The 1,153,433-nt window shown below is 41.1% G+C and overlaps 3 protein-coding genes, 1 long non-coding RNA gene and 1 pseudogene across 13 annotated transcripts; 3 read left to right on the forward strand and 2 right to left on the reverse strand.

The window, feature by feature from the left end:
- Positions 1 to 583: 583 nt before the first annotated feature.
- On the reverse strand, positions 584 to 70,772 carry thoc1 (THO complex 1). Of its 4 annotated transcripts, XM_063062815.1 has the most exons (23): positions 70,704 to 70,755; positions 66,987 to 67,100; positions 66,558 to 66,631; positions 66,133 to 66,193; positions 64,145 to 64,211; positions 57,246 to 57,364; positions 56,402 to 56,450; positions 50,578 to 50,673; positions 42,291 to 42,373; positions 42,119 to 42,201; positions 39,142 to 39,250; positions 30,452 to 30,586; positions 28,968 to 29,068; positions 21,058 to 21,124; positions 18,762 to 18,812; positions 17,101 to 17,171; positions 16,588 to 16,683; positions 14,080 to 14,145; positions 12,995 to 13,078; positions 12,741 to 12,888; positions 10,806 to 10,890; positions 8,826 to 8,911; positions 3,813 to 3,948 (listed from the first exon to the last, which is right to left on the reverse strand). In XM_063062815.1, exons 1-22 carry the CDS (start codon positions 70,749 to 70,751, stop codon positions 8,874 to 8,876), a joined length of 1,845 nt encoding a protein of 614 aa, XP_062918885.1. In that variant the 5' UTR covers positions 70,752 to 70,755; the 3' UTR covers positions 3,813 to 3,948; positions 8,826 to 8,873. The 4 variants fall into 4 exon arrangements, with proteins under 4 accessions (XP_062918873.1, XP_062918864.1, XP_062918879.1 ...); XM_063062803.1 differs by lacking the exon at positions 8,826 to 8,911 and having other exon boundaries at positions 584 to 3,948; positions 42,119 to 42,192; XM_063062794.1 differs by lacking the exon at positions 8,826 to 8,911 and having other exon boundaries at positions 588 to 3,948.
- A 43,829-nt stretch (positions 70,773 to 114,601) lies between these two features.
- Positions 114,602 to 863,892, forward strand: trappc9 (trafficking protein particle complex subunit 9). Of its 7 annotated transcripts, XM_063062835.1 has the most exons (25): positions 114,602 to 114,849; positions 116,248 to 116,336; positions 118,027 to 118,238; positions 121,098 to 121,698; positions 146,572 to 146,717; positions 160,362 to 160,490; positions 166,114 to 166,140; positions 180,327 to 180,448; positions 181,836 to 181,961; positions 182,567 to 182,783; positions 215,322 to 215,465; positions 218,865 to 218,991; positions 221,223 to 221,368; positions 224,610 to 224,695; positions 249,197 to 249,323; positions 260,057 to 260,189; positions 295,258 to 295,421; positions 315,371 to 315,523; positions 368,472 to 368,602; positions 450,497 to 450,639; positions 499,232 to 499,342; positions 524,296 to 524,452; positions 547,223 to 547,313; positions 843,400 to 843,623; positions 862,671 to 863,892. In XM_063062835.1, the coding sequence occupies exons 4-25, from the start codon at positions 121,115 to 121,117 to the stop codon at positions 862,848 to 862,850; spliced, it is 3,468 nt and encodes a 1,155-aa protein (XP_062918905.1). In that variant the 5' UTR covers positions 114,602 to 114,849; positions 116,248 to 116,336; positions 118,027 to 118,238; positions 121,098 to 121,114; the 3' UTR covers positions 862,851 to 863,892. The 7 variants fall into 7 exon arrangements, with proteins under 7 accessions (XP_062918905.1, XP_062918921.1, XP_062918914.1 ...); XM_063062851.1 differs by lacking the exon at positions 118,027 to 118,238; XM_063062844.1 differs by lacking the exon at positions 116,248 to 116,336.
- LOC134354109 (uncharacterized) lies at positions 271,892 to 312,431 on the reverse strand. Its single transcript, XR_010019726.1, has 3 exons — positions 312,272 to 312,431; positions 277,654 to 277,746; positions 271,892 to 272,560 (listed from the first exon to the last, which is right to left on the reverse strand). It is a non-coding gene; the product is annotated as an uncharacterized LOC134354109 (long non-coding RNA).
- Positions 614,469 to 616,849, forward strand: LOC134356684 (basic proline-rich protein-like; annotated as a pseudogene).
- A 39,555-nt stretch (positions 863,893 to 903,447) lies between the features above and the next one.
- kcnk9 (potassium channel, subfamily K, member 9) lies at positions 903,448 to 993,650 on the forward strand. Its single transcript, XM_063041540.1, has 2 exons — positions 903,448 to 904,066; positions 991,514 to 993,650. The coding sequence occupies exons 1-2, from the start codon at positions 903,517 to 903,519 to the stop codon at positions 992,353 to 992,355; spliced, it is 1,392 nt and encodes a 463-aa protein (XP_062897610.1). The 5' UTR covers positions 903,448 to 903,516; the 3' UTR covers positions 992,356 to 993,650.
- Positions 993,651 to 1,153,433: the final 159,783 nt, after the last annotated feature.

Consider the following 1,153,433-nt stretch of genomic DNA (forward strand, 5'->3'; position numbering starts at 1 on the left):
CGTCGACTGTACCTCTTCCTAGAGATGCTGCCTGGCCTGCTGCGTTCACCAGCAACTTTGATGTGTGTTGCTTGAATTTCCAGCATCTGCAGAATTCCTCGTGTTTCCATCGCATTTCTTTGTTTTGTGGCTGACTGTAATGAGATGAGTCTCAAGGTTGCATATAGTATACAAACTTTGATAATAAATGTACTTTGAACTTTGGGAAACATAAAAACCAATAGAAGGCAACTAAAAAGCTATGGGGGTGGGGGGTGGGAAAGGTTAAATATGAAGGTAAGCTACTCAATAAATATCAAAGAGGATACCAGAAGTTTTCTCAGATATTTCAAGAGTAAAAGAAAACTGGGAGTAGCCTATGGACCACTGGAAAACAATGCTGGAGAGGTAGTTACGAGGAACAAGGACAAACAGAACATGTATTTTGCATCAGTTGTCACTGTTGAAGACACTAGCAGTATACCAGAAGTTCAAGAATATCAGGGGGCAGAAGTGAACATAAATTCCTATTGCTAAGAAGAAAGTGCATAGGAAGCTGAAAGTAGATGAGTCACCCGGACCAGATGGACTACACCTCTGGTTCTGAAAGAGGGAGCTTAAGGCATTATGGAGACATTTGTATGGTTTGAGGATTGGAATATTTCATATCATTCCACTCTTCAAGAAGGGATAGAGGCAGGGAAAAAAAAACACGAACTATAGGCCTGCTGGCCTGACCTCAGTGTTTGGGAAGATGTTGAATGTGTTTGTTAAGGATGTGGCCTCAGGTTACTTGGAGGCACAAAGTAAGATAGGCCAAAGTCAGCAGGTTTCCTTGAAAAATCTTGCCTAACAAACCTGTTGAGAAATAACAAGGAGGATAGACAAAGGAGAAAAAGTTGATATTGTGTACTTGGATTTTCAGAAGGCCTTTGACAAACTGTTGCACATGAGGCTGGTTACAAGATAAGAGCTCATGGTATTACTGGAAAAATACCAGCATGGATAGACCATTGGCTGATTTGCAGGATGCAAGAGTGGAAATAAAGGGAGCCTTTTCTAATGGGCTGCCGGTGACTAGTGGTGTTCCACAAGGGTTGGCGTTGGGACTGCTTCTTTTTACATTGTATGTCAACTTGAATGACAGAGTTGACGGCTTTGTGGTTAGGTTTGTGGATGGTATGAAGTTGTGTGGAGGAAGCATAATGGCTGCAGAAGGACTTGGATTAGGGAAATGGGCAAAGAAGTGGCAGATGGAATACAGTGTTGGGGAGGCTATGGTCATGCACCTTGGTAGAAGGAATAGAATCGTAGCTTATTTTCATTAAGGGAGAAAATTCAAAAATTTAGGGTGCAAAGGGGCTGGAGTTCTCATGCAGGATACTCTAAAGGTTAATTTGCAGGTTGATTTGGTGGTGAGGAAGGCAAATGTAATGTTAGCATTCATTTTGAGAGGACTAGAATATGAATGCAATGATATAATAGCCTTCATAAGGCACTAGTGAGGCCTAACTTGGAGTATTGAGGACAGTTTTAGGTCCCTTATTTAATAAAGGAGCTTCATGAGAATGAAAGGCTTATGATGTGAGGAACAATTGATAGCTCTGTGCCTGTACTCGCTGGAATTTGTAAGAATGATGGGGAGTGTCACTGAAACCTATCAAATGTTGAAAGGACAAGAGTGGATGTTTCCAATGGTGGGGGAATCTAGGACCAGAGGTCACAGCCTCAGAATAGAGAGTCATCTATTTTAGACTGGAGATGTGGAGGGATTTCTTTAGCTGGAGTGGTGCATCTGTGGAATTCATTGTCACATGGAGATCAGATCAATGGATTCATTTAAGATAGGTTCTTGATGAATCAGTGTGTGAAAGGCTATGGGAAGAATGGGGTTGAGAGGGAAATGGATCAGCCATGATGAAATGGCAGAGCAGACTCGACAGGCCGAATAGCTTAATTCTGCTCCTATGTCTTAAGTCTTACCTTTGGGCAACATCTATCCTGCGTCCCCTATATTGCTCCAATAAATTCTAGCTGTTGCTGTCATCTCTGCTGGTGTTCCTTTTCAGGAAACTTTGATCAGCTTCTCTCTCATGCCTCTGAATTTCCCTTTATTCTACCGTAATATTGATGCATCTGACTTTGGCTTCTCCCTCTCAAACTGCAGAGTAAATTCTACCATTATGTTGGTTACTAAGGGTTCCTTTACCTTAAGCTCCCAATAAAATTTAGTCCATTACACAACACACAATCCAGAATTGCCTTTGAGCATAATTGTAATTATGCTAATTACAAAGGCCATGAAAACATTACAAATGCTTAACTTTACACGAGAATAGAAGGCTAACTCTAGCATTTTCAGAAAATTCAATATTATTGACCTGCACTTTCCCAGTGTTTCATCTCAGATTCTTGTTTTAAGTAGTATTCAGTAGTTTCCCGTTCCTGTAATTTTAAACAAAAGCAGATGTAGGCAACTGATCTGTATTGGTTTACTTTGCGCTAAATACGATGTTTTTATTTCAGACAAAAATGGAACAGCACTTTGAAATGTCTTTTTTGTAATGGCAATTGAGTAGCTACCTAAAATATTTTATCTCTACTGGTATAGCAGAGATTTGCTTCTGGGTTCATGGACCGGAAAGGCCTTGCTTGGAAGTGTAGATCACTGTGAAGCATGGGAAAAGGAATAATTGAGTCATATTGAAGAAGGTAAAATGAATGGTGGTATATGCAACCATAGAATAGCTGAGGTTAGCACAGTTGTATATGCACAACGTATATCTTGGAAAAAGCACGGTTTAACAAGGACAATTAAATGTAATTTGTCACCGAAGTATGTTAGAGCGGTGCACAGTTATGCCTTAGTAAATTTGTGATACAATTTAAAATTCTCATTTTATTCAAATCCGGTTGCAGAACTGCATTGTTTCATTTCTGGCTTCTTTGCACCCCCATTTCTTTTGCCCATCTCTGCTCAAAGGTGACTATGTCTTCAGCACAATGTCATGATAACTTGTATGTAAAGGACTTCAAACAGGTGGATACTAAAAGTTTGAGCACATCAACTGTCTACATTGTGCATTTTCATATTTTTTCATTGAAACAGTCATTAATGTTTCAGCAGTGTGTTCAGTGCTGGCACAGCATAGCAAAGCACGTTTTATATCTTCAAGCCACAGGAACCAGTTGATCTGTACATATTAAAATAAAACTGAGATTATTTGAATTATATCCTTTATCATCAGTATGTACCTCCAAGGGAGAATTCAACTAAATCAAATAACTTTTCATTTCTAAACTTCTAATCCCATTTCCCCACTATTAGAAAATATGAACTGATCATATTTATGTGCATACTTCCCTCAACTTGGAAGCTAAAAGTAATCAGTCACATCTATCCATTAATTCAAATAGAAAAGTGTGCTAAGAGGGTTAAGAATTACACAAGATGGCTGCAATTTTAATGAGGCAACAATTCCTTACCATTGCAAAAGTATGGAGAGTTTGGGTCAGGAACACAAAAATCAACGGAATCGGTGCAAGAAGAAATTGCTGTATTACAGAAAACGGTTTATATTAGAAAACTTGTAAAATTTACTGCCTCATTATTTGAAATAAAACAGTAAAAAAGAAAACAAGGTCAATTTATACACTTGTTTACTTCAGTTAATAACTAGCTGATGTTATCAGCCTCATTTGTCAAGATTTCTGCAAGTTCAGTTAAACCAGCATCAATCAACGCAGACAAAAAATTCTCCACTGTTGCTTGCAGTCCCTCCCGATCATGCCAAGCAACTAGCAGCAACCTAGCACGCATCTTCACATCCTCACTATCAGATTCGATTCCACAGATGTCAGACTCCTTCATTTCAAAGTGGGGTGCCAATACTTTCCACTGTTCTCCAAGCTTGTTGGCAAATATATCTATCTGTTCATCTGTTACAAGCTTAGTGTGCAAATCAGGACCTAAAAATAAAGAAAAAAATAATTTACTTATGATAATCCAATTTGTACCAAGTTAAACAAAAACTTTAAGCTAGATCAACTAATTAGTGGAGAATAAAACACTAAGGCAATAATATTCCCAAATAATTATTATAAACACTTGCTAGTTATCTTGTAGGAAAATGGTGAGTGAATTGCAGCCTCTCTTCCTTTCTTCAAATAAAAATGATTGTATATGACACAACATGCTTCAACTTGAATTGTTAGTACAGGGCTCTCTACCTTGAATTTGTCATCTTGGATACTTCTGCCAAAGTTCTATTTTCTAAAAAAGACTCGCTCTGCTCTTTCTTTATACTATTGTTTTTCTTGCAGCTAACATCATACATTCATTACTTGGCCAACATTTATTTAAAATAAATTCTCAACTCACTAAAAGGATCATAGACTTGTACATTTATATTTCTATACAGTGAAATTTTTGCTGTTAGTTCTAAGTGTTTGTAGTCTAGAGATAAAATGATTCTGCTGAAGCAAATGGTTGAAAATTTTCACTTTACAACAGTTGGAGCTTGCATTTGAGAAGTGCCTCATTGGGTACACAAGGAACAACCCCCTAACTTGGCAAGTGTAAAGGACTCTCTGTAAAGATTGACAATGATTAATTATGGAATATGGAGCTGCAACTACAATTTAAGAGTATCACAAGTCAGTAATTGAAGGTAAGAAAACCTGCAGATACTGGAAATCTGAAAAGGAACACAGCTGTTTTTCTGATTTTTACAGTAAAAGTGAATTCTGCAAGAAAAAAATCTGCTAAAGGATCTCCAAATATCAAGCAGCATCTGTGGAAACCCTGTATCGACCTGACCTGTCAACTATTCCCTTGCTTCCAGCTACTGCACGACTGCTGAGTTCCTCCAGCAGTTTGTTTTTAGCTCCAGACTTTGGCATCCGATTGTTCGGAAATCAGGTGGTTCAGGATCTGTCTTACTCATTAGTTCAGACTGCAAGTAAGGTATATCGCCAGAGCCGCAGGAGTGGGATTCCCAAGTCATACAGCACAGAAGCAGGCCCTTTGGCCCAGCTCTACTAATCTTATTTATTTAGTCTGTAGCCATGGTACCAAGTGCTTTTATATTTCCCATTCTGTTTAAACTCAACAGGTTAATTGGAAAACTTATTAAGCTACCATGCAACAGAAGTGTGAAACACATTATTGATTAAGAGTAAAATCCAATAACTAAGTAAGTTTTATAGTCTGGATCCAAAGTGCTAAGGATGCTGAATTTGAGTTTTATAATACAGTATAGTACTTAGTAGTACAATAAATTTTCCAGCGAAATCTGAATTTAAAGAGAACGGGCAATACATAGCTCCCCGATTACACATCAAGCCCACTGTCTCTGCGCTCTGCCATGCAACCTTCCGCATTCCAGACTGCTAGCTCACATTCTAAATGGGTGAATGAGCCAGGAGCAGGACCATCAGGATTTCTGAACAATTAATGCTAAAATATATGTATTTCGTAAGATCCTAATTTCTTTATTCCCTCTGTAAATATCATGGAGTCTGTTATTAGTAATGAAGTCTTTGAACCAGTGAACCTACAAAATAATGTCTACTACCAATAGTCTATTCATTCTTCTGTGATTTAAAAAACTCTATTTGAAGGACTTGCATTTGGACAACCTCAGGCTGCTTCCAACAACTTTACTGCCATTAAGATACCAGCAATGATACAGAACAAAGACAGAATCTTAATTTTACTCCAATAAATTCTACAAATTAAAGTAAATTGACCTCTCAGTCTGTATCAGTTATTCATCTATAATATTAGCTCAGCTTGACTAAGTCCTCCTACATTGCGCAACTCCCACATTGCTTTGTCTATGCGTACACCCTTGCATTCATTCATTGACCAGATGACCTTGTTTACAGCTTTTCCCCGTAGTCACCTTGGTTTTAATATGACATTCCCTCTACTCCCTAGAGTTTTACAAGCTTTTGTTTCCTTAGTTCTAATGAAAGGTCTCGGACTATTCTGTTTTTGCAGTTACAGCCTGACCTGCTTTCCTCCAACATTTTCTATTTTTTTTTAAGATGTCCAGCAACTGTAGAATTTTTTTAAATGTACATCTTTAAATACAAATTGTTCAAGGTGATGTCTTTGTTATTGACTGCCGAACCACAGCTCTGTTGCTTCTCAGTAACTGCTACCTAGCTTTATTATTCCCAGGTATAGTTTTCAATGTTCCTTCCTGACCCAAATTAAAGAACTGCTTGTGAACTAGATTCAAACCAAACACGAGAAAATCTGCTGGAATTTCAAGCAACACACATAGAAGTTGCTGGTGAATGCAGCAGGCCAGGCAGCATCTCTGGGAAGAGGTATAGTTGATGATTCGGGCTGAGACCCTTCATCCTGATGGAGTTTCAAAAGTTTATTTTATTCTGAGTTCATTCATCCTTGCCACATGACAGGTTATCTTCCCTTTATTCCAACATCATTGCTGCCTTTATTATCTTTCTCAGTGCCCACAAAATCATGAATCACATTTTCCTCATCAGAACAACTGAGGTTATGAATTATATCTTCTGTGTAGACCATTAAGTATTTGATCAGTTTACTATGCTACCTTCTTTACTGGAACCATTCAATAACTGGCATTGCTCTAACTCTATGGGACATAATAAATGACTGTGATTACTGATGGAACCCACGTAAGGAACATGTTGTCCCTTGCTCATTGCACCAATCTATTCATGGCAGATGCATCAGTGAAGGAGAGTAATGGCAGAGGTCAACGTTGCACAGTACATCTGAAATTTAAGTCCCCTTCTTTCCATCCAAGAACACCCTCAATTGTACTTGAAAATCATGTTAAGTTTGCCAATTCAAAACTGGCAGTCGTTCATCCCTGTGAACCATTAGAATAAATAATGTGTACCACCACAATCTGCATGCAATTCCCCTACTCTACATCTACCTTCAAGCAACTTGCCCTGGTTCAGAGAGTGCAGCATCAAGCAAACTTAGAACATAAAGCCCCAACTTGATGCTTCAACACAAAAGTCAGTGTGCAATTGTCAGCTAAGCAACCCAATACTGGAGCATCAGCTCAAGTCAATCCTGCCAGATCTGGCTGTGAATGTTGCAGAAGATTAACCAGCTAACAGAAGGAACATTAATTCCAGAGACACGGTGGAAAAGTGCTGGAAATGACAATTTTTAAAAACAGCCTAATCATCGTCTCTTCAATGGTTTCAATTTTGTTTTAAAATTTTTTTTTTTTTTTTTTTACTATGATTTCTGAACGTCTAATTGGGAATTTAACTTTGTCACCTATTTAAAATTTTGTTTGTGGCTTGGCTTGCTCCCCAACCCTACCCTGCCCAAGCCTCCCCTTCATCCCATGAGATGGCAATTAAATTGGCAAGACATTACCACTATGATTCAGCTTTTGAAAGGAAGGCTGGCAGGGAATTTACACAATTGAATCAGAGACAACACAATGCTTAGTACTGTCCAAAAATCCAGGCCCATGTTGTTAATAATCTGCTTGGATGATGTTCTTAAAAGTAACAGATTAAGTGACAGCCCTAATTTCTTCATCGACAAATGCAGGCAAGTGGCTCAAGCTTCACTCGAAATTCTAGTGTTCACCAATCCTCTAAGGACATTTCCACAGAAATGGCTCAGCTTTCCCAGGCATGCTTACACAATGGAACTCCTTTCAACAGCTTAAGCCTGGAAAACTGTTCATCTGAAACTAGGGCTGAAAAATGTCAATACATTCCTCTATTCATCATCACCACCAGTCCCAGCTAGAAACTCCACATCCTTCCTTCAGCTCTGTTCCCCAGTTCCTTATCTATTTTCATCACTTTCTCAGGGTTGGTTGTTAATAATCTTAGCATGCTATTAATCTCTAACAGAGTGGATTTGAAACTCATCATTGTAATATCCCCATCTCATTTTCTTATAGACATTATATTTCCTTGCAACTGCCTTCCCACCTTTGGCAACCAATTCAGTCCTAATCTCTGGTACTTCAGAAACCATGTGCTTGATTTCTCTCTTCACCTTTAAAATGATATCTAAAACCTACCTTTTATCACTCTATACTCATCAGTACTCCTCATACCAATTTGAAAAAGATGTTTCTTCATGAAAAAATATTGTTGCTTCTTTGAAGGAATTCAAGAAAGTACTCCAACAGCTTTAGAATAGGTTCTTCTACTTACTGTAGTATAACTAATCACCTGCATATTACATTGGAATGGATGCAGAAAGGATGAATCTATAATGACATCTTGCATGCTTCAACAAATGACTTACTGATATGAAAATGTATGATTTTAAGTTTAAACATTTTAAGGAAAACTCCAGAAACAGCATACTGCCAGTTCTGAAAACCCCAAACCTTTTGTAAAGAAATGTTAATTATAAATGCCCAATGTTCCTGTCACCTATACCTGGAGTCAGTTTTAGGAAATGAAAATCCTGATTACGTACATTATATGATATCTAGGGGATGCTTCTCCCTAAATGCACTCAATCTTGAAGGCCAGTGGATGCCAGATGACTGATTCCCTTTAGCACCCTAAAATATCGGTGTCAGTTCTGAATGTATCCGTAGCTATGCGCCTGGTGGGAAAGCGGACAAGGTGCAAGGTCAGCCATGAACTTCTCGAAAATCAGACAAACTCAAGGGGCTACATGGTCTATTCTTATTTTAGTTGGTCTTATTTCCTTTCAGTTTTAGTTTTTAAACTTCTAATAGGCCTGATGAGGTAGTATGGCACATGAAGGTCACAGATCTCAACAGGAGGAATGTTTCCCAGGACCCCATAAACAATATAAAAGTGCCTTCAAAATGGATTTTTCTACCTACCTGATTGCAACCATTAACTGCTGGGGAGAGGTCTTTAGCAGCCTTTTGTCACCAGACGATGATGTCAGGTAGCCTGCTGTTGTTGGCTGAAATACATGGGAAACTAGAAATGTCAATATTGGAGTTTGTTTTTTTAAAAAAATGATTTCATGAAATATTTTAAAATATTTTTTGAGAAGTGCATCTGTTTGTCACTTTTATGATTAACAAATGCATGTTCTGACTTTTTCCATTTACTGACTTGCAATTCCTAACTCTGAGTGATTTTCTAACTTTTATGATCCATACAACTGAAACTCTCTACCTCCAGGCTCATCATGTTTAATGATGCTCTGGTTAAGCACTGCTGGTTAATTAAGTATGAAATTTACACTGCAACCTATGTATGGTGAACAGATTGATCCTGGTCTTCTTAGTAGTAAAATGTCATTTGAAACCAGAACAGTGATCACATACCACAACAAAGTACCTTAATAATGGATTCCAACTGTAATAATTTTGAACAATGTCAAGATATATATTTAAAATCTAGCTTAATTTCACACAAAATAGTAGCATTCATACTTCTTAATTAAAAAGGGTCAGTCTGTCAAAGAAATTTTTACTATTGCTCAAATGATTTTTAAAAGAATACTCATAGAATCACAGCAGTCATTAATGCAAGGAAGTGCAATTATAAAAACTCCTCCTCAATTGGTTTGAGTGATGAATTACTGGAGCTATTCAAGAATTCCACCTAACTCAGCAGTAGCAACAACTTTCCTCAATGACCATCCATAAATATAATTTTTCTTGCCTCACTGATGTTGGGCTCAGCTATGATCAAAAGTCATGCTGAATCTGTGAGCTCCCACTACCATAATGAAAGCAGTTGATAGACACAGTATTTGAAAATGCAGGAGTTAGTGTGAATCGTCAGTGATGCTCTGCACCTCCTTTGGATGCTACTGTATTGTTTTTGCATCAATCTCCTGTTAATCACCAGAAATCAATGCAAGAATGAGAATTCAAGATAATCACTCATGCAAAAAAGACCATGTAAAATATTACTTTGTTGCAGAAGGTGAATAAGCTTTTAATTCCAAACAAGTCAAGAATTAAAATATAGCCTAATGCTAAAAGAGCCAATTATTCATGTATGGATTCTATTTTTATTTCAAAATACTGTACTTAATATGAAAACAACGTTTTGAAATGGATGACACACAGGAGACTAGTGCTTTGTTAAAGCTGCAGATTGTTTAGTATTTTGAAAATGTCGTCTTGTTGTGAATTCATTCTAATGCTTATTTTTGCTTTGTAAAATGCTTAAGTTACATTTACTTGCACATTTACTTCCATATTTGCCATCTAAGCTCATAATCACCTAAATGAAAGATTTTTGTTGCTGCTAACCTTTCTGTTGATATCACCTTTGCTAGATCCCAGATCTTCCCTTAATGACCAAAAGCTACCATCATTAAGAAAAGAAATCCATACCATGAAGATAAACAATGAAGATTATCAGATCTCTATGAGCAGATTTCTTTGAGATCAAGCACGGTGGTGTTAACTGCAAAATCCAGGCCCATATTTATAACATTCATGAATCTCCTAAATTTCCATGTATTTTTCAGCCAGCAACAGACTACCTTCCATTTTCATATGGTAACAACTAATTTTCTGGGAAATTAGTGGCTAATAATAAATCAGTGAAAGATTCACAATTAAATAGTATGTATATTCTCTTGGAACTAGCAAAACTTGTGGTAAAGTATGCTGTTTGAGTTTGGAGTTTTCCTTTAATGTTTCTCCTTTCCTTTTCATAAGTATTATTCATGCATTCCTTGGATTATTATCAATGCTACCAACTCTGGGGAGAGGGACTGGAGGAAAAACACTGAAGAATTAGTTATATTCACAGGTCCCACATCTGATATAAAAATGCTGAGTAGCATTGAACTTTTAATACATTTCATGGAATATCCGAATCTTACTTACTTTCATTGCTTTCTTTCAGCAATGCATCATCATTGTCTTCTTCCTCATCTTCATCTTCTGCTGTCTTTATTTCTTCAGATGGAGGCTGGAAGCAATCAGAAGCGTTATTTTTAGACAAGCAATTCAAATTTGAATGACTCCTTTATCCCTGGGAGTTTGCCATTAAATCTCTTCTATCATAAATTCTGCATGTCATTCATAATTAAGAACAACTTCTTTAATAAGCAAATGTGAAACTAGGACTTCTGTCACCAGCACTCATCATCTCATTTAGCCTTTTCTTCAATCACATTCACAAGGCTTCTATTTTTCATGCAGTGATTTCAAATTTCTTTCACCTTTTCTTCTCTATTTCAATAGCTATACTTACCTTTCATTTTCATTACAATCTCATGTTAATTCTTTTCATACTGCACTCCAATTACAACTATTTTAGTGTTTGCCAATTTGGCTGGAAATCGAACTTTTCTTCAGGCCTCTCCGATGCAATACCTATGCAGATACTGCTTTAAACCTTCAATTTACTCTGACCAAGATCTCTGCCCTCAGCCCCTAAATATTTAGTGAAGTGCTTTGTGTTCTTTTTGTTTGAAAGTATTACAAATGGAGATGGGACAGTCGTGTAGCAGTTAGCACCAGCAACTGAGTTTCAATTGCCGCTGCTGTCCCAGAGGAATTTGTACATTCTCTCCATAACTGTCCGGTGTTGGCCAGAGAAACTACAATCTACAAATCAGCTTATAGGAATGAGGTAAGGGCAGTGGAAATAGATAAAGCAAAGTTCTTTGTTCTTACCATGTGGTTGCAGGAATGGAAGTGGCCATTTTGATAACTGTTTAGTGAACAGGCTCTTGCCCAGGGATGACAACTGAATGTAGACACAAAGAGTTTCTGCTGATGATCTGCTAAACATGAGACCATTCTTAGATAATAAGCTGTCTATTATTTAAAGTGGGAGACATGCAGAAGGAACAGCCAGTGACCTGCTCGTCTGTGCCCAGTATTTGGCTGACCTTGTTTTAAACCAGTCTGAAATGGACAGAACAAAAGGCACTACCAAGGTCACAAGGATGGAAACAGCAATAAAGCAATACTGCCTGTAACCTTGGGCCACATCCAATGAGGAGCTAATGCAGGTCTGTCAGATATCCTTGTGCCAATGAAATTGAAATAGATTGATCTGACAAGGAAAGAAATATGAATGGAGGATTTTGGGAGCACAGACAGCAACAACTACGGAGATCAACAACTGCAGAAGTGGATCACCCCACATCAGAAATGTGTAGATTACATTGGGATCAACAAGAATGCCTAGCCAGTATAAACTCCTTTTCTTAGGTATTATGTTTCTTACTGTTCATTGAAGATCAGGGAAACAGAGTGGGTGTGTACACAGGTACTTAGTTTTGTAAATTCAGGTGTGTTTGTTAGCTGAGCCAATAAAGGTGCCTATCAGTAATTAGAGATCATTATTGAGGATTAATACTTGAAGTTAACACTCATCACACTGGGTTTCCTCTGGACGCTCTGATTTCCTCACATTCCAAAGACATACGGGCCAGTAGGTTAATTGGTCACATGGGTCGAATAGGTTGGCATGAGCTTGTTGGACTGGAAGGGCCTGTAACTGTGCAGTATCTCTAAATAAAAATAAAATACTTCACTAACTCAAATGATCGTAACATTGAGTAAAAGCAAGATTTTTTTTAAACTTTTGCCAAAACTTAAATCCAACTTAGATTCTGACTGTAGCAAGGGAAGCAGAAGGTGCTTGCAGACACTTGCTCAATGTTAAACTACTGATGGATTAGATGAATCAGAACATCAGATTCTAAATGAGTGTTATTGAGATGTCTTTTTTTCAATATATGGCAATAAGATATTATATATCCATACTGCATAATTAAATCATGAATATGAAGCTGACATACTCACAGGTAATTCCTTAGCCAATTTGATAACCATATTGTCTAGGTACTCAGGTAAGCTCTTGAACTGCTGATTGGTTGGCTGGAAAAAATGTGGACTTCTTCGAGCTAGCAGCCTTAATGCCCTCCAACCATAATTGGAATTATTTACCACCCTGTGTAATTAAATTAAACACTGTTGGAACGTGAACATATTTTGGATAATCATAATTTTAACTAGTTAAAAGAATTACACCTTTAAGTTTGTGAAATGTAACTTACTTATACTCTTCTTCAACCATGTTCTCAGGATCAGCTTGTTCAATAGCTTCTTCAAAAAACTCCTCTAAACTGGGCATAAACTCTCTGAAATTACAAACACTAAATTATTAGAAATAAATATATTCACACAAGTCACACAAAACTAAAGTGTAAAGATCAAAATATAAAAATGACTACCAATTATTATTTAAAATATTGTTTGCAGGAATGCAAATATACTTTTGTTCAGGAGATTATAAATTATAGTGCACACTATACACTCAATCACAACAGGAAATGGACCATATGTCAGAATTATTTACATTTATGAAGTCTTTATTAATGGGTGTAACTGCTGCCCCTTATTACTTCACATCCTTCATTTAGGACTTCAAAGTCATTAATCAAAAACTACAAAGCTGGAGCAGAGCCCATTGTCACAGCAGATCAATGCAGGATCACAGTCATTAATTCCAAATAGACCAAGTGAGGAGACAGAGGGAATGAAGTCGATGTGGTAGGGTGGAGACAGATTGTCCTGTGATGCAAATGTTGATGCTGTCAAAGATGGGATGATGGATCTTACTAATTACAGCTGATTTAGCTGAAGGAATGCAAAGTGAGGGCAAGAAAGCAGAAGTTACTCTCTGCACATGTAACTTGATCTGTTACGCATTAGAGTATTACCATTTTTGTTTTTGTTAAATGAAAGGTCTATTATTCTGATGCATTAACAAGGTTTCTCTCTCCACAGATGTCAAGTATCATCAGTATAACTCACCTTTATTAAAACTACAAACAACAGGAATTCTGCAGATGCTGGAAATTCAAGCAACACACATAAAAGTTGCTGGTGAACGCAGCAGGCCAGGCAGCAACTCTAGGAAGAGGTGCAGTCGACGTTTCAGGCCGAGACCCTTCCCCCTCCAACTTTCAAATCCCTTACTCACTCTTCCTTCAGTTAGTCCTGACGAAGGATCTCGGCCTGAAATGTCTACTGAACCTCTTCCTAGAGATGCTGCCTGGCCTGCTGCGTTCACCAGCAACTTTTATGTGTGTTTATTAAAACTAACTGCTTTATAAAAGGTAGTTAAACTATCTCTTACCTGCTCTCGGATTTACATGCCTCCATGTTATCAGGGCAGAGATTCCATAGCCGTGTCAGCTCTTCACTGTGGAATTAAAAAAATTACTATTTACTAGATATGAAGTACCACCTCATTTACAAAATTCAGAAGCTGATTTGAATACTATAAAATGAGAATAAGTCTTCAAATCGTGCAAAACCTCCAGTAGTAAACCAGAAAATCCGTAATAAAAATTGTGGTAGTAAGATGGCTGCAAAAAGTATTTACAATTCACTGCTGTTCCCCTCACGCAGGTCACCAAACTCTGCATAAGATTACCAGCCTTGCACTGGATTTTACTAAAAGGGATAGAATTCCTCTGGACCTCACTTACCACTCCATGAACCTCCACATTCAATACATCACTCTCTGCAACTTCCGCCATCTTCAATGGGACACTACCACACATCATATCATTACCTCCCTCATATCTCTGGTTTCCTCAGAGATTGCTCCCTCCATGATTCCTTGTCCATTTGTCCCTGCCCATTATCTCCCTCCTGTTACATATCCCTGCAAGCGACAGAAATACGACACCTGCCAATTCGCCTCTTCCATCACCTCTATTCAGAGCCACAAACAGTCCTTCCAGGTGAGGCCACACTTCACCTGTGAATCTATTGTGATTGTCCACTTATCCAGCGCTCCTGATGCGGCATCCTCTACTTCTGATCCTGATTCTGGTGGGACCCAAAGTAAATGGAGAGGGGGGCTGACTGTCGAGCACTTCTGCTCCATCTGCCAAAAGCATAATTTCCTGGTGGCCAAACATTTTAATTCTCATCTCCATTCCTGTTCTGACATCCCAGACAATGTCCTCATCTTTTGTCATGAGGAGGACCACTCTCAGGGTGGAGGCATGAACATAGATTTCTCCTTCCGATAATTTTTCCCCTCCCCCTTCTTCAATTCCCCACTCTGGCCACTTACCTCTTCCTCTCACCTCCCCCAGTGCCCCTCCTCCTTCCCTTTCTCCCATGGCCCACTCTCCTCTCCTATCACATTCCTTCTCTAGCCCTTTGCCTTATCCAATTATCACCTCCCAGCTTCCTCTTTCTTCCCCCTTCTCCCACCCACCTGGCTTCACCTATTAACTTCTAATTTGTCCTCTTGCCCCTTCCTCCCCCCTCCCACCTTCTTATTCTGGCATTTTCATCCTTCACTTCCAGTCCTGATGAAGGGCCTCAGCCTGAAAGTGGATTTCAGATGGCATTAGATTTTACAGCACTTTAGATTTTTTTTGTTAACCATAAGGTAATCTTTCAAGGCTCAAGGAAAAGATTTAAAGAACAGCTTTCTTGACATCATTTTAGAAACTACAGTAAGCACCTGGTTGTGTGGAGGATCAGAGAGACCTTAGGGTCTGAGTCCATAGGACACTCAAAGCTGCTAGGCAGGCTGACTCTATGCATTGGCCTTCATCAATCGTGGGATTGAGTTTAAGAGCTGAGAAGTAATGTTACAGCTATATAGGACCTTGGTCTGACCCCACTTGGAGTACTGTGCTCATTTCTGGTCACCTCCCTACAGGAAGGTTGTGGAAACTATAGAAAAGGTGCAAAGGAGATTTACGAGGATTAGCCTGGATTGGGGAGCATGCCTTATGAGAAGAGATTAAGTGAACTCAGCCTTTTCTCCTTGGAGCAACAGAGGATGAAAGGTGACCTACTAGACGTGTATAAGATGACGACAGCCATTGATCACGTGGATAGGCAGAGGCTTTTCCCCAGGGCTGAAATGGCCAACACGAGAGGGCACAGTTATAAGATGCTTGGAAGTAGGTACAGAGGAAATGTCAGGGATACGTTTTTTTTAAAAACGCAGAGAGTGGTGAGTGCGTAGAATAGGCTGCCAGCAACGGTTGTGGAGGCGAATACGATAGGGTCTTCTAAGAGACTCCTGGATAGGTACATGGAGCTTAGAAAAGTTGAGGGCTATGGGTAACCCTAGGTAATTTCTAAAGTAAGCACATGTTTGGCTCAACATCATGGGCCGAAGTGTCTTTATTGTGCTATAAGTTTTCTATGTTTCTAAATAACATTATCTTGGCTTTAAAAGCCAAATTTGATTTCTGCCTGGAAAGAATGACTAAATCTTTATGTGGAGAGTTACAAAATTCCTATGTTAAATGTGCTTTGACACTGGTAAATAGTTACTAATCTATGTGAGGCCAAAGCAGAAAGCTATGCTTATTTTAGCATCCATCAGCTTTCTCTTTCAGAGAAATTACTGGACTGTGTGGTGTGGAGGGATGCACACTTTACAATATTCAGCTAGAAAGGTTCATACTATGTGCATGTATATCTCACTTGAATGACAAAAATGGAAAACCAAGAGCACCCATCTCTGCTATCCTAATTTTAGTGGGCGTATAACTTTAATGATTTTAAGAGGAAACCAGGTATATTAGTGAAATGGTACAGCTTACCTAATAAACCAACTCAACCATGCTTGCTCTGTCTTAATCTCAATTTCTTATATACTTACTTTCCCATCAAGACCTTCTTATTTGGTCCCCTTCCAAAGAAATCTTCAGGAGCTGGTCTTTTTCTTGCAGGTTTTGGAATTTTGGAATCAGGTGGTCTTGAAAACCAAATATAACTAATGAGAATGAATCAATGATTTCTGATGTGTGCATACATTTTAATTAAGAGTCTTAAGGGAAATGAAACAGAACTTGCATACTCCATCAAGTTCATTCCTTATCTTTCTTAAGGTAGCACATGACATTCAAACTAAGGAAAAAGGGAACCTATCCACCCGATGCTGTTCAGTAATTACTTGGGAGACATTACTTGCTTGAAATCCATTTTAAAAAGAAAAGTTCATGACAAAGTTGCTAAAAGACCCTTGCTTTAATTTATAATTATAGAATGTTAATAGGAGAAAACAGTGGTAGATATACAGATCAAAATGCTAGTTTTCCATTTTGAAGTAGAAAGGGGACAAAAGAATGACAACAAAGATGTAGAAAGTATGATTAAATTGTGAAGAATATACCTTTCTTTAACAAAACTTGGACAGCCTTCATTTTTCCATGCAATCCAGTTCTCTTCACTATGTAATATATGCTGTAATCAAATACGAGTCAGATCAGATCAATTCTGTTGATGACATCACTGTTTTGGTCCGAAGCAAAGGTGGTGATGAATCAGCATACAGGAGGGAGATTGAAAATTTGGCATAACAATAACCTCTCACTCAATGTCATCAAGACCAAGGAACTAGTTACAGACCTCAGGAGAGGGAAACCAAAGGACCGTGATTCAGAGGATCAGAGGTGGAGAGGATTAGCACCTTTAAATTCCCGGGTGTTACTATTTCAAATGAATTGTCCTGGAACCAGCATGTGAGTGGCTTCTGAAGGAAGCACTGCAGCACCTCTTCTTCCTAAGGAGTCTGCAGAGATTTGGCATGACGTCAAAAACTTTCTATAAATGTGTAGTGTAGATTACATAGACTAGCTGCATCACAGCCTGGTATGGAAACACCAATGCCCTTCAATGGGAAATCCTACAAAAAGTAGTAGATTTGGCCCTGTGCATCATGGGTAAAGCCCTCCCAAACATTGAGTACATCTACATGAAACCTGTCACAAGAAAGCAGCATCCATCATCAAAGATCCCCACCACCCAGGTCATGCTCTCTTCTCATTGCAGTCAGGTAGAAGGCATAAGAGCACCAGGTTCAAGAACAGTTACCACCCCTCAACCATCAGGCTCTTAAATAAAAGGGGATAACTACATTACTTGCCCCATAACTGAGATGCTCCTCCAACCAATGATCTCACTTTAAGGACTCTTTATCCCATGTTCTCATTACCTATTGCTACTTATTTATATTTCCATTTGCACAGTTTGTTGTCTTCTGCCTTCTGATTGAACTTTCACTGATGATCCTATTATAGTTACTATTCTATAGATTTGCTGAGTATGCCCACAGGAAAATTAAACTCAAGGTTATACATGGTGACATACATGTACCTTGAGAATAAAATTTGCCTTTGAACTTTTTGAATTCTAGTGTGTAGATATTTAATTACCTAAACAGACTTGGAAGATCATCTCCAAGTTATAAACAATCAAAGTTGTGAAAATCTCTAACAAAAAAACCCCACCGAAGTGAGATATCCTAGGCAAGATCTCATGAGCTTAAAAATCACATTGAGTCAAAGTTCAACTGGTTCAAGAGCGCTGCTCTGCATTACTCATTTAGACCCTTCCCTTCCAGCTCTTCACGGCAGGCCGCCCAGCATCATCCAACAACCTCCGATTTAACCTAACCTCATCACAGGACGATTTACAATCATCGATTAACATACTAACTGGTACGTCTTTGGGTTGTGGGAGGAAACGGAAGTACCCAGAAAAAATCCCATACATTCCATGCTAAGGGTGTACAGACTCCCTGTGGAGGACACTGGGACTGAACTGCAAACTCCCGACACCCCAAGCTGTAACAGCATCATGTTAACTGCTAAGCTACCACGGCACCCACATCTGGCACATACAATAAGCAAGAAATAAATGAACAATGCTCTGCAGCATCTGTCCCATTTCACCAACTTGTGACAGCATGTAAGAAACAGCTTTATCATTAATTAACTACCTAGTATCAGAAAACCTAAATCAGAAATTCAAAACAAAAATAACTTATCATACCTCTACCATGCTAGAGAACTTTTCTCCATCAGGTGGTGTTTCTTTGAACAACTAGACAAAAAATAAAAATATTTTAGGGAGCATTTTTATCAAAAATCCTCATCTTTTTGGGATCAGCAAGAATATTTTCTATAGTTTTATAGACTCTTAATGCAAATGTTACTGCGTAAAAGTTTCAAATCAAAAGAGAAAAAATTCTATCTGCTGTATCTCCCCATCTACCTAAACCTGCAAATTTAGGAACAAAAAGACATTAACCATATCACTGAAAATACATGTCAGCACACTCAATATTGCACAAAATTTTACACTGGAGGACAAACAAATGATTGAGGTCAAATATAAACTCAAATATCAAAATGTGAAAGTAAACAATGATCTATAACTGTGCATCTGATCCCGTTTTATTGAATTAACTAAAAGAATTACCATACTTGCAGCTTCAATATGTAAGGCTGGTCAAATATCAACTACAATTCAGGGAAAAGGATAGGATCCCAGAACAATCTATGTTGAAAAGGAGAAGGACCTAGTTGATTTAGTGGGCTGAAGAGATGAATAACTTCTCAGGAGTCCAAGAGGGAGGATGCACTTGGAGAGGCAATGAGACTTTGTAAAGGGAAATTAAACTACTGAGATTATATCTTGGGAGGAGCTGGACATCAGTAGATTCTTTAAGAAATCTCGCATCCAAGCCCATCTCATGCAAAACAATTTGGTAAACCAGCTCCAAAACTGGCTTGGCAATAAAAGACAGGATGTGATGATGAAGTTGTTTTTACAAATGGAAATCTGACCAGTGATATAGCATGAGGATTTATGCTGAGACCTTTGCTGTTTGTTAATTACATTAATGACCTGATTGTGAATAAGTCAGATGTCACAAAAACTGGTGGCGTGATTGACCATGTGTTATACTTTACTTTGGGCAACAGATGACACCGATAAATTTGTAAGATGGGAGTAGAAATGACAAAATGAATCTTAATCTTGTAAATGTGAAGAGATACATTTTGGGTAGAGTAGTAAGGCTTGGATAAACACAGTGAATGGTAGGACCCTATGAAATACTGAGGAACAGAGGGAGCTTGATGTACATAACGACCCGTAAAGTCAGCAGTTAAGTAGATAAGGTGGTTGAGGCAGCACACTGAATTAAATTCTTGTTTCCATTAAATGAGATATAATGCAAGAGGAAAATTATGGTACAGTCATAAAAAAAAATTAGCTGGGCCATAGAGTACTTCGTGCAAATCCAAATTGACAGGGAGTTGCCTGGGAGTGTTTCAATTATGAGGAGAAACTGGATATCCTTGTAGGGGGAGAAGGCTGAGGAGGATTGTTTGAGAAATAAATATATAATGGGCATATATAGGAAATGTGTTGGCGCGTAGCCAAGTGGTTAAGGCATTGGTCTAGTGATCTGAAGGTCGCTAGTTCGAGCCTCAGCTGAGGCTGCAGGTTGTGTCCTGAGCAAGGCACTTAACCACACATTGCTCTGCGACAACACCAGTGCCAAGCTGCATCGGCCCTAGTACCCTTCCCTTGGACAACATCGATGGCGTGAAGAGGGGAGATTTGCAGCATGGGCAACTGCCGGTCCATACAACCTTGCCCAGGCCTGCCCCCTGGAAACATTCCAAGGCGCAAATCCATGGTCTCACGAGACTAATGGATGCCTATATATAGGAAAAACAGAACTTTATTTTTTTTTAAAACACACAGCAGAGGTCTTCAAAATCAGAAAGCATAGAGAGTTGGAGGGGATTTGAAAAGCATTATTTTTCACCCAGAGCAATCCACTGCCCAAAGGAATGGTGAAGACTGGCACTTTCACCACATTAATGTACTTAAATGAGTACTTGAAATACCATGACAGAGAGAAAGTTACAGTGCCAGAAAACAAGATTAGTTTGGGACCCGATGGTCAGCGTGAATAAAGTGAACCAAAGGGCCCGATTCCAGACTGGAAAGTACATTTGTAAACATCTTTACCCCAATGACATCAATATCCTTTAACAAATCAATGGAAAATAAAACGCTCCTTCTTGAAGAGACATAATTACAGGAGCAGGAACTACTCAGCACCAACTAAATGTAAGTGATTTACCAAGGCTGCAATAACAAGGGCTGCAAGATACAGGGAAATCACTTACAATTACTTGTCTGCATAACCATATAATGTGAAGATTAATGAAAAATAAAACAAATTCAGCACATTTATGTTTGAAATAAATACTATATTTGGGAAGGTTTAATTGTAATATAATTTGGTAATTAATTGATTTTAACCAACCTGATAAACTGCTTTGGTGGTATCTTCAATCCAAAGAGACTGTTCATCAGTTAATACACAATAGGAACTGTGAGAAAGAATTACACTGTGTCATACTCCATTTAATTGTGTTCTCATAGCTCCAGGTGGATAGATGTGTCTAAACATTACTCATTATTTGTGAGTTCTGTGGTTGTTGTTTGAACTTCCTACTAAAAATATACAGTAAACATCACACAACATAATTTACTATTCATCTGTTCCTTGCAGTTCGTCTCTAATCTTAAAATCTTCTTACCTTCACAGCTCCTAAAATACAAAGCAAATCCTGAGCTTTATCTTCGCATACAGCTTTGAAAACCATCTTCTACAAAATATCCTATAAATCACTACTGATGTGCATTGCTTCCAAAATAACTACTTAATGCTTCTGACACCTTCCTGACACAATTCTGAATAAGGAAATGGGAACATTAGGATTAGAGGTAGAAGTTACCATTCAAGAAGACAACAAACAATCTTCCACCTGACGAAGGGTCTCGGCCCAAAACGTCAACTGTACCCCTTCCTAGAGATGCTGCCTGGCCTGCTGCGTTCACCAGCAACTTTGATGTGTGTTGCTTCCACCTCAGTGCCACTTATCTGTACTAACCTTACAACCCTTTGAGCTATGGATCTATCTTAAGTATACTTGGCAACTGAGCCTCCGCAACCCAGTTTCACTACTCTAAAAGTATTAAGTTTTAATGCATATTGGAATAAAACTAACTAGACCAATCTTCACATTCAGCAATGAGGAAGATATAATAGAGACAAACAAAGTAGTAAAGAAAAATAAACTGGGAAACACTCCTTCAGGGTTGCCTGAGAGAGAAAGCAAAACCAGTGAAAGGTTATGCACGATGGAGATCATCTTAGCAGAAAGTTTTAATTAAATTGCACCGAGACTTCCGGTAGCGCTCATGGAGTGAAGTCGCGTTCTTGACTCGCTCCATTACCTCTGAGTTTTTTCTCTCTATGGTCAGCTATACTTTAATTAACTATTAAGGCATCAATTTTTACAATACTTTGAATTAAACTGAATTCTCTGACAATTGGATGATACTGAGATCGGCTATGTCTAAGAACGGGAAAGACGGCAAGGATGGTAAACCTCCGGTTAAACCGAAAGCTACGGATCTCCCCCCGACTGAATCACCGGTGACTTTGAAAGCGATATCGGAGTTAATTCAGAGGGAAATTTCAACCTCTGTTAGGGAGATGATTCGTACAGAAATTATGGGCTTTGTTAAAGACCTGATTCATACGGAAATCTCAACTAAGTTCCAGAAAATTGCCGATTTAATTGATAAGATGCAAACATGTATTGCGGAACATCAGTCGGCTATATCTGATCTTCAAAAATCCGCGCAACAAAGTGAGCTTGAGATGGGGAAAGTCGAAGAAACAATTAATGTAATGAAGAAGAAACTTGACTTTTTGACTTTTAAAAACTCTGACTTGGAATCTAGAATGCGACGGCAGAATTTACGAATGATTGGCGTCAGGGAAGCCGTGGAAGCTAACAACCCTATGAAATATTTCTCCCAACTTTTAAAAGATGCATTCCCTACTGTATTTCCTGACCAACCACCGCTACTGGATCGTGTTCACAGAATCCCATCATACTCGTCTAGGTCAGATAGACCTAGGCATGTTATTTTACGTTTTCATTACTTTCAAGACAAGGAGAGACTGTTTCGATTCGCTCGATCTAAAGGTTTCATTGATTTTTCGGATCTTAAGTTCCGATTCGTGGAAGATTTCAGTAAACCAATCTGGGACCAACGGGTCCGTTACAGATCCGTGATGTCGGAATTCTATAAGATGGATTTAAGACCAGCGCTGCTGTACCCTGCACGTCTAAGGATTCGCATGTTAGATGGAGCCCTTCGTTTTTTTGATTCTCCATCGGATGCCCAGAGTTATCTGGATCAACTTTCATCTTCAACATCTTAATTGCCTTTTTTTAATTTTCTCCGTTGATCGGAGGCTGTGAATTGGTTGGTTTTAACTTTTCTGTGCCCTATTTGGGCAGAAAAGTTTACTTTCGATTTCTTAATATGGCTGCTAAACTTTCTTTTTAACTGCGTCATTTCTTTCTTTTCCCAGGGGATTCTGGGTGGTTACTTCCCTTTTGTCATCTTACGTATTTCCTGTGCGGCCTTAAATTTTGTAGTTTTTTTTTAAATTTTATTCTGTTTTGCTTTTTATAATCATTTTATGTTAATAATCCTATTTTTTTTGTTGCTGTGTCTATTCATGAGTTTGAGGTTTATTGTGTTTTTTTTTTAATATATACTTTCCGGCTTTTGTTCTGTTCTGTGTGTATTTTAATTGAGCTAACTTTTTTTTACTTATTTTTTTACTGTTTTACAATTAGCTGATCCTTTTCATATTTATACCTTTTTTTTAGGGAGCGTATACCGGAAGTCATGGGGGTAGTTTTAGCGCTTGCTTCTTTCTGGCGGGTCTGCTTTAGATTTCGCCTTGGGGTCTTGGGGTGGGGGGTGGTGGGAGGGGCTTCACGTTTTAGTTTGTTTCTCTTTGGGCTATATACATTATTGAAGTATTGGTTGCGTCCTTTTCCCCGGTATCTTTTGTATGTTCTGTTTCCTCTCCGGGTTTGTGGGTCGCGCCTATTGTCAATCCTCCTTGTTATGGGTTGACTTTAGGATTTATGGAGTCTATTATTAATTTTGTCTCCTGGAATACTAATGGTCTTAATCATCCTATTAAAAGGAAAAAAGTTTTTAAAGTGTTCCGGAGACTTAAAGCACAAATTTTATTTTTACAAGAGACCCATGTACGGAGGGGGGACAGACTACGTTTTTTCAAATTCTGGAAGGGACAACAATTTCATTCGAACTCCAATGCTAAGATTCGAGGCGTCTCTATTTTTATAGACTCCTCAGTTACCTTTATACAACAGGATATTATCTCTGATCCGAATGGTAGATTTTTATTGGTTAGTGGTTTACTATTTAATAAAAAAGTAGTTTTGGTTAATGTTTATGCTCCTAATATGGATTGTCCGGAATTTTATAAATCATTGTTTGATCAGTTTCCGAATTTGAACGAGTTTTCATTGATTTGGGGCGGAGATCTTAATACCTGTTTATCTCCAGCTTTGGACCGTTCGGCTCCTTTACGGACTTTACCTAATAAATCTGCAAATTTGATTAATTTTTTCCTTTCTGATTCTGGGTCGACGGACATTTGGCGTTTTCTGCATCCTCAGGAAAAAGATTTTTCCTTCTTTTCACATGTTCATCATTCCTATTCAAGAATTGATTATTTTTTCATTGATTCTCGTCTCATTCCTTCAGTGATTAAATGTGATTATGATTCTATAACCATTTCGGATCATGCTCCACTTAAGCTTTCTATTAAAATTATGGCCAATATACCAAACAATAGACAATGGCGTTTTAATTCGCTGTTGCTTCAGGACTCGGACTTTGTTAATTTTATGAATGAACAGATTGAGCTTTTTTTTACAATTAACCATACAGAAGATATTTCGGTTAACACTCTTTGGGACACTTTTAAAGCCTATATTCGGGGTCAGATTATTTCGTATTCCGTTGCTTTGAGGAAGAAACAGAAGCAGGAGGAGATGGCAATTGTGGACAAGATTAAAGAAATTGATAAGAAATATGTTATGGCTCCTTCTGAGGAGCTATACAAACAAAGAACTGAACTTCAAATGGAACACAGTTTACTACTCTCGTCCTCGATTGTAAACCAATTAAAGAAAACAAGAAGTGATTTTTATGTTCACAGTGATAAAATTGGCAAGCTGCTGGCTAATCAATTGAAATCTAATTATGTTAAATCTCAAATCAATCAGATTTATAACCAAAATGATCGATTGATATTGGATCATGTGGGGATTAATCAAACCTTTTGTGATTTTTATTCTTCTTTATATCAATCAGAGTCTCCTCGAGATTCTAAATATATGAATGATTTTTTAGATAAGTTAGACTTCCCTCAGATTTCACAGGATATGTCTTCTTTATTAGATACTTCCATTACAATGGATGAGATTAAGAATGTTATTTTTTCTATGAATCTGGGGAAAGCTCCTGGCCCTGATGGGTTTACCGTTGAATTTTATAAATGTTTTGCTTCTTTATTGATTCCTTGGCTCTATAAGGTTTTTGAGGCTTCTTTGAAACTTGGTAAACTTCCGGAATCTTTTAATAGAGCATCAATTTCTTTAATACTAAAGAAGGATAAAGACCCTGCTCAATGTGCATCTTATAGACCAATATCTTTATTAAATGTTGATTCTAAAGTTTTTTCTAAGTTATTAGCAAATAGACTAGAAAAAGTACTTCCTTCTATTATTTCGGAAGACCAAACGGGTTTTATTAAAGGTCGTTACTCTTTTTATAATATTCGTACATTGTTAAATATCGTTTATACTCCCTCACAAAATGTTCCTGAGTGTGTTATTTCTTTAGATGCCGAGAAAGCTTTTGATAGAGTAGAATGGCCTTATTTATTTAAGGTGCTTGAAATGTTTAATTTTAGCTTGAAATTTATATCCTGGATTAAACTGTTATATCACTCCCCTGTAGCCTCGGTTCGTACTAACTCCTTAAACTCACCTTTTTTTCCTCTCTTTCGTGGTACTCGACAAGGCTGTCCTCTTAGTCCCCTATTATTTGATATTGCATTAGAACCTCTTGCAATTGCTATTCGAGAATCTTCAAATATTACTGGGATAACTCGGGGATTAAAGTCCCATAAATTATCACTCTATGCTGATGATTTACTTTTATATATTTCTAATCCTGAGAGATCCATTCCTGCTGTTTTAGAGTTATTAGCACAATTTGGTCTTTTCTCAGGTTATAAATTAAATCTTAGTAAGAGTGAACTTTTTCCGATTAATAAACATCTTCCCTTATATTATAAATTTTCATTTAAATTGATTAATAATTACTTTTCATATCTTGGGATTAAAATTACTTGTAAACATAAAGATTTATTTAAGACTAACTTTTTACCATTAATAGACCATATTACTCAACTTTCATCTAAATGGTTTCCCTTATATTTAACTTTGATTGGTCGTATTAATGCAGTTAAGATGTTTTTTTTGCCAAAATTTTTATATGTGTTTCAGGCATTACCAATTTTCGTTCCTAAATCTTTTTTTGATAAAGTTGACTCTAAAATTTCTTCATTTATTTGGCAGAATAAGAATCCGAGACTGGGTAAAATACATTTACAGAAAGCTAAGAGAGATGGAGGTTTAGCATTACCTAACTTTAGATTTTATTATTGGGCTATTAATATTCGACATATGAAATTTTGGTTACTTGACCGGGACATACTATCTATTCCTAAATGGGTAGCATTGGAATTACAATCTGTTCAGGGTTATACACTTGGTTCTATTTTAGGTTCCTCTCTTCCTTTTGATTCGAAACGCCTTAAGCAGGTCTCTAACCCGATAGTTAAATATGCTTTGCGCATTTGGTTTCAATTCAGAAAATTTTTTGATCTTAATCAATTCGGGTTAGCGATTCCTATTTTAGGTAACATATTTTTTCCTCCCTCTTTTACGGATCGCGCTTTTCAAACTTGGAAGACTAAGGGTATTTTACGGTTTTTGGATTTATTTTTAGATGGTTCCCTTATGTCTTTTGAACAATTATCTAATAAATATAACTTATCAAGAATACATTTTTTTAGATATTTACAAGTTAGAAATTTCCTAAGTACTATACTTTCTTCCTTTCCAATGCTTCCTCCTATATATATTTTAGATTCGATAATTAACCTTAATCCATGTCAGAAAGGTGCATCGGCTATGATTTATAATATTATTATGAAACTTAGGAAAGCTCCATTTGATAAGATTAGGGTAGATTGGGAACAGGAATTGGGGCTTACCATTTCTGTGGATGATTGGGGGCAGATTTTACAATTAGTTAATACTTCCTCTATTTGTGCTAAACATTCCCTAATTCAATTTAAAGTGGTTCATAGAGCACATATGTCCAAAGATAAGTTAGCGCGTTTTTACTCGCATATTAATCCTTTCTGTGATAGATGTTCGGGGCAGATAGCCTCTTTAACTCATATGTTTTGGTCTTGCCCTACTTTGGAAACTTTTTGGAGAGATATTTTCAATATTATTTCTAAGGTATTAAATATAGATATCTCTCCTCACCCTATTACTGCTATCTTTGGACTACCTAAAATTTCTAGTAATCTTTCCCCTTCAGCCCGTAGAATGATTGCATTTCTTACTTTAATGGCGAAAAGATGTATTTTACAACATTGGAAAGAGCTTAATGCTCCAACTACCTTTTTTTGGTTTTCTCAGACGATTTTATGTTTGAATCTGGAGAAAATTAGAAGTAACCTTTATGATTCTTCATTTAAATTTGAACAGATTTGGGGACCTTTTATTCGATATTTTCATTTAATGTAATATTTACCCTTCTTGTTTTTTTTTCACTGTTTTAATGGAGGTCGGGATTGAGGACGTGATTTTAAGTTTAACTCTGTTTGGTTTCAAGTTAGCCCATTGCTTTGCTTTGCTTTTAGTTAGTTGCACGGTGGGTTTTTTTTGGGGGGTTTTTTTTTCTTTTTTTTTCCATTGATATATATAAAATCTAGTATACTATTATGTTATCTTGGTTTCTTATGCTTAAATTACATTGTTTGTAGTATTTTCTTTTTGGTATTGTTATCTTTTGGAATTTTATTATACTTTAACATTGTATTAATGTTTATATGGCTTACCTTTTTTGTATACTTACTCAATAAAAAGATTTAAAAAGAAAGAAAGAAATTGCACCAATACTCCCCCAATGGCTCAGACAAATTCCTCATTATTCTTTTTATTTTGCATTGTGCACTTCCCTCTAGGTGTTTGATTTTTAACAACTTTTTTCAGTATTCAGATTAAAAATATGCTTCAATGTGATTCCTGGCTGACACTAAGAGTGATGATTTCAGCTGAGTAAAGTCCCTTGGATATTTAAGGGAAAAGCCAACAGGCTTCCCACACTTGACCATTATCTAGCAAAAGTGAAATAGTGTCTGAAGATGTCTGTCAGCTGGATAATATCAACTCCAATAACCGTGTAACACCACCAACATTCCCTCGGATAGTTCACAATGTTAACAATAATTTTGTTAAAGTGAAACCAATATCCTAAGGACACCAGCAGAACAATAATTTTGCAGAGAAAGGTAAAGACGTGATTAGCTAAGATTAATTGATGGGAAATCACAATGAAGAAAACCAAGTTTGTTAATGAATTGTTCTAGTTGCTACCATCCGGGAAACAGTGCCACAGTATAAAAGCCAGGACCAACAGGCTCTGGGATAGCTTCTTCCACCAGTCCATCAGACTGATTAATTCATGCTGACACAATTGTATTTCTATGTTATACTGACTGTCCTGTTGTACATACGATTTATTATAAATTACTATAAATTGCAAATTGCACATTTAGATGGAGATGTAACGTAGATGAAGACGATTTTTACTCCTCACATATATGAAAGATGTAAGTAATAAAGTCAATTCAATTCATTTCAAGACTTACTTTCATTTAATTAGCTTTAAGTAACTTTCCCTAATGAAAATAGCTAATTCAGGACACAATTGAGTGATGTGCTTACAAATGTGCTTCAAAATCAAGATGATCAAATGCCACCAACATTTCCTGCATAACAATTTCTGTCTCACTTGCCTTCCACTTCAGTTGGCACAATGACCTTCCTGGTTATTTTAAAATATACTTTTGAGTGCTTAATTTCATGATGCTAGAAGCATTTTCAACTAACAAAGAACTTAATGATACTTTAATGGAACATCCTTAAAACTACACACAGTAAATTCATATACAATTACCTTTTAAATTTGACTTGACCCTTCAGGTACTGAAACAATATCAAATATTGCAAAAGGATATGTCGTCTGAAGTTGCTGTCATTCAGTTGTAGGTCCATCAGCTAGTAGTAAAATAGGAAAAAGAATTACAGGTGAATTTTTGTGAACATATAAACATATGGGATTTTTGTTTTATTTCATTTTCAAAGCCCAGGAAATGAGTTTGGAAAAATAAGGATATTTGGGCATGGGGTGCTGTAGGAAGGCTAAATGGCATACAGACATCTGTTGGCACGTACTTCCTCAACTGCTCTGCTGCCATGAAAATGAATGGGAGGAGGATAAAAAAACATTTTCATTTGTGTTATGTATCTTACTGCTCTGGAAAAGATATCCAACTGAAGCAGAACACGAGGAAATCTGCAGATGCTGGAATTTCAAGCAACACACATAAAAATTGCTGGTGAACGCATCAGGCCAGGCAGCAATTTTTATGTGTTAACTAAAGCAGAAACCAGTTTCTTAAACAAATACCAAGTTTGAAATCAGTGGTGAGTCAGAAACAGGATGTACTAAATGACTTTTTAAAAAAATAAACTTCCTAGATGTTAATTCAATTGTACTTATCCATAGAAGTAACAAATATTTGGAAGACACCCACATTTAAACGAACTCCCTTCAAAGCATCTCTGCTTTAATCAGAGATAGAAGTTAAGTCGGAAGTCAAGCTTTTATACTTTTACATGCAAAAACTGTGAGCAGGCCTGTTCGGATTTTCAGCTGAGCTTGAAATCATTTGTATTAATAGGGAATTGGCAAAAGGTAAAAAAAAATGATAGTTTTAAGCAGAATGGCCACTATAGGATCGGCCAAAGTTAGAGTGGGGAACTGAAGCTTTGGCTCCAGAGGCTGAGGTTAGATTGAGGTTTCTGTCAAGTATGTTTCTTTTTATATCTGTGCCTAGCTGGAGCAGCGAAAATGGATCCCAGGACAATTCCTCTTGCAAGATGTAGGAGATCAAGGAGACACCCTTGTATTTTATATGTACTTATGTATATGCAATTGTTTCCTATATTTCCTAGTGGTTACAGTTCCTCTTTATTATTCTGGAAGTCTCTTGATGGCATTTGAAAGTATTACATTTGGAGAGGGTCTATCTAATTGGTTAACTCTCATCTACAAATTTGAATGGAATGCCTGTTATCAGCAACTGGTAAAGAAGAGCAGAACATGTAGGTTATCTCTCTCTCTCTCTCTCCCTTTCTGTTCTTTCTTGCCATTGCTTCTAGATTCTACTCCTGCTACCCTCTTTTCTTAATCTCTTTGTTCTCTTAGTATTTAACAAACGATCGTGTGCAACAGCCTCATTCTTGACTTCTGAAGAACCTAGGATCAAAATCATCAGAATCCAACAATGTTATAATCTGTCATGGAACAATTTTTTGACAGAAAGATGTTGGCAAATAGCCTATGGAATTTCATTAAAACTGCAAACAATAAAATACCTTCTCACTGGTCAAGAATTTAGCAAAGTAAACATGTTCTTCCCCTGGTGGTTTTAATTCTTCCTGCTTCTTCTTTGAAGCCTGCATATCATCCAACTTGTAGCTTCTGAAAACATCTAACACTTCATCTGAATGCTGTAACATAAGTTATGGCAGAGAAGGTCAAATTAAAGACATTATCAAAACTTTACAAGCACAAAGAGAAATCTTTAATCTCCTATACAAAAAACGTGGACTGTGCAATAAAAGAAAACAAACTGAAACAAACTAAATAATTACTTTAAAGTTATTGCAAAAACTTACTGAACGTTTGAAAGTAATAATACCCTGAATTTTTGGATTGTACTAAGTTTAGCACATCATTCAAGTCCAGCTAATTACTTCCCCATCTGGCTTGTTGATGGGAAGCAGAGGATTGTAGCGGAAGAACATTTTTCTGACTGGAAGCCTGTAACTAATAGCATACCACAGGGATCAGTGCAGAGAACCTCAGTGACTGGATGTCAATGAAGGAAATATGATTTGTAAATTTGTGGGTTACACAAAAGTTGGTGGCATTGTGGATACAAAGAAGGTTAAGGGTTAAAATAATCTTGTCTTTAAAACCTTTGCTATTGAGATCAGGATTCCTTAAGCAAGCACGACTTCTAAACCTGCTTCATCACCAAAGTTTGATGAAGCTCTCCATTCAGTTCTCTGTTCCTGCACTCCTATCAGATTTGCACCATTTGATCTACAGTATGTAGTCTCTCATTCTTTTATGCAATAGTTTCAACTGCATTTGTAATTTCAACCAATGTCTTCTTGAAGTCCCCTTGTTACTAACTTTGTTATAAGCAAACAATAAATATTTATACCATTAATACAAAGTGCATGATTCCATGATTCTCCAGTTTTATCTCCCCTTGTTCAATCCCTTCCTACTTCTGTTCGTGACACTTCTCACGCTCTTAAACTTTTCGATGATTTTAAGTTCCCTGGCCCCCACCGCTATATTTTCACCATGGATGTCCAGTCCCTATATACTTCCATCCCCCATCAGGAAGGTCTCAAAGCTCTCCGCTACTTTTTGGATTCCAGAGCTAATCAGTTCCCCTCTACCACCACTCTGCTCCATCTAGCGGAATTAGTCCTTACTCTTAATAATTTCTCCTTTGGCTCCTTCCACTTCCTCCAAACTAAAGGTGTAGCTATGGGCACCCGTATGGGTCCTAGCTATGCCTGTCTTTTTGTTGGCTTTGTGGAACAACCTATTCTGGTATCTGTCTCCCACCTTTCCTTCGCTACATCGACGACTGCATTGGCGCTGCTTCCTGCACACATGCTGAGCTCAATGACTTCATTAACTTTGCCTCCAACTTTCACCCTGCCCTCAAATTTACCTGGTCCATTTCCGACAACTCCCTCCACTTTCAAGATCTTTCTGTCTCTATCTCTGGAGACAGCTTATCTACTGATGTCTACTATAAGCCTACTGACTCTCACAGCTATCTGGACTATTCCTCTTCTCACCCTGTCTCTTGAACAAATGCCATCCCTTCTCGCAATTCCTCCGTCTCCGCCGCATCTGCTCTCAGGATGAGGCTTTTCATTCCAGAACAAGGGAGATGTCCTTTTTTAAAGAAAGGGGCTTCCCTTCCTCCACCATCAACTCTGCTCTCAAACGCATCTCCCCCATTTCACGCACATCTGCTCTCACTCCATCCTCCCGTTACCCCACTAGGAATACGGTTCCCCTGGTCCTCACCTACCACTCCACCAGTCTCAGGGTCCAACATATTATTCTCCGTAACTTCCGCCACCTCCAACGGGATCCCACCACTAAGCACTTCTTTACCTCCCCACCTCTCTCTGCTTTCCGCAGGATTCGCTCCCTACACGACTCCCTTGTCCATTCGTCCCCCCCATCCCTCCCCACTGATCTCCCTCCTGGCACTTATCCTTGTAAGCGGAACAAGTGCTACACATGCCCTTACACTTCCTCCCTTACCACCATGCAGGGCCCCAGAAAGTCCTTCCACGTGAGGCAGCACTTCACCTGTGAGTTGGCTGGCGTGATATACTGCATCCGGTACTCCCAATGTGGCCTTCTATATATTGGCGAGACCCGACGCAGACTGGGAGATTGTTTTGCTAAACACCTACGCTCTGTCCGCCACAGAAAGCAGGATCTCCCAGTGGCCACACATTTTAATTCCACATCCCATTCCCATTCTGACATGTCCATCCATGGCCTCCTCTACTGTAAAGATGAAGCCACACTCAGGTTGAAGGAACAACATCTTATATTCCGTCTGGGTAGCCTCCAACTTGATGGCATGAACAGTGACGTCTCTAACTTCTGCTAATGCCCCACCTCCCCCTCGTACCCCATCCGTTATTTATTTATATACACATATTCTTTCTCTCTCGCTCTCTCCTTTTTCTCCCTCTGTCCCTCTGACTATACCCCTTGCCCATCCTCTGGGTTTCTCCCCCCCATCCCCCTTTTCCTTCTCCCTGGGCCTCCTGTCCCATGATCCTCTCATATCCCTTTTGCCAATCACCTGTCCAGCTCTTGGCTCCATCCCTCCCCCTCCTGTCTTCCCCTATCATTTTGGATCTCCCCCTCCCCCTCCCACTTTCAAATTTCTTACTAGCTCTTCCTCCAGTTAGTCCTGATGAAGGGTCTTGGCCCGAAACGTCGACTGTACCTCTTCCTAGAGATGCTGCCTGGCCTGCTCCGTTCACCAGCAACTTTGATGTGTGTTGCTTGAATTTCCAGCATCTGCAGAATTCCTGTTGTTTGCACTTCTGCTGGAAGCCCTTTCCACACAGCTACTACTCTCTGAGTAAAGAAGTTCCCCCTCATGTTACCCCTAAACTTTTGCCCTTTAACTCTCAACTCATGTCCTCCTGTTTGAACCTCCCCCACTCTCAATGGAAAAAGCCTATCCACGTCAACTCTATCTATCCCCCGCATAATTTTAAATACCTCTATCAAGTCCCCCCTCAACCTTCTACGCTCCAAAGAATAAAGACCCAACTTGTTCAAACTTTCTCTGTAACTTAGGTGATGAAACCCAGGTAACACTCTAGTAAATCTTCTCTGCACTCTCTCTATTTTGTAGACATCTTTCCTATAATTCGGTGACCAGAACTGTACACAATACTCCAAATCTGGCCTTACCAATGCCTTATACAGTTTTAACATTACATCCCAACTCCTATACTCAATGCTCTGATTTATAAAGGCCAGCATACCAAAAGCTTTCTTCACCACCCTATCCACATGATATTCCACCTTCAGGGAACTATGCACCATTATCCCTAGATCCCTCTGTTCTACTGCATTCTTCAATGCCCTACCATTTACCATGTATGTCCTATTTTGATTAGTCCTACCAAAATGTAGCACCTCACATTTTTCAGCATTAAACTCCATCTGCCATCTTTCTAATTGGCCTAAATCTCTCTGCAAGCTTTGAAAACCTACTTCATTATCCACAACTCCACCTATCTCAGTATCATCTGCATACTTACTAATCCAATTTACCACCCCATCATCCAGACCATTAATATATTGGGTTCAGGTGTAATTTGTCCTTTCTGCACAGGTCATACCTTCCCTGGAAGAGATCCCAATGACGCAGAAATCTGAAGTCCTGCCCCCTGCACCATTTCATCTGCCAAGACATTCTATTCTAGCTCTCACTGCCATGTGGCACAGGCAACAATCCAGACATTACTATCCTTGAGGTATTAGTTTTCATTTTTCTACCCAACTTATAATATTCTCTCCTCATAGCCTCTTCCCTTTTCTTAATAATGCCATTGGTACTACTATGTACCATGACTTCTGGCTGCTCCTCCTTCACCTTTTGAATGCTGTGGAACTGATCTGAGACATTCCTGACCCTGGAACCTGGGAGGCAACCTTCTGGGTGTTTCTCTCCTTGTATCTACTCTTCTAACTCTAGAATCCCCCATCACTACTGCACTTCTCTCCTTCCCACTTCTCCTCTGAGTCACAGAGCCAGACTCAGTGCCACAGACCCCGTTGCTGCGGTTTCCTCCTAACAGTTGGTCATTCCTCCAACAGTTTCCAAAGCGGTATACTTTTTTTAAAAAATTGTTCAAAGATAATTTATCATCGAAGTACATATGCCACCATATACAACACAGATTCATTTCCTTGCAGGGATTCACAATAAATATAAAAAACATAATAGAATCAGTGAAAGACTGTACCCAACACGACGGACAAACAATGTGCAAAAGACAACAAACTGTGCAAATACAAAAAAAATTTAAACAAGCAATAAAATATCACAGGATGTGGGAATAGTTCAGTGATGGATGAGTGATCTCGAGTGAAGTTATCTATTCTGTTTCAAGAGCCTGATGGTTGAGGGTCACAGAGTTGAACGGTTACAGGGGTACTCTGCACTGGCTGCCTATTCCCTTTCCCCTCTCCTGACAGTCACCCAGATACCCGCCTCCTGCAACTTAGAGATGACTATCTCTCTGTAGCTCCTACCTATCACTTCCTCATCCTCCCGTTGAGCTGAAGGTCATCAAGCTGAAGCTCCAGTTCCTTAACACAGTCTTGAATAAGCTGCAGCTCAATGCACTTCGTGCAGATGTGGTTATCAGGGAAACTGGAGGTCTCCAGAGTTCCCACATCTCACACAAAAAAACACACCAATAACCCCTAGACACATTTTCACCACATACTAAAGAAAGAGGAAAGAAAAACTTACTAGAAACTTAGTTAGAACCTCCGCTTGTTCTCACTTAAGCCTGTTGAACCAAAGCCTGACCACTCTAATTTGTGAATCTCAAGGTAGTATATGACTATAAGATCATAAAATATTCTGCTCATCAAGTCCACTCCACCATTCCATAATGGCTGATTTATTATCCCTCTCAACCCCATTCTCTGGCCTTCTCCCTGTAACCTTTGATGTCCTGATTAATGAAGAACCTATCAACTTTTGCCTTAAATATCTCCAATGACATGACCTGCACAACCGTCTGTGGCAATGAATTCTGCAGATTCACCATCCCCTGGCTAAAGAAAATTTTCCTCACCTGTTCTAAATGGATGACCCTCAATTCTGAGGCTGTGCCCTCAGGTCCTAGACTCCCTCACTATTGGAAAACCACTCTCCACGTCCACTTTATCCAGATCTTTCAACATACGATAGGTTGCAATGAAATTGCAATGAAACCCCTCATCTCCGCCATTCTTCTTAACTCTGGTGAGTACAGGCCAAGACCATCAAACTTTCATTCCTGGGACCATTCTCATGAACCTCCTCTGGACCCTCTCCAATGCCAGTATATCTTTTATCACACAAGGGGCCCAAAACTGCTCACAATACTCCAAGGGCAGCCTGACCAATGCCTTATAAAGCCTCAGCATTACATCCTTGCTTTTACATTCTCGTCCTCTTGAAATGAATGCTACCATTGTATTTGCCTTCCTCACCACCGACTCAACCTGCAAGTTAACCTTTAGGGAATCCTACACAAGGACTCCCAAGTCCCTCTGCACCTCCTATTATTGAAATTTTCCTCATTTAGAAAATAGTCCACACCTTTATGCCTTATACCAAAGTGCATCACCATGCACTTCTGTACATTATATTCCATCTGCCGCTACTTTGCCCATTCCCCCAATCTATCCAAGTCCTTCTGCAGACACCCTGCTTCCTTAACACTACCTGCTCCTGCACCCTGTTCGTATCACCACAAATTTGGCCACAAACCCATCAATTCCAAGGGCTCTTATCTTATGTGCGGCACACTGCCAAAGGCCTTCTGAAAATAAACAACATCCACTGACTTTCCTTTGTCTATCCTGCCTGTTATTTCGTCAAAGAATTCCAAAAGATTTGTCAGACAAGAGTTCCCCTTTAGAAAAGCATGCTGACTTTGGCCTATTTTACCATGTGCCTTCAAGTACCACAAAACCTCATCCTTAATAATAGACAGCTACATACTGCCAACCACTGAAGTCAGGCTAACTGGCCTCTAATTTCCTTTCTTATGAGTCCCTCCCCTCTTAAGGAGTGGAGTAACATTTGCATTTTTCCTGTCAACTGGAACCATTCCAGAATCTAGTGATTCTTGAAAGATCATTACTAATACCTCTACAATCTCTTCAGCTACTTCTTTCAGAAACCTGGGGCATAGACCATCTGATTTACCTGCCTTCAGGCTTTTCAGCTTCTCAAGCATCTCCTTCTTACTAATAGCAGTTCACACACTTATGCACCCTGACACTCTTACATTTCTAGCATTCTGCTAGAGTCTTCTACAGTGAAGACTGACACAAAATACTGAATAAATTCCTCCACATTTCTTTGTTCCCCATTACTACCGCTCCAGTGTAATGTTTTTTGCATCCTCTTAACTTCGGAGTTCATCTTTTCTCTTTATGGGTTTTTTTAGTTGCCTTCTGTTGGTTTTTAAAAGCTTCCCAATCCTCTACCTTCCCATTAATTTTTCCTCTATTGTAAGACCTCTCTTTTGCTTTTATGCTGTCTTTGACTTCCCCTGTCATCTATGGTTGCCTCATCCTCCCCTTAGAATACTTCATCTTTGCGATGTATCTTTCCTGCACCTTCCAAATTTCCCCCCTAAACACCAGCTCTTGCTGCTCTGCCGTCATCCCTGCTAGTGTCACTTTCCAATCAACTTTGGCCAGCTCCTCACAAACAAGAGAAAATCTGCAGATGCTGGAAATCTGAGCAAAACACACAAAATGCTGATGTCGACTGTACTATTTTCCTAGATGCTGCCTGGTTTGCTGAGTTCCTCCAGCATTTTGTGTGTGTTACTTGGCCAGCTCCTCTTTCATAGCTGTGTAATTCCCAGTATTCCACTGTAATACCGATACATTCGATTTTATCTTCTCTTTTCCAAATGCCATGAATTCTATCACTGCCTCCTGAGGGTTCCTTTACCCTAAGCTTTCTAATCAATCCAGAATTGCCATTGCGGACTCAAGCACAAGGTGCTCTAAAAAGCCATCTCGTAAGTATTCTACAAATTCCCTCTCTTGGGATCCAGCACCAACCAGGCTTTTCCAATCTACCTGCATATTAAAATTCCCTATAATTATTGTAACATTGCCCTTTTCAGATGCCTTTTCTAACTCCCATTTTAATTTGTAGCCCACATCCTGATTACTGTTTGGAGGGCTGTACATAACTGCCATCAGGGTCTTTTTACCCTTACAGTTTCTTATCTCTACCCACAAGGATTCTACATCTTCTGATCATAAGTTACTCCTTTCCAAACATTTGATTTCATTTTTTACCTGAAGAGCCACCCACCCTGTCTGCCTACCTTCCTGTCCTGATACAACGTATAACCTTGGATGTTAAGCTTCCAACTATGATCTTTTTCCAACCACAACTCGCAGATGCCCATGCCATACTTACCAATCAATCTCTAATTGCGCCGCAAGATCATCTATCTTATTCTGTATATCACATTACATTAGATTTTTTTAGATTAAATTCAATTTTTTTGTCATTGTGCCGAGTCCAGATACAAAGCCAATGAAATGCAGTTAGCATCTAACCAGAAATGCAAAGAACAGTGTTATTTACAAAATAACTGCGAATAAAAAGTAAGTGCTACAGCACACAAATACAGAAGTACTGAGACAGTACAACGTGGATGCAATACTGCTTAGCGCTGTGATGACAGGTTCAGCAGGGTCACAGCCTCAGGGAAGAAGCTCTTCCTGTGCCTGCTGATGCGGGAGCAGAGGCTACTGGATGGGAGGAGAGTAAAAAAATCCATGGTTAGGGTGAGATGCGTCCTTGATAATGCTTTTCACCCTGCCCAGGCAGCGTTTATGGTAGACGTTCTCAACAGTGGGCAACTGGGTACCGATAATCCGCCAGGCAGTTTTCACCACACGCTGGAGTTCTTTGTGGTCTGATACAGGACAATTGCCATACCACACTGAGATGCAGTTATGCATTCAAATATAACAGCTTCAGTCCTGTATTCACCACCCTTTTTGATTTTGGCCACTATTGCACTTTAATTCATTTCACTGATTGCAACTTTGCCCTACCACCTGCCTGTCCTTCCTCACAGCCCCACTACTCAATGCACCAACTGTTCCAACCTCAGCCCTATCACTCTGGTTCCCATGTCCGTACCAAATTAGTTTATACTCTTTCCAACAGCCCCAGCAAGCCTGTCCACAAGGATATTGGTCGCCCTTGGGTTCAGGTGTCACTAATCCTTTTTGTACAGATCACATCCTCCCCAGAAGAGATCCCAATGATCCAAAAATCTGAAGCCCTGCCCCCTGCAACGATTTTCAGCATCGCATCCATCTGCCAAGTCATCCTTTTCTATTCCTCACTGGCACGTAGCATAGGCAGCAATCTGAGATTACTTCTCTGGAGATCCTGTTTTCAGCTGTCTGCCAAACTCCCTAAATTCTTTCTTCAGGACCTCCCTTTTCCTACCTTTGTTGTTGGTAACACATAATAGTTTGATAATAAATTTACTTAAGCACTCCATATGTGCTCTCATGCAGTTTGAAAATGTTGGCCTGCTTGCTTTCTTTTGATGGTACTCTGTCTCTTGATAGACAAGGAATTTTTAAAAATCTATAACTGCAACTTAAGGACTTCCAGACAAAAGAATGGTGTCGTGCAACAAACGAAATTTACCTTCAAAAATGTTTTCCAAGACATTTTGTCATAACACTGCACTGGATTTCTGAAAAAGTCCTGGAGTGACCAAAATTTCCGGTACAGGTTGTAATCAATTGGAACAGAGCTATTTACAGTACAAAAAGAAAGGAGAATTCAGAATAGTTTATTTTACTCATGACAAAACTGTAATGCTTCACAGGTTGTACACACCTTCATATTAGTGAAAAAACACACTTTATTCAACCAGGACAACCAAAGTGACCTATAAACAATATAAAGGTAACTACTAAAAAATGGAAGGCCTGTTCTGTACTAGCCTGTAATATAATGTACAGGAAGATTACATTCACTAATTCACATTTAAAAGTCATTTTTAAAATTTTAAGAGAAACAATTCAGTTGTTGTATCCTGGCCTTACACTGCAGCAGATTTTTATTGCAAGCATCTCCTTGACCTTTAGTAACATTCTGAACATACTTCAATTACAGAACATGGAACAGTTCAGTACAGGAACAGGCACTTCAACCCACAACGCTGTGCCAAACCAATTAAATAAATAATCAAATGGTCAACCCAACTATTCCCTTCTACCTACACAATGTCCTTATCCTTCCATTTTCCTCACATTCATGCGCCAATTTAAACACATCTTAAGAAGTCCCCAATGTATCATGCACTGCCACCCTAAGGCAGTGCATTCCAGGCACTCATCACTCTGATAAAAAAACACTGCCACTCACATCTCCTTTGAACTTACCCCTCTCACCTTAAATGCATGCCCTCTGGTATTAGACGTTTCAACACTGGGATGAAGATACTGTCGGCCTCCTCTATCTATGCCTGTCATAATGTAACAAATTAGATCTCCTCTCAGCCTCCGCTACTCCACCGAAAACAACCCAATTTTTCCCAACCTCACATTATAACATATGCCCTCTAATCCAGACAACATCCTGGTCAACCTCTTCTGCACCCTCTCCAAAGCGTCAACATAACTTCTTGTAATAGGCCGACCAGAACTATATGCAATACTACATATGTGGCCTAAATAGTTTTATAAAGCTACACCATGGATAGGCTTTTTCCATTGAGAGTGGGGGAGGTTCAAACAGGAGGACATGAGTTGAGAGTTAAAGGGCAAAAGTTTAGGGGTAACATGAGGGGGAACTTCTTTACTCAGAGAGTGGTAGCTGTGTGGAACGAGCTTCCAGCAGAAGTGGTTGAGGCAGGTTCAATGTTGTTGTTTAAAGTTAAATTGGACAGCTATATGGACAGGAAAGGAATGGAGGGTTATGGGCTGAGTGCAGGTCGGTGGGACTAGGTGAGAGTAAGAGTTTGGCATGGACTAGAAGGGCCGGGATGGTCTGTTTCCGTGCTGTAATTGTTATATGGTTATATAACTTCCCGGCCTTTGAACTCAGTGCCTTGACTAATGAAGGCAAGTATTTCAGCATATGCCTTCTTAACCACCCCATTAACTTGCATTGCCACTATCAGGGAGTTGTGAACTTGAACTTGAAAGATGCCTAGGCTCATCTTGGAGTGTCTGCCTCTTTACATTTGACCAACCAAGGTGCAACACTTTACAATTACCCAGGTTAGAATCCATCTGCCATTTCTCCACCTTGATCTGCAACTGGTCTAAATACTGTTGTATTCTTTGCCAATCTTCTATGCTATCCACACCACCACCAATCTTCGTATCACCTGCAAACTTACTAAATCATGCATCTGGGTTATCATCCTATCATCCAGGTCTTCTCTATACATCACAAACATCAGAGGTTCCAGTACAGATCCCTGTGGAATACCACTAATCAAAGATCTCTGGCTAGGTTAAGTGCCTTCAACCACTATCATCTGTCTTCCAAGGGCAAGCCAGTTTTGGATCCAAACGGCCAATTCATGATGGATCCCATGCATTTCAATCTTCTGGACAAGCTGGCCATGAGGGATCTTGTCAAGCACCTTATTTGTAAGCAACATCCAAGCTCTACCTTCATTAATCACCCTGGACATCTTATGAAAGATCTCAATCAAGTTAATAAGACACAACTTGCCCCATATAAAGCCATGCTGGCTTTTCCTAATTAGGCCATGTTTCCCCAAATGCTCATATATCCTATCCCTAAGAATTCTCTGCAGTAACTTCCCTACCACTGACATGAGATTCACCAGTCTATAGTTTCCAGGATTATCCCTAGTTTCCTTCTTGAATAATGAAACATTATGAACTAGCTTCCACTAAAGTAGTTAGAACAAAATAGCAATTAGAAAATTAAAATTAAAAAAAAGTGAATGAACTATCATTATTGTTTAATCATAGGGAAAGACTGATTACAAATATTTTACTATCTATTATTTCTGTTACTATCAAGATGTTTAACTGAAAAACAGAAATTCACTTGCACAAAATGCTGAACATGTGACAATTCAGGATAACAGTATGGTTATTGGCATATGATTACAAGGATCCAGCAGCAAGGAAAAAGGATTTTCAAGGATTATTCCAGAACTGAGAAGTTTCAACAAACAGGAAATAATGAACCAACTGTTGTTAATTTTTTTGGGAAATTGAAGCTGTAGAAGACAAAATAAAGGATTTCAAAATTACTAAGAGGTCTGATAATCAGGTGGTGTAGTAACATTTCCACTTATGGGATTGCCAAATTGTAAGTACAAATATGATAGTCACAAAAAATTCAGGAGAAGTTATTTAACCAAAGTGATTGGGATATGGAATTCATTATCACAGTTTAACATCTTTAATACTTATAAATGATACAGAAAATAGATGCAAGCAGTATTGGAAGTCATCTGCTGGGAAGAGACTTGTGTAAAGCCACACTACAAAGGAGGATTACCTGGGTCAATAATACGTTTTGTTTTTGATGCAAATTCTACATAACTGCATAAAAATATTTAAACACGTATTATTCAAGAAAGGCTCAAAAATTTCTGTGGTTAGTAAAAAGTTAAAATTATTCGTACCAAGTTGTAGGAGGTTCCTCGTCACCTGTCTCTCCCTCTTCAACTTCCATTCCATCTTCTCTGTCTTCTGTGTGCTGCAAATTCTCAAAATATAGCAAAGTTATTCAATAATCACACATAATTAAGATTATTCTGATAGTTCCATAACTTCCTCATCCAAGGTAACACTCACCTTCAGACCCAGGGTACTATCCTGTTCATTGGTATTAAACACAGTAACATTTTCAAGGTTAAACTGGCTTTGCAGATTGAGGCCTGAAATAAAACACAATCAAGAATCATGTCGCAATAAATGGTTCAGTGAAGCTTAATCTGTGACTCTTAGAAATGTTGTAACCTTATTTTTCTTCATAACATGCTACAAACTGTTGGATTCAGGTGTTTAAATCCAAGGTTCTTTTCGAAGTCAGGAACAAAGCACAAAACTTATTGCTTCATGATTGTTTTATTAAGAGTTGGTAGAACAAAGAGAACAGGAACAGAAGTGACATGGGTCTTACTACAGGAAGAGGACCTAAAGAAAAAAGGCACAGAATATCTACTTTTATACCATAGAAATAATAGAAAAATTCCGTTCTAATTTATAAATATTAATAATAAAATTTAAAAATGCTTAATTCAATACTGCAGTAAAATGTTAACCAATGAGAAAACTCTATCTACTTAATGAAAGACAAATAAAATTTAGAATTATACACTGACAGGCACACCAAACAGTTATATATACAAAGGCTACTTAAGCTAATAAGATAATAAACTCCAAGGTTACATGTTGTATTGGAGGGATAGAACGGTTGGCAGATGGGATGGCGTGGCTCTGCAGGCAAAGAATGGCATCAAATCAGTAGAAAGATGTGATGTAAGATCAGCAGATGTTGAATCCTTGTGGGTTGAGTTGAGAAACTGCAAGGGTAAAAGGACCCCGATGGCAGTTATATACAGGTCTCCCAACAGTAGCTGGGATGCGGACCACAGATTACAACAGGAAATAGAAAAGGTGTGTCAAAAGGGCAATGTTATGATAGTCATGGGAGATTTCAACATGCAGGCTGACTGATGAAAATCAGGTTGGAAATGGATCTCAAGAGGATGAATTTGTTGAATGCCTACAAGATGGCTTTTTAGAGCAGTTTGTCATTGAGCCTACTAGGGGATCAGCTATACTGGTATGGGTGTTATGTAATGAACCAGAGGTGATTAGGAAGCTTCAGGTAAAAGCACCATTAAGAATCAGTGATCACAATATGATTGCGTTCAACTTGAAATTTGATAGAGAGGAAGTAAAGTCTAATTTAACAGTATTTCAGCGGTATGAGAGAGGAGTTGGCCTAAGTAAAATGGAAGGAGATACTGGCAGGGATGACAGCAGAACAGGAATGGCATGAGTTTCTAGCAAAAATGAGAAGGTGCAAAATTTAGGTATTCCACAAACAAAGAAATACTAAAATGGCAAAATAGTATAACCATGGCTGGCAAGGGAAGTCAAAACTAATGTAAAAACAAAAGAGAAGGCACATAACAAAACAAAAATTAGTGGGAAGACAGAGGATTGGAAGCTTTTAAAACTCTGCAGAGAGCAACCAGAAGAATTATTAAGGAGGGAAAAGATGAAATATGAAAGCAAGCTAGCAAACAATATCACAGTGGATACTAAAATGTTTTTCAAGTATGTAAAAAAAATAGAAGAGAGATGAGAGTGGATATAGGACAACTAGAAAATGAGGCCAGAGAAATAACAACGGAGGCCAAGGAGATGGCAGATGAACTAAATGAGCATTTTGCATCAGTCTTCACTGTGGAAGACACTAGCAGTGTGCCAGATGTTGCAGGGTGTGAGGGAAGAGAAGCAAGTGCAGTTACAAGGGAGAAGGTGCTCAAAATGCTAAAAGACCCAAGGGTACATAAGTCACCCGAGCCAGATGAATTGCACCCGAGGGTTCCGAAAGATTGTGGAGGCACTAGTAATGATCTTTCAAAAATCATTGGACTCCAGCATGGTACCAGAGGACTGGAAAATTGCAAATGTCAATCCACTCTTTAAAAAAGGAGGAAGACAGCAGAAAGGAAATTATAGACCAGTTAGCCTGACCTCAGTGGTTGGGAAGGTGTTGTAATCAATTGTTAAGGATGAAGGTTGATGGAGGAGCAGGTAGTGTTGAGGAAACAGGATGGCTGCAGAAGAACTTAGACAGATTAGGAGAAGGGGCGTGAGACGAGCAAATGAAATACAATGTTGGAAAATGCATGGTCATGCACTTTGGTAGAAGAAATAAATGTGCAGACTATTTTCTAAACTGGGAGAAAATCCAGGGATCTGAGATGCAATGGAACTTGGGAGTCCTTGGGCAGAACACCCTGAAGGTTAATTTGTAAGTAGAGTCAGTGGTGAAGAAGGCAAATGCAATATCAGCATTCATTACAAGAGGTCTAGAATACAAGAGGAGGGATGTGATGCTGAGGTTTTATAAGACAATGGTGAGGCCTCACCGAATGTTTGGTGGCTCTGGTTCTGTACTCACTAGGATTTAGAAGGATGGGGGTGGGGAGGGGAGGGATCTCATTAAAACCTTTCGCACGTTGAAAGGCCGAGACAGAGTAGATGTGGAAAGGATGTTACCCATGGTGGGTGAGTGTAGGACAAGAGGGCACAGCCTCAGGACAGAGGGGCGTCCATTTAAAACAGAGATGTGGATAAATTTCCTTAGCCAGAAGGTGTTGAATTTGTAGAATTTCTTACCACATGCAGCTATGGAGGCCTGGTCATTAAGGCAGAGCTTGATCGGACACAGCATCAAAAGGTTACAGGGAGAAAGTCAGGGAGTGGGGCTGAGGAGAGGGAAAATGGATCAGCCATAATTTGAATGGCGAGCAGACTCAATGGGTTAATTCTGCTTCTATGCCTTTTGGTATTATAATTGATTTTTAAGCTGTAAAGAAAACGACAATTTAACAGCTGGATCAAACAACACTGATGATTTAAGTACAGCAAATGGGTTGGCTCGGGATGGAAGGAATAGACAATCCTATCAATTGTGTCCAGTCGTCATTCTTAGACATTAGATAGCAGAAACCTGTTTAGTTGAGGACTAACCAATCAGGAGCGATGGAGAATGGAAGTTGAGTATATGTACCACTGGACTAGACATGCTGAGGCATCATCCCCGATGAAGATGGTGGAGCTTGTCATCAAAATGTCAGTTAAAATCAATGCATGAACATGGCTGGAAGCCCGAGAACAGTTTATGCATCCATATACAATTTTTATGTACATTTGTACAATGGCTTTAAGTAGAAGACTCAGTACAAGATATTCAAGTTTACTGAGAAAATGAAGAGGAGGCAAATTGACAGGACAGAAAGAGAAACATGATAGAAGCATAAACACGAGGAAATCTGCAGATGCTGGAATTTCAAGCAACACACGTAAAAGTTGCTGGTGAACGCAGCAGGCCAGGCGGCATCTCTAGGAAGAGGTACAGTCGAAGTTTCGGGCCGAGACCCTTCGTCAGGACTAACTGAAAGAAGAGCGAGCAAGAGATTTGAAAGTAGGAGGGGGAGGGGGAGATCCGAGATGATAGGAGAAGACAGGAGGGGCAGGGATGGCACCAAGAACTGGACAGTTGATTGACAAAAGGGATATGAGAGGATCATGGGACTGGAGGCCTTCTGATATGTCTATCCACGGCCTCCTCTACTGTAAAGATGAAGCCACACTCAGGTTGCAGGAACAACATCTTATATTCTGTCTGGGTAGCCTCCAACCTGATGGCATGAACATTGACTTCTCTAACTTCCGCTAATGCCCCACCTCCCCCTCGTACTCCATCTGCTATTTATTTATATACATACACATTCTTATTCTCTCTCTCCTTTTTCTCCCTCTGTCCCTCTCACTATACCCCTTGCCCATCCTCTGGGTTTTCCCCCCTCCCCCTTTTCTTTCTCCCTGGGCCTCCTGTCCCATGATCCTCTCATATCCCTTTTGCCAATCAACTGTCCAGCTCTTGGCTCCATCCCTCCCCCTCCTGTCTTCTCCTATCATTTTGGATCTCCCCCTCCTCCTCCCACTTTTAAATCTCTTACTAGCTCTTCTTTCAGTTAGTCCTGACGAAGGGTCTCGGCCCGAAACATCGACTGTACCTCTTCCTAGAGATGCTGCCCGGCCTGCTGCGTTCACCAGCAACTTTTACATGATAGAAGCATGTTATGTCACTGAACAGTGAAGTGTTGATGAAGGGCAATGTGGAGAATTGTGAAATTATCCACTTTTTCCAGAATAATGAAAATCAGAATTTAAATTTGTGGCATATTAATAAATGGTGATAAAACAGTCAGATTTATGTACTAATATTTTTCTGGAAGAACAAGTACAGAAAACAAATGGGAAGGAATACACTGTCCTTGTTTTAAGAAAGTTTCAGATCAAGTGCAAGAAGACTTTCTAAGTTTACATAAAAGGTAGGGTTTCGTGCAGTGACTAAATACAGCACCAGTAGTCCACAGAGAGAGTTGAAATCCCCTCATGAAAGCTATGGAATTTCAATTCAATTATCCTGGAATTTAATTAAAAGAGCAGCTAGTTATTAATGCCTCATGTAAATGATCAAATTTTTATTAAGAAATCCATCTGGTTCATTAATGCCCATTGGTGCAGAAAATCCGTCATTCTTAAATGGTCTTGTCTATGTGCAACTCATTGCCATGTGCTTTAACTCTCAAGTCTTCTGAAATACTATGACTAGCCATTCTGTTTAGGGCGAGGAAGAATAGTCAGTAAATAAACACAAGGAATTCTGCAATGCTGGAAATCCAAAACAACACACACAAAATGCTAGAGGAACTCAGCAAGTCAGTCAGCACCTATGGAAATGAATAAACAGCCAACATTTCAGGCTGAGACTCTTCTTCAGTCCTGACTAAAGGACTGAAGGTGGCCCTCAGTCCAAAATGTCAACTGCTTATTCATTCCCATGGTCAATAAGTACTTTCTTTCTCAACAATACTCACAATCCAAAAATAAGTGCACTTACAAAACACATGACCGAGTGTGTATAATTTGGAACTTATTAATTTAGGAAGTATTATATGTATATATGTATGCGTGAAAGACAAATTCCCAAAATACAAATATTAAATAAACTGTACCCATAGATCTTGAGAGTCTAGAAGGAGAGAATCTCAGTGGCAAGCTCTCTATGCAGTTTACCTCCCCATGACCCTTCATATTCTCAAACATGGATTATCTTGTACCAAGTCCTCTTCTCGAACACATTAGTTCTTACAGAGTCAGAATCACAGAAGAGTACAGCACAGAAACAGACCCATCTAGTCTGTACTGAACCATTAAATTGCCTAAATTCATCGACTTGCATCTGGACCATAGCACTCCACACCCCTGCCCCATAACTATCCAAACTTCTCTTAAGCATTGAAATCGAGGTAACATATATCACTTGTGCTGGCAGATCGTTCTACACTCTCAGCACTTTGAGTGAATGAATCTTCCTGACCAACCTTGCATGCAGAAACTTGTCAATGCCTTACTAAGGTCCATGTAGACAACATCCACTACCTTGCTGTCATCAGCTTTCCTGGTAACTTGCTCAAAAAGCTCTACAGACTGGTTAAACATGACCTACCAAGCACAAAGCCATGCTGACTATTGCTGAAATGTCCCTGATAATCGAAATACTCAAATACCTGCTCCCTTAGAATACGTTCTAATAACTTTTACACTGTTGATGTCAGACTCACTGACCTATAATTTCCTGGTTAATATTTAAGACCTATCTTAAACTGCGGAACATCATCAGCTATCCTCCCATCCTTTGACACTTCACGTGTCACTAACGACGATTTAAATACCTCTGCTCAGGTTCCTGCAATTCCTACATGTGCCTCCCGTAGGGTCCGAGGGAACACCTTGCCAACCTCTGGGGATTTATCTACCCTAATTTGCCTCAAGACATCAAGCACCTCCTCCTCTGTAATCTGTACAAGGCCCATGATCTCACTGCTGTTTTGCCTCAACTTATAGATTCTGTGTCTGCCTCCCGAGTAAACAGAGATGCAAAAAATCCATTTAAGATCCTGCCCATCTCTTTTGGCTCCACACATAGAGATTACCATTCTGATCTTCCAGAGCACCAATTTTGTCCCTTGCAATACCTTTGCTCTTATCATTTCTGTAGAAGCTCTTAGGATTCTCCTTCACCTTGTCTGCTAGAGCAAATTCACACCTTCTTTTAGCCCTCCTGATTTCTTTTTTTTTAAGTATTGTCCTGCAATTTTTATACTCCACAATTACCTCAATTGCTCGACCTTCCTACACCTGCAATGCGCCTCTTTTTTTTCTTAACCAGGGTCTCAATATCTCTTGAAAACCAAGGTTCACTAAACCCGTTATCTTTGCCTCTTATTCCAATAGGCACAGACAAGCTTCGTACTCTCAAAATTTCACATTTGAAGGCCTCCTACTTACAAAGTGCACCTTTGCCTGAAAACAGCTTGTCCCAATCCACACTTGCCAGATCCTTTCTGATACCATCAAAATTGACCTTCCTCCAATTTAGAATCTCAACCCATGGACCAGATTTATCTTTTTCCATATTTATTTTGAAACTAATGGCATTATAATCACTAGGTGCAAAGTGTTCCCTTACAGAACCTTGTGTCACCTGCAATGCCTTATTCCTCAATAAGAGATAAAGTACTACACTCTCTCATTGGAACTTTTATATACTGATTTAGGAAACTTTCGTGAACACATTTGACAAACTCGATCCCATTTAGTCCTCTTACAGTATGGGCGTCCCAGTCAATACGTAGAGAATTAAAAATCACCTGCTATAACAACCTTATGTTTCTTACAACAGTCTGCAACCTCACTACAAATTTCTTCTTCTAAATCCAGCAGACTGTTGAGTGATCTACAGTATAGCCCCATTAATGTGGTTATACACATCTTATTCCTCAGTTCCACCCATAAAGCATCACTAGGCAAGTTCTCCAGTCTGTCCTGTCTGAGCACTGACGTGGCATTTTCCCTGACTAGTAACATCACTCCTCCCCCTTTAATCTCTCCCGCTCCATTGCATCAAAAAGAATGGAACGGAATACTGAGTTGCCCCTCCTGCAACCAAGACTCACTAATGGCTACAATATCACAATTCCAAGTGTTGATCCATGCCCTGAGCTCATCTGCCTTTTGTACAATATTTCTTGCATTGAACACAAGTCACATCATGCTCAACCTTAATATTCTGGGGTTTGGTTCGTTTTGTTTTGATGCAATAGAGCGGGAAGGATTAAAGGGGTAGGAGTGGTTTTACTAGTCATGGAAAATGCCACATTAGTGCTCCCCATTAGTGCTCAGTCACGACAGACTGGAGAACTCATCTAGTGAGGTTTTATGGGTGGAATAAGATACGTATGACTTCGTCTGAGGTCTTAACAACATCTGCCTCCAGAACCTCTCTACTCACTGGTCTGGCACTCTGGTTCCCATCCTTCTGCAATTCTAGTTTAAATCCCTCAGTGCAGTACTAGCAAACCTTCCTACTAGTACCTCCCCCCCAGTTCAGATGCAAACCGCCCCTTCTGCACAGGTCCCACATTCCCTGGAAAAGAGCCCAATGATCCAAAAATCTGATGCCCTTCCTCCTATTCCAGCTCTTAAGCCAAATGTTGAACTGTATGATCTTCATATTTTTGGTCTCACTAGCATGCAGCATGGGTAACAATCCTGAGATCACAATCCTGGAGGTCCTGTCCTTTAACTTGGCACCTAATTCCCTGAACTTACTTTGCAGAACTTCATCTCTCTCTCTCTTACCAATGTCATTGGTACCTACATGGATCACAACCTCTGGCAGCTCATCGTCCCATTTCAGAATGCAGGGGACTCAGTCCAAGATGTTCCAGACCCTGGCACCCAGGAGGCAACATACCATCCAGGAATCACAGTCTCATCCACAGAACCTCATTTCTGTTCCCATAACTAACACATCTCCTATCACTACAGCTTGCCTCTTCTCCCCGCTTTCCTACAAGGCAAACAGTTTGGCAAAGAGAAATGTGGGACACCTGGTACCATCTGTGAGAATAAAGAGACGAACATATATTGTACACTGAGCATATGAAATTTGGTGAGCATGAAGAATCAAAAACAATAAAGCAGAAAAGGAGTGTGATGTCTGAGGTCATCAGCACAATTAGAAAGAGAGGTATTAAGTGCTGGGAGCTTTCAGAAATCTCAGATTGAGCCATAACCCTCATATAAAGGAAGCTGGTGATGGAATCTGAATGACAAACAGATTTTGTAGAAGATTTCCAATTACTATTTTGCCTGTAACTTTCTGAATGGACAGTCAACATAAAAGTTCTATCCTACTATACAGCCATTATGAAGGTTCATAAAGATAAATGGAAATTCTTTTCTTGCAATTCTAATTTCGTACCTGACTTTTCTGATAATGGAAATAATCTTGCAAGGAATAGCTGGATTCTTCCACAGAAAACAGTGTTCTGTGACTTGGAAAGTCTTCTTAGGAGATCTGAAAAATTATTACAGATAAAATTTAAATAAGTACTTCAAAATTTAAAGTTCAAAGTAGATTTATTATCAAAGTACATGTCACCATATACAACCTTGAGTTTCATTTTCTTGCAGGCATACTTACAATAGCACAGTAGTACATGCAAGTAGGAGATTATGGGCTAGTAAAATGACATAGTTCCATGTTGCTTTGGTATTATAAAATAAAATTATGTAGCCAAATTAATTTTTTGTAGCAAATTGTTTTTGCTTGGTTACTTCATCAAATGACTACAATTGCACCTCAAGACAGGAGAATTTGGACGATAACATGCACTGATACACCAAATTGCAAAGCTCAACTTCAAAAACATGACACACTGGGATGAGGGTGCATGAGATCTTCACAAGATATAATGCAAGACAAATGTGTCACAAGGAGACCAGAATAAACGTGAATTTAACTAATCCAACAAAGTAAAATTACACAGAGAGTAATAGTCTGTTGAATGTAAATTAACACCAAGTTGTAACAGAATAATTACAAATTTTAATGGAGTTATCCTTGGTCTTGCATATTTCAGCCATTATTTTTAACATTCTCCAGCTAAATTTAGAAGCACACAATTCCAATAATAATTTTAACAACAATGATCCTCAGTATTTCATGGTGGTCAGTTTTAATTGTTCCGAGCCTTTCCCATTTTACACAAACCTTGTACCACAGAGCACAGTTGAGGACACAAGATTATGAAGGTCACCAATTAAGAGTACCAGTGTTACACTGGTTGCAGGCAGATAATCTGGGTCAGAACAAGTAAACTAAATTTATCAAGGTGCTAATAAAGTATTAAACAAGTAAATTAAGAGTAGAACACTGAGCTAGAGCATCGAGATAGTTTTGAAACACCAAGGGTCACATCTCCGAAGCAAGAAAATTTTATGACAGAATGCGCAATAAGAAATGATCCTCCCCAAACACCATTCAAGGAGCAACTCAGTCTGTAAGAAACCAAAGAATAATGACGACAGAAGACAGAAAAAAGAATTTTATTGATCCCTATTAGGAAAAAAATACAGTGCATTCCAGTTAATTGGGACATATCAGAGCCAGTACATTTTGGCCCAATTGAGCAGCTGCCAAAGTTTCATGGAAATGCTTAAAAAGGTCAAAAAAAGACAAACTGCTATTAAGCCGAGTTACAAATTATGTATTTATATAAAATACAGAACAAATTAGAACGCTACCAATCACAAACAAGAGAAAAATGTACAGATGCCTGAAATCCGAGCAACACACACAAAATGCTAGAGGAATTCAGAAGGCCAGGCAGCATCTAGGAAAAGAATAAAGTCAATGTTTCGACCCGAAATAATGGTAGAATGCTACCAATACCACTATAGCAGGGGTCTCCAACCTTTTCTGCACTGCGGACCGGTTTAATATTGACAACATTCTTGCGGACTGGCCGACCCGGTGGGGGGTAGGGTTGCCAACGGACAAGAGTAGCAGTCAAGTATGTTGTATTTACCCAGAGAAAGACTACAATGACCATGAAGCCTTGCGCGGGCACCAGTGCGCATGCATGTACCTGCCGAGATATTTTTTCCTCTGCAAATCGGTTTTGGCGACACTGTTCAGGGGGGGGAGTGTTAATCACGACCGGAAGATAGGTGATAAGTGGCTAATACACTCAATTTCATTTCTAAAAGGGTTTATCTAATGAATTTAACACACAGCGTATATTTTCCTCGCATGAATATAGCGATACGTCAATTATCAGGGGAGGATAGGGGACCTTGAAGAAAGTGTTGAACGAACTTCCAGTAGAAGTGGTAGAAGCAGGTTCGACATTATCATTTAAAGAAAAATTGGATAGGTATATGGACAAGAAAGGAATGGAGAGTTATGGGCTGAGTGCAGGTCGGTGGGACTAGGTGAGAGTAGCGTTCGGCACGGACTAGAAGGGCCGAGATGGTCTGTTTCCATGCTGTAACTGTTATATGGTTTTATAAGTCAATAGCATCGTAACATTTGGATATTAAACACACAGCACATATTTTCCCCGTATGAACATATAAAATCATTGCAACACACCAATATCGCTGAATCAGTGGGAGCCCTGGGCTTGTTTTCCTGAAACAAGACGGTCCTATCGAGGGGTGATGGGAGACAACGATACTTGAACGGGGTTCCTTATGTCCAGTCTATTCCGCAATTTAGTTTTCGTTGCATTCATTGCACAGATATGTTGGAAATGGAAGCAACGTTTTCAGTGCTTTCGTGGCTATCTCAAGATATTTAGCCTTGACTTTGATCCAGAATGCCGGCTGAGATGTTATGTCAAACATACTTCTCAGCCCACCATCACTTGCAAACTTAAGGAGTTGATCTCCTTCCCGCGCTGACATGGATGACACATGTGTAATAACTCAAGACAGTGTGACAGGGAATGAGGAAAGGTGCAGCTGACTCAAACTGCCAAATCATATTTTTTACTTGCGGCCCGGTAGCACATGCTTTGCGGCCCGGTGGTTGGGGACCACTGCACTATAGTACCATAAAACTATGTATTAGTTCCTAATAGTTATCCACTAAGGAATTTATCCAGTTTATGTTGTTGTATTCTTTTAAGTGTAAATGAACAAAATCAGCAGATACCTAGTGCAAACAATGGATAATCTTCATTTTCATTATAACATTCAAGATATTTGTTGATACTTTCTAAATCTCCGTAGTTCGTAATTTGCTAAGTGTGAAATTAACTCCAGTACAAGAAAGCAACAGCATTTCTCCAGGCAACACTGGACCCTTTTCAGTTTGCTCCTCATTTGAGTAGACTCATTGACAATGCCATAGCCTCTGCTTCGCACTCTGTCCTGTCCCATCTGGAAAATTGGGTCTATTATGCTAGGTTGCTGTTTATAGACTTCAGTTTGGCTTTTAACACCATCTTACCCCAGAAACTGGTGGGGAATCTGTCCTCACTGCGTCTCAAAGCCTCCCTCTGTAACTGGATCCTGCACTTCTTAACAGAAAGGGTACTATTAGCCCATGTGGGCAACAACGTCACTAGGGCTGTGTGCTCAGCCCACTGCTGATGCACGACTGCATCTCAGGATTCAGCCAAATGGTATCATTAAGTTTGTGGATGACAACAGTCGTCGGCCTCATCAACAATGACGAGTCAGAGTACAGAGGGGAAGCAGAGCAGCTGATGAACTGGTGGGAGAACAAACACCCAAGTCTGAATGAGGAGAAGACCAAGGAAATGATTGTAGACTTTAGGAAGGTGCAGATGAACCATTCCCCTCTGAGCATACACGGTTCCTACATAGAAGGATTAAAGAGCACTAAACTCTTGAGAGTTCACATCACAGAAAACCTCATCTGGTCCCTCAATATCACCTCCCTGAATAAGACACAGCAGCACCTCCACTTACTGAGAAGATTGAGGCAAACAATGATTCCTGCCCATCTTAACTGAATTTCACAGGAGCACCACCGACAGCTTCACAACAAGCTGCATCTCCATCTAGTATGGGAGCAGCAAAACATCCGACCAGAACTCTCTACAAAGGGCTGTGAGAACAGCCCTGAGGATCAGAGGGGTCCCCCTACCATCCATTTAGGACATTTATCCTGACATTTATCAGGAGTGCTGCATATGCAGTATTATCAAGGATCCCACCCATCCATCCAGCATCCTGACATTCCACCATCAGGCAGGACTCTCTGATGCATAAAGCCAAGAACAATCAGGATGGGAAACAGCTTCTTCCCTCAGGCTATTAAGCTTCTGCACTTCCTGCTGCAATGCATTCAAAGTGCCACTGGATAATTTGTACTGTACCCAACAATATTTATTGTATGCAATTTGCTTTATTTATCAATGCATAATACATTTGCAGATTTAATTCTTACTTTCCAAAGTATGGGTGTCGTGTGTACCACTGTGCCTTACAATATAGTCTGGAGAAACATCCCATTTGGCAGTATACATGTATGCACGTAGTTAAGTGACCATAAACTACTTGACTTGACGAACAGAGCTACTTGGAGAAAAACCAGCTGTAGTCAACAGAGCACAGCAGAAGGAAAACAGCTTCCAAGATCTTGAGTATAAATGAGATAAACAGCTTTGTTAAGTATTACACCAAACAAACTTCTACAGATACACTGTTCAACATATGCTGTCTGGGTGAATCATGGCCTGATATTACAATGCAAATACACAGGAACACAGGAAGCTGCACAGAGAAAAGAACTTTGCACAATGCATCGTGAGGTTGGCTCTTCACAACACTGGTAGAACTTACAAGAAGCACTATATCAAAAAGACAACATATATCATCCAAGAGCCCCACCATCAATGTTCCCTCTGAGGTACACGCGTATGCTTGCGCACACATCTTTTGCTACTAGCGCACCCTTTACCCTTTACCCCGCTGGCATGCTAGGTATACTTCACGATCATACACAATCACATTTCCTTTTCTGGTTTCTGATGCGGATGGTGTTGACAATGAGGAGTTTACAATGACTGGTCTGCAGATTTTAGAACTGGCTTATTTATACTGTTAATATTGAAGAAATTATTCAGTGAATACATGTCATTGTCACTGGGCAAAAAAAATGCAGAGCATGAGGTATTTGCACACAATGGTCATTACAAATTAGAGGGAACATTGCCCACCCTCCAGACCATGGCATCTTGTCACAGTTATTATCAGTCAGGAGGTATAGAAACCTGAAGTTCCAACACCTGGTTCACAGACAACTGTTGAACAACTGAATGGTTGAAACAAAGCAAATAGCAAAACCTAATCAATACAGTTCAGCACTACAATCACTTTGCACAAGAATGTACTTTTTTTTGGTTCTGTGTTCATTCTTTTAAAGATTATACCTGTGCAGATAACAAGAAACTTGACTCTGACTTGTTGGATTAAACTAAATCCTGTGTTTCTAACCAATGCCCATATTGATCTGTTATTTTCACAAGTGAGCCTTGCAAATGAACTAAACTGTATGGACTGGAGCATCTACCACATCCATCAGCATTCTATGCGCTTCTTTCAAGGGTTGTTTACTCACTGAATCTTTAGCTAAGAAAGGAGAGTGTGATAAACCAAGTTTCCTTGCCCACAAATAACCTGATGCCATAGGGCTTCATGGTTTCTAGATTCAACATTGAGGACTCCCAAAGCAGCTCTCTCCTGTGTGCATTAGAGTCATGCCCTCCCTGATGTGATAAGATATTCATGCATAATAATGGAGGTGTAAAACAAGTTGTCAATAAAATATGATTTTCAGAGTGCAAACATGAATTTCAAGTTAGGCTTGATTAGTCTGACAGCATTCCCAATTTAGATACCCAATAGTTTTGGCAAAGTACTTTGCAACCAACGATTTCTTCAGATTTGGCAGCAAAGTTGATAACTAGATGGTTTTATTTTACCCCCCAGTACAGAACAACTGAATGGCTTGCTGGGCCATTTCAGAGAGCTAGGTGCGAACTCTGTTGCTGCAGATCAGGAGTTACACAAGCCAGATTATGCAAGATGGCAGATCTCCACGTTTGAAAGGTGGCGAAACTAAATGTGTTCGGAACAACTATCCAATAATTTTGTGCCATTATTACTGATGCCTAGAAAGTTTAATTTAAATTAATCATGAAGAGCAACCCCATGTTGATCTAATTTGTAAGAGTCAGGAAAGGACCAGTTCATTTGAGTTCACTTACCATTGCACATTCTCAATAGGTAGTTTTTTCCAGCAGAGTAAAATGTTGCCTGAAAGCGAAATAACAATTGTTACCACAAAGTTGCCACACAATCCCACCCAACATATCTATTTCTCATACTCTGTTCCCATCATCTATGGAAAGAACTGAACAGTCAACATTTTGGGCTGAGACCCTTAATCAGGACCATCATTATCATCGATTTTATTCGATTTCTTCTACTTTCCAGTACAGATACTTCAAATTCCTCCACTTCTTTTCTGTTCTTCAATTTAAAAACTGTACCCTACATTTTGCTACTTCAGATAAAAGCTTGTTTTATTCAAAATATTAAATGTTTCACTCAGATACCAGCTGACCCGTATTTCAGATGACTTTGAAACCAAAACCTAGCATATTCACAACTGAGTCCCTTTTGAAAGAAATAGGTCATATTCCAAAGTGCCAATGAAATAAAGTCAGAAAGGAAGAACACAAAATATTGCAATGGGGAAATATGATAATTTTATTGCTAATAAAAAACAATTTCATCAAAAATAGAGGTTTCTGTATGATATCATTTCTATTGTGCATTTATTTCCCTTTCTTCACACTTCGTACAGTTCTTAACCAAAGTCATGAAAGCAAATAATCTCATCTGAGGTACTTGACATTCTGCAATGGCAATAATTTTTTTGTGAAGTGCCTCGCCATTGCTCCAGGCCTATAACTCCAAAGTTTACCCCAATTTATTTCACTCACTAAAACAAAGGCTGAGAAATCAATTTGTGAAATAAATTCACTGTGCTTGGTTCATTATAAAATTGTCAATTTCATTTAAACAATTAACTCAAGCATTACTTACAGATTTCCAAGTTCCAACATTTTTTTCTACGAAAGTGAATATTTTGTCACATTGATCAAGAGGAAGGCAATCAAGAACATCACCGAGCAGTAAGAAAGGTGTTGTTGCAGAGCAGATACCTACATGTGCACAAAATATGAGATTATTGCATGAAAGCATATGTATTAGGTTTAATAGTACACAATAAAATAATGTTGCAGTCACTTGTGTTTCCCACCAATAAACTAAATGCTTAATCTTAAATCTTTAGTTACGTCAATAAATTCAAAAAAAAGTTGTAAGCAATTATTAACGATTTGATAGATAAATGACTCTCCTCCCCTCTTAGTTATAGATTCATAGCACTACAGCACAGAATAGGCACTTTGGCCCATCTAGTCTATGCTGAACTATTAATTTGCCGAGTCCATTCAACTTCCACCCGGGCAGTATTCCTCCAAGTGGCCTTCCACCTACGCCGGGTCTCACCAATGCAGAGGAAGCCATGTTAGGAGTACAGGATATAGCAGATGACCTCAAAAGACTGGCAAGTGAAATCTTGCCTCACCAGGTAAGAGTATTTGGGGCCCTAAATGGAGGTGAGGGAGGTGGTGAATGGGCAAGTGTAACACTTCTTCTGCTTGCAAGGAGAAATGCCAGAAGGGAGATTAGTGGGGAGGGACAAATGGACAAGGGAATCACGGAGAGAGCGATACATGTGGAAAGCAGAGAGCGGTGGGGGTGGGTGGGGGGTTGGAAAGAGAAAGGTAAAGATGTGTTTAGTGGCAGGATTCACCACTGATGCTGCCCTCACACCCATCTCCTCCATTTCCCAGACATTCATACTCACCTCACCTTCCCCCCCACCCCACCTCCCGACTTAACAGGGATCGAGTTCCTCTTGTCCTCATCTACCACCCGATGTGCTTCCACATCCAGCACGTTATTCTCCACAATAACCGTCATCTTCAATGGGACACTACCACCAAACACACCTTTACCTTCCCCTCCCCACCCTGACCATTCACCTCTTCTATAAGATGGGGGACCACTTTGTTGAGCACCCCTTTGCTACACTCGCAAAAAAAAAAATGAGAATTTCCCAGTGGCCAGACATTTTAATTTCAATCCACATCCCCATTTCTACTCTTACATGTCAGTCCACGGCCTCCTCTACTGCCATAATGAACCCACTCTCAGGTTGGAAAAGAAATACTTCATATTCCATCAAGGTAGCCTCCCAACTGATAGCATAAGCAATGATTTCTCTACCTTCTAATTTCTCCCCCTTGCCCTCTTTTTCAATTCCTTACTCTGCCTCCCCCCCCTTACCTCTTCTCTTCTTCTTCCCTTTCTCCCATGGTCCCCTCTCCTATCAAATTCCTTCTTCTGCAGCCCTTTGCCTTTTCCACCCATCACCTCCCAGCTTCTTATTTCATGCCTTCCCCACCCCCCACCTTCCTGGCTTCACCTCTCTAGCTTGTACTTCTTCTCCTCCTCCCCACCATCTTATTCTGGCGTCTCCCCTTTCCTTTCCTAGTCCCAAGGAAGGGTCTCAGCTCAAAACATCAACTGTCTATTGATTTCCATGGATGCTGCCTAACCTGCTAAAGTAAAGGAGAAGGTAGTTTTGGGTCTCATAAAAAGCATTAAGGTGTACAAGTTCACAGGACCTGATGGAATATACCCAATATTATCGAGAGAGGCAAGAGACGAGATTGTTGTGGTCTTGACCAATATCGTTATGTCTTCTCTAGCCACAGGCGAGGTCACAAAGGAATGGTGAGGAACTAATGTTGTTCCATTTATCAAGAAGTGAACCAGGATTGATTTTGGAAACTATAGATCGGCAAGTCTCATGTCAGTGGTTGGGAAATTACTGGAGAGAATTCTTTGAGATAGGATTTATGAGCATTTGGAAAACCATGGCCTAATTAGTAAGAGCCAGCATGGCTTTGTGCAGGCAAGTCATGTCTTACTAAATTGATTGAGATTTTTGACAAGGTGTCAAGAGTGATTTATGAAGGTAGAGTTGGGAATATTGTTCACTTGGATTTTAGCAAGGTGTCTATCAAGATCCCTCATAGGAGGCCTGTCCAGACGATTAAGATGTATGGGATCCATCATGAATTGGCCATTTGGATTCAAAACTGCTTGCCCATGAAAGACAGAGGATAGTGGTCCGGCACATTAATTCCAGCTGCAGGTCTGTGATTAGGAGTTTTCTGTAGGGATCCGTACTAGAACCCCTGATGTTTGTGATGTACATAAAAAACCTGGATGAAAATGTAGACGGGTGGATTAGCAAAGAACACAGCAGGATTTAGATCAGTTGCAGATATGGACAGAGAGATAGCAGATGGATTTTAACTGGACAAACATAAAGTGTTCACCTTAGTAAGTCAAATGTAAGTAAACAGAACACTGTTAAGGGGAATACCCTGAAACTGGCAACACAGATTGATAAAGTGGTTAAGAAAGCAAATGGCAACATAACTTATTGACTTGAGAAATCAATGCCTCATGTTGTAGCTTTATAAAACTCTATTTCGGCCACATCTGGAATACTGCATACAGTTCTGGTTGCCCCATTATAGGAAGGACTTTGAGGCTTAGGAGAAGGTGCAGAAGAGGTTTACCAGAATACCACCTGGATTAGAAGGTAGGTATTATACCAAGAGGTTAGACAAATAAGGACTGTTTTCTCTAGAGTGGTGGAGATTGAGGGGAGGTCTGATAGAGGTTTACAGGATTATGAGAGGCAAACATAGAGTAGGCAGACAATTTTTGCAGAGGTTGAAATATTACACACCAGAGGGCATGCATTTAAAGTGAGAGGGGGCAAGTTCAAAGGAGATGTAAGGAACAATGTTTTTTTTAAAAAAAACAGAGTGGGTGGATCCCTGGAATGTGCTGCCTGGGGTGGTGGGAGAAGCAAGTACATTAGGGATTTTTAAGAGACATTTAGATACACATATGAATGTGAGGGAAATAGAAGGATATGGACACTGTGTAGGTAGAACGGATCAGTTTATTTGGCTATTTGATAACTAATTTAATTGATTCAGCACAACATTGTGGGCCAAAAGGTCCGTGTGCTGTACTGTTCCTTGCTGCCCTACCACTTACTGTGCAAGTCCTTACTGGCTCAGAAGGGTAGGGAAAGGAAGAAGGCAGCAGTAATAGGGGACCCTGTAGTTAGGGGGTCAGACAGGTGAATCTATGGACACAGGAAAGAAACATGGATAGCAGTTTGCCTCCCAGGTGCCAGGGTCCAGGAAGTTTCAGATCACGTCCACGATATCCTGAAGTAGGAAGGTGAACAGCCAGAGGTCATGGTACATATTAGTACCAATGACAAAGGCAGGGAAAAGGAGGAGGTCCTGAAAACAGATGACAGAGAGTTAGGAAGGAAGTTGAGAAGCAGGACCTCAAAGGTAGTAACCTTGGGATTACTGCCCATGCCACGCGACAGAGAGTATAGGGATAGAGTGAGGTGGAGGATGAATGCGTGGCTGAGGAATTGGAGCAGGGGCAGAGAATCAGATTTCTGGATCATTGGGACCTCTTTTGGGGCAGGCATGACCTGTACAAAAAGGACGGGTTGCACTTGAATCTGACGGGGACCAATATCCTGGCAGGGAGGGAGCTAAGGCTATTGGGGAGAATTTAAACAAGAATTGCTGGGGAATGGAAACCGAACTGAAGAGATGGAGGAAGGAGCTGTTGGCTCACAAATAGAGAAAGCTTGGAGACAGCGCGAGAGAGAGGATAGGCAGGTGATAGAGAAAGAATGCGCTCAGACTGATGATTTGAGATGTGTCTATTTTAATGCAAGAAGCATCATGAACAAAGCAGATGAGATTAGAGCGTGAATCGGAACTATGATGTTGTGGCCATTACAGAGACTTGGATGGCTCACGGACAGGAATGATAATTTAGAGTGCCAGGCTTCAGATGTTTCAGAAAGGACAGGGAAGGAGGCAGAAGAGCTGGGAACATGGCACAGCTGATCAGAGATAGCGTCATGGCTGCAGAAAAAGGAGGAAGTCATGGAGGGATTGTATACGAGTCTCTGTGAGTGGAAGTTAAAAACAGGAAGGGGTTAATAACTCTACCGGGTGTTTTTATAGACTACTCAATAGCAACAGGACCATCGAGGAGCAGATAGGGAGACAGTTTCTGGAAAGGTGTAATAACAACAGGGTTGTTGTGGTGGGAAATTTTAATTTCCCAAATATGGATTGGCATCTCCCTACAGCAAGGGGTTTAGATGGGGTGGAATTTGTTAGGTGTGTTCAGGAAGGTTTCCTGACACAATATGTAGATCAGCCTACAAGAGGAGAGGCTGTACTTGATCTGGTATTGGGAAATGAACCTGGTCAGGTGTTAGGTCTCTCATTGGGAGAGCATTTTGGAGATAGTGATCACAATTCTATCTCCTTTACCATAGCACTGGAAAGGGATAGTAACAAACAAGTTAGGAAAGCGTTTGATTGGAGTAAGGGGAAATATGAAGCCATCAGGCAGGAACTTGGAAGCATTAATTGGAAACAGATGTTCTCAGGCAAATGTACGGCAGAAATGCGGCAAATGTCCAGGGGATATTTGTGTGGCGTTCAGAATAGGTATGTTCTAATGAGACAGGGAAAGGATGATAGGGTACAGAAACCATGGTGTACAAAGGCTGTTGAAAATCTAGTCGAAAAGAAAAGCTTAGGAAAGGTTTAAAAAAACTAGGTAATGATAAAGATCTAGAAGATTATAAGGCTAGCAGGAAGGAGCTTAAGAATGAAATCAGGAAAGCCAAAAGGGGCCATGAGAAGGCCTTGGCGAGCAGGAATTAAAGAAAGCCCCAAGGCATTCTACAAGTATGTGAAGAGCAAGAGGATAAGACGTGAGAGAACAGGACTAATCAAGTGTAGCAGTGGGAAAGTGTGTAAGGAACCAGAGGAGATAACAGAGACTCTTAATGAATACTTTGTTTCAGTATTCACTACGGAAAAGGATCTTGGCGACTGTAGGGTTGACTTACAGTGGACTGAAAAGCTTGAGCATATAGACCTTAAGAAAGAGGATGTGTTGAAGCTTTTGGAAAGCATCAAGTTGGGTAAGTCTCCAGGACCAGATGAAATGTACCCCAGGCTACTGTGGGAGGTGAGGGAGGAGATTGCTGAGCTTCTGGTAATGATCTTTACATCATCAATGGGGATGGGAGAGGTTCTGGAGGATTGCAGATGCTGTTCCCTAATTCAAGAAAGGGAGTAGAGATAGCCCAGAAAACTATAGACCAGTGAGTTGATGGAAAAGATCCTGAGAGGCAGGATTTATGAACATTTGGAGAGGCATAATATGATTAGGAATAGTTAGTATGGCTTTGACTAAGGCAGGTCATACCTTACAAGCCTGATTGAATTTTCTGAGGATGTGACTAAGCACGTTGAAGGTAAAGAAGTAGATGTAGTGTATGTGGATTTCAGCAAGGCATTTGATAAGGTACCCCATGCCAGGCTTATTGAGAAAGTAAGGAGGCATGGGATCCAAGGGGACCTTGCTTTGTGGAGCCAGAATTGGCTTGCTCACAGAAGGCAAAGAGTGGTTATAGACGGGTCATATTCTGCCTGCAGGTCGGTGACCAGTGGTGATCTGTTCTGCGACCCCTTCTCATCATGGTTTTTATAAGTGACCTAAACGAGGAAGTGGAGGGATGGGTTAGTAAATTTGCTGATGACAAAAAGGTTGGGGGTGTTGTGGATAGTGTGGAGGGCTGTCAGAAGTTACAGTGGGACATTGATAGGATACAAAACTGGGCTGAGAAGTGGCAGATGGAGTTCAACCCAGATAAGTGTGAGGTGGTTCATTTTGGTAGGTCAAATATGATGGCAGAATATAGTATTAATGGCAAGACTCTTGGCAGAATGGAGGATCTTAGGGTCCGAGTCCATAGGACACTCAAAACTGCTGCGCAGGTTGACTGTGTGGTTAAGAGGGCATACGGTGCATTGGCCTTCATCATCCGTGGGATGAGTTTAAGAGCCGAGAGGTAATGTTACAGCGACATAGGACCCTGGTCAGACCCCACTTGGAGTACTGTGCTCAGTTCTGGTCACCTCACTACTGGAAGGATGTGGAAACTACAGAAAGGGTGCAGAGAAGACTTACAAGGATGTTGCCTGGATTGGGGAGCATGCCTTATGAAAATAGGTTGAGTGAACTCAAACTTTTCCCCTTGGAGTGGTGGAGGATGAGTGGTGACTTGACAGAGGTGTATAAGATGATGAGAGGCATTGATCGTGTGGATAGTCAGAGGCTTTTTCCCAGGGCTGAAATGGCTAACATGAGAGGGCACAGTTTTAAGGTGCTTGGAAGTAGGTGAAGAGGAGATGTCAGGGGCAAGTTGTTTTTTTTAAAAGATGCAGAGAGTGGCAAGTGCGTGGAATGGGCGGCCGGCAACAGTGGTGGAGGCAGATACAATAGGGTCTTTTAAGAGACTCCCAGATAGGTACATGGAGCTTAGAAAAATAGAAGGCAACTTCTAAAATAAGTACATGTTCGGCACAGCACTGTGGGCCGATGGGCCTCTTTTGTGCTGTAGGTTTTCTATGTTTCTAAAACCATTGTTTAATGAAAAATGCTAACTCGAAGTATGATGAACTCTGAAAATCTGACTATGTTCAAAGTAACAACATCTTGAGAATTAAATTAAATTTGAACAATTAGAGGTAACTCCATAATTATTCCACCGAATTACCTGATGTGTTAAGGGTATACTTAATTATCAGCTGATTATTGAAGGAAAATATTCATAATACCATCAGCTATACAACCTAAATATTTTTGATTCTAGGCCAAAATATATTAACGAACACTACGAAGCACAACAATGCTCATTTTGAATGTCATCTGGAATATACAATTACCTTCAATGACTCCATTAATGCTAAGAGAGATAATAGACAAGAAATCTTCACATTCGCCTTGGTCTAACTAAAACGAGAAAATAACTTTCAAAAACAGTTATAAAAAAGTCTGAGTGCTACACAATGGAAATTTATTTGTTTTTAAAGGTTTGATAATTCCCATTAACTGTATCTGAGAAATCAAATGCACAAAAACACTTTTATCCCTAGTAATAAAGGCATCCGTTATTCTTGCGAGACCATAGATCTGCGCCTGGAAAGTCTTCACTCTCCAGGGCGCAGGCCTGGGCAAGGTTGTATGGAAGACCAGCAGCTGCCCATGCTGCAAGTCTCCCCTCTCCACGACACCAATGTTGTCCAAGGGAAGGGCATTAGGACCCATACAGCTTGGCACCAGTGTCGTCGCAGAGCAATGTGTGATTAAGTGCACAACACATGTTGCCTCGGCTGGGGCTCGAACTCACGACCTTCAGGTCGCTAGTCCAATGCCTTAACCACTTGGCCACGTGCCCTAGTAATCAGGCCTAAATTTCTGTAAGCTGATTCAAATCTTGCCAAATACCCTGCAAGTCCTTAGTCCAGCAGAATTTTAAGAATTCAATTTAATAAATAAATGTAATTAATGACAAAAGGGGAGCCGTTACATAGGAAAAGGAAAAAGTGCCACAAGATAAACTGATGAATTTTCTGTGAGAGACCTCCTATCAATATATTTTAATTAAAAAGACAGATATTTGCCCATGACAATATATTAGGAAAGAAATTCACAAAAAAAATTCACTAAATTTGATATAATCTGGAATGTTTAACCCTGCATGGTTTGTATAACTTGATATAATCTGGAATGTTTAACCCTCCATGGGTTTCCTTTAGGTGCTCCAGTTTGCTCCCACATGCCAAAGACATACAGATGTGTTAATAGGTTATTGGTCACATGGGTGTAATTGGGCAGCACAGGCTCATTGGGCTGAAAGGGCCTGTTACTGTCTGTATCTCTAAATAAATAAATAATTCAAATAATTGAGACTGTGGGTAGTTGTCAAGCACCCAAGTGAGAAGCGATAAAGTAATTATAAATCTTGGACACAATATCAGATTTCCCGACAACTGAAAGTTCAATGAAGTGATAATAATAATGGAACTTATAATTGTTAGAAATATTCATCGTAAGAAACTTATTAATGAAAACTTAAACATCATTTACAAACAGCTGTAAATATCTTTATGAGATATTGATCTAGTAATGGAATCCAACAAACTAAAATGAGACACATTGAACAGACTTCCTTTCATTATTTTGTAAATGTTAAACCTTAATACACATCCACATTTCCATTTGAACTACCTCAAATCACAACATTAAATAGCTGGATTAAAACTTAATTAAAACTACAATTGAATAATGATACCAGTTCCAGTATTCATAAAGAGATCAAGTTCCATTTTTCTTCCACCCCTTCCGGATTTTTTTAAATTACTGTGATGCGTACTTAGGCTTGTCCAGCCTCAACAGATATGGGACCATAAATAATTTCTTATTCAGTCACCATCCTTCTAGGTTTCATGCAGTTAAATACTGCTACACAGTAAGGAATACAACAGTAATGGTAAGGTTAGCAAGCTTTCTAACCCCTCTACGGATCTAGGTTCGATCCTACTCTCTGTGTGGAGTTTACATATTCTACCCAGGTCTAAGGGGGTTTCCACAGGGTGCTCCAGTTTCCTTTGATATCCCATGAAATACTAAAGGGTACATTGGCTAGTGCACATATCCTTAGTGTAGGTAAGTGCCAAAGTGGAGTCTGCACAGCCCCCTGTGCTACGATATGCAAGCAATGCAAATTGTTATCATTACACATGCACGCATACCACGTTCACTCAACATAAATAATACATTTAAGATTGTTCAGCCTGATAACCTGGTATTTCCTAGCCAATGCGTAATTGCTCAAGTTGCTAAAAAAATTGCAAATTCAACAGCTACTTACAATTTTTTCTTCTAGTATACCTCTGAATGCCTGATCCAGTGTTGTTTTCTTTTCTGTTTCACTACAAATACAAACATAATTCTGAATAGGTCATTTCAAATAATCAAGGAAAAGCCACAGATACATCAGAATTTAAGTTGATGACTTAAATATAAAAACTGTTTTTTTATTACTCCTGCATCATAGAGGGGGTGTTGATCTAGAAAATGGCCTGTAACACCATTTTCCATAGAGGCATGTCATATGTGTATAGATTAAGAAACACTAGTTAAAAAAGGGCTAATTTACTTACTTCACATCCCCACATAGATTCTATGAGAGCAAACTTTATTCTGTTTCTCATATTGAGTTGTGATTTGTGAATTATTTAAGAGCAAATTTTTGCTGCTCGCATGGTTATACTGCAAAGGGTCACATCAACTTACCCTCCACTCAACTGGCTGAAGATTACAATCAGTGGTTTTATATTTTTGCTCTTCAATGCTTCTTTTGCACAAATCTAATCAAACAAAAGTAAACTTCAGTTAACAATTCTCCCAATGTATTACAAGCATAGTTTTCAATGTTGTCTAATAACTGCTTACATCTTCAAAAAAATTGTGTTTGTATCTACAAAAAACACAATCTTTCTATTGTGCATTTCCACATACCTGAAATTTGCTCTGGTTTCCTGCATGTTTAGGACTGATTCATGAACTCCAATTAAAATGAAGCAAACATGCAAACACTTGCGACAAACTTACCAGTTGTGCAAATACGGGGGGAGGGGGCGCAGTGGAGGGGTGATTGATAAGTACATGGCCTATGGTAGAAGGAGTCAATTTTAGAAAACCAAGCACATTTATTTTTCCTACATTTACACACTTAGTCCAACGGTTGTGGAGCATGCAGATCCCTTCTTTGTAGAAGTCGGCGTCTTGGACCTCCAGAAGTGGTCCACAGCATGGGGTGATTGATAAGTTCATGGCCTAAGGTAGAAGGAGATGAGTTATTAACTTCAAACTTTCTGTATTTTCACTCAAAGAGTTGAACCTCGCGTGCATGTAACGAGAGCTGTATAACTCATCTCCTTCTACCTTAGGCTACAATCTTATCAATCACCCCTGCTGTGGACCACCTGGAGGTCCAAGTCGCTCTCGTTACATGCACGTGCAGTACCTAATTTCCCTCGGGATCAATAAAATATGTCTATCTATCTATATCTACATAAGTGAACTTTCATTTCAGTGCCTTAAGTGGATAACAAATATAGAGCAAGTCAGTCACTAAAGATAGTAGAAAAACTGAACATCATCTGGTTTATTTTCTGCTTATCAACTATCTCCACGTATTCTCTGAGAACTTTCTTCCCTCTCGCAAGATTTCTGCATCTCTGATCAAGCCTAAAGTTCCATACAATAATTTTTCTACTGGCATTCTACAGTTTCAATCCAATTTGATATTTGTTTTCATATTTCTACTGATTACAAATGGGATGTACAATACCACTTTGAACAAGTTCGGTCACTCATCTCTTGGTGGATCCTGCTGTGTACATCTGGCTGCTGCACTCATATTTAATGTAAAATTTTATTTCCTCATTTGCAGGCTCCAGTCAAATCGGATTGTCAACATCTCCTCCACTGTCTCCATCAGTCTGTACAGATGCACCACAAGGCTTAGCCTCCTGCTCTACTCACATTACAATTATGCCTGTGTGCCAAAGCACAACTCTAATGCCATGTTCAAATTTGCTGACGACACCACTGTTGAAGGCTGAATCAAAGATAGTGGCAAATCAGCATATAGGAGGGAAATTGATAATCTGGCTAGTGGTGCCATAACAATAACCTCTTACTCAATGTCAGCAAGACCAAGGAGTTGATTATTGATTCAGGAGGAGGAAATCAGAGGTCCATGATCCAGTGCTTATCAGAGGATCAGAGGTGTTGAGAGTCAGCAACTTTAAAATTCTTCAGTATTATTATTTCAGAGAACTGTCCTGGACCCATCCCGCAAGTGTAGTTATGAAGAAAGTATGGCAGCACTCTACTTCTTTAGGAGTCTGCAAACATTTAGAATAACATCCAAAACTTTGACAAACTTCCAAAGACGTGTGATGGAGAGGATATTGACTGGCTGCATCACAGGCTGGTATGGAAACACCAATGTCTTTGAATGGAAACGCCTACAAAAGGTAGTGAATATGGTCCAGTCCATCACAGCTAAAGCCCTGCGCACCTTTGAGCACATCTACACAAAGCCTTGTTGCAGGAATGCAGCATCCATCACCAGGGTCCCCCACCACCCAGGACATGCTCTCTTCTCGCTGCTGCCATCAGGAAGAAGGTACAGGAGCTTCAGGACTCACACCATCAGCTTCAGGAATAGTTATTACCCCTCAACTATTAGGCTCTTGTACCAAAGGGGATAACTTCACTCAACTTCACTTTATTATTGAAATATTCTCACAACCTATGGACTCACTTTCAAGGAGTCTTGATCTCATGTCCTTAATATTTGTTGCTTATTTATTATTTTTTTCTTTTTGTATTTACACAGCTCATGTCTTTTGTACACAGGTTGAACACCCAAGTTGGAGTGGTCTTTCATTGATTCGATTATGAATTTATTGAGTAGGCCCACAAGAAAATGAACCTCAGGGTCATATATATATATATATAGAGAGAGTGGTAGCTGTGTGGAACGAGCTTCCAGCAGAAGTGGTTGAGGCAGGTTCAATGTTGTCATTTAAAGTTAAATTGGATAGCTATATGGACAGGAAAGGAATGGAGGGTTATGGGCTGAGTGCAGGTCATTTTCTTGTGGGCCTACTAGGTAAGAGTAAGAGTTCAGCACGGACTAGAAGGGCTGAGATGGCCTGTTTCCATGCTGTAATTGTTATATGGTTATATGGTGACAGCCATGTACTTTGATAATAAATTTACTTTGAACTTTGAAAATCTGACACAAATGGATTGCAGTTACAGTCAATGTCAGGGGTCTAAGCTACAGAAAGCTACGTGGAAATTATAGCATTGAAACAGGATCTACACATTTGATGAAGAGCTCAGTGTTAATATTTAAACTCCATACATCCCTTTTCAATCCATCATACCAGCTTTCCAGCATTTACCTTCTCATAGATTAATTTAGTTTTCTTTTGAAGACTTCTACCTGTTTTCTGCAAATAAGCATTCAGTGTTAAGAAGTTCCTCGCTTTAATGAGTATTTTGGTTTGCTTTTATCCTCTGCTATGTTTTAACTGTCATGTAGCTAAAGCGTCTGGATACTCCCCGCATTAACCCTGTCCATCCAACAATCCTTTACAAGACTAAGTGTTTTGCCTTTTCTAAGTTGGTCGATCAGTACTCACTAAAGTATTCTCCCAATTCTAGTTCTGTCCATGTAAATCTTTGTTTTAATAAAAAAATCTAGTTTTGCTTTGAGTGAACAGACCTGAACAGTGATTTGTGCTAGTTTTGAATTCCATACCTGTAATAAAAAACATATTCCAAGGACAATAGTATTTTTTCTTCCTTAGATCTACCATTCTAATTTCAATGATGATCCGCTTACTTCTATCCCCCGACACTTTTCAGCTGTTGTCTTTATTCAACTGATTGCTGCAACCCGAGTCTCTTCCTGAACCTTTCTAAATGCAGGCTTGCACTGTGCTCCAAGTAGAGGATGCTACATACCTCAGATTTCAAAAAGCTATCTGATGGGATTCTCTTCTTTCCTACTAATTATCTGCTAGATATTGGCTACTCACTAGAAAATCCTCTTAAATAAATAGCTAAGCAACATACACAAAATCCTGGAGGAACTCAGCAAATCAAGCAGTATCTATGGAAAGAAATAAACAGTTGGTGCTTCAAGCTGAGATTCTTTATTAAAACTGTTCATTATTGTGTTTATGTCCTTCCATAGATGCTGCCTGATTTGCTGAGCTCAAGATTTCTAACATTTGCAGAATCTCTTGTGTCTCCAAATAAATAAACAAGACTGCTTTAACACTCCAAACCATTGCAAGATTAACAGCGCTTCGGAAGATCTGAAGCCTCACTTAAAAATTAGTTAAACCTATTCTAACCATCGAGAAACGTCTAAAAAATCCATAATTTTTAGTGTAATACTGAGGAAGTATTGCACTCACAAAAACAACCTTTGTGTGAATAGAGGTTTAAAACTATATATCCTCTCGTTCACATAGTAGCTAATTATACTTTATTAACGAATAAGTGAGCTTTGCTCGTCATTTACCTGATATTCACTCGTCAACCTATCACCTAGCGCTCAACAAAGGGTCTCGCCTCGAACCCCACTGCCCCTTAAAACAAAGTACAACGAACCTATCTAATCAATAAACACGGATCTGACTGGGTCTCGATGCAATTTTGTTTTTAAAAAAACTTCATCGTTCTCACAATGTAAGAGTTATTGAAATTACTGCCGCGTCAGCTGCTTGGGGTCGGGATAACAACTTCCATCACGGGCCGAGAAATCCCCTTTATCTCCAACGTTCCCCAACCCAATCCCTTCACCGTTCAGCAACAACAATAAACAACACAACATTGATGAATTCTTACACTAAACTTCTGTCGCGCCTCGTTAAACTGGAACAGACTGGGCGACATTTTAGCCGGAAGCACCGCGCGATGCTGGCTGGGAAATCGGATATCGCTGCAAGAGCGCCCCTCTGCGCCGCTCGGGTCAGCGAGCGAACTACGCAGAGCTGAGCGGCGGAAATTTTGGCCTCAGCATCCAGCAAACTGTCCCCCAGCGTCTCGTGCAAATTCACCTTATATTATGATGCTCAACACGAAGCAATTTCCAGCCTCCCCAAGCGCGCAGAATGAGATAGAATTACGTACAGAACCCAATGTAACATAATAACCGAACATGGTGTAGGACTTCAGGCCTGTACGTTACAGTTGGAAACATGGGACAAATACCATCCTAAACCAGTGCGCAACATTAAAAGGTTCTTACAGTATGTAAAAAACACAGGAGAGTAATTGATGAACTTTGATTTCCCTGGATTGGTGAATTTGTAACAACTCCGGAAAAGACCAACACCATTCAGGTCGTTACTGGCCATCTTCTAGCCAAAACATTCCTACCAGAATTGCATTCAACCAAGGCACACTACAAGAAATCATCGTCTTCCAAACTTCTAAGATTCTGAGAAGTGAAGCAAGACACGCAGATGCCGGAATCTGGAGCAAATAATAAACTACTTGAAGAACTGAGTGGGTTAAGCAGCATCGAACAAGAAGCCAATGTTGCTCCTGGATTTAAGAAGGGGAGTAGAGACAAACAAGGAGAACATTAGCCTGTGAGCCTTACATCACTGGTAGCATCAGACTCATAAAACACTACAGCATAAGACTGGCTCAATTATTTCAAACCCAGCTACTAATCTACCTAGTCCCATCAACCTGGTCCATAGCCCTCCATACACTTCACATCCATGTACCTATCCAAATTTCATGTAATTGTTGAAATCAAACCCACATCCACCACTTCTACTTGCAGCTCATTCCACAATGTCATCTCCCTATAAGTGAAGAAGTTCCCTCTCCTTTCACCCTTAACTCATAAACTCTTGTTCCTGTCTCACCCAAGTTCAGTGGGAAAAGCTTGTATTTACCCTATCTACACCTTTCACAATTTTCTAAACCATTTTACAAAATGTCCCTCATTCTCCTACGCTCAAGGGAATAAGGTCCTAACCTATTGAACTTTTAACCAATAACTCAGGTCCTCAAGTCCTGGCAATTTCCTCAACAATCTTCTCTGCACTCTTTCAATTTCACTGATAGCCTTCTTGTAGGTAAGTGACCAAATTAGGTATTCCAAATTAGGCCTCACCAACATCTAATACAACTTCAACAATCATCCCAACTCCTGTAGTCAATATTTTGATTTAAGAAGGCCAATGTGCCAAAAGCTCTCTTTACAACCCTATCTACCAGTAACACCACTTTCAATAAATTATGGGCCCATATTCCTTTTTTTCTTCCACACTTATCAGTGCCCTACCATTCACTGTGTAAGACCTACCCTGGTTGTTGCTACCGAAGTGCAATACCTCATACTTATCTGTATTGAATTCCATTTGCCATTTTCAGCCTATTTTTCCACTTGGTGCAGTTTCTGTTGCAATCTCTGATAGTCTTCCTCGCTGTCCATTACACCCCGCAATCTTGGTGTCATCTACAAATTTGCTCATCCAGTTTACTACATTATCATTCAGATCATTGATATAGATGACAAACAACAATGAACCCAGCACCAGGCCCTGCAGCACACCACAAGGCACAGGCCTCTAGCCAGAGAGGCAACCATCTACTACCAATCTATGGCTCCTCCCATGAAGCCAATGTCTAATCCAGTTTACTACCACATCCTGAATGCCAAATGACTGAACCTTTTTGACAGGACTTCCATGTGGGACCTTGCAAAACGTCTTGCTAAAGTCCATGCAGACAACATCCACTGCATTGCTTTCATCAACCTCTCCGGTAGTTTAGAGTCATAGAAAAGTACTCCATAGAAACAGGCCCTTCAGTCCATCTCGTCTCTGCTGACCCATCGACTTGCACTAGGACCACAGCCCTCCATACCACTACCATCCATGAACCTATCCAAACTTTTCTTAAATGTTGAAATTGAGGTCACATGCACTACTGGTGCAAGCAGCTCATTCTGCACTCTCACAACCCTCAAGAAGAAGTTTCCCCTCAAGTTCCCCTTAAACTTTTCACCTTTTAGCCTTAATCCATGAACTCTGGTTGTTGTCCCACCCAACCTTAGTGGAAAAAGTCTACTTGGTTTACCCTATCTATACCCCTAATAATTTTGTATACCTCTATCAAATCTCTTCTCAATCTTCTATGTCCCAAGGAATGAAGTCCTAACCTATTAAATTTTTCCTTGTATATCAGGGCCTCCAGATTTGGCAACATACTTGTAAATTTTCTCTGTACTCTTTCAACTTTATTTACAAACCCCATTTCCAGAAAAGTTGGGGTTATTTTCCAAAATGCAATAAAAACAAAAATCTGTGATATGTTAATTCATGTGAACCTTTATTTAACTGACAAAAGTACAAAGAAAAGATTTTCAATAGTTTTACTGACCAACTTAATTGTACTTTGTAAATATACACAAATTTAGAATTTGATGGCTGCAACACACTCAACAAAAGTTGGGACAGAGTTAAAATAAGATTGTAAAGTGCACAGAATATTCAAGTAACACCGGTTTGGAAGACTCCACATTAAGCAGGCTAATTGGTAGCAGGTGAGGTATCATGACTGGGTATAAAAGGAGCGTCCATCAAAGGCTCAGTCTTTGCAAGCAAGGATGGGTTGTGGCTCACCCCTTTGTGCCAAAATTTGTGAGAGAATTGTTAGTCAGTTCAAAAGGAACATTTCTCAACGCAAGATTGCAGAGAATTTCGGTCTTTCAACATCTACAGTACATAATATTGTGAAAAGATTCAGAGAATTCAGAGACATCTGGTCAAGGGCAAGGTCGGAAACCACTGTTGAATGCACGTGATCTTTGAGCCCTCAGGCGGCACTGCCTAAGAAACTGTCATGCTACTGTGACAATTATAGCCACCTGGGCTCGGGAGTACTTGGGAAAACCATTGTCACTCAACACAGTCCGTCGCTGCATCCAGAAATGCAACTTGAAACTGTATTACGCAAGGAGGAAGCATACATCAACTCTAAGCAGAAACGCCGGCGAGTTCTCTGGGCCCGAACTCATCTCCGATGGACCGAAAGACCGTGGAACCATATGCTGTGGTCAGATGAGTCCACATTTCAGCTAGTTTTTGGAAAAAATGGGCGTCGAGTTCTCCGTGCCAAAGATGAAAACGACCATCCAGATTGTTATCAGCAAAAGGTGCAAAAGCCAGCATGTGTGATGGTATGGGGGTGCATCAGTGCCCACAGCATGGGTGAGTTGCATGTATGTGAAGGTACCATTGACTCTGAGGCGTATATTACGATTTTAGAGAGACATATATTGCCATCAAGGCGACGTCTCTTCCCGGGATGTTCATGCTTATTTCAGCAGGACAATGCCAGACCACATTCTGCACGGGCTACAACAGCGTGGTTTTGTAGACACAGAGTGTGTGTGCTTGACTGGTCTGCTGCCAGTCCAGATCTATCTCCTATTGAAAATGTATGGCACATCATGAAGAGGAGAATCAGACAATGGAGACCACAGACTGTTGAGCAGCTGAAGTCTTATATCAAGCAAGAATGAACAAAATTTCCAATTGCAAATCTACTACAATTAGTATCCTCAGTTCCAAAATGATTTAAAAGTGTTATTAAAAGGAAAGGTGATGTAACACAATAGTAAACATGACTCCGTCCCAACTTTTGTTGAGTGTGTTGCAGCCATCAAATTCTAAATTTGTGTATGTTTACAAAATACAATTAAGTTGGTCAGTAAAACTATTGAAAATCTTTTCTTTGTACTTTTGTCAGTTAAATAAAGGTTCACGTGAATTAACATATCACAGATTTTTGTTTTTATTGCATTTTGGAAAATATCCCAACTTTTCTGGAAATGGGGTTTGTACATTAGATGACCAAAACTGCACACGATACTCCAAATTAACCCTCACCAATGTCTAATACAACTTCAACATAACCATAAGACCACAAGACCATAAAATATAGGAGCAAAATTAAGGTTCATCAAGTCTGCTCTGCCATTTCATCATGGCTGATCCAATTTTCCCTCTCAGTCCCAATCTCCTGCATTCTCCCCATATCCCTTCATCTCCTGACTAATCAAGGATCTGTCAACCATTGCCTTAAATATCCCCAGTGATGGCTTCCACAGGCATCTATGCCAACAAATTCCACAGACTCACCACTCTCTGGCTAAAGAAATTCTTCATCAGCTCCTTTCTATTCTGAGGCTGTGTCCTCTGGTCTTAGATCACCCAGCCATAGGAAGCATCCTCTTCACATCCACTCTGTTGAGGCCTTTCAACATTCAATAGGTTTCAATGAGGTCACACCTCATTCTTATGAATTCCAGTGAGTAGGAGCCAGAGCCATTAAATGCTCCTCATATGTTGAGCCTTTCAATCTCAGAATCATTTTCATGAACCTCCTTTCAACCCTCTGCAATATCAGCACAACCTTTCTGATATAAAGGAGGACTTTCTTCAGCCAGGGATTGGTGAATCTGAGAAATTCATTGACACAGGTGGCTTTGGTGGCCAAGTCATTGGGTATATTTAAGGCAGTGGCTGCTAGATTCTTGATTAGTTGGGGCATGAAGTGATATGGGGTGAAGGCAGGAGATTGGGGCTCAGAGGGAAAACATCAGACACGATGAAATGGTGAAGCAGACTCGATGGGCCAAATGGCCTAAATCTGCTCCTACATCTTATGGCCTTATGATCTTTATAAGCGGCCCTAGACTGCTGACAATACTGCTGAGGCCTCACCAATGCTTTATAGAGCCTCAACATTACATCCTTGCTTTTATATTCTAGTCCTCTTGAAATGAATTCTAACATTGTATTTGCCTTCCTCTCCACTGACTCAACCTGCAAATTAACCTCTTAACAACCCTGCATGACTTCCAAGTCCCTTTGCAACTCAGATTTTTGAATTTTCTGTACATTTGGAAAATAGTCTTTGCTTTTATGTCTTCTGTCAAAGTGCATGACCATACACTTCCTGACACTGTAGTTATTTGCCACTTCTTTGCCCATTGTCTTAATCTGTCTAAGTCCTTCTGTAGCCTTTCTACTTCCTCAAAACTAACTGCCCCTTCACCCATCTTTGTATTGTGTGCAAACATTGCAACAAAAAGAACAATTCTGTCATCTAAGTAATTGACATATAACGTAAAAAGAAGCGGTCCCAAAACAGATCCCTATGAAACACCACCAGTCACAGACCGCCAACCAGAAAAGGCTCCCTTAATTCCTACTCTTTGCTTCCTGCTTTATCCATGCTCGTATCTTTCCTATAATACCATGGGCTCTGAACTTGTTTAGCAGCTCATGTGTGGCACCTTGTCAAAGGTATTCTAAAAATCCAAGTACACAACATCACTGATTTTCCATTGTCTATCCTGCTTGTTATTCAAAAAATTCTAACAGATTTGTCAGACAAGGTTTTCCCTTCTGGAAACCATGCTGACGATGGCCTATTTTATCATGTGCCTCCAAGTACTCCGAAACAACATCTTTAACTATCGACTCCAACATCTTCCCAGTCACTGAGATCAGATTAACAGGCCTATGTTTTACTTTCTTCTCCCTCTCTCTCTTCTTGAAGAATGGAGTGATATTTGCAATTTTCCATTCCTCCAGAACCATGCCAGAATCAACTGACTAATGCCGTCACAAACTCTTCAGCCACCTCTTTCAGAAACCTAGGGTGCATCCTATCTGCTCTAGTTGACTTGTTTACCTTCAAACCTTTCAGTTTCCCAAGAACCTTCTTCCCAGTAATGACAAGTTTATACACTTCTGCTCCCTGATACACTCGAACTTCTGGCATACTACTAGTGTCTTCCACAGAGCAGACTGATGCAAAATACTTATTCAGTTCATCTGTCACTTCTTGTTCCCTGTTACTACCTCTCCAGCATAATTTTCTAGTGGTTCGATATCTACTCTCACCTCTCTTTTATACCTGATATATTTGAAGAAACTTTGTATTCTCTTTTATATTATTGTCAAGCTCACCTTCATATTCCATATTTTCCTTCTTTATTATTTTTTCCAATTACCCTCAGTTTGTTTTTAAAAACTTCCAATCCTCTAACTTCCCACTAATTTTTGTTCCATTATATGCCCTCCTTTGGCTTTTATGTTGGTTTTGACTTGCCAGCCACAGTTGTGTCATCCTGCCTTTAGTATACCTCTCCTTCGTCTTTGGGATGTATATATTCTGTGCCTTCGGAATTGCTCCCAGAAATAACAGTCATTGCTACTCTGCTGTCATCCTTGCCTGTGTTCTTTTAGTTTAAACCTTTCTGAATAGCTTTCGTAAACCTGCACACAAAGATATTGGTCCCACTCAGGTTCAGGTGTAACCTGTCCCTGCTGTGCAGGTCATACCTTCCCCCAAACATATCCCAATGATCCAGAAATCTGAACCCCTGCTCCCTGCACCAGTTCCTTGGCCATGCATTCATCTGCCAAATCATCCAATTCTTACCCTCACTGGCACCCGACACGAGCAGCAATCCAGAGATTAATAGCCTGGAGGTTCTGTTTTTCAGCTTTCTACCCAGCTCCCAAAAATTTCTCTTCAGGGCCTCCTCACCTTTCCTACCAATATATATCAAGATTTCTGGTTGCTCACCCTCCCCGTTTAGAATGCTGAGGACCTGATCTGAGACATCCTTGATGCTAGTACCTTAGAGGCAACCTACCATCTTCTCCCTCTCTAGCCACCAGTTAGTCCTGACGAAGGGTCTCGGCCTGAAACGTCGACTGTACCTCTTCCTAGAGATGCTGCCTGGCCTGCAGCATTCACCAGGAACTTTGATGTGTGTTAACATCATTGGTGTCTCTATCGTACTCACAGAATCTCATCTCTGTTCCTCTGACAATGGAATCTCCTATCACCGGTCCTCTTCACCGCTTTTGAGTCACAGCACCAGACTCTTCTGAAGACTTGGTCACTGAGGCTCCCCTCCAGTTGGTCGTCCCCCACAAGAGTATCCAAAGTGGTATACTTACTATTATGAGGTATAGCTAAAAGGGTACTCTGCACTGGCTGTCCATTTCCCTTCCCATCCTATGTCCGATACTCAGTACTTTGATTTATGAAGGCCAACGTGCGAACAGCTTTCTTTGCAACCCTATCTACCAGTGACACCACTTTCAACAAATTACAGACCTGTATTCCCAGAACACTTTGTTCTACCACACTCCTCAGTGCCCTACAGATATATTAAGAGCAAAAGGATTGCAGGGGACAAAATTGGTCCTTCAGAAGGTCTGAATGGTAATCTATGTGTGGAGCTAAAAGTAATGGGGAAAGTCTTAAATGAATTTTTTTGCATCTGTATTTAATCAGGAGATGAACACAGAGTCTATTTACATAGAAACGTAGAAAACCTAAAGCACAATACAGACCCTTCCTCATTGTCCATTACACTCCCCCAATCTTGACGTCATCCACAAATTTGTAGATCCAGTGAACCATATTATAACCCAGATCATTAATATGGACCCAGGACTGATCCCTGTAGTACTTCACTAGTCTTAGGCCTCCAGTCAGAGAGGCAACCATCTTCTACCACTCTTTGGCTTCTCCCACAAAGCCAATATCTAATCCAGTTTACTATCTCATCTTGAGTACCAAGCTACTGAACCTTTTTACTCAACCTCCGAAGCAGAGCCTTATCAAATGCCCTGCTTTAAGTCCTTGTAGATAATATCCACCGCCTTGCGTTCATGCACTTTCCTAGTAATTTCCTTGAAAAACCTGATAACATTGGTTAGACACAACCTACCATGAAGAAAGCCATGCCAACTATCCCTGATCAGTCCATATCTATCCAAATATTTATATATCGGGATCCATAGAATACCTACCAATAACTTTTCCACAACTGACATTAGGCTTACCGGGCTATAATTTCCTGGTTTATTTTTAGAGCTTTTCTTAAAGAGCAGAACAACATTGGCTGGCCTCCAATCTTCTGGTACCTTACCTGTTGCTAAGGATGATTAAAAGATTTCTGCTGGGGCCCAGACAATTTCTGCACATGCCTCCTGCAGGGCTTGAGGGAATACATTGTCAAGCCCTGGGGATTTATTCACCCTAATTTACCTCAGGGCAGCAAACACCTCTTCCTCTGTATCTGTTTAGGGTCCATCAAGTTAAAGCTGCTTGGCTTTTCCCTCAAGGCTGAAATGGCTAACATGAGAGGGCACAGTTTTAAGCTGCTTGGAAGTAGGTACAGAAGAGATGTCTGGTGTAAGTTTTTTACATAGAGAGTGGTGAGTGCGTGAAATGGGCTGCTGGCGACGGTGGTGGAGGCGGATACAATGGGGTCTTTTAAGAGACTCTTGGATAGGTACATGGAGCTTAGAAAAATAGAGGGCTATGGGTAATCCTAGGTAATTTCTAAAGTAAGTGCATGTTCAGCACAGCTTCTGTGGCCATCTCCTGATTAAATACAGATGCAAAAAAAAAATCATTTCAGACTTCCCCAATCACTTTTGGCTCCACACATGATTACCACTCAGATCTTCTGGAGGACCAATTTTGTCCCTTGCAATTCCTTTGCTCTTGACATATCTGAAGAATCCTTACGGACACTCCCTCACCTTGTCTGCTATGGCAAACTCATGCCTTCGTTTACCCATCCTGACTTAGTTCTTATGTATTCTCTTGTATTTCTTAAACTCCAGAAGCACTTCATTTCTTCCTACCTGCCTATTCCTGCATTGCACCTTCTTTTCTTAACCAGGGCCTCAATATCTCTTGAAAACCAAGGTTCCCTACAGCTGTTAACACCTTTTATTCTGACAGGCACACACAAGATTTGTATTCTCTTAATTTCACTTTGAAGGCCTCCCACTTACAAAACACACCTTTGCCAGAAAACAGCCTGACGCAGTCGACACTTGCCAGATCCTTTCTGATACCATCAAAATTGGTCATTCTCCAATTTAGAATCTCAACCCGTGGTCCACACCTATCTTTTTCCATATTTAGTTTGAAACAAATGGCATTGTGATCTCAAGATGCAAGGTGTCCCCCTACACAATGTTTGGCACCTGCACTGTCTCATTCCCTAACAGCAGATCAAATATCCCACACTCTTTAGTTGGGAATTCTACATTCTGATTAAGGAAATTTTCCTGTAAACATTTGACAAATTCTTTCGCATCTAGTCCTTTTGCAGTATGCTAGTCCCAGTCAATATGTTGAAAGTTAACATCATCTACTAAAACAACCTCCACACACAAAATGCTAGAGGAACTCAGCAGACCAGGCAGTATCTATGGAAAAGAATACAGTCGATGTTTTCGTCCGAGACCCTTCATCAGGACTGGAAAAAAAGATGAGGGATCAGCTTATGAAAGTAAGGGGAGAGAAGGAAGAACCACAGGGTGATAGGTGAAACTGGGAGGGGTGAAGGGGTGAAGTAACGAGCTGCAAAATTGATTGGTGAAAGAAAATACAAGGCTGAAGAAGAGGGAATCTGATAGGAGAGTACTGAAGGCAATTGAAGAAAGAAAAGGGGGAGGAGCACCAGAAGGAGGTGATAGGCTGGTACTGAGATAAGGTGAGAGGGAAATGGGAACTATAATGACGTCATGTTTCTTGGAAAAGTCTACAATCTGTCTACAAACTTGTTTCTCTAAATCCCTCTGACAATCGGGTGGTCTGTAATATAGGCCCATTGGTGTGGCAATACCTTTCTAATTTTCAGCTCTACCACACCAGACGAATTCTCTAGTCTGTCCTGACTGAGCACTAATGTGACCTTTTCCCTGACTAATAACACCACCCTTCCTCCTTTAATCCCTCCTTCTCTGTAGTGCCGAAAACAACAGAACCCCAGAATACTGAGTTGGCAGACCTGCCCCTCCTGCAACCAAGTCTTACTAATGGCTACAATATCATAATTCCAGATATTGATCGATGCCCTGAGCCCACCTCCTATTCCTATGCTACTTCTTGCATTGAAGTATACACAGCTCAAGACTCTTGTTGCACCATGATCAACCTTTTGATTCCTGACTTTATTGAAAAACTCTTTAAGATTGGTTAGACACAACCTGCCACAGACAAAGTCATACTGACTATCCCTAATGAGTCCCTGTCAATTCAAATACTTAGATATCCAGTTCTTTAGAATACCTTCCAATAGATTACCTGCTACCAGTGTCAAGCTCACCAGCCTATAATTTCCTAGCTTAATTTTAGAACCTTTCTGAAACAATGGAACAACATTAGCTAGCATCCAATTCTCTGGCAGATCATCCATTGCAAAGGACATATTAAATATCTCTGCTAGACCTCCTGCAATTTCTGCACTAGCTACCTATAGGGTCTGAGGGTAGAACTTGTCAGGCTTTGGGATTTATTAACCATAATTTGCCTCAAGACAACAAATACATACTCCTCTGTAATCTGTTTATAGTCCATGACCTCATTGCTGTTTTACCTCACTTCTGTAGACTCTGCATCCATCTCCCACGTTAATGCAGAGGCAAAAGAAAAAATCATTTGAAATTTCCCCAATGTCTTTTGGCTCCATGCATAGATGAACACTCTGATCATGACGTGGACCAATTTTGTTCTGAGCTATCCTTTTGCTCTTCATACATCTGCAGAGCCCCTTGGGATTCTCCTTCACCTTGTCTGCTGGGCAACCTCATGCTTTCTTTTAACCCTCCTGATTTCCTTCCAAAGTCTATTCTTGATATTCTTATACTCCTCAAGTACCTCATTTGTTCCTTCCTGCCTATACCTGCTGTGCCCTTCCTTCCTCTTAACCAGGGCTTCAATACCTCTCAAAAACTAAGGTTTAAACCTGTTATTCTTGCCTTTTATTCTAACAGGAACATAAACATTCTGTGCTCTCAGAATTTCACTTTCATGTGGAATGTCAGAGGCTTTTTCCCAGGACTGAAATGGCTAGCACGAGAGGGCACAGTTTTAAGGTGCATGGAAGCAGGTACAGAGGAAATGTCAGGGGTAACTTCGCCATGTATTCAACATGAGCCTGAGGCTCCGGAGGGTTCCTGTACCGTGGAAGACGTCCTGCCTCGTCCCTGTGCCGAGGACGCCATGCCCTAGCGACCTCAATGATTAGAGACCGGTGGCTTGACCTCCCACATCATGAAGACCCTGGAGAGACTTGTACTGGAGCTGCTCCGGCCTATGGTCAGGCCACACTTAGATCCCCTCCAGTTCGCCTACCAGCCCCGACTAGGAGTTGAGGATGCCATCGTCTACCTGCTGAACCGTGTCTACGCCCACCTGGACAAGCCAGCGAGCACTGTGAGGGTCATGTTTTTTGACTTCTCCAGTACGTTCAACACCATCCGCCCTGCTCTGCTGGGGGAGAAGCTGACAGCAATGCAGGTGGATGCTTCCCTGGTATCATGGATTCTTGATTACCTGACTGGCAAACCACAGTACATGTGCTTGCAACACTGTGTGTCCGACAGAATGATCAGCAGCACTGGGGCTCCACAGGGGACTGTCTTGTCTCCCTTTCTCTTCACCATTTACACCTCGGACTTCAACTACTGCACAGAGTCTTGTCATCTTCAGAAGTTTTCGGATGATTCTGCCATAGTTGGATGCATCAGCAAGGGAGATGAGGATGAGTACAGGGCTACGGTAGGAAACTTTGTCACATGATGTGAGCAGAATTATCTGCAGCTTAATGTGAAAAAGACTAAGGAGCTGTTGGTAGACCTGAGGAGAGCTAAGGTACCGGTGACCCCTGTTTCCATTCAGGGGGTCAGTGTGGACATGGTGGAGGATTACAAATACCTGGGGATACGAATTGACAATAAACTGGACTGGTCTAAGAACACTGAGGCTGTCTACAAGAAGGGTCAAAGCCGTCTCTATTTCCTGAGGAGACTGTTTCCATCCAGGGGGTCAGTGTGGACATGGTGGAAGATTACAAATACCTGGGGATACGAATTGACAATAAATTGGACTGGTCTAAGAACACTGAGGCTGTCTACAAGAAGGGTCAGAGTCTTCTCTATTTCCTGAGGAGACTGAGGTCTTTTAACACCTGCTGGACGATGCTGAGGATGTTCTACGAGTCTGTGGTGGCCAGTGCTATCATGTTTGCTGTTGTGTGCTGGGGCAGCAGGCTGAGGGTGGCAGACACCAACAGAATCAACAAACTCATTTCTAAGGCCAGTGATGTTGTGGGGATGGAACTGGACTCTCTCACGGTGGTGTCTGAAAAGAGGATGCTGTCTAAGTTGCATGCCATCTTGGTCAATGTCTCCCATCCACTACATGATGTACTGGGTGGGCATAGGAGTACATTCAGCCAGAGACTTATTCCTCCGAGATGCAGCACTGAGCGTCATAAGAAGTCATTCCTGCCTGTGGCCATCAAACTTTACAACTCCTCCCTTGGAGGGTCAGACACTCTGAGCCGATAGGCTGGTCCTGGACTTATTTCATAATTTACTGGCATAATTTACATACTACTATTTAACTATTTATGGTTCTATTACTATCTATTATTTATGGTACAACTGTAACGAAAACCAATTTCCCCCGGGATCAATAAAGTATGACTACTACTACTACTACTAAGTTTTTTACACAGAGAATAGTGAGTGCATGGAATGGGCTGCCAGCGATGGTGGTGGAGGTGGATACGATAGGGTCTTTTAAGAGACTCCTGGATGGCTACATGGAGCTCAGAAAAATAGAGGGCTATGGATAACCCTAGGTAATCTCTAAGGTAAGGACATGTTCGGCACAGCTTTGTGGGCCTAAGGGCCTGTATTGTGCTGAAGGTTTTCTATGTTTCTAAGACCTCCCACTTGCCAAGCACGCCTTTGCCTGAAAACAACTGCTCCAATCCACACTTTGCAGATCATTTCTGATATCATCAAAATTGGTCTTTCTCCAATTTATAATCTCAACCCAAGGACCAGACCTATCCTTCTCCATAATTATCTTGAAACTAATGACATTATGATCACCTCTTGCAAAGTTTTCCCCTACACAAATTTCTGTCACCCATCCTATCTCATTCCCTAATCGGAGATCTAGTATTGCACTCTCTAAGCATAACATAGCAAAGATGAGCTGGAAGCCAGAGGATTGGGAAACTTTTAAAGAGCAACAGAGGATAACTGAAAAGGCAATACGGGGAGAAAAGATGTGGTACGAAGGCAAGCTAGCCAAGAATACAAAGGAGGATAGCAGAAGCTTCTTTAGTTATGTGAAGAGGAAAAAATTAGTTAAGACCAAAGTTGGGCCCTTGAAGAAAGAAATGGGTGAATTTATTATGGGGAACAAGGAAATGGCAGACGAGTTGAACAGGTACTTTGGATTTGCCTTCACTAGGGAGACACAAACAATCTCCCAGATGTAATAGTGGCCGGAGGACCTAGGGTAACGGAGGAACTGAAGGAGATTCACATTAGGCAGAAAATGGTATTGGATAGACTGATGGGACTGAAGGCTGATAAATCCCCAGGACCTGGTGGTCTGTACCCCAGGGTACTTAAGGAGGTGGCTCTAGAAATTGTGGATGCATTGGTAATTATTTTCCAATGTTCTATAGATTCAGGATCAGTTCCAGAGGGTATCTAATGTTATCCCACTTTTTAAGAAAGGAAGGAGAGAGAAAACAGGGAATTATAGAAACATAGAAAATAGGTGCAGGAGTAGGCCATTCGGCCCTTTAAGCCTGCACCGCCATTTATTATGATCATGGCTGATCATCCAACTCAGAACCCTGCACCAGCCTTCCCTCCATACCCCCTGATCCCCGTAGCCACAAGGGCCATATCTAACTCCCTCTTAAATATAGCCAATGAACTGGCCTCAACTGTTTCCTGTGGCAGAGAATTCCACAGATTCACCACTCTCTGTGTGAAGAAGTTTTTCCTAATCTCAGTCCTCAAACTGTGACCCCTCGTTCTGGACTTCCCCAACATCGGGAACAATCTTCCTGCATCTAGCCTGTCCAATCCCTTTAGGATTTTATACATTTCAATCAGATCCCCCTCAATCTTCTAAATTCCAACGAGTACAAGCCTAGTTCATCCAGTCTTTCTTCATATGAAAGTCCTGCCATCCCAGGAATCAATCTGGTGAACTTTCTTTGTACTCCCTCTATGGCAAGGATGTATTTCCTCAGATTAGGGGACCAAAACTGCACACAATACTCCAGGTGTGGTCTCACCAAGGCCTTGTACAACTGCAGTAGTACCTCCCTGCTCCTGTACTCGAATCCTTTCGCTATAAGTGCCAGCATACCATTTGCCTTTTTCACCGCCTGCTGTACCTGCATGCCCACTTTCAATGACTGGTGTATAATGACACCCAGGTCTCGTTGCACCTCCCCTTTTCCTAATCAGCCACCATTCAGATAATAATCTGTTTTCCTATTTTTGCCACCAAAGTGGATAACTTCACATTTATCCACATTAAATTGCATCTGCCATGAATTTGCCCACTCACCCAACCTATCCAAGTCACCCTGCATCCTCTTAGCATCCTCCTCACAGCTAACACTGCCGCTCAGCTTCGTGTCATCCGCAAACTTGGAGATGTTACATTTAATTCCCTCATCCAAGTCATTAATATATATTGTAAACAACTGGGGTCCCAGCACTGAGCCTTGCGGTACCCCACTAGTCACTGCCTGCCATTCTGAAAAGGTCCCGTTTATTCCCACTCTTTGCTTCCTGTCTGCTAACCAATTCTCTATCCACATCAATACCTTACCCCCAATACCGTGTGCTTTAAGTTTGCACACTAATCTCCTGTGTGGGACCTTGTCAAAAGCCTTTTGAAAATCCAAATATACCACATCCACTGGTTCTCCCCTATCCACTCTACTAGTTACATCCTCAAAAAATTCTATGAGGTTCGTCAGACATGATTTTCCTTTCACAAATCCATGCTGACTTTGTCCGATGATTTCACCGCTTTCCAAATGTGCTGTTATCACATCTTTGATAACTGACTCCAGCAGTTTCCCCACCACCGACGTTAGGCTAACCGGTCTATAATTCCCCGGTTTCTCTCTCCCTCCTTTTTTAAAAAGTGGAGTTACATTAGCCACCCTCCAATCCTCAGGAACTAGTCCAGAATCTAACGAGTTTTGAAAAATTATCACTAATGCATCCACTATTTCTTGGGCTACTTCCTTAAGCACTCTGGGATGCAGACCATCTGGCCCTGGGGATTTATCTGCCTTTAATCCCTTCAATTTACCTAACACCACTTCCCTACTAACGTGTATTTCGCTCAGTTCCTCCATCTCACTGGACCCTCTGTCCCCTACTATTTCTGGAAGATTATTTATGTCCTCCTTAGTGAAGACAGAACCAAAGTAATTATTCAATTGATCTGCCATGTCCTTGCTCCCCATAATCAATTCACCTGTTTCTGTCTGTAGGGGACCTACATTTGTCTTTACCAGTCTTTTCCTTTTTACATATCTATAAAAGCTTTTACAGTCAGTTTTTATGTTCCCTGCCAGTTTTCTCTCATAATCTTTTTTCCCCTTCCTAATTAAGCCCTTTGTCCTCCTCTGCTGAACTCTGAATTTCTCCCAGTTCTCAGGTGAGCCATTTTTTCTGGCTAATTTGTATGCTTCTTCTTTGGAATTGATACTATCCCTAATTTCTCTTGTCAGCCACGGTTGCACTACCTTCCTTGATTTATTCTTTTGCCAAACTGGGATGAACAATTGTTGTAGTTCATCCATGCAATCTTTAAACGCTTGCCATTGCATATCCACCGTCAATCCTTTAAGTGTCATTTGCCAGTCTATCTTAGCTAATTCACGTCTCATACCTTCAAAGTTACCCTTCTTTAAGTTCAGAACCTTTGTTTCTGAATTAACTATGTCACTCTCCATCTTAATGAAGAATTCCACCATATTATGGTCACTCTTACCCAAGGGGCCTCTCACGACAAGATTGCTAATTAACCCTTCCTCATTGCTCAAAACCCAGTCTAGAATAGCCTGCTCTCTAGTTGGTTCCTCGACATGTTGGTTCAAAAAACCATCCCGCACACATTCCAAGAAATCCTCTTCCTCAGCACCAATCCTCTTCCTCAGCACACGTAGATTGAAGTCACCCATTATAACTGCTGTTCCTTTATTGCACACATTTCTAATTTCCTGTTTAATACCATCTCCGACCTCACTACTACTGTTAGGTGGCCTGTACACAACTCCCACCAGCGTTTTCTGCCCCTTAGTGTTATGCAGCTCTACCCATATCGATTCCATATCTTCCCGGCTTATGTCCTTCCTTTCTATTGTGTTAATCTCATCTTTAACCAGCAACGCCACCCCACCTCCTTTTCTTTCATGTCTATCCCTCCTGAATATTGAATATCCCTGAACGTTGAGCTCCCATCCTTGGTCACCCTGGAGCCATGTCTCTGTGATCCCAACTATATCATAATCATTAATAACAATCTGCACTTTCAATTCATCCACCTTATTACGAATGCTCCTTGCACTGACACACAAAGCCTTCAGGCGCTCTTTTACAACTCTCTTAGCCCTTATACATTTATGTTGAAAGTGGCCCTTTTTGATGCTTGCCCTGGATTTGTCGGCCTGCCACTTTTACTTTTCTCCTTACTACTTTTTGCTTCTACCCTCACTTTACACCCCTCTGTCTCTCTGCACTGGTTCCCATCCCCCTGTTGTGAACTAACCTCCTCTCGCCTAGCCTCTTTAATTTGATTTCCACACCCCAACCATTCTAGTTTAAAGTCACCTCAGTAGCCCTTGCTAATCTCCCTGCCAGGATATTGGTCCCCCTAGGATTCAAGTGTAACCCGTCCTTTTTGTACAGGTCACGCCTGCGCCAAAAGAGGTCCCAGTGATCCAAAAACTTGAATCCCTGCCTCCTGCCCCAATCCCTCAGCCACGCATTTATCCTCCACCTCATCGCATTCCTACTCTCACTGTCGCGTGGCACAGGCAGTAATCCCGAGATTACTACCTTTGCAGTCCTTTTTCTCAACTCCCTTCCTAGCTCCCTATATTCTCCTTTCAGGACCTCTTCCCTTTTCCTACCTATGTCATTGGTACCTATATGTACCACGACCTCTGGCTCCTCACCCTCCCACTTCAGGATATCTTGAACACGATCAGAAATATCCCGGACCCTGGCACCAGGGAGGCAAACTACCATCCGGGTCTCTGGACTGCATCCACAGAATCGCCTATCTGACCCCCTTACTATCGAGTCCCCTATCACAACTGCCCTCCTCTTCCTTTCCCTACCCTTCTGAGCTACAGGGCCGGACTCTGTGCCAGAGGCACGGCCACTGTCGCTTCCCCCGGGTAAGCTGTCCCCCCCAACAGTACTCAAACAGGAGTACCTATTGTCAAGGGGCACAGCCACCGGAGTACTCTCTATTACCTGACTCTTCCCCTTCCCTCTCCTAACCGTGACCCACTTGTCTGCCTCCCGTGGCCCCGGTATGACCACCTGCCTGTAACTCCTCTCTATCAACTCCTCACTCTCCCTGACCAGACGAAGGTCATCGAGCTGCAGCTCCAGTTCCGTAACGCGGTCCCTTAGGAGCTGCATCTCGATGCACTTGGCACAGATGTAGACGTCCGGGAGGCTTGGAGACTCCAGGACCTCCCACATCCCACACCGAGAACAACAAACTGCCCTCACACTCATACTGCCCCTCTCCTCAAATAACAACAGAAAATGAATACCAAACCTTCCTCGCCTCGCCCATTTCCGCCTAAGCCCGTTGAGCCGAAGCCCTTAAGCTTTCACTCTGCACCCGACTCACTCCGCCGCCCGCAAACTACGCTGCCCGCTGTATGAGGCTCTGTTCCTTTTAAATCTGCCGCGCTGCACTGCCCGACATCACACGCCTGTGCAGTCCCGCCTCTCTGAACGCCGTTGGAGAAAAAAAAACCCGAAAATTTCAAAAATGTCTTCCTCCGCACTCCCGCTCCGACACTCAGACTTCCTTCTTCTTCTTATAGACCGGTTAGCCTGACAACAGTGGTGGGGAAGATGTTGGAGTCAATTATAAAGGATGAAATAGTGGCACATTTCGATAGCAGTAACAGGATCGGTCCAAGTCAGCATGGATTTACGATGGGGAAATCATGCTTGACTAATCTTCTGGAATTTTTTGAGGATGTAACTATGAAAATGGACAAGGGAGAACCAGTGGATGTAGTGTATCTGGACTTTCAGAAAGCCTTTGATAAGGTCCCACATAGGAGATTAGTGGGCAAAATTAGAGCACATGATATTGGGGGTAGGGTACTGACATGGATAGAAAGTTGGTTGGCAGAGATGAAACAAAGAGTAGGGATTAATGGGTCCCTTTCAGAATGGCAGGAGGTGACTAGTGGGGTACCACAAGGCTCGGTGCTGGGACCACAGCTATTTACAATATATATTAATGATTTAGATGAAGGGATTAAAAGTAACATCAGCAAATTTGCAGATGATGTGAAGCTGGGTGGCAGTGTGAAATGTGCAGAGGATGTTGAGATAATGCAGGATGATTTGGACAGGTTGGGTGAGGGGGCAGATGCATGGCAGATGCAGTTTAATGTGGATAAATGTGAGGTTATCCACTTTGGTGGCAAGAACAGGAAGGCAGATTACTATTTGAACGGCGTCAAGTTAGGAAAAGGGGAAGTACAACGAGATCTTGGTGTCCTTGTTCATCAGTCACTGAAAGTAAGCATGCAGGTACAGCAAGCAGTGAAGAAAGCTAATGGCATGTTGGCCTTCATAACAAAGGGAGTTGAGTATAGCAGCAAAGAGGTCCTTCTGCAGTTGTACAGGGCCATGGTGAGATCACACCTGGAGTATTGTGTACAGTTTTGATCTCCAAATTTGAGGAAGGACATTCTTGCTATTGAGGGAGTGCAGCGGAGGTTCACGAGGTTAATTCCCAGGGTGGTGGGACTGTCATATGTTGAAAGATTGAAGCAACTGGGCTTGTGTACACTGGAATTTAGAAGGATGAGAGGGGATCTGATTGAAACATATAAGATTATTAAGGGATAGGGCACGCTAGAGGCAGGAAACATGTTCCCGATGTTGGGGAAGTCCAGAACCAGAGGCCACAATTTGAGAATAAGGGGTAGGCCATTTAGAACGGAGTTGAGGGAAAACTTTTTCACCCAGAGAGTTGTGGATCTATGGAATGCTCTGCCTCAGAAGGCAGTGGAGGCCAATTCTCTGGATGCTTTCAGGAATTGCGGGGGCCCTGGCAGAAATATTTAAATAGTCGCTGTATATGGGTGAAGTGCAGGAGGATTGGAGAGTGGCTCATGTTGTTCCGTTGTTTAAAAAAGGATTGAAAAGTAATCCGGGAAATTATAGGCCAGTGAGTTTAACGTCAGTAGTAGGTAAGTTATTGGAGGGAGTACTAAGAGACAGAATCGACAAGCATTTGGATAGACGGGCTTATTAGGGAGAGTCAACATGGCTTTGTGCGTGGTAGGTCATGTTTGACCAATCTGTTGGAGTTTTTCGAGGAGGTTACCAGGAAGGTGGATGAAGGGAAGGCAGTGGATATTGTCTCCATGGACTTCAGTAAGGCCTTTGACAAGGTCCCGCATGGGAGGTTAGTTAGGAAAATTCAGTCGCTAGGTATACATGGAGAGGTGGTAAATTGGATTAGACATTGGCTCGATGGAAGAAGCCAGAGAGTGGTGGTAGAGAATTGCTTCTCTGAGTGGAAGCCTGTGACTAGTGGTGTGCCACAGGGATCAGTGCTGGGTCCATTGTTATTTGTCATCTATATCAATGATCTGGATGATAATGTGGTAAATTGGATCAGCAAGTTTGCTGATGATACAAAGATTGGAGGTGTAGTAGACAGTGAGGAAGGTTTTCAGAGCCTGCAGAGGGACTTGGACCATCTGGAAAAATGAGCTGAAAAATGGCAGATGGAGTTTAATACTGACAAGTGTGAGGTATTGCATGTGGAAGGACAAACCAAGGTAGAAGGTTAATGGTAAGGCACTGAGGAGTGCAGTGGAACAGAGGGATCTGGGAATACAGATACAAAATTCCCTAAAAGTGTCGTCACAGGTAGATAGGGTCGTAAAGAGAGCTTTTGGTACATTGGCCTTTATTAATCGAAGTATTGGGTGTAAGAGCTGGAATGTTATGATGAGGTTGTATAAGGCATTGGTGAGGCCGAATCTGGAGTATTGTGTTCAGTTTTGGTCACCAAATTACAGGAAGGATATAAATAAGGTTGAAAGAGTGCAGAGAAGGTTTACAAGGATGTTGCCGGGACTTGAGAAACTCAGTTACAGAGAAAGGTTGAATAGGTTAGGACTTTATTCCCTGGAGCGTAGAAGAATGAGGGGAGATTTGATAGAGGTATATAAAATTATGATGGGTATAGATAGAGTGAATGCAAGCAGGCTTTTTCCACTTAGGCAAGGGGAGAAAAAAACCAGAGGACATGGGTTAAGGGTGAGGGGGGAAAAGTTTAAAGGGAACACTAGGGGGAGCTTCTTCACACAGAGAGTGGTGGGAGTATGGAATGAGCTGCCAGACGAGGTGGTAAATGCGGGTTCTTTTTTAACATTTAAGAATAAATTGGACAGATACATGGATGGGAGGTGTATGGAGGGATAGGGTCCGTGTGCAGGTCAGTGGGACTAGGCAGAAAATGGTTCGGCACAGCCAAGAAGGGCCAAAAGGCCTGTTTCTGTGCTGTAGTTTCTATGGTTCTATCGTTCTAAAGAGTTAGATAGAGCTCTTAATGATAGCGGGGTCAAGGGATATGGGGAGAAGGCAAGAACGGGGTACTGATTGTGGATGATCAGCCATGAACACAGTGTATGGCGGTGCTGGCTCAAAGGGCCGAATGGCCTACTCCTGCACCTATTGTCTATTGTCTCTCTAGTTCAGAATTTTAGTTATTGATTAAGGAAACTTTCCTGATGACATTTGACAAGCTCACCCTCATCCACCACTTTTACAGTATGGAAGTCCCACTCAAAACCTGGAAGGTTAAAATCAACTACTCTCGCTACCTTATGTTTCTTGCAACAGTCTGTAATCTCTCTATGAATTTGCTCCTCTAAATCCCACTCATTATTGGGTGGGCTGTAATATAATCCCATTGATGCATCCCTTACTTATTCCTCAGTTCCACACATATAGTCTTAGACAAGCTCTCCAGTCTGTCCTGTCTGAATACTGCCACATTTTCCCGGACTAGTAATGATGCCCCTCCCCTTTATTTCCTCCCACTCTTTCACACCTTTAACAGAATCCCAGGATATTGATCTGACAGTTCTGTCCCTCCAGCAACCAAGTCTCATTGGTGGCTACAATGTTATAATTCCGCACGGTTATCTATGCCCTAAGCTCCTTTCTTACAATACTCTTTGCCTTTCCTACAATATTCCTTGCATTGAAATATACATAACTCATCATGCTCCACTTTTTGATTCCTGACTTTATGTGAAGTCTTATCAACATCCTTCTCCACAACCACTCCACAACCTGCTCTGGTGCTCTGGTTCATATCCTCCATCAACTCTTGTTGAAATCCCCTGTCCATCCACTCCCCCTTCCCCCGTGCAACACAAGCAAACCTTGCTACAAGGACAATAGTCCTCCTCCAGTTCAGGTGCAAACTATCCTGCCTGTACATGTCCCACGTTCCATGGAAGAGAGCCAATAATCCAGAATTATGAAGCCCTCCTTCCTGCACCATAAGACAAAGGAGCAGAAGTTGGCCATTCGGCCCATTGAGTCTGCTCCGCCATTCTATCATGAGCTGATCCAATCTCCCATATAGTCCCACTCCCCTGCCTTCTCACCATAGCCTTTGATGCTCTGGCTACTCAGATACCTATCAATCTCTGCCTTAAATACACCCAGTGATTTAGCCTCCAATGCCGCCTGTGGCAACAAATTCCACAGATTCACCACCCTCTAGCTGAAAACATTTCTTCGCATCTCTGTTCTGAATGGGCACCCTTCAATCCTTAAGTCATGCCCTCTGGTACTAGACTCCCCCACCATGGGAAACAACTTTGCCACATCCACTCTGTCCATGCCTTTCAACTTTCGAAATGTTTCTATGAAGTCCCCCCCATTTTTCTAAACTCCAAGGAGTACAGTCCAAGAGCAGTCAAACGTTCCTCATATGTTAACCCTCTCATTCCTGGAATCATTCTGGTGAATCTTCTCTGAACCCTCTCCAATGTCAGCACATCCTTTCTTAAATAAGGAGACCAAAACTGCCCACAGTACTCCACGTGAGGTCTTACCAGTGCCTTATAGAGCCTCAACATCACATCCCTGCTCCTGTACTCTATTCCTCTGGAAATGAATGCCAGCATTGCATTTGCCTTCTTCACCACTGACTCAACCTGGAGGTTAACCTTAAGGGTATCCTGCACGAGGACTCCCAAGTCTTGTTGCATCTCAGAACTTTGAATTCTCTCCCCATTTAAATATTTCTTCTGCCAAAGTGCATAACCATACACTTTCCAACATTGTATTTCATTTGCCACTTCTTTGCCCATTCTCCCAACCTATCCAAGTCTCTCTGAAGACTTTCTGTTTCCTCAGCACTACCGTCCCCTCCACCTATCTTTCTTATTGCACAGTTAGAGCAGTGGAGATGCTGAGTAGGATTGTGAAATCTCCTCTTGCAGGAGGCAGGGAGACCTCCACTTTCCCTGATGACTAATCCTGCTCGAAGTTCATCTAGCTCCAGCTTCTTACAGACCATGTTAAGGAAATAGACCAAGAACTGTATGAACTCTGGATCATTCAGGAAGCTGAGGGGTCAATTAACAAGCAGAGGTAGTTACATCCAAGATGCAGGACACAGGTAACTGAGTGACTGAATGGAGGGGAAAGGGGATAGCTAGCTAGTGTAGAGTATTTTGTGGCTGTTCCCCTTAATAACAGGTATACAGGGTTGGATTCAGATAGTGTTGGGGAGAGAGAACCTAGCAGAGGAAAGCTACAGTGGTCAGATCTCTGGCACTGAATCTGGCTCTGTGGCTCAGAAGGAAAGGGGGGACAAGGGATGATCTGTAGTTTTAGCGAATTCAATGATTAGAAGAATAGACAGGAGGTTTTGTGGACGTGAATGAAATTCCTGGATGGTATGTTGCCTCCTGGGTGCCAGAGCCAGGGACATCTCTGGTCAAATCCACAGCATTCAAAAATGGGAATCTGAGCAGCTGGAGGTTATAGTCCACATCCTTACCAGTGACGTGGGTAGGAAGAGTGATGAAGTCCTCTTCTGCACCTGCATCCTGTGGGTTCAGTGCTTACTAAAATCTGCAGATGCTGGAAATCCAAGCAGCACACACAAAATGCTGGAGGAACTCAGCAGGCCAGGCAGCATCATTGGAAAAGAGTACAGTTGACGTTTCAGGTCAACACCCTTCATCAGGATTGGAGAGAAAAACATGAGGAGTCAGAGTTAGAAGGTGGGGGGGGGGAGGGGAGGAAGACACTCAAGGTGATATGTGAAACCAAGAGAAGCGGAGGGATGAAGTAAAGAGATGGGAAGTTGATTGGTGAAAGAGATACAGGTTGAGCCTATGGTGAAATCCAATGCAGATTTGGAAACCGCTTTGCTGAGTACCTACACTCTGTCTACCAGAAAAAGCAGGATCTCCCAGAGGTCATCCATTTTAATTCCACTTCCCTTTCCCATTCCAACATGTCAATCCATGGCCTCCTCTACTGTCGCGATGAGGCCACATTCAGGTTGGAGGAGCAACACCTTATATTTCTTCTGGGTAGACTCCAACCTAATATATCAATTTCAAGTGTGGCTTGCCTGGCAAGTTGAAATTGTGATGCTTGCAGTACGAACTGATGCCAGGGATAATGTGGCCATCAACTGTCTATGAAGTGGCAATGTCCCATGTTGAGGCAATGGAACGGAAGATCAACAAGTATGTGAAGAAGTGGCTTGGAGTACCGAGCAGCCTCACCAATGTTGCAATCCACAGTAGCTAGACAAAGCTTACCATCCCAGTGCAATCCCTTGTTGAAGAGGTCAAGGTAGCCAAGGTAAGATCGTTCTTGATGCTTTGAGACTCAAAAGACCCTGTCATAAAGAACGCCCAGCCGGATGTGAGATCAGGCAGGAAGTGGTCAGGCCGTGTAGCAGTTGATGAGGCAGAGTCTAGATTGAAGCACAAGGAGATGGTTGGGGCTATCCAGCTAGGCCGCCAGGGACTTGGATGGACAACCGACAAGTTGTGGTCATCTTCTACAGGTAAGGAGCGCCATGAGCTTGTAACGCAAGAAATATCAGAGGTAGAAGAGGAGGAAAGGTTAGCTAAAACAGCTGGCCTGGCCAAACAAGAGGTTTGGACCTGGTGGGGAAGTGTTGAACAACGACATCTATCTTGGAATGTTCTGTGGCAGATGGAACCGCTCCACATTTCTTTTCTATGCAGAGCAGCGTATGATCTGCTCCCAACACCTGCCAACCTCAGCACCTGGTACGAAGATAAGACAGACAGGTGTGCTGCTTGTGGCGAGAAGGGAACACTTCAACATATTTTGAGTGCATGCAGAGTCAATCTTTCCAGCGGCATGTACACGTGGAGACATAACAACGTTCTCAAAGTTGTAACAGAAGCGATTGAGCAGAGAGTACTGCAGCACAGCTTATCTCATGCCCCATGCTACACAGAACATCGCATATCATTTGTGAAAGAAGGCTCCAAGTCAAGGGTGTACAGCGCAGGCTCATGATCAAGCATACTTTCTCCAGCCAATGATTGGTATGTTAAGGCCGACCTGGATGGGAAAGGCAGTTTCCCGGAGAAAATAGCTTTCACCACATTGCATCCAGATATGATTGTATGGTCTGACACCAGTAGAGAAGTGGTTATTGGTGAACTCACAGTCCCCTGTAAAGACAACATCGATGAAGCCCATGAGCGCAAGTTAACCAAGTATGCAGAATTAAGATCAGAGTGCAGAGACAGAGGGTGGAAGGTCTCATGCTATCCATTTGAAGTAGGCTGCCGTGGGTTTATTGCGTTCACTTTCCAGAAGTGGCTGCGTGACCCTGGCCTCACGAGAAGAGAGATCAAGTCAACCAGCAGGGCTGTAGCTGAGGCAGCAGAGAAAGGATCAGCATGAGTGTGGACCAAGTATGTCCAGAGGGGCAGATAGTCAGACAGTGTATACATATCTTGCAAACCCTTCAGTAGTTGCATGGTCACCTGAAGAGCAGACTATCGGTTGGATGGAAGTGACTGATAGAGGCAGATGCCAAGTTTTTAAGCTCACCAGTGGGAGGTGGTGCTTTAGCACTGCTGGCCCACCACCTCGAGGGAGTCTTGATCATAAGCAGGCTGAAACTCCTGAAAACAGGTGGCAGATCAACTGATGATCCCACTGGTGATAGCACAGGACAGTTAACATCTTAGTCCATGTGCATTTTTTAACTATAATTTTTAACTCTTGAACTTCCGGTAATGCCCCCCTCACCATTCCCTATTCCTCTTTCCCTCTCTCACCTTTTCTCCTTACCTGCCCATCACCTTCCTCTGTTGCTCCTCCCCCTTTTCCTTCATTCATGGCTTTTTGTCCTCTCCTCACAGATTTCCCCTTCTCCAGGTCCGTATCTCTTTCACCAATCGACTTCTCAGTTCTTTACTTCACCCTTCTCCTCCTCCCGGTTTCATCTATCATGTCCTGTTTCTTCTCCTCTTCCCTGCACTTCTAACTCTGACTCCTTATCTTTTTTTTCCTCCAGTCCTAAGGAAGGGTCTTGGCCCAAAACGTTGACTGGCCTGCTGAGTTCCTCCAGCATTTTGTGTGTGTTGCTTGAATCTCAATTATTCATAATTTCTACTGCTGGCTCATCATGCCCACAGACTGCACAATATATAAAATACCGTCTCTAATCTTGCTTGCTTATTTTCATTAGTCGAGGCAGTGAGCTCAAAAGTCAGGGGGTTATGTTGCAACTTTGTAAAATTCTGGTTAGGCCAAATCTGCAGTATTGTGTACAGTTCTGGTCACCACTCTATTGGAAGAGTGCCGAGGCACTGGAGAGGATACAGAAGAGGTTCACCAGGATGCTCAAGCAACACACATCAAAGCTGCTGGTGAACGCAGCAGGCCAGACAGCATCTCTAGGAAGAGGTACAGTCGACGTTTCGGGCCGAGACCCTTCGTCAGGACTCATCACCAGGATGCTATCTGGTTTGGAGGGCATGTGCTATCACGAGAGGCTGGACAAACTTGGGTTGTTTTCTCTGGAGTGTTGGAGGTTGAGGGAAGATCTGATCGTGTCATAGTCTGGTCCGTGAAGTCCATATTCCGGTTCACGGTCCGGTCCATCGACCCTTGCTCCAGGTTTTCCTTTCTACCCTGTTTCTGTCCTTATTGAACTAATTGAGGCAGCTGATGCTAATTGGGGCTGGCTGCATAAATACCTCCAGAGAGCAGGGCATAGTTGCTGGATTGTTTTTACTCCTTGGATCCCTTTCTCTGCCTTCTGTTTCCTCGCCTGAAGCCCTGCCCTGCCCTGCCCTGCCCTGCCCTGCCCTGCCCTGCCCTGCCCGTAACTCTTGCCTCACCTGAAGTTCTCGTCTGGCCTTTTCCCTGGCCGTCCTGTCCCACCTTGTAACTAGCTCCTTTCCTGTCCCTTGCCTCTGCCCAGGTAAGTCAGGCCTCTAGATTTCTACCTTGTCCTGCCTGCCAAGCCTCTTCCTTGCCTAGTTCTGGGGCCTGAGCCAGAGGCAAGACCCAGGTACTGGGTCCTTGTCTAGTCTCTGGCTCGGAGTCCAAGCCTGGGCTCCTAGCTCCCTTGCTCAGTCCTGTTCCTGGTTTTCCTGTCCATGTCCTTGCCATCGCCCTGTATCCTAGTCCTGTCCCTAGTACTTCAGTGTTTGTGTCTTACACTTGGGTCTGTTCCCAGCCACTACCCTTATGACAGATAGAGCTTTATAAGATGATGAGATACATAGATAGAGGGGACAGAGAATATCTGTTTTCCTGGGGTTGAAATGTCTAATACCAGAGGGCATGCATTGAAGGTGATAGGTTAAGGGGAATGTAGGGATAAGTTTTTTTATTCAGTGAGTTGTGGATGCCAGGAATGCTCTGCCTGGTATGGTAGAGGCAAATACATCAAAGGCTTCTAAGAGATGTTTGAATAGGCATATGGGAATAAGGAGAATGGAAGGATGTAGGTAGGTGGGAATTTTTGATTTTCTTTTTGGCTGATTCGACACATTGTAGGCCAAATGTCCTGTTGCTGTTCTATGTCTTATACAGCAGGATAGAAACTGTCCTTGAGCCTGGTGATATGTACTTTCTAGCTTTTGTATCTTCTGCTTGATGGCAGGGTGGAGAAGGGAGAATGTCTGGGGTCTTGATTACATTGGTTGCTTTACTGAGGCAGGAAAAAAAAGTGTAGACAGAGCTAATGGCAGGAACAGTCTCCCTAAATGATAAGATGGACTCATGATCTCACAGTCTACCTCATTATGGTCTTGTCCCTCACTGTCTGCCTGTACTGCACATTCTTTGTAACTAACACTTTATTCTGATCTGTTATTGCTTTCCACCTTAATATATTGATGTGATGAAATAATCTGTATGGATACCATGAAAAATTAACTTTTTCACTATACCTCAGTACATGTGACAGTAATAAACTAATTTACCAATTTAACCCGCTAACTCTACTGGAGCAAACAACCAACAAAGTTAAAAATGCAGCTCCTACAAATTCAGCTTCTTTATAATGTGAACATATTACACAGCTGGACTTTTACAATTAGGCAGCCAGTGATTGGTTGTCCAAGAAAACAAAGAAATAAATTGCATTTATTCTCATCCTGAGTTATCCCAAAATGTTAATATGGACATGAAGGTAATATTGATGTGTAGTCAGTGTAGTATTGTAACTTGTGATGTATTGGTTCCTGCTATACTGTTGAATGCTACATAACAAACCCAAGTCAGATACATTAAAGAAATTCAACTGAACTGAAACACAGTACATACACTGTTGCAGGATTAACCACATAATATGCAATTTCACCCATTTTAATTGCATTTAATGGTTAATATCCATAAGCCATAAACCAATTTGTAAACACTACTCTAATTCTCATTTGAACAGTAAAGAACAAGCACTGTATAAAGAGGTGAACACTTTTACATGAATAACTGTCATCACTTGTTGCATAAATACCATTTGGTATGCAATATTTACCTCTGGATTTGCTATGTACATTTTTTCCTGCATGTGATACATATAAGGATTAAGCTATCAAATTATTTTTTGTAATCTTACTTTTCTAAAATGCAAGTCATCCAATTTTATTGCAATTATAGCAAAGCATAATTTTAAACTGGACAAATCAAGACTTTGTGGCATCTATGCCATTCATAGCAGGGCTCCTTGCCCTTTGCAACAATGTAATTTGATTTCCTGCATTTGGGTCTTGCAGTTTGCTCATTTCACATCAAAACACCATACCTGGTCCTCATGTGGAGATATAATTATCACCACCAAGACTGCTTCTGTTACATCATGCAATGCTCTCATGTCTATGCCTTGAACTTCCTGGAATCTTTTTCACATTATTCAGTGCTATTTCCATCATTATGCCAATACTAACAGTTCTTTCAAAAATAAGGTTGAAATGTTAAAGAGTTTGGCCTGTATATCCATACTAATTAGCCCACACATTAATATGTCTCTCAATACTCAGTTTAAAAACATTCCAAGAATTCAATTCCTTTGACAACTGTTTTTTCAAAGACTTAATTATATCCACTGAACCGGAAGCTTTTCTGTACCTCAGTATAGTGTTGAGTAGAAGTGTTTCTTTAATTTTTCTAACTGTTGGAAAATGTATCAACTGTATTCAGGCTGAGTCGGTGGTGAAGAAGACAAATGCAATATTGGCATTCATTTCTAGAGATATAGGATATAAGAGCAGGGATGTGATGTTGAGGCTCTATAAGGCACTTGTGAGACCACACTAGGAGTATTGTGTGCAGTTTGGGGCTCCTTATTTTAGAAAGGATATACTGACATTGGAGACGGTTTAGAGAAGATTCACAAGAATGATTCCAGGGATGAAAGGGTTACCATATGAGGAATGTCTGGCAGCTCTTGAACTTCTCTGGAATTCAGGAGAATGAGGGGGGATCTCATAGACGCATTCCAAATGTTAAAAGGCCTGAACAGATTAGATATGGCAAAGTTATTTCCCATGGTAGGGAGTCTAGGACAAGAGGGCATGACTTCTGGATTAAAGGACATCCATTTAGAACAGAGATGCAGAGAAATTACTTTAGTCAAAGGCTGGTAAATCTGTGAAATTTGTTGCCATAAGCGGCTGTGGAGGCCAAGTCATTGGGTGTATTTAAGGCAGAGGTAGATAGATTCTTGATTAGCCAGGGCATCAAAGGGTATGGGGAGAAGGCAAGGGAGTGGGGATGACCGGAAGAATTGGATCAGCCCATGATTGAATGGCGGAGCAGACTTGATAGGCTGAATGGCCTACTTCTGCTCCTATATCTTATGGTCTTATAACTGCAGGGCATGTCTCTTTAAGTGCTGCAGCCCATTCTGCCAATAGTACTATATTCCTTCAGTCTACTTGTTTTGCATGTTTATGGAGCTTGGAATGAAGACTGGTTACTATGTAGACATCGGTTGAAAATCGGTTATCACATAAAAGACAGAGCTGGAATAAACGGTTATTTTTCAAGCTGGTAGGGGTCTTCTGTCGCTGTAGTCCATTCACTGAAAGTATCAATATTTGCATTCAGAAATACTCTTCTGCATACCACTGTTGTAATGTGTGGTTAGCTGATTTACCGTCACCCTCCTGTCAGCTTAAAATAGTCTGGCTATTCTTTTTATAAATAAAGCATTTTCACCCACAAAATTGGGACACTGAGGAGCAGATATAGAGGCAGAGTTTGGAAAGGTGCAAAAATAACAGGTTTGTTGTCAAGGGTGACTTCAAATACCCTGATTTATTGGCACCTCAGTGCAAAAGTCATAAATGGAATAGAATTTGTTAGGTGTGTCCAGCAAGGATTCCTGACACAGCACGTGTACAGGGTGTAGAGAGTAAATGCTACACTGGATATAGGAATGAACCTGGTCAGTGAGTTGATAGATGGGTGAGCATTTTGGAGGTAGTGACCACAACTCCCTGACCTTCAGCATACCATGGACAAGGACAGGAGCTGACATGATGGGAAATTATTTAATGGGAGAGAGCTACGTAATTATGATTATATTAGGCAAGAATTGGGACCGTAAATTGGGAACAGACATTCTCTGAGAAAATGCACAGGGGAAATGTGAAGGCTGTCTAGGGACCTTTTGCAAGGGATTCTAGATCAGTTTGTTCTACTGAGACTGGAAAAATATGGTAGAGTAAAAGAACCATGATTATCAGATGAAATGGAACATTTAGTAAAGAGAAAGAAGGAACCATGCTTAAAGTTTAGGAAACAAATATCAAGCAGGGTTCTTGAGGGTTCTAAAGTAGACAGAAGAAGCTTAAATGACTTAAGAGGGAAGATGAAAAGGCCTTGGCAAATAGGACTAAGGACATGCAGAACAGGAGGATGACTAGAGTGAGAGTAGGACCACTCAGGGTTAAGGGGGGGGGGGGGGAGAATGTGCCTGGAGGTGGAGAAAGTAGGAGAGGTCCTCAATTAATACTTTGTTTCAGTGTTCACCAGAAGGAGGGACTTAGAAAAATGTGAGATCAGCATAGGATAGGCTAATGTGCTGAAGCATGTTGTGGTTAAGAAAGAGACAATGTTGGAGCTTCCTGAAACCATTAGGATAGTCCCCAAGGCTGGATGAGATACAGTATATGCCAGGTTACTAGGGGAAACAAGGGAAGACTGCTTGGATGTTGAAGATGATCTTTGTGTCCTCCCTAGCCACAGGACTAGTACTGGAGAATTGAAGAATATTCCATTGTTCCAGAAAGGTAATAGGGATAATCCTGAGAGTTATAGATCAGTGAGATTTACATTAGTGGGAAAACTAATGAAGGGGATTCTCAAGGGCAGAATTTACAAACTGTAATGAGCTTTTCAGGCCTGTGCGGGGCACTAGAGAGTGTTGGGCTCCTTGGTTTTTAGAGCACCTGAATTGGTTAATTGTTGCTTAATGAAAGTCACTAATCATTTACAGTTCTTGTGGTTTTTTTTTCTTGAGCAACTTACCCTTTGCAATGCAGCCTCCTGGTTCTTACTGGTTAAGCTTGTTTATTAAGTTTGCTTTGATAGGTTTGGGGATTCTGCGTTACTTGCATTAATTAAGCAGACCCCTGATTAGTGCTAATTGCGGGGTCCTCATTTTGAGAATGTTACTTCTCGGAGTGTTGCTTGACTGAGCCACCAATGTTCTTTTGGGATTATTATGAATAATCTCTTGCCTATTTCTACATCAGAGTCTGTATTTCCTCTGTACTTGGGTTCTGATATTGCCAGTGCACGGCATGGCAAGCACTTGGAGACACATAGTCTTAGCAGGAATAGTCAGCATGTGAGAGGCAAATCATGCCTCATGAGCCTAAATAAGTTTTTTTGAGGCAGTGACAAAACAATTTGATGAAGATTGAGTAAAGGGTGAGCTGTATATGGATTTTAGTAAGGTGTTTCCAATGGTCGGCTCATCCAGAAAGTCATGAGGCTTGGAATCCATGGAAACTTGGTTTTCTCATAGAAGGCAGAAGGTGATAGTTAATGCAATATATTGTACCTGGAGGTCAGTAACTACTGGCATTCTTCATGGATTAGTTCTAGGACCCCTACTCATTGTTATTTTTATAAATGACTTGGATGAGGAAATGGAAGGGTGTGTTAGTATGTCTGAAGATTTAACAAAGGTTGGTGATGTTGTGGATAGTGTAGGTTGTAATAGGATAGAGACAGTGTAGAGCTGATCTGAGAAATGGTGGATGGATTTCAATCCAGAAAAGTGTGAAGTGATTATACTTTGGAAGATCAAACTTGAGGGCAAAATTAATAGCAGGAGTCTTAGCAGTGTGGAAGAATAGAGATGTCTTGGGATGGAAGTCCAGAGATCTGTCAAAGTTGGTGTGCAAGTTGATAGGATGGTTAAGAAGGCACATGGTATTGTGCTTTCATTAGTCAGGGGATTGAGTTCAAGAGCTGTGAGGTAATGTTGCAGCTCTTTCTAACTCTGGTTAGACCATGGGGGAAATAACAGGCAAGGTGGACAAAGGAGAGGCAGCAGATATCATTTATTTGGAATTTCAGAAGGCATTTGATAAGATGCCATACATGAGGCTGTTTAACAAGATAAAATTGTATGATTATTACAGGAAAGATACTAGCATGGATAGAGGAATGGCTGATGGGCAGAAGGCAGTGAGTGGGAGTAAAAGGGGCCTTTTCTGGTTGGCTACTAGTGACTAGTGGTGTTCCTCAGGAGTCAGCATTGGGACTGCTGTTTTTAAAATTGTTTGTCAATGATTTGGATAATAGAATTGGCTTTGTGGCACAGTTTGTGGATGTCACGAAGATAGGTGGAGGGGTAGGTAGTGCTGAGGAAGCAATGTGATTGCAGCATGACAATTAGAAGAATAGGCAAAAAGTGGCAGATGGAATATAGTGTTGGGAAATGTAGGTAATGCATTTTAGCAAAAGGAATAATAATGCAGACTAGTATCTAAATGAGGAGAAAATTCAAACATCAGAGGTGCAAAGAGACTTGGGAGACCTCATGCAGGACTCCCAGAAGATTAACTTACAGGTAGTCTGTGATAAAGAAGGCAAATGCAATGTTAGTATTTATTTCATGGGGAATGGAATATAATGCTGTGTGACAACGTCCTGAATTACCCCTATGAGCTGTGCTCGATTACCCTATGAACTGTTTTTTTAAAGAAAGAGAGAGGTATTTAACACTGACATCTTGTTTTTAAGAGAGAGAGGCAAAGACTGCTCACAGTATGTTTACATTTCCCAAGGACATTGCCTGCTTGTACATTCTTATACAGACAGAGAAGGGAGGAGTTATTTGAAAGACAGTTGGTACTCAGTTTGGTGAGATAAATAGAAGGTCAGATGATAGACCTGACACACATGGTTTTGGACACTGAATGAGCTTTGTTGTGCCCACAGAAAATGTGGGTTTTGGAGGATTGATCAGGCGGTTGATCAGTGGCTCTCGTAGTGTGGAGAAGGTGTGACTGGTGGGGAGTTATTTGTGTGCCCAACCCTTTGTTGTGGTCACAGTCGGTGATTTTTAAAGGATTTCGGAGGACAATGGGAAGATCGATGGTGTCAGCTCACCTGAAGACTCAAATCTCTCCCTTTCTCTCTCTCCATCACTACTCAACTCAATACCATGAACCGAACTGAACTTTACTCATTATCGTAAGACTATCTATTTACCACTAGACTTGAAGAAGCTTGGTTTTCATATATATTCCACACTTACTTATATATAATCATTGCTAACCTGTTTGATTTATCTGTATTTATATTACTGTATTGTGTAGTTACTAATATTATTAGTTAATAGCAATACCGGACTCCAAAGTGTTTTCCATCTCTGCTGGTTCTTTAACCCATCATGGGGTATGTAACACCTGAGGCTTTATAAGATACTGGTCAGGCTGCACTTGGAGTATTGTCAACAGTTTTGTGCCCCATATTTCACGAAGATGTGTTATCATTGGAGAAATTCCAGAGGATGTTCATGAGAATGATTCTGGGAATGAAGGGGTTAACATAGCATTTCACAGCTTTGGGCTTGTACTCACTGGAATTTAGAAGAATGCAGAGGGATCCCACTGAAACCTACTGAACGTTGAAAAGACTAGATAAATTGGATGTGGAGAGAATGTTTTCTATGGTGGAGGTATCCAGAGCTACAGAGCACAGCTTCCAAATTGAGTGGCAACATTTTAGAGGTAAGGAGGAATTTTTTTTAGCCAGAGAGTAGTGAATCTGTGGAATGCTCTGCCACAGCCTGCGGTGGAGGCCAAGTCCGTGGGTAGTTTCCTATTGGTCAGAGCATCAAAGGATATGGCGAGAGGGCAGGTGTATGGGGTTGAGTGGGATCCAGTATCAGGTATGATGGAATGGTGGAGCAGACTTGATGGGCTGAATAGCCTAATTCTGCTCCTGTGTCTTACAGTCTTATGCAGTCTTGTGCTTATGTCCCATTGCCTCATTATAGGAATGATGTGGAAGCTTTAGTGATGGTGCAGAGGAGATTTACCGGGATTAGAAGTTATAACAGGATTAAACATGTCTAATGAGGAATAGTTTGGTGAGTGCAGGATAGAGGTGACTTGACAGATGTATTAGATTATAGCAAGCATTGCTAGAGTGAACAGCTAGCATGTTTTTCCCAGGGTAACAATGACCAATACCAGAGAACATCAATTTCAGCTGAGTGAAGGAAATTTTTTTGGGGGGGGAATGTCAGACATAGGTTTTTTACTGGGAAGTGTTAGGTGCCCGGAATGTACAACAGAGACATTTAAGAGCCTCTTAGATGAGATATGGATGTAAGAAAAAAGAAAGTTTCTGGACTTTGTAGGAGGGAAAATTTAGATTGATCATGGAGGAGCTTTATATAGGTTGGCCCAATATCATTGCCAAAGAGCCTGTACTGTGCAGTAGTATTCTATGTTCTAAGCAAATACATAATAAGAATAGTAAATTGAGTTTGGGTGGGTTCAGAGCTTCATTTTCCTTGTGAACATCACCGATAACCTGTTCTGGTCCAATCATATTGATATCACAAACAAGAAAGTTCACCAACGCCTTTACTTCATTGGGAGGCTAAATAAATTTGGCACATCCCCATTGACTCTTACGGATTTTTATCGATGCATCGTAGAAAGCATTCTGTCTGGATGCATTATGGCTTGCTATGGCACCTGCTCTGAACATGACTGCAAGAAACTATAGAGGGCTGTGAATGCAGCTCAGCCCATCAGAGGAACCTGCTTTCCCTCTATGGACTCTCTATACTTCTCACTACCTCAGTAAAGCAGTGTCAATAATCAAAGACCCCACCCACACTGAACATTCTTTCTTCTCCTCTCACCCATCAGGCAGAAGATACAAAAGTCTGGAAGTACATACCATCAGGCTCAAGGACAGCTTCTATCCTGCTGTTCTCAGACTGTTGATCTATTGTATGAAAAGGTGGACTCCTGACCTTCCAAATGATCTTGTTATGACCCTGCCCTTCACTCTTTTGGTGGCTTTAAAATTTTATACTGCACTGTTTACCTTTCTAGCTCAACGCACTGTGTAATGATCAGAATCAGAATCAGGTTTAGTATCAGTGGGACACATGTTGGAAAATTTATTAACTTTACAGCAGCAGTATGATGAAATACATAACAAATAAATATAGAATAAAAAATTGAGTTACACTAAGTAGACATATAAACCAAAAACAAAAACCAATCCATTCGTTATGGCCAAGTTTTCCAGTGATCCCCATTTTCTCGATTTCTGTCGCCACATTTGTGTTGCTAGAATAATGAAATACAATTTTCATTTCTTTATTTTAATTTTATTTCTTATAGTTTCAACTTTTTTTAAACAATTTTAGTTTTTCATGACTTTAAACTATTTGAGCTGTTTTTCAATATGCCTGATGATGTGTCCCCACAAAACATTCAGTCTTTCCCACCAGAAGCCCTGGATGAATGAAGAGATCCGCAGTCTGCTGAGGGCTAGATATGTAGTGTTAAGGTCTGGTAACCAAGGAAAGTACAGAAGGTTCAGATCCAAACTTGAATCGCAAAAGGATGTACAACAGCTGTGGTATGGTTTGAATGTTATCACCTCTGACAAAGTAAATCCAAGTGACAAACGTGACGACAAGGTTTTGCTCCCAGATTGGATCAGAGGTGGACAGGGTCAGTAACTTTAAATTCATTGGAATTATAATTTCAAAGGTTCTGTCCTGGGTCTGGCACATAAGTGCTCTTACAAAAAGAGGCACTTCTTAGGAGTTTGTGAAGATTTGGTATGTCATCTAAAACTTTGACAGATTTCTACAGATGCATAGTGGAGAGTATACTGACTGGTTGCAACACGACCTGGTATGGAAACACAAATCCTCTTGAATGGAAATGTCCACAAAAGGTAGTGGACACAGCGCAGCTTGTCACAGGTAAAGCCCTTTCCACCATTGGGCATCGATTATCAAGGGTCTCTACCATTTCCAGGCCAAGCTCTCTTCTCGCTGCTGCCATCAGGAAGGTGGTAAGGGAGCTTTATGTCCCACATCATCAGGTTCAGGAACAATTATTATTCCTCAACCATCAGGCTCCTGATCCATGGTGGATAACTGCACTCACCCCAACACTAAGATCCCATCTGATTCTACAATGTACGGACTCACTTTCAAGGGCTCTGCAACTCCTGTTCTCAATATGTATTTATTACTTATTTATCTATGATCATTATTTTGTTTTTCTTTTTGTATGCACGTTTTATTGACTTTTGCATACTGGTTGTTTGACCATCTCTGTGTGTAGTTTTTCATTGATTCTATACAGAATGTATTTATTGCGAATGCTCACAAGAAAATGAACCTCAGGGTAGTATATGGTGACATATATGTACTTTGATAATAAATTTACTTTGAAGTTTGAATTTATAACTCTGATTGGGTATTTAAAAGTAGCCCAAAGGCTTTTGACAGCACAGATGTCTACAGACATTATGGCACTTGGGGTTGGGGAGTGACACACATCCTTTGTCAAGACACTACAACATTAATGTTCCTGACTAAAATTGAGTTACATGGAAGCTGCAACTGGGAAATATAAGTTTTGTTTTCACAGCAAACTTCCAGGAGGGAGAGAGTCCAGGTGGATCCAAGATAATTTCACTCTCCTGACACAATGCTTTATACTTCAGTATCAGAATCTGAATCAGGTTTAATATCACTGGCATCTGCCATGAAATTTGTTGTTTTGCAGCAGTAGTTTGCAATATATATTATAAATCAAGAAACTATAAATTTCAGTAAGATATATATACTGTTTATAGAGATTCATTGTCCATTCAGGAATCTAATGGCAGAGCGGAACAAGCTGTTCCTGAAACATTAACTGTGTGTATTAAGGCTCCTGTACCACCACCTTGATGGTAGCAATGAAAAGAGGGCATGTCCTGGGATACGGGGGTCCTTAATGATGGATGCTGTCTTTTTGAGGCATCACCTTTTGAAGGTATCCTGGATGCTGGGGAGGGTAATGCCCATGTTGGAGCTGGCTGAGTTTAATACTAAGACGACAAAAAATAAGTAACTGCAGGTTCGGTTATTACAATCACCTACTTAACTTTAACATTTGGAATATAGTCAGGTAAATTAACAGAATTACATACATCCCAACTAGCACAACCAGCTTTGAATATTCAATACCGCTGTCTGTTCCAAAAGCTTCTGAGTACAACTGCAGACACCTAAAATTTACGTCATTTGTTACAGTTTAAAGGATGACTCCATGAATATACAACCAACCAGAAGGTTAAGCATCGAAACAAATCTGTCCTGAACTGTGCTTTAAGTGGGAGACATCCTTAAAAAATTATAGCTTGTCTAATCGTAAGGAACATTCATCTATTGTCTTTTGCTGTGTAGTTTCAATGGGACAATGTCAGAATGTCCCACACCCAATGATTAGTTTCACTAGCCACAATGTATCAGATAGAAGTTAAATTGTGTGCAGGTTTTATTTCCTGAAGACTGTTTCTCATTTTAGTTAATGCATAATTATACTATCCATAATTTCATAGTCCCAGATTGATCGTTAACATACCAACCTCTTGGCTCCTGGACAGAGACCTGTCCCAGGAAGGCCAAACTTTAAGGAGGATCTGATTATGTAGGCAGCGAAATTGTACTTCGCTTACAATCTGCTCTCCAATTACTCACGACCATGTCACTGTGGAACTACAGTTACACCATCCATCATCGCTAACTGGCTATCTGTCAAAAGTAGCAGAGAAGGTAATAAAACATTCCAGGCATCCGATCACATCCTCTTCTTTGATACATTTGTACTGTTGATCGCAACCAACTTTTAAAATGCTTTTTTCTCATTCATAACACTTTGTGTGTTGCCTCCTTCCCTGCTAGCCACAGTGGCTAATATTACATCCTATTTTCACCCATTCAATTTTAGATAACTGAAACTACCAGACATGGCAGTTAGTAGTTACTCTGTGGGCAGGGGGCACCAGCAAGGTATAATAGCTTTGTTTCAGGTTCACAGGCAACAATTCACATTCCATGCTATGATAGGGAATTATCCATATTATTGATGGATTCAGTAGAAAATTCTTGATTACTCTATTTCCTTACTTTTTGAAGGCCCTGACGTGGAGTTACACTCTGACTTTGGTTTTTTGCAGGAATGGGACCTGCTCTCAGGGCCTCATGACCAGCCACTTTTTGATATCCCAAGGACATGGCCTGGAAGACGAGGGCACCTTCAAGGGTGCCAAATTTTCGTGGCTCTGGAGACCGGCTGATTCAAGGCCAGTGCCCATGACCGAATCATCGCGGGAGAACATGGAGCACCGGAAGCAGCAGGTTAGCTGCTGTAGGCTGTGTCCAGAGACCTGAGCCTTTCTGGGGCCGAATCTCTGGGTGTAGAGCTCAAAAAGCAATACAACAGATTTATAACATCATAAATCAGCAAGTTGTTTGTTATGTCTCCTCTCTTGCTCTGAAATGGGGACATCCCTTTTTCCCTTATTAGGGGGAGAGAGAGAGCCCGTGCTATGTTGAATTACCAGGTGAACAAGTAGTCTTTGGGGTATTGCAAGTCTGTGTCTTTATTGATGCTTTGCTGCACGCTTGAGTGCTTGGTGGGGGATGCGGATGCATTTTGCTGGCAGGGGAGGGGTAGTCATTGCCTTGCTGCTGCTTATGCCATGGGAGGGGAAAGCTGGAGGTGGGGTGGTTTGGGGTTCTAACGTTTAACTGGCATTAATTTTTTGGGGCACTTCTGTTTTTGTGAATGTTTATGACAAAACAAATTTCAGGGTGTATATTGTATACATTTCTTTGACATTAAAAGTACCTCTGAAACCAAGCTCAGAGACCCGCTCAGAGAATTAAGATGGGCACGTTGCTGTCTGGAGACATGCATAGAACGTAGGCCATTTAGAATAAAAAAGAGTTTTGAACTATAAAATATAAAAATAATTAATTGATAATTAGTTGGAGAAGGACACATTTTGTTAAGTTAAAAGAAATGCAACCCATTAACTTTAATAGTAATTTAAACATTGGAAGTATTTTAAACAGGAGATATCTTAATTACAGTGTAGAAACATTAACAGAAGAGAAGTTTATTGTTCTGGAAATAAAAGTGAATCAGGGAAATGAAGCTGCTGTCAAATGTGGGATTAAAATGGAGTGAAGAATTTAAACAAATACGTGATGAATTAGGTGCCAAGTAAGAGGCAACCAAGTCTTTTCAAATTAAAGCCCGACCTAAATTGTAAAATGGAGTGTGCTTGATTTGTGAACAAGGCATACTGAGTTTTGAAAAAATAATGATCCTTTGTTAATAGAGGAAATTTTAAAAAAACCATTGGGTTTATTCATTTCTCAGGGAAAATGTTTCCATAATCACTTATAATATTTAAAAACACATTTTGTATCTGTCAATAATGGAGTTGTTTTGTGCCTTGTGTTGAGAACCAGTGGCTGCCCTTCCTCATCCATTAGCCATCATTCTTCAGTAAGGACCGAATAATTAGTCAGGTGACATTTGAAACAGATGGCCCAAGATATCAGACTCCTTCTGTCTTTCTTATATCCAGGCTGAGGGAAGCACTACTGAACACATTGCCTCATCCATTTCAGGAGCATGTTTCACCAAGTGACCTACTGTCTCTTACCAATGGTGCCACATGACTTACCTAGATTACTGTGAACAATGAACATTTTGCTTGGTCTTAAAGTCAGTTATGAAACTGCATCTGTTGGAAATTGGAAATAAGAGCAGAGGAGCATTTCTTGCTTTAATGGTTACTTGGTATGCCAAGGGCATGGTCTAGAAGACTAGTGCTCCTTTATGGTGCCAGATTTTTGTGGCTCTGGGGGTGGGCCGATTCAAGGCTGGTGCCGCCGACTGATGCATTGCAGAACACAAGGGATCGGAAGCAGTGGGCTCCCTGCTAACTATGTGTCGGAAGCAGTGGGCTCCCTGCTAACTATGTGCCCAGAGATGTGAGCTCTTGGGGCAAAGGGCTTGGTAAAAGCGATGCACCAGACATTTAACGCCATAAATCAGCCAGTTGTTTTGTTATGTCTTCCCTCTCACTGTGAAACAGGGACACCTCTTTTCCTTTATTAGGGAGACAGAGCCTGTGGTATGTCGAATTACCATTGAATGAGTAGACTTTGGGGTATTGCAAGTCTGTGTCTTGATTGATGCTTTGCTGCATGCTTGAGTGCTTGGTGGGGGGGACGCCAAAGCTTTTTTGCTGGCAGGGGAGGGGGGGGTTCATTGTCTTGATGCTGCTTGTGCGTGGGAGGGGGGAGCTGGAGGGGGGCTTTGGAGTTCTAACATTTAACTGTCCATTCTTTGGTGCATTCCTTTGTTTTCATGGATGTTTGTGAAGAAAAAGAATTTCAGGATGTATATTGTATACATTTTCTCTGACATTAAATGTACCTATTGAAACCTAGAGACCTCGGCTCTTGGCTCCCAGTCAAACCCTACACAATCCCTTCTACACTTCCTGCTCTCTGTCTCTGCACTGACTCTTCCCTTTCCCACTGGCATTTGGAACAGAGAGAAAGTGCACATGAGGGTTGAAATAGTTACAAATGTCATCACATGTTAAAAAATAGAAGAAAGAGAGAATTCACTCAATCTCATTACTGAAATCAGAATTTTAATGTTATGATTACTAGAATAAAGAGAGGGCAGTGAGGACAATGCAAGAAGTCCTGTGTGCTTAACTGAGATGACACCTGGAACATTGGGTTTAGAATTGAACTCTCATCATCATGGCTCCGTCTGTCTAAGTAGACAATGGATGCACCCATCCAAGGCGCAGACCTGGGCAATGAATATGGAGATCCTGGGCTGCCCAGACATCAAGATCCCCCTCTCGGCCTTGCAGATGTGGTCCGAAGGAATGCGAAGCAGTACATTTGGCATCAGCTTGGCTGCAGGAGCTGCCGGGAGGTGATGTGATATGTCATCCAACTGCCTTAGGGGCTCCACTCCGGATTTGTGTAGGGTTTACTCCTTAGCCTTCTCTTCTCCCGAAGATACCCACAAGGCAGTGGGATCTGTAACCCTGGATTGGGGCCAGCTTGATAAGGTAGAAGGTTAAGATAAATATGGGTATAAACTAAGAACAATGATTTACTAATGATCAATTACCTTATGAGTACCTTATGTCACTGTTGGACAAGTGAGAAAGAAACCCTACCCAACAACAGGTGACGTACTAGACATTGTTCTCTGAAAATGCTAGATAAAGGTTCAAATAAGGAATTATTTTGAAGCACAACTAAATATGGGTATAGAATGATTGAAGGGACATCTTGAGGTATAACTAAATATGGGAAGGATGGCATAGGGAACAGAACGTTCTAGAGAAAGGGGAAGGTGTCCACATAAGGAACTGATGGGCCAGCTTCGGTAGAAAATAATTATAACTCACCAATGATGATTTTGTATCCAATAGTATCTTAGCATGTGATCGAAACTATTCTAAAACTGTCTTAACTTGTGTAATTGTAAGATTTCCTGTGTACGTGATGATCAATGTTATAAATTGTGAAGAATTGTGATTTGGGGGAGTGTAGTGTCCGGACCAGCTCTTTGGGAGATCAGTCTGGAACTTTCCCATAGCGTGCTATGAATAAAGAGTAAAGTTTAAGAAAGTATTGCTTGTTTTATTGTGTTTGTCGTACTTGCGTTCTTGCTTTGGGTCGATCCACGTTGACAAGCTGAGCCCTGGACTCGTGTAAGGCAGGGTTGTCACACCCTGTAGTAGTGACATATGGAGCCACTACCCACTACCCTTTAGAACTCTGCACTTCAGGAAGGAAGGTACCCACTTGAGTTTGTGAAAATGAAAGGCAACCTTAATGAAATGGATAAAATTCAGAGAACAAATGCTGAGAAAATGTCTCCATTGGTTATACTGTATAGAACCAAGGAGTATATGTGTTCAAAGGATAAATGTCAATTAATTAGAATAAAATGAGAAGAAATATTTTTTCCTTGAGAGTGTGAAAGCTGGGAATTTCTCATTCCAGAGCGTTGTGAATATTTCAGATATTGACCTGTATTTACATTTTTTGGTAATTAAGAAGTCAAGGGATTTCAGGATCAGAGAGGTCTTGAATTAAATAAGGCCATAAGATACAGAATTAGGCTGTTTGGCCCTTTGAACCTGCCCTGCCATTCAATCATAGCTGATCCTGTTCTCCCCTCCTCAGCTCCACTCCCTGGCCTTCTCCCCTAATTCATCCCCTCAAAATGCTCCCCTAATACAGCAATAGATAATCATTTATCTATTATTGTATTAGGGGAGCAGTTTGAGGGGATGAATGTCCTCTTTCCACTCCTATTTCTTGCATTTTTAAGTGCTTGAAGCTCAGTTGCAATAGGCATATAAAATTAGTTGGCAAAACATTGACAACTATTGTTTACTAGATAGGAGAAAATTTTGGTTTGCCTATTGTCTTTCATTTCCTCTGAAAGTGCTCACCACCACCTCAAGTAAAGCTTCTATCCCACTGTAATAAAAAAAATTGAATGGATCTCTTCTACGATGAGATTGGCTCTTGACCACACAATCTACCTTGTTGTGGCCTTGCACTTTATTGATTGCCTGCACTGCACTTTCTCTGTAACTGCAACACTGTATTCTGCAATGGTTTTGACTTTTCCCTTGTACTAATGTGATCTAGCAATTTGATGAAATGATTTGTGTGGATGTCATACTAAACGTTTTTCGCTGTACCTCACAACATGTGACAATGATAAACCAATTTACCAAATATATGATTACTTGCAGCACCCTGTATACCACATAAATACATACATGTGCTGTGCGTAGAATTCAAATCCTATCAAGTTTTGAATCGTATAGAAAATCAGGAGGCTTGAGAAGCATTAAGGGGAAGATCTGTGAAACTGAGAGATTAAATAATGAAAAGGGGGTGGTGCAATGCAACGGGGATGATAATGCGTCAAGAAATAACGCTTGGGAACAGTTGAATCATTATTTAAAAATTCTCCTCAATGTGCATAGATTTTCTCCTTTCCATCACAGTCCAAATCATATTTTAACCCAGAACACAAACGTCCTCATGGTCATTTTGCCCTTTTTTACGGTATTAGGAGCAAGTCAACGGTATTTTAGTAGGGTGTTTTCTGGTTAACTCAATGTAAAGCCAGAGGGACTGGAAAGGAAATGCATCTAATCCTCGAACAGCATCAAATCATTGCAACGTACAGTAAGTCCTCTATCAATATATATAGACTTTTCCCGCCTGGACTCAACATCTTTTTCTGTGATTTAAAGGAACGATTTTTGCAGTTGCCTTCCCTCCCCGTTACGTTGACAGCGGCGGCCGAGGGCCGCAGCTGATCACCCGAAGACGTCATCACTGCTTTGACATTGACGCGTTTCATGTGGGGCGGAGACAGAGAGAATCTGGCGAGCCCGCCGTGCGCGAGCTTGACCTACAACGTCAGCCTTTCTCCGAACCTTGCGGCTGAACGCGATATTGAACGACAGGTGTACGCGCGAGACTGGTCGAGCACGAGCCGGTGGAGTCCGAATGTGATGGCATGAGCCTGCGGACCAATTAAAATCATTCGCAACAAAAGGACAACGACTTCCTTACTCGCGCATCGGGTTACTTCCCAGTCAAACTTCTGGTAGCGGTTGCGTACCTCTCTCTCGTCGGCTTTCCCTGCTGCCGGAGGGTATTGTGTTTAATTCATGTACTGTGAAGCAATTAATGTGGAAAAGAACGGTGTACGTTAACGGGAGGCATCAGAGGATTATTCATGTTAGATATGCAACGTTACGCGACTGAGGTCGCGAAAATGTTGGAAATCTCAGAGGGTTTTTGTTACTGACGTGGATGGGAATATCTAGTTATACATGGACATTTAACACTGAAAAAGACGAGAGTTTATTGTATTTAACTCCTCTTAAACTGGTGTTACCTGTTGTTACATCAGTGATATGCCCAGAGTCGATTGGTTGAGTCTGCACGGCCAGTGGAGTGTTCCTACCTGGAGTGTATTGGTGCAGCTCGGGCCTTGTGTATTTCCTGGTTTCTCGGTTTTACTGCAAGGCGAACTTGGGTTACATTTTATTGCAGGAGTATTAATTATTTCGGGCTTTAAACAGGAAAGTGGGCTTTTCATGGTAAACATATAAAAATAACTCATTTTATGAATTGTGCGTCTAATTTTGCAAAGTGGAATTTTTCCAGCTTGGAGCAATGTTTGCTCATGCAGAGTAAAGTACTATCAATGCAGTAAAACTTCTGTTTGCAAAAAAATATAATATCAAATAAAGGTAACTTTCCATTGAAATCTGATTTTAAAATAAGCCGTTTTTCAACAAGAATGAAGTAATTTTAGGTTACAGATTTATATCACAAATTAGTGAGAAAATGTGAGTTGGGATATTTGCGATTTGCATGAAACATTTTTTTCTTTTTCTCACCTACTTTTATTTTCTGATGCTATCCTCAGTTCATGTAATTCAAACTTCTGATTCCTGGTAATCTTGCAAAGGTCAAGTTGGGCAGGAAAATGATTGGATGAAAAGATTACCTGAGCCTGTTGCTTTTTTTAAAGATCATTTTATCAAATGAGTTTGTTACTTATCAACACCAGTAGCATATCAACACGTGAAATTTACCAATGTTTCTAATCTGGTAGTTTAATAATTTAATATGTTTATCAAAAGACTCATTTACTATTAAATTAAAAAAAATAATTTTTAATTTATAGTTGACTTGATAGTTTTGCTTTTCATACTTCGAGTTCAGGGCTTTATACATCCTACTCTAGCTTGGACCATGCTATTTGGGTCAATGCAGTAAGGAAGAACTGTGCTGTGGGGAAGTGTTTTTTTTAGATAAAATATTAAACAAAGGTCTTAGTTGTTTCCTTTGGGGAGATGTGGAAGATTTTATGGCATCTTTTAAAGAAGTGTAGAAGTTTGGCCAGCAAATGTTAGTTGGTTAGTTTTCTAGTTAATAGTTTATCTCAATAAAAGTAATTAAAACAGTAGGTGGTTATATTTATCAAGGGATTCATTTACATCTAATTGCCTAAAAAGAATTTTCCCTTTTTTTTGACCAGAGCCTCTATTTCTAGCCATCTAGGGTTCCCTGAACTTGGTATCTGCACCCTTCACCCTAACAGGAGCATACTGCCTCTTGATTCTTGAGGTAATTCTTTTAAAAGCCTTTAACTTGTCAAATGTTCTTGGCCTTTAACTAGAATCATCTACTCAAACCCAGCGAGAATCTGCATAATGTCCTTAAAGTTGGCCCTGTTGCAGTTCAGGATATTTTAGCTGGGAATATTAAATGTCCATGTTTAAGTAGGGCTTTCATCCTGTACAATAGTTGATATAAGTAAAAGATAGGTCTGATCACTGATCATATGTCTGCCCCCTTTTGCCAACTTTGCACCTTCTTTTATCATTTAATTTTTCCTGCCTTCCCTAATATTGCAGATTTGTCCTTTCTCTTCTCTGCCCTTCTCTGTTCTCCACCCTCTGCTTCCCACCCCACTATTTAACCCTTTGCATAAGTTATGTACCTGCAAACACTTTTGCAGTTGTGTTACTTCAACCATTTGGTTCTGGAACGAACCAGCAAAACCCAAATAACTACAATTTGGCAGCACTATGACTACTTTACATTAAATTGGGCTGTTTATTTGTTCTAATTGTTTACTTGCAAAAATTGTTTATAATTTAATGTTTTTCTTGTAAATGCTTATCTCATTATGTGCCTGTGATGTTGCTACAAGTAATTTTTTTAAATGCACCTGGCCGTACATGCTTCTGACAGTAAATTCAACTTATATTTTTGAAAGCGCATCAATAGTGCAAGTTTTCCTTCAAATAGTACTGTATGATCGTTTACAACCCACCGATTGGGGAGACTGGACTGCATATTCTAAGTTTGTGTCATGTGCAGAAGTTCCTCAGTAATCATAATGCTTAAATGAATGAAATTTAAATCCATTATCTTCTGACTTGCAGCTGAACCAAGGCTTACATTGTTATTGTGGAAAATGTTTTGAATGTCTTAAAATATATTGCATGTAAGACTTGAACTTCAACTGCAGCTTCTAACCTGACAGTGTCTCAACTCTACACTTCCTGCTTTTATCTGTAGCCCAAGATCCACACACAGGATTGTCTTGGTGGACCCTTTGCCTCTAACTGTTCATGCTCTATTGAAGTTGTCCTGTCGTACCTTGACTCTATCCTGTTCCCTTGTCCAGAGATTTCCACTGACATCCTCAGATTTTGATAACTTCTGATTTCCTAGCCCCCACTACTGGTAAGCTTCATTTAGATGTCCATCCTCTGCTGGGAATATTACTGTAAATATTTCATTATTACCCTTGTTTATTTCCACCAGCTGCATCTCCTCCTTCCTACTTTTTCTGCCTTTTACAGGGTCATCCCTTCCATTCTCAGAATCACAACCAGGTTTAATATCATTGGTATGTCATGAAATTTGTTTTGCTCCGTGGTTCACTCATCTGACACCTGGCACTTTCTGCTGCAATTGCAGAAGGTGTAACACTTTTCCTTATACCTCCACACTCATCACTATCCAGGGAACGAAACAGCCCTTTCAGGTGAGGTAAGGATTCATGTGAACTGGCTCCAATCTCATCTATTGCATTTGGTGCTTCCAATGTGGTCACCTTTATATCCACAAGACACACAGGCTTTCCCCCTCCCGTATCTGGATCCAGTGCCATCTGTCATTCACTTCTCCCCTAATGGTTCCCATTCTCACATTTTTAATTTATCAGATTTTCGTACTGGCAGTCTTTTGCATACCTCCCATCAATTTCAACACAAAATTCTGACGTAGATGTTTCTCTCCATAGATGCTGGTTGTTGCTTTTAAAAATTGACCATCCTACTTGCTATCGAGGAAGGAACGAGATGTGAACTTCAACATTAGCAGAGGCCTCACGTTATTGTTATTAGAGCTTTATTGTCATTGCTCAGGATAATAAAATTGCAGTGCTGGTCCATTCAGTGCAAAACAGCAGACTGGCAATTCAATTACTAACAACACTGACTAAAGTTAAAATAAGTAAGTTATTTAGAATTACATGCAAGTCAAAACTGAATCTAAAAACAATTCTAAAATTAAAAGAAAGTGGCTGCCCCATTAAGTATTGCATATGCCTGTTATAAAATACAATGATTAAATATAAAATAACATTAAGAATTAAAGCTAAAAATTTCAAAAAAACAAAGAGCTCTGAAATCAAGGGAAGGTAGCAGCCCCATTTATACCCAAGTATTGCATATGACCATGTATTGCACTTAGAGATTATCTATAGTGCCTGTGGATTTTCGGTGGGTGGGGGGCATTGTTCAGTTACATGACAGCCCTGGGAAAAAGCTTGTTTTTCAGTTTGGATGTCTATATAGAGATGTTTCTGTATCTCCTGCCAGATGGTAGGAGGTTGAACAGATGATTACTGGGTTAGGATGAGTCTATCATGATAGACATGATAGAGGTGTACAGACACGATAGAAGTGTACAAGATAATAAGAGGAATAGATAGCGTGGATAGCCAGCGCCTCTTCCCCAGGGCACCACTGCTCAATACAAGAGGACATGGCTTTAAGGTAAGGGGTGGGAAGTTCAAGGGGGATATTAGAGGAAGGTTTTTTACTCAGAGAGTGGTTGGTGCGTGGAATGCACTGGCTGAGTCAGTGGTGGAGGCATATACACTAGTGAAGTTTAAGAGACTACTAGACAGGTATATGGAGGAATCTAAGGTGGGGGCTTATATGGGAGGCAGGGTTTGAGAGTCGGCACAACATTGTGGGCCGAAGGGCCTGTACTGTGCTGTACTATTCTATGTTCTATGATGTGAGCCTGCCGTAGACAACGTGAAGTTGTAATTTCCATATCTGGTAGTTGTTGTCCAAATGATGTTCTGTGCAGTCCTGATCACTTGCTGAAGTGCTTTTTGGTTGATCTTGTTGCAGATAGTGTACCGTACTGTCATGCAGCAGGTCAGTATGCTGTTAGTCACATATCGGTAGAAGTTTAACAGCAGCTTTTGGGGCAGATTTGCTCTCTTTAAACTCCTAAGATGGTGTAGGTGCTGTTGAGCCTTCCCTACTATCAAGGAGGTGTTGGTTCTCTAAGAGCTCCTCTGTGATGTTCACTCCTGAAAACTTAAAGCTGGAGACCCTTTACACAGCTTCACCAGTTATGAATAATGGAGTTTGTTTATACCACCTTGATTTCCTAAAGTGGATAATAATTTCTTTGTTTTTTTTTGATGTTGAGTGAAATGTTATGCTTATTACGCCTTTCAGATGTTTCTGCACCTCCTCACAATATGTGGTTTAGTTGTTAAGTGTAATCAATTTATTCACTGTGGCCTTGTTTGCATATTTGATGATGGAGTTGGTGACCTAGGCAGGGTACAGTCATTGGCTCAGTATACATACCTGTGGTGCACTAGTGTTCAGGGTCTGGGAGGATGATGTGTATTTGCCTAATCTCACTGTCTGGTTGTGAATGGTAAGAAAGTCCAGAATCTGGTTTTGAATTGATATATTGAGTCCCAGATTGTATAGTTTAACAGTCAACTTGTGGGGAAGTATGATGTTGAAAGCAGAACTATAGTCAATACAAAGCATCCTAGTCTAGGTGTCTTCATGTTCCTTGTGTTCTAGTATAATGTGGAGAGCGATGGAGATGGATCCTTGGCTGATCTGTTTGCCTTATTGGTGCTGGTCCAGAAGAGCAGGGATGGCATTCTTAATGTGGGAAATAAGCAGTCTCTCCAGGTACTTGCAGGCTATTGGGGTGAGTGCAATCGGGCTGTAGTCGTTGAGGCATGTTCCCGTTGATTGCTTTGATGGTTGATATTTTGAAGCATGCAGAGATCACAGAAAGGGACAGAGAGAGGTTATAGATTTCGGTTAAAAACCTCTGCTGGCCGGTCAGTGCAGTCTGAGGAACTGCCCAGGGATGCTGGCTGGTTCAGCTGCTCTGTGAGCACTGACGCTGTAGGGAGTATGTTATACCTTCGTGTGCTTAGTGTCCGTGCTGTGTCCTCATCACTGGTTCACTGTTGGCCCTGTCAAACTGAGCAAAGGAGTTGTTTAGCTTCTTGGCTAGTGTGGCTTCACTGTTTGCAGGGCAGGAGATCTTTTCTGTATTGTCAGTGATGGACCTGATGCCTTACCATATATGTCAGAGATTTGGTGATTTTATTGGAGTGTGTATCTGTTGTTTGTATCTGTACTTGGCGGGTTTAATGCCTCTTATGGTTTGACCTGTCCATATGCTGCAGCATCCCTAGATCTGCTAGCAACATCCTGAGCCCTGAGCAGATTCCGGACTTTGTTGTTCATCCGTGGCTTCTGATTCAGGAATGCATGGATGTTTTTGTTGCTGATGGCATTGTCTACACAGGATATGATATAGTAGTGCATGACCTTTGTGATGTATTCCTCCAAATCAACTCCCAAATAGGCATTGCTTGGCATACATACGGGTTCCAGTCTGTGCTCAAAGCACGACTGAAGCCATGAGACAGCTCCCTCAGGCCGCTTAAAATAGTGATATTTTTAAGATGTTGTTGGGTGGTAATGCTTTTAAATTTTTCATTCAGCTTTTTAAATGATGAGATAAAACTTGGTTATCTCTACCTGTTTTTCCAGGACATGGAAATTACTTTGCAGAGATTACAAAAAAATAATAGATAATTAAAGTTCTACAAATATAAAATTCAACTACTTTAACTTGAGTTAACTTCCTATAAGTGAGCAGTTGTGCAATTTGTTTTAACTCTTTGAAAAGAAATATTCCTCCTTGATTATCCAAATAGTTCACCATAAAAATGGATTTTTGTTTGTTGAAGATAGAAAGCCTCAAACATTGAAGAGCAATCATGAATTTTTGTTTTCATTTAACCAGATTTCATTTGATGGAGAATGAGTGTCCCTGACTACATGCAATGTGCGGAAGATCATCAGAGTCTTTTGGTTATTGTCCAGCCTGTGGGAATTGTACCAGAAGAACAGTTCTTCAAGATATACAAGAAAATTGCCACTGCCAATCAGATTAATCTTCAAGATTCTCAGAGAGTTTTGTACATTCGTTACAGGCACCATTATCCACCTGAAAACAATGAATGGGGAGACTTTCAGACTCATCGAAAAGTTGTGGGGTTGATAGCTGTTACTGAATGCAGTAACACAAAGGATTGGCCTCAGACTTCAGAGAAATTCCATTTACAGAAAGAAATTTATGGTTCTACATTATATGATTCACGTTTGTTTGTCTTTGGGCTGCAGGGAGAAATAGCTGAACAACCTCGCACTGATGTTTCTTTTTATCCTAATTATGAAGAGTGCGAAACTATAGAAAAGAAAGTGGAAGACTTCATTGAATCTTTATTTATTGTTTTGGAATCCAAACGACTCGACAGAGCAACAGATAAATCGGGAGATAAAGTTCAATTATTGTGTGTGCCATTTGAAAAGAAAGATTTTGTGGGCCTAGATACAGATAGTAGGTGAGTGATATATTTATATATATATATATATATATATATTTTGAAGTTAGTGCATTGTTGGCAAGGCTTGAGCTCTAATGTCCTTTCTACACATCAGGAAGCTTTTAATTCAGAAGCTTTTTAATTAAGTGCTTTTAATTCATTCATATCTTTCACATATGGCATCAGTCTTTTCCATTTTCAAAATGTTAAAATATTGAAAATGGAGAAAAAATTATTGTTAGTTTAATAAATAGAATTCTCTGCTGTTTTTGTCAGCAGACATGGAGGTGTGATTGATACTCTTGCAGTATTGATACCACAGTTACAAATTATTCTACATTATACTTGCATAACTTTTGTTTGTGTCAAAATGTTACTTTGGAGACAAATGGGTAATGTGGAAGTTTTGAATTAGTTTTGTGCAACTTGTTTGAAATGTTTTGCACACGAGTAGGAATAGCATGTTGAATCTGTTATGCCATTCATTGAGATCATGACTAATCTATCTTAGTGGCATTGTTTCCTACACTATTCACCAATCCTGTTATTTCTGTAACATTGCAGAAAACTACCAATCTCTGTTTTAAATGAATTCTGACTGAACTTCCACAGTCCATAAGACATATGGCGTAATTCTACTCCTTTGGCCCATCGAGTCTGTCTGCTATTTTCTCATGGTTGATCCATTTCCCTCTCAACCCCACTTTCTTCCCTTCTAACCTTTCACACCCTGACTAATCAAGGACCTATCAACCTCTGCCGTAAGTACACCCAATGACCTGGCCTTAACAGCCGCCTGTGCCAATTATAGAGTTATAGTCAAATTGGATTGCTAAAAGGCAGTTTGAGAAGGACATTGCTGATAATGTTAAGATTGACCCCCAAGAGATTTTTCTCAATACTTCAGGAAAAGTAAAGTCAAGAAGGAAGTTATGTGTATTAGGAATAATAGTGGGGTGATCAATTATGCAGAGGACATAGCAGATACCCTCAACTCGCATTTTGCTGAAGTATTCACTTGAGAAAATATTAGCAATATGCCAGTAAGTGTAGAGAAAAATGTTGTTTTTCTTTCTTACTTAACTTGGAGATCTTAGAAAGTGAGGTCCTGCTTCAGCTGAAAAGGCTGAAAGTTAAGAGGTCTGTGATTAGAGTTGAAAAATACACGTGGACTGAGATGTTAACTGTCCTGCGCTATCACCAGTGGGATCATCAGTTGATCTGCCACCTGTCTTCAGGAGTACAAACCTCTAACTGGCATTTTTTTCAAAAGTCATTGAAGTATGTTGATATCCCTAAAGATGAAATTGGCTAATGTTGTCCTGGTATGTAAGAAGGGTGACTGCATTCACCTTGGTAACTACAGACCAGTATGTTTAATGTGTATCATGGGTAAGATACTAGAAATATAGATACAGAAAGAGATGGACAAGCAGCTGATAAGAACAGGTGTGTTAGCAGAAAGCTGGCATGGGTTCAGAAAGGGCAAATCATGTTTTACTGATATGCTGGAGTTTTAGAAACATAGAAAATCTATGGCACAATACAGGCCCTTTGGCCCACAATACTGTACCAAACATGTACTTACTTTAGAAATTACCTAGGGTTACCCATAGCCCTATATTTTTTTCTAAGCTCCATGTACCTGTCCAGGAGTTTCTTAAAAGACCCTATCGTATCTGCATCCACCACTGTTGCCAGCAGCCCATTCCATGCACTAATTTAATGAAGAGGCAACTAAAATTTGTGATAACAATAGAGTGGTTGACTTTCAGAAGACCTTTGACAAGGTACTCCACAAGAGGTTAGTAATCAAATGACAGGAGGTAGGGATTCAGGGTAAGGCTGAATTGGCTCAAGAACAGAAAATGAGTTATGGTGAGAGGATCATTTTCACACAAGTTGCCAAGTGGGGTTCTGCAGGGATCAGTTTTGGGACTGCTGCTTTTTAAATTTGCATTAATGATTTGGGTAAGCACATAAATTAATAAACTTCGCAGATGACGCAAAATTAGTGGGATGAGCTGATGACATTCAGGTAGCTGAATCAATACAGTTAGATCTAAACAAAATCCAGATGTGGGCAGATAAATGGCAGATGAAAGTTAATGTAAGTAAATGTAAAATACTCCATGTAGGAAATAAAAATATTAGATAAATATGCAATATTGATTCTTGAGTTAGAAAGTGCACTGTATTTGGACATTCTGGTAGACTCATCACTATCAACAGCTAGACAATGCACAGAAGCAACTAGGAAGGCAAATAAAATGCTGGGCTGTATAATACACTCAGTGGAGTTCAAGTCTAGAGGTGTTCTGTTTAAGCTATAATGCCATGTGCGGCCACACCTTGAGTACTGTGTATGATATTGATCTCCATATTTTGAGGGATGTGAAGGACTGGAGAGAGTTCAGAGAAAGGCGACAGTACTCATTCCAGGTCTCCATTGTATGAGCTATGAAGAAAGACTGAAAGAATTAAACCTCCTTAACCTAAGTAGATATAGAATGAGAGGAGACATAATAGAAGTGTTCAGAATCATTTATGGTATAAGTAACGCAAACACAAGGAAATCTGCAGATGCTGGAATTTCAAGCAACACACATAAAAATTGCTGGTGAACGCAGCTGCTGCCTGGCCTGCTATAGGAAGAGGTACAGTCAGTGTTTCGGGCCAAGACCCTCACCACCATTCAGGGCCCCAGACAGTCCTCCCAGGAGAGGCAACACTTCACCTGTGAGTCGGCTGGGGTGATATACGGCGTCCGGTGCTCCCGATGCGGCCTTCTATATATTGGTGAGACCCGACGCAGGCTGGGAGACTATTTCGCTGAACACCTACGCTCTGTCCGCCAGAGAAAGCAGGATCTCCCAGTGGCCACATATTTTAATTCCACATCCCATTCCCATTCTGACATGTCTATCCACGGCCTCTTCTACTGTAAAGATGAAGCCACACTCAGGTTGGAGGAACAACACCTTATATTCTGTCTGGGTAGCCTCCAACCTGATGGCATGAACATTGACTTCTCTAACTTCCATTAATGCCCCACCTTCCCTTTGTACTCCATCCGTTATTTATTTATTTAATATATAAATTAAAAAAAAATTTTCTCTCTCTCCTTTTTCTCCCTCTGTCCCTCTCACTATACTCCTTGCCCAGCCTCTGGGCTCCCACCACCCCCCCACCTTTCTTTCTCCCTGGGCTTCCCGTCCCATGATCCTCTCATATCCTTTTTGCCAATCAACTTTCCAGCTCTTGGCTCCATCCCTCCCCCTCCTATCATTTTGGATCTCCCCCTCCCCTTCCCCACTTTCAAATCTCTTACCATCCCTTCTTTCAGTTAGTCCTGACGAAGGGTCTCGGCCGGAAATGTCGACTGTACCTCTTCCTATAGATGCTGCCTGGCCTGCTGCGTTCACCAACAATTTTTATGTGTGTTGTATGGTATGAGTAGGATGGATGCCAGCTGGTACTTCAAAATCAATTCATCAGGGAAGATATGGGCCCATAGGTTGAGACTGAAGGGAGATTTCAGACTAAAGAAGCATTTCTTTACACAGCAAGTTGTATTCACATGGAACAAACTACCTAGTTGTGTAGTTGAGAGTAGTATCTTTAGAGATTTTCAAATCTAAACTCAATAGTTATTTCAACACACTATGTGAATAGGAATTTGGCAAGCTTTGTTGAGCCAAGTGGCCTGTTTTTGTCAAAAGACTTTTGAATGTTCTGTTCTGAGTTTGTGCCTTCTGATCTTGGACTCCCCCCACCATAGGAAACATCCTTCGCATCCACTCTATCTAGGCCTGAAAATGTTCAATAGGTTTTAATAAATGCGCCCCCCACCCCCCACCATTCTTCTACATTCCAGTGATTAAAGGCTCTGAGCCATCAATTGCTCATGTGATAAGTCTTTCATTCCCGGAAACATTCTCGTGAACCTCCTCTCTAGTGCCTTATAAAGCCTCAACATCGTATACTTTCTTTTACATCTAGTCCTCTCAAAATGAATGCTAACATTTTATTTGCCTTCCTCACCACCATCTCAACCAGCAAGTGAACCTTTAGGGACTATTCCCCCAAGTATCTCAGTGCCTTTGCACCTTGAATTTTTGAATTTTCTCCCTTTTTTGAAAATAGTCTATGCTTTTATTCCTTCTAACAATGTGTATGACTGTACACTTCCTGACACTGTATTCCATCTGCCACTTCTTTTCCTATTCTCCTAATCTGCATATATCCCTCTGTAGCTTTTCTGCTTCCTTAACACTACCTGTTCCTCCACCTATCTTCGCATCAGCTACAATCTTGGGCATGAAGCTATTAATTCTGTCATCTAAATCATCGACCTGCAATGTAAAAAGAAGTGGTCCCTATACCAACCCCTGCAAAACACCACTAATCACTGGTCGTCAACCAGAAAAGGCCCCTTTGTTTCTACTCTTTGCTTCCTAGCCAGTTGTCCAGTCTTCTATCTATGCTTGTATCTTTCTTCTAATGCCACGGGCTCTTGTTAAGCAGCCTCATGCGGCATATTGTCAAAGGCCTTCTGAAAATCTAAGTACACAGCAACCACCGACTCTCCTTTGTCCATCCTTCTTGATATTTCCTCAAAGAATTCCAGAAGATTTATTAGGCAAGATTTTCCCTTGAGGAAACGTGCTGACTTTGGCCTCTTTTATCATGTGCCTCTAAGTACCCTAAAACCATATCTTTAACAATCAACTCCGACATCTTCCCAACCACTGAGGACAAGCTAACTGGGCTATGATTTCCTTTCTTCTGCCTCCCTCTGCTTCTTGAAGTGGCAATTGCAATTTTCCAGTCTTCCGGAACAATGCCAGAATACAATGCAATGCATAATAATGGAGGGAAATAGCTGTATTACAGTAAGTATATTATAGGTAAGTAATACAAAAATAAAAACGTAGTGAGATAGTGTTCATGGGTTCAATATCCATTCAGAAATTAATGGCAGGGGGAAAGAAACTTTTCCTGATTCATTGAGTGTGTGTCTTCAGGCTCCTGTACGTCCTTCCTGGTGGTAGCAATGTGAACAGAGCATGTCCTGAGTGATGGGGCCTTAACGATGGATGCTGCCTTTGAGGTATCGCTCCTTGAAGATGTCCTGGATACTATGGAGACTAGTGCCCATGATGGAGCTGACTGAATTTTCAATTCTTAACAGCTTATTTCAATCCTGTGCAGTAGCTCCACCGCCCCCCCCCATACCAGATGCTGATGCAGCCTTTCAGAATGCTCTCCATGGAATATCTGCAGAATGTGAGAGTGGCATTGGTGATGTACCAAATCTCTTCAAACTCCTAATAAAATATAGCTGTTGTCAGACTGCCTTTGTAGCTGTATCAATATATTGAGCCCAAGATGCATCCTCAAAGATGTTGACACCCAGGAACTTGCTCACTCATTCCTCTTCTGATCCCTCTGTGTGTTCCCTCGTCTTATACTTTCTGAAGTCCACAGTTGGCTCTTTGGTGTTACTGATGTTGAGGGCAAGGTTGTTGCTATGATACCACTCAACTAACTGATATATCTTGCTCCTGTATACCCTCATGTCACTATCTGAAATTTGGCCAACAATAGTTGTGTCATCACCAAACTTGTAGATGGTATTTGAGTTGTGCTTAGCCACATAGTTATGGGTGTAGTGAGAACAGAGCAGTGGGCTAAGCACACATGCATGAGGTGTGTCACTGAGATGGCGATGTTATTTCTTATCCGCATAAAATGTGGTCTTCCAGTTAGGAAACTGAGGAACCAGTTGCAGAGGGGGAGGTACAGAGCCCCAGGTTTTTGAGCTTTTTGATCAAAACTGTAGGAATAATTGTGTTAAACACTGAGCTGTAGTCAGTTCTGGCATAGTATTCTCCAAGTGATCCAAGGCCACATAAAGAGCCGATGAAATTGCATCCATCACAAAACTGTTGAGGCAATAGGCAAATTGTTGTGGTTCTAGGTCCTTGCTGAGACCAGAGTTAATTCTAGCCATAACTAACCTCTCAAAGCACTTCATCACCGTAGATGTGCGTGGATGATAGTTAAGGCTGTTCTGCCTGGGCGCTGGTATGCTTGTTGCCTTTTTCTGAAGTAGGGTGCTTCAAACTGTAGCAATCAGAGATTGAAAATGCCTCCACAATCTCCTTAGCTGCTACTTTCAGAGCCCTGTGTTATAGTCTGTTTGATGCAATTGAATTGTCTACCTTCAGAACTTTCAGTTTCCCAAACACTTTCTCCCTAGTAATAACAGCTGCACTCAATTTTGCCCCTGACACTCTTGAACTTCAGGCATACCGCTAAGTGTCTAACACAGTGAAGAATGATGCAGAACACTTACTCAGTTCGTCCGGCATTTCCTTGTCCCTCATTACTACCTGTCCAGGATTAATTTCAAGTGGTCCATTATCTGTTTTCACCTCTCTTCTTATTGTTCACCCTCCCCCTTCACAAGCTGTGGACCTGATCTGAGACTTCCCTGACCCTGGCACCTGGGAGGCAACATACCATTTAGGTGTCTCTATCGCATCAACAGAATCTCATGTCTGATCCTCCAACGATGGAATCTGCTATCGCTACCTCAGTCCTCTTCCTTTCTGAGCCACAATGCCAGACTGGGTGCCAGAGATCTATTTGCTGCAGTTCCCGCCCCCCCCCCCCCCCAGTAGGTTGTCCCCATCAATGGTATACAAAATGGTATACTTACTATTGAGGAGAATACCCACAGTGCTACACAGTTCCCTGTCCTGGCAGTCACCAAGTTACCTGCCTCCCACAACTCAGTCCTTGGGATAATTCCAAAGATTTATTGAAATCTCTCCTTACTGAGGATTAAAGGCCTTCTATGAATTCTATGTACAGCCTCTTGTCTGCTAATGTTTTTTTTAGGGTGATTTGAAATGGGGAGAAGTGCTAGTTCTGATTTTTTTTGTTTTAGTACCCATGTCTGGGTTCTAGTGTGCTGCTGGCTAAGTGTGATAAAGCACACTATAATTCAAGGCATAAGCTACTAATGAAGGAATTTGAGGATCAGTTTATGAAGATTGTAAAATATTCATTTCTGATCATCAATAGAAATTGTAGTCTCTGAGTAAGGTGGATGTTATGTGGGGACAACTGGATATTTTAAAAATCTGTTAAATAATGTAATGCTGGTTTCAGTTATGTGGCCTGTGACTGTCATTTAATAGAAATACTTCTGATTCATACGTACCCTTTACCAGTTGATAGTTGCATCCTTAATATGACCTATGTGTCTCTAAAGACCTGTAATAGTGTTTGTGAAAATACCAAGACATGCCACTCAGTTGGGAAATCACTTTTCCATCATTTTCAATTACCTCCTATTGGCAAGGCAGCTGTCCTGGAAAACATGAATTAGAAGAATTTTTTTTTTTCTCCTTCTATTCACCAGATTCTGCATGACTTAATTGGTTTAAAATCAAAATGTCAAGTCTCATTGGCTCTTCAGGTGGCCTTGAATCACTTTGACAATACTCATGCCTATGCCAGGATTGACTACAGGGACTAGGAAGACCACAGTTGCAGAGACTTAAAGTTAAGACTCAGAGGTGCGAGGAGTTGTCAGTCCACTTGCTGCAGATGCAATAATGTCATAGTATTGATAGGAGTGAGTACTGCTCAGTCATTGTGGAAACAATTCCATATTCATGCTATTAGCTCTTGTGTATGATAATGCAAAGTTAGTTAATCAAATCTAGCAGCTCAGTACAAGAAATTTGTGATTCACTGTGGAATGTCAATAGGGACAGAATTGTAATCCCTAGTTTTAGTGTTTCAACCTTGGTAGAATAAGTATGGAAGATTATACCAATAAAAGCACCAGATGCCCCTAACAATAGATCACTGAGCAATAGAGCATAAAAATATGTCCTCCAGTCTTCCATGTCTGCGAATGACCTTGATGCCAATCTAAGTAATCCATTCATTTAGAATGTAAGGCATTGGATCAAGGGAAACATGGCTGCTTGGATTCAAAATTGCCTTGCACAAAGAAGGCCGAAGTTGGTAGCAGATGGAGTATGTTCTGACTGGGGATCAGTGACTAGTGTTGTCCACGGGGATCTGTTCTATGACTCCTGCTCTTTTGTGATTCTTTTTTATATATAAATGGCTTGGGCAAGGAAGTGGAAAGGCAGATGACATGAAGGTTCATAATGTTGTGGTAATGTAGAAGGATGTTATTAGTTGCAATAGAATATTGGCAGGATGCAAAGCTGGGCTGAGAAGTTGCAAAACATTAGGATAGGTAGTCTCTGGGATATACCCCAGGTTACTATGAAAAACATGGGAAGAGATTGCTGCACCTTAGGCTATGATCTTTGAGCTGTCATTGGTCACTGGAATAGTACCAGATGATTGGAGAGCGACAGATGTTCTTGTTTTGAAAAATGGGAGTAGGGTAACACTGAGTGATTCTCAGTGGGGTGGGGGCAAATTATTGGAGAGATTTCTTAGATAGGATTTAAGAGTATTTGGAGAAGTCTTGTCTGATTAAGTATAATCAGCATGGCTTTGTGAAGGGCAAGTTGTGCCTCACAAGCCTAATTGAATTCTGAGTATGTGACAAAACACGTTGATGAAACGAGAACAATGGATATGGTGTGTATCTATTTTAATAAGGAGTTCAGTCAGTTTCTCCATGGTTGGGTCATTCAGAAAGTCGGGAGGCATGGGCTCCGCCTGGCTGGGTGGATACAGAATTGCCTGACCAACAGAAGGCAGAGGGTGGTAGTAGATGGAGAATGTTATGCCTGGTGAACAGTGATCACTGGTGTTCTACAGGGATCTGTTCTGGGACCCCTGCTCATTGTGAGTTTTATAAATGACTTGGATGAGTAAGTGGAAGTGTGGGTTAATAAGTTTGCAGATGACGCTTGCTTTGGTGGAGTTGTGGATAATGTGGAGGATTGTTGTCGATTATATCAGGACATTGACAAGATGCAGAGCTGGACTGAGAAGTGGCAGATGGAGTTAAGCCAGAAAAAGTGTGAAGAGGTTCATTTTCGAAGGTTGAACTTGAAGCCAGAATACACGGTTAATAGCTGGATTCTTAGCAGTCTTTTTTTTTGAAGGATTTACCCAGTTTATGTTTAGTGTCCACAGCTTTGGACTGGTTTTGGAGGACTCTGTGGTTTGTGTTGCATGTGTGTTTCTGGTTGCTCTTTTATTTTGCTATTTGTACGATTTGATTGGAGTACATCGGTGTGGACTGGTTCTGTGGCCTGCAGTCAACAAATGACAGAGCTAAGGTGAACTGAGCTAAACTGAATACTCCTAGGTTGTTTGATATTGTGTGTGTTATTTGCTCGCTTTATGCCGTTTGCACAATTTGTTCTTTTTTTCCCCTCAAATATTGGGTGTTTGATGTTTTCTTTTAAATGGGTTCCATTATGTTTTTGTTCCATGGCTGCCTGTGGGGTAACTAATCTGAACTGTATTCTGTATACATATGTTGAATCTTTGTCTTGAGGCACAGAGGGATCTTGGGATCCACGTTCATAGTTACTGTGCAAGTTGATAGGGTTGCTAAGAAGGTGTACGGTATGTTAGCCCACTTTAGTCAGGAGATTGAGTTCAAGATCCATGAGGTAATTAGGAGCATTTAAGAAAAATGGGGGGTTATGTTGGAGTGAAGGGTTAGATTAAGATTTGAGTAGGTTAAAAGGTCAGCACAACATCTTGGGCTGAAGGACCTGGACTGCACTGCAATTTTCTTTATTTGGAGATATAGCACTGAACAGGCCCTTCTAGCCATGCTGCTTAGCAACCCACTGATTCAACCTCGCTTAATCATGGGACAAGTTACAATGACCAACCAAACGTTATGTCCTTGGATTGTGAGAGGAAACTGGGGCACCTGGAGGAAACACACTCACACAGGAAGTTACGTAACAACCTTTTTTTTTAAACAGAGGATGCTGATATCGAGTACTGCCCTAACTTGTAATGGTGTTGTGCTAATCGCTTTGCTACCATGCCATCCTATTTCTATGTGTAATGCTTTGCTTAGGATTTCTACTGTTATGCTGTAAGTATTTCAATTTTGCAGCTTCTGCAAAAGCAGTGTGTCTTGCTGGTAGAACATTTTGGTTTCAGCTAAAGAAGGTAGATAAGTCTCCTGGTCCTGATGGGGTGCATCCCAGGGTGCTGAAGGAATTGGCAGAGGTTATAATAGACGTGTTGGTAATCATTTATCAAAACTCTGTAGACTCTGGGCAGGTCCCAGCGGACTAGAAGATAGCAAATGTCACGCCACTTTTTAAAAAAGGATGTCGGCAAAAGACGGGCAATTCTCGGCCAATTAGCTTAACATCTGTAGTTGGGAAAATGCTTGAAGTTGTCATTAAGGAAGAAATAGCGAAACATTTAGAAAGGAGTGGTTCCATTAGACAGACTCAGCATGGATTCAGAAAGGGTAGGTCCTGTTTGACAAACTTACTGGAGTTCTTTGAGGACATAATAAGTGCAGTGGATAGAGGGGGACAGGTGGATGTTGTATACTTGGATTTCCAGAAGGCATTTGATAAGGTGCCACACAAGAAACTTACAAATAAGATATGGATGCATGGAGTTGGAGGAAGTGTATTGGCATGGATAGTAGATTGGTTAATGAATAGGCAGAGAGTTGGTATAAATGGGTGTTTCTCTGTTTGGCAGTCGGTGGTGAGTGGAGTGCCTCAGGTCAGTGCTGGGCCTGCAGCTGTTTACCTTTTACATTGATGATTTGGAAGAGGGGACTGAGTGTAGTGTAGCAAAATTTGCTGATGACACTAAATTGAGTGGAAAAGCAAATTGTACAGAGGATGTGGAGAGTCTGCAGAGGGATATAGATAGGTTAACTAAGTGGACCAAGGTCTGGCAGATGGAATACAATGTTGTTAAATGCGAGATCATCCACTTTGGAAGGAATTATAGAAGAGCAGATTATTATTTAAATGGTGAAAGATTGCAGCATGCTGTTGTGCAGAGGGACTTCGGAGTGCTTGTTCATGAATCGCAAAAAGTTGGCTTGCAGGTACAACAGGTTATTAAGAAGGCAAACGGAATGTTGGCCTTCATTGCTAGAGGGATTGAATTCAAGAGCAGGGAGGTCATGCTGCAACTATACAGGGTATTGGTGAGGCCGCACCTGGAGTACTGTATGCAGTTCTGGTCTCCTTACTTGAGGCAGTACTCCATACTGGCTTTGGAGGCAGTGCAGAGGAGGTTCACTAGGTTGATTCCAGGTATGAAGGGGTTAACCTATCTCCTGTTCAGAACATTCTTGCATTGTAGTTGCTGGCCTCCTCGTTTTTGGGTACCACTGGACAGTTGGCCATACAAGGTGTCCTTGGGCAGTCTTCCGTCAGGCATTCTGACAACATGTCCTACCCAGAAGGAACAGATAGGTTTTTATATAGTAAGGGAATTACGGGTTATGGGGAAAAGGCAGGCATATGGAGCTGAGTTTATGGACAGATCAGCCATGATCTTATTGAATGGCAGGGCAGGCTCGATGGGCCGGATGGCCTACTCCTGCTCCTATTATGTTCTTATATTCTTATGATGTTCAACTTTGTGTCAGACAATCAGGGTTGTGGAATTGGTAACAGGTTTAAGAGAGTGCTGAACGGAAAGAGATTTGTGATGGACACTGGTGGGGTTTGTAGTCTTTTTGGTGGGAGCTGTGAAGAGGACAGGAGGGAAGATGGCTAAGAATGCCATGGGAAGAAGTGTCCCTGTTGCATGACGTGCTTTGTGCAAATGAATGGCTCCAAGGAGGAAGGGCCAATACTCCCGAGAGAGAGCCCTTTTGTCCAAAATGAATTTTGAGAGTAATTCGGAGTGTGCGTGCTTTCACGCAGACTATGGATCCAATGCATGAGTAAAAAGACAACTTAAGTTGAACTATAACTTTATGTGCACGTTGGATTGGGTTGACTGAAGTGGCCCCTTTTTTGCTTTTTCTTTTTCCTACTAACTGTTCAATAAAGCTGGAATTTGTGAAAGTACTTTCTTTATAATTTTATGTGGTGTACGATCTGTTATTTTTTTTGCCAACCGACAGTTCTGTATGGGCAGTATTTACACAACACTGGCTCAAATTGAGGTTTTTTTTAATTAGAAAACCACGACATTCCTGTTTGGCTGAACCCCAAATCATACCGACCTGAGAAGTATATTGTTAATGAAAGGTGGCCTTCTCACCGCTGAGTCCTTTGGCTGTTAGCAGAGCCGGCTAATGAGCCTGGTGAAGGGGTTATGTCTTTTAAGATTGAGAAGCATGAACAGTAGGTAGTCAATATCTTTTTCCGAGGGTTGATTGTCTAATACAAGAGGGCATGCATTTAAGGTAAGGAAGGGGTGGGAGAAGTTCAAGGAAGATGTATGCAGCAAGTTTTTTTTAAGAGTGGTGGGTACATGGGGTGGTGTAGGCAAGTATGATGGGTGTATGGAGGAAATGCAAGAATATAGATTTTGTGTAGGCAGACCCTTCTGTTCAATAGTTCAACTCGTTTGGCAAAACGTGGGCTGAAGTGTGTTCTATGTATATCTGTACAGTTGCAATACTACTATGACACTGTAATTTCCTTTGGCATCAATGAAGTATCTATCTACCTACTCCTTCTAAAATCCTTGCACCATTGTTGGTCTATATCAAGGGTTCCCAACCTGAGGTCCATGGACGCTTTACTTAATAGAAACATAGAAAACCTATAGCACAATAAAGGCCCTTTGGTCCACAATGCTGTGCCGAACATGTTCTTGCTTTAGAAATTACCTGGGGTTACCCATAGCCCTCTATTTTTCTAAGCTCCATGTACCTAGGCAGGAGTCTCTTAAAAGACCCTATCGTATCCGTCTTCACCACTGTCACCAGCAATCCCTTCCATGCACTCACCACTCACTGCGTTTTTTAAAAAAAACTTACCCCTGACTTCTCTGTATCTACTTCCAAGCACCTCAGAACTGTGCCCCCTTGTGTTAGCTATTTCAGCCCTGGGGAAAAAGCCTCCGACTCTCCACATGATCAGTGCCGCTCATCATCTTGTACACCTCTATCAGGTCACCTCTCATCCTCCATCACTCCAAGGAGAGAAGGCCATGTTCACTCAACCTATTCTCAGAAGGCATGCTCCCCAATCCAGGCAACGTCCTTGTAAATCTCCTCTGCATCCTTTCTATAGTTTCTTTTTTTTTTATTTTATTTTTATTTGGATAAGGAATTCACAATTATCATGTACTTTTTTCACACATATAACCTTTTCCATTTTTTTATATGTATAAAACTACAATTATTTATACATTCTTAAGTACACATTGAGATGATATAAAAGGAAAATAAACATTTAAATAGATAATTATGTACTGTGGTAAATCTAACCTATTAGGCTAAGTAATGAAATTAGTTGTTAAGAAAAATGGTAATAATAGTTTCCATACAACCCTTCTGGACCATTTCCACTGGTCCAAAATGTTGCATACAAGCCTATATACCAACCATTGTAGGTGTTTATATCCCAATTTGTTCGTGCTTGTTCCTGCCCGCAGACATAATTATCCAATCCCTATGTACCTATTTACTTAATTTTTTCATTTTTTTTATCCCTTTCCCAAATCTTTCCCTTTACTTGTGTTAATTCTCTATTTTCCAAAAAACAACAAACATTTAGACTAGGGGTGCTTACGTTAGCAATATTACTGTGTTGATGAGAAGAGCAATATAAATCATTAGGAGAGTCATCTAAAGTCTGCTCGCATTGGGGTTATATATTCAATCCATTTATTCCAGATTTGATAAAATGTTTCTTTTTGAGTTCTCAGGGAGTAAGTCAACTTTTCCATTTTAAATATTTCCAAGATAATTTCGTACCAATCTTCTAATGTAGGTGGTATTGGATTTAGCCATTTTCTAGTGATTGATTTCTTGCTTGCCGCTAAGAGGGCCTGCAGCAACTTTATATCTTCCTTCTGTTCAAGGAACAATACATGCCCCAAATAGAGCGTCTCAAAGTTCAGAGGTATCTGGGACCTAAGTACCTTAACTAATATTCCATGAATACCTTCCCAAAATAGACTTAATTTAGGGCAATCCCAGAAAATATGAAAATGATTTGCCTCCTTGGAGCCGCACCTTCTCCAACACATCACATTTGTATCTTTATATTTTTCCTGATATGGGGTCTTGAAGTATCTTATAATGTTTTTCCAACAATGTTCTCTCCAAGTCAAAGAATTAGTCGAGGACCATTGAAAGCTGCAGATTTTCCCCCACGCCTCCTCTGAAAGTACTAACCCCGCTTCTTTCTCCCACTTCTCTTTAATATACAGTGTATTTACATTTTTAGCATGGGAGAGTGCATTATATAGGCGAGAAACTGATTTACTAGGTATTGAACTGCAAGCCGAATTCAGAATCTTGAAAAATTCTAATTCTACTGTTGATAGGTCTGTATATCTACAACTCTGGTTAACATAGTTTCGTATTTGAAGGTACCTAAAAAAGTCATTATGTTCTAGGCCATGTTTGTCCTGCAGGATTTGGAAACTTATGTAATACTCTTTTATCTATAAATGAGAGGTAGGTTGTAAGACCTTTCTTTATCCATAGCTCAAATCTTTTATCTCCTCTGTTGGGAAGGAATTCGGTATCATATGCACAGCATCTAAAGAGTTTTAACATGTTATTAATTCCACATGAATTAACCACCTTCTGCCATACTTTTAATGTAAGATTTATCCAAGCATTATTAAATTTTTCCAACTGGGCCATCAATCCTTTGTCAGCTATTGAGGCCTGAAGAGGAAAACTGTCAACTAATCCAAATTCTATTTCCTTCCATCTAGCCTTATATTCCCTATTACACCAATATAACAGAGGGGTTATCTGTGAGGCATAAAAATAAGTTCTCAGGCAAGGAAGAACCATACCTCCTCCTTCCTTCCCTAACTGTAAGGTGTTATATCGAATTCTAGGTTTCCTTCCTTGCCAAATGAAGCGGGAAATCCATTTGTCCCATTCCCTGAATTAATTATCATCCACCTCCACTGGTAAAGTACGGAAAAGATATAATAACAGAGGAAGAATATTCATTTTTGTAGTATTTATCCTTGAATTTAAACTTAAAAAGGGGATAAGATTCCATCTATGCATATCTGCTTTTATCTCTGAGATTAATGGCCCATAATTTACCTGTGACAGTGTTGAAAGATCCTTCGGCAGGGTTATTCCTAAATATTTTAATGATTTAGCTTCCCACTTAAGATCGTATGTATCCTGCAATTTTTTGGATGGTGTATAATTTAGGGACATAACCTGCGTTTTCTTTACATTTATTTTATAACCTGATATTTTCCCAAAGTCATCCAACAGTGTAAACAATCCTATAAATGATTTTTCTGGTTCACTCAGATAGACCAAAACATCACCTGCGAATAACGCCACTTTCTGTTCAATCCCTGCCACCTTGATACCTTTTATGATTTTGCTCTGTCTTATTAGTTGGGCAAGTGGTTCAATATATTGCGCAAAAAGGAGAGGAGAAATTGGGCATCCCTGTCTAGTGCCTCTCTCTAAAATGAAGGAGTCAGAGAGGTCCCCATTTATCTTAATTCGGGCTGTAGGGCTGTCATATAGAGTCTGAATTACTTTAATAAACCTTTCTTGAAAGCCGAATCTTCCTAACACTCTGTATAGTAATGCCCAACTAACCGAATCAAAAGCTTTCTCAGCGTCCAATCCTACTACCATTGTCTCTGTCTCGTTCTTATTAACCTGTTCTAATATGTGCAGAGTTCTCCTTATGTTGTCCTGTGTTTGTCTTTGTTGAATAAATCCAGTCTGGTCTAAATGGATTAGGCCAGGTAAAAGCTTTTCCAATCTGCGCGCTAATATAGATGTAAATAGTTTGTAATCTAAATTAAGAACACTAATTGGCCGATAATTGCCACATTCTAGTTTATCTTTACCCTCTTTAGGAATAACTGAAATAATCGCTTCTCTCCAGGAAGGTGGAGTTTCTCCTCTCTGCAAGATCCAATTAAAGGTGTTAAGTAGTAATGGGGCTAACTGTGTCTTCAGGGACTTGTACCACTCTGAGGTAAACCCATCAGAACCCGGGGACTTTCCAGCCTTTAACCTAGAGATGGCCACGTTCAGTTCTTTGACAGTTACTGGTTCTAATAAACTTTCATTTTGTAAATCTGTAAGTTTAGGTAGATCTAAAAAATTCAATACACTGTCTATATAGGGCTCATTGGAGGCCCGGGGTTGGGAGTGCAGCTCTCGATAATATGTTTCAAAACTCTCTTGAATTTTCCCTATTGTACTCTCCACAAGCTTTGTCTTTGGATTCTTTATTTTATGAATTGTATTGTCTGCTTGTTGTTTTGGTAAGTCATATGCTAATAATCTAGCTGATTTACCTCCTACTTCATAATTCTTTTGTCTCGGGTAAAGAAAATTTCTTTGAGTTTCCAACGTATAAATATCATCAATTTCACTTTGCAATTTCCTAATTTCCTGTTTTCGATTTGAATTACTTTTGTTGCTATCTACAACTTGAAGTTGTTTTAATTTTCCTTGAAGGTCTGCTAATTTTTGTGCATTGATTTTTTTCATGTGAGTAGTAATGGAAATAATTTTCCCTCTCAGTACAGCTTTCAACGTATCCCATAAAATCACTGGTGATGTTTCTCCCGTGTCAGTAAGGTCTAGATATTCTTTGATTTCTCCCCTTAATCTCTCCATTACTTTCGGGTTACTGAGTATATGTGAGTTTAGCCTCCATAGTGTTTTCCTCATTTTCCTTTCCAGGATTAGAGACATAGAGACTGGGCTATGATCGGACAGATCAATTGTTGCAATATTACAGTTTTTTATCCTGAGTCTATCTGTATTAAAGATAAAGAAATAGTCTATCCTTGAATAGGCTGAATGAGGGAAAGAGTAATATGTATAATCTTTACCAGTAGGGTGTAATTCCCTCCAGACATCTATAATTCCCAACTCCTCCATCAATGAATTCACTTTCCGAGTCAGAGGTTTATTCTGAGTAACTATTCTTGAAGAATCTAATATAGGATTTAATCTAATATTAAGATCCCCTCCACAAATTACTACCCCTCGAGAACTGACCATTAGGTCAAAAATGTGTCTATAAAATGACCATTCACTACCTGGAGGAGCATAAACATTCAGCAATGTTATTTCTGTACCTTCTATTCTTCCTGTGGGTTTTACAAACTGTCCTTCTTTGTCTCTAGTCTCTGAAATATGTTCATAATTAAGAATACTTGATATTAAAGTAGCTACCCCTCTTTTGTGACTCAATTTATATGATGAATAAAATACATGCTTAAAGCCCATTCTTTTTAATTTTCCATGTTCAGATTGGCTCATATGTGTTTCCTGGAGAAAAGCTATTTGTGCCCTCTCTTTTTTCAATTTAGACATAATCTTATTTCTTTTAATTGGATTCAAAACCCCATTAACATTATAGGAAATTATTTTTACCAATTCAGTTTGCATTTTTCTCTAGTAGAAAAAAAACTCTCTCCTTTTCTAACCAAACAGTAAGCAATCCCTTCTCAACAGTAAACCAAGACATATAACCACACCCTAGACATTTCTGAACGTGTAACATTTGAAAATTTTTCCCGACTTCCCACAGTGAGGCCTGAGCACCGACCCGCCTCAGTTCAGAGGGATAACCTCTATCTTCACCCTGTGTTAGAGGGCCCTCAGCAGTTTGAATAATCATAGAGAATTTTCTCCTATTTATGTCTCGACCATATTGCTATCATTCAAGTTATTCCGCCTAGTTTATTTTCAGTTACCAGTTTTCATTTTACTTTTAAGTCCGATTTACTCTTTTCAGTCATTTCTCTTAATTCGTCTGTATTCTCTGTACATTCGCGTCTGAATATTTGCAGCTTTTCCTTGTAGTTTGACACTCTGGTTCGAGTGGAGCGTCCTCGCCCCACTAACTGCCACGACTTCTGCCGAATCCTCTCCAGTAGCGACTCCGGTTGGGTGATAACTTTAATAGGTAGTCCCCGGTCCGCCAGGTCCAATGTTGCCTCCTCCACCGTAGCGTAAGTTTTTGTCCCTTCGTCGTAAAAGACTCTCAGCCGAGCTGGATACAGGGTCTGGAATCTGATGTTGTTTTCCTTCAGGACTCTCCGTGTTTCCGTATATTCCTTCTGTCTGGCAAGAATCCCCGGTGCGTAGTCGTGGTCTAAACTGATTTTGCAGTTGTTCCACATGAAACCTTTCTTTTGCCATGCTCTTTTAAGCACCTCTTCCTTCGTTCTGTAACTGAGAAATCTGATCAGAATCGATCTGGGCTGGGCGCCTGCCGGAGGCTGTGGTGCCAACGCGCGGTGAGCCCTTTCTATCTGTAGGTCTTTTGCGGCTGGTATATCAAGGTTCTCTCTAAGCAGCTTCTCCACGAAGGGAATCATCAATCCGGGTTTACCTTCGGTTCCTTCGGGAACTCCGTAGATCCTCACATTTTCCCTTCTCGAGCGGCCTTCTTGATCTATTAGTTTCCACTGGAGCTGGTCTTGTAGCTTCAGCATTTCTGCTATCACTTCCTCGGCGTTTTGTAGCTTCTCTTCAATTCCAACAATCCTCGTTTCGGCTTCATCTATCCGCGAGCTAGTTTTTACTATTTCTTCTTTAATATCTTCCAGCTGTTTGCTGTTATCTTGTCGGAACTCGCGAATCTCTCCGAGAATCAAAGACAGAGTCACCGATTCCCCCTCATTATCTCCGTCCTGGCTTGCCATGGGGGAGCTAGGCCCGTCGCCTTGCTGCATCTCTTTATGTTTATCAGCCTTCGAAGCGGACTTTTTATTCTTGTTCTTAGACATCATCCTTGCTCCTTTTATTAATATAGTTATGCAATATTAAGTATTTGTCTAAATTCGATTTTGGGGCAGTTTACCTTCTTTTTGTCGAGAGACCTTTTCCTTACGCCGCCATTCCCTTGATGACCCGGAAGTCCGCCACCTTTCTATAGTTTCTACATCCTTCCTGTAGTGAGGTGGCCAGAACTGAGCACAGTACTCCAAGTGGGGTCTGACCAGAGTCCAAGATAGCTGTAACATTACCTCTTAGCTCCAAAACTCAATCTCACGGTTGATGAAGGCCAGTGTACTGCGTGCCTTCTTAACCACGCAGTCAATCTGTGCTGCAGCTTTGAGTGTCCTATGGACTCGGACCCCAAGATCCCTCTGATCCTCCACACTGCCAAGAGTCTTACCATTAATACTATATTCTGCCATCATATTTGACCTACCAAAATGAACCACCTCGGGCTTTTCTGGGTTGAACTTCATCTGCCACTTCTCAGCTCAGTTTTGCATCCTATCAATGTCCTGATGTAACCTGTGACAGCCCTCCACACTATCCACAACACCCCCAACCTTTGTGTCATCAGCAAATTTACTTACACATCCCTCCACTTCCTCATCCAGGTCATTTATAAAAATCATGAAGAGAAGGGGTCCCAGGACAGATCACCGAGGCACACCACTGATCACTGACCTCCATGCGGAGTATGACCTATCTGCAATGACTCTTTGCCTTCTATGGGCAAGCCAGTTCTGGATCCACAAAGCAAGGTCCCTTTGGATCCCCTGCCTCCTTACTTTCTCAATAAGGCTTGCACGGGGTACCTTATCAAATGACTTGCTGAAATCCATATACACTACATTTACTGCTCGACCTTCATCAACGTGTTTAGTCACATCCTCAAAAAATTCAATCAGGCTGGTAAGCATGACCTGCCTTTGACAAAGCCATGCTGACTATACCTAATCCTACGCCTCTCCAAATGTTTGTAAATCCTGCCTCTCAGGATCTTTTCCATCAACGAACCAACCACTGATGTAAGACTCACTGGTCTATAATTTCCTGGGCTATCTCTACTCCCTTTCTTGAAAAAGGGAACAACATCTGCAACCCTTCAATCCTCCGGAACCTCTCCCGTCCCCATTGATGCTGCAAAGATCATTGCCAGAGGCTCAGCAATCTCCTCCTTCGCCTCCCACAGTAGCCTGGGTATAGCTCGTCTGGACTTGGTGACTTGTCCAACTTGATACTTTTCAAAAGTTCCAGCACATCCTCTTTCTTAATGTCTATATGCTCAAGCTTTTCAGTCCGCTGTAAGTCATCTCTACAATTGCCAAGGTCCTTTTCCGTAGTGAAGACTGAAGTAAAGTATTCATTAAGTATCTCTGCGCTCTCCTCTGGTTCCAGACACACTTTTCCATTGTCACACTTGATTGGTCCTATGCTCTCATGTCTTATCCTCTTGCTCTTCACATACTTGCAGAATGTCTTGGGGTTTTCCTTAATCCTGCTCGCCAAGGCCTTCTCATGGCCCCGTCTGGCTCTCCTAATTTCATTTTTGAGCTCCTTCCTACTAGCCTTATAATTTTCTAGATCTATATCATGGTGTTGTCCAGAAGAAACTTCAGTATGATCAAAGACAGGGGAAGCAAACAAGCCAGTTGTCTTTGTTTTTTTGCCTCCCCATTTTGTGGACTCCGAACAGTTTCTTGCTCTTGGATAATCTAATCAGAGCAACTGAATGTGGACACAGGAAGCTTCAGGTAATGATCTGCTAAACCTGAGACCGGTCTCAAGCAAATAGTCATTTGTTATGTAAATTTGTTATGTAATAGCCATTTGTTATGTATTTGTTATGTACGAGTCCTGACGAAGGGTCTCGGCCTGAAACGTCGACTGTACCTCTTCCAAGAGATGCTGCCTGGCCTGCTGCGTTCACCAGCAACTTTGATGTGTGTTGCTTGAATTTCCAGCATCTGCAGAATTCCTGTTGTTATGTAAAGGGCCTAGACTCTGAACTGATTCTTACTCTGGGACAATCTAATCAGAGCGATATACCTGAGGCCATTCTCAGAGGAGTAGCTACTTGTTATGTAAAATGCCAGACCTGCAATCGGTAATCTCATTAGACTCTGTCTGGGTTGCCTCATTTAACTGGTTTGGACCAGTCAGTGTGTAAAGACACAAATACACAAAGCTGGGGTGGGTAGAGCCATGAAACAATGTTGGCTGTAGCCCCGTACAATGACTGGTAAGGAGGTGACCCAGGTAGGTTAGGTGACCTTGAGCCAATGGGATAGAGATCCAATGGCTTAATTGTTGAGGAACAGTATAAGACTCGAGCTCCAAATACGCAGGGGTGATAACTCTCCAGCAGCCAGAAACCAACCATCGCGGATAAGGAGGACCCCACGGACACGTGGAGATCGGGACCACGAGGAATGCCTGGCCAACGTAGACTCCTTTCCTGGGTAATAACCTTTTCTCTTCACTGACTGTTCATGGAGAGTCAGGGGTTCTAGAAGGGAGCACACAGGTAGATAAGAGTGTGAACCCACCTGCTTTTTTAGTTGAAATAATAAAAGTTACTTGTCGGTATATAGAGATTCTCTGTGCCTCACTGATCATTATTACAAGGGGTGATTCTTGTAAGAATGTTATTAATCCATGGCATTTAAAAAAAAAAAGGTTGGGAACACCTACTCTATATTGTCTTTTAAGTGTATCGCATTACTTTCAAAACTTTGACCTCCATTACCTAGAAAGGCAGTTGATAGTGAAATACGTTTATTCCCTGGTTCTGACGAAAGCTCTGCAATCTGAGCAATTGATTTTTTAGCAACACACATCAAAGTTGCTGGTGAACGCAGCAGGCCAGGCAGCATCTATAGGAAGAGGCACAGTCGACGTTTCAGGCTGAGACCTCACTTTCACTTATGTATTCATGCTTTGGTCACTGGTGGAATAATATCTAATTTTTGGATACTAACATAATCAGTAAAGAGCTTATTCTTCTTTTCTATTATATTATTAACCTGTTCAAAATATCAGGATTTGTAATGGACGTCATTTGTAATTTGTCATTGAAATAATGTCAAGAAAGCTGTAACCTGATTTTACATTAATTTGTGTTTACAGAATATTGATTTGCCAAATTGATTGCTGTACTTGTACATTGAATACATTTGGGATATTCTGAAACTTAAAAGTCTAATTGCAGTATTCTTGAATTGAATTGACTTTATTTCATACATCTTTCACATACATGAGTAAAAACCTTTACGTTACGTCTCTGTCTAAATGTGCAATGTGAAATCATAGTAATTTATAATAAATAGAACATAGAACGTAACATACAATGTAACATAGAAATACACTCAAATCAGCATGAGTTAATCAGTCTGTTGGCCTGGTGGAAGAAGCTATCCCCGGTCCTGTCGGTCCTGGCTTTTCTGCTGTGGTATCGTTTTATTGGATGGTAGCAGCTGGAATAGACCGTGGTTGGGGTGACTGGGGTCCCCAATGATTCTTCAGATCCATTGATGGTAATAGGGGTAGGCACATCTCCACTCCTCCAGTAATCTGCAACCAGCTCCTTTGTTTTTGTAACATTAGGTAGAATTCTTATTCCAGGCATAAGGTGTCAGCACTTTACATTTGGAGCTAACCAAAACTGCAAGTTGAGGAAATGAGCTCTTTCAACGCTACTCTAATAATAAGTTGGCCACAACTTCAAAAGAACATTTGTTTTCTTTGTGGGTGAACAGTCTAATTCCATTGTGAGAATGCCTGGCAATTGGCCAAAGCTGGTGAAAAATGAATGTAGACAGTTAAAATATTTTTGTGGTTAGGATATTTTCACGTGAAATATAGGAGAGTGGGAGAGGCCCAAGGCCAGTATGAGAAATGTTTGTTGTAGTCAGTCTCCCTGAGGATTTGGCTTTTTTTTGGTTTATCTTGAATCTTTTGGTTTGGCAATGCTTTAATTAAGCAAATGGAAAATGTCCTGAGAGCTTCCTAAAAGTTGATAGCTCTAAAATAGTAGAGTGGTTGACTGAACTTAGCATACAGAATCCTGATGATTTTTGTTTAACTGTTTGTATTTGTACAGCAGATTAATTTTTCAATACAAAATAGCTTTAAATCAAAATTGCAAGTTATTAAATTTAAAGATCTAATCTGAATTGCAAGTAAAATCAAGTTTTTTTTCAGTGTAGTGTTATTGGAAAGTTTAATGAGAAGAGTGCATTAAACAACCCAGGCTTGCAAGTGAGAATTTACAAATTATTTGAAATTATAATTGGAACCTCATGGTGAACTCGTAGTTTGGAATGTACGACGTGAAGATTGCACTGAGCTTTGAGTTTTAGTGAATACTAAAAAATTTGTAGATAAAATGAAAAATAAATGAAGTTAGCTGGATAAGGAAAAAGGAATGTGCAAGGAAAAAATTTAATCCATTGTTTCTCTTTTGTAGAGTTGCAGTCTCCCCTGTTCATAGGTCTACACATTTCTTGTGGGCCCTTGAAATATGCTATCAGTCATTATTTCTGAATTAATACTTTTGCTGGTATTAGAAACCATTGAACTTTAATGTTATTCAAAGTACATTTACTATCAAAATACATATGTCACTATATACAAGATTTGTTTTCTTGTGGGCATAGGTAATATATCCAAGAATCACAATAGAATCAATGAAGGACTGCCCCCAACAGGACAGACAGACAACCAATGTGCAAAAGACAACAAACTGCAAATACAAAAAGAAAAGAGATAATAAATAAGTAATAATAAATATCAAACTTGAGATACATAGTCCTTGAAAATGAGTCCATCGGTTGTTGGAGCATTTCAGTGATGGGCCAAATGAAGTTGAATGACGTTATGCTCTTTGGCTGAAGAGCCTGATGGGTGAGGGTTAATAACTTTTTCTGAACCTGGTTGTGAGTTCTGAGGCTCCTGTACCACCACCTTGATGGCAGCAGTAAGAACAGGGCATGTCCTGGGTGGTGGGGCTCCTTGATGATGGATGCTGCTTTCCTGTGACAGTGCTCTGTGTAGATATGCTCAATGGTGGGAAGTGTTTACCTGTGATGGACTGGGCCACATCCATAGGATTTTCCATCCAAGAGAATTGGTGTTTGCATACCAGGCTGTAATGCAACCGATTTTTTTGACTGGTACCTCATTTTAAGGGCCTGCTAGTGATGTGCAGGCCAATGAAGAGAGAAGGCTGTAACTCTACAAAAGAGAAACAATGGAATTAACTTTTTAATTCCTGATAAAGGGTCCTGGCCTGAAACGTCGACTGTACCTCTTCCTATAGATGCTACCTGGCCTGCTGCGTTCACCAGCATTTTTTATGTGCGTTGCTTGAATTTCCAGCATCTGCAGATTTCCTTGTGTCTGCAAATTAAATTTTTCCTTAGTTTCCGGTTAATCACATGATACATGATACAATTTTGTATAGATATTTTAAAAAAAGGTTAAATGTTTGTGAACTTTATTTAGAATGCTCATATGGCAAAAGTCATTTTGCATTTATAAATTTTCATTTAATTTTAATTTTTTGAATTGTGTTCCATTTAAATAAAAACTAAATTTCTTTAATTTAAATTTGGATGTTTATCATTGGGAACTATTTGAAGTAACTGCTGAAAATGGTGAAAACCAGCTGGTGGTACCTATTTAAATGTTTCATGAATTTTTAATGATGGAGATGAGAACTTAAAATGCATTGCACTCCTTGATCTTTTGAATTTGGGATTTTTATAATATGTTTACAGAAATCTCATTCATGAATTAGAATATCTTCATGAAGATGAAATTTCTCGCAAATTAGTTTACATTGCTGCATTTATTTTGTGTCAGTGTTCAAACAAAAACAAACTTAAATTGATTGAAGTTGCATTGAGTTACGAGTGAACACATGTTTGTCTTTCCCAGGGAATAATATTGGAAACATATCATTATAGCTGATTCTTGTATTAAATTTGTGCTTGTAGGCATTACAAGAAGCGTTGCCAGGGCAGAATGCGAAAACATGTTGGTGACCTTTGCTTGCAAGCAGGCATGTTACAGGATGCTCTTGTTCATTACCATATGGCTGTAGAACTACTTCGCTCTGTGAATGATTTTCTGTGGTTGGGAGGTAAGTTTCTTGTGCAAATGAACTGAATTGATGTAAGTTGCAAGTTCTACAATTGCTAGTTTCTCATTTTTGTGACCAACTAAAGGCTGATTTATACTTGTGCGTCAAATGTACGCCGTAGGTACGATGTAGCGGCACACCCTACGCCGTACTCTATGCAAACCCTACGCCGTAGCCTAACGTGCACCTCTCCCAAAATGTAACTGCGAGTCGCAGCGACGCAGTCCGCAACAACTGTAATTGGTCCGTTTGGTAGCATCACATTTCCTCCTACGCTGCAATAGCTTCCCATTGGGCGACTGAAGGGCAGGGAGGAAACTCTGGCTGCAATGCTTTCCATAAAGCTTTACAGACTGCTGAAATTATGAAGAACCCTGTGCTTGATGCCAGTTTGCATCTAGCTGCTACAGCCTGTTGACTTCCACCTGCAGCTAAAACTCGAATGGTGATTGCCAGTCTCTGGGTATACTGATGCGATATTAATTGTTGGAGATGATGAACCAAATCGTCAAATCTACTTGCCGACATCTGAAAATATTTGAAATGCATTTCCTCATCCATGTCTCTCAGTGGCAGGACAAGCACAGAAAATTCATCCTCCTTCAGTTTCAGTTGCCATTGTTTGAAGTTTGAGTTTCTTCGTGTTCAGTTTCAACACAAAGAAACTCAACACAGTGGCATAGAAACCCCACTGCCAACTAACGTTTCGGCGGTGAATTGCAGTGTGACGCAGACACACCAGCGCACAAGTATAATTGCTCACAACAGCCTAGCCCACTTGCGTAGGCTGCGACGTAAGCTAGTACACACAAGTCTAAATCAGCCTTTAGACTGTGATTTCCAGGTATAATAGTTGTGGCTTTTTGTTGTAAAAAGAAAGATTGGGGGATGCAGAATTAACTTCTTCTGAATGACATTGTAGTGCTTTCCAGCAGGAAAGTTGAAATAAAGGAAGACTTTGAAGACTTTTGCCATTGAAATGCAGTGAGAAAGAATCTGAAACATGGGAAACATTTCATTGGTTCTGCAAACTTAATGGAAGAACCATTCCAAAGTATATCACTTGATAATGAATTGGTTGATAATATTATGAAGTACTTTTTTTTCCACTGGATAGCGGACCCTTGAAAAATAGAAAAGACGGCCATCATTCCCCACCTGCAACCCAACTGTTGAGAATGATCAAGTTGTACAGCGCAGGGTCACAGTTAGCTCTAATGCTCTGGCTTCTACCTGCAGTTTTCATCATCACAATAACCAGTCTTCAACCAATCTGGTTAAATCCACCTGATTTTAGGAAATATCTGAGAACAATGGGTACAGCAAAGGTCACAAGAACAGATAATATGCCATCTCTACATCTCAAAGATTTGCTCTGTTTCAGTGCGGCTGTTAGGTGCTATGGTAGCGTTGTGCTTAGCACAACCTATTACAGCTTGTGGCATCAAATTTTTCAGTTCAATCCTGGCATCTTCTGCAAAGAGTCTGTAAGTCCTCCCTGTGGAATGTGTGGGTTTTCTTTCAGTGTTCCAGTTTCCTCCCACAGTCCAAAGACCTTCTAGTTAGTAGGTTAATTGGCTATTGTAAAACTGTCCCATGATCTAGTTAGTATTATATTGGGAGTTTCTGGGTGGGGCAGGCCAGAAGAATTTATTGCATGGTGTATCTCTAAATAAATAAATTTGACTTTCAGTGCTTAATAGCAAAAACATACCTTTTGAATTAAGCATCAAGGACCCTTGGTAAAGTTGTCGGATTTGTACTGTGTACAGAACCAAGACCCTGTGCTGTCCAACTGGTTCATTCTAAACAGTAGGATGGGAAGTGGGGAATGGTGGTTGGCCATTCACTTCAGCCTTGTGATATCAGTGTTGGACTTTGTGAGGAGGTTGTCCCAGGCCTAGCTGCCTTCCCTAGCATCATCAATGATCCTATGTTCATAATAAGGTCAGAATTGGAGATGTAGAATAATAAATGACTAATGTTCAATTCTATTCACTGCTTTTCAGCAATTAAGTAGTTTTTCACTTGTATGCAGATTGACCTAAGTAACATTCAGGCATGGTCTGATCAATGGCAAAAACGGAACAAAGAACAGTATAGCACGGGAACAGGCCTTTGGTCTTCCAGTGTTATTTCAGACTAATTAAATTAGTAATCAAAACCCTAACTAAACTAATACCTTTCTGTCCATATCCTTCCATTTTCTGCACATTCATGTGCCTACCTTAAGAGTTTCTTGAATGCCCCGATCAGATTTGTTTGCACTACATCAGGCAGCACGTATCAGGTACCCACCAAGATGAGAAAATCTGCAGATGCTGGAAATCCAAGCAATGCGCATAAAATGCTGGAGGAACTCAGCAGACTAGGCAGCATTGATAGAAAACTGAACAGTTTCAGGACTGGGTGGAAAAAAAAGTCAGATGAAGAAGGTGGGGGAGGGGCAGAAGTAGTACATGGTGAAAAGTGACAGGGTGATAAGTGAAGCTGGGAGAGAGGGGGTGAAGTAAAGAGCTGGGAAGTTGATGGGTGAAAGGGATAAAGGGCTGGAGAAGGGTGAGTGTGATAGAGGGTAGAAGACCAAGGAAGGGAGAGGAACATAGTCATAGTCATACTTTATTGATCCTGGGGGAAATTGGTTTTCGTTACAGTTGCACCACAAATAATAGTAATAGAACCGTAAATAGTTAAATAGTAATATGTAAATTATGCCAGTAAATTATGAAATAAGTCCAGGACCAGCCTGTTGGCTTAGGGTGTCTGACCCTCCAAGGGAGGAGTTGTAAAGTTTGATGGCCACAGGCAGGAATGACTTCCTATGACGCTCTGTGCTGCATCTCGGTGGAATGAGTCTCTGGCTAAATGTCCTCCTGTGCCCACCCAGTACATTATGCAGTGGATGGGAGACATTGACCAAGATGGCATGCAACTTAGACAGCATCCTCTTTTCAGACACCACTGTGAGAGAGTCCAGTTCCATCTCCACAACAGCACTGGCCTTACGAATGAGTTTGTTGATTCTGTTGGTGTCTGCTACTCTCAGCCTGCTGCCCCAGCACGCAACAGCAAACATGATAGCACTGGCCACCACAGACTTGCAGAACATCCTCAGCATCGTCCAGCAGATGTTAAAGGACCTCAGTCTCCTCAGGAAATAGAGACGGCTCTGACACTTCTTGTAGACAGCCTCAGTGTTCTTTGACCAGTCCAGTTTATTGTCAATTCGTATCCCCAAGTATTTGTAATCCTCCACCATGTCCACACTGACCCCCTGGATGGAAACAGGGGTCACCTGTACCTTAGCTCTCCTCAGGTCTACCACCAGCTCCTTGGTCTTTTTCACGTTAAGTTGCAGATAATTCTGCTCACATCATGTGACAAAGTTTCCTACCGTAGCCCTGTACTCATCCTCATCTCCCTTGCTGATGCATCCAACTATGGCAGAGTCATCAGAAAACTTCTGAAGATGACAAGACTTCTGTGCAGTAGTTGAAGTCCAAGGTGTAAATGATGAAGAGAAAGGGAGACAAGACAGTCCCCTGTGGAGCCCCAGTGCTGCTGATCACTCTGTCAGACACACAGTGTTGCAAGCACACGTACTGCGGTCTGCCAGTCAGGTAATCAAGAAACCATGATACCAGGGAAGCATCCACCTGCATCACTGTCAGCTTCTCCCCCAGCAGAGGAGGGTGGATGGAGTTGAATGCACTCGAGAAGTCAAAAAACATGACCCTCACAGTGCTCGCTGGCTTGTCCAGGTGGGCGTAGACATGATTCAGCAGGTGGACGATGGCATCCTCAACTCCTAGTCGGGGCTGGTAGGCGAACTGGAGGGGATCTAAGTGTGGCCTGACCATAGGCCGGAGCAGCTCCAGAACAAGTCTCTCCAGGGTCTTCGTGATGTGGGAGGTCAATGCCACTGGTCTGAAGTCATTAAGGCCGCTGGGGCCTGGCGTCTTCGGCACAGGGACGAGGCAGGACGTCTTCCACAGTGCAGGAACCCTCTGGAGCCTCAGGCTCGGGTTGAATACATGGTGAAGTACTCCATATAGCTGAGGGGCACAGGCTTTGAGCACCCTGGTACTGACACCATCCGGTCCTGCAGCCTTGCTTGTGTTGAGACGTTTTAGCTGTCTTCTCACCTGTTCAGCTGTGAAGCCCACCGTGGTGGTTTCGTGTGGGGAAGGGGTATAGTCATGACAGCAGGGTGGGGGACTGTGAGGAGGGGTAGGAGGGGAGAGTGGAATATGTGTTGGTTGGGGGCCGACAGCAGATGGCTCATGTGGGGGATGGGCAGGGGCCACAATGTCAAATCTGTTAAAGAACAGGTTAAGTTCATTGGCCCTGTCCACGCTGTCTTCAGCTCCTCTGTTGCTAGTTTGCTGGAACCCAGTGATGGCCCTCATACCCCTCCAGACCTCTCTCATATTGTTCTGCTGGAGTTTCCACTCAAGCTTCCTCCTGTACCTGTCTTTAGCCTCCCTGATCCTGGCTTTCAGGTCCTTCTGTATTGCCCTCAGCTCCTCCCTATTTCCATCTCTAAATGCCCTCTTTTTAGCATTCAGGATGTCCTTAATGTCCTTTGTCACCCATGGCTTGTTATTTGAATAACAAAGGACAGTTCTTGTCGGAACATTGCAGTCCACACAGAAGTTGATGTAATCAGTGAACACCAGAGGGAGATGATGGGCAGGTAAGGAGCAGTAACATGAAAGTGGATTGGGAAAACCAGGCCAGTACTGGACCTCAAGAGAGAATTTGTAAAATGTTTAAATGATGGCTTTTTAGAACAACTTGTTGTTGAGCCTACTAGGGGATTGCTGTGCTGGATTGGGTGTTGTGTAATGATCCGGAGGTGATAAGACAGCTTAAGGTTAAGAAACCCTTGGGGAAGAGTGATCACAATATGATCGAGTTCACTTTGAAATTTGAGGAGGAGAAATTAAATTCCAATGTGTTGGTATTTCAGTGGAATAAAGGAAATTAAAATGGCGTGAGAGGGGAACTGGCTGAAGTTGCCTGGAAAGGGACACTGGCAGGAAGGACAGCAGAGCAGAAATGGCTGGAGTTTCTGTGAACAATGAGGAAACTGCAAGAGAGATATATTCCAAATAAGAAATTTTTGAATGGAAGAAGGACACTACTGTGGCTGACAAGTGAAGTCGGAGTCAAAGTAAAAGCAAAACAGAGGACATACAAGGAAGCCAAAGCTAATGGGAAGATAGAGGATTGGGAAGCTTTAAAAAAACTTACAGAAGGAAACTAAGAAGGTCATTGGGAAGGAAAAGATGAATTATGAAAGGAAGTTGGCACCTAATATCAAAGAAGATACTAAAAGCTTTTTTAAGTATATAAAGGGTAAAAGAAAGTCAAGGGTAGATATAGGACCAATAGAAAATGACGCTGGAGATATTGTAATGAGAGATGCAGAGATGGCAGAGGAACTGAATGTGCATTTTGCATCAGTCTTCACAGTGGAAGACATCTGCAGTATACTGGACATTCAGGAGTACGTGCAGTGAAATTACGACTGAGAAGGTGCTCAGGACGCTTAATGGTCTGAGGGTGGATAAATCTCTTGGATCTGATGGATTGCACCCTCATGTTCTGAAGGAAGTAGCTGGAGACATTGCGGAGGCATTAACAATGATCTTTCAAGAATTGATAGATTCTGGCATTGTGTTGGATGACTGGAAAATTGCAAATGTTATTTTGCTATTTAAGAATAGTGGGAGGCAGCAGAAAGGAAACTATAGACCTGTTGCCTGACATCAGTTGTTGGGAAGTTGTTGGAATCGATTGTTAGGGATGAGATTACGGTGTACCTGGAAGCACATGACAAGATAGACCAAAGCCAGCATGGTTTCCTGAAAGGAAAATCCTGCCTGACTAACCTCCTGCAATTTTTTTGAGGGAGTTACAAGTATGGTAGACAAAGGAGATGCAGCGGATGTGGTGTACTTGGATTTTTCGGAAGGCTTTTGACAGTTGCTGCACATGAGGTTGTTTTGGAAGATAAGAGCCCATGAGATTACGGGGAGGTTACTAGCATGGGTGGAGCATTGACTGGTCGGCAGAAAACAGCGGGGGAATAAAGGGATCCTATTCTGGCTGGCTGCCGGTTACCAGTGGAGTTCCACAGGGGTCGGTGTTGGAACTGTTGTTTTTTTATGATGTATGTCAATGATTTGGACTATGGTGTTAATGGATTTGTGGCTGAATTTGCTGATGTTACAAAGATAGGTGGAGGAGTGGGTAGTGTTGAGGAAACAGAAAGCCTGCAGAGAGACTTAAATAGTTCAGGGGAATGATCAAAGAAGTGGGAAATGAAATGCAATGTTGGAAAGTGTATGGTCATGCACTTTGGAAGAAATAAACAGGCATACTGTTATTTAGATGGGGAGAGAATTCAAAATGTAGAGATGCAAAGGGACTTGGGAGTCCTTGTGCAGGATATCCTAAAGGTTAACCTTCAGGTTGAGTCCCTGGTGCAGAAGGTGAATGCAATGTTGACATTCATTTCTGGAGGTGTAGAATAAAAGAGCAGGGGTGTGATGTTGAGGCTGTATAAGACACACGTGAGACCACACTTGTAATATTGTGTGCAGTATTGGACTCCTTATTTTAGGAAGGATATACTGACATTGGAGAGGGTTCAGAGAAGATTCATGAGAATGATTCCAGGAATGAAAGGGTTACTGTATGAAAGGGTTCTGTATGAGGAATGTCTGGCAGCTTTTGGGCTGTATTCCCTGGAGTTCAGGAGAGTGAGGGGGGATCTCCTAGAAACATTCTGAATGTTAAAAGGTCTGACCAGATTAGATATAGCAAAGTTATTTCCCATAGTAGAGGAGTCTAGGACAAGACTGCATGACTTCAGGATTGAAGGACATCCATTTAGAACAGAGATGTGGAGAAATTACTTTAGTCAGAGGGTGGTAGATCTGTGGAATTTGTTACCATGAGCAGCTGTAGAGGCCAAGTTATTGGGTGCATTTCATGCAGAAATAGATAGGTTCTTGATTAGCCAGGGCATCAGAGGTTATGGGCAGAAGGTAGGGGAGTGGGGATGACTGGAAGAATTGGATCAGCCCATGATTGAATGGCAGAGCAGACTTGATGGGCTGAATGGCCTACTGCTCCTATATCTTAAGGTCTTAAATGTCAAGGATACATGGCCAAACACTCTTGTTGGAAATGGATATTGCCTTGCTCTTGTGTGAATATCACTTGACACATTAGAATGGTGTATCTGTCTTGCTGTACAACATTGGGGCTTTATTTTATCATGAGGTGTGAATGGAATCATACTGGCATCAATTTTGTTTTGAGAAAGAGAATGGATAGACTTGTGGAGCATTACATCATTTTGGGTAATAGAGCAAAGTTTTTGGCATTTTGATTTCTGCAGAGTTGGGTGATTTCCTTTTTATTGTGTTATGAGTCTCCTTTGGTTCTAAAACTACAATGAGCTTAGTGGGTGAATTGGAACATTGAAGCAACACACATCAAAGTTGCTGGTGAACGCAGCTGGCCAGGCAGCATCTGTAGGAAGAGGTGCAGTCGACGTTTCAGGCCAAGACCCTTAGTCAGGACTAACTGAAGGAAGAGTGAATAAGGGATTTGAAAGTTGGAGGGGGAGGGGGAGATCCAAAATGATAGGAGAAGACAGGAGGGGGAGGGATAGAGCCAAGAGCTGGACAGGTGATAGGCAAAAGGGGATACGAGAGGATCATGGAACAGGAGGTCCGGGAAGAAAGACAAGGGGGGGGGGGACCCAGAGGATGAGCAAGAGGTATATTCAGAGGGACAGAGGGAGAAAAAGGAGAGTGAGAGAAAGAATGTGTGCATAAAAATAAGTAACAGATGGGGTACGAGGGGGAGGTGGGGCCTTAGCGGAAGTTAGAGAAGTCGATGTTCATACCATCAGGTTGGAGGCTACCCAGACGGAATATAAGGTGTTGTTCCTCCAACCTGAGTGTGGCTTCATCTTTACAGTAGAGGAGGCCGTGGATAGACATGTCAGAATGGGAATGGGATGTGGAATTAAAATGTGTGGCCACTGGGAGATCCTGCTTTCTCTGGCGGACAGAGCGTAGATGTTCAGCAAAGCGGTCTCCCAGTCTGCGTCGGGTCTCGCCAATATATAAAAGGCCACATCGGGAGCACCGGACGCAGTATATCACCCCAGTCGACTCACAGGTGAAGTGTTGCCTCACCTGGAAGGACTGTTTGGGGCCCTGAATGGTGGTAAGGGAGGAAGTGTAAGGGCATGTGTAGCACTTGTTCCACTTACACGGATAAGTGCCAGGAGGGAGATCAGTGGGGAGGGATGGGGGGGACGAATGGACAAGGGAGTTGCGTAGGGAGCGATCCCTGCGGAATACAGGGGGGGGGGAGGGAAAGATGTGCTTAGTGGTGGGATCCCGTTGGAGGTGGCGGAAGTTACGGAGAATAATATGTTGGACCCGGAGGCTGGTGGGGTGGTAGGTGAGGACCAGGGGAACCCTATTCCTAGTGGGGTGGCGGGAGGATGGAGTGAGAGCAGATGTACGTGAAATGGGGGAGATGCGTTTAAGAGCAGAGTTGATAGTGGAGGAAGGGAAGCCCCTTTCTTTAAAAAAGGAAAACATCTCCCTCGTCCTAGAATGAAAAGCCTCATCCTGAGAGCAGATGCGGCGGAGACGGAGGAATTGTGAGAAGGGGATGGCGTTTTTGCAAGAGACAGGGTGAGAAGAGGAATAGTCCAGATAGCTGTGAGAGTCAGTAGGCTTATAGTAGACATCAGTGGATAAGCTGTCTCCAGAGACAGAGACAGAAAGATCTAGAAAGGGGAGGGAGGTGTCGGAAATGGACCAGGTAAACTTGAGGGCAGGGTGAAAGTTGGAGGCAAAGTTAATAAAGTCAACAAGTTCTGCATGCGTGCAGGAAGCAGCGCCAATGCAGTCGTCGATGTAGCGAAGGAAAAGTGGGTGACAGATACCAGAATAGGCATGGAACATAGATTGTTCCACAAACCCAACAAAAAGGCAGGCATAGCTCGGACCCATATGGGTGCCCATAGCTACACCTTTAGTTTGGAGGAAGTGGGAGGAGCCGAAGGAGAAATTATTAAGAGTAAGGACTAATTCCGCTAGACGGAGCAGAGTGGTGGTAGAGGGGAACTGATTAGGTCTGGAATCCAAAAAGAAGTGTAGAGCTTTGAGTAACTGATTAGGTCTGGAATCTTTGAGTTTTCTCAAAGCTCTACGCTTCTTTTTGGATTCCAGACCTAATCAGTTACTCAAAGCTCTATGCTTCTTTTTGGATTCCAGACCTAATCAGTTCCCCCCTTACCACCATTCAGGGCCCCAAACAGTCCTTCCAGGTGAGGCAACACTTCACCTATGAGTCGACTGGGGTGATATACTGCGTCCGGTGCTCCCGATGTGGCCTTTTCCCGGACCTCCTGTCCCATGATCCTCTCGTATCTCCTTTTGCCTATCACCTGTCCAGCTCTTGGCTCTATCCCTCCCCCTCCTGTCTTCTCCTATCATTTTGGATCTCCCCCTCCCCCTCCAACTTTCAAATCCCTTACTCACTCTTCCTTCAGTTAGTCCTGACTGAGGGTCTTGGCCTGAAACGTCGACTGCACCTCTTCCTACAGATGCTGCCTGGCCAGCTGCGTTCACCAGCAACTTTGATGTGTGTTGCTTGAATTTCCAGCATCTGCAGAATTCCTGTTTGAATTGGAACATTAATCTCTTGCCTTAAATGTTTTGTTGATGGGGGTCTTTTGGCTATCAAAATTATCTAATAAGATGTTTAGTAACCACCTGATTGTAGTTTTGTGTTTGTCCGTGGGGTTTGGTTGATTTCCTGTAAATTTCAAAGTTTATATAGAAATTCATAGGATAAGTTTCATATTTCACATACTTACATAGGAAATTTATGGTCCAAATGCTTGCTTCTTTGGATGACAGAAACTCGTATGTATTTGCTAAAGAAGCATTACAAGGGTAGGCAAATTGATGGGGTCAGTGGCGCATCCCAAGTTTGTATTAAACTTTCTTTCAAAGAAAGAAAATAGTGAACCACTTGAGATCTGGAACATGCATATAACCCATCATTATGATGCTAATATCGTTTCATTTTTGTGTTAATATTTCCATCGTTTATTATTTCAAGCTTCAAGCATTCTTAGCTTTCACTTTTCTGTAAAATTGCTGCCTCCTAAAACAACGTTGAACAAGTTCCAATGAGTAATAAGGCTAGAATTACTAGTAATAAGGTTAGTAGTAAGTGGTAACCTTAGTAATAAGGTTAGTATCATAAACAAGATGAATGAACTTAGAGCGTGGATCAATACGTGAAACCATTATGATGTTGTGGCCATTACAGAGACTTAGATGTCTCAGGAGCAGGAATACCTGTTGAGTGCAGGGCTTTAGATGTTTCAAAAAGGACAGGGAGGGAGGCAGAAGAGGTGGGAACTGGTGTTGCTAATCAGGGATAGTATCCTGGCTGCAGAAAAGGAGGAAGTAATGGAGGGATTGTCTGCTGAGTCATTGTGGGTGGAAGCCAGAAACAGGAAGGAGGCAAAGCTCTACTGGATGTTTTTTTTTTATATAGACCCCACTTCTCTCTCTTCCCCCCCCCCCACCCCAGTAGTAACAGAGACATCAAGGAGCAGATGGGGAGTCAAATTCTGGAACGGTACAATAGTGGTAGGGTTGTTGTAATGAGTGCTTTTAACTTTCCTAATTTTGACTAGCATCTCCTTAGAGCAAGGAGTTTAGAGGAGTGGAGTTTGGTAGGTATGTTCAGGAAGGTTTCCTGATGCAATATGTAGATAAGCCAACTGGAGGAGAGGCTGTACTTGATCTGGTATTGGGAAATGAAGTTGGTCAGGTGTCAGATCCCTTGGTGGGAGAGCATTTTGGAGGTAGTGATCATTACTCTATCTCCTTTACCCTAGCACTGGAGAGGGATAAGAGCGGACAATTTGGGAAAACATTTAATTGGGGAAGGGGGAAATGTGCTAATAGGCAGGAACTTGGGAGCATAAATTGGGAGTAGATGTTCTCAGGGAACTGCATGGCAGAAATGTGGCAAATATTCAGAGAATATTTGCATGGTGTTCTGCATAGGTATATTCCATTGAGGCAGGGAAAGTATGGTAGGGTAAAAGAACCATGGTGTACAAAAGATGTAGTAAATCGTGTTAAGAAAAGCTTACGAAAGGTTCAAGAAATTAGATTCTGTTAGAGCACTAGAAAAATTACACGGGTGCCAGGAAAGAGCTTAAGAAAGAAATTAGGAGAGTTAGAAGAGGGCATGAGAAGGTCTTGGTGAGCAGGATTATGGAAACTCCAAGGCATTTTACAAGTATGTGAAGAGAAGAAAATGAGCTGTGTAAGAAAAGGGCCAATCAGGTGTGATAGTGGAAATGTGCATGAAGCCAGAGGAGGCAATGGAGCTACTTAATACTTTGCTTCAGTATTCACCAGTGAAAAGACTTTGGCAATTGTGGGGATGATGCAGTGGACTGAAACGTTTGAGTGTGTAGACATTAAGAAAGGGGATGTGCTGGAACTTTTGAAAGGTATTAAGTAAGATAAGTCTTCAGGACCAGACGAGCTATACCCCAGGCTACTGTGGGAAGCGAGGGTGGAGATGACCATGCCTCTGGAGATGATCTTTGTATCATCATTAGGGATGGGAGAAGTACTGGAGGATTGGAGGGTTGCAAATGTTCCCTTGTTCAAGGAAGGGAGTAGAGATAACCCAGGAAATTATAGGCCAGTGAATCTTACTTCAGTGGTGGGCAAGATGTTGAAGATCCTGAGAGGCAGGATTTCTGAGCATTTGGAGAGACATAATCTGATAAGGGACAGTCAGCATGGCTTTATCAAGGGCAGGTCGTGCCTTATGAGCCTGATTTGAATTCTTTGAGGATGTATTGAAACACATTGATGAAGGTAGAGCAGTTGATGTAGTGTATATGGATTCAATAAAGGTATTTGATAAGGTTCTCCATGCAAGGCTCTTTCAGAAAATAAGGAGGCATGGGATCCAAGGAGATCTTGCTTTGTGGATCCAGAATTGGCTTTCCCACAGAAGACAGATTGGTTGGAGACAGGTCATATTCTGCATGGAGGTCGGTGACCAGTGGTGATCTGTTCTGGGACCCCTTCTCGTGATTTTTATAAATGACCTGGATGATGAAATGGAGGGATGGGTTAGTAAATTTGCTGATGACACAAATGTTGGGGGTGTTGTGGAGGGCTGTCAGAGGTTACAGTGGGACATTGATAGGATGCAGAACTGGGCTGAGAAGTGACAGATGGAGTTCAACCCAGTTAAGTGTGAAGTGGTTCATTTTGGTTGGTCAAATATGATGGCAGAATATAGTATTAATGGTAAGACTCTTGGCAGTTTGGAGGATCAGAGGGATCTTGGGGTCCAAGTGCATAGGATACTCAAAGCTGCTGCGCAGGTTGACTCTGTGGTTAAGAAGGCATACGGTGTATTGGTCTTCATCAACCGTGGGATTGAGTTCAAGAGCCGAGAGGTAATGTTATGGCTGTATAGGACCCTGGGCAGACCCCACTTGGAGTACTGTGCTCAGTTCTGGTCACCTCACTACGGGAAGGATGTGGATACAATAGAGAGAGCGCAGAGGAGATTTACAAGGCTGTTGCCTGGATTGGAGCGTGTGCCTTATGAGAAAAGGTTGAATAAACTTGGCTTTTTCTCCTTGGAGCGACGGAGGATGAGAGGTGACCTGATAGAGGTGTCTAAGATAATGGGCATAGGTCGTGTGGATAGCCAGAGGCTTTTTCCCAAGGCTGAAATGGCTAATATGAGGGGGCATAGTTTTGAGGTGCTTGGAAGTAGGTACAAGGGGGATGTCAGAAAGTTTTTCAGTGGTGGGTGTGTGGAATGTACCGCCAGCAGCGGTGGTCGAGGTGGATACAATGAGGTCTTTTAAGAGTCTCTTAAATAGTTACATGGAGCTGAGGAAAATAGAAGGCAGTTTCTAGAGTAGGTTACATAGTTGACAGAGCATTGTGGGCTGAAGGGCCTATAATGTTGTAGATTTCTTTGTTCATTGTAATTGCAGCAAGACCCATTTGAAGTCAGTGGAGATTGTCATATTCTCAAGTATGTATATATGTGGACTTGTAGCATCACAGGCACGTAGCATCAGATATTGTGAACCCTTTTGTTTTCAGTGCCTTAATTTTAAAATTCTCACCCTTGTTTTCAAACAACCTCATGATCTCTTGCTTCCCTATTGCTATAATCTCCTTCAGCATTTTAATCTTCAGAAATACTTAGTTCTTACAATTTGATCCTCCTTAAGTATTCCCATCCACTTAGTTTCAACTGTCAGGGCTCAAGCTCGAGAATTCCTTCTCTAAATCTTTGTCTCTTGCTCCTCAGTATCTACTGTTTTGATCCAGAATTGTATCATTTTCCCCAAAACTCTTGTATATGTTTTATAATTAAATTTTGATTTTATTAAGGCATTGATAAAGCACAATGATGTTACATGCATAGTCGTTTGTTAAAATCCCTGACGTTGGATATAAATAGCAGGAAATACTGTGTTGAATATGCTGTGATTTTTAAACAGAAAATGTTATCTTTGTTCAGCTGCACTTGAGGGTTTGTGCTCATCTTCTGTTATCTACCATTATCCAAATGGTACTGGGTCAAAACCTGCTGTGCACAGAGCTCATAGTATGGGTTTACCATCAGATGCTGGTCGGCGACATCGTCATGGTAAGTGAACCAGACTTTTTATTTTCAACTTTGTGAATCTATTTGTTTCTATTTATTTTGTTTATGATAGAATGTTAGCAAATTTATTATTCATGAACTTTGAATAGTTCTGATCTGTTCTATTTCTTTGCAATTAGTATTCATTTTTAATACTGTGTACGACTTTTAATATGTGAGCAAACTACCGGTGACTTTACTTTTGAATGTAATTTTGATTCCATATTACACCATTAGGTAAATAGTAATACTTTGTGTTATCAAAAATTTATTTAAATATATATTTGTATGTAAGTTGGATCTATGGAAAAGGAAGCACATTGCTTAAAATGAGCACCACTTAAAATGAGCACCACAGTAGCATAGAGGTTAGCGTGAGGCTGTTTCAGCTTGCGATGTTGGAGTTTGGAGTTAAATCGTAGTGTCCTTTATAAGGAGTTTGTCTGTTTTCCCCATGTTTAGGTTTTCTCCAGGTGCTCTGGTTTCCTGTCAGTCCAAAGGTGTACCTGGTAGGTTAATTGGTCATGGTAAATTGTTTTGTCATTAGGTCAGCGTTAAATTGGGGTTCGCAGGGTTTCTCTGTAGCGATGCTTGAAGAGTCAAAAGATCCTTTTCTGCGCTATCTTTTTTAAAAAAAAAATCACATTTTGAGAATACATACAGTTGCAAGAAAAAAAAATTATGAACCCTTTGCAGTTACCTGGTTTTCTACATTAGTTACTCATAAAATGGGATCTGATCTTCATCAAAGTCACATTAAAACAATCTGCCTAAATTCATAACACACAAGTAATTATACTTTTCATGCTTTTATTGAATATGTTGTTTAATCATTCACAGTCCAGCCTGGAAAAAGTATGTGAACTCTTGTATTTAATAATTGGTAGAACCTCCTTTAGCAGCAGTAACCTTCACCAAACATTTCCTGTGGCTGCTGAACAGACTTGCATAATGGCGAGGAGGAATTTTAGATCATTCCTCTTTACAAAACTGTTTCAGTTCATCAATATTTCTAGGATACCTTGTATGAACAGCCCTTTTCAGGTCATGCCCACAGCATCTCAATTGGGTTAAGGTCTGAACTTGACCTTGCCAACACTTGAATTTTCTTTTTAAACCATTCTGTTGTTGATTTTTCTCTTGTTTCAGATCATTGTCTTGTTGCATCATCCAACTTCTATTAAGTGTCAGGTGACGGAGAGCTACCCTGACATTCTCCTGTAAAATGTCTTGATACAATTTTGAATTCGTTATTCCCTCAATGACTGTAAGCTGTCCAGGCCCTGAGGCAGTAAAGCAGCCCTTAAACCATGATGTTCCTTCCACAATGCTTCAAATTGGTTGGGGTTTTGGTGTTGTCTGTTGTGCCCTTTTTCCTCCAAACATAGCAGTGTTCAACTTTTATCTCATCTGGTCACAGAACACTGTCCCAGAAGTGTTGTGGAACATCCAGGTGGTCTTTTGTAAATTTGAGATGTGTAGCAATGATTTTTTTTTGGGAGAGTAGTGATTTCCTCTTTGGTGTCCTTCCATGAACACCATTCTTGTTCAGTGCTTGTAGTGGACACATGAACGGAGACTTCAGTGAGTTCTGGAGATTTCTGCAGGTCTTTTGCTGTTACCCTTGGGTTCCTTTTCACCTCCTTCAGTGTTCATTGATTGGAATACTTGACTCCAGATAGCTTTTGTAGAAGGCATTACCCCCAGAGGTTCTCGGGCTTAGCTGAACCTAGACTGTGATTGTTTCAGTTGTGTACTCAGTATTGATGAGAAGTACCATTGTTTGTGTTATTAGTTTAGGCAGATTGTGTTTGTCCATTACTGTGACTTGAAGATCAGATCACATTTTATGGATAATTAATGCAGAAAACCAGGCAACTGCAAAGGGTTCACAAACTTTCTTGCGACTCTATTTACCAGGAAAACAATTTTACATTAATGGATTATGAATTCCAAGCTTAAAGCAGAAAATGGAATTTCTAATTTCAAGAAAACTTTAAAAAAAGTACAATAATAGAAGAGGTCGGGTAAACTTGTGAAACATCTGAGCTATTGTAATATGCGCTCTTGTGCAAACTCTATTCTGAGTTAGATCAGTCCAATGGTGGTGGTTAAATCGCTAAAAGCAGATCAGTCCCTCCTACAATAGCAGCTTCCAATCAAGTTTTCTACTTGACAGCTATCAAACAAGTAACTGAAATGTGTACTGTTGGATACCATAATCCTTTGTCATGATTAGACAATATTTTCAAATTAGGTAAAATAGCCACTTGGGTGAGAAACTGGAAGATTGGGGGTATCCATGGAAATGTAGTTCAAAGAAGGATCTCAACAGCATAAGGAAATATGAGCATTAAAAGTGATGAATTTTTAACCTTTTGCATTTGGGATGTTACCATAAGTAGGTTGTGCAATAATTTTTGTGTTGGCGAGCTATCACAAGATCATTTTCATTAAAAAGGATCCATAAAGTCAGTGGCACAGATAGAGAAGATGGTTGAGAAGGACATTTGAAGAAGGATCTCGACCTGGAATGTTGACTCTTTATTTCCCTGTATGATGCTGACTGGTGAACTGAGTTCCTCCAGCTGCTTGTTTTTTTAATTAACTCTTAAGTTTCAGCATTTGTAGTCTCTTGTCTCCAAGTTATTTGCCTTCACAGCCAGAGTGTATTTTATAAGACAATGCTGTAATTGTACTGCAATGCAAAGCATTAATTAGGCTGCCAGTGGAGTGTTGTATGCATTTCTGGTCATCCATGCCATAGAAAAAGTGCAGAGGTGTTTGTCCAGAATGTTGTTTGGGGATAGAGCATTTGACTGGGGTAAGATGATTTTGTTTTCTTTGGCGTTGAGAAGGTTAAAGTACACACAGCTGAGGGATGTAGCTAGGGTACATGGTCAGAAACTTTATCCCTTTGTGGAGGGATGAGTTTCATGGAAGTGATAGGAGATTTTGGGGAATTTGAAGATTTTTTTTTCTCTCCACCCAGAGAGTGTCTGGAACTTGGAATACACTGCCTAAAGTTTGGTGGAATCAGAGACTGTTGTAACATTCAGATCTATTTAGATGAGCACTTGAAAACCCATGGCATGGAAAGCTTTGGGCTGAGTGCTGGAAAATTATTATAGGTGACTACCCAATGTCTGGTATGCACATGGTAGGCTAAAGGACTGTGTCTTGTAATACAAGAGTGCTGAACATGAAGTACAGCTATTATCAGATGTAGCATTGTTTTTACTTGTCATAGTCCCAAAACTTAAAAAGAACTGCTTTCTCTATCTAACCATTGCTGTAAATATAAACAGTAGTACCCTTGGGTTATACAGCTTCTCCAGACTCCTATGTTGTTAATGCAAAGGACATCAAATTTATTTGCTTTTCTATTTATTGTATCTATGAAATACTGTACAGAAATACCTGTACCACTGCCTTTTCATCATTTGGACAACTGTTAGGTGTATTGAGTAATTTGCATTTTCTCTCATCAGCCCCTTGTCCCACTCACTCTTCTACACATGGTCTATGCTTCCGTTTTGAGTTGTCTTTTGATCACATTAAGTATGACACAAGATGAATGCAACCTTCTGCTGTAGAATTGTTTCTTGATCTGTAAGTTAAACAGATTTGTTTGGAATTTGCACGAAAGTAGTTGGTCAATCTTCTGCATTAATCTATTCCTGTTAGATAACAGGAAACAGGTTGGATCTGTGCTGTAAAGATAGAATATAATTTTCCTGGATTCCTGTTCAGCCAATTGGTATAATATGCCAAATGAAAAATGAAGCCTTCTCAAAAGTGCCTACTTGATACATCATTGTCTAATATTGATGTTGTTGACATAGGAAAACTGAGGTTACATTACCTTCTATGGATTTGTTGAAGGCATGAGAAGAAACGTTCAATAATGAACAAAACCCTGCTTTGTGGGGTAATCAGCCCAAGTTGCCAGTTAAAGCAATATGAGATTGTTCAACTTGAAATAAATTGAGCAACGTGTACAATTTTCAGACATCAAATTGCAATGTTTATTTACTGCTATTAATATATCTTGAAGTGCTTCAATTTGTTATGTTGAAAGCAGACCTATGATTTCTGGATAGATTTAGATTTTTCATTGCTTTTACGGTTATGTTAAATGTCTTTGTCATCTAATTATTTTGGCAAATAAACTGAAGAATGGAATGCCTCAGTAACAGACTTGGAAATTGATGAAAACTTTTTGGGCCTTATCCTTTGTAATTCATCATTTTTAGGTAACTGTAATTTGAATGGATTCTGCAGAGATTTTCTCAATTAGTTGCATCCTCAGGTTTTTTTTTCCAACAGGGATCAGGACTTTAAGATCTTTAATGTCAGCATCTGTATTTGACACAAAAATTTCCTTCAGTGGAGAAAGGAAGCCTGTCTGCCTGCTGGTGTAGTTAATTTTTCCATCAATATGATGTGCTTCACCCAGATCTGCCTGCTATTTTATTTCTTTATAACACTTTTTCCACTTTTACAGTTTGCTCGGCGTTCAGTTATTGCCGTTTATGTGCAGGTACAATTTGTAAATTTTAATGCTTTTGGCCCTTTTTCCCCCTGCGTGACCTCCTTCCTCATTGTTTTTTTTAATCCCTCTTTAGCATCTAAGCTCGGGCTTGCTGCCTTTGGTACTTGCTGCCTTTGGCTGCTTGTCTTGATCGCTGCTTGTCTGTTGCCTTGCTGTTTAACAGCAAGGCAGGCACCTGTTACCTGCATTCTTTCCTCCTCTTTCCCAGCTCCCCTATGATCTTTTCCAGTGAAATTATTTGAAGTATTTTTGCAAGATGCATTATTATTTTGCTTCAAAGTGGAGGAATAAAATGGCTTGAAGATGACTTTATTGGTCATTTTAATTGTGAGATGGCCTTTTCTGAACATTTTTGCTCATTGTCAGAAGCCACTATTTTTTTTAGCCAAGTCACTGTGGAAACATTATCCTACTTGCCCCTTCTGCAGGAACTGCAGATCAAAATGTAACATTGACTGAATATTTGTAAGTATGTATTTTGGGTAATATTAATTGTTTTACTTATCCATCCCTCATGCATTTAAAAATTCGGAGCTGAGTGAAATTTTCCTTGCAGTGAGCCAATGACCTGATATTTTAAAAAGAAAATATTGTACTTTATAATGTATTACAACAGGCATGTTTACACTTTTTCAGTGACAGAAGTTAGCAAGTAATATACAGTAGTTTAAACAGTAGAACTTCACTAGGAAATGATTTGGGATTTTTCAAATCATTTTACATGCACTGTCCAGGAAATTTCCATTCAGCCGTGATCTTAGTGCAAACTTCTGTGCAGTGTTTATATAATTAATGCGTTGGTGCTCAGTTAATATTTGAAACAAAATGCAATTCTGCTTTCCAGAAAGAAGTGTTCTTTATATATTAAAAAAAACTTGCATAGCATTCCAATCAGGTAATGAAGCACCAAGGAGTTAAAATTTACCTGGAGTATTCTAAGTGAGGTAACAAATGCAGGAAGCTAGGTAGTTCTAAGTTGTTACCTTTTGGTGCATTGAGCAGATGAAATGACTGTATTTTTATATACAAGTGTGCAAAGGGAGTGAAAGAGAATTGTTTGTTCACTTCTAGGGGCACAGGAAGTTCTCATTGATCCAGGTACCGTATGTCTTTGCTTTATTACCTTTCAAGTACTGTGTATTTTAAAAATTCTTGGTCTGCTTTTGTTTTTCTGTTAATGGTGAGAAACTTGCTTCTGAATGCTTTGCTGAACTTTTATCTCAGTCTCTATGAAGCAAACAACACAATCAGAAACATTAATATTTGGAAACAATACTTTGTGCATGATGTGTTGTGCTAATATGCTTGCACAATCTCAGAATTGGGGAATAATTAACAATGTATCAAGATTAGTTCAAGAGAAAACAATATGCGTACTTATAGACCTACCAGAAGCGAATATGTCAGACTTTGTGTTGACTGCATTTGAGGCTTTTTGGAAAATTTTGCAGAAAATCAAAATTCATAAGATGTACTGAATACAAATAAGGATGCTGGTTTTGATCATCTGTTCAAGAAAGAAAGAGAAACCTGAAACTTATTGCAAGGGGCACTGTGTTTAGATTTTAATGTGGTTGATAGTGCAAAATTACTTTGGAATTGGGGTAGTTAAAGCATAAGTGTTACCTGATCAGATAAGAGCAAACATGTGGCATCTGGAAACCTTATTTTGTTCCTAATTTCTTTTATGACTGCCTTCATTTGGGGGTGAAAATATTTAGCTCTTAAAGTTGATACACATTCCCTTTTTGATCAATCTATTTTCATTGTGAAAATGCAGATATTAGAGTGACCAGTGCTTCAGGTGATAATTATTGTAAGAAGAATCTTTGGTGCAAATGATATGTGAAAGGAATAACGAACATGATTAAAATGTATTAAACATTTATGTGTGTCATGAGAAAGAAGGGCAAATGCTCCTCACACTCAATTTCAGAGTGAGTATTTATGATAGAGTAGGAGATGGGAACTTGTGGGGATCAAGATTCATATTTATTTATCATGTGAATATCAAAGCATAGAGTGAAATGTCATTTGCATGAACGATCAACAGACCCAAAAATGTGCTGGAGGCAACCTGCAGGTGTTGCCACACATTCTGGAGCAAATATTACTTGGCAGAACAAGGTAGAACACGATAAAACCAAACATACCAAACAGCAAAACAAGCCCTGTTCTTCCCTGCCTCCCACCTATCCACCACATAAACATAGTCCTGCAATCCTCGGGCAAACTGTCTTTGGCTTCCAGCCTCTGGTGAGCTGACTTGGTCTTGCTTTGACTTCTCCAAAGGGCTAGCATATTCACAGATTTAGTGGATCTGGCCATCGGGCCTTGACTTCATGACTTCTGATCCACCCTTGGATCTCAGTCCTTGGCATCAGACCGAAGACTTGCTGATTACTGAACATGAAGCCTCAAATTTGGTACTTGCTGAATCGCATACCAGAGGATGATCTAAGCTTGTTCCTCCTGGTTGCATGGAACTAAGACTTAAGAACCTGTTGACAACTCTCTAACCCTGGTGGGAGCCCTTGTCCGTGCTGGTCAGTTGGCCTGATGTTGTACAAGGATGATCCTTGTCTCACATCTGCTTCACTCGCCTTTGAATGTAGAGCAGAGACATGGACACCTACCTCTGCCTTTCTGTTCCAAAAGCATAGCCTGACCTCCTAACTCCCTTGTTGCCCCCAAACCATCTCTATGAACTTAAAAATAACTATTTAAAAAAAAAAGCAAGTAAATCTGAGCTGCACTTTGACAGAGACTGCAGCTCAGCATCATCTTGAATGAGCTTGAACCAGGATGACCAAGGTTCCAGAACTAAACGAATGCAGGCTTGAAGGACATGTTGCAAAGCAAATAAAGAAATTAATAACTGGTAGTTGGGTATATCCCAGACTTGAACAGACAGGTTTAAGACTAGGACAAGGTGATTGACAGATATAGGCACATGTACTGTAGAACAAAATGGGATTCCACAGCATTATGTTAGGAAACCTCCATTTTCGATCTTGGGTTAACCATTTATGTGAGGATCAGTATTACCTTTCATTGAGTTGAATAGGTGTTTCCTATCCAGAAGATTGGGGAAGGGGATGGTGGGTGGCGGTAATTGGGCAGACAAGTTGTTTGTTTAGTGATTTCTTTATCTCTGGATTTTATTCTTTCTTTAAATTTTCGTAACTTTAATAGTTATGTCCTTGAATATCAGGCAACACACAAAATACTGGAGGAACTCAGCAGGTCAGGCAGCACCTATGCAAATGAATAATTAGTTGATGTTTCCAGCCATGTGCCTTCTTCGGTACTGGAAAGGATGGGGGAAGACGTCAGAATAAAAAGAGGGGGAAGGGGAAGGAGGACTAGCTCAAAGGTGAATAGGTGAAATCAGGTGTTGGAGAAAAGGGCTGGAGAAGAAGTGATATAATAGGAGAGGAGAGTGGACCATGGGAGAAAGGAAAGAAGGAGAGGCATCAGGAGGTGGTGACAGTTAGATGAGGAGAAGAGGTAAGAGGCCAGACTGGGGAATAAAAGGGAAGGGTGAGGTGAAAAAGAGGGAAATCTAACGTTTATGCCATCAGGTTGGAGGCTATTTGGACAGAATATGAAGTATTACTCCTCCACCCTGAGCATGGTATTTGTGGCAAAAGAGGAGGCTGTGAATTTGTTGGAGTGGGGATCGGAATGGTTGGGCACTGGGAAATTCTGCTTTTGGCAGATGGGGCAGAGGTGCTTGACAAAGCAGTTCCCCAAATTATGTTGGGCGTCAGGATGCATCAGGAGCATTGGTTACAATAAATAACCGCAACAGATTCACAGGTGAAATGTTGACTCACTTGGAGGTACAGTTTGTGGCCCTGAATGGAGGTAAGTTAGGTGAATGGGCATGTGTAGCATTTCTGTCACTTGCATGGATTTCTGCTAGGAGGGGGATTAGAGGGGATGGACGAATGGACAAGGGAATCATAGGGAGTGATTCCTGCAGAAGGTGGACAGTGGGGTGTGGGTGAAAGATAAATATATGTTTGGTGTTAGGATCCCGTTGACGATGCCAGAAGCTGGGTTGGATGTGGCCTCCTCAAGAGCTGGTCAAATTGTTCTTGTGGGTAGAACCTCAAGCATACTTAAAGCTCTTGAAGCTGCTGAGGCCACATTATTAGTTTTTGAATACTTGGGAATTGTGGGTCATATTGCTTGACACTCTGCATGAGTGCAATGTCATATACCCCGTGATGGGAATAAAGAACCAGCAGAGACGGAAAACACTTTGGAGTCCAATATATGTGTGTATGTGTGTGTGTCTATATATATATATATATATATATATATAGAGATGTGTGTGTGTATTTATTTATTTATATATCAGTATGTGTAGAAATATATGTATGAAAAACCAAGCCTTTTTAAGTCTAGGGGTAAAAAAGATACAGTCTTACGATGATGAGTAAAGTTCAGTTCAGTTCATGGTATTGAGCTGGTGATGGAGAGAGGGAGAGTTTTGAGTCTTCAGGTGAGCTGACGCCGTCGATCTCCTCGTTGTCCTTTGAAATCCTTTAAAAGTCACTGACTGTGACTTTAACAAAGGGGACTGGTTTCCCGTGGTGGAGCTGCCCCCCAGGTGAGGTTGGACACATGGACAACTCCCCACCAGTCAAGCCCTTTCCTCTTTCCACTGCAAGAGCAACTGATCGATCCTCCAAAACCCACTTTTCCTGCAGGCACAACAATGCTCATTCAGTGTCCAGAACATGTGTCTGAGGTCTATCATCTGACCACCTATTTTATCTTCTCATGCAGAGCATCAACTGTCATTCAAATAACTCCTCCTTCCTCTCTTTGTGAAGAAATGCAAGCAGGCAAAAGTCCTTGAGAAGTGTCAACAACCTGCCAAAAATCATAACAGTGTCCATTAAATAACGCCCTCGGTCACCATAGCAAGTTACGAGCTGCTCGATGCTGTCTCCAACTCAGCAGAAATCCAAAAGTTACTTCCAGTTCTTTCTCGTTCCTTAAAGTGACAGTCCACAGTTAGTCTTCGTCTCTCTCTCTCTCTCTCTCTCTGTCTTTTACGAACAAGTTGTTGGTGTTAAATAACTCTCTCTCTTTTCAAAAGTACAGTTAATGGGGGTCATCGAGCACAGTTCATAGGGGTAATTCAGGACCCCGTCACAGCAAGCAAAGTTTTGATAGGTAGTGTTCATTGAGGGGTTGTGGAACTGAAATAAATTGGAAATGGGGGAAGCAAGAGAATTATGAAGCCTTTCTTTGAACAGAGATCTGAGTTATGTTGCGAAATGTAGCATTTTGAATGTGTTTGAATTGATGCATGGAACCTGGGAGGCCAACTTAGAAAGAATAATTCTTTTTATGTGCCTGTTCAGACATCTTTCTAAACATGTAAAAGGATCTAGTGCCTTTCGGGGATCATCAGAAGATGACAGTTTGCCATCAAAACATCGATTATAACTGATACCTATACCTGACTTGAACCCGAGAAGAGTTTATTTGACCTTTTAAACATTGCTATCATCTCTACTCTCCCAACTCTTCTTTCTCTTTCCCACCTTGGGAATTTGTTTCTTCTGCATTCTTGTGTAATTCAAGTCTCCTTTTAATACTTGAACTCATTTCATAACTCTAATGATCTAGTCATTAACTTTAAAGATATTCTTCTATAATTGTTCATGTGAAGGGTTATGTAGTTAATTTTCTTTTTTTTATACCAAAAATGTTTGTCTTGTAAAACTACTGGTAGGCATAATTGCATAGGTTGTTCTCGTATTTCAAACATTTCTACTTCTAGTTCATTTTTGTATTCTGTGATTCATTTTACAGTATTAAATAACCAGTGTTTGGTCAAGTTTGTTTTTAAACTATTGTATAAAGGATGCTATTGGGTTGGAAGACTGAAGTTAGATCTTGTTAGGAGTTGTTGAATAACCTTAAGTTTTGAGGGGGAAAAAGCAAACTTCCATTATTCATGATTTTTGTAGATCCAAGGTGAATGTAGTGTTAACAGATAACTCTGACTTTCTCATCACATTGTTAAAGATATAGCTTACAAAGTGCATAAATAAGGAACTGGTATAGTTTCAAGCCAAAGAAAAGTGGGCATATGTATTTGACTCTTGGATTATTGGATGTGGGCCAGAAAGCTGCAGCTGGGATCGAAATAGGAATAGATGCCTCAAAGTTTTAAAACAGCTCTTTATTTTCAGCAGCAGTAATTTTGTATGAAGGCCTTGGAGAACAGTTCAATTCAAAACTTCTCATGTTTCAAGCAGCAGATATTATGTTTATTAGATGCATTCAACTAGATTTTATTGGAGTTGAGATTGACCTTTGCTGCATCACCCCTTTGCTAAAAATCTCCAGAATCGATTAACAGAAGGGTCAACTGTTTCAGTGAAGTCTGTTGTAAAATTCAGATGTATTATACATAAGCATTTTATATTTTTTTTCTTACTGCAAACATGGATAAATAGATGTTATGTGACCACTTCCTCACCTTAGCAAAAAGAATGTAAAGAGAATTTGCAAGTCTGGAAAAAATATTTTTAGCTCAAGAATAATTTCCAGTAAATTTATCACCTTCAGACTTGATCTACTTATTAAGGTAAATAAGGGCTGGGGTGTCATTCAGTTATATAGAATGAAAGTAATTCCAGAGATTTTTTTTTATTGTTCAGGTGCAAGAATATCCCAAAGGAATCTATGAAAAGAATTCTTGGGGTAGATGTGCATTGCTTGTTGGGGGTTGCAGCAGGCTGCAAAGTAAATGGGAAGCTTTACAAATAGATTGCATAAGAAAGGAAGTTGTATGAATTTTAAAAGACAATGTTTTGGTCATGAGCATTGTCCAGTCATATTTGTGGCATCATACTTTGGGGAGGGGGGCGGAAATGTAAAAGGCAGAGAAACTGTAAAAGATGGGTTGCTCTTGGAAAAGGAGGTTGTGATATCTTACAAAAGTATTTAAAATTGTGAAGGGTGTAAAAGACAGAAACAGGATCAAAAATTAGCGATGTGAATTATTGGTAATGGAACCAAAAAATACAGGAGAGAAAAGTTGTGAATGCAAATTGAGTAAGATTAGGAATGCATTGTCAGTGGGTGCAGATGTGAAGGCAGATTCAGTCGAAGAGAAATGAACAGAGAACAGTAGAGAACGTGGGAGTGGGTGGGGCCAACTGTATTGCTTCTTCATGAAGTTGACTGGAAAGAGGTCAGTTAGCCCATTGTGCTATATACTGTGTCTGCGAACACTTCGTAGATTGAAATTTTGTATGTGTAAGTACAGGTTTTCCCCCGCCATCCGAAGGTGGAGTGTTCCTATGAAACGGTTCGTAAGCCGAAATGTCATAAAGCAAAGAAGCAATTACCATTTATTTATATGGGAAAATTTTGTGAGCTTTCGCAGACCCAAAAATAACCTACCAAATCATGCCAAGTAACACATAACCTAAAATAACAGTAACATATAGTAAAAGCAGGAATGATATGATAAATACACAGCCTATATAAAGTAGAAATACTTCTCTACGATTGCCTGCACAGATCTCCGTAGTGAAAATCTCACGCAAGCGCTCTCGGCAGAAAATCTCACGCAAGCGCTGTTGGCATAAACGCGCTCTCCAGTAAACTTTAAATTATGAAGCTGCCAAATCTACCTAATAACACTTAAAAATACACAGCCTATATAAAGTAGAAATAATGTATGTACAGTGTAGTATCACGGGAATTGAGAAGACATCGAGCACACTGATGATGGTGTGTTAGACTGAGTCGTTGCAGGTTGGGGTGGTGCAGTGGCCCCCACCCTCCAGGCCGCGGACTGATACATTGCCGCGAAGCACGCAGGGGTAGCTGGGAGGCACACAGCACATCTTTAAGAAAAAAGCCGAAATAAATATGCTAATTAATTAGGTGTTGCCCGGCACGTAAATGTCGGCGCAGATCAGAGGCGATTGCCGATTGCATCGGCACTGATCTGGGCCGACGATTACGTGCTAGGCGGCACCTAATTAATTAGCATGTTTATTTCGGCTTTTTTCTTAAAGATGTGCTGTGTGCCTCCCGGCTACTGCTGCATTCTCCATGAATCGGTACAGTATCTGTCCGGGGCTCGGGGTTTGGGGTGGTGGGACACGGGGGTGTCATCTCATCGTCGATCAGGGCAGGCAGCTCATCTTCTCCTATGACTGCCTGCCTCGATGTCGAAGGTCGAGGTTTGTCGTCTGCTGTGGCTGATGTGGAAGGCTTGCTTGACTGCTGAGCCTCGAGCATTTTTCTATCACACAGTTCTTTGTAAGGACTCAAAACATCCTGCAAATATCCCCTAAACCAACGTACCCTTTCAAAATTAAAGTTGTACTTTATCATTGCCGTGAAAATCTCGCGCAGTTGCTTCACCTTCAGTTCATGGACGACTTCACTTTCGGTCTGCTCGCGACTGCATTCGGTTTTGATTGTTATCCTTTCCTCTTCCAATTGCATCAGCTCTTCATCTATCAGTTCTTGGTCATGGGATGCCAAAACCTCTTCAATATCATCTTCGTCAATTTCCACAAGCCCAACTCACTTTGTCCTTGCTTCATTCACCACGATCAAAATGCTTAATTATGCCTAATTTTACGCTAAGTGTAACACCCTTACGAGCTCTCTCAGGCTTTTCGGACACCTTAGAACTCATCTTGCAAACGGCTGCTCACAGGCTCGTGTTTAATCAATGCTGTTCCAAATCCGGGGGAGAGCGGCTGCTCAGGGTGCGCGCTGCCTTTTATCGCGCGCTGATTTTTTATCGTGCGCTGCCTTTCTTCGTAACAGCGAAAAAAAACCTTCTGAAAGCGAAAACGGTACTAATGTAGGTCTTTCATAACAGTGAGGTTTCGTAAAGTGAACGTTCGAAAAGCGGGGGACACCTGTAATGCCTTTTCTGGTTCTTCTACAAAACCCAAAAGTAGTTTTTAGTGTTTACCTGTCCTATGGTCCATGATGAAATTCTTAGAATTTTTCCACAATTGCCATTAAAGTCACTAATTTGTGTGATTTCTTTGCTTTTGACAAAACTTTTTTAAGCTTCTAAAATCTGACTGGTGCTCTACAGTATTTCAGCTCAGGACATTGGCGTTCAATTCCTGCAAGGATCCTCTCTTTTTGTCCTCCCTGTGAAATGTGTGGGTTTTCCCCAGGTACTCTGGATTCCTCCCACAGTTTAAAGACATATTGGCTAGGTTAATTGGTCACTTGAACATGGATTCCATATCATCATAGTATTGCTAGTGGATGAGAGCTCCTTTGTAGTTATTATATTGTTTGTTTAAACTGGTACACTAACTCAACATAACTGGGATTTTGTTTAAGTTCAGCAACCTGGATCAAAAATTGTAGAACGTACATCTTAGCAGTAGTATTCACTGTGGATTTCAGGGGAACAAAGCACAGAGCAAAGGTGTTGTTGGTTGCCATTGGCCATCTCTTTCAATGCTTTAAAAGCAGATCTGTTGTAAACAATCAGAGACGTTAAATTTCTACACAAGATTTATTGTTTCAGAATTGATATCCGTTCCTACCGGTAGTACTTTCTGCTTTGCAGCTTTATTAAAATGCATTTAATTGATTTTAATGTACAATATACTGACATGACAAACAGTACTGTCAGTTGGGGATGAAATTTTGAAGCTTGAAAATTGTTTTCTGTTTATTCAATGTGTAGTACATACTGTATCTCTGAAATGATTTACTTGTAGCTATGAAGTATTGTTTGCTGTTTGAGCAGAATTATCAGGTTGTAGACAAAGATTCAGAATGCCATATTTATTCCTGAAACAACTCTGGAATATGCACCTAGGCCCTAGATGCATACTATATAACTCAAGGATATTTGATTCTAGCTACCTAGTTATTGGAGATTTTGCTTATTTATTTTGAGACCATCTTTCATGATTGGACTGAGAGTCTGATGCTGTGAATCTCAGCTTGATATCTTGCATACAATGTGAGTTATTCTACCCAGGTTTTAGAGGTTTATGGTCTGAGTAGTCATGTGTTCCTGGTGCGATTGTTAAAAAGGCATGCAAACTGCATGCTTCACACATAAAAGTTGCTGGTGAATGCAGCAGGCCAGGCAGCATCTTTTGGAAGAGGTACAGTTGACGTTTTGGGACGAGACCCTTCATCAGGACTCAATGAAAGAAGAGCGAGTAAGAGATTTGAAAGTGGATCTCTTACCAGCTCTTCTTTCAGTTAGTCCTGACAAAGGGTCTCGGCCCGAAACGTCGACTGTTCCTCTTCCTAGAGATGCTGCCTGGCCTGCTGTGTTCACCAACAACTTTTATGTGTGTTGCTTGAAATTCCAGCATCTGCAGATTTCTTCGTGTTTGCGTTTTCAAACTGCATGCTTTATCATTTTCCCCTCTCTCTGCTCTTGTGGGCTTTGTGGATGACGACCTTAAAGTATCATTTCTTTCACAACAGTATTGTGATGCTGAATAGGATCTTTGTAGCTTGTGCATGTGTTAGGCTCTGAGTGTATGGTTGCAGGGTCTATTCGCATAAAGCAAATGGGGAACTGATAACATACCTGGTTGGGTACTGAGGGACTGTGCAGCCCAGTTAAGAGAAGTTCGAACAGACATCTTCAACACCTCTCTGGAACAGTCCACTTTCCCTGCAGGCTTCAATGTAGCCACCATCATCGCGGTGACCAAGAGGGTAACAGTAACCTGCCTTTACAACAAGCGTACACTGACACAGACCTCAACGATAATGAAGTGCTTTATGTGGCTGGTTATGGATCACATTGTCCCATTTTCTTGCTACATTGGACCTTTCCCAGTTTGCTTCTTGCTTAAGTTGGTCCACTGATAAAGCCATAGCCTGTGCCCTCCACTCTGCCCACATGGAAAATGGTAACTTGTGCGTCAGTATGCTGCTTATTGGCTTCAGCTCAACTGTCCTCGTTCGGTTTCACCACCTCTATAACTGGATCTTGGACTTCTTGACAGAAAAGCCATGGTCAGTCTGTGTTGGCAGAAACATCTCTTAATTCCATTATGCTGAGCACTGGCCCACCACGGGGCTGGGTGCTCAGCTTGCTGCTGTTTACACTGCTGAGGCATGGTTGAATTTCAAGATCCAGTTCAAACCAAATCATGAAGTTCACTGATAACACAACAGCACTTGTCCTTATCAACAGCAATGCGGTGGCATACAGAGAGGAGGCAGAGCAGCTGAAAGAACGGTGCGAGCATAACAACTTGAATGACAAGACTAAAGAGATTATTGTGGACTTTAGGAAGATGCAGACTGACCACTCCTCTGCACATAAAGAACTTTTCTGTGAAGAGAGAGTTGGGAGTACCAAGATTCTGGAAGTGCACATAACAGTTGATCTCACCTGGTCCCTCAACACCACCTTTTGCAATGGATGTTGTATATTTGGAATTTCAGAAGGGCTTTGACAAGGTGCCACACATGAGGCTACTTAACAAGATAAGAGCCCATGGAATTACGGGAAAGTTACATTCGTGGATAGAGCATTGGCTGATTGGCAGGAAACAGAGTGGGAATAAAGGGATCCTATTCTGGTTGGCTGCCAGTTACCAGTGGTGTTCCACAGGGGTCCGTGTTGGGGCCGCTTATTTTTACGTTGTATATCAACGATTTGGATTATTGGAATAGATGGCTTTGTAGCTAAGTTTGCTGATGATACAAAGATGGGTGGAGGGGCCGGTAATGCTGAGGAAGCAGAGAGTCTGCACAGAGACTTGGATGGATTGGGAGAATGGGCAATGAAGTGGCAAATGCAATACAATGTTGGAAAGTGTATTGTTATGCACTTTGGCAGAAGAAATAAACGGGCAGACTATTATTTAAATGGGGAGAGAATTCAAAGTTCTGAGATGCAACGGGACTTGGGAGTCCTTGTGCAGGATACCCTTAAGGTTAACCTCCAGGTTGAGTTGGTGGTGAAGAAGGCGAATGCAATGTTGGCATTCATTTCTAGAGGAATAGAGTATAGGAGCAGGGATGTGATGTTGAGGCTCTATAAGGCACTGGTAAGACCTCACTTGGAGTACTGTGTGCAGTTTTGGGCGCCTTATTTAAGAAAGGATGTGCTGACATTGGAGAGGGTACAGAGAAGATTCACTAGAATGTTTCTGGCAATGAGAGGGTTAACATAAGAGGAACGTTTGTCCGCTCTTGGACTGTGTTCCTTGAAGTTTAGAAGAATGAGGGGGGAACCTCATAGAAACATTTTGAATGTTGAAAGGCATGGACAGAGTGGATGTGGCAAAATTGTTTCTCATGGTGGGGGAGTCTCGTACAAGAGGGCATGACTTAAGGATTGAAGGGTGCCCATTCAGAACAGAGATCCGAAGAAATTTTTTTAGCCAGAGGGTGGTGAATCTGTGGAATTTGTTGCCACGGGCAGCAGTGGAGGCCAAGTCATTGGGTGTATTTAAGGCAGAGATTGATAGGTATCTGAGTAGCCAGGGCATCAAAGGTTATGGTGAGAAGGCAGGGGAGTGGGACTAAATGGGAGAATGGATCAGCTCATGATAAAATGGCAGAGCAGACTCGATGGGCGGAATGGTTGACTTGTGCTCCTTTGTCTTATGGTCTTTTAGTGAAGAAAGCACAGTAGCTCCTCCACTTCCGCAGGAGACTGAGGTGAGCAAGGTTTCCCCCCACCCACCACTCTAACTAGTTTTTACAGGAGCACCATGACAAGTGTCCTGAGCAGTTGCATTATTATCTGGTGCAGGAATTCAAAGGCATCAGACCACAAGACCTTACAAAGGATTGAGAGGACTGCTGAGGGGATTGTTGGGATTTCTCTCTCACTCACCCGAGATGTGTATCAGCAGCGCTATTTACGCAGGGCCCTTGACATTGTCAAGGAACCCTCCCATCCGTCTAGCAATCTCTCTGATCCCTTCTATCATTAGACAGGAGGTACTGCAGCATTAGGACAAGGACTGTTAAAATGGGAAATGGTTTCTTCCCTCAGGCGGTGGAACTACTGAACTCCGTACCACCACACATGAAGCACTAGTAGCATTACCTATATACTACTGAAACTCTCATGCTCTGTCTGTCTGTGACCTCCAATTAGCACAAACGGTGCATTACAGCGGCACTTTTTTTTGGCAAAATCAAATTAAAATGCGCTAACTTACAGAATACAGGCAAAGTTCAGGGTTATATGTTCGTATAAAATTGCTCATTTGCCAAAATAAACAGGTTCCATTTTAACCTGAGACCCCATCGGCCGTCATGGAAATCGGGATGCGACAGCTGGACTCGTGCACGGCCAGTCTCAGCAGCGGCACCTACCGGAGCAAAAGGGCAGGGCAGTTCTATTTCAAGGGGTCACATTCTGCTGATCAGCACTATCTGCATGTGCAGGATTGGGACAGATCTAACTGCCACCCATCAATAAGAGATAATTAAATCTTATTGTAATGACATACTTTGAGACACCCACAAAACCCTTTGCTGCAATCAAAAGACAGCAGTGACTATGTCACGTCCATTTCGGAGAGCGCCAACCACATCATCAAGAATAATCAGCATCCTTTGGTGTTACAGCTTCGTATCTTCTATCTAGCATTAAGGTAAAAAAAAATGGTCAGCCTAATTATGCTGCGTGGAAAGGGAAGGGGGACATTATGGTCAAGAGATACTTTACTGTCGCAAAACAATTGATACTAGAGCGTACAATCATCATAGCAATATTTGATTCTGTGCTTCGTGCTCCCTGGATTACAAATCAATAGTAAATTTTAAAAATTTAAATTATAAATCATAAATAGAAAATGGAAAAGGGAAAGTAAGGTAGTGCAAAAAAAAACCGTGAGTCAGGTCTGGATATTTGGAGGTTATGGCCCAGATCCCGGTCAGGATCCGTTCAGCAGTCTTATCACAGTTGGAAAGAAGCTGTTCCCATATCTTGCCGTATGAGTCTTTAAGCTCCTGAGCCTTCTCCCCGAGGGAAGATGGTTGAAAAGTGTGTTGGCTGGGCGGGTCGTGTCCTTGATTATTCTGGCAGCACTGCTCCGACAGCGTGCGGTGTAAAGTGAGTCCAAGGACGGAAGATTGGTTTGTGTGATGTGCTGGGCTGTGTTCATGATCTTCTGCAGCTTCTTCCAGTCTTGGACAGGACAACTTCCATACTAGGTTGTGATGCACCCGAGAAGAATGCTTTCTATGGTGCATCTATAAAAATTAGTGAGGATTTTAGGGGACAGGCCAAATTTCTTTGGCTTTCTGAGGAAGTAAAGGTGCTGGTGGGCCTTCTTGGCAGTGGACTCTGGTGGGACCAAGTCAGGTCATTTGTGATATTGACCCCGAGGAACTTAAAGCTTTTGACCTGTTCCACTTGTGCACCACCGATATAAATTGGTGACGCCAAACGTCGTCGGGAAGCGGCAAGGAGAGGGAGAGAACAAGAATTGGATGAGGCCAGGGCCGCACGACTCCAGGATCAGAGTCAGAACAAAAAAAGATGAGAGAAGAGATAGAGGAGGAGAGGCATGCATGTCTCCAGGATCAGAGACAAAGAACAAACAGCAGAAGAGATGAAGAGACGGGAGATGAAAGGGCTGCATGTCTCCAGAATGACAACGAGAGGCACAGGGGTGGCAGATAGACTAGAAATAATGCCATCAAAAGTGTCCTTCGTTAAACGAGGAGCAGGTATATTTGCTTTGCTACGCATCATTCTTCTTTAATAAACTGAGGTTTTCTACTTCAGTTTCCAAAGCAAAGCGATACCAGTAGCATTCAGGAAAATTTAATGTTCATTCTGGTCATATCAGATTGCACTACCCTTCTCTTAAAGTGTGCCCCAATGGGTCACCCCGTTGTCTAGTACTGTCTACTTTTTAACTTGCATTGTAAATCCACCTTATTACTTGTTAATTTATTTTTAGGGATATTACTTTATTAAGCCTGTGTTGGGCATTTTTGTCCGAGGAACATTGCTTCATTTGGCGATATATGTGTATTCAGTTGAATGACAATTGTCTTGAACTCTAACTTTTCACCAAAACATGAAGTTCAAGTTAATGAGCAAGTTTCCAAAGGAGAAGATACCCTCTGCTTAGTCTTTGTTTATGCATGTGAAAATGATTTATGAATTGTGTTGTCTATATAAGTATGTTTTGCTGCCCTTAGTTTGATAGTTTGATAATGTTTTATTTGTTGGATTGGGCAAATAATTTCAGATTTCTACATGCAACCTTTTATGTTAACCTGCTTTTCTAAACTTGTAGGTGCATTGACAACAAATGGCATCAGTGCAGACACTAGTGCAGAGATTGGAAGAGCGAAGAACTGTTTGAGTCCTGAGGAAATTATTGACAAATATAAGGAAGCTATTTCTTACTTTGGGAAGGTAATCCCAAAATAATCCATTCTAAATTTGAGATTTCTTTGATAGTTATTCTACATAGAAATTTGGTTTTACTTGAATGTTTCAGTGAAAACCTTGTAATTTTAGAGGAAAGGTTTGACTTAAGTGACACCTGAGAAATCCTGAATACAATATGACTTAATGTTGAAGCTACTGAATTATCCACACATATTTAGCAAAGCTAGATTTGTTTTAACAAAAAAAAATCAAAATACTTTTATAAAACTCTTATCAGAAAATTGATAAACTGTAACATGTTGTAGAATTTTGTTCAAAATGTAGTATTTTGGCATTAGAAAATAACTAATTAGATCATAAACTTTTAGGTATTTAAGAACTCTGAAATTTCTTTATCACTAGATGTTTTAAACACTATAAAAGCTCTTCATCTGCTCCAACAATCCTCTTGCTCGCACATTTAAATTGCCCAGGTCATAGGGATTATAGTGTTGCCTGCTACTTTAATTCTCCATCCCACTTCCCTTCTGAGGTATCTATCTGTGACTCCTATATTCCTATCATGATGCCCATGACATCTGTTCAAGCATGCTACAGTCTTGCAGACTGAATATCAGTTCTACAACTTCAGGTAATTCTTTTCCTCTGTCTGAACCAAAATTAGTAATTTCTGCTTTAAATCATCCATCTGTGATGCAGAAAAATAAAAATTTGAGCCAAAAACTGTAACCTGGTCCGAGGGCGAAATCTGCAGCCCTGCATTCTACATCTATATATGTTCTTATCACTATAATTTACCTGAGCTTGTGTTGCGATTTTCTTTTAACTGCCCCATTAACCCATCAACGAGATAATAATGCACCTTATCCCTGAAGCAACCCTGGTCTCATCTTTTCAGATATTTTTCTGTTTCCCTTTTCCTCTTTGTCTTGTCACTGTCCAAATTACAAATATCTTTTCTTTTTACCGTCCAGCCCCACAACCACCTTTCTCAGTTCTGTTGCAGGAGGTCATTGCCCTGAGACATGAACTGTTTATTTTCCCACTTGCTAGAAGTTTCTGGCATTTTTTTGTTTTTAGTTTACAGATTTCTAGCATGTGCAGAGTTTTTGATTGGTTTACCTTTCAGTCATGAAATCTTTTGGAATTGAGTGTTCTTTCTCTACAGATACCTTGGTTTATTATTAACTTGTATTTTGAAGATCCCATATAATGCTAACATGCTTTATGCACACTTAATTCAAAATGATCACTTTTGGTCATGTATTGCTTTGGATGGAATTATTGCTAAATCTGTTTTCTTGTATGATAATGCATGTTTGTTATTAATTGGCTTTCAGTGTTTGAATTAATGTTTCTTGGAGCAAGTGTATTGTACAATGCAAAAGTTTTGCTTAATTCTACTTTTCAGTACAAAAATGCAGGTGTGATTGAGCTAGAAGCTTGTGTGAAGGCAGTTAGGGTGCTGGCCATTCAGAAGAGAAGTATGGAAGCCTCTGAATTCCTTCAGAATGCCGTATACATCAATCTTGGCCAGGTATAGTTCCCAACAATTTCCTATTTTCATTGAATAGCCCTTTTGATTCTCTTGTATATCCTTCACAAAATAATCCTTATTATTGACTAATTTTGAATCGCTGATTAAAATGTGCTGTTTTTGACAATTGCAAATAAAACATCAACTTGCATTGTTTGAATATAGTAAGGGGAAAATATTTAGCAATAATATTTTTGGTGTGAGTATAAGAAAGCTCAGGATTCCCAGATAAGAGTAGGTCCTCAACCTTGCATGCCAAGCTCCATGTCATTTGCCAGTTGCACTCTGTTGCTGAATTTGATGTGGACCTCAAATATTCTGGAATGTCCAACTTGTAGATTCTTGTGTAGGAGCCTTGAGCACTTTCACTATAGCTATAAGGAAGGAAGATTTTAAATAAATTTTGCTTTTGTTATTTAGAACATGGTGAGATAAAATAAGTGCGTGGATTGGGCCAACAATTTGTTCCATTGGAACTTATTTAAAATTTTTGTTGCCATTGGTGCTTTATACACAATACTAAAAATTGTTTGTCATACTGAGTAAAATCATGCATGTGTTTAGTGTTTCCCATCTTTTGGTATATTATTTGTTGTATTTTGTAGCTTTCTGAAGAGGAAAAGATACAGCGATACAGTATCCTTTCTGAGCTGTATGATTTGATAGGATTTCATCGTAAAGCTGCCTTCTTCAAACGTGTAGCTGCAATGCAGTGTGTAACACCATCTATTGCTGACCCTGGATGGAGAGCTTGCTACAAGTTGTTGTTAGAAACATTACAAGGATATAGCCTGTCACTGGATCCTGAAGACTTCAGCAAAGGTAAAATCTTGTCAGATTTTTGATGGGACAGATGCAACCTATATGTCTATAACAACTGAGATGTTTTCAAACACATTTTGCAGCCTGTTTTTCTTGTTACTCAGACAAGCAAAGTCAAATCTTGAACACTTGATCTTGCAATCACCTTATTCTAAATTTGAATGGGGCACTCTTAATATTAAAAAAAAAACTAAAATGATATAAACCAGGAATATGTAAGTACATTGCGGTCTATAGCAGATAATAACCCTGTGATGACAACTAAGAATGTTGTATGAGACAGTTGTGTGATGGCCTTTTTGGTGTTTGTTGGTGGAAAGAATGATGCAGAGCTGAATTGGAGAAACATACCAAAGCTTCAGAACCAGAATTGGAATGGTCAGAGTGGATTGCATTGGCCCTTTTTGTCTCATAATAAAAGTTGATGCAATTGTTTTATCAATTTCAAGTGATTTTGATCTTGGATCACAAAAATGAAAGGCAGGATACTTTGAGTTTTATCCTAATTTTCTAATAGTATCCCAATTTTCAACTTAATATTATCTTCCATCTCTTCTGTCAGCTGCAGATTGTATGTCTTTTCATGAAATCCCTTATTTAGAGATCCAGCACAGTAACATCAATGAGCCTATGCCACCCAATTATACTCACGTGTCCTCACACTCCTCGCTTTATGTTGGTGGCACAGCAGAGGAAATTGCAAGCAGTTTCAAACTCCTGGGAATGCACATCATGCACAACCTCATGGTCCCAGAACACCACCTAAACCATCAAAAAAGCTCATCGAAGATTCAAATGTTCAGAGTACATTTATTTTCAAATTATCCATACAGTAAATAACCCTGAGAGTCATCTTCCCACAGCTAGCCACGAAACAAAAATAACCATGGAACCTGCTGAAAGCAAAATATCAAACTCCCAATGTGCAAACAGTGGGGGAAGGTGAAGATTGGAAAAACACAATATAAAAACACTAGCAACACACATCAAAGTTGCTGGTGAACGCAGCAGGCCAAGCAGCATCTGTAGGAAGAGGTGCAGTTGACGTTTCAGGCTGAGACCCTTCATCAGGACTAACTGAAGGAAGAGTGAGTAAGGGATTTGAAAGTTGGAGGGGGAGGGGGAGATCCAAAATGATAGGAGAAGACAGGAGGGGGAGGGATAGAGCCAAGAGCTGGACAGGTGATAGGCAAAAGGGGATACGAGAGGATCATGGGACAGGAGGTCCGGGAAGAAAGACAAGGGGGGGGGGAACCCAGAGGATGGGCAAGAGGTATATTCAGAGGGACAGAGGGAGAAAAAGGAGAGTGAGAGAAAGAATGTGTGCATAAAAATGAGTAACAGATGGGGTATGAGGGGGAGGTGGGGCCTAGCGGAAGTTAGAGAAGTCGATGTTCATGCCATCAGGTTGGAGGCTACCCAGACGGAATATAAGGTGTTGTTCCTCCAACCTGAGTGTGGCTTCATCTTTACAGTAGAGGAGGCCGTGGATAGACATGTCAGAATGGGAATGGGATGTGGAATTAAAATGTGTGGCCACTGGGAGATCCTGCTTTCTCTGGCGGACAGAGCGTAAATGTTCAGCAAAGTGGTCTCCCAGTCTGCGTCGGGTCTCGCCAATATATAAAAGGCCACATCGGGAGCACCAGACGCAGTATATCACCCCAGTCGACTCACAGGTGAAGTGTTGCCTCACCTGGAAGGACTGTTTGGGGCCCTGAATGGTGGTAAGGGAGGAAGTGTAAGGATATGTGTAGCACTTGTTCCGCTTACACGGATAAGTGCCAGGAGGGAGATCAGTAGGGAGGGATGGGGGGGACGAATGGACAAGGGAGTTGCATAGGGAGCGATCCCTGCGGAATGCAGAGAGAGGAGGGGAGGGAAAGATGTGCTTAGTGGTGGGATCCCGTTGGAGGTGGCGGAAGTTACGGAGAATAATATGTTGGACCCGGAGGCTGGTGGGGTGGTAGGTGAGGACCTGGGGAACCCTATTCCTAGTGGGGTGGTGGGAGGATGGAGTGAGAGCAGATGTATGTGAAATGGGGGAGATGCGTTTAAGAGCAGAGTTGATAGTGGATGAAGGGAAGCCCCTTCCTTTAAAAAAGGAAGACATCTCCCTCGTCCTAGAATGAAAAGCCTCATCCTGAGAGCAGATGCGGCGGAGACGGAGGAATTGCGAGAAGGGGATGGCGTTTTTGCAAGAGACAGGGTGAGAAGAGGAATAGTCCAGATAGCTGTGAGAGTCAGTAGGCTTATAGTAGACATCAGTGCATAAGCTGTCTCCAGAGACAAAGACAGAAAGATCTAGAAAGGGGAGGGAGGTGTCGGAAATGGACCAGGTAAACTTGAGGGCAGGGTGAAAGTTGGAGGCAAAGTTAATAAAGTCAACAAGTTCTGCATGCGTGCAGGAAGCAGCGCCAATGCAGTCGTCGATGTAGCGAAGGAAAAGTGGAGGACAGATACCAGAATAGGCACAGAACATAGATTGTTCCACAAACCCAACCAAAAGGCAGGCATAGCTAGGACCCATACGGGTGCCCATAGCTGCACCTTTAGTTTGGAGGAAGTGGGAGGAGCCGAAGGAGAAATTATTAAGAGTAAGGACTAATTCCGCTAGACGGAGCAGAGTGGTGGTAGAGGGGAACTGATTAGGTCTGGAATCCAAAAAGAAGCGTAGAGCTTTGAGACCTTCCTGATGGGGGATGGAAGTATATAAGGACTGGACATCCATGGTGAAAATAAAGCGGTGGGGGCCAGGGAACTTAAAATCATCGAAAAGTTTAAGAGCGTGAGAAGTGTCACGAACATAGGTTGGAAGGGATTGAACAAGGGGTGATAAAACAGTGTCGAGGTATGCAGAAATGAGTTCGGTGGGGCAGGAGCAAGCTGAGACAATAGGTCGGCCAGGACAGGCAGGTTTGTGGATCTTGGGTAGGAGGTAGAAACGGGAAGTGCGAGGTGTGGGAACTATAAGGTTGGTAGCAGTGGATGGGAGATCCCCTGAGCGGATAAAGTTGGTGATGGTGTGGGAGACAATGGCCTGGTGCTCCTCAGTGGGGTCACGATCGAGGGGTAAATAAGAGGAGGTATCCGCGAGTTGTCGCTGTGCCTCGGCAAGGTAGAGGTCAGTACGCCAGACTACAACAGCACCCCCCTTATCGGCAGGTTTAATAATAAGGTTAGGATTAGTGCGGAGGGAGTGGAGAGCAGAGCGTTCCAAAGGAATGAGGTTGGAATGGGGACAAGGTGCGGTAAAGTCGAGACGGTTGATGTCCCGTCGGCAGTTAGCAACAAAGAGATCCAGAGCAGGCAGAAGACCAGAGCGGGGTGTCCATGAAGAAGAGGAGGGTTGAAGACGGGAGAAGGGGTCATCGGTGGGGGTGGAAGAGTCCTTGCCGAAGAAGTAGGCTCGGAGACGGAGATGGCGGAAGAAAAGTTCCGTATCGTGGCGAACACGGAACTCGCTGAGGTGTGGGCGAAGGGGGACAAAGGTGAGGCCCTTACTGAGAACAGAGCGTTCTGCCTCTGACAGTTGAAGGTCGGAGGGGATGGTAAAGACCCGGCACGGATGAGAGCTGGGATCAGAGGGGGGAGGGGGGAGGCTGGGGGTGTCATTACACCAAATCACAAAGTCATTGAAAGAATCCAGGCATGCAGGTTTCCCCTGCCATCCGAAGGTAGAGCGTTCCTATGAAACGGTTCGTAAGCCGAAATGTCGTACAGCGAAGAAACAATTACCATTTATTTATATGGGAAAAATTTGAGAGTGTTCGCAGACCCAAAAATAACCTACCAAATCATGCCAAATAACACATAAAATCTAAAATAACAGTAACATATAGTAAAAGCAGGAATGATATGATAAATACACAGCCTATATAAAGTAGAAATGCTTTTCCACAATCATTACTGAACTGTTCTCCGTAGCGAAAATCTCGCACAAGCTCAAGCAAGCTCTGTTGGCAAAAACACGGCGCAAGCGCTCTCCAGTAACCTTTAAGCTGTGAAGCTGCCAAATCATACCAAATAACACGTAAAAATACACCGCTGATATAAAGTAGAAATAATGTATGTACAGTGTAGTATCACTTACCGGAATTGGTTCAGCGCTGAGCACACTGGTGATGGTGTGTTAGACTGAGTCGTCGCAGGTTGGGTGGTGCAGTGGCACCCACCCTCCAGGCCGCTGACAGATACTGAACCGCAAAGCACACGGGTCCAGCGGTAGCCGGGAGGCATCCAGCACATCTTTAAGAAAAAAGCCTAAATGAACATGCTAATTAATTACGTGTCAGGCGGCACCTAATTAATTAGCATGTTTATTTTGGCTTTTTTCTTCAAGATGTGCTGTGCGCCTCCCGGCTACTGCTGCATTCTCCGCGAATCGGTACAGTATCTGTCCGCGGCCTGGGTGTTGGGGTGGTGGGACACTGGGGTGTCATCTCATCGTCAGTTTCCATTAGAGCAGGCAGCTCATCTTCTCCTATGACTGCTTGCCTTGATGTCGAAGGTCGAGGTTCGTCGTCTGCTGTGGCTAATGTGGAAGGCTCGCTTGACTGCTGAGCCTCGCTCATTTTCTATCATACAGTTCTTTATAAGAACTCAAACCATCCTGCAAATATCCCCTAAACCTACGTACCCTTTCAAAATTAAAGTCGTACTTTATCATTGCAGCGAAAATGTCACGCAGCTGCTTTACGTTCAGTTCCTGGACGCTGCCTTTTATCGCGCGCTGATTTTCCCCGTGCTTTTTCTTTTCGTAACAGTGAAATCACCTTCTGAAAGCGAAAACGGGGTACTAATGTAGGTCTTTCGTAACAGTGAGGTTTGGTAAAGTGAATGTTTGAAAAGCGGGGGACACCTGTATTCAGTTCAGTTCAATCCAGCGCTGTCGTTCGTTATCTGCAGGTTGCAGAGCCAGCCTGCCCTGATCAAAATCACACAAAATGGCAACAAAGTAAAGTAACCTGAAACACATAACATGAACTACAGAGTCCAATCCACAAACCATCGTGATTTTTAAATCTTGTCCAAGACCCAGGACTCTGGCACCATCCTCCAGCAGTATCAAGTGAGAGTGGGAAGGGACAGTTTATCTTCAGATACCTTCCTTCGGGAGCAGTAGGTGAGTGGGAGAGAGTGATCGGTCACATGCAGGTAGAAGGCATGGAACACCTGCCCGCCTTTCACTCCAGTCCTTGTTGATTTCATTCTTCCTCTTTTCTTTAATCAGTGAGATCAGCAGAAATGAAGTCCATCATGGGGTCAAACCTTTTCTCCAGACCACATACTTTGCTCAAAACCATCTTGAACCCCCTTGGAGATTGCCAGAAAACACACCACCAAAATGCAGATCACAAGCTCTACCAGTAGCAGAACCACATTTGAAAGTAGTAGTGAAAGAAATAGCTTTGTGAACTGTCTTTGTCTTTTTTTTGTGTGCTGCATCATATCCTGAGTAATTTTTTCATTCACCTTTACACTTGTGTACTAGAAATGACATTAAACAATCTTAAATCTGACAAATTAATCTACTTGCCTGTAAGTCTTTGGAAAGCATACGGAAACCTGAGCACCCAGAGAAAACCCACGTGGTCATGGGGAGAGTATGCAAACTACTTAAAGATGGTGGCGGAATTGAGTCCAGTTCACTGGCAGTGTAATAAAGGTTTGTTTATTGTCATTGATGAAGCCCTTGCCACCATTAGTACTTTTTACGAGGTGGAGTTGCTCGCTCGACACTCAGCCCGGCACAGTTGGAAAGTGTGCCCGAGAGCGGCCCGACTGGATTTGAACTTGGGAGCCTTCGCTCCGGGGTCCAGCTCTGATGTCACTTCGCCACCAGCCGGCTCTTTGATGGTGTTGAGACTAGCGCATGATTTGGATTTAAGTGAGGGAGAGTTGCGCAGCGTCAGCCTCACTCTCTCTTCCCAATTCCCATCTGGAATTAGTGGCAAGATGAGTCGAGGCGGCTGGAGATGGGACTAGGCGCAGTGGATGACTAGGACGTCTTTTGTGTCTTTTCCTACTCTACACGTTCCACGATGCTTGCAGAGACCGCCTTCTTGACCGTTGGACCTTCCGTTGGTCTCGTCTGCTTAATCTGCCGGAGTTTGTTTTCACATGCTGGGACAGACAGCTCTCTATCTCACCGAGGGTTTGAGACCCATCGGCTACCCTCACCTGGTTTAGCCGGCTTGTCAAAGCCGTTGCCCGAGGTGTGGCTGCTGTAGCTTGCAAACGGCTACAAGGAGCCACAGGTGAGAGCTGAGGGCCAGGTGAGGACCAAAGGTGGACTAACTGCCTTGAAAAGGACGCGGCATGTTCCCCCACCAGAGGTGCTACCCCTCCCTGACACCCCATACACCCCGGCATTAACCACTATGCTCGTGAGGTAAACTCTCAAAATTGAGATTCTGCAGATGTTGGAAATCCAGAGCAATAGAGTGAATATTGAAGGAACTCAGAGGTTAGGCAGCATCTATGGAAGGGAATAAATAGTCAATGTTTTGGGTTGAGATCCTTCAGGATTCCTGTGAAACTCTTGCTGAGCTGTTCTTTAACTGCCTATGACTGTTTATTTTCCGACCTATCTTTTAAACATGTTTACTCAATCCAGCTTGGACAACTTTCTCATGCTATTTATGTTTGCCCTTACTTAATTCAAGGCACTGGCAATGGATCTGTGGTATTCATCCTTAAAATACAATTGGAATAATTAGTCATAGAGCATGAAAACAGACCATTCACCCAACTGGTGGACACCTTTCATTTTTCACCCAATGGCCAACACTTGGTCCATGGCCTTCTGTTTTTAAGTGAATTTCAAGTTTCATCTGGACACTTAATTGTTTTCAGTAACCCAGCTTCAACCGCATTCTGGGTCATTGCATTCCAGGTACTTGCCATTCTGAGTGAAGATGGTACCCTTTGTCTTTTTTAGGAATCTTTTCCCTCTTATCTTAAATTTCTGCTGTCTAGTTTCACAGTATCGACATATAGGGTAGGGGGAAATGTTTTCCCATTTTTTTTTAAATCCATAAAACATTTTTCTGTCTGGTTTTGTACGACATGCAAGCTTTCTCTCATTTCATTTTATCTCTTTGAGCCTTCTGCTGCTGGATAACTTCCCCACAGCTGTGGTCTACTATGAGCTTTGTCACTTTGTTTATCTTAGTTTTCAATTTTACATTGTTAACCAGGGATTGTGCCTGTTAAGGGAATCCCTCTTTTTGTTTGAGATGTGCTTTTTGTAAGCATAGTAGATCTTTGAATATTTTTGTACTTTGTCCCTGTTGGTACCCCTCATAGCTCTAAGAACCTCAGTTATGCCCCCATTAACTTTCTTTGCTCTGGGGAGAAAAGACTGAGCTTCTCTGGGCTCCCCTCATGACTAATCCAGATAACATCTTCATAAATTTCTTCTTTCTATGACATGAAGCTGGGTGGCAGTGTCAGCTGTGAGGAGGATGCTAAGAGGATGCAGAGTGACTTGGATAGGTTGGGTGAGTGGGCAAATTCATAGCAGATGCAATTTAATGTGGATAAATGTGAAATTATCCACTTTGGTGGCAAAAATAGGAAAACAGATTATTATCTGAATGGTGGCCGATTAGGAAAAGGGGAGGTGCAACGAGACCTGGGTGTCATTATAGAAACGTAGAAAATAGGTGCAGGAGTAGGCCATTCGGCCCTTCGAGCCTGCACCGCCATTTATTATGATCATGGCTGATCCTCCAACTCAGAACCCCGCCCCAGCCTTCCCTCCATACCCCCTGACCCCCGTAGCCACAAGGGCCATATCTAACTCCCTCTTAAATATAGCCAATGAACTGGCCTCAACTGTTTCCTGTGGCAGAGAATTCCACAGATTCACCACTCTCTGTGTGAAGAAGTTTTTCCTAATCTCGGTCCTAAAAGGCTTCCCCTCTATCCTCAAACTGGCCCCTCGTTCTGGACTTCCCCAACATCGGGAACAATCTTCCTGCATCTAGCCTGTCCAATCCCTTTAGGATCTTATACGTTTCAATCAGATCCCCCCTCAATCTTCTAAATTCCAACGAGTACAAGCCCAGTTCATCCAGTCTTTCTTCATATGAAAGTCCTGCCATCCCAGGAATCAATCTGGTGAACCTTCTTTGTACTCCCTCTATGGCAAGGATGTCTTTCCTCAGATTAGGGGACCAAAACTGCTCACAATACTCCAGGTGTGGTCTCACCAAGGCCTTGTACAGCTGCAGTAGTACCTCCCTGCTCCTGTACTCGAATCCTCTCGCTATAAATGCCAGCATACTATTCGCCTTTTTCACCGCCTGCTGTACCTGCGTGCCCACTTTCAATGACTGGTGTATAACGACACCCAGGTCTTGTTGCACCTCCCCTTTTCCTAATCAGCCACCATTCAGATAATAATCTGTTTTCCTATTTTTGCCACCAAAGTGGATAACCTTACATTTATCCACATTAATCTGCATCTGCCATGAATTTGCCCACTCACCTAACCTATCCAAGTCACCCTGCATCCTCTTAGCATCCTCCTCACAGCTAACACTGCCGCCCAGCTTCGTGTCATCCGCAAACTTGGAGATGCTGCATTTAATTCCCTCATCCAAGTCATTAATATATATTGTAAACAACTGGGGTCCCAGCACTGAGCCTTGCGGTACCCCACTAGTCACCGCCTGCCATTCTGAAAAGGTCCCGTTTATTCCCACTCTTTGCTTCCTGTCTGCTAACCAATTCTCCACCCACACCAATACCTTACCCCCAATACCGTGTGCTTTAAGTTTGCACACTAATCTCCTGTGTGGGACCTTGTCAAAAGCCTTTTGAAAATCTAAATATACCACATCCACTGGTTCTCCCCTATCCACTCAACTGGTTACATCCTCAAAAAATTCTATGAGATTCGTCAGACATGATTTTCCTTTCACAAATCCATGCTGACTTTGTCTGATCATTTCACCGCTTTCCAAATGTGCTGTTATCACACCCTTGATAACTGACTCCAGCAGTTTCCCCACCACCGACGTTAGGCTAACCGGTCTATAATTCCCCGGTTTCTCTCTCCCTCCTTTTTTAAAAAGTGGAGTTACATTAGCCACCCTCCAATCCTCAGGAACTAGTCCAGAATCTAACGAGTTTTGAAAAATTATCACTAATGCATCCACTATTTCTTGGGCTACTTCCTTAAGCACTCTGGGATGCAGACCATCTGGCCCTGGGGATTTATCTGCCTTCAATCCCTTCAATTTACCTAACACCACACATTATACACCAGTCATTGAAAGTGGGCATGCAGGTACAGCAGGCGGTGAAAAAGGCGAATGGTATGCTGGCATTTATAGCAAGAGGATTCGAGTACAGGAGCAGGGAGGTACTACTGTAGTTGTACAAGGCCTTGGTGAGACCACACCTGGAGTATTGTGTGCAGTTTTGGTCCCCTAATCTGAGGAAAGACATCCTTGCCATAGAGGGAGTACAAAGAAGGTTCACCAGATTGATTCCTGGGATGGCAGGACTTTCATATGAAGAAAGACTGGATGAACTGGGCTTGTACTCGTTGGAATTTAGAAGATTGAGGGGGGGATCTGATTGAAACGTATAAAATCCTAAAGGGATTGGACAGGCTAGATGCAGGAAGATTGTTCCCGATGTTGGGGAAGTCCAGAACAAGGGGTCACAGTTTGAGGATAAAAGGGAAGCCTTTTAGGACCGAGATTAGGAAAAACTTCTTCACACAGAGAGTGGTGAATCTGTGGAATTCTCTGCCACAGGAAACAGTTGAGGCCAGTTCATTGGCTATATTTAAGAGGGAGTTAGATATGGCCCTTGTGGCTACGGGGGTCAGGGGGTATGGAGGGAAGGCTGGGGCGGGGTTCTGAGTTGGATGATCAGCCATGATCATAATAAATGGCGGTGCAGGCTCAAAGGGCCGAATGGCCTACTCCTGCACCTATTTTCTATGTTTTTTCTATGTTTTCTATGTCTACATGTTTTCATTTACCATTGCATCCTTGCTGCCATTACTATAGCATTACCATTACATCCTTGCGATACCTTGGTGACCAAAACTTTATGCAGTACTCTAGTTGAGGTCTGGCAGAAGGTTATATAAAACTGGAGCATAATTTGTTTTGCAACTGTTTGGGGTGAATTGAGACAAGGATCCTTGCATCCTTCTCCATACCTTGTTAGCAAATCTACAATCTATAAAGAGGTGGGTGACTGTGTCTCTCTCTACCTTTGCTGTTCTAAGGGCTCCATGTGCTGGGGATGATATATTGACTGTACAGGAAAAGACGCCAGATTTCCTCGTGTTTCCGCCCACCTTTCCCATTCAGCCTTGATATTGAACATGCAGTCTTGGTCACTCAGCAACCACACTTCTGTATGACTTATTACATCATACTCATTAATTGCTGTCTATGCTATCAGTTTGTCTAACCTTTTATTTGAATGTATATTTTAGCTTTGATTGTTTTGCAGTTATTTACACTTCTAGATAAACTATGTTTTGCAGACTTTAGTTTTCATCTGCCCTCATCTATCATTTTCCCATCACTATGCTGTGCCACAGTTTTTCATTTGGCTTTTTAGAGCAGTTTGTCGCTGAGCTTACCAGAGGATCGGCTATACTGGGTTGGGTGTTATGTAATGAACCAGAGGTGATTAGGGAGCTTAAGGTAAAAGAACCCTGAGGAACTGGTGATCACAATATGATTGTGTTCAATTTGAAATTTGTTAGGGAGAAAGTAAAGTCTGATGTAGCAGTATTTCAGTGGGGTCAGGGAAATTACAGTGGTTTGAAAGAGGAGTTGACGAAAGTAAATTGGAAGGAGTTGCTGGCAGGGATGTCAGCAGAGCAGAAATGGCATGTGTTTCTGGGAAAATTGAGGGAGGTGCAGGACGTGTATTCCAAAAACGAAGAAATACTCAAATAGTAAGATAGTACAACCATGGCTGATGGGGAAGTCAAAGCTATTGTAAAAGCAAAAGAAAGGGCATACAACAAAGCAAAAATTAGTGGGAAGATAGAGGATTGGAAGTTCTTAAAAAAAAAGCCTACATAGAGCAACTAAAAAAAATCATTAGAAGGGAAAAGATGAAATGTGAAAGCAAGCTAGCAAATAATATCAAAATGGATGGAAATTTTTTTTCAAGTATGTTAAAAACAAAAATGAGAGTGGATATAGGACAGCTAGAAATTGAGGCAGGAGAAATAATAATGGGGGGACAAGGAGATAGCTGCTGAACTAAATGAGTATTTTGCGTCAGTCTTCACTGTGGAAGACATGAGTAGTATGCCTGATGTTGTAGTGTGTGAAGGAAGAGAAGTGTGTGCATTTACTGTTACAAGAGAGAAGGTGCTCAAAAAGCTGAAAGACCTAAAGGTACACAAGTCACCCGGACCAGAGGAACTGCACCCCAGGGTTCTGAAAGAGGAAGCATTAGAAATGATATTTCAAAAATCATTGGAGTCTGGCATGGAAAGTTGCAAGTGTTACTCCACTCTTTAAGAAAGGAGGAAGGCAGCAGAAAGGAGATTATAGACCAGTTAGCCCAACCTCAGTGTTTGGAAAGATGTTAGAGTCAATTGTTAAGGATGAGGTAATGGAGTACTTGGTGACACAGGTCAAGACAAAGTCAGCAATGTTTCCTTCAGGGAAAATCCTGCCTGGCAAACCTGTTGGAATTCTTTGAGGAGATTGTAAGTAAGATAGATAAAGGGGATGCAGTGGATATTGTATATTTGGACTTTCAGACAAAGTGCTACAGGAAAGGCTGCTTACCAAGTTAAGAGCCCATGGCATTACAGGGAAGTTACTGATATGCTTAGAGCATTGGCTGATTGGTAGGATGCAACGAGTGGGAATAAAGGATCCTTGTCTGATTGGCTGCCAGTGACTAGTGCTGTTCCGCAGGAGTTGGAGTTGGGACCACTTTTTATGCTGGAGATAAATGATTTAGATGATGAAATAGATGGCTTTGTTGCCAAGTTTGCAGATGATATGAAGATTGGTGGAGGGGCTGGTAGTGTTGAGGAAACTATTAGGATGCAGAAGGATTTGGACAGATGAGGAGAATGGGCAAGAAAGTGACAAATGAAATACAATTTTGGAAAATGCATGGTAGTAGAAATAAATGTGCAGACTATTTTCTAAACGGAGAAAATCCAGGGATCTGAGATGCAGGGATCTTGGGAGTCCTTGTGCAGAAGACCCTGTAGGTTAACTTGCGAGTTGAGTCTGTGAGAAAGGCAAGTGCCATGTTGGCATTCATTTCAAGAGGTCTGGAATACAAGAGGAAAGATGTGATGCTGAGGCTTTATCAGGCACTGGTGAGGCCTCACCTTGAATATTGTGAACAATTTTTGATCCCTCATCTTAGAAACGATGTGCTGACATTGGAGAGCGTCCAGAGGAAGTTCACAAGGATGATTCTAGGAATGAAAGGGTTATCATACGAGGAACGTTTGATGGCTCTGGATCTGTAATCACTGGAATTCTGCAGGATGAGGAGCGATCTCATTGAAATGTTTGTTACGTACCCCGTAACTGGGTTGCCAAATCAGCAGAAATGGATCACTCAGTTGGAGTCTGGATTACTAGAACTAAGAAAGTTTTATTAAAGAAACAAGCAACACAGTAATCGAAAGGATAATAAATGCAACAGTTCAGCAATGATAAACACGCATGTGCACAGAATTAAGATAACAGCATCAGTCAAGCCCTATCGTTGTCTAGGGGTAAATGACCAATTTCAAAGTGACACAAAGTTCAGTCCAATTTAGTTCAGTTCGCAGTAATCGTTGCCATGGCGATGGACAACGTGGGGGTAGGGAGAGAGAGAACGAGAACGACTGATCATTCAGAACGGCTTCCACTCACAGACCGGCGATATTGCTCACAAGCAGCTTTCGGGCAAGTCCTTTGTGATGTCACCTGAGGTCACCGACTGTGACCCCTCCTCCAGATGCGGTCGATCCTCTGCAGTGAACCCGGCACCCAAGCGAGGGTGGACACACACTGGGTTCCCGCTGATCGTACCTTTCCACCCTGTGCGTTTAAGGCTGATCCCCCGATCAGCCGTCGAAGAGCTTCCCACCGACTTGTGAGAGGCGCACCGCTTCCAGGGTCTCGTTACCTCGGGTGTCGTGTGTGTCCTGCCTTAGCGAACCTGTCCCTTTTTATCCCCCTGCTGGGGTATTGCCTGTCCATCACTTCAAACAGTTCAGGGTTCAAAGGGGGAGCTGCTCTGGACAGCTCTCTCTCCCGTCCCTTCATTACACATCTCCAGATCGCCTGTCCATCACTTCAAACAGTTCAGGGTTCAAAGGGGGAGCCGCTCTTGACAATACCCAGACTGATGGCTCCTTCATTAACACCTCCAAATGCTGCTTCATTGTGTGCCTTATCTCTCCCTCCGCTGAGGACAGGTGGCAGACCAACTGCTGATGCCACTGTTGCTAGCCCAGGCTAGCAAACATCTTAATTTATGTGTATTCTCGTCACATGTTCAAATGCTGAAAGGCTTAGACTGGGAGATGTGGAAAGGATGTTTCCTTTGGTGGGAGAGTCTAGGACAAGAGGGCACAGCCTCAGGATAGAAGGGTACACTTTCAAAACTGAGATGTAGAGAAATTTCTTTAGCCAAAGAGTGGTGAATTTGTGATATTTGTTGCCACGTGCAGCTTTGGAGCTCAGGTCGTTGGGTGTATTTGAGGCAGAGATTGATAGGTTCTTGATTGGACATCGCATCAAAGGTTACAGGGAGAAGGCTGGGAACTGGGGTTGAGGAGGAAATAGGAAAAAAAAGGATCAGCCATGATTGAATGGCTGAGCAAACTCAATGGGCCAGATGGCCTAATTCTGCTCCTATGTCTTATGGTCTTATTTCCTCTTGATTTATTAAGCCTTATTCTTGGAGCCCTCTCCCCTCCTAGATATTTTAAAACACTTTTTGTAACCCCAATTGTGTAGTCTTCAAGAATGCAATAATGAGTCAGAAGCTTAATGTCCAATAGTAAATGATTCTTCTGACTGGCACCCTCCAAGCACTTAATGTCATTAATAAAACATGAGGTGTATGCTGGATGAGCCTGTAAAGCTCTGTAATATCCAGGACAAACCAATCCATTTGGATGGCACCATATTCAGCATCTAAAGCATTTGTTTTCACTTCCAATGGTGCATTGTAGCTGTAGAATGCCTGGTCTTCAGTGTGTACTTCTGTTATTACCTTGTGCATTTAAAAGAAAAATAAATCTGCTTATGGTAAAGAATGAATGCACAGTTGATGATGGGGAGCAGCACCTGCAAGTTTTCTTCTAAGTTCATTCCCATCCTGGAAGTGTAAAGTATTATTGCTTTCTTGATCCCATTTGGGAATGTGGAGTAAATGTGAGCTATGCCAGGATACCTCCAACGACCCATCCACAACAATTAAGTGAAGAAGTGGAATGAGTATGGTCTTGACAATGCTATAAGAGTATGATAGTTTTGGTAGTAAAGAATGCTGAGTGATTCAAAACTGACTGTGGAAGATTCTGTAATGACGAGAGATTCAACAATTTAATTGAAACTCATTCAGTTCTTATGGGGTTTGATAAAGTGAGTTCCGCGGGTACGCTTTCCCTCTTTGGAGATGTAGCAGTTACTTGGGGAGGTGGGGGGAAGAAAAAGCCAAAACCACTCAGACACTAAGCACAAGGGGTTGACACTGTACACAATAATGAAGTTGTAAAGTCGAAGGAAGTATATTTGATCCTTTATTTACAAGCCAGCAAAGTCAACAATTTAAAAACCAATTAAACTCAAACTAGTGATGTGACAAAACAAATTATCTTGGTGTACTTAAACATATTTGAACCAAGTTTTCTTTAACATATGAGTATTGAAGCAATCAACAAAAAGATATCAACCCCGGCCCACTCCCTAGCTCTACCCAAACTAAAATGAACTAGAGACAAAGCATGAATATGTATCTGAACTCTTCGTTTCTAACATGCCCCAATCCACTTGACTATCCATAATAAACGTGCAACACAAAATGCAATACAACAGAAAACAGATATGTGGCTCCTAAATCCCAGCCCTTAAATTTTATACTCTAATAATTACAACTGCATACTACCCAAAAATAGGAGCCATGAAATCTTAACATTCATACGAATGTCCTCTTTCGTCTTTCTTCTTCCAGAGAAATCATGCAACGGTAATCTAGGCCAAAAGTTCTCAGCACTTAGCCCAGTATAGAATGATCTGTACCACTACACTCTGTCAAGTCAAAATCATGAAGCTTACAAAGCTGTAGCTCCTCAAACCACTGCCTCTCATAGAAGATATATCTTGGTTATAGGCAGCCAGACAGCTGTTTTTGGTCTTGATGTACACCTGCCGCACAAACCCTTGTGTGGAAAGACTTGAATGTCTCTTCCCATGATCCATTAGTTTAGAGAAATTGTGTAATTAGTTACAAGCACAGCATCTCTGGGAGGAAATTATGTCTTATTTCTGATGTTTCTGTAGCTGTGGTAAATAATTCTTGAACCACTGTTTCCAAAACGAGTTTGAGTATTTGACTTGTTTTTCCTTTTGAACTCCCCTAGTGGTAAGGAGATGATGAGTTCAGAAGCAACAGATGGTTGAACATAGAATAGTACAGCACATTACCTCTGGCCCACAATGTTGTGCTGACCCTCAAACCCTGCCTCCCATATAAGCCCCCACCTTAAATTCCTCCATATACCTGTTTAAGTAGACTCTTAAACTTCATTAGTGTATCTCCCTCCACCACTGACTCAGGCAGTGCATTCCACGCACCAACCACTCTCTGAGTAAAAATCCTTCCTCTAATATCCCCCTTGAACTTCCAACCGCTTACCTTAAAGCCATGTCCTCTTGTATTGAGCAGTGGTGCCCTGGGGAAAAGGCGCTGGGTATCCACTATCTATTCCTCTTATTATCTTGTATACCTCTATCATGTCTCCTCTCATCTTCCTTCTCTCCAAAGAGTAAAGCCCTAGCTCCCTTAATCTCTGGTCATAATGCATACTCTCTAAACCAGGCAGCATCCCCTGGTAATTTCTCTGTACCCTTTCCAATGCTTCCACATCCTTTCTATAGTGAGGCGACCAGAACTGGACACAGTACTCCAAGTGTGGCCTAACGAGTTTTATAGAGCTGCATCATTACATTGCGACTCTTAAACTCTATCCCTCAACTTATGAAAGCTAACACCCCATAAGCTTTCTTAACTACCCTAACTACCTGTGAGGCACCTTTCAGGGCTCTGTGGACATGTACCCCGAGATCCCTCTGCTCCTCCACACTACCATGTGTCCTGCCATTTACTTTGTACTCTGCCTTGGAGTTTGTCCTTCCAAAGTGTAGAAACTCACACTTCTCTGGGTTGAACTCCATCTGCCACTTCTCAGTCCACTTCTGCATCCTATCAATGTCTCTCTGCAATCTTCGACAATTCTCTACACTATCCACAACACCACCAACCTTTGTGTCGTCTGCAAACTTGCCAACCCACCCTTCTACTCCCACATCCAGGTCGTAAATAAAAATCACGAAAAGTAGAGGTCCCAGAACAAATCCTTGTGGGACACCACTCGTCACAATCCTCCAATCTGAATGTACTCCCTCCACCATGACCCTCTGCCTTCTGCAGGCAAGCCAATTCTGAATCCACCTGGCCAAACTTCCCTGGATCCCATGCCTTCTGACTTTCTGAATAAGCCTACCATGTGGAACCTTGTCAAATGCCTTACTAAAATCCATGTAGATCACATCCACTGCCCTACCCTCATCTATATGCCTGGTCACCTCCTCAAAGAACTGTATCAGGCTTGTTGGGTGTAAAGCTTCCAAATCATTAGGTTCAGATAATGCTTTAATATTCGGATGACCATTTATAATGGTCTGTGCTTCACAAGGAACTGTGTGGAAACTCTTTGTCAAGATTCTGTACCTTTATGGTAGAATTGAGAACCTTTCTTACACTTTCTCCCCTTTTGCAAACTTGAATTCATTTGGAAATCTTTCTTTGGCAAAAAGCCACAATCTCCATTTTACTTTTTCTGAGCTCCTCCACTTAAAGGCAATCTCAACCAATCTGACCTCTAAACTTCTCAATCTCTCTCTCCAGAAAGAATACCCTTGTTCTTCATTTGTCAGGCTGAGCAAGAATGATATTCAACTGTTTCCTCTTCCTATTAAGAAACAAATGCTGGTTCTTAAATTTAAGAATCCAGGCCACTGTCTTCCTCAAACAGATCCAAGACGAGAAGTGATGAATTACTATGTCCACCTCCTCTTCATTCTGCATGGCATTCATTGTGACAGTGTCTTGACTTCTGGATCATCCAGCAGAAGTTCTGCAGAAAAAAATCAAGATCCACAGGCTATTTGCTGAAGATACTGAGGCCCTGACACTTGTGTCTTGTTCTTCAGAAAAGCTTTCACCTTCAGTGCTCTTGAGGCCACATCTACAGAGTTATGTGAAGTGTTTACATACCTACATTGAGATGTTTGAGAGACGTTAAGAATTTTTGAAATTCTGTTAGCAACAAAGGTTCAGAACCTGGAAATTTCATTTTTCATTTACTTCACCACCGAAGTACTATCAGTCCAAAAAACTGAGCCTGAAGCTGCATTTGCAACTGCTTCCTTCACATACAGTTTGTCCATATAGCTTGCCATTGTTGCAGCAGTAGTTCCATATGGGGGATGGAACCCTAGATTTGGAGCTACCCTAGTTTTTCCATGATAAAAGCACTGTGCACCTGAGAAATGTCATGCAACAATAGGTAGTTCACTGCTCCATAGCCATCTTTGCGAGTCTCTGAAGTGCTGTAACTGTGCAGCAGTAACTTCTCCAAAGCTCAAGGGTTTCAAACATCTAGTAATCTTGAAGTCTTCCAACCAGTAGATTTCTTTCGGCCAGCTTGTCCACTCATGAGCAACTGATGTTGGTGTAGCGTCATTCCAGCCAAGCCCTTTCTTATGTAGATCTTGTAGGATCATTTTGGCAGATAACACCACGGGACTCGAGATTCATTTTCCCTTGTAACAGTAACTGCACTCACTTCCTCTTCCCGTACACCCTTGAACGTTTGGCACACTACTGGTGTCTTCCACAGTGAAGATGCAGTATTATTCAGCACTGTGCCTGATTTTTTTACGGCTTGTTTTGAATTTGCACCCTTTTCATCAGAGTGAATATGAAGTATGCTGGGTTGCTTGCCACTGCATACCTTGCAAGAAAAACACTTTCTGCAATTCTTGCTGATGTGTCCTATACACAAACAAAGCAGATGCCACTCTCCTTTAGGAAGACAATCTTCTCACTGAGCCTTTTTGTGTAGCTGAGGGCATGAATCCAATGTATGGCCACTCAGACAGAAGAGATAAACCATTTTGGTTTTCATTAGTTTGTCTTGGTGTTAGCTTTACTTTTCACAGTGGCCACAGTAGTGGCAAAGATGCTTCCCTCAACTTTGGAACAAATTTGTGTTTAATTTGTTCACACCTTTGCTTGTTGCAGGTGATGTAGTATCCTGTCTATTCCAAACTACCAGAGCTGTAGTCATCCTTGTTTTTCATTAAGATCAACGTCGGCGAGAGTAGTCTCATGGTTATGCCTATCCAGTAGTTCACCCCTCCTCATAGATCCCTAAGCCTATAGGACAACTTCTTTATAACAATGAACATATTGGCAGGCATGTCCAGTTCGTACATGTACTGAACAACACCATGGATTTGCAATAGACTCTTAGGTAAAGACTGTATTCTTGAAGAGCATTCATATCTTCAGATTTGATAGGTACCAAGAAAGAGCACGTAGGCTGATGCAATTTTCTGTTCATCACCCAAATGTTCCTGTAGTAAAGCCTTAGCTTTTAGATATTCTTCCTTCAGGTCAACTTCTGACAAGCACTCTCGGGCAACCTCCAGTTTACTGTTCGAGGAAATGGAGGTGGTCACCATAATTGTCTGTCTTGCCCTCACACTGTTCTTAAAAGTCCTCATGCATGATATTGCAATGAATCGCCATTGCAGGTTTGAATATCTCTTTTAGACAGGGATGCAGTGCATTGTTATACCAATATAATGTCGGAAAATGCATGGTCGTATACTTTGGTAGAAGAAATAAATGTGCAGACTATTTTCTAAATGGGAAGAAAATCCAAAAACCTGAGATGCAAAGGGACTTGGAAGTCCTTGTGTAGAACAACCTAAAGGTTAACTTGCAGATGGTGGTGAGGAAGGCAAATGCAGTGTTAGCATTCATTTCAAGAGGTCAAGAATACAAGAGCAGTGATGTGATGCTAAGGCTTTATAATGCACTAGAGAGGCCTCACCTTGAGTATTGTGAACAGTTTTGGGCTCCTCGTCTAGGAAAAAAAGTGCTGCATGGAGAGGGTCCAGAGGAGGTTTACGAGGAATGTTTGATAGCTCTGCGTCTGTACTCTCTGGAATTTAAAGGATGGTGGGTGTAGAATCTCATTGAAACCTTTCGAATGTTGAAAGGCCCAGACATAGTAGATGTGGAAAGAATTTTTCCCATGGTGGTGGAGTCTAGGACAAGAGGGCACAGCCTCAGGATAGAGGGACTCCTTTAAAAACAGATGTGGAGGAATTTATTTCGTCAGAAGGTGGTGAATTTGTGGAATATATTACCACAGGCAGCAGTGGAGGCCAGGTTGTTGATGTATTTAATGTGGAGCTTGGTAGGACATAGCAGCAAAGGTTACGGGGAGAAAGCCAGGGAGTGGGGGGGTGGGGGAAGAAAAGGATCAGCCATGATTGAATGGCAGAGCAGACTCAAAGGGCCAAATGGCCTAATTATGTTCTTGTATCTTATGGTTAATAAGGTTATTATTTCATTTTGCATTCTTAAGGCCTCCACAGTACTATTCAGATCTCAGTCATCTAAAACATGGGAGTTTCCGTACTGTAAGTTAATGTCATCACGAGCACCTTAAGCTGTAGGATATGACATGGCTTCAGTGTGTCTTTTTAATGCAGGCGAATGCAAGTGTGAATACCTTGAACAACCCCTTGGGGCCCTAACTCTTCTTTCTGACATTTGAGGAATGAATGAATCAAAATAGACATTGAGTGGTTTCCTTAGTGTCCTGTCAATATAGGAACTCACACTATAGGACTGTCCTGCACTCTTGGTATGCATGGCACTTGAATCCCTTAGCACTTTGGCCATTTGTGCTGCAATATTCTCCTGCAATTTAAGCCTCTCCTTTCGGGATTGCTCCTTTCCTCTCCAAAGCTGTTCTTCCATCTGTTCCTCTTGTACTTCCAGTGCATGTTTATCCTTCAATGTTTGTTGCAGTGTGAATAATGAAGCTAAATTGGCTTCTGTTTTAATGTGTGCCGAGGAGGTATTGATACACAAGACACTCTGCTTGCAACAGAACTTGGAGCATGCACACTTGACAAACTGTTGCTTAGGGTGTGTGTTATCCTGTGGATCCTTAGCATTATGTGTAGTTAAAACGTGCCTTGAAATCTGAGAAACATTTTTACTTGTTTCGGCAACTTGACCTCCAACATTGCTTGTTTGTTTCAGCCATTGTTCAGCATCTGCTGTGATTGTATTTAATAAGAGTTTCAATAATTTCAGAACTTTCAATTTGTTTATCTTGTTCTGGGTTAGAAATTAAGGACAACACGTAATGTTACTTAGCAATAGCTTAACAGAGACTTCAAGTTTCTAAGATGAGGCTTTTTCTGAATCTCACAAGACTTTTAATTGATATTAAATCTTTAATTTTGCTCACATTTTTCTTGTATTCCTTTTGAGAACTTTTGTTCTATTTGCTAAAACTCTCAGTTTAATTTCTCTTTTAGCCCTGACTTCAATGTCATTGACATTAGTTTCACTCATGTTACTTTCTCGCTGCGATCCCACCAGACCAAACAGTTTCAATTCAAGTGACGGCAACTGAAATATTTCAGCACTTCAGTAGAACAAAACAGAGAATCTTTGGGGAAACACCACACCATTGAGCATAGGGGCAGCTCTGATAATTCCAAACTGTGTTCAAATCACAAACGCACAACATGAATCAACAAAAGGTTATTCCCTGCCACAAGCTGCTCCTTGCATCTCGGTGTTGTGATTCCAATTTTTCCAATAGATCTGATGCTGTCCTTTGCTTTGGACTGATGTTTGTTTGCTATAATTATCGTATCTTTTTGTTGACACAATGTATCCATTATAGAAAACAAACCAAAACTGCTCTGAGGCTAAGCACAGGGGTTTGACACTCTATGACGTGCTACCCCAATAATGAAGTTGCAAAGTTGAGAAAAGTAGATTTGATCCTATATTAAGAAACAAGCAAAGGTAACCATCTTGAAAGGATAAAAACTAATGATACAAAAACTAATGATATAACAAAATGATCTTAACTTAAGTATATTTACATATGCTAAGTGTTCTTAAACTTATTTAAGCGGTCAACAAAAAGCTATCACCCCTGGTCCACTCCCTCGCTGTACCCAAACTAAACTGAACTAAAGACAAAGCATGAATATGTAACTAAACTCTTCGCTTCTACTGCACCCCAACCCATATGACTAACTACCATAATAAACACGCAACCCAATTTACAATACAGCAGAAATTTGATACGTCTCATACAGTGGAGATGAGAGCTATGGGTCACTATCTCAAAGTTCAAAGTAAATTTTATTGTCAGAGTACATGTATGTCATCCACATAGAACCCTGAGATTCATTTTCCTGTGGGAATGCACAGCAAATCTATAGAACAGTAACTATAACAGGGTCAATAACTGATCAAGTAAATTACAGAAGATGACAAATATAAATAGTAATAAATAATGAGAACATGAAATGAGAGTCCTTAAAGTGAGATAATTGGTTGTGGGAACATCTCAATGGATGGGCAAATGAGTGTCGTTATCCCCTTTTGTTTAAGAACCTGATGGTTGTGGAGTAGTAACTGTTCTGAAATCTGGTGGTGTGAGTCCTGAGGCTCTTACACCTTCTCCTTTATGGCAGTAGTGAGAAAAGGGCACGGCCTGGGTGGTGGGGTTATCTGATTATGGATGCTGCTTTCCTATGACATGCAGCAGATCTACATGAAACAATGACTGAGAAGGCTGTCCCTGTGATACACTGGGCTGAATCCAATACTTCCTGGAGGACTTTACATTCAAAGGCATTGGTGTTTCCATCCCAGGCTGTGATGTAGCTAATCAACACCTTCTCCACCACACTTCTACAGAAGTTTGTCGAAGTTTTTGATGTCACACCAAATTTCTACAGACTACTAAGGAAGTAGGGGTGCTGCTGTGCTTTCATCACAATTGCTTTTGTGTGCTGGTTCTAGGCCAGGTCCTCTCAAATAGTTACACCCAGGAATTTAAAGTTGCTAACCTTCTTCAACGCTGATCCTCCAATGAGGACTTGCTGATGGTTCTCTGGTTTCTCTCTCCTGAAGTCGATAATCAGTTCTTTGGTCTTGCTGACATTGAGAAGTTGCTCTGACACCACTCGGTCAAATTTCCAATCTCTCTCCTGTATGCTGATTCATTGCCACCTTTGATATGGCTCAGAACAGTGGTGTCATTAGCAACTTTGAATATTATATTGGAGCTGAGCTTAGTCACATAGTCATAGATGTAAGGTGAGTAGAGCAAGGGGCAAAGCACACATTCCTGTGGTGCACCCATTTTGATGGAGATCATGGAGATGATGTTGCCAAGCTGACCTGACTGGAGTCTAGAAGTGAGGAAATCTGGGATCCAATTGTACAAGAGGATATTGAGGCCCAGGTCTTGGAGCTTAATGATTAGTTTTGAGGGAACAATGGTGTTAAATGCCAAGCTGTAATCAATAAAGAACATCTGGATGTATGTATCTTCACTGTCCACTGAAGAACCAGTGACACCAATTATACTGGTATAATTGAAGCCTGCTTAAAGCAGGTGGGTATCACACTGCTGATGTGAGAGGTTAAATATATCAGTGAACACACCAACCAGTTGGTCAAGACGGATTTTTAGTACATGATCGGGTACTCCATCCAGTCCGGATGCTTTTTGTTGGATTCATTCACCTGAAGGCAGCCTGTATATCAGCATCAGATACTGAAATCAAAAGATCAGCAGGAGATGTGGGGGTTCATGATAGTTCCTCCATGTTCTGATGGTGAAATCAAGCATGGGCATTGAACTCACCTGGAAGTGAAGCCCTGCTGTCATCCCCTGTGTCGCTTGGTTTAACTTTGTGGGAGCTTATGGTATTCAAAACTTGGCACAACTATCGAGCATCCCTCGTTAATTCCACTTTGGAATCTCATGGTTCATCCAGGGTTTCTGCTTGGGGAAGACTGAAGGATTTAGACTCCAAATAAGAACTGAAATATGAGCAATATTTTTTTCCACACACAATCTGTGATTCTTTGGAGTTCTGTAGTCACAGTATACTGGCAACAAAGATCTTTAAATGTTAGCACACTAAGGAGTATAGAGAAGCCTGAGATGGGTGAGATTTGAGTTTAATTCATGTGTCCGGAGGCCAGTGTTTCTTTTCCCTGTTCCATCATAGCTAAAAGCCCTTGAATTTTACATTTTCCTGGGTGTGTGTGTGTGTGTGTTTTTTTTTTTGCCATCGGAAACTATTACAAGACTTTTTAAGCTATGGTTGCTGTTGCCCACAGGATTTCATAGAAACATAGAAAACCTACAGCACAATACAGGCCCTTTGGCCCACAAAGCTGTGCCGAGCATATCCTTACCTTAGAACTACCTAGGCTTACTCACAGTCCTCTATTTTTTCTAAGCTTTATGTACCTGTCCAGGAGTCTCTTGAAAGACCCTATTGTTTCCACCACCACCACTGCCGCCGGCAGCCCATTCCATGAACTCACTACAGTGTTTATATATTGTAAAAAAAAACAACTTACCCCTGCCATCTCCTTTGTACCTACTTCCAAGCACCTTAAAACTGTGCCCTCTTGTGCTAGCCATTTCAGCCCTGGGAAAAAAACCTCTGTCTATCCACATGATCAATGCCTCTCATCAGCTTATACACCTCTATCAGGTCACCTCTCATCCTCCGTCGCTCCAAGGAGAAAAGGCCGAGTTCACTCAACCTATTCTAATAAGGCATGCTCCCCAATCCAGGCAACATCCTTGTAACATACATCAAAGTTGCTGGTGAACGCAGCAGGCCAAGCAGCATCTATAGGAAGAGGCGCAGTCGACGTTTCAGGCCGAGACCCTTCGTCAGGACTCAGGGTCCTGACGAAGGGTCTCGGCCTGAAACGTCGACTGCGCCTCTTCCTATAGATGCTGCTTGGCCTGCTGCGTTCACCAGCAACTTTGATGTATGTTGCTTGAATTTCCAGCATCTGCAGAATTCCTGTTGTTTACGTTTAAATATCCTTGTAAATTTTCTTTCCACCCTTTCTATGGTTTCCACATCCTTCCTGTAGTGAGGAAGTGAGATCTGACCAGAGTCCTATATAGCTGTAACATTACCTCTCGGCTCTTAAACCCAATCCCACGGTTGATGAAGGCCAATGCACCGTATTCCTTCTTAACCACAGAGTCAACCTGCATAGCAGCTTTGAGTGTCCTATGGACTTGGACCCCACGGTCTCTCTGAACCTCCACACTGCCAAGAGTCTGACCATTATAGCTATATTCTGCCATCGTATATTTCATGCAGAATATACTTTTTTTTTGCATCTCTGTATTTCCAAATGTAACTCTTACTTCGGCTAGTGGCTTAATATAGGGGATGATAGCCTCCAGCCCGGCCAAACTTAAGAAATCTCGTTTGGGTGGACGCTGTGCGATGTGTCCCCTGTTACAAATCAGTATTCTGAAATAACAAACAGTACACAATATGCGATTAACTGATTAAGCTTTATAATTCTTACTTTGACTATATGGTTAGTAAAGAAAACAATAAAAAGAAAAAGGGCTCATTCTTATGAAACAGTCTATTGCACAATGTTGCACAAAATCCTTGGTACATTGCTGGGAACGTGTTTCCCCCAGAGTCACCAGGCCATTCCCTCACTGGGTCTCCTCTAGGTTTTCCCAGCAACTCTCATTGCCGAGGTACCCCGAGGCTCATTCTCCTTCTGGTGTGACACCTGCTGCCTGCAGTCCTCTGCATTGTTCGTCCTCTTGGGGGATCCACCCCTCCATCAGCTCCATCATCGGGGGGGGGGGTCATACCCCCTGATAACAGCCGACATATTTTTGTTCTCAACTCTGCCATAATCTCCTCTATTATGCCTCGGTGTAGACTATCTGCGGTCACTTCACCGCAGGGGACTACTACTGAGGACTGAACCCTGCTTATGGAGTCCTCCCGCGCCTCTGCCGCATTCTCTTCTTCCTGTACCTCAGCTCAACAAAAGATGTGGAGGGGGGTGGTGCATCTTGCAAGATAGTCGGAGACCCCAAGCAATCAGATCATGGGAGTGGGTGCCCCTGGCTATCTGGTCCATTCTTAACTGATGCACCTCAACCGCCTGAATGACCCCTCAGCGCTGCAAGCAATTTAGCTGCCTCTCTAGCCATAAAATAAAGCAGAAAGCTTCTCCCCCTTCTCTTGACACATGTTCTGAAACTCCACCATGAGCTCCATTGGGCTTCCAGTAGGGCCAAAAGCATTGTCCAGTGCTTGCATGTAACTGACAGCTGTCGCTACTGGGTATTTCAACCTGACGGCTCTCACGATGTCAGTGGCCCACCCATTCAAACTTACAACCAATCTCTGTCACTTTACATCATCAGAGCACTGCCACTCATCTAACAACTGCGAGGTTCGCTCCGCCCAAGTCTTGTACTCCTGCTCCTCCCCTAAAGGGGTGGGCGTTATTCCAGAGAATAGGCAGAGCCTGCCATAGCTGGGACTTTGAACCTGATTTTTCCATTTATTCGCCAGAGGTGGGTACTTACTCAGAATTCTCACTCTTCACCGGGGGACGTGGACTAATTAGACATTCCAAATCGGATCACTCTTTCCCCTCACTCCTCAGAAATGAGAGAACCCTGTCTTTGAAATCTCTGCCCCCAGTTACCGCTACCTCAGTGCTGGGCTGCATTAAAACGAGAGCTGCGCCTGCCATTTTATCAAACTTCTGCCCACAATTGCAACTTTAATGGTATTTAACAGTGGAATTAACAATTCATCCGGAGTACAAATATCTGCCCCACTGGTTCATTGCTCAGGGTAATCACACAGCATCCAACGGAATCAATCCCGGACAAGCCCCCGCAATTGTAACTGTCGCTTTGGCTAGCAGCTTTAAATTGGGGGTGATAGCCCTCGGCCCAGCCAAGCTTAAGAAATCTCGTTTGGGTGGATGCTGCACGATGTGTCGCCTGTTACAAATCAGTACCCCGAAATAACAAACAGTACACAATATGCGATTAAATGATAAGCTTTATATTTCTTAATTTGACAATATGGTTAGTAAAGAAAACAAAAAAAAGAAAAAGGGCCCATTCTTATGAAATAGTCTATTGCACAATGTTGGAGTTTACTGGTAAGCCGTTTGTCCACCATCGACCTCCTCGGATTGTCGCTGCCTTCGGACGCTTGATCTAAGTCCACTCCGTCCGGCAGTCTCCCAGCTCCCTCCATTCGCCTTTTCTCTCCTCATCTCTCCCCGGTAAAAGACCATGCAAGTCTCTCTTCCAGACTCACAAGAAAGAACAACAGCATTCCAAATCCCGTTATCTCTAGTCATAACCCAAACATTGATAATGTAATGGTTTCTTTGTAGCAGCAGTGAAACCTTACAGCATTTTACACTAATAAACATCCTTGTACACAAATTATAAAAATAAAGCTGTTTGACAATATGCTGACACTTTTAAAGCTGTTGCAAAGTTATCCAAGATGGAAAATTATATTTTCCATTTTGAAGCTTGGGATCGATGTAATGTATGTCTTGTGCAATAGACACCAATCAGCTGCAGAAATGATGAACAAAAAATGAGGATCAAAGGAATCTGATTTTGTTTTTTAAATTCCAGTGATTGAAGTGAAATGCATACTAAAGTTGACCAACAACTTTCCAGCACTTGGTTTCTGATCTTTACCAGATTAAAAGAGGTCACGCAATATTAATGGCAGGAATGAACTGTAGAAGCTTAAAAAGTATTATTAATTAAACAAATGCAAATTTGTTAATTACTGTCCTTACAAAGAATGTTGCTTCTCGGTTATCTTTTTAAACATTTCAACCAGGTAACATTGTTTCATGTGTTTTGATCTCTCCCCGTGTAATTTTTCTTGCATCAGATAAAATTAATTAACCCATGTTCTGTCATGAAGGTATGTTTCTTTATCCCTTTGATTAAATCACCCAACAACTCAATGAACTGACGAAGGGTCTCAGCCTGAAACGTCGACTGCACCTCTTCCTACAGATGCTGCCTGGCCTGCTGTGTTCACCAGCAACTTTGATGTATGTTGCTTGAATTTCCAGCATCTGCAGAATTCCTGTTGTTTGAACTCAATGAACTTACTTGTCAATAGTAAATCTTTCAGTTTCATCATCACTGCTATCTTCATTACTTGCAGTGTTTTTATCAGCATTCTGAGCACTGCCTATAATTTCTGAATCTGTAAATGATGCGCAAGTGTTTTGTCATCGACAATTATCCACTCACATAGATGTTCTTCATTAAGACTACTTGCTATATCTTTGAAAGCAGGTCCTGTGACACTTATTGCATATGCAAGCAAATCATGAACAACATGCTTTCTCCTTTGGTACACAAAATCCTGTAAAATCATCATCAAGCTTTATTTTAGGCACGTTATCAAACATTAAGGCAGGTCACAACTTATGCCAACCATTCTTTAGTGTTAAATGTTTTACCTTCTAAAAACCCTCAAGCAATGAACCAAAGAATAATTCTTTAATAAATGTCTGTACAGAATTGCCAACAGTCACCTCATTGAACAGATGTTTCATGAAAATCTTCTGAGGTGTATATATTTCAATGCTAGGAGTATTGCGGGGAAGGTGGACGAGTTGAGGGCGTGGATTGACACGTGGAATTATGATGTTATAGCAATTCGTGAAACTTGGCTACAGGAGGGGCAGGACTGGCAGCTTAATATTCCAGGGTTCCGATGTTTCAGATGTGATAGAGACAGAGGAATGAAGCGGGGGGTTAGCGCTTGTCAGGGAAAATATTACAGCAGTCCTCAGGCAGGACAGACAGAGGGCTTGTCTTACTGAGTCCTTATGGGTGGAGCTGAGAAACAGGAAAGGTATGGCCACATTAGTGGGGTTGTATTGTAGACCACCCAATAGTCAGTGAGAATTAGCTGAGCAAATCTGCAGAGATAGCAGGCAACTGCAGGAAACATAAAGTTGTGGTAGGGGATTTTAATTTTCCACATGTTGATTGGGACTCCCATACTGTTTAGGGGTCTAGATGGGTTAGAGTTTGTAAAATGTGTTCAGGAAAGTTTTCTAAATCAATACACAGAGGTACCAACTAGAGGGGATGCAATATTGGATCTCCTGTTAGGAAACGAGTTAGGACAAGTGACGGAAGTGTGTGTAGGGGAGCACTTTGGTTCCAGTGATCATAACACCATTAGTTTCAACTTGATCATGAATAAGGATAGATCTGGTCCGAGGGATGAGATTCTAAACTGGAAGAAGGCCAAATTTGAAGAAATGAGAAAGGATCTAAAAAGCGTGGATTGGGACAGGTTGTTCTCTGGCAAGGATGTGATCGGTAAGTGGGAAGCCTTCAAAGGAGAAATTTTGAGAGTGCAGAGCTTGTATGTTCCTGTCAGGATTAAAGGCAAAGTGAATAGGAATAAGGAAACTTGGTTCTCAAGGGATATTGCAACTCTGATAATGAAGACATGTATAACATGTATAGGAAACAGGGAGCAAATAAGGTGCTTGAAGAGTATAAAAAATGCAAGAAAATACTTAAGAAAGAGATCAGGAGGGCTAAAAGAAGACATGAGGTTGCCTTGGCAGTCAAAGTGAAGGATAATCCAAAGAGCTTTTACAGGTATATTAAGAGTAAAAGGATAGTAAGCGATAAAATTGGTCCTCTTGAAAATGAGAGTGGTCGGTTATGTGCGGAACCAAAAGAAATGGGGGGAGATCTTAAACGGGTTTTTTGCATCTGTATTTACTAAGGAAACTGGCATGAAGTCTATGGAATTAAGGGAAACAAGTAGTGAGATCATGGAAACTGTACAGATTTGAAAAGGAGGAGGTGCTTCCTATCTTGAGGCAAATTAAAGTGGATAAATCCCGAGGACCTGACAGGGTATTCCCTCGGACCTTGAAGGAGACTAGTGTTGAAATTGCAGGGGCCCTGGCAGATATATTTAAAATGTCGGTGTCTACGGGTGAGGTGCCGGAGGATTGTAGAGTAGCTCATGTTGTTCCGTTGTTTAAAAAAGGATCAAAAAGTAATCCGGGAAACTATAGGCCGGTAAGTTTGACGTCGGTAGTGGGTAAGTTATTGGAGGGAGTACTAAGAGACAGAATCTACAAGCATTTGGATAGACAGGGACTTATTAGGGAGAGTCAACATGGCTTTGTGCGTGGTAGGTCATGTTTGACCAATCTATTGGAGTTTTTCGAGGAGGTTACCAGGAAAGTGGATGAAGGGAAGGCAGTGGATGTTGTCTACATGGACTTCAGTAAGGCCTTTGACAAGGTCCCACATGGGAGGTTAGTTAGGAAAGTTCGGTCGCTTGGTATACATGGAGAGGTGGTAAATTGGATTAGACATTGGCTCAATGGAAGAAGCCAAAGAGTGGTAGTAGAGAATTGCATCTCAGACTAGAGGCCTGTGACTAGTGGTGTGCCACAGGGATCAGTGCTGGGTCCATTGTTATTTGTCATCTATATCAGTGATCTGGATGATAATGCGGTAAATTAGATCAGCAAATTTGCTGATGATACAAAGATTGGAGATGTAGTGGACAGTGAGGAAAGTTTTCAGAGCCTGCAGAGGGACTTGGACCAGCTGGAAAAATGGGCTGAAAAATGGCAGATGGAGCTTAATACAGACAAGTGTGAGGTATTGCACTTTGGAAGGACAAACCAAGGTAGAACATACAGGGTAAATGGTAAGGCACTGAGGAGTGCAGTAGAACAGAGAGATCTGGAAATACAGATACAAAATTCCCTAAAAGTGGCGTCACAGGTAGATAGGGTCGTAAAGAGAGCTTTTGGTACATTGGCCTTTATTAATCTAAGTATTGAGTATAAGAGCTGGAATGTTATGATGAGGTTGTATTCGGCATTGGTGAGGCTGAATCTGGAGTACTGTGTTCAGTTTTGGTCGCCAAATTACAGGAAGGATATTAATAAGGTTGAAAGAGTGCAGAAAAGGTTTACAAGGATGTTGCCAGGACTTGAGAAACTCAGTTGCAGAGAAAGGTTGAATAGGTTAGGACTTCATTCTCTGGAGCGCAGAGGAATGAGGGGAGATTTGATAGAGGTATATAAATTTTGATGGGTATAGATAGAGTGAGTGCAAGCAGGCTTTTTCCACTGAGGCAAGGTGAGGAAAAAAAACAGAGGACATGGGTTAAGGGTGAGGAGGGGGAAAGTTTAAAGGGAACATTAGTGGGGGCTTCTTCACACCGAGAGTGGTGGGAGTATGGAATGAGCTGCCAGACGAGGTGGTAAATGCGGGTTCTTTTTTAACATTTAAGAATAAATTGGACAGATACATGGGTGGGAGGTGTATGGAGGGATATGGTCCATGTGCAGGTCAGTGGGACTAGGCAGAAAATGGTTCGGCACAGCCAAGAAGGGCCAAAAGGCCTGTTTCTGTGCTGTAGTTTTTCTATGGTTTCTATGGTTTCTAAAACTGAGTGACACTTGGCTTCATAATTTCATCTGAATTAAAAGAGGTGCTGAACCATTAGGAAAATTGGTGGTCAACCTGTATTATGATCAGAAATGTCAGTATAAGCCAGTATTAATGAATGTACGTTTGTACTTTTATTAATGCTGCAATTAGAATGGGGCAATATAAATTGGTAAGAATAATATAATATATTGAATAGAATGGAATTGATGTTCTGGTGGCCAGATATGTTTCCAGAATTTGAATAATACTCGAGTTAATTTACATTACCTGGGACTACATTATTAAACTAGCTGTTATTATTAGCGCAAGCAACAAAATATTCAGTTTAAATAATTCTTCCAGGCTCAAATTAATCTTGATTTTTCTCCAACATTTAATTGATTAGTTTGCATTGTGGCGCTTTTATGTTCTAGCTTAAGAATAAACTTGAATCACATCACAGTCCAAAATTAGGCTTTAGTTTGTCATTCTTTGAGCTACTGCTTCTTATGATTATTGTTGGTGCATACCAGAATTCTTAACTTCACAAATATTTTATTCTTAATTCACTTCAGAACCAGGTTTATTATCACTGACATGAAATTTGTAGTAGGAGTACAGTACAAGACATTACTATAAATTACAAAAATAAATCGTGCGATAGGCAAATAATAAGATACTGTATGTGGACTGTTCAGAAATCTGATGGTAGAGAGGAAGAAGCTGGTTGTAAAAATATTGTGTGGGTTTTCAAGCTCCTGTGCCACCATATCAATGATAACAATGAGAAGAGGGCATTCCCAGATGGTGAGGGTCTTTATTGATGGCTGTTGCTTCCTTGAGGCACCTTCTTTTTAAGACCCTGCTGATGGGGAAGTTTGTGCATGTGATAAAGTTGGCTGAGTCTGCAACCTTCTGAAACTTTTGATCCCTGGATGTTGGAGCCTCCATACCAGGCTGTGATGCAACCAGTCAGAATGCTCTCCACCACACCTCTGGAAATTTGCAAGAGTCTTTGATACACCAAATCTCTTCAAACTTTTGACAAAGTAGAGCCACTGGCATTCCTCCTTCATGACTGCATCAATGCGCAGGGCCCAGGATGGATCCCCTGAGATCTATCGACACCCAAAAACTTGAAACTGCTCACCCTTTCCATCACTGACTTCTCAATGATGACTCTGTTCTCACAACTTCCCTTTCCTGAAATCCACAATAGGTTTCTTAGTCTTGCTGACTTTGGGTATGAGGTTTTTCTTGTGACACCACTCAATTAGCTGATCTATCTTGCTCCTGTACACCAGCTGGCTGCCATTTGCGATTCAGACAAAGTAGTGGTGTTATTGGCGAATTTTATAGATTGTGTTTGAGCAATGCACAGTGTGTGTAAAATCATGACTTTCAATTCTGAATTAATGTTCACTGACATGTCTTTGTACAATGATTTGTGTGCAATCATGAATTTTTATATGGCTGTATGTTTACTGCTATCTTTTATGTGCCATAATGTGCTTTGTGCTGTGTATGACTCTTGGTATTGTGTTTTGCACCTTGACCCCAGAGGAGCGTTATTTTGTTTGACTGTATTCATAGGTTTTCATGTTTTAGTTGAATGATAATTGAACTTGACTTTTAATTCTGAATTGATGTTGCAGGAGCTCACAAAGGTTGGCCAGCAGTACAAATGCGTTTGCTGCATGAACTTGTTTATGCTTCAAGGCGAATGGGCAATCCAGCTCTTGCAGTTCGTCACCTGTCTTTTCTTCTTCAAACCATGCTGGATTTCCTTTCAGATCAAGGTAGAGTATGGTAGTAGGTTTTGTGACTTTTCTGTAATGTTTAATTGTGAACTGGTGTTCCAGGTGAAATAGTATTGGAAAATTTGGTTACAGACACACTACTGTGGCTTTGTTCGTATTTGGCTGTTTTAATGCATTTGCTTAATTTTGCTCTTGAATTCTGTGAATTAAGGTTTGATGAAAGAGTTTTGAGGTACAATGAATTAAACATAGAAATTTGGTTTATTTTCTGATTTATGAGAACCTGAATTGCAGACCTTGGAGCTTTAAAATTTTCATACATCATTATGCATTTCACAGTTTAGCTGAGAATTTGTGCATGCAGATTTGCAGGTATTTGATCATTGCTACCTCATATGTAAATATGCATTAGGGATTTAGTTGCAGTGGGATATTATTCATGTTATCCTTGTGTGAGTAATTAATTGAGTACTGGAAAATCTTACAAGTATACTGCTTTTCTTGAGTTACAAAACTAAGAAGAAAAATAGCTGTTGAATGATCAGAATTTTTTTGCATTCATTTAGAAATTCCTTTTTGGTTAAAAATGAGCCTGTAATTAGACCATTATTAAATATTAATAACTTGGACAAAACTGACTATAATATTGGATGTAGTTAGGTGATGCCAAGTTAGTTTTGAGGGCCTTCAGATTGTAAGCATCCAGAATGACTGTAGGAGGAGTCAACTCCATACTCTGGAGAGATTATGGAAGAATGAATTTATGACTGAGTTGGGCTATGGGCCTGACTTTTTAAGCATATTGAAGAATGGAAGAGGAGAAATGTAATATAATATGGTGTATTTGCAGCTTGGAAAGACTGATGTGAAATAAGATGTTAAGAGATTATGAATGAAAATGTATTTTGTACTAAGCTAAAGGCCGTAGACATGGAATCAATCAAACGAACTTGGTCCCATGGTGCAATTTTGCCTAAAACCTTGAATTGGATCATGGAGAAGAGCAAGTAATCATTGAAGTTGGCTGATAGAAGCCAGCCAAGAAAGAGTAGCTTTGGAAGGTGCAAAAGAATTCTGAAATTTAAATATTAAAAAAACTTTGAAGTTTTTTATTTCTTGGATGACATGGAGATGTCCAAAACCGAAGTAAAACTGTTTCTCATACATATATGAATTGTATATTATCATCTGGCCATGTCATCAGCAAACAGCAAGGTGGTATTCTCACACTGAAATGCATACAACACTGCTTCAGTATAAAAGAATCATTATTGCTGCTAGAATAGAAAATGGTGTCATGCATGATAGCAGTTGTAAGCAGTTTTGGAAAAGATGTGCTAGCATTGCAGAGGGTCCAGAGGAGCTTCACAAGAATGATTCCAGTAATAAGAGTTAACATGAGCATTTAATGGCTCTCGGCTGTTCTTGCTAGGGTTTACAAGAATGAGGTGGTAATCTCATTGAAACGTACCAAATATTGAAAAGCCTAGATAGTGGATGTGGAAAGCATGTTTCCTATAGTGGGTAAATCCAGGACCAGAGGGCACCAGAATTGAGCGATGTCTGTTTAGAGCAGAGATGAGGAAACATCTCTTTAGCCAGAGGTTGGTGGATCTGTGGAATTATTTGCCACAGGCAGCTTTGCAGGCCAAGTGATTGGGTATATTTAAGGTGGAGGTTGATAGGTTCTTGATTAATCAAAGCGTCAAAGGTTATAGGAAAATGGGATTGAGAGGGATAATAAATCAGCCATGATAAAGCAGTGAAGAAGTCTCTATCGGCCAAAAGGTATAATTCTGCTCCTACGTCTTATGGTCATATGACTCAATGCATGTGATTGTGCAGCTGTGGGATAGTGAGAATAGAATCCCTTTTGGTTGTAGTACATCTTGCAACTGGCATGCAATGTGTGTTGTCAGTACTAATCAGCTCCTTGAATAAGCTTCCAGTCATCACAATGTACCTATTTATTGTACCTTCTTTCTGAAAGGAATAAATGAATTGTAGTCTGCCAAATTCCTCTGGACAGGGGCAGTAACTTCTTCCAATTATGGTTGGAAAAACTGAGATACCACAAGTTTGCAAGGAGGGCCAGATTTAAAATTTGGATCACTTTTGAGAGCATTCATAAAGTTTCATTTCAACCATTTCTCATCTGATACTTATTCTTTGTTATTCTTCTGTAAAGGTCTGGCTAGAAGAGTATGGAAGTCTTGCTGCAGCTATATTTGGCCTTGGTGAAATCCTGTGGGAAATTTTGTGTGCAGTTATTCTCTGTATCGATGGAATAACTAAACTGATTTGCTGGGATTGTGGGATTGATTTATAGGTTGAGATGTTCATTAGAGTTTAGAAGAATGATTCGGGTTAGGTGTCCCAGATGCTGGTAATGGTCTCACAATATAATTTAAGCCATTGTATTGAGTCATAGAATTGTACAGCGCAGAAGTGGGCCCTGTTGGCCCTTTTTGCCTACCTACACTCATCCTATTTGCCTGCATTAGGTTTGTATGCCTTTACACTTTGCATGTCAACCACCTGTGTAACTGACACTTAAATATAGTGATTTCACCACTTTAATAACAGGTGTGAAATGACCCTTTGTTCCATAATGTTGTAGTTTGTTTGCTCATTTCCCTGTAGTCTCTGCTTTTTTTTATATATATAGAGCTTGTGAGAATCTTGTATCTGTTATTCTACCTATTAGACAATTTGAAGATCATTCTCAGGATTTAACTTTTGGTTGGTCATTTCTGCCTTGCTCATTGTTACTCCCTTTAATTCTTGTTGATGCTGCCTTTAAACCTGGTAGTTTATGCAGAAATTGGCCAGTTTATTGTTCAGTTCCAATTTAACATTTCCGCTTGGGAATGTTCACTGATGCCTCTACTTTCTGAGAAGGCTAAAAAGAGCAGGATTATACACATCTATACTCGTGCCATTCTACAGATGCGCAGTAGAGTGCACCCTAACATGCTGCATCACTGCATGGTAAGGAAACTGCACTGTGGCGGGCAGGATGGTTCTACAATGGGTAGTTAAAACTGCCCAACACGTCACCAGCACCAGCCTACCCGCCATCAAAGGCATGTATGTAGAAGGGTGCTGTACTATTTCAAAAACTTACTTTTTCTTTTCATTTGTTGGCACTGGCAGCCTCTTTGCAGTCTGTGGTTTTTGCCGTGGACCACAGTACTGTAACTGCATGTTCAAGAATGATTTATTTTGAGTGTATAATACCATAGTTTTTGCAAGCAAGTTTGCTAGTGGACTGTTTAATGTAATTGACAATGAGGTACTTCTCTTGAGTTTACAGGTGCTTTATAACTCAGTTTATTTCTTGTTCCATGAATAGCCACTATCAAAGATTTCATAATTTGTATTTTTGTTAGGTAAATAGTCAAGTGATGAAATTCTATTTGTGGTGTTGTTTTGTAGAGAAGAAGGAAGTTTCTCAGAGTTTAGAGAGCTACACAGCAAAATGCCCTGGTACTATGGAGAATGTAACACTTCCTGATGATGTGAAATTGCCTCCAGTCCCCTTCACTAAGCTTCCTATTGTCAGGTAAGCATGGTTTGTAGTGTCAAGATTATAAACATGCTGTAAATCATGAGCGACACACAAGGTGCTGGAGGAACTCTGCAAGTCAGGCGGCATCTTTGGAGGGGAATAAACTGTCAGTGTTTCAGGACTAGACCTTTCAGAACTAGACAGGCAGGGGGAAGAAGCCAGAATAAGAAGGTGGGGGAGGGAAAGGAATACCAGCTGGTTGGTGCTAGGAGAAACCTGGTGAGGCAGAAGAAGGGTGGATGGGGGAAGGAGGTATGAAGAGGCTGGAACTTGATAGGTGGAAGAGGTGAAGGAATAAAGAAGTCTGATAGGAGGAGACAGTAGACTATTGAAGAGAGGCAAGAAGGGGCACCAGATGGAGGTGAGAGGGGACCAGAATGGGGAATGGAAAAAGGGAGAAGGGAATGGGGAGAAATTACCATAAGGTAGAGAAATTGATGTTCATGCCATCAGGTTGGAGGCTACCCAAATGGAATACAGGTATTGCTCCTCCAAAGGGTGGGATTTCCTGGAATCCCCATTTCAAGTCGGTTTCGCATTCCTGTTTTGATGTGTCAGTGCATGGCCACCTCTGTTGCCACAATGAGGCCAAACTCTAATGAGCAATATAACCATATAACAATTACAGCACGGAAACAGGCCAAATAATATGTCATATTCTTAAAAAAAATGCCTCACAGAGGAGAAGTGCTGCACTCTGAGGTGTCCTGGCAAAGGGAGAGTTTCAGCTGTGACTCAACCCAAGTGTCACAAGTCCTATTGCCCCTTTGTATTCAGTGACCAAAAATAACATTTATTTATTTTCCACTTCATGTTTATATATTCCCTCCTCCCCCACATAAATTCTATAAGAATGAATTTTATTTAACACTTCAAATTTTTGTGCAGTGATTTGTGAATTCTGTAAGGGTGAAATTCTGTTTCTGAACTGCTTTAATGCATGGTTTGTCTGTACTTGATATATGCAAACAGAAAACTTAAGCAAGTAGCCACTCCACATTGACATCTGCTAAATTGAGAATATTTACTCAGTGGCCACTTCTTTAGGTGCAACAATACACCTGATCATTAATGAAGTATATAATTAGCCAATCATGTGGCAGCATCCCAATGCATAAAAGCATGCAGATATGGTTCAGTTGTTCAGACCAAACATGAGAATCATCAACTTTGACTGTGGAATGATTGTTGGTGGCAGATGGAGTGGTTTGAGTATCTCAGAATCTGCTGATCTCCTGGGATTTTCCACACACCACAGAGTCTAGAGTTTACAGAGATTGGTGCAAGAAACAAAATAAAATATCCAGTGAGCAGTAGGTCTATTGACAAAAATGCCTTGTAAATGAGAGAGGTCAGAGACATGTCAGACTGGTTTACGCTGACAGGAAGCTGACAGTAACGCAGATAACCACGTGTTACAACAGTGGTGGGCAGAGGAGCATGTCTGAATGTGACAAATGTTGAATTTTGAAGCAATGGGCTACAGCAGCCGAAGACCACAATCATACGCAGTGGCCACATTATTAAGTACAGGAGGCCACTCTGTGTATAATTGAGCAAACTTTAAAAATAATGCAATTGGCAAACTGTAGAAGGATACAGATCTATTGATTATTTTAATATTGGGATATTATTTGCCCATCCCTACTTGCCTTTGATAAGGTTATGTTCAGCAGATAATATAATAAAGATATTTCCACAATACTGCTGGGTAATAAGTTTCAGGATTTCATAAAAAAGATATATATTTGCAAATCAGGATAATGTGTGACCTGTGAATGAACTCTCAGATATTGTTTCCATGCATTTGAGGCTTAATGGGAAAAGACTACAAGGGCCGAGATGGCCTGCTTCTGTGCTGTAATTGTTATATGGTTATTCATCTATATTTTGGGTTAATTATGTGAGCCATTTTCAAGCAGCAATTAGGCTAGAAACATGAATGTGTCAAATTAAATCACCGACGATACTGAGCTTATCAAAATATTAAAGGACAACCAAACAGCATGTTTGCCCCTCAAAATTAAGATGAATGATGCTTAACAATTCAGGTAATAAACATGAACTTTTCCATTAAGCTGTTTTCTGAACTGTTTGAGGAATGTAAAGCTATCTGGGAACTCTTGTGGTTATCCTTAATTCCTTTTTTTTGGAAGAAATGGTTTCCACAATCTGTTTTTAAAGTAAGCCATAAGTTTGTAACTTTTTCTCCTGTTCTAATATAGGTCTGTGAAGCTCTTGAATCTTCCACCAAATCTCCGTCCATTGAAAATAAGAAACGCACTTGGTCAGAATATATCCTCAAAGAGCCCTTTTATTTATTCACCGATTATGGCACACCATCGAGGTGAAGAAAGAAGCAAAAAGATAGGTAAAGGCATATCAGGTTATAACTATTGTGGTGACTTTGATAAACTCAGTTGTTGTAGAGGACCAAACTACACATAGTAGATCTGATGTCGAGTATCTGATTTTTTTGATGAAAAACCAAGCTCTGACTGCCATTGTAACCACAGAGAAATGAGAAATACAATAACCTTTAATCGAGAGGATTGGGTTATCTTGTCATGGCATTTCGTTCGTTAGGTCGCATCTGGAATTCCCAGTTGGCGGATGATTTCCCTCCACGCCGCTCTGACATATTGGGAAATCATATACTCGGCAGGTTACAGCAGTGATTTGCCTTTGCCTTCTGCCGGGTGAGTTTAAAGACTCTTGCAATGGATGACCAGGACGTCCAAGTGCCTTGTCGTGCTCTTAGCGCTCCATAAACGTCTGCTGGCCTGCCTTCTTGACCGTTGGACCATCAATCGGTCTCCTTCGCTCAATCTGCCAGTGCCAGACTTCACATGCTGGGATAGGCAGATCCCCTACCTCACCGAGGGTCAAAGACCCATCGGCTACCCTCACCTGGTTTGGCCCGTCTGCCAAGACGGTTTACCGGGGTGCGGCCGCTGTGTGTGTTACAGCTACTTGGAGCCACAGGTGAGAGCTGAGCGCCAGGTGGGGACCAAAGGTGGACAAGCTGCCCTGAAAAGGGCACGGCAGACCCCCCCTATCAGAAGTGCTACCCCTCCCTAGACACCCCATACACCCCCTTGTCATGGCAGTTGACTAAAATTTAAATAAACTTCAGTTTAATAATTGAGGTGCATAAATTGCTAAGTAGTACAAGGACGTTGTCAAATGTCAAGTTGAAATTTATTTATATTTGGATAGCTACAAAGTCCTATGTAGCAGATTTGGCTGGAACATAAAATTCCTAGTGCTGCATGTGAAACTGGCATGTAGAAGTAAAAATTGGCTGGATGAGTGAGAGCAAAGAATAATGGTCAAAGTAAGCATGGAAGTTTGGATGCAGTAGGGTTCTACCAGACTCTCCAGTAGTTCCCTTTTTGTGTACTACATGTTATTAAATTGGACTTGAATGTAGATAACAAAATAAAGGATTGTCAAGGTCAAGTTTTTGTTATTCAACCATATGCATGTTACTGCCAAACAAAACAATGTTCCTCTCTTCCAAGCTGCACACATGTAACGCACACCCAACACATTAAGTAATATTACCACAAGGAAATGAACAAATAATAAAATACATTGTAAAAGACTGACATTTAGCATAAGATGCATTGATGACACAAGTTTAAAAAGTAAACGGCAGAGTGCTGTTGGCACTTCATACTTGATGAGGCCTGGGTAGTGGCAGGGACTTCAGTAGACACATGGCCTAATGGAAGAAGCTGTTTCTCATCCTAGCATCCTTGTATCTCAGTACCTACTGCCTGAACGTAAGTGGTCCTGGGGAATGTGGGACAGATGGGAGGGATCCTTGACAATGCTAAGGACACCTCACTACAGGAAGGATGTGGATACTGTAGGAGATTTACAAGGATGTTGCCTGGATTGGAGGGCGTAATTTAGGAGAATAGGTTGAGTGAGCTTGGCCTTTTCTCCCTGGAGTGTTGGAGAATGAGAGGTGACCTGATAGAGATGTATAAGGTAGAGGGGCATTGATCATGTTGATAGCCAGAGGCTTTTTCCCAGGGCTGAAATGGCTAACAAGAGAGGGCATAAGTATGTTTCTCACGCAGAGAGAGGTGGGTGTGTGGAATGTACTGCTGGCGGCGGTGGTGGTGGAAGCAGATACAATAAGATCTTTTAAGAGCCTCTTAGATAGGTACATGGAGCTTAGAAAAGTAGAGGGCTGTGTGCTGGGAAATTTCTAGGCAGTTTTTAGTTTAGGTTGCATGGTTGGCACAATATTGTGGGCTAAAGGGCCTATAATGTGCTGTAGATTTCTGTGTTCTAAGGGCACTATGTACGCAGCACTTCTGATAAGTATCTTGGATAGGTGGAAGAGACACCCTGATGATCCTCTTGGCAGTCCTCATAGTCCTTTGGAGGGACTTGTGGTCAGAATTCTGTCTATTGTACCACAATTGTCCAGGTGGTTGATCTTAAGAAAAATTATACGTTGCAGTAAAGTGGCAAGGAAGTTGGCTGCTGAATTTAAAGTATGTATCTTTTTTTATATAACTCCATTGCTTTGCCTAGCCTTCTGAATCTTTTGGCACAACTGGAAAAGTTGAGAAAAAAATGTTCAGTTGCAGAAATGGTGAGATGGAGTTAGAAAGGGAAACATATATTCCAGAGGGTAGTGTTTCCATTAAACATCTATTTGATAGGTTATTGATGGTGTTCAAGAGGAGGGCAAACAAAGGGATCATTAAAGCATGACTTAAGTTGTCCAGCAAGTTGCATCATTGTAGCTAGAAAAAGACTCAGCTAGCTTTTACAAATGGATAATGTACAACCAACTGGCTGTAGATTATCCATATGCAATAGTGCAGAAACAGCAAGTTGCTAGAAGATATAGAAATTGATATTGACCCCAGAAGGCTATAATGTACCTGTATGGAAGGCAAGATTCTGTTTCTCACACTTGTATTGGGCTCTGCACTATACGGGTAAGAGGCCACAGATGGCTGGATCAGAGTTTGGATGGAAAATTAAGTTGGTAGGCAAACCAGAAAAATTGTGATTGTCCATGTGTTTGATCTTCGTAATTTATTTGGTTATCTAAATTCTCTTTTACTTTGGTTTGCAATTATTAATGTATCAAGTGCAGCATGTTGAGTTGGGAGGGATGGGAGGTGATTTGGTATTTTGGAAACGGGGAAGGAGGAGCAGAGATGTTAGACAACCAATTTTAAAAGCACTTAGTTATAGGCATGAAAACTTGAGCTTTGAGCAGAGTAAAATTTAATATTTTAAACATTAATAAAAATGCAGGAATGGTTTATTATACTTAATTTCCTTTTTAATTCAACAGTATAGCACTTATTGGCATTCCTACCTGAGCTGCTGCTTTTATTGTTGTAATGTGCCTTCGATTCCCAGATAAATATTAGTTTTGGATTTGAAGCATCGTAGATAAGTAAATTATTCAATTTTTAGCTTTTACTTTTAAATATTACTGCTTAAGTGTTGATTAGTGATTGTGGTAATATTTCTGCATGAACTTTTATCTTGGATTTTATTTGGTTAGTTATATTATAATGAAAGTGATGTCCTTCTGATGTTGATAACTGAACTTTGTTCCATTCCAACAGATTTCCAATGGGTGCAGGGAGATGTATGTGAAGTTCAGCTGATGGTCTATAATCCCATGCCTTTTGAACTGAGAGTAGAAAACATGGTTTGTATGCTTCTCCCATTTTTATTTTTTAGGCTTTCTGCAATGAAATAATTACTTGTTCTTCAATTTTCTGTTAGGAAAGAAGTGTGTGTGTGTGTGTGTGTATTAAATGTGCAGAGGTTAAGTGAAAATTATGTCAGGCTTGATTGTGCAAATTTCTTAGCTAATAGACTGTAGAAAAATTTTGAGGTTTTCATGTGGTGAATTAATGTGCTTTTGGAATCGCACCCAAAATTTGCCATGGTAGGAAAGTGGAAATATTGAAAAAATTGCCATGTACAATGAATTATCAGCAAATACAATATCCTTAAAATTGTGCGTAGTTCTAAAATGTTGCTGACTTATCCTTGGTGATATATTCATGTGGATGTTGATGAGGAAAGACAAGGAAATAAAATGTAATTTTTATACAGCTTTTTAGTGGAATGCAAAGAGAATTTGAAAATAGCACTTGACGTATTGTCAACAGTTTTGGGCCCCTTATCTCAGAAAGGATATATTGTTATTAGAGAGAGTTCAGAGGAGGTTTATGAGGATGATTTCGGATGAAGAGGTTAACATTTAAAGAGTGCTTGGCAGTTTTGGGCCTGTACTCACTGGAATTTAGAAGAATGCATGAGGATCTCATTGAAATCCCTTGAATGATGAAAGGACTAGATAGGGTGGATGTGGAGGGGATGTTTCCTCTGGTGGGGGTATCCAGAACTAGAAGGTACAGCCTTAAAATTCAAGGGTGACCTTTTAGAATGGAAGTAAGGAGTAATTTTTTTTAGCCAAGGAGTGGTGAATCTATGGATTGCTCTGCCACAGACTGCGGTGGAGATCAAGTCTGTGGGTATAGTCAAGTATCGGGGCATCAAGGGATATGGTAAGTGGGCAGTTGCATGGGGTTGAATGGGATCCGGGATCAGCCATGATGAAGAGGCGGAGTGCGCTCGATGGGCTGAATGGCCTAATTTTGCTCCTATGTCTTATGGTCTTGTGTACCATGACATTCTCTTATCTCATTTCTTCTATAACCCAGTTGTACTCCACTCTTTCACTTGATAATTGCTGCTTCTAAATGACTCCTTAGCCGTTTGTTCGTTCAACTTTGTGCATCTCATTATTGTGTTGCAGCTATATGGATATTAATTCCAGCTGTAAATGCAGGGTGTGTCTTCGTTAAAATGGTATGTGTTGGATTATTATCAGGCAGAAAGTCTTCCAATTGTCACGGATAATATGATTCCTCAGCAATTTAAAAAAAAATCTGTCACTTTATTTACAATCCAGTGTGAACTGATGGAAAAGCAATAAATCTCTTTACATTAAAAACAGGAAATACTTGGTAAACTTTGCAGTTTGGGCAGCGTCTGGAGAGCAAAGTTATCAATACTGTAGATTGATGGATTGATTTTTTTTCATCAGTAATATACCATGTTGGAGACCTCTTTTGTCAGCCTGGCACCAATATTGTTGCACCCATTAAAGTGTGACTGTTTAATAATTTAGTTGATGTTTCTGGAGGAGTGTGAGTCAACGGCAGATGAAGAAGATTGTAGGGGGTGATATGAAACATAGAACACAGCTGTTGCTGGAAATCTGAAATGCAAGAGAATGCTAGAAATCATAAGAAAATAAAAACATGAAAAAATGAATAAGAAAGAGTCCATGTGACCCGTCCAGCATACTCCACCATTTATCGATTGTATTTAGACTTTTCCTTCAATGCTATTTTCCTCTTGCCTCTTTATCCTTTGTTTAATTTAATATCCAGAAATCTATCAGTCTCTGATTTGAATGAATTCCATGAATGAGTTTTGCTTTATGGCTCACTAAGCTAAAAATTTCCTTTTGACAGAGGAAATTTTTACCTTAATTTAATTCAGCCACCTATTCCAGGATGTGAGCCTTTGGCGTGGTGAAATATTCTCCCCGTGTCCAGCTTGTTGAGCCTTCATGGAAGTTTTAAGTAAAGCAGATTTACTCAGTTTTTATGTCCTCTTGTGCTAAAGATCGAATTATCACTTGTCCTGGAGCTGAAGCTTTAACCTTCTCTTTCCATGGGAGTGGCCTGACCTGCTGAATATTTCCAGTGTTTCCTATTTTTATTTTAGGTTTCCTGCTTCTGCTTTTTAAAAAAATTTCATCTTCCATCCTGCATCTGCTTGTTGGCTTTGAGTGATTTGGCTTCCTTTTAATATTGAGTCAGTATTACCACAGTTATCACCATTTACTTTCATCAGAGTGGATAACCTTACACTTTCCCACATTTATATTTCAGCTCACAACACACTGGAGGAACTCAGCAGGTCGAGCAGCATCCAGTTTTCAGCTGGAACCTACCAGTCTTCTCCTTCTCACCCTCCCCCCACCTTCTTTATAGGGCCTCTGCCCCTTCCCTCTACAGTCCTGACGAAGGGTTCCAGCCGGAAACGTTGACTGATCGTTTCCACGGATGCTGCCCAACCTGCTGAGTTCCTCCAGCGTGTTGTGAGTGTTGCTTTGACCCCAGCATCTGCAGATTATTTTGTGTTTATATTTCAGCTGCAGTGTTCTTGTTCTTGGCATCGTATGCTTGTATTTCCATTCAGCCTGTTTTCATTCTCCTTGCCACTCACAATCCAGTTATATAACTTAGTTAATATCATCGGTAAATTTGGAAATATAATTTCTGGTACCGAGGCAGAAAATATTGATATAGGCAGTGAATAGTTGGTCCTGAGTTCTGATCACTATGATATTGTATTAGTTGGCAGGACTGTAGGCTTTTCCCAGGTGAGGGGGAAGGTAGGTGAACTCGTGTCTGCATACCTTGACTCCACTGAACTTGTGATCGTCTTGACTTTATTTTGTCCCTCTTGGTTCACAGCCACTTACCTTAACCCCTCACCTGGTCTCACCTATCACCTGTCAGTTTGTACCTCTCCTCATCCTCTTCCAGGAACATCGAATGTTTATTTCTTTCCATACATTGTGTATGTTGTTCAAGATTTCCAGCATCTGCACAATCTTGTGTGTGTCAGTAAGGGGCCCATTTTGAAACTTGTTGATCTTTTCCATTTAATTTTTTAAGGTACCCTTGCACCCTGTTTTAATGCATCTTGGCAGCTTGCTTCCATATTCTTTGTTGCTTTCTTTTATCAAATTCTTGGCTCACCTTGTCACCTTTTTCATGTAAATTTACAGGTGGATGACCTTGCATAAGAACTGGTTTGTTCTGACATGGACAAAATGTGCCAATTTTCTAAAATTATTCAGTATAGTTTTGCATCATGCACACGTAGAGGATTAAGTTCTATTTCTTAAGTTTATGTTGGGTTTTGTTAGGGCATGACCATTCATTAGGATTTCAGTGCCCCCTAGGGGAAGTGATGGCAATAATAACTATTCTGAGATGTCCTTTTGTAACTTAGCAGATGAATGATTAAATATGATTAGTTTCTCTGATTAAAACCAGGCTCCTTGTATAATAGGTATCTATGGAAGTATGTGATTTATTGTCCCCCAAACTGTTGGCTAGATGAAGCTTAAGTGTATGGGATAATGCAATTCTGAAAGTCTGCTACGAATAGTTATTTTGTAATAGCATAAACACCTATATAAGCCATATAACCATATAACAATTACAGCCCGGAAACAGGCCATCTCGGCCCTTCCAGTCCGTGCCGAACTCTTACTCTCACTTAGTCCCACAGACCTGCGCTCAGCCCATAACCCTCCATTCCTTTCCTGTCCATATAGCTGTCCAATTTAACTTTAAACAACATCAAACCTGCCTCAACCACTTCTGCTGGAAGCTCGTTCCACACAGCTAACACTCTCTGAGTAAAGAAGTTCCCCCTCAAGTTACCCCTGAACTTTTGCCTTTTAACTCTCAACTCATGTCCTCTTGTTTGAATCTCCCCTGCTCTCAATGGAAAAAACCTATCCACGTCAACTCTGTCTAACCCCCCATAATTTTAAATACCTCTATCAAGTCCCCCCTCAACCTTCTACGTTCCAAAGAATGAAGACCCAACTTGTTCAACCTCTCTCTGTAACTTAGGTGATGAAAGCCAGGTAACAATCTAGTAAATCTTCTCTGTACTCTCTCTATTTTATTGACATCTTTCCTATAATTCGGTGACCAAAACTGTACACAATACTCCAAATTTGGCCTCACCAATGCCTTGTACAATTTCAACATTACATCCCAACTCCTATACTCAATGCTCTGATGTATAAAGGCCAGCATACCAAAAGCTTTCTTTACCACCCTATCCACATGAGATTCCACCTTCAGGGAACTATGCACCATTATTCCTAGATCGCTCTGTTCCACTGCATTCTTCAATGCCCTAACATTTACCATGTATGTCCTGTTTTGATTAGTCCTACCAAAATGTAGCACCTTACATTTTTCAGCATTAAACTCCATCTGCCATCTTTCAGACCACTCTTTGAACTGGCCTAAATCTCTCTGCAAACTTTGAAAACCTGCTTCATTATCCACAACGCCACCTATCTTAGTATTATCTGCATACTTACTCATCCAATTTACCACCCCATCATCCAGATCATTAATGTATATGACAAATAACATTGGACCCAGCACAGATCCCTGAGGCACACCACTAGTCACCGGCCTCCAATCTGAAAAACAGTTATCCACCACTACTCTCTGGTGTCGCCCATCCAGCCACTGCTGAATCCATTTTACTACTTCAATATTAATACCTAATGATTGAACCAACCTTCCTAACCAACCTTCCGTGTGGGACCTTGTCAAAGGCCTTACTGAAGTCCATATAAACAACATCCACCACTTTACACTCGTCAACGTTCCTCTTCAAAAAATTCAATAAGATTTGTCAAACATGACCTTCCTTGCACAAATCCATGTTGATTGTTCCTAATCAGACCTTGTCTATCCAAATGATTATATATACCATCTCTAAGAATACTTTCCATCAATTTACCCACCACTGACGTCAAGCTCACAGGCCGATAATTGCTCGGCTTACTCTTAGACCCCTTTTTAAACAATGGAACAACACGAGCAATACGCCAATCCTCCGGCACCATCTCGGTTTCTAATGACATTTGAAATATTTCTGTCAGAGCCCCTGCTAATTCCACACCAATTTCCCTCAAGGTCCTAGGGAATATCCTGTCAGGACCCAGAGACCTATCCACTTTTATATAGACAATTGACAATAGATGCAGGAGTAGGCCATTTGACCCTTTGAGCCAGCACCGCCATTCACTGTGCTCATGGCTGATCATCCACTATCAGTATCCAGTTCCTGCCTTATCCCCATAACCTTTGATTCCGCTATCTTTAAGAGCTCTATCCATCTCTTTCTTGAAAACATCCAGAGACTTGGCCTCTGCAGCCTTCTGGTGCAGAGCATTCCATACATCCGCCACTCTGTGGGTGAAAAAGTTTTTCCCCAACTCCGTTCTAAATGGCCTACCCCTTATTCTTAAACTGTGGCCTTTGGTTCTGGACTCACCCATCAGCGGGAACATGCTTCCTGCCTCCAGCGTGTCCAATCCCTTAATAATCTTATATGTTTCAATAAGATCCCCTCTCAGCCTTCTAAATTCCAGAGTATACAAGCCCAGTCGCTCCAATCTTTCGACATATGACAGTCCCGCCATCCCGGGAATTAACCTTGTGAAACTACGTTGCACTCCCTCAATAGCAAGAATGTCCTTCCTCAAATTTGGAGACCAAAACTGCACACAATACTTCAGGTGTGGTCTCACCAGGGCCCTGTACAACTGCAGAAGGACCTCTTTGCTCTTATACACAATTCCCCTTGTTATGAAGGCCAACATGCCATTAGCTTTCCTCATAGCCTGCTGTACTTGCATGCTTACTTTCAGTGACTGATGTACAAGAACACCTAGATCTCATTGTACTTCCCTTTTTCCTAACTTGACTCCATTTAGATAATAATCTGCCTTCCTGTTCTTAGCACCAAAGTGGATAACCTCACACTTATCCACATTAAACTGCATCTGCCATGCATCTGCCCACTCACCCAGCCTGTCCAAGTTACCCTGCATTCTCGTAACATCCTCCTCACATTTCACAGTGCCACCCAGCTTTGTGTCATTCCTTAAAAGCTCCAGTACTTCCTCTTCTTTAATCATCATAGCTTCCATAACTTCCCTACCCGTTTCCCTTGTCTTACACAATTCAATATCCTTCTCCTTAGTGAATACCGAAGAAAAGAAATTGTTCAAGATCTCCCCCATCTGTTTGGCTCCATACATAGCTGTCCACTCTGATTCTCTAAGGGACCAATTTTATCCTTCACTATCCTTTTGCTATTAATATAACGGTAGAAACCCTTGGGATTTATTTTCACCTTACTTGCCAAAGCAACCTCGTATCTTCTTTTAGCTTTTCTAATTTCTTTCTTAAGATTCTTTTTACATTCTTCATATTCCTCGAGCACCTCATTTACTCCATGCTGCCTATATTTATTGTAGATATCTCTCTTTTTCCAAACCAAGTTTCCAATATCCCTTGAAAACCATGGTTCTCTCAAACTTTTAACCTTTCCTTTCAACCTAACAGCAACATAAAGATTCTGTGCTCTCAAAATTTTACCTTTAAATGACCTCCATTTCTCTATTACATTCTTCCCATAAAACAAATTGTCCCAATCCACTCCTCCTAAATCCTTTCGCTTCTCCTCAAAGTTAGCCTTTCTCCAATCAAAAATCTCAACCCTGGGTCCAGACCTATTGTTCTCCATTACTATATTGAAACTAACAGCATTGTGATCACTGGACTCAAAGTGCTCCCCAACATCAAACCTCCATCACCTGACCTATCTTATTCCCTAACAGGAGATCCAAGACTGCCCCTTCTCTCGTTGGTACCTCTATGTATTGCTGCAAAAAACTATCCTGCACACAATTTACAAACTCCAAACCATCCAGCCCTTTTACAGTATGGGCTTCCCAATCTATGTGTGAAAAATTAAAATCTCCCACAATCACAACCTTGTGCTTACTACCAATATCTGCTATCTCCCTACAAATTTGTTCCTCCAGTTCTCGCTCTCCATTTGGTGGTCTATAATACACCCCCATAAGAGTTACTACACCTTTCCCATTCCTCAATTTTTTTTTTATAATTTTTTTTATATTTATATCAATATGTGTAATAAGAATCAAACTATTAACCAAACTAAACAGTATATCAATAATAATAATTTTAAAAAAACTAAATGTTAAAGCTATTTTATTTGGAAAAAAAAGGAAAAAAGAACCCCTGCTAACTTAAACAAAAAAAACCCCAGCTAACAAACAAAAAAGAAACGAGAAAAAACACCGATTTGGGGCAGAAACCCGGAGCTATATGCCATACAAGCTTCTATAAGAAAAGACATCAATCCGCCAACCAAATCCATTTACCCAAGAATCAGAAGGGAACCATCTTAATTAACTCAAATCAAATGATAGTAGCAGGCAAAAGAGCCCCACCTTTTCTCAAAGTCAAATCGAGGATCAAAAGTTCGACTTCTGATTTTTTCCAAAGTAAGACATAACATCACCTGAGAGAACCATTGTATCGAAGTGGGAGCAGAAGCATCTTTCCATTTTAATAAAATAGTCCTTTTAGCCAATAATGTAAGAAATGCAATTACATATTGATCTGATAATGAAATACCATGAATATATTGAGGAGTTATACCAAACAAAACTGTCAATTTATTAGGTTGTAAATTAATTTTTAAAACTTTAGAAATTGTAGAAAAAATAGATTTCCAAAACTGTTTCAGTGCAGAACATGACTAAAGCATATGTGTCAATATAGCTATCTCAGTTTTACATCTATCACACTGACTATTAACATTAGGAAATATTTTAGACAGTCTCTCCTTTGTCAAATAATAACGATGTACAATTTTAAATTGAATCAAAGATTGGCGCAAATCGAAGAAGAGTTAACCAGCTTCAAAATTCGCAACCAATCCTCTGTTATCAAGGTCATGTTAAGCTCTCTTTCCCAATCTTGCTTAATCTTAAATAGAGGATAATTATCCTGTTGTAATAGTAAATTATAAATTTTCCCAATAAAACCTTTCACTAAAGGGTTGATTTTTAAAATAGTGTCTAACAGGTTAGAATCTTGTATATATGGAAAATTACTTAAATATTCATGTAAAAAAATGCCTGACCTGAAGATATTGCAAAAAGTATGAGTATGAAAGAGAGTATTTAGTTACTAATTTCTCAAAGGACATCAATTGGCCTTCCTGAAACAAATCCATAAAGGAAAAAATTCCTTTATTCCTCCAAAGAGAAAAGGTAGGATAACTAAGTGAAGGTTTAAATAAATAGTTTCGATAAATTAAACTAAGAAGGTTAAAATTTTTTAAGATTAAAAATCTTACGAAACTGGTACCAAATTCGTAATGACTGCTTAATCATATGATTAATATTTAAAATAGAAATTTTGGCTAGTTGTACGGGTTAAGAAGCTCCTAATAACGAATTTAAGTAAAATTGTTTCACAGCTTTCAATTCCAAGTCAACCCATGGTGGACGTTCATTTTTATCGGTCCAATATAACCAAGAACACGCATAGCGTATATTAACCGCCCAATAATACATTCTTAAATTAGGCAAAGCAAGACCTCCATCCTTTTTTAATTAAATGACGTTTTCCAATTCTTGGTCTTTTATTATTCCAAACAAAAGATGAAATAATAGAGTCAACCTGATCTAAAAACTTCTTGGTTAAAAAAAAAAGGAATATTTTGAAATACATATAAAAATTTTGGTGAGATTATCATTTTAACTGCATGAATTCGAACAACTAACGAAAAGTGTAAGAGGATTCCATCTGGAAAATAATTGTTTCATAAAATCCACTGAGGGAACTAAATTAGCTCTATAAAGGTCTCCATAATTTTTGGTGATGATAATACCTAAATATTTAAAAGAATCCGTAACTTTAAAAGGAATATCATCATATATAAAAGCAGAATCATTTAAATGAAATAATTCACTTTTATGCAGGTTTAATTTATATCCTGAAAACTTTCCAAATTCATTTAATAATTTCAATAAACTAGGAATAGATTCTTCAGGATTCGAAACATAAACTAAGAGATCATAAGCATAAAGGGAAATCTTTTAAATAATCCCATTTATGGAAATTCCTTGAATATCCTTAGCTTAATGAAGTGCAATGGCCAAAGGTTCCAGCACCAAATTGAATAACAAAGGACTTTACGGACATCCTTGTCTCGTACCCTGCAAAAGTCGAAAAAAGGGGGATGTACAGTTATTAGTAATCACAGTGGCAATACGGCTTTTATATATCATTCTAATCCACTTATTAAAATTAGTACCAAAGCCAAATTTCTCTAAAACGTTAAATAAGTATTTCCATTCAACTCTATCAAATGCCTTTTCAGCATCAAAAGAAACAACACATTGGGGAGTTTTCGAGGGGGATGAGTGTATAACATTTAACAGTCTCCAAGTATTAGAAAAAGAATAATGGCCTTTTATAAAACCTGTTTGGTCCTGAGAAATAATTTTAGCTAGTATATTCTCCAACCGATCCGCCATTATTTTTGAAAGAATTTTGGCATCTACATTTAAGAATGAGATAGGTCTATATGAAGCACAATCCGTAGGGTCTTTATCTTTCTTAAGAATTAAAGAAATAGAAGCTTCATAAAATGTAGAAGGTAACTCTCCTAACAAAAAAGAATCTTTAAACATTTCCAACATGTAAGGAATAAGCAAATCTTCAAATTTTTATAAAGTCCTACAGAAAAACCATCTAGTCCAGGAGCTTTACCAGATTGCGTTGAAAAAATAGCTTTCTGAATTTCTCTTTCAGTAAAAGGAGTATCAAGAATTTGTTGATCTTCAGCAGATACTCCAGGAAAATCAATCTTTTGTAAAAAGGCATTCATTTTAGAAGGATCAGCTGGAAACTGAGATTTATAAAGTTCACTGTAATGGTCTTGAAAAATTTTATTAATATCTTCATAGTTACAAGCTAAACTACCATCTCCCTTACGATTTTTAAAAATTTGTCTTTTAGCTCTAACTGCTTTTAGTTGGGATGCTAGTAGCTTATTACTTTTATCTCCAAACACATAAAATTGACTTTTTAATTTAAGCAAATTTCTTTCAATTGGATAAGTTAAGCTTAAAGGTGCATGATCTGAGACAGAATAGCATCATATTCACATTTCTGGACTTTGAACAAAAATCGGAAATCAGCTATAAAATAATCAATTCGTGAGTATTTTTTATAGACATGTGAATAAAAAGAATAATCTCTATCATTAGGATGTAGATTTCTCCAGATTTCTATCAATCCATAATCAATTAAAAAGGAATTAGTAAGTGATGCTGAACAACTCGGAAGCTGCTGATTGGTTGAACTCTTGTCAATCAAAGGGTTTAAACAACAGTTGAAGTCACCTCCCATCAGCAGCATATATTCATTTAAGTACATTTTTTAAAAAAGGATCATCTACATTAGGTCCATATAGATTAATCAAGACAATTTTTCTATCACAGATTGTTCTTTCGATAATTAAAAGTCTACCATTGATATCTGAGACGATATCTTCTTGGATAAATAAGATATTAGTTTTAATAAAAATAGATTCTCCCTTTGTTTTATTTTGATAAGTAGCATGATATTGAAGGCCCTTCCACGTTTTAAAAGATCTATTTTGATCGCCCATTCTGATATCTGTTTCTTGAACAAAAATTATATCGGGCTGGAATCGATTAATAACTTTAAAAGTCTTCTTTCGCTTAATAGGGTGATTCCAGCCATGTACGTTCCAACTAATAGGGTTTATCTGTTTAATAACCATAGAATATTGTTTTAAACACGAAAATACACGCATACTATCGTGAGCTAATCAAAAATGGCGGTGATGAATATAACCATATCGAAAACACGCATGCTCCAGAGCTCTATAATGGGGAAAAAACCTGAAAAAGAAATCCTATAATAAACCCCAAAATGAAAAAAAAACCCAAATCCTCCCCCCATCCCAAAAGGTAGAAATCCGGCAAAAAGGAAAGAAAAAGCCGGAATGCCTCCCCAAAGAAAAGAGAAAAGAAGAACTCTGCATGCGACTCCATATAAATAGTGATTTAAAACTTTTTCTCCCAATTCCCCCCCTCCCTTTTACAAAGAAATCACGTGACCCTAACATAAGAAAGCTCAGCAGAGAAACAGAAAAAAGATGTTTAAAGTTAATTATTGAAAATAAACTAGGAATGCAAAAACAGTCTCCTGAGGTGTCAAAACAACGCTATTAAACCTAATACATTCTCACACAAGAAAAAGACACCATTATTCCTTTAGCTTAACACTAAAGCTAATTATCTATTCTAAACACTCCAGTATATAAGAAAGAGTCTATATAAGCTATGAAAGCTATCACTTAATTAATAAAAGAAAAGAAAGAAGCAGATAATCAAGCCAGTTAATAATCTGTCCATTGTGTTAGTTCACTCCATATACCAAACAGACTTCAAAAAAGTCATTCGTTAGTCGAACCAAGAAGTTCACCTCTTCTTTAAATAGTTCAATGATCAAAGGAAATCTTCAGCATATCAAAAATCTTCAAAGCCTGCTTTCTTTCAGAAAATTATTCAGCAACCCAAATATTCTTCATGCGTCAGCCAACTCCACGACAGTTAACAAAGTCCAATGCTGCTTGGGAATCCGAACACACACAAGGTGTAGAATCTTTAGGAAATAATTTTAATCTTGCGGGGAAGCGAAGCAATGGAAAAAGTCCCTTTTCATAAGCAGTTTTCACCGCTGGGACAAATTTGATCTGCTGTTCCATAATTTCCCGTGGATAATCTTCGTAAAAACGGATCTCGGAACCGTTAAATTAAAAAAAACTCCGTTTCCTTTCATATTTTATGATATGGTCTTTAACTTTAAAGCGAAGAAAGTTGACCAAAATAGGGCGAGATTTACCTGAGGTCTGAGAATTTGATATGAAAATTCTGTGAGCTCTTTCAATATCAGGAAGTTGAGGAAGAATATCTGGAAACAAAGATTGAAACAAATTGGCAAAATAGTCCAATAAATTCCCACTCTCAGAACCTCCCTTGAGTCCGATAATTCGTATATTATTCCGACGAGACTTCGCCTCTAAATCGACAATTTTATGTTCAGCCTGTTCCAGGCAGGTTGAAATATCCACAATCTGACATTTCGATTCTTTAAACTCAGTATTCAAGGAAATAATGTTTTCCTCAATAGTCTGAAAACTCTGTTGGAATGACTTCAACTCAGAAGTGTTATTGTCTATTTTGTTGTCGAGAGCCATCAACGCATGTTCCAAACACTCAGCCCAGACAGGCATATCTTTCGATTTTTCTTTCAAAGTTTTTCCCTTTCCATTGCTGGATTCAAAAGGCAACTTTCCACTTCTTAAAGGATATGACATATTGATAACTATTTCCTTCTAAGATCCGAGAAATAAAAGTTAAAAATTCAAGGGTTAAACTGGGGAAGCGGAGGAATTAAATGCAGCTGCAAAATTTATGTATTGCTCCATCGAGCCGCAGGCGGAAGTCCCTCAATTCCACCCAAATATACTCCCTCGACGAGCCCTCTAATCTATCCTGCCAGAGCACCGCTGTACTATTTTCTCTGACAAGTAATGCAACACCTCCCCCTCTTGTCCCTCCGATTCTTTCTTTTTAAATATTTTTATTAATTATTACTGAAAATCAACAACAGAGAAAAATACATCAAAATAATCAAGACAACATATCCATATGTAGAATAAGAGTTAAACTATCAACCAAGCTGAACAGTATATCAATAATAATAAAAAAAAACAAGATGTTAAAGTTTTTTTTATGGAAAAAAGAAAGAAAAAAAGAACCTCTACTAACTAAAACAGAAAAAAAACCCTAATAACAAAAAAAAGGGGAGAAAAGTCCCATTTGGAGCACAAACCAGGAGCTATACGCCATACAAGCTTCAATTAGAAAAAAGACATCAATCCGCTAACGAAATCCACATACCCAAGCATCAGAAAAGGACCATCTTTATTAACTCAAATCAAATGATAATAACGGGCAAAAGAGCCCCACCTTTTCTCGAAGTCAAATCTGGGATCAAAAGTTTGACTTCTAATTTTTTCCAAACTAAGACATAACATCACCTGAGAGAACCATTGTATCAAAGTGGGAACAGAGGCATCTTTCCATTTTAATAAAATAGTCCTAGCCAATAATGTGACAAATGCAATTGCGTATTGGTCTGATATAGAAATACGGTGAATATATTGAGGAATTATACCGAACAAAACTGTCAATTTATTAGGTTGTAAATTGATTTTTAAAGCTTCAGAAATTGTAGAAAAAATAGATTTCCAAAATTGTTTCAATACAGAACACGACCAAAACATATGTGTCAATGTAGCTATCTTAGTTTTGCATCTGTCACACTGACTATTTACATTAGGAAATATTTTAGACAATCTCTCCTTTGTCAAATAATAACGATGTACAATTTTAAATTGAATTAGAGAATGACTGGCACAAATCGAAGAGTTAACCAGCTTCAAAATTTGCAACCAATCCTCTGTTATCAAAGTCATGTTAAACTCTCTTTCCCAATCTTGCTTAATCTTAAGTAAAGGATAGTTATCCTGTTGTAATAGTAAATTATAAATTTTCCCAATAAAACCTTTCACTAAAGGGTTCATTTTTAAAATAATGTCTAACAGGTCAGAGTCTTGTATATATGGAAAATTACTTAAATATTCTTGTAAGAAATGTCTGACCTGAAGATATTGCAAAAAATGTGAATATGCGAGAGAGTATTACTAATTTCTCAAAGGACATCACTCGGCCTTCTTGGAACAAGTCCATAAGGAAAAAATTCCTTTATTCCTCCAAAGAGAAAAGGTAGGATCACTAAGTGAAGGTTTAAATAAATAGTTTCGATAAATTAAACTAAAAAGGTTACATTTTTTAAGATTAAAAAACTTATGAAACTGGTACCAGATTCGTAATGATTGATTAATCATAGGATTTATAATTGTCCCTCCGATTCTATACACCTGAAGCAATTAAATCCAGGAATATTTAGTTGCCAATCACAACTCTCCTGTAACCATGTTTCACTAATAGCTACCACATCATACTTCCAGTTATCAATCCATGCTTTAAGCTCATCCACCTTTCTTATAATGCTCCTAGCATTAAGATAAATGCATTTAAGAATTTTTCCACCTCTTACTCTCTGTTTATCACTAACGGTGCAAACAACTTTACTATTTTCTTTTTCTTCCTTCTTCCCTACATCTGTTCCTACACTGTGGTTCCCCCCCCCCCGCCCCGTATCTAGTTTAAATCCACTGGAGCCTCTCTAGCAAAATGGATCCGAGATATCGCAGACCCTGGCACCAGGGAGGCAACAGACCATCTGGCATTCTTGATCTCTTCCACAGAACCTCCTATCTGTCCCCCTAACTATCAAGTCCCCTATCACTACTGCCCTCCTCTTTTCCCTCCTTCCCTTCTGAGTTGAGGGTCCCATCTCAGTGCCAGAGATGCAACCACTGCACGTTGTCCCTGGTAGGTCGTCCCCATCAACAGTATCCAAAACAATGTACTTATTATTGGTGGGAACGGCCATAGGGATGCTCTGCTCATTCTGTCTATTCCCCTTCCCTCTCCTGACAGTCACCCAGCTACCTGTCTCCTGACTCTTAGGGGTGACTATCTCCCTGTAACTCCTCTCTATTTCTGCCTCTGCTTCTCGAATGATCTGAAGTTCATCCAGCTCCAGTTCCAGTTCCCTATCTCGGGTTGTCAGGAGTTGCAGCTGGATGCACCTATCGCAGGTGCAGTAATCAGGGACGACTGTGCTCGCTCTGACTTCCCACATCCTGCAAACAGAGCACTCAACTGCCTTAACTGCTGCCTCCATTACCTACTCCTAAGGTAATTAGATTTATTAAAGGAACTTACCCAACCTTACCTCACTTGGAGTGAAGCTGTTCCTCAGCCTCTGCTCGCCGAAGCCTTAGGAGCCAAAGTCTTCCTACTCTGTCTTCCTCTACTCCGTCGCCCGCTGAGTTAATCTGCTGTCTTTTAAATACTCCCGCTGCCTCACGGGCCGACTTACATGTGCTTGCGCAGTCCTGCCCTGTTCAACTGCCGAAGAGAACCTAAGTAAACAACATGTACTAATGCAACAGGATGAGCAATATACTATTAAAATAGTATTATGCAATTTTGCACGTGTGAAAACAGAAAGAGACTGTTCGGAAAAAGGGTTAGGAATGTTATGGAAGTCAGAAACCAAAGGTGTACTAAAGGTTGATGGGTGGCAAGATGTAGAGGAAGTGTAGGAAGTGCAGGAAGTGCAGTAGTAGCAATTTTGTGCTGCTCTTAGTTTTGTTTCTCTCCCCCTAGTTTAAACTTCAAATTTAAAATTTTTATTTGCTGATTCTTGAGGGGGAACAATATGTCTATGTCTACGAGGAGTGGGAAGAACTTGTCTGATCCTAGTGACAAAGGTAATGGGAAAGGAAAGATGCAAAAGGAACGATCTGATGAAATGCCACCATGGGCTGAAGATATCATTCGGACACTGAATTCAATGAAAGATCAGAATGGGTCAATTAAAGACCAACTGGAAAAGAATAGTAATGAAGTGAAGTCATTTCTGGGAAAACTTAAAGACTTGGAAACTCAAGTTATTACACACGAAGAGGAATTGAAGATAACTAAGCAAAAATCATTTGAAGCTACAACTCGTTTGGAAAGATATCAAAATAAGATTATAGACCTGGAAACTAGGTCTCGCTGAAGGAATATACGAATTGTTGGACTGCAAGAAGGAGCTGAAGATGGAGATTTAACTGCTTACTTTGGTAAGCTTTTTCATACTTTATTTCCTACCATATTATCACAGCCGCCTACTATAGAAAGAGCACACAGAGCTTTTACTTCGAAATTTAAAGATCCAAATAAACCAAGATCTGTTTTGGTTTGTTTTCATCACTTTAAAATTCAAATAATACAAGCAAGAAAACAGGAAGTTTTTAGATTTAAGGAATCTGAGCTCCGTTTTCATGAGGATTATCCGAAGGAGGTAATGGAACAAAGATCAAGATTTGCTCTGCTAATGAAACAGGCATGTGATAAGAAACTGTTTCCTTCTTTGCGTTACCCGTCAAGAATTAAAGTTTTTCCTCCTAACTCTCCTTCTCGTACATTTTTTGATCCAAAAGCCGCACTGAAGTTCGTTCAAACTATACCTGCCGCTGCTACCAAATGAACTATCTGAAAGGTTGTTTGGTATTTGTATATTATTGGCATTTCTGAAAGAAGATTTATGAAGGTTACTTGGATATTTCATTGAGAGTCTACTAAAAGAAGATAAGGAGATTTGTTCATTATTGCATATTACTTTTTTTGGAAAGAAGATCTATGGTTCAAGTATGACTGTTTAAATAGTTACTGGGATATTCGACTGAGAAAAGAAGATAAAGGGACTTGTCTCTTTACCTAATATCTGGTTTGATGTTTTTTTTTGATTTCTTTCTTAATTAACTAACTGGTAATTTTTCCTACTAATGGGGCTTTTTATATATGTAGGGGAGGGTTCAATTACTTATGATACTATTAATTGGTATTTTTGAAAATTTACTTGGGTTAAATATGCTGTTAAATTTTTTTCTGCTTTATTATAGCGTCTTATAACCGAATTTAAAGTATTTTTTTAGGGATTTAATGTTAAATTTAAAAATGGCGCTGGTTTTTCTTTTTAAGAGATAACATTATTTGGTTCTTTCTTATCCAGCTAAGCTTAAAAAACAGACTAAAGCAGAATTAGATAAGATTTCAAAACAAATTAAAGACTTAGAAAATATTTATGCAATTTCCCCTATTATTGATTTATTCAAACAAAGGGTGGAACTTCAACACAATATAACCTATTATTAACTCATCCCATTGAAGGCTATTTGCTTAAGTTAAAGAGCAAGTTTTATATGTTTGGAGATAAAAATAATAAACTGCTTGCATCTCAATTAAAAATGGCTAGAGCCAAAAGGCAAATTTTGAAAATTCGTAGGAAAGATGGTGCCTTGGCTTGGGAATATGAAGAAATTAATAAGATTTTTCTAGATTTTTATACTGAGCTTTATAAATCTCAATGTCCAGTAGATTCTTCTGAAATGAATGCTTTTTTTTACGAAAGATTGCTTTTCCTAAAATTTCTGTTGAGGATCAAAAAACTCTTGATGCGCAAATTACTGAAGCCGAAATTCATAAAGCTGTTTTTTCAGTGCAATCTGGTAAGGCCCCTGGACTTGATGGCTATTCTGTAGAATTTTATTAAAAAAAAATTTGGAAAATTGCTTTCTCCGTATATGTTGAAAATGTTTAAGGATCCTTTTGTGAAAGGTGATTTACCCTCTACTTTCTATGAGGCTTCTATTTCTTTAATTCTTAAAAAGGATAAAGATCCTACTGACTGTGCCTCATATAGACCTATTTCATTATTGAATGTCGATGCTAAGATTCTGTCAAAGGTAATGATGAATCGGTTGGAGAATATTTTGGGTAAAATTATTTGTAAAGATCAAACAGGCTTTATAAAGGGTCGTTATTCTTTTTCAAATGTTCTGAGACTACTTAACATTATATATTTGTCCTCTTCTGGATGACGGCGACGAGTCGGAGGCCTTCCCAGTGACAAATGGCGTCAAACAAGGCTGCGTTCTTGCCCCAACTCTGTTCAGTATGGTATTCTCTGCTATGCTGACAGATGCCTTCTGTAACTAACGGCAGGTTGTTCAACCTTAGGTGCCTGCAGGCAGTTACAAAGGTGCGAGAGACTGTCATCAGAGACTTCTTGTTTGCTGATGACTGCGCACTCAACGCCAGCACAGAACAGGAGATGCAGCGTGAAATGGACTGCTTCTCACAAGCCTGCGACAACTTCGGTCTCACTATCAGCACCAAAAAGACTGAAGTTATGTACCAGCCTGCCCCAGGAAAGCCATACCAGGAGCCGCGCATCACAGTGAAGGGCCAGAACCTCCAGGCAGTCGACAACTTCACCTACCTGGGCAGCATACTCTCTCGCGCAGTGAACATAGACGCTGAGGACAACAACAGGATTGCCAAAGCCAGCGCCGCCTTTGGGAGACTCCGTGAGAACGTCTGGGAGCGGAAAGGACTCAGCCTTACCACCAAGCTGAAGGTCTACTGTGCAGAGGTCCTTACCACCCTCCTTTACGCCAGTGAGACCTGGACTGTCTACAGCAGACACGCCAAACAGCTCAACCACTTTCACCTGAGCTGTTTCCGCAGACTCCTCCACATCAGGTGGCAGAACAAAATCCCGGACACGGAAATTCTGGAACGAACTGGGCTCTGCAGCGTCTACACCCTCCTGCTGAAAGCCCAAGCCAGGTGGGCTGGACATGTGATCAGAATGCCAGACAGCCGATTGCCTAAGCAGCTGCGGTATGGAGAACTGTGTCAGGGCAAGCTCTCAGTCGGGGGGGCAGAAGAAATGTTACAAAGACTGCCTCAAAGCGTCCCTCAAAGGCCTGGGTGTCGACATCAACATGTGGGAGACGCTTGCCCTCGACTGTCCAGCTTGGTGCAGCAAGATCACCACAGGAGCCCGTGCAGCTGAAGTCAGGCGCATCATCAAGGCGCAACGAAAGCGTACTGTGCGCAAGGCCCGAGCAGCATCCACTGCCACGACAGCACCCACCCACTTGTGTCCCACATGTGGGCGAGCCTTCAGGGCCCGGTTTGGCCTCATCAGTCACCTCCGGACCCACAGCCACCAATCTCCCATTTGACTTTGAAGCCATGGTCATCTTCGACTACGAAGGACGAACAACAACAACATTCGTCCTCTTAAAACCCCACAATGCGTCGTCTCTTTGGATGCTGAAAAAGCGTCCGATCAAGTCGAATGGAAATATTTATTTAATGTTTTAGAGAAATTTGGCTTTGGTTTTAATTTTAATAATTGGATTAGAATGATATATAAAGCTCCTATTGCTACTTTTATTACTAACAACTGTAGGTCTCCTTTTTTTCAGCTTTCACAGGGGACAAGACAAGGTTGTCCATTAAGTTCTTTGTTATTTAATTTAATGTTAGAACCCCTTGCTATTGCTATTCGTGAAACTAAAAATATTTATGAGATTTTTGTGAGTGAGACCATTCATAAGATTTCTCTTTTTGCTGACGATTTATTAGTTTATATATCTAATCCTGAGGAATCTATTCCTGCCTTGCTAAAATTATTCAATGAATTTGGAGATTTTTCAGGATATAAAATAATTATTAGTAAAAGTGAGTTGTGTCCTTTAAATGAATCTGTCTCTATACATGATAATACTCCTTTCAAAGTCACGGATTCTCTTAGATATTTAGGTGTTATAATCACCAAAAAATATAAGGATCTTTATAAAGCCAGTTTTGTTCCCTTGGTAGACTCTGTGAAATATTTATTTAGTAGATGGAGTCCACTTACATTTTCACTTGTCAGTTGCATCCATATAGTGAAAATGATGATTTTACCAAAATTTTTAGACTTATTTCAGAATATACCTGTTTTTTTGATTAAGAAGCTTTTTGTTCGGATTGATTCTATTATTTTATCTTTTATTTGGAATAATAAAAGACCAAGAATTAGTAAATGTCACTTACAAAAGTTGAAAAAGGATGAGGTCTCACTTTGCCTAATTTAAGAATGTATTACTGGGCTGTAAATGTGCGATACATGTCCTTTTGGTTATATTGGGTTGATGAACGATCGGCCAATTTGGGTAGACCTGGAATTGAAAGCTGTGAAACATTTTTATTTAACCTTGTTATTGGGAGCTTCTTTACCTATACAATTAGCTAAAGTTGCTAATTTAAAGTTATTCCCTGTGATTAAGCATTCCTTACAAATTTGGCTCCAGTTCCACAATTTTTTTAATCTTAAAAAATTTAAACTTTGTAGATTAATTTATTGAAATTACTTTTTTAAGCCTTCTTTGAGTAATACAATTTTTTTTTACTTCAGAAAAATAGAAGTATTAATTCTTTTTTGGATTTATTTAAAGAAGATGGATTGATGTCTTTTGAACAATTAGTTGATAAATATTCTCTTTCATACTCACACTTTTTGCAATACCTTCAAGTTAGACATTTCTTACAAAAATAATTTGTCATTTTCCTTACATATTGGATGCTGACCTGTTAGATACTATTATGAGTATGGACCCTTCGATGAAGGGTTCTATTGGAAGAACTTCTAATTTACTATTAAAATGGGATAAGCGTCCTTTATTTAAGATTAAACAAGATTGGGAAAAGGAACTCAGTATGACTTTTAAGATGGAGGATTGGACGTGGATTCTGAAGCTGGTTAATTCTTCTTCAATCTGTGCTAGTCATTCACTGATTCAATTTAAAATTGTACATCGTTACCATTTGACGAAGGAGAGACGGTCTAAAATGTTTCCTAGTGTTGATAGTTATTGTGATAGATGTAAAACTGAGATAGCTACACTGACACACATGTTTTGGTCTTGTTCTATACTGGAACAGTTCTGGAAGTCAGTTTTTTCGACAATTTCTAAAGCACTTAAAATTAATTTACAACCTAATAAATTAACTTTTTTGGAATAATTCCTCAAAATATCCATGATATTGCTCTGTCTGACCAACATGTTATTGCATTTGTTACATTGATAGCCAGAAGAGCCATATTGTTGAAGTGGAAGGATACATCAGCACTCACTTTGTCACAATGGTTCTCTCAAGTGATGCTATGTCTTAGTTTGGAGAAAATTAGAAGTCAAACTTTTGAATCTATATTTGATTTTGAGAAAAGATAGGGTTCATTTGCTTGATATTATCAATTGAGTTAATTGATAGATTTCCTTCACGATCTAGTTGTAAATTTTTGGTACTTTTTTTTTCTTGCTGGCGGTTTGATGTTTATCTTTAGAAGCTTTTGTATGATGCATGGCTCCGGGGTTGAACACCTAATAGGGTTTTTTCCCGCACTTTTCCTTGCTTAGTAAGGTTTCTTTATTATCACTAAAATCTTTTCAGTCTTTAAAATGTTTTTTTTTCTTGAGACATTGTAAGTGTTGCTTACTTCGATGTACTCGTGTTAATTTTGGATAATAATAAAAAGATTTGAAAAGAAGTGTAGGAAAGCAAGCAATTTTAATCCACAAAGTTTATTTAATTTCTTTATCAGCAAAGGTACATGTATTCAAGCCCATGATCCTGCTTGAATTTGGCAGCTTTTATTTTCAGTTTACCAGATGTTAAGTTTGAACTTTGGTATGGTTTAGTCAGAAAATAAATCGGTCTTTAAAAAAGTCTTTGCTTACATAACGTAAGTAGATAGTTGGGTGAGTGAGTGGGAAGCTTTGCAGTGGGTGATTGCAGGAGGCAATTTAAAATGTTAACATATTACATGTCAGTTCTTGTGCATCATTGAAAAGTAAGGAAGAATAATGACTAATATGTTTAGGTTGTATTGCCTATTTGTCTGTGTAAATGTTCATAAAAATTAATAATGTGTAGTAATGTATTTGGGAGAAATGTACATAATTCGCAACCACTGACATTGAGTTGGGGTTTCACTTTGAGGCTGGTCTGATGTAATGTTATTACATAAAGGTTTTTAGCGTAAATTTGTGTTTGGATTTTGAAGTTCAATAAAATGTGTTATGGGTCTCATTAAACATAAAACACCTCACTTCATTTTATTTGCAAAAGCCTAAAATATGAAAAACATTGTGGTTCAACTAGTCTGTAGTATTATCCATCTGTACAGGCGTGTAGTTGTTACCACATTCACTATCTGCAGGAGTATGTTGTTCTGACTACATTTCCCATTCTGCCACTGTCTCCCTTCATTACTGTTTCTTAATTCATCCTTCAAGCTTAATCCTGAAAGTTTGTACTTTACGCTGCCATCATTAGCCCATGAATTATACAATATTTTTAATGGTCTTGCTGGAACAATTGAAGAAATATCTCTTGGTTTGATACATAAATTGAGTTTTGTATCCTTGTATTTTTGATGCCAATGGGGATTGTAAGGCAAAGATAATGAGAAACAAAGTAGTAAAGTTCACAACATACACAAAACGCTGGAGGAGCTCAGCAAGTTGAGCAGTGTCTCTGGAGGGGAAAAACAGTTTGCTTTGGTTTGAGACCCTTCTTCAGGACTGGAAGGGAAGGAAGCAGAGCCAGAGTAAGGTGGTGGGATGAGAGGAAGGTGTACAGCCTGGTAGATGGTGAAACCAGGTAAGAACGGGGGAATGAAGTAAGAAGCTGGGAGATGATAGCTGGAAGAGTTAAGGGGCTGGAGAAATCTGATAGGACAGGACAGTGGACTATGGGAGAAAGGGAAGGAGGAGTAGCATCAGATGGACAGGTGAGGTGAAGAGGAGGAGTGAGAGGGGAACCAGTACAGGGTATGGAAAAAGAGGGTAGGAGGTAGGGAGAAGAGAAATTACTAGAAGTTAGAGAAATTGATATTTAGGTAATCAGTTTGGAGGCTACCCTGATGTAATTTGAAACGTTGCTCCTCTAACCTGAGTATGGTGTCATCATAGCAGTAGAGGAATATATGGACCAACATTTGGGAATGGGAAGTCAAATTGAAATGGTGTCCATTGGGAAATCTTGCCCTTTGCAGTGGATGGAGCTAAGGTGCTTGATAGAGTGAGAGCAGAGAATGGGGAGGAGGCTGGTGGGGGGAGGCAAAGATGTGCTTAATGGGAGGATTCATTGTAGATGGGAAAGTTAATGAAAATGATGTGCTGGATATGGATGCTCATGGGTGGTAGGTAATGCAAGGGAATCCTTTCCCTGTTATGGTAGAAGGAGGATAGAGTGAGGGCAAATGCATGGGAAATGAAGGAAATGGTAGTGAGGGCCCCATCACTAATGGTTGATGCAGTGGAGACAGAGAAAATGGGAATGGGGGATATCATTTTTACAAGTGACAGAATGGGAAGAGGTATACTCAAGCTAGGGCCTATGCTTACATCTTGGGTTTGGAGAAAGTGGGGAAAGCTGAAAGGTAAATTGGTGAGAGTAGGAACCAGTTCTGCCAGGCAGAGGAGGGTTCTTGTTAGATTTGTTGTCCAGAAAGAAGCAGTGAGCTTAAGGCCATTGTAATATGGGATAGGAATGTATATGGAGTGAACATCCGTAGTGGAAATGAGGCTATCAGGGCCAGTAGAATTTAAAGTGATTGAAGTGATGGAGAGCATGTTAAGTGTCACAGATGTGAGTTGGAAGCGACTGAACCAAGGAGGACAAAATCAAATACAAATATGCGGACACAAATTCAGTGGGGAAGGAACAGACAGAAACAAAGGAACTACCGTGACATTTAGGTTTGTTGGTCTTGGAGTAAGAAGTAGAAACAAGCAGTATAGGGTATTGCAACTGAGGGCAGTGGTAGTAGATGGGAGATCTCCAGAGGTGATGAGCTTGATGATCATGTGGGAAACAATGGCCTGATGCTCCTTAGTGGGGGATCTGTTCGAAGGGTAAATAAGGTGTCTGAGAGTTGCTGTCTGGCCTCAGAAGGTAGAGGTTAGTCTGTCAGACTACAACAGCACCTCTCTTGGCATCAGGTTTGATGGTGAAGTTGGGATTGGTGCAGAGAGAGTTGAGGGCAATGAATTCAGAGGGGTGAGGTTTGAATAGGAAATATCAAAGTGAAATTATGCTTTTGAAATTAATTTGCTTTCCTTTTTAAAGCTTTTAATTTTTAAGTGTTTTACCAGTTAATTATTTTACATTTTTAAAATTCTAATTTGTTTATTTCTATTAGATTTAATATCTTTGAATATCCATGATACTGAAATATTAAAAACAATCAATCACAGCACTTCAAGCTGGCAAAACTGCTAGCTAATGGTCTATCAGGAGTGTTTCAAGCACTAAGCTTTCTCACTGCACCACCTGGGAGAATGTTCTTGATAAAAGCATCATGTCGGACTCTGGGATATAGAGAAGTGATTAATTTGTGTCTCTGCCTCTGGACAAGTTAAATATAGGGTGTGCATTCTTGGGTAGAGGATAGGGCCTGATCTGGTATAGTGAACTGTTGAATAGCATTTAGTGAGGAGTAAATTTGCTAATATCACTTAAAAGAAGTGCCTTTAGAGTGACTTCAATTTAACAATGATTTGATAATGTAAAGATGAACCTAAATGTGATCATTTTGTGCAATTTTGTCAATTGTAATAAGTTTTTTAACAAAATTGAAAGCTATTCCTGTCAGACCAGTCTAATTTTAGTTTCAGAAATATAATTTGGTTGGTGGAATATTTCAAAATCTATGCATAAAGTATTGACGTTCAGTGATGCCAATATATTGTAATGAAAATGTTTAAATTCAGAAATACTTACTCTAAATTAATCCTTCCACTTATTGAAGCTTTTCCATCCCTCTGATTTTTTTTTATATAGGGATTATTGGTATCTGGTGTTGAATTTGAATCTCTCCCAGCTGCCCTTTCTCTTCCTGCTGAATCTGGACTATACCCAGTGACACTAGTGGGTGTTCCTCGTACATCAGGACAGATAAATGTAAATGGTAAGCATTTGTCTAAAGAATGTTTAAAAGCAGCTAGAAGATGTAGCATAAAGATTGCAGTTACTTAATGTATTTGGCATGTATTAATGCTAAACGTAAATATTCCATTTCTTTTGTGTTTTGTAAGTTATGCTTTTAAATTTGTAAAGATGGGATTTGATTTCATGAGGATCATTGAACATAATTATTCCTAGTTTCATTTTTTAAAAAAGAATCCTAACACATGGGAATGGCTATTTTCCTTCAAGAAATAATAATTAAGCTAGTTGGTGAGAAACTTGTTGACGTATATTTGAAGAATTTAAGAGAAAAAGTTTAGGGAAAAGATGCTGGCATTATCAATGCATCTTCACTATTTATTGAGCTGCATTAAGCAATAAAAACAGTATTTTTTTTCCAGAGTAATGTCAAGATTGAAAGTTCTCTCAGGCCCATCAATACTTTATTTCTAATAATTTAAAAAAAGCAGTAAAGGGTTGTGGATGAAAATGCCAAAATCCCCCTGGTATGTATATTCTCTCCTCAAGGGTTCTGGCATTTTCTGAATTGCCTACAAGAAGTATTACACCAAGATAAGCTTTGATTAATTTAAATGTTATTGGCAAGTTAGAGTTCCTTTCTTAACATGAAATTGTAGCTCTCAGTGCCATCTGGTTACTAGAAACCAATTGTGTTGCATGGTAATGCAGTTTGAGACGAACCCAGAAGTTATTCCTTTCAGGGTGGTGATCATGTCAGAAAAGTTGTCCTGTGAGCACTTTGTTCAGGAGTCCAATCCCTTAAGGAGTAGGAGAAAAAGGGAATTTGCTCCTAGATCAGTTGACCTTTGTAAAGCCTTTCTGAGGCACTGGTAAGGCCTCACTTGGAGTGTTGTAAGAAGTTTTGGGCCCCTTACTTAAGAAAGGATGTGTTGACTTTGGAGAGGGTTCAAAGGAGGTTCATAAAAATGATTCTGGGATTGAAAGGCCTGTCATATGAGGAGTGTTTGATGCCTCTGGGCCTCTACTCACTGGAACTCACAAATGAAGTGGGATCTCATTGAAACCTATTGAATGTTGAAAGGCCGAGATAGAGTGGATGTGGAGAAGGTATAACGAAAAATGATGGAGTCTCAGACAAGAGGGCACAACCTCAGAATAGAGGGACATCTATTTAGAATGGAGGTGAGGAGTAATTTCTTTAGCCTGATGGTGGTGAGTCTGAAATTGTTTGCCACAGGTGGCAGTGGAGGCCAGGTCATTGGGTGTATTTAAGGTGGAGGTTGATAGGTTCTTGATTAGTCAGAGATGAAAGATTACAGGGAGAAGACAGAATGGGGCTGAGAGGGAAATAGATCAGCCTTGATGAAATGGCAAAGCAGACTTGATGGACCGAATAGCCTAATTCTGCTCCTATGTCTTATGATCTTCTTGCAAACATCTGTGGACTGGTGTCTGAATTGGGAGAACTGTCCAACAGGCCAGTTGAGCAACAGCCTGATGGTCTTGTATGTGAAATCATTCCTTCTGAGCATTTACCAGGCCCCTCATCACAATCTGTCACAACAGCAGAATAGATCCACCATTGGTGGTGGAACAATGTTATTTTGGAGAGAGGGAGTGGTCCTTAGAGCCCATGAATTCTCAGGGCATCAGGTCAAAATTTGCCTATTGTTAGTTATTGCCTCAAAAGGCCTCAAGCAGGCTTCAATTAAACCAGACCCTAAGAAAGACATGGTAACCTGCCTTGATGACCATCTTCCATTAGCACTTTCATCCACCGTGATGAAGTGCTTTGAGGGGTTAGTGTTGCAACACATCAACTCCTGCCTGAGAAGTAACTTGGGTCTGCTCCAATTTTCTCCTCTCGTCACAATAGGTCCACAGCGGATACCATTCCATTGGCTTTTCACACTCAATCCTGGAATATCTGGACAGTGAAGATGTACACAATAGCATGCTTTTCATTGACTACAGCTATGCATTCAGTACTATCATTGCTTCAAGACCTTGGACTCAATACCTCCTTGTGCAACTGGACCCTCATTTTCCTCACTTGCAGACTCCGGTCAGTTGGTATTGGCAACAATATTTCCTCCACAATCTGCATCAGCACAAGTGTACAACAAGGCTGTGAACTTAACCCTCTGCTTTTTCACTTTATACTTATGGATGTGAGACTAATCACAGCTTCAATGCCATATTTAACTTTGCTGATGACATCACTGTTGTTGGCAAAATCAAAGGTGGTGACGTCAGAATATAGGAGGCAGATGGATAATCTGGCTGAGTGGTGTCACAACAATAACCTCTTACTCAATGTCAGTAAGACCAAGGAGCTGATTATTGACTTCAGAAGGAGGAATTTGGAGGTCCATGAGTCAGTTCTCATCAGGGGACCAGAGGTGGAGAGACTTTAAATTCCTCAGTGTGATCATTTCAGGGGATCTGTTCTGGGTCCAGTATGTAATTGCCTTTACAGAGAAAGCATGGCATTGCTTCTACTTTTGTAGAAGTTTGCAAAGATTTGCATGTCCTCTATAATGTTGATATATTTCTATAGATGTGTAGTGGAGAATGTATTGACTGATTGCATCATGGCTTGGTATGGAAACACCAATGCCCTACTACGGAAAAACCAACAAAAAGGCAGTGATGTGACCAGTGTATCACAGGTAAAGCCCTTCTCCCCATTGAACAATATTCATTTCTTTATGGAAATATATATATTTTGAACTTCAAACTTTTCCTGAGTTTATTCCATAATCTCAGCGAACATCTGTAAGGTGCACCTCCTGGAGTATGATGGAATACTGCCTACTTACCTTCTTGAGTGCAGCACCAACAATTCTCAAGAAACAGAGCAACCCACTTGATTGACATCCATCAACAACTCTAAATGTTTATCTATTTCAACACAGTGGCTATAATGTGTATGATCCACAAAATACACTATAATTACTAATCCAGTTTATTCTGACAGTACCCTTCTGATCCTTTAATACTTATTCTAATTTGAGAAGAATGCTACCGTACAGCACTATAGGAATACCTTTGCTGGAATGATTGTAACAGTTCAAGAATGTGGCTGTCCTTCTCAAGGGGTACTAGTGATGGGAAATAAATGTTGGTCCTACCAAAATGCCAGATCATCAAAATAAATTGAGTAAAAACTTATCGTTTTGAGGAAGACCATTCCAAAGATGCATGATCCTTTTCAGAGAAATAATTTTACCTCATTTCCATATTAATTGGAGATTAATTTTAAAACCCCTTTGTCCAGATCTTTTCACAAAAAGAAGCATCTCCATATTCTCCATCTCTCACGGTCTTGTGTTTCAATAAATTCTTTCTCATTCTGTGACATCTACTAGCCTTTCCTGTCATACCTCAAGACAACTTGCTGTTCCAGGCATTGGTGTAGTTGACCTTCTCCGAAATGTTCCACTGCATGAACATCCAAGCTTAAAGTAGGGCACTGATATTGTACATGTATTCCAGATGTGGTCTCACCAATGTTTAATTGAATCATGACTTCCCTACTTCTCTATTCATTTCTTCTGGGAATAAATGATAATATTATTAACCATCCTAATTACTTGCTGCACTTGCATTCCAGATTTTAAGACTGATGTTCTTTCATCTTTCTCTATATGTTTCGATAATGTACATCATTTTTCAGCCAAAGTGGACAATTCCACATTATATTCTGAATTGCAGATCTGTATCCATTCACTTAACCTATGTATCTTTGTTTATTCCATATCATCTTCTCAGCTTGCATTTAAAAAAATAATCTGCTGTATCTTTTGTGTCTTCATCAAATTTTACAATTGTATCGTTAGTATTTCAGTCAGGTCATTTTTATAAAAATATAAAATGTTCACAGTGACACATCATTTACCGCATATTGCTTTTGAGGGAAAGGTACTTCTTTGCCTATTCTGTTTTCTGATAGCCAGCTAAACCATGCCAATATGTCAGTCATTATGTTACAATATATTACTTCCGCTCAAAATGACATCAAGCTGCGGTCTTCGTCGAGGTCATGACTTGGACTTGGTTGTCTTTTTAGTTGATTTTTAATTCATAGAAATGGATTAGGGACAGCATGGAGTTAAGAGTTCAGGTTATGGTTCAAGGACAGGCATGTGGGGAAATTAGAGGACAGGTTGGAGCCTAGGTCTCCACTCTGTGTTCAAAGGCCAACAATGTATATGTGGGACGAAGGACATCCGTGGGTGTATGTTGGGTGGGCAGACCAGCAAGGATATGTGTTGGTGTCTTCTCACCCCCACTCCACCGCACCCCCTAGCTCAGTGAGTTACTGGTGGATTCTATGTGGGCAAGAGGCATGAGGGCCTGTGGCCACTATCTGTGTGGGTCGGTGAGACTGGAGTTCTGGCTGAGGTTTGGGATCCTGTCTTTGGAGAGTCTGGCATTCGAGGCCTGGTACTTGGGGTTCTCATGGAGTGTCGTCATCATTGGCAAGTCCTGGAATCTGTATTAAAGACTGAAGCCCAAAGGTTGATCAGGCATTGAGGCCTGGTGGCCGGAGCTTTGAGTCTAATGTGAACCCAATGTCTGCGAAACTGTTATGTCCACTGGAGGCTGGAGATAGCCTGTCTTGGGGTTGGAGAACTGTGTATATGCATAAGTGGATGAGTGCAAGGAAAGAACAGGATCTGTGTTTCTGTTGTTTTGTTGCTTGTTGTGTTCTGTTTTGTATTGCTTTTCTGTGTTATATGTTGCTTTGAGCATTGTGGGCATGCTGTGTTGTTGCTGGAATGGGGGCGAAATTTGCGTGCTGCCCCCAGTATATCTTTAGGTTGTGTTGGTTGTTAATGCAAATGACACACTTCACACTGTTTCAATGTACATGCGATAATTAAAAATGGAACTGACTACCCACTGAACCATGAGCTTATGTTTTTACACCATGAACTTTTGTAACCACAAAGCCTATATTGATCAAATACAACTTACCTTCCATAAAGCAGTGAAGGAGCATTAAGTGCTCTGCTATAATGCTTTTAAAATGGCTTCTGGTATTTTCAGTATAGTAGCTAATAAACTAATTGCACTGTCGCTTCTGTGTTGTCTTTTTCACTATATTCCCAACAGTTACCTTTTGTATTTTCCAAACTAACTGGCACTTGCCATGAATTAGAATTAAACTATCAACAATGTATCAACTATCACATATGAAGACCACCAGGACCCATACAGTTGTCAACCCACAGCTCCAACAATTTGCCCAGTACAAGTGATTGATGCCTTCTATTTTTCCTGTTCTGTTCCCTTTTTATAGTTGTTTCATGATGTTACTTGTATCCTCAATAAAGAAGGACTCGCGTTTTTTTTGCAGTATTTGTTCCCAAGACTTATTTTGCTCACTTAGTTAACTTTTGAAAATGAGGAGGGGGTTTGATAAAGAACTGTAGAAACTCTTATTGTCTGTTTTACATTTCTCTCAAGCTTTATCTTGTAAAGTAATTCTCCCTTATTGATCTTTCAGTTACTTTAAAAAAAATCCTATCTGTGCAATTCTACCTTGATTTTTTTTTTTGCTTATGACTAGTGTTATCTCTCTATGGCATTTTCTTTTGTTGTGATGTATTCTTTATTTTGAAATACCTCCTTAAATCTCTGGTGTTTTACTTTGACTAATTGTCTCAACCTAATTTAGCAACTCATTTTAGCTAGCAATTCTTTCAAGCCTTCATAATTAAATTAATGATGATTGTGGTGGAACAGAGATTATTCTTCTCACTTGTTTTAATGCCATTATTCGCTTATCGTGCCACTTCAAAAATTGCTTTTTTTTTGTAATTCCTGGATGCATATCCCTTCACTATAAATGTCCCAAGCTGTGGTATCTTGCAGTTACCACAGATTGATAGACCATTCAACATTGATCTTGTCATTGCAATGGTTCTCAGGCTGATCTGCAGGTACTGTCATATAAATAGAAAAAGCTGCCCTATAGTCAAAATAAGTTTCAAAAAAGGATGACAGTTGTCTCATAAAATCATACCTTGCATATGGCATGCTAAATGCATGTGAGGCTATTTCTGTTCTTGAGAGTTTCCCGTTTGCCACAACACTTGTTACTCCACTATTTAAGAAGGGTGGGAGGCAGCGGAAGGGAAACCATAGACCTGTTAGCCTGACATCAGTGGTTGGGAAGTTGTTGGAATCAATTGTTAGGGATGAGATTACGGTGTACCTCGAGGCACATGACAAGATAGTACAAAGCCAGCATGGTTTCCAAAAGGAAAATCCTACCTGACAAACCTGCTGCAAATCTTTGAGGAAATTACAAGCAGGGTAGACAAAGGAGATGCAGTAGATGTGGTGTACTTGGATTTGCAGAAGGCCTTTGACAAGGTGCCGCACATGAGGCTGCTTAGTAAGGTAAGAGCCCATGAAATTACAGGGAAGTTAATAGCGTGGGTGGAGCATTGGCTGGTCGGCAGAAAACAGAGTGGGAATAAAGGGATCCTATTCTGGCTGGCTGCCGGTTACCAGTGGAGTTCCACAGGGGTCAGTGTTGGGATTGCGGCTTTTTACGATGTATGTCAATGATTTGGACTATGGTATTAATGGATTTGTGGCTAAGTTTGCTGATGATACAAAGATAGGTGGAAGAGTGGGTAGTGTTGAGGAAACAGAGAGCCTGCAGAGAGACTTGAATAGTTCAGGGGAATGGGCAAAGAAGTGGCAAATGAAATACAATGTTGGAAAGTGTACGGTCATGCGCTTTTGTGGAAGAAATAAATATGCAGATAATTATTTAGATGGGGAGAGAATTCAAAATGCAGAGATGCAAAGGGACTTGGGAGTCCTTGTGCAAGATGCACTAAAGGTTAACCTCCAGGTTGAGTTGGTTTGAAGAAGGTGAATGCAATGTTGGCATTAATTTCTAAACGTATAGAATAAAAGAGCAGGGATGTGATGTTGAGGCTCTATAAGGCACTCGTGAGACCACACTTGGAGTATTGTGTGCAGTTGTGGGCTCCTTATTTTAGAAAGGATATACTGACATTGGAGAGGGTTCAGAGAAGATTCACGAGAATGATTCCAGGAATGAAAGGGTTACCGTACGAAGAATGTCTGGCAGTTCTTGGGCTGTATTCCCTGCAGTTCAGGAGAATGAGGGGGTATCTCATAGAAACATTCTGAATGTTAAAAGGCCTGAACAGATTAGATATAGCAAAGTTATTTCCCCTGAGAAGGGATTCTAGGACAAGTGGGCACGACTTCAGGATTGAAGGACTTCCTTTTAGAACAGAGATGCGGAGAAATCATTAGGCATTAATATCGAAGTAGTAAAATGGATTCAGCAGTGGCTGGATGGGAGATGCCAGAGAGTTGTGGTGGATAACTGTGTGTCAGATTGGAGGACGGTGTGTAGCGGTGTGCCTCAGGGATCTGTACTGGGTCCAGTGTTGTTTGTCATATATATTAATGATCTGGATGATGGGGTGGTAAATTGGATTAGTAAGTATGCAGATGATACTAAGATAGGTGGCGTTGTGGATAATGAAGTCGGTTTTCAAAGCTTGCAGAGAGATTTAGGCCAGTTAGAAGAGTGGGCTGAAAGATGGCAGATGGAGTTTAATGCTGAAAAATGTGAGGTGCTGCATTTTGGTAGGACTGATCAAAATAGGACATGCATGGTAAATGGTAGGGCATTGAAGAATGCAGTAGAACAGAGGGATCTAGTTCCCTGAAGGTGGAATCTCATGTGGATAGGGTGGTGAAGAAAGCTTTTGGTATGCTGGCCTTTATAAATCAGACCATTGAGTATAGGAGTTGGGATGTAATGTTGAAATTGTATAAGGCATTGGTAAGGCCAAATTTGGAGTATTGTGTCCCGTTTTGGTCACCGAATTATTGGAAAGATGTCAATAAAATTGAGAGAGTACAGAGGAGGTTTACTAAAATGTTGCCTGGGTTTCATCTCCTAAGTTACAGAGAAAGGTTGAACAAGTTGGGTCTTTATTCTTCGGAGCATAGAAGGTTGAGAGGGGACTTGATAGAGGTATTTAAAATTATGAGGGGGATGGATAGAGTTGATGTGGATAGGCTTTTTCCACTGAGAGTGGGGGAGATTCAAACAAGAGGACATGAGTTGAGAGTTAAAGGGCAAAAGTTTAGGGGTAACATGAGGGGGAACTTCTTTACTCAGAGAGTGGTGGCTGTATGGAACGAGCTTCCAGCAGAAGTGGTTGATGCAGGTTTGATGTTGCCTGTGTCTTTTTCATTGGGCAGGGCTCCTCTGTAGCCCACACCTCCAATCTCATTTGTTTGATTGGAACACCTGACTCCAAATGGCTTTTATGGAAGGTATTACCCCAAGGTCTTCCAGCAAATGCATGTAATATTGGATCATTTTCTCAATAAATAAATGAACAAGTGTAATATTCTATGTTATGTAATTGGGTTCTTTTTATCTAGTGTTAGGAATTGTGTGAAGATCTGATCGCATTTTAGTCATATTTATGCAAAAATAGAGAACATTTCACAGGATTCACTTTCTAGTACCACTGTACTTGCATATTGAAGTCCCTCATGACCATTGTAACATTGCCCTCTTGGTACCCATTTTCTATCTCCCATTGTAATTTGTAGCCCGCATCCTTACTGCTGTTTCGCGGTCTGTATACAACTCCCATCAGGGTCTTTTTACTCTTGCAATTCCTCAGCTCACTTTACAATGACTCAACACCTTGCAACCATGCGTCATCTCTTTCCATTGATTCAATTTCATCTTTTTACCAACGGAGCAACACCATCCACCCCCTCCCCCCTTCTTCCTGTCTATCCTTTTGATACAGTGTGTATCCTTAGACATTGAGTTCCTTGCTATAATCTTTCAGCCATGATTCTGTGATGCTTAAGGTTGTTTCCTATTACGATATTATAGCAGTGAAAAGCTGATCACAACTATTAATGCATTTTTGCCTTATGGTCTTATATATGCACATTATATAGGTTTTTTTTTCATTTCTGGACCCCAGTGTTAGTCATGTGTATACATCTGCTGCTACTCATATAGCAGATGTAGCTCTGTTGTAGTCCAGGAAACAAACTATTTTGCTTTGGTCTTTGATTCCCAATACTTTCACCCTTGGACAGGTGGGCTTTCTGCAGTCTGTTACCTTTTGGGTAACTTGCCAGTTATCCATTCCTATTCTCAGAAGTTTACCTTGTTCACAAGCCTGCAGTTCTTGGTGCAAGAAAGCCTAATCTTGTGCATGAAAGACCTGTAGTAGAAGGATAAAAATGAGCTTTTCATTATATCTTCACATTAAATTACTAGGCTATCTTGTTCGTGTTGATCTAAAATGAATTTCTTAAGAATATCAAAATGGAGAAAACCATAGATTAGAATATTGTAAGCAATTTTTCTGCTTCTGAATATGTTCAGAGTCCAACATAACCGATTGCTCTGCTGTTCTATGATTTAATTTTTCTAACAGTCTGTGAGCTTATATCATATTGATAGACTTGAAGCCTCATGATATCTTGACTCAGAAATATAAGCTTAAAACAGTTGAATTTCATGAAGTATACACCAAAATGTTACAAATTTATTCATGTATGTTTCAATTCTTAGGTGTGGGTTGGGAATTTGTAATTGCCCTTTTGTTTAGGAATAGTTGTACTTTGCCATCATAAAATGAATTACCTTGTACCTTCAATTAAACAGAGGTCATTCTACAGTGTTTTGGTGTATTAATGGGGATAACATTCAACAGTCTGACACTACCAAAGTTTCTATGAACTTGTGTTTTGCGTGTTTTATTATATATTTTTTGTTTGTCCGAAGCTTAACTCATAGGATCCAACTAAAAATTCAAGTAACTTGTATACTAATAATTCATCTTTATTTTACACTCCAGGTTAAAAAGTTTTTCCTTTTTCTTATTCTTAAAGTATTTGTTGCTTTGTATCAGAACTAGAAATCAAAACTTAGCTTACGAAATAATGGGAAATTTATTTTTTGCCTTGTGTTGACTTAGCAGACTTGACTCAGTTATTTTGTAGCTTCCCTCCAGGTGAGTATGGAATCACTCTGTTCTCCTGCATATTGTAGGTTTACTGTTCAGTCTGTGGCAGTATGTTAGTGCAGTGGCTAGCATAATGCTTCACAACATCAGTGATGGGGGTTCAATTCCTGCTTGTCTGTCAGGAGTTCTTATGTTCTCCCCATGACCATGTGAGTTTTTCCTGATGCTCTGGTTTCTTCCCACATTTCAAAGGTGTGTGGATTAGTAAGAGTTAGTAAGTTTTATTAAGTTATGGGCATGCTATCTTGGTGCCGGAAGGCTAGCAATACTTGCAGGCTGCCCCCAGCACATCCTCAGACAATGATCATTGATGCAAATAATGTATTTTACTGCATGTTTCAATGTATGTGTTATAAATATTATCAAACACAATATTTAGCAGACTTCTAAAAGTAAACTGGTATGTTGTTATTGTAAATGGTTTCACGGATTTGGAAACAGATTGAATTTTGGGATTTGAGTAATTTTAATTTTACAAGTATTATGTCTCACAGGAATTAATGCAGTCATCTCAATATACACAAGTTAAATTTTACTTGGATATCTTTTTTGATAGCTTTTGACATATTTAAAAAGAAGCACTTGACCTTTAATATCCCAGTATGGTCATTACAATAAGGCATTTATGACAGTTTTCTGTGATTTTTTTTTAACTGATTGGTTGTGGTGTTTTTAGGTTACCAAACATCTGTTTTTGGTGTGTCTAGTGACTGCCTGTTAGAAAATTTGTCTGGAGTGAAAGTTAATGGCTGCACTGTGGAAGTTGTCCCTGCTTTACCACGACTACAAATTACTACCTCTTTGCCACGGTAGGAGATCTTAAATTGAAGCATTCATGCCCTTATAAATTTCACGTGCTTTTTCTGCACTTCTGTTTGTGCTTGGCACCATTGAATTGTTATGTTTTATTTATGCCTTTATGTAATTTAGTCTAGCATGGAAAATGATTTTTCAAGTAGTTTACTGATAAATAAAGTTGCAGATGAATTCATTGTTGCTGCTTCAGTTCAGTGCTACACTGCAAACTTGTTACAATATGTTTTACAAGTACAAGTTTTGTTATTTTAAAAGACTAACGTTATTGCAAGAGTACTGTATGTGAATGTTATTTGCACTCATGCATGCAATGAAGAGCACCCAGCCATTCAGTTATTGCAGCAGAACACAAATTGATTTATTCCTTGGGTAGAAATGGAGGTTTGCATCACTCACCTTTTCAATATAGGTGGATTTCGTTATTTTTTTCCCCATGATATAGAAATTACTTTGAATAGATGTGCAGGTTAATGGCTGTTTTCAGTTCACAGATGTGGGCAGAGCAGTTAGATTTGCGAACAATCATTGTAAATTATTTCTCAGTACAGGTTTCCCCTGCCATCTGAAGGTAGAGCGTTCCTATGAAACGGTTCATAAGCCAAAATGTCGTAAAGCAAAGAAGCAATTACCATTTATTTATATGGGAAAATTTTGTGAGCGTTCGCAGACGCAAAAATAACCTACCAAATCATGCCAAGTAATACATAAAACCTAAAATAACAGTAACATGTAGTAAAAGCAGGAATGATATGATTAATACACAGCCTATATAAAGTAGAAATACTTTTCCACAATCATTGCCGGCACTGTTCGCCGAAGTGAAAATCTTACGCAAGCACTGTTGGCAAAACACGGCGCAAGCACTCTCCAGTAACCTTTAAGCTATGAAGTTGCCAAATCATACCAAGTAACACGTGAAAATACACAGCTGATATAAAGTAGAAATAATGTATGTACAGTGTAGTATCACTTACCGTAATCGGGAAGACAGCTTGCTGAGCACACTGATGATGGTGTGTTGGACTGAGTCGTCGCAGGTTGGGTGGTGCAGTGGCCCCCACCCTCCAGGCCGCTGACCGATACATTGCCGCGAAGCATGCAGGGGTCCAGCGGTAGCCGGGAGGCACACAACACATGTTTAAGAAAAAAGCCGAAACAAACATGCTAATTAATTAGGTGCCTCACGGCACGTAATTGTAGGCCAAGATCAGTGCCGATTGCATCGCCTCCGATCTGGGCCGACATTTACATGTGGGGCGGCACCTAATGAATTAGAATGTTTATTTCGGCTTTTTTCTCAAAGATGTGCTGTGTGCCTCCTGGCTACTGCTGCATTCTCCGTGAATCGGTAACTGTCCGTGGCCCGGGAGTTGGGGTGGTGGGACACTGGGGTGTCATCTCATCGTCGTCTATTTCCATTAGAGCAGGCGGCTCATCTTCTCCTATGACTGCCCGCCTCGATGTCGAAGGTCGAGGTTCGTCGTCTGCTGTGGCTGATGTGGAAGGCTTGCTTGACTGCTGAGCCTCGCGCATTTTTCTATCATACAGTTCTTTGTAAGGACTCAAACCATCTTGCAAATATCCCCTAAACTGACGTACCCTTTCAAAATTAAAGTCGTACTTTATCATTGCAGCGAAAATCTCACGCAGTGGCTTCATGTTCATTTCGATTTCGGTTTCGATTGTTATCCTTTCCTCTTCCAATTGCGTCATAGTCATACTTTATTGATCCCGGGGGAAATAGGTTTTCGTTACAGTTGCACCATAAATAATAATAAAGCCATAAATAGTTAAATCGTAATATGTCAATTATGCCAGGAAATAAGTCCAGGACTAGCCTATTGGATCAGTGTGTCTGACCCTCCAAGGGAGGAGTTGAAAAGTTTGATGGCCACAGGCAGGAATGACTTCCTATGACGCTCTGTGTTGCATCTCGGTGGAATGAGTCTCTGGCTGAATGTACTCCTGTGCCCAACCAGTACAATATGTAGTGGATGGGAGACATTGTCCAAGATGGCATGCAACTTGGACAGCATCCTCTTTTCAGACACCACCGTCAGAGAGTCCAGTTCCATCCCAACAACATCACTGGCCTTACGAATGAGTTTGTTGATTCTGTTGGTGTCTGCTACCCTCAGCCTGCTGCCCCAGCACACAACAGCAAACATGATTGCACTGGCCACCACAGACTCGTAGAACATCCTCAGCATCGTCCGGCAGATCTTCATCAATCAGTTCTTGGTCATGGGATGCCAAAACCTCTTCAACATCATCTTCGTCAGCTTTCACAAGTCAATCTCACTTTATCCTTACTTCGTGCACCACGATCAAAACGCTTAATTGTGTCTAGTTTTATGCTAAGTGTAACACCCTTACGAGCTCTTTCAGGCTTTTCCAATACCTCAGAATTCATTTTGCAAATGGCTGCTCAATGCAACGTGTTTAAGCAATGCCGTTCCGAATCCGGGGGAGAGCAGCTGCTTGGGGCGCGTGCTGATTTTTTGCGCATCAGTGAAAACACCTTCTGTTAGCAAAAACAGGGTACTAATGTAGGTCTTTCGTAACGGTGAGGGTTCGAAAAGCGGGGGACCACCTGCATTGCGCATCTTCATCCCTCTCAAAAGCAGTGGCAAGGAAAGTTGTGTGTAAGCAGTCATGACTTTATTTAATACTATTACATGTCTGCAGGGTTACTGCTTTGTTCAGGGTGTCAGCTGTAGGAATCCTGGGAGACCGCCAGCCTTCCTGATGGCCACATCTGTGCCAGGTGCACCGAGATGCAGCTTCTCAGAGACCGTGTTAGGGATCTGGAGCTGCAGCTTGATGACCTACTGCTTATTAGGGAAAATGAAAAGGTGATAGACAGGAGCTACAGGGAGGTAGTCATCCCTAGGCTACAGGGATCAGAAAACTGGGTGACTGTCAGGAGAGGGAAGAAAAATGCCCGAATAGTGGAAAGCACCCCTGTGGCTGCCCCCCTCAGCAATAAGTATCTCGTTTTGGATGCTGTTGAGGGAGATGACTTGACAGGGGACGGCCACGGTGACCGGGTCTCTGGCACTGAGCCTGGCGCTGTTGTGCAGGAGGGAAGGAAGGAGAAGAAGAATGCGGTAATCATACGCGATTCCATAGTCAGGGGAACAGACAGGAGATTCTGTGAGCCTGATAGAGAGACCCGCATGGTGTGTTGCTTCCCAGGTGCCAGGGTACGGGATGTCTCAGATCAGGTCCAGAATATTCTGAAGGGAGAGGGCATGCAGCCAGTTGTCTTGGTTCATGTTGGTACCAATGACATAGATAGGAAAAAGGAGGAGGTCCTGAAGAGAGATTTCTGGGAGAATAGGAAGGAAGCTGAGAAGCAGGACCTCCAGGGTAGTAATTTTGGGATTGCTACCTGTGCCACGTGCTAGCGAGGGCAAGAATAGTAGGATCAGGCAGATGAATGCGTGGCTGAGAGACTGGTGCAGGGGGCAGGGCTTCAGATTCTTGGATCATTGGGATCTCTTCTGGGGGAAGTATGACCTGTTCAAAAAGGACAGGTTACACCTGAACCCGAAGGGGACCAATATCCTGGCGGGAAGGTTTAATAGAGCTGTTAGGGAGGGTTTAAACTAATTTGGCAAGGGGATGGGAACCGGAATGATAGAGTGGAGGAGAGGGAAAACAGAAATAAATCTAAGATAGTGAGCAGTAAAAATGTCAGGAAGGACGGGCAGGGGATGGGGCAAATTTGCAGCCATTGGGATGAGTTGCAGTGCAGTAAAGTTGCAGTACAATCAAAGCAAAAAGTACCAAATACTGGACTTAAGGTGTTATACTTAAATGCACACAGCATAAGGATTAAGGTGGATGATCTTGTCGTACAGCTACAGATTGGCAGGTATGATATTGTGGCCATCACTGAGACATGTCTAAAGGATGCATGTCTCTGGGAGCTGAACGTCCAAGGATACATGGTGTATTGGAAGGATAGGCAGGTAGGCAGAGGGGGTGGCGTGGCTTTATTGGTAAGAAATTATATTAAATCATTACAAAGAGGTGACATAGGATCGGAAGGTACAGAATCGTTATGGGTTGAGCTAAGAAGTCACAGGGGTAAAAGGACCCTGATGGCAGTTATATACAGGCCTCCTAACAGCTGCCATGATGAGGACTACAAATTACAACAGGAAGCAGAAAAGGCTTGTCAGAAGGGCAGTGTTATGATAATTGTGGGGGATTTTAACATGCGAGTGGATTGGGAAAATCAGGTCAGCACTGGATCTCAAGAGAGAGAATTTGTAGAACGTCTGCGAGATGGTTTTTTAGAACAGCTTGTTGTTGAGCCCAGTAGGGGATCGACTGTACTGGATTGGGTATTGTGTAATGAACCAGAGATGATTACAGAGATTGAGGTGAAGGAACCCTTAGGGGACAGTGATCATAACATGATTGAGTTCACTGGAAATCTGAGAATGAGAAGCCGAAATCCGATGTGTCGGTATTTCAGTGGAGTAAAGGAAATTACAGTGGCATGAGAGAGGAACTGGCCAAAGTTGACTGGAAAGGGACACTAGCTGGAAGGACGGCAGAGCATCAGTGACTGGAGTTTATTCGAGAAGTGAGGAAGATGCAAGACAGATATATTCCAAAAAAGAAGAAATTTTCTAATGGAAAAAGGATGCAACCGTGGCTGTCGAGAAGTCAAAGCCAATGTTAAAGCAAAGGAGAGGGCATACAAGGAAGTAAAAATTAGTGGGAAGACAGAGGATTGGGAAGTTTTTAAAAGCTTGCAAAAGGAAACTAAGAAGGTCATTAAGAGGGAAAAGATGAAATATGAAAGGAAGCTAGCAAATAATATCAAAGAGGATACTAAAAGCTTTTCCAAGTATGTAAAGAGTAAAAGACAGGTGAGAGTAGATATAGGACCGATAGAAAATGATGCTGGAGAAATGGTAATGGAGATAAGGAGATGGCAGAGGAACTGAACGAGTATTTTGCATTAGTCTTCACTGAGGAAGACATCAGCAGAATACCGGACACTCAAAGGTGTCAGGTAAGAGAAGTGTGTGCAGTCACAATTACGACAGAGAAAGTACTCAGGAAGCTGAATAGTCTAAGGGTAGATAAATCTCGCGGACCAGATGGAATGCACCCTCATGTTCTGAAGGAAGTAGCTGTGGAGATTGCGGAGGCATTAGCAATGATCTTTCAAAAGTCAATAGATTCTGGCATGGTTCCGGAGGACTGGAAGATTGCAAATGTCACTCTGCTATTTAAGAAGAGGGCAAGGAAGCAAAAAGGAAATTAGACCTGTTAGCTTGACATAGGTGGTTGGGAAGTTGTTGGAGTTAATTGTCAAGGTTGAGGTTACGGAGTACCTGGAAGCATATAACAAGATGGGCAGAACTCAGCATGGTTTCCTTAAAGGAGAATCCTGCTTGACAAACCTTTTGCAATTTTTTGAGGAAATTACAAGTAGGCTAGACAAGGGAGATGCAGTGGATGTTGTATATTTGGATTTTCAGAAGGCCTTTGACAAGATGCCACACATGCGGTTGCTAAACAAGATAAGAGCCCATGGAATTACGGGAAAGTTACTTATGTGGATAGAGCTTTGGCTGATTGGCAGGAAACAGAGAGTGGGAATAAAGGGATCCATTTCTGGTTGGCTGCCGGTTACCAGTGGTGTTCCACAGGGGTCAGTGTTGGGGCCGCTTCTTTTTACATTGTACATCAACGATTTGGATTATGGAATAGGTGGCTTTGTGGCTAAGTTTGCTGATGATACAAAGATAGGTGGAGGGGCCGGTAGTGCTGAGGAAACGGAGAGTCTGCAGAGAGACTTGGATAGATTGGGAGAATGGGCAAAGAAGTGGTAAATGAAGTACAATGCTGGAAAGTATATGATTATGCACTTTGGTAGAAGAAATAAATGGGCAGACTATTATTTAAATAGAGAGAGAATTCAAAGTTCTGAGATGCAACGGGACTTGGGAGTCCTTGTGCAGGATACCCTTAAGGTTAACCTCCAGGTTGAGTCGGTGATGAAGAAGGCGAATGCAATGTTGGCATTCATTTCTAGAGGAATAGAGTATAGGAGCAGGGATGTGATGTTGAGGCTCTATAAGGCACTGGTAAGACCTCACTTAGAGTATTGTGTGCAGTTTTGGGCTCCTTATTGAAGAAAGGATGTGCTGACGTTAGAGAGGGTACAAAGAAGATTCACTAGAATGATTCTGGGAATGAGAGGGTTAACATATGAGGAACGTTTGTCTGCTCTTGGACTGTATTCCTTGGAGTTTAGAAGAATGAGGGGAGACATCATAAAAACATTTTGAATGTTGAAAGGCATGGACAGAGTGGATGTGGCAAAGTTGTTTCCCATGGTGGGGGTATGTGCTACGAGAAGGCATGACTTAAGGATTGAAGAGTGCCCAGTCGGAACAGAGATACGAAGAAAGTTTTTCAGCCAGAAGGTGTTGAATCTGTGGAATTTGTTGCCAATAGCGGCATTGGAGGTCAGGTCACTGGGTGTATTTAAGACAGAGATTGATAGGTATCTGAGTGGCCAGGGCATCAAAGGTTATGGTGAGAAGGCGGGTGAGTGGGACTAAATGGGAGATTGGATCAGCTCATGATACAATGGCGGGGCAGACGAGATGGGCCAAATGGCTGGCTTCTGCTCCTTTGTCTTATGGTCTTATTGAGAACAAAGTACCCTTTCTCTTTCCATGGGGTGGGGGGGTGGTGGATGTGGTAGGGGAATAGATTATTCATATCTAGAAAATGTTGTGGAAATTAAATGCAATCACAAAATGACACAAATAATCTGGTTTTATGCCAAGCTAAGAGTCAAATGATTGATTATATTAATCGATATGCACTGTAAAGATGGGATTAGAGTTTACTCTTGCAGGAGAACAACTAGCCTTTATAAAATTAATTAGTAGCGCAACAGCTCTGCCATCTTAACCCTTCAAGGCAAAACTTTTCATACAGATCTTTAACAGTTGGAGTACGCGCCTGTTTTATAAAGCAAGTGGAGCCTCTGGGACTTGTCTACGGAGCGGGATATTGCTTGGGTCAATAATAACGAGTTAATTAGCAAGGGGCAAGAAAAATAAGTGGGGTTTGAGCAGAGCAGCTGTTTTTGGAGAAGACAGTGTTAGAGTGGTGAGGCTTTGGCTCAACAGGTTTGGGTGGGATCAGGCACAGATTGATACTTCAGTCTGAGAAGTTAGAGGCATAACATTCCTCAGGGGTTGGTGTTGGGACCACTTCCTTTTATGCTGTATATAAATGATTTAGATGATGGAATAGATAGCTTTGTTGCCAAGTTTGCAGATGATATGAAGATTGGTGGAGGGGCAGGTAGTGTTGAGGAAATGGGTAGGATGCAGAAGGACTTGGACAGATTAGGAGAATGGGCAAGAAAGTGGAAAATGAAATACAGTGTCGGAAAATGCATGGTCACGTGCTTCGGTAGTAGTAATAAATGTGCGGAGTATTTTCTAAATGGGGAGAAAATCCAGGAATCTGAGATGCAGAGGGACTTAGAAGTCCTTGTGCAGAACACCCTGAAGGTTACCTTGCAGGGTAAGTTGGTGGTGAGGAAGGCAAATGCCATGTTAGCATTCGTTTCGAGAGGTCTAGAATACAAGAGCAAGGATGTTATGCTGAGGCTTTATTAGGCACTGGTGAGGCCTCACCTTGAGTATTGTGAACAGTTTTGGGCCCCTCATCTTAGAAAAGATGTGCTGGCATTGGAGAGGGTCCTGAGGAGGTTCACAAGGATGATTCCAGGAATGAAAGGGTTATCATACGAGGAACATTTGATAGCTCTGTGTCTCTACTTGCTGGAATTTAGAAGGATAAGGTGGATCTCACTGAAACCTTTTCAATGTTGAAAGGCTTAGACAGAGTAAATGTGGAAAGGATGTTTCCCATGGTGGGAGAGTCTAGGACAAGAGGGCACAGCCTCAGGATAGAGTGGTGCCCTTTCAAAATAGAGATGCGGAGAAATTTCTTTTGCCAGAGGATGATGAATTTGTTGCTACAGGTAGCTCTGGAGGCCAGGTCATTGGATGTATTTAAGGCAGAGTATGATAGATTCTTGATTGGACATGGCATCAAAGGTTACAGGGAGAAGGTCAGGATATGGAGTTGATGAGGAGATAGAAAAAAGGATCAGCCATGATTGAATGGTGGAGCAGACTTGATGTGCCAGATGGTGTAATTCTGCTCCTATGTCTTATGGTCTAACAAGTGTAGGCAGGATTGTCTTCCAGGCATGGGCATGATCCTTCTGTGAGATGTGGGATTTCAAAGTGCCTTACATTCTCCCTGATGACTACATTTGCAGGAAGTCACACAACTTCAAATCTTGACTGACAAAATCAAGGAGCTGGAGCTTGATGCACTCAGGACCATCCGAAAGGCTGAAAACTTTATGGATGAGTTTTTTTTTACTGAGGTGGTCACATCCGGGGTGCAGACTTCAGATAATAGATAGGTGACCACCAGAAGAAATTCAGGGGAAGGATGACCTATCATGGCAGAGCAGCAGCAGCCAGGCCAGTGGCAGTATGGCTGGCTCTGAGGCTCAGCAGGGAAGGGTGAAGTCAGGCAGGGCAGTAGTGATGGGAGACTTAATAGTTAGGGGATGGACAGGAGATTGTGTGGTCGCAAATGAGTAGCCAGAATAGTCTATTGCCTCCCAGGTGCTGGGATCCAGGATGTCTTGGAACATTTGCAGAAGATTCTCAAGAGGGAGGAAGAGAAGTCAGAGGTTGTGGTGCACATCGCCACCAATGACAGAGGTAGAAGAGGGAAAGAGGTCCTACATGGTGAGAAGAGGGTGTTAAGGAAAAGGTTTGAAGAACAGAACCTCCAAGATGGTAATCTTTGGATTATTTCCAGTGCCACCTGCAGTAACAGGTTGATGGTACTGATGAATGAGTGGCTGAGGAAATAGTGTGGGAGTAGAGTTTTAAATTTCTGGATCATTAGGATCTCTCCTGGGGAAGATGAGCCCTGGATAAAATGGACAGATTATACTTGAATCTGAGGAGGATCAATATCCTTGCAAGCGGGTTTGCTGGACCTCTTGGTGAGGGTTTAACTAAGTTGGCAGGGGGATGGGAACTGTTGCGATAGTGCTGAGGGTAGGGCAGTTGGAATACAAGTCAATGCAGTGTGTAATAAGTCTTTGAAGGTGGACAGGCAGATGATGGAGCAAAATTGCAAACAATAGGATGAAGTGAAGTATAACATGGAGGCAAAATTGAAAAGGGTGAAAATACAGGGCTGAAGGTATTATATTTGAATGCATGCAGTGCAGAATAAAGTAGATGATGTTGCACAGTGAGAGATTGGCAGGTGTGATGTTGTAGGTATCATTGAGACGTGGCTGAAAGAAATCATAGTTGGGAGCTTAACGTCCAAGGATACACTGATTTGAAATGACAGGCAGGTAGGCAGAGGGGGTGGAATGGCTGTGTTTGTTAAAAAATGAAATCAAATCCTTAGAAAGAGCTGATGTAGGATCAGAAGTTATTAAATCCTTGTAAGTAGAGTTAACAAACTGCAAAATTAAAATGACCCCAATGGGAGTTCTACAAGTGCACCACAAGACTGTGTGATTCATCCCCTGCTCTACTTATGACTATATGGCTACGTACAGCTCCAATGCCATATTCAAGTTTGCTGGTGACACCACTGTCTTCGGCTGAATCCAAGGTGGTGAAGAATTATCTTATAGGTGGAGAATTGAAAATCTAGCTGAGTGGTGTCATTGCAACAACCTCTCAATGTCAGCAAGAGCAAGGAGCTGATTATAGAGCAGGAGAAGGAAAAAGGAGGTTGAAGAGCCAGTCCTCATTAGAGGATCAGAGGTTGTGAGGATGTAGTAACTTTAAATTCTGAGCTGCCTTTATTTTGGAGGAACTGTCCTGGGCCCAACATGTAAGTGCAATTACAAAGAAAGCATGATAGCGCCTCTACTTCCTTTGGAGTTTGTGGACATTTGGTATGACATCTAAAACTTTGACAAACTTCTGTAGATGTGTAGTGGAGAGTATATTGATGGCTGCATCATAGCCTGGTATGGAAACACCAATGCTCTTAAATGGAAAATCCTACAAAAAGTAGTGGATTGGGCCCAGACCATCAGAGATAAAGTCCTCCCAGCCATTGAACATATTCACATGAGAAGCTGTCGCAGGAAAGCAGCATCCATCATCAGGGACCCTCACCCACCCAGGACATGCACTCTTCTTGCTGCTGCCATCAGGAAGAAGGATCAGGAGCATCAGGATTCGTACCACCAGGTTCAGGAATAATTACTACCCTCAACCATCAGGTTCTTAATCCAAAGGGGATAACTTTACTCAACTGCACTTACCCCATCATTGAAATGTTCCCACAACCAATGGGCTCATTTTCAAGGGCTCTTCACCTCATTCTGGATCGACCGACTGACCTTCCCTCCCTCCTTCCCTCCCTCCTTCCCTCCCTCCTTCCCTCCCTCCTTCCCTCCCTCCTTCCCTCCCTCCTTCCTTCCCTCCCTCCTTCCTTCCCTCCCTCCTTCCCTCCCTCCTTCCCTCCCTCCTTCCCTCCCTCCTTCCCTCCCTCCTTCCCTCCCTCCTTCCCTCCCTCCTTCCCTCCCTCCTTCCCTCCTTCCCAATTTGTCTCTGCACGCTGGTTGAGCACCTTAGTTGGGTGATCTTTTATTGATTCTGTTATGTTTGTTGTTATATGCCTGTAAGAAGTTGAATCTCAGGGATGCATATGGTGATATATATGTACTTTGACAATAACATTTCTGTTGAACTTTGAACAGTAGCCAGGATGTGGGATATAAATCTCAACGGGAGACAGAAAAGACTTGTCAAAAGTACATTGTTACGCTAGTCACGGTGATGGGTGGAGAGATTTCAATATGTAGGTAGATTGGGAAAATCAGGTTGGAGCTGGATCCCAAGAGAGGAAATTTGTTGAATGCCTACAAGTTGGTTTTTTAGAATAACTTGTGGTTGAGCTCACTAAGGGAAAGGCATTTCTGGATTGGGTGTTGTGTAAATGAGCCAGATGTGATTAGGAAACATAGGTAAGGGAATGCTTAGGAGACACTGATCAAAATATGACAGGATTCACCATGCAGTTTGAGAGGGAGAAACTAAAGTCAGATGTATCAATATTGCAGTGAAATAAAGGGAATTGGAGGCTTGAGAGAGGAGCTATTCAAAGTTGATAGGGATGATGGAACAACAGCAGTGGCTGGAATTTCTGGGAGTAATTCAGAAGGTGCAGGATATGTACTATATATCCCTAGTGGCATTTGGGAAGGTGCAAGATAGATACATCCCAAAGATGAAGTAGTATTCTTAAGGGAGGATGAGACAACCATAGGTGACAAGGGTAGCTAAAGACAGCATTAAAGCAAAAGAGTGGACATATAATGGAGAAAAAAATTAGTGAAAAGTTAGAAGATTGAGAAGCTTTTTTGAAAAAAACAACAGAAGGGAACTAAAAATCCGGGGGTGGGGGGTGGCGGGGGTGGGGGGAGAGAAAAGATGAAAACATGAAGCCAAAAATATCAGAGGATAGCAAACGTTTATTTTAGATAAAGAGTAAAAGGGAGGTAAAAGTGGATATTGGACTGGCGGAGAAAGATGTTGGAGAGATGGGACAAGGGGATCAAAATGGTGGAAAATTTAAATATTTTGTGTTGGCCTTTACCATTGAGCACGTCGGGGTCAGAAGTGAGGTGTAGTTGCTATTAGTAAGATGGATCTTGAGAAGTTGAAAGATCTGAAGTTAGATAAGTCACATGGACTAGAGAAACTGCACCCCAGGGTTCTGAAAGAGGTAGCTGAAGAATTTGTGGAAGCATTGGTAATGGTTTTTCTCTTTCAATATTTTTATTTATATTATATAAATTGCATGAATACCAATACAAAATTCATAAGAATACAAGTAATATGAATTACATTACGTTTAAATCACAGTGATATGATCACAGTATCCCATATTCCAAATCAATCATGTAGAAAAAAAAAGATTGAATAATGAAATAAAATAAAATAATTATATTTTATTATAAAAGAATCTACCCCCACTACCAAAATGAGCTGGTTGGCAAAAAAAAAGAAAAAAAATACCTTGCCATATAATATAATAATAATGGCTCATCCATACTTTAATAACAGTTCAAAGATTATGAAAATAACTCAGAAAGGGGCCCCATAACATTAGAAGATCATGTTTAGAATCAGAAATTGAACAACTAATCTTCTCTTGATCAAGGCACAACATAACATCAGATAGCCATTGAACATGAGTGGGCAGGGCGGCCTCCTTCCAGTTGAGCAAGATCGTCCTCCTGGCCATGAGAGACATAAAGGCCAATACCCGCAAATTAGATGGCTTCAGTTTTGTAATTGTATCCTCAATAATACCAAACATGGTAGTCGAGGGATTGAGGTTAAAGCTAACAGACATTTTCTACAAGTTCAGATAAGAATATAATAGATACAATTTTTAATCTGAAACCCTTTGACAATGGTTCAATATCTTACATTTATGGTCTGCTGTTGGGACTGAAAAAGGCCTCTCTAGATAAAATTAAAGGAGACTGGGAAACGGATTTACAGATTTTCATATCTGAAGAGAGCTGGAAGATTATTTTAAAATTGATTAATTCTTCATCATTATGTGCTTGTCATTCTTTATTACAATTCAAAGTGGTACATAGAGTTCATATGTCTAAAGACGTTTCTACGCAGATATTTCCCCTTACTGTGATAGATGTACTAATGGAGTGGCCATACTAATTCATATGTTTTGGATATGTACGAGCCTTGAAAAAATTTGGGAAGATGTATTTCAAACTTTTTCTGTACTTCTCAATGTTTGTTATGATTTTTTCAATAAGTACTAGATTCTGGAATGATTCTGGAGCACTGGAAAATTGCAGATGTCACTCCACTCTTTAAGAAGTTAGGGAGGCAAAAGAAAGGAAATTATAGGCCAGTCAGCCTTACCTCAGTGGTTGACAAGATGTTGGAGTCATATTAAGGATGATATTTTGGGTACTTGTAGGCATACTGTATGATTAAGTAGGCCAAAGTCAGTATTGTTTCCGTAAGGGGAAATCTGTTGCAATTCTTTGAGAAAAGGGGGAGAGTCATTGAATGTTGTTTACTTGGATTTCCAGAAGACTTTTGACTAGCTGCCACTCATGAGGCTGCAAACAAGATACGAGCCCATGGTATTACAGGAAAGATGCTTGAAGGTGGATGGAAAATTGGCTGATTGGCAGGAGGCATGTTTGGTAATTAATTGGAGGAAACGTACATAATTCATAGCCTCTGACATTGAGTTGGGGTTCACTTTAAGAGGCTGGTCTGACGTGATGATGTAATTATGCAAGGTACTTTTATCGCGCTTTGTGTTCAGTGTTTCGAGTACAATAAATAAGTTGTTATGGTTTCACATTGGTGACCTCAGTGCTCTCGGACGATTCTAGAGTTATTGAACATGTTGGCCAGTGCAGTCGCTTTGAAACTGCCAGAGTTTTGGGAGCGAAATGCCATTGCTTCGTTTGTACAAGCTGAGGCCCAATTCACGCTGTGCGAAATCACCACTGAGAACACCAAATATTTCTATGTGGCAGTGTTGCTCAGCAACTCCATGGCTGCGAATGCGTTGTGTCAACTAGAACATCCACCTGAACACAATAAATATTGATTGCTGAAAACACACCTTTTACAAACTTGTGGACCATCAGTCTGAGCATACCCAACAGCTGCTGTCCTTGCCCAGCCTTGGTGATGCTAAGCAGTTGGAGCGAATGGAAATCACCATCCTTGTTTTATTTTTAAAGAACTCTTCATGAGCAAATGCCTGATCAGTTTGCATAGCCTTCGCTAATGCACCTGAGAAGAGCTCCAGGAGCTGATAGTCTACACTCATCCAGGCAATGGGGCATCATTCCTTCTCCTTTCCCTCCCTGATTAAACCCAGTCAGCAAGGCCCGCAACAGTACGTGGCTGTGAAACAGATGATGCTGGGTCTGTGTTTTTACTATGATAACTTTGGTACTAATGCTAGGAAGTATCAACTGCCTTGCAGCTTTGACAGTGCTAGTGCATCGGGACTTCAGGGGTCTACGAACACCATGGGTTCCAGCTGCCAGGGTCATTTTTACGATGGCCCATTCAAATTGCATTTCAGTTTGCATCCATCTTATTTGAAAAGGAAGAGGGTGAGCAGCCAGAAGTCGAGATACGTATTGGTACCAATGACATGGGTAGAAAAAGGAATGAGGTCCTGAAGAGAGAATATAGAGAGCTTGGTTGGAAGCTGAAAAGCAGAACCTCAAGGGTAGTAATCTCTGGATTGTTGCCTGTACCATGTACTAGTGGGTGTAAGAATAGAATGATTTGGCAGATGAATGTGTTGCTGATGAATTGATGCAGAAAACAGGGTTTCAGATTTGTGGATCATTGGGATCTCTTCTGAGAAAGGTATGACCCATACAAAAAGGACACCTGAATGTGAGGATGACCAATATCCTTATGTTTGCTAGAGTTGTTGGGAAGGATTTACACTAATTTGGCAGGGGGATGGGAACCAGAGTAATGGGTCAGAAGATGGGGCAATTGCTATGTAGGTAGATGCAGCATGCAGAGAGACTGTGGAAGGATTGGCAGTTGAGAGGGCAAAATTGCATTCAGTGGGGTGGGTTGATGTGTGTCTATTTCAATGCAAGAAGTATCGGGAACAGGGATGATGAACTTAGAGCCTGTGCTCAACCATGAAACAATGAAGCTGTGACTATTATGGAGGCTTGGCTGGCACAAAGGCAGGAATGGCTGGTGAATGTTTCAAGCGGGAGGGAAATGTCTTGTCCTGTCCAAGACCGGAAGAAGCTGCAGAAAATCGTGAACACGGCGCAGCACATCACTCAAACCAATCTTCCGTCTGTGGACTCACTTTACACCGCATGCTGTTGAAGCAGTGCTGCCAGGATAATCAAGGACACAACCCACCCAGCCAACACACTTTTCATCCCTCTTCCCTCTGGGAGAAGGCTCAGGAGCTTGAAGACTTGTACAGCCAGATTTGGGAACAGCTTCTTTCCAACTGTGATAAGACTGCTGAACGGATCCTGACCCGGATCTGGGCTGTACCCTCCAAATATCCGGACCTGCATCTCGATTTTTTTGCACTACCTTACTTTCCATTTTTCTATTTTCTATTTATGATTTATAATTTAAATTTTAAAATATTTACTATCAATTTGTACTCCAGGGAGCGGGAAGCGCAGAATCAAATATCACTGTGATGATTGTACGTTCTAGTATCAATTGTTTGGCGACAATAAAGTAAAGTAAAAGTGGAGAGGCAGTGGCATTTCTCATCAGGTTTAATAGCATAGCTGCAGAAAGAGAGGATGTCATGAAGGCATCTGTGGGTGGAAATCAGAAACCGGAAGGGGGCAATCACCCTATTGTAAATTTTCTATAGAAACCCCACCCCACCCCACCCCAGTAGCAACAGAGACACTGAGGAACAGAGTGGGAGGAAGATTTTGGAAAGGTGAAAAAAATTATAGGGTGGTTGTGAGTTATTTCAATTTCAATTTCCTGAATATTGATTGACACCCCCTTAGTGCAAAAGTTTTTAGATGGTGCAGAATTTGTTAGGAGTGTCCAGGAAGGATTCCTGACACAACATGCAGACAGGCCAACTGGATGAGAGGCCATACTGGTGCGAGGCAATGAACCAGGTTAGGTGTCATATTTCTTGGTGGGTGAGCATTTCGGAGACAATGACCACTATTCCCTGGCCTTGGAGATTAGTAGGTAGGAGACAGTATTTAATTGGGGGAGGGGAATTGTGATACTATTAGTTAAGAACTTGAGGGTATAAATTGGGGACAGATGTACTTGGGAAATACACAAAGGAAATGTGAATGTTGTTTAAGAGTTCCGGATAGAGTTGTCCAATTGCCCCAACAAAGGATTGTGGGGTGCATGACCATGGTTGCCAAAAGATTAAAGCATCTAGCCACGAGGAAGCAAGGATCAGACAGGGCTCCAGAGAGTTGAAAGGTATCCAGGGAAGTAGCTGAAGTATAGTATTAGGAGAGCTTGACTGGGGCATGAGAAGGCCTTCGTGAATGAAATTAAGGAAACCCCCCAAAGTGTCTTACATATATGTGAAGAACAGCAGGATGACAAGAGTGAGCGTATGACTAATCAGGGATAGAAGAGCGAACATGTGCCTGGATCTGGAGGAGTTGGGGGAAGTTATTAATGAATATTTTGTTTCAGTATTCACCATTGAGGAGGACTTCAACATTTGAGAGGACAGCAAAATGGAAACTAATATGCTTAACATGATGATGGTAAGAAAGAGAATGTACTGGAACTTTTGAAAAGCATTAGCATAGGTAAGTCTGGGTAGCCTCCAACCTGATGGCATGAACATTGACTTCTCTAACTTCCGTTAATTCCCCATCTCCCCTTCGTACCCCATCCCTTATTTATTTATTATTTTTTTCTTTCCCCCTTTTTTCTCTATTTTTTTGTCCCTCTGCTCTCTCACTATAACTCCTTGCCTGTCCTCTGGGACCCCCCCACCTTTTCTTCCTCCCTAGGCCTCCCGTCCCATGATCCTCTCCCTTCTCCAGCCTCGTATCCCTTTTGCCAATCAACTTTCTAGCTCTTAGCTCCATCCCTCCCCCTCCTGTCTTCTCCTCTCATTTCGGATCTCCCCCTCCCTCTCCCACTTTCAAATCTCTTATTATTTCTTCTTTCAGTTAGTTCTGACGAAGGGTCTCGGCCTGAAGCGTCGACTGTACCTCTTCCTATAGATGCTGCCTGGCCTGCTGCCTTCATCAGCATTTTTTGTGTGTGTTGGGAGCATAGATAAGTCTCCAGAACAGGATGGGAAATATCCCAAATTAATATGGCAAATGAGGGAAAAGGCTGTTGCGGTTTTGATCTCCTCACTGACCACAGGAGTAGTACCAGATGATTGGAGGGTGGCAAATGTTATTCCTTTGTTCAAGAAGGGGAGTAGAGATCACCCTGGGAATGATAGACCATTGAGTCTTACTTGAGAGTTGGGCAAATCATTGGAGAAGTTTCTTAGAGACACTTTTTAGAGAAGCATGGTCTGATTAGGGATGGTCAATGTGACTTACTGTAGCATAGGTTATGTTTCATGAGACTGATTGAATTCTTTGAAAATGTGACAAAGCATTTTGAAGAATATGATGTATATGGATTTTAGTAAGCCACCGGATAAAGTTCCCTGTGGTAAGGTCATTCAGAACATTAGGAGGCATGTGATTCAGGGAAACGTGGCTGTGTGGATTCAGAGCAACACAAACAAAATGCTGGAGGAGTTCAGGTTAGCTAACATCTCCGGAAATGGATAAACAGTTGATGTTTCAGGACAAACCTCTTCGTTGTGATGCCTGACCTGCTGAGTTCCTCCAGTATTGTGGTCGCCAACCAGTCGACCGGTCAATCTTTGAGACTTTCCCAGTAGATCCTGAAAAAAGATTGAAAAGTAAATACACAAATACGTTATGCCTGATAAACCTTTTGATGCAAAAGCAAATTTTACCCATAGAGCGCATATGTGAGTTGTTTCTAATCCACACTTAGTTGCTTTCCCTGGTTATTGTGTTCCACTTTTCCACTGCCCAGTGTCATGCGTCACATGTGTGCTGACATCATGTGAGTATTGCCGCTGTCTGTCAAATTTCCATGGAGCGTGGGAGAGTTTCGTTTATCTTAAACATAAACGAACAAATGAGCAAACTGTCCAATGGCAAAAGAAAACAACACGTGTGGGTAAAAATGACTCAATTATGCATTCATGACTTAACTAAAATTTGATCAACTTTAATCGGTTTTGACTCTATTATGCTGCTATTTATATTACGTCAGTTATGCAAAAGTTTGATCAGTTGTACTGCTCTTCCTTTCGAATTTTTTGCCTTTGATAGCGTGAATTCATGTTTAGCATTTCGGATAGTGTGCTAGTAGTTAGCATTAATTTTAGTTTTTACTGAAAAGTTAGCGCCTCTCTCTCTCTTGATTTAGCTGGTGTATTTTTTTCAGCGTAGCTTGTGCTACTTCAAAGTGACCAATTAGATTAGATAAGGGTACAGGCTGTCGCAAACATCAATATACGACACTTGCTGGTGAGATCCTGCAAGGCAGCTAGCATGGTGGAGGCTCCACGAAAGAAGGTGAAAACGTACAAATTCCATCCAGAATGGGAAGAGGAATTAAAGTCATACTTTTCTGCAATCATTGTCAATTACAGTGAAAATCTCATGCAGTTGCTCCAGTTCCTGGATGACTTCACTTTCGGTCCGTTTGCTACTGCATTCAGTTTGGATTGTTATTCTTTCCTCTTCCAATTGCATCAGCTCTTCATCTATCAGTTCTTGGTCATGGGATGCCAAAACCTCTTCAACATCATCTTTATCAACTTCCACAAGCCAAACTCATTTTATCCTTACTTTGTTCACCACGATCAAAACGCTTAATTATGTCGGGTTTTACGCTAAGTGTAACACCCTTACGAGCTCTTTTAGCCTTTTCCGATACCTTAGAACTTATCTTGCTAACGGATGCTCAAAATAAATCGACATAAAGCACAGATGCTCACAGGCACGTGTTTAAGCAATGCTGGCTAGAATGCAGTTCCAGTGGAGGAGCTTGGCTGCTCGGGGCGTGCGCTGCCTTTTTTCACACGTGGCCTTTTTTCGCGCGCTGCCTTTTTTCACAGGCTGCCTTTTCTCGTAACAGTGAAAACACCTTCTGTTAGCGAAAATAGGTAACTAATGTTGGTCTTTCATAACAGTGAGGTGTCGTAAAGCGAACGTTCGAAAAGCGGGGGACACCTGTACGTAATATAACGCTTGGCCCTGCAACAGTGACAAGGAGGGTGGAGTTACTGTCAGAGGACGTGGATCGACAAGTCTTAAAGGACTTGTCACTGTGAATATTTTTCACTGCAGTTGGATGAATCCCTGGATATAATGCATACAGCTTAGCTTGTATTTGTCGGAATAGCTTTCCAGGATTGTACAACAAAGGAGGACTTCCTCACTCTTTTGCACTTAAGGGAGAGAACGAGAAGTGAGGATATTTACAATGAGTTTAAAAAAATATGTCCATGAAAATGACATCCCGGTTTATAACCTGGTGGCAATTACTACTGATGGGGCCCCAGCAATGCGTGGTGTGTGTATTGGTTTTATAGCAGTGTGCTGTAATGACCCTGATTTTCCTGACTTCCTGAATTATCACTGTATGATTCATCAGCAGGCCTTGGATGGGAAGGTCGTGGGCTTTTCTCATGTAATGACACTGGTAGTCAAACTGATAAACTTGATTCGAGCAAAGGCACTTCAGCACTGCTTATTCAAGGCGTTATTGGATGAGCTTGATGCCGCTTATGGAGACATAATACTTCATGCTGACGTTCGGTGGTTGAGTCGCGGCAAATTGCTGCAACGACTTGTTGATTTGCTGCCTGAGATAAAGACTTTTCTGTCGACAAGAAACGAGGAGCATGAGGAACTGGCAGATGATGCGTGGCTACTGTATTTAGGGTTTCTGACAGATCTAACAGCTAAATTAAATGCACTTAACAAGGAGCTCATGGGGAAAGACTGACACCTGCCCCACAGGATAAGCGCAGTAAATGCGTAAGGCCAAGCTCGGTATTTGGATTTCAAATTTAAAGAACAGGAGGCTGACACACTTTCCCAACTTGGGGAAAATGTTACAGGGCATCGAGGAAAAAAATGCTTTTTGCCCTGAATATTACTGTGCTTACCTAGACAAACTGGCAATAGAGTTCGATTGGCTTTTTGGGGAGTGAAACATCATGAAAGGTACTGCTGCATTTATTTCAAACCCATTTCTGCCGATCGATATAGAACAGATAGCAGCCAAATTCTAGAAAGTATTTGGTGTGCCAAGTGATACTGAAGTGGAAATAATTGATTTGCAAATGACATTGAGCTTAAAGCAAGATCAAGGGACGGTGACTTTTGGGGGCTTGCCAGCAGGGAGAAATTTCCTCATCTCACCACGTGCACGAAAGGTCAGTGCCTACTTCAGGTCAACTTATCTGTGTGAAATTGCATTTTCACAGATGAAAATTATTAAATCTAAGTACAGGAGCTGTCTTACTGACAGACATCTCACAGACTGTCTCAGACTGGCTGTCTGTAGTTATGAGCCAAGTTTCGGGGAACTAGCAGAAAGTATTCAGCCCTAGTCATCACACTGAGTGCAACAGTCAATTTTTATTCATTTATTTTTCATGTTGAAATAAAATTAAATAATGAAATTTAAAATTAAAGGTATTCTTAAAGAAAGATGGCTATGGCCTGTTTGATATGCTAGTTACAGTGTTTTCTTGGTTGAATTAATTTGAAAGTTTGACAAAAGCATTTTATGTAATTCAAATACAAGTAGCCTGAATAAAAGGCCTCAAGTTGGAAGTACAATCTGAGCTGTTTTTCTCTCTAAACGATTTAGTAGGTCGATCTTGCCTTTCACTAAGGCTGAGGTAGGGGATCTTGGGCTTAAAAAGGTTGGTGACTACTACTCCAGTATTTTCTATTGCTTGGATTTTCAGCATCTGCAAAGTTTCTCATCATTGTGCTTTTACTACTACTGCCAACTGTCTTCCAGAGATGCCCACCTTGAAAAAGTTCAAATCTTCCCTTCAGTGGGAGTTCAGTGAAACCCTCTCTCACTGCTCCCCCGATGAGATCTCTGCTGCCCTCCAACTCTTTGACCATGTGCTTACTGAAACCTGCTATCACAGCCATGTATCCTTCCTGGGAATATGTTTTTGCCACCATCTCAATCCACATGGCTTCCAGATCAGTTTTCAAGCTTCTCGATTTGGGCCCTCTGATGACTCCAGGTACGCGCATTCAATCGACTGTTGCTCCTGCCATGTTCTGTGTGCCACGCTTTCTGCCATGAGGAGGTACCTGGAAACCCTAGCCCAACTGCTTCCACAACTCCAGAATTCTCTCTCCGCTGCTTGTAATGGGCCTGTCTGATACTTTATCCTCTGTCGAATCCATGCTTTCAATTGCTGGTTCATCACTTTTCTCACATACAGCAAGGATCAGAAGATTGCCCGTCTACAGACTATAGAACTTGCCGTCTCCAGTGCTGGCAGACACAGATATTCCCAGACCACAATCCCTGCTGCTGACCTCAGGTCGCACTGTCAGCCCTTGGGTCCTTGGAGACTCCATCTTCCTACTCCCCCACCTTCCCTGAAAATCCCAACCCTTCCCTCTCCTCAGACACTAGCAACCCTCGACCCACCCCTCCTGATCCCGTCTCTCATTTGTGCTGGATCTTTGCTATTCCCTCTGACCTTCCCCCTTTCTGAGGCAGAACATTCTGTCCTGATTAAGGGTCTCACCTTTGTACGTCTGTGCCCACCATGCTGTGCTCTTCTTCTGCAGCCTCTGTCTCTTACTTCTTTGCATGGACTCTCCAGCCCGCATCGATGACACCCCGCCCCCCACTGACTTCTACCATCTTCAACCCTTCTCCTCTTCTAGGACACCCCACTTTGGTCATCTTCATGCTCTGGATCTTTCCATTGCCAATTGCCGACAAGACATTAACCGTCTCGACTTTACCACTTCTTTCTCTAATTCTAACCTCACTCCTTCCAAACACATTGCTCTTCACTCTCTCTGCACTAATCCTAATCTCACTATCAAACCTGCTGATAAGGGTGGTGGTATAGTAGTTTGGTGGACTGACCTCCACCTTGCTGAAGCCAGGCAACAATTCGCAAATATCTCCTCTTACTTATCCCTCAAACAGGACCCCAGTTGGTAGCACCAGGCCATTGTCACAAGCACCATCAATGACCTTATTAACTCTGAGGATTTCCCATCCATTGCCCGCAAACTCACACCTCCCGTTTCTACCTTCTACCCAAGAACCATAACCCTGCCTGTACAGGTAGACTCATGTTTCTGCTTGGCCTGCCCCACCAAATATGTGTATCTGCATACACGAGGAAATCTGCAGATGCTGGAAATTCAAGCCACACACATCAAAGTTGCTGGTGAACGCAGCAGGCCAGGCAGCATCTCTAGGAAGAGGTACAGTCGATGTTTCGGGCTGAGACCCTTTGTCAGGACTAACTGAAAGAAGAGCTAGTAAGAGATTTGAAAGTTGGAGGAGGAGGGGGAGATCCAAAATGATAGGAAAAGACAGGAGGGGGAGGGATGGAGCCAAGAGCTGGACAGTTGATTGGCAAAAGGGATATGAGAGGATCATGGGACAGGAGGCCCAGGGAGATGGAAAGGTGGGGGGGGAACCCAGAGGATGGGCAAGGGGTATAGTGAGAGGGACAGAGGGGGAAAAAAAGGAGAGAGAGAAAAAATGTGTGTATATAAATAACAGATGGGGTACGAGGGGGACGTGAGGCATTAGCGGAAGTTAGAGAAGTCAATGTTCATGCCATCAGGTTGGAGGCTACCCAGACGGAATATAAGGTGTTGATCCTCCAACCTGAGTGTGGCTTCATCTTTACAGTAGAGGAGGCCGTGGATAGACATATCAGAATGGGAATGGGATGTGGAATTAAAATGTGTGGCCACTGGGAGATCCTGCTTTCTTTGGCGGACAGAGCGTGGGTGTTCAGTGAAACGAACTCCCAGTCTGGGTCGGGTCTCGCCAATATATAGAAGGCCACATCGGGAGCACAGGACGCAGTTTATCACCCCAGCCGACTCACAGGTGAAGTGTCGCCTCACCTGGAAGGACTGTCTGGGGCCCTGAATGGTGGTAAGGGAGGAAGTGTAAGGGCATGTGGTGAAGCCTTGTGCAGGCAAGTGTGTGCGCATGCGTGTATGTGCCGATTTTTTTTTTTCTACGAATTGTTTTTGGCTAAATCTTCCCGATTCTTATAAGTGAAACTACACTGTACGTACATTATTTCTACTTTATGTAGGCTGTGTATTTATCTTATCATATTCCTGCTTTTACTATATGTTAGTGTTATTTTAGGTTTTATGTGTTATTTGGTATGATTTGGTAGGTTATTTTTTGGGTCTGGGAATGCTCAAAAATTTTTCCCATATAAATTAATGGTAATTGCTTCTTTGCTTTATGCCATTTCGGCTTACAAAAGCTTTCATAGAAATGCACTACTTTTGGATAGCAGGGGAAACCTGTAAAGGGATCCTATTCTGGCTGGCTGCAAGTTACCAGTGGAGTTCCACAGGGGTTGGTGTTTGGACTGCTGCTTTTTACGATGTATGTCAGTGATTTGGACAGTGGGATTATGGGATTTGTGGCTAAATTTGCTGATGATACAAAGATAGGTGGAGGAGCAGGTAGTTCTGAGGGAACAGAGAGACTTACATAGTTTAGGGGAATGGGCAAAGAAGTGGCAAATAAAATACAATGTTGGAAAGTGTATGGTTATGCACTTTGGTGGAAGAAATAAATAGGCAGACTATTATTTAGATGGGGAGAGATTTCAAAATGCAGAGTTGCAAAGGGACTTGGGAGTCCTTGTGCAGGATACCCTAAAGGTTAACTTCCAGGTTGAATCGGTGGTGAAGAAGGCGAATGCAATGTTGGCATTCATTTCTAGAGGTATAGAATAAAAGAGCAGGGATGTGATGTTGAGGCTCCATAAGGCACTGGTGAGACCATACTTGAAGTATTGTGTGCAGTTTTAGGCTCCTTATTTTAGAAAGGATACACTGACATTGGAGAGGGTTCAGAGGAGATTCACGAGAATGATTCCAGGCATGTCTGGCAGCTCTTGGGCTGTATTCCCTGCAGTTCAGGAGAATGAGGGGGCATCTCATTGAAACATTCCGAATGTTAAAGGCTTGATCAGATTAGATATGGCAAATATACCATGGTAGGGGAGTCTAGGACATGAGGGCACGACTTCAGGATTGAAAGATATCAATGTAGAACAGAGATACGGAGAAATTGCTTTAGTCAGAGGGCAGTAAATCTGTGGAATTTGTGGCCACGAGTGGCTGTGGAGACAAGTCATTGGCTGTATTTAAAGCAGAGATAGATAGGTTCTTGATTAATCAGGGCATCAAAGGGTGTGGGGAGAAATGGAATTGGGGATGACTGGAATAATTGGATCAGTGCATGATTGAATGGCAGAGCAGACTCGATGGGCTGAATGGCCTACTTCTCCTATATCTCATGGTCTTGTGGCTGCAGAGATCAGAGAGTTTCACTGAACTCCGGTCAAAGGCAAGATTTAAAGTACAGGGTGGTCAACCCTGGAAGAGACTTCATAATGTAGTAATCCAATCACAAAAGGAGAGAAAAATCTGCAGATGCTAGAAATCCAAGCTCCACACACACAAAATGCTGGAGGAACTCAGCAGGCCAGGCAGCATCAATGGAGAAGAGCCCTGCCAAAGGGTCTTGGCCTGAAATGTCGACTTTACTCATTGCCATAGATGCTGCCTGGCCTGCTGAGTGTCTTCGGTATTTTGTGTGTGTTATCGGCATCATTCCCCAACTCTTTCTATGCTGCATCAACAACTGCATTGGTGCTGCTTCCTGCACCCATGCTGAGCTCATCGACTTCAACTTTGCCTCTAACTTCCACCACGTCCTAAAATTTACCTGGTTTATTTCTGACACCTCCTTCCCCTTTCTAGATCTCTCTGTCTCAATCTCTGGAGACAATTTATCTGGTCTATTTACAAGCCCATTGATTCTCACAGCTCCCTGGTCTATACTTCTTCCCACTCTGTCACTTGAAAACTGCCATCCCATTCTCTCAGTTCCACCATCTTAGCCTCGTCTGCTCTTAGGATGAGGCTTTTCATTTCAGAACAAATGAAAAGTCTTCTTTCTTCAAAGAAAAGACTTTTCCTTCCTCTACCATCAATGCTGCCCTCACCCATATCTCTTCCATTTCACGCACATCTGCCCTCACCCTTCCTCCCGTCACTGCACAGGGATAGGGTTCCTCACTACCACCCAGTAGCCTCTGCATCAGTGATTCTTGGTAACGTACGCCATTTCCAATGGGATTCCACCACCAAGTTTCTCTCCCCTCCGCCCTCCCCCCCAACTTTCTGCTTTCTGCAGGGATTGCTCCCTGCACAACTCTCTTATCCATGCACAACTCTCTTATCCATGCAATTGAACTTGAACTTAACAAGATGTCTCTATTCCTGGCAACATGCCTACAAATCTGCTCTGTACCCACTTTGATGTTATATCCTTCCGATAATATGATCTGCACAATGTACAGTAGATGTGCGTAATCTGAAACCGTCATAAAAATGTCACATCTGTCCCTACACCACCTTCCTCATGGCCATTCAGGGCCCCAAACAGTTCTTCCAAGTGAGATGGCATTTCACCTGTGAGTCTGTTGTATCTACAGTATCCGGAGCTCCTGTTGTGGCCTCCTGTATATCGGTGAGACCTAACTTAGATTTTGTGAGCACTTTGCCATAAAACTATGCTCTGTCCGCCAGAAAAAATCTGATCTCCTGATGGCCACCCACTTCAATTCTACTTCTTATTCTCATTTCGACATGTCAGTCCACGGCCTCCTCTACTGTCGCAATGAGGCCGCAGTCAGGTTGGAGGAGCAGGACCTTAGATTCCATCTGGGTAGCCTCTAACCTGAAGGCCTGTACATCGATTTCTCAAACTTGTGGTAATTGCTCCCCCCCCCCCCACTTCATCATTCCCCATTCCTGTTTCCCCCTCTGACCTAACTCCTTTCCTCTGGTGCTCCTACCCCTTCCCCTACTTCCATGGTTGTCTGTCCTCTCCAGTGAGGTCCCCGTTTCTCCAGTCTCCTTTATCTCTTTTACCCAGCCCTTTATGCCATTCCTCACCCTCTCCTGGTTTCATGTATTATCCACCACCTTGTACTACTTCCTCTCCTTTCCTCCTCACCTTCTTGATCTAACTTCTCATCTTTTTTTTCCACGGATGCTGCCTGGCCTGCTGAATTCCCCCAGCATTTTCTGTGTGTAACTTGGAGCATTGTGTTCAGTCTGGTTGCCTCATTATAGGAAGGATGTGGAAGCTTTAGAGAGGGTATAAAGGAGACTTACCATGAAGCTGCTTTGAGTAGAGAGCATGCCTCATGAAGTAGGTTGAGCAAGCTAGGGCTTTTCTCTTTGGAGTGAAGGAGGATGAGAGGTAACTTGAGAGAGGTGTAAAGGATAACAGACATAGATCAAGTGAATAGCTAGGCACTACTTTTCCCAGGATAGAGATGGCTTTCATGAAGATATATAGTGTTAAGGTGATTGGAGGAAAATATAGGGGGGTGGATGTCAGAAGTTTTTTTTAATGGTGTCATGGGAGCATGGAATGAATTAAGATGGTGTCGGTGGAACACAAAACTACTAACTACTCTATTAATCACCCTTTTCTGATAAAAGATCACTGAAGTCAATAGCCTATAATTTCCCTTACGGAGTTGAGCTTTTGTACCGACTGTATGACCTGGCATATTTTGTGGTGTGAATTGAAGTCTCAAAGGTGCAGGATGTTTGCGCTATGGTGTGAATGGGCTGAATCTTCTTGGTGGCAGGACCTGAGAGTGAGGAATGGGTCATATTTGGCCTTTCCTCAAGTGGACTTGGAGTAAATTTAAAGCATCAGAACCGAGGTGCAGCAGACATGGGGCGGCATGGCCCAGGCCTGAGAGTAAGGTACAAGCTATATTTAACTGATATAAGCGCCAGGCAAGATTGGAAAGGTCAGGGTGTTGGGGCTGGAGGCAAACGACAGGCTGGTGTTCAGTTAGCTACTCTAAGGTTTCTTCATCTCTGTGCTGAACTGAGGCTGTGGTCTGCTGTGAACTCACTTTCATGAACTTTAGTTCTGAATGTTATTTGTTTACTTTTTGTTATTTGCACGATTTTTCTTGCATGTTGTGTGTTTGACCGCTTTTTAAAATGGTTTCTATTGGGTTTCTTTGTTTTGTGGTTGCCTGTGAGGCGATAAATCTCAAGGTTGTATATAGTATACATACTTTAATAATAAATGTTTTTCGAATGCCCTACAAGGGGTGGTGGTAGAGGTAGAAACATTAGGGACATTTAAGAAATGCTTACATTGGCAGATGGATGATGGAAAAATGACAGGATATTTAGGAGGAAGGGGTTAGATTGATCTAAAATTAGTTAAAAAAAATCAGTACAGCATGTGGATCAAAAGGTCTGCACTGTGATGTTGTGATCTTTTATGTAAAATGAGCTATCATTTAAATATCATTGCTGACATTATTTATCCAAAGTTATTTGCCTCAAAAGATTCATTATGCATCAGTACAAGATATTTTCAGTTGTGTGGTTGACAGAGTAAAAGAGAAATGGAAGCTCTTAATGGAATGGACAAGTAGCAGTCTATAAAACTAAACTGAAGCTCAATTATAGCTGTTCTTCCACAGCTTATGGCAGAGGCTCTGATCCTGTGATAATTTATGTCAGAAATTCTGCCATGAACAGAATTCCCAGTTGGCAGCGCAAGCCTGCTCCCCGACTGCAGCCAGCAAATCGATTCCATTGGTCTCCCAAATGCTAGTTTGACTGTACAGACGTGTTTGCATTAGTCAGACGCGTGAATTGGGGAGAATGTGCTGTCTGCAGATTATATAAGAGATGGCTTATCTTTGTGTTTTCAAGCACCTAATTTAAAAGAACAGCGTGTTATTTGAGTTGGCAAAACAATGATTGATATAGCAGAACTTAGAAGTGACGTAACCAGGGAAGTAGTCTTTTTGGTTTACTTTGAATGTGGTTCTTTAAACTGTAGTGCAGCACTTGTAAATGTAATTACATAAGAAAATATAATTAAAATATTATTATTGCTGAGGGACAATGTGCTAAGGAAGAATGGAGCTAGTGGACAAGTAATTGAAAAGTCACGTGTGAGCTGTAAGAAGTTAGTTGATGAGTAGAATTGCAAATCAAGACTTGAGTTTTTGTTAGATTAGTGTGAGCAAAAATAGGAAGAGGGATAAGACAATGAATAAAACTAATTTAACATGTAGATCATTTAATATTCTTGAGGGAATATCAGAGTAGCACTTGTGGTGTTCGATAGTATATACCTATTCCTTTGTTGTTAAATTGTGAGCATTAGTGATTTATGATGTACCTGATCTGAATATCCTGAAATGGAAGATGTGTGAGGAAAAAATATTTCCAGCTTGAGTAGGGGAGAAAGAATATAGTTATTTATATTTGCTAATCATTTTGTCTCAGATGTGTAATGTATACTTCAAAAAGTTGATATTATTTTGGTAATTTGGTTGAAACAACAATATAACACACCTGAAGAACGAAAACATATTGAGGTTAATTTATGTTGAGATAATTATACATTGAAGACTGGGATCTGGAAGTTTACAAGGACTTGGAAGTTTGAATTATGTTTGGTAGGAGAAATTGTAGCCACAAGTTAGTTCATGTTTCTCCTAATTAACAGCAAGAAATTGAAGGATGAAAGGTTAATATTGTTGCAACATAATTATTCTTCAATTAAAATTTCTAAATCATTGATCACTGTCAGTTGTCGAAATGCTACAGATGATCTGCAGGTTCCATTAAGTTATTATGTTGTGTGAATTTTCCTCCTTTTTTGTGTCTGTTAATAATTATCGCAAAAAATCTTTTTCTCCCCTTAAAGTAAAATCTGATTTGCAATTTATCCCAATTATATTTTACTCCAATTTTAACTCCAATTATATTTCATTTTTCATATTAAAAGTACCAAGCATGAACATGGTTTACAGAAAACATGCACAGACTTTCTACAAAAGAATCAGTGTTCCCCTGTGTTACAAATGCTTGACTTATGGTCACTCAATATACAAATGAGCTCCCATTATATTGAATTCAATAGTCCACTGCCTGCGTTTATTATTATGGACAGCAGAACTAGTTTCTTCTTTTCAACTTTAGTAATTGTTTTTTCAAGTCAGTCTTGGGTGCTTCTGAATGTCATTTATAACTGTACTGTGGAGGTATGGTTACCATGTTGTGATTTTTGTATAGTTTTAAAATTGTGAACAAAATCAACTTGTAAACATCTGTAAATATAGAACGCGTTTCTTCTGGGGACTATTGGCAGCCTAAAATGTAAATAGCATTTAAAGCAGCATTTGTAGGGAGAGAAACCAAGCTCTGAGTTCTGCCTGTTGAGAACAAGAAAAGATTCTTGCTTTTGAGTAGAACTGGAGAACTGTATCTTTGTGTAGAATTACCACTGATAGGTATTAATACATAGATTTATTGATCAGTTTGGTTATTGTCAGCTCCTAAGGAATGTGTATCATTAGCAACAATTTAAATTAATATCTTGAAATTTGATTGTTTTGTTGTGTTTTACACCACATCATGAATTGTAGTCTTTCAGTTGATTTAACATGTAGATTCTAAATGAGCTGCGATTCTACTCATTACTCAGTTCTACATCAAGCTAGAGCTGTTTGTTTTAACCATTGGTTCATTGAAACATTTCAACATGTTGATTTCAAAAGCATGGCCCAACTTCATTTTTTTTGTTTACCATTTTTGATTTTTTAATGCAATTTAAACAATTAAATCTTAGGGTTTTGTCATCATTATCTTGGAAAATTAAGTGTTTAATTTCTTCCAGTTATTTTATATTATTGTGCAAATCCTGGTAAGCATTTTACTTCAAAAAATCCGGCAAAAAATTGGAAGTGTATACAATGTTTTGCCAAGTTTAGGCTGTAGAAAAACCACATTTAATTACTTGTTCTTTTATTTGCATCATTCGAACAACATTATCCCTATGTAGGAATATTCCAGCTTTTGCTCCTGAGGTACTTCTCGTTAGTGAAACCAGTTCATCCTCAACTTAAAAATTGCAAAAAAAAAATCAGTTGAGCTTTGCAGTCATTCCGAAAGATAAAGTTAACAGGATTTGGTACCAACATGTACTGTAAATGAATTTGGAAAGTAATGTCATGCTTCTGCTTTTTCTAATGATGATGGTTAAGCTCTTGAAGGTAATTATCATCAGTTATTGATTACTTTCATAAAATTACAAATGGAAATGGAATCAATTATGCTCCTGAAATCAAAGTATTAAATCTGATGATGTTCTGATGAAGAATCATTGACCTGAGTTATCATCTAATGATAACTCAGTTATCATCAGCAAGTGCATTGATGACGTCGCTGTGGCTAAGACCATCACTACACGCGCTAACCAGAAGCCATGGATGACCGCGGAGGTGCGTGCGCTGCTGAGGACCCGTGACTCCGCCTTCAGAGCAGGTGACAAAGCAGCCCTAACAACAGCGAGGGCCAAACTGTCCTGGGCCATCAGAGATGCAAAGCGAATCCACAGCCACTTCCAGGACAGTGGCAATACGAGACGCACGTGGAAGGGTATTTAGGACTTCAACTACAAGACAACACCACCTGCCTGTGCTGGTGATGCCTCCTGTCCAGATGTGTTGAATAACCTTTTTGCTCGTTTTGAGGCGAAAAATGACGTGGCGGCAAGGAAGACCACCCCTCCTCCAAACAACCAGGTGCTGTGTCTTACCGTGGCTGATGTGAGGAGAACCCTGTGCAGGGTCAACCCGCTGAACATTGACAACTTCTCCATAGAGATCGTTAAGAGCACCAAATTTCTTGGTGTTCACCTGGCGGAGAATCTCACCTGGTCCCTCAACACCAGCTCCATAGCAAAGAAAGCCCAGCAACATCTCCACTTTCTGTGAAGGCTGAGAAAAGTCCATCTCTCACCCCCCATCCTCACCACATCATCAAGTTCGCCGATGACACGACTGTGGTGAGTTTCATCAGCAAGAACGATGAGTCAGCATACAGAGAGGAGGTGCAGCGGCTAACAGACTGGTGCAGAGCCAACAACCTGTCTCCGAATGTCAACAAAACAAAAGAGATAGTTGTTGACTTCAGGAGGACATGGAGCGACCACTCTCCGCTGAACATTGACAACTTCTCCATAGAGATTGTTAAGAGCACCAAATTTCTTGGTGTTCACCCGGTGGAGAATCTCACCTGGTCCTTCAACACCAGTTCCATAGCAAAGAAAGCCCAGCAACATCTCCACTTTCTGTGAAGGCTGAGAAAAGTCCATCTCTCACCCCCCATCCTCACCACATTCTACAGAGGTTAGGTCAACTGATAAGATCATCATGGTCTCTCTTCCCACTATTACAGACACTTACACCTCACGCTGCATCCGTAAAACAAACAGCATTATGAAGGACCCCACGCATCCCTCATACAAACTGTTCTCCCTCCTGCCATCTGGCAAAAGGCACCCAAGTATTTCAGCTCTCATGACCAGACTATGTAACAGTTTCTTCCCCCAAGCCATCAGACTCATCAATACCCAGTGCCTGGACTGACACCAATCTACTGCCCTCTACTGTGCATATTGTCTTGTTAATTATTTATTGTAATGCCTGCACTGTTTTGTGCACTTTATACAGTCCTGGGTAGGTCTGTAGTCCAGTGTAGTTTTGTGTTGTTTTACGTAGTTCAATGTAGTTTTTGTATTGTTCATGTAGCACCATGGTCCCGAAAAATGTTGTCTCGTTTTTACTGTGTACTGTACCAGCTGTTATGGTCGAAATGACAATAAAAAGTGACTTGACTTGATCTCTGGTTCTCGATCCGTAGATGCTCTCTGACTTAATGAATGCAGCATTACCAGCATTTTGTATTTTTTTAATAGAAAAAATTAAAGCGTCATTTGTGGGGTTCATATACTATACCCACAGAGGGAGCTGTTAACTAACAACTGAAGATCAGTAAACTGATAATAATCTAGAAAAGATTAGAAATATTTAAATATTCTTGTAGAATTATATCCAACAAGTGAAATTCTAAAAATATTATTACTCAAGTATAGCCTTACAAAATAAAGTAGTAAGTAATTCAAAACGAAAGTAAAAAATACTGGTGGTACATTGGTGGAAAAAGAAAAGAGGTTTTGATATTTCTGCCCGATGACCTTCCATCAGAAAGAATCAATTCTGCATAACACTATAATGTTATATCTTCACAAATTTACAGCCCCACACCTTGTATTTTTAAGATTTATTATGTTAGTAAACCAAGGCACGGGATTATTTAGGATTTTCAAGGATTTTGTTACCTAATTTTATCTTCAATAAAATGTAATTTATTGTAGGTCCAATTTATAAGTGGCATTGGAACAAAAATATACAAACCCCATTACCAGAAAAGTTGGGATATTTTCCAAAATGCAATAAAAACAAAAAACTGTGATATAGACCGTAAGACCATAAGACAAAGGAGCAGAAGTCGGCCATTCGGCCCATCGAGTCTGCTCCGCCATTTTATCATGAGCTTGATCCATTCTCCCATTTAGTCCCCCGCCTTTTCACCATAACCTTTGATGCCCTGGCTACTCAGATACCTATCAATCCCTGCCTTAAATGCACCCAATGACTTGGCCTCTACTGCTGCCCGTGGCAACAAATTCCATAGATTCACACCCTTTGGCTAAAAAAATTTCTTCGCCTTTCTGTTCTGAATGGGCGCCCTTCAATCCTTAAGTCATGCCTTCTCGTAGCACATACCCCCACCATGGGAAACAACTTTGCCACATCCACTCTGTCCATGCCTTTCAACATTTGAAATGTTTCTATAAGGTCTCCCCTCATTCTTCGAAACTCCAAGGAATACAGTCCAAGAGCGGACAAATGTTCCTCATATGTTAACCCTCTCATTTCCGGAATCATTCTAGTGAATCTTCTCTGTACTCTCTCCAATGTCAGCGCATCCTTTCTTAAATAAGGAGACCAAAACTGCCCAGTACTCCAAGTGAGGTCTCACCAGCGCCTTATAGAGCCTCAACATCACATCCCTGCTCCTATACTCTATTCCTCTAGAAATGAATGCCAACATTGCATTCGCCTTCTTCACTACCGACTCAGCCTGGAGGTTAACCTTAAGGATATCCTGTACCAGGACTCCCAAGTCCCGTTGCATCTCAGAACTTTGAATTCTTTCCCCATTTAAATAATAGTCTGCCCGTTTATTACTTCTGCCAAAGTGCATAACCATACACTTTCCAACATTGTCCTTCATTTGCCACTTCTTTGCCCATTCTTCCAATCTATCCAAGTCTCTCTGCAGACTCTCCGTTTCCTCAGCACTACCGGCCCCTCCACCTATCTTTGTATCGTCAGCAAACTTAGCCACAAAGCCATCTATTCCATAATCCAAATCGTTGATGTACTATGTAAAAAGAAGCAGCTCCAACACGTACCCCTGTGGAACACCACTGGTAACCGGCAGCCAACCAGAATAGGATCCCTTTATTCCCACTCTCTGTTTCCTGCCAATCAGCCAACGCTCTATCCACGTATGTAACTTTCCCGTAATTCCATGGGTTCTTATCTTGTTAAGTAGCCTCATGTGTGGCACCTTGTCAAAGGCCTTCTGAAAATCCAAATATACAACATCCACTGCATCTCTCTTGTCTAGCCTACTGGTAATTTTCTCAAAAAATTGTAATAGGTTTGTCAGGCAGGATATTCCTTCAAGGAATCCATGCTGAGTTCTGCCTATCTTGTCATATACCTCCAGGTACTCTGTAACCTCATCCTTGACAATCGACTCCCAACAACTTCCCAACCACCGATGTCAAGCTAACAGGTCTATAAATTCTTTTTCGCTTCCTTGCCCCCTTCTTAAATAGCGGAGTGACATTTGCAATCTTCCAGTCCTCCGGAACCATGCCAGAATCTATCGACTTCTGAAAGATCATCGCTAATGCCTCTGCAATCTCCACAGCTACTTCCTTCAGAACACGCGGGTGCATTCCATCTGGTCCGGGTGATTTATCTACCTTTAGACTATTCAGCTTCCTGAGTACTTTCTCTGTCGTAATTGTGACTGCGCACACTTCTCTTCCCTGCCACCCTTGAGTGTCCAGTATATTGCTGATGTCTTCCTCAGTGAAGACTGATGCAAAATACTCGTTCAGTTCCTCTGCCATCTCCTTATCTCCCATTACAATTTCTCCAGCATCATTTTCTATCGGTCCTATATCTACTCTCACCTGTGTTCTACTCTTTATATACTTGAAAAAGCTTTTAGTATCCTCTTTGATATTATTTGCTAGTTTCCTTTCCTAATGCATCTTTTCTCTCTCAATGATCACTGCCTCCTAAGGGTTCCTTCACCTCAATCTCTGTAATCACCTCCGGTTCATTACACAATGCCCAATCTAGTACAGCCGATCACCTAGTGGGCTCAACAACAAGCTGTTCTAAAAAGCCATCTTGTAGACATTCTACAAATTCTCTCTCTTGAGATCCAGTGCCGACCTGATTTTCCCAGTCCACTCACATGTTAAAATCCCCCACAATTATGGTAACACTGCCCTTCTGACAAGCCTTTTCTATTTCCTGTTGTAATTTGTAGTCCATATCCCTGCAACTGTTTGGAGGCCTATAAATAACTGCCATCAGGGTCCTTTTACCCTTGCAATTTCTCAGCTCAACCCATAAAAATTCTGCACATTCCAATCCTATGTCACCTCTTTCTAATGATTTAATATAATTTCTTACCAATAAAGCCATGCTTCCCCCTCTGCTGACCTTCCTATCCTTCCGATACACCGTGTATCCTTGGACGTTCAGTTCCCAGAGACATGCATCCTTTAGCAGAAACTTTTGTTGAGTGTGTTGCAGTCATCAAATTCTAAATTTGTGTATGTTTACAAAATACAATTAAGTTGGTCAGTAAAACTATTGAAAATCTTTTCTTTGTACTTTTGTCAGTTAAATAAAGATTCACATGAATTAACATATCACAGATTTTTGTTTTTATTGCATTTTGGAAAATATCCCAACTTTTCTGGAAATGGGGTTTGTAGTTCTTTTGCTGTTGCCCAAAGTTGCTACCAATGGTAACATTTTCTTAGAGTGTTACAGAAAATTTATAGTGTACTAATACCAGTTAATGTTTTAATTTAGATCTGCTCAAACAATGGTGCCATTGTTCGGTGATGAGATATTTACTAGTGCATCTGCTCAACTCTTTAATGGGGAATTACAACAGTTGACCATCAAACTGGAGAATATTGGTACGGAATCTTTGGAAACATTGGAAGTTTCTGCAAAGAACATAAATGACAAAGGTTGGTATTAATCTGTGTTCAGCGAAGCAATGTTTGTTTCTTGTTGTAATGTAATGAAACTTTGAAGTCTTAACCCTCCAGTAGTGCTGTTATTGAGCATCTATTTGTAGCCTTAATTTTTTTTTGTTTTTGGCATGTAATTAACAAAGAGTTACACTGTTCTAAATTAAGTTTGTTCACATTGGAAGTGTTCAAAATGCTTTTCATGCATAATTGCACAAACTATAGTTTGTGTGATAAAGCATTAAGAAACAAGCTAATAAGTGTATATTTCTGATGCATTTGAGCCACAAGATGTTCTGCAGACCTGCCTAATCTTAATGGGACATATAATCTGCCAATTGCAAATTACTTTTATTTTGTCCAATACAACTTTTACCTGAGCCAGTTTTTTAAAGATACTAAACCATTCAAAAGGCCAAAGCCATTAAGCTCGCCATAACTGCTACCTTCTAATCTACTCTTAAAGTCAACAAGTTTGAGCAAAGCTGTGGCATGCTGCTTGACTTAAGCACTACTTGATGTGTCTGAACGATCAGTTCATTACCATTCTACCTACTTCTATGTTTTATTTCTGAATCATTACTGCTTTGATTTTGAGCATTATCTCCTTTGAATGAAAGCACAAATTTATTCTTACTGTGTTTCTTGCAATTTTAAAACCTCTGTGAACTCCTGTTTCCACCCTATTTTAAGACGTTTGTGTTGGTTTTTGAAGTAGGGAATAAAGCAAAAGTAGAAGAGCAATGTTTTATGATTGCCATTATTGCTACTGTAGAATTTGGTTACTTGGACCAACGCTTTACAGAGAAAATTATTCTGTAGCTATTTCTATATTGTTGTAGACCACCAAATGGGGAGCGAGAATTGGAGGAGCAAATTCGTAAGGAGATAGATATTTGTAGTAAACACAAGGTTGTGATTGTGGGAGATTTTAATTTTCCACACATAGATTGGGAAGCCCATACTGTAAAAGGGCTGGATGGTTTGGAGTTTGTAAAATGTGTGCAGGATAGTTTTTTGCAGCAATACATAGAGGTACCAACGAGAGAAGGGGCAGTCTTGGATCTCCTGTTAGGGAATGAGATAGGTCAGGTGACGGAGGTTTGTGTTGGGGAGCACTTCGGGTCCAGTGATCACAATGCCATTAGTTTCAATATGATTATGGAGAAGGATAGGTCTGGAGCTAGGGTTGAGATTTTTGATTGGAGAAAGGCTAACTTAGAGGAGATGTGAAAGGATTTAGAAGGAGTGGATTGGGACAATTTGTTTTATGTGAAGGATGTAATAGAGAAATGGAGGTCATGTAAAGGTGGAAATTTTGAGGGTACAGAATCTTTATGTTGCTGTTAGGTTGAAAGGAAAGGTTAAAAGTTTGAGAGAGCCATGGTTTTCAAGGGATATTGGAAACTTGGTTCGGAAAAAGAGAGATATCTACAATAAGTATAGGCAGTACGGAGTAAATGAGGTGCTCGAGGAATAGAAAGAATGTAAAAAGAATCTTAAGAAAGAAATTAGAAAAGCTAAAAGAAGATATGAGGTTGCTTTGGCAAGTAAGGTGAAAATAAATCCAAAGGGTTTCTACAGTTATATTAATAGCAAAAGGATAGTGAGGGATAAAATTGGTCCCTTAGAGAATCAGAATGGACAGCTATGTGTGGAACCAAAAGAGATGGGGGAGATTCTGTTTCTTTTCTTCGGTATTCACTAAGGAGAAGGATATTGAATTGTGTAAGGTAAGGGAAACAGGTAGGGAAGTTATGGAAACTATGATAGAAACATAGAAACATAGAAAATAGGTGCAGGCGTAGGCCATTCGGCCCTTCGAGCCTGCACCGCCATTCAGTATGATCATGGCTGATCATCCAACTCAGAACCCTGTACCAGCCTTTCCTCCATACCCCCGATCCCTTTAGCCACAAGGGCCATATCTAACTCCCTCTTAAATATAGCCAATGAACTGGCCTCATCTATTTCCTGTGGCAGAGAATTCCACAGATTCACCACTCTCTGTGTGAAGAAGTTTTTCCTAATCTCGATCCTAAAAGGCTTCCCCTTTATCCTCAGACTGTGACCCCTCGTTCTGGACTTCCCCAACATTGGGAACAATCTTCCTGCATCTAGCCTGTCCAATCCCTTTAGGATTTTATACGTTTCAATAAGATCCCCCCTCAATCTTCTAAATTCCAATGAGTATAAGCCTAGTTGATCCAGTCTTTCATCATATGAAAGTCTTGCCATCCCAGGAATCAATCTGGTGAACCTTCTTTGTACTCCCTCTATGGCAAGGATGTCTTTCCTCAGATTAGGGGACCAAAACTGCACACAATACTCCAGGTGTGGTCTCACCAAGGCCTTGTACAACTGCAGTAGTACCTCCCTGCTCCTGTACTCGAATCCTCTTGCTATGAATGCCAGCATACCATTTGCCTTTTTCACCGCCTGCTGTACCTGCATGCCCACTTTCAATGACTGGTGTATAATGACACCCAGGTCTCGTTGCACCCCCCTTTTCCTAATCGGCCACCAATCAGATAATAATTTGTTTTCCTGTTTTTGCCACCAAAGTGGATAACCTCACATTTATCCATATTAAATTGCATCTGCTATGAATTTGCCCACTCACCTAACCTATCCAAGTCACCCTGCATCCACTTAGCATCCTCCTCACAGCTAACACTGCCGCCCAGCTTCGTGTCATCCGCAAACTTGGAGATGCTACATTTAATTCCCTCATCCAAGTCATTAATATATATTGTAAACAACTGCGGTCCCAGCACTGAGCCTTGCGGTACCCCACTAGTCACTGCCTGCCATTCTGAAAAGGTCCCGTTTATTCCCACTCTTTGCTTCCTGTCTACTAACCAATTCTCTATCCACATCAGTACCTTACTCCCAGTACTGTGTGCTTTAAGTTTGCACACTAATCTCCTGTGTGGGACCTTGTCAAAAGCCTTTTGAAAATCCAAATATACCACATCCACTGGTTCTCCCCTATCCACTCTACTAGTTACATCCTCAAAAAAAATTCTGAGAGATTCGTCAGACATGATTTTCCTTTCACAAATCCATGCTGACTTTGTCCGATGATTTCACCGCTTTCCAAATGTGCTGTTATCACATCTTTGATAACTGACTCTAGCATTTTCCCCACCACCGATGTTAGGCTAACCGGTCTATAATTCCCTGGTTTCTCTCTCCCTCCTTTTTTAAAAAGTGGAGTTACATTAGCCACCCTCCAATCCTCAGGAACTAGTCCAGAATCTAAAGAGTTTTGAAAAATTATCACTAATGCATCCACTATTTCTTGGACTACTTCCGTAAGCACTCTGGGATGCAGACCATCTGGCCCTGGGGATTTAATCCCTTCAATTTACCTAACACCACTTCCCTACTAACATGTATTTCCCTCAGTTCCTCCATCTCACTGGACCCTCTGTCCCCTACTATTTCCGGAAGATTATTTATACCCTCCTAAGTGAAGACAGAACCAAAGTAGTTATTCAGTTGGTCTACCATGTCCTTGCTCACCATAATCAATTCAACTGTTTCTGTCTGTAGGGGACCTACATTTGTCTTAACCAATCTTTTCCTTTTTACATATCTATGAAAGCTTTTACAGTCAGTTTTTATGTTCCCTGCCAGTTTTCTCTCATAATCTTTTTTCCCTTTCCTAATTAAGCCCTTTGTCCTCCTCTGCTGGACTCTGAATTTCTCCCAGTCCACAGGTGAGCCACTTTTTCTGGCTAATTTGTATGCTGCTTCTTTGGAATTGATACTATCCCTAATTTCCCTTGTCAGCCGCGGGTGCACTACCTTCCATAATTTATGCTTTTGCCAAACTGGGATGAACAATTGTTGTAGTTTATCCATGCGATCTTTAAATACTTGCTGTTGCATATCCACCGTCAACCCTTTAAGTGTCATTTGCCAGTCTATCTTGCCAATTCACAACTCATACCTTCAAAGTTACCCTTCTTTAAGTTCAGAACCTTTGTTTCTGAAGTAACTATGTCACTCTCCATCTTAATGAAGAATTCCACCATATTATGGTTACTTTCACCCAAGGGGCCTCTCACAACAAGATTGCTAATTAACCCTTCCTCATTGCTCAATACCCAGTCCAGAATAGCCTGCTCTCTAGTTGGTTCTTCGACATGTTGGTTCAAAAAACCATCCAGCATACATTCCAAGAAATCCTCTTCCTCAGCACCCTTACCAATTTGGTTCACCCAATCTATATGTAGATTGAAGTCACCCATTATAATTGCTGTTCCTTTATTGCACACATTTCTAATTTCCTGTTTAATACCATCCCCAAACTCCCTACTACTGTTAGGTGGCCTATACACAACTCCCACCAGCGTTTTCTGCCCCTTAGTGTTATGCAGCTCTACCCATATCGATTCCAAATCCTCCCGGCTAATGTCCTTCCTTTCTATTGCGTTAATCTCCTCTCTAACCAGCAATGCTACCCCACCTCCTTTTCTTTCATGTCTATCCCTCCTGAATATTGAATCTCCCTGAATGTTGAGCTCCCATCCTTGGTCACCCTGGAGCCATGTCTCTGTGATCCCAACTATATCATATTCATTAATAACAATCTGCACTTTTAATTCATCCACCTTGTTACGAATGCTGCTTGCATTGACACACAAAGCCTTCAAGCTCGCTTTTACAACACTCTTAGCCCTTATACAATTATGTTGAAAAGTGGCCCTTTTTGATTTTTGCCCTGGATTTGCCGGCCTGCCACTTTTACTTTTCACCTTACTACTTTTTGCCTCTACCCTCATTTTACATCCCTCTGTCTCTCTGCACTTGTTCCCATCCCCCTGTTGTGAACTAACCTCCTCTCTCCTAGTCTCTTTAATTTGATTCCCACCCCCCAATCATTCTAGTTTAAAGTCACCTCAGTAGCCCTCGCAAATCTCCTTGCCAGGATATTGGTCCTCCTAGGATTCAAGTGTAACCTGTCCTTTTTGTACAGGTCACACCTGTGCCAAAAGAGGTCCTAATGATCCAAAAACTTGAATCCCTTCCCCCTGCTCCAATCCCTCAGCCACGCATTTATCCTCCACGTCATTGCATTCCTACTCTCACTGTCGCGTGGCACAGGCATGTAATCCCGAGATTACTACCTTTGCGGTGCTTTTTCTCAACTCCCTTCCGAACTCCCTATATTCTCCTTTCAGGACCTCTTCCCTTTTCCTACCTATGTCATTGGTACCTATATGTACCACGACCTCTGGCTCCTCACCCTCCCACTTCAAGATATCTTGGACACGATCAGAAATATCCTGGACCCTGGCACAGGGAGGCAAACTACCATCCGGGTCTCTGGACTGCGTCCACAGAATCGCCTATCTGACCCCCTTACTATCGAATCCCTTATTACAACTGCTCTCCTCTTCCTTTCCCTATCCTTTTGAGCTACAGGGCCGGACTCTGTGCCGGAGGCATGACCACTGTCGCTTCCCCCGGGTAAGCTGTCGCCCCCAACAGTACTCAAACAGGAGTACCTATTGTCAAGGGGCACAGTCACTGGGTACTCTCTATATTATTGATTAACGAAGAGGAAGTACTGGCACTTTTAAGGAATATAAAAGTGGATAAGTCTCCGGGTCCTGACAGGATATTCTCTAGGACCTTGAGGGATGTTAGTGTGGAAATAGCAGGGGCTCTGACAGAAATATTTCAAATGTCATTAGAAACGGGGATGGTGCTGGAGGATTGGCGTATTGCTCATGTTGTTCCATTGTTTAAAAAGGGTTCTAAGAGTAAACCTAGCAATTATCGGCCTGTGAGTTTGACGTCAGTGGTGGGTAAATTGATGGAAAGTATTCTTAGAGATGGTTATATAAAATTACCTGGATAGACAGGGTCTGATTAGGAACAGTCAATGTGGATTTGCGCGTGGAAGGTCACTAGTGGTGTGCCTCAGGGATCTGTACTGGGTCCAATGTTGTTTGTCATATACATTAATGATCTGGATGATGGGGTCGTAAATTGGAGTTAGTAAGTATGTGGATGATACTAAGGTGGAGTTGTGGATAATGAAGTAGGTTTTCAAAGCTTGCAGAGAGATTTAGGCCAGTTAGAAGAGTGGTCTAAAAGATGGCAGATGGAGTTTAATGCTGATAAATGTGAGGTGCTACATTTTGGTAGGACTGATCAAAATAGGACATAGATGGTAAATGGTAGGGCATTGAAGAATGCAGTAGAACAAAGGGATCTAGGAATAATGGTGCATAGTTCCCTGAAGGTGGAATCTCATGTGGAGAGGGTGGTGAAGAAAGCTTTTGGTGTGCTGGCCTTTATAAATCAGAGCATTGAGTATAGAAGTTGGGATGTAATGTTGAAATTGTACAAGGCATTGGTAAGGCCAAATTTGGAGTATTGTGTACAGTTCTGGTCACAGAATTATAGGAAAGATGTCAACAAAATAGAGCGAGTGCAGAGAAGATTTACTAGAATGTTACCTGGGTTTCAGCACCTAAGTTACAGAGAAAGGTTGAACAAGTTGGGTCTTTATTCTTCGGAGCGCAGAAGGTTGAAGGGGGACTTGATAGAGGTATTTAAAATTATGAAGGGGATAGGTAGAGTTGACGTGGATAGGCTTTTTCCATTGAGAGTGGGGGGATTCAAACAAGAGGACATGAGTTGAGAGTTAAAGGGACAAGTTTAGGGGTAACATGAGGGGGAACTTCTTTACTCAGAGGTAGCTGTGTGGAATGAGCTTCCAGCAGAAGTGGTTGAGGCAGGTTCGATGTTGTCATTTAAAGTTAAGTTGGATAGGTATATGGACAGGAAAGGAATGGAGGGTTATGGGCTGAGTGCAGGTCGGTTGGACTCGGTGAGAGTAAGCGTTCGGCACGGACTAGAAGGGCTGCGATGGCCTGTTTCCGTGCTGTAATTGTTCGATGGTTATATGCTTATTGACCAAGACTGAAAATAATATTGTTAAAATTTGTAATTGCATCACTCAGTGCTGGAGGTAATTGGGGAATTTTGTAATGACACCTATGATAAGCATTTGAAAAAATTAATTTAGGAAATCCGGGCTAGATTTAGTTAGCTGGGTATCCATGTAGATAAGACTTGATTGACTCCTTTTCAAAAATAACTTGGAGAATTTAACAGCTGTCTTCGTTTACTTCATTGTTCTGTTTTATATGAGGAAGAGTCAAAGAAAAGAACAGGGGTCAGCCTTAAGCCCACTGCAACATTCATAAAGATCATTGGCTAATTTCATCTTTGCTTTCAGTTTACTTTTCTCCTTGTTCTCTCCTCTCGTCTAAAAATCTGCATCTCCATCTTGTATGTATTCAGTGGCTCAATTTCAACAGCTTTCTTTGTTTCGGAATTAGAACCATAGAAACATAGAAAACCTACAGCACAATACAGGCCCTTCGGCCCACAAAGTTGTGCCAAACATGTCCCTACCTTAGAAATTACTAGGCTTACCTGCAGCCCTCTATTTTTCTAAGCTCCATGTACCTATCCAAAGGTCTTTTATAAGTCCATATAGTATCTGCCTCCACCACTGTTGCCGGCAGCCCATTCCACGCACTGAGCACTCTCTGTGTAAAAAAAACTTACCCCTGACATCTCCTCTGTATCTACTCCCAAGCACCTTAAACCTGTTGCCTCTTGTGGCAGTCATTTCAGACCTGGAAAAAAGCCTCTGACTATCCACACGGTCAATGCCTCTCATCATCTTATACACCTCTGTCAGGTTACTTCTCATCCTCTGTCACTCCAAGGAGAAAAGGCCAAGTTCACTCAACCTGTCTTCAGAAGGCATGCTCCCCAATCCAGGCAACATCTTTGTAAATCTCCTCTGCACCCTTTCTATGGTTTCCACATCCTTCCTGTCGTGAGGCGACCAGAACTGAGCACAGTACTCCAAGTGTAGTCTGACCAGGGTCTTATATACCTGCAACATTACCTCTTGGCTCTTAAATTCAATTCAACAATTGATGAAGGCCAATACGCCGTATGCCTTCTTAACCACAGAGTCAACCTGCGCAGCTGCTTTGAGTGTCCTATGGACTCAGACCCCAAGATCCCTCTGATCCTCCACACTGCCAAGAGTCTTACTATTAATACTATATTCTGCCATCATATTCGACCTACCAAAATGAACCTCTTATCTGATTTTAACTCCAGCTGCCACTTCTCAGCCCAGTTTTGCATCCTATCAATGTCCCGCTGCAACCTCTTGACAGTCCTCTGCACTATCCACAACACCCCCAAGCTTTGTGTCATTAGTAAACTTAGTAACCCATCCCTCCATTTCCTCATCCAGGTCATTTATAAAAATCACGAAGAGTAAGAGTCCCAGAACAGATCTCTGAGGCTCACCACTGGTCACTGACCTCCATGCAGACTATGACCTGTCTACAACCACTCTTTGCCTTCTGTGGGCAAGCCAGTTCTGGATCCACAAAGCAATGTCCCCTTGGATCCCATGCCTCCTTACTTTCTCAATAAGCCAATCGTGGGGTACCTTATCAAGTGCCTTGCTGAAATCCATATACACTACATCTACTGCGCTTCCTTCATCAGTGTGCTCAGTCACATCCTCAAAAAATTCAGTCAGGCTCATAAGCCATGACCTGCCCTTGACAAAGCCAATTGGGGCTGAAGATCCTTCAGGAGGAAAATTTCTTCCTCCTTACCATCTTTAATGGACAATCCCTTATTCTTCATTCATGATACCCCCATGCCAGCCCCCCCCCGCCCCCAGAAACTTGCTATTGATTATTGGTCTTGTATCAATTAAATTTAAGTTATTCCTGTGAAATTGAGACCTTAATTAAAATAAAATTTATTTTGCTTATAAGAAGCAACAGATCATTTAATTAAAACTTTTCTATGTCATGAATGCTTGATTGTGTTTTTGGAATAATTGAAAAACGGTTATCTTTCAATTAACTATTTTGTAGTGGGGTGACTGTTGGCTCAATCTAAAGTAGACGAGAAACCCATGGACTCTATCTGTGCTTGACAAATTCCACAGTATCTATTTCCATTTGATTACAATTAGAAAACTCTGCACAATACTCTCCAGCAAGGAAAGCTTCATCAGCAAATTCTTATCGATTGAGTATTTTTTTCCATTTTAATGACATGGACAAGACTGACAAAGTTGTACTTAATATTTGCCATTGTGCACATAGAGAGTGATGTGGTAATGATTAGTTGCCACATTGAGCTATTGCATTCTGTATGATAGTATTCTCATGATTGGGTGTCACAGTAGCATAGAAGATAGCATGACACTATTACAGCTCTGGGCATTGGAGTTCAGAGTTCAATCCTGGCTTCCTCTGTACGTCCCTATGGAATGCATGGGTGTTCTCTGGTTTCCTCCCACAATCTAAGAATGTGCCGGGTAGGTTAATTGGTCATGGTAAATTTTTCTGTGCTTGGGTTAAGGTCAAATTCAGGTCATCAGGGGTTGCTGGACAGTGTGGCTGGAAGAGCTTGAAGGGCCTATTCTGTGCTGTATCTCTAAATAAAACTAAATAAAATGTGCTTCATGAACTGCCAAGATATTTTCTGACTGGCATCTTGTCGATTCCTCCAAGATTCCAGCAACTGCAGATTCTTCTATTTCCATGAAAGCTTGGTGTTCTAAATCTGTAATTAAGTCCAGTCTTCTATGCATTTGTTTTGGGACGAAGTCCACTTACAAGTCAGTGGAATACAAGCAATGAAAGATTTATTTTGGAAGTAAGAAGTCAAAATGTACACAACTCCATATTTGTCAGATGGCTATTTTTCTTGGATCTGAGAGGCAGTGAAATGTATTAGATGCAGATATATCATATATGGCTGTTGGTCTCATAGAACATAGAATAGTACAGGCCCTTCGGCCCACAATGTTGTGCCGACCCTTAAACCCTGCCTCCCGTATAACCCCCCCACCTTAAATTCCTCCAAATACCTGTACAGCTGTCTCTTAAATTTCACTAGTGTATCTGCCTCCACCACTGACTCAGGCAGTGCATTCCATGCACCAACCACTCTCGGTTGAGTTTAAAAAAATACCTTCCTCTAATATCCCCTTTGAACTTCCCACTCCTTACCATAAAGCCATGTCCTCTTCTACTGAGCAGTGATGCCCTGGGGAAGAGGTGCTGGCTGTCCACTCTATCTATTCCTCTTAATATCTTGTATACCTCTATGTCTTCTCTCATCCTCCTTCTCTCCAAAGAGTAAAGCCCCAGCTCCCATAATCTCTGATCATAATGCATATTCTCTGAACCAGGCAGCATCCTGGTAAATCTCTTCTGTACCCTTGCCAATGCTTCCGCATCCTTCCTGTAGTGAGGCGACCAGAACTGGACACAGTACTCCAAGTGTGGTCTAACCAGAGTTTTATAGAGCTGCGTCATTACCTTGTGACTCTTAAACTCTATCCCTCGACTTATGAAGGCTAATACCCCATAAGCTTTCTTAACTACCCTATCTACCTGTGCGGCAACTTTCAGGGATCCGTGGACATGTACCCCCAGATCCCTCTGCTCCTCCACACCACCAAGCATCCTGCCATTTACTTTGTACTCTGCCTTGGAGTTTGTCCTTCCAAAGTGTACCACCTCACACTTCTCCGGGTTGAACTCCATCTGCCACTTCTCAGCCCACTTCTGCATCCTATCAATGTCTCTCTGCAACCTTCAACGATCCTCTACACTATCCACAACACCACCAACCTTTGTGTCATCTGCAAACTTACCAACCCACCCTTCTACCCCCACATCCAGGTCGTTAATAAAAATCACTAAAAATAGAGGTCTCAGAACCGATCCTTGTGGGACACCACTTGTCACAACCCTTCAATCTGAATGTACTCCCTCCACTACAACCCTCTGGTTTCTGCAGGCAAGCCAATTCTGAATCCACCTGGCTAAACTTCCCTGGATCCCATGCCTTCTGACTTTCTGAATAAGCCTGTGTGGAACCTTATCAAATGCCTTACTAAAATCCATGTAGATCACATCCACTGCACTACTCTCATCTATATGCCTGGTCACCACCTCAAAGAACTCTATCAGTCTTGTTAGACACGATCTGCCCTTCACAAAGCTATGCTGACTGTCCCTGATCAGACCATGATTCTCTAAATGCCCATAGATCCTATCTCGAAGAATCTTTTCCAACAGCTTTCCCCACCATAGACGTAAGGCTTACTGGTCTACAATTACCCGGACTATTCCTACTACCTTTTTTGAACAAGGGGACAGCATTCGCCTCCCTCCAATCTTCCGGTATCATTCCTGTGGACAACGAGGACATAAAGATCCTAGCCAGAGGCTCAGCAATCTCTTCCCTCACCTCGTGGAACAGCCTGGGGAATATTCCGTCAGGCCCCAGGGATCTGTCTGTCCCAATGTATGTTAACAACTCCAACACCTCCTCTCCCTTAATATCAACATGGTCCAGAACATCAACCTCACTCATATTGTCCTCACCGTCATCAAGTTCCCTCTCATTGGTGAATACCGAAGAGAAGTATTCATTGAGGACCTCGCTCACAGCCTCCAGGCACATCTTCCCACCTTTATCTCTAATTGGCCCTCCCTTCACTCCTGTCATCCTTTTGTTAGTCACATAATTGAAGAATGCCTTGGGGTTTTCCTTTGCCCTACTTGCCAAGGCCTTCTCATGCCCCCATCTTGCTCTCCTCAGCCCCTTCTTAAGCTCCTTTCTTGCTACCCTATATTCCTCAGTAGACCCATCTGATTCTTGCTTCCTAAACCTCATGTATGCTGCCTTCTTCCACCTGACTAGATTTTCCACCTCACTTGTCACCCATGGTTCCTTCACCCTACCATTCTTTATCTTCCTCACCAGGACAAATTTATCCCTAACGTCCTGCAAGAGATCCCTAAACATGGACCACATGTCCATAGTATATTTCCCTGCAAAAACATCATCCCAATTCACACCCGCAAGTTCTAGCCCTATAGCCTCATAATTTGCCCTTCCCCAATTAAAAATTTTCTTGTCCTGTCTGATTCTATCCTTTTCCATGATAATGCTAAAGGCCAGGGAGCAGTGCTCACTGTCCCCCAGATGCTCGCCCACTGAGATATCTGTGACCTGACCCGGTTCGTTACCTAATACTAGATCTAGTATGGCATTTCCCCTCATCGGCCTGTCCACATACTGTGACAGGAATCCATCCTTGACACACTTAATAGTCATAGTCATATACTTTATTGATCCCGGGGGAAATTGGTTTTCATTACAGTTGCACCATAAATAATTAAATAGTAATAAAACCATAAATAGTTAAATAGTAGTATGTAAATTATGCCAGGAAATAAGTCCAGGACCAGCCTATTGGCTCAGGGTGTCTGACCCTCCAAGGGAGGAGTTGTAAAATTTGATGTCCACAGGCAGGAATGACTTCCTATGACGCTCTGTGCTGCATCTCGAAGGAGTGAGTCTCTGGCTGAATGTACTCTTGTGCCCACCCAGTACATTATGTAGTGGATGGGAGACATTGTCCAAGATGGCATGCAACTTAGACTGCATCCTCTTTTCAGACACCACCGTGAGAGAGTCCAGTTCCATCCCTACAACATCACTGGCCTTACGAATGAGTTTGTTGATTCTGTTGGTGTCTGCTACCCTCAGCCTGCTGCCCCAGCACACAACAGCAAACATGATAGCACTGGCCACCACAGACTCGTAGAACATCCTCAGCATCGTCCGGCAGATGTTAAAGGACCTCAGTCTCCTCAGGAAATAGAGGTGGCTCTGACCCTTCTTGTAGACAGCCTCAGTGTTCTTAGACCAGTCCAGTTTATTGTCAATTCGTATCCCCAGGTATTTGTAATCCTCCAACATGTCCACACTGACCCCCTGGATGAAAACAGGGGTCACTGGTACCTTAGCTCTCCTCAGGTCTACCACCAGCTCCTTAGTCTTTTTCACATTAAGCTGCAGATAATTCTGCTCACACCATGTGACACAGTTTCCTACCGTAGCCCTGTACTCAGCCTCATCTCCCTTGCTGATGCATCCAACTATGGCAGAGTCATCAGAAAACTTCTGAAGATGACAAGACTCTGTGCAGTAGTTGAAGTCCGAGGTGTAAATGGTGAAGAGAAAGGGAGACAAGACAGTCCCCTGTGGAGCCCCAGTGCTGCTGATCACTCTGTCGGACACACAGTGTTGCAAGCACGCGTACTGTGGTCTGCCAGTCAGGTAATCAAGAAACCATGATACCAGGGAAGCATCCATCTGCATCACTGTCAACTTCTCCCCCAGCAGAGCGGGGCGGATGGTGTTGAACGCACTGGTGAAGTCAAAAAACATGACCCTCACAGTGCTCGCTGGCTTGTCCAGGTGGGCGCAGACACGGTTCAGCAGGTAGACGATGGCATCCTCAACTCCTAGTCGGGGCTGGTAGGCGAACTGGAGGGGATCTAAGTGTGGCCTGACCATAGGCCGGAGCAGCTCCAGAACAAGTCTCTCCAGGGTCTTCATTATGTGGGAGGTTAATGCCACCGGTCTGTAGTCATTGAGGCCGCTGGGGCATGGCGTCCTTGGCACAGGGACGAGGCAGGACGTCTTCCACAGTACAGGAACCTCCCCCCCCCACCTTTTTATTCTGGCGTCTTCCCCCTTCCTTCTCAGTCTAGAAGAAGAGCCCCAGCCCAAAATGTCAACAGTTTATTCATTTCCACAGATGTTGTGGGGATGGTACTGGACTCTCTCACGGTGGTGTCTGAAAAGAGGATGCTGTCTAAGTTGCATGCCATCTTGGTTAATGTCTCCCATCCACTACATAATGTACTGGGTGGGCACAAGAGTACATTCAGCCAGAGACTCATTCCTCCGAGATGCAGCACAGAGCGTCATAGGAAGTCATTCCTGCCTGTGGCCATCAAATTTTACAACTCCTCCATTGGAGGATCAGACACCCTGAGCCGATAGGCTGTTCCTGGACTTGTTTCATAATTTACTGGCATAATTTATATATTACTATTTAACTATTTATGGTTCTATAACTATTTATTATTTATGGTGCAACTGTAACGAAAACGAATTTCCCCCGGGGTCAATAAAGTATAACTATGACTATCTCACATTGCCCATGATGAGAGAGGGGAGACACGGCTTATATCTTCTCTTCTCCATAAGCATCTGTTGTCTCGACCCGATCCTCTTCCCTTGCCTTTTTGATCCCCCTCTGCATCCTCTGTGTGTTTTCCTCCAGATTTTAGCTGGGGTGTCCGCTGCTCTGTTCACTAAACCGGCCGGCATAAGCGCAGTCAGCTGGTCCCTGGAATAAACAATCCGGCCATCCTGCTGCCACGCTAATGAGACATGAGAGAACTGCAAGTACAGTACATGGAGTAAAGCCAGATCTAACATATAAAGAGGCTTTGAGGAAAGAGCAGAAAAAAGGATGTAAAGGTAGTAAGGGCTAAAGTGCGTGTACTTCAATGCAAGAAGCATCAGGAACAAAAGTGATGAACTGAGTGCTTGAATACATACATGGGATTATGGTGTAGTGGCCATTTTGGCTGGCGCCAAGGCAGGAATGGATTCTCAATATTCCTGGATTTCAGTGCTTTAAAAGGGATGGGGGGGAAGGGGAGGAGGGGTGGTATTACTGGTCAGGGACACTATTACAGCTACAGAAATAAACTCTGCCCTGTCTAAACCGTTGGAACTAATCAGGTGCCAATCAATATTAGGGAAGTTAAAGTCACTCATGATAATAACCCTTTTATTTTTGCACCTTTCCAAAATCTAACTCCGAATCTGCTCCTCGATATCTCTGCTGCTATCAGGGGGCCTATGGAATACTCCCAATAGAGTAACTGCTCCCTTCCTGTTCCTGACTTCTACCCATACTGACTCAAAAGAGGATCCTGCTACATTACCCACCCTTTCTGTAGCTGTAATAGTGTCCCTGACCAGTCATGCCACCCCTCCTCCCCGTCCCCCCCCCATCCCTTTTAAAGCACTGAAATCCAGGAATATTGAGAATCCATTCCTGCCTTGGCGCCGGCCAAGTCTCTGTAATGGCCACCACATCATAATTCCATGTTTGTATTCAAGCTCTCAGTTCATCACTTTTGTTCCTGATGCTTCTTGCATTGAAGTACACGCACTTTAGCCCTTCTACCTTACTACCTTTACATCCTTTACACTTTTTTTCTGCTTCTCTTTCCTCAAAACCTCTTTATATGTTAGATCTGGCTTTACTCCATGTGCTATACTTGCAGTTCTCTCATGACCTTTATCCTCCTCCACCTCACTATCTGCTCTAACACTCTGGTTCCCCTCCCCCTGCAAATCTAGTTTAAACCCCCCAGAGCAGCACTAGCAAACCTTCCCGCAAGGATGTTAGTCCCCCTACAGTTCAGGTGCAACCCGTCCCGTTGGAACAGGTCCCACCTTCCCTGGAACAAGGCCCAATTGTCCAGAAACATGAAGCCCTCTCTCCCGCACCAACTCCTTTGCCACGTACTTAGCTGCATTATCTTCCTGTTTCTAGCCTCACAAGCACATGGCATGGGTAGCAATCCTGAGATTGCAACCCTGGAGGTCCTGTCCTTCAACTTTGCACCTAACTCCCTAAACACTCTTTGCAGGACCTCCTCCTTCTTCCTATCCACGTCATTGGTCCCTACATGGACCACGACATCTGGCTGCTCACCCTCCCTCTCAAGAATACTGAGAACTCGATCTGAGATGTTGCAGACCCTGGCACCAGGGATTAGATTAGATTAGATTATGAGAACACTCAGTCCTCTTTTATTGTCTTTTAGAAATGCATACATGCATTAAGAAATGATACAATGTTCCTCCGGAGTGGTATAACAGAAAACAGGACAAACCGAAGACTAACACTGACAGAACCACATAATTATAACATGTACTGCAGTGCAAAACAATACCATAAGTTGATAAAGAACAGACCATGAAGATGGTTAAAAAAAAAGTCTCAAGTCCGGATCGACTCCCGAGTCCCCGATAGCAGGCGGCAAAAGGGAGAAACTCCCTGCCATAAGCTTCCAAGGCACCAACAACTGCCGATGCCTTGGAAGCAGCTGACCACAGCCGACACCGAGTCCATCCATCTGAAAACTTCGAGCATCCGACCAGCCCCTCCGATACAGCCTCCCGAGCACCATCCTCTGCCGAGTGCCTTCGACCTAGCCCCGGCCGCCGAAACAAGCAAAGCCGTGGATTTGGGACCTTCTGCTCTGGAGATTCCGGTTACCACACAGTAGCAGCGGTAGCGAAGCGGGCAACAGATCATCTGGGATTCTCGATCACTCCCACAGAACCTCTTATCTGTCCCCCTAGCTGTCGAATTCCCTATCACTATTGCTCTCCTCTTTTCCCTCCTTTCCTTCTGAGCTGAGGGTCCAGTTTCGGTGCCAGAGACGCAACCACTGCAACTTGTCCCTGGTAGGTCGTCTTCACCAACAGTATCCAAAATGGTGTACTTATTATTGATGGGAACGGCCACAGGGGTGCTCTGCTCATTCTGGTCTATTCCCCTTACCTCTCCTGACAGTCACCCAGTTACCTGTCTCCTGACTTATTAGGGGTGACTATCTCCCTGAAACTCCTGTCTATTTCTGCCTCTGCCTCATGAATGATCCGAAGTTCATCCAGCTCCAGCTCCAGTTCCCTAACTTGGTTTGTCAGGAGCTGCAGCTGGATGCACCTTTTACAGGTGTAGTCATCAGGGACAATTGTGCCCACCCTGACTTCCCACATACTGCAAACGAAGCACTCGACTGCCCCAACTGCTGCCTCCATTACCTATTCCTAAGTTAATTAGATTAATTAAAGGAACTTACCCAGCCTTACCTCACTGGGAGCAAGCTCGTCCGCAGCTTCTGCTCGCCGAGGCTCTGCTCATCTTACAGTTTCTAGCAGTGTGTGTAAAAAGTTGGATACATATACATAGCACAGTATTGTATTTGTCAACATGAAGAGGAAAGAGGGTTGTAAATCAGGCAGGAGCATAGGATGTTGGGAATGGTGAGGGTGAAGTGGTGCTGGATGGGTGTGGGACTGGTAGCAGAGAAGGTGTGCCAGGGGCAGGGAGTGGTATGAGTGCAGATACTCCCAGCCCTGAGGTGCCAGGCAAGATCATTGGAATCTGAATAATTGATCATTATAGAATGTGTCTATCATGCTTCCTGCTTCCTCACCTCACCCTTCCCCTTTTTCCAAACCATGATTTTCCTTTTCTTGCCCCCTTCCCACTCTCAGTTCACGGTAGAGACTTGTATCAGAGTCAGGTTTATCATCACTCATATATGTCATGAAATTTGTTTTTCTTTGCGGCAGCAGTATAGTGCAATACATAAAATTACTACAGTACTGTGCAAAAGTCTTGGGGATCCTACCTAATATAAAAGCCTGATACTTTTGCACAGTGCTGTGTGAATGTATGTGACACTGTGTATGTAACACTGTAAGTGAGTGTGTGTGTGCATGTATTCTCCAGTATGCCCAAGATATAACAGGCATTCCAGAGCAAGGTGTGATCCATGACTAAGTGCTGTGAACTGATATACTCAAAAGTTTAGGACTACCTGTTAAGAGGTATGCAGGATATGCTGTGGTTGGGTGCAGCAAATGCAAAGTGAAGGACAGTTTAGTACACAGTTTTCTGCCACTCTGTACTATTATGATGAAATCTTTGTTAAATCCCAATAAATTCTTTATGTAGTGATTGAATATATAAGATAACAAACAAGAGAAAATCTGCAGATGCTGGAAATCTGAGCAACACACACAAAATGCTGGAGGAACTCAGCAGGCCAGGCAGTATCTATGAAAAAAAGTACAGTCCAGCATTTTGTGTGTATATAAGTTAACTGTTGATATTAAGTAATTGGAGTAACATGGATTGTAATGAAAATAACAAATTATTCTAATACGCAGGAAAATTAATTCACATTTATTGTAAGGGGAATAAGATAAGAGTAACCTTATTTCCATATAATAGGTGAGAGGGGTCCTCAGTTGCAAGTGGTAAATTGCTGAAAGCTAACTGCAATGGCAGTAAACAAGAACTAGTGTAAAAAGCTAGGGGGGTGATAGTATGATCAAGCTTTATAATGGCTAGTTGAATTAATGGCTCAGAAAATGATAGCATGTGGTATGTTCCATGAGAAAATGTTTCTCTGGACTTGAAGTTTTGTCTTCCTTCAGCAGAGTTTCATGCATTTTCCATATGAAATGTTGTTTGACTAACATATTGGTAGATGTGTGTTTTCCTTCTTCCCTCAATTTAAAAAGTGAAGTCAGAAGTACAACCTCCCAATCCGCATAGTTTCTGGCTTGAGATATCCTAAACATCCATTATTTCCAAAACCTCCTCTTAAAAAGTTCTCCATGTTGGAGGAACTTGGTGCCAGACATAATCAGTGGAGGGAAATGGATATTTGATGTTATGGGTTGAGACTCTTCATCTGGATGTGAAGTAAGACAGATAGCCAGTATGAAAAGCTGGGAAGGAACGAAGCAAGAGCTTAGCGGGTGTTGGGGATGAAAGCTAGCTGAGGGAGGGGAAAGAGAGGGAATTAGATCAGAAGCTGAGAGGTTGTGTTGCTGTTTCTAGCAAATTTATAAACTTATTACTTTGATTTAGTATTCTTTATTTTTTGTTGGCCACAGATGGTTAACTTGCCTGGTGGATTTTGGTGTATTAAGAATTTTAATTTTGCAACTTGTACATTATTTCCTTAATTGATAAACATTGCCTGTGGAGTGCCATGCATTTCAATCTCCCAATCAACCAGAGAAAATTGTTCTTCTTATACTTTCATTGTTGCATTTATATTATAAATTCTGGTTTTGAATTGAAACACATTAGTTACAAATTTGATATCAAATTCTATTGGTAGTTGATCACTACTCTCCAAAGGCCCTTTGACAACAAGATCAATCAGCTTTCTCAATACACACACAAGATCTACAATGGCCTTGTCTCATTTGATTCCTCAAGCAAGAAAAAAACTTGTATATATTCCATGAATTTGTGTTATACCTTATTACAGCAAATTTGATTCATTCCTATGTATACAGGTTAAAATCTTCCTTGGTTACATTATTATTCCTGTTGCATGTACTTATAATATGTGATTTATGTCATGCCTAATATTACAATTGCCTTTTAGTGGTTTGCAAATAACAGCATTATTTTGTGTTCTCATCTATTTCTTAACTTAAGCCAGTTGTTTCTTGTCTACGTAATGGCCAAACCAAGATCATATCTCACTGTTGCACTGATCTCGCAGTATAGTGCACAGCACCTGCTTTTCCTTGTTGCAAGTTCTTCAGCAGCCATGTTTCCATAATGACAATGAGATTATACCTACTTAGTTTGTGCCTTTCATTGTGATTGCTGAAGCATTAATTTGCTGTATAATTTGAAATCAAGTTTATTCTTGTAATCAAGTGCATGTCTATATAGGTGTAGAAAAAGCTTGCCAGCAGCATCATCACAGGCACTTAGCTCATATTAATAGCATTCATGAATTAAACAAATTATATGCAATTCTTTAAGCAAGAAAACAATTAAAATTGTCATTTTTCTCCACCTTCACGGTGAGGCCAAATGTAAACTTGTACCTTGCATTCCAAACTAATGGTATAATACTCCATCAAATTGAGCCCTTGTTCTTTTCATTTATCACTTCTGCCAGTACTCTTATTCCCCCTTTCCCATCTGCCAATTACCCTACCCTCCACTCTCATTGATATCCATCTCCTGCCTCCTAGCTCTTGTTCCACTCTCCTCTCTATCTTTCAATACAGATGTTTTCTGACCTGCTGAGTTTCTCCAGCTTTGTGCTGCTTGCTCCTTATTGAATTATAATTATTAATAATTTATCAGTTAATGTTTTGGTGATTTGTAAATCAACATTTGTGGTCTTCCACAGAAAAATTGAATGCTGATTTTCTTACCTGGAACTCAGAAGAATTGCTATCGCAGTTACCTCTTGAATCTGGGAAGATTGCTTACTTTACACTTAACATACAAGTAAAACTGGACTTCTCATGTCAAGAAAGCCTACTGCAGGATCTCAATGATGGTAAGGTCAATGTTAAGTAAAGTCACGATGAATCGAAAATTAGTTGGTGATTCAGTTCTTAAAGGGTTTGGAATATGGGACTAGAATGGATTTTCACATCATTGAGGATCATGTGATGTGATTTGTGTTGCACTTTCTGGTTCCGGGAAAATAATTGATTATTGCAGGTACACACAATGGAGGCACCTATGGTAGAAATTCTAGAATGGTTAGAGCTTGGATGGAGTCTGCTCATCCAGTTGCATTGATATTTTCTCAAATATTTCTGCATGGCTATTCTTTTCCCTTAGCCCTGTAATTTTTATTCTCTAATGTACTTATTCAGGTTCATTTTGTGTGCTGCAAAACACTTGTGATGCCGAAAGCTGAATTAGTATGGTGGTCATGCCAGAAGTATTGGCAGTAGGTACGAGGGGTGATTGATAAGTTCGTGGTCTAAGGTAGAAAGAGTCAATTTTAGAAAACCTAGCACATTTATTTTTCAACATAGTCCCCTCCAACATGTACACATTTAGTCCAGTGGTCGTGGAGCATACAGATCCCTTCTTTGTAGAAGTGGTCAACAGCAGGGATGATTGATAAGTTTGTGGCCTAAGGTAGAAGGAGATGAGTTATTAACTTCAAACTTCCTGCATTATCACGCAAAGAGTTGAACTGCACGTGCATTTAACGAGAGCGTCTTGGACCTCCAGGTGGTCCACAGCAGGGGTGATTGATAAGTTTGTGGCCTAAGGTAGTAGGAGATGAGTTATACAGCTCTCGTAACATGCACGTGAAGTTCAACTCTTTGAAAATGCAGGAAGTTTGAAGTTTCTCCTCATCTCCTTCTACTTTAGGCCACAAACTTACCAATCACCCCTGCTGTGGACCACTTCTGGAGGTCCAAGACGCCGACTTCTACAAAGAAGGGATCTGTATGCTCCACGACTGCTGGGCTAAGTGTGTAAGTGTAGGAAAAATAAATGTGCTAGGTTTTCTAAAATTGACTCCTTCTACCTTAGGTTACGAACTTATCAATCACCCCTCATAGTAGGGTGACCACAAGTAGAGGTCGAGAGGGGTAGATGGAGAGTGCAGGATTTATGCACCAAAGTCCTTATTTACATCAATGCTCCTCAAGGTCGTGTCACTTAATGTATATTTGTCCAGTTTATATTATATCTACAATTTTTCCACCCTGATTGCTAGCTGATTGGCATCCTGCAATTTTTAAGTACATTTGTTTATTTACACATTGAAGAACCAATCATTGTCCTTTTTAAGTATGGTTATTAGTTTTGGCTTTTCTTGTTAAGTGGCTCCCTGTGGCATTAATGCTTTTATTTTTGTTACCTTTGACAATTTCATGCTCTTTTCCCTCATGGACAAAGTGAACATTCTTTTGCAGACTTTTGTTGTTTTTTCCACTGCTTGCTTCACATTACCCATAAGTTTTGTAGGTTCTGCTCAGATTTTTTTCATTGAACTAATTAAGTTGAATTGTGAATAGTTTCGAATTAAGTATTGAGCCCTATAATACTTCACAAATAGTATTTCCACTTCAAACTGGTGAAAACATTTTGATGAAAAGATTAAAGCTTTCTGTTGGGCTACTCTCATCAGTTTTAATGCATTGTTTCTGGTGTTGGGTATTACTGAACTGGATTCCTGGATCTTAAGAATACTTTAGCCCCTTTCTGATTAGCCAGCTGCTTCCATCTCAGCTTTGAGCTTGAGTATTCTGGGTGAGAAAAATAGTTTTGCAACTTGATCATCTATATACTACTAAAACTCTCATGGTCTGTCTGAGCCTCCAATTAGCGCCAATGGTGCATTACAGCGGCACTTCTTTTTGGCTAAATCGAATTAAAATGCGCTAATTTACAGAATGCAGGCAAAGTTTAGGGTTATATAGTCGTATAAAATTGCTCATTCGCCAAAATAAACAGGCTGGCTTTCACCTGAGACCCAATCGGCCATTATGGAAATCGGGACACGACAACCCAACGCATGCGCACAGCCAGTCTCAGCAGCGACACCTACCGGAGCAAAAGGGCAGGGCTGCTGTATTTCGAGGGGTCACATTCTGCTAATCACCATCAGCATGTGCAGGATTAGGACAGATTAAACTGAGACCCATCAATAAGAGATAATTAAATCTTATTGTAATGACGGTCTCCGAGACACCCATAAAATCCTTTGCTACAGTCAAAGGACAGTGGTGACTTTATCACGTCCATTTAGGAGAGCGCCAGCCACTTCATCAAGAATAATCAGCATCCTTTGATGTTAGTTGTTCGTATCTTCTATCCAGCATTAGGGTAAAAAAAAATGGTCAGCCTAATTATGCCGCGTGGAAAGGGAAGGGGGACATTATGGTCAAGAAATGATTCCAAATGTCATCGGGAAGTGGCAAGGAGAGGGCGAGAACAAGAATCGGATGAGGCCAGGGCCGCACGACTCCAGGATCAAAGAGTCAAGACAAAAAAAGATGAGAGAAGAAGAGACAGAGGAGGAGAGGCATGCATGTCTCCAGGATCAGAGACAATCGTCAAACAGCAGAAGAGCTGAAGAGACGGGGGATGAAAGGGTTGCATGTCTCCAGAATGACAGCGAGAGGCACAAGGTGGCAGATAAGCCAGAAATGATGCCATCAAAATTGTCCTTCGTGAAATGAGGAACAGCTATATTTGCTTTGCTACGCAATGTTCTTCTTTAGTAAACTTGAGATTTCCTACTTCAGTTTCCAAAGCAAAATGATACCAATTGCATTCAGGAAAATTTAATGTTTATTCTGGTCACATCAGACTGCACTGCCCATCTCTCAAAGGGTGCCACAACAGGTCACCCCGTTGTCTAGTTGGAATTAATTTTAACTTTGAAGTAATCTTGGACATAGTTTCCATTAGCATAATTTTACAAAACATCATATGATTTGGGGTCAAGAAATATTTCCTGGCACTGAGAAGAATCTATAAAATTAATATTTGGTGTCAAAGATATGAAAAGACTACAGACTGAATCTGAGCAAGTTTGAATTAAATAATAGTGATGCTGGTGCTAGAAATGACAACATTAGGTCATTGCCGAAAAAGGACTTAAGGAAAATGCTAACTTGGCTTACATATTTTGGGCGTAAATCATTATAAGTAAATAGTAGAACAAAGAAAATTTTTAAGTTAACAGTGATTGCAAATACTTTCTGAATAAATATCTAGCATTTGCATCACAGTTGGTGTTGCTCTCTGTGGATCATTCTATTTCAACGATTTGGTGTGAATGAATTTTTGTTTATAGTAATAGCTATTAGTATTAAACACATTAACCCAAAAATTGATAGATCTCTATAAATGCAATTGAAAATCCTGTCCAAATAATGTCTTGGTTTTGGTTTAAGGATATGTTATCACTGAATCTTGAGCAGCTCTCAAAACCCAATATACCTGCAACCTTTAAATCATGATTTTGAGGCTAAAGTTTAATTACTAAGCAATATGAGACAAGAGATTGTTTGAGTATCTCTTGTTCATTTGAAATCTGTTAGGGGTTACTGATTAGAATAGTTTTAAACCAAAGTTCTTCACTGTTGTGTCTGTGCACAACTACATGCATATGCAATAAAAGCACACACCCGGAAGATGGCTTTAACTGGCGTATTCACATTACAGCGAGAGAGAGAGAGAGCAAGAACAATGCATGTGCATGGACACAGCGTATGCACAGACAACTGAACAATACATGGTGCTAAGAAACTGGTTATTGCGCTCAAAGAATAGATCTATACATTACACTTCCTCCCTCTTTTAGTTTAATGCAACATAAGCTGTATATGTACAAAGCATTCAATTTCTTTTTCATAAACCCATATTCCAAATAAGCATGCTTTCACAGTAACAGTCCATAACTAACTTCATAGTTCTCAATGTTCAGTCTTTTGGGTGGTGCTCTGTTTCTTTCAGGATAATGCCTCTGGACCTGTGGAATGGCATCAGGTTTGGTCGATGTCTTGTGTGAGACAGTGTTCTTGGTTTCCTGTGTCAAGTTGCTGTCAGTGACAACATCACTGAGGCTACGTCCAAACTAGATAATTTTGAAAACATCAGTTTCGCGTAAAAACGATAGGCGTCCACGCCAGGCGTTTTTGAAAATACCTCCGTCCACATTAAAACGGATATTTGGACGAATCTCCTCCTACTGGGCATGTGCAGGACACACAGAAAACAAGCAAAGAGGAAGTGGTGTACTTGGTGTGCGTTTGTCCAGTTACAGACTAGAAAAACTTGAAAGGAAATTGCCAAATGAAAGACTAGGTGCATGTTTGTCCTGAAACATTTCCTACAGCCATAGTCTCTTCACCGATGAAAGAGACGACAGCTACAATGAAATGCAATAAGGCTTGTTACTGGGCAAAAGTGAAATTTGCTGTTAACTCATTTGTTTGCCTTTACTTTTGCCACGTCTTTGTGTATTATTTTGCGGTATTTAACATGTGCAATAAAACGAGTTACTGGGCAAAAGTGACAATTGCATCTCTTGAATGTTTGCACAAGCAATACGTTAATGAAGCACCTTGTTAAATGTATAAAACATGCCTGCATCAGTGTTATCTTGTATTTCCATACAATGTTACATTAGGATGTTACACATCTATTGTCAGATATTGTTGTTGTGGTGTTGGAGGTTGAGTTCAAGAAAACAATGAAATGCCGCGCTGTCGCCACCATTTGTTCCAGCACCTCATGACTATGACAGCGTTTTTAACATTAGCTGGTTACCCCGTACACACTACAACAGCCAACCGGCATTTTCAGATTTAAACACTTTGGAGAGTGTTTTAGAAAAGCTCTGTTTTTGGGGAAGGAAAACGCCATTTCAGTGTGAATGGAGGGTCAGAATGAAGAGAAGATGCTTTGGTTATGGATTTATCCGGTCTAGTGTGGATGTAGCCTGAGAGGGAAGTCCGGTGACTGTAATGTGTCCCTCTTGTTGGATGGATTCGACTCAGGTGTGTTTTTTGGTTGAACATCCAGTATCTGTTCCACATGACATCTCCATGTCTGATCTCCAACATCTGGTCACATCATTACAGGAAGAATGTAGATACTATAGAGAGAGTGCAGAGGAGATTTACAAGGATGTTGCCTGGATTGGAGAACATGTCTTATGAGAATAGGTTGAGTGAACTTAGCCTTTTCTCCTTGGAGCGATGGAGGATGAGAGGTGACCTGATAGAGGTGTATAAGATAATGAGAGGGATTAAGATCATGTGGATAGCCAGATGCTTTTTCCCAGGGTGAAATAACTAACACGAGGGGGCATATTTTTAAGGTGCGTGGAAGTAGATACAGTGGGGATGTCAGAGGTAAGTTTTTCCACACGGTGGTGAGTGTGTGGAATGCACTGCCAGCGACGGTGGGAGAGGTAGATGTAATAGTGTCTTCTAAGAGTCTCTTAGATAGGTACATGGAGCTTAGAAAAATAGAGGGCTGTGTGTTAGGGAAATTTTAGCCAGTTTTTACATTAGGTTACATGGTTGGCACAACATTGTGGACCAAAGGGCCTGTAATGTGCTGTAGACTTCTATGTTTCTATATGTTTCTATCCACTGTGTACATCAGTGGTCCAGTTCTTGTAGCTATCCTACCAGGTATCCACTTGTCTTCTCAGTAATCATGCGCTAGGACTTACTTTCCAATTTTGAAGCTCCTTGCCACTTGACAACTGGCTGAACTGTTTATTCTGCACTTCCCTCCGTAGTTCTGGATTCAGGAGGTCTATGTGAGATCTCAGATTTCTGTTCATGAGGGGCATTACAGGTGTGTGATTTGTTGTTGCATGAAAAGAGTTCCAATACACATAAAGGTTGTCCACCTTGTGCTATAGAGAAATGTCCTCCTTGTCCATTGCTTTAATGGACTTCTTGAAGGTTTTGATAAATCTTTCAACTAACCCATTTGTTGCTGGGTGGTGAGGAACTGACTTGAAATGTCTGATGCTACTTTTCTTCATGAACAGTTGGAATTCACCTAATGTGTAGGGTTTGTTGTCACTCACAATTTGTTCTGGTAAGCCATTTCTGGTAAAGATAGTCCTCAAAGCAGAGACAGTCTTTGCTGAGGTGGTATAACCTCTGGCCACTTCAAAAAAGCATCCAGAGCAATCAGAATCGTGGAGTCCATGAAAGGCCTATGAAAGTCAATATGTACTATGACGACAGCCACTCACTTGGGTGTAACTGTGCCTGTGAGGGTGCAACTGTGCCTGTGAGAGTGCATTTTGAACTTTTAGACATCCTGAACAGCTTTTGGCTAAGTTTTCAACTGTTCATTCCCTTCTCAAACACCTGATTGGCATTAAGCAGCTTTGACAGTCTCTGGCTAGTGCTATCGTTAGGGCTGGCGTTGCCTGTTGATGTCAGACTGACAGCTTAGATTGATTGCCAATCTAGTTGGATTTTCCTCAACCATTTACATCTGAGAAGTGCTGGCCCTCCAGTTTTCAATACATAAAGCTCTAACAGTTGTGGTTGGCCTCCATACGTTACATTTACTTCCACTTTGCCTTTGGGAGACACTTTTTTGCCTTGTAAGTCTTCAGTATCACTGAGGTCTTCTGTAATGGTATCTTAGGAAACCAATCTGCTGTAGTCAGCCTCTGGAATTATGGACAAAGCTGACCCTGTATTCAGCTCTATTTTCACCTTTACATCATGCACATCTATTGTGATCCCTATCATAGTGCAATCTGCTTTAGTAATATTATGCAGTTGTAGGCATGACAGTTCACCTTTGTCAGACTCTGTTGTCTGATTCTATTTTACATTCAATAACTTTTGCTTAGTTTTGTGTTTGAGACTTTTCACTTGGTTGTGCTTTTTGTCTGCCTTGCACATTCTCTCTTTGTGACTTTGCCTGTGACACTGGAAGGATTTGGCATGTTGATAACATCTTTGGCTTTTTGCACCATTCAATGCCATTTTGTGCATTTCACATTCTAGCCTCCTTTTCTGTAGTTCTGTTGCATCCTTTGCTGGGTCTCGTAACGATATGGCAATGGTCAATGCCTGTTCTACGGTTAGGTCTCTTTCTGCCAGTAGCCTCGTTTGAGTGCTTTGACTATGCATGCCACGTACAAGCCTATCCCTTAATGCATCAGAAAGTTCACCTCTAAGGTCACATTACTGGGAAAGTTTGCGCAGTTCTACAATGTATTCAGAAAAACTTTCATCTTTTGACTAGTTTGTTTTGTAAAACCTAAATCTCTCATCTATTACCAGCTGTTTAGGGTTCAAGTGATGTTGTAAAATTGTAACAATTTTGTCAAAGTTGCTGGCTTTTCAGGGGTTACTAAATTGCATAAGAGAGTGTACTGTACTTTTAAACTGAGGAGTGTAGGGGCTTTCGTTTGCTGCTCCATGTTTTTTGCTTTACAAATCAGTTCAATGCTCTCAGTACTGTATACGACTTCCAGTCTTCATTAGCAGTTTCAAATTCGTCAGCTTTCCCAATTGAAGCCATTGCCATGTTATTTTCACTTTAAATTCAGCGAGTCTCTCACTGTTACTCATGGGTCCTTTTGCTTCCTTGTGCTGTTTAACTCTCATGGTTTCATCCCGTAACTATCAGTGCAGTTGGTGATACTCTCTGATATTCAGGGTCTTACTTCAGAATCGGAATCAGGTTATTATCACCAGCAGGTGATGTGAAATTTGCTAACTTAGTAGCAGCAGTTCAATGCAATACATAATATAGAAGAAAAATAAAAATAGTAATAATAAATAAGTAAATCAATACAGTATATGTTTATTGAATATATTAAAAATTGTGCAAACAACAGAAATACTATATGTTATAGTGAGGTAGTGTCCAAAGATTCAATGTTCATTTAGGAATCAGATGGCAAAGGGGAAGAAGCTGTTCCTGAATTGCTGAGTGTGTGCCTTCAGGCTTCTGTACCTTCTACCTGATGGTAATGGTGAGAAAAGGGCATGCCCTGGGTGCTGGAGGTTCTTAATAATGGACGCTGCCTTTCTGAGACACCGCTCCCTGAAGATGTCCTGAGTACTTTGCAGGCTAGTCCCCAAGATGGAGTCGACTAAATTTACAACCCTCTGCAGCTTCTTTCAGTCCTGTGCTGTGCCCCCCGCCCCCATACCAGACAGTAATGCAGCCTGTCAGAATGCTCTCCACGATATAACTATAGAAGTTTTTGAATGTATTTATTGACATATGTCACGTGACTGGCAACAATGACTGTATCAATTGAATCAGGTTTTACAAAGACAATCAAACATTTATTAAGCTCTGATCAACAATAGTGAAAAAATATTCAAACGACTAATTTAACCGGAAGTTAACTGCTATACGACAACTCTGGAACAGTTCTTAAAAGGGTAAATGCGAAAACAGTTCTTAAAGTGGTAAATTCGAACACAGTTCTTAGAATGGTAAATTTGAAAGTCCAAGAGATTTATACAGTCAATTAGGAGAGGCTTTACTGAAGTAAAGAATTCCTCGAAGACGTGATGTTACTGCTGATCCCAGCCGGAATCTGTCTTGTCCACAGGATTCACGACGACGGAAATAAAACAGTTTAAAGGAACTGACCTTTTCCTCTGGAGAATAGACACTGCACCATCCTTCCTGCTTTAGCAGAGGATATCTCAGATGCAGGTCACTATTTCTTGAATGAAGATTCAATAAAGGTCGATCCTGTCCAATACTGCCGAATGACATCAGTTTTACTCGACTCTGCGAGTTCCTGTACTTTGGTGAGGTCTTCATTCTCCAACACTACTTACAATAAAAAGTAGAACTCCACTTTAAAATGAAACTGCGTCATAAGACGAATACGCAGCATAATGTAGTATCTGACGAATTAAATAACAAACTAAACTTAAATCTCAACTGGAAAAACCAACTGCGTCACACCAGGGGTCTCCCTTTATATACCTGGTGAGGACATGTCATTAACTGACCTCACATCGGTGAGAAAATTACATCATGTGACCTCCACAGGAACATTATATCATGCTCATCAGATACTCAATTACATCATGGTCATAAGACAGTCACAAGATACCCATGAGGTATGTAACACATAACAAATCCCTTCAAACTCCTAATGAAATATAGCCACTGTCTTGCCTTCTTTATAACCGCATTGATATGTTGGGACCAGGTTAGATCCTCAGAGATCTAGAGACCCAGGAACTAGAAACTGTTCACTCTCTCTACTTCTGATCCCTCTGAAAATTGGTATGTGATTTTTCGTCATACCCTTCTGGAAGTCCACAATCAGCTCTTTTGTCTTAATGACGTTGAGTGCCAGGTTGTTGCTGCGACACCACTCCACTAGTTGGCATATCTCACTCCTGTGTGCCCTCTCGTCACCACCTGAGATTGTACCAACAATGGTTGTATCGTCAGCAAATTTATAGATGGTATTTGAGCTATGCCTAGCTGCACAGTCATGGGTATATAGAGAGAGCAGAGCAGTGGGCTAAGCACACACCCCTGCGGTGTACCAGTGTTGATCATTAGCGAGGAGGAGGTGTTTTCCACCAATCTGCACAGATTGCGATTTATCGGTTGGGAAGTGGAGGATCCAATTGCAGAGGGAGGGTCAGAGGCCCAGGTTCTGCAAATTCTCAATAGGATTGTGGGAATGATGGTAATAAATGCTGAGCTATAGCTGATGAACAGCATCCTGACATAGGTGTTTGTATTGTCCAGTGGTCTAAAGCTGTGTGAAAAGCCGTTGAGATTACATCTGCTGTTGACCTATTGTGGTGATAGGCAAATGTACTTGTCACCAACTTGTGTCTGTGCACAACTACATATACAGTGCCTATGAAAAGTATTTGCCGCCCTTGGAAATATTCATGTTTTATTGTTTTACAACATTGGATCACAGTAGATTTAATTTGGCTTTTTTTTGACATTGATCTACAGAAAAAAATTTGTTTGTGTCAAAGTGAAAACAGATCTCTACAAGGTGATCTAAATTAATAACAAATATAAAACACAAAATAATTGATAGCAGAAGTATTCACCCCCTTTAATATGACACACCAAATCATCATTGGTGCAGCCACACAATTATTTAAATGGAGATGACCGTGTGTATTCAAGGTGTTTCAGTTGATTGTAGTAAAAATACACCAGTTTTTGGAAGGTCCAGCTGCTGGTGAGTCAGTATCCTGGTAAAAACTACACCATGAAGACAGCAGAACATTCCAAGCAATTCTGTGGAAAGGTTATTGAAAAGCACAAGTCAGGAGATGGATACAAGAAAATTTCCAAGTGGGGGACGCCACGTGATGACGTGGGATTGAGACGTGTAAATCCAGCTCTCCCGTAAAAAATCAGCAAAGTACCGTTTAAACAAAGCAAAGTTAATAAATACTTTCCGAAAACTACTTATAAGGTATTCCCTCAGACCTTGAAGGAGATGAGTGTTGAAATTGCAGGGGCCCTGGCAGAAATATTTAAAATGTCGCTGTCTACAGGTGAGGTGCCGGAGGATTGGAGAGTGGCTCATGTTGTTCTGTTGTTTAAAAAAGGTTCGAAAAGTAATCCGGGAAATTATAGGCCAGTAAGTTTAACGTCGGTAGTAGGTAAGTTATTGGAGGGAGTACTAAGAGACAGAATCGACAAGCATTTGGATAGACAGGGACTTATTAGGGAGAGTCAACATGGCTTTGTGCGTGGTAGGTCATGTTTGACCAATCTATTGGAGTTTTTTGAGGAGGTTACCAGGAAGGCAGTGGATATTGTCTACATGGACTTCAGTAAGGCCTTTGACAAGGTCCCGCATGGGAGGTTAGTTAGGTAAATTCAGTCGCCAGGTATACATGGAGAGGTGGTAAATTGGATTAGACATTGGCTCAATGGAAGAAGCCAAAGAGTGGTAGTAGAGAATTGCTTCTCCGAGTGGAGGCCTGTGACTAGTGGTGTGCAACAGGGATTAGTGCTGGGTCCATTGTTATTTGTCATCTATATCAATGATCTAGATGATAATGTGGTAAATTGGATCAGCAAATTTGCTGATGATACAAAGATTGGAGGTGTAGTAGACAGTGAGGAAGGTTCTCAGAGCCTGCAGAGGGACTTGGACCAGCTGGAAAAATGGGCTGAAAAATGGCAGATGGAGTTGAATACAGGCAAGTGTGAGGTATTGCATGTTGGAAGGACAAACCAAAGTAGAACATACAGGGTTAATGGTAAGGCACTGAGGAGTGCAGTGGAATAGAGGGATCTGGGAATACAGATACAAAATTCCCTAAAAGTAGCATCACAGGTAGCTAGGGTTGTAAAGAGAACTTTTGGTACATTGGCCTTTATTAATCGAAGTATTGAGTATAAGAGCTGGAATGTTATGATGAGGTTGTATAAGGCATTGGTGAGGCCGAATCTGGAGTATTGTGTTCAGTTTTGGTCACCAATTTACAGGAAGGATATTAATAAGGTTGAAAGAGTGCAGAGAAGGTTTACAAGGATGTTGCCGGGACTTGAGAAACTCAGTTACAGAGAAAGGTTGAAGAGGTTAGGACTTTATTCCCTGGAGCTTAGAAGAATGAGGGGAGATTTGATAGAGGTATATAAAATTATGATGGGTATAGATAGAGTGAATTCAAGCAGGCTTTTTCCACTGAGGCAAGGGGAGAAAAAAACCAGAGGACATGGGTTAAGGGTGAGGGGAGAAAAGTTTAAAGGGAACATTAGGGGGGGCTTCTTCACATAGAGAGTGGTGGAAGTATGGAATGAGCTGCCAGACGAGGTGGTAAATGCGGGTTCTTTTATAACATTTAAGAATAAATTGGACAGATAATGGATGGGAGGTGTATGGAGGAATATGGTCTGTGTGCAGGTCGGTGGGACTAGGCAGAAAATGGTTTGGCACAGCCAAGAAGGGCCAAAAGGCCTGTTTCTGTGCTGTAGTTTCTATGGTTTCTATAAGCTTCTCAAGACTATTTTACGATATGCCTCGTAAACCGCAACAGAAGAAATCTGTTGTTGCGAAGTCGCCGCGAGATGGGAAGAAAAGTGGGCCTACTGCAGCGATGGAGCCTGGGATTCAGGTTGGATCTCCTTCGGAGGAGATGCATTTTATCTCTGGCGTAGAAGAACAGGGAACAATGGCGGCGGTAGCGGTCCCTGGGAAGAAGATGCCGGAATTGTGCATGCGCAATGAAGTTGGCACGCGCAAATCGATACAACTCAAACTACAAGAACCGACGTCCACTGCAAGTGAAAGTGACTCAGAGTCAGAATTGGATTCTGCAGAGAATACAGATGAAGAAGAGGAGGAGGAACTGGAAGAGACTGGAAGTAAAGGATGCGATGGAGACATAAGAGAGGCTTTATTGCAAGTAATGGCTGAACTAAGAAAATTAAGAACAGAGGTTAGAGACATGAAGATGTGCTATGATAAAGCTATGAAAAGACAGGACAAAATGGATAAGAAATTTCAAAAGTTGGAAAGAACAATGGAGCATATTAACGATAGAGTGGAAAAAACAGAAAATGATATGCTTGTCTGGAAAACGGAAAGAAGTCGACAGTTGGAGAAAGTGGACGTGTTGGAAAATTTTAGTAGACGAAATAATATTAAGATTGTTGGTCTTAAAGAAGGTATAGAGGGAGACAATCCAATACAATTTTTTCAAGGATGGATCCTGGAAACTTTACAAATGAAAGAGGAAGACCGATCAATTGAAATTGAGCAGGCACATAGAGCTCCAAGACCAAAACCACAAGATGACCAATATCCACGATCAATTTTAATAAAATTCTTAAGATTTCAAGACAAAGAAAGGATTCTACAGGTGGCTGCCCAAGCTACCAAGAATAGAAAAGGGCCATTGATGATAGAAGGGAAGAAAGTTTTTTTCTACCCTGACATAAGTAATGAGCTTTTGAAGAGAAGGAAGAAATTTAATCCAGTGAAAAATGTCCTATGGGATCACGGTTATCAATTTATATTGCTTTATCCTGCAACCTTGAAGATTTTTTTGGCTGGCGGAGAAAAAAGATTTTTTGACGATTACCGGAAAGCGGAGGAGCTTGTGCGAGATTCTTTGAATATTCACCAGATACAAGAACAAACCCAGGGGAGCGAGAAGGATTGAAGATGAAGACTGGGTCAAGGAATAGACCTGCTGGATTTTTAAAGGCGGATGAATATATCAATATATTATTAATTATATGAGGGAGGGGAAGAAAGGTTAAAATTTGAGGAATATTAGTTGGGAATAGTGACAGTAATTTTTATATATACACACACACACAATTTTTTTGTCACGGGGGAGCTGGAAGAAATACTGACCAATCGCTACGCTATTCATGTGTGCAAGCGTGGCAATTGCCACGACCCGCAAAATGGAGGGGGTAGTGTTGTGTATCTTTTCATTCACATTAGTAGGCGGGTGTTTTGTTATTTCTCTTTTTGTATTATATCTATCTTTTATTTCTTTCTTTTTGCCTGGATGATTGGGAGGAAAACACATAGCAACATGGTGATGTTCAAAGAGATTCCCCAAGGTACTATGAGAGTTGAGAAGCTGAGTAATGTTTTAGATTGGAGTAACTTTGTTAAGAATAATGACTAATTTATTGAATTTTTTGAGTTTTAATGTTAATAGGCTTAATGGACCGGTGAAAAGAAAAATAATCTTAACATATATTAAGAAAATGAAGGTAGATTTAGCCTTACAGGAAACGCATTTAACAGAAACAGAACATCAGAAATTAAAGAGAGATTGGGTGGGTCGTGTTGTTGCAGCTTCATTTAATTCAAAAGCGAGGGGAGTAGCAATTTTGATCAATAAAACGTTACCAATTAGAATACAAAATGTAATAACCGATTCTGCGGGGAGATATGTGATTATACACTGTCAACTTTTTTCATTATTTTGTACTTGCATGAATATTTATGCACCAAATGAAAATGATGCAAAATTCATACAAGAAGCTTATTTGAATTTGGCTGATGCACATGAAAAAATATTAAGAGAAGGAGATTTTAATTTTTGCCTAGACCCAGTCTTAGATCGATCAACTAAGGCTGTCACAAAATCGAAGGTAGTAAAACTAACTTTATCATTAATGAAAGATTTAAATTTGATTGATATATGGAGAAGAATTAATCCTAAAGGAAGAGACTATTCGTTCTATTCTAATAGACATAAAACTTATTCAGGGATAGATCTTTTCCTATTATCAATGCATATTCAACACAGAGTGAAAAATATGGAATATGAAGCAAGAATATTGTCAGATCATTCTCCTCTATTAATGACAATAATAATGACTGATAAGGAAGAAGTGGCTTATAGATGGAGATTTAATTCAATATTAAATAAAACATCAAGATTTTTGTGATTTTATGAAAAAGCAGATCCAATTTTTGGATACAAACTCTCATTCAGTGGACGATAAATTTATAATATGGGATGCGATGAAAGCGTATTTGAGGGGTCAGATAATAAGTTATACGTTTAAAATTAAGAAAGAATATATGGCAGAACTAGATCAATTGGAAAAAGAAATTACAAAATTAGAAAAAGAATCTCAAAGACATATGACAGAAGAAAAATGAAGGCAACTTGTCAATAAGAAGTTACAATATGAATTGCTTCAGACATACAGAATGGAAAAAGCAATCATAAGAACTAAGCAAAGATATTATGAGTTAGGTGAGAGAGCACCTAAAATTCTTGCTTGACAGTTGAAAACAGAACAAGCTTTCAAAACGATAAACGCAATTAGAACAAGTGCAAATAAAATTACTTATAAACCTTTAGAAATTAATGAAACTTTCAAAAGTTTCTATTCTGAATTATATCAATCAGAATCACAAAATGATGTTAATGAGATAGAAAGGTTTTTATCACAAGTAACTCTTCCAAAATTGAATTCGGAAGAACAGAAGGGATTAGATATGCCTTTTATATTAAAAGAGGTTGAAGAAGTTTTAGGATCACTCCAAAGTAATAAATCTCCAGGAGAAGATGGTTTTCCACCTGAATTTTATAAAAAGTTTAAAGATTTATTATTTCCTCCCTTTATGGAGTTAATATGTCAAGCAGAAAAAATACATAAACTCCCAGAGTCTTTTTCAACAGCGATTATAATAGTATTGCCAAAAAAAGACAGAGATCCTTTAAAACCAGCATCATACAGGCCTATTTCTTTGTTGAACACGGATTATAAAATAATAGCAAAAATTTTATTGAAAAGATTATCTAAATATTTACCAAAATTAATACATATGGATCAAACAGGATTTATTAAAAAGACAATTGGCAGATAATGTAACTCGGCTACTCAGTATAATTCATTTGGCACAAAAAAGGGAGGAGATGGGTATAGTAGTAGCCTTGGATGCAGAAAAAGCATTTGATAGATTGGATTGGGATTTTTTATTTAAAGTATTAGAAAAATATGGGTTAGGAACATCTTTTATAAACTGGATTAAAACTTTAAATACTAACCCTAATGCTAAAGTAGTGACAAATACTCAAATTTCAACACCATTCCAGTTAAAAAGGTCAACTAGACAAGGTTGTCCATTATCACCTGCTTTATTTGTACTGGCGATAGAGCCATTAGCAGAACTAATTAGAATTGATCCAGATATTAAGGGTTTTAGAGTTAATAAGGAGGAATATAAAATTAATCTTTTTGCTGATGTTTTGATTTACTTAACAAACCCACAGCATTTGTTATATAAATTATCTTCCAGATTGGATGAATATGGGAAAGTATCAGGGTATAAAATAAATTGGGTAAAAGTGAAATTTTACCTCTTACTAAAGGAGACTATAGCCAATGTTAATTAGCAACCCAATTTGGATGGCCGGTAAATGGTATAAAGTATTTAGGTATAAGACTTGATAACGATGTAAAGAATTTATATAAATTTAATTATTTACCACTATTGAAAAAAATTCAAGAAGATGTTGACAAATGGATGATACTACCAATAACATTAGTGGGTAGAGTCAATGTTGTAAAAATGAATATATTTCCTAGATTACAGTATTTGTTTCAAACATTACCAATACAATTGCCACAGAAATTTTTTCAAGAGTTAAATAAATGTGTGAGAAAATTTCTTTGGAAAGGTAAGATGTCAAGAATATCATTGGAAAAATTGACATGTAAATTTGAGTTAGGAGGGTTACAACTTCCAAATTTCAAGAATTATTATAAAGCAAATCAACTTAGATTGTTTGCGTTTAAATTCACTACTGCGAAGCCTCTTCCGGTGATGCCTACACCGAAGAAGTTTAGATCCTCTCTTCGACGGGAGTTCCGTGAAACCATCTCTCACTGCTCCCCATCTGTAATTTCTTCGGCTCTTCAACTTTTCGACCACACTTTGACTCAAACTCGCTATCACAGCCATATATCCTTTCTTGGAACGTGCCTCCGTCGCCAACTTACTCCAGTTGGCTTTAGGATTCGTTTCCAAGCCTCTCAATTTGGACCTTCCGAGGATCCCAGGTACTCACATTTTATTGACTCTGCCTCTCGCCGCTTCTCCCGTCAAGCTCTGAAGGCGACGCTCTCCGCCATGAGGAGGTACTTGGTGTCCCTATCCCAGACCCTTCCACACCTTCGGGACACTTTCTTCGCCGTCTGTAATGGTCCTACCCGTTATTTCATCCTCCGTCGGATTCACGCCTGCAATCGCCGTTTTTTTGACCTTGTCATGTTAGGCAAAGATCGCAAGATCTTACATCTACGTACTCCAGAGCCTGCCGGCCCCGACGCTAGCAGGCATGAACTTTCAATTGCGGCTCCTGCCATTGATCTCGGCGGCTCCAACACCTCAGGACATATCCAAAACCCGGACTCCAGCAACGACCATGGACACCTTCACAGCGATTGCGCAACCACCAACTGCGTCTCCAGCCGTGAACTCCAGGCCGGGTCTTTATGTGCTGCTGTTGTGACTCCCGTCTCCCCTTCCCCCACCACCACTCCGCAGCCCCGTCTTCCTCAGATCCCACCGTCAACTCCTGGGCCCTCAGAGGCTCCATCTTCCTCTCACCCCAACCCTCCCCTCTCCATTGACACCCCCAGCCTCCCTCCTCCCCCCTCTGATCCCAGCTCTCATCCGTGCCGGGTCTTTACCATCCCCTCCGACCTTCAACTGTCGGAGGCAGAACGCTCTGTCCTCAGTAAGGGCCTTACCTTTGTCCCCCTTCGCCCACACCTCAGTGAGTTCCTTGTTCGCCATGATGCGGAACTTTTCTTCCGCCGTCTCCGAGCCTACTTCTTCGGTAAGGACTCTTCCACCCCCACCGATGACCCCTTCTCCCGTCTTCAACCCTCCTCTTCTTCATGGACACCCCGCTCTGGTCTTCTGCTTGCTCTGGATCTCTTTATTGCCAACTGCCGATGGGACATCAACCATCTCGACTTCACCGCACCTTGTCCCCATTCCAACCTCACTCCTTCGGAACGCTCTGCTCTCCACTCCCTCCGCACTAATCCTAACCTTATTATTAAACCCGCTGATAAGGGGGGTGCTGTAGTCTGGCGTACTGACCTCTACCTTGCCGAGGCACAGCGACAACTCGCGGATACCTCCTCTTATTTACCCCTCGATCGTGACCCCACTAAGGAGCACCAGGCCATTGTCTCCCACACTATCACCGACTTTATCCGCTCAGGGGATCTCCCATCCACTGCTACCAACCTTATAGTTCCCACACCCCGCACTTCCCGTTTCTACCTCCTACCCAAGATCCACAAACCTGCCTGTCCTGGCCGACCTATTGTCTCAGCTTGCTCCTGCCCCACCGAACTCGTTTCTGCATACCTCGACACTGTTTTATCACCCTTTGTTCAATCCCTTCCGACCTATGTTCGTGACACTTCTCACGCTCTTAAACTTGTCGATGATTTTAAGTTCCCTGGCCCCCACCGCTTTATTTTCACCATGGATGTCCAGTCCTTATATGCTTCCATCCCCCATCAGGAAGGTCTCAAAGCTCTACGCTTCTTTTTGGATTCCAGACCTAATCAGTTCCCCTCTACCACCACTCTGCTCCGTCTAGCGGAATTAGTCCTTACTCTTAATAATTTCTCCTTCGGCTCCTCCCACTTCCTCCAAACTAAAGGTGTAGCTATGGGCACCCGTATGGGTCCTAGCTATGCCTGCCTTTTTGTTGGGTTTGTGGAACAATCTATGTTCTGTGCCTATTCTGGTATCTGTCCCCCACTTTTCCTTCGCTACATCGACGACTGCATTGGCGCTGCTTCCTGCACGCATGCAGAACTTGTTGACTCTATTAACTTTGCCTCCAACTTTCACCCTGCCCTCAAGTTTACCTGGTCCATTTCCGACACCTCCCTCCCCTTTCTAGATCTTTCTGTCTCTGTCTCTGGAGACAGCTTATCCACTGATGTCTACTGTAAGCCTACTGACTCTCACAGCTATCTGGACTATTCCTCTTCTCACCCTGTCTCTTGCAAAAACACCATCCCCTTCTCGCAATTCCTCCGTCTCCGCCGCATCTGCTCTCAGGATGAGGCTTTTCATTCTAGGACGAGGGAGATGTCTTCATTTTTTAAAGAAAGGGGCTTCCCTTCCTCTACTATCAACTCTGCTCTTAAACGCATCTCCCCCATTTCACGTACATCTGCTCTCACTCCATCCTCCCACCACCCCACTAGGAATAGGGTTCCCCTGGTCCTCACCTACCACCCCACCAGCCTCCGGGTCCAACATATTATTCTCCGTAACTTCCGCCACCTCCAACGGGATCCCACCACTAAGCACATCTTTCCCTCCCCCCCTCTCTCTGCATTGCGCAGGGATCGCTCCCTACACAACTCCCTTGTCCATTCGTCCCCCCCATCCTTCCCCACTGATCTCCCTCCTGGCACTTATCCGTGTAAGCGGAACAAGTGCTACACATGCCCTTACACTTCCTCCCTTACCACCATTCAGGGCCCCAAACAGTCCTTCCAGGTGAGGCATCACTTCACCTGTGAGTCGACTGGGGTGATATACTGCGTCCGGTGCTCCCGATGTGGCCTTTTATATATTGGTGAGACCCGACGCAGACTGGGAGACCGCTTTGCTGAACATCTACGCTCTGTCCGCCAGAGAAAGCAGGATCTCCCAGTGGCCACACATTTTAATTCCACATCCCATTCCCATTCTGACATGTCTATCCACGGCCTCCTCTACTGTAAAGATGAAGCCACACTCAGGTTGGAGGAACAACACCTTATATTCCGTCTGGGTAGCCTCCAACCTGATGGCATGAACATTGACTTCTCTAACTTCCGCTAAGGCCCCACCTCCCCCTCGTACCCCATCTGTTACTCATTTTTATGCACACATTCTTTCTCTCACTCTCCTTTTTCTCCCTCTGTCCCTCTGAATATACCTCTTTCCCATCCTCTGGGTCACCCCCCCCCCGTCTTTCTTCCCGGGCCTCCTGTTCCATGATCCTCTCGTATCCCCTTTTGCCTATCACCTGTCCAGCTCTCGGCTCTATCCCTCCCCCTCCTGTCTTCTCCTATCATTTTGCATCTCCCCCTCCCCCTCCAGCTTTCAAATCCCTTACTCACTCTTCCTTCAGTTAGTCCTGACGAAGGGTCTCGGCCTGAAACGTCGACTGCACCTCTTCCTATAGATGCTGCTTGACCTGCTGCGTTCACCAGCAACTTTGATGTATGTTGCTTGAATTTCCAGCATCTGCAGAATTCCTGTTGTTTAGATTTATTGCATCTTTCTTTGATGAACAAAAACCGGCATGGTTTAGAATAGAATTAGATAAAATAGGAGAAAATACACCCGAAGATTTTATATATAAATGGGAATCTAAATGGATACCGGAAAAGAAAGAATCTCCTATATTAAAATATTTGATTGATCAATGGAATAAGATAAATGTTGATAATGAAATAAAGAAATCTTTATTAGCAAGGAGACCTTTGTTCCAAAACAGACTTATTCCTTTTACAATGGATAATCAACTTTTATATAATTGGTACCAAAAAGGGATTAGATCTATAGGAGACTGTTATGAACGAGGTATATTGATGTCATTTGAACAACTAAAGAATAAATATAAAATATCAAATAACACTTTCTTTTGTTACCTTCAATTAAGGGCTTACTTAAAAGGCAAACTGGGTCAAACAATGTTTTTGCCAAAACCCAATGAAATTGAAATTTTATTTCAAAAAGAAAAAATTTAAATTTTATTTCTTGTATGTATAATTTGATTCAAAAACAGACAATTAAACAAGGAATCCACAAGTCAAAACAAAAATGGGAAATGGATCCGAATATTAATATTGATGAAACAAATTGGTCAAGACTGTGTCTTGACAGTATGACAAATACAATAAATGTTCGACTTAGATTAGTACAATATAATTTTTTACACAAATTATATATTACACCACAAAAAATTAATAGATTAAATTCAAATTTATCTGATCAATGCTTTCGGTGTAATCAAGAAATTGGTACTTTCTTACATTCTTCATGGTCTTGTTCTAAAATTCAACCTTTTTGGATAAATTTAAGAGTCTTACTGGAACAAATTACTGGAACTCAACTTCCACATAACCCTGTATTATTTCTATTAGGTAATATTGAAGGGATAAAACCGAAACTTAAATTGAATAAATATCAGAAAGAATTCATAAAAATTATATTGGCAGTAGCTAAGAAGGCTATAGCAGTTACTTGGAAATCTGATTCGTATTTAAGTATGAATCGTTGGAACAGTGAAATGGCTAGTTCTATTCCACTCGAAAAAATTTCTTAATAATTTAAGAGATAAATATGAAACATTTTTGAATATTTGGCGCTCTTATTTACAAAAGATAGGATGGCATATTTAGTTGCTCTGATGATAAAGATCTTGGTTCCTTGGGGAAAGTAATAAATAAATATACTAAATTTATTTTGAATCCCATGGAGCATGTGGAAACCTTCCACTATCCAGGCAGTTCTTTTTTTTTCTTCTTTCTTTCTTTTTTTTCAGGTAGGAGTATATATCGGGGGGAAGGGTTAAGGGGAGGGGGGAGGGTAGACATTATCTTTTCATGTATTGACTTTGAAAACTCAATAAAAATTATATTAAAAAAAAAGAAAATTTCCAAGTCACTGAATATCCCTTGGAGTAAAGTTAAGTCAATCATCAAGAAATTGAAAGAATATGGCACAGCTGTAAATTTGCCTCGAGCAGGCTGCCTGAAAAACTGAGTGACCTTGTAAGGGCACTAGTAGGGAGGCCACTAAGAGACCTATGACAGCTCCGGAGGAGTTGCAAGCTTCTTTGGCTGAGATGGGGAAGACTTGTAACTTTCAGGTTCTGTCGGTTGTATAAGTCTAGGGAAGACAATCTCTGGCCCCACCAAATGTGTGAAATTGAGATGCAAAACGTACTGTTTGTGTGGATGCTGCGTGATTTGTTACCCTGTTACAAAAAAGTACCACGAAATAACAGACAGTGCACCATATGCAATTAAGCAATTTAGCTTTATAATTCTTAATTTGACTAAAGGGTTAGTAAAGAAAACAAAACGAAAAGGGCCCATTTTAATGAAACAGTCTAATGTGCACACTTTGGAGCTCACTGTTTCCCTTTCGCTGATCTTCCATCGATTTCCCCGGGCTTCGTCCATTCCTGGCCCCACTCTAAGTCCACTCCTTCCTGGTGTCTATGACCTCTCCTTCCTGGTGTCTATGACCTCTCCTTTCTGGCATCTTCTCTGTCCATCTCCCACCGAATAAAGGGCCCAGATCACCTCGGTGTCAGGTACACAACAAAAAAACACACTCCCCTCATTGAACTACTCACGTTCCAAAGCACCCATAATCTCTAACCATAACCCAAATAGTGCTTCTACAGAAAGACCATTACATTTGCAGTGAAACTGCACACACAACAACTATTGCCTGGGTGCTTCACCAGTTACAGCTTTATGGGAGAATGGCAAAGACAAAGCCACTGTTGGGAAAAGAAACTCACATGAAATCTTAGCTCGAGTTTGCCAGAGGCATGTCGGAGACCCTGAACTCAGCTGGAAGAAGGTTCAATGGTCTGATAAAATGAAAATTGAGCTCTTTGGCCATCAGACTAAACACTATGTTTGGCACATCATCAAAAACATACCATTGCTACCGTGAAGCATGGTGGTGGCTGCATCATGCTGTGGGGATGCTTCTCTGCAGGCTCTGGAAGGTTTGTGAAGGTAGAGGGTGAAGTAAATGCAGCAAAATACAGGGAAATCCTGGAGGAAAACCTGATGCAACTGCAACTTGGTAGAAGATTTATTTTCCAGCAGGACAATGACCCCATGCATAAAGCCAAAGCAACACAGGAATGGTCTTGAACAACAACAACGATGATGAAGACTACGACGATGACGACTACGACGATGACAACTCAGGCCTCGGGGGCCAGCGTTGGGCAAATGGTTTTAAAACAACAAAATTAATGTCCTGGAGTGGCCAAGTCAGAGTCCAGATCTCAGTAAAACTGAGAATTGTGGCTGGGCTTGAAAAGGGCTGTTCACTCACAATCCCTATGCAATCTGACAGAGCTGGTGCAGACTTGTAAAGAAGAATGGGGACAAATTTGCGGTGTCCAGATGTGCAAAGCTGATAGAGACCTGTCCACGCAGGCTCAAGGCTGTAGTTGCTGCTAAAGGTGCATCTACTAAATATTGACTTGAATTGGGTGAATATTTATGCAATCAATTATTTTGTGTATTATAATTAATTTAGATCACTTTATAGAGAGCTGTTTTCACTTTCACACGTCTTTTTCTGTTCATCAGTGTCAAAAAAGCCAAATTAAATCCATTGTGATGTAATGCTGTAAAACAATAGAACATAAAAACTTCCAAGGCATTAAATATTTTATAGGCATTGTATATTAAATTAAAGCATGCACGCGGGAAATGGGATTAATTTGTGCATTCACATTGCAGAGAGAGAGAGAGAACACTGCGCACGCGCAGACAACAGATTAATACGTAGAGCCAAGTTGGGGGTGGTGGTGGTCATCACACTAAGCGAAATGGATCCATACATTACGTTCACCACACACACTGTCATGAAGTATACTTCAGATTATCCATTAAGTGTGATTGGATACATTTGGGCACAAACTAATGTGAGAAATTGAAATAATTTGATTAGCTTTTGCTTGAATCGTCAATCCTGTTTAGGAAACACATCAGCTTGAGGAAGGAGATGAAAGCTTCGGGACCTTAACAGCATGGATGTTTCTCTAACATCCTTTAAATTCTTCTGTCTACAATTGCGGATTGAAGCTGTCTCTCGTTGTGGTCTGCTCCAGAGTCTTTTCCACTGCACTGAAGTGAACTCCTAATAATAGGGCTCCCAACACAGAAGCCAGACTCTTATCAATTAGATTGCTGTATGTTGTAAAAAGTAAAGCTGGGTTTTCTGGCTAATCAAAACTCTACTCTCTGCTATCCCAACCCTCCATGTCTCATACATACATCCTTTTGATATTCAGGACCTAATCTTGATTTCTGAATGCTCTTTATCATTTTGATACAAATGAAAACCTGTCATTCCTAATAGGAATTGGCTCATTTATAAAGCTGACATTATAGTTGTGGAAAGGCACAAGTCAACTGTTGTTTTTGAAGACATGGGTAACACACTAGAGATGGTAGAAAACTACAGATCAAGGGTGAATTAATAGCTGAAAGAAATTAGTAGGGGAAAAAAGTATTGGAAAACTTAATGGAACTGAGAGTTGATTGAATGTCGTGAGACTATTTATTGCAATCTGTTTTTGAGGAGGTTGCTGTGGGACTAGTAAATACACTGGTTATCAACTTCCAAAATTCCTTTGATGCTAGCGTGGTTCCTACATTTTGGAAAGCAGGAGAATAAAACCCTACTATTTAAGAAAAGGGGCGGTGGGGGGGGGCGAATAAGTCGTCAACTTCAGACATGATAATCATCCTTCTGTATGAGGGACAGTATTTTTAAGGAAGTAGATACTTGAATGCATTTTGAATCCTTTCAATGCTGTTATGAAGGGGAATTCATGCTTTACAAGCCTACTATTAACAAACAGAATACATAAGTGTGTGATGCAATGGGTTTGGTTTATTTAAGCTTTCTGAAGGCCTTTTTATGTACCATCTAAGAGGTTGGTAAACAATCACATGGCTAGATGGACAGCAATTTTGTAAGGAAATACAAAAATTGTGTATTTTGATTTGGAGAATTCAGGAAGCAAAAGGTTGAGTATGGTGGGACTAATGTTCTGAGTTGGGTAAATTTCAATGCAAGAAGTATTATCGGAATGGCAGATGAGCTGAGGGCATGGAACAACACATTGAATTATGATATTGCAGGCATTAATGATGCTTGGGTGCAGGACTGACAAGACTGGCAACTGAATGTTTTGGGGTTCCATTGTTTCAGATGTGATACAGTGGGAGGGATTAAAGGGGGAAGGGTGGCATTACTAGTCAGGGAAAATATCATGGCAGTGCTCAGTCAGGACAGACTGGTGGCCTCATCTAGTGAGGCTTTATGGGTAGAACTGAGGAATAAGAAAGGTTATTGGGGCACATTAATGGGGCACTGTACACCCATGATTGTGTAGCCAAGTTTCCATCGAACTCAATATATAAGTTTGCTGATAACACAACAATTGTAGGCCATATCTCAGATAATGATGAGTTTGAGTACAGAGAGGAAACTAAAAACCTGGTGGCATGGTACGAAGACAATAACCTATCCCTCAACTTCGCAAGATGAAGGAATTGGTTGTTGACTTCAGAAGGAGTAGCGGACCGCATGACCCCATTTACATCAGAGGTGCGCAAGTGGAACAGGTCAAAAACTTTAAGTTCCTCGGGGTCAATATCACAAATGACCTGACTTGGACCAACTAAGCAGAGTCCACTGCCAAGAAGGCCCACCAGCGCCTATACTTCCTGAGAAAACTAAAGAAATTTAGCCTGTCCCCTAAAACCCTCACTAATTTTTATAGATGCACTGTAGAAAGCATTCTTCTAGGGTGCATCACAACCTGGTATGGAAGTTGTCCTGTCCAAGACCGGAGGAAGCTGCAGAAGATCGTGAACACGGCACAGCACATCACACAAACCAATCTTCCATCCTTGGACTCACTTTACACCACGTGCTGTCGGAGCAGTGCTGCCAGGATAATCAAGGACACAACCCACCCAGCCAACACACTTTTCGTACCTCTTCCCTCCGGGAGAAGGCTCAGGAGCTTGAAGACTCGCACGGCCAGATTTGGGAACAGCTTCTTTCCAACTGTGATGAGACTGCTGAACGGATCCTGACCCGGATCTGGGCCGTACCCTCCAAATATCTGGACCTGCCTCTCAGTTTTTTTGCACAACCTTACTTTCCATTTTTCTATTTTCTATTTATGATTTATAATTTAAATTTTTAATATTTACTATTGATTTGTAATCCAGGGAGCGGGAAGGCCAGAATCAAATATCGCAATGATGATTGTATGTTCTAGTATCAATTGTTTGGCAACAATAAAGTATAAAGTATATTATAGACCACCCAACCATCTGCAGGGTTTAGAGAAATAAATTTATCGAGGGATCGCAGATTGTTGCAAGAAACAGAAGGTTGTAATAGGGTAATTTTAACTTTCCACATATTGACTGGGACTCCCATATTATAAAAGGACAAGATGGGATAGAATTTGTCAAATGTGTTCAGGAAAGTTTCCTTAATCAGTACATAGAAGTTCCATTGTGAGAGTATGCAATATTTCATTTCCTATTTGGGAATGAGACAAGGCAGGTGACAGAAGTTTTTGTAGAAGAACATTTTGCATCTAGTGATCATAATGCCGTATGTTTCAAGGTAATTATGGAAAAGAATAGGCCTGGTCTGTATTTGAAATTATAAATTGGAGAAGGGCCAATTTTGATGGTATGAGAAAGGATCTGGCAAGTGTGGATTAGGACAAGCTATTTTCTGGCAAAAGTGTACTTGGTAAGTGGGAGGCCTTTAAAATTGAAATTTTGAGATTACAAAGTTTGTATGTGTCTGTCAGAAGAAAAGGTAAAGATAACTGGTTTAGGGAACCTTGGCTTTCAAGAGATATTGAGGCCTTAGTTCAGAAATAAAAGAAAATTTATGGCAGGTATTGGCAGGTAGGACAAATGAAGTGCTATGGAATATAAGAAATGCAAGGGAACACTAAAGAAAGAAATCAGTAAGGAGAAAAGAAGGCATGAAGTTGCTCAAGCAGACAAGGTGAAGGAGAATCCTAAGAGCTTCTACAGATATGCTGAGAGCAAAAGGATTGCAAGGGACAAAATTGGTCCTCTGGAAGATCAGAATGGTAATCTATGCATGGAGCAAAAAGAGACGGGGGAGATTGTAGATGGATTTTTTGCATCTGTATTTACTTGGGAGATGGACACAGAGTCTGTAGGAGTGAAGAGTACAGTGGAACAAAGTGATTTGGGAATACAGGTTCATTATTCATTGAAAGTGGCATCACAGATAGATAGGATTGCTAAGAAAGCTCTTGGTACGTTGTTCTTCAGAGATGGAAGTATTGAGTACAGGAGACGGGATGTTACATTGCAGTTCTATAAGACATTGGTGAGCTCTAATTTGGACTGTTGTGTGCAGTTTTGAACACCTAGCTACAGGAAAGATGTAAAGAAGATTGAAAGAGTCTGGAGAAAATTTACAAGGATGATGTTGGAATTGAAGGACCTGAGTTACAAGGGAAGATTGAATAGGTTAGGACTTTATTCTCTAGAACGTAGAAGACTGAGGGGAGATTTGATAGAGGGATGCAAAATTGAGAGGGTACAGATGGGGGAAATGCAAGCATACTTTTTCCACTGAGGTTAGATGAAACTGCTAGAGATCATGGGTTAAGGGTGAAAGGTGTAATGCTGAGGGGATTATCAGGGAAACTTGTTCACTCGGAGTGGTAAGAGTGTGGAAGGAGCTGCCAGTGAAGTGATGGAAGCGCTTTTGACTTGAACGTTTAAGAGAAGGTACATGGATAGTAGGGTAAGGAGGACTATGGTTTAAATGCAGGTCAATGGGTCTAGGCAGTTTAAATGGTTTGGCATAGATGGGATGGGCCAAAGGGCCTGTTTCTGTGTTGCAGTTTTCTATGACTAATTATTTTCAGCTGAGGTTTCTTGCCCTATTCAACTGCTTCCTTAAAGTAACAGATCTTTTCCCATTTTGCAGTAATTACACTACAAAGGTACATTTGTGATTGTGATGCTTTTCGCAACTTGATGAGGTCATAGAGATATAATGCCAGTATGAAACTACCCCCCCCCCCCATATCATTATAATTTGGTCACTTCATAGTTTGGGAGAATTTCAATATTTTCTCCATTTAATCCTTATTAGAACTGTCTGTAAAAGGTTGTACGTAGTTTCATTCGTTCAATTTTTGTATTTTTAATAAACTAGTTTTCAAATGTACTCTGAAATTGATAATAAATTGTATTATTTGCACCTAAGTGGTTAACTATTGGGGTAGTATACTGCATGGATTGAATATTGGTAAACCGGACAGAAAACAGATTGAGGATAAATTGAGCAGTCCTGACGAAGGGTCTCGGCCTGAAACGTCAACTGCTCCTCTTCCTAGAGATGCTGCCTGGCCTGCTGCGTTCACCAGCTACTTTTATGTGTGTTGCTTGAATTTCCAGCATCTGCAGAATTCCTGTTGTTTGAGGATAAATGGGTCACTTTCAGTTTAGAAGGGAGAGACTAATGGGGTGTTTCAAGGAGCTGGGATCCTAGGTGTTAACAATCTATAGTAATAATTTGGCTGAGGGAATTGTATAATATTTCTAGATGAGCTAAAGCTGTGATGTGGGGGGCTGGTGTGCACTGTGGACTTTCAGGAGAGTGCAAAGAAGTTTTCAGAAGCTTATGAATCGGTTAATCGAGTTTTGTAGTAAAAAGTCTTAGGTCATTCATTTTTGTAGGAAAGACTAGAAAGTGGAATATTTTGGGTGGATAATCCTTGGCATTATCATTTCAGAGGATCCATCCTGGGTCCAGCACATAAGAGCTATTACAAAGAAGGCATGGCAGCGCCTCTACTTTCTGAGATGAATCTTAGAAATTTTGTGCAGATTTGACGTGTCATCTAAAATTTTGACAAACCTCCAGAAAGATGAGCAGTGGAGAGTGTCCTGACTGGTTGCATCATGGCTGGTATGGAAACATCAATCCCTAAGAATGGAAAATCCCACAAAAAGTAGCGGATACAGCCCAGTCCATCACAGGAAAAGCCCTCCCCACCATTGAGGACATCTACAAGGAGCACGGCCACAAGACAGAAGCAAGGACCCCAACATCCAGACAATGCCTTATTTTCTCTGCTGCCATTGGGAAGGGGGTACAGGAGCCTTAGGTCCCACACTACCAAGTTCAAGAGCAGTTATTACCCTTCAACCGTCAGGCTTCTGAATCAGTCTGGATAACCTCACTCACCTCAACACTGAACTGATTCCACAACCTATGAACTTACTTTCAAAGACTCTACAACTCATGTTCTTAGTATTTATTTGCTTGTTTTTTATTATTTTTTTTTTATTTGTATTTGCAGTTTGCACATTGGTTGTCAGTCTTTGTGTGTAGCTTTTCATTGATTCTATTGAATATTTTATTCTGCTGTAAATGCCTGCAAGAAAATGAATCTCTGTATCGTATATTGTGACATCTATGTACTCTGAGAATAAATTTAATTTGTATTTTGAACTTTGATACAATAGTTTTTAGATGAGAGATTAAATAGACTTGGAGATTTCATTGAAACTTAAAAAGCTGCTGCAAGGGTTGATAGGCGAAGGAGTTTTCCCTTGACTGACGAGCCTGGGGTCAGGGAGCATACTGAAAATTAGAAATGGAGAGGGCTGAGATGACTGGTCTTTGGCTTTAAATGTTAACTCAGTTTTGCTTTCCGGATGTGGTGTTTGAAACCATGTGTTCCGGCATTTTTCTGTTTCAATTTCAAATTTCCAGCATCTGCACTTGTTTAAATTTTAATTTACTGAGGAGTGTCATGGTTTCTCCTTTCTCACAAACGACAAGGAGAGGCAGAAAACCCGTCAAGGCGTTTTAAACTTTAATTTGCAAATCAAAGCTGAGACAATCAGAAAGCTAGTAGCTGACTGCCCGTCGAGGCTTGTATACAGCATTTTTTATAGCAATTTTCCTATCTTCGCTACATTATCATATCCAGTTGACCTGTGATTACTTATCATCAATATATCCGCTCTTGACTTTCCACTATTGTTTTACTTACCAACTTAATTATGTCCCAGTTTACATTTTAGACCATATGTCCTCTCATCCCTAACCACAGTTATTTCTTAATTAGTCTTGCGTTGACATACTGCCACATATTTCATCACCTTACTCGCCACCGTTATCTTTCTACTTGGTTTCATTCTAGTTCTCTTCATGAATTAATAGTGAACAGGTCAAAAGTCATGGCTACATAGTGAATACCTTCTATTGAGCTAGCAGTGGTTACATAATAAATATAGAAAATACAATGTGTGCATTTGAGTAAATACTGTAATACATAGAAAATACAGTGCATGCATTTGCATTTTCCAATAGGAGATGTTTTTCTTTCAGAATTTTTGGAATACTCTACCCAAGCAGTTAGAGAGTCTTCATCATTCAATATAGTGAGAGATAAATTTCTGAACACAAAGGGAATTTGGAAATAGTGTGTAAGTGTTGGAAAATGAAATGAAAAACCATAAGATTAGTCTTATTCTTAATGGTAGAAGAATCTGAAAGAACCAGTTGGTTTAAACATTTATGCTCTTGTATACTGAATAGGAGGACTTCAGTTTATATGATTACAGATTGCAATTATAAAGGTTTTTTCAGTCTGTGGCATAGGCAGAGATTCTGAGAATCAATGAAAATTCAACGTTCTTTGGTAAGGTTTTTCTCTTTCATAAATCAGTGTCTTGTAATTGAAACGTTCTCAATTCTGATTTCATTTAGCATCTGAGGAAATAAATTCTGCCTAATGAAATAAAAAGCTTGATTTTTTTTTAGACTTTTAAAGATTCTTTTCAGAAATAGAAATAAAGGTATTTATGTGCATATGAATCCTGGAAGAATTCTGATTTATCACCCAAAGATACACGTTTATTGAAAGGACAGGCAGGTAGGCAGAGGAGCTCTCATGACTCTGTTGAGTCATTGTGGGTCGAGTTAAGAAACTACAAGGATAAAAGGACCTTGATGAGAATTACCTGTATATGTGGGACTCCGAACAGCAGCCAAGATGTGGGAAACAAATTACAACTGGAGTGGGAAAAAAAGCATGCAAAACAGGGGATATCATTATGCAGTTATACTGTGAAAATCGGCTTCTGTATCCCAAGAGAGGGAATTTATAGAATGTTTATGCGATGGCTTTTTAGAGTAGCTTGTGGTTGAGCCCCCTAGGGAAAAGGCAATTCTGGATTTGCTGTTGTGTAATGAATTGATTTGATTAGAGAACTTAAGGTAAAGGAACCATTTGGAGGCAGTGATCACAATGAGATGGAATTCACTCTACAGTTTGAGAGGGAGAAACTAAAGTCAGAAGTATCAGTTTTACAGTGGAATAAAGAATTACAGAGACTTGACAGAGGAGCTGGCCAAAGTTGATTGGAAGGGGACACAAACTGAGGAGACAGCAGAATGGCAATGGCTATGGAAGATGGGCAGGAGGCAGTGAGTGGGTATAAAGAGGGCCTTTTCTGTTTGGCTGCCAGTGACTAGTGTTCCTCAAGGGTCATTATTGGGTTTTCTACTTTTCACATTATATGTCATTTACTTGGATAATGGAATTGATGGCTTTGTGGCAAAGTTTGCACATGATACAAAGATAGGTGGAAGGGTAGGTAGTGCTGAGGAAGCAACAGGACTAAGACAGATCGGAAGAATGGGCTAAAAAGTGACTGATGGAATACAGTGCTGGGAAATGTATGATAATGCCTTTTGGTAAAAGGAACAATAGTGCAGACCATTATCTAAATGCGGTGAAAGTTCAAACATCAGAGGCGCAGAGGTACTTGGGAGTCCTTGTGCAAGACTCCCAGAAGGTTAATTTATGGGGCAAGTCTGTGGTAAAGAAGACAAATGCAATATTGGCATTTATTTCAAGGGAATAGAATATAAAAGCAAGGAAATAATGCCTGTGCCTTTCTAAGACACTAGTCAGGCTGCACTTGGAGTATTGTCAACAGTTTTGGGCCCCATATCTCAGAAGGGTTATGTTGTCATTGAGTCTAGAGGAAGTTCACGAGGATGATTCCGGTAATGAAGGAACTAACATATGAGAAGAATTTGACAGGTTTGGGCCTGTACTCACTGGAATTTAGAAGAATGTGGAGGGATCTCATTGAAAGCTACCAAATGTTGAAAGGATGAGATAGGGTGGATGTGGAGAGGATGTTTCCTCTGGTGGGGTACCCAGAACTACAGGGCACAGCCTCAAAATTGAGGGGTGACCTTTTAGAGCAGAGGTAAGGAGGAATTTTTTTTTGCCATAAAGTAGTGAATCTGTGAAATGATCTGCAACGGACTGCAGTGGAGGGCAAGTCCGTGGATATATTTAAGGCAAAACTTGATCGTTTCTTGGATCGGTCAGGGCATCAAAGGATATGGTGAGAAGGCAGGTGTATGGGATTAAGTGGAATCTGGGATCAGTCATGATGGAATGGCAGGGCAGACTCGATGGGCTGAATAGTCTAATTCTGCTCCTATGTATTATGGTCTATGGACGACACCCCAGGATTCTGAATGGACTAATCCTGCTCCTATGTCTTATGGTCTATGGACGACACCCCAGGATTCTGAAAGAGGTAGCTGAAGAGATTGTGGAGACATCAGTAATGACAATTAAAGAATCATTAGATTCTAGAATGGTTCTGGAAGACTGCAAAAATTGCAAATGTCACTCCACACTTTAGAAAGGCAAGGAGGCAGAAGAAAGTAAATTACCAGCCTGACTTCAGTAGTTGGGAAAATGTTGGAGTCTAAGAAAAGATGTGCTTGCATGGAGACTGACCAGAGGAGGTTCACGAGAATGATTCCGGGAATGTTAGGCTTAATACATGAGTATTTAATGGCTCTTGGCCTGTACTCGCTGGAATTTAGAAGAATAATGAGGGATCTTATTGAAAACTATAAATATTGAAAGACTTAGATAGAGTGGATGTTTCTTATAGTGGGTGATTTTAGGACCACAGGGCACAGGCTCAGATTAGAGGGATGTCCATTTAGAACAGGAATAAGGAGGAATTTCGTTAGCCAGAGGGTTTTGAATCTGTGGAATTTATTGCCAAAGTGGCTATAGAGGCCAAGTCATTGGGTATATTGGAAGTCGAGGTTGATAAGTTCCTAATTTTTGCAGGGCCTCAAAGGTTATGTGGAGAAAATCAGGAGAATTTGTTTAAGAGGGATAATACAGTAGATCAGCCATGATGGAAATACAGAGCAGACTCAATGGGCAGAATGGTCTAATTTTGCTCATTTGTCTTATAGTCTATCGTTAAGTAAAATTTGATTATGATTGCGATTAGATGGAAAACGTAATATTGGCAACAATGCATGCACAATTGATTTTCATGATCAGAGGAGTCCATGAGTTGTAATAGGCAGAAAATGGTTCGGCACAGCCAAGAAGGGCCAAAAGGCCTGTTTCTGTGCTGTAGTTTCTATGGTTAATGTAGTCAGTTACAACCCATTAAAAATATAAAATACTCTGCGGATGCTGGGGTCAAAGCAACACTTCATCAGGACTTAAGAAACAAGGACCGGAGAAAACTGGACTTCCTTCCCTCTGGTCTTGATGGAGGGTCTTGGCCTGAAACGTCAGCTGTGCTATTTTCCATAGACGCTGCCTGGCCTCCTTAGTACCTCCAGTATTTTGTGTGTTAGCTTGGATTTCCAGCATCTGCAGATTTTATCTTGTTTGTTCATGTCAGGTTGGTTATTCCTTGATTACACTGGTAAAGGCTGCATCATAGCTTCTTATGGATGAGCAGAACGACACTAACGGCAACTTGAGTTTCTATTTTTATCTGTGCAAGTGCAAATGAAAGGATCTATTGCCAATTCCATTGCATAGAGCTGAAAATTGTCAGTTTCCATGTCATTTAAAATCACACATTCAGGGGCAATGAAAATATGTTCACCTTGCTGAGAGGTTTCTCGTGACATTAGAATGGAGACAAAAGTGATGTTGGCTAAGATTAAGGTGATGATCTGTTCTTCAAAATTATGGAAGTGACCCAATTAAAACAAGAAAGAAAACTCATTTGAATGCACTTTTGTGACATTGTGATACTTCAAAGTATTTTGCAGTTAGTCAAGTGTCTTTGCAAAGTAATTGTTTCATTGTGGGAAAAGACCAATTTGCTTCAGGGAGGTAGTTGAATTCAAGCATCTTAATTTGCAATTCATTCTCTGAATGGAAACAGTTAGGTCTACTGTCTTGTATTTTTAAAAACACTAACTGTTGTGTAAACTGGCTATCCATGTTAATGTAACTTAATTCAGATCCTTTCTAAAAGTGGAATGTGAGTTAATGAATACTGCAGATGTGTACAACAATGATTCAACTGACCAGTGCTGTGGGGTATTAGTAATTTCCAGCATCTGCAAAAATTGGATTAGTAAGTATGCAGATACTGATAGGTGGAGTTGTGGATAATGAAGTAGGTTTTCAAAGTTTGTAGAGAGATTTAGGCCATTTAGGCCATTTAGAAGAGTGGGCTGAAAGATGGCAGATGGAGTTTAATGCTGATAAATGTGAGGTGCTACATTTTGGTAGGACTAATCAAAATAGGATATACATGGTAAATGGTAAGGCACTGAAGAATGCAGTAGAACAGAGGGATCTAGGAATAATGGTGCATAGTTCCCTGAAGGTGGAATCTCATGTGGATAGGGTGGTGAAGAAAGCCTTTGGTATGCTGGCCTTTATACATCAGAGCATTGAGTATAGGAGTTGGGATGTAATGTTGAAATTGTACAAGGCATTGGTAAGGCCAAATTTGGAGTATTGTGTACAGTTCTGGTCACCAAATTATAGGAAAGATGTCAACAAAATAGAGAGCGTACAGAGAAGATTTACTAGAATGTTACCTGGGTTTCATCTCTTAAGTTCCAGAGAAAGGTTGAACAAGTTGGGACTTTATTCTTTGGAACGTAGAAGGTTGAGAGGGGACTTGATAGAGGTAGTTAAAATTATGAGGGGGATAGATGGAGTTGACATGGTTAGGCTTTTTCCATTGAGAGTAGGGGAGATTCAAACAAGAGGACATGAGTTGAGGGTTAAAGGGCAAAAGTTTAGGGGTAACATGAGGGGGAACTTCTTTACTCAGAGAGTGGAAGCTGTGTGGAACGAGCTTCCAGCAGAAGTGGTTGAGGCAGGTTTGATGTTGTCATTTAAAGTTAAATTGGATAGGTATATGGGCAGAAGAGGAATGGAGGATTAAGGGCTGAGTGAAGGTCGGTGGGAGTAAGCATTCAGCACGGACTAGAAGGGCCGAGATGGTCTGTTTCCATGCTGTAATTGTTACATGGCTATATGGTACTCTGAGGGGTTATACTGTACTATGCAAGTACAACCTTGGTCTCTTATTGTAGAAGGCACATATTTGAAGAGATTTTTTTGAGGTTTTACAGCACGAGCTCAGTTTAGTACCAACATAACCTTGAGGCCTGTTGTTTTTTGTTAAGCCAATGTGATAGCATCACAAATTGTTCAAAGTCTGACTGGAATAATTGCGGAAGCTGTCAATTTTTTCAGACATTAAAATAGGCTTGCATCAGGAGCTGAAGATGTATAAATAGATTTCCATTGATCTAACCATAAATCTCAGTTGACCCATAAATCCCTGTCTTTAAATATTGTGGTTTTTCAGAGTCTTATGATTTACGGTCATGATGCTTTGAGTTTCATCTAATTTTTTAAAATCAATTTTGAAGATATCTATTTATATTCATGCACGTTATGTGTAGATGATGCTGAATTGTCATCTACCATTAACAAATTTTAATGTTTCATGCACTTCGTGTTGAGCTACTGTATAAAGCCCTATGCCATTTTGAATTTTCTTATTTTTTATTTGTGCATTAGTAGCTCCTCAATGTATATATTTATTTAGAGATACAGTCTGGAGCAGGCCTTTTAGGCTATTTGAGCTGGGCTATCCGGCAACCCATCAACTTAACCCTAGTCGAATCGTGGGAGAATTTACACTAAGCAATTAACATCCTAACCATCTTTGGACTGTGGTAGGAAACTGGAGCACACGGAGGAAACCCACATGCATACGCGAAGGAATGCACAAACTTGCTTACAGATGATGCCAGAATTGAACTCTGATTTCGACATCCTGAGCTGTAATAGCCATTACGCTACCATGGCTATTGAATAATAATTTTAAACAATTTTTTGTATGATATCAGAATTGTGAAGTTATACTTGCAAAATAAGACCAAGCAGGCTCATGTATAGATGCATTGAGAACTAGATAAACATGTAGCAGAATAATATCAAAATATAAAATGATAGATCATTTTGGCTAATTGACTTATTTGTCACACAATATAATAACTAGTTATCTATGATTATTTTGAATGAGTGCACAATACTTAGAATTACAAATGAACATCTTTATTCAGATAAACTCTTCAAATATGCCTTTGTCCTGTTGTCCCATGAACGTTTGCGAAGCCATGCTGTGGAGATGGAAAGTGATAATTGGATTAATGTGTTGGCAAGTTAATTACAATACTTGAAAGGAAGTTACTGTAATTATATCCTTGTATTTCATTATCTGTTCCTTTTAATATTTCTGCATGTTAAAAATACTGTTTTTAGGTATTTCTCCATTGGAAGTGGTGGGAGATGCATTAAAAATGGCAATAATTTTATGCTTGTTATTGATGACAATGGGAAATACGTGTTATCAACAATGAATTTCATAACTGAATTAGAGGAAATATTTCTGTAATTGTGGACAAACTCCTAAACTGCTCAGCCTGCACTATTCCTTCAGTGTACTTAAAATGTTGGAATTATGGTCCACAGTGAGTTTTGATGTTTTATGTTAAATTTAATGCATTCCATCATGAATAGGATAGCCATCAGGATAACTTATAGAGCTATTGGGAATAAAATTCATTGAATTAAGTATTTTGAAAGCAGTCCATTTACTTGCAATTTTATATTTCCTACTCCCAACATAAAATGCATTTTTTATTTACAGCCTTTAACCAGCTAATAAATGGATACGAAGTTGATGAAAGCATAGATGCATATTTTAGCAGTGTAGTTGTTTTGCGTTAGAAGTTGAAATTGTCACTTGTGTGAATTTAAGACCCAAAATGTACTTATGGGCTTATTACAATGCAAAGTTTCCAAGCAATTTTGTGTTCAGTTTTAGCCAATGACAGAGGAGAGGGGTGGGTTCATGGTTAATGTAACTAGTTTGTTGACAGAGAGAATGTTGCCAGTTTTAACATGCTGTATACTGAACTAGAGAGAATTTTATTCTATCTGGTACTAAATGCCAATCAAGTGATCATGTAGTTTAAATACAGGGAAGAAATGAAGGGAATTGGTAGTGCGCAGGTTGAGCTGAGTGCTATAAGTATTTTGTTAAAAATGATGTTCTTTTTCAGATGTAGTTGATGGGCAGCAGATTTGTTGATTGTTGTTGATTCATATGGACTATTCCATATTTCAAAAAATAAGAAAAATGATTTCATGAGTAATGAATATTTCTCCAATTAGGAATGCTGCAAGATGTGTTCTCACTTATTAAAGCATAATTGTTTATTTAATAAATATAGCTTTGGCTTGACAGCTGCATAATTATTGTTCATTATGAGATAATTTGACAGGAAAATACGGCTTTTTCTCAATGATGTGGCCATTGCTGGATAATATCTTTTTAATGTTTATAAGTATTGAACTGAAGGCTTGGTAGGCCATTTCAAGGGGTAGGTCAGAATCAATATGGTGTTAAGTCTGGTGTCTTGAATGAGCAAATTTCATTCCCTGTTAATGGGGGTTTACAGCTGTGTGGTGATTTTATGGTCATAATTATTTATACTATTTGTTCTGAATTTATTTAATTGCTTGACTTTTAGATTCCCTAGTACTGTGATTTGTTTCAAGTTCTTAACTTGGGATAAATAATTCAGTTGCTTTGATGCTTGTTCAGTAACTTAATCTCAGGACTACCTGATCAAGAAAGATGAAGATGCTATGGCTAAATTATCTAATAATATTATGCCATGAATAATATTCAGGTAGTTATGCATTCATGGGACTCATCTTCACAAATGACAGTTGAAAAATTGAAGTTTGTAATTATAGTAGAGAAATTTAAGGTATGCAAAGAATATTTGGATTTCTGAGATCTACCTATTAACTTTCATTAAGTTGCTTCTTTTAACAAATAGGACAAGCGGCCCATTTATTTACCTCAGTAATATTTGTACTGTATAAAAATATAATTATCTTAGTCATAGATGATGCACGATTTTAATATTTAAAATTAATTGTATGCAGTTGAAACTGCTGTAACAATTCAAAGTGAATACTGAGTCATGCCAATTTTATCTTTATTAGAGATTGTTATCTGTGTAATGCTACTACCTGTTACTCTGCTGGTTGTAGGAAGATGCATTCTGGGAAATCAACCAAAGTGCAGGCCAATTTCTGGAGTATCATTTTTCAAATTTGAATGGAGTAATCATTTACAATGCAAACACCTTTTTGTTCGTAATAAATTTTATGAATTCAAACTGGTATCCCAAAGATCATTTATCAAAGTACAGGTTTCCCCTGCCATTCGAAGGTAGAGCGTTCCTCTGAAATGGTTCGTCAGCCGGAATGTCGTAAAGCGAAGAAGCAATTACCATTTATTTATATGAGAAAATTTTGTGAGCATTTGTAGACCCAAAAATAACCTACCAAATCATGCCAAATAACACATAAAACCTAAAATAACAGTAACATATAGTAAAAGCAGGAATGATATGATAAATACACAGCCTATATAAAGTAAAAATACTTTTCCACAATCATTTAGCGAAAATCTCACGCAAGCGCCGTCGGCAAAAACACGGCGCAAATGCTCTCGGCAGAAAACCTCACGCAAGCGCAGTTGGCAAAAACACTCTCCAGTAACCTTTAAGCTATGAAGCTGCCAAATCATACCAAACAACGCGTAAAAATGCACAGCTTATATAAAGTAGAAATAATGTATGTACAGTGTAGTATCACTTATGGGAATCGGGAAGACAGCGCAGAGCACACTGATGATGGTGTATTAGGCTCAGTCGTTGGAGTTTGGGTGGTGCAGTGGCCCTCACCTCTGGGCCACCGATCGATACTGATCCGCGAAGAATGAGGTGGTCCAGTGGGAGCCGGGAGGCACACAGCACAACTTTAAGAAAAAAGCTGAAATAAACAAGCTAATTAATTAGGTGCCGCCTGGCACATATATGTTGGCCCAGATCAGAGGCGATTGCTGATTGTGTCGCCTCTGATCTGGGCCGACATTTACATGCCGGGCAGCACCTAATTCATTAGCTTGTTTATTTCGGCTTTTTTCGTAAAGATGTGCTGTGTGCCTCTCGGTTACCGCTGCATTCTCCGCGAATCGGTATCTGTCCGCGGCCTGGGGGTTGGGGTCATCGTCGTCTGTTTCCATTTGGGCAGGCAGCTCATCTTCTCCTATGACAGCCCACCTCGATGTCGAAGGTCGAGGTTCGTCATCTGCTGTGGCTGGTGTGGAAGGCTTGCTTGACTGCTTAGCCTCATGCATTTTTCTATCATATAGTTCTTTGTAAGCACTCAAACCATCCTGCAAATATGCCCTAAACTGATGTACCCTTTCAAAATTAAAGTCGTACTTTATCATTGCAGTGAAAATCTCACGCGGTCACTTTCGGTCCGTTCGCTACTGCAGTCGGTTTTGATTGTTATCCTTTCCTCTTCCAATTGCATCAGCTCTTCATGTAGCAGTTCTTGGTCATGGGATGCCACAACCTCTTCAAGATTATCTTCGTCAACTTCTACAAGCCAAACTCACTTTGTCCTTGCTTCATTCACCACGATCGAAACGCTTAATTATGTCTAGTTTTACGCTAAGTGTAACACCCTTACGAGCTCTTTCAGGCTTTTCTGATACCTTAGAACTCATCTTGCAAACAGCTGCTCACAGGCACGTGTTTAAGTAAAGCCGGCGAGAATGCAGTTCCGAATCCGGGGGAGAGCGGCTGCTCGTGGCGCGATTTTTTTGCGTGCTGCCTTTTTTCGTAACAGTGAAAACACCTTCTGTTCGCGAAAACAGGAACTAATGTAGGTCTTTCGTGACAGTGAGGTTTCGTAAAGGGAAGGTTCGAAAAGCAGGGGACACCTGTACCTCCCTCTGCAGTTGAATCCTCGACTTCCTAACTGGAAGACCACAATCTGTGCGGATTGATGATAATACATCCTGCTTGCTGACGATCAATACTGTCGCACCTCAGGGGTGTGTGCTTAGCCCACTGCTTTACTCTCTATATACCCATGACTGTGTAGCTAGGCATAGCTCAAATGCCATCTATAAATTTACTGACGATACAAACATTGTTGGTAGAATCTCAAGTGATGACAAAAGGGTGTACAGGAGTGAGATGTGCCAACTAGTGGAGTGGTGTCACAGCAACAACCTGGCACTCAACGTCAGGAAGACGAAAGAGCTGATTGTGGACTTCAGGAAGGGCAAGACGAAGGAACACATACCAATCCTCATAGAGGGATCTGAAGTGGGCAGTTACAAATTCCTGGGTGTCAAGACCTCTGAGGATCTAACCTGGTCCCAACATATTGATGTAGTTATAAAGAAGGCAAGGCAGCGACTGTATTTGGAAATTGAAGAGATTTGGCATGTCAACAAATACACTCAAAAACTTGTATAGTTGTACTGTGGAGAGCACTCTGACAGGCTACATCAGTGTCTGGTATGGAAGGGCTACTGCAAAGTACCGAAAGAAGCTGCAGAAGGTAGTGAATCTAGTCAGCTCCGTCTTGGGTACTAGCCTACGAAGTATCTAAGACATCTTCAAGGGGCGATGTCTCAGAGAGGCAGTACCCATTACTAAGAACCTCCAGCACCCAGCGCATGCCCTTTTCTCACTGTTACTATCAGGTGGGAGGTACAGAAGCCTGAAGGAACAGCTTCTTCCCCTCTGCCATCTGATTCCTAAATGGACATTGAATCTTTGGTCACTACCTCACTTTTTTTTAATATACAGTATTCCTGTTTTTGCACATTTTTTCATCTATTCAATATATGCATACCATGATTGATTCACTTATTTATTATTACTATTATTTTTATTTTATTTGTTATTATGTAGCCTGGGGAAAAGTACACACTCAGGACAACAGATACTTTTCCAGGTTTTAATTCCTTTATCTGTTTTAGATGTTTTAGTGCCGGAAGAGGGTCTCAAAACAAAACGAACAAATTTAGATTAGATTAGATTAGATTCAACTTTATTGTCATTGTGCCGAGTACAGATACAAAGCCAATGAAATGCAGTTAGCATCTGACCAGAAGTGCAAAGAATAGTGATATTTACAAAATAACAGCCAATAAAAAGTAAGTGCTACAGCACACAAATATAAAAGTACTGAGACAGTACAATATGGGTGTAATTCTGCTTAGCGCTGTGATGTGAGGTTCAGCAGGGTCACAGCCTCAGGGAAGAAGCTCTTCCTGTGCCTGCTGGTGTGGGAGTGGAGGCTCCTGTAACGCCTACTGGATGGGAGGAGAGTAAAAAGTTCATGGTGAGGGTGATAATGCTTTTCGCCCTGCCCAGGCGGCGTTTATGGTAGATGTTCTCAATGGTGGGCAATTGGGTGCCGATAATCCGCTGGGCAGTTTTCACCACACGCTGGAGTGCTTTGCGGTCCGATACCGGACAATTGTCATACCACACTGAGATGCAGTTGGTGAGTACGCTGTCAATGGTACAGCGGTAAAAGCCTGTCAGTATCCTGGGACAGAGGTGAGCTTTCTTGATGCTGTTGCGCCTTTTTGATCAGGATGGAGGAGTTCAGGGACCAGGTGAGATCCTCGGAAATGTGAACAGCAAGGAATTTGAATCTTGATACACGCTCCGCTACAGCTCTGTTGATGTAGATGGGGACTTGAGTGTGTCTCCTAGCATGCCTGAAGTCCACAATGATCTCCATGGTCTTCTGGGTGTTAAGGGCCAGGTTGTTGCCAGCCAATTCTTGCCGTTACAATCTCTGTTTAACTTTCGATCCACACCCTTGTGTATCGACAAATTGCGTATGCAGTGTAAAAATACATAAAGCAAACCGTGCAGAACAACTACAAAACTAATACAGAACTAATACGAAACTAATACAGTAGTGGCAATTCTGAAGGAACACAATACAAACAACATTAGAATCCCACCAACCCTGTACCTTAGACATAGCAGCGAAAATGTAAGTGAATACATTTCATCCAAGACGTCTACTACTTTTTAGTGCACACGTGCTGAACTTCCAAACAGAGACTAAACATTCACGTTACACTGTTACAATCACAATCAGTCATGATACAATAAATTTAGACAAAAGGTACGCTTTGGCACGACTTTTACAAGATATTTCCTGGTAGTTAGATTACAGGAAGACTGACCTACTTGGCCAGTAAGGAACTTTGCACAAGTCACGCTGTCCAGCGCAGATGCCTTCACTCATGAAAATCTAAAGCATCCACATGTAAAACATGTCAAATTACCGATCTTCTCAATTTGCCAACAAGCATGAACGAATTCACATGGATATCGTCAATTAATACTCACCGTTCCTCACCATGCCCAGTATCTCTGGGAGGAACTTAATCCCAAAGCCCCACCAGCTTCTTCTGCCAAAAACAAAAATAGTCTCCCCACTATCCCACGCATGCGTAATGACATCACTGTCTCCACTTAAAGGCACAGACAACTATTCTAACCTTACCTGGATGGATACCTAAGTACACTTTTAACAATAGTGAATAAGATTCAACGGTCACCTGGTTACAATTATTATTATTGTTATTATTATCTTCTCTGCTAGATGATGTATTGCATTGAACTGCTGCTGCAAAGTTGACAAATTTCACGTCATATGCCGGTGATAATAAACCTGATTCTGATTCTGACATTATACAGCCTTGGGATTAGTCTCCTTGCAGGCAACCACAAGACAAGAACCTCAAAATAGTTCATAAGAAAAAGACTGAAAAACACCCATTGTGGGGAGGGGGAGGGGGAGAGGAAAAGAAAAGTAAGTAAATAACATTTATAATGAAAGTGAGTTCTCAGATACAGAGCCCAGAGCAGGCCCACAGTCACAGCCTCAGTTTAGCACAGAGTAAAGTAAATGTTGCAGAGTCTGCAGACACAAAACCCGGAACAGGGCCTCAGCCTCAGCCTCAGTGCAGTGCAGAGCGGAGTAACTGTCACGCAGCAGTGAGCAGAGCCATCCTAACCCTTGCCTGTGGTCCCAACACCCTGCCTTTTCAATCCATCTGGCCTGTCATTTAAAATCATCCAAACATTGGGTCATTCCTTGCTCTAAGACCTGGACCCTGTTGCATTAATCAGGCTGTGCTTGGACCCCACTACCACGTTTCTGCCCTTACCCACCCTTTCTAAATTGGCCTGTTGCCTAGATTGATCATGCGTTGCTCTCGGTTTAGGTGAACGGGCTCTGAATCTGCCTTTCCTCTTGTTCGGACACCCCAACTCAGTTTTGAAAAGGCCTCGACCTCGCTCCGGCTTCTCGAGCATACCTCGACCTCTCTCTGGCCTCGCCTCGCACTCGCATGCTTCAACACTTGACTCTGCTTCGCCTTCGCTCACCTCTTCTTGGTTTGTGTGATTGTTTACCATAATTAATTGTTTACAGAAAAAGTGTTATTAGTAAAGTATTTAGTTGTATTTCTTGTTTTGATAACCACCTGTAATCTGTCGCACACCCTCAGCCGTACCATCTTAAACTGGAAGCGATATATGATATTTATGTGATATATCCCTGCTTTTTCTGTAGTCAAAGCATACAATTGCTCCAAATCACAAATGGACGAATTATAGGCAAGAGCAATAGCTAACACTGAATGTCAAGATTCTGAAATAAAACAAAGCAGAACAAAATTTTAAACAAGAGAAGATCTGCAGATGCTGGAAATCCAAGCAACACGCACAGAATGCTGGAGGAACTCAGCAGGCAAGGCAGCATCTATGGAAAAAAGTACAGTCGACGTTTTGAGTAGAACAAAATTTTATCTGTGATGAGAGAACCGTTAACAATATCAGTGAATAACCATTTTTCAGTATGTTGTATTCAGCCTCTTGTTTCTCCTGTTCCCTTTCTCCTTTTAGAAGAACAATAATAAGCTTAATAACCAGGCCTATCCATTGGCCTTATTCCTTCTTGGCATATGAGCAAAGAAGTGGGACAATGAGACACTCAAGACATATTGAGAGTGATGATGACTGGAACAGAAGTTACATTTTGTGGCAAACTACACATTGCTGTGAAATCAAAATAATTTATCTAAAGTGATTTTGAGAGCCAGAAATTGTGAGAGAGCAGGCAAGGTCTTTGTGACAAGGTGCTACATGTTGTCTGGATATTTTGTTTTTCTTATGTTAAACTTGAAAGGAGGTGGGGTTGGACAACAAGGCAAATTTGAATTTTCACTACGTTGGTTAAACATGGGGCAGATTTACAAAAACAAACTGTAAAAAAGAAATATTATCAAGCTGCAATCACCTTATTTACCCTGAAATCAATTAAGTTCAACTGTGTTTTTGCTGAAAATTTGGAATGACTTTATTGATATTAAGGAAGGAAAATTTCTGTGACCTGGACTTTCATTTTGCGGCGCAAACACGAGGAATTCTGCAGATGCTGGAAATTCAAGCAACACACATCAAAGTTGCTGGTGAACGCAGCAGGTCAGGCAGCATCTCCAGGAAGAGGTACAGTTGACGTTTCAGGCCGAGACCCTTCGTCAGGACTAACTGGAGGAAGAGCTAGTAAGAGATTTGAGAGGGGGAGAGGGAGATACAAAATGATAGGAGAAGACAGGACGGGGAGGGATGGAGCCAAGAGCTGGACAGGTGATTGGCAAAAGGGATACGAGAGGATCATGGGACAGGAGGTCCGGGAAGAAAGACAAGTGGGGGGGAACCCAGAGGATGGGCAAGAGGTGTAGTCAGAGGGACAGAGGGAGAAAAAGGAGAGTGAGAGAAAGAATGTGTGTATATAAATAACAGATGGGGTACGAGGGGGAGGTGGGGCATTAGCGGTAGTTAGAGAAGTCAATGTTCATGCCATCAGGTTGGAGGCTACCCAGACGGAACATAAGGTGTGGTTCCTCCAACCTGAGTGTGGCTTCATCTTTACAGTAGAGGAGGCCGTGGACAGACATGTCAGAATGGGAATGGGATATGGAATTAAAATGTGTGGCCACTGGGAGATCCTACTTTCTCTGGCGGACAGAGTGCCTCTGTCCCTCTGTCCCTCTGTCTATACCCCTTGCCCATCCTCTGGGTTTTTCCCCCCCTCCCCCTTTTCCTTCTCCCTGGGCCTCCTGTCCCATGATCCTCTCATATCCCTTTTGCCTATCACCTGTCCAGCTCATGGCTCCAACCTTCCCCCTCCTGTCTTCTCCTATCATTTTGGATCTCCCCCTCCCCCTCCCACTTTCAAATCTCTTACTAACTCTTCTTTCAGTTAGTCCTGACGAAGGGTCTCGGCCCAAAACGTCAACTGTACCTCTTCCTGACCTGCTGTGTTCACCAGCAACTTTGATGCGTGTTGCTTTCATTTTGGGGATTTTGTTGTACTTGGGGGAGACCTAGGAAATAGTTTTCCCATGTTGCTATTTTCTTTGTCCTTCTCAGTACAGGTCGACTTTCACTAATCCGGCACCACTGGGACCTGAGGAGTGCTGGATTAGTGAAAATGCCGAATTACAGAAGGATCACATTAAGCATAATTGGTGCCGGATTATCGAAGGAATCGAATTACAGGTAGTTGGATTAGTGAAGGTCAGCCTGTATTAGAATTCATAATTTTATGTTCTATGGTAATTGCAGAGGCAGAGCATGAGGTTGCATTTTGTGGATGGTCAATTCTGCAATCATGATGCACTAATGGTGAATGAGGCATGAGTCAAGCTAGTTGTTGGTGCTGCACATATCCATTGAAATAGAAATGATGCTTTCATGTTGTTGAGGTGCATCTTAATGCACAGACAAGTTTTGTAGTGGGATTGGTGGAAAGTGATGGTCATCAGGTGGTTGTTCACTTAGCATGGAACTGCTTTGAGACACTCTTGATGGTCGGCTTAAAGATGTCATGGGAGCATGTGCCAGAATTTTTTTTAATGATTGATCATTTATCATTATAATATAGCATGGAAACAGGCACGAGGTCCACTCAGTCTTTTGTTAAGTGTGTAATTTGCTGCTTATTTCCCGAAAAGTCTCCATTTTGTATTACATTTGCTGCATATGGATAGATACTACTGTATTATTTGAGGACTAGCAAATGGAATTGAATTCTGTGCAATAATCCATGATATGGATCTCAAAGGAGGCAAAAGTACGTTATCCACTGTGTGCTTTTGGCTGTAAATGGTTTTAAATGCTTTCAATCAAAAGGTGGATCCTGCCATCATTCAAGATGCAGATGTCCATAGAATGACGTTATCCTGTTATTTGAATTTTTCCCCCTCAATCATGACTGGTTCTACAGGACTGCAGACCTTTAGCTGGATTTGTTGCTTGAGGGGTTGCTTAACTACCTGAAATGTGCTAATTTTGCTGTTCAGAATGAATGCAGTTCTGTTGCAGCTTCTCCAGTTTGCCAAATTAATCTGCAGAGTACTACAATGATTGTGAAAATCTGTAGACTTTTGATTTGGAGCCAGTCCAATGAAAATAACTCTTTGAATTAGACTAATTAAATATCTTCCTGTGCCTCAACTGCTTGTGAGACTAAATAGATTGTTTTCCAAAAGCTGGTGTTAATTGGCCTCCACATAATTTTACAATCAAAAACTCTAATAACATTGTGACTAAAATTAATTCAATGATATAACGTGATGTGACATGTGAGACTACTATACTTGTAATGCAATATCTATGTATGCTGTATGTTTTTCTAAAAATGGCTTCTTCCCCAACAATAATTTAATAAGGCAATCAAAATTTGGACTTAATGTAATGTTAGTCATCTTGAAAAGTTGAAAAATGTTATTGGAGTGCAAATTATTCTTTACCATATTACCAACGTTTGTATTTCGCACCAAAAGATGAGCCAACTACAGAGGTTCATTGTTCCTAAGTGTAAACTTGAAAACAAGACCAGTAACTTAAGGTGTTGATGATGAGTACAATCTGATGCTCAAAGATATATTCTTCTGTTTGGGAGTCTTAATACATTGGGGTTCATTCAGGATCTGTCTGAAAGCTTAGCAGTTGTTAGGTGTGTTTTCAAATGTAGTGGATGTCTGAAACATTAAAAAAAAATTGTGGTTTTTCTGTGTATCAGTATTAATTTTAGAAATTTACTTATGTCATGATTTCAGCTCAAAACCAAATACAGGGATTTCTATTTGGAATAACAAATTACAGTTTGGCATAGTATGTTGAGCATTGTCACGGATTCAAAACACTGCCAGATAGTTGGATCTTACTTGTTTAAAAAAAATGCTTTTAAAGAATTTGTTGAAGTGTTGATGGGAGCTGTGACCTGCATTAAATAATTTCTCTGCCAAATTTGAAAGAGAGCATTGTCTCTGATGCACAGTATATAATGGTTATCGAGTCATAGAGCAATACAGCAGGAATACAATTATAACATTTATAACAGATTTTAAATGGTGTTCAAAAATCTGAAATGGTTTGAATGCATGTAGATGGTTGTATATTGTTTACATGCTTGTGTGAGGTATTTAACATGCAAAGTACTCATTTGGGACCTTGCCCACTTCCTCTGGCTCCAGGCAGAGATTCCCTCCGTTTTCCTCCCCTTTCACTAGCTACTACCTTGCTCCTAATGTGCATATATATTCAGTGGCTACTTTATTTGGTGCAGGAATGTATGTACCTTATAAAGTGGCCACAGGAGTGGAACCTGGTATGGTCTTTTGCTGTTGTAGCCGATCTTTTTCAAAGTTTGTGTTGAGCATTCAGAGGTGCTGTTCTGCATGTCACTGCACATTTCATAGTGTGACTTAGATCACATTTCTTCTCCATTCTGATGTTTGGACTGAATAATAATTGAACCTCTTGACCATGTCTGCATGCTTGTATGCATTGCATTGCTGCCACATGATTGTCTGATTGCTTTAATGAGCAGGTGTGCCTAATAAAGCTTTGAGTTCTATTTGAATCCTACCTTCTCTTTTGGTTCGGGCTCCTTTCTCTCTTCATCCCACTCTTTTTCTTTCTCGTGTTCCTTCTCTCTTTTATGTCTTTCTCTTTCTTGCACATGTTCTTTTTCTCTATTTCTTCTCTGCTTTTCAATTTGTGTTTTCCTTGCCTTTTTCTTTTAGTTTCTTGTGAGTATCTGAATTTGCTGATTTCTTGAAATTAGGTCTCATTTATCCTCTCTCATTTCTATAGCACTTATGTCATCCTCCATGTTTTATTCCTTTTTCTTCTTTCTAGGATGTGCATCTTGATCTTGGGAAGGTGCATTTAGTTTACTGGAGTATTCTCTTATTAATTCCTTTGCGATTTGATCTGTCTTCTTGGGTTCTTCATCCAACATTATCTGATGAATCCTCAATTTTTATATCTCCATTGACTCCTTCCTTTTTGCCTTCCATTCATCCAGTTGGGTTTTGATTCCTGCATCTACATCTACAAGCATATTTTTGTCTCTCACAAAGTTCATGCAATAACCTTAATGGGTGCAGAGTAGAAGCTGGTTCTTTTTACTCACAAAAGCCAAATACTTGCAACTTTACTGAAGATCCTTGAACTCCCTTCCAGCTTAAAACCAAGCCACGTTTTGTAAGTAACTGTCTGATTAACATATCAGAAGGTCTCTCAGATCCGTTGCCTCCAAAAACTTTGTAGTCGGACCACTGCTTTCATGACTTTCATGATTCCTCTGAGCAGCATGGTCCTTCTTCGGTCCAATATTCTTTCCAACCAGAAGCACAGGGCTGGGCACCAACACCTGTATGCCCTTTGCTGAGCAATAGTTTATGGAGAACAGCATGGCAACAGTTTTTGCATCATCCAGTACCTTTCTTAATTCGCTTTTACTTGACTGTGTTCCAGTGGATGTGGCATACAAATGGTGGATAGATGTCCAATTATGTTGTAGTTGTCCTAGCCAATTATGCCCCCACAATGCTGGTCTTTCCTTTTTTCTTTTACTACATACAAGCTCAATGTGGCTTGTTGGTTGCTGTATTTCTCTATTACGAATATCATTCCAACAGGAGTTATCTTTCCTCCAGTTTTGGATCTTAGTTGGATAACTGCAAGCTTCAGTTCAGTAACTTTGAAATACCATTCAAACTCATTTTGTGGAATGACTGAAACAGCTGAGCCAGTATCCAATTCTATTTTAATTGATTTGCTGATAACTTCTAGTGTCAGCCATATTGCTTGTCTCATGTTTCACATGGTAAATCTCAAGGCTACCTGGTCCTGTGTCACTCTCATCATTATCAGATTTTTCATTAGTAGCATGCAGATTAGTGTTCTTTTTGAAATGGCAACATGACTTTTTATCTTTTTTTTTTCTTCCCTGTGCAGTCCATTTATTTTTGTCTGCCTGACATGCTCTTTGTGTCCTACTTTGTTGCATTTTTTTCAAGTTTTGCCTTTAAATTTGCATTGGTCTGATGTAAGTGAGCCCCTACCATAATGGTAACACAATTTGTTCGGTCAGGCAGTCCTCCATCTAGATGCTGCAATTTTGTTCATACTCACTTTCATTGCTGACTGCAATTCAGTTGTTTCTCTGCTGTTTCCATTGATACAGATATTTCAACTGCTCTTTTAAATATATCTCGTGCTTCAGTTAGGAGCTGTCTTTGAGAACTTTCTTGAAGATTCCACAAACTAAATGATCTCTCAGTGCATCATTAAGGCCATTACCAAACAGACAATGCTCAGACAAGTTCTTTGATTCAGCCAAGTACGTTGAAATGGACTCCCCATCCTTTTGATTCAGCTTATGAAACCTAAAGCATTGTGTAATCATCAATGGTTTCAGATCTAAATATTCCTGCATTACTTTCACAATATCAGCTGAGTTCATTTCAGCTGGTTTGCTTGGAGCAGTTAAACTTCTAAGCAAGTTGCATGCTTTTAAACCCAATACACTCTGGAAGACTGCTACTTGTTTCTTATTGGCTATTTCATTTGCTTTAAAATACTGCTCAATTAGCTCAGTATACATATTCCAGTTATCTCTTATGCAATTGAATGCATCAATCTTTCTGAAGTAGCTGGCGATTTCTGCCTTTTTAAAAATTTATGATTATCACCTGGTATTCACTGTTTTCTTTTGTGATTCTTCTGTTTATTGCTTTTTAAAAACTTAATCGTCCTCCCTTTTGCAAAGAAAACACGTTTCTCCGAAGAAAAAATAGTGCTGAGTATTTTTCATATCTTGACAGTTTCTCACTGTTTTTAAGACTTGAACAGCCTTCTGTGCTTCAACAAGTAGGTGGTCATCTTGGGTTTGTTTTAAAAATGCCTTATCACGACTGTTATGTTTTGTTACTCCAAATATTAAACTAATTGAAAGGAAAAGGTGGGAGTCCAAAATGTGAGTCTAACTTCATGTTTACTTTAAGGGAGGCAGGCACCTATCATGTGGTAGCATCATGAAGTATGTAATTCACTTATTTTTACAAATGGCCTGTAATTAATTATTTAAACAATGTTTAATCAACCAATATATTCACAGTATTACTCAAATACAACTGAAATATTAAGTACAGAACAGCTACAGTAAAGCCTATCTGTGCCCCCGATTGTAAGATCCTTTATCACCACTGCTTGCTTTCACTTCAGCTCTCTCTGTCGTATAACAGAGACTGTCATGGTGGCATTTATCTGGCTGTTGCTTTCACCAAGAGACCAACCTTTCAAACTGTATGCAAAGTGCTAAACTTGTGCTGCACTAACGGCCTGCCCCTTCCAGGTGGTTACCCATCCACCTAGCCAAAGCTTTCATGTGACCACATCCATGAAGCTCCTCTATACCCCACTTTGCCTGTCCTTGGTGAGTCTAACTGCTTCTCTATTTGATCCATGTGGTTTGAGAGTGGCTGCAGCTGGACACAATTCTAGAAAATGTCAGAGCCACCTAACGTCTTGATCTCTCACATTTCACGAGGAACAAAATACTTGGCTGACTGCCATTACTGGCTCTTTAATAACTAGTGGATTAAAAGAAAAGTTTAAAGTAGCTTTATTTAAAAAGTACATATATGTCAGCATATGCTACCTTGAGATTAATTTTCTTGCAGGCATTCACTGTAGAACAGAAATATAATGAAATTCATGAAAAATTAAACAAAGACTGGCAAACAACCAATGTACAAAAGAAGACATACTGTGCAAATACAAAAATATATATAATATATTAATAAGTAATTAAATAAAACTGTGAACATGATTTTGTAGACTCCTTAAAAGCGAGTCCATTGGTTGTGGAATCATTTCAGAGTTGAAGTGAGTGAAGTTGACCACGATGGTTCAGGAGCCTTGTGGTTGAAGAGTAATAACTGTTGTTGAACCTGAGGCTCCCAGTTCGTGGCAGCAAGAAGAGAGTGTAGCCTGTTGCAAATGTGTGTGTGGGTTTATCGGTTAATTGGCATCTATAAATTGTCCCTTATATGTTGGTGAGCAGAAGAATCTCGGAAAATCCTGTCAGAATGGAGGGAGAATAAAAAATAGAGATTTTTTTGTAGATAGTATAAATGGACGGTTTGTTGTTGATGTGGTCTTGGGCTGCCAAGCCTGATTCTGTGCTCTTATCTTTTCGACTGGATAACAATGCTTTTATTTTCTCAAATGTGGTCCAGTTTAATTGTGGTTAACTTGATCAGGTTCCTCTTAAGAAAGAAAGCTGAATATATCTAGGATATAGTGACATTACTTCAAAATTATAATTGGTTGATCAGGGTGATGTTACGAAGCAGAACAGCAGAAAACTTGCCGTTTTGGTTTCATTTTTTATTTCATCATTTAAGTTAAAACTGTTCTATAATTTGAACAGACATAAATGACCAAGCCCATAATCGAGTTCAGTGATTTGATGCTTGCACTCTTGTCTCTGAATGGATAAATATTTGTCCCATTTTAGAACCTTGAATGCAAATCTGAAGCAAATACAAAATAGTACTACCTTTCAGATGAGTAATTAACTCAAGGTCCGAGGTGAGTTAAAATATTCCTTCAGACTATTTCAAAGAGTACTAAGAGACTTCTCCCATGGTTTTTTTTGGTGCCATTGATCTCCCTTTGCTACTACTGCAGAATTATCTTGTTCTGTAATTATTTCACTGTTATTTGGGATCTGACTACATTGAAAACAACTGCTACATTTCTTACATTTCAGTGGTACTTGTGTTTCAAGTGACTTCCGCATTTCTGTATTACAATGATGCCCACCTTTTAATGGTACATGTTGGCTGAGAAATGTTTTGATTAATGTTCAATTTGTGGAAGGTGTTTCTTTGTGCAGATCTTCATGGCATGCCACTTTGTCTTTGAGAAAGAAGTTGATATTTCATTTTCGATATTGAATCCCCAGTAAGCATATGGCTGATTAACCGTGATATGCAAATCCTTTGATTTTTTTTGTGTGTATTAAGTAGATGCAATCCTTCCTGTTCATAGAATTGACAAAAGTAATTAATAGTGAATTTGCAGTCTTTAAAACACAATTTCTATTACTTCTTTGCACTTTTCATAAATTACTGAGAATGATAAAACTTTTCAAATAGATTTAATTTGGATATATTAATGTTTCACTTAAAAATAGACCATAAAATATAGACAACACACATCAAAGTTGCTGGTGAACGCAGCAGGCCAGGCAGCATCTCTAGGAAGAGGTACAGTCGACGTTTCAGGCCGAGACCCTTTGTCAGGTCTCGGCCTGAAACGTCGACTGTACCTCTTCCTAGAGATGCTGCCTGGCCTGCTGCGTTCACTAGCAACTTTGATGTGTGTTGCTTGAATTTCCAGCATCTGCAGAATTCCTGTTGTTTCCATAAAATATAGAAGCAGAATTAGGCCATTTGACCCATCTAGTCTGCTCCACCATTTCATCCATTTTTCCTCTTGGCCCCAATCTCCTGCCTTCTCCCTGTATCCCTTCATGCCCTGACTAGTCAAGAATATATTAACATCTGCCTTAAATATACATTGAAATCTTGGGCTCCACAGCTGCCTGTGGCAAAGAATTCTACAGATTCACCACTCTCTGGCTAAAGAATTTCTTCTTTATCTCCATTCTAAAAGGATGCCCTTCTATTCTGAAGCTGTGTCCTCATGTTTTAGACTCTCCCACCACAGGAAACATCCTCTCCATATCCACTTTATCAAGGCCTTTCCACAGTCCTGATGAAGGGTCTCGGCCCGAAATGTTGACTGTACCTCTTTCTAGAGATGCTGCCTGGCCTGCTGCGTTCACCAGCAACTTTGATGTGTGTGGCTTTCGCCATTCGGTAGGTTTCAATGAGATCACCCCTCAGTCTTCTGAATTTCAGTGATTACAGGCCCAGCGCCATCAAACACACTTCATATGACAAGCCATTCAAAAATGTTTTTTTGTTTTGTCTTTCAGATGGAATGAGTGTTGCAGGGCTACCTTTGTCAAGTCCTTTTCGACAGAATGGTAAACTTGGCTCAGAAAGCAAATCTACTATCTTCAATTCAGCTGACATTAACAGTAAAAGTGAATATAATCACGTCAAGGTATGATCCAGTTTCTGAAATTTAAAGTGCAATAGTCTGGATGAATGTGCAACTTAGCATAAGTATGTACTGTGATGTCTTGGGAAATTGTGGACTGGGACTTCATGGGATCATTGGAGGTACAGAAACAGGCTCTTTGGCCCATCACATCTGTGTTAAGATTAAATACCATACCGATTAGAATCATGTTTAATATCACTAGCATATGTCGTGAAATTTGTTACTTTTGAGGCAGCAATACATAAAAACCATAAATTACAGTAAAAAATATATATACGCTATATAGTAAATAAATTAGTGCAAATACACACACACACACACACACACACACACACACACACACACACACACAATATAGTAAATAAATAAGTAGTGCAAAAACAAGTTGAGGTAGTGTTGATGAGTTCAATGTCCATTCAGAAATCTGATAGTAGAGGTAAAGAAGCTGTTCCTGAATCATTGAGTGTGTGCCTTTAGGCTTCTGTACCTCCTTCCTAATGGTAGCAATGAAAAGAGGGTATGTCCTGGGTGATGGGGTTCCTTAATGATGGATGTTGCCTTTTAGGTCCATTGCGCCTTGAAGATGTCCTGGGTACTGAGGGCTAGTACCCATGATGGAGCTGGCTGAGCTGACAACTTGCTCAGCTTCTTTCAATTCTGTGCCGTAGCCTCCCCCCTCCCCCCAAACACCAGATGGTGATGTACCCAGTTAGAACACCCTCCACTGTACATCTGTAGAAATTTGCGAGTGTCTTTGGTGACATACCAAATCTCCTCATACTCCTCATGAAATATAGCTGTTGTTGTGCTTTCTTTGTAATTGCGTTGATAATGCTGGGCCCAAGTTAGTTCCTCAGAGGTGTTCACACCCAGAAAGTTGAAATTGCTCACCCTTTCCTCTTCTGATCCCTCTTTGAGGACTGGTGTGTGTTTTCTCTTCTTAACCTTTCTGAGGTCCACAATCAGCTCTTTGGTCTCGGAGATCTCTTGGGGCACTAGATGGAGTAAGTCGCATTTTGGCTTTGCTCCGTTCATTTTTCAATCTTTTTACCACCCTTTTACTATCTATATTAAAGTGTTTATAACACTTTTATATGCTTGAACTTTGATTTTTAATCGCTGGAAGTGAGTACCAGAGGGAAAAAGGCATTAGCCGAAGGCAAGGAAGCTGGTAATGGAAATGGAAGGAGAGAAGGTGACTCTCAACAGCCTAAGTCTCAACTCACTTTGAAGGCTATGTCGAAGCTCTTGGATGATAAATTCGATACAAGATTTTCTAATTTTGAAGTATTATTAAAGGAGATTGGAAGTAGACTGGGAGCACTTAAGCAGGAGTGTTGAAAACAGCAACGGCACATTTCCGAACTCGATGAAGCTGATAGACAGAGAGACCGCAAGCTAGATTTGTTGGAAAAGAAATTAACTTGGAACACTCAAACACTGGAACAATATAAAGCTAAGATTATCGACCTGGAAAGTCACAGTCGTAGACAAAATTTGCGAATAATAGAAAGACGTTGAAAGTGGTGTCCTTACTAAATTTTTTTCTCAATTTTTAATGGACGTGTTTGGCTCTGAAGTTTTTTCTACTTCCCCTATAATTGATCGCGCCCACCGGGTTTTAAGAGCAAAACCCCCTGAAGAACTGAAACCTTGACCTGTCATACTCCGATTCCACTATGTGTAGAGCAAGGAGCATTTAATTCGAATTGCCCATTGGAAAGGGGTTATTGAATACGGAGACCTCAAGTTTCGTTTGGTCGAAGATTACAGTCCTGAGGTAATGTGAGAATGATCGCTTTTTAAACCAGTGATGTCCGAGCTCTATCAAAGAAAGTTCCAACCAGCTCTGCTATTTCCAGCTTGCCTAAGGGTTGTTCTGCTTGCTAGATCACGTAAATGGTTTAAATCCGCAGATGAAGCTCATCAATTCCTTGAGGATGAATGTTCGATCTTAGCTGTCTAATAAATTTACTGTTTTTTCATGTCTGTATTCATTTGGTTTATAAGTTAATAACCAGTTCATAGATTTGGACTTTTAAAGTTTGAAGAATTTTGCCCTTGGTTTGATAATGCTTGTACCTTTGTTTTGGAGTATGGATATTTATCATGCTTTTACATTAAAGTTCCTTTTTTTCTCCCTTTATTACTTTATTTTATTATTTGTAATTGTTTTTGAAAATAATTAAGAATCTGATTTGGTGATTGATTTTTTTCTTGAAATATTAATAAAGTTGTATTCTGTTTCACTTTCCAAGATCTTGCCTTTCAACATGTTTTGCAAATGGCTGTTTTTTTTTAAACATTTGTTTGGTTTTTTTTATGGCATTTCCTTCTCAATGTTTTGACTGTGGGTGGTGTTTTGAATTCTTTTCAATTTTGGAGACTTGCCTTCAAGAGAGATGGGGGTAGGGAAGTGTCTAGATAGCTTTCTGGCTGTCTATTGGCCAGTTTTCAGGCTTTTGTGGGCGGGAGTGGTGCTATTTTTAGTTTATTTTTTTCCATCTGGGCTGATCTGAAACTACAAATATGTCTGAATTGTCGTGACTTCCGGTTCCTTTTTAAACTTTTTTCTCTCTTCCTGATTCATGAATTTCCTATGCGGTAAGGTTAACTCTTTACACACCATATGGTTTATTCAAGTACAATGGATAACATTATTAACTTTGTTTCATGGAACATGAACGGTTTGAATCATCTGATCAAACGGAAGAAGATTTTTAAAGCTTTTCATAGATTGAATGCTGTGATTATCTTTGCCCAGGAAACTCATGTAAGGAAGGAGGATAATCAGCGTTTTATTAGGTTTTGGAAAGAATATCAATTTTGCTCCAATTCACAGGATAAGGTGAAAGGAGTCTCTATTTTTATTGATTCCTTGATTTCATTTGTTCACTATGAAACAATTTCAGACCCGAATGGTAGATTTCTGTTAATTACTGGTTTACTTGATAATCAAAAAGTTGTTATGGTTAATATCTACACACCAAATACTGATTATCCTGAATTTTTTAAGCATTTATTTGCACCTCTTCCTAATTTAAATGAATATACGTTGATAATGGGTGGAAATTTTAACTGTTGCCTGAAACCCTCGATGGACAGGTCTGCACCCAGTCAGGTACTTCCAAACAAATCCGCTATCTTTATAAATTCCTTTTTAATAGATTCTGGAATTTCAGAAGTTTGGAAGTTTTTATATCCTGATGATAAAGAGTTCTCATTCTTGTCTCATGTATATCATAATTACTCTAGAATTGATTACTTTTTAATTGACTCTCGATTAGTTTCATCTGTTACTGCCTGAGTATGATACAATTGCTGTCTCTGATCATGAGCCCCGGAAACTATCAATCAAATTAATTGATGTAACTTCCAGTGCTAGACAATGGCAGTTCAATTCTGCTCTGCTTCAGGATTTAAATTTTGTTAACTTTATTAAAGAACGGATTGCTTTTTCTTCTCAACTTATTTTACGGAAAAAATTTCCAGTGGGATATTATGGGACACTTTTAAAGTATATATCCATGGGCAAATTATTTCATATTCTGCTGGATTGAAAAAATGAATTAATAATGAAATACGTACATTGGTTGATAAGATTAAAGAAATTGATAAAAAATATTCTGCTGCTACTAATTTGGAGCTTTACAAAAAGAGAGTTGAACTTCAGATGCAACACAGTTTGTTACTAACATCCCCAATTGAAAATCAATTTCGTAAAACTAAGAGTCAATTTTGTATACATGGTGATAAATCGGGTAAATTACTGGCCAACCAATTGAAAGTTGCTTTGGCTAAACGTCAGATTATTAAAGTTTGTAAACGGGATGGTACTTTGACGGTTGACCATGACGAAATTAATATATCTTTTCAAGAATTCTATATCTCTTTATACCAATCAGAATTTTCTGATGATTCTACCATAATGCATGAATTTTTAAGAAAATTGAATATTCCGTAATTACCACTTAATGAATGTTTAACATTAGATGCACCCATTACGGAAGAAGAAATAAAGCAATTTCCTTGATGAATTCTGGTAAAGCACCTGGCCTGGATGGGTATACAGTAGAATTTTTAAAATCTTTTTCAAGTCTTCTTTCTCCTTGGTTACGTAGAATTTTTAAGGATGCTTTATTTGTAGGTAAATTACCACAATCTTTTTATGAAGTATCTATTTCTTTAATTCCTAAAAAAGATAAAGACCCCACTGAATGTGCATCATATCCTTGTCAAATGTGTCTCCAAAATTTTTTCCAAAATATTATCAATTAGATTGGAAAATGTATTTCCACAAATTGTCTCTGATGACCAGACAGGATTTATTAAAAATCGTTATTCATATTTTAATGTTAGGAAGTTGATGAACATTGTATATACTTATTCATCTAAAACTCCAGAATGTGTTATTTCGCCTGACGCCGAGAAGGCGTTTGATAGAGTTGAATGGGAATATTTAACATCCTCGAGAAATATAATTTTAGCCCAAAATTCATATCTTGGATTAAATTGATATATCATATACCTTTGGCTTCTGTACTTACTAATAATCAGAGATCCCCTTTTTTTTAGGCTTTTTCGAGGTACTAGACAGGGCTGTCCTTTAAGCTCTTTACTATTTGATATTGCCTTGGAGCCCTTGGCAATCGCTCTTCATGATTCACTCAGTATATTTGGCATTATTCGTGGGAATGAGACACATAAGGTATCATTATATGCAGATGACCTGGTACTATATATCTCTAATCTAGAGAATTCAATCCCTGCAGTAATATTACTACTTGCTCAGTTTAGTAGTTTTTCTGGTTATAAATTGAATCTTAATAAGAGTGAGCTTTTTTCATTAAATATGCAAGTTCCAATCTATAGACAATCACCATTTAGACTGGTTACTGATTATTTTACCTACTTGGGTGTTAAAATTACTAAGAAGCATAAGGATCTATTTAAAGATAACTTTTTACCCTAAATTGATCATGTTGAACAACTGCTTACTAAATGGTCCCCATTGTCCCTATCATTGATTGGTCAAATCAATGCTATTAAGATGATTATTTTACCTAAATTTCTGTATCTATTTCAGGCAGTACCAATCTTCATCTCTCAATCCTTTTTTGTTATTATTTATTCTAAAATTTCTTCATATGTATGGCAGAATAAAAATCTTAGGTTAAGTAAGAAATATTTACAGAAAGTATGGCGGTTTGGCATTACCGAACTTTAGATTCTATTACTGGGCAATTAATATTCGATATCTAATGTTCTGGACTTCAAGATTGGGGTGAAATTAAATGTCCACGATGGGTGAATCTTGAGTGTGAGTCTGTACAGGGGTTCTCATTGGCTTCTATTTTAGGGGCTTCGCTTTCCTTTGCACTTACTAAACTGAATAAACAAACAATCCAATAATTAAATATACAATACGAATATGGTTTCAATTTCGTAAATTTTTTAGATTGATTAAATTTATCCTATCAAGTCCTATTATGTCCAATTTTTTCTTCCAAGCATCCAGAACTGATCAAGCTTTTCTTTTATGGAAAACGAAGGGAATAATATGTTTTCGTGATTTATTCATGGATAATTGTTTCATGTCCTTTGAACAGTTGTCTAATAAATATAATTTGCTTAGATCACATTTTTTCAGATATTTACAGGTTAGAAACTTTTTGAAGGTTACTTTACCTACTTTTCTGATATCACATCAAACTGAAATTACAGAAAATATTTTAGGTTTAAACCCCTATCAGAAGAGTTTAATAGCAATTGTTTATGATTTAATTACAAAAATACATTTAGATATGTCTGATAAAATGAAGAATGAATGGGAAAGAGAACTTCAGGTATCTTTACCCTTAGAGAAATGGGAGAAAATTCTCTAACCAGTTAACACTTCTTCAATGTGTGCTAGACACTCTTTGATACAATTTAAGGTGTTTCTTAGGGCCCATATGTCTGAGGATAAGTTAGCTCATTTTTATGGTCATATAAATCCTGTATGTGACAGATGTAATTCTGAGGTAGCTTCCTTGACACACGTTCTGGTCTTGCCCTCTTGGAAAAATATTGGAAAGACATTTTTGAAATTTCAGTAGTTTTGCATATTGATTTACAACCTCATCCTATTACTGTAATTTTTGGACTACCAATGATAGACTTTAGTCATTTATCCCCTTCAGCTTGTCATTTGATTTTATTTGTTACATTAATAGCCAGAATATCCATTTTATTTAAATGGAAAGATTCTAATCCCCCTACTACATTTCAGTGGTTTTCCCAAACTATAACATGTTTAAACCTGGAAAAAATTAGGAGTGGTACCACTGATCCTTCGGTTAAATTTGAAGAAACATGGAGGCCATTTATTCAACATTTTCATATGATATAAGCTGACCTTTTCCGAATCCATTTTTAATAACTTTTTGTTTGTGTATAGAGGAGCGGAGTTAATGACAAATAATGTAACTGATGAAATATGGCAGCCCAGTCTTTGTTTTGTTTTGTTTTTTTTAGTAAAAACTTGCTTTTGAATTTTTTTCATGTTCAGTTATTAAGAGATTGGGAGGTTTAAATTAAATATGTTACTTGGAGTCGGTGTCTGTATACCGTTATTAATGTAATCCCGATCTCTTTGTATTATTATCATTGTTCTTTCAAATCTTTTTACTACTATTATATTATTCAAAAATAATACGAGTACATCAAAGTAAACAACACTTACAATGTCTCAAGGAAAAAGAAACATTATTTTAAGGATTGAAAAATTTTGGTGATAATAAAAAAAACCCTAGAAAAAGTGGGGAAAAAATACCCCATTAGGTGTACAATCCAGAGCCAGGTGTCATACAAAAAGCTTCTAAAGATAAACATCAAACTGTCAGCAAAAAAAACATCAAAAATTTGCAATTAGATCATGGAGGAAATCTATCAACTAACTCAAATGATAATAACAAACAAATGAACCCCATCTTTTCTCAAAATCAAATAAAGGTTCAAAGGTTCGACTTCTAATTTTCTCCACACTGAGACATAGCATCACATCATTGTTATGTTTATCAATTTGAAACTCAATAAAAAAAATTGAAAAAGAAAGAGAGTTCTTTGGTCTCACTGATGTTGCGTGCAAGGTTGTTGCTGTGACACCACTCAACTAGCTGATATATCTCTCTCCTGTATGGTTTCTCATTAACATCTGAAATTCTGCCAATGATTGTTTTGTCATTAGCAAACTTATAGATGGCATTTGAATTGTGTCTAACCATACAGTCATATCTGCAGAGAGAGTAATGCAGTGTTGGATTATCAGTGAGATGGAGATGTTATTTCCAATCTGCACAGATTCTAGTCTTCTGGTGAGGAAGTCGAGGACCCAGTTGCAGAGGGAGGTACGAAGGCCCAGGTTTTGGAGCTTTTCAATCAGAGTTGTAGGAATGATTGTGTTAAATGCTGAGCTGTAGTCAATAGACAACATCCTGACGTAAGTATTAGTATTGCCCAGATGATCCAAGGCCGCATGAAAAGTCATTGAGCTTGCGCCTGCTGTAGACCTGTTATAGTGATAGGTAAATTGCAGTGGATCCAGGTCCATGCTGAGACAGGAGTTGTTTCTAGCCATGACCAACCTCTCAGAGCACTTCATCATTGTAGGTGTGAGTACTAGTGGATAACTGTCATTAAGGTAGCTCAGCCTGCTCTTCTTGAACTCTTTTGAAGCTGGTGGGAACTTCTGACTGTAGCTATCAGAGATTGAGAAGGTCTTAGAACACACCTACCTGTTGGTTGGCACAGGTTTTCAAAACCCTGTCAGGTACTCCAGCCTGTTGCTTTACGAGGGTTCACCTTCTTGAAGGATAATCTGGCGTTGGCCTCTAAGATAAAGATCACTGGGTCATCGAGAGCTGCAGGGGTCCTCATGGCTGTAGTTTTATTCACCCTTTCAAAGTGTGCATAAAAAACATTGAGTTCATCTGGGACTGAAACATCACTGCCATACTTGATGTTAGGTTTCACTTTGTAGGAAGTAATGGCCTGCAAGCCTTGCTAGTGTTGACATGCTTCTGATTCTGCTCTCAACTTGGTTTGGAATTGTTCCTTTGCTCTTGAGATAGCCCTACGTAAGTTGTACCTGTCTTGTATTGTTTTGATTTTATTTACCAGAGACTGTATGTTTGTCAGAAGAGTATGTCAGTATTGAAAGATGAAAGTTACACTTCCTTAAATGAACTTTTAAACCAGAGTGGCATCCTCCCTTCCACTGTCTTAAAAGTCCATTTGAGTTTCGTTGACTTTGAATAGCAATAAAATTTTCAATCACTTTAAAACAATGTACTGTGTAAACCATAGATATAGCTTGCACTTGCACTATACCTATGACTGTGAGGCTAAGCACACCTCCAATGCTGTATTTAATTTTGCTGATGACACCACTATCATTAACTGAATCAAAGGTGGTGACAAATCAGCATATTGGAGGGAGATTGAAAATCGGCTGAATGGTGCCACAACAATAACCTTTTACTCAATGTCAGCAAGACCAAGGAGCTGGTTATCAACTATAGGAGGAGGAAACTGGGGGTTCCTGAGCTAGTACTCATCAGGGGTTCAGAGGTGGAACTTTAAATTCCTCGGTAATCTCGTTTCTGAAGATTTGTCCTGGGTCCCGCACGCAAGTGCCATTACAAAGAAAGCTTGGCAGCACCTCTACTGTCTTTGAAGTTTGCAAAGATTTGGCATGTCATCTAAGAGTTTGACAAACTTCTATAGGTGCACGGTGGAGAGTATATTGATTGGTTGCATCGCAGTCTGGTTAGAAACACCCATCAGTGAAATGTTTCCACAACCTATGAACTCGCTTTCAAGGACTTTTCATTTCATGCTTTCGATATCTATTGTTTGTTTGTTTATTTTTTTGTATTTGCACAGCTTGTTGTCTTTTACACACTGAATGCTTAAGTTAGTGCAGTCTTTCCTTGATTCTGTTATAGTTATTATAGACTTATTGAGCATGCTCGCAAGAAAATGTATCCCAGAGTTGTAAATGGTGACATATATGTACTTTGTTAATAAATTTACTTTGATGTTTGAATCTCTGAAAAACAGGCGTATATTCTGTTTCAATTCCATACTGTCAAACCTGTTTGTGTTTTTGCCATTGTTTAGAATTATTCACTCATGTATTTTATTTTATTGTTAAAAGTACTAAGCAAGGACTAGAAAAAATGGTAAAATTGATAATTTTGTTTGTCTGTAATGTAGTTATTTATTATACTTGGCTGTGAAGGATATGACCTTCCTGAGAATACTCAGACCATTGCATCCAGTAATGACTGCACTGTCCTCTACTAATATTTTTAAATTAAAGAGAATTTTCTTGCCAACTGTCGAAGCTTGGCTTAGTAGCAGTGAAAGATGATGATTTAATATGTACACAGGAATCTGCAATAGCTTTGATAGAGGAAGAATTTCTTTAGCCAGGTGGTGAATTTATAGAATTTGTTGTCTCAGAAAGTGTATTTAAGGTATAAGTTGATAGGTTCTTGATTGGTCAGGGTTTGAAAGATTATGGGGAAATATCAGGAGAATGGGGTTGAGAGGGAACTGGATCAGTCATCATGAGATGGCGGAGCAGCCTTGATGAGCTGAATGGCCCGGTCCTATGTCTTATGTTCTTTAGAAAGCCACTCTTATTTTGATTGATTTTAATTTTGCTCTAATGAAGTGGAATTTCATCTAGGGGAGTTTAATGCAGCCAAATAAAGTCAATGTTTTAGGTTTCTTTCCAGTGGGCAAAAAACTTAATCTGTTCATTGAATTTTCAGCTGTTTATCTTGGGCTGATATTGTTGCCTGGGTGTTTTTGCATTGCAGATCTAGTGCCATTATCAGAATATAACTTTAATACAGCCCCAGTGGATCACATAAGCCTTGACTTTTTGTAGTGCTTTTGAGAATTTTTTGTAATATTTGTAAATCTGTCAGCTGTATTGCATCTACCGTATCACAAGATATTTTTGTACTTCGATGCGATCCCATGTTTGGGTGGTGGTATTAGAGGTATTTAGATGAGTAACTGCAGTACATTTTATAGTTGATGCACACTGCATTAGTGCTGTTTTAATGGATGAGGAAGTGTATCATTAGGATAACTGAATGATTGCTTTGTTTTAATAATGTCAACCTTCAGTGTTAGAATTTCAACTATGGAAACAAGGGGAGAACTTTCTCTTCGACTCATTAGACTTGATAGAGTAATAAAACATGGTAACAGGTCCTTTGGCTTAATTCATCCATGTCGACCAAGATTCCCATCTTGATTTGTCTGCATTGGCTTATTTCCCTCTAAGCCTTATCTGTTGAAGAATCTTTTAAATGTTTCTGTGTTTGCATCACCTATTTGCTCTTGCAGCTTGTTCCATAGAGTATCTTACTCTGCAGAAGAAGTTGCCCCTTTGGTCCTTTTTAAATCTTACCCCTCTCACCTTAAACCTATGTCTTCTCAGTTTTGATTTCTTCCTGAGAAAAAGACAGAGTGCACACACTCCATCTATGTCCTCTATAAATTTATACACCTCTATGAAGTCACCCTTCAGTCTCTAATGCTCCGAGAAAGATCTAACCGGCCCAACTTCTCCCTATAACTCAGATGCTTGGGTCCTGGCAATATTCTCTAAACTCTTCGTTGTACTCTTTCCCGCTTTATGACACCTCTTACAACAAGGTAGTCAAAATTGTACAAAGTCTTCCACTAATGTCTTGTATTCTATCAGGTTCCAAACCTAGGTCTTGTAAATTGTGGAAAGGTTTTGTTGTACAGGTCGACCTTCACTAATCTGGCACCATTGGGACCTGAGGAGTGCTGGATTAGTGAAAATGCCAAATTACAGAAGGATCACATTAAGCATAATCAGTGCCAGATTATCGAAGGAACTGGATTACAGGTAGTTGGATTAGTGAAGGTCGACTGTATTGCACCATTGCAGGATAACAGGCATGAAACCGTGTACCCTGATGCTTTCCCTGTCATTTTGGGGGATTTTAACCAGGCCAGCTTGAAAAGGTTTCTAAGTAATTATTATTAACATGTCACTTGTCGAGCAAAAGTCGCCAACATGGTGGACCACTGTTATATTGCCATCGAGCGCTTACCATGCCATCCCCTGTAAAATCTTTGTAAAGTATGATATCCTGGCTGTACTTCTATAGGAAGTGACTGAAGACCGCAGCAGCAGCGGTGAGGACCAAGAAGGTATGCTCAAGGGAAGCGCAGGAACACTTACAGGACTGCTTTGAGTCGGTGGACTGGACTGTATTCAGGGATTCATCTTTGATTCTGAATGAGTATGCCACAGTTGAAACTGACTTCATCAAAACCTATGTGGTTGAGTGTGTGGTTATGAGAACATACTGTATATACCCGAATCAAAAGCCGTGGGTGTAGCAAAAGGTTCGTAGTTTTCTGGGGGCTAGATCTGTGGCATTCAAGTCTGGTGAGACAAGACTATACAAGAAGACCAGGTACAACTTAAGGAGGGCTATATCAAGAGCAAAGGAACAATTCTGAACGAATTTGGAGGTGGAATTGGATGCACGTCAACTTTCACTGATTTTGTAGGCCATTACTTACTACAAACGGAAACCTAACATCATGAATGGGAGTGATGATTCAGTCCCAGATGAGCTCAATTTCTTTTATGCATGCTTTGAAAGGGTGAATAAAATGACAGCTGAGGATTCCTGCAGCACCCTGTGTCCCTCTGATCTCTGTGTCAGGCTGATGTCAGATTGTCCTTCAAGAGGGTGAACTTTTGCAAGGCAACAAGCCCTGATGGAGTACCTTGTAGGGCTCTGAAATTCAGTTATTATTATTACGTATTGCAATGTATTGCTGCCACAAAACAACAAATTTTACTACGTATGCCAGTGATTTCTGATTCTGATATTGCAGTTCAGTATGGATTGGTAATAACATATCTTCCTTGCTGGCAGTCAACACAGTCACACATCAAGAATGGGAGCTTAGACCACTGATCCACTCTTACTACGCTCATGATTATATGGCTAACCACAGATCAGAAGCCATTTATAGATTTGCAGATGATACCGTTGTTGGTAAAATCTCAGATGGTGACGAGGAGGTGTGCAGGTATGAGTTAAATCGGCTGGTTGAGTAGTGTTTGAACAAAAATCTTGTAGTCAACATTAGCAAGACCAAAGAATTGATTGTAGACTTCATGAAGGGGATGTCGGGAAAACGCACACTTGCACTTGTTGCCCTTATTGAGAGGTCAGTGGTTGAAAAATTTGTGTGCAACTAAAAGTTTGGCATCTGAGAGATCCATCCTGGGCCCAATGTGCTGATGGAATCATGAAGAGAGCACATCAATGGGTCGTTCATTTGGAATTTGAGGAGATTTGATATGTCAGCAAAGACTCTTGAAAATTTCCTCGTGTACAGTGGTGACTAATCTGACTTGTTGCATAGCAGATGTATGGAAGCTTCATGCACAGGATTGCAAAAGGTTGTAGAGTGTTGCAATCTCAACCTGCTCTACCATGCAACAACCCTCCCCACTGTTGAGGGCATCTTCAGTTGAACTTCAATTGTCATTTAACCATACATGAATATCCATGAATACAGCCAAATGAAACAGCTTTACTCTAGGGCCAAGGTGCAGGAGTACCAACAGTCGTACACAGCACAAGGCACATATAGCATGTATAACAGCGGTCCCCAACCACCGGGCCGCAGAGCATGCGCTACCGGGCCGCGAGGAGATGATATGATTTGGCGATATGAGTCAGCTGCACCTTTCCTCATTCCCTGTCACGCACTGTTGAGCCATTACCCACGCGTCATCCATTTCAGTGTGGGAAGGAGATCAACTCCTTGAGCTTGCAAATGATGGCGGGCTGAAAAGTCTGTTTGACATAACATCTCTGCGGGCATTCTGGATCAAAGTCAAGGCTCAATATCCTGAGATAGCCACGGAAGCACCGAAAACGTTGCTTCCATTTCCAACATATCTCTGTGATGAATGTAACAAAAACTAAATTGCGGATTAGACTGGACATAAGGAACCCCGTTCGAGTATCGCTGTCCCCCATCACCCCTCGATAGGACCGTCTTGTTGCAGGAAAGCAAGCCCAGGGCTCCCACTGATTCAGCGATATTGGTGCGTTGCAATGATTTTATAAGTTCATACGGGGAAAATATGCGCTGTGTTTAATATCCAAATGTTACTTAAAATGTTATGATGCTATTGACTTATATAACCATATAACAATTACAGCATGGAAACAGGCGATCTCTGCCCTTCTAGTCCGTGCCGAACACTACTCTCACATCGTCCCACCGACCTGCACTCAGCCCATAACCCTCCATTACTTTCCTGTCCATATACCTATTCAATTTAACTTTAAATGATAATATCGAACCTGCTTCTGACACTTCTACTGGAAGTTTGTTCAACACTTACTTCAAGCTCCCCTGTCCTCCCCTGATAATTGACTTATCGCTATATTCATGTGAGGAAATTGTGCTGTGTGTTTAATATTAAATTCGTTAGATAAAACCTTTTAGAAACGAAATTGAATGTATTAGCCACTTATCACTGATATTCCGGTCGTGATCAACACCCCCCCCCCGAACAGAATCGCCAAAAACGATTTGTAGAAAAATAATCGACACGAGCGCGCATGCGCAAATAACGCATGCGCACTGGTGCCCGCGCAAGGCTTCATGGTCATTGTAGTCTTCCTCTGGGTAAACGCAAAGTATTTGCTACTCTTGTCCATTGGCAAACATTCCACCACCCCCCCCACCCCAGGTTGGCCGGTTCGCAAGAATATTGTCAACATGAAACCGGTCCGCACTGCAAAAAAGGTTGGGGACCCCTGATGTATAAGATAGCAAGCACATATGATATCAATAAAGTACTGTCACAGAAAAATAACATATAGTCCAAGTCCCTGAGTCCATGAATGTTACAGCAGTCTGCATTCAAAGACAATATTGCTTTTCTTCTGCTGAGCAAACACTGGGGACAACACCGACACTGTGCCCCACTGTCTCCGACACTCCTGTGGAGCGTATGACTTCAATGCCTCCCCCCGGGTGACTTCAAACAGGCAATGCTGTGGCTTGAGGCATAGTTCTCGCTATGATCGAGGCCACACAGTTCCCCTTCTGTCTGCCCCTACCGTTTGCCAATAAACCAATGAATTGGACTTACAACATTCCACACTATTAATGTCCAACAGGGTCTTGCAATCATAAGGAAAGTGACTAAGATGATCACTTGCTGTTAGACTGCACACCATCTTTACGCACCCACTCCAGGAGCTCTGACACATGCAGCAGCATGATCCACTCTGAGTCCAGCTCTTTCAGTTTCTCTGCCAATGAGCAACTTGCTGATGTGGCTCAAGAGGTGATCTCTTAAGAAGGTGGCAACTATCCTAAAGGACCCTGCCCATATGGGATATGTCCACTTCTCATTATTGCCATAAGGGAGGTGTTATTGGAGCTGACGACCTACACTCAACAATTCTGAAACAGCTATATCCATCTGCAATTAAGATGTCTTTAAATAAGAAAACAATTTGAATGTGTAAAGTGACTTGCATGCGTCTTGTGCTATGTCAGCCAATTTTGTTGTCCATTAAATGTGTCTGAAATGTACACTTTGTTGTAATACAGAAACTGCAGTAGCCAGTTTTTATTTATAAAGCAGTAAAATGATCTAGCTGGTTAATCAGTTGCTGTAGTATTGACTAGAGTATAAATATTGGCTAAGACATTTGAATGTCTGCAAGGAGTTTTCATAATCTATTAGTAATTAAATTAAATTTTAAACTCAGCTGAAAAATTAGTAGCTCCTTAGAAATATGATACACTTGGTAGTACAGTACTTCTAGGTTTTTGCACTGGAGTGTCAGTCTTGATTTTTTTTTGTGCTCGAGTCTCAAGAGTGGAATTTAAATCCACAATCTTGTAAATCAGAGCCTGAAATATTTCCAAGTAAGCTTTAGTTAACAGTTTCATGAGGCTAAGTTTTGATGGGGAAATGAAGAATAGTAAAATACTATGGATAAGTGCAACTTATGAAGGGAATTAAATAGTCTTTTTGTGCTCCCAATCTTCATCAAGCAAATTGGAAGTGAACTGATCATTGAATGTCTTTCACATAGGCTATAATTGTTGTGTTCTGCAATGTCAAAGGAAATATACATTGAGGTAATTTTTAAAATAATTTGCAACAGCTTAATCACATTTAATAGTGAAAATTGAATTTACTTTGCCTATAATTGTGTTTAACCAAATCATGCTTCAAGTGGTTTGGAAAGATTCAATCCTTTAATAGGTAATTTGACACGTGTCTTTAAAATTGAACTCTCTTTCCCATCAAGAAGCCTAGAGTGCATGACCAGAATTTGGCTTATTTGATAAAATGTCAGCTTTTATCTATGAGGTGGATGACTATGTTATGACTGATGGATTGGTGTGTCAGTTGCATATAAATGAAAAGCCATTCCTCAAATATTCAGTAAAGATTTTATTTCACTCTTGAAAATCTAAATAGATTCCATTTATGAGCTTCTAAGAAACATTGCTGATACTAGAAAGTGCCATTAATATTCTGAGAGGTGGCTTGGTGAAAATATGACATAGATCTTGATCCTTTTTAATTGAATAATTGGTTTTCATTTTTTTCACAGGCATAATAGGTAATCTAAATTATTCATCTAAAATATATAGAAATCTGCAAAGAATTTTCATAATTTATAATCAGAATTGAAAAACATTCTTTCTGCATTAATTTGTTTACCCATTGATAACATTGTAATTATTTCCTCACATATGGCCTTAATGTCTTGGTGGGAAATGTTAAAAACCTTTTTGATTCTGTTAACAAATACTTGTAGCTATTTGCAGTAATATGGAGGAATTACAGGCTTGATGAGTAAAAAGCAGTTCGCATTTCCAGCTCGACATCACTGATTATAGAAAACAATGCTATTAGCAATTGAAAAGATTCATTGGGCAACAAAAGATAGGACTGTTTTCTTGCAAAGAAGATGTAAAAGCTGTGGCTACATTTACCTACACCAATATAGTTCTTGAGGGCATCAGTGTCATTCTCCAACATTAGAAGTTTCTCATGGTTTTGGGAGATCAAATGAAGATATAAAGTTCAAAGTAAATTCTATTATCGAAGTGCATATATGTCACCATATACAACCCTTAGATCCATTTTCTTGTGGGCATACTCAGCAAATCTGTAGAATAATTAACTATAACAGGATCAATGAAAAATCAACCAATGTGCATAAGACAACAAACTGTGCAAATGCAAATAAACATAAATAGCAACAAATAGCAATGAATAATTAGAACATGAGTTAATGAAACAGAGTCCTTAAAAGTGAGATGCTTGGTGTGGGAACATTTCAATTATGGAGCAAGTGAGTATAGTTATCCCCTTTATTTATATGGACATCAAAAGGGGATATTTATGATAAAATGTTGCCAATATTAAAGCAGCAGGAGTGCATTCTTCTTTGAAAAATTGCTTTGCATTCTAGAGCAGTATCAGAATGTGTTTATTGTTTAAGATGCTCTGACCAAAATCTATAAAGCACTAGTTTGATTAGGACAACATGGATATTTCTGGTTTTACTTTGCCCAAATGAGAAAGCTTGTATAGAGAATAGGAATATATAACAAAAAATGCTGAACTCATAGTGTTTGCAGGAAAAAATTCTCTTACCCTCTCATACTGAACCTAAGTCTACTACTGCTATTGGGAAATGTTTCCTGCAGTCTATCCTTTTGAAATCTCCCTTGTAATTTTATATACTTCAATCATGTCCCCGCTTAACTCTCCCTGCTCCAGGAAAACAGGGCTAGCCTAGAACACAGAACACTACAGCAGAAAACAAGGTCTTTGTTTAGCCCATGATATCTGTGCCAGCAGGATACCAATTTGATCAAACCCCATCTACAGGGGCGTAGCGGTAAGCACGACACTATTATAGCTTGGGGCATCATAGTTCAATTCTAGTGTCCTCTATAAGAAAGTTTGTACTTTCTTCCCAAAGAACATGGGCTTCCTCCAGGTGTTGTCGTTTCCTTCCACAGTCCAAAGATGTACCAGTTAGTAGGTTAATTGGTCATTGTAAATTGTCCTGTGATTAGGCTAAGGTTAAATTGGTGGGTTGTGATTTAATTGGGTGGAATGGTTTGGTGGGCTGTAAAGGCCTGTTCTGCGCTGTATCTCAAAATAAATCTTAAAAAATCTGCCTGGACATAGTCTAATTCTCTCCATTCTTTACCTATTCGTATGTCTGTTTAAATATATCTTAAATATCGCTATTGTATCTGCTTCCAGTACATCCCCTGTCCGTGTATTCCAGGCACTGATTATTCCCTGTGCAATAATTAAAACATGGATTGTGTATCTCTTTTTAACTTTATGCCTCTTACCTTAAATCTGTTGCCTCCAGTATTTTGTTCACCCTAGGTGTAAAAGATTTATTTATCCTATTTATGCCTCTCAAAACTTTGTAAGCATTTTCAGCCCATTTTACCAAAACATCAGTATCACCTTGTACCCTTGTTGCCCTAAGACTGACCTTCTCGCTATCAACAGCACCACCATTCTTTGTGTCATCTGTGAACTTACAGTGCCACCAATCTTATTGTTTGTGATTAAAACAGGGAATGCTGGAGATGCTTATCAGGCTATGCAGCAAGAAGCAGTTAATATTTTAGGTTGTGACATTTTGTCAGAACTTATATTTCAAAGATATATTAATTGTAATTTTTTTGCTTTTTAACAAAGGCATCATTCCATCATTTGCCAAGGAAAAGCAGTTAACACAGAATCCATATTGTTACACCATCTCAGCCTGCAGATGGGGCACACACTCTATTTTGAGTCAATTCATGACAGGTAATTTTGTGTTAATTTAATCATGTTCGTGAAACATGATTAAATTAGCACAAAATTACCCACCATTGATTATGAATATTCGCTGTAAATGAGTGACATTTTTTTCCCACTGCTATACTCCATATTACTAGTTCAAAATTCTCAACGAAGATACCTTTTATCAATCTTAGTTCAATGCCTGTAGTGCAGGGATTAAAGAATAAATAGGAAAGGGATCCAACCATTTGGGCTTATGAAGATATATGAATGGTATTTGATTGAAAGAAAAGGCTTATTTTGTTAGGTAGAATAACGAGGATTGGAAAATAAAGAACATGAGGACTGGAAAAATTCAGAAACTGACAAAAGATAGCTGAACATTGAAAAAGGGAGGAATTAGAACAAGTTTTTTAAGTGTATTACAGAAAGATGTATTAAAAGTAGACATTGGCCCCTGAGAAGCTGAGGCAGTGGAATTAATAATGATAATAAGCAAATGATGAGCTGTGAGAGAAATATAATCATAAACACATAACAAGTGTTAAAAATTGTAGGAAAAAGGCATAGGAAAGGAAATAAACATTATCAGAGGAAAAGTACTTGGTAAATGATTGGGGCTTTGAGGCCAACAGATACCTGTATCTGTCAGAGCCTCTATTCCAGAATTCAAAATCAAGTGGTTGCAACAATGATAGATGCTTTGGTTTTGATTTTCAAAAACATTTGCTCCTGAGGTGGCTTCAGGTGATTGGAAAGGTGCAAGTGTAACTCTGTTGTTCAAGAAAGGATGGAGAGATGAGATGGATGGTAAGTCTTTTTCAATATGGTAGGGGAGTGCAAAACTAGGGGGGCTATGTATTATGGTGTGAGGAGAAAGGTTTAAGAGGGACTTGAGGGTTAACATTTTTTTACACAGTGTGGTGATACATGGAATAAGCTGCCAGATGAAGTGGTTCAAGCACAATAGTATCATTTAAGAAGCGATTGGATAAGGTATGTGGAAGGGTGGGACAGAGGGATATGGGCCAAATATAGGAAATCTGGACTAGCTGGGTGGATAATGTCAGTACAGACTGGTTGGACTGAAGGATATGTATCCATGCTGTATTGCTCAGTGATCCTGAGATAAAGTAAACAACTGGTTCCTTGACATTTATTGGAGAGGAAATGGCTGAGTTTGCTATTCAAGGAGCAACAACAATTCAGCAGGAAAATAACTATAAAATCAAGCAGCATAAAATATTTAATGTGATGGAAATTGTATGTGCTGTGTTGATTAGAATTCTTTAAGGATGAGACTGACAAGGGAAATGCTTCAAGGTTGTTCTCAAAACCTTAGGAGAAAATGTAATGTTCTCAATGGAAATCCTTTGCTCTTTAAGTTGATAAAGGTATATCATCTGGGATAGCACTGAGAATTTCAGATCTCTGATACAATACAGAATCCGAGTGGAAGTGGTGGTTGAAACAGGTCACATGCAGTGCTATCTGCCCACTAATCTGTCAAGCACCATTTTCCCCATATTCTGGTTATCTGCAGATTCCACATTGGTCTTGTCAGTCATCTTGTAACTTTAAGAATTGGGATCAAGATGACTTGCTTTATCTCTGGGAAGAGCTAGGACAGTGGATGAAGAGGGATCTGTAGAACATGTGCATTTAGATTTTAAAAAGACATTCTAAAAAGTGTGTGAATTATTAATACATTTAAGGAGCAAGCAAAATATGGTAGAACAAATGCACTCTTCTTGGGCTTCCAGCCGGGTGCAGTAAGTGATCATGAAGACTATCCAATCAGGAGGGACAGACGACAGGGGTATAAATATCACCAGACTAGACATACCCAGGCATCTTCCCTGATGAAGGTGGCAGAGTTTGTCATCGAAATGTTGGTTAAAATTGATACCTGTACCTGGCTGGAAGCCCAGAAAGAGTTTATTTGTGACATATGCCAGGAAAGCAGTAGATCCTTTTTCAAAATATTATATTGTTTTAAAAAATGCAGAAAATGGATAAATGAGTAATTTTCAGGTTGACAAGTGACAATGGGGGAAGAGAAGGTGATGCTTTAGACTTCAGAGAAATGTTCAAAATTTTAAAAGCGTCTCTGTATCCAAGATCAAAACAGCTGGAAATGTGCACCAGGACATTTTTTACAATTTATTTTAGTTGTCTGCAATCTCTTAGGAGAATTCCAGTGACAAAAAGTGTAATTGTACCATATTTGGGGAAGCAAATGCAAAGTATTACATTTTCCTGTCTGCTCTCCAGTTTGTGTTGACTAGTTGGGCCCCAGAAATCAGATGCCAAAACAGTGAAATCAAAGTCAAGTTTATTGTCTTATGCCAAATTTATCTATGCACAGGTATAATGAAAGACTTACTGCAGCAGCATCATGGGCACAAAGAATCAATAAGATACATTCACAAGGGAAACATAAACCTAAATTATATGATTTTTTTTTACAAGAAAAGACAATTAGGACAAAAAATATGAATGCAATTTTAGTGTAAAGTGGTCATTGTGTTGCTAAGCTGTAGTGATTGGGACTTTTAACATTTGGTTCAAAAACTGAATATCAAGAAAATGAAAACATTTAGTGAGTAAGGTGCCATGTGAAATTTAGCAAATAAATGCATTACGTTAACAACATTGGCATGAAAATTTAGTGATAGAAGAATACTTTGCTGATAGTTTCAGGAAATAATAGGCCTACATTCTTAGCTTTTAAGTATATTCATTATTAGATATACATTGCTACTTTCTGTAAATATCCCAGCTGTGATCAGGATCTTGCGTGATGACAAGCAACTGATGTGCTATTAATACAATAATTGTTTTCAGCTGGTATCTTCAGACTAATAGCTCAATATATGAAGAGTGAAATATTGCGGCAGTGATAAATTTAGAGTTTGCTTTTGGCATGCTGTGGGTGTTCTGTATATACAAGTCAACATAATTTGTCATAGAGCTGAGATGCATTGAGACATATTATGCCCACCCTAAAAATTATATTCCAACTAAAAACCAAACAAAATATTTCTATCTTGACAGCCACATCTTTAAATACACGGGTTTTGCTCATATTTTCCCCAGGGAATTGCATCAATTTATGCTAGAATTGATAATCTGTTTGTTATATTTAGTTAATAAAATTGAGAGTCTGGCAAACCAATTTGAAAGTGAAAGGAAATTTACTGGTTGAGAATTTTGAGCTCAAAATTTGTCAGTTGTGAATTTCACTGGAATTATTTAAGTTATGTGAATACAAATGGAATGATTAGGAAAATTACAGCTAGTGTTTACGGGCTCCAGTATATGTTTACTGCGAGGTCATTCAATGATTTGGTACTTGGATACTGTTCAGGAAAGGCTTTGTAGAATATTACCTGAAGGTGCTGAAAAATTTGAACAGGTTGGGCTTGAATCCAGTGGATTTCAACTGTAATGAACTAGAGGAGAGGTGTGTTTGGGAAGTGTTTACTGGAGTGAAGAAATCAAGGTGTTCGATGAAATGAAAAGATAGAAGGTAAAAGGGCAGAAAGAATGTCCATGAGGAAGGTTTAAAGTTTAAAATAAATTTATTATCAAAGTACATTCCATATATGTCACTATATACGACACTGAGATTCATTTTCTTGTGGGCATACACAGTGAATTGAAGAAACACAATGAAATCAATGATAGATTGCATCCAACAGGGTGGGCAAACAACATATATGCAAAAGACGAACTGTGTAAATACAAAAGAAAAAATATATTAAAAGCATGAGATGAAGGGTCATTGAAAGTGAGTCTATAGATTGTGGGAACAGTTCAGTGTTGGGGCAAGTGAAGTTATCCCCTCTGATGGTTGAGGGGTAATAACTGTTAATGAACCTGGTGGTGTGGGTCCTGAGGCTCCTGCACCGCCTTTCTGATGGCAACAGTAAGATGAGAGCATAGCCTGGATGGTGAAATTCCTTGCTAATGTTTGCCACTTTCCTGTGACAGCACTCCTTGGAGAACTGTTCAGTGGTGGGGAGGGCTTTACCTGTGATGGACTGGACTGTATCTACTTTTTCCATTCAAGGGCATTGGTGTTTCCATACCAGGCCATGTTGCAACCTGTCAATATGCTCTCCAGCACGCATCTTCAGAAGTTCGTTGAAGTTTTAGATGTCATGCTGAATCTTAGCAAACTTTGAAAGAAGTAGAGGCGCTTCTGTGCTTTCTTCGTAATTGCACTTATGCATTGGGTCCAGGACAGATCCTCTGAAATGATAACACTGTGAAATTAAAAGTTACTGACCTTCTTCACCTCTGATCCTTTGCTGAGAACTGACTGATGGAACTCCAGTTTCCTCCGCTCCCTGACGTCAGTAATCAGCTCCTTGGTCTTGCTGACATTGAGTGAAGAGTTGTTGTTGTGGCACCACTCATCCAGATTTTCAATCTCTCTCCTATATACTGATTTGTCACCACCTCTGATTTGGACAACGACACTGGTGTCATCAGCAAACTCAAATATGGCATTGGAGTTGTGCTTAACCTCACGGTCATAGGTATAAAATGAGTAGAGCCGGGAGTGAAGCACAGAGCCTTGAGGTGCACCTGTGCTGATAGAGATTATGGAAGAGATGTTTTTGCTACTCTGAATTGACCCTGGTCTGCAAGTGAGGAAGTGAGGATCCAATTGCACAAGAAAGTAATGAGGCCAATGTCTTGAAGCTTGTTGATTAGTTTTGAGGGGATGATAGTATTAAATGCCGAGCTGCAGGTGATGAAGAGCATCCTGATGTGTGCATTTTTGCTATCCGTATGTTCCAGGGTTGAGAGAAGAGCCAATAAAATGACAACTGCCGTGGACCAATTGTGATGGCAGGCAAATTGGAGCAGATCCATGTTGTCTCTCAGGGAGGGGTTAATATGTTTCATTGCCAACCTCTCAAAACACTTCATTACAGTGGATGTAAGTGCTACTGGATGAAAGTCATTGTGGCAGGTTACCACATTCTTCTTGGGCACTGGTATAACTAAAACCTGCTTGAAGCAGGTGGGTACCTCAGAATGCCGAAGTAAGAGGTTAAAGACATTGTGAAGCACTCCAGCCAACTGATCAGCACAGATCTTTACTACTTGGCCAGGTATCCCATCTGGACCAGTTGCTTTCCATGGGTTCACCCTCCTTGAAGGATGCTGTCACGTTGGCCATAGAGACTGAAATCATACTGTCATCAGTGGCTTTTGGAGTTCGTGAAGGATCATCCATGTTTTTACAGTCAAAATGAGTATGGAAGGCATAGAGCTCGTCTGGGAACAACTTTGTAAAAGGTAATAGTATTCAAGTCCTGCCACAGCTGTTCAGTGATTCAGGTTTGGTCAGGAATTGCCACTTTGCACGTGAAATGGTTTTCTGGCGATTGTACCTGGACCTCTCGTATCTCAGTCACCAGACCCGAAGGTCACTGATCTGGCCCTCAATAGATTGTAGATCTCATGGTCATCCAGGGCTTCTGGCTGGGAAAGACTCTGAATGATCTTGTGGGGACACACTCATCTATAACTATATTTATGAAGTCCATGACAACTGCTGTGTATTCGTTCAGATCTTCTGAGTATTTGAAGGTGGCCTAGTTCACTGACTCAAAGCAATCCCATTGCCGCTCCTCTGCCTCCTGCAACCACCTCTTTGGAGTACTTTTAAAGACATTCCTTTAAAATAGCATGATAAGATTATGTGTTGATGAAAAATAGTGTTAACTTGCACTTAATTATATGTCCAGAATTAAATTAACCTGTGGGCCCTTTCCAGTTAGGTTGTTTCAAAGGTCTACTGGAAAATTGTTTCTGGAGTTCCATTTGAAAATAAATGAAGTGCCAGATTTGTAAGCCACCTGATTCTGTTTCACTCCTGTGCCAACAGAAGCTTAAAATAGATTTGCTGTTGTTCAAAATAAAGACCAAACACATTATTTTATATAGCCTCAGCTTAGAGCTCAGACTGCCATGTTAAGTTTGATGTAGGTTCAGTCACTGAAAACTCAAAATACAGCTTGATTTTATATATTTGCTGAAGTGTGATAGACATTTAAAGTCATGCATTTTAATACTTAATGCTAGTCTTTATTAAACCAAAACAAATGTTTGCTTGTTCTGTATGGATCAGGGATGGGAGGGGAATGGTTTAAACTAGAGTTGCAGAGGTATGGGAACCAGAGCGCCTGAGCAGATAGTGGAGTGCTTGTGGGGAAAGATGTTAAGGCTACATACAAAGTTAGGAATTGAAAGATTTAGCGTGGTGGGACTAATGTTCTGAGTTGTGTATATTATAATGCAAGAATTATTGTAGGAAAGCTAAATGAGCTTAGGGCATGGATCAACAAATGGAATTATGATATTATAGCCTTTAATGAGACTTTGTTGCAGGAGGGGCAGGACTGGGAGCTCCAGGGTTCCATTGCTTTAGACGTGATAGAGCGGGCGTGATTTAGGGAGAGGGATGGCATTACCAGTTAGGTAAAATGTCATGGCAGTGCTCAAGCAGGGCAGAGTGGAGAGCTTGTCTATTTGAGGCTATAAGGGTGGAACTGAGGAACAAGAAAGGGACAACCACGTTATTAGGATTATGTTACAGATCACCCAACGGTCCATGGGATTCAGAGAAGCAAGTTAATTGAGAGATCACAGACTATTGCAAGAAACATAAGGTTGCGATAGTAGGTGATTTTAAATTTCCTTATATTATCTGGGTCTTCCCTACTGTAAAAGAGCTGCTGGGATAAAGTTTGTCAAATGTGTTCAGGAAAATTTCTTTTATTAAAACGTGGAGGTCCCAACTAGAGAGAGTGTGATACTAGATATCCTAGAAGGGAATGAGAGGGTAGGTGACTTATGTTTGTGTAGGCAAATACTTCACACTTAGTGATCATAATGTCAGTAGTTTCAAGATAATTATGCAGAAGGATAGGTCTGGTCCTAGGGTTGAGATCCTAAATTGGAGAGAGACTAATTTTTTGACAGTATTAGAAAGGATCTGGCAAGTGTGGATTGGGATAGGTTGTTTTCTGGCAAAGGTGTACTTGGTAAGTGGGAGGCTTTCAAAAGTGAAATTTTGTTATCCTGTCAGAATAAAAGGCAAGGATAACATGTGTAGGGATCCTTGGTTTTTGGGAGAGATTGATACCCTGGTTAAGAAAATTGAGGTACATTGCAGGTATAGGCAGAAAGGAGCACTTGAGTATAGGAAATGCAAGGGAACACTTAAATAAGGAAATCAAGAGGGCTTTAGAGAAAACTGAAGGAGAACTCCAGGAGCTTCTACAGTTATATTAAGAGTAAATGAATAGCAGGGACAAAATTGGTCCTCCGGTAGATCAGAGTTGTCATCTATGTATGCAGCTGAAAGAGATGGGGGAGATCTTAAAAGGATTTTTTGCATCTGTATTTACACTGGAGACAGACACAGATCCTATAGAAGTGAGGCAAAGCAGCAGTGAGATCATGGACCGATTATAGAGGAAGTTCAGGAAAATTTAGGATGGATAAATCCCCAGGGCCTGACAAAGTGTTGCCTTGAATCTGGTGGGAGGCTATTGCAGAAATTGTAGGGGCTCTAGCAGAGACACTTAAAACAGTCTTCAGCCATGGGTGAGTTGCTGGAGGATTGGAGAGTAGCTAATGTTGTTCAGTTATTCAAGAAAGGCTCCAAGAATAAGCCAGGAGATTATAGACTGGTGTGCCTAACACCAGTAGTGTGTAAGTTATTGGAAGGTATTCTGTGGGACTGGGTATATAGGTATTTGGGTAGAAAGGGACTGATTGGGGATCGTCAACATAGCTTTAGGTGCATGGTATGTTGTGTTTAACAAATCTTATAGTTTTTTTAAGGAGGTTACCAGGAAAGTTGATGAAGGCAAGGCAGTGGATGTTGTCTGCATAGACTTTAGCAAAGTCTTTGATAAGGTTCCACATGGGAGGTTGGTCAAGAAGGTTCAGTTGCTTGGCATTCAGGATGAGGTAGTAAATTGGATGAGACATTGACTTTGTGGGAGAAGTCAGAGAATGGGAATAGATGGTTGTCCCTCTGACTGAAGGCTTGTGACTCATGGTGTGCCACAAGATTGGTGTTGGGTCCATTGTCGTCCATCATCTGTATCAACTATCTGAATGATTATATGGTTAACTGGATCAGCAGATTTGTTGATGACAGCAAGATTGGGAGTGTAGTGGACAGTAAGGAAGACAATCAAAGCTTGCAGTGGGATAAGGACCAGTTAGAAAAATGGGTTGAAAAATTGCATATGGAGTTTAATTTAGACATGTATGAGGTGCTGCATTTTGGTAGGACAAACAAGCGTAAGACTTATAAGATGAGTGATAGGACTCTAAGGAGTGTGGTAGAATGGAGAGATCTGGGAATACAGATCCATACTATCTTGAAAGTGGTGTCACAGGTAATTAGCATTGTAAAGAAAGGCTTTTGGCACGTTGGCTTTCATAAGTCAAAGTATGGAATACAGGAGTTGGATTGTTATGTTGAAGTTGTATAAGATGTTGTTGAGTGGCGTTGAGTCATCTTCGACTCATGGCGACCCTATGAATAGTGTAGTCATAGGATTTTCGAGGCAAGATATGGAAGCAGATTGCTAGGCCTGCCTTCCGCACAGATACTGCTGCTGCCTAGGTTGGGACCCGACTGGATTCAAGCTCAGGTCTATCTGCTTTGAAGTCCAGTGCTGATGTCATTACACCAGCCCAAAAGATATTAGTTAGGCCTAACTTCGAGTATTGTGTGCAGTTTTGGTGACTGACCTACAGGAAAGATGTCAATAAGACTGAAAGTGTGCAAAGAACATCTATGGGGATTTTGCAACACAAGGTTGAAACATTTGAGTGAGAGGGAAAGGTTGAATAGATTGGGACTTTATTCTCCAGAGTGTATGAAGGGAGATTTCATAGAGGGGTGTAAAATTACAAGGGGTAAAGATAGAGTAAGTGCATGCAGGCTCTTCTCTGAGGTTTGTTGAGATTAGAACTAGAGATCATGGTTTAAGGGGAACTTGAGAGGGAACATTCAGAAGGTGGTGAGAGTGTTGAATGAGCTGCCATTGGAATTGGTGGATGTGGATTCAGTTTTAACTAGGTACATGGATGGGAAGAGTGTAGAGGGCTATATAGTCTGGGTGCAGGTTGATGGAGTAGGCAGATTAATAGTCTGGCAGAGGCTGGAGGGGGGGTGTTGAAGGGCCTCTTTCTGTGCTGCAGTGTTGCATGACTCTATAACTCTAAAGATTTCCAGAAGGCCATATTTGGTTATAACAGACAATTGAGAAAGTGATCAGAATGTTACCCTTTATTGCTGAGTGAAGTGAATACAAAAATTGTAATCTTATGTTTCACTCATTCAAACAGTTCCCCAGGTTCCATGAGGGTTCAGTTCTTCAGAGCTGACCATAAGTAAATTTTTTTATTTTTAAAGTTAGAAACAAAGATTTTCCTATAGCTATCCATATTGTATCATTCTACCTACATTTAATATTCTTTTGTTTCATCAAATATTCATCCTAATGCTATCTATAATTAAACTAATGGAATATGTACTGTATCTGCTATTAGTGAATACCATAAACTTATTAATAGCTTGAAAAGGTCTTTAAAAATTTGTGGAAAATTTATATTAAGTCAGATTTTCAGAAGCCAGGTTTTGTTTAACCTGGAGATCTCTTGTATGGATCATTGACAAGAGCACATCTGAATACAGTGTATGGATTCAGTCTTGCTTAAGGAACAATGTTAATACATTGGGGATAATTTGGAGATTGCTGTCTCCAAGTACACAAGGAATGGTTGAGTTCTCTGATGAAGAAATAGTGGACTGACAAGGCTTACATCCATTGTACTGCTGAGGAGTGAAAAGAAACTTGATTGAAACAAATTACATCCTGAAGCGTTTTGACACGTGGCAGAGAGAAAATAATTCCTTTTGTGGGAGAATCTAGAACTAGAACTGCCGTTTAAAAATGAGTCAACCATTTAATGAAGAGGCTTCTCTCAGAGGGTCATAGCTATTTATAGTTCAAAGTGTTGAGTGGTGGAAGCAGTTTTTAAATACTTTTAAGACAGAAATAGACAAAATTTTAAATGTAAAAAAAGGAACGCCAGATTATCATACATAGACAGGATTGTGGATTTGAGGTAATAATCAGACCAGCCATCATCATTGTAGGTTGTCACACCTGACAGCCAGCCGCTCTAATGTTGTTTGGTTGATGTTGAGCAGGTCAGTGTCAGCTAAATCAGATGAGAGTGGACAGTTGCACAGAACATGTTCAATGTTCTGCATCCTTTCGCCACACTCACAGGATTCGCTGGTCTTTAACTCCACTTCACCATATTGTCTCCCGTCCTACAAACTCCTGCTTTCTCTCTGTTGAGAGTGCACCACTTCCATCTGTCAAGCAGTGCCCAGTCTGGTAACATTTCTGTGGGGTCTTGCGTTATATTGTTTGGTGGGGTTCTGGCTTCTGTTTGTTGCCAGAGGTCAATCCTGTTTGTTTGGGGGGGATGTTCCGTGTGGTAGTTCCTCTACCGTAGCAAAGTTTTTCCTTGATTTTAGGCGGTTGGAAAGTGGCACATGATGATGTAGTGCATGCCGTGGATCTGAGTTCTGTTTACCTTTTTCAATTTTTGTTGTAGTGTGTCTTCAGATCTCTGGGGGAGCAATGCCTGCAAGTTTGTAAATGATGTTAGTGGGTGTGGGGCACAGTGTACCTGTGATTATTCGGCAGCCTTCATTAAGTAACGGGTCTATTTTCTTCGCATGGGCTGATCTACTCCTCACAGGTGCACAGTATTCTGCAGGTGCATAGCAGTTGATCTAAGTGTGTGAGCATTAGCTCCCCATTTCATGCCTGCTAATTTGCGAGAGCCAACTTTCCCTTGGAGTTTTTGGATGTGTTTGGCAAATGAGAGCGTCCTATCCAGTGTCACACCCAGGTAAATTAGAGTCGGATGGTGTTTGAACTCCTTCCCACACCAGAAGATCTTGAGTTTCTGAGCTGCTTCTTGATTCCTCCGGTGGAATGCACACACGAGTTTTTGATGGATTTGGGTTCAGAGACCATTTTTCATAATACTGCTTCATTGCTTTGAGGACTGCTGTAAGTCGTACCTCAGCTTCTTGGAAGGAGTTAGCTTGTGTTGCTATGTAAGTTGTCTGCACAGGTAAACCAGCCATGATCTCATTAGATAGTGGAACAGGTTTGAGAAGCCAAGTGATCTACTCCTACTTAATAAATAGAGTATATTCGCATGTATCTTAGTGCTCTTTCAATAATGTCAGTCTTGAACAGGATCCATTGCAATGCACATACATAATTAAGAATGCCTGCATAAACCCCTTTTTTTAAAAAAACTGTAAATTTGAATTCTTGAGCACCGCTGGTTTGCCTTGTTAAGCTGGAAGTCTTGTTCACATCTGCTCCAGTGATAGATGAATGGGAAAGACAGCATGAGCTCAATCTGAAATATTCTGCCTTGTTTGGTGCAAGTTTAGAGTTGACCAAGTTTCTTCACAGTCTAAAAAGTAGTCGTTTGGTCCATCTTGCCTGAGGGTAGCAATACAATTGCTTCCTCCTGTTACATCAAGAATGGTTATCAAGAATACCTTTATGAACCAGTGAAAGCACACGAATTTATTATTAGTCATTGTAAGGTCATAAGTGCATAGTTGGTAAACTGCTTTTTTTTTTGCTTTAAACAGGTTGTTGTGAGAAACCAAGCTTTCATCTGTAATAATATCAACATTTGATGTGGAAGGAATATTCAAGTCAGCTGTATCCAATCTGTCATTTCATGAATAAGGTTATTATGTATGTTTGCCAATGCATTTCCCAGTATCTATAAATTCAAAGTATATTTATTATCAAAGTACATATATGTCACCACATACATCCCTGAGATTCATTTTCTCGCAAACATTCACAATAAATACAGGAAACACAGTAGAATCGAAGAAAGACTGCCCCCAGCCTGTGTTTGATCCTGACCACAGACGGTAACTGTGCAGAACTTGTATGTTTTCTTTCCCTTGTGTGCTCTGGTTTCCTCCTACATCCCAATGATGTGCTGATAGCAGTGGTAATTTACCTCTAGTGTAAGTGAATAGGAGGGAATTGGTGTCAGCGGGGAAGATAATTATTAGATATTGTGGTAAGGATTTGAAGGATATTTTTGAGAGCACGTGAAGACTCAATGGGCCTAATGGTGTCCTACCATATTTAACAAAATGTAAATAGAGTTAGAGATTCTTTACTTTATAAGTATAGAATTGCATATGTCAGCAATTAAAGTTGAAACCATGATGTCATAGAAGCATAGAAAATAGGTGCAGGAGTAGGCTATTTGGCCCTTCGAGTCTGCACCGCCATTCAGAATGATCGTGGCTGATCATCCAACTCAGAACCCTGTACCAGCCTTCCCTCCATACCCCCTGATCCCTTTAGCCACAAGGGCCATATCTAACTCCCTCTTAAATATAGCCAATGAACTGGCCTCAACTGTTTCTTGTGGCAGATAATTCCACAGATTCACCACTCTCTGTGTGAAGAAGTTTTTCCTAATCTTGGTCCTAAAAGGCTTCCCCTTTATCCTCAAACTGTGACTCCTCGTTCTGGACTTCCCCAACATCGGGAACAATCTTCCTGCATCTAGCCTGTCCAATCCCTTTAGGATTTTATACGTTTCAATAAGATCCCCCCTCAATCTTCTAAATTCCAACGAGTATACGCCTAGTTGATCCAGTCTTTCATCATATGAACGTCCTGCCATCCCAGGAATCAATCTGGTGAACCTTCTTTGTACTCCTTCTATGGCAAGAATGTCTTTCCTCAGATTAGGGGACCAAAACTGTAATATTGCAAAGATCATCCCATTATCAAAAGGCTGCAATGAATCAGTCTGGAACAGTCCATAAAGGAGAGAACAGCTTGCCCAGGTGGATTGAAGGAGGTTACTGGCGGGTGTGATGGCAGAGCATAGACGGCTGGTTTCTGAGAATAGTTTATATGGTGCAGGATAGATATGTCCCTTAGAAGTTGTTCTCAAATGGCAGAGGTAGGCAACTGTGGCTGACAAGGCAAGTTAAGGACTGCATAAGGGCCATGGAAAGGGTATATAAGGCAGCAAAAGTGAGTGGGAAGTTGAGTGGTTGGGAAGCTTTTAAAATCCAACAAAAGGAACTAAAAAGCCATAAGGGAAAAGATGAAATATGAGGGCAAACTAGCCAAAAGTTTTTTCAGTTTTATAAAGAATTAAACGGGAGTGAGAGTTGATATTGGACTTCTGGAAAATGATGCTGGTGAGGTAGTAATGGGGGACAAAGAAATAGCAGATGCACTTAATGGGTACTTTGCATCAGTCTTCACTATGGAAGACACTAGCAGTGTGCCAGAGGTGCATGAGTCTCAGGGAGCAGGAGTGAGTACCATTGTTATTACAAAGGAAAAAGTGCTAGGCAAATTGAAAGGTCTTAAGGTGGTTAAGTCACCTGGACCAGATGGACTACATCCCAGAGTCCTGAGAGAGGTTGCCGAAGAGATAATGAATGCATTGGTCATGATCTTTCAAAAATCGCTTGATTCTGGCATGGTCTCGGAGGAGTGGAAGATTGCAAATGTCACTCCATTCTATAAGGAGGGAGGAAGGCAAAAGAAAGGAAAATTTTGGCCAGTTAGCCTAATCTCAGTGGTTGGGAAAGTGTCGGAGTCCATTATTAAAGATGAGGTTTAGGGGTGCTTGGAGACTAATGACAAAATAAGTCAATATCAGTATGGTTTCTGTAAATGGAAATCGTGCCTGACAAATCTGTTAGTTCTTTGAGGAGGGAGGACAAAGGAGAGGTAGTGGATGTCATTTACTTAGATTTTCAGAAGACATTTGATAAGGTGCCCTACATGAGGCTGCTTAACAAGATAAAATCCTATAAGACCATAAGACAAAGGAGCAGAAGTCGGCCATTCGGCCCGTCGAGTCTGCTCCACCATTTTATCATGAGCTGATCCGTTCTCCCATTTAGTCCCACTCCCCCGCCTTTGATAACCTTTGATGCCCTCACTACTCAGATACCTATTGATCTCTGCCTTAAATACACCCAATGACTTGGCCTCCACTGCTGCCCATGGTTACAAATTCCATAGATTCACCACCCTCTGACTAAAAAAAATTTCTCCGCATTTCTGTTCTGAATGGGCGCCCTTCAATCCTTAAGTTATGCCCTCTCGTACTAGACTCCCCCATCATGGTAAACAACTTTGCCACATCCACTCTGTCCATGCCTTTCAACATTTGAAATGTTTCTATGAGGTCTCCCCTCATTCTTCTAAACTCCAAGGAATACAGTCCAAGAGTGGACAAACGTTCCTCATATGTTAACCCTCTCATTCCCGGAATCATTCCAGTGAATCTTCTCTGTACCCTCTCCAACGTCAGCACATCCTTTCTTAAATAAGGAGACCAAAACTGCCCACAGTACTCCAAGTGAGGTCTCACCAGCGCCTTATAGAGCCTCACCATCACATCCCTGCTCCTATACTCTATTCCTCTAGAAATGAATGCCAACATTGCATTCACCTTCTTCACTACCGACGCAACCTGGAGGTTAACCTTAAGGGTATCCTGTACGAGGACTCCCAAGTCTCATTGCATCTCAGAACTTTGAATTCTTTCCCCATTTAATTAATAGTCTGCTCGTTTATTTCTTCTGCCAAAGTGCATAACAATACACTTTCCAACATTGTATTTCATTTACCACTTCTTTGCTCATTCTTCCAATCTATCCAAGTCTCTCTGCAGACTCTCCGTTTCCTCAGCACTACCGGTCCCTCCACCTATCTTTGTATCGTCAGCAAACTTAGCCACAAAGCCATCTATTCCATAATCCAAATCGTTGATGTACTATGTAAAACGAAGCGGCCCCAACACGGACCCCTGTGGAACACCACTGGTAACCGGCAGCCAACCAGAATAGGATCCCTTTATTCCTACTCTCTGTTTCCTGCCAATCAGCCAACGCTCTATCCATGTATGTAACTTGTCTGCAATTCCATGGGTTCTTATCTTGTTAAGTAGCCTCATGTGTGGCACCTTGTCAGAGGCCTTCTGAAAATCCAAATATACAACATCCACTGCATCTCTCTTGTCTAGCCTACTGGTAATTTCCTCAAAAAATTGTAATAGGTTTGTCAGGCAGGATTTTCCTTCAAGGAATCCATGCTGAGTTCTGCCTATCTTGTCATATGCCTCCAGGTACACTGTAACCTCATCCTTGACAATCGACTCCAACAACTTCCCAACCACAGATGTCAAGCTAACAGGTCTATAATTTCCTTTTTGCTTCCTTGCCCCCTTGTTAAATAGCGGAGTGACATTTTGCAATCTTCCAGTCCTCCGGAACCATGCCAGTATCTATCGACTTTTGAAAGATCATCGCTAATGCCTCTGCAATCTCTACAGCTACTTCCTTCAGAACACGAGGGTACATTCCATCTGGTCCGGGAGATTTATCTACCTTTAGACTATTCAGCTTCCTGAGTACTTTCTCTGTCGTAATTGTGACTGTGCACACTTCTCTTCCCTGCCACCCTTGAGTGTCCAGTAAACTGCTGATGTCTTCCTCAGTGAAGACTGATGCAAAATACTCGTTCAGTTCCTCCGCCATCTCCTTATCTCCCATTACAATTTCTCCAGCATCATTTTCTATCAGTCCTTATCTACTCTCACCTGTCTTTTACTCTTTATATACTTGAAAAAGCTTTTAGTATCCTCTTTGATATTATTTGCTAGCTTCCTTTCATAGTTAATCTTTTCCCTCTTCATGACCTCCTTAGTTTCCTTTTGTAAGGTTTTAAAAACTTCCCAATCCTCTGTCTTCCCACTAATCTTTGCTTCCTTGTATGCCCTCTCCTTTACTTTAACTTTGGCTTTGACTTCTCTTGTCAACCACGGTTGCATCCTTTTCTGCCAGTGACTAGTGGTGTTCCTCGGGTCAGTATTGGGACCACTGCTTTTCACATTGTTTGTCAGTGATTTAGATAATGGAATTGATGGCTTTGTGGCATAGTTTGCAGATCATACGAAGTTAAGTGGAGGGTAGGTCGTGCTGAGGAAGCAATGCAGTTGCAGCAGGGCTTAGACAAATATGTCAGGATGCTGTCCATGGTACATCTGTAGAAATTTTCGAGTGCTTTTGCTGACAAACCAAATCTTCTTTGAGCAAGCGTATAACATTTGCAACCCTTCCAATCCTCTGGTACTTCTCCCGTCCCTAATGATGATACAAAGATCATTGCCAGAGACTTGGCAATCTCCACCCTTGCTGCCCACAGTAGCCTGGGGTATACCTCGTTTGGTCTCAGCTACTTATCTAACTTCATGCTTTGCAAAAGCTCCAGCATATCCTCTCCATCCTCTTTCTTAATGTTTATACATTCAAGCGTTTCAGTCGGTTGTAAGTCATCCCCACAATTTCCCTGGTGAATACGGAATCTGTTCCCCAAACTATTGAGATCCCCAATTTCACTCTACGCTTCTGAGGCTCAGAGCTGACCACAGTGCTACTGGTCTGGCTGCTGCTGCCTTGCTCAGGTAGGTCATCCCCCACAGCAGTGTCCAAAGGGGTATATCTATTGCTGAGGGATATGGCCACAGGGGGACCCTGCTCTGACTTCTTTCTCCCTGTATCCCTCCTTGCGCTCACACCCATCTACTCCCTGAATTCTGCACTCTGGGTGTAACCACCTGCTCAAAAGTCATATCTATCAATTGCTCTGCTTCCTGGATGAACCTTAGTTCATCCAACTCCAGCACCAGCTCCTTAATGCAGTCTTTCAGGAACTGGAGTTGGCTGCACTTCCTGCAGGTGTAGTGATCAGGGAGACCGTCAGGTTCCATGAATTCCAAATCCTACAGGAGGAGCAGTCCACTGCCATATCTGCCATTCTGCCTGCACTGTACTACAGGCAACCAAGGCCAAATCAGCAATAACAGGACAGTGGTGATTTTTACCATTGAGTGGTTCTGAGAGATTTAAGGTGGAAAACGTCATTGCAATCATGCATGATTTGAGGTGATATATTGGTGGCAGTTTGGTAGAGGAGATTTCTTTTGTCGTGCTGAAGTACAAAGCCCATTCTTTCATATGCTTCAGTGAATGAGTCAACAATAACAGAACCATCAGCATATATGCAAATGAATGTGTTGTCTAAAAATGGTGTAAAACTACCAAATATTAAAATTGCTGTGTTTCGGTTTGTGCAGTAGAGTTTCCTGAAACACAGCACCCTTGTGTTCTGACCATTAGCCAAGGCACAGGCTTCTTTTAAGTCATCCTGTCTTTTCTCATGGCTTTCTCTTAATTTTTTAGATGTGCTGAGATGATTTGCTGGAACTGAATAAGGAAAATAGGACTTCAGTTATGTTTAAAGTTCGATGAAAATTTATTATCAAAGTTCATATATGTCACCATATATAACCCTGAGATTCATTTTCTTGTGGCCATTCACAGTAAATACAAAGGAATACAATGGAATCAATGAAAAACTGTACACTACGAAGGTGGATAAACAGTATGCTAAAGACAACAAATTATGCAGATACAAAAAAGATATAAAGTTTTTTGCTGGTGGGGGAGGGGTATTGTTGCTTGCTGCCACTTAAGTGCAGGAGGGAAGGGAGCTGGGGGGACTTTGGGGTTCTAACATTTAGCTGTCGTTCATGCTTTGGGGCACTCCTCTGTTTTTGTGGATGTTTGCGAAAAAAAAGCATTTCAGGATGTATATTGTATACATTTCTCTGACATTAAATTGGACCTTTGAAATAAATAATAAATATTGTGAACATGAGTTGTAGATTCCTTTGAAGTACGTCCATAGGTTGTGGTAGGGGAGAGACAATATCCAGCTTGGAATGCAGAAGTTTCAGTGGAAATTGATTAAGGTATTTAAGAACCAGAGTGTGTTTTGCTCAGTTATGATTCAGTGATAATTTCTATGGATGGAATTATAACAATCTTGAAAAAAAGTATTTGAAAGGAAGGAATAGATTGTGGAAAATGGAGAACAAAATGAAAATGATAGCTCTTTTAAAGTTCAGCATGGACATGTTGCACTAAATGGTCTCAAAATTCTTCATTAATTTCTGGTTCTGAACAATAATATAACAGTAGTGATGTTTTCAACTCTTACTCTGAATGAAAACCAGACTTCACAGCAAATTGAACCAGCAGGTTATGTCCATTTAAACAAAGAAATCAGAATGTTACTGAAGTCTTGCTGAGAGTCACGCCGTTGGCACAAATGTAACAGAAAGCTTTTGAGCTGGTTGCATGTTATGTACCACAATCATGTCAGGAAATGCCATGACTTGTTCACTTCCATGTCGGTAATTATTTAAAGGAATGATAAATTTTTCTCAGTTAAAAGTCTCCCTGACATGGAAATTGATTGCAAATGCAGTTTTGTTTCTGAAAATTTTAATTTATTCTATTTACTTTAAGTTTCAATTTTTGCATTACTGATTAAAGTTTTTCAAAGAAGTGTCAAAATGTTTTTGAATGTTTTGAATATTGTATTTAATTAGGAAGTATAGGGTGATGACAGTTGTAGCTCTGTGTAGTGATGAAATGCACAACTCAATATTTCTTTTATGATCATGCTATTTTTGGATGACCCATTGATCTTTACGCTGCAGAAGGCTTTGGCATGGAGAATCCTCCCAGCAGTGTCGGTAGGATTCTGCTGAGAAATTTGCAAAATGGTAGTTCATATATTTAATAAAATCAATAGCGAATCCCTTTGGCTAACTGCAATGTTTATTATTATTAACTTGTTGGTTTGACTTTTCTCTTTATCCCATTTTGTTGTTGTCTCATTTTGATTTCTCTTGATCCCATATTTTGTCTTATTCTGTTATTTTCCAGGCTTGAGTGTTTGTGAGTATTTTGGTTTTATTAGGGAGCGTTTTATTTGTGCTTAGGCAAATTACAATTTTTTGTCATGTGAAAAAACTTAACTGATGAGATGCATAAGACTATTCCACAAAACACAACAAAATTGAAATAGTTGATAATATTCCCTTGCACATTTAAAATACTTAACAATGAAAGGTTGTCACCATTTGAAAGGTCATTACCATTATAACAATGACTAGGATCCTGCAAAGAAACGGGTTTGATCAGTAGTGTTGCATACGTTGAAAGCCATTTTTAACACAAGTAATTTTAACACAAAATATAAGTTCTGTACAGATGATGTGTAATAAGTATTGAAAAGTGATGCAGTTGACTGCAAAAATGGAAAACTGTGAAGGGATTGCATTTCATGATTGTATAACATTATGCATGATAGGTTCTGGAAATCAGGGATTTGAATTTTCTTTGGTTAAAAAGCAGTTATGATTGTGATATCTGTGATTAAATATATTTGTGGTGAAGTAAAGATAAGAAAAAGTCCAGTTTGAAGAAAAGTATTAAGTTTTTGCAAGAATCGGATGGAGATACTTGAGTAAACCCCACTGTCCAGCATGAGCAAACCTTGCTGCTAGGATATTAATCCTCCTCTAATTCAGGTGCACATCCTGTCTGTCAAGGTCCTACCCTCTCTGGAAGAGAGCACAATAATCCAAAAACCTCATGCTCTCCCTTCTACACCAATTCCTTAGCCACATATTAAACTGTATCATCTTCCTAGTTCTGACCTCACTAGCATGTGATGCAGGTAGCAGTGCTGAGATCACAACCCTGGAGGTCCTGCCCTTTAACTTAGCACCTAACTCCCTGAACTCCCTATGCAGAACCTCATCACTTCTCTACCTATGCCATTGGTACCTATATGGACCGTGACTTCTGGTTGTTCACCCTCCCACTTAAGAATGCTGAGGATTCGATCTGAGATATCCTGGACCCTGTCACCTGGGAGGCAACATACCATCTGGGAATCTTGTTTTTGCCCACGGAGTGTCCTGTCCTTTCTCCTAACAAACAAATCCCCTATCACCACAGCATGCCTCTTCTCCCTCCTTCCCTCTGAGTAGCACAGCCAGACACAGTGGCAGAGACTCGATTACTGAGACTTCCCTCTGTTAGGTCATCCCTCCCCCCCACCCCCGAACAGTATCCAAAGTGATATACCTTTTGTTGAGGGCGTTACCACAGGGGTACTGTGCACTGGTTTGTTAACCCCTTTCTTCTTCCTGACAGTCACCCAGTCTCCTATGTCCTGCACCTTGGATGTAACTACCTCTCTACATGTCCTATCTATCACCCCCTCAGCCTCCCAAATGATCCCAAGTTCATCCAGTTCCATCTCCAAATACTTAACGTGGATTGTTAGAAGTGTCAGCTGGATGCACTTCTTGCAGTTTTGTCGTCAGGGACACTGGAGATCTCCTTGCCTTCCCACATTCTGCAAGGAGAGTATTCCAGTATCCTGACTGGCATCTCTATTGTCCTAGCTAAGAGATTATAGAGAAGAGAAGGGAAAAAAAAACTTAACCTTGAGCTTTTCTTTTCTTTGCTTTCTCTAACTGAAGTGTCTCTTTGTTGAAGCCTCGAAGAGCTATAGCATCAAGGTCACCACTCTGACTCTGTCCACTCAAACAACAGCCTCTGTGCTTGCCCAACTTTTCTTTAATTTACTCTTGCTAATCAATCCCAAATGCCGATTGGTTGCTGGTCAAACCTTTTTTTTTGCTGTAGTGACCCGCTGTTGGCTTTTCTACTCAGGCAATCGACCTGAGTGAAATCCCCTCCTTCTAATGTCCAGATTGGTTGCTGGTCAAAGTTCTTTTTCATTGTAGCAATTTGCTGCTGGCTTTTCTGTTTGGGGAGTGGACCTGATTGAAATACCCCTTTCCAATGTCCAGGTTGGTCAATGGTCAAAGCTCTTTTCAGAGGAGAGGAATGGGTTAAAGTCTTGTGATACTGATATGAAGACCACTCAGTGCACATTGTGAAAGTAGAGCCAACAGATGATGATCTGCAGAAGCAGTAACATTGAGAGTGGAGGAGGGGAGGGCATGGGGCTTTTCCATGATGTGAAATTTGGAGAAAGGCTGAAAAACCAGGAAACAAGGCTGATGTTGGGTAAAGCTCAGTGACATAATCATGTTTTACATTTTTTTCAAGAGATTTTTTTATTTGGTTACATTTGGACTTCTGGTCCACCTGGTGAAAGCTGTTGTATGTCAGTTAGTTTATCTTGGTTCATTGCATTGAATGACAATTATTTTAAGTTTCCAAGCATCAGAATCCAACCCAGGGAGGCACCAGCATTCAGCTCCACCCAGGGAAGGTAAATGCTGGGCTAAGTGACTGATGCTGGCATATTGACAACATTCTAGTTCATTACTGGATTCCATCTAAGTCAGGGATTCCCAATCTATTTTATGCCATGGACCCTGACCATTAACCGAGGCGTCTGTGCATCCCAGTTTGGGAACTACTGATCTAAATTAATTTTGTGTTTATACATTGGTATATGAATAGTTCAATTAAAATAAACATAGTATAGCTAATATTACTTCATATTTACATTTTAATATCTTTTAGCTTTAACAATTATAGACACTCATTGCAGTCTTTAAAATGCTAAATGATAGAGGCATTTAAAAACTGCTTTAAAAATGTCATGGCTTTCTCAAAGGATGAGGATCCATCTCTGGCTTAGCCACCTTTTACTGTCTGTCAGGTATCAATGGGAAAGCCCTGAGGCTTACTTGTTGCTGATGTGGCACTTAGCCTTGTTGGAAACTGACTACATATGATGAGGAAGTAAGGATCATTTGCACCCAGTCCAAGAAAAAGCAGACAGGTAGCATTACATCCAGTTTTACTTTGTTCATAACATTTTGTATTTCTTAAAATATGAAACGAATCCATGTTTGCCTGTTATTGTAAGTTAGAATCTCTGCTCTGGATATGGTCATCAAATGTAATACCAATTGCGTCCGTTTTAAAATGTCCCGTCCATTTGCCAATCCCAATTTTGTGTAGACTTTCTCTGTGGGAATCATAACTCTTCATTGTCTTTAGCAGAATGGAGTTCCAAAATACTTGAATATTTCGAAGACAGAGTTGAATAGATTTCTGATTTGCAAAGGGCTGAAAGGTTTCGAGGATAGATTAGAATATGAAGATAACCAACATTCAGGTCAGCAATGATCTCATTGATTGGTGCATCAAGCTTGAAATGCTGAGTGATTTGTCCTTGTTTCTGATTGTATGTTTCTGTATAAACTCACTCGTATCTCTATATACAGTATATCAAAACTGCAATCAGGCAGTGTTTCACATTTTATTTTTTAAAGCTTTTTTTAATTTTAATCAAAAATATACAGGCGCAGAGATGGTTGGAGCAACATTAGATGTACAATGAATTAATATAAAATTATTGGGAATCGATGAGGTAGGGACAAGATTTGACGAAAGCTTTGAAATTTGAGATGTTGCTGGATAGTGGGGGAGTCTAGGACCAAAAGGTGCAGCCTCAGAGTGGAAGGATGTCCTTTTAGAACACAGATGATGTGAAATTTCTTTAACCAGAGGGTGGTGAATCTGTGGAATTCTTTGCCATAGGTGGCTGTGGAGGCCAAGTCATTTGGGTATTTTTAAAGTGGAGGCTGATAGGTTCTTGATTACTAAGAGTGTCAAAGGTTATGGGGACAAGGCAAGAGAACAGGCTTGAGAAGGATAATAAATCAGCCGGGATGGAATGCGGAGCAAATTCGATGGGTTGAATGGCCTAATTCAGTGCTGATCTTATGTGGTCTTATCATTGGAAATCAATGTATTGAATGAGCACAGAAGTTCAAAAGTTCAAAGGTTCATTTATTATAAAAGTATGCAACTCTAAATTCTTCTCCAGGTAGCCACGAAAACAAGATAGAAAGGAAAGGCAGCATGATTATCAACCCCCAAATTCCTCCTCCCCGCAGAAAAATAATGGTGAATACAATTTAAAATATTGGCATCAGATCTGATGAGCATACAGTTGAAGTTAAGGTGACTTATCGAGATAGTATCAGGAAAAGTAGATTGGGCAAGAGCCAAAGGATAAATTGGGGTTTCAGTAACAGCTGTTTTTCTATTTCTTTTGAATGTGTCAAATTATTTGTAGCCCCCCGGTAAGCATCAGGCTCGCTCAACTCGCTTTCGTCTAGGGGGAGCAGCCTTCGGCCCCGCCAAACTGGGTAATTAAGTTTGTGTGGATGCTGTGTGATGTACCCCACCCCGCCAAATAACAGACAGTACACCATATAGGATTAAATGATTACAATTTATAGATATTACTGGAACTATGTAATTAATAGAGATAAAATATAAAAGGAAAGTAAAAGACGCCAAAGTTATCAAAGTTCAACCTCTTTGTGCACAACAGTTGGAGCTCTAGTAACGGGGTTGGCTTTCCACCATTTGATCCCCTCCGACCACCTTGACCCGCCACCTGAGACCAACCACGGGGGTCGACCAGATGCTTCACATGAGTCTGTCTTTGTCTCATCTCCTCGCCGAAGACCCTGGACCTCGGACTCCGGCTCGGGGTCCCACCCCGTCAGCCAGCTCACAGCATCGCGTCCACACTCTGTCTCCCCATCGCGCCTTCTCCCCAAAAACCCGTACATTACAATAACTTGCAGACCCACTAGAAAGAATAACATCTATCCCAATTGGTTCGTTTGCTCTCTTATCAATAATATAATCCAAACAAGCTGCTCACGGGAGAACTTTCTCAGCAATTAACATAACAAAGAAGCCACTTTAATTAGCCTACGCAGTAACATAAAAGAAGAAACCCCTTACATATTAATTAGAGTTTGTCAATAATGAATAAGGACTAGGAAAAGAGGGACCAAATCAAAGAAAATTATAATGACTGAAGACTTTGAACGAAAGTTAAGTTTTAATGAACAGGAGAACGAAGTAGATAAGAATTTTTCACCATCGTGAGAGAACATTCATTTAGAGTGGTTACAAGTGCAAGCAAATCTGTTGGGGCATTTTTTGATTAGCAATAAATACAATCTAGTCAGTGCTTTCCCTGCACTGTGATTAATATGAAGAATATGTAGTAGAATTGTGAACTGACTGCACTTGTGAGAAAATATGCATTGACAGAGTAAATGAGCCAGTAAAAATCCTAACATTTTTGTTCTCTTTTAGGTTGAAATGAGTGTATGTCCAAAAAGGATTGCTTGACACATTCAAAATAGGTTCTGTACAGACATTGCAAGAAGAAGAATAGAAGATAGATATAGGCCAGAACAGAGAAAGTTAATTAAAACCATGGTCTAAAACAGTGTCATCTCTTGTTTGTGAAGCTTATGTACATTTATCTATTGAATTGTTCAGCAACATTTTCTGTATAATATAGAGTCATAGAGCATTACAGCACATGAACAGCCTCTTCAGCCGATCTAGTCTGTGCCGAACTATTATCCTCCCTAGTCCCATCAACCTGCATATGGACCATAGCCCTCCATACTCTGCCTATCCATGTACTTATCCAAACATCCTGAATGTTGAAATTGAACACGTGTCTACCACTTCTCCTGGCAGCTTGTTTCACACTCACATCCACCCTCTGAATGAAAAATTTCCCCCCTATGTCTCCTTAAACATTTCATATTTCACCCTTCATCTGTTACCTCTAATTGTTGTCTCACCTAACCTCAGTGTAAAAAATGAGTGCAACACACAAAATCCTGGAGGAACTCAGCAGGTTAGGCAGCATCTATGGAAATGAATGAACTGTTGAAGTTTCAGGCCAAGGCCTGTCATCAGGAAGGGAAGAAGCCAAAATAAGAAGGTGGAGGGAGGGTAAGCAGTACAATCTGGAAGGTGAGAGGTTGAAACCAAGTGGGAGGGGGAGGGGAGATGAAGTAAGAATCTGGGAGGTGATAGGTGGAAGAGAAGGATCGGAGAAGAAGGAATCTCACAGGACAGGAGAGTGAACCATAGGAGAAAGGGAAGGAGGAGGGACACCGGGAAGGTGATAGGCAGGTGAGTAGAAGATAAGGGGTAAGAGGAGAGCCAAAGAGGGGAATTGAAGAAGAAGAAGAAGAAGAAAGGAGGTGGGGGAAATTACCGGAAGTAGGTGAAATCGATGTTCGTGCTATCAGGTTGGTGGCTACCCAGAAAGCATATGAGGTGTTGTTCCCCCAACCTGAGAGTGGTCTCGTCATGGCAGTTGAGTGAGGATGAGGGGATGTTGGAAATCAGAGCAACACACACAGGTTGCTGGAGGGGAGCAGTGGTGGAAGAGGGTGATATGACATGGGAATTTAAAAGATTCCTGGATAGGCATATGGATGTTTAAAAAAAAGTTTTATGGGCTGTGTAGGAGGGAAGAGCTACTACTACTACTACTACTACTACTACTTCGACTCAGGCCTCGGGGGCCAACATCGGGCACGATGACGAACTCTCCACTTCTCTTTTTCCCTCATCAGTGTGTTTAATTCATCTACATTAGCCGCGCTGCTGTCTTCTCGGAGTGTGTTGACCATAGTCTTGGGAGGGCGCCCAGGGTTCATCCTCCCATGCTTGGGCTCCCATATGATGACTAAGCTGGCAGGTAGCTCGGGATGGCGTAGACAGTGCCCTGCTAGTTGCAGTCTTCTCGCCTCGATTTTAGTGGTGAGCATCAGTAGGTTGTTATAGAGCTCGACATTCGTCATGTGCTGTTGCCAACTCACATCAAGAGCCATCCGGAGCATTCATGTATAGCAACCATCTAGAGACTTTCGTATTGTCTTGGTGAGTGTCCACGTCTCGCATCCGTACGTGAGAATGGACTCTTTGACTGCTATGAAAATCCTCTTTTTAACCCCTCTGGTCAGGTTCGATTTCCAGATTTCCTTCATGTCATTCATAGCGCTCCACGCCAGCACCTTCCGTATCTTTATGTCCTTCTCTGAACTCATCATTCTTGACCCGAGGTACTCGTAGTCAAAGACTTTCATAATGGTATCATTCTCTATGGTTTTGAGAGTACCTTTGTCGCAGTTAAATGTACTCTGTCTTTTTAGCGTTTAGGTGAAGCCCAACTTTATTGCACTCAATTTCCACTTTTGTCAGTAGCTGCTGTGCTTCCTCCATCTGGTCAGAGAGCAGGACTATGTCATCTGCAAAATCGAGATCTGTGAGCGTAACTGGTTTGACCCTTTTGGTTCGCCCTGGTTTTATGGTAAAACCAAGCTTCTCATGATCTTTGGTAGCTTGGCGCAGAGCGTAATCAAGCACAATTATGAAGATGTAGGGTGCCAGAGTGTCTCCTTGCAGCACACCAGCTAGGAGCTCAAACACTGCTGCTTCTCCGTCTGGCGATACAACTTTCGCCATGGTTTAGGTATAGCTGGACTCTATTGCTCTCAGTTGATGGTCTGGCACTCTGTAAGCTTTCAGGATCTTCAGCATTTTACCTCGGTGAATGGAGTCAAAAGCTTTGTGAAAATTGATGTAAGTAAGCACGGCTGGTAGGTTGTTCTTCTTGACTTCCTCAATGATCCTACAGAGAGCAGTATTTGCATTACTGTTGTGCGCTTCTGCCGAAAACCATTCTGATTGATTCTTAGCTTAGGGCCAATGGCGGTGCGAATCCTGTTCAAGATCATCCGATTGCATAACTTTGTTAAGATGCAGGTCAAGCTGATTCCGCGGTAGTTAACTGTCTTTGTGAGGGATCCAGACTTGTGGACTGGGATAATGTCTGAGAGTGTCCACTGTTCTGGTTTGTTGCCTTTCATCAGTGTCGTATTACATATGTCCAGCAAAATGTCATCCAGGTTGCAGTTCTTCAGGAAATCTGGTGGTATCCCATCTGGTCCAGCGCTCCTGCCCTGTTTGAGTGCATATTTGGCCTTCTTCAGTTCCTCAATGGTGAATGGGCCATCTTCGATGTCGACTTGCGTTAGTATCGTGGGTATGTCCTCTTCTTCTTCGTAATCATTGGAGGGCTTTCTGGCAGGTTCTTAAAGTGGGTAAACCATGTCAGGACATGGTCCTCTGCTGTTTTACCACTTATTTGACCTGATGGGGACTTCTTCCGTCTACTGATCTCATTGACTAGGCGCCATGCTCCTCCATGCTGCATGTCTTCATTAGCAGCTTCTATCTCTGTAATTCTCTCAGCTAGTTCCTCTTCCTTCAGTCGGTCATAGATGGCAAAGAGATTCTTCTTTGTTGTCTTGAATTTGTCTCTTAGCTCTTCTGTTTCGCTCCTTCTAAGTTCAGCATGACAAGCATCGACCACACTTCTTGCTGCGACGATGTCAGGATGTTTCGAGATCCGACTCTTCTTGATTTGCTTCACAGTAGGCAAACTATTTGTTGCATCTGTGTGTGCGTCTATGAGCCGTTGATAGCGGTCGGTGGCAGTATCTTCTTCCTCCCTTTCCAGTGGGCCGAAGCGATTTCTCACCTCCACTGTGTACTGGGCTTGGAATAGGTTGTGGAATGCCTTCCAGTCTATCTTCTCCTTGGGACCTGTGGCTTTAGGTTGCCGCATCCTCAGTCTCACTTGCATTGACGCTACTCTGTGGTCAGAACTGACCGAGTTGAAGGTGCTGTCGGCTTCTGTGTTGATCACACAATTACGCCATTTTGTTCTTATGAGGATGTAATCGAGCTGTTTCCTGTAGATGGAGGCTCTGTTTTCATATGTCCACAGCTTACCAGCTCGCTTCTTGAATTCTGTGTTGGCGGCAATGAGATTGTGTTCCCGGATGAAATCAACTAGATATTGTCCATTTCTGTTGGTAAAGTCTTGGTATGAGTATGGAACATCTTTCAGTCCGACCTGGGCATTAAAATCGCTGTACACAGCCAGGAAGTTATATGCTGGTATTGAAGTGACAGCTTCATGAAGTTTACTGTAGAAGGCCTCCACCTCCTTCTCCTCGCTGCAGTTGTGTGGGGAGGAACAGATGACAACAGAGGTCGCCGGGTTTCTGTCGAATTCTGCAGTAAGGATTCTGTCACTGACTGAGACTACACCCCTCAGAGCCTTCTTCGCCTCGCTGTTCAACATCAGCCCTACTCTGCCTTGTGCTGACATCGTCGTCGGCTCTCTCCATGCGGACGAGGTGATGAGGTGCATCCCCTTTACCTCTGTGAACCTTATCTCTTCGTCAGGGTGTACATGACGGTGTTCTTGGATCCCCAGGATGGAGATCTCGTGGCTGCTTGCCTGTGATACCAACTCTGTGCGTCAAGGCAAGAGGTGGATGGTGTTTGCGTTGAAGGTTGAGATGATCGTTTTTATCTTACAATGCAAAAGAGGCGCAATTCGCTCGGCCCCCTTGTCGGACTCAACCTTCCCCGTGGGGTTTGAGGTTGCAGCTTCATACTGCCGGTCTAGGCCAGGGTCTGGGCGTTCTGCAGAGTTCCTGAGCACTCCCGGCTCTGGAAGTATAGGGTTTGTTGGGTTGTCTGTCATCATAATGCCTTACAAGGCGCGAAACGAAAGACTGTGTGGCGTGCCACTCCTCACACAGACAGTAGGTGGCCGTTGACTCACAAAGAGTTCATCCACCCTTTGACAGGTTTTGTTTTAGTCCTGCTGGGTGCCAACACACCCTCCTCCCTGGTTAACCGAAGTGCACTGGGGGTGTGCCGGTTGAGTCGCTGACAACCCGACCCGAGACAGGTAGTACTGGGCTGCGTGGTACCAGTAGCAAGGCAAGGCCCTGGCCTGACCTGAAAGGGATATTAGGGTTTTTTAGATCAGTACAACATTCAGGTCTGAAGGGTTCGTACTGTGCTCTGCTGTTCGATGTTGTATGTATCCTCAATGTATATGCAATTACCTATTTTGGAACATGATATTGCAAAACATCGGTTCCAGAGGATTTGTCATCCTATTAGTGTGCTGGGTGATTTTTCTCTGGTTCTCAGTGATATTAATTGTTAGTTTTAGTTTACTCTTTTGTTTTTTACAATGAAGACTGTTTTTGAAAGCAAATATTTGTTTAATGTGTCAGTCAGCAAGTTGCTTATTGTATGCCATTAATTCTCTGCTCTCAGTTTCAGAGCAATCTGTGTTTATCTTTGCTATTTTCCTTTTTACACACTCGCAGGAACTTTTAATGATTTTGTATTCCTTACATCCTTTCATATTCTGCTTTGTTAACTTTTTATTCATTTTTGTTTGGCTTTTAAAAACCTTTCATTGCTTGAGTATGCTATTTGTAATTTTATTAGTTGTTTTTTTCAATCTGTTACCATACTTACCTTCATTGTAAGCCACAATTGGATTACTTTTCCTACAGAATCTTTGCTTCTGTGTGGAGTGGATTTTGTTGAGAAGTTCTACAAATTCCTTCATAGCTGAAAAACAGCTTTTGAGTAAATTAGCTAACTTGTTCTTGTCAGTCAAAAAAATACATGTTGTAAATGTATCCAATTAACATTATTTGATTAACATATCTGGAGTAATGTGATTAGTGCCATCACAAAATTAAACATTCAAGACTGCTAAATTTATTGAGCCAGCTTTTATAAAATGGCATGAATTCATTAATTAAGGAATCAAGCACCATTTAAATGTTGCATAGTAACTAAGTACCAGCTGGTTTCTATGGTCAGAAAAGTGCAATATCCGTAATCCAAGATAAATGAAAATGTGTAAGGAATTTACAAGTTTCTTTTTTCATATATAATTTGTTTCACAGATCTGAACAAGTATATTAAGTATCTGTGGCATTCCAAAATCAGAGTCTGAATCGGGTTTACTATCACTGGCATGTGTTGTGAAATTTCTTGTTAATTGCTGTACATTATAAATTGCAGTAAAAATGTATATATTAAATAAGTTAAATTAAATGAGTAGTGCAAAAAGAGGAAAAAAGTAGTGAGTTAGTGAGGTACTTGCCTCTGTAGTATTCAAGACATCTTCAAGGAGCAGTGCCACAGGAGGTATCCCCACCGCACAGGACAGGCCCCCTTCTCTTTGTTACCACCCAGGAAGGAGGTACAGAAGCCTGAAGGCACACACTTAGTGATTCAGGAACAGCTTCTTCCCCTCTGCCATCCAATTCCTAAATGGACATTAAACCCATGAACACCGTCTCACTACTTGAGAAAAAATGTGTGTTTTTTGTACTACTTATTTTAAGTTAATTATTTTAATTATATGTATATATAATGTGTGTGTGTGTGTGTGTGTGTATATATATATATATTGAATTCTGATTCAGATTTATGGGTTCAATGTTCATTCGTAAATCTGATGGCAGAGCGGAAGAATCTATTCTTAACCGTTGAGTGTGTGCTTTCAGGCTCCTGTATCTTCTCCCTGAAGGTAGCAATGAGAAGAGGGTATGTCTTGGGTGTTGGGAGTCATTAATGAGGATTCTGCCTTTTTGGGGCATTGCTCCTCGAAGATGTCTTGGATCCCAGGGAGGCTGGTGCCCATGTAGTAGAAATAAATGTGCAGAACACACTAAAGGTTAACTCGCAGGTAGAGTCAGTGGTGGGAAGGCGAAATGCAATGTTAGCATTTGTTTCAAGAAGTCTAGAATTAAAGAGCAGGGATATGATGCTGAGGTTTTATAAGGCACTGGCAGACATCCCACCCCGCAAAAACTCATTTCAGGGAGGTAGCATCCCCCCCCCCCCGCAACCCCATATCCCCCCCCCAGTTGACCTCCAAGGATGTATGTAATACTTTGTTTAGTGATTTTGTCTAATCTGTAAACCAAGTTGGGTATACGCAGAAAATATGACAAAATAATTTAAATACATATTTTATATTATCATGTTTATTCTATTACAACTTTAAGCAAGTCGACAGGGAGTTTGGCCTCATCACGTAGGACATCAATAGAGTAGCTCCTTAGCAGCTAGCTAGCTAGTTTAAATAACATTAGCAATGCTAATGAACAAATGATGCCTTTTAAACTCACCTCAACATGTCTTTTACATTTTAACCCACCATGAGCATTAGAAGGGTAAACACAAAATAATCTGCAGATGCTGGGGTCAAAACAACACTCACAACACGCTGGAGGAACTCAGCAGGTCGGGCAGCATCAGTGGAAAAGATCAGTCGACATTTCAGGCCGGAACCCTTCGTCAGGACTCAAAAGTCACTGTTGCAAACAGTGCAGCGAGCAACACTGTCATTTTTTTGTGGTTGACAGTAAATCCTGCCCACAGAGAAAACTGATTGGTCTCTCTTCGTGCTAAGTAGACCAATCAGGATGCTTGCTCTCGCTCTCCCTCTCCCTCTCAAAAAAATTGATATCCGGGATATTGTATATAATTTCCAGGCATCAGGGAGCCGCTATCAATATGTGGGAGATTCCCGGAACTTCTGGGAGAGATGGAATGTCTGCACTGGTGAGGCCTCGCCTTGAGTATTGTGAACAGTTTTGGGCTTCTCATCTTAGGATAGATGTGCTGGAATTGGATAGAGTTCAGAGGAGGTTCACAAGGATGATTGTGGGAATGAAAGGGTTATCATATGAGGAACGTTTGATAGCTCTGGTTCTGTACTCACTGGAATTTAGAAGGATGCAAGGGGATCTCATTGAAACTGTTTGAATGTTGAAAGGCCTAAATAGAGTAAATGTGGAAAGGATGTTACCCATGGTGGGGGAGTCGAGAACAAGAGGGCATCACCTCAGGATAGAAGGGCATCCATTTAAAACAGTTGCGGAGAAATTTCTTTAGCCAGAGGGTGGTCAATTTGTTGAGTTTGTTACCATAGGAATCTGTGGAGGCCAGGCCATTGGGTGTATTAAAGGCAGAGCTTGATAGGTTCTTGATTGGACACGGCATCAAAGGTTACGGGGAGAAGGCTGGGGAGTGGAGCTGAGGAGCCCCACTGATTGAATGTGGAGTAGACTCGATGGGCCAAATGGCCTATTTATGCTCCTATGTCTTATGGTCAGTACATCTGTAGAAATTTGCCTTTAGTATATCAATGATAAGATGGCATGTTCCTTCCATATATTGATGATAAGATTCAATGTTTGATTTATTCTAGACTTCTGTTATTGTGAATGGGTTTGAATAAAATTGAATGGTTTTATGTTCACCTTTGCCTTGTATTCTCCCAGCTTTCTTCCCTTGTGCCAAAAGCTTTTTCCCTTTTGTGTCCTTTACATGCATTTAGTTCCTTCTTTCCTTTGCCATGGATTTTAGTCCTTTGGCAAACATTCACTATCCCTCTTCTCCGTAGCTGTTTTTTTCATTCACGGTCTGAATTGACTTACTTTCACTTGACGTTTGAGACGTCCAACCCAAATCTGATATATTAGCCAAGCCCCAGTATTTCTTTTTCATAACCGGAGTTGTTACTTTTATTGAATCTGCAGAACACATTGGATCAAATAACTGGCTGTGAATCGAAGAGTCTCAAAACAACTTCCTGACCTGAACTTAAAAATCAAGTCTGTATTTGGAGTGTTACTTCACCATCCAGGATAAGCAGAGTCATATTTAAACCCACAAAGTCTGCAGGGCACAGTCCTCTAAATCCATCTCCATCTTTTAACTGAGGATTTACAGATTGCTTTGAAATTAACACATAGTTAATAGACAAATTATCAGCTCCCCTTGATTTTACCACCTTCTGCTTTTGCATTGAAACTTGCATTATTAAATTTAGTGCAAGTCCTCTTGTAAAATGAATATCTTAATAATGTCCAAGCAATACTTTGATGTATGACTTTTATCTTAGAAGACCACAAGACTATACCACATAGGAACAGAATTAGGCCATTCAGCCCAGCAAGACTGCTCCGCCATTCCATCATGGTGGATCCCAGATCCCACTCAATTCCATACACCCGCCTTCTCACCATTTCCTTTGATGTCCTGACTGACCAGGAAATGATCTCTTTCTGCCTTAAATAAATGCATGGACTTGGCCTACACCACAGTCTGTGGCAAAGCATTCCACAGATTTACTACTCTCCGGCTAAAAAAAGTACTCCTTACCTCTGTTCTAAAGGGTTGCTCCTCAATTTTGAGGCTGTGCCCTCTAGTTCTGGACATCCACACCAGAGGAAACATCCTCTCCACATCCATCTTATCTCGTCCTTTCAACATTCGGTAGCTTTCAATGAGATTTCTTGCCCCACCCCCAACCAATTCTTCTAAATTCTAGTGAGTACAGGCCCAAAGCTGTTCAACACTGCTCATTTGTTAATTCCTTCATTTCCGGAATCATTGTCGTGAACCTCCTCTGGACTCTCTAATGACAAAATGTCCTTTCTGAGATATGGGGCCCAAAACTGTTGATAATACTCCAAGTGCAGCCTGACTTGTGTCTTATAAAGCCTCAGCATTATCTCCTTGTTTTGATATTCTATTCCACTTGAAATGAATGCCAACATTGCATTTTCCTTCTTTACCATAGACTCAACCTCCAAATTAACCATAGAGACCATAGAAACTACAGCACAGAAACAGGCCTTTTGGTCCTTCTTGGCTGTGCTGAACCATTTTCTGCCTAGTCCCACTGACCTGCACATGGACCGTATCCCTCCATACACCTCCCATCCATGTATCTGTCCAATTTATTTTTAAATGTTAAAAAAGAACCCACATTTACCACCTTGTCTGGCAGCTCATTCCATACTCCCACCACTGTCTGTGTGAAGAAGCCCCCCCTAATGTTCCCTTTAAACTTTTCCCCCCTCACCCTTAACCCATGTCCTCTGGTTTTTTTCTCCCCTTGCCTCAGTGGAAAAAGCCTGCTTGCATTCACTCTATCTATACCCATCATAATTTTATATACCTCTATCAAATCTCTCCTCATTCTTCTACGCTCCAGGGAATAAAGTCCTAACCTATTCAACCTTTCTCTGTAACTGAGTTTCTCAAGTCCCGGCAACATCCTTGTAAACCTTCTCTGCACTCTTTCAACCTTATTAATATCCTTCCTGTAATTTGGTGACCAAACCCAAACACAATACTCCAGATTTGGCCTCACCAATGCCTTATACAACCTCATCATGACATTCCAGCTCTTATACTCAATACTTTGATTAATAAAGGCCAATGTACCAAAAGCTCTCTTTACAACCCTATCTACCTGTGACGCTACTTTTAGGGAATTTTGTATCTGTATTCCCAGATCCCTCTGTTCCACTGCACTCCTCAGTACCTTACCATTAACCCTGCATGTTCTACCTTGGTTTGTCCTTCCAACGTGCAGTACCTCACACTTGTCTGTATTAAACTCCATCTGCCATTTTTCAGCCCATTTTCCCAGCTGGTCCAAGTCCCTCTGCAGGCTCTGAAAACCTTCCTCACTGTCTACTACACCTCCAATCTTTGTATCATCAGCAAATTTGCTGATCCAATTTACCACATTATCATCCAGATCATTGATATAGATGACAAATATCAATGGACCCAGCACTGATCCGTGTGGCACACCACTAGTCACAGGCTCCAGTCTGAGAAGCAATTCTCTGCTACCACTCTTTGGCTTCTTCCATTGAGCCAATGTCTAATCCAATTTCCCACCTCTCCATGTATACCTAGCGACTGAATTTTCCTAACTAACTTCCCATGCGGGACCTTGTCAAAGGCCTTACTGAAGTCCATGTAGACAATATCCACTGCCTTCCTTTCATCCACTTTCCTGGTAACCTCCTCGAAAAATTCCAATAGATTGGTCAACCATGACCTACCACGCACAAAGCCATGTTGACTCTCCCTAATAAGTCTCTGTCTATCCAAATGCTTGTAGATTCTGTCTCTTAGTACTCCCTCCAAGAACTTCCCTACTACCGACGTTAAACTTACTGGCCTATAATTTCCCGGATTACTTTTCGATCCTTTTTTAAACAACGGAACAACATGAGCCACTCTCCAATCCTCCGGCACCTCACCTGTAGACAGCGACATTTTAAATATTTCAGCCAGGGCCCCTGCAATTTCAACACTAGTCTCCTTCAAGGTCCAAGGGAACACCCTGTCAGGTCCCGGGGATTTACCCACTTTAATTTGCCTCAAGATAGGAAGCACCTCCTCCTTTTCAATCTGTACAGTTTCCATGATCTCACTATTTGTTTCCCTTAATTCCATAGACTTTATGCCAGTTTCCCCAGTAAATACAGACGCAAAAAACCTATTTAAGATCGCCCCCATTTCCTTTGGTTCCGCACATAGCCAACCACTCTGATCTTCAAGAGGACCAATTTTATCCCTTACAATCCTTTTGCTCTTAATATACCTGTAAAAGCTCTTTGGATTATCCTTCACTTTGACTGCCAAGGCAACCTCATGTCCTCTTTTAGCCCTCCTGATTTCTTTCTTAAGTATTTTCTTGCACTTCTTATACTCCTCAAGCACCTTATGTCCTTCTGCACCTCTGATGTTTGAACTTTCTTCCAGTTTAGGTAATAGTCTGCACTTTTGCAGGCTGGTCCCAGAATGCATTATCATACATTGCAGAGGAGATTTACAAGGATGTTGCCTGGACTGGGGAGCATGCCTTATGAGAATAGGTTGAGTGAACTTGGCCTTTTTTCCTTGGAGTGATGGAGGATGAGAGGTGACCTGATAGAGGTGTACAAGATAATGAGAGGCATTGATCGTGTGGATGGTCAGAGGCTTTTTCCCAGGGCTGAAATGGCTAGCACAAGAGGGCATAGTTTTAAGGTGCTTGGAAGTAGGTACAGAGGAGATGTCAGGAGTAAGTTTTTTACGTAGAGAGTGGTGAGTGCATGGAATGGGCTGCTGGCAGCGGTGGCGGAGGCGGAAACAATAGGGTCTTTTAAGAGACTCCTGGATGGATACATGGAGCTTAGAAAAATTAGAGGGCTATGAGTAAGCCTATGTAGTTCTAAGGTAAGGACATGTTCAGTACAGCTTTGTGGTCCGAAGGGCCTGTATTGTGCTGTAGTAATTTTCTATGTTTCTATGTTTCTATTTCCCAATACTGTATTCCATCTGCCACTTTTTTTGGTCATTCTTCCAATTTGTCTCAGTCCTGCTGCAGTCGCATTGCTTCCTCAGCACTACCTACCCCATCCACCTATCTATGTGTCATTTGCAGACTTTGCCACAAAGCCATCAATTCCATTATCCAAATAATTGACACACAATGTGAAAAGTAGTGGTCCCAATACTGACCCAAAGAACACCACTAGTCACTGGCAGTCAACCGGAAAAGGCCCCCTTTATTCCCACTTTCTGCCTCCTGCCTGTCAGCCATTCCTCTGACCATGGCAGGTATATCCAAGGCATATCAAATGCCTTTTGAAAATTGAAGTAAGTGACATCCGCTGCCTCTCCTTTGTTCACCCTTCTTGTTACTTCCTCAAAGAAGTCTAACAGATTTGTCAGGCAAGATTTCCCTTGACAAGAACCATGCTGTCTGACTTATTTTGTCATTAGTCTCCTAGAACCCTGAAACCTCATCCTTAATAATAGACTCCAACACTTTCCAAACCACTGAAATTAGGCTAACTGGCCTATAATTTCCCTTCTTAAAGAGTAGAGTGACATTTGCAATTTTCTAGTCCTCTGGAATCATGCCAGAATCAAGTGATTCTTGAAGGATCATAGCCAATGCATCTGCTATCTCTTCAGTAACCTCTTTCAGAACTCTGGGTTGTAGTCCATCTGGTCTAGGTGACTTATCCACCTTAAGACCTTTGAGTTTGCCTAGCACTTTTTCTTTGTAATAGCAATGGCACTCAACACCTGCTCCCCGACACTCACGGACTTCTAGTGCTAGTGTCTTCCACAATGAAGACTGATACAAAGTACTTATTAAGCCATTTCTCTGTTCCTATTACTGCCTCACCAGCATCATTTTCCAGTGGTTCAATGTCAACTCTCATCTCCCTTTACTCTTTCTATATAACTTCCTGTCTTTCATTTGGTTTCTCATAAATTTTTTGCCTCTTTTCCAGGGCTGATGCACATTGTATAAGACCTATTTATCTTCTTAATATCTTAAAGCCTTAAGTTTCATTGTACTATGTTTCTCATGCAGTGTATTAACTATATTTTCTCACTCAATTATTAGACACATGAAGGCCACAGACATTGATCGTACTATATTTTCTGTTGAAAATTTACCCTTAATTACATATCAGATCTAATGAGCCAGATCATGTTGGCCTAGCCCCCTTCAACATTCACCTTCTGCAGATGTGGTGTAATTTTCTTGTCCTTCCCATTCTCCAGTCTGCTGGTCTGTTCTCAATCATTGCTGGGCCTTTAGCAGTACAGTGTGGCGGCCTTGCCCTAAACAGCTTTTGATTATCTAATGAAGTGGGGGGGGGGGAGCAGAATCTCGCTGTTTGTAAAAGTGTGTGCCAAGGTAGGTTTGAGAATCATGAAGGTTAAGTAAGACTTTTTAAAGCATTGTTAATGTAGTTTTAGAAACGAAAGGAATTGGAACTTCATATAATTGAAGTAAAGCTAAAAAGAGTAACTTGCTTTTCCCTATTAAATGCTGTTTGAAGTGAATCATGCACCAGGCACAATCTAATCATTTGATAGCACATGTACGTTTGTCCAAAGCTTAACTTAAGTACACCACCACAATTACTGATATCAACCAACCCAGAATATTACCAGAAAAGCATATTCTTCCTAAGAGATTCTAAATATGTTCTTAAACATCCTATCAAGCCATTCAGTTATAACAAAAGCACTCTGAGAAACTACAGTAAGAGGAAAACCGGTCAAACCAGCTGGTATCAACTGGGGCATTTGGGTATGATACTGGCAAGGCTGACTCACCAGAGTGGTGACACAGATTCTGAGAACCTTAACATCAACTCCAGACCAGTAGGTCAAATATAGCTAAAGCAGTTATTTGCTGAAGGTCAAAAGTGATACTGTACTGAGATTTTGATTACCAGCTTGGCAGCATCAGTTCTAACCAAATTGGGCTCTGATAGAATAACTGGCAGACTGAGTGTGCAACAAGTGATGACTGAATCCATATGAGTGATGAACCTATTTAATCTTGTGTTTGCCAGTCAATCTGTTGTTGTTACAAATGGTTCATGACAGTAATGGGAGGGCTGAACAGTGTGCAATTATCATGGAGACAGTCCATCTCCACAAAGACTATAGACTATTTCTACTAATTCCCAAAGTTTCTTGTGTGCTGGAACCAAATCTGAGATATAATTAGTGGCTCAACACTGTGAATAGGAAGTACCATCAGCCACTGCAGAGTTATATCCTACGATAATCTGTATAGTCTGTCTCGCATATCCTTCATCCTTCCTAACGACCAAATCAGTGAACCAGCCCTGCTTCCAGGAAGAATGTAGAAAGGTGTGTCAACAATAGCAGCATGAATAAGTCAAAGCAAAGAAATTCCACAGCCATTGAAGTAAAGGACATTCTTTGATTCTAATCATTGTCAATGTTGGTAGGTGTCCATGACAATGCTATCAAATTGGCAATATCTGTTCACTAATGCTTAGTTTGGGTTTCACTGACACCACTTGACAGTAGACTTTATTTCAAATCTTTATCTAAACTTGGACAAATTGAAATCTAGTGGTGAGTATGCCTGTCCTCAATTACAATGCAGCATTTAACTGAGTGTGATTTGAATAATCTTGGCAGAACAAGGCATGGGATTAGAGGGGAATCTCCCCAGTGAGAGTTTAGCAAAAAAACTCTGAGTCATACTTTGTGCAAAGAAATTGCTGGAGATTCATCATCTCAGACTACCATATTGTTCCAAGAATTTCCAAGAGTAGTATACTTCGCCTAACCACTTCCAGCTGCTTTATTACTGAGCCTCCTTCCATTATTACATCAAAAGTGGGAATATTAAATGGTTGCAATAAATTTAAATGCATATGCTGCTGTGTGTAGCATCTACAAAAAGCACCATAGCCTCTGACCCAGGGTTTTTCATTTGCACTTCAAAATTTACAGTCTTTGCACCAAGGAGGGCAAGATTAGAAGGTGTAAGGAAATACCATTATTTACAGGATTATTTCTTAGTTGTATGTATCCTTATATGGAATGTATTGTAATTCCAGCCCCATTGCTAGATCTAAATTCTGCAACAGCATTTTGAAAATACTTTCACCAGAAAGCATACACCTCCTTCAGGGCAACAAAGTATGTGCTGTAAGTGCTGGCCTTGATATGCTCCCAAAATATTAAAAATAGATATCAAATTCTCATTTAAAAGAGGCAATGAGATTTAATGCCACTCCCCTTTCAGATACTATGCTCCAGATCTTAAGCCTTTGTTTTTAAAGAAAGGTTCTCTTTGTATTATTTTAAATGCATATGTAACCCTTAGGCTCGCCCAGTTCATGTTTGTCTAGGGCAGGGGTGGTCAAACTTTTACATTACATGCGTCAATTTTTTTCACGCACGAGTTCAATATTAACATATTTTTACAAGAATTGAATGGGGGTACAAGAGTTGTATGGCACATCTGAACTCGTGAGTGTAAAATTGGCGCATGGAATGTAAAAGGTTGGTCACCCCTGGTCTAGAGGAATCAGCCTTCGGCACCGTCAAACTGGGTAATCGCGTTTGTATGGATGCTGTGTAATGTACCCCCAGTTAGAAACCCACAACACAAAATATCAGACAGTACACCATATGCAATTAAATGATAGACTTTATGAATCTTAATCTGAAAATAGGATTAGTAATGAAAATAAACAAAACAAAAAAAAGGGGCCCAACTCAAAGTCAAAGTTCCAGTTCGTGCTCACTCAGTAGTGATCCTTTCACCATCGATCTCCTCCGAACGTCGCCGACCTCCGGACCCTCAGCTCCCAGTCCACTCCATCCAGTGTTCTACCAACTTTCTCCACTCATATCTTCCCTCTTCATCTCTCCTCGACAAAAGACCGTGAAAACAACATCTTTCCGGATACACAAGACAAAACAACAATCCCCGATTGGCTAATGGTCCTGTTATCTCCAGCAATAACCCAAACATGGCTGCTACAGAGAAACTGCTACCTCAACAGTGAACATTACAAAGAATCGATTACATTAGCATTAGCAGTGAACATTGCAAAGAAGTCATTACACATGATTTATGGTATTCAAATCATTTATTTAAGGTTTGAATTTTTTCTTATTTGTTCTTTTTTAAAAGAAGCTTAGACAATTTATACTTCATACTTTATTGTTGCCAAACAATTGATACTAGAACATACAATCATCACAGCAATATTTGATTCTGCGCTTCCCGCTCCCTGGATTACAAATTGGTAGTAAATATTAAAAATTTAAATTATAAATCATAAATAGAAAATAGAAAAATGGAAAGTAAGGTAGTGCAAAAAAACTGAGAGGCAGGTCCGGATATTTGGAGGGTACGGCCCAGATCCGGGTCAGGATCCGTTCAGCAGTCTTATCACAGTTGGAAAGAAGCTGTCCCAAATCTGGCCGAACGAGTCTTCAAGTTCCTGAGCCTTCTCCCGTAGGGAAGGGGGACGCAAATTGTGTTGGCTGGGTGCGTCGTGTCCTTGATTATCCTGGCAGCACTGCTCCGACAGCGTGCGGTGTAAAGTGAGTCCAAGGACGGAAGATTGGTTTGTGTGATGTGCTGTGCCGTATTCACGATCTTCTGCAGCTTCTTCCGGTCTTGGACAGGACAACTTCCATACCAGGTTGTGATGCACCCTAGAAGAATGCTTTCTACGGTGCATCTATAAAAATCAGTGAGGGTTTTAGGGGACAGGCCAAATTTCTTTAGTTTTCTCAGGAAGTAAAGGCGCTGGTGGGCCTTCTTGGCAGTGGACTCTGCTTGGTTAGACCAAGTTAGGTCATTTGTGATATTGAGTTCGAGGAACTTAAAGCTTTTGACTTGCTCCACTTGCGTACCACCGATGTAAATTGGGTCGTGCGGTCCGCTACTCCTTCTGAAGTCAGCAACCAATTCCTTTGTCTTGCTGATGTTGAGGGATAGGTCATTGTCTTTGCACCATGCCACCCGGTTCTTAATTTCCTCTCTGTACTCAAACTCATCATTACCCGAGATATGGCCTACAATTTTAAATGACTCTAACTTTCTCTGCTATATAGTTGTAAAATTTTGAAATACTCCTGTCTTTTTCTTGATATTACTGTTCCTAAACCTTCTCTGTACTTTTGGGGTTTTAGCATTTTGCTGAAAATTGATCAGAATTGTACACTTCAGTTCAGATGAAATCAAATTGATTTTTCAAGGTTTGGCACAACAGCTTTGTATTTGAATTCAATGGACCCATTCACAAAGCCAGCTATTCCAGACATGTTAAACTGGCTTTTAAATTTGCTCCACTTTCAAAAATAGGTATTACTCTCCTGCATATTTTTGTAATTCCCTCAGAAAAGTATACTTTACAATATATATCTACATAATTTGTGCCGAAGTGCAGAGCTTCGTACTGAAGTAGATTGCATCTGCCAACTGTTTGCACATTTACATGTACTGTAGCCTGAAGCTTACTCTTTACCAAACTATAAGGTTTGCACCATCCATAAACTATTACCACCTGTCCTTGTTTCTCGAGCATGCATGCATAATTGGAAAAGCAATGGCTCTGTTAGAAAAACAGCCATTTGCTTTCCATCGTCATCTCCATCACATTCCATGTGGAGCTCATAGTGTCTGGATTTTGTTGAGGCAAGGGCAACAGTATACCTAAAGAATGAATTCAATAATATTTTCTGTTAAGACAGGCATGGCAGGGAAGGCGAGATGTTTTCTATAGCGTGTTGAAGTTTGATTCATTGTTCTTGAAATGGAGTTCGATATTCAATGTGTCGAAGCTGATGAAAGCTATTTTCATCCATTGCAACCACATCTGCTGTCATGGGCAGATGCATCTGTGACAGGTCATTTGCTGAGGATAAGTTCAAGTAATTGGCAACAGGACAGCTGTTTTTGGAACTCTTGCCAGCTTGATCAGTGATGGTACTACAATGCCGTTATTAGTTATGTGCATTGATGATTCCTCCCTAGTGTGCTCTGTTTGTGATTTTCTTAGAGCTTCTTTTATAAAAACTGAGGTTGCATTTTGGTTAGCAGGAAGATTTTTAAAAAAAAATTGGCTGTGTTTAACCTGGTGCCATTGGCCCATTTTTACAGTTTAAAAACAAATTGTCAGATCAGCTTATGATTTGCTTTATTGAATCTGATGCTTTGAATGATGAGCATTTAGTATGCCCAGTTTTATATATTTTTTTCTTGTTTTCACTTGATTTCAATACCTGTGAATAGCTTGGATGGCTATTGCAGAGGGCAATGAAAGATAAGTAACACTGTTGTGGGTCAATATTGGTTAATATTGGTTTAATATTAACAGTCATACAGTAATACAGTGTGGTAACAGCCCTCTGACTGCTGCATCCTCTCTGTGAGTTCCAATTGCCTGTTTTCGGCTCATAACCCTCTGAGGCCCTCCTCAACATGTACATGTTGGTATGTTGTAATTGTTCTGCCTTAACCACATCCACTGACAGCTCATTCCAGGTACTCTCCGCTCTCTGTGTAAAGAAGTTGCCTCTCATGTAAGTTTTAAAACTGTCCCTTCTTATATCTGTGCTATCTAGTTTTGGATTCCCCAACCTTGGAGAAAAGAGTGACTGTCCTTCTTATCTCTATCCCTCATGGTTTTATAAACTTCTGTAAGTTTACCTTTCATTCTTCTATGCTCCAAAGAATAAAGATCCAGTGTGGCTAACCTCTCCCTAAAGCATAGACTCTCTAGTCCAGGCAGCATCGGCACAAATTTCTCCCATGCCCTTTCCAGGTTGACAATGTTTTCCTGGAAGTGTGTGACCGAAACTCTACACAATACTTGAAATGTGGCCTCACCAATGATTTGTATGATTGCAACATAACTCTACTCCTAATCTTGATGCCCTGACTGATAAAGGCTAACATGCCAAACGCCTTCCCACTACTTAATAGCGTGGCTTCTTTTGGCAAATTGTGCACTTGTACTCCCAGGTCCTTCTGTTCCTCAATATCGCTGACAAATATCCTACTCAGTTTTGAATGCCCAGATATGTCATCTCACAGTTAGCCAAGTTGGAATCCATTTACTAGTCCTCAGCCCATTTCCCTAATTGCTCAAGATCTCTCTGCAATTCATACTAAATTGCTTCATTATCAACCCCCTTAATATAGTATTGTCAGCAAACTTGCTAATAATTGCTTTCAATTGATTCATATCTAAATCACTTACATATATGAAGAATGACAGAAGTTTCAACGCTGACTCCTGGGGCACCCTACTAGTTACGTGTCTTCAGTTGGAGAATTGACCTTCAATCATCACCCTCTGCTTCCTCTCATTGAACCAATTCAGAATACATCTCACTTGCTCCCCCTGATTCTTGTGCATCTATTTCAGATCAGCCTGCCATGCAGAATCTTGTCAAAGCTCTTACTAATGTCCATGCAGACACTATCCACTGTCTTAACTTAATCTGTCCCCTTAGGATCCTCTTGGAAAAGCTCCAGAGCTTCATCAGATATGATCTCTCATGCACAAAACCATGTTGACCATTTCTCATCAAGCCTTGACTATCTGATGGTAGATCTTGTCCCTCAGAGTTCCTTCCAGTAACTTCTTTATAATTAAAGTCAGGCTCATCTGTCTCTATTTCCCTGCCTGTTCTCACTATACTTCAAGATTCAAGATTGTTTAATGTCATTTCCAGTACACAAGTGTAAAGGAGAATGAAATAGTTATTCTGGATCTGATGCAACATAAAAGAAAACACAATAAGATAAATAACACAATAATAAAAACATGATAATTATAAATAAGATAGCTTACAGTATATACATTGATTTTATGTCTATACAGTGACTATAGGCACCAGGAGTGTCAGTAAATACCTCTCAGGAGACTCCAACAGGAAATGATAAAGTTGTGGTGATGGGGAAGTGTGGAGGGTTGGGTTAGTTGGCAGAGGTGTTGATCAGCCTTAAGGCTTGGGACAGTAACTGTTTTTGGAGTCTGATGCTCCTGCTGTGAATGCAGTGTAGCCTCCTCCCTGACTGGAATGGATCAAACAGTCCATGAGCAGGGTGGGTTGGGTCCTCCATGGTGTTACTAGCCCTTCCTAGTACTTTCTGTATATATGTTCTGGTTGATAGGTAGGCTGGTGCCTGTAATATGTTGGGCAGTTTTGACCACCCATTGTAGAGCCTTCCTGTCTGCTGTAGTGCTGTTCTCATACAATGCAGTGATATATACTGTGAACCTGTAGACGGAAATGAGTTTTGATGTGCAGCTCTCTCCAGCCTTCTCAGAAAGTAAGGGAAATGGGGAGCTTTTTTGGTTGTGTAGGGTGTGTACTGGGATCAGAGGTTGTGTGAGAGGTGCACTCCCAGGGGTTTGAAACTGTTCACAATTTCTACTGTGATGTAAAGACGGTTGTGGGTGATACCAGTTCTCCTGAAGTTGATAACCACCTCCTTTTTCTTGTTGACCTTGAAGAGGTTATTTGCCTGGCACCAGGCCTTAAGCTCTTCACGCTCCTCTCTGTAGGCTGCCTCATCATTGTTGGTGATGAGCCCCACCACTATCATGTCATTGGCAAAAATGACAATGTGATTACTTGGGTGTTTGGCCGTGCAGTCATGTGTAGGCAGAGTGTACAGCAATGGGCATAGCACACAGCCTGAGGGGGCACTAGTGTTGCGTATGGTGGGGAGGGAGGAGTGTTTGTACATCTTAACGCAGCGGTTCCCAAACACCGGGCCGCGGACTGGTACCGGGCCGCAAAGCATGTGCTACCGGGCTGCGAGGAAACCTTTCCTCATTCCCTGTCATGCCCACTGTTGAGCTTGAACGCATGTGAGGTCATTACCCGCGCGTCATCCATGTCAGCACGGGAAGGAGATCAACTCCTCAAGTTTGCAAATGACGGCGGGAATTTGAAGAACACATCTCTGCCGGAATTCTTCATCAAAGTCAAGGCTAAATATCCTGAGATAGCCACGAAAGCGCTGCAAACGTTGCTTCCATTTCCAACATATCTCTGCAATGAATGCAACGAAAACTAGATTGCGGAATAGACTGGACATAAGGAACTCCCTTTGAGTATTGCTGTCTCCCATCACCCCTCGATGGGACCGTCTCGTTGCAGGGAAACAAGCCCAGGGCTCCCACTGATTCAGCAATATTGGTATGTTGCAATGATTTTATATGTTCATACGGGGAAAATATGCGCTGTGTGTTTAATATCCAAACGTTACTTAAAATGTTATGATGCTATTAACTTACTTATATAATCATATAACAATTACAGCACGGAAACAGGCCGTCTCGGCCCTTCTAGTCCGTGCCGAACGCTTCTTTCACCTTGTCCCACCGACCTGCACTCAGCCCATAACCCTCCATTCCTTTCCTGTCCATATACCTATCCAATTTTTCTTTAAATCATAATATCGAACCGGCCTCTACCGCTTCTACTGGAAGTTCGTTCAACACTAACTTCAAGCTCCCCTGCCCTTCCCCGATAATTGACTTATCACTATATTCATGTGACGAAAATATGCACTGTGTGTTTAATATTAAATTCGTTAGATAAACCCTTTTAGAAACAAAATTGAGTGTATTAGCCACTTATTACCTATATTCCGGTCGTGATTAACATGCCCCCCCACCTGAACGGAATGGCCTAAAGCGATTTGTAGAAAAAAATCGGCGCGTACATGCATGTGCAAGTCACGCATGTGCATACAGGTACCCGCGCAAGGCTTCTTGGTCATGGTAGTCTTTCTCGCAGTAAACACAACGTACTTGACTGCTACTCTTGTCCGTTAGCAACCCTACCCCCCCCCCCCCCCCCCCCCCCCGGCCCGGGTTGGCCGCTCTGCAAGAATATTGACAATAGTAAACCAATCCGCAGTGCAAAAATGGTTGGGGACCCCTGTCCTAACTGAATAATGGAGCAACATTAGTCAACATTAGTCTTCTGAAACTTGGCCAGAAGGTCTTTCTGGAAGGCTATTGGTGAACCAGATAACAATCTAATAGTTTCATAAAAGCTCTTACTTAAAAAAGTGGATTCTATATTTAATATCTATGCTAGGAAATGAACGTGATTCTTAATAGCTTTGGCTGTTAGAATCTATTTATTTCTCACAAAATAATATGGAGAAATGTGAAATCATGTATGAGGACACCCTGGTTTTCAATTTTCCCACCATTTTAGGATGAATAGAAAAGTGTGTTGTCCTTGTGCATGATTTGCCAAAAGACTTGTATACAAGTGCAACAAGAAATTGGGAAAGTTAACAATGCTATATGTTATTGCTAAGGAAATTCAATACAAAAATAGAGGTGAAGGGTTGTGCTTCAGCTATGTTGGTTTTCAGTAAGACCACATATAAAATACTAGGTAAACCTTTACTTCCCTTATTTAGGATGATGTAAATGTGTCAGAAGGAAATAAGGTTTACGATACAAATACCTGGAATGCTTCATCTGTGTTGATCAAGAAGTAGTGGTCACTGTCTTCAAATGGATTGCTGGTGATTTTTATTTTCTTAGGCTATTGGTGTTGGACCATACAGATTTTGAGCATTAAAGAGTTTGATGGATTCTCACTAAACAAGGTGAGGGGTTTTAGTAAATTGGTGTTGCAGTCTGATACTCAATTCTAAGAAGCCAAGTGGTCTACGCCGACATATAATTGGTATACACATATTATTTAGTAAGGAGAGGTTACAACAGGATCCATGTACATAAAACATAGAAAGGTTAGCAAGTAATTTAGAAGGCAAATGGAATATTCCACATTTCAAGACAGTTAAATGTAGAAATAGACAAGTCTTGTTGCTATTGTACAGGACTTTTGTGAGATTATGCCTTAAATGCTTCATATAGGTTTTGGCCTTACTTAGGGAGGACTTTTATGTGTTCACCAGTTTGAAACCAGGGACGAAGGAAGTTTTATTTATACCTAATGGGTTTTACAAGAATGAGTGGTGATCACCCTGAAAAACATTTTTTAAAGAGGTTTGTGGAATATCGAGCAGATACAAAACAAACTGATGGTGGAAATTAGTTGCTCAAGCAGCTCTGTGGCTAGTGGGAAGGAATTGTTGACACTTCAGGGTTGAGACCTGACATTACCCTGGTGAGAGGATGTTTCGCTTGTAGGGAAATCTGGAACTGGAATGTATGCATTTCAAAATAAGGATTGAACATTTTGGGTGGAGGTGAGTTGGGTTTTTTCCCCCTGGAGATTTGTAGAATCCTTAACCCCAGGGTGGGAAAATCATCTTCAATCTCAACCTTGAATATATCAATATTTTTGGAAGCCAAGCTGATAGGATTTGAAGGTAAAGTGGAATTGAGACAATGTAATAGGAGAAGTATTGATATAACTAAATAACAGAATAGTCTTCTGAGACCAGTTGCTGCTCCTATTTCATGAGACCTTTTAAAGTCCAAAATGAACTGAGGTGCTTGCACTTTTTGGGTCTGTTGTGGCACAGTTTCTTTCCATGTTCTGCCATTAAACCTATTGAATTGTTCACTATATCTGTGTGATGTGAAAATACAATGGACTGCCGAAGAATCAACAGACAGGTGTTCTGAAGGGTAAGTATGAATCTGGGAGTCTGTCCATTTGGAGGCCACTGCAGCCTGTTCTGTTAACAACATTCAACAAGTGTTTAAGGTGATTAAAAAATGGTAGAATCCCACCAATGTGCTAGTTGCTGGCTGTAATAACAAGGAAGTGGACAAATGCCAGTTTTTGTAGCAGATGTGATGACATGTATGAATTAAATAATTTTCACTGCAAGCAAGGTGTTTCTATTTTATATTCTGAAGCTGCCAGAACTCACTATCCATTCTAGATTTTGAGTGGGCAGAACGAAAATAATAGGGATATTTTCCCCTTGCAAAATCTTTACTTCTATATATTGTAAAGTTTAGCCTGAATATTAGTGTAGTTTCAGAAAAGTTACATACATAACTTTCTGAATTTAAGATGTTGAATACACAGTTGTTTTCTTGATCTTGTAAAAATAAACTTTAATATGGTTAGCAGATAGAGCTTTAGGGAACCATCAGCTTTAAATTTGGCCATCCCTTATAAAAAGATTGTCTGCTTACATCATGTTTACTGTGTTGGTGGTTTTCAGCTCCTTTCACATCTGCAATGGCATCATAGAATACTTCAAAAACTTAAAGAAATGCAGATGCTGGAAATATGAAATAAAAAGCAATGAACAATAATCCACAGATCAGGCAGTATCTGTGGTGAGAGAAAGAAAGTTAACATTTCATGTTGATGATCTTGTTCAGAAAGGGAGACAAGTTTAAAAATCATGTTAAATTGAAGGTAATGGGTGTGGGGAGCTGGGAGTTGGGGTAGGGGGAAGGTGTCAGTTGGCAAAACTGGAGAGGGATTTTGGGTGGGATAATGGGGTTGTGAGAAAGAAACAAATGGAAGTTGTTAGAAGATTGAAAGTTAGAATAGATTGATTCAAGTGGTAGTCAATCTGGCTGAAGAAGGAAGGTAAAGGTACAGCTGGATGAAATATGTAATAACAGAAAAGGAAAGAGAAGAAAAAGAAATGAAGGTCACGAGACTGGAATGGGTGATTGTCTACAGTTGTTGAATTTGGTTTGATGAAGAGTATTGTGTTCTGGCTCCAACCTTGCTTTGAATATTGTTTGATAAAGTTTTCAGGGATTTTAATAAAAGGAGTTTACACAAGGTTACTGCACAACAGGGCAGCTGGTGAAATTAAATTGTTTATTAAATAATCTGAAATTTTAAGATTGGTATTAGTCATTGTGCTTCATTTTAATTGCTAGTTATGAGTGCTAAATTCCAGAGACAAGATGAAAGCTGAGGTTCTTCATTAAAGTGGAGGCAATTTTACATGGGCTGCAGTTGTACTCCAAAAGTATTGCTGTGATTATTTTTTGTTTTTGGAGACCAATCATCTCAGTCCTTGTGTTTCTGCAGAAATTTCTCAGGAAAATGTTCCTGATCCAACAACCCAACAACAAGTGAGATATTGACTGATGATTGCACAATGTTCTTCATCGACAGCTCCTTGAATAATGAAGCAATCCAGTTTCTAATATCTACCAATATCTTCCAATATCTTCCAATATCTACCCTGACGAGTTATATATCACGGGAGGCAACCTACGGCCCGCGGCCAGATCTGGCCCACGAAGGTATTTTGACTGGCCCACGATCAAATATTTAGCTACTATGCTTATCTGGCCCGCGAGCAATTTTTCCTTATTCGTGTTTCACGCGACCACACTGATGGACATGCATGGCGTCTTGTTACAGTGGCCCCAGGTTTCATCTTGTTCCAAATCAAACACTGGTATATATGAATGACGGGAAGGCAGACTACCCTATTAATATGTATTAGATACTCTCCGTGCACGCGCAGGTTTTCAGATGGGATCGTTCAAATTTGTAAACAGAATCAGCGTCACTGTGTTTTAACAAGAAATCCACGCTAAATATCCAGATACTTGCATGTATTACGATACTTGTTGAATAACTCGCATTTGAAATAAAATCAAAGAAAAAAATTCCAATGACAATGAATGCAAAATGCAGGAAGGTAGATGCTGAGTGGCAGAAAAGCAGTGAAAATGAAGGAAATACCTGTGCCGGCTATGAAGTCTCAAAACATATTGCAGAAAAGATGAAGCCTTTTACAGATGGAGAGTTTGTCAAAGAATGTTCACTGGCAGTGGTGGATATTGTTTGTCCTGAAAAGAAATCTTTATTTGCATCTATCAGCCTGTCAGCAAGAACGATCACATGGCGAGTTGAAGAAATGTCAGCAGATGTTAGAAGTTGTTTAAGGGATGCCTGCAACGAATTGCATTTTTTTCAATTGCACTTGATGAGAGTACAGACTTGAAAGACACTGCTCAACTTGTAGTGTTTGTGTGAGGAGTGACCTCAATTTTTCAAATTTTTGAAGAGTTTATTCAGTTAATTCCTATGAAGAACATGGTTACTGGAGCAGACATTTTTGAAGCTTTGTTGAAAATGATGTCAGAAATGAAACTTAATGTGTTGAAGCTAATTGGCATCACAACTGATGGGGCATCAGCAGTGGTGGGACAGAAAAAACTAAACTGAGTTCCTTGATTACTAATTGGCATCCTTGGTTAAGCAGAAATGATTTTCTAGCATGTGTTATTCATTAATTTGAGGCAAAACATAACTGGAGTATTTAAATGGATAATCCCTATATTTCAAGTTTTTTATGGCATTTATCTGGCCCACTGTCCGCTCATTAATATGCGATCCGGCCCTCAGAGGCAAAAAAGTTGTTGACCCCTGTTATATATGATCATCTCACATTTGAGTTCACTACAGATTCTAAAGCTAAGATATCAAGCTCAGTGTGCCTAATTTCTCCTCATATGGCTAAACTCACCATTCCAGGAATCATTTTGTAAATATTTGTTGCACTTTCTCTATTGCAATTATATGGTACCATTAGGTGGAGGGAACCAAACCTACACACAGTATCTCAGATGTGGTCTCACCAAGACCTATCTAATTGTCTCTTTTCTTGTACTTAAGTCATCTTGCAATTAAGGCCAGTAGGCTGTTTGTCTTTCAAATTGCTAGCTGAATCTGTGTATTAATATTCAGTGTGCCAAGGTCTCTCTGAATACCAAAACCTGCCATCCCCTCAGTATAAAAAAAATCCAAGGATATCACTGCTGTCGTTGAAGAACTTTTTATTCAGAGTCTTAAATGGCCTACCTTAATGAATGGTTCTAGATACCACTACCTGGAAAAACCACCTTCCTGCATCTATGATAAATTCTAAAGATGTTGGAATTAGCATTGTGACCATGGATAGCATTTAATGCCTGTGCCTTGCAGCTCCAGAGATCTGATACTGACCTTTGGTGTAGCATTTACACATTCTGCCTAGGACAATATGGATTTCATCAAAGCGCTCTGGATTCTCTCCACATGCAAAAGTCATGCTGATTGGTAAATTCTGTCTGTAAATAGCCCATGGTAGATGAGGCTGAAAGGAGCATTGCAGGTGAGATGATGGAGTTGAGGGGATGCAGGAAGAAAAGTATCATGCACTGCATGATAGTCAGTGCAGACACAATGGCTGAGGGACCTGGTTCCATTCTCTGTGACTTCGTTCTACTCACTTTAATTCTCTCCAGAGAATGCAGGCCAGGTCATTTTGAACAGTCACCTTTCAGCGAACCTGCCATTATTGGAATTGATCTTTGCTGTGTTACCTCTTCAACAAGTGAACCCTGATTTACTAAAACCAAATACTCCATGTATAGTCTCACTAAGGTCTATACCATTGCAATGAGGATTCCTTACTCCTGTATTCAAATCCTCTTGTAATAAAAGCTGACATACTGCTTATCTTCTTAATTGCTTATTCACCTCCATCCAGATTTCCCTTCTACCAAAATGGATGACCTCAGATGTGAAATTAAGTTTTTTCCCCAATTCATTTTTGTGATCTGGTTGACACCATTGGATCTGGTGATATTGATCCAGAGGTTCTTCAGAAGTCAAGAATGAGATGTAGAAAGGCAAAGGAAAAGAAGCTGCAGTCATCTCATACTCAGACTACTTGATACTTCATACTTTATTGTCGTCAAACAATTGATACTAGAACGTACAATCATCGTTGCGATATTTGATTCTGTGCTTCCCACTCCCTGGATTACAAATCGATAGTAAATATTAAAAATTTAAATTATAAATCATAAATAGAAAAATTAGAAAAATGGAAAGTAAGATAGTACAAAAAAACTGAGATGCAGGTCCGGATATTTGGAGGGTACGGCCCAGATCCGGGTCAGGATCCATTCAGCAGTCTTATCACAGTTGGAAAGAAGCTGTTCCCAAATCTGGCCGTACGAGTCTTCAAACTCCTGAGCCTTCTCCCGGAGGGAAGAGGGACGAAAAGTGTGTTGTGACCTTGATTATCCTGGTAGCACTGCTCCGACAGCGTGCAGTGTAAAGTGAGTCTAAGGACGGAAGATTGGTTTGTGTGATATGCTGCGCCATATTCACGATCTTCTGCAGCTTCTTCTGGTCTTGGACAGGACAACTTCCATACCAGATTGTGATGCACCCTAGAAGAATGCTTTCTACTGTCCATCTATAAAAATTAGTGAGGGTTTTAGGGGACAGGTCAAGTTTCTTTAGTTTTCTCAGGAAGTAAAGGCACTGGTGGACCTTCTTGGCAGTGGACTCTGCTTGGCTGGACCAAGCCAGGTCATTTGTGATATTGACCCCGAGAAACTTAAAGCTTTTGACCTGTTCCACTTGCGCACCACCGATGTAAATGGGGTCGTGCGGTCTGCTACTCGTTCTGAAGTCAACAACCAATTCCTTCGTCTTGCTGACGTTGAGGGATAGATTATTGTCTTCACACCATGCCACCAGGTTCTTAATTTCCTCTCTGTACTCAAACTCATCATTACCCGAGATACGGCTTACAATTGTTGTGTAATCAGCAAATTTATATATTGAGTTCGATGGAAACTTGGCTACACAATCATGGGTGTACAGTGAGTACAGCAGGGGGCTGAGTACACAGCCTTGTGGGGCACTGGTGCTCAGAGTGATTGTAGAGGAGAGCTTGTCCCCTATTTTTACAGCTTGGGTCCTGTCTGTGAGGAATTTAAAGATCCAGCTGCAGATCTGAGTGCTAAGGCCCAGGTTCCGGAGCTTAGGAATCAGTTTATTTGGAATGATGGTATTAAAGGCAGAGCTGTAGTCAATGAAAAGGAGCCTTACATATGCGTCTTTATTCCCTAGGTGTGCTAAGGAGGAATGTAGGGCCAGAGAGATGGCATCTGCTGTTGACCTGTTGCTCCGGTAGGCGAATTGCAAAGCGTTGAGGTTGACCGGTAGGCTGTGGTTGATGTGTGCCATAACCAATTGCTTGAAGCACTTCATAGCAATTGATGTCAGAGCCACAGATCGATAGTCATTCAGGCATGCCACCTTGCTCTTCTTCGGCACTGGGATTATCATTGCCTTCTTAAAACATGAGAGGACCTTCGACTAAAGCAAGGGGCAGTTGAAGATGTCAGCAAACACGCCAGCTAGCTCACTTGCACAGGCCCAGAGAACCTGTCCTGGGCCCGTCGCCTTCCTTGGATTTATCTTCAGGAGGGCCCTTCTAACGTCCGCCTCGGTAACAATAAATCTGGATGCCACCAGGTCCGGTTCATCCAGAGGGAGCAGGACGCTCCTCTTCTGTTCGAATCTTGCGTAGAATACGTTAAGTTCGTCAGGAAGAGAAACGCCACAGTTATTGATATTCCCAGCCTTTTCTTTGCGCCCAGTGATCTCATTTAGACCCTGCCATAGTCTACTGGCATCCCTCTGGTTAGCCTGGGCTTCCAACTAGGCTCGATATTGCCTCTTGGCGCCCTTAATGGCTTTCCGGAGTTCATGCCTGAATTCTGTGTAGCGACTGGTATCCCCGGACCTAAAAGCCGCCGCTCTAGCCTTTAAAAGGGACTTAACCTCATAATTCATCCAAGGTTTCCGGTTAGGGAATACCCGGATCGTCTTGCGATACACACAGTCCTCCGTGCATTTCCAAATAAAGTCTGTGACAGCTGAGGCATACTCATCGAGGTTAGCTGCCGAGTCTTTGAATACTAACCAGTCCACCGATTCAAAGCAGTCACGGAGGACCTCATCCGTTTCCTCTGTCCAATGCGACACTACTTTTGACACCGTGACCTCCCGTTTCAGTTTCTGTTTGTAAGCCGGGAAGAGGAGTACGGCCTGATGGTCCGATTTTCCGAAGTGAGGTCGTGGGACGAAATGATAGGCATCCTTGACTGCTGTGTAGCAGTGGTCAAGTATATCCGGGCCTCTAGTGGGGCAGGAGACATGTTGGTATAACTTTGGCAGCGCCTTTCTGAGGTTGGCCTGGTTAAAGTCCCCAGCTGTAATGAGCAAAGCCTCCAGATACCTGGTCTCAAGTTCACTGATGTTGGCATACAGTATGTTCAGAGCACACTCCACATCCGCCTGGGGGGGAATGTAGACCGTTGTCAGTATGACCGAGGTGAATTCCCATGGCAGATAGTAGGGACCACACTTCACCGACAGGTGTCCCAGGTCTGGGCTGCAGGAGCTTGTCAGTGCCATTGTGTCCAAGCACCACGCAGTGTTGATCAGTAAGCAGACACCACCTCCCCTCGTCTTGCCCGAAGATGCTGTGCGGTCCATCCGATGGATCGAAAATCCCTCCAGTCGGATGGCACAGTCGGGGGTGGCAGAGGAGAGCCAGGTCTTGGTGAAACAGAATACACAGCAGTTCTGCATCTCCCTGCAGTAGGTGAGTCTCCCTTTAAGATCATCCACCTTGTTCTCTGTGGCTTGCACATTAACTTGTAGGATGGTGGGCATAGGGACCCTGAAGCCCCTCAGCTTCAATCTGACCAGCAGCCCAGCTCTTTTCCCACGCTTCCTCGGTAAATAGTGCATCTTTCCAGGTTTCCATCGATGCAGTGTGTTGCTGTCAGCTCTTTGAGGTTGGTGGACGCATCCCGCGGGGATCGATCGGCCGGTCATGTCGTCGTGCGCTCCGGGTTGGGCCGAGTGACGGGGGAGGCTCCACTGCCACTTCCAGCTGCCGGGGGCCAGGGCTGTCGATTGGGTCGGGCCCCGAAGCTGACACTTAATCCCGGAGGGCTGGGCTCCTGGCTGAAGCAAGTCTGTAAACTGAGTCACGGTTGCGGAGGCCTCCGCTCCAGCTGAGCTTAGGGCTCGATTTCTGAGGTCGGCGGCGGAGGCCTCACTTCCGGCAGCTGTGGATGTCCACCATCGGGGCTTTATGGTATTCGCTCCAGGGAAGCGCCTGGGCATCTTGAGGTCTCCGCCGTCACTTCTGTGTGGTTGTCTGCTCCGGAGAGGTGCTGGTCGGAATGGGCCGTGTCTGCAAGCTCTCTGGCACGGTAGCAGGCCGCGGGTCTCCGGGAACGTGGTGGGCCTCGCTGGTCGGGTCCAGGTGCGGTCCGGAGTTTAAGAAGCAATTCTGGTGCGGTGGTCTCCACCTGGGTCAGTAGCTTTGCCAGGGTGTTGTTGATCTTGCTAAATGTAGCAGATTGAAGATTTAGAAGGGTTTCTCGGGTATAGGATAGTGTAAAGGGCAGTTTTCTCGGGAGAGCACGAGCAGAGTCGCCAGTTACCGGCGCCATGTTAAGCTAACATGAGATAACAACATGCCAGTGATAACAATTAACCTATAAAATTGCCAGATCTAAGTGGTGGGATAACTGCTGCATAAAAAACTGAAGTTTCTAGAAAATGCAGGATCAGCTGCATTGCAATTATGAGCAAGTTTATTGATCTATCATACTTAGGGGAATATATAATGTTACGTACCCCGTAACTGGGTTGCCAAACCAGCAGAAATGGATCACTCAGTTGGAGTCTGGAGTACTAGAACTAAGAAAGTTTTATTAAAGAAACAAGCAACACAGTAATCGAAAGGATAATAAATGCAACAGTTCAGTGATGATAAACACACATGTGCACAGAATTAAGATAACAGCATCAATCAAGCTCTATCGTTGTCTAGGGGTAAATGACCAAATTTCAAAATGACTCAAAGTTCAGTCCAGTTAGTAGTTCAGTTCGCAGTAATCGTTGCCATGGCGATGGACAAGGTGGGGGAAGAGACAGAGAGAACAGGAACAACTGATCATTCAGAACACGGCTTCACTCACAGACCAGCGAGATGGCTCACAAGCAACTTTTGGGCGGGTCCTTGGTGATGTCACCTGAGGTCACTGACTGTGACCCCTCCTCCAGATGCGGTCGATCCTCTGCAGTGAACCCGGCACCCAGGCAAGGGCGGACACACACCGGGTTCCCGCTGATCGTACCTTTCCACCCTGGTCGTTGTCTGGTACTTCTCACCCACTCGTGAGAAGCGTACTGCTTCCAGGGTCTCGTTACCTCGGGTGGCGTGTGTCTGTCTTAGCGAACCTGTCCCTTTTTATCCCCCTGCTGGGGTATCGCCTGTCCATCACTTCAAACAGTTCAGGGTTCAAAGTGGGGAGCCGCTCCAGACAGCTCTCTCTCCCACATCCCTTCATTACACATCTCCAGACGCTGCTCCATTGTTCCTTATCTCTCCTTCCCCTGAGGGCAGGTGGCAGACCAACTGCTGATGCCACTGATGCTAGCCCAGGCCAGCAAACATCTTAATTTTATGTGTATTCTCGTAACAATAAAAATACAAGCAAGCATAGAAAAGTTAAACTACAAGAAAAATAACAATTCTACACCCTGATCCAACTTCACTGACTCGGGCACCATTTATTGCCCATCTTCAATTTCCTTTGAGAAGCTGGTAGTCAATCAATTCCTTGAACAACTGCCATCCGTCTGTTGAAGTTGTTTCCACAATGTTGTTTGTTTAGGAGTTCCAAAATTTGAACACAGCAAAGATGAAGTACCTCTATGTATTTTCAAGAAGGTACTGTTCCCCTAAACCTGCTGTCTTTGCTCAACTTGGTAGAGGTGGTAGCCTGGATAGTTAACACAGAGGTACATTTTATAGATTGCACTGAATTACACTAGTGGTAAGAGGAATGATTGTTTAGGATGGTAATTGTGTGCCAGTCAATAAAACTGCATTGTTTTGAATTTCTCAGAAATTATTGCTGCTTTGTTCAACCGACCAAGTGATAAGTATTCCATAATTCATGCTCCTGACTTGTGCCTTTAAGTTGGTGGAAAGGTCTTGAGGTCTGTGGAAACGAACTTGCCTTAGAGGATACTCGGCATTTAACCTCAGAACTTGAATAGAGTCAGAGAGCAATACAGCTTGACCCAATGAGTCCAAGCTGACTATGTTGTCTGCCTGGCATGTCCCAACTTCCTTTATTTAGCCAATATTCCCTCCAAGCCCTGCCTCTTCATGTACCCGAACCAATTGCTGCTTATTTGATACTTTTGTACCTAGCTGAACTTCTTCTGGCAGCTCATTCCATGTACTCACCACCCTTTGTGTGAAAATGTTGCTCCACAGGTCCCTTTCCCCTCTTATCCTATTCAGAATCAGAATTAATATCACTGGCAACACACGTAAAAGTTGCTGGTGAACGCAGCAGGCCAGGCAGCATCTATCAGAAGAGGTACAGTTGATGTTTCGGTCCGAGACCCTTCGTCAGGACTAACTGAAAGAAAAGCTAGTAAGAGATTTGAAAGTGGGAGGAGGAGGGGGAGATCGGAAATGATAGGAGAAGACAGGAGGGAGAGGGATGGACAGGCGATTGGCAAAAGGGATATGAGAGGATCATGGGACAGGAGGCCGAGGGAGAAAGAAAGCGGGAGGGGGGAACCCAGAGGATGGGCAAGGAGTATAGTGAGAGGGACAGAGGGCGAAAAGGGAGAGAGAGAAAAAGAATGTGTGTATATAAATAAATAAATAACGGATGGGGTGGGAGGGGGAGGTGGGGCATTAGTGGAAGTTAGAGAAGTCAATGTTCATGCCATCAGGTTAGAGGCTGCCCAGATGGAATATAAGATGTTGTTCCTCCAACCTGAGTGTAGCTTCATCTTTACAGTAGAGGAGGCTGTGGGTAGACATGTCAGAATATGAATGGGACGTGGAATTAAAACGTGTGGCCACTGGGAGATCCTGCTTTCTCTGGTGGACAGAGCGTAGGTGTTCAGTGAAATGATCTCCCAGTCTGTGTTGGGTCCCGCCAATATATAGAAGGCCACATCGGGAGCACCGGGCACAGTATATCACCCCAGCCGGCTCACAGGTGAAGTGTCACATTACCTGGAAGGACTGTCTGGAACCCTGAATGGTAGTGAGGGAGGAAGTGTAAGGGCATGTGTAGCACTTGTTCTGCTTACAAGGATAAGTGCCAGGAGGGAGATCAGTGAGGAGGGATGGGGGGGGACGAATGGACAAGGGAGTCGCGTAGGGAGCGATCTTTGCGGAAAGCGAGGGGGAGGGAAAGATGTGCTTGGTGGTGGGTTCCTGTTGGAGGTGGCGGAAGTTACGGAGAATAATACGTTGGACCCGGAGGCTGGTGGGGTGGTAGGTGAGGACCAGGGGAACCCTATTCCTAGTGGGGTGGCGGGAGGATGGAGTGAGAACAGATGTGCGTGAAATGGGGGAGATACGTTTGAGAGCAGAGTTGATGGTGGAGGAAGGGAAGCCCCTTTCTCTAAAAAAGGAGGACATCTCCCTCGTCCTGGAACGAAAAGCCTCATCCTGAGAGCAGATGCGGTGGAGACGGAAGAATTGTAAGAAGGGGATAGCATTTTTGCAAGAGACAGGGTGAGAAGAGGAATAGTCCAGATAGCTGTGAGAGTCAGTAGGCTTATAGTAGACATCAGTAGATAAGCTGTCTCCAGAGATAGAGACAGAAAGATCTAGAAAGGGGAGGGAGGTGTCGGAAATGGACCAGGTAAATTTGAGGGCAGGGTGAAAGTTGGAGGCAAAGTTAATGAAGTCATCGAGCTCAGCATGTGTGCAGGAAGCAGCGCCAATGCAGTCGTCGATGTAGCGAAGGAGAAGTGGGGGACAGATACCAGTATAGGTTTGGAACAGAGATTGTTCCACAAAACCAACAAAAAGGCAGGCATAGCTGGGACCCATACAGGTGCCCATGGCTACACCTTTAGTTTGGAGGAAGTGGGAGGAGCCAAAGGAGAAATTATTAAGAGTAAGGACTAATTCCGCTAGATGGAGCAGAGTGGTGGTAGAGGGGAACTGATTAGGTCTGGAATCCAAAAAGAAATGGAGAGCTTTGAGACCTTCCTGATGGGGGATGGAAGTATATAGGGACTGGACATCCATGGTGAAAATATAGCGGTGGGGGCCAGGGAACTTAAAATCATCGAAAAGTTTAAGAGCGTGAGAAGTGTCACAAATATAGGTAGGAAGGGATTGAACAACGGTGGATAAAACAGTGTCGAGGTATGCAGAAATGAGTTTGGTGGGGCAGGAGCAAGCTGAGACAATGGGTCTACTTGGACAGGCAGGTTTGTGGATCTTGGGTAGGAGGTAGAAACGGGAAGAGCGGGGTGTGGGAGCTATAAGGTTGGTAGCAGTGGATGGGAGATCCCCTGAGTAGATAAAGTCGGTGATGGTGTGGGAGACAATGGCCTGGTGCTCCTTAGTGGGGTCACGATCGAGGGGTAAATAAGAGGAGGTATCCGCGAGTTATCGCTATGCCTCGGCAAGGTAGAGGTCAATGCGCCAGACTACAACAGCACCCCCCTTATCGGCAGGTTTTATAGCAAGGTTAGGATTATTGCGGAGGGAGTTGGAGAGCAGAGCATTCAGAAGGAGTGAGGTTGGAACGGGAACAAGGTGCAGTGATGTCGAGACGGTTGATGTCCCGTCAGCAGTTAGTAATAAAGAGATCCAGAGCAGGCAGAAGACCAGAGCGGGGTGTCCATGAAGAGGAGGATGGTTGAAGACAGGAGAAGGGGTCATTGGTGGGGATGGGAGAGTCCTTGCCGAAGAAGTAGGCTCGAAGACGGAGCCGGCAGAAGAAGAGTAATGCGTCATGGCGAACGCAGAACTCGCTGAGGTGTGGGTGAAGGGGGACAAAGCTGAGGCCGTTACTGAGGACAGAGCACTCTGCCTCAGACAGTTGAAGGTCGGAGGGGATGGGAAAGACCCGGCACGAATGAGAAGTGGGATCAGAGGGGGGAGGGGGAGGGAGGCTGGTGGTGTCAGTGGAGAGGGCAGGGTTGGGGTGAAAGGAAGAAGGAGCCTCTGAGGGCCCAAGAGTAGCTGATGGAATGTGAGGGAGACGGGGCTGCAGAGTGGTGGTGGGGGAAGTGGAGATGGGAGTTACAATAGCAGCACATGAAGACCCGGCCTGTTCAAGGCTGGAGCCTTGAGAGCTCGGATCAGAGGGGGGAGGGGGTAGGCTGGGGGTGTCGGAGAGGGGAGGATTGGGGTGAGAGGAAGATGGAGCCTCTGAGCGCCCAGGAGCTGATGGTGGGTTTAATATCACTGGCATATGTTGTGAAATTTGTTGTTTTGTGGCAGCAGTACAGTGCAATACATAATTAAAAATACTGTAAATTACAATATGAAATGTATAACAAATAATTAAATACTGTAAGAATTGAAAAAGCAGAAAAATATTGTGAGGTAGTGTTCATGTGTTCATTGCCCATTCAGAAATCTGATGGTAGAGGGGAAGAAGCTGTTCCTCAAATGTTGAGTGTGTGGCTTCGGGCTCCTGTATCACCACCTTGATGGTAGCAATAAGAGAGCATGTCCAGGGTGATGGGAATTGTTTATGATTGATGCCACATTTTGAAGATTGTCTTTTGAAGATGTCCTTAATGCTGAGTAGTATGATGGCGCTGGTTGAGTTTACAACTTTCTGTAGCTTTTTCCAAACCTGTGCAGTGGTCCCTTCCATTACCAATTAAAATGCTCTCCACATGTAGAAATTTGCAAGGGTGTTTGCTGACATACCAAATCTTCTCAAATTCCTAATGAAATATAGCTGCTGTTGTGCATCAGTATGTTGGGCCCAGGATAGATCTTCAGTGATATTGACACCAGCAACTTGAAACTGCTCACCATTTCCACTACTTGGTCCGTCAATGAGGACTAATATGTGTTCATACGGCTTTCCCTTTCAGAAGTCCATAATCAATTCCTTGTCATATTGACGTTGAATGTTGTTGTGACACCACTGAACCAGCTGATCTTTCTCACTCCTATATGCGCCTCCTTGTCACCATCTGATATTTTGCCAACAGTAGTTGTGTCATCAACAAATTAAAAGATCGCCTTTGAGCTCTGCGTAGCCACGCAGTTTTGGATATCGAGAGAGTTGAGTAGTGGCTAAAGCATGCATCTTTGAGGTGCAAGAATTTTGGTTGTCAGGAGAAGATATTATTTCTGATCTGCACTGATTGTGGTTTTCCGATGAGGAAGTCAAGGATCCAGTTGAAAAGGGAGATACAAAGGTTTTGGTGCTTGTTGATTAGTACTTGAGGGAATTTTGGTGAGGTGTAATTAATAAATAGCAACTTGGCATAGGTATTGTTATTGTTCAAGTGGCCAAAGTTGAGTGAAGAGCCAGTGAGATTGCATCCACAGTAGACATATTGTGAAAGGCAAATTGAAGTGGGTCCAGGTCCATGCTAAGGCATGAGTTTACTCTACCATGACCACCCTTTCTTCATCACAGCAGATGTGTGTGCAACTGGGTGATGGTCATTGAAGTAGCTCATCCTGCTCCTCTTTGGCACTGGTATAATTGTGGCCCTTCTGTAGCAGGTGGGAATCTCTGACTGCAGCAGTGAGAGATTGAACATACCCTTGAACACTCCCAGTTGTTTTCAGTTCAACATCAGGGCTTGAGGCCTTGCAAGTGTTCACCCTCTTGAAAGATGTTTTGATATTGGCCTCCGAAACAGAGATCACAGGGTGAAGAGGTGCTACAGGAGTAGTTTTATTCTCCCTTTCAAAGCATGCATAAAAGGAGTGAAGCATCACAGCCATTCATGATGTTAGATTTTGCCTTGTTAGAAGTAATGGCCTATAAATGTTGGTGTACATCTGATTTACATCTCTAACTTAAATGGGAATTGTTTTCTCACTCTTAAAATAGACTTCAGTAGGTTGTATCTGGACTTTTCATATAGTTCTGGCTTACTGGCCTTGAATGCCACAGAACTAGCCCTCAGTGGACTATGAATTTCCTCCATAAGACAATAAAATATAGGAGCAGAATTAGGCCACTTGGACCATCAAGTCTGCTCCATCATTTCAACTTGGCTGATTCAGTTTTCCTCTCAGCCCCAAACTCCTGCCTTCTCCCTGTATCCCATCATGCCATGATAAATCAAGAATCTATCAAATTCTGCCTTAACTATACATAAAAACCTAGCCTCCACAGCAGCCAGTGGCAAAGAATTCCACAGATTCACTACTCTTTGGCTAAAGAAATTCTTTCTTATCCCTGTTCTAAAAGGATACCCTTTTATTCTGAGGCTGTCCCCTCTGGTCTTAGACTGTCCCACCATAGGGAACATCCTCTCCACAACCTATCTATCAAGGACTGTTTGATACTTTTCAAAGAGGTCACCCTCATTCTTCTGATTTCTAGTAAATACATGCCCAGAGCCACCGGATGCTCTTATATGACAAGCTATTTAATCCTGAAATAATTTTCATGAACCTCCTTTGAACCCTCCAGTTTCAGCACATCCTTTCTAAGAAAAGGGGACTAAAGGGGAGGAGAAGATGGCGCGACGCAGCGTGCGCGGCCGCTCTGAAATGATATCGTATTTGTTAAGTGGGGGCCGTGCACAATCCTGATTTGATGGAGACAGAAGTGAGAAGCATGGAGGAACATCTGGAGAAACTTCTGAAATGCCTGCTTCGCTGCCGTTACTACTGTGCGATTGAGAATCTCCAGAGGGGAAGGCCCCAAATCCTCGGCTTTGCCTATTGCCTGTTGCTGGGGCCGGGATCGAAGCGCTCGGCAGAGATAGTGCTCGGTGTCGGAGGGCTGGTCGGAGGCTTGAAGTTTTCGGACGGACTCAAGAGTTGGCTGTGGTCAGGTGCTTCCACGGTGCTGCATCGGCAAGTTTGCGGTGCTGGAGGTTCATGGCAGGAAGAGAGTTTCTCTTCCTTCTACCGTCTGCATGAGATGATGGGACTTTCGAGAGACTTTGAGACTTTTTTTTACTGTGCATATGGTCTGTTCTTTATCAAATTACAGTATTGCTTTGCACTATTGTAACTATATGTTGTAATTATGTGGTTTTTGTCAGTTTTTTTAGTCTTGGTTTGTCTTGTGTTTCTGTGATATCATTCTGGAGGAACATTGTATCATTTCTTAATGCATGTATTACTAAATGACAATAAAAGAGGACTATGTGTCCTCATAACCTAAATCTAATCTAAACCTGCTCACAATACTACAAGTGAGGCCTCAACAGTGTTTTATAAAGTCACAACATTACATCCTTGCTTTTATGTTCCAGTCCTCTTTGAAATGCATGCTAACATTGCATTTATCCTCCTCATGACAGACTTAACCTGCAAACTAACCTTCAGGGAATTTTGCACAAGGACTCCAAGTCCCTTTGCACCTCAGATTTTTAAATTTTCTCTTCATTTGGAAAATAGTCAACCCTTTCATTTCTTCTACCAAAGTGTATGACCATACATTTCCCAGCAATGCTATTTTGCCCATTCTCCTAATTTGTCTAAGTCCTTTTGTAGCCTATTTTCTCAAAACTACCAGCCCCTCCACTTATCTTCATATCGTCTGCAAACTTTGCAACAAAGCCATCAATTTCATCGTCCAAATCATTGACATATAACGTAAAAAGAATCAATCCCAACACAGACTCCTGCAGAACACCACCAGTCACTGGAAGCTGAACAGAAAAGAGCTCCTTTATTAGCCAAGGCCTCCTTTGTCTGCTGCCAGTCAGCCAATATTCTGTCCATGCCAGTATCATTCCTGTAATACATTGGGCTCGTAGCTTGTTAAACAGCCACATGTGTGGCACCTTGTCAAAAGCCTTCTGAAAATCCAAGTACATAACATCAACTGATTCTCCTTTGTACATCCTGCTTGTTACTACTTCAAAAAATTCCAGTGCATTTGTCAGGGAAGATTTTCCCTTGAAGAAACTGTGCTGACTACAGCCTATTTCATCATGTACCTCCAAGTACCTGAAGACCTCATCCTTAATAATTGACTCCAACATCTTCTCAACCACTGAGGTCAGACTAACTGCGCTATAGTTTCCTTTCTGCTGACTGTCTTCCTTCTTGAAGAGTGGAGTGACATTTCCTATTTTCCAGGTTTGCAAAAGGCCTGGTTTAGTAACGTGTTAGTTTCTTTTGGGTTGTTGAGAAAAAAAATATCATCATGGTGTTGGAAACTTGAAATGTATGTATTTTGGCAAAAAGTAGTTATTCCAAACCAATTTTGTTTTACAGACACTAGAAGCCATTTTGAACTTCAAATATTCTGGTGGACCAGGTCATAGCGAAGGATACTACAGGAATGTTTCTTTGGGACTTCATGTGGATGTCGAGCCATCAGTATTCTTTACAAGGGTCAGCACTCTTCCTGCAACAAGGTACAGCACTTTGTAACATAAGCTTTTATTGCATCTTCAAAGTACAAAATAATCTTAACACAAGCAAATACAAAGGTTTATATATCTATAGTGACTCTCACTTAATAAAACATGTTACTGCCTTTCATACCAGTAATCATAGAACAAAATTATTGCTATTTTGGTATGTTGGAAAGGTCAAACGTTATTACTTCACACTCATTACATTTCAAAGTTAGTCGTGTGTCACCGTTTTGATTTGCTTCAGTCTTAGCAGAGATGTTAATCTTTCATGGTGGCTTTAAGTCCCAATGACAATTAAGAAACAGTGATATGCTTACAATTAAGAATGTTTTGTGACCTGGAAGAGACCCAGCAGATCATTGTGATCTCATATTGCAACTGCTTTTGTACCTGAGTGTGGTAGTTACTGCAGATCATGAAGAAGCCTAACTTAGTAACGACAATGAGCTTTCAACATAGTACATGATGCAGCTGCAGTGCTCTGTTGAAACTTTGAAATGGAGTCTTAGGTCTCAAAGAAAGAAGATGCCTTGATCTGGATGATGTTGACTGACCTTTAGAGTGTTGTTAGGATTGAACACATCCCAACAAAAGGAGAGTAGTTTATTATAGTGTTAGTTTTGCATATGCAATGAAGCATTGGAAGATCAGAAGGTGAAACACTTTCTACAGGATTCCCACTCTTTAGCCTGCTTTTTTTTACTATAGAATTTATGTTGCTGATCCAGTTGTATCCATTGGTCAATGGTGACTACCCTACCACTTCCATCAACATCAGGTACAGTTGATTGTGAGGACATGGTGATGCATTGAATATTAAGAGAAGGTGGTTAGATTCTATCTTGTTGCAGTTGGACAGTGTTATGTATCACTCCATTCCAAAATATCATCCACATCTTGTCAGGTTAAGACATGGACATAGAGTTTTGAATGGAACTAAATATTGTGCAATTATTACTTGGAAGGCAGGTTGTAGAAGAAGTAGCTGAAGATGATTAGACCAAAGATGCATACCCATGGAAACACCTGCAACAACATTTTTGAGTAGAGCTGATGAACCTCCACCACAACTTGCTTTATTTTTGATATAACTGCAGTCAGTGGAGGGATTTTCTGTTTTCTCATGGACTTCGGTTTCACACATTTCCATCAGTGTTTGGACAATTATTGCTTTCCTTTCAAGGGCAATTATTCTCACTTGATGTTCTGGAGTTCAGTTCTTTTATTCATCCTTGTAGTAAGGCAATTGTTTATTGGGATCCAGAACAAAGCGGACTAGAAGTATGACAAGACTACCAAGATATATTAACATGTGACAAAAACATGCATAGATTAAATGTTACTTCTAAGTGTTTTGAAACAATAGAAATAGGTGGTGCGATGAAAATTTCTGCATTTCAGAAATTAGGACCTACATAAAGCAGAAAAAAAGTGAGTGGTGCAAAGTGATCTCGGAGAGATGAATATAGAAGCATAGAAAACCTACAGCACAATACAGGCTTTTCGGCCCATGATGCTGTGCCAAACATATACTTACTTTTGAAATTACCTAGGGTTACCTATAGCCCTCTATTTTTCTAAGCTCCGTGTACCTATCCAGGAGTCTCTTAAAAGACTTTATTATATTTGCCTCCACCACCGTTGCTGGCAGCCCATTCCATGCACTCACCACCCTCTGCATAAAAAAAACGTACCCCTGACATCTCCTCTGCACCTACTTCCAAGCACCTTAAAACTGTGCCCTTTCATGTAAGCCATTTCAGCCCTGGGAAAAAGCCTCTGACTATCCACATTATCAATGCCTCTCATCATCTTATATATCAGGTCACCTTTCATCCTCCATTGCTCCAAGGAGAAAAGGCCAAATTCACTCAACCTATTTTCATAAGGCATGCTTCACAATCCAGGCGACATCCTTGTAAATCTCCTCTGCAACCTTTCTATAGGTTCCACATCCTTCCTGTAGTGAGGTGACCGGAACTGAGCACAGTACTCCAAGTGGGGTCTGACCGGGGTCCTATATAGCTGTAACATTACCTCTCGGCTCTTAAACTGAATTCCACGATTGATGAAGGCCAATGTACCGTATGCCTTCTTAACCACAGAGTCAACCTGCGCAGCAGCCTTGAGTGTCTTATGTACTCGGACCCCAAGCTCCCTCTGATCCTCCGCACTTCCGAGAGTCTTACCATTAATACTATATTCTGCCATCATATTTGACCTACCAAAATGAACCACCTCACATTTATCTGGGTTGAACTCCATCTGTCACTTCTCAAGCCCAGTTTTGCATCCTATCAATGTCCCACTGTAACCTCTGACAGCCCTCCACACTATCCACAGCACCCCCCAACCTTTGTGTCATCAGCAAATTTACTAACCCATCCTTCCACTTCCTCATCCGGGTCATTTATAAAGATCACGAAGAGAAGGGATCCCAGAACAGATCCCTGAGGCACACCACTGGTCACCGATCTCCATGCAGAATATGACCCATCTACAACCAGTCTTTGTCTTCTGTGGGCAAGCCAATTCTGGATCCACAAAGCAATGTCCCCTTGGATCCCATGCCTCCTTACTTTCTCAATAAGCCTTGCATGGGGTACCTTAGCAAATGCCTTGCTGAAATCCAGATACATTACATCTTCTGCTCTACCTTCATCAATGTGTTTAGTCATATCCTCAAAAAATTCAATCAGGCTTGTAAGGCACGACCTGCCTTTGACAAAGTCATGCTGACTATTCCTAATCGTATTATGCCTCTTCAAATGTTCATAAATCCTGCCCCTCAGGATCTTCTCCATCAACTTACCAACCACTGAAGTAAGACTCACTGGTCTATAATTTCCTGGGCTAACTCTACTCCCTTTCTTGAATAATGGAACAACATCTGCAACCCTTCAATCCTTCAGAACCTCTCCTGTCCCTATTGAGGATGCAAAGATCATTGCCAGAGGATCAGCAATCTCCTCCCTCACGTCCCAGGGTAGCCTGGGGTATATCACGTCTGGTCCCGGTGACTTATCCAATTTAATGTTTTCCAAAAGCTCCCGGAGAGATGAAAGAGATGGGGAATGGGGCTAGTAAGGGCATGAAGAAATTGGCAAGTAATGTTAAAAATGTTACGACTGGCATATTGCTGGAGTGGAATCTATTGTTGGTCAGCTGATAATGACGAGATACATGTTTGGATATAATGAGAGTTTTGAATGAGGTGAGGTTTATGGAAAGTACAAAATAGGATACCAACTGGACCGACTAGGGTCAGAAGTAAATCAGGTAATTTTAGATGGACATGATAATAGTGGTGAGATGATTAAGAGATGAGAATTTTGACTAGGGGAATAACCTTTGCTACTGCTTTTAATATATTGTTTAGAGTCCAAACGGGGACTGGTAAGAAGAATGGAGTTGGTGCAAAAAATTGAAAATGCATTAGGCATTCATTGGGTCAGACAAATTTAACAGTTCAAGTTGCAGACACTTCAGAACAGAGAAAGATTAAAACATGTTAAAGATGCCTAAGGTTAAGGAGGGATGAATTGGGGAAAAGCATTTTCATCTTTTTACTTCGATGTTAAAATGAAACTGAGTATGTGTATCTCAAGCCAATTTATTGGCATTACTTCATTGCATGTTTAGCTTAAATTCATTGTAAATCAATACACAAAGTTGTTAGTGTAATTGAGCAGAACTGATAATGTATTTATGGTGGGTTTTAAATGTCATGTCAACTAATTACATAAAGATTACTTATTTAGCATGTTGGTGCAGGAGCCCTGAGATGAATAAATAGTTTTTGTCCCATGATCCCATGAAACTGTGTAACACGTGCTTAAAATTAAACGTGAGCATGTTATATATCATCATAACAAATAATAGACTTTTACTGCATTAAAAATGAACATTTGGCTCATCATAACAAAGCCTAGTGAAAAAGTAATTCAGGTTAATTACACTTTTCAGTTTTAGGTCTGTGGTATCACTGGTTTCAAACTTTGAAAAGTTTATTCATGTACTCTTTAAGTGTGATAATTGTTACGTAAACGGCAACAATGAATATCAGTCGAGACAGGTTATGTAAAAACAACCATTTATTAAACACGTATAAACGATAAGGGAAAAAATGAAATGAAAACTTTAACCGGAAGTTAACAGATATGCAGCCGTTCACCAACTCGCCACTTGGCTCTGGTTCTTAAAGTGTTAAATGCGAAAACAGTTCTTAAAGCGATACAGTCAGATATAGTTCTTAAAGTGATAACTTCAAAAGTCCAACAGTTTTACACATTCAATTGGGAGAGACTTCTCTGGAGAAGGATTTCTTCACAGACGCACCTTTACTGCTGGTTCTGTCCACAGGATTCACGATGCCGAAAATAAACAGTTTAAATCAACTGACCTTAAATTCCTTTAGAGAGAGAGAGAGAGCACCTTTTTGCATGAACTCCTTGCTCTTTCTGGCAAGAGTTATCTCGATGCAGGTACTCCTCCAATGAAGACTCAATAAGGTCGATTCTTTATTAAACTTCCAAACGATGCTGACTTCTCTCGACCCTTCGATAAATTCTTCACTCTCCCTTCAACTGTTGGAATTGAGTAAATTGGCACATCCAGCCACAAATTTCCAGTCCAAATAATATGGAATCTTTCAACAGAACGCACAACCGTTTTAAAAATGAAACTGCATCACAAAAACAAACACAACAGAAACGGAGGTACAGCACGTTCTACCTGGAAATCTACAAACTCAAAAACCCTACTGCGTCACCTGAGTCAACCCTTATATAGTCATGGGGCACATGTCATCACGTGACCTCACATTGGTGGGAAAATCACATCAGGTGACCTCCAAAAAACTATTACATCATTCTCACTAAAAAAAAGGTCTCCTTGAGCATGTAACACCTCCCTGCAAAAAAAAAATTTTGGTCTCTTGAAGAACAAAATTTTAACAATTTATACAAAACAAATACAAAGGTATAAAATTTACAAAATACACAATATATACAATCTTATCTTTCAGCCCTTTACAACATCTAGACAAACAATCAGTGATCACATTGTCTTTACCCTTAATATGAGTGATCAAAATATTGTACTCCTGTAACATTAAACTGTGGTATTAAATTGGAGTCTAATTTCCTTCACCCTTTTCCTTAACTGTTACAGTGGCATGACCAAATTCACTTTTAGCTAAGTTAATAGTTAAGTTAGCTTTTGAAAGTCTCTCAAATAATTTCTCCACCACCGTTACATGTGCTTTCCACGTACTATTCCCTGTAACCAAATCATCAATATAGGCATCTGTCCTCTGAAAAGTACTTGGTGCATCATTCTTCATCCCAAATGTAAGAACATTATATTCATATAACCCAGATGGGGTTACAAATGCTGAAATCTCTCTACCTCTATCCATTAATGGAACACACCAATAACCTTTTAACAAATCAATAACCTTTTAACAAATCAATTTTTGTAAGGATTTTGTCCTGTCCAATTTTATCCACACAATCATCTACCCTAGGGATTGGATATGCATTGGTCTTTGACACAGCATTCACCTTTCTGTAATCAGTACAAAACCTAATACTATTGTCTGGTTTAGGCACCATAACACACGGTGAAACCCAATTCGAATTAGAATGTCAAATAATATCATTCTCTAGCATATACTTAAGTTCTTGTTCAGCAAGTGCATATTTTCCCTGTTCACTTGATACGGATGTTGTTTTATGGGTTTTGCATCTCCAACATCTACATCTTGTGTAGCTACAGTGGTTCTTCTAGGGACGTCTGGAAATAAATCTCTGTACTTAAGAATTAACTGTTTCATCTGCTCTGTCTGTAAATGAGCTAATTTTTCATCAATATTTTCCAGAAGTTTTGAATTTGGTAACCTGGCTGAAATAATGTTGGGTTTAAAATGAGTTTCGGATGAATCCTCCAGTAAGTTTTCATCAAGATCAGACAAATTATTGATCACAACAGTCATAGTAGCAACTTCTGTCTCATAATACGGTTTTATCATATTTATATGACACAGCTGTGTTGTCTTCCTCCGATCTGTGGTTTTTACCACATAATCCACCTCATTTACCTTAGATTTAATCTCATAAGGACCATGGAATTTGGCTTGTAATGGGTTTGTTTGCACTGGGAAGAGAACCAACACCTTATCTCCAGGCTTAAATGACCTCATCCTAGCTTCCTTATCATACCACATCTTCATCTTCTCTTGAGCTAACTTTAAATTTTCCTTGGCCAAACTACAAGCTTTGTACAATCTGTCTTTAAATTTCAAAACATAATCTAGCAAACTAGTGTATACTCCTTTATTAATCCACTGTTCCTTCAACAAAGCCAAAGGTCCTCGAACTCTATGTCCAAACACAAGTTCAAAAGGTCTAAAACCTAATGATTCCTGTACTGCCTCTCTTACTGCAAAAAGTAGTAAATGTATACCTTCATCCCAGTCCTTTTCATTTTCCACACAATATGTCCTAATCATAGTTTTTAGCGTAGAATGAAATCTCTCCAAGGCTCCTTGTGATTCTGGATGATAGACTGAGGAAATAATCTGCTTTGCTCCCAGTTTATAAACTATCTGCTGAAACAACCCAGACATAAAATTACTACCTTGATCTGATTGTATTTCCGTAGGCAACCCAAAATAAGTGAAGAATTTTGTAAGAGCCTTTGTCACAGTTTTAGCTGTTATATTTCTAAGAGGTACTGCCTCTGGAAACCTAGACGCTGTGCACATAATAGTTAATAAATATTGATGTCCAGTTTTAGTTTTTGACAAAGGACCTACACAGTCTACAATGATTTTTGAGAACGGCTCACCAAATACTGGAATTGGTTGCAGTGGGGCCACTGGAGTAACCTGATTTGGTTTACCAACAATTTGACATGTATGACATGTTCTACAAAATGTCGCCATATCTTGTCTTAAACTAGGCCAATAAAAATGTTTAGAAACTTTGTTCATAGTTTTCTTAACCCCTAAATGACCACGCAAAGGAATACTATGAGCCATAGTCAAAATCTCATTTCGGTAAATTTTAGGAACAATAACCTGATGATTAACTTCCCATTCCTCACTAGCAGGAATGGTAGGCGATCTCCACTTTCTCATTAATACCCCTTTCTCAAAATAATATCCAACTGGTACTTTTTCAATTTCACTATCTGGAAGAGCTTGTTCTTTTAATTTAACTATCACAGGATCCCTACCCTGCTCTGCTATCATCTCCTTCCGAGATAAAGACAAATCTTCCTGATCAGACTTACCACCAGAATCCTGATCAAATAAGGTAGGTAAGAAAGTTTCTGATACATTCTCAAAATTCGAAACTTGATTTGAACTGTCATGGGTAACAACCTCATCCTTTACATCAGTCTTTTTAGCCATAGCTCTTGTTACAACACAGGAAGAATTGGTGTTAGAATCCCTCTGTGGTTCCTCAGAATTTGAATTGATTGTCAAATGCACTTCAGAAAAAACTTGTCCACCTGCTAAATCATTCTCTAACAAAAGGGAAACATCATTCACAGGTAAATTGGATTGTAGTCCTACTTTAACAACCCCTGTAACTAATCCTGACCTTAAATTTACTCTATGTAAATGTACTGGCATAAGGGCACTCCCTACTCCTCTTATATAATTTACCTCAAAAGTGTCAGACTCATCACTAAACCTTAGCACACTGTCTAATATTAGTGATTGCGAAGCTCCAGTATCTCTAAGTATCCTTATTGGTACTGCATTGGATCCTTCTTTCAAGGATACAAATCCTTCTGTTATAAAAGCTTCATATCCCTTCTTAACTTGGTCAGACTCTGACACATTTTCATTAATATTTTCTAAACCCTGTGGTTTTACAGGTTTTCCAATATGCTGCACACAAGCATCTGGGGCCACTTCTTTCTCTTTCCGTTTCAATCGGAAGCAATTAGCCACTACATGTCCAGGTTTCTTACAATAATTACAAATAATACCAAAATGTCTTTCCTTCACATGTCTCCCTTCATCCTTACTTTTCTCACTAACTTCAGATTTAATGTCTGATTTACCTTGACTCTCTGTGCTAGTTTTCCTTTTAAAAAATTTACCTGGAGAAAATTTATTCTTGTGAATTAAAACATACTCATCAGCCAGTTTAGCAATCTCCTGCAATGTAGCAGTGTCCCGTTCATTTAAGTATGTTCTCACTTCAACAGGAACGCTTCTTTTAAATTCCTCCTGCAAAATCAGCTCTCTTAACTTATTATACTCTTCATTCACATTTTTAGAGGAAACCCATCTCTCAAAACACACAGATTTTTCACAGGCAAATTCCACATAAGTTTTTTCCACCGATTTCTTTAAACTTCTAAATCTTTCTTTATACGCTTCCGGAACCATCTCATATGCCTTTAATATTTGCTGTTTAACAATATCATAATCCAGTGCTTGCTCAGCATTTAAAGCTGTATAAACTTGTTGTGCCTTGCCTTTAATTACACTTTGTAACATCACTGGTCATTGGTCCTTCGGCCATTTTAAACTCAGAGCAACTGTTTCGAAATGCTGGAAATACGCGTCCACATCAGCTTCATTAAATGGAGGAGCCAAAATAACCTCACAACGAGCAATAAATTGTTTCGGCGAACCAGAAGACTGATTCCCAGACCTTATTTTCTCCATCACTGGCTCAAATATCCTCTGGTTTTCAGCTTCTCTTTCTTTCATTTCCACTTTAAATCTTTCAAACTTTAACTGTTCAAGATGCAACTGCATTTCCAGATTACTCATTAAAATATTCCAAATTAATATAATGTTCTAACACCTCCTCATCAAAATATTCCAAATTAATATAATGTTCAGCAATTTTCCTTTGTATGAAAGCCTTAGTGGAATTTCTCGTAATTCCTTTAATATCCAACTTCCTAGCAATCTCCAATACCACAGGTTTTCTCACATTCTGTTAAAATCCCAAGTCAGGCATCTTCAAAAACCCGTCAATATCCATTGTTGCCGAATACAACTCACACACCAATCAAACCAAAAAAAATCAGGTATTTCCCTTTTCCAAATCAAAATGGCAATTACCAGCACTTAAACTCAAAATCGGAACATATCCTGGACGAGCCCCCACAGATTATGTTACATAAACGGCAACAATGAATATCAATTGAAACAGGTTATATAAAAACAACCAAACATTTATTAAACACGTATAAACGATAAGGGAAAAAAAGAAACGAAAACTTTAACTGGAAGTTAACAGATATGCAGCTGTTCACCAACTCGCCACTCGGCTCTGGTTCTTAAAGCGTTAAATGCGAAAACAGGTCTTAAAGCGATACAGTCAGGTATAGTTCTTAAAGCGATAACTTCGAAATTCCAACAGTTTTACACATTCAATTGGGAGAGACTTCTCTGGAGAAGGATTTCTTCACAGACGCACCTTTACTGCTGGTTCAGTCCACAGGATTCACGATGCCGAAAATAAACAGTTTAAATCAACTGACCTTAAATTCCTTTAGAGAGAGAGAGAGCGCCTTTTTGCATGAACTCCTTGCTGTTTCTGGCAAGAGTTATCTTGATGCAGGTACTCCTCCAACGAAGACTCAATAAGGTTGATTCTTTATTAAATTGGCAAACAATGCTGACTTCTCTCAATCCTTCGATAAATTATTCACTCTCCCTTCAACTGTTGGAATTGAGTAAATTGGCACATCCAGCCACAAATTTCCAGTCCAAATAATATGGAATCCTTCAACAGAACGCACAACCGTTTTAAAAATGAAACTGCGTCACAAAAACAGATGCAATAGAAACGGAGGTACAACACGTTCTACCTGGAAATCTACAAACTCAAAAAACCTACTGCGTCACCTGAGTCAACCCTTATATAGTCACGGGGCACATGTCATCACGTGACCTCACATCGGCGGGAAAATCACATCAGGTGACCTCCAAAAGACCATTACATCATTCTCACTAAAAAAAAAAGATCTCCTTGAGCATGTAACATAATCAAGGCACAGAAGTCTGCAGATTCCCTTAATCTGTCTGTGAGCCAAATCTGTCAGTAACTGAGTTTTGCTTCCCCTCAGTTCCATAGGACACAGGAGGAAATTTAGACCATTCAGCCCATTGAGTCTGCTCTGCCATTTCATCATGAATGATCCATTTCCCTCTCAACCCCATACTTCTGCCTTTTCTCCGTAAACTTTAACTCCCTGACTAATCAAAACCTATCAACCTCCTCCTTAAATACACCCAATGACCCGACTTCCACTGCTGCCTGTGGCAACAAATTCCAGTCTGGCTCAAGAAATTCCTCCTCATCTTAGATCTAAATGGACATCCCTCTATTTTGAGGCTGTGTTCTCTGGTCCAAGACTCATTCACGATTGGAAACATTCTCTTCAGATCCACTCTGTCTAGGCCTTTCAATATTTGTTGCATTGAATGAGATTCCTCCCTCAATTCCAGCAAGTACAGGCCTAGAACCATCAAATGCTCCTCATATAATAACCCTTTCATTTCTGGAATTATTCTCTTGAACCTACTCTGAATCCTCTCCAATGTCAGCACATCCTTTCTTAGATAGGAGACCCAAAACTGCTCACAGTGCACCAAGTGATGCCTCACTGGTGTCATATAAAACCGCCGTATTTACATCCTTGGTCTGGTATTCTAGCCTTCTTGGAATGAATGCTAACAATGAATTTGCCTTCCTCAGCATTGACTCAACCTGCAAGTTAACCTTTAGGGAATCCTGCACAAGGACACCCATGTCCCTTTACACCTCAGATTTCTGAATTTCCTCTCCATTTAGAAAATAGTCGACACTTTTATTTCTTCCACCAAAGTGCATGACCATACACTTCCTGACACTGTATTCCATTTGCCACTTCTTTGTCCATTTTTCTAATCTGTCTAAGTCCTTTTGTAGCCCTTCTGCTTCCTCTACACCAGGGGTCCCCAACCTTTTTTGCTCTGCTGACCGATTTATTATTGACAATATTCTTGCGGACCGGGGGTGGGGGGGGTGGGTAGGGTTGCCAACGGACAAGAGGAGCAGTCAAATACATGGTGTTTACCCCGAGAAAGACTATGATGACCATGAAGCCTTGCGCGGGCACCTGTGTGCGCATGCGTGTACGTGCTGTTTTTTTTCTACAAATCGTTTTTGGTGATTCTGTTGGGGGGGGGAGTGTTAATCACAACCGGAATATAGGTGATAAGTGGCTAATACACTCAATTTTGTTTCTAAAAGGGTTTTTCTAACGAAGTTAATATTAAACACACAGCGAATATTTTCCTCACATGAATATAGTGATGTCAATTATCAGGGGAGGACAGGGGAACTTGAAGTAAGTGTTGAACGAACTTCCACTAGAAGTGGTAGAGGCAGGTTCGACATTATCATTTAAAGAAAAATTGGATAGGTATATGGACAGGAAGCTTAATATTCCAGGGTTCCGATGTTTCAGATGTGATTCAGGCAGAGGAATGAAAGGTGGGGGAGTAGCATTGCTTGTTAGGGAAAATATTACAGCAGTGCTCAGGTAGGACAGATTAGAAGGCTTGTCTACTGAGTCCTTATGGGTGGTGCTGAGAAACAGGAAAGGTATGGCCACATTAGTGGGATTGTATTACAGACCACCCAATAGTCAATGAGAATTGGAAGAGCAAATCTGCAGAGAGATAGCAGACAACTGCAGGAAACATAAAGTTGTGGTGGTAGGGGATTTTAATTTTCCATATATTGATTGGGACTCCCATACTGTTAGGGGTCCAGATGGTTTAGAGTTTGTAAAATGTGTTCAGGAAAGTTTTCTAAATCAATATATAGAGGGACCAGCTAGAGGGGATGCAATATTGGATCTTCTGTTAGGAAACGAGTTAGGACAAGTGACGGAAGTCTGTGTAGGGGAGCACTTTGGTTCCAGTGATCATAACACCATTAATTTCAACTTGATCATGGACAAGGATAGATCTGGTCCTAGGGTTGAGGTTCTGAATTGGAAGAAGGCCAAATTTGAAGAAATGAGAAAGGATCTAAAAAGCATGGATTGGGACAGGTTGTTCTCTGGCAAAGTTGTGATCGGTAGGTGGGAAGCCTTCAAAGGAGAAATTTTGAGAGTGCAGAGTTTGTATGTTCCTGTCAGGATTAAAGGCAAAGTGAATAGGAATAAGGAACCTTGGTTCTCAAAGGATATTGCAACTCTGATAAAGAAGAAGAGGGAGTTGTATGACATGTATAGGAAGCAGGGAGTAAATAAGGTGCTTGAGGAGTATAAGAAGTGCAAGAAAATACTTAAGAAAGAAATCAGGAGGGCTAAAAGAAGACATGAGGTTGCCTTGGCAGTCAAAGTGAAGGATAATCCAAAGAGCTTTTACAGGTATATTAAGAGCCAAAGGATTGCAGGGGATAAAATTGGTCCTCTTGAAGATCAGAGTGGTCGGGTATGTGCGGAACCAAAGGAAATGGAGGAGATCTTAAATAGGTTTTTTGCGTCTGTATTTACTAAGAAAATTGGCATGAAGTCTATGGAATTAAGGGAAACAAGTAGTGAGATCATGGAAACTGTACAGATTGAAAAGGAGGAGGGGCTTGCTGTCTTGAGGAAAATTAAAGTGGATAAATCCCCGGGACCTGACAGGGTGTTCCCTCGGACCTTGAAGGAGACTAGTGTTGAGATTGCAGGGGCCCTGGCAGAAATATTTAAAATGTCGCTGTCTACAGGTGAGGTGCCGGAGGATTGGAGAGTGGCTCATGTTGTTCCGTTGTTTAAAAAAGGATCGAAAAGTAATCCGGGAAATTATAGGCTGGTAAGTTTAACGTCGGTAGTAGGTAAGTTATTGGAGGGAGTACTAAGAGACAGAATCTACAAGTATTTGGATAGACAGGGACTTAATTAGGGAGAGTCAACATGGCTTTGTGCGTGGTAGGTCATGTTTGACCAATCTATTGGAGTTTTTCGAGGAGGTTACCAGGAAAGTGGATGAATGGAAGGCAGTGGATATTGTCTACATGGACTTCAGTAAGGCCTTTGACAAGGTCCCGCATGGCAGGTTAGTTAGGAAAATTCAGTCGCTAGGTATACGTGGAGAGGTGGTAAATTGGATTAGACATTGGCTCAATGGAAGAAGCCAAAGAGTGGTAGTAGAGAATTGCTTCTCAGACTGGAGGCCTGTGTCTAGTGGTGTGCCACAGGGATCAGTGCTGGGTCCATTGTTATTTGTCATCTATATCAATGATCTGGATGATAATGTGGTAAATTGGATCAGAAAATTTGTTGATGATACAAAGACTGGAGGTGTAGTAGACAGTGAGGAAGGTTTTCAGAGCCTGCAGAGGGACTTGGACCAGCTGGAAAAATGGGCTGAAAAATGGCAGATGGAGTTTAATACAGACAAGTGTGAGGTATTGCACGTTGGAAGGACAAACCAAGGTAGAACATACAGGGTAAATGGTAAGGCACTGAGGAGTGCAGTGGAACAGAGGGATCTGGGAATACAGATACAAAATTCCCTAAAAGTGACGTCACAGGTAGATAGGGTCGTAAAGAGAGCTTTTGGTACATTGGCCATTGTTAATCAAAGTATTGAGTATAAGAGCTGGAATGTTATAATGAGGTTGTATAAGGCATTGGTGAGGCTGAATCTGGAGTATTGTGTTCAGTTTTGGTCACCAAGTTACAGGAAGGATATAAATAAGGTTGAAAGAGTGCAGAGAAGGTTTACAAGGATGTTGCGGGGACTTGAGAAACTCAGTTACAGAGAAAGATTGAATAGGTTAGGACTTTATTCCCTGGAGCGTAGAAGAATGAGGGGAGATTTGATAGAGGTATATAAAATTATGATGGGTATAGATAGAGTGAATGCAAGCAGGCTTTTTCCACTGAGGCAAGGGGAGAAAAAAACCAGAGGACATGGGTTAAGGGTGAGGGGGGAAAGTTTAAAGGGAACATTAGTGGGGGGCTTCTTCATACAGAGAGTAGTGGGAGTATGGAATGAGCTGCCAGACGAGGTGGTAAATGCGGGTTCTTTTTTAACATTTAAGAATAAATTGGACAGATACATGGATGGGAGGTGTATGGGGGGATATGGTCCGTGTGCAGGTCAGTGGGACTAGGCAGAAAATAGTTTGGCACAGCCAAGAAGGGCCAAGAGGCCTGTTTCTGTGCTGTAGTTTTTCTATGGTTTCTATGGAAAGGAATGGAGGGTTATGGGCTGAGTGCAGGTCGGTGGGACTAGGTGAGAATAAGCGTTTGTCACGGACGAGAAGGGCCGAGATCGCCTGTTTATATAAGTCACTTTTCAGTCAGTAGCATCATAACATTTTAAGTAACGTTTGGATATTAAACACACAGCACATATTTTCCCCGTATGAACATATAAAATTATTGCAACACACCAATATTGCTGAATCAGTGGGAGCCCTGGGCTTGTTTCCCTGCAACAAGACGGTGCCATTGAGGGGTGATGGGAGACAGCGATACTCGAAGGGGGTTCCTTATATCCAGTCTATTCTGCAATTTAGTTTTCGTTGCATTCATTGTAGAGATATGTTGGAAATGGAAGCAATGTTTTCAGTGCTTTCATGGCTATCTCAGGATATTTAGCCTTGAATTTAATCCAGAATGCTGGCAGAAATGTTATGTTAAACATACTTCTCAGCCCACTGTGATTTGCAAGCTCGAGGGGTTGATCTTCTTCCCATGCTGACATGGATGATGCGCAGGTAATGACCTCGCATGCGTAATGACCTCACTTACATTCAAGCTCAACAGTGGGCGTGACAGGGAATGAGGAAAGGAGCAGCTGAGACTCATATCGTTTCATATCGGCAAATCATATCGTTTCCTCGCGGCCTGATAGCGCATGCTTTGCAGCCTGCCCCTCCATCTACAGTTGCAAGAAAAATTTGTGAACTTTGCAACTACCTGGTGTTCTGCTGTAATTACTCATAAAATGTGGCCTGATCTTCATCATACTCACAATAATAAGACCATAACAGCTGCAGGGATGTGGACTACAAATTACAACTGGAAATAGAAAAGGCTTGTCAGAAGGGCAGTGTTATGATAATTGTGGGGGATTTTAACATGTGAATAGATTGGAAAAATCAGGTCGGGACTGGATCTCGAGAGAGAATTTGTAGAATGTCTGTGAGATGGCTTTTTAGAACAGCTTGTTGTTGAGCCCACTAGGAGCTCGGCTGTACTGGATTGGGTATTGTGTAATGAACCGGAGGTGATTGGAGAGATTGAGGTGAACGAACCCTTAGGAGGCAGTGATCATAACATGATTGAGTTCACTGTGAAATTAGAAAAAGAGAAGCCGAAATCTGATGTGTCAGTGTTTCAGTGGAGTAAAGGAAATTACAGTGGCATGAGAGAGGAACTGGCCAAAGTTGACTGGAAAGAGACACTGGCGGGAAAGACGGCAGAGCAGCAGTAGCTGGAGTTTATGCGAGAAATGAGGAATGTGCAAGACAGGTATATTCCAAAAAAGAAGAAATTTTCGAGTGGAAAAAGGATGCAACCGTGGTTGACAAGAGAAGTCAAAGCCAAAGTTAAAGCAAAGGAGAGGGCATACAAGGAAGCAAAAATTAGTGGGAAGAGAGAGGATTGGGAAGTTTTTAAAACCTTACAAAAGGAAACCAAGAAGGTCATTAAGAGAGAAAAGATTAATTATGAAAGGAAACTAGCAAATAATATCAAAGAGGATACTAAAAGCTTTTTCAAGTATATAAAGAGTAAAAGACAGGTGAGAGTAGATATAGGACCGATAGAAAATGATACTGGAGAAATTGTAATGGGAGATGAGGAGATGGCAGAGGAACTGAACAAGTATTTTGCATTAGTCTTCACTGAGGAAGACAGCAGGATACCGGACACTCAAGGGTGGCAGGGAAGAGAAGTGTGCGCAGTCACAATTACGACAGAGAAAGTACTCAGGAAGCTGAATAGGCTAAAGGTCGATAAATCTCCTGGACCAGATGGAACGCACCCTCGTGTTCTGAAGGAAGTAGCTGTGGAGATTGCGGAGGCATTAATGATGATCTTTCAAAAGTCGATAGATCCTGGCATGGTTCCGGAAGACTGGAAGATTGCAAATGTCACTCCGCTATTTAAGAAGGGGGCAAGGAAGCAAAAAGGAAATTATAGATCTGTTAGCTTGACGTCGGTGGTTGGGAAGTTGTTGGAGTGGATTGTCAGGGATGAGGTTACAGAGTACCTGGAGGCATATGACAAGATAGGCAGAACTCAGCATGGATTCCTTAAAGGAAAATCCTGCCTGACAAACCTATTACAATTTTTTGAGGAAATTACCAGTAGGCCAGACAAGGGAGATGCAGTGGATGTTGTATATTTGGATTTTCAGAAGGCCTTTGACAAGGTGCCACACATGAAGCTACTTAACAAGATAAGAGCCCATGGAATGACAGGAAAGTTACATACGTGGATAGAGCGTTGGCTGATTGGCAGGAAACAGAGAGTGGGAATAAAGCGATCCTATTGTGGTTGGCTGCCGGTTACCAGTGGTGTTCCACAGGGATCAGTGTTGGGGCTGCTTCTTTTTACATTGTACATCAACGATTTGGATTATGGAATAGATGGCTTTGTGGCTAAGTTTGCTGACGATACGAAGATAGGTGGACGGGCCGGTAGTGCTGAGGCAACGGAGAGTCTGCAGAGAGACTTGGATAGATTGGAAGAATGGGCAGAGAAGTGGCAAATGAAGTACAATGTTGGAAAGTGTATGGTTATGCACTTTGGCAGAAAAAATAAACGGGCAGACTATTATTTAAATGGGGAAAGAATTCAAAGTTCTGAGATGCAACGGGACTTGGGAGTCCTCGTACAGGATTCCCTTAAAGTTAACCTCCAGGTTGAGTCAGTAGTGAAGAAGGCGAATGCAATGTTGGCATTCATTTCTAGAGGAATAGAGTATAGGAGCAGGGATGTGATGTTGAGGCTCTATAAGGCGCTGGTGAGACCTCACTTGGAGTACTGTGGGCAGTTTTGGTCTCCTTATTTAAGAAAGGATGTGCTGACGTTGGAGAGGGTACAGAGAAGATTCACTGGAATGATTCCGGGAATGAGAGGGTTAACATATGAGGAACGTTTGTCCGCTCTTGGACTGTATTCCTTGGAGTTTAGAAGAATGAGCGGAGACCTCATAGAAACATTTTGAATGTTAAAAGGCTTGGACAGAGTGGATGTGGCAAAGTTGTTTCCCATGATGTGGGAGTCTAGTACGAGAGGGCATGACTTCAGGATTGATGGGCGCCGTTTCAGAACAGAAATGCGAAGAAATTTTTTTAGTCAGAGGGTGGTGAATTTATGGAATTTGTTACCACGGGCAGCAGTGGATGCCAAGTCATTGGGTGTATTTAAGGCAGAGATTGATAGGTATCTGAGTAGCCAGGGCATCAAAGGTTATGGTGAGAAGGCGGGGCAGTGGGACTAAATAGGATAAAATGGATCAGCTCATGATAAAATGGTGGAGCAGACTCGATGGGCCGAATGGCCTACTTCTGCTCCTTTGTCTTATGGTCCTATAATACCATGAGATACAGGAGCAGAATTGGGCCATTTGGCCCGTCGAGTCTGCTCCACTATTTCATCATGCTGATCCAATTTTCCTCTTAGCCCCAATCTTTTGCCTTCCCTATGTATCCCTTTATGCCCTGGCCAATCAAGAGTCTATCAGCCTCTGCCTTAGTACAGTATATATAAAGACTTGGCCTCCACAGCTGCCTGTGACACTGAATTCCACAGATTCAGCACACTCCAGCTAAATAAATTCTTCCTCATCTCTGTTTTAAAAGGATGCCCCTCTTTTCTGAGGCTGTGTTCTCTGGTCTTGGACTCTCCCAGCATAGAAAACATCCTCTCCACATGCACTGTATCAGGGTCTTTCACCATTTGATAGATTTCAATGAGGTCATCCCTCATTCTTTAGAATTCCAGTAAATACAGACCCAAAGCCGTGAAAAACCCTTAATATGACAAGCCATTCAATCCTGGAGTTATTTTTATGAATCTGTTTTAAACCTTCTCCAGTTTCAGCACATTCTTTCTAAGATAAGGGACCCAAAGCTGCTCACTGTACTCCAAGTGAGACCTCACTTGTGCTTTATAAAGTTTCAACATTACACTCTTGCTTTTATATTCTAGTCCTATGGAAATGAATGCTAACATTACATTTGCCTTCCTCACAACAGACTCAACCTGTATATTAACCTTTGGGGAATTCTGCACAAGGACTCCAATGTTGCTTTACGTCACAGTTTTTCCCCCCCAATTTTCTCTCCATTTGGAACATAGTTAACCCTTTCACTTCTACCAAAGTGCATGATCATGCACTTCCCAACCTGTTTTGCACTGCGGACCGGTTTAATATTGACAATATTCTTGCAGACCGGCCGAGCCGGGGGGGGGGGAGGGGGAGGGGGTGTTAAACGCGACTGGAATATAGGTGATAAGTCAACTATAAGTCACTTGTCAGTGGCTAATACACTCAATTTCGTTTCTAAAGGGGTTTATCTAACGAATTTAATATTAAACACACAGCGCATATTTTCCTCACATGAATGTAGTGATAAGCCAATTATAACAGTGGTCCCAAACCTCCGGGCCGTGAAGAATGCAATGGTACAGTGGTGGCCGGAACACACCCAGCACATATTTAAGAAAAAAGCCGAAATAAACAAGCTAATTGATTAGGTGCCGCCCGGCACGTAAGTGTCGGCCCAGCTCAGAGACGACACAATCGGCAATTACGCACCTAATTAATTAGCTTGTTTATTTTGCCTTTTTTCTTAAAGATATGCTGGGTGCGTTCTGGCCACCGCTGTATTCTTCGCGGCCCGGAGGTTGGGGAACACTGAATTATAAGTCACTTAAATGTCAATAGCATCATAATATTTTAAGTGACGTTTGGATATTAAACACACAACACATATTTTCCTCGTATGAACACATAAAATCATTGCAACACACCAGTATTGCTGAATCAGTGGGAGCCCTGGGCTTGTTTTCCTGCAACAACACGGTGCTATCGAGGGGTGATGGGAGACAGCGATACTTTCTTATGTCCAGTCTATTCCTCAATTTAGTTTCCGTTGCATTCATTGCAGAAAACTCTGCTTCGCAGATATATGTTGGAAATGGAAGCAACGTTTTCAGTGCTTTCGTGGCTATCTCAGGATATTCAGCCTTGACTTTGATCCAGAATGCCGGCAGAGTTGTTATGTCAAACATACTTTTCAGCCTGCCATCATTTGCAAGCTCGAGGCGTTGATCTTTTTCCCGCGCTGACATGGATGATTCCCCGGGGACATTCACAAATGCGTCACGGACCCATTCCTTTGCACGTCTTGGGTCACTGATGACCTCGCGTGTGTTAATTCAACAGTGTGTGACAGGGAATGAGGAAAGGTGCAGCTGACTCATGTTGCCAAATCATATTGTTTGCTTGCGGCTCGGTGGTTGGGGACCACTCTTAGCATTAAGAGAGATCAATCAGGATGCTCGCTCTCCCTCTCAATAAAATCTATTTCCGGGATATTGTATATAATTTCCGGGCGTCAGGGAGCCACTATCGATACGCACTCCCGGAACTTCTGGGAGAGGCAGGATGTCTGCTTCTTTACCATAGACTCAACCTTCTGGGAGTCTTGCATGAGGAGTCCTAAGTCCCTCTGCACCTATGATGTTTGAAACTTCTCTCCATTTAGATAATAGTCTACACTAATGGTCGCCAACCTTTTTAAGCCCAAGATCCCCTACCTCAGCCTTCGTGAAAGGCAAGATCTACCCACTAAATTGTTTAGAGAAAGAACAACTCAGATTGTGCTTCCAACTTGAGGCCTTTTATTTGGGCTAATTGTATTTGAATTACATAAAATGCTTTTGTCAAACTTTCAAATTAATTCAACCAAGAAAACACTGTAACTAGCATATCAAACAGGCCATAGCTATCTTTCTTTAAGAATATTACAATACTTCATACCTTTTTTAGTAACTTCTACTTTGAAAAAGGACCGCTCGACAACCTCATGTCCAAAGGAAAAACTTTATCTGGGACAGCAAAACCAATGTAGCGGAGGGGCTTACACACACATGCGCAGAAAAGACCGGAAGTAATACTACTGGGAGTATTGCTATATTACCATTATCCTAATTGGTATTAACTTATCTTTATAATGCTCACATTACAACACTTTAAATTCCAACATTCCCCAAATGAAAAAGAACTAGGAAACAAAAAAACAGTGGTGTCATTATCTTATGTACCTCTGAAACTTATACTAGTGTCTCAGTAACAGTTTACCAATACAAAACACCTAAAAAACGTGGCCGATTCAGCATTCAGTCTAACAAAGGAAATTGTCCATTCAAATATTCAGTCTGTCAAGAGGTTTGCGAGGGCGCTGTGCTGCAACAGATGAAAATTATGAAATCTAAGTACAGGAGCTGTCTTACTGATAGGGTTGCCAACTTTCTCACTCCCAAATAAGGGAAAAAAGTAGCAGTCAAATACGGGACACTTGTGTTTACTCAGAGAAAGACTACCATGACCATTAAGCCTTGCGCAGGAACCTTTGTGCACATGCGTGACGTGCACATGCGTGTATGTGCAGATTTTTTTCTACTAATCAGTTTCGGCTTAATCTTCCCGATTCTGTTAAGTGAAACTATACTGTACATATATTATTTCTATTTTATATAGGCTGTGTATTTATCATATCATTCCTGCTTTTACTATCTGTTAGTGTTATTTTAGGTTTTATGTGTTATTTGGTAGGTTATTTTTTGGGTCTGGGAACGCTCAAATATTTTTCTCGTATAAATTAATGGTAATTGCTTCTTTGCTTTACGCCATTTTGGCTTACAAACGGTTTCATCGGAATGCTCCACCTTAGCGGGGGAAGTACGGGACAAAGGCGGTCCTGTATGGCAGGGGTCCCCTACTTTTTTGCACCACGGACCGGTTTAATATTGACAATAACCGACCGGGGGTAGGGGGGTGTCCAAGTAGGGTTAAACTCACCTCAACATGTCTTTTACAGTTAGGGTTGCCAGCTTTCTCACTCCCAAATAAGGGACAAAAGTAGCAGTCAAATCCCGAGACACTTTACCACTTTACCCCAGGAAAGACTACCATGACCATGAAGTCTTGCGCGGACACCTGTATGCGCATTTGATGTGTGCATGCATGCACGTCCCGATTTTCCCCCCACAAATGGGGTTTCCCTTCATCTTCCCGACTATATTGTACATACATTATTTCTACTTTATATAGGATGTGTATTTATCATATAATTCCTGCTTTTACTATATGTTAGTGTTATTTATTTTCGGTTTTATGTGTTATTTGGTATGATTTGTTAGGTTATTTTTTGGGTCTGGGAATGCTTAAAAATTTTTCCCATATACATTAATGGTAATTGCTTCTTTGCTTCACGCCATGTCAGCACGAAAAGTTTCATAGGAATGTTCTACCTTAGCAAGGGAAATACGAGACAAACCAATTTAACCCAATATACGGGATGTCCCGGCAAATATGGGACAGTTGGCAACCCTATGTTCAAGTTCAACAGTGCGTGACAGGGAATGAGGAAAGGTGCAGCTGACTCATCACTTCCTCACGGCCCGTGGTTGGGGACCGCTGCCGTATGGGACAGACCAATTTAGCTCAATATAAGGGATGTCCCGGCTAATATGGGACAGTTGGCAATCCTACTTACTGACAGACACCTCACAGACTGTCTCAAATTGGCTGTCTGTAGTTATGAGCCAAATTTCAGGGAACTCGCAGGAAGAATTCAGCCCCAGTCATCACACTGAGTGCAACAGTCAATTTTTATTCATTTATTTTTCGTGTTGAAATAAATTTAAATAATGAAACATAGAATTAAAGGTGTTGTAATGTGAACATTATAAAAATAAGTAATACTAATTATGATAGTATTTCCGGGTTGCAGGGTTTTACTTCCGGTCTTTTTTACCGCTGTGCATGGCAGGGGAGCTACACACAAGCACACTGGGCAGAAAGAATGGAACTAAAACCCTGCAGCCCGGAAACAATCTCTCTTTACAAACAGCTTTCAGTAGCGGAAGTATTGCTATATTACCATTATCCTAATTAGTATTACTTACACTATAGTTCTTTTTACCAAAATGCATTATCATACATTTCTCAACACTGTGTTCCATTTGCCACATTTCTGCCCATTCTTCCAATTTGTCCAAATCTAGCTGCACTACCTACCCTCCACCTATCTCCATATTATCTGCAAATTTTACCACATAGCATCAATTCCATTATTTAAATTATTGACAATGTGAAAAGTAGCGGTCCCAATACTGGCCCCTGAGGAACACCACTAGTCACTGGCATCCAACCAGGAAAGGCTCCCTTTATTCCTACTTGCTGCCTCTTGCCTGTCAGCCTTTCCTCTGCCCATGCCAGTATCTTTCCTGTAACGCCATAGGATCTTATTTTGGTAAGCAGCCTTGTGTATGGCACCTTATCAAATACCTTCTGAAAATCTAAGTAAATGACATCCATGGCTTCTCCTTTGTCCACCCTGCTTGTTACCCTTCTTGAAGAACTCTTAACAGATTTGTCAGACGAGATTTCCCTTTACAGAAACCATGCTGTCTTTGACTTATTTTATCATTAATTTCCAAGTACCCTGAAACCTCATCCTTATTAATAGACTCCAGGACTTTTCCAACCACTGAGGTCAGTCTAAAAAGTTTCCTTTTTTTTTTGCCTCCCTCCCTTCTTATGGTGGAGTGACATTTGCAATCTTCCAGTCCTCTGGGACCATGCCAGAATCAAACGATTCTGGAAAGATTATAACCAATGCATCCACTATCTCTTCAGCAACCTCTCTCAGGATGTTGTCCATCTGGTCCATGTGACTTATCCATCTTCAGACCTTTCCCTTTGCCTAGCATTGTTTCCCTTGTGATAGCACTGGCACTCATTCCTGCTCCCTGACACTCAGACTTCTGGCACACTGCTAGTGTCCTCCACAGAAAAACTGATGCAAAGTACCATTAAGCTCTTCTGCCATTTCTTTGTCCCCCATTACCTCCTCACCAGTGTCATTTTCCAGAGGTCCATTATCAACTCTCACCTCCGTTCTACTCCTTATATAACTGAAAAAACTTTTAGTATGCTGCTTTATATTATTGGCTAGTTTGCCCTCATATTTCATCTTTTTCCTTCTTATAACTTTTTAGTTGCCTTTTGTTTGATTTTAAAAGCCTACTGATCATTCAACTTCCCACTCACGTTTGCTACTTAAAATGCCCTTTCCTTAGCTTTTATTAATTTCCCTTCTCAGCCATGATTGCCTACCCCAGCCATTTGAGAACAACTTCTGTGGGACATATCTATCCTGTGCTTTGTGAACTATTCCCAGAAACTTCTGTCATCTCTGCTCTGCTGCCATCCTTCCTAGTATCCTCCTCCAACCAACCTGGGCAAACTGCTCTCTCATGCTTTGTAATTACCTTTATTCTATGGCGATACTGATATATGTGACTTATGCTTCTTCCTCTCAAATTGCAGTGTGAATTGAATCATAATATGATCACTGTCTCTTATGGTTCCTTTACATGAAGGTCCCTAATAAGATCTGGGTTATTACACAACACCCAATCCAAGGTGACCTTTCCCTGAGTAGGCTAAAGCACAAGCTGCTCTAAAAAAACCATCTTGTAGGTATTCAACAAATTTCCTCTCTTGCAACTGACACCAACCTGATTCTTCCAAACCCCTTTCATATTGAAGCTCCCCCCACCATTGCAATTGTTACATTACCCTTCTTACATGCTTTTTCCAGCTCCCTTTACAATGTCAAACCAACATCTTGGCTACTATTTGGAGGCCTGTATGTCATTCCCATAATGTTTTTTTAACACTTGCAGTTTCTTAGCTCCATCCACAAAGATTCAACATTCTCTGACCCTATGTCACCTCTTTTTAAACATGTAATTCCGTCTCTTACCAACAGAGGCATACCACTGCCTTTGCCTTCCTGCCTGTCCTTTTGGTACAAAGTATTTTCTTTCATGTTAAGCTCCCAGCTGCTGTGTCCTTCTTTCAGCCATGACTGACCAATCTCCGATTGCACCACGAGTTTGTCCTCCTTATTTCAAATGCTATGCTCATTTAAATGCAGCACCCTCAGTCCTGCATTCTTTGCCCTTTTTGCCTCTGTGGTACAATTTAGCTCTTTGCTCTTTGTTTATTTGTACGCAATCATTGCTTGTCTTCACTTGCATTCATGTTATAGCCATCATCTACTTGTAAACTTGCTGGCTAATTCTCAGCTCTATCATACTGGTCCCCATCCCCTTGCCATATTAATTGGACTAGACTGAATCAATTCCAACAGCTCCAGTAAACCTGCCTGCAAATGTATTAGTCCCCCTCGGATTCAAGTGCAACCTCTCCCTTTTGTACAGGCCCCACTTACCCCAGGAAAGGTCACAACTATCCAGAAATCTGAATCCCTGCCCCCTGCTCCAGTCTTCAGCAATACATTTATCTGTTGGTGTCTGCCACCCGCAGCAGGCTGAGAGTGGCAGACACCAACAGAATCAACAAACTCATTCATAAGGCCAGTGATGTTGTGGGGATGGAACTGGACTCTCTCACAGTGGTGTCTGAAAAGAGGATGCTGTCTAAGTTGCATGCCATCTTGGTCAATGTCTCCCATCCACTACATAATGTACTGGGTGGGCACAGGAGTACATTCAGCCAGAGACTCATTCCACCGAGATGCTGCACTGAGCGTCATAGGAAGTCATTCCTGCCTGTGGCCATCAAACTTTACAACTCCTCCCTTGGAGGGTCAGACATCCTGAGCCAATAGGCTGGTCCTGGACTTATTTCATAATTTACATTTTACATTTAACTATTTATGGTTCTATTACTATTTACTATTTATGGAGCAACTGTAACGAAAACCAATTTCCCCCGGGTTCAATAAAGTATGACTATGTCTATGACTATGACTATCTGCCACTTCATTCCATTCCTGTTCTCTGTCATGTGGCACAGGCAGTGATGCCAAGATTACTACCCTTGAGGTCCTGCTTCTCAACTTCCTTCTTAACTCCCTGTATTCTGTTTTCAGGACCCCTCCTCTTTTCTACGGATGTCGTTGGTACCAATGTGTATCACAGCTTATGGCTGCTCACCCTCCCTTTTCAGGGTATTGTGGACGCGTTCTGAAACATCGTGGACTCTGACACCTAGGAGGCAAACTATCACCCATGTTTCCTTTTTACGTCCACAGAATTGCTTATCTGTCCCCCTAACTATAGAGTCCCTTATTACTGAAGAATCTGATCCTCTTCAGATCCCTCCCCTTCTGAGCCACAGTGCCTGAGGCTTGGCCACTGCTTTTCCCCCCAGGTAGGTTCCTCTTCCCTCCACCCCCTCAACAGTACAACCTACCAGGGAGAGATCAGTGGGGAGGGATGAATAGACAATGGAGTCATGTCGAGAGCAATCCCTGCAGAAAATGAGGAAGAAGGGAAAGTGTTAGGAGGCCTTTGGAGATGGTGGAAATTATGTAAAGTGATGTGCTGAATATCGAGGCTTGTTGGGTCGTAAGTAAGGAGAATGGGAGCACTATCCCTGTTATGGTGACAAAAGGATGGGGTGAGTGCCCGATGTGTGGGAGATGGAGGAGAATATGGTTGAGGGTTAAAAGTGAAACTGTTTTTTGAAAAAAAGAGGACATCTCGGATGCTCTAGAATGCAAGGCCTCATCCTGAGAGAAAACACAGCAGGGATAGAGATATTGAGAGAAGGAAATGGCATTTTTGCAAGTGACTTCCTCATACATTTGTTCCTCTCCACTGGTCTCCTTGCTGCGACTGTGACACGTGCTATACTTGCCCATGCAGTCTCTACATTAGTGGGACCTGACGCAGATTGGGGGAAACACTTCATTGAGCTCCTTTGCTCTGTCCACCTCAACAGCCAAGATGTCCTGTTGACCATCCATTTTGACATGTCTGTCCATGGCTACCTCTACTGCTCTGATGAGGCCAAACTGAGTTTGGAGGAGTAACGCCTCATATTTTGTTTTAAGTAGCCTTCAACCTGATGCCATGAACATTCATTTCTCCAACTTCCAGTAATCACTTCCCTCTATTTTCCCCATTGCCTATTCTGCTTTCTCTTTGCCTGTCCCACCCTCATGACCTGCCCATCATCCCTCTGTGGTTCCCCACCTGTCCTTTATCCATGCTCCACTGCTCTCTCCTATTAGATCCCTTCTTCAGTCATTTACCTCTTCCATTTACACCTTCCAGGTTCTTTCATAATTGTCCTTCCTCCACCTGCCCACCTTCCCTCTCATCTGTTCTCACGTAGCATCTGCCCGATTGTACTCCTCCCCTCCACCTTATTTTGGGGTCTGCCTGCTCCTTTCCTTTCATGTCCAGATGAAGGGTCTTGGCCTGAAATATTGACACCATAGATGCTGGCTGACCGCCTGAGTTCCTTTAAACATCCCTTCCTTCTACGAGGCCAACCAAAGGTATTACTGTCTTTTTCAAACATCTTTAAAAATCGCAAGATGCTACTGGACCTCAAGAATTTAAAGTACTGCTGGTCTACCCCATCAGTGAGTTGTTCGTTGGCTGAGAAACTGAAAAAGCTGGACTTTGTGCGGACCATGCTGCTGTCTGCTACAGGCATTGGAATTGGTGTGTGAAGGCGGTGTGCACTCAGACAATGTGTGATTGTCTTAGTTGCTTTTCTTGTTATCGCAAGACCCTGTTGGACATTGATAATGTGGAATGGTGCAAGTCTGGTTCACTAATTTATGGCGAATGGCAGGAGTGGCTTTGTCTGCAGTGAGGATTAGTTTTTATTTCAAGGTGTTGTCTGTTTGCAACTTTCAGGGGAGGGGTGTCTGAGTTGGTGTCAGAGGTGTTGGTGCTGCCCTCCTGTTTTCACTTAGCAGAAGACAAGCTGTACTGTTTTTGATGGCAGACTGCTGCAAGCTTCATGGAGTCAGAGTCTTGGACTTTTTTTGTGACTGTATTTTATAGCTATCTTATATGTGCTATACGTGCTTTGTGCTGTGCATGACTGTTGGTGCTCTGTTTGGTCCCAGAGCAATGCTGTTCCATTTGGCTGTATTCATGTATGGTTAAATGGCAATTGAAGTTCAACGTAAACTTAACAAAATGTCAACATTCCTGGCAACATGCCTGCAAATCTGCTCTGTACACTGTTTGGTGCTGTTACACCATTTAGTGCGCATACGCCGGTGATGCATGCAGCCTGTTACAGCCGTTCCGATTGGATTCTTACTTTTTTCTTCTTACTTTTTAACTTACGTTATTTTTTGTATTTTTTTTTCACGGTAACACGTCGAAGCTGCACCCTCTCTAACATGCTGGCAGAGAGAGTTTTATTTGGGTTTTTAGCGCTGGAAATAGTTACATCCCGACATGTGGGACAGAAGCATGGTCACATTGTTCATTCCAGGGACCAGCTGCTTGCGCTAATGCCGGCCGGTTTAGCGAGCAGAGCGGCGGTCACCCCTGCTGAAATCTGGAGGAAAACACACAGAGGATGCAGAAGGGGATCACAAAGTCGAGGAAAGAAGACCGGGTCGAGACAACAGAGACTTATGGAGAAGAGGAGTTCGGTGGGTAATAAAATGGACGAGTTCATGGCACTAGCCAGGCGTCAGAGAACATTTCGGGAGTGCACTGTTATGTGTTTTACTGGAACGGGGCTGCACGAGGACATACCTGATCAAAACTTCTCCATGGACGGCTCCCAGACTGTTCGGGCTGACCGGAAATGCACTGAGAGCGGCAAGCGTAAAGGATTTGGGTGCTTAATGTTCTGGTTAACAACAGATGGTGCAATCTGGGTCATATTACGATCGAGGAATGTGTTTGTAGACCGGATATTGAACATTTTACTGTTGGACTTCGGCCACATTCCACCGAGATATAACACTGGGCGGCACGGGAGGTCGTTTCTGCCTGTGGCCATCGAACTTGCAGCTCCTCCCGTGGAGGGTCAGACACTCTGAGCCAATAGGCTGGTCCTGGACTTTTTTCCATCTGGCATAGTTTGCATTTTGTTGTTTGATTGTTTGTGGTTTTTGTATTGCTATATTTATGCTCTGTTCTTGGTTGGTGCGGCTGTAACGAAACCCAATTTCTCTTGGGATCAATAAATAAATCTATCTATCTGTCTATCTATTATATCCTTCCTATAATAAGACCAGCACCATGTTCAGTAAATGTGCAAAATCTTAAGACATTATAAAGGTAATTTTTTTGATATATTTGACATTCAGTGACATTCATTCAGTGTGGGCGCGTGGCCAAGTGGTTAAGGCATTGGACTAGTGACCTGAAGGTCGTGAGTCCGAGCTCCAGCTGAGGGAATGTGTTGTGTCCTTGAGCCAGGCACTTAATCACACATTGCTCTGCGATGACACTGGTGCCAAGCTGTATGGGTTCTAATGCCCTTCCCTTGGACAACATTGGTGTCGTGGAGAGGGGAGACTTGCAGCATGGGCAACTGCTGGTCTTCCATACAACCTTGCCCAGGCCTGCGCCCTGGAGAGTGAAGACTTTTCAGGCGCAGATCCATGGTCCCTCAAGACTAACGGATGCCTTTATTATTTGACATTCTGTTTTCATTATTGTCGTAAATCTTTTGCTAAATCTGGGTATTGAATTTTAAATGATCAAGATTTGGGAACAAGGACATTATTGAAGGCTGTGTTAAACCTACATCTTTCTCCCAATTTGTCAAGACAAATTTAAGAAGTTTTTCTGAGCCACTTGATAGATTACAAGATTTGAATAAACTTTGCTGCTACTTTATATTGATTCACATGTTCTTTAAAAAAAAATAAATGATCAACTTTGCTTTTCCTGACAATGAGTGCAGTGCATAATTTAGGTAGGTAGCAACCTCTTAACTACCTTTCTAAAGGGAGACTCATAGCTTTTTCTATTTTTGTTGGGATATATGCTGAAAGCCAAGATCTGTGACATGCTGATAATGTAATGTAGGCTGTTTTATTTATCTTTAAAATGTAAATTTATAATACCAGTACTTGTGATCTTATTCAGTTTTCAGAAATGGAAATGGTAAATCACTGGCAGTTTATTATAAATTAAAATGAACTGACAAATCTTTCATTTACATTCATAGTAAATCAGATACTAAGTTCTCCAGCTGAGATGAATGATATTCCGGTCAGCATTTTTTATTGATGAGAAATATTTTTGAGCTAGTGTGCTATATCAGCATATCTGTTTTGCTCTATGTTGCCGCTAATAGAACACAATGAGTTCAAAGTTGAAATTGGAGAATGTTGCCTTTAGAATGTCTACTGCAACATTGGGAGAGGAGGGAGAGTGCTCCCAGGATCTCAGAAAGATTTAAAAATCTTGGTGGAAAACATTAATCATGTGAAGTATGTCTATTCCAACACAGAGATCCTCCAGAACTAACAGCTAAGTGCTTCTGGTAACCAGTTGCTAAGGGTGGTCTCCATAAGGAGTAACTGATGGAGTTCAAGTTTTGAATGCCTATGCTTTTGAAAAGTCTGCAGCGGTAGCACATTTTCTTACCTTTTCCTGTGGGATGGGAATAACATAGTGTCTTCCCTCCAAGCTGTTCGCCAAACTTCGCCAGCTTGGTATCAGCTCATCCATCTGCAATTGGACCTTGGAGTTTCTGACTAACAGACCCCAATCGGTTAAGTCAAACAACCTCTCCTCCTTCACTCTCACCCTGAACACCGGCGTGCCTCAAGGCTGTGTGCTGAGCCCTCTTCTGTACTCCCTTTTCACCTATGACTGCGTTCCTGTGCATGGATCTAGCTCCATAATCAAGTTCGCAGATGACACCACGGTGATTGGCCTGATCAGAAGGGATGACAAGACAGCCTACAGGGACGAGGTCCAGCACCTGGCCACGTGGTGTGCCAAGAACAACCTGGCCCTTAACACCCAAAAGACCAAGGAGATCATTATGGACTTCAGGCATGCTAGGACACACACTCACATCCCCATCTACATCAACGGAGCTGTAGTAGAGAGTATATCAAGCTTCAAATTCCTTGGTGTCTACATTTCCGAGGATCTCATCTGGTCCCTGAACTCCTCCATCCTGATCAAAAAGGTGCAACAGCGCCTTTATTTCCTGCGGAGCATCAAGAAAGCTCACCTCTGTCCCATGATACTGATGGACTTTTACTGCTGTACCATTGAGAGCATACTCACCAACTGCATCTCAGTGTGGTATGGCAATTGTCCTGTATCGGACCACAAAGCACTCCAGCATGCTCAACTAGGACAGTAGAGATGCCAGACAGGATAGTGGAACACTCCTTTTGCAGGATGTGGGAAGGCAGGGAGACCTTTAGTGTCCTTGACAACTATGACTGCAAAAAGTATATCCAGCTGCAGCTTCTAACAATCTGCCTTAAGGATTTGGAGCTGGAACTGGATGAACTCTGGATCTTTCGGGAGGCTGAGGGGGTGATAGAGAGGTAGTTATATAGATAGATAGATAGATATATTTTATTGATCCTGAGGGAAATTGGGTTTCATTACAGCTGCACCAACCAAGAATAGAGCATAAATATAGCAACACAAAAACCACAAACAATCAAACAACAATATGTAAACTATGCCAGATGGAAATAAGTCCAGGACCAGCCTATTGGCTCAGGGTGTCTGACCCTCCACGGGAGGAGCTGCAAAATTCGATGGCCACAGGCAGGAATAACCTCCCATGACGCTCAGTGTTGTATCTTGGTGGAATATGGCCGGAGTACAATATCCGGTCTACAAACACGTTCCTTGATCGTAATATGACCAGGATTGCACCATCCGTTGTTAACCAGAACAGCAAGCCCCCAACTCCTTTACGCTTACCGCTCTCAGTGCACTTCCAGTCAGCCCGAACGGTCTGGAAGCCCTCCATGGAAAAGTTTTGGTTGGGTATGTCCTCGTGCAGCCCCGTTTCAGTAAAACACATAATACTGCACTCTTGAAATGTTCTCTGACTCCTGGCTAGCGCCGTTAGCTCATCCATTTTATTACCCACCAAACTCCTCTTCTCCATAAGTCTCTGTTGTCTCGACTGGTCCTCTTTCCTCGCCTTTGTGATCCCTCTCTGCATCCTCTGTGTATGCAAGGTGCAGGACACAGGAGACTGTGTGACAGTGAGGAAGTGGAAAGGGGTTAAGGTGCCAGTGCAGAGTACCACTGTGGCTTTCCTACTCAACAACAGGTATATCACTTTAGATGGTGTTGGGGGAAGGGGGGCTGAGAATGTCCTAACAGAGGAGAGTCACAGTGGTCGGATCTCTGGCATTAAGTCTGTCTCTGTGACTCAGAAGGGAAGGAGAGAGAAGAGGTACGTTGTGGTGTAAAGGGGATTCGTTAGTCAGGGGAATGGATAGGAGGTTCTGTCAAGATTCCCAGATGGTATGTTGCTTCCTGGTGCCAGAGTCAGAAAATCTTGGGTCAAGTCCTCAACAGTCTTAAGTGGGAGGGTGAACAGCCAGAAGTCATGGTCCAGGTAGGTACCAATGACATGGGAAGGATGAATGACTAGGTTCTGCACAGGGAGCTCAGATTTAGGTGCTCGGTTAAAGCAGGAGATCCCAACCTTTTTTTGCACTGCGGACCAGTTTAATATTGGCAATATTCTTGCGGACCGGCCGACCCGGGGGTGGGGGGGTGGTGTAGGGTTGCCAATGGACAAGAGTAGCAGTCAAATACGTTGTGTTCACCCAGAGAAAGACTACAATGACCATGAAGCCTTGCGCGGGCACCAGTGTGCATGCGTGACCTGCCCACGTGTGTACCTGCTAATTTTTTCCCCTGCAAATCGTTTTTGGTGATTCTGCTCGGGGGGGGGGGGGGTTGTTAATCACGACCGGAATATAGGTGAGAAGTGGCTAATACACTCAATTTTGTTTGTAAAAGGGTCTATCTAACGAATTTAATATTAAACACACAGCGTATATTTTCCTTGCATGAATATAATGATAAGTCAGTTATCAGGGGAGGACAGGGGAGCTGGAAGTAAGTGTTGAACGAACTTCCAGTAGAAGTGGTAGAGGCAGGTTCGATATTATCATTTAAAGAAAAATTGGATCGGTATATGGACAGGAAAGGAATGGAAGGTTATGGGCTGAGTGCAGGTCGGTGAGACTAGGTGAAAGAAGCGTTCGGCACGGACTAGAAGGGCCGAGATGGCCTGTTTCCGTGCTGTAATTGTTATATGATTATATAAGTAAGTTAATAGCATCATAACATTTTAAGTAACGTTTGGACATGAAACACACAGCACATATTTTCCCCGTATGAACATATAAAATCATTGCACACACCAATATCGCTGAATAAGTGGGAGCCCTGGGCTTGTTTCCCCGCAACAAGACGGTCCTATCGAGGGGTGACGGGAGACAGTGATACTCGAAGGGGGTTCCTTATGTCCAGTCTATTCTGCAATTTAGTTTTTGTTGCATTCATTGCAGAAAACTCCGCTTCGCAGAAAAATGTTGGAAATGGAAGCAACGTTTTCGGTGCTTTCGTGGCTATCTCAGGATATTTAGCCTTGACTTTGGTCCAGAATACCGGCAGAGATGTTATGTCAAACATACTTTTCAGCCCGCCATCATTTGCAAGCTCGAGGAGTTGATCTCCTTCCCGCGCTGATATGGATGATGTGTGTGTAATGACCTTGCATGCGTAATGGCTCAACAGTGGCCGTGACAAGGAATGAGGAAAGGTTTCCTCGCGGCCCGGCAGGGAATGAGGAAAGGTGCCGCTGACAGGGAAAGGTGCCGCCTGTGACAGGGAATGAGGAAAGGTGCAGCTGACTCATATTGCCAAATCATATCGTTTCCTCATGGCCCAGTAGCAAATGCTTTGCGGCCCGGTACCGGTCCGTGGCCCGGTGGTTGGGGACCGCTGAGTTAAAGGGGAGGACCTCCAGGGCTGTAATCTCAGGTTTGTTACCTGTGCCACGTGCTAGTGAGGCCAGGACTAGGAAGATTATACAGTTTAATATGTGGCTAAGGAGTTGGTGTAGGAGAGAGCGCATAAGAGTTTTGGATCATTGAGCTCTCTTCCAGTGAATGTGGCGCCTATACAGAAGGGATCTTTGCACCTAAACTGGTGGGAGTCTAATATCCTAACGGGAAGGTTTGTTAATGCTGCACAATGGAGTTTAAACTAGACTTGCAGGGGATGGGAACCAGAGTGCCAGAACATTTAGTGGAGAGGCTGTGGAGGCAGATGTTGGTAAGACTTCAGAGAAAGTTAGGAATCAAAAGGTTGAGCTTGATGCGACTACTGACCTGAGCTGCCAATATTTAAATGCAAGAAGTATCGCAGGAAAGATGGACAGTTAGTTTACAAACAGAGGCTGTTTATAGGGCAAAATTGCATTCAACAGGATAAGTTGTAATGTTAAAGACATTCATATTTGAAAACAGTGAATACAGGACTGAAGGTGTTGTATCTGAATGCACGCTGTGTACAGAATAAGGTAGATGAACTTGCAACACAGTTGCAGATTGACAGGTATGATGTTGTAGGCATCACTGAATCATGGCTGAAAGATTATAGCTGAGAGTTTAATGTCCAAGGATACACATTGCATCGAAAGAATAGGCAGGAAGGCAGAGGGGGCGGTGTTGATTTGTTGGTTAAAAAAAAATGAAACCAAATCATTAGAAAGAGGAGACATAGGGTCAGAATGTATTGAATCATTGTGGATAGAGCCAAGAAACTATAAGGGTAAAAAGACATTGATGGGAGATGTATACAGACCCCCAAACAACAGTAAGGCTGTGGCCTACAAATTACAATGGGAGAGGAAAAAATGCATGCCAAAAGGGCAATGTTACAATAGTCATGGGGTAGTCCGATAGATTGGGAAAATCAGGTTGGTGCTGGATTACAGGAGGTTGAATTTTCAGAGTGCCATGAGATGGCTTTTTGGAGCAGCTCGTGGTTGAGCCCACTAGAGGATTAGCTTTCTGGATTGGCTGTGGTGCAATGAACCAGACTTGATTAGAGAGCTTAAGATAAAAGAATCCTTTGGGGGAAAATGATCATAATATGATTGAATTCACCCTGAAATTTAAGAAGGAGAAGCTAAAGTCAGATGTATCACTATTACAGTGGAGTAAAGGGAATTACAGAGGCATGAGAGAGGAGTTGGCCAGAATTGATTGGAAAAGAACACTAGCTTGGATGATGGCAGCACAGCAATGGCTGGAATTTCTGGATGATATTCGGAAGGCACAAAAAAGAAGTATTCTAAAGGAAAGATGACACAGTTGTGGCTAACATGAGAAGCCAATAGAAAAGCCAAAGAGAGAGTATATAATAGAACAAAAATTAGTGGGAAGTTAGAGGACAAGGAAGCTTTTAAAAACCAACAGAAGGCAACGAAAAATATAATTAAAAAGGTAAAGATGGAATATAACCATATAACAATTACAGCATGGAAACAGGCCATCTCGGCCCTTCTAGTCCGTGCCGACCTCTTACTCTCACCTAGTCCCACCGACCTGCACTCAGCCCATAAACCTTCATTCCTTTCCTGTCCATACAGCTGTCCAATTTAACTTTAAATGACAACATCGAACCTGCCTCAACCACTTCTGCTGGAAGCTCGTTCCACACAGCTACCACTCTCTGAGTAAAGAAGTTCCCCCTGAAGTTACCCCTAAACTTTTGTCCTTTAACTCTCAACTCATGTCCTCTTGTTTGAATCTTCCCCACTCTCAATGGAAAAAGCCTATCCACATCAACTCTATCTATCCCCCTCATAATTTTAAATACCTCTATCAAGTCCCCCCTCAACCTTCTATGTTCCAAAGAATAAAGACCCAACTTGTTCAACCTTTCTCTGTAACTTAGGTGATGAAACCCAGGTAACACTCCAGTAAATCTTCTCTGTACTCTCTATTTTGTGGACATCTTTCCTATAATTCGGTCACCAAAACTGTACACCAATACTCCAAATTTAGCCTCACCAATGCCTTGTACAATTTCAACAGTACATCCCAACTCCTATACTCAATGTTCTGATTTATAAAGGCCAGCATACCAAAAGCTTTCTTGACGACCCTATCCACATGAGTTTCCACCTTTAGGGAACTATGCACCATTATTCCTAGATCCCTCTGTTCTACTGCATTCTTCAATGCCCTACCATTTACCATGAATATCCTATTTTGATTAGTCCTACCAAAATGTAGCACCTCGCATTTATCAGCATTAAACTCCATCTGCCATCTTTCAGCCCACTCTTCTAACTGGTTTAAATCTCTCTGCAAGCTTTGAAAACCTACTTCATTATCCACAACTCCACCTATCTGCATACTTAGTCATCCAATTTGCCACCCCATCATCCAGATCATTAATGTATATAACAAATAACATTGGCCCCAGTATAGATCCTTGAGACACACCACTAGTCACCGGCCTCCAATCTGACAAACAGTTATCCACCACTGGCGTCGCCCATCCAGCCACTGCTGAATCCTTTTTAGTACTTCATTATTAAAACCTAAGGATTGAATCTTCCTAACCAACCTTCCTTGTGGAACCTTGTCAAAAAAGCCTTACTGAAGTCCATATAGACAACATCCTCCGCTTTACCCTCGTCAACTGTCCTAGTATCCTCATCAAAAAATTCAATAAGATTTGTCAAACATGACCTTCCCCGCACAAATCCATGTTGACTGTTCCCAATCAGACATTGTCTATCCAGATAATTATATATACCATCTCTAAGAATACTTTCCATCAATTTACCCACCACTGACGTCAAACTTACAGGTCGATAAAACTACATGAGCAATACGGCAATCCTCCTGCACCATCCCAGTTTCTAATGACATTTGAAATATTTCTGTCAGAGCCCCTGCTATTTCCACACTAGCTTCCCTCAAGGTCCTAGGGAATATCCTGTCAGGACCCGGAGACTTATCCACTTTTACACTTTTAAAGCACAATTTTTGAAGTTTAAGAGACTACTAGACAGGTATATGGAGGAATTTAAGGTGGGAGGTTATATGGGAGGCAGGGTTTGAGGGTCGGCACAACATTGTGGGCCGAAGGGCCTGTAATGTGCTGTACCATTCTATGTTCTATGTTATGTTAAATCTTTAATCATCATAGTTTCCATAACTTCCCTACCTGTTTCCCTTGTCTTACACAATTCAATATCCTTCTCCTTAGTGAATACCAAAGAAAAGAAATTGTTCAGAACCTCCCCATCTCTTTTGGCTCCTTACATAGCTGTCCACTCTGATTCTCTAAGGGACCAATTTTATCCTTCACTATCCTTTTGCTATTAATATAACGGTAGAAACCCTTGGGATTTATTTTCACCTTACTTGCCAAAGCAACCTCGTATCTTCTTTTAGCTTTTCTAATTTCTTTCTTAAGCTTCTATTTACATTCTTTATATTCCTCGAGCACCTCATTTACTCCATGCTATATAAAAGCTAGCCAATAATATTAAAGAGGATACCCAAATTTTCTTCAGGTACATCGTGTAAAAAAGAGGTGAGAGAGGATATCAGACCACTGGAAAGTGATGCTGAGGAGGTAGTAATGGGAAACAACTGTGGAAGATACTAGCAGTATGGTGGAAGTTCCATGTGTCAGAGGGCATAAGGTATGTGAAGTTACCATAACTAAGAAGGTTTATGGGAAATTGACAGGTGTGAAAGAAGATGTCAGCTGGACCAGATGGGGTAACAGTCCAGAGTTCTAAAAGAGGTGGCTGAAGAGATCGTGGAGGCATTAGTAATGATCTTTCAAGAATCACTAGATTCCGGAATGTTTCTAGAGCTAATAGCAGGCGGCGCAGCATGGCACCAGTGGCCGTTCGGATCTGGTGTTACTTTAATTTAATTTTTAAATTTAATTTTAAGGCACAATTTTTGTCTAGGGCACATGGGTAACAGAGCAAATATCTGGCATCGCCAGATACTGCTACAATTTTGAGATTGCCCAAAAACAAACCTTCATGAAGATCTGCTGGTTAAATTACATGACCTTGGCTTGCTGAGGGGATTGGGCCTACTGTCCTCGGAGTCGCCTGATGCTGTTGGCCGGAGGTGGGGACGACGTAAGCGGTGTGTGAGGAAGCGGAAGCGAGGTGAGCAGACATGAGTCTGTGCCAGGCAAAAAGCAAACCCGAGCCAGCCAGCTCTCCCGTCCATTCTGCTCTTCAATGTCTGCTCCCTGGACAATAAGTTGGAATATATCCGACTCCAATGAAATACTCGGCGGGAGTACAGAGTCTGCTGTGCCTATGTTTTCACAGAAACATGGCTGTCCGATGGAATCCTGGACGCCACCATCTAGCTGGACGGGCTCGTCTTATTTTGAGCAGACAGAGATGCAGCTCTTTCTGGTAAGACTCGTGGTGGTGGCTTGTGTGTTTACATCAATATGGAATGGTGCAAGAACTCTGTGCTGATTTCCAGATACTGCTCTTCGCTAGTGGAGTTTGTGACTGTTAGATGCAGACCATTTTATTTACCACGGGAATTCATCACTGTCCTTATAGTCTGTGTGTACATTCCCCCCAGTGCTAATGCTAAGGAGGCACTCTGTGAACTGTATGGGGCTATTAGCGAACTGCAGAACGCACACCCTGATGGACTGTTTATTGTCGCTGGAGATTTTAACCGTGTGAACCTTAAGTCAGTGCTCCCCAGATTCCATCAGAACGTGGACTTTGCAACGAGGGCGAGAATGCGTTGGACCTTGTTTACACAAACATTCCCGACACATACTGGGTGGAGCCCTGCCCCCACCTCAGTTACTCAGACCACCTCTCTGTTGTGCTAATCGCAGGTGAAAACCTGCCCTGCAGGAGCCATCTCTGCTCTTCAAGACTGCTTTGAGCACACTGACTGGCACATGTTCAGAGAGGCTGCAACCGATGGCGACCCTACCAACTTAGAGGAGCACACGACATCAGTGACTAGCTACATCAGCAAGTGCATCGATGACGTCACTGTGGCCAAGACCATCACTACACGCACTAACCAGAAGCCGTGGATGGCCGTGATGTGGGCACTGCTGAGGACCTGTGACTCTGCCTTCATAGCCGGCGACAAGGCAGCCCTAACAACAGCGAGGGCCAAACTGTCCCAGGCCATCAGAGAGGCAAAGTGTGCATATGCCCAGCGAATCCACAGCCACTTCCAGGACAGTGGCGACACGTGGCACATGTGGAAAGGCATTCAAGACATCACCAACTACAAGACAACACCACCTGCCTGTGCTGGTGCTGCCTCCCTCCCAGATGCATCAAATAACTTCTACGCTCGTTTTGAGGTGGGAAATGATGTGGTGGCGAGGAAGACCACCCCTCCTCCAAACAACCAGGTGCTGTGTCTTACCGTGGCTGGTATGAGGAGAACCCTGTGCAGGGTCAACCCACGGAAGGCTGCTGGACCGGACAATATTCCCGGCAGGGTGCTTAGAGGATGTGTAGGCCAGCTAGCTGAGATTCTCACTGACATCTCCAACATCTTCCTGAGCAGCGCCATCGTTCCTATGTGCTTAAAGGCCGCCACCATCGTCCCCGTGCTGAAGAAGTCTTCAGTGTCCTGCCTCAACGACTACCGTCCCGTCACACTCACATCCGTCATCATGAAGTGTTTCGAGAGGCTCGTCATGAGGCACATCAAGACCCTGCTGCCCCCCTCACTGGACCCCCTACAGTTCGCATACCGTCCCAACCGTTCAACAAACGACGCCGTTGCCATCACCCTCCACCTGGCCCTAACCCACCTGGACAAAAAAGACATACGTTTGAATGCTGTTCATAGACTTCAGTTCAGCATTCAACACAATCATTCCTCAGAAACTGATTGGAAAGCTGAGCCTACTGGGCCTGAACACCTCCCTCTGCAACTGGATCCTAGACTTCCTGACTGGGAGACCCCAGTCAGTCCGGACTGGAAGCAGCATCTGCAACACCATCAAACTGAGCATGGGGGCCCCCCAGGGCTGTGTGCTCAGTCCACTGCTGTTCACTCTGCTGACCCACGACTTAGGGTATATCCCATAAGGACTAAAGTTTTACCCAACTTAACGCTCTTTTCGAGACTCAACAATACCTTCTCCTTTATTTCAAAATGCCCTAGCACATTAATACTCTTGGCACTGATCTGTCCATCTTCCAATTTCATCTCTTTGGTGAATACTGACGTAAACAGTCCTGTTTTTTTTTTATCTTTCCTCAATCTTCCTGCAAATCTGTTCCTCACTGTTTTGGTGGCTATTTAGGGTGTCTGTAGTACAATCCCATCAATTATTACACCTTTTCGATGTTTGACTCAGTGGATGAGCCCCCTATTATGTCCCCTCTTAGTACCACTGTGATATTGTCCCTGATTAGTAGTGCAACACCCTCACCTCTTTTACCTCCCTCTCAATCTTTTCCAAAACATCAAAAAACCCTGGGACATTAAGCACCATTCTTGTCCTTCTCCCAACACAGTCTGTGTAATGGCCACAACATCATAGCTCCATGTACTGATCCATACTCTAAGTTCATCACCTTTACCCATAATACTCCTGGCATTAAAGTACATACACTTCAAACTATATGCCCCGTTGTTTCTATTACTTTGCTCCTGCCTGTTTTTACTGGCCCTCAAATCTACTTTCCGATCAAGCCCTCCACATTCTGACCTGGTGCTCTGGTTCACATCCCCCTGCCAAACTAGTTAAACCCTCCTGAGTAGCACTTGCGAACCTACCAGCCAAGTTATGATTGGTTCCCATCCAGTACGGGTACAATCCATCCCTCTTGTACAGGTCACCCATGCCCCAGAAAAGGTTCCAATTATCCAAGAATCTGGAACCATGCCCTCTGCATCTGTTCCTCAGTCACCCATTCATATGTACTATCATCCTATTCCTGCCCTAAGTAGCATATAGCACTGGGAGTATCTTGGAAGTCCTGCTCCTCAGCCTCTTTCTTAACTCCCTATACTCACTGTGCAGGATCTTTTCCCCATTTCTACCCAAGCTACTTGTGTTGGGCACATGGCCAAGTGGTTAAGGCATTCGTCTAGTGATCTGAAGGTCGCTAGTTCGAGCCTCAACTGTGGCAGCATGTTTTTGTCCTTGAGCAAGGCACTTAACCACACATTGCTCTAATGTCTGTGCGAGGAGTGGCGCCCCACAGACTGCCAATCTGCGCCTTGTAAGGCATGAAAATGCCCGATGCAGGCTTCTCATGGTCTGAGTCGATGTCCCCCCCCCCTCCCGGATTTATGCCAATGTGCACCATGACTATTGGCTGCTCACTCTTACCTCTTGAGAATATGCTGCAGCCTCTGAGACATCCTGAATCCTAGCATCTGTGAGGCCATACAACACCCTGGCATTTCTTTTGCAGCAACAGAAACCCCTGACTATCCCCCTAGCTACTGAGATTCTTATCACTATCACTCTGCCTGACTTTATGCTTTCTGCTGAGCCTCAGAGCTGGCCACAGTATCTTTGGCTTTGCTGCTGCTGCTGTGTCCTGTTAGGTCATCTTCTCCAGCAGTGCCCAAAAGGATATTCTTGTTGCTGAGGAGAATGGTCACGAGGGAATCCTTTATTTCTCCTGATGGTTGCCCTTCTGAAGCCTCCTCAATAAAGGTTTTGTCTATGAGGTTTTCAGCCTCCTAGATGGTTCTGAGTATATCCATCTGCAGCTCCAGCTCTAATTTCTTGATCTGGTCACTCAGGACCTGAAGTTCGATGCACTTCCTACAGATGTAGTCATCAAGGAAACTATTAGGTATCCAGCAATCCCATATTTTACAGGAGGAGCAATCTACTGCTTTGACTACGATCCTGCCTTAACTTGTTATACCTTTGGCTTTCACTTCTGAAGCTTAAGGTCCAGCCTCTGCCTGTTCTCACGAAAGCTTGATGAGCCAAAGCCTGACCACTCTAACACTGGTCCACTCCACAATCACCGCTTGGCTTATACCTTGCTTCTTTTTATTGGCTGGAAAACAAAATCAAAGGAAAAATACTGGGAATGCTCAGCCAGGCAGGCCATATCTGTGGGAAGCGAAACAGTCAACTTTTCAGTTGGAGGCTGACTTTTTTCAGTTACTACTGATTTACAAGAGAAACAGAAGTAGCATGCTTATAGAAATCTTTTTCTCAGAATCAGAATCAGATCAGGTTTATTATCACTGGCATGTGACGTGAAATTTGTTAACTTAGCAGCAGCAGTTCAATGCAATACCTAATCTAGCAGAGAGAAAAAAAATAATAATAATAAACAAGTAAATCAATTACAGTATACGTATATTGAATAGATAAAAAAAACATGCAAAAACAGAAATACTGTATATCTAAAAAGAAAGAGAGGTAATGTCCAAAGATAAAGATTCAATGTCCATTTAGGAATCGGATGGCAGAGGGCAAAACTACAAACTTTTTGTAGTTTTTAAAAAAAGTTGAATACCTTGAAGTAACGATTGGTGACACATGAATAATCTGGAAAATATCTGCATGCTTTCTGGATATTGTATCTGTTTTAAAGCAATCTGCTTGTGACTGATTGACTTTTACTCATTCACGAGATTATGGAATTGCTGACAAGCTGAGTAGTTAATTTACATCCCTAAATGCTCATAAGAATGTGGTGGTAAAGTTACTTCTACTGTGCTGTTTACTTCATAGCATTCCCTCCCACATTCATTAAAATTTCTAAGTAAGAGTGAAATGATACATTCAGAGTCAAGGAAAATCACACTGGGCTTACCTATCATCTTCAGCACTTTTGCCTATGTTTGGCTCAAAGCTTTACTGAGGCTTATCATATCAAACTGAACTGATTCGGCCTAACCTGCTAAGTAATTAGCTCATTTTCTGTTTTTTTAAAATTACCTTTCCATGTCAATTGGTAAAAAAAAATTATGAAATACACTAACAGCAATGCTGGCCGGTATCGTATCTGCACCGGACTTCAAAGCAAATGTCCCAGGTTCGAATCCTTGCATGCTTTCAATCCATGATGGGTTGAATGTCAAGCTAGCAACTTGGCCTCGTTTAAAAAAAAGCAGACATCTTTGCCACCCAATGCTCCATAAGGCGAGGAAAGGAACAATAAAACATGAACAGCGCTGTAAGAAATATCTTTACTACATGTAATTTAGCAATTTAGTGGAGAGCGGCCAGTGAGTGGGTGGGCCAGTGAAGGAGTGGAGCTTTGAGGCTTTGGCTCGAGAGATTCTGGTAGCTTTTGGCAGTTGGGCTGTGCAATCAAGTTAATCAAGATTTGAATAGCTCAGCAGAAAGCAGTTGATTAGACAAGCGAGATTTGAATAGCTCAGACTCAGCAGAAAATAACTGATTGGGCAATCAAGGTCAGGTGACCCAACAGTTTGAAAAGCTGAAACAAATAAATAGAGGGGTAGCTCAAGCGGAGAGGCCAATGAGTGAGTGGGCCAGAGAAAGTGTGGAGCTTTGAGGCTTCGGCTCGAGAGGCTTTGCTGGGAAGAGGCAGAGGACGAGCTTGCTCCCAGTTAGGCTTTACAATGCCTCCTGAGATGCTGATGTGCCTCTCATGTGAGATGTGGCAGTCTTGGGGGAACTCCCCTCTCCCGCAGAGTGACATCTGCCAGAAGTGCATGCAGCTGGGTGATATGGAAGACTGTGTAAGGAATCTGGAGCAGCAGCTGGATGACCTTCAACTCATAAGGGAGCATGAGGCAGTCATAGATGAAAGCTACAGGGAGGTAGTCACACCTAGGCTGCTGGAAGCAGGTCATTGGGTGACAGTCAGAGGGGGGAGAGCGAAGGTGAGTAGACAGGTAGTGCAGAGCACCCCTGTAGCCATTCCCCTGAATAATAAATTTACCGTCCTGGATACAGTTGACAGGGATAACCGACCAGGGGTGAGCCATGGTGGCAGGGTCTCCGGCACTGACTTTGACCCTGTGGTACAGAAGAGTGGTACGGAGAAGAGGAGAGCTGTCGTCATTGGAGAGTCAGGGGAGCAGACAGGAGATATTGTGGACGTGAGAAGGATGCCCGCATGGTTTGTTGCCTCCCGGATGCCAGGGTCTGAGATGTCTCCGACTGGGTGCACGACATCCTGGTACGAGAAGGAAAGCAACCAGAAGTCGTGATACATGTTGGCACCAACGACATAGGCAGAAGGAGGGATGAGGTCCTGAAGTGTGAGTTTCGGGAACTAGGCAGAAGGCTGAAGAACAGGACCTCAGGGGTGGCATTCTCAGGATTGCTGCCAGTGCTACGTGATAGTGATGGTAAGAATTGGAGGAGATGGCAGTTGAATGCGTGGCTGAGGAGTTGGTGCAGGGGCAGGGTTTTAGATTTTTGGATCATTGGGATCTCTTCTGGGGAAGGTGGGACCTGTACAGATTGGATGGGTTGCACCTGAACTCGAGGGGGGCCAATATCCTTGCAGGTAGGTTTGCTAGCATGGGTCGGGAGGGTTTAAACTAATTTGCAAGGGGGATGGGACTCAGAGCAGTGGAAGAAGTGCATGGAGTAAAGCCAGACCTAATATATAGTGAGGCTTTGGGAAAGAGAAGCAGAATAAACGGTGTAAAGGTAGGAAGGCAGAAGGGCTAAAGTGCGTGTACTTCAGTGCAAGAAGCATCAGGAACAAAGGTGATGAACTGAGGGCTTGGATACATACATGGAATTATGATGTAGTGGCCATTACAGAGACTTGGCTGGCACCAGGGCAGGAATGGATTCTCGATATTCCTGGATTTCAGTGCTTTAAAAGGGATAGAGAGGGCGGAAAAAGGGGAGGAGGGGTGGCATTACTGGTCAGGGACACTTGCGGCTACAGAAGGGGTTTGTAATGTAGCAGGATCCTCTTTTGAGTCAGTCTGGGTGGAAGTTGGAAACAGGAAGGGAACAGTTACTCTATTGGGAGTATTCTGTAGGCCCCCTGGTAGCAACAGAGATACTGAGGAGCAGATGGGGAGGCAGATTTTGGAAAGGTGCAAAAATAACCGGGTTGTTATCATGGGTGACTTCAACGTCCCTAATATTGATTGGCACCTGATTAGTTCCAAGGGTTTAGATGGGGCAGAGTTTGTTAAGTGTGTCCAGGACGGATTCCTGTCACAGTATGTTGACAGGCCGACTAGGGGGAATGCCATACTAGATCTAGTACTAGGTAATGAACTGGGTCAGGTCACAGATCTCTCAGTGGGTGAGCATCTGGGGGACAGTGACCACCGCTCCCTGTCCTTTAGCATTATCATGGAAAAGGACAGAATCAGAGAGGACAGGAAAATGTTTAATTGGGGAAGGGCAAATTATGAGGCTACAAGGCTAGAACTTGCGGGTGTGAATTGGGATGATATTTTTGCAAGGAAATGTACTGTGGACATGTGGTTGATGTTTAGGGATCTCTTGCAGGATGTTAGGGATAAATTTGTCCCGGTGAGGAAGATAAAGAATGGTAGGGTGAAGGATTCATGGGTAACAAGTGAGATGGAAAATCTAATCAGGTGGAAGAAGGCAGCATACATGAGGTTTAGGAAGCAAGGATCAGATGGGTCTATTGAGGAATATAGGGTAGCAAGAAAGGAGCTTAAGAAGGGGCTGAGGAGAGCAAGAAGGGGGCATGAGAAGGCCTTGGCGAGTAGGGTAAAGGAAAACCCCAAGGCATTCTTCAATTATGTGAAGAACAAAAAGATGACAGGAGTGAAGGTAGAACCAATTAGAGATAAAGGTGGGAAGATGTGCCTGGAGGCTGTGAGTGAGGTGCTCAATGAATACTTCTCTTCGGTATTCACCAATGAGAGGGAACTTGATGACGGTGAGGACAATATGAGTGAGGGAGCATGTTGATATTAAGGAAGAGGTGGTGTTGGAGTTGTTAATATACATTGGGACGGATACATCCCCGGGGCCTGATGTAATATTCCCCAGGCTGCTCCACAAGGTGAGGAAAGAGATTGCTGAGCCTCTGGCTAGGATCTTTATGTCCTTGTTGTCCACGGGAATGGTACCAGAGGACTGGAGGGAGGTGAATGTTGTCCCCTTGTTCAAAAAAGGTAGTTGGGATAGTCCGGGTAATTATAGACCAGTGAACCTTATGTCTGTGGTGGGAAAGCTGTTGGAAATGATTCTTTGAAATTGGATCTATGAGTATTTAGAGAAACATGGTCTGATCAAGGATAGTCAGCATGGCTTTGTGAAAGGCAGATCGTATCTAACAAGTCTGATAGAGTTCTTTGAGGAGGTGACCAGGCATATAGATGAGGGTAGTGCGGTGGATGTGATCAACATGGATTTTAGTAAAGCATTTGACAAGGTTCCACACAGTAGGCTTATTCAGAATGAAGACATGGGGTCCATGGAAGTTTGGCCAGGGGGATTCAGAATTGGCTTGCCTGTAAAAAGCAGAGGGTCGTGGTGGAGGGAGTACATTCGGATTGGAAGGTAGTGACTAGTGGTGTCCCACAAGGATCCGTTCTGGTTCCTCTACTTTTCATGATTTTTATTAACGACCTGGATGTGGGGGTAGAAGGGTGGGTTGGCAAGTTTGCAGACGACACAAAGGTTGGTAGTGTTGTGGATAGTGTAGAAGATTGTTGAAGATTGCAGAGAGATATTGATAGGATGCAGAAGTGGGCTAAGAAGTGGCAGATGGAATTCAACCCGGAGAAGTGTGAGGTGGTACACTTTGGAAGAACAAACTCCGAGGCAGAGTAGAAAGTAAATGGTAGGATATTTGGTAGTGTGGAGGAGCAGAGGGATCTGGGGGTACATGTCCACAGATCCCTGAAAGTTGCTTCACAGGTAGATAGGGTAGTTAAGAAAGCTTATGGGGTGTTAGCCTTCATAAGTTGAGGGATAGAGTTTAATAGTTGCGAGGTAATGACGCAGCTCTATAAAACTCTGGTTAGGCCGCACTTGGAGTACTGTGTCCAGTTCTGGTCGCCTCACTATAGGAAGGATGTGGAAGTATTGGAAAGGGTACAGAGGAGATTTACCAGAATGGCTGCCTGGTTTAGAGCGTATGCATTATGATCAGAGATTAAGGGAGTTAGGGCTTTACTCTTTGGAGAGAAGGAGGATGAGAGGAGACTTGATAGAGGTGTACAAGATAATAAGAGAAATAGATAGAGTGGACAGCCAGCGCCTCTCCTCCAGCTCACCACTGCTCAATACAAGAGAACATGGCTTTAAGGTAAGGGGTGGGAAGTTCATGTGGGATATTAGAGGAAGGTTTTTTACTGAGAGTGGTTGGTGCGTGGAATGCACTGCCTGAGTCAGTGGTGGAGGCAGATACACCAGTGAAGTTTAAGAGACTTCTAGACAGGTATATGGAGGAATTTAAGGTGGGGGATTATATGGGAGGCAGGGTTTAAGGGTCGGCACAATATTGTGGGCCGAAAGGCCTGTACTGTGCTGTACTATTCTATATCCTATACTGAAGTATAGTTATATAGGATTGTTGTTCTGTAGAAGTATTGTACTGTTGAGTATTGTATTGTTAGTTGGTATGATACTAGTTTGTCGCAGTTGGAGCATGGTTCCAATAGAACATTGTTTCACTTAAGCATGACATTTTGATGCATACTCCAGATGGAGTTTGTACGAAAGAATGTCCATTCTTATTATTTGGTAAATTTTTCCTGATGTATAACTTGCATCTGATCTGATCTCTAAAGCTTTATCTGGTCGTCAGTATGTTTCTTCAAAATCTGAATCAGAATCAGGTTTAATATCACTGGCATTCATCGTGAAATTTGTTTTTGTGGTAGCAGTAAAATGCAACTCATAATAAAAATTCAAAGATTCAAGATTGAAAGTGCATTTATTATCAAAGAATGTATAGATTATATAACCTTGAGATATGTTTGCTTACAGCAGTCACTAAGCAAGGAACCTGAAAGAACCCAATTTAAAAAAAATACTACCAACCCCCAGCGTCTACAGAGAAATAGGAAAGAAAACACAAAACAAATCATACGAACAATAGAAGTGAGCAACAACAACAACATTCCAAACCAAACTGAATCCTTAGATCCAAATCCTGGAGCAGCCTGCAATAGGCCCAAAGCCTTTCATTTAGTTTATCATACTTGTGGGGAAATCACTACAAAGTTTGCGGACATGAAGCACAGCAGCTGGGGGCAGCCTCACAGCCTTAGCGTAGTGAAGAGAGGAGATCCAGCCTATCTCAGCTGGCGTTTAAATCGTCCATTTGTAGATTTCACTGCCAGAGAAGCCATTCTCCACCTCTCCAAGTCATCTCGGTGCCCAGGGCAATCCACCCTTACCGACACCCTGACTTCCAGTCTATCTGGGCAGGCATTTAGATTGTCGAAACAATGTATTGTACCTCACTTTAGGACCTTGGCCTTACTGCGACAAATTACTTAGGACATGCTGCCCAGTGATTTGCTTCAGAAGCTAAATTTCACTGCCGAAGTAGCTGTTCTTGACCGCATCAAATTGGGCACCTGAACTCCTTTGTCACATCTTCTCCAGCTTCTGTAAATCTGTGAATTACAGTAAATATATATATTAAATAGTTCAATTAAGTAAGTAGTGCAAAAAAGTTGTGAGAAAATGTTTATGGGTTCAATGTCCATTCAAAAATCAGATGGTGGGGGGAAGAAGCTGTTCCTGAATTGTTGTGTGTGCTTTCAGGCTCCCGTACTTCCTACCTGATGGCAGCAATGATAAGAGAGCATGTCCTTTACAAAAAATGGCCTTTAATTCTGAAGAAAAGGTTTTAGACTTTGAATGTTTGACTGTATCACCAGTCACTACGGAGTTGTCTTTAAGGTGGATGTAATTGGTGCACGTGTTTTCTTTTTTTTTGGTGTGTGCCTGTGTGCGTATGAGTCTGTGTGTGTCCGTCTGTGTGTCCATGCATGTGTCCGTGATGATGTCTTTTTCATGGCTTTTACAAGGTGCTGAGCGAGAGAAAGACTGTGTGGCACGCCACTCCTCACACAGACATTTTCGCCTATTTTCCCTTTTATTTTACGAGGTGGAGTTGCGAACTCCAGGCCTTGAACTCCAGATATGCTGCTGATGGACTTGAACTTCAGACGAGCAAACCTGGGGAGTTATGGGCCCTTGTGCTTCCTTTCTGCGCTGACCTCTGATCCTGGGCTCATTTGACCTGGGAGGTCTCACTGACCTAGTGGGTGGGGGGTGGTGGTGGATGAACCAGCCCTCGTCTTAACTGGTCTTTGTCCACGGTGCTTGTTGGCTTAACATATGTCCACAGATGTCCTTCATTGCACATCCATGTCACAAGGCCTTCAAGTGCAGACTGGAGGTGTAGACTCTGGCCTGACCTTTAACTCCCCCACGTCCTTTTCCCTAAACTTAACCTGACCTTTCTGCTATGACTGCTTGAAAGATTTTTCATTTTGTTTATTATTTACATCTGTTTTTGAAAATTATTTTATTGTGCTGTTAAATGTGTTAAATTCTGCTCCAACAGCACCCGGAAATGCCATCTTCTCTTGGATGTCTTTAACTCAACAGAGCACGAACTGGCCATTAGTGCAAAGAATAATGAGGATTTGATTTTACATGCTGGAGAGTGTCAAAGGTAGGTGACAAAGATTTAGTCTAGCTCATAGTGTAATAATTTAAAATGTTCATTAGCCAAAAATGATTGGAAATAATTATTACCATTTTGGCTGTTTTGGAAAAAAAGTGTCATTTGTTGAAATTGTATTTGAAACATCATCGATTTTCAGAGATAATATTTAGGGTTTTGGATTGAATGCTCATGATATGCATCCGGATTATGATGAATCATTATAACAATAGTGCAAATAGAATAAATTGCTTTAAAAAGTTGTGACACTTTTGTTTGTTGTGATTTCGTAACATACCAGCAGCAAGAGATGACAAATTGAGTCAGGTTTTAATATTCAAACCACTATATTTATTTACATTTACTCAAAAATATAGAAAATTAAATAAACTACTTTCTTAAACAGAAGTTAAGTGTTATGCGTCTTGCTCCCAGTCAAACTTAGAACCCGTTCTTAACAAATCTTATTCAAGCACAGTCTTAAAGTGGCAGTTCCGAGAGTACCAGTAAATCACGAAATAGGTGAGAGGAGAGACTTAAGGATTCACAGTGCAGTGATGAGGTGATCATGACGAATTCCAAAGATTCCATGACTAGCGAACAAAGAATCAGTTACCAAAGATCCCAGCTGAGGTATGCTGCTCGGAAGTCCACGAAGAGCGATTTCACAAAGTGACTGTCATGAAATCCACACCCATGGATCGTACAAAGGACAGACACGTCTCCACAATGCACAATGTGCCGCTGATTAACCCAATCCTTTAGGTATGGATAAGCGTTAGACTTTACCCTTTCAATTGTGTGCTGTTCCCGGATAGCTCGAAGTGCAGTCTTCACTCTCCCTCTCTTTCCTTCAACTCCTTCTTTTATACCATCGGCATCTGTCATAAGGTAATGCTCACAGAAACGAAACTGTGAACTCCCAGTAAAATGGAACTGGGGACACGTGACGCCCACCGTAAACGAAACTGTGGACATGTAACACCTTCCCCCAAGAAGAGAAAATTTTGATCTGCCAGAGCAAAATTTTAATGACCATCTACAATATGTGGAACAATGCATATACGGTTATCATACAGCACACTACAAACTGGTACAACATATTGCAGGAGCATAATCAAATATTAAATTCCATTCCATTATTAAAATGACATTGTAAGTTTAACATCTGGAAAGACAATCGGCAATTACATTATTTTTGCCTTTAATGTGAGTTATCATGAGATCATACTCTTGCAAAATCAAACTCCAAACTTCTATTTTTGTTTTTCAACTTACTCAAGAACACCAATGGATTATGATCTGTATAAACCGCAAGTGGTTTCTGAGCTGTGCAAACATACACATCAAAATGCTGCAAAGCCAAAATAAGTGATAATAATTCCTCTTCTATGGTGGAATAATTTCTTTGATGCTCTTTGAATTTCTTTGCAAAGTAAGCCACAGGATGGTCAACATCATCATAATCATCCCTTTGCAGCAACACTGCTCCTGCAGCTTCATCACTGGCATCCACAGCTATGGAGAATGGCTTGGCAAAATCAGGTGACCAGACCACAGGCTGGTGATATAAGATAGCTTTCAATTTATCAAATGCCTCCTGACAAGGTTCTGTCCAAACAAACTTTTCACCCTTCTTCAGGAGGTTAGTCAATGGGAGAACAATATCAGCAAAGTTCTTAGAGAACTTGTGATAATATCCGGCCATTCCCAGAAATCTTCTAAGAGCCCTTTTCCCGGTTGGAATGGGAACCTCCGAAATTGTCTGAACAGAAGCCAACCTGCCTTGACCTACAACATAACCAAGACAGGTCACAGTGGCATGTCCAAATTCTCTCTTAGCTAGGTTAATTGTAAGGTTGGCTTTTAAGAGCCTTTCAAACAGCTTTTCCACTGTAGAGATATGGGCTTCCCAGATGTCATTCCCCGTGACTAAATCATCAATATAGGCATCTGTGTGTTCTAACTCTTGAATTAATCATTCTCTGGAATGTTCCCAGAATATTTTTCATTCCAAATGGCAGAACATTGTACTCATACGACCCAGAAGGCGTAACAAAGGCAGAAATTTCTCTACCTCTATACGTTAATGGAACACACCAATATTCTTTTAACAGATCAATCTTTGTAAGAAACTTAGCTTTTCCAACCTTATCCACACAATCATCCACTCTAGGGACTGGATAAGCATTGGTTTTTGTTACAAATTCACCTTTTGGTAATCAGTGCAGAATCTGATACTGCCATCTAGTTTAGGTACCATGATACAAGGTGAACTCCAATCCGAAGCAGAAGGTCTAATAATACCATTTTCTATATAACCATATGACAATTACAGCATGGAAACAGGCCATCTCGGCCCTTCTAGTCCATGCCAAACCCTTACTCTCACCCAGCCCCACTGACCTGCAGTCAGCCCATAACCCTCCTTTCCTTTCCTGTCCATATAGCTATCCAATTTAACTTTAAGTGACAACATCGAACCTGCCTCAACCACTTCTGCTGTAAGCTCGTTCCACACTGCTACCACTCTCTGAGTAAAGAAGTTCCCCCTCATGTTACCCCTAAACTTTTGCCCTTTACGTCTCAACCCATGTCTTCTTGTTTGAATCTCCCCCACTCTCAATGGAAAAAACCTATCCACGTCAGCTCTATCTATCCCCCTCATAATTGTAAATACCTCTATCAAGTCCCCCCTCAACCTTCTATGTTCCAAAGAATAAAGTCCCAACTTGTTCAACCTTTCTCTGTAACTTAGGAGATGAAACCCAGGTAGCATTCTGGTAAATCTTCTCTGTACTCTCTCTATTTTGTTGATATCTTTCCTATAATTTGTTGACCAGAACTGTACACAATACAACAAATTTAGCCTCACCAATGTCTTGTACAATTTCAACATTACATCCCAACTCCTATACTCAATGCTCTGATTTATAAAGGCCAGCATACCAAAGCTTTCTTCACCACCCTATCCACATTAGATTCTACCTTCAGGGAACTATGCACCATTATTCCTGGATCCCTCTGTTCTACTGCATTCTTTAATGCCCTACCATTTACCATGTATGTCCTATTTTGATTAGTCCTACCAAAATGTAGCACCTCGCATTTATCATCATTAAACTCCATCTGCCATCTTTCAGCCCACTCTTCTAACTGGTCTAAATCTCTCTGCAAGCTTTGAATACCTACTTCATTATCCACAACTCCACCTATCTTAGTATCCTCTGCACACTTACTAATCCAATCCCCATTTCTAATGACATTTGAAATATTTCTGTCAGAGTCCGTGCTATTTCCACACTAACTTCCCTCTAGGTCCTAGGGAATATCCTGTTGACCCGGAGTCTTATCCACTATTATATTCCTTAAAAGCACCAGTACTTCCTCTTCTTTAATCATCATAGTTTCCATAACTACCCTACTTGTTTCCCTTACCATACACAATTCAATATCCTTCTCCTTAGTGAATACCGAAGAAAAGAAATGGTTCAAAATCTCCCCCATCTCTTTTTCGCACCGCACATAGCCATCCACCCTGATTCTCTAAGGGACCAATTTTATCCCTCACTATCCTTTTGCTATTAATATAACTGTAGAAACCCTTTGGAGTTGTTTTCACCTTACTTGCCAAAGCAACTTCATATCTTTTTTTTGCTTTTCTAATTTCTTTCTTAAGATTCTTTTTACATTCTTTATATTCCTCTAGCACCTCATTTACTCGAAGCTGCCTATATTTATTGTAGCGCTCTTTTTTTTTCGGAACCAAGTTTCCAATATCCCTTGAAAACCATGGCTCTCTCAAACTTTTAACCTTTCCTTTCAACCTAACAGGAACATAAAGATTCAAGATTCAAGATTCAAAAAACCTTATTGTCATTCTAACCGTACATCAGCTCTGCAGGGAAGAATGAGACAGCGTTTCTCAGGAGCAGTGTAATCATAACAAACACAACACTAAATATTAAACTTAACAATAAATAGTAAAACACAACAGCCACATGTCAGTTAAAATCAAGTTAAAAGTGCCCAGTGCAAGTTAAAAATGTCCAAAGCAGAGTCAGGTAGAGCAGCTATTTAGCAGTCTGACCACCTGTGGGAGGAAGCTGTTTAGTAGCCTTGTGGTTTTAGTTTTGATGCTCCTGTAGCATTTGCCTGATGGCAGAAGAACAAACAGTACATGGAGAGGGTGTGAGGGGTCTTTGATGATGTACCGTGTCTTCTGGAGGCATCGACTCTGAAAGAGGTCTTGGACAGAAGGTAGGGAGACCCCAATAACCTTCTCTGCTCCCCTAACCACCCTCTGCAAGGCTTTTTTGTCGAATTTTTGTTTTTCATGATACAGCTTAAGCATATTTATGTGACAAAGCTGCATTGACCTTCGTCTATCTGGTGTTTTGACTACATAGTCCACATCATTAACTATAGCCACAATTTCATAGGGACCATGAAACTTAGCTTGTAGAGGGTTTGTTTGTACAGGAAACAAAACAAGCACTTTATCTCCCGGCCAGAATGATCTCATTCTGGTTTGTTTATCATACCAGGTTTTCATTCTTTCCTGAGCTGATTTTAAATTTTCTTTTGCTAGGTTGCAAGCCATTTGCAATTTGTCCTTGAACTTCAAAACATAATCTAGCAAATTAACGTGCAGGTCATTGTTAACCCACTGTTCCTTTAACAATGCCAGAGGTCCTCGGACCTGATGACCAAACACAAGTTCAAAGGGACCAAAGCCCAGGGACTCTTGTACTGACTTCCTTACTGCAAATAAAAGCAAATGAACTCCCTCATCCCAATCCTTCTCATTTTCAGTACAGAATGTCTTAATCAAAGTTTTGAGGGTAGAATGGACTCTCTCTAAGGCCCCCTGGGATTCTTGATAATATGCCGACGACATAATCTGTTTGGCTCCCAGTTTATAAACTACCTACTGACATAAAATTACTCCCTTGATCAGACTGAATTTCTTTAGGCAAACCAAAGAAAGTAAAAAACTTTACGAGAGCCTTTGACACAGTTTTGGCTTTTATATTTCTGAGAGGTATTGCCTCTGGAAATCTAGATGCTGTACACATGATAGTTAGCAAATACTGATGACCCGCTTTAGTCTTTGGGAATGGGCCAACACAATCCACAATAATTTTAGAAAAGGGAATTGCAGGAATAGGCTGCAGTGGGGCCACTGGGGTGACCTGATTAGGTTTACCCACAACCTGACAAGTATGACAAGTCCTGTAAAATGCTGCAATATCTTTCCTCAAGCTAGGCCAGAAGAATTGTTTTAAGACTTTGTTCACAGTTTTCTTCACACCTAGATGTCCACCCAAGGGTTTACTATGGGCCAAAGTTAAAATCTCATTCCTATAGGCTTTAGGAACTACAAATGTTTGTACAACCTGGTGTACAATTGCCCATTCCTCACATGCAGGAACATCAGGTGGTCTCCACTTGCTCATTAACACTCCACCTTTGAAATAATACCCTACTGGCACTTTATCAATCTCCTCACCTGAGAGAGCTTTTTCTCTTAAAGCTTGAATCTCAGGGTCTCTGCTCTGTTCTGCTACAAACTCCTTCCTAGACAGAAATAAATCTTTATTATCAGATTTAATGCCTGGATCCTGGTGAAGCAATGAAGGCAGAAAAGTCCCTTGCGTGTCATCAAAATCTGACTCCCTATTTGGGCTATCATGAGTAGCCGAATCAAGCTGCACAGGACCATCTGCTTTAGCAAGTTTCTTGGCCCTAGCACATGAGGGATAAATGTTAGGGTCTATCTTTGAATCATCATTGATTGGCTTAGTTGTCAACTGCACTGCAGGAACAACTTTACCACCTGCTAGGTCATTCCCTAACAACAAAGTCATAGCTTCCACTGGTAAATTGGGTCGTAGTCCTATTTTAACAAGTCCTGAAACTAACTCTGACTTCAAAATTACCTTGTGCAGAGGTACAGAAACAATGTCGCACCCAATACCTCGAATAAGATTTACCTCACCAGTGGCTGTCTCATCATCAAACTTTTGAACACTGTCTAACATAAGTGACTGAGAAGCCACAGTATCTCGAAGAATTTTCACCGGTACCAGGGTTGACCCTTCCTTTACTGAAACAAACCCATCTGACATAAAATGAAGGAATTCTTTCCTAACCTGAACAGATGTTTTAGCCTTTGACAGAGCTTCATCAGAATGTGCAAAACCCCGTGGGTTCACAGGTGTTTCAACCTTTTGAACACAGGCATCTGGAACTGCCTCCTTTTCCTCCTTTTTCAGAAGGAAAAAGTTAGCCATAACATGACCAGGTTTCCTACAATAGTGACAAGTAGGACCAGAGGGTTACCATAGAAACCATAGAAACTACAGCGCAGAAACAAGCCTTTTGGCCCTTCTTGGCTGTGCCTTACCATTTTCTGCCTAGTCCCACTGACCTGCACATGGACCATATCCCCCCATACACCTCTCATCCATGTATCTGTCCAATTTATTCTTAAATGTTAAAAAGAACCTGCATTTACCACCTCGTCTGGCAGCTCATTCCATACTCCCACCACTCTCTGTGTGAAGAAGCCCCCCCTAATGTTCCCTTTAAACTTTTCCCCCCTCACCCTTAAATCATGTCCTCTGATTTTTTTTCTCCCCTTGCCTCAGTGGAAAAAGCCTGCTTGCATTCACTCTATCTATACCATCATAATTTTATATACCTCTATCAAATCTCCCCTCATTCTTCTACGCTCCAGGGAATAAAGTCCTAACCTATTCAACCTTTCTCTGTAACTGAGTTTCTCAAGTCCTGGCAACATCCTTGTAAATCTTCTCTGCACTCTTTCAACCTTATTTATATCCTTCCTGTAATTTGGTGACCAAAACTGAACACAATACTCCAGATTCGGCCTCACCAATGCCTTATACAACCTCATCATAACATTCCAGCTCTTATACTCAATACTTAGATTAATAAAGGCCAATGTACCAAAAGCTCTCTTTACGACCCTATCCACCTGTGACGCCACTTTTAGGGAATTTTGTATCTGTATTCCCAGATCCCTCTGTTCCACTGCACTTCTCAGTGCCTGAGCATTAACCCTGTATGTTCTACCTTGGTTTGTCCTTCCAACGTGCAATACCTCACACTTGTCTGTATTAAACTCCATCTGCCATTTTTCAGCCCATTTTTCCAGCTGGTCCAAGTCCCTCTGCAGGCTCTGAAAACCTTCCTCACTGTCTACTACACCTCCAATCTTTGTATCATCAGCAAATTTGCTGATCCAATTTACCACATCATCCAGATCATTGATATAGATGACAAATATCAATGGACCCAGCACTGATCACTGTGGCACACCACTAGTCACAGGCCTCCAGTCTGAGAAGCAATTCTCTACTACCACTCTTTGGCTTCTTCCATTGAGCCAATGTCTAATCCAATTTACCACCTCTCCATGTATACCTAGCGTCTGAATTTTCCTAACTAACCTCCCATGTGGGACCTTGCCAAGGGCCTTACTGAAGTCCATGTAGACAATATCCACTGCCTTCCCTTCATCCACTTTCCTGGTAACCTCCTTGAAAAACTCCAGTGGGTTGGTCAAACATGACCTACCACGTACAAAGCCATGTTGACTCTCCCTAATAAGTCCCTGTCTATCCAAATGCTTGTAGATTCTGTCTCTTAGTATGCCCTCCAATAACTTACCTACTATCGACGTTAATCTTACTGGCCTATAATTTCCTGGATTACTTTTCGATCCTTTTTTAAACAATGGAACAACATGAGCCACTCTCCAATCCTCCGGCACCTCACCTGTAGACAGCGACATTTTAAATATTTCTGCCAGGGCCCCTGCAATTTCAGCACTAGTCTCCTTCAAGGTCCGAGGGAACACCCTGTCAGGTCCCGGGGATTTATCCACTTTAATTTTCCTCAAGACGGCAAGGACCTCCTCCTTTTTGATCTGTACGGTTTCCATGATCTCACTACTTGTTTCCCTTAGTTCCATAGACTTCATGCCAGTTTCCTTAGTAAATACAGACGCAAAAAACCTACTTAAGATCTCCCCCATTTCCTTTGGTTCCGCACATAGCCGACCACTCTGATCTTCAAGGGGACCAATTTTATCCCTTACAATCCTTTTGCTCTTAATATACCTGTAAAAGCTCTTTGGATTATCCTTCACTTTGACTGCCAAGGCAACCTCATGTCTTCTTTTAGCCCTCCTGATTTCTTTCTTAAGTATTTTCTTGCACTTCTTATACTCCTCAAGCACCTTATTTACTCCCTGCTTCTTATACATGTCATACAACTCCCTCTTCTTCTTTATCAGAGTTGCAATATCCTTTGAGAACCAAGGTTCCTTATTCCTATTCACTTTGCCTCTTTTGTTTCCCTTCATCTAGGCCCAGATTTGATTTCTGGTTTACCCTGACTATGCATGCTGCTCTTTTGGAAGATCTTACTCGGGGTAAACTTAAACTTGTGGGTTAAGGCAAGCTCATCTGCTAATTTAGCAGATTCTTGTAAAGTGGCAGCATCCTTTTCATCTAAATATGCCTTTATATCATTATGGACGCACCTTTTAAATACATCAATTAAAATTAACTATTTCGGTTTCTCAAAATTATCATCCACATTTTTAGATGTGCACCATCTTTCAAAACACACAGATTTCTCATAAGCATATTCCACATAAGTCTGGTTCACGGATTTCTTCAAATTCCTAAACCTTTGCCTATAGGCTTCTGGAACCAGTTCACATTCTTTAAGCACAGCCTGTTTCACAATCTCATACTTCGCTGCATCTTCAATTGATAGGGCAGAATAAGCCTGTTGAGCCTTACCCTTAAATACACTCTGCAACAACAGAGGCCAGCTTCCTTCCGGCCAATTTAGGCTCTGAGCCACTTTCTCAAAATGCTGCAAGTATCTATCAACCTCAGTTTCATCAAATGGAAGGACCAATTTAACTTCCCGACTGGCAACAAACATCACCAGAGTCAAACGCTAGACTCCTTTGCTGCAACTTCTCTATCTTCTCAAACTCAAACCTCCTTTGTCTTTCTGCTTCCTCCCTCTGTTTTTCTGCTTCTTCAGCTGTAAACTGCCTCTGATTTTCTGCTTCTTCAGCTGCAAACTGCCTCTGTGTTTCTATTTCCTCAGCCTCAAGCTGCTTTTGTCTTAACTCAAACTCGAGCTTTTGCAGTCTTCGCCTATCCTCAGCCTCCATTTTTAATTTTTCTAACTTATACTCGAGCTCAAGATCACTGGGTTTACTTTCGGGAAACCTTTCTAACACTCCCTCTTCAAACTTCCTCAAAGAAATATAGTGCTCGGCTATTATCCTCTGAATCTGTACCTTTTTCATATCCCGTTTTACCGCGGTAAGTCCCAGCTCCTTGGCAACGGCCAACAAGCTGTCCTTTCTAGTATCCCCTAATGCCTTAGGGTCTGGCGATGCCAGAAATACCCCAATATCCATTGTTGTTGGTTTCCCCACACAAGTAGTAGCCAATGAGATCGATAATCAATAAGTTCCAATTTTTACATTTCGCGGACGATCCCCCAGTTTTGTTACGATTGACAAATTGAGTCAGGTTTTAATATTCAAACCACTATATTTATTTACATTTACTCAAAAATATAGAAAACTAAATAAACTACTTTCTTAAACAGAAGTTAAGTGTTATGCGTCTTGCTCCCAGTCAAACTTAGAACCCATTCTTAACAAATCTTACTCAAGCACAGTCTTAAAGTGGCAGTTCCGAGAGTCCCAGTAAATCACGAAATAGGTGAGAGGAGAGACTTAAGGATTCACGGTGCAGTGATGAGGTGATCATGACGAATTCCAAAGATTCCACGACTAGCGAACGAAGAATCAGTTACAAAAGATCCCAGCTGAGGTATGCTGCTCGGAAGTCCACGAAGAGCGATTTCACAAAGTGACTGTCATGAAATCCACACCCATGGATCATAGGAAGGACAGACACGTCTCCACAATGCACAGTGTGCCACTGATTTACCCAATCCTTTGGGTATGGGTAATTTTTACGCTTTACCCTTCTCGATCGCGAGTTGTTCCTTGATAGCTCGAGGTGCAGTCTTCACTCTCCCACTCTTTCCTTCGACTCCTTCTTTTATACAATCAGCATACGTCATAAGGTAATACCCACAGAAACGAAACTGGGGACAAGTGATGCCCACAGTAAACGAATCTATGGACTCCCAGGTAAACGAAACTGTGGACATGTAAAAAGTTAAAATATAATAATGCATTAAAGTAAACAAAAAAAACCAACGCAGTGGAGCAGCTAATAGAGCTCCTGTCTTATGGCTCCACTGACCCAGATGCAAACTTGTCCGTAAACTCTACATATGAGCAGTCAGTATGCTCTCCTGTGATGATGATTTGTTTTTGGTGTACCCGTTTCCTCTGATATTCCAAAGGTGTGTGGGTTGGTAGGTTAATCAACCACTGTAAATTGCTTCTGGTATTAAGGAATTAATGGGAGGAAAAAAATGGGATTAATGTAAATAGTGGTAGATAATCAACTCCGTGAGCAGAAGTTTTTGAATTGCCTCTTTTACGCTTTATTTAATGTTTTAGTTTTTCTTAGAAATTCAGTTCAATATTTTCAGAATAGCTTCTACTACTGTTGGCAAACTGAAGTTATCTTGCACATTATGAATATGTTATCAGAAACCAATCCATTAAATTGTTGATCATCAACAAGTATAACACCTTAGAGTAATAGTGACCAATAACTATCCATCATTGCACAAACAAGTTAGATTAAATTCTTTTTAAAGCGAAATTAGGAAATCACTAGAACTGCTCAGAAGGTCAGAAACCATACATAGTAAAAGGAAATTTGGTATTAATGAGAATTATCATAATAGTTTTGGTTTAGGTAGCCTACACTGATTGTCCCACTAATGATCTTTGATGGGTTTTTGTGCTAATAAAATTAATTGTATCATAAAAGAACTGAATTCTTAGCCAGACTGTATAAAATGTAAAGTCCGCCAATTGGTGGTTGAGTTAATTTTCCTCACTATGGCGTATTTGTAATCAACACACTTCAAAGGATGTTGTTGTCATAATCACTCAAATTGCTTATTTTGCTTTCTGTTATGTTACTGTTCTTTTATTTGCTTCTGTGTCAGTTCATCTGCTGTCGAAGTCCTCAGTTTTGCTCTTGAAGCCCCCAAACCTATTTGAATTGATTCATGGATGAGCTATTTCTCACCCCCTCTCCTGTGATTCTCCCAATTCTGGTCTCATGATCATTCCTGAATTTACTTCCTCTGTCAGCTTAAATATCAGCAGTGTTAAGCCATAAATTTGCTTCTTCAAAATGCTTATTAAAGCCTACCTCTAACTAAGCAGTCTGCCCTATTATTTCCTTACAATTTTTGTGGCATAATTTATTTGATAGTTTCTATGATTATTTTCCATATTGAAAGTACTTTAGACATATTGTTTTTGTAATGAGAAGTTCAGTATACATACATGTTGCTTGTGCAATTACCATACCATAAACTGAATAATCTAGATAACTAAAACTTAATTCATTTTATATCAAGTAGACTCTCAACAAATGATCAGCTCTATTATTACTGTGCATGAGAAATAACTTTTAAAGAAAGAAACTGTTAACGAAATAGTCTATTAATAATTTTGAAATTACCTACTCCAATATAATTAAATGAGCAATTTTGGTTTTTTTTTGCTTGAAGGAGCAGCCAAAAAGTCGAATAAACCAGCAAACATTTTTCTTTACAGTCCTCTTTTTACAGTAAAGTGTAGCATACCTCTGAATTATGTGCTGAATTTTAATTGACACGCTCTTCCTTAATTCAGTAAAATATATTTGGTAAGGCAATGAGTTTCGAAAAATGTAGCAATACCTTGTAGACAATCCAGATATTTTAACATTTGCATTTTTTTTGAAGTCCATTTTGATATTTTCAAACTGGCTATTTGTTAAGATACTATTTTAGTTAATACTGGAATGCTATTTCAATTGTTACTAGAATGCAGAATAGCAATTAATTTGTTATGTGGGTTATCTTGCACCATGTTGAATTATCTTAGAATCATAGAGCACTATATCACAGAAACAGGCCTTTTGGCCATCTAGTCCATGGCGGCCTCGTTCTCTGCCTCTTCCCATTAACCTGCGACTAGACCATAGCCCTCCTTGCCTCTCTCATCCAAACTTTTCTTAACTGTTACAATTGAACCAACACCCACGACGTCCACTAATTAGCATCTTGCTCTACACTCACACCACCCCCGAGTGAAGTAGTCTCTCTTAGTCTCCCCTTAAATATTTCAACTTTCACTTTAAACCTATGACCGACAGTTCTTGCAAGTTATGAGAATGTGCTAACTCATGGATTTTAAACTAAACTGAATGAAAATTTACTCTTCGGATAAACTGCAATGTTAATGTTATGTCATCTGTAGGCTGTGCAGTGAACTGAATGCAGCAAATCAAACTAAAATTATTGCTGTATTCGAAACACTATCTTTAAGCTAAGAGCTTGTTTCTATTAATAGGTAATGGAAAAGGCTACTGAAAAAAATTCTAATGGGTTTATAAAGATGAATGTGAATTCAAGATTGTTTCAAACATATTGCAATATACAGGAAACATATTAAAGGTTCTTAATTGTTGCTAATTGTGACTATCTAGCCAAGACACCAGTGTTACATATTTATTGGAAATTTTTTGGAGAAAGTACAATTATAGATCTTTGACCTTGGGAAAATAGGCCATGAAATGTGTTCGCCTTCCTTTATTTTTATTGGCCAGTGAGAGGTTTTTGAGAACAAGTAGCAAGCTCCAACTTCAATGATACTGCACTATACTAGTCTACTGACATCTCTTAGATATGAGGTATACTTTGGCTGTGGCAGGTGCTGATGAGGTTCTGGAAATGAATCTGATCTGAGAAACATTGAAGATGAGCACAATACAATTGAAAGCAAAACGTTCAGTGACTACGCTAGTGTAATTTGCGTGGGATTTGAAAATTAGGTGAATGATCTTATATTTCCATGTAGACATGAAGCACTCTGGATATAAAATAAGAAGGCATTAGGTAGACCCAAGAAGCAATTGAGTTGAAGACATAGTTTATATGGTGCAGGCCTCATCAGTACAAACTGAAGACCACATGATTCAATTTCTGCTGGTGTTTTTCAGCACTGAATTTTGCAGTGATCATGAGGAAATTCTGAGAAGCTGCTTTTTAAAAAATATATATATATATTAATGAGAGAGTCACTAATTTATTATCCCAGTCGTAGAGTTTTACAGTGCGGAAACGGGCCCTTCAGTGCAACTTGTCTATAACAACCAAGTCATCAATCTGAACTGCATTTGGTTGATGTTGCTCTTGACCTGTTCTATCCATGTAATTGACCAAATAACTTTTAAGCATTTTAATTGTATTCTGGTAGCTTGTTTCATATACCCCTATCCACTGTGTGGAAAAACATTGTCTCATAGGACCCTTGTAAATGTTTCCCCTCATCTGTATGTGTACTATATACAACGATGAGATTTATCTGCTCACATGCAGCCACAGAATAAAGAAACATAATAGAATCCATTTAAAAAGCCCCACACAGCAAAGTCCATCCAATACCCAATGTGCGGAAAAAAAGAACAAAAGAAAAAAAAAGAAAAAAAGAGCAAACAATAAAAAAGTAAACAAATAATATGCAGAACATGAACTGCAAAGTCCCCAAAAGTAAGTCCATAGCCATGGAACTAGTTCAGTCGTGAGGCAAGTGAAGCTGGTCCAGGAGCTCAGTGGCTGCAAGCCACAGCCACAGAGCTAGTTCAGTGCTGAGGTGAGTGCTGATGATTGCAGGCCACAGCTGTGGAGTCATTTCAGCATTGAACACCGGTTCATCCTTCGCCCTTGGCCTTGACGCTTTGATCTTTTAATCTGGCTCAGTGCTTAAATCAGCTAACTATTGGTTTGTTTCCGCTTTCAGATCCTGGCCCCAGCATGTCAATCTGGCCCCAAGACCCTGCATGGAGTTGTCTGCTCTCTCCATGATTTTATGTATTTCTTTAAGATTACCCTTCAGTCTGCTACATTCCAGGGAAAAAAAGTCCCAGCGTTTCCTTATAACTTAAGCTTTCCAGTACTGGTGACATCCTCATGAATCTTTTCTGCACCATTTAAAGCTCCATGTCATCCTTATTTTAAACTGCAGGCTCAGGTAAATTTACCAGTTAGTGCCCTGGGCCATACCAAAGTGAATTTTAATGAGATGAGAGTTGGGATAGGATGAAATGAGATGTACACTGTATTTTTTTATTATAGCAAACTATTATCAGTTTTAGTTATACCCTTATCATTGCATGGAATAAACAGAAATATTGCTCTTCTGGTTGAAACATTGCATCATGACTGAGATTATTGGGGGAAGATAGCCATATAAAGAGGAGAGAGGGTATGGTGAGGTGATAGGTGGTCTGATGAGGGCTTATTGACAGAAGAAGCCAGGTGGGGAGTGGTCAGAGGATGTAACAGGGAGACAATCGGATGAGTAATGGGTGAAAACAGACAAGAGGGGTAAAAAAAAAAGGCAGATGGAGCCAGGTAGTGGGATGGTTAAAGTGTAGATGGGATGGAGAGTGATGACAAAGGCTACAGTTCTGGAATTTGGTAAGTAAGGACAATCCCCAACTCTCTTTACCTCCCTTGACTTCCTCACTGGTAGATCAGTCTGTGTGGATCGGAAGTAACATCTCCTCCTCACGGATGCTCATCGAGGATGGATTGTGAGCCCACTGCTGTACTCTCTCTACATGCTCGATTATGTGGCTAGGCACAGCTGAAAAGCCGTCTATAAATTTGCTGATGACACATCTATTGTTGGTAGAATTTCAAGTGCGTGTAGGAGCGAGATAAATCAGCTGGTTGAGTGGCGTTGCAGCAGCAACCTTGCATTCAACATTATTAAGACCAAGGATATAACTGTGGTTTTCATGAAGAAGAAGTCACGGGACCACACACCAGTCCTCATCGAGAGATCAGAAGTGCAAAGTGTGAGAGGTTTCAAGTACCTGTGTGTCAACATCTCTGAGGATCTATCCTGTGCCTGACATATTGATACAATTACATAGGAGACATGACAGTGGCTATATTTCATTGAGAGTTTGAAAAGATTTGATATGTCACCAAAGACATTTCCAATTTTCTACTGTAAAGAGGTTTCTGAGTGGTTGCATCACCATCTGGTATGGAGTGGCCACTGCACAAGATTGGAAAAAGCTGCAGGAAGTTGTAAGCTCAGTCAGCTCCATCAGAGGCATTAGCCTCCCCGCATTCAGGCTACCTTCAAAAGGCGATGCCTCAAAAAGGGAGCACCCTGAATCAGGCCATGCCTGCTTATTGCTATCATCAAGGAGGAAGTACAGGAGCCTAAAGATACACACTTGCACAGTGCAGCCAGTTCATCAAAGACATCACGTAAAACCTGTGAAGCTACTTCGTATGTAATGTTTATCAATTTCTTGTGATAGTATTTAGCCACAGGGTCATTTGACTGATCTTTTTCAATAAAAACTTAGTAAGCTATCTACAGGATTTGAAACAGATCTTTGTAAACTTTATGATATGTCCGCCAAAGATGGCTGCCGCCGTGATGCAGCTGTACAAACCGGAACAGGAAAGGTGAGGTGACGTAAATTAGTGTTGTGCATTGTGGTATTTGAAAAACCAACCAACTAGTTAACAGAAACATTTAGCTGAAAGATTATTTTCAATAAGTATAAATATTAGTTACTACATTATTTTAGGTAGCTATCCTTTTGTGTGCACGTTAATTTCCTTTGTGCGCTGGTTGAAAAACGTGCGTGCACGCGCAGACGCGCACAGCTTAGAGGGAACATAAGATCCCATGTATTTTAATCTTTATGATTAACCTACGATGAGGGACTTGTCAAATGCCTTACAAAGTCCTTGAAGAGAATACTCAATGCCCAATCACCTTGGTCCCAGACTTAAAAGCTCACTCAAGTTTGTAAGACTTGTCCTGCCCCACACAGGGCCATAATAACTGTTCCTAATTATCCCATATCTTCCACCTGTGACTAAATCCTATCCCGAAGAATCCTTTGCAGTTTTTTATTCCAATTACTGTTTGAGGCTCATTGGTCTATCATTTCTTCAACAAATATCAGTATTGGCTAATTGTCACTCCCCTGGTGCCTTGCTTTGGCTAGAAAGAATACAAGGATTTTTGTTAGAGTTCCAGCAGTCTCCTCTTGCTTCCCGATCCCATCAAACCCTGGGAGTTTATCCACCCTGATGCTCTTCAAGAGAGTGAATTTCATTTACTGGGGTCTGGCTAAACAGAGGTGTTTTGCCATTCTTCAAGTTCAGGTGTGCTTTGCTTTGATTGCTGTTAGTGGAGGTTGTCCATTGAGACAAAGACCAGAAGAACCTGCTTGTTGCTGAGCTTGCTGTGCCCTGCTGGATTGGTGTGAGACTGACTGGACAATAGACACCAATTGCTGAATGTGTGTTGGTTAAAACAGGGCAATTTGACGTATTCTATCTGGTGAAAAAAATACTTTTTATGCAAGGGACTTATTAGGGATTACTCATTTATAAATACAGTCGGCCCTCCGTATCCACGGGGGTTTGGTTCCGGGACCCCCCGCAGGTACCAAATTCTGTGGATGCTCAAGTCTCATATATAAAATGGCGTAGTATTTACATATAACCTACGCACATCCTCCCGTATACTTTAAATCATCTCTAGATCACTTATAATACCTAATACAATGTAAATGCTATGTAAATACGTTTGTAGTTATACTGTATTTAGGGAATAATGACAAGAAAAAAAAAGTCTCTACGTGTTCAGTACAGACGCAACCACCATAGCTCTTCTGGAAATGCTGATGCAGCTTCGGCATCTGTCGATGCGGATTCTCCCGTGATCTTTAAGTTCTTGAGGCTGTAGCGCTTTACATAGCTAGCCAGCCATCCCTTACTAGCCTTAAACTGCTTTCTCTTGTTCAACGAACGAGAGGTGAGGTGAACAATGCTCAAACAACGAGTGCTGGAGAGAGAACTTCTGTTTTTTTTCGATCCCGATCCATAGTTGGTTGAATCCACGGATGTGGAGGGCCGACTATAATTATAATGACTTGAGTAATTCAGTGCCTTGTAAAAGTATTTAGCCCCCAATCTTTTGTTCACATAAATGATTATTACGACCAGTGAGTCTGATCAATTTAACTGAGAATTTTATTTGTGAATCACATGTTCCTTTTTTCACATTAGAGCCAAGAAAGCAGGGAAAATTGTAAAGCATCAAAAATTAAACATTAAAAAACTGGAATGTCCTCAGTTCGAAAGTATTCATCTCCCTTTACTCATTACTTAATTGAATCACCCTTTGCTTAGGACTTAACTGCAGCTATTACAGCCAGTAGTCTTTTTGGTTAAGTCTCTATTAGCTTTGCACAACATGGTGAAGCAAGATTTGCTCATTTCTCCTTGCAAAATTGCTCAGGCTGTGCCAGGTAAGTTGGGGAGTGGCGGTGGACTGTTGAAGTCTTGCCAGAGATGTTAAATTAAGTTAAGGTCAGGACTCTGACTGGGCCACTCAAGGACATCAATTTTCTTCATTTAGAACATAGAACATAGAATAGTACAGCACAGTACAGGCCCTTCGGCCCACAATGTTGTGCCGACCCTCAAACTCTGCCTCCCATATAAGCCCCCAACTTAAATTCCTCCATATACCTGTCTAGTAGTCTCTTAAACTTCACGAGTGTATCTGCCTCCACCACTGACTCAGGCAGTGCATTCCACGCACCAACCACTCTCTGAGTAAAAAACCTTCCTCTAATATCCCCCTTGAACTTCCCACCCCTTACCTTAAAGCCATGTCCTCTTGTATTGAGCAGTGGTGCCCTGGGGAAGAGGCGCTGGCTATCCACTCTATCTATTCCTCTTATTATCTTGTACACCTCTATCATGTCACCTCTCATCCTCCTTCTCTCCAAAGAGTAAAGCCCTAGCTCCCTTAATCTCTGATCATAATCCATACACTCCAAACTAGGCAGCATCCTGGTAAATCTCCTTTGTACCCTTTCCAATGCTTCCACATCCTTCCTATAATGAGGCGACCAGAACTGGACACAGTACTCCAAGTGTGGCCTAACCAGAGTTTTATAGAGCTGCATCATTACCTTGCGACTCTTAAACTCTATCCCTTGACTTATGAAAGCTAACATCCCATAAGCTTTCTTAACTACCCTATCCACCTGTGAAGCAACTTTCATGGATCTGTGGACATGTACCCCCAGATCCCTCTGCTCCTCCACACTACCAAGTATCCTGCCATTTACTTTGTACTCTGCCTTGGAGTTTGTCCTTCCAAAGTGTACCACCTCACACTTCTCCGGGTTGAACTCCATCTGCCACTTCTCAGCCCACTTCTGCATCCTATCAATGTTTCTCTGCAATCTTCGACAATCCTCTACACTACCTACAACACCACCAACCTTTGTGTCGTCTGCAAACTTGCCAACCCACGTCCAGGTCATTAATAAAAATCACGAAAAGTAGAGGTCCCAGAACAGATCCTTGTGGGACACCACTAGTCACAATCCTCCAATCTGTATGTTCTCCCTCCACCACGACCCTCTGCCTTCTGCAGGCAAGCCAATTCTGAATCCACCTGACCAAACTTCCCTGGATCCCGTGCCTTCTAACTTTCTGAATAAGCCTACCGTGTGGAACCTTGTCAAATGCCTTACTAAAATCCATATAGATCACATCCACTGCACTACCCTCATCTATATGCCTGGTTACCTCCTCAAAGAATTTGAAGCCACTCCATAGTTGCTCTGGCAGTGTGTTCTGGATTGTTGTCCTGCTGAAAGACAGACTTCCTCCCTAGTTTAAGCTCTTCATTTAGCAGCATTCATCTACCCATCAATCCTGACCAGATTTCCAGTCCATGTTGCTGAATACCATCCCCATAGCATGATGCTACCTCCATCATATTTTACAGTAGGGCTGGTGTTACCTGGCTGATGCAGAGTATTAGATTTATGCCACCTGTACTGCTTAGTTTTGAGGCCAAAAAGTTCTACTTTATTCTAACTGGACTACAAGACCTTCTTCCACGTCTTTACAGTATCTTCTAAGTGGCGCTTTGAAGTTTTGGGGCTGTTTACTTCCCTTCGATTTTTAGCCACTGACTTGTGCGGTTCATTTAGGGTGACCGTTGGTGTCATAGTAGCCTCTCTTATAAGAGCCATTCTTCTCCAGTGACTACGTTCAGAGCGGTGGCCTGACCTAATAGCAATAGTTTCATATTTTTTTCCACTTTTTCACGATGGACTGCACTGAGCTCCAGTTCAGTGCCTTTGAGATGGCCTTGTGCCTTTCCCCACATTTGTGCATCTCTATTATAATTTCCCTGACTTGACTTGAATGTTCCTTTGTCTTTATTTTTAATTTGGTCTTTTGAATATCTACCAATCTGTTGGAATTTTCAGAGAGCAGGGTGTATTTATTCTAATGAATTCATTGAAAACAGATAATCCTCCAATTTTCTGCATCAACAAATTGGGTGAGTTGGTAAGGTAATATATGTTATGTACCTGAGGAAAGTTAGCAAAGTAATTACAAAGGGGATGAACACTTTTTCATACTCACAATTTTGGTTTTTAATTTTTAGTAGCTTGTTGATAGGTTTTGGAGTTTTTCTTTTGATATGACAAGGTGCACAATGTTTTGCAGATTAGCGCAAAATCCTACTTAAATATATTTTAAAGTCAGAAAATGAGACAGTAAAATGTGAAAATAGTTCTCGGGGCTGAATATTTTTTCAAGGCACTGTATGTTGATCTTCATCCGGTGTTTAGTTTTGTGGTATTTTGTATAGTTAAAGATACTTGAATTTACATGATCCATGACTTGGTGTTTAGAATTTGTAATAATAGCAGTATCTAAAAAAGAGTCGGTCTCAATATTGTCCCAAGTTGTGATGACTGATTGCTGATTTGCTGTGGAACTGTGGGTTGTTTTCAACTGTAGTCCTCTGTGTGGTGAGACACATGCTTGGTAGTGCATATGTGCTGAAAGGCAGATATGATACACTGGATTCAAGGTATCCAGTTGTTTGTTCCTCTACGACACTCATCATTGAAGCTCTGTGACTAAGGCAAGAGAGTGACTGGATGTACCTGTCATTCAGGTCTCAGTTTTATGCAGGCAAGACTAGAGGTCCCATTCATTTGAATGGAAAATTGGAATTGGTGCATTATTGTCACATTTATCAAGACACGGATGAAATTACTACACAGTGCATTGAGGGAGAACAAGATAAACTAATAACAGAATTCATAATAAATCATAACTGCTACAGAGAAATTGCAGGTAGACGAAAAGGTGAAAGATCATGAGAAGGTAGATTGTGAGATCACAGGTCCATTTTATCTTACTAGGGAATTATGTAATAGTCTTATTAATAGTGGATTAGAAGTCTCCACTCTTCCATTGGCAGAAGTGTCTTGAGATACATGCTTTTTTATCTTCTGTTGATGGAAGAGGGGAGAAGAGAGAATGATCAGGATAGGTGGGGTCTCTGTGCTGACTACTTCAGAACCCTGATGAAGGGGTCCCAACTTGACATGTCACCTGTTTATTCCCCTTCATAAATGAGGCCTGACCTGTGAGTTATTCTAGCATTTTGTGGGTTGTGTTGTATATCCAGATAGGATACTTTCTACGGTGTATGGGTAAAAATAACTAAGGGGCAATAGGGATTTGCCAAATTTCTTTAGCTTCCTTAGGGAGTAGAGACAATGGTGAACTCTCTCGGCTGTGACACAGTAGGATCAGGCCAGGCTTTTGGTCATGTTCATTCCTAAGAACTTGAAGCTCCCAAGCTTAACCCCGTTAATATAGAAAGGAGCATGTGCACCACCCAACAATGCTTTACTATCTTTATTAGTACAGTACATTGTCAAATTATAAAGCAAAATGTCATACAACATGAAAACAAGTCATTCAACCCAAGACATCCATACTGACCAATGGTAACCCAACTGTATCAAACCCTTCTCCCAGTACCTGACCCTTAGCCTTCTTTTACAAGTGCTTATCTAGACACTTTCTAAATGTTGTCAGCATCTCTGTTGCAAGCACTTCGAGGCATGTATTTGAGATACTTCCCAGTCTATGGGTGAAAAAGTTACCCCCTTGGCTCCCCTCTAAATTCTCTTGCCTGTTATCCTGAATCTATCCTTTAGTTTTATACACCTCTGATATAAGGAATAATTTCCAACAGTCATCCCTCATCATTTTATATGCCACAATTATACCCCTTTTTAACCTCCTCTGCTCCAGGAAGCACACACCAAAACTCAGCAGTCTGTCCTCATAACGAAAATGCTCCATTTAAGACGCCCTTCTGGTGAATCTCCTCTGCGCCTTTTCCAGGGCAATTACATTAGATCTGAGATGAGGAGAAATTTATTCCCTTAGAGTAATGAGCATATCGAATGAACTTGCACATCAGATTGTGAACACAAAGACATTGAATCTATCTTTAAAAAAACTGCTGAATATATTTCAATTTGCAATAAACATTAAGGGGTATTAAGTGAGAAAGATAGATGATGACCCATGATTATTTTGAATGGAAGAGCAGGCTTGAATGGTTGAAATTCTACAGCTCCCATTTACTCTTTGTATGGTTTTGTTATTATAATATGTGTTTTACAGTGTTTTAATTAACAATTTTTATTTTAAATCTTTTTTTGATGGCCTAAGTAGCAGGCATTGTTCAGAACAGTCAGCTATTGCATTCATGAACTACTTTTGCGAAAAACATCAGATAATTAATCAAAAGTGAAAATGAAGCTACCGTATTTACATAGCAGCTGGATTTGATTCAGTTTTGATTTTCATCTGAAAGTAAAGTCCACTGGCTTCAATTATTATTTGGAAAGCCATTTAATTGAGTTATTAACATTGTTTATTCATTTGCAGTTATTTGTCTCTGAACAACCTTTTGACTGGGAAATGCAAGTAGATGAGCTATTTGGAGTTTTTCAGAAGAAAGTATTAAACTGAATTAGTTTAATTTTCATTCAACAACCCTTTAAATTACTCAGCATGCATTTAATTTACTGAACTTATGAAAGAGGATATGGCTCAAAATGATTTTCTTCAATAAGGAGGCAATTAGAATCAAATTAAAATCTTGTTTACAATTGCTATTTAAAGTGAATATAAATTATCTAAAATTATATTCAATTTAACAATACTGAATTGGTTTTATAAAGAAATAAGCCTCCTTAGAAAATAAAATTATGAGCAGTATCCGGTTCAGATGTTTTCAGAAGTGTTTTTAACTTCTTAGAATTAAATCTTGGTTTTAGCATTCACAATTTTTTATTGGAATTTCTTTGTTTAGCACTGTTCTTTTGTGTACTGCAAATTTCTCTTGTATCAGCTTAGGTGGAATACTGTATGTATTTGATTTCAAGGTTACATCAAGTCAATGACTACTTTTGTCCAAGTTAACACCACAAATTTAAATACAACATAATTCTAAAATGACATACTTTGGGAGCTTTATATCTCTTTTTAAGGGATTATTCAGTTTTGCTTGTTTTCTGACTCCAACAGCTTAATTTCAGATAAAAGGTAATGTGTTAAGATTGCAATATAGAACATAGAATAGTACAGCACAGTACAGGCCCTTCGGCCCACAATGTTGTGCCGACCCTCAAACCCTGCCTCCCATATAAGCCCCCACCTTAAATTCCTCCATATACCTGTCTAGTAGTCTCTTAAACTTCACTGGTGTATCTGCCTCCACCACTGACTCAGGCATATATTGATATGTACCAATCAATTTGATGTTGCAATAAACAAAATACTGGAAGAACTCAGTTGTGGAGAGAACTGTGGAGGGCAGAAGGGCAGTCGATGCTTTGGGTCAAGACTCTTCAACTAGACCTAAAGATAAAGGGAGGATAGCCGGTTAAAAGGGATAGAGCAACAGCTGGCAAGCAGTATATCCATGTGTGGAGGGGTGATAGGCTGGTGGATGAGGAAAAAGTGAAAAGTGATAAGTGGATGCAACAAAAATTGATAGAGAAATGTGGAGTGTGGAATCAAATAAGGGACGTAGGGTGGGCAGTGTTGAGAGAATGGGTAAAGGAATGGCAGATGGAATAAAATGTAACACAGTGTGGGCTTATGTACTTTGGTAGAAAGAGGAAAAGTGTAGGCTATTTTCTGCACCTTGTAGAAAATAGGGACGGAATTCAAAAATTGGAGATGCAAAAGGAATTGGAAGCCCATGTTCAAGATTCCGTTGTGGAGTATTGTAGTGGCGGAAATTGTGACAGATGATGCGTCCATCTGAAGAGGTTATGCAGTGAAAAATGAGGATCAGAGTAATATTTTTCTTCTGTCCAGCAGAAGGAGGAGTGAAAGTAGGGCTGTGGAATATAGATTAGATGCTGTTGAAGGGTTCTGTCTACCAGGGTAGAGGAGAAGCCATAGTTCAGGAAGAAGAAAGATATCTAAGAGATCTGTCACATTATCAAAGCAATTGCGATGGAGATGGAAGAACTGGCAGAATGGAATGGAGTCCTTGCAGGAAGTATAGTCAATATAGCTGTAGAAGTATTTAGGCTTGTAAAGGATGCTTGTGGATAGCTTATTCTCTGAGATGGAGATATCCTCAAATGAAAGAGCAAAGCCCAAGTGAAGGTATGAGTCAAAAGGAAATTGGCAGAAAAAATAGTGAAATTCTCAAGTTCTATATATGTGCAACAAGCAGCACCAATGCAGCTGGTGATATACTGGACAGCTGTGTGTGTGTTTTGAATGGGATAGTGGAGGCAAAAAGAAATTCTTCCACTTATTCTACAAAAAGATAGGTGTAGCTTGGGCCATGTTAAATTCTCATACTTAAAACATTGGAAGGAGAAAATGAATGGAACTGAACGAGGAAGTTGTTTATGTGATGTTAAGTTCAGCTGGGTGGATGAATATATTGGATGAGAGAATCTGTGTTTCTCTGTTTTAGGATGAAGCTGAATGGTCCTCAGATTCTTTCAATGTGGCATGGTTGTGTGGATGTGTGTATGTGAGAAAGAATGGAGGTAATAAGTTTTGTTAGGCAAAAGCAGGCTGAAAAAATGGATCTCCCTGACTAGTGGATACTACAAGGTTGGAAGCAGAAATGAAATCACATAGCTGTGTAGGAGATAATGTTTTGATGTTTGGGTCATGGTTCAGAAGGGCATTGTGGATTTGTCTGAGAACTGACACTTGATCTCTGAAAGAAAGAAGACAGTTTGCCACACTATAGTAATGCCACTACTGTCTGTGTCCTAATGTACCACAATAATGAGGCAAGCGAGGGACAACTCTTCATGTTCTGCCTGGGTAAGCTACAGAATGCAATATCTTGAGATGGCTGATTCTTTCATTCTGTTTCAGGACTGGCCTTTTTCTGTATGTCATTGTTTTGGCCTAGTTTTTAGTTTTAGTTCAGTCTATCCTGCTCTTCAACCTCATCATTGGAAATATATTACCAAGACAACAAAGCTAAATCTTATTTTTAACTGTTCCTTAATTGCCAGGTTAGGTCTGTTACAATCCTATCAAAAATATTCTTTTTGTCTACTCATCCTTACCTGAACTTTTTCTACTATCTAAAACTATTTTTGTCTTTTTTCCAGTTCTAATGAAGGATCTTGGCCCTGAACTGTAAATCTTTCATCTTTCTGCCTGCGTACTGAGTGCTTACTACATTTTCTATTTATATTTCGGAGTTCCACCATCTTCATTTCTTTTGCTTTTAACATGTTACTGATTTTTTTTCCTCAGTATTGATGCTGTTATATTATTGTAAAAATTTGATGTTTATCTTGCAGAATGGCCATACAAGTCAACAAGTTCAAATTTGAAACTCTTCCAGCATCCAGCACTGTAGGTGAAATGTGTGCAGAAAGCCAAAAGCACATTGAAGAGGAATGGAGCCATGCTCAGGCTGTAGAGATCAACAGCAAGTTGAACATCAGCTGGAAGATAATATCCTTTCGTGATACTCAAAAATAACTATTAAAGTAGCCAAGAAGTATATTACAGATATTGGAATCTGGTGCATAAAGTGAACTGCTAGAAAAACCAAGGGTCAAGGTCAAGTAGAGGCAAAAGAGATGTGTCGATGTTTTATGTTGTAACCCTTACATCATTTTATTGTTTTGCTGTTAATGTACCAATATTATTGTTGTTTCTGCAAGCAATACAACTATACAGGATATACTCTGAGCATACTGAACTTTCAAAGGAATTGTTTAGAATTTCATTCACTCATTATTAGGTATATAAACTTGGATGTCTGATTTAGGAGCAGGTATAGAACACCAGGCTTTTTGATCTTGCTTTACATTCAACAAGTTTATGCTAATCAGACTGTAACAGCTGCCTACCCTTAATATCCTTCTTTACAAAGAACTCTGCTTTCTGGACAAAGTTGTGACTTGCTGAGAGAAGGAGAATTGTCTAGTCTTTATTGGAAATAGGTACTGCTTTAAACAGACGGCTAACAAATGTGAATCTGAGACTTTTAAGGTAAATTGTTTTCTGTTGTTTCCCAACAATCTGCTTATGACCTTTCTTGCCTTGTTTTTTTTTGCATTTTCTTGCCCTCTTAACGATCAGTACATGCTTCTTATCATCATATTTGTTTTGACCAATATTCATATACAGGTCTTCCCCAGTCTATGAACACTTGACTTACATCCAGTCTATACAAATGAATAAGCATTTGGGAGATCAGCAAGATGGTTTTGCCTGCTGCTGCAGGGTTGCGAGCATCCTTTGTCTTGTGGGAACTCGGTTCACAGTTGCATTTCCAACTTACCATCTGTTTGGATTACAAACAGTTCATTGGAAGGACCTGCAATTTTTTGCCTTTCTCCTCATCATTCCCTCCACTTCTTCTCTTATTTCCTAGGAAAGGTCCCTGAATTGAAATATTAATTGGTTTCTCTTTCCACTGATGTTGTTCATCATCCAGGATTTTCTTTTTTTTCCCCTGTTTTCAGTGTCTGCAGTTTTATTTGTTCTCTATGCACCAGCAATATTCTATTTTTGACAGAAAGCAAATTTAGAACTGCTGTCAGTGATCTCTTTACTTTCTTCTTTAAGCCTTGTAATATCTCACCTTGTAATATCTCTTAAGGTTCATAAGGATCTTCATTACTTATTGTTTTCTTTTTCAATGCTCCCTCAACCTCTCAATGAGTGACTTCATAATAAGAGTTAATACATAACTCATTTTGTTCCAGCAGTTCACAGATCATATATTATCCCTAAGCAAGCTTTGAGGCACAGAATCATAGAACACTACAGCATATAAACAGATCCGTCGGTCCTTCTACTCCATCCTGAACTATTAACCTGCCTAGTCCCATTGACCTGCACACAGACCATACCTCACCCATGCATGTAACTATCCAAATTTCTCTTAAATGTTGAAATTGAATCCACATCCACCATTTCCATTGGCAGCTCGTTCCACATTTTAACCACCCTTTGAGTGAAGTAGTTCCCCTCATGTTCCCTTAAACATTTCACCCTTCACTCTTGGCCCATGACCTCTAGTTCTGGTCTCACCTAACCTCAATGGAAAAAGGCTGCCTGTATTTACTCTACGTATAACCTTCATGATTTTCTATATCCTTATCAAATCAATGCTCATTCACCTAAGCACTAGGGAATAAAGCCCTAATCTATTCAATTTTTCCCTATAACTCAGGTCTTCAAGTCTTAGCACCATCATTGTAAATCTTTTCTGTGCTCTTTCAACCTCTACAGGTGGCCCCCGTTTTCCAAACGTTGGCTTTACAACACCTCGCTGTTACGAACGACCTACATTAGTTACCTGTTTTCGCTAACAGAAGGTGTTTTCACTGTTACGAAAAAAGGCAGCACGCGTCCGAGCAGCCAAGCTGCTTCCCCGGAACTGCATTCTAGCCGCCATTGCTTAAGCACGTGCTTTATCTCGATTTATTTTGTGCATCGGTTAGCAAGATGAGTTCTCAGGTATCAGAAAAGCCTAAAAGAGCTCGTAAGGGTGTTACACTTAGTGTAGACATAATTAAGTGTTTCGATCGTGGTGAACTAAGTAAGGACGTTGTCCGCATGTTGAACTTGCCTGCATCTACCATTCGCACAATTTATACGCAGAGAGAGAATTTTGAAAGCTGCCGATGTTACTGTTGGTTCTGCTTGTAGCAAAGTGATCTCTCTCAGTTGGCATCCAATAATGGATAAAATGGACAGTCTATTGCCTGAGTGGATTGATGGGTATACAAAGCGTGGTGTTCTGTTAAGTTTTCTTATACTTCAGGAGAAATCAGTCAGTGTTTTTAATAAGCTGAAACAGAAAGCACTGGATGGTGGTGATGAAAGTGTTGCGAAAGTGGAACTTAGAGGTAGTCATGGGTGGTTTGATCGGTTTCTGAGGTGAGGGCAGCTTCATAGTTTAACGTTTACCGGAGAGAGTGCTTCGGCTGATACTGAAGCTACTGAAAAGTTCCCAGCAGAACTGAAGAAAATAATTACAGAAGGTGGTTACTTGTATAAGCACCTTCTACATCGTTTAACTGTGACAAAACTGCAATTTATTGGAGTCTTCCCAATTGCGGTAAGTGAAACTACACTGTACATATATTATTTCTACTTTATATAGGCTGTGTATTTTTATGTGTTATTTGGTATGATTTGGCAGCTTCATAGCTTAAAGGTTACTGGACAGAGTGTTTCCGCCAAGAGCACTTTCGCCGAGAGTGCTGCCGTGAGATTTCGCTGCGCTAGACAGTGCTGCAGAATAGTATTTCTACTTTATATAGGCTGTGTATTTATCATATCATTCCTGCTTTTACTATATGTTACTGTTAATTTAGGTTTTATGTGTTATTTGGCATGATTTTGTAGGTTATTTTTTGGGTCTGGGAAGGCTCAAAAATTTTTCCCATATTAATAAATGATAATTGTTTATTCAGTTTACGATATTCCGGCTATGAACCGTTTCATAGGAACGCTCTACCTTTGGATAGCAGGGGAAGCTTGTATTACATGTAGATAGGTAATCAGAACTGTACACAATACTCCAAGTTAAGCCTCACCAACGCATTATATAACTTTGGTATAACATCTCATCTCCTGTACTCAGTACTTTGATTTATGAAGGCTAATATGCCAAAACCTTTCTTTACGACCCTATCTACCTGTGATGCCACTTTCAAGGAATTATGGGTCTGTATTCCCAGATCCCCCTATTCTACATATGCCTCTGTCCTACCACTCACTGTGTAAGTCCTACTCTGGTTAGTCCTCCCAAAGTGCAACATCTCACACATTTGCATTAAATTCCATTTGCCATTTTCAGTCCATTTTTCCAGCGGGTCCAGATTCTGCTGCAGGCCATGACAGCCTTCCACGCTGTCCTTTACATCCCCAATTCACAAATTTGCTGATCCAATTTACTATATTATCCTAATACCATAACATATGGGAGCAGATTTGGGCCATTTGACCTATTAAGTCTGCTCTGCAATTTCATCGTGGCTGACCCAGTTTTTCTCTCAGCCCCAAACTCCTGCCTTCTCCCCATATTCCTTCATGCCCTGACCATCAAGAATCTTATCAACATTGGCCTTAAATGTACTTAAAGACTTGGCCTCCACAGCTGTCTGTGCCAAAGAATTCCACAGATTCATCACGCTCTGGCTAAAGAAATTCCTCCTCATCACTGTTCCACAAGAACATCCCTCTATTTTGAGGCTGTGTCCTCTGGACTTAGACTTTCCCACCACAGGAAACCTTCTCTCCACATCTACTCTATCGAGGCCTTTCACCATTCCATAGGTTTCAGTGAGGTCACCCCTCATTCTTCTGAATTCTAGCGAGCCATCAAACACTCTTCATATGACAACCCATTCAATCGTGGAATAGTTTTCCTGAAACTCCTTTGAACCCTTTCCAGTTTCAGCACATCGGATAAAAGGCCCAAAATCGCTCAGAATACTCCAAGTGAGGCCTCGCCAGTTCTTTAAAAAGTACCAACGTTACATCCTTATATTTATATTCCAGTTCTGTTGAAATGAATGCTAACATTGCATTTGCCTTCCTGCACAAGGACTCCCAGGTCCCTTTGCACCTCAGATATTTGAATGTTCTCTCCATTTAGAAAATCGTCAACCCTTTCATTTCTTCATCACCATGCACTTCCCGACACTGTATTCCACCTGCAACTTTTTGCCCATTCTCCTAATCTGTCTAAGTCCTCTGTATCCTCTCTACTTTCTCAAGACTACTGCCCCTCCACCTACCTTCATATCATCTGCAAACTTTGCAACAAAACTATCAATTCCATCATCCAAATCATTAACATGCAACATAAAACGAATTGGTCCCAACACAGACCCCGTGAAACACCACTAGTCACCAGCAGCAAACCAGAAAAGGCTCCCTATATTCTCACTTCTTGCCTCCTGCCAATCAGCCACTGTTTTATCCATCTTTACTGTAGTACCATGGGCTTGTTGCTTGTTACGCAGCCTCGTGTGACACCTTGTTAAAGGCCTTCTGAAAATCTAAGTACGCAACAATCATTCAGGTCGTTGATATGGATGACAAACAGCAACGGACCCAGCACTAGTCCTTGTGGGTCAACGCTGGTCGCAGGCATCCAGTTAGAGAGACAACCAGCTACTACCATTCTGTGACTTTTCCCATGAAACCAATGTCAAATCCAATTTACTACCCCATCCTGAATGGCAAGCAACTGAACCTTTTAGACTAGCCTCCCATGTGTCACCTTGTCAAATGCCTTGTCCATGTAAACAACATCCACTGCATTGCCTTCATCAACTTTCCTAGTAATTTCCTCAAACCTCAATAAAATTAAACCCAGCTGGTAGCGTAGTGGCATTAGTGCCGGACTTCGGGACGAAAAGTCCTGAGTTCAATTCCAGCCGGCTCCCCTGCACGCTTTCCATCTGTGCTGGGTTACGAGCTGGTGATCTCTTTGGAAACTCACCCAGCAGAAGACAATGGCAAACCACTGCTGTAACTTGCCTCGTACAGGGTTTCCCACTACGTCAGACAGGCGTGGAGGGAAATCGTCCGCTAACCAGAGAAATCCTGGATGCGACGTACCTTTCCTTTTCAATAACATTGGTTAGATATGACCTACCATGCATAAAACCATGTGGAATATCCCTAGTCAGTCCCCGTCTATCAAAGTATCCATTCCCTTAGGATACTTTCCTAGTACTTACCCATGACTGGAGTCAGGCTCACTGGCCTATAATTTCCTTTCTTCTGTCTCCCTTCTTAAAGATTGGAGTAATATTTGCAAACTTCCAGTCCTCCAGAATCATTCCAGAATTTAGTATTTCTTGAAAGATCATTACTGATGCCTCCACAATCTTTTAAGGTACCTCTTTCAGGACCATGGGGTGTGATCCATGGGGTGACTTATCTTGGACTTTTCAGCTTACCAAGCACCCTTTTCCTAGAAATAGCAATGACACTCACTTCTGCCCCCTGATACACTCTCATTTCTGGCATTCTGCTAGTGTCTTCCACAGTGAAGACAGATGCAATATACTTAGTACATTCCTCCATTATTTCTATATCCCCCATCACTACCTCTCCAGCAACATTCCATCCAATTTTTTTTTAACAGCTGCATGGACCAACCATTGCTCTCAGCAGGAATGTTTTACACTGCTTGAAAACTGCACAGATCTTTCAATGTTTTTTCATGTAATATACATACTTTGAATATTTAGAATGAAAATTGAAAAATCACATACTTTTGATTTTATTAAGTGAAAGGTAAAATGAAATACAGTGCAACAAAGAAAATCTTACATGTTTCGTAAGCTTTTTCTTGTATGTCTTTATTACATGTCCATTGACTCTAGACACTGTCCAGATTAATTACACATTCAGATGAAAGGTGCATGTTAATCCTCATTAGATAATCAAAATGTTCCACTTCTAGTCTGTTTCTGGATTTACATTTGATTTCGTTCATAAGACTGAATCCATGTTCACAGTCAACACTAGAAGCTTGAAATGTTCCAATGATGTCACACACAATTGACCATTCTTCAAATTCTTCATTTTGGAGCATGTAGTTCAACATCTCTGTGGTTAGGAAGGCATACAGTGCATTGGCCTTCGTCAACTGTGGGATTGAGTTTAAGAGCCGAGAGGTAATGTTACAGCTATATAGGACCCTGGTCAGACCCCACTTGGAGTACGGTGCTCAGTTCTGGTCACCTCACTACAGGAAGGATGTGGAAACTTATAGAAAGGGTTCAGAGGAGATTTACAAGGATGTTGCCTGGATTGGGGAACATGCCTTGTGAGAATAGGTTGAGTGAACTTGGCTTTTTCTCCTTGGAGTGGCAGAAGATGAGAGGTGACCTGATAGAGGTGTACAAGATAATGAGAGGCATTGATCATGTGGATAGTCAGAGGTTTTTTCCCAGGGTTGAAATGGCTAACATTAGAGGGCACAGTTTTAAGGTGCTTGGAACTAGATACAGAGGAAGATGTTAGGGGTAAGTATTTTTACTCAGAGAGTGGTGAGTGCATGGAGTGGGCTGCCGGCAGCGGTGGTGGAGGTGGGTATGATAGAGTCTTTTAAGATACTGTTGGATAGGTACATGGAGCTTAGAAAAATAGAGGGCTGCAGGTAACACTAGGTAATTAGGAATTCAGCATGTTCAGCATAGCATTGTGGGCCAAAAGGGCTGTATTGTGCTGTAGGTTTTCTATGTTTCTATATCAGTGAAAGACTCAATTGAATAAGTCTTAACTTTCTCAGAAATGACAGATTTGAAGTTACAGTATTGCTGCGATATTTTTGAGGCAATGCTTTCGTCGTAGTTTTTAATAGTAGCGGAGTATTTTTTCAGCCATACAACATCCCCTTTTCCAAATTCTAAATTAGTTCTGTTTACAATAGCAACAGGGTCAAAAACTTGCCATTCTCTTGCTCATCGTCAGAAAATCTATTATCCAAGTGACTATACGCATGCGGAATGAATCAAATAACAGGTGTAGACGTCAGAACTTACTGATGCCAACAGATCTTTCATTTTGTCACAGCAATAAACAGAGTCTCCAAGATACAGTGACCATAACTTGTTAATTTTTGCTTTTGCATACTGTAGTGCATTGGTTGTATTCAAACAACTTTTCTAAAGGAACTTATGAAGAAATGCCTGAACTTCGAAATCATCGTTAAGCAGAGTTCGTGCTACCCAATGTTGTGGATTGGTCAAAAGCTTCAGACAGTAGTTGCTGATTGGATCGTTACGTTCATTAACTTGCTCTTTGCAATACTGAATCAAAATTTTAGTAATTCCTCATTAGATAGCCATCTTTCTTCATATAGTGGTCTAGATGACACAACATTATATTCTGTAAGATTAGCTAATTCTTCAAGTTTTTCTTTTTTTAAACTAATGACTTGCTGAGCACTGTATACACTGTTCGTAGCATCGTTCTATATCCTGCATAATTGATACTTTTGATCCATGTTTCCTCTAATTGCAGGGCTTCTCTGTGTGTGATGCAATATTGCTCAGACAGATGTTTTATTTCTTATCAAAGATTTGCTGCCAAACCACTATTCTTTCCAAGCATAACATTTGCTCCATCTGAAGTAAATATCACCATCTTCAGAATATCAAGATTTTTGTTGATATAAAACTTTGTTAATTGCTTCAACAATGGTGATACTGTCACATGCAATAGATTCAAAATACCCACAAACACTTATAAGAAGTTTCATTTTCTGATCAAAACTTAAAACACAAAAGTAACATTTTCTGTCCAGAAATGTGTGTATTTTTGTCAGCAGTTGGTGTATGGAAAGCAGGTTCTGCGGTTCTTCCATTCTCTGTTTCTGAAGCACAAGCCTGAAGCACTCAACAAATTCAAATGCATAGTTCTTGCTGCACCAATTCTGTAATATTTGCATATTGACCAGAAGACAAAGCCATTTGGCCCATTCAGTCTTCTCTGCCATTTCATCATGGCTGATCCTTTTCTCTTTCAACCCCATTCTCCTGCCTTATCCCTGTAACCTTTCACACCCTAACTAATCAAGAACTTATCAAATTCCACCTTAAATACACCCAATGACCTAGGCTCCACATCTGACTGAAGCAATGAATTCCACAGATTCACCAACCCCTGGCTAAAGAAATTCCTGCTCATCTCTGTTCTAAATGGATGCTTCTCAATTCTGAGGCTGTGCCCTCTGGTCCTAGATTCCTGTACTACAGGAAACACCCTGTCCTCATCCACTCTATCTAGGCCTTTCAACATTTGATAGTTTTCAACGAAATCCCTCATTCTTCTAAATTTCAGCGAGTACCGGCCCAGAACCATCTAACACTCCTCATATAATACCCCTTTCAATCCCAAAATCATTCTAGTGAACCTCCTCTGAACCCTCTCTAATGGCACATCCTTTCTTAGATAAGGGTCCCAAAACTGCTCTCAGTACATCAAAGTAAGGCCTCAGCAGTACCTTATGAAGCCTCAGCATTACATCCTTGCCTTTATGTTCTAGTCCTCTCAAAATGAATGCTAACATTGTATTTGGCTTTCTTACCACTGACTTGACCTGCAAGCTAATCTTTAGGAAATCTTGCACGGAGACTCCCTAGTCCCTTTGTGCCTCAGAGTTTTGAATTTTCGCCCCATTTAGAAAATAGTCCATGGCTTTATTCTGCATATCAAAGTAAATGTCCGTACACTTCCCAACATTGTATTCCATTTACCACATCTTTACCCATTCTCCTAATCTGTCCAAGTTCTTCTGCAGCCCCCCTGCTTCCTCAACACTACCTATGCCTCCACCTATCTTCACATCATCCACAAACTTGGCGCAAAGCCATCAATTCCATCATCCAAATCATTGATAACGTAACAGAAGTAGTCCCAGCACTGATCCCTGTGGAACACCACTAGTTACTGGCAGCCAACTAGAAAAGGCTCCCTTTATCCCCACTCTTTGCCTCCTGCCAATTAGCCAATCCTCTGTCCATGCTGGTATCTCTTCTTTGACTAAGCAGCCTCATATGCAGCACCTTGTGGAAGGCCTTTTGAAAATCGAAGTACATTACATCCATGATTCTGCTTGTTATTTTCTCAAAGAATTCCAACAGATTTGTCAGGCAAGTTTTTCACTTAAGGAAACTATGCTGACTTTACTGTATTTTATCATGTGCCTTCGGGTAACCTGAGATTTCAACCTTGAAAATCAGCTGCAACATCTTCCAACCACAGAGGTCAGCTAACTGGCCTGTATTTTCCTTTCTTCTGCCTTCCTCCCTCCTTCAAGATTGGAGTGACATTTGCAATTCTTCAGCCCTCCAGAGCCATGCCAGAATCTAGTGATTCTTGAAAGATCATTACTCATGCCTCCATAATCTCTGCAGCTACTCTTTCAGAACCCTGGGGTGTAGTCCATCTGGTCCAGGTGGGTAAACTACCCTCAGACCTTTCGGCTTCCCAAGCACCTTCTTTAGTAGTAACAACAGGACTTGCTTTTGCCCCCTAATACTCTTGAACTTCTGGCATACTTCCATGGTGAAGACTGATGCAAAATACTTATTTAGTTCATATGCCATTTCCTCATCCCTGTTTACTATCTCTCCAGTGTTATTTTCCAGTGGTCTACTCTCACCTCTCTTTTTCTCTGATGAGGGATGCTGCTTTCCTGTGACTGTGTTTTGGTAGATGTGCTCAATTGTGTGGAGAGCTTTACCCATGATGGATTGGACTGTTTCCACTACTACTTGTAGTGTTTTCCATTCAAGGGCATCGCTGTTTCCTGAGCAGACTGTGATGCAGCCAGTCAGTATACTCTCCACCACTCATCTATAGATATTTGTCAGAGTTTTAGATGTCATGCTGAATTATCGCAAACTCCTAAGGAAGCTAGAGGCAGTGCCGTGCATTCTTTGTAGTTGCATTTACGTACTGGGACCAGGACAATTCCTCTGAGATGATGTTAAGGAATTTAAAGTTGCTAACCCTCTCTTACTCTGATCCTCTCATAAGGACTGGCTCATGGACCTTCGGTTTCCTCTTCTTGAAGTCAATAATCAGCTCCTTGGTCTTGCTGACGTTAAGTTGTTGCTTTTGGCACCACCCAGCCAGATTTTCAATCTCCCTCCTCTATGCTGATTCGTCACCACCTTTGATTTTGTCTACAATGGTGGTGTCATTAGCAAACTTGAATATGGTATTGGAGCTGTGCTTAACCTCACAGTCATAGGTGTAAATCAAGTAGAGCAGGAGATGTTGTTGCCATTCTGAACAGACTGGGGTCTGCAAGTGAGGAAATCGAGGATCCAATTGCACAAGGTGGTCCTGCAGCTTATTGATTAGTTTTGAGCTGTTGATGGTATTGAATGCTGAGCTTTAGTCTATAAAGAGTGTTGTGATATATACAGTTTTGCTGTCCAAATGCTGCAGGGTTGAGTGAAGAGCCAATGAGATGTGGACCTTTTGCTGCAGTAGGTAAACTGGAGCAGATCTAAGTTGCTTCTCAGGCAGGAGTTGATATGTTTCATCACCAACCTCTCAGATAGTTCATTACTGTGGATGTATGTTTTACTGGATGATAGTCATTGAGACAGGTGGGTACCTGAGACTGCCAAAGTGAGAGGTTAAAGATCTCAGTGAGCAATCTAGTCAGCTGATCAGCACAGGTTTTTAGAACTTGGCCAGGTACTCCTTCTGAGCTGCCTCCTTCCCATGGGTTCACCCTCTTGAAGGCAGCTTCATGTTGGCCTCAGAGACAGAAATCACAGGATCGGGGGCTCTGCGAGTACGTGATGGTTCCTCCATGTCTTGACGGTGAGTGTGAGTATAGAAGGCATTGAGATGAACTGGAAGCAAAGCCCTGCTGTCACCTTTGTCACTAAATCTAACTTTATAAGAGGTGATAGTATTCAAACCCTGCCACAACTCTTGAGCAAGTTTAGTCTGGTATTGCCACTTCACCTATGAGATGGATTTCCAGAGATCGTACCTGGATCTCTTGTAACGTTTGAGGTCTCCAGACTTCTAGTTGGAGAAGACTCTGAATAATTTTGTGGGGACACACTCATCTATAACTGTTTTAATAAAGTCTGTGACAGCAATAGTGTATTCATTCAGATCCATAGATGAGTCCTTGGACATGGCCAGTCCACTGACTTGAAGCAATCCTGAAGCTGCTCCTCTACCTCCTATGACCACCTCTTTGTTGTCTGAATCTCTGGAGTTTTGTTCTTTATCCTCTGCCTCTATGCAGGGAATAGAATGACAGCCAAGTGGTCCGATTTACTGAAATGCAGTCTGGCCATGGAGTGATGGGCATTCCTTATCTTAGTATTACAATGGTCTAGTGTGTTGGGACCTCTGCTGCTACAGGATATATGTTGATAGTTACTGGGCAGGGTTTTCGTCAAACAGGCCTAGTTGAAGTCCCTGACTATGATTTGAAATCCGTTGGGATGGACTGTTTCTTGTTTGGAGATGGCAACATGCAGTATCTCGAGCGCTGGGTTATAGTTGGCCGCTGGTGTTATGTAAACTGCGGTCAGTATTATGGAGGAGAACTCCCTAGGTAAGTAGAACAGATTGCATTGGATTGTCAGATGTTCAAGGTCAGGGGACCACAAGTTCAACAAAATTGTCACATCAGAGCACCACCAAGAGTTTATCAAGAAATACACACTTCCACCTTTTTGCCATTTCTGGATCAGTAGTGGGGTCCTTTTTGTAAATAGAGAAGCCTTCGGGTCTGATCGCTGTATCTGATGGGCTGTATCTGATAGCCACATCTTTCTCAGACATGGAACACAACAATCTCTCGTTTACCTCTGATACAGCAATCTAGACCTTAGGTCCTCAATTTTGTTCTCCAGCTCCTGCACATTTGCTAACAAGATGCTGCGTAGAAGGGGTCTCATCTCTCTGCATTTCAGTCTGGCTTGGAATTCCCCCCCACGTTGCATCTGCTTGTATACCAAATATCCCATTCTTAGTTCTGTCTCTCTATTTCCCATCTTCCTGCCAAATTAGTTTAAATCATCTTCAACAGCTCGAGCAAATCTATCTGCAAGAATATTAGTGCCCTTCGGTGCAGGGGTAACCCCTCCCTTTTGTACAGGTTGTACCTTCTCCAGAAGCTGGCTGGTAGTGCAGTGACATCTTCACCTGCCTTCGAGGTGAGTGGTCCTGGATTTGAATCCGGCCTGCACCTTGGACGCTTGCCATTTGTGATGTGTTGGGTCTTGAGCTAGCAACTTGACCTCATTAAAAAAAACCAGCAAAAGTGCTAAATAAATGGCAAGGTTGCCACCCAATGCACCACAAGGCATGGTAAGGAACAACAACCTTCCCCAGAAGAGATCCCGATGATCCCTAAATCTTAACTGCAGTCCCTTGCACCAGTTTCTCAACCATATACCCATATGCCAAATCGTCCCATTCTTACCTTCACTGGCATGTGGCACATGCAGGTTATTACTCTGGAGGCCCTGCTTTCTATCTAACTCCCTGAATTCTGTCTTCTGGACTTCCTCCCTTTTCCTACCTATTTTATCGGTGCTAATATGTCCCTAGGTTCCTGGCTGCTCACCCTCCCACTTTAGAATGGCATGGGTCTGAACTGAAATGTCCCTGTTCCTGACCGTGGGAGGCAACATACCATCTGGGTGCCTCTTTCATGTCCACAAAATCTCCTCTAACTATGGAATTCCATATCACAGCTGCTGTCTGCTTTTTTCCCCTTCCCTTCTTAACCCCAGTCAGAGACCCAGTCACTTCTGCACCTCTCTGGTAGCTCACTTATTTTGCAATATCCAAAGCAGTATACTATTATTATTATTAAGGGGATCAACCACAGAGATTGGCCGCACTGGTGGCCCATTTCCTTTTGCTCTCCTGGCAGTTACCTGCTTCCTGTAACTTAGGGGTGACTACCTCCCAGTAACTCCTATCGATGACCTTCTCATTTTCCTGTGTGAGCCAAAGTCATCAAGCTGTGGCTTCAGTTCCTTCACATGTGCTCTGAAGAGATTCAGCTTGGTGCATCTGGTACAGATGTAGTTATATCGGAGGCAGGAGGTTTCCCAGAATTCCTGCATTTCATACTAAGAACACTACACAGCCCCTGGAGCCATTCTCACTGCACTAAATATGCACTAACAGATGAAGAATGAAAGAGAAAAGAAACTGATCTCACCCAAGCCTGTTGAGCCAAAGTCTCCCCACTCTAACACTAGCCTGCTCCAATAATGGCTGCCTACCTTATTTTTATTTGTTCTTCTTAATGAATCGTAATATGATTGGGCTGCCGGAAAAAGCTGAAAACTCACTATCATTCACCCCATGTGTGCACAGAATGCATAAATCATTAACTTTAATTCTAAGGTACTGTTACCAATTACCACTTTGGCTATATCGGAGTAGGACTACTTTCGCTCATCTCGTTTCACTCTTCATGCTCTTTTAGAATTTCAGTTACTTGCACAAAATTCCACATTTCTTCTGGGTACGTAATTTGGTAACTACATCTATATGAATTTTCTGATTAGGATGTCTTTTAAGTTATCTAACTTCCATTCTTCCAGTACTTTCCACTACTGAACTCCCCCCCAGATTTCGCTACCGCACAAATGATGTATACAACATTACCAGTATCTTGATATGTAAAAATATCACCAGTTTCTATCTTTTGTTTTTGATGTGAAGACGTTAGTTCAGTATCTGAGTTGCAAAAGCCTTTCTACCTTATACTTTGTACAAGTTTTGCTCTTCTAAGTAGTTAACTCTTCTGTTTTTTCCCCAACATTCTTAGATTACTAAAAATAATAGTTACTATTTGAGAATAGTGCTAATAATAATATTTGAAAAATGTAACAAGGTTAAAAAATTATAATTTCAATAAAATGCCCCCAGTGATGCAAGCAATTACATAGAAATGATTTTTTAAAATCTTATTCTAACAATTTTTAAATTGCTTACCAAAAGAAGTCAGAATATAGAATTTTTCACATCAAACAAACAAAAACCACAACTCGCAACAGAAGTAACTGATGTCAGGCAGTCAAAGTAACTGACAGGCACAATGGCAAAAATAAAATGGTTTGATTAGATGGGGTCAGCATTCAGTGTGCCAATGGTTTATTGAGAATGAGCTATGGATTTCCATTTATTGTTTATTGTTATAGTTTGTAACTGTGTTGCAACTTGAAGCTCTGACAATATAAATAGGTTGAAGCTCTAAAAGTTTCAAAGTAAAGGTTGTACATTTATTATTCAGAAATTTTATGGATTATATTCATTAACACATAAATTATGGCATATTTCACAATTATATTAACATAGATTTCAAAATTATACTAATATTATATGGTGCAATTTCAGCTATGTGGCAGCAAAGCCTATGTATCATCCTGCCTTTAAAATACTGATTCATCTTTGGGATGTATCAATCCTGCACCTTCCAAATTGCTCCCTGAAACTCCAGCCATTGCTGTTCTGCTGCCATCCTTGCTTGTGTCCTCTTAAATCAACTTTTGCCAGCTCCTCTCTAACGCCTGTGTAATTTCATTTATTGCACTATGATACTGATAGATCCAATTTTAGCTTCTCCTTCTTAAACCACAGGATGAATTCTATCATATTATATTCACTGCCTCCTAGGGGTTCCTTTACCCTAACGTGCCTAATCAACTCTGGGCATTACGTTACAACTAATCTAGAATTGCTGTTCCTCTAGTGGGCTCAACCACAAGCTGCTCCAAAAAGCCATCTCGTAGGCATTCTACAAATTCCCTCTCTTGGGATTGAGAACCCATCTGATTTTCCCAATCTTCCTACATATTAAAATCCGCATGACTATTGCAACATTGCCTTTTGATATGCCTTTTTCTATCTTCAATTGCTGGTTATTTGTAGCCCACATCCTGGTTACTGTTTGGAGGCTGTATATGACTCCCACTAGGGTCTTTTTACCCTTTTGTAACTCTACCAACAAGGATTCTAAATTTAACCAATCCTATGTCACCTCTTTCTAAAAATTTGATTTCACCTTTTACCAACGGAGTTACCCCACCTCCTCTGCCTACCTGCCTATCCTTTTGTGACAATGGGTACCCTTGGATGTTAAGCTCCCAACAATGATCTTCTTTCAGCCTCAACTCAGCAACACCCACAACATTATACCTGCCAATCTAACAGTTAATCTAACAGTTACAGAATCATGTGCCATTCAAAAATTACACCAGTCCTGTATTCATAATCTTCTTTGATTTTGTCCCCATGTTGTACTTCAACTGATCCCACTAACTGTAAATTTGCCCCATCATTTGCCTGCCTTCCTCACAGTCTCAATACACACTGCATCTTGTTGTTTTCCAGCTGCCCCATCCTCACTCTGTTTCCCATCCTGCTACCAAATTAGGTTGGAACTTTCCATCAGAGCTCTAGCTAGCCTGCCTGCAAAAATGTTGGTCCCCTCTGGTTCAGGTGTAACAGATACTTTTTGTTTAGGCTACACCTTCTCTAGATTTCCAGCATCTGCAGAATCTCTTGTCGTTCTGTTTTAGACTCTTTCCTCCTTGGCTATCCAAGCTCTTTTAGAAGTTTTTCACTGTCAACAGTGGTGCTTTGGAAAAACAGCACTTATGAGAGTAATTTTCCCTATTATTCATGAGTGGTCTTTCATTTATGTTCTTGTCATTTGCTTTCCTTCTTTCCCATGCACTTCAGTTACTTTATGCCAGAAAAGGAAATTGGGGTATAATTTTTCTTTGGACCTTAGAGTCACACTCCGATTTTTTTTTTTAAACTCTGAAGCTTTTATAAAACAAGCTGACAACTTCTTTCCTTAGTTTTTTGTTTTGCATTTAAATTGTTTTGGTAGCCTTAATACACATGTTTCTTATAACCGGACTGGACATGTATTTTAATACATTATTTTCCAAAGGAAGTATTGCCACCCTTTCTTACTCAATCATTACATAGTCACGTGCATTAACAATGTGGTAGTCAGCTCGGGATTACTACCTGTGCCACGCGACAGTGGGTATAGGTGAGTGAGGTGGAGGATAAATGAATGGCTGAGAGATTGGAGCAGGGGGCAGGGATTCAGATTTCTGGATCTTTGGGACCTCTTTTGGGGCAGGATTGACCTGTACAAAAAGGACGGATTGCACTTGAATCCCAGGGAGAGCAATATCCTGGCGGGGAGGTTTGCTAAGGCTATTGGGGAGAGTTTAAACTAGGATTGCTGGGGGGTGGGAACCAAAATGAAGAGACAGAGGAAGAGGCGCTTGGCTCACAAATTGAGCAAGTTTGGAGACAGTGCAAGAGTCAGGATAGGCAGGTGATCAAGAAGGGATGCGCTCAGTCCGATGGTTTGAGATGTATCTATTTTAATGCAAGGAGTATTATGAACAAAGCAGATGAGCATAGGGCATGGATCAGTACTTGGAGCTTTGATGTTGTGGCCATTACAGAGACTTGGATGGCTCAGGGGCAGGAATGGTTACTTTGAGTGCCATGCTTTAGATGTTTCAGAAAAGACAAGGAGGGAGGCAAAAGAGGTGGAGGTGTGGCACTGTTGATCAGAGATAGTGTCACGGCCGTAGAAATGGAGGAAGACATGGAGGAATTGTCTACGGAGTCTCCGTGAGTGGAAGTTAGGAACAGTAAGGAGTCAATGACTCTACTGGGTGTTTTTTATAGACCACCCAATATTAACAGGGACATCGAGGAGCAGATAGGGAGACAGATTCTGCAAGGTGTAATAATAACAGGGTTGTCGTGGTGGGTGATTTTAATTTCCCAAATATTGATTGGCATCTCCCACCTAGTTTAGGTGGGGTGGAGTTTGTTAGGTGTGTTCTGGAAGGTTTCTTGACACAATGTGTAGATAAACCTACAAGGGGAGAGGCTGTACTTGATCTGGTATTGGGAAATGAACCTGGTCAGATGTCAGGTCTCTCAGTGGGAGAGCATATTGGAGATGGTGATCACAACTCATTGGAGAGGGATAGGAACAGACAAGTTAGGAAAGCGTTTAATTGGAGTAAGGGGAAATATGAGGCTATCAGGAAGGAACTTGGAAGCATAAATTGGAAACAGATGTTCTCAGGGAAATGTGCGGAAAAAATGTGGCAAATGTTCAGGGGATATTTGCATGGAGTTCTCCATAGGTACATTCCAATGAGACGGAAAGGATGGTAGGGTGCAGGAACTGTCATGTACGAAGGGTGTTGTAAACCTAGTCAAGAAGAGAAGAAGAGTTTATGAAAGTTTCAAAAAGCTAGGTAATGATAGAGAGCTGGAAGATTATAAGGCTAGCAGGAAGGAGCTCAAGAAAGAAATTAGGAGAGCCGGAAGGGGCCATGAGAAGACCTTGGCGGACAAGATTAAGGAAAACCCCAATGCATTCTACATGTATGTTAAGGACAAGAGGATAAAATGTGAGAGAATAGGACCAATCATGTGTGACAGTGGAAAAGTGTCTATGGAACCGGAGGAGATAGCAGTGGTACTTAATGAGTACTTTGCTTCAATATTCAGTACGGATGAGGATCTTGGCGATTGTAGGGATGACTTACAGCAGACTAAAAAGCTTGAGCATGGAGATATTAAGAAAGAGGATGTACAGGACCTTTTGGAAAGCATCAAGTTGAATAAGTCACCGGGACCGGACGAGATGCACGCCAGGCTACTGTGAGAGGTGAGGGAGGAAATTGCTGAGCCTCTAGTGATGATTTTTGCATCATCAATGAGGATGGGAGAAGTTCCGGAGGGTTGGAGGGTTGCGGATGTTGTTCCATTATTCAAGAAAGGGAGTAGAGATAGCCCAGGAAATTATAGACCAGTGAGTCTTACTTCAGTGGTTGGTAAGTTGATGGAGAAGATCCTGAGAGGCAGGATTTATGAATATTTGGAGAGGCATAATATGATTAGAAATAGTCAGCATGGCTTTGTCAAGGGCGGGTCATGCCTTACGAGCCTGGCTGAATTTTTTCAAAATGTGACTAAACACATTGATGATGGTGGAGTAGTAGATGTAGTGCATATGGATTTCAACAAGGCATTTGACAAGCTACCCTGTGCAAGGCTTATTGAGAAAGTAAGGAGACATGGGATCCAAGGGGCCATTGCTTTGTGAATCCAGACTGGCTTGCCCACAAAAGGCAAAGAGTGTTTGTGGACGGGTCATATTCTGCATGGAGGTTGGTGACCAGTGGTGTACCTCAGGGATCTGTTCTGGGACCCCTACTCTTCGTGACTTTTATAAATGACCTGGATGAAGAAGTGGAGGGATGGGTTAGTAATTTTGCTGATGGCACAAAGGTTGGAGGTGTTGTGGATAGTGTGGAGGGGTGTCAGAGGTTACAGCAGGACACTGATAGGATGCAAAACTGGGCTGAGAAGTGGTAGATGGAGTTCAACCCAGATAAGTGTGAGGTGGTTCATTTTGGTAGGTCAAATATGATGACAGAATATAGTATTTATGGTAAGACTCCTGGTAGTGTGGAGGATCAGGGGGATCTTGGGGTCTGAGTCTACAAGACACTCAAGGTTGCTGTGCTGGTTGACTCTATGGTTAAGAAAGCATACAATGCATTGGCCTTCGTCAATCGTGGGATTGAGTTTAGGAGCTGAGAGGTAATGTTGCAACTATATAGGACCCTGGTCAGACCCCACTTGGAGTACTGTGCTCAATTCTGGTCGCCTCACTATAGGAAGGATGTGTAAACCATAGAAAGGGTGCCAAAGAAGATTTACAAAGATGTTGCCGGGATGGGGAGCATGCCTTATGAGAAAAGGTTGAATGAACTCGACCTTTTTTTCCTTGGAGTGACAGAGGATGAGAGGTGACCTGATAGATGTGTACAAGATGATGAGAGGCATTGATCGTGTGGATAGTCAGAGGCTTTTTCTCAGGGCTGAATTGGCTGCCACGAGAGGGCACAGGTTTAAGGTGCTTGGGAGTAGATACAAAGGAGATGTCAGGGGTAAGTTTTTCACGCAAAGAGTGGTGAGTACGTGGAATGGGCTACCAGCAACAGTGGTGGAGGCAGATACGATAGGGTCTTTTAAGAGACTCCTGGATAGGTATATGGAGCTTAGAAATATAGAGGGCTATGGGTAACCCTAGTAATTTCTGAGGTAGGGCATTTTCGGCACAACTTTGTGGGCCAAAGGGCCTGTATTGCGCTGTAGGTTTTCTATGTTTCTATAATTGGCTGAATGCTAGGAAGCAGAGTGTATTTTTGGAAGGTTTCTTGGACTGGAGGCCTGTGACTAGTGACGTGCTATAAGGATTAGTGCTGGGATGTTTGTTATTTGACATTTATATAAATGATTTGGATGAGACTACACAGGCATGGTTGATAATGTGGATGATAATACCACGGTGAAGAAAACTATCAAAAACTACATCGGGACCTTGACCAGTTAGGTCAGTAGACTGAAGCTTGTCAAATGGCATTCAATCCAGATAAGTGCAGTGTTTCATTTTGAAAAGTTGAACCTTCATTGGAGCGTGAATAGTAATATTTTGGAGATTGCTGGGGTCAAAGCGACCCAGGAGTACAGGTTCATAGTTCAATGAAAATGGCGTCATAAATATGATGGTAAGCAAGACTTTTTTGGCATGATGACCTTCATCATTGGGGCATTGAGGACATGAGCTGGAGATAGTTGTAGCTGTACAAGATGTTGGTGAGGCCAAACATGCAGTTTGTGTACCAAGCATGCAGTATTGTGTACGATTTTAACCTTGTTATTGGAAGAATGCCATTAAGCTAGAAAGAGTGCGAAGAAGATTTATGAGAATGTTGCCTAGAATTGAGGGCTGAATTATAGGGCAGGAGCCCCCAACCCTTTTTGCACCACGGCCCGGTTTACTATTGAAAATATTCTTGCGGACTGGACGACTGGGGGGGTGGGGGGGCGGGAGTGGGGGGTGGTGTTCAAGTAGGGTTAAACTCACCTCAACATGTCTTTACAGTTAGGGTTGCCAACTTTCTCACTCCCAAATAAGGGACAAAAGTAGCAGTCAAATACGGGACACTTGGGTTTACCCCGAGAAAGACAAGCATGACCATGAAGCCTTGTGTGGGCACCTGTGTGCGCATGAGTGACGTGCGCACATGTGACGTGCGCATGAGCGTACGTGCTGATTTTTTTTCCACAAATCGGTTTCGGCTTAATCTTCCCAACTACACTGTACATACGTTATTTCTACTTTATATAGGCTGTGTATTTATCATATCATTCCTGCTTTTACTATATGTTAGTGTTTTTTAGGTTTTATGTGGTATTTGGTATGATTTAGTAGGTTATGTTTTGGGTCTGGGAATGCTCAAGAATTTTTCGCATATAAATTAATGGTAATTGCTTCTTTGCTTTACGCCATTTTGGCAAGAAAGGTTTCATAGGAATGCTCTACCTTAGCGGGGGAAATACGGGACCAGGGCGGTCCCATATGGGACAAACCAATTTAGCCCAATATACAGGATGTCTTGGCAAATACGGGACAGTTGGCAACCCTATGTTCAAGTTCAACAGTGCGTGACAGGGAATAAGGAAGGGTGCAGCTGACTCATATCGTTTCCTGGTAGCCCAGTAGTACACGCTTTGTGGCCCGGTATCGGTCCGTGGGCCGATGGTTGGGGACTGCTGTTATAGGGAGTGGACAGACACGCTAGGATTTTATTCCTTGGCGTTTAAGTCAGTGAAGGGTGACCCATTAGAGATGTATCAAATCATGGAGGTTATAGATAAGGTGACCTATGACCTACAGACTCACTTTAAAGAACTCTTTACAACTTGTGTTCACAGTATATTTTTTGCACAGTTTGTCTTCTTTGGCACGTTAGTTTGTCGGTCTTAGTCTGTTTATCAAATTCAAGTTCAAATTTATTGCCCTGCAACCATATACTTGTGTACTGTCAAATGAAACAATGCTCTTCTTGATGAAGGTGCATGACACAGTAACTCACACACAACATATAAAGCAATATTACCACAAATAAATTAACAAATAATTAAATATATTCCAGAAGATTTGATATTTAGCGTAAAGTGCATTTATGACAGAAGTCAAAAAATAAACAGTTTAACGTTATTAGCGCTTCATAAGTGATGAGACCTAGTTCAGTAGTCTCATGGCTTCGGGGAAGAAGCTGTTTCCCAATCTGATTCTCCTTGTCCTAAAACTATGGTACCTCCTGCCTCATAGTGGGGGGGGGGGTCAAAAAAATTATGGGATGGTTGAAAAAGATCCTTGAAAATGCTAAAGGCCCTGTGTACGCAGTGCTCCTGATAAATATCTTGAATGAGTGGAAGCCATTAGGCTCTAGAAGCAGAGGGATATCCTCACTCAACTTCATTCACCCTGTCACTAAATTGTTCCTACAATCTGTGGGCTCTTCATGTTATATTCTCCATATTTATCACTTATTTATTTATTTGTTTGTTTATTTATTATTATCATTTTTTCCTCTTTCTTTTTGTATTTGCACAGCTTGTTATCTTTTGTACACTGGATGTTTTTCTGTTATGTTAGATAGGTCTTTAATTCTTTTGTGTTTCTTGCATCTACTGAGAATGCCCTCAAGAAAATGGATTTCAGGGTTGTATGTGACGATTGTACTTTGGTAATAAATTTACTTTGAACTTTGAAGAGAGACCCTGATGATCCACTCAGTCGTCCTTACAATCCTATGTAGAGTCTTTTGGTCAGATGCCTTGCAATTCCCATATATTAGGATGTTATCAATGGTGCTCCTGTAAAATATTGTTTTTATTATGGGTGGAAGTGGAGCTTTGCTTACTTCAATCTCCTCAGGAAATTGAGACACTGCTGTACTACTTTGACTGAAGTGGTAGTGTTGAGGGACCAGATGAGATCGTCCATTATGTGCATTCCCAAAAACTTAGTGTTCCTAACTCTCTGCACAGAGGAGCCATTTATGTGCTTTGAGGAATGGTCAACCTTCAACTTCCTAAAATCCACAATAATCTCTTTAGTCTTGTCCATGTTGAAACTCAAGTTGTTGTGCCAGCAGCAGTCTACAAGCTGCTCTACCTCTGTGCACTGTCTTGTTGTCCTTGTTAATGCCTCAGTTGTGTCATCAATGAACTTGATGATTCAGTTTAAACTCGATCTAGCAGTACAGTCATGCGTCATCAGAGTGAGCAGCTGAGGGCTCAGCCCTGGGGGGGAGCATCAGCGTTCAGCATGATAGAGCTAGAGTTGTTGCTGCCAACATAGATTGGCTGTGGTCTTTTGTGTCATAAAATCCTTTAAATGCCTGCAAGAAATGAATTTCAAGGTCGCATAGATGTACTTTGATAATAAATTTACTTTGAAACTTAAATGCACACAAGCCTTTTTCCCAAGGAAGGAGAAGCAAAAACTTGGGGGCATAAGTGTAAGAGAGGATGATTTAAAAGGGAAGTCAGAGGGCGGGCGTATATGGAATAAAAGTAGCAGAGGCAGGTTCAAGTGAAAAACACTTAGATAAGAAAATGGATAGGAAAGGCCTAGAGCGATATGGGCCAAATTTGTGCATTTGTGTCTATCTTAGGTGGGTACTTGGGCAAGTTGGGTCAAAGGGCCTGCTTCTGTGCTGCATTACTTGATGTCCCTAAATTTACAAACAGTTAATATTCCACTTTAGAAACTGCAAGATTACAAAGCCTGATTTCCTTAACTTTTCCTACTCTTCTCTTAAGCGTGAAGGAGAAGCAAGTGTGGAAGGTGTTCTTAATCAACTAGTTCAGGAACATTTACAGTTAGCTCCTCTGCAGTGGGGTGAGTACCAAATATGTTGGATATTATGCTCAGACTTAAGTACAGTCAAAGATCATTCTACCATTTAATAGTTTTATTGGTTTAGTATTCTAATTTGTGTTAGAGATTTTTCCCAGCAAATTTAATCACATTTATTATTAGTGATTTTGGGTAGGGAAATACAAGCCAAAAGATCATCACGCTGCCAATTTTTGCTTAGCATGTTGCATCTGAGTCAAAATATTTGTTTTTAATTGTTTTCCAAACTTGCAAAGAGAAAAATGAATGCAATCTAAATGGTGAAAATGATTAAAAATATAATTTTTAGATCTTGTTCACAACTCAAACAGTTGAATTTGAGTTAAATACCTATATGTTGCCTAGCCTAATGTAATAAATGTACTCTGATTATATGACAACTAAGTTTAATATTGCAAATTGTCAACTTGCCATACTCAGAATGCAATAGTAATTGTTATTGTACATTGCTTTTAATTATCTTGAGAATTCGTATTGAAAGTGTCAAATTTCTTGTAGTCATATTTTGACTGTTTATTGATAAATATTTTTGTACTATGCCTGTAGGTGAGTTCATTATTAGTGTGTTAGGGCTTTTATGCACAAATTGGTGAAAGTATAAGTAGTGATTTGCTTAAAACAAACTTTAAAGTGTCTTCATGTTGATGGTACCTGTCAAAGAATTTATATAACTTTCCAAATTGGAATTTGATGCATTTTTGTTGTACAAAGTTTGTACAATAAAGAAAAGAGGAATGGAATTTAATTTGTTCGAGAATAATGAGGCAAGTGGTTTTTGGGAGAATTAAGAATGAGAACTATCCACATAATCTATTCATTAACTGCATTAAATTTAATGACAATGATATGTTGGCAGCGTTTGTACAGTTGCTGATGTCTTAACTGTTGAAAACCTTTTGCTGAATATGCAAATAGTACATTAAAGATCAATTACATGGTGGAAAACTTGTTATGTCTGGACAGGTAGAAAAATATTATCTGGTGTAATTTTAAATATATACCAATGTGATTTATATTATTACATCTTACAAATTGTGTTTCAGTGAAAAATGTCATTGCTTGTAAAGAGTTTGTAAGTTGGTTTGTGGAATTAAAGAATAGAGGACTAGTCTGCACATTCTAACCATGACAGTGCAGTACTGTATAGCTGTTGTAGAAGGAATTTGTAGTTACTGAAGTCTTTGTGTTGTGTCATTTCAGCCTGTAAATGAGTTGGTAAACAATTTTAAGAAATGAAGTTTGTTTCTCATTGTAAGAGTTTAAATGTAACATGGTTAATTTTACAGATAAAATATATTTTACTGGAAGAGGCTATTATATATTTGCACACTGTTGTTACCAAACTACAATGGATCTCTCTGTATTTCACTGCTTCCTACTTGTTAGGGATAAAGAGCATTCAAATGCTTCCAGATGGCTTCCTCCAAATTCATAGCTTATTGTGGAAATATGAACATTAAGAGAGCGCTTTCTTTGTTTTCAACATTACTGCAGTATATCTTTTTATGCACATATTGCAAGCTATGAAGAGCAAGTAGTCATTCTGTTTATTAATATTACACAGTGAGGTTGAGGTTTTTGATGTGACTATAGTGAATGTAAAAGGTTGCTCAGAAGTTAATCAGACACTATATTAACCCAGGTGTGTAGATGAGGGCCGGGCCTGTTTAGTGCTACACGGTTTTGTAGGTAGATGTTACATCATAAGGAGGAGGCCACGTGGAATATTCATTTGATATTCCTGGTTAAAGACAGCAGCAAATGCTTCAGGCTTGTCTTTTATTTTCGCGTTGGATTCTGTCTTTGGTGAAGCTGTGACTGTATGGCTAGGTACGGCTCAAGTGCCATCTATAAATTTGCGGATGTCACTATTGTTGGCAGAATTTCAGATGGTGATGAGGAGGCATAAAGGAGTGAGATAGATCAGCTGCTTGAGTGGTGTCACAGCAGAAACCTAGCACTCAGTGTCAGCAGACCAAGGAATTGATTGTGGACTTCATGAAGAGGAAGTTGAGGGAACACATACCAGTCCTCATTGAAGTAGAAATGGTGAGCAGTTTCGAGTTCCTGTGTGTCAACATCTCTGAGGATCTATCCTGGTTCCAACATAATGATACAATTGCAAAGGATGCATAATATTTCAGTAGGAGTTTGAAGAGAATTGGTAAGTCACCAAAGTCATCAAATTTCTACAAATGTACAATAGAGAGTATTCTAACTAGTAGCATTACCATCTATTATGGAGGGCCCACTGCACAGGATCGGAAAGAGCTGCAGAAAATTGTAAACTCAGCCATCTTCATTATTGGCACTAGCTCCTCCAGCACCCAGGACACCTTAAAAAGGCAGCATCCATCATTTAAGGACTCCCATCAACCCATGATGTGTGCCCTCTTCTCATTGCTACCATCAAGGAGGTGGCACAGGAGCCAGAAGACACGTCCTCAACATTTCGGGAATGGTTTCTAACCCTCCACTATCAGATTTCTGAATGGATTATGCACCCATGAACATTTACTCAGTATTTTCCCCCACTCTTTTTGCACTACTTATTTTTTATATATACTTCATGTAATTTATAGTTTTTATTATTATGTATTGCAGTGTACTGCTGCAGCAAAGCAACAAATTTCATGACATATGCCAGTGATATCAAACCTGATTCTGAAGCTGTGGATGTTCAGGGAGTTTTTTTCCATCTGCAGTATTTGATTTTTAAATTAGCTATTACTATTTGTTTCTCAATGTGAACATACTGCAGAACTTGGTTGTATCTTGATTGTATCACCATTTAGTATGAATGCAGTCCAGTGTTGTCACCACATTTTTAAAGATCCCTTCTGTTGTTTCTGGTGTCCTCTACTCTAATTGAGCCAAGCTGATTCTGTCATTTTACCTTAATGGTAGTTGAGGGATTTAACAAACCTTGAATTTGGATAGCTGATGGCTTTCCTGCCTCATAGGTATCCAGTTCTTCAACTGCTGGACCTGTTCTGAATTTCATCTATTTGGAACAACAGTAGAGTTGCACATCATAATGAAGCGTATCCTCACTGTGGACTTTGTCCCAAGAGCTCTGAAGTAGTAATTCAGATGTATCTCCAGAAAGTAGATTGATAATGTAATTAATTGATAGTTAAGTAGTTTTATCTTACACATGAAGAAAGCTTTTGGTATGCTGGCCTTTATAAATTAGAGCATTGAGTTTAGAAGTTGGGATGTTATGTTGAAATTGTATAAGGCATTGGTGAGGCCAAATCTGGAGTATTGTGTACAGTTCTGGTCACTGAATTATAGGAAAGATGTCAATAAAATTGAGAGAGTACAGAGGAGATTTACTAAAATGTTGCCTGGGTTTCATCTCCTAAGTTACAGAGAAAGGTTGAACAAGTTAGGACTTTATTCTTTGGAGCGTAGAAGGTTGAGAGGGGACTTGATAGAGGTATTTACAATTATGAGGGGGATAGATAGAGTTGACGTGGATAGGGTTTTTCCATTGAGAGTGGGGGAGATTCAACAAGAGGACATGAGTTGAGATTTAAAGGGCAAAAGTTTAGGGGTAACATGAGAGGGAACTTCTTTACTCAGAGAGTGGTAGCTGTGTGGAACGAACTTCCAGCAGAAGTGGTTGAGGCAGGTTCGATGTTGTCATTTAAAGTTAAATTGGATAGATATATGGACAGGAAAGGAATGGAAGGTTATGGGCCGAGTGCAGGTCGGTGGGACTAGGTGAGATTAAGAGTTTGGCACGGACTAGAAGGGCTGAGATGGCCTGTTTCCGTGCTGTAATTGTTATATGGTTATATCAGTTCTCTCACTCATCTTTCTTGCTAGTGCTGGTGCTGTTTGAAGCCTACTATATGAAGTTCTTAGTACGTTCTGTGCCTTTACCTCTTGGAAGATGTACAATATGGAGCAACTGTGAAAGTGCTGTGCAAGCTAATTATGAGGGGAGTTCCATGCCTGAATGTGACCAGATGACACAACACTTCTTTCAGTCAGGAGCCAATATTAGAAATTTTGAAGAACGCACATTCTTGTATATGTACATTGTGCTGCCTACTCTAATTTGTCTGTTCTGAGTCCGTGCAATCTGTTGTTTGAGTTATTAACAGGTCAGCTCTTCCATTTTCAACATGTTCCCAAATGCTTATGAGGAGGACCACAGAGCTGACTTGGCTAATGTATCTTTATCTTGTTTGAGTCCATTAGCTGGTTAGTTAATCAAATATTCTATGAATATTTTTAAGGTAGAAGTTATTACATTCTTAAGAGGCAAGAGGTTGAATTACCATCAGGTGTTGATGGGAATGCAGAATTAAGATATCAGTCAGATATCTTAATTCAGATATGATCTTGAATTATGAAATGGTCTCAAAGGGCTGAATCGTTTACTCCAGTTCCAAATTCATATGCTTGTGTGTTTACTGATGTAGAAGTTTGTAGAAACTAACAAAACAAATGTTTTCTAGATAATTGTGATCAGTGAACAGAGATCATATTTAAATAAGAAGCAGGAGAATTGATTGAAGTATTCAAGACGATGAAATGTGACGTAAAAAGCTACTTCTGCAGGTTGATGAACTCTATTTATTAGGTATAATTTTAGAATTAAAGTTAGCTCATTGAAGCATGAGGGCTGAATGCATTCTCCCTTCCCCCAGCCTACAAATCAGATGTGAAACATGTGCAGTATTGTCTTTCAAAGATCTTGGATTTAGCCTGATTTAATTATTTTAGCACTGAGATCAGAAGGTTTTCATTAGATGAGCTACTTTCTGAAAACAAACATTAGTACATCCAATGTCATCTTGTTCAGTTTAAATTGTGCCAACTGGTTTTAGCTGATTCCATCATCTCCAACAATGTGTTTTCAAAGTCAATTTCAAAAACCCATAAAATTGCACTGCTCATCATCCCAATCCAATGCACTAAGTCTATATCTAAAACTTAATGGATAGTAATCATTTTTGCCTCATTTATTGTGACTTCACCGGAAACAATATAGCCACCTTGAGATGAAAGGATTAAAATGGTAACTAACTTTCTAGATGTCCTCAACACATCAATGTAATCTCCGTTGTTATTGAAGAGTTATATTAAAATTATATTGAAGAGTTGGTGTAGTATAGACCCAGACTTGTTGGCTTTGGCACCAGAAACATAAGGTATATTAGGGTTGATCCAAGGTCAGTTAAACCTCATGACGTTGTCTCAAATGAGACAGTATGCAGTCTGAGTAATCGGGTATTAATGAGCTGGAGAGTAATTGTTATCAAGTCTTTTCGAGGAATACCTTGTGCACCATCTCAGCTTTCACATAAAAAAAATCAGTTCTTTTGTAAAACAGACTCTGCGATTATACACAGTAATGTGGAATGTTAATATAAAACACAACTTATACGCATGGGCTTTAATACAAATGGAATAAATGTAGGAAGCTTAGATAATATATATATAATAGAATCTGGTTGCAGTAGAGTGCTTTCCTTAGAAAGTACTGTAGAAGATGGATGGGTGCATAACTTCAAATTATCTTCATCAAAGCCAGTTGTGAGTCCACTTAGCAATTTTGGCAAATTCCACTGGTGATCTACTTCACTTAAAGGTATTGACTGTTGCTGCTCATTTAATATAATTCTACATTTAGCAAATGCACAATTTTCGGGTTGCAGTACCTTTTTAATAATAAAACTACAGAATCCAGAGTCAAATTTTTGGCTCACTACTGCATTTATGGGAAGCAACTTCTGTTTTACACTGGATTGGTTGATAAATTTGCATCAGGATTCTTGACCCAATGTATTTATTTATTTAGAGATACAGCATGGAACAGGCCCATCTGGCCCTTTGAGCTGTGCCGCCCAGCAACCCACTGATTTCACCCTTGCCAAATATGGGATAATTTATACTGACCAATTAACCTAGTTGGACTGGGAGGAAACCAGAGCACCTGGAGAATACCCAGGCGCACATGGGAACGGACTAGAAACTTGCCTACAGAGGACAGCAGAATTAAAATTGGAACTCTGAAGCCCTGAGCGGTAATAACGTTGTGCTATCTGCATTGTTACTGTGGTGCCCCAAGTCCCTTGCTGTATAGCTCTTCATTTGTCTCTTACTGAAGCTTATTGGAGGGGCATATCCTCAGATGTTGGGAGCTTGCAGAAGTACAAGATGTAAAGGGAATTGAGATTATGCTTCAGTTCTGTAAGTTTTCTCCAACTACATTATCAAATTGGCTAAAATAATTGTTATTTTAGGAATTCTATATTCTACTTTTGCTCTAGGTTTCCAGCATTTACAGTTTTTAATTTTCATTTATTAGATCAAATACGAATATGAATGTTGTTGTTTTGTTAAAAAGGAAATAATGTTATATTTTTCTGCACTCATTGTAAGATAATAAATTTCATAATTGTTTTAAAACACAAATTTAAAATTTGCCAAATATGTCTTTATTATTTAAACTGAACTTTAGGGTATTTCTGGCACTTTAATTTCTGCTTAAATTTGCAGATAACTATGTCAGGTATTTTGAAGATGTAATTGGGAAATTTTTCTACATCTTTTTTGTCATTGAGATGTAATTCTAAGAAAGATGTTAACTTAATGATTGCTGGTTGGGGAGATTTCTTAAAAGATGTCTTCTATGACCTATCCATTTTTCTGATTTTTTTTTACATCTAGCCTTGAATCCAGACCTTGGAAAAATCAAAAACTGCTTTTGATGGATGTTAATGCTAGAAGTTGAACATTTTTGGAACTGAATGACTAAGTCAGAGCAGCTATCCCCCAATTGTCATGGTATTATATTTAAAAGTGTTCTTCTATTCACTGCTGCCTCAAATCTTTCATGTTTCCCATATCTTTCATTCTTATAGCCTTATTGTTCACAGTTGTTAATTTTGTTAAGCACTGTCTTGGGTTCTCTCAATTCATTATATTTACTGTCAATGGAGTGAGAGAAACAAAATTAGTTTGTACTGGTTTCAGCAGCAGGGTATATGTGAAAAAGCAACATTTTATTAACAGCTTGACTTGACTGTATAAAGTAAATTGTACATGGTTGAAAATGCTGTGTGTCTGTGGGTATCAAAGAAAATCTTGGATTTAAATTGCATATTTCACAACCTCTTTATGTTCCAATGGACGTGTATCCAGTTGAGAATTTGTAAAGTGTTGTCGCTGAAAATGTGATAGTTTAAACCAGACAATGTGCTATCACACGATATTGTCTCTAAATTCTTTGGTAGATAGGTTTGTAGGAGGATTGGCATTGATTTATCCTCAGAGCCAAACATACATTTCAAATTATATTGTTATATAAAATCAAATTCAGTAATTCTCACAAAAGTAGCTAAACCTCTCTAAGCATTTTCTTTAATTGGATCTCTGCTTTGCTAATTGTGATTAACTGTCTGTTGTTCTTTGGTTCGATCTCTGTATTATTTTGCTCAGAGAGATTTCCATGATACTGCTCTTATTTTCAGTGTCTCAACCTGAGATTTTTACATTTGAAATGGTCACTTTTTTGTTTTGTTTATCAGTGTTAAGTTAAGATTGATGGAACTGGCACCTGTAAAGTATCTGCAAGGTGTGAATTCTGTAACATTTTCTCCTTTCCATGATAGTTGTCTTTCACTTATTGAACTCACAATATTTCAGTTTTTCAATGAATGATTAGAGATGCATTCCACCGATGTGCTCTGCAAAAGAAACTTACCTACAACTTAAGTTATACCTGAATCAGAGCCTTAAACTTCTGCAGGTACTCAGCAGCTCACAATCCATATGAATGGCTTGAATGAAGACATTGACAGTCTTACGGCTAAATTTGCTGATGTACAATGGTAGGAGTAGAAGTTGTAATAAAGGGAGCAAAAGGAGGCAACCAGTGTGTACAGATACGTGAGTGAGTAAAGATTAGGCAAATAGAGCAAAATCATCCAAGTGACTAAAAAGTGATGCCTGTCATCAATCCATTATTTTCCTCACAATCTCATGGCTCACTTTACATTTGGTGCTTGCCTATTCTTGTTTCAATATAAAATATATTATTTCTATTTATACTTCCTGAAGATACTGAAGATTTATACTTTCTTAAGTTACCAGCATGGGTGGAGCATTGGTTGATTGGCAGAAAGCAGAGAGTGGGAATAAAGGGATCCTATTCTGGCTGGCTGCCGGTTACTAGTGGACTTCCACAGGGGTCGGTGTTGGGACCGCTGCTTTTTACGATATATGTCAATGATTTGGACTATGGGATTAATGGATTTGTGGCTAAATTTGCCGATGATACAAAGATAGGTGGAGGAGCAGGTAGTGTTGAGGAAACAGAGAGCCTGCAGAGAGACTTAGATATTTCCTATGGGAGGGGAGTCTAGGACAAGGGGGCATGACTTCAGGATTGAAGGATGTCCATTTAGAACAGAGATGTGGAAAAATTACTTTAGTCGAGGGTAGTAAATCTGTGGAATTTGTTGCCACAAGCGGCTGTGGAGGCCAGGTCATTGAGTGCATATAAGGCAGAGATAGATGGGTTCTTGATTAGCCAGGGCATCAAAAGGTATGGGGAGAAGGCAGGGGAGTTGGGATGACTAGAAGAATTGGATCAGCCATGATTGAATGGTGGAGCAGACTCGATGGGCTGAATGGCCTACTTCTGCTCCCCTATCTTATGGTCTTATGGTCTTGTATCCTATGACATTGAAAAGCCTGGTCCTATTATTCAGACATCTACAGGCACTAACATGTACTTTGTGTACCTGTCAACATCCATGAATATCAGCTTTAACTCCAGAATTTTCTAAAGCAATATTCTGGGTGTCAGTATCTCTAAGATTCTAACCTGGTCCCAACATATTGATGCAGCTATAAAGAAGGCAAGACAGCATCAGGAGTTTGAGGAGATTAGGTTTCTCACCCAAGCAATTCAAAAAGTTCTACAGATGTACCATGGAGAACATTTCTGACCAGCTGCATCACCGTCTGGTTTGGCGGGGGGAGGCTACTGCGCAGGATCATAGCAAGCTGCAGAGAGATGTAAAATTAGTCAGCTCCATCATGGGTACTAACCTCTATAGTATCTAAGATATCTTTAAGGAGCAGTGCCTGAGAAAAGAGGCTTCCATCATCAAGGAGCTGCACTACCTAGGACATGCCCTCTTCTCATTGTTACCATCAGGAAGGAGGTACAAAAGCCTGGAAGCACACACTCAGAGATTCAGGAGCAACTTCTTTAACAGGGCCCCTGAAGAAGTCTTTCCTCTCTGTCCCAAAATGTGGTCTGGGCCATAGTAAGGGGGCAGAAGGAGGTGTTGGTGTGCATTGAATGAGGTGGCGTGTAGGTCAATAGGAACCCAAGAGTGCTGTACGCCATGATGGGAGGTAGGAATAGATGCAAAGTAATTGAGTTTACTGAGGAGGGCAGAACGTTGCTGACCAGGCGGTCATGGTGTCAGGAATAAAATCACCTGGTAGTTGTAACAGTTGCCTGCATACCAACTCGGCCATGGATGATTGTAGGTCCTCCTTTGAGCCCCTGTAGGAACCACAAGAGACAATAATGTCAACATTCATCCGTCAGGGAAGCCCTCAGAACGGCCTTAAGGAGCGCTGAAACTGCTCACACAGGCCGTTGGACTGTGGGTGATACACCATGGTGAAATGTAGCCTAACGTTGAGGTTCTAGGTCATTGCAACCTGGAGGTCTGATGTGAATTGGGGACCACAAACGGAGGAAGTATTAGATGGGGTGCCAAATCGAGCTATCCATGTTCTGATGAACATCTGAGTCATGTCTGTGGCCGTCATTGATGCTAGAGGGGCAACCTTGGGCCACCTGGTGCTACAGTCCAGCATGGTAAGGAGGTGTGTGAAACTGCAGGAGAGGTAGGAGTGACAACCAGGTCAACGTTGACATGGTCAAACCATCACATAGGGATCTCAAAAGGTGCCAATGGTGCCTGAACATAACAATTAATTTCTGCCCACCGGCATTCAACACAGGTTGTACTCCTAGCGCGCATGTCCTTTCTAAGGCCGTGCCACACAAACTTTAGTGGAACCAGTTTCTGTGAGGTCTTCTGGTGCAGATGCAAGGGGCCATGGGTGGAGTCAAAAACAGCCAGCTGCCAGTTTGCAGTCACTGTGGGGTGAGGGCAACCAGTTGAAATGTCACACAGGAGAGAAACCCCAGCATCCCCAAACTTAATGTCAGCCAACCACAGGCCTCTTAAAGTGAACCCCAACTCAATGATGTGGTTGTGAATTATGCATGTGGTTCCACCCCTTACATTATCCTACAGTACTACAAAAGGACACATTGAGGGCACAATGCCAGACTTCCTGATGAGTTTACAAACATCTGAGGAATCAAGTACAAAGTATCACCAGCCCCTCAACTCAGCATGAAAGAGCATCAAGATTCTTTAATGTCATTCCAGTACACAAGTGTAAAGGAGAATGAAATAATTCTCACTACAGATCCAATACCTCACAAAAAACTCACGAAGACGAGGAATGCAATATGAGTAAAAAAAACTTCACAGTAAATATAAATATGTAAGACGGCTTATATACATTGATTGTATGTCCATAAAGTGGTGCTAGGCATAGAGGTGTCTGTATATAAGGTGACTCTGACAGGAAATGATAAAGTAGTGGTGGTTTGTGTTGTGGGGGAGGGAAGTTAGTGGGTGAAGGTGTTGATCAGCTTTACTACTTGGGGGAAAGTAACTTTTTTTTGAGTCTGGTGGTCCCAGTGTGAATGTTTCATAGCCTCCTCCATGATGGGAATGGGACAAACAGACCATGAGCAGGGTGGGTGGGATCCTTCTTGATGCTGCTGGCCCTTTTCCAGTACCTTTCTGTATATATGTCCTTGATGGCGGGTAGGCTAAAGCTGGTGATGTATTGGGCAGTTTTGATTACACGTTGCAGGGCCTTCCCGTCTGTTGCAGTGTAGTTTCAATATCATGCAGTGATGCAGCTTGTAAAGATGCTTTCTACTGCACATCTGTAGAATAACGTGAGTAGAGATGTACGTATTCCATCTGTCTTCAGCCTCCTCAGAAAGTGGAGGCATTGGTGAGCTTTCCTGGTTATGTATGTTGTGTTCTGGGATCATAAGAAATGTGCACTCCAGGAGCTTGAAATTGCTTGCAGTTTCTACTGCTGTGCTGCTGATGGAAAGACGGGTGTGAGTGGTCTGAGTTCTTCTGAAGCTGATAATCATCTTTTTTGCCTTGTTGACATTGAGGGAAAGGTTATTTGCCTGGCACCAGGCCTTGAGCTTCTCCACTTCCTCTCTGTTGGCTATCTCATCATTGTTGGTGATGAGTCCCACGATTTCAGCCCTGGACCTGTAATGGGTGGAACAATAGCTTAGATTCATTTACATTAGATATTCAGTGCAATTGTGATTTGAGTTGCAATACACTGGTGTTGAAGACCCACAAAAAATAGCATGCCCCCAGTTCTTTTTGGCACTGGTGGCAAAAGTTCACTGCATGTCAGCCCATTATCAAGCTATCCAAGAGACTTGGAGCAGTCACTAAACCAATAAATAAATTTAATGACAAAGTTACAGAAAAGGGGCTTACTTTGGCAGGCCTCCTCGTGTCTGGGCACATTTTTGGAAATTAATAAAGCAAGATACTATCATAATTAATGGGAGTTAATGAGGTTTAATGCATTGTCAGCAGTGTCATTTTGGAGTGACATAATGGTATTCCCCTTCAGATGCTTCTTGTACATTGGCATCAATACCTGAAATGTATGTTCACAATTGAAGCTTCAGGGCAGGAAATTCCTTCACTACTTTCAGGAAAATAAAGGTTTTTCTCCTTGCAGAAAAAAAGCAGTTTATAAAAGAATACATAAAGTACTGTGTTTTGAAATGTAATAAACAAAGCACATAAAATTTTATTTTTCTTATACTGAATTATTTCTTTATCAACTGTTTTTTCAGTAATAAACCATTTTAACTTCAACATCTTTTATTCTAAGCCTCACCACTAAGTTGGGAGAGTGCTACCTTACTTTCAAGAGTTGCTGCCACCTGTTTGTATAATTATAAATGAAAGGAATACTTTCATTGTATTTTAGAGAAACATTTCTCCATTTGAGTTACATTATTACTAGCAGTTATAGTCAGAACACAATTAAGATAATTTTTTATCACTTTTGCAATATTGTGTCCAGTGGATTGCTTTGTTGAATGGTTTCAACAGTTTTGATTGTCAGCATGATCAGCATATCAAAAATGACGTGGAACAAGTTGTAATTCTGAATTAATCAAACATTACTTAACAATCCCATGTCAATAGTTTATTTTCTGTTCTACCAAATTACTCACATGACTTCAACAGCATTACAAACATTGAGCCTCCACAACAGCTTCCCACCTGGCTGCAAATTCAGGACCATAACCAACATTTTCTAAACAATGTGACAATAAATGGCTATTCAATATACACATCTTCCACCTATTGAAACAGCTAACTACTACTACTACTACTACTACGTCGACTCAGGCCTAGGGGACCGGCGTCGGGCACGATGATGGACTCTCCACTTCTCCCTCTCCCTCATCAGTGTGTTCAGTTCATCTACATTAGCTGCGTCGCTGTCTTCGAGGTGCGTGTTGACCATAGTCTTGGGAGGGCGCCCAGGGTTCATTCTCCCATGCTTGGGCTCCCATATAATGACTAGGCTGGCAGGTAGCTCAGGGTGGTGAAGACAGTGCCCCGCTAGTTGCAGTCTTCTCGCCTCAATTTTAGTGGTGAGCATCAGTAGGTCGTTATAGAGCTCGAAGTTTGTCATGTGCTGTTGCCAACGCATGTCAAAAGCCGTCTGGAGCATTTGTGTATAGCAACCATCTAGAGACTTTCGCATAGTTTTGGTGAGTGTCCACATCTTGCATCCGTATATGAGAATGGGCTCTATGACTGCTGTGAAGTTCCTTTTTTTAAGCCCTTTGGTCAGATTCGACTTCCAGATTTCCTTCATGTCGTTCATAGCCCTCCACACCAATGCCTTCCGTATCTTTATGTCCTTCTCTGAACTCCTACTCACACCATTAACAACTTTTAGGCTAATAGTCTGCTGAAGGGTCCAATGGTTCATGTTTCTCCTTCTAGAGTAACAGTAGCTTACACATTTTTTGATATCCCTAACTGCATCTGTGATGTTTAAAATGCGAACAAACTGAGTACTTGACCAGCCTGGTAGCACAGCAGTTAGTGTCACTGTCTCACAGCTCCAGGGGTTCAGATTCAACATAAGTTTTGGTTCTTGCCCCCATAGTTTGCATATTCTCCGCACATTATTAAAAGTGAATTACTTACAATGTTTGAGTATCCAACAACATGTTGAGTAGCGACCATGAGCAGCCTCTTAGCTCTTAATTTTGGTGCACTATCTATCATCTTCCCCTGTACTCATTCACTTAAAGTGCAAGTAAATTTAGTGTTAATTAACAGCAGAAACTCGATCTGTGAGGCTATGTCCACACTACGCTGGATAACTTTGAAAACACCGGTTTCGAGTAAAAACGATAGGCATCCACACTAAGCGTTTTTCAAAATATCTCTGTCCACATTAGACGGATATTTGGGCGAATCTCCTCCTACTGGGCATGCGCAGGATACACAGAAAACAAATGAAGAGGAAACGGTATACTTAGTGCGCGTTTGTCCAGTTACAGAGTAGAAAAACTAAAAAGGAATTGCTCTTCGCTCTCGGGCAAGAGGACTTAAAACTAAAAAAAAAACAAATACTGGAGCGTATGGAGGCAACTGACAGGGAGTTCACGGACGGTATGACCCGGCTGACGACGAACATTGAAAAACTGACTAACTCTGTTGCATTAATAAAGCACCTTGTTAAATGTATAAAACATGTCTGCATCAGTGTTATCTTGTATTTCCATACAATGTTAAATTAGGCTGTTACACATCTATTGTCAGAGAAGTACTTGCATAAATAGGTGAACTACCTTCATACAAGCAAGGACAGAAAACAGGGCAAAGTGAGAATACTTTTTTTTCAGTAAGCTATGGGTCAAAGTATTTGGTGAGTACATTTCTAACTGTTCTGGTTTCAGTCTCGTTGCCGGCTGTTCTGAAATTGTTAAGTTCTGCGAAGCGCAGAAATGGGCTAAAAAATGGCAGATGGAGTTTAATACTGACAAGTGTGAGGTATTGCACGTTGGAAGGACAAACCAACGTAGAACATACAGGGTTAATGGTAAGGCACTGAGGAGTGCAGTGGAACAGAGGGATCTGGGAATACAGATACAAAATTCCCTAAAAGTGGCGTCACAGGTAGATAGGGTCGTAAAGAGAGCTTTTGGTACATTGGCCTTTATTAATCAAAGTATTGAGTATAGGAGCTGGAATGTTATGATGAGGTTGTATAAGGCATTGGTGAGGCCGAATCTGGAGTATTGTGTTCAGTTTTGGTCACCAAATTACCGGAAGGATATAAATGAGATTGAAAGAGTGCAGAGAAGGTTTACAAGGATGTTGCCGGGACTTGAGAAACTCAGTTACAGAGAAAGGTTGAATAGGTTGGGACTTTATTCCCTGGAGCGTAGAAGAATGAGGGGAGATTTGATAGAGGTATATAAAATTATGATGGGTATAGATAGAGTGAATGCAAGCAGGCTTTTTCCACTGAGGCAAGGGGAGAAAAAAACCAGAGGACATGGGTTTAGGGTGAGGGGGGAAAAGTTTAAAGGGAACATTGGGGGGGCTTCTTCACACAGAGAGTGGTGGGAGTATGGAATGAGCTGCCAGACGAGGTGGTAAATGCGGGTTCTTTTTTAACATTTAAGAATAAATTGGACAGATACATGGATGGGAGGTGTATGGAGGGATATGGTCCGTGTGCAGGTCAGTGGGACTAGGCAGAAAATGGTTTGGCACAGCCAAGAAGGGCCAAAAGGCCTGTTTCTGTGCTGTAGTTTCTATGGTTTCTATCGCTGTGATGATTGTATGCTCTGGTATCAATTGTTTGGCGACAATAAAGTAGTAATAATAATAAGAAGAAAACAATGAAATGCCGCGCTGTCGCCACCTGTTCCGGCACGTCATGACAGCGGTTTTAAAAAGCTCCGGTTACCCCGTACCCACTGCAATGGCTATTAAGCATTTTCAGATTTATTCACTCTGGAGACCGTTTCTGAACATCTCCATTTTCGGGGGATGAAAACGCCGTTTTAGTGTGGACAGAGGGTGAGAAATACCCACCTAACTGGGCTGATGAGTGATAGAGCTAGGAGAGTGTTACAGCTCCAATGATCCAATTTCCAGCAGACTTCCTGTACAGACTGTGTTGCATTTGCAAGTTTCCCATGTGGTAATGTTTGTTTCCCTTGGGTTTTCTGTTTGTTTATCCCACATCTCGAAGAGATATGAATTTGTAAATTAACTGACCATTGTGTGCTTCTAATTGGGAGAATCAGAAGGGAGTTGATGGAAACCTTGGAAGAATGAAATGAAATTAATATAAATGCTTGATGGTTGATGAGGGCTCTGTGAGTCTGCATGTTTTTGTGTTGCTTTACTCTCATCTGTTAAATATCTCCTGCAATTTCTGATTTTATTTCACATTTCAGGCTTATGTATTTGTCTTTGTATTGATTATTGAAGTTGGTGAGTTAATGTGTATCTACCAATAAGCATTCTCTTAACCATGATAATATGTTGAATAAGAGATGGAGAAGAAATATGTCCAAGGGTAAATCAGCAGGTCCTTGTTTGACTGGAGGTGCAGTATACCGCTGTATACAGTAGTATCTCTTGAGCATATTATCTGCAGTTTAATCACTATTCAGAGACCAAAATATTAATGTGGACTTGCAGGACTTAAATTGCTTGATAATTGTTCTTAGCCAGTATCAGAGTTACTACCAAAGAGATCCATTTGGTGTTTTCTTTTGTTGCAATTGTTTTGCCATTCTGGCTATTTGGCTGCAGAAATCAGGCACTGAATATACTACGTGCAGTAAAATTGGGTCACATGCTATTCTAGATGGGGGTAGCTGGCTACTGTGCTTGAAGAAATGTTTGTGATTCTGTTAGTTTGATATGTTGCATTTCAGGTCTAGAAGGATAATAGGATTTGTTACTGGTAGTTCTGCAACTTTCATGATGAAATTTGAAGTTGTAACAATAGGTTCAATATAGTGGAATTATCACAACATGCTGCATCTTCCAGCTTAAAATGGCACTGGCGAATCTCAGCAACTTCTGGCTGGTGGCTAATGAAACAATGAAAATAACTAAATACGTTGTTACTCACTCTTTTTCTGGTAGGTGATTATTGCAAACGATAACCTATAACTTCCATTTGAACTTGGAGGTAATACAATTTGGGAGAACTGAGTCAAGGCAAGGCAGTGGGTTCTTTGCTGAGAGCAAAGAAGACCTGAGTTTTGATTGATTTAAGCACCATGCCAAATTGGAAAGTTCAGGTTCAGGCTGAATTGAGGTGGCATGGTCCAGGCCCTAGAGAGTGTCAAAACGACTGAAGCTGATATTTGGATGATTTAAGTGCCAGGCCAGATTGAAAAGGCCGGGGTGTTGAGACTCGAGGTGAGGGACAGGCTGGTTCATTTTGCTGCTCCACTCTTCACTGAACTAAGGGACTATGGACAGGACTGTCTTTGTTGGACTTCAGTGAGAATAGAATATAGAACATAGACATCTACAGCACATTACAGATGCTTCAGCCAACAATATTGTGTTGACCATGTAACCTACTCTAGAAACTGCCTAGAATTTCCCTATCACAGAACCCTCTATTTTTCTAAGCTCCATGTACCTATCTAATAGTCTTTTAAAAGGCCCTATTGTATCCACCTCCACCACCATCACCAGCTGTGCATTCCACGTAACCACCACTCTCTGTGTGGAAAAACTTACCCGTGACATCCCCACTGTACCTGTTTCCAAGCGCCTTAAAACTATGCCCGCTTGTGTTAGGCATTTCGGCCCTGGAATGCGATTTGCTTGTGTTTATTCTTCACATGATTTGGGATTTTTTCTCTTTGCACATTGGGTGTTTGAGGGTCTTATTTTTAATGTTTTATTTTGGATTTCTTTGGTTTCTGACTGCCTGTTAGGAGGGGAATCTCAAGGTTGCGTAATGTATACACATTTTGATAATAAATGTACTTTGAACTTTGATCTTGGAGTAACTAAGCCTGTAAATTGTTTTCCTGCAGAGTAACTCTGAAAAGATGAGGTTATTTCAAAAGCTGGACATATCCCAAAAGTGTTTTCTTAACATAACAAGACTGTTTAAGGGCATGGTGTGCCCTGCTGAGACTATTTTAGTGCAATATAGTGTTCCATAAATGGTATAAAAATACTCAATGGTAACACTGTGGTGTTCATCAGTGATTCTTGTACCATGAGTACCATACATAAATATGGTGAAGGCTCAGTTGGTGCACACTTGTCAATAGAGTGGTGCTCCTCTATATTTAAATATTGTTGGTGAAAGTTCTTGGATCACAAGAATATAAGAGACAGGACTAACGGAAAACAAAATTAGATCCTTAAGCTTGCTAGCTGACCTACTGTCGACTCTAACACCATCTCCTTACACTTTCTGTTCACAGATGTCTGTTCATTTCAATTGATTTTGTATTTTCAATATATTCAAAGCTAGTTTTTGGGGCAGAGATTTCCATAGATTCTTCCCCTTTGAAAAAAGGAATTCCTTAACTGCATCTGAAATGACTGACCCCAAAATATTGAAGTATAGTCTTAGATTCCAGTTACCCTCAATAGGGGAATGAATGGAGTGACATCTTCTCAGCATCCAATGCATAAATATAATTTAGAAATCAGAAAGGTTATAATGACTCTGATTTTGAATTGAATAGAAGAATATTGGTACACAGTAAGCCCTGTTAATTTGTGTAAATATAGAGTACACATTCTGCCTTAAGGGGAAGGCATCTTGAAAATCCTACATAAAATGATGCACATGCAATCCTTGCAAAAAACCAAAAAATCTTCAGAATTGTTGCTACAAATACAAAATTGTTTTGCAATTATGTTGAATAAATAAATAAGTATATAAAATGTTTTAATCTATAAGTAAGATCTAATGGGCTGTTCTATGCTCTTCAGGAGGGACTGGGAACTTAGAGGAACAGAATAATTCCAACCATAGAAGTAATTTATTGAGACATAGTATAATATTTTTGCCAGTTAACTTGACTGCTTGGCAAATATAAGGACTTTTGAAGGCATAGAAATGTGGCACTTTCTAGGGTGATCATTCCAAAAGTTGGCCTATATCTGCCTGCTTGCTTTTCAAGTTCAAGTTTCAAGTTTAATTGTCATTCAATTATATGTGAATATAGCCAAATGAAACAGTGTTCTTCCATGGCCAAGTTACAAAACACATTACCAATAGCTCACATCACAATCAGCACATATGATTATGATTTCATAAAAGCATACAGTCTTAAACCGAAAAAATAGCCCAAGTCCCAGAATTGTCCCGGTCCAGCTTGTTCTTCCACTGAACAAACACTGGGGAGCAGCATTGAGCAAGTTCTGGAGGGTAATACAGAGCTAAAACAGGAGAGCAGCAGGTGGGGTTTTATGATCACAATAAAAGCATTTAAAACAAACACCCTCACCTTTTTGGACTGCACACCATCTTGACACAAGGTGTGGAGTAAGTACAGTTCCATCGCTATATGGGTGGGGGGGGGGGAGAGGTGGTTGTTGCAACTACTAGTGGATAAATATGATATAAATCAATGTATTCATATTGTAAGATTAGGGTTAGCAGAAATTAATATTTATTTTATGAAATGATACTTGTTTGAATTTTCACGTGTGTTCATGTTTTCATATTTACTAGTGCAATTAAATTTTAAAATAAGACACAATACAGTAGAAAATAATGGTGCTGATATAATTGTATGGAATTAATAGGGTCTTGTGAAAGGAAAGTTGCATTTAACTACTCGAGTTGAATTCCTTGGAGACAAATCTTGCAGAGTAGATGAAGGGGTAGCTAGTGCATGTGGGGTATTAGATCAGCTTTTAATGAGGTTCTTTGTAAGGTTAAACCACATGAACTTTGAGGTTAATATACAAACATGGACTGAAGGATGAAGCCAGTAGCAGGCTTTTGGCATGCTGTAATTTGTGGGCTATGGCAGAGATAGTGTATAGGGCATAATTAATATTGACAACTTGGCTGACAGAACCAAATGTAACACTTATAAATTTGCTTTTGAGATGTTATATGCTGGGTCCAGGAAAGGTCCTCTGAATGATAACACCGATGAATTTAAAGTTGCTGACCCTCTTTACCTCTGATCCTCTGAGGACAGGCTCATTGATCTCTGATTTCATTTTCCTGAAGTCAATAATCAGCTCTTTGGTCTTGCTGACATTGAGTAAGAGGTTGCTGTGGCACCACTCAGCCAGATTTTCAATCTTCCTCCTAATGATGATTTGTCACTACCTTTGATTTGGTCAATGACAGTGGTGTTGTGAGCAAACTTGAATATGGCGTTGGAGCTCTGCTTGGCCACACAGAGGTCTGAACACAACCTGTTATGCTAAGATAAGGAACTCAATCTGCTTTCTTGTGTATAATTTGTTTTTCATGTTGGCCTTGCCAAACTACGTACCACTAATTTTACATAAATTATTTGCCATTATGCAGTGCATTTCCCCATTTCATATAAATCACTTCAGTTTATTACATTTTCCATTAGCTATTTCTTGCAAAATTGCTGCCCATATTAAAAGCGATCCCTGGGAAGCACCAGCAGTACTGTTGTCTCTATAGTGAAACATATGCATCAATTATAACTTCCTGGTTATATTTCACATTTCTGGTATTACAGCTTGTCATAATGTTTGTGGCTCTTCAAATGATTCTTACACTGTACTAGCTTTCTTGCCATAAAGCTGCAGGACTAGATTCGAAGTATATTTATTTCCTCTATACCATGCTGGGCACTCTGTTGAGCCCAGCACTGGGGTGTGAGATCAGATGTTCTCACTGTGTTTGGTTGTGGATACATGGAAGTCTGTGATGAGCTATATAATGCAGAAAGCATGTAGTTGTCTAAGGAACTGTCGTATACAGGTAATTCCAATCTGCAGCAGATGGTATGGCCTCCACAGAGCCCTGATCTCAGGATCATTGAGGTTGTCTGGGATTACCTCAAGAGACAGAAGCAAGTGTGGTAGCCAAACTTTGCAGAAGAATTGTGGCAAGTTCTCCAAAATGCATGAAGCAACCTAGCAGCTGATTTTTTATAAGACTGCATGACAAGGTACCTAAGAGAACTGATGCAGTTTTAAAGGCAAAGGGTAGTCACATCAAATATTGGTTTGATTTATCTTTTACTTTTTTACTACTATTATAGAAATTTTTTTGATATTTAGATATGTTACATTATTTTTGAAAGCATCTTCACTTTACGTTTTTTTACATGCACCTAAGATGGTGCACTTTATACAGTACCGTATAAAGCGAGTAGAGCAGGGGCTAAGCACACAGTTTTGTGGTGCATCTGTGCTGACACAGATTGTGGAGATGTTGCCAATCTGGTTGGGTGTGCATGTGAGGATCCAGTTGCACAAAGATGTATTGAGGCCTAGGTCTTGCACCTTATTGATTAGTTTTGAGTGATAGTGGTCTTGAATGCTGAGCTGTAGTCAGTGAAGAACATCCTGATGTAGGCATTTTCACTGTCCAGATTGTTGTAAGGTTGAGTGAAGAGCCAATGAAATTGCAGTTGCTGTTATCCTCTTGTGACTGTGAGCAAACTGGAGTGGATCCAAGTCACCTTTCTTGTTATTATATGTTTATTATAAGTTTCATTATCAACCTCTCAAAGCCCTTCACCACAGTGAATGTAAGTGCTATTGGATGATAGTCATTGAGATAGGATACCATGTTCTTCTTAAGCACCAGTATAATTGAAGCCTGCTAGAAGCAGGTTCTTGTAATAGATTGACCAGAACTGCATACAATACTCTATTTCTGGCCTAACTAGAGTTTTATACAGCTGCAACATGACTTCCTGAGTCTTGTGCGCAATGTCCCATCTGATGAAGGCAAGTTGTCATTTGCCTTCTTTACCATTCTATCTACTTATATTGCCACTTGGAGTGAGCTATGGATTTGGACCTCAGGATCGCTCTGTACATCAATGCTGTTAAGGGTCCTGTCATTAACTATACTTGCCACTTACATTTGACCACCTAAGGTATAATGGTTCATCCTTGTCTGGATTAAATTCCACCTGCCATTTCTCCACCCATATTTGAATGGATATAGCAGTATATCTTGCTATATACTTTGACAACCTTCCAAATTTTCCATGGCTCCACCAAATTTTGTGTCATCTTCAAATATGTTAACTAACTTGTACTTTTGCTGTAATCTTAAGGTGGGCAAGGTCTTGTTGGTATAGTACTGCAACGCCATGGGGAAGGTTTCACTGCTAATGCAATGGTTGTTCTGTATCAGCAGTGTTTGGGTTATGACTAGAGATAACAGGAGCTTTGGAATGTGCGCCGTCCGATGAAGGGAGTATTTTTTTTCTTGTTGTGTGCCTGAGAGTGAGGTGTTTTAGGTCTTTTGTTCAGAGGAAGATGAACAGAGAAGATGCCTGAAAGGAGTGGACCTGGAGCGGGGCCGGGAGTCAACAAAACCCGGGGAAATTGATGGAGAACCACCGGAAGGGAAACCGTGAGCTCCAATGTGTGCATTAGACTGTTTTATTAATATGGGCCCTTTTTGTTTTTCTTTACTAACCCTCTAGTCAATTAAGAATTATAAAGCTTACTTGTTGAATTGCCTATGGTGTACTGTCTGTTGTTTCGTGGTACTGATTTGTAACATCATGCAGCATCCACACAAACAAGATGTTTTGCACCTCGCGTTTTATACATTTGGTGGGGCCAGAGACAGTCTTCCCTAGACTAACGCCGGTGGCTGAACCTGAGGGTTACAATTGTGGGGGTATCGTTGCAGGATTGATTTCGTTGGATGCTGTGTGATTGCCCTGAGCATTGAACTAGTGGGTTGCGCTCAAGTCTGTGCTAGTATGGATGCTGCCGAGGTGGACCAGTGGTGTGCATCCACAGGGTTACCGGTGACTAATGTGTGTTGAGGGGGGTAGGTATTCGTACTCCAGATGAATTGTTAATTCGACTTTTAAGCACTGTTAAAGCTGTTGGCAAAGTTATGATTGTGGGGCAGAGGTTTGATAAAATGGCGGGCACAGACCTTGTTTTAGTTCAGACTAACACTGACGTAACAGAAGTGGAACTGCCTGGTACTGTTGGGGCCCCAGGTGAGGGGGAGCCGTGGACTGCACGTTCCAGGAGGTGGAGACTGTAGTGGAGCGAGCTGAATCGCAAGTCGAGTCTCCTGTAGCTGGAGGCGGAGACTTCAAAGACAGGTTTCTCTCGTTTCTGCCTAGCGAGGGGAAGGAGTGGTCTGATTTGGAATGTCTAATGAGTCCCTGTCTCCCAGTGAAGAGTGAGAATTATGAGTTAGTATCTGCCCTTACCTTTCTGGTGAATAATTGGAAAAATGCCCAGGTCCAAAGTCCCAGCTATGGTAGACTCCGCCTATTCTCAGGAATGAAGCCCACCCGTAAAGGGGAAGAGGAGTATGAGACTTGGGCGGAGCAGGCCTCTCAGTTGTTAGATGAGTGGCAGTGCTCTGATGACATAAAATGACAGTGATTGGTTGAAAGTTTGAGGGGGTGGGCTGCTGACATTGTGAGAGCTGTAAAGTCCCAGTATCCTCTTGCCACTGTTGCCGTTTGCATATGAGCACTGGAAAATGCATTTGGTGTGACATGAAGCCCAATGGAGCTCATGATGGGATTTCAGAACATGTGTCAGAAGAAGGGAGAGAAGCTTTCTGTCTACGTCTTTCAGCTAGAGAGGCAGCTAAACTATTTGCGGCGCAAGGGTTCAGGCGGCTGAGATGGTCAGTTAATAATGGACCAGACAACAAAGGGTGTCCAGTCCCAGGACTTGATCCCCTGGGGCCTCCGACTCTCTCATAAGACGCACTCCACCCCCCATTTGTTGATTTGGTCAGAGAAGTACGAGAGCAGGAGAATGCGTTGAAGGCGCGGGGTATAATCCTCGGTAGTGGTCCCCTGCGGTGAAGTGACCACGGATAGCCTGCTCCGGGGAGTGGTAGAGGAGATTGTGGCAGAGTTGAGAACTGAGATGCCCCGGTTGTTATCAGCGGGTGTGGAACTCCTCCCCCCAATATGATGGAGCTGATAGGGAAGCGGATCATCTCAGGGGATGGACTACGTGGAGGGCTGCTAGCAGTCGGTGTCACACGAGAAGGGGAGCGGCCGGTATTGTCTGTTATAACTGTGGTGAAGAGGGACACTTCAGGTTGGAGAGTGAGCCCCAGGTACCTAAACAGAGAGAGTCATTGGGAAAACTTAAAAGGGACCCAGTGAGGGGATGGCCTGGCTATCGGGGGAAACACATTTCAAGCAATATATCAAGGAACACCCTAAAGCAAAAAACCCTATTTTAAAGGCATAGTGGGGCCAAGTTCCAGTGTATCGCTACAGATAAAGGGTATTTATGCTAGAGCTGTACTTGACACAGGGTCGCAGGTCACTTTACCGTTCATTTTACAACCAGTATTTATCGCAATTACCATTGATGCCATTCAGTGCAGAAGAGATCTGGGGTCTTAGTGCGGGTCATTGTTCATATCATGGTTATTTGTCAGTGAAGCTGGAGTTTTCGGAGGCCAATGTGGGAGTAGCTGAGGCTCTTGATACATTAGTGTTAGTTTGTCCGGACCCCATTGAGAAGGGCGGTGTTTCAATTCTTGTGGGGACCAACAGTCCAATTGTGAGGAGGCTCATGGGAGACTGCAAGGAGAAAACTGGAGAGAGCTTCCTGAGAACATTGTTCGTTCACCCCTTTCACCTGGTGTTTCAAGCTGCTGTTGAGGAAGTGTGTGGCTGCATTGGGCCAGATACCGAGTTTGGACGAGGGACTGTGTGGTTCACCCAGTCAAAGCCAATCATGTTACCGCCCAGGGAAGTAGCAAGAGTGATGGGGACCCACAAATTTCCTGGAATGCCTGAGGGCAAGGCCCTCTTAATGGACACTCTGGAAGACCATGAGGAGGAGTTGGGAATACCTGCTGGGGTACAGGTGAGGCCCGAATTGCAGAAGCCCTTGGTTGTACAGGCAAACAGGCTGGCAGTGATTGTCCAGAACACTACGAAGAGGGAGATCACCTTCAAACGGGGCATGCCCTGGTGCATCTTTTCCCGGTAACGGTAATGTCTAGTGTCCCTGTGAGACAAGCCAGGGAGAAGCTATCTGAAAAAGGGGGAAGTTGACTGCTGAGTCATTTAATTTTGGGGACTCCCCAGTACCTGTTGGTTGGAATAGGAGGTTGATAGAGAAGATGTTGAAGCTGGAAGGTGTCTTTTCTACTGATGAGTTTGATGTGGGTTGTTCTAAGAGCACTCATCACACTATCCAAGTGACTGGGGACACCCCGTTGGGAGATAGGTCATGACGATTGGTTCCCCGCAGAGGTGGAAGACGTTCGGCAGCATTTATGTAAGTTGAAGGAAGCTGGGATCACCACTGAGTCCAGAAGCCCCTATGCATTCCCCAGTAGTAGTGGCCATAAAGAAGAATAGGAAGGTATAGGTGTGTGTGGACTATAGGACTCTGAACAGGCGTAACGCCCCCGGCCTGTATATGGTCCCAAGGATCGAAGGCGCGCTGGCCTGTCTGAGTGGTGCAAAGTGGTTCAATGTGCTAGACTTGAGGAGTGGATATTACCAGATCCCCATGAGTGAGGCTGACAAAGAGAAGACAGCATTTATATGTCCCCTGCAATTTTTCCAGTTCAAAAGGATGCCCAGGGCATATTGGGAGCCCCTGCAACCTTCCAGCATGTCATGGAGAAGATGGTGGGGGATATGAACTTGCTTGAGGTATTGGTGAATCTGGATGACTTCATTGTGTTTGAGTCCACCCTGGAAGAGCATGAAGCGAGGCTACTGAAGGTGCTGGGTCACCTGAAAGCTGGGGTTAAAACTTTCCCTGGGTAAGTGCCAGTTCTGCAAGACATCTGTCAGCTATGTTGAGCACATAGTCTCATGGAATGGAGTAGCTACGGATTTGGCAAAGATAGAGGCAGTGACTATGTGGCCAAGACCCCAGACTGTGAGCGCTTTGTGCTTGTTCCTTGGGTTAGAAACATAGAAAACCTACAGCACAATACAGGCCCTTCGGCCCACAAAGTTGTGCTGAATGTGTCCCTACCTTAGAAATTACTAGGGTTACCCATAGCCCTCTATTTTTCTAAGCTCTATGTACCTATCCAGGAGTCTCTTAAAAGACCCTATCGTATCCGCCTCCAACACCGTTGCCGGCAGCCCATTCCACGCACTCACCACTCTGCATAAAAAAACTTACCCCTGACATCTCCTCTGTACCTACTCCCCTGCACCTTAAACTTATGCCCTCTTGTGGCAGCCATCTCAGCCCTGGGAAAAAGCCTCTGACTATCCACATGATCAATGCTTCAGTTGATGTCAATGCCTCGATGGTTCTGGGTTGCTATCGGAGGTTCGTGAAGGGCTACATGAAAGTGAGTCACCCTTTAAATTAGCTTTTGTGTGCTTACCCTCCCTTGGGGAAGAAAGGGAGGAGGGTGAAGAGCATCTTAGCCCTTCGGTGTCTTTTGGACCGAGGTGAGATGCGAAATGTGAAGAGGCATTTCAGTTGCTGAAGGAGGTGCTGACCTAGGTGCCTGTGCTGGCTTTTGCAGACCCCCGATTGCTGTATGTACTGCATACCGATGCCAGCAGAGAGGGATTAGTGGGTGTCCTGTATCAGGATCAGGGCACCAGGTTGCTGCCCATTGCACTTGTCAGCTGGAGTCTGTCGCCTTCTGAGAAAAACTGTCCCACACAGAAGTTGGGGTTTCTGGCATTGAAATGGGCTGTGGTGGATAAGCTGAGTGACTACCTCTATCGTGCCAAGTTTGAGGTGAGGATGGACAACAGTCCCCTAACTTATATCCTGACCTCAGCGAAATTGGATGCCACAGGCCATTGGTGGTTGCCGATGTTGTCTGCCTATGATTTCAGCCTGAAATACCGGCGGGGAAGTAGGAATATTGATGCTGATGCTTTGTCCCGATGTGCGCATGAAGGGCTGGGCAGTGATGAAGAGTGGGAGAGCCTTCCTGCCTGGGGGTGAAAGCCATGTGCCAGTTTGCCATCACGGTGAAGGCAGACGGGAGGCAAGGGCAGGATCGAGCAGTGGATCAATTGGGAGCTTCTGATGGTGCCATTCCACAAGTTTACTGTAACCCGACTGCTCTGAGGACAAACCAGACCAGTTACTGGAATTGAGTCCTGGGGAAGTGGCAGCTGCTCAGCGAGATGACCCGGGACTCGGTACCATTTGGTCAGCGGTCAAAAAGGGAGACATGGCCCAAGCGGAGAAAACAAAACATGCTGCAGTGCCTCCATTACTGAGAGAACGGCCCCGATTGGAGATGAGGTACCAGATCCTACAATGGGTCACATCACCTCCAGACTGACTTTGGCGTTCCCAGTTGGTTCTGCCTGAGAAATATCGAAGGATTGTGAAGTCCTTCGATTATTCTGGACATTTGGGGGTTGAAAAGACCTTTTTATTGCTCAGAGATTGGTTTTACTGACCCCGAATGAAGCCGGAGGTCGATGAATACTTCAAGTTGTGCATTCGATGCATATGGAGGAAGATGCAGCCTATGAGGGCAGCTCCTTGTCCCACTTGCCCTCTTGACCTGGTGTGTATGGATTTCCTGTTAATAGAGCCAGATGCCACCAACTTGGCGAATGTCTTAGTCATCACAGATCATTACACCAGTTATGCGCCAGCTTTTCCTACCAAAGATCAGAGGGCATCCACGGTGTTGTGGGAGAAGTATTTCATTTCTTATGGCCTTCCCAAGCAGATACATAGTGATCAGGGACTGGGATTTTGAGAGTAGGCTCATTCATGAGTTACTGAGTATGCTCAGAGTCAAGAAGTCGAGAACTACTCCTTATTACCCGCAGGGTGACCCCCCAGCCCAAGAGGTTTAATCGGACCTTGCTAGACATACTCAGACCCTTGGTGATCAGCAAGAAGAAAAGGTAGAGTCAACAGATTGGACATTCGGTCCGCTGCTACAATTGTACCCGAGATGAAGCTACAGGGTACTCACCATGTTATCTGATGTTTGGGCGTGAGGCGAGATTGCCCATCAAACTTTGTTTTGGGACTGACGAGGATGATCTACCACTGAAGACTTATCTGAAGAATGTGTTTGATATGAGCAGGGAGTTGAAAAAAGATTATGAATTAGCTGACATCACAGCTGCCAAGCAAAATCAAGGAAATAAGAGGAACTATGATCAAAAGGTTATGTTCTCCCAATTCACGCTGGAAGACAGAGTCCTCATAAGGAATTAGGGGCCGCCTGGGAATCCTAAGTTGGCTGACCACTGGGCGGCTACACGCCCTATGTAGTGGAGAATCAGATGCCAAACGTACCAGTTTTCTGTATGAAACCAGAGGATGGGAATGGGCTTGTCAAGATTCTCCATTGGAACCACCTTCTGCCTCTGGGACAAGAGGTGCGGGTTGACCCAGAGCCAACCTGGAGTCTGCACCTAGTAAGAGGACTCTGCAGCATCGCAGGACGACTGAAGGACCAACAGTAGGAGAGGTTAGACCAGCTCCTGTCCCTGAGTGGGATACTGATTTGGTGAATGAGGAAATGGGGGTGTGGTATATGCTGTTTTTGCTAACTCTCCACTGATTGAGGAAGAGATTCCTAACCCTTCTCATGTTGAGCCAGGTGAAATTGGGGGGAGGGGGCACTATCTGTGGACAGCCTGGGGTTCAGTGGGACCCTGCAAGGGATGAAACAGGGCTTGGCCAAGGGACAAAGGCTTCCGAGTTGCAGGAGGGCACGAGTGATAGACCAGGGGAGGCCTCGCCAGGTAGACTAGAAGTATCCGCAGTAGTGTCGGAACATGAAGAGGTAGCTGAAGGGGGTATGGAAGTCTCAAAGAATCAGGAGACCACCGGATAGGCTGGCCTATGTAGCACGGGGGGAACAGAGAGTGGCCCCCTACTACTTTGGGGAGGTGTTTTACACCTGGATTGGACTTTATGCTTTATTGGAAGGGTTGGCAAATTATCCCAAAGTCATGAGGACATGACTAAATTTGGTGGGGAGGGAGTGTAACACCCTGGGGAAGGTTTCACTGCTAATGTAATGGGTTGTTCTGCAGCAGCAGTGTTTGGGTTATGACTAGAGATAACAGGGGCTTTGGAATGTGCGCTGTCCAATGAAGGGAGTGGTTTTTTTCTTGTTGTGTGCCTGAGAGCGAGGTGTTCTCGTTCTTTTGTTCGGCAGAAGATGAAGACCAAAGATGGTTTTCCTTATTAACTCTCTATGTCAAATTAAGAATTATAAAGCTGAATCGTTGAATTGTATATGGTCTGTTATTTTGTGGCACTGATTTGTAACAGGGTAACACATCACACAGTTGTGAACAGAGCTAGTGTTTACATTTTGGGTGTTACTATGGCTAGTCACTTTAAAGTTGTGTATGAATATTTCAGTTATATTCTGTAATTGTATTTCAAAATCCAAGGCTTTTTTAAAACTTTAGTTTATAATCAAGTGTAAACATTTTTTAAAAAAGGCTATCCAATTACTTGTTTTATTGGAGAATTGTTAGTTAGCATTGTTAAAATTGGAAAAAAGCAAATTAAGAAAGAGAAATAAAACACAGTAAGTGATGCCTGCAATTCAACTATAAAGGAATGACACAAAGATCACCAGTGCAATAAATCTGTCAAAAGCCATTTGCAAAATGCAAGTTTACCTGTTGACAACAGGAATTCTGCAGATGCTGGAAATTCAAGCAACACACATAAAAGTTGCTGGTGAACGCAGCAGGCCAGGCAGCATCTCTAGGAAGAGGTGCAGTCGACGTTTCAGGCCGAGACCCTTCGTCAGGACTAACTGAAGGAAGAGTGAGTAAGGGATTTGAAAGTTGGAGGGGGAGGGGGAGATCCAAAATGATAGGAGAAGACAGGAGGGGGAGAGATGGAGCCAAGAGCTGGACAGGTGATAGGCAAAAGGGATACGAGAGGATCATGGGACAGGAGGTCCGGGAAGAAAGACGGGGGGGGGCAAACCCAGAGGATGGGCAAGGGGTATATTCAGAGGGACAAAAAGGAGAGTGAGAGAAAGAATGTGTGTATAAAAATAAGTAACAGATGGGGTACGAGGGGGAGGTGGGGCATTAGTGGAAGTTAGAGAAGTCGATGTTACAGTAGAGGAGGCCGTGGATAGATTACAGTAGAGGAGGCTGTGGATAGTTTACCTGTTGAACTATTTTTAAACCTTTAAGTTTTATTCCATTAACATGCATCTGCCTACAAACTACAATGGTTGTTTTGAAATGTAATGGCATAACATATCTCAAGGACTCTATTGCTCAACTTTAAAGTGATTTACCACAGTGCTAATTCAAAAGTTTTTGCACTGGAAATTCCTGTAATGGTTTATAAAGGACCATCTTGCACTTGTGTGTAGAAGGTTCACAGCAGACTATTTGAGCAAAAAGATAGAGGAATTGCTGATAGCTGTTGAACCTATTTAACTAGCTGCTGTTTGTCTGTAATTTAAAGGTATGTGTACTCAAACTGACTGAGCACTAACTTTTTCTGTCAAGTTTGTCCATATGAATTAATAAACATTATAACTTCACAACTTTCAAGTAATCAAATGAAGAATTTCTCTCAGGGGTACCTTTATATTTGTGAATTTTGCAAATCTACAGTGCAAAATGAAGTAATTTCAAGTGTCACTGTTCAGTTCAAGACCCATAATTCACTTGCAAGCTGAACGTTTTTCTAAAATTACACTTTTGTTCAAATATTCCATGACGAAACAATGTAAGGCATTTTTAATACTGTTTACAGTTCAATGGGTGGGAGTGGATCTGAGGTGCTCAAATGAACCCTTCTTCTTAATCAAAAACTAGAGTATGCAAAATGGCAAAGGTCACTGCTAACCCAGAATTTTACAAGAAACAGAGAAAGTTAATGATGGAAAAGAAAATTTGCTCAGATTTAAATAAATAAATAAACATATATGTTTGTGTGTGTGTGTGTGTGTGTATATATAAGTTTTTTAGACCCCTACACTGTAAGATAAAGCAATTTATTAAAGGAAACAGAGCAGATAAATAAATGGTTTGCTTCATTCTGCAAGGTGAAGCAGGTCACTTGAACTTGATAGCCCCCACAGAAGGATTGTGTGGGGCTCAGGCATAGTGGAGCCACTGAGTTTTTCAAAATTCACTGGTTCCAGAAGGGTACCAAGGGATTGGAAATCTGCAGATGTGACTCCCTTGATCAAGAAGAGAGGAAGGCAAAGAGTAGGTAGCAATATATCTCGGCCCGAAACGTCAACTGTACTTTTTTCCATAGATGCTGCCTGGCCTGCTGAGTTCCTCCAGCATTTTATGTGTGTTGCTCTGATTTCCAACATCTGCATCTGCATTTTCTCTTGTTCGTGGTTTGATAGCATTAGATCTTTTAGTCTCACATCTATTTAAAACAAGCAACTGGAACAAGTTGGTGAGTCAAGCAGCATCTATGGAGGCAAAGGGATGGTTGATGTTTTGGGTCAAGACTGCATCAAACTGTCAAGGGAATGTAAAGGGAAGATGGCCAATATGTACAGTAGAAGTGGAAAAGAAAAGGATGAGATGGAGGCTGGTAGATGACAGATGGATCTTATAATCAGAGAAGATGTAGCTAATCATTTTAAAGCAGGTTCATGTAATCGGACCAACTCAATGCAGTTCTCTAATATTTTTTTCTTCAGTTTTTTCCAGGTTCAAACTTATTATGGGTAAATATACCCAGGGTAAAAGTATATTAGTGCAAAGAAATATAATCTAAGGCATTATTAGGGTTTCTCAGGTCAGTTGAACAACCAGATGGCATTGGGGAAGAATCTGTTGTTGAACTTAGAGGTGTGGGTCTTTTGACTCCTGTACCTCCTGTCTGATGGCAGCAAAAGAGTGTGGTCTAGGTGGTCATGGTTCTTAATGATGGATATCACCTTTTGTAGATAGATTTGATTGTGGAGAGAGCTGTACCAGAATCAGAATCAGTTTTATGATAGTGAAATTTGTTATCTTGGCAGCAGCAGTTCAATGGAATACATAATATAGAAGAAAAAATAAATAAATAAGTAAATCAATTACAGTATACATATATTGAACAGATTAAAAATTGTACAAAAAACAGAAATAATATATATTAAAAAAGTGAGGTAGTATTCAAAGGTTCAATGTCCATTTAGGAATCAGATGGCAGAGGGGAAGAAGCTGTTCCTGAATCGTTGAGTCTGTGCCTTCAGGCTTCTGTACCTCCTCCCTGAGGGTAACAGTGAGAAAAGGGCATGCCCTGGGTACTGGAGGTCCTTAATAATGGACACTGCCTTTCTGAGGCACTGCTCCTTGAAGATAGAAACATAGAAAACCTACAGCACAATACAGGCTCTTTGGCCCACAATACTGTGCTGAACATGTACTTACATATTTGCAAGTACTGATAGCTGAAGGTATCCTGGGTACTTTGTAGGTTAGTACCCAAGATGGAACCAACTAAATTTACAACCCTGTGCAGCTTCTTTCAGTCATGTGCCCCCAACCCCACCAATACCAGACAGTGATGCCGCCTGTCAGAATGCTCTCCACTGTACATTTATAGAAGTTTTTGAGTGTATTTGTTGATGTACCAAATTTGTCGATGGGCGGAATGGCCGACTTCTGCTCCTTTGTCTTGTGGTCTTGTGGTCTTCAAACTCCTATTGAAGTATAACTGCATTGATATGTTGTAAATAGGTTAGATCCTCAGAAATCTTGACAGCCAGGAACTTGAAGCTGCTGACTCTCTCCACTTCTGATTCCTCTATGAGGAATACCCTCTTGTCTCCCGTGATGGAACCATTGAGTCTACCACTCTCTGCAGACATTTGAGTTTCTATCAATAAAGTTTCCATACCAGATCATTATACAAACAGTCAGAATGCTCCCCACTTTGTATCTGCGGAAATTTGCCATAGTTTTCAGTAACATGCCAAGCTACCTTAAGCTTGTAACAAAGTAGACATGTTGGTGTGCTTCTTCATGATTGTGTCGGTGTGCTAAGCCTAAAACAGACCTTTTGAGAAGTTGACACCCAAGAACTTGAAGTTGTTCACCCTTTCTACCACTGACTTTTCAATGAGAACTGGTGCTTGCTTGAGTTGTAGTTGACCTCAGTGTGTGAATCTGGCAAATGCCCACTGAGCATAGAGTCATAAATGTCTTAGACAGGATTTTGAGGACAAGACAAAAATAAGACAATTCTTGCATTGAATGATATATGTGTCACTTGAATTGCTGTCTACTTGTGTAAGATTAGTCAATTAGAAAGTTGCTTCTGCTTTTTGTCTTGTCCTCAGAATTGTTTTCACTATAAAATTCAGTACCTTAGTTTGAGTCCATTTTAAAAATCCAAAATGTCATTTTTTTACTCCTTGTGGCTTTATAATCCTTAAGATAAGATGAGATATAGGAGCAGAAATAAGCCAGTTGGCCCATTGACTATGCTCTGCCATTTAATCATGGCTGATCCACCTTCCTTCTTGGCCCAATATCTTGCATTCTCCCTATATCCCTTCTTTAAGCCACAATGTTGTACTTGTCAATCTCTAATTGCGCTAGAAGATCATGTACCTTATTTTGTATTCTGTGTGCATTCAAATATAACATGTGCAGTCCTGTATTTTTAACCCTTTTTGATTCTATCCCGTTACGCTACAACTTATCACACTGACTGCAATTTTGCCCTATTATCTGCCCATGCTTCCTGGACAGTCACACTGCCTCTGCTGTATCGAACCTGCTGCAAGGATAGTCATAGTCATATTCATACTTTATTGATCCTGGGGGAAATTGGTTTTCATTACAGTTGCACCATAAATAATTAAAGAGTACTATGTAAATTATGCCAGGAAATAAGTCCAGGACCAGCCTATTGGCTCAGGGTGTCTGACCCTCCAATGGAGGAGTTGTAAAGTTTGATGGCCACAGTCAGGAATGACTTCCTATGATGCTCTGTGTTGCATCTCAGTGGAATGAGTCTCTGGCTGAATGTACTCCTGTGCCCGCCCAGTACATTATGTAGTGGATGGGAGACATTGTCCAAGATATTGCTCCCCCTCAGATTCAGTGGTAACCTGCCCTTTTGTACATGTCATACCTTCCCCAGAAGAGATCCCAGTGATCCAAAAATCTGAAGTCCTGCCCCTCGTACCAGTTTGGAGGGCCTGGTTTTCAAATTTCTACCTAGCTTTCTAAGTTCTCTCTTCAGGAACTCCTCCCTTTTCCTGCCTATGTCATTGGTGCCAGTATGTACCAAGGCTTCTGACTGCTTACCCTCCTCCTTTAGAATGTTGTGGACCCAATACAAGATGTCCTTGACCTTGGCACTGGGAGGCAACCTGGGTGTCTCTGTCACGCTATCATAGAATCTACTCCTCTAACTATGGAATTTCCTGTCACTACTGCTGTCCTCTTTTCCCGCCTTCCTTTCTGAGCCTCAGTGCCAGAGACCCAATCGCTGCACCTTCCCCCAGTAGGTCAGCCCCTCCAAACAGTATCCAAAGTGGTATACTTATTATTGTGGGGGACAGTCTCAGGGGTACTCTGCACTGGTTGCCCATTTCCTTTCCCTCTCTTGACAGTCACCCAGGTACTTGCCTCCTGCAACTTAGGGGTGAATACCTTCCTGTAGCTCTTATCTATCACCTCCCAGTTTCCCATATGAGCCAAAGGTTATTGAGCTGCACTCCAGTTGATTTGCACATTCTCTGAGGAGCTGCAGCTTGGTGCACCTGCTGCAGATGGGGTAACCAGGAGGATAGTGGTCTCCTAGATCTCCCGCGGCTCACAGAGAGAAAACAACACAGTTCCTGGAGCCATACTCACTGCTCTAATGATGCACTAACAGACAAAGAATGAAGAAGAAACTTACCGAGTCAAAGCCTCTTCACTCCAGTGTTGGTCCACTCACTCAGTCCTCAATTCTGCTCCACTATTTGATCATGGCTGATCTATTTTCTCTCTCAATCCCTTTCTACTGCCTTATCCCTATAACCTTTGACATCCTTGATAATCAAGAACCAATCAACCTCTGCTCTAAGTATGGCTAATGACTTGGTTTCCACAACCATCTGTGACAATAAATTCCACAGATTCACCATCCTATGGCTAAAGAAATTTGTTCTCTTCTCTGTTCGACAGGAATGTCCTTCTATTTTCAGGCTGTCTCTGCTGGTCCTAGATTTTCCCACTTTTGGAAACATCCTTTCCATGTCCAAACTACCTAAGCCATTTCTTTCCATTTCTTTAGTTGTTGGTTTTCCTCCAGGATTCAACCACGACTTTTCTTAAACACTTAGCTTTCATGTGATTTAAAGTTCATATCAGATGTCCTGAAATAACTTTAAATCTCATTCTTTAAAAAAAATCAATAAATAGGCATTATTCTAATTTCTAAAAGGCCAGAAAATGCATCAACTAGCCATATTGATCTCCAAGACTTGTACTGCATGGCTTCAGTGTCCGAAATCAATATTTTTCAATTAGATCAGTTCTTGTATGTAACATGAATTCTGGCCTTATAAGGTTTCAAATATATTATGGACTTTCTTTGGTCCAGTGATTTCTAGAATCTGCTTTCTGGTAAGTCATAACAATAATTCTAAGGAGTGCTGCCATGGAGAAGTCTTTCCCAGTGTTCAATAAAGCAGTTAAATGAGAGCATGATAGGGGACTAAATTTTTGTCTTGCTGCTGCCATGATGAGTGAAACTGCACTGTGTACACAGCTGCATGATGTGAAGTATTAATTGGTTTGGTTTCAAATTTTTTATCAAAGTACGTAAATGTCATTATAAACTACTCTGAGATTCATTTTCTTGTGGGCATTCTCAGTAGAACAAAGAAATACAACAGAATCAATATAAAACAACAGACAAACAACCAATGCGCAAAAGATGACAAACTGTTCAAATATGAAAAAGCAAATAATAATAACGATAAATAGTAAATAAATAATACTGAGAACATAAGTTGTAGAGCCTTTGAAAGTGAGTCCATCCATTGTGGAATCAGTTTAGTGTTGAGCTGAGTGAAGTTATCCATGTTGGTTCAGGAGCCTGATGGTTGAAGGGTAATACAGTTGAAGTCAGAAGTTTACATACACCTTAGCCAAAAATGTTTAAACTTAGTTTTTCACAATTCCTGACATTTAATCCTAGAAAACATTCCCTGTCTTAGGTCAGTTAGGATTACTACTTTATTTTAAGAATGTGAAATGTTAGAATACGTAATAGTAAAGAGAATGATTTATTTCAGCTTTTATTTCCTTTATCACTTTCCCAGTGGGTCAGAAATTTACATACACTTTGTTAGTATTTGGTAGCATTGCCTTTAAATTGTTTAAATTGTCCATCAAATAACGCCGCCCTCGGTCACCATAGCGACTTACGAGCTGCTCGGTGCTCTCTCTCCCAACTCAGCAGAAATCCAAAAGTTCCTCGTGCCTTAAAGTGACAGTCCAAAGGTTAGTCTTCATCTCTCTCTGTCCCCCCTCCCCCCCCCTCTCTCTCTCTCTCTCTCTCTCTCTCTCTCTCTCTCTCTTTTCTCTCTCTTTTCAAAAGCACAGTTCATGGGGGTAATCGAGCACAGTTCATGGGGGTAATCGAGCACAGTTCATAGGGGTAATTCAGAACTCTGTCACACAGTGACAGTGATATTCTACATTTATTCCAATAAGTTGTTTACCCTGTGTTTGATTCGGTTCATTTGAAGCTGTATATTTTTATGTTTCATTGAATGTTTTTGTTGGAAATAAAATTTTTTTTGTCATTATTCCCCAAATAATACAGTGTAACAACTTTTTACATAACATTTACATTGTATTAGGTATTATAAGTAATCTAGAGATGATTTAAAGTATATGGGAGGATGTGCATAGGTTTGGTGTGCCGCCGGGCCCTAAAGTCCACTGCACTGAGACAAATTAACTTGAGCATACGTGATTTTTGGTATTGTGGGGGGGCGAGGAAGTTGGGGTCTGAAATCCAAAAATTCTGAATTCCGAAATGCAACTGGCCCCAAGGATTTCGGATAAGGGATTGTGGACCTGTATATCAGAGTTTGAAGTAGTTGTCTGTTAATATTTATGTCATATGTAGTTTAATAGATTAATAAAATCATGATTTCAATTAAAATCCAGTAAAATAAATGCAGAAGATTTATTTAATTAAGATAGCACTGGCAATATATGGCAACATTTTGCAGGCAGCTCATCAAACTACTAGCTCCTCCAGTAGAAATTCTTCTTCTGCACTATGATTACTTCAATCTCTACAGTGTGTAATTTCCCCTGTAGAAATATACTTTTGAATCATCTAAACAAACTAACAATTTTACGATCTCCTGAATGATTCAACGAATTTAACTCGGGAGGCCATTGCTGGGTGTGGGTGCTGCTGAAAGTGGAAAACAAACTTGTGGTCAGCTTCGTTACTTTGTGCCAATTAAAGTGACAAGCCAGATTATAGTGTCGAGGCCTCAAGAGCAGAGAACAAATTGGTGTTAAGTGATTCCTGCCTGTGTTTGACCCAACTCCCTCTCTTCTCACTACTACTATCAAGTGGGAAGTACAGAAGTCTTGGGTCTAATGCCACCAGGTTTGGGAGCAGACATTCCTCAGTGTTGAACTGATTATGCAGCCTGTGGGCTCACTTTCAGGACTCTGAAGCTCATGTTCCATGTATTATTTATTTACTTTTTGACTGTTTGCATGATTTGTCCTCTTTTGCACATTGGATATTTGTCAGTTTTTGTTGTGTGTGGTTTCTCATGGATCTTATTGTGTCCTTGTTTTGTGGGTGTCTGCAAGAAGATGAATGTGAACGTTGTATGCGATAGTAAATTTGAATTTTGAATTAACTTAAAGAACCTGTCATGGTATTATGAGAAGATATTGCAGTGAAGATGTAAAACCTCAGTGTATTTAACAAAATTAGGTGTTTGCAACAAAGTGGTCAATTCATCACTTAAATCTCTATCTAAACACATCATCTATACAGTATAATAGTTTGGAAAGTACTTTGGCAGTAAGTGATTTTAATTTACATTCAATTTTGGTAATTTTCATGCTTATTCCTTGGTCTATTTGCATGAGTCCAAGCTTTTTTGTGGGTTATATAAAATAATCTGCTTCCATGCTATTCCTGCTATCTCCCTTTGTGCTTTATTTGGCACACAGATAACTGCATTACCGCTGCTTCTTGTTACAGTCATACTGAAATTTTAAAATGTATGTATTACTTTTGCTGCCAATTTTCACCCTGCTTTCTCATTTCGCATTATTAACCTGTGAAACATCTGCATTTTGGGATAGGTCAGCCCCAAACATCCATAACAAGTCCACAGGCTTCTAAAGTATTGTGAATATTCTTTCTCTTGCCATGATTCCTATGAGGACTTTATTTAATTCCCTCATTTGTTTCATCTCTGTTGCATATACTCCAATGATGAGACTTTCACTAAGATCCCCTCTACCGAGAGAACAGGGTTGATTGCTGCATCTTGCCTATTCATGCACTTCTGCTCTCATCCTTGTCCTCTTGGATAGATTAAGAGCAGAATTCTCTCAGCATTCACCCTCCATCCAAACTCTCTGCATCTCTGTAATCTTTTGCAATTTCAGTCAGCCCCATTAAGATTCCACCACTAGAGAGGCATTTCCCTTCTTTCCCTTTTCAGCATTTTGAAGTGATTGCTCTCTTAGAGGTTCTTTGTTATGCACTTCTGTCCCTATGAACCACTCCCAGTATTATTGCACCTATACATGCAATCGCAGGATTTTCAGTACCTATCCTCCCACTTTATCCCTTCCCACTATCCACAAACCTATTTGACCTTTGGAGATGAAGCAAAAACTTATGCACATTTCTTCCAATCCAGTGTATTGTATTTACATTTTATACTGGTGAAACCCAACACGAGTTGGGTGATGACTTTGCAGAGCACCTGCATTCAATCTGCAGGGGTAACCTCAAGTTCCATGTTGCTTGCTGCTTTAAAACTCCATCCCATTCACAGTCTGACATTTGCTTATGCTTTTTACATTTTCTTTTACAGCGAGGCATATTGCAAGCAAGAGGATCAACTCATTTTGTGTCTGGGGACATTGTAGCATTAAACACTCAATATTGATTTCTTATTTTTTGTCCATTTCTGAGCCAGTCATTTCTGTTATCTGTAATTTTGACTTGATTTGTCTCTCTTTGTTAGAATATCCTGGTCTTTTAATAACATATTACAAAGTCTAAGAAGCAGTATGTGCTTCCTGCTGCCTTTATCCACCTTCTATACTACTTAAGATTAACTTTTTTTTTCTTTCCCCATTCTGATGAATGAATTTGGTCTTTAAACATTAATTCTATTAATTTTCCTGGATGCTATCTAACTTGTGGGCGTTTCCAGCATGAGGAATGAATCTTTATCATTTGTACGGCTTAATTTTGTGGTATATTCATTGATTGAGCCACCATGATCTCAAAGGAGATAACTGATTCTGAATAGTATCTAATAACTGAAGTTTAACTTCTGCTGTTGACTTCCTTTAATGGCATTTGTGTAATAGATCAGATGCTTTTTATTTATTGAGCTGATATTTTCAATAGCATAATTGAAGAAATAAAACAACTTTGGCATTGAAACAAGTCTGGAACGATGCATTCTTGGTAGATGAGAAAGGATTCTGTCTAAAAACATAAAGTGACTGGAAAATTCAATGAATTAAAAGCCATTTAAACCCTCCTGTTTTTTTTCATTTCATCACAGGTCTTTTATTTTTACTTCTCCTGTGAGCACTTTATTTCTAACTTGTTTCAGATCAGATAAAAGATCATTAACCTCAACTATTAATTTTGTTTCTTGTCCAATGTGTATTGCATTACTTGCTGAGAATCTTGTAATTTTCTGTTCCTATGGCACTCAGCTGCAGTTTCCTTTGAGGTCGTGTCTCAGTTAGTTGTTTATTAGGTTCATAGGGATGGTTTTGCAGCCACTTGGGGTTTAAGTTTTAGGGACAGAGGTGTAGGGGAATTTAGATGTCAGGTCGGAGTCTAAGCCTCTTCTCAAGGGTGCAAATGACATGGGGCAACATAGATGGATGTTGGGCCAGCACTTCAGCATGAATGAGCTCTTGTGACCCTTCCAGGACCAGCAAATTGTCAGATGCCTCTGGAGTTCTGTGTGGGCAGAAGGAATGAGGTCTGATGATCCTCTATGTACACGAATCAGTGAGTCCAGTATTCGAGTCCTACTGTTCAGTTATTGGCGGGTCCTGGGGTTGATGCCGAACATTGAGACCCAAGGGTGGAGTCTGGAAGTCAACGCCCGATGGCCACTGCTCTGAGTCTACAAATCTCTGTGCATGCTGAGGAAGGCTCAATGTCTGCAAATCTAAACGCACTGGAGGCCGAAGACGGCCTGTCGTAGGTTTGGAGGACTGTGTATGTGCGTGGGTTGGTTGGTGTATGGGAGGGAGGAACATGGTTTGTTTTGCGTCTGTTGTTTTGTGGTTTGTTGTGTTCTGTGTAGTTCTGCTGAACATTCTGGGCATGCTTCGTTGGCATCAGAATGTGTGGCGACATTTGCATGCTGTCTGCTGCACATCCTTGGGTGTGTTGGTTGGTTACGCAAACGACTCATTTCACTGTAAGTTTTGATGTACATATGATAAATAAATCTGAACCTTAAATTGTATTCTTTTGTTTTTACCATCTTCAGAAAAGTGTACAAATTTACGGTCTTTTCTTTGTTTTCTGTTCAACTGCTTCTGCTTACCTAAAATCTGCTGCCATCTTGAAGCCCTGCCATTTGGTTTACCATGATTTGTAACCTTTCCCTTTTGCCTCCTATTCTCACTGCTGATATACATCTTAACTGCCTCGGGTTTCTTATATTCAATGGTTCTGTGTTTTGAAAAAAGGGTATTTACTTTGTAAGTCAAATTTATCAGTATAGCCCAACTGGAATCTTTCTTTGTACACTGCTGCATATGTGTGTCCAATTGTGGCATCCTTTGCAATTAATTCCTTATGAAATAGCCATGATAAACTGATGTCTCTAATTATTACTAATGTATTCAACGCTTGAAATCCGAAGTCTGCAGTTTCAAGTCTGAAATTATTAACACAAGATGCTGGAAATAAATAGTATCTGTGGAGAGAATTATGCAGTAACATTCCAAGTTGTTGAGTCATCATGTGGTCTGTTTTCTTTGTGGGAAAACGATAAGTGCTTCTTACTGCCACATGGCTGAAACCTCAGAATCTGTCAGCAAGGTGCGTTTGACATGAGCCAACAAGCAAAAAAGGACTTGATTATGTTGACACTTTGTGCAGAAGGACTGGATTGTTTCGGTGTGTATGTCAGTGCATTCTGATTTCCACATCTGTATGCCACATACAGAAAGTTCTGGATGTTAGATGCTGGCATACTTTACGTTAATTTCAGCCATTGAGCTTGCAGTGAAGTCCAGGAATATTCTGACTACATGCTCAAAAGTGCTTTATCCTTGGCTGCTCATCATTACACCAAGCAAAGCTGACTCATCCCGCCTGGCCCTATTTATTTAAATAGGGTTGCTAGCTATCATTTAAATAATGTGCTTCTAATACTTCTATTATTTGTATTAGTATTTATACTTAGTCCATATATTGAATTATCACCTATCACTTCTTATTTTAAAAAATCACTTGCCACTCTTGTCCCTTTAACCTTTCACCCTCTCACTTAAAATTTGTGCTCTCAAGTATTTAGCCTTTCTACCCTGGGAAAAAGATTCTGGCTGTCTACCCAATCTATGCTTCTCAGAATTTTAGAAACTTCTTTCAACTTCTGGTGCTGCAAAGAAGAAAATTCAAGTTTGTCCCACCTTTCCTTGTCACTAAAAATCTCTAATCCGGGCAGCGTCCTGGTGAACCTCTTCTGAATCCTATCCAAAGCTTCCACATTCTGTATTTCTAATTGCCGAGGCTTTGTCTCAAGCAGCTTTGGGGAGGAGGCTAGACAGTGGTATGGTGGGATCTTTTACTTTACTATTTATCTTGGTAGTTTTGAGACTGCAGTTCATGCAGTTGTATGCTCCTCCTGCAGGATGTGGGAGATCAGTGAAATTGAGATATTGTGTCCAGCTGCATTTGGACTCTGTAGAGCATCGTCAACAGGAACTTTAGTGAGACGGTCACATCTGAGGTACAGGCTGCAACTAGCTGGGTCACACCAGGAAATATAGGGGGTTAGGCAGAGGGTGCAGTATTTCTTTATGGCCATTTTCTCATCAATGTTTAGGTCAAAACTCTGCATCAGCTCTGATGCAGATTTTCGATCCGAAACGTCTTTAGATCCTTTCCTCCCTGTTCCTTGTTGCTTGACTCACTGAGTTTTTCCAGCTTATTGTTTGTTGGACTGCAGCAAAGCTTTTAACAGGGTCCCATGTGGTAGGCTGGTCCAGGTGAGGTCATGTGGAATCCAGGGTGAGCTCGCCAATTGGATACAAAGTTGGTCTGATGATAGGAGTCAGAGGTAGCGAAGGGTTGCTTTTTAGATTGGAGGTCTCTGACCAGAGGTGTGCATACAGGCATTGGTGCAGTCCATATAGTTTGTCATATAGTGTATATTACACGTTGAGCAACCCTTGTCTGAAATTCCAAAATTTTTTGACATCACAGATGGAAAATTCCACAAGGGTATGCAAAGGTTCCCAGGCCATGTAATGCACAGGTCTGTGCACAGCACAGACAGTTCTGAGAAGTTCTCATTGATAGAGTGCAGAAGTGGGCTGAGAAGTGGCAGATGGAGTTCAACCCGGAGAAGTGTGAGGTGGTACACTTTGGAAGGACAAACTCCAAGGCAGAGTACAAAGTAAGTGGCAGGATACTTGGTAGTGTGGAGGAGCAGAGGGATCTGGGGGTATATGTCCACAGATCCCTGAAAGTTGCCTCACAGGTGGATAGGGTAGTTAAGAAAGCTTATGGGGTGTTAGCTTTCATAAGTCGAGAGATAGAGTTTAAGAGTCACGATGTAATGATGCAGCTCTATAAACTCTGGTTAGGCCACACTTGGAGTACTGTGTCCAGTTCTGGTCGCCTCACTATAGGAAGGATATAGAAGCATTGGAAAGAGTACAGAGGAGATTTACCAGGATGCTGCCCGGTTTAGAGAGTATGCATTATGATCAGAGATTAAGGGAGCTAGGGCTTTACTCTTCTGAGAGAAGGAGCATGAGAGGAGACATGATAGAGGTGTACAAGATAATAAGAGGAATAGATAGAGTGGATAGCCAGCACCTCTTCCCCAGGGCACCACTGCTCAATACAAGAGGACATGGCTTTTAGGTTCGGGGTGGGAAGTTCAAGGGGGATATTAGAGGAAGGTTTTTTACTCAGAGAGTGGTTGGTGTGTGGAATGCACTGCCTGAGTCAGTGGTGGAGGCAGATACACTAGTGAAGTTTAAGAGACTACAAGTCAGGTATATGGAGGAATTTAAGGTGGGGGCTTGTATGGGAGGCAGGGTTTGAGGGTCGGCACAACATTGTGGGCCAAAGGGCCTGAACTGTGCTGTACTTTTCTATGTTCTAAGTGACCTCATATATATACTGAACAGAAGTTAATGAGAAAGAGAAGAACTGCATAAAACAAAAAAAATGCAAAGAACTCAATCATGTATTGAAAGAGTGGATTTGACAGTGTCAGATTGAACATAAGCCACTTAACAGTAAGCTGATCATGAAACAAGCTAAGATCTATCATGGCGAACTGAAAATTGAGGGCAATTGTGAATTCAGCAGGCCGGTTGCTGACAATTTAAGAAAAGGCACAGCATTAAATTTTTGAAGGTCTGTGGTGACAAAGCAGCAGAGAAATTCATTGATGAGTTTGCCAAGATATCACTGATGAAAATCTTAACACGTTGTATGGCTGCATCAATGCATATTTGTGATGAACAAGTGTAAGGCAATGATTGCTTACCGGAAGCTCTTAAGTTCAGAGTCAGGAATGATGACAATGCCAAACAGCTACTAACTGTCCACGCGGGCCGCTGAGGTAGTGATAGCTTACCGTTCTAATGTTTTAGAGCAGTGGTCCCCAACCTCCGGGCCACGGACCGATACCGGACCGTGAAGAATGCGGGGTGCAGTGGTAGCCAGAGTGCACCCAGCACATCTTTAAGAAAAAAAGCTGAAATAGACAAACTAATTAATTAGGTGCCTCCCAGAAGCCAGTCTTCATTAGAGGAACTGAGGTGGAGAGGGTCAATAACTTTAAATTCTTCGGCATTAAGGATCGACATTTCTCTCTCTGAAAAGTGTCAGAGGATCTGTCCTGGGACCAGCATGTAACTGTCATTACAAAGAAAGCATGGCAGCGCCTATACTATATTAGAAGTTTGTATAGATTCAACATGTCACCTCGATCCTGACAGCCCCGTCTTTTCAGCCTGTCTGGGCTGGCGTTTAAATGGACCAAACAATGGAACAGCTAAAGGCTCCAGCACCCTGGAAAGAGGAGTGAACATCGTGTAGAGCAAGTGAAATCGGCAATCGCCTCTGATCTGGGCCAACATTTATGTGCCGGGCGGCACCTAATTAATTACCTTGTTTATTTTGGCTTTTTTCTTAAAGATGTGCTGGGTGTGTTCCAGCTACCGCTGCACCCCTGCATGCTTCGTGGCCCGGAGGTTGGGGACCGCTGTTCTAAAGTACGTATTATTGTATCATGCACAAAACTGTTAAAATATTTTATAAACTACCTTCAGGGTATGTGTGTGTGTGTATGTGTGTATATAATATATTGTAAGTAGATTTTGTGTTGATACTTGTGTCCCATCCCTAAGGTATCTCATTATATATAGATGCAAATATTCCAAAATTGGTAGGATAGTGGACAGTGAAGGAGGTTATCTAAGATTACAATAGGTCTAGATAATTGGGGAAGTTGGCCAAGGAATAGCAGACTGAAATTAACGTGGACAAATGTCAAGTGTCTTACTTTGAGAACCAGAGCAAGACTTGTACAGTAAATGGAGAGGCCCTGGGGAGTGTTACAGAACGGAGAGACATAAGGGTACAAGTACATAATATCCTGAAGTGTTGACACAGGTTGACAGGTGGTGAAAGAGGTATATGGCACATTTGCCATCATTGGATGAGGCAATGAGTACAGCAGTTGGGACATCAGGTTACCCATGTATGTTGCATTGGTATGACTGTACCGGGAGTATTGTTTGCAGTTCTTGTCAACCAGCTGTAGGATGGATTATTTTATTTTAGAAATGGTGCAGAAAATATCCACAAGGGTGTTACTGGGACAGGAAGGCTTCAGTTACAAGGAGAGGCTAGATAGTCCTGACCAATTTTCCCTTGGAGTGTAGAAACTGAGGGGTGACCTTATAGAGATATATAAAATCATGAGAGTATAGATAAGGTGAATGCTCACATTCTTTTTCCTGGGGACAGAGAATTTAAAACTCAAGGGTATAGGTTCAAGTGAGAGGAGAAAGATTTAAATGGGTCCTGAGGGACAATGTGGTAGTAGAGACAGCATCCTTGCTACACTGCTGTTATACAACTTGAATCGAGCAATTGTACTGTTACCAGTGCTGCCCCTTATGTGAAGAGTGGGTGAAATGCTACTAGTTCGAAGTAGAGAGAGCAGATGTAAGTGATTTCAGAAGTTTAGCAGAGATCCATTGAAATTTGACTGTTTCAAGAAATAGCTCTTTGTCAGAAGCTATAACAATGAGCGATATCTAGTATCATATTCTAGCCCTGATACACAGTCTATCTTATATTCATGAATCCTATTTTCTCAGAAGTATTTAATATTTTCACAGTGCTTATTATGACTGAGGGCACATTACCTTTTTTCTGTTTTCTAACTCCAGAAACTAATGGAAAGAAAAACACAGGAACTGGGATAAGTTTTGTCTACTTAGTTTTTCTTCCCTTTATTTTAGTGAGGTGCTCACATGTGATGTGGTGGCGTAATGATGTATCATTCATGCACTATTTGATTGTAACCCATAATAAATTATGTAAACAATCAAAGAACGATTAAACAATATATTTACAATATTACTCAAGTATTACTGTAGTATTAAATACACTGCAGCCTTTATAAATTGGTAATTACATTTTAATATTAAAATATGCTCAATACCTTCAAAAGCATTCTTTTAAAGCATTGAGATATAATTCAAAGAATACCTTAAGAATCTCAGTATTTGTTAAAGGGATGCATTTAAATAAGCGAGGGATCATCATGCCTTGATAGAAATTGTTTATTGATCCACTATTGTTCTAGATAAATGCCTCAATGTCCTTCAGTGCTGCATTGTTGACATCACTGAGCAGAGATTGGAATTAAAGTTGTTTTAAAATTGGCAGATTGATACCAATGGGGTGCCACAGAGATCAATGTTAGGAGGAGCTCAGTGATTCACAACATACATTAATGAAATACATGAAAAGACATTACGTGACATCCAGATACGCTGACAATATAAAGCCAAGGAGGGAAGTAAGCTTCAAAAGGGGCATAACGGTTGAGTAAGTGTGAAAGTGAGTAGCTGATAAAATACTAGGGAAAGTGTGACTTGTGCATTTTGGTAGGAGTAATAGTAAAGCAAAATATTTTTGTACTAGTGAGAAACTGCATTTTGTTGATGTGTATATGCTGCTTCAAAAGGAACAGTATTATCATAAACCAGTATTACAAGCAATTGACAAAGGGAAATGTTAAGTTGGCTATTATTACTGCAAGTTGGTTGAAGTACAAAAATAGTCAAATCATTCTGAGTTTCATGAGAAAATATTTAGAGTATGATCGACAGGTTTAGTTTCTGCACCTGATGCACAATTTAGTGTCCTTGAAAAGTCAGTGCTGCTTAGATTTTCAAAATTGGTTTCTTTATTAAGTAGTTTTCTTATGGAAAATAATTGCAGGACCATGACCTGTACTCAGTGGAGTTTAGAAGGATGCAAACTAACCTCACTTTGATTCTGAAAGGGATTAACACAGTTCATTCTAAAGGCTGTTTCTCCTCAGTTGAAAGATGTGAATTAGGGAGTAAAGGCTCTGGAGTGGTTAATTAGGACTCACTTGAGGTTTTTATGGTTGGTATAGATTTTTAGAATTGTCTAACTTAGAGTGGTATGGATGCTCAGTTAATAACAAAATGGATAGCTTTTTGGCTGACCCTTTTTGTTCAGTTTGTTTGTACCCTAAGCATCTGTCACAAGTCTAGACCTTCAACAATATTCCTCAGTATTTAGCCAGCCTACTCAGTGACGATGCGGCTTCACAAGTCTTGGATATTAAAGTCCCGCACCAAAGTAAATTCTATTTCTTTGTTCCTAAATGGATCTTCCACCAGTCAAGAATACTAAATTATCACTGAAGGAAAAAGATTAGTTCTCGGTAGTAGCTATCTTCCTGATATTTGACTAGATTCCATTGAAGCTTGTGGACTGGACACCAATGAAACTAGTCCCTGGATCATTCCTGCCTTTGTCAGATTTATCATGCCAGAGGGATAGCACATATTTATGGATAGTCATGAACAAGCCTGGAGTATCTGTTAAAACGTACAGTTCCCTGAGGATCCATTTTGCTTGACAGTTCTGTGGGGTTAGCTTTTCCAATTTTGTCATGGCTTGGATATTGGTGAGAAAGGCTAATTGAGCTAAGGTGCTTTTTTTTGTATCCATCCGTTCTTGTGTCGAGAATGATGGTGAGTGATCCATCCAGTCTAATTTCTATTGCATAACATCAAAATAACTGAACAATTTGTTAGGCCATTTCAAAGATCAGTAAGTCACACTGATGCGCAACTATATTCAAATATCTTACAAAGTGCTTTAAATAGAGTAAATTCAGCCAAACTTACCCTTTTGAGAATGTGTATTATTAGCACAGAATATTACAGAAATTGCATTTGGACTGAAGTTTAATTAAGTCTGCTGAAGGCTAGATCTGTGACATTCAAGTTTGGTGACCCAGGTCTATACCAGAAAACCAGGTATAATTTGCGAGGGCTATTTCAAGGGTGAAGAGACAATTTCAAACGAAGTTGGAGGTGACATCGGATGTATGACAACTCTGGCAGGGTTTGCAAGACATTACTTCCTACAAAGTGAAACAGAATAGCATGAATGGCAGCGATGCTTCACTACCAGATGAACTCATTGCATTCTATGCCTGCTTTGAAATGGAGAATGGAGGTTTAAAAAGAGAAATTTTCAACGATTCTTGTTTCAGTTGAAGCAAGCAGCTGAGAAGAAGAGTGGAAGAAATCGGGTAGAAAAAGTCATTTTTTTTTAAACACTGCTCAGGGAGAAAGGTCTGCACTGCGCAGGCGTGTGATGTAGCGCGCCAAGGTTTAAAAACAGACCACCATATACAGTGGCCATCGTTGTAGCGGCCATCGTCGGAGTGGACTGAGTCAGAGTGGGGCGGCTTTGGCTCAAACAGGCTTCGGCGAGAACAGGTAGAGGCCAGAGTAGGTTCTGGTAAGTTTTTTGTTCAGATTGTCTAACGTAGAGAGAATGCCAGGCAGGATGTTGAAATGCTCCTCTTGCAGGATGTGGGAAGTCAGGGAGCCCTCCAGTGTCCCTGACAATGACACCTGCAAGAAGTGCATCCAGCTGCAGCTCCTAACAAACCGCGTTAGGGAACTGGAGCAGGAGCTGGATGACCTGCGGATCATTCGGGAGAATGAGGAGATTATAGATAGTAGCTACAGGGAGGTAGTTACGCCAAAGGAGCAGAGGACAGGAAATTGGGTCACTGTCAGGCGAGGGAAGGGGAAAGGGCAGGCAGAGCAGGGTTCCCCTGTGGCCATTCCCCTCAACAACAAGTATACTGCATTGGATGCTGTTGGGGGGGATGACTTACCTGGGACCAGCTGCAGTAGCCGGATCTTTGGCACTGGGTCTGGCTCTGCAGTGCAGAAGGGAGGGGGGAAAAGAGGAGAGCAGTAGTGATAGGGGACTCAATAGTTAGAGGTGCAGATAGGAGGTTCTGTGGTCATGACAGAGAATCCAGGATGGTTTGTTGCCTCCCAGGTGCCAGGGTCAAGGATGTCTCTGATCGATTGCATAACATTCTGAAGTGGGAGGGTGATCAGCCAGATGTCGTGGTGCACATCGGTACCAATGACATAGCAAGGAAGAGTGACGAGGTCCTGGAGAGTGAGTATAGAGAGCTTGGTAGGAAGTTGAAAAGCAGGACCTCAAGGGTGGTAATCTCAGGATTGCTACCTGTGCTATGTGCCAGTGAGGGTAGGAATAGGATGCTCTGGAGGATGAACAAGTGGCTGAGGAACTGGTGTAGGGAGCAGGGTTTCAGATTTCAGGATAATTGGGACCTCTTCTGGGGCAGGTGGGACCTGTACAAGAGAGACGGGTTACACTTGAACTACAGGGGGACCAATATCCTTTCAGGGAGGTTTGTTAATGCTATTGGGGGGGCTTTAAACTAGATTTGCAGGGGGATGGGAACCACAGTACCAGAGCTGACAGTGTGGCTGGGGTGAAAATAAATGATGTTAAAAGTTCAAGCAAATCCACTAATAGAAAGGTTGTGAGTGGTGGTAAAAATCTTCTGAGGTGTATATATTTCAATGCTAGGAGTATTGCGGGGAAGGCGGATGAGTTGAGGGCATGGATTGACACGTGGAATTATGACGTTGTAGCAATTAGTGAAACTTGGCTACAGGAGGGGCAGGACTGGCAGCTTAATATTCCAGGGTTGCGATGTTTCAGATGTGATCGAGGCAGAGGAATGAAAGGTGGGGGAGTGGCATTGCTTGTTAGGGAAAATATTGCAGCAGTGCTCAGGCAGGACAGATTAGAGGGCTTGTCTACTGAGTCCTTGTGGGTGGAGCTGAGAAACAGGAAAGGTATGGCCACATTAGTGGGATTGTATTACAGACCACCCAATAGTCAAAGAGAATTGGAAGTGCAAATCTGCAGAGAGATAGCAGGCAACTGCAGGAAACATAAAGTTGTGGTGGTAGGGGATTTTAATTTTCCATATATTGATTGGGTCTCCCATACTGTTAGGGGTCTAGATGGTTTAGAGTTTGTAAAATGTGTTCAGGGAAGTTTTCTAAATCAATATATAGAGGGACCAACTAGAGGGGATGCAATATTGGATCTCCTGTTAGGAAACGAGTTAAGACAAGTGACAGAAGTCTGTGTAGGGGAGCACTTTGGTTCCGGTGATCATAACACTATTAGTTTCAACTTGATCATGGACAAGGATAGATCTGGTCCTAGGTTTGAGGTTCTTAACTGGAAGAAGGCCAAATTTGAAGAAATGAGAAAGGATCTAAAAAGCGTGGATTGGGACAGGTTGTTCTCTGGCATGGATGTGATCGGTAGGTGGGAAGCCTTCAAAGCAGAAATTTTGAGAGTGCAGAATTTGTATGTTCCTGTCAGGATTAAAGGCAAGGTGAATAGGAATAAGGAACCTTGGTTCTCAAAGGATATTGCAACTCTGATAAAGAAGAAGAGGGAGTTGTATGATGTGTATAGGAAGCAGGGAGTAAATAAGGTGCTTGAGGAGTATAAGAAGTGCAAGAAAATACTTACGGAAGAAATCAGGAGGGCTAAAAGAAGACATGAGGTTGCCTTGGCAGTCAAAGTGAAGGATAATCCAAAGAGCTTTTACAGGTATATTAAGAGCAAAAGGATTGTAAGGGATAAAATTGGTCCTCTTGAAGATCAGAGTGGTCGGCTATGTGCGGAACCAAAGGAAATGGGGGAGATCTTAAGTAGGTTTTTTGTGTCTGTATTTACTAAGGAAACTGGCATGAAGTCTATGGAATTAAGGGAAACAAGTAGTGAGATCATGGAAACTGTACAGATCGAAAAGGAGGAGGTCCTTGCTGTCTTGAGGAAAATTAAAGTAGATAAATCCCCGGGACCTGACAGGGTGTTCCCTCGGACCTTGAAGGAGACTAGTGTTGCAATTGCAGGGGCCCTGGCTGAAATATTTAAAATGTCGCTGTCTACGGGTGAAGTGCTGGAGGATTGGAGTGTGGCTCATGTTGTTCCGTGGTTTAAAAAAGGATCAAAAAGTAATCTGGGAAATTATAGGCCAGTAAGTTTAACGTCGGTAGTAGGTAAATTATTGGAGGGAGTACTAAGAGACAGAATCTACAAGCATTTGGATAGACAGGGACTTATTAGGGAGAGTCAACATGGCTTTGTGCGTGGTAGGTCATGTTTGACCAATCTATTGGAGTTTTTCGAGGAGGTTACCAGGAAAGTGGATGAAGGGAAGGCAGTGGATATTGTCTACATGGACTTCAGTAAGGCCTTTGACAAGGTCCCGCATGGGAGGTTAGTTAGGAAAATTCAGTCGCTAGGTATACATGGAGAGGTGGTAAATTGGATTAGACATTGGCTCAATGGAAGAAGCCAAAGAGTGGTAGTAGAGAATTGCTTCTCAGACTGGAGGCCTGTGACTAGTGGTGTGCCACAGGGATCAGTGCTGGGTCCATTGTTATTTGTCATCTATATCAATGATCTGGATGATAATGTGGTAAATTGGATCAGCAAGTTTGCTGATGATACAAAGATTGGAGGTGTAGTAGACAGTGAGGAAGGTTTTCAGAGTCTGCAGAGGGACTTGGACCAGCTGGAAAAATGAGCTGAAAAATGGCAGATGGAGTTTAATAGTGACAAGTGTAAGGTATTGCACGTTGGAAGGACAAACCAAGGTAGAACATACAGGGTTAATGCTCAGGCACTGAGGAGTGCAGTGGAACAGAGGGATCTGGGAATACAGATACAAAATTCCCTAAAAGTGGCGTCACAGGTGGATAGGGTCGTAAAGAGAGCTTTTGGTACATTGGCCTTTATTAATCAAAGTATTGAGTATAAGAGCTGGAATGTTATGATGAGGTTGTATAAGGCATTGGTGAGGCCGAATCTGGAGTATTGTGTTCAGTTTTGGTCACCAAATTACAGGAAGGATATAAATAAGGTTGAAAGAGTGCAGAGAAGGTTTACAAGGATGTTGCGGGGACTTGAGAAACTCAGTTGCAGAGAAAGGTTGAATAGGTTGGGACTTTATTCCCTGGAGCGTAGAAGAATGAGGGGAGATTTGATAGAGGTATATAAAATTATGATGGGTATAGATAGAGTGAATGCAAGCAGGCTTTTTCCACTGAGGCAAGGGGAGAAAAAAACCAGAGGACATGGGTTAAGGGTGAGGGGGGAGAAGTTTAAAGGGAACATTAGGGGGGGCTTCTTCACACAGAGAGTGGTGGGAGTATGGAATGAGCTGCCAGATGAGGTGGTAAATGCGGGTTCTTTTTTAACATTTAAGAATAAATTGGACAGATACATGGATGGGAGGTGTATGGAGGGATATGGTCCGTGTGCAGGTCAGTGGGACTAGACAGAAAATGGTTCGGCACAGCCAAGAAGGGCCAAAAGACCTGTTTCTGTGCTGTAGTTTCTATGGTTTCTATGGTTTAATATAACTACAGCTGCGAAGATTCCTGCAGCACCCGGTGACCCTGTGATCTCTGAGGTTGTTTTTAGAAAAGGTGAGCCCTCACAAGGCGGAAGGTTCCGATGAAGTACCTGGCGGGAGTATTCCAGGACATTTTCAACCTCTCACTGCTGCAGGCGGAAGTTCCCACTTGCTTCAAAAAGGCAACAATTATACCAGTGCCTAACAAGAAGAAGAATGTGAACTGCCTTAATGACTATCACCCAGTAGCACTCACATCTATTGTGATGAAATGCTTTGAGAGGTTGGTCATGACTAGACTGAACTCCTGCCTCAACAAGGACCTGGACCCACTGCAGTTCACCTATTGCTACAGCAGGTCACCTATTGCTACAATAGGTCAATGGCAGATGCAATCTCAATGGCTCTTCACACCTGGACACTGCAAACACCTATGTCAGGATGCTGTTCATCGACTGTAGCTTAGCATTTAACATCATCATTCCCACAATCCTGATTGAGAAGTTACAGAGAAGTTATAGAACCTGGCCCTCTGCAATTGCATCCTCAACATCCTAACCGGAAGACCACAATCTGTGCGGATTGGTGACAACATCTCTTCCTCGCTGACGATCAACACTGGTGTACCTTAAAGGTGTGTGTTTAGCCCACTGCTCTACTCACTCCATACCCCTGACTGTGCAGCTTGGCATAGCTCAAATATCAATTATAAATCTGCTGATGATACAACCATTGTTGATAGAATCTCAGAGGGAGACGAGAGGGCATACAAGGGTGGGATATGCTAACTAGTGGAGTGGTGTCACAGCCACAACCTGGCACTCAACGTCAGTAAGACGAAAGAGCTTATTGTGGACTTGGGGAAGGATAAGACGAAGGAATACACACCAATCCTCATAGAGGGATCAGAAGTGGAGAGAGTGAGCAGTTTCAAGTTCCTCGGTGTCGGGATCTCCGAGGATCTCAGCTGGTCCCAACATAGTGATGTAGTTATAAAGAAGGCAAGACGCATTTATACTTCATTAGGAGCTTGAAGAGATCTGGCATGTCAACAAATACACTCAGAAACTTCTATAGATGTACCGTGGAGAGCATTCTGACAGGCTGCATCACTGTTTGGAATGTGGGGTGGGGCTACTGCACAGGACTGAAGGAAGCTGCAGAGGGTTGTAAATTTAGTTGGCTCCTTCTTGGGTGCTAGCTTACAAAGTATCCAGGACATCTTCAAGGAGAAGTGCCTCAGAAAGGCAGTGTCCATTATAAAAGATTTCCAGCACCCAGGGCATGCCCTTTTCTCACTGTTACAATCAGGTAGGAGGTACAGAAGCCTGAAGGCACACACTCAGTGATTCAGGAACAGCTTATTCCCCTCTGCCATCTGATTCCTAAATTGACATTGAACCTGTGAACACACCTCACTTTTTAAATATATATTATTTCTGTTTTTTTGCATGATTTTTAATCTATTCAATATACATATACTGTAATCAATTGATATTATTTTTTCTCTTCTATATTATGTATTGCATTGAACTACTGCTACTAAATTAACAAATTTCATGACATATACCTGATTCTGATTGTGATCCTAAATCTGTGCAATTATGTTCATAAATCCAATAGTTCAGTTGCACTGCTGTTATTTAATTGATATCAATACTTCAATATCAAAAAGTAAGAAGCTGTTAAGGAGCATTAGAATAGAATAAAACAAACCTATTTAATCTTTTCTGGGATCTTATGATGTCATCACATTTGCCCAGCTCAAATATCTTTGCTGTGTAGCTCAGTGCATACCAAGAGGATTGGAAGAGATGCAGAGAATTTTTAATTGGATTTCAAATCGGATTCGGTTCACTTCCCAACTCTTTATTCCAAACTGCAAAAGAAATTAAGTGGACTGTGTGCTGTGATTTAAATTATATTCAGTATATACAAAGCTTAAGTTTCACTTTCATTAAATTAAATTTTACTGAGTTGTGGGTCTTACTCTGCTCTTAAAAAACACGGGTGGATAATTCACTCTTCCTAAAACTTGGGTATAAAGTTTATCTCTGTATTCTGCCTGGGAGGGCAAATCACTTTTGCTTGGCAGTGTTAGCAACGAATAATATTTGTCTTTTAGACTGATAAAATAGAAATGAATATCATTATTAAATTATTTTGTATACTCAAAAATGAAAATATTCACTGAAGAAGTGAGTGTATAACTAAAGGTTCAATGGTCCAATTCAATGTTAGAGAAATGTATACGATATAAATCCTGAAATACTTTTTCTTCACAACCATCCATGCAAACAGAGGAGTGCTCCAAAGAATGAACGACAGTTAAATGTTAGAACCCCAAAGTATGCCCCAGCTCCCCCCTCCTGTGTGTAAGTGGCAGCAAGTAACAAATCCCCCTCCCCCCACTGGCAATAAAAAAGCATCGGCACCTGCCACTGAGCACTCAAGCGTGAGCAAAGCAATAGCAAAGACACAGAATTGCAGTTACACCAAAGACGTCGAGTTTCACCCGGTATATGACATACCACAGACTCTCTCGCTCCCAAATAAGGGAGAGAGAGGTGTACATTGCTTTTTCGAGCTCTGTACCCAAGGATCTCAAAGATCTCAAAGATCTCGGGTCTCCGGGCATACAGCCGTAGATATTCTGACTCCTCTGATGACACACGGGTCTCCTGCCGTGACACCGACCCTCAATCCGCCCGTCTCCAGAGCCCTGAGATCCTAGGCTTCCAAATCTGAGCCGGACTCTTAGGCCGAGCCCTTGGTGTGCCGAACAACAACGGCCAGTTATGAAACCCTGCAAGCGGGTCCCATTCCTGCAAAAAAACAGTTAGTGTGTAACTCCAGGTCAGGATCTTCAAAAGAACCCTGAAAGGGAAAAATAAAGATATTAAAGATGGAAATAGAACTGGTTACAAAGATGCAAGCAAAGGAGTCGCCGTTTAGCACCATCATTACTCCCCTCCGCCTCCAGAATATTGGATAAAATAAAATATTGGTGTCGATGGAATTGTGGATGTAGTTGCTTTGCAAAAAAGGAAGTTAGTAGTAAAATTTTGAACATTTTCATTCATTTTTAGGATCAGTGACTGTCCAGAAGGTGGTGGTGGTATACGTTAAACTGGCTTAGATCATCTGGTGTAACACACAAAATGCTGGAGGAACTCAGTGGATTATGCAGCATCTATAGAGAAGAATGAACATTCAACATTTTTGGCTAAGGCTCTTCATCAGAATTGCATTTGTGTGTGTTGCTCTGGATTTCTAGCATCTGCAGAATCTCAAACACGAGGAAATCTGCAGATGCTGAAACTTCAAGCAACTCACATAAAAGTTGCTGGTGAACACAGCAGGCCAGGCAGCATCTCTAGGAAGAGGTACAGTCGATGCTTCGGGCCTATACCCTTCATCAGGACTAACTGAAAGAAGAACTAGTAAGAGATTTGAAAGTGGGAGGGGGATATCCAAAATGATAGGGGAAGACAGGAGGGGGAGGGATGGAGCCAAGAGCTGGACAGTTGATTGGCAAAAGGGATATGAGAGGATCATGGGACGGAAGGCCTAGGGAGAAAGAAAAGGGGGAGGGGGGAAAACCCAGAGGATGGGCAAGGGGTATAGTGAGAGGGACAGAGGGAAAGAAGGAGAGAGAGAAAAAGAATGTGTGTATATAAATAAATAACAGATGGGGTACAAGGGGGAGGTGGGGCATTAGCGGAAGTTTGAAAAGTCGATGTTCATGCCATCAGGTTGGAGGCTACCCAGACGGAATATAAAGTGTTGTTCCTGCAAACTGAGTGTGGCTTCATCTTTACAGTAGAGGAGGCCGTGGATAGACATATCAGAATGGGAATGGAACGTGGGATTAAGATGTGTGGCCACTGGGAGATCCTGCTTTCTCTGGCGGACAGTGCGTAGGTGTTCAGCGAAATGATCTCCCAGTCTGCGTCGGGTCTCGCCAATATATAGAAGGCTGCATCGGGAGCACCGGACGCAGTATATCACCCCAGCAAACTCACAGTCTACTCGACATCAATTACTAGCTCTTCTTTCAGTTCGTACTGACGAAAGGTCTCGGTCCAGTCGTCGACTGTACCACTTCCTAGAGATGCTGCCTGGCCTGCTGCGTTCACCAGCAACTTTTATGTGTGTCGCTCATCTGCAGAATCTCTTGTTTATCAGATCTTCTAATGTTACTGGATCAGAAGTTCCATGATTTAGACCGAGCTGTGATGTGTTTCCACATTAAGGTGGTGTTATGTGACTTGGAGAGAAGCCATAGGTAATGATGTTCCCATGTTGCTGCTTGCTTGCAGATGGTAGAAGTTATAATTAGGATGGAAGGTGCTGTTGGTTGCTTTTTAAGTTGTCGAGGAGATAGAGGGATGGAGTAAATAAAGGGAATTTCTCTTTTCGGATGAAAACCAAGAGAGTTCAGATGAAACGATAGCTGCTGGTACAATCTAAAAGAGGTCGTGAATGCTTGTTTATTTTAAGCTGTAATGTCTGGAACTCATTTGCAAAGCACAGCAGTTGCTGGGTATCAGCAATAAATGATTAGGCTGGAAATACTCAACAGGTCAAGTTGTATATATGGAAGGGGAAGAACTGGGTTGATGATACACATTGATAATCATGAGTCAGGGCTGGCCTATATCACACAAACTGGAAAGCCTAATTATGAGATAGTTGAAGTCAGTATTGAGTCCTAAGGATTCCAGTCTGCCTCGAAAGAAGATAAAGTGTTATTTCTCGAGCTTGCATGGGTTTCATTGTATAGAAGTATAGAGGATTAAAGTGGCAAACTGCTGAAGATTAATTAAGCAAAGTTGTCCTGCAAAGTGGTCATTTCTGTTTGAATTTTTTTTTTCATTGTGGTGTAGATAACATTGGTTTCACTAATTATAATTCACAAAATTGTAAGGAATGCAGGGGTTGCCCAGTGTTTCTGTTCACTGGCTCAGTGACATTGGAAAGTCTAGCATTTATTTGAAATGAAATGTAAAAACAGTCATGTATACAATCCAGATTCATGTAAAACGGCAGAATTAGAGATTGCTATTTTTTATATTCTAAGGACTGTATGTTCTTTCATCCCACCCCTCCCCCATCCTTTCCATTTGAAAATAATTCCATTTCTGAATGCAACAAATCCCCTATCTCAGTTTTGTTTTGCCAATATGCATGGCAGTCTGCTCAGTCAATAACTGCTCATTTGATATAAACAGGTATATATGTGGTTTACTTTCTTTATATTTACAATTAATTTTAGAGAATTATGTTGGATGGTAGAAGTGAGCTGAATAGTTGATACGTGAATTTAATTTTGCTGACACCAATTTGCACTAATGCAGTTCTTAAACAAATAATTTATACATCAGTTTGCAGTTTTGACTATGGATTGAAATGAAGAACTTGTAGCAATTGCAGCTGCAAGGAATGCATCAGCTGTAGGATAAATGTTCCCTGTGCAATATTGTTGGTTAGATTGCCCATTAACCTATTGATTGTTGCTATTTTTACCACATTTAATAGCTTTCCTTTCTGCTGATTAAACCAATGTCCACAGAATGCAGAACTTGCAAGATAGAAGAGTAATAAATCTGTCTTTCCTGCCTATTTTTGGCACTGATGTAAAACAAAATGTTCCATTCACATGTTGTAAATTGAATCAAAGGATTTAAAAATGGTTACCAAATTAGTGTCACAATGAACTCAGCTTAGTGGAATAGTTGTGAAATTCAGACAACAAACCTGTTACCCTTTACTGTGTGGAATTTAGTGCAGGTACATGATGAGTGTTTTTCATTAACGGTTTGATATTTAAATTAATAAAATAATGTCCATTGAGTTGATCATTTGTTTTTTCACTGCATCCTCAAGCAAAGTTGTGCACTGTAATTCAGCACAAAAATTTGAAGAATTAGAACAAATAGGTATGATAGAACTCATGACTAAGCTACAGTTGGTGTATTATTTTTGTTTTGGAAGCTGGGCATCACAGACATGCCAACATTTATTGTTCAGTCTCAAATGCCTCTGAGAACAACATAGTTCTCCAACTTGAACTGCCTCTACCCTTTGCTTTTGTGCTGGGAATTCTAGAGTTTAAATCAAGTAATAATGAAGGCAGGACATTTTATTTACCTCGTGCAGACCGTGAAATATATACTGAAACAATGAAATGGATGAGAGAAAATGCTGTGCATATGTACAGTAAATGTAAATGTTATGCTAACACATCTGGGTGGCCAAGGCATAGTAGAATAGGTAACATTGTTTCTTGCTACATAAATTGTAATAGTACCATTTTTAAAGTTGCTAGAGAATCTACTAGGAAATTATAATTAATTGGCAACATCAGCCCTTCATGTTGGTATCTTTTATTTGGTAGTCAACCAGTGGTTTTCGGACCAAAACTTTTATATGCTATTTATCATAATGCATCCTTCATTGCTGATGATAGGTGGGCTCAGTTTGTTGTCTTGGGGAGCTACTGCACTGATGTTCCAGGCCTATGACTATTGACCTCCATTGACTTTGGTCATCCTCCTTTATATGAGACATAACTTCAACTGTCAGTGTTATCCCCTTGTGCACTGACTTCAGTTTTATCAGGGATCCTTTTACCACAATACAGCAAATATTGCTTTGGTGTATTAGTCACACTTACCATACCTCTGGAATTCAGCTCTCCAGTCCACATTTGGACCAAGGTTGTAATGAGGTTTGCTTTCAGTGGTACAAGTGCAACTCAAACTGCACGTTAGTGTGCAGGTAACTGGTGATTAAATGCAATTTGATAGTACTGTTGATGACACCTTTAATCACTTTGCTGATGACTGATTGGGTGTTAATTAGATTGATTGAATTTGTCCTGTATTTGGTAAACTGAATATGCTCATGGTGTTGGGTAGATGCCAGTGGTGTAGCTGTGCTGGAACAGCTTCATTAGATGCAGACACAGATCTTTAGTACCATAGCTGAATGTTGCCTGGTCTTGTAGTTCTGCAGTATCCAGTGCTCTCATCATTTCTTGCTGTTAGATGGAATGAATCACTTGAGTTTGGCTTCTGTGATTATTACATATATATATATATATATATATATATATATATATATATATAGGGAACACAGAGGATATGTTTGTGTAGCATACACAAATGGAAGTTTTTTACAAGATTGTTTTTCATAATTTTCCATCACTAAGATAGTCATGAAACAATACAACACAGATACAGGCCTTTCAGCTCAACGAATCCATGGTGCCCACCTGTCTAGTCACAATTTTTTGTATTTGGCCCACATCCTTCAAAGCTCCATCCCTGAATCTATTTACCCAAGTGGTTCCTAAATTAGCATTTTGATAGTAACTCCACTAGCAGTGCTAGTATTTATATATTTCAGTTATACATTTTAAATAGCATTTGAGGTCACCTGACAGTTGAAGAACTTTAATAGTAATGCTCTGAAGATAGTAGTGCATAATTTTGTCTTCCACGATTGTTTATCCATTGTGTTTAAAAGAGTTTAATTCTCCTATTTTGATGATAACCGAGGAATGAAAATTCCCTAAAAAATCAGTCCGATGAACTGTCAAAGGCTGGGCTATGTTATTTTGTAAGACTCATTTTAATAAAACAATAAGAACCCTATTGGGAAACTTCTCAACTGGAGTGCTACCAAATTCTTAAATCAATAACTTCAAAATCACAAAAATGAAGTTTTCTGAAAAACGTCAGTGATCTCATAAAGAATCTTCAAGAGAATACTTTTGGGATCAATAGTGTCAATATATTTTTCATACCAGCTTGCCAAAGAAATTTTGAACACTTTGATGTTTAACACATGCAGTTTATTTTGCTACAACCTCTGCAGATTTTACTGAAGACAGGAGATGCTTGGTAGTTTGTAAGGTGGTGTACGTTTTCCGCTTTGAATGCTGGGCTATTGTGTGCTGCCGCATGGACTTGGGATTTTCAGTGCTATCCTGAATGCTCCTTCTGCACTTCCACTGCTCATGGGTCAGAAATTCACACAAATTGACTGGGATATTACACTTTCTTAAAAGAGGCTTTGAGCACATCTTTGACTCTTTCCTTCTCTCTATCTGGTAATTGCTTTCCATGACAGAACTCAGATAAGAGTGCCTGTTGAAAGAGAGTCACTTTTTGCACATGCAAGTGATGGGGTTGTAGTGTGAAGTTGAATGAAAGTAAATAGGGCCTCAGTATTGGATACTGTGAGAAAACAGTGCTGGTTCGCTTATTGTACCAGTGGATATGGATGATTTAGGATAGAAAACATTGGTGGTATTTCACAGAATCAGGTTTACTATCACTGGCATATGTTGTGAAATTTGTTTCCAGTGTGTTTATACTGTCTGCTGTTCGTGGTATAAGACTTAAAGAAACGAGAATCACTGCTGCCTGGCAGACCATGGGTTTGTGGCAGGTTTGAGGTCTTGATTATTGTGACAGACACAAAACAAAGCAGGCATTAATCCAAGCAAATAAATTAGGCCATATTGACCATCGGGTGATGGCAGTCAATCTGTTTCTCTTCTGTGATTTCCTGTCATTGTCCTGAATCTTTTAACCTGTGTCTGTCATAAAAAGTCTTCTGTAATTTAGAAAATTTACTATTTGAGGTTGAAATATTTATACCCTTTGAAGCTGTAGTGTTGTACACAACACTTTTGATGCATCTGTTTTCAGTCTAATAACTATGGAGCCACAAGCTATCCAATGATTTGAAATTCATGTGTGCATGAAGATTAATACAGCAACCATGAAGCTGTAGTATTAAAATGACCTTAACCATGGAATGATTGTTGGTGCCAGACAAGGTTGTTTGAGTATCTCAGAAACTACTGATCTTCTGGGATTTTCACATACAACACTCTCGAGAATTTACAGAGAACGGTGCAAAAAAAAACAGAAGTGGCAGCTCTGTGAGTGAAAATGCCTTGTTAATGAGAGAGGTCAGATGGCCAGGTGACGGAAAGACGGCAGTAAGTCAAGTAACCACGCATTACAACATGGAGCATCTCTAAATGCATAACACATCAAAACTTGAAGTCGATGGGCAACAGCAGCAGAAGACCTCAGAAATACACTCAGTGGCCAGTTTATAAAGTGACCACAGGTTGTAATTCTGCTAAATTGATGCATAATAATGTTAATAAATTGAAATGCCCAATCTACTGTTACATTTTTTCAACAATTGTACGACTGATGATATTTCAGAATTTTCATTCAATTTCGAACTATCGAGTTGTTTGGTTGGATTTTGCACAAACTCATTGAGGCTATTTTTTATTCTTCTGTTTAGCACTTGTTTATTTTGTAATTCAATTAATCTTGTAAGACTTATTGAAACTTCTTGTTAATAGAATGTCTTGACAATGTTGAAACAAAAATTTGTGATGTCTTTTCTGTTTTATCGTCTATTTTCATCTGTTTTCACATTCGCATCATATTTTTCACAATATCTTTTTAACCCATTCTTTTCCACGGTTTTGCATGAATCAATGTTCTCTTTATGCTAGAGTTGCAAAATTACTTGAAGACAGAGGAAGATATTCACAAACACAAAATAATCTGCAGATGCTGGGGTGAAAGCAACACTCAGAACACGCTGGAGGAACTCAGCAGGTCAGGCAGCATCCGTGGAAAAGATCGGTCGACGTTTTGGGCCTCTGCCCCTCCCCCTACAGTCCTGACGAAGGATTCCGGCCCGAAACGTCGACCGATCTTTTCCACGGATGCTGCCCGACCTGCTGAGTTCCTCCAGCATGTTGGAAGATAGTCACATCTTTTAGTTCTAACTAATCCTGTGAACAGTGTTGCTTGATCACTGTGAATGTGGTGGTCTGTAAAGAATGCTAATCTTGTTAATGATTTAACTGATTGAAACTTATTATTTTGAAAAATTTGATGCAAACAGAGCCTACATTTTTACTTGTCTTTCCTTTGTCTCCCATCTTAATGAAGTGGCCCAAATTCAGATTTATACAATGGAGTATGTATTTCCCTATTTACTTCATCTGCAATAAATTTCCACCTTTACAGAGTAAGCTTATCTGCTGTAGCACAGATACCAACATTTGTCATTAAAGTTTATCTTTAAATTACTATTTACTCATGTATGGCTGAGACTAAGCCCAGCAGAACAATTTCTTCTGATAGGAGAAGGGGTAAAGGCAGGTTACCAGAGCCTTAAAACCAGTCATTTCAGGCAGAAGGAGCTCGTCAGCTGTGGTTGCCAGCTCATCTAGGAGAAAGAAAATTGATCTCAGATCTCTGATGCCTTGTGGCTGTACTCACTCATGGGGAAGGCTTCGGGTGTAAACCTGAGGACAACTCCGGAGCTGTGGTCCCTAAGGCAGTCCTAAATTGAGTTCAACTCTGATTGGCAACTCCTGTGACACAGCTGGAGCCGAACTGTATTGGTCACTGCTGTTCCTTTGAATTTATCAACTGCATAGCAAGGGGGAGCCTGCTATACGGGCAACAGTTTGCCTTCCATATTGTACTGCTCTAGCTTGTGTACTGACTTGCGTATCATGTAGACAGCGTGTAATGCAGCATCAATGGTCAATCCTGACCAACAGTAGGCCTCAAGTATATATAGTTTCTGTACCCACTATTCTTACTATCTTTGCAAAATGTTACAAAAATGTGAATTTTACATCTCAGAATATCTAAGGCAGATGTGTGTATATGTAAAACTAAAATTTAGAAAATGTCCAATGTCTATTTTCTTCTGTTGTGTATTTTATATATTTCAATAGACAAAAGAAAATCTGCTCCATGAACATGCATAAAATCCAACAAAATGGCTTAATGTAAATAACGATAAATTTGAAACATCTCTTGTACAGTTGTCTATAGAATGAAGCAGTAGATTGGGCATTTGTATTTACTATCATTAATTGTGCCTCAACTTAGCAAAATTATTTTCTATGTTGGTGAATAAAAGAAATTGTGTGGTTGGAGAATTCTAATTAATTTGGATGAGCTTTCCTTGTTCTTTTTAATACCACAGTTTTGTAACTGGTGCATTATTCACACAGCAATTGCTAATTGTCCAATCTAATCACACTAACATTAATTAGGAACAGCAGGTGGGTTAATAGCAGTACATTCAGTGGTATTTATACAGTGAAATGTCATATAAGGAAACCAGCTTCTGCTTTCAGGAACCTGGCGTGCCAACAGAAAAGACAACAGTAAAAATATTGCCATAGAGATGATCCCAAGAATATTGGGTGGTTATTCTTCTTCCATGTATTAGTTTTATTAATCCTCAAGTATTATTTTACCAAACCTTGAATTAGGGAAAACAAAAATTGCAAGCTGTTGAAGACTGAAATCAAATGGTTAGTGTTTCATGAAATATAGTGAGATTTAAATAACTGTCAATATGATTAATCTGAAATAAACTAATTTATTAGGTTAGTTTAAGTTTAATTTATTAACTAATATTGTTAATTCCCAAATATACTTTATTCAAAGCTTTATTGTGGTTACTGCAAACAAACAAAATACTTAACTCTGCAGATGGACAAAAGGGAAAGGGGTTTGAGATCTGGAGATAAGGGCTACCTGAAATTGGAAATTCAATGTTTGTCCATTGTGCTGTAGACCTCCCAGGTGGAATATGAAGTGTTGTTCCTCCAGTTTGTGTTGAACCTTGCCTTAAGACATGAGATGTAAGAGTAGAATTAGTCCATTCAATTTTGGGTGATTTATTATTCCTTTCAACTCCATTCTCTTGTTTTTTCCCCATAACCGTTGACATCCTTACTAATCAAGAACCCTACCATTCTCTGGTTTAAGTACATCCAGTGACTGAGCCTCCTCAGCCATCTGTGGCAGTGAATTCTACAGATTCACTTTCTTTGCAGCGAAGGCAGCCAGCAATCAACAGGTCAGCATGGGAACGGGAGGGGAGTTTGAAATTGTATCCAAGTGGGAGGTCAGAGAGGACGGAGTGCATGTGTTCTGTGCATCAGTTGCCTGGTCTGTGCTTAGTCTCACAAACATGGAGGGGACCACATCAGAATGTAGTCGGCAAGTTTTTAGGGTAAAGAGCCTGGGGCCAAGAAGGAAAGGGTGAGGAGGGATAAACGAGCCAGAAAGTCAAGGATGGTCTTTACCTTAACAGCTTACCATCTTTCCTCTCTCAGCTCCTTATTCTGCACATCATCCTTCGTTAATTCCACCAACAAATAGATGTCGCTAATAACAAATCTTTCTGCTGTGCTCTGCCTTCCACAGGGACGGCAAATTCTGTGACTCTCTGGTTTGCTTATCCCTAGCACTTACCCTTGTAACCACAGAGATACAATATTTGTTCTTAAACCTCCTTTCTCAGTACCATCAAGGGATGGTTCTTCCAGGTGAGGCAAAGATTCATGTACTACCCCGCTTCTAACTACTTCAATTACTACATTCTAATATAGCCTCCATTACAGCACCAAAACCAAAGGCAGGCAGGGTGACCAATTGGCAGTCCACCTGCATCCTGTCTGCAATGACCTGTTCATCTTTAGTCAGAGTAAGTCCCAACTCAAAGTAGAGGCATAACACTTTATATTCCACCTGTGTGGATTATAATCCACTTTATGAACATGAAATTCAGGTAACCCTATCTCCAGTTCAACTTTTCTCCTAACCCCATCCCTTCCCTCTCCAACCCCTCCACTCCCAGCAGTTCTCCCTACACTCCCTCTCCTCTCCACCTCCACGCTCTTCTCCCTTCCCCTTCTCCCTCTCCCACACCTCCCACTCCCCTCCCGTCCACCTCCCCCTGCCTCCACCCTCCCCTCCTCCCCTCCCTTACCCCATCTCCTGCCTCCACCCTCCCCTCCTCCCCTCCCTTCCCACCTCCTCCCCTCCCACTCCCCCAACCCCTCCAACTCCCCTCTCCCCTCCCCATCCCCCCTCCCCCTCTCCCTCTCCTCCCCTCCCACTCCCCCAACCCCTCCAACTCCCCCATCCCCCTCCCCCTCCCCCCTCCCCCTATCCCTCTCCCCCTCTCCCCCTCCCCCTCTCCCCTTCCCCATCTCCCCCTCCCCCTCCCCCTCTCCCCTCCCCCTCCCCCTCTCCCTCCCCCTCTCCCTCCCCCCTCCCCCTCCCTCCTCTCCCCCCCGCTCCCCCCTCTCCCCCCTCTCCCCCTCCCCCTGCCCCTCCCCCCTCTCCCCCTGCCCCTCCCCCCTCTCCCCCTCTCACTCTCCCCCTCTCACTCTCCCCCTCCCCCTCCCCCTCCCCTCCCCCCTCCCCCTCCCCTCCCCTCCCCCCTCCCCCTCTCCCCCTCTCCCCCCTCCCCCTCCCCCTCTCCCCCCTCCCCCTCCCTCCCCCTGCCCCTCTCCCCCTGCCCCTCTCCCTCTCCCCCTCTCCCCCCCTCCCCCCTCCCCTTCCCCATCTCCCCTCCCCCTCCCTCCCCCCTGCCCCTCTCCCCTCTCCCTCTCCCCCCCTCTACCCCCTCTCCCCCTCCCCCCTCCCCCTCCCTCCTCTCCCCCCCTCTCCCCCTCCCCCTCCCTCCTCTCCAACCCCTCCACTCCCAGCAGTTCTCCCTACACTCCCTCTCCTCTCCACCTCCACGCTCTTCTCCCTTCCCCTTCTCCCTCTCCCACACCTCCCACTCCCCTCCCGTTCTCCTCCCCCTGCCTCCACCCTCCCCTCCTCCCCTCCCTTACCCCATCTCCTGCCTCCACCCTCCCCTCCTCCCCTCCCACTCCCCCAACCCCTCCAACTCCCCTCTCCACTCCCCATCCCCCCTCTCCCCTCCCCATCCCCCCTCTCCCTCTCCCTCGCCTCCCCTACCACTCCCCCAACCCCTCCAACTCCCCTCTCCCCCTCCCCCACCCCCTATCTCCCTCCCCCTCTCCCCCTCCCCCTATCCCCCTCCCCCTCCCTCTCCCCCTCTCCCCCTCTCCCCCTCCCCCTCCCTCTCCCCCTCTCCCCCCTCTCTCCCCCCTCTCCCCCTCTCCCCCTCTCACTCTCCCCCTCTCACTCTCCCCTCCCCCTCCCCTCCCCTCCCCCCTCCCCCTCCCCCCTCTCCCCTCCCCTCCCCCTCTCCCCCCTCCCCCTCTCCCCCTCTCCCCCTCTCCCCCTCCCCCCTCCCCCTCTCCCCCCTCCCCTCCCCCCTCCCCCTCTCCCCTCTCCCCCTCTCCCCCCTCCCCCTCCCCCTCCCCCTCCCCTCCCCTCCCCCTCCCCTCCCCCTCCCCTCCCCTCCACTCCCCTCCCCCTCTCCCCCTCCCCCTCTCCCCCTCTCCCCCCTCCCCCATCCCCCTCTCCCCTCTCCCCCTCCCTCTCCCCTTCCCCTCCCCTTCCCCTCCCCTCCCCCTCCCCCTCTCCCCCTCCCCTCTCCCCCCTCCCCTTCCCCATCTCCCCCTCCCCCCTCTCCCTCTCCCCTGCCCCTCTCCCTCTCCCCTCTCCCTCTCCCCCCTCCCCCCTCTCCCCTTCCCCATCTCCCCCTCCCCCTCCCCTTCCCTCCCCCCTCCCTCCCCCCTCCCCCCTCTCCCTCCCCCCTCCCCCCTCTCCCTCCCCCCTCCCCCCTCCCCCTCCCTCCCCCTCCCCCCTCCCCCTCCCTCCCCCTCCCCCCTCCCCCTCTCCCCTCTCCCTCTCCCCCTCTCCCCTCTCCCCTCTCCCTCTCCCCCTCCCTCTCTCCCTCCCTCTCTCCCTCCCTCTCCCCCTCCCTCTCTCCCTCCCTCTCCCCCCTCCCCCTCTCCCCTCTCCCCTCTCCCTCTCCCTCTCCCCCTCCCTCTCTCCCTCCCTCTCTCCCTCCCTCTCTCCCTCCCTCTCTCCCTCCCTCTCCCCCTCCCTCTCCCTTCCCCTCCCCTCCCCCTCTCCCCCTCCCCCCTCTCCCTCCCCCTCTCCCCCTCCCCCCTCTCCCTCCCCCTCCCCCTCCCCCCTCTCCCTCCCCCCTCTCCCTCCCCCTCCCCCTCCCCCCTCTCCCTCCCCCCTCTCCCTCCCCCTCCCCCTCCCCCCTCTCCCTCCCCCCTCTCCCTCCCCCCTCTCCCTCTCCCCCTCTCCCCCCTCCCCCTCCCTCCCCTCCCCCTCCTCCTCCCCTCCCCTCCCCCTCCCCCTCCCCTCCCCTCCCTCTCCCCTCCCCTCCCCTCCCCTCCCCTCCCCTCTCTCTCCCCCTCCCCTCCCCCCCCTCCCCCCTCCCCCCCCCCCTCTCCCCCTCCCCCCTCCCCCTCCCCCCTCCCCCTCTCCCTCCCCCCTCCCCCTCTCCCCCCCTCCCCCTCTCCCCCCTCCCTCTCCCCCCTCCCTCTCCCCCCTCCCTCTCCCCCCTCCCCTCTCCCCCTCCCCCTCTCCCCTTCCCCCCTCTCCCCTTCCCCCCTCTCCCCTTCCCCCCTCTCCCCTTCCCCCTCTCCCCTTCCCCATCTCCCCTTCCCCATCTCTCCCTCCCCCCTCCCTCCCCCCCCTCCCCCTCTCCCTCCCCCCTCCCCCCTCTCCCTCCCCCTCCCCCTCTCCCTCCCCCCTCCCCCTCTCCCTCCCCCTCCCCCTCTCCCTCCCCCCCTCCCCCTCTCCCCCCTCCCCCTCTCCCCCCTCCCCCTCTCCCCCTCCCCCTCTCCCCCTCCCTCTCCCCCCTCCCCTCTCCCCCTCCCCCTCTCCCCCTCCCCCTCTCCCTCTCCCCCTCTCCCTCTCCCCCTCCCCTCTCCCCCCCTCCCTCTCTCCCTCCCTCTCTCCCTCCCTCTCTCCCTCCCTCCCTCCCTCTCCCCCTCCCTCCCTCCCTCTCCCCCTCCCTTCCCCTCCCCTCCCCCTCTCCCCCTCCCCCTCTCCCTCCCCCTCTCCCCCTCCCCCCTCTCCCTCCCCCTCCCCCTCCCCCCTCTCCCTCCCCCTCCCCCTCCCCCCTCTCCCTCCCCCCTCTCCCTCCCCCTCCCCTCCCCCTCCCCCCTCTCCCTCCCCCTCCCCTCCCCCCTCTCCCTCCCCCTCCCCCTCCCCCCTCTCCCTCCCCCTCTCCCTCCCCCTCCCCCTCCCCCCTCTCCCTCCCCCCTCTCCCTCTCCCCCTCTCCCTCTCCCCCTCTCCCCCCTCCCCCTCCCCCCTCTCCCTCACCCCTCTCCCTCCCCCTCCCCCTCCCCCCTCTCCCTCCCCCCTCTCCCTCCCCCTCCCCCTCCCCCCTCTCCGTCCCCCTCTCCCTCCCCCTCCCCCTCCCCCCTCTCCCTCCCCCCTCTCCCTCTCCCCCTCTCCCCCCTCCCCCTCCCTCCCCGCCCCCTCCCCTCCCCCTCCTCCTCCCCTCCCCCTCCTCCTCCCCTCCCTCTCCCCCTCCCCTCCCCTCCCTCTCCCCCTCTCTCCCCCCTCCCTCCCACCTCCCCCCTCCCCCTCTCCCCCTCCCCCTCTCCCCCTCTCCCCCTCCCCCTCTCCCCCTCCCCCTCTCCCTCCCCCCTCCCCCTCTCCCTCCCCTCTCCCCCCTCCCCTCTCCCCCTCCCCCTCTCCCCCTCCCCCTCCCCTCCCCCTCTCCCTCTCCCCCTCTCCCTCTCCCCCCTCCCCCTCTCTCTCTCCCCCTCTCCCTCTCCCCCCTCCCCCTCTCCCTCTCCCCCTCTCCCCCCCTCCCTCTCCCCCTCCCCCTCTCCCCCTCCCCCTCTCCCTCTCCCCCCTCCCCCTCTCCCCCCTCCCTCTCCCCCCTCCCTCTCCCCCCTCCCCTCTCCCCTTCCCCATCTCCCCTTCCCCATCTCCCCTTCCCCATCTCTCCCTCCCCCCCTCCCTCCCCCCTCCCCCCTCCCCCCTCTCCCTCCCCCCTCCCCCTCTCCCTCCCCCTCCCCCTCCCCCTCTCCCCCTCCCCCCTCCCCCTCTCCCCCCTCCCCCTCTCCCCCCTCCCCCTCTCCCCCCTCCCTCTCCCCCCTCCCCTCTCCCCCCTCCCCCTCTCCCTCTCCCCCTCTCCCTCTCCCCCCTCCCCCTCTCCCCCCCTCCCTCTCCCCCCTCCCCTCTCCCCCCTCCCCCTCTCCCCTTCCCCCATCTCCCCTTCCCCATCTCCCCTTCCCCATCTCCCCTTCCCCTTCCCCATCTCCCCTTCCCCATCTCTCCCTCCCCCCCTCCCTCCCCCTCCCCCCTCCCCTCTCCCCCTCCCCCTCTCCCCTTCCCCCCTCTCCCCTTCCCCATCTCCCCTTCCCCATCTCCCCTCCCCCTCTCCCTCCCCTCTCCCTCCCCCCTCCCCCTCTCCCTCCCCCCTCCCCCTCTCCCTCCCCCCTCCCCCTCTCCCTCCCCCTCCCCCTCCCCCCTCTCCCTCCCCCCTCCCCCTCTCCCTCCCCCTCCCCCTCTCCCTCTCCCCCTCTCCCCCTCTCCCCCTCCCCCTCTCCCCCCTCTCCCCCTCCCCCTCTCCCCCCTCTCCCCCTACCCTCTCCCCTCTCCCCCTCTCCCCCTCCCCTCTCCCCCTCTCCTCCCTTCCCCTCTCTCCCCCCTCTCCTCCCTCCCCCTCCCCCTCTCCCTCCCTCCCCCTCCCCCCCTCCCCTCCCCCTCTCCCTCCCTCCCTCCCCTCCCCCTCTCCCTCCCTCCCTCCCCCTCCCCTCCCCCTCCCCCTCCCCCTCCCTCCCTCTCCCCCTCCCCCTCCCTCCCTCCCCCTCCCTCCCCCTCCCTCCCCCTCCCTCCCCCTCCCTCCCCCTCCCCCTCCCTCCCCCTCCCCCTCCCCCTCCCTCCCTCCCCCTCCCTCCCTCCCCCTCTCCCTCCCTCCCCCTCCCCCTCCCCCTCCCCCTCCCCCTCCCCCTCCCCCTCCCCCTCCCCTCTCCTCCCCCCTCTTCCCTCATCTACCTCATAAAAACCCTCCTACCATCTCTCCACAATTGCATTTCCCAGTTGTTACAAATGCATTTTGTGAATAATAAAGCCCAGTAGTTTAAAATACTCCTTCGTTTGTTTGTATGGGAAACACAGGTCATTATTCTTTTACCCACCCAGGTTTTTATTCTAGTGAACCATTTTCATTGTTGCTACATTGTTCACCCAGCAGTTGCTCATTGTCCAATCTAATAATGCTGACACTAATTAGCAAAAATAGGAGAGTTAATGGAACTTGAACAGTGAATTGCATTTAATGAGATCTCAGCATATCCTCCTTCCCTGCTTTGTGCCCGTTGGCCTGCATTATTATCCACTATAGTTGTACTTTTCTGTGGTTTTTCTGAAGAATTCTGACCCAAAGGAATGGATGGGATGTTTTCTTATACTGCAATCTTTATGGAGGTAATTTTGGTTCTCACTTGACTCCAGTGAATAGAATGGAGTCTTATATTTCTAACTGTGCAGCAGGATAACAGAAAATAGGTCTGAAGATTCTGCTAGTTGCTTTTAGTTCCTTTAGAATCATGGAAGTGTTAAATATATCAATTTGAATAAACTTTTCAGGTTTTTGTTTAAATGCTGAATGCCAGTATCTACATTAATATCTTAAATTAATATGAATTTAATGAAAAATGGTTCTTTGGTTCTCATACATCGTGAAGCTGGAATACAAATTGGAATATATCAGATGTCTGCTAAATTAATTCCTGGTATCCAGAGAAAGAATGCTACACATCACTTGATGCAATAGCAAGTGTGAGATGGACTTGGTGAAAATTCAGATTGACTTCATATTGGAATGTAGCCTTCAATCAAACAGACTGACTTTTCTTGGAGTGAGGAAGAAAGTTATGGGAATGGGAGATGGTGTGAAAATTAGAGCATAGATGATTTAGGCTTTTACACACATGCTGCTGCATCTGAAAATCTGAGCTCTACTTAGTCATAGATCAATAGAGTTTAGTAACAAATATCAGTTTTGTTGGGATTCATCGACATTATGCTGGGGAATAATTTCTCCAGTCCAATATGCTGTTAAATTGAAGATTGCATCAATTTCAATACAGGGTATGGTACTGTGAAATTTAAATCAAACCAAAAAGCAAATAATTTATTAATTGTTTATTTAAAGTTATCTTCAAGAATTATTGGGTTTTTCGTGAATATACTTTTTGATCACTTGTTTCACTTTATAAAGGCATCCGTAAGTCTTGCGAGACTATGGCTCTGTGCCTGGAAAGTTTTCACTCTCACAGGCCTGGGCAAGGTTGTATGGAAAACTGGCAGTTGCCCATGCTGCAAGTCTTCCCTCTCCACGACACCAATGTTGTCCAAGGGAAGGGCAAGGGCCGGTACAGCTTGGCACCAGTGTCGTTGCAGAGCACCTTAAGTGCCTTGCTCAAGGACACAACATGCCGCCTCAGCTGGGGCTCAGACTCACGACCTTCAGATCGCTAGTTGAATGCCTTAACCAGTTGGCCACGTGCTCACACACTTTATATGGTTTTCAAATGTGCCTCAATACAAGTGATATTTAAAATTCCTACAATTTTGACATCTTTTTTGACATCAATATGTTTGGGAATGGAGCTTCTGCTGTATACTGAATGTGCAGAGAGATAGTATGATTGGCCCTTTGCGTTCATTCTAAGTTTAGTGTGGATATACCAGACCAATAATGATAGCTTGAGCAGTAGACTGTGTACCACAAATAAATCAATGTATTCAATCAATCTTAACTGCATGGGATGTCCATAGAGGAATGCTGCCACTAGCTTCAGGGGTATGCGCTGAGGGATGCACTGAAGCTTGGTGCAGCTGCCACAGGGGCTCAGTGGGGTAGCATGGGTAGAGAGTCACATGAGTGGCAATAATACTGTTATTTTTAAGAAATGTAATAGAACACTAGTTAATGCATTGTCTATGAATATAAGAAAGAAAAGACATTGCACCATTCATTCTTCTAAATTTTTAAACTTTTAATTTAAGTTTATTTTGATATAAAAAAATACTGCAGCTGTTTATTAAAAATGCAAACAAGAGGAATTCTGCAGATGCTGGAAATTCAAGCAACACACATCAAAGTTGATGGTGAACGTAACAGGCCAGGCAGCATCTGTAGGAAGAGGTACAGTCGACGTTACAGGCTGAGACCCTTCGTCAGGACTAACTGAAGGAAGAGTTAGTAAGAGATTTGAAAGTGGGAGGGGGAGGGCCCCTCAGTTTTTAAACAGCATCAGTTGCGTGAATTTATGTTTTTTAAAAAAACTGTGATTTTGGTCACTGATAGTTGGCGAGAAATAAGCAGTAAGGCAATTCAGAACTGTTTTATTCATTGTGGTTTCAAGCATTCAGGGTTGGAGATGCTAGAAACGACCGGGAGTGAAAATGAAACGATTTAACTACTTCAACAAGTTAGCAACTACAAAGAATTTGAAAGTATTGACGATCATCTTAAATTTTACAACTAAAAGGAAGATTTGGAGGATGCAGTTGTCAACAAGGTTGTATGAAAGCCGTCCATTATCTGCACGAGATGTCTGCGCTGATTTTGTTCATTTAAAGTAAAGGGATCCTTTAGTCTTGCAAGATTGCGCCTGGAAAGTCTTCACTCTCCAGGGCGCAGGCCTGGGCAAGGTTGTATGGAAGACCAGCAGTTACCCATGCTGCAAGTCTCCCCTCTCCACGACACCAATGTTGTCCAAGGGAAGGGCACTAGGACCCATACAGCTTGGCACCAGTGTCATCGCAGAGCAATGTGTGATTAAGTGCCTTGCTCAAGGACACAACACGTTCCCTCGGCTGGGGCTCAAACTCATGACCTTCAGGTCGCTAGTCCAATGCCTTAACCACTTGGCCACATTCATTTACTGTCAGTCAAAAGAACAAGGTCAGCACGAATAAATTTCTCCATTGATTATTACTACAGTTATATTGATAGTTCTCTTATTTGTTCTGTATCTTATTTAAATACATAATCTGTTAATCAGTTAAATGGTAGTTTGCCATTTTTAGCATATATAACTATTTCCATGAAACAATGACTAATAGGGGAAGTTGATGTTGTCATTTAAAGTTAAATTGGATAGCTATATGGACAGGAAAGGAATGGAGGGTTATAGGCTGAGTGCAGGTAGATGGGACTAGGTGAGAGTAAGCGTTCAGCACGGACTAGAAGGGCCGAGATGGCCTGTTTCCGTGCTGTAATTGTTATATGGTTATATGATTATACCATATATGGTTACTTAATTAGGCCAACATGTACTAGTTTTGTTGTGTCCCAATTAACTGGAATCCACTGTATGTTAATATTTGCCTTACTGCTGCATAACTCCAGCAATGTACATTGAGTTCTGATCTCAATCCTGTGTAGATTTTCATGCGAAATGAGATTCCCCTAGGTGCCCCTATTCCTCCCATATCTTAAAAGATTTACTTGTCGGTAAATTCCCAATGGTATAGATGGATAGCTGGAGCATTCAGGGAGATGATGAGCATGTAAGAAAGAATAAGTTTTTTAGCCAATTAAGTTGGGGAATAGTACTAATGGGATTCTTTTAAGAGATGATGTGGCCAAGCGACCACTTCCTCCGATGAAAATATTAGAAATAAGCTGCACGAAACTAACGATTGATTTAGTGTTAATTTCTTTCTCAAAGGAGGTATGAAGTTATCTCAATGTGGCTGATTTACAAAGCATACAGGTTGTAAACATTAAAGGTCATTTACTTGTTTCAGTAATTCAGTTACAAGTCTTTCCTGATCTCTTCAATGTATGCAGCTTTTATTAAAATTTGCAAACTGATCTTGTGTGTTGATTCCAGTTTGGTAGTATTTGAGGTTTAGAGGCATTGCTAGTTAATTGTGCTTACTTTACTGTCAAAAAACATCTACTTACACCTGCCAACTTATCTGGCGACAAGTTGGTGTAGTGGTTAGTGTCATGCTTTTGGTAAGGAGTTTGTATGTTCTCCCTGTGACCACATGTTTTCTCCCACATTCCAAAAATGTACAGGTTAGGGTAAGTACATTATGGGCATGCTATGTTGGTACCAGATGCATGTTTCATTTATGAGCTGCCCCTAGCAAACACTCAAAATTGTTTGTTAATCAAACAATGGATTTTACAGTTTGTTTTGATGTACATGCGACAAATAAGCTTAATCATTAAAAGTCTCTTTAAATCTTTAAAAATCTGTTTTCTTTAAATAGTGAAGCCATGAAGGATATACATATAGTTTCTATTAACTTCCATGTGGTATATCACATCCACTAGGTCCCTTTACCAGACATATCCTCAGTGCTCCAATATGTTACTTATATTTCACAAATCCATTCCTACTCTTATAAATTCTGTTCTTCTTTTCAAGGTGTTCTTCTGTATTTCGCAGTAAATTTAAGCATTTGTCTGACTAACTAATCATTATGCTAACTAATCAGTGATTTCCTGTTTTCTTTCTCCCTCTTAAATGTTGTCACTTTTGCTGCTTTCTAATCCATAGGATTATTTCCAGAATCCATAGAATTTTGGAAGGTGATGATTGCAGCATCTGTTCTAAAGTGAACTCCTTTAAAATTCTAGGAAGTAGATCAACATTTTCCCACTATTTATCAGTTTTCAATCCTAGCTTTGTCATTTGTGTGTCTTCTGTGAAGACAGACAGAAAGCCATTATTTACAGTTACTCCCAGAATTCTGTGCATGCCGTGTGAATCTCAAAAGTCTTGGGTTTATTGGCAGGATTAGAAGGCTAGATTTAACAGTTCAGTGCAGATTGGATTTGATGCAGGATCTGTGAGCCCATTTTTTTCAAGTGTAGAGCAAGATTTAAAAGCGAAAACAGATGTATTGTTTTGCTTTGCTTTACAAAATGCTTAAAGTGTATTTATTTAACTTTGTATATATTTTTCAAAGTGTAATTAAGCTATATTTTTAACAGTTAGCAAAGCCTGTCCTCAACTCTTGTCAGCCATTGATGATATTTTTGGAAAGTGTCCCTTGGCTATACCATCCAATGTCCTCTTGCTGACTGGACTATGCTGGTAACTTTGGTATCTAGAGGTACCACAAAATATGTTATTTGCTCCTAACCAAAGTGGAAGTATGGAGGCACTGGGACAGCAATTGCAGCAGAGGCATTAGATCAGCACAATTGGGTTTTACATGGAGTGGGTCACCACTGTAGATTAAGTCCAACATCCCTTACTTAAGAAACTTGATGGAATTTTAAAGACTTAACCACAAACTAATCTTCTAACTGCACTGATTTTTTTTTACTATATCTGAGTCATTGCATATTAATACATTTGTTGTCTGAAACGCTCATAATGCCAGTATTACAAAGGGAGTTTTTTTTTAAAAGACACTTTGTTCAAAAGCAGCTTTCTTGGTTGGAAATCATGCTGAGGAAAAAGTGCTGGTGTCTGGCTAGGACCAAATTGTAGACATGAGACAATCTATTTTGCCTCTTTGGCAGCTCCAGGTTATTGGTATGTTTAATCTTGTTCCATTTAACTTCAGATGAAGTGTAGCCATGTTACTTGAAAGTTTGGAGGAGAAGGGATTGGTTTTGACGAATGTAATAAAAGGAGTGAAGAATAAACTAATTTACATGATCTGCAAAATTAAGTCTTTATGAACTTTATGTTCAGTTATTAAATTTGGCACCTTCACTTTGTGTTGACTTTTTCCTCAAGGATTAAAAAACAGGATCAATACTTGTATAATAAAGAAGTACCAGTGTTTGTAGCAGTAATGTAATTCCACATTTGATTTCCATTGGCTGGATGTTGTCTTGCAATCAAAGATATGTTTCAAGGTGAAACCTTTGAGGCTCTGAAGGGACAAACGTACTTGAGGAAGAGGTAAAACCCAAAGCAAATGCTACAAATAATAACTTGTCACAGAGGACATCTCCTCTTACGCTACTATGTCCTATACATTTGTTTGTTTTTAGTATTTTTGTGGAATGTGTGCATTCCTAGCATGGACAACACTTGCTGTTCTGAATGGTAATTCAGTTTATATACAATGGTATATTGTATTAAGTAAATAGACATCTCTTAAAAACTTGACTGGGTCAATTCCTTGTTATCTGTTAAATTACCTTTCCTGTCTGGCTTGAACTAATTAAAGTAATTTCCTTAATGAGACAGGCATTAAAAACCCACAATTCAACAATTAGTCATTATGATGCTGCATAGTTTTTCCAAAACTATCATCATAAGCCAGGAAGTAACAAGAAAGCAATGGGTTGACTCAGATTTTGAAGCCACGATTGTTTAATTGGTTACATTGCTCAAACCATTTAGCATTTTCTCAGTATTTTATATTTATTCTGTTATGATGTAACCTCTGCAAAACTTGTTTCTGCATGTGCTGCCTCTTCTCTTGGACTTGAAGCTAGATTTGGATTCTAAAGATGTATGCAGCTGAAGTAGACCAAGCAAAATAAAACTAAATAATTCTTTAATAGGGATTTGTTCATAACTGCCCATTTCTGCCCTGCTTACATCCAGTATTTTCCATTTTAATCTGTTATTCTGAGTTTGCTTTGAAGTAAATGTACATCAGAAGGAAAGCAATATAAGGCATGTTCTTTTTTGACTTTGTTACATTCTGTTTCCAGCACACTATCACTTTTTTCCATTCCCCAAAATGTTTCATCCTGGACATTGCTTCTCTCAGAGATATCGAATCTTGGTGTTTTTTTGTGATCCAGAGGTTAGGAAGTTGTGAATGAGGCATAGAATTTGTTGCTATTATGTACCAGCAGCAATAGATTACACATGGAGTCTGGTTTTGATGTTAAAAACCACTATCTTTATTAGTAACTACTTATCATATAGTAACTTAAACAGGATAGACAGAAGTTAATGGTGTCATGTGTGTATATATGTGTAAATAGAGCACCCAAACTATCAAGCTTGGGGGAATAAGGCTTAAATTTTTAAGATGTTAAAGTAAGAAAGTTCAGTCATCCATGTAATAAATGATGTTTGGAGAGAGATATTTGTAATCCAAGGTAAAATGTAGAGAAAAGGTAAGTACGAAGTATTCCACAGGTTCCACGTCAGGTAAACAAAGGAATAGTCGCCAAAGATCTTGTCCGTAGAATCTGTCCGTATCTACATACGAATTATCACCAAAAGTGACCTGTCACAGGAATATTGTCTTCTAGTGGTTACCACACAACGTACCCAGGCAAGGGTTGGCACAAGTGGTCCCACAGGATATCCCAAAATCCACTCCTATGGATTATACGAAGTGACAGTCACTTATCTGTTATGCACTGAGTGATGATGATCAACCCACCCTCATGAGCATAGGAGAGTTCCAAGACTCAGCTGCGGCAAGTTGAAGCTACTGGCTTCTCCTGTCTGTCTCCCTCTCTCTCCCCCCTGTCCCCTCCCCCCTCCCCCTCCTCCCTCCCCCCTCACCCTCCCTCCCTCCACAATCAGCAGTGTCAGCCTGTGCCTAACGTCATAGTCCCGCCTCACTAAAGCGCTGTTAAAGAAACAGTCTCAGTAAAGGACCGCAGGCTCATAATATTGCTTCCAGCCATTTTATTAAAGAGGACCTACTAAGAAGAGTCGAGAACAAAGAAGTAATGGTCATCCTCTGCAACAACTAGCTCTGACTGAAAAGATTCTAGTGACCCCTGCTGCACAAAAAAAACTATGAATCTCTAGAAAAATACGAAAGCTGCTGTAGTACAATTATTGGTATAATTATTGAATATATGGGTGATTTATATAAAAATACAAGTAAGCATAGAAAAGTTAAACTACAAGGAAAGTACAAGAAAAGTAACAATTCTACACCCGATAATAGTGATGTAATTAGAATGCAGGTAGTCCAAGCATTAAAAAAAAATCTCAATAATTAGGATTTATAATGCGAATAAGAGGTATCTACCGCAGTTCTTTGACATAATTACAATTTGAATAAGTGCACATGTACATAATCCAAAGTTTAACAGTGAATAAAAGACAAGTGCAGGTAGATGAATAAAAAGAAATGAAATACAAACCTGTTCTTTCATTGTAAATTGGTTTGTTAATATTTGGCATTCAGTTTTCCCATGTCACTTATCATAAGGTCTGGCCAGGAGAGGGCATTGTGAACTGGGTTTTGAAGTTTGAATGGTCCAATTTTCAAATGAGTTTATCTGTCAGGTAAGATCTATTTGTATTTATGTCTATAGTTCTGCTTCTGCCTGCTGCAGTTGAATGGAGAAAGTAATAAATCTTTACATCAACTGCTAAGCTTTTGACTCATTTTATAACATTTGCTTACTCTGCTAAACTTGTATCTTAGATTTTTTTCCTGATCCTTTTAATTTGCAACCCAATTGGACCAGAATCACAACTTTTAATATATTGAAAGGTTATCAAGATTGTATAATTATCGAGGTTCTCTGTTGGTCAGGGTTGACCATGGATGTTGCATCCCAGGCATTTATGTGATGTGGAAACCATAACAAAATAGAGAGCAAGCTGTGCTCATGTGGCAGGCTCCCCCTCTCTACGCAGCTGATGAATCCAAAGAAATGGCAGAGACCAATACAGTTTGGCACCAGCAGCATTGCAGGTGATGCCAGTCAGCGCTGAACTCTACGCTGAATCCCAGCCCTGGATTTTTCCTTGGGCCTTCCCCATGAGTGGGTATAGCCACAAGGCAGCAGAGGTTTGAGATCAGAGTTTTCGTTCTCCTGGATGAGCTGCCAACCTCAGATGACAAACTGAACCCCATCTGCCCAAAGTGTCTGGTTTTAAGGCGCCAGTAACCTGCCTTTGCCCCTTCTGCTGACAGTAGAAATGGTTGTTAATACAGTCGGCCCTCCTTATCCGCGAGGGATTGGTTCCAGAACCCCTCGCAGATACCAAAAAACACGGGTGCTCAAGTCCCTTATTCAACCTGTCTAAATGCAGTGGACCTTAGCACCCAGCGGAACCCCGGACCTTATTTAACATGTCTCAGTGCGGTGGACATTAAGACCCGGCAGTGGAGCTCTGAATCCGCAGTGTTTCTGTTGACGAAAAAAAATCACGATCGTGATTTAAAATAAAGTGGAAATAAAGCGATCGGAAAGAGGTGAAACGCCATCGGTCATTGGAAAAGTGTTAGGCTACAGTCGGTCAATGATCGGAACAATTTAAAAGGATAAAGTGAGAAAAGCCATGCCCCGATTAAAGCTACAATTATTTTTTAAGCAACGCAGTGTTTAATTATTGGGTTTTGGGGTTTTGGGTTTTTGATCCTTCACATCAACCCGGCTGGGATGGAGAGTGCTCGGGAGCGGTCTATCACTGGATCGAACTCGGGAATTTCCGTTCACAAGCCCAGCGCCGAAACATACATTTCTTAAGTGTTTTATATGTGTAGAAAGGTAAAATATACACTATATACTAAGACAAATGTTTGACTAACTGACACTAAATAATACCAGATGTACCTGTTCTGACTTACTTGGTAAGATAACTTCAGTTTTTTTTTCTGATCCCAAACCACGATAACCTACGTACATCCTCCCGTATACTTTAAATCATCTCTAAATTACTTATAATACTTAATACGATGTAAATGCTATGTAAATTAGTTGTTATACTGCATTGTTCAGGAAATAATGACAAGAAAAAAATGTCTGTACATGTTTGAACAACAAGTGCTGGAAGAGCACTTCAGGGTTTTCTCGATTCGCGGTTGGTTGAATTTGCGCATGCAGAACTCGCGGATAAGGAGGGCCGACTGTACCACTCCTGGCTATAATAACCTTAAGGAACCAGATAATTAATTGAATAATACATCAATTATATTATGATGGAATCACCAATCAAAAAACTGAATGAATTACAAAATCCAATGCAAGTTTCTCAACCCTTCTATGAGAGAAGTGATAACAAACTTTTTGTATCATTTAAAAATAGGTTAAACTATGTGGACCAAGTCCTCCTACCCAGAAAGAATTCTCCTCCCTATTGCCCAGCTTCTACATATCGGTCAAGACTGTAAATGAAACATGTAAAATATTAATTCAACTAATGGAAATACTCTTAAATAATTCTACTTAAATACTCCTAATTTTTTTTTCTTATTGCCCCCTAAAATAAATTTTATTATGACTCTTTCAGTCACCCATATCTGACTTAAGGCGGTACTGTTGCATTAGGACAAGAACTATTAGGATGGGAAACAACTTCTTCCCCCAGACTCTAAGACTACAGAACTCCCTGTGACCACCCAGGTCTCATCACTCATGAAGCACTGATAGAGTTATACTGTTTACTTTTTAACTTGTTTCATAAATGCACCTTATTATTTGTTAATTCATTTGTGGTAATACTGCTTTATGTTGTGTGTGTGAGTTATATGTACCGTGTTGTACCTTGGTCCAGAGGAATGTCGTTTCGTTTGGCTGCATACAGTGGCATGCAAAAGTTTGGGCACTCCTGGTCAATATTTCTGTTACTGTGAATAGCTAAGCGAGTAAAAGATGACCTGATTTCCAAAAGCCATGAAGTTAAAGATGACACATTTCTTTAATATTTTAAGCAAGATTACTTTTTTATTTCCATCTTTTACAGTTTCAAGATAACAAAAAAGGAAAAGGGCCTGAAGCAAAAGTTTGGGCACCCTGCTTGGCAGTACTTAGTAACACCCCCTTTGGCAAGTATCACAGCTTGTAAACACTTTCTGTAGCCAGCTGATGAGTCTTTCAATTCATGTTTAGGGGATTTTCACCCATTCTTCCCTGCAAAAGGCTTCTAGTTCTGTGAGATTCTTGGGCTGTCTTGCATGCACTGCTCTTTTGAGGTCTATCCATAGATTCTCGATGATGTTTAGGTCTGGGGACTGTGAGGGCCATGGCAAAACCTTCAGCGTGCGCCTTTTGAGGTAGTCCATTGTGGATTTTCAGATGTGTTTAGGATCATTATCCTGTTGTAGAAGCCATCCTCTTCTCATCTTCAGCTTTTTTTACAGACGGTGTGATGTTTGCTTCCAGAATTTGCTGGTATTTAATTGAATTCATTCTTCCCTTGCCACTGGCTGCAATACAAGTCCATAGCATGATCGATCCACCCCCATGCTTAACAGTTGGAGAGGTGTTCTTTTCATGAAATTCTGCACCCTTTTTTCTCCAAACATACCTTTGCTTATTGGGGCCAGAAATTTCTATTTTAACTTCATCAGCCCACAGGACTTGTTTCCAAAGTGCATCAGGCTTGTTTAGATGTTCCTTTGCAAACCTCTGATGCTGAATTTTGTGGTGAGGATGTAGGAAAGATTTTTTTCTGATGATTCTTCCATGAAGGTCATATTTGTGCAGGTGTTGCTGCACAGTAGAACAGTGCACTACCACTCCAGAGTCTGCTAAATCTTCCTGTAGGTCTTTTGCAGTCAAACGGGAGTTTTGATTTGCCTTTCTAGCAATCCTACGAGCAGTTCTCTCGGAAAGTTTTCTTGGTCTTCCAGACCTCAACTTGACCTCCACCATTCCTGTTATCTGCCATTTCTTAATTACATTATGAACTGAGGAAACGGCTACCTGAAAATGCTTTGATATCTTCTTATAGCCTTCTCCTGTTTTGTGAGTATCATTTATTTTAATTTTCAGAGTGCCAGGCAGCTGTTTAGAGGAGCCCATGGCTGCTGATTGTTGGGACAAGGTTTGAGGGGTCAGGGTATTTATAAAGCTTTGAAATTTGCATCATCTGGCATTTCCTAACAATGACTGTGAACAAACCATAGCCCTAACAAGCTAATTAAGGTCTGAGACCTTGCTAAAAGTTATCTGAGAGCTCAAATCTCTTGGGATGCCCAAACTTTTGCATGACGCTCCTTTCCTTTTTTTCCACTCTAAAATTGTACAAAACAAAAATAATACACTAATCTTGCTTAACATGTTGAAAGGAATGTTTCATCTTTAGCTTTATGACTTTTGGTTCATCTTCTATTCACTTAACTATTCACAGTAACAGAAATTTTGACCAGGGGTGCCCAAACTTTTGCGTGCCACTGTACATTTGTATGGTTGAATGACAATAAATTGAACTTGAACTTGAAAGTAAACATGAAGTGAATGACTTCAGATGAACAAAGATTTGTGTTTGGCTTGATGTACACAACTTTAATACCCGACCCTTCAATCCCATGCACAGATTAGGGAGTTGATGTTGGTGAGATCCTGAGCAAATTCTGATCAATTTTTATGGCTGAATATCATCTAATTTATGTGACAAGATGCTGAGCAGCTGAACAGCTTTTCATTCTTCTTTTACTTCACAACATAATTGTTGAAAATATTGCAACTAAATGACAAATTTATATCTATAAGAAACTAAAAAATTAAATCATATTTTGTGATGCTGTTATTCCACTATTTGAAATGTTATATTCTTTGTATGGCTGGCTTTAATATTAATATTCTTTGCAGCTGTGGGATTTAATATTGTATATCCACTATCCTCAGCTGAAGTTATTTCTTGTGTTACATATACATTGACGTTAGCGATTCCAATGCGATAATGAGTTCTACTACCTCCATACCGCATCCCTGTAAAGAAATGCTTGAACTGAGAGACTTCTCAGTATGGCTGGCTTTAATATTAATATTCTTTGCAGCTGTGGGATTTAATATTGTATATCCACTATCCTCAGCTGAAGTTATTTCTTGTGTTACATATACATTGACGTTAGTGATTCCAATGCTATAATGAGTTCTACTACCTCCATACCGCATCCCTGTAAAGAAATGCTTGAACTGAAAGAAGCAGAACAAGTAAGGAAATAAATAAAATGAGATGTATAGATAGTGTCAGTATATTCGTCAAGTGGAAATCATAATGGAATATTTATAAAGTAGAGAAAAACGGATATGCAAACAAATGGATATAAACAGAAGGAGCATGGACAAGAATCGAAAATAAAATAGGCAGAGACATAATTGCATTTCTACTATTTTGTTTATTTGACAAGTAATAGGAGATTATTTAATTTGCTTTTCACAGTTAAAAGTATACTTATTATGAAAGTTTGTACAGGTGTCCCCCGCCTTTCGAACCTTCACTTTACGAAACCTCACTGTTACGAAGGACCTACATTAGTTCCCTGTTTTCGCTTTCAGATGGTGTTTTCACTGTTACGGAAAAAAAGCAGCACGCGATAAAAAAATCAGCGCACGAAAAAATCAGTGCGCGATAAAAGTCAGGTGTGCCGCGAGCAGCCGCTCTCCCCCAAATTCGGAACTGCATTTTAGCCAGCATTGCTTAAACATGTGCCTGTGAGCAGCCATTTGCAAGATGAGTTCTAACGTATCGGAAAAGCCTAAAAGAGCTTGTAAGGGTGCTGCACTTAGTGTAAAACTAGACATAGTTAAGTGTTTCGATCGTGGTGAATGAAGCAAGGACAAAGTGAGTTAGGCTTGTGGAAGCTGACGAACATGATGTTGAAGAGGTTTTGGCATTGCATGACCAAGAACTGATAGGTGAATAGCTGATGCAATTGGAAGAGGAAAGGATAACAATCAAAACCGAATGCAGTAGCGAACTGAACGTGAAGCAACTGCGTGAGATTTTTGCTGCAATGATAAAGTACGACTTTAATTTTGAAAGGGTACGTCGGTTTAGGGGATATTTGCAAGATGGTTTGAGTACTTACAAAGAACTGTATGATAGAAAAATGCGCGAGGTTCAGCAGTCAAGCAAGCCTTCCACATCAGCCACAGCAGACGATGAACCTCGACCTTCGACATCGAGGTGGGCAGTCATAGGAGATGAGCTGCCTGCCCTAATGGAAACAGACGACACCCCAGTGTCCCACCACCCCAACCCCCAGGCCGTGGACAGATACCGATTCATGGAGAATGCAGCGGTAGCCAGGAGGCACACAGCACATCTTTAAGAAAAAAGCCGAAATAAACATGCTAATTAATTAGGTGCTGCCCAACATGTAATTGTCGGCCCAGATCAGAGGCGATGCAATTGGCAATTGTTACTGGAGAGAGTGTTTTTGCCAACAGCGCTTGCGTGAGATTTTCTGCCGACGGCGCTTGCGTGAGATTTTCGCTACGGAGAACAGTGCAGTAATGATTGTGGAAAAGTATGTCTACTTTACATAGGCTGTGCATTTATCATATAATTCCTGCTTTTACTATATGTTACTGTTATTTTAGGTTTTATGTGTTAGACAACAGACAATAGACAATAGATGCAGGAGTAGCCCATTTGGCCCTTCGAGCTAGCACCGCGATTCACTGTGATCATGGCTGATCATCCACAATCAGTATCCAGTTCCTGCCTTATCCCCATAACCTTTGATTCCGCTATCTTTAAGAGCTCTATCCATCTCTTTCTTGAAAGCATCCAGAGACTTGGCCTCCACAGCCTTCTGGGGCGCAGCATTCCATACATCCACCACTCTCTGGGTGAAAAAGTTTTTCCTCAACTCCGTTCTAAATGGCCTACCCCTTATTCTTAAACTGTGGCCTCTGGTTCTGGACTCACCCATCAGCGGGAACATGCTTCCTGCTTCCAGTGTGTCCAATCCCTTAATAATCTTGTATGTTTCAATACGATCCCCTCTCAGCCTTCTAAATTCCAGAGTATATACAAGCCCAGTCGCTCCAATCTTTCGACATATGACAGTCCCGCCATCCCGGGAATTAACCTTGTAAACCTACGCTGCACTCCCTCAATAGCAAGAATGTCCTTCCTCAAATTTGGAGACCAAAACTGCACACAGTACTCCAGGTGTGGTCTCACTAGGGCCCCTGTAGAGCTGCAGAAGGACCTCTTTGCTCTTGTACTCAATTCCCCTTGTTATGAAGTCCAGCATGCCATTAGCTTTCTTCACAGCCTGCTGTACTTGCATGCTTGCTTTCAGTGACTGCTGTACAAGAACACCTAGATCTCATTGTACTTCCCCTTTTCCTAACTTGACTCCATTTAGATAATAATCTGCCTTCCTGCTCTTACCACCAAAGTGGATAACCTCACATTTATCCACATTAAACTGCATCTGCCATATATCTGCCCACTCACCCAGCCTGTCCAAGTCACCCTGCATTCTCATAACATCCTCCTCACATTTCACACTGCCACTCAGCTTTGTGTCATCGGCAAATTTGCTAATGTTACTTTTAATTCCCTCATCTAAATCATTAATATATATTGTAAACGGCTGCGGTCCCAGCACTGAATCCTGCGGTACCCCACTGGTCACCGCCTGCCATTCCGAAAGGGACCCATTAATCGCCACTCCTTGTTTGATTTGTTATTTGGCATGATTTGGTAGGTTATTTTTGGGTCTGCGAACGCTCACAAAATTTTCCCATATAAATAAATGGTAATTGCTTCTTCGCTTTACGACATTCCGGCTTACGAACCGTTTCATAGGAATGCTCTACCTTCGGATGGCAGGGGAAACCTGTATACTATATACAACCTTGAAATAAGTCTCCTTACAGGAAGCCACAAAACAAAGAAACCCAATAGAATATATTAAAAAAGAACACTGTCAAACACCCAATGTGCAATAAAAAAGAAAGGACAAATCCTGCAAACAATAAAAACTAAGCACATAACATTTGGAACTAAGGTTCATGAAAGAGAATTCACAGCCTCAAAGCCAGATATCACTACAGCCGGTCCAGGAGCATGTTAACTGCAGGTCACATCCTCAGTTCATAATAAGAGAAGAGATGCAATGTGTTTAATCAAACAGTCTTATACGTATCCAATATGCTTCGAAGGGAACTTGACAGAATTTTAACTAACAATATTCAATAGCATTTTAAATTCCATAAATGGCTGTTCCTCAATGTAGAGTTTGTATTTGTAAGTTCTTATACATTGCAACATAGAGACTTAACTATAAATGGCAGTTATGAGCCTTCTGAAACACAGCTGTACACATGACATAGAAATTTAAAAAATGAAATGTAAGTGATTTAGACACCACTCCTTTTTAAGAAAACAAAAATAAACAGATCAAGTAGCAAGAAAGCAAAATACACCAAGTATACAGTGCAGGTTATTATGTTTTTCAAAAAGAAATTTTGGATTGTTTTCTCTGGAGTATTGGAAGCTAAGCGATGACGAGATAGAAATATATAAAATTATGCAAAGCATAAGCAGTCGTTAATGAGCAGAGGGATATTGGGGCTGCAGACAAATAACCTCAAGGTTGTATGTGGTGACATGTATGTACTCTGGTAATAACTTTTACTTTGAACTTTGAAATTTCTAGCTCTCTTGAAGGGGCTACACAAAAGCTTGCCTTTATTAGTTGAGTGCAAAAGTCAGGAAGTTATGTTGCAGCTTTATAAAACTCTAGTTAGGTTTCGTGGGCTGTTGTATACAATTTTGGTCACCTCATTATCGAAAAGATGTCAAGGCTTTGGAGAGGATGCAGAAGAATTTTGCCGGGATGATGGCTAGATTAGAGGGGATGTGCTATAATGAGTGGTTGGACGAATTTGGATTGTTTTCTCTGGAGTGGCAGAGGCTGAGGGGAGATCTGATAGAGGTTTAAAGGATTATGAGAGGCACAGATAGAGTAGCTAGTATCTTTCTCCCAGCATTAAAATGTCTGATACCAGGGGTCATGCATTTAAGGCGAGAGGGAGTAAGTTCAAAGAAGATGTAAGGGGCAAGTTTTTTTACATATAGAGCAGTACAGCACAGGAGCAGGCCATTCAGTCCGCAGTGTTGTGCCAAACTAACTAAAAAGCAAATGAAAACCAGCCAGACACTAATCCCTCCTACCTAAACCATGTCCATATCCCTCCAATTTCCTTATAACCATGTACCTATCCAAATGTCTTTTAAAAGCTTCTAATGTATTTGCCTCTGCCACCATACCAGATAGCGCATTCCAGGCATTCATGACTCTCCGAGTAAACAACTTACCCCTCACATCCTCCTTGAACCTACCCCCCTCACCTTCAATGTATGCCTTCTTGTATTGGACATTTAAACCCTGAGAAACAGATGCTCTCTGTCCACTCTATCTTTGTTTCTCATAATCTTGTAAACCTTTACCAGATTTCCCCTCAGTTTTCGGTGCACCAGAGAAAACAGCCCAAGTTTATTCAGTCTTTCATGATAGCATGTGCCCTCTAAACCAGGCAGCATGCTGGTAAACCTCTTCTGCACCATCTCATAAGCCTCAACATTCTTCCTATATTAGGGTGATCAAAGCTGTATACAATACTCCAGATGTGGCCTAGTGAGAGTTCTATAAACTGCAACATAACCTCAATCTTCAATGCTTCAACTAATAAAAGCAAACATTCCGTAAGCTTTCTAAACCACCTGATGGACCTGTATTGCCATTTTCAAGGAGCTATGAACTTGGATCCCATTATCTCTCTGCTGAGCAACACTGTTAAAGATCTTACCCTAACAGTGTACTGTCTCATTACATTTTCCCTACCAAGGTTCAATACCTCACATTTATGTGGGTTAAGATTCATCTGCCATTTCTCAGCTTATATATGCAACTGATCTATATTGTGTTGTATTCTTTGTCAGTCTTCTGCAGTGTCCACAATTCCACGAATCTTGGTATCATCCATAAACTTATCAACCCACTCATCTACATTTTCATCCAGGTCATTTATATACATCAGGACAATGGAAAGATATGGATATTGTGTTGGCAGAAGAGATTAGATTGGTTGGCCATTTGATCACTAATTTAATTGGTTAAGCACAACATTGTGCCAAAGGGCCTATTCCTGTTCTATGTTCATAGATAGTATATAGCCTTTTTCCCGAAGGGGAAATTGTAAGTTCTAGAGGCTACAGATTTAAAGTGAGGGGGAGAAAGTTTAAAGGAGATTTGAGAGGAAAATTATTTTACACATAGAAGTGCCTGTAAAGTGCTGTGATTGGAGACGGTAAAAGTGGATCCACTAGATTCAAGGTTATTTAATGACATTTGCAGTACACAAGTGTAAAGAAAAATGAAATAATAGTTACTATGGATCTGAGGTAGAGCACAAAAACACAATAAAATAAAGAAAACAGTAATATAAAAACACAGATACTTAAGGCAGCTTATATAAATTGATTGTATGCATATAAAATGTCACCAGTTATAGGAGTGTCTGTAATCAAGGTAACTGATAGGAAATAATGAAGTAGTGGTAGTGGGGTGTGTGGTGGAGTGGCGTAGTGGGTGCAGGTGTTGATCAGCCTTACTGCTTGGTGAAAGTAACTGTTTTTAATTCTGGTGGTCCTAGGGTCGATGCTAACTAGCCTCCCTCCCTGATGGGAGTGGGACGAACAGTCTATGAAAAGGGTGTGTGCGATCCTTCGTGATATTGGCAGCCTTTTTTCCATCATGTTTCTGTATATATGTCCTTGATAGAGTGTGGGCTGGTGCCAGTGATGCATTAGGCAGTTTTGACTACCCATTGCAGAGCCTTCTTGTCTGCCACATTGCAGTTTCCATACCAATCAGAGATGTAGCATGTTAGGTATGCCTCTACTATGCACCTGTGAGTATTGATGTGCATAGACTAGCTCTCTTCAGCTTTCTCAGAAAGTAGAGGCTTTGGTGAGCTTCCTTGATTGACCTAAATAGTGATGAAATATTGCAAAACTTGTTAAAGTAGTTCACGAGAACATTATTACTCAAAATTCGTCCATGAAGCACACATGTTCCGATTAGAACAGATGATGAGAAGCTTGTTCAAGCAAATGGTTTTAAAAGAGGGCAGAAAGTTTTGCTGCCATTGAGGAGGAAGGAGTGAATTCCAGATTGGGCAGCGTTAAGGGGAGGGACAGTTATGTAATGAGGGTGGTGACTTGACAAGAATATATAATGGACAGGCAGAAAACACAAACATATGAATTAGGAGCAGGAATAGACCATCTCATATCAGAGAGAGCTTCAAGACTCTTAAATGGATTATTATATTTATTATTATACTTATTATTATACAATGATCCTTACATTTAGGTTCTTCATGTCAAATCCCTATCCAGTCTTATATGGCACATAGAACAGTATAGCACAGTACAGGCCCTTTGGCCCATGATATTGTGCTGACTATGTAAACTTATTCCACAATCAATCCAATTCTTCCCTCCTACACAATCCACAGGCCTCAATTTTTCTTAGATCTACATGCTTATCTGGGAATCTTTTAAATGTCCCTTAAATGTGCTCCAGGTATCTACCACTCTCAGTGTAGAGAAAAAAAAAAGAAAACTACCTAAGCTTTCCTCTACTCACCTTAAACAGATGTGCTCTGGTACTGGCCAAAGCTGCCCTGGGAAAAAGGTGTGGTTGTCCACTCTATCAATGCCTCTCATAATCTTATCACACTTCAATCAAGTTGCTTCTCCTCTTCATTCAGTCCAAAGAAAAAAGCCCTAGCTCACTCAAGCTTTCCGCATTAGGTATGTTCTTTAATCCATGTAACATCCTGGAAAATTTCCTTTGCACCCTTTCTAAATCTTCCATATTCTTCCTATAATGATGCAACCAGAACTCAACACAATAATCATGCAGTGTGGTTTACCAAGAGTTTAATGGTGCTTCAACATTATCTTGCAGTTCTTGAACTCAATTTCCCACTAATGAACACAAGAGATTCTGCAGACTCTGAAAATCTAGAGTAATACACACAAAATGCTGGAGGAACTCAGCATGTCAGACAACATCTAGGGAATGGAAACGTCAGTCCTGATGAAGAGTCTCAGCCTGAAGCATTGACGCTATATTCCTCTCCATAGTTGCTGCCTGACCTGCTGAGTTCCTTCAGCATTTTCTGTGTTTGTGTGTCCCCTACTCATGAAGGTTGGCACATTACACATCATCTTTACCATCCTATCAACTTGTTCAAAGTAAATTTATTATCAAAATACATATACAGTATGTTACCATATACAACCCTGAGTGGCAACTTTGAAGAATCTATGGACTTGACCTCGAGGTCATGTTGTTCCTCTATACCAGGGGTTCCTAACATATTTATGCCCTGGACTGATACAATTAAGAAAGTAGTCTCAGGTTGGGAACCCCTGTTCTACACTACCAAGAATTCTGCCATTATTCTTGCACTCAATCCTCAAGTTTCATCTTCCAAAGTGTATCATTTCACATTTTTCCAGATTGAAGTCCATCTGCCACTTCTTTGTGCAGCTCTGCATGCTGTCTATATCCTGTTGTCATATCTACAACACAGCCAACCTTTGTGCCATCTGCAAACTTATTAACTCACCTCTCCACTTTCTTATCCAAGTCATTTTTAAAAGTCACAAAGAACAGTGGTGCCTTTAGTGAACAATTGAACATCATTTGCTATTCTCCAATCCTTTGGTGCCACTCTTACGGTCAGGGAGGATGCACCTATCATCATCAGTGCCGCAGAAATCTCTTCTTTTTCTTCCTTTGGTAACTTAAGGTGCATCCCATCCAGCCCCAAAGGGTATCTCTCCTAATGTTTTTCAGAAGCTCCAACACTGCATCTTTATTAACCTTGACATGCTCCAGCATATTAGCCTGTGTAATACAATAGAAATAGTAAGATGTGAACAGGTTTGATTGATTAGGAAAAGGTTGCAAAGGTGCCTCATTTATGCTGAGAAATGCTGTTTGTACCCATTGGTTTATCTTCTGGTATATTCTGCTATGTTATCCACCACTTTCCACTGAAAAGAGATTAGACTAAGCTGAGCAGAAGAGGTAGGAGAAAGTGAAGCAAAAGGAGTTGAGGGATGAAGATATGCACAAAAGCAGAAGAGAGAAAAATACTGGTGGAGGTAAGTGGCACAACATAAGAATGTTCTCTAATTGCAGTGGGAAGAGATTAACTATTGTCCCTGGTGTTGCCATTTGGAGTTGTTTTTCAGAAGTATAATTTAAATTTCTGTTGGATCGGACAGGTTAATCTTTTGCATTCGTGATATGTACCCCATGTTCTTTTTGTGCATACTCATCATCTTGAACTTACTTTCTGCTACAATAAACATAATGGAACAATATGATAGAAATAGTGAATTACATCAGAAAATGGCACAGACATGTCTGGAATTATAATTCGCAATGAGTGAAAACCAAGAAGAGTTTATGTTTGTTTTGTGATAAGTAATACAAAATGCCCCAGGACTTGCAAACAGTTAACAATAAGTTAACAAAGGTCCAAAGATATTATTCTGTTGGTTTCGCAGTTTCTCATTTAAATGAATTAATTTTTTCAGATATGTTTTTACTAAATTTGGGTGTTGTGCTTTTATATTATTCATTATTTGTTCACTACAGCAGATTCCCTGAGATTTTCTTTTACATTTCAACAGATCATTGATGCAGTATTCAAAATATTCAGTTTATCTAAAGCTACTTTACATGCATCATTAAATATACCAGCAAAAAACAGTCATGTTAATCATCACGTTAATCACCATACTGAGAGAACTAATAGTAAGTTGACAATAACTGGTTCCACACACACTAAATTCTGAAGGAACTCGGCAGATCAGGCAGCATCTAAGGAAGTGAATAAATATTCTTCAGGACTGGAAAGGAAGGGAGGATGATCCCAGAATAAGATGGTGGGGAGTGGGGAAACTGGAAGGTGATAGGTGAAGCTAGGTGGGAATGAAGATTGGACCATGGGAGAAAGGGAAGGAGGGACACCAGGGCTAGGTGATAGACAGGTGAGGAAAGAAGCCAGCGTGGGTAATTGAAGAAGAGGGAAGGGGGAGGGACAACAATTACCTTAAGTTGGAGAAATTGATGTTCATGCCATCAACTTGGAGGCTACCTAAATGGAATATGATGTGTTGCTCCTCCAACCTGAGAGTGGCCTCATCATGGCAAAAGATGATGTGTTGGAATGGAAAGGGGGATTGGGAATAATATGATTGGCCACTGGGAAATGCTGTTTCGATTTTTTGGTTGGAGTGGAGATGATCAACAAAGCGGTCCCCAATTTATGTTGGCTCTCACTAATGAAGAGGAGGCCTTACAGAGATACAGTATATGACCCTAACAGATTGGCAGGTGAAGTGTTGCCTCACCTGGAAGGACTGTTTGGGGCCCTGAAGGGACTTCAAAATCAGAATGAGGTTTATTATCACTGGCATGTGATGTGAAATTTGTTAACTTAGCAGCAGAAGTTCAATGCAATACATAATCTAAAGGAGAAAGTGATAATAAATAAAAAAATAATAAAAGAGTAAATCAATTATGTATATTGAATAGATTTTAAGAAAGTGCAAAAACAGAAATACTGTCTATTTAAAAAAAAAAGTGAGGTCGTGTCCAAAGATTCAATGTCTATTTAGGAATCGGATGGCAGAGGGGAAGAAGTGGTTCCTGAATCACTGAGTGTGTGCCTTCAGGCTTCTGTACCTCCTACCTGATGGTAACAGTGAGAAAAGGGCATGCCCTGGATGTTGGAGGTCCTCAATAATGGATGCTGCCTTTCTGAGACACCGCCTCCTGAATTTATCTGGAGTACTTTGTAGTCTAGTACCCAAGATGGAGCTGACTAGACTTACAACCTTCTGCCCCTTCTTCGGTCCTGTGCAGTAGCCCCTCCATATCAGACAGTGATGCAGCCTATCAGAATGCTGTCCACGGTACAACTATAGAAGTTTCTGAGTGTATTTGTTGACATACCAAATCTCTTCAAACTCCTAATAAAGTGTAGCCACTGTGTTGCTTTCTGTATAACTGCACCAATATGTTGGGACCAGGTTAGATCTGTGGAGATCTTGACATCCAGGAACTTGAAGCTGCTCACTCTCTCCACTTCTTATCCCTCTATGAGGATTGGTATGTGTTCCTTCGTCTTACCCTTCCTGAAGTCCACAATGGGCTTTTTCGTCTTACTGACGTTGAGTGCCAGGTTGTTGCTGCGGCACCACTCCACTAGTTGGCATATTTCACTCCTGTATGCCCTTGTCACCACCTAAGATACCACCAACAATGGATTTATCATCAGCAAATTTATAGATGGCATTTGAGCTATGAATGGGCAGGTTGTAGCACTTCTACTTGCAGGGATAAGATTATTGGGAAAGGATGAATGGATAAGGAAATTACGGAGGGAATGATCCCTGCAGGAAGTGGAGAGTTGATGGTAAGGTTCCATTGAAGATGGCGGAAGCTGTGGAGAATAATGTGTAGGATGTGGAGGTTCATCAGGACAAGAGGAACTATTTCCCTGTTAAGGCAGTGGGAAGATGGGTTGAGTGCAGATGTCTGGAAAATGAAGGAGTTGTGAGTGGGGGCAGCATCAATGATGGAGTGAGTGAAACCCCATTCTTTGAAGAAGGAGAACACCACTGATGTTTTGGAATGGAAAGCCTCATCCTGAGAACAGGTGCGGTGCAGACAAAGGAACTGAGAAAAGGGAATGTCATTTTTACAGGAAACAGGGTGGGAAGAGATATAGTTAAAAGATATCTAAAGACAATTTATCCCCAGAGATAGAGGCAGAGATTGAGAAAGGGGAGGGAAGTGTCAGAAATAGATTCTGAATTTTAAGGTAGAGTGGTAGTTGGAGACAAAGTTGATGAAATTGATGAGCTCAGCATGGGTGTATGAAGCAGCACCAATGCATTTGTCAATGTAGTACAGAAAGAGTTGGAGAGCATTACCAGGGAAGACTTGAAACATAAAGCCATGAGACCAAAAGACATTGGAGCAGAATTAGGCCATTCAGTCCATTGAGCCAGAATCAGAATCAGGTTTAATATCACTTTCCACTTCTAATCCCTCGATGAGGGCTTGTATGTGTTCCCTTGATGTACCCTTCTTGAAGTCCACAATCAATTCATTGGTCTTACTGACGTTGAGTGCAAGGTTGTTGCTGTGACACCACTCAAGCAGTAAATCTATCTCACTCTTGTATGCCTCCTCATTACCATATGAAATTCTGCTAACTATATTGTGTCATCAGCAAATTTATAGATGGCGTTTGAGCTATGCCTAGCCACACAGTCATGGGTGTAGAGAGTGTAAAGCAGCAGGTGAAGCGTCCATCCTTGAGGAGCGCTAGTGTTGGCTGTCAGTGAAGAAGAGATGTTATTTCCCTTTTACATGGACAATGATCTCCCGGTAAGGAAGTCAAGTTGCAGAGGGAGGTACAGAGGCCCAGGTTTTGGAACCTTTTGACTGGAACTGAGGGTATGATTGTGTTGAGCGCTGAGCTGAGGTCAATAAACAGCGGCCTGACATAAGTATTGCTATTGTCCAGGTGATCCAAGGCCCAGTAGATGGCCAGAGAGATTGTACCTGCTGTAGACCTATTGTGGTGATAGGCGAATTACAGCAGATCCAGGTCCTTGCTTAGGTAGGAGCTGATTCTAGCTATGACCAACCTCTCAAAGCACTTCATCTTAGTAGACTTGAGTGCCACTGGGCTATAGTCACTGAGGCAGCTCACCCTGGTCTTCTTAGGCACTGGTATGATTGTCATCCTTTTGCAGCAGGTTGGAACCTCCAACTGCAGCAGTGAAAGATTGAATATGTCCTTGAACATTCCTATTAATTGCTTGGCATGGGTTTTCAGAGACCCACCAGGTACACAATGGGGGCCAAGTGCCTTGTGAGGGTTCACCCTCTTGAAAGATGTTCTGATGTTGTCCTCTGAGGCAAAGATCGCAGGGTTACCAGATGCTAGAGTGATTTGCATGGATGTAGTTTTAGTCTCCCTTTCAAAGCGTGCATAAAAAGCATTGAGCTCATTTGGGAGTGAGGCATCACTGCCATTCATGATGTTAAGTTTTGCTTTGTAAGAAGTAATGGCCTGCAAACCCAGTCAGAGCTGACGTGATTGTTTCTCTTACCCCAAATAGAATTGTTTTTATGCTTTCTTAGCCTTCCTTAGGTTGTACCTGGACGTCTTGTATAGTTCTGGATTATCAGTCTTGAACGCCACAGATCCAGTCCTCAGCAGATGACAAATCTCCTGGTTTATCCACTGCTTTTGATTTGGGTATGTCCGATATATTTTTGGAGGCAAACACTCATCCACACAGGTTTCTATGAAGTCAATGACAACTATGGGATATTCATTCAGACTCGAACTTGAATCCCTGAATATGAAAAGTCTGCACTGCCATTCCATCATGGCTGACTTATTATCTCTCTTAGCCCCATTCTCCTGCCTTCTCCTCGTTACTTTTGATGCCCTGGCTATCACCCTCCGATTTAAATATACTGAACAACTTGGCCTCAACGTATTCACCACCCTCTGGCTAGAGAAATTCCTCCTGATCTCTGTTCTAAATGGCCCTCTATTCTGAGGCTGTGCCCTCTGGTCCTAGGCTCCCCCACTATCGGGCCTTTCAATGTGATCCCCTCTCATTCTTCTCAACACCAGCGAGTATATGGTAAGAGCATGGACAGCTCCACGTAGCCAACGAAGAATCAGGCAGGCATAGCTGGGACCCATGCAGGTGCTCATGGCTACACCTTGAGTTTGGAGAATTGATTTTCATGCTATATGAGAGTGATTAAGGCAATAATTTTTAAATTAAATTTATACTTCAGGATAAGTAATCACTTGGTTTATTTTTTCAAGTTGTGGTATATTGTGTCTGGTTCAGATGTGCATGAAACAGTAGAGGTTTTAGATACAGTTTTTAGATTCAGCATCCACAGCTATTTTCACATTTTGCTTTCTCATTTTCTATATCTTAAATATATTGAAGTAGGATTTTTTGAGCTAATCTGTAAAATGTTGTAGATCATGTCACATCAAAAGAAAATTTTCAAAACCTGAAAATAATTTACTAAAATTTAAAAACCAAAATTATGAGGCTGAAGAAGTATTCACCCCCTTAGTAATTACAACGCTAACTTTCCTCAGGTGCAATATACAGTTTTACCATATCAACTCATGCAATTTGTTGATGTAGAAAATTGGAAGGTTACCTGTTTTCAATGAATAATAAACAATAAATACCTCCTCTCTTTGTAAGATCCAACAGTATGGAACATTTTCAAGGAAAAGTCAGGAAAATTATAATAATGAAGCACAAATCTGGGGAAGGGTACCAGACCACCTCAAAGGCACTGAGCATACCTCAGAGCTTAGTGCAGTCCATCATAAAAAAGTGGAAAAAATATGAAACCACAGCCACACTGCCTATGTCAGGCCGCCCCTCTAAACTTAGTTGTCAGAAAAGAATGACACTTATAAGAGAGGCTACTGTGACGTCAACAGTCACTCTAAGTGAGCTGCAGAAGTCTGTAGCTATAACAACTTCACAAAAAAGGTATTAATGGAAGAGTGGCAAGGAAGAAGCCTTGGCAAAAAAAAAATGCATATGCTTGCCTGTAAAGACTTTGCAAAGTGTCACTTAGAAGATACTGTAAAGATGTGGAGGAAGTTTTTTTTGGTCCATTGAGACTAAAGTGGAATTTTTTGGCCTCAGTACTAAGTGGTACATATGGTGTGAATCCAAAATTGCACCATCAGCCAGGTAACACCATCTCTACTGTAAAGTATGGTAAAGGTTGCATCATGCTATGGGGATGCTTTTCAGCAGCAGGGACTGGAAATCTGGTTAGGATTGATGGGAAGAATAATGCTGCTAAATACAGAGAGGCCCTGGATTAAAACCTGCTAGCTTCTGCTGGGAAGCTTAAACTGGAGAGGAAGTTCATCTTTCAGCAGGACAATGACCCAAAGCACGTTGCCAGAGCAACCATGAAATAGCTTCAAATGAAGAAAATTGATATCCTTGAGTAGCACAGTCAGAGTCTTGACCTTAACCCAATCTAGCACCTCTGGCAAGACCTGAAGATTGCTGACACCGCTGCTCCCCAACTATCCTGGTACAACTTGAGAATTTTGCAAGGAGGCAAATCTTCCTCCACCAAGTTGTGAAAAACTAATTGAGACTTATCTAGAAAGACTACTGGCTGTAGTAGCTGTGAGAGGTGGTTCAACTAAGTTCTGAGCAGAGGGGAAAGAATACTTTTGAACTGCTGACATTTCAGCTTTTGAATTTTTAGATTTTCATGCTTTAAAATATTACCCGTTTTTTGGTCTGTACTGTGAAAAACAGGGTGTGTAATCCACAAATAGAAAGAATTCAGTTAAAGTGATCGAAATCTCTGGTTGTAATACTTACTTATGTGAACAAAGGGTTGGGTGCTGAGTACTTTTACTGTAGATTTCAGAAAGAAATCCTAAAGTTATTCTGAGGATTGGGAATTTTCATACATGTAGAGTCTGGAGATGGTAGGACAAAAATAGAAAATATCAGAAACGCCCTGCAAATCAAGCATCATCCATTGAATGTGAAAGAGAGTTCATGCTTCCAAAGGAAACCCCTTTACCAAAACCAGTCACAACAATATTTTCTACGATTATCTTGATTGCTCATTTTTCCGATTTCTTTAATTTTTAAAAAAAATTTCATTTATTGGAGATGTAACTAGTAGAGTGGATAGGGGAGAACCAGTGGATGTGGTATATTTGGATTTTCAAAAGGCTTTTGACAAGGTCCCACACAGGAGATTAGTGTGCAAACTTAAAGCACACGGTATTGGGGGTAAGGTATTGGTGTGGGTGGAGAATTGGTTAGCAGACAGGAAGCAAAGAGTGGGAATAAACGGGACCTTTTCAGAATGGCAGGCGGTGACTAGTGGGGTACCGCAAGGCTCAGTGCTGGGACCCCAGTTGTTTACAATATATATTAATGACTTGGATGAGGGAATTAAATGCAGCATCTCCAAGTTTGCGGATGACACGAAGCTGGGTGGCAGTGTTAGCAGTGAGGAGGATGCTAAGAGGATGCAGGGTGACTTGGATAGGTTGGGTGAGTGGGCAAACTCATGGCAGATGCAATTTAATGTGGATAAATGTGAAGTTATCCACTTTGGTGGCAAAAATAGGAAAACAGATTATTATCTGAATGGTGGCCGATTAGGAAAAGGGGAGGTGCAACGAGACCTGGGTGTCATTATACACCAGTCATTGAAAGTGGGCATGCAGGTACAGCAGGCGGTGAAAAAGGCGAATGGTATGCTGGCATTTATAGCGAGAGGATTCAAGTACAGGAGCAGGGAGGTACTACTGCAGTTGTACAAGGCCTTGGTGAGACCACACCTGGAGTATTGTGTGCAGTTTTGGTCCCCTAATCTGAGGAAAGACATCTTTGCCATAGAGGGAGTACAAAGAAGGTTCACCAGATTGATTCCTGGGATGGCAGGTCTTTCATATGAAGAAAGACTGGATGAACTGGGCTTGTACTCGTTGGAATTTAGAAGATTGAGGGGGGATCTGATTGAAACGTATAAGATCCTAAAGGGATTGGACAGGCTAGATGCAGGAAGATTGTTCCCGATGTTGGGGAGGTCCAGAACGAGGGGTCACAGTTTGAGGATAGAGGGGAAGCCTTTTAGGACCGAGATTAGGAAAAACTTCTTCACACAGAGAGTGGTGAATCTGTGGAATTCTCTGCCACAGCAAACTGTTGAGGCCAGTTCATTAGCTATGTTTAAAAGGAAGTTAGATATGGCCCTTGTGGCTACAGGGGTCAGGGGGTATGGAGGGAAGGCTGGGTTCTGAGTTGGATGATCAGCCATGATCATAATAAATGGCGGTGCAGGCTCGAAGGGCCGAATGGCCTACTCCTGCACCTATTTTCTATGTTTCTATGTTTGTGTGGTTCTTGAAACAAAACAATTTGGGAGAAATGTTGGTGGAAGTGTTTCAAATAATGAAAGTTATAGACTGGGTATAGAGCAAGACAATTCCAATGAGAAGTAGATGATTTTGGGTGAAAGTGATTAGCAAAAGAAAAAAGTAAGTTATGTGATAAAAATCTCTTTTTTGGCAGTGAGCAATCAGCTTCCTGAATGCAATGCTGGAGTAGTAGCATAAGGAGTTTTGATTATAGTAGTCAGAAATGAGCTGGGTAAGTATCTTAAACAAAGAATTGTGAGTGGAACAGACTGCTTTGGGAAATAACAATGAACAGCTTTTGACACTAAGGCACTTCTGGGCCTACAAAATTTAGCCCCTAACAATCACAGCAATTAATATTTTTGGAAGTGTCAGAAGTATGATTTTAGTCTTTATCACGGGAAGCATATCCTTTTCACTCCTTGTCGCTTAATTTGTTAAATGTAGCTTTTTTGCTGAGGGTGCCACTTCTACCTTTTTTTTATTATTCAATAGGTGAATTCATATCTGAAACCAATTGATTCTGGCAAAAATGAATTCCTGTACACACTTCATTGGTGAATAAATCAGAGACGGACAGTTAATCATTTTTTTGATTTCCACCCAAATACATTGTAATTGGCAGGAGGCTAATAAGGTGTCCAAGTTAGATTTATAAGTTTTTTTTTGAACAGAACCTATCTGGGAAAATTCTACATTGTGTAGTTGATGTGGTTCCCATAATTGGTCTGGAACAGCTTGACAAGGAAAACTTAGTCATAGAATAATACAGCATGGAAACAGGCTCTTCAGCCAATTTGACCATAATTACCAAGCTAGACTCATTTGTCCACATTTTGCCCATATCCCTCTAAGCCGCTTCTATCTATGTACTTTCCCAAATGTCTTCTGAATGTTGCTATTGTTCCTGCCTCAACCATTTTCTCTGGTAGCTCTGTTCATGAAGAAATTGCCTCTCAATTCCCTTTTTAAGTATATCACCTTTCTCCTTAAATCAATCCTGTAGATTTAGTTACACTTCCTTGGGCCTGTCATGATTTTATACACCTCTGTAAGGTTATCTCCTATGCTCCAAGAAATAAATTCTAGTCAGCTTAACCTCTCCCTATGAGCCTCATGAGTCCTGGCAGCATCGTTGTAAATCTTCACTAGATTCTTTCCAGCTTAATGATACCTTCCCTATAACACGGAGACAAAAACTGTACATAATACGTCATCATCAATATCTTGTGCAAACTGCGACATAAAGTTCCAGTTTCTGTGGCTGATTAAGGACAGCATGTCAAATGCCTTCTTTACCACCCTATCTACCTGTGATACGATGTTTAGTGAATGTTTAAGATCCAATTCCTAAATGGACATTTGAACCCATGAGCACTATCTCACTTGTTTAATATATATTATTTCTGTTTAACATGATTTTTAATCTATTCAATATACATATTCTGTAATTGATTTACTTATTTATTTTTTTACTTTTTTTCTTCTATATTATGTATTGCATTGAACTGCTGCTGCTAAATTATCAAATTTCATGACTCATGCCAGTGATAATAAACCTGATTCTGATTCCGACTAGGTCCTTCTGTTCCACAGTACTCCACATGGTCTGACCATTGACATTCTAAGACCTAAACTAGTTTGACTTCCCAAAATGTAATACCTCACTTTTGAAAGCCGTTTAGCAATTGTCAGCCCAGTTTCTTAGCTGGTCAAGATTCCCTCTGTAATTTTTGACTATCTTCTTCAGTGTCTGTGATACCATCTATTTTAATATTATCTACAAACTTATTGGCTATGCCTTGCATGCATACATCCAAATCATTTATAGTTTTATAGAGAACATTTCCAAATCACTTTAGCTTGCTTATTGCCTTTATTGTAGTTGGCTATTCCTGAACAATTTCATTAATTAAAATGCGTACCTCCTATGTTCCTTGTAGCTATCCATTTGATAATTCCGATGGTTTCTTCAGATGTTGCATTCTACCATAGAAGTGATGATGACTTCATGGCATTTGCCTAGTTGTGCATAATTCTTCTTTATCGAAAGTGGTCTCACTGAAGTTTTTTCATTGATCTACAAACATATTAATGTCAGGCACAGGGAACTATCCATCTCCCTTTGTGTTAAAATGTGACATGTAAGTGTAAACATCCCAAGTTACACTTTAGCTAGTTTTATATATTATTCTTAAGTGTACCAATTTTTGTTGCATGTATTCTCTATTTTCTGCACGTGGGCATGAGTTGGCCTCTTGTTGCTGTTTGATCAGTGAAAGATGTGCTTGAGACATGCAGTTACATCTTGTGGAGTGTATATTAATTTAAGGATAACCGGGTTTTGAGCATTGTGGAAGATTTAAATTCAGAGAAATAACAAAGGGCAGGAAAATTTGTTAAGGCTTTAGGTATTAAAATTGCTCATTTAAATCTCAAAGTACTAAGTGAAACAAAATATTTGGTTGAATAATAGAAGGTTAACAGGACTAGTAGTTAATTGAACATATGCATACTGAGGGAAAATTTGCAGGAATGCTTTGATTGCTCATTCAAGGAGCCAAAATTGGTTGATGGAAAAATCTGTTATTTCATTCTTTGTTTATTGCTGCTTAGAGACAGCAAGTACAGTATAGTGTAAAATATTTTATTTAATTATTAATCCTACAGTGCTTTCTGTACTGGAATTCTGTCTGAACTTGTATAGGTTACTTCCAGTGCAAAATTGCTTGAGGAATGATGAAGTTATTTTTTCTACAGTACATTTGAGGAACAGCATATATTTATAGTAAATTTCAGCAATGATATAGTAAATTACAGCAACATGCTAATGTACTTGCCACCCTATCTCTGCCATCCCTAGCATCTGCAGGGTATGTTTCATGATTGCCAGAAAATCAGAGGCAAAGAGGGAGGTTAACAGTGGGAGTATACACACCATCTATCAATCTGTTACTAAAGGTAAAATATTTTCCAGCAGATGGTGAGAGTAGTATTGTTTCTTTTGTAATGGACTTGGCTTCCTTACACCTTCTACATAGAGAACTCTCAGGGACTGCTATTACACTAAAATGTGTGTTAAGTTGAGTAAATCTAAAAGGAATTTGTAAGATCCAAAATCTAATTACACTAAATAAAAAAATCTATTTCCTCCGTTCCATTTAATGAATGGGAATGAAACAATAATGCCTCTACAATTACCCCTGAAAGGGTGTTTCATGCATCCACCACTCTGTGTAAGAACTTACCTCTGACATGCCCCCCCCCCCCATACTTTTCACTATAAAATTTTGTCAGCTCATATTAGCCATTTCCACCCTGGTACTGTATATAGTTCCCAGCTATCCACTTGATCTATGTCTCTTACCATCTTATGCACCTCTATCAAGTCATTTCTCATCTCCTTCGCTCCAAAGAGAAAAGCCCTAGCTCTCTCAAGCTATCCTAATAAGACATGCTCTCTAATCCAGGCAGCATACTGGTAATTCTCCTTTGCACCCTCGCTAAAACACCCACTTCCCTCCTAAAATGAGGCAACCAGAACGGAACACAATATTCCAACTGTGGTCTATCCAGGGTTTTATACAGCTGCAATATTACCTTGTGGCTCTTGAACTCAATCTTCTGACATGGCCATGGACCCCAAGACCCTTCTATTTCTCCACACTCTAAGAACCTGTCATTAACCTTGTGTTCTGCCTTCAAATTCAACCATCCGAAGTGAATCACTTCAGGTTGATCTCCATCTACTGTTTCTCAGCCCAGATCTGCATCCTGTCGAAGTCAGTAACCTTCTACAGTATCCATAACACCACCAATCTTCGTGCCATCTGCGGAATGTCTAACCCACCGTCCCACTTCCTCATCTAAGTCATTTATCAAAGTCACCAAGAGTACCAGTCCCAGATTAGATCCCTGTGGAACACCACTAGTCACCATATTCCAGGCAGACTTTATTCCATCTTCCATCTTCAGCCACCATCTGTCTTCTATGGGCCAGCCAACTCTGTATCTGCACAGCTAAGTTTTCCCAGATCCTATGACTCCTGATTTCTGCCTACCACGTGGAACCTTATCAAACACCGCACTAAAATCCATATACGCCACAACCACTGCTTTACCTTCATCAGTGTGCTTTGACACATCCTCAATGAATTCAGTCAGGCTTGTGAGGCATGAGCTGCTCCTTACAAAGCTATGGTAACTGTCCCTAGTCAGATTATGCTTCTCCAAGTTATCATAAATCATCAGTAATTTGCTCACTACTGATGTAGGATTCATTGGTTTATAATTCCCAGGGTTATCCCTGCTCCCTTTCTTGAACAAAGAAATAATATTTCTTACCTTCCAATCATCTGGTATTGAACCTATAGCCAGTGAGGACACAAAGACCATTGTCAATCTCTTCCCTTGCTTCCTACATAAACTTGGGGTATATCCCATCTGACCCTGAGGACTAATCTATTCTGTTTTTCAAAATTTTCTTTCTTTATGTTGATATGTTCCAGAATATCAGCCTGTTTTCCGCTGGTCCTCATGAATGTCAGGGTCCCTCTCATTAGTGAATACAGAAGCAAATTATTATTAAGGATCTCCCTTACCTCCTCTGATTCTAGATGTACGTTTTATCTTCTATCCCTGATAGGTTCTACCCTCACTCTAGTGATCATCCTGTTTTTTTTTTACATACATGTGTGTAGAGCATCTTGGGACTTTCCTTAGTCCTACTCACCAAGGCCGTCTCATACCCTGTTCTTGCTATCCTAAGTCCATTCATAAGCTCCTTCCTGGCTACTTTGTAACTCTGGATCCCTGTCTGATCCTTGCTTCCTAAACTTTAAGATTCAGGATTGTTTAATGTCATTTCCAGTATACAAGTGGAAAGGAGAACAAAATAAGTGTTACTCCAGATCCCATGCAGCACAAGAAAAATTAATGAGATAACACAATAAAAACAGAAAAAATATAAATACATAAGATAGCTTAATTACATAGATTCGTTGTAAGTACATAAAGTGACACATGGTACTGTCGTGTCTTTACGTAAGGTGACTGACAGGAAATGATAAATTAGTGATGGTTGAGCGTGTGGAAGGGTGGCTAGTGGGTGGAGGTGTTGATCAGCTTTACTCCTTGGGGAAAGTAACTTTTTATGTCTGGTGATCCTGATGTGGATGCTAAGTAGCTTCCTCTCTGGGAAAGGATAGGCAGGGTGGGTGCCATCCTTCATGATACTGCTGCTCTTTTCCCAACGCCTTTCTATCTGTATGTCCTTGATGCTGGTAGACTGGTGCTGGTGACGCATTTGGTAGTTTTGATTACCCAGTGTAGATCCTTCCTGTCTGCCACAGTGCAGTTTCCATACCATGCAGTGATGCAGCATGTTAAGATACATTTGTAGAATCTGCAGTTAGTAAGCTTCTTTCTTTCGCTTGACTAGATGTTCCACATTGCTTGTCTTCCATCGTTTCTTTACTCTACCATCCTTTCCCTCAATGGGACAAACCTATCCAGAATCCTATGCAGTGCTAAACAATGTCCATGTTTCAATTGAATTGACTTTATTACTTGCATCCTTCACATACAAGAGGAGTAAAAATCTTCGTTACGTCTCCATCCAAATGTGCAATTTATAGTAATTTATAATAGATAGTATGTACAACAGGACAATCAATATAACATAGAAATACAATTTTATCAGCATGAATTAATCAGTCTGATGGCCTGGTGGAAGATCCTGTCCCAGGGCCTGTTGGTCCTGGCTTTTATGCTGCACTACTGTTTCCTGGATGGTAGCAGCTGGAACAGTTTGTGATTGGAGTGACTTGGGTCCCCAATGATCCTTCAAGCCTTCTTATGCACCTGCTTTTGTAAATGTCCTGAATAGAAGGAAGTTCACATCTAAAGATGCGATGGGCTGTCCACACCATTCTCTGCAGAGTCTTGCGATTGAAGGAAGTACAGTTCTCATACCAGGCAGTGATGCAACCAATCAGGATGCTCTCAGTTTTGAGTTTCCCTGAGTACACCTATTCCCAATTTATTCCTTGTTCCTGCCTAATAGCATCACAATTCCTCCTCCTCCAAATAAATAGTTTCCAATTAAATCCTTAAATATGAGAATGGTACATTTTACAGGTGTTTCCATCAATGATATCTGAAAACCTATGTACAGAAAAATTCTCTTTAATTCGTTACGTCAATTATATAGTTGTCTGTATGCCACTATTCTATATTTTTAAATATTGTGAAATAGTAATACACTTACTGAGAATAGTAGAACTGAAAGGGTTAAGAAAAGCTGAAGGTTTTATAACAGAGTCTAAAATTAGCTCAGAGCTTTTAACATATTCATGAATAGCTGAAGAACATGGCACAATGTTTGCTGTTATTTGCACCTTAACATTTTTCCTGCCTTGACGAGCCAAAATGGCTCATTTATGAGATAACTATTGTGTTTTGATTTAAAAATAAGCCTTTGGAATTAACTCCAAAAAATTGTTTCCAAATGATTAGAAGAATAAATTGTCTTTATTTTCAGCTATATAATCATTCTAATTGTTGTTCAATGTAAGTGGCAATTTTCAACATATTTTGCTTCATAAATTTATTCCCTCTCTAATTTTACACCACTGCTTAATAGACACAAGGTAATTCTTATTCTTACTAAATAACTGTCCACCTTGATGAAAATTTCTTTGATGTTAGGCTAGGTGACAGATTATGGTACTGACGAGCTTGGCTATTTTTAGAAAACATTCCTTATTCCATCCTCCACCTCCCTTCTCTTTGTTGGAAAAGGAAAACCAAGTTGTCATTAAAAATTAATCCATCTGGAAAGAGGAAGACAGTGCAGTATTAGTGCCAGGAGGCATTAGCTGCATTGCCTGCCACCATTATCACCCTGTACTGAGCAGTTTGATATTATTTGTTTTACTTCTGGCTGGCAGGATGAAGCTTAACATTGCTAGTATTCCTTACATGAAGGAATCCAGAGCACATCGTTCACAGAGTTATCTCCATATGTATTTTTAAAAATACTTTAACAATCTTAACATTAAGAAATTTAACTCATTTTCATTCGAATTTGCAGGAAACCAATTTTAATTTATCTTTAAATACTTCTCATATATTTAACCATGTATTTCTTGCTTCAATTTATTAAATTTATTTGACTGAGTTCATGAAAATTCTAGATATTGGTTTTAAAAACTAGATTCTGAATTTGAAAATGAGCATAGGATCAAGAGTTCATTTACAGAATTTAAACATCTTAATTGAGTCCCATTATCTATGGATTTCATAAGAAAATAATGCCTCTTTGCATCCTGTCGGATATAAGAAGGAAAGCTTACATTAGCAATTCATTTCTGATAGCAATAGAAGATCTATTCTATGACCGCAGAAGAGATTAGCAGGAAGGTTTGTTGGTGCTGCACAGGGGGTTTAAATAAGAGTTGCAGGAAGATGGGAACCAGAGCGCCAGAACAGATAGTGGAGTAGTTGTAGAGAAAGATAGTTCAGCCTACGTACAAAGTCAGGAATCAAAAGGTTGAGCATGGTGGGACTAACGTTCAGAGCTGTGTATATTTCGGTGCAGGAGTATTGTAGGAAAGGCGAATGAGTTTAGGGCATGTATCAGCATGTGGAGCTATGACATTGTAGCCATTAGTGAGACTTTGTTGCAGGAGGGACTGGACTGGCAGCTCAGTGATCTGGGGTTCCGTGGCTTTTAATGTGGTAGAGCAGGAGGGATTAAAGGGGGAGGGGTAGCATAACTAGTCAGGGAAAATATCATGGCATTGTTCTGTCAGGACAGGCTGGTGAGCGCGTCTATTAGGAAATGAGACAGGCCAAGTGACAGTAGGGGAAAACTTTGCATTTAGTGAACAAAGCACCAGTAGTTTCAAGGTAATTATAGAAAAAGATAGCTCTGGTCCTTGGATTAAGATTCTAAATTAGAGAACGGCCAATTTTGATGGTATCAGAAAACATCTGGCAAGAATGGATTGGGGCAAGTTGTTTCCTGGTAATGCTATACTTGGTAAGTGGGAGGCCTATAAAAATGAAATTTTGAGTGTGAAGAGTTTGTATGTTTCTGTCAGAATAAAAGGCAAATATAACAGGTTTAGGGAACCTTGTACGAGGGGTGATTGATATGTTTGTGGCCTAAGGTAGGAGTCAATTTTAGAAAACCTAGCACATTTATTTTTCAACATAGTCCCCTCCTACATTTACACACTTAGTCAAGCAGTTGTAGATGATACGGATCTTGGACCTCCAGAAAGTGTCCACAGCAGAGGTGATTGATAAGTAAGGAGATGAGTTACACAGCTCTCGTAACATGCACATACAGGTCAATTCTTTGAGTGATTGTGCAGAAAGTTTGTTAATAACTCATCTCCTTCTACCTTAGGCCACGAACATATCCGTCACCCCTGATGAGTTATTAACTGATGAGCTATTAACTTCAAACTTTCTGCATACAAAGTACTTGGCTACAAATGAAGGTCTTGGGTAAGGGTGAAAGGTGAAATGTTTAAGGGGACCATGAGGGGAGGCATTCACTCAGATTGTGCTGAGTGTGGCATGAGCTGCGAATGCAAGTGGTGAATGTGGGGTCAATTTTATCAAATAAGAGAAATTTGGATTGGCGCATTGATGGGAAGGGTGTGGATCAATGGAATTTGGCAGATTAATAGTTTGTCATGGACTAGATAGGCTGGAGGGTCTCTTTCTATGCTATAGTGTTCTATGACTCTATGATCAGCTATTCAGACACAAATTCATCTGGCATATCTTACTATTTTTTGATATCCATAGCACATGGTACTGGGATTAATCCAGGTATCACTACTCTCAAGGTCCTGCCTCTTAATTTCTTACCTAAATCATCTAGTGAAACCTCATCTTTTGTTCTGCCAACATCATTTGTACCAACATGTACTGTCTGTTTGCCCTCCTTGAGAATTTTCTGCAGCTGCTTGGTGACACCCTTGTCCCTAGCACCCAGAAAACATCGAGAAGGTGAGAGTCACTCCTGAATGTTGTATTATAGACCCGTAGTATTCAGCAGAAATTTAAGCAGTTGTGTAGAGAAATTGCTTTTCGTCCTAGGTTTAATAGGGTTGTATTAATGGAAGATTTGACTGGACTACCTAAAGTGTTAAGGGCCTGGATAGGATGGAATTTGTGAAATGTGTTCAGAAATGTTTCCCAACTCCATGTTTAGGGTACAATACTGGACCTTATCTTGGGGAAGGAGGTAGGGCAGGTAACTGAAGTGGCAGGGATACTTGGGCTCTACTTACCATAATTCTAAACTGCAATAGGGCAAATTTTAGGGGAATCAGGCATATCTAGAGGTCGATTGGGTGAGCCTCTCTAAAAGAAAAGGAACGAATAGCAAGTGGGAGGTTTTTAAGAATGTGATATCAAGAATCCAGGAGCAGCATTTTCCTGTTACGATGAAGGGTAGCTTATCAAATTTAGCAAAAATAGACTGAGGCTCTGGTTTAGAAAAAGAAGGAAACATACATTGAGAGATTTTGGGCCAGTGAATCCCTTGATGACTATAAGAAGATTAAGAATACTCTTAAGAGGGAAATTAGGAACACAAAGAGGGTATGAGATAGATTTGGCAGGTAAAACTAAGTAAAATCCCAAGAGGTTCTATTAAGCGTAAAGAGTGGCTTGGGATTGGGTAGGTTCTCTTAGAGGTCAACAACACCACTTAGGTCTTGAGCTGCAGGAGATGGGTTGCCTTTCTTTAACAAATATTTCTCCTCTGTGTTTACTGCGGAAAAAATAACTATTGTTTAATAGATAAGGGAAAATAAGTGCAGGTATGTGGGAGACATTGCTTCTTTATGGAATGTAATGATTGTTCAGTACCTAAAATGTCATCAAATTTGCCAAAATGGCTATATCTTAACACAACCAACATACATCAAAGTTGCTGGTGAACGCAGCAGGCCAAGCAGCATCTATAGGAAGAGGCGCAGTCGACGTTTCAGGCCGAGACCCTTCGTCAGGACTAACTGAAGGAAGAGTGAGTAAGGGATTTGAAAGCTGGAGGGGGAGGGGGAGATGCAAAATGATAGGAGAAGACAGGAGGGGGAGGGATAGAGCCGAGAGCTGGACAGGTGATAGGCAAAAGGGGATACGAGAGGATCATGGGACAGGAGGCCTAGGGAGAAAGACGGGGGGGGGTGACCCAGAGGATGGGCAAGAGGTATATTCAGAGGGACAGAGGGAGAAAAAGGAGAGTGAGAGAAAGAATGTGTGCATAAAAATGAGTAACAGCTGGGGTACGAGGGGGAGGTGGGGCCTAGCGGAAGTTAGAGAAGTCAATGTTCATGCCATCAGGTTGGAGGCTACCCAGACGGAATATAAGGTGTTGTTCCTCCAACCTGAGTGTGGCTTCATCTTTACAGTAGAGGAGGCCGTGGATAGACATGTCAGAATGGGAATGGGATGTGGAATTAAAATGTGTGGCCACTGGGAGATCCTGCTTTCTCTGGCGGACAGAGCGTAGATGTTCAGCAAAGCGGTCTCCCAGTCTGCATCGGGTCTCACCAATATATAAAAGGCCACATCGGGAGCACCGGATGCAGTATATCACCCCAGTCGACTCACAGGTGAAGTGATGCCTCACCTGGAAGGACTGTTTGGGGCCCTGAATGGTGGTAAGGGAGGAAGTGTAAGGGCATGTGTAGCACTTGTTCCGCTTACACGGATAAGTGCCAGGAGGGAGATCAGTGGGGAGACCGCTTTGCTGAACATCTACGCTCTGTCCGCCAGAGAAAGCAGGATCTCCCAGTGGCCACACATTTTAATTCCACATCCCATTCCCATTCTGACATGTCTATCCACGGCCTCCTCTACTGTAAAGATGAAGCCACACTCAGGTTGGAGGAACAACACCTTATATTCCGTCTGGGTAGCCTCCAACCTGATGGCATGAACATTGACTTCTCTAACTTCCGCTAGGCCCCACCTCCCCCTCGTACCCCAGCTGTTACTCATTTTTATGCACACATTCTTTCTCTCACTCTCCTTTTTCTCCCTCTGTCCCTCTGAATATACCTCTTGCCCATCCTCTGGGTCACCCCCCCCCGTCTTTCTCCCTAGGCCTCCTGTCCCATGATCCTCTCGTATCCCCTTTTGCCTATCACCTGTCCAGCTCTCGGCTCTATCCCTCCCCCTCCTGTCTTCTCCTATCATTTTGCATCTCCCCCTCCCCCTCCAGCTTTCAAATCCCTTACTCACTCTTCCTTCAGTTAGTCCTGACGAAGGGTCTCGGCCTGAAACGTCGACTGCGCCTCTTCCTATAGATGCTGCTTGGCCTGCTGCGTTCACCAGCAACTTTGATGTATGTTGCTTGAATTTCCAGCATCTGCAGAATTCCTGTTATATCTTAACACAATCTAGGGTAACATGTTTATAAAGAATACTTGGAAGCTTCCCACCCTTTATGTAGGATTTTTCATGTAAGCAAGATAAATTTCTCAAAAATAGAGGCAGTACATTTGCTCATAAACCTGAGAAACCAGATGCCTGTGACATCTGCGGAAAGTGCTACAAGAACTGCCCGGGACTCAGCTATCACTGTGCTGTTACCCACCTGGTGTGTGCGGATGGAGATGATGACAAGGACCTGGAGCCATCCATTGCCATTTCACAGCGGAGAGAGGAACTGGGTTGACCTCAGGCGACTTTCATGGAAGTGACAATTAACTGAAATTGAAATAATAATGCAAAGACAATCTACTAGTTATACCTCAGCATTATTTTGTATCTGTGATGCAGTGCCTTTTTCATATAAATGTCACACCTGCTAATTTACTGTCATATATATATAAAATACAGTTTTAAAGACAGATTTTGCAATTAGTAGTGTATTGGTGCTCTTGATGAAAACAGCCTTCAAAGATCTCCTTATTGCCAGGATGTGGTTTGCACCTGCTATCATTTGCTATTTGCTATCTCTTCAGGGCCTGTGAGGTTAAGTAGATGGTGATATCATCAAATGTGTTTAGCATAAAATTATGTTGAAGAGTTTATAGTAAATTAAAAGTATATAGCACAAATTTTCTGGTATTTTTGAATGGATTCACTGTAAAGTGAAGAAAAGCCAGAATATTTATAAAATTATTGTAGTTGAAATACCACAATTAAAAAAATGTTATTGCTTTGAATGGAATTAATGTTAGACCATCTGGGCAGTGGAACAATGAAAAATAAAAGCAATTTTTCAGACCAATAGGTTACTGAGAAGTAATTGTGGTTGAGTATTCCATTAAATATTTATTTATACCTCATGCAGCAAAACACATTTTCTGAGTTTTATTATACTAGCAATAGTTTGTTATATAGTTCATTAAATTCTCCAGATAATGTTAGAGAAAGCTGTAAAGATTCAAGATTATTTAATGTCATTTTTAGTGTACAAGTATAAAGCAGAATGAAATATTTATTCCTCTGGATCTGATGCAGCTCAAATAAACAGCACAATAAGATAAAGAACACAATCATGATTAAAAAAAGAACAATAAATATCAATATGTAAGAGTTTATATACATTGATTGTTTGTCCAAAAAGTGATGCTAGGCACAGGAGTATCTTATATAACTAACAGGAAATGATGAAGTAGTGGTGGGTAGGGGTGTGGAGGGGTGGGTTGGTGGATGGAGATTTTGATCAGCCTGACTGCTTAAGGAAAGTAACCGTTTAGAGTCTTGCGGTTCTGGTGTGGATGCTTTGTAGCCTCCTCCCTGATGGCAGTGGGACAAACATATACAATGTGGATATGTGGAAATTTACTGAAAGCTGCTTTTAGAATTCATGTTTGAAGGTCCATGTGAATGTGTCTTGTGTAAGTAGCTGTTGGACTTCCGCTTATGCAGCATTCTGTGTTTATGGCCATAATTTTTGGGCCAACAGATGTTTAAAGATCGGATGCAGCATTCTGGTAATTATACTTATTCTAGCTCTTTGAGTCTTTTCCATGTAGCCTCAGACTTCAGCATTTTTCCCTGTAGCATTTCAAATTAATTTCCATCACAATCCTGGTACTACTACTTGTTGCTATGGAAATATTTCCAACAGATTTTCAAGTAGTGCGTTCCTTATCTTAAAATCCTTTCTGCTCTTTTCATAATTATTTTATATCTAAAAACCTCTGTTGTCTAACCAACTGATATGGCAAAAGGAACATTTGCCACATACTAACTCATTTATTATATGTTCTCTTAAACTTGCCCAGTCTCTACACATGACACAAGGTACTCATCCATGTTATTATCCTGTTAAATTTCTCTTCAGACTTTCAGGTACCTCATGCCCTTCTTACAATATAGTGCCTGAATGAACCTCTCACAAGTATGGTTTTCCGTATTTCCCTTCATATCCATCAAAAGTCCAGCTTTGACCTCCAGTTCCCCTCAAAACTCTATTTTATCTAATCAAATCAGCACCTATCTGTTAAAATCTGTTCAACAAAGTCCACAAATCTGTTCAACTCCATCCAATCAGATTTAAGAGCACCGTTCTGTATCAGCCCCAAATGACATTCTGTGCAACCTGATAAAATATCCACATCATGTTCTACTGCTGCAGTCTCTGACCCAACTGGCTACAATATCATCCTCTATTTTCTCTGTTATTGAGTTGTTTACTTTATCGATCATGAGAGCCATTTACAATAACTTCTCTTTGTATTCTACAGTATTGGTGTTAGGATTCTGAATGTGTGTTTCTCATTTACCTGTTGCCCACAGCAGCAACATTTGAAAGCTAATTCATTATCTCTCTCTAAGGAAGATCTCCAATTTTGCTTTGGAGCCCCTTTCTCAAGTTTTGCACTGAATCTGATATTTTAAACATTTTAATCTTTAGGGACTTAATATGCAGAAATTTTCTCCAGTTAATTATTGGTGAAATTGATGGTGGTGTCATCAGTTTTCTGCTACAAATGCTGTTCCCATGAAATGGATATACTTACTTCCTGATAATGAACTTAATTAACCCAAATGTTTTCTCAATTATGAAGGTTATCCACTTGTACACCTCCAAAGCTCATTTGCATTGCCCAGTCCAGGCTCTACTTTAGCCGATACAAAGAGCACGTTGTGCAGACAAAAATAATAGACTGCACAGAGAAGAGAAAGAGGTAAGGGAGGTGGGGTAGCACTCTTAATTAAGGATGAGATCAGGGTGATAGTGAGAGACGATATAAGATCTAAGGAGTAGAATGTTGAATCCATCTGGGTAGAGATTAGGAATAGTAAAGGGAAAAATAATCACTGGTGGGAGTTGTCTATAGGCCACATTACAGTGGCACAGTCAATAAACTGAGAAATATCTGAGGCATGTAAGAATGGAACATCCGTTATCGTGGTGGACTTTAACTTGCACATAGATTGGGTGAATCATGTTGGTCAAGGCAGTCTTGAGGAGGACTTCACAGAATGCATACATGATATGTTTCTTGAACAACAAAGGAACCTGCTATCTTGGATCTGGTCCTGTGCAATGAGACAGGTAAAATTAGTAATCTTGTAATTAGGGATCCTCTTGGAAAGAGTGATCACAGCATGACTGTGTTTCTCATACAAATGAAGGATGTGATGGTCCTAGTGTTTTATGCCTAAACAATGGAGACTACAATGGTATAAGGGAGGATTGGCTAGTGTAGACTGGTAACACAGTCTATATAGTGGGACAGTTGAGGAACAGTGGAAGAATTTCAAAGATTTTTTTCACAGTGCTCAACAAAAATTTATTCTAGTTAAAAGCAAGGACAGTAAGGGTTGAGAGGACCAGCCATGAATAACTAAGGAGATAAAGCAAGGCATCAAACTAAAAGCTCATGTGTACAAAGTCACCAAGAGTAGTGAGAAACTGGAAGATTGGGAAAACTTTGAAAAGCAACAAAGAAGCACTAAGTGAGTAATAAAGGGAAGATAGATTATGAAAATAAACTGGCACAAAATTGAAAAATGGATAGGAAAAGTTTTTATAATTATATAAAGTGGAAAAGGGTGGCCAAAGTGAACGTAGGTCCCTTGGAGGATGAGAAGAGGGAATTGATATTGGGTAATGAGGAAATGGCTGGGGCTTTGACTGTTGCGTTGTTTTTCACAGTGGAGGACATCCCTAATGTCCAGAAGAGAGATGATATGGATGCGTTGGGAGGTGAGGACCTCAATACAATAGCTATCTCTATAGAGGTAGTGCTGAGCAAACTTGTGGGCCTAAAGATAGACAAATAGAAACATAGAAACATAGAAAATAGGTGCAGAAGTAGGCCATTTGGCCCTTCGAGCCTGCACCGCCATTTATTATGATCATGGCTGATCATCCAACTCAGAACCCCGCCCCAGCCTTCCCTCCATACCCCCTGACCCCCATAGCCACAAGGGCCATATCTAACTCCCTCTTAAATATAGCCAATGAACTGGCCTCAACTGTTTCCTGTGGCAGAGAATTCCACAGATTCACCACTCTCTGTGTGAAGAAGTTTTTCCTAATCTCGGTCCTAAAAGGCTTCCCCTCTATCCTCAAACTGTGGCCCCTCATTTTGGACTTCCCCAACATCGGGAACAATCTTCCTGCATCTAGCCTGTCCAATCCCTTTAGGATCTTATACGTTTCAATCAGATCCCCCCTCAATCTTCTAAATTCCAACGAGTACAAGCCCAGTTCATCCAGTCTTTCTTCATATGAAAGTCCTGCCATCCCAGGAATCAATCTGGTGAACCTTCTTTGTACCCCCTCAATGGCAAGGATGTCTTTCCTCAGATTAGGGGACCAAAACTGCACACAATACTCCAGGTGTGGTCTCACCAAGGCCTTGTACAACTGCAGCAGTACCTCCCTGCTCCTGTACTCGAATCCTCTCGCTATAAATGCCAGCATACCATTCGCCTTTTTCACCGCCTGCTGTACCTGCATGCCCACTTTCAATGACTGGTGTATAATGACACCCAGGTCTCATTGCACCTCCCCTTTTCCTAATCGGCCACCATTCAGATAATAATCTGTTTTCCTATTTTTGCCACCAAAGTGGATAACTTCACATTTATCCACATTAAATTGCATCTGCCATGAATTTGCCCACTCACCCAACCTATCCAAGTCACCCTGCATCCTCTTAGCATCCTCCTCACAGCTAACACTGCCACCCAGCTTCGTGTCATCCGCAAACTTGGAGATGCTGCATTTAATTCCCTCATCCAAGTCATTAATATATATTGTAAACAACTGGGGTCCCAGCACTGAGCCTTGTGGTACCCCACTAGTCACCGCCTGCCATTCTGAAAAGGTCCCGTTTATTCCCACTCTTTGCTTCCTGTCTGCTAACCAATTCTCCACCCACACCAATACCTTACCCCCAATACCGTGTGCTTTAAGTTTGCACACTAATCTCCTGTGTGGGACCTTGTCAAAAGCCTTTTGAAAATCCAAATATACCACATCCACTGGTTCTCCCCTATCCACTCTACTAGTTACATCCTCAAATAATTCTATGAGATTCGTCAGACATGATTTTCCTTTCACAAATCCATGCTGACTTTGTCCGATGATTTCACCGCTTTCCAAATGTGCTGTTATCACATCTTTGATAACTGACTCCAGCAGTTTCCCCACCACCGACGTTAGGCTAACCGGTCTATAATTCCCCAGTTTCTCTCTCCCTCCTTTTTTAAAAAGTGGAGTTACATTAGCCACCCTCCAATCCTCAGGAACTAGTCCAGAATCTTAACGAGTTTTGAAAAATTATCACTAATGCATCCACTATTTCTTGGGCTACTTCCTTAAGCACTCTAGGATGCAGACCATCTGGCCCTGGGGATTTATCGGCCTTCAATCCCTTCAATTTACCTAACACCACTTCCCTACTAACATGTATTTCGCTCAGTTCCTCCATCTCACTGGACCCTCTGTCCCCTACTATTTCTGGAAGATTATGTATGTTCTCCTTAGTGAAGACAGAACCAAAGTAATTATTCAATTGGTCTGCCATGTCCTTGCTCCCCATAATCAATTCACCTGTTTCTGTCTGCAGGGGACCTACATTTGTCTTTACCAGTAGATGGCAGAGGTCCTGATGGAATGCATCCCAGGATACTGAAAGAAATGGCAGAAGTTATAGTTGAGGCTTTGGTGATAATTTAGCAAAATTCTTTGAATCCTGGGTGGGTCTTGGTGGACTGGAAGAAGGTGAATATCACGTCACTGTTCTAAAAAGGATGTGAGCAAAAAAGCAGGCAACTGTAGGCGAGTTAGTTTCACATCTGTAGTTGGGAAAATGCTTGAAGCTATCATTAAAGAAGAAATAGCGAGGCATCTGGAAAGAAATCGATACATCAGGCAGATGCAGCATGGATTCAGCAAAGGCAGGTCCTGTTTGACAAACTTACTGGAGTTCTTTGAGGTTTGTAACAAGTGTAGTGGATAGCGGGGAACAGATGGACGTTATATCCTTGGATTTCCACACGACATTTGAAAAGGTGCCACATAAAAGACTAATACATTAGATAAGGATACTTAGAGTTGGGGGTGATGTATTAGTATGGATAGAGAATTGGTTAGCTAACAGAAAGCAGAGAGTTTGGATACATGTGTTTTTCTCTGGTTGGCAATCAGTGGTGAGCAGTGTGCCACAGGGGTCAGTTCTGGGCTAGCAACTATTCATGATATACATTAATGATCTGGAAGAGGGGACCGAGTGTAGTGTATCTAATTTTGCTGATGACACTAAACTGAGTGGAAAAGCAAATTGTACAGAGGATACAGAGAGTCTGCAGAAAGGTATAGATTAGGGGTCACCAACCTGTCGATCGCGATCGACCGTTCGATCTTTGAGACTTTCCCAGTAGATCCCGAAGAAAATTCAAAAATAAATACACAAATGCTGTTGTAATGTGAGCATTATAAAAGTAAGTAATAGTAATTAGGATAATGGTAATATAGCAGTATTTTCACTAAAAAGCTGTTTGTAAAGAGAGTTTGTTTCCGGGTTGCGGGGGTTTAGTTCCGTTCTTTCTGCCCAGTGTGCATGTGTGTAGTTCCCCCGCTGTGCACCGCATTTTCAGCATAGCCTGTGCTGCATCAAAGTGACCAATTAGATTAGGTAACAGTACAGACTGTCGCAAACATCAATATACGGCAGTGTCCCCAACCCTTGGGCCGTGAAGCATGCAGGGGTGCAGCAGTAGTCAGGATGCACACAGCACATCTTTAAGAAAAAAAGCCGAAATAAACAAGCTAATTAATTAGGTGAATGTGGGCTCAGATCAGAGGCGACACAATCGGCAATCGCTCGTGATATCCTGATAGCATAGCGGAGGCTCCACGAAAGAAGGCGAAAACATACAAATTCCATCCAGAATGGGAAGAGGAATTTCTGTTTACCTTTGTGAAAGACAAGTGTGTATGTATGTTGTGGCACCAAACACAAGCACTGACTAAAAGATGGAATCTGGAGTGGCACCACAACACCAACCATCAGGAATTTAAAGACACCTGCCCACCAAAGAGCGCAATTCGTGCCAGGAAAGTTGAGCTGAAATCGGGGTTGAAGGCCCAGCAATCGTTTTCCACAAAACATGCTGCTCAAAATAAGGCTGCTATTGAAACATCATTTCATGTAAGTCACCTTTTGGCTAAAACACAAGAAGCCTTTTACAGACGGCAATTTTTTCAAGGAAGCAATGGTCATTACCGCAGAGACTGTTTTTAATTACTTTAAAAACAAAAACGGCATCACAACCGCAATACATAATATACCGCTTGGCCCTGCAACAGTGACAAGGAGGGTAGAATCACCGTCAGAGGACATGAATATTTTTCACTACAGTTCGATGAATCCCTGGATGTAATGCAAACAGCTCAGCTTGTTGTATTTGTCAGAATTGCTTTCCAGGATTTTACAACAAAGGAGGACTTCCTCACTCTTTTGCAATTAAAGGAAAGAACGAGAAGTGAGGATATCTATAATGAGTTTAAAAAATATGTCAGTGAAAATGACAACCCCATTCATAAACTGGTGGCAATTACTACTGATGGGGCCCCAGCAATGCACAGTGTGCACGTTAGTTTTATAGCACTGAAAGTCAGTGCCTACTTCGGGTCAACTTATCTATGTGAACTTGCATTTTCACAGATGAAAATTATTAAATCTAAGTACGGGAGCTGACTTACTGACAGATACCTCACTAGGGTTGCCAACTTTCTCACTCCCAAATAACGGACAAAAGTAGTAGTCAAATCCCGGGACATTTGTGTTTACCCCAAGAAAGACTACCATGAACATGAAGCCTTGCGTGGGCACCTGTGTGCTCATGCGCGTACGTGCTGATTTTTTTACCCCACGAATCGGTTTTTCGTTATTTCTACTTTATATAGGCTGTGTATTTATCTGTCATATCATTCCTGCTTTTACTATACATTAGTGTTATTTCAAGTTTTATGTGTTATTTGGTAGGTTATTTTTTTGAGTCTGGGAACGCTCAAAATTTTTTTCCATATAAATTAATGGTAATTGCTTCTTCGGTGTAAAGCATTTTGGCATGAAAGGTTTCATAGGAACGCTGTACCTTAGCGGGGGGAATACATAGTCATAGTCATACTTTATTAATCCCGGGGGAAACTGGTTTTTGTTACAGTTGCTCCATAAATAATAAATAGTAATAGAACCATAAACAGTTAAATAGTAATATGTAAATTATCTCAGTAAATTATAAAATAAGTCCAGGACCAGCCTATTGGCTCAGGATGTCTGACCCTCCAAGGGAGGAGTTGTACAGTTTGATGGCCACAGGCAGGAATGACTTCCTATGATGCTCAGTGCTGCATCTCGGTGGAATGAGTCTCTGGCTGAATGTACTCCTGTGCCCACCCAGTACATATGTAGTGGATGGGAGACATTGACCAAGATGGCATGCAACTTAGACAGCATCCTCTTTTTAGACACCGCCGTGAGAGAGTCCAGTTCCATCCCCACAACATCACTGGCCTTACGAATGAGTTTGTTGATTCTGTTGGTGTCTGCCACCCTCAGCCTGCTGCCCCAGCACACAACAGCAAACATGATAGCACTGGCCACCACAGACTCGTAGAACATCCTCAGCATCGTCCGGCAGATGTTAAAGGACCTCAGTCTCCTCAGGAAATAGAGACGGCTCTGACCCTTCTTGTAGACAGCCTCAGTGTTCTTTGACCAGTCCAGTTTATTGTCAATTCGTATCCCCAGGTATTTGTAATCCTCCACCATGTCCACACTGACCCCCCTGGATGGAAACAGGGGTCACCGGTACCTTAGCTCTCCTTAGGTCTACCACCAGCTCCTTAGTCTTTTTCACATTAACCTGCAGATAATTCTGTTCACACCATGTGACAAAGTTTCCTACCGTAGCCCTGTACTCAGCCTCATCTCCCTTGCTGATGCATCCAACTATGGCAGAGTCATCCGAAAACTTCTGAAGATGACAAGACTCTGTGCAGTAGTTGAAGTCTGAGGTGTAAATGGTGAAGAGAAAGGGAGACAAGACAGTCCCCTGTGGAGCCCCAGTGCTGCTGATCACTCTGTCGGACACACAGTGTTGCAAGCACATGTACTGTGGTCTGCCAGTCAGGTAATCAAGAATCCATGATACAAGGGAAGCATCCACCTGCATTGCTGTCAGCTTCTCCCCCAGCAGAGCAGGGCGGATAGTGTTGAACGCATTGGAGAAGTCAAAAAACATGACCCTCACAGTGCTCGCTGGCTTGTCCAGGTGGGCGTAGACACGGTTCAGCAGGAAGACGATGGCATCCTCAACTCCTAGTCGGGGCTGGTAGGCGAACTGGAGGGGATCTAAGTGTGGCCTGACCATAGGCCGGAGCAGCTGCAGAACAAGTCTCTCCAGGGTCTTCATGATGTGGGAGGTCAATGCCACCGGTCTGTAGTCATTGAGGCCGCTGGAGCGCGGCGTCTTTGGCACAGGGACGAGGCAGGACGTCTTCCACAATACAGGACAGTCGGCAAGCCTACACCTCACAGACTGTCTCAGACTGACTGTCTGTAGTTATGAGCTAAATTTCAGGGAACTAGCAGAAAGTATTTAGCCCCAGTCATCACACTGAGTGCAACAGTCAATTTTTATTCATTTATTTTTCGTGTTGAAATAAAATTAAATAATGAAACTTCGAAATAAAGGTGTGAAGTATTGTAATATTCTTAAAGAAAGACAGCTATGGCCTGTTTGATATGCTAGTTACAGTGTTTTCTTGTTTCAATTAATTTGAAAGTTTGACAAAAGTATTTTGTGTAATTCAAATACAATTCACCCAAATAAAAGGCCTCAAATTTAAGTACAATCTGAGCTGTTTTTTCTCTAAACGATTTAGTAGGTAGATCTTGCCTTTCACTGAGGTCGAGTTAGAGAATTTTGGGCTTAAAAAGGTTGGTGACCACTAGTATAGATAGATTAAGTGAGAGGGTAAGGGTTTGGCAGATGGAGTACAATGTTGCTAAATGCGAGGTCATCCACTTTGGAAGGAAAACTGGAAGCTCAGATTATTATTTAGATGTTCAAAGATTGCAGCATGGTGCTGTTTAGAGGGGCTTGAAAGAGCTTGTGCATGAATCACAAAAGGTTGGTTTGCAGATGCAGCAGGCTATCAAGAAAATAAATAGAATGTTAGTCTTCATAGCTTGAGGGATTGAAATTAAGTGCAGGGAGGTTATGCTGCAACTGTATAGGGTACTGGAGAGGCCACATCTGGAGCACTGCATGGAGTTCTGGTCTCTTCACTTGAAGAAGGATATATTGGCTTTGGAGGCGGTGCGGAGGAGGTTCACCAGGTTGATTCCAGAGATGAGGGAGTTAGACAATGAGGAGAGATTGAGTCGCCTGGGACTGTACTCATTGCAATTCAGAAGGATGAGAGGAAATCTTATAGAAGCATAAAATTATGAGGCAGAAAAGTTATTTCCTCTGGTAGGTAAGACTAGAACTAGGGGACATAGCCTCAAGATTTGAGGGAGTAAATTTAGGACAGAGATGAGGAGGAACTGCTTTTCCCAGAAGATGGTGAATCTGTGGAATTCTCTGTGCAATGAAGCAGTGGAGGCTACCTTAGTAAATATATTTAAGACAAGTTTGGATAGATTTTTGCATAGTAGGGGAATTAAGGGTTATGGGGAAAAGGCAAGTATAGAACATAGAATAATACCGCACCCTGCAATAGAGTCAACTGAAGGTAAATTAAGAAAGGTATTGGATAATGCCACAGCATTGTTCAAGGATGGCAATGGAAGACTCAAACATGAAGGGTAAAATTGTGCTAAATGAAAATGCAACACCAAATTTTACAAGGCCTGTCCAGTTCCTTATACTATCCATGATAACATAGCCTGTGAGCTGGATTACATGGAGGTTGAAGGAATTCATTCCAAGTTTGAGTGGAGGCCATGGACAAGGTCAGTGGTTCCAGTAGCCAAGGAGAATGGGTCTGCAAGGATTTGTGTTGATTTTAAGGTTACCATTACCCAAGTACTGAAAATAGATCAATTTCCTTTGCCCAGGATAGAGGTTATCTTTGCAAACTTATAGATGGAGTTGGAAGAAGAGTCCAGGATGTTTCTCACCAAGGGCTTTACTGCTATAATAGGCTTACTTTTGGAGTAGCATCAGTACCTGCACTCTGGCAGAAAGTTATGGACCAGGTGCTTCAAGGCTGCCCTGGCACCGAATGTTACCTAGATGACATGATAGTTACTGATAAGGATGACAAGGAACACCTCCAACATCTCAAGACAATGTTAAAAAGATTAGAAGATTATTATCCTGAGCACGATGCTACAAGTCTGAAGTCCTTAAACCAAGCATCACTTACTGTGGTCACACTATTGATGCACAAATATCATGCAAGTCTGCTGAGAAAACTAAAGCCAAACTAAACTAAAACTAACAAGGACTAAGCATAAATACGTGACTATACTCATTTACCTCTACCACGTCCAGACCAATGTGACAAATTACCATAACCCATAATAAATGTGCAACACACAGGACAATACACACAGACGGAAAATAGATATGTGGTTCCTACACACTGGATGTTTGTTGCCTTTTGCACCATTCTCTGTAAATTCTAGAGACAGTTATGCATGAAAATCCCAGGAGGTCACTGGTTTCTGAGGTACTCAAACCACCCCATCTGGCACCAACAATCATTCCACAGTCAAAGTCACTTAGATTACATATTTCCCATTCTGATATTTCATCTGAATCACAGTTGAGTCTCTCGATCATGTCTGCATACTTTTATGTATTGAGTTGCTGCCACATTTTTAGCTGATTAGATATTTGCATTAACGAACAGGTGTACCTAAAAAAGTGGCCACTAAGTGTAGGATATGCGGTGTTTTCTATTGTTTTGCTATCAGAATTGAATATTCAGTAATGGATCTAAAACTTTTCATTTCTTAAAGGGCTTGACGGGTTAAATTATGAATTGTATATTTTCATTCAATTGATAGCAGTGGCATTAAATAACTAACATTGTTTTTCATCTTTCCTCCTATGCTATTGTAGACCAATCACTAACTATTCAGTTAGTGGCAATAAAATGCAGTGAATGGTAGCCTAGCCTCACAATTGACCGTGCATTAACACCTGCTAATCTTACAATTTATATTAATTCACTTAAATTAAGCTAATTTCTTAAAATATACTTTTCTCCAATTTTCTCTTTATCATTATTACCTTCAGCAGAGACATTCATGAATAACTTCCATGAGTGGCTCCGCTTTCTCTCCAGTTATTATTTATACATGAGGCTGGGTAATGAGTAGTACTGAAATAAGAATTATTACTATAGTCTCTTGAAAAAGTACTCAGCCCCCACAACTATTGTCATATTTTACTGTCTCATTCTCTAAATTAAAAATATATTGAAGTAGAATATTTGAGCTAATCTACAAAATATTGTGCATCATATCAAATCAAAAGAAAAATTCCAAAACCTGTTAACAACTTATTAAAAATTAAAAAACAAAATTGTGAGGCTGAAAAGGTATTCATCTTCTTTGTAATTTATGTGCTAGCTTTTCTCGGGTGTAGTATATTACCTCCTCCTGTGAAGAATGGGGGTTCCCTTTCTCTACTATTGATACTGCCCTTGCCCTCATCTCTTCCATTTCCCATACATCCACACCCACCTTAATACTGATAGAGTTCCCCTTGTGCTGACCAACCACCTCATCAGCCTCTGCAACTTCCACCATCTCCAAAGCAATCCTATCAATAAACATATCTTTACCCCCCAGATTTTCCACAGGGATCGCTCCCTCCGTGATTCCTTTGTCCCTCTGGTACTTATCCCTGCAGGTGGCCTAAGTGCTACACTTGCCCATATACCACCTCCCTCACCCCTTCATTCAGGGCCCTAGGCAGTCCTTCCATGTGAGACAAAACTTCACCTATGAATATGCTGGGGTCATCTATTGTGACCAGTGCTCCTGATGCATCCTCCTCTACATGGGTGAGATCCATCATAAATTAGGGGATTACTTCAACGAGCACCCCTGCATCATCCACCGCAAGCGAGAATTCCCGGTGGCCTTCCCTTTCTCCTATGGTGCATTCCCCTCTCCTATCGGATTTCTCCAGCCCTTGACCTTGCCTACCCACTTGGCTTCACCTATCACCTCCCATCTTGCCTCCTTCCCCTCTCCCCACCTTTTTAATCTGACATCTTCCCCCTTCTCAGTGCTGAAGAAGGATGTCAGCCGACTATATATTCATTTCCATAGATGTTGCCTGACTTGCTGAGATCCTCCAACATTTTGTGTGTGTTGCAATATATTACGTTACCATCTCATCCATTTTGCTCACTTATTTTACCCTCCTTTCAGCATGTTTATCCTATCTTGTATTTCACCCTTTTCTGCCTTAAGAACAACATCAGCATTATTCTCCTCATAATAATCTGTCGACATTTCAAGCCAAGACTTTGCAATAGGCTGAGACTCCTCATAATTTTGTGTGTATTGCTTAGAGGGAATAAGTGACCTTCTTCTCCAAATACATATGTATGTATTTTTTTCCAAGTTACAAACAGAGGTAAACAGAGGTACACAGAGGCTTGCATTCAATGAAAACTATATTTTGTTTAGTCATGGTTGCAATTGCTTGTTTTTGGCTGCAATGTTTATCACTCTCTCTTGCTGAGCATGCATGAGATTTTAGTCTCTGATTCACATCAGTTTATCATTACTGTGTCCAGATGGCAGTCTCCTGGAAGTAAATGTTATAGTTGTAAAGATAATTTCCAGACGACAAAGGTCACAGGGGCCACTGACATCAATCCAGGTGCTTCTCAAAAGCAGGAACTGTATAAATAATGATCCTGCCAAAGTGTATGTGTACTAGCCAACCTCAGCCAAATTTAGGATATAAAACACTCAAGAAAGGACTGTTCAACATGTTCTTCCACATTCATCAAAAAGGTTATGAGCTCAAACTTTCATTTATATTTACTGAAAGTTTATATATAAACTTTCATTTATATGTCCCCATTACTGAGGACAGCACTAAGCTTTTGGATGTATACATTATTCAGTTATTATAAATGAGTACAAATTTTATCTGTCATCTTTACTCAGACTTTGTTAAACTCTTTTTCATTCTTGATTTAGATTTATTTCAACTTTACTACTTAAAAATATAATTTAGGACACTCAGAGTGTCTGTGGAAATGGAATGAAAAAGTAGACTTGATGTCAGAATCAGGCCTGATCTTATTGAATAGTTGAGCTCACATCTGCTCCCATTTTTTTTGTTTTAATTGTTCGTATTCCCATATGCTAGTGTTTGCAAATCATTCCATAAATCTTCCAGGATTTATAATAGGAGTTAGCTTTTTGATAGAATTTTCAAAGTCCATTCCCCTAGAACTATACTTTCTTCAGTTAAATATTAATCTTTTCATTATGCATATTTACAGTCAACTGCACCTTTAAGTGAAACTTTTTACAATAGTTACTGGTGTGTAATAAATTTATCCCCATGAAAAATAATGTACATTGTATTGATGTCCGAATATTCAATGTCAACCTCACAGTGAAACGGATAGCTTAGATATTTGAAAAGCAAAAGTCTGCAGGTGCTTGCACTCTGAAATAAGAAGTAAAAATGCTAGAAATGCTCAGGAGATTGGGCAGTATCTCATCTGACCTGCCGGGTATTTCCAGACCTTGTTCATGTCCTGTGATTGAGGTACTTCATTAAAATATGCTGTGTATATTTTATTTCAGATGTTAAATGGAACACTTTTTTTTCAAAATGTCATTTGATAATTTGTATGTTTCTAAAGAGGAACCTTTACTGAGATAATCCCAATGTTAAAAATTATAATTTATTTCTTGAAAGTTAAATATCTGTTTGCTGATCACAATGGTGCAAGTAAGAAAAGAAATATTGGTCAGCATTTTGTTGAAATCGGAAGGTTGCATTTATAAAATCATTAAAACTAATTAATAAATCATTTCCACAACATTTACAATAGTTACCATTGGGATTATTATTCATTTTGTATATGGTTATAATATATCTACCTGATATGATGGAAATGGAATAGGAGTAGGCTATCTGATGCTTTGAAATTTCTCTGCTATTCATTGATATCATGGTTGATCTTTTAATTCCGTACCATTTTCTTCCACTATCCTCATCCCTTGATTCACTCAGTATCCAGACAGGATGACATTTTTGAGGTTATATGATTATTTATTGAAACAGGTCAGCAGGTTTGGCTGGTTTGTCAATTTAAGGCGAGTTCTCAGGTTTAGATCTGGCTTGCTCAGAAAACAAAAACGCGTATCACAACAGTTTCTCATTGGGGTGTTTGTTCTGAGCAGTCTATAATTTCAATCTGGGGTAAGAAGATGGAGCAATTTTTTTGAAGATTCTTAATGCTGATTATATACGCATCCTTGCAGAGGAACAACATGAGATTAGGTAGTAACACCTCTGTATTTAAATAGTCTGCAATATTGACTGTTAAGACCTGCAGATAGCAGGGAATACAGAGCTGTTAAGTTAATGAAGTCAAATGGTGGGGCATGTTTGAGGGGCCAATTGACTGAATGTGGCTCCTAATGATAAGAAACCCTGTTTGTATGCTGAGTGATCGTTGTGGGATTCTGCCCTAATTAGTCACAAGCTGAAAGTGAGGCAACAAAAGCTGCAAGGAGGGGAAAGTTTGTCTCAGATGAACGGAACTGACATAATCTCATGCCTCGAATAAATTAACGTAACTACATAAATTTCTGTCTGCACTCTTGATGCAGTAATGCAGCAGGTCCAATGAGTTACACGAGTGAGTGCTGGAGACACAGTAGCAATAGTATCAATATAAGGCATTACAGAGGAGCTGACCAAAGTGGCTTGGAAGGGGACATTAGCAGGGATGAGCAGCTTCTGGGAGTAAATTGAAAAGCTCAGGATTGGTTCATCCCAAAGAAGGAAAATTATTCTCAAGGGAGGATGAGGCAACTGTTGAGCATAAAAAGCAAAAGAGGACATACAATATAGCAAAAAATGATGATTGGGAAGCTTTTAAAAACCATCAGAAGGCAACTAAGAGAGCAATAAGGAGGGAAAATATGAAATATAAAGGTAAGCTAGTTAGTAGTGTAAAAAGAGGATACCAAAAGTTTTTATTTTCAGATAATGTGTATTTAATATTTAAGTAATATTCCAGTAATCTTGAATGCATATACAGAATATTGGTTGATCAAGTATTTTTGTTTGTTTAAATAATTCATTACAAATTATATGTATAAATTCTTGAATTGCATACATCATGACACCGCCAAGTGATATGTGCGTGCCTCGCTTAAAGTAAATGGGAACTTAGACCTGCACTCCCGGACTCCTGTGCCTTCCTTTGAATTAGTTTAACGTTTTGAAATTATATATGAAGAGTAAAAGAGAGTCAAGAGTGGACTTAAAGGTACTAATGGAGAATAAAGAAACGGGGGGGAGGGTGAACTCAGTATATTATTTTATACTAGAAATTCATGAGTGTCAGGGGGCAGAAGTAAGTACAGTTGCTATCAATAAGGAGAAGGTGCTTGGGAAGCTGAAAGGTCTGAAGGTAGATAAGTCACCTGGACCAGATAGACCCCAGGGTTCTGAAGAGGTAGTTAAAGGGATTGTGGAGGTGCTAGTAGTAATCTTTCAAGAATCACGAGATTCTGGAATGGTTCCAGAAGAGTGGAAAATTGCAAATGTCGCTCCACTCTTTAAAAAGGGAGGGAGCAAAAGACAGGAAATGTCAGCATGGTTTCCATAAGGTGAAATCTTGCCTGATAAATCTGTTGGATTTCTTTGGGGAAATAATAGCTAGAATAGACAGAGATAGTCAGTGGATTTCATTTTCTTGGATTTTCAGAAGGTTTTTTAACAAGGTGCCACACATGAGACTACTTAACAAGATAAGAGCCCATGGTATTACAGGAAAGATACTAGCATGGACAGAAGATTAGCTTACTGCCAGGAGGTAAAGAGTGGGAATAAAAGGAACCTTTTCCTCTTGGTTCCGATGATTACTGGTGTTCCACAGGGGTTGGTGTTCGGTTTACTACTTTACACATAAAAGGTTAAAGATCTGGTTGATGGAATTGATAGCTTTGTGGCCAAGTTTATGGATGATTTAAAGGTAGATGGAGTGGTAAGTGGTGTTGAGAAAGCAGAGAAGCTACAGGAGGACTTGGACCGATTAGGGGAATGGCAAAGAAGTGGTAGATGGTATACAGTGTAGGGAAGTGTATAATAACACACTATGTTAGGAGGAATAGCGGCATAGATTATTTTCTAGGTGGGGAGTGAATTCAGAGATTGGAGGTGCAAAGAGACTTAAGAGTTCTTGTGCAGGATTGCGTGAAGGATAACTTGCAGGTTGAGTCAGTAATAAGAAAAGCAAATAAAATGTTAGTATAGGTGCACATTCCTTTATCTGAAATTCTGAAATCCAAAAAGCTCTGAAAACCGAAGTTTTTTTCGCCAACAGCTAACATCACTCAGGTGTGATGTGGCAGCACGAGCAGAGGCCGCCAGACGTCAGTTGTGGCTCAGTGCTCGTACTGGTTACACATGCATTTGCTGTTCGCTGAAATTTTGTGTTCACTGTTGACTTTGTGTTTAATTTCACTGTGAAAATGTCAAAAAGAGCTGCAGATACCCCTATGGGTAACAATGAGAAAAAGAGTAGGAATCTTCTCTATCAATAACACAGAAAGTGGAGTTATTACAGAAGCTGTGTGTCTGTGCGGCGTCTTACTGAAGAAAATAGTGTCGGAACTACCACTGTATATGATTTAGGTAAACAGAAAGACAAGTTACTGAAGTTTTATAATGACACTGACGTTCTACATTTATTCCAGTAAGTCATTTACCATGTGTTTGATTCGGTTCATTTGAAGCTATGTATTTTTATGTTTTATTGAATGCTTTTGTTGGAAATAAAATTTCTTCTTGTCATTATTCCCTAAACAATAGAGTATAACAATTATTTACATAGTATTTACATTGTATTAAGTATTATAAGTAATCTAGAGATAATTTAAAGTATACAGGAGGCTGTGCATAGGTTTGGTGCACCGCTGGGTCCTAAAGCCCTCTGCACTGACAGGTTAAATAAGGGACTTGAGCATACATTTTTTTGGTATGGGGGGGCGGTCTGAAATCTGAAAAATTCTGAATTCCGAAATGCATCTGGTCCCAAGGATTTCAGATAAGGGATTGTGGACCTGTATTCATTTTGACAGGAGTAAAATATAAAAGTAAGGATGTAATGGTGAAGCTTTACAAGGCATTAGTCAGACCGCAGTTGGAATGCTGAGAATGGTTTTGGGCCTGATCTCCAAGAAATGCTGTGCTGACATTTGGGGGTGGGGGGGGGGTCCAGAGGACGCTTATGAGTATGATTCAGGAATAAATGTATGAGGAGCATTTGATAGCTCTTGGTCTGTACTTGCTGGAGTTTAGGAAAATGCGGTGGAAATCTCAATGTACTTAACCAAATTTGAAAGGCCCAGATGGAATGAATGCAGAAAAGTTATTTCTAACACTGAAGGAGTCTTAAATCAGAGGGCACAGCTTCTATATACAAAGACTTCCCTTTAGTGCAGAGATGAAGGGAGGAATTTGTTTACCCAGAGGGTGGTGAATCTGTGGAATTCATTGTCTCAGATGGCTGTGGAGGCTAAGTCATTGGGTATATTTAAAGTGGAGGTTGAAAGGCTGATTAGTAAAGGTGTTGAAGGTTACAGTGATAAGGCAGGAGAATGAAGTTGAGAGGGAAAATAAATCAGTTGTGAGTGGAGGAGCAGACTTGGTGGGATGAATGACCTCATTCTGATCCTGTGGCTTATAATATGTCTTCTTGAAAATCCTCCTTTTTCAAAATTCAAAGTAAATTTATTACCAATGTACATATATGTCACCATCTATAACCCTGAAATTAATTTTCTTGTGGGCATACTGAATAAATCTAATAATCATAATAAAATCAATGAAAGACTGCACCAACAGGTGGATAACCAGTGTGCAAAAGATGATAAACTGTGCAAATACAAAAAGTAAGAAAGAATGGAAAAGATAATGATAGTAAATAAATAAGCAGTAAATATCAAGAGCATAAGATGAAGAATCCTTAAAAGTGACTCCATAGGTTGTGGGAGCATTTCAGTGATGTGACAATGAAGTTGAGTGAAGTTTGGTTCCAGAGCCTGATGGTTGAGGGTAATAACTTCTTGAGTCCTGAGGCTCTTATTCCACATTCCTGATGGCATCAGCAAGAAGAGAGTCAGGATGGGTGTCCCTGATGATGGATGCTGTTTTTCTACAACAATTCTCTGTGTAGATCTGCTCAATGGTGTTAGAGCTTTACTCGTGATGGACTGGGCTCTATCCACTACTTTTTGAAGGATTTTCTGTTCAAGGGCATTGGCCTTGCCATACTAGGCTGTGATGCAGCCAGCCAATATACATCTCACCACACATCTATAGGAATTTGTCAAAAGTTTTAGATGTCGGGGACTTCTGCCTGCTGCCTAATGGAGTAACACACAATTTGTGTGGCTGCGTTTAATTCTTCCTTTTCCCCAGTTTAAACTCTGAATTTTTAACTTTTATTTGTCGGATCTTGGAGGGGAATAGTTGTCATTATGTCACAATCTTTAAGAAGTGGAAAGCAGCTTTCTGGATCCAGCAATGGAAAGGGAAAAACTTCAAAAGAAAAATCATAAGATATGCCTGTTTGGGCTGAGCGTTTAGAACATGCGTTGATGGCTCTCGACAAGAAAATAGATAATAACACTCCTGAGATGAAGTCGTTTCCACAAAGTTTTCATTTCGTAGAGGAAAGTATTATTTCCTTGAATTCTGAACTTAAAGAGTCGAAGCGTCAGATAGTGAATATTTCAGCCCACTTGGAACAGTCTCAACGCAAGATCTCGTCGGAATAACATTCAAATTGTTGGACTGAAGGAAGGATCTGAGAGTGGGGATTTATTGGACTATTTTGCTAATTTGTTTCAATCTCTGTTTCTGGATATTTTGCCTCCGCCTCCCAATATTAAAAGAGTGCATAGAATTTTCACTTCGAAATCTCAAGATCCGAATAAACCAAGGTCAGTTTTGGTCAGCTTTCTTTGTTTCAAAGTTAAAGACCAAATCATAAAATATGCAAGGAAACACAGAGATTTTAAATTCAAGGATTCCGAGATTCTTTTTAATGAAGAAGTTATGGAACAGCGGTTCAAATTCGTTCCAGCTATGAAGATAGCCCATGATAAGGGATTATTCCCAGCACTTCGCTATCCAGCCCGATTAAGATTATTTCCTAAAGATTCGACTCCACGTGTTTTTTTGGATCCCAAAGCGGCATTGGACTATGTTAATTCTATTTTGGAGGTGGCCGAGGTTGGAATGGTATTAGGTAATTTTCTGAAAGAAAACAAGCTTTGAACATTTATGATACGTTGATGATGTCCTTTGATCAATAGGCCATTTAAAGAAGATGTGAACTTCTTGATTTGACTGATGAATGACTTTTCCGAAATCTGTTTGGTATACTGAGTGAATTAACACAGCGGACAGATTGTTAACTGGTTTGATTATTTATAATTATCCTTCCTTTTCTTCATTAATTAACTGATAGTTTTTATAGTTTATAAGGATTTTTTCTTATATATAGCGAGGAGTGCCTAGTAGATAGATAATTAGTCTCAGTTTTTCTTCTAAAAACAGTTTTTTTTATTGGGCAGTAAGTCAAAAGGATAATGGCGCCAATTTTTCTTCGTCAGAGATTACATAGACATTTTTCTTTTTGTTTAGGTTTAATTTTATTGTTTTGACGTCTTTGGAGATTTTTTTGCATTCCCCAGTTTATTATTAATGATTAAGCATAAACATCTTTTTTTTCCCTCTGCAGGGCTTTCTTATTTTAGGGCCGTGTGTTTTTTTTTTGTAAATGATGGGGGGGGGGTGGGGTGGGAATTAAGGAAAACTTTTAAAATCGCTATTATAAATCGGGCAGCTCGCGGAATTCTGTTTCTTTTTTCTTTTTCTATGGGGACGCATTCTGGCTTTTTCTTTTTCTTTTTCTTTGCCGGAATACTCGTTTTTGGGATGGTGGGAGGATTGGGGTTAGTTTTGAACTACAGGTTTCGTTGTAGGATTAATTTTAGTTTTTTTTTCAGTTTTTTCTTATTGTATTTTTTCCTATTACGGAGTTCCGGAGCATGCGTGTTATCTATATGGCTATACTTATCACCGCCATTTTTGATTAGCCTGCATTGGTATGCATGTATTTATGTGATTAAAAATATTTTATGGTAGTTAAACAGATAAACGTTATTAGTTGGAACATACGTGGCTGGAATCATCCTAAGCGAAAGAAGACTTTTAAAATTATTAATTGATTCCAACCTGATATAATTTTTGCTCAAGAAACGCATATCAGAACAGGTGATCAAAATAGATTTTTTAAAATGTGGAACAGGCTTCAATATCATGCCACTTGTCAAAATAAAACACAGGGAGTATCTATTTTTATTAAATCTAATATTTTATTTATCCAAGAAGACATTGTGTCAAATACTAATGGTAGATTTTTATTGTCAAGGAACAATTTGTAATAGAAAAATTGTCCTGGTTAATCTATATGGACCTAATGTAGATGATCCTTCTTTTTTTAAAAAGGTATTTGGCTTATTGCCAGATTTAAATGAATATATGTTGTTAATGGGTGGTGATTTTAACTGTTGTTTAAATCTTTTGATTGACAAGAGTTCAACTGAACAGCGGCTTCCGAGTTGTTCAGCTTATTAACTCTTTTTTAATTGATTATGGTTTGATCGAAATCTGGAGATATCTACATCCTAATGACAAAGATTATTCCTTTTATTCACATGTTCACAAAAAATATTTGAGAATCGATTATTTTATAGCTGATTTCCGATTTTTGTCCAAAGTCCGGAAATGTGAATATGATGCTATTGTTGTTTCGGATCATGCGCCTTTAAGCTTAGCTTTTGAATTGAATGATGTCGGTATTGCAAACTTGCCTTGGCGTTTTCCAGAAAATTTATTACAAAGTTCAGACTTTGTCAAATTTATTGAGACTCAGATAAAAGATTTTTTTCTTTTTAACAATACGGGAGATGTGTTGAAATTGATTATATGGGATACATTTAAAGCATATTTGCGAGGTCAGATAATCTCCTATTTAGCTAAACGTAAGAAACAGACAAAAATAGAGTTAGGTAAGATTTTAAAACAAATTAAAGACTTGGATAATATTTATGTGATCTCTCCTAATATTGATTTATTTAAGCAAAGGGTTGAACTTCAATCACAATATATTTACTGTTAACCTATCCCATTGAAAGAAATTTACTTAAATTGAAAAGTCAATTTTATGTGTTTGGAGATAAAAATAATAAGCTATTAGCATCCCAATTAAAGGCAGCTAGAGCTAAAAGGCAAATTTTTAAAAATCGTGAGGGAGACTTGTAATTATGAAGACATTAATAAAATTTTTCAAGACTTTTACATTGAACTTTATAAATCTCAGTTTCCAACTGATCCTTCTAAAATGAATGCCTTTTTACAAAAGGTTGATTTTCCTAGAATATCTGTTGAAAATCAACAAACTCTTGATACTCCTATTACTGAAAAAGAAATTCAGAAAGCTATTCTTTCAATGCAATCTGGTAAAGCTCCTGGATTGGATGGTTATTCTGTAGGATATTATTAAAAAATTGAAAAATTGCTTTCTCCATATATGTTGGAAACGCTTAAAGATTCTTTTTCGTTAGGAGAGTTACCTCCCACGTTTTATGAAGCTTCTATTTCTTTAATTCTTAAGAAAGATGAAGACCCTACTGACTGTGTTTCATATAGACCTACTTTATTATTAAATGTGGATGCTAAAATTCTTTCAAAAATAATGGCTAATCAATTGGAGAATATTCTAGCTGAAGTTATCTCTCAGGACCAAACAGGTTTTGTAAAGTGCCGTTAATCCTTATCTAATACCTGTACTTGGAGACTGTTAAATGTTATATACTCATCCTTTTCTAAGACTCCCCAATGTGTTGTTTCTCTTGATGCTGAAAAGGCATTTAATAGAGTTGAATGGAAACACTTATTTAACGTTTTAGAGAAATTCAACTTTGGTACTAATTCTAATAAGTGGATTAGCATGACATATAAAAGCCCTATTGCTACTGTTATTGCTAATAATTGCAGATCTCTTTTTTTTTTGACTTTCGCCGGGTATGAGACAAGGATGTACATTAAGTCCCCTGTTATTTAATTTGGTGTTGGAACCCTTGGCCATTGCACTTTGTGAAGCTAAAGATATCCATGGAATTTCCACAAATGGGACTATTCATACCATCTCCCTTTATGTCGATGATCTCTTAGTTTATGTTTCGAATCCTGAAGAATCTATTCCTAGTTTATTGAAATTATTAAATGAATTTGGAAAGTTTTCGGGATATAAACTAAACCTTCATAAAAGTGAATTATTTCCTCTAAATGATTCTGCTTCTATATATGATGACATTCCTTTTAAAGATACAGACCCTTTTAAATATTTAGGTATTATTATCACTAAAAATTACAGAGACCTTTATAGAGCTAATTTGGTTCCTTTAGTGGATTTTACAAAGCAATTATTTTGTAGATGGAATCCACTTACACTTTCGTTAACTGGCCGAATTCATGCAGTTAAAATGATGATTTTACCAAAATTTTTATATGTATTTCAAAATATTACTTTTTTAACTAAGAAGTTTTTTGATCAGGTTGATTCTATTATTTCATCTTTTGTTTGGAATAATATAAGACCAAGGATTGGAAAATATCATTTACAAAAATTAAAAAAGGATGGAGGTCTTGCTCTGCCTAATTTAAGAATGTACTATTGGGCTGTTAATATACGTTATATATGTTCATGGTTATATTGGGCTGATAAAAATGAATGACCACCTTGGGTTGATTTGGAATTGAAAGCTGTGAAACAATTTTACTTAACTTTGTTATTAGGAGCTTCTTTACCTGTACAACTGGCCAAAATTTCTAATTTAAATTTATATCCTATGATTAAGCAGTCATTACGAATTTTCAGTTTCGTAATTTTTTTAATCTCAAAAAATTTAACCTTCTTAGTTTAATTTATTGAAATTATTATTTAAACCTTCACTAAGTGATCCTACCTTTTTTCTTTGGAGGAATAAAGGAGTCTATTCCTTCATGGATCTGTTCCAAGAAGGTTGATTGATGTCTTTTGAGAAATTAGTAACTAAATACTCTCTCTCATACTCACATTTCTTGCAATATCGTCAGGTCAGACATTTCTTACAAGAATATTTGAGTAATTTTCCATATATATAGGATTCTGACCTGTTAGACATTATTTTAAAAATGAATCCTTTAGTGAAAGGTTTTATTGGGAAAATTTATAATTTACTATTACAGCAGTACAATTATCTTTAATTAAGATTAAGCAAGATTGGAAAAGAGAGCTGAACATGACCTTGGTAACAGAGGATTGGTTGTGAATTTTGAAGTTGTTTAACTCTTCTTCGATTTGTGCCAGTCACTTTTTTATTCAATTTAAAATTGGTCTTATGTAGGCCTTTGACAATGTTCTACACGGAAGGTTAGTTAGGAAAGTTCAGTCGTTAGGTATTAATATTGAAGTAGTAAAATGGATTCAGCAGTGGCTGGATGGGAGACGCCAGAGAGTAGTGGTGGATAACTGTTTGTCAGAATGGAGGCCGGTGACTAGTGGTGTGTCTCAGGGATCTGTACTGGGTCCAATGTTGTTTGTCATATATATTAATGATCTGGATGATGGGGTGGTAAATTGGATTAGTAAGTATGCAGATGATACTAAGATAGGTGGAGTTGTGGATAATGAAGTAGGTTTTCAAAGCTTGCAGAGAGATTTAGGCCAGTTAGAAGAGTGGGCTGAAAGGTGGCAGATGGAGTTTAATGCTGATAAATGTGAGGTGCTACATTTTGGTAGAATTAATCAAAATAGGATATACATGGTAAATGGTAGGGCATTGAAGAATGCAGTAGGACAGAGGGATCTAGGAATAATGGTGCATAGTTCCCTGAAGGTGGAATCTCATGTGGATAGGGTGGTGAAGAAAGTTTTTGGTATGCTGGCCTTTATAAATCAGAGCATTGAGTATAGGAGTTGGGATGTAATGTTGAAATTGTACAAGGTATTGGTAAGGCCAAATTTGGAGTATTGGGTACAGTTTTGGTCACCGAATTACAGGAAAGATGTCAACAAAATAGAGAGAGTACAGAGAAGATTTACTAGAATGTTACCTGGGCTTCGTCCCCTGAGTTACAGAGAAAGGTTGAACAAGTTGGGTCTTTATTCTTTGGAGTGTAGAAGGTTGAGGGGGGATATTGAAAGAGGTATTTAGAATTATGAGGGGGATAAAGTTGACGTGGATAGGCTTCCCCCATTGATAGTGGGTAAATTCAAACAAGAGGACATGAGTTGAGAGTTAAAGGGCAAAAGTTTAGGGGTAACATGAGGGGGAACTTCTTTACTCAGAGAGTGGTAGCTGTGGGGAACGAGTTTCCAGCGGAAGTGGTTGAGGCAGTTTCGATGTTGTTATTTAAAATTAAATTGGATAGCTATATGGACAGGAAAGGAATGGAGGGTTATGGGCTGATTGCAGGTCGGTGGGACTAGGTGAGAGTAAGAGTTCGGCACAGACTAGAAGGGCCAAGATGGCCTGTTTCCATGCTGTAATTGTTATATGGTTATATATTGTACATTGTTACTATTTGACAAAGGAGAGACTGTCTAAAATATTTCCTAATGTTGATAGTCAGTGTGATAGATGTAAAACCGAGACAGCTACATTGACACATATGTTTTGGTTGTGTTCTGTACTGAAACAGTTTTGGAAATCTATTTTCTCTACAATTTCTAAAGCTTTAAAAATTAATTTGCAACGTAATAAATTGACAGTTTTGTTCAGTATAATCCCTCAATATATTCATGGTATTTTTATATCAGACCAACATGTAATTGCATTTGTTACATTATTGGCCAGAAGGGCTATTTTATTGAATTGTAAAGATACCTCTGCTCTCACTTTGATACAATGGTTCTCTCAGAAGATGCTATGTCTTAGTTTGGAGAAAATCAGAAGTCGAACTTTTGATCCTCAGTTTGACTTTGAGAAAAGGTGGGGTTCTTTTGCCCACTACTATCATCTGATTTGAGTTAATTAAGATAGTTTCCTTCTGATTCTTGTTTAAATGGATTTGAGTTGGCGGATTGATATTTTTCTTTTATGGAATTTTGTATGGCGTATGGCTCCGGGATTGTGCTCCCAATGGTTTTTTTTGTTTTGTTTTGTTAGCAGGGTTTTTTTTTGTTTTAGTTAGTAGGGGTTCTTGTTTTTCTTCTTTTTTCCAAAAAAAAATAGTTTTAACACTTTATTTTTTTTTCTGATATATTGTTTAGTTTTGTTAATTAGTAATTTGGTAATTTAATTCCTCATTGTACATATTGACATGTTGACTTGATTACTTTATTTTTTTTGTTGAGCTTCAATAATAATTAATTAAAAAAAGTTTTAGATGTCATGCAGGACCTTCGCAAACTCCCGAGGATGTAGATGTGCTGCCGTGTTTTCTTCCTAACTGTACTCACATGCTGAGCCCAGGATGATAACACTGAGGAATTTAAAGTTGCTGATCCTCTCCACTTTTGTTCCCCTTATGATGACCATAGACCTCTGGTTTTGTCCTCCTGAACTCAATAATCAACTCTGTGGTCTTGCTGAAACTGAGTAAGTGGTTGCTGTTGTGGCACCACTCAGCCAGATTTTCAGTCTTCCTGCTATATGTTGATTCATCCCCACCTTTGATTCTCCCTGCAACAGTGGTGTCTTCAGCGTAGGAAGAGTTAGGGAACGATCTCAGTGTAGGCTTAGAACATGGACTGTTCCATGTAACCAACAAAAAGGCTGCCATAGCTGGGACCCTTGTGAGTGCCCATGGCTACACCTTCAGTTTGAAGGAAGTGGGGGGAGCCAAAGGAGAAATTATTGAGAGGGATGACGAGTTCTACCAGATGGAGGAGAGTTTGTGATAAAGAATATAATGTTGCAGTTTTGGAGAAGTTGCAGTGCAGGCAAACAATAAGATGCATGGCCTTGATAGGTAGACTTTGAGGTCCAGAGTCCACCTTATCATACAAGGTGTCCATTCAGTAGTTTCTTAAAGAATGGATCTCTTGCATGAAATGGTAGTCCAAAAAGCAGACAAGTGGATATTATACCATACTCCAATTTAACCTATTACTTTGAAGTCAAAAGAGGGACTACTTCTACAGATGTAAAGTGGAGAGTACCCTTACTGGATGCATCATGGCCTGGTATGAAAACACCAACGCCCAGGAATGGAAAAGACTGCAACAAGTGGTGAATACAGCCTAGTTCATCACAGGAAATGTGCTCCCCGACACTGAGCTCATTTATATCAAGCACTGCCAGAAAAGAAGCAGCATCCATCATCAAAGGTCCCCACCATCCAGGTCGTGCTCTCTTCTCACTGCACTGTACCTTCTTCCCAATGCCCTTCATTAGGTAGAAGATACAGAAGCCTTAGTTCCCGCACTATCTGCTTCAAAAACAGTTAGAACCATCTGGTTCCTGAACCTCTATGGATAACATTATTCACTTCAACTCAGTTGATTCCACAACCTTCAGACTTATTTTCAAGGACTTTTTACAACTCATGTTCTCAGTATTTTTTTCTTATTTACACAGTTTGTCTTCCTTTGCATATTTGTTGTTCATCAGACTGTACTTATAGTTTCTCATAAATTCTTTTGTATTTGTTTATGTTCCTGTAAATGCCTGCAAGAAAGTGAATGTCAAGCAATGTTCCCGCAAAAGTGTACGCATATTGGATTGTGCGCATAGAGGATTGACGAAGATTACAGAGAGACATTGTTAGGTTACAGAAGTGGACTGAGAAGTGGCAGATGGAGTTCAACCCGGAGAAGTGTGAGGTGGTACACTTTGGAAGGACAAACTCCAAGGCAGAGTACAAAGTAAATGGCAGGATACTTGGTAGTGTGGAGGAGCAGAGGGATCTCGGGGTACATGTCCACAGATCCCTGAAAGTTGCCTCACAGGTAGATAGGGTAGTTAAGAAAGCTTATGGGGTGTTAGCTTTCATAAGTTGAGGAATAGAGCTTAAGAGTCGTGGGGTAATGATGCAGCTCTATAAAACTCTGGTTAGGTCACAATTGGAGCATTGTGTCCAGTTCTGGTCGCCTCACTATAGGATGTGGAAGCATTGGAAAGGGTATAGAGGAGATTTACCAGGATGCTGCCTGGTTTAGAGAGTATGGATTATGATCAGAGTTTAAGGGAGCTAGGTCTTTACTCTTTGGAGAGAAGAAGGATGAGAGGAGACATGATAGAGGTGTACAAGATAATAAGAGGAATAGATAGAGTGGATAGCCAGTGCCACTTCCCCAGGGAACCACTGCTCAATACAAGGGGACATGGCTTTAAGGTAAGGGGTGGGAGGATCAAGGGGGATATTAGAGGAAGGTTTTTTACTCAGAGAGTGGTTGGTGCGTGGAATGCACTGCCTGAGTCAGTGGTGGAGGCAGATACACTCGTGAAGTTTAAGAGACTACTAGACAGGTATATGGAGGAGTTTAAGGTGGGGGATTATATGGGAGGCAGGGTTTGAGGGTCGGCATAACAACGTGAGCCGAAGGGCCTGTACTATGCTGTACTATTCAATGTTCTATGTTCTATAAGCGTGTATGCATCTTTTGTTATAAGCGCACAAAGGAATTTAAACTGTACACAAAAGGTTGTCACCTGCTACCTCATTGGCATGTTAAGTTTATTTCACGATTGCACACAATCACAGTTCCTTTTCCATTTTCTGGTGTGCATAGGGTTTGCGATGATTTATCTGCGGGTTTTAGAACTGGCTTATTTCTACAGTTTTTAATTGAAGAAATTATTCAGTGTGCACATATTGTTGTCACTGGGCAAAAAATTACACAGATTTTTGCCCTGGCTGTTCATTAAAGGGAACATTGATGTCAAGGTAGAATATGGTAACATACACGTACTTCGATAATAAATTTTACTTTGACCATTGAAGGAGATTTTTTGAAGAATGTAACCATCTCAAAAACTGATGTAGAAGACACAGAGGCAAGATAATGAAGACACACTTAATTTGTATGTTTTCAATATTATCTCAAATAATACTGTGGGTATCTGATTGGACTGCCTAATGGCAAGGCCTCACATGGGTTTTCTGCAACCAGGGCAGGGATTCCAGCTTGTTAAATGGTATATTTGTTTATTATTGTCACATCTACCAAGACACAGTGAAAAGCTTGTACAGATTAAGTTGGTGTGCAGAGATCTGGCAAACAGAGATGTGGGAAAATGTGGAATTGACTATTTGGCAAGAGAAGTAAAAAAAATGTATATACGTAACTTATATAGTGAAATGATGCACAACTCTGCGGTATAAAAAGACCAGAATGTTGCTGTGTATGTTTTACAAAAGACAAATTATGCAGGTCTTGCAAGTTATCAGAAAAGCTAACAAAATGTTATCATTTATTTGGGGAATTCATGAGCAGCAAGTAGTATTCAAAACATCCAGCCTAATATTTTTTTTAGTTCAATTATTATATATTAACAAAAGTGTTGCCTTTCCAAGCAATAATGGTTATTTGTTGGCTCTGTATTTAAGAGTGCAAGTCTGCTATTTATTTTTCCAATATTACTTTGGTGCGACCCAAACCCAAGTTGCATGTGAAAATTTTACTTGATAGTCAATTTTAATTATGATTTCTTGTACACAGATTTTCTCTCAAAATCTTGGCTTTTAATATAATTAGCTTTCTACACTGTGTGAGAATGCTCACTGAAAGGATTTCTGGAAACAAGAACTTGGTAAATTCACAGTTACAAAAGGAAAGAAGATAAATTTGTTGAAAAGCCATTTTGTAGATTTTTTCTCCAAAAATAGCATCTAATTTATTGAGTCCGGTCTCATTGGTATATATTTATATCTGCAATCTCATTAGTATATTCTTGTAGTTAAAATTCAGTACATTCTGCTAGAAATGCAGATTAACCTTCTTTAATATTACAATGCACGGTAATACATTTACTGATTCTTTTGCTGAATTATAATACAACAGGAAGCTTTATACGCAGAGGATCAAAGAAATTGTTCTGTCAATTTAGCTCCAAAACTGTCAAAATCTGAGCATTATAATATTGCATCATTGGTAATTGTCTTATTGTCGGACATACTACGTTACAATGAAAAATTTGATTTTGTATGTCTTGCATACAGATCATTTCAAAGCATATGTGCATCAAACTAGTATATAGGAGAAAGCAATAATAAAATGCACAGTATAGTCTTACAGTTACAGAGGAAGTACAGTGCAAGTAAATAAGTAGTAAGTAGATAAGCATCCAAAGCATCTTCGAAGAGCGGTGCCTCAGAAAGGCTGAATCCATCATTAATGACCCCGCCACCCAGGACATATTCTCTTAGAAACATAGAAAACCTACAGCACAGTACAGGCCCTTCGGCCCAGAAAGTTGTGCTGAACATGTCCCTACCTTAGAAATTACTAGGGTTACCCATAGCCTATTTTTCTAAGCTCCATGTACCTTTCCAAAAGTCTCTTAAAAGACCCTCTCACATCCGCCCCCACCACTGTTCCCGGCAGCCCATTCCACGCACTTTTCATTGTTACCATCAGGAAGGAGGTACAGAAGCCTGAAGACACACACTCAGTGATTCAGGGACAGCTTCTTCCCCTTTGCCATCCGATTTCTAAGTGGACATTGAACCCATGAACACTGCCTCACAATTTAAAATTTATTTCTCTCTTATATTAAACCTGATTCTGATTAAATTGCCAGGGTTATGATAAGGTAGATTGAGAAATCAAGAGCTCATCTTTATCATAAAAGAGCTCTGTTCAAGATTCTTCTAACAGTGCAATAAAACCTGTCTTTGAGCCTGGTCATGTATGTTTCAAACTTTTATATCTTTGGCCTGATGGAATGTGGAGAAGAGAGAATGAATAGGTTGGAAGTTGTCTTTGACTGCTTATGTTGGCTGCTTTCCGAAGGCAGTGGGTACTGTAGATAAAGGCAGTGAAGGGAGACTAGTTTACATGACGGACAGAGTTGTGTCCACAACTTTCTGCAATTTCTTGTAGTTTTGAAGAGAGTAATTGCTATACTACAATGTATATGCTTTCTGTAGTGCCTCTAACAAAACTTGGTGAGGGTCAACAGGTTCATGCCAAATTTCTGAGGAATTGGAGGCACAGGTGACCCTTCCTTATTTCTTTTGAAGAACAACCAAGTGTCTATTCTTCAGGTTGTTATATACCTGCATTTCTTCTCCCTTCTGTATTTATCCAATTTGCAAAAAATGATATAATAAAAATGTATTCATCGTCCAATCGGTCTGTATGTTTTACATATTCTCAGTGCTGCTGAGAATTTGAAAAAGCCACCAACATTCAGGAAGAAGAGAGAAAGGCAGCAGACCTTAGGTGTTAAACCTATGAGTTTTTTCAAAGATTCATATGGTTGTGATAATAATAGATACACTTCCCTGCTGTCGGCCACAGGGAAAGTCAAGGCAAGAATCTATCTATATACTACTAAACTTCTCATGCTCTTTTTTTCTGTTTGTGACCTCCAATTAGCCCAAACGGTGCATTACAGCAGCACTTTTTTTGACTAAATGGACTTAAAATACACTAACTTACAGAATGCATGCAAAGGTCAGGGTTATATTAGTTTAAAATTGCTCACTCGTCAATAGGCCCCGCTTTCCACACCCGATTTCAGCTTCCATGGAAACCGCGACACATGCGCACGGCCAGCCTCAGCAGCACCTCACGATGCTCACAGCAGTGACACCAACCGCAGCAAAAGGGCAGGGCAGCTCTATTTTGAGCGGTCACATTCTGCTAATCACCATCAGCATGTGCAGAATTGGGACAGATCAAACTACGATCTATCAATAAGAGATAATTAAATCATATTGTATTGAAGTACTTAGGAACACCCTGTTCCCAGATTCTACACTTGGACTAATAAGAGATGGGAAAGAAGGAGAATGGGGAAAAGAGTGGAGGACTGCTCCGGGATTTCTGAAGCAAATGTTCTGGGTCGAGTGTATAATGTTTCTCCACGAAATGGTGACCTCTACTATTTGAGACTTCTTCATCACATAAAGGGGCCAGTATCTTTCAAATCATTGAAAACACATGATGGAGATGTCCTTCCATCATTCAAAGACGTCTGCAGAGAGAGAGGATTGTTGCGAGCTGAAGATCATTGGCAGCAAACTATGGAAGAGGCAGAGAGAACAAGAATGCACAGAGCAGTGAGAGGTTTGTTTGTCGTGTTGCTAACAAACACTGAAACAATCCACAGCAATTATGGAACCTGTTCAAGAATGCAATGTCTGAAGATTTCTTACAATTGGAGAGGAGAACTATCAATGATCCTAACATCATGATCGATGAGAGGCATCATGGACAAGCTCTTTTGCATCTCCAAGAGAAACTTGAGAACTTGGGCAAAACACTCGAAGAATATAACTTGCCGACACCAAGAAACGGTACAATTACTCAAAGTGCTGGCAATGTGGAATTTTTGCGTGAACTGCAGTACAACAGAGACAAGCAGCAGGAATTTGTTTCACAGAAGGAGCCCCTATTGAATAATCAGCAAAGAGAGTTATATGAATATGTGTGCGACTGCTTGGAAAGGAATCTCTCCTCAATGATTTTCATTGATGCACCAGGAGGAACGGGCAAGACATTTATCATCAACTTGATCCTCGCTAAAGTTAGGGGAGATGGAGGTGTTGCTATTGCTGTAGCATCATCCGGTATTCCAGCAACATTGATGCCTGGTGGTAGGACAGCACATTCAAGATTCAAGATACCCCTCAAAGTCAATGAAGATGCCTTTTGTAACATCGATAAAAACACCAATACTGCTAATTTACTCCGAAATGCGAGGCTTATTGTCTGGGATGAGTGCCCCATGATTAGGAGGGAGAGCTTCAATGCCATGGACCTGACTCTTCGTGATGTATATGGCAAGAATGAGGCCTTCGGGGGTATTTTAACCATTTGCTGTGGCATTTTCCATCAGCTTCTAGCAGTTGTGAAACGAGGAAATGATGCTGATGTGGAGAATTCACGCATAAAAAAATCCTACTTTTGGGGAAGCTTCATCAAGTTTCAATTGAAGAGAAACATGCGATTGAGTGAGGGAGAAGGACGGTATTCTGAGTTCCTATTGGATGTTGGAGAAGACAAGATTGAGAAAAATGAAAACGATGAAATCGAATTACCTGAAGATATGACTGCTAGCAAAAAGTATGGAAGAATGTATTGATTTCATCTACCCGACATTCAACAATCCTGCAGAACTGTTCTCGAGGAATTCTATCTTGGTTCCTCTTAATGAAATGATGCAAAAAATAAACTTCACATGCATTAGACGCTTCCCTGGAATCATGAAAGAATACTGTTCCTTCAATGCCGTAAGCAAAGGAGCTAACATCACTCATTTTCCAACAGAATTCCTTGATTCGGTCGAACTCTGAATTGTCACCACATAAACTGGAATTGAAGATGGGATCTCCCATCATTTTAATAAGGCACTTGAATCCACCAAGGCTTTGCAATGGAATGCAAATGATGGTAGAAGAACTGCACGGCAATCTCATTGTAGCAAAGATAAACATTGGTACATTCAAAAATGACTTTGTCATGATCCCCAGAATTACTCTCAGTTTATCAGAAGGGGAAGATGTCCCTCTTCAGCGGAGCCAGTTCCCAATACAGTCATGCTTTGCTATGACTATACGTAAGGCGCAAGGCCAAACCATGGAGAATGTGCAGATTTTTCTGGAGAAACCGGTATTCCAGTATGGTCAGCTGTATGTGGCTTTAAGCCGGGGGGAAAGAAATGAAAGCATTAGAGTATTCTTGAAGGGTGGCAGATCAATCAGAAATGCTGTCATCAAAAGTGTCCTTTGTTAAATGAGGAGGAGCTATATTTGTCTTGCTACGCATCTTTCTTCTTTAATAAACTGAGTTTCTCTTCTTTAATTTCCAAAGCAAAGAGATAGCAATAGCATTCAGGGAAATTTAATGTTCATTCTGGTCACATCAGACTGCACTACCTTTCTCTCAAAGGGTGCCCCAACAGGTCACCCGGTTGTCTAGTCCTCTCTAACCATTGCCTCTCAGCTGTGAACAATTATCAGGGCTGCATGAAGAGAAATCCACAAAAAATATAGGATGTAAGATGAATTTACATGTATCTGCACAGAAGTATTTAGCTCCATTAATGGAAATGGATTATGGAGGATCCTTAGATTTGGCTTTCCTCAAAAAAAATCTTTACATTCCTTTATCTGCACTGCAGTGACGTACAGGCTGTAAACCTCATCAACAGACCCACCATAGACTTATTCTCAGTACAAGTGGGTGAAGCCATGCTGTGTCATTGTATGATCACTCTGCTCAGTCTTCCTCTCTGCACTGCTCTGTGTTATCTCCATCAACGCTGGGAGTGGCATAACTGCATAGGATGAGGAAGAAGTTATTCAATTTTTGTTGCCACCCTTTCAGAATCAGATCACTTCAATTGATTTACAGTATGTAGACTACTAAAAATAGTCTGGAAAATAGGCTTCAAGCCATCAGGTTCCAGAACTATTCAAAAAAAAACACCCTAATACTACCTCAGACTATATTTCTTTTGTTTTCCCTCAACTTGCACTAATGTTGTTATATTCATTTTAGTTTATTTTGTCTCATAAATTAAGTATAACTTAGGTTAATTTATGTCTCTGTTAACTTACGTTATAATGTTCCTTCTCCGTAAAACGGACTTGCATGGTATTTATACCCGCGTGTTTATATATGTGAATATTAATTTGTTCATTGAAATCTACAAGAGGATGGACATAAAGACAAATATGCAGAAGGCAAGACCCGTTCATCTGTCTGCCTCTGCCAAACAGGCCACTTGATGGCATTAACATGGCCTGCATCCCGTTTCTTTGGAGCTTCCACAGTCTTTGACAAACCAAGGAAGAATATTTTCAAGATCTAAGACTAGCAAAAGCTCATAGTTTACTCAGCAGCTTTGAATCCATAGGTTTCAAGGATTACACAATTTACAGGAGCCATTTAAAAACACTGGAGAAATATCATCAACGCTCTTTCTACAGAATTCTCAGATTCAATACCAGTGCTCTCTCTTAGTCTAATATCAGGGTTTCAACTATATTTAGCCATTTCTGATGAGCAAAACATATTGTTCCACATGCCGGATCCTGTAAAAATACTGCACATTGCAACGGAAAGTGATTTCTCAGAGGTCAGGGAATACCACCGAGGATGTTGGTCTTGGGACTGCTTCTTTTTGCATTACATGTTCATGATTTGGATGATGGAATTGATGGCTTTGTGGCCAGGTTTGTGGGTGATGCAAAGATAGCTGGAGGAGTAGATAGTGTTGAGGAAGTGGGAATCTGTAGGATGACTTAGACACATTGGGAGAATAGGCAAAGAAGTGGCTGATGGAATACAATGTAGGGAAGGTCTGGTCATGCAACGGGGAGAAAATTCAAAAATCAGAGGTACAAAGAGACTTGGGAGTTCTCATGCAGGATTCTATTAAGGTCATCTTGCTGATTAAGCCGGGAGTAATGAAGGCAAATTCTATTTTATCATTCATTTTGAGAGAGTATAAAAGCAAGTGTGTAATGCTGAGTCTTTATAAGACATTGTTCAGACTGCACTTGGAGTATTGTGAGCAGTTATGAGGCCCTTACCTAGGAAAAAATTTGCTGGCATTGGAGTGAGTCCAGAGGATGTACATGAGAATTATTCGGAGAATGGAAAGGTTAACATTGAGGAGATGGTTCTGGGTGTATAGAGTGTAGAAGTTTAAGGGGATCTCATTGAAACCTGCTGAAGGTTGAAAGGTAGAGAGGATATGGAGAAGATGTTTCTTGTTGTAGGGGAGTCCAGGATCAAAGGGCACAGCCTCAGAATAGAGGGATGTCCACTTAGAACAAAGATGAGGAGGAGTTTCTTTAGCCAGAAGGTGGTGAATTTCTGGAATTCATTGCCACTATAGACTCTGGAGGCCAAATCATTGGGTGTATTTACAGCAGAAGTTGATGGATTCTTGATTAGTCAGGGCATCAAGGGTTATGGAGAGAAGGCAGGAGAATGGGGTTGAAAGGGATAATAAATATACCAGGATGGAATGGCAGAGCAGATATAATGGGTCGAATGGCCTAATTTTGCTCTTATGCCTTATGGTCTTATGTCCTTGAACACTCCATGAATAAATATAACACCCTTTTAGTGACTTTGAGTATTCTAGACACAATACTATTGAAAGAGGTGGAGAACTCAGAATGACCCCAAGTATTTTCATTTTTCATATGAACGTTAAGAGCAAACCTGTATAAAGGGCACATAAAATACAAACCACGCACCACCTGAGTTTAGCCCAACCTACCCTACCCTTGATAGAATTTGCAGAAGTTACATAGGCTTATCACTAAGCTCACAATCTACAGAGTTTAAAAGGATGTAGGTTATCCTTGATCCTCAAGTAGAGTCTGGCACTGGTGGTACCTTTAAAAATGATCTGGATGAGACGGAACCATCGGGACTCTGAAACATGTGTTGAAAAGTGAGATTAACCTCAAGTCCTTTTTTTAATAATCTAGTCACCTTTTGTAATGAATGATTCTGTGCTTCAAAACATTTTGCTAATCCACATCCTTGGTTCTATCCCAAATCATAAACCTGATTATCAACTTTGGAACTATTCAAAACAATTCTAATCACATGTCTTAATCTCTTGATTTTTCTTGCTTGAAGAATGATTCATGAATTGTAAACTAAGGCTTCCTTATTTTTGAAGATTTTACTCTTTTTAAAGAAATTGATCTATGTGGACTATTGAAAATAGAACCCTTATCATTTTTATGCTTTTAAAAAGCATTGCGTAAAACATAATTTGAAAATTTCCTAAAATAGCACCTTTGGAACTACTGAAATGAAATGTGCTATTTGTAGAACCAATATCTATTATTAAATCAGTTTGCTAAGCTGACAGATCATCTACATGAATAGTGTGTGTATAGTATATATGTAGGGTGTTAACAGTTCAGTGTACTGACTAATACTAACTCAATTCAAATACAGGCAATATTTTTGAACCAAAGTAAGACAGGAAGTCAGTAAACCAAGATTTTAAATTTAAATGGTACATGAAATCTTGAAAATAACCATTAGAAGTCTATTGTGAGCATGAGATCACCAGCCAAATGCTCAGTAAAAAGCCACAGTATCTCGGCACACCAAAGGTACACAGGAAAATTTGGAATCTCATGCACATATGCTCCCAGGCTGGTGCATAATTTAAAGTAAGCCAAAATAGCAGTATTTGGGCATAATGGTTACTGGTCTAAATTCAGCATATGTAAATGTTCTTCCTTTTTTAGAAATGCTTATTGATTTGCCAAAATGTTACTGAGCATTTGTCATGAGATTTTTTTTCAATAGGGCTTGCTCAAAGAGTTCTTCAGCTTTTTTTCCTTGAAATAAAAGAGTGTACTAAGACCTGCACTGACTTTTCAGTTTCTTTCAATGCTTTTATTATGTTACAAGTTTGTTAATAATTGAATAGAATTTTAAATAAAGGAGGAGAAACTTTTGAGAAAAGTAGTGTAGTGAGCATGTTTTGGACTGGAAAAGAAGCTTCAAATATGTCTAAAATCCTTCTGTCTCTTGTTGTTATGCAGATAACATTAAGACTAATGTACACATTAACACTTTTTATTAATATGCCATGTTCTGAATTGTTAGTTCCTTCCTAATGAGGAGGATTTATCATATCACTGTACTGCATGATATAGCAATTGGCATTGACTCTCAGTGCAGGAACAAATAGATCTAGAAAAAAGTACAGATGATACACACACAAAATGCTGGAGGAACTCAACAGGCCAGGCATTATCTATGGAAAAGAGTACAGTCGATGTTTTGGGCCTAGGCTCTTCATCAGGAAGGGTCTCGGCCCAAAACATCGCCTGTACTCTTTTCTATAGATGCTGCCTGGCCTGCTGAGTTCCTCCAGCATTTTTGTGTGTTGCTTGGATTTCTAGCATGTGTAAATTGAATTGAAGTAAATTGAACTGAATTGACTTTATTTCTTACATCCTTCACATACATGAGGAGTAAAAATCTTAATGTTACATCTCCATCTAAATGTGCAATGTTCAATTTATAGTAATTTGTAATAGATAGTATGTACAATAGGACAGTCAATATAGCATAGAAATACAATTGGATCAGCGTGAATTAATCAGTCTGATGGCATGGTGGAAGAAGCTGTCCTGGAACCTGTTAGTTCTGGCTTTAATGCTGTGGTATCATTTACGTTTGGTAGCAACTGGAACAGTTTATGGTTGAGTGACTCCAATGATCCTTCGGGCCCTTTTTATGCACCTGTTTCTGTAAATGTCCTGATTAGTGAGAAGTTCACATCTACAGATACAATGGACTTTCTGCACCACTCTTCTGCAAGTTCCTGCAATTGAAGGAAGTATAGTTCCCACACTGGGCAGTGATGCAGTCAGTCAGGATGCTCAAAATTATGCCGCTGTAGAAAGTCCTTAGCATTTGGAGGCTCATGCCAAGCTTCTTCAACTGTCTGAGGTGAAAGAGGTGCTGTTGTGCTTTTTTCAGCACACAGCCAGTAAGTACAGACCATGTGAGATCCACTGTGATGTGTATGCAGAGGAACTTAAAACTGTTCACCCTCTCAACCGCAGATACATTGATGTCCATAGGGGTTAGCCTGTCGCCATTCCTCCTGTAAGCCACAACCAACTCCTTTGTTTTTGCGACATTGAGGGAAAGTTGCATTTAAAAGCTGATTTATACTTGTGTGTCAACTCGACTCCGTAACCTACGCAAGTGGCCGATGCGCATTATGAGCATTTATACTTGTGCGTTGGTGTGTTTGTGTCGCTCTGAAATTCGGGCACGTCGCGTATGCACACACACCTGGCCGCGCAAGGCTTCATGATCGTGGTAGTCTTTCTCGGGGTAAACAAGTTTAAAGCGAGCATCTTTTTTTGTAAAAACGAAATGTGTCCTCCATAATTTCGGAGGTCTGTAAAGCTTTATGGAAAGCATTGCAGCCAGAGTTCCTTCCCTGCCCTTCAGTCGCCCAATGGGAAGCTATTGCAGCGTAGGAGGAAATGCGATGCTACCAAGCGGACCAATCACAGTTGTTGTGGTCTGCGTTGCTGCGACACGTAGTTACATTTTGGGAGAGGTGCGCGTCAGGCTACGGTGTAGGGATCCACATAGGCTGTGCATAGGGTTCGCCGCAACGCCGTACCTATGGCATCGAGTTGACGCACAAGTATAAATCAGCCTTAAGGCAAAGGATGGGATTAAAGAGGCCCTTTTCTGGTTGGCTGTCAGTGATTAGTGGTATTTCGCATTCATTTCCACAGGACTAGACGTAATACTGAGGCTTTATAAGGCATTGGTCAGACTGCTTTTGAAGCGTTGCAAGCAGTTTTTGGTCCCATATCTAAGAAAGGAAGTACTCCAGAGAAAGTTTATGAGAAGTTAAAGAGTTAATGTATGAGAAGCATTTGATGACTCTGATCCTGTAATTAATGGAGTTTAGAAAAATGAAGGATCTCATTGCAACGTTCTGAATATTGGAAGGCCTGGATGATGGGTAACGTGGCCTTATTCTGCTCCTGTGTCTTATGGTCACTAATTGCAATGAGAAAGCTCACTGAATGCTGAGAAGTTGTAAGTGCAAAGATGAAGAAATAGATTTGTGTATCCAGGTAAGGAGAGTATGCAACTTAGAGTGGAGGTCCTCCCACTACAATTAGGCTACACCAGAGTATAAAGTATGGATGCTTAGCCAAATGGATGAGGTGCTAGTTAAAATGATTGCTTTCTCTTAGTTGATCTTATGATTCACCAACAAAGGAAGAGATTGTTCCAGCATGCTTTTGTCATGTACCCTGTAGTGAATAAAGAGGTTTTGCAAAGTCAGTTGGTGAGAGACTTACAGTAATACGGATTGTATTGATGTCCTGTTTTATCAGTTCTTAGACAAAATCTATCACTATGTCAAACATCTGTCATGCCACACTTGACATGGACATGTCAATGTATTGTCATTTTGGGAGGGTTACACAAATGCATCCATAATGTAATGAACTAAACCTAGGGAACAGATGCTGTGCTCCTACGTGCCATTATTTTACTTACCCTAGCAGCAAACGTGTATTTTTTTTACTATTGTGCATCTTAGTGAATTCGAAGATATTGCTATTCACATTTTTCTTCCCACTGAATTCATTTGCATTTCGTTTTTTGCTGCCTCATCCATTTCCTTTGCTTTGCTGCTTAAGATCTTTACTTGTCAATGTACACCTATTGAATTTTTGCAGTTTTTCCCTTACAAAGCTATAATTTTGCATTTTGCATTTTTCTTCATCTATCATCTGTCTCATTGTTTACTTAATGTGATTGGATAAATCTATGGCTTATACTGCATCTTCGATTTCAATTTTCTTTTCCTTTTTTAAGAAAAGCAGCTGGTATATAATGTCTGATAACTAAACTATTAATTGAGGAATACCTTTCAGCCCTTCACCAGTCTGCTTTATTTGTTTATTCTGAATATACCATATTTATAAGCACTCTCTGCTTTTTTCCTATTAAGGACATTTTATCACACCTCATCCATAGTATATTAATTAAATACAATTTCCACATCTTTTCCATGCTAATTATTTCTTGCAAGGTAGTGAGTAAAGTACTAGCCTTTCCTCCAAGTCAGCTCAAACTTTAACTCTCTTTCAAGGGCTGATTATGAAATGTTCGAATTAATCCCAAAAAGACCTATTGGACAATATTTGAGCTAATCCCTGTGGAGTAATTCAATATGCTCAATTAAATTCCACGAGTTCAAAGGAAGTATCATTGAATTACAGTTTATCAGTTACAGATATTAAAATGATCTGTCGTGATGTTTGAAATCAAGCACAATCTTTTCAGTAATTTTAATTTTGAAGTATTAGAAACTCATTTGTGAAATAATTTGTGTGCTGGAGGTTACAATAATTTTGGAGAAGGAGAAAGTGGTTGAAAAGATTAGGAAAATTTAAAGGATATTTGGAAAACAAACAAATGTGTTGCTGTGTTCGTTAGAGCAAGTGTCTGAACTTGTATTCTAAGGTACATGACATCGAAAGAGTCACGTGTATTAGAATGGAAGGGTATTAGCTTTGTCCATATACTCAAACATAAACCTTTCAATTATCTTGCCTCCACAATTTCCCACCATGTCAAGAGAAAGAATGAGAATCAGATTTACTGTCACTGACATATGTTGAGAAATGTGATGTTTTGTGCCAGCAGTGCAGTGCAATACATAAGAATGGTAGTATAAGTTATAGTTAAAATATTAAAAAAGTACTGCAAAAGGAGAGCAACGAGTGGTGTAATGGTCCATTCAAAATCTGATGGCAGAAGGGAAGAAGTTGTTCCTAAGATGGTGAGTGTGTGATCTTCAGCTTCCTTCTCCTGTACCTCCTCCCTGATGGTAGTAATGAGAAGAGGACATGTCCTAGATGATGAGTGTCCGTAATGATGAATGCAGCCTTTGTGAGGCATTGTGTATAGAAGATGTCCTCAATGGTGCAGTGGTCAGTCCCCATGATGGAGCGAGCTGAGTTTACAACTGTCTGCAGGTTTTTTCAATTCTGTATATTGATGGCTCCTTGGTGTGTCTGTAGAAATTTGCGAGTGTCTTTTGTGACATAACCAAATCTCCTCAAAGCCTTCATGAAATATAGCCAGTGGCATGCCTTCTTCATAATTACTTCATTATGTTGGGCCAAGGATAAATTTTCAGGGATGTTGATACCCAGGAGCATGAAGCTGCTCATCCTTTCCACTGCTGACGCCTTGATGACGACTGGTGTGTGTTCCCCTAACTTCTTTTTCCTGAAGTCCTTTGTCTTATTGACGTCAAGTGCAAGGTTATTGTGACATTAGGCAAACAGCCAATCTATCTCACTCCCGTATGCCTCCTCATCACCATCTGAGATTCTGCCAACAAGTGTTGGGTCATTGGCAAATTTGTTGATGGCATTTGAGTTGTGCCTTCCCATACAGTCATGAGTGTAGAGAGAGTAGAGCAGTTGGCTAAGTGCACATCCTTGAGATTCTAGGAAATGATTGACTTAGCATGGAGAAGATATTGAAAGCCAAAATGGTACTGGGGAGAAAATCAATGGGATAAGAGCTTATAGGAGTGAAAGAATAGATTATGGATCAAAGTATGAAAGTATGATCTATGGAAAGAAGGGGTATGATTGATCATTTCCCAGTTCTAGCAAGGGTCTTTTAATTGAATTATAACTTGGTTTCTCTTTCCACAAACGTAACCTGACTTCCTGCGTATTCATGCATTTCCTGGTTTTATTTTCAGATTTTCATCTTCAGTAGCTCTTTTGTTCAATTTACATGCATATTATTCAATGGTGAAAAAAATAACTGCCCTTGAAATTCTCAACTTTCTGGCAATTATTTTCTTACAAGCAAATCATCCTGATCAGTGTTAAGTGTTGAGCTCGGCCAGCATGGCAGTTCATGGTGCAGTCTAAGTGGAACCTGAATGTTTTGTAGGAAGAGATACAGTACCTCACTTGAATGAGGTACTTGTTTTATAATGGGTTCTATTCGGTTTCTTTGTATGTGATTGCCTGCAAGGAAATGAATCTCAAGGTTGTATAAAGTATACATATTTCGCTAATAAATGTACTTTGAATGTTGAGTCAAACCTGCCACATATAATTAGGTTCCGTCAGGCTTGGGTTAGATAGCTATGTTCCACTTTTGGTGTTATTTATTCCTGCTTGGATATGTTTATCTCTTAGCTGTTGAATAAATTTTTTTGTGTATTCCCTGTCTTCTCTTATTAATTGCTTTTCCCTACAACACGGCAATTCTTTGCTGCCACATGACTTAATTTGAACATATAATTTCTGTATGATTTTAATTGCAATGATTCATTTTTTTGTATATGACCTGATTTATTATGGCTTGGTTATTTTTTAGAAGTGAGTGCCCATACTATAAAGTAAGACAACACAACTGAGAAGCCTGTAAGCCTGCTGCTTTCAGGCTCCAGCAATTCAGGTTCTATCCTGAACCCTCTCCACTATATGTATGAAGCTTGCTTATCTCCCTGTGATTGCTTGGGCTCCCCCACCCAGAATTCCAGTTTTTTCCCTTGTCTCAAGGACATTTATTAACTGTAAATTCCCAGGTGTGTATAACAATGGTAGAATATTGGGGGAAAGAGTTGATGGGAATCTACAAGTGGCAGGCATGTTCTTTTGGGTTGAAGGGCCAGTTTTATTGTTGTATGACTCTTTGATTTAGCTCCATCAGTTCGGCATTGATAGCTTATAAAATAATGTGTTTCCACTATGAATTGGACTGTTGGAAGGTTAGTGGTTGGCAGTGAGATGTTTTAATATTAGGGACACAGAGTAGTCCTAAAAGGCAAATTTTTAAAAAATATATAGGCAAACCTTACAAAAATTACTGATTAGAACAGTAGTAAATTTTCAACAAACATATGATTAAAACATTTTGCTGTGAAGTTTTTGAATAAATGGCATCCTATAAACATCCTATAAAACTGTTCATCTGATTATTACATATTAATAAAAAGCACTCTCGTATGACTCCATGACAGTTTCTTGTGCTGGTCATACTTTATACTTTATTGTTGCCAAACAATTGATACTAGAACGTACAATCATTACAGCGATATTTGATTCTTTGCTTCCCGCTCCCTGGATTACAAATCAATAGTAAATATTAAAAATTTAAATTGTAAATCATAAATAGAAAATAGAAAAATAGAAAGTAAGGTAGTGCAAAAAAACCGAGAGGCAGGTCCGAATATTTGGAGGGTACAGCTCAGATCCGGGTCAGGATCCGTTCAGCAGTCTTATCACAGTTGGAAAGAAGCTGTTCCCAAATCTGGCCATACGAGTCTTCAAGCTGGAGTTTAGCGGAGAGGTTATATTATATACATAATTGTTTAGAGATTATATTGACACTGAACTGGCTATAATCTATTTACCCAATTATACCTTTTGAAACTATACAAATAAGGCTCTGAAAGTAACTTGAGGGCATTAGATTAATTTTATTTAACACTCTCTTCTGCACAAAGCAATTGTTCTTAATCATTTCCTGTGCACTTAGTATTTTCCATGGCATGGCAGAACTATAATTTTAAGAAGATATCTTTTAGAGTTCAATACCTCAAGCTCATTTGAAATTTCATGTGATTTACCAACGATTTATTATTGAATTGCACAATTTGCTTTCATTTTAAACTTGTAAGATTGACATGAGGTTAAATTTTAGGTATTCATTATGGGGTCTGTGAATTTCAGTTGGTGCATTGAAACTAATCATTGAAAATACAGTTGAACCATTAAAGCTGAAAGCCAGTGGTTGTTCAGTTCGATGTTCGCTATAGAAGAAAGTGGCAAAGAAATGTCTTTGAACATGAAGCAATACTTGTACTGACTTTTCTTTTAAATTGTCATTAGAAAAATATATTGAAGTTCCTGAAAATAATTATACATGTCAAAATAAAAAGAATAGCAGAAGATTAAAACGATAATGTTGCTCAATCGAAGATGAGTCATCCAGAACACGTGCCTGCAAAAGCAAAACAAAGATGTTGGAAAGAACAAAAAGTTCTGTGAGCACACTGCAGGCTAGACTACATTTGTGGAGAAAGAGATTCAGAATTAATATTTCAAGTTGAAAAAGAGAACACTGCTGCTATTGGAAATTATAGAAATGGCCATGTACAATACACTGATGAGAGCATAGTCTGAGTAAAAACACACAATGCTAGTCACCAAACTATAAAAAGGACATAGGATTTTTGGAAACAGCATAAAGAGTGCAAGCTCCAAGACCTTGGCCTCAATGCTTCCTTATTCAGAATATGCCATAGAAACAGGCCCTTCAGCCCATCTAGTCCATGTCGAAACCATTTAAACTGCCTACTCCCAATTACCTGGACCATAGCTCTCCATATCCTTACTATCCATGTACCTATCCAAACTTCTCTTAAATACTCATTCTACCCTTTCATGACCCTCTGAATGGAAAAGGTTCCCCTCATGTTCCCCTTAATCTTTTCACCTTTCGCCCTCTAGCATGACCTCTGGTTGTAGTCCCACCCAACCTCAGTGGAAAAAGCATGTTTGCATTTACCCTATCTATACCCTATAATTTTGTATAACTCTATCTAATCATCTCTCAACCTTCTATGTTTGAAAGACTTCAGTCCTAACTTATTCAATCTTTCTGTACAAGTCAGGTCATACATATCCAGCAACATCCTTTTAAATTTCCTTGGCACTCTTTCTACCTTGTTTATATCTTTTCTATAGGCAGGTTACCAAACCTGCACATAATACTCCAAATTAGGCCTCATCAATGTCTTATACAACTTCAACATAACATCCCATCTTCTGTACTCAAAACATTGATTTATTAGACCCTTGATTTCCTCATGTGCAGAACCCAGTTGGCTCAGATTGGCAACACCAACTCCTCCAGGATCTCCATCAGCACAGGTGTACCAGAAGGCTGTGTGCTTTGTCCCTTGCTCTGCTTGATTTACACTTACGACTGTGTGGCTAAGGACAACTCCAATGCCATATTCAAGTTTGATGATGACACCCATGTGGTAGGCTAAATCAAAGATGGTGATGAATCAGCATATAGGAGGGAGATTGAAAATCTGGCTGAGTGGTGTCATAACAATAACCTTTTACTCAATGTCAGCAAAAACTAGGAGCTGATTATTGACTTCAGGAGGAGAAAACCACAGGTCCATGAGCCAGTCCTCATCAGAGGATTGGAGGTGGAGAGGGTCAGCAGCTTTAAATTCCTCAATGTTATTATTTTGGAGGACCTGCCCTAAGTGCAATTATGAAGAATGCACAGAAACTTCCTTCGGAGTTTGCGAAGATTCAGTGTGACATCTAAAACTTTGACAAACTTCTATAGATGTGTAGGTGAGAGTATATTGACTGCCTGCCTAGTATGGAAATGGAAGATCCTACAAAAAGTAATGGGTATGGCCCAGTCCATCACAGGTAAAGCCCTCCCCCTCAACCATTAAGCACATCTACATGAAATGAATGCCATCGCAGGAAAGAAGCATATATCTCAAGGGACTCCTCACTACCCAGAACATACTTTCTTCTCGTTGTCACCATCAGGAAGAAGGTACAGGAGCCTCAGGGTGCACACCACCAGGTTCAGGAACAATCATCAGCGTCTTGAATCAAAGGGGATAACTTCACTCAACTTCACTTGTCCCTTATAGAAATGTTCCTACAACCAGTGGACTCACTTTCAAGGGCTCTTCATCTCCTGTTCTCAATATTTATTGTTTATTTATTTGTTGTTATTATTTCTTTTTCTGTTTGCACAGTTTGTTGTTTTCTATACTCTGGTTGAATGCCCTAGTTGGGCGGTCTTTAATTGACTTTATTATGGTTGTTATTCCTTAGACTTACTGAGTGTGCCCACAAGCAGAGTATGTACTTTGATAATAAAGTTACATTGAACTTTGAACATTGAAATATTTGCAAAGATTGTACCAGAAATGAGATGTTAAAGCAATAAGAATGACAGAAGTGATTGGAGTTTTTTTATACTTGAAGATGTGTGAAGCTCTTTAAAATAATGAATAGGTTAGATAGTATACATGTCCAGAACATGCTTTGATTTGTGAGTCCGCAAAATTAAGATTGTTAATTAAAATAAAATCAGACAGAAAAATTTCCTTTGAGGGTCATTGCGGTATGGAACTCACTACTATAGAAAGTTCAGTTCATTTCAAAAGGAAGTTAAATGAATATTTGTGTGAAAGAAGAGATGAAAGGCTGTGAGGAAATGTACACATGGGCACCTGAATTAGGAACAGGAGTTGACTTGTCAGCCCCACTTTCCAACTCTGTCAATTCCAGCTACCTTGAGCAACCTTTGATTTCCCTGCTTAACAAAAATGGACAAAATTCTGCCTTAAAAAATATTCAGAGGTTCTATTTCCACCATTGTTAGTGTATAGAGTTCCAAATGTTCATGGTCTTCTGAGAGGGAAAGAAAAGTCTCACATCCATGAGACTTGGTGACAGGCTATTTTTAAATATTGACATCTACGGTGATGAAATGCTTTGAGGGTTTGTTCATGGCTAGACTCAACATCTCTTTCAGTGAGGACCTGGACCCACTGCAATTTGCCTATTGCTAAAATAGGTCTCTGGCAGCTGCAATCTCAATGGCTCTCCACATGGCCTTGGACAATACAAATATGTTTAACACCATCAGCTCTGTATTTAACACCATCATTTCCACAATCCTGATTGAAAAGCTATAGAACCTGGGCTCCTGTACCTCCTTCAGTAAGTGGATCCTTGCTTTTCTAACCAGCAAAACACAATCTGTATGGATTAGAAATACTATCTCCACCTCATTGACAATCAGCACTGGCACACCACAGGGATATGTGCTTAGCCCATTGCCCTACTCTCTCTACACTCATGACTGTCTGGCTAGGCTAGCTAGGCATAGCTCAAATGCTATCTATAAATTTGCTGATGATACAACCATTGTTGATAGAATCTCAGTTGGCGATGAGAGGGCGTTAAGGACCGATATAGAAGGAGGATGAGAGGAGACATGATAGAGGTATACAAGATATTAGGAGGAATAGATAGAGTGGACAGCCAGCGCCTCTTCCCCAGGGCACCACTGCTCAATACAAAGGACATGGCTTTAAGGTAAGGGGTGGGAGGTTCAAGGAGGATATTAGAGGAAGGTTTTCTACTCAGAGAGTGGTTGGTGCGTGGAATGCACTGTCTGAGACAATGGTGGAAGCAGATACACTAGTGAAATTTAAAAGACTACTAGACAAGTATATGGAGGAATTTAAGGTGGGGGGTTATATGGGAAACAGGGTTTAAGGGTCGGCAAAACATTGTGGGCCAAAGGGCCTGTACTGTGCTGTATTAGTCTATGTTCTTTTTTTTTTAATTTTATTTTTATTTGGATAAGGAATTCACAATTATCATGTACTTTTTTCACACATATAACCTTTTCCATTTTTTTATATGTATAAAACTACAATTATTTATACATTCTTAAGTACACATTGAGATGATCTAAAAGGAAAATAAACATTTAAATAGATAATTATGTACTGTGGTAAATCTAACCTATTAGGCTAAGTAATGAAATTAGTTGTTAAGAAAAATGGTAATAATAGTTTCCATACAACCCTTCTGGACCATTTCCACTGGTCCAAAATGTTGCATACAAGCCTATATACCAACCATTGAAGGTGTTTATATCCCAATTTGTTCGTGCTTGTTCCTGCCCGCAGACATAATTATCCAATCCCTATGTACTTATTTACTTAATTTTTTCATTTTTTTTTATCCCTTTCCCAAATCTTTCCCTTTACTTGTGTTAATTCTCTATTTTCCAAAAAAAACCCAAACATTTAGACTAGGGGTGCTTACGTTAGCAATATTACTGTGTTGATGAGAAGAGCAATATAAATCATTAGAGTCATCTAAAGTCTGCTCGCATTGGGGTTATATATTCAATCCATTTATTCCAGATTTGATAAAATGTTTCTTTTTGAGTTCTCAGGGAGTAAGTCAACTTTTCCATTTTAAATATTTCCAAGATAATTTCGTACCAATCTTCTAATGTAGGTGGTATTGGATTTAGCCATTTTCTAGTGATTGATTTCTTACTTGCCGCTAAGAGGGCCTGCAGCAACTTTATATCTTCCTTCTGTTCAAGGAACAATACATGCCCCAAATAGAGCGTCTCAAAGTTCAGAGGTATCTGGGACCTAAGTACCTTAACTAATGTTCTATGAATACCTTCCCAAAATAGACTTAATTTAGGGCAATCCCAGAAAATATGAAAATGGTTTGCCTCCTTGGAGCCGCACCTTCTCCAACACATCACATTTGTATCTTTATATTTTTCCTGATATGGGGTCTTGAAGTATCTTATAATGTTTTTCCAACAATGTTCTCTCCAAGTCAAAGAATTAGTCGAGGACCATTGAAAGCTGCAGATTTTCCCCCACGCCTCCTCTGAAAGTACTAACCCCGCTTCTTTCTCCCACTTCTCTTTAATATACAGTGTATTTACATTTTTAGCATGGGAGAGTGCATTATATAGGCGAGAAACTGATTTACTAGGTATTGAACTGCAAGCCGAATTCAGAATCTTGAAAAATTCTAATTCTACTGTTGATAGGTCTGTATATCTACAACTCTGGTTAACATAGTTTCGTATTTGAAGGTACCTAAAAAAGTCATTATGTTCTAGGCCATGTTTGTCCTGCAGGATTTGGAAACTTTGTAATACTCTTTTATCTATAAATGAGAGGTAGGTTGTAAGACCTTTCTTTATCCATAGCTCAAATCTTTTATCTCCTCTGTTGGGAAGGAATTCGGTATCATATGCACAGCATCTAAAGAGTTTTAACATGTTATTAATTCCACATGAATTAACCACCTTCTGCCATACTTTTAATGTAAGATTTATCCAAGCATTATTAAATTTTTCCAACTGGGCCATCAATCCTTTGTCAGCTATTGAGGCCTGAAGAGGAAAACTGTCAACTAATCCAAATTCTATTTCCTTCCATCTAGCCTTATATTCCCTATTACACCAATATAACAGAGGGGTTATCTGTGAGGCATAAAAATAATTTCTCAGGCAAGGAAGAACCATACCTCCTCCTTCCTTCCCTAACTGTAAGGTGTTATATCGAATTCTAGGTTTCCTTCCTTGCCAAATGAAGCGGGAAATTCATTTGTCCCATTCCCTGAATTGATTATCATCCACCTCCACTGGTAAAGTACGGAAAAGATATAATAACAGAGGAAGAATATTCATTTTTGTAGTATTTATCCTTGAATTTAAACTTAAAAAGGGGATAAGATTCCATCTATGCATATCTGCTTTTATCTCTGAGATTAATGGCCCATAATTTACCTGTGACAGTGTTGAAAGATCCTTCGGCAGGGTTATTCCTAAATATTTTAATGATTTAGCTTCCCACTTAAGATCGTATGTATCCTGCAATTTTTTGGATGGTGTATAATTTAGGGACATAACCTGTGTTTTCTTTACATTTATTTTATAACCTGATATTTTCCCAAAGTCATCCAACAGTGTAAACAATCCTATAAATGATTTTTCTGGTTCACTCAGATAGACCAAAACATCATCTGCGAATAACGCCACTTTCTGTTCAATCCCTGCCACCTTGATACCTTTTACGATTTCACTCTGTCTTATTGGTTGGGCAAGTGGTTCAATATATAGCGCAAAAAGGAGAGGAGAAATTGGGCATCCCTGTCTAGTGCCTCTCTCTAAAATGAAGGAGTCAGAGAGGTCCCCATTTATCTTAATTCGGGCTGTAGGGCTGTCATATAGAGTCTGAATTACTTTAATAAACCTTTCTTGAAAGCCGAATCTTCCTAACACTCTGTATAGGAATGCCCAACTAACCGAATCAAAAGCTTTCTCAGCGTCCAATCCTACCACCATTGTCTCTGTCTCGTTCTTATTAACCTGTTCTAATATGTGCAGAGTTTTCCTCATGTTGTCCTGTGTTTGTCTTTGTTGAATAAATCCAGTCTGGTCTAAATGGATTAGGCCAGGTAAAAGCTTTTCCAATCTGCGCGCTAATATAGATGTAAATAGTTTGTAATCTAAATTAAGAACACTAATTGGCCGATAACTGCCACATTCTAGTTTATCTTTACCCTCTTTAGGAATAACTGAAATAATCGCTTCTCTCCAGGAAGGTGGAGTTTCTCCTCTCTGCAAGATCCAATTAAAGGTGTTAAGTAGTAATGGTTAGCCTTCAGGGACTTGTACCACTCTGAGGTAAACCGATCAGAACCCGGGGACTTTCCAGCCTTTAACCTAGAGATGGCCACGTTCAGTTCTTTGACAGTTACTGGTTCTAATAAACTTTCATTTTGTAAATCTGTAAGTTTAGGTAGATCTAAAAAATTCAATACACTGTCTATATAGGGCTCATTGGGGGCCCGGGGTTGGGAGTACAGCTCTCGATAATATGTTTCAAAACTCTCTTGAATTTTCCCTATTGTACTCTCCACAAGCTTTGTCTTTGGATTCTTTATTTTATGAATTGTATTGTCTGCTTGTTGTTTTGGTAAGTTATATGCTAATAATCTAGCTGATTTACCTCCTACTTCATAATTCTTTCGTCTCAGGTAAAGAAAATTTCTTTGAGTTTCCAACGTATAAATATCATCAATTTCACTTTGCAATTTCCTAATTTCCTGTTTTCGATTTGAATTACTTTTGTTGCTATCTACAACTTGAAGTTGTTTTAATTTTCCTTGAAGGTCTGCTAATTTTTGTGCATTGATTTTTTTTCATGTGAGTAGTAATGGAAATAATTTTCCCTCTCAGTACAGCTTTCAATGTATCCCATAAAATCACTGGTGATGTTTCTCCCGTGTCAGTAAGGTCTAGATATTCTTTGATTTCTCCCCTTAATCTCTCCATTACTTTCGGGTTATTGAGTATATGTGAGTTTAGCCTCCATAGTGTTTTCCTCATTTTCCTTTCCAGGATTAGAGACATAGAGACTCTATGTTCCGACAGATCAATTGTTGCAATATTACAGTTTTTTATCCTGAGTCTATCTGTATTAAAGATAAAGAAATAGTCTATCCTTGAATAGGCTGAATGAGGGAAAGAGTAATATGTATAATCTTTACTAGTAGGGTGTAATTCCCTCCAGACATCTATAATTCCCAACTCCTCCATCAATGAATTCACTTTCCGAGTCAGAGGTTTATTCTGAGTAACTATTCTTGAAGAATCTAATATAGGATTTAATCTAATATTAAAATCCCCTCCACAAATTACTACCCCTTTAGAACTGACCATTAGGTCAAAAATGTGTCTATAAAATGACCAATCACTACCTGGAGGAGCATAAACATTCAGCAATGTTATTTCTGTACCTTCTATTCTTCCTGTGGTTTTTACAAACCGTCCTTCTTTGTCTCTAGTCTCTGAAATATGTTCATAATTAAGAGTACTTGATATTAAGGTAGCTACCCGTCTTTTGTGACTCAATTTATATGATGAATAAAATACATGCTTAAAGCCCATTCTTTCTAATTTTCCATGTTCAGATTGGCTCATATGTGTTTCCTGGAGAAAAGCTATTTGTGCCCTCTCTTTTTTCAATTTAGACATAATCTTATTTCTTTTAATTGGATTCAAAACCCCTTAACATTATAGGAAATTATTTTTACCAATTCAGTTTGCATTTTTCTCTAGTAGAAAAAAAACACTCTCCTTTTCTAACCAAACAGTAAGCAATCCCTTCTCAACAGTAAACCAAGACATATAACCACACCCTAGACATTTCTGAACGTGTAACATTTGAAAATTTTTCCCGACTTCCCACAGTGAGGCCTGAGCACCGACCCACCTCAGTTCAGAGGGATAACCTCTATCTTCACCCTGTGTTAGAGGGCCCTCAGCAGTTTGAATAATCATAGAGAATTTTCTCCTATTTATGTCTCGACCATATTGCTATCATTCAAGTTATTCCGCCTAGTTTATTTTCAGTTACCAGTTTTCATTTTACTTTTAAGTCCGATTTACTCTTTTCAGTCATTTCTCTTAATTAATCTGTATTCTCTGTACATTCGCGTCTGAATATTTGCAGCTTTTCCTTGTAGTTTGACACTCTGGTTCGAGTGGAGCGTCCTCGCCCCACTAACTGCCACGACTTCTGCCGAATCCTCTCCAGTAGCGACTCCGGTTGGGTGATAACTTTAATAGGTAGTCCCCGGTCCGCCAGGTCCAACGTTGCCTCCTCCACCGTAGCGTAAGTTTTTGTCCCTTCGTCGTAAAAGACTCTCAGCCGAGCTGGATACAGGGTCTGGAATCTGATGTTGTTTTCCTTCAGGATCCTCCGTGTTTCCGTATATTCCTTCCGTCTGGCAAGAATCCCCGGTGCGTAGTCGTGGTCTAAACTGATTTTGCAGTTGTTCCACATGAAACCTTTCTTTTGCCATGCTCTTTTAAGCACCTCTTCCTTCGTTCTGTAACTGAGAAATCTGATCAGAATCGATCTGGGCTGGGCGCCTGCCGGAGGCTGTGGTGCCAACGCGCGGTGAGCCCTTTCTATCTGTAGGTCTTTTGCGGCCGGTATATCAAGGTTCTCTCTAAGCAGCTTCTCCACGAAGGGAATCATCAATCCGGGTTTTCCTTCGGTTCCTTCGGGAACTCCGTAGATCCTCACATTTTAGTCTTCTCGTGCGGCCTTCTTGATCTATTAGTTTCCACTGGAGCTGGTCTTGTAGCTTCAGCATTTCTGCTATCACTTCCTCGGCGTTTTGTAGCTTCTCTTCAATTCCAACAATCCTCGCTTCGGCTTCATCTATCCGCGAGTTAGTTTTTACTATTTCTCCTTTAATATCTTCCAGCTGTTCGCTGTTATCTTGTCGGAACTCGCGAATCTCTCCGAGAATCAAAGACAGAGTCACCGATTCCCCCTCATTATCTCCGTCCTGGCTTGCCGTGGGGGAGCTAGGCCCGTCGCCTTGCTGCGTCTCTTTATGTTTATCAGCCTTCGAAGCGGACTTTTTATTCTTGTTCTTAGACATCATCCTTGCCCCTTTTATTAATATAGTTATGCAATATTAAGTGTTTGTCTAAATTCGATTTTGGGGCAGTTTACCTTCTTTTTTGTCGAGAGACCTTTTCCTTACGCCGCCATTTCCTTGATGAGCCGGAAGTCCCCCCTTATTAGTCTATGTTCTATGTTCTTTACCAGCTAGTCGAATGGTATAGCAACAACCTCAATGTTAGCAAGACCAAAGAGCTGACTGTGGATTTTAGAAAGGGTAAGCCAAGGGAATAGAAACCAATCATCATAGAGGAATCAGAAGTGGAGAAAGTGAGCAATTTCAAGCTTCTGGATGTCAAGGTCTCTGAGGATCCGACCTGGACGTAACATATTGATGCAGCTTTGAAGAAGCGAAGACAGCAACTGTATTTCATTAGGAGTTGAGGAGATTTGGTTTGTCACCTAAAACACTTGAAAACCTCTACAGATGACCCGTGGAGAGCATTCCGACTGGCTGCATTACCATCTCGTTTGGGTTGGGGTGCTACTGCACAAGATCAAAGTAAATTGCAGAAATTTGTAAAATTAGTTAGCTTCGTCATGGGTAATAGCCTCTGTAGTATCCAAGAGATCTTCAGTGAGCAATGACTCGGGAAGGCGGCATCCATAATTAAGTGCCCCCACCACCCAAGATATGCCCTCTTCTCATTGTTATCATCTTCAATTATATGTAGGGTTTCAGAAGCTTAGGACTGTATCATTTTTATTGTATTATCTCCTTTTGTAATCTTGGTCAAGTTTTCTTGTTTAGAGATGGCTTAATGATGTAGCCAATAGAGTTGCTCTCTCACAGCTGCAACAAACTGTATTCAAACCTGATTTCTAGTGCTGTCTGTATCGAGTTTACAGGTATCCCCTTGAACTGTTTAGGAGTCCACAAGGTGCTCCAATCTGCTCTCCCATTACAAGAAAATACTGGTTAATTTATTAGTAGTATAGAATCTGGGAAAAGTAGGAGGCGTTTGTGGAAATATGGGGAGAATAAATGGATGGGGGTAAAATGGGTTATTAATAGTGGCACAGACTTTGTTGGTTGAAGGAGTAATTTCCATATTATTGATTTTAAAATATATTGAGTGAGCTGACAAAATAATGATAAGAAACGCAATGCAAAAATTGTTTATTGTATGTAGAACATAGAACAATTTAGCACTTGGCAGACCATTTGGCCCACGGTGTTTTGCTGATCTTGTTGTCAATTTATACTAAATATTCTCCTCTCGTATATTATCCATGTCCCAGCATTCCCTTCAAGTTCACTAGTCTATCGGAAAGTTCCTTAGGCTCCACCAAGCTGCTCATTTCCTTTATTATCCTTGATAACTTATTTCAAGCAGCTTTTCTACGTACAAATCCTTGCTGCTCATGTACTTTTTAAACTCCCCACCCCCATTTAATCTTAAAAGCACATCTTCTAATGTTTGGCTTCACATGAAATACATTTCTATCCTGGGGAAAAGATTTTGACTGTTTACCCTATCCATGCCTTTGCACATTTAAAAAAAACTTCTAGTAGGCGACCCTCTCTGCCATGAGGAGGTACTTGGCATCCCTATCTGTCTCCCTTCCACACCTCTAGGACACTTTCTTCACCATTAGTAATGGACCTGCCCATTATTTCATCCTCCGTCGGATCCATGCGTGCAATCACCGTTTCTTAGACTTTGTCATGTTAGGCAAGGATCGCAAGATCTTCCATCTGCAGACCCCAGAGCCTGCTGGCTCTGATGCTAGCAGGCATGAACTTCAGATTATGGCCCCCGCCATTGATCTCAGCGACTCCACCAACCCAGGGTATATTCAAAACCTGCACTCCAGCACCATCAGTGTGGGCTCCAACAACCATGGACACCTTCAAAGCAGTTGCACAACCTCCAACTGTGACTCCAGCCTTGAACTCCAGTCCGGGTCTTCACATGCTGCTATTGTGTCTCCTGTCTCCCCTTACCCCACCACCACTCTGCTACCCCGTCTGCCTCAGATCCCACCATCAGCTCCTGGGCCCTCAGAGGCTCCATCTTCCTCTCACCCCAACCCTCCCTTCTCCACTGACACTACCAGCCTCCCCACCCCCCCCTCTGATCCTAGCTCTCATCCATGCCGGGTCTTTACCATCCCCTCCGACCTTCAACTCTCTGAGGCAGAGTACTCTGTCCTCAGTAAGGGCCTTACCTTTGTCCCCCTTCGCCCACACCTCAGCGAGTTCTGTGTTCGCCATGATGCGGAACTCTTCTATCACCGGCTCTGTCTCCGAGCCTACTTCTTCGGCAAGGACTCTTCCACCCCCACCGATGACCCCTTCTCCCATCTTCAACCCTCCTCCTCTTCATGGACACCCCGCTCTGGTCTTCTGCCTGCTCTGGATCTCTTTATTGCTAAATGCCGACGGGATATCAACCGTCTCGACTTCACCACACCTTGTTCCAATTCCAACCTTCCTCTTTCCGAATGCTCTGCTCTCCACTCCCTCCGCACTAATCCTAACCTTACTATAAAACCTGCCAATAAAGGGGGGGGTGCTGTGGTAGTCTGGTGTACTGACATCTACCTTGCCGAGCCACAGTGACAACTTGCTGATACCTCCTCTTATTTACCCCTCAATCATAACCCCACTAAGGAGCACCAGGCCATTGTTTCCCACACCATCACCGACTTTATCCGCTCAGGGGATCTCCCATCCACTGCCACCAACCTTATAGTTCCCACACCCCGCACTTCCCGTTTCTACCTCCTACCCAAGATCCACTAACCTGCCTGTCCAGGTAGACCCATTGTTTCAGCTTGCTCCTGCCCCACCAAACCCATTTCTGCATACCTCGACACCGTTTTATCCCCCCTTGTTCAATCCCTTCCCACCTATGTTCATGACACTTCTCACGCTCTGAAGTTTTTCAATGATTTTAAGTTCCCTGGCCCCCACTGCTTTATTTTCACCATGGATGTCCAGTCCCTATATACCTCCATCCCCTACCAGGAAGGTCTCAAAGCTCTCTGCTTCTTTTTGGATTCCCGACCTAAACAGTTCCCCTCTACCACCACTCTCCTCCATCGAGCAGAATTGGTCCTTACCCTTAATAATTTCTCCTTTGGCTCCTCCCACTTCCTCCAAACTAAAGGTGTAGCCATGGGCACCCGTATAGGTCCCAACTATGCCTGCCTTTTTGTTGGCTTTGTGGAACAATCCATGTTCCAAGCCTATACTGGTATCCGTCCCCCACTTTTCCTTCGCTACATCGACGACTGCATTGGCACTGCTTCCTGCACACATGCTGTGCTCGTTGACTTCATTAACATTGCCTCCAACTTCCACCCTACCCTCAAATTTCACCACCAAGCACATCTTTCCCTCCCCCCTTTCTGCTTTCCACAGGGTTCGCTCCCTATGCAACTTCCTTGTCCATTCGTTTCCCCCCCCCCCATCCCTTCCCACCAATCTCCTGGCACTTATCCTTGTAAGCGGAGCAAGTGCTACACTTGCCCTTACACTTCCTCCCTCACCACCATTCAGGCCCCAGACAGTCCTTCCAGGTGAGGTGACACTTCACCTGTGAGTCGGCTGGGGTGATATACTGCGTCTGGTGCTCCCGATGCTGCCTTCTATATATTGGTGAGACCCGACGCAGACTGGGAGACCATTTCGCTGAACACCTATGCTCTGTCCGCCAGAGAAAGCAGGATCTCCCAGTGGCCACACATTTTAACTCTACACCCCATTCCCATTCTGTTATGTCTATCGATGGCCACCTCTACTGTCAAGATGAAACCACACTCAGGTTGGAGGAACAACACCTTATATTCCATCTGTGTAGCCGCCAACTTGATGGCATGAATATTGACTTCTGTAACTTCCACTAATGCCCCTCCTCACCTTCTTACCCCATCCCCTATTTATTTATTTATCTATCTACCTACTTATTTATTTATTATTATTTATTTTTTTCCCCTTTCTCTCTCTTTTTCTCCCTTTGTCCCTCTCACTATAACTCCTTGCCTGCTCTCCATCTTCCTCTGGTGCTCCCTTCCCCCTTTCTTTCCCCATAGGCCTCCCATCCCATGATCCTCTCCCTTCTCCAGCCTTGTATCCCTTTTCCCAATCAACTTCCCAGCTCTTAGCTCAATCCTTCCCCCTCCTGTCTTCTCCTATCATTTCAGATCTCCCCCTCCCCCTCCCACTTTCAAATCTCTTACTATTTCTTCTTTCAATTAGTCCTGACGAAGGGTCTCGGCCCGAAACGTCGATTGTACCTCTTCCCATAGATGCAGCCTGGCCTGCTGTGTTCCACCAGTATTTTGTGTGTGTTCCCTCTAGTAGGAAAGATGTGATTTAAAATATGACTTTTTAAAATAGATTGTCCTCAAGCTTTTAGATACATTTGTGTTATTTTTCCATTGGGTGAATACTCTGTATTTCATTTGCGCCCATGCAGGCCAAACGGAGAAGATAGAAGCTGTTAATATTTTTCACATTTATTTCCTATTTAAATAATGTTGTACTAGAAACTATTGAATGAAATTTGGTTAGTTACCACTAAACAGTTTTAGGAGCAGGTAATAATAACCTGAATCCCTTGAACTGCTTTAATTAATACCTCAAACACAGTACGCTTCAGTACTTTTCTAATTTTGATGTAAATTATGTTCTTGTACTGTATTTACTTTTGCTATTACAAAAAGCCAAATCAGTCCTTGCTGTCACATTCTGACATTTTATATTCTTACCCATGGCTTGATACACTGTTTTATAACTATGCTGTTTAGTTCAGACAGCAACCATCGTTCAACACAAGGAATAAAAGATTATTATGGCACGACTGTATGTCTCCCTCTTTCCTAGAACAGATGAGAATCATGAGACCATAAGATATAGCATTAGAATTGGGCCATATGGCCCATCAAGTCTGTTCCACCATTTCATCATGGCCAATCCAATTTCCCTCTCAACTCTAATCTCCTGCCCTCTCCCCATATCTCTTCATGCACTGACCAATCAAGAATCTATCAACCTCTGCCTTAAATATACATAAAGACTTGGTCTCCACAGCTGTCTGTGGCAAAGAATTCCACAGATTCACCACTTTCTTGCTGGAACCCTGAACCAGCTTATATTTTTACTATATGTTTATTGCATTCAAACATTTTAAATGTTCTTTTAATCAGCTATTTAATATACTATTATATTCATCAAGAACTGCTGAAAGAAATTCTTCTTGACAAGCTAGCTGCCCGTAAACCCCACTCACAAAAAGCTTAATCAGTAAATCAAAAACCAGTTGGTTGTTACTATAAATACAGTCATTTGATTGCAGCTACTGAGGAAAAGAGGAGAGTGGAGCACGCAGAGGATGGAGCAGCAATACCAAATCAGCCCTTATTTCTGAAATATTTTGGTGGCTCCCCTACTATCTACCTGATGCAACACCTGGGGTTTCAAACCTGAGTATCCCCACTGAGATTTCACTCAGTCCCAAGTAGCTGTTCACATGGACTCTTACCGCCTGAAGCAGGCTTTCCATCTAATAGGCCATTGGTGTGTTAATTGGTCTGTTGGTAGAGAGGAACCCTGCACTGATGTATAAATGAGGACTGAGTGTCCTCATAATCTAATCTAATACTTTATATGGAACATTGAGTAAGTCTGTCATCTGGTTTTCCTGACCTCACCATACCTACCTACATTACACCTATTCAGGTCTAGACTGCAGGCTAAAATCTAGCCTAAAGACATACAGAAGGAAGGTACAGTGTAGGTGAGTATTTCTAGAGAATGCAAGTTATCACTAACTGTGCTGTTGATCATAGTGATAGACCACATGTTGACTGGTGCAGTTAATCAACATTTCTAGATATTTAATATAAGATCATAAGACATAGGAGCAGAATTAGGCCATTTGGTCCTTCAAGTTTGCTCCACCATTCCATCTTGGCTGATTTATTATCTCTCTCAACCACATACTTTTGCCTTCTTTCTGTAATCTATGATACCCTTATTAATCAAGGACTTAATCAACGTCCGCTTTAAATATGCCCAGTGACTTGGCCTTCACAGTTGTCCATGGCAATGAATGCCACAGATTCACCACCCTCTGGCTAAAGAATTCCTCCTCATCTCTTTTCTAACAGGACATACTTTCATTCTGAGGCTGTGCCCCTTGGTCCTGCGTTCCGCCCACTATAGGAAACATCCTCTTCACATTAACTATATGTACATTAAATGGTATTATCTAACATTAAAAAGCCTGGTTCTGTAGAAGAATATTATAATGTGCTTTTCTGACTTTCAGAAACAGAACTGAAGCAGAACTGACATTCAGAAAAACCATGAAATAAACATATTCTGTTATATTTTATTGCACATTTTTGTCCCAAGTAAAATATGCAAGGAAGGAGAACTTATCCAAGACAAAAATAACTTTGGAATGAATGGTTTTTCATGCTGTAGTGGAATCTGAAGTCTCAGCCTCAGTTGAATTAGTTAAAGGGATTGTTTATTAGTTTTTTGAATATATTTAAGATTTTCACTACACAACCATGGGGCAGTGTAGCTTGAAGAGCCTGAAGAGACTACTCTGCACTGTTTATTAATAAAAAATAAATTAACTGGGTCAGGAATAGTGAACAAGTTTGATTTTCTGCTTTTGAGCCTGGCATATAAAGCTCCAGGGTGAGAATTCTGGTTACCTGTCTTTTTTCCTGAAAGACTCTAGGAAAAAATCAAACTGTGTTTCATGGCATTTAGATATTGGTGTGAATAGCAAGATGATCAGTACATAATTAATAGATATAACAAAATACCAGTTTATTTCTGTCAATTTGATTTGATTAGTCGGATTCATTTTTGATAGCACATCCTTAATTATGAAACACAAGCAATGGACAAATTGGCCAAGGACATTCGGAAAATCTGTGCCATTTCTGTCTGTTACTTTAGAATGACTGGACTGAAACTCATACAATTATTAATCCTGTGCAGTATTTTGTGTACCTTTTTGGAAAGTAAGCAAAGTACATCATGTACCTTCTTCCTGATGGCAGCAATGAAAAGAGAGCATAGCTTGGATGGTGAGGGTCCTGGATGATGGATGCTCTTTTGCGCGACAGTGCTACTTGTAAATGTGATCAATGGCGGGGTGAGCTTTCATGTGATGGGCTGGGCTGTATCCACTACTTTATGTAGTTTTTTTTTTCATTCAAGGTCATTGGTGTTCCCATATCAGTTCACATATTCTCCACTGTGCATCTATAGAAGTTTGCCAAAATTTTAGATGAACGATTATGTGGTTTAGGCTGTTAGAGAGTTGAGAACTTCAATTCCCAGGAGTGAACATCAGTAATAGCCTGTCCTGATCCAACTATGTAGATGCCACGACCAGGAAGGCTCACGAATGTCTCTACTTCCTAAAGGCTAAAGAATTTTGTCCTTGTTAACATTCACTAATTTTTATCAAACCACAAAAGAAAGCACCATTCTTATTGAATTGTGGAGCAGGCTCAACAGGCCAGCTAGCCTACTCCTTTTCCTATTTTTTATGTTCTTTTTTATGTTGAGTCTCAACATGTACAAGACCAAAGAGATGATTGTGGACCTTAGGAAGGTGCAGACTGATCACTCCTCACTGCACATGCACAGCTTCTCCATAGAGAGAGTTAGGAGCACCAAGTTTCTGAGATTGCACATAACTGGTGATCTGACTTCGTCCCTCAACACTCCTTCTTTGGTCAAGAAAGCACAGCAGTGTCTCCAGATCCCGAGGAGATCGAGGTGAGCTTCTTCCCCTAGGTCATTAGACTACTGAACTTCCTGCTGCCACCCAGTTCTCATCACGTATTAAGTGCCAATAGCATTATACTTCTTTTTAAATTGGTATTGTATTTGCAACTTATTATTTGTTAATTTATTTGTGGTAATACTTTATGAGTGTGAGTTATATGTGCTCTGTGGTGTATCTTGGTCCAGACTGTATACATGTGTTCAGTTGAATGACAATAAACTGAGCTTGTACTTGACCATCCCTCTCCCATCTATGTATTTATCCAAATGGTGAGCTCACATCCACCACTTTTGCTGGCAGCTCATTCTACATTTGCACCACCCTCTGAATGAAGAATTTTCCCCTCAGGTTCCCCTTAAATATTTTGCCTTTCACCCTAACCTATTACTTCTAGTTCTAGTCTGACCTAATCTAAGTGAGGAAAGCCTGCTTGTATTTATCCTATCTCTATCCCTCATAATTCTGTATTCCTCTATCAAATCTCTGCTCAGTCTCCTATGTTCCAAGGAATAATGTCCTAACCTATTCAATCTTTCCTTATAACTCAGGTCCTCTAGTCCCAGCAACATCCTTTTTAAATTTTCTCTGTACTCTTTCAAACTTACTTACATCTTTCCTGTAGGTAGGTGACCAAAACTGCACACAATACTCCGAATTTGGTCTCACCAATGTCTTGTACAACTTCAGCATAACATCCCATCTCCTTTCCTCAATACTTTGACTTATTAAGGCCAAAGTGGCAAAAGCTTTCTTCATGACTATCAACCTATGCTGTCACTTTCAGTGAATTATGGATGTGTATTCCCAAATCCCTTCGTTCTACCACACTCCTCAGTGCCCTACAGTTCACTGTGTAAGACCTACCCTGGTTGGTTCTACTGAAGTGTAACACCTTGCCTTATCTGCATTAAGTTCCATCTGCCATTTTTCAGCCCAATTTTCCAGCTATTCCAGATCCCTCTGCAAACTCTGATAGTTTTCCTCGCTGTCTACTACAATCTTGGGGTCATCTGCAAGCTTAGTGATCCAGTTACCCACATTTCATCCAGATCATTGAAATAGATGCCAAACAACAACAGATCCAGCATTAATCCCTGTGGTGCTCCACTATTCAGAGGCTCTCAGCCAGAGAGGCAACCATCTACTACCACTCTCTGGCTTCTCCCACAAAGCCAATACCTAATCCAATTTACTACTTCATTTTGAATGCCAAGCTGTGTAGGGCCTTGTCAAAAGCCTTGTTAAAGTCCACATAGACAATATCCACTGCCTCGTCTTCATCAGTTGTGCTGATAACTTCCTTAAAAAGCTCTATCAGATTGGTTAGACACGACTTATCATGCACAAAGCCATGTTGACTATCCCTAATCAGTCCATGTCTATTTAAAGATTCATATCTCCAGTCCCAGTCCATGTGGAGCTGAGTTTACAGACACCTGTCACTAAGGATTATTTAAATATCTCTGCTAGGGCCCCAGCAGTTTCTGCAATTACTTCCCTCAGGATCCGAGGGAACACCTTGTCAGGCCCTGGGGTCCATGAAGTTGATGCCACTTTATATCACTTCTATAGACTCTATATCTGTTTCCTGAGTAAATACAAATGCAAAGAATTCAGTTAAGTTCTTCCCTTCTCTTTTGACTCCACACATGGATTACCATTTCAATCTTCCAGAGGATGAATTTTGTCCCTTATAATTCTGTTGCTCTTTGCCTATCTGAAGAAACCCTTAGGGTTCTCCTTCACCTTGTCTGCAAGGGTAATCTCATGCCTTCTTTTAACCCTCCTGATTTCTTTCTTAAGCGTTGTCTTGAATTTCTTGTACTCTATAAGTACCACCTTTGTTCCTACCTGCCTATTTCTGCTATGCACCTCCTTTTTTTTCTCTTAATCAAGGCCTCAATCCCTCTTGAAAACCAAGTTTCCCTAAACCTGTTATCTTTACCTTTTATTCTGAACGGCACAAACAAGCTTTGGACTCTCAGAATTTTACTTTTGAAGGCATCTTTGCCAGAAAATAACCTGTCCCAATCTACATTTGCCTGAACCTTTCTGATACCATCAAATTTGGCCTTTCTCCAATGTAGAATCTCAACCCATGATATATATCTTTTTTCATATTTGAAACTAATGACATTGTGATCACTAGATGCAAAGTGTTCCCCTACAAAACTTCTGTCATCTGCCTTTTCTCATTCCCTAATAGCAGATCAAGCATCACACACACTCTCATCGGGACTTTTACATACTGTTTAAGTAAACTTTCCTGAACACATTTGACAACTCTGTCCCATCTAGTCCTTTTACAGCATGGGATTCCAAGTCAATATGTGGAAACTTAAACTCACCTATAAATAACAACCTTGTGTTTCTTGCAACAGTCTGTGATTGCTCCACAAATTTGTTCCTCTAAATTCCTTGGACTGTTGATTGATCTGTACTATAGCCTTATTAATGTGGTCATACCTTTCTTATTCTCCAGTTCCACCTGTAAAGCTTCACTAGACAAGTTCTTCAGACTGTCCTGAGTGAGCACTGCATGACATTTTCCCTGACTAGTAATGCCATGCCTTCCCCCTTTAATTCCTCCTGCTCTGTCACATCTAAAACACCTGAACCCTGGAATACTGAGCTGTCAGGTCTGTCCTTCCTGAAACCAAGTTTCAGTAATCGCTACAATATCATAATTCCATGTGTTGATCCATGCCTTGAGCTCATCTGCCTTTCCTACAATACTTCTTGCTTTAAAATATACACAGCTCAGGACATTAGTTGCACCTTGCTTAAATTTTTAATTCCTGACTTTCTTTGAGGTCTCAACAACATCCATCTCCACAGCCCTGGAAGAGAGTCCAATGATCCAAAAATTTGATGTCTTCCCTTCTGCACCAAATCCTTACCCATGTGTTAAACTGTATTATTTTCCTATTTCTGGCCCTACTAGCACATGCCATGGGTAGTAATCCTGAGATCTCAACCCTAGAGGTCCTGCCTTTTAACTTATCACCTAACTCCCTGAACTCACTTTGTAGAACGCATCACCTCAGTCATTGGTACTTACATGGACCACAACCCCTAGCTGCTCACCCTCCTGCTTAAGAATGCTGAGCACTAGATCTGAGATGTCTTGGACCCTGGCACCCAAGACGCTACGTATCATCCAGGAATCTCGTTCTCAGCCACAGAACCTCATTTATGTTCCTCTAACTTACAAATCCCCTATCACCATATCTCGCCTCTTTTCTCCCCTTCCCTTCTGAGTTACAAAGCCAGATTCAGTGCCAAAGAGTTGACCACTCTCTCCTGTGTCTTGCGTCTTGGGTGTAACTACCTACTTATTACTGCCGTAGGGTCCAAATGATCTGGAAATCATCTATTTGTGGCTCCATCTCTGAGTGTTAGAAGCTGCAGCTCAATGCATTTCTCGCAGTTGTAGTCATCAGGAACACTGGAGGTCTCACTGCCTTCCCACATCCTGCAAGAGGAATATTCAAGGGGATCTTGCATTTTATTGTCTACCTGCACTGCATTTTCCCTGCAGCTGTTATAATTATTTTGCATTGCTATTGTTTTACCTCTTCCTACCTCAATGCGCTGTGTAATGAGTGGTATGCAAGACAAGTTTTTCACTGTACTTCAGTGCATGTGCTAATATTCTGATTCCATTTAACCACATAACCATATTTATGACCAGTTTAATTATGTATAGTCTAATGAAGCATATATTTCATTTATATAATATCATATTTACATTCCTAAAATCATTAAAAGTTGGGGTAAAGTAGGGAGGTACAATTATTACTTTTGATGATTCAAAATACTTTGGTCAAACTCACCTTTTGTCACTCTCCCAAATTTAATTTCAAATCTGAAAGAAAAGAACTGCTATTAATGATTTCAGTAATGATTTCAATACTAACACCTAAAAGTTTAAGCTTTCAAGGCTGATCACAAGCCAACAAAGGCTGTTCATAAAAATCCAAAGAAATTAATGATTCCCAATTAATTAAATATTGCACCTTTTATTTTAGGGATGATTTCTGAAAAGTATTTGATGTATATGTATTGCTACATTGATATCTTATTTTCCTGGCTTCAGCATGCCTCTTTTTCACAGATCATTAAGTGGGTGAGCTAAAATGATTTGAGGTATATATGCTGAATTTAAGTAGCATTTATGTCTACTTTTCTGCAAGCAGTCTGTTCCTACTTCATGGGTGTTCTCCTATCCAATATTATGTGTTGATTAAATGTTTTCTCTTATTTCTTCTTTAAATGAACATTTGAGATTAAGAGTTCAACTGTTTATTAATTAATCTGTATTTCAATGTTTTATGGATGTATTTAGAATTTTCCTCAATTAATGCAGGACTTTACGTTGCTAAACTCCTAAAATTTTAGTCAAACATTAACCGGCATATTTGAATTTCCAGTTCATTCCAGTTCATTTATTTCTTGTCCTTTCAGATGAGCTGATATATTTGGAATTGCAGTGATTCTTTGTGCTGTAAATCCATATAAAATCTGCCTCTTTGATTTGCAAGGTGTTGTCAATACTTTCAGTTCCAAATATTGTTATTTATAAGTAGAATTGAAAATGTCATGATACAAATATTACAAGTTAGTATCATTAAATGTAAATGTAGTTAAAATGTCAAACTCTTCCACCTTTAACATTGGTATTCATTTTGGACCTCCATGTCAGCTTAAATGTCAGAAATGAATATGTCTAATTGACAGCATCTTTTGTAGTGGACAGTCAGCCAGGGATGAATAACCATGGTTAAATAGATATTTAGAATTATTATTTGATTATCTTCAAAGAGATTAAATACATTTTTGAGGTTACGAAAACTAACTTGCATTTGGTATTTTCTCTTGTGTCATGTTTAAAATGTTAAGATGGACACAAAAGAAAAACTTAATCAGTTATACATCAGTTAGACATATTGTTGTAACCAGCTCTAAAATACTAGTTCTATATTAATTCATTATGCTGATTGTGTTGTTAGTAGTTGCTGATAATTAAATAAATAGATTCAGCAATGCATTTGTATTTCAAGAAGAGAGTGACTTTGTAAGTAAAGCCAGTTAAGCCAATGTGTGAGTGCTTTATTAAACTGCAAGGAAATCACACATAGGAAGAAATGGGGTGTGCAGTGATGCATCCATTTGTGCAAAGATTTAGCAGATAATTGTATTAGAAACCCTTACTGTCTTACTTAGTAAACCCTTACTTAGTAAACTAAGTAGCTTAGTATGAATACATTTTCAGTTTCATTTGTATCCCTTTTAAAGCCCAATTTATGTTGCAACCATGTACCGTGTTTGTCTATATTATGTCAATTTATGAAGAGCAAATGGCATTAACAATTCACTTGCCTTTTCAGTTTTAATTCTGGAATCTTCAGAGCTCTTCGGTCATGTATTGTCTGTATACAGTATGGCCTGGAAAAATTCAGAAATGAATTTGGTGCATGCTACTCCTGTGTTCCCAATGATGCAGTGCTGTGGTGGTACTGTTTGCATTAACAGTTGCACTTAAGATATTGAAATTGAAAAATAAAGCCATTTATTATTTTGTTTTTCCTCATGAACTTATAGTCACTATTTTTCATGTAGACCACGATAAAAATGTCAATGCAGATCCTAGCAACACACATCAAAGTTGCTGGTGAACGCAGCAGGCCAGGCAGCATCTCTAGGAAGAGGTACAGTCAACGTTTCAGGCCAAGGCCCTTCGTCAGGACCTGTTGCAGATCCTGTTGTGTACTTGTAATGAGTGCTGTCGCAACATTACTTGAGAAGCTTAACATTATCCAAGCCAAAGAAACTTAGTTGACCGGCACCGTATCATCTGCTCTGAATATTCATACTTTTCATTATCAATGCTTCATGGCTACAATCTTTATCACTTGCAAAATGGACTGCACGCTTTCTGTCTTTACAACTCAAACAGCTACTAGCAAACTGAACCACTGAGTATAACTTCTGTCACAAAGAAGGGCAATGGTAGCTGATGTATGAAAATACCACCATGTTTAGTGTTCCCTTTTGATTTGGGTATAATTCTGATGCAAAAAATTATCACCCTTCTTTGTTCATTGAATATCCTTATGAGTAATACTCAGGAAGTATCTTTGCTAGAAAGGCTGCCTCTGGTTGAAGGTGTTTCACCGTCATCACTACCATAGCAATGAGGATTGGGCAATAAACATGGGCTTGTCCATGACAACTACATCATGAAAAATAAATACAGATAGCCCCCCATGTAGTGGCAATAAGGATAAGGAACTTTGTCCTTACAGAATCCACAATTCACTGCCAAAAAACCTGTGATACAGAATATAGATATGCTGTTATGAAATTTATGTGAAAGAAAGTAGATAAATCTGAATTCGGAGCCATTTTGCTGTTCACGCTTGCTACCACATTTAATAAGACCATGGTCGATGTATGTTTAACTTCAACTCCACATTCCCATCTACCCACAGTAACCCTTGACCCCATTACTTACCAAGCATGTATCTACATCAGCCTTTGAAAATATTCAGTGTTTGTCATCACCTTTTCAGGTAGTATGTTTCAAAGATTCATAATCTTTGCAAAAAATGTTTCAGAATCCTACATCCAGATCCCAATGCATGTCAGAGCACTGTAATGTTTAAATAATAAATTCCCTTATTTTTTTCCTCTGAAGATTAACAATTGCCCATTTTCCCTCCAATAAACTCTATGTCTCCTCTCTTCTCCCACCCACTCATTCCACTACCACCCTTCGCAACAAGACACTTGATGAAGTCAAAGAGATTAGCAATTAGCAAAAACACTTCTCTTCACTCCTCCCCAACCTTCAAAATTAGCTTTCATGATCCAGGAGTATAAAATGATAAAGATGTAAGTCCTCAATACACAACTTACACCTAATAACACTGACTGCATCAAGTCTTCTTTGCATCTTTACAACAAATCCACACTTACAGCATGTGCAGGCAATGTGTTACTAATGTTGGTTTTCTCCTCTAATACATCAAATAGGAATACAAATTTTGAAGATCTTATTGACTGAAATGTTCCAGCATAATTAGAGCACTGACATTTACTTCAGCTATTGGGATATTATATCTGGACGTCCTGATGCCAGTCTTGGTCAAATTTGGATTGATATTGGGGCAATCATTCTCACTTCAGTTTTGGAATTCTTCTCCACATTTGAATGTAGGCTTTGTTGAGGTCTGGAGATGACTACTCGCAGTGAAGCCAAATTGAGCGTTGGTGAACAGGTGAATGCAGTTTGTCACCCTCCATCATTTTGTTGATGGGATGGTAACAGACCAGTTTAAGTTTGTCCTTTTAGTTGTGAACAGTATATACCTTATTTTCCATATTGTTGGTTAGATATCACATGTAATTGGTGGAACAGCTTGGCTAAAGAACCAATTAGTTTTGGAGCTCAAGCTTTCAGTACTGTATCTCAGATGTTGTTTAATCTCATAGTCTTTGCTATAATCTATTCTGCCTTGATATCATTTTGATTGAATTGAAATAATTAAAGACTGGCTTCTGTGATGGTTTGAGAAGATAGTTTTGCTTTTATATCATCTCAATGTGTACTTAAGAATGTATAAATAATTGTAGTTTTATACATATAAAAAATGGAAAAGGTTATATGTGTGAAAAAAGTACATGATAATTGTGAACTCCTTATCCAAATAAAAATAAAATTAAAAAAAAAGAAAATAGACCAACAGATCACAGATGTGAAAATTTCACCTTTGTCTTTGCCAGGTGGATGTTGGGTCTTCATTGATAATGGGGATATACTGTTTTCTTTGCAAGCATGAAGTCCAGGTTTATAGCTTGATTAGGTTTGCACATCATTTTTAGGGTAGCCATTTGCTGTTTCCACACTGTCCTACTCTACTGATTGAAATGAGATTAATCCCCTAATTTGATTGTAATTGTGGAGGGTGATGTAAGGCATGTCATTAAATTACTAGTTATGGCGGTGTACATTGCTGCTGCCTTGTATTATTTAGAGTAATGATATCCTTGCAGCTGTTTATACTAGCAAAATACATTTGCATTGATCTTAAGTACTTTTAAGTGAACTTCCTGTGTATTACAACTGTAGCACGTTTGAACTTTTTGAAATTTTAATAAAGATTAATTGCTTCAACGCTGCTTATCCCAAGTGCATTAAAATGAAGAGTACGTTAATTTAAAAAAAAACTAACTGCTGGATTACATTAAATCCTTCTGATTTCTCTGGAAAAGCCACCGAGTAGCAATGTGCTCAAATGCATTTGTTACTGTAAAGTACAAACATGCAGTCTTATTGTAGTCCTAGAGATTCAGGCAAGCAGCTTAATTTCATGCACATCAACCAATGGAGTTTTCATTTTATGTTCAATCAAATCAAAGCAAGGAACAGCTGGAATGTATTTTTTGTGAAATGTATTATTTTAAAATTTACAGCAGTGAGAAAGATCATTTGGTTGGTGGCAATGTTTAGGCTCTACACAAATACTAGATATCATCCACTTAGTTGTATTCTCTATAATAACAATAGAAATATTGGATTTAAACAAATTGGTCGTGCTTTTTAGAGGTGGCAACAGTAATATGGTCATTATGAGAAATCAGTCTGAGCTATGGTCTTGAGGTTTTGTGCCCAAGGCAATGTGGTGATAACTGGACAAATTTTTCAATATAAGTGACCAATGATGCAGCTCTATAAAACTCTATAAATGAGGAACAATATACTGTTTCTGAAGAGGCTAGTTCAATCAAAGTTGCAATAGCAACGTACTTGGAAATATAAATCTATTTGTCAACTTTAAATGTAATAAAGAATATTTTAATGAATCTGCTGCAGAGAAAATAGCCTTCTCCTCTGTCTTGCCTATTCACCCATGAATCATCTAACGTTCTTAAAGTACAAGTTTAATTATCATTCAACCATACATGAATACCCATGAATAGAGCCAATGGAAGCTTTACAGTACCAAGCCATACACAATATAATGCACATATAGCACATACAAGATATCAGTAAAATTCCCCCTCATCTCTCACACAACATCATGCACAATTATTGCAAATTTGGTAAATAAAATGCTATTATGTACTTAACATCACTTATCTTCCATAAGATGAAATACTAGATAAATAAGCTGCTGCAAAATATAAGTTGGTATCTTAGTTGAACTAATGACTTTTTGTTAAATAGTATATCTGTAATGAGTACTATGGATTTTTTTCCAGTAAGTTCAGAAGTTATATGATTCTGTTCATGGTAAGAAATAAATATCGGTAAGCCTTGGCATAAACTTGATCATTTCTTTCAGAAACATATCATTATATTGTTTATAATGTTGAACCTAGTGCCTCAATATGCAGTGGCAGTAGGACACAACTATGGTATGTCTCTTTGTGACTGCTGCATCTGGCTTTAGTATCTTCCTCAGCAACTTGTCTTGTGTCTTGAAATGTGCAAATCTGCATAATTATTTTGCAATGTCTCTTAGCACATTGGCAACCACTGAATTTTGTGCTGATACCTGTGTCCATTCACAACTTGATGCCGCTACATAAAGATAACTATCTGCCTGAGAGCTACGTTAGGTATATTTGCACCTCCCCTTCCTCCAGAGATTTGTTCATTGCAACCCTGCAGGTTCAATTAATTTTGGATGTTATTTCCATTGTCATCATATCCTTAAAAATATACACTCAGTGGTCACTTTATTAGGAAAAGTTTGAACGTGTTGTGCATTCAGAGATGCATATCACTGTTGTAACGTGTGGTTACTTGTGTTACTGTTACCTTTCTGTCAGCTTGAACCAGTCTGAATATTCTCCTCTGACCTTTCTCATTAGCAAGCTGCTCTCACCCATAGAACTGCCATTCACTAGATGTATTTTGTTTTTCACACCATTCTCTGGAAACACTAGAGATTGTTGTGCATGAAAACCCCAGGAGATCAGCAGTTTCTGAGATACTCAAACCACCATGTGGCACCAATAACCATTCCCCAGTCAAAGTCACTTAGATCACATTTCTTTTCCTTTCTAATGTCTAGACTGAACATCACTAAACTTCTTGCAGCATACGCAAATGCTGGAGGACCTCAGCAGGTCTGGGAGCATCTATGGAAATAAATAACATTCGATGTTTTGGGCCGAGACCCTTCATAAGAACTGGAAACATAGGGAGAAAATGCCAGAATAAGAAAGGGGGGCAAGCTAGAAGGTGACAGATGAAGCCAGGTGGGTGGGGAATGAGGGCTGAAGTAAGAAGCTGGGAGGTGATAGGTTGAAAAGTTAATGGACTGGAGAATTAACAATCTGATAGAATAGGAGAATGGACTACGAGAGAAAGGGAAGGAGGAGGGGCACTGGGGGGAGATGATAGAGGGGAGGTAATAGACCAGAGTGGGGAATTGAAGGGAGAGGGAGAAAATACTGGAAGTTGGAGAAATCAATATTTATGCCATCTGGTCGGAGACTTCCTAGGCGGAATATGAGATGTTGCTCCTCCAACCTAAGAGGGGCCTCATCATTGCAGAAGAAGAGGCCGTGGACTGATATTCTGAATGGGGTTAGGAATTAAAATGGTTGGCCACCAGGAAATTCTGCTTTTTGAAGATGGAGCGGATTTATTCAACGAAGTGTTTCCCCAATCAATGTTGGGTCTCACCAATGTAGAGGAGGCTGCATCTGGAGCTCTGGATACAGTAGATGACCCCAACAGATTCAGAGGTGAAGTGTTGCCTCACCTGGAAGGACTATTTGGGCCCTAAATGGAGATGAGGGAGGAGATAAGTGGGCAGGTGTAACACTCCTGCTTGCAGGGATAAGTGTCAGGAGGGAGATTATTGGGGAAGGACAAATGGACAAGGGAATCACAAAGGAAGCAATCCCCATGGAAAGCAGTGAGTGGGTGGAGGGTTTATAGGTAAGGATGTATTTAGTGGTAGGGCCCTTGAAAGGAAAGCCTCATCCTGGGAACACTTGGCAGACAGGAAGAAACTAAGAAAAGGGAAAGACATCTTTATGGGAGACATGGTGGAAATAAGTTATCGTCAAGATAGAGATTCAGCCGGTTTATAAGAGATATCAGTAGACAGTTTGTCTCCAGAGAGAGGCAGGGGGATTGAGAAAGGGGAAAAAGGTGTCAGAAATGAAACAAGTGAAGTTACGGGTATTGTGGAAGTTCAAGGCAAAGCTGATGAAATTGATGAGCTCAACATGGGTGCATGGAGCAGTTCTATGTAGTGACTCTTGACCATGAACTGAACCTGTTCACCATGTCTGCATGCTTTTATGCATTGAGTTGCTGCCATAGGATTGGCTGATTAGAAATATGCATTAACGAGCAGGTGTGCATGTAAATCTTTTAAAGTGACTACTCAGTGTAGATCCCTGTTATTTTCTAAAAACTGTTCTGCTTTTCTCTCTGAGTTGGAGATAAGGGAACATTAATAAACTCCAATATTATCTGTAACTTTCAAACTTCTGTCCTTATCCATGGTGTGAATGTTATCTTGCCATAGTTCTTCTACAAGCAATATTGCAAAATATCTGTTTTTGAAATCACTAGTAAATTAATGTTGTGTTCCATTTATAAGTAACTTGCAGGATGTCAATTCAATATACTTATTTGAGTCACAGTCATGCAGGTTTCATTGGATACAAAATTCTATTCTCATCTAAGTTGTGATTCAGTAGGTGACTGGCTCCTCAAGCTATTGTCTATTCCTAGTTTTTCCTTACAAAGTCTTAAAGTTAGTCAGCCTGTTGTCTAAAAATTATTCTATCCAATTTTTTTTTTGGTATTAGAACAGTGGAGTGAATCATCCTACCATTATTTGGTAAAGTTGTGTATGAGTGAGAACTCCAAATTCAAGATTCATAAAATAATGTTGCCGTGTTTCCCTGTGCAACTCCACACTCAAACTGACATTGTTGGTTCCTTGTGTTCCCTTTCTGAGATATTGCAAGTTTTTGCAATTATTGGAATTTAACGCAGCTAATGTGTTGTTTGTAGTCAGCTATTTAAGAGATATAGAATAGTAAAAACATACAGTTCTAGCTCCAGAGTAGTGTTTCCAATGCACGGATGGGTGGGACAATAATGAGAGAAGGATTGGAGAGTGTTTTGTATATCAGAGGGCTCTGGATGGACTGCAGACAGGAGGCACATTCTTTATGCCAAGGAGGCCAGGGTATTGCCTCCTTGTAGCTGAACATTCCTGGCAACATTTGCCAGGCAGGTATGAGTAAAGATCATACATGTTGCTGAATTCCTGTACTGTTGGGAAGCACACAATACAACCAGATGTGCACACCCATTTTGCTTGTCTCAAAAGCCTGAAGAAAACATCGATGGAGATTCTTCATGAGACACGATTTTTTTTAGATTATGAGGACACTCAGTCCTCGTTTATTGTCATTTAGTAATGCATGCATTAAGAAATAATACAATGTTCCTCCAGTATGATATCACAGAAACACAAGACAGACCAAGACTAAAACTGACAAAAACCACATAATTATAACGTATAGTTACAACAGTGCAAAGCAATACTGTAATTTGATAAAGAGCAGACCAGAGCACGGTAAAAAAAAAGTCTCAAAGTCCCGATAGCCCCATCATCTCATGCAGACGGTAGAAGAAAGAAACTCTCCCTGCCATGAGCCTCCAGTGCCGCAAACTTGCCGATGCAACACCCTGGAAGCAGTCGACTCTGAGTCCATCCGAAAACTTTGAGCCTCCGACCAGCCCTCCGACACCGAGCACCAAGCACCATCTCTGCCGGGCGCTTCGACCCTGGCCCTGGCCGCCAAGCAACAGGCAAAGCCGACAATTCGGGGCCTTCCCCTCCGGAGATTCTGGATCGCGTAGTAGCAACAGCAGTGAAACAGGCATTTCAGAAGTTTCATTAAATGTTCCTCCGTCCGTCTCCATCAAATCAGGATTGTGCACGGCATCCTACTTAACAAATAACAGATATTCATCACTGGAGTGGCGGCTGCCATCTTCTCTTCTTAATTTTTGATTCCTTCTTTGATGTTGCTGTGAACAATGAATTGTGACGTGGCACAGATGAACAGTAGTGAAATAATAAAGTATTGGAGAGAGAATGTTATTGATATCTTGATGATAGGGTGGAGTGAAAAAGTGGGAGGGTGTGGCTGGAGAGAAAACAGAGGTTGAAAATCCTCAGAAAATGTGAAGAAATCTATTTTCCAAAATGCATTAAAGCATTCAGGGATATGTGCAAGATTGTACAGCATGTCCTCCTCTTTTAACTTGGTACATTTCCTACACAATGAGCCTTACCATTTTTTCCCAGGATATTTTAGTAGGAAAGACCGTTTTAGTGTATTCTTAACTATAACTCTGTATAGGTGAAATTCAATGCAATGATGTTAGATATGGAAGGTAGGAGGCTTATCTGGAGTATAAATAAAAATAAAAAATTCTTGACTTATTATTCTGCTTTAAATACATTGCATCGCTTGACTAATAGAGTATACCCTATCTATAGTCTTCATAATTTTGTTTACATCTATCAAATCTCCCCTCAATCTTTTATGTTATAGACTCATAGAACACTAAAACATAGAAGCAGTCTCTTCGGACATCTAGTTCATGCCAAACCATTAATCTGCCTAGTCCCATCGACCTGTGTCCATGCCCCACCCTTCCAGGTACATATACAAATTTCCCTTACATGTTGAAATTGACCCTGCATTCAGCTCGTTTCACACTCTTACTACCTCCGAGTGAAGAAGTACTCCCTCATCTTCCTTTTAACCATTTCATCTTTCACCCTTGACCCATAACCTTTAGTTCGAGTCTCATCTGACCTCAGTGGGGTAAAGCCTGCTTGAATTTACTGTATCTATACCCCTCATAATTTTGTATACCGCTTTCAAATATCCCTTCAATTTTCTACATTCTAAGGAATAAAGTCCTAGCATATTCAACCTTTCCCTATATCTCAGTTTGTCAAGAGCCAGCAACATCCTTGTAAATTCTCCCTGCGCTCTTTCATCTTATTTGCATGTTTCCTGTATGTAGATGACCAAAACTGTATATATTACTCCAACTTAGGTCTCACTAATGTCTTATGCAGTTTTAACATAACATGCCAAATTGTATTCATTGGTTTATGAAGGCCAGAGAGCCAGACGTTTTCTTTATGACCCTATCTACCTGTACCACTACTTTCCGGAATTATGGCTCTATATTTCCAGAATCACTACATCCCCATTCCACAAATTTGCTGATCCAATTTACCATATTATTGTTCTGATTGTTGATGTAGATGACAAACAACAATGTTTCCAGCTCCGATCCCTGGAGTACTCCGCTAGTCACAGGCCTCCAGTCAAATGGTTAACCATCTACAAGCACTCTCCGCCTTCTTCCATGAAGCCAATGTCTAATCCAATTTACTACTTCATCTTGAATGCTAAGCAACTAAACCTTCACCAACCTCCCATGCAGCACCTTGTCAAAGGCTTTGTAAATGTACATGTAAGACAACATCCATTGCCTTGCCTTCATGAACTTTACTGGTAACTACCTCAAAAAAACTCTACAAAATCGGTTACCATAATAAGTCCCTGTCTATTTAAGTATTTGTATATCTGGTCCTTTAGAGTACCTTCCATTAACTTTCTCACTGCTGATATAAGGCTCAGTGGTCTATAACTTTCTAGCTTATTCATTGTGCCTTTCTTAAACAATGGAACAACATTAGCTATCCTCCAATCCTCTCGCACCCCTCCCATGCCTAAGGATGTTTTACGTATCTCTGATAAGGCCTGTGCAATTTCTGTACTAGCCTCTCACAGACCCGAGGGAACACATTATTAGGCCCTGGGGATTTATTCACCCTAACTTGTCTCAAGACAGCAAGCATCTCCTCCCTGTTAATCTTAATAGGGACCATGACCTTGCTTGCTGCAGTGCCTCATATCTATAGACTCTGGACTCTGTGTCCATCTCCTGAGTAAATCCAGATGCAAAAAAATTATTTAAGGTATCCCCATTTCTTTCAGCTGTATGCATAGATGACCACTCTAAACTTCCAGAGGACCAATTTTTGTCCTTGCTATCCTTTTACTCTTAGTATATCTGTAGAAGCCCTTATGGTTTTCCTTCACTATGTCTGCAAGAACAACCTTGTGTATTCTTTTAGCCCTCCTGATTTCTTTCTTAAGTGTCCTCCTGCATTTCTTATACTCCTGGAATACCTAATTTGTTCCTTTCTGCCTATTCCTGCTATGCACCTCTGGTGCTCCTGTATATCAGTGAGACCTGGCATAGATTAAGAGGCCACTTCGCCAGGCATCTACGCTCCATCCCAGTCCCATTCCAACATGTCAGTCCATGGCCTTCTCTACTGCTCTGATGAGGCCACACACAGGTTGGCGGAACAACACCTTATATTCCTTCTGGGTAGCCTCCAACCTGATGGCATGAACATTGATTTTTCGAACTTCCGGTAATTGCCTCCTTTCTCCTTCACCATTCTCCATGCCTGTTTCTCTCTCTCACCTTCTTCCTTACCTGCCCATCAACCTTCCCCTGTCTGGTGCTCCTCCTCCTCCTTCCTTTTCTTCCGTGGTCTTTTACCCTGTCCTATCAGATTCCCCCTCGAGCCCTTTATTTCTTTACAAATCAACTTCCCAGCTTTTTACTTCACCCCTTTAACTTTCCCAGTCTCACCTATCACCTACCATGTTATACTCCTTCCTTCCCTTTCCATAGATGCTGCCTGGCCTGCCGAGTTCCTCCAGCATTTTGTGTATTTTGTTGGATTTCCAGCATTTGCAGGTGTTCTTATGTTTATGACTGAAAATCTATTAGCTTTTACAAACTCGAATATGTTATCTCAGGATTCTTAGAAATTTCTCTCAAGCTGTTCTTATTAAGTTCCGGTCAAGATGATGCTAAGTTGCGATGTCTGTCAAGGTTGTGGCTCAGACTTTTGTTGTATTTTTGTTTGTAGGACTTCGAGGCAAATCTGGGAGTTAGGGGACAAGTTAGGGTTTAAGGACAGGGACGAGAGCTGCTAGAAGTCAGGGGCAGTAGCTGATGGTGGGAGTCAGGTCAGAGCACTCCACTGTGGAAGGCCATTGATCTCCATGGAGGTATGTCAGGTCAGTAGACGCTGAGGATGACTGAAGTCAGCAAGTCCTATAGACAAGGCCTGGTGACCTCCTAGATCGGTGAGTGTCCCCAGATCAGCAAGTTCTAGGATTGGAGATCTGTGCAAGATAAGAGATTAAGGTAACGATTTCAAACTCCTGTGATTGATGAGTCCTGGGTCAATACCAAAGGTTAAAGACTGAAGTTAGTATGTCTAGAAGTTGATGTCTGATGGTCAAAGCCATTGAGTCAGATGATCCCGAAGTTGGAGGCCCAATGTCTGCAAGTCCAGGCCAGGGACTGAAGGTTGGAGAACCAGAGGTGGCCTGTCCTGGGATGTGGAGGTATGTCTGTATGTGTGAGTGGGTGAGTGGGTGGAAAGGAGCTTGTTCTGCTGTTGTTGTAGCTTGTGTTGTTCTGCTGAACATTGTAGCCATGCTATGTTGGTGCCAGAATGTGTGGTAACACTGGCAGCTTGCTCCCAGCACATCCTTAGGTTGTGTTAGTTATTAATGCAAACAACAGAAACAGCAAAGCTTTCTCCAAGTAATAAAAGCATTCCCATATCTCAGAATGATGAATTGTCTAAAAATGTTTGGCATAATTACAATTCAGAAGAGCGAAATTGAAGCTGTGTTTCTGCTGATGGAATGTAAAAGCATAATACAGTATGTAATTTGCAAACCCGAAGGGAAATTTTGTTTTCTGATCAACACACACAAAATGCTGGAGGAACTTAGCATGTCAGGCACCATTCATGGAGAGGAACAAATGTTTTTTTGGGACGTGACCCTTCATCAGGACTGCAAAGGGCCAAGCAGCCAGAATAATAAGGTGGAGGAGGGCAATGAGTACAACCGTTGAGTACATCTTTTATTTCTACTCAACTGCCATTAGCGTTATAAGCTGTTCAAAAATAGTTGAGTTAGTACAAGGGAGTAAAACTTTGAAATTAAAATAACCCTGCTGCACATTGAAATTGAAATATAACTCCATACTAAACTCAATTCCTAGAGCACGAAGCAAATAAAATACACCAATTGAAGAATGGACATGAAATTAGGTAGGGAGAGTTAGAAAGGATGACCAAAGACTGGTTGGAATGATTTTGAGAAAGGTTTTAAAGATAGAGGAACAGACATTCTGCTGAAGAACTTGGTGAGATGAGCAGCACTTGTGGCAGGGAGGGTGCAGGGGTGTTGTTGTTGTGGCATGAAATTGTTTATGTTTTGCATTTAAATCCTGCATTAGTCCTGCATGTTGCCTTAATGCAGTGTTTCAAACCAGAACTTTGACAGACTGCTGACCTCCCACAGATGTTGCTGAGTTCCTCCATCAGATCGTTTGTTGCTCCAACTGCAACATCTGCAGTCTTGTATTTCCAGGATTTTAAGGATGGTTTTTAGGAGCGACTTCAGTTGACTCAAAAATTAGGAAGCCCAGACACCCTTTTGCAAATCCCAACATATATTTTGGCTTTCAGTGAACTATGAGTAGCAGCATATGAACAGTGTGGGGGGGGAGGGGTGGAGAGTGTTGTTAGGAGGAATGTATCAGTCCTGTCAGTGGTCAGGAAATAGAAAAGTATACAATTATATTCCTCAAGCAAGAGGAAAATGGCCAACAGTTTTTACTGTGCAGGATTTGTTCATGAAATCTGAGTCTGACAGCTGTTTTTTGGTAATGCTGTTGCCAGTGTAAACTGCATTAAATGGTTAGAGTCAAAATGCCTCTGAAGTTGCTGGATGTAATGATAGTTCATTGATTATTTGATGTGATAAAAAAGATTGTGTCAGAAAAGTAGAGGTGAGTTTGTGTTTAGGTTCTCTGCCTCAGCCGTTCAAGTGGTCACTGAGATGGCCTCCTGCTGAGTGAGCACTTGCACATTCATTGCAATTATTTCATGACTTGTCCAAGGTAAACCTTAGACGATGAGCTGAAGTATTCATGTTACTCTCGTTTTAGGTTTTTCTGTTCCTGAGAGGGTCTGATTAACCTCCCCCACTCTTCCCCTCCTGCCTCCCACACTCTTCCCCTCCTGCCTCCCACACTCTTCCCCTCCTGCCTCCCCCATCCTTTCCCCTCCTACCTCCCTTTCTTCTTCCTCTGCTGCCTCCATCCCCTTCCTTCCCATTCTGCTTCCTCCCCTTTCACGTTCTGCCTCCCCTCTCCTTTCCCCTGCCACCCCCAACTTTTCCCTTCCAGCCTCCCTTTGCTCTTCCCCTCCTGCCTCCCTTTGCTCTTCCCCTCCTGCCTCCCTTCTTCACCTCCTGCCTCCATCCTCTCTTCCCCTCCCTGCTTCTCTCCAATATTTCCCTCCTGCCTCCCTTAACCTTTTTTCCACTCCTGCCTCCCCCCACTTTTCTCCTCCTGCCCCCCACTCTTTCCCTCCAGCCTCTTTCCTCTTTTCTTCCAGCCTCCCTTTCATCTTCCCCTCCTGCCTCCCTTTCCTGTTCTTCTGCTGCCTCCATCCCCTTCTTTCCCCTCCTGCTTCCTCCCTTTCCCCTCCTACCTCCACTTCCCCTTGGATTTCCTCTTGCCTCTCTCCCCTCCCCTTTCCTTTCCTGCCTCCCCTCCCCTTTCCTACCTCCCCTCCCCTTTCCTACCTCCCTACTCTTTCCCTTCCTGCCTCCCCTCCCCTTCCCCTCTTGCCTCCTTTCCCCTTCTTTCCCTTCCTACTTCCCTCCCTTCTTTCCCCTCCTATCTCCTCCACTCTTTTCCCTCCTGCCTCCCTTCCCTCTTTCCCCTCCTGCCTCCCTCCCCTCTTTCTCCTCCTGCATCCCTCCCCTCTTTCTCTCTAACTGGCTATTATAAATTGCTCCTCAAATCAGTGTGTGGAAGGGGATGGGGGAAATGAAGTTATTTAGTGGGAATGTGAAAAGAAAAATGGGATTAATTTAGATGCGAGCCGAGGACTGTTATGACTAATATAAGTAGTTTTGGGAAAAATCACAAGAATGGAAGCAATGATTTGTTCCAATCTATTGACTGAAATGATCAGAAATAGATATTGAAAAATGAATTGGTCAAGGGTAGTATTTGAGGAGGCGAATAATAACTTTTTGACAATGGCAAAGTAGTTCCAAAACAAAGGCTGGAGAAAAAAATAATGTTCAAAGAAGTTGCTGTGTCAGAAATGAAAGTTTACACTTCAGACTAACGGTAGGAAAAGACCCAGCAGTGGAAGATTTCACAAATAGGAAATTAGTTGGCAATCTGTTCTAGCTTTAAGGTGTCCGTGATTTTTTTCCTTTGTCTGCAAAATGAAAAGGGATTGATTCAGCATGCTATTAGTTCATAATATATTAATAACTTTAATGTGCTGAATTGCTGCAGGTTTGTTTCATGATATTTATAGCAGAGAATGGAAATTTATTCTTCTGAATAAAATGTAGTAGTTTTCTTCTAAATCACAGAAATATTATGCACATACAAAATATTTTTTCTCCTTTCCTGAGTCTAATATGGATTACTGATCTTTTCTTTCTCTTCTTTGCTGATTTGAACAATTGTTTTCCTTGAGTAGCTTTCAGTCACATGAGCTGTCATCTGAAATCATTCTCTATTTTCCATACAAAGGGACAAATCAATTTTCTATTTATAACATTATCTCAGACAGTTGTTGCTGAGACTGGTCTCTGCTGCACACCACAGCAATGCAATTGGTGCCAATTCAGCCCTGAAGGATTCATTCTATTTGCGCATTTTGCATGGTACAACGTGTTTCTTCTAGTTTGGCTTTCTTGTTCGACCCACAGTTATCATTCTTAAAAGGCTTATTTGGTAAATTGTTTTTAAACAGGTGTAGCTTCAGTGAATTGCTCAGTCACTGCTGAAAGACACTAGTGTACAATGTGTGAGATGCTAAATATGGAAATAAGAAGGTAGGTGCTCATCAGTGATGCAGTCCTTGCAATGCTTACTTTCAAAAGGTTTTAATAAGGCACAGTTATTTGAATTAGAATTCGCCACTTAAAGCTGCTGAACAACGTGTTTAAATAGAATATTTATACTTGACAGCAAATTGTTGCAATGTGGTTATGTACTCATGTAGCATATTTATCATTAACTCATAAAATACACTTACAATAATATATAGCATTTAATTTTGCAGCTACATTGCATGCCTTTTATATTTAATGAGCTGATCTTCATTTTGTCTACCTCGACATGTTTTATGGTTTAAATTACTGTCTTTCTGTGGTTGTGTCTTCATCTTTGTTATCTAGCTTCACTTTCTGATGCTTTTAACTCCAATTTTGATTTTTCCTCTCTTTCATGCTAAGCAGAACATGTACTATACATAGGGAAATGCTGTTGAGTAAGGCTGTCTTACACTCCACTGCTTGACAACATAGAAACTTGCACAGATTATTAGGAAGCCTAGAACTGGAGCAGGCCATTCAGTCCATAGAGCCTGGGTTTTTCTGCATGTATGCATGTAAGTGGCTGAAAGGTTACTGAAGCCCATTTACTCGCCATACTTCATTACCTATTGACACACTTATAGAAGGGGGAGTGGGGAATCATCCTTTTTAGTCTCAACCACCATGAACAGCCTTAAAAGGAAGTGATTTTAAAATTTACTGCGCTCAGTGTAAAAATACTTTAGTAACTTAATTCCTAGTCCTGAACTCAATAATCAGCTCTTTTGTTATGCTGACATTGAGGGAATGGTTGTTATCTTAATTCCACACCCCTGGAGTCTCTCCATCATGCACTCCATCTTATTATTGTTTAAGATCCAGCCTACCACTGTGGTGTCTTCTTCCGACTTGTAAATGGAGTCAGTGTGGGATTTGGTCGCACTGTCATAAATTAATTAATTTAGAGTTTTACATGTTTTATTCTTATTGTTTTTATAATTTGAAGTTATATGCCTATGCTATCTTAGTCTAAGTTGGAAGATAAGGTAATCAGGTGTGATAGTATGATGGTGACTAGCTGCCATCGAAGCAAGGGATGGCATTGAGGTGATGGTTGTGGAGGTAAATTTTGATAAGTGAAAAAAATTAACCAGTTACAAAATATATTGCTTAATTTGAAGTTCATAATCTTCGCATTAAGTATAATGATTCTGTAGCTGGATACCTTCCCCTAGATTATTAACATTATGAGAATGTATTTCAGCATATAAAGTGAGCATTAGCAATTGCATGGCTGGCATGTGGCCAGTGTAATCACTGGCATAGAAAACTTAACAAACAAAGTACAGACAGTGTAAATGATATGCTATTGCAGTATTGTTTGTATCACAAACATGAATTAAACAGAACAGAATATTAAAGTGACATTTCTCTCAAATGCAAGCTCACTTCAGAAAAGAATGTATTTGAACTGATATTTCACATCTATTGGTTTACCTGTGGTGTGATGGTTGCACTTACTGTTAAGTGGATGCCCACCTAGAATGCCCATTTTAAATAAAGTGCTGTTATTTCCCCCTGTAATGGTAGGATGAGCCCATAATTTATTTCCTTCATGCTACTTGATTGCGTTGATCCTATCATGCTAACATTATAAGGGGAAAACATTGTTAAATCAATGGAGTGAATATCTATGAAACAATTGCTGCATCCACTATTTAAATGTCATGTAAAGCTATACAATGAGGACACATCACAAAAAAACAGGGTGTCATTGACAAAACATAGCGTGGGTTACTTTGAAAGAGTAAAGAAGATTGAAGTATTGAATGGTGTTTAATTGACACTGAACACAAAACTAGCCAATTGCAGTGCAGAATGGAGGAGGCTTTGCAGCCTTAGGACTGCCTTGATTTTAATGTGTTCTTTGAAGTTTCTTTCAATATTTAGGAAATAGTGTTCTTAAAATACAACACACATTTTTGATTGTTCCATTGTATTTCATCTTATAGAAAAGATTTCGTGTCATAAAAGCAGACCTGTTATTCTTGACAAACCTCCATTTTCTATTGGAAAGGGTCTGTCTCAGCTTACTGTTTAATATATGTACAATATACACAACAAGGATTCTGATTAACATTTGCTCTATTTTACAACCTGAAGGAACAGGGATATGCCCAGGATTACTCTTGACTAGTTTCTCAAAATATATTGTATGTTTCTGAGCAGTTTGTTTATATTTGGAAGAGGCTGTTCCTTTAAAAATCTGATTAATTAAATTACATGCAAGACAATTCTTTTCACAACGGAAGGCTATTAAATGGAATGAATCAATCTTGTGTTTCACCTCTAGGGTTTTGTCTCAAATGTATTAGGAATAAAACCCACTGTAACACTGTGGAGTCCAAGGAGATGAGGCTGTGTGGGACAACACCACAGATTAATACAGAGAAAAGACTCTGGTGTATTTTCTAGGGAATGTGATTGTTGGCACAGTATAAAACAGCTGCTGAAAGACTTTGATACATTAACTGAAACTCTGCTGCAGGCAATATTTCAAGAGGCTCTTTGAACTATCCTGAGGGTTTCACAAAAATGATTTATTTGTTTATTTACAGTTTTAAATTAAGGCTAGACTGATTTTTCTGTCCCTTCATTTAAATTATGTTGAATCATCCCCAGAGATCTGAGGTAAGCTTGATAAGCGATGGTCTTCGTTGAAGTTGGGTACAGCTGGTCGTTTTAGAAAACGGTTTCCTGATTTACCATTGATTTTAGTAAAGGTGTAAAGAAAGAGAAAGATTATCTTTAATGGTCACATGTACATTGAAACATACAGTGGGATGCAGGGATCTCTGCTGGGTCTGTTGTCATTCGTCATCTCTGTCAACAATCTGGATGATAACGTGGTTAACTGGATCAGCCAATTTGTGGATGACACCGAGGAGGAGTGGACAGCGAGGATGGCTATCAAACCTTGCAAAGGGATCTGGACCACCTGCTGAAATGGGCTGAAAAATGGCAGATAGAATTTAATGCAGAGAAGTGTGAGGTGTTACTCTTTGGGAGGACAAACCAGGGCAGGACTTGCACAGGGAGCAGTAGGGCACTGAGGAGTGCAGCACAACAAAGGGACCTGTGAGTACAGATCTAAAAATCCTTGAAAGTGGTGTCACAGGTAGATAAAATCATAAAGAGAGATTTTGGCACATTGGCTAATATAAATCGAAGTATTGAGTACAGGGTTATGATGTTATGTCGATGTTGTTTAAGGCATTGATAAGACCAAATTTGCAGTATTGTGTGCAGTGCTGAGCAGCTACTATAAAATTGAAAGAGTACAGAGAAAATTTACAAGGATGTCACTGGGACTCATGGACCTGAGTTATTTGGAAAGGTTGACCAGGTTAGAACTTTATTCCATAAAACCATAAGACATAGGAGCAGAATTAGGCCATTTGGCCAATTGAGTCTGCTCCACCATTCAATGATGGCTTTTTTCCCCTCCCCAGCCTTCTCCCCATAACCTTTGATGCTGTGTCCAATCAAGAACCAATCAAGCTCTGCCTTAAATACACCCAATGACCTGGCCTCCACTGCTGCCTGTGGTAACTAATTCCATAAATTCACCACTCGCTGTCAAAATAAAATTCTCTGCATCTTTGGTTTGAAATGGATGACCCTCTATCCTGAAACTGTGCCCTCTTGTTCTGGGCTCCTCCACCACGAGAAATATCCTTTCCACATCTTCTCTGCCTAGGCCTTTTAATACTTGAAAGTTTTCAATGAGTTCCCCGCCATCCTTCGAAATTCCAGCGAGTACAGACCCAGAGCCATTAAACGTTCCTCATATGATAACCCTTTCATTCCCAGGATCATCCTTGTGAATCGCCTCTGGGCCTCTCCAATACCAGCACAACTCTTCTGAGATGAGGAGCTCAAAACTGTTCACAATACTCAAGGTGAGGCCTCATGAATACCTTATAAATCCTCAGCATCACATCCCTGCTCTAGTATTCTAGACCTCTTGAAATGAATTTGCCTTCCTCGCCACTGACTCAACCTGCAAGTTAACCTTTAGAAAGTTCTGCACAAGGACTCCCAAGTCATTTACACCTCAGGTTTTTGGATTTTCTCCCCATTCAGAAAATAGTCAGCACATTTATTTCTGCTATCAAAGTACATGACCAAGCATTTTCCAACATTGTATTTTATTTGCCACTTTCTTCCCAGTCTCCTAATCAGTCTAAATCTTTCTGCATCCTACCCATTTCCTCAACACTACCTGTCCCTCGACCAATCTTCGTATCATCTGCAAACTTGGCAGCAAAGCCAACTATTCCATCATCTAAATCATTGATATACAACATAAAAAGAAGTGGTCCCAGCCTTGACCCCTGCAGAACACCACTAGTCACTGGCAGCCAACCAGACAAGGATCCTTGTATTCCCACTCATTGCCTCCTACCAAACAGCCAATGCTAGTTGCTAGCATTGCTAACCAATGCTACCAATATTAGTAACTTTCCTGTAATACCATAGGCTCTTAACTTGGTAAGCAGCCTCTCCTGTGGCACCTTGTCTGAAAGTCCAAATATACAACATACACTGCATCCCCTTTATCTATCCTACTTGTAATCTCCTCAAAGATTTCCATCAGATGCATCAGGCAGGATTTTCCCTGAAGGAAACCATGTTGACTTTGTCCTGTCTTGTCTTGTGTCACCATGTACTCCTTAACAATTGACTCCAATATCTTCCCAGCCACTGAGGTCAGGCTAACTGGTCTTTAATTCCCTTTCTGCTGCCTTTCTCCTTTCTTGTAGAGTGAAGTAACACTTGCAATTTTCCAGTCCTTTGACACCATGCCAGGGTCCAATGATTTTTGAAAGATCATCCTAATGCCACCACAATCTCTAATGCTACCTCTTTCAGAATCCTTGGGTGCAGTTCATCTGGTCCAGTGACCTATATACCCTTAGGTCTTTCAGCTACTTGTGTCCCCTTCTCCCTTGCAATAGTAACTGCACTCACTTCTCTTCCTTCATGCACTATAATATCTGGCAAACTGCTCGTGTCTTCCACAGTGAAGACTAAATGCAAAATACTCGTTTAGTTCATCTGCCATTTCCTTGTCTCCTGTTATTATTTCTCCTGCCTCATTTTCCAGCAATCCTATATCCACTCGTATCTTTCTTTTATTTTTTACATACTTGAAAAAGCTTTTACTACCACTTTGATATTGTTTGCTCGCGTGCTTTCATATTTCATCTTGTCCTTTCTAATGCTCCTTTTAGCTGTTCAGTGTAGGTTTTTAAAAGCTTCCCAATCCTCTATCTTCCCACTAATTTTTGCTTTGTTGTATGCCCTCTCTTTTGTTTTTACATTAGCTTTGGCTTCCCTTGTTAGCCATGGTTGTACCATTTTGCTATTTGAGTATTTCTTCATTTTTGGAATACATCTGCCCTGCACCTTCCTCATTTTTCCCAGAAACTCATGCCATTGCTACTCTGCTGTCATTCCTGCCAGCAGCTCCTTTCAATTCACTTTAGCTATCTCCTCTCTCATACCACCATGATTTGCTTTACTCCATTGAAAGAACTGCTATGTTAGACTTTACTTTCTCCCTATCAGATTTCAAGTGGAACTCAATCATATTGTGATCACTGGCTCCTAAGGTTTCTTTTACCTTAAACTCCTAATCACCTCCGGTTCATTACACAACACCCAATCCAGTACAGCTGATCCCTTAGTAGGCTCAACAACAAACTGTTCTAAAAAGCCATCTCCTAGGCGTTCAACAAACTCACCCTCTTGGGATCCTTTACCAACCTGATTTTCCCAATCGACCTGCATGTTAAAATGTCCTATGACTACCATAACATTGCCCTTTTGACAAGCCTTTTCGATTTCCTGTTGAATCTGTGGTCCATCTCTCAGCCACTGTTTGAAAGCCTATATGTAACTGCCATCAACTTCCTTTTACCCTTGCAGTTTCTTAACTCAACCCACAAGGACTCAACATCTTCCGGCCCTATGTCACATCTTCCTACTGATTTGATGCCATTCCTTACCAGCAGAGCCACGCCACCCCCTCTGTTTACCGTCCTATCCCTCCAATACAATGCGTAACCTTGGACATTCAGCTCCCAACTACAACCATCCTTCATCTTCCACCTTATTTCTTATACTCTGTGCATTAAGATGTATCACTTTGAGTGCTGTATTTGCACCTTTTTTGATTCTACTTCCCTAATGCACTGATACTCAGCCTACTGGCTGCAATTTTGTACTATCATTTGCCTGCCCTTCCTGACAGTCTGACTGCATCCCATCCTTGCTCTTTTTTTTTTTTACCTTCCATCCTATCCTGAGTTCCTTCATTCTGGTTCCCACACCCCTGCCCAACTCTCCCCAACAGGTTTAAAAATCTGCCCACAAGAACATTGGTCCCCCTTGGGTTCAGGTACAACCCATCCCTTTTATACAGGTCATACCTCACCCAGAAGAGATCCCAATGATCCAAGAACCTGAAGCCCTGCCCGTGCACCAGCTTCTCAACCACACATTTATCCGTCAAATCACGTACCCTCACTAGTACGTGGCACAGACAGCAATCCAGAAATTACTATCCTGGAGGTCCTGTTTCTCAGCTTTCTACCTAGCTCTCTAAATTCTCTGTTCAGGACCTCTTTGCTTTTCTTTCCTATGTCATTGGTACCAATATGTACCAAGGCATCTGGCTGCTCTCTCCCTCTCTAAAATGCTATAGATGCAATCCAGGACGTCCCTGACCTTGGCACCTGGGAGACAACGTACCATCCAGATGTCCCATTCACTTCCACTGATTCTCCTGTCTGTTCCTCTGACTATTGAGTCCCTTATCACGACTGCTCCCCTCTTCTCTCTCTTTACCTTCTACACCATGGACCTATGCTCAGTGCCAGTAACCCGGTCTCCGTGGCATTCCCCTGGGAAGTCATACTCGGCTAAAATATCCAAAAAGGGTCTGCTTATTTTTGAGCAGCGTGTCCACAGGGATACTCTGCACCAACTGCATATTCACATTTCCCAGCTACACCTCCTCCAACTTCGGGGTGACTACTTCCCTCGAACTCTGATCGATTATCTCCTCTCTCTCCCATATAAGCTGAAGATCATCCAGTTACTGCTCCCGATCCCTAACATGGTCTTCAAGGAGCTGCAGTTGGATGCACTTCACCCAGATGTAGTTCCCTGGGAAATGCTGGGTCTCCCAGAACTCCAACATTCAGCATGACGAACACACACCGGCCATTATTCTTTTGGAGTGTAGGAGAATGAGGGGAGATTTGATAGAGGTGTACAGAAATATAAGAGGTATAGACAGGATAAATACAAGCAGTCTTTTTCACTGAGGTTGGGTGAAACTAGAACAAAAGGTCATAGGTTAAGAGTGAAAGGTAAAATATTTAAGGGGACCCTGAAGGAGCTCCTTCACTCAGGACGGTGCGAGTGTGGAACAAACTGTCAGTGGAAGTGTGGAACATTGGGAAGTGATTTCAACATTTTAAGAGAAGTTTGATTAAGTTAGTTCATGGAAGTGTGTGGAGGATTGTGATGCAGGTACAGGTTAATAGGGAGAGGCAGAATAACAGTTTTGCCCAGACTATATGGGCTGAAGGGCCCTTTTCTTTGCTGTAATGCTGTGTCTGTAAATGCATTGTTTTGTGTCAATGTCTAAAGTCGCCTGAGGATTGTGCTGGTGGCAGGAGGGGAAAGAAGTGGAAAACATCAAAATATTTTTCTGCACTTATTTTTCGATCCAGTTTCATTACAGTATCAAATGAATGTGGCTGCATATGGCTGCCATAAAGCTGAGAGCCTTGATGGAAATAGCATTCGGCTTCTCAGCACAGCAGAACTGAGTTCCCTGAGCATATTGTTGAATCTAGCAGACCAGTGAGAGATCGGATCTGCTGATGTCTGGCCTCCAAACCTACTCACATGGCAATTGTTAATTACTTTTTAGCCCACGAAAAGCAATAGTGCAACTGTTGTGGATTTAATAGTTTCCACTGGAGGTTGTTAATCAGAAGGGCAAACAGTACAGCTAGCCAGCAAAATGTGGCCTCATGCAGAAAAAGTGCATAGAATTATTCAGCAGCTGTATAATAGATTTTAGTGACTTTTCTGTGGCATTTTATTAAGGTGCAGATATTGTTTGGATTCTTTTTCCAGATTATTCAAGTATTGTATGCTGCAGTTGTCCTGTCCACCAACAATTAATTATTCCTATTTTTCTGTGGTTTCCTTTGAAACTCATGCTTTGGAGAGCTTAACAAGACAATTCGCTTCTCACATCTTCTTGAGTTCCTCTAGCATTTTGTGTGTGTATCCTTTAGATTTCTAGCTTTACTTGCAATGTCAATTGCTCTGTCACATTTCAACTTTTAGCCAAGAAGTATTTTGTGCTTCCGTATCTATTTCACCTTACTTTGTGCTTTTCCAGGTGCATATTTTGTTTCATGCATTCTGTGGAAAATACTGCAGATTTTTCAAGGATAATAAAGTTTTGTCGCTTAATTGATAACTTTTAAATGATCCCAATACTTTAAGAGCTGAGGTGTAAATGGTTGCATTTCCCTGTGACTATCCCTTCAGAGTTTAGAAAACCCTTAGCTGTCTAATGTGGGTCAAATCAAGACCTCAATGGCATTTTTCAACAATAATCTGGATGCTCACCAATTCTTGTTTTTACTTGCCGAGTGGACATTCTTCAACCATGTTATACATACACACTACTTTTTTAGACTGATAGTGGAAAGAGTAAAGTTCATGTTTTGAAGTAAGATGTGTGTGAATTGAACTGATGCCCATTTGTGTAAAACTCTACATTTTAGTTGAGTTGGCTGGCAGTCAGTTTATTAATGCATTACAATATTTTTGCTGGGTTTTTTGCCTCTTATCTTTTCAAAGTCTTAAGTAAAATGCTTCATTTACGCAGCTTTCATAGGCTAACATTGCTTTTTAAATTTGTTGTAATGATTTAAGCTAATATTAACCATTGGTATAGATTACGCTCTTGACATTGATATAGTTAGAAATTTTTGCAATTAAAGGAAATTTGATCTATTACATGAATGAACAAATTGAAGTATTTTACTACCCATGCATCTAAGTTCATTCAGGTTTTACACATTCAAGTGCATTTATGTGTTGAATAATATTGATCTAGTACTGACTAGGAACTGAAGGAATGCTTCTTCATTCTGTTTGGCAATGTATTGTCAATCTTTGGATTTCAGAGCAACGATTTTTTTTTGTATATGTTAAAGCTTCTCAAAACCAGGTCCAATATACAACTAAAGAATAACAACGGTGAAATGATAACACTGGCCATTCATTTGTTCCACAGAGTGCTTTCTCAGCTAACTTTTGTGCTGTGTTCTTGAGTTCTTAACTTATATGCTCTTTTTTGTTGATTATTTATTATTATTTTCCTGTATCTTTATTTCAAGGCTTATCAGAGAGATTTAAAACAGCATAATCTATCAAAGGCGAAGAGACATGCAAAGAGTTTGGCCTTGAGATACAATGCCAGGAGCATGGATAACACTTGTTGCATGGGATGAGTACAGAGCTGAGGTCTCAGGGTGGTTTGTGACTGCGTGCAGCAGTAGAGCTAAGGGAACAGGAGCAGGTCTGTGCCAGACTGAGCATGAACAAGTCCAACATAACTTTAAAGGTGGATTGTATTTTCAGTTTACTTTTGATAAATTTGTCGTTTCAGCAGAAATCTGGAGATCACACACCTTGCTCAAATCTGTGAGAACTCTTAAAATAAAGCTGCATGCTATTATGCTGGTATTCACTGAAAATCCAGACAGTTTTTCCTGCATCTCCAACTCCCAATTAAGTTTAGCCCTTGCCACTAGTCACATGTCCATACATTTAATATCAATTTGGCCATAAATAATGAAATGTAGAATACCTGTGACAGAACTATAGAAAATGATAATGTAAGATTGAAGCATTATTTGAAGCTTGTAAAACATTTAAATCAGCAAATATTTTTCCTGTAGTATAATTGGGACTATGCCAGTCAGAGTGGAATTGAACCAGCTCGAATGAAAATGTTCCATTCACAGTCTGTTGAATAGAGGGAGTTCACTAACTTCATCCAAATTGGTGGTACCTATATTACAAAAAGGTGTTAATAATTATATCTAGAAAATAGAAAATTGACTAAGATTGCTTCAGTCTCTTGCTGGGGTGTGAAATTAGGTTGTGATATTCTAAACATTCTAAAATCCTGTAACTAAGCCAGTAGTTTTCATAATTGTTTGTTTAGATTTTCACTCACTTACTACACCTATTCCAGAATGCTTTTTACTACTTGTGCGCTCTTTCAGTGAGGGAGGAGCGCAGCCTCAGGTGAGAGAGTGGTGCACTTTTTAAGAGATAGCTCTGAAATATACATGTTTGGTTAATTGCTGCTGGACACAAAGCAGTATTTCAAGATGAGTAGTTGGAGACAGCCAATAATGAAGAGAAGGAAAAGTAGGGAAGCCAAGTAATAATGTAGATTAGGAAGAATTAAATCAAGGCAAGTGAAATCATGGGGGAGAACTGCAGCACTGCAATAAATGCTCATGTAAATATAAAGAAGTTTGCAGGCAACCATGAAGTTAAATTGAATGAAGCAAACAAAAAGTGTCCTTGGAGGCTAAAAGCAAAACAAAGTCAGGTTTTATCAAATTATTATAAACCCATTGATCATTTGTTATATTGCAGTGATAGAAACCATAGAAACCATAGAAAACTACAGCACAGAAACAGGCCTTTTGGCCCTTCTTGGCTGTGCCGAACCATTTTCTGCCTAGTCCCACTGACCTGCACACAGACCATATCCCTCCATACACCTCCCATCCATGTATCTGTCCAATTTATTCTTAAATGTTAAAAAAGAACCCGCATTTACCACCTTGTCTGGCAGCTCATTCCATACTCCCACCACTCTCTGTGTGAAGAAGCCCCCCCTAATGTTCCCTTTAAACTCTTCCCCCCTCACCTTTAACCCATGTCCTCTGGTTTTTTTCTCCCCTTGCCTCAGTGGAAAAAGTCTGCTTGCATTCACTCTATCTACACCCATCATAATTTTATATACCTCTATCAAATCTCCCCTCATTCTTCTACGCTCCAGGGAATAAAGTCCTAACCTATTCAACCTTTCTCTGTAACTGAGTTTCTCAAGTCCTGGCAACATCCTTGTAAAGCATGGGAAACTAGAAATAACTTTAGGAAACACTAAATTGAATATTAATAGATTATGAAGACACGTAGTCCTCTTTTATTGTCATTTAAGTAATGCATACATTAAGAAGTGATACATTATTTCCTCCGGTGTGATATCATAAAACACGGGACAGACCAAGACTGAAAAAACTGACAAAACCACATAATTATAACATATAGTTACAAACAGTGCAACAATACCATAACTTGATGAAGAAGTCCCTGAGCACAGTAAAGTTCAAAGTCACTCAAATGTCCCATGTCTCACGCAGATGGGAGAAGGAAGAAAAACTCTCCCTGCCATGCCGACCACAATCCAATTCTGAGTCATCCGAAAACTTAGAGCTCTGATCAGCTCTCCGACACCGGGTACTGAGCACCATCTCTGTCCGAACGATTCGACCTCCTCCTCCGTTGTCAAAAGCAGGCAAGGCCGGGGATTTTCTGGCCTACCCTTCGTAAGATTCCCGACCACACAGTAACAACAGCAGCGAATGGGCGTTTCAGAAATTTCTCCAGATGTTCCTCTGTGCTTTCACGTCCATTCTCAATCAGAATTGTCCACGGCCCCTATTTAACAGATATGATATCATTTTTCACCGGAGGGCTGCGCACACACGGGCGCGCCGCCATCTTCTCCTCCCGCTTTATTCCAATATGTTGTTAAATAAACCCTATTTTACAAAATATTTGTGAATTTATATTGAAGTTCAAAGTAAATTTATCTAGTGATTAGCATAACTGTTCACTGCTATCAAGTTTTATTTGGCCTTCATGACATTCTGAACGTGATGCATAATCAGATTTAATTGAGCCGACTGTTCTCAAGGATTTTGTCTGGTATGGACATAAGGAGTGTGCCTGGTATATGTTCATTCAGCCACATGTAAATCCTGAATAACCTGAGACCCTCTATAGTTTTGAAACATGGAGTGATGGATGCTGCTACATTTTACTCCACATGGCCCATGTTATGATTCCCTGTATTATATAACCATATAACAATTACAGCACGGAAACAGGTTATCTCGGCCCTTCTAGTCCGTACCGAACTCTTACTTTCACCTAGTCCCACCGACCTGTACTCAGCCCATAACCCTCCATTCCTTTCCTGTCCATATATCTATCCAATTTAACTTTAAATGACAACATCAAACCTGCCTCAACCACTTCTGCTGGAAACTCGTTCCACAGACTAAATTCTTAAGTTACAGGGGGCAGAAGCGAGTGCAATTACTACTACCAAGGAGATGGTGGTAAGGAAATTGAAAGGTCTCAAAGTACATAGGTCACCTGGACCAAATGGACTCCACCTGAAGAGATTGATTAGTAATCTTTCAATAATCACTAGATCCTGGAATGATTTTGGAGGACAGGAAAATTGCAAATGCTACTCCACTCTAAGAATGGAAGGATGCAGAATAAAGGAAACTGTAGGCCAGTTAACCTGACCTCAGTGGTTGAGAAGATGTTGGAGTTCATTATTAAGAATGAGGTTTTGGGTACTTGGAGGCACATGATAAACTAGGCCAAAGTCAGCATGGTTTTCTTAAGATCTGTTCGAATTCTTCGAGGAAATAACAGGCAGCATAGACAATGGAGGCTAGAAACTTGGATTTTTAGAAGACCTTAGACAAAGTGCCACACTCGAGGCTGCTAAACACAGTAAGAGCACGTGATATTACAGGAAAGATTCTAGCATGGATAGAAGATTGGCTTACTGGCAGGAGGCAAAGAGTGGGAATAAATGGGGTATTTTCTGACCATCTGCAAGTGAGTAGCGTGTTCCACAGGGATCAGTGTTGGGACCACTTCTTATCACATCATATATCAATGATTTGGATGATGGAGTTGATGGCTTTGTGGCCAAGTTCTCAGATTTTACAAAGATAACTGGAGGGGCAGGTCTTGGTGAGTAAAAGGGAGTCTGCAGAAAGACTTCAACAGATTAGCAGACAAAGAAATGGAAGATGGAATATAGTGTATGGTCAAGCATTTTGGTTGAAGGAGTGAAGGTGTAGACCATTTTCTAAATGGGGAGCAAATTTAGAAATCAGAGGTGCAAAGAGACTTGGGAATCCTCATGCAGGATTCCCCAAAAGGCAATCTGCAGGTTGAGTAGGTGGTGAGAAAGGCAAATGCAGTGTTAGCATTCATTTAAAGAGGACTACAATATAAAAGCAAGGATGTAATGCTGAAGCTACATAAGGCACTGGTGAGACCTCACCTTGAGCATTGTGAGGCATTGGTCAGACTGCAACTGGAATATTGAGAGTAGGTTTGAGCCACTTATCCAAAAAAAAGATATGCTAGTATTGGAGGGTCCAAAGGATGTTCCTGGAAGAAAACAGTTTATGTATGATGGCTGTAGTGCCTGTACTCGCTGGAGTTCAGAAGAATGCCAAGAGATCTCATTGAAACCTAGCAAATCTTGAAAGGCCTAGACAGTGGATGGGGAGAGGACGATTCCTATTATGGGTGAGTCCAAGGCCAGGGAGCACAACCTCAGAAAACAGAGATCCCTTTAGAATAGAGATGAGGAGGAATTTCTTTAGCCGTAGGGTGCTAAATCTGTGGAATTCATTAACACAGATGGCTGTGGAGGCCAATGCGTTGAGTATATTTAAAACAGAGGTTGATAGGTTCTTGATTAAAAACAGGAAAAAGTCTGCAGATGCTGGAAATCCGAGCAACACACAAAACACTGGAGGAACTCAACAGGCCAGACAGCATCTATGTAAAAAAGTACAGTTGACATTTCAGGCCGAAACCTTTCGGCAGGATTGGAGAAAAAAACTGAAAAGTAGATTTGAAAGGTGGGAGAAGGGGAGAGAGAAATGCCAGGTGATAGGTGAAACTTGGAGGGGGAGGGATGAAGCAAAGAGCTAGGAAGTTGATTAAGGAAAGAGACAGAAGGCTATAGAAGAAAGAAAAAAGTGGGGGAGGAGCACCAGAGGGAGGCAGTGTGTGGGCAAGAAGATAACAAGAGGAAGGGACAAGGGGATGGAAAATGGTGAAGTGGGAGCAGAGGCATTACTAGAAGTTTGAGAAACTGATGCCCATGCCATCAGGTTGGAGATTACCCAAACGGAATACAAGATGTTATTCCTCCAACACAAGTGTGGCTTTATCACAACACTGGAGGTGGCCATGGAATGGACATATCAGAATGGGAAGTGGAATTGGAATGGGAAGTGGAATTAAAATGGGTGGCCATTGGGAGATCCCGCTTGTTCTCCTAGTCTCCCAATCTATATCGGGGGTCACCGATATACAAGAGGCCACACCTGGAGCACCGAACACAGTATATAACTCCAAAAGACTCACAGGTGAAATGTCGCCTTACCTGAAAGGACTGTTTGGGGCCCTGAATGGTAGTGAGGGAGGTAGTGTAGGGGCAGGTGAAGCACTTGTTCTGCTTGCAAGGATAAGTGCTAGGAGGAAGATCAGTGAGGAGGGACGAATGGACAAGGGAGTTGCATTAGGGGTGATCCCTGTGGAAAGCAAAAAGTGGGGGGAGGGGTAGGGAAGATGTGCTTGGTGGTGGGATCCAGATGGACATGGCAGAAGTTTCTTGATTAGTAAGGGCATCAAAAGTTACGGGGAGAATGGGGTTGAGAGGGTTAATAAATCAGCCATGACGGAACAGTGTTGCAGATTTAATTAGGCAAATAGCCTAATCCTGCTCCTTTGTCTTATGCCTCATGCACATTGGCTTCTTCCTCCTGTAGTCAATAATCAACTCTTTCATTTTGTAGATGTTGAGTGCGAGACTGCTGTCACCATCATCATCTGGTGCCATGCCCAGTTTGAGCTTTGACTGCCATGGCCCACACACTCCTGTTTCGGGTCAAGTGGATCAATTCATTGGTATTCATTTCCAGTTCTCTGGCTGCTGTCTCCATCATCATATGTCTTTATCTTCCTCTTGCTTTCTTCCCTTCAATCTTTCCCATAATTACGGTGCATTCTAACTCCTCTTTCCTAATCACATGTCCAATGAAGTTATGTTGCCTTTTCATGATCGCATACATTATTTCTGTTTTTGTGTTTGCTCTGTTCATGACATCCTCATTAGGTATTCATTTCATCCATGATATTCTTTGCATCCTCCTCAAAAACCACATCTCTGCTGCTTCAATTTGTTATAATAAAGCATATGCTCATACAACCTGTTGTACATCAGAGACTCCAATCATTTCATTGGGATTTCTTGCACTGTAAATTGAGAGGAAAGAGATTAATACTGTGACCCTGGTCAGTCAGAAGTGTCGGGTCCTAAAGAACTCAAAAACACTACATGATAAAGACATAAGGAAAATTTTGTAGTGATGGGTCATGACATTCTTACTTGTGTCTGACTCTTGCCCTATAGTGTGATTTTCTAATCTGCTGTGGTGAGCTAGGTGCTGATCTACCGACTAGTGATCAGAGCTGAATTATGCCTGGCCCATTTCTTCATGTTTATTAATCGGCTCAGAAATAATTGTTGTGACGTTCTTATGTGCACAAAGTTCAAGTTAGCACAACATAAAGTTATGCACAACTTTAAAAAATTAACTTTGTGAAGGGCAAATTGTGACCTTAATAGAAAGGAACTAGGTGGAGTTCATTGAGAGCAGCTTTCTCAGGCAGGTCCAGATGTAATATGTAGGAGTTGTTTAAAGACCAGCTAGTCAGAGCTCAGGACTGGCATATTTTAGTAAGGAGGATTACCAAGGATGAGAAAGTAGGGGAACATTGGATGTTGAAAGAGGTTATGAATTTAATAAAATAAAGAGAAGGAGGTGGATGGGTTTATAAGGTTTAGGAAGATAAAATCAGACAGAGATTTTGAGGGATATAAAGATAACAGCACAGGTCAAACAAAAGGGGCCATGACCTGTCTTTCACAAACAGGATTAAAGATAATACCAAGGCATTTTATACTTACATTAAAAACAGCAGAATAACTAAGGAGTGTAGGACTGCTCAACAATAAAGAAGGAAACTTACTGTATATTTGCAGTTAGCAGATGTGGGTGATGTACTAAATGAAAACAACACACACAAAATGCTGAGGAACTCAGCAAGCCAGGCAGCAGCTGTGGAAAACAGTACAGTCGACGTTTCAGCAGGACTACTTCTCCCTGCCCTGGCCTGCTGAGTTCCCCTGGAATTTTGTGTGGGTTGCTTGGATTTCCAGCATCTGCAGATTTTCTATTGTTTAAGATATTAAATGAATACTTTGTGTTGGTATTCATAATTTAAAGAATACAGATGATAGTGAGGTTAGTGTGGAGCTGATGTGCTAGGGATTGTGTGATCAAGAAGGAGTTAGCTTTGGATCTTTTGAAGAGCATCAAGGTAGATAGTTGCATAAGGCCTGATGGGATATATACACCAAGTTATTGAAAGAGACTAGCAGAGATTGTGTAGTATTTTCCTTTAAAAGATCCTGAAATAAGTATTGCTGAAAAGAAATAGATTTTTTTTAGAATGTTAATGTAAAACTTCCATTATGGGAATATTCACTGCATAAGTAAAATAAGTTTTAATTATGAATTTTGCTCAAAATTTCGCTTCAATTGGTGGGCATCATGTTAATTTTCTTGATTGTTTTGCTTTGGATATGCATTAGATTCTCCTTCGGCATGACTTGTTTGAATCCCATTTTAGAGATCATTGGATTACCCCTCTTTTACTTTTGTTTTCCTATTTTGGAGCTAGAAACTGTTATCTTTGTTGAATATGCTTGAAGTGAACTGACATAGACCAACTGGAGAAATCTGTGAGAATCTATCTAATAACTGAAAAACAATTGTTTGCTATGTTGTTAGATGCAAAGCAGACAATACTTTTTTTATCTTTTTTTTTTGTAATTTAATTGTATTTTTATCCTCTGCCTGCTGACACCTTCATTGCTGAAAATGCAGGCACAAAACTGTGTGAGGTCAACCATATACAAATGGGCCATTTGACCTGCTTCTTGGAGACATCAAGTACTGATCTTATAGATTTTATATTTGTTCTTGGGAAAATATTAATGTTTGTCTTCATGTAGTTTGTGTTAGATGCTGAACAATGATTGAATCGTCCAAGTTAAGAAAACAACCTCTTCCTCAATGTCGCAAAACCAAAGGAGCTGGTTGTGAATTACAGGGAGGAATGGAGACAGTCTAACCCCTATTGACATCAATGGATCTGGAGTTGAGAGGGTAAACCACTTTAAGTTCCCCGGCATCCACATCACCGAGGACTTCACATGGTCTGTACACCCCAGCTGAGTGGTGAAAAAGGCACAACAGTGCCTCTTTCACCTCAGACAGTTGAGGAAGTTTGGTATGGGCCCCCAGATCCTAAGAACTTTTGACAGGGGCACAACTGAGAGCATCCTGACTGGCTGCGTCACTGTCTGGTATGGGAACCGTACCTCCCTTAATCACAGAGAGTGGTGCAGATAGCCCAGTACATCTGTAGTTGTGAACTTCCCATGATTCAGGAGAATTACAAAGACAAGTGTGAGAAAAGGGCCCGAAGGATCATTGAGGACCCAAGTCACCCTAACCACAATGTATTCCAGTTGCTACCATCCAGGAAACAGTACTACAGCATAAAAGCCAGGACCAACAGGCTCCTGGACAGATTCTTCCACCAAGCCATCAGACTGATTAACTCATGCTGATTTGAGTGTATTTCTATGTTACATTGACTCTTCTATTTATTACAAATTACTATGATTGCACATTTAGGCGGGAACGTAACATAAAGATTTTTACTGAGGTATGTGAAGGATGTAAGAAATAAAGTCAATTCAATTCAAGTATATCAAATGGTACTGAGGTAAAAGATACACTACTATAATTGCTAAATTTATTTTTTTTTACTTTTATTTTATCTGCTGGATCCCACCTTTCTTATCTAACATGTAGATAAATTTTATCCTTGTGTTCTACACTGGCGTAAAGTTAGTAGGTTTCCTTCTATATCACTGTATACAGCATTTAGAATGTTGCATTTACGCACGCAGATATAATTTGATACCACATTGGTTTAATGTTCCTCTTGGGAGATTAAAGCAACGTTTACCATCCATAAATCCACTAGGTACCATGAAGTCATCTGGAATTTGTAAATAGTTAAAGTCTACATGACAGAAAAGCCAATTACTCTGGTTCAATGTGAGGTATTGATTTGTCTAAACAAATATATAACTGTGAATCAACTAACACAATAACGATGTACAAGAAAAATGGATTTATTTAAGTTATTACAGCTGGGAAATATTATTCGGTGATACTTTAATTATTGGGTTGCTAATACTTCAGGTGTCAGTTCAAATTTGTTGCCATGTGCATACATAATCAGGATACTCAGTGACTATTTCTTTAGGTACACCTGTACACCTGACCATTGATACAAATCAGCCAATAATGTGACAGCAATTCAATACATGCAAGAGTGTAGACATGATCAAAAGGTTCAGTTGTTGTTCAGACCAAACATCAAGATGGGTAAGAAATGTGATCTAAGTGACTTTGACCATGGAATGATTGCTGTTATATGGAGTGGTTTGAGTATCTTAGAAGTTGCTGATCTCCTGGGATATTAATACACAATTGTCTCTAGAGTTTTCAGAGAATGGTGCAAAAAGCCAAAAGGCACCCAGTCAGCAGCAGTTCTATGTATGAAAGTGCCTTGGTACTGAGAGAGATCAGAGGAGAATGGCCAGACTGGTCCAAGCTTGATAGGAAGGTGACAGTAATTCAAATAATCATGCATTAGAACAGTGGTGTGCAGAAAGACTTCTCTGAATTCATATGTTGAACCTTGAAGTGGATTGGCCACAGCAGCAGAGACTACAAACATATACCAGGGAAATTAACTTTTTTACAGCAAAAGCATGGACATAATAAAAGTAAACTACAAACATGATAAATATAAATTAAGATAAATGACATACGTATATAACAAAATAAATAAAACAACAGAAGTACAAATTGAAAGAGAAAAAAAATTATAAAAGGTGGCATTAGGGCTCTTAAAATAAGTTCAAGAACCTGATGACAGTGGCGAAGAGACTGTTGTTAGTCTTCAAGATGTGTTCTTCAGACTCCTATACCACCTCCTTGATGGCACAAAAAGGAAAAGAAGTTATGGTCCATGTAGTGGGGATCCTTAATGATGGATATTGCCTTTTCGAGACATCGCCTCTTGTAGATGTCCTAGATGGTGGAGAGTGCTAAGCCCATGATCGAACCAGCTGAGTCCACCATTCTCTGTAGCCTCTTGGGTTCCTGTGCACTGGGGTTCCATGTTTCCATGCTGCTGCTGCTGATAATCAAAATTATTGCTTCTGTTATATGGACGTAGATTTTAACATTTGTGTAAGACATTAAGTACAAGAGTCAGCCAAGTGATCATCTGAATCGCGTCCTGGTAGGCAGGTGAAGAGTTTCTGGGAAACATAGGCACAGATAGGAATAATAAAGATAATATTCAAATTGCAACTGACAATATTTCACTCAATGATAATATCAAGCCAAATATTGCGTGCCATACAACTATCCAGTATTTTACCCAGGTGAATTTAAGTTCCCCCATCTCCAGTAATTGTTAAACAGTAAATTATAAGAGCACTGTCTCTGGTTCTCTTGCATGACATCTAATCGGGAGGAATAATGCTTATATTGATATGATGAGTAGGATTTGTTGTGACTATTTGGGATGTGTGTAGCATAGAAAAGGTTAAAAGAAAATGTAATTGATGGATGGGGGTATAAAGCAGTTTCTCGCCAGCTAAATAGGTGTGTTGGAAATAAAATGCAGAAGTGGGTGGGAGAAAGTACAAACCCCATTTCCGGAAAAGTTGGGATATTTTCCAAAATGCAGTAAAAACAAAAATCTGTGATATGTTAATTCACGTGAACCTTTATTTATCTGACAAAAGTACAAAGAAAAGATTTTCAATAGTTTTACTGACTAAACCAACTTAATTGTACTTTGTAAACATACACAAATTTAGAATTTGATGGCTGTAACACACTCAACAAAAGTTGGGACAGAGGCATGTTTGCCATTGTGTTACATCACCTTTCCTTTTAATAACACTTTTTAATCATTTTAGAACTGAGGATACTAATTGTAGTAGATTTGCAATTGGAAATTTTGTCCATTCTTGCTTGATATAAGACTTCAGCTGCCCAACAGTCCGTGGTCTCCCACACGCACTCTGTGTCTACAAAGCCACGCTGTTGTAGCCCGTGCAGAATGTGGTCTGGCATTGTCCTGCTGAAATAAGCATGGACGTCCCGGGAAGAGATGTCGCCTTGATGGCAACATATGTCTCTCTAAAATCGTAATATACGCCTCAGAGTCAATAGTACCTTCACATACATGCAACTCACCCATGCCGTGGGCACTGATGCACCCCCATACCATCACAGATGCTGGCTTTTGCACCTTTCGCTGATAACAATCTGGATAGTCGTTTTCATCTTTGGCACGGAGAACTCAACGCCCGTTTTTTTCTGAAAACTAGCTGAAATGTGGACTCATCTGACCACAGCACACGGTTCCACAGTCTTTTGGTCCATCTGAGATTAGCTCGGGCCCCGAGAACTCGCCGGTGTTTCTGCATAGAGTTGATGTATGGCTTCCTCCTTGCGTAATACAGTTTCAAGTTGCATTTCTGGATGTAGCGACGGACTGTGTTGTGTGACAATGGTTTTCCAAAGTACTCCCGAGCCCAGGTGGCTATAATTGTCACAGTAACATGACTCTTCTGTGCACTTTTCAATCTTATTTTAACTCTGTCCCAACTTTTGTTGAGTGTGTTGCAGCCATCAAATTCTAAATTTATGTATATTTACAAAATACAATTAAGTTGGTCAGTAAAACTATTGAAAATCTTTTCTTTGTACTTTTGTCAGTTAAATAAAGGTTCACGTGAATGAACGTATCACAGATTTTTGTTTTTATTGCATTTTGGAAAATATCCCAACTTTTCTGGAAATGGGGTTTGTAGTTTGGGTGGTTGGAAGGATTGTGTGCAGTGCAACAACTTTAAGGTTATAATACCAGGAAAGTGGATGAAGGCAAGTCAGTGGATGTTATCTACGTAGACTTCAGTGAGGATTTTGACAAGGTTCTACATAGGAGGCTGGTCAAGAAGGTTCAGATGCTTGGCATTCATGATGATGTAGTAAATTGGATCAGACATTGGCTTTGTGGGAGAAGCCGGAGGTTGGTAGCAGAGTGTTGCCTCTCTGACTGGAGGTCTGTGATCAGTGGTGTGCCACAGGGATCGATGCTGGGTCCTTTGTTGTTTGTCATTAATATCAGTCATTTGGATGATAATGTGTTTAACCGGTTAACACCAAGATTGGGGATGTAGTAGACAGTGAGAAAGGCTATCATGACTTGCAGAGGGTTCTGCATCAGCTGGAAAAATGGGCTGAACAATGGCAGATGGAATTTAATGCAGATAAGTGCGAGGTTTTGCACTTCAATAGGACTAACCAGGGCAGGTCTTACACAGTGAATGATAGAGCACTGAGGAGTGTGGTAGAACAAAGGGATCTTGGAGTACAGGCACATAATTTGTTGTAAGTGAAATCACAGGTAGATAGGGTTATAAAGAAGCTTTTGGCGCATCGGCCATCATAAATAAATGTATTGAGTACAGAATAGGATGTTATGTTGAAGTTGTATAAGACATTGGTGAGGCCTAAATTGGAGTATTGTGTGCAGTTTTGGTCACCTACCTACAGGAATGACGTAAACAATGTTGGAAGAGTGCAGAGAAAATTTACAAGGATGTCACTGGGTCTGGAGGACCTGAGTTGTCAGGACAGATTAAATAAGTTAGGAGTGTATGCTTTAGAATGTAGATGATTGAGAGGAGATTTGATAGCGGTACACAAAATTACGAGGGGTATAGTTAAGGTAAATGCAAGCAGGCTTTTTCCACTGAGGTTGGGTGGGACTACAATCAGAAGCCATGGCTTAAGGGTGAAAGGTGAAAAATTTAACGGAACCATGAATGGAAACTTCTTCATTCAGAGGGTCATGAGAGTGTAGAATGAGCTGTATGCACAAATGATCCATGTGAGATTGATTTCAACATTTAAGTGAAGTTTGGATAGGTACATGGATAATAGGGATATGGAGGGCTATGGTCCACGTGCAGGTTGTTGGGAGTAGCAGTTTTAAGTGGCTTCAGGATGGACCAGATGGGCCAAAGGGACCATTTCTGTGTGGTACTTCTCTATGACTCAATGTCATAAAGATGTGGCTTTCACCTTTTCCACCTGGCTTTTGGTCATTGAAGAGCTTAGCACTTTGGAGTTGGGAACTTGACAGCTTATGCCTGCTGCTAATATCCTTGGTGGTATCCAACCACACCACGTCTCAGTGAAAGTTCCTTTCATGTGCTGCTAGGGAACCAAGTTTTCCCCAACAGTATTTCTAGAGAATAGTTGGTGATGCTGGATCCTTTTCCATTTTCACTCCATCCCAACACTTCTTCCCACCAGTGGTTTCTCAAATTGGTTCTTCTGGCATGCTTGGAGAAACCTTGAAGCATTTTTGAGATTGCATCAAGTAATCATCATCGCACTTATTAACAGTAAATAGATAGGAAATACAGAAATCAAACTGTCAATTAAGTAACTCATGTGTGACTATGAAAATCACTGGGTTTCCCACATGCATTCAAAAAAAGTAAGTTTTTTGTTGTAACTGGCAGAACAGAAGAAAGTGAATCAGTTAAAGTATTATATTTGGACTTCCAGAAAACCTTGGACAAGTATCAAGTTGAGTTTATTGTCATATGCACAAATATGGTCAAATACAGGTACAATGAAAACTTGTTTTCAGCCACAAATCGATCATTATGAGCAGCTGCTTGTTTGGCGCAAAGTTTAAAAAGACATCAGGGTTTTTCACAACTTTTCAGCAAGCTGCCATCATAACAATCTTAGGCACTCAGCAAAGGCCAATAAAAAGAAGCGAGGTGTAAGTGGAGCGGCTGGGCAAAGTGATCACACGTTGGCTCAGCAGGCTTTGGCGAGAACATGCTTAGGTAAGAACAGGCGGAGGCTCTCAATAAGTTTCCAGTAAATTTGTTTTTCTCTTTCTTTGTCTATTAGTATATAGCTACTGCAGTGAGAATGGGTCCAGTGTTAGTGGTATGTTCTTTAAGTGAGATGTGAGAACACTGTGACACATCAAGTTTCCCTGATAACTTCATCTGCATGAAGTGCATCAAGCTGCAGCTCCTTAGAGACAGCGTTAGGGAACTGGAGCTGCAACTCAGTGATGTTTGGTTCATATGGGAGAATGAAGAGTTGATACTTAGGAGCTACAGGGAGGTTGCCACCCATAAGTTGCAGAGGGCAGATACTTGGATGACTGTCAGGAGAGGGAAAAAGAGTATGCAGCCAGTGCAGAGTACTCCTGTGGCTGTTCCCCTCAGCAATAAGTATACAGCTTTGGATACTGTTAGGTGGGGGGAGGGGCAACTTACCAGAGGGAAGCCCCAGGAAACGGATCTCTGCACTGAGTCTGGCTCTCTGGCTCAGAAGGAAAGGGGAAGCAATGAGGAATGCAGTAATAATAGAGGATTTCTTAGTTCGAGAAGCAGACAGTAGATTCTCTGGACAGGAGAGAGACACCCAGATGGTATGTTGCCTCCCAGCAGCCAGGGTCAGTGATGTTTCAGATGGGGTCCACAGCATTCTAAGTGGGGAGGGTGAGCAACTGGAAGTCATCGTGAATATTGGTACCAATGACGTAAGTAGGGAAAGGAAGGGATCCTGAAGAGAGGATGTAGGAAGTTAGGTAGAAGCAAGACCTCCAGGGTTGTAATCTCTGGATTGCTACCTGTGCCACTTGCCAGTGAAGTTAAGAATAGGATGATTTGCAGACGCATGTGTGGCTGAGGAACTGGTGCAGGGGGCACGGTTTCAGATTCCTGGATCATTGGGAGTCCTCTTCATAATTTTAAATTTGAATGTGTGCAGGATACAGAATAAGGTAGGTGATCTTGCAGTGCAAGATTGGCAGGTATGATGTTGTAGGCATCACTGAGTAGTGGCTGAAAGAAGATCATACTTGGGAGCTTAAAGTCCAAGGATACACATTGTATAGAGAGGACAGGCAGGTAGGCAGAGGAGTTGGGGTGCCTTTGTTGGTTAAAAAAAAATGAAAGTCAATCTTTAGAAAGAACTGACATACACTCGGAAGATGTAGAATCCTTGTGGATAGAGTTAAGAGACTGCAAGGGTAAAAATTGACTTGGATGCATTCCAATTTGCCTACTGGAGCAACAGGTCCACAGGATTTTTCAAATATTGGCTGTTCGCTCAACCCTAGAATATTTGGAGAGCAAAGATGCATACATCAGGATGCTCTTTATCAACTACACCTCAGGGCATATTAGTTAAATCACATTGGTAGAAAATTTAAATGGTTAGATTGAAAGGAATTCATCTTGAGGGTCTTAATGCCTTAGTATAAATATCATTGAAAGTTAATATGCAAATGAAGTAAGTAATTAAAAAGATTGCTTTGAATGCAAGAAGGTTTGACAGGAGTTTTGTGTACAGGCCTGATCTTCCTACCTAAGGAACAATCTACTTCCAATAGAGGAAAACTTAGAAAGGTTCACCAGAATGATTCCTGTGATGGCAGGTTTGTCATGTGTGGAGGGATTAAACAAAAACACCTGCATTATTTTGCATTAAAAAAAATAAAAAGCTTTCCTTTAGAAATGTGCAAAATTGTCGAGAAGTGTTACGTAGTAGATAAAAATCAATATTTATCCTGATTGGGGTGGCTATAATCAAGAGACACAATTTTAAAATAAGGTATTGGCTGTTCAGGAGTGAGAGCCAAAATTTCTTCATCTGGGGGATGATTCTTTAGAGGTATACACCCAACAGTACTGAAGAGGCTCAAGTGCTAGGTATATGCAAGGTGGAGATCAGAGCTTTTTGCTATTAAGGTGTGACAGCAGGGAAGTGGCACTGTGGTTAAAAATAAACTATGATCTTATTGAATGGCAGATCAGTATGAATGTTTGAATGGACTACATCTGCATTACCTTATGTGCTTAATGAACCCACACCCTTTCAATGCATCTGTGTATTAACATTAAAACCACAACTGCAGCCATTTGAGTTTTTGATTTGATCTTGGGTCCTTTGGGAATCAAGCAATTCTGTGTCCTAATGCATAAATACTAATTTTAAAGATGTTCAGTTTCTTCTATGTTCTCTAATATCTGAATTCATTCAAAAGAGGTTGAAAAGTACTTGTATCTCTTCCGGTGTAGCAATCTATTTCCAAAAGGAATCTGGTATAGATTTAGTTTTGAAGTTAAATTGATGTATAAACTCGAACTAGTGCAATAGTTTGTCATTTTTCAGTACAACGACTTTGGAAGCATTATACCTTAAATATGATACAGTCTGAAGCTTTTACCTGTAACAGTGAGCGGTTAGGTTGTCTACAGTATTAATATTTGTCTTCAGCTGTTGGCTTTCTTAGAACATACAGCATAGCTGTACTGCTTACCATATCTGCACCAACCATGATACCAGTCTAAATTAATTCCTTCTGACTGCACATGATTCCTAACTGGCTGCACATGATCGCTATTAATTCTGTTTAGTATTAGTAAATTGTTTAATTTAAATCTTTGCCTTCAAGTGGATGAACCCTCAAAAGCTGTTATGCCCCGATGCTGTACCTGGTAGGATACTAAAAGCCTGTGCCAAACAACTAGCTGGAGTCTTCAAAGTTAGATTCAATCTCATCACTGCTGCTGTCAGAAGTTCCTCCTGTTTCAAAAGGGCATCGATCATACCAATGGCCAAAGAAGACCCACAGTAGTGTAGTGGTTAGCACGGTGCTATTACAGCTTGAGGCATTGGAGTTTAAAGTTCATTTCTGACGTCATCAGTGAGGAGTCTACATCCCCCCTGTTAAATGCTTTGGTTTTCTCCACAATCCAAAGATCTACTGGTTACTGGGTTAATTGGTCATTGTAAATTGTCCTGTGATTAGACTAGCATTAAATAGGTGGATGCTGCGCGCCGTGGCCAGAAGGGCTTATTCTGCACTGTATCTCAATAAATAAATAAAAGAGCAAAGTGAATTGCCACAATCACTGGTCACATCTACTTTGATTAAATGCTCTGAGAGGTTGGTCATGGCTACAATTAACTGCCTGAGAAAGGACAAGGACTTGCTACAGTTTGCCTACTGCTCCAACAGATCTACAGTGGAGACAATCTCACTGGCTCTGTACTCTGATTTGGAACACATGGGCAACAGTAATACATACACCAGGCTGCTGTTTATTGATTATGGCTTTGCATTCAACTCCACCATCCCTTCATTACTAACCAAGATTCAAATCCTGGCCCTCTGTACCTCCCTGTGCAGTTGGATTCTTGACTTACTCATTGGGATACCATATTTAGTGTGGATCTGTAGTAATTCTCATTGTCTAGAATTAATGCAGGTGCTACTCAAGGAACTGTGCTTAACCCACTGCTCACTCTCTCTATATACATTAATGTGTGGCTAGGTACAGCTCAAATGCCATCTGTAAGTTTGCCGATAACACCACTATTGTTAGCAGAATCTCAGATGACAACAAGGACACATATAGCAGTGAGATAATTTGGCTGGTTGAGACCAAGAGCAAGACCAAGGAATTGATTGTAGACTGAGGGGGAAGTCAGGAAAACACACACCAGTGCTCTTTGAGGGTTCAGCAGTAGAAAGGGTCAACAGCTTCAAGTTCAACAACCTCAGGGGATCTATCTTGGACCCAATATATTGATGCAATCATGAAGAAAGCATGCCAGTGGCTCTACTTCATTAGGTGTCTGAGGTGGTATAGTATGTCACCAAAGACTCTAAGCAAATTTCTACAGGTATATGGTGGAGAGTGCTCATTACCTGGTATAGAGGCTCCAATGGGCAAGATCAAAAGATGTTGCAGTATTGTAGACTCAGCCAGATTCATTATGGGTGTGACCTCCTTCACCATTGAGGACATTTTCTAAAGAAAGTGCCTCAAGAGGCTTTTCATTCCAGAGCAACTGAGATGTCTTCCTCCTTCAAAGAAAGGGACTTCCCTTCCTCCACCATCAACGCTGTCCTCACCCCTATCAGATTTCCCCTTCTCCAGCCCTTTGTCTTTCGCCAATCAACTTCCCAACTTCCCAACTTCCCAACCTGATTCTGAACAAATATAAATCTAGTCATCTCCAGCTTATGAAAACACAACTTTTGCACAACCCATACATACGAGCAAGCATTTGGGAAAGCAGTGCGATAGATTTACCATCTGCTGCGAGGCTACAAGCTACTGTTCTAGACACAGGCTGGAATTTTGCCATATCAGGCCCAGGAAGAATACATTCTAGTCAATGTCCATTTTGCAATTCCTATTAAGAGACATGCTGTCCTTTTTAAAACTATCAATAGCATTTAAAACCTTGTCTGCAGTAAAATCTTTTAAAAGAGTATCATTGCTAGCTTTTTATAGGCATCTTCTGCCATATGGGAACCAGTGAGATAGATTTACCATCTGCTGTAGTGCTACAGGCAACCTTTCTGGACACAAGGGTGGCAATGTTGAGCAGCAGTTAGTGTAATCCTATTACACTGCCAGTAATCGCGGCTCATTTCCACCGCTGTCTGAAAGGAGTTTGTACTTTTTTCACGTAACTACGTGCGTTTCCTCCGGTGCTCCAGTTACCTCCCACAATGTGCAAGTTAGTAGTTTAATTGGTCACATGGGTGTAATTGGGCAGCACAGGATTGTTGGGCTGGCAGGGCCTTTATGTCAAAATAATTAAATAAACAAACTGGAATTTTGTCACATCATTCACAGAAAGAATGCATTATAATTGATGTCCATTATGCAAATGTTATCTAGAGACACACTGTCTCTTTTTAAATACATCAATAGCTTAAAGCTCATCTGCAGCAAACTTTTAAGAGAATCTCGGATTATGAACAGTTCTCAGGAACTGAACCCTGACATAACTTGGGAGGACCTGCAGTCTGTTTAGTGGACTCAGGATTAGGTTTAATCAGGATGTTCCATGAAGTGGTTACCAATTTGTATTCATTTACTCCTCATAGAGGAGCGGAGACCATATGAATGCAGTGCATTAGACTGGAAGCAGTGCAAGTGAATCACTTCTCTACCTGGAAAGACTGCCCCTGGACTGTTGGAAAAGAAGAGGTGAAGGATGAATGTTGCATTTTCTCTGGTTGCACATAAGTGCCATAAACAGAGTGATTGTTGAGTATGGAATAGCGGATGAAGGAAATGTTGAAAATGGAAGATGTATTTGTCCAGTGGTGGTATCTTTTTGGAACTGGCAGAAACTGTGATGGCTGATTCTATGAATGCATTATTTAGCGAGGTGGATGGTGACAATCAGAGGAATTATATCCAGAAGAAAGGATGAGAGTAGGAGCATAGAAAATAGATGAGAAACTAAATAAACAAAAGAAACTGCAATACTCAGCCCAGTATATCACAGGAACAGCTCTCCCCACCATTGAAAGTATCTACATGAGGCACTACCTCAAGATGACAGCATCCCCATTATCTGAGCCATGCTATCTTCTTGCAGCCTCCATTGGGCAGAAGGTACAGAACCCTGAAGTCTCACACCATGTTCAGGAACAGCTACTTCCCTTCAATCATACAGTTCTTGAGTTAGTCCACATAACCCTAATCACTACCTCAGTATAACAGTACTGTGAGCACTTTGCACTTCAGTGAACATTTTTTGTTCTAATTGTGTATTTTCTTGTATATTGTTGTGTAATTTATGTTTAATTTGTGTTTTTCTTGAAATGTTGATCTTTAATGCTATATGCCTGTGATGCAGCTGCATGTAGGTTTTTCCTTGAATCTATGCATACCTTGACTTGTACATATGAAACTTGACTCAACTTGAGACTTTTCTTTAGATGCTGTTAAGAGAACTATCCATTCTGCTGCAGGTTTAGGAAGAAGAAAAACAATTTAGACACTCCTGTATATAAAGTCTCATCATTGGGGCAAATACAGCGGAGAGGGAGGAACTTGTAGAATGGAACGGAGCACCAATAAGAGGCAGATTGCGAGAAAGCTACCATTATCAGCGATCATTCGTAGTCGAGTATGATTCTTCTGTTGCTGGTTGATCTGGTCAGTTTTGGGTCTTGAGATGACTGAAGAGGCTGATCCATGATCCACAAGTCCTATTGCAGTGATGGCAGGTGTAGGTCATTGAAGTGGTGGTGGATGTAGCTGGTTGGGCCTTTCCTTGTCTCTCCTTATGTTGAAGTTGCTTAGTCTCAGCCGCATGGTGGAAGTATTCTTCAAGTTGTGCAGACCCCTCATAAATAGTCCTCCTCCAGTTTTTTCTGTCCAATGCTAATTTCTCCCATCCATTCAGGTTGATGTGGTACTTCATCAGGTGGGTCTTGATATTGTCCTTGAACAATATTTTCTGCTTTCCAAGAGTGCACTTTGTATCCTTGAGTTGGCTGAACAGAAATTGTTTAAGGAGGTGGGAGTAAGGGATATAGATGATGTGGCTGACCCATCACAACTGGTGCTGAGTCATGATTGTGGCTATGGAGTCAATGTTAGCTTCCTACAGAATGCAGGAATCAATATGCCTATTCTTCCAGCTAACTCTCAGAATCTTTCAGAGGCATCTTTGATGGTAAGTTTCTCGGGATTTTATGTGCCTGCCACTTGTTGTCCATGACTCCACTTCATATAGCAAAGAGGGGTCTTGATATCTCAATTTTCAAAAACCCTCTTTCTCAGCCTGGCAGAAGTTCCACTCGCATAGCCTATTCTGTGATCTATTTTAAGGTCAATGTTGGCTGTTGTAGAAAGAAGGCTGCCAAGATATGGAAAATGATCAGTGTTTTTCACAAGGATGTCGTCAGCTTGGATAGTTGGAGTCAATATGACTGTGGGAAATTTCAGGCTCTTGATGTTTGTGGGCAGTCTATGCTATGGGTTGGAGATGGAGAAATCCAAAAACGGAAGAGTCACCATGTGAATGTGGAAGGCAGGGGGCCTGAAGGAAATTGTCAGTGCAAGTCAGTGCTGGGAGCTTTGACCAGTGCCCAGTCGGTGAGATCAGAAGCTTGGGAGGATAGAATTTACTCAGGTTCACTGACTGAATATTAAAGGTAGTGACTCATGGCAGTTTTTAGGAGCTTTGACCAGCAACCAGTCAGAGAAATCAGGAGCCTGAGAGGATGGAATTCACTCAGGTTTGCTGATCAACTATTAAAGGCGTTGACTCGTGGCAGTTTGATGGAGCTGAGGAGCTTTTGTTAAGAGCAAAAGGATTGCAAATGACAAAATTTATCTTCTGGAATATTGGAATAGTAATCAATTTGTGAAACCAAGACAACTGGAGGAGATCTTAAATAATTTTTATTACATCTGTATTTACTCAGGAGATGAACACAGAGTCCTTAGAAGTGAGGCAAAGTGGCATCAACTTCATGGACCCAGTACAGATTACAGAGGAGGAGGTGTTTTCTATCCTGAGGCAAATCAGGGTGGATAAATCCCCAGGGTCTGACAAGGTGTTCACTTGGATGCCATGGGAGTCAAGTACAGAAATTGCAGAGGCCCTAGCAGAGATATTTAAATCATCCTTAGCAACAAAAGAGGATAGCTAATGTTGTTCTGCTATTTAAGAAAGGCTGTAAACATAAATCAGGAAATTATAGGCCAGTGAGTCCCACATCTTTTGGGGAAAGTTATTGGAAGGTATTCTAAAGGACCAGATATATAAGTATTTGGATAGACATGGACTAATTAAAGATAGTCAGCATGGCTTCATGTTTGGTAGGTCATTTCTAACTAATCTTATTGAGGTTTTTGAGAAAGGTACCAGAGAAGTGGATGAAGACAAGGCAGTGGATGTTGTCAACATGGACTTTAGCAAGGCAGTTGACAAGGTCCTACATGGGAGGTTGGTCAAGAAGGTTCAGTCGCTTGGCATTCAAAATGGGGTAGTAAATTGGATTAGATATTGGCTTTGTGGGAGAACCAGAGAGTGATGGTAGGTGATTGACTCTCTGAATGAAGGCCTGTGGCTGGTGTTATGCTGCAGGAATTGGTGCTCAGTCTGTTGTTGTTTGCCATCTATATCAATAAACTGGATGAACTGGTTAACTGGATCAGCAAATTTGCAGATGACACCAAGATTTAGGGTGTTGTATGTTGCGAGGAAAGCTATCATGGCTTGCAGAGGGATCCCCATCAGCTGGAAAAATGGGCTGAAAATTGGAAGTTGGAAGACAAGTGTGAGATGTTGCACTTCGGAAGGACCATGCCTTATACAGTGAATGGTAGGGTACTGAGGAGTGTGGTGGACCAAAGGGATCTGGGAATACAAGTCCATAATTCATTGAAAGTGGAGTAGATGGGGATGTAAAGAAAGCTTTTGGCATATTGCTATTCATAAATCAATGTATTGAGTACAGGAGCTGGGATGTTAAGTTGGAGTGGTATAAAATGTGGTGAGGTCTAATTTAGAGTATTGTGTACAGTTTTGGTCACCTATCTATAGGAAAGGTGTAAATAAGGTTGACAGAGTACAGAGAAAATTTAACTAAATGTTGCCAGGTCTGGAGGGCCTGAGTTATAAGGTAACATTGAATAGGTTAGGATTTTATTCCTTAGAATGTATAAGGTTGAAAGGAGATGTGATAAAATTATGAAGGATACAGATGGGGTAAATGCAAGCAGGCTTTTTCTACTGAGGTTGGGTGGGACTATGATCAGAAGTCATGGCTGAAGGGTAAAAGGTGAAAAGTTTAAGGGGAACATGAGGTGAAACCTCTTCCACTTAAGAGGGTCGTGAGAGTATGGAATAAGCTGCCAGTCTGAGTGTTGCATGTGAGCTTGGTTTCTATGTTTAAGTGAAGTCTGGATAGGTATAAAGATATGGAGTGCTAAGGTCCTGGTGTAAGTGATGGGAATAGCAGTTTACATGGTTTTGGCATGGACTAGATTGGCCAAAGGGCCTGTTTCTGTGCTGAACTTCTCTGTGACCATGACTAAGTCATGAAATTTTTGAGCTCTACATGAGTGCAGCAACATTTAAGTCACAGAGGAAGGAAAGGCTGTACAGTTCTGAAACAGAGATTGTTCTACATATCCCTCAAAAAGATAGATGTAGCCTGAGCTAATCCTAGTTCCCATATCTACAGCTTTGATCTGAAGAGAGTGAATGGAGTTTAAGATTAATTTGCTCAAATGCAAAGATGAATTCAGCCAGGTTAGTTAGTGTGTTGGTGGAGGACACTAGCCTTTAGACTCTTCCAATTTGGCATAAAGGAGTAGTGGTAAACCAGAGAATTGGAAATGGGGTTAGCATAAACCAGAGAACTGTCAAAATGGCAAAGGGCTTCATGGCAAAAGTGTGGAAGTTTCTCATATTTGTGGGAAGGGTCAGGACTATGAGTGAAGGGATGTAGTTGAGGTGGGGAAAAATTATTTTGTCAGACAAAAACAGGTTAAAACAATGGATTAGTCTAGGGACATCCTGTTTCTGGTCTTGAACAGAAGGAACAACTGAGCTCTGCGGACATGGGCATTATGGCTGGAAGCTGTGGAGGGAAGGTTACCTGTCTGTCTGAGAGACAATGGGTGATATACTGTATTCAGAGGGAGGTATAATGATGTTGGAAATACTCAGCAGGTCAGGCTACATCTTTAGGAAGAGAAACAGAGTCAGTGTTTCTCTCCTACTACCCTCCTTTACAGGTATATAAGGATGTGTCTTGGAGCTGATGCCTGACCTCTGTAAGAATGAGGTCAGATTGCCGTACCAAAGCAACAACATTCTTGTCAGCAGATCTGGTGATGCGTTTCAATGAATTCTCAGTTATGTTTTATGATTTTACTATTGCAGCTTTCTTTCAATCTTATTACCTTTAAAGATGTAAGAAAAGAAAGATTCAGAGGTGCGTGTTTGTTATACTGTGAGTTTTGTGATGAATTGAAAAGTATTCAATGAGCAGGCTGACTAATATAAACATAATATGTAATACCTCGAGACAATTCTGTGGTGCATATATTGCACTAAATTAATATATAAGTGACTAAGATAAATTGGCTATGTTACAGAGATTTTGAATTTTAATCCCATTTCAACAACTTTGCCTGATTGTGACTGTGCTGGCAAACCTTCATGTTCAAAGATGAAGACAACAGTGGGAAGCAGAATCAGGTTTAATCGCCAAATGCGCTGTGTGCTCAGGTCAACATGAGAACAGCAAGCTGTCCAATATGTTTCACAACTCTGAACGTTAGTTGGTTGACTGGCTGCTGCTTATTATGTTTTATGTGTTAGCATTTCTCATTTACGACGATATACTTGCTCTGGAGAATGTGAATTAATAAGTTCATTGGCTAGATTCCTGGGGTAAAGATGTTGACATATGATGGTATGTTGAGCAAGTTGACTGTAACCTCATTGGAGTCCAGAAGAATGAGAGAGAATCTTAAGGACACATATAAGATTATGAGAGGGATTGCTGTGAGATTTTTTTTCACTATTGAGAGCATTGAAAAGCTGAGATATAGTTTTAAAATAAAAGATTGTCACTTAAGACTGAGATGAGAGAGATTTCCTCTCTCAGTGGGATACATTTCATGTGACATTCTCTACCCTGAAGAACTGTTGTGGCAAAGTCTTAGGTGTATTTAAGATGGACATGAGGGGTAGAGAGAGGAAGGGGAAGTGGTGCTGAGGGTAAGATTGGATTGATCATGAACTTATTGTTTGGTGGAGCAGTTTTGAGGGGCTTTAGTATCTTATGTATCCACTATCATTTTAGTCTTCATTGCTGTGTTTCACAGCTATTATTAACATTATGTCTTTTGAGGTTTTGTTTAGTTAATTTCTTGCTTCCTGTGTAGTCTTTGATCCTATTGTACTATTTTGACATTATAGAGGCTTTCAATCAAACAATAACATCCCCAGCTTGCGTAGGAGCAATTATCTGAGGTTTCAAAAGATGCTTATATAAAATATTCTCCGAAGAGTCTCCAAAAAATTTACCAGAAAAACAGAAGAACATATGAAATACAAGCAAGGGAGGGCCATTGGATCCTTTTGAGCTTGTGCTGTTTGTTGAAATCATGGCTCTTCTTGTACCTCATGTCCCAGGACTATTGCTACATCACTTCACTTCCATAGTGCACAGAAATGTACGTGCAACGAAAACAGTGACTCAGCCTTCACAGTCCTCTCAGGTAGAGAATTCTGAGGGGACACTTCTTCTTCAAAAGATATCCCACCTGATCTTAGTCTTAGATGGTCTGCCCCTTATCTGAAACGAATCCTCTAAACATTTTCCCTGCATTTACCCTGGCAAGCCCTTAAGGAATTCTTTTGTATTTCAGTAAGATCTCCTTCAGTCTGTTAACCTCCGGAGAACAGTCACAACTCAGTTTCTTTTGCACTGCAAACTCACCACCTTTGTTTTTAATGTTTGCACCTGCATGGTTATTCACAGGTAACTGAATTTTCATTACAGCAAATGCAAGAAAATAACTTCAATTAATTATCCAGTTTCTTTTTATACACTTAAATAATTTTCACTAATTTCCTTCAAACTTACTACCTTGTGATTAATAGAATAAAATATGAATGATAACACAAATTCAAAAGTTAGTGTGGATATAATATAATGATGTTGGTGACTGGTTTATATGATATGACTGTGGACGAATGATGGCCACTCTAACCTCTACCAGCAAAACTACTAATCCTTTCAACAGATGGTTTTTACATTACTACAAATAGGACCAAAATGTCTTTCACAGAACCTTTGCCTGCAGGTGATAGTGTGTGTTTAAACACCACATTTGATCCCCTACAGTTAAGATTTAAATCCATCTGAAAGGGATTATTATTAATTTTATTTTTTCACTGAGGAAAAGTGCACCCCATTGGCAAAACCAGCATTTATTAGCCATCCTTGGCAACTTTTCAGAAAGAGAAAGAGAGGTTTTTTGTACTGAAGTACTCAAGTAATAAAGTTAAAAAGGGAGTTTAACAGATTGTCACCCAGCAAATAAGAGTGGCAATAAATAGCAAGACAAAATGGTTTGAGGCTTGGAGGAAAACTTGCATGCAGGAGTATGTTCTAATCTGCCCATATCTTTCATGTAGTAGAGATAATGAGCTTTTTGAGGCTCTATCAAAGGAGCCTTGATACATGGTCATGATGTATTCTGCAATGGTATACTTAATAGTTTCAGTGCACTGTTAGGGCAAGTAAATAATTAAGGTGGTGTAAGAATGCCTTTTAAGTGAACTTTATTGCTTTGGATAATATTTGTTCTTTTTTTCAAAGATAATTTTGGTGAGAGAGAAATATTTCAACTCCTACTGTGCCTTGTAGATAAAGAAAAGTCTTTGGAAGGCCGGAGAGTCACTCTCTAGAGAGTACCCAGCTCCAGTCTGTTCTTGTCATCAATATTATTGAGGCTGGTCCTGTTAAATTAATGGATTCTGTTCGTGAAGTTAATGAACAATTCTGTCAAGGGGAAGCACATGCCTTTTCTTTTATAAATGTAAATTTCCTTGGACTTCATTGGTGTGAATGTTGCTATGTAAAGCTCAAGCTAAAATGTTGTCCAAATTTTACAGAAGGGCACAGACTGCTCAGTTATCTGAGGAATTGCATACTATTGAATGAAATACTTTTTGTATTAGGTCCAAGAAGAAGCCAAACGAATCAACATGCACTTAATCCAGCAGGCCAGGCAGCATCTCTAGGAAGAGGTACAGTCGACGTTTCAGGCTGAGACCCTTTGTCAGGACTAACTGAAGGAAGAGTTAGTAAGAGATTTGAAAGTGGGAGGGGGAGGGGGAGGGGGAGATCCAAAATGATAGGAGAAGACAGGAGGGGGAGGGATGGAGCCAAGAGCTGGACAGGTGATTGGCAAAGGGGATATGAGAGGATCATGGGACAGGAGGCCCGGGGAGAAAGACGGTGGGGGGGGGGGACCCGGAGGATGGGCAAGGGGTATAGTCAGAGGGACAGAGGGAGAAAAAGGAGAGTGAGAGAAAGAATGTGTGTATAAAAATAAATAATGGATGGGGTACGAGGGGGAGGTGGGGCATTAGCGGAAGTTAGAGAAGTCAATGTTCATGCTATCAAGTTGGAGGCTACCCAGACGGAATATAAGGTGTTGTTCCTCCAACCTGAGTGTGGCTTCATCCTTACAGTAGAGGAGGCCATGGATAGACATGTCAGAATGGGAATGGGATGTGGAATTAAAATGTGTGACCACTGGGAGATCCTGCTTTCTCTGGCGGACAGAGCGTAGGTGTTCAGCAAAGCGGTCTCCCAGTCTGCGTCGGGTCTCGCCAATATATAGAAGGCCACATTGGAAGCACCAGACACAGTATATTACCCCAGCCGACTCACAGGTGAAGTGTCGCCTCACCTGGAAGGACTGTCTGGGGCCCTGAATGGTGGTAAGGGAGGAAGTGTAAGGGCATGTGTAGCACTTGTTCCGCTTACAAGGATAAGTGCCAGGAGGGAGATGAGTGGGGAGTGATGGGGGGGACGAATGGACAAGGGAGTCGCGTAGGGAGCGATCCCTGCGGAAAGTGGGGGGGTGGGAAGGGAAAGATGTGCTTAGTGGTTGGATCCCATTGGAGGTGGCGGAAGTTACGGAGAATAATATGTTGGACCCAGAGGCTGGTGGGGTGGTAGGTGAGGACCAGGGGAACCCTATTCCTGGTGGGGTGGCGGGAGGATGGAGTGAGAGCAGATGTGCGTGAAATGGGGGAGATGCGTTTGAGAGCAGAGTTGATGGTGGAGGAAGGGAAGCCCCTTTTTTTTTAAAAAAGGAGGACATCTCCCTCGTCCTAGAATGAAAAGCCTCATCCTGAGAGCAGATGAGGCGGAGACGGAGGAATTGCGAGAAGGGGATGGCATTTTTGCAAGAGACAGGGTGAGAAGAGGAATAGTCCAGGTAACTGTGAGAGTCAGTAGGCTTATAGTAGACATCCGTAGATAAGCTGTCTCCAGAGATAGAGACAGAAAGATCTAGAAAGGGGAGGAAGGTGTCAGAAATGGACCAGGTAAACTTGAGGGCAGGGTGAAAGTTGGAGGCAAAGCTAATGAAGTCAACAAGCTCAGCATGTGTGCAGGAAGCAGCGCCAATGCAGTCGTCGATGTAGCGAAGGAAAAGTGGGGGACAGATACCAGAATAGGTTTTTTAAAGAAAGGGGCTTCCCTTCCTCCACCATCAACTCTGCTCTCAAACGCATCTCCCCCATTTCACACACATCTGCTCTCACTCCATCCTCCCGCCACCCCACTAGGAATAGGGTTCCCCTGGTCCTCACCTACCACCCCACCAGCCTCCGGGTCCAACATGTTATTCTCCTTAACTTCCGCCACCTCCAACGGGATCCAACCACTAAGCACATCTTTCCCTCCCCCCCCTCCCTGCTTTCTGCAGGGATCGCTCCCTACACGACTCCCTTGTCCATTCGTCCCCCCCATCCCTCCCCACTGATCTCCCTCCTGGCACTTATCCTTGTAAGTGGAACAAGTGCTACACATGCCCTTACACTTCCTCCCTTACCACCATTCAGGGCCCCAGACAGTCCTTCCAGGTGAGGCGACACTTCACCTGTGAGTCGGCTGGGGTGATATACTGTGTCCGGTGCTCCTGATGTGGCCTTCTATATATTGGCGAGACCCGACGCAGACTGGAAGACCGATTTGCTGAACACCTACGCTCTGTCCGCCAGAGAAAGCAGGATCTCCCAGTGGTCACACATTTTAATTCCACATCCCATTCCCATTCTGACATGTCTATCCACGGCCTCCTCTACTGTAAAGATGAAGCCACACTCAGGTTGGAGGAACAGCACCTTATATTCCGTCTGGGTAGCCTCCAACCTGATGGCATGAACATTGACTTCTCTAACTTCCGTTAATGCCCCACCTCCCCCTCGTACCCTGTCCGTTATTTATTTTTATAAACACATTCTTTCTCTCACTCTCCTTTTCCTCCCTCTGTCCCTCTGACTATACCCCTTGCCCATCCTCTGGGTCCGCCCCCCTCTTGTCTTTCTTCCCGGACCTCCTGTCCCATGATCCTCTCATATCCCCTTTGCCAATCACCTGTCAAGCTCTTGGCTCCATCCCTCCCCCTCCTGTCTTCTCCTATTATTTTGGATCTCCCCCTCCCCCTCCCACTTTCAAATCTCTTACTAACTCTTCCTTCAGTTAGTCCTGATGAAGGGTCTCAGCCTGAAACGTCGACTGTACCTCTTCCTAGAGATGCTGCCTGGCCTGCTGCGTTCACCAGCAACTTTGATGTGTGTTGCTTGAATTTCCAGCATCTGCAGAATTCCTGTTGTTAACATGCTCTTAATTGAGCTTTCATTTGTCACTTGGCTGATAGTTCACACTTTGTTGGCTGGAATTAATTTCTCTTTTGCATTTTGTGGATGGAATATACATACATTTTTATAGTTAGATGTGTAAGTACTAGAGATAAAATATAACATTTGGGAATGGGTAGGACTAGTTCCTGACCACAAGTCTTCAACTGGGACATTGTAGATTCAAAGGTTTTGCTCTATCCCGTGTGATTAGTTATCACACATGGGAAAAAAATTAGGTGAAGATTGGTGAGATGACTCAACCACTTTCCCTCTACCAAAGGTGGTTTCAAACATGTTAGTGTTGCCTTTTATTAGATAGTCCTATATTCAGTCATTATAACACGATAGAGTGCAGCACAGGAATAGGTCCTTTATCCACAATATGATGCCAATTTCATTCATTCAAGCTGCAGAGGTCCATGCCCACCTATTCCCTGTCTTCTTAAATGTTTGTCTAAAATCTTCTTAAATGTTGCTGTCATATCTGCTTCTACCATGAGCCTTGGCAGGTTTGAGGCAGATGCATAGGCCAGGCACATATGTGTGAAAAAAACTTGCTTTGTATTTGACATTTCCACCTGGGGATAAAATCTCTGACCATTTACTGTGTCTATAGTGAAGAAGTAATTGTAGATCTTTAACAATTGGATGTGTCAGGACAGCAGAATTTTAAAACGAGAAAATCTGCAGATACTCGAAATCCACACAACACACACAAAATGATGGAGGAACTCAGCAGGTTAGGCAGCACCTATGGAAGAGAGTACAGTCGACGTCTCGGGCCGAGATGTTTCGGCAGGGCTACTTCTCCCTGACCTAGCCTGGTGAAGGGTCTCGGCCCAAAAACATTGACTGAACTCTTTTTCATAGATGCTGTCTGGCCTGCTGAGTTCCTCCAGCATTATGTGTGCTGCAGAATTTTATTTTGATCCTTTTCATAGCATGAAGCTTCTATTATTTAGCATGAATGGAAATAAGTTGACTCAAGACTCAAAAAATACACATAATCTTTCAATATGGTCAACTGAGCTATATTCACTTTTCTGCCCCCACCTTCCTAATAAACGTAAGGAATTCAAGACTCCCTTGTGAAATGGAGCATCTGCACTATAATTTAACCAAACTGTCATGGCATTGTTAGGTTCGCGTGATGCTGCTCCTGGCATCATCTTTGACAATCACCATTGTACAGCTCAATGCATGCTATAATCCTTATGCCCTCACAAATCAATGTCCAATCTTCCATTGTCCAATTTACAGTGCATCTTGCTGTTCCAAACTTTTTTCTTATTCACTTTTTGAAGTAATGCGTATTTAATGTCCTTCAAATGAATTTTCACCTTCCCATAATACTGCAATAATTTCAAATCAAACGCCATTACCTGATTATCTCCAATTGCTGACATCAGCTGGCTCAACTTCAGGACTCCTCACTGCTCACTCCTCCTTGAACCTTACCTCCTCTGAAGGCACTGCCCTCCACTTTGTCTGCACCAATCCCAATCTTGCTATCAAACTCACGAAGAGGGGGCGTGTTGCAGTGTGACTTCGAAGTTGCTGAGAACAGATGGCAACTTTCAGACACCACCTTTTACCTACCCCTTAAAGAGCACCCCACTCTAGACCTTCAGAAAACTGACTCCAACACCATCACTGACCTCATCAACACTAGAGGACTCCCATCCACTGCCACCAAACTGATAGTTTCCTTTCCCCACACTGCTTGCTTCAACCTACTACCCAAGGTCTATAAAGCTGACTGCCCAGGTAGGCCCATGGTCTCTGCCTGCTTTTGCCCCACTGGACTCATGTTCTCATACCTCGACTCCATACTATCCTCCTTGATACAGTGCTTACCCACCTACATCCATGACACTTCTCATGCTCGCGATCTCATCACTAACTTTAAATTCCCTGGCCCAACCACCTCATTTTCACTATGGATGTCCCTATACATGCCTATCCCCCATCAAGAAGTCCTTAAAGTTCTCCATTTATTTCTCAATAAAAGAACCAACCTGTTCCTCTCCAGCACCATCCACCTCAGTCTAGCTGAACCCTCAAGAATTTCTCCTCTGGCTCCTCCCACCTTCTGCAGACTCAGAGGGTATCTTTGGGCACTCACATGCCTTTTCGCTGGCTAAGTAGACACTCTATGTTCCAAGCCTTCCATGGTAATATTCCCCACCTCTTCCTCCACTATATCTATGGCTCCATTGGTGCTGCTTCATGCACCCATACTGAGTTCATCAATTTCATCAACTCTGTCTCCAACTTCCACCCTGCCGTTAGTCACTTGGTCCATTTCTGACACCTCCCTCCCCTTTCTTGATCTCTCTGCCTCCATCTCTGGTGACAAACTGTCAACTGACATCTGTTATAAATCTGCCGATTCCTATGGCTATCTTTACTTCTTCCCACCCTGTCTCCTGTAAAATTGCTATTCCCTTTTCTCATTTCCTTCATCTCCATTACATCTGTTCCCAGGATGAGGTTTCCTTTGCAGGACATCAAAGATGTTCTCCTTCTTCAAAGAACGAGGTTTCCCTTCCTCTGTTATTGATTCTGCCCTCACCAGCATCTCCTCCATTTCCTGAACATCCACACTCAACCCATCTTCCCACCACCTTAACAGTGATAGAGTTCTTCTTGTCTTTACGTACCACCTCAAGAGCTTCTGCATCCAACACATTGTTGTCTGCAACTTCCGCCGTCTCCAAGGGGATCCTACCACCAAGCATATCTTTACCTCTCCACCTCTTTTTGCTTTCCATGGGGATCGCAATGTCTGTGATTTCCTTGTCTATTTGTCCCTTCCCGCATGTTTTCCTGCAAGTAACCAAAGGGCTACACCTGCCTATTCACCTCCTTTGTCACCTCCATTCAGGGCCACAAACAGTCCTTCCAGGTGAGGCAACCCTTCACCTGCAAATCTTTTGGATTCCCCTGTTACGATGAGTGTTCCTGATGCAGCCTCCTCTATATTGCTGAAACCTGTTGTAAGTTGGGGACCGCTTTGAGGAACACCTCTGCTCCATCTACCAACAGCGGAATTTCCTGGTGGCCAAACATTTTATTTCTGATTCTCATTCACGTTCTGACATGCTGGTCCATGACCTCCGCTTGTGCTATGATTGCGTCACTCTCGGGATGGAGGAACAACATTGCTATTGGTAGCTTTCAACCTGATGGCATTAATATTGATTTCTCCTTCTGGTAAAAAAAAATGGTTTCCCTCCCTCTTCTTCTATTTCCCACTCTGGCCTCTTATCTCTTCTCACCTGCCTATCACTTCCCTCGGTGTCCCTCCTCCATCCCTTTCTCCTGTGGTCAACTCTTCTGTCCTACCAGATTCCTTCCTCTCCAGCCCTTTACCTTTCCTACCCACATGGCTTCTCCTGTCACTTTCTAGCTATCCTCCTTCCCTCCACCTACCTTTTTATTCTGGCATTTTCCCCTTCCTTTACAGTCCTGAAGAAAGGTCTCAGCATGAAATGTTGACAGCTTATTTATTTCTGTGGATGCTGCCTGACCTGCTGAGTTGCTCTAGCATTGTGTGTGTGTGTTGCTTTGGATTTCCAGCATCTGCAGAATTTCTTGTGTTTATCATTAGCTTTCCATCTGGAAGAGACTGTACAGAGCCGATTTGTTATTTATTCAGTGGTGTCAGTAGAATCACCTGACATAATTTTCTTCCTGCATTTGGACTGTTATCTTTAGTGTCCTCCAAGGAATTATCTTTGGTTCCCTGTTCCTCATTATCCACATGTGTACCCTTGACAACACTAGAAATACAGTGTCAATTTCAATGTGCATGCTGTCACCGAATTCTATTTCACAAGTTCTGAACTCCTTCTCCTTGTTAGTATGGTGGCAGGAGAGTATGTTTTACTTAAGTGGTTCATATCGAAGAGATATGGATCTTAAACCAACTCATTTCCATGAGGTTGCAGTACTGATTAAGCACAAGCATGTCTTTTCCATGTTTAAATAAAACAAGCATGTAAGGAAATCCATTTCAACAGCCCAGCAATAGGAAATACATTCCTCCGTCTTAAGTTCTTTGGTTCAAAAATTTTTTTTTGATTTTTGAGGATAAACGGAATAGCATAATTATATAGCACTATTGCTCTAAAGTCCCATGTTATAAATGGAATAGGAATATGTAGTGTCACAAGAATATTTCCTCACAGAATGGCTGAGGAAGAGAGCAAGGTATTGTCAGTGCCAAACTATAGAGTAGTGGTTAGCAAAATGCTTTACAGCACCGGCAATCACCGATCGGGATTCAATTATTGCCACTGCCTGTAAGGAATTTGTACATTCTCTCCATAACCATGAGTGCTCTAGTTTCTTCCCACAATACAAAGACCTACAGTTACGATTAGTGAGTTGTGGTCATGCTATGTTGGCATTGGAAGTATGGCAACACTTGCGGGCTGCCCCAGTACAATCCTCGGACTATGTTGGTCAGTAACACGTATGACACATTTCATTTTATGTTTCGATGTACATGTGACAAATAAAGGTAATCTTTATTTATAAGCTTGGATCTTTTTTTTAGCAAAATACTATGATTAAAATGGCTGCAAGTGAGTACAATTTCCAAGGTGAGAACAAAATTAGGTGACTTGAAAAAGGAGATAAAATGCTCTAGGTCCAGTTTCTAACAATGCCATCAAATTCTAATGTTTGTATAATCTCCAGTGCTATTTGAAAGCATAGTTGAATTTTGTTATGCACAGTATATTAGAAAAGGCTGAAAAGACTTTAAATGGGATTGAAGGATATCAATCCTATTAATTCTGACAATGTTAAAATATTAAAAGAAGCAGTATTATATGTAGAATTCAGTTCTTTAAATATGTAGTCAATAATAATCAGGTTAGAATTTTATTTGACTGTGTATTCACAAATTTTGTTCGATCTTTATTTATTCCATTGTCAATTTGAGGCCTTTCTTTATCCTTTCAATATCTAAATATGGTACAAAATAGGCTTTCTGGGAATTTTTATTGTGCCATTTTCAGTATTGAAAGTGTACATTATACATGGATTTTACAAATCTTTTTCAGATTCCACTTCAAAATGAAAGTTGTCATTAGTTTTACAATTTAATATTATTGTGGTAGTTAACAGTTTAATTATATTAATGAAGATTCATTTTTATGCTACCGGAGCAAGTTGTAGTAATGTAATAATTTTATCAATCAAGTAGATTGCAATAAAAATTACTTTCTAAAAGCTGCCATCCTATCAGTTAGCTCTTAAGGCATTTCACAAGACTGACTATTTAATTTATTTGTGAGATGATACTGAGTATAAAGTTTACTTTTGTTATATGCCGCATATAATACAGTTCATAGTTGCCTCTTTAAGTAGCATATACCTTTTTTTCCCTGTTTGATTTACTTTCTTGAGGACTTCCGTGTTCACAGTTAATTGGTGAATCAAGACCTGTGAATTGGGACAAAAATGTTTTCTTTTGTTTCAGCCTATAGTATTTTTAATTTAACAATTGATTATCAATCTGAAGTAGAATGGCATGATAGTGTATTGTTTAGTGCATCACTTTAAGTGACAGTGATGACTGATCGGGGTTCAATTTCTGCTGCTACCTGTAAGGAGTTTGTATGTTCTCTCTGGGATCACCATCGGGTCCTCCAGTTTCCTCCCATATTCCAAAGATGTACTGTAAGGGTTAGTGGGTTATGGACATTCAGTATTGGTGCCGGAAGAATGAGGGTACTTGCAGGCTGCCCAGCACAATGCTGGCTGATTTGATTTGACGCAAACAGCACATTTCATTGTATGTTTCGATGTACATGTGACAAACAAAGCTAATCTTTAGTTTTTATAATTTGAGAATTATTTCCATCAGGCATTCTAAGAATTTACATTTAATGTCACAGAATGAGCTTTTTAGGATGAATTGTAGCTGAGACAATTTGTTGCTGATACTAGAGCTTTAACCTTCTTACATCTCTATGTCTGAATTTACGCAAAGTAGGCATAGAACTGTAGTTTCCCAATGTATGTTTTAGTATCTATAATGTATGGACCTTTTTTTTTAGATCAATAACACCCCCCCCCAGCACCACGTACTGATCTGTTTGCTATGTATGTGCATTGTTCTCTCTCTCTCTCTCTCTCTCTCGATCTCCATTTCTATCCCTATCTCCCCCCCCTTACATTGCAATGTGAGGGTACCACTTAAAGCAATCTCCCGCATGTGTGCTTTTATTTAGTATATATGTAGTTGTACCTAAACACAACAAATTGGTGAGTGCGAACCTCAGTGTCAGAAAAATCACGAACTGCACTGACAGTTACAGCGTGATTATGGGATGAAACAGCAAAAGTAAAACAGTACAGAGAAAACCATCATGGACACTAATAAGCATGTGAGTAACAAGTGAAAGATGCGTTGAATCTAAAGTGAAAATAACATGGCAATGGCTTCAGTCAGGAAAGTTGATAAATTTGATAGTGCTAATGAAGGCTGGGAGTCATATATTTAGAGGGTTGAACTGTATGCTAATACCAACAACGTGGAGGACCAAAGAAAGCCCCTGCACTTCTTAGCTTAATGGGTGCAAGGACGTACAGTCTCTGATGCAACCCAGGAGAAGCCAGCAAGCAAGCCTTTAAATAAAATTGTTACAATTTTACAAAATCACTAGAGCCCTTAACTTAGATTTTACAAAATGAACTAATCAAAAGATGAAAGCCTTTCTGAATATATTACAAAACTGCGCAAACTTTCCCAGTACTGTGACTTTAGAGATGGACTTTCCGATGCATTTAGGGACAAACTTGTATGTGCCATGTATAGTCAAAGCACTCAAATGAGGTTACTGGTAGAAAGAGATCGACCCTTAGAATGGGCATTGACCATCAGAATATCATTAGAGACTGCAGCCAAGGATGTAGCAGAACAACAGAAAAGGAGGTTAGAATGTGAAATGCACAAAATATCCCTGAATGAGGCAATAAGCCAAAGATGTTATCGATGTAGCAAATCCTCCCATGAAGCAAATGACTGTAGGTTCAGAGAAAAAGTCTACAGAAGATGTCACGGACAAGGTCACATAGAGAGAGTGTGCAAGGCAGACAAAAAGTACAACTGTGTGAAAGTCTCAAACACAAAACTAAGCAAATGCATAATGTTACCGAATGTAAAACAGTATCAGACAACATAGTCTGACAAAGGAGAACTGTCATGCCTAGAAATGCGTAGTATAACTGAAGAAGATCACTAAATCATCTGTATCATAATAGATGTGTCTGGTGTAAAACTGAAAATGGAGCCCGATACAGGGTCAGCTTTGTCAGATAATTCCAGAGGTTGACTACAACGGGCTGTTTTCTAAGATACCTTTAGAGAAGACCTCAGTGATGGAATGATCTACACAGGTGAAAAAGAGCTCCCCCCCCAAAGGCAAACCGAAAGTGAAGGTGACATATGGAGACCAAAGGCAGTTGGAGCTTTATGTATTGAAAAGTGGAGGGCCAGCTTTTTTTGGACGTGAATGGTTAAGAAAAATCCAACTGGACTGGCACTCAATCAAAGCTCTCAGTGTAACATCAACAGGCAATGGCAGCCCAAATGGTAGCACTAACCAGAGACCGGCACAGCTGCTTAACGCTAATGAGAAAGCGTTTGTAAAGCTGATTGATAAACTCAAAGGCATGAAGGCCAGAATTGAACTGGATGAAGCAGCAACATCAAGATTCCATAAAGCACGTCCAGTACCTTGCGTACTACATCCTAAAGTGGATGCTGAACTTCAGAGCTCAGTGGCATCGGGAATTCTCTCCAAGGTTGAGTAGAGTGATTGGACCATGTCCATTGTCCTGGTGATCAAGTAAGGGAAGGCTGGAACCGTTTGTGTACGTGGGGATTTCAAGGTGAGCATTAATCCATTGCTGCGTACTGTGCAGTATTGCCTGCCATGAATAGAAGACATTTTTGCATCTTAGACAGGCAGGGAGAGGTTTTCAAAGATTAACTTGCCACAAACCTATCTGCAGATGGAGATTGAGGAATCAAGTAAAAGGTTCCTCATAAGGGACTGTTCCAGTATAGTTGTCTCGTCTTTGGCGTCACATCAGCTCCTGCAATTTGGCAAAAGAGCAATGGACCAAGTGCTCTAAGGTATCCCAGACCAAAATGTTACCCTGATGACATCATCGTGACTGGCAAAAATGATGAAGAGCACCTCCAGAACCTTGGTAAAGTGTATACCAGGCTGAGTGAGTATGGTCTGCCTGCAAAGAGAGAGAAATGTGAGTTTTTCAAGAATGAAATCTCATATTGTAGACAACAGGAATTCTGCAGATGCTGAAAATTCAAGCAACATACATCAAAGTTGCTGGTGAACGCAGCAGGCCAAGCAGCATCTGTAGGAAGAGGTGCAGTCGACGTTTCAGGCCGAGACATTTCAGTTAGTCCTGACGAAGGGTCTCAGCCTGAAACGTCGACTGCACCTCTTCCTACAGATGCTGCTTCGCCTGCTGCGTTCACCAGCAACTTTGATGTATGTTGTCTCATATTGTAGACATGTTATTGACAAACATGGCTTACATAAGTCACAAGAGTTGATTGAAGCAGTGCTACAGATATTCAAACCAGAAAATGTGTCTCAACTCAGGTCATACTTGGGCCTTGTAAACTACTACCTTTGGTTTCTCCCAAACATCGCTACGGTGCTGCATCCATTGGATGTACTATTACAGACAAGAGCAAAGTGGAAATGGTCAGAAAGGTGTGAAAAAGAATTCAAGGAAACAAAGAGACTAATAACATCTGATGAACTGCTCACCCATTATGACCCATCCCTGCCCAGCAGACTGGTGTGCAATGCATCCCCTTATGGCATTGGGGCCGTTTTGTCACACGATACGAAAGGTGGATCTGAACACCTGATTGCATTTGCTTCAAGATCGCTGATGAGAGCAGAACACAGCTATGCACAGATCGACCAAGAGGCATTTGGTCTAGTATAGGGAATAAGGAAGTTCTACCACTACCTTTATGAACAAAGTTTATGCTAGTGACAGATTACCATCCCCTTGTGTCCAGTTCCAATCTCAGGAAGGGAATTCTAGAGATGACTGCTACAGGGTTACAACATTGGGCACTGTTCTTATGACATAGAGTTCAAGGATACCAAACAACACCACAATGCTGGTGGATTGTCACGCCTCCCACTATTGGTAGTTGAGGAAGAAAAGTCTTCATACTGTGACCCAGCAGAAGTGTTCCACACCTCACTGGTGAGCCAGTTGCTGGTAACAATTCTGAAATACAAAAGGGAAACAAAGGATGACCCGAAATTGTCAAGAGTCCATGAAACCATCATGCAAGGATGGCTGGCTCATGGTAACCCGATGTTTCCAGAGTTCTCAGTGAGACAAAACCAACTGTTAGTATGTCAAAGAATACTGATGTGTGGATTTTGTGTTGTGATTCCCTCCAAACTGCGCACCAGAGTGTTAGAGAATCTGCATGAAGGACACCTGGGTACAGTCAAGATGAAGAGCCTTGCCTGGAGCTACATGTGGTAGCTGGGAATAGATAAACAGGTTGAAGACTTGGCCAAAAACTGTTCGGGATGCCTAAAAGTTCAAAATGCATCCCCACAGACACCATTACACCCAGGGAGTGGCCATCGTCACCATTGCAAGAGTACTTATTGACTTTGCTGGGCCTTTCATGGACTCCATGATTCTGGTTGATGTGGATGCTCATTTGAAGTGGCTGGAGGTTATACCAATAAAGTCAACTATCTCAGCAAAGATTGTCTCCTCTCTGAGGATTATCTTTGCCAGAAATGGCTTACCAGAACAACTTGTGAGTGACAACAGACCACAATACACGTCAGAAGCATTTCGACTGTTCATGAAGAAAAATGGCATCAGACATTTCAAGTCAGCTCCTCACCATCCAGCAGCGAATGGATTAGCTGAAAGGTTTATCTAAACCTTCAAAAAATCCATTAAAGTAATGGATAAGGAGGACATTTCTCTATAGGAAAAGGTGGACAGCTTCCATTTTGTGTATCGGAACTCCATTCATGTGATGACAAATCAAAAACCTGTAATGTTCATGAACAGGAATCTGAGATCTTGCATAGACCTCCTGAAACTAGATCTAAGGAGGGAAGTGCAGTATAAACAGTTGAAACATTTACCAAGTAAAGCAGCAAGGAACTTCAAGATTGGATAGGAAGTCCTAGCATGTGATTGCCAAGAAGACGTGGACGCCCTGTAGGACAGCTACACGAACAAGATATACAGAATAGATGTTGGAGATCAGACATGGAGACGTCATGTGGACCTGATGCTGGATGCTCAACGAAAGAACACTCTTGAGTCCACTGCATCAAACAAGACAGACACATTACAGTCACCGGACTTACCTCTCAATGATGATCATGTCACTGACAGCAATGTAATACTGGAAACCGAGAACGTTGTCTTGGGCAAGACACCCACCAAATCTGATGCCACTCCACAGGTCCAGAGGCGTAAAGAAAATGTTATCATTGGCAAGACACCTGCTAAACCTGACGTCACTCGATAGGTCCTGAGGCACTATTCCAAAGGAAACAGAGTGCCACCCAAAAGACTGAACCTTTAGTACTGTGAAGTTAGTTATGGACTGTGAAAGCGTGTTCATTTGGAATATGGGTTTATGAACGGGAAATTGAATGTTTTGTACATATGCAGTTCTTGTTGCACTAGTCTAAAGGTGTAGGAAGTGGATCTATCTCTTTTAGAGCAATGACCTCCTCCCCACCTCCAGTACTATGTGTTGATCTATTGTCTGCACATGTGCATTGTTCTCTCTCTCTTGTTGCAATATGAATAACCAGTTAAAGCCCTCTCCCGCATGCATGCTTTTATATATATGTAGTTGTGCATAGACGTAACAGTATCCTTTGTATTAATTTTGCAAAGAACAAGAAGAAAATGAAAGTATTTGCTTCGTTATTTTGTGGTCGTGATGTGAAGTTTATTGATGGATTAAAATTTGAGTTTCGTTTTGATAAAGAGGTTTCACAACATTTGATCTTCTCCTTCATCATTGATGACCTCTCACCCTATTCCGCTGCCTTCTCCCCATAACCTTTGATGTCCTTATTATTCAAAAACTTATTTAAATCTCTGTTTTAAATATACCAAGTGAGTTGGTGTTCACAGTCATCTGTGGCAATGAATTCAACAGATTCACCATCCTCTAGTTAAACTTCATCCTCATCTCTGTTCTATATCCTTCTATTCTGAGGGCATGCCCTTTGGTCCTAGACTGTCCCACTATTGAAAGCACCCTCTCTTCATTCACTTGTTCTAGGGCTTTGAATATTCTGTATATTCAATATCAAAGAGATCCACTCTGAGCGTTCTAAACTCCAGTAAGTCCATATTTGACCACTGCTACACTGCAACTAAGAATGCCTTCTTTTGCACATTAGTTGTTTGTCAATCATTGTTTATATATAGTTTTTCATAAATTCTATTGTATTTTTATTTTTTCTGTAACGCCTAGAAGAAAATGGATCTTAAGTTTGTATATGGTGACATGTACATACTTTGAAAATAAGTTTACTTTGACTTAGAATTTTGGACTGAGCACAGACCGGCAGCCACTAAACACTCCTCATACATTAACCCTTTCATTACTGGGATCATTCTTGTAAATCCCCTCTGGACCTCTCCTATGCCAGCACATCATTTCTTAGATATGAGGCTCAAAACTGCTCACAGTACTCCAGATGTGCTCTGACCAATGCCTTATAAGGTCTCACTATTGCATCCTTGTTTATATATTCTGGTTCTCTGGAAATGAATGCTAACATTGCATCTGCCATCCTTACTACTGACTCAACTTCCAAGTTAACCTTTAGGGAATCCTCCTCTGCGATCCCACATCCCCTTGCACATTCCATTTCTGAATTTGCTCCCTGAATTGCTTCAAAATTTGAAATCCTAATCTTGAGATTACCTTTGGTTATCAGCAGTTTTTAATTTTGATCACTGTTGTTGATTGTATGAAATAATTATTGAAACTGTTTACTAATGACACCACTGTTGTTGGTTGAATCAAGAGTGGAGGGAGATTGAAAATCTGGTTAAGTAATGCCACAACAACAACTTCTCACTCAGTGTTAGCAAGACTAAGGAGATGATTATTGACTTCAGGAGGAGGGAACTGGAGATCCATGTGCTAGTCCTCATTGGGAGATCGGAGGTGGAGAAGGTCAACAACTTTAAATTCCTCTGTGTTATAATTTCTGAGGATCTGTCCTGGGTCCGGTATGCAAGTGCCATTACAAAGCACCTCTCCTTTCTTATTAGTTTGCGTTACTTCGGCATATAATCTTAAACCTTGACAAACATCTGTAGATGTGTGGTGGAGAGTATATTGACTAGTTGTATCACAGCCTGGTATGAAAAGACCTTGCACAGAAAAGTCTGCAGTAAGTAGTGGATACTGCCCAGTCCATCATGGGTAATGCCCTGCCCACCATTGAGCGCATATACATGGAGTGCTGTTGCAGGAGTGTCCATCATCACAAACCTCTACTATCCATGCCATGCTCTCTATTAATCTGCTGCCATCAAGAAGAAGGTACAGGACCTTCAGGACCCAAGGAAACAGAGGCTAATAACATCTGATACTCCTTTCCTAAAAGTTCCTTTTTATTTTCACATTGGATATGATTTTTCTTTGATTCAATTGTGTTTCTTATATATACATTGACTGCCCACAAGAAAAATGAATCTCAGGTTGTATATGGTGACATCTATGTACTTTGACAATAAATTTACTTTGAACTTTGCACCTTTTGCAGTGAAAGAATGCTGTCAATACTGTCTCTACTAAATCCTCCAAATTTACTAGAAGGACAAGCAAACTAACATCAGAGTACTCTCTCTCCCAATTCAACATCCTCAACTTTGAAGCTTGAATTACTCTTACTTGGCTGTATTTCACTTTCACTCACATATCTGGCACTAGGTTCCCAATCTCTGTCATGGGAAGAGCAAGATTCATGAATGTGCTCAAAGCAACATTCCCAATGACCGCAGGGAATTTCTGACTTATGATTGCTCAAAGCAAAGAAGGGCATTTGGATTGGCGTTGAGAACCTCAATACTATGCATCAGGATTATACAGAAGCCCTGTTACCACCTTCCTGCACCATCTGTGAAAGTGCCTGTAATTCTCACTACAGGCCCACACACTCAAATGGAAGCTTTCTTTCTCAATCCTAAGGGCCTCCCTAAGGAAAAGAAAAAACTTAGCATGTTTAATTTTGCCCAAGTTCCTGTATGCATTGCAGTATTATTTTCATGTACTAATTCTTTATTTTCCTGATTTCATATTAACAAAGTACTTGAAGATGGATGAAAAGAAAAGAGCAGATTATGTTCATATTATTACTTTTCTATGTAGTGTATGCAAGTGTTCCCAAGATGTCGAATATGTTAACCTTCCGAAGGATGCATTGCTTTTAGAGAGTTTCTTAGAATATTTCAGAAATCAGCATCCTAGGCTTGAGAAAAGAGTATTTCAAGTTATGGAAAAAAAAATCTATTATTTAGAAAATACATGTGATTGACAAGAAGAAATATATACGTGATCCCTTATGTTTCGGTAATGGCAGTTTATCTTTCTAGAATTTGCACATCAGTTGATTAAGAATAAAATTAATTCAGAGAATTTAAATGCAAAAATAAATAAATAAACACAATTTTTCTTTCAGCTTGCATCTCCTAATGCATGTGCAGATGATGCAGCTTTGCATTATAGAAAATCTTGAAACAATTTCCTTCGACTGCAGCACAATGTCATCCCCCACACTCTACCAAACCGACATGGGGGCTGCCTGTATATCATTATTGTGAATCAAATTATCACAAGCAGCTGCCCTCTTAACATGCAGGAAACTAACACTAAATAGCTGGTACAGCAATGTTTTATGGGGTAAATAGGATATGAATGTGCTACTTTAAAAATGTGCAGCTAAGAGTTAACAGTATTGATGAATTTTCATTTGAGATTATGATATAAAGGATTACAGTGACTTGTTATGTAACAGAATAGTATACTGTGGTTCACAAATTTGCAGTATGTGTTTCTGTGGTGTCATCGTCTACCCATCGTCCCACTGTATTTAACTAGCTGCTATAATCAATACAATTTAGACTTTTTATTTGAACAATGTGTTTTTCAAACTAAGTTAAGGGCTGATGTTTTCAGCACCAGAGTTATAAGACCATAAGACAAAGGAGCAGAAGTAGGCCATTTGGCCCATCGAGTCTGCTCCGCCGTTTTATCATGAGCTGATCCATTTTATCCTATTTAGTCCCACTGCCCCGCCTTCTCACCATAACCTTTGATGCCCTGGCTACTCAGATACCTATCAATCTCTGCCTTAAATACACCCAATGACTTGGCCTCCACTGCTGCCCGTGGTAACAACTTCCATAAATTCACCACCCTCTAACTAAAAAAATTTCTTTGCATTTCTGTTCTGAAACGGCGCCCTTCAATCCTGAAGTCATGCCCTCTCGTACTAGACTCCCCCATCATGGGAGACAACTTTGCCACATCCACTCTGTCCATGCCTTTCAACATTTGAAATGTTTCTATGAGGTCTCCCCTCATTCTTCTAAACTCCAAGGAATACAGTCCAAGAGCGGACAAACGTTCCTCATATGTTAACCCTCTCATTCCCGGAATCATTCTAGTGAATCTTCTCTGTACCCTCTCCAACGTCAGCACATCCTTTCTTAAATAAGGAGACCAAAACTGCCCACAGTACTCCAAGTGAGGTCTCACCAGCGCTTTATAGAGCCTCAACATCACATCCCTGCTCCTATACTCTATTCCTCTAGAAATGAATGCCAATATTGCATTCGCCTTCTTCACTACCGACTCAACCTGGAGGTTAACTTTAAGGGAATCCTGTACGAGGACTCCCAAGTCCCGTTGCATCTCAGAACTTTGAATTCTTTCCCCATTTAAATAATAATCTGCCCGTTTATTTTTTCTGCCAAAGTGCATAACCATACACTTTCCAACATTGTACTTCATTTGCCACTTCTCTGCCCATTCTTCTAATCTATCCAAGTCTCTCTGCAGACTCTCCGTTTCCTCAGCACTACCGGCCCCTCCACCTATCTTCGTATCGTCAGCAAACTTAGCCACAAAGCCATCTATTCCATAATCCAAATCGTTGATGTACAATGTAAAAAGAAGCGGCCCCAACACTGATCCCTGTGGAACACCACTGGTAACCGGCAGCCAACCAGAATAGGATCCCTTTATTCCCACTCTCTGTTTCCTGCCAATCAGCCAACGGTCTATCCACGTATGTAACTTTCCCGTAATTCCATGGGTTCTTATCTTGTTAAGCAGCCTCATGTGTGGCACCTTGTCAAAGGCCTTCTGAAAATCCAAATATACAACATCCACTGCATCTTCCTTGTCTAGCCTACTGGTAATTTCCTCAAAAAATTGTAATAGGTTTGTCAGGCAGGATTTTCCTTTAAGGAATCCATGCTGAGTTCTGCCTATCTTGTCATATGCCTCCAGGTACTCTGTAACCTCATCCTTGACAATTGACTCCAACAACTTCCCAACCACTGACGTCAAGCTAACAGGTCTATAATTTCCTTTTTGCTTCCTTGCCCCCTTGTTAAATAGCGGAGTGACATTTGCAATCTTCCAGTCTTCCGGAACCATGCCAGAATCTATCGACTTTTGAAAGATCATCGCTAATGCCTGCGCAATCTCCACAGCTACTTCCTTCAGAACACGAGGGTGCATTCCATCTGGTCCAGGAGATTTATTGACCTTTAGCCTATTCAGCTTCCTGAGTACTTTCTCTGTCGTAATTGTGACTGCGCACACTTCTCTTCCCTGCCACCCTTGAGTGTCCGGTATCCTGCTGTCTTCCTCAGTGAAGACTGATGCAAAATACTTGTTCAGTTCCTCTGCCATCTCCTCATCTCCCATTACAATTTCTCCAGTATCATTTTCTATCGGTCCTATATCTACTCTCACCTGTCTTTTACTCTTTATATACTTGAAAAAGCTTTTAGTATCCTCTTTGATATTATTTGCTAGTTTCCTTTCATAGTTAATCTTTTCCCTCTTAATGACCTTCTTGGTTTCCTTTTGTAAGGTTATGATATTATAGTTTTGAATATGCCAAACAACAGGACAAGACCTTCATTGTTCTTATCAGATAATATGAACAAGTGTACAGATAATATATTTTAACTTGATTTGTTTCGCTGCATTGTGTGGTTTCAAATAAAAAAAGGATGATTTCAAACCATCTTTCCCTCTAGACATTGCCCACTTAAATATTTAGTAGCTGTAAAATCATAAACGGTTATGTGCATTTCTGACATTTGAAGTGAAGCATGTGTACCGAGGAGTCTATTTTTAGCATGTTCTTATGACAGAATCAATACCAGCCTGTGCAAAATCCCTCAAGACAAGGCACTGCAGAACTGGTAGACTGTTATAAGTAAAATAATGAAGGCCATGGGCACAGCAATCACTAAACAGCAGAATTCCCCACACAGATGAAGGAGGACAAAATCATTTTATAAAAATATCCAAAATTAAGCTTTGCTTTTTTTATAAGCCAGTATTAAGCACTAAATTTATTTTTAAAAATCAGTTTGCATTCTACTGCTTCTAGAGACACACTAAGAAGAGAACTGATTTAATTTGTGTGACACATTTAGATTGTTTTATGAAGAGTAGCCCTGTACTTAAGACTTGTGTCAGATTTATTTATTATTAATTATAGCTTGGTTTCTTGAAAATAATGGATAACTAACTGGATTTTTTGTTTTATTTGTGTGCCCTTTGATGATATGACTGGATAGCAACCAAAGTTCGAAGTAAATTTATTATCAAAGTACATATATGTCACCATATACAACCCTGAGATTCATTCTCTTGCAGGCATACTCAATAGATCCATAATAGAATAATAACCATAATAGAATCAATGAAAGACTGCACTAACTTTGGCATTCGTTCAGTCTGCAAATGACAGAAAACTGTGCAAATACAAAAAGAAGGAAATAATAATAAATATGGAGAACATGAGATGAAGAGTCCTTGAAAGTGAATCCATAGGTTGTGGGTCCATAGATGGGGCAAGTGAAGATGAATGAACTTAACTACTTTGGTTCAAGAGCCTGATGGTTGAGAGGTAATAACTGTTGCTGAACCTGGTGGTGTGAGTTCTGAGGCTCCTGTACCTTCCTCCTGATGGCAGCAGTGTGAAGAAAGCATGGCCTGGGTGGTGGAGGTCCCTGATGGGACGGATGCTGCTTTCCTGCAACAACACTTTGGATAGATGTGCTGAATGGTGGGAAGTGCTTTACTTGTGATGTAGTGGGACTTACCTATTATGTTTTGTGGGATTTTCCATTCAAGGGCATTGGTGTTTCCATACTAGGTTATGATGCAGCCAAACAATATATCTCCACTACGTATTTGTAGAAGTTGTCAAAGTTTTAGACGTCATGCTGAATTTTCACAAACTTCTAAGGAAGTAGAGGCACTGCCATGCTTCCTTCATGAAAGATCCTCAGAAATAATCACATCGAGGAATTTAAAGTTGCTGACCCTCTCCACAATATCAAATGCCAAAAGGTATATTGACATTCTCTGTGTATTTCACTTGTCCACGGCAAGAGAAAATACTATGAAGCTACAGCGCAATTACTTAAAATATTGCCAGGCGAGTATTGAGTAGTCATTACTCAGATAGTGAATCATTTAGAAACTAAATTTTTGCAATATGGTGAAGAGATGTTAAATTATTAGACATAACTCTAATGTAGAAATCTTTGACTTGTGTTAAGATATTTTTAAAAAAATCACCTGTCCCAATGCATAAACAGTTTTGGTTGATAAAATAAAGTACATTTTTCTACCAATAAATATGAGGTTATCATAGGTAAAGTGCAATCTTTTAAAATGTAAGCAAATTCCTGTAATTATTTCTCAAACATTTAACTGCACCACCAGCCATAAACATTTACATTATTTTGTAGCATTAAGATATGGTGTGGAATCTCCACAAATGGGCATAATCGCTAATCCAGGGGAAATTGCAGATAAAATTGTGACTTTTGCAAATTATTTTTCCTCAAGTGTATTTTAGTATCAGTAAATTAAAAATCTGCCACAAACCAGTGTTTTTAAATGCAAATTTTTAATATATAAATTCTTCTTTCAGGAATATTTATTAATAAATTTAAGAATGGTAACTTGGTGTGTTTGAATATGGAGGTTGAAAGTATTCATTGTAAATCTGAAATGAATTTAACAGGTCCATTATAAGTGAATAACTGGATTTTAAGTTGAAAAAAATCTCTGCAGAACCAATTGCTAACTATTTTGATGAAAACTCCTAAGTTTTATGTCGTTTTAAAAAATCAGGAGCTTGCAGAAGCAGTCTGTTAGGGTTGTTGCAAGATGAAGCAACAATTTTCATGTGGCATCTTAATGACCAGCAAACACTCATCAGGAATGGAAAATTGAAAAAGATGAAACTTGAAGGATCTCGGCCTGAAACATCAACTGCTTACTCGTTTCCATAGATGCTGCCTGGCCTGCTGAGTTCCTCCAGCATTTAGTGTGTGTTGCTTGGCATTCCAGCATCTGCAGATTTTCTCTTCTTAAAAATGTTGACTTGTTCATAATAGTCGCCAGTCCAGTGAACAAGGCAAGCTTCAAAAGTAATACTTATTTAACAAGAACAATGGTCTCTAGACACACACATTTTGCCTGACACAATTTGTGTATGATGTCTGATGCAGTGATTTGACTGCATCCAAATAGGTTACACTCATGCAACACACATAAAAGTTGCTGGTGAACGCAGCAGGCCAGGCAGCATCTCTAGGAAGAGGTGCAGTCGACGTTTCAGGCCGAGACCCTTCGTCAGGACTAACTGAAGGAAGAGTGAGTAAGGGATTTGAAAGTGGGAGGGGGAGATCCAAAATGATAGGAGAAGACAGGAGGGGGAGGGATGGAGCCAAGAGCTGGACAGGTGATAGGCAAAAGGGATACGAGAGGATCATGGGACAGGAGGTCCGGGAAGAAAGACAAGAAGGGGGGGGACCCAGAGGATGGGCAAGGGGTATATTCAGAGGGACAGAGGGAGAAAAAGGAGAGTGAGAGAAAGAATGTGTGTATAAAAATAAGTAACAGATGGGGTACGAGGGGGAGGTGGGGCATTAGCGGAAGTTAGAGAAGTCGATGTTCATACCATCAGGTTGGAGGCTACCCAGACGGAATATAAGGTGTTGTTCCTCCAACCTGAATGTGGCTTCATCTTTACAGTAGAGGAGGCTGTGGATAGACATGTCAGAATGGGAATGGGATTTGGAATTAAAATGTGTGGCCACTGGGAGATCCTGATTTCTCTGGCGGACAGAGCGTAGATGTTCAGCAAAGCGGTCTCCCAGTCTGCGTCAGGTCTCGCCAATATATAAAAGGCCACATCGGGAGCACCGGACGCAGTATATCACCCCAGCCGACTCACAGGTGAAGTGTTGCCTCACCTGGAAGGACTGTTTGGGGCCCTGAATGGTGGTGAGGGAGGAAGTGTAAGGGCATGTGTAACACTTGTTCCGCTTACACGGATAAGTGCCAGGAGGGAGTTCAGTGGGGAAGGATGGGGGGGACGAATGGACAAGGGAGTTGCGTAGGGAGCGATCCCTGCGGAATGCAGAGGTGGGGGGAGGGAAAGATGTGCTTAGTGGTGGGATCCCGTTGGAGGTGGCGGAAGTTACGGAGAATAATATGTTGGACCCGGAGGCTGGTGGGGTGGTAGGTGAGCACCAGGGGAACCCTATTCCTAGTGGGGTGGCGGGAGGATGGAGTGAGAGCAGATGTACGTGAAATGGGGGAGATGCGTTTAAGAGCAGAGTTGATAGTAGAGGAAGGGAAGCCCCTTTCTTTTAAAAAGGAAGACATCTCCCTCGTCCTAGAATGAAAAGCCTCATCCTGAGAGCAGATGCGGCGGAGACGGAGGAATTGCGAGAAGGGGATGGCGTTTTTGCAAGAGACAGGGTGAGAAGAGGAATAGTCCAGATAGCTGTGAAAGTCAGTAGGCTTATAGTAGACATCAGTGGATAAGCTGTCTCCACAGACAGAGACAGAAAGATCTAGAAAGGGGAGGGAGGTGTCAGAAATGGACCAGGTAAACTTGAGGGGAGGGTGAAAGTTGGAGGCAAAGTTAATAAAGTCAACGAGCTCTGCATGCGTGCAGGAAGCAGCGCCAATGCAGTCGTCGATGTAGCGAAGGAAAAGTGGGGGACAGATACCAGAATAGGCACGGAACATAGATTGTTCCACAAACCCAACAAAAAGGCAGGCATAGCTAGGACCCATACGGGTACCCATAGCTACACCTTTAGTTTGGAGGAAGTGGGAGGAGCCAAAGGAGAAATTATTAAGAGTAAGGACTAATTCCGCTAGACAGAGCAGAGTGGTGGTAGAGGGGAACTGATTAGGTCTGGAATCCAAAAAGAAGCGTAGAGCTTTGAGACCTTCCTGATGGGGGTTGGAAGTATATAGGGACTGGACATCCATGGTGAAAGTAAAGCGGTGGGGGCCAGGGAACTTAAAATTATCGAAAAGTTTAAGAGCCTGAGAAGTGTCACGAACATAGGTTGGAAGGGATTGAACAAGGGGGTTAAAACTGTGTCGAGGTATGCAGAAACGAGTTCGGTGGGGCAGGAGCAAGCTGAGACAATAGGTCGGCCAGGACAGGCAGGTTTGTGGATCTTGGGTAGGAGGTAGAAACGGGAAGTGCGAGGTGTGGGAACTATAAGGTTGGTAGCAGTGGATGGGAGATCCCCTGAGCGGATAAAGTCGGTGATGGTGTGGGAGACAATGAGGTTACACTCATTTTGTCTCAGAAGGAAAACCAGACCTGGTTATTTGGTTTTAATTTGACTTCACTTCAAGATGATTATATTTGTAAATAAACAAAATCTTCTCACAGAAATCTGGAAAGATAGTTGAGTAGTTGGTTATTCTCTTGATATTTTCATGATTTTCTCTACAAATGTAAAGTACAAAGCCTTGAATGCTGGAAAAAGGACGAAACTTATTCAAATTATCTTTTTCTTTGCTGTAATTATTTGTCTTTCTGAGCAGTTGGTACATAAAGATTTATTTTCCACTTTTCTATCTGAAGCTTGCAGCTGCAATTCACTAATTTAATTAGACCCTACATGGTTCACAGCAGTACTGACTTTCCCTGGAAACCAGAAAAATGAATCCCAGCCCAGCTGCAAGCACATTTCATGCAGCCAAGACCACCTCCAAGTCAAAAGTCTACTGAAAACAGACAATGAGATTAGCCAAAACCCTGAAAGCCCAAGTGCCAAGGAGTACGCATTAAAAATCATCTTGTCTCCAAGCAGTATTACAAAAGACCTGACACCTTATTTAATGTAGGAATTATAAATTAGTGAAGCCAAATTGAATTACAATTCCTTTTTCAGAACGAATAAAGAATTTGCATTTATATAATGCCCTTAACACCCTTATTAGGATATTCCAAAATATATTACCACTATTGGAAGTGCTGTTGAAGTTGTACTGTAAAAATAGAGCAGAGGTTTGTATGTGGCATACAAAAATGTGAAAATGATCTAATTTTTATTTAGTAATATTGATTGAAGAATAAATATTAGCCAGGATGCTGGGAATGCCTTCCTTCCATCACATTCTGAAATTGTGGCAAAAAAAATTTCAATATCCACTTAAGAAAACAGATTTAACATCACATCAAAGAGAAAACACCATAAGACATAGGAGCAAATTAGGCCATTCAGCCCATCGAGTCTGGTCTATCATTCCATCATGGCTGATCCTGGATCTCACTCAACCTTATACATCTTCCTTCTCACCATATCCTTTGATACCCTGACCAATCAGGGAACTATCAACTTCTGCTTTAAATAAACCCATGGACTTGGCCTCCGCTGCAGTCTGTGGCAGTGCATTCTACAGACTCACATCACTCCCTCAATGCCAGTATTGATTTTGGTACTCAGGTCCCGAGAGTGGGACTTGACATAACCTCATGACTCAGAGGTGTGAATGCTAACAAAGGAGAGGTAACTAATACCTTTCTTAAATTAATGTGAAATAAATATAAATTAATGTGAAATAAATATATGAAAATTATGTGCTAAATGGTAAAATGAATACTTACATTAATTTATGTGATGTATGATGAGCAGTATGATCTTGATGCTTTAAGCAATAACTTGTATTCCTGTGATTGTTTGAACTATAAAGGCCATTATATCTTGTCTGGATGACAGTCTCAGAAACTGCCAGATAGGGAAACATTCATGCAAATAAAGCGTAACAAACTAAGATATTTTTAAACTGTATCAAATTTGTAATGCATTAGCCTGCTGAAAACAGAAAATGAGATAAACCAAAATCCTGCAAAGGCTAAGGAGTGTGCTCAAATCTGTGAATTTTATGACATCCAAAAGTTAGATTAACACTGTATAATAGATTGTCAATTAGTTTTACAGCTCTCATCCTACTTCCTCCAAGAAACTTAGTGCTTGTTGTCTTAAGCATACTTATCTTCCAACTTTCTTAATGTTCAGTTTCCCTGGTACCCAACAGAATAGCTGCAGTTGAAAATTAAAGAATTGCAGATGCTGGAAATCTGAAATAAATAAAAATGCTGGAAACGTTCAGCAGGTTCACCAGCCACCTGTGAAATGAAAATCAGAATTAAACTTCCAGGTCTAATTTACCAGAATAGTTCCAATTCTGTGGAAGGGTTTGTTACTTGAAAGAGTAATTCTGTTGGTCTATCCACCAAAGTTAAGTACTTCCTGAAGTTCCTGAAGTTTCACATTTTATTTCAGAATGGATATAATGTCTGCTTCCTGGAACTTTTCTAAAGCATGATTGAAGTGGGTACCAATGGGATTGAAATAAATCCAGCTGATTTATGTTATTTTCCATCCTCTTATGGGAAGAAGGTTAATCTCCAATTTAGTGTCTTCTGTTTTTTTTAACGATCAGGGTATCATCAGTAAGGTGAAAATTTATTGCCTGTCACTAATTGCCTTTTTTTTAGTTTTCAAGTTCATAAGCATAACAACAATAGTGATACAAAGAGATTGGAATTACATTATTGGTAAGAAACATACACAAGAGAAACTACAAATAGTAAAAGTGTGATAGACTTCCAAACTCTTAATATAATTAATCGTGAAGAGAAAATGATAAAAAGAAAAGGATATCACAAAGAAAACCCCCCCAAAAAAAACTAAAAAAGAGCTAAATTACTAAACCCAAAAAAAAACCAAACACAAGAAAACAGGGCTGAACCAATATATTAGGTCAAATACATTCATTAATGTCGTCAGCTCTGCTCCTATATTCATATATTCTAAGTTAATAAAAAGGATTTGGAAAAGGTCAAACTACATCATATGAAAATGTTGAATAAATGTCTTCCAAGTCTCTTCAAATTTAAGCGAAGGATCAAAAATGACACTTCTAATGTTTTCTAAATTTAAACATGATATAGTTTGGGAAAACCATTGAAATGTGGTAGGGGGATTGGTCTCTTTCCAATTAAAAAAAAATGGACCTTCTGGCCATTAATGTAACAAATGCGATCATCCGACAAGCTGAAGAGGATAAAGATCTATGTTCCGTCATTGGCAAACCAAAATTTGCCATAATAGGATGGGGTTGTAAATCAAAATGCAAAACTGTTGAAATGGTATCAAAGATATCTTTCCAACATTTTTCCAAGAGAGGGCAGAACCAGAACATACGAGTCAAAGAAGCCACCTCAGAGTGACATCTGTCACAAATGGGATTTATATGGGAGTAAAAACGAGCTAGTTTATCTTTAGACATGTGGGCCCTATGCACTACCTTAAATTATATCAACATATGTTTAGCACATATAGAGGAAGAGCTAACTGCCTTTGATGAAGTGGTGATAAGCTGCTTCCTGAACTGCTGAAGTACTTCTTGGGAAGGTATTTCCAGAGTTTTGTCAGTAGGGAATTCCAGCATCTAAGCCAACAATAATGGCAATATATTTTCAAAGCAAAGTGGTGTGTGTTGGAATGGGGCAAGAGGGGCTAGCTGCCTGCAGATGGTATCCAGTGTGGCTATCAGAGTAACCTACGTTTTGAATCCAGTGCCACTGCACCTCATTGGTGAATTGAGAATATTTAGGTTGATAGATGGTGTTCTAATTAGTCTTCAAATTATCTTGGCTAGCAAAGAGAATGTAGTAAGCATTCAGTAGTTTTTGTAGTATCTTTGGAGAGAAAGGCAGAATCAATATTTTGTCAATCTTTCTTCACCAGAACAGGAAAAAAGGTGAGGAAAGATTTTTTTTCTACTGCGGGGAGGACTAAGAGAAGCAGAAGTTAAGCAGTTGGTGGAATTCAGAAGAAAAATTATTCAGATTAAGCAACATCTGTGAAGGGATTGACTTCCATCCACTACAACCATTTTCTTTTATTTGGCATATGTCTCCAATCATTAGATTATTTTCCCTTTATGTTGTGTTCAGTTTACCACAACCCTTTAACAGCATATTTTATCAAATACCAGCTTGCTGTGAAGGGCAAATTTACTTCCCTTCCCTTTGGAATTTACTTACAAGTAGGTCCACGTATGTATAAAGACTGTGAAGATGTCTGTAGTGGAGTCCAGAAGAACATAAGACATAGGAGCAGAATTAGGCCATCTGGCCCATCGAGTCTGCTCTGCCATTCAATCATGGTTGATCCTTTTTTTCTATCTCCTCCTCTTCCTCGTTCCCAGTTCCCAGCCTTCTCCCCGTAACCTTTGATGCCATATCCAGTCAAGAACCTATCAGTCTCTGTCTTAAATACACCCAATGACCTGGCCTCCACAGCGGCATGTGGCAACAGATTCTACAAATTCACCACCCTTCGGCTGAAGAAATTTCTCCATATCTCTGTTTTGAAAAGGCACACCTCTATCCTGAGGATGTGCCCTCTTGTTCTGGACTCCCCCACTATGGGAAATATCCTTTCCACATCTACTCTGTCTGGGCCTTTCAACATTCGAAAGGTTTCAATGAGCTCGCCCCTCATTCTTCAAAATTCCAGCGAGTATGGACCCGGAATGATAACCCTTTCATTCCTGGAATCATCCTTGTGAACTTCCTTTGGACCCTCTCCAATGCCAGCACTTCTTTTCTAAGATGAGGGCCCAAAACAAGGTGAGACCTCACCAGTACGTTATAAAGCCTCAGCATCACATCCTTGCTCTTGTATTCCAGACCCCTTGAAACGAATAATAACATGGCATTTGCCTTCCTCACCACTGACTCAACCTGCAAGTTAACCTTCAGGGTGCCCCCCTGCATCTCAGGTTCTTGGATTTTCTCCCCGTTTAGAAAATAGTCCGTACACTTATTTCTACTACCAAAGCGTATGACCATGCATTTTCCAACATTGTATTTGCCACTTCCTTGCCCATTACCAAATCTGTTTAAGCCCTTCTGCATTCTACCTATTTCCTCAACACTACCTGCCCCTCCACCAATCTTGGTATCATCTGCAAAATGACAACGAGGCCATCTATTCCATCATCTAAATCATTTATATGCAGTATAAAAAGAAATGGTCCTAACACCAACCCCTGCAGAACACCACTAGTCACTGGCAGCCAACCATAAAAGGATCCCTTTATTCCCACTCACTTCCTCCTACCTATCAGCCAGTGCTCTAACCATGTTAGTAACTTTCCTGTAATACCGTGGGCTCTTAACTTGGTAAGCAGCCTCATGTGTGGCATCTTATCAAAGGCCTTCTGAAAGCCCAAATATACAACATCCACTGCATCCCCTTTATCTATCCTACTTGTAATCTCCTAAAAGAATTCCAACAGGTTTGTCAGGCAGGATTTTCCCTGAAGGAAACCATGCTGACTTTGTACTATCATGTCCTGTGTCACCAAGTACTCAAGTCAAGTCAAGTCAAGTTAATTCACCTTTTATTATCATTTTGACCATAACTGCTGGTACATTACACAGTAAAAACGAGACAACGTTTTTCAGGACCATGGTACTACATGAATAATACAAAAACTAAACTGAACTATGTAAAACAACACAAAACTACACTAGACTACAGACAAAATAGTGCAGGCATTACAATAAATAATAAACAAGACAATATGCACAGTAGAGGGCAGTAGGTTGGTGTCAGTCCAGGCTCTGGGTATCGAGGAGTCTGATGTCTTGGGGGAAGAAACTGTTACTTAGTCTGGTCATGAGAGCCCGAATACCTCAGTGCCCTTTGCCAGATGGCAGGAAGGAGAAGAGTTTGTATGAGGGGTGCGTGGGGTCCTTCATAATGCTGTTTGCTTTACGGATGCAGCGTGTGGTGTAAATGTCTGTAATGATGGGAAGAGAGACCCTGATGATCTTCTCAGCTGACCTCACTATCCGCTACAGGGTCTTGCGATCCAAGATGGTGCAGTTTCCAAACCAGGCAGTGATGCAGCTGCTCAGGATGCTCTCAATACAACCTCTGTAGAATGTGGTGAGGATAGGGGGTGGGAGATGGACTTTTCTCAGCCTTTGCAGAAAGTAGAGACGCTGCTGGGCTTTCTTTGCTATGGAGCTAGTGTTGAGGGACCAGGTGAGATTCTCCGCCAGGTGAACACCAAGAATTTTGGTGCTCTTAACGATCTCTACGGAGTCGTCATCGATGTTCAGCGGAGAGTGGTCATTCCGTGTCCTCCTGAAGTCAACAACCATCTCTTCTGTTTTGTTCACATTCAGAGAGATTCTATCACCTCATCCTTAACAATTGACACTTAACATCTTCCCAACCACTGAGGTCAGGCTAACTGGTCTATAATTTCCTTTCTGCTGTCTTCCTGCTTTCTTAAAGAGTAGAGTAGCGTAAGCAATTCTCTAGTCCTCTGGCACCATGCCAGAGTCCAATGATTTTTGAAGATCATTTCTTTTGCCACCACAATATCTAATGTGACCTCTTTCAGAACCCTAGGTGCAGTCCTTCTGGTCTGGGTGACTTATGTACCTTTGGGTCATCTTATACACCTCTATCAGGTCACCTCTCATCTTTCGTCGCTCCAAGAAAAATAGGCTGAACTCAGTCAACCTATTCTCATTAAGTATGCTCCCCAATCCAGACAACATCCTTGTAAATCTCCTCTGCACCCTTTCTATGGTTTCCACATCCTTCTTGTAGTGAGGCGACCAGAACTGAGCACAGTACTCCAAGTGGAGTCTGACCAGGGTCCTATATAGCTGCAACATTACCTCTCGGGTCCGAAAATCAATCCCACGATTGATGAAGGCCAATGCACCGTATGCTTTCTTAACCACAGAGTCACCTGCACAGCAGCTTTGAGTGTCCTATGGACTTGGACCCCAAGATCCCTGTGATCCTCCACACTACCAAGAATCTTACCATTAATACTATATTTTGCCATCATATTTGACCTACCAAAATGAACCACCTCCATGTGCCACTTCTTAGCCCAGTTTTGCATCCTATCAATGTCCTGCTGTTACCTCTGACAGCCCTCCACACTATCCACAACACCTCCAACCTTTGTGTCATCAGCAAATTTACTAACCCATCCCTCCACTTCCTTATCCAGATCATTTATAAAAATCACAAAGAGGAGGGGTCCCAGAACACATTCCCGAGGCACACCATTGGTCACCAGCCTCCATGCAGAATACGACCCGTCTACAACTATTCTTTGCCTTCCGTGAGCAAGCCAGTTCTAGATCCACAAAGCAATGTCCCCTTGGATCCCATACCTCTCTACTTTCTCAATAAGCCTTGCATGGGGTACCTTGTCAGATGCCTTGCTGAAATCCATATACACTACATTTACTGCTCTTCCTTCATCAATGTGTTTAGTCACATCCTCAAAAAAATCAATGAGGCTCGTAAGGCACGACCTGCATTTGACAAAGCCATGCTGACTATTCCTAATCATATTATGCCTCTCAAAATGTTCATAAATCCTGCCTCTCAGGATCTTCTCCATCAACTTGTTCGTCTATCATCATCGTCGATGAAGACCTCCATCAACTTAACGACTGCTGAAGTAAAACTTGCTGGTCTATAATTTCCTGGGCTATCTCTACTGCCTTTCTTGAATAAGGGAATAACATCTGCAACCCTCCAATCCTTCAGAACCTCTCCTGTCCCCATTGATGATGCAAAGATCATCACCAGTGGCTCAGCAATCTCCTCCCTCGCCTCCCACAGTAGCCTGGTGTACATCTCGTCTGGTCCTGGTGACTTATCCAACTTAATGCTTTCCAAAAGCTCCAGCACATCCTCTTTCTTAATATCTACATGCTCAAGCTTTTCAGTCCACTGCAAATCATTCCTACAATCGCCAAGATCCTTTTCCGTAGTGAATACTGAAACAAAATACTCATTAAGTACCTCTGCTATCTCCTCCGGTTCCATACACACTTTTCCACTGTCACACTTGATGGGTTCTATTCTCTCACATCTTATCCTCTTGCTCTTCACATGTTTGTAGAATGCCTTGGGGTTTTCCTTAATCCTGTCCGTCAAGGCCTTCTCATTGTCCCTTCTGGCTCTCCTAATTTCTTTCTTAAGCTTCTTCCTGCTAGCCTTATGGTTTTCTAGATCTCCATCATTACCTAGTTTTTTGAACCTTTCATAAGCTCTTCTTCTTGACTAGATTTACAACAGCCTTTGTACACCACGGTTCCTGTACCCTACCATTCTTTCCCTGTCTCATTGGAATGTACCTATGCAGAACTCCACGCAAATATCCCCTGAACATTTGCCACATTTCTTCTGTACATTTCTCTGAGAACAAACATTCCTAACTTAAGCTTTCAATTTCTTTTATTTCTTACATACTTGAAAAAGCTTCTACTATCCACTTTGATGTTATCTGCTAGCTTGCTTTCATATTTCATCTTTTCCCTTTTATTGATTTTCTTAGTTGCTGTCTGTAGGTTTTTAAAATCTTCCCAATCCCCTGTCTTCCCACTAATTTTTGCTTTGTTGTATGCCCTTTGTTTTACTTTTACAATAGGTTTGACTTGTCAGCCACTGTTGTACTATTATGCCATTTGAGTATTTCTTCAATTTTGAAATACTCAAGTCCTGCACCTTCCTCATTTTTCCCTGAAATGCACACCAGTGCTGCTCTGCTGACATCTCTGACAGCAGCTCCTTCCAATTTACTTTGGCCAACTCCTCTCTCATACCACTGTAATTTCCCTTACTCCACTGAAATACTGCTGCATCAGTCTTTACTTTTTCCTTATCAAATTTCAAGCTTAATACAATCATATTGTGATCACTGGTTCCTAAGGGTTCTTTTACCTTAAGCTCTCTAATCACCTCCGGTTCATTACATAACAACCAGTCCAGTATAGCTGATCCCCTAGTAGGCTCAGTGACAAACTGCTCTAAAAAGCCAATTCCTAGGCATTCAACAAGCTCACTTTCTTGAGACCCATTACCAACCTGATTTTCCCAATCGATCTGCATGTAAAAATCTGCCACGATTACCATAACATTGCCCTTTTGACTTGCCTTTTCTGCTTCCTGTTGCAACTTGTGGTCCACCTTCCAGCCACTGTTGAGAGGCCTGTATATAACTGCCATCAACATTCTTTTACCCTTGCAGTTTCTTAACTCAACCCATAAGGATTCAACATCTTTTGATCCTATGTCACATCTTTCTACTTATTTGATGCCATTCCTTACCAGTAGAGCCACACCACCCCCTCTGCCACCCTTCCTATCTCTCCAATATAACGTGTAACCTTGGACATTCAGCTCCCAACAACTATCCTTCAGCCACAATTCAGTGATGGTCAGAACATCATAACTGGCAATCTGTAATATTGCAAAGGATCATCCACCTTATTTCTTATACTACCTGCATTTAGATGCAACACCTTGAATACTGTATTTGCTGTTCTTTCTGACTCTGCATCTCTAATGTTTGATACTAAGCCTTTTGGTTGCAACTAAGACCCATCACCTTTCTGCCCTTCCTGAAAATCTCACTGCATGCTATTTTACCTTTTTATCATCCGTCCTTTCCTGAGTCCTTTCACTCTGGGTTCCCCCCCCCCGCCCCAAGTTAGTTTAAATCCTCCCCAACAGCTCTAACAAACATGCCTGCGAGAACATTGGTCCCCCTCAGGTTCAGGTGCAACCCATCACTTTTGAACAGGTTATACCTCCCCCAGAAGAGATCCCAATTATCCAAGAACCTGAAGCCCTGCTCCCTACACCAGCTTCTCAGCCACGCATTTATCTGCCAAATCATCCTGTTTCTACCCTCACTGGTGCATGGCATAAGCAGCAATCCAGAGGGAGGTCTTGCTTCTCAGCTCTCTAAATTCTCTTTTCAGGACCTCCCTCATTGCTCTTCCTTCCTATATCATTGGTTCCAATATGTACCAAGACATATTCCCCCTCCCCCTCCCTCTCTAAAATGTTGTGGATACGATCTGAGACATACCTGACCCCGGCAGCTGGGAGGCAACATACCATCTGTGTGTCCCGTTCATGTCCGCAGAACTCCCCAGAGGTCATACCCCACAAAAGTATCCAAAGTGGTATGCTTGTTTTTGAGGGGAATGGCCACAGGGGTGCTTTGCTCTAACTACCTATTTCTATTTCTCCTGACAGCCACCCAGCTACTCGCCTCCTGCAACTTAGGGGTGACTACTTCCCTGTAATTTTGATCAATTATATCCTCGTTCTCCCATACAAGCTGAAGGTCATCCAGATGCTGCTCCAGATCCCTAACACGGTCTTCAGGGAACTGCAGCTGGATGCACATCATACAGATGTAGTTCCCCGGGAGACTCTGGGTCTCCCAAGACTCCAACATCAGACACAAAGAGCGCACCGCAGCCATTTAAATGGTACAGTAAGAGAGGGGAAAGGAACAAAAAGGAAACCTTAGCAGATGCTTTACACAGAGCCAACGTCTCTTCCGAGCTGAAGCCTCCTTTGTGCTAAAGCATGTCGCTTCTACTCTCGCCACCCCCACCAATGGCCTCCCTGACAATGGCCGCTCTGCATATCCCTTCTGTACTTTTATTTAGTTCATAGAGCTCTGTTGACGCTGCTCATAGGCCATATACAATGGACAAACACTCTTGAAGCTCCCTTTTTAAACAACTGCCACCGACCTGCGAGAAATCCCTCTTAGTAGAACTCTGTCGATGCCACTGTTAGGCCACGTACAATGGACAAATGCTCTGAAAGCTCCGTTATTAAATAATCGCCACCGACCTGCGAGAGACCCTCTTGGTAGAGCTCTGTTGACGCTTCTGATAGGCCATGTACTGAGTTGTGCTAACAGAACACAAACATGCCAACAAAACAAAAAAACAGCTAAAATCAGAAATTAATCATAATAGTGACCTCCTACCATTAACTCAAACCTTGATTATCGGTACGAGGCTCACTGCTCTCAAAGGTGAAAAACTTGGATGATTCTGATAGTAGGAGGCTAGTAAACAGTAGGAGGATAGTAAAGATTGAATTAAAAAATGTTGTGTGATCTTGATCTGAGTTGATTCTCAGTGGACTTGCAAATTTGAGGGCTCATTATGTAGTTCTGTGCACAGAAGTAGTTGTCACCATTTCTAGATGTAACATATTCATCGTCTACGGGAAGAAGCAGTGATTCAGCTCCAGAATCTTCCCTTGATTGTAAAGCCAAAGTATAATCAGTTACTGCCATATGCCAATCTATCCAGGTGCACAGGAAGGAAGTTTGGAAAGCTTTAAAAAGAAGCTACAGGTATCGCATAACCAAGTACCAAAGGTTGTCTTTTGTTTCTTTCACTTTATCTAATCTGTTAGCTCAGCTTTGCAGACGCTGATAATGGTTTATGAGACTATGGATGAATTTGTAGCTGGAATGAAGAACTACTCTTCCACTGTCAGATTTTTATACCAGACAAAAACTCACCCAACACTGCAATTTCTGTTAGTTTTCAGTAGGTGGCAAACGTTAGTAGTGTTCAGTCTCACAGAATATTGTGATAAAGAAGTTGATTGAGTGGAATGAGTATCCACATCGGGGTTACGGTAGTCAATGTATTTGCGATATTAAATTTGAAAAGAAATGTAACTAGATCCTTTTGTTTGTAAAATTTAGCTCAATTAGATGAGTTTGTATTCCATGGACACAAAATAGGACCTTTCCTCCTTGTAACTTCAGGTCATGGTTTATAATAGTAATTACAAAAATTGAGAAATTAACATATAACATACCACTGAAATTAACAAAGTCGTTTTTAACCTAAAATCTGAAATCTTTCAGCATGTTAAACAGTTTCTAGGTGAAAGTCATCCTTAGTGAATCCTACCTTCCCCTCTTCAGAGATGTCACCTGACATCAAAGCACCCAAAAGTAAGTGCCTGACCTGTTCAGCCAGTCTGCCAGCATCAGTGGAGAGAGAAACAGAGTTAATATTTCAATTTAATGACTTTTCATCAAAGGAAAATCGAAAAAGGTGGGTGATTTAATTTGTCTGGAGGGGAAGAGGTGAAGAGAAAAATAATGTTTGTGATAAGTTAGAGTCAAGGTTTCCAAGGTAAAATTATATTTGGTGCCAGCAGTTAGAGAGAAGAAAGACAAAAATATGTTGGGACCATGAGATGCAGAACAATACAGTTGATGGAAATCTGAAATTTAAAAAAAAATGAACGTTGTTAAGTCTAGTAAACAAGGTAGTATCAAAGTCAAAGTGGGATTAATGGGAATGAGATAGATGCGTATGCGATAGGCAGCGTTTTGTTGTTCTCTGAACCTACCACAGACATTTCCTATACCCCTCCTCCCCCGCCACCAAACTTTAAACATGCTTGTTTCTGACGTTTCCATTTCAAGGAAAAGATGCTCCCAAATATCAGTGACTTCTCTCTTCATTGCTGCTGTCTGACTTGTAAACTGTTTCTGGTATTTTCTATTTTTGTTCCAGATTTCCAGCATCTGATATTTATTTGTTCTGATTATGTTTCCCAACATGCTGCAAATTCCATTTCTTTCTGGCTTTATTCAGGGGGACTAAATATCCTAATAGGAATGTTTGCCAGTGCTGCACAGAGGTGGGGTTTAAACTAGAGTTGCAGGGGGATTGGAACCAGAGTGTCAGAATGGACTGTGGGGAAGTTGTGGAGACAGATGTTGTTAGGACCCCAGACAAAGTTTCAGCATGGTGCAACTAACGTTCTGAGCTGTGTATATTTCAATGCAACTTTCCATATATTGACTGGGCCTCCCATACTGTAAAGGACTAGTTTGGATAAAGTTTGTCAAATGTATTCAGGAAAGCTTCCTTATTCAATACATAGAAGTCCTAACAAAAAAGTGTGTGAAACTTGATCTTTTATTAGGGAATGAAACTGGGCAGGTGACAGGTTTTTGCAGGGGAACACTTTGCATCTCATGAGCATAATGCCATTAGTTTCAAGGTACTTATAGAGAAGGATACATCTGGTCCTTGGGTTGAGATTCTGAATTGGAGAAAGGCCAATTTTGATGGTATCAGAAAGGACCTAGCAATTATGGATTGAGACAGGCTATTTTCTGGCAAAGGTGTACTTGGTAAGTTGGAGGCCTTCAAAAGTGAAATTTTGAGAGCATAAGGCATGTATGTACCCGTCAGAGTAAAAAGTAAAGTTAACAGGTTTAGGGATCCTTGCTTTTTAAGAGATATAGGTAAAAGGAGGTGCATAGCAAGTATAGGCAAGTAGGAACAAATGAGATACTTATGGAGTATAAGAAATGCAAGAGAACACTTTTGAAAGAAATCAGCAGGGGGAAGGGGGCAAGAGGTTGCCCAAGCAGACAAGGTGAAGGAGAATCTGAAGGGATTTTATAGATAAGCTAAGAACAAAAGGATTGCAAGGGACAAAATTGGTCCTCTGGGAGATAAGAATGGTAATCCATGCATGGAGCCAAAAGAGATGGGGGAGATATTAAATGGATTTTTTGCATCTGTATTTACTCGGGAGGTGGAAACAGAATCTACAGAAGTGAGTCAAAGCAGCAGTGAGGTCGTGGGCCCTATACAGATTACAGTGGAGGAGATGTTTGCTGTGTTGAGACAAATTAGGATGGATAAACCCTCAGGGTCTGATGAGCTGTTCCTTCAGACCCTGTGGGAGGCAAGTGCAGAAATTTCCGGGGCTCTAGCAGAGACATTTAAGTCATCCATAGCAAAAGATGAGGTACCAGAGGATTAGAGGATGCCCAATGTTGTTCCATTGTTTAAGAAAAGCTCTAAAAATAAAACAGGGAATTATAAGCTGGTTAGCCTGTCATTAGTAGTGGGAAAGAGATGAGTATTTAGATAGACAGTGACAGATTGGGGATGGTCAGCACGATCTTGAGCGTGGTAAGTTGTCTCTGACCAATCTTATAGAGTTTTCTGAAGAAGTTACTAGGAAAGTTGATGAAGGCAAGGCACTTGATATTGCCTACATAGACTTTAGCGAGGTATTTGACAAGGTCCTGCATGGGAGGTTGGTCAAGAGGGCTCAGTTTCTTGGCATTCAAGACGAGGAAGTAAATTGGATTTTATGGGAGAAGCATGGAGTGGTAGTAGATGGTTGCCTCTCTGACTGGAGGTCTGTGACTAGTGGAGTGCTGCAGTTATTGGTGCTGGATCTGTTGTTTATCATCTGTATCAATGATCTTGATGATGATATGGATCAGCAATTTTCTGGATGACACCAAGATTGGGGGTGTAGTGGACAGCAATGACAACTATCAGAACTTGCAGGGGAATCTGAACCAGCTGGAAAACTGAGCTGAAAAATGGCAGATAAGTGTGAGTCATTGCACTTCAGTACAGTAAGACCAATCAGCTCAGGATAGTCTTACACAATGAACGGTAGGGCACCGAGGAGTGCAGTAGAAAAAGGGGATCTGAGGATCCAGTTGCATCATTCACTGAAAATGGTGGCACAGGTAGATAGAGTTGGAAAGAAAGCTTTTGGCACATTGGCCTTCGTAAACGTTGGCTCTGTGTAAAGCATCTGTTAAGTATTGAGTACAGGAGATGGGAGGTTATGTTGAAGTTGTATAAGACGTTAGTGAGCCTTAATTTGAAGTATTGTGTGCAGCTTTGGTCACTTACCTACAGGAAAGATGTAAATAATGTTGAAAGAGTACAAAGAAAATTTACAAGGATGTTGGCAGGACTGGAGGACCTGAGTTATAAGGAACATTTTAAATGGTTAGGACTTTATTCTTTGGAACATAGAAGACAGAGGTATACAAAACTGTGTGAGTTATAGATAGACTAAAGCAAGCAGGTTTTATTTCAATGAGTTTGGTTGGTCCTACAACTTGAGGACATAGGTTAAGGGTGAAAGGTGAAAAGTTTAAGGGAAACATGAGGGGAAACTTCTTCACTCAGAGGGTCGTGAAGTTCTGGAATGAGCTGCCAGCGCAAGTGTTGCATGCGAACTGGATTTCAACATGTAAGAGAAGTTTACATAGATACATAGATGGCAGGGTATGGCGGGCTATGGTCCAGGTGTAGGTCGATGAGTTCGGCACGGGTTGAAGCTCCTGTTTCTGTGCTGTACTTTTCTATGACTCTATATGCCCACTACAATATTGATTAATTAGAGAGAATTAATGCAACATAAAGAGATTGGGGATTAGAGAGGGTGAAAATAATTATATTTTTTTCTTCTTGCGTCTTCGTGTAATATTGCATCATGAATTTTAATACTTTATACTTTATTGTCGCCAAACAATTGATACTAGAACGTACAATCATCACAGCGATATTTGATTCTGCGCTTCCCACTCCCTGGATTACAAATATTGAATATTAAAATATTAAAAATAGTAAAAATTAGTAAATATTAAAAATTAAATTATAAATCATAAATAGAAAATAGAAAAATGGAAAGTAAGGTCGTGCAAAAAAACCGAGAGGCAGGTCCGGATATTTGGAGGGTACGGCCCAGATCTGGGTCAGGATCCATTCAGCAGTCTTATCACAGTTGGAAAGAAGCTGTTCCCAAATCTGGCCATACAAGTCTTCAAGCTCCTGAGCCTTCTCTCGGAGGGAAGAGGGACGAAAAGTGTGTTCGCTGGGTGGGTCGTGTCCTTGATTATCCTGGCAGCACTGCTCCGACAGCGTGCGGTGTAAAGTGAGTCCACGGATAGAAGATTGGTCTGTGTGATGTGCTGCGCCAGTTTTTGGAACATAATAGGTCAGCTTGTAAAAGTAGGAAGAAGCCTTGCCATGAAGAATTGGCTGTAACATTCTTGGAGGCTGTTTTAGTTGTGTGGATACTGAAGTTGAGGACCCTGATGATGTCACTATAGAGCTGCTAGATATGTTTTAAAGAGACACGAAATAACAGTCCTGTAAAAAAGAAAAGAAACATTTTCATTGCCACACTATGATCATGAAGGGGAAGAAGATTTGGTGATCTACAATAGCTGTAATAACATACATGTAATAGGTAAAAATAGTTTTCATAGTTGGAATTTCTCAATTCTTTGTTAACAGGAAAAACACGGGGTTTTTAATTGATCTGAATTATTAGTAATGACTTGCTAAACAACACATGCTTTAATTTAACGTTATAAGGTAGAAAGAGGGATCTGGGAATACAGATCGATAATTCCTTGAAAGTGGCGATGTAGGTAGGTAAGGTCATAAAGAAAGCTTTTGGTACATTGGCCTTCATAAATCGAAGTACTGAGTGTAGGTGTTGGGAGGTTATGTTGAAGTTATATACGATGTTGTTGAGGCATAATTTAGAGTACTGTGTGCAGTGTTGTTCACCTACTGACAGGAAAATTGTCAGTAAGATTGAAAGAGTGCAAAGGAAATTTACCAGGATGTTGGCAGGACACGAGGACTTGATTTTTGGGAATGGTTGAATAGGTTTAGACTTTAATGAGAGGAGATTTGATAGCGGTATATGAAACTATGAAGGGTATAGATAAGGTAAATGCAAGCAGGCTTTTTCCACGGAGGTTGGGTGAGACTGAAGCTAGAGGTAAACAACAGGAATTCTGCAGATGCTGGAAATTCAAGCAACACACATCAAAGTTGCTGGTGAACGCAGCAGGCCAAGCAGCATCTATAGGAAGAGGTGCAGTCGACGTTTCAGGCCGAGACCCTTCGTCAGGACTAACTGAAGGAAGAGTGAGTAAGGGATTTGAAAGCTGGAGGGGGAGGGGGAGATGCAAAATGATAGGAGAAGACAGGAGGGGGAGGGATAGAGCCGAGAGCTGGACAGGTGATAGGCAAAAGGGGATACGAGAGGATCATGGGACAGGAGGTCCGGGAAGAAAGACGGGGGGGGGGTGACCCAGAGGATGGGCAAGAGGTATATTCAGAGGGACAGAGGGAGAAAAAGGAGAGTGAAAGAAAGAATGTGTGCATAAAAATGAGTAACAGCTGGGGTACGAGGGGGAGGTGGGGCCTAGCGGAAGTTAGAGAAGTCAATGTTCATGCCATCAGGTTGGAGGCTACCCAGACGGAATATAAGGTGTTGTTCCTCCAACCTGAGTGTGGCTTCATCTTTACAGTAGAGGAGGCCGTGGATAGACATGTCAGAATGGGAATGGGATGTGGAATTAAAATGTGTGGCCACTGGGAGATCCTGCTTTCTCTGGCGGACAGAGCGTAGATGTTCATGGGTTAAGAAAGAAAGGTGAAACATTTAAGGAGAGCATGAGGGGCAGCTCCTGCACTCTCACAGTGGTGAGAGTGTGGCATGAGCTGCTAGCAGAAGTGGTGGATGTAGGTTCTATTTCAACATTCAAATGGCAGGACTATGGTCAGGTGCAGGTTGTTGGGACTGAGCAGGATAATGGTTTGGCATGGTCTATATGGGCCATAGGGCCTGTTTCTATGCTGTATTGTTTGTGACTATGACTGTCAAAGTGACCCAGCAATTTTTTACGTTATTGCTAAAGAATATTTCCAAGTGTTCTTCTGTATTATTTCCATCACATAGAAAGACAACTATGAACCCTTGTGTAAACATTGCACTAAGTACTTACTTTACAAAAAGAAAATATAACTGCCCAATATCACCCTCAGTTCAAAAATTGCTAATCATATTAATCATATTAGTTTTGTGATCATTACCAACTCAAATTGGCTTACATGAACAACAGAAAATTGAACCAATTTTGAACAATTTCCGGTATAGGACAATTAAAATTATGTGGCCTAAAAAAACTGAAATTCAAAATATAGTCAAATACATGGGACTTCAGTTCATACGTCTCAAACACTCCTCTTTGACTGATCTCTATCTTATTCTATCCTTTCAACTTAACCTGCTCTTCGGTTTGCATTTGTGAAAGAGAGTTCCTGACATGAGTAAATTCTTCACTTTTCTCAGGCCTCCCTTAAGGTTTTGCCTGACCAAATCATACCTCCTCTCAAGATGTCGAAAATTCTTTTTGCTCAGTGTGTTACAAGATTCCCAGCCCCCCTTATCAGCCCGAATAGCTCTCCATCTGCCATGTACAGCTAATCAGTAATCCTTGAAAGTTTATTACCGAGTTCTATTTCAAGCTTATCCATTCATCCTATAATTGCTGTATTATTTTCCAAAGATAAGACATGTTTGGCATTTTTGTAGAGGTCTGGCTCTGTGAAAACAATTATACTATTGCAAATCTTTCAGGTTTTTTGTCATCTATTGCCATGAAACATGTCCCCAAACTGATTATATACTTCAAATACTGCATATACTTCAAATTTCAGTTCAATCCTCATAATGCTTTGTGTATTCTTATTAACAAAAAGTGTCTCTCTTTCCCAAGCATTCCCTTTCATATTTGCTATCTCTATTACAAATATTAATTTAGTTTCCACTTCACTAGGATAGATGTAACTATCCTATTCTTTTAACTTCCCACTTCCAAATCTAGGCAGACAAAGGAACTTGCATAATTTCATACAAACTGCAAATGTTAACATAATTTCTAAATATGTTAGCCCTAAGAGATATATAAATGTTGAAGATCTGGTGCTAATTATATAACAGGCGAAGGCACTTCTACAACTCAGATGTGCTTTATAAGCAATCCACAGAATGTGTGAAGATTTTGACAGAATGCTAAAAATTTCTGTTGCATGCTCAGAAAAATTATTCTGGAAATAAATATTCACAGTAGAAAATAACATTAGCACTCACTTGAATTGGTGAAATATAACAACCAGTATCACATGTTAAGATAATAGACTGCGATGTCCTCAACACCAATCAATTCCTGTCCCTGACCAACTCAATTTCACAATTGATGCCCAGTCCCTGTGCACACTTCTATTCCACCATCAAGAAGGCCTTAAAGCTGGCGGATTCTTTCTCAACAAAAGACTCAACCACGCTCCTCTGTCTGGCAGAACTGGTCCTCACTCTCAACAGATTCTCCTTTGGCTCATCGTACTTTCTCCAGACTCAATGGGTAGCATGGGCACCTGCATGGACTCCAGCTATGACTTTCTTTTTGCTGACTACGTAGAACAGTCCACGTACCAAGCCTTACATGATAATGCTCCCCAACTCTTCCTGCGCTACACTGATGACAGCATTAGTGCTGTTTCATGCACCCATGATGAGTTCAACAATTTCATCATCTTTGCCTCCAACTTCCACCCTGCCCTTAAATTCACTTGATCCATTTTTAACACATCCCTTTCTTGATTTCTCTATCTCCATCTCTGGAGACAAACTGTCCACTTTTCAATAAACCTACCAATTCCCATGACTATCTTGACTACACCTCTTCCCACCCTGTCTCTTGTAAAAATGCTATTCCCTTTTCTCAGTTTCTTCATCTCCACCATATCCCAGGATGAGGCTTTCCTTTCAAGGACATCAGAAATGTCCTTTTCTTCAGAGAATGGGTTTCCCTTCCTCCACCATTGATGCTGCTCTCCCCCACATCTCCTCTATTTCCCAGAACCCATCTTCCCACCGCCTTAGTAGGTATAGAGTTCCTCTTACCTTTACCTACTATCAAGTGAACCTCCACGTCCAACATATCATTCTCCACAATGCCTGCCATCTTCGACAGAATCCTAAGACCAAACACATCTTTACCTCCTCCTCATCCTCTGCTTTCTGCAATGATCATGCCCTCAGTGATTCCATTGTCCACTTGTCCATCCACACTAATCGCCCTTCAGGCACATACCCATGCAAGCAACCAAAATGCTACACCTGCCCATTTACCTTCTCCTTTACCTCCATTCTTAGCCCCAAACAGTCCTTCCAGTAGAGACAGCACTTCACCTGTGAATCTGTTGGGGTCATCTGTATCCGGTACTCCCAATCCCAATTGGAGGATTTTTTTAAAGCACCTCTGCTCCATCCACCAGCAATGGAATTTCCTGACAGCCAACCATTTTAAGTTCAATCCCCATGCCCATACCAATATGTCAGTCCATTGCCTCCACTATTGTCATGATGAAGCCACTCTCAGGAAGGAGGAGCAACACCTCATATTCTGTTTGAGTTGCCTCCAATCTGATGGCATGAACATCTATTTCTCCTTCCAGTAAAAAATTCCCTCCACCTTCCCTTTTCTTACCTCTTCTCCTCACCTGCCTATTATATCTCCCGATGTCCTTCCTTCTTCCCTTTCTCCCATGGTCCACTCTCCTATCAGGTTCCTTCTTCTCCAGTCCTTTACCTTTCCCACCCAACTGTCTTCACCTATCATCTTCTAGCTTGTCTTCCTTCTCTCCCCACCTTCTTATTCTGGCATCCACTCCCCACCTTCCAGTACTGAAGAAGGGTCTTAGCTGAAAAGTTGACCATTTATTCATTTTGATAGATGCTGACTGATCTACTGAGTTCCTTTAGCATTTTGTATGAAGCATAATTGAGGTGCTTTGTATTAAAAAGTCACTTGATTTACTTTGATATATGCGTGAGGTGATTGATTCAGAGACATAGCTGTCACTTGCTAAGCTTGATTAACTTTTGGAGAATAAATAGAATAGAAAATAAATCCACAGCTGCTCTATTAATCAGCAGAAAAAATTACCATCCCAAAACCACAAAATAGGAATGTTTTTTGGATCCATCAATCTTTAAGACACCACATATAATAATGACATTAAATAGAAACTTAGTTATGTTTTTGATCTGCCTATATGTTTTGAGGTAGTTCTTACAGCACTGGATTCTAATGCTGGTTTGGATTCTCAAGCCATGAACAGAGCGTACCCAAATGGGACATCTTTGCTACTTAAACCAACCCTTCAGCAAAGTTATACCTAAACCAAAGAGACATTCAGGTGTCATAGATCCTTTTGTATATTAAACTTAGAGAAACTGAATGCAAATGGTAGGAATTTTAAAATTCTGTAGTCTTATCGAATTCCTGTTCTGAATATACCCATCAGTACATCTATATACAGATACACAGAGTTAAAAGGTGGCTGCTGCAGTGCATTTTTTATATACCTCATTAAAATAGCTTGCATTATTTCTTAAATTAAAAAAAATATTTTAACCTAAGGAAAACACAATTGAAGCTTTTTCTCAAGCTGTGGTGCATTCAATACTTTTTATGATTCTGGACGTTGCTCGCAAATTTATGATCAATCCCTGAGTACCATTGAGAAGGTGATAGTAAGCTAGCTTCCTTTTTGGAACACTAGAATTTACAGTGAAGGTTCTCCCTCAGTGCAGTTGAGCAGGGTATTCCAAGATTGAGGCCAATGACAATGAAGGAATAATATATTTACAAGTCAGGATGATGTGTGAATTGGGCAGGAGTCTGCAAGTGGTGATGTTTCCATGTGCCTGAAGTCACTAGTTTGGGAAGTGGTATCAGGGTAGCCAGGTAAGATGCTGTCATTCACATTACAGCCAATGTGTCCCAGTGTTCATGTAGGGAAATTTAGAGTGAAGTTGTTTGCTTTATTCTGTATGTTGGTAAGTTTCTTGAGCTACACTCATCCAGGAGGAAACTCATTATAATTCTGAATTGTACCTTGCGCATGTTGTAAAGGCTTTGGGGCTGCAAGAGGTAAGTCATTCACTGCAAAACACTTGATCTTTAACCTCTCCTGGAGACACAATATTTTACCTGTTCTGGACAATGTGATGACTAGGATGCAGATAACAGGAAATTTTGTAATAATAATGTCGTTAACTATCAAGTCGGGGTGGATAGACTCTCATATCTAAAATATACCTTGTGGCATGAACGTTACTTTCTATTTATTAGCTTATGCTTGAAGTATAATCCGTGTTTTGTTGCATTCAGGCTTGGCCTGCTTCATAAACAAAAGAGATTCTGCAGATGTTGAAAATCTTGAGAAACATATACAAAATGCTGGAGGAACTCAGCAAGTAAGGCACCATGCTGCCTTATGAGATCCTCCAAAATTTTATGTGTGATGGGCTGCTTCATTTTTTCAAGATATAGAATGGAGTTGAATATCATGGGAACATCTGCCAGCATCCTCACTTCTTAAATTAAGATGGTTGAAAGGTCACTATTTTAAAAAAAAGCTTGAAGATGGTTGGACTAATTACTCTGCACTATGAAACTGCTGCTGTGTTACCTTAGTGTTATCTTTGTTGGTTCGACTCTGACAAATTGAAGTTACCATAACTAGAGAGAAGGTTCTTGGGAAACTGAAAGGTCTGAAGGTAGATAAGTCACCTGGACCAGATGTTGTACACCCCAGAATTCTGAAAAAGATGGCTGACGAGATTGTGGAGACATTAGTAATGATCTTTCAAGAATCACTAGATTCTGGAATGGTTCCAGAAGACTGGAAAATTGTAAATGTCACTCTGCTCTTCAAGAAGAGAGAGAGGCTGAAGAAAGGAAAATATAGAAACATAGAAAATAGGTGCAGGAGTAAGCCATTTGGCCCCTCGCGCCTGCACTGCCATTCAGTATGATCATGGCCATAAGGCCAGTTAGTCTAACCTCGGTAGTTTGAAAGATGTTGGAGTCGATTACTAAGGATGAGGTCTCAAGGAACTTGGAGGCACATGATAAAATAGAGCACAATTAGCATGGTTTCCTCAAGGGAAAATCTTGCCTGACAAATCAGTTGGAATTCTTTGAAGCAATAACAAGCAGGATAGACAAAGGAGAATTGGTTGATGTTGTGTGCTTGGATTTTCAGAAGGCTTTGACAAGGTATCATGTGAGGTTGTTTAACAAGCTATGAGCCCATGGTATTACAGGAAATATTCTCGCATGGATAAAGCAGTGGTTGATTAGCAGGAGGAAAAGAGTAGGAATAAAGGCTGCCTGCCAGGTACATGGAGTTTCACAGGGATCTGTGTTGTAACCGATTCTTTTTCCAGTATGTGTCAATGATTTGGGTGATGGAATTGATGGCTTTGTTGCAAAGTTTGCAGATGATATGAAGATAGGTGGAGGGGCAGGTAGTTTTGAGGAAATAGAGAGGCTACAGAAAGACTTACACAAATTAGGAGAATGGGGAAAGAAATGGCAGATGGAATACAGTGTCGAGAAGTGTATGGTCACGCACTTTGGTAGAAGAAATGAATTGACCATTTTCTAAATAGAGACAAAATACAAAAAATGAGGTGCAAAGGGACTTGGGCGTCCTTGTGCAGGATTCCCAAAAGGTTAACTTGCAGGTTGAGTCGGTGGTGAGGAAGTTAAATGCAATGTTAACATTCATTTCAAGAGGACTAGACTACTAAAGCAAAGATGTAATGTTAAGACTTTATAAAGCGCTGGTGAGGCCACATTTGGAGTATTATGAGCAGTTTTGGGCTCCTTATCTTAGAAAGGATGTGCTGAAACTGGAGAGGGTTCGAAGGAGGTTCATAAAAATGATTCCAGGATTGAATGGTTTGTCATATGAAGAGCCTTTGATGGCTTTGGGCCTGTATTCACTGGAATTTAGAAGAATGAGGGGTGACCTCATCAGAAGATATTGAATGGTGAAAGACCTTGATAGGGTGGAGGTGGAGAGGGTGCTTCTTATGGTGGGAGAGTCTAAGGCCAGAGGACACTGCCTCAGAATAGAGGGGCATTCTTTTACAATGGAGATAAGGAGAAATTTCTTTAGCCAAAGAGTAGTGAATCTGTGGAATTGTTTATCATAGGCAGCTGTGGAGGCCAGGTCAGTAAGGCTGATAGATTCTTGTTTGGTCAGGGCATGAAAATCTATGGGAAGAAGACAGGAGATTGGGGCTAAGAGGAAAGTGGGATCAGCCATGATGAAATGGCAGAGCAGAGTTGATTGGCCAAAATGCCTAATTCTGCTTGTATATCTTGTGTTCTAAATGTCAATGTATACTGTCAATTATCGGGCTCTTAAATTTCTCATGATGCCCAATCGATCCATTTTATCAAGATTTCATTGGCCACATTCTGACATTGCTGCCTTGATGTCTGTGATGGTCATTCTCACCTTATAACTGGAATTCAGTTTTTGGTTCATCTTTGGACCAAGGTTGTAAAGAGATCTGGTGAAACTCAAGCAACACACATCAAAGTTGCTGGTGAACGCAGCAGGCCAGGCAGCATCTGTAGGAAGAGGTGCAGTCGACGTTTCAGGCCGAGACCCTTCGTCAGGACTAACTGAAGGAAGAGTGAGTAAGGGATTTGAAAGTTGGAGGGGGAGGGGGAGATCCAAAATGATAGGAGAAGACAGGAGGGGGAGGGATGGAGCCAAGAGCTGGACAGGTGATAGGCAAAAGGGGATACGAGAGGATCATGGGACAGGAGGTCCGGGAAGAAAGACAGGGGGGGTGACCCAGAGGATGGGCAAGAGGTATATTCAGAGGGACAGAGGGAGAAAAAGGAGAGTGAGAGAAAGAATGTGTGCATAAAAATAAGTAACAGATGGGGTACGAGGGGGAGGTGGGGCCTAGCGGAAGTTAGAGAAGTCGATGTTCATGCCATCAGGTTGGAGGCTACCCAGACGGAATATAAGGTGTTGTTCCTCCAACCTGAGTGTGGCTTCATCTTTACAGTAGAGGAGGCCGTGGATAGACATGTCAGAATGGGAATGGGATGTGGAATTAAAATGTGTGGCCACTGGGAGATCCTGCTTTTTCTGGCGGACAGAGCGTAGATGTTCAGCAAAGCGGTCTCCCAGTCTGCGTCAGGTCTCACCAATATATAAAAGACCACATCGGGAGCACCAGACGCAGTATATCACCCCAGTCGACTCACAGGTGAAGTGTTGCCTCACCTGGAAGGACTGTTTGGGGCCCTGAATGGTGGTAAGGGAGGAAGTGTAAGGGCATGTGTAGCACTTGTTCCGCTTACATGGTGCCAATCACCTGTCCAGCTCTTGGCTCTATCCCTCCCCCTCCTGTCTTCTCCTATCATTTTGGATCTCCCCCTCCCCCTCCCCCTCCCCCTCCCCCTCCCCCTCCCCCTCCCCCTCCCCCTCCCCCTCCCCCTCCCCCTCCCCCTCCCCCTCCAACTTTCAAATCCCTTACTCACTCTTCCTTCAGTTAGTCCTGACGAAGGGTCTCGGCCTGAAACGTCGACTGCACCTCTTCCTACAGATGCTGCCTGGCCTGCTGCGTTCACCAGCAACTTTGATGTGTGTTGCTTGAATTTCCAGCATCTGCAGAATTCCTGTTGTCTGGTGAAACTCAAATTGGTTAGTAGCGAGCAGGTAATTGATAAGTGCTGATTAGGAACTCAAATTGGGAAGTGGTAAGTAGATTATTGGTAAGTACTTATTGATAGCATTATTGATTGCATTGTGCAGATGAGTTGTCACTATGCTGATTGGGCAGTCATTAGCTTGCCTGAATTTGTCCTACTTATGAACAAGACTTACTTGAAAAATTTTCCACATTGTTGGTTAGATGCTACAGCTGGAATTGCGCTAGAATAGTTTGGCTTGAGATGCAGATGGCCTTGAACAACATGACTATTACTGGTTGTTTGGTCTCATATCTTTTATTGCATCCAGAGCTCTTGGTTGTTTCTTGGTGTCATGTGGAATGAATCAAATTGGCTGAAGGCTGGTCACCATGATGGTGGGACAAAGCCAACATGAATCATACTTTCGTGAATTCTGATGAACCATGACTGTGACTACTTCTGAAACTAAATGAATATTCTTCATTTGTGAAAGTTGTTATGGGGTTTATAAAGCTCTCAATGCTTGGCATTCAATTTCACAAATGCAGCATTTAGCAAAGGCAACAGAATAGTAATTTGGAGAACAGGGACTCCACCCAGGCCAGTTCTATTTAGATTAGATTCTGGAAGCAACTATAATTGTACTCACTTCTCCCAATTTTGAAATCAGTGCACACGACATTAAGCCATATTATGGTTTAAAAAAAGAATTCTGAAATAAGGGAGCAAATTCTAGAGACATGCAAAAATTTTACTGGAACTTTATAGAGGGAAAGCAAGGTATTATGTTGTCCAAAACATTCATCATTGCTGAGCAATCACTGCTTCAGATGTGTCAACTAATAGACATTTTCCAGTCTTTTTTGGTATATTTATATTTGCCTATCTCCACATGTATTAAAAGAATGCCCTCTTTGAAGGCTATTTTAAATTGCTCAACACTGGAAGTTGCTAGGGCAACAAAAGTAAGCAAAGATCATCAAACTAGTCTTTGGCACAAACACATTTTCTACTTTATGTGAAATAAATAGATGTGTGACTTACAGCTTAATGCTCCATTTTCACCAAAACTAAGCACAGCAACTTCCAAAATCAAAAAATTCTTAGAACCCTTCAATAGTCAATGACATTCTTCTGAAATATAGTCACTGTAAAAACATTGCAAAAGCAGCAGCATACTCTACACAGTATGGTTCCCTAAACAGTGAATAATAATGACCAGATAGTATGGTTTATGATTAGAGTTCAGATACACACATACAAATACAGTCCAACAGAGAAATTCTCTGCTCCTCTTCAGAAAGCAGCATTAGGTCTATTATAGCAACTTGAAAGAGTTGAAGACTTAATAATCTCATTGAAAATATAGTATCATTGGCAATGTAAAACTTCCTCGGTAATGTATTGGAGGTCAATGTGGATTTTCTGTTTAGACATTGAAATGCATATTATACCTAGCATTTACTGACTCAGAGGTAAAGATACCGAGTCTGGGCTGATTTAAGATTACAATGTGAAAATAACAGGCATTAGATTTTATCATGTACTTTTAAGTCATAATATAAGAAGGTAGAAAAGATCCTACTGCACCTTTTTAAAGAAGAATAAGGGAATTCTACTTGATTTCCTGGCCAAAATATGTACCTCGAACACCATCCCTTCAGATTATTGTCACATTGTTGTTGGTGTTACTTCACTTAACACTGCTAGTTGTCATATTTCCTATATTACAGCACTGAATATGCTTTCAAAGTGCTTCATTGGTCAGACCACTTTGGAAAATCCTAGGCTTGTGAAAATAGCTGTGTGAATTGCAACTAAGGAATACAGTTAATGAGTGTCTTATGAACTTTTGTACCAAAGTCTTGAAATTTCAGTCTTGGCTTTGAATTTGAGGTTGATATTTAAGCAACAAGGCATACAATCAATCTTTGTGTATTCTTAGACTGAAAATGTTTATAACTTAAGATAAATATGATTGCTTGGGAAATTAATCACGTTCAGTTTTGTTTTTCTCATCACTGTGGAAACTGAGTAGTATTGATAATTTGTGCTGTGGAAAGTTAGAGATTTATCTGTTTGATCAGTACTGCTAACTGGTTGAACTAGTCTTTTCAGGATCGAGAGATGACTGCGCAAGCGCGTGGACATCAGAGAGTTAGACCGGTGCGGTTTAAAAGGAGACAGCTTTACTGAGCAGGCGACAGAGTAGGAGGGCTCTGGTTCAACGGGCTTCAGTGATAACAGGATGAGGCCAGGTATGTTATCTCTGAAGAATAGAAACAGGAAGTATACCTGTGAAGCCGGTGTTCTGTGCTGGGTGTCAGATGTGGGAAGTCCTGGAAACTCCCAACCTCCCAGAAGACCACATCTGCGCCAGGTGTGTCGAGCTGCAACTCATTAGGGATTGGGTTAGGCAACTGTGGCTGCAGCTCAATGACTTTCGTTTGGTCAGGGAAAGTGAGGAGGTGGTAGAGAGGAGCTATAGGCAGGTAGTCACACCGGAGCCTCAGGAGACAGATAAGTGGGTAACAGTCAGAAGAGGGAAGGACGGGAGTCAGAAAAAGTGAGTACCCCTGTGACTGACCCCTTAACAATAAGTACTCCTGTTTGAGTACTGTTGGGGGGTGGCGGTCTAACTGGGGGAAGCAACAGTGGCCGCGCCTCTGACACAGAGTCTGGCCCTCTGGCTCAGAAAGGTAGGGAAAGGAAGAAGTTAGCAGTAATAGGGGACTCTATAGTTAGGGGATCAGACAAGTGATTCTGTGCACGCAGGAAAGAAACGTGGATGGTAGTTTGCCTCCCAGGAGCCAAGGTCCAGGACGATTCTGATCGCTTCCACGATAACCGGAAGTGGGAAGATGAATAGCTAGAGGTCGTGGTACATATTGGTACCAATGACATAGGTAGGAAAAGGGAGGAGGTTCTGAAAACAGACTACAGGGAATTAGGAAGGAAGTTAAGAAGCAGGACTTCAAAGGGATTACTGCCTGTGTCATGTGACAGTGAGTACTGGAATAGAGTGAAGTGGTGGATAAATGCGTGGCTGAGGGATTGGAACAGGGGGCAGGGGTTCAGATTTCTGGATTATTGGGACCTCTTTTGGGGCAGGTGTGACCAGTACAAAAAGGACAGGTTGCACTTGAATCCGAGGAGGACCAATATCCTGGCGGGGAGGTTTGCTGAGGCGATTGGGGAGAGTTTAAACTAGAATTGCTGGAGAGTGGGAACTGAACAGGAATGGCTACTTAGAGTGCAGATGATACTAAGATAGGTGGCGTTGTGGATAATGAAGTAGGTTTTCAAAGCTTGCAGAGAGATTTAGGCCAGTTAGAAGAGTGGGCTGAAAGATGGCAGATGGAGTTTAATGCTGATAAGTGTGAGGAGCTACATTTTGGTAGGACTAATAAAAATAGGTCATACATGGTAAATGGTAGGGCATTGAGGAATGCAGTAGAACAGAGTGATCTTGGAATAATGGTGCACAGTTCCCTGAAGGTGGAATATCATGTGGATAGGGTGGTGAAGAAAGCTTTTGGTATGCTGGCCTTTATAAATCAGAGTATTGAGTATAGGAGTTGGGATGTAATGTTAAAATTGTGCAAGGCATCGGTGAGACCAAATTTGGAGTATTGTGTACAGTTCTGGTCACCGAATTACAGGAAAGTTGTCAACAAAATAGAGAGAGTACAGAGGACATTTACTAGAACGTAGCTGGGTTTCAGCACCTAAGTTACAGAGAAAGGTTGAACAAGTTAGGTCTTTATTCTTTGGAGCGTAGAAGGTTGAGGGGGGACTTGATAGAGGTATTTAAAATTATGAGGGGAATAGATAGAGTTGACGGGGTAGGCTTTTTTCATTGAAGGTGGGGGGATTCAAACAAGAGGACATGAGTTGAGAGTTAAGGGGCAAAAGTTTAGGGGTAATATGAGGGGGAACTTCTTTACTCAGAGAGTGGTAGCTGTGTGGAACAAGCTTCCAGTAGAAGTGGTAGAGGCAGGTTCGATTTTGTCATTTAAAAAAACATTGGATAGGTATATGGACAGGAAAGGAATGGAGGGTTATGGGCTGAGTGCAGGTAGATGGGACTAGGTGAGAGTAAGCGTTTGGCACAGACTAGAAGGGCCGAGATGGCCTGTTTCCGTGCTGTAATTGTTATGTGGTTATATGAACTGAAGAGACGGAGGAAGGGGTTGTTGGCTCACAAATAGAGAAAGCTTGGAGACAGTGTGAGAGGGATGATAGGCAGCTGATAGAGAAGGGATGCGCTCAGACCAATGGTTTGAGATGTGTCTATTTTAGTGCAAGAAGCATCATTAACAAAGCGGATGAGCTTAGAGTGTTTGGAGCTATGATGTTGTGGCCATTACAGGGACTTGGATGGTTCAGGGGCAGGAATGGATACTTATAGTGCCAGGCTTTAGATGTTTCAGAAAGGACAGGGAGGGAGGCAAAGGAGGTGAGGGTGTGGCACTGCTGATCAGAGATAGTGTCACAGCTGCAGAAAAGGAGGAAGTCATGGAGGGACTGTTTACTGAGTCTCTATGGGTGGAAGTTAGAAACAGGAAGGGGTTAATAACTCTACTGGGTGCTTTTTATAGACCACCCAATAGTAACAGGGACATAGAGGAGCAGATAGGGAGACAGATCCTGGAAAGATGTAATAATAACAGGGTTGTCATGGTGTGAGATTTTAATTTCCCAAATATTGATTGGTATCTCCTAGAACAAGTGGTTTAGATGGGGTGAAGTTTGTTAGGTATGTTCAGGAAGGTTCCCTGATACAATATGTAAATAAGCCTACAAGAGGAAAGGCTGTACTTGATCTGGTATTGGGAAATGAACCTGGTCAGGTGTCGGGTCTCTCAGTGGGAGAGCATTTTGGGGATAGTGATCACAATTCTTTCTCCTTTACCATAGCATTGGAGAGGGATAGGAACAGACCAATTAGGAAAGTGTTTAATTGGAGTAATGATAAATATGAAACTGTCAGGCAGGAACTTGGAAGCATAAATTGGGAACAGATGTTCTCAGGGAAATGTATGGCAGAAATGTAGCAAATGTTCAGGGGATATTTGCGTGGCATTCTGCATAGGTACACTACAATGAGACAGGGAAAGGATGGTAGGGTACAGGAACCGTGGTGTACAAAGGCTATTGTAAATCTAGTCAAGAAGAATAGAAGAGCTTATGAAAGGTTCAAAAAACTAGGTAATGATAGAGATCTAGAAGATTATAAGGCTAGCAGGAAGAAGCTTAAGAATGAAATTAGGAGAGCCAGAAGGGGCCATGAGAAGGCCTTGGAGAGCAGGATTAAGGAAAACCCCCAAGGCATTCTACAAGTATGTGAAGAGCAAGAGGATAAGAAATTAGAGAATAGGACCAATCAAGTGTGACAGTGGAAAAGTGTGTATGGATCAGGAGGAAGTAGTGGAGGTATTTAATGAGTACTTTGCTTCAGTATTCACTACGGAAAAGGACCTTGGCGATTATAGGGATCACTTAGAGTGGACTGAAAAGCTTAAGAATATAGAGATTAAGAAACAGAATGTGCTGGAGCTTTTGGGAAGCATCAAGGTCGATAAGTCACTGGGACCCGACGAGATCAGAATCAGAATCAGGTTTATTATCACCAGTGTGTGACGTGAAATTTGTTAACTTAGCAGCAGCAGCTCAATGCAATACATCATCTATCATAGAAAAAAATAAAATAAAATAAAAATAATAATGATAAATAAACAAGTAAATCAATTACAGTATACATATATTGAATAGATTAAAAAATGCAAAAACATAAATACTGTATATTAAAAAATGTGAGGTAGTATCTCTGAGATAGCAGAGATATTTAATGAATACTTTGTTTCAGTATTCACTACGGAAAAGGATCTTAGCAATTGTAGGGATGACTTACAGCAGATTGAAAAAATTGAGCATATAGACATTAAGAGGATGTGCTGGAGGTTTTGGAAAACATCAAGTTGGATAGGTCTCCAGGACCGTGGGAGGCAAGGAAGGAGATTGCTGAGCCTCCAGTAAACACAAAATAATCTGCAGATGCTGGGGTCAAAGCAACACTCACAACATGCTGGAGGAACTCAGCAGGTCGGGCAGCATCCGTGGAAAAGTTCGGTCAACATTTCGGGCCTGAACCCTTCGTCCTGCTCTAGTGATTGCTGAGCCTCTTTGCATCATCAATGCGGATGGGAGAAGTTCTGGAGGATTGGAGGGTTGCAGATGTTGTTCCCTTATTCAAGAAAGGGAGTAGAGATAACCCAGGAAATTATAGACCAGTGAGTCTTACTTCAGTGGTTGGTCAGTTGATGGAAAAGATCCTGAGAGGCAGGATTTATGAACATTTGGAGAGGTATAGTATGATTAGGAATAACTAGCATGGCTTTGTCAAAGGCAGGTCGTGCCTTACGGGCTTGATTGAGTTTTTTGAGGATGTGACTAAGCACATTGATGAAGGTAGAGCAGTAGGTGTAGTGTGTATGGATTTCAGCAAGGCATTTGATAAGGTACCCCATGCAAAACTTATTGAGAAAGTAAGGAGGCATGGGATCCAAGGGGACCTTGCTTTGTGGATCCAAAATTGGCTTGCTCACAGAAGGCAAAGTGTGGATATAGATGGGTCATATTCTGCATGGAGGTCGGTGACCAGTGGTGTGCCTCAGGGATCTGTTCTGGGACCCCTTCTCTTCGTGATTTTTATAAATGACTTGGATGAGGAAGTGGAGGGATGGGTTAGTAAATTTACTGATGACACAAAGATTGGAGGTGTTGTGGATAGTGTGGAGAGCTGTCAGAGTTTACAGCAGGACATTGATAGAATGCAAAACTTGGCTGAGAAGTGGCAGATAGAGTTCAACCCAGATAAGTGTGAGGTGGTTCATTTTGGTAGGTCAAATATGATGGCAGAATATAGTATTAATGGTAAGACCCTTGGTGGTGTGGAGGATCAGAGGGATCTTGGGGTCCGAGTAAATAGGACACTCAAATCTCCTGTGCAGGTTGACTCTGTGATTAAGAAAGCATACGGTGCATTGGCCTTCATCAATTGTGGGACTGATTTTAGGAGCAGAGAGGTAATGTTGCAGCTATATAGGACCCTGGTCAGGCCCCACTTAGAGTACTGTGCTCAGTTCTGGTCACTTCACTAAAGGAAGGATGTGGAAACCATAGAAAGGATGCAAAGAGGATTTACAAGGATGTTTCCCGGATTGGGGAGCATGCCTTTGGAGAACAGGTTGAGTGAACTTGGCCTTTTTTCCTTTGAGTGACGGACGATGAGAGGTGACCTATTAGAGGTGTATAAGATGATGAGAGGCATTAATCATGTAGATAGAGGCTTCTTTCCAGGGCTGAAATGGCTAACATGAGAGGGCACAGTTTTAAGGTGCTTGGAAGTAAGTACAGAAGAGATGTCAGGGGTAAGTTTTTTACACAGAGAGTGGTGAGTGCATGGAATGGGCTGCTGGTGATGGTGGTGGAGGAGGATACAATAGGGTCTTTTAAGAGACTCCTGGATAGGTGCATGGCGCTTAGAAAAATAGAGGGCTATGAGTAACCCTAGGTAATTTTTACGTATGTACATATTTGGCACAGCATTGTGGGCCGAAGGGCCTGTATTGTGCTGTAGGCTTTCTATGTTTCTGTCTTTCATTTACAGATTGTAGGCTATTGATCAACATCACAGTGAAGCAGATTGCCTTCATTCATGTGTCCTTCTGTGCCATAGAATTAGTCTCTCTCATGTTGATCATAACATTATAAATTAAATATGCAAAGCATTGCATCTTACAATTGTAAAAATGTAAAAAACTTCCTCATTATAAAGCAAAGGGAAATTCTCACCATCATTTCCCCTACATGTACTTCCTTTTATGGTTCCAGAATACATCCTACACAACAGGAAAGCTTATAAATGCTTCTACTTTCTGAACAGGCCGAAGAGAGTTGGACTTTGCACATCTATAATCATGGGCTTCTGCAGATGCACAGTAGAAAACATCCTAACATGCTTCATCATTGCATGGTATGGAAACTGCACTGAGGTGGACAGGAAGACTCTACAACAGTTGTCAAAATTTCTCAATTCATCACTGGCACAGCCTACCTGCCATCAAGGACCTATATACAGAAAGTGGGAACATAATGGATGATCCCACCCACCCTTCTCATGGACTGTTTGTCCCACTACCATCAGTGAGGAGGCTAAGTAGCATTTCACACCAGCACCACTAGATTCAAAAACAGTTACTTTCATCTAGCAGTTAGGCTGATCAGCACCTCCACCCACTAATTCACTCCTCACTCTCCACCACGACTACATCATCATTTCCTGCCTGAGTCACCTTACGTACTGACATTCCCATGCCTTGGTTACTTTATGGACATGCAGTCAATCTATGTATATAAGCTAACTTATGAACTTGTATTTATTGTGATTTTTATTGTGTTCTTTTTGTGCTGCATTGGATCCTATAAAGATAGGTGGAGGGGTAGATAGTGTTGAGGAAGCAGAGAGTTTGTTGAAGAACTTGGACAGGTAAGGAGAATGAACAAAGAAGTGCCAGATTGCATACAGTGTTGAGAAGTTTATGGTCATGCACCTTTTAAAAGGAATAAAGGCATAAACTATTTTCTTAGCGGGAAGCAAATTGAGAAAACAGAGCTGCAAAGAGACTTGGGAATCAAGGTAAAGGATTCCCTAAAGGTTAACATTCAGGTAAAGTATCTTAAGTGATTTTGTATGTTTGCTTGTAATTATTTAATTTGTAACCGTTTTTGAATGTTTCTAAGTGTCATATCCAGAAGCTTCACGAAGGTGTGACTAGGCTGCCTAGCAAGGATTTTTCTCAGTAATTTTGTGGGTGGTTTGATTCTGGTCTCACTATTGTGACCTGTTTACATTGTGCAAGGCCCTGACTTCACAGTCACAAATTCAGCCTTGAGTGACATGTCTTGGGGCTCTCTGCTCTGCAAAATCCATGACTATAACTGCTCATGTTGATTTGGTTCCAAATGCTGAATATACTTTAAAATGCTCATTAAGATTTTACAGGAGAAATCTCGTTTTATGATTCTGTTTGCAGATTCTGATGTTATGCAGTGACAGGAAGTGGGACTGTGGAGTTTTCCAACTTAGAGAAAAGAAGGCAAAGAAAGCCCAATGCTGATTTTTATCTAGATATATTTGTTGAATTTCTTCAATATAGAAATTGTGGACTTCCAGTTGAGATAATTGTTTTATAAAAGTAGTAGTTAATGCTTGGTGAACCAGGAAGGGAATCAATGTTTGTAAGTTTCTTTATACATTTTAATAAGAAAACTAACTTGCAGGTGCAGCTGTTAGAGTTAGAGGCTGACTATTTGTCAAATAAGGACACCAAATAAATGTCTTGTTTACTTAAAGCAGGTGTCTCCTTGATCTGAATTTCTGAATAAAAAAAAGCATGGCACAGATGATAATTATTTAAAAAATCTCTCTCTGCCTCTTCTATTTGATTAAGTATGTTTGTTTCAAATTCAGTTTTCCGATTTCCTTTTGAACTACAATTGGATATGGAAACAAAGACTGTATCTTGAGGAAATTGCAGACCTATTTATTGACATCTGTCAGGAAAATATCCCTCATATTTTTCTAAATTGCTGAGATGTAATATTCTGACCTGAAATGAAGTCCTTAATGTCTTTTTATTAATTCTAGTTCATTGAATATCTATCCTGAATAGTTTGTCTATGGTTTTCATACTGTTTACACAAGAAGTACACTGCAGCACAGTAGCACATCTGTTTAACAATTAGTCAAATAAAAATCAAAGCTGTTCACAGGAAAAGGTGACGATCAGGCAGTAGCTTTAGAGAGTCATCAGAAGTGTTGTGAATCAAAGGGATTAATGTACCTTGAATTTAAGTTTTACCCCAAATACCAGAATTTGCCATCATCTCACTCAATTTTATTTTTGTAGAAATTCACAAAGATTTAATTTCTTTAAAACCTATCAGCATCTTTGGTATTTTTTAACAAGTAGTCACTCAGAATAGAAGGTGAAGAGGCAAACAGAAAATAATTTTAAATATTTTAATGGGAATACAAGTGTAATATCCAAGAACTTGAGATGCCAAGGTGAGGGCTACAGTCTGAAGTGCAGATTGCCATTAAAGCAGAGAAGAGAGGAGCAAAATCATCGAGTAGTTCTTAAACGATAGCAAATTTTATCCAGAGATTTGATCCACCGTCTGTTTTAATTTTACATTTTCAAAATAAGGAACTTTTGAAACACTTAGCAGGGTACACACTTTACATAATACTGATTAAAAGTTTTTTTCAGTAAATGTACAATGTACCTTTTTAATAATTTGAAATGAAATTCACAAACAAAATTTGTAATCCTATCGATCTATCCAAATGCCTTGCTTTTTTTCACTGCCCACCCATTTTAGACCCATTCAAGAGTAACGTGCTACATCATGTGACTAGACAGAGCTACCTATAGCCTGAATGTTCGTTTTGAATTTTGAGTTCCTTCATGTAATTGATCTCCAAAATCATTTTGTATGTTCTGATAGGTACTTGTGCATTCTGCTATGGCTCCTAATCTATCAATGCCTTAGTTCTGGATGTTTCCCTTTGTGTTTGGATCCCTGCAGTTCATTTCCTTTCTTTCTCAATATCCAACTCCTTGCAGATCACAATGATCTAGGATCTATGCATTCCTCAAATATGGATGTGCTGTACATCTCTGAATTTCTTTGTACCTGTATGGTGCAGATGTCATCAGACATCTAGGCACTTTCCAGAATTCCCTCTCCAGATTTGTCTGTCTGTACCACTTTAGCTTCCCTTAAGACAAATCTTAAAATCTCCAATAACAATGGAATATGCTGCAAAAATGATTTATTTGATTGTGGGATGTGAATAGAAATAGGAAGGTTAATATTGATTGTCATTTTCTAATAGTCCCTAAATTGAATGGTTAAAAATCAACCATATTGGTGAGTCTGGATGTAAATATACACTAGACCATGTAAGGGCATTAGTGCATCACATGGGTTTTTTAAAACAAGTTGGTTATTTCATGATTGCCTTTACTGATATCACCCTTTTATTCCCAATATAATTTATTTGAACACATTTCCAAGGCAATACTGTAATTGAAAATCAGAGTATATATTTTCTAGTTTCAATGAAGAAATATGATATACAGTATGTGTTAAAAAGAAAACATTCTGATAGACAACTGCAATTTTCTTTTAATCACAAAGGGTCAAAATAATATTGGCACAACTGTTAATCAAAGTTCAAAGTGAAATATATTATCAGAGTACATACATGTACAACTCTGAAATTCTTTTTCTGTGGGCACATTTAGCAAACCTATAGAGCACTAACTGTAAACAAGATCAATGAACAACGAACTCTGCAAATGCAAATATAAATAAATAGCAATAAGTAATAAGAGCATGAAATAACAAGATAAAAAGCCGTTAAAGTGAGACCATCTGTTGTGGGAACAGCAAAAATGGAATGAGTGTAATTATCCCTATTTATTCAAGAGCCTCATGGCCGAGGGGTAGTAACTGTTCTTGAATCTGGTGGTGCAAGTCCTGAGGCACCCGCACCATCCACCTGATGGCAGCAGTGAGAAAAGAGCATGGCCTGGGTGGTGAGGACCTTTGATGATGGATGCTGCTTTTCTACGGCAACGTTTCATGCAGATGTGCTTCTTTGTTGGGAGGTTTTTACCTGTGATATACTGAGCCAAATCCACTACCTTTTGTCAGCTTTTCTGTTCAAAAACATTGGTGTTCCCATACCAGGACATAATGCAACCAGTCAGTACACTTTCCACCACATCTATAGAAGTTTGTCAAGGTTTTTTTATGACATGCTGAATATCCGCAAAGGAAGTAAAGGCACTGTTGTGATTTCTTTGCAATTATATATATACGATGGGTCTAGGACAGGTCCTCTGAGATAGTGACACCCAGGAATTAAAGTTCCTGACCTTCTCCACCTCTGATCCTCCAATGAGTTCTGGCTCATGGACCTCTGGTTTCCCTCTCCTGATGTCTACAAGCAGTTCCTTGGTCTTGACGATATTGAGTGAGAGGGTGTTGTTATTACACCACTCAGCCAATTTTCAATCTCTCTCCTGTATGCTGAATTGTCACCACCTTTAATACTGCCTACGACGGTGGTGTCATCAGCAAACTTATATGTGGTGTTGGAGCTGTATCTAGCTACGTTAATCTTTTACACTAATGTAGTGATATCATAAGATTAACAATACAAATAAAAATCCTGAATTAAATAAAATAGCCCATAATATTAATGGTTGCCTATATAATTAGTTAAGGGATGGCAATGTTTCATATTCCTGTTAATAGTTTTGTTTCATAGTTTATGCCATTGTTTTACCATGATCTTTGCATTGTTGCCTTGTAATTATCTCCTGGTGTTTCTTTCTCCTCAAATATTGGGTTTGGATGGGCACTATTTAATATGATATTAATTTTAACATAGATAGTAATTTTAAATCATTGAGGAAAAGCATCAAAAATGTTTATATATTAATGACCCATTCAAATACCTCAATGTATTCAAAAATATATTCAAAATGATTAAGCTGCCTTGACTGAAAATATTACAGCATCCTTTGCAGATGAACTGCCTTAAAGCTAAACTTTGCTTAAACTCTGTGCTTATTTTCATTCCTACTGGAAACATTATCCTCTTGGACATTAAAGCTGCAGACCAGTTTTGCTTTCATAGGCAAAACATTGATTAGAAGAGCTTACGGTGTCAGGAACAAGCTACCATTATTAATAAAAGAGTTTATTTATAACTTTGAGTTTCTAACAAGTTGATGGTTAATAGTGCATTTATGGCAACTGTGGAAATTTTGATTAAACAGCACAGTATTTTGAAGCAGTCTCTTCTAACTGAGTACTGTAAAACATGGATTGTGCTAAACTGCTCCATATGCAGTAGGGATTCATTGCTACTTTTACTTGATCTTGGTAACTTTTTATTGAGTATTTATGAAATGGCCTTGTATTCTACCACTAAAGTAAAGGAATACAGTGTATGAAAGGAAAATATTGCAGATGATGGAAATATTGCGCTGATTGCCAGATCTGCTGACTCTAGGTCAATTAGATTCATTACTGGTTACCTGATCAGCTGAGTCTTTCCAGCATTTTCTATTTTATTGAAAGTATGTTATCAATCCAGAAGTGTAACCTGCAATATTTTGCCTCTAATCATGAATTTATTATGTAAATTGATAACAGTGGATTGAAGTTAGCTGGACACATTGGCGTTAGTACATTTTGGCCAACTAAACAGCTGCCCAAATTAGCTGAAGTTTCATGGAAATAGTTTTAAAAAAAAGAATTTTAAAAAGACAAGGTGCCATTTAACTAAGTAACAAATTATGTATTTAAATAAAATACAGAACAAATGAGACACCCTCTACCCAGCATCTTTTTAGCAAGTTTGCAGTTGCTGGAGAACAAGGTTGAGGACAAGATGATTGTATCAGAGGGAAATGAGGAATTGCTGCATTCTGTGTTTCATAAAGACAGCTCACTCTAGACACTCCCAATCTGTCAGTAAGATATAAAGGCTTCTCGATACATGGGATGGATTGAACTGCTAATTTGGAGAATGCAAAAGGTGGGAAAGTGTGTTTCATAATAAACTCCCTGTGGTGCTCTGATGTGGCAGTTTTGTTGTACTTTGGTTTCCCTGACCTGGAACATCTAACGATTAAGTGCCAACTCCTCTACTTACCATGAGAGTTCTCCTCTGTGATTCTGACCACAGTCTACATACCACCAACGAATGACTATAATCAAACACTTGAAATACTACATACAACGTGCTACATGGAGATGGAGTTGCTACATCACCATACAAGAAAAAGTCCACCCCGTGCATTTCAAATGATAGTCAGGGACTTCAATCAGGCTTGTTTGAAGAAATCTCTGCCCAATTACCATCAGCATATAACCCTAGCACCAGAGGTCTTAACACATTAGACCACTGCTATACTATGATATGTGGTGCGTGGCCAAGTGGTTAGGGCGTTGGACTAGCAATCTGAAGGTCATGGGTTCGAGCCTCGGCCGAGGCAGCATGTGTGTCCTTGAGCAAGGCATTTAACCACACAATGCTCCAGTCTACCCAGCTGAGAATGGGTACCAGCAAAAATGCTGGGGGTTAACCTCATGATAGTCTGGTGTCCTATCGGGGGGGGGCGGGGGGTGGAGGAGAGTCTTGTACTCTCAGTCGCTTCAATCTTTAAATCTTTAAAATACTATGCCTACTGTTCCATGCCCAGACTGCATTTTGGGAAATCTTATCTCTTATCTGTCCTAACTGCATACAGATAGAAGCAAAAACACAAAATTCAAAAGAAATGACAACTAAGAGACCTTTGTGGCCGGCAGAGAAGCGGCTACGAGATTGCTTTGAGTTGGTGGACTGGGCTGGGTTCAAGTACTCATCAGAGGATCTGAACGAATACAACACAGTTGTCACAGACTTTATAAAAGCAGTCATAGTTGAGTGTGTCCCCAGAAAACCATTCAGAGTCTTCCCCAACCAGAAGCCCTGGATGAACCATGAGATCCACAATATGCTGACGGCCAGTTCAGTGACATTCACATCTGGCAGCAAGTGAGATATAAGCAGTCCAGGTACAATCTCTGGAAAGCCATCTCATGGGTGAAGTGGTAATTGTGGAATGAACTTGATTAACTGAAGGATGCTCAACAGCTGTGGCGTAGTGAAATCACGCAACATAGGTGGCAACAGGGCTTCACTTCCAGATGAGCTCAATGCCTTCTGTGCTCACTTTGACTGTCAAAGTATGGAGGAACCCTCATGAGTCCCACAGCTCTCAATGACCCAGTGATTTTAGTCTCTAAGGCTGATGTGAGAGCATCCTTCAGGAGAGTGAACCCACGGAAAGCATCCAGCCTGTGCTAGAATGTTCACTGATACCTTTAACCTCTTGCTTCGCAATCTGAGGTACCCACCTACTTTAGATTATGAAGACACGTAGTCCTCTTTTATTGTCATTTAGTAATACATGCTTCAAGCAGGCTTAAGTCATACCATGCCTAAGAAGAGCATGGTAACCTCCCTCAATGACTATCATCCAGTAGCATTTGCATCTACTGTGATGAAGTATTTTGAAAGGTTGGTGATTAAACATATCAACTCCTGCCTGAGACATAATCTGGATTGTTAAAATTCATTTACAGGATGTGGGTGTCACCAGCTAAGCCAGCATTTATTGCCCATTCCTAGTTGCCCTTGAGAAGGTATTGAGCTGCCTTCTTGAACCACCACAGTCCCTGAGGTGTAGGTACACCCACAGTGCTGTTAGGGAGGGAATTACATGATTTTGACCCCACGACAGTGAAGAAATGGTTATATGTTTCCAAGTCAGGATCATGAGTGACTTGGAGGGAGATTTCCAAGAGCTGGTGTTCCCAAGTATCTGCTGTTCTCTTCCTTCTAGATGGTAGTGGTTGTGGGTCTGGAAGGCGCTGCCTTAAGACCTTTGGTGTGTTGTTGCAGCGCATTATGTAGTTAGTACACACTGCTGCAACTGTTCGTTGATGATGGATGGACTGGTTGCTTGTGGAAGGGGTACTAATCAAGAGGGTTGCCTTATACTGGATGGTGTCAAACTTCTTGAGCATTGATGGAGCTGCAGTCATCCAGGCGAGTGGCGAATAATCCATTACACTCCTGACCTGAGCCTTGTAGATGGGTGGACAGGTTTTGGGGAGTCAGGAGGTGAGTTTCACACTGCAGGATTCCTAGTTGTTGACCTTCTTGATAGCCACGGTGTATATATGGATAGACCAGTTCCGTTTCCTGTCAATGCTAACCTCCAGGATGTTCATAGTAGGGGATTCAGTGATGGTGATGCCGCTAAATATCAAAGAATGATGGTTAGATCCTCTCTTGTTGGAGATAGTCATTGCCTGGCATTTGCATGGCTCAAATATTACTTGCCACTTGTCAGCCCAAGCCTGGATATTGTTCAGCTCCTGCTGCATTTGGGTTTGAACTGCTTCACTATCTGAGGAGTCACAAATGGTGCAGAACATTGTGCAGTCATCTGCAAACATCCTCACTTCTGACCTTATGACTGAAGGAAAGTCATTGATGAAGCAGCTGAAGATGGTTGTTCCTAGGACACTTTCCTGAGGAACTCCTACAGTGATGTCCTGAGGATGAGATGATCAACCCCCAACCACCACAACCATCTTCCTTTGTGTCCAACCAAATTCCCATTGACTCCATTTTAGTTAGGGCACCTTGATGCCATACTCAGTCAAATGCTGCCTTGTTGTTGAGGGCTATCACTCTCACCTCAGCTCTGGTATTTAGATCCGCTCCAGTTTGCCTACCAGCACAACAGGTTCACAGCAGATGCCATTTCATTGGCTTTTCAGTCAACCCTGGAATATCTGGACAGAAAGGTGCATATTTCTGATGCTCTTTATCAACTAAAGCACAGCATTCATCCCCTCAAAACTTCTAGACACTGGCCTCTATACCTCCTTGTACAATTAGATCCTCAATTTCCTCACTTACAGATCCTAGTCAGTTCAGACTGGCAACAACATCTCCTCCACAATCTCCATCTGCATAGTCTACTCGCTTTACACTTATGACTATGAGGCTAAGTGCAGCTCCAATGTCATATTTAAGTTTGCTGTTGTTGGCCAAATGAAAGGTGACAAATCAGCGTATAAGATAGAGATTGAGAAGCTGGCTGAGTGGTGCCACAACAACAACTTCTCACGCAAGACCAAGGAGTTAATTATTGACTTCAGGAGGAGGAAGCCAGAGGTCCATGAGCCATTCATCATCGGAGGATCAGATGAAAGAAAGGTAGTGCCTCTACTTCCTTAGAAATTTGGCATGACATCTAAAACGTTGACAAACTTCTACAGATGCACAGTGGATAGTACATTGACTAGCTGCATCGCGGCCTGCTGTGGAACGACCAATGCTCTTGAACAGAAAATCTTACAGAAGGTAGTGGATATCGTCAGTCCATCATGGGTAAAACCATCCCCACCATTGAGCACATGTACAAGGAGCAATGTTGCAGGAAAGTAGCATTCATTATCTGGGACCCCCACCACCACCCAGGTCATGATCTGTTCTTGTTGCTGCCATCAGGGTCTTGAACCAGAGGGGATAACTCCACTCACCCCATCACTAAACTATTCCCACAACCTATGGACACACTTTCAATCATGTTCTTTCTATCATGTTCTCAATATTTATTACTTATTTGTGTATTATTATTTTCTTTCTTTTGTTTTGCACAGCTTGTTGTCTTTTGCATATTGGTTGTTTGTCCATCCTCATGGTTGTGGTCTTACATTGATTCCATTATGGTTTTGGATTTACTGAGTATGCCCACAAAAAATAAATCTCAGGGTTATATCTGGTAACATACATGGACTTTGGACTTTGAAAATAAATTTACTTTGATCTTTGAACTTTGAAATTAGAACACTACCTATACTACTGGTACTTGTCTATCATAGCCAAAGTTTATAGGAAACCTGTGTGGGAGAGACATTAAAGTGGAAAAGGTGTTGCACGGGCATGTTCCACTCTTTTGACCTCAGAAGTCTGGGTCCAGTGGTATGAATAGATATCAGAACTGGGTTCTTCCCTAGGGGCTATTGATGACCTTGACTCCTTTTGTGTCTTGTCACACCCTTCGCTCTCCACTAAGCATTACAGAACGTCCTTTATGGCCATTGGTTCTTACTGTAGATCTCATCCACTCTGTTCAGCAGAGCTGACTTTGCATGCTAGGACAAGCATGTCCCCATCGCACTGGCATATGAGCCCCGCCAGGCTACCCTCAGCTGGTGTAGCAGTGTACAACCATCAGTGACAAAGATCACTGTATTTTGACCACAAACACATTCAGCTGATGCTTGGTGTAGCATCGGATGGCCACACAAGTGTCTGCGACTGATGCTAGTTAGAACCTGATCAGACAAGTCCATAAACAAAAGGAATCACATCAATTTTCTCGATTAGTTTTTGTTCTTTAAGAGTTGGCCAAATAAGCATCTGTCCTTATTAACCAATGGCTCAATTAACTGGAATCCACTATATTTCGTTTTGCTTTCTTCCTTGGGGTTATCTCTACTGGAGGATATTTTGCCAGAGATAAAAATGTTTTAAAATTCAATTTAAAGTTTAATTATCATTCAACCATATATGAATATAGCAAAATGAAATCACATTCCTGCAGGACCAAGGTTTAGAGCATGTTGCCAGCAGCACACAGCACATATGTTTATGCTTTCAGAAAAACATACAATCACAAAGAAAAAAAACCCAAATCCCTGAGTGTCCAGCTTGTTCTTCCACCGAGCGAGCCCTGAGAAGCAGCACCGATGGGAGGGGCTAGCCCGCAGCCCAGAATGCATTTCAGCAGGGCCACAAAGGCAAAGGCCTCTCACTGCCTCAGCATCTTCCTCCCCTCTCCACCCCCCCAGACCCTGCAGCCTAGACCTAGTCTTCAGCGTCACCGAGGCAACAAGTCCAGGTGACAATATGACAATGGTTTCTCAATAAGTCCATCTCCATCGCTATTGAACAACTCGCTGATGGGATAATTTTGCAGTACTTTATGTTCTTGGTATCCAGCAGTGATTTGTGATCATAAAAAAGATATACAAGATAAACAAATACACCTTTAATTGACCTGGAGTGGCCACTATGTTTAACTGCGCTATCTCACCCAATGTAAAGATGAATATTACAGCAGGGAAGAGCTGAGTTGCTTCTCTCAAACACTTGGTGCCTGTTACATAGTTGACATTGCTTCTGTCAGCTTACTTGATGAACTGTGGGAAATGTCAATTTTTAGTATATTATGTCAACTCAGCATATAGCCATATTGAGTCAATTGAAACACTTCCCATGGGGTGCACATCTGCAGGTAATTCAATTCTTTTTCTCCTAGCTTGATTCAGACCCAGGTGCTGGAGATTCATCTGTACAATTTTGTTACCTACATCTGTAATTATGTAAGATTGCCATATTCATTTTCAGAATATTACTATTTCTTTCTAAATATTATGTGTTATTTGTTACTTTACTTATATCACCAGGTAACTTTAAACATGAGTATCTTGCAAATGTTGATTACAGGCTGTCTGAGGCATAAGATTTATTGAGGAAAGATTCTGTATTTTCTTCACAAACTACGTCAAGCATCAAGTCTGCTAACACATCACTTCTCCACGATAGTCCAGCCCAATCCATAACCTAAGCAGTGTCCTTTCTATTTTTTCCTCTAATTTATGATAAGCAATCTCTTTTAACCAACAAATTCTAATCATTTAGATTTACAACATTCTGGCAACATAATTCGGTCATGAATAGTGATTAATCTGATGGGACTCATAGTAATTTTATTTTAGTTATATGGTTTCAGTTTGATTTTTTCAAGGCAAATGATCCATAAATTAGGAGTCAGTTTGTTGACAGAAGGACTGTAGGTGTGTTTATATATTCAGTTTATTTTCATTTAACACTAAATATTTACCCTGCGAAATGCATAGATCATTGGTGATTCACCCCATCTGTACAGGCAAATTAAGATTACCTTTGAGCTAAAACCATGTGGGAATGATTTGTGGGGTACATTCCTAGTTCGTGATGAGTTAATTGATATTACAAAAACAGTGACATTGTTTGGATATTTTGAGTGAGCTACGAGTTTTCCCCAGGGAATTAGTGACACTGCTTACAAAGTGTGCCTTCAAAATCAGGGCAAAAAGAGGCAGAGTTATGTAATAGGGACTAGTTGGGAAGTTATACATCTTGACCTTTCCTTTATTTCCCCCCACAGATGTACTGGTAGCTGGGAAACCCTGTGATTGTGACGTTGCAGTAGAATGCCAGGCTGGAGAGCCAACTTCTCTGGAAGTGAAGCTTACGAATCAGAGCAAGCGTACTGTTGGCCCTTTTGCCCTCACTGTCATCCCGTACCAGGACTATCAAAATGGTGTACACAACAATGATCTTGGGCATGCTGTTACTTCAATTGGATCCAATACATTCTACATTGATGCAGTAAGTAGGACACCTTATGTACTCTGTGCATAACACACAAAGTATTTTGAGTTCAACAACTGTGAAGTATATTCACATCTCACAATATGATCAGTAAATTTTAATAATCATTCTAAAAACAAAATTTAAAAAATAATAATAGTTTTTTTGTTTAAAACTTGTCTACAAAGTGTAGGCAAGGATTTTATCAGCAACCTAACCATTAGCAGATGTGAAATTTGGCCCATGTTCTTCCAGGATGTTTATTAAAATGTGCCATGTGCTTGATTTTCCTTTTCAAATGATGACAATAGGATTGAAGTTTGATGCACAGGAGTAGTGTTGAATTTCACACCTGAACTTTTCTGATCAAAAATACTAATTTAAAATAATTACTCTCCTACTCCAAATCATAACAGAATTTAACAGTGATAACTTGAAGATGTTGGAAAAGAAATCTTAAAATTAAGTAAAATTTAAAAAAATAATTTATAATCTTCATTTTGGTCTGCTAGAATATTACAAACCACAGCATTAGAAAGATGAAATAAATTGATATGAAAAGGCAAGAACTAGTTAAGATAAAAATATTAAAAAATCCTGAACCCTATTATAAAATAATCTCTTGATATGGGGGAATGATTTAAAATGGACAAAGATGATTTATTATGAATAATAGCAGGGTTAAAAGTATTCAAAGTTCAAAATTTCAAAGTAAATTTATTATCAAAGTACATATATATCACCATATAAATCCCTGAAATTCATTTTCTTTTGGGCATTCATAGTAAATACAAGAAACAATTGAATCAATGAAAGACCGTACCCAACAGGACAAACAATCAATCAATCAATGTTCAAAAGACGACGTACTGTGCAACTACAAAAAAAAGGAAATAAATATAGATATCATGAGATGAAGTGTATTTGAAAGTGAGTTGTGGGAACAGTTCATTGATGGTCCGAGTGAAGTTTAGGGAAGTTATCCCCTCTGGTTTAAGATCCTGAAAATGGTGGTGTGTGTTGTGAGGCTCCTGTACCACTTTCCTGATGGCATCTCCGAGAAGAGAGCATGGCCTAGATGGAGTGGGTCCTTGATGATGGATGCTGCTTTCCTGCGATAGTGCTCCATGTGGATATGTTCACTGATGGGGAGGGCTTTATCTGTGGTAGACTGGGCTGTATTCTTTACTTTTTGTAGGTTTTTCTTTTCAAGGGCATTGGTGTTTCCATACCAGGTTGTTCGAATCAGAATCAGGTTTATTATCACTGGCATGTGATGTGAAATTTGTGATGAAACCAGTCAATATACTCTCCAAAGCACATCTATAGAAGTTTGACATGACATGCCAGAACTTTGCAAGCTTCTAAGAAAGTAGAGGCTGGACCCAGGACAGATCCCCTGAAATTATAACACTGAGGAACTTAACGTTGCTGACTCTTGCACCTCTGATCCCCCGACGAGATCTGGCTCTTGGAATTCCGGCTTCCTCCTCCTGAAGTCAATAATCAACTCTGTGGTCTTGCTGATGTTGAGTTTGAGGTTGTGGCACCACTCAGCCAGATTTTCAATCTCCCTCTTTGAATTGCCAACAACACTGTCATCAGCAAATTTAAAAATGGATTGGAGTTATGCTTAGCCTCACAGTCATAAGTGTAAAGAGAGTAGAGCAGGGATATTCAGTGTGAAGAGATAGGAGTGGGTTTTTAATAACAGCAAAAGTTATGAGGAAATGTAACATACCGAAAAAGTATTAATACTTTTGATAGAGTGAGTAACAAGAACTTTTCAATACAGTATGTTAAATGGCTGCCTTCTAGTGTATTATTCTATTATCATCTAGTAATGTTTTTCAGTCAGTTATTTAGTTTAAAATCCTTTGCAGTCATAGAAAATCAAAATATTAAGTCATTGCAATTACAACATGGAAGGTTACCATTTGGCTTTTTATTTCTAAACTGGAAGCATGTTTTCGGGGTTTTTTGGCAGAAATTCTAGTCCCATGCCCTTTTCTAATATCCTTTTCAAATACTCATCCATATCATTTCTAGTGATATTTAGTTCCTTTCTTATCAAAAATTTGTTGGAAACATTTTAATAACATGCTCTTCATCAACAGCCTCTTGTTCAAGTGGCTACATTCTTTCTAGCACGTAGATATGTGATTGTACATGGCATTAAAGGTATGGGGAGAAGGCAGGGAACTGGGGTTGAGGAGGGGAGGAAAAAAAATCAGCCACAATTGAATGGTGGAGCAGACTCGATGGGCCAGATGGCCTAATTCTGCTTCTATCTCTTATAGTCTTATCACACACAAAATGCTGGAGGGACTCAGCAGGCCAGCCAATATCTATGGAAAAAAGTACAGTTGACATTTCGAGCCGAAACATCAACTGTACTTTTTTCCAAAGATGCTGCCTGGCTGCTGAGTTCTTCCAGCATTTTATGTGTGTTGCTCGAATTTCCAACATCTGCAGATTTTCCCTATAGCGGAGATTGCTGGGTGGCAGAGGTCAAAGGGACAGAAGGGCCTATTCCATGCTGTATCTCGATAAACAAATATTTTCACTATATTATCTCAGTTTATCCACAAAACATGTAGCTTATCAGAACATATTTAAGTACTTTCTACTGCTGTTTTGTTGTTTGATCTGCCAGTTGTTTAAACCAGTTATTAACTAGTTGCATTCTTTTCATCCAACTGGAAGAATAAATTATCTACATATTGATTATAATTAATGTATTAAAGTATTTAGGCAGTAACTTTGTAGTGCAAAAGAACTTTGGCATCTCTGTTAAGATAATCTGTTGGGATCACATAGAGTCATAGAACACTACAGCACAGAAATAGGCCCTCTGGCCTATCTGTTCTGTGCTGAATCATCAGTCTGCCTCGTCCCATTGACCTGCACCCGGACCATAGACCTCCATGCCCCTCTCATCCATATACTCATCTAAATTTATCTTAAATGTTGAAATCAAACCTGCATCCACCATTTGCGCTGACAACTCATTCCACACTCTCACCACCCTCTGAGTGAAGAAGGCCCCCTTATGTTCCCCTTTTCTCCTTTCACACTAAACCATGACCTCTAATTGTAATCTCAGCCAACCTCAGTGGAAAAAGCCTGCTTGCATTTACCCTATCTATACCCCTCATAATTTTGTATACCTCTATCAAATCTTCCCTCATCATGCTCCAGGGAATAGAGTCTCAACATATTCAACCTTTCCCTACTCAGGTCCTCAAGTCCCAGCAACATCCTTGTAAACTTTATCTGCCAGCTGTCAATCTTATTTATGTCTTTCCTGTAGGTAGGGGCTAAAACTGTACACAATACTCCAAAATAAGCCTCAATTTCTACATAACATCCTAACTCCTGTACTCAATACATTGATTTTTGATGGCCAATGTGTAAAAAGCTTTCTTTATGACGTTATTTTCCTATGATGCCACTTTTAAGGAATTACAGATCTGTATTCCCAGATGCTTCTCTTCTACCAACTCCTCAATGCCCTACTGCTCAGCATGTAACACCTACCCTACTTGCCCTCCCAAAGTGCAACATCTCACATTATCTGCATTAAATTCTATCTGCCATTTTTCAGCTCATTTTTCCAGCTGATTGAGATCCCACTGCAATTTTTGATAATCTTCCTCGCTGTCCACTACATCCCCAATCCTAGTGTCATCTGCACATTTGCTGATCTAGTTCACCACTATTAGACATATTGTGGATATAGATGATAAATAGCAGACCCAGCACCAATCCCTGTGGCAGACCACTCGTCACAGGCCACCAGTCAAAGAGACAACCATCTACTACCACTCTCTGGCTTCTTCCTTGAAGCCAATATCTAATTCCATTTATTACTTCATCTTGAATGCCAAGTGACTGAACCTTCTTGACCAACCTCCCATGTCGAACCTCATCAAAGGTTTTGCTAAAGTCCATATAGGCATCATTAACTGCCTTGCCTTCATCAACTTTCCTGATAACTTTCTCAAAAAACTCTGAGATTGGTTAGATACGACTTATTAAGCACAAAGCCATGTTGACTATTCCTTATCAATCCCTGTCTGTCCAAATTCTCATAAATCTAGTCCCTTAAAGTACCTTCAAATAACTTTCCCACTACAACTGTCAGGCTCACTAGCATATAATTTCCTGGCTTAGTCTTAGAACCTTTCTTAAACAACTGAACAACATGAGATATCCTCCATTTCTTCAGCATCTCACCCATGGTTAAGTCTGATTTAAACATCTCTGTTAGGGCCTCTGCAATCCTGGATTCACCTTCCACAGGGTCTGAGGGAACACATGGTCAGGCCCTGGGGATTTATCCAACCTAATTTGCCTCAAGACAGCGAACACTTCCTCCTCTGTAATCTGTGTAGGGTCCATGACTTCACTGCTGCATTTCTTCATATCTATAGACTCGGTGTCTGCCTCTCAAGTAAATGCAAATGGAAATAATTCATTTAAGATCTTCCCCGTCTCTTTTGGATCCGTGCATAGCATATCACTCTGATCTTCCAGATCACCAGTTTTGTCCCTTTGCTTTTATACAATTCTCGTACCAAAGATTGGCCTTTCTCCTATTTAGAATCTCAACCTGAGGACCAGACCTATCCTTTTCCATAATAACCTGGAGACTAATGTCCTTATGAAAGTGTTCCCCTACAAAAACTTTTGTAATCTACCTAAACTCATTCCCAAATAGGAAATCTAGTATCACACTCTCTCTAGTTGTTACTTCTATGATTATCTTTCCAAAACACATTTCTTAAAACATTGCACCTTTTACCTATAACCCATGACCTCTAATTATAGTTGCACCTAACCTCAGTTGAAAAAGCCTGTTTGCATTTACCCATAAGACCATTAGATAAAGGAGCAGAGTTAGGGCATTTGTTCCATTGAGTCTGCTCTACCATTTGATCATAGAACATAGAGCATAGAACAGAGAATAGTACAGCACAGTAGAGGCCCTTCGGCCCACAATGTTGTGCCGACCCTTAAACCCTACCTCCCATATAACCTCCACCTTAAATTCCTCCATATACCTGTCTAGCAGTCTCTTAAATTTCACTAGTGTATCTGCCTCCACCACTGACTCAGGCAGTGCATTCCACGCACCAACCACTCTCTGAGTAAAAAACCTTCCTCTAATATCCCCCTTGAACTTCCCACCCCTTACCTTAAAGCCATGTCCTCTTGTACTGAGCAGTGGTGCCCTGGGGAAGAGGCGCTAGCTATCCACTCTATCTATTCCTCTTATTATCTTGTACACCTCTATCATGTCTCCTCTCATCCTCCTTCTCTCCAAAGAGTAAAGCCCTAGCTCCCTTAATCTCTGCACTCTCCAAAGAGTAAAGCCCTAGCTCCCTTAATCTCTGATCATAATGCATACTCTTTAAACCAGGCAGCATCCTGGTAAATCTCCTCTGTACCCTCTCCAATGCTTCCACATCCTTCCTATAGTGAGGCGACCAGAACTGGACACAGTACTCCAAGTGTGGCCTAACCAGAGTTTTATAGAGCTGCATCATGGCTGATTCATTTTTACCACTTTGCCCCAATCTCCTCCCTTCTCCCCATATCCCTTCATGTAACATAGAAACATAGAAAACTTACAGCACCATACAGGCCCTTCGGTCCACAATACTGTGCCGAGCATGTGCTTACTTTAGAAATGACCTAGGGTTACGCATAGCCCCTCTATTTTTCTGAGCTCCATGAACCTATCCAAGAGTCTTTTAAAAGACCCTGTTGTATCCACCTCCATCACCGTTGCCGGCAGCCCATTCCATGCATTCACCACTCTCTGCGTAAAAAACTTACCCCTAACATCTCCCCTGTTTTGGTGGTTAAGGTGTCAGTCTAGTGATCTGAAGGATGCTAGTTCGAGCCTTGGCTGAGGCAGCGTGTTGTGTCCTTGAGCAAGGCACCTAACCACACATTGCTCTGTGACGACACCGGTGCCAAGCTGTATCGGCCCTAGTGCCCTTCCCTTGGACAACATCGGTGGCGTGGAGAGGGGAGACTTGCAGCAAGGGCAACTGCTGGTCTTCCATACAACCTTGCCCAGGTCTGCGCCCTGGAAACCTTCCAAGGTGCAAATCCATGGTCTCACGGGACTAACGGATGCCTATGAATGAATGAATGACCATCTCCCCTGTACCTACTTCCAAGCACTTTAAAACTGTGCCCTCATGTTAGCCATTTCAGCCCTGGGGAAAAACCTCTGATTATCAACACGATTACTGCCTTTCATCACCTTATACACCTCTATCACGTCACCTCTCATCCTCTGTTGCTCCAAGGAGATAAGGCCAAGTTCACTCAACCTATTCTTGTAAGGCATGTTCCCCAATCCAGGCAACATCCTTGTAAATCTCCCCTGCACCTTTCTATAGTTTCCACATCTTTCCTGTAGTGAGGTGACCAGAACTGAGCATAAGTGGGGTCTGACCAGGGTCCTATATAGCTGTAACATTACCTCTCTGTGCTTGAACTCAATCCCACAGTTGATGAAGGCCAATGCACTGTGTCCTGTAGACTTGGACCCCAAGATCCCTCTGATCCTCCACACTGCCAAGAGTCTTCCCACTAGTACTATATTCTGCCATCATATTTGATCTTATGTTACGTACCCCATAACTGGGTTGCCAAACCAGCAGAAATGGAACGCTCGTTGGAGTCTGTGATTACTCGGAACTAATAAAGTTTTATTAAAGGAATAAGTAATACAGTACTCTAACCATAAGGATATAAATGTAACAGGTTAGCAATGATAATACACGCATATACACAGAACTAGGGTAATAGGAATCAACCAAGCTCTATCGCAGTCTAGGGGTAAAATGATCAGTCTTAAGTGAAGCAGAGTTCAGTTCAGTTTAGTGCAGTTCAAAGTAATCGCTGTCATTGTACCTTGGAGAGAGAGAGAGAAAGAGAGTGAGAGATGCAGTTGGTTTCAGGCAGACCTTTTGATGTCTTCGCAGTTGGCTTCGGGCAGACCTTTTGATGTCTTCTAATCCCGCTGTGGTCACCGACTGTGACCCCTCCGTTCCGGATACGATCGTTCTTCCGCGTTGAACCCGGCACCCAGGCAAGGGTGGATACACACCCCAGGTTCCCACCAATCGTACCTTTACACCCTGTAAGCCTCTGATCGGTTCCCGCGAACCGGTCCTCCACACTCCCACCAGCTTGTGGGGGCACACTGCTCTTTCCAGGGTCTTGTGGCATGTCGTGCCTTAGCAAACCTGCTCTTTTTATCCCCCTTCTGGGGTATCACCTGTCCATCAAACTTCAAACAGTTCAGGTTCAAAGCAACCGGTCTGTCAATATCTGAATTGTGTTTCTTTCTCGTTAATCTCTCTCTTCTCTCTTATTAGCATTTTGAATGTTTCTCCATTGTTTTCCATTACCTCTCTCACTAGCATCATCCGTCCGGTAGCTCTGCTTGGCGTCACACATGGCGCTACCAGAATGAACCACCTCACACTTATCTGGGTCTAACTCCGTCTGCCACTTCTCAGCCAAGTTTTGCATCCTAAGGGTGTCCCGCTATAACCTCTGATACTATCTGTAACACCCCCAACCTTTGTGTCAACAGCAAATTTACTAACCCATCCCTGCACTTCCTCATTCAGGTCATTTATGAAAATCACGAAGAGTAGGGGGTCCCAGAACAGATCCCTGAGACACACCACTGATCACCGACCTCCATGCAGAATATGACCCGACTATAACCACACTTTGCTTGTTGGCAAGCCAATTCTGGATCCACAAAGCAAGATCCCCTTGGATCCCATGCTTCCTTACTTTCTCAATAAGCTTTGCATAGGGTACCTTGTCAAATGCCTTGCTGAAATCCATATACACTACATCTACTGATCTACCTTCATCAATGTGTTTAGTTACATCCTCAAAAAATTCAACCAGGCTTGTAAGGCATGACCTACCTTTGACAAAGCCTGACTATTCCTGATCATATTAAGCCTCCCAAAATGTTTGTAAATCCTGCTTCTCAGAATCTTCTCCATCAACTTACCAGCCACTGAAGTAAGACTCACTGGTCTATAATTCCCTGGGCTATCTCTACTCCCTTTCTTGAATAATGGAACAGCATCTGCAATCTTCCAGTCCTCCAGAACCTCCCCATCCACATGATGATGCAAAGATCATTGTTAGAGACTCAGCAATCTCCTCCCTCGCCTCCCATAGTAGCCCTGGGTACATCTCGTCTGGTCCCAACTTGATGCTTCCCAAAAGCGCCAGCACATCTTCTTTCTTAATACCTATATGCTCAACCTTTTCAGTCTGCTGTAAGTCATCCCTACAATCACCAAGTTCTTTTTCCATCGTGCATACTGAAGCAAAGTATTCATTAAGTACCTCCACTACTTCCTCCGGTTCCATACACACTTTTCCACTGTCATACTTGATTGGTCCTATTTTCTCACATCTTAAAACTATATAACCATATAACAATTACAGCACGGAAACAGGCCATCTCGGTCCTTCTAGTCCGAGCCGAATGCTTACTCTCATCTTGTCCCACCGACCTGCACTCAGCCCATAACCCTCCATTCCTTTCCTGTCCATATAGCTATCCAATTTTACTTTAAATTAAAATTATCCCCTTGCTCTTCACATACTTGTAGAATGCCTTGCGGTTTTCCTTAATCCTGCTCTCCAAGTCCTTCTCATGGTCCCTTCTGGCTCTCCTAATTTCATTCTTAAACTCATTCCTACTAGCCTTATAATCTTCTAGATCTCTGTCATTACCTAGATTTTTGAACCTTTCGTAAGCTTTTCTTCTTAACTAACTTTTCAACAGCCTTTGTACACCATGGCTCCTGTACCCTACCATCCTTTCCCTGTCTCATTGGAACGTATCTGTGCAGAATGCCATGCAAATATCCCCCAAACATTTGCCACATTTCTGCCATACATTTCCCTGAGAACATCTGCTCCCAATTTATACTTCCAAGTTCCTTTTGATAGCTTGATGTTTCCCCTTACCCCAATTAAACGCTTTCCTAACTTGTCTGTTCCTATCCCTCTCCAATGCTATGGTAAAGGAGATAGAATTGTGATCACTATCTCCAAAATGCTCTCCCACTGACAGACCTGACACCTGACCAGGTTCATTTCCTAATGCCAAATCAAGTACAGCATCTGTTCTTGTAGGTTTATTTACATATTATGTCAGAGAATCTTCCTGAACAAATTCCATGCCATCTATAGGGAGATGCCAATCAATATTGGTGGAAATTAAAATCTCCTATCATGACAACCCTGTTATTATTACACCATTCCAGAATCTATCTCCCTCTCTGCTCCTCGATGTCCCTGTTATTGACCCCTTCCTGTTTTTAACTTCTTCCCACAGAGACTCAGGAGACAATCACTCCATGACTTTCTCCTTTTCTGCCGCTGTGACACAATTTCTGGTCAGCAGTGTCATGCCCCCACCTCTTTTGCCCCCCTCCTTGTCCTTTCTGAAACATCTAATAATGTCCTGACCAATCAAGGATATATTAACTTCTGCCTTAAATATACATAAAGACTTGGTCTCCACAGCTGCCTGTGGCAACAAATTCCACAGATTCAGCACTCTCTGACTAAAGAAATTCCTCGTCATTCCTGTTCTAAAAGGATGCTCCTCTATTCTGAGACTATGCACTCTGGTCCCAGACTCTCAGACTGTATGAAAATCCTGTCCACATCCACTCTATCTAGGCCTTTCAATATTCAATAGGTTTCAGTGAGATCCCCCTCATCTTCTGAATTCCAGTGAGTAGAGGCCCAGGGCTGTCAATTAGCCTGCTATAGGTTGAGTCATTATCGAGCCTAATGGCCGAGGGTAGGAAAGACCTCATATAGCGCTCTTTGGAGCAGTCCAGTTGTCTTAGTCTATTACTAGAAGTGTTCCCCTGTTCAACCATGGTGGCAAGCATACCCTATCATTCCTGTAAACCACCTCTGAACCCTCTTCAATGTCAGCACATCGTTTTTAGATACAGGGCCCAGAACTGCTCACGATACTCCAATTGAGGCCTCACCCGGAAGACCACAATTTGTGCGGATTGTTGATAACATCTCCTCCTCGCTGACGATCAACACTGGTGCACCTCAGGGGTGTGTGCTTAGCCCACTGCTCTACTCTCTATATACCATGACTGTGTGACTAGACATAGCTCAAACACCATCTGTAAATTTGCTGATGATACAACCATTGTTGGTAGAATCTCAGATGGTGTCGAGAGGGCGTACAGGAGCAAGATATGCCAACTAGTGGAGTGGTGTTGCAGCAACAACCTGGCACTCAACATCAGTAAGATGAAAGAGCTGATTGTGGACTTCTGGAAGGGTATGATGAAAGAACACATACTAATCCTCATAGAGGGATCAAAAGTGGAGAGAGTGAGCAGTTTCAAGTTCCTGGGTGTCAAGATCTCTGAGGATCTAACCTGGTCCCAACATATTGATGCAGTTATAAAGAAGGCAAGACAGCAGCTATACTTCATTTGGAATCTGAAGAGATTTGTTATGTCAACAAATACACTCAAAAGCTTCTATAGATGTACCATGGAGAGTATTCTGACACGTTGCATCACTGTCTGGTGTGGGGGGGTGGGGTTGTGAGGCTACTGCACAGGACCAAAAGAAGCTACAGAGGGTTGTAAATTTAGTCAGCTCCATCTTGGGTACTAGCCTACAAAGTTCATCTTTGAGGAGTGGTGTCTCAGGAAGGCAGCATCCATTGTTAAGGACTTCCAGCACCCAGGATGTGCCCTTTTCTCATTGTTACCATCAGGTGGAAGGTATAGAAGCCTGAAGGCACACACTCAGTGATTCAGGAACAGCTTCTTCCCCTCTGCCATCTGATTCCTAAATAGACTTTGAACCCTTGGACACTACCTCACTTTTTTAATATATATTATTTCTGATGTTTGCATGATTTTTAATCTATTAAATATACATATACTGTAGTATTTATTTTTTATTATAACTTTATTTTGTTTTTTTCCTTCTATATTTTGTATTGCATGGAACTGTTGCTGCTAAGTTAACAAATTTCACAACACATGCCAGTGATTATAAGCCTGATTCTGATTTTAAGCAGTGCTTTATAAAGCCTCAACATTATGTCCTTGTTTTTCTATTCTTGCCCTCTTGAAATAAATGCCAAAATCGCATTTGCCTTCCTCACCACAGACTCAACCTGCAAATTAACCTTAGGGGGGTCCTGCAGAAGAACTCCAAGGTCACCTTGCACCTCAGATTTTTGAATTTTTAGAAAATAGTCTACCCTTTTATTTCTTCTACCAAAGGGCATGGCCATACACTTCCAACAGTGTATTCTATCTGCTGCTTTTTTGTCCCTTCTCCTAATGTGTCAGTACTTTTGTAGCCTCTCTACTTTGTCAAAATGACCTGATCCTCCACCTATTTTTGCATCATCTGCAAACTTTGCAACAAAACCATCAGTTTTGTCATCCAAGTCATACACATATTACATAAAAAGAAGCATTTCCAATACAGACCACTGTAGAACACCACTAGTCACCAATAGCCAACCAGAAAAGGCTCCCTTTATTTCCACTCTTTGCTTCTTGCCAACCAGCCACTGCTTTATCCATACTGGGATGTTCCTGTAACACCATGGGCTGTCAGCTTCTTAAGCAGCCTCCTGTGTGACACCTTGTCAAAAGCCTTCCAAGAATCCAAGCACACAAAATCTAACCTGCTAACTAAATTTGCCGACGATTCTACATTGTTTGGCCTAATCACAAACAATAATGAGGTGGCCTATGGGGAAGAAGTCATCTCTGACATAGTGGTGTCAAGAAAACAACCTCTCCCTCAATGCCACAAAAACGAAGGAGCTGGTTGTGGATTACAGGAGGAATGGAGACAGGCTAACCCCTATTGACATCAGTGGATGTGGGGTTGAGAGGTTAAACAGCTTTAAGTTCCTCGGCATCCACATCACCGAGGACCTCACATGGTCTGTGCACACCAACTGTGTGGTGAAAAAGGCACAACAGTGCTTCTTTCACTTCAGACGTTTGAGGAAGTTTGGTATGGGCCTCCAAATCCTTTCTACAGGTACGCAATTGAGAACATGCTGACTGGCTGCATTGCTGCCTGGTATGGGAACTGTACCTCCCTTAATTGTAGGATTCTGCAGAGAGTGGTGTGGACAGCCCAGCGCATCTGTAATTGTGAACTTCCCATGATTCAGGACATTTACAAAGACTGGTGTGTAAAAAGGGCTTGTAGGATCATTGGGGACCCAAGTCACCTTAACCACAATCTATTCCAGCTGCTACCATCCGGGAAACGGTTTTTGCAGCATAAAAGCCAGGGCCGGCAGGTTCTGGGACAGCTTCTTTCACCAGGCCATCAGACTGAATAACTCACACTGATTTGAGTGTATTTCTGTGTTACATTGACTGTTCTATTTATTATAAATTATTATAAATTACTATGATTGCACATTTAGACGGAGATGTAACACAAAGATTTTTACTCCTCATGTATGTGAAGGATGTAAGAAATAAAGTCAATTCAATTCAATTACCCTTTATCGATCCTGCTTGTTATTTTTTCAAGGAATTCCAACAGATCCTTCAGACAAGATTTCCCCTTGAGAAAATCATGCTGACTATGGCTTATTTTTATCATGTGCCTCCAAGTACCCCAAACCACATCGTTAACAATTGACTCCAACATCTTCCCAACCACTGAGGTCAGACTAACTTGCCTACAATTTCCTTTCTTCTGTCTCTCTTCCCTTTTGAAGAATGGAGTGATATTTGCAATTTTCCAGTCTTTCAGAACCATGACAGAATCTATTGATTCTTGAAAGAGTGGAGACACATTTGCAATTTTTCATTCTTCCAGAACCATTCCAAAATCTAGTGATTCCTGAAAGATCATTACTAATGTCTCCACAATCTCTTACAGTCACCTTTTACAGAAGCTTGAGGTGTACACTATCTGGTCCAGGTGACTTATCTATCTTCTGACCTTTCAGCTTCCCAGGAACCTTCTCCCTAGTAATAGCAATTGCACTCATTTCTGAGCATGACACTCTGGAAATTCCATCATACTGCTAGAGTCTTCCACGGTAAAGGCAGATGCAAAATAGTTATTCAGTTCATCTGCCATGTCCTTGACCCCCATTACTATCTCTCCAGCATCATTTTCCAGTGGTTCGATATGTACTCTCGCCTCTTACACTTTATGTATCTGAAGAAACTTTTGGTATTCTCATTAATATTATTGGCTAACTTACTTTCATATTCTGTTTTTACTTTCTTAGTGTCTTTTTTAGTTGCCTTCTGTTGGTACTTAAATGCATACTAATCCTTTAACTACTGATTAATTTTTGGTCTACTATATGCCCTCTCTTCTGCTTTTATGTTGGCCTTGACTTTCCTCCTTAGACACAGACATTAAGCAGGCATTGTCTGCTTAATTCATGCTGACACAACTGTATTTCTATGTTATATTGACCATCCTGTTGTACATACTAGTTATTATAAATTACTATAATTGCGCATTTGAATGGGAATGTAACATAAAGATGTTTACCCCCATGTATTTGAAGTATGTAACTAATAAAGTCAATTGAATTCAGTTGTGTCATCTTGCCTTTACAATACTCGTTCCTCTTTGTGATCTATATATTCTGTTTCTTCTGATTTGCCTCCTGAAATTTCAACCATTGCTGCTCTGCCATCATCCCTGCTAGTGTTATTTTCCAATCAGTTCTGGCCAACCCCTCTCTCTTGTCTCTTATTCCCTTACTGATGCATCTGACAGTTTCTCTTTCTCAAATTTCATGGTGAATTTGATTGTATTATGATCACTTGCTCCAAAGGGTTATTTGACCTTAAGCTGCCTCATCAATTCTGGACTATTGAACAACACCCAATCTGTGTACAGTTCCGGTCACCGAATTATAGGAAAGATATTAACAAAATAGAGAGTACAGAGGAGATTTACCAGAATGTTACCTGGGTTCCAGCAGCTAAGTTACAGAGAAAGGTTGAACAAGTTAGGTCTTTATTCTTTGGCGCATAGAAGATTGAGGGGGAACCTGATAGAGGTATTTAAAATTATGAAGGGGATAGATAGAGTTGACGTGGATAGGCTTTTTCCATTGAGAGTAGGGGAGATTCAAACAAGAGGACATGAGTTGAGAGTTAAGGAGCAAAAGTTTAGGGGTAACACAAGGGGGAACTTCTTTACTCAGAGAGTGGTAGCTGTGTGGAACGAGCTTCCAGTAGAAGTGGTAGAGGCAGGTTTGATTTTGTCATTAAAAAAAAAATTGGATAGGTATATGCACAGGAAAGGAATGGAGGGTTATAGGCTGAGTGCAGGTAGATGGGACTAGGTGAGAGTAAGCGTTCAGCACAGACTAGAAGGGCCGAGATGGCTTGTTTCTGTGCTGTAATTGTTATATGGTTATATGGAATAGCTGATCTCCTACTGGCTCAACCACAAGCTGCTCTGAAAAGCCATCTCATAGGCACTCTAGAAACTCCCCTTCTTGGGATCCAGCACCAATCTGATTTTCACAATCTACCTGCATATTGAAATCCTCCATGATTATGGTAACATTGTCCTTTTGGCATATATTTTCTATCACTTGTAATTTGTAGACCACTTCCTTACTTCTGTTTGGGGGTCTGTATAATTCCCATCAGGATTTTTTTTTATCCTTGCAGTTCCTTAGCTCTACCCACAACAATTCGACCATATGTCACCTCTTTCTAATGATTTGATCTCATATTTTACCAACAGAGCCACACTACTCCCTTTGCCTACCTTTTAATACAATGTGTATCCTTGGATGTTCATCTCCCAGATATAATCTTTCAGCCATGATTCAGAAGTGCTTACAGCATCATATATGCCAATCTGTAACGCTGCTGCAATTTTCATCTATGTTATTCCATGTACTATGCATCTTCAAATATAATACCTTTAGTCCTATATTCACCTTTTTCGATATTGTCCTCCTTTTATGTTGCAACTCATCCTATTGACAGGAACTTTGCCTCTCCTTGCTGAGAGTCTCGCTATATGCTGCCTTTTTTTAAAACCAGCTACCTTATCCTCAGCACTATCAGTCCGGTTTCCATCCCCTGCCAAATTAGTTTAAACCTTCCGAATAACTCCAGCAAACTTGCCCACAAGGATATTGGTCACCTGTCAAATCATCCTATTCTTACCTTCACTGGCACCTGGTAAAGGAAACAATCCAGAGATTACTACCCTGGAGGTCCTGTTTTTCAGTTTTCTGCCTAGTAGCTCCCTAAAATCTCTCTTCAGGACCTCCTCACTATGTCATTGCAGCCAATATGCACCAAGACTTCTGGCTGCTCACTCTCCCTCTTGAGAATGCCATGAACTAGATCTAAGATGTCCCTGATCTTGGCTCCTGGGAGGCAATATACCATCCAGGTGTGTCTATCACACTCACAGAATCTTGTCTCTGTTCCTCTAGCTATGGAATCTCCTATCAACACTGCAGTCTTCTTCATCTCTCTGCTCTTCTGAGCCATGGCACCAGACTCAGTGCTAGATACCCAGTCACTGTGGCTCTCCCCTGATAGGTTGCCCACTCAACAATATCTGAAGTTGTATACTTATTATTGAGGGTAATAGCCATATGCCAGTGATAATAAAATTGATTCTGATTCTGTACTCTGCACTGCCTTTCCCTCTCCTGATAGTCAGCCTGTTACCTGTCTAACCCTCGGTTCGGCTAGCGGCTTAATCTAGGGGAATCAGCCATCGGCCTGGCCAAACTTAAGAGATCTCGTTTGGGTGGATGCTGCGCAATATGTCCTGTTACAAATCAGTACCATGAAATAGCGAACAGTACAAAATATGCAATTAAATGATTGAGCTTTATAATTCTTAATTTCACTATAGGGTTAGTAAAGAAACAAAAGAAAGAAAAGGACCCATTCTCATGAAACAGTCTAGTGCGCAAACGTTGCAGCTCACGGTTTCTCCATTTGTTTCTGTCGACTTCCTCCAAGTGTAGCTGACCCTCAGACCCTTGGTCCTCAGTCCACTCCATCCGGCAGTCTGCCAACTCTCTCCATTTGCGTCCTCCACCTCTCCCCGACAAAAGACTGCAAAATCTCTTCTCCCAGACCCACAGGAAAGAACAACATCCCCTTATTGGCTAATATACATTCCAAAGACCCCATTATCTCTAGTCATAACCCAAACGTTGCGGCGACAGAGAAACCATTACCTTAGCAGTGGAACATTACAGAGCGGCCATTACATTAGCAGTGAAACCTTACAGCGTGTTACACCTGTCTCCTGCAACCTAGGGGTGATTACCTCCCTGTAGCACCTACCTAGTATCTTCTCATTCTCCCACATGTTGAAGGTCATCGAGTTGCAGCTCCATTTCCTTAATACGTTCTCTCAGGAGCTGCAACTTGGTGCACCTGGTGCAGACTGGAGGTCTCCCAGACTTCCCACATCCCACACACAGTACAAAACACTGCCCCTGGAGCTATTCTCACTACACTTCTCTGCCCTAACAGATGAGGAATGAACAATGAGATCAAAAAGAGAGAAACTTACCAGATTCTTTACCTCACTTAAGCTCGATGAGCCAAAGCCACTCTAAACACTAGCATGCTCAAAAGAATGTCAGTTCAAAGAACAGATGCTCTGCTTATTCTTGCGTTATTTTTATTCGCCCTTCCTAATGAATCCCTCTTGTTGACTGGTTGCAGCCCAATTGCAAGAAGCTGCCATGAAGCTCAGCCTTTTAGATCTTGATTTTGGACCTGATTGAACATGTAGCTCTATTTATGCACTCCCTTTCATTGATTGTTGGCAGCCCAACTATTTATACCCCTCATAATTTTGTATACTATCAAATCTCCCCTCAATCTTCTATGTTCGAAGGAATTAAGTCCTGACCTATTCAATCGTTGCTTATAACTGAGGTCCTCTAATCCCGCAACATCCTTGTAAATCTTCTTTGTACTCTTTCAACTTGATTTGCATCTTTCCTGCAGGTAGGTGACCAAAACTGCACACAATACTCCAAAGTAGACCTAACCAACGTCCTATACAACTTCAACATTACATCCCATTTTCTGTACTCACTACTTTGCTTTTTGAAAGCCAATGTGCCAAAAGCTTTGTTTATGACTGTATCTACCTATGCTGCCACTTTGAATGAAGTTCCCTTTTCCTCTCCTGACAGTCACCCAGATTCCTGCCTCCTGCAACTTAGGAGTGACTACTTCCCTGTAGCTCCTTTCTGTCACCTCCTCATTCTGCCTTATTAGCCAAAGGTCATCAAGCTGCAGCTCCAGTTGCTTAGCATGGTCTCTAAGGAGCTGCAGCATGTTGTACTTTGTGCATATGTCATTATCAAGGACACGAGGTCTCCCGAAGTTCCCACACCTCACACAGCAACGTGCCACTAATGTCTTTTTAAGAAAATAAATTATTGTTTTAGAGGGGAATTAAACAAGTATTTAGCTTTGCTCTTGTGTCAAATACACTGCATGTGTGTAATGTAATGATTCGTTTTAAACTAATTTCTGTCTCATTCAAAACAATTGTGATACAGTCTTGAGATATGTAAGAAAAGTCAGCACAAAGAGGAGAATTTCTTAAGTTCAATTGGATTTCTCAATTTCAGTCCAATTTCTCAAGGAACAATGTTACCAAACACAGAAAAGAAGAAAAAATATGTATTTGTGGAGAAATAGAAGAAATTAAAATGAAAATAAAATAGTTTGATGCTAATTTCTGCTCCCAGCAGCTAAAAATAAATTATATTCTTCTGTACAATGTTTAATTACACTAATACCACATCTAAAATAAAGCATTTGATTCTAAGTATGTATAAATGTACAATAATTTTAAGTTAAATACTATAATATATTTCAGTTTGCAGTCTGCAAATAGATCTGTGATAATGGATGAAAATTATGCACTTGACATTATAATGATACAAATTATGCTCTTGACCAATAATCTGCCGTTTATGCAATTTGTTTTTTTCACACGTTGGGTGTTTGATACTTTCTTAGAATGGGTTTTGTGGTGATTCTTTGTTGTGTGGCTGCCTGTGGGAGGACAAATCTCAGAGTTGTATTCTGTATACAGACTTTCATAATAAATGTACTTTGAATCTTAACACTACAGTAAGTGGATGTAGTGTTTTACTTAGCCTTCATGACAAAGAAGTTAAAATAGTATGTGAGTAAATACTTTAAAGCAATTTAGTTTCAGAATCTGAAAGATTATAACAAGAAAGGAGGCCAGATGTCTCAAAGTTCAAACTAGCTCTCTGCAAGAACAATCTATTTGGCTCTATTACTCTGCCCCTCATCTTTTAACATTTAGCATGAAAGTGAGCACTCTTCTTTTCTGGACAAAATATTTCATATGAAAATGGCAACTGACCATACATTTATAATAATATCTCAGTTAAAAACATATGTCTAATGTACACTCCTGTACCATATTGGGGTTCATTTTGTTTTTATTATAAATAAAATTAAAATTCAGTAATATCACAACTGGGCTTTTGCAAATTTATTGGCTCTAATAGTAAAATTTGTGATCTTTTCAAATCTCATGATGTGATTTGAAATCCATTAGAAATCATGGATAGAGCCCTCCTGAATACACCCAATCACTGATATGTAAACTATGGATTAATTCTCATCTCACATCTGCTAAAATGTAAATCTGTTTTATATCATGTGATTTTTAGAAATATTTCTATGCAATACAACACGAGTGGGAATCAAGAAATCAATGAAATCAATGTTGATCATTGATTTTTGTGCCCTTGTGGTAAACCACATGCTTCATCTCATTGTGTATTGTTTGGAATTGTAAAAAAGGTGATTTTTCAGCTTACAGTTCTCTATAAACTCTGATCCTTATTATTGACGTATGCTTACATGGTAATAAACAATTTCTGGTTTGTCCTAGGTGGTTTCATGCTTATTTTATTTTTTCGTTTTACAGGTAAAATCCAGTGAAGATTTTGTTTGCAGTGGATCTTTGCTATTCCTTTATGCTGGTGATTATTACTTGAATATAAAGTTTCATGATGACAACTCTAGTAGGGAGTTGCCACTTTCTTGGTTTTGTTTGCCAAGTGTTCATGTGCGTGCCATGGATCCAACTCAGCACACGATGCTTTAAAGTTATTTTACACATTAGGGACTGTAAGATGTAGTGAGTTAGACCTTTGTAAATAGTGACTAACTAGAGATACTTGCCAACGGGATCTCCTTCAATATTCTGGTTCAGGATAACAAAGCCACCACCCCAGGAATAAAATGTTGCTGGATTTTTCTGTAAAGCTTTTCGGCCAAATTTTTAATTAACCAAGGAGCTCATAGCTATGGATGAAATGAAAGGCACTTGATCAGTAGCTTGGTGTGATCTTTGATCTCTAATTGCAATGTTGTTAAAATCTAAAAGGTGAATGTATATTTCTTCATATGGTTATGTGAACTCTGATGCGCAATGTAGATTGGGTGTTAAAAATCTTTCAAATTCTATCTGTACAAAATAATGAACAGGTTGACAAATAATATCAGTGTTGTGATAATGAAGGCATGTACTAATTACAAGTCGGATATGACAATGCTGTAAAAATCAGTCTTAATGTTCAGTTAATGCATTATATTCCCCTTTTAAATTCTTTTTCATAGTTTTCAAAACATACTATGGGACACAGTGTACTCTTGCTCTGTATTATAGCTGTAATGTATCTGCTTTTGTTTGTGAGAGTAGTAAGTATGCCTCATTCACACTGCATTGATGTGGCTACAATCTTTTGAAGAGGTTAATTATTAGTTTGTCCCCAAGCTGTTACCAATAAAGAATTCAGAAAATAAACTGGAAAACCAGTTACAAACTCAGGGTTTTTTTACAATTAAAATTTGCTGTGGTTAGGTTTACCTGAACCATATGAATAATTCAACCTCGTGATTAATTTGCAGTTGAATTTCTGTAATGATTACTAAATAAATAGAATGATAAATATTCTTAGGATTGTACCACTCTTCAGCTGTAGTGTGAACAAGGCTAATGTATGACTTTGTTTCAAACAAAATTCAGGAACTACTGTAACAGGCATCACTACACAACCAAACTGCTGTTCTAATGATACTTTTCTTTCCTGTACCTGCAAAATGGAAATAAATTTGGCTTGCATGTTCAGCTGTAATCAAAAATAGTCTTTTCCGAGCTAGTTACTCCATCACCATCAAGTCCATCAGGTGTCTGTTTTAGCATTCAAGAATAGGTGGATGAAACAAGGATTATCAGGGTACGTAGGCACTATTTTTATGAATTTCTCCACCTGTTGTCCATGCTTCTGAAAAAAATAGCCCATTGAAATTGTGAAGAGAATGTTTCAGATGATGGAAATCAAATGATTTTTTAAAAAAAACATAGTCATGCAGCACAGAAACAGAATGCCTAACCACCAAGTCTGTGTCAATTATCAGGCACCTACTTTTACTTAGGTGGACCTGGATCACCAGAGCTGTGAAAAAGTAGACCTATTAGCTGTGCCACTTGTGCTGCATTTTGGATATGTCTTTTTTATCAGTTCCTCACATTTGTTTCCTCTCTGATATGATAAAATGCAGACAGAAGAGTAGTGAATTGAAAGTTTTATTTTCAGCATCGGTGTATCATAGTTTCTCCCTAAATGTGGTATTTAATTTTTGTCAAATTATGAACAATCTGCTCAAACTGGGCTAAAGTTATTATTTTGTATTTCCTTTGGCAAATTTTAAATGCCTTCTCAAAAATGTAACCTTTGTGCCCACCAGTGTCTGAATGAATTTAGTCATCGTGCAGCACATTTATAAGTCTATCTCTAAATGCTCTATTAAAAAATTCTCTGAAGTGGGACTTAAAAAAATAAATCATAAAATAGTCATTGGCAATTTGTCGGTGCAAACTGAAAAGCAGGGGTGATGTTTGAAATAATGGACAATTTATTAAAGCTGGTGCATACCAGAAGACCAGTCAAAGATGATCTACCTAAGTGAGAATTTGGTATAGATTCTACATTCTCACTTAAGACCATAAGACCATAAGATAAAGGAGCAGAAGTAGAGCATTCGGCCCATCGAGTCTGCTCCGCCATTTTATCATGAGCTGATCCATTTTATCCTATTTAGTCCCACTGCCCCGCCTTCTCACCATAACCTTTGATGCCCTGGCTACTCAGATACCTATCAATCTCTGCCTTAAATACACCCAATGACTTGGCATCCACTGCTGCCCGTGGTAACAAATTCCATAGATTCACCACCCTCTGACTAAAAAAATCTCTTCGCATTTCTGTTCTGAAAGGGCGCCCTTCAATCCTGAAGTCATGCCCTCTCGTACTAGACTCCCCCATCATGGGAAACAACTTTGCCACATCCACTCTGTCCATGCCTTTTAACATTCGAAATGTTTCTATGAGGTCTCCCCTCATTCTTCTAAACTCCAAGGAATACAGTCCAAGAGCGGACAAACGTTCCTCATATGTTAACCCTCTCATTCCCGGAATCATTCCAGTGAATCTTCTCTGTACCCTCTCCAACGTCAGCACATCCTTTCTTAAATAAGGAGACCAAAACTGCCCACAGTACTCCAAGTGAGGTCTCACCAGCGCCTTATAGAGCCTCAACATCACATCCCTGCGCCTATACTCTATTCCTCTAGAAATGAATGCCAACATTGCATTCGCCTTCTTCACTACTGACTCAACCTGGAGGTTAACTTTAAGGGAATACTGTACGAGGACTCCCAAGTCCCGTTGCATCTCAGAACTTTGAATTCTTTCCCCATTTAAATAATAGTCTGCCCATTTATTTTTTCCGTCAAAGTGCATAACCATACACTTTCCAACATTGTACTTCATTTGCCACTTCTCTGCCCATTCTTCCAATCTACCCAAGTCTCTCTGCAGACTCTCCGTTTCTTCAGCACTACCGGCCCCTCCACCTACCTTCGTATCGTCAGCAAACTTAGCCACAAAGCCATCTATTCCATAATCCAAATCGTTGATGTACAATGTAAAAAGAAGCGGCCCCAACACTGATCCCTGTGGAACACCACTGGTAACCGGCAGCCAAACAGAATAGGATCCCTTTATTCCCACTCTCTGTTTCCTGCCAATCAGCCAACGCTCTATCCATGTATGTAACTTTCCCGTAATTCCATAGGCTCTTATCTTGTTAAGTAGCCTCATGTGTGGCACCTTGTCAAAGGCCTTCTGAAAATCCAAATATACAACATCCACTGCATCTCCCTTGCCTAGCCTACTGGTAATTTCCTCAAAAAATTGTAATAGGTTTGTCAGGCAGGATTTTACTTTAAGGAATCCATGCTGAGTTCTGCCTATCTTGTCATATGCCTCCTGGTACTCTGTAACCTCATCCTTGACAATCGACTCCAACAACTTCCCAACCACCGACGTCAAGCTAACAGGTCTATAATTTCCTTTTTGCTTCCTTGCCCCCTTCTTAAATAGCGAAGTGACATTTGCAATCTTCCAGTCTTCCGGAACCATGCCAGAATCTATCGACTTTTGAAAGATCATCGCTAATGCCTGCGCAATCTCCACAGCTACTTCCTTCAGAACACGAGGGTGCATTCCATCTGGTCCAGGAGATTTATTGACCTTAGCCTATTCAGCTTCCTGAGTACTTTCTCTGTCGTAATTGTGACTGCGCACACTTCTCTTCCCTGCCACCCTTGAGTGTCCGGTATCCTGCTGTCTTCCTCAGTGAAGACTGATGCAAAATACTTATTCAGTTCCTCTGCCATCTCCTCATCTCCCATTACAATTTCTCCAGTATCATTTTCTATCGGTCCTATATCTACTCTCAACTGTCTTTTACTCTTTATATACTTGAAAAAGCTTTTAGTATCCTCTTTGATATTATTTGCTAGTTTCCTTTCATAGTTAATCTTTTCTCTCTTAATGACCTTCTTGGTTTCCTTTTGTAAGGTTTTAAAAACTTCCCAATCCTCTGTGTTCCCACTAATTTTTGCTTCCTTGTATGCCCTCTCCTTTGCTTTAACTTTGGCTTTGACTTCTCTTGTCAACCACAGTTGCATCCTTTTCCCACTCGAAAATTTCTTCTTTTTTGGAATATACCCGTCTTGCACATTCCTCATTTCTCGCATAAACTCCAGCCACTGCTGCTCTGCCGTCTTTCCCACCAGTGTCTCTTTCCAGTCAACTTTGGCCAGTTCCTCTCTCATGCCACTGTAATTTCCTTTACTCCACTGAAACACCGACCCATCAGATTTTGGCTTCTCTTTTTCTAATTTCACAGTGAACTCAATCATGTTATGATCACTGCCTCCTAAGGGTTCCTTCATCTCAATCTCTCCAATCACCTCCGGTTCATTACACAATACCCAATCCAGTACAGCCGATCCCCTAGTGGGCTCAACAACAAGCTGTTCTAAAAAGCCATCTCGCAGACATGCTACAAATTCTCTGTCTTGAAATCCAGTGCCAGCCTGATTTTTCCAATCTACTCGCATGTTCAAATCCCCCACAATTATCATAACACTGCCCTTCTGACAAGCCTTTTCTATCCCACTTGATGGGATTACACAGAGGTAGTCAAACTAGATTTTGATAACAGAGTGGTGGTTACAGAAAGACTTCACTAAGTAACAATCCAATCCATAAGCCTAACTTACTTAACAGTAAATCCAATTTTCTATAATACCCCATGAATAGACTAGCGTTAAGTAAGTGGGCTATTGGGTTGTGTAGTTCGTTAGGCTGGAAGGGCCTGTTTCCGCCCTGTATTTCTAAATAAATAAATAAATACACAAATAAATACAGTTTCACACATTTTCAGTTCCTTTTCACCAAGCTTGTAATTTTGGTGCTTTTGAAAAGGTTTGGTATTATGAAGTTTTTTTTTCATTAGAAGGAACATTTTATGCTTCTTGCAGATTCACTGAGAGTTGCACAATATATCTTGGCTCACCTCAGGGAATAGAATGGCCATTTCCTCTTCCTGAACCACTCAGTTTAATGCCTGAGGGTTTCCTATTGTTTCTTCATCTTCCGCAATTTGTGGTGAGGACTATTCTGCTGCACTTAATGTACACTGTAAATGACTCTAGCACTTCTGCCATTTTGTTCCCGCTTCTTCCAAAACAATACAGAATTCATGTTAATTTTGACTGTTTCGCTGTAAACAGTTTAATCTGTTCAAAATACTTAGTCTTAGTGACTTGTTTTTCAGTGCTGTTTCCACATGTTGCAAAATGTCTGCCTTTCCCATCCCACCTGTTTCTGTAGCTCTCATTCTCAAAGATTTGATCTAAGGTTGGCTGGCTGTTGTAAATTTTGTCTAGTTTAGGTTGGCGACAAGGAGCAGTTAATAGACATGAGAGAGAATAGTTTACAAGAGATAAGGGAAGAAGAGTACTGATGGAATGGGCTCTGAGATCTGACACATTCAATGGGCTTAATGGCCTCCTCTATCATAACAGATTCTGAGAAATAATATGACATTAGTATGGATGATTCTGGTGAACTGCTGAAGCATGGAGATCATCACAAGAGACTGTATGATTGCAGTTAGTAGCTTCATATAAGCAACAGCCAAATTCTTTTGTCACCAGGTATAATTTATCATATGTTCTGGCCCAGACATTGCACTTGTTTTGACATACTGGAATATTCACTCTGGAAATGAACAATAATGCTCTATTATATAGAGCAGAATATTTTCAACTATGTACTGTTAGACAAATTGTCATCACACACAGGGTACCCATATGGTGGATACAGTATCTACCTACAGATAGTGATATCAGATAACATCTTGAACTCAAAGTTATAAGCAAAAAATGCAATGTGAGATTTTATATTAAAAAATGGACTTTAATTATGTACAAATGTTATTTACAATCTTTGCAAATAACATTTCAAAGCTGTAGATAAAGTTTTATAATCAAATCTTAATAAACTTGTTGAGTACTGTCCCAAAGCACAAAATACTCTGCAGATGCTGGGGTCAAAGCAACACTCACAATAAATGATCAGTCAACGTTTCGGGCCGGAACCGTTCATCAGGACTGAAGAGGGAAGGGACAGAGGCCCGTTTCCATGGATGCTGCCCGACCTGCTGAGTTCCTCCAGCATGTTGTGAGTGTTACTGAGTACTGGCCCAAATATCTTAGAGAAATCACTTTTCCAATCCCAAATATTTTAGAGAAATCAGTAAGTTCCACGGGGAAATTATTATATTTTCATCACTCTTTTGTCTAACTAATCAGAGTAACCAATGTGGGATATGCAGAAGGCAACAACTCTTTTTTCGTTTCACAAGACTCCACAGCTGCAAGGTTTTACTGTGCATAAAGCTTCAGGTGACATTCAAAGTCTGTTCCTCCTCTTGCTTAGCTATTGCAAGCCTGATTGAGTAAAACAGATAAGTTTGACTGCTTTGGGGGTACTGCACTGGAGGCTCCTAATGGATATATTTGGGATATGAGGAGGATCACATTCTTGAGGTCGATATGGCCATTCCTTTTGATTAATGGGCATTTACATTAAAGTCATATGAGGAATTGACTTATAGCTGAAATGGTTGGGGTTGTTGGAATTGTAATCAGACAAGTGGGCAATGTGCAAATGAAAACCTCAAATATGCTTTTAACACGTGGGCACTTACATTCAGGTTGGATGAAGAGTCTGACTCTACTCATGGTTAGTTTTCATCAAAGCAACCTCACATTTTAAGCTAATATCTGCTCCTTTGTGATTGACCTGTGACATTATGGGCTACATGCGCAAGTGAGTTCTACAGAGGTAACATTCAGACTGTTGGATGGCACTGTACATGTCCGGATGTTCTGTGAGCCCATCATATGGATGAATGACCTAGAAGGTAGTAAACTTAAAAATTGACATAGTAACTACACAATTGGTTTTCCAATAAAATTCTAAAATGTTGTGCACTTAAGCATTGTGATACATGATAATTTTAAACCAATTCTCTTTAACTGAAGATGATGTTTGTTGAATTAGATTAAATTATATATAAACATGCTGTTTCTTTTTTGTGAGTTCTCAGTACAGAAAGGATTTAACCTAGACAGTGCTCATTTTCATGCAAAGATTCCCATATTCAAGAGGTCTAGAATACAAGTGCAAGGATGTGATGCTGAGGTTTTATAGGGCGCTGGTGAGGCCTCACCTTGAGTATTGTGAACAGTTTTGAGCCCTTCATCTTAGAAAAGATGTGCTGGCATTGGAGAGAGTCCAGAGGAGGTTGACAAGGATGATTCCAGGAATGAAAGGGTTATCATACGAGGAACGCTTGATGGCTCTGGGTCTGTACTAGCTGGAATTCAGAAGGATGAGGGGGGATCTCACTGAAACTTTTTGAATGTTGAAAGTCCTAGACAGAGTAGATGTGGAAAGGATGTTTCCCTTGGTGGGAGAGTCTAGGACAAGAAAGCATAGCCTCAGGATAGAGGGGCACCCTTTCAAAACAGAGATGCAGAGAAATATCTTTAGCCAAAGGGTGGTGAACTTGTGGAATTTGTTGCCTCATGCACCTGTGGAGGCCAGGTTGTTGGGTGTATTTAAGGCAGAGATTGATAGGTTCTAGATTAGACATGGCATCAAAGGTTATGGGGAGAAGGCCAGGAACTGGGGTTGAGGAGGAGATAGAAAAAAAGGATCAGCCATGATTGAATGACGGAGCAGACTCAATGGGCCAGATGGCCCAATTCTGTTCCTATGTCTTATGGTCTTAAGATCTTATATCCTGGATAATATTTTATTTAATATTAAAATTTGACTGATTAATAGCATTGCATGGTAAACTACATTTTGTAAAATATGCATAGGACATGCATTTATTTACCATTTAATCCCAAGGAGCCTCGCAGGAATCAGAATCAGGTCTAATATCGCCAGCATATGTCATGAAATTAGTTGTCTTTGCAGCAGCAGTACTGTCCAATACATTATAAAAGAAAAAAAGACATGAATTACAGTAAATATATATGTTAAATTAAATAAGTAATGCAAAAATAAAGATATAAAAGTAGAATTTACAGATTCAATGTCTATTCAGAAAGCGGATAGCAGAGGAGAAGAAGCTGTTCCTGAATCATTTGTGTGTGCTTTCAGGCTCCCGTAGCTCCTTCCTGATGGAAGTAGTAAGAACAAGGTATGACCTGAGTGATGGGGGTCCTTAAAGATAGATGCTGCTTTTTTGAGGCATCACTGCTTGAAAATATCCTGGATGCTGGGGAGGCTAGTGCTGATGATGGGGTTGGCATAAGTTTACAACTCTCTGCAGGTTATTTTGATCCAGTGCAATAGCCCTGACCCCCAATACTAGATGGTGATGCAGTCAGTTAGAATGTTCTCCATAGTACATCTGTAGAAATTTGTGAGTGTCTTTGGTGACATACCAAATCTCCTCAAATGCTTAATCAAGTATAGTTTTTGTAGTTGCGTCAATATTTTAGGCCCACGATAAATTCTCAGAGATGTTGACACCAAGAACTCACTCTTTCCATTTCTGATCCCTCTATGAGGACTGTGGCGTGTCCCCTCGACTTAACCTTTCTGACGTCCACAATCAGTTCTTTAGTCTTCCTGATGTTGATTACAAGGTTGTTGCTGCAACACCACTCAACTAGCTGATATATCTCACTCCTGTATGCCCTCTTGTCACCATCTGAAATTCTGCCAACAGTAGTTGTTTCATCAACAAGTTCATAGATGGCATTTGGACTGTGCCTAGCCACACAGTCACAGGTGTAGACAGAATAGGACAGTGGCTAAGCACACATCCCTGAGGTGTGCCAGTGTTGATTATCAGCGAGGTGGGGATGTTATTTCTGCTCCACACAGACTGTGGTCTTCTGGTTAGGAAGCAAAATCAAATAAAATTTTAAATTTAAGATACTAGAAATAAAAACAGAAACCTTTAACATACTCAACAGGTTAGCAGCATTTGTGAAGAAGTAAATAAAATACAGTTGGTCATTGTCCTATCTTCAGAATGGTTAAAAGTTTTTAGTTGCAGGGAATGGTTGAAAGTACGAAGACAATGAACAGAAAGGTAGGTAATTAGTTAATTGCAGGAGAAACGAAATTGCAAAAGGGGTATAGAGCAACTAGAAATGGTGGCAAGGGGAAAATGAAGAAACAGAAGGTCTCTATACATTAAAAAAAAAGGAATATCTCTGCATGGATTTTTAAAAAGTGATTCAGTTTATCCTGGCATTCGCAGTGGAGTTAGGTGGTGGACAGAGAGGAACTCTGAAAAATGTTTCCCATCCACTGTTAATAGCTTAGTGAGTTGATTTACCTGGGATGGTTGAATCAAAGAAAAAAAAAGATAGGTTGAAGAGAATGGCCAGGAGTCTGATGGCCTTAGCCCACATCAAGTGAAATGTAGAAAACAAGTCCTGGAGGTCACTATGGTGTTTGGGAATATAATAGAAATACAAAAATAACAGGCACCTCACCAATTTCAGAGCACATTAGTGAGTTAATTATTCAGAACTACAAACTGCTCAGGATAGATGGAATTAGCCAGAAAGTAACTAAAAGTGGAGGAAACGCTCAGCAAATCAGAGAATATTCATAGGGAGAGAAACTAAGAGAACATTTCAGGTCAAGGTCATTAAAAAAAAACACTAGAAAAGTGAGAAAATAAATGTGTTTTAATTTGCAGAGAAGGAAAGAGCAAAGAGACCTGAAGGAATTTAATAGGGTGAATGCCAAGTTTGTCAAGGTGTGAAGTCTTTCCTAGGGTGTTACACTCTCCCCCACCAAAATTAGTCATGTCCTCATGACATTGAGATAATTTGCCACCCCTTCATACCAAGCACAAAGTACAACCCAGGTGTAAGTGGGAGTGACATAACTCACCAAGGCGGTAGATGCCACACTCTGTTCCCTCAGTGCTATATCGGCCAGCCTATCTGGTGGTCCCCTGATTCTTTGAGACTTCCTTAGCCCGTCATCTCCTTCTTCAGGTTCAGACACTCCTTGAGATACTTCTGATCTACATGGCGAGGCCTCCCCCGGTCTATCACTCAAGTGCTCCTGCAACTTGGACCCCTCTGACCCTGGCTGAGCCCTGCTTTATCCCTTTCATGGTCCCGCTGAAACCCAGTCTTTTCACAGAGAGTCCCCCCAATGTCACCTGACTCAGCTTGAGAAGGGTGGGGAATCTCTTCCTCAATCAGTGGGGAGTTAGCAAAAGGTAGCATATACCATACCCCCATCTCCTCATCCTCTGAGTCCATATCCCATTCAGAGGCAGGGGCAGGGGCCAATCTAATCTCTCTTGCTTTTGGTCCTTCAGTTGCTCCTCATCACTGCAGAGCCCTCTTATTAGGTGTAGGCTCCAGTCTGGGCTCTGGGTCTACCCGCATCGCTTATCCCAGAGACAGAAGGTGGTTCCGATGGAGAATCTTGACAGGCCCATTCCCATCCTCTGGTTTTACCCAGAAAACTGGTACTTTTGGCATCTGCACTACATACAGCATAGCCACCCAGCGGTCAGCCAACTTATGTTTCCCAGGTAGTCCCAAATTCTGGTAGGAGTTGGGAGAACCTCACCTTTTGATTATACCTCCTCTTATTTCCTTGATTCTCCTTGGCCGCCGCGAGCTCAGCCAAGTCATAAGACTTTTTCAGCTCTCTTATATCAGATACGTACTTCAGATAAGTCTTCGGTGGTAGGTCTTCCTCACCAGTCGCAAAACAAAGGTCATTGGGCAACCTCGCCTCACGCCCAAACATCAGATAATATGGCGAGTACCCGGTAATTTCACTTTGTGTAGAGTTGTAGCAGTGGACCAGATGTCCAATATGTTAACTCCACTTGTTCTTTTTGCTGATTTCCAAGGTTTCAAGCCTGCCTAGCAAGGTCTGATTAAACCTCACGGGATGTGGATAAGGAGTAGTCCTCAACTTCTTAACTCTGAGCATGCTCAGTAACTGCTGTGAGCCTACTCTCGAAATCCTGTCCCTGATCACTATGTATCCACCTGGGGAGACCATAATAGATGAAATACCTCTCCCATAACACTTTGGCCACCATGGATGCCCTCTGATCCTTGGTAGGGAAAGCTTGCACATATCTGGTGTAGTGATCCGTGATGACTAAGATATTCATCATGTTGCTGGCATCTGGTTCTATTGACAGGAAATCCATACATACCAGGTCAAGGGGCCCTGCACTCTGCAAGTGGGACAACAGAGTGGCCCTCGTAGGCAGCGTCTTCATCCATATGCATCGAATGAAAAACCTGTAGTACTCTTCGACCTCTGGCTTCATTCAGGGCCAGTAGAACTGGTCTCTGAGCAACGCATAGGTCTTTTCAACCCCCAAATGTCCAGAATCTTCAGGAAGAGACTTCAACACAATCCTCTGATACATCTCAGGCAGAACCAGCTGAGTACACCGAGGTCAGTCCATAGGCGACGTGACCTTATATAGGATCTGGTTCCTCAACTCCAATCTTGGCCATTTTCTCAGTAATGGAGGCACCACAACATGATTTGCCTTCTCCGCTTGGGCCATGTCTCCCTATTTGACCGCTGACCAAATGGTACTGATACCCGTGTCATCTCGCTGAGCAGCTGTTACTTCCCCAGGACTCAATTTCAGTAACCAGTTTGTCTTCAGAGCAGTCAGGTTACAGTAAGCTTGTGGAATGGTGTCATCAGAAGCTCCCAATTGATCTCCTGCCTTTGCCTTCCCTTTGCCTTCACCATGATGGAAAACTGGCACATGGCTTTCACTCCCAGGGCAGGAATGCTCTGCCACTCTTCGCCCCTGTCCAGTCCTTACAGGTGCACATCCGGACAAAGCATCAGCATCTATGTTCCTACTTCCCGGCCGGTACATCAACACCAGGCACACCAACTTGTGCATGGGATAGTTTTTCTCAGAGAATAACAGAGTTCGGCTGATAACCGCAACAGGTCTCAGCTCAGTGCCCTGATCCTGATACAAGACACCGCCTAAGCTCTCTCTGTTGGCATCTGTATGCAGTACATATGGCAATCGGGGGTCTGCAAAAGCCAGCACAATTGCCTGTGTCAGCAGCTACTTCAGCAACCGAAAGGCCTCTTCACATTTTGCATCCAACCTCACTCCAAAAGGCTCCAAAGGGCTAAGATACTCCTTACCCTTTTGTCCTCCTCCCTTTCTTCCCCACGGGAGGATAACCACATAGAAACTGATTTAGAGGGTGACTCACTTTCGTGTAGCCCTTCTTGAACCTCAGATAGTACCCACAGAACCCAAGGAACGAGCGCAAAACACTCACAGTCTGGGGCCTTGGCCATGTGGTCATCGCCTCTATCTTAGCTGGATCGATAGCTACTCCATGCCGTAAGACTATGTGCCCAACATAGCTGACAGATGTATTGCAGAACTGGCACTTACCCAGGGAAAGTTATAACCCTTCAGCTTTCAGGTGACCCAGCATCTTCAGTAGCCTCGCTTCATGTTCTTCCAGGGTGGACCCAAACACAAAGAAGTCATCCGGATTCACCAATACCTCAAGCAAGTTCATATCCCCCACCATCTTCTCCATGACATGCTGGAAGGTTGCAGGGGCTCCCAATATGCCCTGGGCATCCTTTTGAACTGGAAAAATTGCAGGGGACATATAAATGCTGTCTTCTCTTTGTCGGCCTCACTCATGGGGATCTGGTAATTTCCACTCCTCAAGTCCAGCACACTGAACCACTTTGCACCTCTCAGGCAGGCAGCACCTCTTCAATCCTCAGGACAGTACACTGGTCAGGAACAGTACACCTGTTCGGAGTCCTATAGTCCACACACATCCGTACCTTCCCATTCTTCTTCCTGGCCACTACTATTGGGGACACATAGTGGCTCCTGGACTCGGTGCTGATCCCAGCTTCCTTCAACTTACACAAATGCTGCTGAACGTCTTCTACCTCTGGGGAACCATTCGTCATGACCTATCTCTGAACAGGGTGTCCTCGGTCACCTAGATAGCGTGACGAGTGCTCTCGGAACAACACATGCCAAACTCGTCAGTAGAAGACACCTTCCAGCTTCAACATCTTCTCTATCAACCTCCGCTTCCAACCCACAGGTACAGGGAGTCCCCTAAGTTGAATGACTCAGTGCTCAACTTCTGCAGATAGTTTCTCCCCAGCTTGTCTCACAGGGACACTAGACATTACTGTCACCAGGCAGAGGTGTCCTGGGGGCATCCCCTGCTTGAAGGTGACCTCCCTCTTTGTAGTGTTCCTGACGATCACTGCCATCCTGTTCACCTGTACAACCAAGGGTTTCTACAGTTCGGGCCTCAGGCAGTCTGGGACATTTGGGGTTTCCCATCACTTTGCTAATTCCCCAGGCCATAACATGATTGGCTCTGACCGGGTGAACTATACAGTCCCTCGTCTAAGCTCATTATCCAACCCAGTGCAGCCACGCACTTCCTCGAAAGCAACTTGAAACACCAGGTGAATGGACAATGTCTTCAGAAAGGTCTCTCCAGCGCTCTCCTTGCAAGCTCCCATTAACCACCTCACAATAGGAGTATTTGTCTCCGCAAGAATTGAAATGCAACCCCTCTCAATAGGGTCCAGACAAACCAGCGCTAATGTATCAAAGATCTCAGCCACTCCATGTCAAGTATGACTCTAGCATAAATACCCTCTATTCATAGCAATACACTGGAGCTTGGCTGCACTGAGCCTTCAGGAATGGGGATTTTCGCTTTAGGGTGTTCTTTGATATATTGCTGGGAATGTGTTCCCCCGAGACACCAGGCCGTCCCCTCACTCTTTTAAATTTTCCCAATGTCTTTCTCTGCTTAGGTACCCAGGGGCTCATTCCCCGAGGAGTTTCCCATCATTCACACTCCCACCTGAAGTGTCCCTCTTCACCCAGTTGTAACAGACAATATCGGCCGCTCCCCTTCGGCTGCTAGCAACCCTCTGCATAGTCTGTCCCCTTAGAGGGTTCACCTTCCTATCAGCTCCGTCATATGGGGGGGGCCACACCTGCTGATAAAACCGGGACATCTCAGTTCTTAACTCTGCCATGATCTCTACCACTCCCTGGGGTGGGCTATCCGTTGTCACTTCAACACAGGGAACCTCTACCGAGAACTGTACCCTGCTGACGGAGGTCTCCTGCGCCTCTGACACATAATCCTCTTCTCGTACTTCTCTGATTAGCTCGACAAAAGAGGGAGGGGGCGCGTCTTATGGGACAGTCAGAGACTCCAAGTGATCGGGTTCTGGAACTGGGCACCTTTTGCCATTTGGTCCATTCTTATATGATCCACCTCAGCCGTCTGAATGGCCCCACCTCGTTGAAAGCAATTTAGCTGCCTCTCCAGCCGAAAAATGTAAGCAGAAAACTTCTCCCCCTCCTCCTGACACATGTTCTGAAACCCCGTCATGAGCTCCATTGGGCTTCCCGTTGCACCAAACACCTTCTCCAGTGCTCGCAGGTAGGCCACAGAAGTTGCAAAGGGGTTCTGTGCCTTTACTATGTCAGCAGCCCGCCCTCTCAAACTGTCAACCAATCGCTGTTGTTTTACATCATCAGAGCACTGCCACTGATCTAACAACTGAGAGGTCTGTTCCGCCCAAGTCTCATACTCCTCTTTCCCTTTACGGGTGGGTTTTGTTCCTGAGAACAGGTAGAGCCTATGATAGCTGGGACTTTGAACCTGGGCATTTTTCCATGTATTCGCCAGGGAGGTAAGGGCTGCTACCAACTAAGAATTCTTACTCCCTACTGGGGGCTCATTAGACATTCCAAATCAGACCACTCTTTCCCCTCGCCCCGCAGAAACGAGAACACCCTGTCTTTCATGTCTCGCTCCAGCTACGGAAGACTCAATACAATTTGGCCTGCTCCTCTACACTCTCCTCCTCCTGGAAAGTATTGACAGCCTACAATCCCCCCTCACCTGGGACCCCAATAGTACCAGGCAGTTCCATTGCCGTTACGTCAGCGCTAGTCTGGACTAGAACAAAATCTTTGCCTGCCATTTTATCAAACCTCTGCCCCACAATCTTAGCTTTACCTCCAGCTTTAACAGTACTTAAAATTCGAATTATCAATTCATCAGGGATACAAATGTCTACCCCACTCAACACGCACACATTCGTTACCAGTAACCCTGTGGATTCGCACCACCGCTCAGCCCCAGCAGCATTGATAACCACGTGGCGTAATCACTTTACTGGACAATAATTTAGCACAGACTTAAACACACAACCCACTGGATCAATGCTCAGGGCAATCACACAGCGTCCAATGAAATTGATCCTGGACGAGCCCCCACAATTGAAACACTTTGGTTCCATTGGCTGTGTAAGTCTAGGGAAGATAATCTCTGGCCTGCCAAATGTGTGAGATTGAAGCTGAAAGCCAAAACCCCTGTTTGTGTGGATGCTGCATGATTCGTTACCCTGTTACAAATCAGTACCACGACATAGCAGACAGTGCACCACATGCAATTAAATGATTTAGCTTTATAATTCCTAATTTGACTAAAGTCTTAGTAAAGAATAAACAAAAAAAAAAGAAAAGGGCCTATTTTAATGTAACAGTCTAATGTGCACAAGCTAGAGCTTACAGTTTCTCCTTCACCGATCCTCCTTCGATCTCCCCGGGCTTTGTCAGATCATGGTCCTGCTCCGGGTCAAATCCTATGACCTCTTCTCTCCGGCGTCTTCTGCCTTCATCTCCTGCCGAACAAAAGACCTGGCTCACCCTGGTGTCAGGCACACAACATGAAAAACATACTCCCTTCATTGGATGGCTCACATTCCAAAACACCCATCATCTCTAACCATAACCCAAACACTGGCTCTACAGAAAGACCATTACATTAGCAGTGAAACCTTTCTCACGGTGTTACACAAAATTTTTTCATGGGTCAGTGAATTATTATTAAATATACTGCATGTCATATTTCAAAGTACAGAACTTGGCATTGTGAGTATTCATAACAAGCTAATATTGTTTTGAAATATTCTGGGATTTAAAAATTTCAAAAGATCAGGAGCCAAGCATGGAACATTGAAGCGTTTCAACCACAGAGTAATAAATTGTTTGAGAGAGGTGAACATACTGAAAACTTATACACGTGCTTATATAAGCAGTGTTAGAAAAATTTATAACTATTAATATTTAAAAATAGAATTAGTAAGTTCAACAGTCAAAACATTTTATCAATGCTCACTGCACCAGCATATCCAATGGAATAATGAAATAGCTATTATAATTGAAAACAGAAGTCTATGTCCACATTGTACAGTAATTTAGTCAGACTGCACAATAAGCATTCTGTCTATTTCTGGATACTGAAGCGCATTAGTCAGAAGACTGTAAAAGAGCTGGAAAAGAAGCAAGGAAAGATTAACAAAGATGGTGCCAGGCATTGGTAAAGATGATGAGCAGGCTTGGAATTTACCTATTGGGGTGCAGGAGAATGAGGGATGACCTTATAAAGGTATATAAAATTTGGTAGGCACGGACTAGAAGGGCCGAGAAGGCCTATTTCCATGCTGTAATTGTTATAGGGTTATAGATAGGGTGAATACACAGTAACTTTTATCCAGGGTTGGGGTATCAAGAAGTAGGGGGCATAGGTTTAAGGTGAGGGGGAAGAGATTTACTTGGAACATAAAAAGCTAATCAAACATGAGAAAGTCTGCAGGTGCTGGAAGTCCAAAACAACGCACACAAAACGCTGGAGGAACTTAACAGGTCAGGCGGCAGCTATGGAAATTAATAAACAGTTGATGTTTCAGGTCGAGACCCTTCTTCAGGACTGAAAAGGGGCAATTTTTTAACCCAGAGGATGGTTTATATATGGAATTTGCTGACAGAGGAAGTAGATGAGGTAGAAATATTAACAACTTTTAAAACTCACAGTGCGTAGATGGGAAATGCTTAAAGGGATATGGGTCAAGTTGGACTAGTTTAGATAGGTATCTTTGTTGGCATGGAAGATTTATGCTGAAGGGCCTGTCTCTGTGCTGTATGAGTCCTTAAAAATAGAACAAGCCAAGGCTATGTGTAAGAATTTAAGTATCATTTTTTTTACACATTAGTCTAAAATTATTGCAGCCAAGCATGGTTGGCACTGTGCCCTTCCTTTCCACCTTCCTCGTGCATACCTCTGCTTAGGAATATGGGTTGTAAAGGAATTGTTCGGTTTTTGAGCCTTGAAGAAAATGTTTGTGAGATGACCTCAGAGGTAAGCAGTTAAAAAGTAATGTGAAAATGTAATTCTAGAAAATTACTATATTAAACTGTAAACGTAGGTCAAGGGCTGGCAGCTTTAAATAGTAAAGTTTAAAGAATGATAAAAGAAAAATGAACTTCATGAGCACAGGGAGTGATGAAACTGTAAAAACCGTTTAACTACATCAATGTGGGAAATTATGCCTTTTTCTGATTAGAGATGAATTTACTGTTCTTAGTCATCTCTGAGCAAATATGAGCTCCAGGTAAGGTCCTTCTGAAGGAAATAAGTAAGTAGAATAAAGGTAATAAACACATTGTTCACAGTAAAATGAAAAGCAAGAAAGGCAGCAGAAAGGAATCTATAGACCTGTTAGCCTGACATCAGTGGTTGGGAAGTTGTTGGAATCGATTGTTAGGCATGAGATTACAGAGTACCTTTTGGCACATGACAAAATAGGCTAAAGCCAGCATGGTCTCCTGAAAGGAAAATCCTGCCTGACAAACCTACTGCAACTCATTGAGGAAATTACAAGCAGGGTAGTCAAAGGAGATGCAGTAGATGTGGTGTACTTAGATTTTCATTAGGCCTTTGACAAGGTGCTGCACATCATAAGATCACAATTTCACAAGACAAAGGAGCAGAAGTAGGCCATTCGGCCCATCGAGTCTGCTCCGCAGCTCCCCCATGAGCTAAACTATTCACCCACCTAGTTCCAATTTCCAGCTTTTTCCCCATATCCCTTGATACCCTGACTAATTTGATACCTGTCAATCTCCTCCTTAAACACCCTCAATGATCGGGACTCACAGCTGTATGTGGCAACGAATTCCACAAATCCACAACCCTCTGGCTAAAAAAAATTCTCCTCATCTCTGTTTTAACTGGGTACCGTCTAATTCTAAGACTATGGCCTCTTGTCCTGGACTCACCCACCAAGGGAAACAACCTTTCCACATCTACTCGTCCAATCCTTTCAACATTGGAAATGTTTCTGTGAGATCCCCTCTCATTCTTCTATACTCTAATGAATACAGTCCCAGAGCCGACAAATGCTCCTCGTATGTTAGCCCCTGCATTCCAGGAATCATCCTCGTAAATCTTCTCTGAACTCTCTCCAACATCAGTACATCCTTTCTAAGATAGGGGGCCCAAAACTGCACACTATTCCAAATGAGGTCTCACTAATGCCCCACAGAGGCTCATCAACACCTCCTTACTCTTATACACTATTCCTCTTGAAATGAATGCCAACATAGCATTCGCTTTCCTTACCGCTGATCGAACTTGGTGGTTAACCTTTAGGGTATCCTTCACGAGGACCCCCAAGTCCCTTTGTACTTCTGATTTTTTAATTTTCTCCTCATCTAAATAATAATCTGCAGGATTATTTCTTCTTCCAAAACGTACAACCGTACATTTGTCAACATTGTATCTCATCTGCCATTTCTTTGCCCACCCTCCTCAACTGACTAAGTCTCTCTGCAACCTTTCTGTTTCTTCAACATTTCCTGCTCCTCCACCTATCTTGGTGTCATCCGCAAACTTAGCCACAAAACCATTTAATCCAAGCATGAGGAAGCTTAGCAAGATAAGAGCCCATGGAATTATAGGGAAGTTACTAGCATGGGTGGAGCATTGGCTGGTCGGCAGAAAATAGAGAGTGGGTATAAAGGTATCCTATTCTGGCTGGCTGTTGTTTACCAGTGGAGATCCACAGGGGTCAGTGTTGGGACCGCTGCTTTTTATGATGTATGTCAATGATTTGGACTATGGGATTATTGGATTTGTGGCTAGATTTGCCAATGATACAAAGATAGGTGGAGGAGTGGGTAGTGTTGAAGAAACAGAGAGCCTGCAGAGAGACTTAGATAGTTTAGGGGAATGGGCAAAGAAGTGGCAAATGAAATACAATGTTGGAAAGTGTATGGTCATGCACTTTGGTGGAAGAAATGAACACACAGAATATTATTTAGATGGGGAGAGAATTCAAAATACAGAATTGCAAAGGGACTTGGGATTCCTTGTGCAGGATACCCTAAAGGTTAACCTCCAGGTTGAGTCAGTTGTAAAGAAGGCGAATGCAATGTTGGCATTCATTTCTAGAAGTATGGAATAAAAGAGCAGGGATGTGATGTTGAGGCTCTATAAGGCACTCATGAGACCACACTTGGAGTATTGTGTGCAGTTTTGGGCTCCTTATTATAGAAAGGTTATACTGACATTGGGGAGGGTTCAGAGAAGATTCACGAGAATGATTCCAGGAATGAAAAGGTATGAGGAGATTCTGGCAGCTCTTGGGCTGTAGTCCCTGGAGTTCAGGAGAATGAGGGGGGATCTCATAGAAACATTCCAAATGTTAAAAGCCCTGAACAGATTATATATGGTAAAGTTATTTCCCATGGTAGGGGTTTCTAGGACAAGAGGGCATGACTTCAGGATTGAAGGAATTTGTTTTAGAAGTGAGATGCAGAGAAATTACTTTAGTTAGAGGGTGGTAAATCTGTGGAATTTGTTGCCACGAGCGGCTGTGCAGGCCAAGTCATTGGGTATATTTAAGGCAGAGATAGATAGGTTCTTAATTAGCCAGGGCATCAAAGGGTATGGGGTGAAAGCAGGGGAGTGGGGATGACTGGAAGAATTGGATCAGCCCATGATTGAATGGCGAAGCAGACTAGATGGGCTGAATGACCTACTTCTGCTCCTATATCTTATGGTCTTATGTTCTAAATTTGAAAGGGAATTATGGAATATTATCACCCTGGAGAGACTTGTTCTGGAGCTGCTCTGGCCTATGGTCAGGCCACACTTAGATCCCCTCCAGTTCACCTACCAGCCCTGACTAGGAGTTGAGGATGCCATCATCTACCTGCTGAACCTTGTCTACGCTGAACTGGACAAGCCAGCAAGCACTGTGGGGGTCATGTTTTTTGACTTCTCCAGTGCGTTCAACACCATCCACCCTGCTCTGCTGGGGGAGAAGCTGACAGCGATGCAGGTGGATGCTTCCCTGGTATCATGGATTCTTGATTACCTGACTGGCAGACCACAGTACGTGTGCTTGCAACACTGTGCGTCCGACAGAGTGATCAGCAGCACTGGGGCTCCACAGAGGACTGTCTTTTCTCCCTTTCTCTTCACCATTTACACCTCGGACTTCAACTACTGCACAGAGTCTTGTCATCTTCAGAAGTTTTCTGATGATTCTGCCATAGTTGGATGCATCAGCAAGGGAGATGAGGCTGAGTACAGGGCTATGGTAGGAAACTTTGTCACATGGTGGGAGCAGAATTATCTGCAGCTTAATGTGAAAAAGACTAAGGAGCTGGTGGTAGACCTGAGGAGAGCTAAGGTACCGGTGACCCCTGTTTCCATCCAGGGGGTCAGGGTGGACATGGTGGAGGATTACAGATACCTGGGGATATGAATTGACAATAAACTGGACTGGTCAAAGTACACTGAGGCTGTCTACAAGAAGTGTCAGAGCCGTCTCTATTTCCTGAGGAGACTGAGGTCCTTTAACATCTGCCGGACAATGCTGAGGATGTTCTATGAGTCTGTGGTGGCCAGTGCTATTATGTTTGCTGTTGTGTGCTGGGGCAGCAGGCTGAGGGTAGCAGACACCAGCAGAACCAGCAAACTCATTCATAAGGCCAGTGATGTTGTGGGGATGGAACTGGACTCCCTGACGGTGGTGTCTGAAAAGAGGATGCTGTCCAAGTTGCATGCCATCTTGGACAATGTCTCCCATCCACTACATAATGTACTGGTTGGGCACAGGAGTACATTCAGCCAGAGACTCATTCCACCGAGATGCAACACAGAGCGTCATAGGAAGTCATTCCTGCCTGTAGCCATCAAACTTTACAACTCCTCCCTTGGAGGGTCAGACACCCTGAGCCAATAGGCTGGTCCTGGACTTATTTCCTGGCATAATTTACATATTACTATTTAACTATTTATGGTTTTTTTACTATTTAATTATTTATGGTGCAACTGTAACGAAAACCAATTCCCCCCGGGATCAATAAAGTATGACTATGACTATGACTATATGGTGTGTCTTACCAAGGTTATAAGGTCAGAGAGCTTTCTTCACTCCATTTTCTGTGGTTTATGCAAAAATAAAAAACCTAGATTTGAGAACTATTTTTGCTAAGCTAAGCTTTTTCAAAGAATCTTTTTTTCTGCATATTTCCCTTGCCTTTAAAATTGGTTGTGAGTCTATCTTATCCACCAAAATAAATTATCTGCAGAACTCTGACTTTCAATTTGAAATCTAGATTGAAACCATTTCCCTTTAAATGGTTGTTAAACTATAGCAATTGGTCTGATGAAAATTTAACAACTACCTACACCTAATTAATTGCAGCTTCTGTTTGAAAATAAATGTTCTCAAGCTGCATATTCATCTTCAGATTTATTCCATATACCATCATATGTATCTTCAGATGAAACTCAAAAGCATTTTTGTTTATTTCATGAGATAGAATTAGAGCCCTTGATCACATCAAAAGAACTTATGGTCCAAAACTACATACAATTAAAAGCAAAAGATTGCTTCCATTATGCCAGATGGAACAAGGGAGATTGATATTCTTCTTCCGTTTAGTGTCACCTGCCTTTACCTTTCCATTACTTGATGATCGCTGAAAAGTAAAACCTCATCAGGTAGAGTGTTCCATATCTTGGAAGGTACAACAGAATTATATTCTACTGTATGTAAGCATATCTTCTAAAGGAAATATGTATAAAGCTTGTTGAAAATATTCTGTAGAGCTTCCCCTGATAGCCTGCTGGTGAACTGTTGTGATTAAAAAAAAACAGATTTGAACTTGTTTCTGTGTGCTCTTGTGCATTTGGTAACACAGCATAGAAACGCCACTCTGGAGCTTAATGTTTTTATAAAGGGGGAGATTGTCCGGGTTCCTGCTCCAGATTCCAATCCAATGACCCTGTTGGCAGTGGATGAACAAGATTAACCATTTTTAATCTGGTGTGAACAGGATTAACTGTTTTTCCAGTGATTTCCATGACCAAACTACTCTTTCATCCAAGACCATGCATGGTCTTGCCTAAAGACTACTCATGCAGACCCCTTCAGGAATGAAGAAAACTGGTGGCAAAAACCACTGTTGTTCATCTAGTTTAAATGAACATCCAGCTACAAATTTTATATTAAACTACAAATAATTTCCAAACATTAAAAAACTGGAAGATTCTACAATGATTCCTATATGTGAAGGAAATTTATTAATTTTAAATTTGTGCCCAGTTTCGGGGCACATATATTCAATCCTAAAATAAATTGTTGTAAGTCAATTGTTTTTCAGAACATTTATTTTTGAGAACATTAACTTTTAAATATCTTTGTTTCACCACATTTCTTAATATGTGATTCCATAATTGATTAAAGATATTGTCACAGACTATTATAACAGCTGAGTTTTGTTTGTGTAAATTGAGCCTAAGAATAGAAAGAAAGGAGAAAAAAGCAGAGGGTAGTGGGAGAATAATATAAAGACAAAAGAAGAGAGCGTGATTAAAAAAGGGAAGTTTTAGAAGAAAAGTAGAGTCAAGAAAATCAGGGAAACTGATGAAAGCTGGGTGATGCCCAGCTAAAGTGGAGGAAGGAGGAAGTGGGCTAGACTCTGTGAGATACACTATCTACACAACCAATGGGAAAGGCAACAAAAAGAGAAAATTACCTCTATCAAAAAGAGGGAGAGAGAGAGGGGGGATAGGGGTGCTGGTGTGGATGGAGATATAGTATAAAAGGGAATGAGAAAGGGTAGAGACATGACACTGCAGATGTTTGAATCAGGAGCAACAAATAATTTGGTAAAGGATCTCAGAAGGTTGAGCAGTATCTGTAGGAGGAAAGCAATTGTCCTGTTGAAGGGTATTGACCTAAAACATCAGCAATTCATTTGTCCCTGCAGATAATTTCAAGCGATGAGTTCAAACAGCAAATTATTGATGAAAGTGGTTATCACTGGTTTATCATTGTTCACCTGCTAAAACAGAGGAATTCCAGGGCTGTCATGTCGGGACTACTATCTATGTCACGTGCTGGTGAGAAATAGATACATAGTGTAGTTGAGCATGTGGCTAAGGAGCAGGTGCAGGAGGGAGGGCTTCAGATTTATGGAACATTAAGATCTCTCCCAGAGCAGGTGGGACCCATACAAATAAGACTATTTGCACCAGAACTGGAGGGAAACCAATATCCTTGCCGGAAGGTTTATGAGTGCTACTCAGAAGATATAAGCTAGAGTGACAGGGGAGGGGTGGTGGGTGTGAATCACAGTAGCAGGGCAATAGGCAGTAGTTGAGATTCGAGAAATATTATATGACAAGACAGACAGGAAAGAAAGTAAGGGTAAGCATGGTGGACAAACATATTGGGATTGATGGGTTGAACTGTGTTTATTTCAAAACCAGGAGGATGAACTTAGAATAATACATGGAATTAAAATATTGTTGCCATTACAGGGATATGGTTTTGTGAGGATCAGGACAGGCAGCACAACACTCCTGGGTTTCATTGTTTTTTGACATAATAAAAAGGGAGGGTTAAAAGAGTTGGTGGGGTTTTACTACTGATAAGGGAGAACATCACAGCATTACTAGGAGAGGACATACTGGAGGGCTCATCCACAGAGGCAATTTTACAGAGTTCAGAACTAAGATAGGTGCAGTTATGCTGATAGGATCATACTATATCCCCTCCCCCCCCCCCCCCACTATAGCCTCCAAGGAGCAGAGGAGGAGATAGGTAGACAGGTTATGGAAAGGAAGGTGATGAAGCAACAGAGTTGTTATAATGGGGCATTTGGCTTCCTCAGTATTGACTAGAACTACCTTAATGCAAAAAGCTTAGATGGGAGGGTTTTTTCAGTGCACCCAAGAGGGGTTCTTGAAATACAGTAATATATAGCGAGAACATCCTGGGTGTACTTTGGAAATAAGACTTTAAGACATAGAGCCATTCAGCCAATTGAGTCTGCTCTACTATTCAATCATGGTTTATCCCAGATCCCACTCAATCCCATACACCTGCCTTCTTGTCATATCTCTTGATGCCCTGACCAATCAAGAAACTATCAATTTTTGCTTTAAATATACCCACTGTCTTGGCCTCCACAGCTGTCTGTGGCAGAGAATTCCACAGATTCACAACTCTCTGGCTAAAAGAATTCATCCTTACCTCTGTTCTAAAGGGTCACCACTCAATTTTGAGGCTGTGCCCTCTAGTTCTGGATATGCCACCAGAGGAAACATCTTCTCCACATCCACCCTATCTGGTCCTTTCAACATTTGGTAGGATTCAATGAGATGCCCCATATTCTTTCAAATACCAGTGAGTACAGGCTCCAAAGCTCCTAAATGCTTCTCATATGTTAACCCCTTCATTCCCAGAATCATCCTCGTGAACCTTCTCTGAACTTCCTCCAATGACAGCACATCTTTTCTGAGACATGGGGTCCAAAACTGTTGACATTACTCCAGTTGTGCCCTTACCAGTGTCTTATAAAGCCTCAGCATTATCTTCCTGTTTTTATATTCTATTCCCCTTGAAATGAATGCCAACATTGCATTTGCCTTCGTTACCACAAACTCAACCTGTAAATTTAACATGGCACGAGTCTTGCATGAGGACTCCTAACTCCCTTTGTGCCTCTGATGTTTGAATTTTCTCCCCATTTAGATACTTTTGCTCCTTTCACCAAAATGCATTATCATACATTTCCAACACTGTATTCCATCTGCCACTTTTTTGCCCGTTCTTCCAATTTGTTTAGGACCTTCTGCAATCGCACTGCTTTCTCAGCACTAACTACCCTTCCACCTATCTTTGTACCATCTATAAACTTTTTAACAAAGTCATCAATTCAATTATCTACGTCGTTGACAAACAATGTGAAAAGTAGCGGTCCCAGTGCTGACCAGTGAGAAACACCAATAGTCACCAGCAGCCACCCAGAAAAGGCCCCTTTTATACCCACTCATTGCCTCCTGCCTGTCAGCCATTCCTCTATCATTGCCAGTATCTTTCCTGTAACGCCATGAGATTTTATCTTGTTAAGCAGCCTCATATATGGCACCTTATCAAATACCTTCTGAAAATCTAAGTAAGTGACATCCACTGCCTCTCCTTTGTCCACCCTGCTTGTTACTTCCTCAAGGAACTCTTAACAGATTCGTCAGGCAAGATTTCCCTTTATAGAAACCATGCTGACTTTGACTTATTTTATGATTAGTCTCCAAGTACCCCGAAACCTCATCCTCAATAATAGACTCCAACACTTTCCCAACCATTGAGGTTAGGCTAACTGGCCTATAATTTCCTTTCTTTTGCCTTCCTCCCTTTTTAAAGAGTGGAGTGACATTTGCAATTTTCCAGTCCTCCGGAACCATCCCAGAATCAAGAGATTCTTGAAAGATCACAACCAATGCATTTGTTATTTCTTCAGCAACCTCTCTCAGGACTCTGGGATGTAGTCCATCTGGTCCAGGTGACTTATCCAACTTAAAACCTTTCAGTTTGCCTAGCACTTTTTCCTTTGTAACAGCAATGGCAATCGCTTCTGCTCTCTGACGCTCACAGACCTCTGGCATACAGCTGGTGTCTTCCACAGTCTGTCCCCAATTATTATCTCACCAGTATTATTTTCCAGTGGTCCAATACCAACTTTCACCCTTTTACTACTTATATAACTGAAAATACTTTTAGTATCCTGCTTTATATTATTGGCTAGTTTGCCATCTTTTCCCTTATAGCTGTTTTTGGTTACCTTTTGTTGGATTTTAAAAACTTCCGAATCATCCAACTTCTCACTCACTTTTGCTACATTATATGCCCTTTCCTTGGCTTTTATGCAGTTCTTAACTTTCCTTTTCAGTCACAGTTGCCTACCTCTGCCTTTTGAAAACAACTTCTTCTGTGGGACATATCTATCCTGTGCCTTATGAACTATTCCCAGAAACATCAGCCATCTTTCTCTGCTGCCATACTTGCCAGTAACCACCTCCAATCCACCTGGGCAAGCTCCTCTCTCATGCCTCTGTAATTCCCTTTGTTCAATTACGATACTGATATATCTGACATGCTTCTCCCTCTCAAATTTAGTATGAATTCAATAATATTACGATCACTGCCTCCTAAGAGTTCATTTACCGTAAGCTCCCTAATAAAATCAGGATTATTGCACAACACCCAATCTAACACAACCTTTCCCCAAGTAGGCTCAAGCACAAGTTGCTCGACATTCAACAAATTCCCCCTTTTGTGATCTGACACCAACCTGATTTTCCAATCCCCTTGCATATTGACACCCCCCATTACAATTATAACATTACCCTTATTATATGCCCTTTCTAACTCCATTTGCAATCTCAATCCACATCTTGGCTATTATTTGGAACTTATATACGATTCTCATAATGTTTTTTTACCCTTGCAGTTTCTTAACTCCACCCACAAAGATTCAACAGTCTCTGGCCTTATGTCACTTCTTTCTAAAGAGGTAATCCCATCTCTTACCAACAAAGCCACCCCACTGCCTTTGCCTTCCTGTCTGCTTTTTCGATACGAAGTATATCCTTTGATATTAAGCTCCCAACTATGACCTTCTTCAGCCATGTCCCAGTGATGCCCACAAAGTCATACTGACCAATCTCTAATTGCACCACCCTCTTCTGAATACTATGTGCATTTAAATACAGCAGCTACAGTCCTGTATTCTTAACCCTTTTGAATTTTGCCTCTGTGGTACAATTTAACTCTTTGCACTGTCTGCATTGTACTCGATCATTCCTTCATATTACACCCGTCATCTACTTGTAAACCTGTTGGCTCATCCTCAGCTCTATCATCTTGGTTCCCATCCCCCGGCCATATTGGTTTAAACCAATCCCAACAGCTCTAGTAAATCTGTCTGCAAGAATATTAGTTCTCCTCAGATTCATGTGCAACCCATCCCTTTTGCACAGGTCCCACATTTCCCAAAAGAGGTCCCAATTATCCAGAAATCCCTGCCCCCGTTCCAATTCTTCAGCCACGCATTTATCTACCACCTCATTTTACTCCTATCCTCACTGTCGTGTAGCACAGGCAGCAATCCTGACAACACTACCCTTGAGGTCCTGCTTCTCAATTTCCTTTCTAACTCTCTGTGTTCTGTTTTCAGGACCTCCTCCCTTTTTCTACCTATGTCATTAATACCAATATGTACCATGACTTCTAGCTGCCTATTCTCTCTTTTCAGGATATTATGGACATGTTCAGAAACATCACGAACATTGGCACCTGGGAGTCAAATTACCAGCTGTGTTTATTTTTTGCATCCACGGAATTGCCTATCTGTCCCCCTAATATATACAGAGTCCCCTATTACTGCTGGCATCCTCTTTGGTTTCCTACCCTTTTGAGCCACAGGGCTAGACTCTGTGCCAGAGGCATGTCTGCTGTTGCTTCCCCAGGTAGAACCTGCAACCCTGCCCCAAACAGTACTCAAAATGGAGTACTTATTGTTGAGGGAGACAGCAACAGGTATGCTCTCTTTATCTGATGTTTTCTTTCCCTCGCTTGACAGTTACCCGTTTATATGTTTCCAGGAGCCTTGGGGTCACTACCTCCTATCACATTCTCACTTTCCCTAGCAAGCCGAAGGTCATCAAGCTGCAGCTCCAGTTCTCTAACATGGTCTCTAGGAGCCATATCTTGATGTACCTGGTGCAGATATGGCCATCCGGGAGACTGGAAGTCTCCTGGAAATCTGACACCCAGAACAGTAAACTGGCCTTGCAGATATACCCCCTATTCTTTGAAGAGTTAAATAAGAAAAAGAAAGAGGAAAAAAACCCTACCTACTCTCTACCTGTTCTTGCCGAAACCTGCTGAGCCAAAGCTTGACCACTCTGACTCAGCCCACTCCAATGATGACCGCTTCTACTGCATTTGCCAGGCCAAGTGATAGACCTGGTAGTGTGTGAATGTCTTGGAAATAGTGACCACTATTTTAGATAGAAACAATAATATAGTTATAGAATCATAGAAAACTGCAGCACAGAAACAGGCCCTTCGGCTCATCGAATCTTTGCGGAACCTTTTAAACTGTCTACTCCCTTGACCTCCACCCCGACCATAGTCCTCCATCCATGTACCTATCCAGACTTCTCTTAAACATTGAAATTGAAATCGCATCTACCACTTGCACTGGCAGTTCATTCCACATACTCAGTGCCCTCTAAATGAAGAAGTTTTCCCTCATGTTCCCCCTCAAACATTTCACCTTTTACCCTTAACCATGACCTCCAGTTGTAGTCTCAGCCAACATCAACGGAAAAGTCTGCTTGCATTTACCCTACCTATACCCCTCATAATTTTATATACCTCTATCAAATTTCCCTTCAGACTTCTACATTCAATATTTCCTTATAACTCAAGTCCTCCAGTTCCAACAACATCCTTGTAAATGTTCCTTGTACTCTTTCAAGCTTATTAACATCTTTCCTGTAGAGAGGCGTCCAATTTTAATTTTAATTTATTCATTTATGGGATATGGGTGTCACCAGCTCAGTCAGCATTTATTTCCCATCCCCAGTTGCCCTTGAGAAGGTGGTGATGAGATGCCTTCTTGAACCACTGCAGTCCCTGAGGTTAGGTACACCCACAGTGCTGCTAGTGAAGGAATTCCATGATTTTGACCCAGTGACAATGAAGGAATGGTGATATGCTTCCAAGTTAGGATGGTGAGTGACTTGGAGGGGGATTTACAAGTGGTGGTGTTCCCAGATATCTGCTGTTCTCGTGCTTCTAGATGGTCGTGGGTCTGGAAGGTGCTGCCTTAAGAACTTTGGTGAGTTGGCGCAGTGCATCTTGTGGATAGTACACACTGCTGCAAATGTTCGATAGTGGAGGGATTGGATGCTTGTGGAAGGGGTTCCAATCAAGTGGGCTGCCTTGTAGTCAATGGTGTCAAGCCTCTTGAGTGTTGATGGAGCTGTACTCATCCAGGTAAGTGGCGAGTATTCCATTACATTCCTGACCTGAGCCTTGTAAGTGGTGTACAGGTTTGGGGAATCAGAAGGTGAGTTACACACTGCAGGATTCCTAGCCTTTGACCTGCTCTGGTACCCACGGTATTTATATGGCTAGACCAGTTCAGTTTCCTGTCAATGGTAACCCCCAGGATGTTGATAGGAGGGGATTCAATGATGGTGATGCTACTGAATGTCAAGGGATGATGGTTAGAGCCTTTCTCGTTGGAGATGGTCATTGCCTGGCACTTGTTTGGCTCGAATGTTACTTGCCACTTGTCAGCCCAGGTCTGGATGTTGTCCAGGTCCTGCTGCATTTGGGGATGAACTGCTTCGCTATCTGAGGATTCACGAATGGTACAGAACATTGTGCAGTCATCTGCGAAGGTCCCCACTTCTGACCTTATGACGGAAGGAAGGTCATTGATGAAACAGCTGAAGATGGTTGTTCTTAGGACACTTCCCTAAGGAACTCCTGCAGTGATGTCCTGAGGATGAGATGATTGACCTCCAACCACCACAACCTTTGTGTCAGGTATGGTTCCAATCAGTGAAGGGTTTCCCTCCAAATTCCCATTGACTCCATTTTAGCGAGGGCACCTTGATGCCATACTTGGTCAAATACTGCCTTGATGTTGAGTGCTATCCCTATTGTTTTAACTATACAATTATAAAGAAGGACACAATAAATAAACTGAATATAAACTCTACCTACAGCTTCTTGCCTTTTCTCACCCAAACCTCTCCTTGCTGTAGCTTCAACGCTGAAGCCCCAGATCGCCATCTAACACTGTCCACTCCAACAAAGGCCGCTCCGCTTGCCCCTGCCTTATTTCTATTTGCCCTTGCTGATGAATCCTGATCCCTGACTGGCTGCTGTTCAAACACCGAAACTCCCACAAAGTGCTGCTTTTTCATGAACACTTGCCAACCTCTGTGAGTCATCTCTTCTTGTGCTCCCAATCTCTGATTGGTCGTTGTTCAAATTCCAAAACTCCTGTGAAGCACTGTTTTTTAATGCACACTTGCTGACCTGTGTGAGTCACCTTTTCTCTCACTCATGATCTCTGATTGGTCATTGTTAAAATACATGAAAATATGAAGAGAATGGGGGTGGGGGATACAGATGACGCATGTGAGGAGGATATTTAGTCTAAATTGGCATCTTGGACAAATTGCTTGTCCAGTGCCATACTGTTCTATGAACCAATCTGCTGAGAGGGTGTCTTTTTTTGTGTAGAATATCATCTGGGACAAAGGATTTTAAAAGGAAAATATTTTCTTATAAATGTTCACTTCCATAATTTGGATCATAACTTTTCCCAAAGCCCTGTTACAAACCATACCACAGAGTAAATAGGTAAGAAGAGAAACCTTTAACATATTAGGAAATCTGTCACCTGTAGAGTCTCAATATAGACTAACAATTATTTTGTTCTTTTCATATTTGCCATTCAACACCATAGAATAGACAGACAAATTGTATATTTTGTCTAAAATGTGTGTAGATGTATCAACACAGAAATTTAAAAAAAACTGTACCTCTTCCGATAACAGAACAGATCACAGGCCAGTAAAATAAACTTTTATCCATAAAGGTGAAAAGGAAACTGTATTTCTAATGCATTCTGCTTCTCTTAGGAGTGCTTATTACCTCTGCTAATCTGGCATGTTTGTAGCGGTGGTTTCTGAATCAGAATCAAATCTATTAACACTGGAATTTGTTGTTTTGAGGCAGGAGTACAATTCAAAATCATAAAAATCTATAAGTTACAAAAAGAAATAGTGCAAAAAAAGGAATAACAAGGTGGTGTTCATTGGTTCATAGACCATTCCAAAATCAGATGGCGGATGGGGAGACATCGTCCCTGAAGTGTTGGGTACAGGCTCTTGTACCTCATCCCTGATGGTAGTAGAGGACATGTCCCAGATGGTGAAGCTTTATGATGATTGATGCCGCCTTCTTGGGGCACTATCTCTTAAAAATATCAATGATAGAGCCATAGAACACTACAGCACAGAAACAGGCCTTTCAGCCCATCTAGTCCATGTCAATTCCTATTAAATTGCACCCAGACCATAGCCTTCCATACTCCTCCCATCCATGTACCTATCTAGATACCTTGCAAATTTTGAAATCAATCATAAATCTATCACTTCCACTGGCAGCTCATTGCATACTCTCACCACACTCTGAGTGAAGAGCTTTCCCCCATGTTCCCCTTAAACATTTCACCTTTCACATTTAACCCATGAGCTTTAGTTGGAGTCTCAACCAACCTCAGTGAAAAAAGCCTTCTTCCATTTGCCATACTATACCCCTCAATTTTGTATACCTCTTTCAAATCCTCCCTCATTCTTCTACGCTCTAGGGAATAAAGTCCAAACCTGTTCAACATTGCCCTACAATTCCAGGCAACATCCTTGTAAATTTTCTCTGCACTCTTTCAAAATTATTGGTATCTTTCCTGTAGGTAGGGAACCAGTACTGCATACAGTACTCCAAATTAGGCCTCACCAATGTCTTATACAACTTCTCCATAACATCCCACCTCTCAAACTCAATACTTAGTTTTATGTTGACAATCAACACTGGTGCACCTCAGGGATGTGTGCTTAGCCCACTGCTCTACTCTCTCTGTACCCATGACTACGTAGCTAATAATAATAATAGCCATCTGTTAGTCTCATGAGACCATGGATTTGCGACTTGGAAGGTTGTATGGAAGACCAGCAGTTGCCCATGCTGCAAGTCTCCCCTCTCCACGCCACCGATGTTGTCCAAGGGAACGGCACTAGGGCCAATACAGCTTGGCACCGGTGTCGTCACAGAGCAATGTGTGGTTAAGTGCCTTGCTCAAGGACACAACACTGCCTCATCTGAGGCTCGAACTAGCAACCTTCAGGTCACTAGACTGACGCCTTAACCACTTGGCCACACTCCGAGGGATCAGAACTGGAGAGATTGAGCAATTTCAAGTTCCTGGGTGTCAAGATCTCTGAGGTTCTAACTTGGCCCCAAAATATTGATGCAGCTATAAAGAAGGCAAGACAGTGGCTATATTTCATGAGGAGTCTGAGGAGATTTGGTTTGTCACCTAAAATGCTCAAAAACCTCTACAGATGTACCACGGAGAGTATTCTAACCTGCTGCATCACCATCTTGTGGGGGGTCGGGGGGCACTACCGCACAGGATCGAAGTAGGTTGCAGAAAGTTATAAAATTAGTCAGTTCCACCATGGATACTGGTCGCCGTAGTAACCAAGACATCTTCAAGAAGCGGTGTCTCAGAGAGGCAGCATCCATTATTAAGGACCCCCATCACCCAGGATATGCCCTCTTCTCATTCTTACATCAGGAAGGAGGTACAGGTCCCTAAAGGCACACATGGAGTGATTCAGGAACAGTTTCTTCCCCTCTGCTGTATGATTTCTAAATAGACATTGAACCCATGAACACTACCTTGATACTAATTTTTTAGTTCTGTTTGTGCACTAACTTATTTTAAATTAACTATTTAATATACATATATAACTATTGTAATTCAGTTTCTTTTCTATATTGATCATGTATTGCATTGTACTGCTACTACAAAGTTAACAACTTTCATAACATATGCCAGTGATATTAAACCTGATTCTGAGTCAGAAGGCCAATGTGCCAAAAGCTCTCTTTGTGACCCTATCTACTTGTGACACCACTTTCATGGAATTATGAATCTGTATTCCCTGGTCCCTCTGTTCTGCTGCACGCCTCAGTGCCCTACAGCTCACTGTGGTCTTAGGCTGGTTTGTTGTCCTATAGTGTAACACCTCACAATTGTCTGCATTAAATTCCATATGCCATTTTCCAGCTGGTACAGATCCTGCTGCAAGCCATGATAGCATTCCTCACTGTCCACTACTTTCCCAATCTTCGTGCCATCAACAAAGTTGCTGATCCAGTTAAACATGTTATCATCCAGATGGAAAGCAACAATGGACCCAGCACCGATCCCTATGGTACGCCATTTGTCACAGGCCTTCTTTCAGAGAGGAAACTATCTACCACCACTCTCTGGCTTCTCCCACAAAGCCAATATCTAATCCAATTTACTACTTCTTCCCAAATGCCCAGTGACTGAACCTCCTTGGCCAACTTCCCATGTGGGACCTTACCAAAAGTCTTGCTAAAGTCCATGTAGACAACATTCACTTCCTTGCCCTCATCAAATTTTCTGGTACCTTCTTTGAAAAACTCTGTAAGATTGGTTAGACACAACCGAACATGCACAAAGCCATGTTGATTTTCCCTAATCAGGTTCTCCCTATCCAAATACTTATATATCCGGTCCCTTAGAATACCTTCCAAACCTTCCAATAACTTAATAACTACTGATGTCAGACACATTGGCATATAATTTCACGGCTTATTTTTTGGCCATTTCTTAAACAACAGAACAACATTAGCTATCCTCCAATCCTCTGGCATCTCACCCCTTACTAATGATGTTTGAAGTATTTCTTCTATGGCCTCTGCAATTGCTGAACTAACCTCACACAATGTCTGAGGGAACACCGTGGCAGGCCCTGGGGAATTATCCACCTAATTTATCTCAAGACAGCAAACACTGACTCCTCTGGAATCTGTGTATGGTCCTTGCCCCATCTTCTGCTTTGCTTCACTTCTATTAACTCTGTGTCAATCTCCGAAGTAAATACAGATTCAAAAATCCATTTAAGATTGCTCCTATCTCTGTTCAGCACTATGCACAGATGACCGCTCTGATCTGCAATCCTTTTTCTCTTAATATATCTGTATAAACCCTTAGGGTTCTCCTTCACCTTGTTTGCTAGAACAACCTCATGTCTTCTTCTGGCCCTGCTGAATTCCTTCTTAAGTGTTCTCTTGCATTTCTTATACTCAAGTACCTCATTTGTTCCTTACCTGCCTCTTCCTGATACGTAACTCCTTTTTCTTCTTAACCAGGGTCTCAAAATCTCTCAAAAACCAACATTTCCTAAACCTGTTATCCTTGTCTTTTATTCCAAAGGAACATATAAAGTACTCTCAGAATTTGACTTCTAAAGGCCTCCCATTTACCCTGAAAATAGCCTGTTCAAATCCACAGATCCTGATACCATCAAAATTGGACTTTCTCCAATTTAGAATCTCAACCAGATGACCAGACCTATCCTTCTCCATAATTATATTGAAACTAATGGTATTATGATCACTTGTTGCATAATGTTCCACTATACAAACTTCTGTCACCCACAATATCTCATTCCCCATAGGAGATCGAGAATACCATTCCTAGTTACGACCTCTATGTATTGATTAAGGAAATTTTCCTGAAAACATTTAACAAAATTGATTCCATCCAGCCTTTTTTACAGTCTGGGAGATCCAACCAATATGTGGAAAGTTAAAATCACCTACTATCACAAACTTATGTTTCTTGCAATAGCCTGCATTCTCTCTACAAATTTGCTCCTCTAAATCTTGCTGACTGTTGAATGGTCTAAGTATAATCCCATTAACATGGCTGTCTCTTTCTTATTCCCCAGTTCCAAACATATACCCTCAGTAGATGAGCTCTTCAGTCTGTCCTGTCTGAGCACTTATCATGGTCCGGTCCATGAGGTCTGCATTCCAGTTCATGGTCCAGTCCATCGTTCCTTATTCCAGGTTTTATGGTTTTCCCTTGTTCTGTTGGGTGCTCTAATTGAGGCACCTGATCCCCATTTTGGGCTGGCTACATAAATAGCTCCTGGGTTCAGCTTCATTGGCTGGACTGTTCCCTTCCATTTGACTTGAAGCCTTGCCTGTGTCCTTGCCTGTATCACTGTCAAGTTCTACCACCAGAGCAAGACCGGAGTCTTGCTGCTCCTACATAAGGAACTGTCTTTTGTTGTCTGGAACTATCTCTGTGTCCACGCCTTTGCTAGGCAGGTCTGGCTGTTTGCCGCTACCTAGAGTTGGGAACTGTCTCGTCATGTTTAGTAGTCTGTGTTCTTGTCCCAGCTCCTAGACTGCTTCCAGTCACATCCTAGCTCTCTACTCAAGTCCTGTTCCTAGAACTTCAGTGTCTGTGTCTTACATTTGGGTCTTCCATCAATGCCCACCTTATGACAGCACTGCTGTGACAATTTCACAGCTCCCATTTAATACCTCCCACTCTGTCATGTCTAAAACAACAAACCCCTGGAACATTGAGCTGCTAGTCCTGCCACTCCTGCAACCAAGTCTTACTAATGGCAATAATGTCATAATTCCATGTGCTGATCCATGCCCTAGGCTCATCTACCTTTCCTCCAATACTCCTTGCTTTGAAATACACACATCTCAGAATATTAGTACACCATGCTCAACCTTTCAATTCCTGAATTTGAATGTAGGCTTAACAACATCTTTGCCCGAAACCACTTCACTATCTGCTCTGGCACTCTGATTCCCATCCCAGTACATTTCTAGTTTCACACCCTCCTCCCCCATGCAGATCTAGCAGACCTCCCTGCAAGGATATTAGTTCCCCTCAAGTTCAGATGCAAACCATCCGACATGTACAGGTCCCACATTTTCTGGAAGAGTGCCCAATGATCCTAAAATCTGAAACCCTCCCTCCTGCACCATCTCATTAGCTAACAGTAAACTGTATGATCTTCCTACCTCTGGCCTCACTAGCACAGGGCGCATATAGTAATCCTGAGATCACAACTCTGGAGGTCAAGTCCTTTAATTTACCACCCAACTCCCTGAACTCACTCTGCAGGACCTGGTCATGTCTCCTACCTGTGTCATTGTTACCAACACGGATCTCACCCTCTCACTTAAGAATGCTTGAACTCAATCCAAGGTATCCCTGACCTAGGAGGCAACATACCACCAGGGAATCTTGTACTTGTCTACAGAGCCTCCTGTCTGATCCCCTAATCATTGAACCCGCTATCACTCTTCCCCCCCCCCCTTTCCCTTCTGAGCCACAGAGGCAGACAGTTCCAGAGTCCCAACCACTGTGGCTTTCCTCTGATTGGTCATCTGCCCACTCAACAGTATCCAAAATGGTATTGAGGGGAATGGCTACAGGAGTACTCTGCACTGCCTTCCTCTCCTTTCTCCCACCTGATGGTTACCTGTGTCCTGATTCTTTGAGTGTAACTACCTCCCTGTGTCCTGTCAACCAGCCTCTCAGCCTCCCAAATGACGCGGAGTTCATCCACATCCAGATCCAGCTCCAATCGCTTAACGCGGTCTGTAAGAGGCTGCAGCTGGATGACTTTTGTCGGCGTAGCCGTCAGGAACATTGGGGTCTCCCTTCCTTCCCACATTGCGCAAGAGGAACATACCACTATCCTGCGTGGCATCCCCACTGCTCTAACCGTGAAACGAGAAAGGAAAAAAAAAACACGCAAAAATCTACCTATAGCCTCCGCCTCTCCTCGTCGAAGCCTCTCTGTCCGAAACGTCGACGGTACTTGTTTCCATAGATGCCGCCTGGCCTGCTGAGTTCCTCCAGCATTCTGTGTGCGTTGCTCTCTGCTGACTCCCCACTCCCAAAACAGTAGGAAGGAAGCTTGTGCCTGTCATGGAGTGTTTGTGAAGTACGCTGTACTCAAAGAGTGTTTGACGGTTTGCTTGGTACGCTGTCCTAACCAAACTCCTGTCAAAGTTTAAAAACCTGTAAGAGGATGGGGATAAAAGCGCGCTCAGTCAAGTTTGATTCTCTTAGTGACCTTGGTCACAACCACGAGTGAGATCGGTATGAAGGCACCGCTGGTGGTCGAGAGAGAGTGGAATGGAGCCAAACTCAATGATTTACGTAGTCTTCATGGTCAATTATTCCTGCAACCGCATTTGAGGTATCAACTAGGGCATTTATGGGAATGGAGTGATGTGATCAGGTACACATCTACTCCCCTCCCCACAAATCTTTTCTAACAGGTGCTCAGGATATACGTATTTCTAGAAGCATCACGTCAAATGAACCACTGATAATTGCACAACTCACAAATAATTACTGGTGATCACAATAACATTAGCACTTCAGTCGCTGAGCTCTGTAGCAAGGAAATCTAATAAAGTAAATAATCAGGCTTTGTACTTGGAAATTAGACACAGTAGAGCTCAAGATGAAAATGCCGCGCATTGGTTACCACGCAATCTGTCTGTATTTGAGAAGAATTTGCCGGTCATGTTTATGATAATCTCATAAATCCTGTCAATGTGTACACATCACATCATTTTGACAAGATTAAAAAAAAATTACTGGTGTCCTGCCGTGATGCGTTCGACCTTAGTTGAGAAATACTTTTTCGAGGGAAGTCTTCCTTAAAACTCGTAAGTGGGTGAGGTGCATTTGTTCGCGACTCGCCCCCTCCCCAGCCCTGTCAATTTCACTATATCATTTAGAATTCAAGAAACTTTGTAAATGGGACACTTACTTTCAATGATAACAAAATAGGGGAAGTGTTTGAGCCTCATTTACTTCCCTCGCACATTTCGCGTCCTCCCGGGCACCCACTAAATACTTCTTGTTTCCAGTTATCCAGATGCTAGAAGTTGGACTGTCAACATTTCCAGCATTATTTCCTGCACGTGTGTCTTTTTCACTTTGCAGATCCACCGGCTGGCTCCACGATGCACGGCCAGTTGTTTGCACAGTGATTGTTCAGTGACGCGTAAATTTTCCATCCAGTTTATCGTGATTAGTATACCCTGATGATGAGTTTAACACAAAATATAATGCTAGTAAACGTACTGCGGTCCGTTTTTTTTTCTCCATTGCCGTGTGAAAACTCAAGACAACGCGAACCATGCTTCACCGTCCGTTTCTCAATGATGATTAGAAACGTGGCGCTGCTATTGCAACCCTCCCACTAAATCAGAGGTTGTTGGGGCAACAATTAGGCGTGTTTCAAACTCTGGTCGGTTACTGGGATACCTAGCTATTATGATGCAAAGAATATGCGTTTTTCTTTAAGTAGAAGTGATTGGTGTAACTGAATCAGCATGGATTCGCAGCTCGGTCTGAACTGACAATTTAAGTTAGTTATGGGCTTGTCAAGACAAAGTATTATTTTTCGAACGCATTAGAAGAGAATCTGATAACTGTACACAATTAAGACAGTCAAATATATTTAATCCTTCGAGGATGAGTATTCCTGAACATAGTTCATCGTTAGTTTTATCATATTTCCTGTAACGCTGGTGATCACACCTGTTAATCTTCCACTAGAGTTTGTGGAAATCAGATGTTGACACATGTTTGCCTGGCACTAATGAGAGGGCACGGTCCGACTGCAGAATCACATCACATCACGTCACGTCACATCAAACAAACCGGCGGCCAGGGGTCGAGGGCTGGGGGTGCGGTCTTTAATGTTTATGTGTGTGCGGGGTGTGGGGGGCGGAGGAGGAAGGGGAAGCCGTTATCCTCAAGTTTTTACAAATTCTTTCAAATTATATTGCACGTTTAAAATTCAATGGAGTTTTGCTGGTTTGCCGGATTGAAAAATGGTTTTAGTTGTACGTTTTGCTCGGAGGAAACGGCACTGTTTTAATCCACAGCCACGTCGTAAGAGGTTCCAACCCCAAAGAAGCATGTTGAGATTCCTGGGTTTTCAAGTTTGGACAGCCGCTGACTCAGCAGTGAGGGGTCTGACATGGACCGAGTACCACACGCCATTCCTCCTGTATCTTTTGATTTCCACATAACTTATCTACAATGTCAGTTGTCTCTTTTGCCAATGACGCGAGAAAGAAAACCCCGCCCCGGAGCTCGTGCCTGTCCTGTTGTTAAGAACCACGGACAGCTCAGAAACAACAAGAAGAAAACGTGGCTGCTTTTCATAAGATAGTGTCGTAGAATATTATTAAACCAAAGCTAATTATCAAGCCAGCTTTTCACAGTTGTGCTATCACATAACCCACGCCATTTTGTACCACATTGTATGTTTCATGACTGATTTAATGCACAATCAAATGTAAAAATATATCTCTATTCACACCTGTTTTTTTTCTCAAATTCTCGACTATATTGTTTTTTAATCCTAATAACTGCATAATTAAATTGCAAAGGAATCATTCGTAACTACCAGGATCTCACTTAACGCGAATTTCTCTACACGGTAGACAATATGGTTACATTGCAAATCCTCATTTGTCTGTTATGTAAAAGGAATAGCATTTTACTCATACTTTCAAAATATCACGTTGATTACCGTCACGGATATGCTTACATGTAAAACAACGTGGCACATAGAGTCAAGTGTATTTTTGGCATCTGAAGTTCAGTTATGCTTAATAATATCTCAGAGGCCATTCCTAGAACCTGGGGAGGGGGCGGTTGTTGTTGTATTCTGTAGGTTCCATTTGCTTTCTGAACACTGACTTTACCACATTATTTGGGCGGGTGTTTTCTCCTGATACAACGTTCGATCGTATTCACCTCCAATCATTTATTTAAAAGGCTAACTAGATAGGGGTCCACGGATCCCTCGGTTAATGATAAGGCTCTATGGCATATAAAATGTTGGGAAACCCTGGTCTATAATGACTCGTCTAAGGGCTCCGTTATAGCTTTCCTTCCGTTCAGTTTTCAGAATTAGAAATGGGAATCGCATTAGATCTTAGTTTGAATAAGCTCCGGAAGAATCATTTTGGCTCTCATGAAGTTGCATTCAGACTGATCAAACAGCGTGGGACTTGTGCAAAAAGCTTTAGCAGATTGTTCTTAGTGCTCAGTGTAACAGCGAACTGTCTGTAGTAGTTGACTAGTTATTAAGGAAGGTCTCTGCGTTGTCAGCGAAAACTCAAAAAGAAGCGCAGATTAGTGAAAGCGAAACGTAAAGAACAAAACATTCCTATCCAGGACAAGAATTAAGACGTTGCCAGGTTAATTTTGCCTGAAGGAAAGCGAAACCGGGCTGGCTCTGCCGGAGTCTGTGTGAAATCGGGAAGTGTGGTGGAGAGGAGGGTGTGCCGAACAGACTGCAAGTGGGTCGGAGAGGTTATGGAAGTTTGTCACAACAAGATATGACATGTATTTAAGTAAGCCTCCGTAGGTGGTGGCCTTACCCCCACCTCTTTCTTCAGTCCTCATACGCTTTAATCTTCTCACTGGCAGGTTGTTTCATTCCCGCCTTTCGTGCATCAGGGTACAAATAAGGAGATGACATCAGACAGTCGTCTTAAATCAACCTTCTTAACAAAAAAACCCCTGAAAATACCTGCGTTTAAAATTGATAACTAGATAAGGTGGCGATGGCTGAGATCCCACTAGGTGTGGTTAGAGAGGAAGGAGACTCGGAGGGAGGGAGGTAACGCACTCCAGCAATCAGATCTAATCCAACGTGGTGGGTACCCCTGTCAGATTCATCAGCAATCCGCCAAGCCCACTAGCTCCATCCCACGCCCTGTAAGCGTCTCTTCACTGTCACCAGCCGGTTTTGACGCAGACCACAGCGCCTCGGATCCCCGACCGTATCCTTTGAGAACAGATCGCTCAGCGAACAGCATTCCCCCCACCCAGAACGTGCTGTTTTGATGGCCCTGCGCACTGGGACGACTTGGTTTGGTCAGGTCTTGCGCAGAGTTAGGTTGCAGGGATCCTGGTCCCGGCGATCGAGCAGCTTGCTCTGTCTGTCCGCCTCCGAGAAAACCATTGAAGAGGACCAGTACGTGTCGGATAACTTGAACAGCCGCTGCCGGGATCCTGGCTGCTGTACCCGGGCTTTCTCGGTGGACCTCAGGCGTTTGGAGAATAGAAGGGAGAGCGGACATGAGCCGCTCACACGCCGTTTTTTGGAGGCCATGAAGCGGCAGAACGTGCGAACTCTATCCTTGATCATCTGCACGTTCACTTACCTGCTGGTGGGAGCTGCTGTCTTCGATGCCCTCGAGTCCGAGTTCGAAATGGAGCAGGGCGGCAAGCTGAAGGAGCAGCAGATCGGGCTCAAGGGCAAGTATAACATCAGCGATGAAGACTACAAGCAGCTGGAGGTGATCATCATGCAAGCGGAGCCCCATAGAGCTGGGGTTCAGTGGAAATTCGCTGGATCCTTTTATTTTGCTATTACAGTGATCACAACTATAGGTAAGGAAGTGCTCATTGGCTCCACTTTAAACACACACGCACACATAGATGGGCTATTTCTGTGGTGACTTGGTGCTGAAGGACAGCGACAAACGGAGAAACGGAGCCTTCAAACCGTAGTTGATGAGTTGGGTTAACCCCTTCCTGGGTAACAAGAGGGGTCTTGTTTAAATCCGCTTGGTAGCAGGGAAAAATGTAGAGAATTATAAAAGTCTGACTGACTAGTGGAAGTTTACAAACTCAGTCTCAATCCAAATCTAAACTCCAACCCAATTTATTAACCACCTCCCTGATGTGAATCGCAGTTAAATAAGAAAGAGAACCTTTCACTCACGTTCGTTTTTCTGTTAGTACCTTGCTGCCGTGAAAACTGTCTCACAGGAAGACGCCAATTCAGACTACTCACTCCATTTATCCAGCGAGGCGCTCAGACTTTCGGTTTCTGTACTTGGACGCCTTGAAACGAGTTAATGTCAAATTTGTATCATTAAAATGCTAAGCACACTTGGATCACACTTCTGTGATACTAAATGAGTGTTCCGTGAAATGCCTAAGGAATCTGTTCAAAACGCAACTGCAGACGAGTGTGTTCAGTCTATCGCTGAACTTTTATACCCTGTTGCGTGTAACATTGAAAGCAACAGGAGCGTTGGAGGATGTAAATAAAAGAGATCCCCTAAGTGTCTGTGATGTGCAAGGGGACAGAAGACACAGAACGAGGGTCATGTAGAGGCAAGGGGTCGTCTTTTAAGTCTGTCCCCCAACCCCTCACTTTGGGATGCGTTGTCTCAAAATGTCTGAAATGAGTGGAATAGAAATACCTTCGAAACCCCGCAATGTGAGCAAAACCGATGCAATAAAATAAAACCGCTTCCCGCGTGAGTGCAGTGCAGCAAACGCAAAAGATGACGTGCTGTGTAAAGGGGGTGGGGGGGGAGTAAACATACACAGGGGAGGATATTCAGGGAGGTGCGCAACATAGTTTTCAACTGATTCAAATGTAGCAGTTTGTCGCACACCACTGAGACTTAAACTTCCATCAGCGGTTGATAAGTATGCCATATTAAACACTGAATGTTTGTTTTACATTAATCAGATGTTTTGGGATATTAAAAGAACCTCGCTGTTAATAAGCGATGTTTAGCAATAAGCTGTCCTGTGACGGGGAAACCAGTCGCCCACTGCACCAAAAGCAGTAGACCTGTGTTTTGAAACAAGGCACTGCAGTCAGTGACACCCAGCCGCCGAGGTTCACCAACAACCTATTCCCCTTTGAAATGGAGAGAACCAACAACAATGGTGCAATTTTACTGAAACGCGCAAGAGTGGGAGGGGAGGGGTGGTTTGTAGAGGGATGTCATCCATGTTGTCATGCTGAACACGAAGGGGATGCTAACTTCTGGCTGTAGATTGTAATATCTAATCGTGAGTTCTCCCTCCTCGCCTGAGGTTGGGGTTAACTTGACCACGTGCCAACACCAGTCACTACTAACGCGGTCACTGGCCACCTTGAATACCTCCGTCTTTTGTTTAACATATCTTTCAGACAAGAGCACTGAAGGCGCTGAGATGTTTTGAGTGCCAAAAGCACCAGTCAGCTACAAGTTGTTGTTTTAAATATTTATCACTTCTACGATTTTCTTAGGGAGTATTTAAAGGTGAAATCACAGTTTCCACGATGTGATTTCCAGGTGACAAAGTCCCTGCTGTAATCTGTTTAAAACAACGCCCGCTGTAGTTTGTATACTCTGACAGCCCTGCTTTGCTCATTTCTAACTGTCGGAGTTGACATTTCCACCCGCCTTCCCGTCACTCGATCCAATGCACTTTTCCTGATTAATCGCTTTAAATGTTTCCACCAACGCTGCTTATTTAATTACCGACAACAAGTGCAGAATCAGAAATGCATTTAAGTTAGAATCACAACAGTGTCAGAACTCGCCGCGGGACACCCACGTACATTTAAATGGAGATTATGAGACAAGAGGCTTCTTGCATCCTTCTTGTATGTCCCAATCAAAAGTGCCGGGAAACACATCCAGAGTCAGGGGCAGATGCGCGTCTGTCTATTCTATAGTTTCCCCTGTTTGCATAGCAGAAAAATACAATGCATACGATATCCTTTGAAATTGTTCTACGCATTTTATCAATACTGCCGTGGCACCACGAATACTCCAAGTCTGACCATGTTAAAATGAGTCAGTTTTACAAGTTAGAAACTACTGCGTTTTAAAAGTCCCATCTTAAGACAAAGACACTGGGGCATTAAAAAGTGAAACCACCCAGACTGTGATGCTTTAGGGATGTTAACGCAGACGGTTCTGAGAAGAATTACTGGAAATCTTTTGGTATGAAGGTTAATGGTAGGGAACTGGAGCGCCCCCTATAGGAACGTTTAGACTATCACATCCCTACCAACCCTCCCCCACCCCATTCCCCACTGCCCCCTCCCATCTGCTCTTTTTAATTTAAAGGCGATGATTTAAATTAGAACTTAACTAAAACTAAGGAAATTTCAAATTTGTTATAAGTGACCGGCTTTCTTTAAAAAAAAACTTGCAAGAAGGGGATTTGTTATTCATCTATAATGTTAGATCCACAACTAATTCAATACAGTTTATGCTTTACAGATTATATTAGCATTGAAAGCTACATGGCCAGGATAGAAATAACGTAATTATATTTCTTGTAAGACGAGTAAACGATGCGTCCGAAAAAACACATTTGTTGTAGTATTGCACATGTTAAGTAGATGGAGATTACACACGTCTACTTGCCCATCAAACCTTCCTCATCTAGATCCACCTATCCCTTGCTAGCTCCTGCCTCAGTCTTGCCATTCACTTCTTTATAGTCGGCGTCCGCCCCCCCCCACCCCGCACATTCTCAGTCCTGATGCAGCGACTCGACCAGAAACATCGACAATTCGTTCGCTTCCGTAGAGACTGTCTGTCCCACTGAGTATCTTCAGCAGTTTGTTTTTTTTGGTTCCGTATTCCAACATTGGCAAACTATTGTGCCTCGAAGTAAATGTCGAATATAATTTATAGAGGAAACGGGTATTGATAAAAAAAATGGGGCAGCTGCATTTTGTAGGAATATAATCGTGTTTTCTCCAATTTAATGTACCTCATTTACAGTAAATGCAATCTCCTGAACCTGTCACTTTAGTTTTCTTCCTTCAGTCTGGAGGAAGAAAATGTCTTCTCTTGACGCGCATATCTTCCTCAGGACACACAGGATTTAGTAAATTCAGATAAACAGACTTTCCCGATTATATCAGCATCGGCAACTCCTGATGAAAGATTATCAGTTGTAGCATTAGCCACCTCTCCAGAGGTGGCCGATGAGCAGGCCACATTTTCTATTGGATTTCAGTTCCCAGCATCTGCTGTATTTTGTGTCTGGTGGTACCATCAATGATTGATATCCCCATTCTCGTATTCAATCTCCTGCAAGTGTGCCAAGCACCATTTTATCCACCTGTACTGGGCTTTCAGTGAACTATATATATAATACCTCTGTCTCTTATTCTCTGTTTTATATCACTCTCCGGAGTCTTGCCATTCACTTCGTATGTCCTGCCTTGGTTTAACTTCTCAAAATGCATAGCTTCAGACTTGTTTCCATACCCTTCATGGCTCACTACCCAAGTTGATCTAGACCCCAATGTTCTTTTGTGGACAACCTTCTTTAGCCCACCCCACCATGCCAGCAAAAATTATCCTGCCTACACGCCTGTCCAAGTTTTAATATATATGACAACAGCGAATCATTCGCTGAGGCACACCACTGGACATAGGCTTCAAATTTGAAAAGCAGCCCTTCAATACTGCACACAAAATGCTGGAAACTCAGCAGGTCAGGCAGCATCTATGGAAATTAATAAACTATATATGCTGATGAAGGGTCTCAGCCTGAAATGTCGACTGTCGACTTTCCATAGATGCTGCCTGACCTGTTGAGTTCCTCTAGCATTTTGTGTGCGTTGCTCTGGATTTCCAGCATCTGCAGAATCTCTTGTGTTTCCAATACTGCACACTGTCTGTCACCTTCAATCCACTTTTTAATCCAATGGGCTAGCTCACTGTTGATACATGTGAACTAACCTTCCAGAAAAGCTTATCATGAAGGATCTTGTCAAAATCCTTGATAAAATCTATGTAGGCAACATCTATAACCCTGCTCTTGTCAAACCTTTTGGTCAGCTCTTCAACAGAGAACTCAATCATTCTGTCTTTCCTGGTCTCCATCTCATCACAGATATTTAATTTGATCTCCATATTCTCTGCAAGTTCAATGCATTTTTTTCTAAGATTTTATTTCTCAGTTAATTCTGTTTTTCTTTCCACATGCAGCCTTTCCTGTTGTGTATTTCCAGCACTTTCTGTTTTGGAAAATTGGCCACTATAAATTGTCCCTAGTATGTAGGTGACTGGTGGGTAAGTGTACAGAATGGACAACAGGCTCTTCAACCTCAACAAGTTCATGGCCAAGAGCAGGAACAGCACAACCACTATCATAGAGATTCAGTATGTGGATATACTTGCATACACAGCATGCTCTGACGAAGACCCCTGATGTATCATGAATTCCTTTGCCAAGGTATATAGAACCCTGGGTCTTGATCTGAATATATAAAAATATATATCCTATATCAACTACTGCCCAACCTACTATCCATCCCTCCATAAAAATTTATGATATCACCCTTGAAAATGTAGACCACTGTCCCTACCTTGGCAGCATTCTGTCCTCAAAAACAAGCATGGACTCGGATTATCTAACTACTGAGTAGTGCTAGTGGAGACTATGCAAAATTAGGGGAAAGAGTCTTTGAAGACTGTGACCTGCAGGTCCAAACAAAAGTTTTCATCTATAGAGCAGTAGTCCTTCCTACATTATTCTATGGAGCTGAATCTTGAACCTTCTACAGGAGACACCTGAAAGTCCTAGAACTATACCACCGAAGAACTTTATGAAAGAGTTTGAGGATCATCTGGAAGGATGGATGAATTAACACCAGCATAATGGAAGAGGCAAATGTGAACAACATTTCCACCATGATAGAGGAACTCCAACTCTGATGGATAGGTCATTTCACCTGGATACCTAACTTGCATCTCCCCAGACAGATCTTTCACTCCCTGTTGAAGGAAGGTCAGCAAGCCTCTGGTAGGCAAATGAAATGTTTGAAAGGTAACATCAAAATCTGCCTGAAAAAATTGAACATTACATCAAAAATCTGGGAAGACATTCCACTCATTCGATGCACCTGAAAGAAATCTGTTCAAAAGGGAGCTGTGCTGCATGGTAGCAGCAGCCTGTGCTGTGCCGCGGAGAACAAGCAGCAGCTGCAAAAGGAGAGAATGGACAACCAAAAGACCCAACCACTAAAGACAGCCACCACTTACTCATGGCCACACTGCACCAGAATATCTGAATCCCAAATCAGCCTTTACAGCTACCTGAGGACCCACCAGTAGACAACTACTTAGGAGATCATCTTACTCAACTTGTGGGTGAGTGGCAGAATCTGGGTGAGTTGATGAGAACATGGTGAAACTAATGGGATTAATGAGGGATTAGTCGTGAATGCTCAGTTAGACTAGATGGGCTACCAGGACTGTTTCTGTGCTCTATCTTTCTATGACTCAGCTGCTTCCTGTTCTGCTGACTACCTCTGCTTTTACTCCAGTACCTTCTTAGATGCTTGCAAAACAGAGTGCAACTGATGCTGCAGAAAGCTATTTCTCATGGCACGTATAGTCTAGGCATATATGCCCACGATAATTAAGCTGAATATGTTTTGTAGAAGAATCACTCTGGGAAGTGAAAGGGTAAGGAAATGTGAATTTTGATATGAACTGGTATTTTCAGCTAGTCTGTCCTTTTTATGTTGTTTTCCTGTTCAATATTCCAGTTACAACTAATGAAAAATATGGGTATAATTAGCAAGTAACAATATGATTTCCAGTATAAACATTTGATGCTACATCTGTTGGCAGTTTTCTTATTGAAGGAGATAAGTATCCACTCAAAAGGGAACTGATGTAACAAGGATGTACAAAACAATTAGGGGTTATGGTGAACATTATGCTTCCTGACTATACTTTCATAACAAAGACCACGTCGTTGTTAGACTATATTTCAAGGTTAGTGTGAAGTAGTTAGAGCTCTTATTCTGAAGGTTATTCTGATTAATTTGGAAATTATGGAATGATTTCATACTAACTTTGCAATGCATATCTTACAAGGTGGTGGGCTTAGATGTTTGTGGGTGTTAGTAAACAACAGTTTACTGAAATTCTCCATGGTGGTGAAAAAGTCGGAACTTGCAAATGATGGGAATGTGAATCTCGCTGAATACAGGAAAAAGTGGCCAATCCACCATGAAAACAAGATTCTTGTCCATTTTGGTATGTGGAAGAGACAGACTAGATCGCTCTTACGCCAGCCTTTAACGTTTGAAATTCTGGTCTTTAACCAGCTTGTCTGCTGCACTTGGCTCTACCAGATCCTGGAAAACTACCAATCACTCCTTAATGCCGTTTATGTCAATATACCTTAACAAAACAAATTCTTGTCCCGTCCCGGTCCCGCACCTTTCTACATCTTCCGAGCCAAACAGGTTGATTTAAAAATTGAACAGGGGCCTTGGTTTATTTCCAAATTTGTAAACCCCCTATTGTCTTTGTACAGATAACTTACAGAATTTACTGAAAGATTTACTGAAATATCCAAATATAGTTGCAGTTAATACTGTATTTTAAAAGACAACTAGACTCCTACGTAGGTTGACTAAAAAACCCAGGTATAGGGGTGTGAAATATGCTTTCAGTCGATTCCTATTCCGACGTTTAACAGCCAAATCGGATAACTCGGCTTGCTCATTAAAGCCGAACAATTGCTTTGCTCAGACAACCCACTAGACCTTTTATCAGATCTATATTTTCTTGTGGTGGAGAGCGGTGAGCTGGTTTGACCCTTATGACTCCTGTTCTGTCTATTCCTTGAGCATCACTCGACAAATGATTTCCCCTCAGCCTATATGGGGAAAAAAGCTTGCAACAAGCAAATTAGATGCTGGAACATGCCGCCGGTCGCACAGAGCCGCAAGCGCAATGCTGCAGGAACTCGTTAAGTCCGGCAGCATCAATAGAAGGGAATAGAGAGTCGACGTTTCGGGCCGAGACCCTTCATCAGAACCCGAAAGGAAGGGGTGGAGAAGTCAGAATAGGTGGTAGGGGAAGGGGAGGAATACAAGTGGCAGATGATAGTATTTCCAGTATTTTATGTCTTTTTCTTGGCTTCTGATTCCAGCTTTTGCGTTTTTTTCGTCTTTTTACAGCATCTTGTAACCCTTTGTTTTTCTCTGTCTATCCGCAAATCTTTCGCGTTCACTTCTGCCCTTCACTTTCAGTTAAAACCATTTTCTGAAATTTATATACTTCTCAGAAACCACTCGCCCTCTCTCCTCCTCCCGACAGCCTGACTTCCTCTCCCTCACTTGACATTAATTTGGTAATTCCAGCCCCGTGACTTTGCCACTCAAGGCTTGCTTTCCTGCTCACATTGGTTTTTTTTGGTTTATATTTCAAGGGAGAAATAATAATCTAACCTTCTTTGAAAGTGTACTCAAGCATGTAATCGCAATTCTAAGAGCAAAATTAGGGAGTAAGAAAAAAAGCGACGGAATGACATAGGTACAATTTAGCAGCAGTTTGCTTCAAATTCAGATTTAATTTACTTAATTTGCTTCCGAGCAACATTCCCCAAACCCTAGCTTCTTGCATCCACCTCTGCCCGCTGTTCTGTCTGACTTCACGGAACAATGTTCCTACCGTGTAGATAATAAAGGCTTTGTATGATCACAAAGGTGGAAATCTCTCATCACCAGCCCCAGAGGAAGCCGTATCCGCAAAGCATCCCCAATCGCTCAGATCTCCGTTTAAGCTCGGAAGTTTTCTGTCCTCGAGGTCTGAAAAACCTTCTGCCCTTCCCGTGATTACCCTCAGCGGTTCATTTCAGTTTAAATATTAACGAGGGAAAACACCCTTTGCGCCGCAGATCTTACTTACCCTACCTCACAGTTCAAAGCAGAATACGGCTAAATGTTCACTTGGAAAGCTTAGACTTAATTTATTTACTTTTACAAATTGGGAACTGCAAATACATGCATAAACACACACAGCTGTGTCACATTTTACACACACCAATACACTGCTGTTCTTGAGTCATAAACACAACTGCACTGGATTTCATGCGCATACAACACCCTTCCACCTCTTATCACTACCCCACTCCCCCATGACCTCCATGAACATGATTTGGACAGATTCACCTCTGCTAATCTCCATTATTCTTCAATTTGGTATTTAATTGTGTGATTAGTTGCCGAATTTTGCTGAATTCATCTGAAACATTTTAAAACACCTATATAAGGAAAGCCTTTTTTTTAGATCAAAGAACGTAGACATAACTGGCAAGATTTATTTTTGGTGACCAATTGTCCTATTTACTGAGTAATTCCAGACGACATGTAGGAGTCAAATACTTAGGTGGGCCTGGGGCACAGGTTACCCTGACAAGGGAAGAATAATATATTTCCTTCTGAGAATCTTATCAATAAGCCAGATTTCTTTTTAAACTACATTTTGGCTGCTTAATGGCTAGCATCACTTAAATTGGCTTTTCGTTCCAAGTTACTTAATACGTATTTGAATTCATTCTCTTTGGGGGTTCAAGCTAATTTCTTTTGGTAAATAATCTTAGCTTCTGAATAGTAGTTCAGTAACTTTAATGTATTGAATGTAATTGTTACAGCAACTTTCAATTGTAATGAGTTCATTGAGAATGCTTAGGTTTAATCACTAAGCATTCTATCTATCTATATCCTTCATGTTTTACATTCAAGCACCACTGAGAAAAGCAATGATGGTTCTTTCAAAGATTAGGAGACTGGCAATGATTCTGATAGCTGAATCACCCATTTTCAGGATTTGAACAAATGATCTGTTTCTGACATGTTCAGAAATGCATGCAATTTGAAGAAATATAGATGATCTCTTTTCTCAGGCTTTTTTATTGTCTTAATGCAGGAGTTTCCTAAATTGTGTTCTTTAAAAATTACTGATAACATTTTCTAATATTCCTGCTTTGAATTAAAGTGGCTTTAGATATGTGATTGATTTTAGGTTTATGAGAAATGCTGACCCTATCCACTCATCATCCTGGAAAATCATAATAATTTCTCAGGACACGCTGATAAAACAATACACTGAAATCTCATACAGCTGGAAAATCATTGATAAAAGGCTGTGCAGGGACACGTCAGTCCAGCAAATTTTCTTAATTGTTAAACAGTTGAACTTGATCCCTACAAAAAAATATGAAAATAATTTTTTTTTAACAACCAATCTGCTGGAGAAACTTAGCATGTTGAGCCGTATCTATGAGCAGTATCTGTTGGGGAAAAGGAATTGTTGATGTTTCAGGTTGACACCCTGCATCAGGACCCAGTTGCTGAGTTCATCCAGCAGAGTGTTTGTGGCTCCAGATTCCAACATCTGCTGTTTCACGTGTCTCCAAAATAAATCTGTAGTTAGCTTGGCAGTTGTGAGGTGAGCATATATTCAGTTTGATGATCAAGCATACTTTTATCATATTCAATACAATGTTCTGACCTTTCTACGTATTGTGGAAGTTAGAGAAAAGGATATATCACTTTGGTTTCTTCCAAGAGGGAGATAGCTGGTAATATATTTGTCTCATTGTACGAGCATGTTACTGCATAGTGTAGTTCAGCAAGACCACATTGAATGTTTGTTCTGATACAGCTGCAGGGAGAATTATACTATGACCTACACAAGTGGGCTGAATAGCCAATGCTTGTGCAGTTCTCTTCTACACTCTTAAAATAAATTAAGAGATGGCTTAGGGTTCTATATTTCTGTGAAACTGGAAGAAACATTAGGATATGTCTTCCCTACGATCTTGTGGCTGAACTTAATAATTAAGGAATTCAGTAACTTGTTACAAATTAGTGGCAGCATGCGTTAGAATCATAGTCATAGAACACTACAACATGGAAACAGGGCCTTTGGCCCATCTAGTCAATGCCAATTTATTATGCTGCCTAGTCCCATTGACCTGCACCCAGGTCATAGTTCTTGATACCCCTCCCATTCATGTACCTACGCAAATGTTTCATCAATATTAAAATTGAACCCACATTCACCACTTCTGCTGGCAGCTCCTTCCATATTCTCACCACCCTGTGAGTGAAGAAGTTCCCCCTCATGTTCCCCTTAAATATTTCACCTTTCACCCTTAACCCATGACCTCTAGTTCTAGTCTCACCCAAACGCAGTGGAAAAATGTATGCTTGAGTTTACCCCATTTATACCCTTCATAATCTTGTATATCTCTATCAAATCTCCTCTCTTTCTCCTACAATCCAGGGAATAATGTCCTAATCTATTCAAGCTTTCCCTATAACTCAGGTCCTCAGATTCGGGCAACATCCTTGTAAATTTTCTCTGCACTCTTTCAATCTTATTGATATCTTTCCTGTACATAGGTGACCAGAACGGCACACAATACTTAAAGTTCAAAGTAAATTTATTATCAAAGTTCATTAATGTCACCATACATAACCATGAGATTCATTTTCTTGTGGGCATTCACAGTAAATACAAGAAATGGTACAGAATCAATGAAAGACCACATATAACAAGGCAGACAAACAACCAAAGTGCAAAAGACAACAAACAGTGCAAATACAAAAGGAATAAAAAAAGAAATATTGATATTAGTAGTAGTATAGACAATAATAATAGTAACAAATAAGCAACTAGTATTGAGAATATGAGGTGAAGAGTCCTTGGAAGTGAGTTCATTGGTTGTGAGAACAGATTAGTGATGGGGCGAGTGAAGTTGAGTGAAATCATCCCCTCTAGTTCAAGGGCCTGATGGTTGAGAGCTAATAACTGACCTGAACCTGGTGGTGTGGGCCCTGAGGCTCCTGTATCTTCCTGATGGCAGCAGTGAGTAGACAGCATGGCCTAGATGGTGGGGGTCGTTGATGATGGATGCTGATTTCTTGGGACAGTGCTCCCTGTAGATATGCTCAACAGTGGGGAAGGCTTTACCCATAACGGACTGGGCTGTATCCATTACTTTCTCTAGGCTTCTCCGTTCAAGGGTATTGGTGTTTCCATACCAGATCATGATGCAACCAGTCAGTATACTGTCCACTGTGCATCTACATAAAGAAGCTTCTTAAAGTTTTAGATGACATGCTGAATCTACACAAATGTCTAAGGAAGCAGAGGTGCTGTGTGCTTTCTTTGTAATTGCTCTTACGTACTTGGCCCAATACAGGTCCTCCAAATTAACAACCAAGGAATTTAAAGTTGCTGACCCTCTCCACCTCTGATGTTCCGCTGAGAATTGGCGCATGGACCTCCAATTTCCTCCTCCGGAATTCAATAATCAACTTCTTTGTCTTGCTGATATTGAGTAAGGGTTGTTGGAAGATCAGCCCGATCTTCAATCTCCCTCCTAAATGCTGTTTCATCACCACCTTTGATTTGGCCAAGACAGTGGTGATTTCAGCAAAGTTAAATATGGCATCGGAGCTGTACTTAGCCTCACAATCATAAGTATAAAGTGAGTAGAGCAGGGGGCTAAGCACACTGCCTTGTGGTGCACCTGTGCTGATGGAGATTGTGGAGGTAACTTTGTTGTCAATCTGAACTGACTAGGGTCTGTAAGTGAGGAAATCAAGGATCCAACTGTACAAAGGTGTATTGGGGCCAAGGTCTTGAAGCTTGTTGACTAGCTTTGAGGGGATGCCAAGCTGTAGTCAATGAAGGGCATCCTGGTGTATGCATCTTCACTGTCCATATGTTCCATGGTTGAGTGAAAAGCCAATGAAATGGAATCTGCTGTTGACCTGTTGTGTCGGTAGGCAAATTAGAGCAAATCCAAGTTGCTTCTTGGCAGGAGTTGATATATTTCATCACTAATCTTTCAAAGCATTTTATCATGGTGGATGTAAGTGCTACTGGATGATAGACACTGAGGCGGATTTACCACGTTATTTTTAGGCACTGGTATAATTGAAGCCTGCTTGAAGCAAGTGGGTACCTCAGACTGCTGAAACGAGAAGTTAAAGATTAGAACGCGAATCAGAATCAGGTTTATTATCACTGGGATGAGTCATGAAATTTGGTAACTTAGTCGCAGCAGTACAATGATAATATAGAAAGAAAAAATTAGTAAATCAATTGTAGTAAGTATTTATATATATATATATATATATATATATATATATATGTATGTATATTAAATAGATTAAAAATAGTGCAAAACAGAAATAATATATAAAAATAGTGAGGTAATGTTCATGGGTTCAATGTCCATTCAGGAATTGTATAGCAGAGGGGAAGAAGATGTTCCTGAATCACTGAGTGTGTGCCTTCAGGCTTCTGTGCCCCCTTCCTGATGACTACAATGAGAAGAGGACATGCCCTGGGTGATTGGTGTCCTTAATGATGGTCACTCCCTTACTGAGGCACCAATTCTCAACGATATCTTGGATACTATGGAGGCTAGTACCGAAGATAGAGCAGACTAACTTTACAATGTTCTGTAGCTACTTTCGGGCCTGTGCAGTCACCCCCAAACCAGGCAATGATGCAGCCTGTCAGAATGCTCTCCATGGTACATTGGTAGAAGTTTTCGACTAATTTAGATGACAAACCAAATCTCTTAAAGCTCCTAATGAAATATAGCTGACGTCCTGCCTTTTGATAGCTGCATTGATATGTTGGGACCAGGTTAGATCCTCAGAGATCTTGACATCCAGGAACCTGAAGCTGCTCACTCTCTCCACTTCTGATCCCTCTATGAGCATTGGTTCGTGTACCTTTGTCTTACCCTTCCTGAAGTCCACAATCACTCTTTCATCTTATTGACATTGAGTGCAAGTTTGTGCTGCGACACCACTGAACTAGCTGATATATCTCACTCTTTTACGCCTTTTCGTCTTCATCCAAGAACAGTCTTATCATCAGCAAATTTATAGATTGCATTTGATATTAGTCACTTGATCAGTAGAGGTCCTTGGTACTTGTCCAGGTACCCCGTCTGGTCCCAATGCTTTCCATGGGCTCACCCTCTTGAAGCCTGCTCTCACATTGGCCTCAGAGACTGAAATCACAGGGTTATTAAGGGCTGTGGGAATTCATGAAGGTGCTTCTATACTTTGATGGTCAAAGCGAGCATAAAGGCATTGAGCTCATCTGTGAGCGTAACCAATAACATCATAACACCATAAGATCATAAGACATAGGAGTAGAATTAGGTCATTTGGCACGTCCAGTCCGCTCCACTATTTGGTCATGGCTGATTCATTTTCCTCTCACCCCATCCTCCTGCCTTCTCCCCGTAACCTTTCATGCCCTGACTGATCGAGAATCTATCAACCTCTGCCTTAAATCCACCCAATGATCAGGCCTGCATAGCCACCTGTGGCAATGAATTCCATAGATTCACCACTCCCTGGCTAAAGAAATTCCTCTTAATCTCCATTCTAAATGGACATCTTTCTATTCTGAGGATGTCTCTAGTCCTAGAGTCTCTCGCAATAGGAAACATCCTCTCCATATCCACTTTATCTAGGCCTTGGGACTTTTGATAGGTTTCAATGAAATCTCCTCTCATTCTTCTGAATTCCATTGAGTAGAGGCCCAGAGCCAACAAACGTTCTTCATATGACAAGCCTTTCATTCCCAGAATTATTTTCATGAACCTCCTTTGAATCCTCTCCAGTGTCAGTACATCCTTTCTTAGACAGGGGACCCAAAACTGCTCACAATACTTCAAGTGAGGCCTCAGCAGTGTCTTATTAAGCCTCAACATTATTTCCTTGTTTATATATTCTAGTCCTCCCAAAATTAATGCTAACATTTCATTTGCCTTTCTCACCACCGATGCAACATGCAGATTAACCTTGAGGGATCCCCACATGAGGACTCCCAAGTCCTTTTGCACCTCAGATTTTTGAATTGTCTCCCATTTAGAAAATAATTTACATTTTTATTCCTTCTAGCAAAATGCATGACTGTACAATGCCTGACACTGTATTCCATCTGTCACATCTTTGCCCATTCTTCTAATTTGTCCAAGTCTTTCTGCGGTTTCTCTGCTTCTTCAACATCACCTCCCTCACCATCTATCTTCTTATTGTCTGCAAACATGGCCACACATCATCAATTTTGTCATCCAAATCATTGACATACAATGTAAAAAAATGTAGTCCGAGTGCTGACTCCTGCAGAACACGATTCATCACCAACGGTCAGTAGAAAAGGCTCCATTTATTCCCACTCTTTGCCTCCTGACAATCAGCTAATGCCGTATCCATGCTAGGATCCTTCCTGCAATACCACGGGCTCTTGTCTTGCTAAACAGCCACATGTGAGGCATCTTGTCAAAGGCCTTCTGAAATTCCAAGTAAACAATATCTTCTGATTCTCCTTTGTCTATCCTGCTTGTTATTTCCTCAGAGCATTCCAACAGAGTTGTCAGGCAAAATTTCCCCGCACAGAAACCATGCTGTCTTTGGCCTATTTTACCCCGTATCTCCAAGTACTCTGAAACCTCATCCTTAACAATTAACTCTTATATCTTCCCAACCACTGATTTCCTTTCTTTTGTCTCCCTCACTTCTTGACGAGTGGAGTGCCATTTTCAAATTTCCATTCCTTCAGAACCATGCCAGTAGAGTAGAGCTACTAGGACTTGATGTTTCAATCCCTATGGTAAGTCAGCACTCTCGATGTTGGCAGTGGGCTTGGAGTGGTGACAAGGAGAGAGGGTGGGTACGTCATCGGGGTCATCAGGTGGGCACCCTCCTTCTTTGATGTTTCGTTGATAAGCTCACGACGTCTCCAGAGGGCTCAATGGTACTACCTGGTGTCCCAGATACACCCCCCTCAGTTCCATACCCTCCTGTCTTCATCTTGCAGCCCAGTTGTTGTCTTTCCTTTTAATCCAAATCCAATTGCTGTTTTCTTCTGCCACATTTGGCAGAATCTAGTGATTCTTGAAAATTAATTGTTAATGCCTCCACAGTCTTTACAGCTACCCCTTTCAGAAACCTGAGATGTAGTCCATTCGGCCCAGCTGACTTATCTAACTGCAGACCTTTCAACTTGCCAAGCACAATCTCTCTAGTAATAGCAACTGCACTCACTGCTGCCCCTGACCCTCTCAAACCTCTGGTGCACTGCTCGTGTCACCCATAGTAAAGACTGATGCAAAATATTTCCTCAGTTTGTCTGCCATTTCCTTGTTCCCCATTACTACTTTTCCAGCATCATTTTCCAGGTCCGATATCTACTCTTTTTCACTCTTTATAGGCTTAAAAAACTTTTGGTACCCTCTTTCGTATTATTGGCTATTTCAGATTCAGAATCAGAATCAGGTTTATTATCACCGGCACGTGATGTGAAATTTGTTAACTTAATGGTATCCATACTGCTGCTACTTGAGTCACTCCAAGGCACCTCTTCATATTTCATCTTTTCCTTCCTTATGGTTTTTTTTTAATATTGCCTTCTGTTGGTTTTTAAAAGCTTCCCAATCCTCTACTTTTCCACTAATTTTGCCCTATTATATGCTCTCTCTTTTGGTTTTATGTTGACTTTGTCTTCCCTTAATGCCTCATCCTCATTTTAGAATATTTCTTCTTTTTTGGGATGTATCTATTCTGCGCCTTCTGAATTGCTCCCAGAAACTTCAGCCATTGCTGCTCAGCTGTCATCCCCTGCTGGTGTTCCTTTCCAATTGAGTTTGGATAGCTCCTCTCTGTAATAATGAATCATCTGAATTTAGCTTCTCCCTCTCAAATTCCTTTATATATTAGGAATACTGTCTCCTAAGAGTTCCCGTCCCTGAAGCTCCCTAATCAAATCCAGTTCGTTATGCAACACCCAAATCAGAATAGCTGATCCCCCTAGTGGGCTCAACCAAAAGTTGCTCTAAAAAGCTACTTTGTAGGCTTTCTACAATCTAAAATCAACACCAACCTGATTTTCCCAATCCACCTGTATATAGAAATCCCCCATGACTATTGTGATATTGCCATTTTGACATGCATTTTCTATATCTCATTGTAATTTGAAGACTAGATCCTGGCTACTGTTCAGAGGCTTGTATGTAACACCCATCAGGATATTTTTATGTTTGCAGTTCCTTAATTCTATGCATAACGATTCTACGTCTACCGATCATTAGTCACACCACCCCCTCTGCCTACCTGCCTGTCCTTTTGATACAGTGTGTATCCTTCTTGGAATCTTCTTTCAGCCGCAACATCATATTTGGCAATCTCTAACTGTGCTACAAGATCATTTACCTTATTCCATATGCTGCATGCATTCAAATGTGACACCTTCGTTTCTGAATTTGTCACCCTTTGCGATTTTGTCACCCTGTTACACTGCAGCTCATCCCAATGACTACAATTTTGCTCCGATATCTGCCTGTCTTTCCTATGTCTGGCTTCACATGGTCTCTGCTTGTATACCAATTGCTCCAAATTCAGCCCCGCCACTCAGTTTCGCACCCCCTGCCAAATTAGTTTACACCCTCCCCAACAGTTCTAGCCAACCTGCCCTCAAGGATGTCGGTCCCCCGTGGGTTCAGATGTATGCTGTTGCTTTTGTACAGGTTATACCTTTTCCAGAAGAGATCCCAGTGATCCAGAAATCTGAAACCCTGCCTCCTGCACAGTTCCTCAGCCAAGCATTCATCCTGCCAAATTATCCTGTTCTTACTCTCACTGGCATGTGGCACAGTCAGCAATCCAGAGATTACCATTTTGGTGGTAATGCTGTTCAGCTTTCTACCTAGCTCCCTAAATTCTCCCTTCAGGACCTCCTCCCTTTGTCATTGGTGCCAATATGTACCAAGATTATTGGCTGCTCACCTTCCCCCTTTAGAATGCTGTGGAAATGATCCAACATGTCCCTGACCCTGGCACCTGGGAGGCAACATATCATCCTGGTGTCTCTGTCGTGCCAACAGAATCTAGTGTCTACTCTTCAAACTATGGGTCCCCGTCACTACTTCAGTCCTCTTCTCCCCCCTTCCCTTCTGAGCCACAGCACTAGACCTCATGCCTGGGACTTGGTTGTTGCAGCTCCTCTGGTAAGATCATCCCCCCAACAGTGTGCAGAGTGGTATACTTATTATCGACTGGACCTGCCACCAACCTACTCTGCACTGGCTGCCCATTTCTTTTCCCTCTCCTGATGCCCTCCACCAGCAACTTAGTGGTGACTACCTCCCTATAGCTCCTCTCTATCACCTCCGCAGCTTTACGTATGAGCCGAAGGTCATCGAACCACACTTGAAACCTGCACCTGGTGTAGATGTGGTTATTCGGGAGGCTGGAGGTCTCCCAGAATTCCCACATCTCATTCAAAGAACAGGCCACAGCATCTCAGCTGCTGGAGCCACCTCACTGCTCTATGTACTCACAGCCAAAGAATGACAATGAAGAAGATACTTAACTTGCCCAAGGGTGTTGAGACAAAACCTCCCCACTCTAACACATGTCCGCTTCAACAATGGCTGTTCTGTTTGTCCCTACCTTATTTTTGTTTGCCCTTGCTAACAAATTGTTATTTGATTGGTCTGCAAGAAAATGCCAAAAGGCCCGTGAATGCTTCTTTTTAAAATGCCATTCACAGACCTGTGAGTTGCCTCCTCTTTCTCTCCCGATTCCATTTGGCCACCAGAAAAATAGCGAAAGCCCGTGAATGCTCCTTTTTTAAATCTCACTAATGGGCCTGTTAATTGCCTCCTCCTTCACTCCTGATTTGACTGGGCCACCAGTAAAACGCCAAAAGCCCACAACACTCCTTTGTTAAATTTCACTCATGGGCCTGTGAGTTGCCTCCTCTCTCACTCCTGATTCAATTGGGCCACTGGAAAAATGGCAAAGGCTGTGAATGCTCCTTTTTAAAATCTCAGTCATGGACCTGTAAGTTTCCTCCTCTTTTGCTCCTGATTCAATTGGACCACTGGTAGAAAGCCATTCCCTTTGTCAGAGGTGATAGTATTAAAGCCCAGCCACAGTTGTCAAGCATCCGTCAGTGATTCAAGTTTGGTCTGGAATTGCCACTTCACATGTGAGGTGGACTCTTCACACATGAACATTTTGTACTTTACCAGATTTCCAGACTTGAAGGCCACTGGTCTGGCCTTCAGCAGCTTGCGGATCTCTTGGTTCATCTAGGGCTTCTGGACAGGAAAGACTCTGAATGATTTTGTGAGGACAGACTTATCTACGACTATTTTTATAAAGTTTGTGACAACTGTGTTATATTCATTTAGATCCTCTGATGAGACTTTGAATGCAGCTCAGTCCACCAACTCAAAGCAATCCCACAGCTTCTCCTCTCCCTCCCGCAACCACCTCTTTGTTGTCCTTATCTCTACAGCCTTGCTCTTAATCTTTAGATATTCCAAGTCAGGGAAACAAGAGTGCGACAAGACCACATGTCTGAGCACCACAAAGAGTTTGTCATGAAACACAGACCTCCACTTTTTGACTTCTCCAAATCAGCAGTTCGGTGCATCCTGCATATCAAGAAGCCCTCAGGTCTTACCAACGTATCCGGCATGTCAAGAGTGAGCCATGTCTCTGTGAAACAGAGAACACAGCATTTCCTTGTTTTCAATCGATACTGCAATTTTGCCCTTAGGTCCTCAATTTTGTTCTCCAGCAACTGTACATTTGATGACAAGATGCTGAGTAGAGGAACTTTCATATCTGGCATTTTAGCCTGGCTTGGAGTTTTTCCTTCCTCCCTCTCTTCCAGCCATGGTGATGTACCTTCATCTACTTAATGGTGCCATACCTGCATGTTTGAGAGTTAAGTCTGCTGAATCCTCCAGAAAATCATGAAATTGCTAGTTCATAAAGATGGTTCAAAAGTACTTAACTTACAGGAAATTACAGGCTGAAGATTGCCGTGAGAGTAGTTCAGAAGAAGTAGATTTAGAAGTTTTGTAAACTTACTGCAACATGTTGCCGTGTGTACTCCAAATTAGGCCATACCAATATCTTGTACAACTTCAATGTAACATCCCATCTCCCATACTCAATACTTTGATTTATGAAGGCCAATGTACGAAAAGCTCTGCTTACAATCCTGTCTACCCGTGATGCTACTTCCAAGGAATTATGGATCTATATTCCCATATCTCTATGTTCTACCATATTCCTCAGTGCCCTACCACTCAACATGAAAGTCCTAACCTGGTATTCATAAATCAAAGTACTGAGTATAGGAGTTGGGATGTTATGGCGAGGTTGTATAAGACATTGGTGAGGCCAAATTTGGAGTATATTTACAGTTCTGGTCACCTAACTATAGAAAGGATATCAGTAAAATTGAAAGAGTGCAGAGAAGATTTACTAGGATGTTGCCGGGTCTTCAGGAGTTGAGTTACAGGGAAAGACTGAACAGGTTAGGGCTTTATTCCTTGGACCGTAGAAGAACGAGAGGGGATTTGATTGAGGTTTACAAAATTATGAGGGGTATAGACAGAGTAAATGCGAGTAGGCTCTTTCAACTTAGATTAGGAGAGATAAATACGAGAGGACATGGCTTTAGGGTGAAAGGGGAAAGGTTTAGGGGGAACTTCTTCACTCAGAGAGTGGTGGGAGTGTGGAACAAGCTGCCATCTGATGTGGTAAATGCGAGCTCACTCTTAAGTTTCAAGAATAAATTGGATAGATACATGGATGGGAGAGGTCTGGAGGGTTATGGACTGGGAGCAGGTCAATGGGACTAGCAGAATAAAGTTTCAGCACAGACTAGAAGGGCCGAATGGCCTGTTTTCTGTACTGTAGTGTTCTTTGATTCTATGGTTTATTCTATCAAAGTGCAGCACTACATTGCAATACATAATAATATATCTATAAATTACAATAAGAAATGTATTTTTAAAAAATAAATTAAATAACCTGTGCAAAAAGAGAGAGAAAGAAGAAAGGAAAAGTAATATTGAGGTAGCGTACATGGGTTCATTGTCCATTCAGAAATCTGAAGTACAGGGGAAGAAGCTGTTTCTAAAACATTAAGTATGTATCTTCAGGCCCCTGTACTTCTGCCTGATGGCAGCAATGAATAGTGGATATGTCCTGGGCGATGGGCGTTCTTAACGATGGACGCTGCCTTTTTGAAGCATCGTCTTTTGAAGATGTCCTTGATGCTGGACAGGCTAATGCCTATGATGGAGCTGGCTGACTTCACAATGTTCTGCAGCTTTTACAATCCTGTGCAGTAGCCCCTCTATACCAAACAGTGATGCAATCAATGAGATTGCTTTCCACGGTACATCTGTAGACAATTGTGAGAGTCTTTTGTGTCATACCAAATCATTACAAACTCCTAATTAAATATAGCCACCGTCATTTCTTTGTAATTGCATCAGTATGTTGGACTGGGATAAATCTTCAGAGATGTTGACACCTGAGAATTTGAATCTGCTCACCTTTCCACTGCTAACCCTTGATGAGGACTGGTGTGTGTTCCTTCTCCTTTCTGAAGTCCACAATCAGCTCCTTGGTCTTACTGATGTTGGGTGCAAGGTTTTTGATGGACCAGTACTCAATGTGCTTATCTATCTCATTCCTGCATGCCAACTTGTCACCATCTGAAATTCTGTCAACAATAGTTGTGTCATCAGTATATTTATAGATCGTATTTCAGCTGTGCTTAGCCGCACAGTCATAGGTGTAGAGAGAGTAGAGCAGTGGGCTCATGCATCCTTGAGATGCACCAGAGTTGATTGTCAGCAAGGAGGAGATGTTATTTCCAATCCGCATTGAGTCTGATCTCCCCACGGGGAAGTCAAAGTTCAAAGTACTTTATCAAAGTATGTATACTGTATACAACCTTGAGATTCATCTTCATGCAGGCAGTCACAAAACAAAGAAACACAATACAACCCATTAAAAAAAAACCCACAGACAAAAACCATCTAACATCCCACGTGCAAAAAAAAAGAACAAATCATGTAATCAATAAAAAAGTAAACAAATAATGCACAGAACATGAACTACAGAGTCCCTGGACCCAGTCAAGGATCCAGTTGAAGAAGGAGGTACAGAGACCCATGTTTTGGGTCTTGTTGATTAGTACTGTGGGTATGATGGTGTTGAACAATGATTTGTAATCAGAAAACAGCAGCCTGACATAGGGATTGCTATAGTTCAGAAGATCTGAGGCCAAGTGGAGAGCCAGTGAGATTGTATCCACCATAGAACTATTGTGGCAATAGGCCAATTGCAGTGGGTCTACAGCTTTGGATAATCAGGAGTTAGATCTGGCCAGCCTCTCAAAGCACTTCATCAGAGTATATATAAGTGCAACAGGGCTATAATTACTGAGGCAGATGACCCTGCTCTTTTGGGCACTGGTATAATTGCCACCATTTTGAAGCAGGTGGGAACTCTGACTGCAGCAGTGAGAGATTGGAGATGTCCTTGGACACTCCTGCCAGTTGGTTGGCGCAGGTTTTCAGTGCCCTGTCAACTACACTAGCAGGGCCTGATGACTTGCGAGGGTTCTGAGACAGAGATCACAGGGTCATCAGATGCTGCAGGCATTTGCATAGGTGTGGTTTTATTCTCCCTTTCAAAGTGTGCATAAAAGGCATTGAGCTCATCTGGGAGTGAAGCAGCACAGACGTTCATGATGTTAGGTTTCACCTTGTAGGAAGTAATGGCCTGCAAACCCTTCCAGAGCTGATGTGCATCCAGTTCTCTAAATTCAATCAGAATTGTTTTTCTCTTGCTCTTAAAAGAGCCTTCCATAGGTCATACCTGGACTTCTTGTATAGTTCTTGATCACCGGTCTTGAATGCCACATACCTAGCCCTCAGCAGACTACGAATCTCCTGGTTCATCCATGGATTTTGGTTTGGGTATGTCTGGTATGTTCTCGAAGGCAAACACTCATCCATGCAGTTCTTAATGAAGTCAGTGGCAATGGTGAAGTATCCATTCAGATTCAAAGATAATTGCCTGAATATTGTCCAATCCATTGACTCAGAGCAGTCCAGTAAGGGCTCCTCTGCCTCCCTTGTCCATACCTCCTTGGTCCTCACCACTGGTGCTGCAATCTTTAGTCTCTACCTGTTCCCTAGGAGTAGAAGTACAGCCAGGTGTGAATGGACTTTCAAAAGTGTGGATGGCAGAGTAACTGTTCTTGATGGTGATATAGCAGCGGTCAGCTGTGTTGGCTCCTCTGGTTCCTCAGCTGATAAACTGGTGGTGGTTGTTCGGAGATTTCTTCAAGGAGGCCTGGTTGAAATCCCCTGCAATGATAGGGAAGGCATCAGGGCGTGCTGTTTTCTGATTGCTGATCATGGTGCTCAGCTCCTCTGGTGCCTGCTTGACTTTGGCCTGAGGTGGAATGTACACCGCTACCAGGATAACAGTGGAAAACTCCCTTGGCAGATAAAATGGGTGACATTTGACCACTAGATAGTCCAGGTCAAGTGAGCAGGACTGAAATAGAACTGCCACGTCTTGTACCACAATGACTTAATCATAAAGCATACTCCACCTCATCTACCTTTAAAAGACTCAGATGCCCTGTCTTTTTGGTGAATTGTGAAGCCATCGGGCTGCAGCGTTTCATCTAAAATGGTGGGGATGCGCCATATTTCCATGAAGCAAAGTGCACAGCAGTCTTTGATGCACCTCTGGTCCTGCAATCTTGCTCTGAGGTCTTTGGAGTCTGTACGTTCCACAGCAGGATAGCAGGAGTGGGGGCCCACTCTAAGGCCACTGCACTTTAATTGTACCTGTAGCCCAGCACACCTTCCATGCTTCCATTTACTTAAAGGGGAATTACACTCGTAACCTGACTCTGACATTTGGGATTGCTGATTTCAAGGATCAATAGATTTTTAAAAATGTTTCAAGACAATGTTGCTTACTGCAGTACCCATGGATATATTATGCATTAACACATTCATACTTCCACAACAGTGTGGGGCATCAATATTTATCTTTAAAGGCCTTTTCTTCTTTTTGCTTGAAGGACTGGTACCCATTATAGAGTTCTTTTGATGTCAGATTGTGGTTGTAACGTCGTGCAGTGATAGATTCTTTGCTTAATAAGAGTCAGTATTAGTTTAAAGCTATTCTGTTTACTGCTAATATTTAATATGTGGAATTAATGAAATGATATTTTTGTGCAAGTTAAATAACTGCAAAATAAACATTATTCCCAAAGCAATTGTTTGATGAAAGTATTTGGCTAGACCTAAGAACGGGGTTGACACTTTTTAATATGTCCTTTCACACATATAAAATATGAATAGTGAAACTCAATTTATTTAAAGAATATTTGAGAATATTTCTATTCTGGAGAAAGCAATGCAAAATGAGTTTTTTTCCATAAATAATGCCAATTCATTGTTTCATGATCATTAGATTTTATATTCAGTGTGATACTACTTAAAATAAAGACAACCAGTATATGAACATATTTGCTAAAAATGCAGATTATGTTTCAATATTATTCAGTGTGATTTAACACAGTGATGATTTATAGATGGAAAACCTCAGAGGTTGTTCAATGTCACTCCAACAAGTCACTAGCTGTGACCCTACCCACAGCTCAAAATTCAGCAGCGTGTCCGAACAACTCATTTACACCTATTTTACCAGTGCACCAAAAATGTAGTGAGGCTTTTTACAAACACATCACAAAATCACAACACTGCAGCTACTGCTCCTTAATTGCGCATTGGTTGCAAGTGCTTGGAAATGCCTTCATCCGCAAGTTACCCTTCAAGCTCACCCACTGTTCAGTCTTACAAATACACTGCCATTGCTTTATCATTACTGCGCCTACCGGGACTCCCCACAGAATTGCACCATTGAATTGCCTTCACCAGAAGGACTAACATTTTGGGAAGGAAACTCATGACCAATTTCTCTGAGGCCTTTAGAGTTGGCTGAGAAGCTCTATCTTCGTCAGTGGAGTAGTAATAAAAAAACAAGCTGTGCTGTGTTTTGATACAAAATCATATCTTCCTTAAAAGGAGCATTGAGGAGATACTTCTGTCATTGCAGTTAAACCAAGATTAACTTGCCGCAGGATCATTCACTGCCAAGTGTTCTCCTGCTAACCGTGACTCTTTCCATCCTCATAAGTTCATTAGAATAGGGTACTAAAATATAAATGTATCATGATTATCAAGATAAAACATATTAAAACTAAATTAAGGCTCATTAAATGGCACAAAATGACATTTTGATTTGAAATGGACATACAATGTATCTTAAGCATGAACAGAAAGTAATATGTAATGGTAAAATCTGCTTAGCAGACTTTCTACTGTCACTGGGGAAAGTGATTCCACTTCCTTCATTGCTGGCTCCTGCCATTATACCAAAATGCTCATACTAAAAGAAACCCTATTTAAAACAAAATATGCAAACTGCTTTTCAAATAACAGACTTAGTCTAGAAAATTGACGATCAATATTGATTTATCACATTTAGCTCTTTGCATTTAAATGAAAACATAATGTATACTGCAAAGGTATATTTTAATTTTAATGTATATTTGAAATAGAATAAATTTAGAAAATTGAACTTTTTTCATAAATTAACCGTGGATGTGCAAACATAATTTTGTTTTCCATTTTAATATTTTATATGTTGAATTTGAACAATTCTGTAAATACAATTTAGTTGTACAAAAATAGCACACAAAAACAGATGGAAATGGCTGCAAAGCTATCAGGTGATTTTAGTTTCCGTGCATTCCTTTTGAATTTAGAACATTGAAATATCATAATGAAATACACTCATGCATCAGGAGCATAGAAGGAAACATAGCACAATGGGTCAGTATTAAGGCAGGTACAATTTTACCTTTTCTGGATCAGCAGGTGGCAACCTGCTACCTACAAACTCCCTAAGTGATAGAGCCAATGCAGGGTTGCCCTGTGAAGCCTAAAGCTAAAACATTTACCACCCCAAAGTTCATCCTATGACTATGTGCCTTTCCCCAGCTGCATTAGTTTTCTTCCAGCCCCAAAAATGGAACAAAAAAGTCTACAGAAACTGGTTGATGTGGCCTTGTCCATCACTGCCACAAGAAAACAGCATCCATCATCAATGACTACTACCATTTAGGACATGCTCTTTTCTCACTGCTACCTCACTGCACAGCAGCCTTAAATCCCACACCACCAGCTTCAAGAACAGTTTTTACCCTACAGAAATTAGGCTCCCAAACTGCCATGGATAGCCACTCACCACAACTCTGAATTGATTCTACTACTGGTAGACACAGTTTCAATGATTCTTTACAACTCATGTTCTCAGTATTATTTTTATTTTAATTGTACAGTTTTTTTTATTTCCCTGTAACTAAAATATGAATTTCAAGGTTTTATATGAGTGTTTCCCAACCTTCTTTAGCCTGATAACCCCCGGAAGCACTTTTGTACTTGCTGATGTGCCCCCAGAGCACCTTCATATACTTCCTGGTACTCCCATAGTGTAAAAACATGTCTACCATATGCTAACATGAGAAAAATGATTCCGCTTTAAATTTTTATTTTTTCTTTAAACCTAGCTTACACAGTACCTGTGTGCTGTACAGCAGCTTTGGTATCAACATGATTATTGAGCGTGATGGTTGGTAGCAAGAGTTGAAATATCTGGTTCAAGTTGTGACAGCAAAAGCCTTAAATCATCATGTGAAACAATGTCCAAACAGTTTCTGTTTTTGTGAGTATGTGGTTCACTGCACTGAAGTCTCTTTCAATAAGTTAGGAGGAAGGAAATACAATGGAAAACAATTTGGCTCTTCTGCAAAAACTAGGAAACTTTATTTGACAGTGTAGCCACATACCACAAAAGCTAACATTTTTGAAAAGGATTTTTGCTTCTACATCATTCTGAATTTTGATAATATCCTCTTGCAAGCTCTCTTCCTGTTCTCCCACCTTACAAAGAAATGGGTTAATTACCCAGTCTGGAATCTCCAAATCATTTAAATCATTGAATTGATTCTGAAAATTCTGAAAAGTGTCTGCAGGTGTAAGCAGTACTCTTGCAAATCACAGTCTGTGAAAGAGAGTGCCATACTTTTCATGCAGGGAAACTGTGAAAACGTTCTTCTCCTGATGTTTTGCTTATAAATTTCCAATTTTCCAATAACAGTGGAGACTGCACATTTTGCCTAGATTAAATTGAAATTCTCATCCTGCATTCTCATATTTAGAATGTTCATTTTGTCATACAAATTACTTAGGTATGCCACATCTCCACATAAAAGTTCAATCTTGTTTCCCAAGCTCTTGTTGACCTTGAGCAAAAATTTAACTACGCAGTAAAAAAGATCAAAGGAACATTATAAGCTGCAGTCTTTTGACAATCAACACACTTCAGTGAGAAGAAGCAAGCATTCAAACTCCATCAATATCTTGGAAAAACTGGTGAAGTAGTTTCCATTTTAATGGATGAGCTTTAAATTTGTTGATAGCAGATATTACAGGAGTCATGCTTGAAAAAAGTCATTGGCTAAGGTTTTTGGCAATGGATTGCAAACAGACTTGGAATTTCTTTTTTCACAAATGCCACTAAACCAGCATGGTGACCTGTCATATATGGTGCTCCATCTGTTGCACAAGAAATCATGTTTCTAATCAGAATGCTTTTATCCTCAATATACATTTTGCGTTCATCATAGGTTGATTCTCTGTTGATACTTGTTTTTAACTTTTTTACAAAAGAGAATATCTTCATAAAATTTTCCATTTTTGGCAAACTGTATATATGCAATTAGTCAGTGCTTTATTGTCTTTGAAGATTATAATGAGTGCAGTAGATAGAGGGGAACAGATGGACGTTATTTATTTGGATTTCCAGAAGGTGTTCGATAATGTGCCGCATAAAAGACTTATCCATAAGATAAGGATCCATAGAGTTGGGTGTGATGGATAGAGGATTGGTTAACTAATAGAAAACAGAGAGTTGAGATACATGGGTGTTACTCTGGTCGGCAATCAGTGGTGAGTGATGTGCTGCAGGGGTTGGTGCTGGGCCTGCAACTGTTCATAATATACATTAACGATTTGGAAGAGGGGACCAAATGTGGTGTATCTAAGTTTGCTGACGATACTAAATTAAGTGGAAAAACAAAATTGTGCAGAAGATATGGAGATTCTGCAGAGAAATCTAGATAGGTTAAATGAGTGGGCAAGGGTCTGGAAAATGGAGTACAATGTTGGTTAATGCAAGGTCATCCTCTTTGGAAGGAAAAATGGAAGAGCAGATTATTACTTAAATGATAAAAAATGCAGCATGCTGCTGTGCAGAGGGACTTGTGAGTTCTTGTGCATGAATCATGAAAGGTTGGTTTGCAGGTGAAGCAGGCTATCAAGAAGACAAATGGGATGTTGGCCTTCATTGCTAGAGTTATTGAACTTAAGAGCAGGGAGGTTATGCTGCAACTGTACAGGGTACTGGTGAGGCCGCACCTGGAGTACATCGTGTAGTTCTGTTCTCCTCACTTGAGGAAGGATATATTGGCTTTGGAGTCGGTGCAGAGAAGGTTCACCAGGTTGATTCCAGAGATGATGGGGTTAGACTATCAGGAGAGATTGAATCATCTGGGACTGTACTCGTTGGAATGCAGGGGAATGAGAGGAGATCTTACTGAAACATATAAAATTATGAAAGGGACAGGAAAGATGTTTCCACTGAAAGGTGAGACTAGAACTAGGGAACATAGCCTCAAGATTCAGGGGAATAGATTTAGGATGGAGGTGAGGAGGAACTGCTTTTCTCAGAGAGTGGTACATCTGTGAAATTCTCTGCCCAATGAATCAATGGAGGCTACCTAAGTAAATATACTTAAGACAAGGTTGGATAGATTTTTGCATAGTAGGGGATTTAAGGGTTATGGGGAAAAGGCAGGTAGGTGGAGATGAGTTTATGGGCAGATCAGCCATAATCCTATTGAATGACAGAGCAGGTTCGATGGGCCAGATAGCCTATTCCTGCTCCTATGTCTTTAGTGTTCACAGTTGACTCATTCCAAATTCTGTTTTTGTAGCTCTGTGCATAGTTGATACTCAATGCCTTTGCTCATTTCTTCAATATGACCAGCTACAGAGTTACTATCAGAGGAATTGATTTTCAAATACTGGTATCCGTCTTGAAAACAGTAGTGAACACTTCTGATACAGCAGTTATTATTTTCTTTCACTAATTGTATGAGATTTTGCACACTTTGCTATCATTTAGGAAATGTTATAAGAAGCAACGAGACCACTATTAAAGTCATTTTTAGCTTTCTTGACAAATGACGAGTGTGCAATGCTTTTCAAATGCTTCTTCCATCTTCTGAAACTGAGTAATACCATAAGTCGCCTTTTCAGAGTGTCTATATATCAGAGTGTATCCAGTATTCTCGATGTGGCTTCCTCTATAATGATGAGACAAAAATTGGGAATGCCTATAGGATGTTGACGATGGCAGCAAGTTGACATGGAAGGAACGATGGTAATGGCACCCAAAGAAATGACAAGGCAAAGATGAAGACAATCACAACAGTGAAAATTACGTTGCTGTGGATTCATATTGGAATCTGAATGTTAGTTGAGATAGAGCTGGTGTTCGGCAGCTACCTTTATAATATTCCAGTTAGCGCAATCGCTAAGGTCTCATAATCCCCAAAAATGGTTCCTGACCACACATAAGAAGCTAAGGTCGCTTTGGAAACCTCAAGAGGAATCCTCGGGGTTGGCATGTTCACTGATTGGCTCTACATTCCTGTTCCATTCCAGTCAGTGTGACCTGTTTTCCGTAGATCTGTAGAGCAAGTTGAGAGGGTGTACTTGACTTGTCAACTGTTAAATTGCATGAACTCATTCCATGCCACAAGTCAAGGGGAGCTGTTGGGCACCCTGGTTGCTAATTTATGCATCACCAATAATAGCGGTTTGGTTGGTAAGATCGGATGAGTTTGCTGAGTTTCAGATGTGTTGTGACGACAAGTACTCACCGCCTGCAGAGTTGCGGCTCTTCCTGTATTCCAGTGCCTCATCCTTTATAATGGAAGTGTCTGCTCTATTAACGGTTAGTCAAGTCTCATGCCTCAAGTTAGGGTACCGCTTACTGTCCTCCCCAAGAATCTTGAATACTCTCCGATGACTTTTATTTCCCATTAACGTCCCCTTAGGACAAGTAACCATCCCCATTGGGAATCACTGTTTTATATAGTAATACATATGCATTTTGATATGAACCTTGAACTTTGAGATCTACTGGCTGTCAGGTTAATAAATCCTGCAAAACACACACAAAATGCTGGAGGAACTCAACAGGTCAGGCAGCATCCCATTCAGGACTGGGAAGGAAAGGGGAAAACACCAGAATAAAAAGGTGGGGGTGGGGAAGGAGGTGATCAGGGCTAGGGAACTGAAAATTGAAAGTGTTTATAATAAATCTGGTGACATGGACAGTGATGCAGGCATAAGGGCCAATCAGACGGCATGCTTGGAAATTGGCATCCTGTCATTGGTGAGTTCTGGGGTCAATACTGAAGGTCAAGTAGAAGTCCAGATGTCGAGGCCCAATGTCTGTGAGTCGGTGAGTCCATTGGAGGCTGGAGGTGTGTGTGTGTGAGTGAGCACGTGGGTAAGATGAATAAAAGGGCCTTGTTTTACTGAATATTGTGGGCATGCTATGTTAGTGCCAGAATATGAAATGGTACTTGGAGGCTGCCCCAAGCACAACCTTAGGTTGTGTTGGTTCTTATCCAAATGACACATTTCACTGTATGTTTCAATATACATGTGATAGATAAATAAATAAATCTGAATCAAAATCAGAATAGAGAAGCACCCAGAGATGAAAAGTGCCATAATGAACAGTCAACGTGGACATCAGAAGCAGAAATCATCGATGACCAACTTAATGCTGGAATTAAGTAGGGTTATGTAATACTGTTGCTATCATTTATTTAAAAATTTAAAAGACCTTTTTTATGGTAAACTAGCATAATGAATATGATCAAAGAATGCAGACTTGGGAACATAAGCAGAATAAATTGCCACTGGATTCACGACAAAAAACAGAGAAAGTGAGTAAAGGTTAGCCACTCACAATGGAAGCAGGTGGGCTGTTGGTTTCATGAGGATCTATGCTAGGATCACTGGTATTCACTATTTACATTGAAGATTTAGACTCTGGTATCAAAGTTGAAATATGTATCTTTGTAGATTCAGGAATAGGAGCGAGGTGTGGGAAATATCCAGTACTGAAGAGGGTTGCAACAAGTTACAGGAAGATGTTAATAAACATGTATAATAAAGTTCAAAATAGATAAATGTTGAATAGTACATTTTGGGAAGAGTAGAAACAAGATCACTTCTTTTTTGGATGGGGTGGCTCTGTGAGGTAGAGGGGCCTTGGAGCAGAACCTCATCAATAACTGAAAGTTACATCACAGTTTAGAAAGCTGTAAAGAAAAAGAAAAAAAATCAAATCGAGGTACAGCAACACACATCAAAGTTGCTGGTGAACGCAGCAGGCCAGGCAGCATCTGTAGGAAGAGGTCCAGTCGACGTTTCAGGCCGAGACCCTTCCTGACGAAGGGTCTCGACCTGAAACGTCGACTGCACCTCTTTGCGTTCACCAGCAACTTTGATGTGTGTTGCTTGAATTTCCAGCGTCTGCAGAATTCCTGTTGTTTGCGTTTAAAATCGAGGTACAGAATAGAAAAGCAAGAAAGATACAGTTAAACAGTATCGATCCTTTGTTAGACTACACTAACAGCACTGTATACAACTCTGGTTGTCTAGTTAATAGGATAGAGGGACATAAGGAGAAGGCAGGATAAGAAGACTTAGAAGTGTTCTAACCAAAGTCTGTTTAATTATAAACCTGAGAAAGTCTGCAGATACTGGAAATCCAAAGCAATACACACAAAATGCTGGAGGAACTCATCAGGTTATGCAGAATCCATAGGAATGAACAAACAGTCGATGTTTCGGGCCGAGACCCTTCTCATTCTATGTAATACGTAGAATTACAACTTTTTGCTGTATATCTGGACTTTACAATAAATCTAAGTTAATACAGATTGGAAAAATGTTTGGGAAGCTGTATAATTATAATGCTTTGACAAAGAGTGAGAGCGGAGAAAATGTTTCAATTCTGGGAAGAGCACATAACTGGATGTACAAGAAATGCAATAGAGAATTCAGAAAAGAAAGCTCTTTACCCAAAGAATGGTGAAAAACTGAAATACTATATCACAAGGAGTGGTTGAAGCAAATAGAATTGGTGTATTTAAGGGGACAGCTAACAATCACAAAGAGGTGAAGAGAATATTGGGTTGCATGCTGGAAGATTTATATGAGACTTGAGTGAAGCAGAAAAATCAACAATGACTAATTTGGCCAAATGGACTGCCTTTGTGATGTTTATTCTATGTAACATGTAGAATTATAATTCTTCTGTTGTATCTCTGGGCTTTAAAATAAATCTAAATTAATACACGCTGGGGAAATGTTTGGAAAGCTGAAAGGTCTGAAGGAAGATGTCACCTGGACCAGATGGACTCCACCCCAGGGTTCTGAAAGAGATAGTTGATAATTCTGGAATGATTCCAGAGGACTGGAAAATTGCAGATGTCACTCTACTCTTTAAGAAGGGAAGGAGGCAAAAGACAGGAAATTATAAACCAGTTAGCAAGACTTCTGTGATCAGGAGATGTTAAAGTCCCTTATTAAGGATGAGGTTTTGGGGTACGTAGAGGCACATAGTAAAGTAGGCTGAAGTCAGTATGGTTAACTTAAGGGGATAGCATGCCTGACTAATCAATTGGACTTCTTTGAGAAAATATTAGACAGGATAGACAAAGGAGAGTCAGTGGATGTTGTTTACTTGGATTTTCAGAAGACCTTTATCAAGGTGCCACATTTGAGGCTACTAAACAAAATAAGCACTGTGGTATTACAGGAAAGATACTAGCATGGACAGAAGATTGGTTGACTGGCAGAAGACAAAGAGTGGGAATAAAAGAGGGCCTTATCTGGTAGGCTGCTGGTGACTTGTGGTGTTCTGCAGGGGTCAGTGTTGGATCTTCTACTTTTCATATTATATGTTAATGATCTGGATGACGGAACTTTGTGTAGAGAAGTCTATGGTTATGCACTTTGGTAGAAGGAATAAAGGCATAAATTACCTTCTCTATGGGGAGCAAATTCAGAAATCGGAGGCACAAAGGAACATGAGAATCCTTGTGCAGGCTTCCCTAAAGGTTAAATTGCAGGTTGAGTCAGTAGTAAGGAGGGCAAATGTAATGTCAGCATTCATTTCCAGAGAGCTAGAATATAGAAACAAGGATGTAATTCTGAGACTTTATAAGGCATTGGCCAGGCGACCTTTGGAGTAATATGAGAAGTGCTTGACCCCATATTTAAGAAAGGATGTACTGTACTGGCATTAAAGAGGGTCCAGAGGAGATTCATGGGAATGTTTCCATGAATGAAAGGGATAATGTTTGAGGAGAGTTTGATGGCTCTGGGCCTGTACTCGCTGGTGTTTAGAAGAATGAAGGGGATCTCATTGAAACCTACCAGATATTGAAAGGCTCAGATAAAGTGAACATACGGAGGATGTACCCAATTGTGGGAGAGTCTAGGACCAGAGGCATTGCCCCAGAATAGACCAACGTTCCATTAGAACGGAGATGAGGAGGAATTTGTTTAGTTAGAGGGTGGTGAATCTTTGGAATTCATTGGTGCAAACGGCTTTTTGTGTGTGTGTGTGGGGAGGGGTATGTTGTTGGGTATATTTAAAGCAGAGATTAATAAGGTCCTTAGTAGGAGCTTCATAGATATGGGGTAGAAGGTGGGAGGATGGGGTTGAGAGGGTAAATAAATCAGCCATGATCAAATGGAAAGCATTTTAATGGGCTAATTGGCCTAATTCTGCTGTTATGTCTTATGGTCTTATGGAAGATGCCTAGCCTAGGATACCTGTGTTCTTACTGATTCCTGAACTCAAGATCAGTATTACTTGGAGAAATTTTGATACAAAATTGCTAATATTTTCCAGCAGGTTACATTACAAGTAGGCACCAGTCCGATAAAGAGTTTCAGCTGAAATGCTGACTATTCCCTTCCAAGGATCCAAGCAATACACATAAAATGCTGGAAGAACCCAGCAGACCAGGCAGCATCTATGGAACAGCCTAAACAGTCAATGTTTCAGGCCAAGACCCTTCATCAGGACTGGAAAAAAAGATGAGAAGTTAGAGCAAGAAGGTGAGGGGAAGGGAGGGGAGGAACAAGTAAAAGGTGGTAAATGATAGGTTGAACTGGGAGAGGAGAAGGAGTGAAGTAAAGAGCAGGGAAGTTGATAGGAAAAAGAGAGAAAGGCCTGAGAAGGGGGAATCTGATAGGAGAAGGTAGAAGATCATGGAAGAAAGGGGAGTGGGAGGAGCACCAGAGGGAGGAGATGGGCAGGTAAGGTGAGAGAGGGGAATGGGAATGGTGAAGGTGGGGGGCGAGGGGACAATTGCCTAAAGTATTTCTCTGACGTTATCCCAATCATGATTCAGTTTAGAATATGGTTCTGTGGATGCTAGCTTTCATGGAGTTATCCATGCAAACAGCCCACCCCATCGTCTTACCTGTTTAAATAATGACTCAGAATTTATTAAAAAACAAAGTCCGAATGATTGCTAATGGTACTAATGTGCAAATCACTTAGCAGCTGGTGCAAAATAGAAATATCTCAAGAATTTCAAATGATCTAGAGTAAGTGGACAACTTGCACTGTTCTGTTATTGACTGCAAGTAATAAGATTGCCTAGGGCTAGAGCTTGGCTAAAGATGCTTCATTCATTTGAGGTGGATTTAATGTTTATGATCCGACTGTTGTGTAACTAAGCCTACAGTAATGTATTTGTCATTTTTTGAGGATCAGATTGGGGCACAGATCAAACTTTATTTGTCATACTGGAGAACGGTTGCAAAAAAATTTACCGGAGGAAGATGTGATCTCTGTCCCAGAAGCTGATGTTAGGCTGTCTTTAACGATAGTGAACCCTCACAAGGTGGAAGGTCCCGATGGAGTACCTGGTAAGGCTCTGAAAACCTGTGCCAACCAACTGGCAGGAGTATTCAAGGACATTTTCAACCTCTCACTGATACAGGTGGAAGTTTCCACTTGCTTCAAAAAGGCATCAGTTATACCAGTGCCTAAGAAGAATAATGTGAGCTGCCTTATTGACTATCACCCAGTAGCACTCACATCTACAGTGATGAAATGCTTTGAGGTTGGTCATGTCTAGACTGAACTCCTGCCTCAACAAGGACCTGGACCCATTGCAGTCTGCCTATCGCTACTATAGGTCAACGGCAGATGTGATCTCAATGGCTCTTCACATGGCTTTAGACCACCCGGACAACACAAACACCTATGTAAGGATGCTGTTCATCGACTATAGCTCAGCATTTAATACCATCATTCCCACAATCCTGATTGAGAAATTATAGAACCTGGGCTCTGTACCTCCACCTGCAATTGGATCCTCAACTTCGTAACCGGAAGACCACAATCTGTGTGGATTGGTGATAACATCTCCCCCTCACTGACAATCAACACTGGTGCACCTCAGGGGTGTGTGCTTAGCCCACTGCTCTACTCTCTCTATAACCATGACTATGCGGCTGGGCATAGCTCAAATACCATCTATAAATTTGCTGATGATACAACCATTGTTGGTAGAATCTCAGGTGGTGACAAGAGGGTGTACAGGAGTGAGATATGCCAACTAGTGGAGTGGTGCCACAACAACAACCTGGCACTCAACATCAGTAAGATGAAAGAGCTGATTTTGGACTTCAGGAAGTGTAAGACGAAGGAACACATACCAATCCTCATAGAGTGGTCAGAAGTGGAGAGAGTGAGCAGTTTCAAGTTTCTGGTGTCAAGATCTCTGAGGACCTAACCTGATCCCAACATATTGATGCAGTTATGAAGAAGGCAAGACAGCGACTGTACATCATTAGGAATCTGAAGCGATTTGGTATGTCAACAAATACACTCAAAAACTTCTATAGATGTGCTGTGGAGAGCATTCTGACAGGCTGCATCACTGTCTGGTATGGAGGGGCTACTGCACAGGACTGGAAGAAGCTGCAGAGGGTTGTAAGTTTAGTCGGCTCCATCTTAAATATTATTGACTTTGTATTGCCTTAAATAATTGTCAGAGACTATCTTTAATGATTACCCAATCTGCTGAGTGTGGATTCTTATCCACAAAAGAGTCAGTCAAAAAATGTGGAAATTGAGGGGAGACTGGATCTCAGAAAGTATGCCAGCTACTAAACACTCAGTATGTTTGGCTGAATAAGGACCTCATAGTAAAATACTTCATGTGCTAAGATTTTTGGCTAATTTAAATAATTTATTGGAGACATACATGATAAATGATAGTCATAGTCATAGTCATACTTTATTGATCCCCGGGGAAATTGGTTTTCGTTAGTTGCACCATAAATAATAAATAGTAATAGAAATAGTAATAGTAATATTACTATTAGTAAATAGTAAATAGTAATAGAAATAATAAATAGTAATAGAAAATAGTAATAAGTAGTTAAATAGTAATATGTAAATTATGCCAGTAAATTATGAAATAAGTCCAGGACCAGCCTATTGGCTCAGGGTGTCTGACCCTCCAAGGGAGGAGTTGTAAAGTTTGATGGCCACAGGCAGGAATGACTTCCTATGACGCTGTGTGCTGCATCTCGGAGGAATGAGTCTCTGGCTGAATGTACTCCTGTGCCCAACCAGTACATTATGTAGTGGATGGGAGACATTGTCCAAGATGGCATGCAAGTTAGACAGCATCCTCTTTTCAGACACCACCATGACAGAGTCCAGTTCCATCCCCACAACATCACTGGCCTTATGAATTAATTTGTTGATTCTGTTGGTGTCTGCCACCCTCAGCCTGCTGCCCCAGCACACAACAGCAAACATGATAACACTGGCCACCACGGACTCGCAGAACATCCTCAGCATCATCCGGCAGATGTCAAAGGACCTCAGTCTCCTCAGGAAATAGAGATGGCTCTGACCCTTCTTGTAGACAGCCTTAGTGTTCTTTGACCAGTCCAGTTTATTGTCAATTCATATCCCCAGGTATTTGTAATCCTCCACCATGTCCACATTGACCCCCTGGATGGAAACAGGGGTCACTGGTACATTAGCTCTCCTCAGGTCTACCACCAGCTCCTTAGTCTTTTTCATATTAAGCTGCAGATAATTCTGCTCACACCATGTGACAAAGTTTCCTACCATAGCCCTGTACTCAACCTCATCTCCCTTGCTGATGCATCCAACTATGGCAGAGTCATCCGAAAATAATGGGTGCAACTGATATTTGTGGGTAATATTACCTATGAAATTATTAAATAACTTTGTTGATGTGATCTTAAGAGCAAATTATAATCTTAAATATACTTATATGTCTCCTCCACATTACTATCTACTCTTGGTCTCTACATAAGTTCATACTTTTGCCTCTCCTTTGCTCTTATATGCGGTTTCATTAAGTCATTTATTTTTCAATCTCTCAAAGTACTCCACAGTATTGCAGGACCATTTCATCCTGGCAGAAAAGGTAAATTATTGTTAGACTCATGATTACTTAGAAAAATTAAATAAAACAATACACCATTTATTGAGTCAATGAAATAAAATCTTGACTAATAACACTAAAGAAGATATTTATTACAAAATTAATCAAATATACAAAATTCATAAAAGACCCATTAATAACCTTATTTCATACAATCATTCTGATTGTTATTGTCCCTTAGATGACATGAATGAACAGTAAGATTGTTTGGTACGTGATGTCTGCTTGGGGTCCAATAAAACTGTAGTCCCATGAAAAGTAATGTTACAGATTGTCTCTTGGTAGTTTCTGTGGAAAGGAATAGATGAGACAAGCTACAAATGGACACATTCATTCTAAAATTATTATGCCCTCGCTAGAGTACTTTTTAATGTATTCTGATGATAGATTGTTCATAGTTTCTGCAATGTTACTCATACAATACAAGTAAGGGTCATATTGTAAGTTAGTTTCAAAGACTTTATAAAAAGAAATTGCATAAATACTTGAATGCGAAGATATATCACAGGACTATATAGAAATGCAGGAAGCGTTTGAAGTTCAAAGTAAATTTATTATCAAAGTACAAATATGTTACCACATACTACCTTGAAATTAATTTTCTTGCAGGCATTTACAGGAAAAAGAAATACAACAGAATATTACAAAAAAAACTTCACATAAACAACAAAGACTGACAAACAATCAATATGCAAAAGAAGACACAATGTGCATATAAAAATAATACCAAGAACCTGAGTTGTAAAGTGTCTTTGAAGGTTACTCTGTGGGTGGTTGAATAAGATCAGAGTAGTATTGACTGAAGTTATCCATGCCAGTTCAGGAGCCTGATGTTTGTATGGTAATATCTGGTCCTATTAAACTGTTACACTATTACATTAGAAATTACACTATTGACTATTTTTTTTCAAAGAACTAGCTGTTATAACACACATGATTCTGTAGTATACATATCCTTCTATGCTATGCTCATAGCTTTTCTTATAATCATTGCTATAAGACTATTGAATGGACTCTTGACCTCAAATCTACCCCACCATAGCCTTACATCTTATTGTCTTCTGGAACTGTGCTTTTTTGAAACTTTAACACTATACCCTACATTCTTGTATTATTGTTTTCTAGTGCTGTCTCGATGTACTGATGTGATGACATGATGTAAAGGGATGGTATGTAAAACAAAGTTTTCACTGTACCTGGTACATGTGACAATGATAAACCAATTTACAAGTTCAAAAACTTGCACAATGTACTGTAGAAATTATGCATCTTTGGATACAAATTTCTATATAATTACATCTTATTGTTGACTTTTTTCACGATGAGCCAGGACACTTTCCAACTGAGACTTATTCTCTCCAGCTGGAACTGTAGGGTTGCTTAGAACAATGCAAAATCCTAACAAACACAAAAGCCATTCAAAGTACTCAGGAGACTTGACAGCATCTGTGGAGTGAAAAGTGATTAACATTTCAGGTTGAAGACATTGCATCAAAACTTATGTATTTTTCCAATGCTGAAGCTTTAATATTATCTTTGGATTTTATAAACCATTGACTTCCTCTTGTGACCATCAGCTGAATTTTGCAATCTGCCATTGGACTGAGGGACTTCATGAGGCGTGATCCATGAGAAGGAGTGCGAAATGTGCAGGTTTTGTTTTGCAGTTCCAAAGCTAGCAGAGCTGCTGCCTCACAGCTGAAATAATCTAGGTTCACTCCTGATACCCAGTGCTGTCTTTGTGGAGTTTGCATGTTATCTCTGTGAACGTTTAAGTCTCCTCCAGATATTGTGTTTTCCTCCCATGTCCTAGAAGGGTGGAGTTTGGGAGGTTAATTGACCACTGCTTCCTGTGTAGAAGTAAATTTTAGCATTTAGGAGGAGTTAATGGAAATGTGGGGAGGATAGAATAGGATTAGTGTAAGCTTAAACAAGAGAAAATCTGCAGATGCTGGAAATCTGAGCAACACACACAAAATGCTGGAGGAACGCAGCAGGCTGGTCAGCATCTAGGAAAAGAGTACAATTGAAGTTTTGGGCCAAAACCCTTTGGCAGGACTGGAGAAAAAAAGCTGGGGAATAGACTTTCTCCACTTTTTTTCTCCAGTCCTGCTTGAAGGGTTTCAGCCCAAAACATCGACTGTACTCTTTTCCAAGAAGCTGCCTGGCCTGCTGAGTTCCTTCAGAATTTTGTTAGTGTAAGCTGAGTGTTGATGGACTGGTTGGAACTCTAGGCCACTAATTCGTGCTATATCACTTTAAAAGTACCTGGGAAGTGTAGTCTGTAAGCCCAGATTTGTTTTTATACCAGCCAAAATAGCAATTTGAGTCTATACCCTTCTGTATATCATCCATCATGACTGCCTCCCTCTCAGTGCAATAAACAAACTGAAAATATTCTCTGAAGCAAAAGATTCAATCGTGTTCTGCTCTAGCAGTTAATGCCAGCAAGTTTGAATAAGAGAACTGTAATTGTGTATAAATTAAATAGCTATTATAATTAAAATGTACTTTGATCTTTTATAAAAATACATGATGGGTAAAATGAACTCAGGCAATTTATGCAACTTAAAACAGTTCAATTAGAATACTAATATTAAAATACCAAACCTCTAAGGGAACTAATGTAGTAATAACATTTTATTTTTCGAGTTTAGCGTGTGCTAATTTGGGAAGTTGTATTTTTGTATTATTCAACTTTCTAAATAATAAAACATATAAATCACAAAATATAGAACCTTGCATACAAAAACGTGCGGTAAAAATAAGCTGAGTTTAATTGTGTCAAACCGGAAGGCTGTATCTAATTGCAATGCATTAATATGGCCAAAATTACCCCAGGGTTGTATGAAATTCTTATCTGGATAAGAGAATCAACATAATAAATTACGATGTCGTAGACTGACCAAGAGTATCTTTTGTATTCCTCACCTCAAAGCAATAAGGTATTTGTACAAAGTGGTTAAAATTTATATTCTGTCTATTCAGAATGGATGTACTTTCGTCTTTTTCAAAAAGAAGGGAAAAAGCCACATGCATAATTTCATTCATGAACATAATTGCATTCTCAAGGCACACCAAATTATTCAATGATTCTAAACATACATGCCCAATTGCCCAGTTAAATACATTCATATTTACTGATATGTGTGCATAATCACAAAAACATTCATACTAGTTGTTGATGTACAGTGCCTATAAAAAGTATTCACACCCCTTGGAAGTTTTCATGTTTTATTGTTTTACGACATTGAATCACGGCAGATTTAATTTTGCTTTTTTTTTGACACTGATCAACAGAAAATGTCTCGTTCATGTCAAAGTGAAAACATATCTCTACAATGTGATCTAAATTAATTACAAATATACAACACAAAATAATTGATTGCATTAATATTCACACCCTTCAAGTCAGTATTTATTAGATGCACCTTTGACAGCAATTACAGCCTTGAGTCTGTGTGGATAGGTCGCTATCAGATTTGCATATCCAATTTTTCCCCATTCTTTTTTACAAAACTGCTCAAGCTCTGTCAGATTTCATGGAGATCGCGAGTGAACAGCTCTTTTCAAGTCCAGTCATAAATTCTCAATTGACTTGAGGTCTGGACTCTGACTTGGCTACTCCAGGGCATTAACTTTGTTGTCTTTAAGCCATTCCTGTGTAGTTTTAGCTTTATGCTTGGGGTCATTATCTTGCTGGAAAACATACCTTCTCCCAAGTTTCAGTTTTCTTGCAGACTGCATCAGGTTTTCCTCCAGGATTTCCCTGCATTTTGCTACATTCATTTTACCCTCTACCTTCACAGGCCTTCCAGGGCCTACTACAGTGAAGCATCCCCACAGCATGATGCAGCCATCACCATGCTTCATGAAAGGGATGGTGTTTTTGATGATGTACAGTGTTTGGCTTACATCAAACATAGCGTTTAGTCTGTTGGCCAAAAAGCTCAATTTTGGTTTCATCAGACCGTAGAACCTTCTTCCAGCTGACTTCAGAGTCTCCTTCCTACCAACTGTAGCTGAGATTTCATGTGAGTTTTTTTTCAACAGTGGCTTTCTCTTTGCCACTTTTCCATAAAGCTGCAACTGGTGAAGCATCTGGGTAACAGTTGCTGTATGCACAGTTTCTCCTATCTCAGCCACTAAAGCTTGTAATTACTCCAGAGTTGTCATACGTGTCTTGGTGGCCTCTCTTACTAGTCCCCTTCTTGCATGGCCACTCATTTTTTGAGGACGGCCTGCTCTGGGCAGATTTATAGCTGTGCCATATTCTTGCCTTGCCATTCCTTAATAATTGACTTAACTGTGCTCCAGGGGATATTCAGTGACTTAGAAACTTCTTTGCATCCATGTCTTGACTTGTGTTTTTCAATAACCTTTTTGTGGAGCTGCTTGGAGAGCTATTTGTCTTTGTGGTGTAGTTTTTGCCAGGATACTGACTCACCAGCAGTTGGACCTTCCAGATACAGGTGTATTTTTCTGCAATCAATTGAAAAACCTTGACTGTACACAGGTCTCCAAAAACAGATCTCCATTCAACTGATTATGTGACTTCTGATTCCAATTGGCTGCAGCAGTGATGATCTGGTGTATCATATTAAAGGGGGGGGGGTGAATACTTATGCAAACAATTATTTTGTGTTTTATATTTGTAATTAATTTTGATCACTTTGACACGAAAGAGTCTTTTTTCTGTTGATCAGTGTCCAAAAAGCCAAATTAAATCCACTGTAATTCAATGTTGTAAAATAGTAAAACATGTAAAACTTCCAAGAGATTGAAGACTTATAGGCACTGCACATACAGTGGATATGTCACAGTTTTGTGTTCTCTAATATAAACATAGAACCAAAATTACTGATACACAAACATATTCATTTACTGAGATACATGTATATGTGTTTAAACACATTCAGAGTTATTTGCATACATATGCATAAACAGGCAAACATATTTTATTTATTTTCTCTGATTTCAACACACTCATGAGCACATATATATATTCAGTATTGCTAATACACACAGGCACACATTTGAATTTATTTAAGTCTTCACTGACATTCATATAGTGGCACAGAGAGATAAACAGCTAAACACCTGTTCGCAAACCTGCTTTGAACCTTCTCCAATGTCAGCACATCTTTTCTTGGATGAGGGGCCAAGAATTGTTCTTAATACTCCAAATGAGAATTCAACAGTGTTTTAAGACACTTGTGAAGCCTTACCTTGAGTATTTAGACATAGACATAGACATACTTTATTGATTCCGAGGGAAATTGAATTTCATTACAGCTGCACCAACCAAGAATAGAGCATAAATATAGAAATACAAAAACCACAAACAATCAAACAACAATATACAAACTATGCCAGATGGAAATAAGTCCAGGACCAGCCTATTGGCTCAGGGTGTCTGACCCTCCACGGGAAGAGCTGCAAAGTTCGATGGCCACAGGCAGGAACAACCTCTGATGGCGCCCAGTGTTGTATCTCGGTGGAATATGGCCGGAGTCCAACAGCAAAAAGTTCAATATCCAGGCTACAAACACGTTCCTCGATCGTAATATGACCAGGATTGCACCATCCGTTGTTAACTAGAACAGCAAGCCGCCAACTCCTTTACGCTTACCGCTGTCAGTGCACTTCCGGTCAGCCCGAACGGTCTGGAAGCCGTCCATGGAAAAGTGTTGGTCGGGTATGTCCACGTGCAGTCCAAGTGGAGAACTCCTCTTCTCCATACGTCTCTGTTGTCTCAACCTGGTCCTCTTCCCTCGCCTTTTTGATCCCCCTCTGCATCCTCTGTGTGTTTTCCTCCAGATTTCAGCCAGGGTGTCTGCCGCTCTGTTCACTAAACCGGCCGGCATAAGTGCCATCAGCTGGTCCCTGGAATAAACAATGCGACCATACTGCTGCCCCGCTAATGAGATGTGTCCGAATGAAACTATTTCCAGCGCTAAAAACCCAAATAAAACTCTCTCCACCAGCATGTTAGAGAGGGTGCAGCTTCAACGTGTTACCATGAAAAAAATACAACAAATAACGTAAGTTAAAAAAGTAAGAAGAAAAAAATGAGAAGACTAGTTGGACCAGCTGTAACAGGCTGCATGCATGACTGGCGCATGCGCATTTTGAACTGTTCTGGGCTCCTTATTGAAGAAAATACATGCTGGCATTGGAGAGGGTTCAGAAGAGTTTCACAAGGATGATTCTGGGGATGAAAAGGCCATCATATGAGGTATGCTTGATGGCTCCGGGCCTGTACTCGCTGGAATTAGAAGAATGAGGGGGGATCTCATTGAAATCTTTCAAATGTTGAAAGGCCTAGACAGAGTAGATGTGGAAAGGAGGTTTTCCATGATGGGGGAGTCTAGGACAAGAGGACACAACCGCAGGATAGAGGGATGTCCATTTAAAATAGAGATGCAGAGAAATTTCTTTAGCCAAAGGGTGGTGAATTTGTTACCACAGGCTGCTGTGGAGGCCAGGTCATTGGGTGTATTTAAGGCAGAGCTTGATAGGTTCTTGATTGGGCATGGCATCAAACGTTACGGGGAGAAGGCTGGCGAGTGTGGCTGAGGAGGGGAAAAAAGGATCAGCCATGATTGAATGGCAGAGCAGACTTGATGGGCCAAATGGTCTAATTCTGCTCTTATAACTATGGTCTTATGCAGCCTCGGCCTTTCGTCCTTGTTTTTCTATTCTGGTCATCTTGAAATGAATGTGAACATTGTATTTACCTACCCAATCACTGATTCAAACTGCAAATTAACTATTAGAGAATCCAACACAAGGACATCCAAGTCCCTTAGCAACTTAGATTTTTGAGTTTTTGTCTCCAATTAGAAAATAGTCTATGCTTTTACTCCTTCCACCAAAGTGCATGACCACACTTTCCCAGACTGTATTTCATCTGCCATCTATTTGCCTATTCTCTTAATATGTCTAAATCCTTTTGCAGCATCTCTGCTTCTTCAAAACTACTTGCACCTCCACCTACCTTTGTATTGTCTACAAACATGGCCACAAAGTCATCAATTCTGTCATCCAAATCTTTGACATATGAAGAAAAAAGAAGCAATTTCAACACAGTGCCCCACGGAACTGCACAAGTCAGTGGCAGCCAATCAGAAAAGGCTCCCTTTATTCCCACTCTTTGCCTCGTGCCTATCAGCCAATGCTCCATCTATGCCAGTATCTTCCTTGTAACACCGTGGTTCTTAACTTGTTAATCAGCCTCATGTGTGGCACCTTGTCAAAGGCCTTCTGAAAATATTATGTCCTTTGTCTATCCTGCTTGTTATATCTTCAAAGAATTCCAACATATTTGTCAGGCAAGATTTTTCCTTAAGGAAACCATGCTGACTTTGGACTATTTTACCATGTGTCTCCAAGTACCCTGAAGTCACATCCTTTACAATTGACTCACTCCACTAACTGGTCGGACTAACTGGCCTATAATTTCCTTTTGTTTGCCTCTGTCTCTTCTGGAATAGAGTGACATTTGCAATTCTCCTTTCCTTCGGAACCATGCCAGAATCTATTGATTCTTGAAGAATCATTACTAATGCCCACACAATCTCTTCCGCCACCTCTTTCAGACTCCTGGGGTGTAGACCATCTGCTATAGGTGGTTTATCTACCTTCAGATCTTTCAGTTTCCCAAGCACCTTCTCTCTAGTAATGGCAACTTCACTCGTTTCTGCCTTCTGATACTCTTGAACTTCTGGCATATTACTAGTGTCTTCCACAGTGAAGACTGATGCAAAATACTTATCCCCTATTACTACCTCTGCAGCATCATTTTCCAGTGATCTAAGATCTACTCTCATCTCTCTTTTACTCTTTATATAACTGATGAAACTTTTGGTATTCTCTTCAATGTCATTGGGTAGCTTGATTTCATATTCCATCTTTTCCTTTTTTTGACTTTTTAGTTGCCTTCTTTTTGGTTTTTAAAAGCTTCCCTTTCCCCTAACTTCCCACTAATTTTTGTTTTATTATATGCTCTCTCTTTAGCTTTTATGTTAGCTTTGACTTTCCTTGAGCCACAGTTGTGTCAGGCTGCCTTTAGAATACTTATTTTTCTTTGGGATGTATTTATCCTGCGCCTTCCGAATTTCTCATAGAAACTCCAGTCACTGCTATTCTGTTAGTGTCCCTTTCCAAACAACTTTGGCCAGCTCTAATCAATCATGCCTCTAATTTCCTTTACTCCACTGTAATACTGATATGTCTGACTTCAGCTCACCCTCTTAAATTGCAGGATGAATTATATCATATTATGATCAATCACTCTCAAGGGTTCCTTGATCTTAAGCTCTCAAATCAGTTCTGATTTATTGCACAACGTTCAATCCAAAATAGCTGATCCTGTGGTGGGCTCAATCATGAGCTGCTCTAAAGAGCCATCTCATAGGCATTCTACAATTTCCCCCTCTTTAGATCCAGCACCAACCTGATTTTCCCAATCTCCCTGCATATTGAACTCTCCCATGACTACATTAACTTTGCCCTTGTGACATGCATTTTCAATCTCCCATTGTAATTTGTAGTCCACATCTTTGTTTCTGTTTGGGGGGGTCTGTAACTTCCATCAGGGTCTTTTTACCCTTGCAATTTCTTAGCTCTACCCATCGTGATTCTTCACCTTATGATCCTTTGTCACCTTTTCTTCCGGATTTGATTTCATTTTTTACCAACAGAGGCACCCCCCTCCCCTCTGCTTGTCCTTTCAATTCAATGTGTATCCTTGGATGTATCATTCTCGTGATAATGGGCCCAATACTGCTCACAAACTCCAAATGTGGTCTGATCAATGCCTTATAAAGTCTCACCATTATATCCTTGCTCTTATTTTCCTGTCCTCTTGAATGCTAACATTGCATTTGCCTTTCTTACCACTGACACAACCAGCAAGTTAACTGTCAGGAAATCCTGCACAAGAACTTCTAAGTCACTTTGCACCTCTAAGTTTTGAATTTTATCCCCATTTAGAAAATATTTTGTGCCTTTATCCCTTCTACCAAAGTACATGACCATACACTTCCTGACACTGTATTCCATCTGCCATCTGTTTGCCCATTCTTCCAAACTGTCTAAGTCCTTTTTCAGCCTTCCTGTTTCCTCAACACGATCAGCCCCTCCACTGAACTTCATATTGTCCACAAACTTGGCCATAAAACCATCAATTCTATTATGTAAATCAGTGACATGTAACCCCTATGACTATTGCAATATTGCCCTTTTTACACGTGTTTTCAGTCTCCCATTGTAATTTATATCCTGCATCCTGCCTATTGTTCAGAGGCCTCCCTTCAAGGACTTTTTACCCTTGCAGTTTCTTAACTCTACCCACAGGGATTCCACATCTTCCAATCCTATGTCACCTCTTCCATTTTTTACCAACAGAGCTATCCCACCACCTCTGCCAACCTACCTGTACTTTTGGTAAAATGTGTATCCTTGGATGTTAAGCTCCCAACCTGTACCTGGGATATTGATTAGAAAACCTGGGCTATATGATACTCACTTTAATGATTTAAAATCTGAAAAACAGCCTGCAGATGCTGGACATCTAAAACATAACCCATAAATTCTATTGTTGTCGGCATCCAATTGCCCACCATTGAGAACATCTACCATAAACGCCGCCTGGGCAAGGTGAAAAGTATTATCAAGAATGCACCTCAAGGACTTTTTACTCTCCTCCCATCCGGTAGGCGCTACAGGATCCTCCGCTCCCACACCAGCAGGTACAGGAAGAGCTTCTTCCCTGAGGCTGTGACGCTGCTGAACCTCCCATCACAGCGCTGAGCAGTATTGCACCCATATTGTACTGTCTCAGTACTTTTATATTAGTGTGCTGTAGCAGTTACTTTTTATTCGCAGTTATTTTGTAAATAACACTATTATTTGCATTTCTGGTTAGATGCTAACTGCATTTCATTGGCTTTGTATCTGTACTCGGCACAATGACAATAAGGTTGAATCTAATCTAATCTAAATGCTGGAAATACTCAAGGTCAGGCTGCATCTGTGAGAAAAGAAGCAGGGCTCTTTCCTACTCTAAGGAGTGATTAGTTATTTTGTGTTTGTACATCTGTCTGGAGTTTGGGTTGGACTTCAGAAAAACATTTTAACAAAAAAGAACCAAATCAACCATATTCTAGGACTCTTTAATTATATAGCAATAAATTATAATAAAATCACAGCAGTATGAAGAAAGACATTAAGCAGATTACAAAGTTTCTTAAAATAAGATTAAATGATGCAGAAGTAAAAATAACTTGAGTATATTAAGCATTCCAAATTTCTATCTACTTATCTAATTCAGTTATTGTTAACCTCAAGTTGCAATTCACATGATCCATTTCTGAATACAAGAGGATCTGCAGATCCTGAATATCCAGAGGAACACAAACAAAATGTGTTTGAATATTTCTGAGTGATACTCTTTCACCTCTGTGTGGTTAATATGTTAAGTAAATTTCAAGTTTGAAACTCATTCATTGCTGTTATTTGGTTAATATCTAATTTATGCTGAATATATTCATAAAAATTATACTGGGCTCTATTTATAACTCAGTATTATTTTCATCGATTATGCAGGAAGATTACAAATTGAACATGCATTATTTTTCAATGAGTCCAATTAGTTTACTTGCATCCCTTGTGCTTAATTATTTTACTAAATAAAGCTTCCCATTCCTCAAACTCATCACATGATAAATGCTGGCAGAAATGAGAGAGCTCATGAAATTATGATTTAGAAATACATAAAAAGACATGTTCTGAAAGATATTTATTAAATATACAGTTTTTTCCTTTTTCTAACTAACGCTGTTCCACCCTACAACTTCCAATAGTCTAATCCTTTGCTTTCCTTTACTTTTACAGAAATTAATTTTGAAAGTATTCTGGAAGTCTATAAACTTCTACTCCATCATGTTGCCAGAGTTCCAGCAATGCACTTCAATTATTAAGTATCTGGTTAGTCATTGAAAACCTTTATTAAATATTCCATCTTGGTTCTAAAATGAGGGACAATTTTTTCATGAATATATTCATCTCAAATGAAAATCATACATTATTCTATAAGCAGATGCACAAAACCAACCATTCTTGATGATATATCAAATCATTTCGGGAAGCACATAGTGGCCTAGACATCAATTTTCCTTAAGCTATTTTTTCACTGACTTGTAATTGAAAATTAACTTTCTTCAAGATGAAATGTGATGCCAACCATTTCTGGGACATTTCACTTTACTGAGAATTTGAGCAGGCACTTACTGAGGTAAATCGCAGTTGTGCATAATGAGTTTTTGGTGCTGAGTGTCCACGTGAAGGAGTCAGTTCTCACTTAACACCACCTTTTAGAGTCAGCAGATGGAAATTTGGTGACACTTTTCCAGAGGGCCCTTTTTATTGATCACCGACAAACCAACTAAGTTTTCATAACCCTGCTTGCTCTGAATATGTGCAATTTAAAGGAACACACACTTTCTCATTAACAGCTTCTGTAGTGTGTTCAATCCAATATCTAATCCCCATCACTACTAACACTTCTACTGATCTCGAATGCTAAAGTCAGAGTTCAGAAACTAGTTACGAATGGACACCAGTGTGGTTCTGTAGTTTGCTGGAAGACTTGGAAACCCTGCACGTGCATTAGAGGGACAAGCTAGGGTCCTTCAATGAAAATATGAGAGAGGACCTAGAGGCTTTCTATCCCTTACCAGCTTTTGAGCTCTATTGTAAAGAAAGCCATGACAGCAGGGGAAACTTATCAGAATTCACTTGGCCTTTTGCAGCAGGAACTGCATTGTGGATGCTATACTTCCTCTTGTATTGTCAATATTCGCCGCTTACTCCACTGCTAACAAACAGATGAGCAGAGTCCTTGCTGGCAGCAGGCAGATGAGAAGAAGGGAGCAAGAGGAGGAAGATGAGGGAGGAGAATGAAGAGGAAGGAAAAAAGAAAGAGTTGCTTAGCCATCATCAAGAACACAAACAGTATGTGTCAGTAGAAGATCTAAGTGTCAAGTAGTGCAGACAGGGAGTCCTATCTGAACTTGCTGAGAATGACCAATAAATAATAGAGTAAATTATTTCCTGCCCTCTCGGAGACATCTGTCACCATGACAGCTATTTCATATCTTTTGATAAGAGTCTTTGGCCTCCCTAAACTCCTTTCATTTTTACCAGTGGATCAGATAAGCACAGACTACAGAAACATATGTTTAAAACTCCAAAAATGGTCATTGTACAATCATAAGGCTTATTCTGTATTTTCCATTTTGTTTAACCTCTGCAACTGACCTGAACTTACTAAGCTGGGCCTGGAGTGATAGATTGTGCACAAATTGTATGTTTTCACTAAAAAAATGGCGTGAGGTGTTTTATGTTTAAGAAAAACCATATAATCCTTCACAGGTCCATTAGAGAGGGCTATGTGAACTTGATCAGGCATTTACTACATGAAGTGTTCTTTAAAAATAAAACAAAGATGGCTATTTCCCAGGAGAGACAGCATGTGGTCCATTAGCTCTGATGGCTTAACATCGCTGAGGCCAGGCAAGGAGAGCAACTGTTTGGCGTGCTCAGTTTCCAATAGTTCACATGTCTGTAAAAGATGAGTTCTCAGCAATTGGTATTTATCGTGTTCAGGCGGGTTTTCTCATAGACTCACCACTCTCACAGCTGTGGAATTGCCAAGTGTTGCTACAACATAGTAGAATTTGGTGTTGTCAGCAGTGATTTCTTGTAGCTCATGCAAATTAAGCAATGGAATTTTGCTCCCAAAACTCCAGCAGTTTCAAAGTGACTGTGTTGGCTGACATGTCCAACAACTCTGGAATCATCTGGGTTACCAATATTGGTTTTCGTAAATAAAATGGCGTGAGTCATTTTATGTTTAAGAAAATCATAACAACTCCTCTCTTGTGATCAAAACAATGAACACAAAGTGAAGTAAAAATACTTTACATAATTACATCATCACATCAGACCTGAACCCAATTCAAGGTCGCCAATTGTGAATTATGTACATTTCCACCAATTACATTATCTTACAAAATTTGTGGAAAGGTTTATTTGTTTCAAGTATAATGTCAATCCATATGTTTCCAACTGAAATTGCTGAAAGTTAGGCTACACACATAATAGCCCAGGTGCATCACACAGGTGAATTGATATCATTGTTTGGATAGCTAGTAGCCTCATGGCAATAGACAATTTCTTTCAAAATCTTTACAGCTTTCAATACATTATTGTACTTAAAAGGGTTCTACATTTAAGTAATTCAATAATTTACAAAGATTTGATTTACACATTGATATAGTGGCATTGATTATTTGAGTACATGGAAGAAGCAACGTGGCTGGTAAGATCAGCCCTGTTGGATCGTTGACCTCATTCCTAGAACTGTAATTTGCCTTGCCTGCATCTGACAAGCAAAAGAAAGTGAGGTCAAGTAAATGAAAGCTAAACCTGCAGCCCATTAAGGTTGCACTTAAAGATGATCTCTTAACAAGAACACTGCTATGGACACAGTGCTCACTGTGATGGCTGAGTGCTGGATAATTACTTAATGTGAAGGTTCTAACAGCGGAAAATGAGAGAAAATCTGCAAATGCTGGAAACCCAAGCAACGCACACAAAATGCTGGAGGAACTCAGCAGGCCAGGCAGCGTCTATGGAAAAAAGTACAGTTGATTTTTCGGGTTGAGACCCTTCAGCAGGAACAGCTTTGGGTGTGAAGTCATAAATATTGAAATTGGCTCTAGTAGTTGGGCCAGACTGTTAGTCAGTTAATGAAACCTTACAATAACATGGTATGTTTATTTTTAAATATCTAATTCCACTCATTAATCCTAAGGGTTTAACTTGTATAAACATATTGTTTAGTAGAAAAGGTCTCTGTAAATGGACATTGCATAGATTATATCTTTGAATTACATAGCAGTAGCAAAATTCAAGTAATTAGAATTTATTTAATAAGGCGTGAGCTAATTTAACATGAATGAATTGAATTATTAAAGTGTAATCTGTAAAGGACCGTTCCTGACAGGCTCCTATATGTCCCTCAAAGACAGGGGTCATAGCCCATTGCAGATGGAGAAAGGTGGGCATTGCCTCCTGTATCCTCTTGCTGCAGGAAGAGATCTGTGCTCTTCTCCCATCTGAGAATTGACACGGTGCTGCCTTCAACACTGAGACATGATCTTCCCTCATATTAATCTGAAAACAAACATCTTATCATCTGCGTTTCAATGATCTGTCATTTTGGATTGCTTTGTAGCTGCTAATCCTGGTGTCCTGGATTGCATTAAAATCTAACACACTAGGATTAGCCCCTCCATTGTATATGTCCGCGCTGCAATGCACTATATACTGATTGTGCTTAACAAAACCTGTGCCTTCTGTTGGGTCAACTCCAGGTCTAGGCAAGCTGCTACACCTGCTCTATGAGGCTGTCAATCTCCAGTAATTAGAGATATTTAAAAACAAATCAAATAGGTTTCAATAGTAATAAAATGTAGTATAAAATTTTACTTACTCAAGATATCACTTAAAATAAGTAAAAAGAAAACTAGAGACACAAGAGACCACAGATGCTGGAAAACAGAACAATAGACTGCTGGAAGAACTCAGTAAGTCAGGCAGTATCTGTGGAGTGGGACGAATGGTTGGTTGAGATCCTGAATCAGGACAAACATTGAATTTACTAGTTATTCCAGGTTCTAGCACCTGCAGTTTGCTTTCTCTTCGTAAAAATCTGTTATTACCTAGTATAAAAAAACAAAATGAGTGTACTAATGTCTGAACAATAAGGCCTTTCATTGAGGCGGTGTTTGTTAATATATAGTAGATAAATGAAACATTGTGGTGTTGCAGTGTAATCTTTGGTGAGTTGCCAGTGTGCAATCTCAGTTTCACAGTATTACAGTATGCCTCAGTAATCCACTGCTACCAGGCTTCTCCCTTTCCGCATTAGGCCTCTACCAAGATGATAAAAGATGGCTTCTGATTACAGTTCAGGAAAGCTTGCTGAGGGGATTGGCTGAGAATCTATGGTGAAAGAAGTTACCTTTAAGGAGGATAGGGCTTTCAAACCCAGCAATGTCATTGTAATTCTCACCTGACCATGCAGTGGATTTCTGATCTACTTGACTAAAATTTCCAGGTCTCTGTATATTGATCTGGGGGCTTTTTCTCTTCCTTCTCTTTCTTTTTTTAGTGAATTATTCAAAGTTTAAAGTAAATTTATTATCAAAGTACATCCTGTATGTGTCACCATTTACAACCCTGAGATCCATTGTCTTCTGGGCATACTCAATAAATCCATAGAGTAATAGCAATAACAGAATCAATGAGAGGCCACACCAACTTGGGCATTCAACCAATATGCAAAAGACAACAAGCTGGCAAGTACAAAAAGAAAGAAATAGTAATAATAAATAAGCAATAAATACCAGGTACATGAGATGAAGAGTTCTTGAAAGTGAGTCCATAAGTTGTGGGAACATTTCAATGAAGAGGCAAGTAAAGTTGAGTGAAGTTATCCCCTTTGTTTCAAGAGCCTGATGGTTGAAGACCTGGTGGTGTAAGTCTTGAAAATGGTACCTTCTTCTTGATGGCAGCGGTGAAGAAAACATGTCCTGGACGGTAGGGTCCTTGATGATGTGACAGTGGTTTGTAGAGATTTGCTCATGGTGTGGAGGGCTTTACCCATGATGAACTGAGCAGTATCTAATACTTCGTAAGATTCTCCATTCAAGGGCATTGGTGTTTCCATACCAGGCTGTGATGCAGCCAGTCAATATACTCTTCACCACACATCTAGGACTTGTCAAAGTTTTAGATGTCATGCCAAGTTGTAGCAGTAACTAGATGCTAAGCATTTTAAAGACTAGACTCCTGACATCATTGTTTGTCTGGCTAAGTGTAATTATACTAGTTTCCTCTGGTAGGAAATCCTATTTTCCAAACAATACCGAAATGTGAAGAACATCTCTGATGCAGTCGAATCACAAATGGAGATCAATTCTATGGCAACTTTTAAATATAATACCGGGTTAAAGCACAACGCAGCTGTAAATTTCTTGTTTAGAATTAAATGAATTTTTAAGGTAGTATGTGCAAGAGTAGATCCTTCAAATGGCCTAAACTTCCAATAACATAAACACAAAAAAATACTGGAAACAAGCAGTTTGTCAGGCTGCATTTGTGGGAAGTGAAGCAAAACGCTGTGATTTGAAATATTAAGCCTATTTTTCTTCCCACAGATATGACTTGATCTGCTGAGTATTTCTAGTATTTTTTGTTTTTACTTTAGACTTCCAGCATCTGCATTTTTTAAAATTTGGATCTCCAGTAAATATTGAAGTTGGCTCCAGTAGTTGGGCCAGACCATTAGTCAATTAATGAAAACTTGTAATCATGTAGTATTTTTATCAGAGAATCTAATTCCACTCATGGAAAAAAGCTGCAAAAGAATTGTGAGGAGTTAAAGAAAAGGATGAAAAAAATTTCCAGGCACAAATAGAAGCTAGAGAGAGTAACAAGAGAAATTAGAGATAGTATCAATTCCAAAGAAGAAGCATACAAATTAGCCAGAAAAAGTGGCTCACCTGAGGACTGGGAGAAATTCAGAGTTCAGCAGAGGAGGACAAAGGGCTTAATTAGGAAGGGGAAAAAAGATTATGAGAGAAAACTGGCAGGGAACATAAAAACTGACTGTAAAAGCTTTTATAGATATGTAAAAAGGAAAAGACTGGTAAAGACAAATGTAGGTCCCCTACAGACAGAAACAGGTGAATTGATTATGGGGAGCAAGGACATGGCAGACCAATTGAATAATTACTTTGGTTCTGTCTTCACTAAAGAGGACTTAAATAATCTTCCAGAAATAGTAGGGGACAGAGGGTCCAGTGAGATGGAGGAACTGAGCGAAATACATGTTCGTAGGGAAGTGGTGTTAGGTAAATTGAAGGGATTAAAGGCAGATAAATCCCCAGGGCCAGATGGTCTGCATCCCAGAGTACTTAAGGAAGTAGCCCAAGAAATAGTGGATGCATTAGTGATACTTTTTCAAAACTCGTTGGATTCTGGACTAGTTCCTGAGGATTGGAGGGTGGCTAATGTAACCCCCCTTTTTAAAAAAGGAGGGAGAGAGAAACCGGGGAATTATAGACCGGTTAGCCTAACGTTGGTGGTGGGGAAACTGCTGGAGTCAGTTATCAAAGATGTGATAACAGCACATTTGGAAAGCAGTGAAATCATCGGACAAAGTCAGCATGGATTTGTGAAAGGAAAATCATGTCTGACGAATCTCATAGAATTTTTTGAGGATGTATCTAGTAGAGTGGATAGGGGAGAACCAGTGGATGTGGTATATTTGGATTTTCAAAAGGCTTTTGACAAGGTCCCACACAGGAGATTAGTGTGCAAACTTAAAGCACACGGTATTGGGGGTAAGGTATTGATGTGGATGGAGAATTGGTTAGCAGACAGGAAGCAAAGAGTGGGAATAAACGGGATCTTTTCAGAATGGCAGGCAGTGACTAGTGGGGTACCACAAGGCTCAGTGCTGGGACCCAAGTTGTTTACAATATATATTAATGACTTGGATGAGGGAATTAAATGCAGCATCTCCAAGGTTGCGGATGACACGAAGCTGGGCGGCAGTGTTAGCTGTGAGGAGGATGCTAAGAGGATGCAGGGTGACTTGGATAGGTTGGGTGAGTGGGTAAATTCATGGCAGATGCAATTTAATGTGGATAAATGTGAAGTTATCCACTTTGGTGGCAAAAATAGGAAAACAGATTATTATCTGAATGGTGGCTGATTAGGAAAAGGGGAGGTGAAACGAGACCTGGGTGTCATTATACACCAGTCATTGAAAGTGGGCATGCAGGTACAGCAGGCGGTGAAAAAGGCGAATGGTATGCTGACATTTATAGCGAGAGGATTCGAGTACAGGAGCAGGGAGGTACTACTGCAGTTGTACAAGGCCTTGGTGAGACCACACCTGGAGTATTGTGTGCAGTTTTGGTCCCCTAATCTGAGGAAAGATATCCTTCCATAGAGGGAGTACAAAGAAGGTTCACCAGATTGATTCCTGGGATGGCAGGACTTTCATATGAAGAAAGACTGGATGAACTGGGCTTGTACTCATTGGAATTTAGAAGATTGAGGGGGGATCTGATTGAAACGTATAAAATCCTAAAGGAATTGGACAGGCTAGATGCAGGAAGATTGTTCCCGATGTTGGGGAAGTCCAGAACGAGGGGTCACAGTTTGAGGGAAGCCTTTTAGTACTGAGATTAGGAAAAACTTCTTCACACAGAGAGTGGTGAATCTGTGGAATTCTCTGCCACAGGAAACAGTTGAGGCCAGTTCATTGGCTATATTTAAGAGGGAGTTAGATATGGCCCTTGTGGCTACGGGGATCAGGGGGTATGGAGGGAAGACTGGTGCAGGGTTCTGAGTTGGATGATCAGCCATGATCATAATAAATGGCGGTGCAGGCTCGAAGGGCCGAATGGCCTACTCCTGCACCTATTTTCTATGTTTCTATGTAACATTAAGATCATAAGACCATAAGATATAAGAGCAGAATTAGGCCATTTGGCCTGTCGAGTTTGCTCCACCATTCAATCATGGCTGATCCCTTTATCCCCTCCTCAGCCCCATTCCCCGGCTCTCTCACTGTAACCTTTGATACCATGTCCAATCAAAGACATATCAAGCTGTGCCTTAAATATATCCACTGATCTGGCCTCCACAGCTGCCTGTGGTAATAAATTCCACAAATTCACCACCCTCTGGTTAAAGATATTTTTCCACAGGTCTGTTTTAAATGGATGGCCCTCTTTCCAGAGGCTGTACCCTTTTGTCCTAGTTTCCCCCACTAGGGAAAACATCCTTTCACGTCTACTCTGTCTAGGCCTTTCAACATTCGAAAGGTTTCAATGAGATCCCCCCTCATCCTTCTGGATTCACAAACTTCACAATACTCAAGCTGAGGCCTCACCAGTGCGTTATAAAGCCTCAGCATCACATCCCTGCTCTTGTATTCTAGATTTTTTGAAAAGAATGCTAACATTTCATTTGCCTTCCTCATCACCAACTCTACCTGCAACTTAATCTGTAGAGTGTTCTGCACAAGGACTCCCAAGTCCCCTTGCATCTTAGATTTTTGGATTTTCTACCCATTTAGAAAATAGTCTGCTCATTTATTTCTACACCAAAGTGCATGACCATGCATTTTCCAACATTGTATTTCATTTGCCACTCTCTTGCCCATCCTCCTAATCTGCATAAGACCTTCTGCATCCTACCTGTTTCCTCAACACTACCTGCCCCTCTACCAACCTTCATATCATCCGCACACTTGGCAATGAAGCCACTTATTCCATCATCTAAATCATTGATATACAACATAAAGAGAAATGGTCCGAACACCAGTCCCTGCGGAACACCACTAGTCACTGGCAGCCAACCAGACAAGAATTCATTTAATCCCACTCACTGCCTCCTACCAATCAGCCAATACTCTCACCATGCCAGTAATTTTCCTGTAATACTATTGGCTCTTAATTTAGTAAGCAGCCTCATGTGTGGCACCTTGTCAAAGGCCTTCTGAAAATCCAGATGTACAACATCCTTTATGTATCCTACATGTAATCTCTGCAAAAAATTCCAATAGGTTCATCAGGCAAGATTTTCCCTGAAGGAAACCATTTTGACTTTGTCCTATCTTGTCTTGTTTCTCCAAGTACACCATAACTTCATCCTTAACAATTGACTCCAACATCTTCCCAACCACTGAGGTCAGGTTAACTGGTCTATTATTGTCTTTCTTAAAGAGTGGAGTGACATTTGCAATTTTCCAGTCCTCTGGCACCATGCCAGAGTCCAATGATTTTTGAAAGATCATTTCTATTACCACCCTAATCTCTAACACGACCACTTTCAGAACCCTAGAGTGCAGTTCATCTGGTCCAAAGTGAAGACTGATGCAAAATACTCACTTAGTTCATTGCCATCTTCTTGGCCCCTGCTATTATTTCTTGGGCCTCATTTTCTAGTGGTCCTATATCCACTCTCACCTCTCTTTTATTTTTTACCTACAAAGAAGCTTTTACTATCCACCTTGATATTGTTTGCTAGCTTGCTTTCATATTTCATCTCTTCCCTCCTAATGATTCTTCTAGTTGCTCTCTGTTGTTGTATGCCTTCCCTTTTGCTTTTATTTTGGCTTTGACTTCCCTTGTCTGCCACGGTTGTACTATTTTGCTATTTGTGTACTTCTTTGTTTTTGGAATACATCTATCCTGCACCTTCCTCATTTTTCCCAGAAACTCACTCCATTGCTGATCTGCTGACATCCCTGCCAGCATCTCCTTCCAATTCACTTTGGCCAACTCCTTTCTCATGCCACAGTGATTTCCTTTATTCCACCGAAATACTGCTACATCAGACTTCACTTTCTCCCAATCAAATTTCAATTTGGACTCTATCATATTGCCTCTTAAGGTTACCTAATCACCTCTGGTTCATTACGTAACACCCAATGCAGTATAGTTGGCTCAACGACAAACTGCTTTAAAAAGCCATCTCATTGGCATTCAACAAATTCATTCACTTGAGATCCCTTTCCAACCTGATTTTCCCAATCTTATGGAACTATACACAGAAGGCATATTGAAAGCTGAAGAATAGTTGAGCTGAACAAGGTGAAATGGCATTTCACAGTTATTAATACCAATCATGCTCATTCATAGAACAAAAAGGTCACTCTCCAGAATGAGATTCATGTATCAAATTCTTGAAGCATCTGCAGGAGAAAACCTGATGGATGAATTGTCCATCCAAAATTTCCAGAGAGGATCTCTGCTCACATCTGTGACTAATCTTGTTCTGTAAATCTGCAAATCTACTGTTTCCTAAATTAAGATCCCTTAAAGTCTTTCTTCCACACAAACATGGCCATTTTCAATGTCTTAGGTGCATGTGATGCCACTTAGTACAAGTGAATAGACTTCACATACTGGCAGTCAACTACATTCATTCCCATCAAACAACAAATGTAAATTCCTAATTGTCCCCCTTCCTTTTCTTGGATAGATGTAGTTTGTACTTTGTATATAAAAATTAAAATATTTATTTATAGATCAACTTTCATAACTTTTTCCTGCATTAAACACAGGAACATGTGTTGGTGCATGGCCAAGTAGTTAAGGCGTCGGTCTAGTGATCTGAAGGTCGCTAGTTCGAGCCTGAGCTGAGGCAGCGTGTTGTGTCCTTGAGCAAGGCAGTTAACCACACATTGCTCTGCGACAACACCGGTGCCAAGATGTATCGGCCCTAGTGCCCTTCCCTTGGACAATATGGGTGGCGTGGAGAGGGGAGACTTGCAGCATGGGCAACTGCCAGTCTTCCATACAACCTTGCCCAGGCCTATGCCCTGGAAATCTTCCAAGGCGCAAATCCATGGTCTCATGAGACTAATGGATGCCCTAAAAAAAAATACAGAAACAAGTTTGCTTGATCACTAAAGGATATGGTAAATGTGCAGTTGTTTATATTGGTGTACTATATCCTAGCCAATAAACACTCACCACTCATTTCTGAAGAAGCATTTTAATTAATGATAATGTGGCAAATATGAGGAAAGCTCATTGGTTGCTGATATGCTGGGAGTCCATTATTAAGGATGAGGTTTTGGGGTATTTGGGGGCACGTCATAAAAATAGGATAAAGTCAGCATCGTTCCTACGAGGGGAAATCTTGCCTGACCAATTTTTGGAATTCTTTGCTGAAATAACAAGTAGGATTGACGTAGGAGAGATGGTGGATGATGTTTACCTGGATTTCTCAAAGACCTTTGACAAGGTGCTGTACATAAGGCTGCTTAAGAAGACAAGAGCCCACTTTATTACTGGAAAGATACTGGCATGGATAGAAGATTGGCTGACTGGCAAGAAGCAAAGTGTGGGAATCAATGAGGCTTTTTCTGGATGGATGCCAGTGACTAAAGGTGTTCTGCAGAGATTGGACTGCTATTGGGACTGCTTTTCATGTTAAAAGTCACTGAGTTGGGTAATAGAATTGATAGCTTTGTAGCCATGTTTGCAGACAATACAAAGACAGGTAGAGGGGCAGGTAGTGTTGAAAAAGCAGGAAAGTTGCAGAAGGATTTAGACAGATTAGGAAAATGGGCAAAGAAGTGGCAGATGGAATATAGTGTTGGGAGTGTAAGGTCATGCACTTTAGTAGAAGGAATGAAAGTGCAGACTATTTTTGAAACAGGAAGACAATTCAAAATCCGAGGTACAAAGGGACTTGAGAGTCCTTGTGCAGGCTTCCGTCAAGTTTAATTTGCAGGTTAAGTCGGTGGTAAGGAATGTAAGTGCAGTGTTAGCATTTGTTTTGAGAGGACTGGAATATAAAAACAAGGATATAATGGTGAAGCTTTACAAGGCACTGGTTGTAATGCAATTGGAGTATTATGAGCATTTTTGGTCTCCTTATCTAAAAAAAGATGTGCTGGCATTGGAATGGGTCCAGAGAATTTTTCCGTGAAAGAGAAGTTTGACATCTGAGAAGTGTTTGATGGTTATGGGCCCGCACTTGCTGGAGTTTAGAAGAATGAGAGGGCATCTCTTTGAAACCTATTGAAAGGCCTAGATATACTTCATTAGGAGTTTGAAGAGATTTGGTATGTCAACAAATACACTCAAAAACTTCTATAGATGTACAGTAGAGAGCATTCTGACAGGCTGCATCACTGTCTGGTATGGGGGGTGGGGGGGGGGCTACTGCACAGGACCAAAAGAAGCTGCAGAGGGTTGTAAATTTAGTTCGCTCCATCTTGGGTACTAGCCTACAAAGTCCCCAGGACGTGTTCAGGGAGCGGTGTCTCAGAAAGACAGCGTCCATTATTAAGGACCTCCAGCACCCAGGGCATGCCCTTTTCTCACTGTTACCATCAGGCAGGAGGTACAGAAGCCTGAAGGCACACACTCAGTGATTCGGGAACAGCTTCTTCCCCTCTGCCATCCGATTCCTAAATGGACATACATTGAACACCACCTCACTTTCTTAATATATATTATTTCAGTTTTTTACATGATTTTAATCTACTCAATATACGTATACTCTAATTGATTTACTCATTTATTTATTATTATTTTTTCTTCTTCTTCTTCTTCTATATTACGTATTGCATTGAAGTGCTGCTGCTAAGTTATCAAATTTCACGATACATGCCGTTGATGATAAACCTGATTCTGAGTGGGTCTGGTGAGGATGTTTCCTTTATCTGGGGAATCCTAGACCGAAGGGCACAGCCTCAGAACAGAGGCGTGTGGATTTAGAACAGAGATGAGGAGGAATTTCTTTGCCCAGATCATAGTGAATCTGTGGAATTCATTGCCACAGACAGTTGTGGAGTCCATGTCATTGGGTATATTTAACATGGAGGTTGACAGTTTGTTGAATATTTGGGCCATCAAATGTTCTGGGGGGAGGCAGGAGAATAGGATTGAGAGAGATAATGAATCAGCCATGATGGAATGATGAAGCAGACTCAATGGGCTGAATGGCCTAATTCTGCTCCTGCCTTATGGTCTTCTGGTTTTACATCAATGGTACTGTACATCACTGAATTCCCAATACTTCATAATGGGGGATAAAGGTAGAATTGGATAAGACATAAAATATTTACCTGGAATGCAAGAGTGGTGGGAGGAAGGATCCAGATTTGTTTTCATTTGATGTGAGAAAAGAAAATAATCACTTGAATTTAGTTTTTCACCATTTTTATTTAACTCTCCATCGTCAATACATATTATTTAAGAACATAGAACATAGAATAGTACAGTACAGGCCCTTCGGCCCACAATGTTGTGCTGACCCTCAAACCCTGCCTCCCATATAAGATCCCACCTTAAATTCCTCCATATACCTGTCTAGTAGTCTCTTAAACTTCACTAGTGTATCTGCCTCCACCACTGATTCAGGCAGTGCATTCCACGCACCAAACACTCTCTGAGTGAAAAACCTTCCTCTAATATCCCCCTTGAACTTCCCACCCCTTACCTTAAAGCCATGTCCTCTTGTATTGAGCAGTGGTGCCCTGGGGAAGAGGCGCTGGCTATCCACTCTATCTATTCCTCTTATTATCTTGTACACCTCTATCATGTCTCATCTCATCCTCCTTCTCTCCAAAGAGTAAAGCCCTAGCTCCCTTAATCTCTGATCATAATGCATACGCTCTAAACCAGGCAGCATCCTGGTAAATCTCCTCTGTACCCTTTCCAATGCTTCCACATCCTTCCTATAGTGAGGCGACCAGAACTGGACACAGTACGCCAAGTGTGGCCTAACCAGAGTTTTATAGAGCTGCATCATTACATTGCGACTCTTAAACTCTATCCCTCGACTTATGAAAACTAACACTGCATAAGCTTTCTTAACTACCCTATCTACCTGTGAGGCAACTTTCAGGGATCTGTGGACATGTACCCCGAGATCCCTCTGCTCCTCCACACTACCAAGTATCCTGCCATTTACTTTGTACTCTGCCTTGGAGTTTGTCCTTCCAAAGTGTACCACCTCACACTTCTCCGGGTTGAACTCCATCTGCCACTTCTCAGCCCACTTCTGCATCCTATCAATGTCTCTCTGCAATTTTTGACAATCCTCTACACTATCTACAACACCACCAACCTTTGTGTCATCTGCAAACTTGCCAACCCACCCTTCTACCCCGACATCCAGGTCGTTAATAAAAATCACGAAAAGTAGAGGTCCCAGAACAGATCCTTGTGGGACACCACTAGTCACAATCCTCCAATCTGAATGTACTCCCTCCACCACGACCCTCTGCCTTCTGCAGGCAAGCTAATTCTGAATCCACCTGGCCAAATTTCCCTGGGTCCCATGCCTTCTGACTTCCTGAATAAGCCTACAGTGTGGAACCTTGTCAAATGCCTTACTAAAATCCATATAGATCACATCCACTGCACTACCCTCATCTATATGCCTGGTCACCTCCTCAAAGAACTCTATCAGTCTTGTTAGACACGATCTGCCTTTCACAAAGCCATGCTGACTGTCCCTGATCAGACCATGATTCTCTAAATGCCCAGAGATCCTATCTCTAAGAATCTTTTCCAATAGCTTTCCCATGACAGATGTAAGGCTCACTGGTCTATAATTACCCGGACTATCCCTACTACCTTTTTTGAACAAGGGGACAACATTCGCCTCCGTCCAATCCTCTGGTACCATTCCCGTGGACAACGAGGACATAAAGATCCTAGCCAGAGGCTCAGCAATCTCTTCCCTCGCCTCTTGGTGCAGCCTGGGGAATATTCCGTCAGGCTCCTGGGACTTATCCGTCCTAATGTATTTTAACAACTCCCTTAATATCAACATGCTCCAGAACATCAACCTCACTCATATTGTCCTCATCATCATCAAGTTCCCTCTCATTGGTGAATACCGAAGAGAAGTATTCATTGAGGACCCCGCTCACTTCCACAGCCTCCAGGCACATCTTCCCACATTTATCTCTAATCGGTCCTACCTTCACTCCTGTCATCCTTTTTTTCGTCACATAATTGAAGAATGCCTTGGGGTTTTCCTTTATCCTACTCACCAAGGCCTTCTCATGCCCCCTTCTTGCTCTTCTCAGCCCCTTCTTAAGCTCCTTTCTTGCTTCCCTATATTCTTCAATAGACCCATCTGATCCCTGCTTCCTAAACCTCATGTATGCTGCCTTCTTCCACCTGACTAGATTTTCCACCTCACTTGTCACCCATGGTTCCTTCACCCTACCATTCTTTATCTTCCTCACCCGTACAAATTTATCCCTAACATCCTGCAAGAGATCTCTAAACATCGACCATAGTCCATAGTACATTTCCCTGCAAAAACATCATCCCAAATCACACCCGCAAGTTCTAGCCTTAAGGAAGATCAGGACTTGACTGTACGAGGAATATAATCTTAATTGCTCATAGGCATATAAATAATTTATTCCAAAGTTTATTGTTTGCAATTCAACTCTTGCATGCTCAATTATGTTTTAGTGTATCCTCGTTGGTTTCCTGCACCATTGAGAAAATGGTTATGAAGTATTACTCAGAACTACCAAGACTAACTATAGAATAAAGATATGAATAATAGAAAAGATTCATGAATTGCAATAGGTAGATTTTAGCACTTGATCACATCTCCTGGTACCTTGTCTTATATTGAGTACACTCCTCAAAATAACAGTCGGTTTTAATACAATCCATCTGGTTGTGGTAAAAAAGATGAGCATTAATAATAGCTTTGAGAAGGAATTCTGCAGGATTGTAGTTGAACTTTAATAAGTTGGGTCTCCAGAAAGCAAATGCCAGCTCATGAATCCGGCTTTATATTCACCCCACACTTCAAATCACACTAGATAGGAAATTTGATCCAAGAAGGTCAAAATAAATAAATATTGCAAACGCTCCTTTCGTACTAAGCATCAAAATATACAATTGGGATGAGGGATGAGGAGGAGAGTACAAATGGATTGGAGTATGTATTTTCAATTCAGTTACTAGAAGATATTTTAAATGTTTTAATCTCCTCTTCCATTTGTTTTTAAATCTTAAAAAACTTTGCTGACAGACTTCAATTTCAATCAAGTGCATCAATAAGTGATCTGAATCCCAATCCCATGGATTAGAGATGCACTGGAAATTGTATACTCTGAGGGTCAAACTTGGCCTGTTTTGGGTCTCAGTATATTTATACATTTAGAGACAGCATAGTAACAGATCCTTCTGGCTCAACGAGTCCACACTGCCAATTACACTCATGTGACCAATTAACCTACTAACCTGTATGCCTTTGGATTGTGGAAGGAAACTCATGTGAACATGGGGAGAATACACAAACTCCTTACAGAATATACAGCAGTACAGTGGAGAAGAAGCTGTGTTGCTGGCACTGTTATAACGTGGCATTAACTGCTATACTACCGTGTCCCTCAAGTGCACTTCTCTTAAGATTTAGCCTCTAAAAAGGGATGAAAAATCTTGAAATGTATGAATGACTTCAACAATGGAGATTAGGTAGACATAACTAAGTTAGTAGGACAAATAGGTGGGTGGAAAGTACAATTTAACCCAGAGAAGTAATTCTTTTCAGGAGCAATGACCTGCAATACGAGTACAAACATATTGCAAAGATGCTGAATTATTCACAGAAACAGAACTACTGGAGGAACAAATATATTATTGCTGAATATCTGAGTTAAGGCAGATAAGGCATAATTTATCCAACAGCATCTAGATTTTAATAATTGGGACATAGAAAATAGGGGACAGTTGTTTTTTTTTACCACGCAGTGGCTGTTCTATATTTACTGCACTCTAAAGCTGTCTGTTCCCAAAATGGAAAGGTTATTAAAGTTGTTGCAAGCATGCAATTCAACTTCACATGGTGATACCCGGCCAACTAAATAACAGAAAAGGCAGGTTTGGCTGAAGAGGAAGGTGGAGCTGTATGTAGTCAGTCCCACAGATGAAGTCCTTCACATATCTAGACCTAGGCCATACCAAAAGCGGCATGATGAACACCACAATGTATTGTTCCAGGTGACTAGGAAATGGCTGAGCATCTGAGTAAGGTGGGGGTGTGGAATCAGAATCAGAATCAGGTTTATTATCACTGGCATGTGACGTGAAATTTGTTAACTTAGCAGCAGCGGTTCAATGGAATACATAATCTAGCAGAGAGAAAAAAGTACTTTAGTAATAAATAAAATTAAAAAAATAATAATAAATAAACAAGTAAATCAATTACATATATAGAATAGATTTAAAAAACATTCAAAAACAGAAATACTGTATATTAAAAAAAAGTGAGGTAGTGTCCAAAGATTCAATGTCCATTTAGGAATCGAAAGGCATACGAATGCCAATCATATCTCATTTTGTATTTTCCTGACTGTCTGATACCTATCACAAGTACCAAGTGAATAATTGCCGGAAATGATCAACAAATGGGGAAAGAAACTTTGTGGTTATTTTGGGTCATGAGAACTGGAACATGAGAATAAAAACATGCTTTAAGTTGTGGGAAGGAGAGGGATGGAAAGCATGGGGGAATGTTTATGATAGGATGCAGAGCGAAGTTGTCAAGGTAACCAACTTCTATAAATACCCTCAGCTAGTGACAGGAAAGTAACAAAAGACTAAATTAAAACTGAAATACTGAGGAATAAGAAGGCTGTGAAATTGTTGGATTCAGTACAGATAGAAGAAAAATACTATTCTGCAAGCCTCCATTAGGCATCAAAGCAATCCAGGAGGTTGAAATTAGAGAAGTTAAAGTGGGAGGAGGGTGAAGAATTAAATGGAGGTACATTCAGGACTAGATGTAGGTACTTGCATAGCAATTGCCTGATTTGAGTGGCGCTTTATAGACCATCTCCACTTAGTCTATGGGGCTGACCTTGGACCTCTAGTTGCCTGCCACTTTAATTATCTGCCACTTTCCAACTCTTACCTCTCAGCCTTGGCTTCCTACACTGCTCCAAAGTGTCTAACATAAGCTCAGGGAACAGCTCTTCATCTTCAACCTGGGCATGTGGCAGCTTTTTGGATTTAATACAGAATTTAAAATTTAAGGTAACTAGCAGTTTTTTTTTGTCTCGCTGTACCTTTCTGTTTCAATTTGTTTTTTTCCCATCTCCATCTGTTGTTTTTTTTAAGCAATTGTTACCTTGGCAACGTAAGTCTCCACTTTATCGCATAGATTCCTTTGTTCTCTCCAGCCCTCCACCTCTCTGTAATTTAAAATGAATTTGTATTCTCTTCCAGTTCTAATGAAGGATCCATCAAAAGGGGATTAGTAGGTTGAGGTCATGGCAATGATTTTAATATAAGGAACAAATAGAGGCCGCAATAAAGACATTTGAAAAGATGTGATAAAATAAGCTTAAATTTATCTGAGTTCTGGATCGATCTGAGTTTTCTCCTGCTAGGGGTATGGCTTTATAGATGATGACTTCATCTGATTTCATAGCCATATTAGAGCATTATGTAAGAGTGGTAGGAGGCTAACCTTCAATAAAGATAGAGCTTTCCATCTTAACGAAATTATGTCTTCATTGTTGGCCCCTTTAATCAGAACTGGTAAAGAATAAAATTTTAGCCCTGACTACTGCTGATTGATCAAGAGGGGACTTTCTTCTTACCTATCCAATAGGTTATGGGCATTTATAGAATCACATTAAACTTCCAAGCTGAGATGAGCAAACCTGTCATAGGCTCCATGTCACAGCTGGTGACTTTCTAAACAGAAAGCAGAATGCTGGAAGTGCCTAATGGGTCTAGCAGCGTCTGTGGAAGCAAAAGTTTACAGTATATTGTAGGAAGAGGTAGGATAGAGGCTTGTTGGTGGAACCAGAGAGGGACGGAATGATAGGCAGATGGAAGGAGGTGGAGGGAGGTGGTGGGGCAGCTGAACAAAGGGAGAAGAAAATGAAGTAGACACGTGAATGTATGTGGGAGAACACTGCAGGCGTATGATATCTGAAAATAGAATACTCAATGTTTAGAACCACTGGGTTGTAAAGTACCTAAACAGAAAATGAGTGTTATTCTTCTGGTTTATATTGGCCACTCCATAGCAATGGTGAAGGTAGAGGACAGATATTACTTGTGGGAGTAGAAAGGAGATGGACACTTGAGATGGCTAGGAGGTACAGGAGCATGAAGACCCACACTCAACCTTTTAAGACAGGTTCTTTCCTTTTGCCATCAGATTTTGGAATAGTCCATGAACGCATTAACAATACGTTTGTTTTTCCTCTTTTGCACTTTTTTTGTAATTTATTGTAATCTTTTTCAAGCCTTTGCACTGTATTGCTGCTCAATACAACACATTTCATGACATAAACCTGATTGTGATTCTGAAAGAGTCACTCGGTCCACGTATGTTTTAATCAATACAGAGCACAGTGCATCGCGAGCACCAGATAGAGTAGATCAGGTTGGTAGGGGTGAGGTTGAACCCCTGTCTCACAGAGAAGGGCTGTTTAGGTACTTCGACATTTAAGATTCAAAGTTCAAAGTAAATTTTATTATCAAAGTACATATATGTCACGACATACAACCAACCCTGAGGTTCATCTTCTTGTGGATATATTTAGCAAATCTTAGAATAGTAACTATAACAGGATCAATGAAAGATCAATCAGAGTGCAGAAGAAAACAAACTGTGCAAATGCAATTATAAATAAACAGCAATAGATAACAAGAACATGAGATAATAAGATAAAGAGACCCTGAAAGTGTGGTCATTTGGTTGTGGGAACATTTCAATGATGGGGCAAAATGAAGTTGAGTGAAACTATCCCCTTTTATTCAAGAGCCTGACAGTTGAGAGGTAGTAACTGTTCTTGAACCTGGTGGTATGAGTCCTGAGGCTCTTGTACCTTCTATCTGATGGCAGCAATGAGAGAAGAGCATAGTCTGGGTGGTTAGGATCTCTGATGACGGATGCTGCTTTCCTAAAACAGCATTTCATATAGATGTTTTTAATGATTGGCAGGGCTTTACCCGTGATGTGCTGGGCTGATTCCAATACTTTTTGTAGGATTTTCCATTTAAAGGCATTGGTGTTTCCATATCAGGCTGTGATGCCGCCAGTCAATATACTCTTCACCACACACCTATCGAAGTTTGTCAAAGTTTTGTATGTCATGCTGAACCTTGGCAAACTCTTGAGGAAGTAGAGGCACTGGCATGCTTTCTTTGCATGCTGGGTTCAGGACAGGTCTTCTGAAATAGTAACACTCAGGAATTTGAGGTTGCTAACCCTCTCCATCTCTGATCCTCCAATGAGGGTTGGGGCATGGACCTTTGCTTTCCTTCTCCAGAAGTATATAATCAGTTCCTTGATCTTGCTGACATTGAGAGAGAGAGAGATAGATAGCGGGAGATAGAGAGATAGATAGAGAGAGAGAGAGAGAGAGAGAGAAGAGAGAGAGAGAGAGAGAAGAGATTGATTGTTGTTAATGCACCATTCAGTTCTCCTTCTATATGCTGATTCATCACCACCTTTGGTTTAGTCATTGACAGTGGTGTTATCAGCAAACTAAATATGGCATTGGAGCTGCACTTAGCCACACAGTCATAAGTGTAAAGCGAGTGGAGCAGGGGGACTAAGCACACAATCTTGTGGTGCACTTGTGCTGATGGAGATCATGGCAAGAAAAAGTGAAGAGAGCAAGTGCTGGAAAAAGTGTTATGCCTCCTGTGGTGCAGGGTATGTGCCAGGAGGTATGGATGAGATGGTGGGGAGAAATGAATGGACCAGGAAGTCATGGGGCAAGTGGTCCCTGTGGAAAACAGAAGGCTTAGAAGAGGGGAGAATATGACTGGTAGTGGGATCACATTGGTGGAAGATGATGTGTTGGATGAGTAGGCTGGTGGGGAGATAGGCAACGACTAAGAGAATTCTGCTGCACTCTCTTGGGCCTCCACACATGCTGCTTAATCTACTGAGATTTTCCAGCTTTCTGAATGCAGCAAGCCAGGCAGCATTATTTATGTGTGTTGCTTGAATTTCCAGCATCTGCAGATTTCCTCGTGTTTGCGTCTTCCAGCTTTCTGTTTTTTTTGTGCCAGGTTTCAGATTCTGCAGGCTCTTTTGTCTTTGACTTTCTAAGTAGCGTGCTTTGGTGTAACTTAATGCAGTGCATATACCCATTAAATTATTTGTTATTGCTATCAGCACAAAAATCATGTTTTAAATAGCATTGTGCTTGTATGGGATCCTTTATGTGCTGATCTTCAAGGCTTGTTGCTCTCACTACTAGTCTCAGACATCAAAAACCTGCCATCTTACTCAAATCAGTTTTTGTTGTTAATGTTAAAAAAACTGATACCACATAGATTCTAATCCATTGTTACCTAGCAACGATATCTTTTGAAGTTGCTATAGGTTGACTTGAAGTAGGTTTCTCAACCATTATATGTAATGTGATACAAAGCCAATATAAGTCATTGAAAACATTATGGACCACAAATACTTTCAGAAATGGAGTGAAATAGATAGTGTTTTCTTTTCAGCAGCATCATTCCCCTTAATCCATAATCATGCTACACAAACATAGACAGAGACAGTGTTTATTTAGAAACAATAGTTAAAGTAAGTTAAATATGCTAATAGGGTCAGAGCATATTTGTATCAAATATCATATCAACAAATTTCATCTGTAATAATTAAAATAACAAGAACTATCATTTAGAAGCATTTAGAAGTACTGTATATGGATGCTCTCAAGTTTGTTTATTTTTATAAAAGCTTTCAAAATATAATTAGATTAATCTTTTTTTTGAAAATAGCCATCTAGTTTATTAATAGTACACTATTTAAAATGAGTTCTAATTGGCTATTGAGTTTATTATCTTTTGACACCCCTGGTCACATTAACATCCAATGGACTGATGGGAAAATAACTACTAATTGTACACTTCAGCAGAGAGCATCTCATTTATAATCTACTCCATTTAATTGTATGGTTGTGCTTGTTTTAAAGCCAAACCTTGTCCTGTATGCTATTTTTAATATAACTTGCTTTTGGTAATGCAAGTACTTTGTGTTTATAGCAATACGTGTTATGTCATTTTAAGTGTAGAATAAAAAGGGTAATTTCACTTTAAGTGTGTGGTAATGTCTGTGTCATTCTCAACGCATGGTAGTAGAAGTTAAATGTAAAATAATAAGTTATTGGGAGCAAATTTTAACACCTCCTCTTTGCTTAGTTTCTGTACAGTTGAGATAAAATTTGAGCATTAGTCTTAGCTTCGACAGATTCTGTTAACTGTAATGTAAATTTTAAATGCTAAGGGCCTCTCAGTTGAAATTGGTCAGATCTTTGCTTAAAAATAAAGATTGGGTTGTACTGATGTACATACTAACTCCAGGCCCCCAAAGTGAAGTCTTTATTGGTTTGTTCCTAAACACTACAGTAGCATTGTCGATCTTTTACTGGACTCTTGTAATACAGGGATCTAGACTAATGATCCTGAATAGATTTCAGTACCTACCACTGGCTGCAAGTAAGTTTAACCTGTTAATTAAATTTATCAGTAATATAACCCTGAAGTTATTGGATGATCATAAACAACTAGCTAGCTCAATGGTACCATTTGGAATGGAAATCCGTACTTACCCTGTGTGTACTCCAGACCCAGAGCAATGGTTGAGTTTTAAATGTTCTAACATACCGCATGGTGCCTTCTCAAGAGAAACTCAGGATACACAATTAATGCTGGCAGCCATGTCTTGGTAATGAATTAAAAAAAAACTCCGCTAGCAATAAAATGAGTTAGAAGTTATCTAGAACATTTGGTCTTTCCCTCCAACCTATCATCCCCTGATATTTCCATGAATACTTCCTTAATACTATAAACCATTCCTTTCATCTTCAGCACATAACATCTCATGCCTGATAATAAGTCACCTTCCTATTCCTTCTGGTTTTGGATGAGATAATGCTGAAAAACTTAAATATTGCCTGGTTATTGACGAAATTTCCACTTCTTAGGGACTGAGGCATTAAACAATTAAAAACAATATTCATAATTAATTGTGATAATAAAATACTAATATGTTAAACAATAGAATGTAGGACATCTTGTTTTTATTACTTTCAATGATCTTGGGTATTCACGTCACTCCTTGGGCTTACTTCTCCCAATGTCTGTAACCTTCACTAGCCCTCTGCGAATGCATGGCCTTTCCGTAGAAAGAGTTAAGTGCAGCAAGTTCTAGGGAGTTCACATCATGGATGACCTCACTCGGTCCCTTAACGTCATCTCCCCGAACAAGAAGGTACAGCAGCGCCTCCACTTCCTAAGATGATTGAGGCAAGCAAGGCTCCCACCTCCATTTTAACTGCGTTTTATAGGCGCTCTACTGAGAGAGTACAGCCTCCCCATCTAGTGTGGGAGCAGCTGAGCATTGGACCAGAAATCCCTACAAAGGACTGTGAAAACAGCCGAGAGGATCATAGGGGTCTCCCTACCATCCATCAGGGACATTTATCAGGAGCGCTGCATACACGGGGTCCTTAGTATTATTAAGGATCCCACCCATCCATCCGGCATCCTCTGACTTTCTACCACCAGGCAGGAGACTACGGTGCATAAAAACAAGAACGGTCAGGTTGAGAAACAGTTTCTTCCCCCAGGCCGCATTGTATTCGAAGTGTCACTGGTTAATCTGTTCTGCACCTTACAATGTTTAATATTAATGCACTTTTGTTTGTTATTTACATGTGATCCATCTGTAGATTTTTTCCTTACCTCATAAGTTATTGTGTATTATGTGTGCTGCTGTACTTTACACCCGTTTTGGAGGAACGTTGTCTTCTTTCTATATCCATTAAATGGTTATATCAGTTATACACACGTAAATAGTTACATGACAATAAACTTCACTTGTCTTGACTGCAATATATTTAACCTTGCTTTCCCCCAATTCCAGCTGCTTGTTCATTTCCCTGTGTCCCTCACTCCGCCAGTGGCCTTCACATGAATATTACCAAACTGCTTCATTTAACTAAATGCTGAACTTGCACATTCGGATTTTTTTTTAATTTGATGAGATACTGCAAAGCAATGGATATTTGTACAAATATACCCTGTTGGAAGAGCAAGATCGCTGTAATGCACAAAGTAATATTATTGCACATGAGCCAGAACGAATAAAGTTGTCACAAGCTATTCTGTAGCTATGCGATGTAATTTCAGACAGATTTAAATCTGAGCGAGGGACGAGTTGGTTAGTGCCATGGAAGTTAGGCCACATTATAAATGACCTGGTTAAGAGGGGACTCGCTAAATATTGTCAGTGCAAAAATACTGGGTGCCTTCTGAGTCAAATAGCGGTCACCAGGCATGTGTTTGGATTCCTTTCTTGTTTCTGTAATCATTTCTTTTTTTCCAGAAGGCTGATGATGCAATAGGCATTATCCCACTTTCGGAGCTTCACTCGTCCTTCTTCCTGCCGCTGCTGGGATTCTTCTGTTCGTTCCAGACCTAGTCTGCCCCATTGCCTAAAGTGAGGCACTCACTGCTCTACAGTGCAGTTTAATATTTTTTTTATTGGCCTTCTCCCTCTGCGTGAAAGAATGGCTAATGTTGAATTGAGGCTCTGTGAATATGTACATCTCAAAACTCCACATACATCAATATTAACCCATGAGCAGTCTCCCCCATTCAACACCATTTTATGACAAATCTCTGTTAAAAACATGATCAACCTTTGCAAAAATAGAGGGAGATATATAGAGAATATGTCTTTTTCTTTTGCCTTGGTGGGTAATCAATGTGGTTAAAGAAAACACTAATTTGAAGTAGATTAATTTACGTTTACTTTAATCACAACTGTTAATGGCAATTAGTTGAAAGTGCTATTTTAATGAAATGAAACATCCTAAAGCTTTTCAAAGGAGCATCATTAAACAAAAAGTAATACCATGCCTCAGAAAGGGATATTAGAGCAAAATAATAAAATTTTGCCCGATATTATAAGTTTTAAGATGCATTTTAAAGGAGAGGAGAAGCATAGAGAGGTAGAATGCTGCAGGAACGGAATTCAAGAACCAGCAATGTTCAAGCAATTGAACTTGGAGATGACGAACATCCCATATATCTTAAAGGATTAAAGGACTTGAGGAAACTACATTGATAGAAAAATGCACCACAATGGAAGCAGTTAAAAGATAGGGATTTTAAAATCAAGGTTTGTTAAAATGGAACCAGAGTAACCCTTCATGCTGCCATTCCTGAACGATTCAACCTCTTGTAGATTGTTGTTCATGTCAGAGAGTAAAATTCAAACCATACTTTTAAAAGTACAGTTTTCTTTTTGGACTTCCACTGTCATTCATTATTCATTTTATAATTTATTGCTTTGTCCAGGTTGAAGATATGGTTCCTTACAACATGCGTTTGCTGTTATTGATATTTAAAAAGAGATTTACTTCAATGGTTCTGGTGCATTTACAGGAGTACCCTGTTACGTCTGTAACACGTAATCCATAACCGTTATTAAGTAATGATCATCTGTTGATTTTGGAAGGTCAGTTTCAGTTACAGTCTCTCAATGAGCAGCTCAATCAATATAGAGAATCATTATGTTAAAAATGGTTAGAGGATACTAATCACCTTCAATAAACAACAAGACAAATGCCAAACAAGACAAACCATTATAATGAAAAATATCTGCAGTTTACTTGTCATCTAACTCATTCAAATAGATTAATATCCTAAATTCACTGAGAACCACCTGGCTGTACTTATAATATGAGCATGATGCTGAATTAGTAATAGATTGTCTGGCTTCATTAAAAACTACATGTAATGAGCAAGTTCGTACTGCATTGAACCAAATAATTTCTCTGCTGCTAAACCTTGAGGGAGAGTCATGCCAGAAGGTGAAGTGAGATGGAATTGATACATGCATAGAATAGATGTTGTGGGGATCGAGGATGTTATAGAAATTTGTCTTAAAAGATCAAATAGTTGGGGTTCATGAGAATATAGCTTAATTGCCTCTAATAAAATGCACACATCAAAAAATAAGATGGTTATAATATAGACCTATGAGTTAGTCTTTCATTAAGATAACAAATTAATGTTACCTCAACATTTTATAATTGGAATATAAATAATACACTCCATAATAAAGAATTCAGGACAAACTATACACAGAGTAGTGACAATATTGTATGCACTGTAATGTAAAGTGATCAGGTTGCTTAACGCTTTTAAGAGGAATTTAAATAAATGCAGAAGGAAGAGAGGATCGGAAGGTTATACTTATTGAAAATGATGAGGTGGAAGGGCTCTTGTGTGGAGCAATAACACCTGCATAGATCATTTAGGTTGAGCAGCCTATTGAAAAAAGTCTAGAGGATTTACAAAATGGAAAGAATTATACTTGAAGGTCAAATTTATGATGAAGCTTTTCTTCAGCATGCATCTTTTCTTTGGCACAATATGAACTGCATACATCTATAAACCCTTTAAGTGAGCTTTAAAATTCTACATTTTTTCTGCTTTTAAAAATAATATATTAAAAAATAAAAATGTCTACTAAAATCTGAAGACTGCCTTAAAGATCTTTACTTTGCATCAAATAGCATGGTAAAATTCAATCTAGACTTCAGTTTTTATTAAATAGATATCTTGTGTGCTGTTCAGATTTAAGTCCACTTTTAATCTTTGATAGTTTGTCAATTCTGCTGAACAGGTGATTTTTGTCCTTTGTCTTGGCTCATGGTGCACGCAAATCCAAATGAGAAGAGAACATTAAATGTTTGAATTCTTTCCAATTTACAGACTGCATTTGTAAGGCAAATTTTCTGCATTAGCTAGCAATTCTTAACTGTGGTTGCCAAATCCTAAGCAAATGTGATGAGTTTTTTAATGTAATGAGATTTTTTTATTATTCGGCAGAGGAGATGCAGATGTTATTCATGCAGCTGAGTGTCATAGGTTTGTACACCACAGATACAGATCATTTGATTCATTGTGTCAATGCCAACTATCAAATCCCGGTTTCCTGCAATTGGTTGCAACCTTCGATGTCTCAGTGATTTAAATACTTGTCTAAATATTTTATAAATGTTGTGAGAGAATCAGCCTGCCCCTCCATTCAGGTTTCAACCACCTTCTGGGTGAAGAACTTATTTCTCAAACCCCCTCTGAAGCTTTTAGCTCTCTGTCTAAATATCTACCCTCTTGTTTAGCCACCTCTTTTAGGAGTAAAATTTCCTACCTCTTCATGCCTATGTTTTGTAGCTGTCTATCAGGTCCTTCCCTTCCATCTTCTCATAGTCTCATATACTCTCAGGAAGACATACCCAGTCCATTTAGTTTCTCTTCATAACTGCAACACTCCATCTCAGACAACATCCTAGTGAATCTTTGCACCCTACGTCCTCTGAAGTAACAAGAAGTGCACACAGGACTGCAACAGCAGCCTAAACAACATTTTATGAAGTTGTACTGTGACCTCCCAGCTCTGGTATTCTATGTTCCACTTAATGAAAACAAATACTCTACAGCTCTCCTCAGCACCTTATCCACCTGTGCTACCACCTTTAGAAACCTGGAACTTCCACACCAAGGTCTCTCTGTTCCCCCAGTACTGACTATGGCTCTACCAGTCATTATGTATACCCTACCCTTATTAGTCACTCCTAAATGCAACATCTTGCACCTATCCAAATTAAATTACAATTGCCATTATTCAGCTCATTTTACCAACAGATTAGTATTGTCTTGTAGCCTACTGTTATCCTACTTACTTTCAACAACACCACCAATATTTATGCCATCCATAAATACTAACCAGATCCTCTGCTTCTTGATATCAAGCTAATATTAGATTAAATTTGCCAAATAACCTTGTATCCTATGGACCATAACCTTGCGGACCATTAAATTATCATGAACATTTTCCTCATTGCCTTCCCTTTACTTTCCACTTTAGCCAGTCTTTTTAAAAGCAGTTGTCTTTGTTACTGTTACATACTTATATGGCCTGTAGATATTAAAGTTAATGAGCTTAGACTTGCTATTTCACTTTACTTTCACTCTTTCTTAATTTTCAGCTTCATCAGATCTGTCAAGACCTTGCACTTCTTAATTTGTTGGTCATTAAAGGTAAAAGGATTCAAAGGATGTTGTAGACTTAGAGTGTTGATGCTACAGTAAACAACTGACAATAAATATCAAACTGTAAGGAGAAGTACTTTATTATGATTACAATTCCAAATTGAAAATCTTCACTTTATGACAACTCTGCTGATACTTGCATCTGGGTGATTTAACAAGCAGAAGGCAAAGTGGCTAGCCTCTTTATATAAACCAGGTGCTGAATCTGAGCAGTCTGCAGATGTACTGAACCTGAGCTTCACTGAGTGAAAACCTTAATGTTCAGTGTCTATGTCAGCAGTAAGAGCAATCACAGAAAGAAACAACACAATATTTACACAATACTTATAACAACACAAGTGACAAATATTAATTTTCATACATCAAAGCAACATCAGTTGGTTGTGGCCCTTGTCATATTTTTCGATTATGTGCAGTCCTGTTCAATAATATCAAATCCATGTGATTTTTCTTTGCTATTAACTTATTTTAATTAAGTCACCTTTTACCATTTGCAGCACTGGACATGAGCCAGGACGAAGACAGGGAGGCAGGGAAGATTGTAAATTTGTTGATAGTTGGTGTATGTGATTAGGACAATATACCTTCATATTAAAACATGAAAAAAGCTTGGTATCTTGTCCAGAAAAAAAAAATTACTGATTCCTCTTCACTTAAAAGCTGTGTATTTATCAACGATGATAATGGTAAGGATGATAAATTTGATTTTTATGAACTTGTCAGCTTTTGGTAGGTCAATTTACCACTTTATGCTTTCCGTAATATAGGTAAGTGGTAGAATTTTGGGGCAGATATGGTGAGCTGTGGGAAAATAATATGGGATCAGTGTAGAGTTAGCGTAAATGGGCACTTGATGGCATGTGCTTTCTTGGGTTTCAAGGGGGTGTGGCTGAGTGGGTAAAGAGCGCACTACCATACTGCATGACTACATTGCCATGATTCATTTCCCCACTGAGATGTTAGCGAGAGCTTTCTTACACATTACTCAATATATTCTTCACTTTTTGCGTATGAGCTACAGTGCGGTAATTGTTATTGAATCAGAATCTGAATCGGGCTTATTATTTCTGACACATAGCGTGAAATTTGTTGTTTTGCAGCAGCAGCAGGGCTCAAAGTAATAAATAAATAAATATATAATGCAAAGAGAGAGCAAAAATAGTGATGACCATTCAGAAATCTGATGGCAGAGGGGAAGAAGCACTTGATGATGAAATCACCTTTTGAAGATGCCCTTGATGCTGGGGAGGCTAGTGTTCATCATACAGCTTTCTCCATTCCTGTGTAGTGACTCCTCCATACCAGATGATGATGCAACCAGTTAGCGTGCTCTCTGTGGTACATCTATGGAAATTTGATGGAACAGTTGCTATCTATGTTGGCTTTCCATAATTAACTCATCATTTACTTTGATGTATTTATTGTTATTTGCATTAAAGCCTATCAAATGTGTCCCCATATAGCTACATTGTTTTAATTTGTATCTTTCTCAAATAGCAATGGCATAAAACCATAAGTTACAGGAAAAGAATTAGGCCATCTGGCCCATTCAGTCTGCTTCGCCATTCAATCATGGCTGATCCTTTTTCCTGTCTCCTCCTCAACTCTAGTTCCCGGCCTTCTCCCTGTAACCTTTGATGCCATGTTCAATCAAGAACCTACCAATCTCTGCCTAAAAATCACCCAATGACCTGGGCTCCACAGCTGCATGTGGCAACAAATTCCACAAACTCACCACCCTTTGGCTAAATGACTTTCTCTGCATCTCTATTCTGAGGCTGTGTGCTCTTGTTCTAGATTCTCTCACCATGGGAAACATCCTTTCCACATCTACTCTATCTAGGCCTTTCAACATTTGAAAGGTTTCAATGAGATCCCCCTCATCCTTCTGAAATCTAGTGAGTACAGACCCAGAGCCATCAAACGTTCCTTGTATGATAACCCATTCATTCATGGTGTATTGGTTATCGGCAATCCTCAAGTATGAATTTATATTTAATAAGTTGAGAAAGATTATTTCTCAGAACTGTCATTATCATATTCATGTAATCCCACTATTACTAGCTCCTCAGCCCGTTCTCCATCCTCTAGTACAGGGGTTCCCAATCTTTTTTATGGTTTTATGTTCCCAACCAACACCTTTAAGCAGTATGGATGGTAGGTTGGGAACCCTTGCTCTAGGATAACCCCCCCCCCAAATATCAGACCATCTTTATTCTTTCTTTAATCTTTCTTTTAATTTTTTAAATGTAATATAATCCCTCATTACACTGCCAATGCTTATAGGAGATTGACTAAAATGTTGTTTGAACTTTACGATGAGTGACCCTAACCCAAATGTTTGTACGTTAATTAAAACATCTCTCTTGTTGACTGCCAAGCAACATTTCACTAATCTTCAGACTAAGACAAAGCTTCCTGGAAAAAAAAAGGTCTATTTAGCAATTAGGTAGAAGACCACTTGTGAACATTGGGTGCAGTGAGATTTTTTGGAGGGCAAACAGGAGTCAGATTTACCCCGTCTGATCCAAAAGATGCTGTTACTGTTAAGCAATACTGGGGACAACTTTTGTCCCTTTAATTTGGCTCTTACAATAACAATATGTTTCCATAGAAGGGAGGCTGAGGCAAACTTCTTTCTAACATAAAAATCATTAAATGGCAAGTTTTATGATGCTCAAGACAATCTCTTAGGTCTGATAATGAATGTGTGACCTTCAACAAAAAGGCTCCAGAACTTGAATTTATTATGCTTGAAAGTATGATAGTAGGACAGGTTTTTCTAGTTTTATCTTATTATATGAATCAGTAAATACTGCAGTTTTTTTCTAAATTAGTGCAGAACCTAAAACATTATAACTCACAGCCATGAGAACAGACATGATTATAAATATATAATGATCATTGCCTTTTGACTATTATGGAGAATAACTTAAGTAAAAGAATTGGGTCTAACTTTATGTCATCCACTATTCTAATTTTTCTTAATTCATCTAAGTTATTTTCAGAGCTGTATTTTGATCACCATTTTTAAGTTGTCTGTTCATTCAATACCTGCGATTTTGGCTTCACAGCTTTTGCTTCCTGTGCAAATATGTTTGGTACTTACCATGAGCACCTCCTATCTGAGGGCTACTTAACCATATAACAATTACAGCACGGAAACAGGCCATCTCGGCCCTTCTAGTCTGTGACGAACTCTTACTCTCACCTAGTCCCACTTACCTGCACTCAGCCCATAACCTTCCATTCCTTTCCTGTCATTATATCTATCCAATTTAACTTTAAATGACAACATCGAATCTGCCTCAACCACTTCTGCTGGAAGCTCGTTCCACACAGCTACCACTCTCTGAGTAAAGAAGTTCCCCCTCATTTTACCCCTAAACTTTTGCCCTTTAACTCTCAACCCATGTCCTCTTGTTTGAATCTCCCCCACTCTCAATGGAAAAAACCTATCCACGTCAACTCTATTCGCCTCATAATTTTAAATATCTCTATCAAGTACCCCCTCAACCTTCTATGCTCCAAAGAATAAAGACCCAACTTGTTCAACCTTCACTCACAACACGCTGGTGGAAATCAGCAAGTCGCGCAGCATCCGTGGAAACGATCAGTCGACATTTCGGGCCAGAACCCTTCGTCAGTACTGTAGGGGGAAGGGGCAGAGGCCCTATAAAGAAGGTGGGGGGATGGTGGGAAGGAGAATGCTGGTAGGTTCCAGGTGAAAAACCAGTAAGGGGAAAGATAAAGGGGTGGGGGAAGGGAGGCAGGGAGGTGATAAGCAGGAAAGGTGAAGACAATGGGTAGTAGGAGGCAGAACCAAGAGGGAGGTGGTAGGCAGCTGGGGGAGGGGGCAGAGTGACATAGGGATAGGGGAAGGGAGGGGGAGGGAATTACCGGAAGTTGGAGAATTCTATGTTCATACCAAGGGGCTGGAGACTACCTAGACGGTATATGAGGTGTTGCTCCTCCAACCTGAGTTTAACCTCATCATGGCAGTAGAGGAGGCCATGTATGGACATATCTGAATGGGAGTGGGAAGCAGAGTTGAAGTGGGTGGCTACTGGGAGATGCTGTCTGTTTTGGCGGATGAAGCGGAGGTGCTCAATGAAGCGGTCCCCCAATCTGCGTCGGGTTTCACCGATGTAGAGGAGGCCGCACCAGGAGCACCGGATGCAATAGATGACCCCAACCGACTCACAAGTGAAGTGTTGCCTCACTTGGAAGTACTGTTTGGGGCCCTGAATGGTGGCAAGAGAGGAGGTGTAGGGACAGGTGTAGCACTTAAGCTTACAGGGATAAGTGCCAGGTGGGAGATCCGTGGGGAGGAACGTGTGGACCAGGGAGTCGCGGAGGAACCGATCCCTGCAGAAGGCGGAGAGGGGTGGAGAGGGAAAGATGTGCTTAGTGGTGGGGTCCTGTTGAAGGTGGTGGAAGTTGCGAAGGATAACGTTTTGGATCCGGAGGCTGGTGGGGTGGTAGGTGAGGACAAGGGGAACTCTGTCCCTGTTGTGGTGGTGAGAGGATGGGGTGAGAGCCGAAGTGTGGGAAATGGAGGAGATGCGGTGAGGGCATCATTGATGACAGCAGAAGGGAAACCACGATCCTTAAAGAAAGAGGACATTTGAGATGTCCTGGAATGGAAAACCTCATCCTCGGAGCAGATGCGACGGAGACGGAGGAACTGGGAATAGGGAATGGCATTTTTGCATGTGGCGGGGTGTGAAGAGGTATAGTTGAGTTAGTTATGAGAGTCAGTGGGCTTGTAGCAGATGTCAGTGGACAGTCTGTCTCCAGAGATGGAGAGCGACAGATCGAGAAAGGGGAGAGAAGTGTCCGAGATAGACCAAGTGAATTTGAGGGCTGGGTGGAAGTTTGAAGTAAAGTCGATGAAATTGACGAGCTCAGCATGGGTGCAGGAAGCAGCACCAATGTAGTCATCAATGTACCGAAGGAAAAGTTGGGGAGCAGTACCAGAATAGGTTTGGAGCACAGACTGTTCCACATAACCAACGAAGAGGTAGGCATAGCTAGGGCCCATGCGAGTTCCCATAGCTACACTCTTGGTGTGAAGAAAGTGGGAAGCGCCAAAAGAGAGGTTATTGAGTGTGAGAACCAGTTCCGCCAACCGGAGGAGGGTAGTGGTGGTGGGGAACTGGTGAGGTCTATTATCCATAAAGTAGCGGAGGGCTTTGAGGCCTTCTTCATAGGGAATGGAGATGTATAGCGATTGGACATCCATAGTGAAAATGAAGCGGTTGGGACCGGGGAACTTGAAGTTATTGAAGAGGTGGAGGGCATGGGATGTATCCTGGATGTAGGTGGGGAGAGACTGAACTATGGGTGACAAAATGGAGTCCAGGTACAAGTTCGGTGGGACAGGAGCAGGCAGAAACTATGGGTCTGCCGGGACAGTCAGGCTTGTGAATCTTGGGGAGGAGGTAAAACCGAGCGGTACGGGGTGTGGGAATAATGAGTTTAGTGACTGAGGATGGAAGGTCTCCAGAGTTCATAAGGGCGATGATGTTACGGGAGACAATGGTTTGATGTTTTTTGGTGGGGTCCTGTTCCGGGGTAAGTAAGAGAAGGTGTCAGAGAGCTAGGTAAGAGGGAGTGTCAGAGAGCTAAGTAAGAGAAGGTGTCAGAGAGCTGTTCAACCTTTCTCTGTAACTTAGGTGATAAAACCCAGGTAACATTCCAGTAAATCTTCTCTGTACTCTCTCTCTTCTGTTCATAGTCATAGTCATACTTTATTGATCCTGGGGGAAATTGGTTTGCGTTACAGTTGCACCATAAATAATTAAATAGTAATAAAACCATAAATAATTAAATAGTAATATGTAAATTATGCCAGGAAATAAGTCCAGGACCAGCCTATTGGCTCAGGGTGTCTGATCCTCCAAGGGAGGAGTTGTAAAGTCTGATGGCCACAGGCAGGAATGACTTCCTATGACGCTCTGTGCTGCATCTCAGAGGAATGAGTCTCTGGCTGAATGTACTCCTGTGCCTAACCAGTACATTATGTAGTGGATGGGAGACATTGTCCAAGATGACATGCAACTTGGACAGCATACTCTTTTCAGACACCACTGTCAGAGAGTCCAGTTCTATCCGCACAACATCACTGGCCTTACGAATGAGTTTGTTGATTCTGTTTGACATCTTTCCTATAATTTGGTGACCAGAACTGTGCACAATTCTCCAAATTTGGCCTTACCAATGCCTTGTACAATTTCAACATTACATCCAACTCCTATACTCAATGCTCTGATTCATAAAGGCCAGCATACCAAAAGCTTTCTTCACCACACTATCCACATGAGATTCCACCTTCAGAGAACTATGCACCATTATTCCTAGATCCCTCTGTTCTACTGCATTCTTCAATGCCCTACCATTTACCTTATATGTCCTATTTTGATCAGTCCTACTAAAATGTAGCACCTCACATTTATCAGCACTAAACTCCATCTGCCATCTTTCAGCCCACTCTTATAACTGGCCTAAATCTCTCCGCAAGCTTTGAAAACCTACCTCATTATCCACAAGCAACACACATCAAAGTTGCTAGTGAATGCAGCAGGCCAGGCAGCATCTCTAGGAAGAGGTACAGTCAATGTTTCGGGCCGATACCCTTCGTCAGGACTAACTGAAAGAAGAGCTAGTAAGAGATTTTAAAGTGGGAGGGGGAGGGGGAGATCTGAAATCATTATCCACAACTCAACCTATCATCTGCATACTTACTAATCCAATTTACCACCCCATCATCCAGATCATTAATATATTTGTCAAACAACATTGGACCCAGTACAGATCCCTGAAACACACCACTAGACACCGTCCTCCAATCTGACACACAGTTATACACCACTGCTCTCTGGCGTCTCCCATCCAGCCACTGCTGAATCCATTTTACTACTTTGATATTAATACCTAATGATTGAACCTTCCTAACTAACCTTCCGTGTGGAACCTTGTCAAAGGCCTTACTGAAGTCCATATAGACAACATCCACTGCTTTACCCTCGTCAACTTTCCTAGTAACCTCTTCAAAAAATTCAATAAGGTTTGTCAAACATGACCTTCCTTGCATAAATCCATGTTGACTGTTCCTAATCAGACCCTGTCTATTCTAATAATTATATATATCATCTCTAAGAATACTTTCCATCAATTTACCCACCACTGACATCAAACTCACAGGCCAATAATGCTAGGTTTACTCTTAGAACCCTTTTTAAACAATGGAACAGCATGAGCAATACGCCAATCCTCCAGCACCATCCCCGTTTCTATTAACATTTGACATATCTCTGTCAGAGCCTCTGCTATTTCCACACTAACTTCCCTCTAGGTCCTAGGGAATATCCTGTCAGGACCCGGAGACTTATCCACTTCTATATTCCTTAAAAGCGCCAGTACTTCCTCTTCTTTAATCATCATATTTTCCATAACTACCCTACTTGTTTCCCTTACCTTACACAATTCAATATCCTTCTCCTTAGTGAATACCAAAGAAAAGAAATTGTTCAAAATCTCCCCCATCTCTTTTGGCTCCACACATAGCCGTCCACTCTGATTCGCTAAGGGACCAATTTTATCCCTCACTATCCTTTTGCTATTAATATAACTGTAGAAACCCTTTGGATTTATCTTCACCTTACTTGCCAAAGCAACCTCATATCTTCTTTCAGGTTTTCTAATTTCTTTCTTAAGATTCTTTTTACATTCTTTATATTCCTTGAGCACCTCATTTACTCCATGCAGCCTATACTTATTGTAGATCTCTCTCTTTTACCAAACCAAGTTTCCAATATCCCTTGAAAACAATGGCTGTCTCAAACTTTTAACCTTTCCTTTCAACCTAACAGGAACATCAAGTTTCTGTACCCTCAGAATTTCACCTTTAAATGACCTCCATTTCTCTATTACATCCTTCCCATAAAACAAATTGTCCCAATTCACTCCTTCTAAATCCTTTCGCATCTCCTCAAAGTTAGCCTTTCTCCAATCAAAAATCTCAATCCTGGCTCCAGCCCTATCCTTCTCCATAATTATATTGAAACTAATGGCATTGTGATCACTGGACCCGAAGTGCTCCCCAACACATACCTCCGTCACCTGCCCTATCTCATTCCCTAACAGGAGATCCAACACTGTCCCTTCTCTAGTGGGTACCTCTATGTATTGCTGCAAAAAACTATCCTGCACACATTTGACAAACTCCAAACCATCCAGCCCTTTTACAGAATGGGCTTTCCAGTCATGTGTGGAAAATTAATATCTCCCACAATCACAACATTGTACTTACTACAAATATCTGCTATCTCCTTACAAATTTGCTCCTCCACTTCTCGCTCCCCATTAGGTGGTCTATAATAGACCCCTATAAGCATTACCATACCTTTCCCATTCCTCGATTCCACCCAAATAGCCTCCCTAGACAAGTCCTCTAATCTATCCTGCCAAAGCACTGCTGTAATATTTTCTGTGACAAGCAATGCAACACCTCCCCTCTTGCCCTTCCGATTCTATCACACCTGAAGCAAAGAAATCCAGGAATATTTAGTTGCCAATCACACCCCTCCTTGTATTTTATTTCCCACTCTCTTATCAGTCAGTAATTATTTCTAATGTATTTGAGTAGTTTATCATTTTATCCCGTTGATGTTGGCCGTTCTGTTGTATTTTTAGCTTTTGTTTTTGTTTCATTTTATAGCCCCTATTTTTTCAAATTAATTTCTTGGAATTTGATTCACATTTGCACTTACTGTGTTCAGGTAAACTCATACTAATCTAGGACACAGTTCTGTAGATACAATGAAAACAATTCCATTTTTTTCATTGTTTATATTACTGACCCTTTCCTCAGTATTATTATGCTCTCCCAGTTTGACAGTTCAATATTTGTTCGAAGATATAATAGTTTTCATGCGCCCATATCTTATATATATATCTTCAGTATAATACAGAGTGTACAGTACAGTCCTTCTAGTGTAAATGTCATCAATCAGCAATAAACCAAAGGCAAAATATGGACTTTTCATGAATAAAGCAGAAAATAATAAGCCTGGAGCGATACAAATGATTCAACCATCTCTGTTTGAAATTGCAACAGAATAAAATCATCTTTGCTAAAATGTAACAGATAGCATCCCTAACTCTAATTGTGTTAGTAGATGTATGGTGGACATTGTGAACATATTTCATAGAATAAAGAATAGATTGTATTCATTTAATCCTTCCTGAAATATCTAAATATTTCATACACAGTAAATTCCTTTGAAGCACAAATGACAACAACAATTATTTGTATTTATAAAGAGCTATTAATAGAAAAAAGTATCCTAAGGTATTTAATTGTTATGTAAGCAAATAAAGCAGCCATTTTGCACAGAAGAATATATCCCACAAATACAAATGATATGACAAAATAATTAATGGGGCAGATTCTCCTTGATCTGACTCATGCCAAAATTACACTGAACAATGATGGCAACATATGTCAAATTTTTGAAAAACTGGTGTAAAACAAGCAGCAAGGAATGTAAACAACTGGTGTGCAGTGAACATCCCCAATGTACTGTAAGTTCTCTTCCTCCTTTAAATGCCAGCATAGCTAGCTGATGAACGGAGAAATCAGTGTGGATTGCTGATGCACATTAATCAGTGCATGCTTAAGCAAATCAGTTATGGAAGCTAGCTCTTCCATATTTTACAAATGTTGATGTCATAAAAGACTATAGTAAAATATAGTACACATATATCTACATTCTTTGGAGTTTGTGGAGATTCGGCATTATATCTAAAACTTTGAGAAACTTCTATAGATATGTAGTGGAGGGTATATTGACTGTTTGCATCACAGCCTGGTATGGAAGCACCAATACCCTTGAACAGAAATCCTACAAGAAGTAGTGGAACTGGCCCAGTCCATCACAGCTAAAGCCCTCCCAACTATTGAACACATCTACAAGAAATGCTGTCGGAGGAAAGCAGCATCATTCACCTGGGAGCCCTGCCACCCAGGGCTCGCTCTCTCCTCACTGCTGCCATCATAAAGAAGGTAGAAGAGCCTCAGGATTCACACCACCGGATTCAGGAACAGTTACTACCCCCCAACCATCAGGCTTTTGAACCAGAGGGGATAACATCACTCTGCTTCACTTGCCCCTTCTTTGAATTGTTCCCATGACCAACTGACTCATTTTCAAGGTTTCTTCAACTCATATTCTCAATACTTATTGCTTATTTATTTATTTATTTATTTATTATTATTATTATTATTATTATTATTATTTCTTCTTTTTGCATTTGCACAGTTGGTTTTCTTTGGCACTCTGATTTAATATCCTAGTTGAGCAGTCTTTCGTTGATTCTGTTATGGCTATTATTCTATAGATTTATTGAGTATACCCGCAAGAAAATGAATCTCAGGGTTGTAAATGGTGATATATATGAACTTTGATAATAAAATTTACTTTGAATTTTGAATATGCACTCTGAATATGTGACGATATAGGAAATCCAATCATTGTGACGTATGTATGTATATTAACAACATGAGTAAGATTTTGGCAGGTGCAAGCCATAAGAGGATCAATTGAACAAGAAAATTTGTACATAGTCATTTAAATGAATGCATTTTGTGAACATTTGTAAAGTAAGCACCATGGAATTTCACTCCTATGCCATAGCTCCTCTATGCAAAGTGCAACTATGCAAAACTTTCTTGGAAATTCTAAGCCAAAAATGTTTTCTTGGCAGTTGTTGATAAAATAGTTGGGTGTAGATGTAATGAAATTTAGAAAAAAGAATCAAATATATACCTGTGCATTCATTCAATAAAGTGCCTCATACAGTAAACTTGCTTTTCTTCTCCCCTTTGCCTTAAGGACACGTTTATTCCCAATCAGAAAAGTGGGACAGTTGGATCTGCTGACTCGTGTGCAGAACCTCATAATGGCTATAATCACTACAAAAGATCCAAATGTAATGTTAAAAAATATACTTTTCTCTCCTTTGTTTATAATTCTAAACCAGACATAGTAGGGAAATCAATTATTTACTAGCTTGATCACTATTTCATTCAGAACACTTTTGAGGCCAGGTTATTTATTATATTATGCCATGAACAGATCTAAATCAAAGGATGACAAGGTATTAGGTCCTAGTTTTGTCCTGAATTTATAAGTCCTGATTCAAATCTTGTCAGTCAACATATGTATTTGTTGGACTCAAAGGGTATGTAATTAAAAGCTGAGTTGTACTCTAAAAGAAAACCTCTGAAAGTATGGGTCCAAGTGCATTCCAATAATGAATATTGCCTTTACCAATGCTATCCATATATTAAATGAATTAGGTTGATCAAGGCCCAATCTCTAATCTTCAAATGAACTTGAATCATCAGTAAAATAATTCTCAAATTTTCTCTTTTCAAGGAGTGTCATTTGAGAACTGTGAGACCTTGGGTTCATTTTGCAGTGGTTTAATTCCCGTGCTTGCTTGAATTTATAGTGCCTCTGGATTACTCATGACCATTGTTGGCTAATGTCATCATTCAAATTATCTTAACATGCTTGTAATTAATCTTTCATTGATATTTCATCCTTTAATGAAAACAATATATCTGATAATTTTTCAGCCTAGCTTTCTACGCAATGGCTATGTGCACATTCTAAACTCTTCAGTGAAATGCTTTGCATTGTGAAAGGAACATAACTGTCTAAGGTTGCTGAGTCAAAAACCATGTCAAAAACTTTCCAAAAGGGAAGATAGCCACTTAAGGTTTGGAGTATTTTCTGATTTCAGAATGAGGTATGCAAACGCCTGAGAGTTCTTGAGTGCAATTTGATTAATGATTTTGCTTTTTTGATTTGCAGGATATGGCCATGCTGCTCCAGACACAGATGCAGGTAAAGCTTTTTGCATGTTTTATGCTGTGCTGGGAATACCGCTGACGCTAGTCATGTTCCAGAGTCTGGGAGAACGGATGAACACATTTGTCAAGTACCTTTTGAAACGGATAAAGAAATGCCTTGGCATGAAAAGCACAGATGTGTCGATGGAGAACATGGTGACTGTGGGTTTCTTCTCCTGCATGGGGACCCTATGCATTGGAGCAGCTGCCTTTGCACATTATGAAGACTGGAACTTCTTTCATGCATATTATTATTGCTTTATTACATTGACTACAATAGGTTTTGGGGACTTCGTGGCCCTCCAGAAAGATAAGGCCCTGCAAAAAAGGCCGCTCTACGTGGCCTTTAGCTTTATGTATATTTTAGTTGGTTTAACGGTTATTGGAGCTTTTCTCAACTTGGTGGTTCTCAGGTTTTTGACCATGAACAGTGAAGATGAGCGGCGGGATGCCGAAGAGCGAGCTTCTTTGGCAGGGAATAGGAACAGCATGATCATCCATATTCAGGAGGATGCCCAACAGGGCCGACAGAGGTACAAAACGGAAGTCACAGACCTGCAGTCTGTTTGCTCCTGTATGTGCTATAGGTCCCATGAGTATACCAATCAGGTGGTATCACACCAGAATTCCTTCAGTTCGCAATTAAACCCTCATTACTTTCACTCAGTATCTTACAAGATAGAGGAAATTTCGCCGAGTACATTGAAAAACAGTCTGTTCCCATCGCCTGTGAGCTCTGTGTCGCCTGGTTTACACAGCTTCAATGAAAACCACAGGCTCATGAGAAGGAGGAAGTCCATTTGAAACTCTTTTCATTTTGATTTATTATTGAACGTGCTGGAGAAGAAGCAGCAAAAAAAAAGCCTTTCTCTGAGACTCAGAAACCAAGCATGAAGCATGGTTAGTAACAGCTCCACAACAGCGACAATATGCCTTACAGATGGCAGCTGGAGTTTTAGGGACAAGCAACACACTGGGTATCCATCAAATCTACTTGCAAATGGACATTTTGATTGGTATTAATGTGCTTGAGTGGAACATTAAATTGTTAAAATGAAAGAGTATTCTGGATGAAATTGAGGAAACAATGCATTAGGTATTAATTTTATAAAACAGTTTAAATACCACATTTCAGAATTAACTATCAGATCATAAGAACCCAAATTGTGTTGCTGAAATAGCATGCCTGTTAACACATGAAGCAGTCAGTATATCGGATATACCATTGTATTTTCAACAGTTGGCTCTTTAATACTGGATTGTGAGTGCAGAGAGATCATTTTAGCATGCCAGTTAAAATGCATGCGCTTTGTAAAACTGGTATGCATTATAACTGAAAAGACAACTTAACTAGTAATGAAATTAATAATGCAATTAATATTTATTGATTTATGATGAGTATTTATGCTTTTTCAGCAATTCTGGCCATTTGCTATTTCTGGCCTTATGTGAAGGGAGTAGAAATGAATGGCTGGAGTTGCATTTAGTTCTTTAGTTCAGCTAAGACTTGCATGACCTGGAATTAGTTTTTGAATGCCTGGATTAAGACAGTAAGAATAGAAAAAGAACAACAACAACAAAAGATTCCTCTCCAGAAGGTCTAACAGTTTTAAATGATTTAACTGTTATTCCCAAAGCTGATTTAATTTTTGCTGTACTATGAAATAGTTTAAATGATAGGAAGCTGTAACAACATGTTTACAACTCAAGCTAGATCTCAGACTCATGTATAAAATGTAATTATTGGGATTGCATCTTTTTGTAATGAATGCACTAATATGTATATATTTTACATTGTCTTTACAATTACTGCAGTCTTGTAAAATAATGCACTTTTCTATTTTTTTCATTAAAATATGGCACGTTTCAAAATGTACATTGTTGCTTTTATAACAAATGTACATGGTTAAGGAAAATACTGTAAATTTGCACCACAGGAACTAACTTCAGTGGTGTATTTTGTACAAAAACAGCCATCTATAGAGTTTTATCAATATATAATATATATTTAAAATTTGAATGAAAATGTACAGAGAAAATTTAACTGCTGGATTTAAGTATAAAGAGATGTTATAAATGGCAAATATTTTGCATGCAATAAAAGGAACATTTTTGACAAGTACTGTGTGCAAAGTGGCATTCAAAATTTTTCTTCGATCTGTCTTTTAGTTCATGAATGCTTGTCAATTTCAATAAACTTGGATATGTGAGCAATGCCAACCCAATTGACATCATATCCTTTAGATGACACATTAGTAACACAAGGTTCAACAAGTATAACCAATATAGAAAGTGTTATTCTAAATGAGCCTACTGATTTTTTAGGTTGAATTGTTTTGGAATTGTTTGTTATGATCGCATCTTTTAATATCTGGAGTCTTATTCTAGTCTGACTGGTGTGACATCGTATGTCACATGATAAAGTCAACTGAGCTTATGTTGCCTTTGCCACAATGCGGAGTGAATCAAAATCAGATTGTGGACCACAATTCACTGCACGAGTGAATACAATGTACAGCAAACAGACACCGGAATGGCATGCATAACTCAAATCTCTCTTTTCAGTATTTTCATTCACAGTAAGAAACAAATCTTTGTTGTAATACAATGACACAAAATGGCCATCTTTGAGATAGTACCATAATATTATTATTATTTATAGCAATTCCTTCTCAGTTGATGGACCGACATGCAGCTGAACCTCTTGCAGACCTAGACAATTAGATAACATTATGATTCATCAGGCCATACTGACTGTTTGGAAAATAAGATACCCAAATTCATCACATGTACCAATCACTAATTTCCAAATAATTAGCCAGTTCTCTCCAAATGTGCCACTCTTATCTATATAAATTATCGTTAATGAGTAAAATATTTTAAATTTATCATTATTTTTGACTTTGTGAATTAAAACTTGTGATGTTTGCAAGATTTGTGACTTTTGGTATATGAATGCTAAGCATTCCTAGTTCAACCAGGGATTGTCGTAGTGGAGGAGTCAGGGTTGAGGGTGATGGTAGGGTGGAATTGGTGATTTGATGGGGTTAGGTGGGTCAGATGAAAGGCTGATATAAGATTGTTTATAAAGCTGATTATACATGATTTCCTTCAGATTTTTGGCTGCTACCTTAACTTCCTTAGAAGTGCAGTTATTGATACAGAGTTTCTAGTGAAGTCACAACAGTGCAGCAGCAGGAAGCTTGAGGGAAGTCGGAGCTATACAGCAGAAGCTGATCTTTGGTCTGGTACAGGTACATTAGGAAATTTATCACAGTTTGTGTAGCGGAAATCCAGGGCTGTTTGGAGTTTTGGGTACAAACTGACAAAAAGCTGATGCTCTACAGTACCGCCCCTAGTGGAGGGTTGTAATTAAAATGTGACAAATTTACACTGTCAGTTTCCTTTATAGAAACTTATAATTACTTAAAAATTAGATTTCATCCCCTTTTGGTGGGTGAACCTGTACTGCATGTAGTGCTCATGCCCAATTAGATCACCAACAAAACAAAACAATAAAATGACTAAAAATATCTTAAGAACAGAGTTAGTGTGGTTATAATATGAGTTCATACTTCCCAAATTGACAAAAATCAATGGAAAATACTTTATGTCAATTTGCTACACAGCTTTCTGAGGAGGACAATAGCCCTCAAACTTCACTCAAAACAGCAGCTTCACACATAATAGCTGCAGCAAAAAGGAAGGCAGTATTGGATCAAGTGGCATTTTTGTCAGTGAAATAAATGTCCGGAAGAAGGGATTGTGTGCTTTCGGACTGGGATACCTGCAGAAGACACCATAGAAAGAGTTGGAAGGAGGCAGCTCCAGCTATTTTCTCCAGATGTGAGAATCAGCACCTACTTAACCACCAAGAAACAAATCTCACAGCCTTCATGAGCTGTTTCAGTCTCAGTCATCATTGTAAGTAGTTAAAGAAGCTAGTTAAGCAAATAGATAAGTAGTCAAATACTGAGTAATGCTGGTGAACCAACAAAGGAGCATGTGAGGGATTATTACATGTGATCTGGGTTCTCTCGACTGACTACTGGCTAATCAAGTTGGCAGTAAAACTTGGAATGCAGAGAACATCAGCTGCAATTTAACAGGCTCCTTAAAAACAACGTCTCCCTATTAGGGAATCATGAAATAGCCATGTGATACAGCAAGGCGAGACTCATGATACTCTGCTGGGACATCTCTTGTTAGCCTTCTTTTCCCTCCTGCTCTTCTGGGCCCTGCTGTTCTCCAGCATGTGCTTCATGACACTCAGGCTCTGTGTCTGCATGCTTCTTTCGCTCCCTGGCACAGGCTGCTCAGAATCACAAGGTGAGCAGTATACAGCACACGGTGATGTGGTCTCCATACCATTTGGGCATACACTGAAAGAAGCCCTCTGATTTACCCAGGCTCTAGAATCTCTTGTTCAAAAGAAAAATGGCATTTTCTATGATGATCCACCCTCTCATGGTATTTGCATGGGTCTTGCTGATTGGCGTGCTCACCAACTATGATAGGACCACAAATTGGAAAGGAAGGAGCAACAACTGGCCTTTTACCAAAGGAAGATAAAAGCATCTGGAGGTCCCAGATTGAATCAGTACCACTCAACTCTTAGTGTGTCAGAAAATGTAGAAGGGGCTTGACCCAAACACAGAGCAGCAGAGTTGACAAAGCAGTAAGCAATAATTTCAATGATAAACTGAAAAATAACAAGCCACCATGGGCCACAAAACAGGAGAGAATGGATACTACGAATGAAAAGGACTGTGGATGAGAGCTTGGCTTAAACTGGCTGCAGGTGATGAGTTGGAATCAAGTAGTAGGTGATACCCGTTAGCTGGACGGGGACTGGGAGATGCCTGCCTGAGCAGAGCTAAATGGACCCACCTCCTGTGGCCTGAACCCACCAGCCCAGGATGATCCAGGTAGGTCTGGTGGAACTGCTCGATGAGTGATGGATCCAAGATGAAACTAGACAGCACCCAAAACCTCTCCTCTGGGCCGTATCCTTCCCAGTCGATCAGGTAATGCACACCCTGTTCACAACAACATGAATCCATCAACCAGGCCAGGCAGCGTCTATGGCAAGGAATAAGCAATCGATATTTTAGGCCAAGGCCCTTCATGATGACCATTTTTTCCTTCCGTAGGTGCTGTGTGGCCTTCTGAGATGTGGATCAGATTGTAGAGGCTCTGTGGAGTGTTTTGAATGAACTATCCATCAGGGGAGAAGGTAGTTGTCCTTAATGGTGATTTTGTTGAGTCCACTGTAGTTGATGCAGGGATGGAGACCCCCATCTTTCTTCTTGACAAAGAAGAATCCTACACTGGCTGGACACTGGGATGGTGTAGTCCTTCAGCAAAATAGTCATTTATGCTTGGGTCATAATGGGAGAGGGAGAATAGACAACTTCAGGGATGGGTCGTGCTCTAAAGGAGGTCGATCGTGCAGTCATGTGATCTGTGAGGTGGCAGGGTGCTGGTTTCTCTTTCACTGAAGGTGATGGCTAAGTCGTGATATTCCTGTAAGAGTCTAGTGAGATTGAGAGTTTCCTCTGTCTCCACAGATTTACAGGATGAAGTCAGCTGACGTTGCAGGCAGGTAGTCCAGTAGGTGGGACCTCAACTCAGCAATGAACCGGATAACCAGGTAGGGTGAGGGTCGTGAGTAGAGATTCACGGGTAACCCAAGATGAGTGGAGTGTTTGGTGAGTCAATAAAGAGGAATTGGATATTCTTGCTGTGCTCTTTGATGCTCACATGCAAGGGCTGGCTGTATGCTCTGACCATCCCAGACCCCCAAGGGATGTCTGAGAAGGTCCTTTATGCAGAATGGGTGAGAGACAGGCTTGATAGAGAGTCGAAGCTGCAAACACTGGGTCTAGTCCAGAAAGTTGACTGCTGCACCAGAATCCACTAGAGCCTCCTGTGCACGTAGAGCTATTAGGGGTGTTCAGGAGGACAGAGAGAATGACTCAGGCTATGGTGCTGAAACAAAGGTCTGAAGGAACTTGCCATTTAGGAGGCCCCTTGTCTCTACCTGATAGTGCCATTTTCCTGGATTCTGTGGGCATTTGATGCATGACTGATCGACTGCTCTGCAGTAAGCATATGAGTGGTTTCTCTACCGATGCTCACACTCTTGGGGGGCTAAGGGAGCTCTCCATCCTCATGAGCTCTGAAGGCATTGATGATGAGGGTCCAGCAGCCTGAAATGGTTCTGGGAATGGAATTACAGCTCTGGCTAATGATCCGGGGGTTTGTTCCATATGATACAGAGGACCAGAGTGATTAGGCTTTTGAGGTTGGTGGGCATCTCTTGGGTAGACCGCTTGACTTTCAAGTGCTCTGAGAGACCATGATGCCAATGGGTTAGCAGCACTTCCACATTCCAGCTGTACTCACTGTGAGGGTTGTGAATTCTACAGGGACATCTAGTGCCGAGCGTGAGCCTTGACGCAGGTGACGAACCTGATTTGCTGTCCACCTTCCACTTCCTGGAAGGTCGAAAACCCAGTGCATCCTCTTATTCATTGCAAATAGTGGATTTATTGTCCCAGCTTGTGACAGCCCAGATCAGAGCTTTCCCAGTCAAAAGAGGAATGACGAAGGCAATCTTGGCTTGGTCCGTAGATGACAGAGGTGGCTGGAGCTTGAAGTGAAAGGTGCACTGCGACAGGAGGGTGAATCAGTGCAGTTTTCAGGCACCGGAATCTGGGGCTCCAAGAGGAGGCTGACTGGCATGGGGTTGCTGTATGGAGATGGAGAGTTGGTGGACAATGACAAGTAGATGATCAATGGTTTCCTGCTGCTTCTGGAATGTGTGCTCATGGCAATGGATGACTTCCTTCAGGTGAGAAAACTCTGCTGGGTCAATCGGTGGTTCGCTAATCCTGTCAGGAAACGTGGAAGAAGTTTGACCCAACCGCAGGCCAGCAGAGATGATTAAGCAGTGAGCAACAACTTTAATAACAAACTGGAAAATAACAAGCACAGGGGTCCACAAAGCAAGGGAGAATGGATACTTAACACAACAAGGGAACAAGGTCACTGAAGGCTAGAAGCAGCTGGTCTGATGGGTGAATGAGGATTGTGGATGAGAGCAAGGCTGAAATAGGCTACAGTGATGAATTGGGAATGAGTGGCAGGTGACTCCTATTAGCTGGACAGAGACTGGGAGATGCTTGTCTGTGCAGGCCTGACATGCCAGCTGATCCCACGTCGTCATACAATTTATATACAGTTAACAGTCAATAGTCAATAGTACCAACTTACAACTCAAATGGGTAATACAGTGCATTCCGGTTAATAGGGCCGTTGACTAATCAGGCCATCCTCTTATTTTGGAAAATGCTAAACAACAAACTCTAATAAAAAAAATGACATAATTTCCTACATTTATTTGTGACACTGTGCTGCTTAACTGGGTCTGGAGACTGTTGCAAACAGGTTTAACTAGTGTCAGTTGCACAGATTTGTGTGGCCAATAGATGCTATACCGTGCTTAGAGCAAACAGTTTTTAAATAGCATCAGTGGCATAAATGTGGTTGTGTTCAAAAAGCAGTGATTTTTGTCACTGATAGTTGGCAAGAAATAAGCAGTAAGACAACTCAGAACTGTTTTGCTGTCTGTGATTAACTTGAATGCACTGTATTTGGAAGGTTCACTGGAGCTGAGAGCTTTTTTTAGGATTCCTGTCTTAAAGGGAAGGTGTAAAGGTTTCAAAATTTGAGTAAAAATTAAATGAGAATACAAATTCATTAACTCATGAATACAGACAAATGTGATATGAGTGGAGACAGGCTAGCCCCTTTTGACATCAATGGCACTGTAGTTGAGAGTGTGACTAGTACACATCACCAAGGATCTCACCGGGATTGTATATACCAGCTGAGCAGTGACAAAAACACAACCAAGCCTCTTACGCCTGAGATGGCTGAAGAAGTTTGGCGTGAGTCCCCAGAGCCTCAGGGGACTCTACTCAGCACATTCACAACAGCAGCAGGAGTGTAAAAAGGGCCTGGAGGATCATAAGGGACTCCAGTCATCCCAACCACAAACCGTTTCAGCTGCTTCCGTCTGGCAAATGGTACAGCAGCATTAAGGCCAGGACCAATGGGTTCCGGGACACCAGGCCATCAGATGTATCAATACATTGTTCTGATTGCATATCTGACTGTACACACAAAACAATTATGTATATAGTCTTAGTGTTTGGGCAATGTCCTCCCATATTTCCCTTTTTTATTGTTTGTACATAGTGACAGAGACACAACATAAGGATTTTTACTCATGTTGTGAGTTGGATGTAAGAAATAAAATTTTAATTCTAATTCATTTTAGGAGTACTAATGAGGCTAGGATACATACCATAAATGGCAGGGTCTTTAGAAGGACTGAGGAACATAAAGATCTTGGAGTATAAGTCCATAGAACCTTGAAGGTTGTCCAACAGGTAGAGTATATCAGAACTTCGAGAGTGTCGGGGACAGAAGTAAGTCTAGTTGGTATTGCTAAGGAGAAGATACTTGAGAAAATGAAAGGTCTGAAGGTTCTTAAGTCATCTGGACCAGATGGACTACACTCCAGGGTTCTGAAAAAGCTTGCTGAAGAGATTGTGGAGGCATTAGTAATGATCTTTCAAGAATCACTAGATTCTGGAATGGTTCTTGAGGAATGGAAAGTTTGAAATGTCACTCCACTGCTTAAGAAGGGAGGGAGGCAGAAGAGAGGAAATTATTGGTTAGTTAGTTTCATTTCAGTGGTTGGGATGATGTTGGAGTCCATTATTAAGGATGAGGTTTCATGTTCTTGGAGGCACTTGATAAGATAAGTTAAAGTCAGCATGGTTTCCTTAAGGGGAAATCCCACCTGACAAATCTGTTCGAAATCCTTGAGGAAATATCAAGCAGGATAGACAAAGGAGAATCAATGGATTTTGCTTAATTGGATCTTCAGAAGGCCTCTGACAAGGTACCACACATGAGGCTGCTTAACAAGGTAAGAGCCCATGGTATTACAGGAAAGACACAAGCATGGTTAGAGTAGTGGCAGCCTGGCAGGAGGAAAAGACTGGGAATAAAGGGAACCTATTCTGGTTTTACAGGATTCAGTACTGAACCACTTCCTTTCACATTATAGGTCAACAATTTGAATAATGGAATTGATGGCTATGTGGTCAAGTTTGCAGACAATACAATGATTGGTGGAGGGGCAGATAGTGTTGAGGAGGCAGGAAGAATGCAGAAGGACTTAGACAGATTGGAAGAGTGGTCAAAGTAGCAACAGATAGAATATAGGGTAGGGAGGAGTATGGTCATGCACTTTGGCAGAAGGGATAAAGACGTAAACTATTATCTGAATGTGGAGAAAAGTCAAATTCAAATTCAAATCCCAAGTCCCTGCGCAGGATCCCCTAATAGTTAATTTGAAGGTTGAGTTGGTGGTAAGGAAAACAAATGTAATGTTAGCATTCACTTTGAGAAGGTCCCGATAGGTGGCACAATAATATCAGCGCTGGACTCCGGAGCGAAGGTTCCTGAGTTCGAATCCAAGTCAGGTCGAGCATCGAGCTAGCAACTTTGCCTCATAAAAACAAGAATAACTTGCTACGGAAACACCACCTTGACGGTGCCTCGATAACTCCACTACCGAGTTAAGGGCTAAAAGAAAAAGAAGAAGACTTTGAGAAGACTAGAATCTAAGAACAAGGATGTGGTGCTGAGGCTTTATAAGACATTTGTCAGACCGCACTCGGAGTATTGTAAGCAGTTATATAATCATATAACCATATAACAATTACAGCACAGAAACAGGCCATCTCAGCCCTTCTAGTCCATGCCGAACTCTTACTCTCACCTAGTCCCACCGACCTGCACTCAGCCCATAACCCTCCATTCCTTTCCTGTCCATATAGCTGTGCAATTTAACTTTAAATGACAACATCGAACCTGCCTCAACCACTTCTGCTGGAAGCTTGTTCCACACAGCTACCACTCTCTGAGTAAAGAAGTTCCCCCTCATGTTACCCCTAAACCTTTGCCCTTTAACTCTCAACTCATGTCCTCTTGTTTGAATCTCCCCTACTCTCAATGGAAAAAGCCTATCCGCGTCAACTCTATCTATCCCCGTCATAATTTTAAATACCATTATCAAGTCCCCCCTCAACCTTCTACGTTCCAAAGAATAAAGACCCAACTTGTTCAACCTTTCTCTGTAACTTAGGAGATGAAACCTAGGTAACATTCTAGTAGATCTTCTCTGTACTCTCTCTATTTTGTTGACATCTTTCCTATAATTCAGTGACCAGAACTGTACACAATACTCCAAATTTGACCTTACCAATGCCTTGTACAATTTCAACATTTCATCCCAACTCCTATACTCAATGCTCTGATTTATAAAAACCAGCATACCAAAACCTTTCTTCACCACCCTATCCACATGAGATTCCACCTTCAGGGGACTATGTACCATTATTCCTAGATCCCTCTGTTCTACTGCATTCTTCAATGCCCTACCATTTACCATGTATGTCCTATTTTGATTAGTCCTACCAAAATGTAGCACCTTACATTTTTCAGCATTAAACTCCATCTGCCATCTTTCAGCCCACTCTTCTAACTGGCCTAAATCTCTCTGCAAGCTTAGAAAACCTGCTTCATTATCCACAACTCCAACTATCTTAGTATCATCTGCATACTTATTCATCCAATTTACCACCCCATCATTCATATCATTAATGTATATGACAAATAACATTGGACCCAGTACAGATCCCTGAGGCACACCACTAGTCACCGGCCTCCAATCTGACAAACAGTTATCCACCACTACTCTCTGGTGTCTGCCATCCAGCCACTGTTGAATCTATTTTACGACTTCAGTATTAATACTTAATGATTGAACCTTCCTAACTAACCTTCTGTGTGGGACCTTGTCAAAGGCCTTACTGAAGTCCATATAGACAACATCCACCGCTTTACCCTTGTCAACATTTTGGACCCCTTATCTAAGAAAAAATGTGCTAGCATTGGAGAAGGTCCAGAGGACGTTCACAAGAATGATTCCGAGAATGAGGAGTATTTGATGGCTCTGGACCTGTACTCACTAGATTTTAGAAGAATGAGGGGGGGATCTCATTGAAGCCTATTGAATATTGAAAGGCCTAGACAGCGAGGAGGTGGAGAGGATGTTTGTTATAGTGGGTGATTCTGGGACCAAAAGCACAGCCTCAGAATAGACAGAGGTCCATTTGGAACAGAGATGAGAAAGAATTTCATTATCCAGAGGTTGGTGAATCTGTGGAATTCATTGCTATGGATGGCTGTGGAGGCCAAGTCAATGAGGGTATTTAATGCCTAGGTTGTTAATTTCTTGGTTAATCAAAGGTTACTGGGAGAAAGCAGGAGAATGGTGTGGAGAGGGATATGAAGTCAGCCATGATGGAATGGCACAGCAAACCCGATGGGCTGAGTGGCCTAATTCTGCTCCTAAGTTTTATGGTTAAATGTGCTTAGGGAGACATACGGATAGTTGTCTTCATTCCATGGAGTATCAAATACAGAAGTGGCGAGTTTATACTTCAATTTTATAAATTCTTGGTCAGAGCTCAGCTACATGCTACGTGAAGGATACTACAGGAAGGATGTGATTGCACTAGTGAAGATGCAGAGGGGATTTTAGCTGATGTTGCCTGGTGGGAGCAATTCAATTATAAGGAGAAACTGGAGAAGATAGGTCTGTTCTGTCTGGAGCAGAGGAGTTTAAGAAAACACATAACTGAGGTATATAAAATTATGAGAGGTATGGACAGCATAGAGTGGAGAACATTTTCCCTTTAGCATAGGTGGATAAGATGAGGGGGCATGGACTTAGGCAAAGGGGAATGAGTGACATGTTTTACTAAGAGTAAACACGTGGAAATCACTGTCTGAGAGAATGGTTGAAGCAGGTTTGCCCAGCTGATTCGTCCAGACAACATTTCCCAGGTAGCAAAGGACCATGTGCTTAGCTTCCTGCTCTATTCGCTTTACGCCTATGACTATGTGGCTAAGCACAGCTCCAACACCATATTTAAATTTGCTGATGTCACTACTATACTTGACCAAATCAAAGGTGGTGATGAATCAGCATATAGGAGGAAGATTGATAATCTGTCTGAGTGGTGCCACAACAACAACCACTCACTCAATGTCAGCAAGACCAAGAGGCTGATCATTGATTTCAGGAGGAGGAATCCGGAGGTCCATGAGCCAGTCCTCATTGGGGAATCAAAGGAGGAGAGGGTCAGCAACTTTAAATTCCTTGGTGTTGTTATTTCAGAGTAGCTATCCTGGCCCCAGCACGAAAGTGGAGTACAAAGAAAGTACAACATCACCTCTGCTTCCTTAGGAGTTTGCGAAGATTTGGCATGACGTCAAGTACTTTGATAAACTTCTATAGATGTGTGGTGCAGAGTATATTGACTGGTTCCATCACAATCTGGTATGGAAACACCAATACCCTTGAATGGAAAATCCTACAAAAAGTCATCAATCATGGATAAAGCACACCCCCCCCCCCACAACGCTGAGCACATCTACATGAAACGTCGTGGCAGGAAAGTAGCATCAATGATCAGGTCATGCTTTCTTCTCATTGTTACCATCAGGAAGAAGGTACGGGAGACTCAGGACTCACACCACCAGCTCCAGAAACAGTTATCACCCCCAATCATCAGGTTCTTGAACCAGCAGGGATAAATTCATTCAACTTTGCTTGCCCCATCACTGAACTGTTCCCACAGTCTATGGACTCTTCATCTCATGTTCTCAATATTTATTGCTTATTAATTCATCAATTCTCTTTTTTGTTTGCACATTAATTGTCTACTCACCCTGTTGGATTAGGTCTTTCATTAATTCTAATACAGTTCTTAGATTTACTGAGTATGCCCACAAGAAATTGAATCTCATGGCTGTATATGGTGACATATATATGTGCAGTACTTTGGTAATAAATTTACTTTGAACTTTGGACAGCATTTAAGAAATGTCTGGATGAACACTGGAATTGCCTGGGCACAGATGGCTCTGAACCATGTGATGGGTGATGAGATTAATATGGAAGGGTGTCTTCAGGTCAGCGTGGATGAGTTAAGCAAAATGACATATTTTTATTCTATGATTCTATGAAGGCAAGCTAATCTAAAGCATCATTCTTTGAATCTACGCAAGGCATAACAATGAGACACAGATGCAAAGCTACTAACATGTCTCATTCAGTCAATACTTGAAAATGATTTCCCTTCCAGTTGTTAGAGTGCGTCAGTAGTTAGCATCATGGTCATTTAGATATGGCTATTGCTACGGGCATACAGTGTGAAAATAAATCTTCAGTTAAACCAGTCAATAATTCTAAGAAAGTTTCCTTAGTACCATTAGCACAGGCATAATTCCATTTTATTTCTTTTCCTACTCTCAGGTGGATAATAGAAGGAAAGAGATGTTCCAATTTCACAACAGGGTAATCTACAAAGATAGAAGGATAAATGTAGAAACCGAGACAGTTTTTACACCGCAGAACAGGGTGTTTATGTCAAATGGAGAAAAGTAAGCCTGTATCGTAACTTGCCCATGAATGAAAGGAAATTTAAGAGAAAGACATAAGGAGCTGCCAAGTCCTTTCCCCTTTTAACTTGATTGTTTTTTAACTCTTCATTTTCCAAGAGACAGTTGATCTTGCACCTGGTGTGAGGCAGAGGATATTTCAAAGATGCAAGTAAATTAGGAGGAGCAAACCATCACTTGGCTCATATCATCTCATTGGGTGTCATATCAGGGAAGCCAAAAGAAAGCAGGGACTGTATATGTTTGAATTGCTCTTGCAAATAGAAGATTCAATATTTTGATCTAAAACCAGTGTATTACGCCTAAATAAGGCAGACTACAACAGGATGAGAAAGGACGTGGCTAGCATAAGCTAGCAGGCTATATGGTGGGACAGTTGAAAAACAGTGGAAGGCATTGGATCAGACTTTTTATGGTGCTGAACAAAAGTATATTCCAGTAAAATGCAAGGACGTTATGGATGGGGAGAGACTGCTTTGGATATATAAGGAAATAAAAGAAGGCATCAAACTAAACTGTCTTGTCCTGCAGCGTTGACTCTCTATTCCTTTCCATAGGTGCTGCTTGACCTGCTGAGTTCTTTCAGCATTTTATGTGTATTACTCATCAAACTAAAAGCTCGTGCATGCAGAATCGGCAAGAGTAATGGGACACTGGAAGATGGGGAAAACTTAAAAAACAACAAAGGACCAATAAGTAAACTCTAAGGAAAGTGAAGATAGACTAGGAAAGCAAACTAGCACAATATATAGAAGCAGATACTAAAAGGTTTTATAATGCGATAGGAAAAGGGTGGCAAAGGTGAATGTAGGTCCCTTGTGGAATGTGGAAATAGCCAATATTGAATGATTATTTTGTCTTGTTTTTTGTGTTGGAAGACACACCTAACATGCCAAAGAGAGATGTTATAGATATGGTGGTAAGTAAGGACCTTGATGTAATCATTGTCACTGTTTGTAATGAGCAAACTAGTGGGCCTAAAGGTAGACAAGCCCCTAGTACTGATGGGATACATCCTAGGGTACTACAAAAATGGTGGAAGTTATAGCAGACATATTTGTGATAATTTACCAAAATCCTCTAAACCCTGGGCAGGTCCCAACAGACTGGAATATAGAAAATGTCACACCATTGTTTAAAAAAAGAATGTTGGCAAAAGGCAGGTAACTATAGGCCTGCTTATTTACTGTATTATTTAACTTAGTGCCTGCTGTTATTTAACCTAATGAGTGTGGTAAGAAAACTGCTTGAAGGTAAAATTAAGGAAGAAATAGCAGGACACACTATATAGATAGAAGTGTTTCTATCAGGCAGAGATATAGATTCATGAAGGGTAGGTTCTGCTCGACAAACACTGGAGTTCTTTAAGGATATAATGAGTGGAGTGAATATAGAGGAGCAGGAGGATATTGTATACTTGGATTTCCAGAACACATTCATTAACGTGCTGTATAAAAGACTTATCCGTAAGATAAGGACACATGGAGTCGGGGCTAATGGACAGAGGATTTGTTAACCAATAGAAGACAGAGTTAAGGTAAGTGGATTTTCCTCTGGTTGGCAGTCAGTGGTTATTTATGTATTCTTTTACTAATTGAGATACGGTGAAGAATACACCCTTGCGGCCCTTTGAGCTGCCCTGCCCAGCAATCCCCCCAGTTTTAACCCTAGCCTAATCATGGGACAATTTACAAAGACTTTGGACTGTAGGAGGAAACCAGAGCACCTGGAGGAAACCCACATGGTCACAGGGAAAACATATGAACTCCTCACAGGCAGTGGTGGGTATTAAACCTGGGTCGCTGGTACTGTAAAACATTGTGCTAAGCACTACACTACAATGCCACCATGATTTAGGATGGAGGTGAGAAGAAACTGGTTTTCTCAGAGAGTAGTCAATCTGTGGAATTCTCTGCCCAGAGCAGCAGAAGAAGCTACCTCATTAAATCCATTTATATCACAACTACATCAATTTTTGCATAGCAGGGGAATTACAATTTATGGGGAAAAGACAAATAGGTGAAGCTGAGTCCACAGCCAGGTCAGCCATGATCTTATTGAATGGCGGAGCAGGCTCAATGGGCCAGATGGCCGACTCCTGCTCCTTTTTCTTATTATGTTCTGATGTATCATGCTTGCATCTGCATGGGTCAGCAGATTTGTGGAGTGTCATTAGAACAGCCTGAGAGAATAAGTTGGAGTTTTATTTATTTCACATCCCTGGGATAATGATCACATTTCTGGCTGTTACCCTCCAGCTCATTGTGACCTACTTTTCTGTACTAATGCTAAAGATAAAGCCATGTCAAAAAGCACAGACAAGACAGAACAGGGGCACCATATTTTGTTGGAGGGGAGGAGGAGTTTATAAGAAAATAGAACCTACTAAACATTCCGTACAGATAAAAGGAATATTTTTGATAAATGTTAACAAAATATTTTATTTAAGTTTATGGACCCTTATTGTCTAGGTTTTGCAAATTAGTTTCAACAATATTGAAGTTTAATTAATCCTTTGATAGATAGTATAGCAATACAGATCAATACTGATTTAATTAAATATGCATGTAATAAATGAATATAAGAGCCAATCCTATGTTTGTATACGTTTCACTCACTTTCAAATATCATATTTCACACATCAACAAAAGTTGAGTTGCTTGTCGTACACAGAAGTACATGTGTGTACAGGTGTAATGAAAATCTTTCTTGCAGCAGCATCACAGGCACATAGAATCAGGTAAGCAACACTCAAGTCATAAAACAATTTATACAGAAATTTTACAAGAAAGAATACAATTATAGCAAAAATAAAACAAAATCAAAAGCCTGTTTATTTCAATAAAATTAAAAATATAAAAAATATCCCTATAGGTTTTGTCATTGCATTAATTTATGGGTATTCCCAATCGCACTGCATCAACATGAATACAAGTATGTACATTCTTACAGAATATTGTATGAGTTCTCTATAACTTAGGCATTACTAATGCAGAGTCTATATAAGTCATTAATGGGACCATCAGCTTCAATGCATAATTTAGGTGATTATTTTACTCAGTCAAACTCTATTAGTGACTTTTATGTTCTAGCACTATAAGTAATAAATTATAGGTCCATAGAGAGAAGAATGGGGAGATTTACAATACTATGTATAATTATATGAATCCAAGAATAATAGCTAATTTGATTGAATAAAATTTGGTAAAGAATAATCAAATTGAGAATCACAGCATTTGAATTTCTTCAAGAAAATCAAATAACTGCAACAGATTTTTATTAATTTTAACATGTAATAGTTTTGTCTCTTTCTGTCAGTTTTTCTATAACTTGTTTTTTTTTTGGGAGCAATGATGTTAGTGATATCACCACTATTGGCTTAAAGGAGCTATTGACTGTAATTGCAAGGAAGCTAAATTAGCCTTAATACAGATTCAGCTCTAAGCTCTGGGATGACTCAGCAGCAGCCACGTATGTGCCAAATTAAAAGTGACAATAATGTCATTATGTTTAACTGAAAATATTTTTCAAACAATACAGCAGATAAAACAAGCTCTAATTGTTTAAAACTGATATCCAAATGATTTCTGTTGATAGGATTCTCAGCAAGTTTTTATTAATTCCTTAATGACTTTAAAAGTGCTATACACCTATTTGCTTTCTTATCTTTATTATATTTTCACTGTAATTATGTTAGAATAACAAAGCATTTCACAATTAAAACAGTCTACCTTCAAAGTCACTTCTTCATATATTATCCACAAACTAGTCATTGGCTTGAAAGTGTAGACAACATTTTACAATCAGTATATAGATGAAGCCAATGGAGCTTATGTCTATATATTTCCAAACTCTGCAGCAAACATAGGCAAGGAAATGAAAATAAAAATCCAGAAGTTATTTGCTTTTGGGAATGCTGCACTGCATTTAGTCTCTAAGACTGCCTCATTAATAACCATCTTGAAATTACTATATTTGCATGGGAAAATCAAACTAAACCTAGCACCACTATTTAGGACAAATTTAACAAGCACATCTGCACCTTGGATAATTTCCATGACATTCTAAAGGGGAAGGGTGAGCAGCCAGATGTCTCTGTGTGTATCGGTACCAAAGGTCCTAAAAAGAGAACTTAAAGAGCTAGGTAGAAAGCTGAAAAGCAGGACCTCCAGGGTAATAATCTCTGGATTGCTGCGTGAGCCATGTGCCATTGAGGGCAAGAACAGGATGATCTGGTAGGTGACTACATGGCTGAGGAACTGGTGCAAGGGCAGGTTTCAGATTTCTTCTGGAGAAGATATGACCTGTACAAAAGGGATGGGTTATACCCAAAACTGAGAGGGACTGAGACCCTTGCGGGCAGGTTTTCTAGAGCTGTTGGGGAGGGTGGGCGGATTACCTAATTTGGCATGGGGATGAGTACTGGAGTGATAGGGCTGAGGATACGGATAGTGTATAGTGAGACTGTCAGGCAGGACAGACAGATAACAGTGAAAAATTGCAGTCAGTGGGATGGGTTGCAGTGTAAAAAGGGGACAAAACTGAATAGGGTGACAAATAGAAGATTGAAGGTGTTATATTTGAATGCACACAGTATATGAAGTAAGGTAGATAATCCTGTAGTGCAGGTAAAGATTGATTGGTATGATGTGAGTGTCATGGAGACATGACTGTAAGCTGGAGCTTAATATTTAAAGATACACCATCTATTGAAAGGATAGACAGGTAGGCAAAGGAGGAGGAGTGGCTCTGCTGGTAAAAAAAATAAAATCAAGTCTTTAGAAAGCAATGACATAAGATTGGAAGGTGTAGAACCCTTGTGGGGAAGGTTAAGAAACTGCAAGGGTAAGAAAACCCTGATAGATTTATTTACAGGCCTTCGAACAGTAGCCAGGATGTTGTCTACAAATTACAGTGGGAGATAGAAAAAGCATGTTAAAAAGGCAATATAATGTTAGTCATGAGGGATTTCAATATGCAGATAGATTGGGAAAATTAGGCTGATGGTGGATCTGAACAGAGAGATTTTGTGGAATGCCTTTGAGATGGCTTTTTGGAGCAGCCTGTGGTTGAGCTGACTACGGCACTGTTGAAGCCTCACTTGGAGTATTGTTTTGGGCACCTTATTTAAGAAAGGATGTATTGATATTGGAGAGGGTTCAGAGGAGATTCACAAAAATAATTCTGGGAATGAAAGAGTTATCATATGAGCAGTGATTGAAGGCTCTGGGTCTGTACTTTTTGGAATTTAGAAGAATGAGGGGGATCTAATTGAAGCCTATCGAATTTTGCAATGCCTAACTAGTGTTGATGTGAAGAGGAGTGGGGGAGTCTAGGACCATAGGATATAGCCTCAAAATAGAGTGATGTCCATTTGGAACAGTGATGAGGAGGAATTTCTATAACCAGAGGGTAGTGAATCTGTGGAATTTAGTGCCACCGGCAGTTGTGGAGGCCAGATCACTGGGTGCATTTAAGGCAGAATTTGATTTGTTTTTGATCAGTCAGGGTGTGAAAGGTTACAGTGAGAAGGCAGAAGAATGGGGTTGAGAGGGAAATAGATGAACCATGATGAAATAGCAGAGCAGACTCGATGGGCTGAATAGCCTAATTCTGCTCCTGTGTTTTAATGGTCTTTCAATATATTTGCAGGTATTAATGACTACCAATCATCCTCCAAAGTAAATGAAACTGATTGTTTTAAGTATGGTTTTTAATTGTTTCAGGTAATGGAACATAGAACATAGCACAGCACAGGACAAGAGCAGGCCATTCAGTCCATGATAGCTGTGATGATCGTGATATCAAATTAAACTAAAACTATCTGTCTGCCCACAGTGTTTTTCCCTCCAGTCCCTGAGTGTTCACATGCCTGTCAAAATGGCTTTTAAATGCCATTACCGTTCCTGCTTCCACCACTGCCCCTGGAATCATGTTCCACTCTCTGTGTCAAAAACTTACCCAAAACATTTCCTAAGTGTTAACTTGCAGGTTGAGTTCGTGGTAAGAAAGGCAAATGCAATGTTAGCATTCATTTTGAGAGGAGTAGAATATAAAAGCAAGGATGCAATATTGAGGCTTTCTAAGGCATTGGTCAGACTGCACGTAGAGTATAGTGAACAGTTTCGGTCCCCTTATCAAAGATGTGCTTGCAGTTGAAATGGTCCAGAGAAGGTTCACAAGAATGATTCTGGGAATGAAAGGATTAATGTATAAAGAGTATTTGATGGCTCTGGGCCTGTACTTGCTTGAGTTTAGAAGAATGGAGGGGGACGGGTGGAAATCATTGAAACCTAATGAATATTATAGAGTGGATATGGAGAAGATGTTTGCTGTTGTGGGGGAATCTTGGACCAGCGTGCACAGCCTCAGGATGGAGAGATGTCCCTTCGGAACAGAGGCAGTGAGGAATTTCTTTAGCCAGAAGGTGGTGAATCTGCAGAGTTCAATGCTACAGATGACTGTGCAAGCCTAGTCATTGGGTATATTGAAGGTGGAGATTGATGGGTTCTTGATTAATAGGGGTATCAAAGGTTACAGGCAGGAGAGTAGGATTGAGAAGGATAATAAATCAGCCATGATGGAATGGCAGAGCAGACTAGATGGGCCAAATAGCCAAATTCTGCTCTTATATTTTATGGTCTTAAGATCTTTAAATTTCCCCTACTCAGGCTAAAGCCATATCCCTAGTATCTGTCATCTCTACATTGGAAAAAAAGATTTGGAAGATTTACTCTATCTATGTCATAATTTTATAAATATCTTTTGACTCTCCATTCAGTCTCTGAAACTCCAGTGAGTACAATTCAAGTTTAAACAACCTCTCCTTAGAGCTAATACCTTCGAATAGAGGCCACATTCTAGTGAACCTCTTTGACACCCTCTCCAAAGCATCCATACACTTCCTACAATGCAGCAACTAGGATGGATCACAATACTCCAAATGCACACTAATCAAAGTTGTATATAGCTGCAATATGACTTCCTGACTCTTACTCCAAATATATCACCTGATGAAAGCAAGTATGCCATAAGCTTTCTTTACCACACTATCTACTTATGTTGCCAATTTCATTGAGCTATGGATTTGGACTCCAAGATCTCTCTATGATTCAGTACTCTTACGGGTCTCACCACTTATTGTATACTTTCCCTGTATGTTTTACTTCCCAAAGTGCATCACAGACTTACCTGGATTAAACTTCATCTGCCATTTTCCACCCATTTCTGCAAAACGATCTCTATCCTTTGACAAGTGTAATTTGCAAATTTACTAATTAGCCTATCTGTATTATTCTCAAAGTGATATGAGGTCCCAGCACTGATCCCTACACAGAACATACCTCTACCAGAATACCCTGTCTTCGATGGCCATAACAACTTTGAATCTAATCTACTAAATCACTATAGATTGCATGCATCTTAATCTTCTGGATCAGCCTACCATGAGGAATGTTGTCAAATCATTGCTTGAAGTCCATGTCCAAAAAATCCACTGCCTTACTCACATCAATCATTTTCATTACCCCCTTAAAATCTCAATCAAATTTATAAGATATGACCTTCTCCTTTTAAAAGCCACACTGTCTCTCCCTAATAAGCCCTTGCTGTTCCAAATGCAAGTAAATCCTATCTCTAAAAATCCTTGTCAGTAACCTCCCTACCACTGAGCTAAGGAGGATGTCTAACAGAAACTCCTTTGCTTTCATCTTCTGAAACAGCTCTATTTGTTCCTTTGATATCTCCTTTTCTTCCTTTTCAAAGTTCTTTTGAGGACCCTGACCTGGAGTTACACACTGACTTTGGTTCTTTGCGGAAGTGGGTCCTGCTCTCAGGGATCCTCATGACAGGCCGCCTTTTGGTATGCCAAGGATGCGGCCTGGAAGACTAGTGTGCCTTCCGGGTGCCGGATTTTTGTGGCTCTGGAGGCGGGCGGAATCTAGGCCAGTGCTGCCACCTGATGTGTCGTGGGAGTACACGGAAGATGGTAAGCAGCAAGCTGGCTGTTGGCTCAGTGCCCAGGGACCCCAGTTTTTTGGGCACAGAGCTCGGAAAAAGTGACGCAACAGACTTTCAACACCATAAATCAGTCAGTTGTTTTGTTATATCTCCCCTCTTGCTGTTGAAACGGGAACACCTCTTTTTCCCTTATTAAGGAGAGAAAGAGCCTGTGGTATGTCGAATACTGGGTGAACGAGTAGTCTTTGGGGTACTGCAAGTTTGTATCTTTATGAATGCTTTGCTGCACGCTTGAGTGCTTGGTGGGGGGTGCCAATGCTTTTTTGCTGGTGGGGTGGGGGTCACTGCTTGCTGCTGATTATGCATGGGAGGGGTGAGCTGGGAGGGGCTTTGCAGTTCTAACATTTAACTGTCGTTCATTCTTTTGGGCAATCCTCTGTTTTCGTGGACGTTTGCGAAGAAAAGTAATTTCAGGGTTATATTGTATATGTTTCTCTGACATTAAATGTGCCTATTGAAACCTATTGATATGAGGTTCACCTCTCTATAATTTTCTGGAATATCCTTAAAGTCTTTTCAATAACTAAAGAACAATTTTGGTTACTCTCCAATTCTCTGGAACTTCATGAATTGTTTGAAGAAAGTTCAAAGTGTCAGTGTAGAACATCCAGTTCTCCAATCCAATGACATAGAGCTCAGATAATTAGATGGCTATGCGGTTGGTAAACTCTAGCAGTTCCTAGAGTAGGTTACATGGTCGGCACAACATTGTGGGCTGAAGGGCCTGTAATGTGCTGTAGACAACAACCTGGCCCTTAACACCCAGAAGATCGAGGAGATGATTGTGGACTTCAGGCATGCTAGGAGCCACACTCACGTCCCCATCTACATCAACAGAGCTGTAGTGGAGCGTGTATCAAGCTTCAAATTCCTTGGTGTCCACATTTCCGAGGATCTCACCTGGTCCCTGAACTCCTCCATCCTGATCAAAAAGGCGCAACAGCACCTTTATTTCCTGCAGAGCATCAAGAAAGCTCATCTCTGTCCCAGGATACTGACGGACTTTTACTGTTGTACCATTGACAGCATACTCACCGACTGCATCTCAGAGTGGTATAGCAATTGTCCCACATCGAACCGCAAAGAACTCCAGCGTGTGGTGAAAACTGCCCAGCGGATTATCAGCACCCAACTACCCACCATTTAGAACATCTGCTGCCTGGGCAGGGTGTAAAGCATTATCAAGGATGCATCTCGCCCTAACCATGGACTTTTTACTCTCCTCCCATCCAGTAGGGGCTACAGGAGCCTCTGCTCCAACTCCAGCAGGCACAGGAAGAGCTTCTTCCCTGAGGCTGTGACCCTGCTGAACCTCACATCACAGCACTAAGCAGTATTGCACCCATACTGTACTGTCTCAGTACTTTTATATTTGTGTGCTGTAGCACTTACTTTTTATTCACAGTCGTTTTGTAAATAACACTATTCTTTGCATTTCTGGCCAGATGCTAAAAGCATTTCATTGGCTTTGTATCTGTACTCGGCACAATGACAATAAAGTTGAATCTAATCTAATCTAATAGTTATGTTCTATGACATGCATTTAGAGCACACTGTTTCAGATTTCTTCTGTCATTTATGATGAGGGAAATGGATTAGCTCTTCAATCTTTCTGTTACTGAGGAAACTTACTTTGTTCTGGATTTCCCTTATCATGTTGTTTCATTTGGTGGTATACATGTATACAGTTGAATGACAATGAACTTGAACTTGATTAAAAGGCAGCAAGTAGTGGCATCAGTGTCAGACTTCAGTCCTGAGTTCGAATCCAGCCGGCTCCCCTGCAGGCTTTCCATTCGTGCTGGGTTACGAGCTGGTGATCTCTTTGGAAACTCACCCGGCAGAAGGCAATGGCAAACTACTGCTGTAACTTGCCTCGTACGCGGTTCCCCACTACGCCAGAGAGGCGTGGAGGGAAATCGTCCGCTAACCGGAGAAACTTCGGATGCAACGTACCTTTCCTTTCTTTATCTTAAGTTCAAAAGGGATCAGAACTTAAATCGATCATCGTTGAAGATAAAACTACATGAGTATGAAGATGAAAGGAAGCACCTGCATCTCATCAATGTAGAGGTAGAGGTACTGTGATAAGCATTTCTTATTAAACCCCATTTTAGTAACAAGTTTTCAGTCTGATGGGTCTTTGTGTAGCTTTTACGAGTTTCTTAATTTGACATGTAGGCCACATTGCTCACATACTATACTTCATGCTAGACTCTGAAAACATGCAATCTCCTCCAAACATCATTGTAACAAGAAATCACCAGGTGGGCAAAGGAAACCACCCATCCACCCCATCATCACCTTCCATCTCAGCTGGAGATAAGTCTGCAGGTCCCATATTGGCCTCACCAGCCACCTCAGAACCCAATGTGTATGGATAAAAGTGAGTCATCTTTACTCCTGTGGGACAGCTGAAGAAGAGAGAAGTCCTAAATTTGTCTTTAGTTGATAAAACTGATATAGTAGATCTACATAGCGAAGTAGCCAGGAACATAATATTCAGATGACTGACTACATCCATGACGTTGTTTAATATTCATTTTCTACGTAAGTATCAAAGATTCTATTGATGCAATGCTGTTGGTTTAATGCTTTCAAATGCCATTCAGACACCCGTGCAAGACTATATGATGGCCCTCATTTGTCTCTGCAATAAGACCCATAAGACCATGGGACGTACAAACAGAATTAAAGCACTCAGCTCATCTGCTATGTCATTCCATCATGGCTGACTTATTATCCCTCTCAACCCCTTCTCCCCATAAGCTTTGATGACCTGACTAGTTAAGAATCTACCATCTTTTCCTTTATGATTTGGCCTCCACAGCTGAATCACTGCTTCATACTTCCAGTACATGCGTCTGCCTATTGTAATGGATGTCCATAAATTTCACAAATCTTTCCTTGATAGTTCTTTCCATCACAAAAGAAAGCAGGCAATAATTGCTTGAAGCAAACCCTCTGTACATTAGCTCTACCTGTCTGAAGGCAAGTGATTAATGTGTATATTCAAGAATTTTATGTTTCAGTGTTAGTGTCTGGCATTCTCTCTCAAAGTTACTCCATCTATCCTTTTTCTTTATGATAGTCTTTAAATGTTACCTCCTTTGAACAATTTTTTGGCTACATGTCCTAATATATCTTTGTTGAGTTGCTGTAAATTTTTTTAAACACAAAAGATTCTGCAGATGCTGGAAATGAAGAGCAACACGTATAAAGTGCTGGAGGAATTCAGCAGGTCAGGCAGCATCTGTGGAAACAGCCAACGATTCAGCCTGAGACCCCTCATCTGGTCAGGACCTCTAACAGTCCTTCCAGGTGAGGCAACACTTCACCTGCAAACCTGTCATCTACTGTACCCATTGTTCTCAATATGGCCTGTTGGTGACACTCAACGGAGATTGATGGACTGCTTTTTGAGAACCTTCGCTCCATCTACACCAAGCAGGCTTTTCCAGTGACAAATCATTTCCATTCCAATTCTCATTCCTGTTCTGACATGTTGGAGTTGTGCATTTAATATTTCAGCAATAGTTGAGTAATATTGTAAATATGTCATTTACGTGCATGTCTTGCTAAATGTACACACATTCCAGACTCCCTTGTTTTTATTTCAATTAGTTTTATGTATCAGAGTTACAAAACTTAACAGTGGTGATGAGGAAGTTTTAAATGAACTTACCTGTTGAAGTGCAGGGAGGTGTTTGAGTTAAATAAAGTGCAGTGAGACATTCAAGTTAAGAAAAAGTCCAGCGGGAAATGATTGAGTAACAAAAAGTGCAACATGTGCTTCTTTGGGAAGGGACAGTAAAAATAAAGGCAGAAAATGGGCAAGTTCATAGGTTCATAAACAGTGAGTGCTAGGTGATATAACCATAAATTTTAAAACAGTAGAAATAGCTGGTTACAGTGGAAAGGTAGACGTGTTCAATAGCAGAAGAGATAACTGGATATTGTATACCGAACGAATTGAGCAGTAAATTGAAGCAAATGAAATAGCCAATGAAAAGCAATTGTCAGTTTTGATGCATGATTAAGATTAAAGTCTGTCACAAGCCTTGTGGCCCATCAGGCCAGTGCTTATGCTGGTTTCCATGGCATGAAGCGACTGAGAGTACGAGACTCCCCCCAGGATAGGACACCAGTCTATCGTGAGGTTAACCTCCAGCATTTTTGCCAGTACCCATTCTCAGCTGGGTAGACTGGAGCATTGTGTAGTTAAGTGCCTTGCTCAAGGACAGACACGCTACCTCAGCTAAGGCTCAAACCCACGACCTTCAGATCGCTAGTCCAACGCCCTAACCACTTGGCCATGCGCCACACTTTGCTGAGTGTATTGGGTGGAAAAGCATACCATTTGCATAGAAGTTTGACTGCTCCAACCAACCCAGCCAAAATGGAAAAATATCAGGAAAAATAATGTAGGGACATTTAGAATGGAAACCATTGTTGGTTGTAGAATGTTTTAAGTTTCATAAGCGGGATCAAAAGGAAAGAGATGGCAGAATAGAGTATTAATGGTAAGACTCTTGGCAGTGTGGAGGATCAGAGGGATCTTGGTGTCTGAGTCCATAACACATTCAAAGATGCTGCGCAGGTTGACTCTGTGGTTAAAAGGCATACGGTGCCTTGGCCTTCATCAATTGTGGGATTGAGTTTAGGAGTTAAGAGGTAATGTTGCAGCTATATAGGACCCTGGTCAGACCCCACTTGGAGTACTGTGCTCAGTTCTGGTCACCTCACTACTGGAAGGATGTGGAAACCATAGAAAGGGTGCAGAGGAGATTTACAAGGATGTTGTCTGGATTGGGGAACATGCCTTATGAGAATAGCTTGAGTGAACTTGGCCTTTTCTCCTTGGAGTGACGGAGGATGAGGGGTGATCTGACAGAGGTGTATAAGATAATGAGAGACATTAATCGTGTGGCTTTTCCCAGGGCTGAAATGGCTAACATGAGAGGGCGTAGTTTTAACGTGCTTGGAAGTAGGTACGGAGGAGATGCCAGGGTTAAGATTTTTTTACGCAGAGAGTAGTGAGTGCGTGGAATAGGCTGCTGGCAATGGTGGTGGAGGCGGATATGATAGGGTCTTTTAAGATAGGTACATGGAGCTTAGGAAAATAGAGGGCTATTGGTAACCCTAGGTAATTTCTAAGGTAAGGACCTGTTCAGCACAGCTTTGTGGGCTGAAGAGCCTGTATTGTGCTATAGGTTTTCTATGTTTCTACGAAAGAGAGTTCATTTCAGCATACGTTTCAGGAAGGAGGTACAGGAGCCTGAAGGCATACACTCAGTGATTCCAGATCAGCTTCTTACCCTCTGCCATTAGATATCTGAATGGATATTAAACCTATGAACTCTACTGCACTATTGTTTTACACTACCTATTTAACTATTTAATTTAATTTACTGTTATTCACAGTGTTTAGTGTTATGTACTACAATGTTCCAAAAGCAATAAATTTCATGACATGTGCCAGTGTTATTAAAGAGTTATTCAGTCTGAAATGAAGAAATTATCTAAGCATTGTGAGTTCACTGATGGGCCTAATGCACTGAGAGATTGTTTAATTTGTGGAATCTTATAAAAACACAAAAAAAATGGCTCCTTACTGAAGCACAAATCACATATAAAAGAACAGTTGAAATTGCTGTATCAATGGAAACTTGAGCCAGAGACGCAATTGAGTTGCAGTCAGAAATGAAAGTGAGTGTGAACAAAACTGCAACATACAAGCAGAAAACAGCCTGACCAAATAAATTGTGTTACTATTGTGGCAGGGGCTCACATACACCAGCCCAATGAAGATTTAAAGTTGACACTTGCAGGAATAGTAATAATGTAGGGCACATATTGTACAAAAAACATGTTGGACAGACACAAATAAATGGACTGCACAGGGAAGAGCTAAAGATAAAAAGTTAAGTTGCAGTTTCAAAAAGAGCACTAATCTGCATGCTGTTGGTGAAAATTTTGATAATGATGAGACTGACACAGAAGTGGATAGGTTTGGGGTTTACAATGTGAAAATGAACAACAAATACGCAAAATGGCTTACACTAGAAGTGAAATGGAATTGGACATTGGCTTGGTTGTTTCCGTCGTTCCACAACATGAATTTGAATGGTAGTTCAAAGATACTGAACAGAAGCCTGCAGATATCCAACTAAGAACTTATATAGGAGGAAAAAAATTCCTGTGGGAATAATATTTGTAACAGTGAAATACAAAAACCAACAAGTTAATTTGAGTTTCTATGTTGTAAAAAAGGAGGACCAGCATTGTGGAGTTACGATTGGCCGAGACAACTTCAACTTTATTAGAGATCCATCCACAATTTGCACGCCACATCCTCTGCAATAGAGTCAACTTAAGTGATAAGAAAGGTACTGAATGATGCCACAGCAGTGGTTAAGGATGACATTGGAAAACTCAAACATATAACGGGTAAAATAGTGTTAAATGAAAATGCCTCACTAAAGTTTTTCAAAGCCTGCCTAGTTCCATATACCATCTGTGATCAAGTAGCCAGTAAGCTAGATTGCATGGGGGCAGAAGGAATTTTTCCAAGGTTGAGTGGAATCCAAGGGCAACATCAGTGTCCCCAGCAGTTAAGAAGAATGGATCTGTTAGGATCTGTGGTGATTTTAAGGTTACCATCAACCCAGTACTGAAAGTAGATCAATACCCTCTGCCCAAAATAGAGGATAGTTTGCAAGTCTTTCTGGAGGGAAACACTTCAACAAAGTGAACTTACCTGAGGCCTAACTACAGATGGAGATGGTAGAAAAGTCCCGAGTGCTTATCACCATAAACATTCACAAAAGGCTTTATTGAAATAACAGGCTTATTTTTCTAGCAGCATCTGCACCTGCACTCTAGCAGAAAACTATGTATCTTGTGCTGCAAGAACCTGCTACCAGGTTCTCCAAAATCCCAAGACAGTGCTAAAAAGATTATGGGCTCAGTGCATTATGCAACAAGTGTGAATTCTTCAAATCAAGCATCGCTTACTGCGATCACACCATTGGCGAACAAGCTTTACACACGTGTGCTGAGAAAATTCAAGCAGGAGTGGATGCTCCAAAGCTAAAGGACATGTCACAGTTGTGGTTCCATTTAGGATTTGTCAATTATTATAACAGGGTCTTGCCAAACCTGGCTAACGTGCTCCACCTGTTGAACCCATTACTACAGATCAGGAAGAAATGGCAATGCACAAAGCAGTGTGAGTCAGCTTTCAAAACAGCAAAGGAAATAGTGATGTCAGACACTGTACTTACACATTATGATCCACATCATCCAGTGAAGCTTGCCTGTGATGCCTCGCCTTATGATACACGTGCAGTCATGTCACATATGATGGGTGATGGAAGTGAATGCCCCATAGCATTTGCATCATATTCCTTTACCACAGCAGAGAAAAAATGCACACAGATCGACAGGGAGGCCTTGAGTCTGGTTTGGGGTGTAAAAGATTTCAACAGTCTTGTATGGGAGACACTTTACTCGCATTACCGATCCTCAAGCACTGGTGTCCATTTTTAATTCACAGAAGGGTATTTCACTAACAGCAGCGGCACAGATGCAGAGATGGGCTCCATTTCTTGGAGGGTAGAATTGCAAGATTGAATTCAATAGGACAGCTAATCATGCAAATGCTAATGGATGGTCCTATTTGCTCTTGGAAAAGGAAATACCTGAAAAATTTACAAAAGAGGGCACTCTTCTTGATGCATTCTCTGTGCATCATTGTGGGACGAAGGGCCTGTAATGTGCTGTAAACTTCTATGTATGTGCAGCAGAAACCATAGTTCCCTCATTCTTTGCCAGCACTGGGAATCATTGCCCTTGACGGAGGTTGCCTTATGTGGGGATTGAGAGTTGCTGTACCATCCAAGCTGAGAGCTGAAGTGTTGGGGGAGCTTGGTGTGGTCAAAATGAAAGCATTGGCTTGAAGCTTTGTGTGGTGGCCTGGGATAGATCAGCAGATCGAGCAGCTTGCCTTTCATTGTTGGGATGTCTACACGTCCTGAATAAAGGAGTCCAGAGCTGTCAGAACCATTTCTTGCAGTTCCAGAGTCATCTCCTACAACCACCTCTGAGCTGGCCCAAGAACCTAAGATTGTTTCATAGCCACAATTCTCACTTGCCAAGCACAGTGACCTCCCTTATCAGGAAAGATGTTATCTCAAAAGAGTAAGAGTTCTGGTTTAAGACGGCACTACTGGATGCATGCAACAACTCACTTGTAGTTCAAAAGACAAGAAATTTAACTGAAAGCATTATTAATAACATCTTTCCTGAAGTAAATTGTGACAAACTCTCACTGCAATCATTGAAGAAACAAGCAGAGGTGAAGCTGATTTGAAGGATGGGTCATGCGGGTGCATCGCAAAGCCAAAACGCAGCGAGTACAAGACAGTGTTGCACAGGGAGTTGGTATTGCTGTCACTGTTGGAGTGAATGACTTGGAGGAGAGTCAATGTGGAAGAGGGTCGATGCCCATCTACCTAACCCAGGTGCCAGGCTGGATCACTCCAAGAATTAAGCCAATTTGGTGAGATCGGAAGGGAATGGCTTTGGGCTGTGCAGCCTAAGTGTGTCACTGTGGTCGGATCTGGGTCCTAGAGCGAGGCACCACTTAGTGCTTGTCGATTTAAATCCCGGTCCAAATAGACTGGAAGGCCTGAGTGTCGGGTTGATTTCGCTTGCTCTCCCATGGTGTTTCTTCCTCTAGGAAGTGATGAAGCTATGAACTGATCCGGTGGCTGTCATTTCTATGAGTTTCGTGGTGTTTTTGCCTGGCTGATATGATGACTTGAGATTGAGGCCTGGTCCTAATCCAGCTGCACTGGGGAGCAGATTTAAGGAGTCAGTCTGGCTCAGAATGCAGTTGTTTGCTTCTGTAGTCTGCATGATGTGCGAGTGTGCTTTATTCTATGCTTTGTGGCTGCCTGTCAGCAAATAAATCTCAAGCTGTATAATTTATACATTCTTTGATAATAAATGTACTTTGAATCTGTAGTGATTAAATCTTCAGGCCTGAATGGGATAATTTAAAATTTACTGTGCTGTAGATATATATATAGTAGTTGTATTGTTTAGTATACTGTGTGTATTAGTAATGGACTTATAGATATTTGGATTTCTTTCTGTAGCGGCATTTTGTTTTCTCTTGCCATTTAAATATATTCTGATGTTGTATTCTTCCTCCAAAAGTGTTCCTCACTATCTGCTAATGTTTTTCTAACTCACCTACTCATCCATACCCATTTGTAATAGTGATAGAAGTTGACAACAACTTACTCACCAAAGTCCTATTCATTAAGATACATCTCAGGTTTCACCAAGAGCACTCGGTTACATACCTCGTTGCTATCCTAGTCTTAGCGCTGACTAAGGATCTGAATTTCAGAATCAGAATCAGGTTTAATATCACTGACATATGTTGTGAAATGTGTTGTCTTTGCTGCAGCAGTACGATGCAATATATGATCATGGAAAAATGTGAATGCAGTAAGGATTGCATATACTGTGTATACATATAATAGCTAAATTAAATAAGTGGTGCAAAAATAAAAACAAAAAAAGTAGTAAGGTAGTGTTCATGGGTTCATTGTACATTTGGAAATTGGATGGTAGAGGGGAAAAAGCTTGTCCTGAATCGTTGAGTGTGTGCGTTTAGGCTTCTGTATCTCCTTCCTCAAGGTAGCACTGGGAACAAGGCATGACCTGGCTGATGGGTCCTTAGTAATGGATGCCGTCTTTTTGATGCATCACTGCTTGAAGATGTCCCGGATACTATGGAGGCTAGTGCCTATGATGAAGATGACTAAGTTTACAATTTTCTGCAGCTTATTTCATTCCTGTGTAGAACCCGCACCCCCCCCATCAGACAGTGATGCAGCCAGTTAGAATGCTTTCCATGGCACATCTGCAGAAAGTTGAGAGTGTCTTTGTTGACATATCAAATTTCCTCAAATTTCTAATGAAACGTAGCTACTTACGTGCCTTCTTTGTAGCTGCATCAATACGTTGGCCCCAGGATAAACCCTCAGAGATATTGATACTCCGGAACTTGAAATTACTCAATCTTTCCATTTCTGGTCCCTTGATGAAAAATGGTGTGTGTTCCCTCATCTTACCCTTTCTGAAGTCCGCAACCAGTTCTTTAGTCTTACTGATGTTGAGTGCATAGTCTCTGCTGCAGCACCACTCAACAAGCTGATATATCTCATATATCTCACTCCTGTACACCCTCTCGTCACCATCTGAGGTAGGTTGAGAGTAACTCTCCTTGACATCAGGCAAGTGTTTGTTTGTGTGTGACATTAAGGGACTCTGGTATATCAGAAATCAATTGGCACCAAGGAAAAACTTCAATAGTGGCAGTCATACTCACACAAATGAAGATAGCTGTGATTGTTGGATTCAGTCATGTGAATCCCAGGATATCAATGCAAGAGCACTGTGTTCTATGTGCAAACATCATCAACTTCTTTATTGATGACCTTTCTTCCATTTTAAGTCACCAGTGAGGATGCTTGCAGCTGACTCTTCATTTTCAATTCCATTTGCAACCATGTTTATTCGCAGCAAGGCATAAACACACTTGAGTATGGGCTGAAGTAACAAGTGTTATTTGTACTGCATGAGGACCAGACAATGCCCGTCTCCAACAAGAGAACTTAATCATCCAGCTTTGAAATTCAATGGCACCAGTGTGTCAAACCTCCAGCATCAATGTCCTCGAAGGTACCGTTCACCAGAACCTCATCTAGGTAACATAAATACTGCGATAATGAGGGCAGTTATAGATTGGTATTCACCTCTCAACATCCAAAAGAACGTATTTCCATCAGCTACAAGTTGAATTGAATAGTTGTCATTTATTTGGATGATTGCAACTTAAGAAATCAACCCACTCTTATACTCTAAAAATTAATTCCCTACATCACTGGAACACTGTGACTGCAGTGTGTACTATCTACAGAATGCAATGCAGTTAATCCCGTAATCTATTCTGACAACACTTTATAACCCAGGAAAAGGAAATGTAAGTCAGCAAGTGCACAAGAATACCACTATCTGCATGCTCCCTCCTTAAGTTGTGCACCAACTTAAATAAGATAACCAATCACAAACAGGAGAAAATCTGCAGATGCTGGAAATCCAAGCAACACGCACAAAATGCTGGAGGAACTCAGCAGGCCAGGCAGCATCTATGGAAAAGTGTACAGTTGAAGTTTCGGGCCTAGACCATTCAGCAGTCCTGCTGAAGGGTCTCGGCCTGAAACGTTGACTGTTCGTTTCCACGGATGCTGCTTGACCTGTTGAGTTCCTCCAGGGTGTAGTGCGTGTTGGCCGAACTTCAATGATATGCCAATGCCAAGAAGGAGGAAGTGTTAGGCCTTTTGAAAAACATTAGGATAGATACGTCCCTAGAGTCTGATTGGATCTATCCCAGGTTGTTCAGAGAGCTGTGAAAGAGGAATGCTGGGACCTTGAAAGATATCTTTGTATCATCTTTATCCACAGGCATGATCCCAAAGGACTGGAGAATAGCTAATGTTATTCCATTGTTTAATGAGCACATTAGGACGGTGAGCATTGGTTTACTGGTAGGGAAATTATGGAGAAGACTCTTTTTGGAATAAGATTTATTCACATTGGATAAACACACTTATTCAAGATAGCCAGCATGGCCTTGTAAGGGGGAGCTCATGTTTCATGAACTTGGTTGAGCTTTGTGAGAGGTGATAAAGATGATATATTAGAGTAGGGCAGTGAATGTTGTTTACACGGGTCTTAGTAAAGCAATAAACTTGGAGTACTGTACTCACTTCTGGTCGCCTCACTACAGGAAGGATGTGAAAACCATAGAAAGGTGCAGAAGAGATTTACAAGGATGTTGTCTGGATTGAGGAACATGACTTATGAAGATAGGTTGAGTGAACTTGGCCCTTTCTCCTTGGAGTGTTGGAGGATGAGAGATGACCTGATAGAGGTGTATAAGATGATGAGAGGCATTGATCATGTGGATAGTCAGAGGCTTTTTCCCAGGGCTGAAATGGCTGCCACAAGAGGGCACAGGTTTAAGGTGCTTGGAAGTAGATGTCTACAGAGGAGATGTCAGGTGTAAGTTTTTTTATGCAGAGACTGGTGAGTGCGTGGAATGAGCTGCCAGCAACGGCGGTGGAGGTGGATACAACAGGGTCTTTTAAGAGACTTTTGGATAGGTACATGGAGCTTAGGAAAAATAGAGGGCTATAGGTAACCCTAGTAATTTCTAAGGTAGGGACATGTTCGGCACAACCTTGTGGGCTGAAGGGCCTGTATTGTGCTGTAGGTTTTCTATGTTTCTATGTTTTTATGTCCTTTATGATAGGCTAATCTAGAAAATTAAGGAATTTTGGATCTATAGTGACCTTTTGGATTAGATTCAAATGTGACTTGGCTAGAGACTAGTGGTTCTATTCTGATTGGAGGTCTGTGACTAGTGGTGTTCTGTTGTGATCAGTGCTGGGACCATCAGGTGAGCTGATTTGTAAGTCTGCAGACAACATAAGAATTAGTGGAGTTGTGAATAGTGAAGAACTTTGTTAAAGGATACAGCAGGAAATACATCATTTGAAAAGTGGATGCGAGAAATTGAAGATGGAAATTAGTCCAGACAAGTGTGAGATATTACACTTTGTGAGGTCAGATGTAAGGGGAAAGTATACAGTAAATGTAAGGATCCTGAGGAGCATTGATGTACAAGGGAATCCTGGAGTCCAAGCCCTACTCTGGCTGCTCAGCGATCAGATCTAGGACACAGTCTTGCTTCTATTGTTTGCACAATGTGTTTGTTTTTTCTCTCTTTCTCTGCAAAGTGGTTTTTGGTCATTTCAAAAACAGGGTTATTCAAGTTCCTTGCTTTGTGACTGTCTATAAGTAGACAGAGTTCAAGGTGTATAATTTATACATTCTTCGATAGTAATAATCTTTGTACAGATTCCTAAAAGTGGCAACGCAAGTAGATGGGACGGTAAAGAAAACAAAGTATTCATTGATCAAAGCACAGAGTATAAAATTTGGGAAGTCAGGTTGCAGTTGTATAGAACTTGGTTAGGCCACGTTTGGAGTTTTGTTTGCTACATTATGGAAAGCACGTGGAGACATTGGAGAGGGTGCAGCAGAATTTCCAAGGATGTGAACTGAATTGAAGTGCATTAGCTATATGGGCAAACTTGGATTTTTTCCCCTGAGTTGCGGAGACTCAGGAGTGACCTGATAGAAGTATGTACAATTATGAAAGGCATACATAGGGTAAATCATCAGGGTCTATTTCTAAATGTGTAAATGCCAAATACGAGAGGGCACAGGTTAAAGGTGAGAGAGGTTGAAGTTAATGGAGATTTACAAGGCAAGTATCTTACACAGAGAGTGGCAGGTAACTGCAATGTGCTGTCAGGGGAGGTGGAAGCAGAATTGATAATGGCATTTAAGAAGCAGTTAGACAGGAACATGAACTTGCAGGAATGGTGGGGTGTTAAACTGTCATTAAGAATGAAGCGACACCAATACATGTATTCCAGTGAGGAATCTTCAGTCTGATTGGTTTTAGAGTCTCACAGATGATAGAAAGAACATAACTTGGGGGGGGGGGGAGCAATTTCATTGAAACCTTTTGAATTTTGGAAGATGTGGAAAGAATGTTTCCCGTGGTGGGGGAGTCTAGGACAAGAGGGCACACCCTCAGGATAGAGGGGCTCCTTTTACAACAGATGAGGAGGAATTTCTTTAGCCAGAAGGTGATGAATTTGTGGATTTTGTTACCACAGGCAGCAGTGGAGGCCAGGTTGTTGGTGTATTTAAGGCAGAGCTTGATAGGACACGGCACCAAAGGTTATGGGGAGAAAGCTGGGGAGTGGGGGGGGGGGAGAAAATGATCAGTCATGACTGAATGGCGGAGCAGACTCAATGGGCCAAATGGTCTAATTCTGCTCCTATGTCTTATGGTTATGGTTAACTCTAGATTACACAGTGGATTTGAATAAGTCTAAATTGAAAAGCCTTTGAAAATATTGCAGCTGATAAATTGATGAACAACAAGCACAATATTTTTGTGCATCCAGACTATTATTTCATTTACTGTTGTGGACAAGTTGCCTAGAAAATAACAGCGTTTAAGCATCAAATAATAATTTATTGGCTCTGAAAAAAGTTGAGATCTCCCAAGGAAGTTAAGACACAAGATCTTTGCAGGTTTGTTCTTTCTTTTGGGACATTAGCAACAAGAATATAGACCAAGAATGGGTACAGATGAAGGAGATAAAACCCACAATGGAGAATGAGGGATGACAGACTGACAGCCTGAGAGGAAACTTTGTCTTCACTTTTCCACAGAGATGTTGAACTGAGGGATTACTGAACCAATAGAGATTAATGCACAAAGCAAACTGTTTTAGTGTGGATAAATAAATAGCAAAAACAGTTCTATTTAAAAGGAAGGGAAAAGAAACTCCAAATGCTAGAACCTAGAACAAAAAAAAAGAACATTTGAAGAATTCAGCAGTCAAGAAAGTGCAAGAAATTCTGATACAGGACCTCAGTCTGAAACATCGACTTACACCTCTTGCCTCCAAAAATGCTGCTTGATAACCATTAGATTCTTTTTTCTCTATAAATGGAAAATTGTCCAGAATTTGGGTTATATTTGAAATAGAGTGGTGGTTGGAAATTATCTACTCCAGAGACCATTACTTGGTCCAGTGTTTGACATTTATAAATTAATATCAAGTATCTTTGAATTGACCATGTTCTTAAAGGAGAACCTGAAAACTGCAGTCAACAATGGCAATGATATTAGGGGGGATTCCTTGATTCCTCTGTGGAAATAATTTTTGGGTAGTATACCTAATCACCTGTTCTAACTGGAAAAATTAGTTTGAGTCAAAAATAAGAACTGTAGCAAAAAGATGATGATTTTTAGGGCCTCTGCTCCTTCCCTCTACAGTCCTGATGAAGGATTCCGGCCCAAAACGTCGACTGATCTTTTCCACAGATGCTGCCCGACCTGCTGAGTTCCTCCATCGTGTTGTGAGTGTTGCTTTGACCCCAGCATCTGCAGATTATTTTGTGCTAGAAGATGATGATTTTGTCTAGTGATAAACATTGAATGGGTAATTAGCAAGTTAACTGCCTATTTTCAACATTTTCAAATTTATTCTCAAGCATGTGGTTGTTTGGTTATCAAACATTTTTTTGTTCAAGGATAAAATGTAAACCTGGGCCTCCACCCCTCCTTGGACTGGCATACAAAGAAGGTAAAGAATTGGAATTTGTAATACCAAGTCAACAAGTCAATTTTGACAAAATAATCTTTCAGAAACGGATCTTGAAATGTGAAATCAGCATGGTGCAGGGCCATTATTTCCTTCATTTTATATAGCTACCACCCCAATTGCAGCAGTAACAGCTGTGACTAATGGCTTAGCGACAGGTACTGATTAGATCACCGCTGAATCAATAAACTACTTTGATTGGTTACCACATTGAAAATCTTTTGAAATTTTCATTTAGGTATACAGAAATATCTGAAAGTCAAAATGAAAGTCTAGTGATTGTTTAGGTTTGATTTAATTCATGTTTTTGGTAGTTTTGTTTTCCCCTTTTGTAAAAATAAGAAATATTTGAAGATTCTTCATATTGTGATGATACATCAAAGCAAGCATATGAGAGCTGTCATTCAAATGATCATTTTACTTTTTCCAGGTAAGGTTTGAAAACAAATGTATAAAAATAATTTGCACTTTATAGACATCAAATCCCACTATGATTATTCAGTTTCAATTTATGAACTCCTAGTTATCAATTAAGAAAGTAATTTAATTACAATCTGAATTAAATAATGAGAGAAATCTTGTTATCTGAGACAGTGGGAAAAATTTTAATGTTGATGAGCTCATTGATAAGGGAATAAAATTAACAAAAATGTGAATGAATCATTTGGGAAGTTATTGCTTCAAGAGATGTGGATTGCTACACCTGGAGGAAACCCGCGTGGTCACGGGGAGAACATACAAACTCCTTACAAGCTGTGGTGGGAATTGAAACCTGATCTTGTAGCTCGTGTTCCAATAGCATTATGCTACTCTCTTGCTCTGTGGTAACCGAACAATATATCATTTGGGGAGGACCTGTGAGTGTGAATTGATGCAGATTATGGGAAGCAACATCTTCAATACAGAGTGTATTGAAAATTAGAATTGCCTCAGTTTATCTGAATAACAATCTTTAAAGTGAAGGTAGATATCAGAAGCTCCCTAGGAGAATAGCTACTGTATGCTGGACTTGAGGGCTATGGTCCAGGCAGTCATTAGTGACTCTAAATCAACTGGGAATACTTGTGAATCACAAAGGCTTTTCATGTCCTCAGACTGGCCGATAAACACTTGGGTTGAAAAGAATGAAATTTACAGAGTTTTTATTGGTCATTCAGAATAGAGATGAGAAGAAATTTCTACATTCAGAAGATAGGCAATTTTAGAAATTATCTAATAGAAGGGCTGTGCAAGATAGGGAATGATAAATTGTAGAAATTGAGAGTATCAAAGGAAAGAGGAGTGCAGGAAGTTGGAATTGGTGTAAAAGGTCAGACATGTTCTTACTGAGTAATGGAGCAACCACGAAAGACTGCAGACCATAAGACATTGGAGCAGAATTAGCCCAATTGGCCCATTCACCACCCTCTGGCTAAACAAATCCCACCTCATGTTTATTCTAAAGGGATGTTCTTCTATTCTGAGTCTGTGCCCTCTGGTTCCAGACTCCCTCACTATTTGAAACATCCTCTGCATGTCCATTCTATTTAGGTCATTCAATATTTGGTAGGTTTCCCTCAGCTCCCCACTCATTCTTCTAAACTCCAGTGACCACAGGCCCAGAGCCATCAAACGATCCTTATAATCAACTCTTTCATTCCCAGAATCATTCTCATAAACCTCCTCTGGACCCTCTTTTATGCCATCACCCAATTTCTTAGATATGGGACCCAAAACTACTCACAAAACTCCAAATGCATCTGACTGATGCCTTATAAAGTATCAGCATTACATCCTTGTTTTTATAGTTTAGTCCTTTCAATAAGAATTCCTTTCCACGAACTCAACCTGCAAGTTAACCTTTAGGAACTCCAGCACTAGGATTCCAAAGTCTCTTTGCACTTGGTATTTCTGAATTTCATCTCCTTTTAGAAAATCGACTGCACCTTTATGCCTTCTGCAAAAGTGCATGACTATATACTTCCCTACACTGTATTCCACCTGCCACTTCTTCATCAATTCCCCTGCTCTGTCCATCTGCAGACTTACTGCTTTCTCAATACTGCCTGTCCCTTCACCTATCTTTGTATCATCCACAAACTTCACCACAAAGCCATCAATTTCATCATCCAGATCACTAACATATAAAGTGAAAAGTAACGGACCCAACACAGAGCCCTACAATCACCAATAGGTACTGGCAACTAACCAGAAAAGACCCCTTTCATTCCCACTCTTTGCCTCCTGCCAGTCAACCAAACCTCTGTCCATGCCAGTATTATTCCTGTAATATTAATGACTTTTATCATGTTTAGCAACCTCATGTGCAGTGCTTATTAAAAGACCTTCTGAAACTTCCAAGTAAACAACATTCACTGACTCTCCTTTGTCTATCTTGCCTGTTATTTGCTCAATAAATTTCAACCAATTTGTCAGGCAACATTTCCTATTAATGAAACCATCCAGACTTTGGTCTATTTTAATAATGTACAGTACCTCCAAGTGACTCAAAACCTCATCCTTAATAATGGACTCTAATATTTTACCAACTACTTGAGTCAGGGAAACTGTCCTATAATTTCCTGTCTTGCTTCCCTCCCTTCTTAAAGAGTTGAGTGATCTTTGCCATTTTCCGGTCCTGTGGAACCATTTCAAAATCTAATGATTCTTAAATCATCACTACCAAAGCCTCCACAAACTCTAGCTGCCTCTTTCAGAACCCTGTGATGTGTCCATCTGGTCCAGGTGACTTCTCTATTGTACCTTTAGATCTTTCAGCTTCACAAGCGTCTTCTCCTTAGTACAAGCAGCTACACTCACTTCTACTCCCGACACTCGAATTTCTCAAGTTCAAACTTAAATGCCACTCAGCAATACACACAAATACAGCCAAATGAAACGGTGTTCTACCAGGACACAGAATGAACAGCACATAGCATCGGGCACAGCACATATAGTTACGATAACAGAAAAACATACTGTCACAAAACAAATGTAGCTGAAGTTCTTGAGTCATGGCCTTTAGGTTTATGGTGCACGGGATGTTGTCCTGGTCCAGCTGTCTTCCATCAAGTGAACACTGAAGAGCAGGACTGACAGTGAGGGTGGGTGTGGGGGGTGTATTGTCGTCGCTAAACCAGTCCATATTCCAGCAGAGGCCTCTCTTCCACACTGCCTCTTGCTTCGTCCCATCTGGGCGGTTGCAGCATATGAAATCCTAGCATGAGGATCTGGTCTGTGCAACAACAGAGGCAGCACAGCGCCCCCGCAATCAGTCTTTGCCAATGAGTTAGTGAACCAGACAAGCAATATTCCACATCACCAATGTCCAACAGGGTCTTGTGATAACAATAAAAATGTCCAAGACAATCACTTGCAACACTTGTTGGACCACGCATCGCTTCCACACAACAAAGGTGTACAACAAGAGGTGACAACCCACAGTACGCAAATCCAGCTCCATCGCTATCTAGCAGGTCACTGATGGAGTAGACGGTAGCACTTGGTGTAGCAGTATCCTGCGATCAAAGAAGGGGTAAAGCATGTACAGTTACATCTTTAGTTGGATCCAGAGAGGCTGCTGTGACCATGCATACCGCCGTTTTACCCGAACATCTGGCATGTTACACATGTCTTCCACAAAGAAGACTGGTGCAAAATACTTATTCAGATCATCTGACATTTTCTTGTTCCCCCATTACTACGTCTCCAGCATCGTTTTCCAGCTGTTCAATATCCACCCTTGCATTTCTTTTACTCTTTTTACAGTATAACTGCAAAAAATTGGTATCCTTGAATAGCTTGACTTCATATTTCACCTTTTCACTCCTTATTGCTTTTTTTGGGTGCCAGCTAGTGCACACTTCCAATCATCTTTGGCCAGCTCTTCTCTCATGCCTCTGTAGTTCCCTTTATTGATACATCAAACTTTAGCTTCTCTTTCTTGAGCTGCAGGATGAATTCTATCATATGATGATCATTGTCATATTATGACCACTGTCTCCTCAGGGTTCCTTTACCTTAAGCTCCCTAATCAAATCTGTTTCATTACACAACGCCTAATCCAGAATAGCTAATACCCTTGTGGGCTCAACCACAAGCTGCTCTAAAAAGTCATCTTGTAGGCATTCTACAAATTCCTTCTCTTAGGATCCATCACCAAGCTAATTTTCCCAATTTGTCTTCATACTGAAATCCCCCATGAGCATCATAACATTGCCTTTTTAACATGCCTTTTCTGTCTCCCTTTTTAACTGTACCCCACATCCTGGATATAGTTCAGCGACATGTACATAATGTGTGCATAACATCAGGGTATTTTTATCCTTGGAGTTTCTTAACTCTTCCCACAAAGTTTATATGTCTTCTGGTCCTGTGAAATTTCTAAAGGATCTGAACATAGAATATGGAACATAGAACATTAGAACACAGTACAGGCTCTTCAGTCCATGATGTAGTGCTGACCTTTAAGATCAGTCTAAACCTTCCCTTTTTACATATCCTTCAATTTTTCTATCATCCATGTACCTATCTAAGTGTTTCTTAAATGTCCCTGTTACCTACCCCTACCACCACCGCTGGCCTGTATTCCATGCACTCACTACTCACTGTGAAAAGAGCTTACCTCTGGCATTCTCCCCAATACTTTTCTCCAATCAACTTAAAGTTATACTCCCTTGTATTAGCAATTTCTACTTTGGAAAACATCTCAGGCTATCCACTTAATCTTTGCCTGTCATCATCTTGTACATCTCTATCAAGTCAACGCCAATTCTGCTTTGCTTCAGAGAGAAAAGCACTAGCTTGCTCAGCCTCTCCCAAGATATTCTCTCCAATCCAAGCCGCATGCTGGTAGATCTCTTGTGCACTCTCTGTAAAGCTTCCATATCCTTACTGTAATGAGGTGACCAGAACTGAACACAATGTTCAAGTGTGGTCTAACCAGCTGCAACATCACCTTGTGGCTCTTGAACTTAGTCCCTCAACTAATGAAAGCCAACACAACGTGCACCTTCTTAACAAATCTAACAACTAGCATGGAACTAGCATGGCAACTTTGAGGGATCTATAGACATGGTCCCCAAGATGCTTCTGTTTATCTACACAGTTAAGGATCATGTCATTAACCCTGTATTCTACCTTCAAATTCAATTTTCCAAGTAGAATCACCTGAATGTCACCTGGAATTTCTCAGTTCAGCTCTGCATCCTATCATCTGATTTCATTTTTGATTCACAAAGTCACCCCAGCCCCCTCTGTCCACCTGCCTGTCCTTTTGATACAATATCTATTCTTTCGGATGTTAAGCTTCCAGCTGTGATCTTCTTTCAATGATGGCTCAGAAATTGGAAATACCTGCCAATGTTGATCTGCATTCGTATTCACCATCCTTTTCAATTTTGTATCCATTTTACCAGAAGTTAAATTCTTATGCCTTTCTAAACCCTTTGTCTTTTTTTTAATTCTGGAGACTTCTTTAACTTCTCCTTCTCTTTCCTTCCCTTTCACTTCATCCATACTTTTCTAAGCTGTGAACCCCTCCCCCCAAAGCCCTATCCACAGCCATAGCCCTGAATAGCCTGCTTTTGCATCTTTGCTCATGCAACCAGCTACAAAGTACTATCACATTTCTGTAGGTGTGTCCTAGATTCTTAGAGACCTTTATACTGCAGTGGCCCAAACTCTCTAGCCGCTATAGATCTGCAAGCTGATATAAGCAACAGTGCTAGGAAACACAAGATGCAAAGAGCAATGCAGAATAATGACTCCCATCAAAGTACAACTTTACTCACCTCCCTGTCCTTGTTAGGTCATTGACGCTCTGCCTGAACTGATTTTGAAAATGCCTCCTGAGGTTATCCCCCTGGTCTACCTCCAGTTATGCCATTTCAGTGTCAGTAGCATATTTCTCCTCGCCTTTGCTGGACGTCTTTCTCCATTTTCTCACCAACTCCTCTAACCCGTCAAGGCAGTGCAGTTTTAATGCAATCCAATGTTGCTTGTCTGGGATTTATTCTTACATTTCCACTTCTTTTGGTTTCAGCATCAACTCTTGTACACCCCATCTTGGAATAGCTACTTTGCGTTTGTGCCAACAATGTCCTCATCACGATGACTGCCATGGAATGGATGGCACAAAATGAAACCTGTTTGACTGATGAGCGGGGATAGCTAATATAAACTAGATGATAAAATTTTAATAGTAGAACAAAAAAAGAGTCACCTGGAGATGAATATACATTAATAATCTCAGTTTCTAAAGAGACCCTAAAGTATGTAGGAATCTTGGTTTTATATCTGGAAGAATAGAATATAAAACCAGTACGCTATTCAATAATCTTTGCTCATCACCTCCCTTTGGTTTCCCAACTCCTTTCCTTTATTCCCCTGTCTACTGTATTCTTCTATCACATTACTTGTTCTTCAGCCCTTTGCCTCCTCCATCTATCACTTCCCAGCTCTCACATCCCCCTCCCTTACCCACCTACCTTCCTCCCCTCACCTAGATTCAACAATTACCTGCTAACTTGTGTTACTCTGCCTGCATCTACCTTTTTTTTTTATCACAAACAGGAGAAAATCTGCAAGTTCTGGAAATGCAAGCAACACACACAAAGTGCTGAAGGAACTTAGCTGGTGAGGCAACATCTATTGGAAAAAGCAAACAGTCGGTTTTTCAGGCCAAGACCCTTCATCGGGACTTTTTATTCTGGCTTATGTCCTCTTCCTTTCCAGTTCTGATGAAGGAGTCTCGGTCCAAAATGTTGACTGTTCATTTCCCTCCATAGATGCTGCCAGACCGGCTGAGTTCTTCCAGCATTTTGTCTATGTTGCTCAATATTTCCAGCATCTGCAGAATGTTTTGTGTCTTGAAAATGTTCTCTGTGGGAAAATTACAAGAAGAATTAATAAGGCAAATTAGGAATAAGTTGTACCATTTTAAAATGGTTGGCCAAATACATGAGGTAACATGAGGAGAGATATTTTTATAGAGCGATCTATTCTGAACTAGAAAATACTGTCTGAAATAAAATTGGATGCAAATTCAATACCAACATTACAAAGAGTAGATTAACAGTGAAATAAAAATATTTTTACAGATAATCAGAGCACAAGGAAGAAGGGATTACGAGAAGATATTTCTAACTAAGAGTATCATGAATTAAATGGAGTTTTTTCATCCACATCTTCCAGTGACCCTATGATACCTAGAAAGAAATTGTTAATGAGCCATTATGAGTTATGTAGCCATTACTCACACACTGACATCTGGGTTCCTCTATTTTTGAGGTGTTTTGAGCAGCAGTCAATCAGTGATCGGAAGTGTGAGAAGAGGTTGCTCACTCAGATTTGCTGATTGAGTACACAAGGCATCAATTTGTTGTAGCAACAGCCAATCAGTGATTGGGATTGATTGGCAAGAATAAATTAAAATAAAGCAGGGGAAGTGGAGAGGCCATTGTTGGAGCAGCCGTTGCAGGATTGGACAGTGTTAGAGTGGTTATTTAAGGTTTTGGCTCTTTGAGGCTTCAGCGAGGAAAGGCTTGGGTGAGAGAAAAAAAAGCTGCAGGCAGATTTTTGTTTTTCACCCAGTTTATTTATTGTTTTTTTTCTTTATATCTGTTCAGTTAGAACAGTAGGGATACCAGGCAGGATATTTGAATGCTCTGCTTGCGGAATGTGGTAATGCAGAGAGACCTCCAGTGTGCCTGACAACTATACCTACAAGAAGGGCATCCAGCCACAGTTTCTAGCAGTCAGCAATTAGCAGTTGGAGCTGGAACTGGATGAACTCTGGATCATTCAGGAGGCTTAAATCATTCTTAAATAGGTTTTTTTGCATCTGTATTTACTAAGGAAACTGGCATGAAGTCTATGGAATTAAGGGAAACAAGTAGTGAGATCATGGAAACTGTACAGATCGAAAAGGAGGAGGTCCTTGCTGTCTTGAGGAAAATTAAAGTGGATAAATCCCCGGGACCTGACAGGGTGTTCCCTCGGACCTTGAAGGAGACTAGTGTTGAAATTGCGGGGGCCCTGGCAGAAATATTTAAAATGTCGCTGTCTACGGGTGAAGTGCCGGAGGATTGGAGAGTGGCTCATGTTGTTCCGTTGTTTAAAAAAGGATCGAAAAGTAATCCGGGAAATTATAGGCCGGTGAGTTTAACGTCAGTAGTAGGTAAGTTATTGGAGGGAGTACTAAGAGACAGAATCTACAAGCATTTGGATAGACAGGGGCTTATTAAGGAGAGTCAACATGGCTTTGTGTGTGGTAGGTCATGTTTGACCAATCTATTGGAGTTTTTCGAGGAGGTTACCAGGAAAGTGGATGAAGGGAAGGCAGTGGATATTGTCTACATGGATTTCAGTAAGGCCTTTGACAAGGTCCCGCATGGGAGGTTAGTTAGGAAAATTCAGTCGCTAGGTATACATGGAGAGGTGGTAAATTGGATTAGACATTGGTTCGATGGAAGAAGCCAGAGAGTGGTGGTAGAGAATTGCTTCTCTGAGTGGAGGCCTGTGACTAGTGGTGTGCCACAGGGATCAGTGCTGGGTCCATTGTTATTTGTCATCTATATCAATGATCTGGATAATAATGTGGTAAATTGGATCAGCAAGTTTGCTGATGATACAAAGATTGGAGGTGTAATAGACAGTGAGGAAGGTTTTCAGAGCCTGCGGAGGGACTTGGACCAGCTGGAAAAATGGGCTGAAAAATGGCAGATGGAGTTTAATACTGACAAATGTGAGGTATTGCACGTTGGAAGGACAAACCAACGTAGAACATACAGGGTTAATGGTAAGGCACTGAGGAGTGCAGTGGAACAGAGGGATCTGGGAATACAGATACAAAATTCCCTAAAAGTGTTGTCACAGGTAGATAGGGTTGTAAAGAGAGCTTTTGGTACATTGGCCTTTATTAATCGAAGTATTGAGTATAAGAGCTGGAATGTTATGATGAGGTTGTATAAGGCATTGGTGAGGCCGAATCTGGAGTATTGTGTTCAGTTTTGGTCACCAAATTACAGGAAGGATATAAATAAGGTTGAAAGCGTGCAGAGAAGGTTTACAAGGATGTTGCCGGGACTTGAGAAACTCAGTTACAGAGAAAGATTGAATAGGTTAGGACTTTATTCCCTGGAGCGTAGAAGAATGAGGGGAGATTTGATAGAGATATATAAAATTATGATGGGTATAGATAGAGTGAATGCAAGCAGGCTTTTTCCACTGAGGCAAGGGGAGAAAAAAAACCAGAGGACATGGGTTAAGGGTGAGGGGGGAAAAGTTTAAAGGGAACATTAGTGGGGGCTTCTTCACACAGAGAGTGGTGGGAGTATGGAGTGAGCTGCCAGACGAGGTGGTAAATGCGGGTTATTTTTTAACATTTAAGAATAAATTGGACAGATACATGGATGGGAGGTGTTTGGAGGGATATGGTCCGTGTGCAGGTCAGTGGGATTAGGCAGAAAATGGTTCGGCACAGCCAAGAAGGGCCAAAAGGCCTGTTTCTGTGCTGTAGTTTCTATGGTTCTATGGTTCTATGAGGCAGAGAGGGTGATAGATAGGACATATAGAGAGGTACATACACCCAAGGTGCAGGACACAGGAGATTGGGAGACAGTCAGGAAAGGGAAAGCAGCCAGTGTAGAATTCCACTGTGGCCATTCCCTTCAACAGCAGGTATACCACTTCGGATACAGTTGGGGGTGGGGCCGGGGGGGGAGTGACCTGGCAGAAGAAAGTCACAGCCGTCACATCTCTAGCAATGAGCCTGGGTCCGTGACTCAGAAGGGAAGTGGGCCGAAGAAGTGAATTATGGTGATAGGGGATTCATTAGATAGGAGAACAGAAAGGAGATTCTGTGGATGAGAACAAGTTTCCTGGATGGCATCCAGGTCATCTTGGATTGAGTCTTCAGCATTCTTAAGTGGGAAAGTGTGCAGCCAGAGCTCGGCCACAGACAGCTGTGAAGAACTCATTACAGGACACCCCTCCTATGGCTGGTATCTGATGGCCCAGGGTGACCTGAGAAGTTAAAATCTAGTGACGACTCGAGAGACCTGGGGAACTCAAGAGTGATGCATGGGGAACTTAAGAGGGACCTCAAGAAGCAGGAAGACTTGAGGACCCTGAGGGAAACCTCAAAGGGAACCTAGAACGAGATCAGGGAACCTGGGAACTGAGAGGGAGGCCTGGGAGTCTTCAGGTTGGGAGAACATTGAAAAACTTTGGAAACATTGAAAAAAAACCTTGGAAACATTTAAGAAAGTCCTTGGAAACATTGAGAAAGGTCCTTGGAAAAACTGACAAGAAAGTTTGGGAAACCTAGAAGACCTAGAACTTTTAGATTATGAAGACATGCAGTTCTCTTTTATTGTCATTTAGTAATGCATACATTAAGAAATGATACAATATTTCCTCCGGTGTGATATCACAAACACAGGATAGACCAAGACTGAAAAAAACTAACAAAACCACATAATTATAACATATAGTTACAACAGTGCAACAATACCATAACTTGATGAAGGGGAAGTCCATGAGCACAGTAAAAGTTCAAAGTCTCTCAAATGTCCCACATCTCACGCAGACGGGAGAGGGAAGAAAAACTCTCCCTGCCATACGCGACCACGGTCCAACTCTGAGTCATCCGAAAACTTCGAGCTCTGATTAGCTCTCCGACACCGAGTACTGAGCGTCATCTCTATCCAAGCGATTCGCCAACAGCAGGCAAAGCCGGGGATTTTGAGGCCTTCCCTCCGAAAGATTCCTGACCACGCGGTAACGACAGCAGCGAACGAGCGTTTCAGAAATTTTTCCAGATGTTCCTCTGTGCTTTCACGTCCGTCTCCATCAAACCCAAATCAGAATTGTCCATGGTCCCTATTTAACGGATACGATATCATTTTTCACTGGAGGGCTGCGCACGCACGGCGCGCTGCTCTCTCTCCTCCCGAACTTCAAGAACCTTCAACACTTAGGCTGGGATGCTTAGACCTGGAAACTTGAGTACTTGAAAACATGAAACTCAAAACCTAGGGAAGGAACCTGGAAGGATTTTGCTCATAGTATTTCAACCTTCACTATTTTTCCAGAGGCAATTATGATACAGAAGGCCTTACTCTCAATTTTACAGATTGGGACAGCTTTGGCAGGATCTTCTTATTGCTGAGTTGGCTGCCTCTTTGTAGATCTGTTTCATTTGTTATATGAAAGTTCAATTCTCGCAGTCTGTATCTTGACTTTCATCAAGAGGTTAAATTCAAGGTAGCTCACTCTTGGTTTGTTTACTTTACCTGTGTGTTTACACACTCCAGCCAGGGATCAGCTTTTGGAGCAGGGGTCTTCCAAAACTTACACTACTGACTTGCATGCTGCTTTGTTGAATCAAATAAACTTTATCAATAAGCTTGCTTGAAGTGCTCAATAGTTATTCAGACCTGAATACCGAAGCTGGGAACCCGGGAACTTGTGACTTGAAAAGCTCTGAATGGAGACAGGAGATACTCAGAATATAGACTAGAGAAGCTTGGAATGTATATTTGCAACGTAGACTCAGGATACTCGAAGCGTATACTTGGGGCACTTGGAACACAGATTGGAGAAGCTCAGAACGTAAACTCCGGATATTCAGAACGTAGACTATAGAAAATTGGAAAGTACACTCAGAATGTAGACTCAGGACATGCATTGGGAATAGAAGGCACCCTTGCCTCCAGCCACTGATGTCAAAATGCTGCTGGGTCTATTACTTGGCAGGGTCCTATTGTCACGGTGTGTGCTGACAATATCTGAACCCAAGTACAGAGGAATGATGGACTCTGATGTAGTGACAGCAATGAGAGTTTATTTATAATAATCCTAAATGAACATCAGTGGCTTGATCAAGTGACACCATGAGAAATAACATTCTCAAAGCTAGACCCCCTGATTAGTGCTTATCAGTCATCCACATAAATAATACAGGTAACACGTATTCCCTGAGCATATCAACATAAACTTAACAAGCTTAAACTGAAGAGCCCAGGAGATGGCATTACAAAGGTTGAGCTGCTTGATAAAAACACAAGGTACTCTAAATGATTAATGGCTGTCATTAAGCAACAACTAAGGTGCTCAAAAAACCTTAGAGCCCAATGTTCTCACAGGCCTGAAGAACTCATTATACATAGAGACTGGAATTGTTGCCTGTTGATCCGTGAGCATTTTAAACATGTCGGCAGCTCCACTCTCAGCTCAATTGCCAGGATTCAATTGAATTCATCATCCCAAGCCCTGTCCTAAGGAACCCAAAGCATGGCAGCAAATTGCTTGGAGAGTGGAATTTTGTGATTAAGTTGTTGGATAATTTGTGGGGGAGAGTGAGAGGAGAATAAAATCTCCTTGAAGATAAATATCTGTACATACATCTGTACATGTTGGAAAAGTTATCTGCTCATTTGAAGTGGTAGCATAAAATTGAAATTGAAAAACTCACTTACAATGACGTTTCGTATGTACAGGTTGAATATTCCTTATCCAAAATCTGAAAACCTTTGAAAATCCAAATATTGTTTGAGGGTTAATATGTCGCAAATGGAAGATTCCACAAGGCTATGCAAAGGTTCCCAGGTGATGCATAGTTCTCTGTGCTTCACAGACAGTTGTGAAAAGTGACCTCACATATATAATCAACAGAAGTTAATGAAAAATAGAAAAACATTGCATGAAGTGGAAAATGAAGATCTCAATTGTTTATTGAAAAAGTGAATTTGTCAGTGTTGGAGTGAACATATGTTGCTTAATGGTATGCTGATCATGAAATAAGCAAAGATCTATCACAACAAATTGAAAATTAGAGGTAATTGTTTCATGCACAAAATTATTATAAATATAATATAAAACTACAACCCCCTGCATGGTACTTACTGTGGAATGAGTGTCTGTTTCAAATCAATGGCTGATATGAAGCCAATTGCAGTACTGGAACCCGATAATGGACACAGGGTGGGAATGGTCATTCAACTCTGTGTAGGACCCAACTCCATCACATCAGACTATGCTTTAACTGCTGACTGCTCACACCAGCTGTACAAAAGCTGTATATGTAATGTAAATGGATTTTGTGTTTAGACTTGGGTTCCATCCCAAGGTATCTCAGTATGTAGATGCAAATATTCTAAACAAAAATATCTGAAACCGTAAACATTTCTAGTCCCAAGCATTTTGGATAAGACGTGCTCAACCTGTATTATGTGAATTGATGTTTGTATCTACATTAGGAAATATTTCCTTTTGCAACTAGTTCAAGTGAATAACCGATACATAATCATGAAAAATCTGGCAAAATCTGAGAAATCCCAATAGCATTGGTCTTACATTCTATCATTTCTATTATTCAGTGTTCCCACCATGATTTCAAGAAAAATCAAGACACAGTAGATGTCAAAATGATTAGCTTCCCTCTTGTGTATTGGATTTGATTAACTGACACTCTGCAGATTTATATTGTGAAAGTCAGTGATGAGCAGAGAGGGCAACAGAGTCTTTCCACAACTCAATATTACACTGGCACTTGGAGACCAGAAGAGATCAGACTACGTGTTTAAGAATTTTTTTTTGTATCATAAGCAATGGACACTTTGCTGTCTGCTGCTCTCTTTATTTCTAAAATACCTTTAAAATCACAAATACTCAAAAACCTGTTCATGGTAGGTTGGGATCTGACTATAAAATCAAAAGGGTATTCTGGGTAAGTGAAGAAATTTCTCCTCTGGGGATCTACTGTGAAACATATGATTAAATTCTTTCACACTATTCCCTGTCCCACCTTCCCAAAAGTCTATAACAAAGCCACATCTCTGTCACTAGTGAGCTAATATGTGTAAGTCATGAACTCCTATAAACATTTTACTTCTGCAGATTGGATGCAAGATCAACATCATTTAAATGAGTCTCAGATGTCAAAATGCTCCAAGTTTGAGGCAACTTTGCCCTTAATTTTCCTATCAGCCCCTACCTTCTCAGAATCTGTTGGGTTTAAACTGACTGTGTAAACTAATCTGCATGTAGCCAACCAATGAAATGCATCACTGCAAAGAAATGATTGATATTCTGAGGCTTGAAATAAAGTATGAGATTTTGAAGGGGCTAATCAGCTTAAACACAAACATGCACACTTAGTACTGCCTCAAAATGTAAAATATCTCTCAAGTATTCAGGATTCACTATAAGTTGGCTGAGGACAGAACTATTGTTGACAGAGTTTCAGATGGTGATGAGGAGGCATACAGGAGTGAGATCGATCAGTTGACTGAGCATTGTGGCAGCAACAATCTTATACTCGTAGTTAGTAAGACCAAGGAATTAATTGTGGACTTCAGGGAGGGGAAGTTGAGCGAACACACACTAGTCCACATTGAGGGATCAGAAATGGAAAGGGTGAGCAATTTCATGTTCCTCAGTGTCAATATCCTTGAGGACCTATCCTGGGCCCAATTTATCAGTGTAATTACAAAGAAGGCATGACACTGGCTATGTTTCATCAGGAGTTTGTGGAGAATTGGACACCTTCAAATTTTTACAGGTGTACTATGGAGAGCATTCTAACTGGTTGCATCACCATCATCTGGTATGGAGGGCCTGTTGCACAGGATAGGAAAAAGCAGCAGAAGTTGAAAACTCAGCCAACTCTATCATGGACACCAGCCTCGCCAGCATCAAGAACACCTTCAAAAGGAGATGCCTCAGAAAAGCAGCGTCCATCAGTAAGGACCCCCATTACCCAGGGCATGCTCTCTTCTCATTGCTACTAGCAAGGAGGTGGTACAGGAGCCTGAAGACACATATTCAATGTTTAGGAATTACTTCTTCCCCTCCATCATCAGATTTATGAATGCACAATGAACCCATGAACACTTCCTCAGTATTTTTTCCTCTCTTTTCACATTACCTATTTAATGCCGAGGGCCAGATCACAGGCATTTACGTCTGGTGACCAAGAAAGTTAGAGGAGGTTCAGGTACGATCCCTGGAAAGCTATCTCACAGGTAAAGTGGCAAATATGGACTAAACTTGAATCAATGAAGGATGCTCAACAGTCGTGGCAGGACTTGAATACTATCACCTCTTATAAAGTTAAATCAAGTGACATAGGCGGCAACAGAGCTTCGCTTCCAGCTGAGCTCTATACCTTCTATGCTTACTTTGAACAAATAAACATAGAGGAACCATCACGAACTCCCACAACCCCAGATGATTCTGCGATTTCAGTCTCTTTTGCTGATGTACAAGCAGCCTTCAGGAGGGTGAACACACAAAAAACATCTGACCCAGACTGAATATCTATTCAAGTACTAAGGGCCTGTGCTGTGGTGTTTACTGAAATCTTTAATCTCTCACTTCAGCAGTCTGAGGTACCCACCTGCTTCAAGCAGGTTTCCATTATAGTGGTACTTAAGAAGAATGTGATAACCTGCCTCGGTGACTAATGTCCAGGAGCACTTACATCCACTGTAATAAAGTGTTTTCAAAGGTTGGTGAGGAAACATATCAACTCCTGCCTGATAAGTGACTTGGATCCACTCCAATTTGCTTACTGGAGCAACAGATCCACAGCACATGCCATCTCATTGGCTCTTCACTCAACCCTAAAACATCTGGACAGCACAAATGCATACATCAGGATGCTTTTTATTGATTACAGCTTCGCATTCAATACCATAATCTCCTCAAAATTAACCAAAAAGCTTCAAGACCTTGGCCTCAATATCTCATTGTGCAATTGGATACTTGATTTCCTCATTTGCAGACCACATTCAGTTCAGATTGACAACAACATCTCCTCCACTATCTCATCAACACAGGTACGTGACAAGGCTGTGTGCTTAGCCCTTACTCTACTCACCTTACGCTTATGACCGTGTGGCTAAACACAGCTCTAATGCCGTATTCAAATTTGCAGATGAAATCACTGTCATAGACTGAATCAAAGGTGGTGACAAATCAGCATATAGGAGGGAGATTAAAAATCTGGCTGAGTGATGCCATTAGAACATCCCCTTACTCAATGTCAGCAAGACCAAGGAGCTAATTGTTGAATTTAGGAGGAGGAAACCAGAAGTCCATGACCTAATCCTCTTCGGAGGGTCAGAGGTGGAGAGAGCTCAGCAACTTTAAATTCCTTGGTGATCATTACTTCATAGGACCTGTCCTGGGCCCAGCACGAGTGCAATTATGAGGAAAGCATGGCAACGCCTGTACTTCCTTAGGAGTTTACAAAGATTTGGTATGCCATCTAAACCTTTAACAAACTTCTAAAGATGTGCAGCGGAGAATATATTAACTGGCTACGTCACATGGTATGGAAACACCAATGCCTTTGAATGGAAATCGTACAAAAAGTTGTGGATGTGGCCCAGTCCATCACAGGTAAAGCCCTCCCCACCATTGAGCACGTCTACACAAAGCATCTTTGTAGGAAAGCTGCATTTATCATCAGGGATGCCCTTTACCCAGGTCATGCTTTCTTCTCACTGCTTCCATCAGGAAGGTGGTACAGGGGATTAAGGACTCACACCGCCAGGTTCAGTAATAGTTATTACCCCTCAACTATCAGGACCTTGTACCAAAGGGATAACTCCACTCAACTGTATTTGCCCCATCATTGAAATGTTCCCACAACCTATTCACTTTCTAGGAGTCTTCATCTCATGTTCTCAACATTTATTGCTTATTGATTTATTATTAATTTTTGTATTTGCTTAGTTTATTGTATTTTGTACACTGGTTAAACACCAAAGTTGATTCAGTCTTTCATTGATCCTATTATGGCTATTATTCCATTATACATTTATTGAGTATGCCCACAAGAAAATGAACTTCAGGGTTGTATATGGTGACATATATGTATGTTTTGAATAAATTTACTTTGAACTTGTTTTCTATATACACTTATTGTTATTTGCAGTTTTTAATTCTGTATTACAATGCACTGCTGCTGAAAACAACAGATTTCATGATATATGGCAGTGATATTAAACTTGATTCCGATTCACTTTGTAAGCAAGATGTACTCTCCAGTCACTCCCTACCCCGTCCATCGTCCTTCAAAACCACTAAACCTCCACTTTACCAATACTGATGAGTCACCCTGTAAATATACTGTTGAGGAATACCACTTCCGGCTTAATTCTCTGAGTAAATTTGGCAATGCCATCGGGTTTGACTGAAGTTTTCTATAGAATGTGATCACATTGACCTCATGGAATTGGGACAAAAATATTTTCTGTTCCACTTACAATAAGAGTCCTACAAAAAGGCTCTGGGCAGACTTAATATGGGTTTAAGTGAGATTGTCCTCAATTTGGCACTAATTTGGAACTATCACTTAGCCTTGTTTGTGTGGGAAACAGAAATAAAAATCAAACTATCAGTGATTTTCTTCTTAAGGTTGAATAGAGGCACAACAGTGTGCTGAACTTAATCTGGAAATAATTGAACTGGGCATCATAAAGCTTCAAGGTTAAAAATAAAATGACTGAAACCTATATAAGGCTATGTTTGACTAACAGACTTTATTTTTAAATGGTCCCTTTAGAGTCCTTCTGTAATTATTAATTTACTCTAAACCCTATTTCACAAGGGTATGGTTCATTAACTTCAATAAATGTTTAATCAATCCATTTCTTGATGACATTCTTTATTTGATATCATATATGCCAACTCAGAAAACTTGCAAAGGCATACCGGTAATGTAAAAAATGCTGGCATTGTTCCCAAAAACTGGCAATTAAAGGAAGGTCTTAACCTTTAACAATAGAATGTTGTACTCTTCATACAGACTGGAGATGAAACCTCAAAGAGAGTATTCAATAGTAAGGATGCAAAATAGGTTCTGCCTTTTGAGGGATATCCAAGGGATCTGTTCCCATAGAACATGTTACCTTTATTTAAAAATTAAAATGAGCTTGAACAATATTTATAGTGAGTTTCAGAAAGTTAGTTTGTATGAAGAAGATATAACTTGTTCTGAGCTCTTTGTGTTTCATATATTTGCAAATTAGCATCCAAAGAATACATATCTCACACTGGTGTCAAGGATGGAATGGCAAAGAATCATGGTCATTGAAAGAGATAAGGTCATCTGTCTCTGTAGTCACAATAGGTCATGGATGTGAAGGTACTGAGTCCAGCATGAGAGAAGAAGTAGTCCACACAAAACTGATTGGAAGTAAAAGAGTAACTACTAGAATGAAGTTAGGCACAAATTGACAGTCCTATGTTGGCTTTATTGGAAATCTTGGAGGGCATAATATTTATGGATACAAGAGAACTTCCTTTAAGTTACGATATTGAACTAGAGGGCCAGGATAAAGATGCTCATAAGGAGGTTGCACATGAATGCAAGAAGACAAACTTGTTAAGGGAAATAGAGCAGGTTACTTAAGTGACACTGGAAAGCCTACTTGTGATCAATGTTTCATTTAACCAACTGGCAAAGTTGCAAAACCACTTCAATGCAGCACAGTCAGAAATAGTGCTTTTATAAAATTGTCTAATTATAAGATCGACAGTCAGGGGTTGGCAATAACTGTATAGTTGTTCTGAGAAACCTGTCATGGCATTCAGAATTTTAGTGAGTCTTTGCTTCTTGAGTGAGTTCAAAGGTAAAAATCGCAGACAAATCTGTGGATGAACATACCCAATGAAGTTACTAAATATGCAAGACCCAACATCCTAATATATGTACACAATACCAGCTCTTAAGGAACTCAAGTAAGTGCCTCAAAATTGCAAAGGAGCCAGCACTGCATGGCACATTAGAATTATAGCAGTTTACAAACTATTGGTAGGAAAGATAGCTTGAGTTCTATCAATAAGGCTAGGTCACATAGAGGGAAATTTTTTCTACCATTGCCCTGGAATCACTCAAGCTATTCTTCTGGTTTATAGCTGAAAAAATGCTTTACTTATCACAAGATTTGGCATATAACCTCTAAGACACTCCTGGATTGACAGTCCATCATTCGTCTAAGCACCTCAAAGCCAGCAGAAAACCCATCAGCTACAGAATAAATGACAAATGGAGTGAGTGCAGGAGATCCAGCAATTTGCTGACAACTATGATATGCATGAGTTCTTCAGTTTTACCAAGGTCATCCATTGCCTGAGCACCCGTGGCTTTATCCCACTTATAGTCATGAGCAGTGGTGAACACATCAGGGACAGAGGAAAATAACCAAAAATCACCATGTCTATTCTTGATGCGAGTTCCCTTGGCTCCATCTTTCGCCATTCTCTTGCACTAGCCTTGCTACCAACAAAAATACTTAAAAAGCCAGATCTTAATTAAAGATAACAAGATCTTTGGAGCATACATAATTCTGCTGAGATTCTAAAATTCAGTAGTAAAGGACTTGTCACTAATCTACAGTCTCATTGTCCACAGGTAGAAAGAGGATATTTTCTGCTCTAGCAAAAGAAACTCTATAATTATTGACTACTTTTAAGAAGGAGATGTCTCATGTAGTAAATACAGAGGGTTCTCCCTGATGTCTACCACAAGGAAAGTCATCAACATGTGCTTTCTCAATCATCTCCTCTCAGTAGCTGAAGAACTGCTCTCTGAATCACTGTTAGGATTCCATCACCTAGAATCACAATGCAAATTACCTCTCCAACTCCAAGAGAATTCAGAAAATACCAGCAGCCACTATATGTGGCCTTTATTAACCTTAATGAAGTCTTTGACATCATCAGTTGTGAGTGACTATGGAACACCCCCTGCAAATTCAATTGCACAGAGAAATTCTTTTCAATTTTAATTTTACTCCATGGTGACACATTTACAACACGTCTATAACAGAGAAGATCTTAGTGAAATTCTGTGTCAAAGAAAGTCTATGTTATTCTTCCACTGCAGTAAGAAAGATTTGTCTAAATCTTTCTAGATACAATGTTGTATTTCACCTCCAAGAAACATCTTGCTGGAATGAAGCTAATTTTCAGAATAATGGGAAACTATTAGGAACATGTAATAACTACTCTCCAGCTCCAAGGACTTCCCAACTTCAGTAATCAATAAAATAGAATGCATCTGAAGGATTTCCCCTTGTTTGGTGGGATTGATATTTATTATTATTGATCAATAATACTATCCTTTATACTGCCATTAATCAATGCAAACATTTTGGTTTGGATGGAGCTTCTGATTTTAGGGGCCTTAATCATATTTTTTGTAAACAGATGTAAAAAAATTAAATGTACTGTAATTCCTATGAAATCAAACCAACAATTCACAATATGCACAGTAATGAAATACAACATGTGAGAATCTCATTAAAATTTGTATAATGAGGTGAAGATCTTCTCCACTTCTCTTTGCTTTTCATTTCAAACTCTGGCAAATCCACCAGCAAAATAATAGAACTCTCAATGAAGTCTGTAAATGCAAACACATGAACTTCACCTTGTTATTCAAATATCCGTAGGAGCAAATAATTTGGCAGAAAATGAAATAAATTTGCAGATGCCCCTGTAAGGCTTTAATAATTACATTTTAACAGCTTACTCAAGTTCTGAAGGTAATTATTGTTGACACTGACCTTAGCTCTTCCTTTTGGAGAGGTTCTACCTTCCTCCCACTGAAACATCTAGTTCCTTCTATAATAACCCAATGTCCATGTCTGTATTAGTTTACCTGAAAGAAAGTCCATCTCAAATGCTAATTCCTCTGTGCGAAACTTACTAAACCCCTTGTTTAATTTTCATTAGCTTGGTTTTCGGCTCTTAGATTTTATTGTTCCAGTGCAATGTGAGGTAATCTATTCTGTTACCTTAATCAGTTTACATACATATCCATAAAACAATTTTCCTTTCTGGAGTCAGGAGTCCAAGAGATTATTCTGGTGAAAGGGTGAAAACATGAAATATTGGACGCTGAAAGAATTAGTCATTCCCGTATGAAATTCAGGTTTGAATAATCAATTCTGATGCTAATTGCTGTTTAAGGTAATTTGAGTTGAGCTGGGGATACTAAAACTGTTTGCATGTAAATTCAACACCCAAGCCCTATTTAAATACTGCAATAGGTGTCAAGTAAGCCTTGGACTGAAGTAGTAGATGCAAGCTTCTCAGATGTGTCATTAAAATTCTCAGATATGGTCAGAGTCACTGCTAGGAGTTTTGCAGTAGAGAGGTGAAGAATTGACAAAATGGATAAAAGGTCCACCTTGCTCTCTGACTCTTATTCATTCTTCATGATCGAATGGTGTCATTTTTCTCCTCCATCTCTCCTTCAGATCAAGGGGGAGCCCTAACAATGATCTGATATCCAAGCAAACTGATTTTACTGACTGCCATTGCAATAGCTCTAATGCAATTGAGAACTGCAATAGTTATGCTGGAATATATGGAGAAAGTCTTAGTGAAATCTTGTCAAAGTGCCTTAAGATTTTCCCAAGCCATTTCAAAAATCCTGTTCTCATTTCCATCTCGGTTTTTGAAATCTCTAAATGTAAACCTCTGTCACTACAGGGGGTGGAAGATATTAGGGCAGATGTCAAAATATGATCATATATTTAGGTTTTAAGGAAAGAAAGAGCTACAGAAATGGATAAGTTCAGGGAGCATACTTCAGACCTAAAACCTGACGGGAACCAATATTTGAGTGATTAAGATGGGAGTGCAAGTCTGTGTGATGGCCCAAGTGCGGCGGGAGAGACACTGAAAACGGATGAACAGTTCACTGAATTTTAATAAGAACTGTGCAGAGCGAAGGAATATTATAAATGCTAAGCTAATAGAGCCATTAACTAAAACTCTCAAACTTAAGCTAACGCCGACACTGTGACTCAGAAGCAGTAATTTATACAAAATTAATTCTGCTCCTTTACAGCATCAATCTCAGCTCTAGTCTTTTTTCCTGGAGTGAGGCCTAAGGTATGCAGGGAGCATAGCCATTACTGTGCTTTGGTCAAGTATCAACAAGACTGAAATGAAAGGAAGGGAGTTAAATGCAACCACAATGAAACGCTAATTGGCTGGAACATGCATACTCACGAACTTGATTGCTGACCCTGTTCAGCTGCCCGCCAGTGAGGGCATCCAGGCTCTGCGACACAATCTGTGGTTGGGACAGGGAGTTATTAAGGTTATCCTTAATAACTTAAGGAGAAAAAAAATGTGGAGAAAACAAAGTTTTTCAAACCTGCTTATTCAGATCCCCTCTCTTATGCTTGAATTTTCCTACATTTTGATCTCTAATGTTCATCTGCCAGAGTTAAACATCTTCACCCAGTGTCTTTGCATGTGAAAGAATCAAGTGGCTTCCATCCATTTTGTACTGAAATAATGATCACATCACTGGAAAAAGCCCAAATATTATCTTAAAAAAATTGGGAAAACTGGGTGACAATAAATGACACTGATGAGACCATAAGATATAGAAGCATAATTGGTCCATTTGGCCCATTGAGTCTGCTCTGCCATTTCATCATGGCTGATTCATTTCTCTCTCTGTCCCATTCTGTGCCTTCTACCCTAATTCTTCATGCCCCGACGAATCAAGAATCTATCAACCTCTGCCTGTTACGATACACGCCCAACTGCACCAGCTTCCAGGGTTTTGAGGCTTGAACCTTTTGGAATATGGATAGCTGGCACAGCACCTTTAAGGATTCAGGACCATCTCACTAATTGACAGCCACATTTTGGCACCAGGATTCAACATTTAAGGCGCACCTGAATGGAGGTTCACTCCTCAATCGTCATTTCCACTTGGATTATCGTCTAGTGTCCAGTATGTGACTGTTCTCACTTCAGTCTCCCATTGTGTCTCGATTCCAGCCCCAGATACTCCAGCACTGGGGTCCAACCATCCTGGTCTAGGTCTCTCGTCACAGTATGATTGAGCCAACATGGACCCAGCGGTGTATCAGAGTCTTTTGTCTGCTGTGGTCAGCCACTGTGAGAGGATTTCAAGAGAGAGGCTGCAGATACATGACCTCCAGGTCGCCGTGTCAACTTTCTCAAGGAGGAAGCCAGAGTCCTTCAGCTGAGTCAGTTTATCTTCTGACCCCAGAGTGATTCAACGGTGACCCGTTGAAGATGTTCTTGCCACATCTTCCTCACTCAGTGCTCATCGGTGTTCAAACTCCAGCTCCAAAGTTCCCTTTGGAGTACGGAAGGCTGGCCTTCATTTTCTCTCTCCTGACTGGGAGAGTCCTGGACTAGGCCACCATGCATTGGTAACGAAGGTCAGAGATGTGCTTGGATTTGGAAAAATTTATGGTAGATATGAGGAGGGTGTTCGATCAACCTGCCAGAGCAAGCCAAGCCTTGGACTATCTGATGAAGTTGCAACAGGGCAGACGGTCAGTGGCCGACTATGTTATTGATATTCAGACGTTGGCCCAAGAGAGTGGCTGGAATGGGAAGGCCTTGGCCACTCTATACCACCACAGACCCTAAGGTGAACTAAAGGACGCCCTCACCTTGGGAGAGCCAGCAGAGGACTTAGAGGATCTGATTGACTAGTCCACCTCTCTCTATAATTGTTTTACAGAGTGAAAGTGGTCAAAGAGGTCTCGCCCAAGTCTGAACTCAATGCTTCGCAGTTGCACTCTCTGACCTCGGACCATGACCAGCTTCTCTCCTGCTCAGGATCCCTCGAGTTCATGCAAATCGGCTACTCAAGACTCTCCACCAATTAGAGGTCCTGACGTTGTAGTCAAAGTTGTCTCTATTACTGTGGGGAGGCAGGTCACCTGCAGGCCGAAATGTTTGAGGCTTCAGCCATTGGGCAAACTGCTAAAACTGTCCAATGTTGGAAAGACAGTGCTGGTATCAGCTAGTACTCCCAATCCTACAGGTTCTGGGATCATGTTGAAGGCGGAGATCTCCTGGGGTAAGAACTTGAGAAGTGAATGCTTTTATGGACTATGGGGCAGCTGGTAATTTCCTGGACTTGGGGACCACCCATTGGCTCAACATACATATGCAAGAGTTGAGTCAGCCCATGTCTGCAATTATCCTGGATGGCCGTCCGCTAGGGTCCAGGTAGATCCAGCAGCAGACATTGGCTTTGCAGATGAGGATCACATGGAAGACATTACTGTCACTATCATCGACTTGCCTCTCATTCTACTGATCTTCGGGCACCCTTGGTTGTCCCAGCAATGCCCTTCTGTGAACTAGATCATTGCTTGGTTCAGTCATTGCAAGAGGGTATGTTTTTTTTGTATATAGTGTTCTGACCCCTAGACTTGCTGGAGACCAAGGACTGATGAGGGGGCAGACTTCAGTTCGGAGTAACCTGAAACTTTTTGGAGACCCAGTCCTACTCTCAAGGACAGACAAGACAGTGTGACCACAGGACTATGTGAGTCCCAACCCTGTCTGGTCAGGGACACACGGGAACTAGAGAGAGGATCTCTAGTTAAAGAGCAAACCAAGGAAGTGCCCAAGCAGTCTGGAACTCTAGCAGTTAAGCCTAAGGGATCTAGCTACCTGGTCCTGACTAAAGGAAAGTCTTTGAGACGCAGACCCTTGGTGCCTAGTCCCGGGGGTGCAAGGGCCATTTGTAATGCCTCATAACCATCGTCTGAGGATACGGATGAGGATTTGCTGAATTGTCCCTGCTACCTAAGGAGCCTCAGGAGGTGCCCTCAAAGAAAAACTTGGGGGTAATTGCATCGCACAAGCCGGACAAAATCCCTTCCATCTACAAGGACTGGAAAACGTCTACAGCCAGGGAAAGGACTCCTCCACTGCACCAGCCCTACAACTGTGCTATAGATGTACTGCCTGATACTTGTCCTCTGTGGGGGCGATTGTACGCGCATACAGGCCTGGAGAAAAGTGTTATGGAAGTGTAGATAAAAGAGGCTCTTGCCATGGGATTAATTTGGCCCTCCACCTCACCAATTGGTGTGGGTTTGTTTTTTGTATTGAAAAGGAGCCTGCAGCCACGTATTAATTACAGAGGGTTGAATTGCTAACAGCCAAGAACCGTTACTTCTTTCTGTTCATGAACACTACCTTTGAGATTCTTGAAGGAGCAAGAGTATTTTCAAAGCTAGATTTGTGGAGTATGTACAATCTAGTTCACAAAAGGAAGGTTAATGAGTGGAAAACTGCATTTAACATATTGATGGGCAGTACAAGTACCTGGTCATGCCTTTTGGCCACACGAACTGTCCAGCAGTTCTCCAGGCCTTTATAAATAACAAGCTCCTGGATGCCCTCCATAAACATACCTTCATGTACTTGGATGACATCCTAATCTTCTCAAAGTCTATGGAGGAGCATATTGCTTATGTCAATGACATCTTAAAAGAGGTTTCTAGATTATGAACTTTGTGTCAAGCTGGAGTCGTCCAAATTTCAGTGACCACTATTTCATTTTTGGGTTCTATCATCTCTAATAGTCAGGCAATCTGAGATTGGTCACCATCATTTAATGTGAAACAAGTCCAACAATTCCTGGGATTTGTCAACGTTTACTAGAAGTTCATCAAGAACTTCAGCTCAGTGGAACCTGCACTAACAGCTCTAACTGAAGAGTTCATGGCCCATTTTGTTTGGACTACTGAAGTGTAGGCTGCTTTTGCAGAGCTTAAACAGCAGTTCATGACAACTCCAATTTTGGTTTCACCTAACCTGGAACTTCCCTTCATCATGCATGTGGATGTCTTGAATGTCGGAGTTGGTGCAGTATTATCTCAATGGACAGCTTCGGACAGTAAACTGCAACCATCTGCATTCTTCTCCAGGCGGCTATCTTTCGAGGTGAACTAAGACGGAATAGAGAGCTGCTCATGACCAAGCTGGCTCTGGATGAATGGCATCACTGGCTTAAGAGGCCCAAGAACCCATTTATTATTTGGACAGACCACAAGAACCTGGCTTCAGGAGACCAAGAAACTGAATTCCAGGCAGGCTAGGTGGTCTCTTTTCTTTAACTGCTTTAATTTCATCCTGACCTATCGATTGCGGCCAAAATAAATAGAAACCAGGTGCCTTTTCCCATCAGTTTGATGAACCCGAATGAGAGGAGAAGGCTACCACCACTTTGCCCGAAGCCAATGTGGCAGCACCAAGTAGTTGGGGAATCGACACTCTCGGTCACAAGGCTGAAACACAAGGGCAGATCCCCAAGAATGTGCTCCAGGTTGGTCTCAGGTACTTCAATGGGAACATACACTGAAAACGACCACTTATCCAGGGATTGCCAGGACTCTCGAGTTCATCAAGAGAAGATACTGGTGGCCTGGAATGGCGAGAAAGGTCAGACAATATGTGCAAGCATGTGCCTGGAATGAGGAGCCCTGTGTCCAACGTCAGGGGCTCCTTCATCCCCTGCCTGTTCCAAACAGCCCATGGGAGCACATCCCCATAGATTTTGTCACAGATCTTCCTCCTTCCAAGGCAAAGACTGTCAGCATGTAATTGTCAATCATTTTTCAAAGGCCTGCAAATTCATAGCCTTGGACAAGCTGCCATCTGCAGCGGAGACAGCTAAAATTGTCTTGGACCAGGTAATCAGGATGCACTAATTGCCAGTTGACATTGCATGGATTGTGGGCCATTATTTCCATCACGTTTCTGGAGTGAGTGTTCTATAAGCTGATTGGGGCAACAACGAGTCTTTCCTCTGGGTTTCATCCGCAGTCCAATGGCTAGACTGAGTGGGTCAACCAAGATGTGGAATAAACCGTAAGATGCTTAGAGCCAGAAAGACCTGATGACTGGTACAACCATTTGATGTGGGCAGAAGTCATCTAGAACACCTTACAGTATTCGGTGCATTGGATGTCACTATTTGAGTGCCAGTTTGGATATTCTCCGTCACTCTTCCTGAACTGGGAGGCCGAGGTTGGGGTTCCTGCAGCCGAAGATCTTGTCCAACGCTGCAAGTAGGAATGGACTAGGGCAAGGGGGATTTTGCTGACCTCTGTCTGGAAGGTAGAAACCAAGGATACCATAGGAAAAGACGTGGACTGGCTTTACTGCCTGGGTAACAGGTCTGGCTCTCCTCTCAGATTTTGCCTCTTCACATGGAATCTAGCAAGTTGGTGCCCAAGTTCATTGGACCCTTCAAAGTCCTCAAGAAAGTAAACCCAGTGGTTTACACCCTACTACTCCCCAAAACCTTGAAGATCAATCCCAATTTCCACTACATAAAGGCTGTCAACACTAGCCCCTTAGCTCCACCACTATCAGCCCTGCTGCCACTCAGGTTTATTGGCAGGGAACAGGTCTTTACAACAAGAAGAAATTTGGACTCTGACTATTTAGGGTGTTTGGCAGTACCTCTTGGATCTGGCTGTCATCCATGATGAACATCACCATCTCTCCAAGCAGCCAGGGCCATCAGGAGTCAGTCAGCCGTAGGAGAAGTGGTCCTGTTATATATCCCAAGTGCGCAGCTTCTGGGGTTTAGACACTTGAACTGTCTGGAATATGGATAGCTGGCATGGCTCTTTAAAGGATTCAGGACCATTTCCCTAATTGGCAGCCATGTTTTCGTGCCAGAAGTCAATATTTAAGGAGCACACAAACAGAGATTCAGAGCTTAATCAGCAGTTCTACTTGGATTATCATCTAGTGTCTAGTTTAGTATTCTGTTCTCATTTGACTCGCACTGTGTCTCGATTCCAGCACTTGGATCCAACCTTGCTCACCTAGGTCTCCCATTACATTGCTTTAAATATACCCAATGACTTAGCCTCCACAGCCATGTTGGACAATGAATTCCACAGATTCATTGGCTAAAGATATTCCTCCTCATCTGTTCTAAAAGGACACCCCTCTATTCTGAGCCTGTGTCCTCTGGTCTTAGACACCCCCAGCAGAGGAAGCATCCTTTCCATATCCACTCTGTTAAGGCCTTTCAACATTCAATAGGTTTTAATGAAGTCACCCCTTATTCTTCAGAACTCCAATTAGTAGAGGCCTGAAGCCATCAAACACTCCTCATATGACAAGCCTTTCAATCCCAGAATAATTTTCCTGAAACTCCTTTGAATGCTCTCTCATGTCAATACATTCTTTCTAAGATAAAGGGGCACAACACTGCTCACAATACTCCAAGTGAGGCCTCACCAGCATTTTATAAAGCCTCAACATTACATCCTTGCTTTTATATTCTAGTCTTCTTGAAATGAATGCTAACATTGTATTTGCCTTCCTCACCACCAAATCAATCTGCAAATTAATCTTTTGTGAATCCTGCACGAGGACTCGCAAGTCCCTTTGCACCTCAGATTTTTGAATTTTCTCTCCACTTAGAAAATAACGTACCCTTTTATTTCTTCTACCAAAGTGCATGACCATACACTTCCCGAAACTGTATTCCATCTGCCCCTTCTTTGTCCATTCTTCTAAGCTGTCCAAGTCCTTCGTTAGCCTCTCTACTTCATCAAAACTACATGCTGCTCCATGTATCTTCACATCATTGACAAATATAGCCACTAAGCCTTCGATTTCATCATCCAGGTCATTGACATATGAAGTAAAAGAAGTGGTCCCAACACAGACCCCTGTGGAACACCACTAGTCACCGGCAGCCAACCAGAAAAGGGGAGGGAATGTTGAGGGAGGGAGGGAACGTCGACTCAGACCATGAGAGGCCTGCGTCAGGCATTTTCATGCCTTACAAGGCGCAGATTGACTCCTTTTATTCCTACTCTTTGCCTCCTGCCAAACAGCCACTGCTTTATTCATGCTAGAATCCTTCCTGTAATACCATGACCTCTTATCTCATTAAGCTGCCTCCTGTGTGGCGCCTTGTTAAAGGCCTTACGAGAATCCATGCACTCCTTCATCTAACCTGCTTATTATTTCTTCAAAGAATTCCAGCAGATTTGACAGTGTAACACCTTGGTTCACATTTTTTCTGCCATGCTGCAGGTATTTCATTTTAGCAGTTCTCTAAGAAAAGTCTGTTCTGCTTTCAGCCTGTTTGGATTATTGTTGAAGATAAGGGATGCAGAGGAATGTGTGTCATCCAGTTTGGAAGGTTGGCTTTTTTGTTCGGAGGGAGATGAAGAGAGAAGATGCTGGAGAGAACCTGTCATAGGATTTGACCTGGTAGGGAGATCATGATTTGATGGAGCTGGGCACTGAGTTCGGCTGAGGATCGGTGAATTGAGCTCCAAGTGGTGCACATTTGACTGTTTAATTATGATGGGCTCCTTTTGTTCTTTTTAAATTTTTTTTCTTTATTAACCCTTTAGTTAAGGTTCATACATACAATTCATTTAATTGATGCAGTGTGCTGTCTGTTTTTTTTTTCTTGGCACTGAGTTGTAACAGGGCAGCAAATTACACACCATCCACACAGACTGGGGTTTGGGATGGGAGAGCCATCTTAATCTCATGAGTTTGGTGGGACCGGGGTGTGTCTCCCCTAGATTTACGCAGTCAAGGAAACCAGTGGGGTTTCAGTAGGCATGATTTTTTCTTAAGGAAACCATGCTGACTATGGCCTATTTTATCATGTGCCTCCAAGTACCCAGAAACCACACGATTAAAAATTGACTCCAACATCTTACCAACCACTGAGTTCAGATTAACTGGCCTATAATTTCTTTTCTTCTGGCTCTCTCCCTTGTTGAAGAGCGAAGTGACACTTCCAATTTTCCATTCCTCTGGAACCATGCCAGAATCAATTGATTTTAGATAGATCATCACTAATGCCTCCACAATCTCTTCAGCCACTTCTTTTAGAACCCTGCAGTGTATACCATCTGGACTAGGTAACATATCTTTCAGTTCCCCAAGCACTTTCTCCCTAGCAATGACAACTTCACACACTTCTGCCCCCTGACACTCTTAAACTTCCATCATACTACTAGTGGCTTCCCACAGTGAAAAATGATGCAAAATACTTATTCAGTTCATCTACCATTTCCTTTATTACCATCACTATCTCTCTAGCATCATTTTGCACTGGTCCGATATCTACTTACTTTCCTTTACACTTTATGTATCTGAAGAACGTCTTGGTATCCTCTTTAATATTATTGGATAGCTTACCTTTGTATTCCATCTTTTTCTTCTTTAATATTTTTTTAAAACTGGCTTCTGTTAGTTTTTAAAAGCTTCCCATTCCTTTAATTTCCCACTAATTTTTGTTCTATTATATGCCCTCTCTCTAGCTTTTATGATGGCTTACTTTTCTTGATAGCCATGGTTGTGTCAGTCTGCCTTTAGAATACTTCTTCCTCTTTGGGATGTATACCGTATATCCTGCATCTCCAGTATTGCTCCCAGAAATTCCAGTCATTGCTGCTCTACCATCATCCCTGTCAGTGTTGTTTTCCAATCAATTTTGGCCAACTCCTCTTTGCCTCTGTAATTCCCTTTACTCCACTGTAATACCGATATATCTGACTTTAGTTGCTCCTTCTAAAAACGCAGGCTGAATTCTGTCATATTATGATCACTGGCCTGTAAGGGTTCCTTTACCTTAAGCTCTCTAATCAATTCTGGTTCATTGCACAACACCCAATCCAGAATAGTTGATCCGCTCATGGGCTCAACCAACAGCTGTTCTAAAAGCCATCTTGTAGGCATTGTACCAACTCCCTCTCCAACTAACCAGCACTAACTAGCTCGCCAAACTACCTCCATAATGAAATCCCCCATGACTATTGTAACATTGCACTTCTGGCATGAATTTTCTATCTCCCAGTGTAATTTGTAAACCACATCATAATTATTGTATCAGCTCTACCTACAATGATTCAACACCCTCCAACCCCATGTCACATCTTTCTAATGATTTAATTTTATTTTTTACCGACAGAGCCACACCACCCCCTCTACCTACCTGCCTGCCCTTTTGATACAATGATTATCCTTGGATGTTAAGCACCCATCCATAATCTTCTTTCAGCCTTCATTCAGTAATGCTCTCAACATTATACATGCCAATCTATAACTGTACCACAAGTTCATCCATCTTATTCTGTATACTGTGTGCTTTGAAATATAACCCTTTCAGTTCTGCATTCACACTTGTCAGATTTGTCCACCTTTTACATTGCAACTCAGCCTGTTGACTGTAATTTTGCCCTATCTTCAGCCTTTCATTTTGCTTGTCCCACTACACACCGCCTCTGTTTGTAAACCAACTGGCTCATCCTCAGCACCATCACTTTGGTTCCCATCCCCTTACCAAATTATTTTAAGCCCTTCCGGATAGTTCTAGCATACCTGCCCCCAACAATAGTTGTCCCCTTTGAGCTCAGGTCTAACCTATCCTTTTTGTACAGGCTGCAGTTTCTCCAGAAGAGATCCCTATGATCCATAAATCTTACCCCCTGCCCCATACAGCAGTTCCTCAGCTAGACATTCATCTGATAAATCATCTTATTCTTACCCTCACTGGCACGTGGTACAGGCATCAATCCAAAGATTACTACCCTGGAAGTCCTGTTTTAGAGCTATGTACCTCACTTCTTAAAACTCTCTTCAGGACTTCCTCACCTTTCCTATTTTTGGTGCTAATACATACCAAGATATCTGCATGCTCACCCTTCCCCTACGGACCAGATCTAAGAAATCCCTGACCCTGACACCTGGGAAGTAATATATACCATCCAGGTGTCTCTACCATGCCCACAGAATCTCATCTCTTTTCCTCTGACCATGGAATCCCCTATCATCACCACAATCCTCTTCAGCCTTCTACTCTTCTGAGCCACAGCACCAGACTCAATGTCAGAGACACAGTCACTGCAGCTCCCCTCAGACAGGTCATCCTCCTCAACAGTATCCAATATAGTTTTCTTAGTATTGAGGGGAATGGCCACAGGGATACTCTGCATTGGCTGCCCATTTTCCTTTCTCCTCTTGACAGTCACCCAGTTACCTGCCTCTTGCAGCCAAGGGTGACAACCTCCCTGTAGCTCCCACCTGTCATCTCCTTATTCTCCTGAATGAACCAAAGGTCACCAAGCTGCATCTCTAGTTCCTTAATACGTTCAAGGAGCAGCTACTCAATGCACCTGGTGTAGATGTGGTTATCTGGGAGGTTGGAGGTCTCCCAGAATTCCTATATCTCACACACAGAACAAAATAGTGCCTCTGGAGCCTTTCTCACTGCACTACTATCCCTTTAGAGATCAGCAATGTGATTTAAGAAGAAAAAGAGCAACTCACCTAAGCCTGATGATTACACCAGCCACTCAGAGCAATGGCCACTCATGTTACTTTTATTCTCCCTTTTTAATGAATCCTACTCAGTGATTGGTTGCAGTCCAACTCTGAAAAACTGCAGCTCATTTTTGCCTTTTCAATCTTGAGTGTGAGCTGGATTGAAAAAGTAGCTCCCTTCTCATCCTCTTGTTCAGTGATTGGTTACGGTCCATCTCTAGCCCAACTAGGTACAAGCATCTGCTTTTTCAAATTACAAATGGTAGGTTCAGCAAAGTTTGTACAGACCAGGTGTGGGATTTAATAGATGCAACTTTCTCATGAAATAGCAGGATCATTACATGGTTAAGACAACCATAGAACATTTTGTCATGTGCTGTACAGCAGGCAGTGATAGTTTGGTATCAACAACCTGTGGAAAATATTGAATGGTTGAACTATATGCCTGATGACAGCAATGAAGATTTGACTACATTGTATTGAGTTGTTGAATCAATATTATTGATGTACTATATATTTGAAACTATAATGATCCCAAGACAAAGATTTGAGACAGATGTAATTCAGTCAAAATTTCTCTAGTGCACCTTTTACAAAAAGCTTCCATTTGGACACAACTGTTTTGTTAAATGCTTGTTGTTTCCAATCATTCATCTAGATATGAGGGTTGATAGTTAATTAGCTATTATTAATTATCCCTAGTGGAGAATATGTTACCAGGTAGAAACATAGAGAACAGGATTGTTCTGTTTGGAGTTGGCATTGACTCAATGGGCTAAATTCCCACAGACAAGCACGGCATCATTTTCTGTAACCACTATTGTTTCTGATCATATTATTGAAGGAAGATTATTGATTTTGAGTGACGGACTTCAGAAATATTTGTCTTGGTTCTTACCACTATATGAGTTGGTGATTAAGGTGTTCTCAAGTGTTCAATTAAACTAATTGTAAGTTTGAAAAGGAAAGTTATGATCTTAGAAAGAGATCTAATTCCCTTTAATATTTTTCAGGTTGTGTTAATTGTAATCTTTATTTCCAGGAGCAACAATGAGTGCTCAGAATATAAGGTTTCAACTAAACCTGAGTTGACTACTGCAGTAATAATAGAAATCAATATGTGTTAAGCAGACCAAATAAAGACATGTTATAGGTGCATTAGTATAAATCTTAATGTTAAAGAAAACTTTTTCAATGTATTCACTACCTTGCTTCTTTTATTACATGCGTATGATCTGCTCAGTAAAGCACATTGCCATTCAAACCTGTCTTGCACTATTAAACTGCTTGAATGATGTCTTATCAGACATTCAGTGTGTGTGAAGAAGTCTCACAATAATACTCAATATAAAGATAAACATCATGTCCTTTAAGAGAAAACATGAAAAGATATATTCAACACAGAAAAAAGAAAACTGTTCTTCAAATTCATTCCTTATCCAAATACCTTACTGGTGAAATATCAGACATAAAATTAAAACCTAGAGGAACGTTTAATGTATTTTACTTAAATTTATTATATATAAATACATACTCTGGCTTGTCATTAGGATGAATTCTAATTTATGAGCTTGCATGTTGCAAGTTTTACTTGTTACAGCATATGCAAAAATAACTACATTTGAAGACTACCTATTTGCTAACTAATTTACATGAGTATTTTTCAAGGTGGTAATAATACAATGAAAGTTTCTGCTATCAGTATAAAATTGAAATAATGCTGTCATCTCATTTTCAGGTATTAGACTGGATCCTCCAAAGCTGAGCCACCTGTTAAACTGATAACCAGTGGCACTTACTATTTGTCTGCTCCGCAGCATGGTATCCTCCTTAAGTGGGCACTTGAACTGATGGCTTAGCCTTCCTACTTGCTAGATGCCAATAACATATTGCTTGTACTCTGATGCTGGGATCTCAACAAGCTTGTTACCTTTGTTTTCTCCATGCATCCTGCTAACATCATTTCTGGCTGCACTAACCTGTGTTGTAATGTCTGTAGTGTTACATAACCGGCAACAATGATTATCAATCGAGACAGGTTATATAAAAACAACCAAACATTTATTAAACACGTATAAACGATAAGGGAAAAAACAACAAAGGAAAACTTCAACCGGAAGTTAACAGGTATGCATCCGTTCACCAACTCCACTCGGCTCTGGTTCTTAAAGCATTAAATGCGAAAACAGTTCTTAAAGCGATAGTCAGATATAGTTCTTAAAGTGATAACTTCGAAAGTCCAACAGTTTTACACATTCAATTGGGAGAGACTTCTCTGGAGAACGATTTCTTCACAGAAGCACCTTTACTGCCGTTTCTGTCCACAGGAGTCCCGATGCCAAAAATAAACAGTTTAAATCGACTGACCTTAAATTCCTTTAGAGAGAGAGAGCACCTTTTTGCATGAACTCATTGCCCTTTCTGGCAACAGTTATCTCGATGCAGGTAGCTACTACTCCAATGAAGACTCAATAAGGTCGATCCTTTATTAAACTGCCAAACGATGCCCACTCCTCTCGATCCTGTAACTTCGATGAATTCTTCACTCCCCCTTCAACTGTCGGAATTGAGCAAATTGGCACTTCCAGCCACAAATTCCCAGTCCAAATATACCATATCTTATAAGAGAACGCACCCTCCATTTTAAAAATGAAACTGCGTCACAAAAACAAACACGCAACAAAAACGGAGGCACAACACGTTCTACCTGGAAATCTACAAACTCAAAAACTAACTGTGTCACCTGGGTCGACCCTTATATAGTCCCAGGGCAGATGTCATCACGTGACCTCACATCGGCAGGAAAATCACATCAGGTGACCTCCAAAAGACCATTACATCATTCTCACACAAAAAAAAACAGATCTCCTTGAGCATATAACAGTAGAAGCAAGGAAAACACTTGTAGTGCTTTCTTTAATATGGGGCTCAAGCAGTCCTTTTGAACATTTACCTTTGGCTTTGAACAAGATTCTTGAGGCATGCCAGAAAGCTACTCATAGTTTTGCACATGCTTCGTCCCTCCTCTCCAGCAAGGATTTCTGATTCATTTATTGGTGACTTGGAGGTGAAGTCAGTAATCTTCTACTGCTGGGGCACACATGGGGACATCATGGTCTGCATTAGGAATTCCTTGCCCTGACCAGATGAGGACAACTGCGGCTTGCAAATAGAAATTCAATTATCTCTGGACAATGATGTGTGAAGGAATGCACCTATGGGAATTTTCTCCCCATTTAGATAATAGGCTGCATTATTGTTTCTTTTACAAAAATACATTGGCATTCACTTCCCAACACTATATTCCATCTCAAACAACAGGAATTCTGCAGATGCTGGAAATTCAAGCAACATACATCAAAGTTGCTGGTGAACGCAGCAGGCCAAGCAGCATCTGTAGGAAGAGGTGCAGTCGACGTTTCAGGCCGAGACCCTTCGTCAGGACTAACTGAAGGAAGAGTGAGTAAGGGATTTGAAAGCTGGAGGGGGAGGGGGAGATGCAAAATGATAGGAGAAGACAGGAGGAGGAGGGATAGAGCCGAGAGCTGGACAGGTGATAGGCAAAAGGGGATACGAGAGGATCATGGGACAGGAGGTCCGGGAAGAAAGACAAAGGGGGGGGTGACCCAGAGGATGGGCAAGAGGTATATTCAGAGGGACAGAGGGAGAAAAAGGAGAGTGAGAGAAAGAATGTGTGCATAAAAATGAGTAACAGATGGGGTACGAGGGGGAGGTGGGGCCTTAGCGGAAGTTAGAAACTATATTCCATCTGCTACTTCTTTGCTCATTCTTCCAATTTGTCTAAGTCCTTCTGCAATCACATTGCTTCCTCAGCACTACCTACCCCTCCACCTAACTTTGTATCAACCACAAACTTTGCTGCAAAGTTACCAATTCCATTATCCAAATCATTGACAAACAATGTAAAAAGTGGCAGTCCCATTATTGATCCCTGAGGACCACCACTAGTTACTGGCTGCAACCAGAGAAGGCCCTTTTTATTCCCACTCGCTGCCTCCTGCCTGCCAGCCATTCCTCTATCCATGCCGGTATCTTTCCTGTAACACCATAGGATTTTATCTTGTTATGCAGACTCACCTGTGATACCTTATCAAATGCCTTTTGAAAATCCAAATAAATGGTATCCACTACCTCTCCTTTGTCCACCCTGCATATTACTTCCTCGAAGAACTCTAACAGATTTGTCAGGCAAGATTTCCCTTAACAGAAACCATGCTGACTTTGACTTATTTTATCATTAGTCTCCAAGTGCCCTGAAACCTCATCCTTAGTAATAGACTCCAACACTTTCCCAACCCCTGAGGTTAGCCTAACTAGCCTGTAATTTTTTAGAGTGGAGTGACATTTGCAATTTTGCCGTCCTCCGGGACCATGCCAGAAACAAGTGATTCTTTAAAGATCATGACCACTGCATCTGTTATCTCTTCGGCAACCTCTCTCAGGACTCTAGGATGTCATTCATCTGATCGCAGTGACTTATCCACTTTAAGACCTATCAGTTTGCCTACACTTTTTCCTTTACAATAGCAATGGCACTCACTTTTGGTCCCTGACACTCAAGGACCTCTAGCACACTACTAGTTCTTCCATAGTGAAGACAAATGGAAAGTACTTATGGAGTTCATCTGTCATTTCTTTGTCCCCTATTACTACTTTACCAACATCATTTTCCAGTAGTCCAATTTCAGCTCTCACCCCCCTTTTTCTCTTGGTATAACTGAAAAAACTTTCAGTATCCTGCCTTATATTATCGGCTAGTTTGTCCTCATATTTCATCTTTTCCTTTCTTACAGCTTTTTTAGTTGCCTTTTGTTGGATTTTAAAAGCTTCCCAATCATCTTACTTCCCATTCACTTTTGCTACATTATATACCCTTTCCTTGGCTTTTATGCAGTCCTTAACTTCTGTTGTCTGTCACGGTTGCATACCCCTGCCATTTCTTCTGTGGGACATTTCTACCCTGCGCCTTGTGAACTATTCCTAGAAACTTCAGCCACCTCTGCCCTGCTCATTCCTGCCAGTATCTGCTTCCAAGCCACCTTGGCAAACTCGTCTCTCATGCCTATGTAATTCCTTTTATTCCATTGCAATACAGATACATGTGACTTGTACTTCTCCCTCTCAAAGTGCAGTATGAATTCAATCATAATATGATCACTGCTTCCTCAGTGTTCCTTTACATTAAGCTCCCTAAAAAGATCTGTGTTATTACACAACTTCCAATCTAAGATAGCCTTTCCCTTAGCAGGCTCAAGCACAAGCTGCTGTAAAACCCAGCTTGTAGGCATGCAACAAATTCCTTCTCTTGTGATCTAACCCCAACCTGATTTTCCCAATCCCTTTGCATATTGAAGCCCTCATTACAATTGTGTTATTACCCTTATTACATGCCTTTTGCAGCTCCCTTTGCAATCTCAAACCCATATCTTGGCTACTATTTGGAGGCCTATATATGATTCCTACAATAGTTTTTTACCTTTGCAGTTTCTTAACTCCACCCACAAAGATTTGACATTCTCTGAGCCTATGTCACCTCTTTCTAAAGATGTAATTCCACCTCTTACCAACAGAGCCACACCAGCACCTATGCCTTCCTGCCTGTCCTTTCGATTCAAAGTATATCCTTTGATGTTAAGCTCACAACTATGGGTTTCTTTCAGCTATGACTCAGTGATGCCCACAATGTCATACTGACCAATTACTAATTGTGTCATGAGTTTGTCCTCCTTCTTCCAAATGTTACGTGCACTTAAATGCAGCACCCTGCATTCTTTGGCCTTTTGAATTTTGCCTCTGTGGTACAATTTATCTCTTTGCTCTGTCTGCATTTGTATCTAATCATTGGCTTGTCATTCCCTTACATTCATGTTGTAGCCATCATCTACTTATAAACCTGCTGGCTCATCTTCAGCTCTATCATAATGGTTCCCATCTCCCTGCCATATTAATTTAATATTAATTATGTGCATATTAGTTATGTGCTTATCTAAATTATTAATTAAAGCAACAGCAGCCCCAAAACTGATTCCTGCACCACCCCACTTTTAACATCTTCTCAGTGTGAAAATGATTCTCTCATCATAACTTGTTGTTTTCTGTTTTTTAGCCGACTCTGTACCCATTCACACACCTTGCCCTGAATCCCTACCTCCAGTAATTTGATTATAAACTCTTGTGGGGTACCTTTTGAAAGTCCAAGTGAATGATATCAACCGCTCTATTATTATCATAAATTTTAGTTGCCTCTTCATAGAACTCCAGCATATCAGTAAGACAAGATTTCACTTCTCTGAACCCATGCTGACTTTCTGCTAACGTGCCTGTTCTTATCAGCTGCTTTTCCGGTTCATTCTTTATTAATATTTCCATTTCCTTACCTATGATACGCATTAAACTTACTGGTCTATAGTTACCTGGGTCAGCGTGTTCGCCCTTCTTGTATACCGCGACAATGTTAGTCCATTTCCAGTCCTTGAGGATTTCACCCGTCTTCACTGACTTTTGAAAAATACATGTTAGGGATTTGTAAATATAATGGCAGACCCTTTTAAGTACCCTTGGATATACCTATGTTGTCTGTCCCTGGAGATATATTAACTTTCAGCCTTTTCAGCTGAATCATGTACTCACGTTCTAAGATCTCTAAGTCACTTTAAAAAAAAACCCTTATTTTTCTCTACACTTACTGGCATATTGCTAACATCTTCATAAGTGAATATTTCAGCAAAATATGAATTATGTCCTTTTCTGCATAATTTATCATCCTATTATTATTTCTAATACACATAACTGCCCCCATGAATTTTCTTTAACTACTAAAGTATTGAAAAAATCTCTTGGGATCAGTCTTAGCATTATCAGCAATATCCTTTTTAGCCTGCCTTTTGGCAATCCCAATTTCCTTTTTGACTATAGCTCTCATATTTTCATATGCCCTACAGTTAACATCATTATAATTTGCTCAGTATTCCTTTTAGAAACATAGAAACATAGAAAACCTACAGCACAATACAGGCCCTTCGGCCCAAAAAGCTGTGCCGAACATGTACTTACTTTAGAAATTACCTGGGGTTACTCACAGCCCTCTATTTTTCTAAGCTCCACGTACCTATCCAGGAGCCTCTTAAGAGACCCTATCGTATCGCCTCCACCACCGTCACTGGCAGCCGATTCAATCCACGCAACCACCACTCTCTGCGTTTAAAACAAAACTTGCCCCTGACATCTCCTCTGTACTGCTTCCAGGCACCTTAAAACTGTGCCCTCTCATGTTAGCCATTCCAATCCTGGGAAAAAGCCTGGGACTATCCACACAATCAATGCCTCTCATCATCTTATACACCTCTATCAGGTCACCTCTCCTTCTTCGCTGCTCCAAGGAGAAAAGGCCAAGTTCACTCAACCCATTCTCATAAGGCATGTTCCCCAATCCAGGCAACATCCTTGTAATTCTCCTCTACACTCTTTCTACAGTTTCCACATCCTTCCTGTAGTAAGTTGACCAGAAATGAGCACAGTACTCCAAGTGGGGTTGGATCAGAGTCCTATATAGCTGTAACATTGCTACTCGGCTCTTAAACTCAATCCCATGGTTGATGAAGGCCAATGAACTGTATACCTTCTTAACCAAAGAGTCATCTGCGCAGCAGCTTTTAGTGTCCTATTGACTCGGACCCCAAGATCCCTCTGATCTTCCACACTGCCAAGAGTCTTACCATTAATACTATATTCTGCTGTCCTATTTGACCTACCAAAATGAACTACCTCACATTTATCTGGGTTGAACTCCATCTGCCACTTCTCAATCCAGCTTTGCATCCTGCTGGAACCTCTGACAGCCCTCCACACTATCCACACCACCCCCAACCTTTGTGTCATCGACAAATTTACTAACCCATCCCTCCACTTCCTCATCCAGGTCATTTATAAAAATCATGGAGAGAATTGGGGTCCCAGAACAGATCCCCGAGGCATACCGCTGGTTACCACTGGACCTCCATGCAGAATATGACCTGTCTACAACCATTCTTTGCCTTCTGTGGGCATGCCAATTCTGGATCCACAAAGCAAGGTCTCCTTGGATCCTATGCCTCCTTACTTTCTCAATAAGCCTTGCATGGTGTACCTTATCAAATGCCTTGCTGAAATCCATATACACTACATCTACTGCTCTACCTTCACCAATGTATTTAGTTATAACCTCAAAAAATTCAATCAGGCTTGCAAGGCACGACCTGCCTTTGACAAAGCCATGCTGACTATTCCTAATCGTATTATGTCTTTCCTAATGTTCATAAATCCTGCCTCTCAGATCTTTTCCATCACCTTACCAACTACTGAAGTAAGACTCGCTGGTCTATAATTTCCTGGGCTATCTCTACTCCCTTTCTTGAATAAGGGAAGAACATCCGCAACCCTCCAATCCTCTGGAACCTCCCCCGTTCCCATTAATGATGCAAAGGTCATTGCCAGAGGCTCAGCAATCTCTTTCCTCGCCTCCCACAGTAGCTTGGGATACATTATTTAACTGTCTTTTCTTCAATAATTTTTTATGTATATCTTTCTTCATCCATGTCATTGATCTATTGTTTTTATTGTTTCTCCTGACCTTGGGTATGAACATTTCCAGCAATGCATATATTACTTCTTTAAATCCACCCCGATGTTTCTCAACTGACTCAACATTAAGCAGTTGCTTCCAGTTCACCTTCAGGATGTCTTTGCTGCATCTGCACAAACTTTGTTTTTCTGAAATTCTATAAATGACTGTGGTGCTTACTGATATAATTTCCCAAAAAACTTCAAGACTTATGATCGCTTTTTCCTAAAGGCTCAACAACTTCTGTACTCAAAATTCTATCCTGATTGTTACAGAATATCAAATCTAGACAGCTCTTTCCTCTTGTTGGTACATTAACATACTGGGTCAAAAAACAATCATTCAATAACTCAATGAACTCACTTCCCATTACTCACTGGGTTCTTCCTCTCAATATTTGGGAAATTAAAGTCTCCCATAACTTTATTATCATCCTCAGAACTTACTATTTTAATATTCTGATAGAGGTGTTTATATAAACCATTATCAACATGGGGGGGTCTATAACATACACCCAATGAAATTCCTTTATCGTTATAGCTTTCAATTCTCACCCAGATATCAGTGAAGTCTCGATTCATCTCCTATAATAAGCAAACTCATGTTTAAATTGTCTCTTATGTATATGGCTACTGCTTCTCCTTTATGATCTTGCCTATCTTTCCTAAGTAAGGTATTTCCTTTAATACTATATTCATCACCATCCTTTGTCAACTAGTTATCAGTTATTGATATTATATCATATTTGTATGCACTTACATATAATCCCAACTCATTTATTTTATTCTTAATACTTCTTGCATTTATACAGGCCATATTTAGTCTATTACTGGCATTGTCCATCCTATTTCAACCCATTCTTATATTTTTGATGCTTATAATCAGTTTATGTCCGAATACGTTATTCTCCACTAAGGTGTTTAAGCAGTTGAGCCTGACCTGTATTAAGTTCCCTGCTCCCCGTCGCCCCCCCATTCCTTATTTTAAACAATCCTCATCTATCTGAAGCATATGCCTGCTGAGTACAGTACTGTCCTTCTGGTTCAAATGCAACCCATTCCGGCAGGACAGGTCCCATCTGCCCCAAAAGGCACGCCTATGTCCCATAACCCTATTCCTCTATAACCATGAACCTATTCCTCTGCACCATGATTTGAACCACGCGTTAACTCTTCTAATCTCCTCCATCTTACCTGGACTGGCATATGGCAGAGACAGAACTTCTGGGAAGACCACCATGCTAGTTCTGTCTCTAAACTTCCCATTTAACTCCCTAAATTTGTCTTGCAGAACTGACAGCCTGCCCTTACATATGTTATTTGCTTCAATGTGGACAATGAGTACTGGCTCCACCCCAGCTCTGGCCAAGGAGCTTATCTACTAGTCCAGGGAGATCTCCTACTTGTGCTCCTGGTAGGTAACACACACTGTATGAGACACCTTGTCAGTACACACCTGATTCTCAACCCCTCTGATACTTGAGTCCCCTACGATCACTACTTCCTTTTTATGGTGTTTAAATTCAGGATTAGAGAGGATCCTGTGGGGCTCCTCTGTCCTGCCAACCATCTCAGAGGTTTCATGGTCGTCGTTGAGCATCGCTAGATGTTCAAAATGGTTGGACACTTCCAACTCTGGGGTTGATGCCCCCATACAGTGTGCATCTCAATTTCAGTTTTTTATTGATGCACGATAGAGAATGTCCTATTCGGGTGCACCTTGCTCAGTATGGCATCTCCCTTACCTGTGACTGAAAGGAAGAGCAGAGAGTTTTGGAGGCAGCTCAGCACATCACAGAAAATGGATTCCTGCCCTCACAAATCCAACTCATTATTGTCTCTCACTCTGTAACTGTAACACCTCATTATGCATTCTGTTATTGTTTTCTCCTGTACTACCTCAGTGCACCATTGTAATGAAATAATTTGTATGGATGGCATGCAAAACAAGCTTGTCACTGTCCCTCAGTACATGTGACAATAATAAGCCAGTTTACTAATTTTATGTCTGGGAACACACTGAAAGAAAGAGTGCAGCCTCATCAGATTTGGCTCATGTGGTGCATCGTAATACATCGATATGGTATATTTGTACCTGCAAATGTGATGTTTGTGAAACTGTGTGTCATCGTAAATTTGAACAACCTATTTGAAGCAACTGTAGAGTATTGCTGATCAGGGACAGTAACCACAGAACGTTAGGCTCCATATTGCAGGCACTGAAGTTTACATGGTCACACAGAGTGTCAATAAACTTGGGCAGAAAGTGGCAATTTAAACAGAGTGCAAAGCCAGACACACAGGAGAATTGCTAATAACAGAAAAATTCAACACACAAGAGTGAGGATATAATGGAGAAGCTTTGAGAGTGCCTGTGAGCCATATAGATATGCACAATTTAACTTTCAAATCCTCCATTGCCATTATAGAAAGGATGGAAATGTTCCTTAAGATTAACAATATTATTAAAATGGGGGATCAGATACAAAATGTGCAGGAACTGAACATACTGTAGCTATAAGAAAGCACTTGAAGGCCGCATTATAATTGACGTTGGCTCAGTCTTATTACATGCTTATTAATCTGTCAATCCTTGCAAAATCCAGAGATATTCCATTCACAGATTTAGAAGTGCAGAAAAGGGAAGATTATTTCAATCTACAGGAGCTTGTAAATAGCACTGACATTGGGGCACAGATTCAAAGAGTAAGAGAGACAATCAGAAAAAATATACTTGCATTAAAAATTTTAGCCAGTCATTGTTACTTTAGGAAATTCTTAAAACTATTTATTACAGATTAGATTTGTGATACAATCCACATTGTCCAGCACACAGCATCTTATGCTTGGTCTGACTTACGAGATTGTAATCTTGACAGAAGTGGCAGTGAAAAATGCAAGGAATGACTATAGTCTGAAGGCAGAAACTTCACCTTAGCTACCTGCTATATCACTAGCTATTCAACTTTTTCTACGTTTATCTGTTTTCTCATTTCTCATTACAGCTTTAGATTAAAAAGTGAAGGTGCAGCTGAATTACATTAAATTCATGTTGATAGAGACTATTATTTATTTATTGAACGTGCTTAACTAAGCATGCACTTTTTTGATAAATATTTTGTCATTCTGTGTACAGTTTACAGTATGTTGTACGACTTGTGTAGGGAACTGAGGAGCCGTTATATCTACTGATGAAGGTGAAAACAGACTGTAGACTAGTTTAGGCCTAATGAGACTATGGGACTGAGTTGCTCACAGTTGTGCACTGGAGCCAAAGGGCATTTTTTCTGCTCTTTCTCGAATAAGCTAACTTCAAGTGTAAAGAAATAAAAACATCTTCCTGCTCAAAGCCTCCAATGACATTGTTGGTTAGGCTGCTGAGGAAACTGGCAGGTGTTACATAGAATTTCTGGCTACTTTTGGAAAAGAGTCATGAAACTGTCATTATCATACATAGGGTATCAATATACCATTAAAATGGCTACTTGGTATACTTGTATATTGGCTAGTTGAATGACATTTGTAATTTGGGGATGTGGAGTGTGCTGAGGCTTTATCAGGCCACATTTGGAGTATTGTGAGCAATTTTGGGCCTCGTATCTAAGAAAAGATATGTTAATATTGGAGAAGGTCAAGAGGAGATTAGTGAGAATGATACCAGGAATGAAAGGGTTAATGTATGGGGAGCATTTGATGGCTCTGGGCTGTACCTACTGGAGTTTAGAAGAAAGAGGGGTGAAGGGAGAGAGATTACACTGAAATATACCAAATATTGAAAGGCCTTAGATAGATTGCAGGTGGAGAGGATGTATCTAATAGTGGGCAATGTAGGACTAAAGGGCAAAGCCTCAGAATACAAGGCACTGCCTTTAGAACAGAGATGAAGAAGAATTTATTTAGCCAGTGGGTGGTGAATCTGTGGAATTCATTGCTACAAGTGAGTGTAGATGGTTCATTGGATATATTTAAAACAGAGGTTGATAGGTTCTTGATTAGTCAGGGTATCAAAGATTAAGGGGAAAAAGCGGGAGAATGGGGCTAAGAGGGAAAATAAATCAGTCGTCATTGAATGATGGATCAGGCCTGCTGGGCCAAATAATCTAATTATGCTCCAATGTCTGTTGGACTTGTGTTGCATGCAGAGTAAAGGTAATTAGGTTTAAAAAAAGATAGTAAATACAATTCTGGAAAGCTTAGCTGCAGATTATTGTTTGATTGTGGACTTCAGGAAGAGGAAGTTTCGGCAATGCACACCAGTTGGCATTGAGGGATCAGCAGTGAAAAGCCTGAGCTGTTCCATGTTCCTGAGTGTTAACCTCTCTGAAAACCTACCCTGGGCCAACATATTGATGCAATTTCAAATTAGGTATGGTAGTGGCTATATTTCATGGTGTCACCAAAGGTACTCGCAAATTTCTACAAATGTACTGTGCAGAGCATTCAGTCTGGTTGTATCACCATTTTGAATGGAGGAGCTGCTGCACAGAGTTGGAAAAAGCTGTAGAAAGTTGCAAACTTAGTCAGCTCCATCATGGGCACTAGCTTCCATAGCACTGAGATATGGAAACCAATGATGTGTCATTATGGAGAACAACGGTCCAATTAACGGTGGCTTTTAACCTTGCAATTAAACATATATTTTGTAACATAGATGGCCATTAATTGTGCCATTGAAAGGAATGTCACTTATCTTCAGGTGAAATGATGAATTAAATCTATTAGCCTTTGTTAAAATTAGCAAGTGTTTAGTGATTTCTAGATCTTTTAAACGTTGCTAGAGTCTAGAGTTGAAGAATTTTGCCCTGACTTCAAGATTTCTGTACAAACCAGTTTTGTACAAACCACGATGGAGAATAAAGGAGAAGAGAAGCAAGAGACTTGTGCTGTAATCTGGAGCAGCACACAAAAGCACTGGAGGAATCTGATGGGTCAGGCAGCATCAACGGAAGGAAATCCCACTCCTCTGTATATGTAATTAATGGCAGTAAGTCCTATTGCTCAATGCCAGTGTTCTGGCACGTGTCATGAAGGATTAATGGTCTCTCCTCCCTGAGCTCCTCCATTTTTTATTGTTAATCATTTACAGGATATGTATTTCACTGCATGATTTATCTAATCCCAGTAAGCCTTGAAGTTGGTAGTGAGTCACTTTCATGAATAACTATAGAACACCTTTTGAAGACACTTCTGTTGTTGTGACATAGTTACGACAAAGGTAAGTGATATATTTCCAAGGATGGTGTGTGACTTGCAGGGAGCCCTGCATGTGATGGTGCAATTATATACTTGCTACCTTTGGCTGCCTTGATGTAATGTCTGCAGATTTGCAAGGTGCTCTTCGAGTAGTCTAGGTGGAGTATTTGCAGTGTATGTTATAGATGTACTCACCACAGCCATAGGCACCACTGGTAGACTGTGAATGTTCAGGGTATAGGATAGGATGGGTACTGTGAACTCAGTAATCATACTTTTCTTAAAAAATAAGGGTGAGTTTTTAAACTCTCTTATTGGATCTAGTTACAAATTAGTACATGTTAAACATATGTTATGCTTGTGAAACTATCCTGAAGCTTGCTTCATTTTCAGGAGACACGAGATTCTGCTGATGCTAGAAATCTTGAGCAACTGATTAGCAATGCTTTACAGTGCAGGCAGCCATGATTCCCTGCCACTACCTGTAAGGCAATTGTACCTTCTTCCTGCAACCACATGGATTTCCTCCAGTTGCTCTGGTTTCCTCACACAATCCAAAGACGTACCAGATGGTTAATTTATTGGGTGGGGTGTCTTGAAGGGCCTATTCCACACAATAATTGAATAAATAAATAAATAAACAAGCAAGCACACACAAAGTGCTGGAGGAACTCAGGAGGTGAGGTAGCGTCTATGGAGAGAATAAACAGTTGACACTTTGAGCCAAGATCCTTGATCAGGACAGCAATGGCTCAAAATTTCAAGTTTTTTTTTGAGTTGGGTATTATTCAATCTAACCTTTTGATGAGATGCCGGTCACTGCTAAAGGAGACGAAAGTGACTGTACCAAGGACACAGTCCCAGGGACTTCTATTAGTGATATCCTGGGTTGGGATGATTTGAATTCCCACAACCATATCTGTCTTTTGTGTAAAATGTGACCTTGGCCAGTTGAATTCTGCACCCTATGGTTTTCATTAACTTGAGTTTTAACAGGTTCCTTGACACAGTCAAACATTGACGTGATCTCAGAGACAGGCATGTTCAGCTCATGCCTGGAATTTTGTTCTTTACTTGCTTGGGGGGAAAAAGCCATGATGATGCCTAGAGATAAGGGCTGCTGGCAGAACACAAACTGTTATTATTACAAAGTTGATTATTATTAAGTAAATACCCTTCAGAGCACTGTTACTGCTACCCTCTATCACTTGAATGAGTGAGAATGGACTGATGGGACAGTAAAAGAATGGATTTTTTTTTGTGTGTGTGTGGACTATCCATACCTGTTCTACTTTTTATATCCATGAATAGATTCCTGCCTTGGACACTGGCACCTCAATTAGCACTCAAGGCACATAAGTGGAAATGAGAGTGTTATAGTGTAAGCACAAAAACTGTTCATTATGTGATGACATGTATATCTTCACCATGCATGTATTCACAGGTAAACTGGAAATTGGGTACAAAACTCTCATTCACGGTCTGGGCCATTGCTGAGATCGAGCAGCAGATGTTGCATGTCTCAGTGGCTGTATGACTATGGTGCCTCTCATCAGCCTGTCAACACATCTCAGTGCTTTGCTTTCGGCAGCCCCTCTAGCACCAGTCTCTCAAAGGCAGCTGCCATGCTGAGCCATGAGTAATCCTTTTCCATAGCAACAGCAATGGTGCGGCTTTGTACCAGCTTCATGGCACAACAATGTGTGCTGTGCACCTGAGTGGATGTCCTTCTTAATGCACAAGGAAATGTGTATCTGCAAGTATTTGGACTGGAGGACTATGAATGCTATAACAAATGAACACCCTGTAGGTTCTTGGAGCTTCCTTTGCCTGTTAATCAATTATCTGCATTCATGACTTTGTGATGCAGAGCTACAAGTCTTTGATCTGATCTGTTGATTGTGTGATACTTTACCCTGAACTTTTGCTTTTGGAGTTCAGCACACCTGCAATCCATGTCAGGTTTACATTTATTTTACATGCACCAGCTGTAAGCAGCAGCCAGCTTTTCCACACTTCTTTCAACCAGAGCTGGTCTCTGTCTTGGCTTATGTAATTAGCTGATTTTAAATCCCAACTGCCATGTGGGATTTAAACTGATATCTCTGGATTATTAGTCTAGTTATCTTCTTATTAGCCCAAGATTACACACAGAATATCCAGTAAATCAGAGCTGCATCCCTCGGCTATTTGGCTCTAAATTAAGTCAACCCATAGCTGGGGAAGTGACTGTTTGTGGTAACTTATTTTTTATTCCTTCTACTTCTCTTCTAATATTTTTATCTGTGCACTTGTAATACTAGTGTGACACTGCAATTTCATTTGGGATCAATAAAGTATCTATCATCGTATCTGAGGAAAATGATTTGAGAAAATTCTGAGGGACAGAATTGGTAATCATTGAATTGACAATGTCTAATCAACATGGATTTTTCGAGGGCAGATCCTATCTGACAATCTCACTGAATATTTTGAAGAAGTAACCAAGTGTATCAATGAGGGCAGAGTAGTAGATGTGCTTTCAGTAAGGCTTTCAACAAGGTTAGGGGCAGCACGGTAGTGTAGTGGTTAGCACAACACTTATAGTACAGGCCATGGATTCAATTCCCGCTGCTGACTGTAAGGAGTTTTCTTCCCATGACCTTGTAGGTTTCCTCTGGGTGCTCCGATTTCCTCCCATCGTCAAAAGACATACTGATTGGTAGGATAATTGGTCATTGTAAGGTGTCCCGTGATTAGGCTAGGGTTAAATTGGGGGATTGCTGGGCAAAGCAGCTCGCAACCTTAGGGCTTGTTCTGTGCTATATCTCAAGAAAGGAAGAAAGAAAGAAATGGGAAACTGGTCCAAAAGGTTAAGGTCCTGGGATGCAGAGTAATTTGACAAACTGGATCTAAAATTGTCTCAGCAATAAGAGAGGGGGTGCTAGTAGAAGGTATATTAGTGATTGCATGTTTTGCAACTACTGGTGATCCTCATGGATCATTGTTGGGACTTCATTGTTTACAATATACAGTATGTGAATAATTTGGATGTAGGGTGCATGCTTTGTAAGTTCACAGATGACACAAAGATCAGCAGAGTTGTATATTGTTTGGAGAGTATTTGGGCTTAGAGATACCAATGTGTTAGTGAAATGCACTGATAAATAGCAGATGGACTTCAATCCAAGTAAAACTGAAGTGATGTATTTTGAAAGGACTAATGAGGCTAGGACATAAACCATGAATAGTTGGGTCTTGGAGACCGCTGCTGGACAGAGCAACTTTGTACCTCATCCAGACATTCTGGAAGGTAGCACTGCAAGTAGATAACATAGTTAGGAAAGCACATGTGGCACTGGCCTTGAATGCAGGGAGGTTATTCCCCAACTTCTTAAAACTTTGGTTAGGCCTTAACAGGTGTACCACATGCATTAATGGGTATCGCACCATAGGAGGATGTGATAGCACTGGAGAGGGTGTGGAGGAGATTGCACGAGATCTGAGTGTTTCAGTTATGAAGAGAGACTAAAGAAGCTAGCTCGACTCTCCCTGGAGTTGGGGTTGTTAATAGGGGACATGATTAAGTTTCATAAAATTATGAAGAGTAGACTGCAGGAAACCTTTACCTTTTATTAGACATGGTCACGAGAGTGCATATTTAGAATAAGAGGAAATAGATTCAGAGGGGATATAAGAGGGATCTTTTCCACCCAGGCAGTGGAAGTATCTAGAGTGCACTATGCAAGAGAATGGGGAAGCAGGGTCTCTAGATGAGCACTTGAATTACTTCGGCTTGGAAGGGTTTAAGCCAAGTGCGAGGTCATGGGATTATTGTGGATGGATGCTCGCTGGTCAGTGTAGAAGTATTTGTTGAGAATAGGGAGCTGGAGTTGGGTGTGAGGGCTCAAACCAATCAATTGTTGGTCTAAGTAGACCCAAGGAACAGCTGCCTGAGGAGTAATATGCGGAGGGATTGGAAAGCAGATCATCAGTAAAAGGACAAACAAGAGAAAGTCTGCAGATGCTGGAAATCCGAGCAACACACACAAAATGCTGGAGGAACTCAGCAGGCCAGGCAGCATCTATGGAAAAAGGCAGTCAGAAACACATCTTCCACATCTATGGAAAAAGCAAACCCCTCCGAGTTTCACCTATCGTCTGGTGCTTCTCTCTCCCCTCCCCCACCTTTCAATTCTACTCCTCAGTTTTGTTTTTCTCCAGTCCTGCCGAAGGGTTTTGGCCAGAAACGCTGACTGTGCTTTTTTCCATAGCTGCTGCCTGGCCTGCTGAGTTCCTCCGGCATTTTGTGTGTGTTCATCAGTAAAAGGCTAGGGTTTTCAGTTGCATGAATGCAGGTATAGCATATTGGGCCAACAGGTAACCTTGGTTAATTGTGACAGTAGAAACATCTGTTGGGAGTGGTTGACTTGGTAGATTGGAGCTTGGGATCATTAGCTATGGGTGATGTTAGTTGAAATTCACTGTTGGAGACTAATCTTCATAATCGAGTGGGTCTCATCTCTAGTAGATGAGAGGGCCATGAATGGTAGACTGTGAGTAGCCTTGCTAAGCAGGCTCCGTAGAAACGATCATGGGGCGGGAGGTGATGGTATAGATTTAATTGATGGGATTGCCTTGATCAATGACACAATTAGGATTTCTAGTTCAGGAGGGCAATCAGTAGTTGAGGTGACTAGCAAGATTTTCAGTTGATAGTTGGGCAGTTAATGGGATGGGGAGATTGGTGGGTACAAGGAGACACTGTGGAGAGGTCCGGTAAAAATCGTGATGTGGGGTTCAAATTTATAGCTAACAAATAAAATACTGATCTCAATGGCAAATTTGCTTTGGGAAAAGTACATGAGTGAAACAGATGGATTTTTGCATTCAACTGGTAGTTTCACAGTCACAATTACTGTTTTCCTCTTTTATTGTAGAATTTTATTTAATTAACCAATTTTAATCTTGGCAGCTACTGTATTTCCCAATAAATAGGCCAGGTTTCTTGTCCAATAATGTAACTACTACGCTGCCACACCAAATGAGTCCTTTTATCATTTTAAACAATCTGGCCTGGAATTTCCACTTAATATAGATTTATCTTTCAGTATGACCCCTATGTTAATACTAATGCAAATGGCCTCAAAATTTTAGGTGCAAGTTGCATTTAAGTTCAAATTGGCTTTTGAGAAGATGGTGCTGGTTTTACAAACATCACTAGAAAGTAGATCGTGACCTCAAAATTTGCCATATTCCTTGCATTATTATACTCATTGGGACTTCACAATAATTATATCTTTATTGAGTTTGAGGAAATTCCAAAAACTAAAATATTCCTTTTGGGCACCATGACATGATGTGATAAATTTGGAAAATCTTTGCATGTTTATTAAGAGATTACTAATTACTGAACTACCGTCCTCCTACTCCAATGTACTGAGAAAGCAGTTTTGTACTTCAGTAATTTTAATTTACACGACTCAATACTGGGCTGACTTATATATACATATAAATCTATTTCTAACTGTATTCATCAACTTTATCAAGATGCCATTTCCAAGTAGATCAAAGTATATTAATAAAGCAATTAGAAAATGCATTTAAAATGCCACCCAACTGTTTGTGTTAATTCATGGCTCATCTTGCATTCAGCGATATGTACATAAATTTGAATGAAAAATCATGGTGAAGAAGGCGAAGGGACACCTAAAAATGAGTGGAATTAAAGCCACCAATTAAACCCAAAACCAAAACTATATGCCTCATACTGTATATGCTGCTGTCTTTATAATTTAACCCGCTGAGCCTGACTTAATTCTGGTGAATCTATTCCAAAGCAAATGCTTTACTGAGACTTGGAACCCAAAACAAAACAATGTGTTCCAACTGGTGACTGGCCAAAGATGAATTCTGCTGCTTTATCATCTCCTCAGCTTTGTATTCTGATCTCCTTCAGCTAAATGTCAACATTCTATTAGATATTTATTTAATTTTTGTACCAGTGCACCAATTCTTAGCCATAATAAACCAGGGAAAGTGGCTGTCTTTTTTTTATTTCTCTTCATTTCCTTTCCAACCAATTTTTTTAAGCCACTTGGATGGAATTATGAATATTCAAGCACTTTCTGCTGCCAAAGAGTGGCAACGCTTAGCATCAAGCAAGAGATGAATAAATGAACAACATTTCACTTGGAGATATTGGAAGATGAATGAAAAAGATAGGGTATAGATGCCAAGACCCTGCTGCATAAATCACGTGGATGAAACTAGGATTGGGGGTGACTAAAAGATTTACTAGCTCCAGAATTGCAGAATATTCCCACTTGATGTTTCATTTAATCATAAGTATGACAACATGCTGAAAAGGCTTCTGCTTCCCTTCTTGTTCACGATCTTAAGCCAAAGTGACATCTCTATATGTAATCTTTAAAAATGGCCTCCAAATTAACTCTGAAATGGTTTGGGAGAAGTGGTATCAAATACAGCATGAAATCACATGAGAATGTGTGGTGCATCTGCATGTGATATTTTAATGCAGGCTTTTCATTTTCATTTTATTGTTGGTTCTGCCATTGATGGTGTGGAGGTACATGAGGTGAGGACCCAAATGATCACAGTTCTCCAAAGGCCAATCCAAAAATAAAACCTGGAGCTTTTGGGAGTTGTAGTCAGAAAGTAAAATCATTGATGGTAGATTCAGTACTGTCAAAGTCTGAGCCTTGCTTTAACTATGTTTCCTTCATTTCGGACTCGAACAGAGATGTTCCCTACAGAAACACGATGAGAAGAGGGAAACTGTCACCACCATGGTGAGGTTTGACTATAAGTAGCTCATGAGATCAACAGAAGGATATTGGACTCCACACTGGAAAATCGCTTTGGAAGTATTTTAAGAGTCATACCAGGAAGGGTAAGCACACTTACTCAATTACAAAATCTTGCTGTTTGTTTTACATCATGAATACTGCTATTTATATACAAATGATCACATGCATAAATTTGTTAACAACCTACACCTGAAGGAAGCAACTCAGAGAGGCAAATATTCGTTTATTTTGACCTGTCATTGAGGACAAAGTTCACATCATTGTCAGCTTACCAAGCAATTCAACATTGACTTGTATTTGTGTGCAGCTTCCTGAGAAATTCTGAACAGGTCTCTGGCAAACCATTCCCCCCATTGCAAAGTTGACAATAGTGATTTAGAACAGAAGATAGGATGCTACAGCATGACCTTGTAACCTGTTCTAAGATCAATCTAACCTTAGATTGCCCTCTATTTTTCTACCATCCATGTGCCTATCTACAAATTGCCTAAATGTCCCTCGAGTATCTGCATCTAGCACCTGCCCTGGCAAGGCATTGAATGCACCTACCTCACTTTGCTTAAAAAAAACTTACCTCTGACATCACCCCACTAGTTTTTCGTCCTATCTCCTTAAAATAATGTTGTAGAGTAACATAATTGGGAGAAATGTACATAACTCACAACCATGTCGTTCGCATGGCCCTCACTAATGCACCTGAGAAGGACTATAGGGAGCTTGCTAAAATGGCTGATAATCTATATTCAGCTCGGCATTGAGTGGTGCATCATTCCTCCTTTCTTCACCTCAATAAGCCCAATCAGCAAGGCCCCCAATATGAGAACAGTTGTGGCTGTGAAACATATGGCACTGGGTCTGTGTTTTTGCCATGTGTGCTTCGGCACGTCCACTAGGTTGGCACATCAGAGGTCTGTGAACATCGTGGGTTCCAGCTGCCAGGGTTGCTTTCTGTACATTATAGAGACCCTTTCAGGGCAGTGCTTCCTGTGTGACAGGAGTGCTAAAGTGAGTGTGCTGCCAGCGTCGCCTATTGATGGGAAGGCAAAGAGTGACAAAACCTTGCTGGAGCAGCAAGATCCACACTTACGGGACACGATGGGTGACACTCTGCTTCAGTGGGCAATGTTGCACATGGGGCTTCATCCTGGCTGGAATGGCTGGACCTCTGCTCGGTGCAGATTTCCTGTGTGACCAAGGACTGTTGGTCGATCTCAAGAACTGTCGGCTTGTGGATTCAAGGACTTCCTACACCACCCTCCCCACCCCCAGTAAGCTCCCCAGAATGTCTCTGTCAAGCGCATACAACACCAGACGTGAATTTACTTGACTGATGAGCGGATTTCCAAACCTCACCAAGTCTACATTCTCCATGACGGCCACAAAACATGGGGTCGAGCATCATATTACCACAACTGACCCACCACTCCACGCCCACACACAGAGACTGGACCTACAACAGCTGACAATCGCAAAGGCTGAATTTGCCAACATGGAAAGGCTTGACATTGTTAGCCAGTCAAATAGCCCCTGGGCTTCACCCCTCCATATTGTCCCTCAGTGCGATGGTGGTTTCCATCCATATGGAGATTGCTAACGTCTTAACCAGGCCACCACCCCAGATTGTTACCCGGTCCTATACATCTAAGACTTCAGCTCACTTAGCCAGAAAGTTAATTTTTTCCAAAGTTGTTCTTGTTAGGGGTTACCATCAGGTGCCTGTGTGCTCAGAGGACATTTCTGAAACAGCTGTGATAATCCATTTGGCCCTTTTGATTTTTTTGCGCAGGCCATTTGGACTGAAAAATGTAGCACAGACTTTCCAATGGCTGATGGGCTCTGCATCAAAAGACCTACATTTTCTTTTTGTTTAGCTGGATGCCGTGCATCCAAAAACGAACACAATCTCATTTCCGCACACCTTTTGAGTACTTGAGCCAACATGGATTCATTATTAACCCAGCTAAATGCCAGTTTGGGTTGTTAACCATTGACTATCTTGGCCATTGCACCTGCGCAGAAGGTGCGAAACCCCTCCCATCAAAAGTAGCCACTATTATGGATTTCCCACCACCCTGCACTACTAAAAAACTACAGGAGTTTTTAGGCACAGTGAATTTCAATCACTGCTTCATTCCACGAGCTGTTGAACTTGTGCTTCCCCCTGTATAGTGTGCTTAAAAACAATACCCCTAATCAAGTGCTTGACTGGTCAGTGGACATGACCAGGGCATTTGATGATACCAAATGATCTCTTTCCAATATGACCCTACTGGGGCTTTCACTCCGCAACGCACCTATAACCATTACTACTGACGTCTTAGACTATGCTGTGGGTGCTGTGCACAAACAGTTGCCCTGAGGCATTTGACAACTGTTCGCCTTCTTCAGCCAGCAGCTCTGTTCCTCTAAAAGGAAGTACAGCATGTTTGACTGTGAGCTTCTTGGCTCTCGGTCACTATCAGGATATCCACCATTTTTGTTTTCTTCTAGAGGGTCGCCATTTCCCAGCATTCATTGACCACAAACCCCTCGTGCACGCAATGGCCAAAATATCAGACCTTTGGTCTGCATGGCAGCAATACCACCTGGCCTACATATCCAAGTTCACAATGAATATAACAAAGGGAAAAAATAATGTCATGGCTGATTTCCTCTCATGGCCTGCCATGGAAATCATTCACAATGAGGTTGACTATGCTGGCCTGACAGTCAACCAAGTTACTGACTCAGATGTCCAGGCTTACCGAACAGCAGTCACGGGCCTGTGGTTGGCTCACATTAAGCTCGGGGAGCTGGGGTTTCTCTCCTGTGCGATGTCTCAACCAGTCACCCTCGCCCCACCGTGCCCGCGAACTGGAGTCGAACTGTTTTTGATGCCATACATGTCCTCTTGCAGCTGGGCTAGATGGCTTCTTAGAAACTGGTTGCATTAAAGTTTCCTTGGCACTTCCTCAGATTGAACTGCAGCCTGTGTGAAATGACAGAGAGCGAAAATTAACCATCATGTTGAGGTGGCATTGGCATGTTTAGAGGTCCCTGAGCAATGGCTTGACCATGTCAATGTGGACCTTGTTGGTTCTTTTGGGCCATCCCACAGTTTCACACACCGTCTTACCATGGTGGATTGTATCATCAGGTGGCCAAAGTTTGTCCCTCTAGTATCGATGATGGCCACTCGTGGCTTGGGTGATCATCAGCACCTGGGTTGCTCGGTTTGGCACCCCATCTGATATTTTCTCAGACCGTGGTCCCCAATTCATTTCAGACCTCTGGGCTGCTATGACTCAGAACCTTGGTGTTAGGCTACATCACACCACGGTGTATCACCTGCAGTCCAATGGCCATGCGAGCAGTTTTACCGCTGCTTAAAGGCTGCTCTGAGGGGTTCCCTGTCCAACGAGTGTTGGCATGATCATCTCCCACGGGTCCTGCTGGGGCTCAGAACAGCTCCAAAAGAGGACCTGCAGTCGTCCGTGGCTGAGTTGGTCCACGGGCAGCCGTACTGAGTGCCAGGTGATTTCATCCCTGATGCCACTACTACCTGGTCGACCTCTCAACAGCATTCCACCCTCCTCAGTAAATTCAATTCCTTTTCACTTATTCCTATCTCCCACCATGGCATACAGCACCTGTTGACCTATGTTCCACCTCGCTTGTTTTTGTCCACCATGATACATGCCAATATCACTTCAGACCCTCTTACGGTGGCACATATTTTGGAATGGGAGAAAAGATTTTTATCATAGATAAGAGGAGTAAACATGAACGCATTTTGGTAAATCACCCTAAACCAGCCCACCAAGATTTGGAATATTCTGCTGCCACACCCCTGTCAACGCAATGTAACCATGAGCATGTCAACTTACCTCTAGACGAGCTAGAGACACCTGCTGTTCCTCCACCCACAGAACACAGGACCTGAGCCAGGCGGCTCCTCCGAGTTCTTGACAGGCTCACAATGCCAGTTTTAACAAATTCATGGGGGCTTGTTAGGGTAATGTAATTGGGAGAAATGTACATAATTCACAGTCACCGACATTGAGTTGGGGTTGTGCTTGAAAAGACTGGTATGATGCAATGATGTTATTACACTTTTTTTTTAGGTTTTGGAGTTCAATAAAAAATGTTACAGGTTTCATTAAACATAAAACGCCTCACTTCATTTTATTTGTGAGAACCTACAATGTCCCCTCATTTGGCCAACTGCTTTAGGAAAAAAGTCTGGCAATCCACAGAATCTATGCCCCTTATCATTTTGTTCAACTCTGTCAAGTCACTTCTCATCTTCTTTTGGTTCAAGAGAAAAAACCCTAACTCGCATAACCTAACCTCATGAGATATGCTTTCCAGTCCATTCAGCATTCTGATAAATCTCCTCTGTGCCTTCTCTAAAGCTCCCACATCCTTCCTATAATAAGGTGGCCAGAACTGACCACAATATTCCAAGTACGGTCTAACCAGGGTTTTACAGAGCTGTAACATTACCTCGCAGTTCTTGAACTCGATCTTCTAACACCTCTGGTACTATATGGCCACTAGTGTTAGCAGGGAGCACAACTTCTTGGAAATTGCAGATATCTGCCATAATTTCATGTGACAACCTGGGCCTCAAGCAGCTGTTCAGTTCTGAGTTCTCAAGAGGCTCTACCTTGTATTGCACTCTGTCTTGCTGATAATACCTCCTGTTGCTTCCCTGTGTGATGTCCAAATGCAAGTCTGGCAAGAGGAGATTGTTGCTAAAACAGATACGTTTTATACCTGAGACCTTGTCCAAGATAGGGATCCTGCCATAGAGCAACCACCCTCAGATAGTTGTTGAAATTATCCCTTGTATTTCTGGTTAAGACACCTTCAACTTACTGTACGGAACTATAGCTACATAACTTTCCTTGTAGAACATAACAGCCTTGGACAAACCTGAAATATTTCCTTTACTTTAAAACTCTTACCCCTTGGATCTCTTAACACATTTTTTCCTATGATACTTCCTGTAATCCTGAAATTTTTACTCTAATCTACAATTGTCTATTCCATTCCTTGAAAAATTGGTACCCAATACCCATGGAAAACTAGTCATTGAAAGAAATGCAGGAAATGATCAGCTGTACCGTATATCTCCAGATTATGAAATGAGCGGATGCACAGTTGCTCCACCATCCATGGGCATGGGAAGCCTTACATGCCAATAATCCATAATGCATTCTCAATTTCAAAACAGCAATGCTCTCCTATTCTTGTTTGTTCCCTGTGCCACACAAAAAGAGTATGAGAGCTGGGAGCCAAACCACTTTTCCACCTAGTCCCACTGACCTGCACCTGGACTATATCCCTCCATACACTTCTCATCCATGTACCTGTCCAAGTTTTTATTAAATGTTAAAAGTGAGCCTGCACTTACCACTTCATCTGGCAGCTCATTCCACACTCCCATCACTCTTTGTGTGAAGAAGCACTCCCAATGTTCCCTTTAAACTTTTCCCCCTTCACCCTTAACCCATGTCCCCTGGTTTTTTTCTCCCCTAGCCTCAGTGGAAAAAGCCTGCTTGCATTCACTCTATCTATACCCATCATAATTTTATATACCTCTATCAAATCTCCCCTCATTCTTCTACGCTCCAGAGAATAAAGTCCTAACCTATTCAACCTTTCTCTGTAACTCAGTTTCTCAAGACCCAGCAACATTCTTGTAAACCTTCTAGTCATAGTCATAGTCATAGTCATACTTTATTGATTCCAGGAAAAATTAGTTTTCGTTACAGTTGCACCATAAATGATAAATAGTAATAGAACCATAAACAGTTAAATAGTAATATGTAAATTATGCCAGTAAATTATGAAATAAGTCCAGGACCAGCCTATTGGCTCAGGGTGTCTGACCCTCCAAGGGAGGAGTTGTAAAGTTTGATGGCCACAGGCAGGAATGACTTCCTATGACGCTCTGTGCTGCATCTCGGTGGAATGAGTCTCTGGCTGAATGTACTCCTGTGCCCACCCAGTACATTATGTAGTGGATGGGAGATATTGACCAAGATGGCATGCAACTTAGACAGCATCCTCTTTTCAGACACCACTGTGAGAGAGTCCAGTTCCATCCCCACAACATCACTGGCCTTACGAATGAGTTTGTTGATTCTGTTGGTGTCTGCCACCCTCAGCCTGCTGCCCCAGCACACAACAGCAAACATGATAGCACTGGCCACCGCAGACTCGTAGAACATCCTCAGCATCGTCCAACAGATGTTAAAGGACCTCAGTCTCCTCAGGCAATAGAGACGGCTCTGACCCTTCTTGTAGACAGCCTCAGTGTTCTTTGACCAGTCCAATTTATTGTCAATTCGTATCCCCAGGTATTTGTAATCCTCCACCATGTCCACACTGACCCCCTGGATGGAAACAGGGGTCATCAGTACCTTAGCTCTCCTCAGGACTCTTTGCACTTCTCTGCACTCTTTCAACCTTATTAATATCCTTCCTGTAATTTGGTGACCAAAACTGAACACAATACTCCAGATTCGGCCTCACCAATGCCTTATACAACCTCATCATAACACTCCAGCTCTTATACTCAATGTTGTTCGTCCATCATTGACGTCGATGAGGACCTCAACACCATTGATGGTGTCGGGACTAGCGCGTGATTTGGATTTAAGTGAGGGAGAGTTGCGCAGCGTCAGCCTCACTCTCTCTTCCCAATTCCCATCTGGATCCAGTGGCAAGACAAAGACTAGAAGGCTGGAGATGGGACTAGGCGCAGTGGATGACCAGGACGTCTTCTGTGTCTTGTCCTGCTCTACACGTTCCACGACGCTTGCAGAGACCGCCTTCTTGACCGTTGGACTTTCCATTGGTCTCGTCCGCTCAGTCCGCTGGAGTCTGTCTTCACATGCTGGGATAGACAACTCCCTATCTCACCGAGGGTTTGAGACCCGTCGGCTACCCTCACCTGGTTTAGCCGGCTTGTCGAAGCCGTTGCCCAGGGTGTGGCCGCTGTCACATGCAAACAGCTACGGGGAGCCACAGGTGAGAGCTGAGTGCCAGGTGGGGACCAAAGGTGGACTAACCGCCCTGAAAAGGACGCGACATGTTCCCCCACCAGAGGTGCTACCCCTCCCTTACACCCCATACACCCTTATACTCAATACTTTAATTAATAAAGGCCAATGTACCAAAAGCTCTCATTATGACTATATCTACCTGTGATGCCACTTTTAGGGAATTTTGTATCTGTATTCCCAGATCCCTCTGTTCTACTGCACTCCTCAGTGTCCTACCATTTACCTTGTATGTTCTACCTTGGTTTGTCCTTCCAAAGTGCAATACCTCGCACTTGTCTGTATTAAACTCCATCTGCCATTTTTCAGCCCATTTTTCCAGCTGGTGCAAATCCCTCTGCAAGCTTTGAAAACCTTCCTCACTGTCTATTACACCTCCAATCTTTGTATCATCAGCAAACTTGCTGATCCAATTTACCACATTATTATCCAGATCATTGATATAGATGACAAATAACAATGGACCCAGCACTGATCCCTGTGGCACACCACTAGTCACAGGCCTCCACTCTGAGAAGCAATCCTCCACTACCACTCTTTGGCTTCTTCCATTGACCCAATGTCTAATCCAATTTACTACCTCTCCATGTATGCCTAGCGACTGAATTTTCCTAACTAACCTCCCATGCGGGACCTTGTCAAAGGCCTTACTGAAGTCCACGTAGATAATATCCACTGCCTTCCCTTCATCCACTTTCCTGGTAACCTCCTCGAAAAACTCCAATAGATTGGTTAAACATTACCTACCACGCACAAAGCCATGTTGACTCTCCCTAATAAGTCCCTGTCTATCCAAATACTTGTAGATCCTATCTCTTAGTACTCCTTCCAATAATTTACCTACTACCGATTCAAACTTACTGGCCTATAATTTCCTGAATTACTTTTAAAGCCCTTTCTAAACAACAGAACAACATGAGCTATCCTCCAATCCTCCAGCACCTCACCCGTAGATAACGACATTTTAAGTATATCTGCCAGGGCCCCTGCAATTTCAACACCTGTCTCCTTCAAGGTCCAAGGGAATACCCTGTCAGGTCCTGGGGATTTATGTACTCTGATTTGCCTCAAGATAGCAAGCACCTCCTCCTCCTCAATCGGTACAGGTTCCATTACCTCACTACTTGTTTGCCTTATTTCCATTGACTCCATGCCAGTTTCCTTAGTAAATACAGATGCAAAAAAACCATTTACGATCTCCCCCATTTCTTTTGGTTCCATACATAGCCGACCACTCTGATCTTCAAGAGGACCAATTTTATCCCTTACTATCCTCTTGCTTTTAATATACCTGTAGAAGCTCTTTAGATTATCCTTCACCTTGACTGCCAAAGCAACCTCATGTCTTCTTTTAGCCCTCCTGAATTCTTTCTTAAATATTTTTTTGCACTTTTATACTCCTCAAGCACCTTATTTGCTCCCTGTTTCCTATACATGTCTTAAATTTCTCTCTTCTTCTTTATTAGAGTTCCAATATCCCTTGAGAACCAAGGTTCCTTATTCTTATTCACTTTGCCTTTAATCCTGACAGGAACATACAAAATCTGCATTTCTCCTTTGAAGGCCTCCCACTTACCAATCACAGCTTTGCCTGGAGCAATTACCTGGAGCAACCTTAGAGCTCACTTACCTAGCAATGACAGTTTTCTAGAAGCCTGCTGCAATGCATCAAAGATCACATAACTGTTTGAGTCATCTATGTGGCATACTAAGCTAACAACTTTCCACAATAATATATGCCAATAAGAATGTCATACCTCTTCCAGAATGATCTGGCCTTTAATGACACTGGAGCTGGAGGAATGATGGGAGGTGCACAAAAAGTATAGGAAAGGATTGCTAATGCAAGTAAACAGAATGCAAAAAAAAATCATAATAACAACTTTCTATCTTCAGAACTCTTAAAAAATTAGGCTTTTCTTTGCCAAGAACTTCTATCTTGAATAAATGACTCCAACAGCTGCTGTGTGCAAGAATGCCCATCAAACTGTTCCTGGTTGTCTGAAGCTTATGTGTAACTCATACAATCAGTTATTAATAGATAGATTAATGAATAGCTTTAGAAACACAAAGAAACTCAAAAGAGATCATTAAAAGATTAACAAATGGCAAAACGACACCTGTGTGTGCTTCCTCACTCGAAAATTTACTAATGTTATTAAGGTACCAGAAAAAGTGGAAAAAATATTGACAGAGCTTTTTCACATATAAAATTACATAATAGAAACCAAAGGGGAACCATAGAAGTCTGCAATAATGGATGAAAATAAATGAAGCTTTGACGAATTGGATACTGATTTTAATTTTATTGCAAGTTGTGGAGGGCACCAGTGAAAGAAATTCCTAGAAGCTGAGAATTTAATTCATGTTATGCATTATGCATTACAAATCTTTATGATAAATAGATTGCTTGAAATGTGCATATTATACTGTTTGTTATTGAGCAAATTTAATTTTTAAGTTCTGACAACTTGGAGCACAGTGCCTTTGACATTCATAAGATTCTTTCCTCTATGACTGTCTCCCTGGGCTATGCACCATTCTTGAATGGCATAAAGTAGGAGCAGATGGTTCGTTCCCAGGCGTTTGCAAAATCACATAGAAAGGTATGTGAGACACTCAATTCTCATTTGTTGTCTCCTGACTCTACAGTTTTCCACTCCTCTCCACCTTTGTAGTTCACTTGACAGCATTTAAAATCACAGAGAATTATTAGTTAATTTACATTCTATCAATGTTGTATTATTTTTATGTTTAATTCAGCATGCAACAGGATATGTTTAAATTGGAGTATTTAATTATTTGTCTTTTGTGAAATTTTAATTGAATTTCTATTGTGAATGTCTTTTTGAGATATCTTAAATATGAAAGTTAGTTTATTTATGTGATGCTCATTTTATTCTTGAAGGTGAATCAGAACCAAATGTGCTTGCATAATTTGGAGCCCATCTATGGTGATGGGAAGAGAGGAAGTGTTCTCAAGTTGGGGAGAGGCTGAGTTTCCTCAAGCATGCCTTGTTTTGTTGAGATGCAATCACTGAAATGATGGATATGTCCTGCACCATTGGGTAGTCCTATCTATTTGACTAATTACAAATTAATTGAATAATAAGATTGACCCATGGTTTTAAATACCTTAAAATCATGGCCTTTAAATTTCTTAGAAGCCTGATTTGCATCAGGAAGTTACCTGGGGCAACAAAAATCTGCTGGAGGAAATTAATAAGTTAAATGGCATCTGTGGGAGGAAAGGAATTGTTGACATTTCTGAATTGTTGAGATGTTGTGTGTTTAATACTTCAGTAATATTTGAGTAATATTGTAAATATATTGTTGATTAAGCATTCTTTGTTGTTTACATAATGCATTGCAGATTATATGTAAAATTACATGAATGGCATACGTTATCATGTCACCAAGTCATAAGTACACACCTCACTAAAGAAAAATAACTAAACTAAGACAATCACCTCCAGGCTCCATACTTTTGTTTCAATTAATTTTAAGTTTTGGAGTTAAAAACGTAACAGTGGCAATGAAGAAGTTTTAAAACAAACCCGAGATGACTACCTACCTGCTGAAGTGCAGTGAGATATTCGAGTTAAAAAAAACGCAGCATGTATTTTCAGAAAATGGAGAAGGCAGTTGAATTTAAAAAATGCAGAAAGGAATGAAATTCACAGGTTCATAAATAGCGAGTACTGGGTGATAATAATAATAAATAAATAAAAGCTGAAATGGCTTGTTACTGCAGAAAGTTAATGCATTCGATTGTACCACAGATAACTGGTTGATGTATACTGAGCAAATTAAACAGGATTTTGAAGAAAAAGAAATAGCTAATGAAATGTGAGTGCCAGTTTTGCTGGGTGGAAAGCATATAGTTTGCTTAGAAGTTTGACTGTTCCAACTAAACCAGTCAAAATGAGCTTTGCTGATATTGTGTCAAGAATGTAGGAACATTTAGAACTGAAACCTTTGTTGAATGCAGAATACTCTACGATTCACTAGCAGAATCAAAAGGAAGGGGAGTCCATTTCAGTGTACAGTTGAATTGATAAGATTGTCCAAACATTGCCATTTCTGTGATGGACTTAATGAGGCACTGAGAGATTGTTTGGTTTGTGGAATCTTACAAGAAAGCATTCTAAGACGTCTCCTAACTGAAGCACAACTCATATTTAAAAGAGGAATCAAAATTGCTGTATCAATGGAAACAGCAAACAGAGATGCATCTGAATTGCAGCCTGGAATGAAACTGAACATGAACAAAATTACAACGTCTAAACAGAAACTGACCTTGCCGAACAAGTTGTGTTACCTTTGTAGAAGTGGCTCACAAACACCAATCCAATACAGACTTAAAGGTGAAACTTGTAGAAAATTCATTAAAGTAGGACACATACAAAGAACATGTCAGGCAGACAAAAATAAATGGACTACACAGGGAAGAGAAAACGATAAAAGTAAAGTTGCTGTTTCAAAAGGAGCACTAATCTGTATGCTGTTGATGAAAAATCCAATAATGATGAAAGTGACCCAGGACTGATTAGCCTCATTATTTACAATGTAAAAACTAATAAGAGACAAGCAATATGGCTTAAACCTGAAGCGAATGGTAAATTGATTATAAATGAATTGGACAATGGCTTGGCTATTTCAAGCATTCCATAAAATGAGTTTAAATGGCATTTCAAAGATAGTGAATGAAGCCTGCAGGTATCCATCTAAGAACTTATACTGGAGAAAATATAACTCCTATGGGAATGCCATTTATAACAGTGAAATACAATAACCAACAAGCCAAATTGGGCTTGTATCTGGTAAAAGCAAGAGAGTCAGCATTGTGGGTATATAATTGGCTGAGACAACTACAACTTGGTTGGAGATCCATCCACCATTTGCATGCTACATCCCTGCAATGGAGTCAACTGAAAGCAAATTAAGGAAGATACTGTATGATGCCACAACAGTGTTCAAGAATGGCATTTGAAAACTCAAACTCAAAGGGTAAAAAAATATTTAATGAAAGTGCTGCACTTCAGTCTTACAAAGCTCATCTGGTTCCTTATGCCATCCATGATAAAATAGCTAGTGAGCTAAATGGCATGGAGGCTGAAGAATTCTTTTCAGGTTTGAGTGGAGCTAATGGTCCTGCGGTCAAGGTAGTCAAGAAGAATGTTCTGTGTTGTTTTTAAGGTCACCAACAACCCAGTACTGAAAGTAGATCAATACCCTTTGGCCAGGATAGCAAACATTGTTGAAAATGCTTCTGGAGAGAAACACTTCAGAAAAGTGGACTTGAATGAGGCCTACCTACAAACGGAGATGAAAGAAGATCCAGTGTGTTTCTCACCATCAACACTCACAAAGAGTTTTATCACCATAATAGGCTTATTTTTGGAGTAGCATCTGGCAGAAAGCTATGGATAATGTGCTGCAAGGCTGCCCAGGAACTTAATATTTCTGGATGACATCATTATTACCAGTAAGGATGACAAGGGACACCTCCAAAGTCTCAAGACAGTGTTAAAAAGATTAGAAGACTGTGCACTCAGAACATGGTGCAACAAATGTGAATTCTTTAAACCAAGCATCACTTACTGTGGTCACACCATTGACGTACTGTGGTAAACCATATATATGTTGTAACTGGGTTAACTGTCTGGACACACCCCTCTGCTGACTGCCCCTGTGGCTCCTCCCACAGATCCCTGAATAAAGGTGATTTCGCCTTGCCCCTCCCCCTCAGTCGGGGGCAGACACTCAGCATGGAAGTCGTATTTTACTGCGAGTAAAAGCCGTTCAGTATTTACCCTACTTCAATCTTTTGGAGTTATTGAAGGTACTTCACGTACAAATATTACACATGTGTGCTGAGAAAATTCAAGTGGTGCTGGATGTCCCAAGGCTAAGGGAAATGTCCCAGTTGTGGCCCTTTCCAGGATTTGTTAATTACTATTAGAGGTTCCTGCCAAAACAGACTGCTGTGCTCCGCCCCTTGAACTCATTACTACAGATCAGGAATAAATTGCAATGGACAAAGCAGAGTAAGGTGGATTTCAAAAAGACAAAGGTAATAGTGAAATCAGACACTATATTCACACGTTATTATCCACATCATCCAGTGCTTGTGACTCCTCGCCTTATGGTATTTGTGCAGTCATAGGTGACAGAAGTGAATGCCCCTTATTTGCATCATATTCCCTTACCACTGCAGAGAAAAATTGCACACAGACTGACTGGGAGGCCTTGAGTCTGGTTTGGGATGTATAATTTTTCAACCAGTACTTGTGTGGGAGAGCGTTTACCCACATTACTGATCATCAACCATTAGTCCATTTTCAATCCACAAAAGGATGTTCCACTAACAGTAGCACCATGAATGCAGAGATGGGCTCTGTTTTTGGAGACCACAATTACAAGGATTCAAGAGGGCGACTGGTCGTGGAAATGCTGATGGAGCATGTCTAAAGTTTACCCTTGGAAAAGGAAATGCCTGAAAAGTTTATAAAAGATGACATTCTTCTTGACGTATTTTCCACAATGCAAATTGAAAGTCTCCCTATTATGGCAGAAATGATCCAAAGGGAAACCAGAAAAGACCACGTACTGTCTCAGGCCTACATTTCCACCCAAAAAAGGCTGGAAAGTGCAGCAGAAACTCCAGTTTCCACCAGCTAGCCCTTGTTCATTTTATGAACTTGCCCTTAACAAAGGTTGCCTTTTGTGGGGATTGAGAGTTGAATGGATTAAGAGATATTACGTCTGTACTGTACCACCCAGCTACAAGTGGCTTGGCGGAAAGATTTGTCTAGAGTCTAAGTAATGCACGGCAAGTAATGTCAGCAGAACACACTACACTAACACTGAATCAGAAGCTCACCAATTTCCTCTTTGTAATTTGAAATGCAACACACCCCACTATCAACAACCCGCCAGCTATGCTGTTCCTAGGTCGGACCTTGCCCTCATGCTTATGCCTCCTGAAATGCAGTCTCAGGAGTATGCAGGACAAATAGCTGAGACAAACTGAGGACTCCTCAAACACGAAGGTTTGATGTTTCACTCCTAGACAAGCAATCCTCATGAGGGAGAGGTGACCAAAACTAGCTGGAATGATTAAGGGCAAAACTGGACCACTCGTCTAAACGGTGGAGATTGCATCTGATATAAATGGAGGTGACACATCAATCACTTGAGGAGAGCAGAGTCAGTTGTTCGAGAAGAAAGGTTTCCAGATCTGTCAGAAGCACTTCCTGAGTCCCAGAATCAACTCCAACAACCACCACAGAGGAGGCCCTGCACTTGACCATATATAATGTGAGTAGCATTCTATATTGAGATGGAGTTTATAGCTAAGCAGGAAGGGGTGTTGTGCATTTAATATTTCTGTAGTATTTGAGCAATTAGTGAATGTATTGTTTGATTATGCATTGTTTGTTTTTATGTAATGCATTGCGGTTTTTATGTAAAAGTATGTGAATGGCATACGCCAAAACATCATAAGTACATGAATCACTGAAGTAAAAATTGAAATAAAGACATGCATCTCCTGGCTTTGTGTTTTTCAAAGCTTCAAAGTTTAAAATGCAGCACAATCATCAACCCCCAAATCCCACCTCCCCGCAAAAAAAAACAAACAAAAATGGAACAGGCACCTCAATCCCCAAATCCCTCCTCTTGCACAAAGAATGTGCAAAACGGATCAGGCATATCAACCTGATTTCTTTCAATTGGAATCACAAAACATGACAGAATCATTGTAAATGGTCTGTGCAAGGTGGTAATGGCACCATCAGAACAAATTACACTTAAAGCAATCAGAACATTTTTCCTATCAATAATCTGGGTAAAAACATACAAATTATTTCGTTATTAACCAATAGAAGAAAAGAATTCATATATGACATTGTGATACCTATGTTTGATTGCAAAGAGCATCTTTAAGAAAAGTGTTAACCATGAAGTACGATTTCTGAAACAGTTTTGGAACAATCACTGCTGTTAGTTAAGAGCTGATTGCTTAATAATGGTGCCACTGTAGTGCAGCGGTTAGTGTGTAGCGCAATGCTATTACAACTCAGGTGCTGGAATTTGGAGTTCAATTCTGGTATCCTCAGTAAGAAATTTAGACATCCTCCTCATGGAATACATGGGTTTCCCTGGTTTTCTGGACTATAAGACCATAAGATATAGGAGCAGAGTTAGGCTATTTGACCTATCGAGTCTGCTCCACCACTTCATCATGGCTGATCTAATTTCCTTCTCAGCCCCAATCTCCTACCTTCTCCCCATATCCCTTCATGCCCTGACCAATCAAGGATATATCAACCTCTGCCTTAAATATACATAAAGACTTGTCCGTCACTGCTGCCTGTGACAAAGAATTCCACTGATTCACCACTCTCTGACCAAAGAAATTCCTCCTCATCTCTGTTCTAAAAGGACACCCCTCTATTTTGAGGCTGTCCCCTCTGGTTTTAGACTCTCCCATCATGGAAACCATCCTCTCCGCATCCACTCTATCAAGACCTTTTACCATTTGATAGCTTTCAAACAGGTCACTCTTCAGTATTCTGAATTCCAGTGAGTATAAGCCCAGAGCCATCAAACACTCTTCATATGACAGGTCATTCAATCCTGGAATCATTTTCATGAATCTCCTTTGAATACTCTCCAGTTTGAACACATCCTTTCAAAGATGAGGGGCCCAAAACTGCTCACAAAACTCCAGCGAGACCTCACCAGTGTTTTATAAAGTCTCAACATTACATCCTTGCTTTTAAATTCTAGTCTTCTTGAAATTAATGCTAACATTGCATTTGCCTTCTTCACCACTGAGTAAACTTGCAAATTAATCTTTAGGGAATCCTGCACAAGGACTCCCAAGTCCCCTTGTACCTCAGTTTTTTTTGTATTTTCTCTCTATTTAGAAAATAGTCAACCCTTTCATTTCTTCTACCGAAGTGCATGACCATATATTTACCAACATTGTATTCCATCGGCCATTTCTTTGCTCATTTTCCTAATTGATCTAAGTCCTTCTGTGGCCTCTTTACTTCCTGAAAACCACTGCCTACCCCCCCCCCCCACTATCTTCATATCATCTGCAAACATTGCAACAAAGCCATCAATTCCATCTTTCAAATTATTGACATATGATGATACAAGAATTGGTTCCTACACAGACTCCTGTGGAGCGCCATTAGTCCCTGGCAGCCAACCAGAAAAGGCTTCCTTAATTCCCAGTCTGCCAATCAGCCACTGTTTTAACTGTGTTAGTATCTTTCCTGTAGTACCATGGTCTCTTAACTTATTAAGCAGCCTTATGTGTGGCACCTTGTCAAGGACCTTCTGAAAATCCAGGTACACAATATCAACTGATTCTCCTTTGTCTATCTTGCTTGTTATTTCTTCAAAGAATTCTAACAGATTTGTCGGGCAAGATTTTTCCTTGAGGAAAGCATGCTGACTATGGCCTATTCTATTATGTCCCTCAAAGTACCCTGAGACCTCATCCTTAATAATCGACTCTAATATCTTTCCAATCACTGAGGTCATTCTTAATGACTTCTCTCAATGACTTTTGTAGTTGCCTTCTATTGGTTTCTAAACCATCCCAATCCTCTAACTTCCCACTAATTTTTGATCTATTCTGTAACTTCTCTTCAGCTTTTATGTTGATTTTGCCTTCTCTTGTTAGCCACGGTTGCCTTTTGAACACTTTTTCCTCTTTGGGATATATATATTCTGTGCCTTTTGAATTGCTTCCAGAATATAACTGGCCTATAGTTTCCTTTCTTCTGCCCCTCTCCCTTCTTGGACTGACATCTGCAATTTTCCAGTCTTCCAGAACCATCCAGAATCTAGTGATTCTTGAAATATCATTACTAAGGCCTCCACAATCTTTTCAGCCACCTCTTTCAGAACCTTTGGATGTAAACTCTCTGGTCCAGGTGACTTATCTATCCTCTGACCTTTCAGTTTCCCAAGAACCTTTTCTCCAGCAATGGTAACTTCGCATACTTCATGACTTCCAACACTTGGAACTTCCGCCATACTGCAGGTGCTTTCCCCAGTGAAGACTGATGCAAAATACTTATTCTGTTCATCAGCCAATTTTCGTCCCTATTACTTCCTCTCCAGCATTGTTTTCCAGCAGTCTAATATCCACTCTCTCCTCTCTTTTACACTTCATGTATCTACAGAAACCTTTCGTATACTCCTTAATGTTATTGGCCAGCTTACTTTCAGATTCCATCTTCACCTTCATAATGACTTCTGTAGTTGCCTTCTGTTGGTTTCTAAACCATCCCAATCCTCTAATTTCCCACTAATTTTTGAGCTATTATGTAACCTTTCTTCAGCTTTTATGTTGGTTTTGCCTTCTCTTGTTAGCCACGGTTGTGTCATCTTGCCTTTCAAACACGCTTTCCTCTTTGGGATATATATATTCTGTGCCTTCTGAATTGCTTCCAGAAATTTCAGCCTTTGCTGCTCTGCTATCATCCCTGCCAGTGTTTTTTTTTTCCAGACAATTCCTCCCTACTCCTCTCTTATACCTCTGTAATTCCCTTTACTTCCTAATTCTGATACATTTGACAGGAGCTTCTACTTCTCAAACTGCAGGGGTAACTCAATCATATTATGATTACTTGTCCCAAAGGGTTCTTCTACTTTAAGCTCTTTAATCAGTTCTGGTTCATTGCACAACACCCACTCCAGAATAGCTGATCTCCTAGTGGGCTCAACCATGAGCCGCTCAAAAAAACTATCTCACAGGCACTCTAGAAATTCCCCCTCCTGGACTCCAGCACCAACCTGATAATTCCAAATCTACCTGCATACTGAAATCCCCCATGTCTACAGTAACATTGCCCTTTTGGCATGCATTTTCTATCTCCTATTGTAACTTGCAGACCACATCCTTACTATTGTTTTTTTTTGGGGGGGAGGGTGTCTGTATACAACTCCCATCACGGTCTTTTTACTCTATCCACAATGATTCAACACCTTCCAACCCTATGTCACCTCTTTCTAATTATTTGATATCATTTTCACCAACAGAATAATGACACCACCTCTGTCCTCCTGCCTGTCCTTTTGATACAACGTGTTCCCAGCTATAACCTTCTTTCAGCCATGATTCAGTGATGCCTGCAACATCATACATGCCTATCTGTAACTATGCTGGAAGTTCATCTACCTTATTCCATACAACGCATGCATTCAAACATAACACCTTCAGTTCTGTATTCACCCTTTTCAATTTTGTCCACCCTTTAAGTTGCAACTCATCCTGTTAACTGCAATTTTGCCCTATCAACTCTAGCTTAAACCCAACCATGCAGCATTAACAAACCTTTCTGCTAGGATATTAGTCCCCCTCCAGTTCAGGTGCAAGCCGTTGCTTCTGTAGAGGTCCCACTTTCCCTGGAAGAGAGCCCAATGATCCAAAATCTTAGGCTTTCCCTCCCACACCAACTCCTTAGCCACATATTAAACTGCATAATCTTCCTAGATCTGGCAGCTTTGGGCATGTACTCACTGGAATTTAGAAGAATGCGGGGGGATCTCATTGAAACCTACCGAATGTTGAAAGGACTAGCTCGGGTGGATGTGGAGACGATGTTTCCTGTGGTGGGGGTATCCAGATCTGAAGGACCCAGCTTAAGAACAGAGGTAAGGAGGATTTTTTTTAGCCAAAGAGTAGTAAATCTGTGGAAAGTTGTGCCACAGACTGCAGTGGAGACCAAGTCCGTCGGTATATTTAAGGTGGAAGTTGATCGCTTCTTGATCAGTCAGGGCATCAAAGAATATGGCGAGAAGGCAGGTGTATGGGGGTTGAATGGGATCTGGGATCAGCCATAATGGAATGGTGGAGCAGGCTTGATAGGCTGATGGCCTAGTTCTGTTCCTATGTCTTTTGGTCTTATGGCCTTACTGGCACATGGCAGGGGTAGCAATTCTGAGAGCACAACCCCAGAGCTCCTGCCCATTAATTTAGCACCTACCTCCCTATTCAAATCCTTGTCACTCGTTCTACCCATGGCATTGGTACCTACATGAACCACGACTTCTGGCTGTTCACTCTCCCACTAAAGAATGCTGAGGATTTGATCCGAATATCCCAGACCCTGGCGTCTGCGACACAACATACCATCCAGGAATCTTGTTCTTGCCCACAGAACCTCTTGTTTTATCCTCTAACTAACAAATCCCTATCACCACCACATGCCTCTTCTCCCCTCTTCTCTTTTAAGACACAGAGCCAGACTCAGTGCTAGAGACCTGATCACTGTGACATTCCTCTGTTAGGTCAACCCTTCCCACAGTATCTAAAGTGATATCCCTTTTGTGGAGGGGGTTAGCCACAGGGATACTCTGCACTGGCTCCTTAACCTCTTTCCCCTTCCTTCCTGGCTGTCACCCAGTTTCCTGTGTCCTACACCTTGTGTGTAACTACCTCTCTATATGTCCTATCTGTCACCCGTTCAGCCTCCCGAATGATCCAAAGCTCATCCAGTTCCATCTCCAACTCCTTGATGCAGATTGTTAGAAGCTGAAGCTGGATGCACTTCTCGCAGTTGTAGTGGTCAGGGACACTGGATGTCTCCCTGCTTTTCAAATCCCGCAAGAGGAGCATTTCACTGTGCTGCCTGGCATCTCTACTGCCCTAGCTGAGCAGGTATAAAGAAGGGAAGGAAAAGTACTTAACCTCAAGTTTTTCTTTTCTTTTGCTTTCTCTGACTGAAGCCTCAAGATCACCACTCTGACTCTGTCCAGTCCAACGACAGCCACTGCGACGATGGCCACTGCACTTGCCTCTGTTCTTGCAATGAATCGCTAATGAGGATTGGTCGTTGGTCAAAGCTCTTTTTTGCTGTAGTGACCAGCTTCTCCCTTTCCTACTCAGGCAGTGGACCTGAGTGAAATCCCCTCCTCTCAAAACTTCCGAGGTCAACATTCTTTTTTCTTCCAAAGTCCAAAGACTTACTGGTCAGTAGGTTAATAGGTCATTGTATATTGTCCTGTAATTAGGCTAGGATTAAATCAGGGGTGACTCAGCAGCATGGCTTGAAAGGCCAGAAGGACCTGTTCTGTGCTGTGTCCCTAAATAAATAAATAAAATCATGTTGATAGCTTATCCTGTTACTTGCTTTACTTATCAGCAATACAATAGACGCTTATAGGCTCTACATTGGCAGCAATCATAAAAGTACTCCAGTTCTGCCAGCTCTCCACTAGATCATATCACTTGCTCCACTCCCTCACCCTTTTACCGAAGCCTTGCAATTTTTTAAATAAATGTATCCAATTTCCTTTGGCAGGCCACACTGGAGCCCTCTTCGATCAATTCTGCAGGCACTGTATTCTAAATTACAAATATATGCTGCATAAACCTTGTTTTATCTCAATGTTATTAATTCTGGTGAGAATCCATCTGGAATATTGTGTTAGGAAGGTTATACTAGCTCCACAGTGAGAACTGTAAAGTTTAACCAGATTACTTTGCGTTTGTCATAAGAAAGGAAATAACTTAGGTCATGCTTCAAGTTCGGAGGAAAGAGATGAAATTTTATTGTGGTATGCAAAATCTTCAAAGGACTTGACCAAGAAAAATGCACATTAATATTCCCTCCATAGGTTCATTGAACTGGAGGTCACATTCTCAAAATAAGGGCCAGCTATTTTAGGCAGAACAATTTTTTCATTCAGAGGATAATGAATTGTCTAATACCAGGGGGCATGCATTTAAGTTGTGAGGGGATAAGTTCAAAGGAGATGCGAAGAGCATTTCTTTTTGACATAGAGAGCGGTGGATGCCGGGAATGCATCGCCTGAGGTGGTGGTAGAGGCAGAGAGATTAGAGACATAAGAGACGTTCAGATAGGCACATGAATGTATGGGAAATGGAAGGACATGGACATTGTGTAGGCAGAAGGATTTAGTTTAGTTGTCCAATGATTACTAACTTAGTTGTTTCGGCACAACATAGTGAGTTGAAGGGTGTGTTCCTGTGCCACACTGTTCTATGTTCCATGCTGTATGTTTTGGAATTCCCTACCAATGTGGCAGAAGAGGCTCAGGAGTTGCATATATCCATGCTAGATATTTTCACATATGACTAGGAAGAGTCTATTTGTGTATGTTTTGGTTTCAGAATATTCTCAGCTGTTATATTCCCCCATTTATTTCTCTAATATACATTCTCTACATGTCTATCAATTCCCCATGGATTCTCCTGCACCCACCTACACCAGAGGTAGTTTATTGTTGTCAAGCAACCTACCAGCACATTTTTGGGATTTTGTAGGAAACCATAGGAGAGTGTGCATACTCCACATAAGCTACTCTTGAGGTCAGGAGCTAACTCAAAGATTTGTCGAGTCAGCACTAGATTTGTACCACTGTACCCGGAAATGAATTATGGAATATAGAATAAATGCAGGAAAATAGAGGGCTATGTGGTGAAGTAATTCTAGGCAGTTTCCAGAGTAGGTTACATGGTCAGCATAACATTGTGGGCCGAAGGGCCTGTAATGTGCTGTAGAATTCTACGTTCTATGAAAATGGAACCAAGATAGTGCTACTACTTAATGAACTAACACAAATGGCCAATTCTAATAAAAACTGAAAAGGCAAGTTATATTAATGTGATTAACTTATTTTTTGAGTCTCATGGTCTGTATTGTGCCAGAACTGGCATTTGCCAATGTAAAGTCATTTAACCTCTAACGCTAATGCAGTTTTCTTTCTCTCCAGATGCTGCCTTTCCTCCTGGACTTTTCCAGCATTGTCTTTCATTTCAGATTTCCAGCTGTTGCTGTCTTCTGTTCCTCATTGCTTCTCTTCCTTTTCTCTGTTCTCTCCCTATCCACACCTCCTCCATCATCACTGGCTACATCATCTTCTCTCAATCAACATCAATCCATTCATTCATTTTCACTTTATCTTGTTCCTATTACAAATACTCTCTTTGTTCTCTCATCTCTTCTTCTTTATGCCTGTTTTGAACTTTTCCTATTTCAGATGAACTGTTATTAACCAGAAATGTTAACTTTATTTTTCTTTTCATGGATTCCCCTTTAAAGGAGTTGTGGCTATTCAGTAGGATGCTTTGTTTAATATTGGCAATCTTGGATCCAAGGTGAATTTTAACTACCCGATTGTTATCAGTGGAAATGTGACAATGCTCTCTGCCTGCAAAATCCAGGTCACTTTGCCTTTCTTGGTCCAGGACATGGCCCTTGAATATCAAATGCTTAGATCAGAGAGAAATATAACATAAAGACATCTTATGAGGGATAATTTATTAAGTAATTAATACAGGACTGTTTGCTGCCTTATAGCAGTTTTGAGGAATGTTGTGAAATAGATAAAAATTCAATGTAAACATTTTACTGTTCCATGTATATAACAACAGCAACTGGCTTCTGCTTTGGTGTTGTGCCTTCTGCAAAACAACAGGATTTCAGAATCCAGGTTCATGAAAGGGATTTCATTTTTACAATGTCAAGTAATATTTTTGAATGATTATATAGTGAGCAGCAAAGGCAAAATTTTTCTGACAGAGAATGTGGGGTGGATTAAGAGGAGGCATAATTGATAATGAAAATGAACTTCATGCAACAAAAGGAGGACAACTTAGACAGAACTAAATCTTGTCAATCAAATGTGAAAACATCATTATTTATGGTTTGTTAGCAGCTGAACTGTCTTCATTAGGACTAAGGTAAACATCCCCAAGATTTCTACCAGCTGGCTTTCGCTTTTCAGGGAGCTGACTCATACATCACTGTGGTTATCAGAATGTAGAAAATAGAAATCAACTATTTTAAGTGGCTGCAAAGAACAAGCTTTGTCTGCTGACAAAGTCTGGCAACAATGTTCCTAGCTGAAGTAAAGACAATCAGAGAGCGATCACTCCTAGAATTAGAGGATTAGCTGGCTCTGATAACTACAGATATGGAGGTCTGATTATTGTCCTGCTGCATCAGTGGTGACAAGTAGAGGATTAGGAAATGAAGTGCAATTCAGTTTTGCTCTTCTGTGGTCCTACATAAATGTCATTACATGGGACTAATAGGACTACATGTACGTACAGCTATCAAATTCTCACAAACCCTCCTTTAATAATTTCAAAAAATATACACTCATGGGTCATTTTCGTAGGGACAGGACGTACGTGAATGGTCCTCTGCTGCTGTAGCTCAATCGCTTCAAGTTTTGATGTGTTGTGCATCCAGAGAAGCTGACATGGTTTTTAGGGAATTCTGCATGAGGACTCCAATGTCCCTTTACATCCCTGATTTATGAATTTTCTCCCCATATAGAAAATAGTCTATGACTTTATTCCTTCTTCTAAAGTGCATGGCCAAACACTTTCCTACACTATATTTCACATACCACTTCTTTGCCCGTTCTCCCAATCTGTCTAAATCCTTCTGCAGATTCCTTGCTTCCTTAACCCTACCTGTCCCCTCCACCTATCTTTGTATTGTCCACAAACTTGACTACAAAGCCATCAATTTCATATCCAAATTATTTACATACAATGTAAAATGAAGCAGTGTGAAAACTGACCCGTGTGGAACACTACCAGTCACCGGTAGCCAACTAGGAGGGGTCCCCTTTATTCCCTCTCTTTGCCTCCTCCAGTCAGCCAGTCTTATATCCATGCTGATATCTTTCCATGGGCTTTTATCAAGTTTTGCAGCCTCATGCGCAGCATCTTGTCAAAGGCATTAAGAAATCCAAGTAAATAACATCCACTGACTTTCCTTTGACTATTCTGCCTGTTATTTCCTCAAAGAATTCAAACAGATTTGTTCAACAAGATTTCCCCTTGAGAAAACCATGTTGACTTCAGCCTTTTTTATCATGTATCTCCAAGTACCCTGAAACGTCATTCTTATAATGCACTCCGAAATTTTCCAGCCACTGAAGTTAGGCTAACTGGCCTATAAATTCCTATCTTTGCCTCCCTCCCTTCTTTAAAAGTGGAGTGACACTTGCAATTTCCCAGTCCTCTAGAGCCACTTTAGAATTTATTGACATTTGAAAATTCACTACTAATTCATCCATAAAGGGCTGAAATGAGGAGGCATAGTTTTAAGGTGCTTGGAAGTAGGAACAAGAAGGATGTCAGAGGTAAGTTTTTCACACAGAGAGTGGTGGGTGCATGGAATGCACTGCCAGCGATGGTGAGAGAGGCGGATACAAAAGGGTCTTTAAGAGACTCTTAGACAGGTACATGGAGGTCAGAAAAATAGAGGGCTATGCAGTAGGGAAATTCTAGACAGTTTCTAGAGTAGGTTACATGGTTGGCACAACATTGTGGGCTGAAGAGCTTGTAACGTGTTGTAGATTTCTATGTTTCTATATTCTCTTCAACTATCTCATTCAGAAGCCTTGTATGCAGGCCATCTGGGCCAAGTGACTTATCTGCTTTCAGACCGTTCAGCTTCCCAAACATCTTCTCTTTAGTAGTAGCAGCTGCATGCATTTCTGCCCTCTGACATTCTCGAATTTCTGACATACTACCTGTTTCTTCCACAGTGAAGACTGATGCAAAATACTTATTAAGTTTGTCCACCATTTCTTGTCCCCATTACAACCTCCCTAGCATAGTTTTCGATCAGTCCAACATCCACTCTCACCTCTCTTTTACTCTTTATATATCTGGAAAAACAACTGTTGGTATCCTCTTTCATATTATTGGCTGGCTTACCTTTCTATTTCATCCTTCATCTATCATTTCTGCTAATGACCGAATTATAGACAAATCTTAAAGTCAGTAAATCTCACCAACCAAATTAGAATTCCACCACATCAACTGGAGAAGTTATGTTCAAATGACTGGGTGAACTTGGAGTGAAAAAACTAATGATGATGATGGCAATTAGTTTCTGAATTGTCATGAAACTCAGCTGGTTTACTGATGTCTTTCAGGGAAGAACATCTTTTGTGGTTCTGGCCTATATGTGACAGCATCTTCACCTGGATGACTATTCAGCTCAGGATGTGGCACGGGGAGCAGAGTGCCGTGGTGTTACAGCACTTAGTGCTGCTGCCTTACAGCAGCAGGGATTTGACTTTGATCCTGAGTTTGTGTGTTGTCCATTTGGAGTTTGCTCATTCTCTTTGTGACTGTGAATGTTCTAAATGAACGCTTTGGTTTCCTTCCAAAACCCCAAAACATATTGGTAGATTTATTGATTACTTTAAGTTACTTTAAAGGTGGCAATAGAACCAAAGGAGAGCTGGTGGTCATATGAGAGAGAATAAGTTACACAGCTGGAGAGAAATGGGAATATTGGAATTATTCTGCTAGGAGACAGCATGGACTCAAGGCACTGAATATACATCTTCTGTGTTATAATAGATAGTTAAGTGTTTACCAAACAAAATGCTGATTAGGAATGAACTGGTCCATTCAATGAAGACTTGGCTCTCCATCATGTTATTGGTAGAAAGCTGAAAAATACTGTGTGCAAGGCATCTCTGTGGCTGTGCAAATCCCTTAATTGACATCTCATTCCAATACCCAGCATGATGTGCTCCTAATTATTTTCCATTTGAACAGCGAAGGTTGTACATTTCTACCTGAAGTGTCATTTTCTGCCAATTACTAAATATGACATCTTTTAAATTCCCAAAATTATGTGCCATTGAGATTTCCTGAAAGCACTGTTAATAGTGGAGGAAATGCATATTGTGATGACATAGAACTGGATTAATCGTGCAAATGACTGAGGGCAATAATTTGCTGGGCATAGTGCAGCTTGGGCAAGCTTCCTTCAGGCATAAGCATCCTAGAAATGATCACGAGCATGTGTAGAAAATTGCTTTCCGTATGCATTTTCTTCATTTCGGCTTTTGCGTGGTAGAGTAGCACCCTAGATAATGTTGTTGCCTGAGAGCTCCAACAAGATATCTTGGCATTTGGAGTGGGTTAGTTTTAATGGCTTGTGAAAGAAAATAAGCTACAGAGAAATGGATAGCTCTGAGAGTGGGAATGGATAGCTCTGAGAGTTGGCATGGTCTCGATGGGCCTCCTATGCCAGAAGGAACTATGAATAAAAATAATACAAAATATAAAAAACATACAAATGGACCAATTTCTCTACACGTGTCCCAAAGAGAGCAGCTCTAAGTACATTATGCTTGGTATTTACATAGAACTAATATGAATCTTTCATCTTAAATATTAATAAAATACATAATATTAGAATATTTTGATCTACCTAAAATAGTTTCTATAATCGTGTTCATATTCTTTTCAGTTATCATCAGTTGATAACTTGATAAACTGAAAATTTTGCTGTAAAAGGCAGCATTCTGTTTATTCCCTTAAAGGAAAACTTAAATTCAATTTCCAGTGGAACTTGGCAATTAGCAGATTTCTTTTATTTGACTGTATCGTTAAGGCAGGAGAAGAGAGAATATCTTTCTCCAAAACATTAAGTTTAGGCAGTTGAAGAAAAAGCAGAAAGTATTTTATGTTTTTTTTTGTATATTGAATACAAAGTACAAATGCTATATCTGGTAAATTGATCTTGTGTAACTGCCCTTCCCATTATTTTCTTGATGGAATTATGAAGTGTGCAATGCATTTCATTTACTCAATGTTTGAATATCTGTTTGGGTAAAAATTGACTCTCATTCTGCATCATAAAGCTTGTCTATATTTATGAATCAACATTCCAGGTTTTAAAGATAATAGCACCAACATGGAGTGGTGATATGAAGTGTCTATTACAGACATGTAGAATGGGTATTAAATCAATTCCATCAATGATTCAAGATTAATTAGCTGTTTCATGCTCCCTTGTGAAATGGGATTTGGAATCACTGGGCAACTGTAGCTGAAGCAATTGCTGGCATCAAACTGTAATTTATTAAAAACTTGGATTTTTGAGACAAATTATTTGTTTCAAGTACCTTTGGAATTAAGGATGATACCTATCAGCCATTGGTTCCTGTGGCCCTCCCAAATGATCTGCAGGATTTATTTCAAGCACTGCTGGTGGAAACCCACAAGAATATGAATATGGTGTAGGTAGACAGGCCTGGATTTGCTGCTGTTGCAATGGCAGGTTAGCATGACAACCCCACAAATGAGAAACATGTGGAAAAATTTCCCTGTTTTGGCAACTACCTCCCACATTGGGCTACCATCTGTGAAGACGTCCAGCACTAGGTACACTGCAGAAGTGCTTTCTTCAAGCTGTGGCAACCTGTCTTCAGATGTGGAGGCCTGAAAGAGAAAAACATGACACCCCCATCATCATTGCCTGTGACTTCTACCAGGTCAACTTCAAGAGAGTATTACCAAGGTATTTACCACAGCATCACCTGTCCCAACAAGGGCCTTTATTATTGCTATATCTATATACTACTAAAACTCTCATGCTCTGTCTGTTTGTCTGTTTGTGACCTCCAGTTAGCGCAAATGGTGCATTACAGCGGCACTTTTTTCGGCTATATCAAATTAAAATGCGCTAACTTACAGGATGCAGGCAAAGTTCAGGGTTATATATTCGTAGAAAATAGCTCATTCCCCAAAAATCAACAGGCTGGCTTTCACCCGAGATCCGATCGGCCATCATGGAAATTGGGACGCGACAGCCCGACGCATGCACACGGCCAGCCTCAGCAGCGACACCTACCGGAGCAAAAGGGCAGGGCAGCTCTATTTCAAGGGGTCACATTCTGCTAATCACCATCAGCATGTGCAGGATTGGGACACTTCTAACTGCCACCCATCAATAAGAGATCATTAAATCTTATTGTAATGGCGTACTTCGAGACACCCATAAAACCCCCTGCTGCAGTCAAAGGACAACGGTGACTATATCACGTCCATTTAGGAGAGCGCCAGCCACTTCATCAAGAATAATCAGCACCCTTTGCTGTTACTGCTTCGTATCTTCTATCCAGCATTATGGTAAAAAAATGGTCAGCCTAATTATGCCGCTTGGAAAGGGAAGGGTGACGTTATGGTCAAGAGATGATGCCAAATGTCGTTGGGAAGCGGCAAGGAGAGGGAGAGAACAAGAATCGGATGAGGCCAGGGATGTTATACACCAGGATCAAAGAGTCAGGACAAAAAAAGATGAGAGAAGAAGAGACAGAGCAGGAGAGGCATGCACGTCTCCAGGATCAGAGAGAAAGAATAAACAGCAAAAGAGATGAAGAGACGGGGGATGAAAGGGCTGCACATCTCCAGAATGACAACGAGAGGCACAAGGGTGGCAGATAAACCAGAAATGATGCAATCAAAAGTGTCCTTCATTAAACGAGGAGCAGCTATATTTGCTTTGCTACGCGTCATTCTTCTTTAATAAACTGAGGTTTTCTACTTCAGTTCCCAAAGCAAAGCAATACCAATAGCGTTCAGGAAAATTTAATGTACATTCTGGTCACATCAGACTGCACTACCCTTCTCTCAAAGGGTGCCCCAGCGGGTCACCCCATTGTCTAGTAAGCACTGAAAATGTCTACTGAGCCATCCCCTATCAACAGTTCGGTAAATCAGACCATCAGCCTCTGGTCTTACATATTGCATCCAAACAGATGCTGGAATAGAAGGATCCAGTACGGAAAATCAGACAGTGCTAGTCTGAGGAAGTAAATGAGCTTTTACGTGACTGTTTTGAGTCAGTAGCATAGTTCATGTTCAAAGATCCACAGTCCAGCTAGATGACTATGTCATCACTGTCACAAATGTTATCAGCAAGTTTTCTGAGGACTGTGTATCAAAGAGAAATCAGGGTGCTCCCAAACTGGAAGCTATGGATGAACTGGGATCTAGCGCTTACTGAAGTCTAGGATTACAGTGTTCAAATCAGGTGACTTTGAGCTTTACAAGAATTTGGGATATGACCTTTCTAATGCCATTAGAGATGCCAAAAGACAATACCTGTTTAAAATTGAGTCCCAGACCAGCTGTCAGTTGTGGGAAGACTTACATGCTAACTAGCTACAAAATGAGGCCAAGTAGCATTGCCAATAACAGCACATCCCTTTGTGATGATCCTAATGTGTTCTTTGTACGGTTTGCAAAGAAGGGTACTGGGATGTTACCACCCATCCCAACAGCCTACATTACACTTGAGCCTATTGTCACTTTTGTGAACATAAGATCAGTCTTCTGGAAAGTGAATCTGTGGAAAGCATTTGGTGCAGATAGTGTCCCAGGCCATGTGGTTAGTTCTTATGCAGATCAGCTGGCAGGAGTATTTTCAGACATTTTTAACCTCTCCCTTCTTCAATGTGATGTTCCCAACTTCCTAAAGAAGACTGGTATCATCCTAGTACCTAAGAAAAACAAAGTAACGTGCCTTAATGACTATATCCGGACATCCTCTATCAAGAAGTGCTTTGAGAGGTTGGTCATGGCACACTCTAGCTCCAGTCTTCCAGACAAACTCAACCCATTGCAATTTAGGGTCATAAAGAAACCTTTGGTATGTTGGCCTTCATAAATCAAAGTACTGAGTACAGGAGATGGGATGTTATGCTGAAATTGTATACGACATTGGTGAGGCCCAATTTGACATATTGTGAGCAGTTTTGGTCATCTACCTACAGGCAAGATGTAAATAAGGTTGAAAGAGTACAGAGAAAATTTACAAGGATGTTGCTAGGTCTGGAGGACCTGAGTTATAAGAAAAGATCGAATAAATCTGGTTCTTTATTCCTTGGAATGTAGAAGCTTGAGTGGAGCTTTGATGGAGGTACACCAAATTAAGAAGGGTATAGATAGGGTAAATGCAAGCAGTCTTTTTCCACTGAGGTTGGGTGGGACTACAACCAGAGGTCATGGATTAAGGGTGAAAGGTGAAAAGTTTATGGAGAACATGAGCGGAAAACTTATTCACTTGGAAGGTTGTGTGAGTGTGGAACGGGCTGCCAGCACAAGTGGTGCATGCAAGCTCGATGTTATTGTTTAAGCAAAGTTTGGATAGGCACACCGATGGCAGCATTATGGAGGGCTGTGGTCTTGGTGAAAGTTGATATGAGAGCCAGGTTAAAAGGTCTCTGAGAGGCATGGACTAGAAGGGCCAAAGGGTCTACTTCTGTGTTGTACTTTTCTATGACTGTCTGTCTCCTAGACTCGATTAATGTAAATATATGCTTGATGGCTGACATTGACTTAATGAAGAGAATGCCTATATGACTGACTTGGTATTTTATCATTTACTTACAATATTCATATTTGCTGATAAGTAAGATTTCTCTGACCATTTTTTGTAAATATATGGTGTATTTTTCTACAGATGCTGTTAGTTGCCTCATACCTCATACCAATGATGAAAATCCCTAGGTTGAAGAGTGAATGAGAGAAGCCTTTTAAATTATGCAATCAGGTCCTTTCTTCATCTGGCAGTCAAGTAATCTTTCAAGCAGCCACCGCCATATTGCATTCAAGAGCAGGAATCTGTCTAATTTCTTGGCATTATCTGACAATGGTTACTGGTGCTCTGTCTGGGGTCAATAAAATCAATGTACTGCAAATTAAAGCTGTAACATTCCCTATCTTTGGGTTCAGTGTTATACTATTGCAAAGCATTGATCCATTTGAGAAAGAAAATTTCTCAATTTTATTCAGACAGTCATAGGGAATAACAAAGAAAATCTTTCAGCTGGATGCAATTCATTTCTGAACTATCTTTCATATACTTTGCAGGAAAAAAAGTGATAATAAAGTTTATAGTGGTAATACTAGAATCATCATAATGCCATTGGATACTTGGGAAAGTAGAAACTGACAAATATAATGCCAATACTTACAGCAAATGGCAAAACTGGCATAGGGAACTATAGATAATAGCTCACTTCCATTCTATGTAAAGTAATAGAATCTATTGTCAGGATTAAACCTGTCAATCTGGCTGCTTGGCAGATGAGGAATCAAGAATAAAAAAATAAAAATGGTCCTGTCAAATTTAATGTATTTTCTGTACTGCCATGTTTCTTGGCTCCTGAAGGAAGCCTTCATGTGTACGTATGCTGCCAGTAAATATCAGGTCATTGTTATGCTTCATTAACTTAAATATCAGGACTGAAATATGCAAGATTCATTGCTTTGAACATGTTGACAAACTAGAAATGCCTCGTCCATAGCAATAAATTTCCAAGTCATGCGATTCATTTTAATGGTCACGAAGAAAAAAATAAGGTGCTATTTCCAACACAAGGTTTTAATTTTTCATGAGTGGAAATTTGATCTCGGGGATGATATCAAAGTACTGTACAGAGAGATAATGGGTGCATAATTGTTGTTTAATTTATGCCTGGTTGACTCGATCAAGAACATGCACAAAATCCTTTCCACAATCTCATTAACATGATGTCAATGATCAGTGATGCCGACTGCCCTATTTATTGTCTTTGCCCATTATCAAAAGTCCTCACTTCATAAGTGAGTAGTCATTGATTACTAAAACAACCCAGCATCATTTAAAGGGAAGGGCTATTGTATGGTTGCATTTATTGAGTATTTTAATCTACAGTTTTTGCAGTTTACAGGAAGATATGACCAGACATTGGTAATGCTGAATACCTGGACTTTCCAGCACAGTTTTGAAGGAGTTAAAGGACAAGTCAGAAAGAAAGAAGTATCTATAGCCAACAGAGCCAAGGAGCCCACCAGGACCCACTTTAATTAGGGAAGAGTAGACTCGGTAATTGAGGAAGACGTGTGGAGGAAGCCCTGTCGATGCTGTTGCAATGCTGCAAAAGTTTAATTTTCTCATGTGTCCAGGATCATTAAGTACATCATTGAGTCTGATCTCCTGTAAATTACACACTAACATTGAAAATTCCTCAGTACAAGATGCCATCTCTATCCCTTGAGGTTCCTTTCTATATTTCATATGATAATTATTCCTCCAAGTTTTCCACACACTTGTTACAGTCTGCAAATACTGCCAGCTACTGAATTATAATGGGAACATTATGTTTCATCTAAACATTCAATAGAGGTGCAGGGTGGATTACATCCTTTAGGAAGTTTATTAATTCATTTCTGTGGAAGACTTCAGGCATAATCTGAGTTCTCTGTAGCAAACACACGTTTATGACTTCATGTGCAGGCATCTGCTCTTCTTGAAACCTGCCATGACTGCAGTACGTTCATGCCTGGTGGTTACCAAGTGCAGATCCCGTCAAATTCCAAGAATATTTCATGCTCTATGAATCATGCAATTTCATCTTCTGAGTTTGGATCTTCCTTGCAATTGGATCCTTGATTTCCTCACCTGTAGACTCCAGTCAGTTGGAATTGTGACAACATATCCACAAACTCCATTAGCACAGGTGTACCACAGACTGTGTGCTTAGCCCCCTGCTCCACTCATTTTACACCTCTGACTGTGTGGCTAAGCACAGCTCCAATGCCATATTTAAGTTGCTGATGACACCACTGTTGTAGTTCGAATCAAGAGTGGTGATGAATCAGCATATGTGAGGGAGATTGAAAATTGGGTTGAGTAGTGCCACAACAACAACCTCTCACTCAATATCAGCAAGACCAAGCAGCTGATTATTGACTTCAGGAGGAGGAAACTGGAAGTCAGTGAGCCAGTTCTCATCAGAGATCAGAGGCAGAGGTGGTCAGCATCTTTAAATTCCTCAGTGTTATTATTTCAGACAACTTGTCCTGGGCCCAGCACCTAAGCATGGCAGCACCCCTTCTTCCTTGGGAGTTTATGAAGATTCAGCATGATATCTAATTATTCGATAAACTTCTAGAAATGTCCATTGGAGAGTATATTCTCTGGCTGCATCACAGACTGGTACAGAAATACTAATGCTTGTGGTGACACACTTTCCAGCGCACATGAACCAGCTCACGAAACACATGCGCCGGCAGAGATGCCAGCCCCAAAAGGGGGCCAGGCCATCTTCATCTGCAGGGGGAAAATCCCGCCTGGGGAAAGGGTTTGCGAATATGCATTTCCCACAGCAGTCCCACCCGGGGAGGGCAGGAACGGGAAGGCTTTAAAGGAGGCCGCAAAGTTTGAATAAATCTCTTGTATCGCAACTCCAACTCACCGACTACGAGTCGTTATTCTAGCGCTGTGTGTAGCACACCGCTACAATTGGTGACCCCGACGGCCCAAACGATATTTGGACCAGAGATGACTGATGCTGCATCTGTTCATGCAGTTTCGTTAAAACTGCCAAGCTTCTGGACACTGCGACTCCGCTTATGGTTCGAACAAGCAGAAGCCCAATTCCACATTCGTCAGATAACCTCCGATTCCACTTGTTACTACTACGTGGTGAGCTCCCTCGACCAGGAGACAGCTGCACAAGTTGAGGAGTTTATACAGTCGCCCCCGGAGGACGGCAAATACACAGCATTCAAAGCCCTGCTCATAAGGACTTTTGGACTCTTATGGCGCGAGCGAGCTGCCCGCTTACTGCACCTGGATGGTTTGGGAGACAGGCCGCCGTCAGCATTAATGAACGAGATGCTGACCCTGGCTGAAGGACACAAACCCTGCCTCATGTTTGAGCAGGCGTTCCTAGAGCAACTGCCCGAGGACATATGCCTGCTGCTGTCCAACACAGATTTCAGCGACCCCCAGGAGGTGGCGGCCCGGGCAGATGTGCTGTGGAATGCCAGGAAAGAGAGAGGGGCATCCGTCGCACAGATCACCAAGCCCCGTGCCCAATGACAGACCAGACCAGGCCCGGCAGCAGAGCCTACAAAAGCCGGCGATGGGAGTGAGGAGCCCAATGAACAAAGGTGCTTCTACCACCAGCGGTGGGGCACAGAGGCCCGCCGCTGCAGACCGCCCTGCAAATTTCTGGGAAACGCCAGGGCCAGCCGCCGCTGATGGCTACGGCGGCTGGCCATCAGGACAGCCTCCTGTATGTCTGGGACAAGCAGTCGGGACGCCGCTTTTTAGTCGACACCGGAGCGGAGATCAGCGTTTTACCTCCAACAAGTTACGACACCCGCAACAGAGAACCGGGACCCACCCTGAGGGCCGCTAATGGCAGCACAATACAAACCTACGGCACCTGCACGGTGCGGCTACAGTTCAGCTCCAGCCGGTTCACGTGGGACTTCACACTGGCCGCCGTGGCCCAATCACTCCTGGGGGTGGATTTTCTACGAGCCCACAGCCTGCTGGTCGACCTGCACTGGAAGCGACTAGTCCACGCCAAGACTTTTCAAACGTTCTCCCTGGGTGAAGCCAGGTTGCCAGCCCCACACCTGGACTCCATCACGCTGTCCGACGACGAATTCACCAGGGTCCTGGTGGATTTCCCATCAGTACTGACACCGCAGTTCACGGCAGCCAGGCCCAGACACGGAGTACAGCACCACATCCTGACCCAGGGACCACCCCTCCACGCCCGTACTCGAAGGCTCCCCCTGGACAAGCTCCGACTGGGAAAGGAGGAATTCAAGAAGATGGAGGAATTGGAGATCATATGATGGTCCGACAGCCCATGGGCCTCCCTCCTACACATGGTGCCCAAGGCAACGGGGGGCTGGAGTCCATGTGGTGACTACTGCAGGCTGAATGAGGCTACAACGCCAGACCACTACCCTGTGCCACACATTCCAGACTTTGTAGCAAACATACACGGTGCAAGGATCTTTTCCAAGGCAGACCTCGTCCGGGGATATCATCAAATCCCGGTATATCCGGACGACAGCTCCAAAACAGCAATCATCACCCCGTTCGGCCTTTTTGAATTCCTCCGAATGCCGCACAGATGTTCCAGCAGCTAATGGATGCGGTGGGATGCGACCTGGACTTCGCATTCATCTATTTGGATGAACATCCTCATAGCCAGCAGTAGTTGTCAGGAGCATCTGTGTCACCTCCGTCAACTCTACACCCAACTGAATGAATTCGGCCTTACAATCAACCCAGCCGAATGCCAGTTCGGACTCGACACCATCGACTTCCTGGGCCACAGGATTACTAAAGATGGGGCAACCCCTCTGCCCGCCAAGGTAGACGCGGTCCGCCACTTCCCCCGACCCAACACAACCAAAGGCCTGCAGGAATTTGTGGGTATAGTGAATTTCTACCACCGTTTCCTCCCCTCAGCAGCCCGAATCATGCGCCCCCGTTCACCCTGATGTCGGGTACAGGCAAGGACATTACCTGGGATGAAGAGGCCACGGCCGCTTTGGTTAAAACCAAAGAAGCCTTGGCAAACGCCACGATGCTAATGCACGTTCCTACTGCCCTCACGGTGGACGCATCCAACACAGCAGTCGATGGAGTGCTGGAACAACACATCGAGGGTCGCTGGCAACCTCTGGCGTTCTTCAGCAAACACCTATGACCTATGACCACCCGAACTCAGATACAGTGCTTTGGACCGGGAGCTATTGGCACTATACCTGGCAATCCGGCATTTCAGATACTTCTTAGAAGGTAGGCCCTTCACCGTGTTCACGGACCACAAACCGCCTACCTTTGCGTTCACTAAGGTGTCCGACCCCGGTCGTCCCGCCAACAGTGACATCTGTCCTACATCTCCGAATACATGACGGACATCCGGCATGTCTCGGGAAAGGACAATGTCGTGGCGGACACACTATCCAGAACTACCATACAGGCCCTGTCCCAGGGGGTGGACTATGCGGCACTGGCGGAGGCACAGCAGGCAGACGCTGAGATCCCCAGTTACAGAACTGTGGTCTCCGGTTTGCAGCTCCAAAACCTCCCCGTAGGCCCAGGTGAGAGGACCCTACTGTGTGACATAGCTACCGGCCAACCCCGCCCCGTCGTCCCAGCAGCCTTGGCGCCGGCAGGTTTTCGAGTCCATTCACAACTTAGCGCACCCCTCCATCAGGACAACTGTCTGGCTGGTCTCCAACAGGTTCGTGTGGCATGGACTTCGTAAACAGGTCAGTGAATGGGCCAAAACGTGCATGCAGTGCCAAACGGCCAAGGTGCAGCGGCACACCAAGGCTCCGCCGAAGCAGTTCGAACCCACCTGCCGGAGGTTCGACCACATCCATGTGGGTATCGTGGGGCCCCTGCCAATGTCACGAGGAGCGCGGTACCTCCTAACTATGATAGGCCGCTTCTCCAGGTGGCCAGAGGCGGTCCTGCTCACCGACACCACCTCCGAATCCTGTACCCGAGCACTGATCGCAAACTGGGTAGCCCGCTTCGGGGTACCAGCCCACATTACCTCCGACAGGGGCGCCCAGTTCACCTCCAGCCTGTGGTCAGCTATGGCCAGCCTTTTAGGATCGCAGCTACACCACACAACTGCCTACCACCCACAGTTGAATGGACTAGAGGAGCGTTTCCACCGTCACCTGAAGTCGGTTCTCATGGCCCGCCTGGAAGGGCCTAACTAGGTGGACGAGCTTCCCTGGGTCCTGCTCGGAATCCGCACGGCGCCCAAGGAGGATCTGCACACCTCGTCAGCCCAGTTGGTGTATGGCACACCCCTGGTAGTCCCAGGAGAGTTCATACCAGCCCCAAGGGGGCAAGAGGAAGAACCCACAGCAGTCCTGGACAGACTACGTGAGAGGCTTGGTAACCTGGCCCCCATACCCACTTCACAACATGGACAGAGCCCGACCTGTGTACCCAAAGGCCTGCAGAACTGTAAGTTTCTTTTTGTACGACAGGACGGACACCGGGCACCGCTACAGTGGCCCTACGGGGGGCCGTTTAAGGTGATCAGTAACAACGGGTCCACGTTCGTGCTAGACATTGGGGGGAGAGAGGAGGTTTTCACGGTGGACCGACTCAAACCGGCCCATGTGGACTTGGCACAACCGGTCCAGGCTCAGGCATCGTGGCGCAGGGGCAGACCTCCCAAACAGAGGCCGATCCAGACTGTGGACATTGGGGGATGTATCGCTGGTTCTGCGGGGGGGGGGCGGGTTATGTGGCGACCCACTTTCCAGCGCACACAAACCGGCTCACGAAACAGCGTGCGCCGGAGGCCGGCCCCAAAAAGGGCTCCAGGCCATCTTCACCAGCAGGGGGAAAATCCCATGCATGGAAAGGGTCTGCGAATATGCATTCCCCATAGCAGTCCCGCCCGGGGAGGGCGGGAACGGGAAGCCTTTAAAGGAGGCCGCGAAGTTTGAATAAATCTCTTGTATTGCAACTTTAACTCACCGACTACGTGTGTTTATTTTACAGTCATAGTCATATTTTATTAATCCCGGGGGAAATTGGTTTTCGTCACAGTTGCTCCATAAATAATAAATAGTAATAGAACCATAAAGTTAAATAATAATATGTAAATTATGCCAGTAAATTATGAAATAAGTCCAGGACCAGCCTATTGGCTCAGGATGTCTGACCCTCCAAGGGAGGAGTTGTAAAGTTTGATGGCCACAGGCAGGAATGGCTTCCTATGACGCTCTGTACTGCATCTCGGTGGGATGAGTCTCTGGCTGAATGTACTCCTGTGCCCACCCAGTATATTATGTCGTGGATGGGAGACATTGACCAAGATGGCATGCAACTTAGACAGCATCCTCTTTTCAGACACCACCATGACAGAGTCCAGTTCCATCCCCACAACATCACTGGCCTTACGAATCAGTTTATTGATTCTGTTGGTGTCTGCCACCCTCAGCCTGCTGCCCCAGCACACAACAGCAAACATGATAGCACTGGCCACCACAGACTCGTAGAACATCTTCAGTATCGTCCAGCAGATGTTAATGGACCTCAGCTTCCTCAGGAAATAGAGACGGCTCTGGCCCTTCTTGTAGACAGCCTCAGTGTTCTTTGACCAGTCCAGTTTATTGTCAATTCGTATCCCCAGGTGCTTGTAATCCTCCACCATGTCCACACTGACCCCCTGGATGGCTGGATGGAAACAGGGGTCACTGGTACCTTAGCTCTGCTCAGGTCTACCACCAGCTCCTTAGTCTTTTTCACATTAAGCTGCAGATAATTCTGCTCACACCATGTGACAAAGTTTCCTACCGTAGCCCTGTACTCAGCCTCATCTCCCTTGCTGATGCATCCAACTATGGTAGAGTCATCCGAAAACTTCTGAAGATGACAAGACTCTGTGCAGTAGTTGAAGTCCGAGGTGTAAATGGTGAAGAGAAAGGGAGACAAGACAGTCCCCTGTGGAGTCCCAGTGCTGCTGATCACTCTGTCGGACACACAGTGTTGCAAGCACACGTACTGTGGTCTGCCAGTCAGGTAATCAAGAATCCATGATACCAGGAAAGCATCCACCTGCATCGCTGTCAGCTTCTCCCCCAGCAGAGCAGGGCAGATGGTGTTGAACACACTGGAGAAGTCAAAAAACATGACCGTCACAGTGCTCGCAGGCTTGTCCAGGTGGGCGTAGACACAGTTTGTGTCTAGCGCTGTGTGTAGCACACCGCTACATGCTCTTGAATGGAAAATCCTGCAAAAAGTAATGGAGTTTTATCACATGAAGGCAGCATCCATAATCAGGGACCCCCACCATCCAAGTCATGCTCTCTTTTCTTTGTTGCTATCAGGAAGAAGGCTCAGGACTCAGATCACCAGGTTCAGAATAGTTATTACTGCCCAACCATCAGGTTCCTGAACCAGAGAGGATAACTTCACTCAACTTCACTTGCCCCATCATTGAACTGTTTCAACAACCTATGGACTCATGTTCAAGGAATCTTCATCTCATGTTCTCAATATTTATTGCCTATTTATTTATTTACTTTCTTTTGTATTGCACAGTTTGTTGTTTTTTGCACATTGGTTATTTCAAACAGAAGAAAATCTGCAGATGCTGTCAGTTCAAACTAACACACACAAAATACTGAAGGAACTCAGCAGGCCAGACAGCATCTATGGGAAAGAGTGAACAGTCAGTGTTTCCTGCTGAGACCCTTCTCCTGTTGCGTACAATCTTTCATTGATTCTATTGTTGCCTCTTGGATTAACTGTGTATGCCCGCAAGAAAACAAATCTCAGGGTTGTATATGGTGACTTATACGTACTTAATAATAAATTTACTCTGTACTTTGTAGAAGTAAGTGTCAAATCAAGTGACACTCTATCAAATCAGAAGTTTATCAAATCAAATGCATCATTATATCAATGTCCTTCATTGTTTGTTCATTTCTTGGGTATCAAAATTGAAAAAGGGACAAGGAAAACATTGTCATACAGCTAAGGAAGAAAGAAAAAAAATGCATGTTTATGTATCAGTAAAACAGAAGGAACTGTGGATAAATGGAAAATAAGTTGCTAGAAGAATAATTAGATATGAGGATACTGTCAATTCAACTGATTCAATTTCATCCACAGCCAAAAGTTCAGCAATGGTCATCTCCATCAGTCTCCTTCATAGGTATTGGACTTTGCTGATGCTCCTTTCCCCTTCCAATTAATTCACTTGACTATACACCACCCCCTTTTGCAAGAAATGGGGAAGTATTTTTATGAGTCATTATCACACATTCGAGATAACTCTGCCTTTCCTTGTCTTTTCCCAAAACTTCCAATTCAGTTTACAAAAACATCAGAGCTTGATCTCTTCTATCATTGGCCATTATTTATTGAGGTCTAGCGATATTCCCAATTATCACAGCACCACCCGCATTTAAAATGCATTTCTCTTTGAGAAGTGCAGACTAGATTTAAGCAGAGCAAGCTAGCTTTATGTAAGGCTACCAAATTGCAATATTGGGCTCTTAACTGATGTACCTAGTGTGGTTAGTTGAACACTCACAGGAATCATTACTTTAAACAGATTCCACCACTCGAGAAAATGCCTTGACTGTCAATCATACATTATGATTTCTGTGCATGTTTTCAGGGACTAAATATTTAGCCCCATACTCTTTCTGTGTTTGCATCAAAAATAAAGTACTTCATAATTCAGTTCTATCTGATCAAAGTAAGAGTTATGAAAATTACATCTAGTGAAGGCATTAATTGGATCTTTTCATTATGGCACAAATGACTGTTTATACCAATGAATCTACAAAAACTGTAAGTTAAATGATCTGTTACCAACCACATCTGTGGATTTGAATAGGAACTGAATAGAATAAAGTGTGATGCCTTAAAAAGCCATATTAAGACATATGCATCCAATTTATTGTGAACGAATAAAATGACCCTGGCCTTCTCTGTGGTATTAAGATCATAAGACATATGAGCAGATTCAAGCCATTTGGCCCATCAAGTCTCCTCCACCTTTCATCAGCTGGCTGATTTATTATCTTTCTCAACCCTATTCTCTTGCCTTCTCCCCATCACCTTTGACACCCATACCAATCAAGAAGCTATTAACCGCCCCTTTAAACATACCCAACGACTTGACCTCCACAGCATCAGTACCAATGAATTACACAGATTCATCACCCTCTGGCTAAAGAAATTCCTCTTCATCTCTGGCCTAAAGGGATGTCCCTCTGGTCCTAGACTCCCCCACTATAGGAAACATCTTCTCCATATCCACTCTATCAAGGTCTTTTAATAATTAATTGGTTTCAATGAGATCCTCATTTCTTCTAAGCTCCAGTGAATACAGGCCCTGAGCTATCAATCATTCCTTATATGTTAACTCTTTCATTCCTGGAATCATTCTCATGAACCTCCTCTGAACCCTCTCCAATGCTGGCACATCTTTTCTTAGATATGGGACCCAAAGTTACTCACAATACTCCAAATGCAGTCTGACCAATGTCTTATAAAGAAGTGGCATTACATCCTTACTTTTATATTCTAGTCCTTTTGAAATGCTTTTGCCTTCCTTACCACCAACTCAACCTGCAAGTGAATCTTTAGGGAATCCCTCATGAGGATTCCCAAGTCCCTTTGCACCTCTGACTTTTGAATTTTCTCCCTGTTTAGAAAATAGTCTGTGCCTTTATTCTTTCTACTAAAGTGCATGACTATACACTTTCCTACACTATATTCCATTGGCCACTTCTTTGTCCATTCTCCTAATCTGTTTAAATCCTCCTGCAGATTCTCTGCTTCCTCAATACTGCTTGCCTCTCCACCTTCCTTCATATCATCCTTGAACTTGGCCACAAAGCCATAAATTCCATCATCCAAATCATTTGCATATAACCTGAAAAGAATTGACCTCTGTGAAGCACCATTAGTCACCAGCAGACAACCAGAAAAGGCCCCATTTATTCCCACTCTTTGCCACCTGCCAGTCAGCCAAATCTTTAAACATGCAAGTATCTTTCCTGTAATAACATTAGCTCTTATCTTGTTAGCAGCATCATGTATAGCACCTTGTCAAAAGGCTTCTGTAAATCCAAGAAAACAACATTCACTTTCCTCAAAGAATTCCCAGCAGATTTGCCCTTAAGGGAAACCATAATGATTGGCCTATTTTATCAGGTGTTTCCAACTACCACAAAATCTTGTTCTTGATGGTGGACTCTACTGAGGCCTATAATTTCCTGTCTTTTGCCTTTCTCCCTTTTAAAGTGCAGAGTGACATTTGCAATTTTCCAGGCCTCAAGAACTATTTAGATTAGATTAGCTTAGATTCAACTTTATTGTCATTGTGCTGAGTACAGTTACAAAGTCAATGAAATGCAGTTAGCATCTGACCAGAAATGCAAAGAATAGTGTTATTTACAAAATAACTGTGAATAAAAAGTAGGTGCTACAGCACACAAATATAAACGTACTGAGACAGTACAATATAGGTGCAATACTGCTTAGCGCTGTGATATGAGGTTCAGCAGGGTCACAGCCTCAAGGAAGAAGCTCTTCCTGTGCCTGCTGGTGTGGGAGCGGAGGCTCCTGTAGTGCCTACCGGATGGGAGGACAGTAAAAAGTCCATGGTTAGGGTGAGATGCATCCTTGATAATGCTTTTCGCCCTGCCCAGGCAGCGTTTATGGTAGATGTTCTCAATGGTGGGCAATTGGGTGCCGATAATCCGCTGGGCAGTTTTCACCACCCGCTGTAGTGCTTTGCGGTCCGATACGGAAGCAGTCCCCAACCACCGGGCCGCGGACCAGTATCGGGCCGCAAAGCATGTGCTACCGGGCCGCGAGGAAGCGATATGATTTGGCGATATGAGTCAGCTGCAACTTTCCTCATTCCCTGTCATGCCACTGTTGAGCTTGAACGCATGTGAGGTTATTGCGCACACGTCATCCATGTCAGTGTGGGAAGGAGATCAACTCCTGGAGCTTGCAAATGACGGCATTCTGGATCAAGTCAAGGCTAAATATCCTGAGATAGCCACGAAAGGACTGAAAACTTTGTTTCCATTTCCAACATATCTCTGCAATGAATGCAACGAAAACTAAATTGCGGAATAGACTGGACATAAGGAACCCCCTTCGAGTATCACTGTCTCCCGTCACCCTTCGATAGCACCGTCTTGTTGCAGGGAACAAGTATTCAGCCCAGGGCTCCCACTGATTCAGCGATATTGGTGTGTTGCAATGACTTTATATGTTCATACGGGGAAAATATGTAAACACAAGGAATTCTGCAGATGCTGGAAATCCAAGCAACACACATCAAAGTTGCTGGTGAACGCAACAGGCCAGGCAGCATCTCTAGGAAGAGGTACTCAGAATTGCTGGTGAACGCAGCAGGCCAGGCTGCATCTCTAGGAAGAGGTACTCAAAGTTGTGGTACCTCTTCCTAGAGATGCTGCCTGGCCTGCTAAGTTCACCAGCAACTTTGATGTGTGTTGCGGGGAAAATATGTGCTGTGTGTTTAATATCCAAACATTACTTAAAATGTTATGATGCTATTGACTTATAAGTGACTTATATAACCATATATAACCATATTACAATTACAGCAGGGAAACAGGCCATCTCTGCCCTTCTAGTCCTTGCTGAACACTACTCTCACCTCGTCCCACCGACCTGCACTCAGCCTACAACCCTCCATTCCTTTCCTGTCCATATAGCTATCCAATTTTTCTTTAAATGATAATATCGAACCTGCCTCCACCACTTCTACTGAAAGTTCGTTCAACACTTACTTCAAGCTCCCCTGTCCTCCCCTGATAATTGACTTATCACTATATTCATGCGAGAAAAATAAGCGCTGTGTGTTTAATATTAAATTCGTTAGATAAACCCTTTCAGAAACGAAATTGAGTGCATTAGCCACTTATCACCTATATTCCGGTCGTGATTAACACCCCCCCCCCGCCACTGAACAGAATCACCAAAAACGATTTATAGAAAAAAAATTCATGCATGCGCAGGGGTGCCCGCGCAAGGCTTCATGGTCATTGTAGTTTTTCCTGGGGTAAACAACGTATTTGACTGCTCCTCTTGTCTGTTGGCAACCCTACACCACCGCCCTCCCCCAGGTCGGCCGGTCTGCAAGAATATTGTCAATAATAAACTGGTCCACGTTGCAAAAAAGGTTGGGGACCCGTGCGATATGGGACAATTGCCATACCATACTGAGATGCGGTTGGTGAGTATGCTGTACAGCGGTAAAAGTCCGTCAGTATCCTGGGACAGAGGTGAGCTTTCTTGATGCTCTGCAGGAAATAAAGGCGCTGTTGTGCCTTTTTGACCAGGATGGAGGAGTTCAGGAACCAGGTGAGATACTCTTAAATGTGGACACCAAGGAATTTGAAGCTTGATACATGCTCCACTACAGCTCCGTTGATGTAGATGGGGATGTGAGTCTGGCTCCTAGCATGCCTGAAGTCCACAATGATCTCCTTGGTCTCCTGGGTGTTAAGGGCCAGGTTGTTGTTGGCACACCACGCGGCCAGGTGCTGGACCTCGTCCCTGTAGGCCGTCTCGTCATCCACTCTGATCAGGCCAACCACCATGGTGTCATCTGCAAACTTGATTATGGAGTTAGAACCATGTACAGGAACACAGAATTTCAGAATTTAATGATTGTTAAAAGATCATTACTAATGCCTCTACAAGCACTTCAGCTACCTCTTTCAGAAGCCTGGGCTGTAGTCCAGCTGGTCCAGGTCACTTATCTACCTTCAGACCTTTCAGCTTCTGAAACACCTTGTTAGTAATAGCAAGTACACTGACTTCTGCCCCCTAACACACTCCAATTTCTGGCATACTGCTGGTGTGGAAGTTGCGGTTAACGTAACATCTAGGCAAGGATGGATTGCAGATAGATTGTAAACAGCCCAGACTAGAAAGTTATTTGAAGAGCATCGCTTCCCTTTGCACACTAGACGTCTGGAGTTGAGATAATTGATCCAAGGCACACGATGAACTGAGGGTCAATAGCTTGACTAACTTCAAAATATCATAGGTTGTCAGCTTGTAGTTTCTATTGACTTTTACACCGTATTGTGAATGGTGATTGTTCTTGCAAGTAAGGAATTCAAACGTACAGTACATAGTTTATCCAATGCTCAATATCCAAAACTGCTTGCCAATTCTGCATAAGCTGGCATTTCTCTGCTCAGAATTCAGAACAGTGTGGTGACAAAGGCCATGTGCACAAGTAAAATTAAGTGTGATTGAGGAATGAATGAGTTTTAGAGTCCAGTTAATTGGTGACAACAGCTACTTGGAAGTTCCACTGAGACAGCTAACACTTGACCAGATCTCATCCACGGCCTTTTATTCGCCCATCGGACCAATTGCCAGTTGCCAGTTGCTCCTAGCCTTCAGTGACCTTGTTACCTTATTCTGTAAGTATCTGGCCTCTCTTGTGTTGTGGCCTCTCATGGCTTGTTATTTTGCAGTTTATTAGTAAAATATCACTTACTGCTAAATCGTTACCACGGCTCTGCTATTGGGTCAAGCCTCCTCTACATCTCTTGGCAGGTTGAGTGAAACAGCGATTGGCCCAGCTTAAAGGAAGTTGTCCATCGACAGGAGTATACAATCCCAAAGCAGCAGGAAACAATTGACCATCTGTTTGCACTCTCAACTCACATTCCACCTTGATACAGCAAACCTGCACCAGTCAACCCCCTCCGCTAGAGCCTCAGAATTCAGCTCCTGAACATCTTGACAGTCCCCCGTGCTGAAGCAGCAACATCCTGCCTCAGTAAATCATACACTTCGAGATCCCGCCATCTCTATATTCTAAGTACCGAGCCATGATTGCCTTCGTCATCTCGCTGCTGACTGGGTGAGCTCTGACTCGGGCAGCCACTAATTTGGACAATTAAACCACCATTTGCAAAGTAATATGAAAGATTCACCATGGAGATACACTGGATTTTCGACCATCTGGGCAGTGGATCAGATAATTTGCCTGCAACATGCTTGGAGCTGGATTATACTGCGGAATTCAGGATCCTCACAGTAGAGTGTGGCTGGAATGTGGAAACACTGTTGGCCCATTACCATCACGGCCTCTTGGGGAGCTTGAGATTCGTGAAGCAAAAGCCTTCCTCTCTGCTATCTGATTCCTAAATGGACATTGAACCTGTGAACACTAGCTCACTTTTGAATATATATGTAACGGCCTTTCCCCCGAATGACTCCCGTTGCCTAGGATGAATAGCCATCGACCCTGCCAAACTGTGCAAATGCTTTGGTGCGGATACCGTGCGAGGCGCCCAGTGATCAGCCACAACACAAATATCAAACAATATACCAAGTGCGAGTAAAGAATTATACTTTATAGCAAGTTTTGGTGATGGGTTAGTAACAACAACTAAAAGAAAAGGCACCACATAAGTAACTTATCAGTCTTGTGCACACAATATTTTAATACGTTGGAGCTCACGCCTCCGATTCCATCCGCAATTTCTGTCCAAGACTCCGGCCACCCTCCGAACCCCCAAAGTCCGGTATCTGCTGCCCTGAAACCGCTGTCCGTTCCCTGCACGTCCGTCCTCTCAGCTCGCCTCCCGAGAAAGCCCGTGCTCCTCAACTCAGCACACACATACAAGATAACATAACATGACTTCTGTTGGCTAGCAAATGAATACAATTTCCATCATCACTAAGTATAACCCAGACATGCTGTTACAGAGAACCCCTCGCTCAGCAGTTAACAGTACGAGAAGCCATTTTAGTATAAATACTTCAGAGAAGCCATTTTGTAATAGGCAATTAACAGGTAACAGTCCGGCTAATATTACTGAGAACCCTACATATATTATTTGTTTCTTGCATGATTTTTAATCTATTCAATACACGTATACTCTAATTAAATTATTTATTTATTATTATTATTTTTTTCTTCTATATTATGTAGCGCATTGAATTGCTGCTGCTAAGTTAACAAATTTCATGACACGTGCCAGTGATAATTCTGATTCTGATTCTGATTCAATTCATAATTCAAGTCATTTAAAATGTTGCCCACAATGTAAGCTGAAAAGCTTTCTATCTTGTCCAGATATACCTGGGCATGCTTAGACTGGGCAGATGCTACATGGCAGGACAGGTTTTAGAAAGGCTGAAAAAGCATCACTCACACACTGTTCAATGCATTGCATTTCAAATGTTTCAAAGGTACACCTTATGTCAGTGAAATGTATACAATGTCATCCTGAAATGCTTTTTCTTTGCAACCATCCATGAAAACAGAGCTCCCCAAAGAATGAATGACAGTTAAACATCAGACACCTAAGTCCCCCCTAGCTCCCCTCCCTCCCGTGTGAAACTGGCAGCAAGCAACGATTCCACCTCCCTCCACTGGCAAAAAAAAAGGATCGGCACCCACCACCGAGCACTCAAGCATGCAGCAAAAGCAACGGCAAAGAGACAAACTTGCAGTACTCCAAAGATTACATGTTCACCCAGTATCCGACATACCACAGGTTCGCTCTCTCTCTAATAAGGGAGAAAGAAATGTCTCCATTTCACAGTGAGAGGGGAGACATAACTCACTGGTTTACGATGTTAAAAGTCCATTGCATTGCCTTTTCCAAGATCTGTGCCCAAAGATCTCAGGTCTCTGGGCACACAGCCAAAGATCTTCCAGCTCCCCTGACACACCGGTCTGTCGGGACACTGACCTTCAATCCACCTGTCTCCAGAGCTCCGAGATCCTAGGTCTCCAAAGGCGAGCCAAACTCTTAGGCCGCGCCCTTGGGATGTTGGATAACGGCCGGATGTGAAACCCTGAGAGCAGGTCCCATTCCCGCAAAGAACCGAAGTCAGCATATAACTCCAGGTCAGGGTCTTCAAAAGAACCCTGAAATGGAAAAATAGGGATATTAAAGATGGAAATAGAGCTGTTTCCGAAGATGCAAGCAAAGGAGTTGCCATATAGTGCCATCTTGATGAAGCATTTACATGTATATCGGTTTGTAATCACATTGATGCACATGTTCTCCATGTACAGTATATTATGTGTACTCATTATAATAAAGTAATTGTATTTTCAGGAGTATTTGTGATAGCCACATGTTTTGCCAATGTTGCAACAGCTGTGATACTCTGCCGTGGTGAGTATTCGCTTAAATCTCAAAGAAGGAGCAAGACTCTTCTTATTAAGAAAGCCTACGAGCTCTACTTTGGGTGTAAAATTGGCGACCAAGACAAAACCTGGGCTCCTCACATTTGTTGCGCAATATGCACTGTCGACCTTAGAGCTTGGCTCAGAGGTACTCGGAAGTCAATGCTGCCCGCTGTCCGAATGATATGGCGAGAGCAGATGGATCATGTAACAGACTGCTACTTTTGTCTGACCAGTGTGTCTGGTTTCTCTACTAAAAACAAGAAATCCATTGAATACCCTGATCTTCTTTCAGCCGTGAGACCTATGCCACATGACAACAGTCTTATAGTACTAAAGCCACCAGAGACATGGAGTCGAGAGGAGTCAGACGAAGATGCCTTTGTGCACGAGCCAGGAAAGGAAAATCACACTGATATTGATACAAATTTTGAACCCTTTATGTCGAGTGAGCCTCATCTGATAACTCAATCTGAGTTAAATGACCTGGTCTGAGACTTGGGTTTGTCAAAGACAAAAGCTGAATTATAAGACTGCAAGGATGAAATCTGCTGTCAGCAGGCACAACAATTTCTGTGAAGGATATTGATATTTAAGACAGATGTTTCCCAGAATAACCGATGCCAAGATTCAGAAAGGTATTTTTGCTGGTCCACAAATCAAATAGGTTACCAATGACAGGCATTTTGAAGAACTTCTAGTGGGACCAGAGAAAATTACATAGAAGGCATTCAAGGATGTTTCTGATAATTTTTTCGGCAACAACTGAGCACCAAACTATGTACAGCTGTTTGACAACATGCTTCAAGCATACAAAACCACAAAGTGCAACATGTCACTAAAGATTAGTTTTCTGCGTTCCATTTTGCATTCCTTGCAAAGCTTAGCGCTGTCAGTGGCGAGCATGGTGGAAGTTTTCACCAGGGCATTGCGGTCATGGAGAAACGGTATCAGGGCAATTGGAATCCATCGATCCTGGCTGATTGTTGTTGGACACAAGCAAGAAGCCTCAGAAACTGAGTACAAATCATCAATAAAACATTTTAGCTTGGTTGGACCTTTGCAAAGTGTCAACACCGGTATGCAATAAAACTCATTATATTCAATAAAAGTTAATTTCCTGTATCTGCAAATCCCTATGTTATATAACAAGTCTGAAATTATATTTGTGTTTAGCTTCAAGTGGTCTATCATAACCAGAAGAACTATCTGAGGAAGCAACACTTACGAAAATATTTGCTGTCCAGTGTCATCAGCCAGAACCCCAGCTCTGTTCTTAGAGACATTTGAGGTTGCAGTTCCCTCACTATTAACACCTCCAGTAGAGCTACTAGGACTTGATGTTTCAATCCCTATGGTAAGTTGACACTCTCGATGTTGGCAGTGGGCTTGGAGTGGTGACAAGGAGGGAAGGTAGGAACGTCATCGGGGTCATCAGGTGGGCACCCTCCTTCTTTGATGTTTCATTGATAAGCCCACGGTGTCTCCAGAGGGCTCAATGGTGCTATGTGGCGTCCCAGATACACCCCCCTCAGTTCCATACCCTCCTGTCTTCATCTTGCAGCCCAGTTGTTGTCTTTCCTTTTAATCCAAATCCAATTGCTGCTTTCTTCTGCTGCATTTGACAAGGACTTGATTGCTTGTTGGAGGGAGTGACCCCTCACCCCCATCTTCCTCAATAGACTGGTCGTAGATGTAGCAACGAATCCCCTGCATCCCACTTCTACAGGGAAAATCTTGGTCTTCCAGCCATTCTGGGCAAATTCAGTTGCCAGTTCAGAGTACTTGGTCTTTTTCCTCTCACAAGCTTCTTCGATACCAACTTCCCATGGTACTGTAAATTCCACAACATATGCCAGCTTGGCTGTTGTGGACCACAGGACCATATCTGGCCAGAGTGTTGTAGCTGCAATGTCTGGGGGAAACACAAGCTTTTTTTCCAAATCCACGTCCTTTTCCAATCCCGAGCAACCTGCAGAATGGTTACATCTTTTGATGTTATATGGTGCTCTGGAGGTTGGCCTGCTGGTACAAATCGTATGATGTGGACATTTCCTGCCAATGTTTGTGGGACAGCATTTGTGGTAATTCGCCTCTATTCCAAGATTGATGCCAGCTGTCTGAGAACTTGGTTATGCTGCCAAGTGTACCACCCCTGGGTGAGGCTCATGGTGCATCCTGTTAAAATGTGCCTTAGTGATCCAAGTGCTTGACAAAGAAAGCAAGCGGGGTCTTCTCCCCACCACTGGTTCAGGTTCTGGGGTGTGGTAGGAGGTGATAAGTGGCTCTGATGACAAAACTTAGCCGCGATCCCTCCATCTCCCAGATGTCACGCCAGCTAAGTTTCCTCTTTTCCATGCTCTCCCAATTAGTCCATTGGCCCTGCTTGGGCATTGAGATGGCAGGAGGCAGAGTGAAACGCTGCCTCCTCCTGTCTTCTCAACTGCTCCACCACGAGCCGTCTCTTCTGCACTGATGTTGCCTTGTGCCACTGAGGAGCTTTTGGGACGAGCCCGAGCCCGGCTCTTCCATGTTGAACTTGGCCAACCACATCCCTGAAGTGAAGAGTGGACTTAGCATTCTGAATGGAACCAATGAAGGTAGTGAGAGTTCCCTTAACCCACTAGGAGCAGGAATGTCTGTGGAGAAACAGCATGCACTTACTGCCCACTGCATCCTGCAATGCCAGGTAGGGCAAGGGGCCTTCTATCTCCATCCTCTCATTCCAGCACTATAACCTGACACACTCTTGCTGTCCTCCTCCACACCCTGATGGCTCGGTACACACAGGGGGCTGTGGACGATTCCAGCATAGCAGCCAACTTTTTGGACTGTACTCTGTGTGTGCAGCTTGGACTCCCTACCGGGTCTCTACCTCACTCCTTCTGCATCATAGCCATTGATAGATGTCCCTTGAAGTCAGAGTGCACACAGCCAGTGCATAGCAACATCCCAGAGCACAACAAATCCATCCAATTCCTCCTTAACAACTCCTCAACAAACAAGAGAAAATCTGCAGATGCTGGAAATCCAAGCAACACATACAAAATGCTGGAGGAGCTCAGTAGTCCAGAGAACATCTATGGAAAAAAGTATAATCGATGTTTTGTGCCGAGACCCATCATCAGGGTCCTGAAACTCTTTTCCATATACTCTACACTCTTCCATAGTGTAGCTGACTGTCCTCTTTTCCATAGATGCTGCCTGGCTTGCTGAGTTCCTCCAGCATTTTGTGTGTGCCTCCCACCACTCCTCTCATCTTGTGTTATCCCTGGCTTTACCCTCACAACCCTTACTTCACCTGGTCTACCTGGTCACTGCTGAGTTGGGGACCCACTTACTAGGCCACCTGTCTGCAACCTCCGCTGACTTCACCCTATAAATGCATGGAGACAGAGGAAGCCTTCAACCTCACCAACCTTCCAAAGGAATACCAGGATCTCACTCTCGCCTTCAGCAGAGGGGAAGCTAGCGCCCTGCTGCCTCATAGACAACATGACTGCACAATTGACATCCTCCCAGACACCACCCCTCCCTGACATCATCTTTTCTCCCCCTCCCCTGCTGAGTCACAAGCAATGAATGACTGCATCACAGAAGCGCTACAGCACGGCTTCATTTGACCATCCTGGTCCACAGCAAGTGCTGTGTTCTTTGTCAAATAGAAAGATGGGGGTCTTTATCCCTGCATTGAGTACCATGGAGTCAACAAGACTGCCAGTAAGAAATGTCACCTTCTTCCTATGACAACAGCACATTCAAAACAATCCGCAGGGCCCAGCTGTTCAGCAAACTGGATCTACAGAGCGCAAGAGCCTGGTCTGCATCTGCCAGGGAGATGAGTGAGTGGCAGCATTCTCTGGCCACTGGGAGTACTTGCTGATGCCTTTCAGACTTTCCAACAGTCCAGCCCCAGCTATTTTTCAAGCCTTCATCTACAATATCCTCTGAGACATGCTACACAGGTATGTGTTCATCTACCTCAACAACATGCTCATCTTCTCCAAGGACCCCCAAGAACATGTCACGACTGTTCAGTTCTTCACTGTCTCCTTGAAAACCAGCAGTACTGCAAGTTAGAAAACAGCCAGTTCCATACCCAAGTCATTTCCATCCTAGATTACATCCTTTCATCCCAAGGTATAACCATGGACCCACATAAAGTGCACATCATCATTGATTGTCCCCGACTGCCCTCCCTTAAACAGTTACAGCATTTCTTGGGCTTCGCTTGCTTCTACTGCCCATTCATCAGGAACTACATCTCTCCTCTCACCTCCCTCACTAAAACATCTACTTCATGGATAGCTTGGTCTGCTGCTGTGCACTACACTTCTGAGGAGCTCAAGAGTTGCTTCACCATCCTCTGTCAACTGGACCCCACCAGATCTTTCAATGAGGACTGAACATGAAGATGCACCCTTGTGCCTTCCTCTCATGCAAGATCCACTCTACCCAGCACTATTGTGGAGAAGGAGGCAGGGAGCTACTTGCTATTAAATGGACCATGGAGGAATAGAGATATTGGTTGATGGGAAGCACTTAGCTCTTCCTGATCTGGACTGACCACCAGAGCCTCAGATCCATAGAACAGAACCCCCAACACAACCCACGTCAGGTTCCCTGGACCCTCTTCTTCGAGCAATTCAATTTCACCATCTTCTACCAACCCTCCTCTAAGAACACTAAGGTGGATACCTTGCCACAATAGTTCAACCCAGCTGAAACAGAGATCGACCCTCAGTCCATCATCTGTCCTTGGATCTTCACCTTGATCGTCTGAAATTTTGAGGACCGGAACCACCAGGCCTGCAGCACTAGCCTGCTCTGGCTGATGGACCTGTCAACTGCATGTATGTGTCCTCAGCTGTGTGCTCTGGGCACCCCAGTGGGCCCACTCCTCACCCCCCTCCGGCCATGATTGCAGAGGTATATCTATTCATTGCTGCCTGCCCTTAGTGTATTCAGTTCAATTCCTCATACCAGTAGCCCCTCAGGCTCCTGAAGTCCCTACTGGTCCCAACGCCTGTGGTCCCACATCGCCAGGAATTTCATCATGCGTTTACAACCTTCCAATGAGGCAATGGTGATCATGTCTGTAGTGGACCAATTCTCCAAGACTTCATTGCCCTCTCTAAACTTTTATCAGCTGCTGAGATGACTCGAATATGTAGATCACCTCCACGGTTTCCCTCAGGACTTTGCGTCGGACTGGGGTTCACAATTCATCTCCCATTTCAGGTGAGTCTTCTTATCCCTCCTCCATACCTCAGTGACTTTGATCCTCTGGCTATCATCTGTTGACAATCAGGTAGAGCTATTCAGCAAATGGAAAAGTTTCTGTGGTGCTTCGTGCCTTTAACCCTTCCATATGGAAGAAGTATCTGCTCTGGGCCAAAATGTCCCTCAAACTGTATACACCTCTTCTAGGGCACATATGTCACCCTTTGAAGTGCTTCATGGCTGCCAACCGCCATTGTCCCCCATGGAGGACCTAACGGTGCAGGGCCCATCCTTCAGTGCCCTAATTTCTCAATGCAAAATGCTGGGAAAAGGGCACAGAGGGCCATCCTAGCTGCTAACCTGGACTTCTGCTGCCAGCACCCAGCCAACCTACTCTGACCTGGGGACCGTGTCCACTTAAGAACTGTCCCTGTGCACCAAGCCCTATAAGCTCTTACCACAGTTCATTGGTCCTTTTATAATTACCTATCACATCAACCCAGTCACTTGCCATCTCCAATTGTCACCATCCAAGTGTACTGCCCCAAGCACATTGTCCATGGACCACTTAACCCACATGAGCCTGTACCTCCAGAACCAAGGATAGTGGAAGGTAGTCCAGCTTATAAGGTTTGCTGGTTGATGGATTCACATCATTGTGAATGGGGTGTGCAGTTCCTGGTCAAATTGGAAAGATACGGCTGGGAGGAGAGGTCTTGGGTGCAGTCTGGTTTCATCTTGAATCTATTGGTCATCGAAGAGTTCCACCAGTTCCATCTGGATTGTCCTGGGCTGTTGGAGAAAAGTCAAAGAGGTGGAGCTGAATCTATGCCATTAGATCAGCCATTAACTGATTGAATGGCAGATTAGGGTTGATAGACAGGCCAGATGGCCGACTCTGCTCCTGCTGCTTATGTCCAATATAAATTACAATGGACAGTAATTTTTTTTCGAAGGTATTGCATCCTCAGGAATATTTTGTGGTTACGATAGACCATTTGTAACTGAACACAAATATAATTTCAGAGTACCTGTATCATGTAGGAATTTGGAGAAACAAGAAATTAACTTGTATTGAATATACTGTGTTTAATTGCAATAATTCAACTAAGCTAAAATGTTTTGCTGATGATTTTCATTTATACTCATTGCTTGAGGCTTCTTGTTTAAGAGTCCAACAATAATCTAATCAGCCAGCATTGATGGATTCCATTTGCCCTGACACTGTTTCTCCATGGCTGCAATGTCCCAGTGAAACCTTTCATCATGCTTGTCACTGACAGTGCCAAGATTTGCAGGGAAGAAGTCTAAATGGGAATGCAGAAAATTAATCTTTAGTGACATGTTGCACTTCATAGTTTGCATGCTTGAAGCATGTAGTCAGCCAACAGCATATAGTTTGATGCTCTGGAGTTACCAAGAAAATTTTCAACAACATTCTTGAATGTCTGCCATGTGATTTTCTCCAGTCTCACTAGAAGTTTCATAAGCCCCAGTCTTGTATGAAGAGAAGGCAAAAATATCTTTGTGCATCTACAAATGCCACACTTTTCTGCCCTGCAACTAACTGCTTATAGAGTGGCCAGTCCATTTTTAACGTAATGAGATTCTTTAGCACAGCTAACCCATTCGTAAATGAAACAACAGTATTTGGTGTATCTGAGCTTCCGTCTTTGTAGTAGTACTACTACTTTCAATGATCCAGTTGTGCTGTATGTCCAGTTGCTGTACTGTATGTGGTTCAACAAGATTTCAAACCTCAGTAGTTTTCTTTCATGTGTACTGCATAGCCAATTGGTATTGAAGGGTGGGTATTGATATTGTGTAGTATTACAGCTTAAAGGCTTAACACTGAAGAATCAATAAAAAGACACAATTGCTGTGGATCATGTTGGCAACCCAAAGCATACCCTGACATGATAGAAGACTTTTCAGCTTACATTGTGGGTAACATTTTAATTGATGAATTGTGCATTGAAATAACAAATAAAGGTAATTCCAAATGAATAGTGTGTGTCAAGGAAATTTCATGGTGATTATCATGATCAGCAGCGAAAAATCCATAAGATACACCCAAAAGTATTCAGGAAGCAAAATTCTTGTTCCGGTGCTAGAGGTTACAATACTGAAAGGATACACGAACACTTGGTTATATATCCTCAATGAATTATTGAAAGTGGTTTAAAGCAAATAATTTTTTTAGGCTGCATGAAAAAATTGTGATGAGCCTTTATAACATAATATTTGACTACAATTGGAGTGTTCACTTTTGGCAATCACATTTTGGGAATGATATGAAAATCTTAAAGAGAGTGTAGAAAAGCTGAGAGAATTTGTTATGTGAATAAACTGAAGAAGGTGAATATCTCCTAGAATAGAGGAGGTTGAAAGACAATTTAATAAATTCAATTAAAATTATGAAAAATCTTCAAAAATTATATACTGAGAGAAACTTTCAATATGGTGGTTCATTCAAAAATATTTTATTAAAGTTATCAATATGAATGATTATCACACAATGAGTGGTTGGATTTGTAATGAATTGCCTGGGAACAGTGGAGGCAGATTCATTAAGGGTGAAATAGCAGAAGTGAACTTATCAAGCACTTGAAAAGATAAAGTTTATGGTTCTATGGGCGGAAGGCAGAAGAGTGGGAGTAGTTGGATTACACTAAAGTGGTGCTGACAAAGATTGAATGAGCTGAACACCCTCCTTCTGTGCTGTAACCTTTCTGTGATGCCATGCTTAACAAACTCTGTGAGGAGTATATAGCTGTTCATGGAGAATGTAGATCACTGAATTTCTCATATTAGTCACAAAGTGATTACCAAGTGCTGAGGACAAAGGATCAATTATTATTTTCACAGCCATTGAAAACATTGAGCAACTTATTCTCTTCAAGGTGTAGATTAATTTTCTCTGCATTGAAGTATGTTTGTTGATGCTTGATTTGATGAATTTGAAAAATAAATTAAGTTAACCAAAGTGAGAGACTTGCCTTTGGAGATTGTTTTGTTTTGCATGTTGATCAATTCCTGGACTGAGCAGAATCAGGAGCTTTAATCTGGGATCTACCAATGTCATCTCACCGAGGATCTTCAAATGACTGAAAAGGTGCCAGAAAGTAAACAGTTACTGGCAGCTCTTTGGAAATTTGATTTTATCTGCTTCATGGTTTTTATGAAATTGCACAACAGGCTGAAGAAACTCTCCATTTGGTGTAAAATACATATAATCAATCTATGTACGTATCCTATCTTATGTATTTATATTTATTGTGCTTTTATCATTATTGTGTTTTTTATACGCTGCATCAGATTCAGAGTAACAATTATTTTGTTCTCTTTACGCTTGAACAATTCTAGAATCTGGAATAGAGGAAATAAATATTCACAACAATAAGCTCCTATAGCACTTCAAACATTAGCAAACTTATTTATGTAATTGAATGAAACCAGGTCAGCATCAAAACTTTCGATGTGTCCTTTCTCTACAGGTTAGATATTGGAGGATCAGACCCTTGGTGAAAATTCAGTGTGTGACCTTGTTTGAATAATTATTCAATCTGAGAACATTTCCTGCTTGCATGACTGCAGTCCGATTTGCAGTATGGACTTTGCAGTTCTCATAATTTGGTGCACTATAAACTGGGTGCGCAAACTGACATATGGTTTGTTCCACGCCAAAGTTTGTGACACCCAGTAACACTGGCCAACCAAATGTTGCAAAGCTCTAACTGGGATCTGTATTTGTTACAAATGACATTCTGCATCTATGAAATTGCTATGTAAAACCTGGCATTGGAAAGAAGGATCAAATTAATTTTATAGTTGTATTGCAGTAGCCCCAGACCAGTAGATTACTGGAACGAGTCCAACAACAGTAACCATAGGATGCTAATACAATTTTACAGATATTATACAGAGATATTTTTATTGCAGAGCACAGAGTGAAAATGTAATCATTTTCAAGTGGTCGACTATCCAGAGAAAGCGATGTCTGTCTCACAAGGTCATATTTACTGGAAGTATGGCATTAATTTTGATAATTTTAAGATTTAATTACCCTCGCAAGTGATGCTGTTACAGCAAAAGCAATGTGTAATGACAGTTAGCTCATTGCCCAAGTGTATTTCTAGTACTAGGCAGACCTGATGAGTAATCAAGTGAAGCAGACCGCCATCCATCACAGCTGTAATACAGTGACTGCGTTCAATATCTTGGCTATTTTAAGTAACAGCTTGCTATTTTTAAATCTGGGTTTTTAGAGCAATGTGTTCTGAATTTCAAAAAGGAACTTATAAATATCTTTATGGCAGTTCTGGGTTAGTTCAACAGACATCACTTGTGAATGGGTTCCATTAATTTAAATGAAAGAAGCTTTTATTTGAAGTGACCTTCACTTCCAATTGTTCATTTTATCTTAATTTAGTTGTTATATTTTATGAATAGCAACCGGCTCATGGAAAGGTGGGTTTAGTGGGGCTGTTTGACTGCATGACTGCAGCACTGGGTAGGGCTCTAATCTGTTGAGCTTGCAATTCACAATAGGGTTGCTTTTGTTAATAATGTTAGAGTTGAAGGGAAACTTTAAAAGAATGCATTTTTAATCATCAAAAAGAATGCAAGATATTTCAAATTTCACAAATTTGATAAATATATAGGTAGATATCTCAGCTTTTCAAAATGCTATTTACTTCTGGAGAAATGCACAATTTTGGTACACTTACCTCAAAGTCAAAGTTCAAAATTCAAAGTAAAATTTATTATCAGAGTGCATACATTTTATTACATACAACCCTGAGATTCTTTTCCTGCGGGTACACTTGCCAAATCAATAGAACAGTAAATGTAAATAGAATCAAAAGACAACAAACTGTGCAAATGCAGATATAAATAAGTAGCAATAAATAATGAGCATGAGATAACAAGATAAAGAGTCCTTAAATGAGTGTATTTATCCCCTTTTATTCATGAGCCTGATGGTTGAGGGGTAGTAGCTGTTCTTGAGCCTGGGAGTGTGAGTCCTGAGACTTTTGTATCTTCCACCTAATGGTAGCAGCGAGAAAAGAGCATGGCCAAGGTGGTGAGGATCTTTGATGATGGATGCTGTTTTTCTATAGCAAGGTTTCAAGTACATGTGCTCAATAGTTGGGAGGGTTTTGCCAGTGATGTACTGGGCCACATCCACTACCTTTTGTGTGGTTTTCCACTCAAGGGCATTGGTGTTCCCATACCAGGCCATAATGCAGCCAGTCAGCCCACTTTCCATCACATCTATAAAAGTTTGGCAAGGTTTTTGATGATATGGTGAATCTCTGCAGACTCCTGAGGAAACAGAAGTGCTGTCGTGCTTTTTTTTGTAGTTATATTTATATGATGGGTACAGCACAGGCTACTGACCCTCTCTACAACTGATCCTCCAATGATTCCTGGCTCATGGATCTCTGGTGTCCTTCTCCTGAAGTCTACAATCAGTTCTTGGTCTTATTGACATCGAGTGTGAGGTTGTCGTTATTACACCACTCAGCCAAATTTTCAATCTCCCTTCTGTGTGCTGATTCATCACCCCCTTTCATACAACCAACAACAGTGGTGTCATCAGCAAACCTGTACATGGTGTTGGAGCTGTACTTAGCCACATCATTATAGGTGTGAAGTGAGTAGAGCAGAGGGCTAAGTACACAACCCTGCATTGCTCCTGTGCTGATGGAGATTGTGGAGGAGATGTTTTTGCCAATCCAGACTGACTGGGGTCTACAAATGAGGAAATCAGGAAGCAATTGCACAAGGGTGTATTGAGATCCAGGTCTTGGAGTTTTGAGGGGATGACAGTGTTAAATGTTGATCTGTAATTGATAAAAAGCATCCTGATTGTATTCATCTTTGCTGTCCATATGTTCCAGGGTTGTTTGAAGAGCCAACGAGATAGCATCTGCTGTAGACCTGTTGCTTCAGTAGGTGAATTGGAGCGGGTCCAAGTCGCCATTCAGACAGGAGCTGATATGCTTCAACACCAGCCTCTCAAAACACTTCATCACTGTGGATGTGAGTGCCACTGGGAGTAGTCAGTTAGACAGGTTACCATGCTATTCTTGGGCACCGGTACAATTGAAGCCTAATTGAAGCAGGTGGGAACCACGCACTACCAGAACGAGAAGTTGAAGATATCTGTAAGTACATCAGCCATTTGTCAGCACAGGTCTTCAACACTCGGCCGGGAACTCCATTTGGACTGAATGCTTTCCTTGGATTCACTCTCTTGAAGGCAGCCCACACATCATCTTCGGATACTGTGACCAAAGGATCATCAGGGGACTTAGGGATGCCGGATAGTTCCTCCCTGTTCTGGTGCTCAATGCAAGCATAGAGGTCATTGAGCTCACCTGGAAGCAAAGCTCTGCTGTCCCCTATGTCACAAGATTTAACTTTGTAGGAGGTTATGGCATTCAAACCTTGCCACAGCTGTTGAGCATCCCTCGTTGATTCCAGTCCAGTCCTGAATTTCCACTTCACCCAAGAGATGGCTTTCTGGAGATCGTACCTGCACCTCTAGTAGCATTCTTGATCTCCAGACTTGAATGCCTTTGATTTGGCTCTCAGCAAATTCTGGAATTCATTGTTCATTCAGGGCTTCTGATCGGGGAAAACCCTGAATGATTTTGTGGGTATATACTCATCCACAGCTATTTTCATAAAGTCTGTAACGACCTTTGTGTAGTCATTCAGCTCATCAGGTATGTTCTTGAACAGAACATAACCTATCTAAAAAGGCTCTGCAAGAACAGCAACAAAGAGCCACCAAACCTGTCTCTAAGAAGGCAGGTATGAGGAGAGATTGGCTAGACTAGGAAAATGACAGGTGACCTAATTAATATGTACGAGATTCTTAGACGGGTTGGTAGGTGGAACAGGAAAGGTGACATTTTCCCTGGCTAAGAATGCAAGAACTAGGTATCATGCTCTTAGAATAGGTGGTAGAACATTTAGAACTAAGATGAGGAGAAGATTCTTTCCTAAAGAATAATTTATCTATGGAATTCTCCACCATGGAAGATTGCAGAAGATGAGTTTTGTGATTAGATTCAAAACAGAAGTTGATGTATTTCTCAATAGTAAAAGAACAAAGTAGTATGTAAAAAGGGTATGGAATGGTTTGAGGTAGAGGATCAGATATGATATTTTTGAATGACAGGACTATAGAGAATACATGCAGTTAAAGCCTTCACTTCACACTTGACACTCCTTTAATAATCTGCTACTGCATGGGATGAGTGTGATGTATCATTGACGGTGTGGGGATTGTTGTCCTGTTCTCCATCCAAAGAATATGATGTGTTGGAGAAGCAATGGAGCCTGAAGAAACGAATCTCATAGCATTACTATTTTATCAGTAGGCATGTTCTCTTCCTTGCAAATGTAACCTGCTTAATCTAAGGCAACAAAGCATTCAATACCACCGTCCCCTCAAAACTAATCAATAAACCCCAAGACCTTGGTCTCAATACCTCCTTTGTGCAATGTGATCCTGGATTTTTTCGCTTGGCAACGGCATCTCTTCCACGATCTCCACTGGTTCACCACAGGGCTGTGTGCTTCGCCCTCTGCTTTACTTGATTTACACTTATGACTGTGTGGCTAAGCACAGCTCCAATGCCATATTCAAATTTACTGATGACACCACTGTCATAGGCTGAATAAACGTTGGTGATGAATCAGCATAAAGGAGGGAGATTGAAAATATGACTGAATGATGCCATAACAACAACCTCTTACTGAATGTTAGCAAGACCAAGGAGCTGATTATTGACTTCAGCAGAAGGAAACCAAAGGTCCTGATCAGAGGATTAGTGGTGGACAGGGTCAGTAACTCTAAATTCCTTGGTGTCATTATTTTGGAGGAGCTGTCCTGGCCCCAGCAAGTAAATGCAATTATGAAGAAACATGACAGCTCCTCAGCTTTCTTCGGAGTTTGCGAAAATTTGGTATGACACCTGAAGATGTGACAAACTTCTGTAGATGTGTAGTGGAGAGTATACTGACTGGCTTCATTGCAGCCTGATATGGAAACACCAAAGCCCATGAATGGATAAATCCTACAAAAAGTAGTGGGTATGTTACAGTCACTCATGGGTAAAGCCCTTCCCACCATTGAGCACATCCACATGAAACACTGTTGCAGGAAAGCAGCATCAACCATTAGGGACCCCCACTACCCAGGAAATGCTTTCTTCTCACTGCTTCCATCAGGAAGAAGGTACAGAAGCCTCAGAATTCACTCTACCAGGGTCAGGAACAGTTACTACTCATCACCGTCAGGCTCTTGAATCAAAGGGGATAACTTTACTGTATGTCACTTGCCCCATCATCGAAATGTTCCCACAACCTATGGACTCATTTTCAAGGACGCTCATTATTATTAGTCTGTGGGATTTAGAGAAACAAATTTGTAAAGAAATTGCTGACTGTTGCAAAAAAAATAAGATTGTTATAGTAGGTTTTCATAGCATTCCACATATTGACTGGGAATCCCATAGAGCAAAAGGACTACATGGGATAGACTTTGCTGAGTATGTTCAGGAAAATTTCCTTATTCAGTATGTAGAAGTCAAAACAAGAGAGCGTGTGATACTAGATTTGCTATCAGGGAATGAGACAGGGCAAGTGACAGAAATCTGTGCAGGGAACACTTTTCATCCAGTGACCACAATGCCATTAGCTTCAAACTAAATATGCAAAGAGATAGGTCTGGTCCTCGGGCCGAGGTTCTGAATTGAAGAAAGGCTAATTTTGATGGTATCAGAAATGATTTAGCAAGTGTGGATTGGGACAGGCTGTTTTCTGGCAAAGGTATACTTGAAAAGTGGGAGGACTTCAAAGACAGAATTTTTGGAGTACAAGAATTGTATGTGGTTGTTGGAACAAAAGGTAAAGACAGCAAGTATAGGGAACCTTGATTTTCAAGAGATATGGAGGCCCTGGGGGGAGGTGCATAGCAGGTATAGGCAAGTAGGAACAAACGAGTTGCGCATGGATTTTAAGAAATGCAAGAGACCACCTAAGAAAGAAATCAAGAATGCTAAAAGAAGGCATGGAATTGCTCTACCATTGCTCTCCGCTTCACCATTTTATCATGGCTGATCCATCACCCAAGTGGCTTTTTAAAAAATACATTATGTTTGACAAATATTATGGATGGCTCACATATACCGCAAAAGGCCAACGGAAATCCTTTTGGCAACACACACAAAACGCTGGAGGAACTTAGCAGGCCATGCAGAATTTATAGTCAACATTTCAGCTGAGATCCTTCATCAGGTCTGGATAAATAGAGAAGCGGAGTCAGACTTAGAGGGTGGGGGGAGGGATAAATAAATAGCTGGGAATTTGATTTGTGATTTTGTGTGTGCTGCTTGGATTTCCAGCATCTGCAGATTTTCTCTTGTTTGTGTAAAATCCTTTTGGAATTGTTGCTGAAATACAAACATTGGTCAGTGCACCTAGGATCCTCATAAGATTAATTTCAGTGATAGAAAGACAACTTTACATTTTGTTGAACAAATGGGATTTTCGACTTAACTTGCATTGCTACGTGAGTGCCATTCATTGTATCCTAATTATTGAAAAATCACACAAATTGATTGAAGATAACACAATACTGTCATGTTATTGACCTAAATGAACTCTCAACATACTGAAGAGTGCTCCCTGAACTGGCCTCTGGCTGATATCAAAGAGTTGGTGAGCTAAATTTTAACAGTTCTGGTGTTGTATACATGTCTATGATTAAATTACAATTAAACTTGGACTTGAATTTTTATAATAAATAGCAGAAATATTCTGGCAAATGTTCATCTGTAGAGCAGTACCGATATCACTTTCCTATAGCCTCTTTTGTGAAGTGAAGTGTACTATTTCTCATCCTGAATAGCTTGCTTCAATTTTCAGAAATTTGGGTGACCTGTAAATAGAGAGTGGGAATGCACTTGCATGCATTGTAAAAATGTACTCCTCTATTTTCTTTAACAGGTTCCTACCTTCAAACCCAATTAATGGAGAGTATATAAACATGAAGAACACTGGAGAACTTCTAGTATATGTATATATAACTGGTTATTCAAGTACTACACCACACTTGTGGGCAAATGTTATGTGCTTCCTCCTGCTTGAAACAAAAGGATGATTCACATATACACATTAATTACTGAATTAAAGCATTCACAGATTTTCCAAATCCCATTGTTTTTCTCAAAGATAACTTGCATCCTTAGATAGTTTTCCCCTTTCTTGGCTTGTTGAAGCTATCACCTCTTGCCGCAGTTTGGGAGGATCTCAAGATATTTATTTCACAGACTTCACTGAATCCGGAATAGGCTCGCATTTATAATTCCCTAATATTCTCTTACATCTCCTGCTGGAATTAAATGCCTTATGCATACACTTCTGATTACATCCCCTATTTCCACAAGACAGCTCTTTGTACTTTATCACTCCGACATCCCTCAGATCTGGTAACTAGTTTTGACGCACAAGCTCCATCACATTATTTGAATCACTTTTCTCCATGGCTGCATCATAACTTCACTTCCTTCTCAACTATCTCTCTACCACCTTCAAGATATGGCTGAACGAAGCTACTTTGTAGTAATAGTTGAGAACCCACTACTCAATTAGCAGGAATATGATATGTTGTGAAAAATGGTTTTATTTTATAAATTGATTGCTGAACCCATGGTTAGACTTGAGCAGGTTGCAACATTTGTTTTATTGTGCTTCTTCAATAATTCTCACCGATCCCTCAGCGGCTCCATGTAATAGTAGATGATGTGGCTAAATAATACAGAGCAGACGTAAGAGATTGCAGATGCTGCAATCTGGATCAAAAAAACAAACTGCTGGAGAAGCTCTGCCAAAACATTGAACCAACCTTTTGACTCCACAGCTGGTGCTTGGCCACTTGTTTATTTTGTATTTGTTTCATGAAGAGATCAAATAGAAATGAATGAAAATCAGTGGTTATTATCTTAGGTTAGTTTATGGTAAACCATGAAATAAAGTGGATCTCAAATGTCTTCTCTTTTGTGGTACTGAATCCAACATTTTTCACTTGGGTCATTTTGAACGAACATGATTTCCAAGGTGTTATCAACACCTACCTTACAACAATTAATTTGCACTCTTCAGAAATGCCTTGTCATCCATCCCCAGCACTTTTCATTGTGAGAGAACCCTTCCCTGCAACTTTTTCAAGTTCTTTATCCAATTCTTTCAAGCTCAAAACTTAGTGTAACAACCCATATCCGCCAGGTCAATGCAAACTTGTTCCACAAAATGCTGGAGGAACTCAGCAGGCCAAGCAGCAACGATGGAAAAGAGCATAGTCACCATTTTGGGCAGAGGCCCAGTCCTGCCGAAGGGTCTCAGCCTGAAACATCAACTGTACTCTTTTCCATCGAAGCTGCCTGGCCTTCTTAGTTCCTCCAGCATCTTGTGTGCGTTGCTTGGAATCCAGCATCTGCAGACTTCCTCTTTTTTGTGATTGGTCAACCTTGTTCCACTTCATGTTATCATTTGAACACTTGTCTGATTATCTATCCGTTTAAAGCTTTTTATATTCTTGTCTGAGAAGTTAGCTTTTGTGCTCTTCTCAGATACCTCTGCAACTAAAATAAAAAAAAAACAACTTTTTCTATCTTGATAGTGAAGATCATGCTTTAATTTCCAAAATCTGAATCTTCCCATGGTAACCTTGACAACAGGTTTGCAAAGTGTTTAGTTTCAATCTTCTATATTCAATTGTTTAATCGTATTGAGGTAAGAGAATGCATACTGTTGCATTCTAGACACAACTATTATTTGTATTGTTAACTTCAGACAACTGTTGTTAATCAAGGCTTATGGTCTGTAACCAAGATAAAAAAGTCTTTCCTTTAGGAACCGGATAAATAATTTTTACTCCAGAACAGATATCTCATCTTTAGCTTTATTTTTCTTCCTCTTTGACAGTGGATGTATTACAAATGCAGGTCTCATCATTTATGGGGTGTCAGTAGTGTAATACTGTTTACTTTTTGGCTTGTGGCATAAATGCACCTTACGCTAAATGTCAAACTTATGGAATATATTTTATTACTTGTTAATTTATTTGTGGTAACATTACTTTGCATTGTGCACCTTGGTCCAGAGGAACGTTGTTTCATTTGGCAGTATACATGTATGTAGTTGAATGACAATAAACTTGACTGATTGCTCTTCCTGACCATAATTTGAAACTGCAGATAAACTTGACTGTATGTGTTGTGCCACGGTGAATGAGTGAACATTCTCCTTGTAGACTCTTTTTATAAAAGGATCATGCTGTTTCTTGCCCCCAATTCATTTCTTGACTTTCTTCAGAAACTGATGTAATGCGATCGATAATATCTGGCAAAGATGTAGCATATGCTTGTGTCATTTGAGTTATGCGATGCTTTCAGATTTCTTTTCTTTAATATCTGCTTCTAGCTTTCCTTGATTGGTTGAATTCAATTTGCATCTAATTTTAGACAAAGATAAATGACTTCACTCTGCATGTCTGTATTCTTGCTTCCTTTGAGAGTTACTTTATGTACATGCAGTCATCTGAAAACTTCCAATGTTAAACCAATTTCTTCTTTGCTATTTGTGACTATCAGGACTCATGTTGATTGTGCATACATGAAAGATGCCTTGGAATGTCTGGTGTACTTAGTAACAAGAGGCTTACTAACCTTGCCAATGGATTTGAAGACAGAGGCAAGATTGGTGGTAAATCTCAAGTGCTTGAGATGTCACCAATGGGTTATCCATATCTCTAATGCATACAGAAGAGAGGGAATACTGCTGTTTGGTAAGAGAATAAGATTCGTCCTGTGCAACACACACAAAATGCTGGAGGAACTCAGCAGGCCAGGCAGCATCTATGGAAAAGAGTACAGTCAACATTTCAGGCCAAGACCCTTCATCAGGACTAGAAAGGAAGAGGAGAAGTCAGTGTAAGAAGGTGGGGGGAGGGGAGGAGGAAGTACAAGGTGGCAAGTGATGGTTGAAAACGGGAAAAGGGTGAAGTAAAGAGCTGGGAAGTTGATTGGTGAAAGAGATAAAGGGCTGGAGAAGGGGGAATCTGACAGGAGAGGACAGAAGGCCATGGAAGAAAGGGAAGGGGGAGGAGCTTCAGAGGAAGGTGATGGGGAGGTAAGGAGATAAGGTGAGAGAGGGAAAAGGGAATGGGGAATGGTGAAGGAGAAGGGGGGGCAATTACTGGAAGTTCGAGAAATCAATGTTTATGCCATCACGTTTGGAGGCTACCCAGACAGAATATAAGGTATTGCTCCTCCAGCCTGAGTGTGATCTCATTGTGGCAGTGGAGGAGGCCATGGACTGACATATCAGAGTGGGAATGGGAAGTAAAATTGAAATTGGTGGCTACCAAGAGATCCTGCTTATGTGGTGGATAGAGCAAAGGTGCTCGGCAAAGCAGTCTCCGAATCTGTGTCGTGTCTCACTGATATGCAGGATACCGCACCGGGAGCACCTGATTCAGTAGATGACCCCACCAGACTCACAAGTAAAGAGTCAACTCATCTGGAAGGACTCTTTGGGACCCTGAATGTTAATAAGTGAGGAGGCATTTGGGCAAGTGTGAAATTTGTTCCGTTTGCAAGGATAAATACCAGGAGGAAGATCAGTGGAAAGGAGTGAGTGGATAAAGAAGTCACTAGGGAGCGATCCCTAGGGACAATGGAAAGCGGGTGGGGAAGGGAAATATGTGGTGGGATTCTGTTGGAGATGTTGGAAGTTACAGAGAATTATGTGCTGGACATGGAGTCTAGTGGGGTGGTAGGGGAGGACGTGAGAAACCCTATCCATGATGTAGTGGCAGGAGGATGGGGTGTGCGTAAAATGGAAGAGATGCATTCACGGTGGAGGAAGGGAAGCCCCTTTGTTTGAACAAGGGGGACATCAGAGTTGTTCTGGAATGAAAAGCCTCATACTGAGAGCAGGTGTGGTGGAGATGAAGGAACTGAGAGAAGGGGATGGTAGTTTTACAAGTGATGGGGTGGGAAGAGGTATAGTCCAGATAGATGAGAGAATTAGTAAGCTGGTGGGAAGCATCAGAGACATTGGTGGCAGCAGAAGGCAGGCGGAGCACGACCAATGTGGGGGCTAGAGTCAGAGTGGAAATTTAGAGGCTTTGATGAGAAGAGGCTGAGGCCAAAGAAACAGGTAAGAAGGGTAGGTTTTTTCTTTCGCTATTGCTGGTTTGGTCTTGGTTGCCCATAATACAGAACAGGCAGGATGGCAGATATGGCAGTGGAATGTTCCTCCTGTAGGATACCGGAATTCTGCTGGAGCTGGAGTTGGATGAACTAAGGATCATCTGGGAGACAGAGCAATTGACTTTTGAGCAGGTGGTTACAACCAGAGTGCAGAATTCAGGGAGTGGATGGGTGAACACTACGAGAAGTAAAGGGAGGAACAAATCGGTACAAGGGCCTCCTATGACCATTCCCCTCAGCAACAGGTACCCTTTGGATACTGGTGAGGGGGATGACCCACCCGGGCCAGGCAGCAGCAGCCAGACCAATAGCACTGTGGTTAGCTCTGAGCCTCAGAGGGTAAGGTGAAATCAGGTGGAACAATATTGAGAGGGGACTCGATACTTAGGGAGACAAATAGAACATTCTGTGGCAGCTAAAGAGTCACTAGGATAGAGTGTTGCCTCCCGGGTGCCAGGGTCCAAGATGTTTCTGAGCGGTTGTAGAATATTCGTGAAGGGGAGGGTGAGCAGCCAGAGGTCGTGGTACATGTTGGTACCAATGACACAGGCAGGACAGGGGTAGCGGTCCTGCACAGTAAGTTTAGGGAGTTAGGAAGGGGGCTGAAGAGCAGGACCCCCAAGGTGGTCATCTTCCGATTACTCCTGGTGCAACGAGGTAGGGAAAGTTAGAACAGGGAGACAGGGCAGACGAATGAGTGGCAGTGGAGATGGTGCAAGGGGAACGGTTTCAAGTTGTTGGATCTTTGGAACATTTTCTAGGAAAGCGGTAACCTGTACAAGTGGGACAGGTTGCAGCTGAACTGGAATCAATATCCTGGGAGGGAGGTCTGTTAGTCATTGTCATACTTTATACTTTATTGATCCCGGGGGAAATTGGTTTTCGTTACAGTTGCATCATAAATAATAAATAGTAATAGAACCATAAATAGTTAAATAGTAATATGTAAATTATGCCAGTAAATTATGAAATAAGTCCAGGACCAGCCTATTGGCTCAGGGTGTCCGACCCTCCAAGGGAGGAGTTGTAAAGTTTGATGGCCACAGTCAGGAATGACTTCCTATGATGCTCTGTGCTGCGTCTCGGTGGAATGAGTCTCTGGCTGAATGTACTCCTGTGCCCACCCAGTACATTATGTAGTGGATGGGAGACATTGACCAAGATGGCATGCAACTTGGACAGCATCCTCTTTTCAGACACCACAGTCAGAGAGTCCAGTTCCATCCCCACAACATCACTGGCCTTACGAATGAGTTTGTTGATTCTGTTGGTGTCTGCTACCCTCAGTCTGCTGCCCCAGCACACAACAGCAAACATGATAGCACTGGCCATCACAGACTCGTAGAACATCCTCAGCATCGTCTGGCAGATGTTAAAGGACCTCAGTCTCCTCAGGAAATAGAGACGGCTCTGACTCCTCTTGTAGACAGCCTCAGTGTTCTTTGACCAGTCCAGTTTATTGTCAATTCGTATCCCCAGGTATTTGTTAATGTATTGAGGAGGGTTTAAACTAGATTTGTTGGAGGGTGGGAACTGAATTGAAGAGGCAGAGGATGGAGCAGTTGGTGCTCAAGTAGAGACAGCTTGTAGGGAGTGTGTGAGGAAGGACAGGCAGATGATGGCACGGCTGCGGAAAAGGAGGAAGACATGGAGAGATTGTGTACTGAGTCACTGTGGGTGGAAGTCAGAAACAGGAAGGTGGTGATAATTCTACTGGGTGTTTTTTATAGATGCCCCTAATAGTAACAGAGACATTGATAGGGGGGCAGATTCTGACTGGCGCAATAATAATAGGGCTGTTGTGATGGGTGATTCTAACTTTCCTAATATTGACTGGAATCTCCTTAGCGCAAGGGGTTTGGATGGGGTGAAGTTCAGGAAGTTTTTCCTGATGCAATATGTGGATAAGCCACTGTACTTGATCTGGAATTGGGAAATGAATCTGATCAGGTGTCAGAGCTCTTGGTGGGAGAGCATTTTAAGGTAGTGGTCACAACTCTATCACCTTTACCATAGCACTGGAGAGGGATAGGAGCAGACAATTTGGCAAAACAGTTAAGCAACACACTCAAAATGCTGGAGGAACTCAGAGGGCAGGCAGAATCTATGGAAAAGAGTACAGTCAACATTTCGGGCTGAGAACCTTTCGTCCTCCTGTCTTTAAAAAAAATCACAAAGAGGAAGGGTCCTAGAACAGATCCCTGTGGAACACCACTAGTTACTATCTTCCATGAAGAAAAAGAACCATCCACAACCACCTTTTGCCTTCTATGGTCAAACTAATTCTGGATCCGCAAAGCAAGGTCTCCTTGGGTCCCATGCCTCATTACTTTCTGAATGAGCCTTGCATGGGGAACCTTATCAAATTCCTTACTGAAATCCATATACACTACATACACTGCTCTCCTTTCGTCAATGTTCTGGGTCCCCTCCTTTTTGTGATTTTTATAAATGACCTGGTTGAGGAACTAGAAGGGTGGGTTAATAAGTTTTATGATGATACAAAAATTGGTTATGTTGTAGATAGTCTGGAGGGTTGTCAAAGGTTATAGCGCAACATCGATAGGATGCAGAACTGGGTTGAGAAGTGGCATATGGAGTTCAACCCAGATAAGTGTGAAGTGGTTAATTTTGGTAGGTAAAATTTGAAGACAGAATATAATATTAATGGTAAGACCCTTGGTAGTGAGGAGGATCAGCAAGATCTTGGGGTCCCTGTGCGTAGGATATTCAAAGCTGCTGCTCAGGTTGACAGTGTTGTTAAGAAGGCGTATGGTGTGTTTGCCTTCATTACTGTGGGATTAAGTTCAAGAGACATGAGGTAATGTGACAGCTATATAAGACCTTAGTTAGACCCCACTTAGAGTGCTGTGATCAGTTCTGGTCACCTCATTACAGGAAGAATGTGGATTCTACAGAGATAGTGTAGAGGAGATTTACAAGGAATGTGCCTGGATTGGAGAGCATGCCTTATGAGAGTAGGTTGAGTGAACTTGGCCTTTCCTCCTTGGAGCGACGGAGGATGAGAAGTGACCTGATCGAGGTGTATAGGATGATGAGGGACATTGATTGTGTGGATAGTCAGAGGCTTTTTCCCAGGGTTGAAATGGCTAACACGAGGGGGCATAGTTTTAAGGTGCTTGGGAAGTAGGTAAAAGGGGGATGTCAGAGGTAAGTTTTTCACACAGAGAGTGGTGGGTGCGTGGAATGCACTGCCAGCGACGGTGGTAGGGGCGGATACAATAGGGTCTTTTAAGAGACACTTAGATAGGTACATGGAGCTTAGAAAAATAGAGGGCTATGTGGTAGGGAAATTTTAGGCAATTTCTAGAGTAGGTTACATGGTCGGCACAACATGGTGGGCTGAAGAGCCTGTAATGTGCTGTAGATTTCTTTATTCTCTCTCTCTATTCTCTATTTGATAAAATACCTCATGTGAGACTCATTCAAAAGTAAGGGGGCATGGGATCCAAGGAGACCTTGCTTTGTGGATCCAGAATTGGATCCACAGAAGGCAAAGGGTGGTTGTAGAATTGATGATACATAATCTGCATGGAGGTCGGTGACCAGCGGTTTTCCGTAGGGATCTGTTCTGGGACCCCTTCTCTTTGTGACTTGGATGAGGAAGTAGAAGGGTGGGTTAATAAGTTTGCTGATGACACAAAAATTAGGGTTGTGTGGATAGTCTGGAGTGTTGTCAGAGGTTATATTGATAGGATGCAGAACTGGGTTGAGAAGTGGCAGATGGACTTCAGCCCAGATAGATGTGAGGTGGTTAATTTTGGTAGGTAAAATTTGAAGACATAATATAATATTAATGTTAAGACTCTTGACAGTGTGGAGGATCAGAGTGATGTTGGGGTCCATGTCCATAGGACACTCAAAGCTACTGCGCAGGTTGACAATATTTCTAAGAAGGTGTATGGTGTGTTGGCCTTCATCAACCATGGGATTGAGTTCAAGTGTTGTGAGGCAATGTGACAACTATTTAAGACACTAATTAGACACCATTTGGAGTACTGTGTTCAGTTCTGGTCACCTCAATACAGGAAGGATGTAGATACTATAGAGAGAGTGCAGAGGAGATTTACAAGGATGTTGCCTGGATTGGAGAACGTTCCTTATGAGAATAGGTTGAGTGAACTTGGCCTTTCCTCCTTGGAGCGATGGAGGATGAGAGGTAACCTCGTAGAGGTGCATAAGATGATGAGAGGCATTGATCATGTGGATAGACAGAGGCTTTTTCTCAGGGCTGAAATGGCTAACCTAAGGGGGTATATATAGTTTTAAGGTGCTTGGTAGTAGGTAAAGGAGGGAGGACAGAGGTAAGATTTTCACACAGAGAGTGGTGGGTGCATGGAATGCACTGCCAGCAATGGTGGTAGGGGCGGATACAATAGGGTCTATTAAGAAACTCCTAGATAGGTAGATGGAGCTTAGAAAAATAGAGGGCTATGTGGTAGGGAAATTCTAGGCAGTTTCTAGAATAGGTTACATGGTCGGCACAACATTGTGGGCCAAAAGGCCTGTAATGTGCTGTAGATTACTGTTTATTTTCTATGTTAGAATCAGACTATGAGTGTCTCAAGAGAGATTGAGAAAAGGTCCTGTGTTTGAAATCTTAGTCTCTGAACATCTTTTACTTTAGTCAGTCTTTTACTTTACCTTAGGGTGGAACTGGACTCTCTGACGGTGGTGTCTGAAAAGAGGATGCTGTCTAAGTTGCATGTCATCTTGGTCAATGTCTCCCATCCACTACATAATGCACTGCGTGGGCACAGGAGTACATTCAGCCAGAGACTCATTCCACCGAGATGCAACACAGAGCGTCATAGGAAGTCATTCCTGCCTGTGGCCATCAAACTTTACAACTCCTCCCTTGGAGGGTCAGACACCCTGAGCTGATAGGCTGGTCCTGGTCTTATTTCATAATTTACTGGCATAATTTACATATTACTATTTAACTATTTATGGTTCTATGACTATTTATTATTTATGGTGCAACTGTAACGAAAACCAATTTCCCCGGGGATCAATAAAGTATGACTGTGACTGTGACTGTGACTCTGCTGGGGGCCTGAAGCAATTGCAAATGCTGTTCTGATGTCTATCTTCAATGAGAGTTGGTATCTGGGATATGGAAAGTGATCTATATTTGCTGGGATTTTGATCTGATTGTGGAAGAGAGAGTAGTTATGTGATTAGAAAAGTTTGTAGAGGATCTTTATCTTCCAAGCCTAACGTTATATAAGCTTTAGT

This window comes from Mobula hypostoma, chromosome 1, assembly GCF_963921235.1.
Source record: "Mobula hypostoma chromosome 1, sMobHyp1.1, whole genome shotgun sequence".
Lineage (NCBI taxonomy): Eukaryota > Metazoa > Chordata > Chondrichthyes > Myliobatiformes > Myliobatidae > Mobula > Mobula hypostoma.

Coding starts and splice junctions, on each gene's coding strand:
- thoc1 (XM_063062794.1), bottom strand. CDS start 70,751: ATGTCGCCCAGTCTGTTCCAGTTTAACGAGGCGCGACAGAAGTTTAGT. Junction 64,212..66,132: donor GTATACTAGAAGAAAAAATT/GTAAGTAGCTGT, acceptor TTCTCGTTTTAG/TTAGACCAAGGCGAATGTGA. Junction 50,674..56,401: donor CCTATTGAGAATGTGCAATG/GTAAGTGAACTC, acceptor ATAATTTTTCAG/ATCTCCTAAGAAGACTTTCC.
- trappc9 (XM_063062835.1), top strand. CDS start 121,115: ATGAGTGTCCCTGACTACATGCAATGTGCGGAAGATCATCAGAGTCTT. Junction 146,718..160,361: donor TGATTTTCTGTGGTTGGGAG/GTAAGTTTCTTG, acceptor ATCTTTGTTCAG/CTGCACTTGAGGGTTTGTGC. Junction 524,453..547,222: donor TGAACATCAGCTGGAAGATA/ATATCCTTTCGT, acceptor AACTTTTCCTAC/TCTTCTCTTAAGCGTGAAGG.
- kcnk9 (XM_063041540.1), top strand. CDS start 903,517: ATGGCCCTGCGCACTGGGACGACTTGGTTTGGTCAGGTCTTGCGCAGA. Junction 904,067..991,513: donor TACAGTGATCACAACTATAG/GTAAGGAAGTGC, acceptor TTTGATTTGCAG/GATATGGCCATGCTGCTCCA.